Here is a 1,085,954-nt window from a genome sequence, read left to right as displayed (position 1 = left end):
CTTGTCTATTGAGTCAGTGATGCCATCCAACCATCTCATCCTCTGTCATTCCCTTCTCCTCCTGCCTTCAGTGTTTCCCAGCATCAGGGTGTCAGTCCTCCAATGAATATTCAGGACTGATTTCCTTTAGGATTGACTGGTTTGATCTCCTTGCTGTCCAGAGATTCTCAAGAGCCGTCTCCAACACCACAGTTCAAAAGCATCAATTCTTCAGCACTCAGCTTTCTAGTACAACTCTCACATCTATACATGACTCCTGGAAAAACCATAGCTTTGACTAGACGGACCTTTGTTGGCAAAGTAATGTCTCTGTTTATTAATACATTGTCTAGGTTAGTCACAGCTTTTCTTCCAAGGAGCAAGTGTCTTTTAATTTCATGGCTGCATTCAGCATCTGCAGTGATTTTGGAGCCAAAGAAATAAAAGTTTGTCACTGTTTCCATTGTTTCCCCGTCTATTTGCCATGAAGTGACAGGACCAGATACCTTGATTTCGTTTCTTGAATGTTGAGTTTTAAGCTGGTTTTTTCACTCTCCTTTTTCACTTTCATCAAGAGACTCTTTAGTTCCTCTTTGCTTTCTGCCATAAAGGTGGTGTCATTTTCATATCTGGGATTATTGATATTTCTCCCTGCAATCTTGATTCCAGCTTGTGCATCAGCATTTCACCTGATGTACTCTGCATATAAGGTAAATAAGCAAGATGAAACTATACAGTTTCTTCCTCCACAGACAGTCTAAGATAGAACATAAATATTTTTTGTTAGCAGCTATCTTCAAAAGTACCTCCCCTCTTAGACAAAGGAGAGAGGTAACTCAGTAGAGTGCTGAAGAATTGATGCTTTTGAACTGTGGTGTTGGAAAAGACTCCTGAGATTCCCTTGGACAGCAAGGAGATCCAGCCAGTCCATCCTAAAGGAAATCAGTCCTGAATATTCATCGAAAAGACTGATGCTGAAGCTGAAACACCAATACTTTTGCCAACTGATACAAAGAATTGACTCATTTGAAAAGACCCTGATGCTTGGAAAGATTGTAGGTGGGAGGAGAAGGAGATGACAGAGGATGAGATGGTTGGATGGTGTCACCAACGTGATGGACGAGTTTGAGCAAGCTCTGGGAGTTGGTGATGGACAGGGAAGCCTGGCATACTGGAGTCCATGGGGTAGCAAAGAGTTAGACATGACTGATCGACTGAACTGACTGAAGAAATATTAGGTAAAACTATTGTCATCATAAGAGAAATGTTATGGAGTGATCCAGAAAGTGTATCTTTGTGCCTTTTTAAAAACAAAAATTGTTGTTTCAGAGGCATGGCCCATATCACACAGCATGTAGGGTCTTAATTCCCTAACCAGGGATCAAAAATGTGTGCACTAAAAGCACCAATTCTTAATAACGGGACTGCCTGGAAAAGTGTAACTTTAGTCATTGCAAACTGACTTGGATTCTGATTCTCCAGCTTGAGGTGTTAAGATACTGGATTTTCAAAAGTGGATCAACACATGCAGAATAGAAATGTTTCCTGGGACCCTACAAAGAGGTAGGATAAAGAATTTGTGTCAAGGTTAGTTCGCAGCCCAACATTCTCTTTCCTATCTGCAAGAATCAGTAATTTTAGGATCATTCTGAAATATGGTCAGTAGATGCTGTTACAGCTAACTTTTCTTGAGCCTTTACTGTGTCAGACATCACTGCATTGCCCTATCCTAATAAACATATTAGTGAAAGTGCTACACTCAATATGTCAGCACATTTGGAAAACTCAGCAGTGGCCACAGGACTGAAAAAGGTCAGTTTTCATTCCAATCCCAAAGAAAGGCAATGCCAAAGAATGCTCAAACTACCACACAATTGCTTTCATCTCACACGCTAGTAAAGTCATGCTCAAAATTCTCCAAGCCAGGTTTCAGCAATACGTGAATCGTGACCTTCCAGATGTTCAAACTGGTTTTAGAAAAGGCAGAGGAACCAGAGATCAAATTGCCAACATCTGCTGGATCATGGGAAAAGCAAGAGAGTTCCAGAGAAACACCTATTTCTGCTTTATTGATTATGCCAAAGCCTTTGACTGTGTGGATCACAATAAACTGTGGAACATTCTGAAAGAGATGGGAATCCCAGACCACCTGACCTGCCTCTTGAGAAACCTGTATGCAGGTCAGAAAGCAACAGTTAGAACTGGACATGGAACAACAGACTGGTTCCAAATAGGAAAAGGAGTACGTCAAGGCTGTATATTGTCACCCTGCTTATTTAACTTCTATGCAGAGTACATCATGAGGAACGTTGGGTTGGAAGAAGCACAAGCTGGAATCAAGATTGCTGGGAGAAATATCAATAACCTCAGATATGCAGGTGACACCACCCTTATGGCAGAAAGTGAAGAGGAACTAAAGAGCCTCTTGATGAAAGAGGAGAGTGAAAAAGTTGGCTTAAAGCGCAACATTCAAAAAACTAAGATCATGGCATCTGGTCCCATCACTTCATGGCAAATAGATGGGGAAACAATGGAAATGGTGGCTGACTATTTTTCTGGGCTCCAAAATCACTGTATATGGTGACTGCAGCCATGAAAGTAAAAGACGCTTACTCCTTGGAAGAAAAGCTATGACCAACCTAGGCAGCATATTAAAAAGCAGAGACATTACTTTGTCAACAAAAGTCTGTCTAGTCAAGGCTATGGTTTTAGTGGTCATGTATGGATGTGAGAGTTGGACTATAAAGAGGGCTGAGTGTAGAAGAATTGTTGCGTTTGAACTGTGGTGTTGGAGAAGACTCTTGAGAGTCCCTTGGACTACAAGGAGATCAAACCAGTCCATCCTAAGGGAAATCGGTCCTGGGTGTTCATTGGAAGGACTGATGTTAAAGCTGAAACTCCAGTATTTTGGCCACCTGATGCAAACAGCTGACTCTTTTGAAAAGACCCTAATATTGGGAAAGATTGAAGGCAGGAGGAGAAGGGGACAACAGAGGATGAGATGGTTAGATGGCATCACCAACTCAATAGACATGAGTTTGGGTAAACACTGAGAGTTGGTGATGGACAGGGAGGCCTGGCGTGCTGCGGTTCATGGGGTTACAAAGAGTCAGGCACAACTGAGTGACTGAACTGAACTGAGTGAACTTATTTGTCTTGTGATCTTGAATACTAGTGCTTTTAAATCCTTATAGTGCGGTTATGACGGAGAAGGCAATGGCAAGCCACTCCAGTAATCTTGCCTGGAGAATCCCATGGATGGAGGAGCCTGGTGGGCTACAGTCCGTGGGGTCGCTAAGGGTCGGACACGACTGAGCAACTTCACTTTCACTTTTCACTTTCACACACTGGAGAAGGAAATGGCAACCCACTCCAGTGTTCTTGCCTGGAGAATCCCAGGGACGGGGGAGCCTGGTGGGCTTCCTCTATGGGGTCACACAGAGTCGGACACGACTGAAGTGACTTAGCAGCAGCAGCAGCAGCAGCAGTGCGGTTATGGAGATGCATGTTGCTATTTTTCCTCCCCTGAATATCTGTTTTCCTTTTCCTTGATCATATTCATTTAAGTATACTGCATAGCTTGAATATCATGGTGATGGAAAACCTTTCATTATGTATTCTTGGGTAGTTCCCAAAAGAAGCATTAGATCAGTGGAAAACATTTGGGTTTTAGAGTTCTGAGGTCAGTAATGAGATTACACCCAATCCAGAAAGGGAAGGGAAGAGACCAAAGACTGTGATGGGTAAATAATAGGAAAATATAGCTCACTGGCTTAAATTTGGGCTATGTAAGTAAAGCAAGGGCAAGCTAACGTGTAACCAGGTGTCTTTTGCCCTTTTGGGGGGGGTGGGTGAGGAGTGGTATTAAAAATATTCTTTGAGTATCTAAAGGAGTTATAGTGTACTCCTTTACTCTTCAGTTCAGTTCAGTCGCTCAGTTGTGTCTGACTCTTTGTGACCCCATGAATCACAGCTCGCCAGGCCTCCCTGTCCATCACCAACTCCCAGAGTTCACTCAAACTCAATGTCCATTGAGTCGGTGATGCCATCCAGACATCTCATTCTCTGTTGTCCCCGTCTCCTCCCGCCCCCAATCCCTCCCAGCATCAGAGTCTTTTCCAGTGAGTCAACTCTTCACATGAGGTGGCCAAAGTATTGGAGTTTCAGCTTTAGCATCAGTCCTTCCAATGAACACCCAGGATTGATCTCCTCTAGAATGGACTGGTTGGATCTCCTTGCAGTCCAAGGGACTCTCAAGAGTCTTCTCCAACACCACAGTTCAAAAGCATCAATTCTTTGGCGATCAGCTTTCTTCACAGTCCAACTCTCACATCCATACATGACCACTGGAAAAACCATAGCATTGACTAGATGGACCTTTGTTGGCAAAATAATGTCTCTGCTTTTTAAGGTGCTATCTAGGTTGGTCATAACTTTCCTTTCAAGGAGTAAGCGTCTTTTAATTTCATGTCTGCAATCAGCATCCGCAGTGATTTTGGAGCTCCAAAAAATGAAGTCTGACACTGTTTCCACTGTTTCAGTTGGAACAAAAGAAAAATTAACTACAGAAAGAGAAAAGGGTAATGTTTAAATGGTGTTTGGGGTTGTGTGGATTTTAGCCATAGAAAAAATTCCCTTCCCTGTTTACATTACAGTGGAGTGGGACGCAGACCTTAAAATAGGTAACCAATAAGGTATTTATTTCTTTTTGACTGCTCTGGGTCTTCATTGCTTTGCGAGGGCTTTTTCTAGATGTGGCGATGAGGCTACTCTTTTTGGGGGTGTGTGGTTTCTCATGGCGGTGGTCTCTCTTGTGGAGCACAGGCTCTAGGGTGCACAGCCTTCAGTAGTTGCCACATGCATGCTCAGTAGTTGTGGTGCATGAGCTTAGTTGCCCTGAGGCATTTGGGATCTTCTTGGACCAGGGATCAAACCAGGGTTCCCTGCATTGACAGGTAGATTCTTAACCATTGGACCATCCCAAGGAAGTTCCAATAATATGGTATTATAGAAGGTGATACATGATATGGAGAAAATTCAGCAGAGGAGGATAGCAAGTGCTGGGCTGGGAGTGGCAAAATAGAGACTGGATTGTAATAGAAACTTGTTTGAGGACCTAGAAAGGACACTACTCCCCCTACCTGAATGTGTGACTGAGGCTTCAGGAAGGTGCCATCTTGAAAATGTAATTTACCAGTTCCTTACTGTAGGTCCTACTGGTACCTCAAACTTAACAACCTTGAACTAAATTCATCTTATTTTCTCCCAAACTTGTACTCTTTGCTCCTTATTCCCCTGCTCCAGGCATCTGCTTCTGCTGACTGAATCGGGTCTAGGTTCTTCTCAACCCCTACTGTGTTCAGAGTAATACAGTAGCTTCCTATGCCACTCTCACCTCTCCTCTTTCTGTCCTCCACACTGCCACCACAGTGGTCCTTCTAAAATGCTCTGCATTGCTGAGAGGATAAACTTCAGACTCTTAACATGCATCCAAAACTCTCCATGGCTTGGCTTCTTCCCCTTGTCAAGAATTTTCTTTGCCCTTTTCTGGAACGAGTCAGTTTTCAGCTATAACAAGTTATTTACAGTTTCTGTAATGTGCCCCACTGTTTCAATTCTCCTGCTCTTGCACATTTTGAGTTTAGAATCACCTGTTGTCTTTAAAGATGTCACTCGTCCTTCAAATTCCACCTCATATATCAGAGTGTTTAAGACTCTGCTTCCATTTCAAAGGGCACAGGTTTGATCTCTGGTTTCGGAAATAAGATCCCACATGCTGTGTGGGTGAAGCCAAAAGATAAATACATAAAAGCATATCACAGTCTTTATATAGTTAGCTCTGCCCGCTCTTCTTCTATAGCGTTATTTGATCCCTTTCTTTTTGTGTTACTGCCATTCCTCTACTATAGCACTTATACCAGCTAGCAGTAACTGTGTCTTTCCATCTTTGTTTTCCCAGTACCTAGCCCAGTAATTTGGAGAAGGAAATGGCAACCCACTCCAGTATTCTTGCCTGGAGAATCCCAGGGACGGAGGAGCCTGGTGGGCTGCCATCTATGGGGTTGCACAGAGTCCGACACGACTGAAGCGACTTAGCAGCAGCAGCAGCAGCAGCCCAGTAATTGGCACATTGAAAGAAAGTGAAAGTCAAAGTCACTCAGTCGTTTCCGACTCTTTGTGAGCCCATGGACTAAACAGTCCATGGAATTCTCCAGGCCAGAATACTGGAGTAGGTAACCTTTCCCTTCTCTGGGGGATCTTCCCAACCCAGGGATTGAACCCAGATCTCCCACATTGCAGGCAGATTCTTTACCAGCTGAGCCAGGAGGGAAGCCCAAGAATACTGGAGTGGGTAGCCTATCTCTTCTCCAGTGAATCTTCTCTACCCAGGAATCGAACCGGAGTGTCCTGCATTGCAGATGGATTCTTTACCAACTGAGCTATGAGGGAAGCCCTCAATTGGCACAGAGTCAAAGCTTAATAATTGTTACTGAGTCTGATTTATGTATATATGGCATTTAGAATATCTAAGGGGGCATCCAGATGGAGAAGTTCTGTCCGAGGAGAGTGGTAGCAGTGGCTGTAACTGACTTTAAAGTAATGCTTTAAACTCCTAATCCGAATTATGTAAGCACAGAATGGTAAAGTAAGAAAAATGTTGTGTATGACGCCCCATTTAGGGAATAAACAGAGGAAAAGAAGACAAAAAGAAGAGAGATTAGGAAGAAACTGCCAAGAGCAGAGGGTGGAGCCTGGCACATAAAATATCCCGTTTTAGATGTCTTAAAAAAAAAATAACCAAGCATAATCTAGTCTAAAGATGCTGTAACCACGTTACTCATATCTTTCAGCTCTTATCCTGTGTATAGCTGTACTTCTAAAGGATGGCATTCGGTTTGTAACCTGTTTTTCATCTCCGGAAACATCAAGTGAACGTTCTCCTACATTATTTTTAATAGCATCCCACAGTAGGACCTATTGGATTTCCCAGATGGTGCTGCTGCTGCTGCTGCTGCTAGGTCGCTTCAGTCGTGTCCAACTCTATGCGACCCCATAGATGGCAGCCCACCAGGCTCCGCCATCCCTGGGATTCTCCAGGCAAGAACACTGGAATGGGTTGCCATTTCCTTCTCCCCAGATGGCGCTAGCGGTAGAATCCGCCTGCCAGTGTAGGAGACATGAGATGCCAGTTCGATCCCTGGGTGGGGAATCCCCATGGACCCAGGAGCCCGGTGGGCTACAGTCAGTCCATAGGGTCGCAAAGGGTCGGGCATGACTAAAGCAACCTAGCATGCACGGCGCCTAGGACCTCTTAACCTGTCTATACAGTGTTGCCTGAAGTTAAAATGGAGGTGGGGGTGGTGGGGTGAGGATGGGGTTGGTGGTGGGTGGGATGGGGGCGGGGGGGGCATGAGAAAGAACTAGAAAGCCCTTCAGTTCAGTTCAGTCGCTCAGTTGTGTCCGACTCTTTGCGACCCCATGAATCACGGCACGGCCAGCCCTCCCTGTCCATCACCAACTCCAGGAGTTCACTCGAACTCATGTCCATCGAGTCGGTGATGCCATCCAGCCATCTCATTCTCTGTCGTCCCTGTCTCCTCCCGCCCCCAATCCCTCCCAGCATCTGAGTCTTTTCCAGTGAGTCAACTCATCGCATGAGGTGGCCAAAGTATTGGAGTTTCAGTTTTAGCATCAGTCCTTCCAATGAACACCCAGGATTGATCTCCTTTAGGATGGACTGGTTGGATCTCCTTGCAGTCCAAGGGACTCTCAAGAGTCTTCTCCAACACCACAGTTCAAAAGCATCAATTCTTTGGCGATCAGCTTTCTTCACAGTCCAACTCTCACATCCATACATGACCACTGGAAAAACCATAGCCTTGACTAGATGGACCTTTGTTGTCAAAGTAATGTCTCTGCTTTTTAATATGTTCAAGCTGGTTTTAGAAAAGGCAGAGGAACCAGAGATCAAATTGCCAACATCCGCTGGATCATGGAAAAAGCAAGAGAATTCCAGAAAAACATCTATTTCTGCTTCATTGACTATGCCAAAGCCTTTGACTGTGTGGATCACAATAAACTGTGGAACATTCTGAAAGAGGTGGGAATACCAGACCACCTGACCTGCCTCTTGAGAAACCTGTATGCAGGTCAGAAAGCAACAGAACTGGACATGGAACAACAGACTGGTTCCAAATAGGAAAAGGAGTATGTCAAGGCTGTATATTGTCACCCTGCTTATTTAACTTATATGCAGAGTACATCATGAGGAACGTTGAGCTGGAAGAAGCACAAGCTGGAATCAAGATTGCTGGGAGAAATATCAATAACCTCAGATATGCAGATGACACGACCCTTATTGCAGAAAGTGAAGAGGAACTAAAGAGCCTCTTGATGAAAGTGAAAGAGGAGAGTGAAAAAGTTGGTTTAAAGCGCAACATTCAAAAAACTAAGATCACGGCATCTGGTCCCATCACTTCATGGCAAATAGATGGGGAAACAGTGGAAATGGTGGCTGACTTTTTCTGTGCTCCAAAATCACTGCATATGGTGACTGCAGCCATGAAATTAAAAGACGCTTACTCCTTGGAAGGAAAGTTATGACCAACCTAGATAGCATATTAAAAAGAAAGCCCTTAGGTGCCTCAGAGAGGCTTTCCAGGTGGCGCTAGTGGTAAAGAGGGCTTCCCTTGTGGCTCAGCTGGTAAAGAATCCGCCTCCAATGCGGGAGATCTGAGTTCGGCCCCTGGGTTGGGAAGAGCCCCTGGAGCAGGGAAAGGCTACCCACTACAGTATTCTGGCCTGGAGAATTCCATGGTCTGCATAGTCCATGGGTTGCAAAGAGTCGGACACGACTGAGCGATTTCCACTCACTGACTCAGTGGTAAAGAACCCGCCTGCCAATGCAGGAGACTTAGGAGACGCGGGTTCGATCCCTGGGTCGGGAAGATCCCGTGGAGGAGGAAATGGCAACCCACTCCAGCGTTCTCGTCTGGAGAATCCCATGGACGGAGGAGCCTGGCGGGCTACAGTCCGTGGGGTCACAGTGAGTCTGACACAACTGAAGCGGTTTAGCACGCACGCGGGTGCCTCGGTGCGGTGGGGGCGCCGGGGGCGGGAAAGCAGAGACCGAGCTCCGGGCGCAGGCAGGGCCGGGGGCCGGCGGGGTCGCGGGGCGGCGGCCGGCGGCAGGAAGGGGCGGCGCGGGGCGGGGCGGTTACTCAGGGCGGGCAGTTCAAACCGGAGGAGGGAAAAGGCGGCGGCCCCGCGCGGACCCGGCGTGCAGGTTGCCATAGCCGAGCATCCCTGGGGACGAGGCCGCGACTCCTCGGCGGCGCTCGGGCGGCTGCCGCCCCATACCCCCGCCCGGCGCATCGGCGCGTCCGCCGGGGCCCCCAGGTGGGCGGGAGCGGGGGCGCCAGGTGTGTGAAGGCGGCCGGCCTCCGGGCGTCCCCAGCCCCGCGCCCGCTCAGCTTCCCGGGGCCGCGACGAGAGAGGCGCCCCGACGCCGTTCGCCTTCCGCTCGCTCGGGTTCCGGGCGACGCCCGCCCGTCCTTGGCCCGTCGGCGGCTTCCTGGGGCCCTGGGGCCGGCGCGGCCTCCCTCCGCCAGCCCGGCCTGGGGAGGGTCCGCGGACGGACGAGCGGCCTGGTTGACGCCCCGCGGAGACCGTTAACCAGCCGCCCGCCGACGGCACCTCGGGCGGGAGCCGACCGCGCAGCAGCTGCCGAATTGGGGCCGTTTCCCTCCGTCCCGAGACTAGCTGGAGCACACAGAGATGTGACAGATATGACAATTACTGTTGTCTGGAAAGCTGGGGGGGAATTCAAAGTGATTGAGGTCTTTTAAAGCGTTAGAAAATAATCCAGATAGCACGTACTTGAGGTATCCTTCTGATCTTAGCCGGCATCGTGCTGCTACTGCAGGTTTCCATTAATTGTTCAAAATTAGTGGTCTCTTTAAGTGGTATTTCTTTGGCGTGAATTTTAAGGGCAAAGGGAGAAATTTCCTTTATCGGAAGCCTACGTAACGTTGGCGTCTAAGAACCCAGGATTTACTGATGGTAAGATGTTGCAGTTTAACAAATGAAGGAAATTCGGTTTTAATTACTTAAGTACTTCATTGAGTTAACCAGTGTTTGTTTGTTTTTTAAAGAGCACTATAGAGATGTGTGTTCTGAGTCCTTATCAGGAGCTTGGTTTTAAAAAATGAATATTGAAAAGGCTTGCTTGTTTCATCAGTGAACTGTTGAATCAGTGAAACTGAGCAAGTCAACCGGCATTCCACGATTTTGCATAAATACTTTCGAAGTTTGAAAAACCACGTTTTGAGACCAGTGCCTTGGGTTGAAAATGATGAAAAAAAAAAAATGACACCAGAGAAAGCACGGTGGAAGCAATTTCAAATGGGTAGATGACCAGAAGGAAAATCGGAAGTTTTTTGTATGTTTAAAGCAACTGGTCTATGGTATTTAGCGGGGAGAGGATTATATTTGCACCCTGCTATTGTTTCCATCGATTTGCCTCTCAGGTTCCCAAATTCGAGCATGGTGAGACACCTAGTGGTGAAGTAGAAGAATAGTTACATTTGTTTTAATTTTAAAAAGTTTAGGCTCGGACCTAAATTTACCAAATGACATGAGAGAAAACTATTACTTAAAAAAGTGATTTTCGGAGAGTAGGAAACATTCGTGTGTGGAGGTGTAATTTGAAAACAAAAAATTGTTTTGAAGTATGAAATACAGAAAGCAAAATTTGATCATCTTGGCTGGTAAGCAGGTACAGAATAGATCAGTGATTGTCACAATCTGAGGGAATCTAAATCAGAAGAGAACATGTGTGAGATTAACCAAAACAGAATATCGGTTTTAAAAGCTGAAAAACACTTACTTTGCCCAGTAATAATGATCATTGCACTACAAAGAAACAATTTGGTTTTTTCGGTTAGAATAGCGATTTTTTTAAAAAAACGTATTCACTTACATGTTTTAACTGATAGAACTTAGGGATAAATAACTTTCCCATTATACTCAACTAACAATATATCTTCCCAGGATCTTTTTAATAGAGAAGAATCATGTATTCGGTCTGGAGAAAACTTTAAAAGAATGACAGTTTTCTTAGTGTCCTTTGAATAATCTGGAGAAATACCTTTCTTATACTTTAAGATTTAATTCAAGTTTCTAAAAAGAAGGAATGCAGTGATACTGTTGAAAAGGTTAAAGAGTCAAATATTCCCTTTAAAAAAGTGAAATGTTTCCTAGTGTCCTTCCTTACAAATATAATACTGAATCACATTTTTTCTCTAAGTAATGTACTTAAATTCTTTATTTTCAATTTAAGAATATTATAAAGGGTGGGTTCCCAAGTAGAAAATATTTACCAGCTGAGACACGAATGAGTATAACCTGCCAGATTTGAGATAGCCTGTGGGGCTTTGGTTCATTTTGGTTAGCTCAAGAATATGTTACTAATTTATCAGTGAGCCACAGAGCCTTTGCAAGGGTGAAAGCCTTGGAATTCAGACCTTGTGAATGGTCAGAAAGGCCAGGTTTCTGAGACAAGCCCATGTTACAAGTATGAATAACATTATCCTAGAGTTGCTTTGCTGAATTGCTGTTTATACTAGTGGCTGCACTCACTTGACCAGTGGTCAAAATCAGCATATAGTTTTTTTTAAGCATCTTTATTTACATTGCAGAACTCTGAAAGGAAATAGCCACCTGTCTAAATATAGGCCAGCACAAATAAGCTGTAATTAGAACTACAATAATGTATTTTAGTGCTGTAAAAATTATAAGGTAATACAATCATCTAAAAATTATGCCATGAGATTTTTTTCCCTCAAGTGTAGTTAATGAAAATATCTGTGCCCAGTCCCCAGACTATGCTTAGTCAGGTAATCTGTGAATATTTATATCCTGGAAATTTTGGTTTTTATGATGTTGAAACACTGTCTTAAGTAAGATACATGTGAGTATATTGCAGAGGAGATTTGTTTTTTTAAAGTAACTTTTTAAATTGCCGTACAATTTTCCATAATCATCTGTGCTCATAACAAGTATTTTAGTATTAGCTGCAAGGCTATTAATTTCAAAGGAAGAATAAAATTTGTTTTCACTTTGTAGAAACAGAGATTTTGAAGATGTCAGAAAGGCACTCAGGTCAAGCCGGCACTGGAGCAGGAAATGAGGTGGACTCTCCTATTGTCAGGGTCAAGTCCTCCAGCTTTGGAGACCTTTGTTCCACATCTTCTTTTCAAGATAGTGGCTACAGTGAGCTGTTAAAATCGTGCAGCTTTGATAATACAGATAAAGAATTATTTGGAAAGAAAGAAAGAGGCTCAACATTGATCCACGAATATCCTGAAACTTCAAGTTTGGCCTTAACCCATAGTTTAGAGTCTTCCACTCAAAGAAAAAGATTTGTCTTCCTCAGGAAGGAAAATGATAAAACCCCAGAACTTTGTGAAACTCCTAAAGTCAGTGGAAAAAAACATTTGCTGCGCAGAAGATTGGACATATCTTTCTCTCTTCTAGACAGGGACTCTGAATCACAAAGCAGTTCCCTCGAAAGTAGTACAAGCCAAGTTCCCAATTTAGAAAAAAATATTTCAAGCAGTGCTTCAGGCTTTCCAAGGCAAGATAATTTTAGTTCTTCAGTTGCTAGCACTTTGAGAACAGAAGTAACTTCCAGCAGTCAAAAATTGAGACTTAATTTTTCTCAGCAGAAGACTTCCACAGTGGATGATTCCAAAGGTGACTGTGGCCTATTTGAAGTTGAATGTATATCTCCAATTCAGGGCAGTAATTTTAAAGACTCTTTCACACATGACTTTAGTGACAGCAGTCTATGTATTAATAATGAGAATACATATCCTGAACTTCTGGGCTCCTCTGTTGGTGGAACAAGCTATAGAACAGATGAGGACATATTTGTGACTCCAATCAGTGATCTTGTACCAAGTGTTAAATTTAATGCAAGTCGAAGATTTTCTCCTTCAGCTGGAGTAAGACGCAATATTTCAACCCCTGAAGACAGCGGTTTCAATTCACTTTGCTTGGATAAATCAGAAGATTCCCTGTCTGAGCAAGAGGGCTCTTTCCAAGAACTACTTCAGAAACATAAGGGAACTCTCAAAGTCAGGGACACCATAAAGAAGTCAAGGCGTCTTGGAAGATTGAGAAGACTGTCCACCCTTCGGGAGCAAGGCTCACAATCTGAGACGGAAGAAGAAAGCCAGACCTACCTCTCTAGCTCTGAATCAACACCAGCGACCGCTTCAGACATTTCAGAGAGCCAGCCGAGCAGTGACAATAAGAGTGAGGATTTAAGCTTTAAGAATTTATCGAAGACCCCAGCCTTGCAATTAGTGCATGAGCTTTTTATGAAAAGCAAAAGGAAAAGATTCCAGCAAAACGGTGCACATGAATTGTTAGAAGAAAGGGACGGGGAGAAAATAGCTGTACTACAGCGTGTACTTGCAGGACTGATTGGCAAGAAAATGGGTATAGAGAAACTGGATATCTTAACAGAATTAAAATACAGAAATCTAAAGCATGTTCTTGCTATGGTTTTAGATTCCTTGACTGCGGAAAGCCTATGTAGGTAAGATTTTTTTCTTTTTTTCTGAAATAAAACTGCCTTTTATCAGTTTCTTTTTTTTCAAGGTGGAAAACTTTTCTGTTGAGTAGCTTTTTAAAGTTTTATTATCTCTGTCTTGGTTACTTTATATTTTATCAAAGATGGTTAAGTGAAATTCTTCAGTATCAGAAATATCTTGAATGCTGCTTCATAAGTAAACAGAAACTGAGTCACATATATAGAAGGATTGAACTAGTAGGAACTAGTTACAAGACAAAATTGAGACTTTGTTTATACTGGCCGTTTGGCAAAGTGCAGTACTATCAGAAGACAAGCCCTATTGGTATGCCAGGACCAGGAAGGAGGGAAGCCATGTGGAACAGGATTTCTGCAAGGTCATGGTTGAGGCAGGACAAGCAAGAGAGTTAGTCAGTCTCTTTTTCCATAGGTGTATGTCAAGAGTTTGGTTCATCAAATCCTTATTCTTTTCTGGCTCCTACTTCTATTGAAACCCTTCTTTACCTTTCCCCCATAAACTAAGTGTAGGCTATTGTACAGAATTGTAGAATTTCATTGCTAGGAGTCTGAAATGTCTAGTCCTATCACATATTTGCAGATGAGAAAACTGAGCTCTAGAAAAGTTAAGCAACCTGCCAACAGTCACTCGAGATAGGAATGGATGCAGATCTATAACTGAGCTCTCTGATTTCTAAGCCCATATTTCCCCACAAAATCTTGTTAAGGTTTCAGTCCTTTCTGAATAGTCTTGATCAGGAATGTCTTTCAGTTCAGTTCAGTCGCTCAGTCGTGTCCGACTCTTTGGGACCCCATGAATCACAGCATGCCAGGCCTCCCTGTCCATCATCAACTCCCGGAGTTCACTCAAACTCACCTCCATCGAGTCGGTGATGCCATCCAGCCATCTCATTCTCTGTCATCCCCTTCTCCTGCCTGCAATCCCTCCCAGCATCAGAGTCTTTTCCAGTAAGTCACCTTGTCACATGAGGTGGCCAAAGTATTGAGTTTCAGCTTAGCATCAGTCCTTCCAATGTTCACCCAGGACTGATCTCCTTTAGAATGGACTCGTTGGATCCTTGCAGTCTTTGGTGTAACCGAAATAGGATAATAAGAAATATTAATGACCTATATGTCTATGCATTAAAAAATGTTCAAATGAGATAAATTATTTGTTTAAAAAATTAGGGATATGGCTATGATATAGGGATTTTGTTTTTACATGATGGAGTATTTGAAAACAGACCAGTTAAAACTTGGGTGACCCTTTTAGGTGCTCGCTTGTGGGACAAATGATATTCGGTCATATTGTAATGTAAGTGAAAGTGCACATTGCAATAATTGCCTTCCCTGCTCATCCCTCAAGATTTCTAGTATTTGCACTGCAGAGTGCATGTGTAACTTGGCAGTGCTTATTCTTGGAAATGTGGGAGACTGAACTCAGTTGAAATAGGTGAGGCAAACACCGAACTATGTATTGATGGTTCATTTCTCCATTAATGAGTGACTTTCTGCCGATTCCTCTCCATCTGATACAAGGCACCGGTGTCAGCTTAGAGGCAATGGCAACTGAGGTGGCTGGAAGGATAGTAGTGTTGACAACTCAGGTGTAACCTGGGGCTCTCCATAACCTTCTCCTAACCTCATTCACTTTTATTGATAAATAAGCACTCACTGGACATAAATTATGTTTTTTTCTTTAGCTGTTTTGTTTTCATAAACTTTGGTTTACAAATAGAAACTTTGTAGTGCCACTCATAATAATATTTATTATAGCTGACCCTTGGACAACCAGAAAATAGGGGTGCTGACCCTCTGGTGTGCAGCCTAAAATATTTGTATAATTTATAGTCAGCTCTCCACATCTGAGTTTCCTCTGTATCCATGGTTCAGCATCCCTGGATTCAACTGACCAGGGACTGTGTATTATTTACCGTGGAAAAAAAATGCACATGTAAGTGGACCCACAGAGTTCAAACCCATGTTGTTCAGGTGTGTGCTTAGTCACTCAGTCGCATCTGACTCTTTGCAACCCAGTGGGCTGTGCAGCCCACCACACTCCTCTGTCCATGGGATTTTCCATGCAAGAATACTGATGTTGTTCAGGGGTCAACTGTATCTGGCATTTAGTAGTTTCAATACAGGATTGATTGTTTTTGTGTTTGTTTACTCAAAATGACAGATATTTGTTAAATACAATAATAGGAGAAATTTATATAATCTCTTGCACTATATATGATAATCATCTGTGGCATGTCATGTTCCAAGTTTTAAATATTAGTGTTACATGTAAGTTAAATCCTCTTAATCAGTCTCCCAGTGGAATCGTTTGGGTTTATATGAAACTTTGTTTTATTTCCTTAACCATTTATAAGGTAGTAATCTATCAATATGATGCTGATGTATTTTAATAGGTCTTCTTTCACAGCTATGCAAATCAAGTCATATTTTTAAATCAAGTGAAATTTTAGCTTTAACTATCCAAAATCTTTTAAAACAAGTTTCTCTTATTGCCATGTGTAAAAGATGCTAATTCTGTGGCACATATGCAATATAAGGACTGATATTTTTGTTACAGTGTTTGGAAAGTGAGCAGAAATTGGCGCGAAATTATTGTTCAAGATAAAAAAGCAAATCGAAGGAGGAAATTACATATTGCACAACTGAAAACAGATTCTGAGGTAATGTATATAATGCTATTCTAAAACATATTTGTATGAATATCTGATAATCACATATGTCTGGACAACCTAATTTGGTTTTCCTGCTATTCTTTAATCTTTCTCTTTATCAACATTCACTCGTAAGTTCTTTTTTATTCCTTTGGCCGCACCACCCTCTTGCAGAATCTCAGTTCCCCTACCAGGGATTGAATGGCAGTGAAAGCCCAGAATCCTAACTACTAGGTCACCAGGGAACTCCCACATTCATAAACTCATTCCCTCCTGACCCCAAACTGCATCTCTACCAAGTCCATAAATGGAGTGGACTAACTGAAATGAAGAACATCTTGCTGGGTTTTGTTGTTTAAGTATATATGGTGTTATCAGTGTTTGATACCATTTTAATAGGATATGCCAGATCCTATTCATAATTAGATGTTGTTATAGCATTATCTGTTCAGTCTTTTATGTGCTTCCCTAGTGGCTCAACCATAAAGAATCTGCTTGCAATGCAGAAGACCGCCTGCCAAAGCAGGAGACACCTGTTTGACCCCTCGATTGGGAAGATCCCCTGGAGATGGAAATGGCAACCCACTTGAGTATCCTTGCCTGGGAAATCCCAGGGACAGAGGAGCCTGGAGGGCTCCAGTCTATGGGGTTGCAAGAGTCGGACATGACTTAGTGACTAAATCAGCTAGTCTTGATGTAGTATACTTGTAGTATACTCTACTCAAGTATAATCTTGAGTAGATACTATATGCCAGTTGCTCAGATTACAGTGGTGAACATTTTTGTCATGATCCCTGCTCTCTTGGAGCTCATACACCTGATATAAACAGGTGATTACAATACAGGAGTGTTAGAGGAAGCTCAGAGTTAACTCTATTAGGACATTTAAAAGAAGTGTTTGATACTTGGGGATCAAAAGAAGGAAAAAATGCATCTCAGCTGAGACTTGAATAATGAGTTAGACAGGAAAGTTGTTTCAGCAGAGGGAATAGCATACATGAAGGCCTGGAGGTAAGTAAGCATGGCAGCTTAGTACTTGTGAAGCATCATGAACTTGTACTTTATTAAAGATTTGAGGTCCAGCCCTGAAGTTATAAGAAAAATTTTTATAGAAGTCGATTAATTCTTCATGGGGACACTATTTTGTGTAATAGATATCTGATGACTCTAATACCCATATCTGCTATGTATTCAACTTTTAGACCTTCAGTTCAGTTCAGTCGCTCAGTCGTGTCCAACTCTTTGCGACCCCATGAATGACAGCACGCCAGGCCTCCCTGTCCATCACCAACTCCCGGAGTACACTCAAACTCATGTCCACAGAGTCGGTGATGCCATCCAGCCATCTCATTCTCTGTTGTCCCCTTCTCCTCCTGCCCCCAACCTTTCCCAGCATCAGAGTCTTTTCCAGTGAGTCAACTCGTCGCATGAGGTGGCCAAAGTATTGGAGTTTCAGCTTTAGCATCAGTCCTTCCAATGAACACCCAGGATTGATCTCCTTTAGAATGGACTGGTTGGATCTCCTTGCAGTCCAAGGGACTCTCAAGAGTCTTCTCCAACACCACAGTTCAAAAGCATCAATTCTTCGGCGATCCCCTTACTTAGGCATAAATACCAAGAGAAACTCAGAATTAACTTCCTTATTCTAGTAAAAAGTATGTAATAACACAAGTAAACTTATAATTTGGCTAAATAAAATTGAAATGAAGCATGTTGTGTTGTGCTTCGTCGCTCAGTCATGTCGACTCTTTGCGACCCCACAGACTATAGCCCGCCAATCTCTTCTGTCCATGGGGGTTCTCCAGGCAAGAATACTGGAGTGGGTTGCCATGCCTTCCTCCAGGGGATCTTCTGAACCCAGAGATTGAACCCAGGTCTCCCGCAGTGCAGGCGGATTCTTTAATCACCTGAGCCTCCAGGGAAATGAATCATAGTATAAACAAATATGAACACCAGATACAGATTGAGGGTTTTCTCATTCCAAGGAAATATTAGGGACTGCTGTTAACTAAAGTATTGACTTTCTATTTTATTTGAAGACAAATTTTATCTTCTCACCTATGATAATGCTTCACAAGCTACTTACTGCTATAGCTGCTGGCTCTGGGAGCTTATAATATTGAAGATATTAATTGCCTTCTTAACATATCTTTTTAGAGTAGCCCCGTACTGCTAAGGACAGACCAAAAAACACATTTTTAAGCAAGAACCTATTCATATTAAGCTTTTAGCTCCATGCATTCCTTACATCCTATGTAAAAGAAACATTGGCAAGCCTTTGGGTAATTCTAGATAAAGTATTCTACCTTATATCCTACTTTTTAAAAAAACTTCTCTATTTTTTCCCTTACTTGAGTTTTCCCTAAAGTAAATTTTTTAAAATTTACTTTAAATTTTTAAAAAAGTAAAAACAAAGTTTTATAAAAGTAAAAACAAGTACATAGTTTAAATTTTTTTTAATTTACTTTAAATTTTTAAAAAAGTAAAAACAAGTACATAGTTTAAAACATCAAATTGGACTTTGAAGCTTATAACAAAACACGTATTTTCCTGCCCTTCCTACTCTTGATTCTTGCCTAATCAAGGCAATCAGTTTAAACTGTCTAGTTATTTTTCCTTTTGATATTCACCTGCATATTTCTGAATGGCGTGTCTTCACTGCTATTGCTTGTTTAGTTTTTTCTGTAGAGGAACTAGGTTAGTTCTCTAACCTCTCACTACTATCTGTCTACCCAGCTCTTTCTCTGAAGTGTTTTCTCCTAGTTTATGAATGTAATTACACCATCATTAGTGAATCAGAATTAGGTGCTGACATTATTAAGACTGCGTTGAGATTATTATGACTTTTTGATAGCCGTAACGTATAGTACAGTATGATTTCACCTATTAAACCTTTTTTCTGATGTAACTTTTCCCCTCACAGTTAATAAGTTAATAATTGCCCAGTTTCTTTTTCCTCTCTTTCCCTTTCTCCCTCTTTCTCATTCTCTCTCTCTTGCTCTTTCTTTCTTTTTAGTGTTTCTCTATACAGATGCCTGACTCACCATCCGCCAGAACTGGGACTCTCCTCTGTGTAAGTCTGAATAAATCAGGTATTCTACCTGTGCCTTCTTTTCTTCAGAGACATCATTCCAGATGCCCTTTGCCCTCTTGTTCCTGAATGAACTGGCTGCTTTCTACCTGCACTATCCTAATGTATATCATTAATCAAAACAGAAAAATTATAAAGCAAAGTTGTTTGATGGTTTTCCTCACATGTGTATAGTGTCACTGAAAGATCCTTATGTGTGAAAAATAAAAGGCACATGCACCAGTTACGTGTAACAGGATCTCATTTTATGTTTGCCTTGCAGCAGTGAGAATGACCATAAAATTGGAATATTACACTATTTCCATCAAATTTCTTAATTTACTGTAGTCTTTACTGTTTACTTATAATCATGGAAATGAACAACAATAGGAGACTCCCCTCTCACATTTAAATATTTTCTGGTATGGTGATGGCGCCTATATTTTGAAAAATGTTGATACTCATGAATATTTGCCTTTGTTGACTACTAGACCTTACACTGTTGATAGTAGCCCACATTTTAATCTCCAGGAGGATAGGGGTTAGACTGTTTTATTCACTTGGCACCTATTAGATGAAATCTTTGTTAAATGAATGAATGTTCTTCTATGGCTGAAGTTTGCTTTAACAATATATCTCTGTTCATTTTTTGGTGCATGCATCATCATTGTGTTTGCCAACTGCATGGAAATCCAATGGGTGTTTTCTTTTAGAGTACTCTTGTGTCATATGCTTCTAGCCTAGGCGGCAAATCATTTATAGGATGTAACATAAAAGTATTGAATCCTTGAGTAAGTTCAACTGTATTCATTCTAATTTCTAAAAATCAGTAGTCATCCATTACACATACGTCTATGTTGTTAAGCTGTTAATTGCATAATTTTTCATGGCCAGCTAGCTTCATTCCTGTACTTATCCTACTGTCATTTCTCGTGTTTTACCTCTTCCCCCTTTGGGAAACAATTCTGGCAAAGGGAGTCTGTCAAGGGAGAGAGAACACAATTATAGTTGGACACTCAGGAAGTTCACCTATAGTACATTTTATTTTAATAATTAGTTAAGAATGCCAGTTTGTTTAAAAAAAAAAAAAACCTACAATGTTTTTTTCTCATTTCCAACCTTAACAAAATAGAAGGCTATAAGGATTATTCACTGAAAATATTTCTTGGCTAACTATTTGAGTAATGCAGAAATCCAGTTCAAATAAGAGATATTTTTTTCTCCTTATATCAAAGCTGTTTAAACTCAAGTGTAAAAATGAATCAAGTTTTGCAGGTATTTGGTATTTGTAAAAGCCAGCCAAACAAATTGGGTTTCATGGTCTAACCAGGCCCATTAATTTTCTGACATGTGGCTGAAGTAAGAAATCTTCACAGAATTCCATGATGTCCCATAGCAGATTTTGAAAAAATTTACCTCCTCTTGTACCTTGGCTTAAAAGGGTACTTGATAAACCCTGATCTGTGGGCCAGATCCTGTCCATCACCTGTGTTTTTATAATAGGTTTTATTGGAACAGCCCTTCCCCTTCATTTACGTATCTCTGTCGCTGTGTTGGCTAAATGACAGTTGACTAGCTTGCAACTGTCTGGTCCTTTCCAGGAAAAGTTTGCAAACTCATGCCTTAAACAGAAAAATAACCAGTAATGCAAACTTAGAGCTAGCATTTGTTGTTTCAACTTTGTATTTTTCTTTGACTTTTAAATGCTAGATAAGAGAATTTTTTTTTTCCTCTAAAAAGGAATGGTTTAGGGAGAAAATTCTAGTGGTGCAGAAACCACTTCCAAACATGTTACATGTGCATCTGGAAGCTGCACTTTTGATATGACAGTGTTGGCCCCTCTTGTCTTTTACCACAGGGGGCTATATTAAATGTTGAGGATGCTGCCACTCGGCTCCATCTGTTAAATCGATCAGCTTTAAGGTCTGTGCAAGCACAGGCTAGGACACCAGGTTTTCAGAAAGAACAAGCTTCAACATTTTCTCCTTGGGGAGAAGTTTTGACACCTATAGCAAGCTCTTCTGTTACTCACTTAAGTAGTAAACAGGAAGAATATGTCAAGGTGAGTATTTATCATAAGTTATTAGAAGTAAATATTTACAGAGTTTGAAATAAAGCTGTCCTGTATGCGAAAATGGAAGATTTAGTGTGTGTGCTTTTACTGCAGGTTGCCAAAACACTTTTTATTGATGAAGCGTTAAAACCTTGCCCAAGGTGCCAGTCCCCTGCTAAGTACCAGCCTTATAAGAAAAGGGGGCTGTGTAGCCGCACAGCCTGCGGCTTTGACTTTTGTGTGCTGTGTTTGTGTGCTTATCATGGGTCTGAAGAATGTAGTAGAGGAGCAGCAAAGCCAAGAAATAGAAAAGATGTTCTTCCAGGAAGTGCCCAGAGTAAGCGGAATTTAAAACGCCTCTAAAGAGACTTTAAATATAAAAGAAGCAATCCCTCTGAGCAACATTTTTGTGTGACTTAAAATTATGAGTATTTTGAAAGCATGCAAATCTCCCCATCAATGACAGATGATGATTTATTTCCTGTTTTGTATATATTATGATCCATGTCATTGTATGTTTTCTTTGAAGTAGTGAGTTTTGGAAAAATCTAATTTTACTATGTCGTTTTTACTCATTTTAATAAGTTAGTGTTTTTAAATAAAGAATTTTCAGTGTTATATGTATTTAACTGTTTCATGTAAAATTTAAAAACCATGCGTTTCATCACTATGTGTTGAAATGTTCTTCACTAATCACTTTTCAAAAATAGTTTTCCAGATAATATTAAAATTTTTGAACTTGAGACAGATGGCTTTATAGATTTCAAAATCTTTGAATATTTGACTGAAAATGAAATATAAATAAAATGTTTTCAGAAACTGTTGAATTTACTCTATAATCTCAATCTTTCTCTTAATTTAGCAAGTGTCATATTTGGGCAGACATCTGGTTAAATAAAATTTAATATTGATAACTAAGAAGAGGTAAAAAATAAATCATTAGATATATGTGGTTATTCCAATGAGAGTCTTAGTGAGTTAATAAATCCCCATAAGTCACACACAAGTTTCTTTTACCTTGTTACATATGAAATTGTCAGCAGTGCAGTGGAGGAATCTGGAATCCTACGTCTGATCCATCCAGAGGCACTTTGTTATTGTTCTATGTTCCGCAATCACACTGCCCTCTCAGTTTGTCACATTTGTCATTTTGTGGTTACTCAGTCCATTAGAATTTAATATTTTATTTCACTCTGGTGGTGAAAAAGTCGATTTTACCATGTTGAGTTTTAGAAATAAATTATCTCCATGTGTTATTCTCTACTTAAGGAACTGTTAAACAATGGAAGTTTAATTAAAAAAATATATTTCTGGCTTTAAATTGGAATGAGTATTTAAATTGATATGAGTGAAAGAGTGTAAGGACTTAATGCCATGTATTTAAATGAATTTATAATAAAAATAAAACTTTGTGAAGACAAAAGATCAGAGTAGGAATTCAAAAGTTAATGAATGAAGCTAATTCCAAGCTTCTTATTGGGTAGGTTTTACAGTTGCAGTGAGGTCAAGGGGTTGGTAGGTTAACTGAAAGAGGATCACATGGTACTTGTGAATAACTTTGTTAAACAAAGTCTCCAAATATACAGAAAATAATCATTATCCTAATTATTGTAAATTATTGATGTATTATTGTAACTGGCTGGCAACAGCTCCAGCAGCATCCTGTGCTTTTATTTATGTCTTTAATTTTCTCTCACTGTGAGACTGTAAGTTCTGTGAAGGCCTGGACTCTGTCAGATTTGATTTAAATACCATTGTATCCCTAGTACCTAGCCTGGTGCCAGGCAAGTAGCAGAGGCTCAGTAAATACTCATTGAATGAGTGGATTTGTTTTTAGCGCTACCAGTGTTACTTTATATCCAGGTAAACCATTATAATGCCATCCTAATAATTTGTTAATTTTTAATGCTTGATTATACAAAAACATAGAATCTAAATTATTTCTTCAGTTCAGTTCAGTTGCTCAGTTGTGTCCGACTCTGCAACCCCCCTGGACTGCAGCATACCAGGTTTCCCTGTCCACCAACTCCTGGAGCTTACTCAAATTCATGTCCATAGAGTCGGTGATGCATCCAACCATCTCATCCTCTGTCATCCCCTTCTCCTCTTGCCTTCTATCTTTCCCAGCATCAGGGTCAGTGAGTCAGTTCTCTGCATCAGGTGGCCAAAGTATTGGCGTTTCAGCTTCAGCATCAGTCCTTCCAATGAACATTCAGGACTGATCTTCTTTAGGATGGACTAGTTAGATCTCCTTGCAGTCCAAGGGACTCTCAAGAATCTTCAGTGCTCAGCTTTCTTTATAGTCCAACTCTCACATCCATACATGACCACTGGAAAAACCATAGCTTTGACTAGACGGACCTTTGTCGGTAAAGTAACGTCTCTGCTTTTTAATATGCTGTCTAGATTGGTCATAGCTTTTCTTCCATGGAGAAAGTGTCTTTTAATTTCATGGCTGCAGTCACCATCTGCAGTGATTTTGGAGCCCAAGAAGATAAAGTTTGTCACTGTTTCCATTGTTTCTCCATCTAATTGCCATGAAGTGATGGGACCAGATGCCAGGATCTTAATTTTTTGAATGTTGAGTTTTCAGCTGGCTTTTTCAGTCTCCTCTTTGACTTTCATTAAGAGGCTCTTTAGTTCCTCTTTGCTTTCTGCCATAAGGGTGGTGTCATCTGCATATCTGAGGTTATTGATATTTCTCCCGGCAATCTTGATTCCAGCTTGTGCTTCATCCAGCCCATTGTTTCGCATGATGTACTCTGCATATCAGTTAAATAAGCAGGGTGACAATATACAGTCTTGACACACTTCTTTCCCATTTTGGAAACAGTATTTGTTCCATGTCCAGTTCTAACTGTTGCTTCTTGACCTGCATACAGATTTCTCAGGAGGCAGGTAAGACAGTCTGGTATTCCCATCTCATTAAGAATTTTCCACAGTTTGTTGTTATCCACACAGTCAAAAGGCTTTAGCATAGTCAATGAAGCAGAAGTAGATGTTTTTCTGGAATTCCCTTGCTTTTTCTTTGATCCAGCGGATGTTGGCAATTTGATCTCTGGTTCCTCTGCCTTTTCTAAATCCCTCTTGAACATTTGGAAGTTCTCAGTTCACACACTGTTGAAGCCTAGCTTAGAGAATTTTGAGCATTTCTTTGCTAGCGTGTGAGATGAGTGCAATTGTGCAGTAGTTTGAGCATTCTTTGGCATTGCCTTTCTTTGGGATTGGAATGAAAACTGACGTTTCCCAGTCCTGTGGTCACTGTTGAGTTTTTCAAATTTGCTGGCATATTGAGTGCAACACTTTAACAGCATCATGTTTTAGAATTTGAAATAGCTCAGCTGGAATTCCATCACCTCCACTAGCTTTGTTCGTAGTGATGCTTCCTAAGGCCTGCTTGACTTTGCACTCCAACATCTGGCTCTAGGTGAGTGATTACACCATCATGGTTTTCTGGGTCTTTAAAATCTTTTTTTTTTTTTTTGTATAGTTCTTCAGTGTATTCTTGCCACCTCTTCTTAATATCCTTTGCTTCTGTTAGATCCATACCATTTCTGTCCTTTTTTGTGCCCATTTTTGCCTAAAATGTTCCCTTGGTATCTCTAATTTTCTTGAAGAGATCTCTAGTCTTTCCCATTCTATTGTTTTCCTCTATTTCTTTGCATTGTTCACTTAGGAAGACTTTATCATCTCTCCTTGCTATTCTTTGGAATTCTGAATTCAAAGGGGTATATCTTTCTTTTTCTCCTTTGCCTTTTGCTTCTCTTCTTTTCTTAGCTATTTGTAAGGCCTCCTCAGACAACCATTTTGCCTTTTGGCACTTCTTCTTGTGGATGGTTTTGATCACTGCCTCCTGTACAATGTTATGAACCTCCGTCCATAGTTCTTTTAGCACTCTGTCTGTCAGATCTAATCCCTTGAATCTATTTGTAACTTCCACTCTATAATCATAAAGGATTTGATTTAGGTCATACCTGAATGGTCTAGTGGTTTCCCCTACTTTCTTCAATTTAAGTCTGAATTTTGCAATAAGGAGTTCATGATCTGAGCCAAAATCAGAGTTCTTAAATTTCTTAAATTGCTTTGAAATAGTCTCTTAAAAAATAGTAATAATAAGAATAATTTCTTAATAATAAATGATTTCTTAAATTGCCTTAAAATATATAATCAATAAATTTTCTGGCCTACTCATTCTCTTAGCTAATTTTTCTTATAACTAGTTAGGGTGTAATGGAAGGAACAGTTCAGTTCAGTTCAGTCGCTCAGTCATGTCTGACTCTTTGTGACCTCATGGACTGCAGCATGCCAGGCCTCCCTGTCTATCACCAACTCCCAGAGTTTACTTAAATTCATATCCACTGAGTTGGTGATGCCATCCAACCATCTTATCCTCTGTTATCCCCTTCTCCTCCTGCCTTTAATCTTTCCCAGCATCAGGGTCTTTTCACATGAGTCAGTTCATTGCAACAGGTGGCCAGAGTATCAGAGTTTCAGCTTCAGCATCAGTCCTTCCAATGAATATTCAGGACTAACTTCCTTTAGGATGGACTGGTTTCATCTCCTTGCAGTCCAAGGGCTCTCGAGAGTCTTCTCCAACACCACAGTTCAAAAGCATCAGTTCTTCGGCGCTCAGCTTTCTTTATAGTCCAACTCTCACATCCATACATGACTACTGGAGAAAACCAAAGCTTTAACTAGATGGACCTTTGTTGGCAAAGCAATGTGTCTGCTTTTTAATATGCTGTCTAGGTTGGTCATAACTTTTCTTCCTAGGAGTAAGCATATTTTAATTTCATGGCTGCAGTCACCATCTGCAGTGATTTTGGAGCCCAAAAAAATAAAGTCTGTCACTGTTTCCACTGTTTCCCCATCTATTTGCCATGAAGTGATGGGACCAGATGCCATGATCTTAGTTTTCTGGAAGGAACACTAGGCCACAAATCAAAAAGCCAGGGTTGGTATCCTGAACTTACTGTGCCCTTGCACAAGTCACTTACTGATTCCAAATATATTTCTTTAAAAATAAGGGAAATTGAAAGAAATGATGTATTGTTAAATTACTCTTAATTTATGATACCAATCAGTGTAACTACACATTTATATGAATACAATAAAATGAACAACATTTATGGCTATACAACATATGATCTTGATATTATTAGCACTATGCTGAATGAAACTGTGAAGTCAGCCTCTAGCCTGCTTGTGAAAAATATCTGGCTGAAAAATTTTTTCAGCAAAGCATTAATTGAGCATTTGCTATGTACAGGCACTGTCCTAAGTCCTTTACGGGACTCAGAGGGACTCTAAGTGACTCTTGAATGCAGTTATGATCATTCCTGTTTTATATAAGGAAACCAGGAATCAGGTTAAATAATCTAAGATCACATAGATAGCAAGTGTGGGGTCTAGCAGAGGCAGTCAGCCACTTGCACATGACACAACTCTTTGCACAACTCTTGCTGATAAATTCAAGATGCATATGATTATCATGTCTTAAATGGAAGATTGTTTTGCCATTTAAGAAAAACCTATTGGTATACCAGGAAAAAAATTCTAATTTAGAATAATTCTGCCTGAATAGAGTAGCTCCTTAGTGCATTAGTGGCTTAAACAACTATCTCATTTGATAAACTAAATGAATTGCATGAATACAATTATCTTGAGAGTTCAGTTCCAGAGAAAAGCCACTGATTCCAACCCAAGGTCTTTGCATCTTCTTTGCATGAAGACAAAAATAAGTATTACCACATTCTAGTAATGACTACATTCTTACAGGTCCTGACTAGGTGGGAGAAAGTAGTAAGATAAAAGCTCACCAATCATTTATTGAGGGATGATTAAATTTGGCACTTTATTTTGTTTCACTTCTTAATGAAGACATTAGGGAAAAAATTAGTATTAATTCTGGGAACAACCAATAAATGTTTTACCTTCTACTGATTTAGGATAGCAATCTATGTCTTCCCCCTAAAGTGCGTTCCTCCTAGCGAGCCTTGCTCGCTAATGGGCAGTAATATTCTATTTGACCTCAACTTGATTTGAGGAAGGATAGAGATTTCCTGACACTCTAATTTGGAAAAAATGGTGATAAACTTGTCATAAGTCATATAAAGGAAAGTGACACTTAATCGCTATCTGATTATTTTATTCTGGCATTTCTATGAGCAAAATAATATATGTTAAAATTTATTCCAGCTATTTAAAGACTTATCATTGAGAAAATTTTTTTATATGTACATAGCATCATATAAAGCTAAGTTTTTGGACTTGTTATCTTTGCTTAATTTATGACACAAAGCAAAACCATCATAAACTTATGACGCAAAAATTTACTGAACATTTTTTACATTTGATCTCTTATATTCCTGGTTTGCATTAAGTTATTCGCGTGGAATTATTTTAAATTGCATCTCTTAAAAATAATGTAATATATTAAAGATGGGAATAGCCATTATTGTTTCTGTGTATGTTGTGCTGTGGAAGTGAAAGTCGCTCAGTCGTGTCCGACTCTGTGTGACCCCATGGACTATACAGTTCATGGAATTCTCCAGGCCAGAATACTGGAGTAGGTAGCCATTCCCTTCTTCAGGGGATCTTCCCAACCCAGGGGTCGAACTCAGGTTCCCCCCACCCCACCCCGCATTGCAGGAGGATTCTTTACCAGCTGAGCCATAAGGAAAGCTCTCCTGTGGAGGAGAGTAAATATTTCAAGTTCACACTAAACATTCCACACGGAGGCGCCAAAGACTCATTTATAGTGATTTTGGCTTTGCTTCAAAAAAGTAAATGTAGCTTTTACATACTTGACAACGATGTGATGTGACATTGCCAGATAGGGGAAGTATTCCTTAACTTTTAAAATGTATATAGAATAAATGTTGGTAGTAGTTATTACTAAGAGGTGGTAATTAAAATATTTTAGCTGGCTTGCAAGAGTATACTGTTTTCCAGAATGACTTTCAACAGAATGAACCTTGTTGGCAGTTGGGTCTGTAGCTGGGCCATCTTTTTTTCCCTTGCCCAATGGCTTGCCATCCTGGCTCCCTCATCCCAGACTGTGGGGCCAGAAGAATGGAAGGAGCAGTGGAAACATGGAGGTGAGTGCTAATTATGAATGGTGGTGGCGTGCTGCCAATTTTTTCCTTTTGGAATTCTCATTTCTGCAGAAAGGAGGTGCTAGTTCAGGCCCTAATCCCATCCTGCCTAGATCCTGCTCAGTGCCTCCTCACAGGTCTCTCTGCTTCTACTTTCTCCCTGTCTGACTCCCTCCTCAGTGTCCATTGCCAGGTTATTTGTACTAAAATGTGGCTCCAATTATGTTGCTTCCTATTAAAGATGTAGCAGAATTTAGGATCTCCTAATGGTCCTAACTTTCTAGCAATCTCTCCCACCATTCCACTCTGCACACTTTGTTCCAGCCAAACCAGACTGTTTTCTAAACTTCCCCAGTGCTTTCTCCCGCTTCCTCTCTCGCTTGCTACACTAAATCCCATCAAATCCAGCTAACCCTTAGTTTCTATGAATCATTTTCTGATATCTCCAACAAGATGAAATTCTTACCTTCTTTAATCTATTGTTCGTTTATACTTTTCTTGTGGTAATTCTGGCGTGTCTTATTTGTATCAATACAAATTCTTGTCTTCTGCCGTTAGCAAGTTCCTTAAGAGCAGAATTGTTTTATCCACCTCTCTGTTTCTTAGAACAGGACATCTTGTGCATGATAGATGGTGCAGCAAGTATTAATTGCTGAATAAAAAATGATTATCATATGATATGATAATAATATGATGATACAAAATACACTGTTATGAATGAAAATTAAGATATGCATGCATGTATGTGTATATACATACATATATGTTAGGAGTTTAAGGGCAGAGGATTTTGGCCTTTAGAGGTGAAATATGCATCACTTTATGATTAAGTGGCATAGTAAACAACATTCAAATTTTTATGTGCTAGGGTGGCAAAGGTACTTAATTTTTTTGTGTGTTGGTATTCAGAAGAGGGAAATACGTGTTCAAAACTTAGTACTTGTATTAAAAGAAAAGTATTTTATTTTCCCCCTAACTTTATTGAGGTAGAACTGACATGAGACTGTGTAAGTTTACTGTGTACATGTTGTCTTGATGCACATATATTATTGCAAAATGATTTCCATTCTCGTATTAGCTACAATTTCCATCCCATCACCTAATTACTGTTTCTTTTTGTGTGTATGGTGAGAACATTTGATTTATTCTCTTAGCATCTTCACGTACATAATACAGTATGATTACCTATAATCACCATGCTGTACATTCAGTTCAGTTCAGTTCAGTCGCTCAGTCGTGTCCGACTCTTTGTGACCCCATGAATCACAGCACGCCAGGCCTCCCTGTCCATCACCCACTCCCGGAGTTCACTCAAACTCATGTCCATCGAGTCGGTGATGCCATCCAGCTATCTCATTCTCTGTCATCCCCGTCTCCTCCCACCCCCAATCCCTCCTAGCATCAGACTCTTTTCCAGTGAGACCCCCGGAACTGGTTAAACTGATAACTGAATGTTATTTTATCTCTTGGATGTTTTCATGCATTTTGGTAAATACTAAAGACTTGAATAAGTTTGGGTGTCACCTGAAAAAAGCTGAATAACCTTAAATATTTAAAATAGCTAATAATTATAAAGTCATGGGTTAAGAACAAAACAGTTATGATCTGGGTTTGAGTACAAATATGATCTTATTGTGGAGAAGGCAATGGCAACCCACTCCAGTACTCTTGCCTGGAAAATCCCATAGACGGAGGAGCCTGGTAAGCTGCAGTTCATGGGGTCACTAAGAGTCGGACACAACTGAGCGACTTCACTTTCACTTTTCACTTTCATGCATTGGAGAAGGAAATGGCAACCCACCCCAGTGTTCTTGCCTGGAGAATCCCAGGGACGGGGGAGCCTGGTGGGCTGCTGTCCATGGGGTCGCACAGAGTCGGACACCACTGAAGTGACTTAGCAGTAGCAGCAGCATGATCTTATTGAAGTAGAAATCTGAGTCTTTCATTTGTTTAAAATCTTAACTGAATTGCGGAATTAATAATTGAACAATTCATAACATGATATAAATGTTGTCCAACTCAGTTTTCTTTACTTTTTCAGCTGATATCCTAGGGAACTTCAAATATAGTTGTTTGCTTTTGAAAGAGCTAAAATCGAGTCACTGCCCAAATCGAGGATGAATGCTCCCTTTGCTCCAGCCCTCCCATCACTGAGAATTTGCCCGCGTTGCTTTCTCCTTCCGATTGTTGTTCTCTCCGTTCCCCTCCACCTCACTCCTATTTGCTTTTTAAACCTCTGCTCAGTGGACACAGGAGCTGATCACCTTCCCCGCCCCCCAGGCTGGTTATGTCAGTCTCCAGAGACCATTTGTGTTCTCACAGCATTTCTCAGATGGTCTATGCTTTCCTCGTTAGACAGTGAAGTCCTCTGACCTGTGTCTGAGTCCCCAGTACTCAGTCTAGTACCGAAGCACTGAATAGAAGATCACCGTTTGCCAGAAGGCTTCCCTCCACCTCTCCCGTGCCCAGCCTGGGTTAGGTATATACATGGGCTGCCCTGGGGTGCAGAAAGAGGGCGTTCCATGGCATTGGTGAAAATAAGGCGCTGGCAAGGCTGCCCCGTGAGAGGCCTCCTTTTCCCTTATTCTCGGCTGCCAGGAAAATGTCCACTGCTGCCTCTCTCTTTCTGTACTGATACAGAGGATAATCTGCACTCATTTTCAAGTTACTCTGTAAGTGCTTTTGAATTGTTTCATGAGGAGTGTAAATATCCCAAGGGCAGGGGCTGTTCTTTCTTAGGACTCTCTAGTGCTCTAGTGTCTACTAGTATAGTCAGAGATACAGTAAATGTTGACTAAATGGGCTCTGGACTCCTGAGACAGTGACCTCAACTTAAAATATTTATAGATCTTTATTGTTGGTGGCTAATTTTTAATTTGGCCAGGAAGTGAACCATGTATCTTATGGACATTATCTCATTAAGAGCAAAGCTATGAGAGTGGTACCACTATACTTGCTTCCCCCGCACCACCACCCGCCCCCCCCCCCCCCCGCCATCTTTCAGCTAAGGCTTAGAGGAGTTTAAAATTGTGTTCATCCCCGCTAGTGAATTTAGGGCTGAGGCTAAAATGGTGGCTGTTTGACTGCAGGCTCTCTGCCTGCTCATACTAACCTGAGTAGTAGCTCTCTCCCATGGCAGCAAAACTTTGGTTCTCCTGCTCCCTGATTATTAGAGAATCACTTGCTGTTGGTTTGGTTTAAGGTAAGGAGATATGAAATTCAAGCTAACAGACTTTTTATTTTCCCTGATCATTGATTGTTGTTTAGTCACCAAGTTGTGTCAACTCTTTTGCGACTCCATAGACTGCAGCCCACCAGGCGCCTCTGTTCATGGAATTTCCGAGGGAAGAATACTGGAGTGGGTTGCCATTTCCTTCTCCAGGGGTCGTCCTGACCCAGGGATTGAACCCACGTCTCCTGCATTAGAAGGTGATTCTTTACCACTGAGCCATCAGGGAAGCCCAATATCTGATTCTCAGATTAAAAATTAAGATCTTCCAGTAATCCCACTCCTGAGCACATATCCTAAAAAGATGGAAGCTCTAATTTGAAAAATAATGCACCCTGGTGTTCATAGTGGCACTATTTACAATAGCCAAGGCATGGAAGCAAACTAAGCATCATCAACAGAAGAACGTGGAAAGGTGTGGTGTGTGTGCGCGTTCATAGTTGTTGTCGCTCAGTCGTCTCCACCCTTTGCAACCCCATGAACTGCAGCACCCCAGGCTTCCCTGTCCTTCACCATCTCCCAGAGTTTGGTCAAACTCATGTCATTGAGTCAGTGATGCCATCCAACCATCTTGTCCTCTGTTGTCCCCTTCTCCTCCTGTCTTCAATCTTTCTCAGCATCAGGGTCTTTTCTAACGAGTTGGCTCTTCTCATCAAGTGGCTGAAGTATTGGAGCTTCAGCTTCAGCATCAGTCCTTCCAATGAATATTCAGGGTTGATTTCCTTTAGGATGGACTGGCTGGATCTCCTTTCAGTCCAAGGGACTCTCAAGAGTCTTCTCCAATACCACAATTAAAAAGCATCAATTCTTCAGTGCTCAGTTTTATTTATGGTCCAACTCTCACATCTATACATGACTACTGGAAAAACCATCCATTTGACTAGATGGACCTTTGTCGGCAAAGTAATGTCTACTATGTGTACAAAGTAATATATGTACAGACACACACACTATATAATGAAATATTGGTGGTTTAATCACTAAGTCATGTCCAACTCTTGCAACCTTATGGACTGTAGTCCACCAGACTCCTCTGTCCATGGGATTCTCTTGGCAAGAATACTGGAGTGGGTTGCCATTTCCCTCTCCAAATGGAATATTACGCAGCCATAAAAAGAATGAAATAATGCCATTTGCAGCAGCATGGATGGACCTGGGGGCTTCCCAGGTGGCATAGTGGTAAAGAATTTATATGCCAATGCAGAAACCACAGGAGATGCAAGTTCAATCCTGGGGTTGGGAAGATCCCCTGGAGAAGGGAATGGCAACCTACTCCAGTATTCTTGCCTGGAAAATCCCATGGACAGAGGAGCCTGATGGGCTACAGTCCATGGGGTCACAAAGAGTTGGACATGACTGAGTGACTGCACATACACACATGAATGTACCTAGAGGTTGTCATACTAAGTGAAGTTGGAGAAAGATAATATATCACTTATATGTGGAATATAAACGAACTTATTTACAAAACAGAAGTAGACTCACAAAGAAAACTTACTCAGGAGGTTCTTCTCTGGTGGTCCAGTGGCTAAGACTCCATACTCCCAATGCAGGGGGGTCGGGTTCGACCTCTGATCCCGGTACTAGATCCCACATGCTGCAACTAAGAGTTTGCATGCTGCAATGAAGTTTGAAGATCCTGCATGCCACAACTAAGATGCAGTGCAGCCGAAACAATTAACATTTTTAGAAAAAAAAAGAAACCATACTCATGGTTTTCAAAAGGGAAAGGCAGGGGAGGGATAAATTGGGAGTATGGGATTAACAAATGCACAGTACCACACTTAAAATTAGCAATAAGGATTTACTGGATAGCACAATGAACTATTCCAATACTTATGGTATAATATTATAATAATATATAACATTTTAATATAATAAGCTATAAAAGAAAAGAATTAAAAATAGATACATGTACATATAGAGAAGCCCAATGCTCAAGAAGTAAAGAAACCACCTGCAATGAAGAAGACACAGGTTCGATCCCTGAGTTGGGAAGATCCCCTGGAGAAGGAAATGGCAACCAACTCCAGTCTTCTTGCCTGGAAAATCCCATGGACAGAGGAGCCTGGCGGGCTACAATCCAAAGGGTTGCAGAGAGTCGGACACAACTGAGTGTGCGCATACAGATGTATATGCATGACTGAATCACTTTGCTGTGTGCCTGAAACTAACATGATATTGTAAATTAACTGTGTGTGCTTGTGCTTAGTTGCTCAGTTATGTCCAATGCGGGAGATCTGGGTTGAGAAAATCCCCTGGAGGGCATGACAACCCACTCCAGTATTCTTGCCTGGAGAATCCCCATGGATAGAGGAGCCTGGCAGGCAACCCACTCCCGCATTGCAGGAGGATTCTTTACCATCTGAGTCACCCAGGAAGCCGAGTATTGTATTGTCAATTAACATACTTCAATTTTTTTAAAAAATGAAGAGATCTTTTATTTTGACCAAAGTTCTTTAAAACTGTTTTTAACAGACTTTTTTTTTAAGAGTGGTTTTAGGTTTACAGCAAAATTAAGAGGAAGTTACACACAGCAGGAAAATCACAGCAGGATCCTCCAAGACCCACCTCCCAGTATATTGGAAATAAAAGCAAAAATAAACAAATGGGACCTAATTAAAATCAAAAGCTTCTGCACAGCAAAGGAAACTCTAAGCAAGGTGAAAAGACAGCCTTCAGAATGGGAGAAAATAATAGCAAATGAAGCAACTGATAAAGGATTAATCTCCAAATTATACAAGCAGCTCCTGCAGCTTAATTCCAGAAAACTAAGTGACCCAATCAAAAAATGGGCCAAAGAACTAAACAGACATTTCTCCAAAGAAGACATAAAGATGGCTAACAAACACAAGAAAAAATGCTCAACATCCCTCATCATCAGAGAAATGCAAATCAAAACCACAATGAGATACCATTTCACACCAGTCAGAATGGCTGCTATCCAAAAGTCTACATGCAATAAATGCTGGAGAGGGTGTGGAGAGAAGGGAACCCTCTTACACTGTTGGTGGGAATGCAAACTAGTACAGCCACTATGGAGAACAGTGTGGAGATTCCTCAGAAAACTGGAAATAGAACTGCCATATGATCCAGCGATCGCACTCCTGGGCATACACACCGAGGAAACCAGAATTGAAAGAGACACATGTACTCCAATGTTCATTGCAGCACTGTTTATAATAGCCAGGACATGGAAGCAACCTAGATGTCCATCTGCAGATGAATGGATAAGAAAGCTTTGGTACATATACACAATGGAGTATTTCTCAGCCATCAAATAGAATGCATTTGAATCAGTTTTAATGAGGTGGATGAAATTGGAGCCAATTATACAGAGTGAAGTAAGCCAGAAAGAAGAACATCAATACAGTATACTAACGCATATATATGGAATTTAGAAAAATGGTAACCTGAACCCTGTATAAGAGACTGCAAAAGAGACATAGGCATTTAGAACAGTCTTTGGGACTCTGTGGGAGAGGGTGAAGGTGGAATGATTGGGGAGAATGGAATTGTAGCATGTATATTATCATAAGTGACCAGTCCAGGTTCGACGCATAAATTTTCCTCTGTTCAAAAAAAAAAAAAAAAAAGAGTACTGGAGTGGCTTGCCATTGTATAATCTTATTCAAAAACACTGTCCTCCATTACATTTGTGTATGTGTGTGTATGTTTGTAGATGCATAGATAAAAGTCTGTAAAATACGCTCCACATTTGCTAACTGTTGTTATCAGCAAGGAGGGAGGCACGGTGTGTATATTTGGGGAAGGGATTGGGATATTTGAGGGGAGCTTTTGTTATCATACTGTACACATGTTGTATTTATTGGCATTTAAAAAATAAAACATTTTTCTGTAAAAAAAAAAAAAAGAGGAAGTTACAGAGATTTCCCACAGACTCCCTGTCCCTACACCATCATCAGTTCAGTTCAATTCAGTCGCTCAGTCGTATCCGACTCTTTGCGACCCCATGAATCACAGCACGCCAGGCCTCCCTGTCCATCACCAACTCCCGGAGTTCACTCAAACTCTTGTCCATCAAGTCGGTGATGCCATCCAGCCATCTCATTCTCTGTCGTCCCCTTCTCCTCCCGCCCCCAATCCTTCCCAGCATCAGAGAACACCATTATAGCCACCCCATTTATCCACATCCCCACCAGAGTGGTTAATTTTTGTAACTGATGAACCTACATATACACTTTATGATCACCCAAAGTCCACAGTGTATCTTAGGGTTCTCTGTTGGTACTGTACATTCTGTGCATTTGGACAAATGTATAATGACTTGTATCCACCATTATAATATCATACAGAGTATTGTCACTGCCCTAAAGGTCCTCTGTGCTCTGCCTACTCATCTCTCTCGCCACTGATCTCTAGCAGTCACCGATCTTTTTACTGTCTCCATAGGTTTGACTTTTCTAGAATGTCCTATGATTGCAATCATATGGTCTGTGACCTCTTTCAGATTGGCTTTTTACTTAGTAACATGTCTTTGTGACTTGATAGCTCATTTCTTTTTAGTAGTAGTGTTAGTCGCTCAGTTGTGTCCGACTGCAATTTGCATTTCTTTTTAACACTCAGTAATATTCCACTGTCTGGATACACCAGAATTCATCTGTTATCTACTGAAGGGCATCTTAGTTGGTTCCAAGTTTTGCCAGTTATGAATAATGCTGCTATAAACATCCGTGTGAAGGTTTTTGTGTGGATACAAGTTTTCACCTCCTTTGGGTAAATACGAGGGAGCACAGTTTTTGGGTCATATGGTAAGAGTATGTTTAGTTTTATAAGAAACCACCAGTCTCCCAAAGTGGCTGTAACATTTTGCTGCCTCACCAGCAATTTTGTGGTTAGTTCCTGTTGCTCCACATCCTCTCCAGCATTTGGTGTCGTCTGAGTTTGGATTTTGACCTTTTGATGAGATGTGGTGGTATCTCATTGATTTATAACTTCCAATAATATAATCTTTACTTCTTCATTAAATGTAATTTGCTAGTCTAACACATATTTATTGAGCATTTACTGTATCATGGCAGGCTTTGTTCTAGGTTCTGGGCCTACAGGAGAGGCTCACATAGGTCAAAAAATCCCTTGGAGCTCAAACAAATTCATTTTTAAAGAAAAGTAGAGGAGGGGAGGAAAAAAAAGGAGAAAAAGTAAAAGTAATGTATTCTTTGTAAAAATTACAAAATCCTAGAGCAATATTAGAGTTTTCAAACTTTAGGAGAGGGTTAAAAAATTGAATTATCTCATCAGTTTGTGAAAGAAACAAAGCCATGTAATGGAATATATTGACAATTAGAATAAATCTAAACCAGCAGGTCCAGATGGTAGTTATCTTGGATAAGTTAAGAAATTGCCTGATGACTGTATTAAACTAAATATGTTCCTTCTTCAAAAAATTATGAACTGTTAAGTGAGGAAATAGCAAAAAAGAGTGCTGTTTTCTAGTTAAATGTGATATGGAGTGGGTTGTTATCCAATACAGACGAGATATGTAATTTCACAGAAAGGAAAGAATCAGTGATTATCAAAAAGAGAATGGAAAGAGACTATGTAAGAAACCTGTGTTTCTGATCTCTTTGCCACAACCACAGTTATTTCCGGGACTGGAGCTGGTATCACATATCACTGGGTGTTGAGTTGCCATCCAGCCCCTAGGAAAAACAATTCTACTTGCGTTATCCTGTCATTCTGATTCATTTATTTAGGAGTAAAATTGATTCATGTAAAAATCAAGGATATAGCTTCACTATGCGGAAATACATGAAAACAACCCAAATGAGAACAAACAAAGGCTATTCATTCAGAGCTTGTTACAGCAAAGGAGTCAGCCACCATCACTTGCCTGTGGCAGTGGCTCAAAGGCAGGCAAGAGAGTGGGAAAGCAGTGTAGTGAAAGAAGGGGAAGACTTCAGGTACGCTGATTGGAGGTTGTTGGCAGGGGGAGCTGGAAGCGGGCTATCTAGGATCCAGCAGGCACGCTATGTTACTAGTTAGGGAAGCATATTTGGTTTTCCCTGGTTGGTTCTGAGTTGGAAGTGGGGGTAAAAGTAAAAGAAACTGGCCATTACCCATGAAGTCCTAACCACGTGGGACCTACTGCTGCAGAAGTTGTGGCTTGGCTTCCCAGGCTGGTTACTTCAGAGGTTTTAAGAGTTCTGTTGTCATATATGGTCTGACCATGGTCCATTTGTACATTCAGACTCTATTAAATACTCTATTACTATCAAAAGTTAAAATCACAATAATAATATGGATTTCATTCTTTGATGCTATTCCTGTTCACATTTAGAAAGATCTGGAACTAGGCTTAAGTTTGACCCTACCACACCAAACCCAAGGTAGGATCAATACATGTAAACATGCACCAAACAGTTAGGATGCCTGAAAAATCTGTTGATTCTCAAGGAGATGTGTACACACACATACACTCCAGACTTTCCAGCAGTACTTGTGAGAATCAATGGGTAAATCCCTGTCATTTCTCACTTTGAGCAAATGAATCCTTGCAGTTCAGATCAGTCCTCATGACATTTGGTTTGGGCTTCACATTTGGAAAGCTCATCATTTTTATTTTTTTTGGTTGATAGCACTTTAACATGATATCACTTTTGTTCCACAGTTGTATCACAGTTTTAGCTGTTTTGCAGGGAGACTATCTGAGATGCTCTCTGAGGTTTCCCCAAACTGCCTTTAGGTGTACTACAGAGTCTGTTTTAGTAAATTTATCTCAAATACCCCTTTCTAATTCTCTTAGAATATGTCCAGAATCAGAAGAGAATAAACAAAAACAATCCATTTATGTAGATACAGTTCTTATTATAAACTTGTGATTTTGAACTGCCTTAGTTTTCAACAATCCATATAGACTAGTCATAGAAAAAGCCCTTTTTGGAAAATCTAGCTAGTTTGGGGGGGAGCAGAAACATAATAAAATGTGTTAAAAGTAGGTAAAATATAATAATCTGAGAAATACAAATCGAAACCACAATGAGATACCACTTCAAACCCAGTAGGATTGTTATTTAGTTGCCAAACTGTGTCCAACTCTCTCCGGACCCCATGGATTGTAGCCTGCCAGGGAAGAATAATGGAGTGGATTGCCATTTCCTTCTCCAGGAGATCTTCCTGATCCAGGGATTGAGCCTATGTCTCCTGCATTAGCAGGCAAATTCTTTACTACTGAGCCACCAAGGAAGCCTCCCAGTAGGATGGCTAGACTCAAAAAGACAGATGATAACAATGTTAGTGCTGCTGCTGCTGCTGCTGCTAAGTCACTTCAGTCTAAGATGTGGTAAATCAGAAATCTCATCCACTGCTGGTGGTAATGTAAGATGGTACAGTCAGTTTGGAAGACTTGTAGTTCCTTAAAAATTAGAGTTGCCAAACAGAATTACCATGTTACCAGCAATTCCACTCCTAGGTATATATCCAAGAGGAATGAAGACATATGTCCACACAAAAGTTTGTACACAAATGCTCATAGCAGCGTCATTTATAATAGCTAAAAAGCAAGCAATCCAAATGTCTATCAACTGATGGGATGGACAAATTGCGGTACATCCATACAACTGAATATAGCAACACAAAGGAATGAAGAACCGGTTCATGCCACAACACAGATGTACCTTAGAAACATGATTATGCCACGTGAAAGAAACCAGTCACAAAAGACCAGCATGTGGTGTGTTCTGTGATTCCATTTATATGAAATGTCCAGAATATACAATTATTAATACATAGAGACAGAAGGTAGTGGGTACATAGGGTTTGGGTGGGGATGGGATAATATGGGTATGAGGTAAGGATATGAGGTGATGAAAATGTTCTAAAATTGTGGTGATGGCTGCACAACTGAATATCCTAAAAACCACTGAATCATACAGTTTAATAGGTGAATATTATATGTGATTACATCTTAAAATTGTTATCAGAAAAAATCATCAAAACATTAGAATAGCTTATAACCTAAGCATTTGGAATCAAGTTACTGTTTTTATGATTCTTATGCTGTTTTTAAAATCTCTGACAAGATTATTTTTAGAGAGGCTGCAAAACCTGGATCAGCTTTGAATTAGACAGACCTGGATCAGCTGGTGGATTCAACACTTTCAAGCTTTGTTTGTCTTTGAGCAAATTTTATATCTCTCTAAGTCCCAGTTTCTTAAATTGTTGAGGATAATATCAGTCTCTTATGGTTATTGTTAAAGGCTCATAGTGTGTGCACTGTGTTAGTCACACTTAATATTAAAACAAATTATTGGCTTCTCATCAGTATAGCTGTCTAAAACAGGAATTAACAAATCTTGTCTATGAGTAGGGCACAGTGAAGAATAACTGCAATAAACAGAAGCTATTTCAACAAATATGTACCGAGCACAGTGGCACTCAGTAGTGGGTGCTGGGTGGGGAGGTTGTTAAAAGAATACAAATCGCCTTCATCCCCAGGAGTTCACTGTCTGGTGAGTGGCACTGAGAGTAGACAGTATCCCTTTAAGACATGACTTTGTAGTAAATACACGGGAGAGGAGAGGCCAATGAAAGGAACTCACAGGAAGGTAATAAAGAATGAGAAAATTGAGCCTGATAAAGGCAGAGGGACTTCCCTAGTGACATAACAATCAGTGCAAGCAAATGCCTAACAAGCCTGTTTGTCTGTCAACTTTCCAACTTGTATTTTCCAAATTCCAGGCTTCTATATCAACTGGAAACTCAAAATCTTTGCTTGGTTAATAGGCTTCTTAACCTCTCTCCCACCTATGGTCCACGCACAGCAGCTCCATCCTCTCGGCTGCTCATAGCAAAAACCTTCAAGTTACTGTCAGCTACTTTCATTCCCACATCCACTTTGTCAGGGAATCCTCTTAGCCTTACTGTTAAAATAAATGCCGAATCTGAGTCCATCTCAAACCTGTTACTGCTGCGGTCCTGCTCTGAGCCACCTGCTCTTGCCTGCTACTGCTTGGCCCATCTGCATTCTCTGCACGGCACTCAGAATGATCATTTTCAAATAAAACTAAAATTGTGGACTTCTTTATTCAAAACTCCTATAGCTGGAATTTCACTCAGAATGAACGCTAGAGTTCTTACGAGGGCTGAGAAAGCCCTTGGTGATTTGTCCCTCACATGTCCCCTTTCCATTCTCCTTACTACTCCGTTGACTTCATCTGGCCTGCTGATTTTGTTTGGCCAAGTTAGTGATTTATTGCTTTGTTTTTTATGTCCTTTCTCTGTCCTATTGAGAAGGCAATAAATATAACTAAGCAGGTATTATAGTTTCTCCTGGGACTAGCACCCATTGTCACTCTTGTTTGCTTAAGCACTCACACACCTGCAGGCCCTAGGAGGCAAAAATGGAGTCACAGTATTCAAGAAGGTCAAATTTGCATTTGGATAATTTTGCTTTCATCTCAGAGAATGGATTTAAGGGGAACTTCACTGGAAGCAAGGACTGAGAAACAAGTTAGGAAGTTTTCACAACAGTCCGAACGGCAGGCTATAGGACTCTGGTTGTTCCAAGACAGAAAAGATTCCAGATTCCTGAAACACTTGAAGGTAGACTTGGCAGGACCCAGTGCCTGAGTGAATGTGGTGTTTCTGGCTTTGAGTCATTTAGTGGATGAAGGTACCACTTACTGAATATGGAATTTATAGAGGAAGATGGAATTAAAAAACAAGAAATGGGAGATAATGTGAATTTCCTTTTGGACATTTTGATTTGGGCACATCCAGGGGGAGAGGTCTGGGAAGGAACTTTGAGCCTCGACATGCTAAAAACGCACATTTCCCCCTAATTATAAATACTGTTCTTGTTTGCAAATTTCACTCGTAAACACCTCTGTCATAACTTTTCCAGGCACACACACTCTGGGCAGCCTCAGTTTACTGTCCCCTTTTCATGTCTCCTCTGGTAATTGTAAAAATCTAGCTTGAGAACTGGGCTGCTATCTTAAGAACTGGGCTGCCCTAACCGATTGGAGCAAAAGCTTGGGGTAAGATCTGATTCCTAAAAGTACCAGAACATTAACTTTTTACACAGGCATTCATATAACTGTGACTGCGCTCAAGAGCTCCGTTAGTACCAAGAAAGCTCGTCTTCCTCTTTTCAGGACCGGCCCGTGTGGCCTCCACGTCCGGCAGCCGCTCGAAGCGGGTCTTGTCTTACTTGGACCGAGCGGGGAGAACCAGCCTGAGCCGCGGTCGCCAAAGTAACGAGGCCCCGGCAGGTTTGAGCTCGGAGGGCGACGCGTCTCCAGGGCCCCGGGGTGGCGGGGTCGGGGCGCGCGGCGTCCCGTAAGCCGTTGGCGGCGGCGCAGGGCCCTGGCCCGGAGGAGAACGGACCGCGGTGGCCCGCGTCCCCTCCTCAGCCCGGGGAGCACCCCCACGCTCCGAAAGGCGCGTGACGGGCCGCTGCCCGGCGCCCGCATTGTCTCAGCTCCATAGCAACTCGGGCCGCGCTAGGGCCACAGCGGCCAGGCCGCCCGGGGCCGCGCGCCGCTCCGCGTCGGCGTCCGTTCCCGGGGCCCGACGGCCCGCGCCAGTGGCGTCCTGACGGCCCGCGCGGGTGCCGGGGGCGCGGGGCGCGGGCGGCGGCATGCCCGAGAGGCGGCTCACCGTCGGTATGTGGGGCGGCCGGGGCCGGGGCCGGGGCCGGGGCGCGCGGGCGGCCCCACCGCGCACCGCCTCTGGGCTTCCTTTTGCCCCCCGGGCGACCCCTCTCCCTAACCTTGGTCGCACAGACTCCGGAGCCCTCTCACCGCACTTTGTAAGGAATTTAACCTGCCACCCCCCTTTTCCAGTGCCTCGTTGGCACCGTCTTATTTTATCTTGCTTAATTCTCCGTTTTGCAGCGGGAGTCATGGAGGCCTCCATCTATTAAGGTTGACTCTGGGGGTAGCAGTCGATTAGTGACCAAGCTGGATTCCAGAGGCCTTTTCTCCCCACTTCCACCTTGAATTCCAACTTCAAATTCAATCCATGTGCAGAGAGCGAAGAGAGGGCCAAGAGTTTTACTGAGCTTGCCCACGTATAAAGCAGGGCTGAGTACTGTCTCAAATTATTTCATTTACTTTAAAAGGAAATCAGATTTGAGTGAGATAATGTAATATTTTATTTTGTTTCAGAGCCACCAACTATTACAGAAGAAGGATTTGTAAGTAGAATTTAGAGGGCTACTTTTTTTCCCCCCTTGGCTTTTTAAAAATAGCAAATCATAGATCACTTTTTAGAAATGATGTTTCTTTTCCTTTCTTTTTGCCAAATGAGTTATAATATAATCTTTGGTTTCATAACAGTGGTGCTGGATTCAAGAACTTATTTTTTAACAGGTACATTTTAAGATGGGGCCAACTGATTTTTCATGGCAGATGCTGTTCATTGTTAAAAGTGCTTTTATATAAATGGCCTCATTCAACTTTGCTAAGTTTGTTGATGACTCCATGAGAGTAGATTCATCTCCATGGTTTTACTGTGTTGGGGCTGAGCAGTTCCTGGTTACAGTAAACCTTAGTACCTGGCATTGATTAATAGCACAAGGTCTATTTACAGTTATAATTCTTTTGAAAATGTACCAGATAGTCTCAGCTCAGACTTCTGGAGAGTTGAGCGTAATAACTACTTGGCCAAGTACATTATATCTGTTGTCATTTAGGTGAGTGCTGTATCTAGAGCAGTGTGTTCTACTGCTATTCCCTCTGTTTATTTAAGGAGCTTGTCCCAGGTAATGCATTAAGATAGGAGGCAGCAAAGCCTCATTGGTACAGAGGCTTGATTCCAAGAGTTCTAACGACTTCTCTACATTATTTGCTTATGTCCTACAGCTCTTATTTCTCTTGTTGGTCAATTATCTTACTTGCTTTTGGCTTTTTTACTCAAACTTGAGTGCCTCTATATTCAAGTGTGGTGCTAGATGCTAAGGATTAGTCTCAAAAAGTTCATAGTCTAGTAGGGGCTGAGAGTAGAGGCTCTCTGCTACCTTGTGTCTGCTAGCACTTTCCAGATCTTTGGTCCATCACTGAGGGAGACCAAAACAGAGGCACAAATAGTGTGCCAGAAACTTCTGTTGCCTTGGCATCACTCTGTGTAGTAGCAAATTTCTTTAAGCTGCTTCCTGAACTGTTCATGCAGGCAAGAGGTAAGCATTTTTCGAGATAACCTTTTCCCGTACAACTCCAGCACAAAGTCTCTCACAGGCATTACCCTTAACATTTGAATTGCCTGCTGACCTCTCCACAGCAGGCAACTTTCCCCAGCTTATTGGCAACTTAATGAGGCCATCTTGAAAATTCTGTTAGCTATTCCTCTTGATTTTTTTTTTTTTTAATTCCACTGTCTCCCAGTTCTCCCATCTCTTGTGTCCTCCCTTCCTGGCTTCTCTTTTTTTCTTACCCATCAAAGTATAGACCTTCTTCAGGATTCTATGGGCGAACGCCTCTTCTCCTATGGCTTCTACTACCCTTATTTCACAGGACTCCCAAACCTACACACCTCTAGTCTACACTCCTCTTATGATGTCAGAACTCTGTATGTACTGGGTTACTGGGTGACTTCATCATCTAGATGTCCCTACATCACTTCAGTAGTGTGAAGTGAACTAATCACCACCTATTCTGTCTTTTCCCCTCTTTTTCTTATTTCAGTTAATGGTGCCACTGGCCATTCAAACATTCAAGTCAGAACCTTTCTTCCCTTTTCTTCACCTCCCACCTGTAGTCATTTCCCAGGTTCCTTTCATAGCCAAATCTTTTTCTCCATCCTCACAGCTACTGTCTTATTCAGGTCCTCATCCCTGAGCACAGACTTTGGCAGTAGTCCTAGCTGATATCACTGCCTCCGGTGTTCCCTCTGCCACCTGCAGTTTTTCTTTGCCTAAGGCACAAGGAGCAAACTCCTGTGTGCAACCTGAATTGCTTGCTATGACTTTGCTGTACCTTTAGGATTTTTCCTTCTCCCATCTCCTCTACCTTAGCTATCAAATTGCTGTTAACTCTATAAGAAATTGCCATTGTTACTCAATTGCTCAGAGTTTTTTTTACACCTACTGTTTATTGAATGCTGACTGCATGGTGGTATTTAAACCTCAGAACAACCCTGTTGCTGCTGCTGCTAAGTTGCTTCAGTTGTGTCCGACTCTGTGTGAACCCACAGATGGAAGCCCACCAGGCTCCCCCGTCCCTGGGATTCTCCAGGCAAGAACACTGGAGTGGGTTGCCATTTCCTTCTCCAATGCATGAAAGTGAAAAGTGAAAGTGAAGTCGCTCAGTCGTGTCCGACTCTTAGCAACCCCATGGACTGCAGCCTACCAGGCTCCTCCGTCTATGGGATTTTCCAGGCAAGAATACTGGAGTGGGGTGCCATTGCCTTCTCTGGAACAACCCTGTTAGGTAGTGACTAACACTCACCTCTCACAGATGAGGATGTCGGTGTTCACAGCGGCTCACTGACTTGGCTTGGGGCTACACTTCTAGTAACTGGCAGAGCCAGAATGTCAGAAGCCTCCCTTTAGCATGCAGAATCTTTCCTGCAACTTTTCAACCTTCTTTAACCTTATCTCCCAATACTGTCTATGTGATGAAGACAATGTTGATACTGTCTTTGGTTTATAAAGTGCTTCTACACGTCCTCTGCTCCAGCCAAACTGCGCTGCTTGCCTCTTTGGCTTTACTGTTGAGTTTTGTCTCAGTTGCTCTCCCCCATCCATTTCACAATCTTGGACATTCTTCCAGGTTCAGCTCATCTCCATGAAACCTTGCAAGCCTAAAATCATCCAGATTGCCTCTGAGCCCTGTGCAGCTTTCAGTCATGACCAGTTTGTGACCAGATCCTCAGATTCATCAGCTTACCAAGCATTATCTAGAGATGAAAGAATCCGTATGTCTTGCACATAATATTTCTCTCTCTTTCCCCAAAGTGTAAGAGTATTTTTTCTCATTAGATTTTTAGAAAGGAATTGTGTGACTGAGATCTCTAGTTTCCCATTCCACCATTTTCCACGGTACCTACAAGACATATTACTCTCCAAAATAATTAACGTTTTCTGCCTTCCCTTGCCAGAACCAAGTTTTATAAGCAAGTTTTGATTAATGAAGTTTAAGCAGAAGCACTGTGTCCTGCTTCTGGAAAGCTGATATTTACAGAGATGGAATAACCAACCCCTGGGTCACACAGCTGGTAAAACCGGTCAGACCACAGCTAGAACCTGGGTCATTCTGACTCTGACACTCAGATAAATGTAAAGGGAGAGAACATGCCCTTTGTTATCTTTCTTGCTGGCTGGAAGGAGGGTGTGATCCTGGAGCTGAAGCAGTCATCTTGGATTATGAGGTAGAAGTGGCATCTTGAGGATGGCAGAGCCACAAGACCCAAGAGACCTGGGCTCGTGATAGGTTGGGACGCCACTGTGCCAGTTCTGCACTGCTTATATTTACACAAGAGACATAAACCTCTGTGTTATTTAAATTGTATTATTTTGGTTTGCCATTATTGGCAGCAGAGTCCTATGCTAAAATAAAGAGCATCCATATTCACAGGAACTATTCTTATTTCATTTTCTCAGTAGATGATGCTGTTAAGTATGTCTGCAAAATATTTTAACCTTTACATGAGGCCTCTGTCTTCAGTGGAGAGAATAACATTTAGAACAATTTGTTTCTTGTCAGACACATCGCTTTGAATATATTTTAACTTTGTAAATTTTGCAATTTCTTAACAAAGTTGGGAGCTCCTATTGAGCTCATATTGTGATTCAGTACACCTGCATATTCCATATAGTGAATAAAATTAAGAGACACTGTAGTTTCATGTGATATTTTTTATAGTTGTTAAAAGTAGTATTGATTTTCAGCTAATTTTTAGGCTGTTCAGATTCATTTCCTGTTATTTGTATAGAGTGAATGAATTTATTATAAACACAGAGCATTTCCCAAGCCTGAGGATATTCTCATTATTCTCATGTAATATGCAAAAAAGACACATATGCTCCAGTCCTTGTGAACAAGAGTGTCTAATTATATGAACATTAATGACCACGTGGTGTTTACGTTTTCAGATTGTGAATACAGTTGATTGCACATCAGTGGGGTTGGGGGAACTGTGAGAGCACACTTGGGTGGCACGCTGGGTGGCAGTCTGTGGAGGTGGTGGAGGACAGGAGCAGGTGGATGGAGGGTGCCAAACAAGGTACCAGAAGTGTCTCCAACAAGTCATTTGGAAACCCAGACGGTTCTGGAGGTCCTCTGGAGAGTGTTAAGCTGTTTGGAATTCTTCCATCTCTGCAGAGTCCAGTTCTCTGGTTGGAGCCAAATTCTCTAATGCTTTTTGAAACCGCAGAAACTGCTGTAGAAGTTCCATCAATACATTAGTTGACAAGTATATTGTTAAGCAACTAATTGCACTTATCATTGTATTAGGCACTACTGGGGACACACACTGTCCATCACTATTCCCCAAAATTGTATACCTTCTAGTTGAAGAGGTGACCTTTGATATGAAACAATACAAGGATAAACAGTTTATGTTTGTGTGCATTTTGAACAAAAAGTGCATTAAGAGAAACTTTTAATCATAGGTAAGGTGTATACTGTACTTAGCCACTCAGTCGTAAGGTGTAGCTTGGGAGGAAAGATGATAAAGAGTGTAAGATACACTTTTTTATATTAGGATATCGTGTTGTATCCAGGACTTAGTACAGGAGGAAAGCCATAGGGTGTTTGGCCAAATGAATCGACTGAACCCAAGGCAATGGATTGACTGAAAAAGTCCTACTTGCCTTTGTAGACAGTTCAGTTCAGTCACTCAGTCGTTTCGGACTCTTTGCAACCCCATGGACTGCAGCACCCCAGGCTTCCCTGTCCATCACCAACTTTTGGAGCTTGCTCAAACTCATGTCCATCAAGTGGGTGATGCCATCTAACCATCTCATCCTCTGTCGTCCCCTTCTCCTCCCGCCTGCAATCTTTCCCAGCATCAGGGTCTTTTCCAGTGAGTTGCCTCTTTGCATCAGGTGGCCAAAGTATTTTAGTTTCAGCTTCAGCATCAGTCTTTCCAATGAATATTCAGGACTGATTTACTTTAGGATAGACTGGTTTCATCTCATTGCTGTCCAAGGGACTCTCAAGAGACTTCTCCAACACCACAGTTCAAAAGCATCAATTCTTTGGCACTCAGCTTTCTTTATAGTCCAACACTCACATTTGTACATGACTACTGGAAAAACCATAGCTTTGACTAGATGGACGTTTTTTGGCAAAGTAATGCCTCTGCTTTTCAATATGCTATCTAGGTTGGTCATAGCTTTTCTTCCAAGGAGCAAGCATCTTTTAATTTCATGGCTACAGTCACCATCTGCAGTGATTTTGGAGCCCCCCAAAAATAAAGTCTATCACTGTTTCCCTTGTTTCCCCATCTATTTGCCATGAAGCGATGGGACCGAATGCCATGATCTTAGTTTTCTGAATGTTGAGTTTTAAGCCAACTTTTTCATCAAGAGCCTCTTTAGTTCCTCTTTACTTTCTGCCATAAGCATGGGGTCATCTGCGTATCTGAGGTTATTGATTTTTCTCCCACTAATCTTGATTCCAGCTTGTGCTTTGTCCAGCCCAGCATGAAGCACAGTGTGATTGAATAAAAAGGGAATTGACGGCTTCCTGTATCTTTCCCAGGCCTTTCAGAGTTTCCTCCAAGAAAGAGAGTGAGAATAGAAACCAAAAGGAAAAGTACTGCTCAGTAGATGCTGATTGTAATATGTGATGATAACGCTTCATAATAAAAGGAGACTCATACTTTTGCTGTTCATTGCATGAGCCATTCTTTCCTGCTTCATATACTGTATTAATAATACCATATGCAATTTTGCAGTCCAGTGAGGATCTGATAAACGGACTTTCAGCTCTTAAGCTCCTGAAATGCCTTTGATCTGCGTAGTATATGCTTTCAACGAGTCACTTTGTGGCGTTTGTTTCCCCCTGTGTTCTTTTTTCTGTTTTCCTTTTTTGGCAGCATCTCTCCTTTTTATTTTATTGGAGGTGGTGGTTTAGTCACTAAGTCATGTCTGACTCTTGCGATCCCATGGAGTGTAGCCCGTCAGGCTCCTCTGTCCATGGGATTTTCCAGGCAAGAATACTGAAGTGGGTTGCTGTTTCCTTCTCCAGGGGCTCTCCCTAGTGTTGTTTTATTAGAGTCTTAGGTTCTTAGTCTTTTCTCTTTAGGTTTCATTCAACATTTATTTCAATAATGTAAGTATCTATTTTATAAAGCACTGGGAAGTTTTTTAATTGAAGTATAGTTGATTCAAAATATATCAGTTTTAGGAGTAGAGCAGAATGGTTCAGATTATACATAATCTGAATTTTTTAAATGAATAAGAAGCAGTCTTTTTCTTCCAGAAGTTTATAGCCCAGAGTGTGAGACTAAACAGAAAATTAGAGTCTGAAGTATTAAAAGTTATGATAGGGGAAACAAAGATGTAACATTTGGAGAAGAAAAGGGATTGGTAGATAGATAAGAAGAGAGAAGATTTTCACAGTCGAATAATCAGCATGCACGAAGGTGCTGCTGCTGCTAAGTCGTTTCAGTCATATCCAACTCTGTGTGACCCCATAGACGGCAGCCCACCAGGTTCCCCCGTCCCTGGAATTCTCCAGGCAAGAAAACTAGAGTAGGTTGCCATTTCCTTCTCCAATGCATGAAAGTTAAAAGTGAAAGTGAAGTCGCTCAGTCGTATCCGACTCTTCACAACCCCATGGACTGCAGCCCACCAGGCTCTTCCGCCCATGGGATTTTCTGGCGAGAGTACTGGAGTGGGGTGCCATTGCCTTCTCTGATGCACAAAGGTGCAGAACTATAAAAAAAAAATTTCAATGGCTAGAGCGTGGTAATATGAGATGAAGCTAGTCAGCTGGGCAGGAGCCAAATTGCATTCATCCTAACCCCTTTTTTGTGTTAGAAAAAGATGGGAGATTGGGAGACAAGTGGAACTCTTGTACTGATTGTGGTGTTGCTAAGGAAACTGATCCATACAGTAATGGGGTAAGGAGAGGCAGGAAGATGAGGTTTGGCATATTATGGACAGGAGGGTGAAGCAGAGGTCCCAGAGGGGTCTGACTGGTAGTGCGTGGGATCTCAGGATAGTGGTCAAAATATCATCAGGTGACTAGGGATTTATTCTAGATGTGATGATAGTGATTTGGGATCTGTCCTTTAGTATGCAGGAGGCTAGGAAAGCTCCACAGATGCAGAGAAACATGATATCATTTCCTTATACAAAAGTCACCTCATCGAAACATTTTTTAATGCATACATTTAAACCCATAGGAAAGTTAAAAGAACTGTGTGGTGGGACTTCCCTGGAAGTCCAGTGGTTAAGACTTCATGCTTCTGATGGCAGGGTATGTGAGTTCGATCCCTGGTCAGGGAGCTGAGATTCCATATTCTGTGTAGCCAAGAGGGGAAAAAAAAACTGTGGTAAGCACTTATATACCCTTCACCAAGATTTCACAGCCATTAGTATTTTGCTATATTTGCTTTTTCATGTTTCTTGTTCTTCTGTCCATCTCACCATTCATCTATCCATCCGTTTTATTTTATGCATTTCAGAGTATAAGCTGTAGACACTGATGAGATACATATCACCCCTAAAATTAGTATTCAGTATTAATTTATGGTTCTTTTGTGTGTAAAATTTATCCACAGTGAAATGTAAAATTTGAGTCCCATTTGAAAAATTTTAATAAGTGTATACACTTGTGTACTCTAAACCTCAGTCAAATATAGAACATTTCCATAATCTTAAAAAACGCTTTCACATCTCTTTCCAGTTGATTCTGCCTACATTCCCCAAAGACTACTGTCCTGATTTTCACCATGGATTAGTAACATAGATTATAGATTTAAATTCATGTAAATGGAATCATACAGTTGGTTTTCTCTTGTGTAAAACTGCGTTTGCTCAGCATGATGACTTTGAGATTCTCCATGTTGTTGCATGATTCTGGAATATATTTAACTTTGGCTTCCCTGGTGGCTCAGATAGTAATGAATCTGCTGCCGATGCAGGAGATCCGGGTTCAATCCTTGGATTGGGAAGATCCCCTGGAGAAAGGAGTGGCTACCCACTCTGGTATTATTGCTTAGAAAAGTCCATGGATAGAGGAGCCTGGCGGGCTACAGTCCATGGGGTCACAAAGAGTTGGAAACAACTGAACGACTAACACTTTAACTTTCTAACTTTTTTATTGTGGAAAATGCACATAAACTTACCATTTTAACCATTTTTAAGTGTATGATTTCAATGGCATTAAGCACATTCACCTTCTGCATCTGTCACCACTATTCATCTCCAGAACTTTTTCATCTTCTCAAATTGAAAAGGCAGAGGAACCGGAGATCAAATTGCCAATATCTACTGGATCATTGAAAAAGGAAGAGAGTTCCAGAAAAACATCTACTTCTGCTTTATTGACTATGCCAAAGCCTTTGACTGTGTGGATCACAACAAACTGTGGAAAATTCTTAAAGAGATGGGAATACCAGACTACTTGGCCTGCCTCCTGAGAAATCTGTATGCAGGTCAAGAAGCAACAATTAGGACTGGACTTGGAACAACAGACTGGTTCCAAAGTGGGAAAGGAGTGTATCCGGCTGTATATTGTCACCCTTCTTATTTAACATATATGTAGAGTACATCATGCAAAATGCCGGCTGGATGAAGCACAAGCTGGAATCAAGATTGCTGGGAGAAAAATCAATAACATCAGATATGCAGATGACACCATCCTTATGGCAGAAGGCAAAGAGGAGCTAAAGAGCCTCTTGATGAAAGCGAAAGAGGAGAGTGAAAGAATTGGCTTAAAACTCAACATTCAGAAAACTAAGATCATGGCATCTGGTCCTATCACTTCATGGCAAATAGATGGGGAAACAATGGAAACAGTGAGAGACTTTATATTTTTGGGCTCCAAAATCACTGCAGATGGTGACTGCAGCCATGAAATAAAAAGAGGCTTGCTCCTTGGAAGAAAGCTATGACCAACCTAGACAGCGTATTAAAAAGCAGAGACATTACTTTGCCAACAAAGGTCCATCTAGTCAAAGCTTCTGATTTTTCGAGTAGTCATGTATGGATTTGAGAGTTGGACTATAAAGAAAGCTGAGCGCTGAAGAATTGATGCTTGTGAAATGTGGTGTTGGAGAAGACTCTTGGGAGTCCCTTGGACAGCGAGGAGATGAAACCAGTCCATCCTAAAGGAAATCAGTCTTGAATATTCATTGGAAAGACTGATGCTGAAGCTGACACTCCAGTACTTTGGTCACCTGATGTGAAGAAGTGACTTATTTGGAAAGACCCTGATGCTGGGAAAGACTGAAGGCAGGAGGAGAAGGGGATGACAGAGGATGAGATGGTTGGATGGCATCATCAACTCAATGAACATGTTTGAGCAAGCTCCCGGAGCTGGTGATGGACAGGGAGGCCTGGAGTGCTGCAGTCCATGGGGTCGCAGAGTTGGACACGACTCAGAGACTGAACTGAACCCACTAAATAGTGACTTCCTGTTATCCCTGTTCCAGCCTCCAGCTACCGTTGTTCTACTTTCTGTCTTTATGGATTTGACTGCTCTGTGTGTGTAGGCTAAGTTGCTTCAGTCATGTCTGACTGTGACACTATGGGCTGTAGCCCGTCAGGCTCCTCTGTCCATGGGATTCTCCAGGCTACAGTACTGGAGCGGTTGCCAGACCCACTTCTAGGGGATCTTCCCAACCCAGGGATTGAACCCACATCTCATGTCCTCCCACATTAGCAGGCAGATTCTTTACCACTAGTGCCACCTGGGAAGCCCGTGACTATTCTAGGTAACTCATATAAGTGGAATAACACAATATTTGTTCTTTTGTGTTTGGCTTATTTCATTTAGCATGACATTTTCAGGGATCGTTCATGTTGTTTCACGTATCAGAATTTCATTCCTTTTCAAGGCCATTGTATGTACATAGCGTATTTTGTTTATCCTTTCATTCATCAATAGGCATTTGAGTCGTCTCCATCTTTTGGCAGTTGTGAATAATGGTGCTATACACACAGGTGTGCAACAAATATCTGTTTGAGTCCTGCTTTCTGTTCTTTTGGGTATATACCCAGAAATGTATTGCTGGATTATACTGGTAATTATATATGTTTAACTTTTTGAGGAATGGTGGCTGTACCATTTCACATTGCTACCAGCAATGTACAAGGATTCCAATTTCTCTGCATTCTCACTGGCACTTGTTATTTTTCATTTTTTTTTAATTGTAGCCATCCTAGTAGATGTGAAGTGATATCTTGCTGCTGCTGATGTTGAGTATCATTTCATGTGCTTATTGACCATATGTATATCTTCTCTGGAGAAATGTTAAAGTTTTTTGCCTGTTTAAAAAACTTGGGGTTGTTTATATTTTTCTTTCTGAGTTTTTAGAATTCTTTATATGTATTTTGAATGTTAAACGCTTATCAGATATGTGCTTTGCAAATATTTTCTCATGTTCTGTAGGTTATCTTTCACTTTCCTAGTAGGGTCCTTTGATTCACAAGTTTTTAATTTTCATGAAAAATCATTTTTTTTTCTCTTTTTGGCTCATGCTTTAGATGTCATATTTAAGAATCCATTGCCAAATCCAAAGTCATGAAGATTTATCCTTATGTCTTCTCTAAGTATTTTATAGTTTTAGCGCTTATGTTTTAGGTCTTTGATCCATTTTGAGTTAATTTTTGTATATGTTATAAAGAGAAGGTCCAAATTCTTTTTTTTGGCATGTGGATATCCAGTTTTCCTAGCACCATTTGTTGAAAAGAATGTCCTTTCTCTGCTGAATTGTCTTGGCACCCTTGTTGAAAATTATTTGACCATTTAAGAGAGGATTTATTTCTGGACTCTCTTCCAATGGTCTGTATGTCTGTCTTTATGCCAGTACCACTTTGTTTTGATTACTGTAATTTTGTCATAAGTTTTGAAATTAGGGTATATGAATCCTTCAGTTTTTGTTCTTTTTTCAATATTATTTTGGCTATTCCAGGTCGCTTGAAATTCCTTGTGAATTTTAGGATGAGTTTTTAATTTTTGCCAAAAAAAAACAGGCATTGAGATTTTGATGGAGAATGTATTAAAATTTGTCGATTGCTTTGGGTAATATTGTCATCTTGGCAATATGGTCTTTCAATCCTTGAACATGGCATGTATTTACTTTTGTTTATATCTTCTCTAATTTCTTTCAGTAGTTTTTTAGTTCAGTGTACAAGTCTTTGCCTTCTTGATTGTCATTATTTTCTCTACTATTGTAAATGGAATTATTAATTTCCTTTTTGAATGTACATAACTTTTTAATATTAGGTCTTATGTTTGAAGTAACTATATGTAATTTCTAATCAAGACTTTTAATGTCCGATCTTTTACTATTCTTATATAGTCTCATTTGGTGAGAAACTGTATCTCCCGATAGGTATTAAAATTTTTTAGACTTTTAAAACAGCCATTCAAAACTGCAGAAGTTGAAAATGAAGCTTAAACTTAATAGTACCTCCTCTTTTCATGACAAATATAATGTTAAAAATTCTTAGGATAAACAAATTTAGAAGTCAATAAAGTGTTTTAATTATTTCAAAATAATGATGAAACTCTATTGCAGTATATGCATATATTTTTCAGGTGATTGCCTTGTATATTACTACAAGGATACATCAGTTATCAGCAGACAGAAATATCTATTGTACATGAAGGCAAAGACTTGGGGCCATTTTCCTTCCAAAGATCTCCCCTCCCTCTTTCCTCCAAGCTGTCAGCACCTTTGGCTGTGAACTGTCTTCTTGGACATCTCAAACAGAAAATCCTCCAGCAGCTTCATAGTGCAGTGGTGTGTGCTACAGCTGGCTAATAAATCCATGTCCACCAGCTTGAGAAACTCTTTGGCTATACTCAGTGTCTGGGTGTGGGACATGGCTCGTAAATCCCCATCTCCAGGGAAGCGAGTTGGATGAGGAGTCCCAAACAAGATTGCTCATAGCCAGAGATCACCATCCTGGGGGCACCAGCCATCCCTGACTGTTCCTGGTTGTCCTGTGATCTGAAGAGGTCTACTTTCACTTGACCATGAATTCCATTGTCTGCATACCATGGCATGTCATGGCCCTACTGGGTTGGAGGCTCTAGTTTAGTGATTGGCTTGTTTAGAAAGGAGGAAAGGAAAAATCTATATGTATTTTAGGAGAAGGAGCAAAATATGTCCCTCCTGATAAGTATAATTCTGGAAATATGGTTTTTGCCTATCTCCTGATGGCTGATAGCATTCCCAGTCTAAACTGTGTCAGTTTAGGATTCTGCCTTAGAAATTAGATGAATGGCTTTGGCTAGTGTGTGGATGGCTTACAGGGAAGTTGGAAACTTGGGTTATTTTTCTATTTGTGCCATTAGCTAACTGACTGCCTTTACAATGTTTTGCTTTCCACCATTTCTTACCTCCCGCATGTCTGTCTTTTCTCTGCATTATTGCCTCTCTTGTGTATCTTTCTAGATATAGACATTGTAGTTATTTGAAATATAATTCAAATGCCATTTTCCCTTCTTGAGTCTTTTCTGATTCCCCCTACCAAATAACATCTTTCCCTCCTTTTGGAGGAAACATTTTATGTAGTAATTTTCTTATGGCAGGTACTATATTCTTTTTTGGACTTTTTTTATCTGTATCTAGTTTTCCCTTCATTAGAAGATCTTCCTTGTATATTTTGCATCTTTTAGAGTTGTGAAGAAGTTGTAGTTTATGTCATTTGAGGGTCCAGCAAAATGATTTTTTAATCAATAAAAAATTTTACCTATTAGCATACACATATAAACTATTTTGTGTAACCCTCTTTCAGGAAGAAGTTTTGAGCAATTTGGACTAAAAATGGAAAAGCTGACTTCACTTTCACAGATGGCACACCTGTAATACATGAAAAAACAGGTTTCAAGGGTGCATTCAACTCTGAAAAAATGTTCGTGCCTTCCATTGCATCATTCAGCAGAGAATCTGTGTTGCAAATTTTGTAGTCAGGTTCATGGAATGATGTAATGGAGGAATTGATTGTAACTCAGTTTTCTTCTTGATTGTACTACTAACCATCGCCAGTTTATTGGTTATTTGGAAGATGTTAAACCTGGATAATGGAGACTTAGTTCGTTTTACTACAGCCAAGTGGCTGGACTGTGGACATTTGTTGAGAGTAGCTGAGTTGCTTCTCCAAATCAAGGCCTTAAAAAAATTTTTTTTGAAACTAAAGGGTTTGGAGAGTAAAGGGTTCACAGGACTTTGTTACTGATGTGACAAGATACTTGAACACACTGAACTGGAAACTGCAATAGGAAAATACATCCATTTATTGAGAGACACGCAGGTCTTGCCATTCAAGTGTGTCGCGAGGACTGAGAGAATGGCACTTGAAGGCCACACTTATTTCCCTTGTGGAGTTAACTGCCCTGATACCAGCAGAAACATTTACGTTTGATATTGGTAGAAATTAAGATACAGCTTCAGTAAAGAAATACAGATTTTTATGTATTTGAATAATACATTAAGTGTCCATGGTTGTTAAGTGCAAATGGAGGATGTTACTGAATGCCCAGGAGATGCTTTCCTGTGGTCCCTCAAGGGGACCTGAGGGACAGAGAGCATACTGCTCCCCAAGGGTCAGGGCTGTGCTGCTGGAGTTGGGTGTGCAGACTGGTGCTGCCAGAGAACTCCCGTCTGTCTGTTCAGAGATGAGTTCAGAAATTGAGAGCAAGCCTTTGGAAGCCTTATGGCAATCTGACCGAGTATCGATTTTAGTTTTTATTTGCTTTAACCTATTTATTTAGTCATTTATTTGACTGCTGTGGGTCTTCGTTGTGGCTCGCAGGAGCTTTGATGTGTCCTGCAGGATCTTTTGTTACGACTCATGGACTCTCAAGTTGTGGTGCATGGGCTCAGTCGTTGCCGTGAGCAGGCTTAGTTGCTCTGCAGCATGTGAGATCTTAGTTCTCTGACCAGTGATCAAACCTGCATGCCCTGCACTGCAAGGTGGATTCTTAACTCCTGGACCACCAGGGAAGTCCCGAGAGTCTTGACTTTAATAATAAAATGTGTGTATGTACTCAGTCATGTCCGACTCTGTGTGACCCCATGGAATGTAGCCTGCCAGGCTCCTCTGTCCATGGAATTTTCTAGGCAAGGATACTGGAGTGGGTTGCCATTTCCTCCTCCAGGGGATCTTCTCAACCCAGGGAGTGAATCTACATCTTTTGCATCTTCAGCATTGGCAGGCGGATTCTTTACCACTGTGCCACCTGGGAAGCCTGATAATTAATGAAATAGTTGGGCTTGTATTATGTATATTTTTATTTAGCTTTCTAGTAATTCATTCTTACTATATTTTACCAAAAAAATCTGTCTGAAATTGATTAGGGGCAAAAAACAAAACAGGTGCTTCATCACAGGTGGTTTGGAAAGCATTGCGTTAGAGTCTCTTAGAGGTGTGAGGCATCTGGAAATGACTATATGAGTTTGAGGATTCTCTAGAAATTTCTGGTTATGTAACTGACTAGGTGATATTTAGGTCCATGTGTGTTTATGAAATACACTTTTTGTTTTACAACTAAAAGTTAAAAACAAATGGCTAGTTTAGCAAAATCAGAACCATGCGCCATTACAGTTAACTAATTTAAAATAATCACCCTTCCCACCTGTGGATTTTTGATCATGAGCCCAGTAGTGTAAAACTTGGCCACCCTTGTTGTAGCACAATGCCTCTACCTAGGAAATTTACCCAGGAAATCCTAAAAAAATATATTGAATTGTTTATTAGTTTGCTAAATGAAGTCCAGAAAACTGAGGTAACTCTGAAAGGTTAAAGTCAAAAGATAATTACCCTTTTGGCACCCCACTCCAGTACTCCTGCCTGGAAAATCCCATGGACAGAGGAGCCTGGTAGGCTGCAGTCCATGGGTTCGCAAAGAGTCGGACACAACTGAATGACTTCACTTTCACTTTTCACTCTCATGCATTGGAGAAGGAAATGGCAACCCACTTCAGTGTCCTTGCCTGGAGAATCCCAGGGACGGGGGAGCCTGGTGGGCTGCCATCTATGGAGTTGCACAGAGTTGGACACAACTGAAGCGACTTAGCAGCAGCAGCAGTAGCAGTAACTAACAGTTCAGTCGCTCAGTTGTGTCCGACTCTTTGCAACCCCATGGACTGAAGCATGCCAGGCTTCCTTGTCTATCACCAACTCCTGGAGACTACTCAAACTCATGTCTGTCGCGTTGGTAGTGCTATCCAACCATCTCATCCTTTGTTGTCCTCTTCTCCTCCTGCCTTCAATCTTTCCCAGCACCAGAGTCTTTTCCAATGAGTCACTTCTTTACATCAGGTCGCCAAAGTATTGGAGTTTCAGTTTTAGCATCAGTCCTTCCAATGAACACCCAGGACTGATCTCCTTTAGAATGGACTGGTTGGATCTCCTTGCAGTCCAAGGGACTCTCAAGAGTGTTCTCCAACACCACAGTTCAAAAAAGAAGCACCAATTCTTCGGCGATCTTAGCCTCCACCAAATGTTATCTGCCTTGCTCTGCTTTGTTTGACCTTTGCCAGTGAGAATTTTGTTTGGGCATGTATTACTAAAGTACTGCTGTGAGGGTAGTAGATTTGTGAGATCCTGAGTTTGTTGTTTAAATCAACTGAGACTTTTAGTAAACTAAATCCTTAGCTGTTGTCTTAGCCAGTTCAGAATTTTACTAAGTTCTTTGAGATAATCATATAAGTGATTGTTTATAATTCTATTCTGATACTGCAATTACTTAAAGAAATTACCCTGAAAATCTACTTCTGAAGTAGGTGTTAATGTAGTGTAATATCTTGCTTATACTTTCACACTATATTTCAACCATTTTTTAAAAAAAATTGGCCAATATAAGAAGAAAGTAAGCAGCCATATGGAAATAATAGTATTGTGTCATAGTGTCAACTTTCATGTTAGATTTGGGAAACTGAAATGTAATTATGAATAATAAAAACACACATACTATACAACAGGGTACGTGATGATGTGCTTTTGACACAATGGAAACAATTGCTAATAAAGTAAGGTTCTTTATTTGGAAAAGAGACTTTGTTATTGGCAGTGGCTTTCCAATTTTGCCAACTATAAAAGCAACTGTGTTGGTGGATGAGATAGTCATGGAAAAAAGTGTATACAATCTTTATGCTTAGAACACATGCGTTGTCAAAGATGCTTCATGCAAAAGTGAAGCATGACCCAGATTATTAAAGCTCTCATTCTAAGGAGTCAGTGGGTTATTTTTTTCACTTTATTTCAGTAGGCAATTTATGGAGTTTTTCATTCTGAATTTCATCTAAACCCCAAACACTGATTCTATCTTTATTGATTCTGCCTTTATTTTTGTAAAATAAATATTTTTGATAAATCCATGGGAAATTTACTGTGTGTACTATTTTATAGTTGTTGATGTTTGTTTATGTGTCATGCTATATTTCTCCTGTGTTCTGTTTTCCAGCAAAGTATAGCAGCAAGGCCTTTTAAGAGGATGTTTTTGTATTTCTTCCCTCCAGAGATTGTAACACTGTGTTCTATTTATAGGGAGGGTTCACTGTTGACTAACTGAAACAGATTGAAGGCTCTATATTATAATCAATCGATGGCAGAATTAGAGAATAATATTTGCATGTTTTAAAATATCTTGGCATAAGCTTATTAATATTGTGCTTTTATATTTTTGCAGGAAGATTCTTTGGCAACAGATGATTTCCTTGTGGACTACTTCAATGAATTCCTAAGCCTTCCAGTGAGTGTATTATTATGTTCTGTGGAATATATTATCAAAGCAAAATATTGTACACACTGGGTTATCTTGTGAGACAGATTTATCAGGGGTAATATTTTTTAAAAAAATACGAATTAAAGCATTTAGAATGTTGGAAATGCTCTCAAACGGTGTCAGCTTCAGGAATGAAACAGACAATCGAAAATGGCTCAGCACGGTAGTCTTTATTTCTCCAGAAGGGTGCATTACAGACAGAGGTCTGGGAGCAAGTACATCAAGTGGGAAGTTTGCTGGGTTTTAACCTAAAGATACAGGTTCCCTCCCCTGGCTCCTCATAGGTTGAGGACCACAGAGTTATAGTCTTTCCCGGATGTCGCCTAAGTTTTTATTGGACGGTTGGTAACTATTTTCCCCACCCTTTTCGTTTTTTGAACGTGTCCAGGATAAATCTCACCAAAATATCCTTATGAGGAAAGAGAATCAGAAGGTGGAAAGAACAAAGGTTTGGTAATTAGCCGCCATTTTAGGAAATCTTATTCACAAACCAGGAATATACCTTTCTGTTCAACTATTCTAAATTGCTTCTTTATTTCTTATAACTTCTCCTTTGATGCTGCTGCTGCTGCTGCTAAGTCACTTCAGTCGTGTCCGACTCTGTGTGACCCCATAGACGGAAGCCCACCAGGATCCCCTGCCCCTGGGATTCTCCAGGCAAGAACACTGGAGTGGGTTGCCATTTCCTTCTCCAAGGTGTGAAAGTGAAAAGTGAAAGTGAAGTCGCTCAGTCGTGTCCGACCCTTAGCGACCCCAGGGACTGCAGCCCACCAGGCTCCTCCATCCATGGGATTTTCTAGGCAAGAGTACTGGAGTGGCTTGCAATTGCCTTCTCCAGTGAGAAGCTGGACTCTGCCAAAAACCCAGGAAACCAGACTGATTCCTAGGCCTCTATGAGATGTCCTTTCCTTATCTGTGACTTCCCAAGCCATCTGTACCCTGGTCTGCAAACGACCCTCCTGGCCTGCCCCTCAGGCTCCCCTTGGATGGTGCCCCCACCCAACCACACTGCCTGGAGTCCGCCCCCAGGACCACACACTCCTTTGGCAGTTCTGCCTGCTCTGTTTTTCCCTCAAATGTCTGCAGGGCGGAAACCTTTCCTTCTCACTCAGGTCAAGAGAGAGGGCTTTCCTCACTGCCCTCCAGCAGCCCTCTCTTCACTATGTTGCATTCCTACTTGTTCCTCCGTCTGTCCGGATTAAACCGTAAGGTCCGTGACACCAGAAGCCAGGCCTGTCGGGTCTGCAGCTCTCCGGGCTAGAATGATGGCAGAACACAGGTTGCTTGCAGACCTTTAGGACTCAGAAGTTCTCCCGCCATTCCAGTCCCAGGAGGGCGGGGCCTTTGAAGGCCAATTGGGGTGGGGGTGGGGAGGTGAAAAGTGAAAAAAGTGAAGTGTCAGTGACTCAGTCGTGTCCGACTCTTTGCCACCCCATGGACTGTAGCCCACCAAGGCTCCTCTAGCCAAAGGATTCTCCAGGCAAGAATACTGGAGTGGGTTACCATGCCCTCCTCCAGGGGATCTTCCCCATCTAGGGATTGAACCCGGGTCTCCTGCATTGCAGGCGGATTCTTGATCGCCTGAGCCACCAGAGGGGTGAGGGTAGGAGTGGGTATTCCAGGCTTGCAAGTATTTACAAGTTCTGGGGAGGCGGTGGCTGGCCATCACTCAAGATCCCATATCTTTCTTATAAGATAAAGTTGTGTCTTCTTATGGAGTTAATCATTTGGGTTTGAATCATATTTAGGAATTATTATTATTGAAGAAAGCTGGATCAGTTATATTACAATAAAAGTAAATAGAAAAGAAAAAAGGAAAGCTGGCATTTTTCTAACCATCAAAAGCATTCTGTACAAAATCTTGTACAGTTGTATTTGGGTATTATTTTAGTCTTTGAACAGAGGCAATGAGAAAAGAATATAAAAACATTTAAGAAACTAAATTTCTTGCCTCTGGGCAATTATTGGTATCCTCTTGGACAGATATTAAAGTGAAATTTATGTTTAAGGCAACTAGCATTTTATATCAATAGTAAATAAGATGTGGGACGCTGCTGGTGGTATATCATAGGTAGATACTAGATAAGAGATTTTTGGTCTTAGCTGTCACAGAGTAAGTACTAAGGGGTTTAGGAAAAGTGAAATTCAGTTCAGTTCAGTTCAGTCGCTCAGTTGTGTCTGACTCTTTGCGACCCCATGAATCACAGCACTCCAGGCCTCCCTGTCCATCGCCAACTCCCGGAGTTCACTCAAACCCATGTCCATCGAGTCGGTGATGCCATCCAGCCATCTCATTCTCTGTCGTCCCCTTCTCCTCCCACCCCCAATCCTCCCAGCATCAGAGTCTTTTCCAGTGAGTCAACTCGTCGCATGAGGTGGCCAAAGTACTGGAGTTTCAGCTTTAGCATCAGTCCTTCCAATGATGGGGATGCATAAAAGCACTGATACTGTTGTGTAGAAACAGAGTTCATCAGGAATGTCAGATGAAAGAAAGATAAAAGATTCATGTTATTGTTAATGGAAAATGTTTCATTAAAATACTTACTAGGGAAAATCTGAAATATAAAAAGTCTCAGGTAATTTTAAAGGGTTTGGGCCCTAAAATGAGCAATGTCTTAAAGCCTAACTCCAGAAAATGTGTTTTGAAGGAAAAGTACTAGATTTTTTTTTTTTGCCTAGATTAATTTTTGTGCATATGTATGTACTATGCCCACATGTTTATTTGTTTTGTTTCCTTTTTTTCAAAAAGAATTTGTGTTTTCTCCATGGGGCATGCTGGGTCTCTGAAACCATCATGGGAGTCAGGTTGAGACACTAAGCCACGCTCTCCCTTTCTGGCAACAGGCTTGAGCCATGTTACAGGACACTCCGACAGCTTCCTCTGTGGTCTGACTCTTCACCTTTCATCGTCCAATTGTGTGTTATAAAATACCCAGCAGAGCCACACAATTATTGTCAGAATTTTATTCTTCTGGATTATGCGGTCTTTCCTCTTGGCTCTGTATTCTCCATTCTTCCTCCAAAAAAACAAACAAAAAAAAATACATTTTAGTGAAGTTTTAGAAAGAAAAGTTTTTTTGTTGGGTCTGATTTCAGTTTCTCAAAATGTACATTTCATTGTCTCGAGATTTATGATTATATAGACTTTTACTTGGCCTAGAAAATAAACACCCCCACCTAATTTTCTCCTTTATTAAAAAAAGATCTTAAATTATTAACAATAGTATATGAAATTAACTTCAAATGTAAGAAGAGTTCAGCCCAAATCCTGCCATCCAGTTAAAACAGACATAACCTTTTTGTGTACATTTGTTTCAAGGCTTTAGTTGAAGCTGACTTAGTGTGGTTTCTTTTGAACTCTATGCAATGATGTTTTTTGTCCCTCAGGCAGCTTGACCCCTCCATGGGTCCCATGCAGCCCACCTGGGCCACTTCTCCTTCGTTTCCATCTCTCCGAATCCTCTGCTTTTATGTTGTATTCGCTGTCTCTGCCTCTCCCCATCTCTCTCTCTCGTCCCTTTGCATTTACGTTTGGTACCATACAGTCTACCTACTGAGTACTCATGCTTCATGCCACAGATGGGAGAAGGGGAAATATCACAGGTTTTCAAAAAGCATCTGGGGGCAGGGAGGAGAAGGAATAATGGATTCTCAGACCAAGTTACTGGCAGGACTCTAGAACAGATTAGTAATGTTTGGTTTATGAGCACTAAACTAAGAATGAGAAGCCAGCATGGGCTTACTGAGAATTAGTGAGCCAAAGTGATCTCACACTCTGTCTTTTTTATTTTCCCCCTCTCTCTTTCGGTTAGTTATTAATCGGCACTTTAGGGAACTGTAAATTTAATGTATTATGATTTTCAGTGAATGACAATCACGATAATAAGTTGAGCCATCTTCCTGCTCAAAAGTTTGTCTAGTGGCTCCTCGTTACACTAAGAATAAAATACAAAATCCTGTATAATCTGGCTCTTGCCATCTCTTGGGCTTTATTTCCTATGCCTCTTTTGCTTGTTAATCCTTTTCCAGCCTAGCTGGAAAACTTGACCTTTTATGTTTCTCAAACCTGAGTATGCTAACTGTACTCAGGGCCTCTCGGCCTGGAGGGCTGTCCCCGGAGATCCCTATTTGTATCACTTTCTCTCTGATTTAAATCACTCTGTCCAGAAAGCCTTCCCTCCGAACCCTGTCTAAACAATACATGCTCCACTTATGTTGCTGTGTTTGTCTTCAGAGCCCTATCATCATCTGAAATTCATTCTCAGATATTTCGCTAATCATAGCTAGTAGGGGTTGACTCTTAATAGCCCAACTTGGAAGTCCAAACTCCTTAATATGGACCCTTTGCAATTTGGCCTCAATATAACCTTTCTGGCTTTATCTCTAGCTTCATGCTTATGTCATCCTGTGCACTCTTTCCTCCCGTCCCTAGCCACCCTCACCTACCATGGCCACATGCATTGTTCCTGTGCTCATCTCCCAGTGTAATGGATGGAAGAGCAGGGAGAGAGGACTGTGTGACCGCAGCTTCTCCACTCATTACCCATGTGATCTCAGGTATATTCCTTAATTACTGAGTTCCTCAATAGCTTTCTTTATGGAAACAGCAGAACTGTCTTGCAAGAGTGTTACGAAATGAGGTAATATGTGTTAAGTACCTGGCACAGATTTAGTGCTTCTCTCTCCTTTTCCTTCACTAACCAGCCCATCTCATCTTCCGGACATGAGGGACAGTCACGCTTTAGTTGGGTTAATGCATTATTGTCATTCTAGAGAATAATCTGTTCCACACAAATCTGTCATTGTCTTTGACTTTTAAAAATTACTATTTATCAGAGACTTGGGTGAAACATTGCAAGTGAACTGGTGTTTTTCCAGCTTACTCAGCTGGTGAGTGACAGGGTCCACCCAGGTCTGCATGGCTCAAAAACTTGTCCTACTGCACTGCAGTGACTGTAGAAATGGCAGGAGAGGTGTAGACTAACAGTTTGGATAACAGAGTCTAGCCTCATTTTTGTCATGGCAGTCTGGAATATGGGCTAAAATAAGCAAAGCTAATGTGTTTTTAGGGTGCATTAATAGCAATATAGTTAAGATCGAGAACAATATTAGTCTGGAGCCTAGAAGGCACTCATTAATGTTTGTGGGTTTTTTTGCATCGGATTGAATTGTCAGATGCATGTGGAATATTGTGTTGTATTCTTGGTGGCATATGTTGAGTTGCTCTGCCAAACCAGACTTGGGAAGACTTGGTCAATGAATGCTATGGAAACTACGTCAAATGAGTGAGGGGTGAAAGATGAGTGAGTCTCGGACCTGGTTTGGGACTGAGTAGGAATGTTGTTCATGGGGTTCTGTGAAGCAGCTCTTTCTAAATATTTGAGGATGTGACTGAGGAAGAAGGGTTAAGAGTTTCTGTGAAGCTCAAGGGCAGAACCAGGGCCAGCATTTATGAGGAAATTGATTTTCACTCACTAGAAGAAAGATGTTTAAAGATGGTTTTCTAACCGTAGACAGGGCTGGCTAGTGAAGGACTAAACTCTCTGTGATTAAGATATTCAGGTATAGGTAATCATTTGGGGAGATATTTTATAGGGGATATACGTATTGGGTGGGAGATTAGACTTTTTCAGGTAAAGAAAATTTGATTAATTTCTTCTACTCTGTTTTTTGTTTTGTTTTTTCTTAATCCTAGGAATTACACTGTTAATTTTCTGGGGCCAGGATAGATCCCTTTCTTCTATATCTCCCGAAACTTCTTGAGAATGATTTTTTTTTTTTAATTATTACACCTTCCGCATAAGATCCTTGAACTAAATAAAATTTCTTATCTTCTTCTGCCTCCCCACTTCTACCACCTCTACCCTCCAAAAAAAAAAAAAAAAAATAGTAATAAAACCCAAAACAAAAACCCAACAGTCTAAGCCTGACAGGATAGATACATATAACAACATTCTCGATCTAAAAGAGCTCTTAGATCATCTAGATTTCTGAGACCTTCTCTGCATCTGTGGTGAAATGCGCACGGCCCCATCAGTGGACTATGGCACGAATGAGCCTTGGAATCAGGCTCTCTGTCTCCTCCACCATCTCTTTCCATTACATCATTACATCCTTGGGACACATGGTAAGATCCAGAAAGTGACGGCTGGTAGCCTGCCTCCATGCTATTTTTTGATGAGGGGAATCCAGGACAGTTGCTGCTATTATAAATGAGTGTGGCACTTTCCAAATCCTAGCTTTCATAACTTCATTCTGTTTGTTCTGGTGCCAGGTTCCCATTCAGATATTGTTTTCATTTAGTGTCTGGGAAGGTTTTTTTCTGCTGTCAACTCTTTGTGGACAAGTGTTTGCTTATTAAATTTTTTTCTATGCTATAGTGTGAAAACACTCCCCCCCACCTTTTGGTTTTGTTTTGTGTGTTTTATGCTCAGTGACTGTTGTGGGATTGAGTAGATGAGCCCACATACAGATTTAGGTTGGTCCTCTGTGGGTGGTTCAGAATGTTTGTGACATTTATGGTTTGCAGAAGCTGAAGGGGTGGCCTGTTCTATACCCTCCTTGCAAGGATAGGTATGTCATGTGTTTGCCAGACCGTGCTTAGCTATGTGCCTTTGGAATTTTACCATAACTTCTTTTTTTGGAATGATTCTCCACACTTCTTTAAAATCTGTAAGCTATTATAATTTCTTGCCGCTTTATGAAGGAGCTATATGTTAGATGGTTGAGTGAAAGGAGAGAGAGAAAGAGACAATGGATTTGGGAAATGAGTGCAATGAAGGGGAGATGAATAACTTGGGTCCTCCCCTGCTAAAATTTAGATACTCAGAGACTGATTCTTCAAGGTGTTGATGGAGCCTTAGATAGCACTGCTTAGTTCAGCATTTTTTCCAGTGGATGTTTTGATAAGCCTTGTACCTCAAACATAAAGCACTCAAATTACATAATGTAACTCATTTTATTAACTAAGGATATTTTCTATGCATTTTATGTGGCACATGATTCGTTCCCTCCTTCTGGTGAATATGTCCAGTAAATAGTTTATGGTTAAACATCTAAAATGACAATAAAACTTAGATTAAAAGAAGTTTTTATTGGTAACTGACTTGTTACATTCAAGCAGTCAGATGTTTCTCATTCACGGACTAAGATGCATGTTTTAAATATAGCTTTGGAGCTCAATTAGTAGAGACAGAGTTGGAGCAGAGATGAACATGTATTAAATTAACCTAGTCATTAGTTTTTAATTTAAATACTGTTCAGCTAAATAATTTGGCAGCCGGTAAGTTTCAGTGGTGCTCGGCTGGCAGTTTAAGCACATCACTAATTATTCACAGGTTTTTTTTTTTTTTTCTTTCCCTCCGCCTCTTTTCAAAGAAATGTGGAACCAGCAATTTATGGTGGTAAAAATATTTTCATGCACTTGCTTTTTCTGTGAAAATATTTTTCGCACATGGATGACTAGTACTACAAAGTTAGCTTTCACCGCCTTCAGGTCAGTTCGCTTTAGAACATTTGGAAAATGATACTCTTGAAATAAAACTAAGTAAGGAAAAGAGCAGTCCATAACAGCTTGCAGAGGATTGAGTTTGAGGCTCAAACTGAAAATTTTTTCCTGTCATATGATTAAAAGCTGAGTGTTCTCTAAATCAGCCTACTCAGCTTTCTGGGAGAAAGTTTTCCTCCATCATTCATTTCTGTCCCCCCCCCCCCCCCCCACTTTGCATGTCTTTTACTGTCACATGCTAATTTGAGGAATTTTCTAGATAAGCTTAGGAATGGTAACAACAGAGGACATGATATGTGAGAAAGATTGCTTTTGAGCAGACAACAGGACTTCGGGGAATACAGCCCAGGGTTCTTTCTCCTACATACAGATCCTCAATGGCCAGCCCTTCCGTGTATGTGAGCACACATGGAAGTCAGCATGAAGCAGCAAACAGCACGTGGGCTTTGAAGTTTGCTTAACCTGGATTCTGTCTCCCCCTACACCCTGCCCGCACCCGCCCCCCGTGCCCCCAGCTAAAACCTCTCTGGTGGCTCCCCATCATTCTAAAGCTATGGTTCTCACACTTGAGCGTGCATCAGAACCATCTGTGAGCTGGTTAAACACAGAATATTGGGACCCACCCCCAGAGTCTCTGATTATGGGGTGAGAACCCTAGAATCTGCATTTCTAACAGATTCCTAGGTGATGCTGATGCTGCTGGTGCAGGGACACACTCCAGGAATCACCGATCTGAGAGATGATATAGAGAGTTACGGCATAAATAGAAAGTTCTCGGCGAGCTCGTCCTCTGCCTGTGTCTCCAGGTTTCCGTCCTGTTATTCTCCCCTTGGGTCTGCTTCAGCAGCGTCAAAGGTGCCCTGTGGTCCGGCACTCCTCACCTATTTGTGCAACTATCCTGATACACTCACTGTTTCTCTTGCTGAGTTCCCTCCTCTGCCTTGTCTGCCTGATGTGAATGCCTGTTTACTCTTCCAGACTCAGCTTTCTTTGTGTGGTGCTGCTGTGCTTAGTCACTCAGTTGTGTCCAGTTTCTTTGCGACCCCATGGGCCGTAGCCCACCAGGCTCCTCTGTCCATGGGGATTCTCCAGGCAAGAATACTGGAGTGGGGTGCCATGTCCTCCTCCAAGAGATCTTCCCAACCCAGGTCTCCCGCACTGTAGGCAAATTCTTTCTTGTTTGAGCCACCAGGGAAGTACAGAGGGTGCAGGAGGCCACACTGAGCTGTGGGCACTCCAGCCCACTGTCCTTTTGGGGCCAACCTTGGTCCCTGTTCTGAGGCAGTCTCTGATAACCAAAGCATCAGGCTGCCTCTCCTCAAGGACTCTGGGGGTCTCAGGAGGGTCAACTTCCTTAATTTCCTAAAGATTCTTGACAACTCCTCCTGTGCCATCAGTCCACTTTGTAGATACTTCTGTTGTAGTTATTATGTGTTGAAATGGACTTACACAGGCGTTGTCACTCAGAATGAATTTCTGTGCTCTGCAGAGTGAGCGAGGGTGATTTAAAGAGTGAGGGTGACTTTGTCTGTGTAGCCATTTACAAACGCACATAGACCAGTCTGTGACCATCCTAGAGGGGGTCTGAGGTGGAAGGGGAGACTCTACCATTCCCTCAGTGACTCTTACCTCTTAGCATAGCTGTCTTCGCATGCTAAGGGTGATCCTAGTGTCAAACATACATATTTTTGTATAAGTGAAGTCGCTCAGTCGTGTCCGACTCTTTGCGAACCCATGGATTGCAGCCTAAGAGGCTCCTCTGTCCATGGGATTTTCCAGGTGAGAATACTGGAGTGGGTTGCCATTTCCTTCTCCAGGAGATCTTCCCAACCCAGGGATTGAACCCGGGTCTCCCACATTGTAGGCAGACACTTTACTGTCTGAGCCATAACGTGAGCTTTAAACACAAGCCCACTACTTTTTCTGGTCCCTAACTGAAGAATTAATGACACATTTTAATGTCAGAGGAAAAATTCACAATGATGAACTTCTTGAAAGTTCGGTTCAGTTCATTTGCTCAGTCGTGTCCAACTCTTTGCAATCCCATAGACAGAGAGGCATGCCAGGCCTCCCTGTCCATCACCAACTCCTGGAGCTTGCTCAGACTCATGTCCATTGAGTCGGTGATGCCATCTAGCCATCTCATCTGTTGTCCTCTTCTTCTCCTACCTTCAATCTTTCCCAGCATCAGGGTCTTTTCAAATGAGTCAGTTCTTCACATCATGTGGCCAAAGTACTGGAGTTTCAGCTTCAACATCAGTCCTTCCAATGTATATTCAGGACTGATTTCCTTTACGATGGACTGGTTGGATCTCCTTGCAGTTCGAGAGACTTTCAAGAGTCTTTTCCAACACCACAGTTCAAAAGCATCAATTCTTTGGCACTCAGATTTCTTTATAGTCCAACTCTCACATCCATACATGACCACTGGAAAAACCATGGCCTTGACTAGATGGACCTTTGTTGGCAAAGTAATATCTCTGCTTTTTAATATACTGTCTAGGTTGGTCATAACTTTCCTTCCAAGGAGTAACCATCTTTTAATTTCATGGCTGCAATCACCATCTGCAGTGATTTTGGAGCCCCCCCAAATAAAATCTTGTCACTTTTTCCACTGTTTCCCCATCTATTTGCCATGAAGTGATGGGACCAGATGCCATGATCTTTGTTTTCTGAATGTTGAGCTTTAAGCCAACTTTTTCACTCTCCTCTTTTACTTTCATCAAGAGGCTCTTTAGTTCCTCTTCACTTTCTGCCATAAGGGTGGTGTCATCTGCATATCGGAGAAGGCAATGGCAAGCCACTCCAGTACTATTGCCTAGAAAATCCCATGGATGGAGGAGCCTGGTAGGCTGTAGTCCATGGGGTCGCTAAGGGTCAGACACGACTGAGCGACTTCACTTTCACTTTCACACATTGGAGAAGGAAATGGCAACCCACTCCAGTGTTCTTGCCTGGAGAATCCCAGGGACGGGGGAGCCTGGTGGGCTTACGTCTATGGGGTCACACAGAGTCGGACACGACTGAAGTGACTTAGCAGCAGCAGCAGCAGCATCTGCATATCTGAGGTTATTGATATTTCTCCCAGCAATCTTGATTCCAGCTTTTGCTTCTTCCAGCCCAGCGTTTCTCATGATGTACTCTACGTATAAGTTAAATAAGCAGGATGACAATATACAGCCTTGACGTACTCCTTTCCCTATTTGGAACCAGTCTGTTAATCCATGTCCAGTGCTAACTTGAAAGTTAGAACAACACTATACTTTATGACAGTGTTCAAGGATTTCAAGGGCTAGTTTTAATTAAATATGATTTCATGTTATGGACTGACTGTAGGACCCCTCTCTCTTGTCTCCCATTTCAGCTGAGATATGACCTCTTTGATTTTCATAATCGGGCTCATTTCTCAGGTGCAGGTCTTAAAAGTTGGGGTGCCTGATGTGGGGTTTGACCCCTCTGCTCCTCATGGGGCTGCTGTGGATCTTGAGTTACAGGGGTGATTTTGGAGTTACTGCTCCAAGGGTGGGGTTTATGGTGAGTTTGTGTCCCAGCTTCTCTTCCCTGTTTGATGTAGTTTTCATCTTGTTTGCCCAATGTGTAGTCACCACTCAGCCAGCTTTTAGGCTTTTTTTTTTTTTTTGCTTTTGGGCTTCTTTACAAGGACATTTTTCTATATGTAGCTGTGGACTCAGTGTGTCCATCGGAGGAGGCATTTTCAGGATATTCCTAAGATGCCATCTGGCTGTAGGATGAGTCTTCATTAAAAAATATGCCTGTGTGTATATATATATATATATACACACAGGCTTCCCTGGTAGCTTAGCTGGTAAAGAATCCACCTGCAATGTGGTAAGCCTGGGTTCTATCCCTGGGTTGGGAAGATCCCCTGGAGAAGGGCATGGCAACCCACTCCAATATTCTTGTCTGGAGAATCCCCATGGACAGAGGAGCCTGGCGGGCTTCAGTCCGTGGGGTCACAAAGAGTTGGATGCGACTGAGTGACTAAGTATACAGCACAGCACATATACATACATGTAATATTGTTGTTAAGTCACTCAGTGATGTCTCTTTCGCGACCCCATGGGCAGTAGCCTGCCAGGCTCTTCTGTCCATGGGATTGAACCTGTATTACCTGAATGACAGGCAGATTCTTCAGCTCTGAGCCCCCAGGGAAGTTACATATATATATATATATATACACACACACATACAAACACATAATAGATATTTGTACATAAACACGTATATTTGTATGTCCAATTTTATAACATCCTGCTGTTTGTTAAGTTGTAACTAATAGTGTATCTAGCAATCTCCTAGTAAAACTTGAAAGAATTGAGGCTCTCCTCAGTACACTTGCTACATGAGTATGCTGTTCATTGAAGGTGTCCTAAAATAAATTAATGTTCTGAAAAAGGGACCTGAGTCTGGTTTTGGAGGGCAAAATGAGAAAAGACACAGACAATCCACCATATACTTGCTAGGGAGTGATTTACCCAAAGTCACGGAGCTACTTATTGGCAAGCTGGTATTAAAACTCAAGACTCCTGACTGTAACTGACTGACTTTAAATAAAAGTTGGCAGCATTTAGTAATTACAGAGAAAAGCTCAGAAATGTTGTCTTTCACGCTCTCTCTCTTTTTTGTCACAGTGAATGGAATGGTGTTGAAATAGTCTTAAATGAAGAACACATTGTATTTAATTTTCTCCTTTTGGGCGAGGGAGACTTAGCTTTCATGGTTCCTGGGGATGAAAGAGACAACAGGAGTGTTACGTCTTCTCCGATTCATTCTTCCCTAGTAATCCACCCCCTTCTAAGAGAATAACGTTGCTTCACAGAGACCAGGGTGTATATCTTTCTAGTTCCAAAGAAGCACAGAGATAAGTTGTTGCTGTTCAGTTGTTCAGTCGTGTCCTACTCTGTGCGACCCCATGGACTGCAGCATGCCAGGCTTCCCTGTCCTTCACCATCTCCTGGAGTTTGCTGAAACTCATGTCCATTGAGTTGATGATGCCATCCAACCATCTTATCCTCTGTTGCCCCTTCTCCTCTTACTCTCAGTCTTTCCTGGAGATGAAAGGTGTATGCAAAGGAAATTTCTGCCATAGTATATCCTGACACTAAGGGTCGGACAGGACTGAGCGACTTCACTTTCACTTTTCACTTTCCACTTTCACACATTGGAGAAGGAAATGGCAACCCATTCCAGTGTTCTTGCCTGGAGAATCCCAGGGACAGGGGAGCCTGGTGGGCTTCCGTCTATGGGGTCACACAGAGTTGGACACGACTGAAGTGACTTAGCAGCAGCAGCAGCAGCATGGCATAAGTACATTTGGGTTCCCTTACCTATTGTCAAGAGATTTCCAAGCTCCTAAGAGGAAAGATGTAACTATTAAGAATACAGAACTTTGTGTAAGTATGTTTGCATACATGTAAGTATCAAGTCTTCTTGGAGCAGTGAGTTTCTGGTTTTTACGACATTTCCACAAATTTATTTTGCAGACCTTTTCAGAGGCAGTTAGATTTAATGTGGTCTATGGAGTTTTTGAAGTAGTTAACAATGCTCCACAACTTCTGGAAAAGCAGTTGAAAAAAATTCTACTAAACCAGAGACCTCGAAATCCTATCTATGATGTTGTAAGGAAAGGAAAAAGTGATGTTAAACCTGTTCAAGTGAACGCCCCTTATGAAGATGAGACCATTAATGTCAACTACAATATCATGGTAAGAAAGTATATTTGAGTTACATCTTACTGGATAAATAAAGCATTAAATGAGATTATCATCAGATTCCTTGGGTGTCCCTTTCTAAAGTGTAACTGTATTTGTTAAATTTTATTGAACTTATATACAAAGTATTTGTCAGTAACTGTATCATCTTATTCATATGAAATGACCAGTTTAGCAGTTTCTTGATATTTGATTATCAGTATGAGAAGGTTCATGTGATTTACTTTGAATATTTAGAAAGTACAGTTAATTTTGGGAAGTATAAAAAATATATATATATATACTTTATAGTTTAGATGCATTCTAGAAAGTATGAGTATATATAAATATCTTGGATATATTTCAGGTTGGCTCCAGACCACTACAATAAAATGAATATTGTGATAAAGCAAGTCACACAATTATTTTGGTTTCCCAGTGCATATAAAAATTATGTTTACACTAAACTGTAGCCTATTAAGTGTACCATAGCTTTGTGTCTTAGAAAACAATATACATACCTTAATTAAAAAATACTTTATTGCTAAAAAATACTAACCATCATCTGAGCTTTCAACAAATCTTTGTATAGTAACATCAAAAATAACTGATCACAGATCACCATAACAGATGTAATAATAATGAAAAGTTTTGAAAGATTGTAATTACCCGAATGTGACACAGAGACATTTTTCCCACAGCAAATACTGTGGGAAAAATGGTGCAGATAGACTTGCTTGCCACTGGGATACCCCTAACCTTCAGTTGTTAAAGAACAAAGTATCTGTGAGGTACAATAAAGCAAAGCCCGATGAAATAAGTTGTTCCTGTTCAGTGAATTTATTTCATGTGAGTTCTGTCGAGCAGTTGGGAATTGAGATTTCTATTTTTCAGTTATTATATTAGTTTCAGGCGTATGGCATAGTGCTTTGATATTTTTATGCATTGTGAAATGAGAACCACAGTAAGTCTCCTTGCCATCTGTCACTATTACAAAGCTGTCACAGTATTATGGACTATGTTCCCTACGCTGCGCACTGCATCCCTGAGACTTGTCTTATAACTAGGAGGTTGTACCGCTTGATTCCCTTCGCCTGTCTCGCCCATTCCCCTGACTCCTCCCCTCTGGCAACCACTGGTTTATTCTCCATGATTCTGTTTCTGTAGTGTTGTGACTGTTAGTTTGTTGTTTAGATTCCACGTATAAGTGAAATCATACCACATTTGTCTTTCTCTGTTTAAATTTCACTGTTTAATATGCCCTTTAGGTCCATCCACGGTTGTTGCAAATGGCAAGATTTCATTCTTAGCTGTGGCTGAGGAATGCCTCGTCTTCTCTATCCATTCATCTATCAGTGGGCATTTAGGTTGCGTTCCTATCTTGGTTATTGTAAATAATGGTAGAGTGAACTTGGGGTTCCTGTATCTTTTCTAATTTGAGTTTTTCTTTTCTTCAGATAAATACCCAGAGGTGGCATTGCAGGATCATATAGTAGCTCTAGTTGTAATTTTTGAGGAAACTCCATGCTATTTTCCATAGCTGGTTGTACCAGTTTACATTATTACCACCAACAGCGCACGAGAGTTCCCTTTTCTCCATACCCTTGCCAATACTTTGTTGTCTTTTTGAAAATAGCCATTCTGGCAGGTTTGAGATGATATCTCATTGTGGTTTTGATTTGCATTTCCCTTACAATTAATGATCTTAAGCATCTTTTCATGTGCCTATTGGCCGTCGGTATGTCTTATCTGAAAAAATGTGTGTTAAGTTCCTTCACCAATTTTTTAAATTGGATTTTTTTTTTTTTTTGCTGTTAAGTTGTATGAGTTCTTCATATATTTTGGATATTAACCCCTTGTCAGATGTATCATTTACAAATGGCTTCTTTCATTCAGGAAGTTGCCTTTTTGTTTTATTGATGGTTTCTTTCGCTGTACAAGACTTTTTAGTTTGATGTAGTCCCTTTTGCTTACCTGTTGCCCTTGTCTGAGGAAACAGATCCAAAATAAAAATGTTGCTAAGACCAGTTTCAGAGAGCATATTGCCTATGTTTTCTTTTAGGAGTTTTATGGATTCAGGTCTTACATTTAAGTCTTTAATCCATTTGAGTTTATTTTCGTATATGCTGTAAGAAAGTGGTCTAGTTTTATTCTTTTGCACCATTTATTGAAGAGACTGTCTTTCCCCCACTGTATAGTCTTATCTCTTTTGTCATAGATTAATTGACCACAGAACTGTGGATTTATTTCTTGGCTCCCTATTCTGTTCCATTGATCTATATGTCTGTCTGTTTTTTTTTTTTTTTTTGACAATGACAATGATAGGAAGAACTGACATTGAAGGATCAAAAAGCGATCTCGCTATGAATGCTTGGCTGCCACAAATCAGTTATCCCTGTGGTAACTTTTCTGAGACCTCCTGCTTAAAATCCTGAAGGTCAGAAGGATCATGAGGCCCTGCTTTCATGGTCTGTATTTGTATTAAAAATCAAGATCAAGCGAGCTTTACCTTCTGCTCCATGGGAAGTTTCTGTCCTCTCTGAGCTCGCCTTAGGACACCTATGTTACAGTTTGTCAGGTGTGCCACCCCAGTCAAACTCCCCATCAGGGACTATCCCTGGATAGGGTCACACCCAGCTAGCATGCGGCTGGGTGCTAGGCATCAGAAGTGAGAGCCCCTCAGGGCTTGCAGTAGCATCCTGCTTTAATTAATATAGGTTTATAGTATGGTTTGAAATCAGGGAACATAATACCTCTGCTTTGTTGTCCTTTCTTAAGATTGCTTTGGATATTTGGGGTCTTTTGTGGTTTTATATAAACTCTGTGTGTGTGTGTGTGTGTGTGTGTGTGCACGCGCGCGTGCTCAGTCACACAGTAATGTCCGGGTCTTTGTGACCCCATGGTCTGTAGCTAGCCTCCTCTGTCCGTGGAGTTTCCCAGGCAAGCATACTGGAGCTGGTTGCCATTTCCTACTCCAGGGGATCTTCCCTCCCCAGGGATCAAACTTACATCTCCTGCATTGGCATACAAATTATAGGATTATTCTAGTTCTGGGGAAAATGCCATGAATGTTTCGCTAGGGATTATATTGAATCTTTAGAATAATTTGTAGAATGTACATTTTAACAATAATAATTCTTCCCATCTACAAGCATGGTGTATCTTTCTATTTATTTGTTCATCTTTAATTTCTTTCATCAATATCTTATAGTTTTCAGACTACAGGTCTTTAACCTCCTTAGTTAAATTTATTCTTGTGTATTTTATTCTTTTTGATGCAGTCATAAATGTGATTGTTTTCTTAATTTTTCTTTCTGGTGATTCATTATTAGAGTATAGAAATAAAACGTATTTCTGTATATTAATTTTATATCCTGCAACTTTACCTAATTCATTTATTTTAATAATTTTTGGTAGTCTTAGTACTCAGTCATGTCTGACTCTTTGCGACCCCACGGACTGCAGCTTACTAGGCTCTTCTATCCATGGAACTTTCCAGGCAAGAATACTGGAATGGGTTGCCATTTCCTACTCCAGGTTTGGTAGTCTTTAGGGTTTTCTATATATAGTATCATGTCATCTGCAAATAGTGACTGTTTTACTTCTTTTTTTCCAGTTTGAATGTCTTTTATTTTTTTCTTGTCTGATTGCTGTGGCCAGGAGTTTGAAGATCATGTTGAATAAAAGTGGTTAAGAGTGGATATCCTTCTCTTGTTCCTCATCTTGGAGGAAAAATTTTCAGTTTTTCACCACCGACTATGATGTTAGCTGTGGGTTTGTCACCTGGCCTTTATTATGTTAACATATGTTCCCTCTCTGCCCACTTCATTGAGAATTTTTTTAATCATAAATGGATGTTGAATTTTGTCAAATGCTTTTTCTGTATCTATTGAGATGATCATATGATTTTTATTAATTTTTTAATATGGTGTATCACATTGACTTGTTGATATTGAACCATCCTTGCATCTCTGGAATAAATCCCACTTGATCTGATCTATTATTCTTTTAACGTGTTGTTGAATTCAGCCATTATGCTTTTATTTCTTTATTTTTGGCTGCACTGGGTCTTTGTTGCTACATGTGGTCTTTCTCTGTTTGCTGTGAGCAGGGTTACTCTTCACTTGAGATGTGTGGACTTCTCATATGGTGGTTTCTCTTGTTGCAGGGCACAGGCTCTAGGCATGCAGGCTTTGGCAGTTGTAACATGTGAGTTCAGTAGTTGCGGCATGTGGGCCCTAGAGTGCAGGCTCAGTAGTTGTGGGGCACAGGCTTAGTTGCTCTGCAAAATGTGGAATCCTCTCAGACCAGGGATCAAACTTAAGTCCACAGCACTGGAAGGTGGATTTCTATCCATTGTATCACCATGGCAGTCCCAGCCATTATGTTTTATTGGATATGTTTGCATCTTTTGTTATCAGATATATTGGTCTGTAATTATTTATCTTTCTTTCTTTTTGGTTTTGGTATCAGGGTAATGCTGGCCTTGTAGGGTGAGTTTGAAAGTGTTCCTCTTCAATTTTCTGAAACAGTTTGAGAAGGAGAGGTGTTAACTTTTTTTTTTAATGTTTGGTAGAATTCCCCTGTGAAGGCTTCTGATCTTGTACTTTTGTTTTTTGGGAGTTTTTTTTTTTTTTTTAATCACTGTAATTTGTCTGTTAAGATTTTCTATTTCTTCATGATTGAGTCTTAGAAGATTTTTTGTTTTTAGGGATTTATCCATCTCTTCTAGATTGTCCAGTTGTTGACAAATAATTGTTTATACTAGTCTCTTATGATTCTATTTCTGTGATATTGGTTGTAACTTCTCTTTTCTGATTTTATTTGGAACCTCTTAATTATTGATGAGTTTGGATAAAAGTTTATCAGTTTTATCTTTTCAAAGAACTGACTCTTCATTACTCTTTAGTGTCTATTTCATGTTATTTCTGCTTTGATATTTATTATTTTCTTCCTTGTCCTAACTTTGGGCTTCATTTTTCTACTGTGGTGCATAGTAGGTGAGATTGGAGCACTCCCTTTGTGAGAGAAGCCACTGAGTTTTCCTCCTCTGCAGCTGTTCACCTGTGAGTGTACTGTTTTGTATTACTTTTCACCTGTCCTGCTGGCTTACAAATTACACTGTTGTTGGAACTGCTTTTAGCGCCCTGCCCCCCAACTTAACTGTTGGTTTGCCAGCAATTGGTCCTGGTGTTTCTCCTGTGTTTTCACCAGGCCACCTGTGTGAATCCACCAAAGTCAGGCCCCAGGATTGTGGTAGTCGTGTACCTGGACCCTTTGTGGTAGCTATGGAGGCAGCCCAGATTCTGACCTGGCCCGGTCTCTTTGTGTACGTGCCCACAAAGCCCACAGCTGCTGAAACTAGACCCTTCTGAGCTGTGTGAGTGCTCATGCATTTGGACGTTCGGCAGGCACTGAGTTCCCAACACTGACCCTGAGGGTATATGTGAATCTGCAGCTCCTGTAGCCATGAGGAGAGATTTCAGCTCTTCTGTTTTAGCTGCATGGCCCCTGGGGCTCAGCTGTGGTTTCAGCCCCACCTCTGCACATGTTCCTCCCAAGGCTGCCCCAGAGCACATCTGCCCTGCCCAGGTAGGCAGGCGCAGAGGTGATGATGGGTGGGGCATGCGAGCCTGCTCGGAGGTGCCCCTCCTAGTATCCATGGAGACAGGGGTGCGAGGGGAAGGGTACTGAAATGGCAGTCCCCCTCCTGTGGGTCACTCAGCAATGGTGCCCTACTTCTTTGGCAGCCCACGCTTCTTCCATGAACATTCCCAATTGTGGAGCTCCTTACTCCCATCCTTGCGGGCTGTCTCTTCACAGCCAACAACTGTCTCCTCTCTGTGTCCACTCTCCAAACCCCACGTTCCAGCACCCAGCCCCTCTCCACATCAATAGACCACAACTCAGGCTGGAGCATGCAGGGCTGCAGAATGGAACATCCATGTAGGTCTTAACCTGTCCTACCTGTCACAGACCACTTGCTGTGCTTTCCTCCAAGCTCCTGAAGCTCCCCCTCTGTCCCAGCTGATCTGCCCAATGGTGAGGGGGCTTCCCTGAGTGCAGGAACCTCTTCTATCCTACAGCTCCCCACCAGGGATGCAGGTACCATTCTGTTTCTTTTTCTTTTTTTCTTTCTTAAGTCCTACCCAGTTGTGTGAAGATTTTTCCTGTCCTTTTAGGTGTCCAAGGTCCTCTGCTAGTGTACAGCAAGCACTCTGTGAGAACTGCTCCATTTATAGATGTATTCTTGATGTACTTGTGGGGAGAGGTGAACTCCACATCCTTTTATTCTGCCATCTTGACTCCATCCCCATCTCAGTCATGTTCTGTGGAAATCTTGTTGGTTTTCATGCCTATGTGGCCGCCTACAGAATCCTGAATTTCTGGCACTTATTCAGTTGCTAAGTCATGTCTGATTCTTTGCAACCCCATGGTCTACAGCATGCCAGGCTTCCCTGTTCTTCACTATCTCCCAGAGTTTGCTCAGACTCCTGTCCATTGAGCCGATGATGCCATCCAACCATCTCTTCCTCTGTTGGGAGCTCAGGGTCTTAGCCACTAGACCACCAGAAAAGTCCCTTGTGTGTGATTATTTTTAACCCATTTTATAACTGTGAAAATACTGAGACTGATTGATTTTGGGGGGCCATTTTTCCTCTTTCAGTAAGATACTTAAGTTTTTTGGATTCAGTTTGGTAGTCTGTAAAAATGTAGATAATAGCTGATATAGGTTTGTTGAGAGAATTAATGAGGTGTACCAACAGATAAAGTGGCTTCAAACTTGAGACTCAGGGTTCTTACTCTCTCCTGTCCAAATAGAAGGTAGAGGCAGGGCTCCCTATAAGAGCAAGAGGTAACATTGCTCTAGTGATTAGACCATCATTGTCCTAACAGGTGATTTTCTGTGATACTGTCTTTTTCACTTGTCTTCTAACAGTGTCTCAATCGTGAACAAGGTATTCACTGGGTCAAAAAAGAAAGACTTCCAACATTTCTGGAAAGTGATTGTTACTTTGAATACAGGTATTGTAATCTCATCAATATACATATATTTTAAATTATTTTTTTCACCCCAAATAATTTTTCTTTACTTTCTTAATAAAATTGTGTACCTTTAACCCCATTGGAGTTTGTATTTTGGTTACTATATAGTAGAACATAGAGCATTGGTAAAAATTGCTTAACATTTCCAAAGAGATTTCATAGAAACAGTACCTAATAAATGTACTTCAATTCCGCTTCTTTGATCATTATATTTAAATCTTTTTTCTACTTCTGTGAAGGTATTTTGTGTTCAGGGTAATAAAAAATGAATATGAATGTCATAAAAAAGACAGAATGTTCTAGCGCAGGGCCAAGTTTTTCTTTTATGCTCCCTGACTTTTAAAGTTTAAGTTCCTAAACAGTCTGAAATTTTACTAAAATTTGATCCTTTCCTAGAACAACCATTTCCTAAAATACAATAAAACAGAATAAGTATTAATTAGTGATCCTATCAATAAGCCATTAATTTTAGCAGCTCCTAAGGGAATCATCCTGCAAAGCTAGGAGGGGAGATTGATTTGAATACATAAAATAAAATTTTAGTTTTTATTCTGAATTCTACCATATTTGAAATTTATTTCAATTTGTATGATTTCTGAAATACAGGTTAGCCAAATTGATTTCACAAGTAAGATGGAGTGAATCAGGCATGAATATCATATTAGGTACAGAGTTTTCACCCTGGGTCCTGAAAAAACCACCCAGTCCACCACCTCCTCCTGTTGAAGAAGATGATGTTATACTTATGAAAAAGTTCTACATTTCTCTGGGCGAGGTAAAAGTCTGAGTGTTTCTTTGTGACTTGGCACTTTGGTGAAACTTGTCTTTTTAGAGACATGATGTTCATTTGAATAAGAAAATGCTTTCAAATACTTCCAAAGTAGATTTAGCAGAAATTCTTTTGGATTTATGCTGACTTATTTGCCCTACACTCTTTCACCTGAAATGTAATTTGAATTATTATTGTCATGTGTGCAAAGGAAAATGGAAAATTGAAGAGCATGCCCACTGTCACATGGGAAGTAAGGCTTTCATTGTTCATTCCAATTTTTTCATTATTTAGAATCTATAATATTTGTACAAAGCAATGATAAATTGGATCTTCTCCCCCCTATTGTCAAGATTATTCTTTAGTAATTAAATGCATTACTCTTTAACTGTTGCCAGGTATAAATTTGCCCTGCACTGTTGGAGATTGTTGGGTAGTATAAGTACATATGAAGAATCTAACCTGGAATCAAATGTCCTTTTGGAGAACCATAGTATAGTGAAAACTGTTGTTGGGTCTTTGGGTTTATCAGGGAGGGAAACTTTTCCTTCTACCCTTGTAGGTGCTTTGGCTGGTCTAATTTTTAAAAATTGACATAAGACAGTTACAGGCAAAAAAAAAAAAAAAAGGGTTATGTACAGGAGCCCTTTAAGAATATGAGACCTGAAACAAGTTGGGCAGTTGAGCTATCCTGAGCTTGGGAATGGGATAGGGGCCTGGGGCTTCAGAGGGGAATAGGGTAAGTCAGGACTATAAGAAGACCAGATATTTGCTGGTTAGATGTTTGCCTGACATAGAGGTAGGTAGTCATTCACATAAAAGTTATCTCTGGTACTGGCTCTCTCTGAGCCTGGCCCTGTAAATTCTTTTAGGTAGTTAAGGGAGAGGTAAATGTTTTTCTTGAGTCTACTGGGTCAGGGTCTCCTTCGGCTCACAATAATCCAGGTCATGGCATATTTTGGGGTCACTTATCCTGCTTATCTTTACCTTCTAATGATCAGATCTTCTCTCTGGGAACATGTTTCCAATATACAATTCTTTGCAAAACCAGAACTGCAAATATGTTACCCATGTGTCGCTATTATCCTAGTTTCCATTCATGATAGATATTGCTGATCAATCATGGCAATTTTCCTGCTGAGCTAGGACTTGGCTCTGAACTCTTTTCAACACAGCCTTCTAGGCAGGCACTTCCAATTGATCAAAGATGTCATTCAAGAGAAAAACATCTCTGTTGGAATGGATAGCCTTACCCTATCTTTTTGAACATTTTTTTTCATGTGTAAGCTCCTATATGATTTTGTAGTTTGACAGTTCTATCAGCAATATTTGGCAACAGTGTTTAAAAAAATGTATGCCAGTCCCATTATTTCCTCTGAATAATGCTCAGGGATGTACTAAAGTCACATTTTTCTTTTCTCTTATATTTATTTTTCAGTATTTATTTTTTCTCATAACATATGTGTTCTAATAATGTTGGAGATGTCAAAAACGTACTAATGGTAGAGGTCCATAAACATACAAAGGAAAGAATCAATTTATGGGAATAAGTTCTGATTCCTTACATGTAAATTGAATCAAATATAAGAAAATAAAAATCCAAGATACTTCACTTTTACTATTTTCTGTGATGGAAAAAATTTATTTCTGTCAACTTGAGTAATACCTGAATTATATATTTCAATAGCCTTTGAACTTGAGTGTTCAATTTTTGCAGCCTTTACATCATTAAACCATGACTATAGATAGGTATTAATCCTTATGATAATTAGTAATATTTCTTTGTCTTCAGTTATACCATCTAAACACAAACAATTAACTCATCTTTTAAAAATATAAAGTAGAATAGTTAACTGTTTTTATATTTGGCTAACTACTTCTTTCTCCTCTATCTTCCGCTGTCTTATCTTTCTGTGTAGTTGATTTAACGAGTCTTGTATATTGGTCTTATTTCCTTGATAGTTCCTTAATTATTTTGGTCTCCTCTCAGTGCTTAGGATAGCACTTGGAACAGAGTAGTCATTTAATAAGTATTTTGAATGAATATAATTAGTAGTAAATGATTTGGTTTTAGAGAAAGAAAAAGAGGAAACAAAAGTAAGTTAGATTCAAAGCTACTATCTACCTTACTTCTAAAAGGGACAGTACTTCACCAATGGCACCTGGTGTTTCTCTCTCTTGCCTTTGGTCTTGTTGTGTGGTCCGACTTGCCCCGCTAATTCTCCATAATAGTCAGGGAACAACTCTATTCCATTTGAGTCTTGCCTCCTCTGTAAGTGTTCCTTAGGCTAAGATGACTTCGTTGGAAAAAGGAGAAGTGAGTGTAATGCTGGGCACTCCCTCCACTGCTTCTGTTGAACAAGTTGGATTATCCTAGAAAAGTAGGTTAGGACATTTCTAAGAGAAGTGGGAAGAAGAATCTTCCCAGGGCATCTGAGATGGAGTTTCTTAGGACTGGGGCTTTTGAAGCTGCATGTCAGGTTGAGAATTGGATCAGCTGACTCAGGAGTACATAAAAGCAAAGAAAAACTGAAGACTCCATCCAGGGGCAGGTGAGTCAGAAATCATCCTTTGGGAAGCATCCCATCCAAGCAAAGTTGCGAAAACAGAATCTAAGGTAAAGGGGAAGTTGAACGTGGAGAGGTTTCCAGTGCTACTGAGAGTGAGTTTCTGTCATATTAAGGAGGAGTTGTTAAAAACACTGAGCCTGGCCAGAGGGCCCTGGGGGCATGAAATCATTGAGAAAGCTGTAAATGGGAGCAGCTGGCAAAAGATGCATCCAAAGACTGATGAGCTATGGAGACTGCCAAGTTAACTTAGATGGCGGGAATCTGTAGTGAATCCAGGAAGTAGGGTTGCATGCTTCCGGTGGAGGAGTGAAGAATTTGATGGGTTTTGGGCTCCATTTTTTCCCTTTGATCATCTAATATGAAAATAATCTAATTGAAATTTCCTTACCATTATTCTCAGCTAATGAATTTTTCTGTGTACAATATTCTTTTCTTTCACAGCATAATTTTTCCTTTACATATTGTACTATACAAGTTGAATATTATCATAATGATTTATCCGGATTCATGATTGGAAGAATTCTGCTAATCTTGGTTAAATAAATGTGCTCCTTTCTTCTTAGGCCTCCTATACTCAAACAAAAGATTGGTTTGCCTTAGCAAAACAATATCAGCAAACAGTACCAACCTTTTCGTTACCATCTTGTGTATTCCACGACAAAACTGAATCACCAGTTGTTTCATCTGTTTCTGGTAAGCAGAAAAGGACAAGGATAAGGATGACCCCAGAACTCCTTTTTACATCTTTTGGTGTTGTTATTCTAAACTTACAATATATATAACACTTAGTGTATGGGGGGAAAATGGTATCTCCTGCAACTCCACTTTCTATTGTTTTCTAAGAGACAACCTGGCAGAGTGAAAAGAAGAGGGATTTAGAACCCAACTCTGATACTTATTAGTTTGTGACTCCTGCAAATTATTCCACTTCTGGTAGCCTTGCTTTTGTCATCTGTAAGATTAAACTAATGATGCTTACAAACTGAATATATAAAATGTTTAGTGCTTAGTACCTGATAGTCAGTAAATATTTGCTTTATCATTATTTCCTATTATAGTTTACAAATTTTTATTATTAAGAATTTGAAATAAAGTGGGTACAACCTTTCTCTCCTCCCAAAAGTAAATAATGATTTATGGAACTTGAGTTATCCTACTGTTTTTAAGTTCAGACTATTTTTCACCTTGAAAAGCAGATAAATTTCTCCTGTGGGTGGGTGAACTTTGGTGGGTGATAGAAACTTTTCATAAATAAAGGGGACCTTCCAGAAATGGTCCAGAAAGGACTTCCCTGGTGGCTCAGACGGAAAGTGTCTGCCTACAATGTGGGAGACCTGGGTTCGATCCCTGGGTTGGGAAGATCCTCTGGAGAAGGAAATGGCAACCCACTCCAGTACTCTTGCCTGGAAAATCCCATGGACGGAGGAGCCTGGTAAGCTACAGTCCATGGGGTCGCAAAGAGTTGGACATGACCGAGCGACTTCACCTTCCCTTCCCTTCCCTTCAGAAGCAGTAGTAATTAACATATTATATTGCTAGAGGAAAAAAAAAAAAAATCTAGCAATGTGATTCAGGAAGGGAATTCTGCAATACACTAAGTTATTGCACAGTTCCTTTGATAAGTACCAGAAACCTCTGGGGGTGATAAATCTGGAGTCTCTAGAATTGAACCTAAATCTGTGTAAAGAGGGAAATCATCTTTCTAATTGGAAATTACAGAATTTATAGATTTTTTACTGTTGCCTCCAACTAGTGAAGTAGGAAATTGGAGAGTGAAGTTAGTGAACAGAAAGAGAAAGGATACCAAGAAGGCAGTGAGCAGAAGTGCCAGGCTTGGACTCTCCCTCCCTGTTTGTGGGGTTGAGTGTATACCCACTATCCTTTCACAGGACTACAAACGTCTAATCTCAATGTTAGGGAAATTTATTATACATATTTTCAATTAAAATCATGAAACGTTTTCAGTTTGTTGAGATTTGAAATCTGTTACTGAGAAAATTGGGGTTGGGCCACATAGATCAGGGTTTTCCTGATCCATGGCTTTGCGAGCAGTAGATTTGCCATGTGAAATAAAGCACAGACATCAGATATTTCACTGATATCTGAAAGACTAAAAAAAAAAATAAGGGCTAGACTATATCTTTAGAAAAATTGTAAATGTAGTCCATTTGTATTTGTAAGTCTTCACAAGGACTTTATGCAATTTTGTAATTTTAATGATAGGTTGTAAGTGTAGTAGTAATTGAATTTTTCTCATAAAATAGTCAATTTTTAAAAATTGCTAATATGACTCCAATTCTGGTCTGTTCATCTATCATCTCATCATCTTTGGTAGCTAATTTTATTTTACCATGCAACATGAAACATTAAAGTACACACAATCATTTGGTATACACATTCTAATTCTTTAATAGACTTGGCCTTTGTATGTTGACATTATCAGCCTGAAATATTACATTTTAAAAATGTGTCATGTCTTTTTGAAGATCCTCTTTATTGAGGATAGCAAATATTTAGTTCATCTGCCACCAATATCCTCTTCAGGTCCAGGGAAGATATGGCCAATCCCTGCTGGCACTTCTTTTCTCTCAGTTCAGTTCAGTTGCTCAGTCGTGTCCGACTCTCTGCGACCCCATGAACCGCAGCACGCCAGGCCTCCTGTCCATCACCAACCCAGAGTTTACCCAAACTCATGTCCATTGAGTCGATGATGCCATCCAACCATCTCATCCTCTGTCGTCTCCTTCTCCTCCCGCCCTCAATCTTTCCCAGCATCAGTGTCTTTTCAAATAAGTCAACTCTTTGCATCAGGTGGCTAAAGTACTGGAGTTTCAGCTTCAACATCAGTCCTTTCAATGAAAACCCAGGACTGATTTCCTTTAGGATGGACTGGTTGGATCTCCTTGCAGTCCAAGGGACTCTCAAGAGTCTTCTCCAACACCACAGTTATCTCCTTGCAGTCCAAGGGACTCTCAAGAGTCTTCTCCAACACCACAGTTCAAAAGCATCAATTCTTTGGTACTCAGCTTTCTTTATAGTCCAATTCTCACATCCATACATGACTACTGGAAAAACCATAGCCTTGACTAGACGGACCTTGGTTGGCAAAGTAATGTCTCTGCTTTTTAATATGCTGCCTAGGTTGGTCATAACTTTCCTTCCAAGGAGTAAGCGTCTTTTAATTGCATGGCTACAATCACCATCTGCAGTGATTTATAACATCTAGTTAACAATTAAAAGAAAACTTTTACATTCATATCTGATCTAATAGCCTTTTATGATTTAATACAGAGAGTTTTATCTTCAATGATGGAGTTCACCCCAGGACGAAAAAGGGCCTATTAAAAACCACTAGATTAATCTCCGAATTTGAAGAAGATGGGTCTGTATCTCTACAGGACACTCCTTCTCAAGCTCTTCTGAGGATATACCTTGAAAAGCAACAGAATGTTGATGAAAGTCTGACACTGCACTTCTCAACATGTGACGAGTTTTTAAGATCTTATATCTCCTTTATTTTGAGAGCGGCAATTCATCAAATTCTTGGAGCAACACTTAGAGAAAGCCCAGATTATATAAACTTCAGAAACGTAACAGAAGTGGTATTTGATGACATTGGGGGGCCCACCTCTGGCAAGAATGTTTTGTTCAATGAAATGCTAAGGGAAAAGTCGGAAGATGTGTTAGAACAAGCAATTTCAAAACCTGACAGCGTTGGACTAGACAGCAGGGCTGATTGGTGTATTTCTCACAAAACTTATGACATTGGTAACAGAAAGGAGTTTGAAAGATTTAAGAAATTTTTAAAAGGTACCTTAGGGGAGAAATATTGGTGGCTATGGATGGATATTGAGAGGTTAAAAGTTCTTAAGAATCCTGGAAGACATCAAAGGTATTTCTATTTTTTTTTCAATAGTTTTAAAACCAAATTATAGAATATTAGTTTGGGTCATTTAAGCACAGACAGAAGGCCTGGAATAAATGTATAAATGTAATTTATACTTTTAGAAGAATTAATAATAAGATTTATTTTATTATAATAAATAATAATAAAAAAATAAAAATAAAAATTCATTATAGCAAGGTTAGTTAGACACATGATGGATGCAGCTATAATAAAATTGATTTACATAAAAGGTACCTTATGCCAGTGTAAGGGGCTGGCTGTTCCTGGCAGCCTACTCAGTTAACAAATTCTGTGGTCTTTAGCCAGATGCCACTTAGACATATCTGAATGAGATATCTGCTAGATATGATGCTGGATGTTCTCGAGAGAGCCTCTTAGGTCTGATGGGGCACGGGTCTTTGTTTGGCTGCTCTGTATGTGTTAGGTCACTGTAAGTCTTACAAACCTTGGAGGACCCTGCTTTACATTCTTATCTTGTCTGTTTTCTTCTGACCTGCTCTGAACTCTGAAGTAGACTGCGATCCCCATTAAAGGTTTGACTGAGTAAATACTGGAGACTGGGCTATTTCAGTTACTCGGAGGCATTCAGATCACACAAAGCTCATTCTTGCACATAGTTATAAGAGCAGGGTTACCAAATGGTTGATTATGAAGCATGACCTAATTGATCCTGGGATGGAAGGCTGCTACCAGTTTCCAAGACATGTTAGGGGAAGGATATACAGTCAACCTACATGGGTTCTTCAGAGTTAATACTTTATTAGTTCCTATTGTTGCTGTCATTAATTGCCACAGACTCAGTGGCTTGACGGAGGAGGCAATGGCAAGCCACTCCGGTGCTCTTGCCTGGAAAGTCCCATGGATGGAGGAGCCTGGTGGACTGCAGTCCGTTGGGTCGCTAAGGGTTGGACACAACTGAGCGACTTCACTTTCACACATTGGAGAAGGAAATGGCAACCCACTCCAGTGTTCTTGCCTGGAGAATCCCAGGGACTGGGGACCCTGGTGATCTTCTGTCTATGGGGTCACACAGAGTCGGACACGACTGAAGTGACGCAGCAGCAGCAGCAGCAGCAGCAGTGGCTTGAAGCAACATAAATTAATTTTCTTCCGATTAAAAGGTCAGAAGTCTAAATGGATCTGCAGGCCTGAATTCCTTCTGGGCACTCTAGGGGAGAATCCATTTCCTTGCCTTTTCCCGCTTCTGAGGCCATCTGCTTTCCTTGGTTCAGGGCCCCTTCCTCTGTCTTCAGAGCCAGATGTCAATCTTTTCTCCTCTCTGACCTCTGATTCTGTCCTCCCATCTTTTCTCTGTGACTGTTACCCTCCTGCCTCCTCCTTAGAAGGATTGTTAGTGATTACATTAGCACCAGCTAGATAGCCCAGGATAATCTCAAAACCCTAATCACCTCTGCAGAGTCCCTTCTGTCCTGTAAGATCACATTCTTAGGTTCTGGAGATGAGGGTGTGGACATCTTAGCAAGGCCATTGTTCAGCTGACCAAAACTATCCTTCCCATCCCCATACCTGTGTGAGCTATTTTTATCTTCACAGTGGTACTCCTGGAACTCACTTTTGGTTCTTTGTTCAGTTGCTCAGTGGCAGTCCGACTCTTTGTGACCCCACTTTTGGTTCTAAGATAGTTCATTACTTGCCTGAAACATTTTGGAAGTGAAAATATTTGGCTAGTTGAATATTGTGTCACCATGTATGTGTGTGCCTATTTGTGTATGTGTTTTATTTCAGACATATTGAGAAGATGAAAAAGTGCTTTCTAGTGAGCAGTGGAGATTACTACCTTTCTGCAGAAGTCTTATCAAAATTTAAACTACTAGATGGATCTCAGTGGAATGAAGAACACTTAAAAAAAATTCAGACTGAGGTTGTAAAACCCTTACTTCTTTACTGGTAAGAAAAATAATGAGAATCAAAGTTATTTGCTTTCACTTTTCTTAAGCTAGTTACAGGTTATATTTTTTGTCTTAAGGATATATGACTTATGGGAATTTTAAACGACAAGACTATTATATTATCTTCGGCCTTCTTTAAAGTACCTATCCTTTAGATAATGTTGGTGTTTGAGGGACTTGAAGTTCAGTTCAGTCGCTCAGTCGTATCGACTCTTTGCAGCCCCATGGACTGCAGCATGCCAGGATTCCCTGTCCACCAACTCCCGGAACTTACTCAAACTCATGTCCGTCAAGTCGGTGATGCCATCCAACCATCTCATCCTCTCTCGTCCCCTTCTCCTCCCGCCATCAGTCTTTGCCAGCATCAGGGTCTTTTCAAATGAGTTGGTTCTTTGCATCAGGTGGCCAAAGTTTTGGAGTTTCAGCTTCAGCATCAGTCCTTCCAATGAATATTCAGGTCTGATTTCCTTTGGGATGGGCTGGTTGGATCTCTTTGCAGTCCAGGGGACTCTAAAGAGTCTTCTCCAACACTATACTTCAAAAGCATCAATTCTTGTGTGCTCAGCTTTCTTTATAGTCCAACTCTCACATCCATACATGACTGCCGGAAAAACCATAGCTTTGACTAGACAGACCTTTGTTGGTAGTGTCTCTGCTTTTTAATATGCTGTCTAGGTTGATCATTCCAATCCCCAAAGAAAGGCAATGCCAAAGAATGCTCAAACTACCGCACAACTGCACTCATCTCACATCCTAGTAAAGTAATGCTCAAAATTCTCTAAGCCAGGCTTCAGCAATACGTGAACCATGAACTTCCATATGTTCAAGCTGGTTTCAAAAAAGGCAGAGAAACCAGAGATCCAGCCAACATCTGCTGGATCATGGAAAAAGCAAGAGAGTTCCAGAAAAACATCTATTTCTGCTTCATTGACTATGCCAAAGCCTTTGACTGTGTGGATCACAATAAACTGTGGAAAATTTTGAAAGAGATGGGCATACAGGACCACCTGACCTGCCTCTTGAGAAACCTGTATGCAGGTCAGAAAGCAACAGTTAGAACTCGACATGGAGCAACAGACTGGTTCCAAATAGGAAAAGAAGTATGTCAAGGCTATATATTGTCACCATGCTTATTTAACTTATAAGCAGAGTACATCATGAGAAACGCTGGGCTGGAAGAAGCACAAGCTGGAATCAAGATTGCTGGGAGAAATATCAATAACCTCAGATATGCAGATGACACCACCCTTATGGCAGAAAGTGAAGAGGAACTCAAAAGCCTCTTGATGAAGATGAAAGAGGAGAGTGAAAAAGTTGGCTTAAAGCTCAACATTCAGAAAACTAATGGCATCTGGTCACCATCACTTCATGGGAAATAGATGGGGAAACAGTGGAAACAGTGTCACACTTTAGTTTTTTGGGCTCCAAAACCACTGCAGATGCTGATTGCAGCCATGAAATTAAAAAACGTTTACTCCTTGGAAGGAAAGTTATGACCAACCTAGATAGCATAATTAAAAGCAGAGAAATTACTTTGCCAACAAAGGTCCATCTAGTCAAGGCTATGGTTTTTCAGTGGTCATGTATGGATGTGAGAGTTGGACTGTGAAGAAAGCTGATTGCCGAAGAATTGATGCTTTTGAACTGTGGAGTTGGAGAAGACTCTTGAGAGTCCCTTGGACTGCAAGGAGATCCAACCAGTCCATTCTAAAGGAGATCAGTCCTGGGTGTTCATTGGAAGGACTGATGCTAAAACTGAAACTCCAATACTTTGGCCACCTCATGCGAAGAGTTGACTCACTGGAAAAGACTCTGATGCTGGGAGGGATTGGGGGCAGGAGGAGAAGGGGACAACAGAGGATGAGATGGCTGGATGGCATCACCAACTCAATGGACATGAGTTTGAGTAAACTCTGGGAGTTGGTGATGGACAGGGAGGCCTGACCTGCTGCGACTCATTGGGTCACAAAGAGTTGAACACGACTGAGTGACTGAACTGAACTGAGGTTGGTCATAGCTTTTCTTCCAAGGGGCAAGCGTCTTTTAATTTCATGGCTGCAGTTACTATCTGCAGTGATCTTGGAACCCAAAAAATAAAGTCTCTCACTGTTTCCACTGTGTCTCCATCTATTTGCCATGAAGTGATGGTGACCAGATGCCATGATCTTAGTTTTCTGAATGTTGAGTTTTAAGCCAACCTTTTCACTCTCCTCTTTTACTTTCATCAAGAGGCTCTTTAGCTCTTCTTCACTTTCTGCCATAAGGGTGGTGTCATCTGCATATCTGAGGTTATTGATATTTCTCCGTTACCAGATGGATTTTAACTCCATGTTAACTTTGTGAACATATCCTTCTACACTTAACCTCTTATGCTCAGTATCTCTTCAAATTGATGTGTGTGTGTTTGTGTGAATGTGCATACATGTACAATAGTTCAAGATAGATTTATCATCTTAATAAACATTCCATGAACACTCCTATGAGCCAAGTGCTGTGCTAAAGGTACAAGGGTAAAACACAGTCAAGTCTAGTGATCCTAGTCCAGTGGGAGGAACCTACATGTGAAACGACTGTCCTAAAAGCAAATGTGGTGGATGTGCAGGACACAGAGAAGAGGTAGTATTTCACCTGGGACTCGAGGGACTCTATAAGCATGGAGAGGAGAATGGGCCTCGGGAAGGAAATGTGTGCTATCTGAGGATCAGTGAGCTGTCCACTGTGGCCATGATTGATCTGATGATGTCACTTACCTGCTTTAAGGCTTTCACTAGTTACCCCCAAGCTTTCAGCGTAAGGTTCAAATTCCTTAAGTTAACAAATAAGGTCATCATGATTTGTCCCTTGCCTCTGTCTCTCAATTATCTCCCATCTAGGTATTTCAGATTACTTGTATACTTTGTATTTTCCCATATATAGAGAGAATGTTGTTTTTCTCTGTATAAATTTCTGTTCTTGAATATTTAAGAAGGGCAGAAAGGTATAAATTATACTATAATATGCACCTATGTACACACCACCCAGCTTAAAAAACACTACGAATATAGTAGAAGCTTTCCTTTTCTTACTTTAACTTTTTTGTTTTGAGAGAGTTATAGATTCATATGAAGTTGTAAGAAATTACACAAAGATTCTGTATACCTATTATCCAGTTCCCCCCCCACCCCGACCCCGGTGGTAACATCTTGCTTAACTGTAGTACAATATTGCAATGATGGAATTGACATTGATAAAGCTCAACAATCTTATTTCGCATTTTGCCAGTTTCTCATAATTTATCTCTTTGTGTATAGTTTTGTCACATGCACTTGCCATTACAGTCAAGATACGGAGCAGTTACATTACCCCATGCATCCCTTTGTATTGCTGTCTCATAACCATGCCTGCCTCTTACCTTCCCCCTTTCTCATAATTACTGGGAAACTGCTCATCTGTTATATAAATGAAATAATGTAATATGTAATCTTTGGGGATTGTTTTTCATTCAGGATAATTCCTTTGAGATGCATCCAAGTTGTTTTGTTCTTCATTACTGAGTAGTATTCTGTTGTGTGGATGTTACCCATTCAGTCTCCCACTGAGGGACATTAGGATTGTTTTCAGTCTTTTGATATTACTAATAAAGCTGCTGTGAACATTCATGTACAGATTTCTGCATGAACATAAATCTTCCTTTCTCTGGAATTAAAGTCCAGGAGTGAGATTAGTGGGTCACATAATCTGTTTTTAGTTTCAATAGTGTTAGTGGCTCAGTCCTGTCTTAATGACTCTTTATGACCCCATGGACCGTAGCCTGATAGGTTCCTCTGTCCATGAAATTTTCCAGGCAAGAATGCTGGAGTGGGTTGCCATTCCCTTCTCCAGGGAATCTTCCCAACCCAGGGATCAACTGAATCTCCCGCATTTCAGGCAGGTTCTTTACTGTCTGAGTTACTAGGGAAGCCAGGGCATGGCTGCCCAGTCCAGCATTCTTCCCTAGAGAATTGTATGGACAGAGGAGCCTGGTGGACTACAGCCCATGGGGTTACAAAGAGTCGGATGCGACTTTCACTTTCATGGATTATGCCTATGGTGTCAAGCCTGAGAACTCTTTGCCCAGTGCTATATTCGGAAGATTTTCTCCTTTGCTGTTCTTTAAAAATCTTACAATTCTATGTTTTAATTTAAATCCATGGCCTATTTTGAGTTTTTATATTGGGTGTGAGGTTTAGGTCAAGGTTCAGTTTTGTTTTTTTTCTTGCTTATGGATATCCAGTTGCTCATCCTCATTTATTGAAAAGGCTGTTTTTCCTCTTCTTTTCTATGTTTTACATTAACATACAGTAAAAGCAAACTGTATAGATTCACATAACCACCGTGACAGTCAGGGTACAAACATCACCTTAGGAAACTCTCAGAGCACCCTTTTGTCATCAGACTCTTCCTCCTCTCTTCACCCCTGGCAACCACTGATCTGTTTTTTGTAGCTACATTTTTGTCTTTTTTTAGAATGCCATGTCATTATACAGGATTAACTTTTGAGACTGACTTCTGTTGGTCAGCATACTGCTACTGAAGCATAATGCATCCAAATTGTTGCACCTATTGTAGTTTGTCCATTTTGTTATTTTGACTTTCCAGTTGTTCATTGTTGGTAAGTAGAAATGTGACTGACATGTGTGTGCACTCAACTCAGGTTGGAGAGAGCAGAAGCCCTTCCATCTCAGTTGCCAACCTCAAACAGGCCTGCTGCGCCTTCTGGCTCTTTTGGTGCTCTTCCATTCTCAGGGTCATCATCAGGCACTTCCTTCCTCTTGTGGCCTACACGCCGATGTCATGCAGGTCTTGGGGCTGATCTTTTGTACCCACTGCCTGTGTACTGGCGTTTGTGGGATACCTTGTCACGTTAACACGTGTTATTCTAAACGTTGTCCATGCGTTTTTGGCTTTGCTATCTAGTCATGCTGTCTGTTTTTATGAAGGGATTCGGAGATGTAGAAAAACAATATTGCTGACATTGTCATTTTCCCAGAATCCTTTCTTACCTTTTTTCTTGATCTAGCTAAATCCTGTGTATTCTTTAAAATTCAAACCTAAGTACAAACAAACACTCATGTATTTCCCACCATGTTGGTTGGGAAATAAAGCATTGTGAAGACCCCTGAAGGTGCTTGCTGGTTACAGCATCCTCCATCCACTTGGAGGTAGCCACTTTCTGGACTTGTGATTACCACCTTTCTTTTCATTGTAGTTTTACCAACCATGTATGCAAATAAATCCCTAAATATGTATTTTTATCTTCCTGTTCTACAACTTTATAAAAATGGAATCATGTTGCATGCCTTCTTTTGTGTCTTCTGTCAACATTATGGGCTTCCCTGGTGGCTCAGACCGTAAAGAATCTGCCTGCAATGTGGGAGACCTAGATTTGATCCCTGGGTTGGGAAGATCCCCTGGAGAAGGAAATGGCTACCCACTCCAGTATTCTTGCCTAGAAAATTCCTTGGACAGAGGAGCCTGGTGGGCTATAGTCCATGGCATCACAAAGAGTCAGACATGACTGATTTGACTGTAACTGTATTGAGAGTTTTATCAATTTTCATTGTTTATACAGTATTCCATTGCATCAACATACCATAGATTATTTATTGTTTTAAAAAATTTGTGTCATTTTCTCTTTTTACAATTACAAGCAATGCTGTATGCATATCCCCTTTTCCAAAATAGTTGTACCAACTGCACTCCCACCGACAGAATATGAGAGTACTCATTACTACAAATTCATGATAACATTTGATAGTGTGAGATTCTTACATTTTTGCCTATGTATTTGGTATGTCATTGGTGTTTGGTGTTTTTAATTTGCATTTCCCTGATTATTGTGGATGTTGATAACTTTTCAATATTTAGTGGTCATTTGGATTTCAGCTTTCATAAGTTCCCTGTGCATCTTCTTTGCCCACTTTTCTTTTGAGAGATAGATAGATGGATAGATATGGTAGATAACACACACGTACACACACATAACATTGAGGGGAGAGGATAGGGAGCAGGAAAAGAAGAAGAAATTATTAGAAAAGGGATGTGGCAAGACTGATAATTGTGAATACATATTATACATTCTGATTTTTGAGGCTTATTGCCTAGATTAATCTTAAATTTGTTTTTCCTCTACCTAGGGCACCAAGATTCTGTGTTACTCATACATCCTCAACAAAACATGCTAGTGCTGAACTGAAATTCTGGCACCTTCGTCAAGAGAAACCAAGGAAGGATGTTGACCCTTTCCCACAAATGGCAACCCTCTTGCCGTTAAGACCCAAATCTTGCATTCCACAGTTGTCTGAGATGCAGGTAGGTTGTCCAGCGATACTTTGATCTCTTAAGTTTGTACTAAAATGTCGATGCTTGGGTTTTGTACACTAGCCCTGAAGTTTTATCATAAGCTTTTAATTTTTATTTTTGGTTTTTGTTAATGTACATGCTGCAGCAATTAGGAAATAAGAAACTCTATGGTTTGTTCTTCAACCAATCTGCCAATGTGATTTTTGAGAAATGCACGATCATGTCGCTTACTTGCTCAAAACTCCCTGGTGGCCTCCTCTTTCAGTCAGAATACAAGCTAGAGTCTTTACACAGCTGTCCACGGCCCTGCCAGCTTCCTGGCCTTATTTCCTAGCATTCTTCTCTAGCTTGCACCACTCCATGCTGTTCTGGAACACACCAGACAGACACCTGAGAGTGTTGCACTTGCTGTTTCCCTTCAGTTGGAGCACTCTTCCTCCAGATATGTGTGTGGTCGCCCCTCACTCACCTTGGTGTCTGCCCTGGTATCACTTAGTCAGAGAGGCTGTCCTTGATTCTTCCATGTAAGCACGCTGTGTGGGCCAGCACAGATTCCGTCCCTCACTCTCTAAGCCTTCTGCTCTGCCTTATTTTGCCTCATCATACTTAAGACCACGCTGATTTATGTTTATTGTGTTTCACCTCCTACCAGAATATAAGGGATTTTTCTTTGTTAACTGCTTTCTCTCAGTGCCTGGAATAGTGCCTGGCACTTAATAAGTATAAACTGAACAAACGAGTGAAAAATAGCAACGGCAAAATTAGAAATAGTGGAGTTGGTGATGGACAGGGAGGCCTGGCGTGCTGTGGTTCATGGGGTCGCGGAGAGTCAGACACGACTGAGCGACTGAACTGAACTGAACTGAACTGAGCATTATTTTCACAACAGGGAAGAATAAGATAGGACACAAAACAGGAAAAGTCCACAAAGAGAAGAAAAGTTAACCAAATTTACAGAGAAGTAGATAATCCTATGTGCTTTGGCACAGAGATGTAATAAATGTAGCTAAGATATACATTTCAGAAGTAAAGAGCCTTTTAATCTTTCTAGCCTTCAAAGGTGTCACAGAATGTTGTGTTATTGACCATAGTCACACCCGACCCCTTCAAAAATGATTACTTTGTGATTAAGATATCTTATTTTTAAAAGTCAGGAAGATGTATAATGTGACTTTTAAAATTCTGCTTCTACAAGTAGTGCTTTAGAGCTGCAAATGCCTTACAGTTTTTCTGTCGATGGTTTCTTAACCCTGTATGCATTCTAGAATCACAGAGAACTTTTAGACATACTGATGCCTGGGTCCCACCTTCAGAGAGTTAGATTTAATTGATTCAGACTGAGTGCATTCAGTTCAGTTCAGTCACTAAGCCGTGTCCAACTCTTTCCAACCCCATGGGCTGCAGCACATCAGGATTCCCTGTCATCACCAGACCGGGTAAGAGTCACTCTCTAAAATCAGGAGTTTGGCTTAAAATTGAGGTTCTCATCCTGCCTGAACATTATTTTTTTTGGCTGCTTCGTGTGGCCTGTGGTATCTCAGTTCCCTGACAAGGGAGCTAACCCGTGTCCCCTGCATTGGAAGGTGGATTTTTAACCATTGGATCACCAGGGAAGTCCCTAGAGTGACATTTTAAAACCTATATTTTAATAAGATTCCTAGGTGATTTGCTGCAAAGCACCACTACAAGTTAGTGGTTCTCAAGCTTCAGTGAGTCACCTGAAGAGCTTGTTAGAATACAGACTTCAGGGCTCCTCCTGAAGATCAAGATTCAGTAGGTCTGGGATGGGGTCCAAGGATTTGCATATCTAACAAGCTTGCTCCCAGGTGATGCTCTTTCTGCTGGCCTGGGGACCACACCTTGAGTTAGTGTCATTATAGTGAACTAATGGTTTCTTGGGCTTCCCTGGTGGCTCAGAGGTTAAAGCGTCTGCCTGCAATGCGGGAGACCTGGGTTCGATCCCTGGTTTGGGAAGATCCCCTGGAGAAGGAAATGGCAACCCACTCCAGTATTCTTGCCTGGTGAATCCCATGGATGGCAGAGCCTGGTGGGCTACAGTCCACGGGATCACAAAGTGTCAGACACGACTGAGTGACTTTCACTTTCACTTTCTGTGGTTTCTTTGCCATTATGTAGACGCTTTTCTGACCTCCTTTGCACCCAGAGCCTTTTAGTATGCCACTTAACTGATCAACTGAGCTTCCTTGTTAGCCCATGTGACTTTGTGACTCAGTCACCAGGTTAATACAAACCTTAGAGACATAGTGTAGTGAGCACATTTGGCTTTCTGAGGACCATCACCACACACGTTATCATCAGTGTTTTCTGGTTGGGTAACTCGTTTTGATCTCATTCTGTTTCTTGGCAGAAAACAGTGTAAGCAATGGAACTTGATTCTATTTTCTTTATTTTTCCTATTTTAAAAGTTAAAATATCCTTTATTCAAAGTAAAATTCACCTTTTTGTTCTGAAATTTTTGACAAATATATACATTGTGTATCTACCATCTCAATCATGATATGGAACAGCTCCTTTACCCGCTCCCAGTTCTACTGGGCCCTTTTGACAGTATTTTACTTTTCTATCAAAAGAAAAGTTTTTTTTTTCTTTCAGGTTGCTTTCTCCCAAGACAGAAAGTTCAAAAATACTAACTTGGGCCATCCTTTAATTTTAAGTATAATACATTTAAAATTTTTTTTTATTTTTAGAAAGCACATGGATCACAGCCTTGTCTAACTCAAAGAAACTATGAGCCATGCCTTTAGGGCCATGTAGGGCCACCCAAGCAGACGGGTCATGTTGGAGAGTTCTGACAAAACGTGCTCCATTGCAGAAGGGAATGGCAAACCACTTAAGCATTCTTGTCTTGAGAACCCCATGAACAATATAAAAAGGCAAAAAGATATGACACTGAAAGATGAAATCCCCCAGGTTGGTAGGTGCCCAGATATGCTACTGGAGAAGAGTAGAGAAATAGTTCCAGAAGGAGTGAAGAGGCTGAGTCCAAATGGAAACAATGCCCAGCTGTGGATGTGTCTGGTGGTGAAAGTAAAGTTTAATGCTGTAAAGAGCAATATTGCATAGAAACCTGGAATGTTAGGTCCATAAATCAAGGCAAATTGGAAGTGGTCAAACAGGAGACAGCAAGAGTGAATATTGACATTTTAGGAATCAGTGAACTAAAATGGATGGGAATGGGCAAATTTAATTCAGATGACCTTTATATCTACTACTGTGGGCAAGAATCCCTTAGAAGAAATGGAGTAGCTCTCATAGTCAACAAAAGAGTCCAAAATGCAGTACTTCGGTGCAATCTCAAAACGACAGAATGATCTCTGTACGTTTCCAAGGCAAACCATTCAGTAATCTCAGTAATCCAAGTCTGTGCCCCAACCATTAATGCCAAAGAAGCTGAAGTTGAATGGTTCTATGAAGACCTACAAGACTTTCTAGAACTAACACCAAAAAAAAAAAGAACAACAAAAAACCCCACCACAAAAAGATATCCTTTTCATCTTGGGGGACTGGAATACAAAAATAGGAAGTCAAGAGATCCCTGGAGTAATAGGCAAGTTTGACCTTGAAATACAAAAAGAAGCAGGGCGAAGGCTAACAGAGTTTTACCAAGAGAACACACTGGTCATAGCAAACACCCTCTTCCAACCACAAAAGAAACAACTCTACACATGGACATCACCAGATGGTCAATACCAAAATCAGATTGATTATATTCTTTGCAGCCTTAGATGGAGAATCTCTATACAGTCAGCAAAAAAACAAGACTGGGAGCTGACTGTGACTCAGATCATGAACTTCTTATTGCCAAATTCAGACTTAAATGGAAGAATGTAGGGAAAACCAGTGGGCCATAAAGTATGACCTAACTCAAATCCCTTATGATTGTACCATAGAAGTGATAAATAGATTCAAGGTTTTAGATCCCATAGACAGAGTGCCTGAAGAATTGTGGACAGAGATTCTTAACATTGTACAGGAGACTGTGACCAAAACCGTCCCCAAGAAAAATGCAAAAAGGCAAAACGGTTGTCTGAGGAGGCCTTACAAAGAGCTGAGAAAAGAGAAGTGGAAGGCAAAGGAGAAAAGGAAAGATACAGAGCTCCAAAGAATAGCAGGGAGAGATAAGAAAGACTTCCCAAGTGAACGATGCAAAGAAATAGAGGAAAACAATAGAATGGGAAAGACTAGAGATCTCCTCAAGAAAATTGGCGATACCAAGGGAACATTTCATGTGAAGATAGGCACAATAAAGGACAGAAACAGTGTGGACCTAACAGAGCAGAAGATATTACCAAGAGGTGGCAAGAATGCACAGAACTACACAAAAAAGATCTTCATGACCCAGATAACTATGATGGTGTGATCACTCACCTAGAGCCAGACATCCTGAAGTGTGAAGTCAAGTGGGCCTTAGGAATCATTACTATGAACAAAACTAGTGGAAGTGATAGAATTCCAGCTGAGCTATTTCAAATCCTGAAAGATGATGCTGTGAAAATGCTGCACTCAATATGCCAGCAAACTTGGAAAACTCAGCAGTGGCCACAGGACTGGAAAAGGTCAGTTTTCGTTCCAATCCCAAAGGAAGGCAATGCCAAAGAATGTTCATACCACCGCACAATTGCACTCATCTCACACACTAGCAAAGTAGTGCTTAAAATTCTCCAAGCAAGGCTTCAATAGTATGTGAACCAAGAACTTCCAGATGTTCAAGCTGGATTTAGAAAAGGCAGAGAAACCAGAGATCAATTTGCCAACATCCTCTGGATCATCAAAAAGGCAAGAGAGTTCCAGAAAAACATCTACTTCTGTTTTATTGACTATGCCAAAGCCTTTGACTGTGTGGATCACAACAAACTGTGGAAAATTCTTAAAGAGATGGGAACACCAGACCACTTTACCTGCCTCCTGAGAAATCTGTATGCAGGTCAAGAAACAACAATTAGAACCAGACATGGAACAACAGACTGGTTCCAAATTGGGAAAGGAGAACGTCAAGGCTGTATACTGTCACCCTGCTTGTTTAACTTCTATGCAGAATACATCATGTGAAATGCTAGGCTGGATGAAGCACAAGCTGGAATCAAGATTGCCGGGAGAAGTATCAGTAACCTCAGATACGCAGATGATACCACTCTTATGGCAGTGAGCAAAGAGAAACTAAAGAGTCTCCTCTTGATGAAAGTGAAAGAAGAGAGTGAAAAAGCTGGCTTAAAACTCAACATTCAAAAAACGAAGATCATGGCATATGGTCCCATCACTTCATTGGAAATAGATGGGGAAACAATGGAGACAGTGACAGACTTTATTTTTTGGGCTCCAAAATCACTGCAGATGGTGACTCTAGCCATGAAATTAAAAGATGTTTGCTCCTTGGAAGAAAAGCTGTGACAAACTAGACAGTGTATTAATAAACAGAGCATAATGGCAATACTTTGCTAACAAAAATCCATCTAGTCAAAGCAATGGTTTTCCCAGTAGTCGTGTATGGATGTGAGAGGTGGACCATAAAGAAAGCTGAGCACTGAAGAATTTATCCTTTTGAACTGTGGTGTTGGAGAAGACTCTTGAGAGTCCCTTGAACTGCAAGGACATCCAACCAGTCAGTCCTAAAGGAAATCAGTCCTGAATATTCATTGGAAAGACTGATGCTGAAGCTTCAATACTTTGGCCACCTGATGCAAAGAGCTGACTCATTAGAAAAAACCCTGATGCTGGGAAAGATTGAAGGCAGGAGGAGAAGGGGACGACAGAGGATGAGATGGTTGGATGGCATCATTGACTCAAGGGACATGAGTTTGAGCAAGCTTTGAGAGTTGGTGAAGGACAGGGAGGCCTAGCATGCTGCAGTCCATGGGGTCGCAAAGAGTCAGACAGAACTGAAGGACTGAACAACAATAACAAAAAGCACATGACAAAATTTATCATCTTAACCATTTCAAGTGTACATTGCAGTAGTAGCGTAAGTATATTTGCATTGTTGTGTAACAGATCTTCTGAACTATTTTATCTTGCAAATTTGAAACTATATAACCATTCACCAACCCCTCTTGCATCCCCAGGTAACCACCATTCTACTTTGTGTCTGAGTTTGACCACTTTTGTACGATACACTTTTAATAAGCCCAGTCTCCTGTGGTTCCCCTTATTTACAGAGTGTTGCTTAATGTCATGCTGTGTTCCAAATGACTAAAACAGAGATGTGAGCCCTAATACCTAGGACATTATACGCAAAACATCAGCCTCAGTTCAGTTGGTCAGTCGTGTCTGATTCTTTGCGACCCCATGGACTCCAGTATGCCAGGCTTCCCTGTCCATCACCAGCTCCCAGAACTTACTCAAACTCATGTCCGTAGAGTTGGTGATGCCATCCAGCCATCTCATCTGTTGTCCCCTTCTCCTCCCACCTTCGATCTTTCCCAGCATCAGGGTCTTTTCCAATGAGTCCATTCTTCACATCAGGTGGTCAAAGTACTGGGAGTTTCAGCTTCAGCATCAGTCCTTCCAATGAATATTCAGGACTGATTTTCTTTAGGATGGACTGGTTGGATCTCCTTGCAGTCCAAGGGACTCTCAAGAGTCTTCTCCAACACCACAGTTCAAAAGCATCAATTCTTCAGTACTCAGCTTTCTTTATAGTCCAACTCTCAAACTTCCATATATGACGACTGGAAAAATCATAGCTTTGACTAGACAGACCTTTGTTGGCAAAGTAATGTCTCTGCTTTTTAATATGCTGTCTAGGTTGGTCATAGATTTTCTTCCAAGGAGCAAGCGTCTTTTATTTTCATGGCTTCAGTCACCATCTGCAGTGATTTTGGAGCCCCCAAAATAAAGTCTCTCGCTGTTTCCCCATCTGTTTTCCATGAAGTGATGGGACCGGATGCCATGATCTTAGTTTTCTGAATGCTGAGTTTTAAGCCAGCTTTTTCAGTCTCCTCTTTCACTTTCATCAAGAGGCTCTTTAGTTCCTCTTTGCTTTCTGCCATAAGGGTGGTGTCATCTGCATATCTGAGGTTATTGATATTTCTCCTGGCAATCTTGATTCCAGCTTGTGCTTCATCCAGCCCAGCATTTTGCACGATGTATTCTGCATATAAGTAGTTAATTTTGTTTATAGAATTCTTAAAAAATATTAGTGGCTGTTAGGCAGCTAGAATGTATATAAGATTTTATTGTTTGTTCTGGATAGTAAAACATCACAAATATATTTCTTTCTCTCCAGCAGCATATATTACATTCTAATTGAAGCTGACATATAGGAAGTATTTTTTTTTTTTTTGGTTTGTTTTTCAAATTATAAAAATGGTCCAGTGGCTAAGATTCTGCACTCCCAATGCAGGGGACACAGGTTTGGTCCCTGGTCGTGGCACTAGACCCCACATGCTGCAAATAAGAATTTGCTTGTTGCAACTAAGGATCCTGCATGCTACAATGAAGATAAAAAATCCTGCATGCCACAACTAAGACCCAGTGTGGTCAAATAAATAAATAAATAAATAAAAGCATTGCATTAAAAATAATAAAACTAAATTTGGAAACTTAGACAAGTTTTGAAACAAAGAGACAAGTCACTCTGATCTCATCTATTTCTAGACAACTATTAACTTATTTTCTCTTAGGCTCTTTGTGAATTTTTAATTTTAATACATTTATATTTTTGGATTCTGGTAATGTAACATCTTCATTAGTATTTTTCTAGGTGTTATAATTTTGATAATCCTTACTTTAAAATATTATATAATATTACATTTATATATATTTATAAAAATATACATATATGCATGTTTATAATTGTTTCTTTCTCCTCTCTGGACATTTAGGTGTTTCTGCTTTTTGGACTCATGTGTGTAGCATCTCATGTTCTAGATTTAAATAATTAACTTTTACTACAAAAAACATTTAAGAATGGGAATGATACCCAGAAAAATAAAATGTCCAAAAATGGAAGGAAATAGTCTAAGACAGAGCCTCTTATGGACCAATGATTTCCACAAGTCTTTTCCTACCCTGCTACCTGCATTCCCCACTCCACCACACGTACATTTGCTCACACACACACAGAAATACACAGATACACACTCGTACACATACACACAGCACTAAATTCTTCCTCCAGGAAAGGGTCTTCTTTCACAATAGTGGGGGACCTTTGGCCTTTTAAAATGCTCTAAATAGGTCTAGAGATTTCAGCCTGCTAGCTGCTTTAAAGTTGGAGTTTGAGAAGGGGAATAAGAATATTTAATAATTAAGATTAAAAATAAAAATATTTTTATTCTCCTTCTTAAACATAGTATAGTAGGTGATAGAGTGAGGGAAGAAATCCTCTAGTGATCAGAATAAATCTGAGGTATCTGTGGAGAATATGCTTTATTCTCTGTCCATTTTCCCCCACTTGGCCCATTTTTCACTTTGTTCATCATCTTACTACTTTTTAGAAAGAAGAATCCAGTTTACTACAACTTCCTAAATCTCCCAAGAAATCACCTAGAGTAAAGACAGCAGTTTATAAACCTTGGAAGAGTGAGTCTTTGAATCCAGTTTCTTCTAAGGATGATGTGATTGAGAAAGGGTAGGTGCAGCTTTCTGTGTCCCAGTGCTTTTCTGCAATGGTAAGATGTTTGAAGAATTTAAAGATTAAATATAAACTGAAAATGAATACTTCTCTTTTTTTACATGGGTTCTTATATTTCAGGGATAGATATTAGAGTTATACTCCTATGCATACTCTAAATTAAGAGCAGAACTCTTGAGACTACTAATATTTCTCAAATTTGAGAACTCAAAATACTCCTAATAATATTCTGCTTATTTAACATAGTATACTTTAAAAATTCATTTAGAGTTGCCCATCTATTTGCCCTTTTCATTGTTCTTTATTTCAAATGGAATTCTTTTCCCTCAGCCTGAAAAAATACCCTTTGGTATTAACTTTAGTGTGGGGTCTGCTGGTGGATAGTTCTTTGTTTAGTGATTTATTACCTCACATTTACTCTCTTTTATTGAGATAAAATTTGCCTATCGTAAAATTCAGCATTTTAATCATGTTCAGGTATAAAATTCAGTGGTTTTTAGTTATGTTTACACGCTTATAAAACTATCAGTTCAGTTCAGTTCAGTTGCTCAGTCGTGTCTGACTCTTTGCGACCCCATGAATCACAGCACACCAGGCCTCCCTGTCCATCACCAACCCCCGGAGTTCACTCAAACTCATGTCCATCGAGCTGGTGATGCCATTCAGCCATCTCATCCTCTGTTGTCCCCGGCTCCTCCCGCCCCCAATCCTTCCCAGCATCAGAGTCTTTTCTAGTGAGTCAGCTCGTCGCATGAGGTGGCCAAAGTATTGGAGTTTCAGTTTTAGCCTCTGTCCTTCCAATGAACACCCAGGATTGATCTCCTTTAGGATGGACTGGTTGGATCTCCTTGCAGTCCAAGGGACTCTCAAGAGTCTTCTCCAGCACCACAGTTCAAAAGCATCAATTCTTTGGCGCTCAGCTTTCTTCACAGTGCGACTCTCACATCCATACATGACCACTGGAAAAACCATAGCCTTAACGACGGACCTTTGTTGGCAAAGTAATGTCTCTGCTTTTTAATATACTATCTAGGTTGGTCATAACTTTCCTTCCAAGGAGTAAGCGTCTTTTAATTTCATGGCTGCAGTCAGCATCCGCAGTGATTTCATCACTATATAGTTTCAAAACAACTCATCACCCAAAAAAGCAGCTCCTCCTCACTAGCCGTCACTCCTCATTCTGCCCTCCCCCAGTGCCGGGCAACCACTCACATGCTCTCTGTGCCTTTCTTTTCCAAGGCCAGTAGAGGGAGGGGCGTAGATACCGGAGGCGAAATAGCACAGTTCTTCCTGAGTCAGAATGGAAGGAAATAAGTGAAAGTGACATCGCTCAGTCGTGTCCGACTCTGCGACCCCATGGACTGTAGCCTACCAGGCTTCTCCATCCATGGGATTTTCCAGGCAAGAGTATTGGAGTGGGGTGCCATTGCCGTCTCCAGAGAATCTTCCTGACCCAGGGATTGAACCCGGGTCTCCCGCATTGTAGGCAGGCGCTTTTACCTTCTGAGCTGCCAGGGAAGTCAAGGATGTGTATTGGTGGATACATTTGTTGATAGATAAATTTGAAATGCTTTCAGCTGCAAATAACAGAAAAGTTAATCAACAGTGGCTTAGAAAAATTTGACTTATTTTTTTCACAGAACAAAAAGCACTGTCAGTGTAAGCAACTGCCAGTATTGATTCACCAGATCAGGAGTATTAAGGCTTAAATCTTTGTAATGCTCTTGGCCATTCCTTTGCAGTCAGTAGAGTTACAGCTCCTGACATCAGGCTTTCAAATCATAAAGAAGGAAGGGGGCTGCTGCTACTGCTGCTGCTAAGTCACTTCAGTCGTGTCCGACTCTGTGTGACCCCATAGATGGCAGCCCATCAGGCTCCCCTGTCCCTGGGGTTCTCCAGGCAAGAACACTGGAGTGGGTTGCCATTTCCTTCTCCAATGCATGAAAGTGAAAAGGGAAAGTGAAGTCGCTCAGTCGTGTCCAACTCTTAGTGACCCCGTGGACTGCAGCCTACCAGGCTCCTCCGTCCCTGGGATTTTCCAGGCAAGAGTACTGGACTGGGGTGCCATCACCTTCTCCAAAGGAAGGGGGCAGTATCTATTAATTCTCTCCCTGTAGTCGGGAAAGCAGGCTTTCATAGAAGCTCCCCAACAGACTTAATTTTTTATCTCATTAGTCACAACTGGGTTACACAACCACGTGTCCCTCCCTGGCGTCTAAGTGAATACTTAGCTTTTTTAGTATTTCATGGTGCTGGTGATAGAATCATGTTGCCAGACATGGGTGTTGAGTTAGCTGGTCGATTAACAGTGTCTGCTACATGAGGGAGGGGAAAACTGAAGCATGTTGTACCTACATTTTGTCTGAGAAGAAACTGCAAAGTAACCTGCTGGTGGGTTGGAGTTGATGGAGATTGATGAGTTGGAAGAAGCATGTTTTATGGAACTGGAAATGAGGTTTGGAATGATTGCATTGGCCTGTGGGAGAGGGAACTGGATGAGAAAATGTAAAAAGATAAGGTCCAAAGTCATTAGTCTAACTCCAGAGTCTACCGTTATCTCATCTCAAGCTACCACATATAAACCCTTATGAGACCCACCTGTTACAAGGATTAAATATATTCATATGAATTATTTCTGGCACAGCGTTGGGTATGTAGTTTAGCTTTTAGTGTCCTCTTGCCCTAAGAAAATTAGTCAACTTTCTGCATTTTAAACAAGACTTTCTCTGCTTCCCTTCATATATTGCTCACTCTTCTCCCCATCTGAAGAACCCCTTTACACACAGAGAGAATATATCTTCCACGAATTATTCAGGAAAAAAATCTCGTTTCTTTAATTACTAACATGGCTCCAAGGGACTTCTCATTCTTACACGCCCATAGTTTTATTATCCGTCCCAGACATTTGGCATCTGTGATACATTCATATATTCGTTCAACCAGCATTTACGTTATTGAGAGTCATCCTTCTGTATGACTATACTTCATTTTCTCAACTTCCTCTTGAGGGCTGGACTTGATGCTTTTATATATATATATATATATATATTTTTTTTTTTTACTAGTTCTCACAATACTTAGAAGCACTCCTAAGATTTAGTACATGTATACCAAAGGTGCTTAAAATATTTGTTGATTGATTAATTAGTTCTCATCCCTATAATTTAGGTCAAGGCACATGTCAGAAAGTAACAAAGTTATTCGTTTAACATCTTTTACTGACATTTCTGAATGTCTGAAGCCCCAGCTGGATAGAAGATATACCTATACAGAAGAACCTTTGGTAAGTATTTGGAGGACTAATTTGACTCTTCATTTTACCTAATCAGTGTCCCCTGACTTTAGAGAATTTTATTTATTTACCATAATAATTTTTTCTTTATTGAACAAAAATTTATTTTTTACTTCCAAAAGAATTTTTATGCAAAAAGTTTCTTTTTTAAAATTTATTTTTAATTGAAGGATGATTACTTTGCAGTTGTTGTGTTGGTTTCTACCAAACATCACCTTCTTATACAAAAACTTCCTATTTCCTTTTGTAGCACCATGTTCCTAATACTCCATTGATTACTGTTTTCAAAAACAGCTATGTTCTCATTTTGGTATGTCACACCTCAGACACAAAATAAGACCCTCTAGGATATTTCATGTTATGTTTTAGAAGCTTAGAATTTTTATAAAGCTCAGTATTTCCAGACTATAGTTACCTTGATAATGTGGGTTTAACACACCAGTTCTAAATGAAAATTTTACATTCTCTAACAATTACAGTTTAGGTAGAAACCTTGGTAGTACTAATATTATCTGAACACTTAGATATAATTTTATACTATTTATTTTGTTCTAAGCAAACAAGTCTCCTTTTCTTCTATTTAGTATTTTTCTTACCCAAATAATGACTTTTTAGTTTTGGAATGCCAATGGTTAAACATCATAAAAACATTAAATTTTTACCTCAGAATTTGCAATGTAGGGGAATAAAGGGAGATTATAAAGCAAGAGCATTCTTTGGCATTGCCTTTCTTTGGGATTGGAATGAAGACTGACCTTTTCCAGTCCTGTGGCCACTGCTGAGTTTTCCAGATTTGCTGGCATATTGAGTGCAGCACTTTCACAGCATCATCTTTCAGGATTTGAAATAGCTCAATTGGAATTCCATCACCTCCACTAGCTTCATTTGTAGTGATGCTCTCTAAGGCCCACTTGACTTCACATTCCAAGATGTCTGGCTCCAGGTGAGTGATCACGCCATCGTGATTATCTTGGTCGTGAAGATCTTTTTTGCACAGTTCTTCTGTGTATTCTTGCCACCTCTTCTTAATATTTTCTGCTTCTGTTAGGTCCATACCATTTCTGTCCTTTATCGAGCCTATCTTCGCATGAAATGTTCTCTTGATATCTCTAATTTTCTTGAAGAGATCTCTTGTTTTTCTTATTCTGTTGTTGTCCTCTATTTCTTTGCATTGATTGCTGAGGAAGGCTTTCTTATCTCTCCTTACTATTCTTTGGAACTCTGCATTCAGATGCTTATATCTTTCTTTTCTCCTTTGCTTTTCACTTCTCTTCTTTTCACAGCTATTTGTAAGGCCTCCTCAGACAGCCATTTTGCTTTTTTGCATTTGTTTTCCATGGGGATGGTCTTGGTCCCTGTATCCTGTACAGTGTCACGAACCTCCATCCAGAGTTCATCAGGCACTCTATCTTTCAGATCTAGTCCCTTAAATCTATTTCTCACTTCCACTGTATAATCATAAGGGATTTGATTTAGGTCATATCTGAATGGTCTAGTGGTTTTCCCTACTTTCTTCAATTGAAGTCTGAATTTGGCAATAAGGAGTTCATGATCTGAGCCACAGTCAGCTCCTGATCTTGTTTTTGCTAACTGTATAGAGCTTCTCCATCTTTGGCTGCAAAGAATATAATCAATCTGATTTCGGTGTTGACCATCTGGTGATGTCCATGTGTAGAGTCTTCTCTTGTGTTGTTGAAAGAGGGTGTTTGCTATGACCAGTGCGTTCTCTTGGCAAAACTCTATTAGCCTTTGCCCTGCTTCATTTCAAGCTTCAAGGCCAAATTTGCCTGTTACTCCAGGTGTTTCTTGACTTCCTACTTTTGCATTCCAGTCCCCTATAATGAAAAGGACATCTTTTTTGTGTGTTAGTTCTAAAAGATCTTGTAGGTCTTCATAGAACCGTGCAACTTCGGCTTCTTCAGCATTACTGGTTGGGGCATAGACTTGGATTACTGTAATATTGAATGGTTTGCCTTGGAAATGAACAGAGATCATTCTGTAGTTTTTAAGATTGCATCCAAGTACTGCATTTTGGACTCTTTTGTTGACCATGATGGCTACTCCATTTCTTCTAAGGGACTCCTGCCCACAGTAGTAGATATAATGGTCATCTGAGTTAAATTCACCCATTCCAGTCCATTTCAGTTCACTGATTCCTAGAATGTCGACATTCACTCTTGTCATCTCCTGTTAGACCACTTCCAATTTGCCTTGATTCATGAACCTAACATTCCAGGTTCCTATGCAATATTGCTCTTTACAGCATCAGACCTTGCTTCTATCACCAGTCACATCCACAACTGGGTATTTGTTTCACTTTGGCTCCGTCCCTTCATTCTTTCTGGAGTTATTTCTCCACTGATCTCCAGTAGCATACTGGGCACCTACCGACCTGGGGAATTCCTCATTCAGTATCCTATCATTTTGCCTTTTTATACTGTTCATGGGGTTCTCAAGGCAAGTATACTGAAGTGGTTTGCCATTCCCTTCTCCAGTGGACCACATGTCTTCATTCCACTCCCAAAGAAAGGCAATGCCAAAGAATGCTCAAACTACCGCACAATTGCACTCATCTCACACGCTAGAAAAGTCATGCTAAAAATTCTCCAAGCCAGGCTTCAGCAATATGTGAACCGTGAACTCCCAGATGTTCAAGCAGGTTTTAGAAAAGGCAGAGGCACCAGAGATCAAATTGCCAACATCCGCTGGATCATGGAGAAAGCAAGAGAGTTCCAGAAAAACATCTATTTCTGCTTCATTGACTATGCCAAAGCCTTTGACTGTGTGGATCACAATAAACTGTGGAACATTCTGAAAGAGATGGGAATACCAGACCACCTGACCTGCCTCTTGAGAAACCTGTATGCAGGTCAGGAAGCAACAGGTATAACTGGACATGGAACAACAGACTGGTTCCAAATAGGAAAAGGAGTGCGTCAAGGTTGTATATTGTCACCCTGCTTATTTAACTTATATTCAGAGTACATCATGAGGAATGCTGGGCTGGAAGAAGCAGAAGCTGGAATCAAGATTGCTGGGAGAAATATCAGTAACCTCAGATATGCAGATGACACCACCCTTATGGCAGAAAGTGAAGAGGAACTCAAAAGCCTCTTGATGAAAGTGAAAGAGGAGAGTGAAAAGGTTGGCTTGAAGCTCAACATTCAGAAAACAAAGATCATGGCATCTGGTCCCATCACTTCATGGGAAATAGATGGGGAAACAGTGGAAACAGTGTCAGACTTTATTTTTTTGGGCTCCAAAATCACCGCAGATGGTGATTGCAGCCATGAAATTAAAAGACGCTTACTCCTTGGAAGGAAAGTTATGACCAACCTAGATAGCATGTTAAAAAGCAGAGACATTACTTTGCCAACAAAGGTCCGTCTAGTCAAGGCTATGGTTTTTCCCGTGGTCATGTATGGATGTGAGAGTTGGACTGTGAAGAAAGCCGATCGCCGAAGAATTGATGCTTTTGAACTGTGGTGTTGGAGAAGACTCTTGAGAGTCCCTTGGACTGCAAGGAGATCCAACCAGTCCATTCTAGAGGAGATCAGTCCTGGGTGTTCATTGGAAGGACAGATGCTAAAATTGAAACTCCAATACTTTGGCCACCTCATGCGACGAGTTGAGTCACTGGAAAAGACTCTGATGCTGGGAGGGATTGGGGGCGGGAGTAGACGGGGACGACAGAGAATGAGATGGCTGGATGGCATCACCGACTCGATGGACATGAGTTTGAGTGAACACCGGGAGTTGGTGATAGACAGGGAGGCCTGGCGTGCTGTGATTCATGGGGTCGCAAAGAGTCGGACACGACTGAGCGACTGAATTGAACTGAACTGAACTGATAAAGCAAGAGCAAGAACCTGAGTTAAACCCTAAAGTACCCATGCCACAGTTGTCTTATTATAAGGAAGTGCAAGTTTCACACAACAAATAGCAAAGAGCTCATGTGAATACTGGATACCCTTTCTTATTTTAGAATTACTCTTGTGCTTGGAGAAATAGCCAGTTTTCTATGTTTCAAAAACGGTGTTAGGCTTGCCAGCATTGTTGGCAGAGAAGCCCATAAATAGCAAAGTTTTATGAGAATTTATACTGCCTTTCCACTTGAAGGCCATGACCTTATGGGGTGAGACTGTCCAGAGAGGGACCCCATAAGGACAGTTAATGAGTAGCACTGAGAGGCCTTGAAGATGTTTCTTTTTATAACTCTCTTAGCAGCAACTCAAGGCTAAAATAACAGTAAACATGTAGGAAAGAGGCCACCAACGGAGATTTGGAAGACTCCTAAAATGGTATCACTGTGCCTGAAATATGAAAATAGTTGAGGTTGGGAAGTCAGTTTAACATTAAGTTTGAAATCAGTTGGTTTATAATAGAATGAGCTCTGCAGCTAGAGTTGGCTCCATAAACAAATTTTGTGTGACAGTCAGATGCAACATCCTGCATTAATTACATATATGGTACAAAAATAAAATAAAATAGTCCAGTGGGGAAATGACAGCCTGGAAGAATTTGTGAAACCCTGTTGTTGTACAATGTCATAAAAAAATTACAATGTTTCTGGGTGAATAATTCACTTCTGTTTTGTTATCTAGATTAAAACCATGGGCGATGGTGCCTTGGGAGGATTTGACATGGAGAATTTGTTGCAATCTTTGTATGTAGAAAATAGAGCTGGATTCTTCTTTACTAAATTCTGCGAGAACTCAGGGAACAAGGTAGAAGATAGTTATTTTAAATCTGATTTTCTACTTTTATTTAAAATGAGATATTGAAATAATTTCATGCTCAAGTAATTATATTTCTTTTTAAAATTCCCATTTCTTCTTATAAGAAATTTCATGCTAAATTATCTAGTAAAAATGTAAATATCTTAGCTATAATTCTTTTTGGTTCACTGTCCTACTAAAATTACAAAGAAAAGTACAGATAGATAAGGATTGACCTGCATTATTAACAATTGATTACTTTCATGTAACTTTATTTCAATGTAATATATATTAACTTTAGGGCTAATTTCTATCAGTCCTTCAATTTTTATGTTTTATAACCCTAGCAATTACAATTGCAATGAATAGTGACAAACTTATTTCAAGGCTTTTTGTTTTGTTTTGTTTTTTAGTCATCACAGCAGCCTTTATTTTGTTCAGATGATAAGTATTTCATTAGCTCAGTTATTAGAGTAGCTTTTACTTCTGATAGAATGTACATTTGCCATGTATATCAAGATGCTTTCAGATTTTAGTTTCATGTCGTAGATATGTGATTACTCTTTATTTATTAGAACACTTAACTTTTTAAATGACCAATTATGTGAGAAACATATATGCAAAAATATAATTTAGTGACAGTACTCATATTTTGTGTGTTGCCTGTTTGTGATAGAAGATAAAACCATCTTAAACTGAACCTGATTTATAATAACAGCAAAGAGCGAAACAATTACTTGTCTTTGAAATTAGAGCTTCGTAGAGCTTTAATAATGGTGGTAATAATTTATGTACCTTTTCTATCTGCAGTTGTGGAAGAACTGTGTGTACTTTTGGTTTGACCTACAAGCTTATCATCAGCTTTTCTACCAAGAAACCCTTCACCCTTTTAAAGTATGCAAGCAAGCTCAAGTACGTAGTAAATAATGTTGGTTCAATGTGACATTCTCAATACACAGAAATGAAAAGTTTCATCCAGCCTCAAATAAGAGAAATCTAGGAGGGTGAAAAGGCAGCGGTTAAATTGTTTCCATTGAATTACTTTATTTAAATATCAGCAGAATATTGTTTTATAGTCTGATTTGTAGGCTCTCAGTTTTATCTATCAATATTTTATTTGGTTTGCCTTATTTTCTCTTTGCTGCCAATTAATTGTTCTTCCAGTAAAGAACATGTTATCTTTTTTTCTAAAGTATGTCTTTTTCCTTTGGTTGTGAGTGACTTAAAAGAGAACCCTGAGAGGGGACTTGTGATGAATTATGGAAGTGATTGGGAGCAGAGACGTTAACCGAAGCTACTCTGTGAGCTTCCTGCAGCAATCAGCTGTTGGAGACACTTAGGCTGTTGGCCTGTCTAATGAGGGGGAAAGGATGTCGACACACTCCTTGTGTCACCACGGCCCTGTGTCATCACCTGGGCCTCTGTGCTACACACCATGTAAGACAGATACTCAGAGTTGGAGAAAAGAGCATCATTGGACCTCTTCAAAGCAAAATAGAGGACGAAGAACAGGATTCTCTGCAGAGAGAGAGAAACAATAGCCACTTTTTGAGGTGAAAAGGAAAGGGAATAAAATTATGACCTAAGCTAACTTGTCTTTTCAGTTTTTATTCTTAGGCTCTCCTGATCCTTCATGGAGAGAGGTCATCGAGCCTAGAAAACTGCTTCTTCTATGTCTGTTTTCCACTTAAGTGATTCTTCTAATTCTGAAATGACCTCATTATAGAGGAACTTTCTCTGAACAATGCTGAGGAGATTAGCCTCATCATATTGTTTATTATCTTATTATAATCATATTCAGAACATCAGAGAGTACTGCTAGGTTTTGTTGTTACTGCCACCACCCTGACTTTGGCATTAATAACAGAGTTTTATAAATCAGCTGACAGAGCTTTGTACTTTTTTACCTCAAGAATAAGGGCTTCAGTTCCTACACGGCCCAGATCTGGCCCCATGACATAGTGAAATTATATCTCTAATTGCCAGCACCATTTTCTGAGACCACACAGTTGGCTCTTCTGCTTGTTAATCCTTCACCTGTAACTCTCTGCTTATCCTTCTTCCCCCCGACAGTTAAAGTGCCACCTGTTACTTTTATTATGTTTTCACCACTATGAAACTTGCTCTTCCAAAAATCTTAAGCTGCTCAAGTAAGGAGGTTTTTCTGTTGCTGTTGTAATCACAGTATTTCCATATACTTGTAGAAGTGGAAGTTCTATTTGAGTTTGGTAGATGTTAGTTCTTTGTAATGGTATTCAACCAGCTATAAATGATTGTGAAACAAGATACACGCAAATTTTGGTTATTCTGAGATGGATTACTCTGTTTGGGGATTATCAAGGCCCATAAACTTTATATCCTTCTCTAGCTTCTCTTTTGAGGAGTCAAAACAGAGTGGGTGGAGGGGAGCAATGGAGACATTGGTTTTAGTTTAATTGGGAGAAATAAAAGGAGCAAATCATGTGATCTTTTTGACTTGCTTGCTTTTTGCATCTGTGGCTGTTTTATTTTCCTGTTAGTGAAGTAGCTGTCTAAATTGGTTTAGATTTTAATTATCCAAGATTTCCATGTCTCCAGATGTAAGAATTGCTTCTAATACCACAACCCTATATAGATTTGTTTCACAATATGAAACACCATTTGTTTCTTTATATTCAAAAATAGAAATGCTGTATAACTTCCTTCAGGGGTACATTTACAATACAGATCTTTGGATTGATCATGCCGATGGCAGAATAGATGGCACTGTGTTAAAGTTGCTGTGAATTTGGTTTTTATACATCTGACAAACTGTATAGTAAGAGACCAAGAGTTGATTATAAAAGATTTACATGCTTTCTGTTTGCTGATCAGCAAATTACTTACCTTGAAATTTTATTACCTCAAGAAGTACTGGAGAAATATCTGCAGGCAAACTAGATGGGAGGTCAGTGACAGTGATTTAGCATGACTAGCTATGGGTCCAGGTGTTTGAACTACAGTCTTGGGCACATCCTGAAGGTTTCATTGCAGCACAGCTTCAAGATAGCATAGTTCAGTTAGAAACTGAATAAAATAGTCTTGGCAAGAGGGATGGGAATCACCACCAGGATTCAGAGATACAGTCTTTGATCCCAGCAACAACTTGCCAGGGGACCATCTGTCACTGCCAAGGTTTGAAGCCCAGATTGCTGCCACCAGTTGTCCTACAGCTTTAACATTGCATACTTGCTTCAGTAGGGCTTCCCTCAGGGCTCTGCAGTAGAGAATCCACCTGCAACGCAGGAGACTCGGGTTCAATCCCTGGGTCCGGAAGATACCCCGGAGAAGGAAATGGCAACCCATTTACAATATTCTTGTCTGGGAAATCCCGTGGACAGAGCAGCCTGGCAGGCTACAATCCATGAAGTCGCAAATGAGTCAGACATGACTTATAAGTGACTAAACGAAAACAACTTGCTTCAGTGACAGAGCACTACAATAGAATAAAGTGGATCTCAGTTCCACTGTCTTTTGTAACTTCTTCCATCTTTATAGAACTCTTTAAAAGAAACCGTGTCCTAACAAAAACTACACATTTAAAAATTACCACTTTCCGTAGCATGGAGGTTTTTAAAAATTTAGTAAACTTGTGTGGTGCAGAATATTATAAATGTTTACACATACACACACACACACAAACATGTTCAAAATAAAAAGTCAATGGGAAGGATGAAGAGAGAAAAAACAGTAAAAATAAAAGCATAGGAGAAAAGTTATTTGGAGAATGTAGGAACTAATGAGTAAAGAGATTACATAAGAATGAAATAGAAGTGAGGAATAAGAGGATTGCTGGGTAAATCCACAGCACTTTTACCACACGGTACTGTTCAATATATTCTTGCAGGAATGTGAGATTTTTGTCTTGAATTGAACATCAGGGTAACGCATTTTTTTATTGAAGTATAGTTTATTTATGATATTTCAGGTATATAGCAAAGTGATCAGAATATTATATATTAATTTGTCTTATACCCACCAAGTAGTCTTGACTATATTTTTGATTACAGCCAATGCTCTGTAGGTTTATTCACACACAGATATCTTGCTTACTTTTGGTTTTTACATCACATTCCTTTGTTTGGGTTTAATTTCTGAACAATAGCTTTTAGTAGGTTTTTTGTTAGGATTTCCTAGTAGTAATATCTCTCAGGTTTTGTTTGTCTGAAAATGTTTATTCTCTCATTGATCATTTAGTTGAATATAGAATTCTAGGTGGGCAGTTTTCTCTTAGCACTTTGCAGATATTAATCTGTGTTATGGTTTCTATTGCTATTATTGAAGAGTTTGCTGTTGTTCCTCTGAGGGAGGATTTTTTTTATCATTGCTTTTATAATCTTCCCTTTGACTTTGGGGTTCTATATGTTGCCTCAATATATTTACTACTATTATCTTTCTTGGGTCTAAGTTATTTCTAGAATCTGAGGAATCATATCTTTCATCAGTTCTGGAAAATTCTCAGCCATTATTTCTTTCAGTCTTTCTACTTCGTTTTTCTGGATTCTCTGATCAGTGTGTTCTCTGGATTCTTTGGTCAATTTTGGTGTTTTTCAGCCTATCCTATATCTCTCTTAATCTCTCAAGTCTTTCCATCTTATAACATCTGTGTTATATGTTATAAACTGAACTAGATCAATTTTCTTTGATCTGTTGTCTGTTTCATGTATTATTTCTTCAGCAGATTTCAATTTGCTGTTTAACACATCCATTGAGTCAAATCATTTAAGGAACTGCTTTTTTTAAAATTATTGTAGACATTCTACTTGTGTTTTTAAACCTTCCTGTTGTTTTATCTTTTTGTCTTCTTTTTCTTCATGTTTTTATTTCTCCTTTTATATTTCTAAGCATTTTAAACATGTTTCATAGTCTGTAGCTGTGTTATCTGTTCCTGCGTAAGAGTATTTATATAACTTTGTGGCTTAAATAGCACACATTTATTACCTCGTGGTTAATACAGGTAGGGAATCTGGACACAGCTTTGCTGGGTCCTCCACAAGGCTGTAAATCAGGATATTGACCAGCACTGGCTGCTCATCTGGGGCTCAGCTGGGGAAAGGTCTGCTTTGGTACTCACATGGTTGGTAGCAGCATTCAGTTCCTTGCAAGTCACCAGAATAAGAACTCAGTTTTTTGCTGGCTATTAGCTAGCAGCCACTTCAGCTGTGACATGTGGTGCTCTCCACATGGCAGATCATAGTGTGGCAGCTTGTTTCTCAAAAAACAGCAAGGATGAGAGTTTCTTAGTAAAACTGGTATTAAGTAACATACCAGCATGTAATGTAATCATGTACTCGTAAGCACATAAATCTCATCACTGTTGCTTTATTCTGTTGGTTAGAAGCAAGCCATATGTTATGCCCACACTTTGGGGGAGAGAGTTATGAGAGGGAATGACACTAGGCGACACTGTGTTTGTGGGAGCCACCCTAGAGTCTGGCTGCTACGGTATCCAGTAATTCCACGATTTGTAATTCTTGGGAGAACTGATTCTTCTATTTATTATTTCTGCTGACATGGTGGATTCTTTCTTTGTGTGTTTTGTAATTTTAACTTATGAGCTCTTATAGTGAGATTTTTGTCTGTGGTGCTTCTGCGAGGCACATTTTTAATGCCAATTTGTCATCTTGGAGTTTCTTCATTTGACAAGTGTAATCTTGAAAACCAAACCCAAATGATGACAAACTCATGACAGTGACTCCTCAGGAGATGTTTATATATACACACAGTATAAGCCAAGGCAAGCAAGCTTCCTTTTGTTTCTGAGGTGTGGTGGGTGTGTACAGGCACAGTCCCCACTCTCCATTTCACCTTGCACGCGCCCTTCGAGGACCATAGTGTGTGTACGGGTGTCAGTGTCACAGTTTCTCTCTGTGAGGGTCCAAGGCTTTGCCTCCTGTGCCCTGTGGCTCTTACCACACACATCCTTAATCCACCCTGTAGCTGTCTCATCATCAGCTCATGTTTAGCACCCTGGTTTTCAGTACACTCCTTAATTTTGGCCCATGGTAATTTTCCTTACTACCCCAGCTATGCATTTAATAGGATATTAGTTATACTTTTGGAGAAGGAAATGGCAACCCACTCCAGTATTCTTGCCTGGAGAATCCAGGGACGGGGGAGCCTGGTGGGCTTCCGTCTATGGGGTCACACAGAGTAGGACACGACTGAAGTGGCTTAGCAGTAGCAGCAGTTATACTTTACCAATATTTCTAGGCAGTTTATAGAGAAAAAATTTTCAAGTAATCTAACCTGGCCACATGCCAAAAAAAAGGTATGTTTTTTGAGTCTCTGCACGATGTGGTGATGGACAGGGATGCCTGGCATGCTGCAGTTCATGGGGTCGCAAAGAGTCGAACACGACTGAGTAAACTGAACTGAACTGAACTTAAAGTTCTATCAATTACCTGGTTAATGGGGAAGGAAGACAGGGATTTGAAGAAACTGAAGCAAATAGGATGGAAGAACAGCAATTCCTAAACCAATAGCTATTCATTCAACTAAATAATATAACTTATTCTGAGATTCAAATATCACTTAAATCAAAACATGCTTCATAGAACTACAACCTTTTAAAATATATTTTATAATATTGTTACTTAATTAGCAGAGAGCCTGCTATGTGCCAAGTAATGTTCTGTGAATACAGATATGATTAGGACAAAGTTCTCAGCTTAAAGAGCTTACTCTGTAGTGGGGGAAATGGAGGTACTTCAGCCAGATTTAAAATAAAACTAGATAGTGGCATCTTCAGTTCAGTTCAGTTCAGTCGCTCAGTCGTGTCCGACTCTCCACGACCCCATGAATGACAGCACGCCAGGCCTCCCTGTCCATCACCAACTCCCGGAGTTCACTCAAACTCATGTCCACAGATTCGGTGATGCCATGGGGAGGTGAAAGTCACTCAGCTGTGTCTGACTCTTTGTGACCCACCCTGGAATGTAACCTGCCAGGCTCCTCTGTCCATGGAATTCTCCAGGCAAGAATACTGGAGAGGGTAGCTATTTCCTTCTCCAGGGAATGGCATCTTAAGTGAAAATTAAATAAGTTTGTTCTTTACCAGCAGATAAATATTGGTTATCATTTTAAAAAAAAAGAATCAACTTCTTTTCAAATACTTGAAGAAGGGAAGGAGCTATTTCCTTTTTTTTTTTTCATTTTTGAGTCAAAAACTTATCCTTTGGTCATATTCCTACCCTGTAAAGCAATACAAAATGAATCTGTTTTTTGGGTGACAACTCTTCAAACAAAAAACTTATACTGTCCAGTTTTATTTATATCAATAACTTTAGACAAAATCTCATGTCTTTCCATCATCTTTAATCATCGCTAGATGAAATCTTGACATTTGCAAGTTCCGTTCCTGGCGTTACCACCCAGTAATTTGACAGCTTGGAAATATTCTGGCCTAATTCTCCTAGTAAGTGATGCCTGACTCTTGTGCCTCTGTATCCCTACAAAGCAATCAACTGATTGGTTCCAGGGCAAATAAGTCCATCTGAGTAACTACCCCTATGTGCCTAGAGTCTATAAGGGTTGGCTCTTACATTTAGAGAAAGAAAACCAAAAAACTAAGTTAATGTCATCAGACCCATACTGTCTGTTGATATTTTTAGGAAGCCATAAGTTACAATATAATAATAATGCAGAATTCATTAATATATTCATTTAACAATTATTTGCTGCTATCCTTCTCATCCTCTCTGCCCCCAATCTTTTAATTTTTCCATTAGGTGATCTTGGGCACAGTGGGGATCCAAATGAAGTTCATTCCAAGTTGTGCCCTACCTCAGGATTCTATAGGAATGTCCATGTATTTGACCCCTTTGTTCCTGCTCCGTTTTCTATTACTGTAGAAACAAGAAATAAATGTAAACTGCATAGCACTTAGACCAGCAATTATAGGCACATTTGCTCTAGCCTAAAAACACTGTAGATATTTCCACAAGCATTTATCAAACAGCTCTATACACAAGGCTCTGATCCATGCTGGGAGCATTTTGGAAACACAGCTCATACAGGTGCTGGAGCACTTTGGAAACACAGCTCATACAGGTGCTATCACCCAAATGCTGTCAAAGTTCAAGAATGTGCTCTCTTTTGCCTGTTTTTCCAGAGAGTCCTAGAAAGATTGAGAAAGAAGAGGCTGTAGCTTTTTCTCTATAAATTTTTCATTATCCTGACAATGTTTTCCAATGAAGCCTGAGCTAATTTTAGGTAACCAAAACCTTGGGTGTTACCACAGATTCCTTTAAAAAAAATTTTTATGGCATAAGAGAGGCAGTGTTGAAGATTTTTTTTTTTTTTTTGGATAATCAGCTTAGTTTTTCCTTTGCTTGCTGTCATCCATTACCTTAATTGTTTAGCTCCTCTCTTTGCCTGGCATTTGCAGGACTTAAAGACTTCAGGGTGGTCCTGACATTTTCATTAAAGTGCTATGAGCTAAGTGCTCCTTCTCTCGCCTGATGGTGTATTTTCAGGTGCACCAACAGTGATCATTATTTCTTCATACAGCAGCAGTATGAAGAATCAAGCTGTGTTTCTTGAAAGATGAATGGGCATGGGTGAGGGGGAAGGTTGGGGTGATGATTAAGTGTGGAAAATCATGCACTGCTTTATAGCTCTGTGGTAAATTTCAGTGTCTTTATAATTAGTTTGTTTGTGAGTGTCAGGGCTGTTGTTATTCAGGCGTCGTTACAGTATTTGTTTTTGTTACCAGAGAGATGGTGTCTCACGTAGCAGCCGGGCTTGGACTCTTTGAGCACTGTGAATCACTGAGCACGGAATCCACAGGGCTCTCGTCTTGCTTCCCATTTTGCGGCACTTGCTAGTGAACTCAGGAAGAACATGTGTATCAGCCAGCTTTCTGACTTACAGTTACTCATTTGTCTCACCTGTTCCTGATGTTTACACCAGCTACCTGTGTTCATTCCTAAGAGTTTGAATATTATAGGATTATGGGCCAAAAAACATCCTCTTTCAATCCTTTTGTTTCCAGAAACATCAACACCTGAACTTCTCTAAACCATAATTATCAGTGTACCTGACCTTTATTTAATGTTTACTATCTGTCAGGTTCTATGGAAATCACTTTACATGGATAATTTTATTTAACTCTTGGACAGTTCTAAGAGGTAGATATTAGTGTTTGTCCATTTTATAGACTTGTTAGAGAAGTTGAGTAATTTCCTAAGGCAATACTTTCCATTTGGTGGTTAGTGAACTTGGAATTAGAACCAAGGTTTGACTCCAGACTCTATACTAAGAAGTCTCTGTTTATTTATTGAACAAATCTATTGAAAGTGTGAAAGTGAAAGTGTTGGTCGGTAACTCATGTCCGACTCTTTGCGATCCCCTGGACTGTAGCTCACCAGGCTCCTCTGTCCATGGAATTCTCCAGGCAAGAATACTGGAATGGGTTGCCATTCCCTTCTCCAGGGATCAAACCTGAGTCTCCCACATTGCAGGCAGATTCTTTACCACTAGTGGTTACCATGTTTAATTTTTCACTTTGATAGCTTAAAATATTGTCAATATTGAATATCAAATTTCACCGTTAACATTTTCCACCACTGGACTATAAGTTCCAAGAAGACAGTCTGCTTTTTTTACCTTGTATATTCAGAACTGAAGCTGCATCTAAAAGGTGTTGTAGTGTTTTTTGAAGGACTGAATGAAGTCATTGGCAGGCTTATATTCTTAGCAATATATTATTAGTATGAACCTAATTATAGATAATAATTGATTATTTATAAACGACTACCCGCCAGGTGTTTTTAATTTTTTTAAAAAATGTTGAGAAAATAACTTAATGAGCCCCATGTACCATCACCCAGCTTCAACAGTGATCAAAATTCTGACTTTCCAGATATGCTGTGTTTATAGTCTAAGATTGCTGTTAATAAAGAGCTTTTTACAAGCTTTACTGGAACAACAGTGAAATCCCCCTGTCTCCTCCCTCCTCACTGAACTCAGGAACAAGGTTGCTTTCTGAAACTTACACTGTTAAATCAGTGTGTACTATTTCAGAAGGGATATGAGCAGTTGTCTAGAGACAGAACGGCTCCATAGATCTTAAGACTTGTAATGAATGTACCCGTACATCTAAAGGAAAAGAGTCCCAGGTAAGAACAGGCTTTGGTCAGCAGCAGCATCCAGAAAGGGAGGTGTCACAGACTAGTCCTTGACCTTGCACGTGAAGTGCTGTACTCGACCAGCTGCTCCTGTGAGCACAGTGTCAGCCAGATAGCTCCAGAAAGCATAGTTAACTTCACTTATTCTGACTCAAAGCAACCTGCTACACTTGAGCTTGCTTTCCAAGGTGCTGTGCTGGTGAACGTCAATATCCCACCTGTTTGGTGGTTGATTTTCTTGTTGTAAAGTAATTCCTCAATATGCTGGTTTTAGTATCAGTTTCTTATACTTTGTGGGCATGGATTAGCTTGCCTGTGAGGCAGGGTTTTTCGGCCAAAAATGTTAATATATCATGCTTTTCTCATTGAAATATTCTCTGTTCACTCTTCAAGGAATTATTTTTATTAAAGGCTAAATAATTCCACTAGTTTAAATATATATATATATTGCTTTTGTCTGTTAAAATGTTTTTTTAATTGAAATAAAAAAATTATAGAAAATAAAATCCTTGTTTGTTGCTTAGGTTTCCTAAATGCCTTAGTAATAATTCTTTTTGTGATTTTATTCCGTCATATACTTAATCAGTTTTGCTTAAAATACCTTAAGCAATGGCCCAAGTCAGTCTTAAGCCTGCTCTGTTTTGTCCCTTGAGCTTGTGGTTTGTTTTTGGCTTTACTTAACATGTTGTTTTTCCTTTTGATTTTTCTTTCTGTCCAAAATGATTCAAGTTTGTTTCACACTTTTATCCTATTGGCATTTTCTTAGGTTCTCTTCTGCGTTGAATTCTACTTAGGAGAGTCGGAGTACTTGCCAGAAATTTTCTGTTTGACTGTCATCACATTATCATTTTTGTGCAACTCCATCTCATGTTGATCTCTGCAGTAGTTTGCCTCAGTATCAGGATGTTGCAATCTCTAGATCTCATCTTTAAGATTCCTAATTGAAAAACCCCAACGTCCTTCACATAAAAATCCATTTGTGGAAAGCTCCATCTGTAATTTATTCCCTCTCGGCATAGCTCCTCAGTAATGTTTTTGAGTTTCTTATGGGATATGAGAGGTCATTAAAAATCATCATTTTTTCCTCCTTTTACAGAAAAAAAAAATTGGATTGCTTGAACTTGCTCGTTATTTTCTTTTTTCTGCCTCATATGAACTCAGATAATGATGTTCTATGCTGCTAGAGCTGTGAAGTTATGAAAACAGACTTTTCTTTTTGTTGAAGTAAATATTTTGTGATTTCTGAAAGTGTCCCATATCAAGGCATTTACATTCCTTTTATAAACCCCTCCAGGGACTCTTTGCCTTTAGCTTTTTGGAGCACAGTTTCATTTCATTTTTTTTTATATGAATTCCAAGGATGGAATTATTGAGCTCAGTTGAGAAGATCCCACGTTACTTGCTGTTTGCCTTCAAGTACAATAATATGGTTTTTTGTTGTTATTACAATGTAGTGGACATCTGTTCTGTTGTGTTCAAGATTATCTGTGAAGTGATCTTGGTCTCTTCGGGGTCCAGACACTACATCAAGATCCATTAGTACCAGTTTTATTTCTCATTATGTTTTAATGGTTCTTCTTTGTAGCTGCTCCTTGTACTTTCTCATGAGGACACATTAACAAGCTTTTCCCAGCTAAACTCTTACCTATTCTGATTTACTAATTAGACTGAAGTTAGATTTAAAATTTGAAGCTTAACTTTGCCATTTTCTAAATAAAGACTATTCAGAATGTAAACAATTTCAAAGAAAAACTTACTTGTCCTGCTCTTGTAGTTTGACTTTTAACTATGAAGAACTTTACTGTAGCCTTATTTTTACAGATGGATGCCAGTTAAACATTATTGAAGTAAACTGTGTTATAATTTGGCACATTCTGGCCTGAATTAGTATATTCTGGTATGTAGCTTTGCCTCCAGCAAGCATTTGAATTAGTTGGTGTCATTTGCTTTTTTTCCAACTTTATTTCTCTTTCTTTAGTAATCCTGACAGGAAAAGAGAAATATCTTTGCCTTATAATCAGTGGTATGATGATAAATGTTTAATAACCACCTCTCTGAGTGGCAGCGAAGCAGCCCTGATTTGTAGCATTTGCTGATCTCCGGGTGTAAATACTGTCCATATGGATGATTTCAAGCTCCCACATGGCATTACTGAGCCCAGAGTTGGGGGGAGAGGCACGGCAGCACACCAGTATGTAGTATTTTCACCAGAGTAGAGGTAAATAACCTCAAGAGCATGGACAGTCCTAAGACAGTGAAATCATGAGGAAGTAATGGGTTTTGAGTATTTATCTTTGTTTTTAATGTAATTTATTTAATTGTAAGTTTATACAATTTTTGATAGTGATTGAATTTAACAACCCGAATCAGCAAATACCTGAAAATTCATGAATTAGCTCTTGTGAGTTGGCTGCAGCATACAATGGAGGAAGAGATAATGACAGGGGCAAAGGATCACTCTGATCCTCTCAACCTTATGTTTCTCTAATGTTAACACTGGAGACCATCAAATAATTTCCTCTACCCATTAGAAAATGCCTACGAACTCGTCGCCTGTACCTACCAAAGAAAGAGTATTATCTTTGCTCTAGACTCTCCAGAGCCTGCACAATTTCTTTAGTATAAACTGGGGGAAAGGAAAATCTTTGTATATTTCAGTAGCTAAAGTTGTTTTCGTCTTTTGAGTATATCAAATAGTGCCATGGGTTTTATGGGCTATTTCTTCTTCCCAGGGGCTAGCGAGGTCTTTGATACCACCCTGTTAGTCCATCTGGCAGGACCCTAATGGTACCTCCCAGTGAGTCAAAGGAAATAGCAACAGCAGACAGCTTTACAGTTCTCCACTCTCTTGGTGGGCATGTTGGACAATTACTATTAATAGAAGACAGTGAAAGATACATATCTTTGTGTAGCTTTACATGATTAGATTTCCTTCTTTTACCACTTCTGTGGAGTAATGGATCTGAGAAAAAAGGACTTGCTAGTGACACTGAATGCTGAAGCCTGAATGTTTTCTCCTAATTTTTGGAATACTTTAATATGTTATTTTGAAAATCTACTTTTTAGATGTCCCTGGTTTTATTAACCTGATGGTATGCTCTGCTCATTGTCCTGTAGTCAGGTGTTAGGATCTCAGAGCATATAGGTTTTTACACATCTGTACCTAGTGTACTGAGGGACTCATTTTACGTCATACAGTTCTGCAGTTGAAATTTTACATTTCCCTTTTTTCTTACTTCCAGCCCTGGCCTGGTGGTGACAGCAGAACATCATGCAATCAGTGTTACCAGGCAATCAGGGAAAGATACATATACATGATCATTAAAATAAATACATCAAGACGAATTATGTGAAACTGTTCCATTAACATAACTAACAGCTGAAATGTAACATAGCAAATCAACACATGTGCTGCAACATTTGGTGTTAGTCTTGACTTTGCCTTTTAAGGCTACGCAGAAATCGTTCTTATTTTCGTTGGAACACAGATGAGTGTCAAGCTGCAGCTCATCAAATGGCCCCTACTTATGGAAAAGATGCTTTCCCAAAGACTGTGCTCACCTTTGGCACAGCGAGAGTACTTTGCTGGGTGCTTCTACAGCATGATAATTGGAATCTAACCCCAGAGCTGTCATCATTTAGTCTTTGGTACAAAGAGAAATCCAAATAGCACAGATAGTTTTGGAAGTTGTTTCTTTTTTTTTTTTTCTTTTTACACTGTAAAAAACAAGAATAAACTCAATAAACCCCAAATTCTCCTTCCTCAAGTATGTTCATCTAGACTTTGTGATGCATTAAGAAAGCATCAGTATGTTCCAGGGTCTATGAGAATCAATAAAATATTGGAATACCAAGCCTGGAATGCATTGTGATATATTTAAAAGGAGATTGGGGTCCACTTTCATCCAAGAATATGCTCATAACATGCTTGATTTTGAAAACTATTAAGTGGCAATTCTGAAATCTTGCACAGAAAATATCTTAGCATTGGGAAAAATATAAATTGCAAGGGGAAATGTCATATTTTAATTTGAGCCATCTCCTATGTAGTGCAATACAGCTGTCGTGTTCAGGATATTAGCTCTGAGTAATGAAGCATCCGAGATTTCCTTGAAGAGGCAAACAGAAACATTTTTGTATTTTTCCCTATAATTCCAACAAGCTCATGTGTATTCAGAGTAAATCTGTTTGTCATCTCGCTATCCTTTAGAAGACAAACATTTATCAAAATGTTTCCCTCCCTCCCCTTCCTCCCTCCCTCTCTCTTCTTTTCTCCCAGTTTGTTTCAGCATTCTCCTCTCCAATTCCATTCTTCCTCCTGTCTCCAAGGTACCTATCCTCCATCTATTTTTTCATCATAGGCTGGGAGTTTAGCTAAACAAGAAAATTAACTGCTAGAATTTGGAGATCCTAAGACATGTTTCGGGGGGAGGCGTCGACTTTTCTTCCCGTATCCGATACAGATGCCAAGAGAGTGAGTCACAGGCACAGGTGTGGAGCAGGCCGGGCAAGCCGCCCGCGGTGCGCTTCCTGATTCCATAACGTTCGAGAGCCTCCAGGAGAGATGAGGTCTAGAGAGCGCCGCGCCGAGTGCAGGGCCAGGCCGTCTGATCACAGACAGGCAGCGCTTGTATCCCTTCTCAAAAACTTCCCCGCTGGGTTGTTAAAGCGTCATAGGTTGGTGTTTAAATTGGAATCATGTCGGCCACAGCTGTGCCGTGAGTGAATCTCCGCTTTAATGGGAATCAGAGTAGCTGACTCTGATATGAAGGGAGCTTTTTCTCCTTCAACATTAGCTACATTGTTATTTCCTCAGTGGCTAGAAAGGACAAACTGGGTGGCCAATAAAAAAGCAAGTGATCCAGGATACTTTTCTAACCCGTGTGTGTGTTAGTCACTCAGTTTTGCTGGACTCTTTGCGACCCTGTGGACTGTAGCCCACCAGGCTCCTCTGTCCATGGAATTCTCTAGGCAAGAATACTGGAGTGGGTTGTCATTCCCTTCTCCAGGGCATCTTCCTGATGCAGCAATCAAACCCAGGTCTCTTGCATTGCAGGCAGATTCCTTACCATTTGAGTCACCAGGGAAACCTCTTCTAATCCATAATTAGACTATATTATTAGGTATAATAAAGCATAATCTTTATATTCCATATTAAAGCCAGTTTACATCAACTTAAAAATGATTTCCACCATCTTTAGAGATCTTAAAGGTGTTGTTGGCTTCCCTGGTGGCTCAGCAGTAAAGAATCTGCCTGCCAATGCAGGATACATGGGTTCGATCCCTAGTTGGGGAAGATCCCCTGGAAAAGGAAATGGCTACCCACTTCAGTGTTCTTGTCTGGAGAATTCCATGGACAGAGGAGCCTGGGGGGGCTACAATCCATGGGGTCACAAAGAGTCGGACAGGACTTAGCAACTAAACAACAACAAAAGGTGTTAACTTTTTAATTTTGTTTCATATATATGATTGTATCCCTTGTGTTTGTTATATATTATCAGTTGGTCAGTTATCCACCTAAAGATTATCTCTGGATTATTAGAAACAGAAAGACACTCTCAGATTTTAATGGCAAAATTAAGTTGAATGTACTGTAGACTTATTGTTTGGCCCTATTAAGGATTGACAGATCAATTTTCTTCTCTTTACCCCCTTAACCATCTTTGTCCCCACCAACCTTGGGAGGTGAGGAAGAGACCAAGCCTCAAAATAAGCCAATAAACGTGCACAGTGTAGACTTCCAACCCCTTTCTAAGACTTCCAGTTCTGTGATTTTATAATAAAACTGGTGAAGAATCTGGAAGGCGAAGGGAGTGTATTACTCGTCAGGATTATGCTAGTTATCATAGTAGGGGTTGATACTTGATCAAAGAAAAGTTATTTAGGTGATAATGAAAAATGTTCTGATAAACTAGTTGTAAGAAAACAAACCAAAAACAAAGGTGGAAGGGCAAATACCTAGGTTTAGGTATGATCAGAGAGGGGAAATGTTTTAAAAATCCTTTTAAGATTTTCATTTAGAGCATTTATTCTTAATAGGGAAGTCTGTAAAGCTTCAATCCAACTTTCACATAAAATATTCGTTTTGGGATTTTGGCTTTTGATATCAGCTGTTCAATTCATATGATTGCAAATCAGATGCATGTTTCATAGAAAGGAATATCCTCTGCCTTTCTTTCCTTTATTTTTAGCTTTCAATAAGTGCTCAGCACTTCTGGGAATCTTGTTTCAGAGAAACTTTAATTTTATATAACTGGTGGCAGTTAAATATGGAGAGACCATATAATTTATCATCTAAACCAGGATTCATTTGAAAATAAAAAGGAAACTAGTAATAATTATGCCAGGACAGTAGGCTTAAACTAGAACAAAGTCACATGGCACCCTAACTGTAGCTCCTTGAGGCAGTGAGATATGCAGTTAAATCATTTGTGAAAAAAAGACTCATAGAAAGAGATCAGATTTGTGGTCACTGGAAATGGGTGGTATGGGGAGGGAAATTGGATGAGGGTAGACAAAAGGGACAAACTTCCAGTTGTGAGATAAATAAGTTCTAGGGATGTAATATACAACGTGGTGACTATACTTAATGTTGCTATATAATGTATATGAAAATTAAGAGTAGACACTAATAGTTCTCATCACAAGGAAAAAATTCTTTTTATTTTCTGTTTCTATCTGAGATGATGGATGTTAACTTACTGTAGTGATTATTTCATGATGTATGTAACTCAAATCATTATGCTGTACAGCTTAAATTTTTACAGTGCTATGGGTCAATTATATCCCAGTAAAGCCGGAACAAAATAGATGAAAGACAATAGCACGTGTACATGGACGCCTGTGGCTTTATAGAGCACAACACGAGTGTGAAGTCAGGAAGCAGGCAGTGACCTGAAAAGGGTCTGATTGAGCTTGACCAGAAGACAGCATTTTATTGTTTTTGGTGGGATGCCCCTTATTTCCTCCTTATATTTTTATACTTGTCAGTTTCTCATTGTTTTATTGTAGAGAATTAAATTTATAGGACTGGCATTGAGAAGGAGGAGAGGAAAGTGGGAAAAAGTCAAAGACTGTTCTGTGAATGATATGTTATTAATGAATACTTGAAACCCAGAGAGGCTTGGGAGAATAGATAATGAGTTATATTACAGAGTCATTGAGTTTGAGGGTCCATAGGCTATCCATGTAGTTATAGCAAGTAGACAGCTCTTAGCCAGGGTTTTCAGTTGAGGAAGGAAATCAGGTCTAAAGTTGTATATATTTGGGTTTCTTCCACGTAGAGTTGATTGTTAAGTCTATGAGAATGGATGAAGTCTTTCCTTCCTTCCTTCATTCTAAATTTAGCATTATGGTAGCTGCTAGGGATACAGTAATAAAGGAGATCAAATATGTCTTCACAGAGTTTATGGTGCAGTGGGAGAAACATACAGATACAGGTCCTACGAGCACACATAAGAATCATACCTAAGCAAGACTTCAGGAGTCAAGGAAGACTCAGTCCCTTAGGATAAATATTTAATAGAAACTCAGCAAAGGGGAAGAGAAGATGAGGGTGGAGTACAGAGAAGTCATAGAGCGCCTAAGTCCTTTGAGAGAGTGCCTGACATGTGTCAGAAACTGAGAGAATGTGAATTAAGAAGAAAAGTTAATATTAAAAGTGACAAACCCACAGCAAACATTATCCTCAATGGTGAAAAACTGAAAGCATTTCCCCTAAAGTCAGGAACAAGACAAGGGTGCCAACTCTCACCACTGCTATTCAACATAGTTCTGGAAGTTTTGGCTACAGCAATTAGAGCAGAAAAAGACATAAAAGGAATACAAATTGGAAAAGAAGAAGTAAAACTTTCACTGTTCGCTGATCCTCTACACAGAAAACCCTAAAGACTCTGCCAGAAAACTACTAGAGCTAATCAATGAATGCAGTAAAGTTGCAGGATATAAAATCAACACACAGAAATCACTTGCATTCCTATACACTAATAATGAGAAAATAGAGAGAGAAATTAAGGAAACTATTCCATTCACTGTTGCAATGTAAAGAATTAAATACTTAGGAATATATCTACCTAAGGAAACAAAAGACTTGTACATAGAAAACTATAAAACACTGGTGAAAGTAATCAAAGAGGACACTAATAGATGGAGAAATATACCGTGTTTGTGGATTGGAAGAATAAATATTGTAAAAATGAGTATACTACCCAAAGTAATTTATACATTCAATGCAATCCCTATCAAGCTACCAACGATATTTTTCACAGAACTAGAACCAAAAAAAAAAAAAAAGTTGAACATAGGACTTTAAAGAATGACTTCTTTGGGCGGGGGCGGAGATATGGATAAAGAGGAATCAACACAGGAGCCTAAGAAGGGAAATCGGCAGAGAATTTGGAGAAAGTATTGAAGGCAGAGGAGAGTCAACAATGTTAAAGCTGTGTAAGGAATCAAGCAGGGTGAAGATTAAGGGAAACTATTGAACTGGCAGTTACGTAGTTCTTTGAGAACTTGGGCATCAGTTTTGTTGGCATGAGAACCAGATTGCAATAGATTGAAGAAAGAGAGAAAAGGAAGGATGAAGGTTTGTAGGAAAGGGAAAGCGAGAAAGGGGGTGATATTTGTGGACAAAATAGGGAAAATATTTTAGAAGAGGAGCGATGTTTTGCTTGAACACCTTTGAAGTATTTGAAAAGAGATGAAATCAATAGAAAGGTAGGTTAAGGGTGTAACTGGTGTTGCAGTGTTCTGTGAAAGTGGAGTCAAGGACACAAATGAATCATTTAGCCTTGGAAAGAAGTCCATTGAAACATCAGAGGAAAGAGAAAGATTTCGAAGAAAGCTCTTGAGAGGAAATATGAGGACATTCATACTAGTGGTTTTCCCAGTTAAGTGGAAGATAAAGTCCACTGAACACGGAGAAGCATAAGGGTATAGTCGAGAGCTTTAAAGAGCATGGCAAAGTTGAGAAATAAAATTCTGCCAGGCTCTGCAGTCACAGTTGAGGTTTTGTTGTTGCTTTTGTTTTTTAAAGTCTATTTATAATGGCACCAATTATCACAGATTTTATTGGGTTCTTGAGGATAGAATTGGAAAAATAAATTATTAGGCTGACCCAGAATTGACCCTTGACAAAGCAGAAGATTGAGGTGGGAGGAATTGAGGGTATTTTAAGAGTGTAGTTGAAATGATGGCCAGTCTTTAGTTCCAGCTACATAAGAAAGGAGTGGGGGTGCACAATTTATTTAGAGGGCAAGAAGAAGCTGCAGATTGTGCTAAAAGTAAAGCAAAGCTTGGTGAATAATGGTCAGAGAGGAAGCTGTACTATTGATATAGTAAATGGTAAAGTGAAAAACTCAGCAGTGGCCACAGAACTGGAAAAGGTCAGTTTTCATTCCAATCCCAAAGAAGGACAGTGCCAAGTAATGTTCAGACTACCATACAGTTGCACTCATTTCACATGCTAGGAAGCTTATGCTAAAAATCCTTCAATCTAGGCTTCAGCAGTATGTGAACAGAGAACTTCCAGATGTACAAGCTGGGTTTTGAAGAGGCAAAGGAACCAGAGATCAAATTGCCAACATTCACTGGATCATGGAAAAAGCAAGGGAATTCCAGAAAAACATCTACTTCTGTTTCATTGGCTATGCTAAAGCCTTTGACTGTGTGGATCACAACAATCTGTGGAAAATTCTTAAAGAGGTGGAAGTACCAGACCACCTTACCTGTCTCCCGAGAAACCTGTATGTGGATCAAGAAGTGGCAGTTAGAACTGGACATGGAATAACTGACTGGGTCCAAATTGGGAAAGGAGTATGATAAGACTATATATTGTCACTCTGCTTATTTAACTTATATGCAGAGTACATCATGGGAAATGCTGGGCTGGATGAATCACAAGCTTGGAATCAAGATTTGTTGTTGTTTAGTTAAGTTGTGTCTGACTCATGTCTGATTCTTCTGCGACCCGTGGACTGTAGCCTGCCAGGCTCCTCTGTCCATGGGATTTTCCAGGCAGGAATACTGGAATGGGTTGTCATTTCCTTCTCCAGGGGATCTTCCCAACCCAGGGATTGAACCTGCAGCTCCTGCCATGTCTCCGGCATTGCAGACAGATTCTTTACTGTTGAGTCACCAGGGAAGCCCCGGAATCAAGATTGCCAGGAGAAATATCAACAACCTCAGATATGCAGGTGATACCACTCTAATGGAAGAAAGTGAAGAGGAACTGAAGAGTCTCTTGATGAAAGAGGAGAGTGAAAAAACTGGCTTGAAACATAACATTCAAAAAACTAAGGTCACGGCATCTAGTCCCATCACTTCATGGCAAATTGAAGGGGAAAAAGTGAAAGCAGTGACAGATTTATTTCCTTGGGCTCCAAAAATCACTGCAGACAGTGACTGCAGACATGATATTAAAAGATGCTTGCTCCTTGTAAAGAAAGCTATGACAAACCTAGACAGCATATTAAAAAGCAGAGACCTCACTTTGCCAACAAAGTCCATATAGTCAAAGCTATGTTTTTTCCCCTAGTCACGTATGGATGTGAGTGCTGGTCCATAAAGAAAGCTGAGCACCTAAGAATTGATGCTTTTGTTTTGTGGTGCTGGAGAAGACTTTTGAGAGTCCCTTGGACAGAAAGGAGATCAAACCAGTCAATCCTAAAGGAAATCAACTGTGAATATTCATTGGAAGGAGTGAAACTGAAGCTCCAGTATTTTGGCCACCTGATGCAAAGAGCTGATTTATGGGAAAAGACCCTGATGCTGGGAAAGATTGAAGGCAAAAGGAGAAGAGGGCGGCAGAGGAGAAGATGATTAGATAGCATCACTGACTCAATGGAAATGAATTTGAGTAAATTCTGGGAGATAGTGGAAGACAGAGGAGCCCAGCATCCATGGAGAAACGAAGAGTCGAACGGACATGACTTAGCAACTGAACAACAAGGAGAAGTGAAGGTCATTCTGAAGAAAATCAAAAGGCAAAATTCCAGAAGGTATGATAGAGTATATAAACAGCATATAGAGTCTCTTAGAGGATGAGGGTAGCAGTAGATCTTAAAAGACACTAGGAGTGAAGGCAAGACTGAGAATGGAAAGGAAGTGATTTCGATGTCTTCCAGAAGCTGACAGCCACTTCTGTCACTGTTACTGCAGTCACCATTTCAGCTGCTTTCGTACTTCACCCCCTTCACTGTTAATGCTTTTAAATCAAAGGGATCACTCTGATGTCTATACAAAGAGTTTGGTATGTGGCATGTCAGTCTTCTTAAACTACAGTTTTGAATGTAGCTGACCCAGTGACAAAGCAGTTGTTTAATTTTGTCATTAGAAGATATTCCTGTGCCAATAATAAAACCTTTTTTTTTTTTTTTTGCTAAATAGGGAGTGATTTTATTTTATTTTAGTATTTATTTTTTTGGCTGAATCAGATCTCAGTTGTGATGCACAGGCTTATTTCTAGCTGTGGCGCTTGGGCTCCGAGGTGCGTGGGTCAGTAGCTGCAGTGCACAGGCTTATTTGCCTCAGGGCATGTGGGATCTCGGTTCCCAAGTCCCTGACCAGGGATTGAACCTGTGTTTCCTGCATTGGAATGTGGATTCTTAACCACTAGACCACCCAGGGACGTCCCCAAGAACTGATTTTAACTTACATAATTTGGGGAGTCAAGTTACTTTTGGGTAAATCTGAAATTACTGAAACAAATTCTTTTTTTTATTTTTAAATATTTTTAATGTTGTTAAATTGATCAAGTTAGTCTTAGTTTCTTAACTTACCTGAGTATGTGCTCAGTTGCTCAGTCCTGTCTTAACTGTGATCCCATGGACACAGCCTGTCAGGCTCCTCTGTCCATAGAATTTCCCAGGCAAGAATACTGGAGTGGGTTGCCATTTCCTTCTCCATCCTTAGTTATTTTAACTAGTGCACGAATTATTTTAATTAGTACACTTTTTAAAACTTCTAATTTAGAAAAGTTTAAGAGTAGATTTGAATCTGATACAGTCTTAGCTTATTAAACAAGTTAGATTTAGGTCATTCTTCTAAACAATTCCCAAGGTTAGAAAAAAATTGTCGTGTATGTATGAAGAAATTTTCATTTTGAATATTTTAGAATCATTTGGAAGAGTATGGTTCACTTTGAACTATTAAATTGAGCAGGCTAGGAACCTATTTTTAGGGAAGGGATTTTCCAGACTGTAAATTTAATTTACTATTTCTAACTAAATAGAATATGCAGAATGACTCTTAGGTATGCCCCTTCTCCTGTCTTTCACAACACTTAGGAAGAAAAAGATGTTCTCTGCTGTGGTTCTGGTCTCGTCTTTTAATAACTTCCAAGAAGTTTGAACTCTGTTGTCTTCTCATTCCCCCTCTCCTTAACCTCATTAATGTTATCTAAAGATCTTTTAAGTGCTCTTTATCTTCCTAGAAAATTTCAATACATGGCTCATGAAATTTCTCCCTGCTTTTTCTCTTTTATAATTTTGAAGCTTTTTCAACATCCATACAAATAATCCTTATAACGTATATGTTAGAGTGTTTCTTAACTTACCCAATCTTAATGTCTTTTATCTCCATTTCTTCTAAGCTTACAACAGGGATTGCCATATACCAGAATCCACGATAATTTGGAAGTATTCCAGCTTAAAATTTTTGAACTCTGAAATTTCCCTTTCAGATTGTAATTTCAGTTGAGACCACTATCTTTCATTCATTTATTTGGCAAGTATCTATTGAATACCTATTATATACTGAACTTTGTGGTCCTCCCTTTTAACCATTTACATGTGCTCTTCCTTTATTTTTGCTTCTAATTCTTTGATATTCTGCCTGCTTATTATTGTATTACTACCCTGACTCTAACTTCATTTGCTTTTCTGCCTATAACAAGCTTCATGGTTGGTCATTTCAATTGCACTTTAATTCTGAACCTTCAATTCTGACTTCTTTTTCTTAGGCTCTTTTACTATTTCCTCTGACCTTATTCATTATTATTATATTTTACAATTAATATGCATTGATATTTCCCTAAATATTTATGTTTTCTGCTGTTCTCTGTTCCATCCTGCTGTTGTCGAGGGCCTCCCTTTAATTAATTTATTATATTTATTTAGTGCATGTCTGCTGGTGATGAATTCTGGTTTTGTTTATTGACTTATGACATCTTTATTTTCTTTTCATTTTAGAAGGGTACTTTTTCTAGGTATAGAATTACAGGTTAGCAGTTATTTTCACTTGGCACTTTAAAGACTCTAGGCCAAAGTGTGTATCTGGCCCACCCCTGCTCTTAGAATGTTTTGAGAGCCTGCAGTGTTTACATGGGCTTCCTCACTGGCAGGTCCTGAACTATAATCCCTGTCTTCTCAGCACTGAGAAACGTCCCCAAACTCTAATTATAGGTACTTATAAGGACTTCGGCTGCTGTACTTGTGAAAGGGAAGTCACTGGAGAGTTTGAATGGGGGAGTGATACACAAAAGAATTTCTCTGTTTGCTGTGGTTAGAAAAGACCATAAGGAAGCAAAGCAGAACCTGAGAGGACCCGTTAGGAGGCGATTGCAAAAAAGCAAGTAAGAGATGAAGGTGGCCTATAATTTTTTGTCTGGCTATTAACATTTTTAACTTCCAAGCTGCCTTAAATTTTGATCTACTCAAACTATTGCATCCATATGATATCACAGTGATTTGTTTCTACAATTCGTACCTAATAATGTCACACCTCAGAGATTCCTCATTTTATATCTTCAGGTAAAAATTCAAAAGACCAGAAGATGACATCATATCCATGCTCTGGAGCCGATCTCCCTTTACAGCATCCTCTCTTATTCTGCCTCTTTCATTTGTTACGGTTCATTCACTAAGTCATGTCCAGCTCTGCGACCCCATGGACTGTAGCACACCAGGCTTCCCTGGCCTTCACTAACTCTCGCAGTTTGTTCAAACTCACGTCAGTGACGTCATCCAACCATCTCATCCTCTGTTGCCCCCTGCTCCTCCTCTTTCCTTTAGCCAGTTATCTACTTGAAGCCTAGATTCTCTCCACAGCCTCTAAAACTTCCTCAGATCTCCATTCCTTGGGCCATGTTTTTCTCCTTCTAGAATCAACTCCCTTCTCTTGTCTGACTTACTCCAACTCATCTTAAAGATTCACATTAAAGATTAAGGAAGAAGCTTATTTTTCTCTTGGAAGGGTTTCTGAACCTTTTCCTTCTCCATTCCAAGACAAAAATGATTAGTCTTTTCTGTGGAATCAGTACATTTATAGCATCTACTCTCTACCAAGAACAGTTTTAGGAGTTGGAGAATCACAGAAAACTAAGCTACAATATTTGCCCTCAAGGACCTTGTTCTAGAAGAGAAGACACATAAATATATAATTGCATTGTAGTGTGATAGGTGTCCTAGTAGAAAGTATGATCTTGAGAGAAGGATATGAGTGACGTGTTCCTGCTGCTGCTGCTGCTGCTGAGTCACTTCAGTCGTGTCCGACTCTGTGTGACCCATAGACGGAAGCCCACCAGGCTCCCCCGTCCCTGGGATTCACCAGGCAAGAACACTGGAGTGGGTTGCCATTTCCTTCTCCAATGTGTGAAAGAGAAGAGGATAAATCCATATCAGTTTTTAAAGAATAATTCAGAGTTTATCAAGCAGAAAAGGTGCATGGGTTAGGGCAAATATATAAGACTGAAAGAACAATATGTCCAATAGCATTGGACACCAAATGGAGAGTGCATCTCAGTTGGGTGAGGCAGGTAGTCTGTTGGGTCTCTAGAGCTAGAAGACTGATAGCCAGTTCTCAGCCCTGGTGTATTCTTGCCTCTTCAGCATTTCAAACTACTTTGTAAAGTAGCACAAATGTGTTAGAAATGTCATGAACATAGGGGAAAAAGGAGACGCGTAACCGCGAAATCAATCATAATAATACATAGTAGTAACCTGAGAAAAAAATGGAATATTCAAGTCATGTACTCTTATACAAGATCCACTGACTGGTTGACTAATTGCCAACAAAGAAATAGGAAAAGAAAATGAAAAGCAAAGTCTTTGCTTTGTCTTAAGTAGTTTTACACATCCTTTCAAGAAAGAAATTACTTGTGCTAGTTTGCCTTATCTTGCCTTTTGTAAAATGCCCTTGCTGAGGAATCTACCCACCATATGGTTTCTTTCAATATCCTCTCCTTTCTCCCCCTTCTCCCTTAGTATCTTTTTGCCACATACATTGCTCCTTCAGCCACTCTCGACATTGGACTTCAACAGGAAAAGAAAAGAGAAATTTATATGAAAATACAACCACCATTTGAAGACCTTTTTGATGCAGCAGAAGAATATATCCTCCTCCTCCTCCTTGAGCCTTGGACAAAGATGATAAAATCAGACCAAGTTGCTTACAGAAAGGTATGGTGGCACTGATCAACTGTGTGTAAACCATTCAGGTTTACTGCAAAACTGATGATAGGCAACATTGTTAACTTGCAGGAGAGAAAAGCTGAAAAAGGTCTCACATGGGCCAGGAACTCAGCGTTAAGATTTGGGCAGACACAAATTTGGGGCAGGGAAAGTACTGATTAACTTAGTATTTCCCCATTTCCCTGTTGTCTCCTAACAAAAGATGAAAATTGATGTCATTTTTAATTCTGTCTACAAATATGTCAGCAGAGAAAAATCTGAGTTTTGGATTCTTGTGAACCAGTAAAATGTGCCATGTTAATATACTAGTTTTGTCATTTCTTGCCATTTCTCAGCAGTGGCTTTAAATAATTTTGATTAATGGAAGGAGCTTGTATATTTTTATTCTGGATGAGTTACAGTAAATACTACACCCATGGAAAATGTAAATATTCCATATGTATTGTGGAAAACACATTCTGTGACTTAAAGCACTCTCAGATGTTCATCAAGTCAGACCGCTTGATTTGAGAAAAGTGCCAACACACCTTTTTTCATTCCAAAAGAGCTGATTTTAAGTATTGGTGCTTGAATATTTTCACTATTCTTATTGATGGGTGGAAGACATTTCTTTAAATGTTCAGTTTGAATCACAAATGAAAGCCATTTGTGGGTACTTTTAATATTAAGTTACTGCATGTACCCTTACCTTATTGAATTATAACCAATACAACACAATGGCTTATTAAATTCATTTACCAAAATAATGAAGTTTTCATTCCTGATTTCTTCTTGTCCTGAAAAATTAACATTCGCATCCTTTCTACCACAGAAATGCATATTTTACACTAGGAATATTGGGATATCATATGAAATTTTTGAAAAATTCTCTCCAGTCATGATTTAAATACAGTATATGGTATAGAGCAAAATGAATCTGAGATATTGTCCCACGATGACAAAAGTAATTTAGAATTATAGCTAACTTCCCTAATACCAAGAAGTTTTGGCATTAGCCGTGATTCTTATGAAATGCCTGGGACAAATTATATGCTCTTTTTTTAAAGGAAAAGTAAATTTCTCTTAATTCTACAAGTTTCTTAAATTCAGCCCAAAGGACCTCTGTAAAAGTTCGGCTGATTGGATTATGTGGACCCTTTCCCAAAAAGGATGAGCAAGGAGATTTAACCAAAATTAAATACAGGAAGTTCTCCTTCAGACAAACTGATTCTTGCCGGCAGTAGAGAAATGGAAAATGATCTTGTTCTCCTGACTGTATAAAGCAGTGCAGTACACAGACTGAAGGCTGAGTCCTACTGTGAGGTTTAATTTCGTGATTGAGTAGAGTCCCATCATTTTTTTGTTCTACTGTGGATTATTTGGTCCCCTAAAGCTAGCAGTGCCTATCTTCATGACTGTTATCCCATTATAATGAATAGAAGCTGGGAATGTGACCCACCCAATGTGTTTGCATTGTCTGTTATTTCACACGGGGTGTCCAGAAAGGAGGAATGATCTTTGGTGGCATTATATCATTACATAGAAATGTATGCATCTTTTGTTTTATCATGTCCATTTGTAGTCTGACTTTGCTGTAACTAACGTTTTTCACTATGTGGGTCTTCTTGCTTTTGCTTCCAAACTCACTTGCTTTATTGGTAAGTGTATGTGTTTTTTAGCCCACTGTTATTGGCAAATTGTGCATTCTTTCCCCACTTTTTCATAATGCACATTCTTTTGATGTTGCAAACTTTATTATTGTTTTATTATAGGTGGAGCTGGTGGAAGAAACTCGACAGCTAGATTCCACATACTTGAGAAAGCTACAGGCTTTGCATAAAGAGACAGTTTTCAAGAAAGCTGAGGTAAGAAACTCTCTACTTAGAAAAACAAACATTTTAACCGGGAGAGGATTATCACTGCATGTATTGGTGGTGTGTGGGAATAGGGATCATTTATTGAGGAGATCGTGTATGATAAAGTAGGGGGCAGGCAGTTCCATTTTCTGCTGCTACTTTGCCTAACATGCTGAGTATGACAGGTATCACATTTTACTGACATGTTATTTAACAACGAAGCCAGAAAAAGAAAGCAGTTGAAGTCGTGTAGGCAGCCAAGATACTCATTTGCCTTAGAGTCTTCAAGCCACGTTATAGTCCTTTGGATGTTACTGGCTATTTTCTGTATGGCACAACTCTACTTGTTGTCAAGTCACAAAAAGAATTAACTTGAGTTTTCCAAACAGAAAAGGAAGTGTTGTGTGACCAGCAGTAAGCAAATCAAGAAAGAAAAATATGGGAAGACTTTAACGGAGTCAATAGAAAGATCATAGGATTGACTATGATAGTCAGGTGTTATTTTGATATATAAATTTACAAATTTGTGATTATCTAAGGAAGCCATGATAGATCCATAAGGCCGTAAGATTAAATGTGTGTAACTACATAAAAATGACAGTTTAGATTCATATTTATTGACATGGAAAATGCCGAGGACATGTTATTATATAAATATGTGGGGAACAAACACTGGTATGATGTAATCCTATTCATATAAAATTATACATGCATTTCTACTTGTATGCATATATGCAAAGAGAGCTATCTGGAAAAATGATCATCAAAATGTTAAAGATAGCTCTGAGTGACAAGGTTTCAGATGATTTTTTACTTTCTACTTTACACGTATCTGAAATCTTTATTCTTTTAAACTTTTACACAGACAGTAAAGTTACTTTTTAAGTGTATTCATGACTTTGCCTTATAAATACAGAAATTCTTTATTTGAAATTCTACTGATTAATATCTGGAAAGGATACATAAATATTCATAAAGATAGTATATTATAAAGTTATATCTTTAACATTTTTTAAACTTATGATATTATCCATAATACTTCTACCTATCAAAAATTTTTAAATATAGGAGTTTATCTCATGGTCTGATGTTTTTCAAACTCAAGTAGGAAAGTGAATTAATTATTCAGCGAGTTACATAGGAAGGATTTCTAAAGTATAAGCCTCTCTAACTTTTTACCATGAAGGGCTTATAAACTGGTCATGAAGCATCAGAGGTCTTAAAAATACCTTACAATTGACAGTTCTATGAGGGTGATTACATCTAAAGTATCTTGTATTACTCTATAACTTAAAAATTTTTGTAGGTAAAATAATGTTTTATATTCATGATATATTATTAAGGAAAAAACCACACATAGTTGCATAGTCCTATTTCCATATTTAACAAATTATGTGTAAAAAAAGACCAAATGGATACACATAAAAATGTTTGTGGTGGTGACCTCTGAATGGGAGTACTATGTAGGCTTTTTGTTTTCTTTTTATTACAAAAGACATACTACTTCTGTACCAACAAAAATAGTAAGATTAATATTTTATAAGCAAGTGTATACTAAATGTTTACTAATGTTCCTGAAAAGAAGGGAATAGAATGAAAAGGACCAGAACAGAATTTGATGTGTTAGAATCACATTCTAGATTCTTTACCCAGTTCTGCCATTGAATTGATAAATGCCATTGTCCTGATAATTAATTTTTATTTGTTTATCTTTAACTTTGGAAAGTAATTTGTTGTATTTAAGAGATTTTTATGAAAAGTATTATTTCACTAGGACACTACTTGTGAAATTGGAACTGGTATTTCACCACTTCCTCATGTCTCTAAAAAAACAGAATACTGGAATATGGTTCCTGAAGAATATAGGCATTTTAATTTTAATGAACTGCTTAACAACAAACTGGAGTTTGAACATTTCCGTCAGTTTCTTGAGGCTCATTCTTCAAGGTGAGAAACATAACCATTTTAAAATTTATCTCTTAAAACAATTTTCTAAGCTACTTATTTTTTAAACTGCTTGTTTTGATTCAACATATGATAAAAAATGATTTGATGCTTGGTTATACCCATTTCCGTAAAAATTAATGAGTATAGTTATCTGAAACCTGTATGGTTAACTTTTTGTTGGGAATTGCATTTTGATGATAGCAGCCTCTAGAATGTTATTTTGAGTGGTCAAACAATATTTGTTGATACTTTTAGCGTTGGCTAAATTAAAACACCAGTATGTTTCATTTTCCCCTATTCTGATGTTTCTTTCTTTTGTGTTTTTCTAGACAAGTGCTCTGATTACTAGTTCTGAGAAGCTTCTCTTTTGTATTTCACTAAGCTATTAAAATTATTGTACTGTTTTGTGGCTTTTGTTAGTTAATACATAAATGAAGCATTGTAGTTCTGCATAGAATCTTGGTACCTTATGACACATTTGTCTAATATAAAGTGAAGTATTCATCATATTTTTCTCCAATAATTTCCTCCCAAGTTAGGAAAAACTGGCTAGACCTGGGAGCCAAATTTCACATATATAGTTTCCCTTTTTTTGATGATGATTATTCTAAATTTAACATGTTGCCAAATAGACATGAAATAGGTGGGAATTTTTCCATCTTTGAAATTGATAATACTAGTCTATCATTAATGGAAGAACTCTGAGACCCTACCAGTATGGTGGTAGGTTCTTTCCTGATCCCAGTATTCCTTGTATTCATATATATATTTAGCCAGGATGGGACACAGTATTGTACTCATTAATTCCATGGTCTAATTAGTTGTGTTGACAGCACTTTCTAAGTTCTGTCAGGTCAACTACTTGTTTGGTGTTTAACAGAGTTGAAAGAAAGAAATAAGATGGGCTGTACTTTGTTTTCATTTTAGCATGGACCTTATGTGCTGGACAGACATTGAACAGTTCCGAAGAATAACTTACAGAGATCGAAAGCAAAGGGAGGCAAAATCTATATATATTAAAAACAAATACCTCAATAAAAAATATTTCTTTGGGCCCAACAGTCCAGCTTCTGTGTATCAACAGGACCAGGTATCAACATGGAAGCATATTTTCTACATTTTAAGTGTGAAAACTAGTAATTCATTTCTTTTTGCTAACAACCTGAAAATCATCTTTTTTTTTTGCTTTTATGACTTATCAGTTAGATACTTCCAATATCTTTTTTTAGGTATTCATAATAATCTACAAATGTCTGCAATGTGGGAGATACTTTAATACTAAAGTACTGCATATTATTAAAACTTTGTTATTTACTAAGGTGATTTATTGAATAAAAATAACTTTCATTCATCTCTTCACCCATTCATTCAGCAAATATGGGTGCCTGTGATATGCCCGACACTGTTCTAGGTGCCCAGGATAGACGGTCAACATGAACAAAGTCCTTGCATCTTTCAGTAGGCAGAAAAACAGCCATTATTAGCTGTCAAGCCTCATCTCGACCTTGCTCGAAACATAATCAATCTTTGAAAAATCCTGTTTGCCATTGAATTGTCTTCCAAAATTATTTCTATTGACCAGGAATGTAGATTTGCCATTTTGTTGAGCCAAAATCATAGAGCCTTAATCACAACTTATTAATAATTGTACAGTGTCATTATTTACAGTAAAAATGTTAGGTTGGGATTCAGCACTGGGTTTGAGTGTTCATGTTATTGATACATGAGATATGGCTCAATTTTAATGACTTTGAAATATAAAATTAAGTGTTATAATTTATTTAACCTGTAGGTTGCAGTTCATGGGGTCGCGAAGAGTCAGACATGACCGAGTGACTTCACTTTCACTTTTCACTTTCATGCATTGGAGAAGGAAATGGCAACCCACTCCAGTGTTCTTGCCTGGAGAATCCCAGGGACGGGGGAGCCTGGTGGGCTGCCGTCTATGGGGTCGCACGGAGTCGGACACAACTGAAGCGACCTAGCAGCAGCAGCAACCTGAAGTTTACTAGTACTAGAAGTTTGCTAGATCAAATGTATAGCATTTGATTTCTTTATTTTCACAGTTTAAAACAATGCATACCATAATGCATTGTTCCTAATTAATTAAGATCCTGGATTCCCAGGGATCCAACCCAGGTCTCCCATATTGCAGGCAGATTCTTACCAGCTAAGCCACCAGGGAAGTCCAAGAATACTAGAGTGGGTATTCTCCAGCGGATCTTCCCGACCTAGGAATAACCCAGCGTCTCCTGCATTGCAGGTGGATTCTTTACCAACTGAGCTATCAGGGAAGCCCTGTATCATTATGGCATCAGTTCAGTTCAGTCGCTCAGTTGTGTCTGACTCTTTGCGACACCATGGACTGTAGTACGCCAGGCTTCCCTGTCTATCACCAACTCCCGAAGTTTACTCAAACTCATGTCCATTGAGTCATGATGCCATCCAACCATCTCATCCTCTGACATCCCCTTTTCCTCACGCCTTCAATGTTTCCCAGCATCAGGGTCTTTTCCCATGAGTCAGTTCTTCGCATCAGGTGGCCAAAATATTGGAATTTCAGCTTCAGCATCAGTCCTTCCAATGAATATTCAGGACTGATTTCCTTTAGGATTGACTGGTTGGATCTCCTTGCAGTCCAAGGGACTCTCAAGAGTCTTCTCCAACACCACAGTTCAAAAGCATCAATTCTTCGGCACTCAGCTTTCTTTATAGTCCAACTCTCACATCCGTACATGACTACTGGAAAAACCATAGCTTTGACTAGACAAACCTTTGTTGACAAAGTAATATCTTGCTTTTTAATATGCTGTCTAGCTTGGTTATAACTTTTCTTCCAAGGAGCAAACATCTTTTAATTTCATGGCTGCAGTCACCGTCTGCAGTGATTTTGGAGCCCCAAAAAGTAAAGTCAGCCACTGTTCCCACTGTTTCCTCATCTATTTGCCATAAAGTGATGAGACCAGATGCCATGATCTTAGTTTTCTGAAGTTGAGCTTTAAGCCAATTCTTTCACTCTACTCTTTCACTTTCATCAAGAGGCTCTTTAGTTCTTCTTCACTTTCTGCCATAAGGGTGGTGTCATCTGCATATCTGAGGTTATTGATATTTCTCCTGGCAATCTTGATTCCAGCTTGTGCTTCATTGAGCCCAGGGTTTCTCATGATGTACTCTGCATATCAGTTAAATAAGCAGGGTGATGATATACAGCCTTGACGTACTCCTTTCCCACTTTGGAACCAGTCTGTTGTTCCATGTCCAGTTCTAACTGTTGTTTCCTGACCTGCATACAGATTTCTCAAGAGGCAGGTCAGGTGGTCTGGTATTCCCATCTCTTTCAGAATTTTCCACAGTTTGTCATGATCCACACAGTCAAAGGAGTCCAAAATGCAGTACTTGGATGCAATCTCAAAAACCACCGAATGATCTCTATTCGTTTCCTGGGCAAACCATTCAATATCACAATAATCCAAGTCTATGCCCCAACCAGTAATGCTGAAAAAGCTGAAGTTGAATGGTTCTATGACGACCTACAAGATCTTCTAGAACACCCAAAAAAGATGTCCTTTTCATTATAGGGGACTGGAATGCAAAAGTAGAAAGTTAATACCTGGAGTAACAGGCAAGTTTGGCCTTGGAGTACAGAATGAAGCAGGGCAAAGGCTAATATAATTTTGCCAAGAGAATGTACTGGTCATAGCAAACAACCTCTTCCGACAACACAAGAGAAGACTCTACACATGGACATCACCAGATGGTCAATACTGAAATTAGATTGATTATATTCTTTGCAGCCAAAGACAGAGAAGCTATACAGTCAGCAAAAACAAGACTGGGAGCTGACTATGGCTCACATCATGAACTCCTTATTTCCAAATTCAGAGTTTAATTGAATAAAGTAGGGAAAACCACTAGACCATTCAGGTATGACCTAAATCAAATCCCTTAACAGTGGAAGTGAGAAATAGATTCAAGGGATTAGATCTGTTAAACAGAGTGCCTAAAGAACTATGGATGGAGGTTTGTGACACTGTACAGGAGGCAGGGATCAAGATCATCCCCAAGAAAAAAATGCCAAAAGGCAAAATGGTTTTCTGAGAAGGCCTTACAAATAGCTGTGAAAAGAAGAGAAGCTAAAGGCAAAGGAAAAAAGAAAAGATGAGTTTGAGTGTACTCCGGGAGTTGGTGATGGACAGGGAGGCCTGGCGTGCTGTGATTCATGGGGTCACGGAGAGTCGGACACGACTGAGCGACTGAACTGAACTGATACCCATTTGAATGCAGACTTCCAAAGAATAGCAAGGAGAAATAAGAAAGCCTTCCTCAGTGATCAATGCAAAGAAATAGAGGAAAACAATAGAATGGGAAAGATTAGAGATCTCTTCAAGAAAATTAGAGATACCAAGGGAACATTTCATGCAAAGATGGGCTTGATAAAGGACAGAAATGGTACTGACCTAACAGAAGCAGAAGATATTAAGAAGAGGTGGCAAGAATACACAGAAGAACTGTACAAGAAAGATCTTCACGACCCAGATAATCATGATGGTGTGATCACTCACCTAGAGCCAGACATCCCGGAATGTGAAGTCAAGTGGGCCTTAGGAAGCATCACTACAAACAAATCTAGTGGAGGTGATGGCAATCTAGTTGTGTTATTTCAAATCTTAAAAGATTTGTAAGTGCTGTGTAAGTGCTGCACTCAATATGCCAGCAAATTTGGAAAACTCAGTAGTGGCCACAAGACTGGAAAAGGTCAGTCTTCATTCCAATCCCAAAGAAAGGCAATACCAAAGAGTGCTCGAACTACTGCACAGTTCCACTCATCTCGTATACTAGTAAAGTATAGCTCAAAATTCCTGAAGCCAGGCTTCAACAGTACGTGAACCGTGAACCTCCAAATGTTAAAGCTGGATTTAGAAAAGGCAGAGGAACTAGAGATCAAATTGCCAACATCCGTTGGATCACAGAAAAAGCTAGAGAGTTACAGAAAAACATCTACTTCTGCTTTATTGACTATGCCAAAGCCTTTGACTGTGTGGATCACAACCATAATGGCATACATTTATTAAGGAAAAAAAAAAACAAAAAACAAATCTCAGATTAATTCAGTAAATTAAAGAAAAATTCAGAGGTATTCACAAGTGGGGCATACCAAGTTTAAAATCTAGATCTTTAAGGGGAAAATAAACAAAAGTTCTTGGGAGTAAGTGAGAGAAGAAATTCTAGAATTAAGCAACCTTAGGAAAAATGTCTTGCCTTTGGTTCCCTGAGATACAAATCTGGGATCTATTAGCAGAAATGGCTGGGAATATCTCAAGAAGCATAAGTATGAAATAAACACATGGAAGTGTTTGTTTTCTATTTGGCTTGTGCTGCATTGCATGAGGTTTCATGGTATCTGATGCTACTGTGTGAACCTTCCATAGTAAAACTTGCTGAAAATTAAAAATGCAATGGAAAAAGTCACCGATTGCTGTCATAGCAAATGGTTGGGCTTATTACGGAAAAGTTAAGGATACCTTTATCACTTTGTTTTATATAGACCATGCTAGTTCTAATTTTAGTTGTGTGGCCGGTTTGCAGTTTGATTAGCAAAGTAGTCTTTTATTCTCTTTTCTTCTTATTTTTATACAGAAACCAAATTATTGTTTATACTATTTGATAAATATTATTAAAATATGGTGAAGAGAGTTTCTCTTTTGTTTTTACATAAAACAATATTATTAGGATTTAATCTTATTAATAAAAGGAGAGCTAAGAAGAGATAATTTGTCCAATGAGGAGTCCAATTTTTCTTCCTCTGTGCAAACAACTCACCAATTTTGAGTGATATGTACACAGAAACAGGTAAAACCCACAATGATTTCTAGTAGGAAATGGCCATTAGTATTTTTTAATTAATTAATTTTATGGCCATTAGTATTGTTGAAACCAGTCATTTTGTAGAAGATGATTTTGGCTACAGAGAAATTGTGTCTATAAAAGGGCTACTGATGCAAGTTGGCGACTGTTGTCTGTGCAGCCTGGCCTTTTTCTACTTCCTGTCATCTCTATTTTCTTCTTTGAAGTTGTTGAAACAGCCCTACATTGCTACCACCACCATCATTCCACTGTCTCCAAACCAGTATTTATTGGTAATATGCACATTTATAATACCTGAGTCATTTGTCTCTTAATGAAATAATGCCTTATTTTTCTCGAACAAAAGAAAATGCCCTTTCAAAGAAGTCCATTTGAGTAGAATCAGAGATTCATAGAATATTTGACCTACAAGAGAACTTAGAAAACTGAAAGACTAATGGCCTTACTTTACAGTTGAGGAAATTGAAGCCATAGAGGAAAAAAACGGCCTTGCAGTTGTCACACAGGATACAAATCCCTGTGTCCTTTGAAAGAAGACTAAATTAGCAAAATCATACCTCTAAAACAACCATCACATAAACCACAGTTCTCTATGTGATATTAGGGGAGTTATCTGTCTTTACTATACACAATAAAGCCAGGAGCTATTTTACAGAAAATGAAAATTTTGGCACCTATCATGGGCTCAGCATATGGTTTTGGGGTGAATGAATAAATTAATGACCATTAGTATTTCTTTACCTATACAGAAGTTTGTTTCATTTTTTTCTTTCTTAGATAATGAATTTAAGTGGTGGCTGGGGAAAGATTCTCCATGAGCAACTTGATGCAGCCGTTCTAATTGAAATTCAGAAGCATGTCCTAAATAGACTAGAAAATGTGTGGTTGCCATTGTTTCTTGCAAGTGAACAGTTTGCAGCACGTCAAAAGATAAAGGTATAAGTTAATATAATCTTGGGATAGCAATTGACAGCACCTCTCAAGACATTAAATGTGCATACCTGTTGACTCAGATATTGTACTACTATGGCATAGCGGTTAAGAGCTGAGAGTCAGACTTCCCAAGTTTTAATCTCAACACTGCCACATATTAATTGTACAACAGTATGTTTTATAAACCTTAGTTTTCTCATTTGGAAAAAAAATGGAGTTAATAAGAGTAATAGCTTCATAAGATTGTTATGAAGAGGAAACGATATGTGTAGCTTCTTAGAATGGTGCCTGGCACACAGCAAACACTCACATATTGTCTTACTATAGTTACTATTTTTTTTATTATTTTTGAGTCTTCATATAAATAGGCGAGGACATGCAAATGGGAATAATCAAATGAATAATGATAATTCCATACTGTGGAAAACTATGCAGATTTCCATATAAAATGAGATTATAAAAATGAGATTTCTACAAATATTGATGATGAAACATGTTATTTATTGAGTGAAACAAACAGGATCAGAGTAATACATAGAAGACAATTACGTCTTATATATGCTTATATCTCTGTATATGTCTATGGATTTCTCTCTCCTCTCTATCTCTATTTATGTTTATGAGCAAAGATCCAAAAAGGATCTACCTCCTGGGAATGGGGTGGGGAGTGAGAAAGATTTTTACTTTGTAAAGTAGGGTTTTTGTTGTCGCTTTACTTTGTTTAGTTTGTATTTTATGAGAAGCAGGTATTGCTTTGATAATTTTTGATGTCATTATCACATCTAAAAATAGGCAAACCTGATCTTTACAAAATGAACACAAGGAGTAAAGAACATGTAATTCTGGAGTTTAGTGTGCAAAGCATATGCTATTAGTATTGACCAGGAAGAATGTTAAAAAACTGCCTTCCATATTTAATTTATCAAACACTTTGAGTCTTACTTATCTGGAAAGATCCTTAGTCTTCTGAGCACTTTAAGTTATGGAAAACACAGTACAGCTGGAAACACAGAACTTATAGTATGGGGGAAACAGACCTTACAGTCTAGTCAAGGCTATGGTTTTTCCAGTGGTCATGTATGGATGTGAGAGTTGGACTATAAGGAAAGCTGAATGCCGAAGAATTGATGCTTTTGAACTGTGGTGTTGGAGAAGACTCTTGAGAGTCCCTTGGACTGCAAGGAGATCCAACCAGTCCATCCTAAAGGAGATCAGTCCTGGGTATTCATTGGAAGGACTGATGTTGAAGCTGAAGCTCTAATACTTTGGCCACCTCATGCGAAGAGCTGACTCATTTGAAAAGACCCTGATGCTGGGAAAGATTGAGTGCAGGAGAAGGGGACGACAGAGGATGAGATGGTTGGATGGCATCACCGACTCAATGGACATGGGTTTGGGTGGACTCTGGGAGTTGGTGATGGACAGGGAGGCCTGGCGTGCTGCAGTTCATGGGGTCGCAAAGAGTCAGACATGACTGAGCGACTGAACTGAACTGACAGTATGGGGGAGAAGACCTGACTTGTTTTAAGCAGAAAGTTCATGGAAATAGGCTTTGGGACAATTCAGATTTCCTCATTTCCTTTCTTCAGCAAACTCTCATTGTCTGTCCAAAGCCAAGTAAAAAGATATTTGGCTTACTAATTTTGTTTACCACTTTTTCTCACTATGATTACCACAGTAATATTTATTCTAATTTACAGCTCCTTCCTGACTTAGCAATTCTTTGGGTGGCCAACAGCATATACTGATTCTGGCAGCCTTAAGCAAAGACAAAGGGGAAGGGAGATCAAGAACTTGTAATAAAATTATGCTGGAGCATCTCACACACTCAGGGGAAGAGTTGACAGCCAAGCTTTATTTCTAAAGCTGGCCAGGGACCAGGACAGCCCTGGGAACTCAGCAAAAAGACTTCTCAGGTCTCTTCTCCACCATGTAGCTACCAAGACACTCAGCAGCAGCGATTCCAGGCCCCAGCTCAGCTCCTGGATCTACCTGCTGTTGAGGAGAGTAACAGAGCACAGACTTGGCAAGGGTGGTTCCCCCAAATGGAAAATACTGTGGACAGGCAATAACCTCAAGAAATGGCTACTGTATTCCCTCCCTGTATTGAGTAACTTTTGTACTTTTTTCTTTTTGAGTCCAACTTGATTCTTTCTATTACAATTTTTACAGTGTTGTGCTGCTTTTTGCCATACAACAACACAAATCAGCCAGAATTATACATACCTGCCCTCCCTTCCTAGCCTTCCTCCCCTCCTGCCATCCCATCCCTCCAGGTCGTCACAGAGCCCCAGCTTCTCACCAGCTATCCATTAGTTGTGGCTGGGGAATAGCACAAAAATCTGGGAAGTCTTAATTATCTTTCCAGCTTCAGTTTCCATGTAACTCAAAGTTATCTACCTTGGGGCCAGTACACCCAGGTACCATTATCTCCATTTTGCAGATGAGGAAACTTCAGAGAATTTGAGTGACTTGCCCAAGGACCTGGGCAGGGCTTCCATTTCTAAGTCTTAATCCTCTTTCTCCTGTTCTCTTTCTCATCCACACTGACCTTTAAAAAAAAATTTTTTTTTTTTATTTTGATTGCCTCAGGTCTTAGTTGTGACATGCAGAATCTTTTGTTGTAGTATGAGCTCAATAGTTACAGTAGCATGCAGGGTTGCCCCATGGCACGTGGGATCCAAGTTCCCCAACCAAGGATCAAACCCATGTCCAAAGGCGGATTCTTAACCATTGGACCTCCAGAGAAGTCCCCCACACTGACCTTACCACATTTTTTAAAGCTCTTGAATCAGTAAGTGATTTCAACACTGTGAACATTCTGAATAACTGGATAAAATCATTGCTTTTGCTTCTAGGTACAGATGAAAGACATAGCTGAAGAGCTTTTACTACAGAAGCGTGAAAGGAAAATTGGAGTTTGGAAGGCAAGTAGTATTTGTTATATTTTTCCTTTTGTAAGTTCCAACTGTCAAAGTATTTTTCTTCCCCTTCCTATACAAAGATCTTTATTGTAGATAATGCTTTTTAAGCCACCAGGTGCTAACACTATTCTTAACTGGCTGAAGGACTCTCAGGGAAAGTGTAATTCTACTAGAGCCCTCTTCTTAAAGATTTCCTTGACCTGCTCAACTCTGGAAGTGTGTGATTGGATTTTAAATACATATTTTTAGTTATTTTGCTTGTGATGGATTTATTGAGACAAGATGTTTTTCCAGCATGTGGTGGTTTATTTATTACTGGGAGTAGATTACACAAAAAGAATGAGGAGTATGCAGCAGAATCAGTAACTTAAATTATCTTACATTACTCTTTATTTAGAAGTACATTTTAACTTTAAAAGAATTAAGATAACTGTCATTTTGGTGATTATTTAAACCACTATAATATGATACCTTCTTAGAAATTGCCTATTTTTCTTCTTAACAAGAATGATAAACACAATCTTCTTTTTGAGCCTACAAATTTATTTTTATTCATCCTTCTGTGGGTCTTGATAAAATGTCAAACTTGACCCAGGTGATCTACAATCTAGCAAAGAAAAAAATCTATTAGAGGAGTATATGTATCAGGATGCTTTTTTCCTGTGTTTTCTTCTCGAAAGGAAATATTCTTATATTTGTCCCTTTTATGTATTTTTAAAAATACTAAATAGAATGGGCTCATATTTCATATTATTTTGCATTATATATTATGTTATTTTCTGTTTAGTTAAATTACGGGGTTTAGTTAAATTACTAAGTTTTAAGTATCTTAAGAAGCAGGTCTTAAAACATTATTTGTTGAGTGGGTTTTAAATAAACATCCCAGTCTAATACATAGTTGTTCCTATTTATAGGGCTATAATTTTAATATGGACCATCTGGTGAGGGTCTTAACGTTTTGTCCTTGAAACTCCACATGTGCGTCACTAAAATTGTGATAGACATCTATTCACTTTATCTGCGATGAAGGCACCACCATTCATCTAGACTGCCTGGAGTTGCCTTCACTTTTCAGTTTCCACCTCAGAAGTCACCCTCAAAGTCTTTCTCTGTAAAGCCCCTACTCCCCCAGGCAAAATTCGTTTCTCCTTCCTTTGTGTTCCCATAGACTTTTTATATAGCTCTCTTAAACACTTTTATCGTTGGTCACATATGATTTGTTTCAAGAAACTTAGCTTACGCATTGTCAGTAATGGATATTTATTATGTAGAATGGATATTTATCATTGATTTTACTATAATTCCTAAGTTCATCCAAAAAATTGCCTTTAGAATGATGCTTCCTGGCATGGTTTGGGAGCTTCAGTAAATTTATCAAACGTAAAAAAATCTATTCAGTAAATTGAATAAAATCTATTATGTTTTTTAATCTGAGAGGCTAAAGGAGGGGTGAATATGTGGCCTAAAATGGTCAAGGTAAAAAAAAAGTAGACATAGTAGGACTTCCCTGGTGGTCTAGCAGTTAAGTATCCACCTGCCAACACAGAGGACTCAGGTTTGATCCCTGCTCCGGGAAGATTACACGTGTTGTGGGTGACTAACCCCGTGCCACAACTATGAGCCTGCGCACTCTCCAGCCCATGCTCCACAAGAGAGACCACTGCAGTGAAAAGCCTTCGCACCGTAACTGGAGAGCAGCCCCCGCCCACAGCAACTAAGACCCAGCACAGCCAGAAAGAAAGAGAGAAAAGTCTGTAAAGAAAAGTAGACATCATATACTTCAAAGCTGAGAAGATATAAAATAAGTAATGCCTTTATAGTAAAACAGTATGTCTTTTCTGTTGTGTAAAGTGAATCCTGGGTCAGAGAAAGTTTATCATCAAAAATATGCATTAATAGTTTAATGTCTTCTTGTTATTAATTATTCCGTTCCATTCCGTTCAGTCGCTCAGTTGTGTCCGACTCTTTGCGACTCCGTGGACTGTACCCTACCAGGCTTCTCTGTCCATGGGATTCTCCAGGCAAGAATACTGGAGTGGGTTAACATTTCCTTCTCCAGGGAATCTTCCCGACCCAGGGATCGAACCTGGGTCTCCCGCATTGGAGGCAGACGCTTTAACCTCTGAGCCACCACTATTAATTATTAAGAGTACTTTATTATTAAAATAATATAAAGATGCCCCACCTAAAAACATGGTCTTTTGGGAATCCCCTGGTAGTCCAGTGGTGAGGACTTAGCACTTTCATGTCAATGACCCAGGTTCAATCTCTAGTCAGGAAACTAAGATCCTGCAAGCCCACAGCCAAAATCCAAAACCAAAACCAAAGATAAAAAACCTCCATTATCTTTCTAGGATAGAATTATGGTGAAGCTCCACAGTAAATTTCCTATTTAAATTATAATAGGATTAATTGGTAATTTTTCCTATAATTTTTAAAAAAATATCTTAAATGTTCAACTGCTTTTACTTTTTGAAAGTCAGGAAAATTATATATTAACATATAACAAAAAGTATACATAATTATAAAATAATAATATATAATCATAACATCGTGATACTTTGTTGTGTTTAAGCACAGTATTCATACTATATACCAAAATGTAATTTTTCGCCATCTCTCAAACTCTAATGATTATTAACATTCTCAGTCCTCTGTAATATAATCATATGTTCTAAGTTATCCAATCATTTCATTTTCTCCCCATCTCTTAAAAAAATGATGCCATAAAAATATAAAGGAAACAAAAGGGAGAAGAAAAGAGAGGGGAAGTTGCCAAATTCTCTTTATCCATGCTATAAATTTCAACAGCCCAAAACAAAGGAGATAGAAGTTGGTAATTTTTAGCCTAATAAATGACTTTATTATTAATTTTTAGAACACAGCTAATTTTATGTTTTCTCTGATTTGGACAGCCTGTGGAGAGTAAGTGGATATCTTCGTCTTGTGAAATCATTGCTTTCCGTAAAGCTTTATTAAATCCAGTTACTGCAAGACAATTTCAACGCTTTGTGGCTCTAAAAGGAGATTTATTGGAAAATGGGGTGCTCTTTTGGCAAGAAGTACAAAAATATAAGGTATTGTATTAGAAACTGGAGAAAACCACCTCTTTTTAAGGAGGAAATGCATTCACATATCAGATTCCTAACTATATGGACAAGATTTGTATCCCAACTTGATGTCTTCATACCAATATGTAAATACTAAGATATTTATTGTCTGTATTAGATACATTTATTATTATACAGTGAAGAGTGAGCCTTGAAATGATGGTATTAGATTTTTCAGGGTTTACATATATTATGTTCTAATGAGAATCTTCCTGAAAAGTTTTCACTATGTTTTTGCATATTATGTATCTATAAATGTACATTTTTTTCCTGAAGATATTAATATTCAGCACTTTACCAAGCCTTCTTTACAAAAATTCCTCCTAACCATATTTGCAGCAATAGTGTTCAAAGATAATGGATTACAGAGAAATAAACCATCAGAGATGAAAGGCTTCTCTATCAGAATGACCAAATTCTTAACAGAATAAGTGAAGTGATAAGAATTAGCTATCAAAGCAGTTTATTATCAGGTTTAATTATTTGATGGAATCATATAGAATCTCTGCATTGAAGAGAAGGAAAGAACTTTCTAGGTTACATAACCTAGACTTGAATTTAGGAATGTTGTCTCGAAATACCTAAGAGTAGACATCCATGCTCCCAAGGTAAGCAAGCTCATTACCTTGCAATCAGCCTATTTAATCCCATTTTTATAAAAGTAGGGAGTAAAAATAAAACTGGAAATCAAGAGGATAAGGCTTTCAGTTGAACTATGATCTAAGCACGGATTGCAGTGCATGCTAAGTCGCTTTAGTAGTGTCCAATTCTGTGCAACCCTGTGGACTGTAGTCCACCAGGCTCCTCTGGCCATGGGATTCTCCAGGCAAGAATATTGGAGTGGGTTGCCATTCCCTTCTCCAGACAGGGATAATGTGGCACTAATACTCTGCATTATGTTTATTCTATATAGTTAGTAGTTGTTCAATACCATTTTGCATCCAGACTTTCTTCAGCATACCATGAAACTGTTTTCTACTCTTTTCTGTTATCCACAGTTTTTGTACCTTTCTCAACACAAAAATTTCTCCAAGGGGAAAAAAAAGTATTTTGAGATATATAAGTTCTTTCAAAATCTATCACAAGATAAATAATATTAAAATAATTTTTTGAAAATTAAAAAGGGGGTAGAATCTGTTTTCCAGAACAGGAAATTATTATGGTCTTTAAGCTAAAATGGATATGAGTAGGTCCAACCCTGTTAGGACAAAAGGTAAGGAGATAAGCTGTGCAAAATAAGCATTTTAAAAAAGAGACACATACATAGTCAACCCTTTGTGACTGTCAACTCCTCCAAAGCTGCCCTTGGTCTTCATTTAAATATCTTTTCTGTGGTGTAGAATGGGGGACATATAATCCTATATAGCTATTAAAGATCATGCTATCGAGGTGAATGTGTTTATTCAGTAAGTATTTACTAAAGGCTAGATTGCAGGAATAAAATAAATGGATATAATACATTGTCTTCCCTCGAGGAGGGGATTCCTCCATGAAAACAAAATATGATGAAATAACGTTGATTATGATCCATATTCTAATTGGTTATAATGTTGATACCGAGGAGGGGATGATTCAGGGAGGGTAGTAGGTCAGGGAGGTCTCAGCAGAAGTGATGATTCTTACAGAAAACTCTACTCAGTCCTCTGTAATGACTTATGTGGGAAAATAATCTAAAAAGACATGATTATATGTATAACTGATTCACTTTGCTGTACTCCTGAAACTAACATAACATTGTAAATCAACTCTACTCCCAAGAAAAATTTTTCAAAAAAAGAAGTGATGATACTTGAATTAGGTCTTGAGGAAGTTTGCCAGAGAGAAACCTATCAAGTTTTAACTGAGCTCATTTTTATATGGCTTACTCATACTAAGTGTTTATGTCTGTCACATATTATCTTAATGCTTTTCATGTGATAACTACCTTATCCTTTATAAGAATCCTAGGTCAAAGCTGTTAATTCTCACCATTCTACAGATGAAGAAACTAAGGCACAGAAAAGTTAAACTTCTGTGCCTCATACAGCTAACTAAGTAGCAGAGCTGGAATTTGAGCCAAGACATTCTATTGCTAAAGCTTGTGGCCTTAACCACTAAGTTATACTCCCTCCCAGGGATGATTGTTGTAATATGCAAAGGGATGGCTCCTATGATCTTAATCAGACATAGTTCTGAATTGTGAAAAGCTGGAAAGAACTATGATGTTCAACAGCAGGACATTGCTTACTTTAATTACAATACATCTGTGCATTAGAATACTCCGAAGGCATTAAAAATTTGCTGTTGGAAGATTAATCAGTGATGGGAAAAATATATTCATCTTACTGATTTTTTAAAACCTAGCTACTGGAAAGCAGTATGATTTAATATAAAGTGTGTGTGTGTGTGTGTGTATCCCCAAAGAGAAAAGACTAGAAGGATATATACATCCAACGAACACTTTCTGAGCATCTACCAAGGGCCAGGCTAAAACCTGAGGCTACAACTGTGATCAAGTCTTTCCTCTCAGGACTTGCAGTGTTAGAGGAGGGACAGACAAGTGACAGAGCAGATGGTTATGCGAGTGTGGTCAGTGCAGCGGATGGGAGACGCACAGGATGCAATGAAGAACCTAAGCTGGCCATCACCTAGACCGAGGCAGACACAGAACGTTTATTAGAGAACAGTACAGTTGACCCTTGAACAACAAGGGTTTGAACGGCGAGATCCACTTATATCTGAATTTCTTTCAACAAATGCAGAGTACAGTACTTCGCAGTCCACTGTTGTTTGAATCCACAGGTGTGGAAACACAGATATAGATGGCCAACTGTAAAGTTATGTGTGGATTTTCAACTGCAAGGGCAGGGTTGATGCCCCTAACCACCCCCCACCCCCCACCTGTGTTTGAGGGTCGACTGTGTGCTTAAACTGAGACCTTAACAATAAGTAAAAGTGAGCTCAGCTAACGGTAGAGTAGGGCATGAAAACCAGAAAAAATACCAGGTTGGATTCTGTCTAAATTCTGACTCTGCTCTCAAAATTAACATTATAATTTCACAAATTTGTTTTTATTTCACAATCCTTACATTTCCATAATAATAAAAAACCAGGATCATTGTAAAGCAACTATACTCCAATAGAAAGTAATTTAAAAAATAATAATTAACATGAATCACCAAATATATGATAATTTCACTAGTAACAGCAGAAAATTTAATTTTGGGTAACATAGCAAGCATGTGTTAGAAATAGCCATTTTCTGAGGGAGTACTAAATTGCATAAAAATGCTAACTGTTGTCTCAGTGTAACATTTATATCAAGATTTTTCACATATAATTTATGCCAAACTTATAACTTATTTATGTAATGTTTTATATGGCAAACACTAGAAATTTTCTTTCTTTAACTGTCCTTAAGACAGTTATTACAATGCCTGTCATACAGTGAGCACTTAATAAATGTTGGCTAATTTCTGGCCTAGAATTACAAGTTTCCAAACTTTTGTGTTTTCCAGTGATTTAGAGAACAATATCTTTAGCAAAGAAATGTCATAATTCAAGCTGAGCTACCTCTTTGTCTTAAAAAGTGATAGCCTTACATCTGTGACATAAAACTGGGTCTTTTATCATTACATACATCATTACTATATTTAAATTCTTTAGCTATAAAGATGATAATATAATAGGTTATCTGAAAAAATAGAGATACTGAGATGCATAATAATACACCTATTAAATACAGGATTCCCATTTATATGCTAGCATTTTTGAGTCTAAATCACCTTGGCATAGAAGCAGTTATGGTGGAAAAAGCTTTTGCATCCACTCATAACTTGAGTAAGGTACTTGTTCTCCATTGTGCCACTTATTAGCTATCTCAGATTGGAATCATGTATTTTCATGCTCCTCATCCTGTAGATATTGAGCCTTTAAAGGACAGGTACTGTGTCTTGGGGCACACCTCAAGGTCTGGCATATTGCAGGTACTTAATATGAATTTGTTAAATGAGTCAAAGCAGACACTAAAGCTGCTCCTTTGCCAGGAGAAGAAGCAACCAGGATTAAAATGAAACCTGTATTTACTTAAAGTATATGTGTCAAAGTCTTGCTGCTGCTGTTGCTGCTGTTAAGTCGCTTCAGTCGTGTCTGACTCTTAGCGACCCCATGGACTGCAGCCCACCAGGCTCCTCTGTCCATGGGATTTTCCAGGCAAGAGTACTGGAGTGGGGTGCCATTGCCTTCTCCGAACAACTTCGCTACTCAAAGTCTTCAGTTCAGTTGCTCAGTTGTGTCCGACTCTTTGCGACCCCATGAATCACAGCACGCCAGGCCTCCCTGTCCATCACCAGCTCCCGGAGTTCACTCAAACTCATGTCCATCAAGTCGGTGATGCCATCCAGCCATCTCATTCTCTGTTGTCCCCTTCTCCTCCTGCCCCCAATCCCTCCCAGCATCAGAATCTTTTCCAGTGAGTCAACTCGTCGCGTGAGGTGGCCAAAGTATTGGAGTTTCAGTTTTAGCATCAGTCCTTCCAATGAACACCCAGGATTGATCTCCTTTAGAATGGACTGGTTAGGTTCCTTTACAAGGCAAAGATTGACAGAATGGGTGGCAGAACATGACACACACAGACATGAAGACACAGGCTAGGAGCAAAAAAGAAAAAAAAGTCTTAGGTTCTTCAAATCCAAGAAAAATAAAATCTATGATTTTTAAGGTAGTCTTGACATGTCCCAGTACTCTCTTGATCTGAAGTTAAAATTATATTAACTGAAAGACATATTGATGTGTTCTATAAAGTGTTCTATTAATGCATTAATCATGTATAGATCTGTCTTTCCTCCTTGTTTAGGACTTGTGCCATTCTCATTGTGATGAGTCTATCATACACAAGAAGATTACGACTATTATCAACTGCTTTATTAATTCCAGCATTCCCCCAGCTTTACAAATTGACATTCCAGTAGAGCAAGCCCAGAAGATTATTGAACACAGGAAGGAGATGGGACCATATGTATTCAGAGAGGCACAGGTAAGAAATCAGGGCATGTAGTAAGCATACTTTAAAATAGATTAGCAGTCTAGATATTCTTTTAAAGTTTTTGCATTATTCATATTTGGCAAGGTTTGAATCCTCCTAATCCTGGGATTTATTCTATTTAATTAGAAAAACATTGCCTATGCCACAGAACATAGAAACTAGTAACTTGCTATTTTGCTGATGGTAATATACAGCAAATACAATTTTTAAAATTCTATACTTTGACTTTGCATGGTTATCATTTTATTTCTAATTTATAAGTCCCCAAATAATTTCTCCTTCCTTTCCCACCATTCATATTTCCTTTTAAAATATCTGCTACCACAAAAAATGTGTAAATTATGTGTGTCCCAGGATTTGTGTATTTTTAAAAGTTGAAATATTCACATAGCTCATAAAGTAAGTGAGAGGAGATTTAAGTACCCAACCAACATAAAGTACACAAGCTCATGAAAGGAAAATCATGCCTGTTAACCTGCTCAAGTTACTTCTCTTTAAGATAAATAATAGAAAACAGTGATTTGCTGAACATAGTTTATTTGCATTTTGAAAAGCCTTTTAGTGATGTTGTTCCTGAAAAATGATTAAGAAAAATAAATTATAATAGGGGTAATAGGGAAGGCCCTGTCATGATTTAAGTGATATGAAACAGAGATTTAGGGTATGAATGCCCTTGAGCATGGAAAAAGACCATTATTCCTTAACATTTTCATTTGCAAGCCAGCTGTGTTCTAAGTCCTAAAAGGAACCGAAAGCAGACTCACCATCCAAATTATGCATTAAAATAGGCAAAAATATAGACAAATGATTGATGATGTGCTAGGGAGAAATAGAAAACATGGTGTCAGAATTGTAGCATCTGTTAATGAAAAGATCACTTAGCCTAGGCTAGGTCTCCTGATGGCCAGGCCAAGCCTTGCCCATCCAGATCACAGCCTCAAGGCTGATGGTGAATGTCTGGAGCTGCTTATGTTGGTTGGTTCCGCCACACTGTCCAGGGAGTGCAGCCAGGGAACTTTACTGGAGTCTTTTAGTTTATGCCTTCTGTCTCATTTCCCAAAACAAAGTCCCAGATACATCTTAAATATAATCTTTAGGGTATCAGAGAACAAGAGAATATTTAGGGGCCTCACCTCACTAAATCTGTTGTTTCTGTGTTCCCTAAGGAAGCTCAGAGAAGGACATACCTCCTACCCAGGTGTGCAAGCCAGAGATCTGGTTGCCATCTTCATGTCTTCTCTCTCCTTTGTTCCCTGACCTTTGGTGATCTTCAGTCACTAACATGTATCCATTTGTATCCTTATCTGTTATTCTATCTACTTTTCTCCAACTCCATGCCTCAGTTTATGTCTGCAGTGTCTCACATTGATTACCAAAATTCCCTGCCCCTAGGGCAATGGCAAGCCACTCCAGTACTCTTGCCTAGAAAATCCCATGGATGGAGGAGCCTGGTAGGCTGCAGTCTGTGGGGTCGCTAAGGGTCGGACATGACTGAGCGACTTCACTTTCACTTTTCACTTTCACACATTGGAGAAGGAAATGGCAACCTACTCCAGGGTTCTTGCCTGGAGAATCCCAGGGACGGGGGAGCCTGGTGGGCTTCCGTCTATGGGATCACACAGAGTCGGACACAACTGAAGTGACTTAGCAGCAGCAGCAGCAGCAGCAGTAGACTCTTGAAACCATTTAACTTACTGTAGATGGAGCCATCTTTTTCAAAATGTGTATTTGATCATGTCACTTCTCTGTTGTCAATTTTGACTACTCCTATTGCTCTCAGACTGAAGACCATATTCCTTCATCTATATCTCTCTAACCAGATGCCTTTCCACTCACTGCCATCTATCTCTGTCTTACTGAAATATTAGATATTTTACTTTTATTTGTTTGTTTATTTTGGCTGCACAGTATGTGGGATCTTCATTCCCTGACCAGGGATTGAACTTGTACCCTTGTATTGATTTTATTTTATTTATTTGTTTATCTTGCTTTATTTTGGCCACACAGCATTCAGGATCTTAGTTCCCCAGCCAGGGATCAAACTCACGCCCCCTACAGTGGAAGTGTGGCATCCTAATCACGGGACCACCAGGGAAGTCCCACTGAAATATTTGTACTTCCATAGAGAGGCCTTACTTTCTTCCCACCAGAACTTTTCACAGCCTCACCTTCTCTCCCTTATGCTTCTGTGATATCCTGTATTTGTACCTGTCAGAACACTTATCACACAAAATTGAAAATAGCTGTTCTCATGCCTGACTTTCCCACTGGGCTGTAAGGTCTTTGAGAATAGGGACTGTTTCTTACCTGCTGCTGTGGCCTGCATGCCTAGCACAGAATAGACACTATCATTTTTGAAAACACGAATGAATGATGTGAGAAGAGATCAATCATGAGAGAAATAGATCAAATTGGAAATAGAGCAATGTTGCGTAAAAGGACTGAATAGTAAATAAAAAGCCGTTGCCTGTTTCAGGATTGCTTTCACTGTAACATCTGCCTTTCCCACACCTGCATTCCTAATAGCTTGAAAGTGTCCGTCACTCAGCCGTATTTTCACTGATGCTCTCCACTCACGCTGCGGCCATTGCCCATCCACTGGCAGTGTGGGAAGTAGCTCTATATTTATTAAAAATTTTTCTAACAGTCTGGTTGTCCTTTAAGTCATGTTACTAATTTTCACAAATAACATGAATGTTATTAACTGCAACTTTTAGAAATAGAGCATTGTTGTTTTTTTTTCAGCCACCGTGTTCTGCATGCAGGATCTTAGTTTCCCGACCAGGGACCAAACCCATGCCCCCTGCACTGGAAGTGTGGACCCCTAACCACTGAACCTCCAAGGGATTCCCAGAAATAGAGAGATTTTATGTCTGCCTCGAAATATTGTGCCCTAATAGGGTAACTTTTACTGGGAAGCCTTCTAGGTGACAAATACGTTTGAGAGCTGGAAATGACTCAGGTTTTGGAGAGAGAACGAGAAGTAGGGTCAATAGTTGGTAAATGGAGGTGGAAGAGGAGTGTTTAAGAAATTCACGTAAAAACTACCATGATCCTTTAACATTGGAGCAGGGGATTACTTAAAAGTATGGCGTGCATACTATGTTGCTTCAGTCATATCCGATTCTTTGTGACCTTATGGACCGTAGCCTGTCAAGGAATTCTCCAGGCAAGAATACTGGAATGGGTTGCCATTTCCTCATCTAGGGGATCTTCCAGACCCAGGGATCGAACCTGCAGCTCTTATGTCTCCTGCATTAGCAGGCAGGTTCTTTATCACTAATGCTACCTGGAAAGCCCCAAAATCCGTGTTAGATAAACGGAAATGAAAACTTTTTTAAAGCCTGCTGCTACACTTCGTCAAATAAAGTGTCTTTAGTTTTTGTGTTCACAATCCCAAGAGGGTATAGAATTCAGTGACAAGATGGTATGGTAAAGGGAGTAAATGATTATAGAATTACTAATGATATTCATGTACAGAAAGGAGGAATGATGAAATGTATCAGTTCAGGACTCTGTTGATCACTGCAGCATTTACTTTCTAAAAACTCCTCTTTCCTGCTGAAAAGTTGGCTTAGAGCCTAATGGGATGGTTCATTTTTCTCCAGGGCATTAGGTAAAGTCTATTCCCAGCAACAAGATGTTGGACTTGATCTGATGTGGCAAGTCCTACCTTCTTGGAAGTAACGTATGCCTCTGGAACTAATGGAAAAACTTGGCATGAAAATTTGGGCAACAATTCTTATCTCTATAAATATTACAATTAATCACTTAATGGAGAGTATCCTCATAGAAAGCATTTCTCCAGGATACCACTTTGCTTTTTAAATGTTACTTTTCTTGCTCTCACATAAAAGAGAGATTGTATCATTTAAAAGTTACTCAAGATTTATTCTTAGATCTGCAGCTTTGTTTAAGAGCTTTTCCAGAGGCAAAATGGTATTTCCTTTCTCTAAAAGAAGGGAAAGGAGGGGTGGAGAGGAGTCCCCCTTGATGAACTGAATATTTGGAATACTTGCATAAAACAGCAGAGTGTGTGGCAGATCAACTGGTATAAGTTTTAAAAGAAAACATATATTTCTTATTTAAAAAGACCTAATGGATTCTTTTATTAATACAATCAATTGGTTAAGGAAACATAAAGTATAAAGTGACTTTTAAGTATTTAAAACTGTATTTAAGTGTATGTTTTTTTAAAAGAAAGACTTCTCGTTGGTAGTAAAAAACATTGATGATAAGCATGTGCTGAGCTAAACTATACCAAGATGTCTGGAGACAATAAGTTGGAGGAAACATGCTGTATATTAAAGATAGAATAGTTAATCCATTGTTATGGTAAATTAGTGTTTAAATTGGTACATTTCTATAAAATTGTAATCTGAGACAAACTTTGTTTTTTATACAGATGACAATTTTTGGAGTTCTGTTTAAATTTTGGCCTCAGTTCTGTGAGTTTAGGAAGAACTTAACTGATGAAAAAATTATGAGTGTTTTGGAGAGAAGACAAGAATATAGTAAGCAGAAAAAGAAAATGGTAATCATAGAAGATGAAAAATTTGTAAAGGTGAGACAAGAATCATTTGGGGTTTAATCAGACTTTTAAAAAGGTATGTGATGTTGTTACTGAGTCCAAGCTCTCTCTGCTCACCACACGACAGGCCAATGAATCTGAGGGGTTGAGGCAAGGAAGAGGCATTAATCAGGGAGCCAGCTGACCCAGAAGACAGCAGACTAGCGCCTCAAAATAACCATTTTATCGAGGCCTGGATGCCAGATTTTTATAGATCAGAGATTGGGGGGAGAAGAGGAAGCACAGTAAAAAAGGCCATTAATCTTGCAAACATCTCCTACAATGGCAAGCCTCAGGCAGGGGATGTGTTAATTTCTTCTTTCCTGCAATCTACAGGTGGACAGGGTTCTGAACCCAAAGCACTTTAACAGTCAGGCAGAGGGGCAGGATTCTCTGAGGCAGGCCATTCTGTATGATTATAATAACAAAAGCAATGAAAAGCAAGTCAAAGAAATGGCTCCAATGTGGATTCAGAATTGGTTTCTTCTCTGTAAATGCTGTACAATTTGGGATGAGCAAAAATACAGAGAAGTTATAAAGTATGGATTTTAGTGACTTTTAAGCCTTCAGTCAGAGGTTTCAGACTTGTTTTGAAGTTAAAAAAAATTATCTCAAATGTCATCTCATCTATGTGCCTCTCTTGGAGAGCACTTTGTATTTGTCTTATGAGTAAGTTTTTGCATCTGTCTTTCTCACTGAACTGAGATCCTCAAAGATACCATCTGTCTTATTAAAATACTTCCACCACTATCCAGCACATGTTCAATTAGTAATCATTATTTACCAAATAAATCTGGGAATTAATGAGATAGTATTATGCACTTGGACAGCATTTTCAATATTAAAATTAGAGAATGATACACTGTGAAATTTATGAGTCATAAGTTGCCCAGGCTGCCTCTTTGTCTGTCCGTTAAGTTAATCATTTATCTATCTCTTTATCTATGTTTTTACTTGAGAAGGGGTAACAAGTAACATATTTCATCTTATTTATAAGCTTCACCCCTATTCTCTTTTTAAAAGGAAATTTAAAATATATCTAAAGAGGTAAAATTAATATAATTCTAACCCCCATATTTCCCCAGGTCAACATAAACACTGTTAACATTTTTTACATTAGTTTTTCATTTTTCCTTTGGAGGTGAAATAGTGCAGAACACTATACCCTCTTAACCTCAGTCCTGAGTTCTTTTTTATTTTTAATTGATAATTTTATTTATTTATTTGGTTGTGCTGGGTCTTCATTGCTGCATGGACTTCCCTCTAGTCACGGTGCGGTGGCTTCTCTTGTTGTGGCTCCCAGGTTCTAGAGCACAGACAGGCTCAGTAGTTGTGGCACATGGGCTCCGTTGCTCCACGGTATGTCAGATCTTCCTGGATCAGGAATCAAACCCATGTCACCTGCATGGCAGGTGGATTGTTTACCACTGAGCCACCAGGAAAGCCCCCAACCCTGAGTTCTATTACCCTCCCCACTTCCAAGATTAACCATTAAGTTTTGGATATGTTCTCACAACTCCTTTTTAAGATAATGTTTTAGATGGGTATGCTGCTGCTGCTAAGTCACTTCAGTCGTGTCCGACTCTGTGTGACCCCATAGACGGAAGCCCACCAGGCTCCCCTGTCCCTGGGATTCTCCAGGCAAGAACACTGGAGTGGGTTGCCATTTCCTTCTCCAATGAGATGGGTATATGGATTCATAAATGATAGAGAAGACTATTTTGTATGTACTTTAACTTACATAAAAAGTACCATATTTTATTAGTCTCCTCAGGCGACCATACCAAAATATTACAGACTAGATGGCTTAAACAACAGAAATTAATTTTCTCATAGTTCAGGAGGCTAGAAGTCCCCGCTTAAGGTGCCAGCTAATAGGATTCTTGGTGGGACCTCTCCTGGCATGTACAAGGCCACCGTCTTGTTGTGTCCTCACAAGTTGGGGAGAGAAAGAGAGTTCTCATCCTTTCTTTTCTTGTAAAGCCACAATTCCTTTGGATTATGACCCTGCCCTTATGACCTCATTTAACCCTAAATACCTCTTAAAGGACACCTTTATTTGGTGTTAGCTCTAGAAGGTCTTATAGATCTTCATAGAATCTAGTCAATGTCAGCTTCTTCGGCATCAGTGGTTGGGGCACAGACTTGGATTACTGTGAATGGTTTGCCTTGGAAATGAACCGAGATCATTTTTTCATTTTTGAGGTTGTATCCAGGTACTGTATTTTGGACTCTTTTGTTGACTGTGAGGGCTACTCCGTTTCTTCTAAGGGATTCTTGCCCACAGTAGTAGGTATTATGGTCATCTGAATTAAAGTCTCCCATTCTCATCCATTTTAGTTCACTGATTCCTAAGATATCAATGTTCAATCTTGCATCTCTTGCTTGATCACATCCAATTTGCCTTGATTCATGGACCTAACATTCCAGGTTCCTATGCAATATTGTTCTTTACAGCATTGGACTTTACTTTCACCACCAAACACATCCACAACTGAGCATCTTTTCCACTTTGGCCCAACCTCTTTATTCTTTCTGGAGCTATTAGTAATTGCCCTCTGCTCTTCCCGAGTAGCATATTGGACACCTTCTGGCCTTGAGGATGCTCATCTTCTGGTGTCATATCTTTTTGCCTGTTCAAACTGTTTATGAAGTTCTTGCAGCAAGAATACTGGAGTGTATTGCTGTTTCCTCCTCCAGTGGGCCACATTTTGTCAGAACTCTTCATTATGACTGGTCTGTCTTGGGTGACCCTGCACGGCCTTGCTGATAGCTTCACTGAGTTATGCAAGCCCCGTCATCACGACAAGGCTGTGATCTATGAAGGGGGAGGAGAAGGAGCCAAAGATAGAGAAGCTCTATACAGCCAAAAAAAAACAAGACCTGGAGCTGACTGTGACTCAGATCATCAGCTCCTTATGTATTGTAAATTTCAGACTTAAATTGAAGAAAGTAGGGAAAAACTAATAGGCCATTCAAAATGAAAGTGAAAGTTGCTCAGTCGTGTCTGACTCTTTGTGACCCCCCCGGACTGAGGCCTGCCATGCTCCTCTGTCCGTGGAATTCTCCAAGGCAGAATACTGGAGTGGGTAACCATTCTCTTCTCCAGGTGATCTTCCCAACCCAGGGATTAAACCTGGGGTTCTTCCCAACACAGGGATCAAACCCAGATCTCCCACATCTGAGCCACCAGGGAAGCCCCAATAGGCCATTCAGGTATGACCTAAATCAAATCCCTTATGATAATACAGTGGAGGGGACAAATAGATTCAAGAGATTAGATCTGGTAGACAGAGTGCCTGAAGAACTATGGACAGAGTTTGTAACACTGTACAGGAGGCAGTGACCAAAACCATCCCAAAGAAAACGAAATGCAAGAAGACAAAGTGGTTACCGGAGGAGGCTTTACAAATAGCTAAGGAAAGAAGAGAAGCAAAAGGCAAGGGAGAAAGGGAAAAATATACCCAATTGAATGCAGAGTTCCAGAGAATAAATATCAAGGAGAGACAAGAAAGCCTTCTTTAAATGACCAATGCAAAGAAATAGAGAAAACAATAGAATGGGAAAGACTAGATATCTCTTCAAGAAAATCGGAGATATCAAAGGAATATTTCATGGAAATATGGGCACAGTAAAGGACAGCAATGGTGAGGACCTAAGAGGAGCAGAAGAGATTAAGAAGAGGTGGCAAGAATACACAGAAGAACTGTATAAAGAAGGTCTTAATGACCCACATAACCACGATGGTGTGAGCACTCACCTAGAGCCAGACGTCTTAGAGTGTGAAGTAAAGTGGACCTTAGGAAGCATTACGACGAACAAAGCTAGTAGAAGTGATGGGATTCCAGCTGAGCTATTTAAAATCCTAAAAGATTATGCTGTTAAAGTGTTGCACTCAATATGTCAGCAAATTTGGAAAACTCAGCAGTGGCCACAGGACTGGAAAAGGTCAATTTTCATTCCAATCCCAAAGAAAGACAGTGCCAAAGAATGTTCAAACTACCATACATTTGCATTTATTTTGCATGCTAGTAAGGTTATGCTCAAAATCCTTCAAGCTAGGCTTCAATAGTATTTGAACCTAGAACTTCCAGAGGTATAAGCTGGGTTTAGAAAGGCAGGGGAACCAGAGATCAAATTGCCAACATCCAGTGGATCATAGAGAAGCAAGGGAATTCCAGAAAAATATCTACTTTGCCTCACTGACTATGAGGAAGCCTATGTGGACCATAACAAACTGTGGAAAATTCTTAAAAAGAGATGGGAATACCAGATTACCTTACCTGTCTCCTGAGAAACCTGTATTCAGCAACAATTAAAACCAGACAAACAACAGTTAAAACCAGAACAACAGACTGGTTCCAAATTGGGAAAGGAGTATGACAAGGCTGTATATTGTCACCCTGTTTATTTAATTTATATGCATAATGAAAAGTGTTGTTGCTCAGTTGTGTTTGACTCAACTACCCTATGGACTATTGCCTGCCAGGCTCCTTCATCCACAGGATTTTCCAGGCAAGAATACTGGAGTGGGTTGCCATTTCCTTCTCCAAATATGCAGAATACATCCTGCAAAATGCCAGGCTGAATGGATCATAAGCTGGAATCAAGATTGCCAGGAAAAATATCAACAGCCTCAGATACCCAAATGATACCACTTTAATGGCAGAAAGTGAAGAGGAACTAGAGAGCCTCTTGATGAGAATGAAAGAGGAGAGTGAAAAAACTGGCTTGAAACTCAACATTCAAAAAACTAAGATCATGGCATCTGGTCCCATCAATTCATGGCAAATAGAAGGGGAAAAAGTAGAAGCAGTGACAGATTTTTTATTTTCTTGGGTTCCAAAGTAACTAGGGACAGTGACTGCAGTCATGAAATTAAAAGATGCTTGCTCCTTGGAAGAAAAGCTACAACAAACCTAAACAGCATATTAAAAAGCAGACATTACTTGCTAACAAATGTCCATATAGTCAAAACTGTTTTTTCCAGTAGTCATGTACATGTGTGAGTGTTGGTCCATAAAAAAGGCTGAGTGCCAAAGAATTGATTCTTTCAAATTATGATGCTAGAGAAGACTCTTGAGAGTCTCTTGGACTGCAAGAAGATCAAATCGGTTGATCCTAAAGGAAATCAACCTTGAATATTTATTGGAAGGATTGATGCTGAGGCTGAAGCTCCAGTACTTTGGCCACCTGATGCAAAGAGCTGATTCAATGGAAAAGACCCTGCTGATGCTAGGAAAGACCGAAGGTAAAAGGAAAAGGGGGCTGCAGAGGACAAGATGGTTAGGTAGCATTACCGATTCAATAGACATGAATTTGAATGCACTCCAGGAGATAGTGAAGGACAGAGGAGCCTGGCATGCTGCAGTCCGTGGGGTCACAAAGAGTCAGACTTGATTTTGGAAATGAACAACAGCAACCTCTTGAAGACCCTATCTCATGATACAGTCACAGTGAAAGTTAGGACATCAACATACGAATTTGGGAGAGACATGGTTCATTCTATAGCACATATTGTGGGTTCTACATCTTGCATTTTAAATTTAGTGTTGTTTTTAATTCTACCCACACTGCTCTACTTAGATAGATCTCATTTATTCAGCTTAATTGCTGCATTCCCATCATATGCATAAATATACTATTTTATTAAACTATTTCTTTATTGTATTTTTTCAATTTATACCTTTATAAATAGCACTGCAAACAACATTCCTGTAAATGCCTCCATATTCATGTGATTAAAATGTTTTTGGAATGGTTAAGTAATAGAGTATGAGTGTGTGTTAGTCTGTGTTCTATTTCTCCTCATCTGGTATGTTCAGACTTCCAAATTTTCGTCCATCTGTTGATGACAAGTGGTATGTCATCATACTAATGCATTTATTTCTATTCACCTAATTATTAGTAAGGACTTCCCAGGTGGCTCAGTGGTAAAGAATCTGCCTGCCAATACAGGAGCCACAGGAGACTCGGGTTGGATCCCTGGGTCAGGAAGATCCCCTGAAGGAAAAAATGGCAACCCTCTCCAGTATTCTTGGTGGGATAATCCCATGGATAAAGGAACCTGGTGGGCTACAGTCCATGGGGTCATAAAGAGTTGGATATGACCGAGCAGATGAGCATGCATGCAATTATTAATAAGATGGAACAATTTTTCACATGTTAACTACTGAGATATTGTATCAGGATTGTAGTAAGCCTATAGTTCAATTCAAGAATTTATGTCATAACAACATTGTGTTTTCTAATCAATGAACACAGTTAATTTCTGTTCTTTAATTTCTCTCATCAATGATTTTGCATTTTCTGTGACATCTTGAGGGCTTCCCTGGTGGCTCCAGAGGTTAAAAAGCGTCTGCCTCCAATGCGGAAGACCCGGGTTCGATCCCTGGGTCAGGAAGATCCCCTGAAGAATGAAATGGTAACCCACTCCAGTATTCTTGCCTGGAGAATCCCATGGACAGAGAAGCCTGGTAGGCTACAGTCCACGGGTCACAAAGAGTCGGACACAACTGAGTGACTGAATGGAATGGAACGGTGACATCTTGAATATATTTTGTGAAATTTATTCCAAAGTATTTCATATTCAAGATAATGTTATTGCTATTTTTTTTAATTTAAAATTATGATTTTTTAGAAAAAATTTTTTATTTTGAGATAATGAACATTCATAGGAAATAGCAAAAATAGTAGCGGTCTCATGTACCTTTCACCCAGTTTCCCCCAGTGGCTATACCTTGCTGCTGCTGCTACTAAGTCACTTCAGTCGTGTCCGACTCTGTGTGACCCCATAAACGAAGCCCACCAGGCTCCCCCGTCCCTGGGATTCTCCAGGCAAGAACACTGGAGTGGGTTGCCATTTCCTTCTCCAATGTGTGAAAGTGAAAAGTGAAAGTGAAGTCGCTCAGTCGTGTCCGACTCTTCGCGACCCCATGGACTGCAGCCTACCAGGCTCCTCCGTCCATGGGATTTTCTAGGCAAGAGTACTGGAGTGGCTTGTCATTGCCTTCTCCGTATACCTTGCTGTTACAATAGTAAAATCAGGAAGTTGATATTGATACATGGTGTGTGTATAGTTCTGTGCCATTTTGTCACATGTGTAGATTCAAATAACCAACACTCTATTCAAGATGCACCACAAAGATGTTCCTTGTGACTGTAAGTCATCTCCAACCAATTATCCTAATATCTGTTAGCCATGAATCTTTTCCCCATTTATATAATTTTGTCATTTTTGAGAATGTTTTATAAATGAAATCATACACTACGTGACTTTCTGAAACTGGCATTTTTCACTCAACATAAATACCCTGGAGATCAATCCATGTTTTCATGTGTATCTGTAGTTCATCCTCTTCATTGTTGAGTAGTGTTCTATAGTACATTGTACCACAGTTTAGCCATTCACTCATTAAAGGACATTTGAGTTAGTTCCTGTTTTGGGCTATTACAATAAAATGTTATGTAGTCACTCCCACCGCTGTCTCCTCCTCCTTCTTCATATTCTTATTTGAATGCTTTCTCATACCAGAAAATTTACACTGGTATAGTGCACAATTTTATGGTTTTAGTATATTTGCAGAGCTGTGTGACTATCACTACTACTTAACTGTAGAATATTTTCATCACCCCAAAAAGAAACTGTATACCCAATCACTCCCCTTTCTTCCTTCCTCCCTAGCCCCAGGAAACCACTAATCTACTTTCTGTATCTGGACGTTTCATATAAGTGAAATGATACCGTATTTGGTTCTTATGACTAGCTCCTTTCACTTAACATGGTATTCTCAAGGTTCATCTACTTTGTTACTTGTGTCGGTACTTTATTCTTATGGCTAACTGATATTACACTGTATGGTTGTAATGCATTTTGCTTATCCATTCATCAGTTGATGTATTGGGTTGTTTCCACTTTTTGGCTTTTATTAATAATATACAGCCTTATATATAGAGAGACATGTTTTAATTTTTCTTGGGACCTAGAAGTTGAATTATTGGCTGCTTTTGAGGAATTACCAAACTTCTCCAAAGCTATAGTATCATCTTGGTATCTTGATTTTCACGTGGTATCTTTTTCCATCTGTTTACATTACTACCTATATCATTATATTTGAATTAAGTTTCCTATAGACAGCATATAGTTGGGTCATGGTAGTGTTTGGTTTTTGTTTTTAATCTACTCTACCAATCTCTTTGTTTTAATTGGTATATTTAGTCTGTGCATCTCTAATTATTGATATGTTAGTTTTTAAATCGGAGAAGGCAATGGCAAGCCACTCCAGTACTCTTGCCTAGAAAATCCCATGGATGGAGGAGCCTGGTGGGCTGCAGTCCCTGGGGTCGCTAAGGGTCCGACATGACTGAGCGACTTCACTTTCACTTTTCACTTTCACACGTTGGAGAAGGAAATGGCAACCCACTCCAGTGTTCTTGCCTGGAGAATCCCAGGGACGGGGGAGCCTGGTGGGCTTCCGTCTATGGGGTCACACAGAGTCGGACACGACTGAAGTGACTTAGCAGCAGTTTTTAAATATGTCATTGTACTTTCTGTTTTCCTTATTCCCTCTCTTCTTATTTCTATTTCCTTGTCTTATATTCCTGTGTATTGAAGAAGGAAATGGCAGCCCACTCCAGTGTTCCTGCCTGGAGAATCCCAGAGACGGTGGAGCCTGGTGGGCTACCATCTATGGGGTCGCACAGAGTCGGACACGACTGAAGTGACTTAGCAGCAGCAGCATTCCTGTGTATTACTTGAACATCTCCTAGAATTTCATTTTGGTGTATCTCTGTTTAGATGTTTCAGCAGTTACTTTAGATATCACCTTATACAAGCATAACTTCTCAATTTATTGGTGTTGACATTTTACCAGTTTGGGTCTCAAAACTACCTCCCTTTAAGTCTCTTTCCCCTCACCTGTTTACAATTATCTTAAATACTTCTCAACATATATTGAGAATCCCATCAGACAATTTTATAATTTTTGCTTCAACTGTTGAACATAAATCAGGAAACTCAAAGTGAAAAGCCTATTGTATTTACCCCTACTTTTGCTCTATTTTTCTTCTTTTTTGATGTTCCAAGATTTGTTTTCTTTCCTTTTTCTTTATGTAAGGTATTGTTTCTCACTGTTTTCAAGATTCTTTTCTTTGTGTTTAGTTTTCAGAATTTTGAATATGATATGTCTTATGCAGATTTCTTTGGGTTGTTTCTGTTTGAGGATTGCTCAAGTTCTTGAGTCTGTATATTTATATCTTTTCCAAGTTTGGAAGAGGGGGATTTATATTAATGCTACATATATTTGTGTATATATATGGATATATATATACTTTCTTTGTGATCCATATTCATGATACCTTGGATACTTCATTTCTGAGAGATTTTTGGTTTTTTCAATCTTTTTTAAGTTCAGTAAACAGTCATTTTACATTTTCCTTTTAAAATGTTTTGATCTTTATCTGCTCTGAGTTTCTGCATTTATGATTTGGAATTTTATGTCATATATACAAATGTTTGCATAGGAATATTTTATCCATTTTGGGCTCCTATGTTAGAGTTTTATGATTCATGATTGGATTTCTTGGAGAGTACTGTTATCAACTAAAATATTGGACTTCTCATTTTGTTTTATTCTTGCAATGGTTTTATGGGATATCACCTGTTATTTTCTGCTCATTTTGAAATGTCTTATATTTTTCTCAACCACCAATAATAGGGAGTAGTCAGAATTTTAATACACTATGGATGGGAGTGTAGTGAACTTTAGAAAGCAATTTTACTTTATCTGGTAAATTAAAAGATGCACTTAGCCTTCAATTTATCAAATCTATTCGTATATACATATATCCTAGAGTAATTTATGGACACAAATATCAGGTGACATGGACACAAATATCAGGTGACATGCACATGGTTTATAGCACCCATGTTTTCAAAAGCAAAAAATCAGAATCTATCCAAATATCTATTAACAGGAGATTGGTAAAAATAAATTCATGTAGTAGAACACTGCGCTGTGATGGAAAACAAACAAACTATACTACAATAATAGGAATATACTGTTGACTGGAAAAGTTGCAAAAGTATAACCAGTCAACTCTGCTTATATAAAGTTAAAATTCATATAAAATGAATCAATACAAATGTGATAAAATATTTTAAAAAGGAATGATAAACACAAAATTCAGTACAGTGATTACCTTTGTAGGTTGGGTGGAGATAGATGATGTGATTGGGAAGGTGACACAAAAGGGAGCAGAGGTACTGGTAACATTGCATCTCTTAAGCTTTGGTGGTATTGTTATTATTCATATCTTATTGTTATAAATATTTTAATGAGTATTTAATATATGATAACATTTTTATATGAATGATACTGCAAAAAATTACCAGATTTTCAAAAGCTTCTCTTTGGTTGATGTTTTCTATCATCTGGAGGTTGAGGGTATTTCCAGAATAGAGTGGGAATTGGGGAAGGCCTAAGAGCAAGAAAATAGGAAGAGGTGTCTGTAAAATCTTTCTTCCAGTGAATCAGTTCTTCACAATATGACTTCACATATTTTTGTTGATGTATTAAAAGTTCTTTAATCGTAGGGCAAATATTTACTCATATACAGCTTATGAGTGACTTGTATCTTCCCAGGTGGCGCTGGTGGTTAAGAATCCACCTGCCAATGCAGGAGACTCACGAGATATGGGTTCGATCCCTGTGTTGGGAAGATCTCCTGGAAGAGGAAATGGCAACCCACTCCAGTATTCTTGCCTGGAAAATCCCATGGACAGAGGAGCCTGGTGGGCTACAGTCCATGGGGTCACAAAGAGTCAGACATGACTGAATGACTGAGCACACAGCTCATATATAGAAATGAAATGTTATTACACTTAAATATAATTAGTTTTGGATTATTTATTTTAAAAATTTCTGCATGATACAGGATGCTCAGGGCTGGTGCACGGAGATGACCCGGAGGGAGGATAAGGGGAAGAGGGAGGTGGGAGTGGGGTTCAAGAAGTGGAACACATGTACACCCGGGGCGGATTCATGTCAATGTATGGTAAAACCAATATAATATTGTAAAGTAATTAGCCTCCAATAAAAAAAAGGATAAAAAATAAAAATTTCTGCAATTATTTCCCTTCCAGTGGTTTGGGTAATAAGTGATAGATCATATAATACAAAAGCTGATTTCTCCCTCAAACCAACTATGCATCTGGCCCAATCTATATAATCTGACAAGAAACAGAGTTCACTAAATAAAAATCCTCATATTTACCTACTTCAGACCCTTGAGGCAAGTACATGTCTGACTGAGCCACATGAATGTGATACTAATTTGGTAGGCTCAGGAAGAAAATATATTTGAAGGGTTCATTTAGGGAGGAAAAACTAGAATGTTATCTAACTTAAGTACGTTTGGAGCTTTTTTCTGATTACGTCTGTGGCTTGTGAATAACTTCACCAATCAGATGAGTCCTGTGTGAGCCTGCTGCAGTTTTTACTAATGTGGCCTAAATAGTCTCTCAAAAAGAGCTCCCTATCCTAATCCCTTTCTTCCTTCTTTCACCAGACTTTTATTGATCATCTACTACATAGAATTTTACTGATGATCTATTTATCCCTTTTATATATGCTAGAAATATGAATATACAATTTATATATAGTGTAAGGATAGAAAGACACACACATATACTTAACTGAAAAGAATATAAACAAAAAACTGAAACCCCAGAAATTTAGTAAGTAATTATTTGTGGGAGGAAAGTAAAGGATCTCAAAGAAGAGGTTAATTTGAGTTAGTCTTAAATAGTAAGCTCTATTCAGGTCTCCCACATTGCAGGTGGATTCTTTACCAGCTGAGCTACAAGGGAAGCCCAAGAATACTGGAGTGGGTAACCTATCCCTTCTCCAGTACATCTTCCCAACACAGGAATCAAACCAGGGTCTCCTGCATTACAGGTGGATTCTTTACCAACTATTCAACAAATAGGTCTAAATGTATGCATGTATGCTCATTCAGCTGTGTCTGACTTGTTGCGACCCTAAGGACTGTAGCCCACCAGTCTCCTCTGTCCATGGAATTTTCCAGGCAAGAATTCTGGAGTGGGTTGCCATTTCCTCCTCCAGGGAATCTTCCCCTACCCAGGGATTGAACCCACATCTCCTGTGTCTCCTGCATTGGCTGGCAGGCAGATTCTTTACCACCGTACCACTTGGGAAGTTCTCTCAATGTACACTTATTGAATAAAGGTTATAGAAGTAAGGAGGATATAAAGAAGCTCTCTTCCGTTCCGTTCCATTCCGTTCCGTCGCTCAGTCATGTTCGACTCTTTGCGACCCCGTGGACTGTAGCCTACCAGGCTTCTCCGTCCATGGGATTCTCCAGGCAAGAATACTGGAGTGGGTTACCATTACTGCATCTCAAATTCTTAGGAAGAATTTCACAGTTCTCTAAGTGTCATCCAAAGTATTTTCTTTACCAAAGTTTGCTTTGGTAAATATATTGTCTGAAACAAAGGTTGGAACATATAATGTGAATAGAGTAGAGAAAATCTTAAATTACTATCTCTCCAGAAAATCCAGAATGTATGTATGTATCATCCAAATTACATTTTGGTTATGGAAATGCAAGTGTCCGTAAGTGATATTCTGATCCGTCTATATCTGTCAACTAGTAAATGCTAACATGGTTAGGTACAAATATTGACAATCATTTTGTAGGGTAAATAATCCTAAAGAAAACATCCGTTCCGTTCCGTTCAGTCGCTCAGTTGTGTCCGACTCTTTGCGACCCCGTGGACTGTAGCCTACCAGGCGTCTCCGTCCATGGGATTCTCCAGGCAAGAATACTGGAGTGGGTTACCATTTCCTTCTCCAGGGGATCTTCCCGACCCAGGGATCAAACCCGGGTCTCTTGCGTTGGAGGCAGACGCGTTAACCTCTGAGCCACCAGGGAAGCCCAAAGAAAACATAGGAATTTTAATTTAAATATTTGTACTATATACAGTAAATGTATTGCCATCACTTAACTAGTGATTGCAGCCATGAAATTAAAAGATGCTTACTCCTTGGAAGGAAAGTTATGACCAACCTAGACAGCATATTAAAAAGCAGAGACATTACTTTGGCAACAAACGTCCGTTTAGTCAAGGCTATGGTTTTTCCAGTGGTCATGTATGGATGTGAGAGTTGGACTCGAAAGAAAACTGAGCGCCGAAGAATTGATGCTTTTGAACTGTGGTGTGGAGAAGACTCTTGAGAGTCCCTTGGACTGTAAGGAGATCCAACCAGGCCATCCTAAAGGAAATCAGTCCTGGGTGTTCACTGGAAGGACTGATGACCAATACTTTGGCCACCTGATGCGAAGAGCTGACTCATTTGAAAAGACCTTGATGCTGGGAAAGATTGAGGGCAGGAGGAAAAGGGGACGACAGAGGATGAGATGGTTGGATGGCATTACCGACTCAGTGGACATGTGTTTGTGTGGACTCTGCGAGTTGGTGATGGACAGGGAGGCCTGGCCTGCTGTGGTTCATGGGGCTGCAAAGAGTCAGACACGACTGAGTGGCTGAACTGAACTGAACTAGTAACAACAGATTTCTCACATGCATTTATTTTAACACAGAAAGTATAAGGTAAAGAAGACCAATAGAGTATAAGTTTGTTCCAAGATGCTATTATTAGTGAAGACATATGAGAAAATGTTGGAAATAGTGAATATGGGAAACTCATGATTTTTTTGTAACATGAAAATATATCTTCTGAAAAAAATCACTTACTATGAAAAGCATTGGGTTTACCTAGGTAACCATAGGCATGACTCTTAACCCTCTTAACCTCAGTTTTATCTGTCAACTGATAGTGATAATTTTAACCTCATATGATGTGAGATGGATGAATTGAAATGATATGAATAAAAGAACTTGTAGGGTATTCAACTATACAATTGTAAGGTATTATTGATCCAAGACAGTATAGTATAGTAGATAGTAGTGCAGTTTCTAGAGTGAGCTTACCTAGTTTTGAATACTGGCCTTACCAATGATCAGTTCTAATATCTCAGGGAAACCACTTCACTTCCCAAAACCTCATTTTTTTCCTATGAGATGGAAATAGTAAGAGAACTTATATAACAGAGTAGAATTAAATATAGTATGTGAAGCATACTACATGTCATAAAGATATTATTATCTTATTATAGTAGTAAGTGTCCCTTTTTAGAATAATTTAATTTAATATAATTACAGGATGGAATCAAACAATATTCAAGTACTTCAGGATCTGCTATCAAAACAGCTACTTTAACTAGTGACCCAGGTTTAGGCATGCAAGCATACGGCCGACAGGTAAGCAGGAAAGATATCAAAGATATCACTTCTTCTCTAGAGCATTGGATAGTGTAATGCAATAGCTGAGTCATTTTTAAAGTAATAGATATATGTTTGTTTGAAAATGAGGCTAAAATTCCGTGAGGAGAGACTGGAATAGAGTTTCCTTGAGTCTTCAGAGAACATTACAATTTTGGCTGATCCTGAACAACATTATCAGAGAAAATAATTTCTGGATACATATGAAGAAGACTTTAGTCACAGAAGTTGAGATAATTATCTTACTGGAAAAGAGATATATATGAGATATATATATAAGAACACATGTAGGTTGATATATTCTTAGGTCAAGAGAAGAATGAAGAATGTCAAATGCTAGTATCAATTTTTAAAATTATTTGAAGTGGTCATAAAATTGATCAAAAACTAATATATGTACATATATGATCAATAGCTAATATATCTTTTTGATAATACATCAGTTCAGTTCAGTCGCTCAGTCGTGTCTGACTCTTTGTGACCCCATGAATCACAGCACGCCAGGCCTCCCTGTCCATCACCAACTCCTGGAGTTCACTCAAACTCATGTCCATCGAGTCAGTGACGCCATCCTGCCATCTCATTCTCTGTTGTCCCGTCTCCTCCAAACCTCTCCCAGCATCAGAGTCTTTTCCAGTGAGTCAACTCGTCACATGAGGTGGCCAAAGTATTGGAGTTTCAGCTTTAGCATCAGTCCTTCCAGTGAACACCCAGGATTGATCTCCTTTAGAATGGACTGGTTGGATCCCCTTGCAGTCCAAGGGACTCTCAAGAGTCTTCTCCAGCACCGCAGTTCAAAAGCATCAATTCTTCGGCGATCAGCTTTCTTCACAGTCCAACTCTCACATTCATTATAACATACATTAGTATAGTGTCCCAGAAATTTTATAAGTTTAACTTATGTACGTTTTTAAAGACTGATATTAAGTGTTTGTATCATAGGCTAATACTAGCTTAAGAAACAATCTTTCTGGTGGTACACGAAATGTCAAATGTGTTCAGCCTCCCAGCTAAGATTACTGATAGATTATGAAGCTATTATTAAGATAAATGTCCAATTTTGTGAAGCCATATATTGAAAAATATATAGTTAAAAGTGTGTGATAATGCCATTTAGAAGAACATTTATTAGCAAATGACTAGCATTAAGTTTCAGAAACACAATGTAAAAATAAGGGGAGTGGAAGTCTCTTCCACAAATGTTGCTGGGAAAACTGGATAGCTACATGTAAAAAAAAAGATATTAGATCATTCTTTAACTCCACACACAAAAATAAGCTCAAAATGGATTAAAGACCTAAATGTGAGACCAGACACTGTTAAGATTCCTAGAGGAAAACATAATCAGAGAACTCTGACATAAATCATAGCAATATCTTTTTTGGTCTATCTCCCAGAATAAGGGAAATAAAGACAAAAATAAACAAATGGGACCTACTTAAACTCCAAAGCTTTTGCAGAGTTAAGGGAACAATAAACAAAATGAAAAGACAACCCACAGATTGGGAGAAAATATGTGCAAGTGATGTGACTGAAGGGATTAGTCTCCAAATTTTACAAACAGCTCGTGAACCACTCAGTATCACAGTAATCCAAGTCTATGCCCCAACCACTGAATGCTGAAGAAGCTGAAGTTGAACAGTTCTAGGAAGACCTACAAGACCTTCTAGAACTCACACCAAAGATGTCCTTTTCATCATAGGGAATTGGAATGCAAAAATAGGAAGTCAAGAGGTACCTGAAGTAACAGGTAAGTTTGGCCTTGGAGTACAAGATGAAGCAAGGGAAAGGCTAACAGTTTTGTCGAGAGAGCGCCTTGGTCATAGCAAACACTTTTTCAACAACATAAGAGAAGACTCTACACATGGGCATCACCAGATGGTCAACACAGAAATCAGATTAATTATATTCTTTGCAGACGAAGATGGAGAAGCTCTATACCGTCAGCAAAAACAAGATCTGGAGCTGACTGTGGCTTAGATCATGAGCTGCTTATTGCAAAATTCCAGCTTAAGTTGTAGAAAGTAGGAAAACCACTAGACCATTCAGGTGTGACCTATATTAAATCCCTTGTGATAATACAGTGGAGGTGACAAATAGATTCAGGAGATTAGATCTGGTAGACAGAATGCCTGAAGAATTATGGACAGAAGTTTGTCACGTTGTACAGGAGGTGGTGACCAAAACCATCCCGAAGAAAAGAAATGCAAGAAGGCAAAGGGTTGTCTGAGGAGGCCTTACAAATAACCAAGAAAAGAAGAGAAGCAAAAGGCAAAGGAGAAAGATATACCCAACTGAATGCAGAATTCCAGAGAATAGCAAGGAGAGATAAGAAAGCCTTCTTAAGTGAACAATGCAAAGAAATAGAGGAAAAATAACAGAATGGGAAAGACTAGATAACTCTTCAAGAAAATTGGAGATATCAAGGGGACATTTCATATGAGGATGGGCATGATAAAGGACAGCAATGGCAAGAACCAAACAGAAGCACAAGCGATTAAGAAGAGGTGGCAACAATACACAGAAGAACTGTACAAAAAAGCCTGAGTGATGAAGAACTGATGCTTTTAAATTGTGGTGCTGGAGAAGACTCTTGAGAGTCCTTTGGACTGCAAGGAGATCAAACCAGTCAATCCTAAAGGAAATCAACTCTGAATTTTCATTGGAAGGACTGATGCTGAAGCTGAAGCTCCAGTATTCTGGCCTCCTGATGTGAAGAGCTGATTCATGGAAAAGACCCTGATGCTGGGCAAGATTGAGGGTGGGAGGATAAGGGGGCAACGGAGGATGAGATGGTTGGATGGCATCACTGGCTCAATGGACCTAAGTTTGAGCAAACTCCAGGAGATAGTGAAGGACAGGGAAGCCTGATATGCTGCAGTTCATGGGGTTGAAGGAGTCAGACATGACTTAGTGACTGAACAACAGCAATACATGATGCTTAACAGCATCAAAACAAACAGCAACAAAACAGATGGCCATGCAGTTCAGTTCAGTTCAGTTCAGTTGCTCAGTCGTGTCCGACCCTTTGCGACCCCATGAATCACACCACGCCAGGCCTCCCTGTCCATCACCAAATCCCAGAGTTCACTCAAACTCACATCCATCGAGTCAGTGATACCATCCAGCCATCTCATTCTCTGTCGTCCCCTTCTCCTCCTGCCCCCAATCCCTCCCAGCAAAGATGTTCAACATTGCTAATTATAATGAAATGCAAATCAAAAGTACAATAAGATATCACCTCATACCTTCCAGAGCAGCTATTTTCAAAAAGTCCACAAACAATAAATGCTGGAGAGGGTGTGGAGAGAAGCAAACCTTCCTGCACTGTTAGTGGGAATGTAAATTGGTACAGCCACTGTGGAGAAAAGTATGAAGGTTCCTTAAAAAGCTAAAATTAGAGCTACCATATGGTCCTACAGTCCCACTGCTGGACATATATCTGGAGAAAAACATGGCCTGAAATGATTCATGCATCCGAATGTGTGTTGCAGCACTGTTTACAATAACTGAGACATGGAAGCAATCTAAATGTCCACCAGCAGAGGAATGGATAAAGAAGATGTGGTATATATTTACGATGGAGTATTACTCAGCCATTAAAAAGACGGAAATAATGCCATTTGCAGCAACATGGATGGACTGGAGAGTGTCATAATGAGTGAAGTCAGAGAAGGTGAAATATCGTATGACACCCCTTACCTGTGGGATCTAAAAAGATATGATACGAATGAACTCACATGCAAAACAGAAACAGACTTATAGACTTCAAGAATTAGCTTATGGTGGCTGGGGGAAGGTTGGGGAGAAGGGACAGGTAAATGTATATTTTAAATATATATTAAAATATAAATATAGCTTAATATATATTTAAATATCTATATTTCATTTATTATTTTGTTAATTTTCATTGTAATTTATTTATTTATTTTTCATGTAATGCTTTTTATTTTTTAATTTTTTTTAACCAATGAAAAATAAGTTTGTTTATTCCTGTAAGGTAAAAACTTTTTTATTTTTTCAATGACATGAATCCACCCTGGGTGTTCCCCATCTTGAACCCTCTTCCCACCTCCCTCCCCATATCATCCCTCTGGGTCATCCCAGTGCACCAGCCCCGAGCATCCTGTATCATGCATCGAACCTGGACTGGCGATTTGTTTCACATATGATAATATACATGTTTCAGTGCCATTCTCTCAAATCATCCCACCCTCGTCCTCTCCCACAGAGTCCAAAAGACTGTTCTATACATCTGTCTCTTTTGTCATCTTGCATATAGGGTTATCATTACTATCTTTCTAAATTCCATATATATGCGTTAGTATACTGTATTGTATTTTTCTTTCTGGCTGACTTCACTCTGTATAATAGGCTACAGTTTCATCCACCTCATTAGAACTGATTCAAATGCATTCTTTTTAATATCTGAGTAATACTCCACTGTGTATATGTACCACAGCTTTCTTATCCATTCGTCTGCCGATGGATTCGTCTTCCATGTCCTGGCTATTATAAACAGTGCTGCGATGAACATTGGAGTACATGTGTCTCTTTCAATTCTGGTTTCCTTGGTGTGTATGCCCAGCAGTGGGATTGCTGGGTCGTATGGCAATTCTATTTCCAGTTTTTTAAGGAATCTCCAGACTGTTCTCCATAGTGGCTGTACTAATTTGCATTCCCACCAACAGTGTAAGAGGGTTCCCTTTTCTCCACACCCTCTCCAGCATTTATTGCTCGTAGACTTTTGGATAACAGTCATTCTGACTGACATGAAATGGTACCTCATTGTGGCTTTGATTTGCATTTCTCTGGTTATGAGTGATTTTTATGAGTAACTTTTGATTTATGATTATTATGAGTAATTTTTAATATACATTATATATAAATAATATGTTACAAATGAAAACTGTTAAGAGAGTAAATCTGAGACTTCTCATCATAAGGAATAATTTTTTCTATTTCTTTAATGTTCCATCTATATGTGATGAAAGGTGTTTTTTAAACATCTTGTGATCCTTTCATGATGTGTATAAGTCAAATCATTATTATTATACACCTTTAGCTTAAACAGTGCTATATGTTGATTATATCTTAATAAAATTAGAAGAAAAATGAAATTATTAAAATTTAGATCAAGGCTAAAGAGAAATACCTTTACTTCATCATAAATATATCTATATAAATGTAGATCAATGACAGTTGTACCCAGGTGAAATCAGTAAACTCTATGAAAATTCATATAATTGTAAATTTATGAAATGTTCATGTTTTCTATATTCTGTTCTTTGACATTAAGGCCTTTAAATGAAGGGGCTGATATAAGCTGTCTCACTTTCAGTTTATTTCCTGGGGTAAATATCTCTAAAATTAATTTTGCAAATTGTTTTGTAGCCAACCTGGTGCTACTCAAAGTACATAGAAGCCTTAGAACAGGAAAGGATTCTTCTTAAAATTCAAGAGGAGGTAGAAAGAAAGTTGTTTGCAGGTAAGTTTTGCTCTTTGTTTTCAGGGTTGCTTTGTTATCTTCTATCACAGATTAATTTTAGACGGTTTTGCTAATGATTACTTCACTGTTTCTCTTATTTTCGTGCAGCCACACCGTCTTTTACAAATTTCAAGTCTACTGCTTCCACTATGTCTTTGAAAAAGACTGTATCTTCCCACAACATCCAGAGTGAGTGTCAAGTGACAGTCTGATTTCAGTTCTTTCTTCCTTATGGTTAGAACTCTACCTCTCACCTGGCCATCTGGAGAGGGCAGAAAGGGATGAGGACTGACTCCCTCCCAATTGCTCTGACCCCCAAGTTAGGAGAACTTCAGAGTGTAGGTGTCCCATCTCTTTGTCTCTGTCTTCTTCTCTTTTGCTGAGGAGGAAGAACTATGAGATATACCCAACACTGCATACCATTTCCAGACTGACAGCACTCACGGAGTGTATATCCTGCTGCTGGGTACAACAGAAGTTCGTAGACTGAATTGATCAGTCCCATCCACGTCCCTCTGACTCACACACTAATGCACATGGACATCTGCACAATGCGTACACACACACACACACACCTACTTACACTCTCCACTAACAAATTAATAGGCAGGAGTAACTTGCCTCCCTTTTGAAGGGCATAATCTCCTGCATAGGAAGGCCCCTGGGGAATGATCATTTATTACTGGAAAAGACTCTGATGCTGGGAAAGGTTGGGGGCGGGAGGAGAAGGGGACGACGGAGAATGAGATGGCTGGATGGCATCACCGACTCTGTGGACATGAGTTTGAGTGTACTCCGGGAGTTGGTGATGGACAGGGAGACCTGGCGTGCTGTGATTCATGGGGTCGCAGAGAGTCGGACACGACTGAGCGACTGAACTGAACTGAACTGAACTCCTTATCTAGTTTTCTCTTACACAAAGAACATTTATAGAAGAATGGGCTCAATTTTCCAAGGTTTTGCAAGCTGAGTTTTTCTAAGTTCCATTTTCCCCAGATTGGGAATACAAGAAGGAACTGATAATTAATAACTGAAAATCAAGCTGGGGTCCTTCTCTCATACAGATACTGATGTGATTATACAGTTTTGATCAGATACTAATGTTAGAGTTTTTAACAATGCCCTTAGAAAGTAGTATTACTAGTGTAATATAATATGTGTGCAACCCATTGAACTGAAACTCAAAGGACCCAGTAGAAGTCCCATTTCTCTTCTGTTCTGTAGCTTAGATTTTTGTTTCTCAAAATCCTTAGTTTGCTGGTTCTTGGGAGGATATGATGATCAGGCCTTTATGCTCTTAGCCTGCTCATCTCTCTTCTTTTCAGATTTATCCTTAACCACTGTGCTCCTGTCCGTTCCCTTACCCCTCAGATCAACATCGCAGTGCCTCCAACATTAGGGTGTGCTGACTCATTTGTTAACTTTTTTGATCCTTCTTACAACTCTTAAGTTTTTGTTGTTGTTTTGGATTTAAATTTTCTCTCACTGATTCTGTTTCAGTCATTTCTTCTTTTTTTCTTTGCAGGAATTCTTTAAACCAAGTTTTAACTAACATGGAAGCACAAGTGATTTTTTGATGGTCTGCTTTAGAGCAAGCCTGTCTTCTAAATAAAGTTTGGCTTTACTTCCATAGTTTAAAAATTACAGCTCTTCTGTACACATAACATATAAGACTATAAAAAATAACTTTAACTCTTTTAGAATAAAACAAATTCTATCTCAGAAGTATCAAAATGTTTTATCACAGACCTGAATGAACCATGTTTTGCTCCTTAAATAGTCTTTTAACAAAAATGTTCCTTGAGCATTCAGTATACAGTTGACCCTTGCACAACATGGATTTGAACTATACAGCTCCACTTATATGCAGATATTTTTCAATAGTAAACATTACAGTACTCCAGGATCTGTGGTTGGTTGAATCCACAGAATCCATATATACAGGAACCATGGATACAGGGACCTGCTATAAGTTATACAGAGAATTTCAACTTTATGGAGGGAGGGTTCAGTGCCCCTAATCTCTGTGTTGTTCAAGGATCAGCTGTATTTGGTTGGCAGATACATTCAGCAAGTGGTTAGGGATATTCCTAGCAATAAATTGACCCAAAATATAGAGGGAAGAGCCTTCCTCATCTTGTCCGTATCCCTATTCCCAACTCTAAAGAAGCTGTATATTAAATCTGTGTGGCTCTCAAACTTCAGTGTGCATAAGACTCACTGTAACATTTGCTAGTAATGCAGATTCCTGGGCTCACTCTCTGAGAGTTTGATTGAGTAGTTCTTGGACAGAACCCAGGAATCCCCCTCTTTAATGGACATCCTAGTTGTCTGTGTGATAAACTGTTAGGGTAGCAAGAGAAGAATTTTAAAAGGCAAAAGCCCACTTATTAACTAGAGACAGTAACAAATCTGCCTGCAATGCGGGAGACCTGGGTTCTATCCCTGGGTTGGGAAGATCCCCTGGAGAAGGGCATGGCAACCCACTCCAGTGTACTTGCCTGGAGAATTCATGGACAGAGGAGCCTGGTGGGCTACAGACCATGGGGTTGCAAAGAGTCGGACACGACTGAGTGACTGACACACACGTGTAGCAGAGAGAACCCAGACGTCTACGTATCTTCTTTCCTAGAGGGAAAGGAGAATCTGTAAGAAATTATTTGGGAGGATGGACCTTCATCATCTGTTTGCCTTGGGACTCAGAAACTCCAAGGACTGTGACCTAGGTTAGCAGATTGGAAGCATTAGACTTCCACTTTACTACCATCCCAGAAAGTATATTCAAAGTAGAAACTACCATTCCTGATTCTTTAAAGAGTTAAGCATTGTATAGGGGGAGAGCATCAGGAGAGAGACTTCAAAGATCCCACTTGTTTTCTAAAGCAGTAGGTTTGGACACTTTTTTTTTTTTTTTTAAAGCATCAGAACCCTGTAGTTTCCTCTGTTCCCATACTCCTGTATTAGTCAAGAAGTTTGTATCTGTTTCCCATTCATTGCCTTTTTAAAATTCCATTTGTTTTCTGCCTTTTGATTTTAACTAAGCATCTTATGTGATTCCATTTTCTCTCTTAGTGTACCAATTATACTTCTTTTTAAAGTTGTCTAGTCCCTGGAGAAGGGAATGGCAATCCACTCCAGTATTCTTAACTGGAAAATCCCATGGACAGAGGAGCCTGGCAGGCTACAGTCAACAAACGTAAAATTACTGTTAAACACTCAACAGTATTCTCCATTTTTTTTTTTAATCCTTTATCAGTGGATGAGCATTACCTATTTGAACAGAAGTGTGAAAAATAAAATTGTGAATACGTCAAAAAAAAAAAAGAAAACAGAGAGGATCCTTGTTGAAAAAGCTGGGCTCTTTCGGTTAAGATTTTCTGTTTCAAGGTGGAAAAAAATTCTACTGAGGAAAGTACCTACAGTAGTAATTGATGGTATATTTTAGTGTCCTTTGGAATCAGGTCTGTGTTGATAATAGATTTATCTTCAATATTTCACTAGCAAGGAAGTGCATACATAAGTGTCAATATATACATAGTCAGATTAGTATAACTGTATTTCGCTGAATAAAAAATAAAGAAGTGAAGCAACAGTCTTATGAGAGAGAACAGTTGAGCTTACCTTTACAGTAGGCAGAAGAGGTTCCTCATCCCCAGCCTGGGGCTGTTCCACCAGGAGGTCCTCATGGGAAGCTAAAGGGAAACAGAATGGCATCAGGACAGACGTGAGGCTGCTTACAAATATCTCAGTATTTTTTTGTTTGGTGGGGACAGGGGAGAGGTTAGTAAATATGGACTGAGCTGCTCTTCAATCCTCCTCTTTGCTGGAGGAAGTACAACAGAGGAGACCAGCAGATAGGCAATGAGAGAGAGTGCCTGCATTTAACGGTGAGAACCGAACCCATGCGGAAAAGGGAAACGTTAAGCTGCAGGCCAGCTTTCAAAGACAGACACCCAGGACCCTCCTGCCTGTTGACAGCATCTGGTAAACCACACCTATCTTCTGGGTTCTACCTAGATCACTGCATCCTCAGGTCCGCTGTTTCAGGTATTGTACTGGCCAAGTCTCTGAGAGTTTATTCTTTTTTTAAAAAAAATTTATTTATTTTAATTGGAGTCTAATTACTTTACAATATTGTATTGCTTTTGCCAAACATTGACATGAATCCGCCCCAGGTGTACATGTGTTCCCCATCTTGAATCCGCCTCCCACCTCCCTCCCCACGTCATCCTCTGGGTCATCCCAGTGCACCAGGCTTGAGCATCAAACCTTGTTAGAGGATTGAATTCAATTCTGCCTTTCCAAATAGTTATTATCATCATGGGATATTATTTCCCAGGCTTGATTTCCAAACAGTGTTTGCATGTCCACTGAGTCAGTGGCTGTTCAGACTCACAGAAGTCATTTATTCAGTGGGACAGTTCATTATGCAGAGGAAGCCTAGAGTGAACCTGACTGTCTCTGACCCAGTTATGCATTAGATTTACAACAAGAGTCATGGTCACTAGACTATCACATTCCACTGTTAGCTTTCTGTGACAATTTCCCTTGAGTGTATACTACAATGTTTAATCAATGTAAGGTTATGATAATGGAACACAAAACAATAACATATATCTCTGATGATAATAAAAAAAATAAAAGTTATCTAGTTAGTTGCCCTAGAATTTGCAATATACATTCACAGCTAATAAAAGTTCACATTCAAATAATACTCTGCTGCTTCATGGCTGCTTCATGGGTAATGCAAGTATAATACCTTTTAACAGAATTTTCCAATTTCTCGCTCCTGTCTCTTATCATATTGCTGTCGATTAATTTCACTTATCCATAAGCTATAATTGCTGAATGCATTGTTGATGTTATTACTTTTAACAACTGTTTTCTCCTAGGTCAACTCAGAATAAGGAAATAAAAGGTATTATTTTACCTTCATTTATTCCCCTAATGCTCTTTCATTCTTTGTGTAGATCTGAGTTTCTGACCTATACCATTTTCCTTCTCTCTGAAGAACTTCTTTTAATATTTCCTTTATGGAAGGTCTCTTGTTTGCCTTAAAACATCTTTATTTCTCCTTTTCTTTTGAAGGGTAATTTCACTGGATACAAAATTCTAAGTCTTTCTTTTTCTCTTTCAACCTTTCAAATGCTTCACTCTCTTTTTGCATGGTTTCTGAAGAGAAGGCAAATGCAATTCTTTTCTTGACTCTCAGATTCCTTTAAGATTTTCTCTTCATCTTTGACTTTCTGCAATTCAAACATGATAGGTGTAGATTTTTGTGTATATGTCCTGCTTGTGATCTCTGAGCTTTATGGATCTGTAGTATTGTGTCTTTCATTAATTTTTGAAAATTCCATCATTATTACGTCAAGTGTTCTGTTCCTTTTTTCCCTGCTATTTCATTATGTACATGTCACACCTTTTGTAAGAGTCCCATAATTCTTGGATATTCTTTTCTTTTTCATCGTTGTTTTCCTCTTTGCATTTCAGTTTTGGAATTTTCTGTTGACTTCTCTTTAAGCTCACTGACTCTTTCCTCAGCTGTATTTAGTCTGTTCATAAACTCATCCAAGACATTCTTCATTTTTGTTTCAGTGCTTTCAGTTACTAGCATTTTCTTTTGATTCTTTGTTTGAATTTCCATCTCTCTGCTTATGTTACTCAGATGTTCTTGCATGTCGTACACTTCTTTCTATTAAACCTCTTAGCATATGAATCATAGTCATTTTAAGTTTTTGGTCTGATCATTCTGAAGTCTCTGTCATGCTGATTATGATTTGATGCTTGCTTTTTGTCTCTTCAGATATGTTTCTGTGCCTTTTAACATGCTTTGTAATATTTTTTTGAAAGTAAGATATGAGGCATCAGGTAAAAGGAACTGAGGTAAGTGTGTTCAGGTATGTGAGGTTTAGTGTGTGGGATTTTGTATTTATCTGACTAGGAGTTAGGCTGTATTTAACGTTTGCTGTATCTGTGGTGTTAGTGACTGAAATTTCCTCTTTGTCTTTTTATTTTCTTCCTGTGCTCTTGGGTTTTCTTAGAGATCCCTTAATAGGGTCTGAGGCTTGCAGTTCTTTTATCTGTAACCCCTGACATTATACAGGAGTGCTATTGATGTGGTGATAGAATGTGGCAGGAGGAGAAGTGTTGTATAGTCCCGTGATTAGATCTCTTTCCTTTCGTGAGCCTGAGTTGGGTATTTCCCCCCTCCCATGTCAGTTAGGCTTTGGTGAAAACCACAGTCTGTTAGGCTGTGGCAGAATAGTTTCTGTTGAGGGCAGGCATTGTTAGGAAGAATGGATATATTCCAAAATTGTTACTCTGTCCTTCCCCCTACCAGAAGCAGGAGAGGGGAGTTTTCTCTGATGGAAATTTTTATATTATATATATTTATATGTTCATTTTTGGCCTACCCTGAAAGCATCTCACAGCATGAGTTAGTCTCAACTTTTGCCCCTGGAGTCAGTTTCCTTATATTAGTGCTCAGGAAGAATCTTCTCATCAGTTCTGCTGATTTCTTAACATGCCTTCAGGGCGTTTTCTCCTTCTCTCATCCTCCAGTGGATGACTGCCTTATTTCAGATTCTTACCACCTTGGATATGAGTTTTAATTAGTATCTCTAAAATAGAAGTTTTTTATTTAGCATGACATACATATAAGGCCCTCCTGTCTTGTGATGTAAACAGTGATTCAGATTAGACATTTGATCCTCTGGGATGCTATCTTTGATATTCTTATCTCACTGCAGATTTCTAAACAGCTGCATGAGTTATCACTCACTCTTCTAACACTGTAGCTTGTTCATTACTCTATAACAGCACTAGTTACACTGCTTGTAATTTAATTTCCTGGTTGAAGCTGTCATTTGAATTTCAGTATCTTACATAGAACATCTGTAAAATAGATGTTCTTTAAGGATTTGTTGAAATGAAAGAAATATCTGCACTGTAAAATCTCTGGAAAGTAAAAAGTCACTGCTCATTGAAGAAAGTCAGTATAATGCTATTCAAACAATGTTTTCCATTGGTATTTTTGTAATTAGAAATGCACAGCAAAGTGGCTTGTTTTATATAAAATATATTCAATAATCTTGGTTGTAACTACATCATTTTTCCATATTTATGAAAATAGATCTATGCGTCATTGTGTCAGAGAATAAATTAATACTTATTAAGTCACATTCAATCACGTAAATCACGTTAGGCTTGGATTTCTCAGTTTTTGGCCAGCTGGTTCTCTGTTGTGAAGCTCTCTCCTATGCAATGCTGAGTGTTTAAAAATATACCTGGCTTCCACACCATGTGCTGGTAGACCTCCTCGGTTATCACGACCCAGAATATCTGCAGACATTGCCAAATCATCCCTAATTGAGAACTATTACTTTAGACTTTGGAACGTTTTTGATTTTTACTTTTTGAAATCCCTAATTACAATGGAATCTTCAGATTATACTTATCTAGCATATCATTTTTTTTTAAAGTATCACACCTGCTAGCTCTGTAGCACTGCCAACAGTGCCTTCTAAAAATGACAACTTATTTGTTTTAGTGGTATCTGTTTTACATCCACTTGAATTTTTTCTTCTTTTATATCATCTTTGGAAGTATAATGCCTAAAGGAGATGCTCAACCAATGTTACTGAATTAATAGAACATAAAGTAAATTCCTTATTTATATTTAATGTCAGTGACATACATTATATTTTAGGTAATCTTAAAAGTGCCCTTAAATCTGCATTGGATTTGTACAAATAAATAAATAAATTCTAACTGAGCTACATGTTTACATCTGATATGCTTCTTGATTTTATAAGTCCTCATAAAGAAAAAACAACTTACTTTTAGAAGTCTTACATTTTAAAAACACACAAATTACTCTGTAAACTGTGAGCTTACACCCTTCAATACATTGGAAAATTGAACTTATATTTTCTTTATATTATTGTTTGCAGTGAATAACTATTTTGAAATAAATGTAATAATGCAATAATCTATCAGTAATGTGGCCAGTTGAGTCAGATTCAGATTGTGGACATTATTTTTTTCATAAAAAATTTAGTTTTAAAGGCATAACCTAATTCATGTTACATTTCTTAAATGTGTGTGTTTATCATTTATTACATAATTGAAAATTATAGTGTTTAGTGATGGCATCACTGACTTAATGGGTAAACTCCGGGAGTTGGTAATGGACAGGGAGGCCTGGTGTGCTCTGATTCATGGGGTCACAAAGAGTCGGAAACAGCTGAGTGACTGAACTGAACTGAATCTATGAATAATTTGTTTCTTAATTGACATACCCTTTTTAAAAATTACAGTAACCTTTTTACTTCTGAAAGTATCTCGGTTGGTGTATATCCAAAGATTCAGCAGAAATTTGTTCTAATCTTGGATCTGTTACTGTCTTTCTGATATAGAGCCATTTATTTTTGCCTTTTTGTGTCTTAATTTACTTATGTATAAGTAACAAAGTGTACTTTTTTAGCACTAATATGTAATTCTGTGAGTTGATGATATTGGAGATTTTTTAATCTATAACTGTATATAGAGTTTTGGTGTATTCCTCAATGAGCAGTTATTTCCGTATTTTAAATTAGAGACTTAGGTCAAAAGATAAAGTGGGGGAGGGTTCAAGATGATAGTGTAGGAAGATCCTGAACTCACCTCCTCACACAGACACACTCAACAGATCTACAACTGCATATGAAATAATTCCCTGACAAAGGAACCTGAAAACTGGATGAATAAAGCTTACACAGAAAAGGTTAAAAGAACACCGGCGAGACCAGTAGGAAAGGTGGAGATACGGGCTCACCAAGGAAAAACCCACACTCCAGATGCAGTAATTCACAATCGAGAGGTATCTCAAAGGCACAGATCTTTCTTCTAGATGAATGAGGGATTCAAACTCCACATCAGGTACACAATCTTCTATATACTGTAAAAGAGAGATAAGCACCCAAATACCTGGCTTTGAAAACCCAATTGGGAATATGCACAGGAAAACTATAGAACCAAGAAATGGGAAACCTATTCTTAAAGAGCTTGTGCATAGACTCACTTGACCTGAAAACCATCGCAGAAACACCAGTTGGAAGAGTTCATGAACCATAGGAAAAGGGACCCATGTACTAGTCTTGAAGCATCTTTTTAAAGAGGCAAAAATCAGATGGGTTACTCCTTGAGGACTGAGTCACAGGCAGGAACCATTTATGCAATCTGAGGCTACCTTGCTAATGACAGTACTGGTGGGCACCACCTCAAGGAAGTGGATCCAAAAAGATACTGCTGTGATTTATGGTAGTATAGTCCGAAATCGGGGAGCCGGATTCCTCCAGTTCCACTTTTCTTCTTAGGAAGGGACTCTATTCTTAAGTTCAGTTCATTGCTTAGTTGTGTCCCAACTCTTTGCGACCCAATGGACTGCAGCATGCCAGGCTACCCCGTCCATCACCAACTCCTGGAGCTTGCTCAAACTCATGTCCATTGAGTCGGTGATGCCATCCAACCATCTCATCCTCTGTCGTCCCCTTCTCCTCCCGCCTTCAATCTTTCCCAGCATCAGGGTCTTTTCAAATGAGTCAGTTCTTCACATCAGGTGGCCAGAGTTTTGGAGTTTCAGCTTCAACATCAGTCCTTCCAGTGAATATTCAGGACTGATCTCCTTTAGGATGGACTAGTTGGATCTCCTTGCAGTCCATGGGACTCTCAAGAGTCTTCTCCAACACCACAGTTCAAAAGCGTCAGTTCTTTGGCGCTCAACTTTCTTTATGGTCCAACTTTCACATTCATACATGACTACTGGAAAAAACATAGCTTTGACTAGATGGACCTTTGTTGGAAAAGTAATGTCTGCTTTTTAGTATGCTGTCTAGGTTGGTCATAGTTCATCTTCCAAGGAGTAAGCGTCTTTTTATTTCATGGCTGCAGTCACCATCTGCGGTGATTTTGGAGCCCAAGAAAATAAAGTCTGTCACTGTTCACATTGTTTCCCCATCTATTTGCCATGAAGTAAAGAGTCGGACCCGACTGAGCGACTGAACTGAACTGAACTGAATGGGATTGGAGGCTATGATCTTCGTTTCCTGAATGTTTTAAGACAGCTTTTTCACTCTCCTCTTTCACTTTCATCAAGAGGCTCTTTAGTTCTTCTTCACTTTCTGCCATAAGGGTGGTGTCATCTGCATATCTGAGGTTATTGATATTTCTCCCAGCAATCTTGATTTCAGCTTGTACTTCCTCCAGCCCAGCGTTTCTCATGATGTACTCTGCACATAAGTTAAATAAGCAGGGTGACAATATACAGCCTTGACGTACTTCTTTTCCTATGTGGAACCAGTCTGTTGTTCCATGTCCGCTTCTAAGTGTTGCTTCTTGACCTGCATATAGATTTCTCAGGAGGCAGGTAAAGTGGTCTGATATTCCCATCTCTTTCAGAATTTTCCACAATTGATCCACACAGTCAAAGGCTTTGGCATAGTCAATAAAGCAGAAGTAGATGTTTTTCTGGCAGTCTCTTTGCTTTTTCTATGATCCAACAGATGTTGGCAATTTGACCTCTGGTTTCACTGTCTTTTCGAAATCCAGCTTGAACATCTGAAAGTTCTCGGTTCATAGACTGTTGAAGCCTCACTTGGAGAATTTTGAGCATTACTTTGCTAGCATGTGAGATGAGTGCAATTATGCAATAGTTTGAGTGTTCTTTGGCATTGCCTTTCTTTGGGACTGGAATGAAAGCTGACCTTTTCAAGTGCTGTGGCCACTGCTGAATTTTCCAAATTTGCTGGCATATTGAGTGCAGCACTTTCACAGCATCATCTTTTAGGATTTGAAATAGCTCAACTGGAATTCGATCACCTCCACTAGCTTTGTTCGTAGTGATGCTTCCTAAGGCCCACTTGACTTTGCATTCCAGGATGTCTGACTCTAGGTGAGTGATTACACCCTCGTGGTTATCTGGGTTGTTAAGATCTTTTTTGTGTAGTTCTTCTGTGTGTTCTTGCCATCTCTTCTTAATATCCTCTGCTTCTGTTAGGTCCATACTGTTTCTGTCCTTTATTGTGCCCATCTTTGTATGAAGTGTTCCCTTGGTATCTCTAATGTTCTTGAAGCGAACTCTAGTGTTAAAGGCACACACAAAATCTCACATTGTCTGAGTTCCACCACAGAGGCAGTCATTTGAAAGGAGCCAGTGTCCAACCTGTTTATTGATCTTGGAGAACATCCTGGAGGTGCAAGAGTCAGCTTGGACTTCCCTTATGGATGGAGATATGGCAGCAGCCATTTGGGGAAGTCATTTTACTGCAATAAAAATGGTGATGGCAACTGCCACTTTGGAATAATCCCTCTAGCCTACTAGCACTGGGTGCTGATATGCCCACCAGCAGGATGGCTCCAGCATCAGGTCCCCCCAGGTCAAGTAGGCAGCCATACAGGGACCCAGCACTACCCACCAGTAGGCTAGTACCAGCCTCCACTCCCTTCAGGCCATACAGGCAGCTGCATGAAGGCCAGATTCTGACTTCTGTAGGTGACAGCATCTGAAGAAGACACGGACTTAACTGATTCAGGGTCCAAACCTGCCTATCAGGGCACCCTGTATAGTCAGCCCTGCCACAACCTAAGGAAATATACACAGCCCACATAAGGGGCACTTCTAGAGCAAATAACTCTGATGACCGGAGGGGAGCATTCTGCTGAGCCTCATATGGCATCACCTGTATAAGATACTTCTCTAACATCAGTAAATACAACTGACTGACCTCTGTCTAGAAATAAACAGTCCTGGGCAAAATGAGGAGACAGAGGAATATCTTCTAAAAGAAGGAAGAAGACAACTTCAGAGGAAGAACTAAATGAGGTGATGCTAAGCAATCCACCCAATATAGAGTTCAAGGTAAAAATCATAAATACGCCCACCAAACTTGAAAAAAGAATGGAAAATATAGTGAGATTTTTCAGAAATGAGAAGAATCTGACAAAACCAAAAAATACACAGTAAACAGTCTATTAGATGTTACAGAAGAATGAATCATCAAGCTGGAAGACAGAGCAGTGGAGATCACCAAGCTGAACAGAAGAAAGGAAAAAAGAATTTTTTAAAATGAAGATAGTTTAAAAGACCTCAGGGATAACATCAAGAGTACTAACGTTTGCATTATAAGGTTAGAGAAAAAGAATAGAGAGAGAAAGGGGTAGAGAACTTTTATGAAGATATAATAATGGAAAACTTCCTTAACCTGGGGAAGGAAACAGACATCTAGGTTCAGGAAGCACCAAAAGTTTCAAACAAAGCGAGGCCAAAAAGATCCAAACCAAGACAAATTGTAGTCAAAATGGCAAAAATTTAAAAAAAAATTTTTAACAGTAAGGAAAGAAGTTACTAGTTATGAATAAGGAACTCCCACAAGACTCTTAGCTGACTTTTCAGCAAGAAGTTTGCTGGCAATAAGGGAGATGCATGATATTTAAAGTGGTGAAAGGCAAAAAATCTACAGCAAAGTATACTCTAGCAAAGTTTTCACTTAGATTTAAAAGAGAGATAAAGAATTCTACAATCAAAACCTAAAAGAGGGGCTTCCCTGGAGGTCCAGTGGTTAGGACTCCATGCTGCCACTGTGGAACTGGCTGGGGAACTAGCTGCACAATGTGACCAAAAAAACAAAAAAACCAAAACCTATAAAAGAGTTCAGTCATCTTTGGTAAAAACACTCAACAAAGGGAGTATAAAGGGAACATTCCTTGGCATAATAAAGACCATATGTGACAGATCCACAGCCAATATACTCAACTGTGAAAAGCTGAAAGCATTTCCTCAACGATCAGGACCAAGACAAGGATATCCACTATCATCAGTTTTATTCAACATGGTATTGGAACTTCTAGCTGTGACAGCTAGGTAAGAGAAGGAAATGAAGGAATCAGATTGGAAAGAAAGAAGTAAAACTATCACTCTTTGCTGATGGCATGATACTATCTATGTACAGAAAACCTAAACAGTCCACTAAAATAATTTTGTAACTAATGAATTTAGTAACAGGATACAATATCAATACACAGAAATCTGTGACTTTTCTATAAACTAATAAAGAACTTTCAGAAAGAGAAATTAAGAAAACAATTCCTCTTAAAATTGCATCAATAATAATAAAATACCAGGAATAAATTTAATCAAGGAGGTAACATGTTCATTGAAAACTTATAAGACACCAATGAAAGGAATGGAAGAAGACACGAATAAGTGGAAAAGTATTCTGTGTTCATGCATTGGAAGAATTAATATTGTTAAAATGTCCTAACATAGTAGTTAAAGCAATATACAGATTCAGTGAAATCCGTATCAAAATTTCAATGGCATATTTCACAGAAGTAGAACAAATAATTCTAAAACTTGTGTGGAATCACGAAAGACCCAAAGAGCCAAAGCAATCAAGAATGAAGAACAAAACAGGAGGCAACATGCTCCCTGATTTCAAACTATACTACAAAGCTACAATAATAGAAACAGTATGGTACTGGCACAAATACAAACACACAGATCAGTGGAACAGAATAGAAAGTCCAGATATAAACCCACACATCTATGGACAATTAATTTACAACAAGGAAGTAAAAATATACAGTGGAGAAAAGACAGCCTTTCCAATAAATAGTGTTGGAAAAACTAGATCACTATCTTACACCACATACAAGAATTAACTCAAAATGAATTAAAGCCTTGATGTAAGACCTGAAACCATAAAATTCTTGGAAGAAAACAGGCAATGTCTTCATTGACACCAGTCTTAGCAATGTTTTTGTGGATACTTAGTGGGAGAAAGTATGTGTGTCAGTCACGTAGTCATGTGTGACTCTTTGTGATCCCATGGACTGTAGCCTGCAAGACTCCTCTGTCCATAGAATTCTCCAGGCAAGAATAGTGGAGTAGGTTGCCATGCCCTTTTCCAACTTAATGAGACAAGATATTTGCAAATCATATATTTGACAAGAGGTTAATATTAAAAATATACAAAGAAGTCATACAATTCAACAAAGAAAAAACATCCCTGATTTTAAAATAGGCAAAGGACCTGAATAGACATTTTTCCAGTGAAGACATATAGATGACCAATGGATACATGGAAAAGTGTTCAGCATTACTAATTATTCAGTTCAGTTCAGTTCAGTCGCTCAGTCGTGTCCAACTCTTTGCGACCCCATGAATCACAGCACGCCAGGCCTCCCTGTCCATCACCAACTCCTGGAGTTATTAGGGAAATGCAAATCAAACCCATAATAAAATATCATCCATAACAGTAGAATAACCATTATTAAAAAGACAAGAAATAGCAAATGTTGGTGAGGATGTGCAGAAAAGGGAATTCTCATACACTGTTGATGGGACTGTAAATTGGTACAGCTACTATGGAAAACAGTATGGAGATTCCTTAAAAGATTATGAATATAACTACCATATGATCCCACTATTCCACTTCCAGGTATATATCTGAAGAAAATGAAAACACTAATTTGAAAAAATACAATCCCTATGTTTGTTGCAGCATTATTTGCAATAGCCAAGATATGGAAACAACCTATGTGTCCATCAATGGAATGGATGGATAAAGATGTTAACACACACACACACAAGTCTGTATATAAGATGTTGACACATCTTACATATATGAGACATACAATGGGATAATAATACTATTCAGCCATAAATGAATGAAATCCTGCCATTTGAGACAACATAATGGACCTTGAAGATATTAACTGAAATACATCAAAGACAGATACCATATGACTTCACTCATATGTGGAATCTAAAAGAAAGCAATGAACAAACAAACAAACAAAAAAAACACTCATAGAAATAGAGGACAAATTAGCAGTTACCAGATGGGAAGGGGATTGTGAGGTGGGCAACATGGGTGAAGGGTATCAGCTGTATTGTGATGGATGGCAACTAGATTTGTGATGGTGATCACTTTGTAGTATATATCAGTTCTGAATTATAATTCTGTACACCTGACTCATATAGTTTTTAAAATATTAAAATATTCTATACTGTTTTGTTTTCCAGAGTCAAATACTTAGTGTATAGGCCTGTCCTGGAATAGTTGTTACTATAGAGACTTCTTCTTTAATGTAATTATTATAAAACTAGTTTTTTAAAAATTCAACAGTCTATGATACTTTTAAGAGATAATCAGCCTTCTCAAACCTATTGCAATAGAAGTTGTTGTTTCCCATCATCTATCCAACACATTACTTTTAGTAATGAAATCTCCAAGTTTTAGCTGTGCCCATGACTACCTGAGCTTCCCAGGTAGCCCTAGTGGTAAAGAACCTGCCTGCCAATGCAAGAGACATAAGAGACGTGGGTTCGATCCCTGGGTCAGGAAGAGCCCTTGGAGAAGGAAATGGTAGCCCATTCCAGTATTCCTGCCTGGAGAATCCCATGGACAGAGGAGCCTGGAGGGCTACAGTCCATGGGATCGCAAAGAGTCAGACATGACTGAAGCAACTTAGCACACACGTAGCTCACACATGACTACGTAACTGAAATTAACTATAATTTCCCAGTCTTCCTTGTAGTTAGATATGGCCATATGATATGTCTGATGTCAGGCCAAGGGTATGGAAGCATAAGTGAAATATCCATTCAAGTCTTTTTAGAATGAAAATGCCAGTTATTTTCTCTTCCCTCTTCCTACAATCACAGTTGTAGTGCTGGATGACAGGGTCCCACCAGATAGATGGGGCACTTTCCTAAGGAATTACATAGCCTGGTCTCTGGATGACCTCATGAAGAAGAGATGCCTTGCTCTGGACTTTTAGGTGAGAGAAAAATCTTGGTCTTATTTGAGTCACTTTATTTCTGTGCTTTTTTGTTATTGTAGCTTATACTTTACCATAACTGATAAAAAAAAAAATTGCTGCAAAGAGTAGAGTGTTGCCATAACAAAACCTGAAAATGTGTAACGTTGATTCGTCGGTCATTGGCAGCAAGGAAACGGTTAGAAAGGTGGTTACCTTTGTAATGTCATGGAAAAATAGTTGGTGAACCTGTTACTTCTGACAACTTAGAAGGCAGAACAGTCCTTGCTGTGCCCATACTTTTCTTTCTTTCATCAAATGAATTTTTAAAATTTAAATTTTCTTTCTTTATTTTTGGCCGTGCTGGGTCTTCGTTGCTGCACACGGCTTTCTCTAGCTGTGGTGAGTGGGGTCTGCTCTCTAGTTGCAGCATGCGGGCTTCTCACTGTGGTGGTTTCTTGTTGCAGAGCATGGGCTCTAGGCACGTGGGCTTCAGTAGTTGTGACATGTGGGCCCAACAGTTGTGGCTCGAGGGCTCTAGGACGTGGGCTTAGTAGCTGTGGCCCACAGGCTTAGTTTCTCTGAGGCATGTGAGATCTTCCCAGACCAGGGACTGAACCCACGTCCCCAGCACTGGTGTGCAGATTCTTAACCACTGGACTGCTAGGGAAGTCTCTGCTCATAGCTTTTTAAGGAAGTAGGCTCCCCACAAAAGAATATTGGTGTCTTCTTATGTGTTGGTGGCTGTTTATGTGTTACACTTTTATCAAGGTATCATGAGACATATATCGGGCAAGAATTACCCCCATTTTCTTTTTTTTAATTTTAATTTTTTTATTTTTTCAAAAACAATTTTAGGAATCTTTACTTAAAAACAACCTTATCTTAAAATGGAGTAACTTTGGTTTTACGAGCAGCAAGCAAAGTACAGAAGCAAAAATGCATTACAGGAGCATTAAGTTCTACATTAGGTCACAGCGTATAATCTGAAATCACACCCATAATATCATTTTTCAGGATATCTGGGAAATAGTTATTTCCCAGGATGTCTGAACCATAGCTACTCTATTTTGACTTTTATTTGTAAAAAAAAAAAAAAAACATATATTTTTTTAATAGCCAAAGCAGATTTCACCATTAATGATGTCAGTGTTTTTCTAGGTATGAGAAGATGCAAGAATTGGAACTCATAAAACCTTTTTCTGAAAAGATCTAACTATCTGAAGGCCTGTTCTGCCAGTTTTTTTTTTTTTTTTTTTTCAGAGCACAGAGTGCCTCATTGCTTATTTTCACCCTGAACTTCTTTCAGGGGGTGTTGAAGGTCAGCAGCTTGCAATGGTCATGATGTAATCTTTGTAGAGGCAGCTGGCAAGTACCAACATCCAGTCAGCAGGGTCCCTTCATAGCCACATATCTGACCATGTGACACCATTTCATGGCCATTGTGTTCCGTGGTGCTGGGAAGGCTCATTCCCAGGTGTAGGGAAGTGATGGGCCACTCAGTGTGCTAAAATTGGACCAGGCCTTTCAAGTAGCAAAAGTCTCTGGACCACTGTCTTACTAGCCTCCTGGTCCAGGAAAATATTTCCTCTTGTTGCTTTTTCCCATACCCAGAGTCACATTATTACAATTATTGATCTCATATGGAACTGTCAGTTCAGCATTATATCACAGGCTCAGTGAAACAAGTGACATAGGAAATAATATAGCCATAGCTAGCAGCTATTAGTAAAATAAGAATTATAAGTCAAGAACTTTCATTAGATAAAGCCTGGTATACCCCAAGTCACCTGACTTCATTCGTTAAATGATTATAGTCTGGTGTTAATCTCCTGGTTGTACATTATGGAGCATCCGACCTTTATCTGAAGATTGGTTACTGAGATAAGCCTTAGAAACTAACCTAGAGTGTCCTTTTTAATAACTTAATTAAATCTTTTAGCAGTATCACGTAACAAGGAACTGTCTCAGCAGTGAGTCTTAGTAAACACTAGACATTAACAAAACTAGAAACTTAATTTAACAATTTACAAAACTTAATATTCCGTGATTTTTCATTATGGAGGCCCTGTAGCCAGGGATCCCCCATTTTCAATTAAAAAGGAAAGCTAAGGGAGTGACATTCTGTGAGTGTGGCTTGCAATTAAAACTGAGGTAAAATCTAATAGTTTGGGCCTGCAAAGCTGGGAGAGTCAACTGCAACTATGCCTCATAAAACAAAGCCTTTGTTCAGTGCCCTTTTCAAAACTTGCTCATTAAAAGTTTTCGTGTGGACAGTGGTGGCCCTATTACAAAGGTCAAAATCCAGCCTACTGTTTTAGAGGACCATAAAATAGCCACCATTAAAATAACAGAGAGTGAAATGTGCTAAGCACAGAAGTGAATACATAAGAGTTGGCAGGCTTAAGAATCATGACAAGAAGAAATTTTGACATGGAACCAATAAATAGATTGAAAACTTACTAAATTTTGATGCAGTTATATTCACAACAAAACCACAAACCTGGCCTGAAAATGCCTGTAATTTTTCAGTCTATAAAACAACTACCAGCTACCAAACTTACATCATTATCAGAAAGCAGGCTGTGAAATTATTCAACCTCCAAAGAGGAGGTTTCCAATTCCAACTTCAGACGTGGCTTAGAGGATAATAGATAAGGAAGCTTGTCTCAGAAGGCAAAGTCAGGAGCCCCAAAGTGTGAGGGACAATGGAGTTTCTCCCATACAGTAGCATCAGAATCTAACAGTGTCTTAGTTCAAGGTTCTATAAGAGAATACTATTGACTGGATGGCTTATAAACAACAAATTTATTTCTCTCAGTTCTGGAGTCTGAGAGTCTAAGATCATGTTGTCTGTAGTTTCAGTATCTGGTGAGAAGCCTCTTTTGGTTTAGAGATGACGGTCTTCTTTCTGTGTGTGTGCATATGGCAGAAAGGAGAAGGGAACATTTGGGGGTCTATATGATAAATGCACTAATTCCATTCATCAGGACTCTACCCTCATGACCTGATAACCTCCTAAAGACCCTACATCCTGTAACATCACACTGGGAATTAGGATTTCAAAGTATGAATTTTGGGGGGACATAAATACCCAGTTCATTGTAAAAATGTATCTTCACAGTTCTAACCAAGAAGATGAAATATGACTACTATGTTTTGTCCTTTCAAACCATCATAACTGTTTGTTTTCTCCACCCTGGTTTGTATGTCAATATGATCCAGTAGCTTTCTCCTTTACAAATATCGTTAAAACCTCTGATCCTCTGATTAAGTTGAAAAATAACTTAATGTAGCTTTTTACAACTGTGTATTCTATAGTATTTTTTCATTTGGTGAAATTTTAACTGTTAATGTTTTTGGCATTGTGCTTTGTATCATTTATTAAATAAAAATTAAAACCTCGGATCCTCTGATGAATTCCTTTCCAATCTTCAATACTGTTATATATTTATTCTCTTTGAGCTTCTTTACTATCCCATCTGTAGGTTTTTCAGAAAGAAGTGTTAGAAAGCATATGCTTAGTTTTGACATATCAAATGTGGTGCCTTTAGCAACTTTAAAAAAATTACTGAATTGCTAAGTAGGGTGGGACTTGTTGAATGACTAAGAAGTTTAGCAAATCATTTCACCAAAAAGGAACAATAAAACTAGACAGAATTGTCAAAACAACTACTTTAGAATTCCAGAGATTGAAAAAAGACATATAATAAATTGAGAAACAATTATTCAGGAAAAACTACTGAACCTTAGTAGAAATAGTTGGGAGTTTATGGAATCTTGGTCTAGGCCTACTTCCATTCCCCCAATCCTGTTCCATAGTGGAGTAGTTCTACCAAAGTAAGACAGCCCTAAGGACCAGTAACCTTGCTGCCAAAGGGGGCTGATTTGATTTCGATTAGCATGTGGGGAAGAAACTCATTCCCAGGAGTTTTGTCAATACAATGGGACAATCCAAGAACAAGAGCAAACATCCAGGAAGGCCAGTCTCACAGTTTGAGACAGAGATCAATGTGATAGAATTGAGAATCCAGAAATAAATGCATATATTTATCATCAGTTAATTTTCAGTGAAGGTATCAAGGCAATACAGTGAGAAATTATCTCACACCATATGCAAAATCGTCCTCAAAATTTATAATACATCTATATTAAGCAACAAAACAGAAACCCTTGAAAGGAGACAGGAGGAATATCTTTATGACCTTGAGTTAGTCAAAGACTTTTCCACATAGCTCTATAAAAGTAAAAGTAGATAAATGGCACTGTATAAAATTTTAAAACTTTGTGCTTCAGAAGATCCCATTAGGACTTACCTGGTGGTGCACTGCTTAAAGAATTCGCCTGCCAGTGCAGGGGACACGAATTTGCTCCTTGGTCTGGGAAGATCCTACATACCACAGGGCACCTGAGTCCATGAGCCACAACTACTGAGCCATGTTCAGCAACGATTGAAGCCCACGCGCCCTAGAGACAGTGCTCTGCAACAGGACGAGCCACCACAGTGCGGTGCCCGTGCAACACCATGCAAAGTAATTCTCTCGCCAAAACTAGAGAGAGCCCACGTGCAGCAACCAAGCCCCTGGGCAACCAAAAAATAAAATTATCAATAATAATAAATAACAATTTTAAAAGACGCCATTAAAAAATGAAAGATAACAAAGGACTGGAAGAAAATATTTGCAGATTATATATCTGCCAAAGGATTTATATTTAGAGCATATAAAGAACTCCTAAATAGGGCTTCCCTGGTGGCTCAGAGGTTAAAGCGTCTGCCTCCAATGCGGGAGACCCAGGTTCGATCCCTGGGTCGGGAAGATTCCCCTGGAGAAGGAAACGGTAATCCACTCCAGTATTCTTGCCTGGAGAATCCCATGGACGGAGAAGCTTCGTAGGCTACAGTCCATGGGGTTGCAAAGAGTCGGACACGACTGAGCGAGTGAACTGAACTGAACTGAAACTTCAATAATAACCCAATTTTAAAATGAGAAAAATATTAGAATAAACCCTTCAGCAAAGAAAAATATATGAATAGCCAGTAAGCACATGGAAAGCCGTTTAACATCATTAGTCATTAGAGACATAAATGCAAACCACAAGAAGATGCCAGCGCTTTCTCCGTCAGTCAGTCGCTCAGTCGTGTCTGACCCTCTGCGACCCCATGAATCACTATGAACGTCTGTTATCAGAAATACGGACAATGACAAAGAGTTGGACCATATGAAGACTGAGGGCTGAAGGATTGATGCTTTTGAGTTGTGGTGCTAGAGAAGACTCTTAAGAGTCCCTTGGACAAAGGAGATCAAACCAATCAATCCTGAATATTCACTGGAAGGACTGATGCCGAAGCTGAAGCTCCAATACTTTGGCCACCTGACGCGAAAAGCTAACGCACTGGAAAAGACCCTGATGCTGGGAAAGATTGAGAGCAGGAGAAGGGGACGACAGAGGATGAGATGGTTGGATGGCATCACTGATTCAATGGACATGACATTGAGCAAACTCTGGGAAATAGCGAAGAACAGGGAAGCCTGGAGTGTTGCAATCCACGGGGTCACAAAGAGTCGGACACAACTTAGCGAATGAACAAGAACAACAGCAAATGTTTACAAGGGTGTGGAGAAACTGAAAACGTATAGATTGATGGTGGGAACGTAACTGACACTTCGGAGAAATTTGGCAGTTCCTGAAAAACTGCCAAATGGCTACTATACTACTCAGCAATTCCACTCCTAGGAATCTACCCGAGAGAAATGAAGACATTTCCACACAAACATTTGTATGCTAACATTCATAGCAGCATTATTCATAGTAGCCAAAGTGTGAATACGATACAAATACCAATTTACTGGTGAGTGTAATATAAACAAAATGTTGAATTTGCATACAATGAAATAGCACCATTGGAAAAAATACTGTTTTCCTTGATGTAACAGACTTACTTTGTACATTTTTGAATATACATTTTCCAAATACCCAAGTCTGAATAACTATAATTTGTATGCCAGTCTTACCAAGTGAAATGGTGCTCCATGAGAAGAGTGATTGGGTCAGCTGGCAACTCAAGCAATTTCAAGTGCTTTTTCTGCAGATAACCATTATACTTTGGTGTGACAGGCATGCTTTCTGTTTACTTCCCATTTCATCACTTAGTATATTATAATGGTGTGTGTTCAGCAATCAACTTTAATAAAGTTAATACTTTTAGGCATTCTTATGCAAAACTCTCTTTTTTTTCCTATAAATGAATTCAATTGTTTCAGTGTCACTGAGGGCTTCCCTGCTGTCTCAGCAGTAAAGAATCTACCTGCATTGCAGGAGACATGGGTTCAATCCCTGGGTCAGGAAGATCCCCTGGAGGAGGGTGTGGCAACCTATTCCAGTATTCTTGCCAGGAAAATTCCATGAACAGAGGAGCCTGGAGGGCTACAGTCCATGGGCTTGCAAAGAGTTGACATGCTGAAGTGACTGAGTACGCCGCTTTGATACATATAAAGGTGCCAACAGTTTTACCTACGATCACATTAGCATTATCAGCACAAATATCAACACAGTGAAAAAGGCACATAACATCTTAGTATTATTATGAAAATTGCCTTTACCTCACAGACCTGAAAGAGGAGTCTACAGACCTCACCTTGAGAACCACTGAACAAATTACTTACAGCTGACATATAAGTTGTAACTGTTTCATATTTGTCCCCTCTGCCTGGGAATCCCTTTCCTCTTCTACCTGCAGTGCTCAATTCATATTTCAGAGGCTCGATTCAAACATTCTCTCCTCAGAGCTTTCCCTCATCCTTTTCTGACCCATCTGAGTTGTTCTTTACCTCTTTTGTCTTACACACATCTTGCTACACATGCCTGCATGCTCAGTCACTTCAGTGGTGTCCAACTCTTGCCACACTATGGACTATACCCTGCCTGGGGATTCTCCAGGCAAGAATACTGGAATGGATTGTCATTTCCTTCTCCAGGGGATCTTCTTGATTCAGGTATCAAACCTGCATCTCCTGTGTCTCCTGCACTACAGGTGGATTCTCTACCACTGCACTACAGGTGGATTCTTTACCACTGGATTTCTTTAGCTCACTGGTAAAGAATATCATGGGGAAACCCATGATATCTTGCTATCAGTTCAGTTCAGTTGCTCAGTCGTGTCCGACTCTTTGCAACCCCATGAATCACAGCACGCCAGGCCTCCCTGTCCATCACCAACTCCTGGAGTTCACTCAAACTCACCTCCATCCAGTCGGTGATGCCATCCAGCCATCTCATTCTCTGTCGTCCCCTTCTCCTCCAGCCCCCAATCCCTCCCAGCATCAGTCTTTTTCAGTGAGTCAACTCGTTGCATGAGGTGGCCAAAGTATTGGAGTTTCAGCTTTAGTATCAGTCCTTCCAATGAACACCCAGGATTGATCTCCTTTAGTATGGACTGGTTGGATCTCCTTGCAGTCCAAGGGACTCTCAAGAGTCTTCTCCAGCACCACAGTTCAAAAGCATCAATTCTTCGGTGCTCAGCTTTCTTCACAGTCCAACTCTCACATCCATACATGACCACTGGAAAAACCATAGCCTTGACTAGACGGACCTTTGTTGGCAAAGTGATGTCTCTGCTTTTTAATATACTATCTAGGTTGGTCATAAATTTCCTTCCAAGGAGTAAGCATCTTTTAATTTCATGGCTGTAATCAGCATCTGCAGTGATTTTGGAGCCCCAAAAAATAGTCTGACACTGTTTCCACTGTTTTTCCATCTATTTCCCATGAAGTGATGGGACTAGATGCCATGATCTTTGTTTTCTGAATGTTGAGCTTCAAGCCAACCTTTTCACTTTCCTCTTTCACTGTCATCAAGAGGCTTTTGAGTTCCTCTTCACTTTCTGCCATAAGGGTGGTGTCATCTGCATATCTGAGGTTATTGATATTTCTCCCGGCAATCTTGATTCCAGCTTGTGCTTCTTCCAGCCCAGCGTTCCTCACGATGTACTCTGCATATAAGTTAAATAAGCAGGGTGACAATATACAACCTTGACGTACTCCTTTTCCTATTTGGAACCAGTCTATTGTTCCATGTCCAGTTCTAACTGTTGCTTCCTGACCTGCATACATCTTGCTATAGTACCTATCAATTGTGTTGCATTTTTGTTTACAACCTATGTTTCATTCATATCCTTATTAGATGCTGTAAGCATCTTGGCTGCAAGCATTTTCACCACAAACATTTTTACCACATAACTAATTGTCCTTAAGGCAGTTTTGACATAAAAAAAATAACTGGTTGACAGTTTTGTGTGGCAGTTTAGTTTAATTTCTCTATTGATACAGTACTCCCATTTTTATATTACATAAATCTTAGGCCTGGTAATGGTCTATACAATGATGAGTAGATGTGGTGGTCTTAAAATAGTGAATGATAACTGCATATATCAACTTAATAGATAACATGGTGATAAAACCTCCTGGAAGTGTGAAGTAAGACAGTGTAAAGCCAGACTGCACTATCTATACTAGACAATAATATCAGTTTGAAAATCCTTCAGTGATTTGAAGATGTATCATGGAACCCACATTTCTCATAAAACTTTGGAAGGTCTATTAACAGACATGTGACGATACACCAACAACAAATAATAGTGTAGGAGGCTTTCAAAACACAATGAAAAGCTCAGTTATAGATTTGCATTATAGGATTTAGAAACTGATACCTCTCTTGACAAAGAAAGAAACTTTAGTGAAAAAGAAAAAATGTGATGCCCAAAGAGGACACAAATCAACAACAAACAAAATGTATAGTACTATGAAAGACTGGACGATAAGTGCTTAGGTACAATTCACAAAATAAAATCAGTTAATTGAGCAGTATTGCCATGAATCTACGCACATTTTAAAGGTATTCAAATATTTTGTACTTCACAATACTTTTTAATTCTGTTATTCATTTCTCATGTTTCAATATATCCTTTTTAATGATTCTCTTATTTTTCATTATTTTATCTTTCACAACAAAATTGCCCAGTTATGTATGTGGTGAACTTTTGACGCCAAAATGTCTACAAGCAAAAATACTTATTTATGATCAAATGCTATGAAGCCATCATTATCCTGCTCCCAAAACCAGACAAAGATATAACCAAAAAATAAAATTCCAGGTCAATATCTTTGATTAATATAAATGCAAAAATTCTCAACCAAAATATTAGCAAACTGAAGCCAATAGCACATAAAAAGATGATCCACCATGACCAAGTGGGATTCATTCCAAGTTCACAAGGATGATTCAACAAATGCAAATCAATCAATGTGATATACCACATCAACAAAAGACAAAAATCACATGATCATCTCAATAGATGCAGAAAAAGCATTTGACAAAATTCGTTCATTATAAAAATCCATTCAGTAAAAAAATGGGTATAGAGGGAACATATCTCAAAATAATAAAACCTGTTTATGACAAACCCACAGCCAATATAATAATCAATTGTGAAAAGATGAAAGGCTTCCTGCTAAAACCTGAAACATGGCAAAGAGGCCTATTCTTACCACTTCTATTCAACATAGTATTAGAAGTCCTAGCCACAGCAATAATACAAGAAAAAGAAATAAAAAGGTATCTAAATTGGAAGGGAAGAGGTAAAATTCCTATATGCAGGTAACATTATATATATATATATATATATATATATATAGAAAGCAAAGCAGGAGGCATAACCTTCTTAGACTTCAGACAATGCTATAAAGCTACAATAATCAAAATGGTGTGGTATAGACAGCCCAGAAATAAACCCACATGCCTATGGTCAATTAATTTTTGACAAAGGAGGCAAAAATATATAAGGAGAAAAAGACAATGTCTTCAGAAAGTGAAGTTGGCAAAGTAGGACAGTCACATGTAAATCAATGAAGTTAGAACACACCCTTACACCATACACATAAATAAACTCAAAATGGCTTAAAGATTTAACTAAGACATGACATCATAAAACTCCTAGATCAAGGGCAAAACATTCTCTGATATAAATCTCATCAATGTTTTCTTAGGTTTTTCTCCCAAGGCAACAGAAATAAAAACAAAAATAAACAAATGGGGCCTAATCAAACTGAAAAGCTTTTGTACAAAAAAGGAAACCATAAAACAAAAAGACAGCCTTTGGAATGGGAGAAAATATGTGCAAAAGAAGTGACTGACAAGGGATTAATTCCCCAAATATACAAGCAATTCATACAACTCAACAACAACAGAAAAAAAACAACAAACCCATTCTAAAAGTGGGCAGAAGATCAAAGTAAATATTTCTCCAAAGAATACAGATAGCCATGAAAAATACAGGCACATGAAAAGATGCTCAACATCGCGAATTATTAGAGAAATGCAAATCAAAACTACAGTGAGGTACTACCTCACACCAGTCAGAATGGCTGTCAATAAAAAGTCTACAAAGAACAAATGCTAGAGAGGCTGTGGAGGAAAGGGAACCCTCCTATACTGGTTGTGGGAATGTAAGTTGGTGCAGCTGCTATGGAAAAACAGTGTTGGAGGATCCTCAGAAAACTAAAAACAGAATTACCATATGATCCAGCAATCCCACTCCTGGGCATGTTAGTTGCTCAATCGTGCCCGACTCTTTGCGACCCCAAGGACTGCAGCCCACCAGGCTCCTCTGTCCATGAGATTTTCTAGGCAAGGATACTGGAGTGGGTTGCCATTTCTCTCTCCAGGGGATCTTCCCAACCCAGGGATCAAACCCGGGTCTCCTGCACCGCAGGCAGATTCTTTACCAACTGAGCTGCAAGGGAAGTACTCCTGGGCATATACCTAAACAAAACTAGAATTCAAAGAGATACATGCACCCCTGTGTTCATAGCAGCACTATTCATAATAGCCAAAGCATGGGAACAACCTCAATGTCCATCAACAGATGAATGAAAAATGTGGTATGTGCTAAGTCACTTCATACTTGTCCAACTCTTTGCAATCTGTGGACGGTAGCCTGCTTCACCGTCCATGGAATTCTCCAGGCACGGAGTACTGGGGTGGGTTACTGTGCCCTCCTCAAAGAATGTGGTACATGAATACAATGGAACACTGCATGCTTTGCATGCTCAGTCGTGTCCAACTCTGCGACCTGATGGACTGTAGCCCACCAGGTTCCTCTGTCCGTGGGACTACCCCAGCAAGAATAGTGGAATGGGTTGTTATTTCCTCCTGTGGGGATCTTCCCAATTCAGGGAGCAAACCTGCATTCCCTGTGGTTCCTGTATTGGCAGGCGGATTCTTTACCACTGAACCATCTGGGAAGACCACAATGGAATACTACTCAGCCATATAAAAGAAAGAAAGAATGCAGCAACATGGATGAAACTAGAGATTATCATACTAAGTGAAGTAAGTCAGAAAGAGAAAGCCATACTATATGGCTATAGTCAGAAAGAGAAAGCCAAATACCATATGATATTATGTGGAATCTAAAATATGGCACAAATGAACCAATCTACAAAACATAAACAGACTCACAGAGAGAACAGACTTATCGCTGCCAAGGGAGTTTGGAACCAGCAGATGTAGACTATTATATATAGGATGGATGAACAACAAGGTCCTACTGTATATCACAGGGAACTATATTCAATACCCTGTGATAACCCATAGTGAAAAAGAATATTTTAAAGACAATGTCTAGGGACTTCCCTGGTGATCCAGTGGTTAAAACTCTGCCTTTCCCTGCAGGGGGTGCAGGTTTGATCCCTGGAGAACTAAGATCCCACATGCTTTGGGGTGTAGCCCAAATTTTTTTTTAAAAAAAGAATATCTGTGTGTCAAACTGAGTCACTTCGCTATACAGCAGAGATTGGCATAACACTGTAAATCGACTCTACTTCAATTAAAAGTAATAAAATGCATGTGGTCAAAATAACTGAACACAACTTACTTGGGAGCCCTATTCATTAATTATTCACATACAGAATGTGACTCCATGGACTGTAGCCCACCAGGCTCCTCTAGCCATGGAATTCTCCAGGCAAGACTAATGGATTGGGTGGCCATTTCCTTCAGGAGTTCTTCTCCACACAGGGATTGAACCTGGGTCTCCTGCATTGCAGGCAGATTCTTTATGATCTGAGCCACCAGGGAATTCCCATAAATAAATGTAAACCCATCTATTACAGTTTCCACCATAAGAGTACCGAAATTATGCAAAGTATTTTTAATTAAAGTTTTTATCAAAAAGCCCTTTTTTTTAAGTTAAAGTAACATTTATGTACTGTTAGCCTCTCAGTCGTGTCCAGCTTTGTGTGACCCCATGCGCTGTAGCCTGTTGGGCTCCTCTGTCCATGAAATTCTCCAGGCAAGAATACTGGAATGGGTTGCCATTCCCTTCTCCAGTGGATCGTCCCTATTTTTTCCATTTATCACCCAAAGAAGAAAATAACTTACATTTCTTTCAAAGAATAATTAATTTGGCTCATATGAAAGACACTTTATAACACAGTGATAACACTTACTCCATCTGAGGATTTTAAGTGAATTGTTATTAAAAAATCAGTGTGCTTTTTCATTTTGTATACTGTTCATTTTTAAGGCTGTCAGCAGACAAAAAAAAAATGCACTTAATCCAATTGTGATTCTACTTGAAGAATTTTTTTTGTCCACTAAGACTATTATGGGCAAGGATCTTTTATGCCATATGTGTTTGAAGTTTCCATCTTGCCAGAAATATAATTTTTTCAAATCAAGAGAACTATTTCTTCTCAGAAAAATATTCTTGCACACAGAAATGCAATCATCTCGTTAACTAGAATGTGAAATGAGACAAACGACAGGACAAACAAGGAACAAACACATTGTCATACAGGAAGAATGTGCTAGCGTGTAACAGCTTATGCATTACTGTTGTTAAGACAAATAATGTGATGTATCAACAAAATGTAATATATCATATAAAAATGTTTATAAGTGTCAGGGGTTGTGTGTGTTAGGAGGATGGCTATCCTTGTTGATATATATTCATTATTGTATTTCACCCTAAGGAGAATGACGGTTTTAATTCAGATATTCAGCAAAGACCACTGTGTAATCATTATAGCCATCAACACACTGATTCATGTGCAGTTGGTCCAAAAGTTACAAAAGCTGTTTCTGAGTTCTTATTTGTACCCACCATTTTAAGATTACATCAGAATTAAAGCATGCAGGACTTGAACTGACTTCAAAGACTAAACTTAGACTTCTAGCTAGTTTAGCTTTTTTCTTTTATTGCTTCATGTTTTCCATTTGGCTTCCATATCCTGTTTTAGCTTGATGCCCCTTCTAGAATTTCATTTACAAATCTTACAGCCTTGGTTGGTGAAACACACTAATTAATGTTGTGGTGTAGGCTGAAGATTTTAGCAATCTCATCCCTCCTGCTTGGAAAAAATATCTGCCGTTTTTCCACCCCATGTCTATTACCATACTGAACATGGCAAAATGCATCTTAAGTGGAACTCTAAATGCGTTTAATCAAAATGCATTTAAGGAGGACTGTTTGCACTATCTGCTGCCAATACTATTAATCATGAAGCTCAAACCTTTCAATGCAACAGAAATATGAGATCTACTTTTTCCTAATTAGATTTTTTCAAGAAAAAACAATAAAGTAAAAACAAGTTATGATATTTTTGAAGTCCCAAGTAATGCTTAAGCCAGCAGCATTTCAGCTGTATAAAATGGACAATTCCATGGGCTTTGTAAATCTCTTATGAATGCATTAAGCATTGCCAATTTAAGGGACAAATTCCGGCTCCAAAGGTCTTTGGCCAGCCTGAGAATCCTGTACAGGCAACCATGCTCAGATTTGCAGCTTTATGCTTGAAGAGAATTTTCTGGTGACCAACTTCTCAAAAAATTTTTGGTTAATACTATGGCGTATACATCATATTTTAGCTGGAACTGAATAAAGTTAAAAATACTTGTGTTAATATGCCCGCTATGATTTTAACAGATCCAAAGGTGCTGCATATTTTTGATTCAGTCTAATGAGGGTCATCTTACCTGCATGCCATCTTGTGACAGTATCAGTATACATCCCTTCGGTGTTTGGGTTTTTTTCAGTGTTATTTTGAGCAGCAGGTAGGGGCCAGGCTTTTAGTAGGTTTAAAATGTTAGAATAAATAGTTGGATGGTTTTATAAACACCATACTTTGTAGCTTCTGAAGTTAGAGTTACGTTTTCAATTCTTGGTAAAAGACAATGTGACCTTAAAATAAGTAAATAAATAATTTCAATTTCTGGATTTCTCCAACTCTAACTAGCTGGTAGAGGAAAAACAAGCTACTCTTGAAACTCCAGTGTGCCTGGAACATAACACCCTTGTTTAGTGGGTTGACTTGGCCATGTTAGTTGGCATCTATAAACCTAGGGAGAAGAAAAGGATACTTTGTGAATCTGTGCTGTAGATGTAGCAACTTACACTGCCAAGTTCAAGCTCTGCTTGCCTGGTTACCTTATCCAAATCTTCAAGTATTTGAAAGCTTTATGTGTCCTTTGAGACATTTTGATGAATGTGATTCCACCATACTTCCAAGAACCTGGGGATCCAAGATTAAATAATGAAAAGATAATTTATAATGCATTTACCTTGAGCTCTGATGGTAGTGTTTGTGTTAACAGAGCCCCTGTGTTCCGTCTAATGCGTGTGTGTGCAAATGCAAAGGAATGACAAGCTGGCTCCAAAACAACAGATTGAAAATGTATGAGGAATAAGCCTGTATGTGGCTTGCTTAAGGCTGTCTTCCTCACAATTTAAAAATATCTCTTCAAAGATGGCATGCTCTGATTTTTGGACATTTAACTGAAAGTTTCTTTTGATATAGAGAAACCTACTTCAGAAATGTAATCCTTGAATTCTACTTTTAAAACTACCACAATCTCTGTATGCCATTTATAGTAATACTCCTATTTTATTAAGGGCGGTAAAAAGAAAGCCCCCAAATGATAAAAACCTATTGCTTCGTATTCACATCCTTGTGCAAAATGAATGACAAAGTTGTGGTCAGCACTGAATTTCCTTACTATAGTGATGATCGTGATCATGATGATATTTGCTGACATTTATTAAATGGTGATTAATTACTGGCTTGTTCTACATTCCTTACAAGAACAGAACCATCACTAAAAGTGATTATTTTACAGATGAGATAACTGGGGCACAAACAGGATAACTTATGCGTGGTTATGCTAACAGTTTATATCATTAAATCATGCTGACTTCCAGCATTAATTCCCTTTTTAGCCTAGCCAGTTTTGTATCATTCTGACACCTTGCCTCAGTGTCATGGGAGAATTAAAGTCCAAGCTTTATATGAAGCAAATTAGTCTTCTCATTTGATGTTAATAATAACAGTGCTTATTTCCTAGAAATGAAATATATGATTAAGCAGTAAAGGCCGCTCATCACTCTGGGCAGATGGGTAGAATAACCTCTTTAGAAGTGTTTGATTTTTCTAAAATGTGATGCTTGGCTTTGGTTAATTTAGTCTCTAATACATGACCTAAAGGTACTGACATTAATACAATATATTTTGATAGTACAATTCTTAGATTGTACTTTTGCATTTTTGGTCATATAAGAATTGATTAATCACTTGAACTTTCAACAGATGAAGTGAGAAAATACTTTTTTTTTCCCCCAAAAGATGTGGAAGTTACTTGTTGACTGATCTCTGAGATGTACTTTAAGAAGTGACAACTTAAATGTTTATATGTGTGTGTGTATGGGTATAAGTTTTCATCTAAATACTAATGCACATGCTCATAATGCTATTGTTCATGGGTGATAACAATATGGATGCTGTTTGACTTCCTTTTATTTATTAAAAGTAGCTTTACGATATTTTTTTATCGGAACACTGGTCAAGCTAGGCCAGGCCATACTATTATAGCAAACCCTGAAATCTAAGTGACTTAAAATAAAAACACTGAATGGTACTCTGGTAAGGTTTAGGTGGATTCTTGATGTTTTAGCTATGTTTTTATGAATTTGTAAATCATCCTTTCTGGATCCTCAGTGCAAGCTGAGATTACTAAAGTCATAGGAAGCACACAGAGAAGGATTGCCCATGTCTCCTAGCCTGTACAGAACTGGAAATCACACTGGAAATATAGGTTTACTTACCTTTAATTTCTTATTGTATAAATATAAGATTAATCTATGAAAACTTGAGAAATATTTGTGAACTTCTGGCACTGGACATGATGAGGTTATGAGTATCAGACCTCCCCTTTTGTCATAGACAATGATTAATCTTTTGACCTAAACAAATAGACTGCCAGTAGTTTCTCCAGCAAAAAAAAAACAAAGGGGGGTGGGGGTGGGGGAGATAGTTGTGTTCAGGATCAGCAGAGAATTACAGTTTGGGGTCTGCAATCGTGACAAGCCACATGCAACTTCCTGCACAGTAGGGGAAGGAGAATTCCTTTATAGAGGGAAAAGGAGGTTGGAAGGGCTATAGTAAACAGTCTATGACTTCTCACTAGCTGAGTTATTGCCACAGGAGTCTCTTCTTCCCATTGGTCTCTGCGATTGTCACAGTGTGTAAGAGCTCCCCCTTCTGGCCTCTTGGTTCTGTTTAATCGAGGGTTTTGTTTATTTGTTGTTATTGTTCAGTCACTCAGTCCTGTCTGACTCTCTGCGACCCCATGAACTGCAGCACACCAGGCTTCCCTGTCCTTCACTATCTCCTGGAGTTTGCTCAAACTCATCTCCTTTGAGTCGATGATGCCATCCAACCATCTTATCCTCTGTCACTCCCGTGTCCTCCTACCCTCAATCTTTGCCAGATTCAGGGTCTTTTCTAATGAGTCAGTTCTTCGCATCAGGTGGCCAAAGTATTGGAGCTTTAACTTCAACATCAGCCCTTCCAATGAATATTCAAGGTTGTTTCCTTTAGGAGTGACTGGTTTGATCTCGCTGTCCAAGGGACTCTCAAGAGCCTTCTCCAGCATCACAGTTTGAAAGCATCAGTTCTTCAACTCCGCCTTCTTTATGGTCCAACTCTCACATACATTCGCTCAGTCCATACATGACTACTGGAAAGACCATAGCTTTGACTATATGGCCCTTTGTTGGCAAAGTGATGTCTCTGCTTTTTAACACACTGTCTACATTTGTCATAGCTTTTCTTCCAAGGAGCAAGCGTCTTTTAATTTCATGGCTTCAGTCACCATCCACAGTGATTTTGGAGCCCAAGAAAATAAAATCTGTCACTGTTTCCAATTTTTCCCGGAGAAGGGGACGACCGAGAATGAGATGGCTGGATGGCATCACCGACTCTGTGGACATGAGTTTGAGTGTACTCCGGGAGTTGGTGATGGACAGGGAGGCCTGGCGTGCTGTGATTCATGGGGTCGCGGAGAGTCGGACACGACTGAGCGACTGAACTGAACTGAACTGATTTGCCATGAAGTGATGGGACCGGGTGCTATGATCTTAGCTTTTTGAATGTTGAGTTTTAAGCCAGCTTTTTCACTCTCCTCTTTCATCTTCATCAAGAGGCTCTTTAGTTCTTCTTCACTTTCTGCCATTAGGATGGTGTCATCTGCATACCTGCAATTGTTGCTATTTCTCCTGACAATCTTGATTCCAGCTTGAGCTTCATCCAGCCCAGCATTTCACATGATGTACTCTGCATACAAGTTAAATAAGCAGGGTGACAGTATACACCCTTAATGAGCTCCTTTCCCAATTTTGAACCAATCTCTTGTTCCATGTTTAGTTCTAACTGTTGCTTCTTGACCTGCATACAGGTTTCTCAGGAGGCAGGTAAGGTGGTCCGATATTTCCATCTCTTTAAGAATTTTCCATAGTTTGTTGTGATCCACACAGTCAAAGGCTTTGGTGTAGTCAGTGAAGCAGATGTTTTTCTTGAATTTTCTTGCTTTTTCTATGATCCAATGGATGTTGGTGATTTGAGCTCTGGTTCCTCTGCCTTTTTAAAATCCATCTTGTACATCTCGAAGTTCTTGGTTCACATACTGTTGAAGCCTACATTTCCCCCTTTTAATCAAAATCTTTCTCTGAAAACATCACTGATCAGCAATCAGGTTTTCAGTTTCAGTGGCTTCTCGTCCCTCATTGCCAGGAAAGACCTTTCCTGGGTGTAGTGTCTCACATCAGAAGGAAAGTTCACAGACTGGAAACCTATTGAGATCACATTTGAGTAGCAAGAAGAGGTGGGAGGGAGGACTCTCAGGCACTTTTTATCTAAAGTCCTGTTATCAAGATCACAGACACTGGAGATCATCTGAAGTGTTGTGTCATTATCAGAAGCTTCAAGCCTGATCAGCTATCTTGGAAAAGCTGTCTCATCAAGGTGCCATCAGCTTCAATTCTGGGAAATCTTCAACTCACCAGATAATGTGCAGGTCCAGTGCGCTTTGGTGCTTCCTTTATGTGTGTCATGTAAACCCAAGAGTCTATTCACATTTTTGTGCAACCATCAAAATTATCTATTTCCAGAAGCTTTTCATCTTCCCAAAGTAAAAGGATGCACCCACTAGAATAACACTCCCATCATCACCCCTCCCCCTGCCATCCTACAGCCCTAGGAAACCACCATTCAACTTTCTATGATTCTGGGTATCTCCTATGAGTGGAATCATACAGTATTTGTCTTTTCACGCCTGGCTTGTTTCACTTAGCATGATGTTTCAAGGTTCATCAATGCAGAAGCATGTGTCAGAATTTCTTTTCTTTTTAAAGCTGAGTAATATTAATGGCCTGTAGTTAATATAATTATGTATTATAATGTAATTATATATATATATCACAATTTGTTTATCAATAGACACTTGGGTTCCTTCCGTGTTTTAGATACTGGGAATAACACAGTTATGAACATGGATGTATAAATATCTCTTTGATATCTTGCTTTAAATTCTTTTGGGTATTAACCCAGAAGTGGAATTGCTGTATCATATGGTAATTCTATGTTTAATTTTTTCAAAGAAATATCAGATTGCTTTCCATAGTGGCTACAACATTTTATAACAGGGCACAAGAGTTCCGAATTTTCCACATCCTTGCCAATGCTGGTTATTTTCTATTAAAAAAATAATATCCATCCTGATGGGTGTGAGATGGTATCTCATTGTAAGTTTTGATTTGAGTTTCACTAATGATTAGTGACAAGAGTTTGAGTGAACTCTGGGGGTTGGTGATGGACAGGGAGGCCTGGCGTGCTGTGATTCATGGGATTGCAAAGAGTCGGACACGACTGAGCAACTGAACTGAACTGAATGATTAGTGACGTTGAACATGTAATTGACCATTTCAATATCTTCTTGGAGAAATGTCTGTTCAAGTCCAATGCCAATTTTTGAGTTTGTTTTTGTTGTTGTAGGAGTTCTGTATGTATTCTGAATACTAACCACTTATCAGACATAGGATTTGCAGATATTTTCTCTTGTTCTGTAGGTTGCCTTTATATTCTGATTCTTTTGATGCACAAAAGTTTTAAATTTTGATGTAGTTTATTTATTTTTTTTTGTTACTTGTGTTTTTGATGTAATATTTAAGAAAACATTGCAAAATCCAATGTCATGAAGCTTCTCTTGTGTTTTCTTCTGAGTCTTATAGTTTTAGCTCTTACCTTTAGGTCTTTGATTCAATTTGAGTTAGTTTTTATATATAATGTGTAAAAAAAAAAAAAGGGTCCAAATCCATTCATCCACGTTTCCCAACACCATTTGTTAAAAGATTGTCCCTTCAAAACTGAATGGCCTTGACATCTTTGTGGAAAGTCATTTCACTGTATACGTAAGGGGTTTGGGGTGGGTGGGAGGAGTCTGTCGTCCATTGCATTGATCTATGTTTGTTTTTATGCAAGTACCACATTTTTTGTAATTGGGAAGTGTGAATCCTCCAATTTTGTCCTTCTTTTTCATGTTTGTTTGGCTATTTACAGACACACACTACCTTAACCAAGTCATAAAATGTTAACATTACAAGGAATGAGGAAGCTGACATTTTATGCTTCCTGAAAGGACGCGTGTGCTAAGTAGTGTCACTTCTGTGTTGTTCCTGCCAAACTTGAGAAATGAGAATATATCAAACAAATTCAAACTTAGTGAGGTTTTGCAAAACAGTTGGCATATACTTTTCTAAAAAAATGTCAAGGTCATGAAAGACAAAAAAAGGCAATCTTCCAGATTGAAGAAAATTCAAGGGACATGATAACTAAATACATTATGTGATCCTAGACTGGATTGTAGACTTGTAAAGAACATTGTCAGGACAGTCAGTGAAATTTGAGTGAGATCTGTGGATTAGACGGTAGTATTGTTTCACTGTTAACTCCCTGAACCTGGGTCATTCATTATATCTACAGCTTACTTTCAAATGGTTAAAAATTATATTATGTATTAATATCAAAATTTAAGTATGCTGCTGTTAAGTCACTTCAGTTGTGTCCGACTCTGTGCAACCCCATAGACAACAGCCCACCAGGCTCCTGTCCCTGGGATTCTCCAGGCAAGAATACTGGAGTGGTTTGCCATTTCCTTCTCCAGGGCATGAAAGTGAAAAGCGAAAGGGAAGTCGCTCAGTCGTGTCTGACTCCTCGCGACCCCACGGACTGCAGCCCACCAGGCTCCTCTGTCATATACATATACACGTATATACATAGACATATGCAGAGACATAGGGACAGAGAGAGACGGGAAGGCAGAATAACTAAGCAAATGTGGCAAAATGTTAAAAATTAAATGTTACCAGTTAAGAACAGTACTTGGGAGTTCTTTGTATTATTCTTGTAATTTTCCATAAGCTTAAAGTAAAAATTTAAAAATAGGAAAATGATGGCTAAATATAGACATTTTCAGAAAAACAAAAGCTACGGAAATGTATTGGCACTAGATTTGCAGTGCAGGAAATACGAAGTTCCCAGGGCTGAATAGAAATGATCCCTAATGGGAGCCTGCATTTGCAGGAAGGGAGAAAAGCTCTGGGAATAGTAATATTTCTAAACTACACCTTCAGGCTTGTAGTTCTATATAGTGGACTAACTACATGTGCTTAGCTCCTCTTACTCCAAACCCCTAAAAATTACTGTAAAGGATATAGTTATAAACCTGCAAAAATAAAGAGAGGGCTTCAGTTTACCAGAGGTTTCAATAAATTTCTGAAGACTGAAGGTGGGTGATGGAGTGAGTCCTTAGTGAGGCAGGGAGGAAGAAACTGCACTTAAAAGAATGCAGAGTGGATCATTGTAGTTGAGCAGATGGTACAACTATGATAGCTTATGAACGATGTCGGATTCGTGATCTCCAAAGAAGATTTAGCTTCGGGACCAGCAACCAGGCTTTACCACTCAGGGCTCTTTTGTGGCAGAAGTTTTATTACAGTGAAAAGGGACAGAGAAAGGTTCTGACATAGACATCAGAAGGGGGTGGAGAGTCCCCCCGCCTTGCTAGTCTTAGCAAGGGAGCTATATACTTTTTCAATTGGTTATTGCAGTAAATCAAAAGAATGTCTAAAAGTTGTAAAGCTCCTACCAGAGCCACTCCCACAATATATATTTTAAGATAACAGGATCAGTCAGAAGGTTCTCAAGAAGGAGAAACATGTCCTCAAGCAGGACACATTGCTATATTGACTAAGACAAAGCAATGTAGAAAAAAACATTTGTCCTTTTTTTTCCTCCTTGGGAACTCCAGAGCCCTATATCCTCCTCCAGAGCCCCAGACCCCTTTCTCCTCCTCAGGGGACCCAGACTTCTTATCAACCTGCCTAGGAATTGAGTCTCTCAACTACATCCCATAAACCTGGAGAGGCTGAGCACTCAGATGTGCCAGGTCTTCTGAAACAGCAAAATAGGCTTAAAATAGACGAGTTACTAGAAAGTTTGTAGGCAAAATTAATATACACGTATTTCTGTAAGGAATGTCCCATTCTCCCCAAGCAGAGGAAGAGAGGCAGAGAAAGCAAGGGTGAGAGGGAAAGACTGATTGATTTCATTTTAAAAGAAATGGAAAGATACCATTTGTTTCTGTTATACGTGTGCTGAAAACACTTAAGATCCAGTCTCTTAGTAAATTTCAAGAATATAATACAGCATTGTTAACTGTAGTTGCCATGCTGTACATTATATCCTCAGAACTGATTCCTCTTAGTACAAACTAAAAGTTTGTAATTATTAGATAGTATCTCCCATGGACAGTAAACCCTGACAGGCTACAGTCCATGGGGTCATAAAGAGTCAGACATGACTTAGCAAACAACAACAACCCCATTTCCTCCACCCCTCAGTCCCTGGCAACCACCAATCTTCTCTCTGATTCTATGAGTTTGACTTTTTTTGCCACACAGGAATGAGATCATACAATATTTATCTTTCTGTGTCTGGTTTATTTCACCTAGCATAATGCCCTGCAGGTTTATCCATATTGTTGCAAATGGGAGGATTTCCTTCTTTATGGATGAATAATATTCCATTGTATATAATCTCACAGTGTACGTATACATTAAAGCATCACATTGCACACTTTAATGAGAGCAAAAAAAATTGCATTGTATAACCTAAATTTATACAATTTTTGTCAATCATACCTCAGTAAAGTTGAGGAGAAAGAAATTTAAACAAATTCATAAGACCTAAAACCAAATACCAGTAAAACAAAAGAAATGAATTGTCTGGTGAGAGATTGGTCAGTGAACACGTGAGTTGGTGTCTTGATCAGCACATGTGCCTCCTCATTTCATTTTTGTTGTTGTTTAGTCACTAAGTCATGTCCAAATCCTTTGCAACCTCATGGGCTGTAGCCCGCCAGGCTCCTCTCTCCATGGGATTTCCCAGGCAAGCATACTGAAGTGGGTTGCCATTTCCTTCACCAAGAGATCTCCTCAAGCCAGGGATCAAACCCATATCTCCTATACTATAATAGTAAAGGTGAATTCTTTACCACTGAGCCACCAGGGAAGCCCTATAAGGTCTAAAACCTCAATGGTTGCTTCCTGTCTCTTCACCTAAAGTGACACCTGCCAGTTGACAGACCCTTCCATGGACACAGAGCTGGAGATGAGCTTTTATATTGTCTTATTCTTAAGTGTGCATGGGCAACCAAAAATCTTCAGAGACAGAAGTGTGCAACATTAAAATACAAAGCAAAAATGACTCCCTATGGCAGCATTGGAGACGAAGACGTAGAGGACAGACTGTGGACACAGTGGGGAAGGAGAGGGTGGGACAAACTGAGAGAGCAGCATTGAAGCATGTACTTTACCATACGTAAGACAGGAAGTTGCTGTATGACACAGGGAGCTCAACTCAAACCCGGTTATCTGTGACAGCCTAGAGAGGTAGGATGGGGTGGGAGGTGGAAAGGAGGTGCAGGAGGGAGGGGACATATGTATACCCATGGCTGACTCATGTTGATGTATAGCAGAAACAAACACAGTATTATAAAGCAGTTATTCTCCTATCAAAAATAAATGAATAAAAATTACTCCCTAGGAGTTGATTCATGGGGGAAAAAAAACCTGAAAAAGTTTACAATTAGTATCCTCAGATATAGCTATAGCTGAGAGTGAAAATGAGAGAGAGATCCCATAAAACAAAAGAATTGAAATTAAGATCTCAAACTGGTATCTACAACCTATAGCAGCATACACAATAGCCAAAGGTGAAAACACCCTCAATGTCCGTGACACTGACGCACCCAAAGTGTGGTATGTTTGTACAATGGCCTTAAATAGAAAGGAAATTCTACAACATGAATGAAACACCACATGGTTCTACGTACATGTGTCAGTCAGTCAGTTCAGTCTGTCAATCGTGTCTGACTCTTTGCGACCCCATGGACTGCAGCAAGAATACTGGAGTGGGTGGCCGTTTCCTTCTCCAGGGGATCTTCCTGACCCAGGAATCGAACCAGTGTCCCTTGCCTCTCCTACATTGGCAGGTGGATTCTTTACCACTGTGCTACCTGACTACCCTTAGGTCAGTGCATGTACAATGTTTTTCCTCCCAGGTGAATGGTGGCGGTATGGACAATGGGAAAGCCCAGGTTAACATCTCCAAATGCTAACAGTTACACTGACTTTTAAAAAACAAGTCAATTTAAGGAAGAATGTTAATGAGTAATAGTATAAGGGTATGCAGGTAAGCAAAACTTGGAAACTTTGGGTTAAGCTGCAGGCACACTAAGATCCTATCTCCTGGGGCTGCATTCACCTTTCCTTGTCCCGAGTCACTCTCTCTGTCTCTAGAAGGCAAAGAAAAAAGCACAGAAAATTGATACATGAGCTTAATTCTATCAGTAATGAGAATAGCTGGTAATATGAAAGAGACGGGAAGCTTAGAAGGCAGTGTCTTGGAGTTTAGAATGAGGAAGTAGGACCCTGGGAGCTCCTCAAAGTTTGAGACTGAGTCATGGTCACCTTTGCTTCCACGAAAACTGCTGTGAAGCAGGGCCCAGAGTAACCTCAGTAAATGTTTGTAAAATAAGTCCCTTAGACTGAGAGGGAGTAGAATTTTTATATTTCTTAATTTATTTAGGGAAATGTTAGTTGTGGTCTGATTCCACTGAAAATAGGAAGGCTTGGGCTTCCCTGCTGGCTCAGTGGTAAAGAATCCGCCGGCCAATGCAGGAGACACGGGTTTGATCCCTGGTTCAGGAAGATCCCACATGCTGCAGAGTAGCTAAGCCCAGGCAGCACAACTACTAAGCTTGTGTTCTAGAGCCCTGGAACCGCAACTACTGAGCCCACATGTTGCAACTGCTGAAGCCCGTGTGCCTAGAGCCGGTGCTCTGCAACAAGAGAAGCCACAGCAATGAGAAGCCTGCCCACCGGAATGAAGAGTAGCCTCCACTCTCTGCAACTAGAGAAACGACCACAGGGCAGCAAAGACCCAGCACAGCCAAAAAAAAAAAAATTTACTTAAGAGGAATGAGAGGACCAGAAGTTGAAAATTAAATTTAAAAATTAAAATGTATTTATGGATAATCTCAACATGGCAGAAAATAAAGGCCAAATGGCTTTCAGATGAGGTTGGTATTTAAAAGCCTGTATACGAAAAGGAAAATGAAAGGTATGAATCACCTCCAAGAATAATACCAAGAAGGCTGAAGAGTGGTCTGAAACTTGTAAATAATGCTAAAGATATTCATTTGTTGCAAATATTTTATTGAGGAAAAACATCAAACATGTGCAAAAGTAGACAGAATAGTATGATGAAATACTGTGTAACCATGATCCAGCCACAATAATGCCTATTTGACCAGGGGGTCAGCAAGTTCTGGCCTAAGGGTCAAGCCCAGCCCACTAGTTGTTTTTATATATAAAGTTTTATTGGAACACAGTCAAATTCATTCCTTTATATTGATATTTTGCCTGTGGCTCCATTCACATTGCAATAGGATAGTTGGATACTGTCAACAAAGACGTTGGCCCACAGCCACTACCTGGCACTTCATAGAAACCATTTGCTAACTTCTGATTATTTCTCCCCTAATCAACACCCCCACCACATTTCTCTACTGCCTGCCAGCCCCACTTGTATTATATTGAAGGAAATAATCATCATCAAGCCATTTGACTGAGAAATATTTCAGTATGTACTTCTAAACCATAAGGTCACTTTCATTCCAAAGAAGAGATTTTACAATAATTTCTTAATTTCATAAATAGCCAGTATATGTTCCCATAATTGGAGAAATTAGGATCCCACATGCCTCAGGCAACTGGGCCTACACACCGCAACTGCTGGGTCCACATGCCTGAACTAGAGAAAAGCCTGTGCACTGCAGCAAGGAGCCCCTGCACCACAACAAAAGATCATGCATGCTGCAACTAAGGGCTGATGCAGGCAAAAATAATCAATACATAATTTAAAAATAATAATAATTGAAAAGAAAAGCTATAGCTGATTCTTTTTTTTCTCCGGGGACCCTTTAACCTATCTGCTAATATTATCAGTCGTTAGTCTAGTTATTATCTTAAAATATTGTGTCACATCAGTGAAAAAGTTTTCTTTGTCAATTACTTTGTCAGGTATTTAACTGTGCATTTTAAAGTCCTTTGTCATGTATAGACAGTTATTATTGTATTCTGATGCTTTTGCAAAAGTGCTTCATCTTCCAGAAGATTCATAGTAAGGACTTTGGGACAAGTACATGTTTCTGATAACTTTCAGATCATACTGCTGAATCTGGTAAGAAATGAAAGAATCCTAATGGAAAATCTGATAGTGTCATAAAACTATTAACAAAAGAATTGCTTGTTGAGTGAACTGGTAAATATGGTTATATTAATTTTCATGCTTTTTTGTCTGGAATATTATTGGTTTTGATCTGTGTTTTCCAGATATAAGGAAACCCTTCCCCTCATGCTAATTATGATTTAAAAACAATTTGGTAAATTACATCTCTATGAGTAGAATTGAAACACTTTTCTCTCTACCTGATTCATCCAGAAATCAGAAGCTCTTAGGTTCTGAACAGCCTTATCAGGCAAACAAGAAAGGCTTCTTCCTGGCAGGTGCAGGAATCTAGATATTTGGGGGACCTCTAGAAGAAAGAAATTCATCCAGCCCTTGACCTGGCTTTCCTGGCCTTGTGAGGCCTATTAAAAGTTCAGTCTGAGACTCCTTATGAAAAGTTCTGATACAGCCAGTGTAAAAACCCTATGTAATCAGTTAACCAGACTTAATTTGTAAGCAAATTCGTCTCAATTTAGTTGTATGCGGTAAAAATGAGGGTAATTTTAGAGAGAAAAAGGTTATATTCCAATGGCTATTAAATTCTAGTTCTGTTAATTAAGGTCTGTATTTACTCTCTAAGACTCACCTCCCATATTACTCAACTCCTAGATATATAACAATATGTTTTTGAGTTCTGCAGGAACTAAGGCTCTCACCCACTCAGGTGGAGGATGGTAACGTGAGGCTGAGCACGAGTCCCGGAACACCACTTGGTTTCTTCATCACCAGCCAATTACAAGAAAGTCACACAATCTCCAGCCCTCACCATAAAGTTTGTGCTTAAAAACTCTTCCCCCCAAACCATCAGGGAATTCAGGTCTTTTGAGCATGGGTGGCCTATTCTCTCTGCTTGTGTGTGTGTGTGTGTGTGCGCTTAGTCGCTCAGTCGTGTCTGCCTCTTTGCTACCCCATGGACTGTAGCCTGCCAGGCTCCTCTGTCCATGGAATTTTCCAGGCAAGAATACTGGAATTGGTTGCCATTTCCTACTCCAGAGGGATCAAAGCTGTGTCTCCTGGGTCTCCTGCACTGGCAGATGGATTCTATACTACTGCACTACCTGGGAAGCCCATAAACCTTTCTCTGCTCTAAACTCTGACATTTCAGTTTGTTTAGTCTGTGTCTTGGGAGGTACAAATCTACTTTGACCTTCAGTTACCACCATTTATGACTGAAAGGTTTCACTCCCCAGAACCATCCGTTAACAAATCTCTGAGGACAAGGACTCCATGACCTGCTTGATGATCTGCCTGACTGATAGCAGAGCCTGGTATCTAGTAATTGCTCAATCCATATATGCTGAATCAATATCATGTAGCCTATAAATCCTTCACAGTACTTGCTGAGTTCACTTCAATAATGCAGTACCAATTCAGGTTATTTCAATAAAAACCAAATCTGACACCCCTAAGGCACAAGAGTCTTACCTTTACAGACTACTTTCCATAAACTTCCAGATGTCTTCCTTTAAAAACACCCGTCTCTTACTAAAAGTCCACACAAGTACTTCCATCAAAATTTGTTCAACTCTGCTAAGCAGGTAATTGCTTCTGCAACAGCTAGGTCAGCTGTCTACTACAGCATCCATTGGTTCGGATTCACGACATTACTCTGTTTATGTCTGTCTCATTTGCTGGACTGTGAGCTTCTAGAACTAGGCTGTCTGGTTCACTCTTTACCCAAACAAGTGGCTATATGCATAAGGATAGTCATAATGAAAATGTTGGTTTGTGCACATAGTCGGAGCAATCCATGTCCAGGAAGATTTGTGCTGTATTTGTAAGGTATATATATATTTAAATTCACATATTTAAAATCTTTGAATTCGATAATCAGTTCATATCAACTCTGTGTAGGAGTAAGATCAGTACCTCCGATTTACTAAGGAAACTGACGCAGAAGGTCAAATCCTTAATAAATCCAAGGTTACCCACGGAAGAGACTGAACACCTTGGTTAACGTCAGCTATGACCGGCGGGGGGCGCGCCGGAGGCCTTTTGGACTCTTTCGGCCACCGTAGCCGGGTCCTCTCTCCGCTCCCTCTATTTATGCGCCTGCGCGCTGCGGAAACACCGTCCATTTCTCCATCCTGAAAGGACGTTGCGGTTGAGGTGAGTCGTGTGCCTACCGCCTCCCTTGTTTGGATTCTCCCGCCTGCCGCCTCCCGCTGCCGGTCTGCCTCTCGAGCCGTTACTCTGCATCTCTCGGGTCGGGAAACTCGGCCCTCTGGCCCGTGTCGACCCCAGCTTCCCGGCGTTGCGGCCTCTTCGGGGAGGGTCTCCCGGGGACCCCGGGTTTGCTGAGGGGCGTGAGCGGCGCCTCGAGGAACCGCCGGGCTTCTGAGGCAGCCGGCCCGGCCCCGGACACCAGTGCGTATCTTACCGCGTCGAGCGTGACCTTGGCGGCGTCCTTTGAGCTGCCCGGTCCCAGTGTTTTCACCTGCAGAAAGGGAGTGGTTTCCTCCTCACCCGGGCCCCAGGCGTGAGGGGCGCCGTCGGCGCTCGGTTGCTGTCGGCTTTGTGGTAGCGTTTGGGGTTGGGAGGCCTGAGGGCGCCCCCCGCAGCCCCCTCCGCGCGCGCACGGCCTTCCCACCCCGCGCGGGCGGCGCGCGCCGAGGGCCCGGAGGACCTGCTGGGGTCCCGCCCGGGTGTTAGTCCTGACTGCGTGACCTTGAAATGGTTCCCTAACCTTCGTGCGTCCGGCTTTTCTCAGTAAAATGGGAAAACACCTGTCTCACAGGAGTAAATGAGTTGGTGGTCGAGTTGTTTGCACTTTTATCAGTCTAGAGCCACTGCTGATCTTTCCTGTAATTCGGAGAGGTCTGTGTCGTTCTCGTTCCCCGGTACCTGTTGGGCCGCAGTCAGCTTGCTTATTTAGGGTGATCGTTCAGCGTGTGAAAGGGAAAAAGACGAAGTCACTAAACCCCTGAAGATCTTAGGTTTTGGTAGAGGAGTTGGTTCACTGTCCTGCTTGTGTCTCTCTAGGTACGAAAATGTATCATGCAGAAGAGTTCTAAGAGCTGTCTCTTTTCATTCTAGCCGTCGAGAAGAAAAACTACCATGTCCACTGCTTTGGCCAAACCTCAGATGCGTGGCCTCCTGGCCAAACGTCTGCGATTTCATATTGTTGGAGCATTCATGGTCTCCCTGGGGTTTGCAACTTTCTATAAGGTATGTATGTTTTATTTTTACTTTGTGCTCACGGTCCAAAAATGTTTTCAATTTGAAAATGTATTTCATTTTCATAGGCAGTTCAGAGTCCTTTAAAGAAATTCCCTCTGTAGGGTGCTCCCTTGCTCTTACCTTTCTCCACCCACCTTAGTGTGATGGGGACAGTATCTCTTATTCTCCAGATGGCTTGCCTTCCATCTTTAAATGAAGCTTAATTTGGTAGGGCTGCCATAACAAAATACCACAAAGTGGGTGGCTTCCACAATAGAAAAAAATTTTTGAGGCTAAAAATCCAAGATCAAGATGGCTGTGGGGGACTTCCCTGACCATCCAGTGGTTAAGACTGTAAGCTTCCAGTGCAGGGGGCACAGGTTCTATCCCTGGTTGGGGAACTAAGATCCCACCTGCCCCAAGTGTGGCCAAAAAACCCCAAAACTTTGAGGTTGATTTCTTCTGCTGCCTTTCTGCTTGACTTTGTAGAAGATGGCTGTCTTCTCCCTCTCATCACATGGTCCTATATTTGTTAATATGTTTCTGTCTGAATTTTTTCCTTCTATAAGGGTGCTAGACAGATTAGGATCCATCCTTAAAAGTTCATTTTAACTTAGTTATTTATTTGTTGTTTAGTTGCTAAGTCATGTCCAACTTATGTGACCCCACGGACTGTAGCCCTCCAGGCTCCTCTGTCCATGGGATTTTCCAGGCAGGAATACTGGAGTGCATTGTTCTTTGCTTCTCCAGGGGCTCTTCCGGGCCCAGGGATTGAACCCTTCCCACTAGGGAAGCCCTAATTACTTATTTTAGGGCTTTAATAATATAATACGATTCAAGGTGAACGCAGACTTGGTGATTTATATTGTCTCTAGATATTGTTTCTAATAATCTAAAAAATAAACCCTGAATGTGATTGTTACCTTTTAGTTTGCTGTAGCTGAACAAAGAAAGAAGGCATATGCAGATTTCTACAGAAATTATGATTCCATGAAAGATTTTGAGGAGATGAGGAAGGCTGGTATCTTTCAGAGTGCAAAGTGATTTGGAATACAAAGGTAATATGGTTATTTGAAGTTACTGTTTAAAATCTTTCAATTGTGTGTATACATAAAATATACAGTCTTAATTCAGTAGTGTCAGTACCTTTACACTGTTGCACAACTAGTCTTCAGAATTCTTCATCTTGCAAATGGGTGTCCATTCTGTACCTATTAAATATTTCCCCCTTCCCCAGGCAGTCACCGTTCTTCTGTCTAGGTACCTCATGTTAAGTGGAGTAATGACTTATTTCATTTAATGTAATGTCCTCAAGGTTTATTCATTACAGCTGTGTGAGAATTTTCTTCCTTGTTAAGGCTAAGTAATCCATTTTATCTGTATACCACATTTTGTTTAATCATTCATCTGTTAATGGACTTGGATTCCTTATGCACCTTTTGGCTCTTGTGAATAATGCTGTTGTTCTGTGTGCATATCTCTTTGATACCCTGCTTTTAATACTATTTTGAGTGTATACTCAGAAGTGGAGTTGCTAAATCATCTGATGTTCTGGTTTTAAATCTTTTACATAGTGGCTGTTTACACTTCACCAGCTTTTGTGTGCAAGGGTCTCTCCACGTCCTTGCCAACTCTTATTTTCTGATTTTTTGATAGTAGCCATCCTAATGAATGTTAGGTATTGTTTTCTTTTGGTCTTCATTTGTATTTCCCTAATGGTTAATGATGTTGAGCCTCTTTTCCCATGCTTGTTAGCTGTTTGTATATCTTCTTTGGAGAAATGTCTATGCAAATCTTTTGCCCATTTTTAATCGGATCATTTTTTGTTGAGTTGTAGGAGTTATTTAAAAGCCCCTATCATATATGATTTAGATATTTTCTCCCATTCTGTAATTGCCTTTTCAGTCTGTTAATTGTGTCTTTTGATGAACAGGCATTTGAAATTCTGATGGATTCTGATTTATTTTTTTGCCTGTACTTTTGGTGTCATGTTTAAGAAATCATTGACAAATTCACTGTCATAAAGTATTACTTTTTTCCTGAAGTTTTATAGTTTTATTAGCTCTTACCTTTAGGTCTTTGATCTATTTTGAGTTAATTTTTGGATATGATGTTACGGAAATGGTTTGCTTCATTCTTTTGCATGTTAATATCCAGTTTTCCAAACATCATCTGTTGAAAAAATTTTCCTTTTGCCTTTAGTTTTAGTACCTTTGGTGGTTTTCTCTATATGGATGGGTTTATTTTGGTACTCTAGTCTGTTGCATTAGTTTATATTTCCATCTTTATGCTGATACTACATTCTTGATTACAATACCTTTATTTTTTGAAATCAGGAAGTGTTAGTCCTCCCATGTTGTTGTCTTTTTTAAGATTGTTTTGGCTTTTCATGGTCTTATTGATAATCCACGTGAATTTTAGGATGGATTTTCCTATTTCTCAAATGCTGTTGGGATTTTGATAGGAATTGCATTATATTTACAGATCACTTTGGGTAGTGTGAACATCTTGACAGTTACAAGTATTCTAGGTCATGAACACAAGATGTGTTTCCATTTATTTGTTTCCTTAATTTCAGCAATGTTTTATACTACTCAGTATATAAGTCTTTTGCCTCTTTGTTGAAGTTTATTCCTAAGAATTGTAGTTTAATGCTAATATAATTGAAATTGTTTTAATTTGCTTTTCTGATTATTGTTAGTGTATAGAAACATTACTGATTTTGTGTGATTACATATCCTGCAGCTTTGCTGAGTTTATTCTAACAGTTTTGTGTGTGTGTGTGAGAGATCGATCATTCTTTGAGGGTTTTCTGCATATAGGATCAGATCATCTGCAGATAGCTGTACTTCTTCCTTCCAGTTTGGATGTCATTTCTTTTCTTCCTAATTGTCCTGGCTAGGATTTCCAGTACTGTTTTGAAGAGAAGTGGCAAAAATGTGCATCCTTGGTTTTTTTTCCCCTCTGACCTTAGAGGAGAAACTTTTTAAGTCTTTTACCATTGAGTATATTAGCGGTGGGTTTCTCATATATCACCTTTGTTATGTTGAGGTAGTTTTTCTTCCTATTCTTCATTTGAATTTTTTTTTAAATCATGGAAAGGTATTAAATTTTTCAAATGCTTTCTTGAATCAGTTGAGACGATCATGTGACTTTTTGTCCTTCTACGGTGTATTATATTCATATGTTGAATCATCCTTGTTCATGGTGTATAATCCTTTTAATGAACTGTTGAATTGTTGGCTAGTATTTTATGAGGGATTTTTGCATCTATATTTGGGATATTGCTTTGCAGCTTTCTAGTATTTGTCTTTAATATATTTGATGGTCTTATAGAATGTTGTTGTTTTTTTTTAATTTTATTTTTGGCTGTGGTAGGTCTTTGTTGCTCAGTGGGCTTTTCTCTAGTTGCTGTGAGCGGGGCTTTTCTTTGCAAGGGCTCCTCTTGTTGGCAGAGCACAGGCTCTTGGGCACACAGGCTTCAGTAGCTGTGGCTCTTGAGCTCAGTCATTGCAGCTCCCAGGCTCTAGAGCACAGGCTCAGTGGTTGTGGTGCATGGGCTTAGTTGCTCTGCAGCATGTGGAATCTTCCCGGATTAGGGATTAAACCTGTGTCTCTTCATTGGCAGGTGGATTCTTTACCACTGAGCCACCAGGGAAACTCCAAATGTGTATTTTTAAATAAGATGGTGAGTCAGATGTGGCCATGAGACATATGAGAGACAGAGGAAAACATGGAAGGGCAGTCTCTTCCCCATACACATGTTTAAGATGTCTTTTATATATAGAAAGTTAAAAAATACATGGAGTAAATTTGAAAGTGTTCCCCTCTAGTTTTTTGGAAGAGCTTGAGGAGGATTGGGGTTAACTGTTATTTAAATGTTTGATAGAATTTACCTGTGAAGCCATCTTATCCCAGCCTTTTGTTTGTTGAGTGTTTTTTGATTGTGGATTTGATCTTCTTACTTAGTTAAACTCTTAATATTATCTATTTATTTCTTGGTGTGTTTATAATAATCTTTATTTCCTGTGGCTTTGGTTTAGCTTGCTTTTCTTTTTCTATCTTTTAGGGGGTAAACATAGGTTGTTGATTTGAACTTTTAAACTTCTCTTCTTAAACCTACTTTGACCCACTGGTGGTTGGAGAGTATGTTGTTTAATCTCCACTTATTTGTGGATTTTTCTATTTTCCTTCAGTTCAGTTCAGTCTCTCAGTCGTGTCCAACTCTTTGTGACCCCATGCATTGCAGCACGCCAGGCCTCCCTGTCCATCACCAACTCCTGGAGCTTACTCAAACTCATGTCCATAGAGTCAGTGAAGCCATCCAACCATCTCATCCTCTGTCGTCCCCTTCTCCTGCCTTCAATCTTTTCCAGCATCAGGGTCTTTTCCAGTGAGTCAGTTCTTCGCATCAGGTGGCCAAAGTATTGGACTTTCAGATTCAGCATCAGTCCTTCCAATGAGTATTCGGACTGATTTCCTTAGGATGGACTGGTTGGATCTCCTTGCAGTCCAAGGGACTCTCAAGAGTCTTCTCCCAACACCACGGTTCAAAAGCATCAATTCTTCAGCACTCAGCTTTCTTTATGGTCCAACTCTCACATCCATACATGACCACTGGAAAAAACATAGCCTTGACTAGATGGACCTTTGTTGGCAAAGTAATGTCTCTGCTTTTTAATATGCTGTCTAGGTTGGTCATAGCTTTTCTTCCAAGGAGTAAGCGTCTTTTAATTTCATGGCTGCAGTCACCATCTGCGGTGATTTTGGAGCCCCCCAGAAATGAAGTCTGTCACTGTTTCCACTGGTTTCCCATTTATTTGCCATGAAGTGATGGGATGCCATGATCTTAGTTTTCTGAATGTTGAGCTTTCAGCCAACTTTTTCACTCTCCTCTTTCACTTTCATCAAGAGGCTCTTTAATTCTTCTTCACTTTCTGCCATAAGGGTGGTACCTTCTGCATATCTGAGGTTATTGATATTTCTTCTGGCAATCTTGATTCCAGCTTGTGCTTCTTCCAGCCCAGCGTTTCTCATGATGTATTCTGCATATAAGTTAAATAAGCAGGGTGACAATATACAGCCTTGACGTACTCCTTTTCCTATTTGGACCTAGTCTGTTGTTCCATGTCCAGTTCTAACTGTTGCTTCCTGACCTGCATATAGGTTTCTCAAGAGGCAGGTCAGGTGGTCTGGTATTCCCATCTCTTTCAGAATTTTCCACAGTTTGTTGTGATCCACACAAAGCCTTTGGCATAGTCAGTGAAGAAGAAATTTTTTCTGGAACTCTCTTGCTTTTTCGATGATCCAGCGGATGTTGGCAATTTGATCTCTGGTTCCTCTGCCTTTTCTAAAACCAGCTTGAGCATCTGGAAGTTCACGATTCATGTACTCTTGAAGCCTAGCTTGGAGAATTTTGAGCATGACTTTACTAGCGTGTGAGATGAGTGCAATTGTGTGGTAGTTCAAGCATTCTTTGGCATTGCCTTTCTTTGGGATTGGAATGAAAACTGACCTTTTCCAGTCTTGTGTCCACTGCTGAGTTTTCCAAATCTGCTGGCATATTGAGTGCAGCACTTTCACAGCATCATCTTTTAGGATTTGAAATAGCTCAACTGGAATTCCATCACCTCCACTAGCTTTGTTTGTAGTGATGCTTCCTAAGGCCCACTTGACTTCACATTCCAGGATGTCTGGCTCAAGGTGAGTGATCACAGCATCGTGGTTATCTGGGTTAAGATCTTTTTTGTATAGATCGTCTGTGTATTCTTGCCATCTCTTCTTAACATCCTCTGCTTCTGGTTTAGGTGCATACCATTTCTGTCCTTTATTGAGCCCATCGTTGCATGAAATGTTCCATTGGTATCTCTATTCCTTCTGTTAGGATATCTAGTTTCATCCATTGTGACCAGCAGAGATAGTTTATGTGATTTCATTCTTAAAATCTGTTGTTCTATGACCTTACATGGAAATTAATCCCTATGCACTTAAGAAAAAGTATATATATTCTGATGTTGGGTAGAATGATCTGTATCTGTCTCTTAGATTTGATTGGTCTGTAGTGTTCAAGTTCTCTTATTTTCTTAATGATCTTCTGTCTGGTCATTTCAATTATAGCCAGTATTGAAGGTATTGGGTTTGCCACAGAGTTTGTTTAGGTTTTCTTTAAGATTTTAGGGAAAAACCTAAATGTTTTGGCCAATTTATATTCTGTCACCTACTGTTACGTAGAGCTGTCTGTTTCTCCCTTCAGTGCTGTTAGTGTTCGCTTCACATATTTCCAGGCTCTCATGTTTGGTGTATATATAATCTGCCTTCTTGGTGAGCTGACCCTGCCATTATAAAATGTCCTTCGTGTTTGTAGCATTTTTTTACTTAGTCTGTTTTGTCTGCTAACAGTATAGCCACTCTTGCTCTTTGCTGTCTGTATGGAGTCTCTTTTCATCCTTAACTTCAAAACTATGTGTATCTTTGGCTCTAAAGTGACTCTTTAGTAGATAGCTTGTAGTTGGACCTTGTGTTGTATCCATTCCTCAGATCTATGACTTTTGGTTGGGACGTTTAAACCATCCTATTGTTATAATCTATTTTGAATTGCTGATAACACACATACAAACATTTAATCACATACAAAAATTCTCTTTTACAACCCTGTTCCCCTACTTTGTTATTAAGGTCACAAATGGCATTTTTAGATATTGTGCCCATTAACACAGATGTCTTTTTTTTTAGTGCTTTTGCCTTTTAAATACTACAGAATTAAAAGTGGGGATATGAAACATGATTAACACTGGCATTTAGATTTATTCATATATTTACCTTTGCCAGGGAACTTTATATTTCAGTATGGCTTTGAGTTACTGTCTAGTGTAATTTTGTTTCAAATTGAACAGTTCTCCTTGCAGATCTAGTAGTAATGAACTCCTTATTCTTTAGCTTTTGTTTATCTGGGAGTGTCTTAATTTCTTCCTGATTTTCGAAGGACATTTTCCTGGTTTTTCCTGAGAAGTCCACTGATAACCTTACAGAAGCCCCATTATATACAGTGAATCAATTTTTTCTTATTGCTTTCAGGATTCATTGTCTTTGGTTTTTGACAGTTGGATTATAATGTGTCTTGATGTTGGGAGCCTTTGGGTTCATCTTACTTTCAAGTAACATCTTATATTTGTATATAAGTTTCTTTCCTCAGATTTGGGAAGTTTTTTGCAATTATTTCTTCAAATAAATTCTCTGTCCCTTCATGCACCTCCACAATACAAGTGTTGGTCTTTTTGATGGTGTTTCACAAGTCCCTTAAACGCAGTCACCGTTGTCACCAGTGTTCTGAGATAAAGATAGAAATAGTCCCTTGGGAAGCCCTCAGACAACCCAGAACGTTGTGTGCAAGGTCTGCTCTTTTCCTTCTTCCCTGAAGTATTTGAAACCTTTTATGGTTTGTTATTTGGATGTCCATAGGTGACTTGGTGGCTTTCTAGAGATTCTGATTTGGGTAGTCAAGGTCCACTGCCTCATGGACAGCGTGAATTAAGATTCTGTGTTTAAAATTCAAGGATAATTTTGAATATAAATAACTTTGCCTAGTATTAGATTCGGTTCTGTTACATTCCATTTCTGTAGTTGCTTATATTAAGGAAATATCTGAATCACATGTCGATACATGTATTAAGTAGCCACAGTTTAATATATGTAATACATAATAGTAGAAAAACAAGTTTATTTCCAGTGGTTGGAAAACTGATAGGAATTGTAATTTCCATCATGGACTGTTAGGTCTGTTAGAATTGATAATCACAAAGTAACAGGAGTTACTAAAATAGAAAACTAAGAATGTTTTATGTAAAGGGTGATCTGTGTCAAAAGTGCATAAGAAAAAAGGCTGAAGGTAAAAAGATCGAGAAAATACTAGTTTTTTTGTGTGTGGAATCTTAACACTGCTATTTTCTTGTACCTTTGAAATTTTCAAAACTTTTGCAGTGGGTATGCTTTTCATAATCAGATGTTAACAGGCTGATTTTTAAAATATATGTTTTTTTACCTTTTACTTATAAGAAGTTGATTGCTGAAAAAACAATAAAAAGAGCAGATTTGGAGACAAGAATAGAAAAGTTTAGAACAGATGGGCTGCTGCTTTTTAATAATAGTATGGGTATGAGAAGGGAACGGATGGGGTGGACTTGAAGGAAAAAAGGTAGAACTTGGAACATGAAAGCAAGAAACCCCAGAAAAAGATTTGAATGCCCCAAATGGAAAAGAGGTTGGACAGGGAGGTTAGGGAGCATGGGGGAGAATGGACCTGGAGCCCAGGCAGCCTGAACGGGGCTGCTCCTGGACTAAGGGTGAGTGAGCAAAACATGGCCCGTGTTGGTGGCAGTAGCGCTCAGGGGACCCAGTGTGGCGAGGTATTAAGAGAATGATTGTCATTAACTTGGTCACTCTGTTTTTCTCCACAGAATTTCTTTGGGTTGAGTTCCATGGAAGTTTGTTACTTTCCTGTGTTCCTGAACTATGAAACTATGACTATCTGGGGTGAGAAATAGTCTCTCAATAAATAAACAATTAACAAATACTGTGGACATTTAAGTCTTTGTTCAGTTATTCTTACCGACATGTAGAGTTTGGGGTACTTGGATTAGAATTGGTCAGGGATTTTTAACTTTATGAATCTTATGAAGGTAACTTTAAATACCGATTAAAATTTTTACTGTTTTAGGACATTTTTGACTCTTCTTACATTTTGTCCATTTCACTGAGATACTCTACCTGGGCCATGGGTTTAAAGGGTCTGCATGAACCTACATGACTACTCTATTGTGGGCTGTTACAAGGAACAGAGACTGTCTTTCCAGTAAAAGTCTTTGGACTTCATTGTTACGGGATTGCCCTACTGGATCTAGCCATTGGACAGGTGTAATAGGTAAATTTAAGGTTCTTTATTCAGTATCACTTTATTGAAGGCCTAACTGTATGTATATACAATATGGAATACACAGAAAAAGTTGTTATTTAATTGGAATTGAAGTTGAGTAATGTTTGCTAGAGTGTGGTAACATTTTCCAGAGGAGGTCTCAGGACCTTTCTCTCCTTTAGTAAGTGTTTTTGTTGTGATCAAAAGAGCTTTAAGAATTGTGTTATTTTAGTGAAAACTAATTGAATCCCCAGTTCTTTTTTATTAGGTTAACAAATTTTCTTGTGCAGAATTCTTGAGTCCAATAATGTAAGCTGTAATAAACCCAGGTATCAGTGAAAACTTGCATTTTAAGAACCCATGTTTATGTATGATCAGTAATTCAAGAATTTGTTTTATTTTTAACAATTTCATATAACAATTAGAAGTAGTAGGCAAAATTATCAGAAAAGATACAAGACTTAATACATATTTACAAGCTTAAAAATAGTTACTCTTGTGGTTGACAAAACTGTCACTTTCCTAAATGAGTATGATACAGCAAAGTAATGGTGGAGCCATTTTTTTCATATTCAACCTAAATTGTCCATTAACAGTAAACAACTATGCAGTGATCTCTTACGCCCAATAACATGTGAGGCTTAAGTTAAAGTGGAGATTTGAAATTGAAATTCCTTAGAATCTCACAATTGTAGGTATCAGGTTGTAAGCCCAAGTTTGGATGTAATGAGTAAAAATGTGTTTTAAGTTTGGAGTATCAAATTTTTACTGAATGCTCAAGGTGTATGTCGTGACCCAGGATCTTGAGCCAAATCCAGCTTTTAAAAACAAAAGAAAATCATGGGAATATCTTTATGCTGGATCAAGCTAAGTCATCAAAATGAACTATTGTTAAGGTTAATGTTGGGGTCCTTGACTTGGCTAAGGCATCAGGGTGAGTCCGTCCATAAAAGTATCCAGTAGTGGGAGTTACCCAGTAGTGTTTTGCTTATGGAACTAAAGAAACTCACCTGAGCACCCTGGGTCTGTTTTTAGCAGTAGACAAAAAAGATTTGCTTGCCTAGCAAAACAAATTAGAAAGACATTTTTCCAAAATGTACCTGGATAAGTCATCAGTAAAATTTCAGTAAAAGTTTATACAGTAGGAATGTACGTGGCAGCTTTCAGTTAAAATAGTATCACGTTTAAATAACATTAACAAATTAACAGTAAGATCCTAAGCATTGAATTTCATTGTAAAGCTAAACTTCTGCAGAGGAGGGTGTTAGGCAAAGATGATGTCTCATCCTAAAAAGAGATGCAGCAGGGGATGAAGTTTACATTTGTTTCCAACGCCTGACTACACAGTTGATGATCTTAATTAAAGTTGAAATTTTAGCAAAAAGAGCAAAAAGGAATGTATTTTCAATACATGATAAGATTAAAAATAGGATTCTACTGTCCCCAAACAGGAAAGGACTAAGTTTTTTAATCACTCAATTTTGAAATATCTTAGTTGTAGGAAAAAGGAAGAATTTGAATTAGTTTTAGAAGAAAGTTACTGTAACTATAGAACAGTGGTTTTGTGTCCACAATAGATGTTAAGAGCTCATTAGGTTTCTTTTTCAAAAATAAATTGCACAAGCAGCAATCAACACCTTGGAGGGGACTCAAGGGAACCCTTTCCTCAGGGCTTTATTTTTCACCATGGTAAATTTACTAATGAAAACTTGGGCAAAATGTGGATCAACCATATAATGGTACATTTTCACAGTGGAGGGGAGAGGTTCCACAGCCACCACAGGGCATGATGTCTGCACAGAGGAGCAGCCGGGGCCCAGGTGACAAGAGGTCTTTGTGATGTAGTCCACAAGTCTGTTATACTGTTGCTCTGACAGTCTCTCCCGAACTCCATCCACCTGTGACCCAAAAAAAAGGTTTGAGTTGCCAAACCCTCTTAGGACACTTCCATAACAAGATTATTCCTTCTCTTGCCTTGATAGATTGGATGGTGTGCCTTTTAGGTTATCTAATAAAGCGACTGAATATGCGTTTGGTGTTGTGTAAAAGTCCCATGTTTGAAGTTGACGATTTGGGAATATTTTACTCTTAACTCTTAGAAACATCTTGTCATTGCTCTCTGCTAGCCTAGTCCAAGAACGAAGGAGAAAAGTATCTTTCCTCTGCTTCAATCTAATCAACATTTAAACCCTGAGATAAAAGCTCTGCTTGTCTCTGGAAACCTCTCCAGACAGAACCTCTTTACCTCTTTCAAACCAGTGGCTTTGGACAGAGCATTAAAAAAACAAATACCTTTTGAACTGTAACATTTTCTGCTTTTATAAATATTAGGATTTAAAGCCAGAGAAAATTTTAGAAAAACTGGGCAGAGGAAGGGGAAATTTTTATGGAAAAGAGGGAGTATGCAAAGTACATTTATGGTTCATAAAAGTCTGGCTTGTCTTCAGTGGAGCTCAAATAGAAGAACTGATACACTACCTAAATTCTTAGGAGAGATTTTCTCAAAGTACACATCAAAGGCAAGTGGAGCTATAAATCCCCCCCCCCCCAATCCTGAAATTCTGTAGCTATCTACTGCGTAAATCAAGTGGAGTGGGACGTTTCCATTGTAAGCCACTGGTCTCTGGGAATCAGGTAGCCGCTGACCTCTCCATGGTCTTTACCTACCAAACGTTGGCAAGACTACTCTGGAAGACTTATAAACATTTTAATGAGGACTTCTTGGTTCTTGAAATGGTAGTAAAGAATTTATATATTTCTGTGTAGGGCACAGAGACAGTGCAGCCAAGGATGTCTTACACGCGGCAGAAAGCCAGTGGGATGGTAGAGAGAGGTCCGCCTGCCAGAAAAATAAGTAGGGCGTCCATCAGAGTTCAGTCTCATATTTTTAAATTTGGGAAAGAAAATAAAGGCCCCCAAAGATTCACTGACAGATGAAAGCTGTGCACTACCAGGCAAAAGCCAGAACTCTGATGATATCATTTGATGGGGTCAGGATTCAGCTGGAAAGCTTCGAATACACAAGAGTCTTAATTGCTCCTCCTGAACAGCAGCACAGGAAAACCCGTGTTGTGAAAGGAACATGGCCAAGGAATAAATTGACCTTCTGACTCATTTTGAGCCTCTCATAAGGGATTTCAATAATGTGCCAGGCATATTAAGCAATTATTACCCTAAAAATGGCTGCATTTAACTAAGAAAAGCAAATGCTGATTTAAAAAAAAAATCCTGCCGTATTTGAATATACTGAATGATGTCATCTACAAATTAATTCCTTCCAAAATTCAAAGGAGCTGTTTCCTAGCATCTAGAGCAAAATCCCAGAAAAGCCATTTCATGTAAAGATTTTAAAATACTATTCTTCAGTTTTCACTGGAAGACAGTGGGTAGGCTTCCCCGCCCAGCTTTAAGCCCGAGGCTTAGGTTGGGCGTGGCCACTGAGGAAAACTGTCAGGCAGCATTGCTGAGTGACTCCCACTCCCATTTTGAAAAGACTGGATTAGAGCATTATTAGGGAAGCGTCTACTGTCTCCAAAGAAAAAAAATTTTTTTTTCTGCCTTTTTGTTCTGCAGCCTGGGTCTCCATTGGAGTGAGTGGGGGAAGGTAGGGTTTAGACACAGGATTAACTGGGCAGTTACTTTTTGTTAAGAAGTCAGGGTTAGAGGTAAAGGGTGAGAAAGTGGAATTTAGAGGCTGAAGGGTTGCAAATCTGCTGGTCTGCCCAGTGCTTCCTGCTGTGTGTAAGCTGCCCTGCAGTATTCCTGCTCCCAGTCATCTCTTCCTGCGTCTGTTGCAACCATCCCTTCACCTTGACCCCTTCATCCTGAGCACCCCTGGGAAACGAGTGGTGAGCATGGTGTCCAGAATGTCAGTGATCCTATGGTCTCAGGCTGGGCAGCTTCTCGGGGTGGTGACTCCACCTACCATCTCAGTAACCCCCAAGGAAGCTAAGGTGTGTTTCCCTCCAGCTACAAGTCCCCCCAGTACCCTCCTCAAGCAAAAAAGCCAAAGAGAAGGATCAGAGTTGAAGACAGTGTAACAGGAAATGCTGATTCTCTAGTCTCAATAGTTTAAGATCTGAAATATTTCCCAAGCAACTGAGGAATAATGATGGTCACAGATACTCCTCAGGGCTTTGGAAGCTTCTCGTTAAGGACCAGGGACTTGAAGATAATGATACTATCCCCTGCCAAGGCCTGTAGCCAAATCATTGCTGCTTTATTGTCAACTGGATCAGAAGATTTTGGCAGATCTAATAAAGTCAGGCTGGACATCTGACCTCTGTTTATTCCCAGAAAGTCATCAACTTGAACCAGCAATGTGGTCTTAGTGCCAAGCCCCAGCTTAAAGCCTGACTGATTATGATCCAAGAAACTAGAGAAATCTCAGAGTTGTTGTGGTTGGCTGCCTTCCATCTTCTCAGATAATTTTACCCAAACAGTGGTGTGAGGGAGACGCAGGCTCCCATACCAGGAAGAACATAATGAAAGAAGGAATCAGGCAGGACCTGCCAGAGGGAAGGTTTGCTGTCCTTTCCGGGAGCTACTCAGACCCTAAGTTAGGACAGGCAGGTTCCACTTAACCTCTGATCCAACCCCAACCTAGCTGTGTGGGAAAAAATGTCCGCTTGCGAGGTCAACTCTCGGGGCCCCAAGGATCAGGCCGTCAGCAGGGAGGCAGGGCAGGGTTCCACTGGGTGCATGTGCTCACCGTGGTCTGGACGGCAGGAAGCCCATGATCACCTCTGACCCCTGACACCCAGAATGCCCCCCCAGCTGTTGTGTGGCCAGGGAGCCTACCCCAGGAGCCTGCACAGCGTCCCCAGGGGGTACCATGTAGTGCTCAGGGGTGGGAAATGTCCCACGGGGAAGGGGCACAGAGCCACACGGAAGACACAGCAGTGGGTGGGAGAGAGCTGGAGACAAAAGTTTGACCCCGAGCTCTCAGGAGCTGGGGATGAGGGAGGCGGTGCCTGTGCTTGTTCCACTGGTGACGCCCCTCACTCCTGGGTGGTCCTTTCTCTTGTCCCTGATGGAGGCACCGGCTGCAGCACTCCCAGGCCACGCGCAGACTCGGGCTCTGCCCTGTGGACTTCAGACCTGGAGTCCTGCTCTGTGGGATTGCCGCCCCGGTCCCGGCCTGTCTCATTCAGACCTGCTCATTTTGAAGCTCCCGCACCCCAGCCCCACAGCGACCAATCTTGGATTCTCGGGTGGCTGAGCCCCAGCGGCGAGTCCACCAGCCTCCTTGCCGCCCCTGCCCCTGGCAGCCCTCCCGGTCTCCAGCACCCACCGCAGAGGATGCCGGCTCAGACGCCCGGTACCTGCGGTCACCCCGGGCCTCAACGCTGCCGGCAGCTCACCCCGGGCACCCTGTTGTGGAAAGGTACCTCTGCGTCACAGGCCACTCTGGGCTGCTTGAGCTGCACGACGAGCAGGCCGCTCTGCTGGCGGTCCTGTGCGCAGTCGATCTCCGTGACCGGGAAGGCCTGCTGCTGGGTGTCCTCGCTGACGCTCACCACGAAGAGCACTTCTGAAGTCAGCAGCAGGCAGCCCTCGTGCTCCTGGCCTGAGCCCCGCACCAGAACCACCTCCAGAGCCATGTGCACTTCCGGTCTTCCCAGAGACTGGAGCATCTTCCTGTGTCAGAGGAGAAAGGTGAGGCCAAAGCCAGCTTGGGAGAGATGCTCACCTCTCAGGGCTCACGGTTTGAACCAAAGCAAGGGCCCTCACCAATCTGATGATTCATTTCATCTTGAAATGTGTAATTGTCACTTTAATTCTGATTCTGGTCAACCGAACCCAGCTCCTCCTGAAGACATAGATACCCCTTGGTTTGGTGAGTCCTCTTCCCCCCATTAAGAATGTCACCCCTAATTAGGACACAGATGAGCTTAGGCCCTCTCATGGGCCCCGGCACTTCTGCCAGTGGGCATCCTGCCCTGAGTGGGACATGGGGACGGGTGTTTTGCTGCCAGCCCAGAGCTGTGGACTGGCACCCTGCCCTGAAAACAGCTGCTCTTCGTGGGCTCTCCTGGAAGGGTGGCCCGTTAGCTTGAGAGGAAGCCAGGCCCTGTTGACAAACGGTGCACATGAACAGCTGAACCAGCGTCCAGATAATCTTACCAGACGTATTTGACGTGGCTGTTCGGAGCCTGGTCAGCATGCAGATCACTTGGCTGATAGCGCTGTTTGGGAAGCTGAGAAAGCCCAGCTCCATGTAAAATACCTGTAGTAAGAGAAGTAAAGGGGTTTTACTAGTTGTTTTCTGGAAAACAGCTTCATGCTACAGTGATGTCATCTGCTCAGAGCCATCTATAAAACGCTACAGATCCAAAATGACGTCACATCTCTGGAAGTAAGTGTATAGATAATCATTAAACACTGCAATGCTCTTAACCCGGGTGATCTTATATTAGCTGCAAGCTGAAATATGAATGAGCTACAGTCCAAGTACAGGCGGACAATTAGAGGAAGCATAATGCTCCTGGGAGTAGGCAGGCCTGAGCAATAGCTTACACATCATTTACAGTTGATGTGACACAAAAGTCAAGACTGTTAGTTGACTTCCTTGCTTAATATTACAATACGTCTGTATCTGCGGTGTGGCTGGTCAAATAAAAAACACAACACACAGAGATGCACAAAAAGGCGTGTGGTTTGACTAGATACAGTATTTAAATGACACAGTCCAGCTGTTAGACATGAATCCATATATATTTATGAGCGCTCCTGGGGCCTCTGTTTTATTACACACTCTCCCTGGTGCCAGCACCAAACGAGGGCACCCAGCGGCAGCCATGCAGTCCTCCAGAGACGCTCCGGAACCAGAGATGGTACAGCCTGTGTGCTTTCTGAGGGCCTGTAAATGTTTATAAACGAGGCACAGTCATTAGACTAAGAGTTAGTGGTTTGTAAAACCTTCAGAGTGGTAATAAAACTTTTACAAGAATGATGGAAACCAACGAGGCCATGTGAAGCTCTGCTCCGAGATGCTCTTACATAAGGGAGAAACCCCACAGCCTTGGGAAACGCGCAGTGAGGGACAAGGGCGCTTTCAAGACCAGAGGAATTTATGAAGTCTAAGTTGACTTTATCTTGCTGCTGTCCATGGCAAAAGGAATACTGTTTCTATGAATGTGTAAGTATTTGATAAGGGAGTGTTTAACTTTGTCCAGTTATGAGTTGCGGCAGTACTTTTTGTCAGTTTCCCTGTGAGTGAAAATGTCATTCGCGGAAGGAGAGAGGCAGACGTGAGGGGGAGGAGGCGAGGGGAAGGGGAGAGAACACACGTTCCTGTCTGTGTGGTCTCCTAAAGGAGCCTCTCCGGATGGCTGCGTGAGCACGGGCATTCTTCCCGCTCTCTTCCTCTCAGACACGAGTTTTATGCCCTAATCTGGCTGCCTCTTGTCAGATCTAGCGAGGCACAGAGCTGCAGTCAAATGTACCCTGCGGACTTTATGGCCAGATGCAGCTACACACGCAGAGCGCCTGCCCATTGTTCGTGGTGCCAGCCAGCCACCACTTCATGACCAAAATGATACCGATTTTAGGTATAAAGGTAACAATTCCAGAGTCCCTGGTGGTCGGGTTGTTAGGACTCTGTGCTTTCACTGCAAGGGCAAGTGTTCAATCCCTGGTTGGGAAACTAATAGGATTCTATAAGCCTTGCTGCTGCTGCTGCTGCTAAGTCGCTTCAGTTGTGTCTGACTGTGTGACCCCATAGACCGCAACCCACCAGGTTCCCCCATCCCTGGGATTCTCCAGGAAGAACACTGGAGTGGCTTCCTTCTCCAATGCATGAAAGTAAAAAGTGAAAGTGAAGTCGCTCAGTCGTGTCCAACTCTTTGCGACCCCATGGACTGCAGCCTACCAGGCTCCTCCATCCATGGGATTTTCCAGGTAAGAGTACTGGAGTGGGGTGCCATTGCATTCTCCGCTATAAGCCTTGTGGTGAAGCCAGAAAAAAAAAAACCCAGTAATTCCAGTTACTTATTTGAGGAGAAGGGGATGACAGAGATGAGATGGCTGGATGGCATCACTGACTCAATGGACATGAGTTTGAGTAAACTCCAGCAGCTGTTGATGGACAGGGAGGCCTGGTGTGCTGCAGTCCATGGGGTCGCGGAGTCGGACACGACTGAGTGACTGAACTGACTGACTGACCGTCACCACTCTGCAGTAACTCACACTGCAGACTTGCTGACACTCATTTCCACAAGCAAATATCAAACTGTCTTCAAGGTAAAGTATCATATTTATTGTAGTATCTACGCATTTATTTCACTTTAAAAAGACTTCTTTTTTTATATTGGATGGTTAGATAGCATCACTGACTCAAAGGACATGAATTTGAGCAAACTCTAGAGATAGTGGACAATAGAGGAGCCTGGCATGCTGCAGTCCATGGGGTCAAAGAGTCAGACATGACTTAGTGACGGAACAACTATTAATGTAAAGTCACTTAATGTGCTCTGCCCAGAATGCAGAACAGGAAGAGGCGCTTCCTTTCCCACACCCCCACTGTGTGCGCATGGCTTTGTGGAGAGCCCTGGCACCATCCTAAGGTGGTAGTTCCACAAGCCCGGGCTCTCCGCACCAGTCTGCTCTGGGAATGGTTTTCAGTGGCAGATGTTGCACCTTTGCTGACCTTGGCCGGGAGACTGGGCCTGGCTGCAATAGCAACGGAGTCTGATGGCAAGAAAGCCATGCCTGACACCAAGCTGCACGGGCAGTGTGCATGCATCCACTGACACACGCGTGCTCTTTCATCCTCCAAATTCATAGGATAACCTTCCTGCTTTAGAACCTATTTTTTTCTTTCAAATTTCTCACCAGAAAAAGTAAGTACTCTCTGCTTCAATATATTCGACTTTCTGTCCTCAACCTCTAACTTGTTACTTTTCATTAAAGCCTGCTTTGTTAAATGACTGTAAAAAGATTCTATGACACATAAACACCGAAATTACTGATTTCCTAGCTCTATAATTTTATTATCGTAATTTATTAGTAGTAGTCCAATTCTCTGTATAAATAAGCCTAAGGAGGTGACAAAAAGAACTATTATTTATAGTTTTATCTATTTTATTTTTCACTCCTTGGTCATGTGAGGGGCTAGATTCTCTTAGGGAAACCTTGGTATAGTAACGCAAATTAACCAGTGACGTCTGAGTTGGCCAGTTCTCCAGGACTCACCATAGCCAGTCTGTGACACCAGCTCAGCAGCCCCTCCAATGGGCTTCGTGAACACTCCCATGATTCCTTTCCCCACGCCGGAGATAACACCCTTGGCCTTGTGTCCTGCTGAAGCTTGAGCCTCCGATGTTTTCTGGAAGTTCTGCATTGGCTGATCAACTATACCAGCAATTGCACCTGAAAAACAGCGAAAGCCTGAGTAAGGACTGAGGCATGGAATCCTGAGAAAGTGAAAGCTTTCAATCTGGAACAGTTTTGTTTGGATTGAAAATGAAGCCCCACCCTCATTATAAAGCGCTATACTATGCATTCATTTACCATTTATCTAAGTACACTGAGGCTATTTTAGACATTTATTATTGCAGTATCTTCATCAAAACACGATGTTCTGACTAGGTTTGACCCAACACAGCCAGGATCTATGAAGTTCAGTTTAGAATTTAATAAACATGCCAGACTATTTCCAAGTGGCACCCACACACCTTTCTCCAGAAATCAAGCAACACAGTTTAGAGAAAAGCACGAACGATTCCTTAGGAGAGTGAGCTGAATATATTTTCACTGAATCTGGGGATGAAAAAACTGAAAAGGGCGAGCCTCTTTCTTGTTCTCTCTTTTAGTAAGACTAAGAGCAACTGTTTAATATAATATTAACATATTAAGAATTATATAATAGTAATTATTGATATAGTAATAATTATTTCTATTACAGTAAATCTGTCTCAAGGGCTTACTATATGCTAAGGGCTTACTTGTAGGAGATCATTAATTCTCACAATCCTCAGGAGTCATGGTTTTTATCCTCAGCTTCTAGACAAGGCCACCGAGGCACAGGGAGGTTAAGGAGTTTTCCCAAGGTCACACAGCTGTCCCGTGCTTGCGCCAGGATTTGAGTCTAGGGAGTCAGAGTCACAACCTCATTCTTAACCACCAAGCTAGTCACTGATCCTGTTTATACAACAAGCTTCTCTCCTTGACCAGTCTTGGAAAAATCTCCTTTCTCTCACTTCAACTGAGGATTGGCCACTTAACTCTTCGCTTGAGAACAGCTAGAAGCCCAGAGCTCAGGGCTGTCTGCTCTAACAGCTTTCCCAGGGGGCAGCTGGGCCAGGCGTGGAGCTGGCATGTGAATTCCTTGGCCTCTGTGGGTCCCCTCCTTGCTCCTCTTACTCTGAGGGACCAGGGGTGAGTTTGAGCAAAGGCCTAACGGAGTGAAGGGTTCCCTAACGCAGCAAGAGGTAAAAATTTCATTACAATTCTTGACAGAATTCTGTTTTCAACTCAAACCTGCTAGGATTAATGAAAATGCACCGTCCCCGGGTAGAAATTTTAGCTCATGTCAAATCCTATTATTCCAAATGCCACTAATTCAAAGTCTCCTGGGTAAAGGGAGATTTCCAGGTCTCAGTTAATGACCTGCTAATTTCAAGTCATATTCCACTGAACAAAATCCAGTAAAACAAAAAGGCCAGTTCCTTTGCGTCAGTTGTAAAGGGAACATTCTTCATGGATTCCACTCTTCTAAATTTTGACAGCGCCATTTAAGTTTATGTATTGACAGATTAACAGTGACCTGAGGCGAAGGGTCTGTTTCCCAGCCTAGACCACGGCTTCGCAAACCTCTTATATAAATGATGTTGGAAGCAGAGGAGGCTGCTCATGGTTGGCCTGGCGGTCAGCGACCATGCATGGGCCCCGGCATCTCAGGCACCCTCCTGACACCCAGCCTCGGGGCCTGGGCTGGGAGCTCACCTCGCGTCTTCAGTCTGAGGAATCTGAGGCTCTGTTCTCCACCTATGAGGTCAGGAGTCAGGGCAGCGGGAAGTATTAATGGACCCGGCTGCCCTGGGAGGGGCAAGAGCCCCAGGGTCTTCTCTTCAAATCACCTCACAGCAGGCAGTTCAAAGCGAAAGCTTCGCATCACGGAATACGGCCTTTGCGCTGTCACTTCCTGATTTCTTTGACAGATGCCCATGCTGAGAGCAGAAACGGCGGGGTAAACAATAACAAATTCACTGTTAAATTAATCGCCTTTCTGCATTTTTCTGGGAGAAGTGTCTTTTCTCAGGTGCAGCTTCCCACTGAGACTATTAAAACTGAGTTAGGAGGGGGGCAGATGAAAATCTCCCATTTTCCTTTAACATGCCAGGCCTGAGTGGCAAGGAGCCTGGGGCAGCACCCACCCTGGGCTCTGACCTCCATCTGCCTAAGTGCAGACAGGAACCGTAGTGAGGTTCCCCTTTGATCCTCCACTTTCTCCAGGCACCGGCCGAAGTGAAGGCTCGGTTACCGGGGCTTTGATAAACTCTTCCGGCCACCCTCAAAGTGGGAAGTCGGAACACTGTGATAAGGTGTTAGATCCTAAGAGGCAGAGGAGGAGCTGTGGGGGCCCTGGGTCCCGGGTGGGACACTGGCCTGATGCACACACGGGTCCGGGTGCGTGAGACCCCCAGCCCCGCCCGCGAAGCAGCTCTCAAAGAGGCAGAGGGCTCTTTCGGTAAGCCTAATCCAGTCAAATCCCACCACCGGTAAATTATTTACTGCTGTATACTCCAACTCTGCTCTGAGGCTTTAGGTAGTGGAAATGGATCCCAAAACTTGTCCGTTGGCATCAGGCCACGGAGAGCAGCCACGTGGAGCTGGCTGTGATGTGACAAGGTGAAACAGGGAGGGGAGGGGGCTTCCAGGGACCCTTCCTGTGCCAGCCGGCCTGGCTTTGCTTTCTCCTTTTCTTTTATTGCCATGCCACGTGGCCTGTGGGATCTTAGTTCCCCAACCAAGGATCAAACTCACGCCCTCACGTGGGAGGGACGTGCAGAGGCCTAACCACCGGACCACCAGGTAAGTCCCAGACGTGCTTCCTTTCCTGCCCTTCCTTCACTGGAAGAGGGGGCCTCTCTCTGTGAAGCAAGGGAACGAAAAGGCTCTCCTCACCTCTTCTGGGACTTGCTCAGCTTTAGGCTGGGTCACTATCTATCGATGTTCTGCCCATGTGGCTGCTCCAGTGCTGCCGTGTTGCATGTTGTAATTTTATTTTGGGCTTTTTTGTTTTTAATCACGATGGTGGAGGCACAAGCTGTGACACCGCTCCAAAGTTCATTGTTCCAGGGACAAACAAGCCCCACAGAGTGTATTGGGCATCCCAGCTTGAGGCTCACTTGTTTTTGACCAGAACAGATCAGCAAACCGAGAAGGAAGCACACTCGTTATTCCAAAACTCCCTTCTAATTGGAATGCAAGGTGCTGATGGCTGAGGGCGGCACCAGGGGGACTGTGGGCCAGCACCTTCTGGGCGCCCACGTCCTGACTCACCTGGTGGAGGCGCTGTGGCTGGGATTCTGAACATCATCCCGAGAGTGGCCGTGGAGATGGGGCCCGGCTGCTGGGAAATCCAGCAACTAACTCTTAAGTCAGAGAAGGGAGTTCTGACAGCCTGCCATTGGTATTCATGAGAGAGAAGTCCCGTCTGGGAGGGAACGTGCCCGGTAAGTGCCACACGGAGCTCACATCTCCTCTCAGCAGGTTCCAGGCCGTAGCAGAAAGTGGGGCTGTCTGGGGAACAGAGCTGGTAAATGAGGGCAAGCCTGATGCCAACTCTGCAGGCTGGACAGAGTTCTTCCAAAAGCCATTGCTTTCTGAAAACAGTTATAGACCTCCTCCAGGAGCCTTGGTGGCATCCCTCTCTGGGCCGTCATTTCCTCGCTAACCTGCGGCGATGGGCCTGGCCAGGCAGCTATAGATTTCCTTGGATTTTTCAAGAGCCTCATAACACTCCACAGTGTCCTCATGAGGGCTGAGCTAAATCAAGAAGGCCCATCAGACTCATGAACATTTGGGGGAAATGTGTTTTTCCTACTCTGCAACTTTCAATTGTTCAGTCTCCCCACATCCTGATTGTTTCCAGGCGTGGAGCCCTTCAGGGTGGGTGACATGTGGAAAGACCCAGGCTCTTGTCCCACCTGGACTTCGGCAAGTCACCTAACCTCATCCACATCTAGGGTTTGAAGACCAGACAAGATGACTCAGGTGGAAGTGCTCTGACAACCCTGAAGTATTTAAATATATTTTTACTAACTAGGTCATTTATGTTTATGTCTTATAAAGGAAGAAACTGAGGAACTAGCTTTTTGATTTCACTAAGCGTGGCTATTATATATAAACAGCTCTAACTTCAGTCGGGCACTTACTGGCATGTGGCAGTTTTATACACCATTTCTGGGAATGTATTACAGGGCGACAAATCCATACTTTCCCAAGGGAGGAAAGTATAGATTGGTTCTAACCCCCCTTTTTTCTTCCTGCCATACATCAAAGACCAGACATTTTGAGATAACCCAGTGATCATGTGGGATAGTTACTGAACTCTTCCAAGAAAGGAAGCTGGTTGGGTCAACCTTAGTCTGCTGCTGCTAAGTCACTTCAGTCGTGTCCGACACTGTGTGACCCCATAGAGGAGCACAGAAATGGACACACTGCTCATGGTGTGTTGCTGGGAGTGGAGCTCCTGGGGGCCCAGAGTCAGGCCACTGCTAGCAGGTGCAATCAGATTCACATCATTCCCAGAACTCCTAGGTTTTCGGAAATTAACTTTAGATTCTGAAAGACTCCATGAGCCTACTGCAATTTCCATAGACAGCCTAAATGATTCCCTTGCATGGAGGAGTGTGTACAAAACATGATGGCTATAGCAAAGTTCAAAGGGATTTGAACTTTGGGATTTGGGATTCTCTATCCTGGATAATAATAGGAGCCATCATGCTTCAAAGGGTGACGTCACAAAGGCAGAATCACAGCTCCCCACGTAAGTGATTTCTACCACCCGGCACAGTCTCAGACAGTGGAAAATGGGGAGTGGGTGTGGGCGTCTCTGAGGGTGAAGAGCCCAGATCAGCCAAGATGGAAACAGCCACATGCCAGCCAGCTCAGGTCTCCTCTGCTGAGTGCCTCCATCCAAGAAGATCCTGGACAGCAGGGAGGAAGCACTCCTGCCCACAGCAGAGGGCATGCAAGGTCACAATTCTTAGCAGAAAGAGGTCCCACGGTTGCCAGATAATGACCCGAGGCCTCCACGGTAACCTCACAGTCACTTCCTATGGTTACAGCAACCGGGCTAAAGCTAAAGCCAAGACGCCCCTGCCACTGGCCAGATGGCTCTCTTTGCTGGGACACTCGCTGAAACCAGACGGCCCTTCTCGTTCCCTTGCCACCATAATATAATGAAGGTGCTGCTGACCAAACATGGATGCTGTGTCTGGTGTGCAACGGACCACCACTACTTCTAGTAATGGCAGAGTCATTTCCAGCCCGAATTTACAAAAGAGAAGCCCTGAAGTCACAAAGATAGGGACCTGGAACCCAAGCCTGGGGTTTGCTGACTCCTGAGGACCATGCCCCCTGCCCCCCCGCCCCCCCACCTACACCGGAGCAGCCACGCCACCAGAAGGGGTTTGCCCCTTAAGCAGCTGCTCCACCCCAGGTCCCCTTTCCCACACATCATCACCTGGCCACGCCCCACATCCCTGCAGGTTCGACAGGACTTAAACAAGTTCTGGAAACTGCACCTGAACTTGAAACATCTCACTGCTTCCTGTCAGATCCTCACTCAGCTGGCCGCTGTGAGAGAAGGGCTTGTGAACAGAACTGCAGCCTGGAGAGAGGACAGGTCCTTTCAAGCTCATCGTTTCTGACCTTTGCTCTCCCTGCTTTGGGCCCCTTTGATCTCCCAGAGATGCAAACTCCTTCAGATGCTCAGCAGGCAGGCGGCCAAGCAACACAGTTTTAAATTCCTTTGCAAACAAATAAACAGAAGATACCCTTGAAAATCCTGCTCTGCAAAACTTCAGCTCTGAAGCTTACTTTTTTTATAGATTTTTTTTTCCCCAGAGCAACTTGTTTTTCAAACGTTTGTAATATCTGGAAATACCCAGGGCAGTCTTCCCCTCTCCGTGTACCATCTGGCTGCTGAACAAACGGCAATTACTCGGAAAAAGAAAAGGAAAGAGTGGGCTCCTCACTCAAGTTTACATGACATTTGCACATGGCTCAAGTGTTTCTCAAACAAAAGCAAGAGTTTCGATTGCTGATTGCCCTATATGAGGCGGAGAGGGGGTAAGGCTTCAGGAGGCTGGCCTGTTACTCCCTTGGACAAGCAGGCGGCTGTGTGCTGACATTCTCCAGTTGACGAGCAGGACCCTCCCGGGTGAATGAGCCTTAGGGATGCCAGGAGGCGGCAGAGAGCGGGTGGCGGGAGAGGCGACTCCCACTAGCGCTGGGAAGGGCGGGCCCGGGCCTCAGGATGGCCCTGCGCAGCCGCACCAGGATTGGCGTGGGGACCGGCTGCAGGCCTCGTCTCAGCCTCAGCTTCATAGACGGAAGGGCCACACCACCCCCGGTTCTGGCCCGGGGGCACCTGGCCCCGGCAGGGCTGTAAGCAGACACCTAAGCGCCCCCACCCCGGCCCCGCCCCTTACCGAGCAGGCTGAGGCCCAGCCGGGACAGGCCCTGCCGGAGCCCCTCGCCCAGACTCTCCGGGAGCTGCCGCCGCCACTCCTCCTGCCGATTGTAGTGCTCTTCGTCCAGCGACAGCCGGTCCATGTTCCGGGCCAGGCTCGTGGCCAGGTTGGTGATGGACGTGAGGGTACCTGAGGACACAGAAGCACGTGGGTTTGGGGCCCTGGTCACATGGATGCCGGCCGCAGGGAAGGGGTCCCTGGAGCGCTGTGGGCGAGCGGAGTCCACAGCGGCCTTCTGGACTCGCCCGTGGACAGTGAGGGTGGCTTCCCCCTGGGCAAGGTGACGCCACGCCCTTCGGAAAATGAGGTGAAGGTGAACACTTGCTGAGGAAAGGGGATCCCCTAAGTGTAGGCCCTCCCTCACCAGAAGAATGCCTGCAGTCTCACACAGAGCTATCATGCACTCATCTGACCATCAGGGCTTGGCTACAATAGTTAGTTTTGAAGTCCTCAGGGAGGCCCGGTTTTTTGAAGGTTGCAATTTGCCGGCTCTCATTTGAAAGGGTAAGGTTATGTTGCTGAATTTTAAACAGATTGTAAAGGAATGTTTCCACTTTAGGAGTAAGATCTATTCTTCCCCATTACTCTAGTCATAGTATAGGAAGACACTCAACTTTATCATTTGACAATCAGGAAATAATTATTATGCCACAAAGAATATGTGTGATTTTGATATTCAGGGTGTGAGCCGGAAAAAAAAAGTGAAGACAACAAAGAGAGTAAGGCATGTGAAAGCCAGGATTCTGTCTGGTTTTCTCAAGACAGGCTATTTCTGCATCCTGTTCAAGACAGTCATAATCCCCTCCAGCAAGTCTGCATAGGTCTCAGTGAGTAAAACTGAAAGACATCAACGGACATATCCTGAAGCTAATGAATTAGTTCATCTGTTACTGGATGTCTAGGTTCAAGAAGAAATGGAAGATGTTGTTTTTGCAGCTTCATCTTTACCAGTCATCTGAAAAGAAAAAAAAAATCACGTACGTACACACACACACAGACAAACCAAACAGATTTTGCTAAGAGGACAGAACAAGTGTAAAAAACATTCAGTGAGTCACTACGCTAAAATTACTGCTGGAGTTCGATTTAGCAGGTGTTGGTTGTCTTATTTTAAAATAAAAACAACAGAACCACAAAGGTTCAAGTGTCAGGAGTGAGAAATCCGCAGTGACTCACCCGTGGGTTCCTGCGGCTCAGCTCACAGGCCTCCCAGATGACTGGGGGCCGCGGGGGACGTGGCCCTGTCACTGCCCATGGAATTTGGTTTATTGCTCTTGCTGTTCTCTTGCCAGTCCCCCCTCTATGGATCATGGGTTCTCGTATTTCAAGCTCAAGTGTTGTTTGAGGCCTTCTAGAGACTTCTATAACCTACCCACTCATAAGAGAGTTGCAGTACTGTTGGCTGTAAAAGGCCTTTTACCGGGCGGGGGGAGAAGGCCTTTGCCCTGTTTCCCCTGCCTCCCGCTGAGAAGAAACGGGGACTCAGATGGCCCTTGTTAGTTCTCAAGTCACTGCCAACTTGACCAAAATATGGGCAAACAAACACGGATGAAAAGGAAGCACGCTCCTTCCCGAGGTCGGGGGTGGGGGTGGCAGACTGCAGTTTGGCTCCTGCGCCCGATGACGCATCCGGGCCACAAGGTGGCGCTGTGTACGTGGAGAGCCAGGGGAAAGCTGGCCCGCTCACCTCCCCACCGGCTTCCAAGTCAAAATGTATCCTGCTCCTTAAGAAAGTTATGACAACTGTATCTACATTAAAAAATATATATATATGATGAGGCAACACAGTGTAGGATTTCTGATGTTTAGCAGAAGGCCTGAACACCTTGAATATTTCTGCATTTATCACATGGAATAACAGTTGAGCCAATCCTTGTTTTCCCAATGGGAGGTTTCAAATTCTGAAGTTTCTGAAACATTTTCACACAACTACAGGCAAGCAGTGATCTGTTTAAAACATAAGACGTTATATATGAGCTTTGTTACAAATCCAACATCTCACTGCCAGCTAACAAGCCAAACAAAGCTAGAGGCAATATTAATTCACTGAGAACGTTTAACACATTCTCTAAAAAGTAAGACAGGGAAGGAATGAAAATCAGGCCTCGTTACCAGGAACCCGAAGAGTTACCTTTGGAAATGTGCTTCACAAACGATGTAGTCCCTCTGGAAACCCCGCTCACAAAGGCTCCCGGCCCCCGGGTCAGTCCCTCATACGGAAGCCTGAAGAAGTCGGCGATGCCGTTCCCGATGCTTCGCACCAGACTCGCCGGGCTGCCAAGGATTTCCAGGGATCCAACCACCCAGCCTGCGAGGGAGACCAGAGGGAAGGGGTGACTGAAACCTTAAATGCAGCACTTTCAACATTTGGGAAAAGTGACCCATTTTCCCTGCAATTCATTTTTCACACTAGAATTGAGAATGGAATAAGCTCCTTTGGAGCAAAATATGGGAAATAACTCATTCACTGTGAATTCATAAATGGCAAACTTTCATACTTTATAAATCAAAGTGATCCTTTTGGCAACCTCACAAATAGCTTTAATATGACTTCCCTGCCTCCCGTATTCCTGCTAAAAGGGACCCGTGTGCAGGGGGATGACGCTCCCGCCCGCTCCAAGCCAAGGCGGCCCCTGGGGCGGCAGGTGTCCGCAGGCTGGGGGGGTCTCCTTAAAGCTCCTTGGGGCAGCGAGGGGCCGGGACGCGGAGGAGCAGATGCCTGGTCGCGGGAGGAGGCCAGATGCTAAGCGGGGTGCTGCAAAGGGGACGCGCAGCTCTGACAGGGACGGAGGAGTTATTTTTAATCTTTTCCAATCCTACCAAGCTGAGCGCTTCCCTTTGGAGCGGAGCTGGAGCCAGAGAAATGTCTCCCCTTCCACCCCGGCTTCAGTTGTGTAAACTCTGGTGACAGGGACATACTGATTAGCTTAGCGAGAGGGGCGTGTTCCCTGCGAGGGTCCCAGGCAGGGAGCTTGGGATCTGGTTTCCTATTTGAGCTGGTGCTTACCAGGAGCTGGCCTGCTTAGTGGCCTGACTGTGGAGCGCTCGGCCCCGTGGGAACGTGGCTGAGTGTGGATCCCGGAGGGGCTCCCTGCCTTTGCTCTCGGGCGAGGGCTCAGGGCTCTCACTCAGAGGACACAAGAGGCTGGGGGCTCAGGAGAGTATGAGTCCAAACACACAGTGTCTTTGGGGAACATGCTAACCTCCCCAGCCTGTGGCTGAGAGGGCTTTAAGGGGAGGCTGCATGGGTCAGGACCCAAGTGGGAGCCAATCCCGTGTCCCCCGCGGCAGGTCCTGGGAGGCCAGGCCTAGGACAGAGACCACCCCCCCCCACCCCCGCCCCGAGTCAAGTCATCAACCCCAGAGGGCTGTGAACATGTGGGGGCAAGAGCCAAGCCACAGCCCTGAAGGGTCCCCAGGCCCAGCCCTTTGGAGAGGAACATCCTTGCATCTTGAGCCCCCTTCTCTCCTCTGGAACATCAGAAGACAACATAAGGGTTTAGGTGAAAAGAGGGAATTATTTCCAGAAGATGAGGATTATAAATGGAGGGGCCTCTGGGTGGCCAGGCATTCACCTCACTTATTTTGCCCAGCCACTCTGCAAGTCTTAGTACCTGCCTTCACGTAAATTCAGGTTTAGTGAAGGACTGAGCCTCTCCCTGGGCGAAGGGACCATGCCAGGCTCAGGGGACAGAGCCTCATGTGATGTCGCGTCGTCCTGTCGCCAGCATCTCGAGGGCGGGCAGGACAAGGAGGGGACTGCGGCTCGATTCTCCCCATCTCCCCACTGCTTAGACACGTGGGAGGGCTTCAAGGCCAGGCTTACCCAATTCCAAAGCCCACCCTCCCTCTTCCTGCAAGCCCAGGCCTTACTGAGTAGGCAGGCTACCATGGAAGGTTGTGGAATATTCTTCCTCAAAGGGCCTTCTCCGGATGTAAAGAAACAACAGATTTCCTTTAGCATGGAAGAGTTGGAAGGTTCACTTGGAGGCAAGAGATCAGACTCGAAACAACTGCCCTTCTCTCCAAAGCTTCCATATAGACATGAAGAAAGGAGAGTTAGCTACCTCCAAGCAGAGAGCACACACTGTCCGATGGGCCTGGTCAGGCTGGCGCAGCGGGGCACAGGGTGCATGGCAGGCAGCCAGTCCCACCTTCCAGCCCACAGCCCGGCCGCAGGAAGGTGAGGCAGACAGTCCTGGATCAGGCCATTGCGGATGGGGAGTCTAGGTACAGACCAAAGTTACTTCTCAAGGCCCCCGAGACTACCAGAAAAGGACCAAAGCACCCAAGGGCATTCTGCCTTTAATTATTTCTCTCCAAAAGCAAACATATCGTTTGGCTTACTGGGTTTGGAGATTTTGCTGAAAAAAGGTACCTGCCTGGCTGCCCATAGAGCCAAGCCTTGGAAATAGAGAGGGAGCCCAGGAAATTAGAGTCCACACAGTCTCTCCTTCAAATAGGGTCAGTGGTCACTCATTTCTAATCACTTTATTGTTAAAACTTCTACAAGTACTTCCCTAGAAATGAAGTCAGGATATTTCAGCCATTTAATCAAGTCCAGTGGGTGAATCCTGAGCCAAGTGAGACAAGTGAGGCAACTTGCCCACTCCCAGGCCAGCCCTTCCTTTCCCAAGAAGGCCAGTACATTCTCTCTGAGACGCTTCTACCCAGGGGTAACCTCCTACCCTCTTCCCATTTCCAACTCTTTCAAAATCACTGCTTTTCTCCAGATAATCTTCAGACTGTAAGGCCTTTAGTGACAGAACTCCCAACAGGCCTAAAAACTTGGCTCTCCAGAGTAGAATTTCTTGTTTCAGCATATAATGAGACTGGGATAACAGCTTGGAGAACTTTTAGGTAGATTACCAAAAATCCAAACAGATTGTTCCTGTGAAAGCTCATGAAGAATAAAAGAGAGGTCACTTTCAGCACAGAGGCTGCAGGACATGGTTCCCTGGCGGTGGCCACAGTTGGAGTTTCCCTGCCAGCTCACCACTCTGACGGGGACTCCCACACCTTCGCCCAAGGTGATGACTGGGTGGACGGGAAGCTTACTCCCTCCTCGGCTCCAGACCAGAGCTCAGTAACCTATCTGCCTGCTTCTCATAGAAAAGCAAAAACTGCCTGAAAGAGTAAAACTTTTCATATACCTGTCTATTAAATTTGAAATGGTAGCTGCCTGGAGAAAATGTTACCAGTGTGGCAACAACAGGGGTCGGTCAGTCACTGCTACGATGTTGTCTTTTCTGGGAATGCACTCACCAAGGACAATGTTACCACTTTCTGTCCTGTGTTAGTTTTAGAAAGTAGGACCTCCCTGCGCTTTACCAGAAGGGGCTGTGAGACCAACTCCGGTTGGTTGGTGTTGGTCGCCTGGAGTGCATAGCAACGTGAGGGGCCCAATTATCAGGCTGAAACCGTTTGAGAGTGAATTTAGGTCCGGAAGGCGAGCTCTGACGCCCATTACCATAGGGAATCCAGAGACAACCTGGTCTCCAAAACAACCTTCAGCTCACAGTACTCCCCACACCACACTCCGTACACAGAGCCAAACACCCCCTGTGGACTCTTCCAGCTCAGGTCTGTGGAGAGGCTGAGGCACCTACAGCCTTCTCTTTGCCGTCTGTCTAGACAGGCAAGGCTGCACTGGGTAGGTAGAAGGCTCTTTATGTATCTGACAAGCACACAAATCCTCTGAATTTCTCACCTAGAGCTATTCATGGGCCCTAATGAAGGAAGTTAACAGCCCAGAACTACATTTCTTTTAGGTCCAGGGGCTGAGAGGGCCTGGGCTGGTTTTCCTGGCTGCACTAGATCCCTGATATAGAGCCTTGTGCCTGCAAGGAGTCGAAAAGGCACTTGCTAAATGGGGATCGAAATTTTGTTACATAACAGCAAATTTACCGGCTGCTACTGCTTAAGGGTTCATTAAGCGCCACTCTAAATTCAGGGTACTTCACATACTTTCATTTCTTGTCAGAAATCTTAAAATCCATTTTATGGGTGAGGAAACTGAGATGTGGGAGGTTCAATAACTTGCCCCCAGCCTCACAGCCAGCAGTGGCAGGGTCTGGATTCCAATATACTGCTGTCTAACTGCTCCTCACCCTCCTGTGCTGTTTCCCTGTGTCTTGGAGTCAGGACCGCCCTGAAGCCTTTCTTTCTCGCTCAGGCTCCCTCTGCTGTGTCCTCACCTGCTCTGAAGAGGGCCCCTGCGGCGTAGTGCATGGCCAGGGCGTGGACAAGCTGCCTGGCTGTGGTGAAGATGGGGCCTCTTTCAAACACTGAGAAGGAGAGCGGAGTGTGGTCAGAGGCGATATACAGCTTGAGGGACGCGTGGATGCTGACGAGGAGGTTCACGGGCTGTATCACCAGCTTCCGCAGCTTCACGGGATGCACCAAGGCCCTGGCGTGCTGCCTCACCTGCATGGGCAGCACCTGTCTGCCACCTGCGAGGGCCGTGGGCTGAGTGCCCGGGCTGCTGCTGGGCAGGTAGGTCTCAAACAGAGTTCTGATGTAGTAGACAAATGTGTCTTCCACATATAACCGGGCAGGTTTCAATTCAAAACTGAACTCATTCACATCGAACAGGACGTCCGTGCCCTCGGTTAAGGTGAGGCAGAGTTTGATAAAGCAGTTTTTCTTGTATTCTTCCAAATCTTCGCTGGATACGAGGAGACTCTGCATCTTGGAGCACTGAGGAGATTCTGTTCTCTCCCCCTGGCAGACCAAGACAGCGAAGTGGAAATTGGACTTGTTGTACAGCTGGTTGTCCAGCTGCAGGTCCCCGCAGCAGAGCTCCACACAGTAGACATGGAAGGGGGCATCTTCCCCAGGGAGGTGGCCAGCCACGGGGGCCATCTGGAGGAGAACGTGGTCCAGTGTGAGTCTCAGAAGCTCGGATGATGCTCTGTGGTGGGTGAGGTCATCAAACACCGCCAGGCTCAACTGAGTGACGAACATTTTAAATGTCACGATCTTCTCCAGAGTTCTGGAGGAGAAAGGGAAGGGAACATGAGCATCTCTACTCCACTTTTCTTTTCTTTTCCTCCCTCCCTTCCTTCCTTAATGTCTTAGTAGATTTTCAATGACGGAGCCTTCTTAGACCCCTCCTGATGTTCCATCAGATTCTCATAAGAAACAAATTAAGAACTCAACTTTCAGTACATCCTGTCTGGACAGAGCCGGGCATGCTCCAACGGCACTGGGAGATGTTCCCAAAGGGACCCTTACAGGTTCTTGTCCTGCTGCTCTATCGTGCTTCCCTTATCAACACCAGATTTTTCCTTGAGTTCTTTGTGCACTAATTCTGTGCTGTGATCATCATGAGGCAAAAGGGTGTAATGAAATAACCAAGATGTCTTATATGGGGAAAAGTAAGAGCAAGCAAGAGAAAACTTCCCAAGAACCCCCAGCACAGCCCAGCGACCAGCACCTCAGGGCGCGTGCTCTGCTCTCCCTGTCACGTTTCATGCTGAGCAGCCCGTGCTCTGTCTCCACGAACCCCTCTGTCCCGAGCTAAGCCACCGTGCTGTCACCCTCTTCAAAGTCATCGCTCCAGCAATTCACTCCCTCCTACACCGTTTCTTCTTCCTTACCAGCAGCTTATAAACATGCTATTATTTCTCTTATCTTAAAAAACCCCTCTCATTGACTAATTCCTCCTCGAGCTACCCTTTTCCTGATCCCCTTCACATAAACACCCCAAAGCACACACACCTTGTCTTCTGTTCCCCACTTTCCATTTTCTCTCAGCCTTGCTCCAGGAAGGCTCTGTCCCACTGCCTCTACCAGAGCAACGCCCTTCAGGGATCCCAAGAGACTTCCTTGTTGCTAAACTGAACACTGGGCTTGAAGTCTGTGACACACGCACCCTACTGTGGCATTTGGGTGGGTGACTCCCTCCTTCTGGAAGTACTTTCTTTGCCCGTCTGCTCTCAGCTCTCGTATGTCTCGTCACTCATCACCTATGGGACTCCCTCCCCTTAAAGGTAAGGCTGTGGTCCTTTTCTCTCCCCATCTCCACTCACTCCCCTTGGAGGTCTTCATCTGGGCCCGCGGTTCGGCATCTATATGCTGATGACTTCTACAGTCACACATGCAGCCCAGAACTCCCGGTGAGCTCGGATCTTGCATTTCTAACTGCCCATCCACACAGGAGTCACTTACAGGGGTCATGTGTGTGGTCATACTCATGATCTCACCCCCAAACCCACATAAGAGTTGTTCTCATCAGTTGCTCAGACCAAAACTTTTAAGAGTTCTTGATGCCTCTGTTTTCAACCCATATCCAATACATCAGGGAAAATTCCACTGGTTTCTTATGAAACTGCGTCGCAAATCTGACCATTTCTTACCACTTCCCCTGACAGTGTAGCCTACGCCGTCAGCACCTCCAGTGTGAGCAACTCTAACAGTCACCTAACCAGTCTCCTTGCTTCCTCCTTCACTTCTCCATAGTTTACTTCAAAAGCACAGGGAACTGTATTCAATATTCTGTGACAAACCATGATGGAAAACAATGTGAAAAAGAATATATGTGAAATATATATATATATAAACTATACTTCAATAAAATTAAAAGAAAAGGAGCCATGGTCTTCTAAAAATTTATGTCAAATCAGGTAACTTCTCCATTCAAACAGATCCAATGACTTCCCCGTTTCACTTAGAAGAAAACGAAGCCCTGCACAACGTATCCCCTCCTTCCAGACACTCCCTGCCTGACCCCGGGCCCGGGTTCTTTCCAGTTCACCCACTGCACTTGGCCCGCACTGGCCTATTCCCTGCTCCTCCAATGTGCCGCGTGCACTGCTTCCGACTCTCAAGAGTCTTCTCCAATACCACAGTTCAAAAGCATCAATTCTTCGGCGATCAGCTTTCTTCACAGTCCAACTCTCACATCCATACATGACCACGGGAAAAACCATAGCCTTGACTGTTCTGTTCTGTTCAGTCACTCAGTTGTGTCCGACTCTTTGTGACCCCGTGGACTGTAGCCTACCAGGCTTCTCCGTCCATGGGATTCTCCAGGCAAGAATACTGGAGTGGGTTACCATCTCCTTCTCCAGGGGATCTTCCCGACTCAGGGATTGAACCCAGGTCTCCCGCATTGGAGGCAGACGCTTTAACCTCTGAGCCACCAGGGAAGCCCCATAGCCTTGACTAGACGGACCTTTGTTGGCAAAGTAATGTCTCTGCTTTTCAATATATTATCAAGGTTGGTCATAACTTTCCTTCCAAGGAGTAAGCATCTTTTAATTTCATGGCTGCAATCAGCATCTGCAGTGATTTTGGAGCCCCAAAAAATAAAGTCTGACACTGTTTCCACTGTTTTTCCATCTATTTCCCGTGAAGTGATGGGACCAGATGCCATGATCTTTGTTTTCTGAATGTTGAGCTTCAAGCCAACCTTTTCACTCTCCTCTTTCACTTTCATCAAGAGGCTTTTGAGTTCCTCTTTACTTTCTGCCTTAAGGATAATGTCATCTGCATATCTGAGGTTATTGATATTTCTCCCAGCAATCTTGATTCCAGCTTGTGCTTCTTCCAGCCCAGCGTTCCTCATGATGTACTCTGCATATAAGTTAAATAAGCAAGGTGACAATATACAGCCTTGACGCACTTCTTTTCCTATTTGGAACCAGTCTGCTGTTCCATGTACAGTTCTGACTGTTGCTTCCTGACCTGCATACAGGTTTCTCAAGAGGCAGGTCAGGTGGTCTGGGATTCCCATCTCTTTCAGAATGTTCCACAGTTTATTGTGATCCACACAGTCAAAGGCTTTGGCATAGTCAATGAAGCAGAAATAGATGTTTTTCTGGAACTCTCTTGCTTTCTCCATGATCCAGAGGATGTTGGCAATTTGATCTCTGGTGCCTCTGCCTTTTCTAAAACCTGCTTGAACATCTGGGAGTTCACGGTTCACATATTGCTGAAGCCTGGCTTGGAGAATTTTGAGCATGACTTTACTAGCGTGTGAGATGAGCGCAATTGTGCGGTAGTTTGAGCATTCTTTGGCATTGCCTTTCTTTGGGATTGGAATGAAGACTGACCTTTTCCAGTCCTGTGGCCACTGCTGAGTTTTCCAAATTTGCTGGCATATTGAGTGCAGCACTTTCACAGCATCATCTTTCAAGATTTGAAAGAGAGTCCCCTGTACCGCCAGGAGATCCAACCCGTCCATTCTAAGGGAGATCAATCCTGGGTGTTCATTGGAAGGACTGATGCTAAAGCTGAAGCTGCAATACTTTGGCCACCTCATGCGACGAGCTGACTCACTGGAAAAGACTCTGATGCTGGGAAAGGTTGGGGGCGGGAGGAGAAGGGGACGACCGAGAATGAGATGGCTGGATGGTATCACCGACTCTGTGGACATGAGTTTGAGTGTACTCCCGGAGTTGGTGATGGACAGGGAGGCCTGGCGTGCTGTGATTCATGGGGTCGCGGAGAGTCGGACACGACTGAGCGACTGAACTGAACTGCTTCCAACTTCTGAACTGGCTGTGCCCTTTGTCTGAGAGTTCTCCCCAGATAATCATATTACTAACCCCCTGGCTGCTTTCAAGTTTTTGCTTAAATGTCAGCTTCCTGGTGAGGTTTACCTATACCAGTTTTTCAAAACTATCCTTTCTGTTCCTATACCTGGGTAATTCCTGGTCCTGACCAGGCATTGTTTTTATTGCTGCTGAACTCCAACCTTCCACTAAACCATAAAATTCCCTTTTTCATTATGTTCATTCTGTCTTCCCATTGCACACCTATGAGAATGTCATCTCCTCGGGAGCAGGGACTTGGGACTCTTAGGTCACAGGTAAGAATAACACTGGCATCCAGTAAGCACTTGAGAAATACTTGCTGAACAAATGAATTAAGGAAATACAAGTAAATACTTAGATCTTTCTTATTTCTACCACTGAATGCATGGATTGTTGCTACTGTCACAAACAATGCTCTACTAATGCCCTATATAAAACATTCCTAAAGTTGTGTGGGCTTGAAATCCTGGCTTATGCAATTCAAAATTTAGTCTTTGGTTCTATTACACTATTTTTACAAACTCTTCTGGTCAAAGGAAACCATCTACTCAACCTATTTGCAATATTATAAATTCAAATTAATCATAATATGGCAAGGTCCAAATTTATGAATTCTTAACCATATATGAAAAGCAAGGAATTTAGAAAAAAAAGGGCTTAAACAAATGCATAAAAGTTGATGACATTATTTTATATTTTAAATTAAAATTTAAATAAACTTTCTGATTATAAAATATGTTCTTATAGAAAATTAATAAATAGAAAATTATTAAATAATCGCTTATAACTGCACATCTATTAACAACTTTGATTCTTTTCTTTCCAGTGTTATTTCTAGGAATGTTTTCTGTATGTATGAGAATGTGTGTGAATATATGTACTTATGCGTGCATATGTGTGTGTGTGCATAACTAGGGTATATTTGTATATTCAACTTTACACTCTGTTTGCTTTATTTTAGACTCATCACATGCATTTTTCTATCCCACTAAAATCCTATAATGGTATATTCTGGGGATATACATTTTTGGTATAACTATGTATCATTATCATCTCAGAGAAGGCAATGGCAAGCCACTCCAGTACTCTTGCCTAGAAAATCCCATGGATGGAGGAGCCTGGTAGGCTGCAGTCCGTGGGGTCGCTAAGGGTCGGACACGACTGAGCGACTTCACTTTCACTTTTCACTTTCACACATTGGAGAAGGAAATGGCAACCCACTCCAGTGTTCTTGCCTGGAGAATCCCAGGGACGGGGAACCCTGGTGGGCTTCCGTCTATGGGGTCACACAGAGTCGGACACGACTGAAGTGACGCAGCAGCAGCAGCAGCAGCATGTATCATCTATTTCCCTGCTGACAGGATCTGTACTCTGAATATTTTGCCATTATAATTAGCAATGTGACAAAATCTCTCTGTATATCTTTGCCTACTTCTCTAATTATTGCTTTAACTCTTAAGCTCTTCAAACTCTTAAAAGTAGAATTTCCAAGCCAAAGGGATTTTAAAGCTCTTAATACATATTATTAAAGTGCTTTCTAGAAAATAGTAACAATTTACACTTTTAGTAGGACTGTATATGATGGATATGTATGTTTTCGTCACACAGTTATGTCTGACTCTTTGCAACCCCATGGACTGTAGCCCGCCAGGCTCCTCTGTCCATGGAGTTCTCCAGGCAAGAATACTGGAGTGGGTTGCCATTCCCTTCTCCAGGTATATGATGGAACATCACTGTTAATTCATTATGTAATATCTTATTTAAAGTTTGCATTTCTTTGGTTACTTGTGTTTCCACTTCCCAAACTTTTAGTTTGTGTTTTTTACCCTTAATTTTTGGAAGGAGGGACTATCTTCATATTATTCCTACTGAATTATATGAATTCTTTTTTTTTTAATTTTTAAAAATTTATTTAATTGGAGGCTAATTACTTTACATTACTGTATTGGTTTTGCCATACATTGACATGAATCTGCCCCGGGTGTACATGTGTTCCCCATCTTAAACCCCCCTCCCACCTCCCTCCCCATCCTATCCCTCTGGTTCATCCCAGTACACCAGCCCCGAACATTCTTTTAAGTTAAGGATATTAACTCTGGTTCATATTTATAAAACCTGATGGCAACATTCAGGTTGAAGCGGGGGAAACGTGGCTTTAAGAGGCGACTTTACTTTTGCTGTAGCTCTAATTGCTAAGTCTAATTACTGATTACCAGGTGGTCATGTGGATAGAGAGGCATTAATCTGCATTTCACGCTAACGATAATGTATAATTCTAAGATGTGTGTCTCAGTCTGTAAATCAGTTTGTTAAACTTACCAGAGAAGAATTGGAAGGTGTACCCATGGAAGATGATATATTGCTTCTTCTTATGGGTGTAATTAAATGCTAATAACCACATCCTTATGGATTACAGAAAAATTAACCAAAAGCTTTATACACACACACACACACACACACACACACACACACGGATAACAAAAAATGGTGAACAGTAGGTTTACAACTTTATAATGTGACAATTATCCTGCTGCCACTTGGATACTAGTTAAGCCTACCTGTTGGTATTAGTCACAACAGGCCCAGCTTTTCCTTCTGGGGCCACGGTGACGAAGACTGTGCCACAGTGATGGATGGTGTCCACGTACACACAGCCAAAGCCAGTCAGGAACACAACCTGTGAAAAGAACATTCAAAATCAGGTTGGGAAGCAATACAAAACACTACTGAAAGGGCTTCAAATGTCTTCAGTTCTGACTCAATACCACAAACACTTGCTGGTTATATTTCTTTATATCCATGTGTATAGGCTATTCAGCTGACTTGAAAAAAAATCAAATCCAGATTTTCAATATCCAGCTGTAAGGTTCATAGGAAAAAAATGATGGACGACACAGCATGAGTGTCTTCATTCTCTGCTTCTCTGGAATTGGCAAATAACTCTGCTTGGGCTGGAGAAGCCATGGACCAGCTTTATGTGTGCATATGAATCTCTGGGGTGGGGGAAAATTCCTGAATTGAAATGCGATGTGCAAAAAAAAACCTTTCAGGCTTTTGAGTTTTGACTTAGCTACCGTAATGATGCCCTTCTGTGCTGGGGACACAAAAACATACCTGAAAACCCACCAACAAGACACGCTATAATCTCCTCAAGGTCCCTTACATAAGTTGGAACAAGAATGTCAGGTAACTTCATTTGCTTGGAGTAAAAATTGATTTTTCTTCCATAAGGAGGTGGACTTAAACCTAAAAAAAAGTTCTATCTCAGAAGTCAGGTGCCAGGCTAGCAGAACAGATGTCCTTTCAGCATTAAATACTGATGTTGCTTAAATGGATAAATATTTGAAAACAGAACTATTTGAAAAACAACTCCAAGAACATCATGTTCACAGCCAGCATTACCTGAGGGTAAGGGCAAGAACCTTCTCATGTTTGGGAACATTGATGCTGATGATGTGTATTATCAATTCAGTCCATGCCTGGGCCCTTTTTATTATTAGAACAGCAAATAAAAGAAGATTGAAAATTCCTGGATGAAGGAACAAAGCTAGGTGTCTGCTTGGCATGGGATGAATGTGTTCTAATTTTGACCAAATGAAGAAGTACCCGAAAGAATGTACACAGAACCACAAGAGTCTGTGATTCTCACCCTTGAATGTGACTTCACGGTCACTGGGCTTCTTTCTTATACTCTGGCTCCTCCTTCAGAAGCCCTGATCATCTTCAGTATCAAGGGCATCTGGAGGTCATCTCTGCCTCCTCCCTGTTTTCATCTCCTGCTCCGCCGACTCCTGCAATAGCCTTCTTTCTTATTTTACGGCTACTGCTCTAGCTCAGGCTCTTGTCTGCTCCTCAGCACCATCTGTGCAGAGAAAGCACTGTCCCTCTATGCAAATCCTTTCCAAATCCTGTGTATCTCTGCACATACAGGGTGTTGTTACTCAGTCACTAAGTTGAATCCGACACTCTTTGTGACCCCGTGGACTGTAGCAAGCCAGGCTCCTCTGTTCTCCACTGTCTCCTGGAGTTTACTCAGATTCATGGGCATTGAGTCGGTGATTCTATCTCACCATCTCCTCCTCTGCAGTCCCCTTCTCCTGCCTTCAATCTTTCCTAGCATTAGGGTCTTTTCCAGTGAGTCAACTTTTCTCATCAGATGACCAAAGTATTGGAGCTTTAGCTTCAGCATCAGTCCTTCCAATGAATGTTCAGGGTTGATTTCCTTTAGGATTGACTTGTTCAATCTCCTTGCAGTCCAAGGGACTCTTAAGAGTCTTCTCCAGCACCATAGTTTGAGAGCATCAATTCTGTGGCTCTCAGCCTTCTTTATGGGCCAACTCTCACATCCATACATGACAACTAGAAAAACTATAGCTTTGAAAAGCTATACTGGAAAAACTATCGTCAGCAAAGTGGTGTCTCTACATTTTAATACACTGTCTATGTTTGTCATAGCTCCTTCCAAGGAGCAAGTGTCTTTTAATTTCATGGCTGCAGTTGTTCACTGTCCGCAGTGATTTTGGAGACCAAGGAAATAAAATCTGTCACTGCTTCCACATTTCCTCTTTCTCTTTGGCATGAAGCAATGGGACCACCTGCAATGTGGGAGACCCAGGTTTGATCCCTGGGTTGGGAAGATCCCCTGGAGAAAAGAATGGCTACCCACTCCAGTATTCTTGCCTGGAGAATTCCATGGACAGAGGAGCCTGGCGAGCTATAGTCCAAAGAGTCAGATATGACTGAGCAACTAACACTTTCACTTTTCACAGTAGGACTGGATGCCATGATCTTAGTTTTTAATGTTGAGTTTCAAGCCAGCTTTTTCACCCTCCTCTTTCACCCTCTTCAGGGACACCCTACTCAAGGAAGATACTATTTTTTCTGTTCTTTTCCTCAGAGTGATACCTATAGCTACATTCCAAAAGCACATTAACTAATCTTATTGTTTGTATTACTGTCACCGGTTTTTATCACAGACTCAATCACTAGATTGTCAACTTTTTGAGGGCAGGAGTGGAGTCAGTTTGTATTCTCTATGGACATGTTTCCCAAATGGATCATTTTGCAAAAACATCTGTTTCAAAAGACTGTATCCTGAATTTGCCCTTTCTGTTCCAAGATAAGAACTGAACTTGACTATGATAAAACGTGGAAGGCAGCCAACCTAAAAAATGGCTCAGCTCACAAATCTAAAACAAAACAGATATTCTCTGAGAGCCAGTCACATTTATAAAAGCTATTATTTTATATGATATGTAGAGTAAGTCAACTGCTTTGTTACTAGGTTTACAGACATGGGATTATTCATTTGACACAAGCCTTTTAAAGGTCTTAACACTCCCATCTCCATTCCCTCCTCTCAAGGACTGTCCTAACTTCAGAGGATACCTTAGGGTTTTAGCAGAGTGTTAAAAGCCAAAACTACCACCGCTCAAAGTAGGGAAGGAAGGGATCAGAAGAGGAAAATACTTATTGTTCAGCTCATTCTCAAAGCAGTCTGCAGGCCTTATGAAGTGAGGATTCGTTTACTCCCTAAGATAGTAAAGATAAAGAAGCTGAGGGTTTCCATTAACTTCCCAGAGACTTTGAAAGCAGGCAAATTAACCTAAACCTTTAAGGTATTTCTTCTGGCCAAAACCTTGAACTTGGGAGAGAAATTCTGCTGGGTGTCCCTTTTAGTCAGCACTAGAATGGAAGGAATGCAGACTTTTAATTCTTGGAGCCTACTTTTGCCTCCTTTCACATGGAGAGAAACCACTAGCAACATCAAGCATTTGGTACAAAGTGAGTTCTAGGGACTAGAGAGTTAGGAACTTCAGTGCCAGAAGAATTAGGCACCTACACCCTAGAAATTAAAACAAATCCTTGTCTTGGTCTGGTGGTTTGATCATTTAATCATTAATTAAATCAATGATCGGATATTTAAGGTGAACCCACAAAGAGCTCCTCACGGCAGTAGGCACTGAGAAGATAAAATCACACCCTCGGGATGCTCCCAGCTTGGTTGGTGAAAAAGCCAAGTACACAGATAATGAGATAAGAGCTAAAAGTTCCAGGACAGCAGTGTATATTTTTCTGTCTTAGAGCATTATCCACCATGGTCTCTGTAAGTTCATGAGGGCAACACTTCTGTGTCCATTTTCTTCAGTATTTACAACCAGTACTCAGTAAAGATCTGAATGGGCATCAGCTCAAGGTGGCTTTCATGGTAGAGACTTCTAGTGTTCACCCACACCCAGCCGCCCTCTCCTTCCAGGTGCAGAGCAGGCTTATACCTATTAGCCCCTTGCAGTGAGACCAGGCAATGAGACCAGCTTTGGCCAACGAGCTAAAGGCAGTATGGACGGGTGTTAGTTTCGAGCCAATTGGTAAAAGGGCCAGCCTTTTCCCTGCGCTGTAGAGACTGAACAAAAGCTTTATGTCCCACATCAGTGGTGGGCCGTATCCAATTGGATGCCTCCTTTTTGGTAAACTTTATTTTGTATTGGGGCACAGCCGGTTAACAAGGTTGTGACAGTTTCAGGTGGACAGCAAAGGCGCTTGGCCATACATATACATGTATCCAATCTCCCTCAAACTCCCCTCCCAACCAGGCTGCCACCTGACATTGAGCAGAATTATCTGTGTATACAGTAGGTCCTTGTTGGGTATCCATTTTAAATATAACAGTATGTACATGCCTGTTCTTTTAAATACAGTTTTACTGGAACTTATTTACATATTGACTCCATCTAACAACAGAGTTGAAAACTTGTTGACAGGGACTATATGCTTTGAAAGCCTAAAACATGTACTATTTATTTAGACCTAAAACATGTACTATTTATTTAGACCTAAAAGAAAAAGTCTGATGATTCTTGCTGCAGGTGGTGCTTATGGTAGATTATTCTCCATCAGGGACTTGCACATCCCAGGGTCTATGCCTTTGTTTAATCCCTTCCTATACTGATATGAAGCTTGGCTTTGTGACTGTCTTCAGATAACGGGATGTGCGCAAGCATGAGGCAAGAAGCGTAAAAACAAGCTTGCTTTGGGGGATTTTCCCCCTTGCCAACCATGTGAGGAAGCCTGGCTTAGCTTTCCTATGGAGGAAAGACCACATGGTAAGAGACCTACCCAGGCTTCCTGGATGAACTCCTCCCCTGCCAACCCTCCACCCAAATGCAGCTGCATGGGCTCACCCTGCAAAAACACCACCCAACCAAACCCTCCAGATCACTGCTGGTTCAAGCCTCTAGGCTGTGGGCTGGTTGTTACAACGGGGCAGACAGAAGATGAGGAAGCCTCTGTCCCTGACTGACCATGAGGACAAAGCCCCTGATGACAGACACTGGGATACAGCATGAGCAAAAAGTCAACGCCAGGACTGTGACGGACAGCATAATGCAAACTAAACTAATGGGGGGAGATATCAGTAATTCAAGGAGCGTTACAGCAAAAACCTAAAACAGGAGTCAGCTTAATGCTGTGTACGTGTTCAGTCACTTTAGTTGTGTCTGACTCTTTGCGACTCTAGGGACTGTAGCCTGCCAGGCTCCTCCGTCCATGGAATTCTCTGGGCAAGAATACTGGAGTGGGTTGCCATGCCCTCTTTCAGGGGATCTTCTTGATCCAGGGGTCAAACCCGAGCCGCCTAAGTCTCCTGCATTGCAGGTGAATTCTTTACCGCTGAGCCACCACGGAATTCTGGCTTAACAGTAGCAGTAGAAATTGATATTGAAAGCTACAAAAATGGGAATTTATGTTGTGAGTGGCAAGACACTGAGTGAAACTGTTGTCTAAGATTACTTGGGAGGCAGATTATAAACCTAATAGATTTGTAGCTCTAGAAGATGAGGTTTGAAAACAAAACATTAGCAGTGTGTGTTGGCTGCTGCTGACTGCACCTGGCCATGTACTATGAAGAAGAGATGAACTCAGGAAAGAACTGGCCGGTTTGCAAAGAGAAATTAAAGAGAATAAAGAGATTCCAGAAATTCAGAGCTTCGCAAAGGCAGTAATGCTTTTAAACCCAAATAGTAAGAGATAAAATTTAATCTTTGAACATGAAGGCAGATTAATACTTAGACTTAGGGCTATGCATAGGCATCAGAACTCACTGTTGAAACTTTTTAATTGTTAAAGTTACTCAGAAAAAATTTTAGAATGACTGTTTGCCATTGCCACAGAAGCTCCCTTAAATCCAGAGAGAGGTAAGGAAGCAAAATAGTACAGAAATATGTCATTAAAAGGACCAAGGATGTGGTTATTAGCACATGGGATTCTCTGGAATCAAACAGATGAGAAGTCCACTGAGTTACTGAGAAATTACTGCTGCCTAATAAACTCATGAACCTAGACTAAAAGAGCCTGGGATTGATTATTCGAGGCTCGATACAACTTCAGATGTAGCCAAGGAGGGTTTCTGAGCGTGGACCCAGGGATGAGAAGGATGACGGTAAAAGTGCTCTTCCATTAGCAAAGACACAACTTAGAGATTATTCTTTGCTTCCGAGATTAAAACCCCCAAAATATGTGCTTAAAACAATTTCGGAGCTGTTACGGGTGACAGCATATGCACGTGTCTCATTCTTCCTCTTTCCAATCTGGAGGAGTTCTTACTATTTTCTGTCCTACAATTTGGCAGGGTGAGGGGAGCCAGTGAGCTTATAGGTCTCCAGATGAAAAGGAGCCATATACACACTAAGAGAGCATCACTGAGAAATACTGGATTTCCACTGGGGTGTGGAGACTGGTTAGCAACCTGGGGAGGAGAGTTATCCTGGGCAGAGGTTGGAGGTGGGGTTCAGTTCAGTTGCTCAATCATGTTCGATTCTGCGACCCCATGGTATACAGCATGCCAGGCCTCCCTGTCCGTCACCAACTCCCAGAGTTTACTCAAATTCATGTCCATTGAGTCAGTGATGCCATCCAATCATCTCATCCTCTGTCGTCCCCTTCTCCTCCTGCCTTCAATCTTTCCCAGCATCAGGGTCTTTTCCAATGAGTCAGGTCTTTGCATCAGGTGGCCAAAGTATCATGGTGTGGGTGTAAGAAAACCACTGAGGCCTAGGTCTGCCGCCCACTTAGTACATTATCTTTTCCTACAATTACAAATAAGGAACAGTGTAATATAACCTGTGCTTTTTATATATTCAGTTACTTTTATAAATATTAAATTTATTTACTTTATTTATTGCTACTAGAGATCAGTGGAGAAATAACTCCAGAAAGGATGAAGAGACGGAGCCAAAGCAAAAATAACACCCTGTTGTGGACATGACTGGTGATGGAAGCAAGGTTTGATGCTATAAAGAGCAATATTGCATAGGAACCTGAATCCATGAATCAAGGCAAATTGGAAGTGGTCAAACAGGAGATGGCAAGAGTGAACGTCAACATTTTAGGAATCAGCGAACTAAAATTTAGGACTGGAATGGGTGAATTTAACTCAGATGACCACTGTATCTCTATCTGACTATATTTATAGCCAACAAACGTTTTAATTTTTACTTTACTGAAATTAGGTTACAAGGTGACACCTGGGAAATAACTGAACGTATTCTTGGAAGTCTGTCTCTTGTCCTTTCTCTCCCATTCTCTTTTTTTTTCTCCTGACAGACTATGTGCAATAAACCAGGGACAGTCAAGGGGGAGTCACATGGCATCCCAGCACTTCAGTTCAGTTAAATAACAGGCATTCCTGTTATTAAAAGTCCTTAAGCCACCCCCTCCTCTGATTTGTCCTAACTCCCTCTGTCACTGGGCTCCAGTCCCCATAACAGTACACTCGCTGGACTTCCTCCCTCTTCAATCCTCTTTCTTTTACCTGATTCATTTTGCCCCCACCTCACATGCTCACTTATTTTTGGACGGTCAACTTTGTGTCAGCTTGATTGACCACTGGGTACCCAGATGAAAACATTACTTCTGGATGTGTCAGTGAGGGTGTTTCCAGATGAGATTAGCATTTGACTCAGTGCACTCTGCAGACTGCCTTCCCGAGTGTGGGTGGGCATTGTCCAGTCCACTGAGGGTCTGAATAGAACAAACGTTGGAGGAAGAAGGAACTTGCCCCCCTTTCCTGCCTAAGTGCTAGAGCTGGGACATTTCATTGCATCTTCTCCTGCCCTCGGACTGGAATTTACACCATGGTTCTCCTGGGTCTCTGGCTCGTCTTTGGCAGATTAGGGGATGTCTTAGCACGAACTGATCTGAAGATGTGATAAATCAGGCATTGTATTTGTTCTGCTGATCTCTGGCAAAAATTTGTTAAGACATTTCACCCTCTATTTTGGGAAGAAATAAATATAAATTTTACTAATTTTATAAAATTAAACTAAAATTAATAAAAGGCTTGTAGCTCAGCTGGTAAAGAATCTGCCTGCAATGCAAGAGATCCAGGTTTGATTCCTGGGTTGGGAAGATCCCTTGAAGAAGGAAATGGCAACCCACTCCAGTATTCCTGCCTGGAGAATTCCATGGACAGAGGAGCCTGGAGGGCTACAGTCCATGGGGTTGCAAGAGTCGGAGACGACTTAGCAACCACCACCACCACTCAGATGAAATAGTTTGTAAAAGAGTATCATAAGAAGGAAAACCCTGGAATAGGAGAATTCAAGACTTGAAAGGGAAGAAGAAATTTCCGTACATGCTATGGGATTGAATGCTAACCTGCAGAGGGAATAAGGAAGTGAGATGTGGTCTACCTGGTTGCAGGTAGTGATCTGTCTTTAGCAGCCAAGTGGCCTGGAGAGACTTTTCTGGCTGGACTCTGTTTTACTCACCACTGTGGTGGCAGTTGTGGAGACAGGTTTGAGAGTAGGAAGCTTGACAATGGAGAGACTCTTTAAGGGGCCGAGGGATGATGAATAAAAGACCCTGGTCACAAAAAGAAGGGGAAGATACAGAGATCCTTCTTAGGAATTTCTGCCAGAACTTGTGGGGGAAGTGAGGGATAGGAAAGTACTGGGATGCTGCAGGAAAAGACGGGCTTGGAAGTCAGACAGTCCTGGGACGGAATCCCAGGCCCACATGCTCTGTGCAAGTTAACCTCTCTGAGTTTCACATACCATCTACCTGTGCAGACTAATGACAGTATTTGTGTAGAATGCTTGACATAAAGCAGGCATCTGATATGAGTTCATATCAATGTTACTGAAGGTTTTTAACACTGAAAAAATCGGGGTGATATTAAATAAAGCAGAGACTCCAGGAGAAGCTGGTTTGAGGGAACAGAAAATGAGCGCTCAGGTTTCAGATGATGATGGTGGTCTGAAGTGTCTATAGGTCTTTCGGGCAGAGATGTTTGGTGGGTAGCTAGAAACACAGAGTTGGAGCCTGGGAGGGATGAGGTGGCCAGAGATAAGATATATGGGAGTGACTGGATGATGGGAGCTAGAGCTTGGAGACGAATTAGCTCTCCGGGAGAGGAAAAGAAGGGGGAAGAATCTGCAAGATAATCAAGGTAGGAAAGACTGGAGGAGGAGAAGAAGGAAATAACAGATATTCTGGGTGTAAGTCTAGTCCAAGAAGGTCTGTCTAGTCAAAGCTATGGTTTTTCCAGTAGTCATGTATAGAGTTGGAATATAAAGAAAGCTGAGTGCTGAAGAATTGATGCTTTTGAACTGTGGTGTTGGAGAAGACTCTTGAGAGTTCCCTGGACTGCAAGGAGATCCAACTAGTCAATCCTACAGGAAATCAGTCCTGAATATCCATTGGAAGAACTGATGCTGAAGCTGAAGCTCCAATACTTTGGCTACTTGATGTGAAGAGTCAACTCACTGGAAAAGACCCTGACGCTGGGAAAGATATAAGGAGGGAGGAGAAAGGGACGACAGAGGATAAGATGGTTGGATGGCATCACCAACTCAATGGATATGAATATGAGTAAGCTCCAGGAGTTGGTGATGGACAGGGAGGCCTGGCGTAGTGCAGTTCATGAGGTCACAGTCAGACACAACTGAGCAACTGAACTGACTGACTGAAGTCTTCCTTCTGTATATTGTTGTTATTGTTCAGTTGCTAAGTTGTATACAACTCTTTGTGACCCCATGGGCTGCCAGCATACCAGGCCCCCCCGTCCCTCACTATCTCCTGGAGTTTGCCCAAGTTCATGTCCACTGAGTCAGTAATGCTTTCCAACCATCTCATCCTCTGTTGTCCTCCTCTCTTTTTGCTTTCAATCTTTTTCAGCATCAGGGTCTTTTCCAATGGGTCGGCACTTTGCATCAGGTGGTCAAAGTATTGGAGCTTCAGCTTCAGCATCAGTCCTTCCAATGAGTATTCAGGGTTGATTTCCTTTAAGATTGACTGGTTTGATTTCTTTCTCTATTACTAAAAAATACTTTAGAGATATCCCTTCTACCAAGTATCTTTGGAAGAAATGGTGACTCAACTAGAACAAACTGTAAATGCATAGAAGACTCCTGACCAGGATACTTGGCAGATGTCAAAAGTGGATGCCAATCTGCTGATATCTCTTCTGGCCCTGATAATGTAGGGGGGATGGGGAAGGTGATGGAAGTAAGCAAGAAGCCAAAACATCTGCCCCACACATTTTATAAGTCAGATAGTTCCTTGCATTGACAACTACTTCTCTATGAAAAAGTTGGGGCTGGAGGCTAATGAAGTCTCTGAAGATGATCACATGCTCTTCGAGCATTAGTGCTCAGCGTTACCCACTGTCTGATCGGCACCAAATGGGCTGATCACACATTTGAGTCCTGGCTCATCAGGGCATTTACCAAAGTGTCTCATGATATTCTTGTAAGCAAGATAAGAAATATCTTATACAGTATAGTTTAAAAGTACTTTTATAGATGCATTTTCTTATTGAAGAAATATGGGCTAGATGACAGTACAGTCTGGAGTGTTACTGCCTGACTGAACCCACGCATTAGGGAAGTGTCTCATGATTCACCACAGCACGTAGACCTTGGACTTGTCCCGTTCAACTTATTTATCAATGACTTGGATGAACACAGAGAATGCAGGTTCACCACATCTACAGATGACCTAAAGCTACTAGGGATACTTAATAGGGTGGATGACAGCATCACAATTTTTTAAAAGTGATTTCAACAAGTGGACTAGGCCAATAGCAACAAGATTCAATTTATTGGGGATAAATGTAAAGTCCTGTCACTGGGTTCAAAAAGTCAACTGTACAGCAAGTCATATGATAAAGACCTGGAGGATGTGGTTGACCACGAGTTCAATAATAACAAACAGTCTGAACTCATTAATAAAAAGCTAACTCAATCTTCTACTTTATTAATGGAAGCATAGGGAGGTAATAGCTGGTTAGACCACATTTGGAATAGTATGTGTAATTCTGGCTGCCAGATTTTAAAAAAGGAACATAATACACTAGTGTGTTCAGACCAGGGTAACTGTGGTGATGGGTCTGGAAATCACATTTACTGAAGGAATGATTCAAGGAACCAGAAATGTTTGGCCTGGATAAGGGAACAGTTAGAGAAGATGCTGAAGCTGCCTTCAAATAATTGCAGTGTTGCTATATTAAAGGGGAAGTAAATACTCCGTGATGCCTCAGGGGGTTAAACAAGGGTGGGTGAATGGATGCTACAGAGGGACACAGTGTAGCTTGATACAGGCCCAGACTTTCTCATAATCACTGTTGGAATAAGCCATGACTATGAGATCAACTCTGCATATTCACTGGAGCAACTGATGCTGAAGCTGAAGCTCCAATACTTTGGTTACCTGCTGCAAAGAGCTGACTCTCTGGGAAAAGACCCTGATGCTGGGCAAGACTGAAGGCAGGAGAAGAGGACACCAGAGGATGAGATGGTTGGATGGCATCATCAACTCAGTGGACATAAACTTGAGCAAACTCCAAGAGATGGTAAAGGACAGAGAAGCCGGGTGTGCTGCAGTCCACGGGGTCAGAAAGAGTCGGACATGACTGAGCAACTGACCAACAATGACACTGTAGTTTTCTAGGGTGGGATGCCACAGAAGGGACTCCTGCTCTAGGTAAAAGCGGGAATTAAAACCTCTTCTTGCCTGTGCTTTCACTGACTTTCAGGTGGCAATGTTTGTAGCCAGGGCAGGACTCCAAAGGACAGACAGTGACACTAGCTTGGTAGAGCAAAAATGACTAGGCCACATGTGAGCAGACCCAGGGTCCAGCCTGATGCTGCTTAATTATAAACCACCTAGTGGATTACTCTTTAAGCCTGAATCCTCTCATCAGTAACATAAACATCAAAATTACTGCCCCGACTACCTTAGAGCTTTTGCAGTGATCAAAGGCTCTATCTTAGGACTTGCTACACTTGACTGCATTAATTTAGTTACCCAGGTGCCTTGAACGTGGGAATTAAACACATTCAGAGCACAGGGTTTGGCCCTGGATAGGTCCTCAGTAAGAGTTTGCTGGATAAATGGATGGAAGACTAAAGACTGGAGGGGAAAGTACTTTGTAAAGGTCCAGAGTTTATAGAAGAAGAAAACGGCAATGATGCTGGCTGGCCCCTCTAAACCCTTCTGTTAAGACTCAAAGATCATGAGAATTTACTGGATCTTTGTAGAATTTACCTGCAAAGGGATAATTTTAACCAGCCTTTTGGGGTTTAAACTGCTGTTCTTTGGCTCAGAAATTGCTTTTCATAGACAATTCAATCACTTCCTGTGGTTCTTAAAAATCCAAATCCTTGTTGGAGCTACAGGATCCTGCCAGGCTGGGCCTTGAACCGCCTCACTAGCCTCCTCCCTGGCCCCCCTTCCCTCCTCTGGCCACACTGGCATTTAAATCGCTGGACGCGATCCCTCTGAGCTTCCTCCCTGAGCATCAAAAACTTTGAACCTACTCGGTCTGCTAAGAAAGTCTCCCATTCTCTTGTCTACTTATTGCCTGTTGCTCTTTAAGGCTAAGGTGTCAGGGCTCATTTGCAGGGACACAGCCCCTCAAACTATTAATCGTCCGCTGTATCACAGCACACCTGTACTCGCCTCTCCTTCAAAACTGTGATCAGAGTTCACAACAGCACAACCACCTGGGATTGCCTATCATCTGCCTCCTCCACAGGAAATCTCCTTGAGGGAAAGGGCCATGTTCCATTTTTGTTCACTGTATTTTATGTAATCCCAGCTCCGGGTTACAATATAATGAGTGGCACATATTAGAAACTCAGTAAATATTTGTTGACTGAACAATGGAAGCATACGTCACTGTGTTTATATTAGTTAAACAGTAAATACTGTGTTTTCTGTATACCTTCTCTGTCTTGAATTTTTCAAAAGAATGTTGCCTAGCTTTGACAAAAATAAGGTTTTGGACTGTCAGCAATTGAAAGCCCGTACACTATGACAGGATTCTAAAGTATTTCCCTCAAAGGATCAAAATTATGACTTAAAATGATCAACATAGTGGCTGAGACAGTAAAGAATCTGACTGCAATGCAGGAGACCCAGGTTCGATCCCTGGGTCAAGAAGATCCCCTGGAGAAGGGAATGGCTACTCATTCTAGTATTCTTGCCTAAAGAAGTCTAAGGACAGAGAAGCCTGGCAGGCTACAGTCTATGGGGTCACAAAAGAGTTGGTGAGTGACTAACACTTTACTTATTTTCCTCCCCTGTTGTCAGGGTCCCGCCCTGTCATTATGGATAAGAGCCCCAGCTGTCACTGTGGAGCCTCTGTCCCCAAACAGGTGTGAGCCAGGGACACAGCCCCAGAAAACCCACACCCATCAGAATTCTTAGGTCTTCTCAGTAACTCTTGGTCCAAAGAACACTTCTTTGTGTAACTATAGTTATTCTCTGCACATTTCCTCTCATATTCCACCTCAAAATTATACATAACGTGGTCTTATTTACAAAACCGGGGAGGCACCGAGGGGGCATCTCTGTGATGGACAAAAGCTAGAGAAGTTTTCTTCCTTGGGGCAAAATGGAGACTTTTTGGGGCTTTAAGTCTGCTTTTGTTAGGTCAGCTTTGAAATCCACATCATGAAACCGACACCCAGGGCTGAGGCAAGGCTCCTGGAAGACAAGCTTCCTCCTACAGAAGGGCTGCTTCCTTTCATCAGAGGACACGGCTCCCCACGGACCCCCCCATCCCCAGTGATTTATACGCCCTGGTGTGTTCCCAGGGAGACATCAGCAAGGGTCTGAAACGAATCTTCCTCCAGAATAGGAAGTGAGCCGTGGTCTGCGGGACATATGGCTCACAGCTCTTCCAAGATTAATGGGAACACGAGATTCTGCCGGGTCCTTGGACCGGGGGTGATATGGGTATTGGAAAGAGTACCTCCTCTCAGCTTTGAAGTATCCCGGACTACAAAGGTTTGAGGAAATTTAGAGTGAATGGGAACTCCCAAAATAAGGTTTGGCAGGCAGATTGCCAATTGTAAAGCATTCCCTAGACACACATAAGCAAGGCTTCAGACACCTTCGCATGGATGCAGGGCAGTTCAGGGGCCTTTGAGAAGCTGGTGATGCTTATTCTGTAAAGGACGGAGACGGGGAATGTCTCCAGAGGTCGTGCCACCCCTGCGCATTTTCCCTGTTCATCACATGAGCGCTGCGGGGTGGACATCACACCCTTCTGCAGTTTGGGGCACTACATGTGCAGGTCTCCCAGGTGAGCCGGGCCCCTCCTGCACCTGCCCACGGCCACATCCTTCACTGTCTCCACTGCTACCCTCTCCCCAGGCCCCCACGCCTTTCCCTCTCTCTCTCAGCAGATGTTGCGCTCTACGTTCCCTGATAAACTTAGGGCCACTGGGTATCACTTCACTCCATTTCCCACCCCAGCCCTCCAGAGATCTCTACCTACCCCTGTGCCCATCCCCACCTCTTTCCTACCATCAGAGAAGAGGGCGTGGCCCTCCTGTTTAAGGACAATTATACTCCCCGTGCTCTGAACTTGTCTCTGGCGATTCCTTGCGCATGCTTTCACATCTCCTCCACTGACTCCTCTCCTGCAGCACATAAAAGGTTTCCTCTCCAGGGATCTCATTTGCTTCTTGAAAAACAAACAAACAAACACTTCTCCCGTGTCCTTGAACTCCCTCTGGACTTGGAACTTCCAATGTGATCTCGCCTGCCCTCTGCCCACCGTCTTCCATCCTGCAAACTCTCTCAGGGGCTTTCCTGTTTCCGCCCCGCCCAGCCTCTCCTCCTGCCACTCTCCAGCTCCTTCTCAGTCTGCTGCTGCATCACACTCACACGGCAGAGTTTCCCAAAGTCAGGCCTGGCACCCTCTTCTCCTCCTTTACAAGACCTCTCTTGGTAGCCTCATCTTCTCTTTCATTCATGTGATTGATTCATTCACTCGTTTGACAGGCCTTCAGATCTCACTGTGTTGGCAGGCATTCTGCCATAGGCTGTGCATGAATAAGGCAGGGGTCTGACTGCCAGGAATCTTGATTTGGTAGGAAATCATTTACAGAAGGAAATGCAATTAAATGTTAAAAATGTTATATGAGTATGTAGAGGGTCCTGGGATGGGTAGGGACTTCACAGAGGTGTAGGGAGAGAACCTCTTGAGAGATGAGAAAAATATGCCAGCAGGACTGGGGAAGTAGGGGAGTTAAGGAACTTCAGGTAAGGAAGTAGCATTCAGAGCACAGCAGTTCACAGCACATGCCGTGGAGTCAGGTAGTCTGGATAAAATCCTCATCCCTTCCCTTGTAGCAGGTGGGAATTAGACCATGTTTCTTTGGAGAACTCAAGTTTTCACTTCTGTAACATGGAAATGACAGTCCCTATCTTGTCTGCCTGTTGCATGGGTTAGAGAAGAATGAATATAAAGTGCTTAGCACAGTGCCTGGCACACAGTAAGTGCTTATCAAATGATAACCATTATTATTACTGTAAACACATTTTTAATTTTAATATGTGTTTTATTACCATTACAATAGGACCTACTTCATAAGCTAGTTGTGAAGATCAAATGAACTAACAGATGTGAAGGGACTTTTAAAATGTACAGCACAGTATTATTCAGCCATAAAAAGGAAAGATGTTCTGACACATGCTACAACATGGGTGAACCCTGAAGATATCATGCTAAGGGAAACAGGCCAGACGCAACAGGATGAGTGTTGTGCGTTTCTCCTTCTATGAGATGCCTGCGGTAGGTAGATTGAGAAAGCACAGAAGAGGCTACCATGGGCTGGGGAGAGGCGAGATTGAGGAGTTATGGGTTTACAGTATCTGTTCAGGATGCTGAAACGTTTCTGGAAACGGATGGGGGTTATGGTTTTACAACATTGTGAATCTATTTATTGCCACTGAATTGTACTAAAAAATGGTAAATTTTAAGTAGAGCAGAAAGGGAATGCTAGGTCCCTGTGCCATTTTCAACAAAAATATTATCACTAACATCTTGAGTAAGACAGGGACAAATCAGGACATCTGATCTGTTCAGGGTTTTAAAACTGTACTTATATTTGCAAAGTTTCATGTACTGCTAGGAATAATATGTATATTTCAAAATTAGTAAATTTTCAAAAGAGGTAATGAATCCAGGGTTGACATTATGATTGCCTTAAAATATGGACAGCTAGATTACTTTTTATATGAAGAAGATTAACACTTCTATTTCATTTTTGACCTGGGTTTAGACCCAAGATGGGTTTTACCAAGTGTTCCCCTCTCATAAATAGTTGTACAGTATACTTTGGGGATGCACTTCCCAGGCGGTGCTAGCGGTAAAGAACCCACCTGCCAATGCAGGAGATGTAAGAGATGCAGGTTAGATTCTTGGGTTGGGAAGATCCCCTGGAGGAGGGCACGGCAACCCATTCCAGTATTCTTGCCTGGAGAATCCTGTGGACAGAGGAGCCTGATGGGCTACCGTCCATGCGGCCGCAAAGAGGTCGGACACGAATGAAGAGACTGAGCAGCAGCAGCACACTTTGGGGATACAGACGTGTGTTTGAGAATTTATAGCCCAACGAGGGTGTGTAAGTAGGTACACATGTGCCCTCACTGACAGACAAGACAGTCAGTGTTTAGAAGCAGACAATCACCAAAACCTTAGGAAAGGGACCTTTTCTTCAGGCTTTGGCAGGAACGTGTGGGTCGCTGACCTGTGTCCCCTGATTGTTGATGTCGATGGCGTCACTCCACTCGGTTGTCATCTCCTCCAGCAATTCCACTCTCAAAAGGAGGCTAGGAAGGAGGTCTCTGGTCTTGCAGTCTGGATAACTGGAAATCTGATGATATAGCTCATGATGAATTGAGCACTCAGGAGGAATTTTTCTGCAATAAACCTCAAACTTCGGAATATCTAAAATTAAAAAAAAAAAAGCACACATTCAGACTTAGGCCTTGAAGATAAAGACTTGGGATATTAAATGTAATGTGGCAAGAGAAACTTCTCAAATAAGTTCACTTTTACTTAAGGATCACAGGCAAATACTAAGTCAAAAACCTCCAGAAAGAATACAGGTTTTCTATTATTTAAATTCAATACTATAACATATACCTTTAGTATTTTCCTTTATAAGTATTGTCACTGGACATCTGTTGTGGAAAATTATTCGAGGACTAGGGTCTTCTGAGAGGGTTAAATAAGTCACTCCAAGGTGTTCTTGATATGTTAGTGCTATTGCTCTAGAACAGAATCAGATCAAATGACAGAAACAGTTTAGAAAAAAATGCATGCTTTTTCTCCTGGTACATATTTATTTAGATTGCAATATTCAGAACCTCTCTAACACCCTCCCTCTTACACATCAGAGAAAATGTTTTCCAGATAATGGAGGTCATCCGCTCCTCTATTACCTGCAAGACACTAATGATAGGTTTACTAATTTTTTTTTCTGACAGCAGTAACATTTTTTATCATAAAAAATTTAAAAAATTGTGTAAACTGTTGTATAGCACAGGGAACTCTGCTCAATGTTCCATAAACAACCTAAAAACTTTGCTATATACCTGAAACTAACACAACACTGTTAATCAACTATGCTCCAATATAAAAAGAATTAAAAACATAAAATTAAATAAAAAAAACCCCATAACTTGTAGTACTCAGAATCACAGATACCCTTGTGCTAGCTTTTCCTTCTACTCTTTTTTCTTCTATGTACATGTGCCTTAATCTCTAGAGATGGGGTGCCTTCCTCCTCAAAAGTGCTTGGTAAGTTTTGGTAAAGGAGGAGCCAATGTGTTTCTAGAAGGATGACTGGAGAATCTGTATACTTGCTATTTTTAATTCTAAAGGGAGGCAGGTTCAGTATGTTTGCTGTCAATTTTCACAAATCACCGTACTTTATAGGATCTCCATTTTGGCTACCAAGAGCAAAGCCGTATTTTCTATTTGGCTTCAGAGAAACTGCTGTGTGGGCATAGGCTGCTCACTACAATGGACACAGAGAAGGTTCCAATTTAGACTGAGAGACTATCAAAAACTATTTCCTATCAAATCAGGAAAAAAAATCTCTCTGAAGTTTAAATTACATGGACTGGTTGTTCAAATTAATCAAAGAAATCAGATTATTTGCCAAATGTGGCCCTCAGTTTACACTGATTATAACCGGTCAGTAACACACTAAAGCGTTTCCCATTCACCATCTATTCTGTTTGCCAGTGTGAGTTCTTCCCAAAGATTGTATTTGTCTGAAATGCCAAGGTGAACTGTTGATTAGTATTTGGGAAAATCACATTAATAACACCATCATATGTGCACTGTAGGATTGAGGCGAGGTGTGAGGAAAGGAGATGAAACACTTTCAGAGTACAGTCTTCGGATCTTCTCCCAGCCTAATTCTGGAAGAGCCAGGCAAGCTGACCACAGACAATTTCTTATTGATAACCAAGAGAGCTGAGGTCAGGACTAAAATATAGTACTTCTAATATCATAACTGGGCTTCCATAGTAGCTCAGACGGTAAAGAATCTGCCTGCAATGCAGGAGTTCAGTTCAGTTGCTCAGTCGTGTCCGACTCTCCGCGACCCCATGAATCACAGCACGCCAGGCCTCTCTGTCCATCACCAACTCCCGGAGTACACTCAAACTCATGTCCACAGAGTCGGTGATCCATCCAGCCATCTCATTCTCGGTCGTCCCCTTCTCCTCCCGCCCCCAACCTTTCCCAGCATCAGAGTCTTTTCCAGTGAGTCAACTCGTCGCATGAGGTGGCCAAAGTATTGCAGCTTCAGCTTTAGCATCAGTCCCTCCAATGAACATCCAGGATTGATCTCCTTTAGAATGGACTGGTTGGATCTCCTTGCAGTATAAGGGACTCTCAAGAGTCTTCTCCAACACCACAGTTCAAAAGCATCGATTCTTCGGCGATCAGCCTTCTTCACAGTCCAACTCTCACATCCATACATGACCACGGGAAAAACCATTGCCTTGACTAGACGGACCTTGGTTGGCAAAGTAATGTCTCTGCTTTTTAAAATACTATCAAGGTTGGTCATAACTTTCCTTCCAAGGAGCAAGCGTCTTTTAATTTCATGGCTGCAATCAGCATCTGCAGTGATTTTGGAGCCCCAAAAAATAAAGTCTGACACTGTTTCCACTGTTTTTCCATCTATTTCCCATGAAGTGATGGGACCAGATGCCATGATCTTTGTTTTCTGAATGTTGAGCTTCAAGCCAACCTTTTCACTCTCCTCTTTCACTTTCATCAAGAGGCTTTTGAGTTCCTCTTCACTTTCTGCTATAAGGGTAGTGTCATCTGCATATCTGAGGTTATTGATATTTCTCCCAGCAATCTTGATTCCAGCTTGTTCAATCCCTGGGTCGGGAAGATCCCCCGGAGAAGGAAATGACAACCCATTCCAGTATTCTTGCCTGGAAAATGCCATGGACAGAGGAGCCTGGCGGGCAACAGTCCATGGGGTCGCAAAGGGTCAGACATGACTGAGTGACTAATGCTTCCACTTGTCACTTTCAATCTAATAACTAGCTCAATAGTTACTTACATTTACATTATAATAGATAAACATTTACATCAAATTAACAAAATCTTAGAATTTTAAACATAAATTCTAAGTGTTTATTATAAATTTTGTGTTTTAGTTTTAAAAATGTTTGTTTTCTATACATAGGTTCACACTGCTTTCAAAAATACTTCCTGAAACTTACCATGGAAGTGCTCTATACACTATTGTATTAATACCAACATCCTAGATGTGATACTAGGTTTGTAAGATGTTTTGCAAGATGTTTCAACTGGGGGAACTGAGTAGGGGATACAGGGGACCTCTCTGAATTACTTCCTATAACTGCATGTGAATCTAAGATTATCTAAAAATAACACTTAGAAAACATTTTTTACATTGATTTACAATACTGTGTAAGTATATAGCCCAGTGATTCAGTTATGTACATTCTGTTAATATATATATATTCTTTATATACATATATATTCTTTTTCAGATTCTTTTCCCTAATAGGTTATTACAGGGTACTGAGTATAATATCCTATGCTATACAGTAGGTTCTTGTTGACTATCTATTTTATACACAGAAGTGTATATGTTAACCCTGGCCTCCTAATTTATCCGTCCCCACCCCTCTTTCCCCTTTGATAACAATACATTTGTTTTAGTAACAACAACAACTTACCATACTTCTCCAATCAGGATACAAGGACAATCACTCCTCTTGAGTTGGGGATGGAAAGTGATTATAAAATCATGGTTGTTTGTGAATGATGTGAAAGAAGGGATGTGTGTAGGGAACAGAGCCTTAACTATTAAGGACAACTTGAGTTAGGAAGTTATCTTTTAAAATATTACTACTAGAAATCTCTATATACATCAAAGTTAAGATGGCTAAAATCTTAGTCTATAAATTCATAATCACAATAAAGGTACCTCTCATAAGGTTACAATATGCTTTCTTTTGTACTTTTTTTATATATACCATAAGTAAGCTATTAGTGACAGCTACGGAAAGGATGTACTGCATGCAAAACGACCACAAAATAAAAGTCCAGTATGAACGAACCATTACGTGTCTCTGGCTTGATTCTGTGGTTGTTATTTGCATAATTGGTAATTGGAGTAACTTATGTGCAGGAACAACCACAGAACAGAGTCTTCTCTGACTTGTGTTTATCTAAGTTCTCTCTCTTAATGACTTGAGAAAAATTCCATTTTGAAATAGAAGGAAAACACGGGAAAATAAAAAGGTTTTCCAGCTTGACTCTCTCATATTTTAACCCTTATTTCTTGTCACCTGACAGAGGTTAGGAAGCCATAGGAGAAGGGCATCTTTTCATTATGATAGACTGTGGTTACTCTATGGTATAAACACCATTTTCCCCTAATAAAAGCCACATAAGGGAAAAATCTCATCAGTAGTTCACTGGGACAACCCATGTGTGATCCTCACATTTGTCCAGTTGTATGCAAAATACAGAAGCAGTGAAAAATAAAAGCAAAAGTTAAGTTTACATGTGGTGAGCATTGCCAACTATTCTCTTGTCTCTCCCAGCACATGGATGAAGCAAAGAAGGGCATTCACAGAAATGTAAAATACCTGGTACAGAATCCATTTTCCCTGTAGTTCCCCAAGGGCACCGCCACGCTCTGTCTGGGAAACTCCTGTCTAACTAGAGCTGGCAGGCTCCAGCACTGGGAGCTGTCAGCAACCGCAGTGGGAGAAAAGGCCAGCAAGACCTGCTTCTGCAGCAGGGACGCATCCAGCGCGGACCGGCCGAGGTCAGATATTAGGTCCCAGCAAGGAAGGGAGCTGGATCTCACGGCAGGCTGCTCGCCACCCAGGCAAATGCTGAAAGTAGCGCTGTCTGGAACGTGAAAATACTGAAGAAAGACAAGACAAGGCGGAGAGAGCACAGTTAGACAGTCCGACACAGAAGCAAAACTTCTTTAAAGCACAGCTTCTAAGAAACCATGACACATATTCTCAGGAGTGGGGAACATGGGAATATTAGATATCCTGTTCCCATGAGGAAGCCCGAATGAGACAATTACAAGCAGCAAGAGCAGGGTCTGCTTCTTTAGGCATAAGGAAAATGATAAAGCTGATGTGATCTGAAGGGGTGGGGGTGGGGGTGCCAAGTTCTCCATCTCCCCCAGGTACTGCAAAAAATGCCATGGGGCAGAAATGCTGTGTGTTGGGAAGGGAGTCATTGTGGAGAGGGTGTGGCTGGACTGAAAGGGTGGCACCCTGGGGGGACCATGGGCAGAGGCGATTGGAATGAGATGAACAAGGGGAAACTGGGAGCTTGGAAGACAAACGTTTCTGAAGGCTCATCCTGGAAGAGTAGGAGACCCTGACCTCCCACCCTCAGCTGGAGTTCCACATGCTTTCTGGCACATGAGAGAGTCTCAGGACTTAGGACTTAAAAACAACCTGGAGGGATAATTTATCTGAAGCTCCTTGTTCACAGCTGAGGAAGCTGCTTCCCAGAGAGCGGATGATGGCGTCTGGCATCACAGAGCCAGTGTGTGAAGTGTGTGGCAGAGCCTGGCCGGAAGCCAGGCCTCCTCCTTTCCTCTCTGCTGTGTCTCCCACTATTCCAGACCATCTCCCTGAGAGGGGAGGGATGTCCTTGTCTCAAGCAATTCCCACACCTGCCCAAAGCTGGGTCAGGGCTGATAACTGGGGCCCCCTCAGCTGCAGAAAGAATGAGGGCCCTCCCCTTCTTATGAGGAGCCCATGGGGATGCTGGTGTGGAGATGGCTGCCAGCAACTCTCTTTTACTGAGTGCCTGGCCTTTTCTTTTCTCAGATTATCTCACTGAACCTTCACCCAGACCCCACAAGGAATGCAAAATTATGCTGGTTTTCAGATGAGGCAGTGCCAGTGTGGAGGGTGCTGACCCAGTGCTTTGGGAAGCCCCTACGGTGGGGAGAACTGGGAAAATTTTCAGGGCACACGATGTTTTTTTTCTTCAAATCCTTACCTACCATGCAATTACTGTTGACCTCTATTTCCCAACACGGGGCTTCTGGTCACCTATGTATTTTTAATCAATATTTCACTGAACCAAGATGAAATTCTATTAATCTGCCATTTTTATAAATCCTATAATGCACTGCAGGCTTAGAAGAGTAAGGCTTTCATCCCAGTGTATTGTTCTAATGTAATGTTTAGGAGCAGCAAGGACAGGCTAACAATAAATGCGGATGAAAGTAAAGAAAAATAATACTTTTCTGCGTGACGCTTTCAACAGCATAAAACAATAGCATACCACTCAGAATATTCTGTTTGTAAATCCTTTTAAAATATCTCCTTATTCTCAAAATAAAACTGTTCATCTGAACTGTATAAAGCATAGAGTAAAAAGAAAAAAAAATCCTTCTTGGATTCATTTTCCACGTATTCTGCCACAGAGATGTTAACATAAATGAGCTGGTACATTTTCACATTTCCTCTCCTCCTGGACACAGAGCTCAGTGCTCCCAGATCTGGGGCTCTGTTGGGGCTGAGCCTTCTACACATATGGCTTCTCTGCGAGGCAGATGTTCTTTTCTGTAGCCTCGCAGCCAGCCCTCAGGCCAGCTTCCCGCCAGGGCGTTAGGAGTGCTGGCAGATGCGCTGGCAGCCTGAAGTTGCCAGGGCGTCCGGATCTGCTGCTTGGGAGCCTGTCTCCTTGCTAATGACCTTGGAAGCTCTCATCATGACACCACGGTTTTAATGAAAGTACAAAGAAATGAATCCTTCACTTATATTCGGTGTCAGCTTTTGATCTGTTCTGGGTTAAAAAAAAAAGTTGATCCTTACCATTACTGATTTAAGAAAACTTATAGATTAAAACAATTCATATTTGCATGGTTTACCTCCGTTCCAGAGTGGGGTTTGGTGACAGTTAACTGTGGCTTATAAAATATCTGATACGGTGTGTTGTTGATTATTGTAGTCTTGTCTTCAATCTGAATAATCTGTATGCCTTGCTGTACCATGGAGGAAACACAGAACTGGCACAACTGCAGAGCAATTGAGGAAAGAGTAATTCTTTAAATATCATATGGAATACAAAAACTTCTTTCTTAAAATATATATTTATGTGGCCACGTCATCATTTTGGCTGTCCCAAGTCAGAAAAAGAAGGGGTATTTCATCAGAGTCGTGCAATTCAGAGTCAATTACAGGGGTCTGGTACCCATGTTTATGAAGATAAATGCAAAAGACATACTTAAATCAGCTATTTACCTAAATATAAGTGGTATGTGCTTTTCAACATGAATCTTTTCTAAGGAGTATACGGATGCCAGTTAAAATAACAGTAAGGAATCACATTAAACTATGTATGAAGTACTGTCTAGAAATCTCGATGGTACACACTATCATGATAATAATACTTATAAAAGGTCATCTTATCTACTGGTTTGCCCAGGACAGTATCAATTTTATCTTTTGTTTCAGAGTATTTCGGAGAGTTCCCTTTCAGTCTCAAAATTGTCTTGGTCACTAAAAGGGGTCACTATTTACTCTTCAGCAAGGTGCTTCAGCACTCCAGTTACCTCTACCTTAGAGTGACAGAGACTTGTTTTCGAGTTATTTAACCTATTTCCTCACAAAATATTTACTTATAAAAAGGACTTACACACAAACAGACGCCACTGATCTTTTTCAACATAAAGCACCCAGTCCAGTATTCCCTGCCTCATGCTCACGCCAGCAGCTACCTCATTGAGTGTGTACAGGGCCAAGGGGAGTTCTGAGCACTTTAACAATGACAACGATGAGGGAAACAGTAACGATCCCCCTCATGTATCGCATTCTTGTGCTCCACTATGTTTACAGTATTTTATGCATATTAACTCACAGACTCCTTACTACACCTCTATGGGGTAGCTACTATTATTCTCATTTTACAGAAGAGAAAGAGTGAGACACAGCGGTAAGCAACTTGCCCTAGGTCACAAAGATAAAGAGGGTCTAGGGGTTGGAATCAGAAGCCATGTAGACTGGTTCCCTGGGGCTGCCCTGAGCCACTGTGTGTCTCATCTCACTGTCCCACCACGTTGTATGAGGAACTGATGCTCTGAGAAGACATTACTTGCCTAAAGATATCCATCTAGTAAGTGGTAATGTTCTCAAAGAGTTGGACAGCACTGAGCGACTGAACTGAACTGAACTGAATGTTCTCAAAATATGGTCTGGGAACCCTTCGGGGTGTGGTCTTTGACTTTTCAGGAGGCCCCAAGGCCAAACTAATTTAAAAATAATACTAAGATGTTATTTGTCTTTTTCACTGCTTCACATAAGCATACAGTGGAGTTTTCCAGAGGTTCTATGACATCATCATAGGTATGTCATCATAGGATGATATCATCATTCTTATGTGTTTGTGAATTCTCATGCTTAAAATTTTTTATATTTTAATTTTTAATTTGACAAAAATCAAATAGATATAATCCACACAAACAAAAGGGTTTTGGAGGTCTGCAGTATTTTTTGAGTATAAAAGGGTCCAAAGACTAAAAAGCTTGAGAATCACTACTGAAGAAAAATGAGATATAAACATAATGGTATTATATTTTCCAATAGCTCATTCATTCATTCGTTCACTAACATTTATTTGTATTTATGTGGCCACTTTGTGAGGTGCTGGAGGTACTGGGTGTTTGCCTGTGAATCATCACTTTCCAGGTTTTGATGGTAGTTCTCAGCTTACAGCTATTCAACTTTGGGTGCTTCACGCTTACAGCCCTTTGCCATTCACACCCATGTTACAGTATTTTGGCCAGCAAAGGATAAACATGTGTTGCCCAGACAACTTTGAGGAAATGGATACCAGCCTTGAATACTGAAGATCAACTTCTTTGTATCAGAGAAATTTATTTTTAAGAAGTCATCAAATGACCCTAACCTTTTTTAAGAGGCTCTTCAAAGATGCCTGTCAAAATCTGACTTCTCCTCAGAGAAAGAGCACTCTGAATTACACAACTCTGATGAAGTGCCCTTTCTTTTTCTAACTTGGGATAGCCACAATGACAAAGATACCATGAATCACAGCATGAGATTTCTAGATGGTATACTACGGTGCCGCACTTCGTACATAGTTTAATGCGATTCGTTAGTCTATTATTCAGCTTAACTGGCCTTCATATACTACTTAGAAAACATTCATGCCGAAAGCACATACCACTTATATTTAAATAACTGATATATGTATCTTTTTTTTGCGTTTATCTTCATAAACATGGGTACCAGACCCTGTTCAAGAACACTACTCCCAGAGCTTTTCTGGTGGCTCAGTGGTAAAGAATCTGTCTGCCAATGCAAGAGACACTGATTTGATCCCTGGTCTGGGAAGATCCCACATGCCTCAGAGCAACTAGGCTTGTGCCTAACGACTGCTGAGCCTGTGCACCACAGCCAGGAGTCACAACTACTGAGCCCATGTGCTGCAACTACTGAAGCCTGACACCCTAGAACCCGTGCTCCTCAACAAGAGAAGCCACTACAATGAGAAGCCACGACTAGAGAGTAGCCCCGGCTTGCTGCAACTAGATAAAAGCTTGCTCAGCAACGAACACCTAGGACATCCAAAAATAAATTGTTGTTGTACAGTCACCAACTCATTTTTTACTCTTTGTGACTCCATGGACTGCAGCACATCAGGCTCCTCTGTCCTCTACTATCTCCCGGAGTCTGCTTAAGTTCAGGTCCATTGAGTCAGTGATGCTATCTAACCGTCTCATCCTCTACTGCCCCCTTCTCCTTTTGCCTTCAGTCTTTTTCAGCATCGGCGTCTTTATATATATATATGTAAAGAATCAACTCCCTCTTAAAACGCTGGGGGAGAATCAGATTAGACCTACATCCTTTCACTCAGGATACCCTTTCTAGGAACATAACCTTTCTTGAAGGAGCCTCTGTCCTTTCATTCAAAACCCAGAATGTTAGCAACTCTACTTCCTGCTCTAAAATGAGGAGGCCAAGTACAATTCGTGGATATTTTGGAATAAGTTCTTTTTTTCCTTCACATACAATAAATCAAGTGACTGCTGAGTGTTCTGAAATAGAGTGGTTATTGGATAAATTATGTGACACAGCTTTTATCACTGGTAAAGGAAAGGAAAAAACCACTGTAAAACAGAGAGGTCTAAGAAATCATGTGTTGCACTATTATAAACTGTTTGGAACATATAATACTAAAAAGGGATTAGAAAAGAAAAGGGAAGGCTCATTTTAAACAAGTTGAGGGGATGGCATGCTATCCCCAGCTCCACCCCGACCCCCCACTACTCCCCGTCCCAGCCAAGAGCCAAGCAGACTTTGAGAGACTTTGACCCTACCTTCTGATGTCCTGGGAAAGCACCAAGTCTTATTTCAGCATGAACAAACCCTTCTTCGTCCAAAGACACAACTTCACCATTACCTCCGTCTTTCCACTTTGGAGATGTCAGGTTATGGACCAGTTTAATAGCTACTGACTTGTGCACAGTGTTTGTATTTGCCCAGTATATTCCAATTTGAAAAGCTTCCTGGAAAAATAATGCCTCAATTATAAAATAGTTTTCTTAATTTTGATATTTTTACCTCAATTTATAGGAATTTTTTCTATTATAGGTCTACCTAGGCAACCACATCCTTTTACTTTTTTTTTGGTAATGGCAACATACCTTTTATTTCACTTCCCAATGCCTTCTTTGAATCACAGTGGAATTTGTATTTATGGAAGGAGGGAAAAAACATCAACCCAAACTGGGACTACCCTATAAATACCAAAGGCTTAGAAACTGAAGGTTTCATTTTATTTGATAAAAGAATAATAGGCAATATTAGGTACATGCAGGTCAACATTCCAATTCCATAAGGTAACATCATATGATTATTTTTTTTAAAAAAAGAAAAAATACAATTGAATAAAGATGTTTATAAACTGTAGCTAAAAGAAAAGGACTCTCAAACTATTCCATATCAGGAAAATATTTTATTTAGGAATTCCATGTACCCTATTCTCTCACAGATTTATATGCTTTCTTGGAACTGGGCTAGCCTTATCAAGAAAGTTCTATTGTGATGAAATATAAAATCTTCCTATGAAGTTCTGTTTTACAACCAGATTTTTTTTCCCCATGTTAGTAATGATTCTATGTTGTTATCAATAACAGGTGGGCATCCATGATTATGGACAGGCAAGTCCACTTATAAAGGAAAAGGGGCCTGACAAAAATAGCTGTTCAGAAATCTTCTTATTCATCTTGCAAATCTGTGAGAGTTTCTATAAAAATTACAAAAACATCTAGAGGGTAGGTTAGCATAGCACACAGCTCTATATTCTTAACATATCCTGAGTAGACCAGTCCTAATACTTGTCAAACATCCTGTTGAGGAATGGAAATGAGAATGCAACTAGTACAAGTTATCGAATTTAATGATAACTCAAGCGTGAATACTGCTGATGGGTGGGAAAAGAAAAGACATCTGAGATGTCTTTGAATATCAAAGAACATTCCATACCCCTTACATATGCATCTAGGAGGACAGTTTTCCACAACTGATTGAGTCTGTTAAGAACATAAATGCAACCTCAGAATAAAAGATGGTTGTTGAAAGAAAAGAATTCCTATTAGTTTAAAAAAAGAGTTATAGTACCTGAAAATTAGGAGGGATAATAATTTTGCCAGCAGGAACCTGCAGAACAATCTTCTCTCCTTCAAACAGCCAGAGGTCCCACTTGGACTGATTGATAAGCAGGGCCCAGGGTAGCAATTCTATCAATAAGGTCCTCACATATGGTTTCCAGGCTGACAGCTTCACTCGCATTGGGCTGTCCCACTGGCTCAGCTGCTCATTCCTGTGCCAAACACCACATCCAACAGACTCAGCGAAACATGATGACTTCGGGACTCATGAAATGTGTTTAAGAATTCCAGACACAACACTCCTGTATGGTACCTCTTCACATCAGAGTCATGCAATGCCAAATTTGCATCCAGGAGGAAGAAACTTTTCATGCAATTATGTTCTAGATTCAGAACGAAGCCATTTACAGAATACATCTACTAGGAGAATCCCAGGGACGGAGGAGTCTGGTAGGCTGCAGTCCATGGGGTCACACAGAGTCAGACACGACTGAAGTGACTTAGCAGCAGCAGCAGCAGGAGATAAAAGGTCAGAATGTGACAGATACATGCAAACATCTTTCTTAGAATGTTTTTTACGGTATCTAACATTTTTGTGACTGTTCGTTCATGTAATGTTGAGAAATGTTCATAGAAAAACACTGCTGGAGAACATTACCTGTCAGAAAGTGAAAAGTTTAAGTGAAAGTTGTTCAGTCAGGTCCGACTCTTTGTGACCCCATGTTCATGGCATTCTCCAGGCCAGAATACTGGAGTGGGTAGCCTTCCCCTTCTCCAGGGGATCTTCCTGACCCAGGAATCGAACCGGGGTCTCCTGTATTTCAGGTAGATTCTTTACCAACTGAGATATCAGGGAAGCCCCTTACCTGTCAGAGTCCTTTTTATTATAGGGCCATGTGGGTTGAAGGAACTTCTCTGACCCATAGAACTCATCAAGGATCTGAGTAACTGTGCCTCCAGGGTGTATCTTAGTGGCTATCTGCTTAATGAGGGATGTTGAGATGGGAACAGCACAGTGTGAAGGGTCATCCTCTTCTCTAGGAAATGGAAAGGAAAAACAAGAATGATTATCAGATGTATTATAAACCAATGTGTTTTTTTTTTTTTGGTGAGAGTGAGTCAATTTTCGGTGCTTTAGGGATGATAACCCAGTTTGGGGAGTGATCTGGGACTTTCCTCCCCAACGCTTGGGTGGAGCTCTCTCGTTCCTCTACAGAAATTATGTTGTCAATTAGATTTTCTGATCATCCCTCTTTTTCATTTCTAACGTGGCTGAGTTTTATCTTCAACTACAGCAGAGAACAGGAGAACACTAGGCAAGGCAATTTAACATTCTCATAAGAAATCACACAAAAAACTCTATCCTTTCTTGCCCCCCTTGACAGGACAAGGTAGTTTTTCTTCTGAATCTGAGGAAAAAGTTAAAGACTTTCCCAGTACCTTGCTTGAAATGTTAGGTGATGTACAAGGTCAGGTTCTATGTTTTGCAGTGGTTTTTCCTGTCCTTTTCCTGGAATAATTTGTGTTTCACTCAATCCCAGACTCCTTTTCTCCAAATGTATGATAATGGGGTCTGGAAGATGACTCCTCATGATAAAAAGAGGGCTGAACACAATCTATAAAAATAAAAGGACAGAACAACTTTCATATTTGCTTTGTTGCAGTATTCCAGCTGTTTCATGCTGAGACAAACTTGTAATAAATCTCTTCCCTGGGTCACTCTGACCTTAATTTATTTCAGAACAGGAAAGGTCAAAGTCGTATGCCGTATTTTAGGATCTGAAAGCACTCACCATTCGCTGCTGCACTTGAGAGCTGGGTTCTAAAGTTAAAACCGTGCACCAGACATAAATAATGGAACTGTTTGAAGATGGCACCTGCACAAAGAGAGAAAAGAGTTCTACTGAACACTAAACAGTTTACTAATTAATCAAAATAAGGCATAGATAGAATATCAGTTTGAACAATAAAAAAATTTAAAGTTATTGAAAAAAGCCATTAAAAAAAAAAAGAACACCTAAGCAAAAACAGACTTCACTATGGCATAAAGGGAACATGCGGTGAGTCAATGGGGCCAATTATTTCCATAAAGATGAAGGAATTTGTACGTGGAGTGACTGATATAAGAGTGAGTGGGAGAACGAAAGAGAGATTTGTGCTTCGTGGGAATGAAAGTGATGATGGTGGAGACTGAGAAAGAGATAAAAAGAGTAGCAGGTCATCATAAAGCTTCTCAAGCGGGGAGGACATGCTTTTTTCCCTCCCATCCCTTCAAAGCCCTAGAGCATCAGAATCTTTGTCAAGATATTACTCGTCTCCATCTGGAAGGGTCGAGTCTTGGCTACAGGAACTACTGGGGCTGATACAAACGTGTTGTCGCGGGGTGGGGAGGAAGGAGTTTGAGAAGTCATAGTCGAAGTCTTTGCATGTTATTTCAGGCCTCCCCTCTATCATTTATTAATAAATTAAGTGCTACACTGAATAAAGAATATAATGAGGACTTTAAAATTTTTAAAGTTGCTCTGCTCTGGACTGTGCTACTTCTCACACCTGAATGACGACGCTATACTCAGGGGCCTTGGATTCCAGGCACACGTCTCTCGACCAGTCTTCATCTCCTTTGGCCCTCACACACAACTCAGTCAGCTCGCTGTTTTCCAGTATGTACGAAGGCAATTTCTGTTTGGCTGTGAGGCAGTCAAAATGTTCTCGAACCACAGCTTGTCCATCTTGACCAATGTAATGCTGAACCACTTTTAATTCTATGCTTTGAGACAAGTAACTACAGATGATCTGTCTTCCACAGATGATAATCTAAAAACAAACAAACAAACAAACAAAAATCAACCAATCCCTCAATCAATAAGACTTCCATCAATTCAGACTCCATGAACTGGAAATAGAGCAAACTTGGGAGATACTGCAGGTTTGGTTTCAGACCACCCACAATAAAGCAAATATCTTAATGAAGAGTGCAATAAACTGCACTCTTATGCAATACAAGATTTCTGTATAAACTGATAATACAAACAACTTTTAACTTACATGCTGAATTATATTTTATCTTATTCACATTTTTCTATAGTGTAGAAGCATTTATCTTTATAAAACACACAGAATTATCCATTAATCCCAAGAATTATTTAACTTTTCATCCAGTTAAGCGTGTAATTCAGGGCAGGCATTAAGAAATAGTAATATCTCTTTTGGTGGAAACTGATGCAGTAAATACTTTTAGAAAGCAAATCCCTGTGTAATATGAGTTTTCACCATGGTTGAGGAAGAAGGAAGATAGGACTTTCAGATACAGTTTTCCTTATTTGTAATATTTTTCCAGGTTACAAAATATATAATAAGTAATACATATATGCCATATTCAAAGGTCTAAGGATATGATCTAGCTCTAAGGTCTAATTTTATGTGTCAACTTGAATGGGCCATGGGATACACAGATATTTTGGTCACACATTGCGGTGGGTGTGTGTGTGTGAAGGTGTTTCTAGATGAGATTAATATTCGAATGGGTAGACTGACTAACGCAGATTGCTCTCCCTAACTGGTGGGCCTTATCCTAGTAGCTGAAGACCTGAAAGAATGGAGAGCCTGGGTTAGGAGGCAACTCCTCCTGCCTGAGCTGGACACTGGTCTGTTCCAGCCTCTGGAAACAACTGAAACATCAGCTCTTCTTGGTATGCTAGCCTGCTGGCTTTCAGACTAGAACTACACATCAGCTCTTCTGGTTTTCCAACTTGCAGATGGCGAATCTTAGGACTTTTCAGCCTCCATAATCACGTGAGCCAATTAATAGTAAATCTCTCTTTCCCCTTCTCTATGTGTGTATGTATATACATACATACAAATATAAGTGTGTATACACACACAAACACACAAAAAGACATACCCTATTTGTTCTGTTTTTCCTTTTTAGAGAACCTAATAAGTATTTTCACAAATTATCTCTTATTTTCACAATAACCACATAAAACAGGTGCTATAATGAGTCCTCACATTAACAAGGAAAAAAACAGAGGCAGAGAGATGTTGAATAATTGGCCTGATGTTACCCCGACTGTCTGGTCCACAGTCTGTATTGATCACTACCCCGATAGTCTGTATCTTTTATAATATCAATACCTACCTATTAAGAAAACAGAAACAGTATAAAGAGAATAAAGGTTGCTTATCATAAGGTAATGTATTATAGCAGAAACCAGTGGTTCCATTCCAAAAACTTCTTTTTCTTTGTTAGTCTTTCCTTTTCCTTTGCTGTCAAAATCACTGATTTGGTTTAGGCCTCAAGAAGCAGCCCAGTCCTCAGGGACACCTCTCAAGACCCCTAAAGGCTGTATCACAGTTGGTACATGCTAATCCTGGTAACTCCATTCCCCCATTGCCAGTGATTAGTGGTGAACATGGGGCTCTGTTTTGGCTAATAATACAAAAAGGCAGGCTGTTAAAAGTCTCTGGGAAAGATTTTACTCTTTGATAATAAGGGAGACAATTTGAGAAGAGAAAACCCTCCTTTTTTCCTGCCATGGAAGATATTAGGAGAGGATATATATTTTGCAGCTATCTTGAGGCCAGGAAGGCAAACTCAAGAGGATGGCAGAGAAGCAGATACAGTATTGAGCACCTAATTAACTACCCAACACTGAACCTGCCTTAAAATAAGAACAATAGTATCTGTTTCATTAACTTGCTATGAAGATTAAAAAGCCTATTTTTGTAACGTCATCGTGAAAGCATCCTAATTGACACATTTTCCTATGTAATTAGGAGCACTTTGTAACCACCACTGTAAAAAAACTCTTAACTTAAACAAATAAATATATTAACAATTATTTATGAACTATCCCAGACAAATCTGCTAGATTGATAGGCCAAAAATTAAAGTCACTGTTGCTTCAACTTGCATTAATTATTTGAATAGTGAGGTTTATCAATTTCTTGAACATTTATTTCCCAACAGTCTATTCCTTAGAATCTTCTTTAGAAGGAACACGTCTGCAAAAACCAGGCTATGCTTAACTGTTCTGTTCCCCCTAGATACTCTGGCCATTTTAATCTTTTAAAACAATATTTTCAAAATAACAAAACACACACAAGTCAACTGAACTATGAGTCCTAAATTAGCACACAAGATTTTCTTTAGCACATGTAGGGGTTACTAGACATTTATGATAAGCCTTATGATGCCATAGCATTGCCTAATTTTGAATAAACATTTGGAAGCTCTGAGGCTGTATTTAACTCTGTTCCTCTTCTGGATGTGTCCGGGCCTGGCAATGTGTGTTCAGTCCTCTTGCTTCAGAACCTTTGGGCCCCATGAGATTTAGGAGAGAATTTGGCTGTCTCTCACAGAAACCACAGAATCTCTGCAAGCATCTGGGACTCACTTTGTTTAAAGACAAAGATCCTCTTGGTGGGTTTTTATAGTTTCATTTTCAACCAAAAAGCCAGTTAAATAGGCTTCAAGTCTGATAAAAAGAAAACCCTTAAAAGTGGCCAGGGAGGAAAGGCTACTAAGATGAAAGGAAATCCAAAATGGCTGCCCCCTGGAACTGTGCTCTCCATGGCTGCCCCCTCGCAGGTTCGGTGACAACCATGCCTGCTTTCCTTCAAAGTGGCAACATTTACAGTGCTGATATTTTGAAAATTATGGTTAGAATTTCAAGATTAATTTATCAGTTGAAGACAGCTACTTAATTTTTTTAATGTAGGGTTTCTCTTTAGCACACATTTCCAGGTTTAACACCACTTCCCCTTTTTCTCCAAAGCCACAAAGATGTGTATTGAAGATTTCTACATATGATTTTACTTAGCAGGTTTCTGAACTCTTATTAGATCAGTGCCAAGAGGAATAGCAATATTAAAAGAATAATTCCAGAGCACCAGATGCACTGGAAAATGATATCTTAACCATGATTAAAAGTGTATGTATCAAGATACAAATATATATATATACATTCATATATGTACATTAAAATTTTTAGAGTGATAAAGATTTCCTCAATGAAGAGATGGAAAACACAGAAGCAAATATGTGTACATGAGTAGTTGTATAATGTACAAAGTTCCTGGGAAATTTTATGTGTGGTCAATTTTTATTGAATTGGAGAAATCAGAAGGGTCTAGGAAAGGCAGGGTACAGGCAACTAAACGTCATTGTTCCAACAAGCTTGAGCCAATTCTCCACTGTCCAGAGGCATGGTAACATGGTTAAGGTACATCAGGGAGCTGCACACACTCACCTCCCCAAATGGGGTGTGGTAATTAGGCAGCTGCAGTTTCTTGTAACTTTCCAGGCCCACGTGGGATAGAAAGAAAGAAAGAAGCCAAGATGTGAGGGAGGCAGGAGTCTGCCACGCTCTTCTGGAAGCTTGGTTCCTATCTTCCTTCCTAAACTGGCCACCTGAGGAATCCTGTGTCTCTGGTGTACTTTAACTAGAGCTAATCTGAATGTTAGTTAATCTACCCTGACCATAGGGAAAAAAAATCCAATTTAAAAGGAAGTAATACTTTGTGTGTGTTGTGGGGGCGGGGGGGCAGGTGTGGAGGGGAGAGGGGGAGAGAGAGAAAGAGAGACAGACAGACAGAGAAGTGGGGGGCGGCGAGAGCGAGAAAGAGAAGAAAGGCTGAAAAACACTGGGAAGGTTTTTTACAATTGTGATACATGCAGTGGTAGGTCTGAGGTTGCCATGGTGGTCTGCTGAACCTCCTATTACCCAGGTTCAGTATAAACCACTTTCCATTTGCTTCAATTTTAGGTTAACGAATTGTTGTTTTTGTGTTTCACTTTTCCCTGCTCTGCTGAGTTTTTTAAAATGGCTCTAATATAAAGCACAGTCTCATATGATGATGATAAGAAATGTTAAAACTCAAAATAAGTTACATGTGTAAGGCCTCCCACGATAGTGGGAATGTAAAATGGATTTTCCCAGTTCCTGTGGGCGAAGACACCTTTTCTCAAAAAGGTAAATGTCATGTGAGGGCTGCTTATGCTTCCACATATCCCTTTCCTGTTTGGCTAGACTTGACCTTTTTTGTTTTTTTAAACAGTATTTATTATAAACGGGTAGAAGCAGAGAAAAGTGTGAAAGGCATTCTCCCCCCACCCCCAGAAAAGGATTATTAACATTTAACAGTACAAATAACATTTGGAAAAGTCCTGAAATGTGATTTGGCACCAGATGCCTTAAAATCTATATTTGGCATTAACAGAGAGAGTGATTAAAAGAATTCCTAAACTCTCAATGCACGGAAAAATTTTTTAGTTCTGATTTGAACCCTTCATAAATATTTAAGGTTTTAAAAATGCTAATAGTTTGAAAAACTCATGAAGTCGGCAGAAGTTTTAGGAAAAATATATATTTAGTTATTTAAAAGATTAGCATAGTAGCAATAAGACTCTGGTAAGTCAAAACAGTGAATTTTGTCTAAGAAATAAAGTATATCTTTTTAATTTGGAAATATGCATCAAGTATTACAAAAATATTCCTATCCTATGGGCAGGTAATTTAAATTTTATACTAATTATTTTAAGGACAGATACAGAAATGTGGACATAAATCTATACAAAAAGATATTTATTGCAGGATCTATTACAGTGACCAACTGGACATTAACTGAATGTTCAACGACAAGGAATTGTCTAGGTGTATTTCAATATACCATATGGCAAATCGCTAGGCAACCGTTACAGGGATAACTTCAGGAATTTTAAATAAGAGGAGAAAATAAACATTACATAAAGTTAAAAGAATAAACAAGTTGAAAAACTGTGATTACAGTTCAATTTCACTCAGATGGTAAGGAATCTGCCTGCAATGCGGGAGGACCTGGGTTTGATCCCTAGGCTGGGAAGATCCCCTGGAGGACATGGCAGCCCACTCCAGTGTTCTTGCCTGGAGAATCCCCATGGACAGAGGAATCTCGTGGACTACAGTCTACAGGGTTACAGAGTCAGACACAACTGAGCGACTAAGTACACACAGTCAGATTTCAAGTTGTTTCAAAGAAAAAAAGTAGAAAAAAATATACCAAAGTAATAATAGAATAAATTTTTTTGGTTGGTAGATTTATGAGTAAGTTTAATTTTCTTCATGAGGCTTTTTTGTGTTTCCAGATATATTTTATAATAGTTAACATAAAAATAACAGTGTGAACTAGTATTTATTGGGTGTTTTCCATTATAAAAGGAATATGAAGCATAAAACAGTTAAGAAATTTGCTTAAGGTCATATAGGTAATAAGTACAAGGGCTGAGAGATCTTTTACAATCAGAAAAAAGGTAGGTAAAATTTTGCGAGAATTAAAAAAATGTATTTTCATGACAATTTTTTTTTGACTTATGGTATATACTGTTGCAATAGTATCTACTCAGGTACAGTGTATATACTAATTTATCCTGAAATTTAAATCAGTTCTTGAAAGTAATAATGTGTATGCAAGAAGGAAGTGTCTATATGTAGCAACACAAAAACACACGAGTGTTGCTCATGCCTGGAAATATTTCATTATTGTAATAATAACTGAAGTTCATTGGGTTATGACAGTGGGCCAGGCACTAGTGTAAACACGGTACCTATACAAACTTATTTAATTCTCACACCTACTTCACGAGGAAGGCACTGTTATTATTCCCATTTTACAGATGAGAAAAGTGATTCACAATGGTAAATAGCAGCTATAGCAAGGGTGCCTGTGATTTTAACCACCAGGACATATATTTAAAACATTTCTCCACAGAAGAACCCTGCCACTCCACTGATTGGTAAATGTCCTCCGAACTGTGAACTCAGAGCTGAATGAACTGGAAAACTTCAGACCACAGCTATGGTAGTCAAAGCATCTGAGAACTTGTTAGAAATACAAATTCTCATGCTATACCCAAGAACTACTGAACCTGGAACTCTAGGGGTGGGAATACAGCAACCTGTGCTTATTCAACAAACCCTCCAAGTGATTCAGACACACACTCAAGCTGAAAACCACTAGCCTAGAGGGAGACACTAAGGGGAAGCATGCTAACTCCTCATGTTTCTGGAAGGCTTAATAGAGAGGAGAGGCAACAAGTTGCGTGCTTTCTGGGTATGCCTCTCAAGTCCTGAGGAATGGTAAAAACTGGCTAAATGGTAACAGATCTTGGCTCAAAATTAGGAAAGAATTTCTTATTTCATTAATAGCTGCAAGTAACCGACAACGGAAAGAGCTGCCATGTGAGAGAATGAGACTCTTGTCATTCAGAGTACTCAAACAAATGCCTTATGACCATTTCTCAGGCACGCCGATGAATGGGCAGTAGACAAGGCATTCTTGAGAGACTGTGAGTGACGGAATCAGAAAACCAGTGGGTGCTGGGGCAGATGTTTGTTGAGAGCATGTTCATGTAAGCAAGTTCTGAGGGCAGATGGGAGAAACAATTCTTGTTTTTAAGACTTTCCAGCTCAAAGCCCACACTAGCCATGCTGGTTTCCTCCTGAGTCCTTGGGTGAGATCCATTTGTCCCGTATTCGTATCTTTGTTTATCCTATACTGCTGAGTGGGAATGCCCTCTCTTAATCTCAATTCGACATGCTTTGTAAAGCTCAGTTCAGGTCAAATCTTCTTAGTGAAACCTCTAAATTCCCTTCACACTTACTGTCAGCCATACACATTGTTGGGCTTACATAAATTCATGTAAATTTACACTTTGAGAGCAAAGGTTGTGTCATATACTTAGCGTCTTACGTTTTACCCTGTTTTACAGGAGGCAATCAACAAATACTTGGGGGAATGGTCAGTTGACGGGGAACATTCCTCCACGCTTCTTTCCTGAGACTCTGCTGCTACCGTACTCTTCTCACTTGTTGCTCTCAATAATGAGAGCACGAAGTCCAGCTCCCTGATTAGACGCAGACCAAGAATGCACATGGCACGGGTCCTACTGCTCACCTTACCAGCTGCCTCCGGCTTGCCCCAGGCACACAGCAGTGAAGGAGCCCCAGGTGCTCAATATGCAAAGCTCCCTTTTTCCTTTTCCAGGGACTGGTGCTGTGTCTATCACGTCCTCAGTTCACGTAAGCTTTGGATAGACTGTTACAATCCAGATGCAGATGTCTATGTTAAAACTCTTATGACAGACCCAGATATTCTGTGAGCAGTGAAGCCAGTTTTCAGATTTTAAAACTTCCTTTTTTTTTTCTTTCTACTCTTGTCCTGTGCTCCATGCTTGAAAAACATCTTTTAAAAACCACATTTTCACATCTTAAGAACACAAAAAAGTATCAGATACTTTTCCCCCCTTTGCAGTCTTAGAACTTCAAAAACAGCCAAAAGGAAGTTTTATAAAATACATAAAAATATGTGCTGAGAGCTTAGGTTTTATAAGCCAAGAGTTAGACTGCAGTGAATTTTTACTGCAGTTAATATTAACTCCTAGGAAAAGAACGCTTGTTGGAGACCCAGGCCCACTCTGCCATGGGAGAGAACCTCGACACTTTCTTGCAGGTTACTCTTGCGTGCCTGAGAATCAACTCTTGGTTATCCACTGCTGGATTATCCAGTCCCCACCATCCTTGGCTTCTTTTCCTTCTCAATAAAGACCCTTTGGCCATTTCACAGCTCATTAGCACCTCCACCAGAAGGTAGGTGGTGACAGGGAGAAGAGGTGAAATGAAAATCAGTAAATTTTACTGCTCGTTAGCAGCTCTTGTAAAAGACCTGGGACAAGAGTATGAAGCCATCAGCATCATCACGATCAACAAGCACTTGGGAAGTGTGCATGTGCATGGCTGGAGTAGGCACAGCTAGGAAAAGCTCTGCGATTTTTTTATGATTATTATTTTCATCTCTTTAAGTTTCCCTTCCATTATAACATCCATTGATTCAGTCATCTGGGCGTTGGACACACAAGAACTTACCTGTTTTTGCACGCCGCTGACTTGCTGAGCCTTGATGATGAGTGAAGCAGTTCGACCCTTGTACTGAATGGTTCTAATAAATGTCCCTGCATGGTCCACACTGAAGGGCTCTGACCAACGCCAATTGCCCCAACCTTCAATACAGATGTGTAACAGCTGGAGAGAAAAACAATAATCGTCATAATGCCAAAAGTGCCAACAAAAATCTAGTCCTAAAATGAAAGTCTCATTGCTGGAAAACCTTCCTATTTGTAATACTTAGCATCTGTTTTCTTTCTAACCTGCATTATTCATCCACTTCCAGCTTATTCAACCAGGCTAAGAATAGCAAATATGCCACATAGAGTCAATGTGGTTTTCCAGATCACATTTTAAACCTTCTTAAAAATAATTGTCCTATCAAATGGTAAAAGGGCCTGTTGAACATTTGAGGAAAGACTGTTTCATTCATCTGGAGGACAAGAAGGCTGAAATGTGAGATCAAAGAATCATGGTCTTGGCTGATAGTTTATTCCTTCCTCTGACTAGACAGTAATTAAAGCTAAATTTGGTTTGTAGCATTATTTTTGACCCTAAATTGCCATTCTTTATTTTTCCTTTTGATAAAGAACAAAATAGGAATTTGAGAATGCAATTTATTTAATATATTCATTCTCCTTATGAGATCACATATATCATATTAGAAATACCTTTAAAACTTTGAATGTCTGTTCTATTATTTTTCTTAGTATGTATTTATTGTAATTTTTACCAGTTGAGTCCCTGATCCACATTCACGTTTATTCACATAGTACTGCCACTTTTAGTAATACTTAGATTTCTTTCATGGACATCAAATACTTTCTATTTCTATTGCTACCGATTAACTGCAATTAAGTATTCCAAACCGAAGTCCACTAACTGAAAAAGTATTCCACAACAACAATGACTGCTTCTTTAGGATACATGTTTAAATGAAAATAAACAATGTTCTTGTTGTTCAGTCACTAAGTCATGTCCAATGCTCTGTGACCCCATGGACTGCAGCATGGCAGGCTCCATTATCTTCATTATCTTCCAGAGTTTGCTCAGACTTATGTCCATTGAGTCAATGATGCCATACAGAAATAAAACTGACATTTTAGGAAAAAGGTTTAGATAATATACAAACAATATTTCTCTTCATATCATATATAATTTTTAAAAGGGCTAACCAAAGGTTAATCACATGAAACATTTATTAACAGAATAAATAAAACTTTGAAAATATTATATAAGAGCTATCATATTGGGCTCTTGAACACATTAAGGAGTTCATGGGAATTGTCATAATAATAAAGTCTCTTGATAACAACATTATTTTTTAGTTTTAGCATTAAGAGGAACCCTTAAAAAGAGCTTAAACTTGAAAATTTCCCAAGGTCACTGTTCATCATAATGTAACGTTTGGTGGAAAATTCAGAGAGGGATTTTTTGTTTTGTTTTTAAATATCTTAAAATATTTTAAAAAATCTCGTAACTCATCTCCCTGCTTTTAATACAGCCCCACTCAGTTCTTCCTCCATACAACTGCCAGTGATCTTGTGAAATCAAAAGGCTACCAGTCAGATGATTTCTAAAATAAGAAGTCTAACAGCAAAAAAAAAAATCCTGGACAGCAAATAAAATACCTTTAGGGAAAATTTGGTTTTATATACACTCTTCAACATAAAAGTACCAGAGTATCTTTGATGTTTAAATATTAGTTATGGGAAAAAAAAAGAAAAACAATAGTGGTGTTTGGAACCATTTCAGTTTTTTGTAGCAGCAACTGGGAATAAAGCTCAGGGTACACACAAAACTAAAAGAAACAAAGAAAGTTGTTTTCTTTGGAGAGACTAGTAGCTGGAAATGACAAAAAATAATGAGGCAAGGTACTTAAGGTCAAGCTCAGCTGTATTTTTCTTGAAAATTCCATAGCCTCTAAAGGAAGTTTTAATGTCCACAGTGCAATTTTAATTGAGGAGTGTTCACATTTGCATATGAGCTCAATCTTAGGTAGCTGTTCACTCTGTGTGCACCGCTTTTAATGACGGAATGTCACCAAGGAATATGCTGTCAGGTTTTGCTTGGCAGCTATTTGTTCTCAAAATGTTGGCACATATATCACATATACTGTCTTTGAGTTATGGAAATTCAGATATGTTTGGAGTTAGTGCACACAGAAAAGTTAGGTAGGAGAAAAACATGACGTTTCTCCCCACATGTATGACCAACAGAATGTTTGTAATGTCTGGCCTGCAGTTAAAAAGCATTTAAATATCACTGGCAACTACGTGTATATATAATTTAATAGTGAAGGAATGACATTCCTCGGAGAGAAAAATCTACAAAAAGGAATTCAGGAGGCCTAGCAGTACTTCAGCCCTCCTTCCCATGGGTGCTAGGCAGGGTGCTCAGGTACCCCTGGACATCAAATGAGGGTGGAAAATCCTGTACTTGTTGGACTGACTCACTAAATTTCACCATTATAGGTACTGAGAAGTCCCCATTTAATAACAAATACCCATATGTCTATTTTTATTTCTATACCAAAGAAACTATAAAATCAGGCATAAAAATGTGAAATTTGTATTAGACTGCCTAATCCTAATGGGACTTGTTTCTACTATTCATCCAATACATTTTTATTAGTCAGATACTATAAGGAAGGCAATATGTGAAAGACTATGGAGGACATAAAAAAGAGCTTTGGTCTTTATCCCACAAGGAGCTTAAGATTTTACAGGAAAGTAAGGCCTGTATAACTAACCCACAAGAGGCATTAAGAGAGGTACACACTGATACAGGAGTCTGGAGGAGAGAGGGCTTGTTCAGGTTGCTGTGATTACGAGAGCTTCCTAAAGCATTTGGGCCTGAGAGTTTGGGTAGGACTTCAATTGGTAAAGAAGACAGTCACTGGCCAAGGGGGACAATATGAGAGGTGAAGTCAAAAGGTTTGCTTGGGGCAAAGTTCATAGTCTCAATTATTTGGAAAAGAAGAAACATGTCAAAAAAAAGAGTGAGGATAAGGTCTGAGAAACAGATCTAGATGGTGGGCAGCCCTGATGATTTGCTGAGCTAAGGAATTTGTGCTTTATTCAGGAATTAGCCTTGTGTACAGATGAGCGATGTGTTGAAAGGATGGTGAGAGCAGAGTGTGGAGGGGTCTGGACAACTGCAATAGAATGAGACCAGTGTGGGCCGGAGAGAGGAAGGAACGGGCTTCGCAAAATATCACCATCCATTCTGCCTAGAGCCCAAGGTGTCTTTAATGTTCTCTTAACAATCTGGAAATTTTCTTTCCCCTTGTTTCCATTAAGTTCCCCTTTCAGATTCACTTCCTTCACCATCTTTCTTTTCCATTCAGGTTTTTCACTCTCTGTGGCCTACTTAGCTAGTGTCTAATTTTTTCCATTGGGAGGAAAAACAGTCCAATAGGAACCACTCTTGTTTGAACTTTTCAGTGGGAAATGAAATGAAGTATAAGGCAGGTTGTACAGTAGCCACACTCAATGGAAGGCCTCAAGGGGCTACACTGGCATTTTTTTCTAGCAGACTGCCCTGTTCCAGGGCCACACTGGCAGCAAGATCAAATTCCACTGAAGACCTCAAATGGGAGCATAGAACTTTCCACTCATTTTTTTTTTCAATAAAAAATAAAACTTAAAACTGAATTACTGATCAGGGGCTTGGGGATCAGCTCTCAGGACCACCCACAGTCACATCCAAAGGGAGAATTCCTGACTCGACAGATTACAGAGGAAAGAAAAACAAAATGAAATTGAGGATAACAGGGTACACCAAGGAAAAGACAGAGGCGGGGTGTTAAGAAAAAACTTTAAATGATATCTGAAATATAAGTGAACGTACCAGATACTTTTCTGTGAACTTTATTTCACTAGTCATTTAAAAATTGTTATCAAGATGCTTTCGACCTAGTCAGAAATTGAAAATTTGTCTTCAGAGTCATTTGCATATTTTTGTAGTTTATAGTAATTTATTGTACAGTAATATGCAATGTTCCAAAAAGAAACTGAAAATCTAAATATGTAAACATATTTCTCCAATATATTTTATTCTTGACAGAAATTTTAGTTCTGAAAAAGTTATGTGAAATGCAAGTGAAAGTAAATATACAGTATATATTAATATATATGAAAGCTTAAGCATCATATTTGTTTTCTAAACTTCTAAACTCCTATCTATATCCCAAGAGCCTAGTGCACAGTAGGCACTGAATAAAATATCTGTTGAATAAAAAATCGGGATTTTTGAAAAATAACCAAAATAACCCAAAGTAGATACCAAAAAATTTTAGTGCTGATATTTGGGCATAAAATATCATAAAATGAGAATGAAATAAAAATATTTAGAAATAATTTCTATTTTGAGTGACCTTTCAATATAGGAGATTTGCTTTACATGGATAACAATACTAGATTAAGCTACACATCAATGAAATCCCTAAAATCTATAATTCAGACACTGCAATATGATACTAAAGCATAAAGTAGATCCTAAATGATATATACTAGGTGAGCATGACAAATGAAAATTAAGTTAAAATACGAACAAATTCTTGTCTATCCAAAATAATATCTAAAAAGCTACAGATCAAATTAAATAGATCAAGGCTGCTGCTGCTGCTAAGTCACTTCAGTCGTGTCCGACTCTGTGTGACCCCATAGACGGAAGCCCACCAGGCTTCCCCGTCCCTGGGATTCTCCAGGCAAGAACACTGGAGTGGGTTGCCATTTCCTTCTCCAATGTGTGAAAGTGAAAGTGAAGTCGCTCAGTCATGTCAGACCCTTAGCGACCCCATGGACTGCAGCCTACCAGGCTCCTCCATCCATGGGATTTTCTAGGCAATAGTACTGGAGTGGCTTGCCATTGCCTTCCCCCAGATCAAGGCTAGATTGCTTGTTTAGAATGCATGAGTGGAACTGACAGTACATTTCACATCAATAAACTAACATGAAAACAAAATGAAATATGTTGCTCATTATTGCTTTTTTAAGGCAGTTGAATTTCAGGATGTTCAGAATATCTGAAATAATGATAGAAAACATCTAGATAATTGCTAACCCTTGGTGTCACTCACTCTGATTCAATATTAGAACTCATAGGACTCTATATCTCCTTTTTATATTTATAGAGCACAACCTAAAAGAACGATGAAGTAGAAATAAATCAATTTGAATTATTTTCTAGTGGACAACTCGGATTCTTTGATGCAGTGTATTTTGGAAGAAAGAGGAGAAAGAAAAAGATTTCCAAATCAACCTTTCAGAGGGTGATATAATGGTCACGGTCATCACACAAGTATCAATGACACAAAAGATGAGGGCTTACATGTAGGTTTTCTCTCGAGATTGTCTGAATTATGTGAAAGCTACAAATTCTGTGCAATTGCATAAAGCAACCTCTTAAAGGAGAAGGGAAACCTGGCACACTCAAAAAATAGAATGAAAATTGTACCTGGAGAGTAAACTTTCTATCAAAAATCTAAGCTTCAGATACTCACTGGATTCATCAATTCTAAATAGGAATTTATCTTGATATAATAATTATAGACATGTACAAAGATCTACCTAGATGTACGTTTATTCCAGCACTGTTTTAATAATGAAAATATGGCATTACTAGGACATTTCAGTTCAGTTCAGTTGCTCAGTTGTGTCCGACTCTTTGCGACCCCATGAATCGCAGCACGCCAGGCCTCCCTGCCGTCACCAACTCCTGTAGTTCACCCAAACTCATATTCATCGAGTTGGTGATGCCATCCAGCCATCTCATCCTCTGTAGTCCCCTTCTCCTCCTGCCCCTGATCCCTCCCAGCATCAGAGTCTTTTCCAATGAGTCAACTCTTTGCATGAAGTGGCCAAAGTATTGGAGTTTCAGCTTTAGCATCAGTCCTTCCAATGAACACCCAGGACTGATCTCCTTTAGGATGGACTGGTTGGATCTCCTTGCAGTCCAAGGGACTCTCAAGAGTCTTCTCCAACACCACAGTCCAAATAAAAATGTAGCAAAAACAATAATAGCTATCAGTTATTAGACACATATTTGGGCTTTCCTGGTGGCACAAACGGTAAAGAATATGTCTACAATGCAGGAGACTTGGGTTTGAACCCTGGTCAGAAGATCCTTTAGAGAAGGGAATGGCGACTCACTCCAGTATTCTTGCCTGGAGAATTCCATGGACAGAGAAACCTGGCGGGCTACAATCCATGGGGTTGCAAAGAGTCAGAGTGATGACTGAGCAACCAACACTCACTTTTTCTTTCACTTTCACGTGTCAAACAGTGGGCTAAATGCTTTTTATATATGCCCTTATTTATTCCTTAAAATAATCTTAGGTGGGAGATATGTTTATTTTATGAATGAAAAAGCAAGCTGAGCTATAGAGAGGCCACAGTGCTCAAGAGGGCAAAGTGTAAGATTTGAACTGAAGTGTCCTTACTAAGAATCTCTCTTCTTAATCATACTTATAATATAGAATTCTCTGAAACTATTGAAAAAAAAATTCACAGCATGAAAAAAACATGAACAATTTTATTTAGCCAAAGATTAACCAGAAAAAATCACATTACAAAAAGATACGTGCAATATATACTCCATTTTAATAAAATGAACAAAAAGTATACACATCTATTCCTAAAGGGAGAAAAATGGCTAGAAAATATACCAGAATGCTAATAGTGGTTATCTTGGGGATGTGAGCTTTAACTTTCCTTTTTATGTGTGTGTTTTGTGTGCTTTTATGTAATTTCCAAATTTCACACTATAAATATGTTTTACTTTGCAATCAGATAAAAACTAATGTTATTAAAATGAAAAAAGTTCAACAGAAAGCATACAGAGCCTTCAAGTAAAAAGAAATTAGACATTTCTATTTTAAAAACTCACATTCAGCTTCCTGCATGAAGTCTCCCCACGTGTCCTAGTCAGTGTCACAGATTTACCATTTGCTCTGCTGGCATTTTGCTGAAAGGATGACCTGAGCCTCAGTTCATTTCTGAGGCCTCCATCACTGCTCTTCACACAAGGTCTGGCTTGCTGTATTACTTACTCATATGATTCCTGGGGCAATTTAATACAATTATTTGAGGTTTTTTTTTTTTTTTTCCCCCCTAAGGCAAAAGGCTTTTTTCCCCAATTTAGCAAATATTTTCAGGGTTCACATCTAATGAATGTTCACCATAAGCCAACAAACTGTACTACGCATGGTGGTGGTGGTGGCTTAGTTGTCAAGTTGTGTCTGCCTCTTTTGCGACCCCATGGACTATAGCCCGCTAGGCTCCTCTGTCCATGGGATTTCCTAGGCAAGAGTACTAGAGGGACTTGCCATATCCTTCTCCAGGGAATCTTCCTGACCCAGGGACTGAACCCATGTCTCCCGCATTGGCAGGTGGATTCTTTACCATTGAGCCACCAGGGAAGCCCACATGGTGGAGACGGAGACAAATGAGATGCACACTGAAAATTCTCACAGTATAGTGGGAGAGACTTAACAAGAAAAAGTACAGTGTAAAAGTTTATGAGAGAAAGAAAAAAATTGTTGTAGGACTCTAGAGGTATTATGCTTGCATGTGTGCTAAAAGTTGCTTCAGTCATGTCTGACTCTTTGCGACCCCATGGACTGTAGCCCGCCAGGCTCCTCTGTCCATGGGATTCTCCAGGCAAGAACACAGGAGTGGGTTGCCATACCCTCCTCCAGGGGACCTTCCTGACCCAGGGATCAAACTTTTGACTCATGTCTCTTGCATTGGCAGGTGAGTTCTTTACTACTAGCGCCACCTGGGAAGCCTTATTATGCTTGGAGAAGTTAAATGAGTGACCAGAGATTGATACATTTTACTTATCCAAGGAAATAACATGAAAAAAGATACTGAAATAGAATAAAAGATATTTCTGTTATTTCTCATAAACAGAAGCAGGTGACAGCCTAACTTGGATTGGTTTTTCCTGCACAAAATTCATGCCTAAAATAACCACACTGATTGCATTACGAACAAGTTATAAAAGTAGCAAACTATAGCTTTAAATCTTTGTGCAAACAACTTACTGTCAATATAATGTGGAAAATTAACTTTATATTATGAACTCATTGGCTTACATTCTTCTAATAGCTTCTAGTAGACCATAACCCAGATAGATCCCATAACCCATGGGATTTTGATCCTGGAAAGGAAAGAGTCAAACTGGAACACAAATCATTGTTTCAGGTCAGATCTTGCTCTCAAAGCAGCCATGTGTGCAGATTCTTGGGGATGAGGAGAGGTGAGAGTTAGGGAGAGGACCTGCCTGAGAGAGGATGGTACAGAAAGGGAGGCTGAAGAGGCAGTGAACTCTTAGGTCAGGAATTGCCATTTATTTTCAGAGCACCAGTCATCAATGAACACCAGACAGTGAAGCATTAAAGGCACTAAAACATAGTAATTGATAGTCGTTTGGCTGTTTGAAATAATGTTATTCACTATCTGCCTGATCTTATATATATATATTCAGAAATAGTAGCTCCCAGGAAACAACAGATTCTAGCAGCACCCCACTGTTTATTTTTATGAAGGGTTATCACAAGGCAAACACTGATGAAGGAAGAGTCAGGAAAATATAAACAAAAAAACAGTTGCGTGAATGAAGGAAACTGTAGCTTTGCATGACTTTTGACAATTCACAATAACAAAGACTCATGGAAGGATGTAGAAACTTTCACCTGTGTATAGCTGAGAATATTAGGAAATGCTAGCTGGAAAATGGGAAGTAGAATAGGAGCTGACTTTATTATCTGGCCTTGAAGCTGGAGAATAAAAATCACCATTCCTCAAATAATATAGTATAACAAAGGGCAATCCATAATAAGATATAATCATTAATAAATAGCAAAAAGGACATAAAAATAAGCCATGAGACCTTTGAAAAGATACTGCAAAGCAAAGGAAAAAGCATATGACTGACATTTACATACTGGAGAGAAAAATAAATTTTAAAAAAAGTCAGATGAAGAGTAGTGGCACTTTTATACATTATCTACAAAAACGATGCTTAATGAGTATTCCCTGCTAAAAAGCTACCTAAATAGAAATTATCTAAATTAGAGAAAAATAATTCACTTCACAATTTAAAAAAAAAAAAAAGATTTAAGGAGCAAATTTTCTCATTAGTTAAAATACAATGCTATGTATAACTTTTGGGGAACATATTAATCATGAAATCAGATATAAATGTATACAGTGAATAAAAAAGCGTGAAATGATATATGCTGCTGCTGCTAAGTCGCTTCAGTCGTGTCCGACTGTGTGACCCCAAAGACAGCAGCCAACCAGGCTCCTCTGTCCCTGGGATTCTCCAGGCAAGAATACTGGAGTGGGTTGCCATTATAGGCTTGTTTTAAAAAGGTCATTTCAACATTACACATATCTATTGTTTTCATGTTTCTAAAGGGTATGGGCTTCCCTATATTTAAATGACATACGACTGAAAAAACAGGTGCTGTGACACTAACAGCTGCCTTAAGTCCAGAACTGTGTCAGTCTTTGAGGCTGTTCATCCTTAATGCTACCATAAGGGGCTGAAAAGTAAAAATTCACAGAAATTTTACATGTATGCTTATGTGTCTATACAGAAAAGGGTGGTCTGTCTATAAAATATGAAACAATTCACACTTTTAAAAAATAAATAAGATAAATACAAACAATAATTGCTTAATTAAGTAACACTAATAGTCACAAGATTTTGGTGCTGGGTAGACACACTCTTGACAGAATGATAGTGAATGGCTGTCATGCTCATGGTTGAACCCAGCTCCTCAGTGGAAGAGATAAAGGTAAGCTGGATCGATATAATAAAGAATACTTTAGGTAAGCTGAGAAATGGAACAGTGGAGACACTGTTTGATAGTCATTCAGACTTGGATAAATGGTCTGAGCTTGTGAGCCAGATTGTCAGTTCTTGTTTGTTTGAAAATCAATTTTGACGAAATACAAATATAAACCATGGAGGAAATCTAACAAAAGTTTGAATAAAATTGTTCTTTAAAATTTTCTTTTAAAATGTTCATTCATCATTTAGCAAAATTTAGTTGAATGTAAAATAGAAGACATGTCAACATGTGTCCTAAGAATGGATCAGGTAGTTTTATGCAATCTGTAACTTATTTTCGGTCATCATGGCCATTTAGACAATTAAAATTGTTATGCTTAATTTTTAATTAGAAAAAAAAAGAAGCCAACAGATGGGATATAAAAGACATCCAAAATTTTTACAGTTATTTATTTTCATTTAACTAAACTGCCTTGCCATACTAAGAAAACATTTTTGTAAAGGTTAAATAAAGTATTTCATGGCAACCGCTGCTTCTTAGTGCCTGTATAACAAGAAACATGAGCCAGCCAAAGTTGTGCAAGTTGGTTTTCTTTCCCAGTAAGGGAATGTGGTATCTAAGACCTTGTCCTAACTCATTTTATCCCCAAGTGTAAGTCAAGCAAGTCAAATATGAACTAATGCCTGAAGGGAAGTCCCTGACTCCAAAAGTATGGATTATTTCACATTTATCTTAAAATCTGCTCTCAGAGTTCTTAAAATTCACTAACTTGGCAAGTCAGGAATTATCATGAGAAATGAAATAATTTCATAACTATGAAGTCATCCAACATTCCATGCATCTGACACTCATTGGGCTTGGCCATGTCTTGGGCATTATTCTGACCTTTAGATAATAAGCTCTTCAATATCCTGCTCAGCATGGAAATAATTAAAAAGTGCCACAGTATAATAGGTATGCCATTGTCTTTAACAGAGTTAATGCTTTTGTTACACAGGCTTGTGGTAACAGGTTATGATTAAACGCAATCACATTCTGAATGCTGAAATCTTTATAACATTCTTAATCAGTATTTCCCATTACTTACAAATGGCAAAATACCATGCTTTAATGGTCCAGCTGCATTCCCTTTCTCCAATCACTCTGTATTAAAATTCACATTTAAAATTAGTTCAGTCAAGGACCTTTATGTTTAGACATCAAGAATTCACATTTGCAGAGCACTAGCTTGTGAAAAGCCTTTGAGTGTCTTGTAAAAAGCTTAAGGAATCCTCAGTACATTTTTCTCCAAAGCTATATTTCAATATTGAAAATTTACTGCCAGAGAAGGGATGGCAGAGACCATTAAGCAGCTTCACAGTTGAAATAATCCCCAGTTGTGCCCTTTTGCGCAGGCTTGTAGAAAACTATAGAAATCAGTCCTGGGACTGGATAAAGTGTCTTGTCACAAGCTATCTTTGCTACTTTCTTGTGGAAGACTTTACAAGTCTTAACAAGGCCACACTGCAAACCATTTTTACATAGCGACTTTGAAATATACAGGAAAAAAAGAAAAACTTGACCCCAAACTTCTTCCTCTCATTTAAACAGAGTAAATGTATTTACCAACAGAAAATGAAGAAATTCCAAACATCTCTATCCACTAGATACTTAATGACCAAAACTGCCAGGGCCCCATTTACTGGTGACTTCAACAAGGCACTATAACCTTCCTCAGAGAACATAAGTTTCTTGGAACCTCTCAGGAAACCCAAAATATTTGATGAGAGAAAGGTGAAGAGACAGAGTCTACAAGTCTTACTATTTTGCTGTTTCAATGACTGCTTAAAACTAAAATAAAAAAGCAGTTGATGGGGACTGGATAGTAGGTCCCGGGGACTCAAATGGAGTTACTGTTTACAGAATATTTTGGATTGAAATCCTTGCCAGATGGTCCCAAGAACTGTTTACCTCACTGTTGATTTTAGCTATCTTAATGTCAGCAACAATAAAAAGAAGCTTGTTACTGCCACTGGGGAGCAAAGGCACACAGTCCTTCCTCCCCAAACGGAACTGCTAGTTGCGGACAGCTGTGCGCTACGCAACAGTAAAGGCGATAATGTTGTTTCTGGGAATCTATTTCCATGATTAGAGGAAACAGAAAATATAAGGCAAATTTAACCTGAAATAATGTCTACTTTAAATCAGTACTATTTTGTAATTGTACAACATACTTTCAGTTTATGATAAATAATACAGTTTTTTCAGTTTTTTACAGTTTTTTAACAAAAGCAGGCAGAGTCGGACATGCATGTGGACCTGAAAGTTGGTCTCCTCTGAAGTATACTGCTAGTCCTCTCCTGTAGCATTTCCCTATTTCATAACAGTTTCCATCAGAGGCCACTGGGAGGCCAAGAGGGTAGAGGTGGCAGAGATGAGGAGCTACTCTTGATTACGAGTCCAGTTGCACAGACAGCATACAAAAGCATGAATTTTGAGTTCAGAGGACCTCTTTTTGTGTGCTTGTACAACATACATAAAAGTATCCAATATGACGCAGACTATTTACAGTGTTCACATTTTTAAAATAAGCTTTTAAATCTATGTTCTTGAGAAATATCAGATGTCATGAGAAATCTCAACATTTATTTACTCAGTGTACACTTATCAAATGCCAATTATGAGCAGGATACAGGATTAGATATTGTGGAAAATCATGTTTTAAAAAGCCTCCTACTTTCCTTCCCTCTTTTCACTTTAAGCAAATACCCACTACAACTACCTCAACATTTATAGTCAGCCTCAGTTCTCTCTCCTGTCTCAAAGCAGGAGAAGGCTTTTGTGATAAGTTAAAAACAGTCCCTGATTCTCTCAGCAACTCACATCAAGAAGTTACCTTGTGACTGGCCTCACCTTGTGACTTGCTCCACCTAGGAGAATGTGGCAGCAGATTCTATGAGGGTTCTGAGGATTCAATAGGTTTTGCAGTCTTTGCTCTCGTTCTCCTGTCTAGGCGAGACTGCTGGAAGGATCACATGGAAGAGAACCCTGGCCAGTGGTCTGCCAAGTACCAAATGTGTGGGCAGGGCCATTATGGACCACTCAGCCCCAGCTGGCCAACCAGGTGACTGCAGCCTCATGACTGAACCCAGCTGAGACCAGGAGAAGAACCTCTTAACTAAGTGCACCTAGATTTCTGACCATCACACTTATGAGCTAATAAACTTTCAAATAGAAGTTTCCCGGTGGTTTGTAAATAGCAGTGGATACTGGGATAATTCGATCCTGGGTCCAACCTTCTACCTGTAATCTGGATGCCTTCTTCTTCTCTTCTTCTGGGACCTTATGCCATTAATCACTCTTCCTGTCTTCTGCATCATCAACCTATCTGCTATTTAGTCCTTTTCATATATGAACATGCCTAGTTTAGTTCAGTCGCTCAGTCATGTCCAACTCTTTGCAACCCCATGAACTGTAGCACGTCAGGCCTCCCTGTCCATCACCAATTCCTGGAGTCCATCCAAACACATGTCCATTGAGTCGATGATGCCATCCACCATCTCATCCTCTGTCGTCCCCTTCTCCTCCTGCCCTTAATCTTTCCCAGCATCAGGGTCTTTTCAAGTGAGTCAGCTCTTCGCATCAGGTGGCCAAAGTGTTGGAGTTTCAGATTCAGCATTAGTCCTTCCAATGAACACTCAGGACTGATCTCCTTTAGAATGGACTGGTTGGCTCTCCTTGCAGTCCAAGGGACTCTCAAGAGTCTTCTCCAACACCACAGTTCAAAAGCATCAATTCTTCGGTGCTCAGCTTTCTTCACAGTCCAACTCTCACATCCATACATGACCACTGAAAAACCATAGCTTTGACTAGACGGATCTTTGTTGGCAAAGGAATGTTTCTGCTTTTTAATATGCTATCTAGGTTGGTCATAACTTTCCTTCCAAGGAGTAAGCTTCTTTTTATTTCATGGCTGCAGTCACCGTCTGCAGTGATTTTGGATCCCAGAAAAATAAAGTCAGCCACTATTTCCACATCTATTTGCCATGAAGTGATGGGACCGGATGCCATGATCTTAGTTTTCTGAATGTTGAGCTTTCAGCCAATTTTTTTCACTCTCCTCTTTCACTTTCATCAAGAGGCTCTTTAGTTCCTCTTCACTTTCTGCCATAAGGGTGGTGTCATCTGCATATCTGAGGTTATTGCTATTTCTCCTGGCAATCTTGATTCCAGCTTGTGCTTCCTCCAGCCCAGCGTTCCTCATGATGTACTCTGCATATAAGTTAAATGAGCAGGGTGGCAATATACAGCCTTGACGTACTCCTTTTCCTATTTGGAACCAGTCTATTGTTCCATGTCCAGTTCCCACTGTTGCCTTCTCAAGAGGCAGGTCAAGTGGTCTCGTATTCCCATCTCTTTCAGAATTTTCCACAGTTTATTGTGATCCACACAGTCATACACCCAATCAGGATTTAAAAAAAAAAATCATGCTCATTTTCCCCACTTCCTCACCTCCCATTCATTTTTCAACCTGCTCAATCTGATTTCTGTTCCTATCTAGCCATGGAGAACGATTTCCTTGGGCTATCAACGAACTCCCCATTGCCCATACAGTGCAGTTATTGCTTCACTCAATGTCCTTAGGGCAATCTGAAGAAGGGGTGGGGTGGGGAAGATTCAAACAAAATGAACAGAACTGCAGGGACGTGTGATGACTGTGGTTCCAGCTAATGTCTTGACTACAAGAATCTTGACTTGTCAGAGAATCTGAGCTAGAATCACCCAGGTAAACTACTCCTGAAATTTTTGGCTAATGAAACTGAGATAATGTTTTATTTACTGAGGTTGTGGGCTAACTGTTAAGCAGCAATCTGTAACAGTATGGAGTGTGATGTGTGTACACGGGTGCCACTGTAACAGAAGCCTCTGATGTGTGTGTGTGGCTGCTTTGGTGCAAGTCAGTGGGCAGAAACCAGAGTACTGGTGTCTGGGTGTGGATTTCTTTCACATGCCTGTTTGGAGTTCTCTGAGCTTCCTGGGTCTGTACATTTCCGTCTTTCACAAAGTCTGGGACATTTTCTGAGATTATTTCCTAATGAGGGGGGAGCCCTATTCTCTCTCTCTCCTGTCATTCTTTGATTACAGCTATTCATATATTAGACCTTTTGCTTGGATGGATTTCTACTGATCCATCTTCAACTGGGGTGTCAGCTGGGTTGAATTCTTTTTTTTTGTTTTTAATTAGAGGATAATTGCTTTACAATGTTGTGTTGATTTCTGCCACATAACAAGGGCTGCATTCTTATCTAGAGGCTTGACTTGGGAAGAATCCTCTTCTAAGCTCACTTGGGTAGCTGGCAGAATTTATTCCCTGGTGCCTATATGAAGGGGCTTCCTAGGTGGCACTAGTGGTAAAGAACCTGCCTGCTAATGCAGGAGATGTAAGAGACCTAAGTTTGATCCCTGGGTCAGAAGATTCCCCTGGAGGAGGGCATGGCAACCCACTCCAGTATTCTTGCCTGGAGAATCCCATAGACTGAGGATCCTGGCAGATACGGTCCATAGGGTCGGTCGCATAGAGTCCAACATGACTGAAGCGACTTCGCACGCATGCACGCCTGTCTATGTGAGGAGGGTTCTGACTTAATGACTAGCACTGGCAGCCACCTGAACATCTTCATGGCTTCCCACACCTCCCTGCCCCATGGCCTTCTTCATAGGCAGCTATAACATGGTAATTTGCTTCTTTCAGGTCAGCAGGAATGTATGTTATCTATCTCTCTCTCCTGACAAAAGGGTCCAGTCCCTCTTTTAGGGCTTTTACCTGATTAAATCAGGCCATCTAGAATCGCCCTGTTTTGATTAACTAAAAGACTACTAACAGATATAGAGAACTAGTGATCACCAGTGGGGAAAGGGAAGGGGGAAAGGACTCGATAGGAGTAGGGGGTTAGGAAGTACAAACTACTGTGTATAAAATAAATAAGCAACAAGGATATATTGTACAGCATAGGAAATATAGTCAATTCAATATTTTGTAATAACTTAAAATGAAGTATAATCTATAGAAATTTTGAATCACTATGTTGTATGCCTGAAACTAATATATTGTAAATCAACTATTTACTTCTTTTAAAAAAAGAATGTTAAAAAATCAAACTAATTTAGGAATTAATTATACCTGTAAAATCCCTTTTCTGTTGCCACAGTGGCTTTAAAGTATATGCATGATAATTTCAACCTCTGAGTCATTTTGGTGTTGGCATCTGTTAATCATCTCTCCCTTGAAATTGAGTAATTCTTTTTTTTTTTTTTTAGATTTTTGAGACCTGTCAAGTAATTTTGGGTCATAGTGTGGACACTATAAACACTCTATGGTGAAGACTCTGGATTCTCTCATAATTCTTCCAGACTGTTAATATTTCTAATATGTAATTAACTAGTTTAGACTCAAACCAGTGGTAAAAGAACCCATAGGTTAGACGTAACACACACAGGTTTGATCCCTGGGTCGCGAAGATCCCCTGGAGGAGGGCATGACAATCCACTCCAGTATTCTTGCCTGGAGAATCCCATTGACAGAGGAGCCTGGCAGACTGCAGTCCACAGGGTTGCACAGAATTGGACATGACTGATGTGACTTGCTGCTGCTGCTGCTAAGTCACTTCAGTCGTGTCCGACTCCGTGTGACCCCATAGACGGCAGCCCACCAGGCTCCCCCGTCCCTGGGATTCTCCAGGCAAGAACACTGGAGTGGGTTGCCATTTCCTTCTCCAATGTGTGAAAGTGAAGTCGCTTCTAAAACCTAGGTGAGTGGCAGTGCAGATTAATTCACTTCTTTAAGGCTTGGGTACAATCTGCTTTCAGTCTGCCCCATGCATGTGTGCTTCAGCAGGAAGCAGATAGGTGGTACACATTTAAACATATCTCCCTATTCTCTGGATTTCCCTTTCCCAAGATTTTCTCTTCACCCTCTAGTGACCTTGGTTGCCTGAGTTCTTTTGCCTGGTACCTTGGGCCAGAAAGACAGTAGGCCCCCCTTGCATGGCTACAACTGCAGTTTCCCTCAAACCAAAGCCACAACAATTGGGTGAAACACTGTGCAGTTTACTGGCTCAAAGCTCCTATTCCCCTCCAAAATCTGTCTGCCTCTGTTCATCTCTAGAGGGAGATATTTTGTGTTCTGCTCAGAATTTACAGCTGTCATTCACAGGAAGATCAGTCTGTTAGGTATTTATACCAGTCTCTGACTTCTACTCTGCCTTGGCTCAGTTACTATAATCTCTCACTCCTGGGTTATGCAGTGGTGTCCATACAACCACATGCATTCTCAACCTCCTCTTGACTGTTTACACAACTGCATGACAGGAACCTTTCCAAAATGCAACTGTGACCCTATGATCATTTTACTTAAAACCCTTCGGTAGACAAAAGCTGCCTGTCACATACAGGTGTATCTCCTCAAAATGCTCTTCAGAACATAACTCCTCCAAAGAGCAGTGTTCTGGAGGTGGCTCATACTTGTTTGTGAGAAAGTATTGCTAAATATTCAGGAATCTAATGAGATGGTTGTTAAATCATTGGTAGCCTAAAATCAGCTATGGTGGGAGTCCTTACACCATGCAAGTTGGCCAACCCTACAAATTAGTTTTCCCATCACCATCAAAGAGCCAGTTTCCTAGCACACGTCTCCTCAGTAAGGCCTGCAGTTTTAATGCCTGAGTTTATTCTGAACTAAACCTGAATCCCCTTGAACCTGACCGGCTGCCTACCTACCTGTGCCCTGGTTCTGCCTCATGTGCACAGCAGACAAGGGCCCTCGTGGCCTTCGACTGTATGGTCTTGCAATTTCACACATGTGCTCTACACTATAGTCAAATCATTCAAGTGCTACCATGCCATGTTCTTTCTTGCCTCTGTGGCTTTCACACACGTTGGTTCCCTTCCCTGGGAACACCCCTTTCCCACCCCACTTCACTGACCTAGCACTTACTTTAAACATGAAAAGTCAATATGACTTCTACCAGGAAGCCTTGGCAGATTTCCCTCCTCATGTTAGGAAACACTTCCTTTGAGTCCCCATTAAAACTTTGTCCATATTCAGAGGCAGGTGATTTTACCTTATGGTCCTCTTGCTTTTCTTCCTATGGCTGGTGTTTTAACTCAGTTACCCATCACGTCTCCCTGTCTGCAACTACTGCCACAATATCCTCATAGATAATGATCATGTCTCTAATTTGTTTACTTTATGACTCCCTCATCAGACAACATGTTTCTTAGAAGAATGTACACATTTACAAACACACAACAGGTCATAAGAAATTATTATTTGTTGATTAAAAATCACTGGGATATAATAAGCATCTAGACGGAAATAATGAGTCAGGTCTTAGATGCTAGATAATTTGGGTATATTTAATAGATAATGGTTGTAAAGATTTTTGGACAAGAAAGTATCAAAGCATCATCTAGGAAACTTATTTGAATTGTAGTTTGCAAAGTAGACTGAAGTGGGCCAAAGATGTAAATAAGGGAATAATTGAAAAAAACTATTTCAATAGTTCACAGAGAACCATTCTTGATAAAGTATTCTTGCCACTGTTCTAATTAGCTTTTGAAATTCCTCTTTGTCTATATATAAATATTTTCAGAGTTTTTACTTCTTTCTGACTTAATAATCTGTATTATTTTAAAAAGTTGAGAAGTATATAAAAATGTAATACATTGGAAAAAATATCACCTTAAAAATATACCATTCAGAGGCAACATTTTGACATAACTCGCTTCAGTATTTTTCTATGCATTTATACTTCAATGGTTAAGATCATATTGTATGTATAGAATTTTATATTTTGCTTTTCTGACTGATATAATATGATAAGCTCCAATACTTTGGCCACCTGATGCGAAGAGTCGACCCACTGGAAAAGACCCTGATGCTGGGAAAGATTGAGGGCAGGAGGAGAAGGGGATGACAGAGGACTAGATGGATGGATGGCATCACCGACTCAATGGACATGAGTTTGAGCAAACTCCAGGAGATAGTGAAGGACAGGGAGGCCTGGTGTGCTGCAGTCCATGGGGTCGCAAAGAGTCATCGACATGGCTGAACAATGATATGGTAGCACTTTGCCTTCCTATGTAAGAATGTAAAGGCCCCATAATAGTTCATCTCACAGGTATGCCAGATTTTTCTTACCTATTTCTTTAAAACTGAACTTTTTGATTTTTAAAGTTTGATAGTATGAATAAAATTATGATAAACATTTTTGTGTATACACCTTTGTATTAATTTGAACTGCTCCCTGAGAGTTGAAAACTAGTAAGAGAATTACTAGGTCAAAGGCTATGATCATTTTAATTGCTATGATGCTTCTTATCAAATTGCTTTCTAGAAAGGAAATATCAATTCCATTTGCACCTTCTGGGTGTAAAAATGTCTTTTCATTTGCCTTTTCTAATAAACTCTCATATGCATACCATGTGCCATATAATAGCAGAGGCCAATACTTGAAAATTTATCAGTGAGAACAGTTTGCCAACATAGAATATTCACCTGCCTCCCTCGTGCAATTCAGTTCAGTCGCTCAGTCATGTCCATGCAACCCCATGGACTGCAGCACACCAGGCCTTCCTGTCCATCACCAACTGCCAGAGCTTGCTCAAACTCATGTCCATCAAGTTGGCGATGCCATCCAGCCATCTCATCCTCTGTGACCCCCTTATTCTCCTGCCCTCTATCTTTCCCAGCCTCCCTAAGTCTGATTTTAAATTTTAAAAATTGTGAAAGTTGCAACAAGAACGTGCTCATTCTTTAGATATATACACATACATTATATAAAGGGATATGGAGAGAGTGGTAACTGAATAAGAAATTACAATCTAATAAAACTGACAACTGACTGGAATTACCGTATAGCTAGACACTCAAAAACCCATTACTTTTTCTTTAGACAAGAGGAAAAATGATCAGATCTCACAATATTTTCACATTTGAAAAAAGAACAGCAGAACTTTCTGTCTATATGGGCGAGAACAAGAACAATACAAATATTTTACTATCATGTGGCATGCTGCAGTCCATGGGGTCTCAGAGTTGGACATGACTTAGGGACTCAACAACAACAACAACACTGTTATGTGATAAGCACAGGTTGATTTTATGTGTTAGATTTAATCTATTACCTGTCATTTCATAATTTCTGAAACATGTTACCAAGTTTTCAAGTGATGGGAATATCATTTTGAACGGAGCAAAGACAATTATCTGTCAAATCTTTAGTCTACTGAATTTTGTCAACTGAGAGACCTGAAAGCAGGGGTTGACATATTAGGCATGACTTCTGGGTCATTTGGTGCACTGCCTTTCTATAAAGCCAGTGAGTTAGGAGTTTCTTTAACATTTTCAGATAGTTGGAAAAAAAAGCAGAAAAATACTACTTTGTGATGTGTGCAAATTATTGGAATTCAAATTTTCTTTTCTGTAAATAAAGTTTTATTGACACACAGTCACACTCATTTGTTATGGCTGCTTTTGTGCAAAGCTGAATGGCTATGAGAGAGGCTCTAAGGCCCTGAAAGCCTAAAATAGTCACTGTCTGGCCCTACTCAAAAAAGTCTGCCAAACTCGGCTTGAAACTAATGTCTGATTTGTGTTTTCTTTCCTAAATCTGATTACTTTGATGAGTATTTCCCAGATGCTCTGCCGCTCTTCCAAACTGACTCTTGTTGCCTTTCTCATTTTTAACTATCTGCCATTTTCACAAGCTGATAAAACTTCCTACTACATCCATTTGGAGCAATCCTTTATTTTCTATAGCTCTATCTGGAGCCTATTTTCACCTTGACTGATGTTTTGGTTACCAAATTAAGTCATTGGTAGTTGGAATTCTGCAAACCTAAAAAAAAAAAGCACAATCTATAAATTGTGCGTGTTTTAAGGGTAAAGCAAATTTATTTCCTTACATACAAGCAAGAGGCATTCCTGTTTCAAGCAGTTTAATTAGCCAACAGTGTTGGCTGGAAAATCCCATGGACGGAGGAGCCTGGTAGGCTGCAGTCCATGGGATCGCAAAGAGTCGGACACGACTGAGCAACTTCACTTTCACTTTTCACTTTCACATATTGGAGAAGGAAATGGCAACCCACTCCAATGTTCTTGCCTGGAGAATCCCAGGGACGGCAGAGCCTGGTGGGTTGCCATCTATGGGGTCTCACAGAGTCGGACACGACTGACACGACTTAGCAGCAGCAGCAGCAACTCTCTCTTAAACAGAACAGGAAGTTAACTTGAACAGCCTACACAAAAATCCTACTACGATGGACGTGTCACTATATCCAGTTTGGTTAAATTAAACAGAGCTCCCCTTGACTCTGAGCTGCACAGACTGTCCATATTCTGGGGAAAGATTTCATAAACTCATACATGCAGTCCTTAGATTCAATTCCATATACTGTGAAGCACTTCTCTGAAGACCATTCCTTCGCTGGTTACTGTTCTTGTCCAACTGGAGTAAAGTCTCCTGGAGTGGGATATTTAAGGGCCCTTTGAGGTGGCATATACGGCTGTGCAGCTGAATATGTTGAATTATCCCCTAGGGAATTGTTTTGTTCTTCCTTTGTTTGTTTAGGCAAGCAAATGTTGTAGGATAGCCAGCATTTTCAAGTGATTCTTCCTCAGAGTATGTGTTAGAAACTATAGGGAGAGTTTATAACTTTTCAACTCTAAAAAGGTTTTTCAGCTTTGGATTTCTGGAATTGGTTGTGTCCATGTTTTTCCCTATCCTGTTGGGACTTACTGTTGTTAGCAACCTCCTGTGTGGTTCTAAGACATGCTGACCTCTTTGAAACCTTTCCAGGTGTCACTGCTACTTTCTTGATCTCTGCAATATAAGCTACATTGTTCAGTGGAGTTAAGTTCTCTGAACTTTAGAAATCCTCCCTGAGACTATGAATTGACTAACACCCAAGGTAGCATAAACATGCAGACACAAATGTTCCTAAAACCAAGCCTGCTGGGCAGTGCAGGATATGACTTGGAGTCTGGAAAAAGGGAACAGTTTGCTTACTTGTGCGTTTGTGACTACCTCCAGGTGCAGTCTGAAGCTAAGTGGCTAGTTTTTCTGATCCTCAGATGTAACCTCTCATTAGAATACAACAGAATCTGTAACTATGGACCTAAGGAATTCCATGAAGACCCCTGGGCCCATTAAGACCTTGCTGGCTTCAAAGGGTCCTAAAACATGCTTCCTTTAGCATATGAAGCTGTACTAAAGGGACACCTTTTATGAATAGGATCTGAGTTTTAGTCTAAAGATCATGATGACTATAGCTCATCTTAACATTTGTATCCAGGAGATGCAGTTACAAATTAAAAAGAGGAAAAACAAAGTTTAATAGATACCTGTCTTATGTTTCCAGTTTGTCACTAAAAGGTTCTTATTGTTTTTTGTTCTTAAAGCTCTGCAAGGGTTCATACTTGTACTAAGAATGCCATGTTGCTGCTGCTGCTGCTGCTAAGTCACTTCAGTCGTGTCCGACTCTGTGTGACCCCATAGACGGAGCCATGTTACTCTAGCTTTAAATGTGCAGTATTATAGCTGTGATTTCTCAGCCTTTCTCTTAAAACCTCACAGTTTGGCTCTTCTAGCAGACAAATCTTGCTGCCAAAACCTAGGAGAGTTTAACAATGTTATGGAAATAATAGTATATCGAGAATGAAAAGACATGGGATTCAGTCCCAACTCTACCACTATCTTAGCTTAACATTTCTGTCTCCTTATCTATAAAATGTGCATAACAAAAATACAAATCACACAGGGGTACTATGAAAATAAGACTAGTAATAAATACAAAAAGACCTTGAAAAAGTACAGCAGAGTTTAAATATGAAAGGTATAGTATGGCAGTGGTCGGCCATTCTTTTTTCCTGGTCATGTCCTTTCCATTCAGAAACTGTACATCTACAACATGAAGACACCTGTTCCTCCACACCCCTGAGCCCACTGTTCTTAGCATCATCCTTCCCATCCTGGCTCCAGTGTGCAGAGAATCTTGAGTCAGGGAGGGCCATGATAGTCTATGCAGCTTAAAATGACTTTGAAGGAAAATGAGCTTTCTCAGGTTTGCTTTCTATTGGCTGAGGCCTGCAGCTTGCATGTATGAATGGGTGAAGAGGCTTCAGGTATGACCGCACATTAAGGCACCTTCTCAGAGGTTTCTTTCCTGTCACGACCAGTTCATTTCTGGGAATGTAATGGTCATAGAAGCCTTTCGAAGGTCTACACGGCTAAACAAGTCTTAATATGGACTGTCTCTGGGTGGTTGGAATTATAGGTTGTCTTTTTTCTCTCTCTTTTGGTTTATATATCTGGTCTATAATCTTACTTTTGCAATTAATAGGAAAAAATAACTACTTAATTTTTAAATGAAACAAATGACCAAGTGTCCTTTAATGATGCTACAAGGAGCAAACAACCAAACAACTTAAAAACTCTCTGCTGCTGCTGCTAAGTCGCTTCAGTCGTGTCCGACTCTGTGCGACCCCATAGACGGGGGCCCACCAGGCTGCCCCGTCCCTGGGATTCTCCAGGCAAGAACACTGGAGTGGGTTGCCATTTTCTAACATGGACAGTTCTTAAAAGGAGAATTAGAAAAATAAGGGCATGTCATTCATTCTAAAAATACAAGTGCAATATCATACCATACACATTTCTGAAAGAACTCTTATTAAAAAAGGATATATGGTGTTTTACCATCCTGTTAGATTAACCAGAATTAAATACATAGACTTAAGAAGAATTTCACTGTATCTACTTTGCCAAATTTGATATTAATAGTGTGGCAATATGATTAAAAAAAAAAAGCAAGTAAGAAATCAGAATCTAGCTACTGGAAAAAAAACAGCAAGAGAGAGCCTGAGGATATAACATATCCTAAAACTGGTCTATAGACCAGATGGGAAAACTTGTTCTCTAATCTAATGACTTTCTTTTAATCATAAGCAGACAGTAGTTTCCTTATTACCCAGGGTTGTAGAAATACATTATTCTTGAAAGTACTTCCTAGGATTTCTTTTACTCATTTAAGACCATGTCTTTGTATTTAATTCGTCCTCAGCCATCCCTGCAGGGCACATCCCTCTAATTATTCCCATTGAAAGTGACAGGAAAATGGACTCACACCCCTTGGAAAACAGATGTCCTTTGGTCTATCTTTCCTCAGTGCTCCCCTGGGTGCAGTCTGTCACTACAGTCACTCTGTTGCGGACCGTGAGCTGTCCTTGCAGGGTGAGGGCTAAGACTGTTTTACGTTTGAATCTCCAGTGTCTATACATGACTGGCATGGACTATATACACAGTAAGAATCCGAATACACAAATGGAAAATAACTCCCGATATACAATGTTTACAGTACATCAAGCACTCTTTTAGCACCTTATGTATTAACTGATTCAGACCTCACAATCCTATGAATCAGGTACTATTATTATCCCCAATTTACATATAAGAAAAATGAAGCACTAAAGCAAAGAGAGGTACTCCAGAGCCAGGAGCCAAGTCTTCGTACCCTGGCTCTGGAGTTCAACATCATTGTCACCACACTACCCTCTATGGTGCCCATGTGTACACGAGAATGACCACTCCAACAGGACCATGGGTATGCTGTGCTCCCATTTCTAAGCATTTCTGGGTTTCTGTCTGGTGGAGATATATATACTATGTGGCCCCTTGGGAGACTTAAAAAGGGAAATAACTGGACACAGGCACACAAATGCAGAAGAAAGGCATCCCCAAGCTTAACAATTGCTGTGTTTGTAAGGCTGTTTCTCAAGTACCTGTGGGGATTTGTGAGAGCGCCAGCTGTACTGGTGACTGCAGAGACTGGCCAGCAGGATATTTTCATCAGTATCCACCTGGCCAAACCGCAGTGTCTCCTGTGTGTCATTACAGATCACAAAATGGCTGAAGACCAACTCCTCCACCTCAGGGCATTTGTTCTGAAAGAAAAAGAACACAAAAGCCAACGTGCATCAGATTAATTGCAAGATGTTTGGCAGCTGTCTGCCCAGTGGCGATTGTTACAACACAGAAATACTAAAAGATCTGTTGTCATTAGCTCTGGTATACAAAGTATTCTATACTTCCAGGATAAGCACCAAAAAATACCTTAAAGAGATCTTAAATGCTCCAGGAATATGTTTTGATTTATATTCCTGCAAAATAAATCATACACACAGAAGAGGAAAAAGAACAATGAGATCCCTCAAACGTTTAATGTTTTAAAATGAATTAACATGCTACAAAGAATGCTGTACCGGGTAGTGCACGTTTTTGAGCATAGTACCAGAGGCTAGAATTACCATGTTCCCGGCCTTCTAAACTTGACAATCAAGACCAATTACCAAAGCCACAGTTTGTACCCTACAGAAAGTAAGGATCATTTAGGTAATACATCCCCAGTTCCCTTAAGGGGGAGGGTGGTGTATGTGTGTATGTGTGTGTGCGTGTGTGTGTGTGCGTGCATGTGTGTGTGTGCGTGTGTGTGTAAATCTGCTCAGGGAAAGATGTAAATAAAACCATAAATTTCCCTCTATTGTTAACAGGCTGAACACACAAAACAGATCAACTTCAGAATCTGTGTAAGACAAGCTGCAGTTTTCAAGAGAGAAAATGTTAGTTGAAAAACAGTTGCTGGTGTCTATTTCAGCTAATAATCAATCAGCAAATGTCTTTCATTAATCTACTGAGGCTCAGCAAATTAGTAATATGCTCCTAATGTGTGGATACCTCCTTTTCCACTGGTTGCTGTTACATCAAAGCACTGGCTGAGTAATAGAGCATTTTTGTGTTTATTCTTTTTATTACCCTGACTAGGTTATGGCTTAAAAATAATCAACATACCTTTGGTAAACAGAATAGCTAAATAAATGGCTAACTTGAGAATGCAAGAAAAAAATCTTAATTAGCCAATGACTTTTCAGATAATGGGAGGTAATATGTCACTGATAGGGCTTCCCTGTGGCTCAGATGGTAAAGAATCTTCCTGCAATGCAGGAGACCTGGGTGTGATCCCTGGGCCAGTTTCTCCAATTGGCCTCTATTTCCTGGTTGTGGCTCTAAGTAATGTAACAAAGCCACACTCCATCATTTGCCATTTTACTAAGGGGAGGGAGAGTAAAAAGGGCTGTATTATCATGAGCATGGAGATTTAAGTGACTGTGTGGCCTGAAGCCTAGGAGTCAATGGGTGAATGTACTGGAATCCAGCCTGGACCGAGACCTGATCTAGAACCTTATGAGAACAGTTATCCTGGGAGGTACAAGCCCCTCCGAATCAACCAGAAGGCCCCCCACATGCGCAGGCAGAGCTCCACAGCTGCAGTGAGTGAAGAGGCCTTGAAATATCTCATGCTTCTAGAGATATCCTTGAGGGATATCTAAGCGCTCATTCTAACATCTGTCTATTCTCACCAACCCTCTCTGTTCTCATGGAGTGGAACCTTGCCTGACAACCACACTAATCATAAAGCGTCTCTGGTAAGTGAGACTGAGGCAGTTATAACCAATAATTACCTGCTGTCTACCATACTCCTTTTTGTTGTGGCTTTTAATCAGGAGCTGTGATTTCAAAACTGGACTGCCCACAGGTTTCAGGCATTCTGCCTAGTCCGGCCCCCGCCGCATCTTGAACCACTCTCCTCTAGACCCCAGTTCCACCAGCCCCTTTCAGCTCCTCCAACACCACAGGCCTCCTCTCAGTTCATCCAACATGTCAAATTCCTTCCTGCTTCAGTGCCATTCTTTTGCTTGGACCTCTTTTCCTCCTAGCTCAACTAACTTGTTCCGACTCAGTTTTCAGGTTCCTGTCTTCAGGTCATGCTCTCAGAGTAAGCAGCCTCCTGAGATCCTCCCAGATCACCTTAGGTCCACCTATTTTATGCTTACACAATACTGTATATTTTGCCTTAACCGTAATGATCCCTGTGCTGTGCTTAGTTGTTCAGTTGTGTCTGACTCTTTATGACCCTATGGACTGTAGCCTGCCAGTCTCCTTAGTCCTTGGGATTCTCCAGGCAAGAATACTGGAGTGGGCTGCCATGTCCTCCTCCAGGGGATCTTCCTGATCCAGGTATTGATCCCAGGTCTCCAGCATTGCAGGCAGATTCTTTACCGTCTGAGCCACCAGGACTGAGTAATTACTTGAATGATTTTAGGTCACTGTTGTCTCCATCATTAGACTCTATGATGCATAAGGGCAGGGTCCAGTGCGGTGTTATTTACAACTTCATCTCCTGTTCTCAGTATCATGCGTGACATGTAAGTACTCAACAGACACTTATGAAACAAATAAGTGAGCAAACTTAAAATCATAAATGTAATACAGGTTCCAGTAGAAAGAAAATACAGGAAGCACTGATTTTCTTTTTCTAAAAAGTCTCTAATTTTAGACTCAGAGATAACTGCTGTTAACATTCTGGAGAATTTTTTTCCAGCAGTTTTTCACTTCTGGTGTCCTGCTTGTTCCCATTCTGATCTATCCTCTCCAATCCTATCTTATGTACTTTTTTTAAGTAGGGAAAATATACAGCTTTACTGATAAAACTCAAGAATCAAAAGACCAACTGGATTCCCATTCCTCAGAAAAAGGTTGCTAAGAGGATGCTAAGGAAATGGTTATATGTAAAACAGACCAATCCTATCTTATATATCTTATATATTTAAAGGTTTGTAAACCTTTAATTAAACTGGAGTTACAGTGTATAATTAGTTTTGATGAGATTTTTCCATTTAGCATTGTATAATCAACATAAACTGCTCTCCTTGTAAACATTTTTCTCTCCTTTAGGTCCAAGAGTACAAACATGAAGAAAGGGATATGATTCCAATGTCCCACTTAAGATAGTCAACCTGAGACTGAAATTCAATTTTCTTAACGAATTGGGATCAATTTGCTGGTTAGACAAAGGTTAAGTTACCAGATGGGGACTGAGTAGGAAAAAAATAGTCATATTACTTTCCTCATCTCTAAAAACTGACCTTTAATAAATGATGAAGGTTTTAGGAAAAAATGTAAATCAAAGAACACAGGGGGTTGTTTACATTTTTCTAAAGAATATTCAAAGTCCTGAGGGAACTGTTTCTCTACTGCTTCTTCATCTGTGGGGTTCATTATAACTGTAATAAGTTTAAGCATTTCTTGGAATGTTTAAATTCTAGTGTATTATAAAAAATTGGTACATACTGTATATGACATCATATAAAAGCAAAATCTCAGAACGCTCTTGTAATTAAAAGATGGCTTATTTACATTTAAGATTTGTGCTGGAGTGTTAGGCATTTAAAAAGGGATATCCTTATGGTCTAAGATAAGACACATGACCATAATCTTAACTTTAAAAAAAAATCTCCTTTATAATGTTATTTGGTCCAAATGTGGGAATGTGACATAGAAATATAAAGCAAACTGCAAGTGGCATTTTGGGTCCTTAATCTGGTTTCACAAAATATTAATCATTCACAAAAGAGAAAAAAAAAATCTACAGCCAGAGAAATCAGACACTGATGAAGGCTTCTGTTAATCTTGAACTTGTGACCTAAAGGTGAAAGGTCAAATTGTGTCATGCTTCAACTGTCTGGTCCATCTACACTGGATACAAACGACTTGTCTCCGATACAAATCTGATAAAGTATGTGGAGAACTCAAATAACATATCCTGCTTATTAAATTCACATTTCTCATTGGCAATAATTACACTGTATATGAGCATTATATACACAACAAAATCCAAGCTTGGGAAGCTAAGCTTCCCTTCTGAAGGGGATAAACCACATTCAGAACATCTTAGAAACAATGAACTTAATAACCCTTCTATAAGACCATGTCAATGTCAAATGTCCTATAATTTCAAAGTAGTGCATTTTTGTATTTACTTTAGAATACACAGGGCTAGATGCCTACCACATTAAAACTTGGTGGCAAGTACCCTTGACATGGGAGGAAACAAGAAAATTACAGCAACAATTACAGAAGTATATCCTCTTGTGGCTCATGTTAACATTGCCAAATCCCTGTATAAATCAGAACCAACTATTCATAGAATGTACCTGTCAGCAATATGCTACGTGACATATGGCTCTACTTAATCAAATATACAATTCCATTTTTTAAAAAAACTCAGAATATTCCTTCAAGGCACTGTGTTAGCCAGTCAGTCATTCACACTCTGATGTGGTTTAAAACATTTAAATATTTATGCACCGTGCTTTATTTATATGTATAGCTGTGTCTAAGAATATTTTTACCCTGGGAGGAAACTGATATTTCTGAGGGCCATTTTGCAGTAGTTGCTACACATGAGTCCTTTTATTATGGTCCTGATACCAAGACAAAAATATCCTGGGTTTAAACGCTCTATCAATGACTCTCTTGTATTCTCTAGGTTTGTTTTTTATTAAATGCATTGTTCAAAATATGACAAAAAACAGAAATTGGAGCCACGGAAGTTTTTTTCACATCGCTATTCGAACCAGCTGCAAAGATTTAGATCACACTAGCTCTTATTTTACGCATGTCCTCTGCAACAAGAAAACCATGGAATGCCCTTAAAAAAGTTTTAAAATCTGAAACAGATGTGTTATCTTCTTCCCTTTGCTATTGTAGTGCCATGCTAGGTAATTAATTCCTTAGTCTTGCATAGGTCTTCATGCATATAAAGAAGAGAGTTCATTCCCATAAAAATTCTTAAGTTGGAGAACTCGGCCTCCCCCCAGCCCCACCGTCCCATCCCCACACGAGGTCAGGGTGGAGTGAAGGACCACTTTTCTTGGGGAGTTAGTCTGCACAAATGCATGTAACACACAAAATGGGGGGAAATATCTCAGCTTAAATAACAACTTGGGCTTTTTGAAAATGCAATATTATACTGAAAATCAGGAAGGGAAGCAGAAATGATTTGTTATTAAATCACCGAGCATACTATGATCCAAATATTTTGTGAAATTATATTTATGATAGTGAACACGGGCTGCTGCTACTGCTGCTGCTAAGTCACTTCAGTCGTGTCCGACTCTGTGTGATCCCATAGACGGAAGCCCACCAGGCTCCCCTGTCCCTGGGATTCTCCAGGCAAGAACACTGGAGTGGGTTGCCATTTCCTTCTCCAATGTGTGAAAGTGAAAAGTGAAAGTGAAGTCGCTCAGTCGTGTCCGACCCTTAGCGACCCCACGGACTGCAGCCTACCAGGCTCCTCCATCCATGGGATTTTCTAGGCAAGAGTACTGGAGTGGCTTGCCATTGCCTCTCCGAGTGAACACGGGCAGGTTCCCCATTTTAAATATGTCATTTAAAACAGGCTTATATTCTATCTCTTTTCTAATACAGCTAATTTCTGACAAAAGATAAAAGGAAAAAATTACTCATCAAGAGTCTTTAGCTGGTTAAAAAAATCTAATACTGACTGCTTTTTTAGTGAATCAAAATGACAGAATAATAATGGGAGGAAAGCTAAGATTATATCGTGCTCACCTATTTCCTCTCACTGCCTTTTTGCTTTGAAAGATGAAATGCTTTTATCAGAAAGGCTCACACAGGTTCTTCATTTCTGCAATGGCTGCTTAGACAATTTGATACATACCAAGTCGAAGCTTTGGCAAACTAAAGCCATAATACTTGGAAAAAATTTCTGGGAATATGTTACTTTCCACACAGATGTGGTACATTAGTCACAAAAATGTGGGCATGATCTCTGATGCATGTGTAGAGAACCCATATTCTCCAAAGGTTTTAAAAATAACATGCATCGCTTTGCCAAAACAGAAGAGGCCCCAAATATAATGATGCCCATCAGATTCTTCATTCTCTCACATTTTTGTTTGTGCTTAATTTATTATTAGAAGTGATAACACAGAGTGTCTAGTAAAAGATCACACACGGACAAACTGTAAACTGTTCTAGAATGTACATACCTGCTGCCAAGCTTGTATTGCAGTGTTTAGAGAATGAACTACATGTTGCCCAAAGTTTACAAATATTGAGTCAATGATGATGGAGCAATCAATCAGCTTTTCTACTGCATTGCTGGAAATTGCAGTCTGTCCAAAGATGCTGAAGGGTTTCACCAAGCTTTGCATTGTCACATTTCTGCACTCTAGAAGTTTACAATCAGCTTGAGCTGAAAACTGGATCTCCTGACAGACAGAACTATTGTTCCATTGTCGAAGATACATGTGTGGTTCTTTGAAAGAAATAACCATGTATTCTAATTCAGATGGCACATTTTTATCAGAAATAAATGGCTGTAGGTATTTTGGTGGAGCTGTTGAGAAAAACAAGAAACATAGCAGTTGAGATGAGCCAACACTTTATGGAAATACAGAGATGATATTTAAATTACTCACTTCTTGGTTATTGAATGCAATAGTTCCTGGTTAATAAATTCAAACATTCTCTTGAAGATAATATAACATTTAAATTACCATTTGGTATTTATAAACAACACTTTTGTTCAAAAAGACAAAACAAAACAAAAAATTTTTTTAAAAAAAGGAAAAACAAACCAACAAAAATAAAGTAACAAACAAACAAAACTGACAAAAAACTGTTTTGTTCAAACAGCAAGTTTCTTTCCAAAGGTTACAGTTGCAGAAAAATAAAATGAAGAGGAGGTAAACATTTAAGGCGTGTTAACAGAAGTGCTCTGTATCTACCCACCAAATCTGAAAACCAAAAACATGACCCAGAATTAGAAAATACAGGTTAAGCTCTCTTTTTGCTGAAAAGGCAAGATGCTTAACAGCAGCTGTGTTTAGTTTTAATCTGATTTTTTTTCCTTTTTCCATTACATGTAGGTTGAAAACCTAACACCAGAATCAAAATGTATTAAGGAGAAAAGATTTGGTACAGACTTTTAAGAATAATTATTCATGAACATGAGCAAATTTGTAAAAGGTCACTTTTGATATGTGGAAAAAGTTACTCTTCTACCTTATAAACTTGTGAAAATGCTAGTCCTTTAAAATATTGGAGAATTTGTCCATTTTTGGTGGAAGGTATTTATACTTTTTGAGATAAAGTAGTATCAAGTACTTTTGGAAACTATTTGCCATTAATGTAATGGCTCTGAATATAAAACAAAAACAGATGTACTTCTTTCAAAAAATTCATAATTGGAGTAACAGTAAAAACCTGCAATTTTTGTAACTTCCTTGAAAATTCTCATTAGGAAGTGCACTAAATCATGGCAATTCAATATAACTGGTAACCTATATAATAGGTAAATGAGATGGTTCAAATGTAAGGGGGATAATTATTATATGAAATAAAAAAACTTCAGAATAACTTTGCTGGTGCTGATTGTTGAAGGAAATAAACGCTGCTTCTAAAAATGTCCTCTTTCCCCATGTGAGTGGTGGTCATGTGGGAAGGAGTTTTGTGTAGGGACAAAACATTAAGTATTAAGTGGATGTTATTTTGATGCTAAAATAAAGAGTACCTGTGCCAAGCTGATCAAGATGATGACAAAGATGGAACTCCAGGTAAGCAAACTGGAAGGAAATGCAAAGAGATGGGACAAACCATGGGGTAAAACAGGAGTCAACTCTGGTACAGGCAGCCAGGGCTGTTGGAGTTACAAGCTGGTCACAAGTGCTTTGAGAACCAGATTCACTTGCAGAACTGTGGGAAATAATTAATAAAAGTTCAGTAATCTACATTTTCCAACATCATATAAATGAAACATCTTTCTATAAGGGTTTTGAAAGCTAGCTCCCATCACCCTATAGTCAGTATATTATCAAATCTTCCATATTTGTTCACATAAATGAGTTTCTTTTAAAAATTAAGTTCTTTTTGATTATTCTCTATGAGCTATTAGCAGAAGTTTCATAGAATTACTGAAACCCCAGACCATATTGACCGCCAACCCAATTTTCTTCCATCCACATTTCACATGACTTATGGACAACTTGTTCTCATATTAAAGACCAACACAATTTAGAGTATGACTCTGCTGTTCAAAAGACCAAATGTTTTCAGCATCATAAATCTTTTGTTTTACTTCTCCAGATTGTCCATATCCATATTCCCATATAAGTTAGTCAATACTATTTATTGAATACCCACTGAATACTGTACTAAGTGCCATAAAAGTTATGACCATGTTCAGAAGAACCAAGGTCTCATGGACAAATATACTGCACGTATATTGAGTACACATATACTGAATATAGGTATTGGGTCCTCTCTTTATTTGTCCATCCCCCTAACACATTTTATACCAGAAAAATTCGATTAAATAAATAGTGAAGGCATCTGTAGGAGGGAATAAATTTTTTCAAAGTGGCTTCTGGTGTGCATGGGAAACATACAGCCTCGTTACCTCACCTCAGTTTGCTCATAGAAACATGGAGCTGGGGACTGGGAGATGCCAGGGTGCATTCTGTTAATTGTGGCTCACTGAATAGATGCAGCCCTAGTCCCCCTCACCGTCTTCCACCCTCTTCTTGCCAAATCTGAAATTTGCTTATAGCTGTGGTGGAGCCTGGCTCCCACATCCATGAGGAGCTTAGAGAAGAAGCACTGGCTTATAGTGTCCTCGGGAGAGCTATGACAGGAAAAACTAAAGAAATATATCCTAGGTTTTCAATGAAGTCACAGTCTAACTGGTGGTATAAAATATGTAGACATTTACAAACAGTATAAAATGGAACAAACACTGAGGAGTAGGAAAGTTGGAGGTGCGGCCAGAGCAGACCCAAGAGGAATTCAGAATGGCGTGGGGTGAATAACGTGGGGTTCTCAAGAGTGTGAATCTTCAGCTGGGTTTTGAAAGAAGTGGTGAAAAGGCTGGTGAAAAGAAAGCTAGGTTTAGTGAGTGTTTAACTTCAAGGAGTTTACAGTGTGGTGGTATTTACTGCAATGTTATGACTCTGTACGCAAAAATCCATTGTATACAAAGAAAACACAACTCTGGGCCAATCTGTTTCTGATGAAATGTTATGCATGAAAATGCAGCTAGGTATACTCTTAACAGTTCTATAAATGGGCATACTAATCCAAACAGCTTTACAGGAATTTTATTTGTGGAATTACAAATAAAGATCTCATTTAAAATAAACAACAAGGCCCCACTGTATATAGCACAGGGAACTATATTCAATATCTTGTAATAACCTATAACAGAAAAGAATATGAAAACATATATAATACACATTATACATATGTAACTGACTCACTTTCCTATACACCAGAAACTAACATAACACTGTAAATCAACCACTTCACTTAAAAAAAAAAATCACAGGTAAAAAAGATCTCACTGGCAAGGTAAAATTAAAATTTATATTTATTCAAAAAGGCCAAACTGTATTAGTTGTATTAATACATGTGTTTTACCCATATGAACTCTCTCCCTTAAGAAGTTGTTAAAAATAGGGTATAGTGTTAGTCAAAATATCATTGAAAATCCAGATGAGAGTACTTTGAGATCAGTTCTAAAACTGTAAGCACACAATTTGAGGTGTTTATCTGAATAATTTTTTTTGCCAATTGCCATTTTTGACTCTCCTAATATTTTCCAAAATTTACTTTTCTCTCTCTTGAGAGTAGCAAATACTGTAATAAGTTGAAAAGGTTGCTAAGGCATCACAATCTTTATTTATAACAAATTGATTGACTTTTTACTTTTTCTAAATTAAATGTACAAATCAATGGTTAAAAAAATATTTTTAGGTCTTCTAGCAACTCCTAACATATATATTCAAGCAGTCAGTACTCTTTCAATCTTGAATTCCTATCTAAAATGTGACTAATCTATATTTAAAAACTTGAGTAATAACAAAATTAAAATGTTTTAAACATAAAATTAATATGGCACAAGCAATATGAATATGCTTTATATTTTGAATCAATAAATTTGAAGTTTTTTGATATTCACCTTAATTTGATCATCACTATACAAGTGAACTCTGGGAGTTGGTGATGGACAGGGAGGCCTGGTGTGCTGTGATTCATGGGGTCAAGAAGAGTCGGACACGACTGAGCGACTGAACTGAACTGATACACTTATATGCAGAGTACATCATGAGAAAAGCTGAGCTGGAAGAAGCACAGGCTGGAATCAAGATTGCCGGGAGACATACCAATAACCTCAGATATGCAGATGACACCACCCTTATGGCAGAAAGTGAAGAGGAACTAAAAAACCTCTTGATGAAAGTGAAAGAGGAGAGTGAAAAGGTTGGCTTGAAGCTCAACATTCAGAAAACTAAGATATGGTATCCGGTCCCATCACTTCATGGGAAATAGATGGAAAAACAGTGGAAACAGTGTCAGACTTTATTTTTTTGGGCTCCAAAGTCACTGTGGATGCTGACTGAAGCCAGAAAATTAAAAGACGCTTACTCCTTGGAAGGAAAGTTATGACCAACCTAGACAGCATATTAAAAAGCAGAGACATTAGGTCCGTCTAGTCAAGGCTATGGTTTTTCCCGTGGTCATGTATGGATGTGAGAGTTGGACTGTGAAGAAAGCTGAGTGCCGAAGTGTTGATGCTTTTGAACTGTGGTGCTGGAGAAGACTCTTGAAAGTCCCTTGGACTGCAAGGAGATCCAACCAGTTCATTTTAAAGGAGATCAGTCCTGGGTGTTCACTGGAAGGACTGATGCTAAAGCTGAAACTGCAATACTTAAAGGGCCACCTCATGCAAAGAGTTGACTCACTGGAAAAGACTCTGATGCTGGGAAAGGTTGGGGGCGGGAGGAGAAGGGGACGACAGAGAATGAGATGGCTGGATGGCATCACCGACTCTGTGGACATGAGTTTGAGTGAACTCCGGGAGTTGGTGATGGACAGGGAGGCCTGGCGAGCTGTGATTCATGGGGTCGCAGAGAGTCGGACACGACTGAGCGACTGAACTGAACTGAACTGATACTTCCAGAGTTAGCCATGTGGGGTGAAAAGTAGGAGGGTGAAACCAAGCAGAAAGGTGTTTTGGTCCATCTGAAGACATCTGGTTGATACTAAACTCAGGGAACCTAGTAGAATAGCCCAAAGACTAAGACCTGGGCCCACCAGTTCATTTCTCATCTTTCCTCCCAGGTCCACCACTGGGTAAGAAACCATAAATTCCAAATACAGCATTTGCTCGCCTGCCATCATGTTTGCTCTCGAGATCCACTTTCTGCCCTTCCCTGTCCTATTCTCCGCCCCTGCCTGTACCAACAAGCCACTTTTTTCTCAGCGTGTCTTTTGGTTCAGCCAGTGGAAGGTGCCCACAGGAGATCAGAAGATGGAAAGAGACTAAGGGGACGGCCTCCATTCCTCTGGCTCCTTCTTAGTCACATTTCCTCACGTTGCTGGTCCCTCCACCAAAAACAGCTACAATGACGTGTTCTGGGTTAGTTGCAGTAATGGCTGTATCACCTGGCTTTTCCAGGACTAAGAATGGGATAGTTCCTCATAGTTTCTAGCCTCAGGGTACTGTCCTATCCCTTAACCTTGCCAACACTTTGGAAACAGTCTTTACATTAAACTCTCCTCAGGTAATCTGCTTGAGTTCTGGTCAGGACCTAACTGGTAAAAGGGGTTTATTTAAACTTCAGCAGTGTGTAATGGGGATGGGCAAATATATACATGATGAGACTCAAAATAAATAGCTAAAATGGCTATCCTGAAAGTGAAAGTGTTAGTCGTTCAGTTGGGTCCGACTCTTTGTGACAGCACGGACTGTAGTCCGTCAGGCTCCTCTGTCCATAGGATTTTACAGGCAAGAATACTGGAGTGGGTTTCCATGCCCTCCTCCAGGGGATCTTCCTGACCCAGGGATCGAACCCTGCATAGCAGGAAGATTCTTTACCATCTGAGCCACCAGGTACTCTCCAGGTCAGGCCTTAAAGACTGTATTTCCTGTTTCAGTCCAGTGCACCACAAATAGAAGTCTCATAAAGGTCAGTACTATTGTGGAAACTAAGACTAACCATTACCCAATATTCATTTTCATATGACCAAGAAAACCATTAATTAAAGACAGCAGAAAATAAGTATTACAAATACATGGGGACTGAACTAAAGAATACATGCCTGTATGGGATACACAGACCAAGGTTTAAGAGACTGAATCTTTTGTCTCCAGTCCTATGTACTGAAGGCTACCTGCCACCCTTCAGACTGGTTAGCTCCTACCCCTTCCTAAGCTTTCAGCTCAGAAATCAGGTTCCTGGGGCCAAATACCTAGTTGGGGATGGAGCCAGGACTTAAACCCAGGCCTCCTGACTTGAAACTCTCTAATAATTAAACAGTGCTTCTACTCACATACACACAGTGATGCTACTAAGTGTCTTACACTGTTGTACTTTTTGACAATTGTGGGCAGGATGCCTTTTTTTTTTTTTAGATTAAGCTTCATGGGACTTATTTTTATGAATTTTCTTCTAGTAATGTACAATGGTCTGATGCATATCCATCTCAAACCATAAATATTATTTACGATAAGACAAATTCTAACCATGAAAGTGTCAGGTTTTTGCTCAGTTTTAGATTTCTCATGACAGAATATATTGGATCTAATTATAGCAGTTTTATCTCTACATAAAATGTTGAATATTATCAAAGCACTGATGTTTTCCTTCAAGAAATTGGATGAAATTTATTTACTGTCCTTTTGGAAAAATGTCTTAATGTTGGTGTTTTATTATGTTGACTTTTAAACCACGTCTTTAAATTTAATTTCACTAATACCAATTTCTACCTGAAAAATTTATGTCAAACAATTTAAAGCAAGATCAGTTACGAAATATTAGGCAAGATGAAAAATCCCAGGTGAGGACAAAAGACCTGTGATTACAATGTCAAAAGCCTGGTGAAAAATTGCCTAAATTTGACTGCATAAATTTCCATTCCCTAAAGATTCCACATTTCTGCACTGCTAGATTTTTATGAATGTTTCAGATTCAAAGGACTTAACCTGTTCAATTGATGAAAATGTATTCTTTCATTATTAGAATCAAGAAATGATGTCTAACTTGATACTAATAAAACTGCTGTTTGTTTTTAAATCAATTTCATTACTGATAGCTCTGTTTTCTGAGATTTCCTGGTTTCTGACTAGGTAATTTATGCTTAGAAGAGGCAATCTTTCTATCTACCTGCTAACTCCTCACAGGACGGGTGTTCTTTTCACAGCTGCATTTCATACATGTAAAATCAACACCCCACTCCTCTAACATATTTTCACCAGTCATACTTTAGTAGGTAATATACTAGGAAGGTAATCATTTTTAAAGAGCCCAAATGACCTAGAAATAGAGTATGTAAAGTATAAGACATATTATTATTAAGCAAACAAAGTAATCAATGAAAAAAAGACTGTGAGGCTACAGACTAAAATGCAAACAGAGGTTTGTATTATGTGATATGATGATGGGTAGTGGTATTATTTTATTTCCCAAATATTCTTCAAGGAACACATATTATTACTAATTACAAAAGATAACATATTCACAACTATCTATAATATAAAATAGGAATCAGAATACAAAATGGTATGCTATGATTATGACCCTGTAATGGCATACGATGATGGCAAAAATAAAGGTAAAAAAAGAGAAAACAGTTCAGCTGCAAGCGGTGCTGGAATAGTGGATTTTTTGTTTTTTCTCTCTGTTAGTGTCAAATTGGTGCTTGGGAAAGAAAGGGAGGGAGGGATTATATATAAGGAATAAGATGATGCTAAAGTGAATCTGTCAGGAGAATTCAAAGGTAGGACATTGAAAGTGAAGGGCAGCAAGATTAATATGGGTCCACAGCACACATATCACACGACCCAAGAAACTGTTCCACTTATGGTGATTCAGTGTCTTTTTCTAGTCATTATGAGAGCATGAACAGAAAGATATAACAGATATGTAATCTAGAAGGAGCGCTGAAGAACACAATGCTGAAGCCATTTTTTCTCTAATTTAGTGGATGTATTAAGCAAGCAAATACTGAAAGAGGGAAAAATTTGTCTCTGTTTTGTCACTAACCAGTATCCTGCAGGAGGTGTGGAATAGGAAGTTCTAGGGACATGATTCAGAATACCTGAAGTCTATAGCTCTCAAGATACATTACAGACAGATAGATTCAAGAGCTGGATAAAGCTTTGGCTATTTGAAATCCTCTGAGTATAAATTATTTTGGTTAGCCAAGTTTTCCTAATGTCTGGAGGTCTGTCTTTTAAAGGGTTTTTTTTTTTAAAACCACGTAAGAAGGAAATATTTCCAAACCTTATCTTTTCAGAAGAAGACAATTATTTACTTAAACTCTCTTTTAATGCCCCACGGTTAACCATTTACATACACGATAATTGTCATTAAGAGTCTACTGAAGTGTATATGGCTCTTTTCCTCTATAAGTTTTTAGTTCAGGATAACTAGATTTTGTAGTTTGCCTTTTGCTCTCTTTCCTTTTATATTTAAGGAACAAGCACTCTGAAAGAGCTCACAGTAAAACACAGGAATTTTAACACAAAGACTTTGAAACATCAGCTTCTATCTTGCTTCCTGGTTCTCATGCTTAGTTCCGATAGATGCAGCTGCTAGGGAGCTGAGATATAGCTAAATGAGGGGTCACTAGACAAGATGATTTGACTATGATTTCCTAGTACAACACCACTATTTCATTTTTCACTTTTTTCAGAGTTACCTTTGGTCATCAGCTCCATTTTGGCTGCTGTTCAAGACAATTCTCCAAAGATCCGAGGATACCAATTTCTTCTGGTCATTCACAAGATTGATATCTGGCAACTGCAGTTCACAAACTTTGCTTTCAGACAGACTAAATTCTCGAAATGCAACAAAAACCTTCTGGAGTTCATCCCAGTATTCCAAACTACAAGGAATCTATATTAAAAGAAAGATTTTAGAAGTTACAAAGAGAAACTATGCTTTTGTATTTGTTGGCATACAAATCAAATCTTCATAAAAGTTACAACCTAAAAGGGAAAATAAGTATAAAGGACAGTGATTTAGGATTTCTTTTCATAGTTATATTCATCCTGTTTACCTACTTTATTTTAAAAGGCCCATTCAAGAATAATATGTGAAAACAGTCAAGAAAGTTTTTAAACAAAGGAGAAGGAATGGGAAATTAATTCTACCAGATGTTAAATGTGCTACAAAGCTATACTCATTAAAGCTAAAGATAAGGTTGGAGTAGTAACATACAAATAGAAGAATAGAAACAAGAATAATAAAATATAAGTACAGATAAATTTTAGTATATAATGAAAGTACTTTTTCAAACAAGTAGGGGAGAGATAGGAAATGAGGTTGTAAGGACTATTTAGCCTGGTAAAACAAAGTCGGTCCCTACAGGATTCCTATATCAAAGTAAATTCCAAAAGGATCAAAATGTTAAGACTTTAAAGGCTAAAAACTGAGAGCATAAGGGAAAAAAAATCAGTTAATATTTATATCATAATAGGGTAAACTTTTCTGTGTGTGGCATGAAATCCAAAGATGGTAAGACAAGCCTCACAACTGGTAACATCAGAATGATTATTATTATTTTTGGTAACATCAAAATTAATAAAAAGCAAGCTAGGATAAAAACAGGTAATATTTAATGACAGATCTAGGGTCCCTGTTGTGATAGCAGAAAACTCTTATAAATCAATGAGAAAGTGATAAATAAGCATATAGAAAAGTAAGCAAAGACAGTTAGACAGTTGTTGGATGGAAGAGGCCCTGAATGTCCCTGCCTATTCTTGCCCGGTATGCAAAGGATGCAAGGCCCTGAAAGCTCTTCACTGGGGTCATTTCTCAGGCTGTGTTTGTAGAAAGCATCCTTGAGCGATGAGGTAAAGTTTCTTTCCAGGACAAAGAGCAGACTTGCTCTAAAATGGGTGGATTTGAAAAGCTCCACGTTCCATGCTGTGCCATTTATCTACTGCACGCTGAGAAAACCCTGGGGAGCCTTTCTGCATGGCCCCTGTGGGACTTGGGGGCAAGAGGAACCAATACAAAGATGACGTTCATGCTGTCTGCTGTGTCACAAAAAATGATATTCTTTGTTTCTGACCAAAGTCTAATACCTTCTGTAAGCATTTATAAAACATTAACAGGTTATTAGTCTGGATAAGGTGAAATTCCAGATTTGGACAGCAATTAATTCACAGAAGAAAAGATATAACCAGTCAGTAAACATGAAAAGATACTCAACTTCATTAATACTTCAGTTCAGTTGCTCAGGCATGTCCGACTCTCCGTGACCCCATGAATCACAGCACGCCAGGCCTCCCTGTCCATCACCAACTCCCAGAGTTCACTCAAACTCATGTCCACAGAGTCGGTGATGCCATCCAGCCATCTCATTCTCTGTCCTCCCCTTCTCCTCCCGCCCCCAACCTTTCCTAGCATCAGAGTCTTTTCCAGTGAGTCAACTCTTCGCATGAGGTGGCCCTTTAAGTATTGCAGTTTCAGCTTCAGCATCAGTCCTTCCAATGAACACCCAGGACTGATCTCCTTTAGAATGGACTGGTTGGATCTCTTTGCAGTCCAAGGGACTCTCAAGAGTCTTCTCCAACACCACAGTTCAAAAGCATCAATTCTTCGGCGATCAGCTTTCTTCACAGTCCAACTCTCACATCCATACATGACCACAGGAAAAACCAGAGCCTTGACTACACGGACCTTGGTTGGCAAAGTAATGTCTCTGCTTTTTAATATACTATCAAGGTTGGTCATAACTTTCCTTCCAAGGAGTAAGCGTCTTTTAATTTCATGGCTGCAATCAGCATCTGCAGTGATTTTGGAGCCCAGAAAAATAAAGTCTGACACTGTTTCCACTGTTTTTCCATCTATTTCCCATGAAGTGATGGGACCATGCCATGATCTTTGTTTTCTGAATGTTGAGCTTCAAGCCAACCTTTTCACTCTCCTCTTTCACTTTCATCAAGAGGCTTTTGAGTTCCTCTTCACTTTTTGCCATAAGGGTAGTGTCATCTGCATATCTGAGGTTATTGATATTTCTCCCAGCAATCTTGATTCCAGCTTGTGCTTCTTCCAGCCCAGCGTTCCTCATGATGTACTCTGCATATAAGTTAAATAAGCAAGGTGACAATATACAGCCTTGACGCACTCCTTTTCCTATTTGGACCCAGTCTGTTGTTCCATGTCCAGTTCTAACTGTTGCTTCCTGACCTGCATACAGGTTTCTCAAGAGGCAGGTCAGGTGGTCTGGGATTCCCATCTCTTTCAGAATGTTCCACAGTTTAGTGTGATCCACACAGTCAAAGGCTTTGGCATAGTCAATGAAGCAGAAATAGATGTTTTTCTGGAACTCTCTTGCTTTCTCCATGATCCAGCGGATGTTGGCAATTTGATCTCTGGTGCCTCTGCCTTTTCTAAAACCTGCTTGAACATCTGGAAGTTCACGGTTCATATATTGCTGAAGCCTGGCTTGGAGAATTTTGAGCATGACTTTACTAGCATGTGAGATGAGTGCAATTGTGCGGTAGTTTGAGCATTCTTTGGCATTGCCTTTCTTTGGGATTGGAATGAAGACTGACCTTTTCCAGTCCTGTGGCCACTGCTGAGGTTTCCAAATTTGCTGGCATATTGAGTGCAGCACTTTCACAGCATCACCTTTCAAGATTTGAAATAATTCAACTGGAATTCCATCGCCTCCACTAGCTTTGTTCATAGTGATGCTTTCTAAGGCCCACTTGACTTCACATTCCAAGATGTCTGGCTCTAGGTCAGTGATCACAATATCGTGAATATCTTTTTTGTACAGTTCTTCTGTGTATTCTTGCCACCTCTTCTTAATATCTTCTGCTTCTGTTAGGTCCATACCATTTCTGTCCTTGATCGAGCCCATCTTTGCATGAAATGTTCCCTTGATATCTCTAATTTTCTTGAAAAGATCTCTTGTCTTTCCTATTCTGTTGTTTTCCTCTATTTCTTTGCATTGATTGCTGAGGAAGGCTTTCTTATCTCTCCTTGCTATTCTTTGGAACTCTGCATTCAGATGCTTATATCTTTCCTTTTCTCCTTTGCTTTTCGCTTCTCTTCTTTTCACAGCTATTTGTAAGGCCTCCTCAGACAGCCATTTTGCTCTTTTGCATTTCTTTTCCATGGGGATGGTCTTGGTCCCTGTCTCCTGTACAATGTCATGAACCTCCGTCCAGAGTTCATCAGGCACTCTATCTATCAGATCTAGTCCCTTAAATCTATTTCTCACTTCCACTGTATAATCATAAGGGATTTGATTTAGGTCATATCTGAATGGTCTAGTGGTTTTCCCTACTTTCTTCAATTTCAGTCTGAATTTGGCAATGAGGAGTTCATGATCTGAGCCACAGTCAGCTCCTGGTCTTGTTTTTGCTAACTGTATAGAGCTTCTCCATCTTTGACTGAAAAGAATACAATCAATCTGATTTCGGTGTTGACCATCTGGTGATGTCCATGTGTAGAGTCTTCTCTTGTGTTGTTGGAAGAGGGTGTTTGCTATGACTAGTGCGTTCTCTTGACAAAACTCTATTAGCCTTTGCCCTGCTTCATTTCGTGCTCCAAGGCCAAATTTGCCTGTTACTCCAGGTGTTTCTTGACTTCCTACTTTTGCATTCCAGTCCCCTATAAGGAAAAGGACATCTTTTTTGGGTGTTAGTTCTAAAAGGTCTTGTAGGTCTTCATAGAACAGTTTAACTTCGACTTCTTCAGCATTACTGGTTGGGGCATAGGCCTGGATTACTGTAATACTGAATGGTTTGCCTTGGAAACGAACAGAAATCATTCTGTCGTTTTTAAGATTGCATCCAAGTACTGCAGTTCGGACTCTTTTGTTGACCATGATGGCTACTCCATTTCTTCTACGGGATTCCTGACCACAGTAGTAGATATAATGGTCATCTGAGTTAAATTCACCCATTCCAGTCCATTTTAACTCACTGATTCCTATAATGTCTATGTTCACTCTTGCCATCTCCTGTTTGACCACTTCCAATTTGCCTTGATCATGGACCTAACATTCCAGGTTCCTATGCAATATTGCTCTTTACAGCACTGGACCTTGCTTCTATCACCGGTCACACCCACAGCTGGGTATTGGTTTTGCTTTTGCTCCATCCCTTCATTCCTTCTAGAGTTATTTCTCCACTGATCTCCAGTAGCATACTGGGCACCTACCGACCTGGGGAATTCCTCATTCAGTATCCTATCATTTTGCCCTTTGTTACTGTTCATGGGGTTCTGAAGGCAAGTATACTGAAGTGGTTTGCCATTCCCTTCTCCAGTGGACCACATTCGGCTGTGGTCCATGTGATCAGATCGACTAGTTTCCTGTGATTATGATTTCAGTGTATCATTAACACTTACAGAAATTAAAATTAAAGCAATAATGTATATTTCTATTTATTAATGTGGCAGTTTGAAAAGACTGACAATTCTAATTTCTGTACAGGTGTAGGAAAAAAAAAAGCATTTCTACCCAGTATCTTTGGAGAATAATTTGGCAATATATATTAAGCACTTGGAAGGACACATCTAAGGATTTGTTTTTTCAGATATTCCAATGTAAGGATGTGTGTATGTGTGTGGATTTACTTCAGTACTATATGAATAAGAAAGTGAAAACATTAAAATATCTGTCAATATGAGATTAAATATAACATGTAGATCTATAGACTGGAATCTGTACAACCATTAAAATGAATTTCCTAATTATGACCATGCTTAGAGCTGATCACTACCTTTGTTGTGTCACTTCCATATCTACTACACTCCTCTACCACACAGGTCATTATACTTTGCAATTCCTTATTCGTGTTTGTCTCCTTTAGCTGACCCTGTGATCCTTGAAGCAAAAATTGAATATTCTTTTCAAACATATTAGCATCTCACAGTTTGGGGGACATAACATTATATTTAGTATATGCTTTCTGAATGAATAGACTTCTCCTTAATCTTTCTTAAATAAAGCAATTCTTAATCTTTGAGTGGGAATAAATTTTACCTCCATCTATAATAGTTTTTTTTCCTTAAACAGTGACTTCAGCATCCATGCATAGAGAGGAGCTAAATGGAAGAAAGGGGCACAAAATGGATATGTCTAAGAGGCTAACAGAGTGATGAAATGCAGCATGTTTTGGTTGGTGATAAAGACAAGTGACATATCAATAAGTTATACTTTCAGTCACCATTTCTTGAAATTCTCCTTCTTCTTGCTTTATAAGATACATACATTTTTCTAACTTTCTTCTTGCTGGGTCTTTGTTCCAATATTGTCTCTCAGTCTGAAATACCTATAGCATCTTTGGTTTCTCATTGTCTAATGTTTAAATCTTTCCCATTTATCAGGGTCCAAATGAAATACCACCTCTCTTTGAGCCTTTTCACCTCCCAGATGGAGAAATGCTTTCCGATTTCTGAACTCCAATAGTTTTTTAAAATGGGAATCTGTTTCATAGCTCTTATCACTATACACCTTGTTTCAGTTATTTCTATACATGACATTTTCCCTGATAGACACATTCTTTGAGGGAATGATTTCCATTTGGCTAAGCTTTGGATTTTCACAGCACCTGGCAAACTGTATACAGTGAATGTTCAAAAAAAAGTTGCTGAATAAATGAATGAATAATTCATGAATGAATGAGTGAATAAGCACATTCTGAGTGATTCAGTCCACCTCTGGCACACCAAAAATTCCCCACAGAGAAGTACAGAAGATTAAAGCACAAACTTTGGAATTACATCTAATGGGATTCAATTCCTAGCTCCATTAGCTATGGGTTATTGGGCAAATTAATTTTCCTAACATCAGTACCCATATCCCTAAAAAGAGGATGATAACAGAACTGGCTCATGAATTGTTGTGAGGATTAAAAGAGACAAACATTCTATTTAATAGCACACAATAAAAGCTTAAGAAATGTTAGTTACTAAATATTTATCCTTCTCATGAGCAAAGAACACTTCTTTTATTATGGATCTATTCCAACTCTCTCCTATACATCAAAACTTAGAAGCTTGGGCATTGTTAAAAGAATCAGGTAGGTTGTGAATAAGAGTCCTGCTTGTTAGATTTCTCAACAATGGGTTGGACTTGTGGAAAGAATAAACCTTGAATCTGGATGTTCAGGAAGCTTGTAATTATAGTTCAATATGGTTTTCTGCTGCATATCTATTAAGATGTGTTCCTGAATGATGGCTATTATTTGAGAGATAAAGGAATATCTCCTTGCTGAACTCCTTTCTAGACTGCCAGTAGGTCAGTCCTTTATCAGTTATGGATAAGATGTGGGAAGTGAGGTGAGACACATAAGAATCTCCTGGGAGAGGGCAAATGAGTTTAGAAAAAACATATTTAACATACTTAATGTTTTTTTATTAGTAGTAAATTAACAGAACGTAAAGTTCAAAAATAATCTTCTTGATAGTAAGGTTACATACCAAATGGGATGAAAAAAAGACTTGTTTCTGGTATTTTCTCCAGAAGTTCCCCATTAAAATTAATGTATAATAGCGTATGAAAACTGGCTGTCACACTGGAAAGCAGAGTGAGACATCAAGAGAAAACTACTACTAAGTTTTGATGTATAGGAGAGAGTTGGAATAGATCCATAATAAAAGGCAAACCAAGCTGGGAACCATTGTGGGAAGCCATTAGGTAGTTTAAGGGGAATGAAAGTGAACTGTACCAACATTGGGGCTTAGGGAAGGAGAAACTGTGAAAGTTCAAAAAGAGAGATTTGGAAGAAAGCCAAAGAAAAAATTTATTTTGTTCACAATTTTGTGTGAGGCTGGCTCTGTGGTTATATACTTCAATCGCAACATTCCAGGCTACTCTCAAAATTAGAAAACAGATAACTACTATAGACATACATCCTAAAATATGTGTTGTGTGTTTGTCAGGATTTTCCTTTATACCCCCTAATTTCCTTGGTTAATAAAGGGATATTAATAAATGAAACTTCCAAATGAAACTCTGTTGAAAAAATTTTAAATTGTGTGCCTATAAGTGCATTTACAAAAGTCATATATGAATCCTTTCTACCATTTTAAGAACATTTTTGTCTTGAAAACCTCAAAAGAAAAGCTGACAACAATACTCAGTACAATTAAACATTTTAAAGGTAATTTTAGTCAACTGTCTACTAAAATATATACTGAGCCACAAATTTATAAACCATATAAATATAATCTTTATTTTTAAAATTTCTTCATCATAAAAAGAAAAAAATCTTGTTGGTATTTCATTGGATAAAATTCTGGCCATGACCCTTAATCACCACTCTGAGACCTTGAGCACTTTATTTAATGACTCCGAGTCTTAGTTCCCTCATTGGTGAAAAGTAAGTAATAAAAACAAAATTATTTTAGCTCATGATAAGGATTCTAGACTTTATCTTAATGCCTACGAGATATCTTTGAAGGGTTTTAAGCAAAGGAGCAATGCTTAAAGTCAAATTTATATTTTTAAAAGCTTATGGATACTGTGTAGACAATGTGTTAGAAGAGAATGAGATGAGCAAGGATATGAACAGATAATTAAGAGGTTAGCACAGTGGTCTATGCTACAAACTAGATGGCTTATGGTATGGTTGGTGGTATGTGGGAGGTTCTTGAGACATAAAAATTTGTTGACTGATTAGATACTGGAGAGGGAAGAGTTAAGGATGACTCCCAGGTTTCTGGACCAAGCAACTGTGTGGGTGCTGATGTCATTTACTGGTATGAGTAAGACTGATGTATTCTGTTGGGGAGTAGGTTTGTGGTACTTATTGGGTGGAGGAGGGGAGAACCTAAGTTCATTTTTGGACAAGCTGAGCTAGAGGCACCAATGAGCCATCTAAGTGGAAATCCTGAGTATGGAGTTGGTTCTTCTAGAATGTGGGAGAGGGAGTTAACTGTGTTGATACATAGCTGTAGATTCAACCAGCTTTAACCTTTCATCAAGAGAGTACAATGGAAAGACAGCAAAGCAGCTTATAGTACTTATTCTCAAGAAGGTGTTCTAAATGATGAATTAAGAATATAAACTGTTTAGAAAGGGATGTGAGAACAGAGTAAACTGATGGATAGCAAGAAAGCAGAGAACTGTTAAGTTTCTATACATAAAAGTTTAATGAATGATGGTAGTGGGGCTTGCTGAGTGAGCAGACTGGAGATACGGAAAGATTGCTATTAGGATTAGGATGCTGGAATGAATGATTTAGGAGGAGGGGCAGTTTCAGATGCTGACAAGTCCCAGGGCTGGTGTGTGGGAGTGAGTACTTAGATGGGGCAGAGGAGGAAAGCACTAGAGTGAGGAGCTCAAGCTGGGGTCTGGCTGGCTCTTTTACACGGATGCTGACGGCTGTGAAGAAAAAGGCCAGACGCCACGGGCTGAAGACTTCTGAGGATGAGGGAGAATGACCAAATAGTTAGCAGGTGGCAACAACAGAGAGGGGTGAGGAGGATACAGTAAGTGGGACCAGTCTCCAAGAAGCAGGAAGTATTTACAGGAGGGGAGAAGAGTGCAGGCAAGTGGCAGGGGTGAACAGCAGATCACTTTATCTCCTGAGCCCGAGGCAAAAGTGATGTGGGAGAATAAACTGCTCACACCTCAGGGGGTTACAGGGGTGTACAGAGTCCCAGAGGACAGCAGAATTTCATTTAAGAAGGAGGAGAGGAAATTCTTAAAGAGGAAGAGGAAGACGAGGTTTATGAAAGTTCACCAGTCATTTAACAAGTGTTCCAAAGGGCTCAATGGAAAAGCCTGGGAAGCAGGTTTGGGAAGATCAGGAAAAAAGGGATACAAATCAGTCTCCATACAGTCAGTTCAGTTCAGTTGCTCAGCTGTGTCCGACACGTTGCGACCCTATGGACTGCAGCACACCAGGTGTCCCTGTCCATCACCAACTCCCGGAGTTCACTCAAACTCATGTCCATCGAGTCGGTGATGCCATCCAACCATCTCATCCTCGGTGGTCCCCTTCTCGTCTCACCTTCAATCTTTCCCAGCATCAGGGTCTTTTCAAATGAGTCAGCTCTCCACATCGGGTGGCCAAAGTATAGGAGTTTCAGCTTCAGCATAGTCCTTCCAATGAACACTCAGGACTATCTCCTTTAGGATGGACTGGTTGGATCTCCTTGCAGTCCAAGGGACTCTCAAGAGTCTTCTCAAACACCACAGTTCAAAAGCATCAATTCTTCGGTGCTCAGCTTTCTTCACAGTCCAACTCTCACATCCATACATGACCACGGGAAAAACCATAGCCTTGACCAGATGGACCTTTGTTGGCAAAGTAATATCTCTGTTTTTTAATATGCTGTCTAGGTTGGTCATAACTTTCCTGCCAAGGAGTAAGCGTCTTTTCATTTCATGGCTGCAATCACCATCTGCAGTGATTTTGGAGCCCCAAAAAATAAAGTCTGACACTGTTTCCACTGTTTCCCCATCTGTTTCCCATGAAGTGATGGGACCAGATGCCATGATCTTCCTTTTCTGAATGTTGAGCTTCAAGCCAACCTTTTCACTCTCCTCTTTCACTTTCATCAAGAGGCTTTTGAGTTCCTCTTCACTTTCTGCCATAAGGGTGGTGTCATCTGCATATCTGAGGTTATTGATATTTCTCCAGGCAATCTTGATTCCAGCTTGTGCTTCTTCCAGCCCAGCGTTCCTCATGATGTACTCTGCATATAAATTAAATAAGCAGGGTGACAATATACAGCCTTGACATACTCCTTTTCCTATTTGGAACCAGTCCGTTGTTCCATGTCCAATTCTAACTGTTGCTTCCTGACTTGCATATAGGTTTCTTAAGAGGCAGGTCAGGTGGTCTGGTTTGCCCATCTCTTTCAGAATTTTCCACAGTTGTGATCCACACAATCAAAGGCTTTGGCATAGTCAATAAAGCAGAAGTAGATGTTTTTCTGGAACTCTCTTGCTTCTTCGATGATCCAGCGGATGTTGGCAATTTGATCTCTGGTTCCTCTGCCTTTTCTAAAACCAGCTTGAACATCTGGAAGTTCATGGTTCATGTATTGTTGAAGCCTGGTTTGGAGAATTTTTGAGCATTACTAGCATGTGAGATTGCACTGGAGAAGGAAATGGCAACCCACTCCAGTGTTCTTGTCTGGAGAATCCCAGGGACAGGGGAGCCTGGTGGGCTGCCGTCTTGGGGTTGCAGAGTCGGACACAGCTGAAGCGACTTAGCAGCAGTAGCAGCAGCATGTGAGATAAGTGCAACTGTGCGGTAGTTTGAGCATTTTTTGCCATTGCCTTTCTTTGGGATTGGATTGAAAACTGACCTTTTCCAGTCCTTTGGCCACTGCTGAGGTTTCCAAATTTGCTGGCATATTGAGTGCAGCACTTTCACAGCATCATCTTTCAGGATTTGAAATAGCTCAACTGGAATTCTGTCACCTCCACTAGCTTTGTTCGTAGTGATCCTTCCCAAGGCCCACTTGACTTCACATTCCAGGAGGTCTGGCTCTAGGTGAGTGATCACACCATCGTGATTATCTGGGTCATGAAGATCTTTCTTGTACAGTTCTTCTGTGTATTCTTGCCACCTCTTAATATTTTCTGCTTCTGTTAGGTCCATACCATTTCTGTCCTTTATTGAGCCCATCTTTGCATGAAATGTTCCCTTGGAATCTCTAATTTTCTTGAAGAGATCTCTAGTCTTTCCCATTCTATTGTTTTCCTCTATTTCTTTGCACTGATCACTGAGGAAGGTTTTCTTATCTCCCCTTGCTATTCTTTGGGAACTCTGAATTCAAATGGGTTTATCTTTCTGTTTCTCCTTTGCTTTTTGCTTCTCTTCTTTTCACAGCTATTTGTAAAGCCTCCTCAGACAGCCATTTTGCTTTTTTGCATTTCTTTTTCTTGGGGATGGTCTTGCTCCCTGTCTCCTGTACAATGTCATGAACCTCCGTCCATAGTTCATCACGCACTCTATCAGATCTAGTCCCTTAAATCTATTTCTCACTCCCACTGTATAAATGTTAGGGATTTGATTTAGGTCATACCTGAATGGTCTAGTGGTTTTCCCTACTTTCTTCAATTTAAGTCTGAATTTGGCAATAAGGTGTTCATGATCTGAACCACAGTCAGCTCCCAGTCTTGTTTTGGCTGACTGTATAGAACTTCTCCATCTTTGGCTGCAAAGAATATAATCAATCTGATTTCGGTGTTGGCCATCTGGTGATGTCCATATATGTCTTCTCTTATGTTTTTGGAAGAGGGGTTTGCTATGACCATTGTGTTCTCTTGGCAGAACTCTATTAGCCTTTGCCCTGCTTCATTCTGCACTCCAAGGCCAAATCTGCCCGTTACTCCAGGTGTTTCTTGACTTCCTACTTTTGCATTCCAGTCCCCTATAACAAAAAGGACATCTTTTTTGAGTGTTAATTCTAGAAGATCTTGTAGGTCTTCATAGAACTGTTCAACTTCAGCTTCTTCAGCATTACTGCTTGGGGCTTAGACTTGGATTACTGTGATACTGATACTGTGGTTTGTCTTGGAAAAGAACAGAGATCATTCTATTGTTTTTGAGACTGCATCCAAGTACTGCATTTCGGATTCTTTTGTTGACTATGATGGCTACTCCATTTCTTCTAAGGGATTCTTGACATGACAAGAATCCAGACAAGCAGGGGAGAAATCTCAGTTCAGGGAATGAGTAGGAAAGAGAGAAGTGAGACATGTGTTGGAACTGAGATCTCATTTAGGAGGTAGGGACAATGGTTATGACTTCAGGAGTAGCCTATTGCTCCTTCCTGAGGCCTGGCTGCATTCTGTGTGTTCTTAATGAACTCTAGCTTTTTCTCCAATAAACTCACGGCACAGAGTCTGCACATGGTATACGTTCAATAAATAATTTAAAAATTTACAAGTGAAGATAGGTGCTGAAAAACCAACAATCTTTTTTTTGTTTATAGTTCTCTATTCTAAAAAGGTCTTGTTTTATATACTGAGCTCTCCTTTCAAATTATTTTGTGATCACATCCAATTTTACCAAACTTTTCATTTGCTTACTAATCTTCCTTTACCATTCAGTTGGAAGTAGACATTGCTAATCCCCAGGTTAGAAGTAACATAATTAAACTAAATATCTAATGTGGTCACACTGTGGTTCATATGGCAGCAATTATTCCCTAGTGGCTCAGGGGTAAAGAATCTGCCTGCCAATGCAGGATATGTGGGTTCGATCCCTGGGTTGAGAAGATCTCCTGGAGAAGGGAATGGCAACCCACTCTTATATTCTTGCCTGGAAACTCCCATGGACAGAAGAGCCTGGAAGGATATACAGTCCATAGAGTTGCAAAAGAGTTGGACACAACTTAGTGACTAAACAACAATTATTCTCAGGAATAAATCTGTGGTCTATTTTGTGTGATCTATTTAAAATAGCTTTATTTTGTGCTTTTAGCTTTGAAAGAGATGATGTGAATGATCTTTAGTTACATATCAAAACTGAGGATTTATTATTAATGCTTGCACTGAATAACTTGAAGGAAAGATGACTATTCCAAGAACGTCTGGTTGCCAAAAAATAGTTTAGAGAACCTAAATATCTAGTACTGAGTCATGGGAAGTGGGAACAAGTAAATTGGTTTCACTGGAAAACATTCCACATGTAACACATGGTACATTTCAAATGACTGTCAAGATTATATATATTTTTATTACATTTTGTTTTCCTATCCATTATTTGACAGGACCTAAAAAATTAGCCAGCCATACATAATAAACTGTACTCTAAGCATATGTGGTCTTTGCATAGAAATGTATTTTAGGTTGTATATCTGCCAGTTGGTAAAAGCACATGTATTCTTACATTTAAAATATGATTCCACGATTTGTTTCCATTTGATGGGTAACTTGGGAAGATGTGCATGTGTGTTGGCCATTTAAAAATATTTCTGGTACAAAGAATATTTTGGCACTTAATTTGTTTTTATTACTTAATAGTCCTGCCAAGACTATTAGCAGGGTAGCAACTGCCCATCTGTCCTCATAGAAAAACAGTTCTGAATTCTTTGTCCAGGGGTTGCTAAAGCTGTACCATTCATTGCCCCTTTGCCCACTTAGTGCCACCAATCAACCTAAGAAAAGGATACAGAGGAAGTGCATTCCCTGTAATTATGTACATATTAAAGAGATGGAAATAGATGGGGAAACAGTGTCAGGCTTTATTTTTTGGGGCTCCAAAATCACTGCAGATGCTGATTGCAGCCAGGAAATTAAAAGATGCTTACTCCTTGGAAGGAAAGTTATGACCAACCTAGATAGCATATTAAAAAGCAGAGACATTACTTTGCCAACAAAGGTCCATCTAGTCAAGGCTATGGTTTTTCCCGTGGTCATGTATGGATATGAGAGTTGGACTGTGAAGAAAGCTATCGCCGAAGAATTGATGCTTTTGAACTGTGGTGCTGGAGAAGACTCTTGAGAGTCCCTTGGACTGCAAGGAGATCCAAACAGTCCATTCTAAAGGAGATCAATCCTGGGTGTTCATTGGAAGGACTGATGCTAAAGCTGAAACTCCAATACTTTGGCCACCTCATGCGACGAATTGACTCACTGGAAAAGACTCTGATGCTGGGAAGGATTGGGTGTGGGAGGAGAAGGGGAGGACAGAGAATGAGATGGCTGGATGGCATCACTGACTCGATGGACATGAGTCTGAGTGAACCCTGAGAGTTGGTGATGGACAGGGAGGCCTGGCGTGCTGTGATTCATGGGGTCGCAAAGAGTCAGACACGACTGAGTGACTGAACTGAACTGAACTGAACTGAGTATTAGCAAGTGAAATAACCTCTCAATCTGATTCAACTGTCCTTTCCATTATCTTATGACAAGACAGAGAGCTTAGCTGACTGTGTAGGGCTGGTTAGTGAGCACAAAACTGGAGCTGCCATTCAGGAGTAAGTTATTAAGGCTTGGTTACAACAGAGGATACCATCTTTATCATTCCTTCCACCACATATCCAGATTTCCTAGGATACCAATTAACAGGAAAGCATAATAGGGCTAAAACAGTTTGCTTTCCCATCGTTACTCATGATTTTAGTAGTATGTTAGTCGCTCAGTCATGTCTAGCTCTGTGACCCCATGGACTGTAGCCCTCCAGGCTCCTCCATTCATTGAATTTTCCAGGTAAGAATACTGGAATGGGTTGCCATTTCCTTCTCCAGGGGATCTTCCCAACCCAGGGATCAAACTTAGGTCTCCCACACTGCGGGCAGATTCTTTACTGTCTGAGCTACCAGGGAAGTCCCAGTAATAAAAATACTGATGGAAGCTGTGGTAGAAAAATAACCTTTTAGAATTTACAAAGTTTTTTCTTTTTGTATATTATCTTAGCGAGGAATACATTATTCCCGTTTTACAGATAAGTGAACTGTGGCTTAGAGAAGGTAGGTAATATGTTCAAGGTTACACACTTAGTAAGTGGTAGACCTTTTGCCTATAAATCAATCCTTTGCTCTTGAAACTAATTACCTTTAGGTTAAAAAAGAAAAACAGACCCTATAGTAAATCATCTACAATTTCCAGTTGTAGTTTATTTACAGTGGATTCTTAGAAAGAAATCTGAATGCAGAAAACATTTTGACCCTTACAATTTATCCCAGTTGTTGATAGTTACTTAATTTGGCAATCATTTTGTCTTTAGCAGTCTTACTGTCAGCACTTTGAATATGTTATCTCTCTTCCTCAGGTCTCCATGGTTGCTGATGAGAAATCAGCTGTTAATCTTAGTGAGATCCCTTACATGTGATAAGTCACTTCTCTCCAGTTGCAGTCAAGGTTTTTTATAGTTTGATTGCTTGGTACAGAAATCTTTGAGTTTTGTCTGAGTTCACTAAAGTTCCTGGATGTGTAATGTTTTAAATTAAATATGGGAAGTCTTTGGCCATTAGATTTTCAAACAGTCTCTATTCTCCTTTCTCTCCTTTCCTTCCAGGCCTCTCATCATGTACACATTGGTAAACTTGATGGTATTCCACAGTCTCTAAGGCTCCGGTCATTTGTTTTCATCCTTTTTTCCTTCTGTTCTCTATGCTCAATCATCTCAGTGGACTTATCTTTAAACTTACTGTTTCTTTCTTCTGCCTGTTCAAATTTGTTATTGAGCCCCTCCAGCAAATTTTTCATTTCACTTACACTTTTCAACTCTAGGATTTCATTTTTTTCTTTATAATGTCTATCTTTTCTTTTAAAATTGATACTCTCTATTTGGGGAGATATCATTCTCATATTTCTCTTTGGTCCTTTATACAAGGCTTTCTTTAGGCTTTTTTGAACATGCTCAAAATAGTTCAAGTCTTTGTCTAGTAAGGACAACATCTGGGCGTCTGAGGGACAGTCACTACTGACTGCTTTCTTCCTCTGTATATGGGCCATACTTTCTTGTTTCTTTGCAGAGTGCATACTTCTTTGTTGGAAACTGGACATTTTAAATGATAGAAAATTTTATTATATCAATGAATATTATTAACTATGTTACTGTTATTATATTTTTAATAAACAATGACGACTGTGGAGTCAGATTCTCTTCCTCCAGAGCTTGTCATTATTTGTACTCATTTTGTTGCTGGTGTTACTAACATTTACGAATTAATTCTAAAAAGCCTGTTTGTCATGTGGCCACTGAAATCTCTACTTGGTGAGCTTAGTGATCAGTTAATGATTAGACAGAGACTTCCTTAAAGGCCTGGAAACAACAAGCACATCTAGTCTCTTCCAAGTGGTTCTGTGTGCCTGTTAAGGCATGCCTTCAACTCTGCCTTGACCTTCCCTTCCTGCTTATACAGAGCCTTAAGGTCATCCAGAGGTGAGAGCACAGGCCTTCTTATGTCATTCTGGGCATGTGCAGAGCCTGGGTTCAGTGCATAGACCTGGGCTTGGACATATCCTCCTAGTTTCCCAGGAATCCACTGGAACTTTCTGAAGTCTGTGTGGACATCGCATCCCCAGGTTCTTCCTGTTGAGCCTTTTGTTTAGCTTACAAGTTTTCTGTTATCTACTGCCTCAAGTATCAGTGTCTTCTAATTCTTTCTGACCTACACCCCTGGGTGGGGAAAGGGCTCTTCAAACTGGAACATTCCTAGTTGATAACTTCTGAAACAGTTAATTGTTGTGAAACACTTATTTTGTTAACAGAAAGTTATCTTATCTCATTAAGCAAGTAAAAGGATACACTACACTTATCACAAGGTAAATATATGTGGTGATAAAACCAAATGTATTCCCCAGTGTGGAATGCACTAGAAAAATTAGAGGCAGATAGACTGAAGAGTTTTAAATTGATGACTAGAGAGTAGGTAAGTGGATAGTTAAAATACAGAATGTGAGTCAGAGCATAAAACAGTGGATTGAACCACAACCAAAAAAAAGAGAAAAAGAAAAAAAAATAGTGGATTGATGGGTGATTTAAAGAGACAATATATAATACATTGTATTATTACATAAATTAGAATAATTTTTATATATTATAGAAATTAGGATAAATGGATATCTACATACTATTATAGAAATTAGGATAAATAAATAGCAATATAAACATTAAAACCACAGCAAGCCAAAAAACCAGCTTTGCCTCTATAAATACAGAAGTGGTTTCCATTTATGATTATTACTGGATTTAACTGTCCTTTTAAACATGAAGAACATTTCTACAATCAATTATTCATAAGAAGAGAAATGTATTCATTACACAAAACAAAAGCACCTGAGATACTTTTCAATAGTTAATTAAAATAAAATTGCATTAAAAATAAAATGTAATAAAATGTTAACTAAAAATAAAATGTATCCTGATAAGGGTATGTCAGTTTTTTGTGCTTCTACTTCAATGTATAAACCTACCATTTAATAATGACATGAAATACAAATATGTATGTAATATAAAAAATTTTTTAGCTTATAATACCAGTTTTTATATGTATCTGCTATTTAGTTGATTTTGAAGAAGGAAAAGAAAAGCTTCTATACATATTCAACTAATAGAAGTCATACCAAAAAAAAAAAAAAAAAGAAAACCTTAAAATATTGGAACCAGTTGAGAAACCACAAGTATTCAAATGCAGGAAATCATGATTTTATAACATTTTAATGTGATCTACTCTTGGGAAACAAAGTTAACCAAACCCCATTTCTGTACAGGAAATATTCCAGCGTACAGTTGTAATACACTGTGGTGAAGGGGTACAGCTGCAGATTTTTCACCTGTAATGCCCCACTGGTATTCTGGCTTACTGCATTGCATCAAGACTGCCTTCCTGTACGGAAAACCCTCTAAGTACAAACAAGACTCTAAGTCCAGATTTTATTTTCCCTTGGTATCAGAATATGGTAATTTAAGAGTCCTGAGAAATACTTTTTTAGCCTTTGAAAGGAAATGTGTAACATTCCTTTATTAGGATCTATGTTTGGGTTGGTTTTTCAAAAAACTTAACACATGACCCAGTTATCTTATCAATTTATCAAGCTACCAAGTTTCAAGCAAATGCAGGTGTGTAATATGACATCTTTCAACATAGTATTTTCCACAAAGACAAATAATAAAAATATATTAAGAACTTCTCAATCAAAACTAACTTGGATCAAGGGCAACTTTACTATTTTACGGTTTTCTTTTAATGAGACTACAAACCCTACATTCACTATTGTGTTCTAGTCTCAGCTCTAGTTGTTCAGGTATTTCACTCATTGTATGGAATAGTCAAATGTACATGGTCTATTGTAAAGAACATTAATTGGGACCCTGACCTTCTGAAAGTGAAGTTTCTCAGTCGTATCCGACTCTTTGAGACGCCATGGACTGTAGCCTACCAGGCTCCTTTGTCCATGAGATTTTCCAGGCAAGGGTACTGGAGTGGGTTGCCATTTCCTTCTCCAGGGGATCTTCCCAACCCAGGGATAGACTGGGGACAGCAGGCCAGTCATGAATGTCCAATAGAAAGAGTTGTTTCCAAGGTCCCTTAGGGCAACCTATACAGGGAACAGGTTGCATACACTACCAAGGAGGCTCCTGTTTGCAGCCAATGCACACTGGGCCCCCATGGGGCAAAGAGCACAGTCGGCTAAATTGGCTGCAAAGAACAGAGAACCAAGAAACAGACTAGCTAGACTCAGAGGGACTTAATTCTAACCTAAATTCGGTTGGAAACTAGCTTTGTCACCTTAAGTTGAAGTCACATAACTAATCTGAGCCTCAATACTCTTACTGGTAACAAACTTGGAAGACTTGGAATAAGGAGGATGAGGAATAAGACTACTTTGGCTCTTTAAAATTCTAAAGTGTTATATAAATGTAGGACTTAATTTTTTACTTTATATTTTAGGAAGAGAGTTCATATTTTAAAGTGCATACTGTGTGCCAAGATTTTCATTATTTTATTCAATCTGAATGGTAATTAAGTTAGAAGACTATACCCATTTTACAGATGAGGAAAATGAAGGGTTGAACAACTTGTAAGGTTCTCAATCAAAAGCTACAGAGCTCGGAGTGTAGGATTCTAGAACCCAGGGAGCTCATTCACTTCTTTACACTGACTCCCACATGTTAGTTACCTAGTTGTGGCAGAGGTTCGAAAGTATGCAACCTGAAATAAGCAATGCTTACAAACCAAATACTTGTACAGTGATACTCTGCTATAAGACTGTTTTTAAAACCAGAAGAGTTAAGATTATAGTAATTATTGATAATTGTTCTTAACAGCCCTTTGTAATAAGAAAAACAAAGCTAGTGGAGGTGATAGAATTCCAATTGAGCTACTTCAAATCCTGAAAGATGATGCTGTGAAAGTGCTGCACTCAATATGCCAGCAAATTTGGAAAACTCAGCAATGGCCACAGGACTGGAAAAGGTCAGTCTTCATTCCAACCCCAAAGAAAGGCAATGCCAAAGAATGCTCAAACTACCGCACAATTGCACTCATCTCACACGCTAGTAAAGTCATGCTCAAAATTCTCCAAGCCAGGCTTCAGCAATATGTGAACCGTGAACTCCCAGATGTTCAAGCAGGTTTTAGAAAAGGCAGAGGCACCAGAGATCAAATGGCCAACATCCGCTGGATCATGGAGAAAGCAAGAGAGTTCCAAAAAATATCTAATTCTGCTTCATTGACTATGCCAAAGCCTTTGACTGTGTGGATCACACTAAACTGTGGAACATTCTGAAAGAGATGGGAATCCCAGACCACCTGACCTGCCTCTTGAGAAACCTGTATGCAGGTCAGGAAGCAACAGTTAGAACTTGACATGGAACAACAGACTGGTTCCATTTAGGAAAAGGAGTGCGTCAAGGCTGTATATTGTCACCTTGCTTATTTAACTTATATGCAGAGTACATCATGAGGAACGCTGGGCTGGAAGAAGCACAAGCTGGAATCAAGATTGCCAGGAGAAATATCAATAACCTCAGATATGCAGATGACACCACCCTTATGGCAGAAAGTGAAGAGGAACTCAAAGGCCTCTTGATGAAGGTGAAAGAGGAGAGTGAAAAGTTTGGCTTGAAACTCAACATTCAGAAAAAGAAGACCATGGCATCTGGTCCCATCACTTCATGGGAAATAGATGGAAAAACAGTGGAAACAGTGTCAGACTTTTTTTGGGGGGGCTCCAAAATCACTGCAGATGCTGACTGCAGCCAGGAAATTAAAAGACGCTTACTCCTTGGAAGGAAAGTTATGACCAACCTAGACAGCATATTAAAAAGCAGAGACATTACTTTGCCAACAAAGGTCCGTCTAGTCAAGGCTATGGTTTTTCCCATGGTCATGTATGGATGTGAGAGTTGGACTGTGAAGAAAGCTGATCGCCGAAGAATTGATACTTCTGAACTATGATGCTGGAGAAGACTCTTGAGAGTCCCTTGGACTGCAAGGAGATCCAACCAGTCCATTCTTAAGGAGATCAATCCTGGGTGTTCACTGGAAGGACTGATGCTAAAGGTGAAAACTCCTATACTTTGGCCACCTCATATGAAGAGTTGACTCACTGGAAAAGAGTCTGATGCTAGGAGGGATTGGGGGTGGGAGGAGAAGGGGACGACAGAGAATGAGATGGCTGGGTGGCATCACTGACTCAATGGACATGAGTTTGAGTGAACTCCGGGAGTTGGTGATGGACAGGGAGGCCTGGCGTGCTGTGATTCATGGGGTCGCAAAGAGTCGGACACGACTGAGCGACTGAACTGAACTGAACTGATAGTACAGAGTGTGCTCACTCAGTTATGTCTGACTCTTTGCAACCTCATGAACTATTGGCCACCAGGATCCTTTGTCCATGGGATTTTCTCAGCAAGAATACTGGAGTGGGGTTGTCATTTCCTTTTCCAACAGAGACAGTAATCTTTAATAATTGGGAAGAAGTCAATTGGGATTACAGAATAACTGAAAAAAATACAAACATTTTAGAACCAAATGCAAGCCTGAAATGTCTTATGAAGGCCTGTCATAAAGTTAAATGATCAAGAGGTCAACAAAATTCTTCTATAAAAGGCTAAAGAGATGATGGCAAACACTGGAGGCTTTCTGTATTATCTGCTCTGTGTTGGAACTACTTGACTGCCTACTGCAGCAGGTGGATCACAACAAACTGTGGAAAATTCATAAAGAAATGGGAATAACAGATCACCTTACCTGCCTCTTGAGAAACCTGTATGTAGGTCAAGAAGCAAGAGTTAGAACCAGATATAGAACAACATACTGATTTAAAACTGGGAAAGTAGTAGGTCAAGGCTACATATAGTTACCCTGCTTATTTAACTTATATGCAGAGAACATCATGTGAAATGCCGGGCTGGATGAATCACAAGATGGAATCAAGATTTCCAGAAGTATCAATAGCCTCAGATATGCAGATGATACCACTCTAATGGCAGAAAGCAAAGAGGAACTAAAGAGCCTCTTGATGAAGGTGAAAGAGGACAGTGAAAAAGTTGGCTTAAAACCCAACATTCAGAAAACTAGTAGGATGCCATCACTTCATTAAAATAGGTGGGGCAAAAAGGAAACACTGACAGACTTTCTTTTCTCGGGTTCCAAAATGCAGACAGTGACTGCAGCCATGAAATTAAAAGACGCTTGCTCCTTGTAAGAAAAGCTATGACCAACCTAGACAGCACATTAAAAAGCAGAGACATCACTTTGCTGACAGAGATCTGTACATTCGAAATTATGGTTTTTCCAATAGTCATGTATGGATATCATAAAGAAAGATAAGCACCAAAGAATTGATGCTTTCAAATTGTGGTGCTGGAGAAGACTCTGGACAGCAAGGAGATCAAATCAGTCAATCCTAAAGGAAACCAACCCTGAATATGCATTGGAAGGACTGATGCTGAAGCGGAAACTCCAATACTTTGGCCACCTGATGTGAAGAGTCAACTCACTGGAAAAGACCCTTATGGTGGGAAAGATTGAAAGCAGAAGGAGAAGGGTCGGAAGAGGATGAGATGGTTGGATGGCATCACTGACTGACTCGATGGACATGAGTTTGAGCAAGCTCTACGAGTTGGTGATGGACAGGGAGGCCTGGCGTGCTGTGATTCATGGGGTCGTAAAGAGTCAGACACGACTGAGCGACTGAACTGAACTGACGTTAGGCACTGGAGAGCAAAGATAAACATCGTATAAATGCCCTCAAGAAGGAAGGAGTCAGTAATAAAAACAGGCCCATGGTGTCCTAAAGAAGGGCAACTTTCCCATCCTGGGTGGAGATAGAGTATACCCCCTGGAGGTCAAGAAATGAACAATGTATAAAAGGTCACTATAAATATAAAAATAATAAAAATTCACATGCATTCAAGATGTATTTCACCTTTTCAGGATTTCATTTAAAGTCTTCTCTACCTGGGAAATATTATATTACGCCTGAATACAAAACACATATCATTAAACAAAATGTGAACTGTCGTATTTCAAACATACATAAAATCTAGTTGACAAGAGATGACAGGTCATTGGCAGAAATCATTTTTAAAAAATGGGTAAGATTTGACTATAAACTTGAAAATCAGCAAGGATTAATTCTTTTTTATCATTAGGTATACAGATAAATTTTGTTCAGAACACATAAGACTATTTGGAATTTCAAATATATGTTCAAATCTGATGCAGCAAACATAAGCAAACTGTACAGCTTCCTGGGGCAATCATGCTCGCAAATGGCCACCTCAAAACTACAGTCCCAAAGTGACATACATGCAAAAGGAAAGCAATCAGGCACACAGGTGATTTATACACTTACAAAGAAACACAAATGGCTTTGACACTGACTGTGATTCCTTCCTTATTTCATGTCATGTCAAATTTGCCTGAAATGACGACTTACAGTAGTTCAGTGCCAATCACTCTGAATCTTATGCTTTTCCGATTTACCATTAAGAACAGCCACAGGGTGTTAGAAAATATGTCTATTTACATACCAACTGAACATATCAAACCACAGCTCTGTTCAGCTGGTTTGTTTTCATGTTTCAGGTGGCTAAGGGAACAAAGAAGGCTCTCATAGTTATCCATAATTTTCTAAGTCTTGCAAAATCATCTCAGAAAATCTACAGAGAGGCAAATTTCCTGGGCTGGAATGACTGGCTCTTTCTTCATAAATCTGCAGATAGAATTTCTGGCTGTACTGACCACCATTATTTGGTGGTGACCTATGTCCTGTTAAGCGAATCATCATGTAGAAAGAATGTAATGTGGAAAAGATGAGTTTGGGGAATGCTTTTTAGACAATTTAGTTACATTCATAACACATCATAGACTAGAATAAAAGCCACAGACACCTAATTTGTTGCTTAGGGGTACATCACAGACTTTATGAGACAAATTTTTCTCTTGAGATTCATGGAAAGAAAAAAATAAAATAGAAAATGAACAAATAGTATGGGTGGGATTAAAAAGAAAAACAACAACAACCCAGCAACAAGCTGTGCCCATACAACAGTTTTTTCATACACACAGAATGACCAAGCACCTTCTTGGGTGTTCCCTACAGGATCCTCTTTCTCTGACCCTGCTGCCCAAGGGAAAAAAGTATTTTTGGAACATGTCACTCTCAAAAAAGTAAAAAACCACAAAGAACAAATTCTTTTATATTCCCCAATACAACCACTTCTTAAAAATTCAGTAAGCAATTAAAATAAATGGTAGTAATTTTACAAACGTTTCCATATAAGACAAAGAACAGCTTACTTGCAGGGTTAAACAGTGTAAACATTTCTGTCATATGTTATATAGGTAAACAATATTTTAAAGATTTTGATTTTGATTTGTAATTCTTGATGTGCTAATACTAATTCCAAAGACCACTGGAATGATTTTACTCCTGAAGGAAAAACACAGGATTACAGATTCTCTAAAAAGTACAACCTGGCACAGGCCTGAGGAACTGAGAGTTGGTCTGCATTTCCTTGAATGGAATGAACTATAATTTTTTCCCAACTACATATCCTCAACCACAGGACTGTATTGTACCTCAACTGAATATTATGGCTTAACAGTTTAAGTACCAAAAAAAATTCTTTTGGCTAAAGGCCAAATTCAAAACTTTTTTGGGGGGGGGTGTACAACAACATATCTATTTCTGACTCTTGGCCTGCTTCTTTCTCCCTTTGGACCTCATCTCTGACAGACATCTGTATTTTGTAACTTTTCCTACATGCTGGCTCTGAAGATACTCTGAGTTTTGGCCTAATAATCCTCTATTTGAATTCATTAGTGTGAGAATCACAGGACTAGAAAGGACTTTGGGAGGTCATATAGACATCAACTTGCTCTGGACAAGACTAACTCCAAACTAGGAAGACAAATGATGTTTAAAGACTTGTAGATGAAATTTCAAGATTTCTCTCATCAACACTGCAGTGTTTTGCATGCATTACTATTAGAAAATGTTTTACGATATAGGTTTCATTTTATAAAAATGTTACTTGGCAGACAGCAGGACTTTCTATAAAATGAAGTACCGTATAGCTTACATTTTTAGTCCATTAAAGGGATATTTATGACTGAAATAAATTATCTGTTGGACTCCAATGGACCGTAACTGGGACAAAGGAGGTACCTAGCTTATGTGACACTGACATCATTTACTGACAGTAATACAAGTGCTATAGTTGCTTTCATTCTCATTCAGTTTGGTCTTTATATTTAATCCATTTTGCTGCTGCTTAGTCGCGTCAGTCGTGTCCGACTCTGTGCAACATCATGGACTATAGCCCAGCAGGTTCCTCTGTCCATGTGGATTCTCCAGGCAAGAATACTGGAGTGGGTTGTCATGCCCTCCTCCAGGGGATCTTCCTGACCCAAGGATTGAATCCAGGTCTTCCACATTGCAGGTGGATTCTTTACCACCTGAGCCACCAGGGAAGCCCTAATCTATCTTATCTACTTCTTAATGTAAATAAGAATTAGTATTTTCTTAATATATGTAAGAATTAATTTTTTCTGTAAAAATTCTTCCTAAAACCAGTTCAACTAGGTCATTTATTAGCTATATGACGTCTCTATTTGCAGTAGCTTAGATGGTAAATAATCTGCCTTAGCAGGAGACTCAGGTTCAGTCCCTGGATCGAGAAAATCCCCTGGAGAAGGAATGACAACTCATCCCAGTATTTCTTGCCTGGAGAATTCCATGGACAGAGGAGACTGATGGGATATAGTCCATGGGGTCACAAAGAGTTGGACACAATGGAGCAACTAACACAACACTTATCCATTAAACTAGAATGATGATAACAGAATGCACAAAATTTGGGGAAGGACAAATGAAAGAATGTAGGTAAACTACCCAGCAAAAATTCTGGCACATAGACATTGCTCAGTAAATGAGAGCTGCCTCTTCCCTCTTAGTGAAAAATAAATCACTGAATTTAATTTCTGTGCACTAAGGACCTTCCTGACAAACTGTACAGATCAATGAATGCTAAAACCAATGTGTAAAAGGGGAACTTGATGACGACCTGATCCATGTAAATGCTGCTCAAAGTGAAATAAGCAGGTGTCATGTGTCTCCCATTGTGATATAACAGGAGGAATACTGTATCACTTTGGAAGCACTCTTTACAAGAAAGAAAAAAGCAACTAAAATCTAATCAAGCTTCCATAACAACTACTTACTAGATTACAGAAAATATGGAGGATAGAGGGTAATGTAAACAACACTATAAGGATAAAGGGAGCCAGAATATAGGAAATTCTATAGGTCAAATGATCTAATTTCTTCATCAGATAAATGACATAGGGGAGAAAAAGGAGAGAGGGGACTATTACAGGCTAAAACAGAGTTAAGAACCGTATTAATCAAATGTATGTGTGGACCTCATTGGTTTCCTGATTCAAACATACCAGCTCTAAAAAAGTAGTTGTGAGACAATAGGAAGAATTAAATATAGACTATTATATGATATTAAGGAATTTTTGTTCATTTTGTTGGCTGTGATAAAGACATTAAACTTACGTTTAAAAATATTTACTTGTTGGCAATACTTGTACATGTGTGTGTATTCAGTCACTCAGTCAAGTCCAACTCTTTGCAACCCTATGGACTGTAGCCCGCCATGCTCCTCTGTCCATGGTATTTTCCCGGCAAGAATAATGGAGTGGGTTGCCACTTCTTCCTCCAGGGGATCTTCCAGATCCAGGGATTGAACCCACATCTCTAGGTCTCCTCCATTGCAGGTGGATCTTTACCCCCGAGCCACTGGAGAAGCCACAGAAATGTTTACTGAACTATTAATGGGTGAAATAAAAGGATGTCTGGGATTTCCTTTGAAATACTCTAGAAAATCAATGAGGATCAATAAAAAGTGGCGAGAGGAACAGATGTAATAAGGACAACAGAACATCAATAATTACTAAAGATGTGTGAAAGACACACAGTTTGTTATATTAGTCTCTTTACTTGTGTATATGTAAATTTTTCATGATGAAAACTTAGAACTTTTTTCAAGAGAAATCATCAGATTTTATTTCCCCTCACCTAAAAACTTACATAATAATAGATGTCTTTGTTAGGAATAATAGAATATCAATCAAGAAAAATTTACATATTGCTTGAAACTTCCTTCAAAATCAGTTTAAGAATCATTTTAGAAGGCAGAGCTCATAAAACAAGTAATTCTGATGAAACCATGTACACATCTCGAAAAGGCCATATTTGTACTCAATCCAAAAAAAGAAAGAAAAGGGGAGAATAAGTTAAAAAAGTGCCATCGTCAGAGAAGATATTTAAAAATTATGTATCTGACAAGAGGGTAATACCTAAAATACAATATATGAAAAACTCATACCACTTAATAGAAAAAAAAAAATGTTTAAAAAGTGGGCAGAAGATCTAAGTAGGCATTTTTTTCCAAAGAAGGCAAACAGAGGGCCAATAGCAAATGACGAGGTAGTCAACATTACTAATCGTCAGGGAAAAGCAAATCAAGACCACAGTGAGATACTGCCTCATGCCTTTGTTAGAATGGTTATTATAAAAAAGATAAGAAACAGTAAGTGTTGTTAAGAAAAGAGAACCCCTGGGCACTGCTGGTGGGAAGGCAAAACGGTCTAGCCACTATGGAAAATAGTGTGGAGGTTCCTTAAAAAATTAAAAACAGAAACTACCATATGATTCAGCAATTCCACTTCTAAGTATTTTATCTGAAGAAAATGAAAAGACTAACAAAAAGATATATGCACCCCCACATTCACTGCAACAATATGTATAATAGCCAAGAAATGGAAACAACGTAAGTGTCCATCGATAGATGAAAAGATAAAGAAAATGTGGCATATATATACACAGTTGACTATTATTCAGCCTTATATAAGAAGGAAATCTTGCCATTTGTGACAATATGGGTGTCTCTGGTGCTAAATGAAATAAGTTGGATAGAGAAATATAAACACTGTATGACCTCACTTATATGTGGAATCCAAAAATCCAAAATACGAAACCAAATTCACAGATACAGAGAATAGACTGGTGGCTATCAGAGGCAGGGGCAGAGCCGTGGGGAAATGAGTGAAGGGGGTCAAAAGTTACAAACTTCCAGTTACAAAATAAGTCATATGGATGTAATGTATAGCGGGGTGACTACAACTGATACTGCATTGTATAGTTGAAAGTTGCTAAGAGAGGAGATCTTAGTTCTCATCACAAGAAAAAAAATTTTATAACTATGTATGGTGATAGATGTTGACCAGACATTTTGGGGAACATTTTGCAAAATATATATAAGTATCTAATCATTATGTTGTATGTGTGCCTGCATGCTCAGTTATGTCTGATTCTTTGAGACCCCGTGGACTGCAGCCCGCCAAACTCCTCTGTCCATGGGATTTTCCAGGCAAGGATACCGGACTAGGTTTCCATTTCCTCCTCCAAGGGATCTTCCTGACCCAGGGATCAAACCCGTGTCTCTTGTATCTCCTGCATTGACAGGTAGATTCTTTACCACTGAGCCATCTGGGAAACCGCATTATGTTGTATACCTGAAACTAATGTTATCTATAAATCAAACCTCAATTTAAAAAAGGCCATCACCAATAGATATTATCAAATGATAAATTTTAGTGTATGCAATACATCCTTGAGAAATTGCCTGACCAACTGAGGTTCTTTATCCTACCTAAATGAGAGAACTGACTTTAGTGATTTGGCTATTTTATTGGTCTACGTTGGCTATATCAATGATATGGTATTTTATGAAGGTCTACTTTATACTTGATGGTAAAGTATCTAGAGATTTTCAACATAGTATATAAATTTTAAAGAGATCAAGGTAATGCTTGTGGAAAAAAAGTAGCGCTGTATATCTAGATGGAACCTAATACACAGTAGAAAATTATAAGAAACCTAATCTTCAAGATCACTTAAAAATTCTTAATATACTAAAATACATTACAATAATCACTGAGATTTCCTTACATCAAAGTTAAGCTTTGGATTTTCTTAATGTGCTCAATAGAGCATTTTTCAAATGATAAAAAATTCAATAATCAGAGGACACATTTTTTTAAGACAAATTTTTAATGACATATGAAGCTTGCTGAAATCTGAAAGCTTGCTACTTCACACATATGTCGCTAAAGAGAAAATGATACTGGTTAATGTTTGGAAATGACTTTTCCTCATGGAGTAAAAAAGAGATGTCACAATAGGGGAGTAAAAACATGGGTAAGATTAATGAAATCATTGTTAATTTTCAAAGAATAGTTCAAAGTTGGCTTATACAGCAAATACACTTTTAAGGCTAAATATTTTCCAATCAACAAATGTTAAGATAAAACTGTGAATCAACTTTATATATATTTCAAGATCATAGAACTGAAATGAAGTTTTGAGAGTTAAGTTTTGAGTGTTAAGAAAACTGGTTGTAGTGAAAACGAGTCCTTTGAGAATCCTGGTTCAGTTTATAAATAGCAAGACCCACAAAAGTAAAGAACAACTATATTGTTGTCTCTTCACTGAAAAAGGCCTTTGATAAGTATTATTCAGAGGCTGTCCCCTTGCACACTGGAAAAGCAACCACTCCAGTCCAATACATGATATAAGAACTATTATCAAGAAAAAAACACTTATTAAAATTCCTTGTAATAGAAGCCTAAAACTGACATATTACTTAGCTGTTTTGGAAGCAATCTGAGCATCCCACTCAATGATTCATTACTGTATGGCTGCTAAAGCAGTGAAAAAAGAACTGCCATCTGGAGTGACTTATTTAAGTCTAGGCTTTTAAAACACTGCGACACCAAGATAGAGAAAACTGCCTGACATATACTTTGGTTTCAGTTTTATAAAATATAAGAGGATCTCTCTCAGTAACTAATGTACAGGTAATGAAACAAGACAGAATATCCTTTTGCAAGCAACAGTTAGTACTGGACATGGAACAACAGACTGGTTCCAAATAGAAAAAGGAGTACGTCAAGGTTGTATATTGTCACCCTGCTTATTTAACTTATATGCAGAGTACATCATGAGGAACGCTGGGCTGGAAGAAGCACAAGCTGGAATCAAGATTGCCAGGAGAAAAATCAATAACCTCAGATACACAGATGACACCACCCTTATGGCAGAAAGTGAAGAGGAACTAAAGAGCCTCTTGATGAAAGTGAAAGAGGACAGTGAAAAAGCTGGCTTGAAGCTCAACATTCAGAAAACAAAGATCATGGTATCTGGTCCCATCACTTCATGGGAAACAGATGGGGAAACAGTGGAGAAACAGTTTCAGACTTTATTTTTTGTGCTCCAAAATCACTGCGGATGCTGATTGCAGCCATGAAGTTAAAAGACACTTACTCCTTGGAAGGAAAGTTACGACCAACCTAGATAGCATATTAAAAAGCAGAGACATTACTTTGCCAACAAAGGTCCATCTAGTCAAGGCTATGGTTTTTCCAGTGGTCATATATGGATGTGAGAGTTGGACTATAAAGAAAGCTAAGCACCAAAGAATTGATGCTTTGGAACTGTGGTGTTGGAGAAGACTCTTGAGAGTCCTTTGGACTGCAAGGAGATCCAACCAGTCCATTCTAAAGGAGATCAGTCCTGAGTGTTCATTGCAGGGACTGATGCTAAAGCTGAAACTCCAATACTCTGGCCACCTCATGCGAAGAGTTGACTCACTGGAAAAGACCCTGATGCTGGGAGAGACTGGGGGCAGGAGGAGAAGGGGACGACAGAGGATGAGATGGCTGGATGGCATCACCGACTCGATATGAATCTGAGTAAACTCCGGGAGTCTGTGATGGACAGAGAGGCCTGGTGTGCTGCGATTCATCGGGTCGCAAAGAGTCGGACACGACTGAGTGACTGACTGAGCCACTGAACCGAACTGAACTGCACTGAAGGACTTCCCTGGTGGCTCAGACGGTAAGCGTTGCCTACAGTGAGGGTGACCCGGGTTTGATCCCTGGGTTGGGAAGATACTCTGGAGAAGGAAATGGCAACCTACTCCAGTACTCTTGCCTGGAAAATCCCATGGGCAGAGGAGCATGGTAAGCTATATAGTCCATGGGGTCGAAAAGAGTTGGATATGACTGAGAGACTTCACTCAAGGGCTGGAAGAGAGGGATGACTGGAGAATGATAGCTGAAGGGTACTAGGTTTCTTTCCAAGATGATGAAAATATTCTGAAATAGACTATGGAGATAATTGTACAACTCCATGAAAACTGCTAACATCCGCTGGATCATTGAAAAAGCAAGAGAGTTCCATAAAATCATCAACTTTTGCTTTACTGACTATGCCAAAGCCTCTGACTGTGTGGATCACAACAAACTGTGAAAAGTTCTTCAAGGGCTGGGAATACCAGACCACCTGACCTGCCTCCTGAGAAATACGTATGCAGGTCAAGAAGAAACAGTTAGAACTGGACATGGAACAACAGACTGGTTCCAAATAGGAAATGGAGTACATCAAGGCTGTATACTGTCACCCTGATTATTTAATTTATATGCAGAGTACATCATGCGAAATGCTGGGCTGGATTAAGCACAAGCTGGAATCAAGATTGCCTGGAGAAATATCAATAACCTCAGATACACACATGACACCACCCTTATGGCAGAAGTGAAGTCACTCAGTCATGTCTGACTTGTTGCGACTCCGTGGACTGTAGCCTATCAGGCTTCTCCGTCCATGGGATTCTCCAGGCAAGAATACTGGAGTGGGCTGCCATTTCGTTCTCCAGGAGATCTTCCCAACCCAGGGATTGAACCCGGGTTTCCAGCATTGGAGGCAGACGCTTTACCATCTAAGCCACCAGGGAAGTCTTAGGGAAGAACTAAAGAGCCTCTTGATAAAAGTGAAAGAGGACAGTGAAAAAGTTGGCTTAAAGCTCAACACTCAGAAACAAAGATCATGATCTGGTCCCATCACTTCATGGCAAAGAGATGGGGAAACAATGGAAACAGTAAAAGACTTTTTCTGGGCTCCAAAATCACTGCAGATGGTGACTGCAGCCATGAAATTAAAAGACCTTTGCTCCTTGGAAGGAAAGTTATGACCAGCCTAGATAGCATATTAAAAAGCAGAGACATTACTTTGCCAACAAAGGTCCATCTAGTCAAAGCTATGGTTTTTCCAGTGGTCATGTATGGATGTGAGAGTTGGACTGTGAAGAAAGCTGAGCTCTGAAGAATTGATGCTTTTGAACTGTGGTGTGGGAGAAGACTCTTGAGAGTCCCTTGGACTGCAAGGAGATCCAACCAGTCCGTCCTAAAGGAATCAACCCTGAATATTCATTGGAAGGACTGATGCTGAAGCTGAAACTCCAATACTTTCGCCACCTGATATGAAGAACCGACTCACTGGAAAAGACCCTGATGCTGGGAAAGAATGAAGGCAGGAGGAGAAGGGGACAACACAGGATGAGATGGTTGGATGGCATCACTGACACTATGGACATGAGTTTGAGTAAACTCCGGGCGTTGGTGATAGACAGGGAAGCCTGGCGTGCTGCAGTCCATGGTTCGCAAAGACTCAGACAGGACTAAGCAACTAAACTGATGAAAATACTAAGAACCATTGAACTGTACCCTTTAAATCCATGAATTGCATGGTTTAATAATTGTATCTCAAACAAGTTGCTAAAAAAAGTGCTAACAGTTTAAGAAAATCAAAATTCTTGACTTTGATGTTGTGTTTAAAATGTTGCTACAGGGGCTTCCCTGGTGGCTCAGTAGTAAATAATCTGCCTGCCAAAGCAGGAGACACGAGTTCGATCCCTCATCTGGGAGGAGTCCACATGATGCAGAGCAACTAAGCCCCTCCAGGGGATCTTATAGAAGTTACTCTATCCTTCCTTTTACTCTTGTTTTATTATTTGTGTGCAGGTGTATGCAAACAAATGCATGTAAGTGCGTGTGTGTATGCTCAGTCACTAAGGTGTGTCTGACTCTTTGCAACCCCATGAACTATGGTCCACCAGGCTCCTCTGTCCATGGGATTGCACCGGCAAGGCTACTGGAGGGGATTGCCATTTTCTTCTCCAAGGTATCTTCCCAACCCAGGGATCAAACCCGCATCTCCTGCAATGGCAGATGGGTTCTCTACCACTGAGCCACCTGGGAAGCCCCCTAACGACCCGACCATTAGAGAATTCCCAGACTCTTTGTTCTTAACAACTAGGCTATATTACTTCTTTGGACCTTACTTTTCTCTTTCTGTTTGTTACTATTTCAACAATGTAGCCTTCAGGAAACAACTCAAACTTTTTAAACAATGGTTTTTACTACGACTCTCATAGGGAGAAATACTTCTGTTTGGGGAGAATAATTCATAAAAAGATGATCACAGACCATCAGCTCATATTTACTGTCCTTTCATTTTTTTATACCTCAAACACTTTTTAATACTGACCAATAAACATCAAACATGCTGATTGCTAGGCATAGTTCTTTGCTTCCAGGAAAAAATAAAAAACTTCCCCTCCCTCCTTTTTAAATGCAGGAGTATTTAATAGGAAAAGAGAAATAGGCTAATAAAATTTCTACCACCAAATAAAGTGACAGGACAAAAATGACTTCAGTATTCTTGCAGTTTGCAAATGTTTTCCATTTGCTTTAAAAGCACGTCTTACTGACAGATTCCTTCTCCACCTCTTATTCTTTTGAAGCACAAGGAATGCTAGCATTTCAACTACTTATTTATATATTTTATTTCAAAAATCTCATTTGCTTTTTAAGTTTTCTCCACAAATTCTGCCTCGGCAAACTACTCACTCATGGATTAGAAAGTGAGTTCTCTTTCTGCACCACAGACTGAGTGATGAATGAGTTTCACAAGCAGGCCAGAGGCAGAAGCAGGTCGCAGGCTGGCTAGCACAGCAGACAGCAGGACCGAGATCCCCAGGGGGTTACAGCTGTGACGCCAGCAGGCACTTCCGCTGTCTCCCAAGACCTCTCTCCTTCTCTTCCTCCTCAGCAAATGAGTCCCAGTTAGCCCTTTACCTAGGAGTAGCCACGTGATACAGTTCTGACTCTGGGATGCTGGCAGCACAGCGGGCAGGGTGTGGGTTCCCAGGAACAGCCTTTTCTCTGCTCTTTGGTTCCCTCCTCTTCCTCTGGCTGGACTGGGGACAAGAGGCTTGACGCTCGTGCAGCCATCTTGGACCATGAAGGAAGAGCAAGTGCTGGGGACAGCACAGCAGCAGGAAGCAAGAAGACATCTGGGCCCTCATGACTTTGTAGAGACACGTATAGCCCTAGACCATCTGCCTTCAGGTTATTCTCATTTATGACAGGAAAAGAAGCTGGTTTTGCCTAAGCTGTTATTGTTCTGTACTTTCTATCACTCACATCTGAACCTAATCCTAATGGGCACAGAGGTCCAGTAGCTCTGGCAGGATTTCTTGTTGGGATTCTTCGTCAAAGATTCATACATTTTACAGGCATCCATAAACTTTTTGAAACTTTATGTGAAGTTGTGTGTGCATTCATGCACTTTTCAGGGAGAAGAGGCCCACAGCAACTCACTCAACTTTTCAGATCCTCAACTTTCTTATCTGTAAGAAGGGGAGAACACCGCTCACTTCTGCAGTTGACTACAGGAGCAGATATAAACTGCATACAGTGAGTAGCATGGTGAATAGTGCCTAGCATGAGAGGTACTCCTCTTATTTCCCAAATTTTGTAAACAGTCTTATTGTATTTCCTATGAAGCTGAAGTCTAACTGACATCCATGCTGTGACTTCTCTCACTCTCATTAAATTGTGATACTGGTTGTCAAAAACATAGATTATTTCTCTACAACGTCTCTTGCGTTCATTTCTTTTTCTCCAAACCAGTTATTATCCCCATCTCCTCACACCCTATCCCTCCAGTTATAGCTTTTGCCATCTCTTCTCTGAGACCCCTAACAGGTCTTCTACTTTTTCTAAAAATTAATTTTGTGTGTGTGTGTGTGGCTGTGCCACATAGTTTATGGGATCTTAGTTCCCCACCAGGAATTGGACTCTGCGGTAAAAAGGCCCTGGCAGTGAAAGCATCAAGTCCTAACCACTGGATTACCAGAGAACTCCCAGGTCTTCTCATTTTGGGTCTCTTCTCACTCCATTCCACTCTCTACCAGGCTATCAGACTAATTTACCTAAAGTCCTGGACTGCCAATGGTTTTCCAATGCCCATCAAACAAAATACAAACTCCATACTCTAAAAGTAGTCAAGCTGTACAACACAGAAGAACTTCTGATTCATAAAAACCTAGATTTGCGTCTCTGTTTTACCTCCTTACTTGCTTTATGATCTTGGAAAGACTAGGTAACTTCTCAGAACCTAAGTAACCCTAACTCTAGAGATAACAGGACCAACTACACAGGGTTACAGAGAGGATACAAGAGATATGACATGTAAAAGGACAAGTTTGGTGCCTGGTACATACTAGATGCTCGGCAAATGTGTTACTTTCTTTCTCTGCATGGAATGGTCGTAGACTAAAAACCCAAGTTTAAGTCTTATCCCTTATCCACTAATCTGTTACTTTCATAATTTGTGCTGGGCAAACCAGATTATTTGCAAACCCCCAAGCATAAATTCTGTCTTCTTTTACTCAGTTTTGAAATTTTGCTCAGGCTCATCTTTTCTTCCTATACCCTTCCCCCTCGTTTTGTATGTTGAAATCCTATTTGGCCTTCCTCCTCTGCATATTTAATGGCCCGAGCTCAGATCTTTTTATCTGTATTTACTGAATTAAACCGTAAAATTCTCAGGCAGAGCTCTTTTTAATGTATTCCGAGATCCTTTTTTTTTTTTTTTAAAATACTTTTAAAACACCATGAAGACAGGATGATTAAAAGCGTATCCAGGGAATGCTCTATTTTAGGTTCCCCTTCATTGTCCAAAAAAGGAGGCAATGGCTTCTGGATGCAGAGCACTTAGTAGTCGATCCAGCACTGTTACCCATCATTCAAAACCATTTATTTTTGTGTCCACTGAGTATGCAGGACTTTTTCCTTTCCTTTATTTTCTAAGAGTCTGGCTCTGCCTCTTACTTCCTCAAAGCCCGCAAGGCTTCTTTTTCTTTTCTGTATTTCAGCAACAATGAATCTCATATCTGGCTTTGAGCACCCCTTCTAAAGATGATGGATAGGAGCAAGGCCTTCTGGGACACATTAGCACAGCTGCCAGTGGGCAGGAGGTGCTTATAAAATAAAAAGGCTCAGGATTCTCGGAACATATGTGCAGCTATAAGTGAACCGCCCAACACAGTTGAAAAGAAACACCCAAGAACACTTCCTTTTATTCTTTTTAAGTTGTGCGTGGAAGAGGCAAATCATATTAAATTGCAAGTAACTCTCAGAAGGATTCTTTTCCCCTCGTGTCACCATGTGCTAATATCATAACCTTTGCCTATCAGGTCCATGTGCTTTAGAATCATAGGAAGCTTGTAAAGTCAAGTTTAAAGCAGCAAAAGTCTAGTTTTTAATTTATTGGGTAATACTGAGTATTACTCTGACTTGGAACATTTTTGCATGTAATTACAAAAAAAGAATAAAATCCACACAACTATAAGGTTTAAGGAAGCTTCAGTTCAAGCTGTAAATAAGTAAGATGTCATTAGAAAAACCAAACAAATCACCAAACTACAGACATTAAGCATCACATTGTAAACTCAATTTCAAACAGAAAATTATTTTATAGGTAAAGCTCTCATACATCACTAGAACTGAGAGAGTATAGAATCTGTGACGGTGCTAATGTGTTACACAGTCATTGACTTTAAAAAGGAAGCACTGACCAAGATGGATACTTGGGGAAAGAAAATATCGCCTATGTATCTGTAAGACATAGAAACTTGCTTAATCTATCTTTTGGGAAGACACCTGGGGAGGAAAACGAGAAGATTTAAAAAGTGATGAGGTTTATCTCCAGACGGATAGCTTCTGATGTACAGAGAGAAACAGTTTTGCCAGAGGAAAAGCTGGAGAAACCATAGCAAAAAGAAGTAAATGTATTTTAGTGAGGCAGTCTTGAGATCCTACTGGCAGTGGCGACTCTTCTCCAACAATACAGGCCACATATGAAAGGGTTCCCTCTTGCAAGAGCAGAATACACTGTGAAGATCTTCAGAGGTGGTCAGACAGGAAAAAAGCAGCAGACAGCATGAGGCCAGTACTGACCATGAGCTGGGCCAGGCTACCCAGGGTGGCGAACGAGAGCAGTTAGAGCTATGACATAGGATGACTCCCTCTGTGGGTATCTGCAAAGCTCACAAATGACCCCTAATTCACAGCCACGTTGGGGAATCTGATCCCACCCCATGGCCTTAGATGAACGGGCCAAGAGCTCCTGACGACAAATTAGGCCCATCAAGAATGTGGAACTGGACCAGAGGCTGGACTTGCAGGTGTGACTCTGAGAGCCCTGGGAGTTGTGGGGAGACTACCAGGTGGCCTGAGAAACAGGGCAAAAAAGAAGCTAGTCTGCTGAAAAAGAGGAAAGCAAATATGAGGAAAGAGGCACAGAGAAGGAATAGTGGGTAAACACTCCTCTGGATTCCTGTCTTCCACTCTTGGCCCTGTCCTTTTACTAAAGGCCCAGACGCATCTTGCCCTTGGCCTCTAGGACTCCCCCACTGTCTCCTGACACAAGCTGTCGCCTCTGTTTTCTGCTAGGCCAGCTTCAGGGGGTTTCTGCTATCTGCTGACCTGCTGCCTTGCAGGCACTGATGGTGTAGCTGGGGGAACAGCCATTCTCAGTCAGGGAAAGCATTTCCTTAGTCACATGCAAAGCCATCATTCTCAGTGAGTACTATGACAGACTACAACCAGAAAAGTGTCTTTCTCAGGAAACAGGGCTTTCTGGGTCTGTCCCGGTAGAGCTGAGGGTCTCTGATCAGTTGAGCGGACAGTGATGAGGATGCCGATGTGATAATGACGTCAGTTATCAAGGGCCGTAACAACTTACTGAGCCTTTAGCTGTGTATGACATCACGGTGAGTGAGGGAAGTCGCTCAGCCACGTCTGACTCTTTGCGAACCCGTGGACTATACAGTCCATGGAATTCTCCAGGCCAGAATACTGGAGTGGGTATCCTATCCCTTCTCCAGTGGATCTTCCCGACCCAGGGATTGAACCAGGGTCTCCCACATTTCAGGCGGATTCTTTACCAACTGAGCTATCAGGGAAGCCATGCCTGGTGCTTAACATACATCGTCTTTCCTCCTCCCAACTCTTCAAGGTAGTTAAGAGTGGGATTTTGTTCAGAAAGGTTTGTGACACACTGCACAATAGAGACGTCATCCGGGAGAGGCCAGCGTGCTGGGAAGGCAGGTGCCACGGGAGGGTACTTAGCATGACAGATTCATCATGATTTACGACCTGGCCATGGGTCTTGCAGTCTCAAAAAATGCCCATGGCGTCCCAGGACTGGCTAGATGTAGGAATGCTGAATCATGTAACCAAGTTCACTAGAGACTGATATATAAACCAGATGCCAAGTTATTAATTTACCATGAGATGTATCACTGCCAAGCAGCCTGGATACTGATGCTGGCCTGAGAAGTGTACAAAACTCTCTGTAGACAGACTGCATCAGGAGTCAAACTATTAGAAGGATATTTGGGTGGTTAGATGATTTGGATGTTAGACCCAGAGATCGGACAGCTGCTACATTCATCTCCATAAAGGGGATTTAAGCTACCAGGTGAACCAGACACTTAGGCACCATTTCTTTGGGCGCTGCCAGGCTTCTTGAACAAATGCTTCCATGACCAACCTAGGCTTCTAGAACTGACCAGTTCTCCTTCTGAAGGAAAGGTTCTTTATTTAGATATCGTAATACTCAAACAGTCTTCTGTGTCTGGGAGTCCTTTTATTTATTTAAGGTTATTTTGCATTTTGGTCTGATTCATTATTTCATGATTGAACAGTCTGAAGCAAAAGAATAATTTTCTTTCCATATTTCTCAACAGAGTCCCTAACTATCACTCATATGTGTCATTTATAATATGAATACTGTATTGTTTTACAAATATGGTAAAGAACATAAGTTTTGGAGTCAGAAAGACCTGGGATGAAATTCTGGCTCTTCCATTTTTAAGTTTAATGATTCAAGACCAGTTAATTTCTCATGGCCTCAGCTTCCCCACTTATAAAATGGGGACACTGCCCACCACCCACAGCAAAAATGAGATTTAATGAGGTTATGTACTCGAAACACCTGACAAAGAGCTGGGTGTATAAAACAAAGACGATCATAACCCTTCGGATCAAAAATAACATAGATCTCAACCATTTAGATTCTCCTTGGCTTATAACGATCCATTGTATTGTTTGTTATTCTCCCAATGTGGTTTCACTTTGATTTTTATAATCATATTAGTGTTACTTTAAAAACTAATTTCCCTGACTTTTGAGTTGGATAAATAAAAATGAACTGGGAATGAGTACATTGATTTCTTTGGCTTACCATTCTCTTTCTCCACCAGAAATAAACAAATGACACAGTCTGCTTTTTGTCTTTTCTTCCTGTTATCCTAGAGAAGATATTTTTTATGAACACTGGTCATTTTTTTTTCATGTAAGAGATTTGCACCTAATTCTGAAACTTGAAAATGCTGTCTTAACTGTGAAAGTGCTATGAAATTATAGAGCTTTAGTAACAAACTTATTCTTTTTTTTGCCAATTAATTCAATTTAGTCTTCTAAATGTCATAATTCCCCAAATTACATGATTTCTCCTATATAAATGTGTCTATCCTAATACATCTTCAGCAATTCTATCTCCTGTATTTGCATATGTAATTATGGCCTCTCTTTTCAATTAGATTATAATCCTACAAGAGTAGGATTATAGAGTAGGGGCAGATCTTCTGTCTCTTCATATCTTCATTGTCATATGCTATATTGTCATACGCTATATTGAAAAGGTATTCAACAATTATTTATTGATGATAAATGATATAATGTGGAAATAAAAGTAACAGATATATATGTTTATCTTCTCATTTGTTAATCATATTCACATTTTCTGAAGGTATCAGTTCAGTTCAGTTGCTCAGTCGTGTCTGACTCTCCGCGACCCCATGAATCACAGCATGCCAGGCCTCCCTGTCCATCACCAACTCCCAGAGTTCACTCAAACTCATGTCCATCGAGTCAGTGATGCCATCCAGCCATTTTATTCTCTGTCATGCCCTTCTCCTCCTGCCCCCAATCCTTCCCAGCATCAGTCTTTTCCAGTGAGTCAACTCTTCGCATGAGGTGGCCAAAGTATTGGAGTTTCAGCTTTAGCATCAGTCCTTCCAATGAACACCCAGGACTGATCTCCTTTAGAATGGACTGGTTGGATCTCCTTGCAGTCCAACGGACTCTCAAGAGTATTCTCCAAAACCACAGTTCAAAAGCATCAATTCTTCAGCGATCAGCTTTCTTCACAGTCCAACTCTCACATCCATACATGACCACTGGAAAAACCATAGCCTTGACTAGACGGACCTTTGTTGGCAAAGTAATGTCTCTGCTTTTTAATAAAATATTTAGGTTGGTCATAATTTTCCTTCCAAGGAGTAAGTGTCTTTTAATTTCATGGCTGCAATCAGCATCCGAAGTGATTTTGGAACCCAAAAAAATAAAGTCTGACACTGTTTCCACTGTTTTCCCATCTATTTCCCATGAAGTGATGGGATGAGATGCCATGATCTTAGTTTTCTGAATTTTGAGCTTCAAGCCCAACCTTTTCACTCTCCTCTTTCTGATTTTAAATGTCTATTTCATTTTTCTAATGTAAGGTTTTGTGAACCTATGTTAATTTTTTCTCTAAATTACTTAAACATTTTCTTTCCCTTTTATCTGACTTTAACACCAGTAATCTTATGTACACCCTAGATATTTCCTACTTTAAGAGAAACTTCTGACTTTAGCTCTTATGTCTTTACTTTTAATCCATACAGCATGTTATCCTTTATTTTACTTCTTTAACTTTACTTCACATCTGCTTAAATTGCTCCAGTGATCCCAGCCCAATACTGAATGTTTATCTTGAATTGTAATGTTCAAGCTTTATACTCTTGAGATCCTTGGGGAAAGACGATTATTTAGTTTGGGCTACTGTCACATACCTAATGAAGATATCTAAACATTTAGTACAATATATAAATGAAAACAAATATAAAAACCAGAGTAATACAGTACTGAGAGAACAAGAACAACACCATGACTGATCTATGTGACGATTAAAATCCCCATTACCAATTCCACTACAAAGTGTGAATTACAATCCTGCAATCTGAGAACATGGGTATTTCCAAAATGGAAACCTCAGTGGGCAGTATACACAACAGGATGAGGAGAGAGGGAAACCTACAGTATATGCCAGACACACTGCCAGAAATTGAAGCTCACTTCAATAGCACATCTATTCTAGGTTGATGGTATTACGCTACCTTAAGGTGGCGCTAGTGGTAAAGCACCTGTCCACCATCACAGGAGATTCAAGAGAGGCAGGCTTGATCCTGGGTTGGGAAGATCCCCTGGAGTAGGAAATGGCAACTCACTCCAGTATTTCTGCCTGGGAAACCCCATGGACAGAGCAGCCTGGAGGTTACAGTCCATGGGGCCGCAAAGAGTCAGACACAACTGAGCAACCAAGCACAAATACACTACTAACACAATTTAACGTGAATGCAAAATAGGCTCTTTTTGCTTTTTGTGAACATTAATTTCAGGGTCTTTATTCTGAACCTATGGCTAGTTTAACATTATAGAACTGTTTTCTATATTTTTCAGTACAATCACAAAATAAATTCCATAAAGTCATATGAGGAGCCTGGTTTATAAATCCCAATATTAATCATGGAAAGATATATAAACAAGGAGTCTATGTAAGGTCAGTATTTTTATGAACCAAACAGTACTGAAGGAAAAAAAAAAATCCAAACTCGATTTGTTTTTAGGACTAAAACCAAGGAGATTAACTTATTTTTGTACTTAAGAACTAGCCCCTGCCTAGGGGGCAGTGGGCTTGGCAGAATATTCAATGATCTCACCAAGAGCCCATGTAACATAATGACATTACGCTATGTGTTTATAGTAAGTAATACCACTGAAGCATAAAACACAATGCATCCTGATATAATTCAGTTTGTAAAACCAAATGCATTCAATAGCCCCGAAAATAATGGAATATGTCTGAATTACACAGACTAGGAACATAGATATCATCCACCCATTCAATATACTGAGCATCTCCGCAGCAGTGGGTACTATAAGGAACATAATGACAAATCAGATGTGACCATTTCCTTTGGAAACCTACAATCTAGGTGGGAGACAAGATATTGATGATTTAAATGTGAAGACTAGGTGAGAAACAGCATAAAAGTGATGCCATGAAGTGTCACGGGATGTCAGAGAAAGGCAGTATCATGGGTGGAGAGGGTGTCCAGGAAAGGCTTCATGGAACAGATGGCACTGGAGCTGTCTGGAAGTGTGGACTGAATCTCAGCAAAAAAGGGAGAGATGCCCAGGCAGAGGGAGTGGTCCAGACGTGGGAGGCCACCAGCCCCTTTGACCAGAGCAGAGATTGTGTGTAAGGGAAAGAAAGGCAAAGCTGGGCCTGGAGGTTTAGCAGGGCCCTCAAGGCAGGTCTAGCAGAGTGACAGGACCACTGAAGGTTTTCCTCCTGGAGAAGGAAATGGCAACCCACTCCAGTACTCTTGCCTGGAAAATTCCATGGACGGAGGAGCCTGGGAGGCGACAGTCCATGGGGTTGCAGAGTAAGACACGAATGAGCTACTTCACTCACTACTTCAAGGTCAGTCTAGCAGACTGACAGGACCACTGAAGGTTTTCCTCGGGGAATGACACAATCCACCTGTTCCTTTAAGAACTCAGTAGGGCAGGTTGGAAGGAGAAGAGATTGAAGGATGAAATTCCATTTAGGAGGCTTTATTGTGGTCCAGGCATTTGAATATGAAGAAGTGGAGGGAAGGAAATTAACATTTATTAAGAGCTCACTTTGTGTAAGGCATTTGTTTTAGCTTTAATATTTCACTTAAATCTCATGGAAAAAACTCTGAAAGGTAAATAGTATTAACTCAGGTGTTTGGTTGAGGAAATTAAGGCCCCAAGAGATGAGCAGTTTGCCTAAGGTCACTGAATTAGTAAAACACAAAGCGGGAGGGGACAGGAGTCAGCAGCTGAGACTTTAATGTCCAGGTTACCTACACCAGACCAGGTTGATGAGCAGACTTCTTTTCATAGGTTCCCTGCTATTCAGGATTGGGAGTTCAATATTTTAGCCGTGTCTCTGGTACAGATCTAGAGATACTTACATAGACTGGGCGAAGGATTCTGACAACACAGAGGTTTAACGCTGAATGCTTGAATGCTGAAATTACGGAAATTCTTCTGCCCCAAACAACCACAGAAACCTGCTTGCCGCACAGATAGCTTCTAATGACTGGACAGTGTCTCATCCATCTCTGACCCTCTCATGAGTATGCCCAGGGTCTGGCACTGCCAGGGCTCAAGAAAAAAGTTGTCATATTTCCACAGATGAGGTCACCCCAACCCCTGGGAGGAATTTTGCTCCTCATCAGGGGAATACAAGGTTAGGCCAGGAGTTCAGTAGCAGGGCAACTTTCTGCCAGTCTTCTCTGTTCTTCCGTCTCAGCTGTTAGCTCTGGGTGTTCTTGCACTGGGATCTAGCTTTCCCCTTCAGCTTACAGCAGGTACAACCCTGTCTTGCTTCTTAGACCAGCAATCTTGTCTTTGAACTCTGCCACACATCACTTCCTCTCTCTCCAAGAAGATATGAATGAAATATAGCAGGACCTCTCTGATACCAATTCTCATCTTGCTGAAACCTTCCAGGCTTCCCTCATGCGGTGCTTATGCTCCAAGTCTACTGGAAAGGCCCCCGGAATGTCCAAGATCGCCTAGACTACTTCCGTTGGTCTGGAGAGTCATTAGACCCCAGCTCTTTCTGGTCTAGCCTGTGCTTCCGCATGATGAAAAGACTTTTGGCGATAATCACTGTAATACTCATACTTACATAGCATTTACTATATGTCAGGCATTGTTCTATGTGTCTTATAAATATTCATTCCTATAGGCTTTACATTATTAATAGCCTCATTTTATTGAGGAAAGAAAAGCAAAACAGAAAACCTGAGGTCAAGAGATTAGTTTACTTGTCTACGGTGACACAACTTGCAAATGGCATAGCCAGAATCTGAACCCAGGCATTCTGGCTATAGTTCATTCCCATAACCACTCTGCTCTCCTGCCTCTCCAGTGGCAGTGAGAAGATGAAGAACATGTCATTAGTGAATGTACTTTCTAACTTAAATGCTCTGTTCAATACAACTAGAGTAATACTGCTACCAATGGTTATCAGGCTTAGGGTAATTTTTAACTACAAATCTGAACCCTAAAATCAGTTACAAAAAGAGCCCTTTACATGATGCTGAAATGTTGATATATGAGTATTTTCATTTTGACTGAAAATACTACAGATGTTCTGCATTTAGGCTAGTCTAATAAGACAGTAGGATTCAAAGACAATGCCACTTTGTTCAGCAAAAATAATCCAAGAAAACTGATTAGAGAAGATAATCATGAACATGACTTTGACAGACGGGGAAGCAAATGTGAACATTTAAAAATCAAAGTAGAGTTGCTATGAGGATAGATCTTAGAAGTCTTCATCACAAGGAAAAAAAATGAAAGTAGAGACAGTTGACCTTGTGGCAAATTGGATAGTTCTGCACACTCTAGTTTATTTGACAAAATGATACATTTCACTGTTATCAATTCAGCAGGTGAACATCTGACTATATTATAATCAAGAATCTAAATAAGAATTAAATAAGCCTATAATAATACCTATGTTAATAGGTACTGTGGACTCCTCTGATTTGTATTATTATTCTGACTTAAATATATATCAGTCATTAAAAAAAAAACTGGTTTATATTTATTTATGAGGGGCTGGAGATATGGTTTTTCCAGTGGTCATGTATGGATGTGAGAACTGGACTGTGAAGAAAGCTGATCGCTGAAGAATTGATGCTTTTGAACTGTGGTGCTGGAGAAGACTCTTGAGAGTCCCTTGGACTGCAAGGAGATCCAACCAGTCCATTCTAAAGGAGATCGATCCTGGGTGTTCATTGGAAGGATTGATGCTAAAGCTGAAACTCCAATACTTTGGCCACCTCATGCGAAGAGTTGACTCACTGGAAAAGACTCTGATGCTGGGAGGGATTGGGGGCGGGAGGAGAAGGGGACGACAGAGAATGAAATGGCTGGATGGCATCACCGACTTGATGGATGTGAGTTTGAGTGAACTCTGGGAGTTGGTGATGGACAGGGAGGCCTGGTGTGCTGTGATTCATGGGGTTGCAAAGAGTTGGCCACGACTGAGTGACTGAACTGAACTGGAGATATGTGATCAAGACATACCAGAGAGATGGGCAGTGCAGAGACCATAGGTCTTTGTGGGCCAGAGTAAGATAGTGAATTCTGTTATCAGTATCAGAGGAAGGTTTCAAGTTAGGGGAGTGAGGTGATCTCATCTACATTTTTTAAAAGATCACTCTGGTTGCTATTTGCGAAGTGCATTGCAGGGAGTCAAGGATGGATTCACAGAGACCAACTAGGAAGCTACTGTAGTAGGGAACAGAAGATGGTGGCTTGGACTCAAATTGTACCATTAGAAACACAGAGAAGTAGATGGAACAGGGACATATTTGGAGTAGAGCTAACAGGACATGTTGATAAATTAGATTTGGGAAGTCAGAGAAAAAGAGCAATCAGGAATGCCTTCAAGTGAATGATTGTGTGATTGAGCAACAGGTGAAAGACTAGGAGAAAAACAAATTTTAGGAGAAATTCAGATCTGCAGAATTAATAAGTAGAATAATAATACAGTGATATCCGTACTCGAGGAAATGATGGACAACAAACTTTGCACAAAATCATAGGAAATATAATCACTCATTAGATGGTTTTCCTGTCACTCTACCACCGGTCCAAGACCATTTTCAACTCTGGAAATGAAAAATGAGTCACCCTTTCCGGCCTCATGGGGACATATCTTATTTCACAGAACAGTTCTAAGAATGCTGAAGGGTGTGAGCACATGGTAGGCTATTCAGAAGATGTGTGGTGGGGGCTCCCCTGGTGGATCAGTGCTAAAGAATCTGATTGCCAATGCCGGGGACACAGGTTTGATCCATGGTCTGGGAAAACCTCACATGCCATGGGGCAGCTAAACCTGAGTGCCCCAATACCGAGTAAGTGCTCTAGAGCCTGGGAACCACAACTACTTAGCCCCAGGCTCTATATGCGCTCTGCAACAAGAAAAGCCACTGCAATGAGAAGCCCGCACACTGCAATGAAGAGTAGCCCCCACGTGCCACAACTAGACAAAAGCCTGTGCCTCAATGAAGGTCCACCACAGCCATAAATGGATAAATCTTAGAAAAAGAAACTCTGTGGTGAACTCAGTGACACTGTTTGTCCCATTATAGCTGGAGACCATGTAAGCTACAGGTCAAAGAAGAGAATCAAGAACTCTCAAAATTGCTGTGTACCAGGAATCTGAATGACTTCACTCCCTTATTTTAAAATTTCTAGTGTGCATGTGTCTTGCGGGTGTGTGTGTGTGTGTACATATGTATGTATGTGCACATACATGTATATTTCTCTCTGAGACAACTGGCGGAAAAGATAGGTATGCTCCCAATATTCTTCCTATTATCTAATCAGTGCCTTCCCACAGTGTTTTTATTTTGAAACGAAGAGTCATTCCATACCTGCAGCATGTCACCAAGGTCTGCTGTGCTAATGTCTGGATCCTCAGTGGTGTTGAAGGGCACGGGAGTTATGCGTACAAGGGTGAGCACTCTAGGTTCTGGGTATCTCCATAGCATCATCCCTGGGCTATCTTCGGTTTCATTGTAAAACAAGACTTCATAGACACCAGGCATTTTCAAAGGTTCTGTTAAATGAAAATATAATTAATTATATGCTTCTGAAGTGGGACATGTTGCTTTATTACAGCAAGAAAAAAGTATGAATATAAAAGAAAAGAATATAAAGAAGCTGTCTGATCATGTTTACATGGTTTAAGAAAGGAACAAATCAAGACTCTTCCCTTAAGAGAGACTGAAAGGCAAAGTACTGTTTTGGTACGGCAGGTATTCTATGCACTTAGTTTTCAAGTGATGTTGAACTGTTATCATTTACCTAATATGGATGTAAAAACACAATCATAGTCAGGTTACCACTACTTACCAGCATCCCGTATATATTGAAATAGACCTGTCCGTAGGTCATCTGAACTTTGTTCACTTTTAAATATCTGATTTTTTTCCAAAGGAGATGGCATTTGTGGAACTGCTTCAGAAACTTGCGCTTCAAAATTTCCCTCCTTGTTAAGGTATCCACTGAGTAATTCATGTAGAAGAACTAAGCAATTCAAATGTTCTTGACCCCAGAAAACCTTTAAAATCATATGAAAAATTTTACTGGCTTTAAACACAAATATTTCATGAGGATAATCAGGTACAATCATATTTGAATTAGTTCAAGACTATAATTACATCTATTTTAATTACTGATAACAAACAACCTGTAATTTTTAATAAGCAATTGACCTTTGGGATGAAATTCTATTCTTGGGCAAATACATAGAAACAAGAAAATCAAGCAAGTCCTATAATGTGTGGGTAGCAATCAGTTTTAAATGCTGAATTGATAATAAAATTATATAGATGAGAGGTAATGTTTATGAATTAACTTAGTTAAGTGGGAAAAGAACATTGAATACAGTATGAGAGAAGCAATGAAGATCCTTTCAGGTCAAAATGTTAATAATAATAGATTTGTAGAATAGCTTCTATTTTGCCATGAGATTACATGAAAACATCCTGCTATTAGGGTTCCTTTTTTTGTACTTTCACTCTTCATAGAAAAAGAGAAGGAAGATGCTCAATGAGCCTGAACTTAAAAGGCTCCCAACACACAGAGTCGGACACGACTGAAGTGACGCAGCAGCAGCAGCAGCAACTTCAGTGTTTAGTGAGAAAGTACCAACCAACACAGCCCTTGAGAACCAACTGCACAGGAGCTACAGTAGAGTTTCAGAACAAACTCTTGCTACTTCATCTAACAGAGAGGATCACCTTCCCTTTTTCTGCAGGTGAAGACTAATAGTCTATAACAGAAGGATGACCAGTGGGGAATAATGATTAATACCAGAGGACTTAAACATTTAATAAAGTTGAATTTCTCCAAATATTTTGGGTGAAAGCATTACAACCATAATTTCCAAGAGAACCAGGTAATACAAAAAAGAAGAAAAGAATATACAAAGGTAGAAAAGAATAAGCCTATGCTTTGTGGGGAAGTTTTAAACCCTAAGCTTAAGTCCTACCTCTGGAATTAAAGCATCTCAGAAATGAAGGTAAGAGATATGATACTAAGTTTATTTTTTCCTCATCAATCTTATTTGTATTGAATCTGAAAAAAATAGTGATAGGTGAAAAGTCAGGCTGGCGAGTCAAACACCATGCTCTAGCTTTTAAAATGTCAAGAGGCTTTATAATGTAGAGATTATGTACTTTGTTTTTTTTTTTACTTTGTTTTGCTTTTATTCTTGTTTTTAATGTGGAGTTACTTTGCTTCCTTGGAAAAATGGTAATGCAATTAATATTCTTGACAAAACAACACATAATCACAAGCTTAGTAAATACATGAAGATTTATAAGATACTAAAAATCTCCAGACCAATATAAAGCAGTAAGTTATTAGGCTCTGCACACATCGAGCTCTGTGTCAGTAAGAAAACTGGTCAAACAGTGGAGGCAAGACAGCTTTCAGATGAAAACAAGAAATTCATATTTAATTTCAACTATTAACAAATTAGTCATTTCCACTTTCTATCACTATGAATTTCTCAAGCTTTTTAGATGTGTGTCACACTTGGGGGACATCAAATCATACAAAAAAAAAAAACCCTTCAAATTCTATCCAAATAGAAAATTATCAAGAAATAAATTGGATAACCTCACACATTCCACACTTGGCTGCAAATCAAATGCATAAAACATTGCAGTGTGAAGTTGTATGTCATGTTAGTCATCAGACAGCATAACAGCTAAACAACATGTCAATAGGAAATGGCTCATATATTACTGATGACATTGCCTGAGACAGGCTGACTACTTTATAGTAGAAAAGTCTACACATTAGGAAAAAGTTTATTGATTCAGCAATTCCAAACATGTCCTCACAATACCTATGTGCAAGTATTCATAGCATCATTATTCATAATAGCCAAAAGTGGATAGAATCTAAACGCCCATCAACTGCTGAATGGATAAATAAAATGAGGTACATCAATACAGTGGAGTATTATTTGGTTGTAAAAAGGAATAAAGTACTGGCACCTGCAGAAACATGAATGAACCTTGAAAACATTACGCTAAGTGAAAGAAGCTATTCACAAAAGACAGCATTTCATATGACTCCATTTATATGAAATGTTCAAAAGAGTCAGAGACAGAAAATAGTGGTCTCCTAGTTCTGGAAAGGGGATCAGATAATGATAGGCAATGTGAATGGTTGAAGGGTTTTGCAGGTAGGTGTGTGAGGATATTTTAAAATGGATTGTTGTGATAACCACATGACTCTGTGAATACATTAAAAAAATCACTGAATGGTATACTCTAATTAGGTGAATTGAATGGTTTGTGAATTATGTTTCTTTAAATAAAGCTGTTAAAAAAGTTTAGTAAGACACCAATCCGACAATACCCTTTCTCACCACACTAAGTTTAAAATTTAATGAAACAGTTCAAAAAAATGAACAAAGGCTAGTTTAAAACTTGTGGGAAAAAATGGGGCCAATCCCCACAGACCTGTAGCAGACCTCCTCTTAAATCAATGGATATTTTTGGGATGGACTGTTCTGGGCCTGGATCGCCACTGTGTTTACACCATTTAGCTTCCAGATTGGCAGTAGCACAACACGGTCCTATTAGAATCCGACTTCTTTCTTTGAGACAGGTTTTAAGGAGAAAATCATTTACGCTGAGTAGAAAAGATGACCCAAGAATCACACCTAGAGGGTAAAAAAAAAGAAGAGATGAAAAGAGGTAGATAATATAAATCTTCCATGTCAAGAAAAAAAGTATGATTGGGCAAGAATTATCTGTATTTTTTAAGAGTGTCAATTCATCCTCTGTCAAGAGTTTTCATTTCAGTTGGCTTTTCCCCACAGTTTCATGCCATTTATATAGAATTCTAGCTATGCAATGGCAAGCCACTCCAGTACTCTTGCCTGGAGAATCCCATGGATGGAGGAGCCTGGTGGGCTGCAGTCCGTGGGGTCGCTAGGAGTCGGACACGACTGAGGGACTTCACTTTCACTTTTCACTTTCACACATTGGAGAAGGAAATGGCAACCCACTCCAGTGTTCTTGCCTGGAGAATCCCAGGGACAGGGCAGCCTGGTGGGCTTCCGTCTATGGGGTCACACAGAGTCGGACACGACTGAAGTGACTTAGCAGCAGCAGCTATGAAGCAGGTATACCTCATTCACATTCCTAACAAAGCAATATTTGCCAAAACATTATGACTTTTTCCATGTGTGAGCATTTTAAGTTTTATGAGTAGAGACATTTTCATTAAACTGTGCAAGTTTTTCAAACAACTACATTAAGAATGAGAACAGCTGCTCATTTGTCTATTGTTAACATGATGGGAGAGGGCAATTTTCTGTGATTTCTGAGAGTAACAGAGTACAGTATATTACTTTGCTAGACACTCAAGTTTTTGACTGGCCCATGTTAAAATTCAAAACAATCAAAATATATAACATGTGTTTTCTAAAAAATTTAGTTTAATCCAAACTTCACACATCATAACCACTTGAAGTTTACAAAGTTTTAAAAACAGATAGTGGCAGGTTAGATTTATGGGAAAAACTATATGCTATAGTTCAAAGTAAATATATCCAGAAAAGGAATACACTTTAAAATGGAGCTTTTCTTTTGAACTTAAACTAGAAGTGTAGATCAAAACCTTTTCATAAAACCAATGGCACACTTTAAGATATTTGGATGAAAAGTCAGAGTGGTAGGTTAACTTTCCCCTAAGGAGTTCATATTCTGAATTGTCATTGTGAATATTGAATTTCACCAGACCACATTTGTAATGTCCATGGCTTATTTTTCTAATGATATTTGATCCTTAAAAGAGATGAAAGATTAAAAAACACCTTGAACCCACAGTATACATGTTTCAAAGTACAATACCCACAATGGCTTTTTTAATTCTGTAGAGACTTGAAAACTGCATATATGTTGTATGTTCCTACTTTAGAAATAAGACATACCATGCAACTTCTAATCTTCCATGGAAGACAATCACATTCACAAGAATGTTAGGGTTAAAGACTTTTGTTAAAAGTCATGATGGTGGAAATCAGTTTCTTAAATTTGTTCATCAAATGTATTGTGGCAATAAGACTTCCATTTCACTTACATAATTTTTTACACTTTGCTTAAAAAAAAAATACAACAGTAAATTTAAGAATTCAGAACAGGCCCTCAAAGACCCAAGAATCAATAATCATCTTTATTAACGGAGAGACAGAATGACTTCTGACTTACCTGCATTATATTTCCTAAAATGTTTAATTCTCAATAGTAAGTACTTGCTAAATGAAACATATTAATTCCTTATTCAGAAATTTGTCATGATGGGATTATAAAGGTAGGGCTTAATTGAGTACAATCATCAAGCAAATGAGCATTAAAGGAATGTCAGAATTACAACACCCATTATTCTCAAATATGAATACATGCATCTTCATACTACCCTACAGTGAATACCCCATTATCTGGTGGAGAATTCCATGGACAGAGGAGCCTGGCAGACCACAGTCGAGGGGGTCGTCACAAAGAGTCGGACACAGCTGAGCAACTAACAACAGCAATCTTAATGTGAATGCCCGATTGGTCCCTCACATAGGAAGTGTTAAAGGTCTTCTAGGTTTTTAAATCTTATTTAGTATTTATCATTCTCATCAATCTGGGGCCCACTTTGAGGGCTCACTCTTAGATATGTTTCTAACACTTATCAATTTCTATGTCATTCTATCTAACTCTATTCTTTTAAAACACCAAAGAAGAGAGACCTTAGTAATCTAAGATTGAAAGGAAAGACCACATCTATTTTACCAGTAGACTCTGTGCATCCCAGAGGCAAGGACCATCTCATGCAGTACAGGACTAGGCACAATGATAGTTATGCAGGACGGATCCCACTGTACTAAACTGACAGTTTAGAATCTGATCTTATTTTCAGCTGCCACAATGTATTTAATTGACAAGAAAGAAAAGTGCTTATCTCTCTGCCATTCTTCCTTTTGTATTAATTATATCATAGAATAGTAAGGCTGGGTGGAAGAGACCTTAGAAACCATTTTTCCAAGTCCCTTCCTCTTAAAAAAAAAAAATCACACAAAACACTTTTTGTTTTGAAATAATGTGAGACCTATTAAAAAGTAAGCTCAGACGGTAAAGCATCTGCCTGCAATACGGGAGACCCGGGTTCAATCCCTGGGTCGGGAAGATCCTCTGGAGAAGGAAATGGCACTCCACTCCAGTACCTTTGCCTGGAAAATTTCCGTGCACTGAGGAGCCTGGTAGGCTACAGTCCAAGGGGTCGCAAAGAGTTGGACACAACTTAGCGACTTCACTTTCACTTTCTTTCATTTTACTGAAAAGTTTCAAAAATATACAGAGTCCTCATATATCTTCTACCCAGCTATTAACTATAATACAAATACTGACATCAGGAAATTCACAATGGTATAACACTATTAAGTAACCTACAGATCTTATTTAAATTTTGCCATTTTCCTCAGTAAAGTCCTTCTTCTGATCCAGGATCCAATCTAGAATCCTTCAGTTCAGTTCAGTTCAGTCGCTCAGTCGCGTCCGACTCTTTGTGACCCCATGAATCACAGCACGCCAGGCCTCCCTCTCCATCACCAACTCCCAGAGTTCACTCAAACTCACATCCATCAAGTCGGTGATGCCATCCAGCCATCTCATTCTCTGTCATCCCCATCTCCTCCCACCCCCAATCCCTTCCACCATCAGAGTCTTTTTAAGTGAGTCAACTCATCGCATGAGGAGGCCAAAGTATTGGAGTTTCAGCTTTAGCATCAGTCCTTCCAATGAACACCCAGGATTGATCTCCTTTAGAATGGAGGTTTGTTTTTTGTCTTTCATGATCTTGATTCTCTTAAACAGTCCAGGCCAGTGACTTTACTATCACTTTCATTCTACTGTAAAAAGAGCTGTCCCTTCTACCCTCTTTATTAGTTCAATTATTTATTTATACCAGTAAGGACTCATGGATATCAATTTTATGAGCACTAATCTAATGCTTTCATTATTTTACTTTGTTGTTTAAATTTTTGGCCATTGGGAATCCCTTCAAGTTGATTCCCATGTCATTCTGATATACCCCTATCATTTTTTGGTAACGTCTTTATTTTCTGGCCACAAGATGTTTCAGGCTCAATAGTATTTTTTTCCCCATCCCATCTCTAGCATTAGTCATTTCTGCAGAGCTAAAGAACGGTAGCCGGAAACCAAAATCTGGGTGGTAGGTCTGCTCATTGCTGCTAGGGTGTCATCGCTTGTAAAGCCTCTCAGCAAAGTGGGCTAAGAAGTATACGTATGTTTACTGCACATGTGTACACACACATCAATATTTCTGCATCAGTAAATACATTAAATGAATTCATACTGATACCTCTAGTTCTAATCCAAAACCACAGAATCTGGTTTCTAGCTTATTCTCTTCTTTTAAAATCTCTTTTGTATTAGTGTGTAGTCAATTACAAACAATGTTGTGATGGTTTCAGGTGAACAGCAAAGGAACTCAGTCATACATATACATGTATCCATTTTCCCTCAAACATCCAGGTTGCCACATAAAATTGAGCAGAGGTCCTGTGCTATTCAGTACATCCTTGTCGGTTATCCACTTTAAATGCATAGTCCCTTTTCTCATTTGTAATCTCTTCCTATGATAGTAAGAAACCTACAGAGTACTCCTTCAGATGTACTGATTTCTAATCATCCCCAAAACATCACTTCCAGAGAGTAGTCAAAATTAAAGCAAAAGAACTAAGACAGACATAAAGGACAACTTTATTAAAGCAAAGGTAATCATCTACCCCCCCCCCCCCGCCAGAAAATAAAACACTATCAAAAGGAAGGGCTGACATTTATCCCTGAAAGTCTCACAAAAACGGGCTTGACAACATTTTGTCTGGAGCATACAGATGAATATTACCTTTCTCACACTCTCTAAAGCACTTTTCATTTATACAAAGATATTTGTAAGTACATAAAATTTTCTTTGTAGAAGTAACTTCATACATACATACAGAATTTTAACCTTACTAGATATTTCTAATATGCAGCAATGACCTCAAAATACTGATACTATACTGTCTAAATTAGTTTCTGAGGTTTTGCCTTAAAAAAAAAGTAGAACTGGAATGACAAAGTTTAATATGTATTCCTCAGAAGGTGCCTACCTCTTCTCAAAGAACACAGTGTTGGTGGACGGTTCTTCTTAACTCCCTAACATTACACAACTAGAAGTATTTATTGGTAGAGTGAGGAGGGGATGTAAGAAAAAATTCTAGACTTGCATTTTTACATAAAAAAATCGAAATGTTGTCAGCCTTTGGGTTACTGTGTATGCTGCTAAATACATGAACATTTTCCTACTGTCATACAAATTCTATTCTTTTTTGCTCAGGTAGAGAGAACAAGACACCTAGAATTCCTGGGCGAGCAAGGATAAAGGTAGGGACTGAGACCTTGGGAAAATGGCCCAGATATAGTGAACGAATGGTCAGCCAAACATCTAGAAACAGGAAGAAAGGGGGATCAGACTCAGGAGAGCACTGAGGAAGGCGGGAAGAGACACACTAAGACGGAAAACAAGAGACCCTGCAGTTGAGTCAGGTGCTGACCCAGCTACAGCTATATTTTAGCAATGGCAGAATTTGGTAACTGGTTTTCTGCAAAGTAGACTTGTAGGGCTGGGAACCTGCTAACTTTCTAGATTTTCAACTTTGATTCTCACTGGAGTTTGATCTCGTTCAAGAATGAACATGAGAGTTAATGAAAACCAGTGAGGCTCAGCTGGTAGAGAATCTGCCTGCAACACAGCAGACAAGGGAGGTGTGGGTTCAGTCCTTGCGTTGGGAAGATCCCCTGGAGGAGGAAATGCAACCCACTCCAGCTGAGGGACTAGATGTGCGTGCGCGCGCACACGCTTGCACACAAACATACATACACACACACAGTGAGGCACAGTAATACTTTGGGGCAAGAAACCGTTCCTCTTGCTTTCCAGTTTTGAAGTCAAGAAAATGAAGGCTGCTGGCAGCCACCTTGTGCAGGATATTTCAGTGAACTTCTTTACTATCATGGCTTTAAGGATAATTTCTTAGGACATTATCCATAACTATGCCTCATTTCTTAAATAAGTGCTACTCCCATGCTTCTAATTTGTCTACAGAGAATTTGGATATCCTGGAGAACTTCTAACTTTATATTTATGCAGGCATGTATTCGCCACTGAACCAAAATTTACTGGTTATCTACTATACAGTGGGGTATACACAAAGATAAAGTGAATGATTTGCCATTCTCTTTTACATCACAACATTTTGCCATTTGTTAAGTCTCAAGCCTCAGTTTATCAGCTTCAAGTTCTGAGATCTCATTAAGTATGAGAGGGGAAAAAAAAAGACAACCAACAATATGTATAATATTGACTCTGTTAAGCAAGGAAACTGTTGAAAAACACAAATACTTCCCTATTATCATACAAATACTTTGGTTTTGCTTTTTGTTCATTTTACCTGCTGTCTGTTCTTTCACTCTAAATCAAATATGTAACTGAACACCTTTTCTGTAAGGCCCTGTTATTTTCTTTCCCTCTTCATTTCCCCAATAGCCTATCCCTCCCTCTATTCTTATTTTTTCTAATCCTTTACAGTCTGTACATACATACGTACTAAGTCATTTCAGTCGTGTCAGACTCTTTGCTACCCTATGGACTGCAGCCTGCTAGGCTCCTCTGTGCATGGGAATCTCCAGGCAAGAATACTGGAGTGGGTTGCCATGTCCTCCTCCAGGGGATCCTCCTGACTGAAGGACTGAACCTGCATCTCTTAATTCTCCTGCATTGGCAGCCTATTTCTCAAGTCTATCGCGCTGATCATGAATTTGAACTCACAGAGGATACTGAGAATTAAGAAGCTAATGTTGACAGTGGGGATGTAGGAACAGGCATTGCCTAAAGGCATTATGCAAACAGATGATCTGTAGACATAAATGTGCCCTGCCTGGTCCCTTCTGTCTCCTTTCTTCTCTTTCATGTCTTACACCTACAAGGAAATTAGGTGTGGTTTACTCTTGAGACCTAAGCATTTAACTTATCCCCACGTGCCTACCTGTCCACTACTCCTGCTACACACACTAAAGCTGTGGCTTTGCTCCTTGATGAGGAGATCCAGTTACTTGTGGGATCACAGAAAGGTTAACCCACAAGTACCGGTTTTTAAGTTTAAATTAGAGCCTCCATTTCCTTCTGAACATTTCCTGCTACATTTTAAAAAAGCTACAATAAAATAAGAGAAAAATATATTAGTTCAAGTGGTTTTAATCTTAGTGTAAATGACCAGTAAGAAGAGATTATGGTGATCACTTCATAAGAAAGAGTGGTGATAAATTTCACAGAGTCATTTATAAATGGTAAACCAAAGTTCACACTTTTACCACAAAATATGAAAATAATCCTTGGGACTCAAGACAGGGTTATTAATTCTCCTTTCCCCTTTCTTTTACTCTGTGAGAAGCTGGCCTATGGGACATCATCCCTTCCTTTTTGTTTTCTTTGTTTTACTAAATATCTTCCTTGGGATGAAATGAATCTTATCTTATATATCACCACACATATAAACCCAAAGCCACAGAGAATACTCAGAGTTCACTTAAGATGGATACTTATCTATTCAAAATCTGGAAGAAATGGCAACAAAAAGTGAGTTAAAGGCATGTGTTAATCTTCTTCCTAATGGACTAATGCAAGGTGGGACAAAATGACTACAAGTAAAAATGATAAAAAAACAAACAAAAAACCCACCAAACTTCTTAGCATTGAAACACTGGAAAAAGTTGAATAAATTCTGAAATTTAACCACTTCCCTGCACCTGTGTGTTCACATATAGCAAATATGACAAGATGCCTACATTTGTTCTAGCTCAAGAGTATCTAGGCATTTGATGTGTTATCTTTACATTTTCCATACTTTTAATTTTCCCCTAAATTTCCAAAAATAATGAGAAAAGAAAATAAAGAAATATGCTGCAAAATTATAAGATTTAGAATGATCACCAAATTTTAAAGCATGAATATGTTAAAAAACATGGACATTATTAAAGCAATTTATGCAATCACTGATCAGGTCATTTGTAAAATTTAATTTTGAAAAGCTTTCAGGCTTTCAGCAAAACTGATGTCTTTCATTTAGTTTCCCTTACTGTTAACAACTCATATAAACCATAGTACTATTCTCAAAAGGCAGAAAATTAAGGCTGATACAACACTACTAATAAACCTTATATAAATTTCACCAGTTCCTCCCTTCATGTCCTTTTCTTGCCCCAGGATCCAACCCAGGATCCTGTCTTGCTTTCTGCAACTGTGGGATCAGGTCATTTTTGACCAGAAATATCCCCTCTTCTCTCTACCTCCTTACATTCAATAGAATACTTCTCTGCCTGACTCTTCCACTGGCCTCGTCCAAAGATCTGTATTTATATATTTAATTTCAGTTGTAGCAAACTAATGGCAGATACTTAATTAAAGTAAATGAGGTGTATCAACACAGAGAAGTTAATTTCAGAAACAACTGGTGTGATAAACAGAAATAATCTTGGTTTGTTTGCATACTGACACACTTTTCATTGAGTGTAAAAATTCAGTTCAAGGAACAAATAGTTTCCTGACCTTTAAAATATTCCTTCAGAAGACTAATAAATGCAAACCACTTGTTTTGGAGAATGTTTACAAAATGCTGCCAGCCCTACCTCGTCAGCCTCTGCTAGATCTTTAGCAAAGTGCCTACTATCTACATGCTGACTGTGCAAAGTGTGGTCTACATCAGGCTTCTGTACATCAACAGGAAGAGTACTCAGTGATGACATGTGCTAGCAAAGCATATCCAGGTATTTTTATCCAGCTGGAAATAATCTACGGTTACTAGAAAATCAGCAAGCACGTGTTAGATACATCCAGAAGTCAATTTGCATAATAGTGAAGCACGAGGATTACTTAGAAAGTGAGAAAGAAAATTTTTTTTAAGTATGCTGTGTAAAGAGATTACTGTAAGTGATGAGATGACTAGAAACAAATTCTCTAAGTCTGGTCCACGAAAGAGATGATTAGAAATCTTTTCATTTCTAGTTCCTTCAACTAATTATGTTGAAGCATAACAAAAATGGCACTTGAGTATTTTTTTTTGGCTGCACCATGTGACATCTTAGTTACCTGACCAAGGATCAAACCTGTGCACCCTGCAATGATAGCACAGAGTCTTAACCACTGGACTGCCAGGGAAATCCTTGCACTTGGATATTCTAACCATGAAAAAAGCTGTTTTTTTCCCCTCTTGATCAGAATATGTAAGTGGTTCAGATCTTATTTAATTACATCTTGTTTTGTAATATGCCTATATCTGTATCTGTCATTACAGTAAGTTGTAATATAGGATAAGATTAAGGTACGAAACAAAATATAACAAAACTGTTAGAGAACTACATGGACACCACTGTTTAAGCTGGAAGGGATGCTCAAAATGATAGTCCAGTTGGGTAGTTGACCTGCTAACACATATGCATTCTCTGAAGCACCTGATGATTTCCCATTGGTGAGATTTCTAGGAACTCTCATCTAGGCCTCATTGATAAGTAAAAGCTGGGACTTCTAGTCTAATCCAAACCTATTCTCTGGACATGAGAAAATGATAAGCAGCAGGAAAAGATTTTATTTTTTTTCACATAAAGAAAGGCAGAAAGGCTATTTATACTTGACCTGGAGAAGGGAAAGGCTACGCACTCTAGTATTCTAGCCTGGAGAATTCCATGGGTTTTATTTATAGTCCATGGGGTCACAAAAAATCAGACATGACTTTGACCTTCACTTGTCTGGAAAAGGTATTTTTTTTGAAAAATGTTTTAGAACTTAAACTGAACGTACCAAAGGGAGACGGTAGATATGCTTTGACTCTTTCTTCCCCTCCAATCTGCCACCATTCTTACTGTTTTTACAGTTGTGTCAGTTTATTAGGAAAATAAAACTTAACTGGATCATGTAGCTATATTTAAAAAAAGCAAACTAAGAAATCTGTGCATACTGGAAAGTGTGTAACAACCTGCTTATAGAGGAAAGAATAACTGTAAATACATACTTTGAAAGTTTCTTAGATGAACACAGTAGCTAGTTAACTTAATGAGGAAACTGCTGGTGGATTAATTTAAGTCAGTCACAAGAATAGGAGAACTCGTATCAAAACAATGTTGAAAACAAAATGGCTTCCTAAGCGATTCACTGCAATGGCTTAGAAACTGGTATTCATCTACGTGATCCAGGTTTTTAAAGACTGGTTTAATAGAAAGACCAGAAGCTAGGAGACATGTGCTATCGCTCCCCCTGCACCCTGGAGTACCCCTGGACAGATTACTTAATCTCAGCATCCTTAAGTAAGGGAGTTCAGACTAGCTCAATGGGCCTCAACCTAGGGTTCTCTGATATGCAGGGAATCCCATATAGTAATGCTGGTCCATGAGGTATGTTCAGTATTTCAAAAATCCTTAAAGAAACTTGAATGAATTTGTTGGAGACAGGGCTGAGATGTACTAAGTTTTTTTGGTTACAGTCATATCAAGTTGGTACAGTCAAGTTAGCTATTTTATCATAAATACAGCATGTGTGGATGATGGAGTTGGATAAAAATGATCCTGATAAAGGAGAGGATGATTGATCTCTGAGACAGTTTTCAGCTCTAAAATTAAATGCTCTATGACCTCAGCATTCATGGGGTATGACTGAGATGGGAGAGTGAAGGGGAGGAAGATACAAAAACACTAATATTTATTGAGGAATTTAATAAATTTGTGCCAAGGAATGTATGGAGTACTGTGTGTACATTATCTCACTTAATCCGCCCAACAGCCCTGTGGATTAAGTTTTTTCTTTTATTTTGGAAATGAGCTGTGTTGTAACTTTTACCACGATCAACTGCCAGCAAGTAGCAGGGCTGGGATTAAGACTGTCTGCCTCTTTCCAGCACCATGTTGCTTTATAAAACTACTGCTGTTAGTTAGCTCTTAGTAATTTCATTTTTCCAATTGGTAACAGGGTTGGAAATAAATGCTTTTTCCTGTCCCCTCTGTCTTGCTTGGTCTCGGTACCTTAGGCCAACATAGCCTACAGGTCCAGGGGCCCAGCCAGCGAGCAAAAGAACATCTAAGATGTGTCTTCAGTCACTCACTGCTGGCAGGGTTGCTTTGCCAAAAACTTTCCTAGCAAACAGCTTTCTGGCTTATGTGGATGAGAAGGCAATTTGCTGAGACCGCAGGCAAAACTAAATACTGTCACAAATTCAGTGGAGTGGGAGAAGAGTAACGTCTAACCCTCTTCTTTTCCCACAATTTTCGTGCCATAGGTGACAGTAATTCTGGTCCATTTCACCTAATACTAACTTATAAGGTGCCACTGTTAGGATGCAAAGGAGACATTATTAAGAAAGAGATGTCCAGTTCTTAATTGCTAGGACTGGAAACTTTCTTCTACAATAGCATTTGCACAGTGAGATATCTTCCTGTTAATTAACAACATTTTTGTTGTCTCAAACACCCTTTTCCCTCCTGTCCAAGAAACACTGTTTTAATATGTATATATGAGAAATTTTTATTAGTTGTCCCCTTTATTCCCTCAAATATATCTAAATCTAGAAGAATGGCTCTTTATCATATCTTTGTTAAAGCTAGGAAAAGAAATAAAAGGCAGTGTTTTTTTAAAGAGCATTTTTTTTTCCCTAGAATACATAAGATGCATGAAGTTTAGTGCGATGGGACACACTTCTAAAATACATAACACGAGGCCAACAGTTTTCCAGCAATCTAGATTAAGTTTGGGATTTGGTAACTAAAAACAACAGGGAGGAAGACTACTACCTGAAGACCAGACTTGAAGGTGAACCTACTTGGAAGAGAATAGTAACTACGCCAGATTTCTCATTAGAAGGGAGCAGAGCCTTACGAAGACTTCCCATTCCCCAAGAAAACCATATTTACACAATTAACAATTCTTTTGTTGAAAAAAAAAAAGGCTTTCCTTATTGCATGCGGACACATGTGGGCTGTGTAAAAATATAAGAGATGTGTAACCCATGGTAAACACAAAGTAATGATCTTAAACAGGCCAAATCCTTGAACTCGTCATTAATAAATGTCTCTCCTGCATTCAGCTACTCGGGCTGCTGGGAGCCTGTTTTCTTCAAGTACTTCAAACACGGAAATCCAGGAACATTTATTATTTTAATCCATTACAGGCAGTGCTTGATTTAACTTTATTGGTTGTGGTGGTGGTAGTGGTTATAAGTGGGGGTATAGCAATGTTCTTTTACACATCATTTCAAAAGGGCTTAATTATATTTTACAGTTTGGGCCAGGAATTCTGCTTGTTTTTTTTGTCTAACAAGGTTCAAATGGAGTTCAGGTCGATGATTAATCAGAAGAAAAAGTCGGAGATGGTTATCTCTCTGAGATGAGCTCATCTCCGTCTATGAAAGGCTGGGCAGGTACATGGTGTTCGCTGCGCCACAGCCCATGAGCGTGCTCTGACATCTGAAGATGGCTGCTTATGGGACGAATTTTACTTTTCAGGCAGCCTGGAAATGAACACATCAAAATCTCACCCAGTGGTTTTCTTCTAAATTTCTGAAGTTACTATCCTAAGGTATTTAAAGGCTTCCCATTAAAATCCAAAGCAGTAAACTTAGTAACCTCATAGAACTAAAAAAAAGTACATGAATAACAAAAATCACGTGACAATAAAAAAAAATACCCACATAAACCCTTTAGCACAAAAATTTTAAATATTCCAAATGAAAGATGTCAAGACTTAATATAATTTGGTTAAACAAAATAAAAAAATATGACCATAGAAATATGCCTGAACATCATGTATCTACCAGTGAGTTTTTTTTTTTTTAAATCTCAAACGTTAATTTTTTGCCTCTGTTTCTGAGGGAGTGAAAAAAGATAACTTCTAAGATAGCAGTACTAACATTATTTATTATTGTCCAAAATTCTATCTAATCATATATTATTGATAACAATTACAGCCAAGAGAATAAAATCTGTACGTTGGGATTTCTTTTCCATTCCATATAATTTCTAAGAGAGAGGACAAGAAAAATACTCATCAAGAGACTTAGGCATTTACCTTCTTTATTTCCCACTGTATTAGAGGAAAAAATAATGGGACATTATTTGGAAAAAAAAAAAAAAGTTATGAGAACGTTACTTTTTCCACCTATTTCCCATTCAATTTTTAGAACATCCTATGGTTTGTGAATGTCTCAGTAGTTCACCATTATGCACAGAAAAATATCATCATTCAAAAAAAATCAGTAATTCACAGATAATTTAAGAGCAAAAAAAGGGGGACAGGCCAGTCCATCAGTAGCAACTTTGAACCTTGTTATAAAGTAATAGGAGGGAATCTGACCAGGATTAATAGTGGTCCTCAGTGCTGGGATGAGGGGGTGTCAGGTTTCACAGACTCTAGGCCATCTGTTCTGCCTGCCTACATTTTACTTCTGCAAAACTATAAACGTACCTCTACCTCAGGGACTATAGAGAGGCATTAGAATTCTTCTGCTTTTCATTATCACAAGATTCAGTAACTCATTTCATTGTCAAGATAATCCCCTTTTACTCTTTCTTTTGCGCTTGGTGGGTATGCCAAAATGACAAATAAAACCCCAGATGTTACAGACCCAATGAGGTCTCCACCTTTCCTTGAGTGTTGGGTTTAAGCTACTTGAGACACGGTGTCAAATATGACAGGACCCTGATGCCCACACCCAATATTCATTAAGGTTTGTTAGTGATTTGTATAGCTGTCTACAAGCTGTACTTCCACTTCAGTCCTCAGTGGCTGTTTAAAAGTTAAGTGTGTCCTCTGGCTTGAACTGTTGAAGAATTCATTTCCTATTGTTCAGGCATTGGAAAAAGATGCTATTTCTTTCGAAAAGTAACAAAAATCTTTGGGGTGTTGTAAATGGCTTGTTATTGCAATATCTTATTTTAGGTAGTCATATTTAATTTAATGTTTTATTTCCCCTCAGGCTTGCTTGCATTTCTACAGCATCCACTGGCTATGACAACGCCTTAGGAGATTGTCCTCAGGAGAGTCAGTTGACTCTGGAATGAAAAGCTGGAGCTCCGCTCTGTATCAATTAATGACCTAGTTTCACTTTTCAGGACATGAAAAGGAGCTTTAGTTCTTTACATTTTTATTGGTCCTGAATGCAGCGAACATGAGAAGAGGTATTTGTATCCGTGAGGAATAATGTGGTTATGCTTGCTTGCTTTCTACTTTTTGTTTATACACAAAGATAAGTACATATGGATGACAGAGGCTGGGGTAGTGAAAGTTATTTAAACCACAGCTCTCTGACTAGGAATTCAACTTATTGCTTTCTGCATGGATGAAAGTCCCCTAAGTCCCTATGGAAAAGGGATTCTTTCAATGTTTCCTTGATTCGGACTAACATGCCAGTCAAGATGGCCTCACTCAGGCTCTTCCCCAGCCCTCTGTGCCACCTAACTTGTTCATGCTCTATTCTCCCTTTTCCTCACCTACAGGGAGCTTGCTAATAGACGTGCCCCTAAGAAAGAGCAAGGCAGCTTAAGCCCAGCTATTTCACAGCCTGAATTGTGTACCCTTGTTTGCCGAAACCTAAGAAGTGCCGCCCTAATAGAGCCATAATTTACTCTGACAAGGAGAGCTAAAGTTTGCAGCTCACTCTCCACCCTGCCTGTGCAAAGTGCTACACTGCTGGTTCAGAATTTCTAAATACATACTTAAGGTTTCTCCAAAACGCCATACTTCAAGCGGCAAAAAAAGACAGGATGTGTGTGTGTGTATGGGGGGCGGGGGTGTTATGTTTTTTAAGAAGAACATAGTACAGAATGGGCCAGATTTAATGGACAGTAAAACGTCTGCCTTAAAATGTTTCAGAAAATAAGATAAAAATTTAAAACAAGATTAATTTCATTATCAATAATATAGTCATAGAAAATTTTGTAGCATTATACACAATCATAGAAATTTTGGGGATTATACACTGATTTAAAAAAATACAAGCACTACATCTTGTATGTAAAGCTCTAAAATCAGAACTTTAGGGCCATTTTACCAAAGACACATGGGAGAACATAAGTATTCTAGCAGAAATACGAGTTGGGTTATTATAAGTCACTGCTACACTAGCATCTGTAGAATGGAATTTAAAAAAAAACCCACGTCCCTTGAAACTCGGATAGTTTAGGGCCACGGAATAGTACAGAAGTCTAAGAAGAACTCACAGACTTTCTTTTAAAGTGGAAAATAATTAACCATTTCATTCTGTTTCAAATGATGAAAACATTTCAGTGAATAATCTGTACATATTTTGTTGTAAAAAACAGTAAATGAACATAAAAGCATCTCAGATTTAAATGTACTGAGAATGTCATGGGCAAGAACATTAACTTTTCTCTCTCATTCTTTTATTACTTCCTTTCTGCACACACTTTCCATAAGCTTATGACGGTTTAGATGATAAAAAAAATATAATCATTAGGCAAACTCAAATATTTTTTGTACTTTTCACAAGTGAAGAAACATGCCTACGACACATTCCCAATTGTGTTTCTCTAAATTTTACTTAGAATGTAAGATTCCTCTAGCATTACAAATCTATTTCAGCTCCTAAATTAAAACTCATCTGGAAAGGACTGTTTTACCCTGTTTATATAACATTGTCACATAAAGAGTGTTAAAAAAAATATTTCACTAAAAATAGCTTGCGTAAGTTAGGGATTAGAGTAGTTTCTGCTGCTATAATTGTTCCTTTGTAGTTTTTTCCATGATGTTTTTGCACAGTGTTTTTGACTGTGTTTATTAAAGTCAGCACATCAAAAAGGATCAAAGAGAAAGTGAGTGAGAACCAAAGAAACCCCAAGTGTGTTGTCTCATTGGGGAGTTATGCAGATTCGCATAAACAAGTGCAAATTGTTGAGGTTTTAATGAAAATTTTCTACAATTATTTTATCTTAAGTCATTCTATACAATAACATCTGTACAGCAGATGGCTATGCTGTACCAAGGCAATGCTCCTTTTTCTTTCTCTGTTTAATAGTACATCTGAGATGACTACTTTTGTCACTGTGCTCAATTTGGTTCAGCAAATAATTTGAAAAGTGCAGCTGCTGCAGATGGTCACAATAGTTATATAAACTGTAAAATCAAAGACACAGTTAAGTATTTCTGTATTAGATTCAAACTATAAAAATCTGACATTAACTCCATTGGGCTCAAAGATACACTATAAAAACTTTTGGTTGCATATAGAACGATGTCACTGGAAAATACAAAAAGAAATACGACTACTGGTAGGACTTTTTTTTTTTGGCTGGGAAATACTTTTTACAACTTACCAAAAATAAACCTTGAATATATATTTGTATATATTTCATCCAAGTTGCAAAGCATGAATTTTTAAGATATGTAAATGTACAATGAAATGAATGTTCAGAGCTTAAATTATATCTTACTTCTAAAAAATTTTCCTTGGTAGAAAATCAATGTCTGAAAAATACATAGTAATCTCTTAATTATAATTTCCTAGAAATCAACCTACAGCAATAACTACAGCTTTCAATCTCACTTCACTTAATCATAATTTATTTGCCAACTTTGTTTTCTTTTTTTCGAGCATGCCATCACATCAAGCAGAAATGTACATAAAACAGATTTGGTGTTTGTTACACTCATGATAAAACGATTTCTATCCATATTAATTAAATGGCTAACTTCAATCTGATTTGATTTGCTGATGCAAATAACTATTTAAGAACATTTGCTGGACACTACACATTATAGTTGTATAAAGTATTTCTTAGTCAAGGCTATAGTTTCTACTGCATTTAACTAGATTTAAGAGTTATAACTATAAAAAGAATGGGGTACTAAAGGGAAAAAATTACACAACCAGAATGTGTCTACTACTTCGAAAAGGTCAGTGAGAAGATTTTAACTATATTTTAGAGAAACTACTGAGAACAGACACTGTTAAAAGTGGATAAAATATGAATAGCAAATGAATGAAACAAGAAATGAGGATGACTGAACACAGTGCATATTAAATGCTTTCATTCTACTTCAGCCCTAACCTTTCCTTGCTATGATTCAGGTACAACTGGAATGGCGTGGGAATGGTCCTAGTGTGGTCTGGGTTGTAATTTATTTGTGGATAAATCAGACATTGCAGTCTGCAGTGCTTCCTAGTCTTTCATGTACCATGGACCTTACATTTTTCATTTCTAACTTTTAAGACAATAAAAAAAAATACAGTGCTTTTAAGCTGGCTTGGTCACAAATACTTCTGGTGAGAAAGAAATAAATCATTTATTTTCTGGCCTAAAATTCATACTTCTTAACTACAAAACTCCTTCTTTATCTCATCAACTACTGTGCCCAAATTGACTATACAATTAGTACCCAGCTGCCACATTTTAGTAAGCAACTAAGTTGCATACAGTTTCAGGATTTACTTTATCCCTATACTACCCCTCCAGCCCCACTTCTTCCCTCCAAATTAAAGTGGAAAAAATGTTTTCCTTTTGCTACTTTTACTCTCAGAGCAGAGCTTCTTGCTTCAGCGCACTGCACTTTAACAGCAGCAGTTTCTGTAATTGAAAACGGTTGTTCCCCACTTGCACCTTGTTTCTTCTCTTCCCCTCCTCACATTCCTTCTACCTGCTCTTTTTGATTCAGTGTGAAAAAGCACAGAACAATCTAGGCACGGTAACAAAAGAGGAAAATGCAGACGCCACTGCCCGTTAATTTCGCACCTCTCCACTCATCAAGGACATTCACTTGCCAGGTCCAGGCTCCTCTGCTCAGCTAGGCACTGAAGCAGGGCCTTTCCTTGCAGGTGCTGCTGTCTGAGAATCTTCAGTGGCACTGTCTCGGCAAAGTTGAACCTTGGCTTCTATTACTTTTGGTGTAGCATTTCTGCCACCAGAGCAATTAAAAAAAAAAAAATTGTTACCAGTGACTTAATGGAGCACATCGGAATCACCTGTAGGGTTTGTTGGAAGATGTTTTTCTGGGCACCATGCCCAGAGTTTCTGATTCAGTAGGTCAGGAGTAGAGTCAGAATTTGCGTTTCTAACAAGCTCCCAGATGCTGCTGGTTCCGAGACTACACTTTGAAAGCTACTACTTGGATGGCTTGCAAAACCTGATACTTACTCTGTTCTTCCACTATAGCTGTGTTAGGTAAAAAGAAATTTAGGAATGAACAGTTATAAAGACGTCTGTAGGAACACGCCTGAACAGGTAGACAGGAACATGTTAGGGCATAAAATATTTAGGTTTAAATAATTTATTGTAACACTTTCTTTTAAATAAGGCAACAAACAAGAAATGTGCCCATTTCTAATGGTTCTTGAAACTTTTTGCCTCTACATAATACAAACCTTCAACATTATGCACTTTTAGATGTTAACAAGTCATTGGCCTCTCTCTTGCCCCTTTACTGTGACTTACCAGGTACTTTCTGCGCTGCTTTGACATTAAGGCTTCCTCTGAGGGTGGATAAAGATGCCAACAGGCATGGTTTATTAGGATGGGGGACAGTTTCCACGGAGACCACAATCTGAGTAGTATGAACAGAAATTTTTTGAAAGCAGGAAATCGTTCTCCATATGTTCTCTTGAAATGGAATCTTTTGTGCTCCATCACCATGAACTTTAAGCTTAGATAACTTTCCACGGTAACATTTGGAGGCTGGAAGTGCATCCTTATTCAGCATGGTGTCTGACGGGGCTGAGGACACTTTGCTGTGTACATTTTTTATCTTCTTCAAAAAATGGTTTATTTGATCCAACTTGGTAAAACTCAGGTTTGCTTTCAAAGGCTTTGATATATCCAAGTTGATGTCTGCTGTAGAAGTGAAAAGGGTAAGAAAATTATTGAAGCTCGCTTATTGCAAATAAGCCTTTACTTCCCTGTCAAACTCCTATTTCAGTTTCCCAACACCTGTACTGTGGACTCATTAGGATGCCAGATGTTATAATTCTTTTACTTACCACCTATTCTTTCCATGTAGTTACTTGAAGGAACACTTTTCCTGCACTACTCCCTTGCCTACATTCCTGTTCCAATCCATGTGACTGTCTGTCTGTTCCTGACAGACCGAAGGCCACATCTACCTTCTACCTGGAGTCAAAGTTGAGCAGTCTTTCCAGTTTGTTACTGGACTGACATTCTTCCTTCTGAGGTTAAAAGGACCTCTCTTAGTACCCAGCACAACGTTTGACACAAATACTGGTATTTGTGTCAAATAAATAATCTGTCCAACTGATTAACTGAAGTAGCCTCCCCACCACTGTCTGATAAAGTATATACACAAAGCATTTGTTTCTCCTCTGCAACCCGCTAAAACCCAGAAAAGTCCCTACATCTTTCCCTGTACTCTGTGTTGAACAAGTTTCAAATATCTCATCCAATGTAGCCTGGGTAGACTGAGATCTCTTAAACTCCATTTTACATGTATCACACACCAGATGTTGTCCCTATTTGTCACTTAATCACCTGACATTAAGACTTTTCTGTTTTTGCATTCTCACTTCCGTTTTTGTCGACAATAAAATGGAAGACTATAAGGGTCATGAAAGCAGAGTATGGCACTCATCTTTATACCTAGTGACTGGAACAGTGTGTTTCTCATATGTATGTGTTCGGTAAATGGTTGAGTTTAACTGAACCTAATTAAGTATTCTTTTCACTGGAGCCTGATATGATACAAGACATAATCATAGATGAAGTTGCTGCTGCTGCTGCTGCTGCTGAGTCACTTCAGTCGTGTCTGACTCTGTGACCCCTTACACGGAAGCCCACCAGGCTCCCCTGTCCCCAGGATTCTCCAGGCAAGAACACTGGAGTGGGTTGCCATTTCCTTCTCCAATGTGTGAAAGTGAGAAGTGAAAGTGAAGTCGCTCAGTCGTGTCTGACCCCTAGCGATCCCACGGACTGCAGCCTACCAGGCTCCTCCATTCATGGGATTTTCCAGGCAAGAGTACTGAGCAAATTATCAAGCAAACAAAGTTCATATTCTGTTTTCAACAGAAGGACCTCTGCTCATCTTCTTCAGATCTCAGCACCTTAGGGTTTCCTCCTGGCTACCCAGGCTTCCTCTTGTGTGCCTTTCCTTGGGTTTCTTTAATCAGACTAAGCAAAATTCTGAGAGTACTGCTTCTAGCTAATTGTCCACTGGAAAGGGTCGGACAGTTCAATCAACCTTCAGAAATTAAAATATTCTCTGTTCCCTATATTTATTTAAGCAGGAAAAAACACCCTAATTTAAAGAAATTATTAACATCTTTATTGACATATTAACTCACATATCCATACAATTTACCATTTAAAGTGTACAATTCAATAGTTCTTATTATGCTCACAAGATTGTGTACTAATCACCACTACCTATTCCAGAACATTATCACCACCACTGCCATTTAGCAGTCCCTAACTGCGATACTTTGGCTACCTCATGCGACGAGTTGACTCACTGGAAAAGACTCTGATGCTGGGAGGGATTGGGGGCGGGATAAGAAGGGGACGACAGAGAATGAGATGGCTGGATGGCATCACCGACTCTGTGGACATGAGTTTGAGTGAACTCCGGGAGTTGGTGATGGACAGGGAGGCCTGGCGTGCTGTGATTCATGGGGTCGCGGAGAGGCGGACACAACTGAGCGACTGAACTGAATTGAACTCATTCCCCACTTCCAACCCTCAGGCAACCAATAAGCTAATTTCTCTCTCTCTAGAGTGCTTATTCTGGACATTTCCTAGAAACTGAATCACATAAAATCTTGCTTTTTGTGTCTGGTTTCTTTCAGTTAACATAATAAAAATTTTTAAGGTTCGTTTGTGTTGAGTCATATGTCATCAGTACATCATTCCTTTTATATGACTGACTAATACTCCATCGTGTGGATAAACTGTAGTATACTGCTTATTCATGATCAGTTTGTGGACACTTGGGTTGTTTCTACTTTTTGGTTATTAATGAATAATATTGCTGGGGCTTCCCAAGTGATGCTAGTGGTAAAGAACCCGCCTGCCAATGCAGGCAGACAGACATGAGACACAGGTTTGATCCCTGGGTGGAGAAGATCCCCTGGAGTAGGGCATGGGAACCCACTCCAATGGAGAATCCAATGGACAGAGGAGCCTGGTGGGCTCCAGTCCATAGCATCACATAGAGTCAGACACAAGTGACTTAGCACGCATGGATAATACTGCTGTGAACATTAATATGCAAATTTTTATATGAATATGTTTTCAATTCTTTAAGGTATCTACCTAGAAGTGAAATTGCTGGGTTATATTTGATTACGGCAATCCTAGTGGGTGTGAAGTGGTATCCCATTGTGATTTTGATTTGTGTTTTCTAAATGATTAATGATGTTGAGCATTTTTTCATATGCTTATTGGTGATGTGTATATATTCTTAGAAAAATGTCTATCACCTTTGTTCATTTTTAAATTGGGTTTTTTGTCTTCTTATTAAAGAGTGTGAGTCTTTTACATTGATATATTCCAGACACAAGTCCCTATCAGACATAGGATTTGCAAATAGTTTCTCCCATTCTGTGAACTGGTTTCTGTGATTGTGTCCTTTGCAGCACAACAGATTTTAATCAATTTTGTGAAGTCCAACAGATTATTCTGTTTGAGCTTCTGGTGACATCAAAAAATCACTGCTTTATCCAAGGTGATAAAGATTCACAGTTATGCTTTCTTTTACAAGTTGTATAGTTTTACCTCTTACATTTAGGTCTATAATTCCTCTCAAATTAACTTTTCTGTTTTGTGTGAGGTAGGGGTTCAACTTAAACTTTTTTTTTTTTGCATAGGGAAATCCAGTTACACCAGCATCATTTTTAAAGGCATTATTTTTGACTTGCAGAACAGGTTGGTGGGAAAAATATTTTAGGGTACTGCATGATTCAAATGACTCATACATCGTCCTGCTCTGCCTGCAAATTCTTTTATCTGGGCTTCTAAATTTTGTGACCTCACGGAAAATAATACCACCTTTTACCACAATGAAAAAAACGAGCAGTCTTAACAGATGATAGTGGCAACAGAAAAACTAAACAAAGCTAAAGTTGAAAGAAGACTCAGATAGGGCCAGAAGCTATCTGCTTTTGCCTGGATTCATGAGATTTAAACTAAGGGTCAGAAGTAGCCATAAAAACAATTTATTGACTTACTCAGGAATTTGCCCAAATACCTACCTATACCAACTGCTGAGCCTAAGGGATCCACTTTCCCTGACTGTAGATTGGGAAAACATCCATAGAATGGTATGCATGAGAGCTGCTGAGTGCTATCTCAATATGGATTCTTCTATCTCAGACACGGTGATCCCAGGGCACAAGAAAAACAAGAAAACCCAAACTATTTATCTTTGGTTATTTGCCTAATTTGTCCTTTGAGACTTTGAGTCATTTCTTCCCGAAAAACCTTTCTTGATCACTGTGGCTGACTGAGGTGCCTCTCATTCATTGCTTCCAGAATATCCTGACTGTGTCATCATCAGGTATCTATTTATATTATTTTTATAGCTACTGCTTAGAGTCCAGATAACTATGAGCTCCTGAAAAATAAGGACTGTTCTACATCTTAATATTCTGAGTGCCTAGGTGGTGCTAGTGGTAAAGAACCCACCTGCCAGTGCAGGAGATATAAAAGATGAGGGTTCAATCCCTGGGTAGGGAAGATCCTCTGGAGGAGGGCACACAGCAACCCACTCCAGTATTCTTGCCTGGAAAATCCCATGGACAGAGGGGCCTGGCAGGCTACAATCCATGGGGTCACACAGAATTGGACATGACTGAAGTGACTTAGTATGCATGTAAAAGTACAAAATGGATATTTAAATGATGTAATGCAGGGGAAAAAAAAAAAAGGAATGGATTTTTTCTTCCTACTGAACTCCCACAGGCTCATCAAGTCAATTCATCCAGAACAATCCATTACCTCCTCTCATTGTTGGTTCTTATTGTTGTTTAGTCCCTAAGTTGTGTCCAACTCTTTTGTGACCCAGTGGATGACAGCCCACCAGGCTTCTCTGTCCACGGGATTTCCTCTCACACATGCTATGGTCTCTGTCTCAGTTAATAACTCTAATCTACCAACTGGCTCAAACAAAAAAATCTGAATTTTTGACTCATTTCATTCCCTCTTTTCCTGGTCCAAATCTACTCAATGATTAAGTTCTGTCAATTTTATTTCCAAAATAATTGCCTGAATCCAATCTCTTTCTCTCCAGCATTCGAACCACTCCCCATTTTTTTCCCTTCATGCCTTTGATATTCTTCAGCTAATATAAAGCCTCCTAAAAAGGTTTCTCTGTCTAGACCGATTCCTGTTAATCCAGGCTCCAGAGTAATTTCCAAATGATTTGTTTCAAATGTGATCCTGACTGGTTCACTATTGCTTAAAACTGTGTAATGGCTTTTATCTATGGGGTAGAAGATGAAGCTCCTTACAATGGAAAAAAAAAAGATCCTGCCTTTTCTTATCCACAGCCATTGCCTGCCTCCAGAAATATCAAAGAGTTTACAGAGCCCACATCCCCCAGCCTGTGCGATGTCATACCATCAGGCCTTTGATCATGTTGCTCCTTGGTCTAATGTACACTTTCTTTGCCTAATGCCTAATCTCCAGGAAAATGCTCAACATTTTCTCCAAGAAGTAGTTCCACAAAGCTGGTCCTGCCTAAGTATCTTTTGTGAGATTATGTCTCCCACCAGTAGAGAAGATCCTTGAGTATATATTTTTCATCTTTAATACCTAATGTTGGGCCTCAAACTCAGCATGAAGCACTTATTTGGTGACTTCGTGTTGGAGCACCTCAGAACTCTCTAATCTGGTTCTGTGGGAGGCAGAATTCTGAAGATGACCCCCTTCTCCCAAGATTCCTGTCCCCTGATTATTGACTCAAACACTAAGCCAGGTACTGCTGTGCTGGAAGGGATTTTATAGGTGTGATAAAAATTCCAGGTAAATTGAATTTAAGCCCAAGATTACCTGGTGGGCTGATCTATTACTCGAGCCTTTTACAAAGTACAAGGAAGAGGCAGAAGGGGACATCAAGAGAGATCTGAAATGGGTCTATGATCTGTCATTGCTACTTTGAGAATGGTAGGGATCATGTGAGAAGGAAAAGGTGCCCTATAGGTGAGGGATGGAGGCACTGGGCATTCACTAACAAGGAATTAAGGACCTGAGTCCTACAACCACAGGAAGTAGATTATCCAACAGATGGAATGAGTTTGGAAGTGGAATCTTCTGCAGAGGTTCTAGTTTGAGCCCAGCCCAAATGACATTTTGATTTTGGTTTTGTGAGATTCTGAGCAGAGAATACAGCTATTTCCAACTGGACTTCTGACCTAGAGGACTGAGACAATAAATCTGTGTTGCTATAAGCTCATTGGAAAAGACCCTGATGCTGGGAGGGATTGGGGGCAGAAGGAGAAGGGGACAACAGAGGATGAGATGGCTGGATGGCATCACCGACTCGATGGACATGAGTTTGAGTAGACTCCGGGAGTTGCTAATGGACAGGGAGGCCTGGTGTGCTGTGATTCATGGGGTCGCAAAGAGTCGGACACAACTGAGCGACTGAACTGAACTGAAGCCACTATATTTGTGGTAATTTGTAATTCATCAATAGAAAACCAACACAAATTCCATATGCTAATATGGAGTATTTCCAGTTTCTAATGTGATTATAAATAAAGTTTCAAGGCCTAGGAATGTTTGCCCTAGCTTCTTTTACCTTTACCTTCCAAAGCAATAAATTCTAATATACTTTGCTTTTTCTCTTTGTTAGTTGCCAACTCCCTTTCTTTAAATATCATTTCAGGGTTCCAGGAAAGATGGAACTATAATATCTGGAGATACTACATCTTAAAAAACAAACAAACAAAAACCTACAGAGAGCAGCTATTTGAAGACTCGGAAAAGTAAATGGTAACAGCTAGATTGAGGAAGATGACTAAATTTCAAAATACCACCAAAATGGTAGTGAATTTTTCATTTATTCTGGCAATATTCTATAGTCTAGGGCAGCCAAAAACCTGAAGGTGTGTATCAGGTGTGGATAGAGGGAGTAGTCAGAAAAAGCCTCTATTTCTGGCTTCAGTAGTGGGAAGGGAATTCCTAATGCCCATAGAGACTACGAAGATCCCTCATTTTTTCTTTCCTATTCAGAAAATAGGAGACAATATACTTAAATCCATTTTATGAAACCATCATTACCGATACCAAAACCAGACAAAGATAATAAAAGACAACTACAGACTAGTACAGTATCCATTAATTTCCCAAAGCAATATCAAGAACAGTCCACATACATCATCATTAGGAATTAGAAAAGTACAAATAAAAATGACAATGAGATATCTATTAAAACGGCTAAAATAAAAAAAAACACTGACAATATAAGCTGCTGGAAACGATATGGAACTGGTGGGACCCTCATACATTGCTGGTGTAATGTCAAATGATACAGGCAATTTGGAAACATTTTAGTAGTTTCTTTTGTGTGTGTGTGTGTGTGTTAGTTACTCAGTCACGTCCACCTTTTTGTGACCCCCATGGATAGCAGCCTGCCAAGCTCCTCTATCCATGGAATTCTCCAGGCAAGAATACTGGAGTGGGTAGCTATTCCCCTCTCCAGGTAATCTTCCCGACCCTGGGATCAAACCCAGGTCTTCTGTATTTCAGGAAGATTCTTTACTGTCTGAGCCACCAGAGAAGCCCCTTCTTATGATTTATATGACCCACCAATTCCACGCCTAGGTATTTATCATAGAGGAATGAAACTTATAATCACATAACTACTTGTACACAAATGTTTAAAGTAGCTCTATTCATAATCACCAAAATTGGAAACAACTTATATGCCCTTCAACGGATGAATTCTTATATGGCACATCCATAAAATGGAACACTACCCAGCAATGAAAAGCAATGTACTACTGACAGATGCAGCAAATCTCAAGGATAGCACGTGAGTTAAAGAAGCTGGACTGCACTGAATCTCAAGGGTAGCATGTGAGTTACAGAAGCTAGTCTGAAAAGGTTACGTGCTGTATGATTAGATTTGTATGACATTCTCAAAAAGACAAGACAGATAAAAATCCTAAAGTGATGGAAAGCAGTAATTATCAGAGGTCAGGGCTTACAGGCAAGTGTGATTACAAGGACTGCCATGAGAATTTAAGGTGGCAGAGCTGTTCTGTATCTTGACTGTGGTAGTGGTTACATGAATCTGTTCATGTACTAGAATTCACAGAACTATGTACCAATGAAGGCCATTTTATTTTTTTTCTCTTTTATTTAAAAAATAAAAAAAGAAAATTCTTTCAATGACTGTCATATGCATGACAGGACAGTTTTTCCACCCCCTTTACCTTTTACCCTCACATGTAAAGGGCTGGACTATGTGTGCCCTGATGTCTAGGGGAAGCCCTTAGTGTTAACCAACTTTGTACTGGGCCAGTTTTTCAGGTTTACTTTCCATTCTCCACAGCCCTTCCAACAGTGTAGCAGAACACTTACACTAATACCTTTAATGGTGAGATCAGGGTGCCCTTTCTGCAGAAGATGAAAAAGATAAAATGCTACTCCTAAATGTTACAGAAGCCATAGGATAATTTCTGATCTTACTGACACCAAATACTGTGGCACACGAAAATTAGAGGCTTTAATTAAACAGCTAGACTAGAATCAGTTAAACCAGTAAAACTGAAAACCACAGGTCAGTTTGGCACCATCTCAAGTAGTTTAATTAGGAAAGAGAATATAGTCCTTCCTAGGTCTTGGCTCATATTACAAAATAAGTTTTAAAAGAAGAAGTCAAAATCAGTAGAAGTCAAATGCTGATAATTCAGAAAAAGAAATGTGTATTACAATCTAATCATATTTGTGAATTTCAACTATGAATCTATTTGAGTTACATTATCAACCTTATTCTACCAAATATGAACTTTAAAAAGTTTAAAAATCAGAAAGATCAATTTCCCAAAGCAACATCAATAACAGCTCACAGTATTTATTCAGTATGAGTTTAACAGCTCAAAATGGGTTAAACTTTTTGTGTCGTCTCCTGCACCTTCTGCACTGCAGGCGGATTCTTCATCACTGAGCCACCAGAGAAGCTACATACAAAGCACAAGCTATACGCAAAGCACAAGACAAGTGTTACGTTAACTTTTTGTAAGAGACGACTATATATTTAAAACATTTAAATAATTTCCATTTTAGACGGTTTCTGTATGTCTGTCTGCATACAGTGCAACCTTTGTGCGCGGTTGCCCTCCGCTGGTCCACAAAGACCCCCACCTCTCAGCTCCCTAGAGCTGGAGTGTTGAGCCACATTCTTTGCAAAACACAGCCTGTTCTATGTATAAACAGAGGGACCAGGGCAGTGCCATTGGACAAGTCAGACAATACTGCGGGTCAAGAGCCCAAAAAGCAGAGCTTACAATGAGGCTATTCCTTTCAAAGTACCAGGTCCACGAGGAGATCTGTAGCATGTACCAGAATGAGAAACACCACAAATGCAACAACACTCTTTATTGCTTGTAAAGTCCATCAACATGTGTGACTCCTTCAACTAAAATCACAAGGTCACTGTCACATCTGATAATTAAACAAATGTGTATTGTTACTTCTATTTCCTCGTATAAAATTAGACTTTGACATCCTTTAACTAGTAAGGTACTTTTTGGGGTAGAAAATTACTGTCATTATTATAAATATTTGTAGTTTCATAATGGTAGGAAAACTTATTTTTACAAATGGGAAAACTATGCAAAAAAAATCTTGTATTTTAAGCAAAAAATTGAGCAATGATTTTCTCATCTTCTTTTATACTTTAAAAAAATGATGAAAAACATTAACTTCACTATTAAGATGAAAACATTAAAGAAATGGACTATAAAAGTTTTATTCAACAGACACAGTTGGAACTATATAAAATGATGATTTACAAGAACTGGAAATATAACTGGATAAAGAACCAGGCACAGATTGTTAATGTGAATTTAATTCCACATTTATCCAATTATCATCAGATTCTTGTTTTAAAGGGTTTATAATTTTTTTTTTTTGGTAATCCTCAATGAACTTTAATAAATGGATTATTTTCAATGTTTAGATTTTAAGAATGTGTAGTAACAGTGAATTTCCCAGATGAGTCATCCATTTCTCTGCCAGATCTAATTTCTCACCATCTCCAGAACACATTCTATATCTTTAAGTTACCAAGTAAACCCATGCCTGTCAATTGTTAGACTCTAATTACCCTTCAAAACTTTCCTAAAGCTACCAGGAAACAGAATGATGGAATGATTATTGAGTTAAAAGGAGATTAGACAAATACAAATAAATTACACTTATTTTATGCTTCCATCACCCTAGGAGATGACTTAATAGGGAAAGGAAAAGAATCATATTGTAATAATGAAATCAGAGAGGGAATTCAAGCCCCAGAGGTGATTCCCCTAAGTTTATGTTAACGCACACCTTGTGGGGGACCAAACATCAATTGGAAAAGTTTCCCGAAAACTGTTCCAGCTATTTTCTCATTTAAAATGTTCCAACTTTACTTGACCCATTAGTCATCATATTACTTACATTTATGATGTATTTTGAAATCTATTACCCAAAACCCAATGGATTCAATATGGCTTGTTATACCAAATCATAACATTTATGAAAGAAAAAATTCTTTGTTAAGTGCTTCTTCCTTTGGAATTTTATTTGTAAAAGACAATTTTTTTTTTTTTTTAAAGACAAGTTGGGCTTGTTAGGAAAACAAGTCAGTGGCCATGGTGGCTATGTACAGACACAGGAATGACTGCCCCCCTCCACCACGGTAAATACAAATCAAAGAACAAATATTTAATCAAACGACTTTATGTGTTACTATAACTCTAAATAAAATATTTTTTATTATTAGGTCATGGTTCACAGTACACTTCCTTTTCTTATTCAGCAATTCAAATTCAGATTTTTGTTACAGTGTTCAAGTAAAGGTATTCATGATGATAATGGACAGTGGAGACTGAGTATTCACAGGTGTGAGAGTTAGAAAACTTGGAAAACTGCCCTTGACAATGAGATCAACGTGTTTTCATTGAAGGAGTGACATGTAAAGATCTCAGTGGTGGCAGACACTACGTGTGTCAGGTAACAGTGGTACACCAAATGGAACTGGTTGTAGGCTGACCCATGCACCGCTGAGGAGGCTCAGAGACACGACTGACACATGCCCTTGGGTCAGCCAGCAGCAGTTCATTGTGCTTATCACTGCGAACTGGGCATCATTATTACTAGCATAATTGCTCATGTACATATTCTTATCATCAAGCATTGACTTTTTTTTGACTATACTGTCCTACCCCCAAAAATCACAACACAAAAGTTCTGATTAAAGGGTAAATGAACGGGTTTTCTAAAATGAATTTATCAAACTGAGCTCATCTAAATGAGCTTCTCTCCCTCTAAGTAGCTATCATAGAAGACTAAGTACATTCCATGACTCTAATAATTGTGGCAGTGTTTTTGGTGCTCATTTCCTTTTTTTTTTCTTCCTATTTTCAATGATGGCATATACTCATCCTTAGAGACAGCATATCTGATTTTTAGGAACAGCCAAATGTTTTGAGAAGGAAGCAAGGATTCCAGACTGAGGAAAGATTAAAAACACAGCAAAGCCAATTTATAGAGACTACAACTGCCAATGATGAGACAATGTAAGCATTATTAAGAATAATGAATTCAGAGTAACAGCAAATAACAACTATTGATAAATGGCCAACAAGGGAATATTTAGAAAATTAACTCATTTCTCCTCAGTTTTATTGATATATGATTGACAAATAAAATTGTAAGATATTTAAACTGTACACTATGATGATTGATGTACACTATACACTGCAAAAAAGTTCCTCCCCATCTGGAAAACCAAATTTATTTTTTTAATGGGTAAATAAAGGGAAAGAAGTAAGCATTTTTCTTTCTTAGGTAAACAATTCTACTAAGCAATTGAATTAAAATGTTACTGTTTGCAACCTCTAATGACTTTACATATTTAGCGTCAATAACTATTAACATCACAAGAAGAAACCTTTAGACATTATGTGGCTCCTGATGGAATAATATAAAACCTTTTATAAAAGTCTTGCTAAAAATAAATAAATAAAATAAACAACCTGAATCAGACTGAGCCATCTACGAGTTTATATGCAGGAAATATACAGAATAGGGACAGACAAAATTCAAACTGTGTAAAAATTACATGAAAACTGACCTGGTTTCTTTAATATATTTGAATCATGCTCCCTGACTTCAGACTATAGTACCAAGCTACAGTAATCAAAATGGTATAGCACTGACACAAAAAGAGACACAGATCAACGGAAAAGGATAGAAAGCTCAGAAGTAAACCTATGTATTTATGGTCAATCTAAGATAAAGGAGGTAGGAACATACACTATGGAGAAAAGACAGTCTGGGGAAAATGCACAGCTATGTAAAAGAATGAAATTAGAACACTCTCTAACATCATATATAAAAATAAACTCAAAATGGATTAAAGACCTAAATATGAGACTGGGCACTATAAAACTCTTAGAGGGAAACATAGCCAGAACACTCTTTTACATAAATCATAGATATTTTTTTGGATCTGTTTCCAAGAAAAACAGAAACAAAGGCAAAAATAAACAAATGGGATCTAGTTAAACTTAAAAGCTTTTGCACATCAAAGGAAAGGATAAACAAAATAACCTACAAATGGGAGAAAATATTTGCAAATGATGTAATCAATAAGGGTTTAACTTCAAAAACATACAAACAGCTCATACAACTCATGTTGAAAAAACAAGCAACCCAATCAAAAAATAGGAATACCTAAATAGACATTTCTCCAAAGAAGACAGATGGCTGATAAGTACGTGAAAAGATGCTCAATATTGCTAATTACTAGAGAAATGTAAATCAAAACTACAACAGACACCATCTCACACTACTCAGTATGGTCATCACCAAAAAGTCTAGAGAGGGTGTGGAGAAAGGGGGCCCTCTGACATTGTTGGTAGGAAGGTAAACTGGTGACACTATGGAGAAGAGAATGGAAACTCCTTAAAACACTAAAAATAGATTTACCATATGATCCAGCAATCCCATATCTGGAAAAGATGAACACTCTAATTCAAAAAGATACATGCACCCAAATGTTCATAGCAGCACTATTTACAATAACCATGACATGAAAGCAAACTAAACGTACATTAACAGATGGATAAAGAAGATGTGATATAGGTATATAGTGGAATATTATTCAGCCATAAGAAGAATGAAATAATGCTATTAGCAGGAACATGGATAGACCCAGAGATGATCATACTCAGTGAAGTCAGACAAATACCATATGATATCACTTACATGTGGAATCTAAAAAAATGATGCAAATGAATTTATTTATAAAACAGAAATAGACTCACAGACATAGAAAACAAACTTAATTACCAAAGGGGAAATTAGTGGGGGGATGAATGGGTAATTTGGTTTAAATGATACACACTACACACACTATATAAAATAGATAAATAAGGACATATTGTATAGCACAGGGTACTATATTCAGTATCTTGTAATAACCTATAATGGAAAAGAATCTGAAAAAGAATATATTAAAAATATATATAGAGTTGAACCACTTTGCTGTATACCTGAATCACTGTAAATCAACTATACTTCAATAGAAAATAAATTGCAAGAGATGAAAAAAGAGAGGGGGAGACCTACTGATTGTGAAAGAAATTTCTTTTTTACAAAAGAAATTCGAAAGGCATAACCACTAGTGATGAGTAGACCTTATCTGGCTCTAGGTTAAGAAAACTAAACAAACAACAACCATATATGCCTACAAACACTGACACACACTATGAAATAATTAGAAATCTGAACACTGACTAGATATTAGATGATAGATGACGCTGAAGAATTATTCTCTCTAGGCTTGATAATTATAATGTGGTTATGTTTTTAAAAGTTCTTATCTTTATAGATACAAATTGAAATATTACAGGTGATATAATATGATGCATGGGATTTGCTTCAAAATAATACAGAAGGTGAGGAAATGGATAGGGTTATATATGAAACAATATATTGGCCATAAGTTGACAACTGTTTAGGCAAGAGTTTCTATATTCTATTCAGTCTACTTTTAAAATTTTTTTATTTTTTAAGCTTTATATTTTGTATTGGAGTACAGCTGACTAACAATGTTGTGACAGTTTTAGGTGAATAGCAAATGGACTCAGTCATATATACACATGTATCCATTTTCCCCAAAACTCCCCTCCCATCCAGGCTGTATTTGTATATGATATTTTCCATAAAAAATAGTTTTTAAAAGGCACAGAGATGAGAATGAGTGCAGCATAAAAAGTCACACTGGAGGATGATTTCAAACCATTTGCCTCCACACTCCTCTCTTCAGGGCCAATCAGTGACTCTGCTTCCAATTTCAAGGAGAAACTCATTAAATTTCTTTGGTTTCCTACTACCAAACTGAAAAAATACTTCCATATGCCATTCTTCCTTTGCTTCCTTAATTTGTTAAGGTAACACTGGTTCTTTCACATGTATGTTGGATTCTTCTCCTTCATTCTTTCTAAGGAACCCACCTTTATCTTTTCTCTTTTTAGTTTATCCACTTCTTCTCTCAACTGGATTCTTCTGGTTGATATTTAAACATGAGAAAATTCAGGTCTCGTTCATCATAAAAATAAAGCCCCAAACCACAATACAAAATGCCCTTTCATTTACAATAACCATAAATAGAGTATAACCTTTAAAAACTGTGAATCACTATATCGCCACTATATTGTACATCTGTAATTTATATAATATTGTGTATCAACTATACTTCAATTAAAAAAAAAAAGGAAGTAAAAACCAAAACAAAACGTTCCTTCATATTCTTCTTCTTCACAAACAAACTTCTTGGAAGAGTTATACTCTCTGCTTCCATTTATTTTCCTCCTGCTTACTCCTCAATTCATTGTAGACTACAGTCAATCCAGGTTAATCCAATGGGGTGAGGGGGTAATATTTTTAGCTATGATGTCTATAAATCCATTAGCTATTTTCAATTTCTCATTTTTCTGTAGCTTGTCTCACTACCTGACATTGTCCAGTACTTGTACACTGTTTTCTCTTGGCTTCTTTGACGTAGCACTCTCCAGATTTTCCTCTTAGCTCTGCTTTCTTTTAAGGCTCCTCCTTTTCCTCCTGGCCAGTAATTACTGATTGGACTTCTTCAGTACGAAGTCTTAGGCTCTTTTTTCCTACTTCCTCTCTTTTCCTTCTTCCTTTTTTCCATTCTGAGTAATAATCTCACCCGGGTCTGTGCCTTGAATCAGCACCCATATTCCCCCAAACTTTCAAAACATTTAATCCTTTACCACTAGTCAGACTTCTGTGTGAGTGACAGATATGTATGCACAATTACCAACACAGAACTCATGATCTCTCCCTACTCTCATACACAAACATAACAAACAAAATATACCTTTCCCCAAGCATTTTCTATAACATATCAGTCAATAGGATACCAGTTTGGGATGCCATACTAAAATACCACAAACTGTAAGATTAGACAACAGAAACTTATTTTCTCACAGTTCTAGAGCTGGAATTCTGAGATCAGGGAGTGAGCGGAGGTTGATTTCTGGTGAAGGCTGTCTTCTGGGCTTGCATGGCTGTGTTATTACTGTGTCCTCACATGGCAGGGAGAGACAGAATGACAGCAAGTTTTCCAGTGTACTAATCCCACCATGAGGGCCTGATCCTCACTACCTCATCTAAATAGAACTACCTCCTAAAGACACAGCACAGTGGGGACTAGAGCTTCAACATATGAATTTTGTGGGGACACAATTCAGTCCACAACACCATATTCCTTCAGTTAGATCAGTCAGGAACCCTTGTGAGTGAGTGAAGTCGCTCAGTCGTGTCCAACTCTTTGCGATCCCATGGACTGTAGTCTACCAGGCTTATCTGTCCATGGGACTTTCCAGACAAGTGTACTGGAGTGGGTTGCCATTTCCTTCCCCAGGAACCCTTAAGTCATCCTTAAACCTCTCTTACACAACATCCCCTCTACTCTAGTACCAGTCTATGGATTCTGCCTCCATATTTATCTACCAAATCTTTCACTTTTCCCCATTTCTATTACCATTCCATGACCCAACTTATTATCTCTCACCAGTACTACTGCAATATTCTGCTAATTGGTTGCTTGCCTCTACTCTAGCTCTTCTTATCTATTCTTTATCCTGCAACTAGAATAATTTTTTTTCAAAATGAGAACATAACCATATCAATAAACACTCATACCTCCTCTCTCCCCATCACATATATCTCCTACTTAAAATTCTTCAGCGGTTTCCCAGTGCTCTAAAGATAAAAATTCCCCAATCCTTTATTGTGGCCTAGAAGGCCTGGCCTCTACCTCTCTCTATAGCCTCACCTCCTCCGACTGTTCCTTCTCTCTTACTTGTTTTCATTTCCTTCAGTATGCCACGATCGCCTTCCTCACAGGGTCTTCTGCATACATTCTGTCAGAAGATTGCCATTCCCTCCATGTCTTTGGTTAACTCCCTTTTGTTCAAGTGTCTGAATTCAGCTCAGAGAAGCCTCCCTAAATCTCTACTCTTTTATAAATCCAAAGAAGTTTATGACACTTGTATTAGCTTATAATTATATAATACTCTGGATGACTACTTGCTAATCAAATCCTGTCCTTTCTACTAGATTTCTTGAGATTTCTCAAGAAATTGAGATTCTTGAGATTTCTTGAGAGAAATTACTGTGTATCTTTTGCTTACCACTGTAATTCCAAGGCTTAGAAGATTATTTGGAATATTAAAATTGCTCATAAACACTTGCTGTGAAAAATAAATGAAGAGTTCCATTGGAGATTACAGACACCATTTTAGAATTTGCAGGAATCTTAGGACAAGTCTCTTATGATACAGAAGAAAATACTAGGGTTCAAAGAAGAAAAATGATCTCACTTAGAATTACTTTCTTAGTGATAGTAAGCCTGGATTGTCCAGATGACACCAGGTTAGATTCCCGAAGTCAGAGGACAGTTACGATTTGATTAATTGAGGGAGGTGTGTGGTCAAGATTCCTATGAGTTTGCAGAGGAGAGAAAAGGATTGAGTAAAAGAAAAATATGAAATGAGGGTCACCAGTAGATAGACAGAAGAAGTAATGAGGGCATAGGTAGGTGGCAGGTATAATGGAGAACCATTTCAAAGGAAAAACTAAAAAGGCTTGAATGAAAAAGGGATGAACTGAAGGTGACAGTAAAATTGTAGAAGACATGAACGGAACAATGTTGCCATCACTAGCAAATGTAAAGAAATTTGAATACTGTACTGAGAAGGAGCTAATAAAAAAAACAATTTGTGACTTAACGTGAAAAAGTTAAATTTTAAATAACTAAACACATCTCACAGGGAGATGAAGAAATAGTCCTGAAGGTGGATAATGAATCAAAATTAGAAATAAGCATTGGAGGTTGTAGGCATAGAAGAGATAGCTGAGGTTATTGTCTGTACAAAGAACAGAAGACTGAAGACAAAATTCAACAACTTTATGATAAAAACACTCAAAGTGCGTATAAAGGGAACACATCTCAATAAAGTACATTTATGACAAATCAATGGGACTTTCCCAGTGGCTCAGTGGTAAAGAATCCACCTGCAATGCAGGAGACACAGGAGATGTGGGTTTGATCCCTGGGTCGGGAAGATCCCTTGGAGGAGGGCATGGCAACCCACTCAAATATTTTTGCCTGGAGAATTCCATGGACAGAGCAGCCTGGCAGACTACAGTCCACAGGGCCGCAAAGAGTCGGACATGACTGAAGTGACTTAGCACTCATGCGTGCATGACAAACCCACAGTCAACATAATACTCAATGGTGGAAAGTTGAAAGTCTTCCTGCTAAATTCTAGAAGAAGACAAGGGAGTCCACTCTCATTGCTTCTATTTAACATAGTATTGGAAGTCCTAGCCAAAGCAATAAGAAAAGAAAAAGAGGTATTCAAATTGGAAGGGAGGAGGTAAAACTGTCACTATGCAGATGACATGATGCTCTGTATAGAGAACCATAAAGTCTCCACTCAAAAACTGTTAGAACCAGTAAATGAATTCAGTAAGATTATAGGATACAAGATTGACATACGAAAACCTATACAGTCATAATGAAATATCAGAAAGATAAAGTAAAAAAAAAGAATCTTATTTAAAACTGTATCCCCTTTCCCTCTCCAAACAAACAAAGAAAAAAACAGCCCGATTACCCAGGAATAAACTTAACCAAGGAGGTGAAAGACCCATATACTGAAAACTATAAAACACTGATGAAGAAAATTAAAGATGATTCAAAGAAATGGGAAGACATCTCATGCTCTTGGATTGGAAAAACTAATATTGTTAAAATGGCCACACTACCCAAAGCAATCTACAGACATAATGCCATCCTTATAAATATCACCCATGATCTTTTTCACAGAACTAGAATAAATAATCCTAAAATTTATTTGGAGCCACAAAAGACTCAGAAAATTTCCAAAATAATCCTGAGAAAAAGGAAAAGAGCTGGAAGTATAACCCTTCTAGACTTCAGATTATACTACAAATCTACAGTAATCAAAAAACATGGTATTGGAACAAAAATAAACATAGAGATCAATGTAATGGAATAGGAGGCCCATAAATAAACCCACACATCTACAGTCGACTAATTTATAACAAAGGAGGCAAGAATAAACAATGCAGAAAGTCTCTTAAACAAGAATTTCTGGGAAAGGTGGTCAGCTTCATGTAAAACAATGAAATTAGAACATTCCCTCACACTATATACAAAAATAAACTCAAAATGTTTTAAAAACCTGAATATAAGACATAACACCATAAAACTCCTAGAAGAGAATACAAACAAAACATTTTTTGACATAAATCATATTAGGTTGGTGCAAAAGTAATTGCAGCTTTGCATTGTTGAACTTTGACATTTGATATTAGAATATACTCTTAAACAAATATGGTTATGTTATACATCATTTTAATGTGCACTTCTCACTTTTATATTTTGTTGGCTAATGACATTACTTGCTGCTTATTTTATATTTATTTTAGACTATAGAAATGATGTTAGACAAAAAGCAAATTTGAGAGATTTTAAATTTGAGTTAAAAATGGGTTGTAAAGCAGCAGAGACAACTTGTAACATCAATGACGCATTTGGCCCAGGAAATGCTAACGAATGTAGAGTGCACTGGTAATTCAAGAAGTTTTGCAAAGGAGACTAGAGTCTTGAAGATGAAGAACGTGGTGGCTGACCATCAGAAGTTGACAACAACCAATTAAAAGCCATCATCAAAGCTGATCCTCTTATGACTACACGAGAAGCTGCCAAAGAACTCAACATTGAGCATTCTATGGTCAATTGGCACTTGAAGCAAACTGGAAAGGTGAAAAAGCTTGACAAGTGGGTGCTTTCTGAGCTGACTGAAAATAAAAAAAATTGTTTTGAAGCATCGTCTTCTCTTATTTTATGAAACAATGAACCATTTTTCAATCAGATTGTGAAGTGCAACAAAAAGTGGATTTTACACCTGACTAGCTCAATGGTTGGGCTTTCCTGATAGCTCAGTTGGTAAAAAATCTGCCTGCAATGCAGGAGATCTTGGTTTGATTCCTGGGTTGAGAAGATTTGCTGGAGAAGGGATAGGTTATCCACTCCAGTATTCTTGGGTTTCCCTTATGGCTCAGCTGGTAATGAATCTGCCTGCAATGTGGGAGACCTGGGTTCGACCCCTGGTTTGGGAAGAGCCCCTGGAGAAGGGAAAGGCTACCCACTCCAGTATTCTGGCCTGGAGAATTCCAAGGACAGTATAGTCCATGGGGTTGCAAAGAGTTGGGACATGACTGAGCAACTTTCACTTTTCACTTTCAGCTCAATGGTTGGACTGAGAAGAAGCTCCAAAGCACTTCCCAAAACCAAACTTGCACTTAAAAAAGGTCACAGTCACTGTTTGGTGGTCTGCTGCCCTTCTGATCCACTACAGCTTTCTGAATCCTCATGAAACCATTACATCTGAGAAGTATGCTCAGCAAATTGATGAGATGCACCAAAACCTGCAATGCCTGCAGCCAGCACTGACCAACATAAAGGGCCCAATTCTCTACCACAACCCCTGATTGTTCATTGCACAACCAAAGCTTCAAAAGTTGAACGAGTTGGGCTAGGAAGTTTTGCCTCAGTTGCCATATTCACCTGACCTCTCATCAACCGACGATCACTGCTTCCAGCATCTTGACGACTTTTTGCAGGGAAAATGCTTCTACAACCAGAGGGAGGCAGAAAATGCTTTCCAAGAGTTTGTTGAATCCTGAAGCATGGATTTTTATGCTATAGGAATAAACAAACTACTTCTCATTGGCAAAAATATACTGATTGTAATGGCTCCTATTTTGATGAATAAGCATGTATTTGAGCCTAGTAATAATGATTTAATATTCACAGTCCAAAACTGCAATTATTTTTTGTACTATTAGGTTGTATACTATTTCTTAGATCAGTTTCCCAAGACAAAATAAATAAGAGCAAAAAAAATGAACAAATGGAACCTAATCAAACTTAAAAAGCTTTTTCACAGCAAAGAAACAAAATGAAAAGACAACCTATGGAATGGGAGAAAATATTTGCAAACAATGTAACTAATTAAGGGTTATATCTAAAATATACAAACAGGGACTTTCCTGGTGGTTCAGAATTCGCCTTGCAATGCAGGGGACACAGGTTCAGTCCCTGGTCAGAGAACTAAGATCACACATGCTGACGAGCAACTAAGCCAGTGCACCACAACCAGAGAGCCCTTTCTGACACAACTGAAGACTTCTTGCTCTGGAGCCCACGTGCCACAACTACAGAGTCCATGCAAATTAGAAGTATGGGGTTAACAGATACAAACTACTACACACAGAATGGATAAGCAACAAGGATATAGTGCATAGCACAGGAAATACAATAATTGACAATGGTCTGCTAAAAAAATGCTGAGTCACTATGCTGTATTCCTGAAATTAACACTATACTGTAAATCAACTCCACTTCAGTTTAAAAAATTAAGCAATAAAATTCTTGGTCTACTCTCTATTTGACATCCTGACTTCAAGTTTATTGTTTTATTTTGATAAATCAAAAATAAACTATGATAATACAATGCTGACAATGCAAACTGAAACCCATAACCCCTAGGAAATGTAAAAGTCAAGGTTCTCACAGTTTTATTAACTAGTTTACATTTCTTAAATGTAGAAGATAGCTTGCTAGTACGGTTGTAAAACTAAAATAGAGATAGGACTCCAGTGATCAAGCTGTGGACCTTGGCCCTATTTCTGGAAAGAGAAAAGAACAAGGGGTTAACTATCAGGGTTACAATAATAAGACTAAATTAATTAAAATTAGCTTTCTAAGATGCTTCCTTTTACTCTGCATCTTCTTATATACAAAAATCATATTACCTATTCTTCATTTTCTACTCCAGAAAATGTCAGGAGGCTATTTGTGTTTTTTCAGGTTATCTTAATTTCCCTGAGTCAGTCATCTTCTACCTATGTCTGGATTAATTCCCAATAGTAGTGAATTCTGTAATAACAGAACATAAAAGCAGATATCATCATGAAAAGTAAAAACATTTTAAAAATACACAAAATTGGCAGTAAACAACTTAGCATTTCTACCGTATATTCATTATAAACAAATCTATTTGAATGGTGCGTTACTATATCTGAGAAGCTTTTAAAGTACTATTTCACATTATTCCAGTATGTAGTCTCCTTCAAATCAAAGAGGGTTGTGGAAACAGGAAGTTCTAGGATGGTTAGGAATTTTTTTTAAGTGAAAATTAAAATCCTTGCAACCTATACAACAGTAAATTTATAAACAATGGACTACAAAAAACTAAAAGTCAAACAATATTTTAAAATAAAAATTAAATAAAACCAATCCAAAGCTGGAATGAAATCAGGAAAACTGAAAATGACATAGATAAATGAATTAACAGGTTAGTTAAGGAGAGAGTAAATAAATGATTTTATTATGAGAAAAACTATCAGTGGCTATGTGTTTCAACAAGTGACACCACATATATTAAAATGAAAAAAATAGGAAATTATAGTCATAGCTTTGATATAACCATGTTGCCTAAAATTATATGAAAATTGTGATATGCTAATTATTTATAATACAACATAAATGTGGGAATGTTCTCCCAATTTGGCATAAGCTTTTCTTCGCTGTCCTTTAAGTGTCATTTAGTGGCTACAGTGACAGTATTCAAATACATGTCTGCAAAGAAACAATGAAAAAAATACCAGGGAGTTCAAATATTTCTGTAAATGACCTTAAGTTAATTAGAAAAATCTGCACCCTTCCCAGTTCTTCTTCTCACGTGTCAGATCTCATTAAATTAAAAAAAAAAATTTCATTTCAAAGTTAAGAAATCCTATAGTTAACAAACTTTTAAACTGGGATCAAGGGGGCACATTCATAAGTTTCTGTATGATGTCATATGAAGCAGTTCACAGCTGAATTTGAATTTGCAAAAAGTATGAATGAGTTTTCAATATAAGAAGTATCTAACAGTAATTTCTTCTCTATAGGCTAACTGTGCTGGGAACAGGTGGCCCTGCTTTCAATTACGGAGGGCTAGCATGCCAGTGTGAGGCCTGGATTAGTTCACCTTCTCACGGGGAATTTTCCTCGGTTGGGAATGGATTTATTATGGCTTCACACATGGAATAGAGCTCATGTCAGCTGAGGGCAGTGACACATCATATGATTCAAATTAACCTGCTGTGGACTGTTCCGCGGGGCTTAGATTGTGTATTAAAATGACGACATTTTAAAAACAGCTTGAAAGAAACCAGGTTTGCTGAACTGCAATGGTTCCAATTTGTTCCAACTAATCTATCACCTGCTGGAGATATTATTCTAGTGGGTTTCTGGTAGCTGCTGTTTTCCAGGTTTCTCCAAGCCACTGACCTTGCTAATGGGTACAATTGTTGCCTCTGAAGGAAAGAGGTGGGGGTTGAGAGACTTTGAAGGGGTTTTTGATGTACAAGTTGGGACCCACCATTCGCTCTAAGGTACTATTAAGTGAACAGAGGAAATCAGGGAATACTCAAGAACACTGAATTATTTTTCCAAAAACAAATGCTAAGGGGCAGCATATGCATCACCTTGTTTAGATAAAATAATCCCTAAAAAAAAAATCTAAAAGGCTGAATTCAAAAGCTGTTAAGTTTGCACCTTAGGAAGAAAATTTAAGGTTAGGTAGTTATAGTCAGTATTCCCTCTACTCTTCAGGGTCATAATTTTTATTGCTACTGAAAATTTAATTCAAGAGCAAGAAAGGAATGAAGGAAAATACACTATTTTAGAGTTGTAGCATAAAGCATTCTTTGGGAATGATACTTAAAAAATGTGCATACAGATTAAACTAATAGTATCAAAAGATTCTTCATGATAATACTACATAACGTAAGAAGCATTATTTGCAACACTAAAAAAAAGGGCTTTTTATTTTTCAAGGAAAGAGAATGGTACTGGGGAATATTATAAAGCGGAATTTTGCTCCTCCAGTCTTAGCATAAATAATATTGCTCTTAAAATACTACTTCCTAAAATCTGGAAAAATATTTTTTTTCTTGAGTTGCCAAAAATCTATAAAATAACACATAACCTAGAGCCAGACATCCTGAAATGTGAACTCAAGTGGGCCTTAGGAAGTATGACTATGAACAAAGCTAGTAGAGGTGATGGAATTCCAGTTGAGCTATTTCAAATCCTAAAAGATGATGCTGTGAAAGTGCTGCACTCAATATGCCAGCAAATTTGGAAACCTCAGCAGTGGCCACAGGACTGGAAAAGGTCAGTCTTCATTCCAATCCCAAAGAAAGGCAATGCCAAAGAATGCTCAAACTACCGCACAATTGCACTCATCTCACACGCTAGTAAAGTCATGCTCAAAATTCTCCAAGCCAGGCTTCAGCAATACATGAACCGTGAACTTCCAGATGTTCAAGCTGGTTTTAGAAAAGGCAGAGGCACCAGAGATCAAATTGCCAACATCCGCCGGATCATCGAAAAAGCAAGAGAATTCCAGAAAAACATTTCTGCTTTATTGACTGTGCTAAAACCTTTGACTGTGTGGATCACAATAAACTGTGGAAAATTCTGAAAGAGATGGGAATACCAGACCATCTGACCTGCTTCCTGAGAAACCTATATGCAGGTCAGGAAGCAACAGTGAGAACTGGACATGGAACAACAGACTGGTTCCAAATTGGAAAAGGAGTAGGTCAAGGCTGTATATTGTCACCCTGCTTATTTAACTTCTATGCAGAGTACATCATGAGGAATGCTGGGCTGGAAGAAGCACAGGCTGGAATCAAGATTGCCGGGAGAAATATTAATAACCTCAGATATGCAGATGACACTACCCTTATGGAAGAAAGTGAAGAGGAACTCAAAAGCCTCTTGATGAAAGTGAAAGAGGAGAGTGAAAAGGTTGGCTGAAAGCTCAACATTCAGAAAACTAAGATCATGGCATCTGGTCCCATCAGTTTATAGCAAATAGGGAAAGAGTGGAAACAGTAGCTGACTTTATTTTTGGGGGCTCCAAAATCACTGCAGATAGTGACTGCAGCCATGAAATTAAAAGATGCTTACTCCTAGGAAGGAAAGTTATGACCAACCTAGATAGCATATTAAAAAGCAGAGACATTACTTTGCTAACAAAGGTCCATCTAGTCAAGGCTATGGTTTTTCTAGTAGTCATGTATGGATGTGAGATGGACTATAAAGAAAGCTGAGCACCAAAGAATTGATGTTTTTGAACTGTGGTGTTGGAGAAGACTCTTGAGAGTCCCTTGGACTGCAAGGAGATCCAACCAGTCCATCCTAAAGGAAATCAGTCCTGGGTGTTCATTGGAAGGACTGATGTTGAAGCTGAAACTCCAATACTTTGGCCACCTGATGCGAAGAGCTGACTCAGTTGAAAAGACCCTAATGTTGGGAAAGACTGAAGGCAGAAGGAGAAGGGTACGACAGAGGATGAGATGGTTAGATGGCATCACCGACTCAATAGACACGCGTTAGGATAAACTCTGGGAGTTGATGATGGACAGGGAGGCCTGGCCTGCTGTGGTTCATGGGGTGGCAAAGAGTCAGACACGACTGAGTGATTGAACTGAACTGAACCGAAGTAGAGTAGCTGTTTACAGAGATAGAACAATTTTTATTTAATAACACCTATGTACATACTGGTGCCTGGTAGGCTGCTAAGGATCAGACGCGACTGACTGACCTCACTTTCACTTTTCACTTTCACACATTGGAGAAGGAAATGACAACCCACTCCAGTGTTCTTGCCTGGAGAATCCCAAGGACGGGGGAGCCTGGTGGGCTTCCGTCTATGGGGTCACACAGAGTCGGACACGACTGAAGTGACTTAGCAGTAGCAGCATGTACATACTTGGGCTTCCCTGGTGGCTCAGAGGTTAAAGCGTCTGCCTCCAATGCGGGAGACCCGGGTTCGATCCCTGGGTCGGGAAGATCCCCTGGAGAAGGAAACGGTAACCTACTCTAGTATTCTTGCCTGGAGAATCCCATGGACGGAGAAGCCTGGTAGGCTACAGTCCACGTGGTCGCATAGAGTCGGACACAACTGAGCGACGGAACGGAACGGATGTACATACTTTACATGACAAACTATTTATAGTAAGGAAATTTTCTCTAAGGTGGCAAATTCTGGAGTAGTTCAAGGCTGTTATCTTAATGTTCTAGTAGAATCCCAAAGAACTGACATATCGTTGAAACTAATCTCCCCTCAAATAATTTATGTTAGAAAAGTACTCTTGGTTAAAAAATGTTTTAGACTTTGAAGACTTAAACCATTTTATATTGGATATTGTATTTAATTTCTCATAATAAAATATCATTAAGAAAAACACTCAGGGCCTCCCTGGTGGGCCTACACCCTGCAACTAAAGAAGCCAGCACACAGCAGTGAAGACCCAGAGTAGCCTAAATAAATAAATAAAATGAAAAAACAGTCATTCTTTGTATCATTTCCCACTCTCCTATGCCCCCAAATATCTGCAGTTTGAGTCTCAGTAATTGTATGATGGTATTAAGAAAATTATATATAAATATATATTATTAGTGTATGAGTTATATAAAATCTTGGTACAAAAAGTGTAGTCTCCAGATCCACAGTATTCATTTTACCTGTAAGCTTTTTAGAAACATAGAATTTCATCCCTATTAAATCATATTTGCATTTAACCAGAACTCCAGAGATGTTCAAAAGCACACTGCGGTTTGAGAAGCACTGCTATACAACAACTATTTCAATTCATTAATTTAAAAGTTTGAACCTCCAGATAGACAATCTTTATTACTGAATGGGTATAAAATTAGAAATGGCAAATATTTAGTTTCCAATTAAAAAAATATAATAAACACAAAGTACAACTGTTGTAAAAGTCACACATAGTCAAATTGAATGACAGAATGATAAACATATAAGTTTTCATTTGCTCATTGATATTTCTCAGAATTCAAATTATATGGGAGCCACAAAAATATGGTACACAATTTACCGTTGACTTGAAGATCCCATCCCTTTTAGAAACAAATCAATCAAATGTAAACTAGAAGGGAACTTTCTAGCCAAAAGGTGAAAGACTGTGCCTAAAAGCAAAAGAAATCTGAAACTAAAAAAGAGAAAAAGGAAGTAAATGCAAGTTTCCCTATCACTTCTCCATTCTCTGTTTCATTCATTCTGGCATGTTCAGTCTTTTGTCCTGCAACTGATGAAGTAAGAAAGCTACCAACTCTCTGCCACCCTATGGATTGTACTCTTCCAGGCTCCTCTGTCCATGGGATTTCTCAGGCAAGAATACTGGAGTGGGTTGTCATTTCCTTCTCCAAGTTGCAGGTGGATTCTTTACCACCTGAGCCATCAGGGAAAGATCATATACATATATATATTATATATATATATATCAGTTCAGTTCAGTTCAGTTCAGTCGCTCAGTCGTGTCCGACTCTCCGCGACCCCATGAATCACAGCACGCCAGGCCTCCCTGTCCATCACCAACTCCCGGAGTACACTCAAACTCATGTCCACAGAGTCGGTGATGCCATCCAGCCATCTCATTCTCCGTCGTCCCCTTCTCCTCCCGCCCCCAACCTAGTTTAAATAGCAGGTATTTTTTTCTTTTTTTCTTCAGTTCAGTTCAGTCGCTCAGTCGTGTCCGACTCTCCGCGACCCCATGAATCACAGTACGCCAGGCCTCCCTGTCCATCACCAACTCCCGGAGTACACTCAAACTCATGTCCACAGAGTCGGTGATGCCATCCAGCCATCTCATTCTCCGTCGTCCCCTTCTCCTCCCGCCCCTAACCTTTCCCAGCATCAGAGTCTTTTCCAGTGAGTCAACTCGTCGCATGAGGTGGCCAAAGTATTGCAGTTGTTTTTTTCCTACATTGACAGTTGCTTGAATTCAACGAAATATGGTACTTCACACTTACTAACCGAGGACGCACACTCTTTTTCAACAGTCCAGCATTTCAAAGGATGCTTCCATCTTTAATGAATCCTTTAGACTTCATCATCAGCTTCTTCCCTTCCTTCAAGTCTTTAAAACCACACCTACATACTAAATCCAGACACTAAAAATTAGAACTAATTCTTCATATATCTATCTGTTTTAAATCCCAGCATCAGATAAACATGTATAAGACGAACTGAGCCCCAGTGAAAGGGCCAGCTGAGGTGATTTCAGGCTCTTTCTACTCTAGCCCTGATGGTGGGCCACCTTCTCTATTTGTAGTCATGAATCATAATTTACTGGCATGTTGTGGCACACAAACTTAATCAGGTCCACATAGGGATAGCTCTCAATCACCAAAATTCATGCCTTGCAGTATATTGCTAGATATCTTAAGACAGTATAATGCCACAGTTTTAAACTCCTAATGAAGAACTGGTATTCTTTTAATGACTAACATGATCTGCAGCACTTTCAGTATAAAAGAAGGAAAACTTAATGGTAGTAATTTCTGTTAAATAAACAGTCAGATCTCAAAGAGGTGATGTAAGAATAACAAAGAAAAGAAGAGGAATTATCCTCCAATTAAAAATAAAAAAATTAATTAAAAAAACATGAGATGAAGGAGGAAAAAACAGAGCAGCAAAAGGACAGAGTGTGAGGAGGAAATATACAAGAGGAAAAAACCTTTAGTTATACTAAAATTAGTGCAGTATAGAAGTGACCTCGGTCTTTGGAGTCATAAAGACCTGAGTTTGAATGGCTCCTTTGCTACTGTGATCTCAGGCAATTGACTTCATTTTTCTAAGTCTTAGCTTCTTTATTTGTAAAATGGGAATAATTATAGAGGCTACACCTTGGCTTTATAAAAGTATATAAAGTACCCAGTACCTGGGACATAATAAGCACTTAAAACCTTTTGATATCTATATCTATTTATTTAAAATGTAGTGTTAATATGTCTCAAGCACTTTGCTAAGCATTTGAAATGTGTAAGTATTTACCTAATCCAATCTACCTATGTATATTATCTTGTGTATGTATGTCATGTATCCTATCCACCTATCCATTCATGCTCCCACCCATCTATCCATCCATTACCTATTTTATCTCTTCATTTACAGGTAAAGAAACTGAGGCACAGGAGATTAGACAATGGCATAAGGTCCCACAGTTAATAAGTAGAAAAGGCAGAAATAAAATGACAACTACTTTTTAAATTGATAACTACTTTTTGTCAAACTAATGGTAAATTTTAATGCATATTAATATTTGCCTTTTGATCTCTAGAATAGGTAGCCTGAGAAGAGTACACATCTGGAAAACAAATTACTCATGGTTGGCAAAGAACGTCGATTACTAGCAGACTCCATGTACACACACATTAAGAGACAGGAAAAAAAAAGTTTGAATTATGACTTTCTTACCTGGTCCATTAAGAAAATCTTTAATTTGTAGCGTTACAAGTGAAGGTGGAATACCACTTTTGCTGTCTATTTCTCCAGGTACCGTCTGCAGCCAAACTGTGCAATAATCAAGGGCTTCAGGCAAAGTCTTCCCAGGATCTGAAGAGATAAAATTAAAGCTGAAAATGTCAATTACAACACAATCATCAATTCTGGGGTAAGAGTTTGAGCTGATAAGCAAGAGAAAAAACAGTTAAAATAGTGTATATCACTTTTATTAATGCATTTGTTTGTATACATACAGTACATAAATAGTTAAAGAGAAGCCCTCTCTGTACAAGGTAGACAGAGGAAACTGTGTTTTCCAGAACCAGGCCAAAGAGGAAAATATATTTCAAATCTTAGCTCATATCACGATTGAGTAAAGGTAGCTTCTGTACTGAGCTGCTGACTGTTAACAGTTGAATAGATAGATTTCTTTTTTAAAGGGATGTTGGAAACAAGTTAAGGAAAAAAAAAAAAGGGCAACCTTTCCAGATTAAAAAGAGGCATATACATGTTCAAAAATGCAGTGGATTAGTACTACTTAGGGGTTATTCGATCTGTTTCAGTTTTACTGACATTACAATCACTTTTACTGCTAGGCTTTTGAAGTTAACTTCAGTAGCTTTCCCATAACCTTTTTAAATGATAAAATAGGTCAATCTTTCAACAGTTCCAATTATGACTAAAAGTGGACTTTTTCAGTTTTGATTTTTCTATTAAATATTGTGCATTTTAAGCTTTTTTAAGGTAAATATTGTATATTTTTTAAAGTTTCTTTCAGTTATTGGTGATTGCAAATGGAATTTACTTTTTAATGCTTGGCAATCCAGGTTTTATTGAAATAGCTCTTTAAATAAAAACGACTGCTATATCTTGGCATGCAATGTAGTAGGCTTTTTAAAAACTTCTAAATATTCACAGTTTTTCTTTAGTTTCAAGATTGTTTTACTCTGTGTTTTAATGGCCTTTCAATGTCAATTTTATAGGGATGTTCTTGCCATAGAGTCCATCTATTCCATTTTCAGTTGATTTGAAATGTGTTATTAAAGTGTTATTTATTTTAGGTTTTACTGATTGGACTGCATTCAAGAAGAGCATTTACATACTGTGTATTATATTCAACATATGGTTATACAGTATTACTGTCATATGTGAACTGGGCATATAAATCCTGCCTTGGAATTTGTATTTCTTGACCTTATCATGTGATCCTTATGAAACCTTGCACATATGAACCTTTATGTGATTTCAAAGAAAATACTGAAAGCAACTGATCGTGACGTTAGATCTATGTGGTAAAGATCAAACACTAAACTAGTGCATTCTTCTCTTTTTATATGATCAGTGAATTTAAAGCAGTGAGAATATGCATAGTAGATCCATTTAACACTATACTATTCGGTCGTTCAAATATAATGGTCAAGTCTGGTGAAAGGATGGCAAAAGTCTATTGCTGGTAGGATCTATAATCAGTCTGTAGGCTCTATGTAGCCTGTCAAGACCTGAGCATCTATTTCTAGGTCTCACCTACGTAGTCATCATTAAGAAGAAATCATTATTATCAAGTAAATGATATTGTGCCAGACCTATATAAGGAAACATAATTCTTGATTTTGCAGATGACACAATCTAGAGAAAACAATGAAAAAAACATATAAATGATGTAGCTGAATAAATAATGAACAGACATGAATTAAACTGATGTAGAAATATTGATATGATGTGTAAAAACCTGGCAAATAAAAATTAGGCTGATAAGTATAACAAGGTATAAAAATCATATATTTAAACTTGAATGGCAGAAAAGGGATATCATGACTATATGAAGAGTTCGTATAATCAATACAGACACTATAGAAAAATGGGTAAAGGGTAGACAAAGCACTTATTTATGAAGAAAATAAACAAGTAATAAATGAAGAAAAACAAATGGGATAAAGCAGTTAAAATATAAACATTAAGAAATACTACATCTTAGAAATAATTAAAGGAAAAAAAAACCTTTTTAAAATAAGTAGAGTTTTCTACCTACCAAGACTGATAATGTCTATGCAAGAGGAGGGTGAAAAAGCTGACTTAAAGACCAGCATTCAAGAAACTAAGATCCATGGTATCCGGTCCCATTACTTCATGGCAAACAGATGGGGTAAAAATGGAAACAGTGACAGATTTTATTTTCTTGGGCTCCAAAATCGCTGTGGACGGTGACTGCAGTCATGAAATCAAAAGACGCTTGCTCCTTGAAAGAAAAGCTATGACAAACCTAGACAGTGTATTAAAGAGCAGAAAACATTACTTTGCCAACAAAGGTCCACATAGTCAAAATTATGGTTTTTCCAGTAGTCATGTACAGATGTGAGAGCTGGACCATATAGAAGGCTGAGCACGAAAGAATTGATGCTTTAGAACTGTGGTGCTGGAGAAGACTCTAGAGACTACCCTGAACAATAAGGAGATCAAACCAGTCAATCCTAAAGGATATCAACCCTCAATACTCATTGGAAGGACTGATGCTGGGAAAGATTGAGGGCAGGAGGAGAAGGGAGTGACAGAGGATGAGATGGCTGAATGGCATCATCGACTCAATGGACATGAGTTTGAGCAAACTCGGGAAGATAAGTGAAGGATAGGGAAGCCTGGAGTGCAGCAGTCCCTGGAGTCCCAAAGAGTTGGACATGACTTAGCGACTGAACAAACGTAACACATACACATACAAATTCATTGTAGAATTGTTTATCATAGCAAAAAGTAGAAAAGAACTTAGTCATCCATCAACAGATTAATATTTAAATAAAAACCAATAACCCATACAATGTTTAAAACAATCAAGATTTGTATGTATTGACACAGTAAGACAAACATTTTATGCTAGCAGTAAATAACAGTGGTTGAATATTTTTTCATTTATTGGCCATTTAGGATTCTTCTTCTAAAAATAAATACTCATTTTTCTATTGGGTTCTTTTTCTTACTGATTTGTAGAAACTCCTTATATATTATGGGTGTTAATGATCTGTTTGCCATGTGTAGCAAATGTTATTTCTTGGTATGTAAGTTGCCTTATAGTTATATCCTGATGCTTTTTACATGCATACTTTTGAATAGATGAGGTAAAAAATTATTAACATATCTTATGGATTTATCCCTAGGTTGAGTATATATTTTCCCATAGTCTATTGGAGCATTTCTAAGATCTGTTTTTACCTGCAGCTATTTAATCCTTCTGGAGAACACTGTTTTATGAAAAAGGAAAAAAACTCCTCAGTCTCACTATTAATTCAGTTCAGTTCTGTCGCTCAGTTGTGTCCATCTCTTTGCGACTCCATGAACTGCAGCACACCAGACCTCCCTGTCCATCACCAACTCCCGGAGCCTACCCAAACTCATGTCCACTATTAATTAAGCTTATTTAAAACAAGAAACAATTTTTTTTTTCACTCGACAGATAAGCAAAAACTTAAAATGTGTAATATCTTGTGTGGGGGAGGAAGAAAAATTAATTCAACCATATATGATCGGTAAGAGTGTGTGAAAAGTGGAAGCGTTAGTTGCTCAGTCATGTCCGACTCTTGCGACCCCACGGACTACAGCCCGTTAGGCTCCTCTGTCCGTGGGATTTCCCAGGCAAGAACACTGGAATGGGTTGCCATTCCTTCTCTGTGGATTTTCCTGACCCAGGGATTGAATTCCCCTCTCTTACATCTCCTGCATTGGCCGGTGAATTCTTTTCTCCTAGCGCCAGCTGGGAAGCCACATATTACATCCTGTTTAAAATGTATAGCTGCATTCAGACGGCTGATATAAGAACAGAATAACTGAAATTAAGAACATTCAGGAAAACATAGGTTCATGGTTGATGAACACTGAATGTATGACAGGGCTGGTGGCTACCCCCCGAGTTTTGGCTAAAGTCTCTACTCTGGATATGCCTATAGTCACTGTGGTGAGAGGAAGCAGCAGCAGTAGCAGAAAGGTGTATGAGGATCCCAGAGGATAGTTCGCTCAGGTGTGTAAATCACTATTTAGTCCCTCTGGCTCTCAGGGCTAGATGATGTGTGGCATGACTTCTAGACTTCCTGAACTGTCTTCAATTTAGCTTCCCCTTAATTACATCATCAGGTCTAGAAAATAGGATTCATATTACACATTCCTTGGGGTTAATATAGCTGGAAAAGTACCAGAAAAACCAAGATTAAAGGAGCCTGTGAATATGATACAAACGGAGTGACAAATAGGGATGACTTTATCACACTGGAAGCTCCATTAGACTCTGCCAGCTTTCTTCTTCATACTCGGCGAATGCCTATTTAAGTACAGTAAGCTATCAAGAATAGCCCCTGCTGATGTTAATGAGCCTGTTTACATTTACACTGTTGTCCCTAGGCCAAAGAATCAGGAGAAAGCCATATCTTATTATGAGTAATAGACTGTGGGAAATGGGTCAGGAACACATGATAAACTGCTCACAGCCATAAATCTTGTTCAAAGTCAGTTAGCATTCGCTTCCATGAGACACTGGTATTGACAAAGTTATAATATTTGGGTTGACCTGGACTTCAAAACAAAATACTTCATCATATCATATCACAAAGAACACCAAAGGGAAGATTCAGAGCTTAAAGTCCACTCCCAGATGGACCAAGATACTGTTGGCTTTTATAGAGGCTTGATTCAGATTATATTCTTTGTGCTTGTAGATTACTTTGTCTTCTTCACAAAACCTTCATTTCACTTAACTGCTTAGGAGGTTTTTCTCTGATTCTGATAAAGTCATCTTTCTAGTGCTGCTCATTATTGTTATTTTTTGACCCTTAGCCGATGTTCACAGAGTTAAATATGTCTTTGCTTAACATTTGAATTACATAAAATATAACATGACTCATGTGTTCAGCTCACAATGAAACTTTAGAAATGAATTTATTTTCTTTGCAATCTTCTACTTACAAAAAACTTGTTTTCCAAGCTCATATAGAACAGCTGAGTGCTGCAGACTTTCTAAGTTTCATAGTTACTCGGTTTTGTTTTATTAATACTATGTGGCAGGATATTTCTTTTTCATAACTAAGCTGAATTTTCAGTAAGGTCCCAATGAGGAGATATTTTCCCACAGATTTCAGTGAGGATTTCCTCATTTTAAGATTGATATAATACTGAATGTATAATGAAGTCCATTTACTTTTATACCAGATACTTCATAGAGACAAAACTCCTTTTTTTTTTGTTGTTGCCATGAGTAAAAACTTTGAATTTTAAAAGCTTTGTGTCATAAGAATCTCTTTATTTCAAAGCTACATGATGATTATAAAGAGAACCAGAGGGAGACTCCATGCCAGCATCACCTTCTTCCTCTTTCCCCCTCTCCTGGTACAGTTACTACCAACCACAGGTTTACAATGGAGTTGATAATTCATGTCTGTTTCTGCTTTACCTTCGCTACTTTTATGCTCAAGAACACCTCTCACAAAGGAATGGATTAAAGAAGGGCAGAAAGAGAAATCAGTCCATTGGTTAGTTTCCCTGAAAGTTCCAGGCAAAGATTTCATGGAGGAAGATGCAAGGAACTACAGTTACCATAATGTTTTTGACTCTGTGATTCAATTTTCTCATGATACCCTTGTCTTTTACATTCTATGGAAAATGAATGCTAAGTTAAATAGGGAGCAAGGTCAAGGGAATCAAATGTTCCCATGATAGTTCCTCTAAATTTATGTTACCAGAAAATATATTATTAATTGAAATTTGGGGGATAAATTTTGGAAAATAAATAGGATTACTTGGGTTTTGGTGTGCCTCACTTTAAGCATGTTTTCTTCAGTAAGCAAATAATCTGTCGTCTTATTTCTGTATTAGCTTCTTGCTGTACTAATGAAATCCTGTTGCTGTTTGCAATCCTAACAAAATCTTGCTAGGTACTATCAAATACTTTTGAAATTATATCATGCTTTTTAATTTTCAATCCTACTGATGCTTACTGATGATATACAATTAAAATTAACGTGTTCCCTAAACTATTACTGTAGATTAAAATTTTAGCAACTTTTGGCTTTGATTTCATATTGCACTGAGTTTTCCTTCCTTTCTCCCGCCCACCCTGAATTTTCTGATAGTAGCACATCATGAAAACATCACAAATTTCTCAGTGGCACAATACAAATATTTGTATGATGTACCACTGCAAACAGACTCAAGATTTTACTTGTCTCCATTTTACTAATTCTAGAAAGTCTTGAAAGATCTACTGTTTGGTTTTTAAAAAATAAAAACAGATTATATATTTTATTCACTTTAAAGCCACCTGTTATTATATCACAAGCATGCTGAAGTCTGCTATAGGTACTGAACCCAGGCATATCCCAGGATGCCACAGAGGCAAAGTGGCATCTATGACTGTTTAGGGAGACTGGTTCTCTTTGGCCTGAGGTATCCAGAGCCATCATGTTTATGAAGTGAAGTGAAATGAAAGTTGCTCAGTTGTTTCCGACTCTCCGTGACCCTGTGGCCTATACAGTCCACGAAATTCTCTAGGCCAGAATATTGGAGTGGGTAGAATACTTTCCCTTCTCACCCCAGGGATCGAACCCAGGTCTCCTGTATTGTCAGCAGATTCTTTACCAGCTGAGCCACCAGGGAAGCCCAAAGAGGTCACTGAGCCTAGGACACCATCAGGGACGCAATTTGTAACAGGAAAAAAAATGTGTAGGGTAATGAAAGAACATGAACTCTGGAGGTAAATAGTGAAGTGAAAGTGTTGTCAGTTGTGTCTGACTCTTTGCAACTCCTTGGATTGTAGTCTGCCAGGCTCCTCTGTCCATGGAATTCTCCAGGCAAGAATACTGGAGTGGGTTGCCATGCTCTCCTCCAGGGGATCTTCCCAACCCAGGGATCAAACCCGGATCTCCCACATTGCAAACAGATTCTTTACCACCTGAGCCACCTGGGAAGCCCTGGAGGTACATAGATCTGGATATAAATCCTGACTCCTTAAACTGGGTAAATTTAATTTTAACTTCCCTGAGTCTCGGATTGTTTTCAAAATGGGGATAATAAACTAAATTATGGGAATGTTGAGAATATTAGATAATATATGTACTGTGGTTTGTATGGATATGTTATGGAAGACGTTCAATAAACAGTCACTATTTTGTTTCTTAAACACAAACTCTAAACAAAATAGGAGTATGTGTGTGGTATATCTTTCAAGTATCCATTCTTCTTAGTTTTTCATTTTTTTAATTTTGAAAAATCTTTACTGCTTATATAAAATAAGAGGAATATAATGTAAAAGGTAAAAAATAGTGGAAATTATACTCAATTTTGGGCTTCCCCTGTGGCTTAGATGGTAAAGAATCTGTCTGCAATGCGGGAGACTCAGGTTCGATCCCTGGGTCAGGAAGATTCCCTGGAGAAGGGAACAGCAACCCACTCCTATATTCTTGCCTGGAGGATACCATAGACAGAGAAGCCTAGTGGGCTACAGTCCATGGGACAGCAAAGAGTCAGACACGACTGAGCAACTGTCACTTCACTTCATATGCCCAATTTTGACCTTAAAACCTACTAAACTTCTTAATATTTAACTTTTCAAATAATAATTATTGAAGTCTGAAATATGAGTCAACATATTTTACTTCCATATAAAATAATCTTTGCTAAGGAGAAATTATAGACCTGACAATTTCTTTGCATTTTGGTTCTGATAGTTATCAAAACTGTATTCTCAGCTTCTTTCTCATCCTTTAGAAATGCTTGGCCTATAAGTGAGTCAAGGATATGCAATTTGCAAGCCAAAATTGATTCCTTTTCGTTTTTTAAACTAGAAGATAGAGACTCCTTCTACAAAGGTGGTTGGGTATATCAACCTTTATACAAAGGAGACTGAAATGACACTTTAAAATAATTTATAAGTAAATATAGTGAGTCCATCAGGATTTCAATTTCACAGGGCTTGATTTTTAAGGAAGATCAAGAAGAACTCATAACTAGCCAGAGGAGGGAGGGTGCGAGGAAATACCTAAAGAGGACTCAGGGTAACAGGCAAGGGCTTAGAGAGTCCCTACTCTCCTTTCCTCTCTCTGGCTTTATCCACTAGATATTCCTAGATGGTTCTTTAGTGGAATCCTTTTGTTAACAGTCAAAAATACACAAAAGTTTCCTTTAACATAAACTGAATAAAATGTCAAGGAAAGCATTTTGGGAGGATCTATTGTATGTGATCAATTTGCCTCTATGTATGAAATTCATATGGTTACAGCTCCCAAGCGCCTCCTTCAGAAGTCATGGTTATACTTAGCTTTGGTATGCTCAAAAATGATTGCAAGTGTAACTCCTTTCAACCAGTGATTACTATCAGAATAGTCACCTTCCAACCACTGGATATGCAAAAGGGAAAGCTATAGGTTTACTGAGTTGCTTATATTTTTCTATATTTATTTTTTGCTCCTTAGTTTAAAGGCTATCTGATTATTTTATTTTTTTAAATGTAGCCACAGAAGCAAATCTAGTCCACGAGGCTTCTACAATACCTGAAAACTAAATCATGAAGGAACCTAGATCCATAAAAAACAGTAACAATTCAATGAAAAAACAGCAAAATCAACCAAAAATTCAATTCTAAATTGCTATATAAATGGTCAGTGGCACAGTTTCCTCGTCAATATTTAGGCATTTGACTAACTAACCATTTAGACTAAGCATTTTTTTCACCAGATGGTCAACACTGAAATCAGACTGATTATATTCTTTGCAGCCAAAGATGGAGAAGCTCTATACAGTTAGCAAAAACAAGACCAGGAGCTGACTGTGGCTCAGATCATGACCTCCTTATTGCCAAATTCAGACTTAAATTGAAGAAAGTAGGGAAAACCACTAGACCATTCAGAGATGACCTAAATCAAATTCCTTATGATTATACAGTGGAAGTAAGAAATAGATTTAAGGGTCTAGATTTGATAGATAGAGTGCCTGATGAACTCTGGATGGAGGTTCATGACATTGTACAGGAGACAGGGACCAAGACCATCCCCATGGAAAAGAAATGCAAAAAAGCAAAATGGCTGTCTGAGGAGGCCTTACAAATAGCTGTGAAAAGAAGAGAAGCAAAAAGCAAAGGAGAAAAGGAAAGATACAAGCATCTGAATGCAGAGTTCCAAAGAATAGCAAGGAGAGATAAGAAAGCCTTCCTCAGCAATCAATGCAAAGAAATAGAGGAAAACAACAGAATAGGAAAGACAAGAGATCTTTTCAAGAAAATTAGAGATATCAAGGGAACATTTCATGCAAAGATGGGCTCGATCAAGGACAGAAATGGTATGGACCTAACAGAAGCAGAAGATATTAAGAAGAGGTGGCAAGAATACACAGAAGAACTATACAAAAAAGATCTCCACAACCAAGATAATCATAATGGTGTGATCACTCACCTAGAGCCAGACATCTTGGAATGTGAAGTCAAGTGGGTCTTAGAGAGCATCACTGCGAACAAAGCTAGTGGAGGTGATGGAATTCCAAAGGAGCTATTTCAAATCCTGAAAGATGATGCTGTGAAAGTGCTGCACTCAATATGCCAGCAAATTTGGAAAACTCAGCAGTGGCCACAGGACTGGAAAAGGTCAGTCTTCATTCCAATCCCAAAGAAAGGGAATGCCAAACAATGCTCAAACTACTGCACAATTGCACTCATCTCACACGCTAGTAAAGTCATGCTCAAAATTCTCCAAGCCAGGCTTCAGTCGTATATGAACCGTGAACTTCCAGATGTTCAAGCAGGTTTTAGAAAAGGAAGAGGAACCAGAGATCAAATTGCCAACATCCGCTGGATCATGGAGAAAGCAAGAAAGTTCCAAAAAACATCTATTTCTGCTTCATTGACTATGCCAAAGCCTTTGACTGTGTCGATCACAATAAACTGTGGAACATTCTGAAAGAGATGGGAATCCCAGACCACCTGACCTGCCTCTTGAGAAACCTGTATGCAGGTCAGGAAGCAACAGTCAGAACTGGACATGGAACAACAGACTGGTTCCAAATAGGAAAAGGAGTAGGTCAAGGCTGTATATTGTCACCCTGCTTATTTAACTTATGTGCAGAGTACATCATGAGGAACGCTGGGCTGGAAGAAGCATAAGCTGGAATCAAGATTGCTGGGAGAAATATCAATAACCTCAGATATGCAGATGACACTACCCTTATGGCAGAGAGTGAAGAGGAACTAAAAGCCTCTTGATGAAAGTGAAAGAGGAGAGTGAAAAGTTTGGCTTGAAGCTCAACATTCAGAAAACAAAGATCATGGGATTTGGTCCCATCACTTCATGGGAAATAGATGGGGAAACAGTGGAAACAGTGTCAGACTTTGTTTTTTTGGTCTCCAAAATCACTGCGGATGCTGACTGCAGCCATGAAATGAAAAGACGCTTACTCCTTGGAAGGAAAGTTATGACCAACCTATATAGCATATTAAAAGGCAGAGACATTACTTTGCCAACAAAGGTCCGTCTAGTCAAGGCTATGTTTTTCCCGTGGTCATGTATGGATGTGAGAGTTGGACTGTGAAGAAAGCTGACTGCTGAAGAATTGATGCTTTTGAACTGTGGTGTTGGAGAAGACTCTTGAGAGTCCCTTGGACTGCAAGGAGATCCCACCAGTCCATTCTAAAGGAGATCAATCCTGGGTGTTCATTGGAAGGACTGATGCTAAAGCTGAAACTCCAATACTTTGGCCACCTCATGCGTCGAGTTGACTCACTGGAAAAGAGTCTGACGCTAGGAAGGATTGGGGGCGGGAGGAGAAGGGGACGACAGAGAATGAGATGGCTGGATGGCATCACCGACTCGATGGACATGAGTTTGAGTGAACTCCGGATGTTGGTGATGGACAGGGAGGCCTGGGGCGCTGTGATTCATGGGGTTGTGAAGAGTCGGACACGACTGAGCAACTGAACTGAACTTAACTGAAGCATTTTTTTCACGTCATAAGATGTGACAGGATGGGGAAAAGGAGATTTCCAGGTTTGAAATTCCAAACCTGGAGCCCATATAAAGGAAAAGAGGAAAAAATTAAAATGGCTATTGGTGTGTGTGATCACCTGGGTCTACTGGTTCTAATTTTTTGAACCAAACTTTCCATACCTTGCTAGAAGAAAGTACATTCCTTCCACTTAATGATGCTAATCAGCAGATAATATGTGAAGCATCATCTCAATTTATTCCTTTGGTTTTCTACACTGTTTCATGTCGTGCTTGATCCCTTTACTATTTTTTTTGTTAATGTTGAATTCTAATGTTGATGAGTTCCTGGTGGCCCAGTGGTTAGGAATTTGCCTGCCAATGCAGGGGACACCACTGGATCCCTGGTATAGGAAGATTCCACATGCCTTGGGGCAACTAAGCCGCAACTACTGAGCCTGTACTCTAGAGTCCATGAGCTGCAACTGTTGAGCCCACATGCTGCAACTACTGAAGCCCATGCACCCTAGGGCTCACGGTCTGCAACAAGGGAAGCTACAATGAGAAGTCCGTGAACCACAATGAAAGAATAGCCTCTGCTTGCCACAGCTTGCAGGCAGCAATGAAGACCCAGAGCAGCGAAAAATAAATAAATAAATTCTAATGTTGGTTTCAGATACTTTATATGACATCTGATTAAGATTCAGAGCAAGGACACAGAGGAAGCTGTTCAGTCAAAAAATGCAGTCATATAAATTCATGGAAGATCAAATTCATCTAAAGTGTAAGCTTCAGCTCCGCTCTAAATTTGGGTTCTGTAACACTGAAGGCAAATCCAGTGACTGTAAATGATTCTTCTCATTTTTCTTCACTACGAGTATATGCTGATGATTACAATTGGTGTTAAAAAGGGCCAGGACACTAATCTTTTTATCATGTCCAAAAAGGAAAGTCTTATTACCAGTAAGCTCTCCTTTCTAATACTAATAACTACAGAAGTCCCAATTTATAGTTGAATATTTCATAGTTTCAAGGTATTTCACAAATATTATCTCATTTGGAGGTCAGACTAAACCATCAAACTACAAAGAACACATATTATTATAAAGGTATACCTTGTTTTATTGCGATCTGTAGATACTGACTCTTTTAGAAATTGAAGGTTTGTGCAACTCTGTCAAGCAAGTTGACTGGTGCCATTTTTCCAAAAGCATTATCTCATTTTGTGTCTTTGGGTCATCACATGTTGCTAAGTTTCCGATATTTCAATTTTTTTCATTATATTTGTTATGGAGATATGTGATCAATGATCTTTGATGTTACTATTCCAATAGTAGAGCATGTGGGCTCAGCAGTTGTTTTAGGGTGCCACAAAACATGCCCATATAAGATAATGAAGTGTTGTATGTATTCTGACTGTGCCACTGACTTGTCATTTCCCCATCTCTCTCTCTCGCTCCTCTGGCCCCCCTATTCTCTGTGCTCAGTCACTACTATCATATCCACCTCTTTGTGACCCCATGGAGGTAGACTGCCAGGCTACTTTGTCCATGAAATATCTCAGGCAAGAATACTGGTGGTGGTGGTTTAGTCACTAAGTTGTGTCTGACTCTTGCGACCTCATGGACTGTAGGCCACCAGGCTCCCCCGTCCCTTAGATTCTCCAGGCAAGAACACTGGAGTGGGCTGCCATTCCCTTCTAGAGGGGATCTTCCCAACTCAGGGATCGAAACCGCATCTCATGTGTCTCATGCATTGCAGGTGGGTTCTTTTACCTGCTAAGCCATCGGAGAAGCCCCATTCTCTGAGATACAACAATACAGAAATTAGACCAATTAATAACCCTACAGTGGACTCTGAATGTTCAAGTGAAAGGAAGTGGTGTACATCTCTCACTTTAAATAAAAAGCTAGAAATGATAAAGCTTAGTGAGGAAGGCACACTGAAAGTCCAGACAGGCCAAAAGCTAGGCTTCTTGGACCAGTTAGCCCAGTTGTGAATGCAAAGGAAAAGTTCTTGAGGAAAATTATAAGTGCTACTTCAGTGAACACATAATAAGAAAATAAAACAGCTTTATTGCTGATAGCAGAAAGTTTTAGTGGTCTGGATAGATGATCAAACTAGTCACAACACTTTCTTAACCCAAAGCTTAATCGAGAGAAAGGTCTTAATTCTCTTCAATTCTATAAAGGCTGAAGGTGATAAAGAAGCTGAAGAAGAAAAGTGTGAAGCTAGCAGAGGTTAGTTCATGAGATTTAAGGAAAGAGGCCAACTCTGTAACATAAAAGTACAAGGTAAAGCAGCAAATGCTAATTTAGAAGCTGTAGCAAGTTATCTAGAAGATCTGATACCAAGACCCAGAAGCTAAGATAATTAATGAAGGTGGCTACACAAAACAACAGATTTTCAATGTAGTCAAAACAGCCTTATATTGGAATAAGATGCCATCTAGGACTCTCATAGCTAAAGAGGAGAAGTCAATTTCTGGCTTCAAAGCTTCAAAGGCTGATTCTCTTATTAGTGGTCAGTGCAGCTGGTAACTTGAAGCCAATGCTCATTTACCAATCTGAAAATCCTAGAGCCTTTAGGAATTAAGCTAAACCTACTCTGTCAGTGCTTTATAAATGGAACAAAACCTGGATGACAGCACATCTGTTTACAACACGGTTTCCTGGATATTTTAAGCCCACTGTTGAGATCTATTGCTTAGGGAAGAAAAGATTCCTTTCAAAACATTTCCGCACATTGACAATGCACCTGGTTACCCAGGAGTTCTGATGGAGATGTACAATGAGATCAATGTTGTTTTCATGTCTCTAACAAAACAGCCATTCTGCAGCCCATAGATCAAGGAGTAATTTCAACTTTCAAGCTTTACTATTAAAAAAAATACATTTTGTGAAGCTATAACTGCCACAGATAGTGATTTCTCTGATGAATCTGGTAAAGTACATTAAAACCTCCTGGAAAGGGTACACCATTCTAGATGCCATAATGAACATTTGTGATTCGTGGGAAGAGGTCAAAATATCAGCAATGGGAAGAAGTTGATCCCAATTCTCATGAATGACTCTGAGGGGTTCAAGACTTCAGTGGAGAAAGTAACTGCAGATGTGGTGGAAACAGCAAGAGAACAAGAATTAGAAGCGAAGTCTTAATATGTGACTAAACTGATGCAATCTCATGATAAAACTTTAATGGATGAGGGATTTTTTCTTACGGATGAGCAAAAAAGTGATTTCTTGAGATGGAGATGCCATGAAGATTGTTGAAATGACAACAAAGGGCTTAGAATATTACATAAACTTAGTTATAACGTAGAGGCAGGTTTTGAGAGGATTAACTCCAGTTTTGGAAGAAGTTCTACATGGGTAAAATGCTGTCAAGCAGCACTGCATGCTACGGAGAAATCACTCATGAAATGAAGAGCTAGTCAACATGGCAAACTTCACTGTTATATTATTTTAAGATGCTGCCACAGCCACCCAAACCTTCAGTAATCACCATCCTGAACAACAAAGAGGCAAAACACTATACCTGTAAGAAGATTAGGACCCACTGAAGGTTCTGATGATGGTTAGCATTTTTAGCAGTGAAGTATTTTTAAAGTAAGGCATGTTCACTGTGTTTTAGATATATCACTATTGCACACTTTAGGGACCATACTACAGTGTGACATAATTTTTATATGCACTGGGAAACCAAAAAAGTTCTTGTGACTTGTGTTACTGCAATCATTTGTTTTATTGCAGTGGTTCTAGAACCAAAGTCACAATATCTCTGAGGTATGCCAATACCTATCTTAGAGAAAAGGAAATTAAAGCACCAAGAAGCTCAGTTATCTGCATGAAAGACCTCTGGCATTAGAGCCATGACTAAAGTCTAAGCTTCTGATTTCCATTCCCAAGCTCTTCACCATACATAAATCCTCCCACTGGCTGAGTCACTTCTTACTTAACTTTCTCACCACAACTCTCCCTGAATGACATACAAGAGTGCCTCACATTTAAAAGACCAACTTACTTGTTGAGTCCTGTCAAAGCAATAATTTCATTTCACATTACTGGCCAGCGAGAAATTTTCCTAGTAGATAAATTTTCAGATAAATGTTCAAGTTGTGATCATTATGACATTAAAGTCACAGGTTAATTCTAAGCCTTTCCAGGGATATTAGCAACACTGTTAATTCTAAAGAGACATGTAATTCAAGCCTTCTCTTAAACTCACAAGAACTAAATGAAATCAAGATATGATTTATGAGGTGTTACAAGCCAGTTTATGGTTTTCTAACTGTTGGTTTACTCAAATGTCTTTGGCACATTTTCTGCAGACCTACCCATGAAAGAGTAAAAAAGCCAATTATTATAACTGAAAATCTTCAAACTATACAATAGCTATAATTGAACTGAAATGATGTGAAGTTTTTTTTTTAGCCGATTATAACCACTGTTTTAAAATCAGCTTAAAGATACTAGCAGTGATGAAAAAAGCAACAACCTTAACTTTAACATTCACTGAGTTCTGTGCTACACACTTAGCTAAAAGCTTCATATAGATTGTTTAATCCTTACAGTAACCCCAGGAGGTTGCTACTAGTATATCCCCACATTAAAGATAAGGAACTGAAGTTTAGAGAGGTTAAATGACTTGCCCAAGGTTACACAGTTGTATGCAGCAGAGCTGGGATCAGAACTCAGAACTAACTAACTCCAAATCTTGACTGCTTAATAAATTATTCCATGTCTGCCTCTTAACTGAACCTAAAGTCATACCTATAATGTTATAAAACCTTACAATGAAGAAAGGGCCCATTATGAGAGGTATTATGACATGGATTTTACAGAAGAGGTGTGTTATTACCTGCTGAGTTTTACACAAGAGTTGTGTTATAAGCTGCTTTTTCAGTAGGATAAATTCTTTGTTGTTGTTTAGTCTCTCAGTCGTTTCCAACTCCTCATGACATCCTTCAACTGTAGCCCACTAGGCTCCTCTGACCATGGGATTTTCTAGGCAAGAACACTTGGAGTGGGTTGCCATTTCCACCCCCAGGGGATCTTTTTGACCAAGTGATCAAACCCGTATCTCCTGCCTGGCAGGCAGATTCTAAGCTACCTGGGAAGCCCTAAGATAAGTTCTAATCAACTGTAATTTCTGTATTTTAGTTTGGCTAATGCCTGAAAAATTACGTACGATAAAAAGGTTGCAAGAGGGTGAAAGTAATGTTTTCAAGCTACTTTGTTAGTTTCTAGCACCCATAAATGAGTAATAAGATCCTCGAATGACTGCATACTGAAGAAGTATAGTGGGGGTGGGGAGGAATAGTGAAGTTCCCTCAGAATGGTTCAAGTCCTTCACAATTGACCAGATGGCAGAGTCATTTCTTCAAAAACAAACAAAAAGCCCCAAACAAACAAGAAGAAAAATGACTTTTTGAGGCTGCCTTGGGCTGCATAGTCAAGATATGAGGCAATTTCCAATCTGGACTCCATTACCTTAAACAAAACAAATACCAACTTTTAAATATTTATAAACACAACTAATATGATTATGTTAAAACAACTACATACATCTTTATTTAAATGAGAATTGCCAATAATACAGCTGCTACATGTAAAGGTGCTGGCAGAAGATCTCATTTCTGTTAGAGGTTGCTCTAACTTAGAAGGGCATGGAGAAAGGCCATATTTTAATATTTTAAAAAGAAACCTGTGAACTCACAGATGTACTATCTACTTGGACTAGATGGGCAATCATTTGTAGATTATTAGTACCAATATTTATAAAAGAAATTTAATTTGATAATTTATACTTCAAATAAGAATTTTTTAAAAACTATGGAGAATAACACAAAACACTATATGTATACTTTCAGGTATAACTGGCATAATTTAAAACCTGGCAGACTACAGTCCATAGGGTTGAAAGAGATGGACATGACTGAAGCGACAGCATGCATGCCACTCAAGATCACTAAATTATGCAGAATGGGGATTATATTTTATTAATAACACTTTCAAAATCATAAGCAATTCTCATCACTCTTATTTCACTTCAGTTTTATCAAACAAACGCAGATACAGGTATACATGTAGATTCTATTTTATTCTGGCTGGCATCTCATATATAATTAGGTTTTTAAATATATATGTGCATAAAGTATATATGATACAGCCACATCCGCTGAGAAGGCAGACTGACAGAAGGAACAATGAGTTTTACAGCATTTCCTCTTTTAACTTGATTTTATAATATATGTAAGAATATCCCTAAGAAACACATTGAGAGAACACTATTACCACCCTTTGAGTATTGGGGTATGTTCTTTGCTTAATGGTGACATGGGCAGGATCAAGTTAATGCTGACAACTCCCTGGGAGAAGTTATTATTCACTACGATATATTTAACTGATCTGTGCTCATAGATGTAAAGATATTAAAGTATCACTTTTAGAGGAAATCCTGTATTAAGTTTCTCAGAAAACCATGCCTCTGCTAATGGACCAGAAAATATTTCCATTATCTTAAAATTGCAGGATTTCTGGTGCCAGCCAAAATTGGAATAAGCTTACTACAGTCCAATCCCCATGCTGCTTAAATTAACTCAAGAGAAAGGACAAAACACAAATACCTGACAACTATGAAAAGTAAACAAGAACAATACAGACTGGGGAGATGCGCAGACTGCAGCTATGATCCAACAGTGGTGAACTTTCCATTTGTGTTTCGTCTTCTTCCTTGTAACTCTGATTTGAGACTGAGTTCTAAGCTGTGGTGCACAGTGATGGCAGGAAGAGCCAAAAGTCCAACAGAAACCTCGTCTGGCAGATAAGGCCCATGTGGTTTTCAAGACTGTTGGGGAAACCAGCTGCTTTTTTTCTTTTTTTCTCTTCTGGTTTTCCCCCTAGAGTACGGTGCGTGTGTGTGAGTGTGTGAAGGAGTGCAGTGGCTGTGCTATGGTGGCAGTGACACAAGCATTTAAGATTTTATGGAGGTACTATGCTTCATGAGATACAGGTAAACATGCTTGAAATGAATGGAAATACAGAGGTTCTCAGAAGTGAAGAAGAAACTATAAAAAAATAATCAAATGGAAATATTACAACAGAAAAATCCAATAGAAATGATTTAATATGAAGAACAGAGAGGGGGAAAAAATGAACCATGAATGGAGTCTCAGGAATCTGAAGAATAATATAAAAAAGTTTAACTGTGGAGTCCTAAAAGGAGAGGAGAAAGATTGGTACAGAAAGAAATAATAGCTAAAAAGTTCCTAAATTTAATTTTAAAATATTAAAGAGTCAAGAAACTCAGAGAACCTCAAACAGGATAAATTTTTAAAAATCTAGACCAGAAACATCATATAATAAAACTCAGGAAATCAAAGGTTAAAAAAAAAAACAACTTAAAGACAGCTAGAGAAAACCAACACACTACATTTATGGAAGCAAGGGTTGGGATGATCATGCATTTCTCATAAGAAAGTAGAGAGGATAGAAGACAGTGGAACAATATCTCTGAAGAATAGAAAGAAATATCAACCTATAATTCTATATCTAGCAAAAATATCCTTCAGGAAAGAGAGGAAACAGGTACTCCCAGATAACAGAAAACTCTGAGAATTTGGTGCTAGCAGGTCTGCTCTCAAAGAAATGCTAAAGAAGTTCTTAATGTTGAAGGAAAATGCACCAGAGAAAAACTCAGAAATTTAGGAATGAAGGAAGATCTATGGACATGGTAAATACCTGGGAAATATTTATAAAATATACTAGTTTTTTCCTCTTTAGTTTTTTAAAGTATGTAAGATTACTGACACAAAGGTCAAAATCGTATCTGGTAGGATTTTCAGTAAGTGCAAAAGTAATATACATGATAACTATAACATAAATGGGGAAGGGGGAAGGGACCTTTATGATTATAAGATTTCTACATTTTCTTGAAGTGATAAAATATTACTACTAAATGTGCAAGATTAAGTATGAAAAGATGCTAACTCCCTGGGTGAAAAACTATGACAAAACTAGACAGTGTATTAAAAAGCAGAGACATCACTTTGCTAGCAAAGGTCTGTATAGTCAAATCTATGGTTTTTCCAGTAGTCACGTACAGATATGAGAGTTGGACCATAAAGAAAGCTGAGCACCGAAGAACTGATACTTTTGCACTGTGGTGCTGGAAAAGACTCTTGAGAATCCCTTGAACAGTAAGGAGATCAAACCAGTCAATCCTGAAAGAATCAACCCTGAATATTCATTGGAAGGACTGCTGCTGAAGCTGAAGCTCCAATACTTTGGCCACCTGATGCAAAGTCTGATACTCTAATGCTGGGAAGGATTGAAGGCAGGAGGAGGGGGATACAGAGGATGAGAAGGTTGGATGGCATCATCAACTTAATGGACATGAGTTTGAGCAAACTCCAGGACATAGTAAAGGACAGAGAAGCCTGGCAAGCTGCAGTCAATGGGGTCACAAAGAGTCAGAGACGACTTAGAGATTGAAAACTGAGCAAAAGACTGACTGTGAAAGATTAAATATGTATACTGGAAACCTCAGAGCAACCACAAATATTACAAAGAAACACAGACAAGAAGCAGGTAGGTAAATTAAACAGAATACTAAAAATTATTCTGAATTGTAGCTAGAGAGAAACCTTAGTGTTGTTTTTGTTTAGTCACTCAGTTGTGCTGTCCAACTCTTTGGTGAGCCCATAGACTGTAGCCTGCCAGGCTCCTCTGTCCATGGAATAGGAATATCTCAGGCAAGAATACTGGAGTGGGTTACTATTTCCTTCTCCAGGGGATCTTCCTGATCCAGCGATCCAACTTGCATCTCCTGCATTGCTAGGTGGATTGTTTACCACTGACCCACCAGGGAAACTCAGAGAAAAATTTATTACTATGGGGAAAAAAAAAAAAGAGTACTATTATTTCATTCCTCAAAATTCAAGTAATTTTCCTTAAATCATCCCATTCAAATGATACTAAGCTTTCCTTGGGGCTTCCCAAGATCATGCGGGCTTTTCTTGGGGCTTCCCAAGTCAATGATCAAGTGACTCATCATTTTTATGACCCTACTGAATAAGAGAATCAAAATCTGAGAGGATCAGGGCCTAGGATCAGGGCCTTACAGGTCTCCTGTATATGAATTTTTTGGTAACATTCTTATTGGTTCCCTCATTAATTAATGAACTAAGTAAAATCTCTGATATCTTCATTTTATATTTATATAAGAATTATGACTTTTTGAAAAATTATCCTCTGAACATGTTTTTAAAGAGTGAAACAAAATTCTTTGTGTACTTTAAATTCCATATGATTTCCATACAAAGGAACATTAGCACATGTATCACTGGTTTATGACTTTCACATAAAACAGTAAACAATTACAAGTTGTTGCATTATAAATTTTTAAAAATCAAATGTTTCTGTCTCTTAAAGAAGAAAACACATTATATCCATAACAACTTCAGGCATTTCTGAAATGCTAAAATTGGGCAATCACTGAAATTCACATATATGCTAAAACTGCTAAGGGCTGGCTGCCACTTGAGGTACCTTACTAAAAAAGGATTAATTTTAGTATTAAGAGAGAAAGCATGAACACTACAGAAAGACATAATATATTACTTCTTTAATTTTTAACTTACGATGCCTTTAACCTTTCCTTGACCTAATTTCTTAGAAAGTTGCCTGGTGACACCCTTTTTTGTCCTTCCAATTAAGATACTGTAAATAGTCCTTCACTTCAGAATCCAGGAATGCAACTGGTCACCTTTACCTTACTGCTTCTCTTCCCCATGAATGTTAATGTTATGGTTATTCATATTTTCCCTGTTTTCTTATCAACATGGTTACTATTTCAAGGCATCAAAAGAATCCTGGACATGGAACATTGCTTTCTTCGGGATAAAAAGTGCTACATGAAGTGTTTCTGGATAGCTAAATTAGTAACGGGACCTGGATAGTTCATTCAAGTGGACTAATTTAAAACAGAAATTCCTCACATCAGTTTTTGATAAATAACTTCATTAACATTTTTAAAATTTATGTATTTAAGTATTGAATAAACTAATGAATGGTCCCCTAAAATATCAAATATGCATATAAATATGCATCTTTAAAACAAATTGAAATATACTGTAATCTGATACAGTAGTGGTTTACAGATGTCAACTTTCTGAAGCCAAAGCTAGTTTACATATTTTTAGAAAGGTAAGTGTGGGGAGACAAATTCCAAATTACAGAATGAGAAAACTCTACACCTGGAATGAACCTTGTTGGTATCTATTATAATCATTATGTTTTATACAAAAGGAAGCAGAAACCCAAAGAAGTGAAATGCTTCGCTAAGACCCCTCTGCTAATAAATAGCAGGGCCAATTAAATTCCAGGCTTTCTACTTCGTAATTTCCTTCTCCAGGGGATCTTCCCGACCCTGGGATCGAAACCAGGTCTCCGGATTCTTTACCACTGAGCCACCTGGGAATCCCAGTAACCTTTCTACTATATATTAATAACTAAAACAGTAGCAGCAAATATTTGTGAGGGGGCAGTACTTGCATAGCCTGCAAAGTACTTTCATTAATGATCTCTTTTCAATTTCATAATCGCCCTATGAGATGGATGGGTACACGTTTCCTAAGTGAGAGTTAGAATTTTAGCTCAGGTTGTCAGAGTACCAAGAGAGGCTGTATTCTGTAGTCACATGGACACATATATACAAATTCACCAGTTAAAACAAAGAAAGAGAACCATTTGCATGGTCTGGAGAAGGACAGTGGAGGTTGACTGAAAACTGAGATTCATATTTTTCTCTCCACTCTAAGGATCCATACAGGATGAGAGATTGGACTCAGAAAGTCCAGAAAAATCTTGGTTTTGTATTTTGGCTCTGTTTATTTGTCATCTTAGAGAAGTTATTTCTCCAAACTTCAGTTTCTTTACATATGAGATGGGAACATATTTCTCACAGAGCTGTTAGGAGGATTAAATGAGATAATGCATTTAAAGCAGTTATTACAATGCCTGGCACAGACTGAGTACATAATCATTGCTATTCATTTTTTTTTAGCTGTTATATTTAACTACTTGTTTCTGACAAATTTCACTAAATTCATTTTAAGGAAATACGATGACTTATATTGATGACTCTATTTGGACAGTATAAATGTCCAAGGAGATGCTTTTTGTGTAAAGCAAGGTATCCACAAGAATATTGTATGAAGAAGGCTCCTTAAAAGGTAGGTAAGACTTTTCCTCCCACATGTAAATCTCCTATACTCAATCTGGTATATAACCTTCTAACTTCGTCTGCTGAACTGGGTTCCAGATTGGTCTATGCACAAGAAAGTTTTTTTTTTTTTTTAAGATACTTTATCATTTCAACCTAGGTACCTATTATAATTCCAATGTACACCTTTTCTATGAGCCCTGATAACTCTGCTGAACTCAGTTATCAATATCTTTTAGCAGAAGCTGCTGAAGCCACCCACCCATAAAGCAACTGCAGCTGAAAGCAGTTAGGAAGGGATGTGTAATGAACTTTTGTTCTCCCAGTTCTACCCCTAGTTTTTGCCAATGCTAAGCAGACACCCAAACAGGTATCAGGTCTGTAGGCGTGAGTCCTTGAATAATATAACATAAACCACCTCAGCACCTCTGTCATCTCCACTGAAGAGAAGTACCCATTATATTACAGGTGCTCAGTAAATGAAAGCATGTTTGAAGAAGGGAGGCAGTGGTTACTGATAAATGTTTAACACTGGCTCTCAGAGCAGGAGAGCTGATTGACAGCATTTGCCAATATCTGTTTTGTAAATACTCTCACTACGGTGATTTAAACTAGCAGTGGTTTAACAACTGCCTTTCAAAAGTTGTTAAAAATTTAACAATTAGCTCTTCTGAGCCAGTATGATCCAGCACAAGCACTAATGGAGAGATGGCTAGCAGGCAGTCTAGAAGGTAACCCTAGGCTATTGCTCCTTAGCAACTCGTCAGTTACCACTTTCTAAAGTCAAGGACTTGAACTAGTCCTCAGCAAGAGCCCAGGGCTCCTCTGACTTACTTCCTGGGGCCCCTATCTACTCTTCAGGAGCCTGCTGTATAAAACGACTCTCCTTAGCGCCAAGAACGAACCAGTCTGACTTCCAGAATGGACAAATTCTCCAAATGCCTTACTGCGGACGTTCATCTGCTAGATGGGACCACCCGAGAGCAATAAAATGCCTGAGTTATACCTGAGCTTGTGAGGGCCCTCTTCCAATACCAGATCTTAGATGATCCCGCTACCCTTTCTGGGAAGTCTTTCCTGCTGCTGCTGCTGCTGCTAAGTCGCTTCAGTCGTGTCTGACTCTGTGCGACCCCATAGATGTTAGCCCAACAGGCTCCCCCGTCCCTGGGATTTTCCAGGCAAGAACACAGGAGTGGGTTGCCATTTCCTTCTCCAATGCATGAAAGTGAAAGTGAAGTCGCTCAGTCGTGTCTGACTCTTAGCGATCCCATGGACTGCAGGCCACTAGGATCCTCCGTCCATGGGATTTTCCAGGCAAGAGTACTGGAGTGGGAGTCTTTCCTGACAAATCTCTAATTCTGCATTAACTCTGGGAAAAGGTCTCTGTACCTGGTCTGGCCCTGTTTTCATTAGCTATTACTTAACAGCACATATGTCTTAAATCTGTATCCCTGATCACTTTCCTAGTCTCAACATGCAACAAGCTTCAGACGTTCAATATAATTATTCTAATATACGGCACTCTCTGGTTATAGGCAGGCCTGGATGGGGCAACAAGAGGCAGTTGGCCGACACCCACTAATACATGTGCTTGCTGTAGATGTGTAAAATTGTTGTCATCTTACTTTGGTAATAAACCTTCTCAAATACATTTAATATCAAGCTGTTACAGTAAGATGATTATGGCAAAAGAATACCAAAACAATAAACTTCATTTTCTAAAGTTTTTCTTTTTTTAACCTTAGCAGCAGCATTGACATGGGAAGCAAACCTAAGGGCCATTAATACGAAAAAAACACTTTGCTTCCTAATCACTGGAAATTGTTAAGCATTTCAATAGCCCAGGGAGCCCAGGGAGCCCCTGTTACATTCAGCTCCTGGAAAAAAATTCAGAGGCACAGTAAGAACACCAAGGCTAAATCTTGTTACTTTTCAAACATTTACTTAAATGTGATTCAGCTGTGGGACGTGAACTTTACCTATTTACATATTCAGTAGAGAAAAGAAGTTTTGTCTGGTTTGCTAGCTGTTTCATGTTTGATCAATCTTAAAAATTTGGGAATAAAACTTAATATGTACTAGTGGTTATTAGCACCCTAGTAAATTTGAAGGCTCTTACCTGTACATTTGTAATCAGAGGCAACCCCTTTCAGCACAGCATCAAAAATGGATATTTCCACTCGTTGCTTCCTGTGGTGACAACTCAGAAGCAAAGAAGGTTGGGATACAATAAAGTACAAGAAAGGTTCTAGTTGCAAGTCACCGGTTCCTCTTCTTCCAGGCTGCCGAACAATAGTTATACCGAGCGCTTGTCTAGCGGATGACCTTGTGGATGCATGCAGACTTTCGAGAGAGATGACCCCTATTTTTTTCCCTGAAGGAAAAGATATGTTGCTGCTTAAGAGATCTTCTGCTGTTACCATGGAAATACATGCCTGGCTGGGCTTTGCGACATCTGAATCGACTTCTGCAAGGTTTAATGAACTCTTTCCTGTTTTTTCATTATCCTTTTGTTCTTGTGATTTCGATTTGGGTAAGGCCGTACAGGAATAGGTCATTAGTGAGATTCTACTTGCAGTAATAAATATGTCAAAAGGAATAAAATTTAGATTTTTTACAATTGACGACTGGCGTGAGGGACGGGCGATGCGGTGCTGACTGGTACCACTGTGCTGCTCTATCTGTACTATTCTGATTTTAACGCTGTCACTGCCAATTCCACTATCCTGGGCACCACTGTATCGAGATGAGCTATCAGCCATGCTTCCATCATATGTATCCATTTTTTTCTGTTCTTGCTTAGTGATCTGCAAGGAAAAATGATAAAATATTTTAAACTAATTATATTCCAAGTGTTACTATGTAAATATTATAAAAACATTAAAACTGGGCCTAGTATAAGAGTAGGTGGAGAAGGAAATGGCAACCCACTCCAGTGTTCTTGCTTGGAGAATCCCAGGGACGGGGGAGCCTGGTGGGCTGCCTTCTATGGGGTCGCACAGAGTCGGACACGACTGAAGTGACTTAGCAGTAGCAGTAGCAGTATAAGAGTAATCATAAAAATAAAGTAGGTGCCCTTTCAAGAAATTATGCATATTACAATGCCAAGGCAATCCTTGAGAAAAACATCACATGTGTATTTCTATCATTAAGAGATACAGGAATTCTCTGGCAGGCCAGTGGTCAGAACTTGGTGCTTTCACTGCTGAAGGTGAGGGGATGAGGGTTCAATCCTGGTTGGGGAACTAAGATCCCAAGAGCCATGTGGCTCAGCCGAAAGAAAAAATAAAATAAAATATACTTTTCAATGTCAGACTTTACTTTCTTTGGACTAACACAAAGTTGTGTGTGTGTGTGTGTGTGTGTGTGTGTTTGTGTGATAATATGCCTCAGTTAGTATCCTTTATGGCGATTTTCCATAGTATAATAAACTGTTTCTGAATCATGATTACTATCGGTTGAAATTAATTCTAGGCAGGAGTAGCTTATACTGTTTATCATTGTAAAACTGATTTACAGGATTTTGGATAGTAGGAGAGGGAAAAGTCAGTAGTCCTACATTATGAAAGACAAAAGTAAACCAAAATAAATGTGTGCCATTCAAAATGATATTTATTTTCCTTTACTACAATAGGACTTGAAACAAGGATAAATGTAAGTGATCAAGCAAAATGTAAGTAATTAGAACCCTTGAATGTGGATTTTCCCTTTGTGTACTAAATGTATCCGTACTTTCTCAAATACTTCCACCAACAACTGCCTATGTAGAGAACAAAGAACAATGTGGTGGTAGCAGCAGTTATGACTATTTTGTCAGCACAACTGCAAGACCTTCAGTTTGATTCTTTGGTTCCCTTTTCTTAGTCTCCCAACCATTAATTAATTTCTAATACACTATTGAGTCCTGGAGAAGGCAATGGCAAGCCACTCCAGTACTCTTGCCTAGAAAATCCCATGGATGGAGGAGCCTGGTAGGCTGCAGTCCGTGGGGTCGCTAAGGGTCGGACACGACTGAGCGACTTCACTTTCACTTTTCAGTTTCACACATTGGAGAAGGAAATGGCAGCCCACTCCAGTGTTCTTGCCTGGAGAATCCCAGGGACGGGGGAGCCTGGTGGGCTTCCGTCTATGGGGTCGCACAGAGTCGGACACGACTGAAGTGACTTAGCAGTAGCATTGAGTCCTAGATACTCACTTGCTTTTTCACTGAAGTAATTCAGATTCATTAAAGAACTCATTAAAGAACTTGGGCTTCCCTGGTGGTTCAGCTGGAAAAGAATCCACTTGCAATGCGGGAGACCTGGGTTTGATCCCTGGGTTGGGAAGATCCCCTGGAAAGGAAATGGGCAACCCACTCCAGTATTCTGGCCTAGAGAATTCCATGGACTGTATAGTCCATGGGGTTGCAAAGAGTTGGACGTGACTGAGTGATTTTCACTAAAGACTGAAGAACTTGTGGAAAATCTGAGAGAAAACCAAAATCCTCCCAACTCTGTTCTTACTACCAGATGCTTTACTGTCTGAGCCACCAGGGAAGTCTTTTTTACTGGAGTGGGTAGCCTTTCCCTTCCCCAGGGCATCTTCCCAACCGAGGGAACTAACCCAGATCTCCTGCATTGAAGGTGGATTGTTTACCAGCTGAACCACAAGGGAAGCCCCTTCTTACTACCAAACACAACCATTGGCAATCTTTTAGTGTATTTCCTTTTGTCTTTTTTCCCTACTTGTGCATAGGTTCTCCTCACCCCGACCCTTTCAGTTCAGTTCACTCACGCAGTCGTGTCTGACTCTTTGCGACCCCATGAATCACAGCACGCCAGGCCTCTCTGGCCATCATCAACTCCCGGAGTTCACTCAAACTCATGTCCATCGAGTCGGTGATGCCATCCAGCCATCTCGTTCTCTGTCGTCCCCATCTCCTCCTGCCCCCAATCCCTCCCAGCATCAGAGTCTTTTCCAATGAGTCAACTTGTCGCATGAGGTGGCCAAAGTATTGGAGTTTCAGCTTTAGCATCAGTCCTTCCAATGAACACCCAGGACTGATCTCCTTTAGAATGGACTGGTGGGATCTCCTTGCAGTCCAAGGGACTCTCAAGAGTCTTCTCCAGCACCACAGTTCAAAAGCATCAATTCTTCGGCGATCAGCCTTCTTCACAGCCCAACTCTCACATCCATACACGACCACGGGAAAAACATAGCCTTGACTAGACGGACCTTGGTTGGCAAAGTAATGTCTCTGCTTTTTACTGTGCTATCTAGGTTGGTCATAACTTTCCTTCCAAGGAGTAAATCCCAAAGAAAGGCAATGCCAAAGAATGCTCGAACTACCACACAATTGTACTCATCTCACATGCTAGTAAAGTCATGCTCAAAATTTTCCAAGCCAGGCTTCAGCTATATGTGAACTGTGAACTTCCAGATGTTCAAGCAGGTTTTAGAAAAGGAAGAGGAACCAGAGATCAAATTGCCAACATCCACTGGATCATGGAGAAAGCAAGAGAGTTCCAGAGAAACATCTATTTCTGCTTCATTGACTATGTCAAAGCCTCTGACTGTGTGGATCACAATAAACTGTGGAACATTCTGAAAGAGATGGGAATCCCAGACCACCTGACCTGCCTCTTGAGAAACCTGTATGCAGGTCAGGAAGCAACAGTCAGAACTGGACATGGAACAACAGGCTGGTTCCAAATAGGAAAAGGAGTACATCAAGGTTGTATATTGTCACCCTGCTTATTTAACTTCTATGCAGAGTACGTCATGAGGAACGCTGGGCTGGAAGAAACACAAGCAGGAACCAAGATTGCCGGGAGAAATATCAATAACCTCAGATATGCAGATGACACCACCCTTATGGCAGAAAGTGAAGAGGAACTCAAAAGCCTCTTGATGAAAGTGAAAGAGGAGAGTGAAAAGGTTGGCTTGAAGTTCAACATTCAGAAAACAAAGATCATGGCATCTGGTCCCATCACTTCATGGGAAATAGATGGGGAAACAGTGGAAACAGTGTCAGACTTTATTTTTTGGGGCTCCAAAAAACCCCTACCCTTTAGGGTTATAATAATACTGGAGAGACAAACTGGTAATGCAATTTTTAACATATTAATATACTCTACATAAATGTCATTTTTAAAAAGCTGCATAATATTTCATTCAGTGCTAGGAGCAATTTGTTCAACTATTCCCATATAGCTGGATAATTAGGTATTCAATTTTTGTGAACAAACATCTAAATAAGATTTTCTTAAGATAGGATCCTAGAAGTAGAATTACTAGGTAAATGGTATGAAAAATTTTAAGGTTATCAAATTTTGCCAGCACCTTTCCAAAAAGGGTGCACTAATCTGTATTCCCTTTTCACTTTCATGCATTGGAGAAGGAAATGGCAACCCACTCCAGTGTTCTTGCTTGTAGAATCCCAGGGACGGGGGAGCCTGGTAGGCTGCCGTCTATGGGGTCACACAGAGTCGAACACGACTTAAGTGACTTAGCAGCAATCTGTATTCCCATCAGCAGTGAAAAAATATTCCCCACATTACTGGGTAATGAGCTTCATTTTGTAGGCTCTTCCTTAATTTGGTCAATATAGTATCACTTTTCTACATTATAAGTTGCTTGTGAAATGTTAAACGACAGTTAATTCAAGACAATGATTTCATTAAAAATTTTCAAATACTTTTTTGTTAACATTTTAATTTTGTGGAGGAGGGCACAATGTTATTAAAAAAATATAGTATTTGAAACAAAAATAGCTAATCCCTTTTCTCTGAAGACACCCCGTTCTTTTAAACCCTTCTCTATGTACCATGCTGCTTCCCTGCCTAGAGCCTCTTCTGAAACTGCTGTAGCATGCTAACACTTAGCTCTCCATGAAGACTCAGAACAATGACACCTGGCTGGGAGTTGCGCTTTTAACTCTTTTTCTTCTCGGTGTTCCTAGTACTTAACTCATACTTCTATTTGTGTTGCTGTTCTGACTTAGTCGCTTAGTTGTGTCTGACTCTTTGCAACTCCATGGACTCCAGCATACCAGGCTTCCCATTCCTTCACTTTAGGATTTATTATTTTCTACTAGATCTATTATTTTCTACTAGCATATTCTAGAGTAGTCTAGAATATTCGGTGTTGGCAGATTCAGATAGTGTTAAAACAACCTAAAGGTCTTGGAGTCAGACAGAAGCAGGGTTAAGTGCAACACTTTCTGATTGTGTGCTATTGGATAAATTACAATCCTAAGAATACATAATCTCATCTGTAAAATGGGAATAATAAACCGGACCTCAAGGGGTTAGTATAAGGATTCAGTGAATTAATGTACCTAAAGAGGCCAGTGCAGTGCCTGGCATATAGTAGATACCCACTAATGGGCAGCTGTCATGTTTCGGTCTTTTTTTGCCAGTTGAAGGACTGCTGGAAGGCCTGTGCCATATTGTTTTGTTTCTATCACCAAGGACTATCTCATCAGTGACTAGTTCTGATACAATATTAAATGAAAAAAAATTGCTCTGAAGACAATAAATATTTAACTGTTAATATGTAATATATGTGTACACTGTACTCTTTAAGGTCTGTCCGGATATATTCATGAACTTTCCTTATCGGCATCCTCCATGCTGTGTGCTGGTCACACTTCAAGCAGTCCTCTGTCTCTGCCAGAAGCTCGTACTCACACTGGGGACACTAACACCCAACCGACAAAGTTGTTGCAGGATTATAGGAGCTAATGTACTGACCACATGTAGTAGGCATTCAATAAAAGGTAAGTTAGAAAAAAGAAGTCACCTTCCTTATGAAGACTTTCTCATCCTTTCTAGATGGTGCTTGTATTTTCAGCTTCTATGCTTTCATAACAAACTAACGTTTTCATAGCACTTTTCAAACACTGGTTTGTCTCAAAGATTGGGAGCAATGAAGATAAGAAATCAGATACCACTGAGTATGTTTACTAGGGCTTTCCAGGTGGCTCAGTGGGTAAAGAATTTGCCTTCAATGCAAGAGATGCAGGCAGACACAGGTTCGATCCCCGGGTTGGGAAGATCCCCTGGAGGAGGACATGGCAACCTGCTCCAGTATTTCTTGCCTGGAAAATTCCATGGGCAGAGGAGCCTAGTAGGCTACAGTCCATGGGGTCTTAAAGCGTAAGACATGACTAAGCACGCACACACCATATCACACCAAACATTGGCAGCATATTACATACATTTTCTTTACTAACTGTTACAACCCTTTAAGGGGGTACTGTTATCCCATTTTACAGCTGAGGAAACTGAGGCTGAAAGAGATTAATCAATAGGTCCAAGGTCAGACAGTTAGTAGGCAATGAGGAGAGAACACCATTAGTATTTGCAGCATTCAATACATTGCTTTAAACAATGTTAAAGTTCAAGAAATGTGTGCTGACCAAACAAATTAATGAACATATTTAATTTTAAAATTCAGTAAAATAAAAATACAACAATTATCAAGGGGATAATTAAATTGGAAAGATTTTAGTTACCTATTATAAAAATGTCAAATATACCTCCAAATCTAGTATGAGCTAGGAATTCTCAAATAATATGTGAAAAGATAATAAAATCATTTACATAAGTAATCTAAGATTTACTGTGCAAACTAAATATATCGGTGTACAGCATAATTGTAAAAAGTCCTCTAAGTTGCATACGAAACTCAAATCAAGAACTCAACTGTTTTTATTCTCAGGAAAGGCAATCATAATCAACTACATGAGTCTATATCTTCTATGCACAGAGTGTTATATTTTCTTCTCCTGATGTACAGATTTGCATTTAAAAATCTAGCTTCTCTTTCTTTAAAGTGTTCCCTATCAATGTTAACATGATAAAACAAGCCATTTACAGGTAAAGGTAAATAAATGTAGTGTCCACCCCTATTACCTGTTGAGATTGCCATGTTAGACTCTAGCGAATATAACTGGCATGATCTTGCAATATAAATTACCAGCAGGGGCAGGATGGCAGCTATCAGCTCAGGTCACACAGGTTACTGAACAGAAGTCAGATGGTAACTAATTCTAGTCACTACTGAGCAGAATGGAATTTGAACCAATGATCCAGAGATGAAAGACTCTGATTCTCACTGGAAGGAAAAAAAAGTACAACTTTCCCAGTATTAGAAGACTAAATTCTTAAAAATGGGTTAAAGCCAAGATTTCCTTCATTTGTCTAAGTTTCCACACTATTATGCAGAACTGAAATAAATAAGCTGATGATTTTGAGACATATTTAAAAATACATAGGTTTGTCACCAGTCCACTGCAGATTTATCTATTATATTGAAGACCATCTGGCCTATCAAGGAAGTTTTATAATTAATTATGTGTGCTCAGCTCGAAACTTGGGCATCAATTTACTATTCCTTTGTGGAGAAAGAAAAGTTCACAATGTAATAACTCTGAAAATAACTTTTCCTTTATTATTGTCCAAGGGGAGTAATAATTTAAGTTGTCAAAAATAGCAATATCTGCATGCTGTTAGTGAGTGCAGCAGAAAACATGTATCTCTGGGCAGTGCTATTACATCAGCTCTCCCACTCTTTACCTAACTCATTTAAAATGAACAATAAAAGTTTTCTTTAATTAGCTACTGGTGTGCATTAACATGATCATGATTAAACCATAAAAACCAACTGTACATTACTCTGGTCCCCTCTTCCATATGTTTTGAATTATTCTGTTTGAAAATGTACTTTGCGTCCCTTTTAAAAGTTCGACCTTCTGCTTTCAGAGAATTAAATGCATATTACTGCAGAGAAGAAGATAATGTTTCAGACCTCCAGGCATATATTAAACACACTGGCAGCACTTGAGACAAAATGCTTTACTTATTAGATACTTCCTATTCTAAACAGTGTCATCAAAGGCTAAAAACAAAATCCATATAAAAGCTGCACAATGCTTCCACACAGAACCTGTGCCAAAATCCCTGTACTTTCCAACTAATGAGGAAAGGATGTGTACTCTTAACATATGAATGTAAGATTTTCCAAGCATTCACTTTAGGAAACTGGGCTATTGATTCCATATGGGTTATGTTAAATGAAACTCTATTGGTAAAATAACCTTTAAGATATCTGGCATGATAACTATAATTAAACAATATTCAAAAGACTAAAACAAAAGGGAATTTGGTTCCACAATGGCTAATTAAAATAAAATGAAAAAACACAGCATGCCATCTATCAAGATAAATTGTTATTGTTTAAGAACTATTTAAATACTGTTAAAATATACTTTCAGATAAAATCTGAAAGAGCTGGAAAAATATTTGTGGCTTAAAAATGGATAGTTTGGTGAAGAAAAAAATATAGGACTCTGAAATTTTATGCAGAGATAACAGCTTTAAAGCTTTGAGCACAACCAGATGGTACTTAAATCAGAGGAATTCTCGTTTCACTATCAATGGGTTTCAATATGGGAAGGTTTTCAATAGCTAGGGAAACATGTCAAGTTGATAGTTTACTTCTTAGATCATTTCAGCGCATCTCCCCATCCTTTCACAGCTATACGTGGTACAGTTATTAGCCATCATGGAAAAGGTGCTGAAAGCTGACTAGTAGCGAGGGGAACTGAAGCTAATTCCTCCGTTTAATGGATTGAGATAGGTAAGTTTACTCACTCACCCTGGAGTCTAGTAAGAGCCACAGTATCTCAGGAGTAGTGGCTAAAATCACACTTGAGTAGGCAATAATACCAAAGATTGCATTAAAATAATTTCAAATGATATTAATTAGATGTTCTGCAGTAGAACTCTGGAGTGAAGAAAGATAAGCTTGATGGATTGAAACTTCTTGTTTGGCCATATGAACATTTTTACAGGCATATTCGGAAGTTAGCCATATTAATAAGAATGGTGCAAAGAAGTGGATATTTATAATTTTCAAGAAAAATATGTGGAAATCAACTTTGAGAATTAATAAAGACTAAAACAAATATAATTTCTGTTTTGATGGCTGCTAAGAAAGGATAATCCAGCACCTATTCCTATATTTTAACACACTATTTCTTTTAACTTGTCTTTTTAAGGAATCTTTATACACCAAAAACAAACATATCCACATATTATGCACCTTCTCATCAAAATTATGGTTATGTATCAGCAGCAGTTACACTTTGACCTTGATCAAAGCTCACTTTTTACATCTTATAAATTATGATAGAGTCAAGTGTGAAACCACAAAATCAAAGTGACCGTCACTTCTTCATATCACTGTGACATTTATCATATTTTTGTTGCCCTTGCAAAAAAATGTAGTCACGTTTTCAAAGAAGTAAACGTGCTGCCTATGATACAAAAACAAAACAAAACAAAACAAAACTTGGTTACAGTATTTTAATGGTTTCACATGCTGGAATTAAAAAGAGAATTTTAAGAAACTTAACACAATTACGTGCCTCATTGTCTAAATATTTGCAAATATACCCTTCTAGCTGTATCAAGAAAGAGTTTGGTTTTGAGGATAGGGTAGAATGGTTCTGCTGGGAAAGGCTGTTGTATGACTTTAACACAGAGCTTTAGACAAACAGCAAATTGTTGTACCAATCAGAGATACTTCATTTCAACTTGATTAATTCAGTCAAGTGAACAATAAAAGTATATTTTTAAGTCTCAAATTTTCAGTGATACCAACATTGCACTTCACGAACTTTTATCATTTTACAGACAAAATACCATCGCAACTCAGTGATGTACCAGATAAAATTTATCTAAGCACATTAAATTAAAAAACATTTTAAAGAATAAATTGACTTTGATATGAAATGCCTCCTTCAATGTTACCAATCCATGTTATTTTTTACTTATAAAACTTGAACAAACCCTGTACACACTTGGGTACTACAGAGTGCTAAAAAACAAGGTTGTTTTTTTTTAATTCTCTAAGCCAAATGTTATACAAGAGCCCACTGGATATAATTGTTCCCAGTTGGATCGCAAAAACTTTTCACAATACTGCATTAATTATGCAAAAGAGCAGAACTAATGATACCCATCACTGCTTAACAGATACAATGGTAAAGAGTACTGTAGTTTCAAGTTTTCCCTTTCATGGAGTTACTTTTCCGGCTCTTTGAAGTAACAGTATGAGGCCACTACTGCCTGCTAAGTATCATTTCAAATATTCACATTTCAAACCACTGCTAACTGCAAGAAAAGAAGCATGGAGACAGTTCAGGCAAGGTTGTGTTTTACTGTAGCTGTATTTGGTCTATTGTCTTAATTTAAGTTGTAAATTATGAAAAGGGACCAATTATTGTGCTAAGCTGACTATAATACCTAGATCATTATCAGTGTCCATTTCAATACGATAAACCAAACAACCAAAAAAAAAAAAAAATTTACACACCAACCTATCCACCCAAGTTCAAATCCTACATACTGAGATTTTATCAACACAGCTGACCCTGAAGCCTTTTGTGCCTGTCTGCCCATTCAAACATATATGATTTCACAACACATGCTTATTTTCAGGGGCTTTTAAATTCATGATAAGAAAAAATCCATTCCAGGCAAGCCTTCACATATGACTTCTTAACTCAGAAATAGTTCTGATTCTCTCTCTCCCTCTTTCTCTACATCTCCCACATATATAATTGGAATGGGTGGGTCATTTTTGTTCAAGAAAACTAGATCTAACTGATTTATTCTAACTCCTGAGTTTGACTTGTTTGCTTTTTATAATGAATTTAGTTTTGTTTTGTAACAATAAAACCTGACACATTCTGGGAACCTGGATCTTAATCTAAGTAGATGCCTCTACATCAGAAACAACAACCTGCTTTGAAATGGCCATGATGTTAACTCTTAAAAAGTGGCTACTACGTGTACAAGGTAACAACTTTGCATACCAATGAAATCCAAGGTTCATTCCACAGATGTCAATGTGGAAACCATTTTGTCCCACGGCTGCTTAAAGATTTTCAATAGGATTAAATCAGCTGCAAGTCCTCATTATATCAGGGTTTACAACTGTGTCTGAGTTGGAGTCTGTTTCTCATAGAATTTTACTTAGAGACTGACTTAGATTGGCTCCTTAGAGCTGGTGCAATTTTACTAGAAACAACTGTATCACATCAGCCACTCTCATAAACTTGCTGTAAGATTGAATCAGCCCTGACCCTGATGCAGATGAAAGTTTACCCAGCCTAGGCTTTCTCTGTAAGAGTCACAGAGAAGCTTGCATTTCGTTTCTGCAGCAATGCAGAAGGAGAATATGCTTATTAACTATCCGAGTAAGCTTTTGCCTTGCAATTGTGAACCTGATTTTTCTGATAAGAAAACTAGAATTGACCTTGGAGAAATTTCCATCGATAAAAAGCTTTATGAATCCTTGACTATTTTATCCCTCAAATCACATATGCCCTTTTAAAGAAACTATGCAGAGATTATGGAAACAAAGCAAAAGCATGCGTTAAAAATTTCTCTAACATTCAGTACCAGTTGAAAAATAATGGAAATGGTTTAAGTACATCCATAATTGACTTTAATAACCAGTAGCTGATTTTCAGTGCCAAACAGAATACAGTTATTTAACAAAAATATTAAGCTGATTTTTATTATATTTTATTTACTAGATCTGAACAAACCTGGTTTAGTTAACTGCAGATTTTCTTCAAAGTAAACCTGAATATCAGTATTCTCTACACTGTATCTGATTTTATTGAAGCACATCAAGACATTATAGAATACAGGGTCACTTACAAATTTTTATTGGCTACCTTTAAACTTCATGATGGCAGATTAAATCTAAATTGAACTAAAGCTACATATTGCTTCTCTGTGTCATATGTTATCAATACCTTAATGATGCAACAGATGTGAGATGCAAAACAGTCAAGATGTTAGAGAGAAACATTTATGCCCTGCAGCCATTTCTTCTTTTCCATTAGAACAACTTTGTTCTTATTCTCTGCTACTCCATAAAAATCATCACTAGGCCAAAATAACCTTCCACACAAACTGCTTTGATCATATTAACTTCTCATTTCAAACCTTAGAAATGTGAAGTATTCTCTAAATCAGATAAATATTCCTAACTTTAGTTCTGGTCAGCTAGGCCTACAACATTGGTTAATTTTCAAATGTTGATACTTTCCTAGTAATTCTTGCAGTTCTAAAAAAAAACTTACTGTACATTAATGAAGGTAATTCAACCTATTACCTTAAGGATATTCCCAGTCATGTGGGACTGCTTAAATAAAAGTTAGAAAATGTACATTGCTCCCTCCCAAATATCAAGCATAATCTCTACAAACATTCAAGTAGTAACCAAGTCTGGAGAAAACAGACATCTCTCTAAACTAGCTAAGGAATAAAATTTCTATTAAAAATATTATATTTAACTCTTCAATGAGTTTAAACTGTGTGGATCTTCTTATATGCAAATATTTTTCAACAGTAAATACTACAGTACTACATGGTCTGCAGTTTGTTGAACCCATGGATACAGAGGAAGCTTGGATACAGAGGGTCCACCATAAGTCATACACAGATTAACCCTTGCACTGTTCAAGGGTCAACTGTATCTTTAAGGTAACATCATTCAGTCAAGTATGGTTAATGTTTGGACTTTAGCTATAATAATTTTATTGGAATAAAATATTTAAGTTTCTTCAACACAGAACCAAAGTTAAAATTACCGAGCAAAATGTGTAATAATAATTTTATTTCACATTATCGATTCACTTAAATTCTTACCGAACATCTACCATGTTCTAGGTACTGGCTGGGCACATAGCAGAAATGAAGTCCTTACCTTCAGGGAGTTTACATTCTAGTGGGGAAGTCAGGTAGTAAAAATTTATATGATACCACACACAGTCACAACCCCTGTTTGCAGGATGCTGTGTATTATGAGAGAAAGGCAGGAGTCTAAAATGATTCGTTTTTAGGCCAGTCAACCACAAGCATTCAGAAAGATGATTTTCCAGGCTATGCAGGCAGCTTCCCAATCAGTTACTTAAAAACCTGCCTGTCCAAACTTAGCCTGTTTTCCCAAAAACCACAAATGACTGCCGTCACTGTCACATAGGGAGATGATACACCACCATACCCAATTTTTTAAATTTATTTTTTATTGAAGGATTTATGCTGAGGTTTGACAGAAAACAGTAAAATTCTGTAAAGCGGTTACCCAGTTTAAAAAGACTCTCTGGTTCAATTACTATGTCTTTCAAGTTCCTCCAGCAAGCTAAGTCCCCCATCAGTTAAGAACCACTTCAAGAAAGGGCATGATCAGAGATGGACTTTCGGAGTTGGGCTGAGGCATCTTTCTAGATAGACACTTGGAGAACAGGGAAATGGGGCCAACACATGGAGCCATGTCACATCTTCAGAAAATTAAATGAATGAGACACAGACTATCTCTTGGGTGGATTTTGGAACAGTTGGGACTGAAAAAAACATTGATGAGTTAAGCTGAAGAAGGGAAAAAGGAGAAAGGATTGTGCTCTTCCAAGATCCCGTATTTGTAGTTGCTACTAAACATTTCTATTCAGATGTCCCATTATTAATATCACACATCCAAAAGATCACCATAATATTTAAAACATTTTTTTTAATACTAATACTACCTCTACATCTTAACTTCTTACTTATTTGTTCTTTCTCAAAAGGCTCAAATATTAAATATTCCTTCCTGGCCCGCACCAAGTCATTCCTTCATCTCGTTAATTTACCTTGCTATCTCCTTTGTATCTTCTATTCTCACTGACCCTTCCCACTCTACACTGGTCAATTACTAGGATTCCTTAATTAGTTTCTTTCACTGGTCTCTTTCCTAAAGTATTCCAAATAGCACTGACAGACAACTCTTCTCAAAATACCTTCAATATTTACTTAAAAATGTTTGATCCACTAGAAGGAAAGGTCATGAAAACAGAGACTTTTAGGGTGTTTATTTTTCTACTTTATCACTACCACTTAATACACAGTACGCATTCAATAAATATTTCATGAATAAATTAAGGAAGGAATAAATGAACTGAATTGTTTGAAAAGTGCTCATTTAGGCCCTGCATGGGGGAGTAGATATAAAATCAGTTAAACTTGAACTCTGCCTTCTAGGTTAAAGATACTTAAAGATGTTTTTAGGACACATCTAAACCAAGATCGAAAGCCACAATTTTGACTTGTTGAAATGGCAGTAAGGATACTGAGGCTGAGGAAACCACATAAACAAAAAAAGAGAAGACAAAAATAGGTTATGGGTAAGTGTAGAGAAAAGGAAATGCCTCCTTTTGCTGAAACTAAAGATGTATTCATGAGAATAGAGAAAAATGAGGCTAGATAAAACAAGATTCTAGGTGGTAGGTTAACAAACTTGGACTCTTAGTTTTATGTCAGTCTTCCTCAAAGCAGAGCCACTTGATCACCTGAATCGGAATCCCCTAGGGTTTGAACAGATTCTCAGGACCCATTCCAGAAGTATCCTACCTGAAGGTGAGAGGCAAATTGCACTTGTGATAAAATCCCAGTAATTTTATGCACACTAACAATTGAGCAACTGCTGTAGATAAATGATAAGAACATTCTAAGCAAATAAGTGACAAAAGGAAGCTTGAGAAAAATTAATGTCACTGAAATGTGCAGTGGGAGTGGCATACTGGGGGGCAGAGACCGTGTAGGTAGCACCACTGATTAGAAAGCAATCGACTAGATGCTGATGATATGGATGTGAAAGAAAGTAACACATGAAGCAGTGGGTCTCAGGAGACAAACGAGAGAAGTTTTATTTGATCACTCTAGCTCAGAATCTGGTCACGGCAACCACTGCCTACTGAATAATTTAACCAATATTCTGAGGCCTCTTCTCTTAAGCCACCCCTCATTACTCCTCTATTCAAATTCTCCATTCTGGAACTTCACATTCACCTTCTTGCCTCCACATCTTCACTCATGCCAGCCTGGTATGCCCTCTTTCTTAAGGGTCTATTTCCTCTATGAAGTCCTTTCCTTTCAGTTCAGTTCAGTCGCTCAGTCGTGTCCGACTCTTTGCGACCCCAGGAATCACAGCACGCCAGGCCTCCCTGTCCATCACCAACTCCCAGAGTTCACTCAAACTCATGTCCATCGAGTCGGTGATGCCATCCAGCCATCTCATTCTCTGTCGTCCCCTCTCTTCCCGCCCCCAATCCTTCCCAGCATCAGAGTCTTTTCCAATGAGTCAACTCTTCACATGAGGTGGCCAAAGTATTGGAGTTTCAGCTTTAGCATCAGTCCTTCCAATGAACACTCAGGACTGAGCTCCTTTAGGATGGACTGGTTGGATCTCCTTGCAGTCCAAGGGACTCTCAAGAGTCTTCTCCAGCACCACAGTTCAAAAGCATCAATTCTTCGGCGATCAGCTTTCTTCACAGTCCAACTCTCACATCCATACATGACCATGGGAAAAACCACAGCCTTGACTAGACGGACCTTTGTTGGCAAAGTAATGTCTCTGCTTTTTAACATACTATCTACGTTGGTCATAACTTTCCTTCTAAGGAGTAAGTGTCTTTTAATTTCATGGCTGCAATCACCATCTGCAGTGATTTTGGAGCCCCCAAAATAGTCTGACACTGTTTCCACTGTTTTCCCATCTATTTCCCATGAAGTGATGGGACCAGATGCCATGATCTTTGTTTTCTGAATGTTGAGCTTCAAGCCAACCTTTTCACTCTCCTCTTTCACTTTCATCAAGAGGCTTTTGAGTTCCTCTTCACTTTCTGCCATAAGGGTGGTGTCATCTGCATATCTGAGGTTACTGACATTTCTCCCAGCAATCTTGATTCCAGTTTGTGCTTCTTCCAGCCCAGCATTCCTCATGATGTACTCTGCATATAAGTTAAATAAGCAGGGTGACAATATACAACCTTGATGTACTCCTTTTCCTATTTGGAACCATTCTGTTGTTCCACGTACAGTTCTGACTGTTGCTTCCTGACCTGCATACAGGTTTCTCAAGAGGCAGGTCAGGTGGTCTGGTATTCCCATCTCTTTCAGAATTTTCCACGGTTTATTGTGACCCACACAGTCAAAGGCTTTGGCATAGTCAATGAATCAGAAATAGATAGTTTTCTGGAACTCTCTTGCTTTTTCCATGATCCAGCGGATGTTGGCAATTTGATCTCTGGTGCTGGTGCCTCTGCCTTTGGAGAAGGCAATGGCAAGTCACTCCAGTACTCTTGCCTAGAGAATCCCATGGATGGGGCAGCCTGGTAGGCTGCAGTCCGTGGGGTCGCTGGGGGTCGGGCATGACTGAGCGACTTCACTTTCACTTTTCAATTTCACACATTGGAGAAGGAAATGGCAACCCACTCCAGTGTTCTTGCTTGGAGAATCCCAGGGACGGGGGAGCCTGGTGGGCTTCCATCTATGGGGTCACACAGAGTCGGACACGACTGAAGTGACTTAGCAGCAGCAGCAGCCTCTGCCTTTTCTAAAACCTGCTTGAACATCTGGGAGTTCACGGTTCACATGTTGCTGAAGCCTGGCTTGGAGAATTTTGAGCATGACTTTACTAGCGTGTGAGATGAGTACAATTGTGCGGTAGTTTGAGCATTCTTTGGCATTGCCTTTCTTTGGGATTGGAATGAAGATTGACCTTTTCCAGTCCTGTGGCCACTGCTGAGTTTTCCAAATTTGCTGGCATTTTGAGTGCAGCACTTTCACAGCAACATCTTTCAGGATTTGAAATAGCTCAACTGGAATTCCATCACCTCCACTAGCTTTGTTCGTAGTGATGCTTTCTAAGGCCCACTTGACTTCACATTCCAAGATGTCTGGCTCTAGGTCAGTGATCATGTTATCGTGATTATCTTGGTCGTGAAGATCTTTTTTGTACAATTCTTCTGTGTATTCTTGCCACCTCTTCTTAATATCTTCTGCTTCTGTTAGGTCCATACCATTTCTGTCCTTTCGTTTACAAACCCATAATGACTGTTCTCTCTCCTTCAGTCCTACAGGAGATACTTGATCTTTTATCTGGTACTTAGCATTTGCTATTTTCTGTTACTATTTTAATTCTTATGCTCTCTTAACCAGATTGTAGTATTCTTGATTTCAGAAGCACACCACATTCCATTTTTGTAAATCCTGTGCACAGAGCATGTATATATGATGAGATAAGCATATGTAGATGACAGCGATGAAGGTAGTAATAATAGCAGCGGTGATAACCTAACTAGTGATGACCTAATGTTGTGAAAGGCAACACTACCGACAGATAACACTTACCAGATGCTTAGAATGTGTCAGGCACTTTCCTATGTGCACTTAGTATATATTAGGCACCATTCTATATCAACTCACACTTAGTCCTCAGAACTCTAGGTACTATTATTATCTCTTTTTTAAGATAAAGACACTGAGGCCCAGGCAACTTAATTTGCTCAAAATCACACAGTTAGTAAATGGTGAAGCTGGGATTTGAACAATGGCAATATGATTCCAGAGCTCCTTTTAAAATCATAACTTACATAGTCTCGACTCCAGAACTTCCTTCCTTTCTTTCATAGACCTTATGATAATGAAATTTTAAAACCTTTTATGTTGCCAATATATTTCTCTCTAGTAGATGGCAAGATCTATAATGGTAGGAGTGAGTTCATTTTGTTCAGTGCCGAGTACCTAGTGCTGGGTCCAGAGCAGATGTTTCACAAATATACGCTTTATAAATAAATAAATGAATGAAAAAATAAGGAAGGAGGAGGAGAAAGGACTAGAGCAGTGAAGCAACAGATACCATTGTGAATATATAAAGTCTAGGGAAGTTTTTTATTGCTGCAGATTTTCAGACAGATGGCTTCCCAGAGAAAGCCTTCATCAACATATAAATATATTTTGAGAGGTTGAAAGAAAAAAAAAATCCATCTTGCAAGGTGCTGGGACCAGGTGCCTCTGTTTTAGCAAATCACTGTATTCAAGAACAGGAAGCAGAGCTCAGAGATAGAGCTCTACACTAGGGAACTGAAGACCTGGCTGAGTGCCACAGTTTCCACTCAGTCACACCTGTGTGCAGCGATGTGGGGGAAGCTGTCTTTGTTCACAACTTTCCATTTGTTGACATGGAGCTAAAATGGGATAATCTAGGCCAAATTCAAATTTTTGGTGCATCGGAATAATGGCTTCTTAGAGCTGGAAAAGGTTCTGGAGCTCATTGTTTCCAGAGCTCTTCAGGCTACTTTTAGGCAGAGTCCAAAGAAAATCTTACAGGGCAATGGGGCAGGAAAAGGCAGGTAGTGGAGGACGGATGCACATTATATAAAACAGATAACAGCAAAGCTGCCCAGGATGGTGGTGTCATGAATGTACATGTGATCTGAGGACCACAAAGCTGCAATGTGCTCCAAGTCAACTACCCCTTGATGTAATTTTTAAATATATGCTTTACTCTGATAACACTTTACATACTACATAATGAATCTATGTAAAGTATACTATGTTTTTTTATATATGTGTAGGTGTGAAACACTACAATTAGTTTTTTGACATTTTTGTCACTCTCAAAAGAAACCCCATACCCATTAGCAGTCACTTTTCTTCATAACCTCATTTCTCCCCCACCAGCGCCTGGGAACTGCTAATCTGTTTTCTGTCTCTACAGATATTCCTGTTCTAGACACTACATATAAATGGAATCATGCAATATGTGCATGGTCTTTTGTGACTGGCTTCTTTCACTTTGCACCATGTTTACAAGGTTTCAGCCCTGATGTGGTATGTGTCAGTACTGCATTCCTTTACATGGCTAAGTAACAGTTCACTGCACAGAATCAGTACGTTTTACTTCTTCATTCATTAGTTGAATGACATGGGTTGCTTCTACTTTCTAGGTAGTACGAATTAAGCTATATTAACTTAATATAATATTCAAGTTTTTGTGTTGACATATGTTTTCACTTATCTTGGTTATATAACTAGGAGTGGAATTGCTGGGTTATATATACAGTAACTGTATGTTTAATCTTTTGAGGAATTGCCAATCTTCCAAAACAGCTTCAATATTTTATTAATATAGTCCCACCAAATATACGAAGGTTCCAGTTTCTCCACATCTTCAACAATACTTGTTATTATCTTTATCAATGTAGCCATCCTACTGAGTGTGAAGGGGTGCCTCATGGTGGGGTTGAGGTGCATTTTACTTATGGCTAATGATATTTGATAATTTTTTCATGACTCACTCGTCATTTGTACATTTTCTTCGGAGAAATGACTACTCAAATACTTTGTCCATTTTTAAAATGGCTGTCTTTTTATTATTAACATGGAAGGCATTTAAAAAAAAAAAATTCTAGATAAAAGTCTCTTACCAAAAAGGAACCTTCTTACACTGTTGGTGGGAATGCAAACTAGTACAGCCACTACGGAGAACAGTGTGGAGATTCCTTAAAAAACTGGAAATAGAACTGCTACATGACCCAGCAATCCCACTGCTGGGCATATACACCAAGGAAACGAGAAGTGAAAGAGACATGTGTACACCAATGTTCATCGCAGCACTGTTTACAATAGCCAGGACATGGAAGCAACCTAGATGTCCATCTGCAGACGAATGGATAAAAAAGCTGTGGTACATATACACAATGGAGTATTACTCAGATATTAAAAAGAATGCATTTGCATCAGTTCTAATGAGGTGGATGAAACAGAGTGAAGTAAGTCAGAAAGAAAAACAGCAATACAGTATGTGAACGCATATATATGGAATATAGAAAGATGGTAACGATGACCCTATATGTGAGACAGCAAAACAGACACAGATGTAAAGAACAGACTTTTGGACTCTGTGGGAGAAGGCGAGGGTGGGATGATTTGAGAGGGTAGCATTGAAACATGTATATTATCATATGTGAAATAGATCACCAGTCCTGGTTTGATCCATGAGGCAGGGTGCTCAGGGCTGGTGCACTGGGATGACCCTGAGGGATGGGACGGGGCGGGAGGTGGGAGGGAGGGTCAGGATGGGGAACACATGTATATCCATGGCTGATTCATGTCATGTATGGCAAAAACCCCCACAATATTGTAAAGTAAATAGCCTCCAATTAAAAAAAAAAAGTCCCTTACCAGATATACAATTTGAAAATATTTTCACCTGTTCTGTGGGTTATCTTTCCACTGTCTTAATTTTGATGAAATCCTATTAATTAATTTGGTTGCTTGTGCTTTTTGCGTCATATCTAAGAAATCATTGTCTAATATGAGATTATACAAACTTGTTCCTAAGTCTTCTTCTAAGAGTTTCTTTGTTTCAGCCCTTTTGTCTAGGTCTTGATCCATTTTATGTTAATTTTTATATATGGTGATGACAGTATTTTCTTTTTATTTCTATAAGGTCAGTATTAATCTTCCTTTCATTTCATATTTTAGTAACCTGAGTTGCCTTTTTCTTGGTCAAACTAGCTAAGGGTTTGTCAATTTTATTTTCAAAGAAGTTTTGGTTCTGTTGATTTTGTCTATTTTTTTCCAAACTCCCCTTGTTATTTTACAGAAACCTTATAGAGAAGGAAGAGTTTGCGCTGAAGGAACAGTAGGTTCCTACCCAACCCTTTATTCAAATGACCACACACCAGGGATGGCCCAAGCCAGTACTATTTCATACCTATTATCTTCTTTATTAATAGTGACCACTGCAATTCTCAAAATTTTCCTGATCAGATGGCAAGTTATACAGTCACTCTACCATGAACCCTGTTCTGAATCTGGACCTCCTCCAGGTTCTACCTTCCTTCTAGCCCCTATCTGTTTGAGTGTTCCTTGTAGTAATGGACTCAGGCATAAAATAAAGTAAGAAATTAAAATATAAGAACAATATAAACATCTGATCAAAGAAACACACTTGCAGTCAGATCAGCAGGAATAAAAAAACAAAAAACAAAAAGGCTTCTGAGAATGCTTGCCAACTAAGGAAAAAAAAAAAAATAAAAAAAAGTAAAAGAGTTAAAAGAGTTATTCTTCACTTGTCTCTCTCTCTTACTCTGTTCTTTTTATTCTTTTATAAACAAGTATAAACTGTGGTTAAGGTCACAGGGAAATATTCCCAAGGACCGCTGTGGATAAAGCAGCCTGACTTTCCCATGGAGCCAGGCCCTGTACTCTATTCTCCAGCTATGCCTGTGTACACGCTCTTCCTTAATGGGAGATGGCATGACCCAGTACAGGAACACCTTCTGAAAGGAAGCAATATCCCTTCCTTGAAAGACAGGTTCCAGCTTGAAGGTGCCTAAGAAATCACAGGGATCACACTACTGTTTCACTTGCCTCCCACACCGTAATCAGTATACTCAAATCTATCAGATGTCAAGAATTCATTTCCATTCTATCTGTCCATTCCCACCCTGCCTTGGACCCATACTCTCAAAGGAGCAGAAGATGGTTCTGTGATTCTATCTACCTCAGTATCGCAGATTTCCTACTAACACAATAGAAGGCATTTTATCAATTACTGGGTATAGTTCATTTACAACAGAAGTCAGGCAATTGTACTTTCACCATTTATAGAAGCACTGTGCACGAACACATTTTAATATACGTTGTTTGAATCCTAAAATTATTTCTTTGTAGTTTATTAATCCAGAAATCCGATCATGTCTGTTGGCCTGACTACTCCATGTTACTTACAAAATTTCATTTTATTTTAACCCAATGTGCTTTCTTCCCCCAGCTAAACTGGTTTTTAAGAGAGGATATTTTAGGAACTGAAGTTTTATAATATTTTACAAGAACTTGTTTGTTAATAAGAATTTGCTTGATATCAAAGTTAAATCACAATGAAAAATCTGGTATGTTCAGGGTTTTCAGTGGAACAGAAATGCTCATTAAAAGTCAGAGAAAAATATTACTGCTGTTTTTGGCAATAAAACACAATGATGAAACAAAGCTTTCTGAACAATGTAAAGACAGTGGGACAGTGACTCAAAGCACTGTCAGACATCTTATTTTGAGACCTAACATAGTTCACAGAATACCAGTTGACTTTATTCTTAGGAACACATTTAAAAACTGCAGTGAAGTTTCAGGCCTGGTTACACCTACCAGGAAAATGACGCAACCATTATTCACCTCTTCCAGCTACGGTTTTTACTGGCATCTCCTATGAGTTACACTTTGGCACTCTTCTAAACATCATTGGGCCACAAGCTCAGTCTAAATCAAATATTTTCACAAACTAAACAATCTAGTGCTAAAAAACTACCCAAGTTACAAAGACCCAGTGCTGTTTCCGTTCCAAGGAATGGCCTCTTTTACAGGGAAAAAAGTGCTTACTACATGAAAAGAGAAATAGTACTTTAACCGAAGAGAACCAGACTGGCCAGAACATCAGAAAAACACTGCTGGGATCAAACATCCACTGGCTACCAAATGACAGACGTACCCATTAGTGACCTTTTCCATTCTCTGTATCTCATGAGACCTCATAAATGGACTGTCTAGGAAGGCTTTAATTCATTTAGTATTGGGTTCAGTTCAGTTCAGTCGCTCAGTCGTGTCCGACTCTCCGCGACCCCATGAATCACAGCACGCCAGGCCTCCCTGTCCATCACCAACTCCCGGAGTTCACTCAAACTCATGTCCACAGAGTCGGTGATGCCATCCAGCCATCTCATTCTCCGTCGTCCCCTTCTCCTCCCGCCCCCAACCTTTCCCAGCATCAGAGTCTTTTCCAGTGAGTCAACTCGTCGCATGAGGTGGCCAAAGTATTGCAGTTTCAGCTTTAGCATCAGTCCCTCCAATGCACATCCAGGATTGATCTCCTCCAGAATGGACTGGTTGGATCTCCTTGCAGTATAAGGGACTCTCAAGAGTCTTCTCCAACACCACAGTTCAAAAGCATCGATTCTTCGGCGGTCAGCCTTCTTCACAGTCCAACTCTCACATCCATACATGACCACGGGAAAAACCATTGCCTTGACTAGACAGACCTTGGTTGGCAAATTAATGTCTCTGCTTTTTAATATACTATCAAGGTTGGTCATAACTTTCCTTCCAAGGAGCAAGCGTCTTTTAATTTCATGGCTGCAATCAGCATCTGCAGTGATTTTGGAGCCCAAAAAAATAAACTCTGACACTGTTTCCACTGTTTTTCCATCTATTTCCCATGAAGTGATGGGACCAGATGCCATGATCTTTGTTATTGGGTTAGTTAACTTATATTTATATGGGGAAAAATATTGTGTTTCACAGACATAGCCTATACTTTTAGTTCTGGCTAATACTTTTACAAATGTGAGCCACTATTCACATTATCATTATAAAAAACAATTTCAAAAACAAGAACATGGCCTACTGATGACAGGTAACTATCATTGTCTCTGTATGTGCAGAGCATCTAATTTTAAAAAAGTTGAAGGGAAGCATACAAGTAACGCTGGCAAGCCAATCGCACAAACCAGTGAAATTTTCATTTTTCTACATTAAATACAGATACGCTAAAACATACGCCTTGCAGTTGCTGCAAGTTTCAATTTGAAACTAGTTACCTAGTGCCTGGCACAAAATAGTTAGTTATATTGAAAAATGTTTGAATAAATGAAGAAAGAATGTCTGATATCTTGCAGATCTGGGAAAACCATACCAACCATACCACATCAAGTGTTAAAAGTAATATTTAGGAAGCCACAGGTAACTTCATTATACATTCTCTTTCCCCTTTAAAAGCAAAAGACTGCTACTCTTGATTTGAGTAGCTTTGTAAATAGACTAACTGCTCAGGCCTATAGATCTCTCTCACTTCTGTTACCTCTATCAGTAGTATTAACACGTGGGGCTTTATATTGGTTAACTGCTTTTGGAACCAGCATAGTATTACCTCCTCAGCAACCGTATATTCTTTGCTCAGAGGCATTCATTAAATACAACCATCATTTATGCATTTAACAAACTTATATTGAACTCCTACTATGTGCCCAGTAATTTTAGGCACTGGGGCTACATCAGTGAACAAAAAAAATAGGCCAAAACCAATTCCCAATTCTGTCCTTGTGGGGCCTATAGCCTGAGGAGGAAGAGAAGAAAAAAAAAAGTAACAAGAAAGTAAATTACATAGTATGTTAGTTAATTAAGTGTGGTATGAGAAAAATAAGAACAGGGTAAAGGAGAACAGAAGTTCTGAGAAAGGACTGCAATTGTGAATGGCGTGGTCATGGCAGGTGTCATTAAGGAGGAGACATCTGAGTAAGGACTTGAGGAGCCCCTTGGAAAGAACCCCTGTACATCTTGCCGGGCATTTCAAGGAACAGCAAGGAGGCCACTGTGACTGCAGTGGAGTAAGAAAGCAGATCAGATGGTAAGGCAGGGGCCACAGCACAGAAAGCCTGGGAAGCCATCACTGTAAACACTTGGACTTCTCTCTGAGAGAAACATGAGCCAGTGAAAAATGCTTTGAGGGGTCAACAGAATAATTTAGCTTAGGTTTTTAAAAGGGTCATTCTTGCTGGGGTGTTGAGAATATGAAATAAGGAGAATAGGACGGAAAAAGGAGATGAGTCAGGAGCCTACCTAGTGATTCAGCTGAGAGATGACGGTGGCCTGGACTGGGCAGAACAGGGAAGGTGGTAAAAAGAAGCTGAATTCTGGATATATTTTAAAGGCAGAGCCAACAGGGCTTCCTGACAGATAAGATGTGATGTGTAATAGAAAAAGAGGAGTTGAGTATGACTTCATAAATTCTGGCTTCTGCAACTGGAAAAATGGAGTTGTCAATGACTGACACGAAAAAAGATGATGGGTGGAGTATGTGCAGAGGAAGGAAAGATCTGTTCCATTTTGAAGATGTTAACCTTATAGAGTGAAATGGCATAATCCTCACTTTACAACCCCAGTTCATTCTCCTTAGCATACACTTATTCGTAGATTAACAATAAATCTTTGGCCTTTTATTCTTTAGGTACTTGAGCTACGTACTAGATAGCTTCAGGTACTAGAACTATGTTGAAGACCTTACAAAAAACAACTTTTATCCATTAAAGTCAACATTTCACTCACTGTAGGTCAAATATTGGCTCTTCCACTTATCTATGATGGGACCCAAACATCTTTAGATTTATTGATGACAACATAAAATGGATAAAACACCTACTTTATAAGGATGGTGTGAGATTAAGTGATGTAAGTGAAGAAGTTTCATGTTATACTGTTAGAAGTTATTACTAAAGTAATAGCACTACTTTAGCAATATAGACGTATATACTATATAATACAGAAGTATATATACTAAATATATATATACTATATATATAGTATACTATATATATCCGTTCCGTTCAGTCGCTCAGTCGTGTCCGACTCTTTGCGACCCCGTGGACTGTAACCTACCAAGCTTCTCCAGGCAAGAATACTGGAGTGGGTTACCGTTTCCTTCTCCATACTATATATATAATATATACTAATATATAATATAGAAGTATATACTAAAGAGTTAAACTGTTAGAAGCTGTTAATATTATTGTCCATAGCGTGCCATTGCTTTTCTACTGCCTTTAGTTGTTCATTTATTCATTCATGCATCCCATCATCTTATAAAAAAGAATGAACAGGGATAAAGTTCTTCAAATTTTCTTTTAAACTGGTGGAAGACTTCTGAGAAACTTTTAGTGGGTTTCTTCACCATTTTCATCTCGCACTCGTCAAAGAGTTGCCTAGACAATGGTTACAAGAATGACTTATCTTACATAGGTGTGATTCCATTACAATGAATTCTGCAACAAAACATTACTAAACTGAAAGGACCAAAAAACCCTGGTAAAGTAATAGGAAGCAGCATGGTAAAGCAGAAACAGCAATGAAAAGCGGGCCGTGTTATTATACATGAATGGGAAAGTCTACTGGACTGTTCAGAAGTGCTGGAGTAGGAACACAGCAGACTCTAGACATAATCTGTAGAAGATGAGAATGATGACATAAGGCAGGAGAGGAAAAAGAAATGGCAGTAGAGATTAACTATCAAGGCCATGGCCCTAACTACTGTCAGTTTAGTTTGTAAGAACTTTGGCCTGCCCTTGATGGCCCTCCATTCTTATTATTTGAAGAAGTGAAGGCATGCAGGTAATCTTTCTCAACTATATCACTATATGCAGAGAGACTGGGAATTCTATTGACAAAGGAAGGTAAGTGCCTGGTTTTTAGAGGAGGAGTCCAGGTTTCTTACGAATCTTAGCGAATTAGCATTAGAACAGACAGGGTCCTGTGTTCTTAAACAAACCAATGAATAAACAACAAAACCCTGTGGGAAATAACGTCAAGTTTTAACAGCTTTCCTCTAACTGACTGGAGGAGTTTGGAAGACCCAGGAGGATTCTTTAGTAATTCTTTCTCCACCATGCTCTCACACTCAATTTTATGAAGGCACTTCTATTATTGGGTTTGGGTAACATAATTATTTACTGATGGGGATGTCTACTGACACAAGGTGTGAGCTCCCTCAAGGGTGGGAAGATATTTTATCCATCCTTGTAAAAGAGCCCCTGGCACAAACATAACAGGAAGTCAGTAACAGCCACTTTCCTGACCCCCCTTCTGCATGCTGCGTTCCCTCCTCAATCTTCCATTTCTGAACTGCTAACTACGGAGCTCTATCAGTGAACTCTCATATATACTTCATTATCCTTTTGTGTCAAAAGCTGCTCACATAAAACGGTTGAAGAGGAGCAATTTCAAGGCAGGAAACCCAGCATTTCAGACCATGCATTTTCTCACAGTGGAATGCTTGCAACATAAGGGGACAATATCATTTCGGTAATCCATCTAAATCATCATCCAGGCTACACTAGTGATATCCTGAGAAGAATAATTTCGGCCTCTAGATCTTCTGAGTCACCTTTAGTGGTTTTTATTTCAACACAATCATTGTAGGAAACTCATTTTTTTTTAAACAAGCCATCATGAAAATATTCAAATGCACAAAAAGGTGAAAGTATTTTATAGTAAGCATCTGTATATTTACCACCTAGATTCGCTAGTGAACATTTTCTTATTTACTTGTTTCAATAACTATCTAGGGATGAAATGGGTCTCATAATAAAAGGCACTTTAATTTTACTTATTGTCTATGATTTAAGAAATCAACAAAACTGTTAATAACAACCATAGTTATTTATTGCCATAGTTATTTGTCTGCCTTGCCTATAGTACTTTTAATCCTTAGAAAATTCCTACAGGGAAACTCTAGTTTAGAGGATTAAGAAACTTGGCCAAGTCCCAGAGCAGATCTCTGGAAGCTAGACTTAACATTAAACCTCACATTCTTTAACATTCTATTCTGATCTAAAAGACAAAGGAGGGAAAAAACACCAAACAATTGAAGGAGGCATTATTGGCTACCTGCTCATCACTCACTTTAATTTCCCCTCATCCTAAGGGAAATTAATTTTTCACAAAATCCTCCTCCCTACCCTCTATGTCTCAGAGATAGTTAAGCTAGTTAAGCACACCTGCCCCCCCCCACCCCCCACCCCCCCGCCAACCCAGTTCCCAGGGATGTGGGTCTCTTTCCTTTGACTGGTTCAGAAATTCATTCCTAATCCAATGAGATAGGGAACTGCCTAAATCACAGGGCTTGCTTCAAGAATGAGTATGTAATCTAAGTTGGTTTACCAATTCAAAGGAAAAAGTTTTCTCAGGGCTTCTGGGGAAAAGCTTCCTCGCCCCTAGAAGGTAGCTTTGGGAAACAACTGGATGCCACGAAGTGCAGACATGGAGCCAGGAACTATGACAGTCATGGTGCCACTATGAGGAAAGCAATCTCAGGATGGAGCCAACATATCAACGGGAACAAGGCAGTGGGAATCAAGAGAAAAAAAACGATTAGACTGAAATAACTCTTAAGTCTCTCCTACTTGTGGAGTTCAGGCTGTAGGGGGCAATACATTTCCTACTGTAAAATATGCTTTGGGTTTTTGGTTACAGTATTTCTAGCTATAGACCTCACAGCTGACAGGGAAAACCACTCCCAAAAATACTTTAAAGAAAAATGTAATAGCTAAAAAAGAACACAGTGGAAGCGATTTATTCATGAGGGAAGAGGCTGCAGCGAATGGCAGGCGTTCTATGGAATTTCATTCCCCGGGTGGGTTCAGCAATAGTAGCTGTAGCTTCCTGAGACTGTTCACACACAGAACCTTGAGGCCTTCCTTGAAGAACGGTATTTATGTTTCCATAAAAAATCACAAAGGAATGGATTCTAGCCAAGCTTTAAAAAGTCTAGATGAGTTCTCGTCCCCACAGGCAACCATGTTGTCGCCCAGTCCCCAAACTCTTCCTTCCACTTTTGACACCGCAATAACTAGGCGTCTGGAGAGCTAGGTTCTAATTCAGACTCCCGTCAACTACACTTATCGTCATTTTCTAGGATTCCAAAGTCCTAGGAATACTCTCAGGAGCTACTGATAGACTATTTGTGAAATACAAACATGGGAAATTATTATTAAGGACATATATAGTATGTTAGCTATTGCTCATTAGCACAGGGCTTTTTATCAGTCACAATCAAATTAGAAATCATGCTAAGAAAATCACCAAAATGTTATGTAGAGAAAGAGGTAAATTATTTGCCCTTTTCCTCATCTCTTTCCCAGATGGTTGGTGCTGATGGAACAAGGTAGTTCTCCAAGGAGTTATGTCATTAACAGCATTGTTAATATTTACTGCATTGGAAGCAAAGAGCAGCTTACCAAGATGGGGACATTTTGGGAAGAACAAAGTATCAGAAAAGAAGGTTGTGTGCTGAAGAATTGATGCTTTCAAACTGTGGTGTTGGAGAAGACTCTTGAGAGTCCCTTGGACTGCAAGGAGATCCAACCAGTTCATCTTAAAGGAAGTCATCCCTGAATGTTCATTGGAAGGACTAACGCTGAAGCTGAAGCTCCAATACTTTGGCCATCTGAGGCAAAGAACTGACTCATTTGAAAAGACCTGGATGATGGGAAAGATTGATGGGAGGAGAAGGGGGTGACAGAGGATGTGATAGCTGGATGGCATCACCTTCTCAATGGACAAATGGAAGGAGGGTTTTGTGAAAAATTAGATTTCCCCTAGGAGGAGGTAACCCAATGGACATGAGTTTGAGCAAACTCTGGGAGACAGTGTAGGACAGGGAAGCCTGGCATGCTACAGTCCATGGGGTCTCAAAGATTAGGACATGACTTAGCAACTGAACAATAATAACAGCTGAGAGACTATCAGCTGCCAGGGCGGAGTATAAAGTTGGTAACAAACAAAACGGCAGAGGAGAGGGAAAGGAAAACATATTTCTTCTGCATGACAGTTTTCCCTGAGTTGGGACTAACACTATTTATTTACTTTGCCTTCTTAAAACAACAAAGCCTAGAAGAAATGTGAGTAGGAAGTTGTTTATAAATCTTTCAGTGTGATGGATGTCTAAGTCCAGGCTCATACTGTCCTCATTTCTTATAAGAGTTACACCCAACTCTATCCAAAGCAGGTTATGTGTTAAACAAAAAAATTCAGGTCCTACTATTCAAAACACTGTTATCTGTAAATATCTCATACCATCAACTTTTGTTTTCAGTTTTAAAACTAGATCTAACAAACATGTAAAGAATTACTTTTGAGATATAAGAGAGATGTAATTCTTAACTCCAAATTGATTAACTTATCTGAGTTACCAAATGTTATGACTCTTCAAGGGCTGTTTGTGCATATCTGTGTTAAAATAACTTTTTAAAATTTTACATCATAATTTGCCTTCAAACGCTAAAATATTTTACCACTTAGGATATAGTCGAAGAATCTTTTAACAGTTTACTCCAATTCCTCTTCTCTTAGCTTTTGTATTAGTACTGTCATATATTACACTTTCACATGTTATAAAGGCCCAGTTACAGTTATTATTTTAGTTTGTATAGTCAATAGTCTTTGGGAGAGATTTAAAAAGTGGGGGGTGGGGGAGTGGGGGAGGAGTCCTTTACAGTTACCCACATAATTATCATCCTCAGTGATTTTGTTCTTTTGGATAGAGACAGATTTTTATCAAGTATCATTTTCCATCTTTCTAAAGAACTTCACTTAATATTCTCTGCAATGTAGGTCTGCTGGTGATGGATTATTTCAGTTTTGTCTGAAAACAAATCATTACTTTGCCTCAGTTGTTGTTTGGATATAGAATTAGAGGTTGAGATGTTCCCTTGTTCTGTACCTCAAAGATGCTGCTTCACTCTCTTTTGCTTGCATGTCCAACAAGAGGTCAGCTGCAGTTAATTTATCTTTGTGTCTTTTTTTCCTCTCATTACTGTTAAGATTGCATCTTTATCAAAAGTGGCTGTAAACAACTCGACATTGGTAGTTTTCTTCCTGTGTCTGGTGCTCAGGGTTCTTCCTGATCTCTGAGGTTTATAGCTTTCATCAACTTTGAAAACTGTTCAGCCATTATTTTTTCAAAAAAGTTTTCCTCACGCTGCCTTTCCTCTCCTTTCGGTGGCACGACTTCACAACCCACAAGGCTGACTGAAGTCTCTCTCAACAGCTTACTGATGCTCTCTGCTCCTTTTATCCCCCCATATTTTCTTCTGTATGTTCTATTATGACCAGTTTCTATTGCTATGTCTTAAAGATCACTGATAACTGTCAAATCTGCTGTGAATTCCACTCAACTGTTTTTTAATCTCAGATATTATACTTTTATAGAAGTTCAGTTTTAAAATATCTTTTAAGTTTTTCCTCAATATGTTCATGCTTTACTTGTACAGAGAACATGATTTATAATAACTGTTTTAATGACCCTGTCTAATAATTCTATCATCTTTGCCATTTCTGGGTCTGTTTCTATTGACTAATTTTTCTCCCTATTGTGTGTCACATTTTCTTGCTTCTTTTCTTTCCAGTTTTTACTGGATGCCAGACATCATGAATTTCACTTTGTCTGAATCCAGGTACTTTTATACTCCCTTAAATAGCTTTATTTTTTTTTAAATATCCCTTTAAATGTCTGCTGTAAGACGCATTACTTGAAAAGAGTTGGATCCTTTAGTTTCTGATTTGAAGCATTGCTGGATGAAACGAAAAGACACCTAGGCATATGCTCTTTGAGATTGCTCTCCATAGCATTTTTGGGGTCTGTCTCCTAAGGCAAGGGAAGCAAAAAGCAAAAACAAGTGTGAGTACATCAAACTAAAAAGCTTCTGCCTAGGAAAGGAACCTAACTGCCCATTAGGAGATGAATAGATAAAGAAGATATCGTGTGTGTGTATATTTATACACACACACACACACACACACACACAATGGAATATTACTCAGTCATAAGAAGAATGAAATCTTCCCAATCCCAACAACATGATCGACCTAGAGAATAGTATGCTAATGAAATAAGTCAGAAAAAGGAATACTGTGTGATTACATTTATTTTTACTTCTCTTGCTTTTAAATATCTTTTGTCTGTTTACTTATTAGGATCATGGTAGATGTTTACAGTTATATGAATAATGCATAAAGATTATTATTAACCGTTGATCATATTATTTGTCTATTTTTCTAATGTTAGGTTCTTTTCACTTAGAGAAAAGTGCTGGTTGGACTCAGAACCTCTAGAATCCGGTTCTGCATCTTTCAATCAGTAGCTGTAATAATTTGTAATCTCTCTGAGTGTCAATGTCTTCACCTGTAAAGACAGCGTTGTTAAAAAATATTTAAGAGCTCTTTCAGTTCTCAGATTTTAAGAATAACAGTAATTTCAGAGTTCTAATATTTAAATTAGTCTAATGAATTTTTCACTGAAACAGTGATAGGTGTATAGCTGTGATTTTACACAACACTAAAAACATGAGCTATTATGCTTTGTTTATGAAATATTTTTGAATGACTGGAATGAGTAGCCAGTCACTCAAATTAAAAAATTTGGTAATCTTTTTGGATTCAACTATGTCTCAGTTCAGTTCAGTCTCTTAGTCGTGTCTCTTTGCTACTGCATGAATTGCAATGCCAGGCCTCCCTGTCCATCACCAGCTCCCAAAGTTTCTCCCAAACTCATGTCCATCGAGTCGGCAATGCCATCTAACCATCTCATCCTCTGTCGTCCCTTTCTCCTCCTACCCCCAATTCCTCCCAGCATCAGGGTCTTTTCCAATGAGTCAACTCTTCACACGAGGTGGTCAAAGTATTGGAGTTTCAGCTTCAACATCAGTCCTTCCAATGAACACCCAGGACTGATCTGCTTTAGGATGGACTGGGTGGATCTGCTTGCAGTCCAACGGACTCTCAAGAGTCTTCTCCAACACCACAGTTCAAAAGCATCAATTCTTCGGTGCTCAGTTTTCTTCACAGTCCAACTCTTACATCCATACATGACCACTGGGAAAACCACAGCCTTGACTAGACGGACCTTGGTTGGCAAAGTAACGTCTCTGGTTTTTAATATGCTGTCAAGGTTGGTCATAACTTTCCTTCCAAAGAGTAAGCGTCTTTTAATTTCATGGCTGCAATCACCACCTGCAGTGATTTTTGGAGCCCAGGAAAATAAAGTCAGCCACTGTTTCCTCATCTATTTGCCATGAAGTGATTGGACCGGATGCCATGATCTTCAATGTTGAGCTTTAAGCCAACTTTTCCACTCTCCTCTTTCACTTTTATCAAGAGGCTCTTTAGTTCATCTTCACTTTCTGCCATAAGGGTGGTGTCATCTGAATATCTGAGGTTATTGATATTTCTCCCGGAAATCTTGATTCCAGCTTGTGCTTCTTCCAGCCCAGCATTCCTCATGATGTACTGCAGAGTCAATAAAGCAGAAACAGAAGTTTGTCTGGAACTCTTTCGCTTTTTTGATGATCCAGAAGATGTTGGCAATTTGATCTCTGGTTCCTCTGCCTTTTCTAAAACCAGCTTGAACATCTGGAATTTTCTGGTTCACGTATTGCTGAAGCCTGGCTTGGAGAATCACTTTACTAGCATGTGAGATGAGTGCAATTGTGCAGTAGTTTGAGCATTCTTTGGCATTGTCTTTCTTTGGGATTGGAATGAAGACTGACCTTTTCCAGTCCTGTGGCCACTGCTGAGCTTTCCAAATTTGCTGGCATATTAGTGTAGCACTTTCACAGCATCATCTTTTAGGATTTGAAATAGCTCCACTGGAATTGCATCACCTCCACTAGCTTTGTTCATTGTGATGCTTTCTAAGGCCCACTTGACTTCACAGTCCAAGATGTCTGGTTCTAGGTGAGTGATCACACCATCGTGATTATCTGGGTTGTGAAGCTTTTTTTTTTGTACACTTCTCCTGTGTATTCTTGCCACCTCTTCTTAATATCTTCTGCTTCTTTTAGGTCCATACCATTTCTGTCCTTTATCGAGCCCATTTTGCATGAAATGTTTCCTTGGTGTCTCTAATTTTCTTGAAGAGATGTCTAGTCTTTCCCATTCTGGTGTTTTCCTCTATTTCTTTGCATTGATCGCTGAGGAAGGCTTTCTTATCTCTCCTTGCTATCCTCTGGAACTCTGCCTTCAGATGCTTATATCTTTCCTTTTCTCCTTTGCTTTTTGCTTCTCTTCTTTTCACAACTATTTGTAAGGCCTCCTCAGACAGCCATTTTGCTTTTCTGCATTTCTTTTCCATGGGGATGGTCTTGATCCCTGTCTCCTGTACAATGTCACGAACCTCTGTCCATAGTTCTTCAGGTACTCTATCAGATCTAGTCCCTTAAATCGATTTCTCACTTCCACTGTATAATCACAATATATGATTATATATGTATAATCACTGATTGTTAGACTAACGCAAATGCAGGACATACAGTCTGGATTGCAGTCTTGGATTTGTCACTTATCAATTATATGATCCTGGGAAAATAACTTAAAAAAACCCCATGCTTCAGGTTTGTCTCTTTGAAAAATAGGAGAAATAATACTATTTGTATTTTATGGGCTTTAGAAAGAACTGAGATAATGCTCATATGGTACTTACCACCTCTAGCTAACAATAAGTATACAATAAATGCCTGTTGCTGTGGTCATCATCATTATCATTTTGAGTCCTCAGGTATGAACTCCTAGAATTCTTATACATTACCTGGTATCCTTCCTCGATCTGTGTTTTTTATGAAAAAATTCAATCAAACCTATTCTATAAGAACACTATTTCTGGAAATATTTTTTAACTTACAGAATGACTAGGAGACCTTTGAATCTATTTCACTAGTGTTAAAAAATGGAAACTAAAGTCAGATTATGCTAAGAAACTGACTCAGAAACAAAAGAAAACATCCACCACAAAACAATTCTTGCTCAGAAATCGAAGACTGCTTGGAAGACTGCTCACAGAGTTGTTTTAGGTTAGTGAAATTATTCCTATGACAAATAAATACATGTCACTGATTACCGAACCCAAAGCCTTGTTTTTGTTCTTTTGTGTCTTAATTCTTAGTGATATCAGTAACTTTCTAACTTAGCTATTTAAGAATTAAATGAGATAATGAATGTAATAACACAGGATAGTACCTGCCACATGGTAAGCAATTAATGCCTATTATCTATCTACTGCCATCATCAGCAACACTACTGCGAACATCGGATTCTTGAGAATTTTAAGATAAATATTCATTTTAAATGTCTTCTCAATTATATGATTTCTGCTAAAACTGTATCACAAATAAAGTACTAACAAAAATCAATCAGCTAATAAAATATCTATATTTAATTTGATGTTTATTATATTATATATAGAAAGTTAATTTGTAGATTTCTATATACCTAATTCATTCAGTTTATTGCAAAAGTCTTATGTATATCTCTACCAATAAGAAGTTTTATAACTAAAGACACATTTCATGTAAAAAATATTTCTTTAATTTGTTTAAATGTTTTCATTTCCCAGAGAACAGTATACAGGGGAATTCACTGTGACAGTGTCAGAATGTCAGCATAATTGATAATGTTTCTAATCCAAGAGTATTTTTTACAACTTTAAGAAGACAAAATTGACATATAACATTATGTAAGTTCAAGTTGTACAATGTGATGATTTTATATATATATATATATACACACTGTGAAACAACTACCATCAGTAAGAGTAGTTACCATATTCTTCCTCTCGCATACTTAACAACTTCTGTGTGTGTAGTTGAGGACATTTAAAATTTACTCTCTTGGTGACTTTCAAGTATACAATGTTAACTACAGCACATCAGATCTCCAGAACTTGTTCACCTTATGACTAGAAGTTTGAACCCTTTGACCACCACCACCCATCCCCCTCTACTCCTTTCTAAAAGAACATCATGGATTTGAAGCTTGAAAAGTGATTATTTGAAGATTATTAAACATAACAGCCAAATTAAGCATACACTTCGGACTTTTGCTTTTTTACTTTTAAGACATCATGATATTTTACATAGATTTTTCTAGTGAAACAGCCTATAAGAAACTACAGTACTGTAGTTAAGAATCAGAAGGCTTGGGTTGCAACTTTAATGTACAGCAAGTTAGTCAGTTAACTTGAGAAAAATAGAGGTTGATTTCCACTATTTTTCATTTTCAAATGGTGGACACTGTTTACTTTCAAAATACCTTTAGATTATGGAACTACCAAAAGCAGTGCAGATAGACGAAATAAGATTTTAAAAAGTATTCTCGAAAATAACAAAACATATTTGTTTCTATAAAAATGCCATATGACTTTTCATTAAGCTTCTGGGAAATATAATTTTTTTAAGAAGGAGAAACAAAGCTTAGTGTCTGAACAGTATTTCTCAAAGCATGGGCTATGGACTCCTTGAGTTCCTAGAGACCCTATCAGTGAGACAGGTACCTATCAGTGTGACCTTAAAGTCAACACTAACATTGCAATAAAGCTAAGACATAATTTGTCTTTTTCACTATGTTGACAATTGACTGATGGTGTAAAAGTAATGAGGGTACTTTAGCAGAAATACAACTACAGGCAGTAGTGCTCTACCATACATTTACAGAGTAAAACATGACTCAAGTAACAGTTCTACTTAAGAATGTTCTTGATGAAACAGCAAAAATTATTCATTTTATTAAATCTTGACCAGTAAATAGATATCTGTTTAATATGCAGTATGATGAAATGGGAATTGTCCACAAAGCACCTGTGCTATATACAAAAGAATGCTAGCTGTCTTGAGGGAAAGCAGATACACAGCTGAATTGCATGTTTTACCAGCTGATTTCTCCATAAAATTTTTTTTCTCCATAAAATTTTTTTATTTGAAAGAGTGATTGACAGAGTTATCGTTATTAAGAACTAGGTATTTCACAAATATTTTCTCTAAAATAAATTGTTCCTTAAAGGAGACAACTGAAAGAATTAATTGCCAATAGGGAAATTTAAACTTTTAAGAAAAATTAGCAGTTTGAAAAACCTGTATTTGCTATCATGAACTGGTAGTTTCCCAACATTTAGACTTTTCTAATGACATCAGTAGTTACATTTAAAAATATGCATTTTAGGGCTCAAGTTATTCTATATGGCATCACCAACTCAGGGGACATGAGTTTGAGCAAACTCCAACAGAGAGTGAAGGACAGGGAAGCCTGGCGTGCTCCAAGTCTGTGGGGTGGCAAAGAGTTGGACACAATTGAGCGACTGAACAGCATGCATACAGTGCACGCACACAGGCTCCTACGGTGTTTCCTGAAGATGCCCCAGGGAGTACCCAGTGAGCTCTGGCTTGAGGGATAAATCGAGAATCACTATGTGATCTACTGGATGGACTTATGATGGGTTAGAAGACCATGCCAGAGATATGCCAGGCATCAGGTCTTTTATCTGGCTCAGAGTCAGAGAGGATCTCCTTCCTGAAGTCAGCCCACATTTAAAATTTTACATCCAGGTGCTAGAGAGTAGGTAAGGCAGGTGAGAAATAAACTGCTATTCATTTGCTATATTTTATCCCAGACAGGACCACTTTTGAACACAGAAACATTAGGACCTTTTCCTAAGAATTTATGTAATTTTTACATTCCCAGTTCACTCTAGGGCTTTGGCACAAAGAACTACATCAAGTCTTTTAGTTAACTTAGAAGCTTGTGTGGAGCCTGTTCAACCTATGTGGGTACCTGAGGCAACATGAACGGGACAGGTAAGAGATCAACGCTGTTGGACACACTAGCACTTCATCCATCCTCCCATCTACCAATATTACTTACTGAGAACCTACTAAGTACCAGGCATGCTATTGTCAGGAGTGGGGAAATCAGTGGTGAACAAAATAGTGGTAACTTTAATAGTGATGATGATGATGATGATGCTTATTTAACTTCTGGAACTGACAGTCCCTTTTGGGAGATTGTTAGTAAATAATTCAGTTCAGTTCAGTCGCTCGGTCATGTCCGACTATCCGCGACCCCATGAATCACAGCATGCCAGGCCTCCCTGTCCATCACCAACTCCCGGAGTTCACTCAAACTCATGTCCATCGAGTCAGTGATGCCATCCAGCCATCTCACTCTCTGTCGTCCCCTTCTCCTCCCGCCCCCAATCCCTCCCAGCAACCATAACAAAAATATTTATTTAATGTTATATAATAAAATGAAAAACATCTATTTCTGCTTTATTGACTATGCCAAAGCCTTCAACTGAATGGATCACAATAAACTGTGGAAAATTCTGAAAGAGATGGGAATAACAGACCACCTGACCTGCCTCTTGAGAAACCTATATGCAGGTCAGGAAGCAACAGTTAGAACTGGACATGGAACAACAGACTGGTTCCAAATAGGAAAAGGAGTACGTCAAGGCTGCATATTGTCACCCTGCTTATTTAACTTATATGCAGAACACATCATGAGAAACGCTACGCTGGAAGAAGCACAAACTGGAATCAAGATTGCCAGGAGAAATATCAATAACCTCAGATATGCAGATGACACCACCCTTATGGCAGAAAGTGAAGAAGAACTAAAGAGCCTCTTGATGAAAGTGAAAGAGGAGAGTGAAAAAGTTGGCTTGAAGCTCGACATTCAGAAAACTAAGATCATGGCATCCGGTTCAATCACTTCATGGCAAATAGATGGGGAAACAGTGGCTGACTTTATTTTTCTGGGCTCCAAAATCACTGCAGATAGTGATTGCAGCCATGAAATTAAAAGACGCTTACTCCTTGGAAGGAAAGTTATGACCAACCTTGACAGCATATTAAAAAGCGCAGACACTACTTGGTCAACCAAGGTCTGTCTAGTCAAGGCTATTGTTTTTCCCGTGGTCATGTATGGATGTGAGAGTTGGAGTATAAAGAAAGCTGAGCACTGAAGAATTGATGCTTTTGAACTGTGGTGTTGGAGAAGACTCTTGAGAGAAGACTCTTGCAAGGAGATCCAAACAGTCCATCCTAAAGGAAATCAGTCCTGGGTGTTCACTGGAAGGACTGATGTTGAAATTAAAACTCCAATACTTTGGCCACCTGATGTGAAGAGATGACTCTGGAAAAAACCCTGATGTTGGGAAAGATTGAAGGCAGGAGGAGAAGGGGACGACAGAGGATGAGATGGTTAGATGGCATCACCGACTCAATGGACGTGAGTTTGGGTAAACTCCGGGAATTGGTGATTGACAGGGAGGCCTGGTATGTTGTGGTTCATGGGGTTGCAACAAGTCGGACAAGACTGAGTGACTGAACTGAACTGAACAAAATGTGTCCACTTTTGGAAGATATGCATAACTAAGTAAATATTTTCCAATGGGCAATACATGATGTTACAAAATCATGCATGGATAAAAGATTCACTAAAAGTTAAGACAAACCAATGAACTGTAACATAATGAAATAAGAAAAGTCCATTGCTATGGTTTCAAATTCCATATTGTAACTAACCTGTTAAAAAATGACAGTGGTTAAACACTGAGTTATCATATGATCCAGCAATGTCCCTCCTAGGTATGTTCTCAAGACAAATGAAAACATATATCCACACAGAAACATGCACATGGATGCTCATAGCAGCACTATTCACAATAGCCCCAAAGTGGAGAAAGTCAAAGGTCCACCAATTGAATAACGCATTAAATACGTGATACATAAACCTATACAATGGAACATCACTTAGCAATAGAAAGAAACGAACCACCTATATAGGCAAAAACGGATGAATGATAAAAGCATTATGCAAAATAAGCCACCCATCAAGGGTCACAATAGTAATATGATTCTATTTATATGATAGGTCCAGAATTGACTGATTTGTAGAGAACAAAGTAGATTAGTGGTTACCTGGGGCTGAAGGGGTCAGGAGAACTGGGAGGTAATGATTAAGGGGTATCAGACTTATTTATTGAGTTATGAAAATGCTCTAAAATTTATTTTTGATCACAATTTATAATTCTGATGGTTGCACAATTCTGAATATATTAAGAGTCAAAGAATTGCATATTTTAATGACTTAGTTGTACGGTATGTGGATTATATCTTTTAAAAAACTGTTAAAAACATAGTCAATAAAACAGAAATTGCCATATCTCGCATTTTATTGTGTACCAAAGAAGAATACCCACAATTACCTTAAAGGTTATTAAAGTACTCTTTAATACATTTCTGACTACATATCTTTGTGAGGGTGGATTTTTCTTCCTACACATCAATGAAAACAAATATTCCAACAGACTGAATACAGAAGCAGATATGAGAATCTACCTGTCTTCCCTTAAGCCATGCATTGAAGAGATTTACAACAAAAAATATGACAGTGCCAATAATAATTTTTGTTTTGGAAAATATAATTATTTCATTAAGATCACTATTTTAAGTCAGAGGCAAATTGCTACAACACTGTTAACACTAACCTCCAAATACAAAGTGGATACACTATAAGCAATCTCTAACACTTGCTCTGGGCTTCCCTGGTGGCTCAGAGGTTAAAGTGTCTGCCTCCAATGCAGAAGACCAGGGTTCGATCCCTGGGTCGGGAAGATCCCCTGGAGAAGGAAACGGTAACCCACTCCAGTATTCTTGCCTGGAGAATCCCATGGACGGAGAAGCCTGGTAGGCTACAGTCCACGGGGTCGCAAAGAGTCGGACACGACTGAGCGACGGAATGGAATGGAATGGAACACTTGCTCTATACCAGGCCTTCCTTCAAAAGTTACACTTAGGATTTTTGATATGTTGCTTGATTCTGGATGAGATGCCTAGGTTTGTCTGAATTTGGTAGTTGCCTGCTGCTTTTTCGAATCGGTAAGAATATGTCACTGGTCATTATCATCAAGTGGACAGAGACCTCTCTTCAATGTGGCTATGTTAGGCAGAATAATGGCCCACACTTAACATGTCCATGTCCTAATCCCAGAACCTGTGAACTTGACCTGGCAAAGGGGATTTGGAAAAGTAATTCAGGTTACAGATCTTGAAATGGGGAGATTATTCAGGGTTATTTGGGTGGCCCCAATCTAACCACATGAGTTCCTAAGAGCTGAGGATTTTCCTTGCTTTGGTACAGAGATGCAATGACAGAATAAAGGTTATAGAGATATGATTTAAGAAGGACCTGACTTGCCATGGTAGGCACTGAAGATGGAGGGAAGAGACCATGCTGTAAAAGGCAGCTTCTAGAAGCTAGAAAAGGCAAGGAAGTGGATTCTTCCCTAGAACCTGCAGAAACAACTAGAGTCCTGCTGACACCTTATTTTAGTCTAGTGAGATACTTGAGTCAGACTTCTGACAAACAGAAGAAAAACATAACAAAATTCTATTGTTCTAAGCTTATTTAGTGTATGGTAACGTGTTACAGGAGCAACAGAAAACTAATACAGTGGTAATGTCACTTCTCATCCACAATTGGTTGAGAGAGATTTAGCATAAAGTTAATAGAAAGCTTCAGCTTCAAGTACTTTCGCCTGCATAAGACATTAAACCTAATTTTATATTTGTAATTTGTTCTTTCTTAAAAGGGCCAAAATCAGATCCCCAGAAACCTATACCCTCCCCTTCCCTTGAAGAATGTTAAAGACAATATTAGAGAACTTCCCCATTAGAAATACATTCAAATTCCACAGGTTCACAATATATTCTAAGATTATTTGGCGAAAAGGGAAACTAGAGTTCATGTGAATATGTGTTCCATGAGAAGAGAGAAGCTATGTGGAAAAAAAAAAAATGAAAAAGATGGCAAGTTAACTTCAGAAAACAGCTTAGGAAAACTAAATGAATGACTGCAAAAAACACTAAATTATTGCAAGAAAAATCATTACAGCAGAAGTGATGTTCTGAAGTGATTATATACAGAATCAGAGTTACCTATATGTTGACAAAAGAGTTCAGACTCATTTCTTTCCAAATGGCTGAAATTTCAAAAGAACAGAAAAAGACACTTCTGGGTCACTTTTAGACAGAAATTAGTCATATCATAGAGGAATTGAGACTTGCAATCAACTACTACTAAGTGAAGAAAAAACTGGAAACTTTTGCTGTCTCGTATACAGGGTTATCATTTGCATCTTTCTAAATTCCATATATATGTGTTAGTATACTGTATTGGTGTTTCTCTTTCTGGCTTACTTCACTCTGTATAATAGGCTCCAGTTTCATCCACCTCATTAGAACTGATTCAAATGTATTCTTTTTAATGGCTGAATAATACTCCATTGTGTATATGTACCAAAGCTTTCTTATCCATTCGTCTGCAGATGGACATCTAGGTTGCTTCCATGTCCTGGCTATTATAAACAGTGCTGCAATGAACATTGGAGTACACGTGTCTCTTTCAATTCTGGTTTCCTCGGTGTGTATGCCCAGGAGTGCGATTGCTGGATCATATGGCAGTTCTATTTCCAATTTTTTGAGGAATCTCCACACTGTTCTCCATAGTGGCTGTATGGGAGAGGGTGAGGGTGGGATGATTTGGGAGAATGGCATTGAAACACGTATGTTGTCATATGTGAAACGAATCAGTAGTTCAGGGTCAATGCATGTTATAGGATGCTCGGGGCTGGCATGCGGGGATGACCCAGAGGGAGGATAAAGGGAGGAGGGAGGTGGGAGGGGGGTTCAGGAGGGGCAACTTATGTAAACCCGGGGCAAATTCATATCAATGTATGGCAAAACCAACCAATATAATATTGTAAAATAATTTGCCTCCAATAAAAAATAAATTAACTACATAAAAAAAAAACCAAAAATAAAATAAAAAAATTAAAAAAAAAAAACAAAACAACTGGAAACTGTCTTGCTTGTGAGTGTTGCTTTAGCTATCTGTTCCAACTCATCTCAATTAACAGGCATTTATTTCTCGCAGAGCAGTATGGGTTACCACTGGAGGTCAGCCTTGGGCTTTTCTGCAGGTCAACCAAGACATCAATGAAAGACAAGAAAGGTAGGTGAAGGTCAAATGCACAGTCTAAACCTCTCATTCTGCAGATGGAGATACTAAAGCTCTAAGAGAATAAACAAATGCTGGCCTATAAGGGATTAACTACAGTTGCAATCTATACTATTTAATTTATTTTTCCACATTTTCAGTGGGTGAATAGACAATCTCTAGTACAAAGAATTCCCAAATGATTTATGTGGATATACCCTCAACAACATTAGACAAATCCAAATTAAAGGACATTATACTCCTGACTACTGCTCCTCAAGACAGGTCATCAAAAACAAGGAAAATATGAGAAACTGTCACAGTCTAAGGAGTCTTTGGACACATAACTAAATGTACTGTGGTATCCTTGATGGACGCCAGGAACAGAAACAAGACACTGGAAAATCTTCTTAGTGAAAAATAAGGAAATCTGAGTAATGAATAGACTTTAGTTAATAATTACGTTTAAATACTGGTTCATAAGCTGTGACAAATGTCCATACTAGGGACATTTTTTGTTGAAAATAGAGAAATTGAGTGCAAGGTATACGGTAACTCTATATTTGCAACTTTTCTGTACATCTAAAACTATTTTAAAATATAAAAATCATTTTTAAAGATCTATATATTCCAAAAATCAGTAAAACTTTTAAGCAATTTATTTCAGTTCAGTTCAGTTCAGTCACTCAGTCATGTCCGACTCTCCGCGACCCCATGAATCACAGCACGCCAGGCCTCCCTATCACCAACTCCCGGAGTTCACTCAAACTCATGTCCACAGAGTCGGTGATGCCATCCAGCCATCTCATTCTCGGTCGTCCCCTTCTCCTCCCGCCCCCAACCTTTCCCAGCATCAGAGTCTTTTCCAGTGAGTCAACTCGTCGCATGAGGTGGCCTAAGTATTGCAGTTTCAGCTTTAGCATTAGTCTTTTTTTTTGTTTGTTTGTTTTGGCTGCCAGGAAATTTAGAGCCCAATTCGAGGTTCAGTCCTTGTGGCTCAAATTTATGTTGTCTTTTTGTTTCTCTGGTCTTACTTTAGGAAATCTTTATATTTCACTATTATATGTATGCATTTTTAAAGATCCCGATTTATATTTACTAGGTAAAAAATTAAAGTTTCAAAAGAATACGTAGCTTCCGGGCCCCCATCTCAAATTTCTGAACCCTGCACCATTCCTTAGATGTCCTTTTGTTGTTGCTGTTCAGTCTCAGTTGAATCTGACACTTTGCAACCCCACAGACTGTAGCCCACCAGGCTCCTCTGAGGACTTCCCAGGCAAGAATAGTGGAGTGGGTTGCCATTTCCTTCTCCAGGGGATCTTCCCAATCCAGGGATCGAATCGATGTCTCCTGCTTGGCAGGCAAATTCTTTACCACTGAGCCACCAGGGAAGCCCCAATAGATGTCCTTACATTCTATTTCATGGAGTAAAATATCAAATGAGCACCTCCTCAACTCCCAAATCCGTATTATTAAACTTTTAAATCTTATGTGACCATCCATTCTATCTTTCCTTCTGCTACATTAGAAAAGGTGTCAACTTCTCTACCTTTTTCTCATGAGATATTATTTTCTTGTTATTTTAGGAATGTTACACTATTGATTTTCCCTTCCCATCACAACATATTTCAACCTTTCTTCCAACTTTATCTTTCTCAAGACATTTAAACATACTTGTTTTTTCCATACTTAAAAACAGAACCAAAAAGCACAAATAATAACCCTCTTGTGAACTTCTAAAATGACAACATTTTTATTTGGGGGCATGATGAAATAGTGAGCTGAATATTTAAGAGTTCAAGTAGGTGCAAAGTGCAGGTAGATTCCAAACTGTGGTCTTTGAACTCAAGTAGAGCTGACACCTATAAGCAAACATGTAGCAGGAGAGTCACTGCCTTTTGTCATACAATTTAGAAGAGCTGGGGAAAGAATGATCTAGAGCCCTATCTTTCCTCTAAAACATGTGCTGAGATAAACCAGCCCATTTATCATAGTTTTATTCTCAAAGAATAATACTGAATTAGCGAGAACCTATTTTCCTAGGACTTTCCTCCTCCTATACATCCTTTCAAGCAAATGCAGAGTGAGCCCTTCCTCCTCTTCCCTAAATCAGTGCTTCAGTTTTGGATTCTCATCTTCTGGAGCTGCCACTGGTCTCCCAGCCAATCCACCTCCCAGTATACTCTGCTGATGTCATGCTCTTGTTTTAGACCCTTCAGGGTCTTACTATTATAATACAATAAAAGGTAAATTTTATATAAGAACAAATAAGGCCTGTATAAACAAGTTTTTGCTTAATTCTCCCTGTTAAAACACTCATATTCATACCAGTTAGGTCACTGAACTAATAGCACTTTTAACCACTATGTTCTCAAGCAGGGGATAGGGGGAATAGTTTGGTTCTGATACTTATTAGTTATACAATCTGGTGCAAATTATAGGGCTTTCTTGACACACAGTTTCCATACCAGTACAGTTTAAGAAAGAGCCCCAAACTCACAGGGTTACTGTAAGGACTAAAGGAGTTAAACTACCTATACTACTTAGACCACTTGGCACATGGTGAGCACCCATTGTTAGCTGGTGTTACAGACACTGGGCAGCCACTTCAGAACTTCAGTAATAGACACTCTCACACTAATGGGGATCACTGTTGCTAATGGATTTTTGTGTCTTCCAAAGCTGTGTTACTAAGTGGTCAAACGTTTTTAAGTCAGGTTTACTGGCATGGAATTTGTTGGTAATAAAATTCACTTTTTAAAACATACAGTTAATGGTCTTTGATGAGTGTCTACAGTTGTGTAACGACTGCCATAATCAAGATACAGAATACTTCAGTCTTCCCAGTCTTTTTTATCTTCCAATGGTACATTACTGAATGGGCCAATTTTTATAAAGAAAGGTATAAAGGCACCTATGGCACATTTGTTGAAGTCCAGGAACCTTAAAAAAGGGTAGAAGGAAGATTATTTGATTTAAGTCATGGTGTTTATTTTATATATCTCTATACTCTGTGAGAGGGTTTTTAGTCATTTTCTACAGAAAACCTTTGATGAAAAGCCAAAGGTCTAGAAATAAGCAATTTTAAAATGTATGAAATCTTAGATGAGAATTATATACATTCCCATGGCTCTGATGTTAATATTTTTTAAAGTCGATTCTTCCATGTAAAAGTAATTGAAAGTCCAAAAGTCTGCTTGTTAGAAAAGTATAGCCTGTCAGATATGAAACCAAGCAAATCACTGACTCTCAGTTATTTTGTACAGCTAGCTCTTTTTATCATATTTTGACTCAAAAGAGATAATAATTAGCTATAACCTATTTTCCTAGAGCTTTCTTTGACCTTACAGATGAATACCATGAGGAATAAGGTATTAAAAGACAGGGTTGAAAATTTAAGAGAAATATGTAAGAAAAGAGAGATTTCAAGATCAGAGAGAAGGCATATAACTTAGCACAGGCAGGAAGAAATATAAACATAGAACAGACAAGGAGGCTTAGGGAGAAGCACAGATGAGAGGGAATAGAAGTCTTTAGATGGAGCTGTAGCTAAGGGACCTTCATCTTATCTGACCAGTTTGATTATAACTCTTTTTTTTTTTTTAACTATAATTTTATCATGCTTCATGGAGAGCTGGATACACTGCTTTATGGGGTTCTTAATTCCTTAAATAGGTGTGGAGGAGTCAAATACAACAAATAAGAGCAAATTTCTTGGTGAATAGTAACCTTATTTTGGTGGAAATACCCATTATTTTAGAAATCTGAAGAAATATGGACTAAGTACTGTTCATTTTATGATCATCAAAGTTAACTTTTTGGGTAAATAATATTTTTCTTGAAAAAAAAAAAATTTAGAGCTGTCAGAGTATAAGTAAAGGTACCGAAACAGGCATGGAACAGGTTACTAAGTGAGTCATTGCCGGAGACTGAAAAGAAAGGAGAGCTAAGGAAGTGCCTAAAACCAAGTGGTTAAGTGGAGGAGGAAAAGGAGGAAGGCAAGAAGGCAAAGGAAGAAATGCTCAATTAGTCTTAGAAGCTGTCTACACTCCTTGCCAGGATCTGCAGTGTGTGGATCAAAGAAACTCCACCTTCAGATTCCCAATGATGTGGTTCCATTCTTTACCCCTAAAAACATGGTTTTTATTTTGCTACAAAAGTTTTATTTACTCTGAAACAGTGATTTGAAAATGAGCATGTGTTACTCCTTACATACACTCCCTCTGTAAGTAGGCTTAATAAGATGATTACTTGCTATTCAGGAATAATGGAGTAATTACTGCAGCCCTATGAACACAACCCAGGGCAATCTTAGCCCTCTCACCCTTCTATTTAGTCCATTTTAAAAGTGTGTCCTTTAAAATTTTTTTTTTAATTGTATATATATATATACACACATATATAAGAATTATAGCTTTTGGAAACAATAGGTGATATACGCTACAGCAATTTCAAATCCTAACTGAAATAAACTGATACTGTAATAGAATATAGCATATTCTGTTAGAATAAAAGAAAATGTAACTATAATATTTGTGTTTGAAGATCACATACCTCCTATCAGTGTGTGAGTACAGTTGATAGGTTCAGTCTAAAACGAATCTGGGCTTCAAAGCACACCTGTTAAGAGTTACTCTCTAGCTTAGCTATTTTCAATTACTCTCTACTGCCTAAATTACTTAAAACATTACAGTCTAGTATTCAAAGCTTTCAGTATATACCCAACCTGTCTCCATCAAACATACAATTAATCATCAATTTCTTCTAGTTTTTTTGATATATATGTGTCATGTTCTGTGCTAAGTCCCTTCAATCATGTCCAACTATGTGACCCCATGGACTGTAGCCCGCCAGGCTCCTCTGATCATGGGATTCTCCAGGCAAGAACACTGGAGTGAATTGCCATGCCCTCCTCCAGCGGTTCTTCCTAACCCAGGGATCGAACCTGCACCTTTTTCATCTCCTGCATTGCCAGGCGGGTTCTTTACTACCAGCACCACCTGGGAAGTCCTGTATGAGGTATACATCTTATCTTTGCTATTTCTATGAACAGAAATAGGACTTCCTGTGAATTAAGGAATTCATTTACTAATTCGTACTACAGCATTTACTCAGCATCAAATTCTATTCTGTGCTCAGTACCTTCCCTGGGTTTTATTATCTCCACTTCAGAACACTGCAATATTGTCTGCATCAGTGAGTACTGGGTTTGGCCTTATGTAACAGAAAGCCAAATATTAGTGGCTTAATACTTTACTTTAACATAAAACAAAGTCTAGGGCTGGTTGCAGTGGCACCATGATGTCACATTTTAGTATTACACTACCCACTGTGCTAACCTCTGTGTGTGGCTTTTGTCCCCATGTTTGTCACCACATGGTAACAAGTAGCATGTCACTTCCACTGCTGTTATTTCAAGGAGTAAAAAGAATATGGAGACTTTCCTAGAAATAAGTAGAATACTTCTCTCTATAACTCATTGACTGGAACTGTGTCAAGGGACTCAGATGATGTCAAAGATTTTCTCTTTCTCTCAGTTTTGCTCATTTCTATAAGTTCAACACCTCTTTTCTGACACAGGTTTTCTTCATTTGACAGTAGAGAAGAAGAGTGGGGCAGTGGTCAAAGAAAGCTCCAATATGACAACATCTGAACTTAACGATCCCTAGCAGAGAGGACTTATTCTTCCCAGTGTCTTCATATGCAACACTGAACTCGCTGGAATAAACTGCCCTTATTTGGAACAATAACTGGGTCAGGGAGACTGATACGATAACTAACCAGGCCTTTGTCTCATGTCTACAATGAAATGGGAATCCTTATCAAAACCACATAAAGTATTAATACGAGAATGTTGTTCAGCCAAAGGAAGGGGAGTTCTATTAGTAGATGAGAGTTAGAAATGCTGAGTAACGATCTGCAAAATTATATGGTGTAGAACTTTTTAGGATATGTTCAAAGTATTAGGGAGAGCAAAGGTTGCTTTCTAAGTACTATCCTAGCTGAATACCAGGTGATCCTGAAGTCTTTGTGGCTTAGGCTGTCAGTTGTACCCCAATATTCATTATCTTCTTTCATTATAAAAATGCTTTTTAGCAAGGCATATGGTCTTGTATTAGAAAGACTACATTTCCAGCCTCTCTTACAGCCAGGTGTGACCACAGGACTAATTTTGGGCAAATGGTAAGTAATGAATGCAACCAGTTATGTGCATGGATGAGTTTGTACATATGTATACATGTATGTATATACATATGTTTATATATACAATCATATATTACTAGTTATATAGGTATCAATATATATTGATCTAGTTCCAATTATTTATTATTATTTATCTTCACCCTTGAATATATGAGCACCAGAACATGAAATCAGAAACTTTACCTCTTTTGTTTAATACTGTTACCCTAGTACCTATGACAGCATTTGACACATACAAAGGGTTCAATATTTACTGAGTACACAAGGCAGGTCACTCTTCTCTATTTAAACCCAACTTCTCTATGAAGCCAGATCTCTGACCACCTAGTTTTCTTATTCTGCATAGTAACTACAGCACTAGTTTTAAACAGAGCTTATTTGACACTTTTTGTTTACTGCTTTGAGTTTTTATTTATAAATTTATGCTTTGTTTTACATGCACATTATAAAATCCTAGAGGGCGGGGGCCACAGTATGTTTCTTTTTCATACCTCTATCTGTTGGTAGCCAGTGTGTCTGGTATAGAGTAAGCCCTCAGTGAATACTGCTGAAAAAGACTAGGACAATAGTTCAATACTGCCTCAGGAAAACTTGGTACATTCACTGGACTTCTGGTCAGGAAATCTATATGGGATAAATATCAGAATGACTGGAAAATTAAATTTTTCTTGCTTTCTTAATGTTTACGATCTACCTTGAAGTAACAATGGTGTGTTTCTTTCTAAGAATAAGCTTGTTTATCAGGAGAAAATTATACTATTTTTAACACTGACAAGGTCTAACTTACTGAAACAGGTGTGATAGCTCAGTGTACCTAAGAAGTCCTTCCCTTGGAGAGAATAGGTAGTAATATACTTAATATCACTTCCAGGTCTACAGTTGAAGAAATTCAAGGTATTTCCTCCCAGGCCCTCATGTCCATTTAAGGTTCTGCTTGAATCCATATTTTATTGGGGCTTGGGTTTATTGCCTGGTTACAAGTGGTCCATCCAGATACCTCTGAAGGGAAACACACACTCAGCATAGTAATGCTAATGGAAAGACACCACAAGCATGCTATTCAAAACCCCTATGTCCTTTTCTAATGAGAAAGGTTACAGATGTACGTGAACTCTGAAATGGCCTCTTGCATTCATGTCCACCTCAAGACAGGAAGCACTGAGGCAGACTCAGAACATCAACATCCTCTCCAAAACCAGCCTTAGTTCCTGCTTTCAAACCCTATCTCCACTCACATGTGTTCTCAAGGTATATTTGCCTTTGTTTTGCTCATCTTGCCTAAAGTTCCACTCCAGAAAACACCTGCTACTACACCACCACTCAAAGCCTGTTCTCCTCTTCTTTACTTCTAAGTTCCCAGTTCCAACAACCTCCAGCAATCCTTAGGTTAGACAAGTATGTCTTGTAAGAATTTTACACCGTTGACTAAAAAATTCAGAATTTCCATTCCTAAAATGAATAAACTCCAAAGCAGATGATTTCCAAACTAAAACAATAATAATAATACCGAAAAACAACCTCTGTCACCATTCCTAGGGTATATACTCAATAGTGATTGCGTATATCAAAAAAGTCCAACCTATTACATTCTATTTTATAGCAAACTGTAAAAACACCCAAGCAAACTATATTAGGCATGTGTAATGAGTCATATTACAATATTTTTCTATACCATCATTATTTCTATCAGTTCAGTTCAGTTCAGTCGCTCAGTCGTGTCCTTCTATAGAGGACTCAAAATATCTAATATTTTAGAATGGTGGGATAAAGATACTGGCGATTTTATTAATTTATATTCACAGAAAAAACATTACTTATTGATTACCTATAATTTCCCAAAATTCTATCATTACCCTAAAAAATCACAACCTTCTCTCACGTTAATCAGTTGTGTCAAGTCTGCAGCAAGTTGAGAGGACTACTGGTCCAGGAAGAAGGCAGAAGTAAAATTTTAGGAAAAACAGATTTAAAGGAAAAGCAGAGATGACATTATAAGTCACAAAGTGTAAAAAAATAACTTATATACCAGGTATTATGTATTGGTGAGAGTTGGGATCGGGGTAGAGAGAGAGAAGACATAGAGACTTAGCAACAATAAAAAACCTGAGCAAATAAAAAGAATGTGGCAATGATTAACTTTAGGGAAAACAGAAGAATATAGGAGAGGAAATATAATCATATTATAGTCTTTATAATGAAAACAATTCATACTGACTTTAGAAACATAAGAATACTGGGAAAATGTAGGAGTGAAAGAGAAGTGTAAAACAGATGGAATCTTCACCTACAGTAAGAGAAAATGAATAGGTAATACTAAAACAAGTAAAGTAAGAGATGTGGTGGTGGTGGTTTAGTCACTCAATCGTGTCTGACTCTTTGCAACCCCATGGACTATACAGTCCATGGAATTCTCCAGGCCAGAATACTGGAGTGGGTAGCCTTTCCCTCCTCCAGGGGATCTTCCCAACCCAGGGATCAAACCCAGGTCTCCTGCATTGCAGGCAGATTCTTTACCAGCTGAGCCACTACGGAAGCCCAAGAATACTGGGGTGGGTAGCCTATCTCTTCTCCAGAGGATCTGCATGACCCAGGAATCAAAACGAGGTCTCCCGCGTTGCAGGCGGATTCTTTAACCGCTGATTCATCAGGGAACCCTTAAAAAAAGTAGATTTTTTTGTTTTATTTTTTATCAACTCATAATAATGTCCTGAATACCAACAGCTTTAGGAATACTTAAGATGATGTTTAGTTTCCTTTTATTATCATATAAAAATGGTCTGCATTACTAGCCCATAAACAGACCTGAACAAATTAAAGTTAACTCTTCGTTTAGTCATTATCTCCTTCAAAAGTTTCCTGACACTTACTGGTACAAGCAGTTAAAGTAGCTCCCTTGTTAATTCTTCTTTCATGAATGTTATATTACTAATAACCACTTTTATATAATTGGACCTTTATGGGACCTAGACCACCTTAAAAAAGGTAAAGAATCTTCTAAAGAGTAAACCAATTTTGCCCTGTTAAACATCAGAAAAGAAACCATGGATGAGTAGTAGAGCTCTATTTTTGGAGAAAAATTAGAACTGTACATTTAGATTTGATTATGAAGTCATCTCGGAGGTGAACTTCCAACCTCATGTGTATGACAGTGAACTAAGATATAAGAAACCAAATAGCACTCCTGTTGTACTAGTGCTATAGAGCCAGATGCTATCATAGAGACACGAACTATAGAATATAAAAGGACATGTACTTTGTAATATGGAATTAATTGTGGCTTTTTGAATAATGGCTTCCCTGATAGCTCAATTAGTAAAGAAACTGCCTGCAACACAGGAGACTCCGGTTTGATTCCTGGGTTGGGAACATCTGCTGGAGAAAGCATAGGTTACCCACTCCAGTATTCTTGGGCTTCCCTTGTGGCTCAGCTGGTAAAGAATCCACTTGCGGAAAACCTGGGTTCAATCCCTGGGTTGGGAAGATCCCCTGGAAAAGGGAAAGGCTGTTTAGTCCATGGGGTCACAAAGAGTTGGACACAACTGAGTGACTTTCACTTTTGATTACTGCTGCTACTGCTACTGCTGCTGCTGCTAAGTCACTTCAGTTATGTCCGACTCTGTGTGACCCCATAGACGGAAGCCCACCAGGCTCCCCCATCCCTGGGATTCTCCAGGCAAGAACACTGGAGTGGGTTGCCATTTCCTTCTCCAATGTGTGAAAGTGAAAAGTGAAAGTGAAGTTGCTCAGTTGTGTCCGACCCTTAGCGACCCCACGGACTGCAGCCTACCAGGCTCCTCCATCCATGGGATTTTCTAGGCAATAGTACTGGAGAAGGAAATGGCAACCCACTCCAGTGTTCTTGCCTGGAGAATCCCAGAGACGGGGGAGCCTGTTGGGCTTCCGTCTATGGGGTCACACAGAGTCGGACACGACTGAAGTGACTTAGCAGCAGCAGCAGCAGTACTGGAGTGGCTTGCCATTGCCTTCTCTTTGATTACTACATGTTTATTTTCTTGCGTATTTTCTCACCCTGTCATATACACATAGAAAAATAAGAAAACGTTAATTTACAACGAAGAAACTGCATATTCTGGGAACCAGAAATCATGGAAGCTGTAACACTTGAAGGAAACACGGAAAATGAAAGTGTACAAATACACTGTTTGATCACTAGGCAGTGAGTACATTTTTAGAGCAAAAATATTGGATTGTAATCAGCTGGTCATTTTATTACCTGAAATGCTTCTCTTTTAGCTATATACTTGAAACTTTTATATGCTATTTGTCTATATAAGTTAGTTCAGTTGTTCAGTCGCTCAGTCGTGTCTGACTCTGCGACACCATGAATCACAGCACGCCAGGCCTCCCTGTCCATCACCAACTCCCGGAGTTCACTCAAACTCATGCCCATCGAGTCAGTGATGCCATCCAGCCATCTCATTCTGTCGTCCCCTTCTCCTCCTGCCCCCAATCCCTCCCAGCATCAGAGTCTTCTCCAGTGAGTCAACTCTTCGCATGAGGTGGCCAAAGTACTGGAGCTTCAGCTTTAGCATCAGTCCTTCCAATGAACACCCAGGACTGATCTCCTTCAGGATGGACTGGTTGGATCTCCTTGCAATCCAAGGGACTCTCAAGAATCTTCTCCAACACCACAGTTCAAAAGCATCAATTTTTCGGCGATCAGCTTTCTTCACAGTCCAACTCTCACATCCATATATGACCACTGGAAAAACCATAGCCTTAACTAGACGGACCTTGGCATATTATTAAATCTTGGTTCTAGCAATAATCCTTAGATTGGTTCACTGTTTTCCTTTTGATTTTCAAAGACCTATCCATCTTCCTTCCTCTTTGTTTATACTGTAGATATGTTTCCTCTAGTAACAAAATCAACTTTTCATGCTCCTGAATAGTTTTCAAAACTAATGTTTCAAATGAAACCTTGTAAAACATTTTTTGAAAATATTAACACCATTAAAAGTAAGCAGGGAAAATGAAATAATAATTAGAGGAGAAATCAATGAAATTGAAAACAGGAAATCACAACGAGAAAATAAATAAAACCAAGAGTTGATTCTTTAAAAAGATCAGTAACGCTGACAACCCTCTAAGCCAGGCTAACCAAAAAACCCAAAAACTAAAAAACAAACAAAAACCCAAAGAGAGGGATCAAATTACTAACACCAGAAATGCAAGAGGGGACATAACTACAGCTCCTACATACACTGAAAGAATAATAAAGAAATACTATGTCCAAGCCCATACCATTTAAAGAAAACAAACCATTCCTTGAAAGACAGACTCTAACAAAACTCACATAAGATGCAAAAGAGGATCTGAACAGGCCTACAAGTATTAAAAAAGTTGAATCAATAATTAATCAACTTCAAAAACAGAAAGCTTCAGGTCTAGATGGGTCACTGGTGAATTCTATCAGACATTTAAGGAAGAAATTATACAAATTCTTTACCAATATCTTTATGTATCAGATATGAGTTTTGTTACTCATTTATGAACAGAAAAATATTCTAGTTCATGGAAGATCTTTTTTTTAATACTGAAATTTCACAGACATACCTTACTGAGGCAGTGGAAAGGAACAAACTGTCTTCCCTCGTTGGAGTTTGTACTTCTTTTTTTTTCCAATAGTTGTGGTAGAACACACATAAAATAAATTTTACCATACTAATAATTTTGCAGTGTACTGCTTATACTGTATTTCAGTATACTGTCTGTACTTTTAATATCATCTCCAGGAAGGAATAAAGGGCCACAGACATATTTTTAAAACAGCAAAACTAATCCTAGCTTGTTTACAGAACTGTGAGAAAAGACGTGACATTCAGGAAAGAGTTGTTAGTAATCTAACTCTGAGTGGGGCTTATTTACTGAAATCAGATCCTACCAATAGATATTAGAAATAGGTAGGTAAATAGTTAGCAACCAATTGCTAAATTCTATAAATTCCTAAAACACATCAGAAATCCATGAGTTAGATTTCACATGACAGATTCTGTCACATGAAAGGTTCATAAAATTGGCACAAATAATATGTTTGTTTCCAACCTAAGTTGCTTCAAGGATTTCATTGAAAATGCCATGGGGAAAACTTTTTGCTCTGCTTACTTTCATATTATATATTTATATTCTTATGGATTGTCTAAAATACATTGGGGGAAAAAGTCAATATTGTGAAGAGTATATACCTTTATAGTCCTTTTAAAAGATACTGAGCAAACAAATCATGGGTGGTGAAAGATGATGCAGTTAAGAGAATCTTTATGAAAGTTAACAGCTTTTATCATTTTTAAATAATTTTTTAAAAAGGTGATTGAGACTAAGGTAACAGTTATAGTACAGCAACTGTGGTAGAATGAAAAAAGCACTGATTTGAAAGATTTAAATACTCTGATTCACCATTTTTTAGTGATGTGTGTATGCTGTCAGGCAGGTCTCTTACTGTCTCTGAGCCCCAATGTCTTAATCTGTAAGATGGTGATAATGCTCACATCTGGCTCACAGAGTGGTTGTTAATAACATGCTTGAAGATACACGAGTTATCTTACATGAAAATACCTGGCACACTTGCTTAGTATCAAGAGGCTCTCAGGGAACACCTCCTCCTTCCCTTTCTCCTTAATAAACAACACTTAAGAGACTTCTGTGTCTAACTCATTACAAAAATATAAGCAATGCCATTTTCATAGATAAACAGGTTCTTCATTACAGCTTTTATAAAATAATTACTGTAAGTACAGATGTGATTATAACAGTAGAGAAACAAAAAGCAAAGAAACAATATCTTGAGAAGCATCTAACAAGCAGCTTTCTTTGTTTCATGTTGACATGCTTTGTGGTTACAATGCAGGCTTCCAATGAACACTGGATCAAAATTAAAATTCTAGGCAGGCATTCAAGTTTTTTGATTATGTCCATTCTTCACTGAGCATGGGAAACAAATGCTTTAGAAGCTATTTTTTGAAGCTATTCCCATTGTACTCTTACAAAGTTCATTTCCAAAAGAGGCCCTGTCCCTGTAATGGATCTGAGTAAGTGAAAGCTATACCAGGTTTTGTGCACTGTACTTTAAAAACTGCAGCAGGGTAATAAAATCATGCTTTTAACAGTGACTTTTCTGGGCCCGGGCCACAGCAATTTTGCAAAGGTGCATGATAAATTATGGGAAAAGAGACCAAGCAAATTGCAAAAATAAAGCATACCAATCCAAAATGATTTATATACATATTTTGAATAAACTTAAATATAGAATAATTAGCAGAAAGCATTTAATTATTGTTTTTCTATCATCAATGTAAAGTTGGCACCAATGCAGTAAGCTAATCAAAATCAGGTAAGAGTTACCTCTGTGGCTTTGTTTGATGGTTCCAGTCCAGTCATATTTGCTACTATTAACTGATGTAAGAGTTGAACTTGAGCCACACTTAGGAAGAAGTCCAGGTTTGTGGTTATATTAACTTCCAAGGAATGGCCACACACTAAAATCTCCTGAAGGAAAAAAAGGTTGAATACAGATAAAGAAGCATGATAGCATTATATGATAATTTATCATTTCTACTTATTTGAGCTTTATGAATGTTGATGAATTCTCCTGGGACTCAAGTTCATATATTAATGAGAATAGCAGATATGGTGAGAACAGTTACTTGACATAGTTTAGTGGATTAAATTAATAAACATTTATGAGGGCCTGTTGTGCACCAGGCCATGTGCTAGTTACAGGAAAACCCACTGTAAACAAGAATTTTTCACCATTTCATATGCATTTGGCTTTTCACACCTCAAACTACTATCATTATTTCTTTCATTAGCACCATGCAGCATACTAGAGTACTAGGAACATCACAGAGAGTGAGACTAGTCTTGAAGGGCAATCTGCCTTTGAGAAGATTACAATCTACGTGGGCAGACAGGCAATTATAGGCAGCAATTACAGTCACAGGTGGTACGGTCTGAGTATTCTCCAAAAGATCCACTCCAAATGATTCATAACAAAATGGAGCGCTGAAGCCAAAGACAGCTAGACTAATTAATTTCACTTCTTTAAACTGCTAAAATCTTGGCAATATTAGGTAGATGTCCACAACTTAACTGATGCTGTTCTGCATAACAGAGTCACTTGAACTCCACTGTTGGAAAACCAGTGAAGGAAAACAGATATGAAAAACAATTCAGAAGTTTCCCTTAATAAGCAGAAGCCCTGCCTCTTGTCATGAAGTGCATGTGGACAATTTTCAAATGCTTGGAAATGTCCAACAAACCTTCTCTTTATTAGTGTCATCCAAGAGAATGAATTTAAGGACACTTAGGATGGGTCCAAATACAAACTACACAGCTTAGAGCAGCTTTTAATAGAGCTATAAAGAACAGCATGTCGGAAATGATCCCTTTTTTTTTTTTAAGTTAAATAAACTTTCTCCCCAAAAGTTTCCAGATTTTATTCATTATAGTTAGAATTCTTATTTTATTCCTTAAGTAATGATGAAAGCAATACACTTGTGTATTTTAAACAAACTGTGTTGCTAAGTAACTGAAGGATATTAGTAGACTTACTTAATTTTTATACAATTTTTGTGGATATAGAGATATCCTGTCTAACCTAACTTCCCCTAGTAGGCTCAGTCGTGTCCGACTCTTTGCAACCCTATGGACTTTGGAGCCTGCTAGGCTCCTACTCCATGGGATTTTCCCATCAAGAATACTGGAGTGGGTGATATTCCTTTCTCCAGGGGGTCTTCCAGACCCAGGGATCGAACCACCATCTCTTACATCTCCTACATTGCAGGAGGATTCTCTAACTCTGAGCCACCGGCTTCCCTTATTAGGGTTATTCAGTTCAGTTCAATTCAGTTCAGTTCTTTATTACAAAGACCAAATAAGATAACAAAATACTGTTCTTTAAAAACTCAGAAGGATATAAACTTTTGTCACCTTAAAATAATAGTACGTTTAACACTTCCAAAGTTTTCAAAACAACCGCTTATAACTCTATGAATGATTAAAAATTAATAAAGTTTTCAGCATAACTTATTTTATAAATTAACATAACATAAAAAACATAACATAAAAGATGCCATTATTATTACATTTTTATTCTAGGCATAGAGGCAAAATATAGCATAGTGGTTAGACTTCAAGCCTGGATCCATAAGTAACTGGTTAGTAACGTTGGTAAAATTACTTAATTTGAACTCAGTTTCCTCATCTATAAAATATGTATACTAATAATATCTATCTCACGGATGCTGAGAAGAGTAAATAAGGTAATTCGTGTAGAGTTCTCCTTGTAAGATAATCCATGTGAGAATGCTAAATAATCGGTCAGTATTATTGCTACTTTTATTAGAAAGAGGTTGTGCAGATCAAGAGTATATGGCGGGAACCAGACCAGTTGGGGGCCTACCATGTTCTGCTTCTAACTACTTGTGAAAATTTAGACAGGTTAACTCTCCGTGCTTTAGTTTCCTCATCTACAAAATGAGGACAGTAAGAGATGCTAATAGGATTACTATGACAGCTAAATGAGTTATTATATGAAAAAAGAAAATAAAAGTTAAAGTTGCTCAGTCATGTCCAGACTCTTGGCGACACTTGGACTACAGGCCTCCAGGCTCCTCTATCCATGGAATTCTCCAGGCAAGAATACTAGAGTGGGTAGCCACTTCCTTCTCCAGGGGATCTTCCGGTCTCAGGGATAGGACTCTGGTCTCCTGCATTGTAGGCAGACTCTTTACCATCTGAGCCAACAGGGAAGCCCAAATATTACATGAAAAGCAATACATAAACTGTACTATAAAATGAAAGTCGCTCAATCGTGTCTGACTCTTTTTGATACCATGGACTATACAGTACAAGGAATTCTCTAGGCCAGGATACTGGAGTGGGTAGCCTTTCCCTTCTCCAGGGGATCTTCCCAACCCATGGAAAGAACCCAGGTCTCCTGCATCGCAAGAGGATTGTTTACCAGCTGAGCCATAACAGAAGTCCAAGAATACTGGAGTGGGTAGCCTATCCCTTCTCCAGGGGATCTTCCCAACCCAGGAATCTAACTGAGGTCTCCTGCACTGCAGGTGGATTCTTTGCCAACTGAGTTATCAGGGAAGCTCTAAACAGTACAAAAAGTGCTCAATAATGATTAGACACAATGTAACATTAACAATAAGTTAATTTGATATCCTGTGCACGGAAACTATGAAAACTCCAAACACACAAAGAAAAGCTGCTCCATTATTCAGACTAAAATAAAACCTAAATTAAGTTCTAACCTCAGTGTGCATATTTTCCGGAGAAATTATTTTGGTGAAAATGATAGCAGGTGCTCCAGTTATTCGTACAGAAAAATCTGTTAAAATGGGAGTCAAAATTGCTCTTCTTTCTTGATGCCGCCGTATGCTAAAAGATAAAGTAAAAAATAATTAGCCATTTCATTTATAAGGATAATTTTCATTAAATTTATACAAGTTTCTGTACTACAAACATGTATGCCAAAATTTCATTATTTTGAGTGTCTATTTGTGTATTTTATAGTCATAGTTTTGTAAAGTCAATTCCTAACTTCAGAGTCATAAAAGGAAAAAAACTAATCAAGAAATTCAGATGTAATTAATCAATTTCACATTAGTACTATCCTGCGCGTGTGCATGCTAAGTTGCTTCAGTTGTGTCCAGCTCTTTGCAACCCTATGGACTATAGTCTGCCAGGCTTCTCTGTCCATGGGATTATCCAGGCAAGAATACTGGAGTAGGTTGCCATGCCCTCCTCCAGGAGATCTTCCTGACACAGGGACTGCACCTATGTCTCTTATGTCTCCTGCATTGGTAGGCAAGAAACTCAGTAGGTATTCTAGGACCTTTCAATAAATTGCTTTTTCTATTTTTAATTCCTTTGGTTTCTACAAATAGTTTAGTATCTCTTTTGTTAAAAAAATTATCTTACTCTTTTGTGATCATTTTTAAATTCCTAGTTTTAATATTTCTAACATTCTACTTGACAGCTGCCTTCTCTTCAATTTCTTTAGTTTCACAAGCATGTTCATCTAATCTTTGACCTCTCTTTTCTTTTTTAAATTCTAAGAACCATCTGAGTTCATAGATTATAACTTTGTGTGTGTGTATGTGTGTGTGTGTGTGCGTGCTCAGATGTGTTCAACTCTTTGCAAGCCCACAGATTGCAGCTCACCAGGCTCCTCTGTCCATGGAATTTTCCAGGCAAGAACACTGGAGTGGGTTGCCATTTCCTACCCTAGGGGATCTTCCTGACTAGGGATCGAACACATCTTCTGTGTCTCCTGCACTGGCAGGCAGATTCTTTCTCACTGCACCACCTGGGAAGCCCTATGAATGCCTTTACAGTTTGTGAAATGCCTTTTGTGACTTTGATACTGAATTCTTCCTCACAGCAACCCTGTATGTGAAGTAAGGACCACTATTAGCTCCACATCACCTACTGGAACAAGGGTTCCACAATTATAGGTCTGCAGGGCAAGTTGATACCAGTGTAGCATTTGACCTCTATCTTAATTTTTCTTTATACATTCTTATCTTTTGAATGGTTATCTAGCACACTATTTCTATACTACATTCAAAATTGCTAATTATTTTAAATATCACTGAGAAATCAAAACTTGTGCTAGTACAGATCTTTAAGTTTACTGAAGTTTTTTTAAGTTACTTATTCATATTCTGAGTTATCATTTTGTGAGATGAAACAGTTCCATGTTTTACTAGCAAGTCATACCTCAACAGTTACTGGAACCATTAATTTTACATTCCTTATAAATATGTCCCTATTAGTCTCTATTATTATAAACCAAGGTGAGATCAGAGAATTGGCATAAGTTATCTCATGAAAAAGCACAGATAAAACTCAAGTCTGTCTACATCTTTCTCTACCAGAATAGTCCAGAGAGTACTAGCATCTTTTGTTGAACTGGGCAATAGGCAGAGCTTTATATGCTCTTCGCCAAAAAAGCAAATTGGGTCATCTGGTTCTGTGACACATAAGTATTGGATTTCAAGAAAGTCAATTTTAAAGAATTAAGCGATATGGTGAATAGAGGGTAGCAGGAAGAAGTATTAAAATCTGAATACAGAGGAAGAGTTGAGATCCTGAGAGACATCACAATTATAGCTTAATAGCTCAAATTCCATAAAATGACCAATGTGAGCAAAATGTAACATCGGATGTGCTCTCATAGGGGAATGCTAAAATATATATTAAAAATACCTTAGAATAGAAAAGGTGGCAGGGAACCAAATGAGAGCAAACTTTAACTGAAGGACTGATGGGGGGAGAAAAAAGTACTTCTTCACATTCTAATTATTTCCCATTGTGTGAATTAAATCACACAACATACGAAAGATCTATGCGTTAGAAAATTTTTAAAAAGTTTAATAAGTCAATGGTCATAAAACTAGAACTTTACTGGTATATGGAGTGCTAACTTTTCTTTTGTATTATCTCTGGTAAATATTTCAGTTAAGGATACATTTTTTTTTAAATCATAAAACTTTTTATAGATTCAAATATTTTCAAGGATGAATTCAAAAGAAGGAAAAAATAAACACTGCAGAAATAACTGCAACAAGAATTATATTCTGCCAATACTTTACTAGACAATAGTCTAGGGTTTAAAATAAGAGGGAAGTAAAACTCAAAGTATTAACTGACATCGTTAATGACTTTAGGGTCTTAGTTACTCTCAGTAAGCCAGGGGAATAGATTCCTCCCTGCCCCACCCCGCCCACCTCAGGAATAGATTTTTAATGGCCATATGGAGACACCACGCTAATCCTTACATCCCTGACAGGCAAGGATTTTGAGATGAGATGTCAACTTAGATCTGGGGCCTAAAAGGTCAGAAAAATAACTTCCAATCAGAAATAGAAAAGAACAAGGAAGTCTGCCTGTTTTGGCAAGAGAGCTTATTGAAAAAAACAGATCTTTCTCTTTTTTCAACTTAAAAATGATTAGAAAATGAAAAATAATGGGAAATAACCCATGTGTGTTTGGAAGCTGTAATTTATATTCTGTGTGTTGGTCCAGGAATACCAATATTAAGTTATTTATATAAAAGTGGCATCAGACCTTTGATAACCCCAGGGTATCAGTCAGAAATAGATACAAGTCTCCTTGGAAAACATGCTTTCAAACTGACAAAAAGGATTCTAAGGAACAAAGACCACTGAAGATAAACTCCTAAATACAGATTTCATATATACTCCAAAATCATTTTTTTATTAGCAAGAAGAGAATTCAACCCCATTATCAAATTCATGATCAAGAACTTCTGATAATGGGATTTCCACATGTCGACAATATAATAAATTTCTTTAAAATCATTAAAGACATATAGGATGGGATGAAACACACGAGGAAAAAAAACCAAAGTATTAATACCATAAAAGAAGGCAAAACAGATCTGAAAAACAATAGAACATTCAGAAACAAAAATATAGTTACTAAAATTAAATATATAATAGATGGATAAAAAGAATTTTAGATATAACTTTACAAATTAGTAAACTAGAAATACTACAAAGACAGACCATAAAATACTTAAGACTTGTGGCAATCAACAGAGATAATCCATTTCAGTAGCTATTGCTGAATATGAAAAACAGTAATATTCACACACATTTATGATAAACAATAAATATATATAACATACTTTTGGAGAAATTATTCATTATAATTTGATTAACTGTACCTATTTATACAGATTCCTCTCATTTTTAGAGAGTCACAAGGATAAGTCATTTGATAAATACTAGTTAAGAGTTAAAGTCCATTTTAGTGTATGTGGTGTATTTTTTTTCCTTCCAACAGTAACATTTTGTGTTGAATTTCTAATGCAATTAAAATAAAATTATATGATATATTACTATGATTATTATACTCAACTTAAATATTTTCTGACTTTTTGAGTATCTACTGCAACTATGCTTGTGTGTATGCTCAGTTGCTCAGTTGTGTCCAGCTCTTTGCGACCCCATAGACTGCAACCTGCTAGGCTCCTCGGTCCATGGAATCTTCCAGGCAAAAATACTGGACTGGGTTTCCATTTCCTATTCTAGGGGATCTTTCTGACCCAGGAATCAAACCCACATCTCTTCCATCTCCTGTACTGGCAGAAGGATTCTTTACCACTGTGCCACGTGGGAAACCCTATGACGGCCTTTAGAGTTTGTGAAATGTCTTTTGTGACTTAGATACTGAATTCTTCACAGCAACCCTGTACGTGAAGTAAGGACCATTATTAGCCCCAAATCACCTATGAGGAGATGAGTTTCAGGGACTGGGCTAAGGCCACTCAGTTGGAACAGAGGTTCCACAACTGAACCTGTAGGGCAAGTTGATACCAGTAACTACAGAAGAGTCAGGCTGAACAAGATCTATGCCCTTTAATCTCTGTGCCACCTTTTCAAGTTGCCAAGGATATCTTCAGGTAGGAAATATTTGTTGGCTGTTGGGAAGTATAAACAGGCTGCTTCTTTCTGCTGCACCAGGATCCCTTTTCCCTTCACACTCAGTTCCCAGGTACTTTAAGCAGCAGGAGAAAACATTCTCTCACATAAAGTTATGAAAAAGTTTAATGGGATTATTATAAAATCACACAATTCAAGAAGGTTTAGGTGATCCCAGGCATTAATCTATAAAGTATGGGAATTAGACTAAATTCTAGCCTATAAATGTACTTAGGCATTAGCTTGACATCTTCACAAATAAAGACATACGTGATGGTTTTCAAGGTGAAGAGTAAAATCAAAGAAAATGCTTTCCTTCCACATTCCTGTTTATAATTTCAAGGGAACAATTTTGGAAAACATCCGTTTGATCAATCATAAATCAAAATATGCAAAGGCTCCTATGAACATGCGAGTAATCACTTTTAAAAAATAAAAATGTAGGAGAGCACATGATCTCTCAGAATTAAGGCCAATTATTTATGCTTCAGGTACTTTAACATCAACACAAAGCTATACTTCCACACAGTCAATGCTACTAATCTTGTGAATCACAGAACTGAGTTTAAGAATGTGAGAAATTCAAATTCATCCTGCTAAGAATTTTTTTTAAATGTTTAAAAAAATCCAACATGTGGGGAAAATAGTCCAAAGGGCAATACATGTAATTTGATACATGTTTATCAAAATACTCAAACAAATAAATATGTTCTATTTCCTCACAATAAAGTCAGAAAGATAAATTACTCAAGGAAATAAAACATAGACAGTGAGAGGGCCAAATAAAAGTATTTAGTATAAATTATTTATTTTTTTAATTGCAGCTTTCAAGTCTGTTCAAATTATATCTTTAAGTATTATAAACAAGAAAATCAGACTCACTTGGAGGAATTAGGCTTACTGACATTTTCAGGAAATTACAAGATAAACTTTCTATACCATCCCCCTACCCTCACTCCACCCCCACTCCAGACACTCTCAACGTTCTAATCATCATGTAGAACAGCACTAGTGATTTTACTGTGTAACCTGCACATGGCAAACATCAGTATGGGCTATTTTAGTTCTCAGCACTTCATTTTCTCAGATTATAAAATAAGCCCAGATGTAGTAAAAATGGTTGCTAAAGAAAAAGAAAAAAAGCAATTTACTAACAATGAACTTTAGCATAAGTGTAAGGGGTCAGAGAATTGAGTACAAGAAAAGTAGTTTGCTAAGAGGAAGCAAACCAGGGTTTCACACTTAGCTGTATTTTCAGTGACATTGGACAAGTAAAGAATCTCCTCAAACTTAGTTTTCTGTAGTGCTTTTGTTTTATAATGTGCTAAGAATAGACTGCAAGGAGATCCAACCAGTCCATTCTAAAGGAGATCAGTCCTGGGTGTTCACTGGAAGGACTGATGCTAAAGCTGAAACTCCAATACTTTGGCCACCTCATGAGAAGAGCTGACTCACTGGAAAAGACTCTGATGCTGGGAAGGATTGGGGGCAGGAGGAGAAGGGGACGACAGAGAATGAGATGGCTGGATGGCATCACCAACTTGATGGACATGAGTTTGAGTGAACTCCGGGAGTTGGTGATGGATAGGGAAGCCTGGCGTGCTGTGATTCATGGGGTCGCAAAGAGTCGGTCATGACTGAGTGACTGAACTGAACTGAAGAATAGTTCAGAGTTTAGAAAGAAATTTGCATGAGAGTTGGAATGTGGAAGAGAAATAGATAATGGACAATATTCTCTGTAAGTTACACTGTTTTAAATAGTAGAGAAAACATGATGAAGAAGTGCCAACAGATTCCAGCCTGTCCTCACTCTTTCCACCTTCATGACGTTTTCCTGACTTCTGGCTATGCTGGACAATAGCAACTACAGGCTGAACTTCCAGAAGCATGAGTAACAGCCTCCCACAGATCTGTCTACCAGCCTTTGGTGGTCCCTCTAGCCACCAGACAAAGCTGGCTTCCCAGGTTTCCTGGAGTGCAACAAATTTTTTATACAGGCTACCCAGCTACTTCTACAAATGGATAAGCTATTCCTAAAATAAATCCCCTCTGTTACAACACTTATAATTGTTGTTCTGACCTGATTGAACCCTGATACATTCTGTCAACTAAAAAATTAAGGTTTTAAGAGCAAAATATCTACAAATTTTAAAATCTGATGATTCTTTATGCTTCTTTATGATTCTTCCCTGCTTCTTTCTCCCCATCACACACACAGAAACACATTATGATTAAAGACAAAATGTGAGTAACATGTCAGGAGGAATCCCGAGTCAGGAGGAATAAAGCATTATAAAGACTGTCATTTAATAATGGGTGGGCGGAGTAAATTATTCTTTACTGTGTATCTTTTGAATTCTACTGGTAATATTTATTGAAAAACAAAAAATGTAATGATATTAAAGCTCTGTATTATATTTCTGTCAAGATTAATCAGCAGAACTAAACGACATCAGATATAATATTTCCTTTAGTTGAATGAGTATCTCTCAGAAACACTCACATTCAGTCACTTGATTTGCTGCTGCTGCTGCTAAGTCGCGTCAGTCGTGTCCGACTCTGTGCGACTCCATAGATGGCAGCCCAACAGGATTCTCTGTCCCTGGGATTCTCCAGGCAAGAATACTGGAGTGGGTTGCCACTGCCTTCTCCACTTGATTTGCTAGCTCTACTTAATTATTTTGTCATTCAATTTCTCAGTTCACTCAAATCTTCACTAACTTCCTATTATGTGCCAAGCATGATACTCTGTGATTGCTATTTAGAAATGAAAAAAAACAGGGCACGTTTTTAAATTGTAGTAACTTTCTTAGTTCAAACTGCTCCCTTCCCTCTCCTGCCATTCATACTTTGTGGAAAAAAATTCAAGTCATATACATTGTGAAACCTTCCCTGAAAACCCATACATAGAGTTTCTTTCTTTTAATTTTCTATTTGTGCCTACATCAATTTTAGAGTAAGTTATCGTTCTATTTATGTGTTATGTCACATCTATCTGCCTAAGATGTCTCATGTGCATGAAATGTGTTTATCTCAATTTTTATGTGCCTTACTCTAATCCTAAGATCCTTTATTTATGTCTATCAGAATGGTTTCCACACTGTACTTGAATATTTAATTAACCAGTCTGTCTTTTTGATTGGGTGATGAGCTCTGTAAGGGATGGGCACATATCATAAGTTATTTTACTTTGTATCTTTAGTGTAAAAGATATTCCATGGTGGACACTTGATATTAAAATAGTCTTTAATTTCTGACAAAGGTGCAAAGACCATCCACTGGGGAAAAAACAAATGGTGCCAGAACAACTGGATATCCAATATGCAAATGAATAACTCTACTCTATCACATACTCTATTTAAAAAGAAAAAAACATGAAAATAACTTAATAACCCAATTATAAGCATTAAACCCATAAAACTCCTAGTATAATATAGGCATAATATAGGCATCTGGGACAATAGATGATACTGAGCCGCCCAGGCACTGCCCTCCTCCATGAAGATGACCTGGCCCAGAACAAGATGGCAGAATAGAAGGAAGCAGAGTTCACCTCTTATCACAAGTACATCAACAATACTTCTACATGTGAAACAACTCTCACCGAATACCAACTAAATGCTGGCAAAAGATCTCATAAAAGCAAAGCTGCAGGAAAGATCACTACGTAACCAGGAAGCACAAAGGAAAAATAAAGGAATCAGGATAGGACCTGCACTCCTGGAAGGGAGCTGTGAAAGAGGAAATTTCTGATCACCATGGGACCCTCCTGCATCGCCTAGGAATCAGCTAGGATAGAAAGGTAGCCTAAGAGGCTCAGAGGAGAGAGTGTAGTAGCCAGAATGCCACAGGTACAACAGAAAGAAACCAGCACAGATGGTCATGGCTACCTTGATCTGCTCCTAAGCCTCAGACATGTGCCTGCTGGTGTGTGTGGGGACTAGGGTGCTGAAACTCTAGCTTTAGAAGACAGACTGCAGAAAAGATTGGGGTTGGCTGGACAGTGACAGCCTGAGGGGCTGGAGTGTGGTCAAAGGTGCAACATCCTAAGTCTGTCATTGCTAAAGCACTCTCCAAAGAGAGGTCAGGGCCCCATCATAGCATCCTCATTCTTAGAATGCTCACAGCAGGCATAGCTATGCCTCTGTAAGCCCTGGGAGTAGGCAACTGCCAGGGGTGGCCCACACATGGAGGTGGGACTTAAATCTGAATGATTCCCAGGGGCTGCATTATTTCAGGGGATTTACTCCACTGGTGGCTTTGAGACTGCAATGCCTGCACTACACCCAAGGGGATTAATAGCACTCTAGTGGCTGGGGATAAAACCCAATCTACAAGCAATGAATAGCAAACTAAATGACACAGAAAAATGATTAAGTTATCTGGAAGAGACAGAATAATGCGAATCACTCAATCAGAACTGCAGACAGAAACAAGGCAAGAAAAAATGAAAGCAACATATGAACTCTATGAGGTAATACAAAGTGTGCCAATTCATGCATAATAGGGGTTCCAAAAAGAGAAGGGAGAGAGAAGGGGATCAAGCATGTATTTGAAAAAATTATGGGTGAAAAATTCCCAAACCTGGGGAAGTAAACAGATATTCAGTTTAAGGAAGCACAGAGGGTCCCAAAAAAGGGAACCTGAACAGATTCACATCGTGACATATCATAATTAAAATGGCAAAAGTTATAGAGAGAATTCGAAATGCAACAAGATAAAAAAGAAGAGTTAGTTCCAAGGGAACCTCCGTAAGACTATCAGCTAATTTCCTACAGAAATGTTGCAGGCCTGGAGGGAGTCATAAGATGTATTCAAACTTCTGAAAGGAAGAAACTTACAACCAAGAATACTTCACCCAGCAAAATTATCATTTATTTTTTTTTTTCCTTTGCAATTTTATTTTTATTTATTTTTTTTTCAAAACAACTGTATGTAACAAAATTTTGTGAAAATCTAAAGAAAATTATATAGAAAAAATTATATAGAAAAAATTATCATTTAGAATAGAAGGAGAGAGAAAGAATTTCTCAGAAAAGCAAAAGCTAAAAGAACAGAGCAATATTAAACCTATCCTGAAAGAAATATTGAAAGGTTTTCTCTAAATACAAAAGAAACAATAATCTATAAGACAGAGAAAATCACAATTGGAAAGTAAATTGCTGAAAAAGCCAATACACAGATTTGAAAAACAAAACAAAATGAAACAAACTTGAGCAAGTGACAACTACAATGAACAGCAAAAGGATAAACGTGAAGATGTAAAAGACGATACCAAATCATAAAATGTGGGAGAAGAGAGTAGGAAAACGTATTTTTTTTTTCCAGAATGTGTTTGAGACTATGAGTATCAATCTAAAGAAAACTATATACTATAAAATTATAGTAATAGTTTAACATACCTGAAAAACTAGGAAATCACAAATCAAAAACATACAATTGATTCACAAAAACCAAAAGGAACAGAATGTAAGCATAGTTCAAAAGAAAATCACCAAACTACAAAAGGAAAAACAAAAAGAAAGGAACAAAAAAGAAATATAAAATCAGCCAGAAAACAAGGTTAAACATGCCATAAATATTTATCTATCGACCTCAAATGTCAATGGACTAAATGCTTCAGTTAAAAGACACAGAGTGCCAGACTGGATAATGACACAAGAGCCTACATCACGCCACCTGAAAGAGACCCAATTTAAGGTGAAGGACACGCACAGAGTGACAGTGATGGGATAAAAAAGAACTTTCACAAAGTGGAAATCAGAAGAAAGCAATGGCAGCTATACTCACATCAGACCAAACAGACTTTAAAACAAAGGCCACAGAGAAAGGTAAAACAGGACAGCACATGATGATAAAAGAATCGATACAACAAGTGGATACATACTTGTAACATACACACACCCAATAAAGGAGCACCTAAATACATAAAACAAGTATTAATAGACATAAAAAAGAAATTAATAAGAATATAGTAATAGGAGAATTTAACATCCCACTGACATTAATGGACAGATCTTCCAGACACAAAAATCAATAAGTGACACAACAGAACAGATAGACTAACTGATATTTTCAGAAAATTACATCCAGAAAACCTAAGAATATGTATTATTTTCAAGTGCACATGAAACATTCTGTAGGATGGACCACATGGTAGGACACAAGCTAAAGGGCACAGAAAACTATTTCAAGTATATTTTCTGTCCACATGGGTGTGAAACTAGAAATCAATCAGGGAAAGAGAAACAAGAAGGAAATGACTACAAGGACCACTAGACAACACACCACTAAAAACCTAATGGTCAGTGATGAAAAGAAAAAGGAAAATTTTTAAAAACCTTGAGAGAAATGATAATGAAAACACAACCATTCAAAATCTATGCTTGCTTTCTTGCTAAGTTGTTTCAGTTGTGTTCAACTCTGTACAACCCTATGAACCATAGCAAGCCAGGCTCCTCTGTCCATGGGATTCTCCAGGCAAGAATACTGGTTGCCATGCCCTCCTACAAGGGATCTTTCCAACCCAAGGATCAAACCCACATCTCTTATGTCTCCTGCACTGGCAGGCAGGTTCTTTACCACTAATGACACCTGGGAAGCCCATCAAAATCTGTGAGATGCAGCAAAAACAGTTCTAAAAGGAAAGCTCACATGTGCCTTCTTCAAAAACAAGAACATCTCAAATAAATAACCTAACCTATCACCTAAAACAATTTAAAAAAGGACAAACAAAACCTAAAGTCAGCAAAAGAGAGGAAATAAATATAATGGAGATCTTAAAAAATAGAAACAAAATTACGAATGAAACCAAAAGCTGGTTCTTTGAAAGCATAAAAAAAATTAACAGAGCCCTGACCAGACTCATCAAGAAGAGATGACCCAAATAAACAAAATAAGAAATGAAAGAGGAGAGATAATAACCCATACCACAGAAAAAGAAAAAACCCTGAAAGAATACTATGAACAATTACAAGTCAGCAAGCTGGACAACCTAGGAGAAATGGGGCAGGTTTGTAGATACACACAGCCCATCAAACCTGAATCACATAAGAAACAGATAACTGGAACAGACTCATCAATAGAAGTGAAATAGAATCTGTAATAATACTAATAATAAAAAACATCCCTGCAAACCAAAGTCCAGGACCAGATCTTTTCACTGAGAAATTCTACCAAACATACAAAGAAGAACTGATGCCAATCCTCAAATTTTTAAAAAAGACTGAAAAGGAGGAAATACTTCTAAAGTCATTCTATCAAGCCAACATCACCCTGATACCAAGTCCAGAAAAAGATACTACCATAAAAGAAAATCACAAGCAAATATCTTTGATGAATACAGATGCAAAAATCCTCAACAAAACATTAGCAAACTGAATGCAACAACATATAAAAAAGATCCTACACCATGATTAGGTTGGATTTATCCCAGGGTCACAAGGATAGTTCCTCATATGCAAGTCAATCAATATAAGGAAATAAAGAAAAGATGAAAATCACATGATCATCTTAATAGATTCAGGAACAGTATTTGACAAAATTCAACACCTACTCATGATAAAAACGCTTACCAAAGTGGTACAGAGGGAACACATTTCAACATAATAAAAGCTATCTGTGACAAACCCACATAATAGGGTTAAAACAATATAATGCTCAATGGTGAAAAGCTGAAAATCTTCCCAGTAAAATCTGGAACAAGAGAAGGATGCCCACTGCTACCCCCTGTATTTAACATAGTATTGGAAGTCCTAGCCACAGCAATCAGAGAAGAAAAAGAAATAAAAGTTAGCCAGATTGGAAGGGAAGAGGTAAAACTGTCATTATATGCAGATGACATAGTACTATATAGAGAGAAAAGTGTAAAGACTACACAAAAACAGAATAGTACCAATAAATTCAGCAAGGTTGAAATACACAAAATAACATAGAAATTGGATGCATTTCCGTATGCTAACAATGATATATCAGAGAGGGAAAGCAGAAAATGTTCTCTTTTAAGACTGCATTAAAAAACTTAGAAATAAACCTCACCAAGGAGGTGAAAGATTTACATACTAAGTCCCAGCACTGTTAAACCAATATTGAGGGAAAAGAACACAGCAGCGGCATAATCCTCCCAAACGTCAGACAATACTACAAAGATACAGTAATCAAAAGAGCGTGGCACTGGCACAAAATCCAGATATATGGGTCAGCAGAACAGAATAGAAAGCACAGAAATAAACCCACATATCTATGGCCAATTAATCTTTGACAAAGGAGGCAAGACTATACAACGGAGAAAAGAAAGTCTCTTTAGCAAGAGGTGTTGTAAAAGTTGGACAGACATACGTAAGTCAATGAGCAGAATACCCCCTCACACCCTACACAAAAATAAACTCAAAATGGCTTAGAGACTTAAATATAAAACATTACACAATAAAACTCCTAGAAGCAAACACAGGCAAAACAATTCTCTGACACAGATTGTACTAACGTTTCAATATTTTCTTAGGTCAATCTCCCAACGTAATAGAAATAAAGGCAAAAATAAAGGCAAATGGGACTCAATGAAAGTAAAGGAAAGCATAAACAAAATGAAAAGACAACCTAAAGACTGAGAGAAAATATTTACAAATGATGTAACCAACAAGGGCTTAATTTTAAAAATAACACAAACAGCTCATACAACAAATTAACAGAACAAACAACCTAATCAAATATTAGGCAAAAGACCTAAATAGACATTTCTCCAAATAAGGCATACAGATGGACAACAGGCACATGAAAGGATGCTCAACATTGCTAACTATCAGAAAATTGCAAATCAAAACTACAAGGAGGTATCACTTCACACTTGTCACAATGGCGATCATTAAAAAGTCTATTCAAAAAAGAAGTAAAGAATATATCTCTTTTTTCTCACATTTGTTTAGGGAGAAATGATGTTTTGCGTCCTAAATTTAGTACAGAGAATCTGATTTGATAAAATCTTGAGACTCTTCACAACAATCTTTTTATTTTCTTGTGTCACAGGAAAACTTGTATGAAAATTTATATCTATTGCTAACTTATCTATTATTAATAAAGTAAATCTATACTTGAAAGTATGACTTGAACAAAGTCCCTCACAAGACTCTAAGACTTACAAATTATTGCCATGTTCTGTGATTATGACTTTCAAAAGAAAAGTGAAATTGATTGGTTGTCTTATTAGTTATATGTTGTACTAGGAGTAATGGTGCATTTGGAATCTATTTCTATATGGTATAAATTCTTATAAGTTTGTTCTATATGAAAATAATAAAATAACTGGCACTTCTCCTCTACCCTCAAAAAAGTCTACACATAATAAATGCTGAAGTAGGTGTTGACAAAAGGGAACCCTGCTATATAGTTGGTGGGAATGTAAATTGGTGCAGCCACTGTGTAAAACAATATGGAGGTTCCTTAAAAAGTAACAAAACAGTTGGCATATGATTCAGCAATCCCACTCCTAGGCATACATCTGGACAAAACTAATTCAGAAAGACACATGCACCTGCCCCCCCTCCCCCATGTTCACAGCAGCACTAGCTGCAATACAATTATGAAGCAACCTAAATATCCATCAACCAGATCAATGGATAAAGAAGATGTGGTACATACATACAATGGAAAACCACCCAGCCATTAAAGAAGTAAATAATGCCATCTGTAGCAACATGGATGGACCTAGAGATTGCCATACCAAGTGAGGTAACTTGGACTAAGAGAAATACCATATGATATCCCTTATATGTGGAATCTAAAAATATGTACAAATTAACTTATTTACTAAACAGAAATCAACTCACATACATAGAAAACAAGCTTACAGTTACCAAAGGGGAAATGGGGAAGGGGAAGGTAAAGTAGGATTAGCAGATACAAGCTACTACATTTAAAACAAAAAAGGTTCTACTGTATAGCACAGAGAACTAAACTCAATATCTTGCAATAAATCCTAACGGAAAAGAATATGAAAAAGAATATGTATGCACATGTGTAATTGAATCACTATGTTGTACACCAGAAATTAACAGAAAACTGTGATTCAATTATACTTCAATAAAAATTATTAAAATTAAAAAAAATAAATAAAAAAAGAACTCCTATAAATCATCAACAAAAAGACCTCTCAATTTAAAAATGGGCAAAAGACTTGAATAAACAATTTTTTAAAGATCTACAAAGCGAATAAGCACAAGAATCTGATAAGGAAAGAGTTAATAGTTTTTTGACTTGGAATATAGTGGATTTTAAGGGAAATGTGAATGAATCCTTAGTCTGAAACGGAATTTTTCATCAAATAACAAGCTTTTAAAAAAAATTCTGACACTGACCATAAAATTGTAATAATTGCAATGTAACAGCAGTAGGACTCACAGGAGTCCAAGCAACAGCATCAGCTACAATTACAAGACATATTTTATGAAATGCAGAAACAATACCGAAACACTTAGGTTTGGCATGCTCAAGAGTCTATTAACTGTTCTTCTAGCAATGAAATATTAGAATGTGGAAAAAGTTTCTCAACCATTTCCTACCTGCTGGCCATATTCCACTCAAGGGCTGGATTCTGAGAATTTCTTTCAGTCTCTGTTAGCACCCCTCCTGTGCCATTTTCCTTTTCTGGTTTCAGTTGATCCCACTGAGCAGTACCAATATTGATCGACTGCAGATCTATTTGGTATTGTCGGTCTTCAATCTCTGACCCAGGGTCCCGAAGAATTCCTAAATTCAAGGCTCTTCTGTAAAGGCAGTGAAGAAAAGTAATCAGATAAAGTAAGTATTCTATGCTTATTTTGCTCACTAACATCTTGCTATTACCATTTCCCCCCCCTTTGGATTACTAAGTTAATGAAATCTATGAAGCAGGTATTATAAACTTACCAAACACTAATGATTTAAAAATTATATCAAAAAGTTAGTACTTAGTGTATCTACTCTATAATAAGTTCTTACGTTATTCTCAGCACTGTTATTTTTCTAAACAAATACTTCTACATATATGATTTAAATCCTTGAGCTATTGTGAGGTTGTATTATCACCTCCTTTTTTACTAAAGAGAAAATAATACAGAGTGGTTGAAAGACTTAGCCAAAGTTAACTGAGTTAGTATGTGGCCAAAACTGCAAGTTAAATCTGGGTTTTGCTTCAAAACCCTGTCTTCTTTCCAATGTTAAACATCTACTTTTTTTCCTCAGCACTTTGATGTCTTGTTAGGAAAAGTGTTGAAGCTTTGTGAATTTACTTAATTCCCCTACCCTTTCCCTTTAGTTCTTTATATAACCCACTACTACATAGACTAAATTATTGATAAAACTTCATTGCTTATTGATGTAGAAATACAGTAAGGATTACTGGCCCATATAGAGTTGGAACTTTCATCTTATTGGACCCAAGGCTAAGCAAATGAATAAAATTATCAGCAGCTTAAAGCTAGATTAGAGAAAGTAAATGGTTAAATTTTTCATGAAGGTTTTAGAATGAAATAGCAAGGCAGTGTGATAGGATAAGAACAGGGTTTGGGATTTTCAAGCCAGGTAAGTTTAAGTTTGTAAGAGTTGGGAATTTTTTGGTTATGTTGGTTCATAAATTCTTTAAAATGAGTAACCAAAAGGAAAGCAACGTTTTTCCTCCATGAAAGTTTCAATCAATAAAAAATTGAAATTACATAGAGAATAAAAACAGATGTTACAAATATAGAGACAATTGTAGAGATTAGAAAAAAATACAATTAGTTACATCAACTGAACACTAATGAAACAAATTAGTGGAGGAAGAGGGAATAAATCACTTGAGTCCTAGTGTGAAAATTACAGAGAGACAGTATGAATGTGATCAAGACTATGTCTTGAGTAAGTAAACAGTGAGGGTCAGACCATGTCCAGAAGTTGGTCAAATACTGATGCAAGGTGGATGACTACTGAGACTCAAGATGGCAGGTGTCCCCAGACACATAGGAATGGAGATGGCATGCATCAGGCCACGCAACGTGACGGCTAAGACTAATGAATTCAAATGAAGAGAAGAGGAGGGAGAGAACTGCAAATGAACAATCAGTTAGCTCAGGTAGGGAAATATTAATATCACACGGTGTTACAATAAGGAAACAGGAAAGAAACAGGCGTTGGTCAAGAAGTCATAGTGTGAGGCAGAGAAACACAGATGGATGGAGTCTCAGTATTCCTAGGTTGGGTGTTGAATCTAATTTGCATCTTCTTTTTTCCAACTTAGAAAAGTTGTATCTAGGAAAGAGCATGCAAAAAAAGGAGGCCTAAAGTTTTACATGAACCCATAAAATGGGTCATGAACATTTTCATTTTGCCTTAATGAAACTAAAGATAAAGAGAGTAAATGCAGGTACGGGTGGAGGGGGTAACCTTGTGAGTACCCCTATTTTGGTAGAATGTTCTTTCATTTGAATACTGGTGTAATTCTGTTAATTCTAAAGCCCCATCTCAAACTTCACTATTTTAAAAATTCTATTTATCTATTCTGGGGTCTTTGCTGCTGCACGCTGGCTTTCTCTAGCTGCAGAGATCTGAGGCATCTCCTTAGTTGTGGTACATGTGCTTCTCAATCATTGTGTGGCTTCTTCTGTTGCAGAGCAAGGACTCTAGAGCACACGGGCTTAAGCAGCTGTGGCTCATGTTTTTAGCTGCCCCAGAGCATGTGGGATATTCTTGGACCAAGATTGAACTCATGTCCCTTGCAGTGGTAGGCGGATTCTTAACCATGGGACCACCAAGTTAGTCCCTCAAACTTCACTTTCTAATAAGCCTTTCCTGACCACCCTTTCTTCAAAATCCCTTTCCCCTAAATCTGTGCTCTTATGGTCTTTCTAAACTTAGAATTACAAGAACATCACAATCACCTGTCAGTCTTTCTCAAAATAGCATAAATTTCCTGAAGTTAGAAACTACATCTCCTACTCAGTTCAGTTCAGTCGCTCAGTCGTGTCTGACTCTCCGCGACCCCATGAATCACAGCACGCCAGGCCTCCCTGTCCATCACCAACTGCCGGAGTTCACTCAAACTCATGCCCATCGAGTCGGTGATGCCATCCAGCCATCTCATTCTCTGTCATCCCCTTCTCCTCCTGCCCCCAATCCCTCCCAGCATCAGGGTCTTTTCCAGTGAGTCAACTCTTCGCATGAGGTGGCCAAAGTACTGGAGCTTCAGCTTTAGCATCAGCCCTTCCAATGAACACCCAGGACTGCTCTCTTTTAGAATGGACTGGTTTTATCTCCTTGCAGTCCAAGGGACTCTCAAGAATCTTCTCCAGCACCACAGTTCAAAAGCATCAATTCTTCGGCGCTCAGCTTTCTTCACAGTCTAACTCTCACATCCATACATGACTACTGGAAAAACCATAGCCTTGACTATTAATTAATTAGTAAATGTTGTTTCAAGTCATTGATTTGAACTGAAACAAACCTTTGCAAATCTCAATTGGAAACAGCATCTGTCTACAGCAACAAGAACATCCAGTCTTTACCCAGTAAACTTCTGCTGTAGGGCCAAACAGACTCTGACATAGAGTCTATTAGCACTTGGCAGCCTAGCTTATTTTTCTGCATTATTATTCCCATATAAAAATTACATTTACTCAAAACTAGCCAGTGCTTTCTGTTGTTGCTTAGTTGCTCAGTCCTGTCTGACTCTTTTCTGACCCCACAGACTGTAGCTCGCCAGGCTCCTCTGTCCATGGAATTTTCTAGGCAAGGATACTGGAGTGGGTGGCCATTTCCTTTTCCAGGGGATCTTTCATACCCAGGGATCAAACTCGTGTCTCCTGCATTGGCAGGCAGATTCTTTACCACTGAGCCATCAGGGAAGACCCCATAGTTTCTACATTTTACAATAAATTCCCTAAGCTTACTTTTAAAGAAAACCAAAATACTTTTAAGAATCCTTTTTTAGAAAGAAAAGGTATGCTTGGAAATAAAATTAGTGCTATATTAAAAGATAACCAAAGCAACCTAGCCCAGCATTAACATCAGCCTTTTCATTTCTCTTGGCACATGGAGAAACTGCAAAAATCATGATATAAAAATCAGAAAAGCACTGAATATCATTAAAGTTTTCACCTATGCTTAAAATGTCCCATATTTAGCCTTGACCTTAAATCAAGCTATTTTCTTCTTATCACCTATCTGTGGAAAACATGACTTTCCACAGGTGGTTCTTCTCAGCACAAAAATGGATTGTACGTTGAGCAATAGCTTAATGCTTTTAACATGCCAATTTCAAAATTTTAAGAATCAGGATTTGAGATTTTACATTTTTCTCTTTTTCTTTAAAATTAAAATATATGTCATTTTAACCTGATTTGAAAGTTCAGAGAAATGTACAGTATTTTGGGTATATAAATCCATCTTAGAAGTTAATTGCAAAACCACTTAAATGTGAGTTGTAGAAAACAGGATAAGCAAATGACTCATATGAATGCTGGTCTCAAATTTTCCAACGATCATGAGCTTGGAGAAATTATTTAACTTCTCTGTTTTAATTATGTCAATGTTAAAACTATTATAGAAATAAATAAAATGTATGACTGAAAATTAAACCATTCACGTGCTTAGTCACACAGCCGTGTCTGACTCTTTGTGATCGCATGGACTGTAGCCTGACAGGTTCCTTTGTCCATGGGGATTCTCTAGGCAGGGATACTGGAGTGGGTTGCCACACACTCCTCCAGGGGATCTTCTCAACCCAAGGATTGAACCAAGGTCTCCTACATTGCAGGCGGATTCTTTACCATCTCAGCCACGAGGCAAGCCCAAACCATTCATAAAGAGGTCCATTATAAATTTAATGACCATTCCTTGAGTACATTGTCTTATATGGTTCTGAATGAATAATATACCTAACTACCAACTAATCACAGATGCACAGGCACGAAAAGATAACAAAGTCAACTTTTTTAACTACGAAAGAACTATTAATGAAAACTATAAAGATAGATGCTTTTTAATATTTACATGGTTACCTGTATCCACAATATGGCATGTTAGAAAATCTGAGGGAATCTTCTGATTGAAATAACTAAAATGCTTGAATACAATTTAAAGCATCTTTTAAAATACATTTCAGAGCTGGCCAGAGAATAGAAGGTGTAAAGTCATCACAAAAAATTTGAGAACAGGAACACTAAAAAATGAGCACCTGCCAAAGTCAGGTTTTCCTCTTAGGATTCTGCTGAATCCTACAGTGATTTTCTGCTAAGTGCATAGGAAGAGAAAAAGCTCAAGGCCCACTTAAGGAGATGGATGATTCTACTTAATAGGAGACTGCATAGAAAGCTGGGGTTATGAAGGTCTTGAAAGGGTGATTTAAAAGTAGCTCTCCTAGGAAGACCTGTGACAGAACAGTTCTGTGTCTTGTGATGGTGGTTACATGAATGTACATATGTGATAAAACAGCATAAAATTATACTCATATAGACATATAGATACAAATGATTAAGAATACAACTGATGAGGGAATTCACTGGTGGTCCAGTGATTAAGACTCTGAGCTCCCAATACAGGGAGCACGGGTTTGACTCCTGGTTGGGGTAACAACCCATATGCCGTCTGTTAAGGCCAAAAATCAAAAGAAGAAACAAAAAAAAAAACAGAAAAAAAAAAAAGCTGGTGAAATCTGAATACAACTGTGGATCATACTGATTCAATATCCTGGTTTTGATATTGTACTACATACAATGCTTTCTAGGTGGCATGCAGTGGTAAAGAATCCATCGGTCAATGCAGGAGATACGGGTTCGATCCCTGGGTCAGGAAGATCCCCTAGAGTAGGAAATGGCAACACACACCAGTATTCTTGCCTGGAGAATTCCACGGACAATTCATGGGGTTGCAAAGGGTTGGACACAACTGAGCATGCATGCACTATTACTATAGTTATGCAAGAAGTCATGCAAAATCTAAAACCATAAAACTCCTAGAAGTAAACAAAGGGGTGTATGCTCTATGTCATTGGTCGTGGCAATGATTTTTTGGATTTGACACGAAAAACAAAGGTAACAAAAGCAAAAATAAACAAGTGTGGTTACAAGGAACTAAAAATCTACTCAGCAAAGAAAACTGTCAACAAAATGAAAAGGCAACCTCCAGAATGAAAATATTTCCAAATTAAATGTCTGATAATGGTTTTTCCCGTGGTCATGTATGGATGTGAGAGTTGGACTGTGAAGAAAGCTGATCGCCGAAGAATCGATGCTTTTGAACTGTGGTGTTGGAGAAGACTCTTGAGAGTCCCTTATACTGCAAGGAGATCCAACCAGTCCATTCTAAAGGAGATCAATCCTGGATGTTCATTGGAGGGACTGATGCTAAAGCTGAAACTCCAATACTTTGGCCACCTCATGAGACGAGTTGACTCACTGGAAAAGACTCTGATGCTGGGAAAGGTTGGGGGCGGGAGGAGAAGGGGACGACGGAGAATGAGATGGCTGGATGGCATCACCGACTCTGTGGACATGAGTTTGAGTGTACTCCGGGAGTTGGTGATGGACAGGGAGGCCTGGCGTGCTGTGATTCATGGGGTCGCGGAGAGTCGGACACGACTGAGCGACTGAACTGAACTGAACTGAACTGAAGGGGTTATATCCAAAATATAAGAGGAATTCATATAATTCCATAGAGAGGAAAAAAGAAAACAAAAACGCCCAATTAAAAAATTGGCAAAAGATCTGAACAGATATTTTTCCAAAGAGATGTAATTGGCTAAAAGGTACATGAAAAGGTGCTCACTAGTTATCAGGAAAATGCAAATCCAAACCATAATGAGATTTTCACTTCATACCTATTAGGATATCCATTAGCAATAAGACAAGGTGTAATAAATGTGGGAAGGGTATGGAAAAAAGGAAACCCTTGTACACTGTTGTTTGGAATGTAAACTCAAACAACCCCTATGTAAAACAGAACAGAGGTTCCTCAAGAAATTAAAAGCAGAATCAGCATATGGCCCAGCAATCTCATTTCTGGGTATATATCCAAAAGAAATCATTAATCTCAAGGAGATATCTGTACTTCCACATTCATGGCAGCATTGCTCAAAAGCCTCTTCCATATCTTGAATGGAAACAACCTAACTGTCCCTCAGTGAATGAATAAACAGATCAAGAAAATACAGCATATGCAGTTGACCCTTGAACAATTTGGGGGTTAGTGGCACTAACTCTCTATTCTATAGCCACAGTTCCTCCTTATCAGTGGCTCTACATTCACAGTATTTACTATTGAAAAAAAGAGTGTATGCATGAATCCATGACACAGTGTTGATGGGTCAACAGTATATACAATGAATTTTTATTCAGCCTTAAAAACCTGTCATTTGTACTAACGCATATATATGGAATTTAGAAAGATGCAAATGATAACCCTGTATACGAGACAGCAAAAGAGACACACATGTATAGAACAGTCTTTGGGACTCTATGGGAGAGGGTGAGGGTGGGATGATTTGGGAGAATGGCATTGAAACACGTATGTTGTCATATGTGAAACGAATCACTAGTTCAGGGTCAATGCATGTTATAGGATGCTCGGGGCTGGCATGCGGGGATGACCCAGAGGGAGGATAAAGGGAGGAGGGAGGTGGGAGGGGGGTTCAGGAGGGGGAACTTATGTAAACCCGGGGCGAATTCATATCAATGTATGGCAAAACCAACCAATATAATATTGTAAAATAATTTGCCTCTAATAAAAAAAAATAAATTAATTATAAAAAAAATAAAATAAAATAAAGAGAAAAAAAAACCCTGTCATTTGTGAATATCTATGTTTTTATCTACATCTTATTTATATTATGCTGAATGAAATAAGCCAGAGAAAAACAAATATTGAATAATATCACTTACATGTGGAAATTTTTAAAAAGTCAAATTCATAGAAACAGAGAACAGAAAAGTGGTTGCCATGGGCTAAGGGGTTGGGATATTAGGAAGAGGTTGGTAAAGGGGCACAAGTTTTCAGTTATAAAATGAATAAGGTCTGAGGATCTAATTTATCACATCACGGTGACTACAGTGGACAACACTATTGCAAAACTGGAATTTGCTAAGAGAGTAGTACTTAAATGTTCTTCTGACACAAAAGGGTAAGTATGCCAGGTGATGGATATGCTAACTCAATGAGGGAGTCCTTTCAGTGTATACATATCAAATCATAATGTGTACACTTTGAATATCTTACAATTTTATTTGTCAATCATACCACAATGAAACTGGGGAAAAGTTTACACTGAAGGGAACTAGTTAAAGGGGACACAGAAGATGTATTTACAACTTGGTGGAAATCTGTAAGTATTTACATCTTAAAAAATTTTTTTTAATGGAAAAAAGCCCTGCTAAGGTCCATGTTAAAAAAGACAAGGTAACTTATCAACTTACCCATCTTGACCTTAGTGTTACCACAAGGTGAAGAGGTAAAAAAAAAATCCCTCTAAGACTTTGCCATCACAAGACAGCACCTTGTGGTTTGAGTTGCTAATGTGGTGTGAAACAATTTTAATTTGGAGAAGCTAGTCCCGGGTAGACAGTGCTACCAGATGACAGGTAAAAGCAAATTCTCATAAGATGAACTCAATCTCAACTCAAAGAATTTTCACAGATTTATTCCAAGCGAAATGAGATACTAACTGGGCAGAAGAAACAAACACTCAAAGACTTCACGAACTGGATTAGACGACATGAAATATAACTGTTTATAAGGAAGAAAAATGGTTTTCAAAATATGAGCAGGCTCATGAAGATATACAGATGGCAAATAAGCATAATGAAAAGATGCTCCACGTCATATATCATCAGGAAGAAGCAAATTAAAACAAAAAGATACCATTACACACCTATTAGAATGGCCAAAATCCAGAAGACTGACAACACCAGATGCTGGTGAGGAAGTGAAGCAACTAGAAATCTCATACACTATTGGCAAGCATGCAAAATGGTATAGCCACTTTGGAAGATAGTTTGGCAGTTTCTTACAGAACTAAATATACTCTCACCATTTGACCCAATAATTGTACTCCTTAGTCTCTACACAAAGGAGCTGAAAACATGTCTATACATACAGGTGCACATCAGTATTTATAGCAGTTTTATTCATAATTTTTGGAAGAAACCAAGATGTCCTTTTGGAGAAGGACATGGCAATCCATTCCAGTATTCTCGCCTAGAGAATCCCATGGACAGAGGAGCCTGGTGGGCTTCAGCCTAGAGGGTCTCAAAGAGTCAGATGCGGCTGAGCAACTAACACACTGATGGCTCAGACAGTGAAGAATCTGTTTGCAGTGCGGGAGACCCAGTTTTGATCCCTGGGTCGGGAAGATCCTCTGGGGTAAGAAATGGCAATCCACTCCAGTATTGTTGCCTGGAAAATTCCATGGACAGAGAAATCTGGTCGGCCACAGTTCATGGGGTCGCAAAGAGTTGGACACAACTGAGGTATATCCAAAAGATGTTCTTTAGTACATGGATGTGGAAATAAATTGTGGTAAATCCTATTCAACACAAAAAGGAAATGAGCTAGCAAGCCAAGACAAAAACATAAAGATCATTAAAGACATATTACTAAGTAAAAGAAGCTAATCTGAAAAGGCTATACACTGAATAATTTCAAGTATATGTCATTTTGGAAAAAGTAAAACTATGGTGACAATAAAAAGACCAATTGCTGAAAGGGGTTGGTCAGTGGGAGGACTTTGAGAGAGGTGAAAATAGTCTATGTGATACTATAATGATGGAAACATGTCTTACCATAAATGTGTCCACATCCACATGGTAGTGCAAGTGGTAAAGAACCTGCCTGACAGAGCAGGAGACACAAGATAATGAGGGTTTGATTACAAGGTCAGGAAGATCAACTGGAATAGGAAATGGCAACCCACTCCAGTATTATTGCCTGGAAAATTCCATGGACAGAGGAGCCTGGCAGGCTATAGTCCATGGGGTCGCAAAGAGTTGGATACGACTGAGCATACAGGGAGATAACACAGTGAATTCCCACTCATGGAGGTACTACTTGCAGAGATAACATTCTTCTACAATTGTTGAAAAATGCCAAACCTTAAAAAAAGCAGTCCAGGGAAGCCCAAGAAATAATAAGGAAGAAACTGGTAAATATATGGATAAAACTAAACAAACAGTGTCTTTAAAATATTAAATAATGCCCAAATTATAAGGCAAAATCAAGCTAAAAATAAGACTCTGAACGATAGTGTATAAACTAGGGGATCAGGTAATTTGAGGTACGTGTGCCTGTGTGTGCTCAGTTGTGTCCCACTCTTTGGGACCCCATGGACTGTAGTCTGCCAGGCTCCTCTGTCCACAGAATTTTCTAGGCAAGGACACTAGAGCAGGCTGACATTTTCTACTTCAGGAGGATACTCCCAACCCAGGGACAGAACCTCCATCTCTTGCATCTCCTGCACTGGCAGGCAGACTCTTTAATTTGAGGTAAAGTATTATAAATTCCTTGCATTTGAGAGGGAGGGGGATGAAGACAAAGATATTTAACTTCAGACTTTGTTCAGTTGCTAAAATAGCCAGAGTAATAACGAAAATAATAGACATGGAACGCATAACTTTAAAATAAGTGGGGTATAGATTAGAATGTAAGAAAAGAAAAACAGCAGAAAAAGTTGGACAGATAGCCCATAATAATGAATCCAAAATAACTACTGTCAGAGTAAATATAAATGATTTAAGCTGTCCAATTAAAAGATAAAACTTCAGATTGGTTTTAACAAACCACAGTTTTATTCTGTTTTTAATGAAGTATACCTCAAACTTAAGTGCACAGGAAAATTAAGAGTCAATAAATGGAAAAAATATATGGAGGCCAAAAGAAAGATGGAGTAGTTATATTGACATCTGACAACATAAAATTTAAGGAAAAAAATTATGATAGGCTTATTACCTGAATTTAAAAGATCCAATGCCTGGCAGTTAAGACAATTTTAAATCTACTTGGAATGATATAAACTTGACACATATAAAAGAAAAACGGACACACCCACAAAGAGAAATGGATAAATGTATCCACCCATGGTGGAAAATTTTAAACTACCTCTCTCAGTAATGAATTGACTAAGCACATTATGAAAACCGTAAAATACAGAAAATTTTAAAAATACAATTAAATAAATCTGATGAAATGGACATTTACATAGCACTGTATCCAATAAATGTAGAATAATAATTTTTGTCAAGCCCATAGGAACATTTTTTGAAACCAAGTACCTGGGAGGCAATAAAACTATCCTCAACACATTTCAGTAGGTTAGTTATCATACAGACTAAATCCTCTGGGCATAAAACAATTAAGTTAGACATTTTATTTTAAAGAAAGGATCTGGAAAATAGACTGTATTTTTAGATTTAAAGACACACTTCTATGTTAAGTCAATCCCTGGGCCAAAAAAAAAAAAAATTAGAAATACTTAAAAACAAAATGTGTATTAAAGGTTGTGGGATGCAGTTAAAGCGGCACTTTGAGGGAAATTTATTGTCTAAGATATTGTTTTAACAAAAAAAGAAAGGCTCAAAATTAATGAGTTAAATATAAAAAGCCAAAATAAACTAAAAAAGGTGGGGGGGGGGAGGGAAGGAGGAAAAAAAAACGAGCAGAAATAAATGAAACAAAAAAGGCAGAGAAAATCAACAGAGCCAAAAATAGACAAACTTAGCATTCAAGGGGGGAAAAAAGAGATAAAGAATGAAGTCCAATAAATTATATTTGCAATAAAAAAGGAAACATAACTATGATGTTCTGGAGATTAAACAGATAATAGAGATTAGGAAGATTTGAAGCAATAAAGATTTTACAATTTGTTTTGGAAAAAATCTATCCTACTTATCACTGTCCCTGGAAGGCAATTTCTTATCCCTTTCCCCAAAGGGATGAACATAAACATTGTCCTCTCATTTCTTCCACCAAATATAATGTTATTTCTATTATAGCTCTTTTTCTAGACAAAAATGATCACTTAAAACCTGTATCCTGAGAGTATAAAACGACTGGCAATAGAGTAACTGGTGAAAAACAAGCAAGGTCTTTCCCCCCACTTTTTTTTTGGTCTCAGTCAAGACTATCAAAAGTACATCCTCCTACCTATTAAATAGCCCTGTCTCCAATGAGCTAGGGTGCACTCATTCATATAAAGACTATTTAGTGGGCTGTCTGCTAGGTCTTCTGATAGGGCCTGAGGATACTGGGTCTCTACTCTCAAATAGACAGAGGCAATTATGAAATTGTCAGTGTTAAACAAGGTTAGGTAGAGAATGCAATTGGAAACACACAGGAGGGACACCTGACCCAGATCTGAAGAGCCCAGGAAAGAGGAAGCAGTGTTAAAAGGAGCTCAAAAAAAAGCCCAATCTCATTTACCACAAGGAATAAAGTACTCAGGAGTAGAAACGACAGGATCAAAATTGTAAGAGAGCAGTCCATTCAGAAACCCTGAAGAGGCTCTGAACGGCTGTAAAGCCATAAACTGGAGAGGCTTTAAGCCAAAGACAGGCCATTCTACACAAAGTGTGAGGGGCCTGTACCAGGCCCTGCTTTGGGGATAAAGAGGTATGGCCCACAGGTTTGGCTTGCCTAACAAAATGGCATTTTCTCCTCTGTTAAAAAGCTTATAGAAATTATGCAGTAGCAGAGTAGTCAAGAGCAGAGAAAGAAGTGGGTTTCTGTCTTGATTATAAAAATTAAATGAGACAATACACAGAGAGCCTAGCACAAAACTAGACACACCATAGAAACCTCAGTAAGTGTTAGAGAAAAAATCATCCACTCTTATTCTCTGCTAAGCCTTTTTACAAAACATGTCAAATAGAAATGAATTGCCCGGAAAGTGACAGCAAGAGAGACTTGTCCCAGACAAACCACATATTAGGATTCTGAAAAACAAATTCCTGAGAAAACAGAGCACCATGGAGCCAGAATTTAGTTAATCCAACTGAATAAATTCTACCTATATTTAATCTACTTCATCAATTTAAGAATATTTTAACATTAATAGCATGCTCATCAGTATGTAATAAACCCCTTAAGACAAAAAACATTTTATTAGGGAAAAATCTAGGCCAATTAAAAATACCGTTGTATCTTTAAAAAAAAAAATCACTTCCCCAACAAATGTTTAGCCTCCTGAGAGATCAAATGCAGTAAATAATGTATCTCCTCTGCAGACAGTTTTCAGAGTATAAAAATTTAAATTATTATCATAAATAATAAAGGTAGGCCATCTGACTTAGTTTAATATAAAGAGTAAATACATTTCAAAGCAATAGCTAATATTTACAAACTGTACATGTTTAGTTTGATTTTGCTCTGATAAAAATAAAAGATAACCATTTCAAATTTAGATAATAAAATCTAATTTTTCTTTCTTATTATATGACCCATATTATTTTTAATTCTTTATAGTGAGGAGATATACAGAAGTGCATTGATTTACTTCATTATCCAAAAAGCACTTGACTTTTTCCTTAACTAGGAATAATCACTAATTTTTATTCTTTATAAGATATGCCCACTTTTTTTATATGCATAATTAAATCCAATTCCAGTAATTAAAATATAGAATATTCAAAGTACTATGTTTTTCAGTACTAAATTAAGAAAACATACTCAAAATGTTTTCATTTAAATATCATGCACTTTTATCAAGTAATATTAGAACAAGATGTCTTAGGAAAGATACATTTCACATCTCATGGTACACTAGATATTTAAATATAAATATATGAACAGTTACATAATATCTGAAATAATTTAATTTTTTTTCAAAGGCTGGAAATCATTGTACAACTTTTAAAATGCTATTTTCCCTAAGTAAGGACTTTATAAAAATAACCTAAAAGTGAAAAACAATTTGACTGCAAAGCCAAAAATTAAAGTATATTTTATTCAACAGAGCTTTGATTTATTGTACCATATTTTCACAACACAAGAAACAGTTCCAAAATTATTTAAGAATTCTAATAGAATGCTACTTTACTAGGGAAGCAATCATAGGAAAAGAAATTTATGGCTTTGGTGAGGACCAGAATGGTTAACAATATTTGCCTCAAAAAATACAGTCACAATTCTTGATAAGAAAAGCTGCATATTATTTCCTAACCAACTTCTTCCTAGAAATATTTGACATCATAAAAAGAACCATATTTTCTTGTCTCAACTTCACATCCCTCTAAAAGCTCTGCGAACTTTGCTCTTCCTCCTTATTGCAGTCTTTAAAACTTCTTAGCAATTCAAATCAGGAAAGGGAGTGAGTCAAGATGCCCATAACTTCCTTACCCTTAACACAAAAAGCTGCTTTATTAGCTAAAATGTAGGAGTTATAATTGTAATTGCTTTGCCCTTCCGAAACTCATCTCCCATACCATTTTGAACCATTCAGCAGGTGGTGTAGGAGGATAAACTCAAGTCTGAAATAGTTGGTCAATGGTATAATCATAAGGAACCAAAGAAGACTTTAACTATATAACAGGAAACATAGCTTTAATGTTTTCCTTTTTAAATTGATTTAGTCTGGGTCAGGCCTTTTGTATGTTTACATAAGAAACAGCTCATGTTGAACCATTTACTGCTTACTGCTGAATAGGCATATCTTGGGAACTCACTGTAAAGAAGCAAAATTCATTACTTACAGCTCAGTTGAGATCTACAAAATGTTAAACAAGCCAGAAAATAGGAATGTAAAAAGAAGTAAAATTTATATGTCTTGATTAAAATAAATGCTTACATTTTTATCATCCAGTCTCCATAAGTGACAGTAATCTTAAGAGTGTATAAGGCAGGGGGTATAAATGGCTGACCATCAAGCTGGGACGGAGTCCTAATCACTTAGGGAAGGGGTTCTCATCTTCAGAGTGCAAAAGAATAACCCGGAGCTTGTTACAAAAGTTAAGTTTCCAAATCAACAGAAATTTTGATTCGGCAGGTCTGGACTAGGGCTGAGGAATATGCCACTGCTCTTATTCTTTTTTTTTTAAACAACCTAAACCAGCATCCTTATTGATTCCAAAAACCATTTTCTGATACTTAGAGCATTATATCTCTTGGAACAGCCTACTTCTGCTCCCTGAACTGAAAGGAGCAAGGACAAGGACCAGTAAATCTGAGGCTACTTTACTTACAGAACAGAGAAATTTGTATTTGCGCTGCCTCTTTCACCAAACTGTTCAGGAGAAGCATCTCTTCTCTTCAAGGCCAAGATCTCTGTTAGTTCACTTCACTCTTGAAGTGTCTGTTTTCACAGCAGCTTGTACTCAGCCATACGACTTGGTACACGGTAGGCTTTTTATATATTAAAGTTGAATAAATAACAAATACTCTTCTTTATTCCCTTCACTTCTCTTGGAGACTTTACTCAATTTCTTTTTTCTTTTTCTCACCTGAAACTGTACCATTCAAGCTAAAATATACTCAAGTTTTTCTCCTTGTAAGAGAGAAGCTCTCTCCTGTATATCCCTCTGGCTACCACCTTGTCACATTCCCTTTTAAATATAAATTTATTTTTCTCTCAGGATTTCTATTTCCTTTCTATTTATTTTCTCCTCTAACTAAAAGCAATCAGGCGCCATCCTTATTCTTCCTTTGAAATTTTCCTGGAGAAGATTCTCAACTTTTAGATTTTCTAATTACCAGAGCCAGTGAACGATTTTCGGTCATTAGTTTACCTAACCTTTCATAACATTTGACCATTTAAAATGGCAGCATAGCATGCTGGTGAAAAGCAGATGGCACAGTTAGCATGCCTGGATTCATAATTCCAGCTCTGCCACCTACCACTGGATGCCTTTGGGTAAATTAAAGTTTCAGTGTTTCATTTTATTCATCTGAAAAGTGAAGTCATTGAGGAGTCAAATGAGTTGGGCATGTGTGCTCAGTTGTGTCTGACTCTTTGCAACTGTATAGACTGTAGCCAGCTAGGCTTCTCTGTCCAAGGAATTTTCCAGGCAAGAATCTTGCCATTTCCTTCTCCAGGGAATTTTCCTGACTCAGGGATCGAACCCACGTCTCTTCCACCTCCTTCACTGGTAGGCAGATTTTTTTTATCAGCTGAGCTACCAAATAACTAATATACACAAAGCTATTCATACAGTCTTGCTTATTCTTGAAATTTCCCTCATGAGCTTCTATGGTTTCATACTCCCTCAACTGTCCTTCCTTAATCTCCTTTACTAGATTCTTTTCTTCTGCTTGCCCCTTCAATTATTAGTGATCACCAGGATGCTATCTTCAGTTTTATTTTATGCTTTATATGCATTCAGTAGCACAACTGACTCACAAATGCCAGCACATGTACTTCTCAATTGTATCTCCAAAGAAGAAGATAGGTTTCTCAGGATTCCCTTTATATCTTCTGGTCCAGCCCATTCTATGATGACTGGTATACATCTGTAAGGCAGTTGGCTACCATTAAGGTTCATGGTCAAAGAAAATGCAGTATAATGATACTGTTTTAAAAGCATGCATTAATTTCACAATTATATTCAAATTCTGATTCTACCACTTACAGGCTATACATTTATCCTTGGAGAAGTACACTAAGTCAGTGACTATCAAATTCCTCTATAAGGAGATAATCATTCCTAAGTACACAGGCTTCCTTTGGGAGTAAATGCATAACCGTAACATGCTTAGTATATTATAGATGATACCTGGTTATTATTATTACTAGAATGGAGAAGAAAGAAGCTGGCTGTCTTGATTTTGGACTGAATCCATTGGTCTCACTTACTCTGTATTATAAAATCCAAAAGTACACTCAAGATGCAGAGACTTCAACTTAAGCAAATTGACCCTAAAATAATTCCTTGAGCTGAAACAGAATATTAGGCAAGAAAATAGTGTCTCCAATTTAAATGATAAACTAATCATGTATTCCATATTCTTAAAAGAAGGGAGTTATAAACGTAAAGAAGCAAAAACAGAGTAATTGAGTTATTGAACCATTTTCCAAGAATTTCATACCTTTCAGAAACTAAAATTAATTTTTAAGTAAACTTTTTAATAAACAAGCAATTTCACATTTTCTAATGGAGTAATACACATTTTAAATGATTTGTTTATAAATCCACATAATACAAGTATAATGTAAAAATGACATGACAGCAGTCTTTACCAATTATTTTCCTTTTGATGGCCATATTAATATGCAACTTCATTAGAATATGAAATATTTATCTCCTTCTCTTGATGAGTCTCAAAATATTCTCATCGATAAGCAAATAAGAAACTTGATTTTCATAATCTGTCTTCAGGGAAACATGAGTTTTGAAGTTGTTTTTCAGTTACAGATTTGTACTGATCAGTCCTCATTTGTTCACTCATGTTATAGATGGGGTATAAGATGATTTTAAAAGTTGTAAGATATACAGTGTATGACAGATGTGAAAAGTATATCAAACTATACCAAATAATTCTCATCTCATTAGAAACATGTTCTACAGAAAAGGACTAAATGAATATGCACTGCATTGAAAAATTTGTTGATGTGATCAAAGAAACAATGTGTGACCTCAGAGAAAAGACTAATAAGGAGACTTACTAGAATACAGAAAAATGGAAATGCTACTTCAGCTTTATAAAATAATTTAATTATGATGTTGATCTTCAACAAAATTGACTATTCATTCATCAGAAGGGTTTTGAGCATGTGGAATAGAAAGTGGTATATATCAGAAGTTATATGAATTAAGTAAGAATAAATCAAGCCAAACCAAACCTATTTCCATAACACCATGGTAAGTTAGAAATAAGCATCAATATTATGGAACTTGATGTTATGAAGATGTGTAACTAAGATAATTTTTGAATGTAAGAAAGAAATATGGACTTGATGACAATGTAATAAAATGGATTTAGAGCTGGTTTAATAACTGATCCAAATAATATCTATTTGGAGTCATGTCTCTAGTAACATGCCAGAGGATTTGGCTCAATAACTTTTATCCTTCATTAATTTTAATGAATTCATATAAATCTGTCTTATCAAATTTTCAGATGACAAAGTTGGTAAGTATAGCTAACACAGTGAATGAGAGAATCAAGGTTCTAAAACATCTCAAAATACTGGAACACAGTCAAACTAATAAGATGAAATTTAACCAGAACAAATGCAAAACTCTACATAGCGGCTCAAATAGCCAGTTCTATATGTACAACACATGAAGGGCTTGACAACACTTTAGAAAATAAAGAACAATAACAAAAGAAAGCCTAGAAAAGTTAGGCTGGTTTATGAGAAAGAAAAAAATATCAACAAAAGCATCGTCAAATGTCATTCTAGCGTTTTAATTTTTACAGCCTAACATACACCACACACATACTATAAAGCTTCACAGGGACTACGCAATCTCTTCCTTCTTATACTAATAAAATAATGCAATTCTTAAAATGCTAGTTTTCGTTAATATTCAAACATTAAATCTTTAAAATGAATTTTTATTTGCATCGCTTCATTTCAATAATAATACATAATCATTCATTGACAATATGAAATCAGAAAGCTTTTTCCAGAATGTTATAATAATAAATTACAGGTGTGTTTACATAAAATCTTCATGGATGTCTAAAACATGCAAGTTCTTGGCATAAAAGTTAACTTCTTTTATATATTAAGCGTCCAGAAGGGTCTTACTGAGCAATGAAGTTTAATGCAATTTCCACATAGGTGACTTTGAAAGGCTAACTGTAAATTTAGTAAAACCTCTGCATTCTGTAAGTTTCCTCAGATTTCAATGCTTTAGGTTTCTAAAGATGGTAATAGAACAAATTTATACTGTGTCCTCATTAAAAGATAGTAAGACCTCCTACTTGCTTCTAATGTTTCTGAGACACATCTCTGGCAACATTCCTTATTTAGGATTCTTCTATTAAATCTTCTGTAAGTCAACTCCTATTATATAAATCATGAACCACCCAGACTTTATCCAACTGTGTTAGCACCCTTTCTCATTTCGATATTTTCTTCCCATCTTATTCCATTTTTTTTCATTTCATTTACTTAAAACAATTGGTTTTCATAGTTAACCAGATTCCAATTTATTTCCAAATCCAATTTGAAATGAAAATTTCTATGCAAGTCTCATGTATAATATTCTCTTTTTCTCTACTAATCAATCATTACCCAATATCTCCTACTCCTAAATTATTTTTACAAAGAATACTTCCTTTCGAAAAATCACCATTTAAATCAAGATTCAGAACTGGTTCCTCTTTATTCAAAATCTCAGTTAAAGACTGTCAGCAATAATAATGATATTTAAAGACACTGGTGAGTAATTAGAAATGAGGTTTTGAAAGACTATTTAATTACATAGAGAGAGAAATGTTCATATGTACTATTAAATAGGAAACAAGTTCTTTTACTTTTCTAAATCTTCCATAATAAGAAAACAATCCTATAACCCTAATAAGCATTTATATAAAGCACACTGTAGGTGAATTATTTGGATTACAAGATTTCCTAATTCTAAATTGTGTGGGAAATCTCTAAGAAAAAATGTTAACAAAGATATCTTTCTTTATCTCTTACCAAATTCATTTTTATTAGTATGCTTCTTATTCTATCATTTAAACCTTTTCTTTAATTTCATTCTTATTACTCTACATTATTCCCATCTTCTTACCAAACTATAAAGTGCTCATCATGCAAAATACAAAAATACACACATTATATGGTAACATTAATAATACTTTAAAGTTTATATACAGCTAAATGGTTTGCAAAGGGCTTTTCAATACCATCTCAAGTAAATTACCAACCATAAAGTGTGACAGGTAGACTCCATTTTATAGATGCTGACAACTTAGGTAAGGAGACTGGACAGCAGAGTCTATACTGGAAACCACACCTTCTGACTACAAATTCAGTCCTCTCTCTTAACTCCTTTCTATACTTAATATGGGAACTGGTTTTCAAAATAAAACATAAGATTATACTTCATTAAAAAAGTGTGATATGTATGTATATGTGTATATATGTGGGATATAGTTGGGTAAACAATTGAGATGTCAAAACAAACAATATTTCCAAGACAATTGATTACAGTAGACAGAGTTTTGGGGGTGGAGCTGGATAAGGAATGTTTAGATTTGGTATATAACAAAGCAACTTCTTTAAAAACATGTTGCCACATTATTTTACATAGTTTATGATGCACTGAGTTGCTTCAGACCCACAAATGTCACAGAACTGGTCAAAGAAAAATAGGGACAAGAACTAGAGATTCTCAGATTTATAAACAATAATCATTAAGCAACTCTGATATTTGTAAAGCAAAATTAGTAGTTTTTAAAAATGCAGGAATAGTTCAGAAAATATCTTAATATGTTACATCAAACCATGAATATCTCAACATACAAAATAATCAGAATAAAACTGTTTTAGGAAGAGGTACCAATCAAGAGTCTTCCAGTCAGCAGTAAGTACAATCTCATATTTGACTTAAAAATCTGGTGTAAATCCCTGTTGCATGGTAGGGTAGTACCCATCTATCACCATACATTAGAGGGGACACATCTGCATCTAACCTTATTAGGAAATCACAGCATTGCTTCCACTTGTAGAGAGCAAATATTCTTCTCTAAGAGTCTTCCACTTACGTCCAGTCCCAAGACAGTCCTGTTTGTAGTGTCTAATGTAACAGTATTAATGGCAAATGTCTGAAAGAATGTAGAGCAATGGTAGTTTTTACCTCAGCCCCTGGGAATGTAAATCTGATAAAATCACTTTGAAAAACAATATGGCAGCACTGAAGCTGTGACTTGATTCCATTCCTATCTATATAACTTAGAGACATGTTGTCCAGTATAACAGCCACTAGCTGCATGTGTTTACTGAAAATTAAGTTAGCTAAAATTCAATACAACTTTTAAAATTTAGTTCCTTAGTCACAGTAGTCACATTTAGGTATGCAACAGCCCGTCTGTCCAGTGGCTACTGGATTGGACAGGGCAGATACAGAACACTTCCACCACTGAGGGAAGGCATTCCTCTAGAAAAAACACATCTTCCAGGAGAAGAGTGAAGAATATTCATTTATAACACTATATGTGATATAGAAATATAACACTATATGTGATAGAGAAAAATTTTAAATGTTAATGTCCATTAGTAGAAGGAAAGATTAACAATCTGGAATATCCATGCAATGGACTACTAACTAACAATCAAAATCTATGAATGAGATTATGAATATCTAAGTAATGATTCTAGTATGTATAAGGTACAGTTAGAAAAGTAAGTTATAGAACAGAGGTAGGTGGTAGGTATAGAATCCATTTTCCTATCCTCTATATTATTCTGATGTAGTTGTTTTCAAAATCAAGGCCAAGAAGAATTATCAAGTAGTGGAGTTAAGAGTTCAAGCTGGCTGTGTGAACATGGGCAACCCTGAGCTTGGTTTTTCTCCACTGCAAAATTCAATTCACAGTGCTAAAAAGTGCTAAGGGCTGCAGTGAAAAGTAAAGGAGGTAAAATATATGAAAGTGTTCTGTAAACTATAAAATGCTATGAAAAAAATAGCTAGTATTAAGTAGGGCATAAAACTACAAACTGAAAATTATCTGGGAATTTTAAACTGACACAAATCCCTTGAGTAGGTAGGATTAGGTGGGATGTGTTTTTACGTGGCACATAAAAAAATTACAATTTCTTAGTATTTCAGTGATATTTATTTCATCTTGCATAAGCAAGGGCTAGAGGTAGAATCATTTCACAATTTAATCAGTACAGTATGGCCACATTAAGTAATTATTTCAAAAATATTCCATGAGTCATAAAACTTATGACAACTAATACAAATAAGTATTCAGTAAATATTTTTAAATACTTACTATACGGCAGTCAAATTCTACATGCTTCGCATACATTAATTTATATAATCCTCACAACAACCCTTCCCTGGTGGCTCAGAAAGTGTCTGCCTGCAATGCAGGAGACCCAGGTTCGATCCCTGGGTTGGGAAGATCCCCTGGAGAAGGAAATGGCAACCCACTCCATACCCTTGCCTGGAAAATCCCATAGACAGAGGAGCCTGGTAGGCTACAGTCCATGGGGTTGCAGAGTCAAACAAGATTGAGCGACTTCATTTTCACTTTCACAACAACCTTAAAAGGTAAGTAGTATTTGCCCTCTATTGTAGAAAGGAAACTGAGGCAGCTAAGTACCTTACACTGGCCAAGGGCAGCTGGCAAGTGAGTGGAAAAGCTCAGACTTGAATCCAGGCAGTCTGGTATCATAATCTGTAAGTACCTATTATGTCCTTAGCACAGTGTTTGATTCTCCAAATATAGTACAAACCTGACTGAAATACTCAGGACCTCCCCAGTCCACCCAGGCAGTGAAGCACAATCTTTAACTTGAAATTCAAAGCTTCTACAGTCTGACCTCAATTGTTCCTCCCCGCCTCTCTCTCGTTATACCCGTAAAACCAATCCTTGGATACCGAGAGAGAGGCTGCTTAGGTCTCTAATTGTACCTCTGTCTCTCTTCTTTGACCCTTTTTTCCTTCTACCTGATATATCTGCTGCAATTCAACACATCCCTCAAGGGTGTCTTTCCTAGTTCTAACAGTTCCATGGAGATTCCCTCTGGTTATCATAGAACCACAAGGTTTCTCTATGAGAAAAATTTCCGTAACTTACCATCTATTATGAAAATGTGATTACTTACACCAATCTGATTAGGATACTACATGACAGTAAAACAGCAATGCTACAGCAAGGAAAATTTGAAGACATTCCTATTAGCAATAAATGGATAAACTGTCAAGGCATGTGGCAGCAGCTTTCCAAGGTTTGGGATTAGAATTTTCTTCTTCTGACAAAATTTCCCTATAGAAACTTAATCTCACGAAATGAGATCTTAGAAGGATTTCCATTAACTCTAGTTTGAGTTAATTTTTCTAATGATTGAACACAAGCCACTCCAGTACTCTTGTCTAGAAAATCCCATGGATGGAGGAGTCTGGTAGGCTGCAGTCCGTGGGGTTGCTAAGGGTCGACACGACTGAGCGACTTCACTTTCACTTTTCACTTTCACACATTGGAGAAGGAAATGGCAACCCACTCCAGTGTTCTTGCCTGGAGAATCCCAGGGACGGGGGAGCCTGGTGGGCTTCTGTCTATGGGGTCACACAGAGTCGGACACGACTGAAGTGACTTGGCAGCAGCAGCAGATTTAAACAGAAATAATTTAAGAATGTAAAACATTATACACTACTAGAATACCACATAAAGTATTTTATCCCTGCAGTCAGTATAATGAATCTGAAAATAAGTCAATACCTAGTTCACTCAGGAAGGGAAACATGCCATTACTAATATGAAGACATTTTTCCTTCAGGAAAATAACATAAAAATATTCTGCCCTATCTCATCCTCCAAAGTACAGAGATATTTTTATTTACTTTGAGCATAAATTTCTTAACATGGGAAGAAATTTAAAAACTGATTGATTTTTTTGATTATCATGTCATAACATGCAGTGTTGACTATAGTCAACAAAATATGAGCTATCTGATGAAAATACTTAAGTTATACTGATTAAGAATGTATTTTATATAAGCTTTGATACCAGAGAACAATTTTCTTTTATAATTTTAAAATATAAATAATATTACTCTACAGAACAGTTTCTAAATATATTGCCCTTAGACATATTCCAAGCTATAATTAAAACAGAAAAGGAAAAGGGAGAATTAAGGCAACATATGAACAACCTAATAATGTACATTTGGCAATTTTTTATAAACAGAATAATGACTACAAAAAATTTAACCTTTTTTTTTAAGTTTTGATTCTATACCATGACATTTTAAGAAAATAGCCTTGTATTAGAAAATGTTGAGCAATACCAAAGAAAAACATTTAAAACATGAAAGTACAATTACTCAAAACAGGGGCTCAAGACCACAGTAAAAATTCAGAGAACAATTATGAAACTTTTAGATTTTGGTTAAAAAATAAATGTAAAACAAAATAATTTTGTATCTTTCAAAGGGAATACAAAAGAAACTGATTTAGGTAAGATAAAATTTCTTTTTACCTGTGAATTCAAATTCAAAATTTCACTTCTGAAAAAGACATGGTCAGAAGTAGGGGAAGAGCTAGGAAATTACCAATAAAATTGAGACATGAAAGAGGTGGGGAAAAAAAGGATGTTTTTCACCCCTTAGCATGTGTTTTGAGGCACAAGCATTCAAACTAAAATTTATGGACTGAGAAACAATGAGGTCAAACAGCTGTTAAAGAGATGCTATAAAAATGACTCCCAACATAGCTGGTGATGAATTTTAAATCTCTTTTCTTACATATACTGTGAAGTATTCCTTTAATATGCAACTATTTATATATAACTGCTTATACAGAAAATATATTTTTAGATTTAGTGTATCAAAAAGAAGAAAGAGATTATACCTAATCTCAGAGTAGGTGTTTCCAAAAAGAGGAGACGTTATTATATTTACTTCTAAGCATCTTTTCTATCAACAATTTACCTAACAATTACCTATGACACATTCATATCAGCTTTATTATGTATAAATACTTCATTCCCAAATATTCACAAAATCTGCTACTCATATTGTGTGTACAAAAACTCACACTGATATTAAAATACAGAATTCTCATTCAACATTAACATGTTTTTGAATTATACAGGTTTCATACCACTGTCTTAACTTACTGCAGAAAAATACAAGAGAATGTGCAGCAAATTACTGCATTTTTCTTTAAAAGGTCAACTAATTGTTCACAAATTATTGGTGAAAGTTCTTATTTACTTTTTTAAATTTTGTACACTATTATGCTTAAAATTTAACCATGTTTATCTTGATTTTGAATATTAACATCATAAGCCATGGCCTGAAAGTGACTTGTTACAATTAAGACTTTAAATTTCAAAACTAGTGAAGCATTTCTTACAAGATAAAATAATGAAGATGCTGCTGCTGCTGCTAAGCCACTTCAGTCGTGTCTGACTCTGTGTGACCCCATAGACGGAAAGCCCACCAGGCTCCCCCGTCCCTGGGATTCCCCAGGCAAGAACACTACAGCAATATATATTAAGAATATTAAAAAATTAACTGAGTTCTTCCTTTATATTGTAAATGTACATTTATCAAAAAAGATGATTAAAAAACTCAGTCAGCTGATACACTTTAACCATATTTATAAAGATGGTTAAACTATGTTCCATGAAGGAAAGACTGTGGATATTATTCCTTTTTAGAAGTAGTATAGCCCAACATCTAGGAAGTGTCTAGTAAATGGTAAGCATTCATAAACATTTTTGAGAAAATAAATGACATAGTAAAACTGATTTATTATGTAACAAAAAGCAACAACTTCATCATTTCTGTATTTCAGAAACCGCCTCCTTGGCGCCAGGAGACTGAGTGCTAGCGGGGCATCCAGCGCCAGCACTGGGAGGGAAGGGTAAGGGCAGAAAACACTTGGATGCTCATACGTGGGGAAAAGAGTAAACCAGCTCCTCAAATAAATAAGCAAACAACCTTCAGGACACACTCATTCACTCACCCACCCACCCAGAATGAAGCATTTATCTCTTCAGAATCACTGTGGTCAAGTGGTCAATGACGAATGGGTAAGCTAATAGTGAAAGTCGCTCAGTCCTGTCGGACTCTTCACAAGCCCATAGACCATATGTTATCATACTAAAGAGAAAGTTTAAAACACCCAAAAAGCAAATATAAAGGTTATAGAGAGGATGAGTATGAAAGAATAAAACACCTATTTTCATACAGTTTACATTGAGTGAATAGAAAAAAAAACCCTAAAGCATAAAACAGTACTTTAAGATTTAAAGACACAATGAGTATCAAACTGCCATTTTCCCTACTTTTTAAGATGGTAATTAATCAGTTTAAATTAGTCTAAAAATCAGGAAAATATTAAGAAAAACAATTTTTCATATACTAGTAATCACAGGTAACCTTTGACAATTTGGTGTGTAACCATTCAGGCTATCTTCTATTCACATGTGAACATATATACAGATAAGACCATATTATACATGCAGTTTTTAAAAGTTTGTTTCACTTAACAAATACCTAAACTACATTTCATGTTAATAAATAGGCACCCACACCAGCCTTTGTGATGGTTATTTCTAATTTCACTACATGAGTATATTATTATTCTATTAACCAATCCTCTACAGTGAGCATTTAGACTGTTATCAAATCTTTGCCATTACACTATATTAATTAGCCCCTGTTGCTCATTGATGTTTATGTTGAAAACACAGTCTAAATCTACAGCCAATTACCACTCAACTGCTTTTGAACATGTAATCTTAGAAAAGTAAAGAACATGGGTAATTGTCAACTTTGTTTTATTAAAAGTATGTAATATCGCTGATAGCAATTTTGATAATACTCATTGCTTGTAAGACTCACACTCCCAGGAAAACTACACTATAAAACTAGATGTAATGTACAACATGATTAATAAAATTAATACGAAAGCTTTTTTAATAAATTCTGAATTCTCATCATAAGGAAAAAATAATTTTTTCTCTTCCTTTTGTGTCTATATGAAATGATGGATGTTCCCTAAAATTTTTGTGTAATCACTTCATGATGTGTGTAAGTCAAATCATTATGCTGCACACCTTAAACTTATACAAAAGTGTATGTAAATTATATCTCAATAAAACTGGAAGAAAAAATTAATTTTTAAAATTAAAAGAAAAAAAAGCTAGTGCCCATGGTGAACTTTACATGTTCAAAGGAAACTATGGGAAGAAAATGCTGATTTAAACAGCAGGTATACAAGATAAAGTAAGGAACCCTAACGAGCATTCAGCTACATTTTGTTAGTACTGGCAGTCTCAAACACTGAATCATCTCTTTCATGAAAATCAGTCTCTAGGAGGATTATCCAATTATGAAAAATAAATATTTTAATGAAATTGAGAGGTGGTTATTTAAAAGAAAATGGCATCCTTAATTATAATAATGCTGCTAGGTATAGTTAATGACCCCATACACTGAGGAAGGTCAAATTTTAATGACCTGGACCACACCAAGGTCACAATTGGTAGCAGAACATTGATCAACATATAAAAGCCACCAAACACATGAAAGGAATTACAGTACATCACACATCAAACATTTTGGCCTGGCGCTTCCTTCCTCTAATCCTGCTGGCAGGAAATGCTCTACATATCCTTTGAGGTGACCATACACATTTAAAAGTGGTCCCTTTTTAAAAAAGCTCTTGGATACTGCAATTTTCTCCAAAGGGAAGAGCAACTTCTGCTCAGCACTGATGCACTAGGTTTCTACCTACAGCACAGAGACGGAGCTCCACCGATGAGGTACTGTAACCGCATAATCCAATTTCTTCTTCGAAGGGTTAGAAGCATAGAAAATAAACTTGGAAAAATATTTTTCATGTTTTATATGATATAGTATCAGGCAAGTTGACCCATAAATGTTATAGCTCGAACTATTTTTATATGTAAATAAAGTTAAATAATATACAAGAAAAAATGTTTTGCACTACATCACCTTAGAAGTTAGAGATTTTTACCAGAATATATTTACGGTACTAAGAATAAATTTTAAAAGAATATATTGAGATGCCTATACTTAACTGAAAAATGTACAAATGATTCAGTTACACTATTCAAAATGATGGCTGCTAAGTTTCTGAGAATGAATAGTTTCAACTAAAATAATTATATGAAGTTGGAAAAAATTAGTGTCCAATTCAGATTGAAGGATAACTTTCCCACAAGGATATCTATTGTGATAAGGACTAGGATAGGAAAAAAAGCATTTTATTATTTTTCTACAGCATAAATGTTTACAGTGTAACAAAATGCTGTTTACTAGAATGACAGGATATTAAGTAATTACTGTATATTTCATCAATATCCATTCTGTCAGCTAACTAAACCAATGACACTGTAATTCGTAGCTACGCATATTATTCTTTTCCCTAGTTTTTGGATAATTCTTAAAGTTTAGTGGGACTATACCTCAGTTTTATCAGGTGTTATTTAAAATCACCTGGAAATACTGAGGTTGTGTTTCACTGAACACGAGCTCCGTGACTTCTATCCAGAACTTAAAAGACTGGAAATCTTTTCATTGCCAAAGATGTGCTGTCCACAGTGTGTTTGATAAGCTGACATGGGACAGGGACTCTTTTCACTGTTGTGTCAGTTTATCAAACCCATACGTGGATGACATTCAATTCAGTTAGAGGACAATAAAGTCCTGGAATACAAATAATTATTTCTTTTTGAGAAGCAATAACTCTTTTAATGTACAAATGCCACAGACATGTAAAATGTATATGACAATCTGTACTAAATAACTATTGCAATAAAATTCATAGAAACTGGTTCAAAACCTCAATTATAACCAGAGTTATTAAGTTATAGCCTTGGAATTTGTCTGATGAATAGAGGTGTGTATTAATAAAAATTTTAATATTCACACCCGACACTTTTATTTTTTCCTTATATTCATTAGTGACTTACATGGAAAATATCATAGTGGATGAATATATTAAGATACAACAAACAGAAGTTAAAAATTGCTTTTTAATTCTGATCGAAATCACGTATTTTGAACTGTGATTTGACACTGACTTGACAATGTCGAGTAGATTTACATATGATAAATTATACTGAGAAAGTATTTTTTACAACTTAATTCATTTTAACATTTAGTTACATCAAAACTGTTCTATGGCTATAGAGTTAAGAACAGTGGTTATCTACGGAGTGCAGGATACTGGATGGGCCAGGAAGAGGAAAATTTCAAGGGAGTTGGATGGCTGTAACATGGCTACACACATGCAAAAGTCCATCATGCTGTATACAAATAATTAATGTACTTTCCTGACTATAAGTTGTAACTCAATAAAAAATAAAAAGATATGGAAAAAAGCTAAAACCAGCCTTGAAAGCTAAAAAATTAGCTTTGCACTGATTTTTTTGTTTTCACAATCAGATTTGTATTTTTCATTACCCTTGTCAATGTGGAATGATTTTCAAGTAAGTTTTTGTTCACAGCTCAGTGTGAGAAATGACGTACAAGAAAAGTATTTCACGCTGAAGAAATACCTTTCTTCCCAACAGAGGATGCAGAGTTTCCAAACAGACAAGTATTTCTAGCATACAAAACAGTTAAAATTATAGTTTACTTCACGGCAGTGACCTAGTGGACACAGAATAAAATAAGATATAAAGATATATGCATGTATTAATAGCTATTGTTTAAATTGGCACTTTAGAAAATAATAGCTTCTTTGTTCTCATGTAAAAATGACAAGGGTTTTGGGGCAGTAGCATCTCAACAGTGGTTAGCAAGTTCTCTTACACAACATGTAATTTATTATTAGTTCTACATATTAAATGAATGCATAGATGCTTGCTTCCTACCTTGCTTTCTATTTCTAATTAGCTTCTGTATTTGTGGAGGAGATTGGAAGGTATTGGCTGAAAACAGACACAAGTAATGGAAGGGTAAAATGGGTCTTCCTCAAATTGCAGTTACAAAGCCACCATTGCAGTACCATTTCAGTTCAGTTCAGTTTAGTTCAGTCGCTCAGTCGTGTCCGACTCTTTGCGACCCCATGAATCACAGCACGCCAGGCCTCCCTGTCCATCACCAACTCCCGGAGTTCACTCAAACTCATGTTCATAGAGTTGGTGATGCCATCCAGCCATCTCATTCTCTGTCGTCCCTTTCTCCCCCTGCCCCCCAACCCGTCCCAGCATCAGAGTCTTTTCCAGTGAGTCAACCATTTACAATATTCTTAAACTCAAAGCTGAGCAAAGACTTTTATCAATCAATCAGTCATCTTGGCTCTCCTGTTTAATCCATTTAGGATGTTGAGCAGGGTATATTTGAATAACTATAATAAGCATGTGATGGTTTCTGGGGGGAAAGGATGGGAGGATAGGATAATTAGAAGTTTGGGATGAACCTGTACTTATGGCTATATTTAAAATGTATAGCCGACAAGGACCTAGTGTATGGCATATGGAATTCTGCTCAACCTTATGTGGTAGCCTGGATGGGAGGGGAGTTTGGGGGAGAATGGATACATGTATATGTATCCATTATGTATATATGTATATGGCTAAATTCCTTTGCTGTTAACCTCAAACTATCACAATATTGCTAAGCAGCCAATACAAAAATAAATAAATACTTACTTTTTAGTTACAATAACACTTAGCACAATGTTTTACTGTTTTTTAAAGAGCTGTCTTATATATCGGTGGTTCTGGTGAACATTCATCATATCCCAGAAACTCACCTGTCTTTAAGCCGAGAATTATTTAGGTTATAATTTCACGTGATGATGTTAGTGCCTCAATTAAAACACATAATCAGGAATGTACATAATATATTACATATCCAGTGTATCTTATATAACCACTATGTATTTAAAATAAGTATAAGATAGATCTAAGTTCACAATAAAAAGTTATGATGTAAACCGCCAAAAATTCTATTATTCTGTAGAATTTTTTTAAACATGAATTTCTAGAGGAAAGCATCAAAAATATCAATAAAAAGGGTTAAATATATTTAATATAACATTCTGAAATACATGACAGTAGAACTTACAGTCATTTTCAACACTGTTATTGAGGTAGCTTTTGGCAGCAAATAGAAACACATTCATAGAAACCTACATCCTGCTACAGGAAGCCACAAAAGACGCAGTTACTTTGGTGAAGGCCAAATCCAAATCCAAAGCCTTCACAGTAGATCAGCTAAAGAACACGACAGGGACTAAAAGTCTGCCAACAGTATTTTCAAACAAAGCTTTCAGGCAAGCTACTCTAAATACCTACTATCCCAATCGCTCTGATTTGCTAAAAGGGAGTTATTTAAAACCAACACTAGGCATTATAGGATTAGGAATCTAACATCATAAGATACGAAACATACCTTGCCAAAAGCCAACACAATGGTTATTCTGAGAACATTAATAGAAAATTAGGAAGAAATTAATTGCTGGGGGAAGGTGTGGTTTTGTAAAATTTAATCTCTGCAATGTATTTTGGAACTATAGCTCAGTGTTAAAGTAGATGATAAGATAGGTTTTAAGAGAAACTGTAAAAACATAGTAGAGCAATATCTCATCCTAAACTACACATTCATCAGGAATAAAAAACGGCTATTATTAATATTTCCAGAAAAGCACATTCTTTCTGTTTTGAAATAAAGATAATTTTTCAAAGCATAATGTACAACTGTTAATGATGTTAAGCTCATCTGAAGGATGTTAATCTCACGTATGAATTTCTGTAGGTCATATGCTCCAATTGTCAATTGTCCAGGCCTATATAAATTGTTGAAGTACACTTGGAAAACAAAATTTAAACATTAAGTCAATCTCAAGCATGAATTTCATTGGTTCTATCAATTTAATATTAGTTCAATAAAAAATAAGAAGACAATTTGTAGTAGTTAAAAAACAATCTGCTTAGTTTTTACAAGCTTCCAGTAAAGCTTCTATTTAGGAAATATGCATTTTTTTGTGTGTGTTGAATGTTTATACTTCTGAAATATTAGTCATAAAGTTAGTTTTTATAAAGAAAGTAAACTTTTATCATCAACTAGGTAGGAAAAAAGCATGTTTTTTCTTTCTGTATTGGCAGCATCAAATCAGATTCACAGTGAGAAATGGAGATCAACCACTGTTGTGAAAGTTGCCCATAAAAAAAACAATAAAGACACAGAAAACAAGTTGTGTACATAATGCTTGAAGAACTCTACTAATGCAAGTCTTCTAAGAGTAAAAATGAAACATATCCCCTAACCTTTATGTTTCTTTGAAGGTAAAATTCCATGAATTAAACAGCGACACCCAGGGTACACCTGTCAAAAGATTCATTTATAAAAGGTGTCTTTAAAACATTTGCCAAAATCACCATGGATCTTTCATATGATGATGCTTGTGGGCAGTTTTTAAGAGAATGAAATTCTCTGTGGAGAAAAGCTGAAACCCAATACTAGATTCAAATCTATTAAGTACTGAAAGCACTAAAAAGGATTAGCAAATGTCTACAAAAAAGAAATGGTTGAAAAAGCCAACAACTGACAAAGTTTTTAAAGAACTATGGTATAAATTAGTCACAGATAAAATCTCATAAGGGACATCAGAAGACCCACAAATATTTATGGCATGAACCAAAAGCTGTATGCAGAAGTTCACAAACATCCAATTAAAAGAAGGATATAGTCCCTCAAGTAAAACATGAAAGTTTAGAAACTTTGTAATTAAAAATACTACAAAAGCAAAGAGTTCTGGTTTTCTGCATTTTAAAATTCTTTTAATGTACAGAATATTTTGGAAAAAAAGCATAAACTAAATTATTTGTTAAAATCACTAGTTTATTTTTTAAGTCTTTTAGCATAGGTATTAAAAGACTGAACTTTAGACAGTGTGACAAAGCATTAACAAGGGAGACAACATATAATCTTAAATGGCTTCCAAATTTATATATTTAATTCTATAAACGCTATTTTCAGCTTAAATACTATATTTCTCAACTGTATAGGATTAGAGAGAAAAAGCCCAATTTTGAGAAACCCCATGACATACTTACTCAACATTGATATAATTTTGGTGAATGAAAAATACCTGTGAACACACAGTATGTAGTTGCTTTAAAATAATAAAATCAGTATTTTCTTCAACATAATTAAGAGAAAAACAATAATGTGCAAGAATACTCTGGGTAGAAGAGAAAATTAAAACGAAGAAAAATAATTTTAACTTATCTCTTTTCCTTTCATAACTTTCATAGAACCAGAGTAATCACTAAATTATACTGAGGCACAAAGAGAAAGATAGCTCTTAGGAAATAAAAATCACAAAAATATATTGAGTTTATTATTCAGCAAATATATGTTAATATTTGTATCTGGTCATAGTTTACTTCATTATTATAACTGATGTGAGAAAAAGCTAATGATCAAAATCATTAGCTAGGTATGCCACTGGGCGCTATTTTCTGAACAGCAAATGAGTATTAAGTACAACCTAATGAGAATTCTTTTAATTTCCAAGTATCCTCAAGACTGAAGACCTCAAAACACTAGGGTTATAAGAGTTTTCACCATAAATAAATTATGGCTCTAATATCTGTAATATTAAATCCACCCCAATTTGGAATATTTTACAGAACCTAAGGAAAATGCACTAAAAATTCAACTTGGTACCTAATAGTTTTTTTTCAGTTTATTCACCATTAACAAGAATGATGTCAGGAAAAAAAAAAACTCTACCATGTAAACAGCAATAAAATTTAATGGAATATGAATGTGAAACTTCAAAAAAAAATCAACCCTCAAACTTACACTGGTTAACTAGAGTTAGTTAAATCAAAGCCAGTCTGTCTTAAATTCAGTTACAGGCAGAAAGATGTATATTGGCAATATACAATGGAATAGGAACTGGTTTTGGTCTTCACTTTATGTGTGGCTCAAGATAAATCATTTAATATCTACAGACTCAGTTTTTTGTCTTTAAAATACAGACAACCCTAATACTTGACTCTAAAGGTGATTGTGATGCATAAGCACTGCACACTGAACGCATCAAGCAGAATCTTCCACACAAAAAACGTACATTATGGTTCACTATTACTGCTGCTGCCACTACTACTTCTGCCACTGTTGCTACTATTATGTTACAATTACAGAAGGTAGGTCAGATACTGGTAAAGAAGGCCAGTTTACTGCTAAGTAGAGCGATCGTGAAATGTTTTAAAAAGAGAGTGGGATTTAAATGACACATGAAAAGACAGATGTGATTCTTAAAAAAAGAAAACAATGCTGAACAGAGAAAAAAGATTGTTGAAGTATCTATAACCTCACCAATGTAAAGTTTCATAACAAAAACTCTTTGAAAGGCTAAGCTGCAAGAAAGCTTTATTTCAACAAAGTTGAAAATTCATACATAAACAAGGGTCATAGAAAAGCATTACTAAGCATTACTGGGACAAATAAAATATTTAACATGAACAAATGTCTTATGTAAGAAAGCAATTAGTGGTAAGATTTGAAGTCTAGGCTGAGGTCAGATCACCAAAGAAGATGCATATTGGGTTAATAGGGATTCTGTCATGTTAAAAATTGAGCACTGTTGACACATGTTAACAGAGCTGCTATAGTCAAACAATGTTTCAAAGTGGTAAGCTAAAGCCAAAAGAGCCTAGAACATTTTAATTTACACAGTAGTGCTGAATTGTGAATCACTTGGACTTTGTTATTCAAATGGTAACAGAGAATACTTAGGCTATACTAATTTCAGTTTCCTTCTGGTACTGATTTATTCTTTAAGGACCACCCTAGCAGCTATTTCACTGAAGAAAAAAACAGTTTTCCTTTCACATTTTCTCAGGTATAATAAGGCTTTGAAGTCTGGGAAGTCTTGGTCACAATATGTTCTACAAAAGTTAAGTTTTCATGGAGCTTTTTAATTATGGAGAATATTTTGTTGGTTAGAGACAAAAAGTAGTGTCTTTTGATCTGTGTCATCTAAAACAGTTAGTTCAAAAACAGACACCTGTTTCTGAATACGATGACTCTATAGGATACCCACAAGCAAGTTGCATAACAAACTGAAGAGTACAAACCCGTTATTTAAGACAGAGACAGTCACATACACACACACAACACAGACACACAAATGGCCCAAAGTGTGTCTATCTAACCATTAACAATGGCAACAGAGTAAAGGAGCAGTCAGAATAAGCCTTGGAATTCCATTTTCTATGCACACACTTTGGTATTATTTACTTTGAAAACATAAACACTGTTACATTTTTATTTTAAAAACTTACTAGTACTAGTTTATCAATAGATTAAAATAAAGGTATATTTGATATTAAAAAGTGACTCTACCAATTGACATATAAATTATTTTTGATCATATATTAACCTCTCATATTTTAATTTGATAACAAAATGACCAAATAATAATGAACTAAATTGTAAACATTTTTTTTAAACTAGGAATATAAAGTTTTTAAAGATACTTAGAATGTAGTGAAGAGTGACATATTTTACTTACAGGGCCCCATGAATAATTAACGTTACAGTTTCTATTCTCCTGGCTACTTTTAAAAAGACAAAAATATTTCAACAGAATTGAAGAACACTACTCTCTATTCTTTCCTATGATAACTGCAAAACTAGATGGAACTTCTGAAGTCATTCTTTCCGCACACAGTAATTTTCAGAAGACACATGACAGAACACGTAAGGACACTTAACACTTATTTTAATTTCCTTAAGTCAGTCTATGATGGAACACTGCCAGCATAGGTAAATTTTAAAAAGTCTGCCTTTATAATCTCATCCTTAATTGTTTCTCTGTTTCTCTTTTAGCCTGAGACAAGAACTTGAATTACGTCTCGGGAAAAGAGGCTGGGCAAGATAAAGGAAAAATCTTAATGTCAGGCCAGATTGTCTGTGATTCAGAACTTCTGTGTTAAGTCAGGGAAATGGCTGAACATTACACAGAATAAGAAACTCTCATCGGTACTGATAAACCTATTAGAAGGGCAGCAATGGAGATGCAGACATAGACAACAGACCTGTGGACATGGGGGTGGGGTAATATGGAAACATATACACTGCCATATGTGAAACAGACAGCCAATGGGAATTTGCTGTATGACTCAGGGAACTCAAACCGGGGCTCTGGAACAACCTAGAGGGGTGGGATGGGGTGGCAGGTGGGAAAGAGGTTCAAGAGGGAGGGGACAGATGTATACCTATGGCTGATTCACGTTGATGTATGGCAGAAACCAATACAATACTGTAAAGCAATTATCCTTCAATGAAAAATAAATTAATTAAAAAATAAAGAAAATCTCAGATTGAGTTGAAAGGACTGGGAGATTCGCTTGTCCAGGAAGCAGCAGTTGCAAGCTAGGTAGATAGGTAGGCCAGGAGGAAGCAGGTAAAGAGCAGAGACAATTAAGAAAGGAGCTCAAGACTATACACAGCTTGGCTTGAACACTGAATAAATAACATGTATGTTCTGCTGTTTTCTAGTGGATCAGATGCTTTTAAGAATAATAATAAAGTATGAATTCACAATGGGTGTTAGTAACTTAATAGAAGTTTTATTTTACACTATCAACTGAAAGTTTATATCAATTATGAAATTTAAAACAGACTCCACTGAGTGATTCTGTTAGGGAATGGGTAGGAAGGCATGGGAGTGGAGGATACTCAGCTTTTGCGGTATCACCTTTCATAATGCTTGAATTTTTAGCATTAAAATGATTAACATTTCTTAAATACGTATTTTTTTTAAAATCTTTTTAAAAAACTTTTGGAAATTGTTGGACCACAAGGTGTGGTCCTTGACACAGCACATTAGCATGAAGCAGGATCAGTGTCTTTCCCAATCACTCTTGATGAAATGTTGAATTTCAGGCCTCATTCAATACCTCTAAAGTCAAAACCTGCATTTTAACAAGATCTCCAGGTAATCTATATGCACAATAAATTTAAGCACTGGTCTAACTCAACATAAATCATAACCCCCTCTCAACCTTTCATGTAGTTGATCAGTCTTCTGCCTGTCAGCAATGGGTAGCTTAGAACACCCTGACACAGTCAACATTTTCAAAAATAAATTCTTGATCTCCACCTGCTCAGCCTCCCAAAGTAAATCATCCCTCAGTTTTCCTTCCCTTGGTTAATTTTATCCTTCTAGTTGCTTACTCCATACAACTGAATTATCCTTATCTCCTGTCTCAAACCCCATGTGTAATTCATTTGCAAATTCTTTTGGCTCTACCTCTAAAATATTTCCAAAATCTGACCACTTTGCACCACCTCCACAGCCACAACCATGGGCCAAACCACCATAATGTCCTGCCAAGATTACTGCAACAGTCAAAGAACCTTGCCTTCCCCTGGCTACAGTCTAATCTTCACATGTTGACCTGAATTATGTGCCTAAACTGAATCACACCACTTCTTTGCTCAAACCCTCTGAGCGTTCACATTTGATGAAAAAATCAACTCCTTAATAATCAAAAGAACTCCATTTCACACATATATTTGACTCAAATAACAGAAGTAATCCTTAACATAACTTCTTTAGAGATAAGTATCAAACTCCCATTTGCTTTTTTGAACTTGACTCTGTTTTTGAATACAGATTTCACCTCTTTTGTATATCTTTATTCCCTGCTGGTGAGCTCTTCATTTCTTTTAATAGGCTGATACTTGGAAAACAATAAATGTAAGTATTTAAAAACTGTGCATGTGTGAACTATTTCCCCCCACAACTACATCTCACACAACATAACAGCCAAAGCCCCCACAATGGCCTAGGAAGCTCCTCCATAATGTCTCTCACCTCACAGCCTAGCATGTCCCCCGGCACATACTGCTACAGCTGCCACTGGCTTCTCCAGTACACTCCTATTTCAGGGTCCCGTGCTTTCTCAGTGAGATGTGCTCAGATTAGGCCCATGCTGTCCACCTTCAGTTACCTACTTCCTATTTTCTTCCTTGTTAGATTGCCTCAATAAGCACTTCTTATAGTTAATATACCCGAATGTTTATTTTTAATTGTCTCTCTGGGCTTCCCTGGTGGCGCAATAATCACACATGACTTAGCAAGCCAACAACTGTCTCTCTCATTAAATTTAGTAGCAGGGATTTTTGTCTTCCACACTGATTTATACTCAATACCTAGAATAGTGCCTGATGCACAGTAGGCTCCTAATAAAACATTTATTAGATAATGAAAAGTGAAAATGAAAGTTTAGTCCCTCAGTTGTGTCCAACTCTTTGTGACCCCATGGACTGTAGCCTACCAGGCTCCCCTGTTCATGGGATTTTCCAGGCAAGAGTACTGGAGTGGGTTGCTAATGGCTTGTGAACAAATAGTCCCCGGGTCTCCTGCACCGTAGGCAGATTCTATACTGTCTACGTCACCAGAGAAGTCCCATTCATTATTAGACATATAATTTGAAAGATCTTAATAACATTGAGCTTCAGTTAGTGTCATTATTATATCAACTAATTTAATCATTCTAGGCCTATTCTTAGCTTCAGAAGGAATGACATAAATAGGCCAAGTATTTGAAGACTGACACCATGGCCACTAGGAGTTTTCTCATCTTCAAATTTAAGATCTTTGTTTATTTCGGTATTACTGTTTCCTTCAAAGGTAACATGTCTTTTTATCTATGTATATATATTTTACTGGCTGAATTTAAGATTTTCTTAAACTTCACAAAAGACAAAGGCATCTCATCTCTCCTGCGATCTGTGTTAGGCCTTGAAATCTGCTGGCAGAGAAAGACATTATTGCATTCTCTCTCTTCTTGTTCAGCATCCTATCTCAGTCCATCAGGAAGGGGTCTCTTTATCTTGTCTCTTTGATTTTCAGTCATTTGAACATGCTTCTAAGTGTAGTTTTCTTTACATTTATTTTTGCTTGGATTGAGGATAGGCTTCTTGGGTCTGCTGGTTAATGATTCTTGACTAATTTGGAGGAGTCATGAGGTCTATCTCTTTAATTATTTCTTTTATTCCATTCAATCTTTCTTCTACTTTCTTTTACTTGTACTCTCTTTACAGATATGTTTGACCATTTGACTACTCCACGTGGTTTTCCTTTTGTTCTCTTTTACGTTCTTCTTTTCTATTTCGTCCCTCCTCTCTCTCTCTGCTTCAATTTGGATAATTTGTCTGGAACTACCTCATTACTAATCCTTTCTTTTACTTTGTCCATCTGGTGTTATGGCTATGTGATCTCCCTGGTGGTGCAGATGGAAAAGCATTTGCCTGCAATGCGGAAGACCCAGGTTTGATCCCTGGGTCTGGAAGATCCCCTGGAGAAGGAAATGGCAACCCACTCGTACTCCTGCCTAGAAAATCCCATGGATGGAGGAGCATGGTAGGCTACAGTCCATGGGTCGCAAAGAGTCGGACACGACTGAGCGGCTTCACTTTCACTTAAGGAGTCCTTAATTTCAGATACTATATTATTCAGTTTTGGAATTTACTTTAAATAGAGCTCATTTCTATGAAATCTTCCATCTTTTCAACATATTTCTTTACAGTATCGATAACAATTATTTCAAATTTCTGTCTACTTACTACAAATCTCAGTCATTTGTGGGTCTTTTTCTACTAGTTAAATTTTCTCCTAATAATGGGTCAAATCTTTTTGCTTTTTTGGTATATCTTTTTTATTTTTTTTAATACATATCAGATACCATGTATAAAGACTATGGAAACAGAAGTCAACATTATTTTTGCCGAGAGAAGGCACATCTTTTCCCATAAGGCACATCTTTTCCCATAAGGCATCATGGATAAGGAGTGGACCATTTCTGTCCTGTCTTTGGGGTTGGTTTGCAGCTCCAACTAAACTCAATTCACCTTCCATTTCAAATGTCTCAAGGGTGACATGTCCTATGTTTCTTATGGGCCTCTCTACAGTGTTGCACTGTTCAATAGGAATATAATGCAAACCACAATCAGAGTCGCCAATCTAAATTAAAAAATTTTGGCAGTCACACTGAAAAAAAGGATTTAAAAAAACAGTGGAAAATAGTTGTAATAATATATTTAACTCAATATACCTAAAATATGGTCACTGCAATATATACTTGATATAAAGATTATTACTGAGATAGTTTATATTAATTCATCAAAATCTTCTGTATTTTGTATACTTATAGAATATTTCAATTTGGATTACCATATTTCAAATCAGAATAGCCACATGTAGTTAGTGGCTACTGTATTGAACAGTGCATCTCTAGCATGGCTCTGACTTTTAAGGAATGTGAAACTTTGAGAAAGTCAATTTCTTCCTGCCAACTCCTGTTCTGCATTCGACACACATAAAAAAAAGCGTAGAGGATATTCTGTATGTTTGAGGCTCCTCCAGGTTCCAATACGTCACTTTAGCTTAAATGACTGATAAATGTCCCTTCACTTCTCCTTCCCACAACAAAATCTCTCTGCTTGTAGCCAGAAAACTCAAATAATTTCAGACCTGAAAAGAGCACCCACTGTCCACTCACCTAGAAAAGGTGTTTCTCTCTCTGAAATGTAAGTCCTCTGGACCTTTCTGTGACATCAATTTTTTTTCTTAGTTTTATTAAGATAATTGGCAACCCATTAAATTTACCTTTTGAGGTATATAATTCAGTGTTTTAGTTTTCATACTGTTTTACTCATTATATATTATTCACTGTACATCACTACTACCTGATATTAGAACTTTGCTATCATCCCTACCCCCAAAAAAAAGGTCCTATACCCATTAGCAGTTTTTCTTTTTCCCCTCCTAGCTAACACTATTCTAACTTTTGATCTCTATGTATTTGTCTACTCTAGAAATTTCATATAGATGGGATCATAAAATATGTAATTCTTAGATGTTTGGCTTCTTCATTTTGCATGTTTCCAAGGTTGATCCATGTTATACCATGTACTTCACCCCCTTCCATGGCAAAATAATATTCTATTTTATGGGCATAACACATTATGTTTAGCCATTCATCAGTTGATGAACCTTTCGGTAGTCCTGATTTAGTTATTATGAATAGTGCTGTTATGAAATTGGTGTGCATGCTTTTGTGATGGACATATATTTCAATTCTTTTCATAACCTACACAGGAGTTAAATTCCTGCATCATATGGTAACTCTATGTTTAACTCTATGTTTAACCAAATTGAAATATTCTATAATATTACCATCATACGGTAACTCTATGTTTAAGGAACTGCCAAACAGTTTTTCACAGGAGATGCACCATTTTACATTTCCACTAGAAACATACCAGGGCTCCAATTTCTCCACCTGTGTTGCCTTTTTGATTATAACCATGCTAGTGGGTGTCATTTTGATTTGCATTTCCCTTGTGACTAAATAGGTTGAACATCTTTATATGTGCTTATTAGCCATGTTTACATCTTCTTTGGATATATATTCAAGTACACTACTCATTTTTTAATTGTACTATCCTTCAGTTATTGAGCTCGAAGAGTTCTTCATATATTCTGAATACAAGTCTCGTGATTTGTAAATATTTTCTACCATTCTGTGGATTACCACATTCTTGACAGAGTAGAGTTCATTTTATCTTTTTTTCTTTTTTCCCTTATGCTTTTGATGTCATTTTAAAGAAACCATTATCTAATCAAAGGTCACGAAGATTTACTCTTACCCTTCCTCCTTTAATTTCAGAATTTTAGCTCTTAATTATACATTTCTGGTCCTTTCAGCTTAATTTTTGTACACAGGGTCAGATAAGGATCCAACTTCATGTGGATATTCAGATATCTAAGTACCATTTGTTGAAAAAAGTATTCTTTACCACTGAGTTGTCTTGGCTCCTTTATCAAAAACCAACTGACTTTAAATGTGGTGGATGATTTATTTCTGGACTCTCAATTCTGTTTGGTCTAGATATCCTACTTTCATACCAGTACTACACCAGCTTGATTACTGTTGTTTTGTCATAAGTTTTGAAATCTAGCAGCGGGAGTCCTTTGTTGCTGCTGCTAAGTCACTTCAGTCGTGTCCGACTCTGTGTGACTCCATAGACGGAAGCCCACCAGGCTCCCCCGTCCCTGGGATTCTCCAGGCAAGAATACTGGAGTAGGCTGCCATTTCCTTCTCCAATGTGTGAAAGTGAAAAGTGAAAGTGAGTCGTGTCCGACCCTTAGCGACCCCACGGACTGCAGCCCACCAGGCTCCTCTGTCCATGTGATTTTCTAGGCAATAGTACTGGAGTGGCCTGCCATTGTCTTCTCTGCGAGAGTCCTTTAGCTTTGTTCTTTTTGAAGACTGTTTTGGCTATTTGGAGTCCCTTGAAATTCCATATGCATAATTTCCTTATAGATTTTAGAAACTTTGCCAATTTCTATAAAGAAGCTAGCTGGAATTTTGATGTGGATCATACTGAATCTGCAGATCAGTTTAAGAAGTATTGACATCCAACAACATTAAGTGTTTTGATCAATGTACTTGGGCTATAATTCTGTGTATTTAGATATTCTTTATTTTCTTTCAACAATGTTCTGTCATTTTCAGAATATAAGTTTTCTGATTCTTCTGGTAAATTTATTTGTAAAGATTTAATTCTTTTTGATGATATTATGAATGGAATAGTTTTCTTACTTTCACTTTTGGATGGTTCTTTGCTTATTGCTATTGTGAACTGATATTTACACAGTCATTTCTTGGTACCTGTGTGGGACTGATTTTAAGACCTGTTGGGAGGGACTGATTTTAAGACCTGTTGGGAATACCAAAATCCAGAGACATCCAAGTCCATTAGTCAGCCCTTCACATCCATGGTTCTGTATCTCAGATTCAACCAACCATAAGCTGTGTGGTAATGTGTTTACTATTGGAAAAAACCCACATATTTTGAACCTATTCCTCAAGGGTTAACTATATACTGATTTTTTTTTTTTTAAATCTTGCAACTTTCTTGAACTAGTTTATTTGCCCAAAAGTTTCCCAGAGGCTGCCTCAGGATTTTCCATATATAAGAAAGGATTTCATGTCATCAGCAAAAAGATATCGTTTTTTTCTTTCTTACCATCTGGATGCTTTTTATTTCATTTTCCTGCCTAACTGCCCTGGCTTCAACCTCTAATACAATGCTACATAGAAGTGATGTCTTGCTCCTGATATTAAGGGGAGAGCACCCAGTTTTTGATTATGAACTATATTAGCCGTGTTGTTTTTTACAGAAGCCATTTATCACATTAAGGACGTTAGAAAAAACAAGACAGAAAGAAGAAACACAAAAGGCAGATTAAAAGAAAGAGGAAGTAAAAACATATGGGAAGGGAGCAGGAGGACGAAATTGCTAAATCACATAATCAGGGGAGGGACTAAAAGATAGAAGAATGAACTTAAAAATAACTGAAGAGGATTGTAAGGTGGATTCGGAAACGCTCTGCCACTGAAGCACATGCTTTTGGAAAAATACATAAAAATTCTGTGTGCCTTGGCTTTTTGTCAATTAGAAAAAGAAAGTAAGGGCATTTATTCTAGAAACATAAAATAGCCATGATGTACTTTCTGTGTACATATTTTTATATATTTTCTGTTAGGCAGGATGTGAGGCACTGAAGATCTAGAGATAATGTATATTTTCAGACTTAACTTACTTTTTGGCATTGTAATTCTATATCCAATAAAATAAGTCAGAGTAGTGAAACAGGGAAGGAAGTGAGATATAGTGAAAGAAGGCAGGAAGTAAGCAAAGAAAGAAAAAAAAGTGAAAAGGGAAGAAAGGTAAATAAAGAATGAAGAAAAATACAGAAAGGGAATGAAAAGTTAGGTCTCGAAAAAAAAAATCAAGGAGTAAGGAGAGAGACTGAAGGAAAAAGACGTTCAAGAAGGACAAAGGGGAGGAACCGATGAATCAGGAAGAGGAGAGTCACATCTTCATAAATGACGGCTGAAGAGCCAGAAAGGAGAAAGGGTAGAGGAGGGGAGGAAGTATAATACCTTTAGTGGCTCACTTTATTGATGGTGACAGGGTCTTTTAATAAGAAACATATTTTTTTCACCAAAAATAAAGTAGAAAACTCTTTGAGGACCACTTACTTCTGAAGTGGAAAAGAAAAGATAAATATACCTGATAGAATTTCCAAATGCTAGAAAGTTAAATTGCTTTCACCCACAAAGGACTGTACTGTAATCCTTTCTCTAGATACTGAGGAAGTCAAAGCATGAGTAGTGATATTGACTCTGTCATTACTTGACTAGGGACAATGATTTTTTGGCTCCTCAGTTTCGTAATCTATAAATAAGGAAACTAGATTAGATGATTCCTAAAGCCTACTTAAAGCCTACTATAAGCTACCAGAAAAAAAGTGACACAAGAAAGTAAGCAAGATATAGAATTCAGAGGCAAAAACAACAACAACAACAAATCAACTGTAATAACAGAAAAAACTGAGAAAACAAAATCTGTAGGTCCACTTAAAGTAAAAATAGCTGTCTCCCTATAGGTGGAAAATGCATTATAAAAATCAGAATCTTTCCTAGCAGTAACATTTATTGGAGAACAGTAGAAATGTATTTCTTATAAAAGAATATAACATCTGAAAAACAGACTAGCAGGAAAAATAAGACACTTGTTCATCTGTATTTCTGTGACTTTTCTCACTTGGTATTATTTGCAACTGTACTTTTGTGTCTGGCAGCTGTGCCAACTTCAGTACGAATGATATATTATTTTTACCATGTTGATTACATGTGTTCACCAGTTTAGTTGTCCATATATGCTTGGTGTCATTTGCAAATACTCAGTGACAAAATCCAGAGCATGGCATTTTCACAGAAAGTGTTTACTGTGAAATTTCTCCTTAGAAGTTTGCTTTTCTTTACAGCTTTGATCCATATGACATGCACAGTCCTAAATTTCAAATAATGGCTTATAGTTAAACTAAGAAAATGCTTCAGTGTGATATAATATGACTACACTAAGATGTGGTAGTTCTAGAGAGGACCTCATTTTCTCATGTGATTAGAGATTTGGTCAAATTTAAAGTCTGTTAAAATTTTCCAAACTGCGCTTCTTCAGTTTTATGGTGACTTGGTACTTACATTCTGCTATTCATCAACACTTCACAGAAATACTTGATTTGTCTGAATGAATTTAAAAACCCACAACTGAAGAAAATCAGAAAAACCTGGTTTTAAATATCAAAAGATCCTGAATGAAAATTATTTCTGCAGGCCACACTAAGCAAGTTTTATTGATCAGTGTATTTCTTTGCAGTATGAAACTGTTGTAAAATTGGACATAAGAAAATAAACTTACTGGTAAATATCTTTCCTGAGGACGGATCTGCCAAGGGGATTGTCAGCCTGGGGAGCCATAGCAACAGAGCCAATCTTCAGAACCATGGTATCTTCCTTTGCCGTCTGATTAACTATAACGAAAAAACAGATTCATGAGGAAACAGTAGATCTGTGTGCAACTTCATGTATAAAGAGAAATGTTTGAACAGTGGGATAGATACACATTAAGATAAGACCATAAATGAGGACAAGAAAAAATTTGCTTAAAATAGAAATATTTAATGCTCTGTCCACTATTTCGTTTACGTCCCAATAAGTAGTTCTCTGCAGACAATTAAAAATGGCAATAAAAAATTCACCCAACAGGAAAACATGTGATATTAATTATATCTAAGTAATACTAACGGTAACCCACTCCAGTATTCTTGCCTGGAGAATCCCATGGACAGAGAAGCCTGGTAGGCTACAGTCCACGGGGTCGCAAAGAGTCGGACACGACTGAGCGACAGAACGGAACGGAACGGAACGGAATACTGAAGTGGTATATTTATCTAATTTCATGTGATACTACTACATTTTTCTCCCAAGTGATTTTCAACCCTGGGTTTTCAACACTGTACTGTTGTTTACAAATATATTAAAAGAGATCAAAAAGTCAGTAACAAATTCTCAAAGTTGTTAAATTTACATAATTGTGCTAATACAACACACACATACATACGAACACACAAGAGCACTTTAAGGTGTAACATGTCAGCTGAATGGCTGCAACAGTAAAGAAAGAAAAAACCAAGTAACTGATTAACATATAAGGACATTTCAACTTGCTATTCTAGGCACTTTTTTATGTTAATAATTTCTACTGTGGAACTGTTTGACAAATAGTAATTTCACACCTGTATAAAAATGCTATTTCCTAATGGAACCTAAAACTAAGGTAAGTATTCTCAGAAAACAAGAAAAGATAAAACAGCCTATTAATTCTGATTCTTTAAACTGAATTTAAAAAATTTTTTATCACATGTTCTCACGTTACAAAGCTAAACAATTCTATAAGTCATTGGCTAATTCAATGTCTTTAAAAAATTTTTTTTGGAATAAAGAGCTTTTTTGGATGCCCTCATTAATTTGCATTAAATTTTATTCCCTCTTTCCCCACAGATGAGTCTACTGCAGTAGCTGTTCAAAACTGTTTAAAAATTGTTAAAAATATACTATTTTCTGGGTTTTGAAGAAAACATACAGTAAAATTCATTATTTCTTTCAAAGAACTATCATCTGCCACAAATGGAACAAAAAAGGACTGGCTGCATGACCTCAGGAATATCCTGAACAGAACATGCCTACAAAGGCATACAATCCATATTTCCCAAACTGTGCTGCCCAAAGAATGCAAAAGCTAAGAGATTATTTCCAGCTGCTTCGACAAAACACTTGGTATGGTCTGACTTAGATTAGTCTAAAAAAGAAAGTCAGAATTAGGAAAATCAGAAAAAATAAGAAGAAAGTATTCAGCGAGGAAAAGAAGGAACCAGAATAAGATGTATATAAGGGAGAGACAAAATGGCAGGGGAAGGGAAAGACAGCAAAGGGGGAAGAAAGAGATGAGCTATCATAATAAATATCAGCATGTGGATGCTACAACACAGATGATATTTTTGAATGTCCACAGCAAAAAAGACCAAATTAAACACTACTTCTCATGAAGCTGCACCATTTTCAAATGACTAGAGGTCTGGCTTGATTACAGGTCCTTATACTATGAAAACTGTTTACATTTCACAGATCCTGCATTTTATGTCAGGCTTATCAAATAGTTTCATGTGGGTAAAACTTCTGATTAAGCAGAAGGCATCAATTAAATCAATAAATAGTAAGCCTGGAGAATAGACCATACCACCAAAGTGCGATTAGTGTACTTGCTAACTGTTCTTCCATGCTACAGATACTACCCACCATATGAAAGTCTAAAATGTAATAGAAACACTGCAGTAAATGAGGTACATATGGAAGAAAAATGACGTCCTTAGTGTTACATACAAAGCCAGATCCAAGAACAGAATTCTGTTTCTGTTAGAGCCAAAAGTATTCTCACTAGATTAAACTGACTACAAAGTTATATAATAATAATAAAAAGCATTTAAAGCATATCATTCATGAACTAAATTAAAATAATCAATTTTATTATAGAAAGTATTCAGCTTATCAAAATGTGTCTGGAGACATAAAAAAAACTAGTAAAAATAGGTATTTATACAAGAAAGCGCCTTGAGTCATGTCTTCAGTTATTTGATAGCTGGGGGGGGGGGGCGGGGAACAAGCTTCCTTTTTTTGGTTTATTTCACCTGCATTTAATAGTTGGACCAAATGAGGAAATGTTCCCTCTAGAAGCATTTTCAACATGAAAATGAATGCCTTCCTTCTTTGCTTTAACTGTATTTTTAAAAATTGAGCCTCATGAGGAACTACTCACTCTAGAAGACTCATACCAGATCCAAAAAACAGCCCTCTGTTATGAAATAAATAGCTTAAGCTGGAAGTCAAACACCTGTAGATTCAGAATCTTGATAATAATCGTGCATAATGCAAGCAATATTCAAGTTGAAAACCAGACTTTAATATAACTTCTTTAAATATTAGAATGTTAAAAATATTTTTCTTATTATTAATTGAATTTTACAGATGAACTATTAGAAACTTGTACATTTCATGTAAAATGAAACATACGTCTAAAAGATTTTATCTTTTCTTGAGGCAAGAGAGTATGTATTGAAAATAAAAGGCTAAGAACAAATCTGAAATTATGAGCTTGATTAAGTAACCAAAAGCTTAAAAGAGCAGAATCTTCATGAAATTGTCAGACAATATCAGACTGTTGTTCATAACTTTTTAAAAAAATTCAATATGAAATAAAAACATTTTAGAGACTTTAATTTTCCTTTAAGATTCTCAGTATAAACTCTATATAATAAAACATCTAAAATCTCAAAGGTATTTGAACTTGCGACTGCAGGGTTAAACTTTTATAAAGCCACAACTACAATGATAACCTCACATAAAGCTATCAACAAAAGGTGCTAATTGTTATTGCCATATTTTCAGCTGAAGACACAAGGAAGGTTCAATAATATGTAACCCAGTGGTTATGTACATTAATGGGAAATACAGTCAAATCCAGTTTGCCAGTTATCTCTGACAGACAGACACAGACTGCTTGGAGATAGTTTTATAGTTTCTGCTAAGAAGTATGAAATAGCAAGATTTCAGTATGCTATCATACTCAATAAGACATAATTTACATTCAGTTTAATTAATCTGATTAAAAATATTAAGATCATTTGAATTATAGTAGTAATGAAGATAAAGTGCCCCCAAAATTTAACATAATATATCAAGACAATGGAATTTTTGACATGTGTATATATATATATATATATATATATATATATATATATATATATTTTGTGGATAGGACATGTTTTGGCAATTCATAGTATCTCAGATACAGATATGAGAACAGGTATAAGTGAGATCCAACCAGTCCATTCTAAAGGAGATCAGTCCTGGGTGTTCATTGGAAGGAATGATGCTGAAACTCTAATACTTTGGCCACCTCATGCGACGAGTTGACTCACTGGAAAAGACTCTGATGCTGGGAGGGATTGGTGGCGGGAGGAGAAGGGGACGACAGAGGATGAGATGGCTGGATGGCATCACCAGCTAGATGGACGTGAGTTTGAGTGAACTCCGGAGTTGGTGATGGACAGGGAGGCCTGGCGTGCTGTGATTCAGGGGTCGCAAAGAGTCGGACACGACTGAGCGACTGAACTGAACTGATAAGCAAAGATATACATGCTGATATAAATATAGGCATATATAGAGACACACACACATAGTGGCAAACGGCAAAAAAAAAAAAGAAAAGATGTGTGCAATACAATGCAGGTCAAACAACAGGCTTCACTCACAGAGTTCTAAATAAATGATGAAGAACAGATGAGCAACTCTTTAGGAAAAAAGTATACTTTTCATTAATGAGACTGACAAAAGACCAAAAAGCGTGACAGATCTCTTATTACAAGGACAGCATGGAAACAGTATAAACTGGTCAGGCAATTTATAGGAGGGCATTTTGACATCCCTTAATATTTTTAAGGTAGATACTTAAGGTAGATTGCTTTGATCTAGCAATCCTTTTGCTAGAAATTTATTCTATATATACTCACCCAAGTCATGAAAAATACCAGCAAAAGGTGTTTATTACACAAAGTGTTCATATAAGCAAAGGATCAAAATTAACCAAAAGTCCACAGAGAAATGTGACAGACAGTATTTTCCAAAGACATCTGTAACAACAAGGTCCCTTCCCTAACTTCCAACTCTATGCTCTTATTCAAGGTTACATGCTTAGCAGGTACTTCAGGGTCAGAATTTTGAAATTATACCATAAAAATCCCACCACAGCAGCACCAAAAAAGAACAAAGGAGCTTTAAAAATAAACTAGGAAGAGTCTAGAAATATTCTCTAATTACAACCAATTGAAGATTTTCCTAGTTATAGCAAGGAAATGGGAAATTTAAAGCAGTATCAACAAAACTGTGTGATACACAGTATTCATTATGAAATTTAACTAAATGTTCATAAAACAGTAAGCCAACAAACAAAACAAATATACACAAAAAGGAGATAAAGCTTTTCATTTCCCTCCCTTTTCTCAAACAGCCAGATGAGTATCCCTTTGGACATCTATACAAATCAATGAAGCACAGAACCTGTTTCAATAAACCACCACTGAGTATGACAGAAAAAGGAGGCTAGGGTCAACCAATGAAACTCCTGACCTCTGTCTATTTGAAGGTGCTCAGCACACAGGTACTACCACCTTTACTAAGAGGGAACTCCCTTCACGCTTCCTGTTGACTCAACTATGCCTGCACAATACTATTCCGTCCGTTCGGTTCCGTCGCTCAGTCGTGTCCGACTCTATGCGACCCCGTGGACTGTAGCCTACCAGGCTTCTCCGTCCATGGAATTCTCCAGGCAAAAATATTAGAGTGGGTTACCGTTTCCTTCTCCAGGGGATCTTCCCGACCCAGGGATCGAACCCAGGTCTCCCGCATTGGAGGCAGACGCTTTAATCTCTGAGCCACCAGGGAAGCCCTTCAGAAAATCCTACAAATCCTGCCCTCGTCAACAGAGCTTCAAAGCAGATTGGTAGTTAATCAAGATCGTAGAATTCTCAACAAAAAACTGCCATATAAGCCAGCAACTTAACCCCGAGGTACATACCCAAAAGAATCAAAAATGAGCTTGAACAGACAATTGTATATAGCAGCATTACTCAAAATATCAGTGGAAACAATCCAAGTGTCCGATAGACGAATGGATTAAAAAATGGGGTATATCCAAACAATAGGTACTATTCTGCCATAAAAATAAATGAAATTATGATACATGGTACACAACATGATTGAGCCCTGAAAACATTATGCTAAGCGAAATAAGCGAGACATAAAAGGACAAATATTCTCTGATTCAACTCATATGAAATACCTACAGCAGGCAAATTCAGAGAGACAGAAAGTAAGCAAGGGGGAGTTACTCTTCAATCTGTAAGGTACAGAGTTACTGTTTGGGATGATGAAAACATTTTGGAGATAGAAAGTGGGAATGGCTGCACAAGACTGCCAACATAATTTATGCCATTAATGCAGTATGTGTGAAGTGTTGGCTAATTTTTTAAAGCAATTTTTAGTTATCTTAGGTATATAGAACACAATATTGGAGTTCAACAAAACAAATGACAGAAAGTATAAGCTTTATTAGCAAAAGACCTTAAGAAAAACATCTCCTATTTCTTACTCTAGTAATCAGCAGAGTCAGAAACACACAGTATTTTTAAATTATTTAAAATAAGCCTGGAAAAAAAATTCTGAAGAGAATACCTTCAATACTTGGCTGCATTTCTTCTGTTTTCGGAATAAAAATTCTTATTACACTTGTGTTGATATAAATCAAAGGTAAATTGCGTGAAGTCAATGTATTGGTCCTCATGGGCTGACCAGGAGATTTTCTTTTCTCTTTTTGGGTCCTTGGTAGTTTTGCTTGAAATATACTTGCAATGGCATTAAGCAAAGGAAAACAAAGGACAATATCAAAGGCTTGTGCTGAAAGAAGTATTTCATGAAGAAAATGAGGGGAACCATCTGTTAAACCTTCAGATAACTTATGAAAACTTCTTCGCTCATTTCTTGATGTTAACTTGTGGCGAACATTTTTTGTTACAGCTTTTGTGTATGTCAAAGACAGAAATCCATGCTGCTGATGAGAGCCATCTAGAAGCTTTGCAGTTGTCTGTTCCAGAAAGAGGAAATCACAATACATATTTTATTCAAAAAAAAAAAAAGAATTTAAAAGCAGAAAACAATCTAGGTTGGTACTATAATCTTTTGTTATATCCATATTTTTTCCCTATGATTGATCAGATGTTTAATAAAAAAATAAAAACACACTTCTTAACGAGCATATTACTGATCAATTCTATAGACAGGGCAAAAGCCTCTAAGACTCAGAATGACTGAACTCAGGTTAGGAATCCTGGGTTGTAGTTCTAGGTCTTGAGAGAGGTAATTAACCTCTTTGTGCCTGTTTCTATAATTTCTATATTTTCTACAACATTCTGAATTTGGAACAGATCATATAGATTTATCTTTTCATTCTTGATAACTTTTCATTAAGTGTAGCAATATGCTGTCATAATTTGGGTCAGAAAGGGTTTGTTTATGAAAGAAAAATTGAAATAAGCATGCTATGTATTTTCATTTGTGATCAACAACCTGAAAAGTTTATTGACTTCACTTGACTTAACATTTATAAAAATAAAATTTTTCCTCTGTAATCTCACTAATATATATGAAGAGCCCATAAGACGAGCATCACTGATAACACACTTTGATAACTGAATTAACCATTTAATGCATATAAAGAGAAAATGGTATCACGAGACAAAAATATCTTTCTTTTAGAACTTGCTTATTTTCCGGGACTATCATATTGTTTATAAAACCTTCCTAACAACTCTCTTTCAACTCATATTCCCTGGGTTTAACACCATATTAAGACACATAAACATCTGATTGAGACTGAAAACTATAACAGCTTCAGTACTTGTGACAAAACTTGTCCAATAAACTTATATTCAAATTGAATACTATAAAATTATAGTAAAAGAGCATACTTTTAAGGGTAAAGTAAAACATGTAATTTGAATTTCTCAACATATAAAAAGGATAGTTTTGAGAAAAGTTTTCCTGAACCAATTAATGTACATAAAATTCTATTTTGCAAATTAATCAAAATATAATTACTCAAAATACAATCCCTCTTCCCAAGGCTTGATGAAGATTTTTAGTTATTGTAGTTCAAAGAGTGATGTTAAGAGAGGAAGTGAACTGAGGAAGAATGAAAAAGAAGGAAATACATTCACATATACTATAAAAAAGTGAGAAGGAGCAAAACAACAATATGTCAGAGCCTACGTTATTCCATCATCAGCAAACCTCTTCTTCTACTTTTATTTTCTGCCTCTCATTTTGTTGCCTATCACTCAATGAGAAGAAAATAGTACGAAACTCAGTGCTCTGTTAATTTTGTTTTAAGTTTGGATTTTACAGTGAAGAAAGACAAGACAAAATTTACCTTTGCAAAAGTATCTCAAAATCAATTTTTTGACCATTAAAAAAAGCTTTGAAAGTAAGCATTAAATAGATACACAATATAATCACTTTTCATATAACTCCTGCCCTCAGAACATTTTTTTACTTTGTCCAACTTGCTCACTGCATTTTATCTTATTTCCCTCTATTTTGGCTTTCTGCACTCAGAACAAAAGGAAATACAAAAAAACAAGAAAAAGTGATTGCAATCTTATCACTATGATGCTGAACTGCACACAACTGTAGATGGACAAGGGTGCTGTGGTTGGCCCCAATGGAAGAGGCCACAGCAACACGGTCTCTAGGTGTCTCAACTGGGAATGAGGGTGTGTAAGGGTAGAACCAACCACTAAACCAGAGAAATCACCTCAAATCTTAATTAATGGCAACATTTGAATCCTGGAAAGAGTATAAAAGGTGTTTGAATGTATAAATATTTTGATTTGGTCAAGATATTTTTTTAAACATGTTGACTGTAGGTATACTTAAAAGGTAAATACCCATGAGAGAAAGTGTTTTGAAGTGCTACATTCCTAACTGTGCTAGTAAGATGAGGGAAAAAACTTAAAGAATGAATGAATACTAGCTGGAATTGAGATAATAAAAGTATTACTTTCCATACAGTAATAATATTTTATGCTACTTAAAATGAAAGTCAGACCAATGATAATTATTGAAATGTTAAGAAAATTCAAAATTTAGAAAAACTGATAAAATTCTAAAATGCATTAACAATAATTTTGGTTTTCTTTCATGAATATATGTTAAAATTCTTAAAGTTTCTCATGGATGCTAATGAAGATTTAAAGAGAAGAAAATAAATCTAAATAGAATGTTCATTAATACAAGGGCCACATTTAGGGACAACTTTTATCCAGACTAGACTAGAAAAAATTCAAAAATCAAATCAGAAACTAGTATTTGCTATGCAATTACACTGTTAAATACTAAATCTAAGAACACAATTATTTAAAATATTTGGCTAATTTTGAAACATGTATATTATCATATGTGAAACGAATCACCAGTCCAGGTTCGACACATGATACAGGATGCTCGGGGCTGGTACACTGGGATGACCAAGAGGGATGATATGGGGAAGGAGTTGGGAGGGGGATTCAAGATGCGGAACACATGTACACCCGGGGTGGATTCATGTCAATGTATGGCAAAAACAATACAATATTGTAAAGTAATTAGCCTCCAATTAAAATAAATAAATTAAAAAAATAAAACATTTGGCTAATTTTTACATTTTATTTTTAAAGATATATGTCTTAATTCCTTTTAAGTTACAAAAAAAGGGGAAATAAATACTAGTTTTCAGATGCTGAGAAAATATCTAATAACGTTTGCACTTATTTAATAGTTTCTTAAGAGGATTTCTATTACCATTGTGAAAATCTACTCTTAATATTTAAAATTTACATGTAAATTTATTGACTTAAAAATATCATTTAAAAGAACTAGCTTAATAATATATTCAGATACTTTGTACCACCAGGGGGAAAAAAGTTCTCAACTTCTAAAACCTACTGGTATACAGTGTAGTGTTCCTCTTTCATCTAGTAATTGACAGATGTACAACCTTGTCCAGATTTAAGAGGCACCAAATAAATAAGGCACTTGGAGTTAGTTCTGAGAAGGAAACAGCATAATAATAGGGGGAAAAAGCAGTGCAAGGAAGAATCATAAAAGGAATGACGAAAGCAGTTATGGTCAACTCTTGATCAGTCAGCGTATGTACAATTTAACAAACATACATAACATCCCACTTTGATTTTCCAATGATGATGATAAAATTACTTTATATTCAGTAAACCAGAATGACAAACAGCCTATTCAAGTAACCCAGAAACAAACTGGATTATAGTGAAAACAGTCTATGATTTAAGAATACATAATAGTTCATTTACAAAGCGAATGATACAGAGGAAGATAAAAATCAAGAGTTGACTCTATGGATAGTTCCATTCCTTTTCTGGGTTCCTGTTAATGGGAGTTCTGTAGCATAATTTAAAAATGATTTCTTACAGAAGGAAAGAAGCCAGAGCAATTACTGAAAGGATCCTGCTTGCTGACGGGTCGAACCAACAAGGTGCGTCTGTTCAGCTTGTCAGTACAGGAAAGGAAGACACCTCCACATTGCCCCAGAGACCAACACTCTTCCCCAAGGCTTGAGGTGATGGACAGGAGCAAAGAAGGTGAAAAGACAAAAAGCAATAAAAGCCATAAGCGAAAAAAAAAAAAAAAAATCTGGACAGTTTTAATTTTGCTCAAGTTTGCAAAGGTTTAGGTCTGAGCAACTGCTAGGTATGGCCTCTGTCTGCACCATCTTCTGCAAAAGCACTGTTAATGGAAGTAAACAAAAAACTGTTGCTTTTAGTGCAAATGACTACTTTTAATTTATAATAAACGACAACCCAACATGAACTCACTTATGGAGAAACTTATGAAAAACTTCTAGAAGATCAACATACTAATACATTAATGACAAAGTATATTAATAAAAGCAATCCTACCTTGATCTTCTTAAAAATTTACTTAATTGCTATAACAGGAAAATGGTTACAAAACACAACCAACTTAAAGGAATAGTTTTACTTTGTAATGTAATTTTGTAAGAATAGGTCAAAAAGAATTTGCTGAGCTCTAATTCTTGTAACCATTAGTCCCACTGCATGAAAGAACAAAGACAAACAGTTTATAACATACTTTTTAAAAAGTCATAATTACTAAATGAGTCTCACCACAGGTTTTTCTTTGCACTGTAGAAATACTCCTTCAAAATGTCCTGACTGCCAACCTTCCCCTGGCCTGGAAAACATAAGTTCACCTTATCTGTTCTCTTCAATTTTTCTGAGTTAAGAAATTGAGCATATATAACTATTTCAAGTAGTTATGATGTAAACAGTACTACACTGAACTAAAACGGGAAACTAACAAAGCAAACAGTAGAACAATTCACATTAGCACCACACCCTGGTAGTTCTGCAGAGAGCACCTGTCTTAATGGTAAATTATATATTTACCAAGGTTAATTTTCTATCTCATTCATGTGACTCTGGGCTCCCCTTGTGGCTTAGAATCCAGTATTCTGGCCTGGAGAATCCCATGGACAGAGGAGCCTGGCAGTCTACAGATCATGGTGTTGCGAAGAGTCAGACATGACTCAGCAAATAAGCACGAACACATGTGACTCTAAACCATACGGGTATGGTTTATGTCTATTTTTGTTGAACACTATATCCCTAGTGCTTAGTATAGTGTTTGGAATATAATATAGACTTAATAAACATTTTGATTAAAAGAATGAATAAACTATCTAAATATTTAAAACTTACATAAAATTAACAGCAAAATCATTGATGATCTATAACAAATTATAATATTCACATAATCAAGAAATTATTTCAGCAACAAAATAAAATTCACATATATTTGCTAGGATCATTTTGATAAAGATATACCATTCAAAAGGAATTGAACCACCCCATTATAAAATATCTATCACTGATTCACTGTTACTCTAACAAAAACAATTATCATTACTTGGGAAAATAATACTATTATAACAGGTCTTAATATATACCCAGCAAAATATTTGGACCATCACAATTTTGACACAATTTTTGGCTTTGACAGAGTTGAGAGTTATTTATATAAATGATATATATAATAAAGAATGAAAGCTCAAACATTTTTAATGTAGAATTAGAAATCAAAAAAGACTTTGGTTTTTAGAGTACGCAGCAGCAGCAGCAGCAGCAGCAATGCATCGATAAAGGTACAGAAATGTGTGTACTTCTGCAGAGACTTAATTGTTGATGAATAAATATGAATCCAGGAAAAAAAAGGACTTTAAGTCTATTTCTTTGCCAAAATACTATGAAAATGAAAATATGATGCTGTTTAGAAAACAGTTTTTAAAAATTATGTGTTTTACAGTATATGAATCATATTTCAATTATTAAAAAAAAATTCCAGGGTAGTGTTATGAAGCAAAAAAACCCCAAAGGCATCTGTATTTTTACTTAGGAAAAATTGATGATAAAGTGTTATATATATATATATCTTTATGAAAATATCGAAAACTTTCTTTTTTTTACTACCATCATGCATTATTTCAAACATATCATACTTATTTATAATCTCCTTTTGGTAGTTATTTATTAGGAAGGAAAAATATGGTTATATGAACATCTATTAATACCACAGGTACATTAATCTGTGAGTTAACAAGTCCTCAAAGTTGTAAGGAACATGAGAAGCTGCTCCACTTCTATAATGGTATATAGGGAGTGGATGAGGAGTACACAGCAAAAACCAAACTCATCAGCTGTGTCCCAGGCATCTTAGCAAATATACAACATGCACAACAAACTGTGAAGTGATTACTAAAGCAGCTTATTTCATTTAATATGACAAGGTAGATTTTTATGAACAGATCTGCCCTCTTATAAAACTTTATTATATTCCATATAGAACTGATACTAAGTAAAATTAACTAATATATCTGTTAAGAACCATCTTTGGGAGTATCTACAATATTTTTTAAAATAACTAATCAAATTAAAATATAAAAATTCTTTCATAGACTTTGGTCAAAGAAAATAGTTTTTCCCATATTCATTATTCATTACTTACTTGCTTCTATAGTGATCAATATTGAAACTTTCTACTTTACATTTAACTTTAGTGTACACATCCTGGACATCTATTGAAGCACTGAGATCTTCTAGTTCACTGACCATACAAAGTTCTGCAATAGGAAGCAAATACTAAATTAGTATAGGGCTCACAATCAACATAAAAACTTTCAATTTTACATTTAACGTTGCATATATATCCTTGACATGTACAGAGGGACTGAGAGTTTCTGTTCATTAACCACATAAAATTTTACAATAACTAGCAAAATTAATATTGATATCTGCATCAAATTTAAGATAGGATACTTATTTCAAAATAAGGGAAATACCAGTTAATGTATGAAGTGTTACATCTAGTATCAGTCAACAATCTCTGCAATATTTTCAGTGATATGACCACTGAAGAAAGTACAAATATGGTTAAAATAATATGTTTTATATTGGTGACTTTTACCACAATAAAAAAAAAATTACCTCATGGCTTTTGGAGTGAATTTTAATACAAAGAAGACAAAATTGAGGTAATATAGACACCACGTTAGTACTGCTAATAAAAATCACTTGAATTAGATCTAATGATGTTTGATTTAAATGGCAATGATTAAATAAAACAAGGTCTCCAATTTCTTCTAAAAACAGTGTTTAATATTTTATCTGTAGAGCAGAAAAGTAACCCTATACCTATGCCTTTATTGTCAGGATCTGGAGCAAAGAGCTTTACAGTAATTTTGGGGAGCACCCACTGCATCCACAGACTAACACGACCACTGGATCCACCAATGTTACTTGTAGTCTGTTCCAAGGTAACAGAATCTGAGAATGGTGAATCGTCAACAGCTTGTACAGAATCTCCCTGGGATAAGAAATAACAACAACAATAGTTTTTAACTTGAATAAATATAAGTAAAAATTTAACCACTTAAGTAAATAAAATAAATATATATATAAACAATAATGTTTATATTTATATAAATATGAATTATATTTGTATATTATTTATTTATAAATATATTTATAAAATATTTATTTTATAAATATATATAAATGAATAAAAATAAATATAAGTAAAAATTTACCAGCTGCAATTATTTCTTATAATTTATGACCCAGAGGGAGGATAAAGGGAGGAGGGAGGTGGGAGGGGGGTTCAGGAGGGGGAACTTATGTAAACCCGGGGCAAATTCATATCAATGTATGGCAAAACCAACCAATATAATATTGTAAAATAATTTGCCTCCAATAAAAAATAAATTACAAAAAAAAAAAAATTTATATATGATAAGGCAAATCACCTAAGTGCTTATATATAATGCCAATAATATAAACACAGACTAATCATATCATTTTCATAGTTTCAGTGTACATGCATGCCATTCCAGTTTCCTCTAAACAAGTTAGGATCATACTAATGAATATTTTCTTATAGAATAGCAATAGCCAAGGGGCAAATCTGGCTCTATTTTTGGAAATAAAGTTTAACTACCTCACAGTCACATCACTCATTTATCTATTGCCTATGACTACTGTTCAGCAGAGATATGTAGTTGCTTTAGAGATCCACAAAGTCTACAATATTTACTATCTTGCCATTAAAATGTCTGTCTACCCCTACTAAGGCACATGTATGAATCTAGAATAACCATATAAAAATACAGCATAATTAGCATGATTTAAAAAACAGCAAAGCATGCATCATGCCTCACATAGTTTAATAGTAAGAGGACTTTTAAAAGTTAGCAGATTCAATGCCAGATTTTTAGAATGACTTATGTGGTTAGAAGTCTCTTAATTAGAGGTAGAGAACATAAGCTTATTCAATTCAACAAATACATAATGAATTCCAGTTATCTATAAGGTCCTAAATTTGGTACTAACAAACTTTCTGAAAAAGGTCTGTTGGGTGTTGTTTTTTTTTTTTTTAATCTTTTCAACAGCTGAAAATAAATCCTGGTTTGAAGATAAACAGCTTCAGTCTCAAAGGTAGGAAGAGACAGGTGCCTGAGATAGTGATCACTCATGGATTACCTAATTAAGGATTTAGGTTTTTTAAATCCCAACCTTGCTGTCCATTGAAAACATTCAAAACAACTTGACAACCTAAGTCCATTCTCTGTGAACTGATCAAATACACCATAGCATGCGTGCTTAAAGATGTATATATACTTAAATACTAGTTATATGCACTTAAGCTTAGTTTGACCGGCAACATGATGCACTATGGACTTCGGACACTAGTCATGTAATTTGACCTCTCAGAATTTGTTACCCACCACTTCAAAATGGCTATTAGAATGATATTTATCTCTCAGATTTATGATTAAATAAGAACATGAAAGAAAAGTGATTACATATAATGCGTAATTCACAAATAGCATGTACAATTATCACCATCAAGTGGACTACTTTAGAAACTGATACAATCCTATAGAATTTGGTATGCTATATACCTTCTTGCCCTTCTCATTCTATCATATTTATAATTTCAGCACATTTCCTTTGCCATAAACATTTAATCTATAATACTGAGTTGATGCTTCAAGTGTCTAAAAAAAATATTCACTTCCAATGCTAATGATTCATGACCAGTAGTGAACTACCAGCACAAAACATTGCTTAATGTTTAATAGAAGACAATACAAAATACTCTTTTTTATGGGTAGCTTTTTGGAGCAGAAGCCTCTAATCTCTTAGCCAAGGCATTAGACAGCCCCTAAGAGAAGAGACAAGTAAAATTTCTTAAAAAACCAATGACCCTATGTTCGTTACCACAGACATGACATCTATGCAGGTACAGTGACCTCCTATATAAAGTTTTTCCCTTGACCTCAGTTCTACAACAACTTTCAATCAGAAGAAAATTCAATTTCCTCGAATCTCCGAAAGGAGATCAAATAGAGAAGATTTTCACAAAACAACAGGCAAATGTTTACCAGGCACCAAGCACAGCAAAGCAATAGTGTCCTGTGATTCAGTGTGACAGAAAATTACAGGCTTAACATCTGAAGACAGTATAATCATTATTTGTTCAATTACACCAAGAAAAGCAAACTGCTCATTGCTGGTGACGTTTTCATCTAAACGTTTTCCCCAAAATAAGTGGTCCTAAATCTACTAAAATTGAAATTCCTAGAATTTGAGAAGCTATATACAAACGCAGATTTTTCATTAGCTGTCTAAAGTAACACAACATCTAATGAAAAGCACAAACTAATCCCAGAGAAAGATACATTTTATAAAGTCAAATTCAGTAAAAGACTACATAATGTAGTCAGTACACCTTTCTCTATGAATTGGTTCTTTGAGCAGAAGAACTCACAGATTAAATTCTTCCTCCAACACTTAGAAGAACATTATAACCTCAAGAATGGAAACTATAGGGGGGAAAAAAAAATCTCAAATCAACAAGACCTTGATTTTTAACACTACTAAGTATATTGAGGAGGAACGCTAAGAAAACTGTGGCTTCAAATTCAGTAAGCAAGCACTCCTAAGAGAGAGTTTTGCTCTCCTTCTTCACGTAGTTTTAGTTTTCATTTTGGATTTATAACATTTTGTGTGGTATTGTAAAATATGTCTGTGCATTCATTTTCTGCTCAATTTCTAAATTTACAGCAAAAATTGAGCCAGAATTGGAGATGCTGAACTATTTTCCCACAGGTCTTTATGCCAAGGTTTAAAATATACAGTTCAATTATTTCACCATTTTATTGCAAATTGACCAAAATACTGAGTTTATTTTGCTAGCTGAATTTATCTTTGTTCATCTGGAAGAGAAAATGCTTCAGCTCTTCATCCTTGGCCTGTTTCAGAGCTCAGGGATGATGAGGCTTTTGGCTACACTGCAGCTCTCTTATCAAAATAACTCCAGCATTCTTGTTCAGTCACAAAACTTCCCAAAGGGCTAAACACTTCCACTGCTGTTTGTACTTAATTCAACAGTACCAAGTGGCCTGATGTGGTCTCCACTACCTATGCTTTCATCATTCCAATGTGAAGGGTGGGGAAAATTAACCGTTTTAAGCTCAGTACTTAAGCCTGTACTCATATTTGTTCCTCTACCACCACTCAGATCAGTGTTCAGGAGGCTAGGACTATATCCACTAAAAGTATATTGCTCCTTATGAACATTTCAACATAAAAAGAACGGCTCAGTGTTTAAAATATAAGTCATCACAGGATCATACAATCAAATACTTCTCTTCTACTTAATACAAACAATTGTTGGGAGTGAGTTTATTTAAGCCAGATTCATTTATAGTGAATTCTTTACAGTCAAAATAATTTAAAAATAATAGTAGTTTTAACCATACTTAGAAAGAAATATCTTAGAGTTTTTAAATTTTACACATTTTCTGAATACAAATAATTAAAAATGTAAATATACAGCTATATATTATAAATAAGCACAACAAATAAAAGGTGACCTCAGATTAATAGGTTATATTTCTATAATAAAACTATTTGAATTTAAAAAAAATAAGCCAACAATTGAAAGCTTAGAGACATCTTTTAGGACTTCCCCAGTGACTCAGTGGTAAAGAATCCACCTGTAATGCAGAAGATAAGGGTTCGATCCCTGGGTCAGGAAGATCCCCTGGAGGAGGAAATGGCAACCATTCCAGTATTCTTGCCTGGAAAATCCCATGGATAGAGGAGCCTTGCAGGCTGCAGTCTATGGGGTCACAAAGAGTCAGACAGGACAGCAAGAGCTAGAGATATCTTCTGGCATGATTATTTTGAAACAACAAAAGCGTTAACAACAAAATATTGTGCTGATTTATATGTGAAGGTTAAACAATAACCTGATATATGTATTACCTTGGTTTTTTCAATAGCTATTCAATTAATTAGCTGGTATTTTAAAGGCTAGATTTTCTACATTTTAAATAACATTTTCATCCTAAATGTTGAAGATAAAATCATTTAAAGAAAAACATTTACTGAAATAAGTTTATTTTGAGGAAGAAATTTAAAACTACTATGAGACATTCTTAAAATAGTAATTGAGTAGAAAAGTTCAAACTAAATTTTCTTTCTAAAAGTTTGTCAAAAATAGTAGTTGGAGGTAGATCACTGCTTAGGTTACCTGCACTTAAATAAAAAACTAACAATAGGTTTGCTATATTAGTTGATACCAAACAACTTCTCTCTCTTTTTGTTTTTTGGAGATACACTGACATATAATAATATAAGTTTCAGGTATAAAACATAACAATACTATATTTATACATATTGTGAAATGTCTACAGTAAATCCTGTTATCATCCATTTTCACACAGTCATACATTATTTTTCTTTCTTTTTTTTTTTTTACTTTAACTATATGCAGTTTATTGTACATCAGCTATACTTACAAAAATGATTATGTATATATTCATATTTTAAAAGTAAAAGTTTTAGAAAGAATATCACAAAAAAAGTTCACTGTTATTCCTGGGCAGCGGGATTACAAGTTATTTTTTTTCTATGTACATTTATGCAGTTTTCTAAATTTTCTAGAATGTATGCATATAGCATCCTGTGGCAACTGTAAGAAATTACCCCAGATTGAGTGGATTGTAACAGCAGAAATTTATTACCTCACAGTTCTAAAGGCCAGAATTCTGAAATTAGTATCACTGGGTCAAATTTAAGATACTGACAGGACTGGGCTCCCTGGGACCTTTTCTTCTTGTGGTTGCCAGCATTCCTTGGCTTGTGACCTTATCACTCAAATCTTCAGAATCAGCATCCTCAAATTTCTCTCAGCTCCATCTTCACCTACCCCTTTGGTGAAGTTTTTTTTTTTTTTTTATTTCTAAAAAAGAATTTTATTAAAAAAGCACAAATGCAAAGAAATGAACAAAGAAATTTATGCGTCGAACTTGGACTGGTCACTTATGATAATATACATGTTACAATTCCATTCTCCCCAATCATTCCACCTTCACCCTCTCCCACAGAGTCCCAAAGACTGTTCTAAATGCCTATGTCTCTTTTGCAGTCTCTTATACAGGGTTCAGGTTACCATTTTTCTAAATTCCATATATATGCGTTAATATACGGTATTGATGTTCTTCTTTCTGGCTTACTTCACTCTGTATAATTGGCTCCAATTTCATCCACCTCATTAAAACTGATTCAAATGCATTCTTTTTGATGGCTGAGAAATACTCCATTGTGTATATGTACCAAAGCTTTCTTATCCATTCATCTGCAGATGGACATCTAGGTTGCTTCCATGTCCTGGCTATTATAAACAGTGCTGCAATGAACATTGGAGTACATGTGTCTCTTTCAATTCTGGTTTCCTTGGTGTGTATGCCCAGGAGTGCGATCGCTGGATCATATGGCAGTTCTATTTCCAGTTTTCTGAGGAATCTCCACACTGTTCTCCATAGTGGCTGTACTAGTTTGCATTCCCACCAACAGTGTAAGAGGGTTCCCTTCTCTCCACACCCTCTCCAGCACTTATTGCATGTAGACTTTTGGATAGCAGCCATTCTGACTGGTGTGAAATGGTATCTCATTGTGGTTTTGATTTGCATTTCTCTGATGATGAGGGATGTTGAGCATTTTTTCATGTGTTTATTAGCCATCTTTATGTCTTCTTTGGAGAAATGTCTGTTTAGTTCTTTGGCCCATTTTTTGATTGGGTCACTTAGTTTTCTGGAATTAAGCTGCAGGAGCTGCTTGTATAATTTGGAGATTAATCCTTTATCAGTTGCTTCATTTGCTATTATTTTCTCCCATTCTGAAGGCTGTCTTCTCACCTTGCTTAGAGTTTCCTTTGCTGTGCAGCAGCTTTTGATTTTAATTAGGTCCCATTTGTTTATTTTTGCTTTTATTTCCAATATTCTGGGAGGTGGGTCTTGGAGGATCCTGCTGTGATTTATGTCGGAGAGTGTTTTGCCTACGTTCTCCTCTAGGAGTTTTATAGTTTCTGGTCTTACATTTAGATCTTTAATCCATTTTGAGTTTATTTTGGTGTATGGTGTTAGGAAGTGTTCTAGTTTCATTCTTTTACAAGTGGCTGACCAGTTTTCCCAGCACCACTTGTTAAAGAGACTGTCTTTTCTCCATTTTATATTCTTGCCTCCTTTGTCGAAGATAAGGTGTCCATAGATGCAGAGAAAGCCTTCGACAAAATTCAACATCCATTTTTGATAAAAACTCTCCAGAAAGTGGGAATTGAAGGGACATACCTCAACATAATAAAAGCTATATATGACAAACCCACAGCAAACATTATCCTCAATGGTGAAAAACTGAAAGCATTTCCCCTAAAGTCAGGAACAAGACAAGGGTGCCCACTCTCACCACTACTATTCAACATAGTTCTGGAAGTTTTGGCCACAGCAATCAGAGCAGAAAAAGACATAAAAGGAATACAAGTTGGAAAAGAAGAAGTAAAGCTTTCACTGTTCGCTGATGACATGATCCTCTACACAGAAAACCCTAAAGACTCTACCAGAAAACTACTAGAGCTAATCAATGATTACAGCAAAGTTGCAGGATATAAAATCAACACACAGAAATCCCTTGCATTCCTATACACTAATAATGAGAAAATAGAAAGAGAAATTAAGGAAACTATTCCATTCACTGTTGCAATGAAAACAATTAAATACTTAGGAATATATCTACCTAAGGAAACAAAAGACTTGTACATAGAAAACTATAAAACACTAGTGAAAGTAATCAAAGAGGACACGAATAGATGGAGAAATATACCGTGTTCGTGGATTGGAAGAATAAATATTGTAAAAATGAGTATACTACCCAAAGTAATTTATACATTCAATGCAATCCCTATCAAGCTACCAACAATATTTTTCACAGAACTAGAACAAATAATCTCACAATTTGTATGGAAATACAAAAAACCTCGAATAGCCAAAGCAATCTTGAGGAAGAAGAATGGAACTGGGGGAATTAACCTGCCGGACTTCAGGCTCTATTACAAAGCCACAGTCATCAAGACAGTATGGTACTGGCATAAAGACAGAAATATAGATCAATGGAACAAAATAGAAAGCCCAGAGATAAACCCACGCTCCCATTATTTTTCTTGTGATGAGAACTTGTAAGATCTATAACATTCAAATATTCAATACAGTATTATTAAATACTGTTACCAGAGTATACATTACATCACTATAGCTTATTTATTTTATAACTGGAAATTTGTATCTTTAGACCACCATCAATCATTTTGTGCCCCCAACCCAAATTTTCACTTTGGAATTAACTGACAATAAATGCATTTGAAATAATTACTAGAGCCTATGAATCACTTCATGATGGATTTTTTTCTGGAAATATATATATTTATAATTGGAGTAGAGTTGATTTATAATACTATATTAATTTCAGGTACACAATATAGTGATTCAATATTTTATAGATTATACTCCATTTAAAGTTATTATAAAATATTGTCTATATACCATGGTATACAATTTAGATCATGCTGGATTTTTTTTAAGAATTAGGCTGCTGAAGTAATTTTAATTCCAGAATCATTTAAAAAATGTAATTCAAATTTTTATATGACCCTAAGATTTCAACATTAGTGGTTAATCTGTCAATTTTTACCGTTGTTGAACTCTAAAATCAATATTCTACCATTTATTCAGCACTACATATTTTTCTAAAGCTTCAAAACTCTTTCTTTAAAATGCTGTGGATAAAGAGGACATTTCAAAGACATTATACATAAATATGAGAAAGTTAAAATGAAAAAATGCTTAATGGTTTGCCTAAAATCACAATTTAATTGGAGAGGTTTAATTTCATCAACACAATGTTTGCTGTTGTTCAGTTGCTAAGTTATGTTCCACTCTTTTGCGACCTGATGGACTAGCCTGTCAGGTGCCTCTGTCCATGGGATTTCCGGGCAAGAATACTGGAGTGGGTTGCCTTTTCCTTTTCTAGAAGATCTTCCCAACTATACCTGTTCATAATAGCTGTCCTTCTTACTACACTTTCATGGAAAAAATTGAAAATCCAGATTCAAAATTAACATTTTATATAATTAGGACAGCTTCCGATATAGTTTATGTGTTTACTCTATAAGGGAAATACGCGAATATGTATGTATTTGTGTACTGCATGTATATTTGCTTTGCGCATGCGCGTGTGTGTGTGAGTGTGTGTGCACTCAGTAGTGCCCGACTCTTTGTGGCTCAATGGACTGTAGGCCACCAGGCTTTTCTGTCCATGGGATTTTCCAGGCAGGAATACTGGAGTGGGTTGCCATTTCCTTCCACAGAAGATCTTTCTGACCCAGGGATCAAACCTGTATGCCCTGTGTCTCCTGGAGATGTTAGCAGGTGGATTCTTTACCACAGTGGCACCTGGTTGTCATTAAAAACAAATTATCAAAATACTAGCACTTTTAAAGGCACTTTTTACTGTTGGGGTGTTGGAGAAGTCTCTTGAGAGTCCCTTGGACTGCAAGGAAATCCAACCAGTTATTCCTAAAGGAAATCAGTCATGAATATGCATTGGAAGGACTGATGCTGAAGCTGAAATTCCAATACTTGGCTACCTGATGTGAAGAACTGACTCATTGGAAAAGACCCTGATGCTGGGAAAGACTGAAGGCAGGAGGAGGAGAAGGGGACAAGAGAGGATGAGATGGTTGGATGACATCACTGACTTGATGGACATAAGTTTGAGCAAGCTCTGGCAGTTGGTGATGTACAGGGAAGCCTGGCGTGTTGCAGTCCATGGGGCGACAAAGAGTCCGAAATGACTGAGTGACTGAACTGAACTAATCTTGCAAGCTAAATGGCGTAAATATTTCAAAGAAGATGATTATATAGTTTTTCACTTTCCTGAACATCTTCCTGAACACAAATTTTTGACAACCTAAACCAGCTGAAATACACTGAAGTATGTTCTTCCAGTGCTCCAGTAAAGTCTTACTTTGGGTCCATGGTAACAATTAATGTTCCAGGGACATCTTGTTATATAGCAAATATTTGCTCCCTCTTCTGTGTTAATAAGGAATTTTCTCTGGGAAGCAGCAATGAAGTTATGGGCTAAGTTTCCCAGTCCACCTGTGTATTGTAAGTATGTACATATTCATCCTCCAATTTAAATATTCAATATTATAAAGTTCTTTAAGGATAAACGACTTGAGTCTTAAATGCTTAATTTTTAAAAAATGCTGAACATTAAGTATCCGCATCTATATTAGCATGATTATTTTATGGAATAACGAAAAAAAGGTTTTGAAGTATGATAGCCCTTTTATGACCTTGGGCAACTTTCTTTTCTAAAACCAGTTTGGACAGTGGGCATTGATTTGTATATATAAAACTGCATATACATGCCCATTACAGCATGTATATTTATATTATGTGAACTCTCTTTGGCAACTCTCTTTCTCCATTCTGATCTGCGGTTGTATTTCTGGAGCCAGCCTGCTGCTTTCCTCCTTTTCTCCCCATTCTGTCTCTTTTCCTTCCCTCTCTCCCTCCCTCTACCCTTCCTTCCATCCTCCTTTCCATTTTGCCATCTGTGTGTTTCTCTGACAAAAGGCAACTCAAGGAAGAAAGTCTTTAGCAGCTGATTTAGTATTTTTAGAACTTGAATTGTGAGAAACCATGTTTTTCTAAGAGTCCATTACATTAAGATGAGTAAGTACAAAGAAATGAGTGAAAGTGCAAATCTGGGAAACGAACTTTGGCAATTATGAATATGAGTTTCAAAAACCAGACTGTTTCATTATTACTTGTACCAGTGCGCCACATAAGAACCCTGCTGATAAAATACTAATTTCATCTGTGAGAAAAGGTCAATGCATGCTTTGGGGCTTCCCTGGTAGCTCAGTGGTAGAGTCCATCTGACAATACAGGAGACATGAGTTTGATCCCTGGGTTGGGAAGATATTATGGAAAAGGAAATGCAACACACTCCAGTATATTCTTCCCTGGAAAATTCCATGGATAAAGGAGGATGGCAAACTATAGTCCATGAGTCATAAAAAGAGACGGACATGACTGAGTAACTAAATAACAGCAAATTAAGCTAAGAACCCAATTTAAGAAATGAGAAAAAACAACAGAATAAACCCTCCCAAACAGCAGTATCTGTCTTAGCCTAAGTAGTAGAAAAAAGTTACCCTTGAGACTTTTTAAACACAACTCTGGGTTACACATAGGTTTGAGGGCTTGACTTTATACTACAAAAAAGTTTCAAAAAACATCCAGCTAAGAAGTTATTAAAGGGTCTCAGGTTAGTGATGGCCTTTGGAGTCCCTCAGAGAAGGAAATACATGAAATCCCTATTGGGGAACAGGCCCTCAAATACTATGAAAGAGTCTCATAAAGTCCCACTAGTGGAAGAAGGCCGAATAGAAGAGCACGTAACACATAGAGAAACAGTTTACTAAGAGCAAGAGTTATGAATATAACAGTATGATTAAACTCTCAAGATTCAGATAACTAATTTTATATATAATATAAAAGAATTTTACTGGACATGGAACAACAGACTGGTTCCAAATCAGGAAACAAGTACATCAAGATTGTATACTGTTACCCTGTTTATTTAACTTATATGCAGAATCAGTTCAGTTCAGTTCAGTCGCTCAGTCGTGTCCGACTCTTTGCGACCCTATGAATCACAGCATGCCAGGCCTCCCTGTCCATCACCAACTCCCGGAGTTCACTCAAACTCATGTCCATCGAGTCGGTGATGCCATCCAGCCATCTCATTCTCTGTTGTCCCCTTCTCCTCCCACCCCCAAGCCCTCCCAGCATCAGACTCTTTTCCAGTGAGTCAACTCGTCGCATGAGGTGGCCAAAGTATTGCAGTTTCAGCTTTAACATCAGTCCTCCCAATGAACACCCAGGATTGATCTCCTCCAGAATGGACTGGTTGGATCTCCTTGCAGTCCAAGGGACTCTCAAGAGTCTTCTCCAGCACCACAGTTCAAAAGCATCAATTCTTTGGCGATCAGCTTTCTTCACAGTCCGACTCTCACATCCATACATGACCATGGGAAAAAACATAGCCTTGACTACACGGACCTTGGTTGGCAAAGTAATACATCATGAGAAATGCTGGACTGGATGAAGCACGAGCTGGAATCAAGATTGCTGGGAGAAATATCAAAAACCTCAGATATTCAGATGACACCACTCTTATGGCAGAAAGCAAAGAACTAAAGAGCCTCTTGGCGAAAGTGAAAGAGGAGAGTGAAAAACCTGGCTTAAAACTCAACATTTAGAAAACTAAGATCATGACATCTGGTCACATTATTTCATGGCAAATAGAAAGGGAAACAGTGGAAACAGTGAGAGACTATTTTTCTGGGCTCCCAAATCACTGCAGATGGTGACTGCAGCCATGAAATTAAAAGACGCTTGCTCCTTGGAAGAAAAGCTATGACCAACCTAGATAGCATATTAAAAAGCAGACTAGTCAAAGCTATGGTTTTTCCAGCAGTCTTGTATAGATGTGAGAGTTGGACTAGAAAGAAAGCTGAGCGCCGAAGAATGGATGCTTTTGACCTGCAGTGTTGGAGAAGACTCTTGAGAGACCCTTGGACAGCACAGAGATCCAACCGGTCAATCCTAAATGAAATCAGTCCTGAATATTCACTGGAAGGACTGATGCTGAAGCTGAAACTGTAATACTTTGGTCCCCTGATGAGAAGAATTGACTCATCTGAAAAAGCCCTGCTGCTGGGAAAAGATTGAAGGTGGGAGGAGAAGGGGACGACAAAGGATGAGATGACTGGATCGCATTACCGACTCGATGGACATGAGTATGAGTAATATCCAGGAGTTGGTGATGGAAAGGAAGCCTGGCGTGCTGTAGTCCATGGCATCGCAAAGAGTCGGACACAACTGAGCTACTGAACTGAACTGAAAAAAGAATTATGTTTAAAACGAAAGACAGAAAAAAATGGAAAAAATGAATTCATTATATTGTTTTATGAATTTATATAAAAATATATTTATAGTGACAATGAATTGACACATCTCTATGCCCTGTATCATAATAAATCAGATTTCATTTAGTCAAAATGAGTTGATTTTCTAAATCATTTAACATCCACATATTAAAGAACCTTTTAAGTAGCTTTTAAGGAATTTCAAAGCTACTCTATACCATAAGTACAAAGCTGGTACTAGTTGTTTAAATTAGGGTTATGCTATGATAACAAAGATAATATAGGTAATGGGGTGATAGTGGAAAGTTTATACTCCACATCAAGTATGGATGGTATTGAAATAATATAATCATCATGTAACATTGTTTCTTCTCAGTTAATGTAAGCCTCTCAGTTATGAGTTACCTCTAACTCATAATGTTTGACTTAACATTTACTTCAGATGAAAAAAATAGCATAAAAAGCACAACACAGAAATAGAAAAAACAACAGTGTCAAATTTTCATTACATCTCTTGCTATTTGAACAAAATTTGTTAGAGCTGAAGCCTTCTAGAAGTTTTCCTTCGCACAAAATTATTATCAACAGAGAAAATTATGTTCAACTTAAAAAATATTACCTAATATTGAAACAGGCAAAATATTTATTCAACATATTACTGAAAATCCTAGCCAGAGTAATTAGGCATGAAAAAGAAGTAAAAGGCAACAAAACTGGATAGGAAATAGCAGAATTATCTCTGTTGATTAACAACATGACCTTATATGTATAAAATTATAAAAATTCCACAAAAAACTGTTAAAACTAATAAACTCATCAAGATACAAACATAAAAGCCAGCTCTGTTTTTATACAATAACAATGAGTATCAGAAAAGGAATAAAACAATTCTATTTATAATAGCATCAAAAAGAGTAAAATACTTAGGAATAAACCAGGAAGTGAAACATTACAAAATATTGCTAAAAGAAATAAAAAAGAGAAGAAAACATACACATATAAATGTTCCATATTTATGACTCAGAAGAATTAATGTTAAAATGAAAGGTTGTTATTTGATAGGTACCACATTTCAGTTGGGAAAAATTTTTTTAAAGTTTTGGTGGTGATGGTTGCACAACAACATGACTGTACTCAATGTCACACAATAATAATACACTTAAAAATGGTTTAAAAGGTAATTTTACATTGTATTTTTTACCAGAGAAAATGTTTGATATAAAAATCTTAACTGAGATGTAAAATCATAATCTCATAGTATCAAATAAATACCAGTGTGTTTGTTTAGCATTTGTAGAACATATGTTCATTAGTTTTATTTTATACAGACTGGGTTACTAGAGTGGCATAAAAATATTTGATCATTAAGTAATACTTTACCAATGAGCAAAATAAAATTAATTTTCTATGAATACAGCAGTATTATTGTTGGCGTTGGAAACCTGGAACAAGATGTGCACCTATACTCCCTTTAAGACTTCCCTGATAGCTCGGCTGGTAAAGAATCTGCCTGCAATGTAGGAGACCCTGGTTTGATTCCAAGGTCAGGAAGATCCGCTGTAGAAGAGAGAGGCTACTCACGCCAGAATTCTTGGGTTTCCCTTATGGCTCAGCTGGTAAAGAATCCACCTGCAATGTGGGAGACCTGGGTTTGATCCCTGGGTTGGGAAGATCCCCTGGAGAAGACAAAGGCTATCCACTTCAGTATTCTGGCCTGGAGAATTCCAAGGACTGTATAGTCCATGGGGTCACAAAGAGTCAGATAGGACTGAGCAACTTTCACTTTCACTCCCTTTAAGGATGATAACATTAGTGTTTTTTGTCTATCCAGTCCTTACCTCTTTCCTAATAGTCTTCTAAGCTAAAACTTCTTCTATACACAAAATAATGCCTAACTATGGCAACCCACTCCAGTACTCGTCTGGAAAACCCCATGGACAGAGGAGTCTGGTAGGCTACAGTCCATGGGGTCGCAAAGAGTCAGACACAACTGAGCGACTTCACTTCTCTTCGCTAAGACCCAGTTTAGATAAGGGATGCGTTGTACCCAAGTGCCTTTTCAAGTAGGATTACCTTGTTGACTACCTTGTTGATTATCATACAGTTACTGTGGAATTTTCACACAAAACAAATTTTCTGTAGATAAGTAAAACAAGAGGGAACACTTCCCACATCATTTTATGAAGAAAGAACAGTCATGACACCAAAATACAACAAAGGTATTACGTAAAAGAAAAGTTAAAGGTCAGTATCACTGATGACTATACAAACCAAAACCCTAAATAAAATATTAACAAACACAATCCATCAAGATATAAAAAAGAAACTATACCACATCCAACTTGGGTTTGTTCCAGATGCAATATCTGGAAATATTTGAAATATTTTAATATTTGAAAGTCAGGGGCATCCCTGGTGGTTCAGTGGTAAAGAATCTGTCTGTGAATACAGGATTCATGGGTTTGACCCTGATCCAGGAAGATCCCACATGCTGCAGAGCAACTAAGCCTGTGCAACAACTATTGAGCCTGTGCTCTAGAGCCTGGGAGCCACAACTACTAAGCCCATGTGCTGTGACTACGGAAGCCTGTGTGCCCTAGGGACCGTGCTCCACAAAAAGAGAAGCCACTGCAATGAGAAGCCTGAGAACCACATTTGAGAGTAGCCTCCATTCACCACAACTAGAGAAGAGCCCGCAGAGCAATGAAGATCCAGCACAGCCAAAAAAAATTAAATATTTTAAAAAGAAAGATAATCAACCAAAGTTACTAGCCACCTTAAAGGAAGAGGAAGAAACTAGTGTATAACCATATCAATTGAACAAAAGTTCCAAATACCAAAAAATACTTCTATAATAAAATGGGAAAGATTTCTAAAAAGAAAACCAAAATCTTACTGAAATTCAGGAAAATACAAATAGAGGAATGTTTTGTATTAGATATTCAGTTAATATTTGTACTAACATATTGAGATGAATATTATCTCCACTTTTAGAGATAACGAAACTAAAGAGCAGAGGTTAAATAATGTGATCACAGGGCTTCCCAGGTGGCTCAGAGGTAAAGAATCTGCCTGCAATTCAGGAGATGCAGGTTTGATCCCTGGGTCAGGAAGATCCCCTTGAGGAAGGCATGGCAACCCACTCCAATATTCTTGCCTGGAGAATCCCATGGACAGAGCAGCCTGGCGGGCTACAGTCCATGGGGTGCAAAGAGTTGGACAAAATTTAAGTGACTAAACACAATGTGATCATAAACTTTAGAGATAAAAACCCAAGTTGTCTGATTCCAAAGTGTTTTCTATAGATTCCATTAACTTAGAATCACACTCGGATGAGTTGGCCCCGTCCCTAGTTTGTGTGACACTAGCCTAAATTCACTGCATTTCAATTTTCTAGTAAATGAGATTTCCAACAATCCCTTTCAATAGAGTAGCTATAAACTGATGGAACTGAGAGAAATATCTTTGCTCACTTGTCAAGCTCTGCAAAATTATTATCCCAAATTAGAGGAAGGCAATCCTTAAAGCTGACAAAGTAGAGTCTATGACAAAAAGTGGGGAAGTAGCAGACACAATTTAGCTGGTTTTCCTCAGGAGAAAAGAAAACCACACCTTAGAGAAAACAAATTACCAACATTCTATTTTTATGTTTGCAAAGTTACTATGGAAACTAAGTAAATGACTTCTAATTTTCACTTTTTTTCTCTTTGGTACTACATTTTTAAAAAAAATTTGAAATATGCTTGAATTCATTCAGGGATAATATTAAATGCTGCCTTAATTCTATACTATTCATATTGGTAGTAAGCAAATCATTAAAATGACAGAAATGTGCTCTTCTGAGTAAGAAAACCAGTACTAAATAAAGTATACTGAATGATTCTACATTTACTTTCCTCTACTCCTTAACTTATGTAATAAATAACTCAGTTATCAACATATTTCAATAGGTAAAGAAAAATTAAAATAGCATTTCTAGTATTAGTTTTGAAATGGTTTGTCAGAAGCAGGTCATATAAAATGCATACAATATCTTCAGGACAAAATAACTTCATTAAGAATTAATCAACCTTCATATACCAGTGTTCAGAGCATTATTCATAATAGCCAAAAAGTGGAAATAACCCAGATGTCCATCAACATATCAATGGATAAATAAAATATGCTATATAAGCAAATGGAATATCAGCCATAGAAGGGAATGAAATTCTTATACATGTTACTATGTGAATAAATCTCTAAAACATTCCACTACGTAAAATAAGCTAAACAAATACTTATAATTCCTCTTACATGAGGTTCCCAGAATAGGTGAATTCACAGAGACAGAAAGTATTAATAATGGTTATCAAGGATGGCGATGGGAAAATGGGGAGTCACTGTTTCACGGGACAAGACTTTTTGTTTGAAATGATGAAACAGTTTTGAAGATGGATAGTTGTTATGGCTGTATGCCACTGAATTGTAAATATAAAAATGGTGAAAATGGTAAATAATGTTACTTATATTTTACCACAATAAAAATATTCAGCAAAAAAAAGTTAACCACTGATTTTGAGAATCTAATATAATACATACAAGACAGAATGAGGAAAACAAAGATTCCAAAGCCCAGTTCTCAGGACTCAAAGATGTTAAAGAAATTTAAATTCAAGTAACGTGGCAGATCAAGTTGAAATGAATGTTTTCCATTTCTACCACGAAAGCACTGAAATTCTAGATAAAACACAAGAATTTTGTCTTTTCTTTCATCTATTCTTTTTCCATCATTAATACACTGTTTATCTGGGAGGCTAACCTACGTGAACAATATGTACAAATATTCTTGTCCTCTGATTTCTAGTTGTTCTGTGGAACAGCAGCAGGAAACAGGAAGGAAGAAAAAAATATGAAGTCAGAGTATTAGTCCCTGTTTTCCAGGCCTTTAAGTCCATTATAGCAATAACATCCGAGTGTTACTAGCTCCAGGTACTATACTATCTCCAGTGGTTTCCCTTCCCAGTCAACACCTTTGTCCTTATGAGAATGTCACTTTCCTCTGACTAATAAAATAGGGAAACTTGAAACAAATAAAAGGAAACCTCAAGATGTCAGAAATGAAGAGGAAACACAAGTCTGGGTAACGAATGGAAACTGAGTCTGTGGTGGCAAATGGAGGTATCAAACGCATGTAAGGGTCTAGAGGTCTGAGCAATGCCATTTTAATTCTCGCTCAGGGCAAACTGGAGTCTACGCTGGAGCCATTTGCATAAAGCCTAGAACCAAAACCAGCTGCTTTTTCAGTAAAATAGATGATTTACATGAGGCTTCACTCAACTATAGAAGTGCCATGAATGTTTTAGATACGGGGCACCAAAGTGGAGAGGGAACAAGAAAGAAAAACACCAAGCTCTCTCTTACCTTCCAAATCGCTACTTGTATCACTGATTGAAACTAGGTGGATTAGATATAGTTAAAGGGATACCTGGTAAAGTGGAATTTAAAAAGGAATTGAGAAAATGCCTTGGAATGAAAACAAAGCACTAATGATAGTAGAGGAAAAAAGAAAACAAATAAAAATCAACTAACAAATAGTGGTTCACAGACAAACATGAGAAGGTCTAGAAAATAAGACTAATGGGAATGTAGAATTTTCCTGCTATTGTCTGAGAATTTTTTAGAACTGAATAAAAATATTCCACAAAACCTCAAGTGCTGAGCAGGATAAAGCAGAATACACCTATGCATGGTAGCAACAATTTACTTTTAAAAGAAAAAATTATCAATGAATCAAGTTCTAGAATTCATATGATAAAACACATTAGGGACTCTGGAGTTAGAAGGCAGAAGTTTTCATTTCAGCTTTGCCACTTACCAATTTGATCTCAACCAAGACACTTAACCTCTGCAGTTACAAATTCTTCACTGTAAAAGGGAAATAATACTACCCAACTCATAATATAGGTTTCAGAATTAACAGAAACAATGCTTGCAAAGTGCTCAGAGTTGAATGATTGCAACAGAGATAGCATGCCATGCAAAGACAGCGTTTCCTGTCTGGCTCTCTACTGCAAAAGATTGTGACCTCTACTTGAAGATCGTACTTGCTTCTAGGCTACCCCATGGTAACAGAGCTGTGGGCAGTTGCCTTCTCTCTTATGTGCCCTACCTGGCAAGAACACCTCCATCAGAACCGTATTAGGGCAAAGGGAAGAGACACCACCAGGAAGGCAAGACAGGCTTTGATCAGGCATGAGGTGGGGCCAGCCATGCCAGCTCATGCCAGCTCTACCCACGGAAATCTTCTAAATATTTAACATGACTCCTCTGAGTGAGTGAGTGAAGTTGCTCAGTCGTGTCCGACTCTGCGACCCCATGGACTGTAGCCTACCAGGCTCCTCCGTCCATGGGATTTTCCAGGCAAGAATACTGGAGTGGGTTGCCATTTCCTTCTCGGAAACGGAGGATCTTTCTGACCCATGGATCAAACCTGGGTTTCCCGCATTGTAGGCGGATGCTTTACCAACTGAGGCACCAGGGAAATCATGCCACCTCTAGGAACACACAAAACTTTAAATTTTCTTCTTAGCACTGACTACATGAAGAAGACTTTGTTAAACTAATTAAATGATATACCACAGTAGCACTATGCTGTTATAAAACGATTTTGTTACAATGGGGAAGGGATAGAATATAACTATAGAATAATTTCAATGTGACAATTATATTTAAATTCATCAATATCAACACTCTTTTTCTGAGCCAATAATAAAAATATTAAAAATATATTTATCAAAGTAATACTATTACTCAGAGTTTACTAACTAAGAGACACCACAGGATGTGTCAAAACTTTGCTGGGACATGGATCTCTTGGCCCTCAGGGTTTTGGAGTACAGCCTAGAGTGAATGGAGCTTTCAATGACTGAGAGATTCTTTTGATTACTTTAGATGCAAGCATCATCTTCTATATATGTAATGACATGAAAATGGTAGGGAAGCACTACTGTAATTAACCACAAAATATATACTATATATATATATTTCTAATTACAATGTTGTGCTAGTTTCCGGTGTACAGCATGGTAATTCAGTTTTATATATATATATATATATTCACACACAAATACATTTTTCAGATTCTTTTTCATTATACATTACTATAAGATACTGAATATAGTTACCGGTGCTATACAGCAGGTTCATGTTGTTTACTATTTTATATATAGTAGTGGGATATGTTAATCCCTAACTCCTAATTTGTCTCCACCCCCACACGCTATCCCTTCGGGTAACCAGTTTGTTATCTATGTCTGTGAGTCTATTTCTGTTTTGTAAATAAGTTCATTTCTATCATTTTTCCAGTTCAATTCAGTTCAGTCGCACAGTCGTGTCTGACTCTTTGCGACTCCATGAATCACAGCACGCCAGGCCTCCCTGTCTATCACCAACTCCCAGAGTTCACGCAAACTCATGTCCATCGAGTTGGTGATGCCATCCAGCCATCTCATTCTTTGTCGTCCCCTTCTCCTCCCACACCCAATCCCTCCCAGCATCAGAGTCTTTTCCAGTGAGTCAACTCTTCGCATGAGGTGGCCAAAGTATTGGAGTTTCAGCTTCAGCGTCAGTCCTGCCAATGAACACCCAGGACTGATCTCCTTTAGAATGGACTGGTTGGATCTCCCTGCAGTCCAAGGGACTCTCAAGAGTCTTCTCCAATACAATTTTTTAGATTCCAAATATAAAAGATACCAAAAGCTCTTGCAGTAAAGTTCTTACAATGCATAGTGTTCTTACAATGCAAAAGCTCTTGAGACCAAGAGATTACTGTATTAAGTAAGTCAAAGACAGAATGAAGAACTTCAACTTTCTTTAATGTAGTATTTTCCAAACTTATTTAACCAAAGACTTCTTTTTTCACAGCCAATATGTTGACATTGCACAAAATACACTTTGTGAAAAACTTTGGTAATCAAAAGCTTGCGGTGATACATTGATAGACAAGGATAAAACAAATGAAACTGATAAAAGTTAAATACTCTGGGCACCTCACTGGTAGAAAGAAGAGTGTCCCACTAAACAGCTGTTTACTAAGTACTGTATTAAACAATGTCAAGATGAGCATGAAGACGCACGTATTTTGGGAGCAGTCTTTTAGAAAGAAATACTTAAAAAAACATCACAAGTTCAGAAAAGACAGGGCTCATCTGGAATGGACACCTGCTGGTCATCTAGGACTTGCCATTCATACAAAGTACAATTTAAATGGTACTTTCTAGAACTGTGCTGTGTCCAAGCTAAACTGAAGGACATAGTAACCCTGATTATGAGATCTAAAACAGATGAACATGCCCTGCAATTTCCAGAAGGAATTCAATGTTTTTACCCCAAAAGGGTATGTCCCATTGACTCCACATCCCAAACAGTTTTAGATTTTCATTTGGGGAGAAAAAAAGTACTGCTATCACTTAGATCATTGTGATTCTTAAGATTTGGAATGAGTAGGAATAGAGGATAGACAAGTTGCTTATGCAGGGGTCAAATATCAATAGTTCTACTCCCACATGCAGTACTTGACTGCAACCTCAAAAATGACAGAATGGTCTCAGTTCACTTCCAAGTGAAATTGTTCAACATCACAGGACTCCAAGTCTGCCCCAACCACTGATGCCTAAGAAGCTGAAGTTGACTGGTTCTATGAAGACCTACAAGACCTAAAACTAACACCAAAAACATGTCCTTTTCATCATAGGGGATCAGAATGCAAAAGTAGGAGGTTAAGAGATACCTGGAATAACAGACAAGTTTGGCTTTGGACTACAAAATGAAGCAGGGCAAAGGCTAATAGAATTTTGTCAAGAGAGCACATTGGTCATGCAACACCCTTTTCCAACAACTCAAGAGACAAATCTACACAAGGACATCACCAGATGGTCAATACCAAAATCAGCCAAAATGGAGACGATTATCTGACAGTAATTGAAGTAGGTGAAAATCCTGTTCATAAGTAAATATTTGAGCATTAAATTCTGTTTTAAATCTAAAAACAGTATTTTTTGTATTTATGCATGATTTTAGTATATATTGGAGAAGGAAATGGCAACCCACTCCAGTATTCTTAAGAATCCCATGGACTAGAGGAGTCTGGTAGGCTTTGGTCCATGGGGTCGCAAAGAGTCGGACAAGACTAAGTGACTGACACTTGGTATATATTAACAGCTCCAGAAATGCAACTACTGAAAAGAACAAAAAATTTCTTTTCTTTGAAACTTTATCAAGTTTGTATTATTTCAGGAAATCACACCAACAATGGTCTCACTTGCAGCATTTAATACAGACCTGTAAAAGTATGTTTCTTTGGTTTTTATTGCATCAGATACATTCACAGTAATTATACGTACCTGGCAACTGCATTATAACTTCTAATGTAACCATGCCTGAGCATTTACATATTTCAATAATAATTTACTATACTTTAAATTACTTTCCTTTAATTCTTTATATTTTATTCAGGATACTATTTTTGAAAACATATGTATATGCACGTTATGTTTATTTTCATTTTAGGATAGTAAAGGAGGGGCTTTGAAAATATTTGTTATAAAAAGGGTACAGACATTGGGTGAGGTCACAATGTGAAAAATGAAAAGGAAGGTTTCTATGATCAGAAGGAGAGAACTTTGCATTGGTTAAGATTGAAAATCACAATCTAAAGATAATAAAGACACTCTGGTTCTGAGCCTCTATTGCAGTCAGCTTCTAAGTTTCCATACTTCTGAGAAACCATACATTTACTGTGCCTTAGTTCTTGCCATTTCACAGAACCTCTACTTTCCTGAACTATCCCACTAACTACTGAAAGCAATGAAAATACTTGAACCTAAGAGAAACAGTAACATACAGTCAAAGGTACCAAGCACCTCATGAGCCTTCTAAACTCATCAGCTTCCACAGAGGTGAGGTCATCTTCATTCTCAATCCTGACATAGAATTCTGTGGTATATATATCACCCTTCATTTACTAACACAATTTTTCAGAAACACTTACCTCAGTAGTAGTTCCAATGTCAGCAGATGGGCTACATGTGCTATTATCTGGAGGAGCTGTGCCTATACTGCTTCTAACTGGAGAGCTAGGGAAAGGCCCCACCATGGACTCCGGGTAAGCTGAAGAAGCACTGAGATTGCCTCTCTTCTGAATCTTATTCCAGACTTTATTCATGATACCTGTTAACTCATATAAGAGCTGCACCTGAGCAGAAGAAAAAAAATAAAAAGCAAAAACAAATCTTTCAACTTCTGGTCAAAACTGACTAAAATACTCAATGCAAGAAACTTAAAACTAAGTCCACAGAAACAAGAATACATGAAATAAAAATCTATCAATAAATCACTGATCATAGTACTATATCATGATCTATAATATATGATATATAATTATTATATATTATATATACATGTAATTATTATACACATGGCCATGAATATTTTATCATGATACCATCATTCTGATGATATAGAGACAAACAATTCAGATAGACAATATTAAACATTTAACCATGAACTGAATTTGAGACAGATAGAATAAATTTAATCATACTTAAAATTGGTCCCATATTTATAATTTATATTTTATAACAAGTTAGCATTTTGTGGGAAAATCATACTAATAAAATAAAATGCTAATACAACAGCTTATGATGAGACAGATTTAATATATGACTAATAGAACCACAAATAAATGCTTTTTAAACAGAACCCTCAGGGTCAAAAATTAGAAATCAAATATATCCTAGTATATATGACTATTTAGTAATATATAATTGCTATTCTTATTTTTTAATTATTTACAATTTAAATTTTCTCTATTTTCTGAAGAATAAATCTGAAAGTGGATTTCTAACCCAGCAAAATACAGTAAAAAGATACAACAGAGAACAGTAAAAGGAAAATGTTACATGAGACTTTTCTATAGATAAAGAACATAAACTATCCAACCTAGTATTCCCCTCAAGATTTGTCATTCCAACATCCAGAAAAAAAAAATGTTTAACTTGCACGTTGTTTGACTAAGTTCTAAGATATTTACATAAGATTTCATAAATAAGCATTAATCATGGAATTTGTATGACAACATATTGCCATATACTGTATAAAAGAAGCCTAGGGGGAAAAAATGCAAACACAATATATAAGCAAATCCACAGCTGGATACCATATTCTGCTAGCCATTAAAAAAAGAAAGAAAGAAAGAAATTCTCATATTTATAAGAAGTTTCAGCCCCAGGACACATCCAGATGATAAAGCTGGCTTCTTATGTGGGCAGAACAGATGCCTAAAAACAGTGTTGTCAATCCTTATTTGATATAAAACAGTACATGGGTTACAGTTTTTTCTTGCTTTTTGTGTGGTGAAGTCTCAAATCCCAGGTTACAGCTCTTTTTGTTTAAAAAAAAAAAAATCTAATGGCTAGCGGTCCTAGAAAAAAGCTGTTAGAAAATTGTTAGTTTAATTCCTTTTGGCTTTCATAATCATTGCTGCTGCTGCTGCTAAGTCGTTTCAGTCATGTCCAACTCTGTGCGACCCCATAGACGGCAGCCCATTAGTACTCTGTAAAAAGAAATCACTTTGTTCCAAACCAAATTTTTTAAAAGATTATTTAACTTTTTCTTAAATAATTAGAACTGACACATAAAGAAAGTATAAACAGTTTCTAAATACTTTTCAGGGCATACAGTTTATTTACTTAAGATGCTCACTTTATTGTCACAACTTCTGATTTCCTTTAACTCTAACCATTAAATAATTGTATACGAATGTCACCAAGTATACTGTGTATTCAGCATGCCGAATAAGCAATGACATAAACTTGAAAAATATCATTATTTTCAAAGAGGAAAGTTACTATCACAGAATCCAGGCTTTCTCAATTCAGAGGTTTAAAAAAATAAGGTAAAAATTCTGAAGATAAATGTTCAACTCATATCCTTCAAGCCGTACTGAAAATTATACCCACAAAAGCCACAATGAGCTACTACTAACGACCTATTAAGACATCTGAAATTAAAAAGTATAACCAGACCAAGTATTGGTGAAGATGTAGAGCAGCTAAAATTCTCATTTACTCTGACAAAAAACAAAATTTAGAATACAGTTTGTCAGTTTCTGAAAAATACATATCTACCATATAAATGAACGATTTCCTGTTTCCCAAAGAAAAATTAAAATCTATGTCCACACAAAGACCTATAAAAAACTATTCATAGCAGTTTTATTTCTGAGTCTAAACCTAGAAAAAAATCTCAAATGTTAACTAACTAGTAAGTTAACCAACAGTAAACAGAATACTTAGCAATAAAGAAATACTAAGAAATAAATTATAGATTCATGCAAAAACATGGATTAATCTCAAAACCACAATGCTGAATCAAGGAAGCTAGGCAAGAGAGAGCACGAGAACACAACTGTATGATTCCATTTATATAGAATCCTAGCAAATGAAAATTAACCAGCAACAGTATCAGTGATTATCTGGAACTAGGGGAGGAGAAAAAGGGAGAAAAACAAAGGGGCACAAAGAACCTTTTGAGGATGATGCATTATCTCGACTGTGAAGGTGATTTCATGGGTACACTAGCCAAATGTTATCAAATTAGATAACCTAAGCAGGTGCAATTTATTGTATTTATGCTGTTGTAATTTAGTTGCTTCAGTCATGTCCAACTCTTTGGCAACCCCATGGACTGTAGTTTGCCAGGTTATCTTTGGCATGGGATATCTCTGAGTGCGATTTCCTGGGCAAAAATACTGGAATGGGCTGTCACTTCCATCTTCAGCAGATATTCCCCACACAGGGATCAAACCCACATCTCCTGCATTGGCAGGTGGATTCTTTACCAGTGAGTCACAAGGGAAACCTTGTATTTATGTATATCCCCCTCCCCCAAATTTTTTTAATTCTCTAAAAAATGAACACTACATGAGGCAACCTGATATTGGGTATGTATGAAGGTGATTAAATATCTAATATTTTGCATACATGCAAGATATTAACCATAAAATGTAACATTACAAGTGCAAGTAAAATGTAACATTACAAGAGCAACAGCCAAGTGCAAAAAATTAAAAAAACATGATGTAGAGGCCATGAAAAGTTCTGAAGTAAATTAGGAGGGTCAAATAGAAGAGTAAACAGAAAGGTAAACAGGAAGAAGAAAATTCATGGATAAACAATGTCAATGGAAACCAAGCGGGAATGGAACTCCAGCAAGCAATGTCTGATCCATGTTGAACAAGAAAGAGCTCTAAGTGAATATTTAGAAAGGCTATTTTGTTTACCATACGGACTGTTACTGAACATTAAAATTCAGTTTCAAAAGAAAATTTTTGCCAAAAAGCTCAAAAAAACAAACAAACAAGAAACACCCTGTTCATACAGAGCATTACACTAGTCACACTATTTGTTTACAAAATAAAACTGAAAATCAGAAGCATAGAGAAATTTAAAAATGAGTGATTGGTACAATAATACAAATCCAGTTTTGTCTGAACTCACTGACTGCGTTTTTAGAGAGTAATGCCAAATTCCAATATTGTGGTGAAAACTGAACTTATAGCCAAAAAAACCCTGAATAAATGGATAGGAAAGGAGCATAAAATATATTCTTTCTTCAGGTTCCCATACTTAATTATTGGTAGAGAGAAAACTGTAATTTTATTATGTTAAAGAAGATTCTACATTAAAGAGAATTCATTTAATTTTTGAATAAACACAGGTTTGAGAGACTAGTTCCTAGAGACATTAAAGGAAATGGGGTAACTGGTAAAATTTTAAGATGAAAGTCAAGGTTGATGGAAATCACTCCTGTGAACAAATACCTTGATTCAACCAGGTTCAATATTTAGTGTCCAAGGCTTTGACTGGCAATGAGTAAGTTCTAGGAACTGACACAGCAGTTTAGGTCTCTGTAGCTGATACAAGGATCTACAACAAATTCAGGCATGACAATAAATCTGTTTTAGTTCTGCCCTACATATAGAGATTGCACTATATTTTAAAGTACATACACCACTTTAGCCTTTCTAAATATTCACTTAGAGCTCTTTCTTGTTCAACATGGATCAGACATTGCTTGCTGGAGTTCCATTCCTGCTTGGTTTCCACTGACATGTTTATCCATGAATTTTCTTCTTCCTGTTTACCTTTCTGTTTACTCTGCTTAGAGCTCTAAGCAATAATGAACCAAATTAATTAATGTGTATTTGCAAAAACTTCTGATGTCATTCTAACAAATTAAAAAATGGTATGGAAGTTGGAATTGAACAGAATCAAGAAGCGTATACACTGGGCTATATAATCCAAAGTCCACAAAGTTTCTGACAGTGTATGTAAAATTTAGTAGACATATACACTGTTCTGGGGGAAAGGCTTTTATAACATTCTCAAAGAAGTCCATAGCACAAAAAAGGATAAGTAGTACTTAAAAAAAAAACAAACAGGAAACAAATAAACAAACAAAAATACACCCCAGATTAGCTAGTGAGAAACCTCTCATAAGAAAGATGTTTATTTAGGGTCATTAATCTTAAAATAAAAACAGTAAAAGAAATTTTAGGGATCTTACACGTATTATGGGTGTTTCTATTTTAGGGCCCGCAACAATTTATAAGCCAGGACACCCCCCCCCACCGCAAAAAAAGTTTTATAGTATACTTCACTAAGAAAGATTAAAGATTTTTGGCCAAAAATGCCATAAACATTAAAGCAAATAACTGTATTACAGGGTCTGCATTTATAGAATATAAGGAGGCTCTTTAAACTGCTAAGAAATTTAACAGAAAAATTAAGTAAATGATATGAAATAACTCATAAAAGAGCAAATTAAATGGCCAATAAACAATGAAAATCTGTCCATCTGCAATAATAATTAGGAAAATACAAATTAATGTAAACAAAATGAACTGTCAATTTATAAAAGAGCAAACTCAATGGCCAATAAACATTTGAAAAGTTGCTCAAACATCTGGTTTCATTTCCCTTCAGCATGAAGGATTTCCTTTAGGATTTCTTACAGTGTAGTTCTACTGATGATAGATTCTTTCATACAAAAACTGCCTTTATTTTGTCTTCATTCATAAATGTTACATATTTTTTATTTAGAATTTTGAGTTGAGAGGCTTTATAAAATTTTTTCATAATTTAATGATGTTGATCTTTTGAGCCCTACAGTTTCCTATGAGAAGTAAGCGAACAATAAAAATTCAGTCCTCTTGCATGTAATGTGTCATTTTTTTCTCTTTTTCTCATACCTTCAAGATATGTTCTTTATCTGTGGCTTTCAACAGTTGGATTATGATGTGCATAGGCATGGCCTTCTTCGTGTGTTTATCTTACTAATCTTTCCCCCCTCATTTCTGGCCTATATGTAGCACTCAATAAATAACTGCTAAATGCAAAATGCACTGCTAAAGGGAAAAAAAATCAAGTCATCATCTGTAATTTTGACAGAATCCAGAGGAAGCCTGGAATACAGGTTAAAGCAATCACTCACAAAAAGAGGTTTATTTGGAGTCTCATGCTTTACCATTAAAATTTAGGTTAATCTGGCACACAAGGATATCAAATAGTATTTGCAAAAGATTTTGAGTATTTATAAAATAATAAATAGTTGTTAATAAAATTACATTTCCTTAGTATATTTATTTCTGAAAACTGAAACTGCTGTGGCTCAGTAGTGTCCGACTCTTTGTGACCCTATCGACTACAGCCCGCCAGGATCCTCTGTCCATGGAATTCTCCAGGCAAGAATACTGGCAGTGGTGGCCATTCCCTTCTCCAGGGGATCTTCCCAACCCAGGGATCAAACCCAGGTCTCCTGCATTGCAGCCAGATTCTTTACTATCTGAGCCTTCAGGGAAGCCCATTTCTGAAAAGAGTTTTCAAGTAAATCCTTCAGCGATTAGACATAATGTGTTTGCCTTCACAGATTCCTAATGAAGCAATTTCCAGAGGTGTGGAGATGTAATAGGCTATATGAATACTTAAAAATTATATGTAAAGTCTCAAATTCAAACTTGTACCATTGGTTCAGTGTATTAACCAGTACTGTATTGCTTTATCCTCTCAATACATGTCTGATAGTGTGGCTTAAAATTTTAAGTCAAAGACTTGTTAAAATTAACAAAAACCTCCCTTATCTAACTTATCTATTTATTATGCAGATGTCTGTTTAATCGGGCTTCCCTAGTGGCTCAGTGGTAGAGTCTGCCTGCCAAGCAGGAAACACAAGTTCGATTCCTGGGTCAGGAAGATCCCCTGGAGAAAGAAATGGCAATCCACTCCACAATTCTTGCCTGGGAAACTCCACGGACAGAAGAGCTATGGGGTCACAAAAGAGTCAGACAGGACTTAGCAACCAAACTACAGAAATCAAGAACAATCTTTGAGTACTTGATTCTTCAAAGTGCTGTACACTTTTGTAGCTTCCAGTCCATTCAGGAATACTGCCACAATCCATCACGGATATTCAAGGTAATTTAATTTACATAGAGGATCTCAAATTTTACAGCAGAGTCAATCTAAACTATCAAAATGACATTTATACAGCATTTCAGAACTTGCAAAGCTATTTTCATAAATATCTCACTTAAAGTTTCCAACAACCTTTTGATCAATTTTGGATATAGCAGTTGTGAGCAGTTTAACAGAAGTTGGTTTATTAAGACTCATCAAGAAAGAAAAGTGGAATTAAATGCATAGATAAAATTCATTACATTTTGGGTACAAAGGGATTCTCAAGGCATGAGGTTCTTTCAGTCTTCATTTATTTCTCAAAAAGAAAAAACAGTCTTTGGTGTTTGGGGAGCAGCAGCAAGGAGCCCCTAGAAATCAAGTGATTGAGGAAATGTAAAAAGAGCAGACATAATAAGGGAATAACAGGCCAAAAATAAGTTATTTATTTGATGACTTGACTTAGAACTGCTTTATATTTAAACAACAACAATAAAACATGAGCTTAATTTTAAACAAGGTGAATATCTAAAGGAGATATTCCAGAGCTCTAGTTTTGAGCCACAGTCTTACCTTCAATAAGACTCACAGAAATCACCATACTATTCTGTGTGAAAATGAAGTGAAAGTGAAAGTCGCTCAGTCGTGTCCGACTCATTGTGACCCCATGGACTATCCAGTCCATGGAATTCTCCAGGCCAGAATACTGGAGTGGGTAGCCTTTCCCTTCTCCAAGGGGTCTTCTCTACCCAGGGATCAAACCCAGGTCTCCCACATTGAGGGCGGATTCTTTACCAGCTGAGCCACAAGGAAGCCCAAGAATACTGGAGTTGGTCGTCTATCTATTCTCCAGTGGATCTTCCGACCCAGGAATTAAACCAGGGTCTCTTGCATTGCAGGCAAATACTTTACCAACTGAGCTATCAGGGAAGCCCCACTAAGTTTTTTTTTCTTTTACTTTGATATACAAGTATATGTATCAAATTAAAAGAAAAAAAAATTAAGAATAATAATAGTAGTTGTTGTTGTTGAGTCACTAAGTCATATCTGACTCTTTAGGACTCCATGGACTGTAGCATGCCAGGCTCCTCCATCCTCCATTATCTCCCAGAGTTTGCTCAAATTCATTTCCATTGAGCTGGTGATGCTACCTAACCATCTCATCCTCCACTGGCACCTACTCCTTTTGCCTTCCATCTTTCCCAGCATCAGGGTCTTTTACAGTCCCAAGCTAAAACACTAACAGGAGCAGAATTCATCCTTAGATGGGATAGCTATGGATAACGAGATTATGTGGAGTAGGACAATCCTTCCAAGGCTACAATGAATACTAAAATAAGTCCTCAAAATATAAGGTCTCTGGTAGATAACTCCAAGTAGCAGTAAGCTTTTTTTAAAATTTTTAATGGGAGGGCAATCAATGCTGTATTGGTTTCTGCCATACAACAACATGAATCGGTGTGTGCGTGTGTGTGTGTGTCTGTGTGTGTGTGTGTCTGTGTGTGTGTCTGTGTGTCCCCTTCCTCTTGAGCCTCCCTTTGACCTCCCATCCCACCTCTCCTGGTCATCACCAAGCATCAGGCGAGTAGCTTCCCACTAGCTATCTATTTCACATATGATAGAGTACGTATGTCAATGCTACTTTCTCAGTTCATCCCACCCTGTTTCCCCTGCTATGTCTGCGAGTGTGTACTCTATGTCGGTGTCATATTCCGTCCCTGCAAATAGGTTCATCACTACTATTTTTCTAGATTCCATATATATGTGTGTGTGTGTGTGTGTCTCTCTCTATATATATATACATATACATGTCTGTTATGTAGGGACTGAGTTACTACTGGGCTTCCCTTGTGGCTCAGTTGGTAAACAATCTGCCTGCAATGTGGGATACCTCGGTTTGATCCCTGGGTTGGGAAGATTCCCTGGAGAAGGGAAAAGCTACCCACTCCAGTATTCTGGCCTGGAAAATACCATGGACTATGCGACGAGTTGACTCACTGGAAAAGACTCTGATGCTGGGAGGGATTGGGGGCGGGAGGAGAAGGGGACAACAGAGAATGAGATGGCTGGATGGCATCACTGACTCTGTGGACTTGAGTCTGAGTGAGCTCCGGGAGTTGGTGATGGACAGGGAGGCCTGGCGTGCTGTGATTCATGGGGTCGCGGAGAGTCGGACACAACTGAGCGACTGAACTGAACTGAACAGTCCATTGGGTCGCAGACTTGGATATGACTGAGTGACTTTCACTGAGTTGATACTAAATATAAACTATGAATAAAAAACTTTATTACTGCCAAAAGTTTCTTCAAATCCCTCTATAATCTATCCTTCCTATCACTCCCTTCTCCTTCCCTATTCCTGCCCTACCTCCAGGCAACAAGGAACCTACTTTCTGTCACAATGTAGTGGTTTACTATCATAACATTAGATATAAGTGGAATTATACAGTAAGGACTCTTTTTTTCACCTGGAATCCTTCGCTCAGTGTAATGCCTGTAATATCCTTCCACGATTTTACATTTTATCAATAACTTGTCTTTTTTGTGGCTGAATAGCATTACATTGTATGGATAGGATAGAATTTGTTTAATTCACTTACTAATGAATATTTGGGTGATGGTTAGTTTTGGGTTATACAAATAAAGGTGTTAAATACACCAATGTAAAAGTCTCTGCATGCATATACATTTTTGTTTCTCTGAAGAAATACTTAGGGAGAAATGACTGGGTTGGTTGTACTGTAAGCTTTTTTTTTTTTCCCGGAACTTTCAAGTTGTTTCCAAAGCTGTCATGTAATTCCCATCCTGAGTACACAAAGAGTTCTAGTTGGTTCACAATACTTCATCTTTCAAATTTTAGCCAATCTAATAGGTGTATAGTGTTATGTCTTCTTGTTTTATTTTCCCCTGATGAATAATGATGAGCATCTTTTCATGTGTTTATTGACCAGTCATGCATCTTGTGTGATACTAATCTTTTCCCCATTATATGTACTGATATCATTTTATTTATTGCTCTGTCTTCATGTTATCAATTAGAAAGGATTTCTTAAATTTCTGGTAACAGTTTGATAAAGGTGTTGCTATACTTCTTCCAAGTGTGTGGATTTCCTCTATCCTAATGATACTTTCAAGGAGAAAATGTTTTTAAACCTGATTATACCCAACATCTAGATCAATTTCGGGATAACTGCCATCTTAACAATGTTGTCTTCTAATCTATGAACAGGTTATCTCTCTCCAGTTACATGTTCAAGTTCTCTCAGGAGTGTTTTGTGGTTTTCAAGGCAGAGAGCTTGGACATGTTTTGTTAAATTCATTTGTGTATATTTATTGGCATCAATGTAAATGGAACTGATTCATTATTCCATTTTTCAATTTTTGGCTGCTAGGACAGAAAAATACAATTGGTGTTTAGACATTAATCGCGTCTTCTACAACCATAATAAGTTTATTAGTTCTAGTAATAGCTTCTCAGGGAATTTCTATAACATATTTGATCATATGAAAATAGGGAGAGTTTTACTTCTTTCATCTTTAGTCTTATTATATCTTTTGCTCGGTTATTTCTTTCTTTTTAATGGCAATGGCTAAGATGGTCAGTATGACATAGAGGTGATGAAAGAAGGCATCCTGCGTTTTTCTTGATCTTAGTGGAAAACAATTCAATATTTTGCAATTAAGTGTGGCATGTGGTTTCTCAATATTTCCTTTATGAGTTATTGTTTAATGTTTAGATATTTACAGTTTTCCTAGTTAATTATTTATGTCTATTATAATTCAACTATGGTTAACATACTGATTTTTATTTTCTTCATACAATGAGACCATGTATATCTGAAAATAATATGCATTCTATGGTTGTTGAATACAGTGTTCTATAAATGCCAATTAGATGAACGTGGGTTCACAAGTATTTTTCATATCTTCTATATCTCCAAGTATTTGTTTTTCATCTAATTCTTTAACAATCACTGAGAGGGGATAATAATTTCCTAGAATGACTGACTAGAATTGCCTATTTTTTTCCTTTAATTCTGTCCATTTTTCATTTCCTTTATCTCTGAGAACACTACTTTATGTCTATTTTATTTGATATTAAAATAAAGAAATCCATCTTTCTTATACTGTTTGTATATTTTCCTATGCATGTATTTATATTGTTTCTTAATATTTCAAGTGTTTCTCTGTTATGCAATGTATAGTAGAGTGCTGCTTTATTACTACTCTATTAGGAGCAGCTGGACCAGGGATCAGCAAATTTTCTGTAAATGGTCAAATAGTAAACATTCTATACTTCTTAGGCCACAGTGTTCTCCCTTGCTGGTACTTAATTTTGTGGCTGTAGTGGTCCCCCCTGCCAATGCAGGGGATGTTAGAGACTTGGGTTCAATTCCTGGATCCAGAAGATCCCCTGGAGGAGGGCATGGCAACCCACTTTAGTACTGCTGGTGTGGAGAGTCCCATGCACAGAGGAGCCTGGTGGGCTATGAGCCAAAGGATCGCAAAGAGTCAGTTAGTATGCATGCACAATATGATGGCAATCTTGGACAATACATAAAAATGTGGGTGTAGTCTAATTTGTCTACAGGCCTTAATCTGCTGAATCCTGGTCTAACACATAACTTTTAACATAATACTTGTTAAACTGGGCTCAGCCCTGTAATTTTGTTTTCTATTTCCACCCTGTGTTATGTAACTCTGTTATCATGTCTTCATTTCTTTAGATTATTTGAATTTTTTTTAGTATTTCATTTTAATTTATCTATTGGTGTTTGGCTGTATCTCTTTGTATTTTTACTTTTTTTTAGGCTCAGCTGGTAAAGAATCCACCTGCAATGTGGGAGACCTGGGTTTGATCCCTGAGTTGGGAAGATCCCCTGCAGAAGGGAAAGGCTACCCACTTCAGTATTCTGGCCTGGAGAATTCCGTGGACTGTATAGTTCACGGGGTTGCAAAGAGTCGGACACGACTGAGCAACTTTCACTTCACTAAGAAACTAAAATATATACATAAAAACTTTCACAACCTAAAGTTACACTGTAACACTTCATGAGATATTTAGAAATCTAAAAACCACTATAGGTTCCCTTAATGATGAAATTTTCTTGTGTATTATATCTATTTACATTGAAAGCTCTAGCAGTCAGTGTTACATGTTTGCTTTCAACAGCCATACATATTTTTTTTAAAGCAGCTTTTAAAAAAGATTTATCAAGCTATTTCTTATTTCTAGTGGTTTTCTTTACTTCTGAAGATTCATGTTTTCATCTAGTATCATTCCCTTTTAATATATAGAATTTCCTTCAGTATTTCTTGTAAAGCAGAGCTGCTGGTAACAAATTTTCTTAGTTTTCCTTCATCTACAGTGTCTTTATTTCACTTTTGTTTCTGTGGACACACACTGGCTTGAGAGTGCTTTTCTGTAAGCATTTTAAATATATTGTTCCAATGTCTTCTGTTGTCTGTCATTTTTAATGAGAAATCTGCAGTTGTTCAAATCATTGTTAAAGCATATCTATGTATCTTCTTGTAGCTGCTTTCAAGATTTTTTTAAAAGTTTATCTTTCTTGGTTCAGTATTTTAATCACAATGTCTCCAAACAGGTTTTCCTTTCAGTTTATCCTCAAAGATAAACTTGAGACTAGGTGAACTTCCTGAATATGTAAAAGCCTACCTCTTTCGGAAATTTTGGACAATTATTTGTTAATATTTTTCTGGCTCCAGTTTTTTCTCCTTACCTTCTGGAATTCCAATTACATATATATTTGAACGTTTTGTCCCACACTCACTAAGCTTTGATCTTTTTTAAAGTATCTTTTTCTGTTTTTCAAATTCAATACTTTCTATACTCTATGTTCAAGTTCAGTGACTCTTCTGTCACATGCAGACCACCTGTAACCTTAGACGGTATTTTTTTTCATATTCTGTATTTTCAATTCTCAAATCTGATTTGTTTTTATACTTTACTTCTTCATTATGAATTCTTACCTTTTTCATTCAATGTTCCTTTATACCTCATGAAGAAAATTTCAATAACTGTTTTCAAGTCCCTTTTGCAATTCAGTTATTTAAAAAATAAATTGGAAACATCAATTTATATTGTTAGTTTTTGCTTTTTTTCCCCTGGAGTATACAGAAATAATTAACGGGATAGATAGGCCAAGGTGAGCTTCTGTTAATATGGTAGAACTAAACTAAATCTATTTTTCCCCATTTAACACCTTCTGTGATAAAGGATCTAACAAAAGTGAAACTGTCTCTCTACAATCTGCTTGCCAGAGCTGACATATGAAAGTATCATAAAATGGGTGGCTTAAAACAACAAAAATTTATAGTTTCATGGTTCTGGAGATATAGAAGAGTCCCTATACAAGGTATCAGCAGGGCCATGATCTGGGACTCAGAAGACTCCATGACTCTTTTCTCCTTCTGATTGTAGCCAGCAATTCTGCTGTTCTTTGGCTTGCAGCTGGATCAGTCCAATCTCTGCCTCCATTCACAAGGCACTCTCCCTCTGTATCTTCACATCAACTTCCTCTGTTTATCTAATTCTAATTTTCCCTCTTTTATAAGGATATCAATTACAGTGGATGAGGGCTCACCCTAAGGACTTCATTTTAACTTGGTTATCTCTATCCAATTAACAGATCAAGTATGAGATACTAGATGTTAGGAATTCAACATGTATTTTATGGGAGACAAAACTCAACCCAAGAACAGTTTTCTTTCTGCTAGGAAATGAGTTTCAAGGACCATCAGAAGCAGCATTCAAAGAATAATTTGAGAGGGTAAGTCATTTCATAATTATTCTCTTTTATTCCATTATGGGTCATAATAAAATGGCAAATGGCTATTAAACTGGTATATTTACTAATGTTCAAAGAAATTTATTACTGATTATAAAAGAAATTACTTTTGTAATAGTCGATAAGCTATTAGTTTAATATAACTGTTTTATCATAATTCTAATTATATGCATTTTTATAAGGCCATCACCAAGATATTACCAGGTCTGATCTTGTCAAAATGCACAAATATACATAAAAATTAAGCAAAACTGTTTAATATACAGTACGTGGAGTGAGGCAAAGAGAAGAGGAGAAAGAAGGAGAATGGTATCAGTAATGAGGCTCTATAAAATACAGAATAATATTTTAACCCACTTTTAAAAGACACTTATTTTTTTGATGACCCAGAGGGATGGGATGGGGAGGGAGATGGGAGGGGGGTTCAGGATGGGGAACACATGTACATCCATGGTGGATTCATGCCAATGTATGGCAAAACCAATACAATATCATAAAGTAAAAAAATAATTACTATTATTAATTAATTGAAAAAAAAGATACTTTTAAAACTGGCTTGTAAGTACTAATGCTGGGATAAACAAAGATTTATCAACATTGATCTGTCAAAGCCAATAAAATTTTTAAAAGTATTGTTTTAAAAATATAATTTCAAATATTATTCAACATTGACAATCAGAGTAGAAATTATACTAGAATTTGCTTAGGGTCAAAGAAACAAGTATTAAAGTATATGCAATTAATAATTAGTACAAACCCAGGAGACCTGAGCTCATACTAAATTGTCGGATATATGTGTTTGGCCTATTCCAACTGGAATGTTAAATGATTAACAAAATGCCTTTTTTAAACAGTCAACAGTGATTTAAAATAAAAATACTACATGTTGAGCAAACGAAGTTCTGAGTGAGAATCTGATTAGAAATTACACTTGATCACTTCAACAGACTCTTCCAGTCTGACAGTAAAGTAGTTCTTCACTGTTTAAAAACCTTACATCTGCAACTGATTTTATTCCATCAGCCAAAAAATGCATTTATGCTGCCACCATTACATTTTCAGAAGAGTTTAAATTACAAAACTTGAGAGAACTTCAAAGCAATACTTAATCTAACCATTCTGATCTGATGGACTTGTTAAAAATAATTTAGGACACTTAACAGAAAGAAACCCTTCAACAAAATGGGTAACAATTGTTTTTAAATCATGTTATTTTAAATTTCCTTTCATAAATAAAATGTACCTACCTGGGGGTTTGAGCATTTTATCTCAAGTGACTCTAGGTCAACATGCAGACAGACAACAAATGAATGCCTCGTATCAGGTCCTGTAGCGAGCAATTTTGGGGATGTAACAGCTAGTGTAGAGGTACAACCCATGGGTTCCACTAGGCAAAGTGTCACTTGTTTTCCAAAAAGGGTATATATGCTGAAATGATGCAAGCTGATTGTCCAAGGAAAAGCATCACCTGATAATAGGGACAAAAGGGGTGAGGTTGGAAGACATACAAAAATATAGTTAACTGTCATTTGATATTAAGGTGTCTACTATCAATATTGTCTACTATCAATATTGTCTACTATCAAATATTGTCTACTATCAATATTTGAAATAGAAAACACTTAATATGGCATCATAAAAAATATACATTGTATCATAGACCAACATGTTAAATAGTTCACATGCTACAGAAGAGTTATTTAATATTTGTATTTATTATACACACTACTATATCACTTAAATTACATTATAAGAGAAAAAAACAGAAATCAAGGAATGAGATAAAAATATAAACACAAGTTCTAACTTTGTATTCCCTCACTGGTTTACTAGTAGGTTGCACAGTGCAACTCCTGGGATGTATGTACCTTGGAGACCATAAAAAATGAGCTAAATTAAGAAAATGGACTAAATGTGGCCCATGATCTGGCTGCAGAATAATGAAAAATAAATAAATAAATAAATAATTTACTACGGTCTGTTGGAATGTCTGCATCAGAATCATGCAGATGCTGATATAAAATATAGATTCCTGGTTTCTACTTCAGACCTACTTAATCAGAAATCGCTGCAGGTTAAAACTCAGGATGCATATCCACATCTTCAGTTAGATACCCTTACATATGTATAAAAGGATATATATATATATACATACACACACACACATATATTTGATTTAAAAAAATAAGTACATATACATTTCAAGGTTAAGAGAAAAATTTTGTTGTTTTAAACTTTTTTCTTTTATAAATTTACCAGAGAAAAGAACTGTCAGTATAAATTAATGAGATAAAACCATCTTTTTTTAAATTGTGGCTACCAGTAAAATGCTTCATGAAATAGAATTTAAAAGTGTACTTGTATTAGAATATTTATATACATTCAATACTAGAATGCCAATTTGATGGAAAATATGTTCATATGACTTGTCTTTTTGACTCTGAAAAACTACTAGCACTTGTTAGTATGTTCTTGCTGTTGCTGAGTTGCCAAGTTATGTCAGACTCTTTGTGACCCCATGAACTGTAGCCTCCCAGGCTCCTCTGTCCTTCACTATCTCCTGGAGCTTGCTGAAATCATGCCCATTGAGTCAGTGAGGCTATTTAACCATCTCATCTTCTGTTGCCTGCTTCTGCTCCTGCTCTCAATCTTTCCCAGAATCAGGGTATTTTCCAATGAGTCAGGTGGCATCAGGTGGCCAAAGTATTAGAGTTTCAGTTTCATCATCAGACTGATTTCTTTCAGGATTGACTGGTTTGATCTCCCTGTTGTCGGAGGAACTCTAAAGAGTCTTCTCCAGTACCACAGTTCAAAAGCATCAATTCTTTGGCATTCAGCCTTCTTTATGCTCCAACTTTCACATCTGTACATGACTACTGAAAAAAACCACAGCTTTGACTATATGAATGTTTGTCGGCAAAGTGATGTTTCTGCTTTTAGTCATAGCTTTCCTTCCAAGGAGTAAGCGTCTTTTAATTTCATTGCTGCAGTCACCATTCGCAATGACACTGGGGCCCAAGAAAATAAAATCTGTCACTGTTTCTATATTTTCCCTTTCTATTTGTCGTGAAGTGATGTGACAAGATGTCATGATCTTAGTTTTTTGAAAGCTGAGTTTTAACCCAGCTTTTTCACTCTCCTCTTTCACCTTCATCAAGAGGATCTTTAGTTCCTCTTCACTTTCTGCCATTAGAGTGGTATCATGTGCCTATCTGAGGCTGTTGATATTTCTCCTGGCAATCTAGATTCCAGCTCGTGCTTCATCCAACCTGTCATTTCCCATGATGTACTCTGTATATAAGTTAAATAAGCAGGGTGACAGTAAACAGACTTGATGTACTTCCTTCCCAATTTTGAACTCGTTCGTTGTTCCATGTTCAGTTCTAACTGTTGCTTCTTGACCTGCATATAGGTTTCTCAGGAGACAGGTAAGGTGGGCTGGTATTCCCATCTCTTTAAGAATTCTCCAGTTTGTTGTGATCCACAGAGTCAAAGGCTTTGGCATAGTCAAACAAGACTTGTCAACAGAGATAGGATAATATAGACTTTTAAGTATCTGGATTATTTTAAAACAGATTAAAAATATTTATCTTCTAAATAGAGAGGTATTAGTACCTCACTGAAAATAGAAAATATATAAAGAAAAAAAATAAAAACCAGTCATAATTCAACTTCCATCTTGCTACTTCCAGGAATATACACTATTACCGTTGTTCTATTCCCTTTTTTTTCTCCCTTATAGTGTTGGCCATGTGTACACAGAGTTGAAACTATGATCACATTGTACTTTTAGGTTCATATTATTTTTTTGGTAAGGAAAAAGAAAAGATTAACTGAATAACTCAACAGATCATGCTCTAGATATATATATTAAAATATAAATATGCATTTAAATTGTGAATGGTGATATTGAAGGGGTACTACAAGATAGATTCTCATAAGTTTGAACATTCAAAATGTCTTAATCAAGAAGCTAATAATATTAAACTTAGAAACTTTCAAGTTGAGACTTGAATAATAATATAATTGTAGCTACACAGCAGTCCACAGTAATTTGACTGGAAACAATGAAAACTGCATAATAATATGTGGTCAGCACTGTGGTACTCTGCCTGTCTTAAGACTTAAAATATTTTGCCCCCAAGAAGAATGACCAACTTTAAATCATCTGTAACTAATTCTGAAATTATTTTAAAATCTACACAAGTTTCCATGCTATTTACAAAATAAAGGCTTTGCCAAATCTGTCTTAAAATATTTTGGAATTATTTCAAGCTACATATTTTTAAATTGGTAGAGAGCTATATATAGTCTTTCAAATTTCATGTTATCCAAAAAATGCTAAATGATGATTATGTTGGATTAAAAAACACATTTAAATTCATGAAATTGAAAAAAAGAATTCCAAATGACACTGGTACTATCTATATGTCTGCTTCTTCTTTGGAATCAGACCATAAGTTGAAATTTGGTATACCATTTTCTAAGTCTTAAACAGAACCTTTTAAGGTAATACTTTACATTCATTTATTTAGCAAGCAGATCATCTGTTTTAAAAAGCACACTTTACCTAGAAGATAAGATCTTAATGTGTAATGACAAACATTCCCATAATTAATCACTATGAAAAAATTACCAAAACATAGCACATTATTATTGCACAACTATTCCTTTTAAACACACACACAGAAAATAAAAAAAATAAATAAATAAAAGCACCTCATCTATTTACAACACTGGCAATATACTGCTCTGAGGAGTTGTTAAAATATGACAGACCATGACAGACCAGGACCATGTACTATTCTGAGACCTTCAAGGTTATTTCAGAAAAATTATTTACTGCTGGCAGAATTCAGAAAATGTCAAACAAATTGTCTAAAGAACAAGAAAAAGAAAGAAGGCTGAAAATTTCATTTCTGTGTGCATTTGTAAAACGTCTATATTATCAACAGAGAAAAGACTTGTGATAAATTAATTCTCAGAAAAATGATAATCAAATACTGAAGTACTTTGTACAAAATAATGTAAAAGAAAGTGAATATGACAAAGCTTTGGGACAAAATTAATAAATAAAATTCAATGTGAGACTATGTGATACATGTAACAATTGGGAAGGGGGACTTGATTAGATAATAGTAACTTAAAACTAAGTGAAATTATAAAAATTACGTGGTATGGATTTCCTCACACAGTATCACATGTTGCTGATTTTGCACAACACAAAGCAGAAAATAGACCGATTTGGATAACAAAAGAAAGCACTATCTGGAGCAAAACAAAAATAAAAACAAAAACCTATGTATGTACATTTGGACAATACTATTATCAATGTTGGCATCACCGAACAGTGAGTAGTTATACAGACCTGATCAAATACATCTAATTTACAATCTTCAATATTGATGGGCAGGGATCGATATTCTGGAAAGAGAATCAGTCTTTCCATGTCTAAAGATGCTGTACTTTCCTACAGGAAAAAGTGTATATACTTTGTGCCTAGGTAAATAATCTTATAAACATCAATGTGGAAAATGAACAAAGTTGGTTAATACTAGAGACACTCTCTCTCAGTTTTCATTCCTCTCATAACCTTCATCAAGTATCTTTAGAAACAAAAACAAAAGTGCCTTCCTCTACTCCTTAAGTCTTTTTCCCCATGTCCAACAGTACAGTATGACTCAGGTAGATTTTTATTTCAAATATGATTAGTGGAATCAGGAATATCTTATTGCTAATTGCAAAGGTTAACAATTTGGAAAAAGATACACTGTTTTCTACAAACATAAATAAGCCAAAACTGCTGACACTGTTTCCCCAAACCACTCAGCATTAAATTGATTTAAAGACAGTTGAGATAAAAGACTTTCTTTAATTCTACATGATGTTAATTTAAACATTGGGAATGTTTGAGTAATGAAAGCATTTAAAAAACAGAAAACCTAATCAATTCTCCTGGCAGAAGGGAACTGCTGAAATGCCTGGAAGAAAAGGAAATGAAAATGGGCAATGTACTATTTTATTTGTTCTGTAACCAAATTTGTACATTTAGAAGAAAATATTCCTTTGTATTAGAAAATGTAAAATGTATTGCATGTATAAACTAATGCAAGTTTAAAAATAAAATTTATATTTAAAACCTCATGATTATTAAATAATGACAAAATAGATAATTCATTTCAAATCTGAGAGATATTTTCTTTACATCTGGAAACTCAAGCATTCAATGCTAAGTACTACTCATTTCTGAAAATTATTACTGATTTAATAAATTAACCATCAACATTTCATTACTACATAAAAATATATAATACTTGTTGTTTTTTAAGTCTTTAAAACCTATGATTGCAATTATGAACAATTATTGCTTTAAAAAAACTAAAACAATCTCAAAGCTTCACACTGTCCTTCTAGCAATTATTATATTAGTAACTACTTAACTGTTTTAAAAGAAATGTCAAAATTATAGCAATGCTCTGTTTATTTAAGGTCACATGGTCAACTAACAAGATATACCCCCAGTTTCTATAGGTTGGCAAGAGAAATTACAATTCTATGTATTTTCTAAAGTGATTTACTACCAACTAAGGCCTAGCCTCACCTCACTTATTATTATACAAAGACAACTACATAATTAAGGAAACATTATCATAAAATATTTCTTGAGTCTCAACATTCAGTGATACATGGATTATAACTTAAAAATAAATATAGGGTATTGTTTTCTATGGTTAGCTGTTGTTTTCTGTTAGCTTTTTCTTAAATAACTGAATAGTCAATTATCCTTTATTAAACTATTTAATTGAATATGTATTTTATTAACACTGTATTCTCAAACTTAAGACATGCTTAAGACATGATTCACTTTCAAAACATTTTCAGATACATACATTGCAGCCTGAGGCAGTTGTAAATAACTTAATGCAGCTTCTTACTAAAAAAAAACTATATATATAGTTTAATAAAAATAAATAATAATAAAAATACTTAAAGATTTATAACAGACATTCTGAATAGTGAATACATTTATCATTTTCCTTAACACAACACATAGTACATATAGTCATTTTAGTCAATTTGAGCTAAATCTAGTACCTTCCGAAGACTTCTACAAAAGAATTGTTTACTGCTATTATATGAAAACCAAGACTGACTAATACATAAAAGATTTGCTATGTTAATTCTAATAGGTATTTATTAGGAACAAAAGATACACAAGTGTGTGTTCATTTTACATTACTGACTTAAGAGTAGGCATATCAGTTTACTTAAGTTGATAAACTGGTTTCGTGAGTGCCACAGAACACGACAATACTACCTGCACAGAAGAATAAGCCGGATTTCGCAACAGAGACTTCAGTAAGAATGAGCACGCTAACTACCCCTTCTTGTTAGAGGAGAAATACTAATTCCTAAATCCTTTCCTGTTTCCACATGAAGTGCTAAGTTAATCCATGCCTTTTCTGTTCACAGGAATTGAGACGACTACTTCACTATAGTAAAAGAATGAACTTAGTGACAGAAGGAAAGACAAAAGAATAATGAGTAAAGTAATTGGAAAAAAGTATTTTGTAAAAAATATAAAAAGGAAAGCCTTGATAAATTTCACTTCATTATTTAGTATTACTATTGAAATAATTTTTTTGAAAGATAGGAAGTTCATGGATGACATGCTCTTTCAGTTCAAGAAACTATTCCAAATTCTAAATGAAGAGTTTGAATCAATGACTTTGTGAAAATCTCAAAATGAAAGGAACAGTATGGAGGAAAACCCGAGTACTGGGGATCATGTTTATCCATAACTTGGAACCTCAAATATAGCTCCATTCTCTGGAGTCAGGTGAACCCTTTTAAAAACATGCTAAAGCTGACAGGTGTGATCAGGGACTTAGCTGTGAAATTATTGAATAAAGCAATTTTTGGTAGTGAAAATAGCTCTTACTAACACAGTATTCTATAATGTTTTCACTGCCAGCTGATGGACAATCTAGGTCAAATAGATACCTAAGGATATAAAAAAGTAACAAAGAAGTCAGATATGTGAAAATCTTATAGATTTATAAACCATCAGTGAAAAGGTGATAGGTTAAGTATAGATCTAGATGAGAATATCTAGTAAAGCTATACATGTGAAGAACAAAGTATATAGAGAAAAGAGCCCACAAAAGATATTCAAAAAAAGCAGCCATTATTCACAGAAAATGATCAAGGCAAGTGGTTATTCCAGAAGGTAAGAAAGAATTTCAAAAACGAATCAATGGATGTCAAGGGTTAAAAGTCTTCCATTGGATTTCCATGTAACAGGTTTATTCTGTTAACTGAGCAAGCTGAAAAGACATGTTAGCATTTTTATATGACAAGCATTTAAATAAGAAAGTTATAATTTATGAAGCAAGTTACTTAAAAACAGCGCACAGAATATAGTGTGCACTCAATAAATATTTACTTTATGAAGAAAGGAGGGAAAGAAGCTAGGAAAGAAAGGAGAAAGGGAGGGATGGATGGACAGAGATGGATAAATGAATAAAAATGGGTTGGTCCTAAGCAATGACAGCAGACTAAAGACTTATTTCATGTAAGGTACATTCACTTGTTAAACAAGTTATTTACTGAAATAAATATATACTAGATGTTATTCAGGAGACCCCAGTTCGATCCCTGGGGTGGGAAGATCCCCTGGAGAAGGGAAAGGCTATCCACTCCAGTATTCTGGCCTGGAGAATTCCATGGAGTGTATAGTCCACGGGATCGCAAAGAGTCGGACACGGCTAAGCAACTTTAAATGTAAAAACAGATGTTATTCAAGGAGCGACGAAGAGAGCAGTGAACAATACAGCCTCATTATTCTCATGGAGCTTGCATTCTAGCTGTGGAAAGAAGGATAATAAACTAATAACTTAATGAAATACAGTATTTTGATAGTTGTAGATGTTCTGCAAACAATTAAGCAGGATAATAGAACAGAGTGCTGCCACTTTAAGATAGGATAGTCCAGAAAAGCCATTCGGATAAAATGACATTCCATAGAGACAAAAGGCATGAAGTTACTTAGGAAAAAAAATATTCTAGAAGGTGAATACTAAGTATAAAGGTCCTGCATCAGGAACCTGTTCAGATGGGAAGTGGTCAACGTTTTCATTAAAGTAATAGGCTATATGCTGGGTAGGAAAATAATCAGACAACCTTGAGAAAAGTATGAAAGTGAAAGTGTTAGGCACTCAATCTTGTCAGACTCTCTGTGACCGTAGCCTGCCAGGCTCCTCTGTCCATGAAATACTCCAGGCAAGAATACTGGAGTGGGTTGCCTTCCCCTTCTCCAGGGGATCTTCCCAATCCAGGGATTGAGCCCAGGTCTCTGGCATTGCAGGCAGATTCTTTAACATCTGAGCCAGGAGGGAAAGTGATCTCTAACAGCTTTTATAGGGAGTGGAAAGGCATTAAAGGAATCATTAAAAGTTTACAAAGTTATCAATGAGGGCTAGAAGTCATTTAATAAAAAAAAAAAAAAAAAACCAAACACACTGTCAAGAACTTCAGTAAAGAAGCTTAAATGTCAAACAGTTGGAACAATCCAAGGCTACATTCCTTCCAAGAAACTGAGACTCCACAGCATCCAAAATACATGAACAACTCAAGTAACTCTATCACAAAAACAATCTAATTTAAAAAATGGGCAGAGGACCTGAATAGCCATTTTTCCAAAGGAGACATACAGATGGCCAACAGACACAGAAAAAGATGCTCAACAAAATTAACCATTAGGGAAACGCAAATCAAAATTACAATGAGATGACATCTCACACCTGTCAGAACGGCTGTTATTAACAAGACGATAAATAACAAGTGTTAGGGAGGATGCAGACAAAAGGGAACCCTTTGTGCACTGTTGATGAGAATGTAAATTGGTACAAACACTATGGAAAACAGTATGAAAGCTCCTCAAAAAATTAAAAATGGAACTACCACACAATTGAGCTATTCCACTTCAGAGTATTGATCCAATGAAAACAACAAGACCACTAGAAAAAGATATGTGTACCCTAATGTTCAGAGGAGCATTATTCACAATATCCAACATATAGAAAAAAGCTCAGTGTCTACCAATAGATGAATAAAGAAAACATGGTATTCGAGGAGCTTATCAAACAGGATGGAAGAGTAAAGGACACTGAACTCACCTTCCCCAACAAACATCAAAAATACATCTACACGTGGAGCAGCTCTCACTGAAAACAAACTGGAGACTGGCAAAGAAAAGCAGTTAATTACACAGAACAATGAATATAAAACTATACTACTGGGTTACGACACACAGAGACATAATGTATTTATGAAGAGAAAAGAACAGAGAACAGAACTATGTTCAAATAATTATCTTATAATTTAGCAGAATTAGGTTAAAATATATCTGAGGTTGAGTGTGATATATTGAAATGCACAAAATGATTCTTAGATCCATCATTATTTAATAAATAGTAAAAAAAAAATCAATGGAGGAAATGAAACGGTATACTATAATACCCATTTAAAACAAAGAAGGTATAAAAAACAGAGGAACAAAACTACAAGAGAAACAATTAACAAATAGCAAATGACCAACTTAACTAAAATACATCATTACATGAAATACTGATGGTCAAATCATCCTATTTAAAAATAAGAGATTCTCAGACTGTACAAAGAAAATTTAATTCTATTTAAAAGGAAAACACACTGCATTCAAAAATTAAGTTTTTCTACTAAAAAAATCGTTCACCAATTCTACATGGCTTCACTGGTGAATTCCAACAAATATTTAAACAAATGCTGCCAATCCTCCACAAAGGAAATATATTTCAGAAACACAGGCAGAGAAACAATTTCCCAACTAATTCTATGAGACCAGTATTAGTGAAGTGAAGTTGCTCAGTCATGTCCAACTCTTTGCGACCCCATGGACTGTGCCCACTAGGCTCCTCCATCCATGGGATTTTCCAGGCAAGAGTACTGGAATGGGTTGCCATTCCCTTCTCCAGGGGATCTTCCCAACCCAGGGATAGAACCCAGGTCTCCTGCACTGTAGGCAGACATTTCACTGTCTCTCAGTTGGTAAAGAATCTGCCTGCAACGTGGGAGACCTGGGTTCAATCCCTGGGTTGGGAAAATCCCCTGGAGAAGGGAAACGCTACCCAGTCCAGTATTCTGGCCTGGAGAATTCCATGGACTGTATAGTCCATGGGGTCGCAAAGAGTCAGACACAACTGAGTGACTTTCACTTCACTGTGTGTCAATGAGACCAGTATTACCCTGATATAAAAACCAAAGACACTGACAGAAAACTGTAGACTAAACTCCTTTGTAAATATAGATTAAAAAAAAAAATTAAAAGGCAAAACTATGTTTGGCATCATATGAAGAGATGACACACCATAGCCATGTGGTCTACATCCTCAAATACAAGATTAGTTTAATCAATTAGTTATGCAAAACTGATTAATGAAATATATCACATTATAGCATAAAGTGTGGGGAGGGACACATCTCATTAGATTCATAAAAATATTTGATAAAACTCCAAACTACCTCATGATACCTCATGAAGAAAATGATTCTTCTCAACCTGATGAAGGGCACCTATGAAATCCACAGCTAGAGACTTCGCTGGCAGCCCAGTGGTTGCTGAGACCCTGAGTTCCCAATGCAGGGGGTCCAGGTTCGATCCCTGGTCAAGGAACTAGATACCATATGCCACAACTGTAGATCCCATGTGCCTCAAGAAAGATTGAAAATACTGTGTGCCACAACTAATATCTGGAGCAACCAAATAAATAAATAAATAGTCTTAAAAGATTCACAGCTACCATCATACTTAATGGTGAAAGTCTGAAGTCTAAACTCTCTTACTTTTAATAGATTAAAAATGTTAAATTCTTTTAAAATGCTCATGATAAAATAGTAAAAGAAAAAACATGACTGAATATTTTTCTCAGGCATTATTATCTTAATTGTATAATAAATATAATAATTATTTGTTTGTTCAATCACCAAGTCATGTCTGACTCTTTGTAACCCCATGGACTGTAGCACTCCAGCCTTCCCTGTTCTTCACCATCTCCCATAGTTTGCCCAAGTTCATGTCCATTGAATCAGTGATGTCATCCAACCATCTCATCTTCTGTCACCCTCTTCTTCTTTCAATTTTTCTAAGCATCAGAGTCTCTTCCAATGAGTTGTCTGTTCTCATCAGGTAGCCAAAGCACTGGAGCTTTGGCTGCTTAAGCATCAGTCCTTCCAACTAGTATTTAGGGTTGATTTCTTTTAAGATTGACTGGTTTGATCTTACTTGTCCAAGGGCATCTCAAGACTCTTCTCAAGCACCAGAGTTCTAAAGCATCAATTCTTTGGCACTCTGCCTTCTTCATGGTCCAGCTCTCACATCCATACATAACTGTTGGAAAAATCATAGCCTTGACTATATGGACTTTTGTTGGCAAAGTGACGTCTTCTCTTTTTAACATACTATCTAGGTTTGTCACAGCTTTCCTGTGAAGAAGCAATCATCTAATTCATAGCTACAGTCACCATCTGCAGTGATTGTAGAGCCCAAGAAGAGGAAATCTGTCACTGTTTCCACCTTTTCCCCTTCTACCTGCAATGAAGTGATGGGACTGGATGCTATGATCTTTGTTTGTTTTTAGTATTTTAATATTGAGTTTTAAGCTGGCTTTTTCACGCTCCTTCTCCACCCTAATCAAGAGGTTTTTTAGTTCCTCTTTGCTTTCTACCATTAGAGTGGTATCATCCCCACATCTGAGGTTGTTGACCATTTCTCCTAGCAATACTGACTCCAGTTTATAACTCATCCAGCATGGCATTTTGCATGATGTACTCTGCATATAAATTAAATAAACAGGGTGACAATAAACAGCCTTGCGGTACTTCTTTCTCAATCCTGAACCAGTCAGTTGTTCCACACGAGGCTATAACTGTTGCTTCTTGACGCACATACAGGTTTCTCAGGAGGCAGGTAAGATGGTCTGGTATTCCCATCTCTTTAAGAGTTTTCCACAGTTTGTCATGATCCACACAAAGGCTTTAAGGTAGTCAATGAAACTTTTCTGAATTCTCTTGCTTTCTCTATAATCCAGCAAATATTGGCAACTTGATCTCTGGTTCCTCTGCCTTTTCTAAAGCCAGATTGAACATCTGGAAGTTTTCAGTTCATGTAATGCTGAAGCCTAGCATGCAGGATTTTGAGCAGTCTTACTAGTATGGGGGATGAGTGCAATTGTCTGGTGGTTTGAACATCCTTTAACACTGCCCTTCACTATACATCATGAATATTATATGTGTATATATCACAAAAGTTGAAAGAAGAAACCACCAATGGGAAGAAATTAACAAAACTAAACTGTTAAAAGTAATTATCGAGTGATTTTTATTCATTTTTTAATTTTCACCTGTATATGTTACTAACTTTCCAAATTTCCTTTAATTGAGGGCATTATGCTGTTAGATAAGCCAGACAAAGTAAGACAAATACTGTGTATCACTTGCATGTGGAATCTACAAAGCTCAACTCATAGAAATAGAAGAATGGTGGTTACCTAGGGTTGGAGGGTGAAGAAATTGGAGAGATACTGAAGAATTAAAGGGAGCAAACTTGCAAATAAAAGATTTGAAGATTTAAGGCCTAGCACTGTGATTATAGTCAACATTACTATATTACACATTTCAAAGTTGCTAAGAGACTAGATCTTAAATGTTCTCACCAAAAAAAGAACTGATAATTATGTGCCCTGATAGAAATGTTAACACCAGAGTGATAATCATATTGCAATATATATCAAATCAGCATGCTGAATACCTTAAACCTATAATTTAAAAATTCCCTTTAAATAGAATGTTACCTTGGTATCACTCAAAAACCATATTTTTAAGATATTAAAGCTGTAAATTATACAGTTAATTTTTAAAAGGTGAGCAGGATATTAGAACTGCCATACTGGCTTTTGTTTTTAAAATAAATATTTGTGTGGGTAGAAATGCAAAATTGATTAACAGGAGATAAACTAAGGCTCCTTGTCTGGCCTTTAAAAGTCACAGAGTCCACAGGTAAACAAATGATTGAGCAGGATGAATGTGAGTTACTGATGAATGTGAGGTACTGAGAAAAGAACAGTGTCTGTAGCAATTATATTAAATATGTTTAGGCAGCTCAACAGCTTAACTTTGTTTGTTATACCTATAGGATGCCTTCCAAGAAATCTATTTAAAAACAACATCCTCAAGAACAAATCTATAACTCTTTTCTGGGCTTTCTCTTTTCCCCAGGCCGTCTCATTTACATAAGGTTTAAGAATTAAAGTCAAAGTTACTGAGTAAAGCTGGGGGAAAAACTATTGCAACAGTACATCACCATCTTTCAGAAAAAGTGGAAATTATAATAATCAAACTATGATATTTTTTAAAAAATCTATATTGTAACAATACATATGAACCACTGAGGTGACCAGAATTACACAGAAAAATAGCTCTCATGTTATTTCATAGTTGTTCAACAATTATATCAGTTTTTATTAAAACTCACTAAATCCAACAACAGCAGAGTTTTAACTTATAAACGATCTCAATATTCCAAGTATGTCAAAATATTTTACTAAAGTCACAGGCAACTCTTTCAAAGAAGGAAACACAAACTTCTGCTAGGCACAGGGTAGAAACCCATCTGCTCAGAGGTGTGAGCTGGATGTAGCAAATTACATCTGCAAGCCTCACTGCAAATGCTCACTAATGAAACCCAAGATGTTGATTTTGACCCAAACACCCTACACAGATTGAATCTGGCTATATTAGCAATCATCTATTCCTTCTATGGCAATTGAAATCAGATGACACATTTCAACAAACAGTTGCATGTTCTGAACTTTAGAAGTCTAAGTTCAGTATAGAAGAAGGCTCGGATCTATATAATGAGAACCCTTTTGTTCATTCTATTGATCATCTTTTACTGTAATGCTAAAGGATTTTTTTTCATTATGTTCATATCATCATTATGTTTGCATGATCAACTTTATCATTAATGACTAGATCACTATATTTTGAATGTAAACACTAGTTTCAAAAATAAAATTTTTAACGGAAATTTAGCACTCCAGAATGATAACCAAGGAACACCAAAGACAAAGAGCAAGAGAAAAATAACTTTGCAGGAGCTACAAGTTAAAAAAAGAAAAGATTAAGAAATAAGTTTTTCTTAATGAAGAACTTATGAAGACCACGGTCTTCATAACCATTAATCAGATGGTGATGAAATATCAAAATTTAAACTAAATATCCAAAGTTGCTTTCTACAGTGGGATATAGGCAATGAATCAATGTTTCATTTTCGCTTAAATTACCCTGATTTGGTTTCTGTTGTTTACAACCAAAGAATATCAAGGTATACATAAAACTTCTCTTTCTCAAATATTTTTTAAAAGACACTATAAATTTGTTCTAACAGTTTTTCACTTTCTATTTAGTCCTTAGGGCACTATCACCTGACTTGCATTAACACTATTCCTCTGAAAGTATGATGATAAGAGAAAAAAATCGCCCAAAACTTTCAAATTCCTTTCACATCTTTTAATCCTCATCTTGGGATTCCCTGGCGGCTCAGGAGGTAAAGAATCCACCTGCAAGACCTGGTTTGATCCCTGGGTTGGGAAGATTCCCTGGAGGAAAACATGGCAACCCACTCCAGTATTCTTGCCTGGAGTATTCCAGTCTTCTTTTTCCTTTTCATTCAACATTAGTGTTCTCCCTCTATTTCTATGGATTATACATTTGTCTCTATATAAGTGACTTCAGGTGATGACATGTTTCTTCATCATTTTCCCTGCTATCACATTATACATCTCTAACAATGATTCCTCTTTTGAGCTCTAGACCTAAATATGCAATTACTTATTAAATTTATTTGAATGTCCCACAAACACTTCACTGCGCCAAGCTAAATTCATCATTCCCATCTTCCACACCCAAAACTAAATCTTTTTATTTATAATCATAATATTAACCATATAAACTTCTACATAGATATCCAGATTATGAACCATGGAGTTATTCTACATATTTACTTCTCTTTCACTATCTGTAACTAATACAGTCACACAGTTTAGCCGATTTTTTGTTAATCACAAATATGTCTCTATTCTTTCCCATTTTATCCATTCCTACCAGCACCATTTTGGTTTAGACAGTCATGTTTTTATACAACTATCATAGCTAGCTGCAATATCTAATCTCCTTGCTCCCAGTTTTCTTATCTTCCCCTGCGCCATGTTCCCCAGATCCTCACCAAATCCATTGCCTACATTTATCAAAAAACATTTACTAAACAAAAATGCTGTGCTCACTGGCTCAGTAGTGTCTGACTCTTTGCAACCCCTCCATGGGCTGCAGCCTGCCAGGCTCCTCTGTCCATGGGGATTCTCCAGGCAAGAATACCAGAGTGGGCTGCCATGCCCTTCTCCAGGGGTTCTTCCTGATCCTGGGATCAAACCCAGGTCTCCCTTATTGCAGGTGGACACTTTACTGTCTGTGCCACCAGGGAAGCCCGAACAAAAATAAACATGAAGCCACAGTAACAGAGGAAGAGACTAGAAAGGAATGTATTTGGAGGGTGGTATACAGACTGAGACATATTTCGTATGTGGTTGAACATGTTTGACTGAAAATATTTATCTACATTCTGAAACCAGGAAAGTGACAGTGAAAGAGAAAAAAGGCATTATAAATCAAAATGAGGATGAGAACAGAAGACAAACAGCAGATGTGCAACCTTGATATTTTTTTTAAACTTATAGCAAGGGACTGAGGCACAGAGAAATAAACTATAAAGGTTCAATCTGATTCATGACATCCATCATTCGACAGGTTCTAATACTCAAATATGTTGGAAAAAAGACAATGCAGAGTGACACTGAAACCAGGACTAGTTGAAAACTGAAAATAAACAGACCTCCAGATTCTTTCTCCATCTAGGCACAGATACAAAGATACAAAGTAAAGTACTCTACACATATGCACCAAAGGGTTCTTTGTAAATATTTTTACAAACAACTTTTAAAATGAAAAAAAAAAAAAAATTGTGGTATTTCATAAGAAGTTCAGTTCAGTTCAGTCGCTCATGGCAAATTTAGTGCCCTGAATGACTTTTGCACTAAAAACAAATAAAAATCAATGTATTTATAAAATGTTTCTATGCAACACATACCATGATTAAAACTTGTATCTGTTAACACACAAACACACACAAGCACACACACTCCATAAAATCATTAATAAGCTTCTCCCAATAGTAAAGATTATTAAGGCCAGGGAATAGAAGAAGGCAAAAATTAAGAGATAAGCAAAACAAATAACCTGAGGCATTTCTAAACAGGTAAAATTTGAACACTCTCCTGCTCACACTAAGACTGATTAAAGACAAAGCCTTAGACCAACTTGCAGTGTAGAACTTAACAGGACACAAGGCTTGCATGCAAATCACTACAATAATAATGTTAGGGTAAACCATAAATGAAACTGTCCCATTTTTCCCATTAATTTATGGTTTCAGGTATCAAGATATAGGTTAAATCTGAAGAAAAGGTGGCTCTCAGGGGACTATAGAAGACCATCTGGTAATATTTTTTATCTTGATTCAGATGTAGGCAACATGAGTAGCTTTAGTATAAAAGGTACCAAGCTGTGTACTAAGAATTGTACAGTTTTCTATATGATACATTTGAATTCTAGAAAAGCTTAAAATTCAATGAACAACTTTAACAGCATATCAGACACAACTTTAAAAAATTAATGAAATGAAGGATAAGATTAAAGAAATTACTGAGAATGCAGGTCATCAAGTCAAAGAGAAAAAACAGAAGTACAAAGAGACAAGAATGATGCAGTAAAAAAAAGGGAAAAATTCTAAAATATATATGAGAAAAATGAGACACAGGTAATATCTGAATAGATCATGCCAGAAAACTTGGAGAAATCTTTGTCTTTTATAGACATCAATATAAAAACTTTAAAACACAAAGATTTTAAAAATTCTTAAAGTTGCCAGAGAGGAAGGACAAAATATCTTCAAGGAAACATAAACTGCAAGTGGACCTTTCAATAGGACAATGAAAAGCAAAAGAGTCAGCACAACAGTATCTTTAATTGGTGGTGGTTTAGTTGCTAAGTCGTGTTTGACTCTTGCAATCCCATGAACTGCAGCCTACCAGGCTCCTCTGTCCATGGGATTCTCCAGGCAAGAATACTGGAGTGGATTGCCATGTACTTTTCCAGGAACTCTTCCTGACCCAGGAATCGAACCCAGGTCTCCTGCATTGCAAGCAGATTCTTTACCAACTGAGCTACAAGTAAAGCCTCTGTATCTTTGAGAGGCCAGCCTAAAATAACAAGAAATTATATACCTAGGAATATATCTGGATATATAAATTATGTATCTAATGAAATTAAAAAATATTCAAACAAATAAAATTCAGTTTGCTAAACACATATCATCACAAAAAGGCAAAAGGAAAATGATCTGCGATAGGACAGAAGACTGAATTGTACGAAGGCACGTCTAGAAAGGCACTAGTTTAAGAGTCAGCAAACATGGCCCATGACCAAATCTGACTATCAGATTTTGTAAACAAAGCTTCACAGAAACACAGTCATGTCAATTCATTGACTTATTGTCTACGGCTGTTTCTGCATGCCAAAGGAGGGTTCAGAAGTGGCAACAAGACCAAGAAACAGATAAAATTGAAAACATTTACCATCTGGCTCTTTAATAAATGATTCCCTGGTGGCTCAGACAGTAAAGAACTTGCCTGCAATGAAGAAAGCCCAAGTTCAATCCCTGGGTCAGGAAAATGCCCCAGAGAATGGAATGGCTATCCACCCCAGTATTCTTGCCTGGAGAATTCCATAAACAGAGGAGACTGGTTGGTTACAGTCCATGGGGTTGCACAGAGTTGGACACAACTGAGCGACTAACAGTTTTTTTCACTAAATAAATGTTCCAAACCCTGTCCGGATTATATACTCACAATAAATACAAGCAATTATTCTTTAAGTGATAGCCTATTAATACAGATAGGATGAATTAATTAAAGCATTTTCAGACCTGTGTGTGTTCAGAAGCACAGTAAATAGCTTGATTTAATGCATAATTTAATAAACTAAATATGCAACTAGAGATTTCTAGACCAAGAGTTGACTTTAATCAAAGAGTGCTAATTTCTAACATAAAAAAAAAGAAAAAGAACAGTTAAGGGATAATTTCCAAAACAGCAGGGGATTAATGAATTATAATTGACATATATAACACTATAAAGGAAACAAATTTTTACTTACATAATTAAATTCAAACAATTAATTAAGATAAAGAAAAGACTGGAGGATGGGAGAAAATATTTGCCAGTCACATATTTATTAAGGGTCTGATAGCAGAATATATAAAGAACTCTTATAACTCAACAATAAAGAGAAAAATAACTAAAAAGTGGGCAAAGAATTTGAATATAAGAAGAAAACACAAAACAAGATCTACAAATGGCCAATAAGCACATGAGAAGATGCTCAACATCATCAGACATTAGGGAAATGAAAATCAAAACCACAAGATAACACTTCACAGCAACTTGGATGGCTGGAAACAAGACAGGAACAATACAACAATAATAAGTGGTGACACAGATATGGATAAATTAATGTTACGCATCAACTGTACTTCAGTATAAAAAATTAGAACCTCCATTCTCTGATGTGGGATTGCAAAATGGAACAGACATTTTGATAAATAGTCTGTCAGTTTCAAAGATAAGGACAGAGTTACCAAATGACCCAACAATTCTACTATATGCATCTAAAAGAAATGATGCTGAGGCTGAAATTCTAATACTTTGGCCACCTGATATGAAGAACTGACTCACTGGAAAAGACCACTATGCTGGGAAAGAATGAAGGCAGGAGGAGAAGGATGACAGGATAACACGGTCAGATGCCATCATGGACTCGATGGACCTGCGTTAGAGAAAGAACCGGAAGTTGGTGATGGATAAGGAAGGGTGGCGAGGTGCAGTCCATGTGGTTACAAAGTGTTAGACACAAGTTAGTGACTGAATTGAATGGAACTGAATAGAAACTAAAACGTATATCCATGCAAAAAGTGCACAAGAATGATCATAGCAGCATTATTTATAATCACTAAAAAGTAGAAACAACACAAATGCCCATCAAGTAATCAATGAATAAATGTGGTATATTCATAAAATGAACTTTTATTCAGCTATAAAAAGGAATGAAGACATACATACTACAACATGAATCAACCTTGAAATTTATGGTAAGTGAAAGACAGTCAGAAAAGACCAGAAGTTTTTTTATTCCAATCATGAAATGTCTAAAACAAGCAAATTCATAGAAAGACAGTTCCTAGGGGACTCGGGGGATGGGAGCAGAGGACTAAGTGCTAATGATGTACCAATTATTTTTACAGTGATAAAACTGTTCTAAAATTAGATGGTGATGGTTGCATAAAAACTGTAAATACACTAAAAATCATCTAATTATATACTTTAAAAGGAGGAATTTTACAATATGTGAATTTTAGCAATTAGTTTTAACAAAAATCAAGGTACAAATCAATTTAAAAAGTAAGGTGAAAAGACAGCCTTCAGAATGGGAGAAAATAATAGCAAATGAAGCAACTGATAAAGGATTAATCTCCAAATTATACAAGCAGCTCCTGCAGCTCAATTCCAGAAAAATAAATGACCCAATAAAAAAATGGGCCAAAGAACTAAACAGACATTTCTCCAAAGACGACATAAACATGGCTAACAAACACATGAAAAAATGCTCAACGTCCCTCATAATCAGAGAGATGCAAATCAAAACCACAATGAGATACCATTTCACACCAGTCAGAATGGCTGCTATCCAAAAGTCCACATGCAATAAATGCTGGAGAGAAAGGAACCCTCTTACACTGTTGGTGGGAATGCAAACTAGTACAGCCACTATGGAGAACAGTGTGGAGATTCCTCAAAAAACTGGAAATAGAACTGCCATATGATCCAGCAATCGCACTCCTAGGCATACACACCGAGGAAACCAGAATTGAAAGAGACACATGTACTCCAATGTTCATTGCAGCACTGTTTATAATAGCCAGGACATGGAAGCAACCTAGATGTCCATCTGCAGATGAATGGATAAGAAAGCTTTGGTACATGTACACAATGGAGTATTATTCAGCCATTAAAAAGAATACATTTGAATCAGTTCTAATGAGGTGGATGAAACTGGAGCCTATTATACAGAGTGAAGTAAGCCAGAAAGAAAAACACCAATACAGTATACTAACGCATATATATGGAATTTAAAAAGATGCAAATGATAACCCTGTATATGAGACAGCAAAAGAGACAGAGATGTATAGAACAGTCTTTGGGACTCTGTGGGAGAGGGTGAGGGTGGGATGATTTGGGAGAATGGCATTGAAACACGTATGTTGTCATATGTGAAACGAATCACTAGTTCAGGGTCGATGCATGTTATAGGATACTCGGGGCTGGCGTGGGGGTGACCCAGAGGGAGGATAAAGGGAAGAGGGAGGTGGGAGGGGGGTCCAGGAGGGGGAACTTATATAAACCCGGGGCGAATTCATGTCAATGTATGGCAAAACCAACCAATATAATATTGTAAAATAATTTGCCTCCAATAAAAAATAAATTAATTACTTAAAAAAAAAATAAAAAAAATCATTCCAGAGTTTTTCTTTTTTTAAAGAGGAAGCACTCCCCAGCTCACTTTATAAGGCTAGCATATCCTTAATAGCAAGGATATAAGCATATCCTTAATAGCATATCCTTAATAACAAGTTGGAATCAAGACTGCTGGGAGAAACATCAATAACCTCAGATATGCAGATGACACCACCCTTATGACAGAAAGTAAAGAGGAACTAAAAAGACTCTTGATGGAAGTGAAAGAGGAGAGTGAAAAGGCTGGCTTGAAGCCCAACATTCAAAAAACAAAGATCATGGCATTTGGTCCCATCACTTCATGGCAAATAGATGGGAAAACAGTGGAAACAGTGTCAGACTTTTTTTGGGGGGGGCTCCAAAATCACTGCTGATGCTAATTGCAGCCATGAAATAAAAAGACGCTTACTCCTTGGAAGGAAAGTTATGACCAACCTAGAGAGCATAGTAAAAAGCAGAGACATTACTTTGCCAACAAAGGTCCGTCTAGTCAAGGCTATGGGATTTCCCGTGGTCATGTATAAATGTGAGAGTTGGACTGTGAAGAAAGCTGACCGCCTAAGAATTGATGCTTTTGAACTGTGGTGCTGGAGAAGACTCTTGAGAGTCCCTTGGACTGCAAGGAGATCCAACCAGTCCATTCTAAAGGAGATCAGTCCTGGGTGTTCATGGAAGGACTGATGCTAAAGCTGAGACTCTAATACTTTGGCCACCTCATGAGACGAGTTGACCCACTGAAAAACACTCTGATGCTGGGAAGGATTGGGGGTGGGAGGAGAAGGGGATGACAGAGAATGAGATGGCTGGATGGCATCACCGACTTGATGGACATGAGTTTGAGTGAACTCCGGGAGTTGGTGATGGACAGGGAGGCCTGGCGTGCTGTGCTTTATGGGGTTGCAAGGAGTCGGACACGACTGAGCGACTGAACCGAACTGAACTGAACTATCCTTAATAGGACACATAACACCTATCGTGATAATAAGGAATTTCCTGTAACCAAAAACGAATAGCAAATAACAGCTATGCCTAATATGCTAGAGAAAGAATCAAGACAAAGAGCACTTTAGGAGAACTCTTAACTTCCTTCTAACTACTAGAATTCTATGATTTTATGATAATAGTATTCATGTCATTAAGTACCAACCTTAATTTCTGGATAAAATCATGCTTACATAAACCTAACAAAATTATATTTCAATGGAAATCACAACAGAGAAAGGGAGACAGAAATCAACATTAAGTAAAAGTAAAAAACCTGAAGACTTTACTAACTTTTCAATAACAGTTATGTGTGGTAATCTGAACGATATCCGGATTCAGACCCTTACATCCTAATAATGTGAACAAGGTGTTGACCTATTTAGCACTGTCAAAAATTTGAGGCTTGTTATTAAAATACAGATTCACACTATTGACTTTGTGACTCAAAACTTTTCCAGGTTCACATAGTTTGAAATGAATGAATCCAAGTTCAAAAGGGTATGAACCTGCAACTGAAAACGCTGCAACATCAGAAATCAAATATTTATTCAAGAAAGAACCATGGCTCCAATCACACAATTATCTACTTTATTTAAATAAATGAATAATCTAGAAATATACCAAACTTGATAAAAATAGTATAAATAATATATAAACAATTTCTGTATTATGACACATCTATTTGTAAGTCAAGTGGCTTAAATTAAAATCAACCTACTTATGGTTCTTAGTTCAGCTTAATGCAAACATCTGAAACCAACTCTCAAGTTAATTTTATTTGTGATTAGCATTTCAGTGATTGTACTTTGGCAGGTAGTCTCTGTCTATATATATATGTATGTTGTCTTCATCTATATATAATAAAAGGTGTGGCTATCAATAAACAGCATCACTTTGTTCATTTACTATGTACATCTGTCTTTTTAGAACTACTTTGTAGATCACTTAGTTCATTTCCATTAAGTTCTTTCAATGAGAAGACTGATTTAGAGATGCACTGGCATAATTAAAAAAAAAAACAGTAAAACTAAAAATATCTGTATAAAATATAATAACCACAGGAAGACTTTAAAATAAAAATGTACCTTCTTCAAGGATGGGTCGTGGGATGACAAATGGAATCTCCTGGAGAGGGTCCATATACTTGTGGCCAGCACTAACAATCTTTATTTGAGGCAAACAGAGGACAAGCATTCCTGGCATGCTGGTTTGTCCATGGTACCAACTTCTTACTGTTCCAGGAATGTCACCAGATACAATTGTACTAGGAGAAGGCAAACTATCATTTGGGATAAACACACAACAAGACTGTACTTCAAGCTAGAAAAGAAAAACAGAATCAAAATATTTGAATCAGATTAAGTTTGAGAAGAAACAAATCTCAATCACCTAATATCTTTATCAGAATACACAGGCAAGCCCAAGAAAGAAAATGTCCCATACTTATGTCTTTATGAGTTGATTTTACTAAAGAATACGACAAACACTGGAAACGGTATTGTTTCTTGCTATAAAGTTGATCAAAAAGCACAGTGACATGAAATGAAAACATAGCTGCCTTTCCACAGTTCTTTCCAAGAAACATGATTGAGTCAGAAAATGTGCTGGCAAAAAAAGGTGAGAAAATCCTCCTTTTTTTGCAGTTCATTACATTAACACCAGCTAAGGCCTTAGAGCTGACTAGCATTTTACTGCTCTTACTTTAAAAAGTAAAAAAAACCAAAACCATCTATTTCTACGTGAATTTCTCCCTTTGCCTTTCATTTTACAGACAGAAATTTAAGAAAAAATACTTTAAATGCTCAGATTATATCTCTAGATAAAAATTAAAGGAGAACATGTTAGTAACATAGTAATGAAGAAAATTCAGGAGACTTAAAAATCAGGGCCCTATTTCTTACTTTTATCATATGTTAATTTATTACCTAAATTGTGATTTCATGTGAAATTTTTATACTTCCTTATCCCCAGTGTACTTACTTAGGTTGCCAGACCCTAACAGATTTAAAGTAAGACTCAGTTCAGTCGCTTAGTCATGTCCGACTCTTTGCGACCCCATGAACCACAGCACGCCAGGCCTCCCTGTCCATCACCAACTCCCGGAGTTCACTCAAACTCATGTCCATCGAGTCGGTGATGCCATCCAGCCATCTCATTCTCTGCCGTCCCCTTCTCCTCCTACCCCCAATCCCTCCCAGCATCAGACTCTTTTCCAGTGAGTCAACTCGTTGCATGAGGTGGCCAAAGTATTAGAGCTTCAGCTTCAGCGTAAGTCCTTCCAAAGAACACCCAGGATTGATCTCCTTTAGAATGGACTGGTTGGATCTCCTTGCAGTCCAGGGAACTCTCAAGAGTCTTCTCCAGCACCACAGTTCAAAAGCATCAATTCTTGGGCGGTCAGCTTTCTTCACAGTCCAACTCTCACATCCATACATGACCACGGGAAAAACCATAGCCTTGACTAGACGGACCTTGGTTGGCAAAGTAATGTCTCTGTTTTTTAATATGCTATCTAGGCTGGTCATAACTTTCCTTCCAAGGAGTAAGCGTCTTTTAATTTAATGGCTGCAATCAGCATCCGAAGTGATTTTGGAGCCCCCCAAAAAAAGTCTGACACTGTTTCCACTGTTTCCCCATCTATTTGCCATGAATTGATGGATGAGATGCCATGATCTTTCGTTTTCAAGCCAACCTTTTCACTCTCCTCTTTCACTTTCATCAAGAGGCTTTTTAGTTCCTCTTCACTTTCTGCCGTAAAGGTGGTGTCATCTGCATACCTGAGGTTATTGATATTTCTCCCGGAAATCTTGATTCCAGCTTGTGCTTCTTCCAGCCCAGCGTTCCTCATGATGTACTCTGCATAGAAGTTAAATAAGCAGGGTGACAATATACAACCTTGACGTACTCCTTTTCCTATTTGGAACCAGTCTGTTGTTCCATGTACAGTTCTAACTGTTGCTTCCTGACCTGCATACAGGTTTCTCAAGAGGCAGCTCAGGTGGTCTGGTATTCCCATCTCTTTCAAGAATGTTCCACAGTTTATTGTGATCCACACAGTCAAAGGCTTTGACATAGTCAATGAAGCAGAAATAGATGGTTTTCTGGAACTCTCTTGCTTTCTCCATGATCCAGCGGATGTTGGCAATTTGATCTCTGGTGCCTCTGCCTCTTCTAAAACCTGCTTGAACATCTGGAAGTTCATGATTCACATATTGCTGAAGCCTAGCTTGGAGAATTTTGAGCATGACTTTACTAGCGTGTGAGATGAGTGCAATTGTGCGGTAGTGTGAGCATTCTTTGGAATTGCCTTTCTTTGGGATTGGAATGAAGACTGACCTTTTCCAGTCCTGTGGCCACTGCTGAGTTTTCCAAATTTGCTGGCATATTGAGTGCAGCACTTTCAAAGCATCATCTTTCAGGATTTGAAATAGCTCAATTGGAATTCCATCACCTCCACTAGCTTTGTTCGTCGTGATGCTCTCTAAGGCCCACTTGACTTCACATTCCAAGATGTCTGGTTCCAGGTGAGTGATCACACCATCGTGATTATCTTCATTGTGAAGCTCTTTTTTGTACAGTTCTTCTGTGTATTCTTGCCACCTCTTCTTAATATCTTCTGCTTCTGTTAGGTCCATACCATTTCTGTCCTTTATCGAGCCCATCTTTGCATGAAATGTTCCCTTGATATCTTTAATTTTCTTGAAGAGATCTCTTGTTTTTCCTATTCTGTTATTTTCCTCTATTTCTTTGCATTGATCGCTGAGGAAGGCTTTCTTATCTCTCCTTGCTATTCTTTGGAACTCTGCATTCAGATGCTTATATCTTTCCTTTCCTCCTTTGAGACTAAGCAAGACCAAATAAAAAACTGAATACATCAGTTCAGTTCAGTTCAGTCGCTCACTCGTGTCCGACTCTCCGCGACCCCATGAATCACAGCACGCCAGGCCTACCTGTCCATCACCAACTCCCGGAGTTCACTCAAACTCATGTCCACGGAGTCGGTGATGCCATCCAGCCATCTCATTCTCAGTCGTCCCCTTCTCTTCCCGCCCCCAACCTTTCCCAGCATCAGAGTCTTTTCCAGTGAGTCAACTCGTTGCATGAGGTGGCCAAAGTATTGCAGTTTCAGCTTTAGCATCAGTCCTTCCAATGAACACCCAGGATGGACTGGTTGGATCTCCTTGCAGTCCAAGGGACTCTCTAGAGTCTTCTCCAGCACCACAGTTCAAAAGCATCAATTCTTCGGCGATCAGCTTTCTTCACAGTCCAACTCTCACATCCATACATGACCATGGGAAAAACCATAGCCTTGACTAGACGGACCTTTGTTGGCAAAGTAATGTCTCTGCTTTTTAATATATTATCATGAGTACTTAATTCAAAAGGTATGTTTAAGTTAAAGCCTATTAGTCTGAGCTGACTCTATTACAAGGTGATATTCTGTACCTGGCTAGTAAACTGCCCCAACTGCCTAGCATACTTGAATTATTCTTAATAAAATATAAAATATAACCTGCTAATTTTCTATAAACTAATTGGCATACAAAGTTATTACCTGAACTTATTATGTAATAAAAACCAAAATCTGTTTGCTTAATAAATGTTTGGATAGTCTAGCAACTTAAAATAACAAAGAGACCAATATTTTACAAAAGATAACTAAGACTACAGTCATATACGTACTCTTGGGGTTAATATATACCTTAGTGAGAGCATGGTATGTAACAGGTGTGGAATTCCTTGATATGATAAATAATTTTCCAGTCTTATAAGTGCACTTACTCATTTTTCCTTCAGTATTTCTGTGCATGGATAAACCAATGAATTCAGTGAAGAAAAATAAAAGTAAAAATTTACAAAAATAAGTACATTGGTTCATACAGTATGAAAATGTTTAGTTCTAGAATTTAATCTTGTAGATTATTTAAAAATGTATATGTTGAGTAGTTCATCACTGACTTAAGGTCACAACATTTCTAACTTATGAAATAGAAGTGTATATTGTCTCAAATATGTTACATTTTGTTTCAAATATATAACATAATTCATTAGTGATGCTAAAGTGCACAAGTTAAGAGTGGCACACTGACAGCATATTCTCCTATATTAATTATGGTTATAAGCCCAAATAATGATGGGTCAGTATTTAACATTTTATTTTAGATACTGATGCTATGTGGACAAATGTTTTCAACTTGAGGTAATTAGTTTAATATGTCACTGTATACAAATTTATACATAGATGTCTTGAAATACAAATTTAAATTGTGCCAGAATTTCCATAATCACAATATATTCTAAGTTTCTATTAATTCAGAAATAATCAAATCAAAACAATCCGAGCAATGCATATAAAATCAATAGTATATTAACCTGATATACATAACAACATTAAAAAATAAACTTTCTAAAAAATGATATATGTTGCGGGGATTCTTTTAATGATAAGAACTAAAACATAATCCAAATTGCTCAAACTTGTTATAATGTTACATCTATTATATATACTAAAGCTAACACATAAATCTTTTTACACTTTTAGTATAACTGTTAAACTGTATGTCTAAAATTTTGGTTTTAATGTAAAATGTTGAGTGATTTATGTAAGTGAATATAAATCTGCAGCAGTAAATTTTGTATTAATGTAAGGATCTGACAATCCAAGGGAAAGAAAATGAAGTAATCTGCCAGTAAGAAGTCCTCAAACCGGGGGTCAGATCATGTTCATGGAAACCATCTGGTTGGGACCCTCTGAGCCACACCAAACACAAATGATCTTTTAAAAAAATATCCTATTCATTAATGCATCACAGCTGCACTGAGTGTTACTTCATTTTTCCATGGCAACATCCTTTCTGTTTCAAGGATCTTATTTCAGTTTTGGTAGCAACATGTTCTTTCGCCAATATTGAACACATTCATGTGTTAAAGTGAAGGGATTATTACAAATTCTTGAAGTAGAACCACATCTATTTTGATTCTTATTAGGTCAAGGGCTACATAGCTAAGTATCACATCCTGAGGATAAACCACTAAAGCAGAAATTATTTGGTATTATTTCAATAAGTGAAATGATTATCATGCAATTTTTCTGAAGTTCCAAGTTCTGTTTTTTCTTGAAATTTCAAGTGCTGCTTAAAAAGATACATGCCATTGTGTACCCCCATCCTCTGTAAGTACAGTTTGGAAATCTTTGATTTTTCTAATTTGTGCGCTCTACAACTGTGATCACAACTCAGTTATAAAGAAGAAACTAAGAAGGCTTCATTTATACATTAACCTAATAAGCATTTTAACGAGCAAACTGTCCATCATATAGACTGACTTTATATAAATGCTTTACAATGTTATACCATATTTTCTGCACTTTAAAATAATGCTCCAATTTCCCAAATGTTTTCCTTTCTTCAAAACCTGAAAATCTAGTGATGATTGTATTTAGAAAATTTATACAGAATAAAATGTTCTCTGAATGAATGTATTTACTCTTCAGGTAACAGTTTCAAATAAAAAATAAGAATGAAGAAACAATGCAATTTGTATTTTCATTCACTTTTTCTTTCTTTCATTCATGCAGTCTTTAAGAGTCACCATTTACTGAGCTTGCAGTCAGAACTATAGAGAAAGGACACAGTTCCAGCATTTAAGAAACTTGAAACAGGAGGATTTTAAAATAATTCTCACTAGAGCATACAATCTGTAATGTCAAACACTGTGCCTATTCTGTTCACACTACAGTCTCAGTACACAGTACTGCACCTAGTATGAAAGAGGTACTAAATAACTGTTAAAGAAGGGAACACAATTATTTTTATTAGCACCAGATAATGATGTTAACCAAAACACTTGTTTAATGCATATTGTTCATCATTTCATTTCACAGACACCTAATAGAGTCATTAATAAAACTGACTTGTCAGCCAGATGAGTTCGACTCTAGCTGTGGAACCTTTGACAAGCTATTTAATCTTTTCATGACTTCAGCTTCCTCATCTGTAAATGGGGGCAAATCAGCTTTGAAATAAAGGTTAACGTATTAACTGTCACCAAAATGTTTGCTTAATAAAGTCAATGAACACATACTAAGTATCTACTATATGCCAGATCTATATATTAATTCTCAAGGATTTGTAAAAGACATTCACAATCCTTCTATTTTAAAATGCTATTGGCTTATGGTTTAGCTATTTATGCATATAGAGGCCACCAAAATATGTAGTATTATATTTACACTATGAAACATAAACTATTGCCCAAACCGTTTCCTACTCTACAAATTCACAATATATTATGAAAATATTTGGAATGTCTTATTTATTTAGTACAAATTTAAATATACACAGTTCAGGACATTAGCTAAAAACCTCAAAAGTTACCTTTGTTATCTTCTTTTCCACAGTGAAATGTTATAAATCTCCATACTTTTCTCATAAATACTTGTCAAGGGAAGAAAAGAAAAACTTTCCTAGATTGTAATAAGCACTTCCTCCTTCTAACAAAGTATCATGCTACTGATGTCACTTTCTCGGTGTCTATAAATAAAACTATAGCCTTCTGTGCAAAATTTTAAGCATTGAATGTAATTGATTATTTTTAACATTAATGTGACTGACAACTGATATGTCTAATATCTACTTTTACTTAATCCTGCAGATAAGCCAGGAAGTTCACTGGACTTGAGAACATTAGGTGTATCATGTAACATGATTACTACATCTCTTCTTATACATATATAACCTTCTGGAAGAAAAAAATTCAATTGTTCTAGCTTGTCTGACTTTCATACTCATACCAAAATCTCACAGAATGTGGGAAGTTGTCTCCTAAAAGGAATAAAATATGATTAGCAAAAGAAGGAGATCAGGATCTTTCAAATGGAAAATAAAGTGTCCATGACACTATGCTGTCTGTCCACTGTCAGAAACTAGCCAAAACACCCAGGAAACGCCGCAGGACAGCAACACAATCTTCAATGTAAAAGTCAAGAAGACTGATTTTGGCAAACACCAGGGTAATGTTCTCCTTTATTAGTGAATCCTAGGCCAGAGTACTTTCTATTTTGTCATCCACATGCCATTGCCAATTATGTCGTCCTGGAACAAAAACGTAATAGACAGAAACTTTGCTGGTGAGTGAACAGAGGAAAACTACAAAAACACAATGAGTTTAAGCTAATCTATGGTGAAAAGGCTCTCCAATCCAAGTTCATTTTAAAAACTGTTCAAGACTACATAAAGTACTATAAAACAATCGAATTAAAATGAAGTATGAAATTCTTTTTCCCATTGAAAAATGAATAGATTATCATAAATACTGTTGATGTCTTAATGCAACATACATCTTTCTAACATAATAAAGTACATGAACTTAGCAAATACCAACTTTGGCTCCAAAATCAACTTTCCAGAAACTCTGATTCCAAGCACATTTACTTGTTCAAACTTCCATTCAAAGAATAATCCTTTGATGACTTTAAGTTATGGTGTTTTGTTTAATCTGATGACAACTTCAGGATTTTCTTTTATATTTGGCTCATAAAACGTCTTTGAGAGTGGACACAACTCTTTTAAAAACTCAGTTTTAGGGCCTAGATTTTGATCATTGAATCAGAATCTAGCTTTATTCTGAAGTTTTTCAGAATATACAAACAGTTGAAAATGTCTAAGTATATGGTATGTATAAGACAGAACTGGGACTAGGAGTGAGGTAAGAAAGGTGCCTTGATCATTTTTAAAATAATCTATACAAACATAAATCATTTAGTACTCCTTTAATTAAATGTTAATTTATACACAAAAAGCTTAGTCAACAAGGAAGATTAAACTAAACTGTACACTTAACCATGGTTAAGAAGGTAAATGTTATACGTGTATTTAGCCAAAATCAAAAACAACAAAAGAAAGAAAAAAAGAGAAACATCAGTATCTTTACTTGTAACTCATCCAGAATGACGTACCAGATTAAGTTCATTGTTTGTAAAGCTATTGATGGCACTGCATCATTACAAAACAAGTCAAAGAACTAAAAGAATCATATAAGAACATGAGAATAGTGCATACTTTAAACATTACTTAATTTAACCAATTCATATTGCAAATATGCAAAGTAAAGCCCACAGCTAACATTAAGAATCTGATACTGCTGACAATGGCTCCTTGACCTCTCTGACCTTTCCTCCAACATTTCTGATCTTTTGTTTGGGGTTTTCTTCAAGGAGACTTTCTCTTCCACTGACTACTTTAGAAATGGATTTCACTTGGCCCACTGCTCTTTCAACTTAACATACTTTCTTGAATTCTCCTAGTTTTAACCATCTGTAGATGATTTTTAAAATTATATTTATATGGTGCACCTCTTCCTTAAACTCAATTATGAATATTCAGTGTAAGAGATAACTGGGTATCTTATATGCATTTCAAATACACATGCAAAGTCAAACTCAATTTGCCACTAACCTTGAAAGGATACTGCTCCTATCATATAATCACATTGCTATCTACCCAAACAAGAACCTGGAACACCAATTAGACTCCCTTCTTTTACTCTCCAAATGCATTAAGTCACTGGTTCCCGGTGATTTTTACCTTAAGTCTCTCAGGGTTTGCTGTCTAACTTTTCTTATTGCCTAGTGTTTTGAAACCATAGTTCAATATTATTTGCCATTTCTTTCTTGGTTGTTTCAAGCAGCAAAATAAATCCAGTTACCGTAACTTCACCCCGGGAAGAGGAGTATGTTTTCCAAAATATCTTACATTGTGCAGCATGCATGTACCTACTTTTTGTCATTCAGTCACCCAGTCTTGGATGACAATTTTCAAACCCATGGACTGCAGCACACCAGGCCTCTCTGTCCCTCACCATCTCCCGAAACTCATCCAAGTTCATGTCCACGTATCTACTTCAGTTCAGTTCAGTTCACTTCAGTCACTCAGTCATGTCCAACTCTTTGCGACCCCATGAATCGCAGACGCCAGGCCTCCCTGTCCATCATCAACTCCCGGAGTTCACCCAAACTCATGTACATCGAGTCGGTGATACCATCCAGCCATCTCATCCTCTGTCGTCCCGTTCTCCTCCTGCCCCCAATCTCTCCCAGCATCAGGGTCTTTTCCAATGAGTCAGCTCTTTGCATCAGGTGGCCAAAGTATTGGAGTTTCAGCCTCAGCATCAGTCCTTCCAATGAACACCCAGGACTGATCTCCTTTAGGATGGACTGGATGGATCTCCTTGCAGTCCAAGGAACTCTCAAGAGTCTTTTCCAGCACCACAGTTCAAAAGCATCAATTCTTCAGCACTCAGCTTTCTTCACAGTCCAACTCTCACATGCATATAAGACCACTGAAAAACCACAGCCTTCACTAGACGGACCGCTGTTGGCAAAGTGATATCTCTGCTTTTAAATATGCTATCTAGGTTGGTAATAATTTTCCTTCCAAGGAGTAAGTGTCTTTTAATTTCATAGCTGCAATCACTATCTGCAGTGATTTTGGAGCCTAGAAAAATAAAGTCTGACACTGTTTCCACTGTTTCCCCATCTGTTTGCCATAAAGTGATGGGACCAGATGCCATGATCTTAGTTCTCTGAATGTTGAGCTTCAAGCCAACTTTTTCACTCTCCTCTTTCACTTTCATCAAGAGGCTTTTCAGTTCCTCTTCACTTTCTGCCATAAGGGTGGTGTCATCTGCATACCTGAGTTTATTGATATTTCTCCCGGCAATCTTCATTCCAGTATGTGCTTCTTCCAGCCCAGCGTTTCTCATGATGTACTCTGCATATAAGTTAAATAAGCAGGGTGACAATATACAGGCTTGACATAATCCTTTTCCTATTTGGAACCATTCTGCTGTTCCATGTCCAGTTCTCACTGTTGCTTCCTGACCTGCATATAGGATTCTCAAGAGGCAGGTCAGGTGGTCTGGTATTATCATCTCTTTCAGAATTTTCCACAGTTTATCGTGATCCAAGCAGTCAATAAAACAGAAATAGATGTTTTTCTGGAACTTTCCTGCTTTTTCCATGATCCAGCAGATGCTGGCAATTTGATCTCTGGTGCCTCTGCCTTTTCTAAAAACAGCTTGAACATCTGGAAGTTCACAGTTCACATATTGCTGAAGCCTGGCTTGGAGAATTTTGAGCATGACTTTACTAGCGTGTGAGATGAGTACAATTGTACGGTAGTCTGAGCATTCTTTGGCATTGCCTTTCATTGGGATTGGAATGAAAACTGACTTTTTTCAGGCCTGTGGCCAGTGTTAAGTTTTCCAAATTTGCTGGCATATTAGTGCAGCACTTTCACAGCATCATCTTTCAGGATTTGAAATAGCTCCACTGGAGTTCCATCACCTCCACTAACTTTGCTCGTAGTGATGCTTTCTAAGGCCCACTTGACTTCACATTCCAGGATATCTGGCTCTAGGTGAGTGATCATGCCACCGTGATTATCTGGGTCATGAAGATCTTTTTTGTACAGTTCTTCTTGATATTCTTGCCACCTCTTCTTAATATCTTCTGCTTCTGTTAGGTCCATACTATTTCTGTCCTTTATCGAGCCCATCTTTGCATGAAATCTTCCCTTGGTATCTTTAATTTTCTTGAAGACATCTCTAGTCTTTCCCATTCTGTTCTTTCCCCCTACTTCTTTGCATTGATCTCTGAGGAAGGCTTTCTCATCTCTCCTTGCTATTCTTCGGAACTCTGCATTCAAATGGGAATATCTTTCCTTTTCTCCTTTGCTTTTCACTTCCCTTCCTTTCACAGCTATTTGTAAGGCCTCCTCAGACAGCCATTTTGCTTTTTTGCATTTCTTTTCCATGGGGATGGTCTTGATCTCTGTCTCCTGTACAATGCCACGAACCTCCTTCCATAGTTCATCAGGCACTATCTATCAGATATAGTCCCTTAAATCTATTCTCACTTCCACTGTATAATCATAAAGGATTTGATTTAGGTCATATCTGAATGGTCTAGTGGTTTTCCCTACTTTTTTCAATTTAAGTCTGAATTTGCCAATAAGGAGTTCATGATCTGAGCCACAGTCAGCTGCTAGTCTTTTTTTTGCTGACTGTATAGAGCTTCTCCACCTTTGGCTGCAAAGAATATAATCAATCAGATTTCAGTGTTGACCGTCCGGTGATGCCCATGTGTAGAGTCTTCTCTTGTGTTGTTGGAAGAGGGTGTTTGCTATGACCAGTGTGTTCTCTTGGAAAAACTCTATTAGCCTTTGCCTTGCTTCATTCCATATTCCAAGGCCAAATTTGCCTGTTATTCCAGGTGTTTCTTGACTTCCTACTATTGCATTCCAGTGCCCTATAATGAAAAGGACATCTTTTTTGGGTGTTAGTTCTAAAAGGTCTTGTAGGTCTTCATAGAACCATTCAACTTCAGCTTCTTCAGCGTTACTGGCTGGGGCATAGGCTTGTATCACCATGATACTGAATGGTTTGCCTTGGAAACAAACAGTTGTTTTTGAGATTGCATCCAAGTACTGCATTTCGGTCTCTTTTGTTGACCATGATGGCTACTCCATTTCTTCTAAGGGATTCCGGCCCACAGTAGTAGATATATTGGTCATCTGAGTTAAATTCACCCATTCCCGTCCATTTTAGTTGGCTGATTCCTAGAATATCAACGTTCACTCTTGCCATCTCCTGTTTGACCACTTCCAATTTGCCTGATTCATGGACCTAACATTCCATGTATCTACTTAATGGCTTACAAATATTATAAAGACTTCTTAAACTTCGAATCTTTACTGGAAGATTTTCTTAGAGCCATCAAATAATCAGGTAACCCTAATACTATCTTTCTTAGTCCCCATTACAATAACATCTCAAAATGGGATCAAAAAAGGATACAGTAAACTAGTCCACCATTCTATAGTATATGACCTACTCTGTGAACCCGTGGACCATAGCTGGCCAGGCTCCCCTGTCCATGGAATTTTCCAGGCAAGAATACTGGAGTGGGTTGCCCTTCCCTTCTCCAGGGGATCTTCCCAACCTAGGGGTGAACCCAGGTCTCCTGCACTGCAGGCAGATTCTTTACTATCGGAGCCACCAGAGAAGCCACCAGTTTTCTAATGGAATGGATAAAACAGAATGAGGTTATTTTTAATACAATTACTTACATCATCAAGAAATAATATTTAGGACCAAATTAAACATCAAACAGTTATACATTTTTTTCACTATTATAATCTGGAGAATGCTATTATGTCATCTAATTCTAAAAATCAATAAATATTAATCTGAGATAGTATCCAAATTCATCACAAACCTGGCAGAGCATGCCCTAGATATCCTTTCAATAGATTACATTTACCGTGAAAACTCCATTTCTCTTTGGGATGGCAAGAGTTTTATAAGGGATCTGTCTAAGAGACACTCCCCACAAGATGCTTCAAAACAATGGATATTTGTCTTTCTCCTGCTAGACCAAGAGAACTACGATATTTCTTTTGTCTACTCAGGATCTACCATTATATATAATAAAATTGAGTGCTGAATGTGATAATGAATGAAGGAATAATAATGGAAGGAAAGAGAACATTCCATAATGTATTACTAGGCAATTAGCTGTTTTAAAAAAAAGTAATCAAATTTATACTGGGGTACTAAAATGTTAACATGCCTCTGAATGTTAAATAAATACCTATATTCAACAGGAAATTTTTAGAAATACAATGTTTATCAGAAACTATGTCTGTACTTTTTTTAACTATGTACTTTTTATCTCAAAAAGGAGCACATGTTAAAGAGCAATAGGGCCTTGGAGCCAATCCTCAAATTATATTACACCTTTTCATCAACTCTACTGCCATTTCTGAAAAAAGTACAAAGTAACTAATTTTAAAAAGAAACCTGCTACAGTCCCTACATTAAGCTTTTATTTATATACAAACATATTGCACATGTATATTTCATACATATGAAATGATTACGATATAAGCTTATTTTGGTATCAAAGCGTTTTCACTAGAATAGAGAAGGAAAACTGAACAAAAAAAGAAAGGAGTTGTGTTGCCAGGAAGAGAAAGTTGTAGGTAAGAGTCAAAACGAACAAATTTTCTCTATTAGGACAGACATCAAAAGTTAAGAGACACTAGTATCAAAATGAGAAATTAATATTCAGTTCAGTTCAGTTCAGTCGCTCAGTCGTGTCCGATTCTCCGCGACCCCATGAATCACAGCACGCCAGGCCTCCCTGTCCATCACCAACTCCCGGAGTTCACTCAAACCAATGTACACAGAGTCGGTGATGCCATCAAGCCATCTCATTCTCGGTCATCCCCTTCTCCTCCCGCCCCCAACCTTTCCCAGCATCAGAGTCTTTTCCAGTGATATTAATGATACTTTAAACAAAATCCCATGTTTGTGGAAATTAAGTGTCCATTTTTAAATGATGGGTGTACCTAAGAAGGCGTAACAAGGAGAATTAGAAAATATGTCATGAAAGAAATGAAAAGAGAATTTACCAGAATTTGAAGCATGCAGCTGAAGTTGCTTGATGCAATTAAATACAATATGGAGTGTTGAATAAGGTATGAAAACAAATAAAAGAGATATCAGCACAAAATTTTATCAAATTTTAATAAAATCTGTACTTTACTTAATAATACTGTATTTTTCTTCTCTGCAATCACCCTATGTGTTTTTTTCAGTCTAACTTTGTTGAGGGTTTCAATGGCTAAGTCAAAGATCTCTCGGTAAATATCAAATTGCACTAGAAAATATATGGGTCATTTTAAAAGATATTTGTATTGATTTCTAACATAATCTGATAGTAATAAGAGAACAGACTCTGTGTAATTTAAAAACCTTTAGACTACGAAATTTTTGCACCTTGTTTTATGTCTCTGGATATGTTTCAGGGTCTCCTAATTTACAGTCTATGGGAACTGGAATAGAATTTATGTCTTACTATGGTGTTTAAATTATATAAATCTTAATTATTTTGAATTGCATCACAGTGCTTTTTAGGTCTACTATATCCTTATACTTCTCTGAATACTCATCCTATTAATTTTTGACAGTTTGATATTGAAATTCCATATAAAGTCTTAATTTATCTACTAAAAAAATTGTAATATATAGTGGAACTGTATGTAATTTTGTTCTGTATTTTCCAAGTCTCCTATAAACGTGTTCTTATACTTTCATTATTAAAAAAAATTCAAAAAAAAGAAGAAAAATATTAAGAGATGGCCATGAAAACCTATTATACACTGAGTCTCACAAAAGAAACTACGAAAACATACCTTTCCAACTACAGTTTTCAGTCCAAGTTTAATGAAATCAAAATACAACTCCTGAATACAAATGACTGAAGATACAGTGCAAGAAAAACATGATATGTAAGATAAAATGCTAGAAAGAGATCTAATAATATTAGGATTATTCCTTTTTTACATTAAGTATTATTTGTGTCTTCCTATACTTAAGAACCTCAGATGGAACTATAATTAGATAAGTTCACTGTTATTTATAAAATAATTATAGTAGAAATATGTGTGCTCACATTAATTACTCAACTTAACTTACTAATCACTTCAGTACTTACATCTATTGACTACCACACTATTAACTGTGGGAAATTCTTAAAAAGATGGGAGTAACAGACCACCTTATCTGTCTTCTGAGAAACCTGTATGCAGGCCAAGAAGCAGTAGTTAGAACCGGACGTGGAACATCAGACTCATTCAAAAATTAGGTACGGAGTATGTCAAGCCTATGTACTGTCATCCTGATTATTTAACTTATATGCAGAGTACACCATGCGAATGCCAGGCTGGAATCAGTTTGCTGGCAGAAGTATCAATAACCTCAGATATGCAAATGATATCACCTAATAGCAGATAGTGAAGAGGATCTTAAGAGCCTTTTGATGAAGGTGAAAGAGGAGAGTAAAAAAGCTGGCTTAAAACTCAACATTCAAAAACCTAAGATTATGGCATCTGGTCCCATTACTTCAGGGCAAACAGGTAGAGAAAAAGTGGAAACAGTGACAGATTTTATTTTCTTGGCCTCCAACACCAGTCGACAGTGACTGCAGACATGAAATTAAATGACACTTATTCCTTGGAAGAAAAGCTATGATAAACCTAGACAGCATATTAAAAAGCAGAGACATCACTTTGCTAACAAAGGTCCATAGTAGTCAAAGCTATGGTTTTTCCCAGTAGTCATGTACAGATGTGACAGCTGGACCATAAAGAAGGCTGAATGCCAAAAAACTGATGCTTTCAAATTCTAGTGCTGAAGACTCTTGACAGTCCTTTAGACAGCAAGAAGATCAAACCAGTCAATCCTAAAGAAACTCAACCCTGAATGTTCATTAGAAGGATTGATGCTGAAGCTGAAGTCCTAATACTTTGGCCACCTGATGCAAAGAGCCAACTCACTGGGAAAGACCCAACTCATTGGAAAAGACCCTAATGGGAAAGATTAAAGGCAAGAGGAGGAGGGTAAGAAAGAGGATGCGATGGTGGATGGAATCACTGACTCAATGAACATGAGTTTGAACAAACTCCAAGAGACAGTGAAAGACAGGAAAGCCTGGCATGCTGTAGTCCCTGGAGTCACAAAGAGTTGTATACAACTTAGCAACTAAAACCAACAAAATATACCATAGATTACTCTTTTCAGAAGATTACAAAAGAACACATAACAAGATGATGGGTATTACTCTTCAGAGAAAAAAGCATGTATTTTATAGGTCTTTTAAATAGTAGAAATAATGTGTTAAATCAATCAGTAAAATCAGAGGTGCACAGAATGGTTAGTAAGGCATTATACAGAAACAGAAGAAATAAAGAAAACTTCTTAAGTTTATTTTATGACCACAGACCAGAGTAAGCTAAGAATACAGATTGAGGTTGACCAACTTCAGAAAAAAATGAATAAAACTGAGATACAATTGCCCAGGTATCACGCTCATTCCCATCAGCAACGTGTCTCCCCTGAGATTGAAAATTTTATCATAAGAAAAGCTACATATAGTTAAGTGAATAAATATAGTCATCAGAAGCAAAACCACACCTAGTCTAGTTTGCTCTATCATGCGCCATGGTTAAATGTTAATAAAAGGACTGGGTGATATACAATGAAAGAGAACATAAGGATACAGTCTTTTACTATAGACTAAAGAAAGTAACACTGACTATAAATATTCAGCAACATCTTAGGAGTACTGTCTATTTTCTGCTTCTAAAATCAATCTCAATCAATGTAAGTGAAGTGAAGTCGCTCAGTTGTGTCCGACTCTTTGCGACCTCATGGACTGTAGTCTACCAGGCTCCTCTGTCCATGGGATTTTCCAGGCAAGAATACTGGGTTGCCATTTCCTTCTCCAGGAAATCTTCCCAACCCAGGGATTGAAACCCGGTCTCCCGCATTGTAGGCAGACGCTTTACCATCTGAGCTACCAGGGAAGTCAATGTAAAGGCACTGAATATTTCTTGCATTCATGGAGTCTCACCTTCCTGTCTCATCTGATGCGATCAATGCATCAAAGGAACCACTAGAGAGGAATACAAGTAAATCAACAAAATGAGTTACTAGGATATTAATAGCATAAGGCCTCATGCTGGCAAAGACTGTAGGACACAGCTGATACCTGTGGATAAAGTCATGTTTCCTTTAAGCTGAGACTTAAAACAACAAACGAATAACAAAACATACTTTCTCTCTCCCCCTCTTCTCTTAATTTTATATTAGTACCATGCTCAAAAAAGAGAGGCTGTAATAGATTGCCAAAACCCAGGTTACCGGCTCTTGTATTAAATAGTACTTTAAATACAGTAGACCCTAGAACAGCACTAATCCCTTGCAGCAGAAAATCCATATATAACTTTACAGTCAACTCCTTATATTCACTATTCTGAATCCACGGGTTTAACCAACCACAGATCATGAAGTTGTGAAATATCAAAAAAAAAATTTATGTATAAATGGACCTGTCCTATTCAAACCTATGTTTTTCGAGGGTTACCATGTGAATTAATCATATTCACATACTGATACCAGGGAATCGGATATGTTTTTAGATGTTATTTCTAAACAGTGATTTTAAAAGTTTTCATTATACTTATCAGACTGTATTATAGCTAGGAATAGATGTTTGGATCACTTTTCTACACAGCATAACAAATTACCGCAAACCTAGCAGCTAAGAACAGCACATATGTATTATCTTGCAGTTTATGTCGGTGAAGCAACCCGGTATAATTTTGCAGATCATCTACCTTGCTCTTTCTTGCTCATAAGGTGGTAGCAATATTATTCTGTAATTATCAACATCTTGAATAGAAGTGGAAGGTCCCAATACTTAGATATTACTGTCTGGTACACATAAAATTCTATAAAGATGCCTCTGTTATCAGTCTGTCATATCTTATTTCAAGAAAAAAAAGTCTATATGAAAATTTAAAAATGGTTGTGGTACCCTTACGCAGTTTCTATTAAATGGAGATAAGCATTTAATTGTGTATTTCCATCAGTTAAAACATGATCTGGAAGATGTGTAATTCAGTCAGATTAAATTCTGTATATTTAAAAGTGAAAAGTGATAAGAAAATTTACTAACAATAGTAACAATTAATATTTTCATATTTAATATGTAATTAGGTAGGAAAATAATTAGGTAATCCTTTTTATTCAATTTAAGCTTTTATTTCAGTACTGAAATAAGCATGTTATTGGTATATTGACCATGTAAAATATTTTAAATACTGCTTAAAAGAAACAAAAAAATGAATTTTTTAAAATTCAAATAACATTTCAAAATTTGTGTAATTTTGTAACTTTATCAGGAAGAGCATATGTGTTTCATATCATTTTGTTATTAATCTGCAAAGAGCACCAATAATTTTCATTTAAATTGTGAAAGTGAGGTTGTATACATGAGTGTCACCAATGAGAAAATTTTTATTGATCTTAAATGCACTGAAAATTAAAAGGCAACAGAGAAATTAAACCATGGTATTTCTAACTTTCATTTTACCTGCAGAGTTAGACTCTTAACTGCATTCCATACTACTCCAATAAACTCCTTCATTCTTTCTTCAGGACTTCTACAGCCTTCAGTTATACTCAACACAGCTTTCACAGGAACTGACAATGGTCTGGATTCTAAGAATAAGAACAGGTAGGATGATTTAATAGAAATGTACCATGTAGTTTCACAAAAATATACAGAAAATATTTCCACTTCTTCCCTTGTTTAAAATTTAAAAATATGAGATTATAAAATATATTCAGTTCAGTCGCTCAGTCGTGTCTGACTCTTTGCAACCCCATGAATCACAGCACACCAGGCCTCCCTGTCCATCACCAACTCCCGGAGTTCACTCAAGCTCATGTCCACAGAGTCAGTGATGCCATCAAGCCATCTCATTCTCGGTCGTCCCCTTCTCCTCCCGCCCCCAACCTTTCCCAGCATCAGAGTCTTTTCCAGTGAGTCAACTTGTCGCATGAGGTGGCCAAAGTATTGCAGTTTCAGCTTTAGCATCAGTCCTTCCAATGAAGACCCAGGACTGATTTCCTTTAGAATGGACTGGTTGGATCTCCCTGCAGTCCAAGGGACTCTCAAGAGTCTTCTCCAGCACCACAGTTCAAAAGCATCAATTCTTCGGCGATCAGCTTTCTTCACAGTCCAACTCTCACATCCACACATGACCACGGGAAAAACCATAGCCTTGACTAGACGGACCTTGGTTGGCAAAGTAATGTCTCTGCTTTTTAATATACTATCTAGGTTGGTCATAACTTATTAGATCATATTAATTGAAAGAAGTACTGATTTTTATAATTATTCAAAATCAAAAAAAAATCTGTTAATAATTAAGAGAATGAAGATGACTCCTTTTCAGAGACTGATGACTGGGATGTCGGTTCATGGAGTAACAGTAATGCTCTAGTTTTTGAATACATGGATGTGTTTACACTGTGAAAATTTACTTAATTATAACCTAACAATTTGTTCATTTCTCAGTATCAAGTTAAAACATAAATAAAAATCTTATCGAAAAAGAAAACTGAACTTCCTTCATCCAGAATTAATAGAAAATGTGTCTTCCCAAATGTGAATTTTCCTGAGAATAAAAGCTTACTCATAGTATCTCTCTACTTAAAACACTGGTTTTGATAGTAAGCAAAAGAAGCACTGGGCTTCCTCAGTGGCGCAGACAGTAAAGAATCTGCCTGAAATGCAGGAGACCCAGGTTTGATCCCTGGGTTGGAAAGATTCCCTGGAGAAGGAAATGGCTACCCCACTACAGTATTCGTGTCTGAAGAATTCCATGGAGAGAGGAGCCTGATCGACTATAGTCCGTGGGGTCACAAAGATTTGGACACGACTGAGCAACTGACACTTTCATTTTCACTTTCAAAAGAACTGATGACATAAAAGCCAGGTAGATGTTACAAGAATTTTCTTCATCTAAAACAAAGAACTTAGAGAACTTCAATAATTTTATAATGACAATTTCAGAAATCAAATAATAATTTATAACAATATATGCAGACATGTCTATATATATGTTACATTTTTATGTTACTGCATACATATAATTGATAGGGTGCTATTTTAAATACCATAAAATAAATGAATCAGATCTTGGTTTTCAAGACTTTTACTAAGTTAAATTGGATAATCACTGGACAGTCTCCAAAGTGCTACCACATCATCACTATGAGAATGACAAGTGCTATTATCTACTCATATTTTCCCGTTCCACTCTATTTGGCTCACACATTTGCATTTATAGTATATTCAAAGTATCTTAAGGGCATGAAACATAAACCTTTCATTCTCATACTAATAATACCATAACCTACCAAATTATACACATCAGAAACATTCATAAAATGTTCGTTAAAAACAAAAACAAAAAAACAGTTGGAGAGAGATCCATGGAGTTGGAGCATTCTAGGCAGATGGGCGGAGAAGGCAATGGCAAGGCACTCCAGTACTCTTGCCTAGAAAATCCCATGGATGGAGGAGCCTGGTAGGCTGCAGTCCGTGGGGTCGCTAAGGGTCGGACACGACGGAGCGACTTCACTTTCACTTTTCACTTTCATATACTGGAGAAGGAAATGGCAGCCCACTCCAGTGTTCTTGCCTGGAGAATCCCAGGGACAGGGGAGCCTGGTGGGCTTTCGTCTATGGGGTCACACAGAGTCGGACACAACTGAAGTGACTTAGGAGCAGCAGCAGGCAGATGGGAACAACACTACAAAACACCGAGATGGGAGTGTACTTAGGATTTTCAAGAAACCATACAAAAGCAAGGATGGTTAGAACACAGTAAGAATAACAGAAGCAAGAGAAGAAAAACACCAATACAGTATACTAACACATATATATGGAATTTAGAAAGATGCAAATGATAACCCTGTATACAAGACAGCAAAAGAGACACAGATGTATAGAACAGTCTTTGGGACTCTATGGGAGAGGGTGAGGGTGGGATGATTTGGGAGAATGGCATTGAAACACGTATGTTGTCATATGTGAAACGAATCACTAGTTCAGGGTCAATGCATGTTATAGGATGCTCGGGGCTGGCATGCGGGGATGATCCAGAGGGAGGATAAAGGGAGGAGGGAGGTGGGAGGGGGGTTCAGGAGGGGGAACTTATGTAAACCCGGGGCAAATTCATATCAATGTATGGCAAAACCAACCAATATAATATTGTAAAATAATTTGCCTCCAATAAAAAATAATTACCTAAAAAAAAAAAAAAAAGAGACGAGGTCAGAGGTACCAGTAGGGACCAAATCATCAGGGCTTACATAGGCCATGGTAAGGAGGTTGGGTTTTATTTTGAGGGACAGGATATGACTCTAAACAGTCCTGAAATTAATGGACATATTTTGAGAGAATTTCTCTGGCTACTATGTAGAAAACGGTCTCAGTTCAGTTCAGTTCAGTAAATATTAAAACCAGAAGACAATTTGTGAGAGGTGGTAGTAGCAATAGAGCAATAGAGCTAACAAGAATGGGGAATTTCTGTATTGTTTTCAAAGATACAGCCAACGAATTTACTGATGGATTAAAATTACAATAAGAGGAAAATAAAGCAAGGATAACTCCAAGGTTTAATATTTGACGAACTGGAAGAATGGCACTAGAGGGGAGAGGAAAAGGAAATACAGTTTTATACCTACCAGGCTAAGATTTCCATTACAAATTCAAATGAAGATATCAAAGTGTCATATGGATAAACAACAAAAAATGGAAAAATATGAACAAATAATTCATACAAAATATAATCTGGCCAAAAATCTTACTAAGATATGATCAACTTTCATAATAATAAAATACAAATTAAGGCAACAATCAGATATTCAACTGTTATGTTGGCAAACATTTTAAACAGTTAATTTGTATTTTTAAAAACACCTGACATTGTTGAAGCCCTTTGTTAGAATATTTCATATACTGGGACCATAAGGTTAGCTTGCAGAGTGAAATTACAAGACAGGATATTTAAACATGCAAGTTTTTCTACAAAGTAATTCCATTTCTAAAAACCTATGCTACAGAAATACTAAAACATATGACATGTGAGATTCATTTCAATAATTTGAAAAATGTTTAGTATCAGCAGTATTATTTGAAATTGTGAAAGAAAGGGAGAAAAGGAAGGAGGAGAAAGGAGAGGAAGAAAATGCTAAGCAATTAATCTATCCATCAAAAAAGATATGGTTAAATTAACTTTGGAATTCTTGTGATAAGGATTATAATTCAATCATTTAAAAATGAGGAACAGTTCAACATATGACAGAAATCATATTTTTGATACACTGTGATGTGAAAATATATGTATTTCTGTAGTATAATCCACATATGTTTTTAAAACAGTATGTGAGGTTGAGCATGTTTATTATCTCATTAACACAGAGTTATAGAGAGGTAAAATACAAACCCTTCACAGAAGTTACCTTTGAAGACAGTAAAATGGAATTGTATGAGGGGTAACAGGGGAGGAGGTTTTTAACTTTTTACTGCATATTTCAGAATTAATGTTTTATAACAGTAAGTCATGTCCGACTCTTTGCGACCCCATGGACTGCAGCCTGCCGGGCTCCTCTGTTAATGAGATTCTCCAGGCAAGAATACTGGAGTGGGTTGCCATGCCCTCCTCCAGGGGATCTTTCCAACCCAGGGTCAGAACCGAGGTCTCTAGCAATGCAGGTGGATTCTTTACCATCTGAGCCACAAGGGAAGCCCAAGAATGCTAGAGTGGGTAAGATCCAGGGGATCTTCCCAACCCAGAAATTAAACCGGAGTCTTCCCACATGGCAAGTGGATTCTTTAGCACCCGAGTTACCAGGGAAGCCCTATTTTAAAATAAACCACACCTTAATTTACCTTCCACCCACCTGGACCTTACAGTTATTCTTTCATATCTCAGTAGGTATAAGAAGAATAAGGCAACATAAACTTATTATAGAACTCTGCCAATTTAACTAACTAAATTAAATGTAGACCAAAATGGCAACCGACTCCAGTGTTCTTGCCTGGAGAATCCCAGGGATGGGGGAGCCTGGTGGGCTTCTGTCTATAGGGTCACACAGAGTCGGACATGACTGAAGTGACTTAGCAGCAGCAGCAGCAGCAACCATATCCAAGCATGCACACAGATGTTTACAGAAGCTTTATTCATAACTATCAAAACCTGGAAGCAACTGAAATGTCCTTTAGAAGGTGAGTTGCTAGATAAACTGTGGCACACTTAGAAAATGGATTATTATTCATTAATAGAAATGAGCCATAAAAAAACATGGGAGTAAATTTAAATACATAATTTTAAGTGAAAGAAGCCCATCTGTAAAGGCTATGTACTGAATGCTTCCAACTATGTGACAATCTGGAAAAAGCATAACTATGGAGATAATAAAAAGATTAGCACAGAAGTTAAGGAGGGAATAGCAACAGGCAGAGCAAAGAAAATTTGGGGGGCATTGAAACTACTCTGTATATCACTATATTGGAAGGTGTATGTTGTTATACATCTGTTCAAACAGAAGAATATATTACACCATGAGTGATCCCTATTGAGAAATATGGACTTTGGATGATAATGATGGATCAGTATAAATTCATCAAGTGTAAGACTCTGATGCTGGGAAGGATTGGGGGCGGGAGGAGAAGGGGACGACAGAGAATGAGATGGCTGGATGGCATCACCGAATCGATGGACATGAGCTTGAGTGAACTCTGGGAGTTGGTGATGGACAGGGAGGCCTGGCGTGCTGTGATTCATGGGGTCGCAAAGAGTCGGACACGACTAAGCGACTGAACTGAACAACATACCATTTTGATGGGGTTTTTGATAATGAGGGAGATTACGCACGTGTGGGGCAGTGGATACGTGAGAAATCTCTGAACCTTCCCCTCAATTTAAATGCAAGACTAAAACTGCTCTAAGAAAATAAATTCTAAAAATATAAATAATTTTTTTAAATGCAGGCCAAATTTTAAAACTCCTTGAAACCATGGATACCAAAGGTTTCCACAAAAGCTGCTTACGGTCAAATTTTTAAAAATCTACTGATAGAGAATATTAGTGTTGTATAAATAATGTTATTACAAGTTGAAAATAAAACCACCTAATAAATATTAATATTATCAAACAGATTGGACACCATGACCTGACTGTTAAGTGATATTTCAAGTCACTACACACCAAAAGCTGTATTTGCTGATATTATGATTTAAGAAGTTATATAAGGTGTTGAAATCTCTATGTGGCTTAAAAGTGTTTCCCAAAAATCTATGAAAAACATAATCAGTTTAAAAATCTCATTAAGTAGAATGATCTGGCTATTAGAAGTGCAAAAGCACCTATTTTAGACACACTAATTTTCAATCCATCATATTCATATTATCTAAAAGACAACAGAATAGGAAAACAAGCTAGTATTTTCAAAAGATAATTTTTTTGTAATTATATACATTTTACAGGTAGCACAGGTATACTCTATAATTATAAACTGTCAAATTTGAACCATACGTTATTTAACCAAAATGTCTGTAACATCTACTACATGCTGGAGACTAATCTAATGTCAGAAGTTAATGATACGTACATCTAAAGTCAAGAATTCCATTCATGCTAAATGATGTAATGTGTAATAAAAAGTTCATTAAATTACTTTAAATATAGAGAATAATAATTAAAAATTAACTGATATACGACAAGATACAGAAGATATAGAAAAAAAAACTTGAAGATTATCAGATCTGAAACAAAGTGACTTTCCTTTTTTAATCACAATAAACCTATTGTTTTAGTTCTACCTTAAACATCATTTCCTGAGAAACAGTCACTGAATTCCCCAAATTAGATTTGGTCCTTCCTCTATAATCTCATATAATTCTGACATAATTCTGTATAATATATTTAATTCTTCATGGTACAATGCAAATGTTTGAATATTTGTTTCTCCAAAGGAAGCTGAAGAGCACAGTAATACTGTACAGCAATAAATGCAGTGGTTAATAGCTGGACTTCAAAGATACATTCTGCCCCCCCAAACTAATCTTACTCTTTCTATGAGAAATGATCTTTACGTATATATTTATTAATCTAACACCAGCTAGATAAAATTGGCTGAAAAAGCATAAAGCTTGAAACTCCAAGCCACAGAAGTAAATGTCTATATTTTTTACCTCTATATGTCAGTCAATGATTTACATCAGAACATTCTTTTACCTTCTCGTGGCTGAACTGGAACCTGGTTCAGCTCAGTTCAGTTCAGTCACTCAGTCGTGTCCGACTCTCCGCGACCCCATGAATCACAGCACGCCAGGCCTCCCTGTCCATCACCAACTCCCGGAGTTCACTCAAACTCATGGCCACAGAGTCAGTGATGCCATCCAGCCATCTCATTCTCGATCGTCCCCTTCTCCTCCCGCCCCCAACCTTTCCCAGCATCAGAGTCTTTTCCAGTGAGTCAACTCGTCGCATGAGGTGGCCAAAAGCAACAGTCAGAACTGTACATGGAACAACAGACTGGATCCAAATAGGAAAAGGAGTGTGTCAAGGCTGGAACCTGGTAACAGTTACTTAAAGTTAGTATGTCAAAAACCTCTGTTCTTATTTTGAGGATTTAAGTAATGGTGTCAATGGTTAAATGGTAACTCTGAGTATCCGACAGTATGTCTAGAACAGTGGCACCTAATAACGACATTTGATACCAAATGGTTTATGTTCCTGAAGTTCAAGATTCTCATCATAACAGTTACTTAATGATACCAAGGAATCAAAAAACATTTGTTCAGTGACGGTAGAATTCAGTTCTCAGAGTAAGTGTTTCTCAGAATTAAGCCGTTTCTGTTCCAAGCTTCTATCATCTGTTGCATAAGAGTCTTAGAAAGGTGCTGTAACAAAAGCTGGCCAAGTTTGGTATTTGGTCGATAAGGAAGGATGACTTCGAAAGGAAGAGAAGAAAAAAAAATTCCTATAGCAATTTTTCCTTTAAACATAAGACTTCTAACCACCAATTTATAAAATTATGTACTTTATTCAGTAAAATGCAATTCAGTTTTTGTATTGCTAAAACTAAGACAGTATTCACTTCACTGAAAGGACAATTCATGTTTCCTGTATTTATTTCATGTAGCACCATGAAATAATAAGAATGCCTTGCTCAGTAAGCATTAGTTGAAATCAATCATTAATATTTTAAAAAGAGGAAAAAGTCATATGTCTATCTTCTTTAAATAAATCTTTCCCTAATAGTGTATTGACATTATTTTTAAAACGTACCTTTGTTGGTGAGCTACCGTCACGGGGTAGCAAAGAGTCGAACACGACTGAGCGACTTCACTTGTGTAAGGTACATATTTATGATTTATAGTTTCATTTTTATTTAAAGTTTTAAATAATCACCAAGAAAAAAACTGTGTCAATCTTTAGTTGCTCCTTTATGTTATCGGGAAATCAAGCTGTTCAGTCATGTATTTACTCTTAATTTTACTGGCCAAAATCCTTAAAATGGCTCATAAATTCCTACAGGATCAGGATCCCCCTGTCCCTTTGACATCCCCTCCCATTTCAGTCAGATTGTCCTCCTTGCTATTTCTTTAAGGCAAGACTACTGGAATAAAATGCTGTGTTGAAGAACACAGCAGAAGAGGAATCACACCACCCGTCTCTCAATCCCCCAATTCCTTAATCTGAAGGAGATCTCATATTGATTTAGGGAATCACAATACAACAGAAATAAAAGCAGATTTGTGTATCTTCTTATATTGATATTCTTCCATTCCATTGGTGTGGCTTAAAAAACCCTTGAAAATGTGATAGGGGAAAATGCTATCCTTTTCAAAGACTTACAAGCTATGGAAAGTTGCTTAGTTCAATTCAATAAGCATTACTGAGTGCCTAATTTTGCTAGGACCTTCAGAAACAAAGAACCATAAATTGGAGATTATGTCTTTGAGGAGCTTACACTGGAAAGACAGAAATGAATGAATAACAAACTTACTAATGGACAGGTAGCACAGACCTCTTTTAGAAAATTTTACCATTGGAGAAGGAAATGGCAACCCACTCCTGTATTCTTACTTGCAGAATTCCATGGCTACAGTCCATGGGGTCATAGAGTCAGACATGACTTAGTGACTGAGCTTGCACCACAAATGCATAGTTACATAAAAAGTTGTTAACTCACTCATAATCCTAATAATGACTTTGATATCACTGAAAAGGAACATACTTCTTGCAAAAGGTAAGAAAAATACAAGCTGTAACTTCTCCCAAATATTTGATAAATATCCCTGGGGAATGTGGGAACAAATGTGAAAAGTTGCAGGATGTCAATTCAAATCAATAAAGGATGGAAGATAAATAAGGCTAAGGAATGTGATTATTAAGTCCCTAAATAAAAATAACTAAAGAAATAGGATTTACTCATTCATAAAGCAATTATTTACTCAATTTGCTCAATCCTAGAAATAGCTGTTAGATTCTGGGAATACAAACGTGAGTAAGTTAGATACACTATGATAAGCATTATGAGGACAGAAAAGAAGTACTAAGGTAGGGAAGCTTGGAAGAATGGCACAGATCTATTTTAGAAAGACTGAAAGGGAAAAGTTTCTTTATTGAGAGGATAACATTTAAATAAAAACTTAATAGTTATGAAAACAGCAATGGAAGCAACAGAAAAAGAACATGCAAAAGATCCCAGGCAAGAAAAAGCATGCAGTGTTTGAAGAAGTGAAAGATGATCAATGTAACATAAAATGACAAAAGATGAAATGAAAGAAGCCTACAGAGAAAGGATCAGGTCAATCTCTGTCAGCCTCAGTAAGGAGTTTGGATTCTACCTTAAGTGCAACAGGAAGTCACAAAAGCATTTCAAGTAGGGAATAAAATGATCCAATTTAGATTTTTAATAAGATGACTCTTGCTGTCATCTAGACAACAGATAATAAAATAATCTGGAAATGACACTAGGGAGACTAATCAGGATACCCTTACATTATCCTATATAAGAATTATACAGTTCTGACTAGGGAAGCAGCATACAAACAGACTGAAACAAAAAGACTAAAGAATAACTTGGAGGCAGAACAGACAGGGCAAGGAGATACTAAAGATGAGTCCTGGGTTTCAGCCTTGAGCAACATGTTCAATGGTGGTAAGGGGAGGTACAGAGTTGTACAGATTTGATGCAAGTTTGGCTTTAAGGACTTGTAAGATACCCAAACAGAGCTGTCCAGAGAACTGAACCTGAGACACCTTAAAAAAAAAAGAAGAAAATAGAAGAAATAAAGCAATTAAACAAGTTAGTTAAAACAACTGTAAAATAGAAAGATCATCAGTATGAAATAAATGTTATTATATAGACATAAATGGAAATATTGGGTTTTATATCAGCTTTAGAATGATTAAGATCAAATAAACAAGAAAAAATAAAACTACACTACAGTGTCAAAACCTAATAAATAAAATAAGCTTCACTTTGCTTGAAGTCTACACCTTTCCTCTTAAAATGCAAACATAAAAGATGTGATCGTATGTTTTATCTGAATTGCATTTTACCATATATATATATACAGAACTTTCACATATCTTAAGACAAAACTGTGAGATAGTTGGGTACACTTATTACCATATTATAAATGAATAAATTGTGGCTATCTTAGGTTAGCTTAACATGGGAGGGGAACTGGGTTAAAACTGTTTATTTTTGTCAAATCTACTGGTTTTCCTACTATACCTTCATAATTCTTGATCTATATTTCACACTGATCATAGTTTTTGGCAACTCTGTTTGGCAATGGGGTTCCCTGGTGGCTCAGCTGGTAAAGAATCTGCCTGCAACGAAGAAGGTCCCAGTTCAATTCCTGGGTTGGGAAGATATGCTAGAGAAAGGATAGGCTACCCATTCCAGTATTCATGGGCTTCCCTGGTGGCTCAGCTGGCAAAGAATCCGCCTGCAATGTGAAAGACCTGGGTTCGATCCCTGGGTTAAGACTCCCTGGAGAAGGGAAAGGCTACCGACTCCAGTATTCTGGCCTGGAGAATTCCAAGGACTGTACAGTCCATGGTGTCACAAAGAGTTGGACATGACCGAATGACATTTACTCACTCATTGTTTGGCATTATAAAATTAAATAACCTAAAGAAAAAGTGACCTTACATAGTAATGTTATTTTAAAATTTCTGGAGTTTGGATAATATATAAACCTTTAAGCAACTTGCAATGATGCCTGAGACTTTTCATTAAAATACAAACTACATTTGATACTATCGCTCCTGAAAGCCCCTTGGGAAACAATGGCTTTTGGATTCTGCAAGTCAGCGTGACATGGCATGCAAAATTGCATCTCATGCCGAGCCAACCAGGAAAATATATGTCATCACTATGTGACATTCAGAATTTCATCTGGAAACTATAATCTTGTTCTGACTACAAAAGAAGGGGAAAAAGACTGCATACAAAACAGTTTGGTTGAATTTTTGCTGAATTCTTGCCAGTTTGTATAAAATATTAGAATAACTCATTTCCAAAGAAGACCATACATTTGAAAACCTTTCCATGTACTTAATATCACCATATATTCTCAAAGAACTTCAAAATTAACTGACAAATTTTAAATTATGTTATAATTCAAATTAATGAATCTGCTTAAAAACTGTTTATAATGAAACAGTTTCAAAATTAATAAATTCTGCAAGGTAGAACTTTATTTTCCAAACTATATATAACAGAACACCTACTAATTCCTTTTCCCCCACGTGAATAAACTATAGGTTGAGAAACAAAACAAATGAACACCTGCTATAAAGTTTGCAATCTTATGGATCCCACGTCTTTCTCTTCTAAATTATTTTTCACCCTGCCCTCCATTCATGCATGCAATACCTTCAAAATTCACTTAACGGCATTCCTACCAAAACAGAAATACATGACTGTGATTTAGTCTAAATGTTATGCAATCAACATTTTGCATTTTAAAACCTGCTGTCATTAAGCATAAAATGAAAAATTAGTAGACGTGAATTGAGATAGAGGATTGCCTTTCAAAAATTATCCCCAGAAGCCATGTTTCTGCTATCCCTACATTTTCTGGTGTCCAAACTCACACCCTTGAACACAGAGGTTGCTGACCCAAGCTGGGCTGCCACTGGCCGAGTCATACTGACTAACCTCCCTGACCACGGCGACTGTCCAAGATGTCTGCACATGAGCCAAGAAGGCCCAAACACAACCGCTGCCAATGTTTTCTCAACAGACACTGGACCATATCACTGTCTCTGTGATCAGAGTTAAGTATTTGAGTCCAGAGGTACCACAGCCATGCTAGGAGACAGACACACACACAGACACACACAGACACACACACACAGACACACACACACACCAACATGAAAAGACAAGAATCCTCACACAGACACACACACACACGAAAAGACAAGAATCCTCACACAGACACACAGACACACACACAGACACACAGACACACACACAGACACACACAGACACACAGACACACACAGACACACACACACACACACACCCCAACATGAAAAGACAAGAATCCTCACAGTGTCTAATCAGATTCTAAGTCATTCCAAAGACAAGATCTGTATTGTATTTGTCTTTCTTACCATTTTGGTTATCAGATCAATCAATGACCCCCCTCACCTTTTCTTTTAACTTAAAACTATCTGAAAAAAGTTTTTCTCTCTTGCTATCACAGAAAGTCCTTCCTAATTTAGAAATGTAAAGTCTTTCTCTAGTAAGGGAATCTCCTCTATCAGTTAGGAGAAAATGAGGCAATGTTAGAAGTTGTACCTGCACAGACCTTGTAATAACATTACATAGCCTACATAGGCTGCAAAGTGCTACAACATGCTTTAAACACACCATTGGCCTTACTTCCTCAAGCACTACTCACCTTCATGCCCAGCCTAGCTTATCTGGCTCTCACTCCTTCCATGTCCACATTTACTGGTCATTATACCAATGACTTTCTGCCTAAGCTGCATGTTTATGGAGATGTTACTGATTTTTTTATTCCTTTAATCATTTCTCCATTCCAGAAATCTTGAACTACATTACCCAATACTTTGTTCAGTTTAACTTGGCTCCTTGGGACCCTCCCACCTGGACCACATATGACGGACTCTGTGTTTTGGATCCCAATACAGCAGTGTCCCCAAATGTGATGCATAAAACTACAAGACCATCTACTGAGCTACAGGGGATGTATATGAGACTATTGACTCATACTTACTTTTATTAAAAAGTAGGAAGGACATACAGTCAATATTCAGTAAAGTGGAAAACCACTGTGTATCTTTCCCATGACAGAAGAAAACATGTAACACTACATTCAATATACTGAAGGGAGAGAAGATATTCAGTAATGGGAAGGAACTGGCACTCCTCTGTTTCAGTGAACTGATGCAGATTACAATTTATATACACACATTTAATCAAATTGAAATTTTATTATCTGCATTTGGTGAAATTAAGTTATCTAATTTGTCTATTATAAATTATTCCTCACAATTTGGGTACTTTTAAAAGATTCCTGTAAAACACAGAGGGCCAAACATATGAGTTAAAGATACCACTAACAAAAAAATAACAAATAAAGATGCCACTAACTTATTTAAAAGAATAAGGCAATATCTTTCCACTAATTTAGAAGAATATCTTACTTATACAAGCAAGACAGAAATGTACTAGACCTTTTCAAAATGGATAAGAATGAAGAATAAGTGTCCTGATTGCATCATTAAAGACATTCCCAGTCTCAGGTCAACAAATCTCAGTAAGGGAGCTTTTCAGTTATGTCAGCCATTAAAATTAACTACTGAAATAAACTGAATTAAGAATTAAATATTTAAGTTGTTATTATAATGAAGTATTAAACTATTTTTTCAATGAAGCACAATATTACTCTCACTACAATATTATTGATGTATTACTAAAATTCTATCAAAATAATAAGATTTAAATGTTAAAATTAAAATTATCTTACATGCTCTATATTAATATAGTATTAAACATATTTAGAAATAGATGTTTTTCTGGAACTCTCTTGCTTTCTCCATGATCCGGTGGATGTTGGCAATTTGACATCTGGTTCCTCTGCCTTTTCTAAAACCTGCTTGAACATCTGGAAGTTCACGGTTCACATATTGCTGAAGCCTGGCTTGGAGAATTTTGAGCATGACTTTACTAGCATGTGAGATGAGTGCAATTGTGCGGTAGTTTGAGCATTCTTTGACATTGCCTTTCTTTGGGATTGGAATGAAGACTGACCTTTTCCAGTCCTGTGGCCACTGCTGAGTTTTCCAAATGTGCTGGCATATTGAGTGCAGCACTTTCACAGCATCATCTTTCAGGATTTGAAACAGCTCAACTGGAATTCCATCACCTCCACTAGCTTTGTTCGTAGTGATGCTGTCTAAGGCCCACTTGACTTCACATTCCAAGATGCCTGGCTCCAGGTGAGTGATCATGCCATCATGATTATCTTGGTCGTGAAGATGTTTTTTGTATAGTTCTTCTGTGTATTCTTGCCACCTCTTCTTAATATCTTCTGCTTCTGTTAGGTCCATACCATTTCTGTCCTTTTGAACTGATGCTTTTGAACTGTGGTGCTGGAGAAGACTCTTGACAGTCCCTTGGACTGCAAGGAGATCCAACCAGTCCATTCTAAAGGAGCTCAATTCTGGGTGTTCATTGGAAGGACTGATGCTAAAGCTGAAACTCCAATACTTTGGCCACCTCATGCAATGAGTTGACTCACTGGAAAAGACTCTGATGCTGGGAGTGATTGGGGGCGGGAGGAGAAGGGGACGGCAGAGAATGAGATGGCTGGATGGCATCACCAACTCGATGGACATGAGTTTGAGTGAACTCTGGGAGTTGGTGATGGACAGGGAGGCCTGGCGTGCTGTGATTCATGGGGTCGCCAAGAATTGGACATGACTGAGCGACTGAACAGAACGGAACGGAAACATATTTAATACATGAGTCAATCAATGATATACTATGAATGCTTACCTGAGATTTTTTACTGATAGGAGAGTACTAAGAAAAATGTTTGAAGGCTCATACTCTAAAGATAAACTATTTTCAATTAGTTTGCATTCTCTGTACTTGTTTTAACTCATTCTCTTACTACTATAATCAAAATGTGAGCCTGTATCAGTTGCATTCAAGGAAACTAAAAATAGTAGTTTTGTTAGTGTTTTCTACTTTATTCTGTTTTGTTCCACCTTGTTAGGAAAAAATAAATAAAAGGCAAAGGAGTAAGGTAATGAGGACAATAATTAGTGAGTTAGTGAGTAAACGAACTCCAATATGATGGAGAATGTAAAAGTAACTTCTCAATATTTAAATGATTTATCGTCTACCTTCTCTGGAAAGTAGCACTGAAATATATACAATGCCATGTATAAAATAGATATCCAGTGGGAAGTTACTGTATAACACAGGCAGCTCAACCAAGTCCTCTGTGACAACCTAGAAGGGGGAGATAGGCAAGGAGGGCGGAAGGGAAGGTCAAGGGTGGGGGGGATATATGTATATTTATGGCTGATTCACATTGTTGTATAGCAGAAACTAATACAACATTGTAAAGGAATTATCCTCCAATTAAAAAGAAATTTTTAAAAATCTATCTCCTCTGACAAAATTCAGTGAAGTCTATATTCTGCTTTCAAAGTAAAAATGAGAGTTAAACTTGGACATATTAAAAGAAACCATACATAAATTTCCTCTTACTGTCTCAGAAAACTTAAAAAAAAAGCCAAGGAGGTAAGGAAACAAGTATTTTTTTAATTAAATATGAAATAATGACTGGTCTAATTCTTGAGAACTGAGGTTTCAAGAAGAAAACTATGAGCATGCTATACAAACTGTAGTTCAGTTCAGTTCAGTCGCTCAGTCGTGTCCGACTCTCCACGACCCCATGAATCACAGCACGCCAGGCCTCCCTGTCCATCACCAACTCCCGGAGTTCACTCAAACTCATGTCCACAGAGTCGGTGATGCCATCCAGCCATCTCATTCTCCGTCGTCCCCTTCTCCTCCCGCCCCCAACCTTTCCCAGCATCAGAGTCTTTTCCAGTGAGTCAACTCGTCGCATGAGGTACATTTACATATAAAAAGTAACAAACCTCGTTTGTTTAACAAACAACACATTCTTGAAATGAATCGGCAAACATCAGAAACATTCTTCTGTACACATAAGATACACTAAAAAATGTATAAATTACATTTTTTAATGGAGCTTATGATTTACTCGAGGACTCCTCATATGAACACTAGCAATGCCAGAAATTCAGGTATGCAGTCGTGCCAAGTGAGTAGTGCAATTATCAGACATGTCCATAAAAGATCATCATCAAGTGATCAAGGGATGTTCGTGAAACATAAAAATCAAATGTTAAAAAACTAGTCTGTAGTTAGAGCCATCTGGACGATGGCTAAAATATCATATGATCATCTGGCAACTATTGGAATCCCTTAGCAAAGTAAGCTTACAAATTGTCTCACTATAAATTACTGCCCAAGAATAGCACAGAATAGTTTGTTACCCAACGTAGCACAGAAACAACGTATAAGTTAATGTGAATATTAAGTAGAATTTTTAAATCTACAGACTGCTAATAGTTTCTCCCACAAATTTTAGGTTTATAAATAAATTCTCTTATAAAGTAAAAAGGGAAAAGAACAATTTAATAAATTTATATTTAATTAAGTTCTCTGATTACTTTCTGAAGAATATTTTTACTTTAAACATACTTCATTAGATAAACTTCATTTTATTTTAAACCTTTCTCTATTCCATAAGGGGAAAATTTTTGAGATCCACATTTTACCCCGAGACAATAAAATCAATTACACATTATGCATTAGTGTGTATTCTCACACTTTAATATTTTCCTATGAAACTGAATATCTAATTAATCACAAATGAATGGAATTTTATGCTAAATTACATGATCGAAGTGAGCAACTTCTATATACATAAATCCACAAAAATATATTTCTTGTGCATGAATACTAATTCCATACTATAATTAGGAACATATCTGCTCAACATTCAAGCTTAATCATATTAAGGATAACTTAAGCAGGTTTAGACGAATAACTATATTGGTGTGTCCCATTTTACCTACAATCAAAAATTATTACAAAATTAGAATCTAAAATATATCAGCACCTTCAGGAGCAACTAGTGTTAGCAAAAATTAGAAATGCCCCTCCTTAAAACCATCCTGCAAATTATACTGCCTTGGATAGAATGATTTTTTAGATGAAGGAATTCAAGCTTGGAGTAAAATGTTAAACTGATAAACTAATAAAAGATATTTGGCATCTATTTTCTGATAAGGAGCATATTCCTTGTATGTGAAAACCAAGGAGCTTGCCTTGAAAAAATTATACATTTACTGATCTCTTACATTCTCTGAAGCAATACAAGGAAACAAGTACTTATCCTGCATCAATACTTATTTGCAGAGAGACAATTAACTAAACTGACATATAATGATATATACTTTATCTTCTTACCTCTTTCTCAGAGTAAGTAGCAATTCTCTGTTAAATCTTATACCTGCTTATAAGATCTTATATTCTACTTTATCTGTAATCTCACTGTATAAATTAGTATAAACTTTACAGTAGCTCTAGTTTTTTCTTCTGTCCCATTTGCCTCACTATAACTATTGACACACCCAAGTTTCAGTACAGTCAAATCTCATGAATGAGTGGTATACAGAGGCTGTCTCTACATATTCAACTTCCATTCATTCGATAAAAACTAAAGCTCCTCTGGCCAACAGACATTGGCCAATTAGCTTTTCACCTTCATTGTTCTTGGGAGTCTTTAAGGAGTCAAATTAAAAGTCCTTCTATTATTTCAACTGTGTATTTACAGTATTTTAGACTTTAGAGGCATATAAACATATAAGATGAAAATGGCTAGTATTTTTTAAAGAGCTATCATTTATGAAGGATACTGTTTTTTAAAGTTTTCATTTCCATTATAGACATCAGACAATTTCATCAAGAGTTCCAAATTAACGTTCATAACGTTTCCCAAACACAGGATAGACAGATGTCATAACTTTGAATGGTTTCTTTGTTTTGAAGGATATACAGATTCTCTAGAAGATTATTTAGAATTCTGTGATAAAATCTTCATGTGAAACATGCTTTTATTCTGACTTGGCCTGCCCTACGTGCCTATATCACTGCAACAGAGCTGTTCTGCTGTCAACACATTTCCAGCCATCAAGTACATGTTTCCCCTGCAGCCAGCTACTTAAGTCAGTTTCCTTGAGATTGGAAGAGGATGTGTGCTTCTTGATAAATAATTAAAAAGCAAAATCAAACTCAGTGCAGTTATCACCAAACCTTGGTGTTCACGTGCCAGAACTGCTACATAATGTGTGTGCTGTGTGTGTGCTAAGTCGCTTCAGTCGTGTCTGACTCTTTTTGACCAAATGGACTGCAGCCTGCCAGGCTCCTCTGTCCACGGGATTTCCCATACAAGGATACAGGAGGGGGTTGTCATTTCCTTCTCCAGGGTATCTTCCTGACCCAAGAATCAAACCCACATTTCTAATGTCTCCTGTGTTGGCAGGTGGGTTCTTTACCACTAGTGCTACCTAGGAAGCCCTCATAACTTGGGGATGAACTTAAGACTAACTTTGGACCTTAGGTTGTGAATACAAAAACAAAAAGATTATTTTAATAAGAATTCAGGCATAAATTCACAGACAGTGCTACTTGTAAAATTCAGTTAAATAATTAAAATGCACATTTCACAACACTGTGAATACACATTCTCCTCAACATATGATGGGGTTATGTCCTGATAAACCCATCATAAAGTGAAAATATCTTAAGTTGAAAATGCATTTAATATACCTAACCTACTGAACTTCAGAGCTTAGCTTAGCCTATCTTAACATCTATACATGCCCATAGTCCATAAACAAGGCAAGCACAGGCATTAGTTTGATAACTGCTAATTGTAAAGGGTTCCCAGGTGGCATAGTGGTAAAGAATCTGCCTGCCAATGCAAGAGATGTTGGGTTCGATCCCTGGGTCAGGAAGATTACCTGCAGTAAGAATTGGCAACCCACTCTGTTATTCCTGCCTAGAAAAAAATTTCATGGACAGAGAAAGCTAGTGGGCTACAGTCCGTGAAGTCGGAGAGTCAGATATGACTAAACACACATATGCACACACACAATTTTTATGCTAGCTTGAGTAGCTGGAAATACAAACATTATTAACTATAATAAGAATATCTACAGGATATGGAAATTAAGGGTTCCAGAGATGAGGGAACACTAAAGACAGGAAATGCAAATATCCACATCCACAACTCAAATGCAAAGAACCACAACTCAAATGCAAAAGTTCACATTTATAATTTGAAATAAAGAATATTGTATTCACTTGATCACATGGTAGTTTTATTTTTAGCTTTTTAAGGACACTCCATACTGTTCTCCATAGTGGCTGCAACAATTTACATTCCTACAAACAGTGTAGGAGGGATGCCTTTTCTCCACACCCTCCTCAGCAGGTACTGAAAACAGTAGACTTTGTAGACTTTTTCAAGGTGGCCCATCTGACCCGTGTGAGGTAATATCATATGATCCAGTAATCCCAATCTTTGGCATATATACAGGGCATAATTCAAAAAGATAATGCACTCCAATGTTCACTGCAGCATATTTACAATAGCCAAGACAGAGAGCAATCTAAACGTCTACTGACAGAAAAATGGATAAAGAAGATGTAGTACATTCTTATAATGGAATATTAGCCATAAGAAAGAAGAAAATAATGCCATTCGCACCAATGCAGATGGACCTGGAGATTATCATCATTAGTGTTAAGACACAGAAACACAAATATTGTATGATACCACTCATATGTGGAATGGAATTTTTTAAAAATGAGATAAATGGATTTATTTATAAGACAGAATAGACTCACAGATTTTGAAAACAAGTATTTATGCCCCCGCAAAGGGGTAACGTGTGGGAAGAGGATAAACTAGGAGTTTGGGATTAACACACATACACTGCTGCTGCTGCTAAGTCGCTTCAGTCATGTCCGACTCTGTGCGACCCCATAGACGGCAGCCCACCAGGCTCTGCCATCCCTGGGATTCTCCAGGCAAGAACACTGGAGTGGGTTGCCATTTCCTTCTCCAACACATACACTACCACATGTAAAACAGACACCCACAAGGACCTACTATATATAGCACAAGGAACTGTAATCAACATTCCGTAAATAACCTGTATGGTAAAAGAGTCAGAAAAAGAATGATTATATGTATACGTATAATTGAATCACTATTTGTTACATCTGAAACTAACACTGTAAATCAGTTATGCGCCAATAAAAATTTTAATATAAATACATTAAACACTTTTTAAAGAATAATGTGCTGCTTATGTTTTCAGATTCTAAAAAGTAATAATTACTGACGACAGATTATGTTCAAGGTTTTTCTTAAAATGTTAATTTCTTGTAATTAAATGAGAAAATGTAAGAAAGCAAAAATGGGGCTTCCCAGGTGGCACCAGTGGTAAAAGAATATGCCTGCCAATGCAGAGGACTTAAGAGACACAGGTTCAATCCCTGGGTTGGGAAAGATCCCCTGGAGAAGGGCATGGCAACCCACTCCAGTAAACTTGCCTGGAGAATCCCAAGGACAGAGGAGCCTGGTGGGCTACAGTCCATAGGGTGGCAAAAGTCAGACACGACTGAATCAACTTAGCACCCACAAGAGAGCAAAATAAACCTCAGATATTAATATCATTCATGAATTGATAAACAACTGATGAAATGTGAATTTATCTATAAAACTTCTCCATGCATAGTTAATTCATTCTAAAATATAGGATCATATTTTCTATATAGTTCTATTTCATGTAATTTCATTTAAATAAGTATTTTCTATCATCTTTACTCATCCTTAACAATTGCTTTAATTATTATGTGGTTTAAAGAACTGGACTAAATATAGTAATGCAGGAGGCAAATGTGCATATAAAATTAAACTTATCAACTGATACTTAATGGACATTTACTAAGAGCTGATATTTATAAACCATTATGTAAATTACCAGATCAAGCGATTTAAAGTATAAAACTTAGCATGCTACCTAAAGGAAACGTCTAATTTTATATTAAAAAATCAATTCAAGTTACAGACCATCTTCCTATGATACAAAAAATAAGCATAGTCATTTTTTATCAATTGATAAAGAAAATCTCAACAGAGCAAAAGGCCTGTGAATACTTACAAGTGGAAGTCGAATGATTCCATAAAATAAACATAGCATATTACTTTAAGAAACAGAACACAAAATAATAGATATGAATAAAACTCCACAAAAATGTATGTTAGCATTTTTACCACTGTTGTTTTTAAATATGATAAGGAAACTAACTTTTCCTGTAAACAAATACTAGCATGAACCTTCTTGTGTATATTATCATATTTTAAATTCCTCAAGGGCAGCAATCATGTCATTAATATTTCTACCCTCAAAATTACTTAAAACAGAGTCTGGTCCATTATAAATACTTAATAAGTATTTTTTGATTATTAAAAATATAAAATCATTTTTATATGGTTGTGGATATATGAGTTATATAGAATAAAGCTGAATATCTAAGGGATAATATTAGAAATTTAAAACACTACTTGAAATCACCAAGTGGGTTTTTTAAATTACATAGAAGGAAATAAAAGATAATGTTTTATGGAAGAATATTTATGCCTTATATTTGCAGAGCTCATGTAGCTAACAATGTAAGCAAAGGGGGAGGAAAGAAGATTGAGATGTAGGGTGGACTGCAAAGATTCACTTTAAGAAGAAACATACTACTGAGAGATAATTCTCCAAGGGTCTCTTGTTTTTGCCTGTCTTACAAGTAGAGGCAGAGAGTTCCTTTGTTCCCATTGGTATTCTCAAGGATATCTGTAGTGTACAGCTTCAGAAAACAAATATATTGTCTTTCACCTGAGCAAATAGCAGATTTGCTTACAGTCTTGCAAGACGCATATGCCTTCCTCCCCCAGAGAAAATGCAGGCATAGCTTTTACCCATTTAAAGCTTGAGGCTTCTCTCCTATAACATAATCCACTATATACAGGTATCGCTTAGCCCTCTTTGTGCCACCCTGTGGGAATAAGGCTTAGGGCAGGGACACACACACACACACACACAAATGCTAATACTTTGGTAAAACTGCTAATGCTATAGATAATAAAGTCTTTTGTCTCTATTCCAGGAGTCTTGTGTCTTCGGTCAGCATTCGTGAAAATATGGCCTGGATAACTCCTTAGCTAGGAGGGAAGGTAAAATCACTGGTCCTTAAGAGTTGTGACACATACCTGTTACGGTTTTTGTTTTTATAGGGCTGCTGGCATATTCAGATGCCTGATATGACTGCTGCTTTGCCAAGGGTGCACTTCCAACAGACACCTCATCCTCCTTCCTTCTGCTAATTGGCATAACAAGAGGAACAGCAATTACAGGCTGCTGGAGAGAGTCAAACGAAAAAGTGAATTATTTTCTATTTCTTAAGTGTAAACACAGCATCACTGAAGAAAGTCCTTCACGTGCTGGGGTCGATGCTTTACTATTTATCATTAATTTTTTAATTAATAACCACCCATAATCTCCACCTTCAGAGATAACCATCATTAGCATTTTCCCTGCCATGTCCACATATTTTGTTTTCAACTGAAGTATAACTGAGGTACATCTTTATGTTACTTTATGTGCACAAGACAGTGAGTTGATATTTCTGTACATTACAAAATGATCATCGTGATATGTCTAGTTATCCGTCACCATACAAAGATACTGTCACGTAACTGACTACATACTCCATGCTATACACATGGGGCTTTATTATCTTAAATCAATCAATCAATCACTCTTGCCCTCCCTTTTCATCACTGTCTCTCTCACGCATACCCACAGGGACACTTAACAATTTCAATTCTTAATCAGAATTCTGCACAAAAACCAAGAGCACTTAGAAATAATTAAAATTTAACATAAATTTTAATAAGTAGTATAAAGACAACACTGGCAGAGGCAAATTGAAACTAAAATTAACTTTGAAAATTATGATCACTAGAAAATGAAAAATTATCCTTATAAAATCATATTCAGGGAAATACTTCTATAAACTGATTATGTACATTATTAATAAAGACAGCCCAACTTTGGGGAGAACTGCTAAAAATCTCTATATTTTGTCTGACAAAGTGATATCCACAGCATATTTAGAAATCACAGAAAAACATCTATAGTTAGAGAAAGCTGGAAAACATTATGATCTTATATTGAATGCCTGAGTGCTGATCTCAACAATAAAGCAGCTGTTTCATCTTTATTCGCTGAAATAAAGTCTGATGTTACTCCTGATGACGCCCAATATAATCTTGTCAGATTTTTGGCAAAAAAAAAAAAAGGTATTTTTAAGTTTCTGTAGGATCAAAGATCAATGTTGAACTGAGTGCAAAACAATCATCAGATGTTGGGTTTCAGCCACAAATTGAGAAGGAAATTGCAGTTTGGGAAACAACAGATGATAACTGTGACACAGCTGCATCAGATGATGAATCTGCACGGGGCTGTTAGGCAGCAGTGTGATCTAATGTTACGCTCAACACTACAACATCCACACTTTTAAAGACCCAACTTCAAGCTTCACCGACTTCATGCTTATTTAATATCGCTTAATCAATTAATATTTCAATGAGAACATATGCACATCATAAAACCATATGATATAATGGGAAAAAGCCAAACCATGTTACAAACTATTATTTTGATTAAAAGGACAAGACACCTGATAAACAGAAAAAGAAAAAATTACAGGCATTGTGGGAAACATTACAACACAGACTATCTACTTTCCTGTTAAGTATTTAGTCAAACTGATAATATTTATACAAGTCTAAATAGGAGACAGCATTTAACATCTAGATGAGAAACAGTGAGTCTAATTTAAATTTATTCATCTATAAAATAAGGGGGTGGAGATGTCTACTAGAAAATCTCTTTATGCTCTAACATTTAGTGATTTCATAATCCTTTGACTTTCCTGGCCATCATTTATAAGCATGGAATATGATGAAGCACTCTAAGAAGTTACAATCAAGTTTAGAATCATAATTAATATATGAGAAAAATTATGTGCTATATAGTGTGATATTTAACTCATGCATAATAGGTGAAGATGAGACTAATGGAAGCTACGGTATTGTAAATACCCAACAACAACAACAAAATCTTTATGTTCATGGTTGAGACTTTCAGTGCAAGCTTCCCTGATGGCTCAGTGGTAAAGAATTTGTCTGACAATGTGGGAGACAGGGGTTTGAGAGATTACGTAGAGTATATAAAATATGTAATATATGATATATGCAGGATAGACTGGGACAAATATAAGTACTTTCATTTTGCATATATCCTTGGGAAATTGATTTTTACATTAAATATAATTTTGAGACTTCCATACTAAAAGCTATTTAATAAATTTTAACAATAAAATAATAAATTATGTGAACATGCCATGCTTTATTTACCTACTTCGTTAGAAACAGTCATTTAGGTTGTCTCCAGTTTTACACCATTGCAAACAATCAAGCAGTAAGAGGCTTATCTGTTCCGTTCTGTCACTCAGTCGTGTCCGACTCTTTGCGACCCCGTGGACTGTAGCCTACCAGGCTTCTCCGTCCATGGGATTCTCCAGGCAAAAATACTGGAGTGGGTTACCGTTTCCTTCTCCAGGGGATCTTCCCGACCCAGGGATCAAACCTGGGTCTCCCGCATTGGAGGCAGATGCTTTAACCTTTGAGCCACCAGGGAAGCCCAACATGACTTCATAGGCTCATATAAATGTCACTGTAAGAACACAGATCTAACAAAAAGTGGAATTTGAGGGTTATAGAGTATAGTCATGGGTAATTTTATTAGACACTGCTAGATTTATTAATTTTCACTCACAAGAATAGCAAATGAGTTCATCCATTTTCTACGTTTTCACTAGTTCTGAATATCAGCATTTTTTCACACAATGGATTTTAAAAGTAAAAATAATTAGTCATGGGTTGATAGTTATTGAAAGTGAACAATAAGGTCACAGGGTTCAACTATACTATTCTCTCAATTCTCCATGTGAAAGAAAATGTAGGACTAAAATACTAGATTAAAAGCATGTTAAAAAATACATTTTTGAGATATGCTGACCTACAGCAAAATAGTAATACTACAAAGTGCTGATGAAAACAGATTGTACACCAATTCTGGAATCAAACGGGCAGTATAACAAAAGCATTAAAATATGCTACACTACAAGCCTGAAACTACTACACTTCTAAAAATATATTCTATGTGAATAATTAAAGAAAAATGCAAATAAATGTTTATCCCAATATTATTTGTATCTGTGAATGAGGATTTGTTATTTGTAGTTTTAAATGAAATGAAATAGTACTGAAATTAGAAAATATATATGTATTTATAATTGAGTGAAAGTCCCTCAGTTGTGTCCAACTCTCTGTGACCCCATGGATTGTGGTCTGCCAGGCTCCTTCGTCCATCGAATTCTCCAGGCCAGAGTACTGAAGTAGGTAGCCGTTCCCTTCTCCAGGGGATCTTCCCAACTCAGGGATCAAACCCAGGTCTCAAATAACTGCAGGCGAATTCTTTACCGATTGAGCAACCAGGAAATATTTAACTAAAATCATCTTATAAAACACAGCAATTAAAATAAAAATCTTTGAAGGTGCTTGGTATCAATCAAACAAACATTAGTTGACTTAAGCTGCTAGAACAATACCTGGCAATCATGCATATCTATGGTGAACTGCAGATAATCACAACAGTTAGAAGATAACCAGTGAAAAATTTATAATACAATGAAATATTATTCAGACATAAAAAAGAAGTGTCTTGATAATTGTGACAACAGGAATGGACCGGGAGGCCATTTTGCTAAGTCAGATAAAGAAAGGTGAATAACCACATTTATATGTGGAATCTAAACAAAATAAAACAAAACAATACAAAAAACCCCCCAAAACATCAAATTCATACATACAGAGAAGGTGGTTGCCAGAGACAGGGGAGTTGGGGAGAAGGGGGTATAATGACGAAAGGCAGTCCAAAGTACTAACTTTCAGTTATAAAACATAATGAACAATGTGAGGACTATAGTTAATGCTTGGAGAGGGGGGTGTGAGTGACTCATTCATGTCACCTTTTTGCAACCCCACAAACTGCACCTCGCTAGGCTCCAATGTCCATGGAATTCTCCAGGCAAGAATACTGGAGTGGGTTGCCATTTCCTTCTCCAAAGAGTTAATGATATGCATTGTATATATGCAAGTTACAAGCTGGAATCAAGATTTCCGGGAGAAATATCAATAACCTCATATATGCAGATGAAACCACCTTTATGGCAGAAAGTAAAGAGGACCTAAAAAGCCTCTTGATGAAAGTGAAAGAGGAGAGTAAAAAAGTTGGCTTGAAGCACAACATTCAGAAAACTAAGATCATGGCATCTGGTCCCATCACTTCATAGGAAATAGATGGGGAAATAGTGGAAACAGTGGCAGACTTTATTTTTCTGGGCTCCAAAATCACTGCAGATGCTGATTGCAGCCATGAAATTAAAAGACGCTTACTCCTTGGAAGGAAAGTTATGACCAACCTAGAGAGCATATTAAAAAGCAGAGACATTACTTTGCCAACAAAGGTCCGTCTAGTCAAGGCTATAGTTTTTCCTGTGTTCATGTATGGATGTGAGAGTTGGACTGTGAAGAAAGCTGAGCACCGAAGAATTGATGCTTTTGAACTGTGGTGCTGGAGAAGACTCTTGAGAGTCCCTTGACTGCAAGGAGATCCAAACAGTCCATTCTAAAGGACCTCAATTCCGGGTGTTCATTGGAAGGACTGATGCTAAAGCTGAAACTCCAATACTTTGGCCAATCCATGCAAGAGTTGACTCACTGGAAAAGACTCTGATGCTGGGAGGGATTGGGGGCGGGAGGAGAAGGGGACAACAGATAATGAGATGGCTGGATGGCATCACTGACTCGATGGACATGAGTTTGACTGAACTCCGGGAGTTGGTGATGGACAGCGAGGCCTGGCGTGCTGTGATTCATGGGGTCGCAAAGAGTCGGACACGACTGAGCGACTGAACTGAACTGAACTGAACTGAAGAGAGTAAATCTTCTCATACAAGGGAAAAAGATGTTAACCATGTGTGGTGACGGATGTTAACTAGACTCACAGTGGTGATCATTTTGTAATATATGCAAATAATGAATTATGTTGCTATCTGAAATTAATATTATGTCAATTACACTTCAGTAAGAAAAATGTTTACAAATTTTTCTCAAATCATCCCTGTCATTATTCTTAATTTCTCCATTACCCATACTTTTTATTTTTTTAAACTTTCTAAAATCCAAGTCTATATTAGTTTCCTATACTTCCTCTGTACCCTTCAGGATAAAGTTTTATCATTACAAATACAACATTTAAATGTCTGGTTTACAAATAAACCAAACATTTACCATTAAAATAAAATATTTTTTGAATTGGCTTTCAATTTCTGCTACTCTCTGTCAGAACGCCTGTTTCATGCCTGGAAACACTGAAGGCTCCTTTCTTGCCAAGTTACTCCGTGTTCTTTGCCTCTGCTGATAAACTTTAGTCCAGAATGACCTTCTTTTTCTGGCTTACTCTTATGATACTCATCTCAATTTTCAATTCCTTCTTTTAACACCCACCCTTCACCTGATAGGAGAATGCTTCCTTTTATATTTTCATATTCTCCAGTAAATACATCTAACACAGCAATTATACTCAGCACTTTGTGTGGATCTGGAACCTGAGAATACAAAGGGCTAACTATTACACCAAGGGACATATGTATCCTGGATTTTTATATCTGTGGGGAGGGAGGGCCAGAACCAATCCTCTATGGATACAAGGAAGGTACTAAGAATGGGCTTACTGCAATATTTCTTCATATTCTTAAATACACAAAATACATCTAGAGGAAGGAATATTCTCAGCCATGAATTTCATTTCTGTAGCCCCAGCATACTGGACTGAATTCTGTAACTTATCTGATAAAAGGAGGGGCTTCCCTGGTGCCTCAGATGGTAAAGAATCTGCCTGCAATGCAGGAAACCTGGGTTTGATCCCTGGGTTGCAAAGATGCTATGGAGAAGTGAATGGCTACCCACTCCATTATTCTTACCAGGAGAATCCCATGGACAGAGGAGCCTGGTGGGCTATAATCCATGGAGTCACTAAGAAGTGGACATGACTGAGTACTAACACCTTCACTTTTCACTTTGATAAAAGGAAGTATGAAATGGGAATGGGAAGGTAGCAGTTTCAAATGAAATTAGGACAAAATAAACTTAAGATGCTCCTTGAGACATAGATTGCACTTGTTTAGTTCAGCTTTTATATTCTTATATAAATATGAAATTATACATTTTCCCCTATCAACTAGCCTTAAGTTTCTTCAGAAAAAAATACAAAGCTACTCCAAGTAGAGTATTACAAAACTTCAAATAAGTCAATGGGAAAATACAATTCAATACCACATAAATTTGCCCTCAAAAATTCTTAGTTCTGTGATATACTAGATGTGTGAAAATAGACAAATTAATCTCAATAATAAGCAACAGTTTATTCATCTTTAAAATGGGAATGATAAAATCCACCTGTCAGAATTATACTTAATATAACATAGAGAGTTACACTTATGTATTCTGGGGACCATAATTCAGTTCAGTTCAGTCGCTCTGTCGTGTCCGACTCTTTGCGACCCCATGAACCACAGCACACCAGGCCTCCCTGTCCATCACCAACTCCCAGAGTTCACTCAAACTCATGTCCATCGAGTCGGTGATGCCATCCAGCCATCTCATTCTCTGTCCTCCCTGTCTCCTCCTACCCCCAATCCCTCCTAGCATCAGACTCTTTTCCAGTGAGTCAACTCATCGCATGAGGTGGCCAAAGTACTGGAGTTTCAGCCTCAGCATCAGTCCTTCTAATGAATACCCAGGATTGATCTCCTTTAGAATGGACTGGTTGGATCTCCTTGCAGTCCAAGGGACTCTCAAGAGTCTTCTCCAGCACCACAGTTCAAAAGCATCAATTCTTCGGCGATCAGCTTTCTTCACAGTCCAACTCTCACATCCATATAATTAGCCCCTCCCAATCCAGGGATCAAACTTGGGTCTCCTGCACTGCAGACAGATTCTTTACCATCTGAGCCACCAAGGAAGCCCAACTTTGTAATTTGGACACCTTCAAATAAACTCATACTGCAAGTCTTTCACACCAACCATCCCAACACACTCAATGCATGTGTGTTGAAAAAAATCTACAGATGAAGAAAGAAATGCGGAGACAATGAAAATGAAAGCTAAAACTTAGGCCTGAACAATTCTTATGTACCAGAGAACAAATATATATTCTGAGAAAAACTATGCAGGCATTATAATGGAAAGTAAATCAGTAAAACCGGCCTACCTAACCTGCTCTCTATAAAGTACATCCTTTACAAGCAATTGTAGAGCAAGTTCCTTTAACAATCAAGCGAGTGTATTTTGAGTTGTAGTTTCTTCTATAGAAATTAAAGAGCCAAATGTCTTGAAACAGGTAGAGTAGCAGACAGAAGAATTCTGGTACCTCCATAAATAAAATCAAGCTAAGATATATATAACTTTATTAAATAAGAAACAGGTATTTACAGAATTATAAAAACTTCTCACCTGCTGCATATGTTTACTGCTTCGCTTCTGAGGTTGATAAATGAGCCAGGTGTATAAGATAGGGTCAATATTAACTGCTAGTCCTTGGACATTACAAAGGAGTACGGCACCTAAAAAGCAAGATTTTTAAATTATTACAATCCTCCTAAAAATAATAAGCTTTATATCATTTTACACCTATTGCAGACAGCCATAATAAAAAGACAAACAACAATAAGTGTTGCAAAGGATGTGGAGGAATTTTACCTTCATACATAGTTGGTGGGAACAAAAAATAGTACAGACAATTTGGAAAACAGATTGGTATTTCCTCAAAAAGCAAAATAAACAGTTACAGTGTGTGTGTGTGTGTGTGTGCGTGTGATAGTCACTAAATCCTGTCAAACTCTTTGTGACCCCATGGGCTGTAGCTCACCAGGCTCCTCTGTCCATGGAATTCTCCAGGCAAGAATACTGAAGTGGGTCGCCATTCCCTTCTCCAGGGGATCTTCCCAACCCAGGGATAGAACCTGGGTCTCTTGCATTGCAGGCATATTCTTTAAAACCTAATGCACCCAGAGAAGCCCATCATATTCCTAAGTATACCAACAGAACTAATCAAATATCCATGAAAAACCTGTCCACAAATTTTCATAGCCGCATTATTCACAACAGCCATAAAATGGGAAAACATGAATGTCCAAGAATTGCTGAATGGATAAACAAAATGTAGCAGAACCACAGAATGGAAAACTATTTAACCACAAAATGGAATGAAGTACTGATACATGTTATAACATGAACAAGCCCTGAAAACATGCTAAGTGAAATAAGCCAGCTACAAAAAGTTACATATTACACAACTGCGCTTGTATGAAATGACCAGATCAGGGAAAACCATAAAGGAAAAAGGAGATCAGTGCATGCCAGGGCTGGGGGAGAAAACAAAGGGAAACAAATGCTAATAGATAGGTGGTTCCCTGGGGAGTGATGAAAACATTCTAATTAGAAAATGGTGATTGCTTCACAACTTGCAAATACACTAAAAACCACTAAATTATGTACTTTAAAATAATGTACTTTATAGAATGTGAATTATAGCTTATTAACTGTGCATTTGTCATTAAAAATAAACTATTCTATTACAGTTTTTTATTATAAAATCATAAACTATTTTCTAGGCAAACAGCAGTGTCTACATTGGCCATGAGAATGGAATATTATCTTCCTTTTTTGTTTATATTATAGAACTAAAGGAAGCATCATTATAGCCACTTAATAAATCACTGTAAATTACAGCTTTAAATGTTCAGAAGCAAAGAGAGAGAGTTGTCTAGATGAAATGCAGGCAAACATTCTGACATAAAACACAAAGCTGCAATGTTAACAAGTTTCTATCCCATCCTACTACCTAAAACATTTTTGTCCTTCTCTGATAAAAGTAGCTCACATAAACTTAACTAAACCAGAATGTCCCGTTCTTAATATATGTGGGGCAGGTCATGTATATCTGTAAATAACACAGTAAACTTTTTAATGTATTTTTTTATAAAAATATTATTAGCTCCATTAGGATGAACAGAATATGAAGGAAAGAATATGTCAGTTTTGCCCTCAACTGTACCTCCAGCATTTAAAAAAAGTACCTGCCTCATGGTAGGAGCTGAAAAAGAAAATCACAATAAACGGTAGATAGATAGGTTAGTTGAAAAAAGTCTATGTTGAAAATGTTTAAAATACTAAAGTATGGAATCATGATGAAGAACTATGAGAAAGTATTAGCAAAGAACATATTTTAAAGAAAAATGGAAAGTAGAGAAATGACAAATTTAATTGTTGAAGTAAAAACCTTATTGTTGGTTTTGGTGTTTAGTCACTAAGTCCTGTCCAACTCTTTGCAACCCCATGGATTGCAGTCCCCAGGCTCCTCTGTCCATGGAAGTTTCCAGGCAAGAACACTGGAATGGGTTGCCATTTTTTTCTCCAGGGGACTTTTTCCACATGAGGAATTGAATCTTCATCTCCTGCATTGGCAGGTGGATATTTTACCACTGAGCCACCAGGGAAGCCCCCCAAAACTCCATGGAATTCTCCAGGCCAGAATACTGGAGTGGGTAGCTGTTCCCTTCTCCAGGGGATCTTCCCAACCCAGGGATCGAACTCAGGTCCCCTGCACTGCAGGCAGATTCTTTATCAGCTGAGCTACCAGGTAAGCCCAAGAATATTGGGGTGGATAGCCTATCACTTCTCTAGGGGATCTCCCCAACCCAGGAATTGAACCAAGGTCTCCCAGCTGATCTACTAGAAAAGCCCCTTAAAACTCATTTAACCGGTTAAATAGCAGATTAGATTGTGAAGAGAAAACTGATAAAAGAAATACAACAATTCATAATGTATCAGAAATAGAAAAATATAGGAAACAAAATGGTATTAAGAGATAAGAAAATTGAGGAAGAAGAACAAACATATATCTAATTAAATTCCAGAGAGAGTAACCAAGGAATGAGAAGAGCCAATACTGATAAATATTAATTACTGAGAATCTCGCATAACTACCAAGACATATTATCAGTTCAGTTCAGTTGCTCAGTCGTGTCCGACTCTCTGCGACCCCATGAATTGTGCACAGCACACCAGGCCTCCCTGTCCATCACCAACTCCCAGAGTTCACTCAAACTCATGTCCATTGAGTTGGTGATGCCATCCAGCCATCTCATTCTCTGTCGTCCCCTTCTCCTCCTGCCCCCAATCCCTCGCAGCATCAGAGTCTTTTCCAGTGAGTCAACTCTTCATATGAGGTGGCCAAAGTATTGCAGTTTCAGCTTCAGCACCATATACCTCACACCTAAGAAGTCCAATGAACCCAGACTGGATAATCAAAAATAAACCTACATTAAACAAAGAAAGAAGAAACAAAACACTAAAGAAAAAAGAAGATCAGAAAGAATCATAAATAGAAAGATTTCCTGAGGTGTAAAAAAGCAAATAAACTGACTCAACTTCTCAGCAAATATTCAATGATATTTATTATATTTTACTTCAAAACAACTTCATGCAAACCAAGTGTTACAAATAAAAGATGATAAAGAAGAAAAAGAATAAATTGGTTTTTAGATGTAAATAAGTCCATTTTTTAAATTTTGCTTTTATTTGCATTTATATTTTGTAGCATTTATGTTTGGGTCATAAGTTTTTGCTTCTTCAGTTTCTTCTGGGATATCTTTTTCTTCTATGAAACCTTCTCTTCTGGTTTAGAAACAATCTGATCTTTCTCAGTAAGGATCACCTCAATGTGGAAGGGAGAGCTCATGTATGGGTTGATCTGACCATGAGCTGTGTAAGTCCTGCACCTGCATCTTTGGGGCTCTGTTCACCTGGATGTGCTCAATAACCAGAGAATCTACATCTAAGTATTACTCTCTGAATATTTAGGCACAGGTGGTAAAAATTTAGTACTCTTTGTGGGTCACCAACCCTGTGTCCAGACCCACTGTTTGGCCTGTGCACACCCACCAACTCTAAGAAAAACTCATTGGACAGGTCAAGTAGCAGATTAGCTATAGGTAAAGACAAAATTAATAAAATGGAAGAAACACAGTAAGAAAGTTTAGAATGTATCTGAAATAGAAAAATAAAACAATAAAAATGGTGTTAAGAGAACAGAGTAAGAACACTCATATACCTAATTAAATCCCAGCGAGAGGAACCAAGGAACGAGAAGAGGCAACAGAAGGAATGGCACACATGGCTTCCTTAAAGTGACATCCTTCAGATACTTGGTAGCTTCTCAGATATGCATACCCGTAATGGCCTGGGTAGTTTCAAGAGTGTTCTTAAAGTGAACATGAAGATTTGAACCTCTTGATTTCCATGATTTAGGGTGGCTTTCTGGGTTAAGTGAATAGCATACTATGTGCAGAGGTCACCTCAAGCCACTAACCAGAAAAGTACTCAGGAAAGTTTTGTTCTAATATCATACTTTCACTACCTGATGTGAAGAGCAGACTGTTTGAAAAAGACCCTGATGCTGGGAAAGACTGAGCAGGAAGAGAAGGGGACAACAGAGGATTAGATGGTTGGATGGCATCATCAACTCAATGGATGTGAGTTAGAGTAAACTCCAGGAGATAGTGAAGGACAGGGAAGCCTAATGTGCTGCACTCCATGGGGGTCACAAAGAATCCGACATGACTGAGCAACCAAACAATAACAAAACTATACATCTCAAGTACAAGCCACGTACAAACTTTTTCAGAATTATGATGAAAATATAGGGAAAAATCTATATAAACAAAGCAGTTATAAATTTAAAAGTATACAAACTTAAGAAGACAAAAGTAAATTAAGGAATTATAGAATTCGCCTTATTAGGCAAGTTATTTTAATAGTCTTTTCATATGCTCCAAAAACTGAACAGGTTGAGTAAATTTTTAAAAACTTTCCCAGTAAGTTATTAGCACATCTTTAAAATGGGAATGGTAGAGAAAGGAAAAGGAAAACAAATGAAAATAGATAAATATTTTCACATGGACAATTAATTTTGAAAGTCTTACTATAATGAAAAAAATTAAATACTTCACCCACAAATATTCATGTTACACAACTGCATTATACCAAAAATGACTAAATGACAAATAGCCAGGTTTCAACTTCATGAGTGCTAAACACGTAATAAAAGAGAACAACCTATTAATTTAACAACAATTTAGCTGAAACCATAAATTAGATATAACATTCTTTTACATTTAAAGGGATATTTTTATAATATATTCAATTTACGAGGCAAGACCTCTAAAAATAACACACAAGTTTTGCATATAAGTGTGCAGACAATTAGTCTGATACTGAGTTGACTCAGAACAGATGCCCCATACATCACTGAAACTTGGCAATATATTAATCTGTTTAATTTTAGCCTGGGAGACAACTAATGAGAAAAGTGTGCTTTACTCCTCTGTACACTGCCCAAATGGCTCACTTATACACATTCCATTCAGGCTTCACCAATTAGTTAAACCAAGGCACCACTGTCATTTTCAGTTACATCCTAAGCTAAAAATGAGAACTGAAATAAGGGTTAGAGACCAAAGTTGCAGAGCATGAAATTAAACATACATGCTTATCAGTAAAAGAAACCTTGCCAACCAATGAGACTGTCTTGCAAAATGTCAAGTTATTAACAGGAAAAAGTACTTTACATTTATCATGAACCAATGAATGAGACAAAAACACAGACATATTAATCTTCATCTAAATTTAAGTAGCTAAAACTTACTATTTTTTTCTCATGAAACTCATCACTGACTCAATGGACATGAATTTGAGCAAACTCTGGGCGAGAGTGAAGGACCGGGGAGCCTGGCGAGCTGCAGTTCATGGGGTCGCAAAGTCAGACATGACTTAGAAACTGAACAACAACAATAATAAAGAACATTTCAGATTAATATGGCTCTTAAGAAATTGTTATCCTGATTTCTAACAGTAATTTCAAAACTTCTGACTCCATAATTAAGTAAACAATAAGGGAAGAATAAATACTTCAAAAACAAGGGTGGGGAATAAAGGCAAGAGAGACTCAGACACAAAAAAAACAACAAAGCAGGGATGAGCTGCCAACTACTGGCAACCTTATCCAGGAAAACAGTCAAATTTAATGTAAATGAATTGTAAGATTTTTAGGTGTGTGTATGGTAGCTCATGTTACTTAATAATTATTTCCCTTTCTCATAGGATACAAAAATCACAAGACAATTCTATCTCATTTTAACAGTAAGAGGAAGCCACGTAACCTATCAAAGCTTTTCAACATTCACTAGACAGATTTTTATGAACAGAAATCATAAAAGTGAAAGGCCCCCCTTGTAGGGCAAAAGGAATGAATAATGGCTTTTATACTTGAGAAAGGAAGAGGAGAAGAAGAAGGAAACAACTGAACTTTTAACAAATATATAAAGAGCTAGTTGGAGACAGACTGACACGTTAGGATCCATGAGAACAGTGGAAACAAAAGTAATATACCCAAATGCCACCCTTTTTCAATAAGTCTCCATCAAATGCTAATAAGAAAAACGGGATGGAACTTGAGAGATAAGAAAAATCCCACAGAGATTTATGTGCATGGAGCATGAGGAAGTCAGGGCAAAGAAGGAAAACTCAGAGAAACCTTCCAGCCACTCTAAATATTTCAGGGAAAACCAAGCAGGGCTGCTGCTGCTGCTGCTGCTGAGTCACTTCAGTCGTGTCCGACTCTGTGTGACCCCATAGACGGAAGCCCACCAGGCTCCCCCATCCCTGGGATTCTCCAGGCAAGAACACTGGTAGAAGAAATGAAGATACTTCCCAACAGGGATTTCTCAGGATTGCATCTGGCAACAAAAATGCTGCCTTTATAGAGAATATTTGGAAGAGGAGAGGACCCTCTGGCCAATCTTTGAGAGCAGGTACCAGTCCCTACCCACCACGAAGTCAACACAAGCCCCAGGACAAACCTCACCCACCAGGGAGCAGACAGCAGAAGTGCAAGGAACTATGACCTTGCAGTCCGTGGAAAAGGGACAGCAAACACACTAAACTAGACAAAATGAGGCAACAGAGAAATATGTCTCTGTAGAAGGAGCAAGGTAAAAACACAGAAGACAAAAGAAATAGAGGAAGCAGGCAATCTATGCAGGCTTCCTAGGTGGTACTAGTAGGAAAGAACCCACCTGCCAATGCAGGAGACATAAAAGACATGGGTTTGATCCCTGGGTTGGGAAGATTCCCTGCAGAAGGGCAGGGCAACCCACTCCAGTTTTCTTGCTTGGAAAAGTCCACGGACAGGGAAGCCAGGCAGCCTATAGTCCATGGGGAAAGACTCAGACATGACTGAAGCGACTTAGCACACATGTACACAGGCAATCTACCTGAAAAAAAATTCAGAGTAATGACAGTAAAGATGATCCAAGATCTTGGAAATAGAATGTATACATGTTCAAGAAGATATAAGAAATATTTAATAATGACACAAAAGAACTAAAAAACGAACAGTGATGACTAACAAAATCACAAAAGGACAAAAGGGAATCAATAGCAGAATAACTGAGGCAGAAGAACAGATAAATGACATGGAAGACAGAATGGTGCAAATAACGTCTATGGAGTAGAATAAAGCAAAAAGGAATGAAAAGAATGAGATGTCTGGGATAAATTAAATCCACCAATATTCAAATTACGGGGAAACCAGAAGAAGGTGAACAAGAGAAAAGGTCTCAGAAAATATTTGAAGAGATTATAGTCACAACCTTGCCTAAAATGGGAAAATAGTTATCTAAGTCCAAGAAAAACAGAGAGTCCCATATAAGATAAACCCATGGAGAAAGACACCACAACACGTGTTAATCAAACAAAAATTAAACACAAAGAAAAAATATTAAAAGCAGCACGGGAAAAGCAACAAATAACATACAAGGAAATCTCTGTAAGGTTCAGTTCAGTTCAGTCGCTCAGTCATGTCTGACTGTTTGCAACCCCATGAATCACAGCACGCCAGGCCTCCCTGTCTATCACCAACTCCCGGAGTTCACTCAAACTCATGTCCACAGAATCGGTGATGCCATCCAGCTATCTCATTCTCTGTCGTCCCCTTCTCCTCCCGCCCCCAATCCCTCCCAGCATCAGAGTCTTTTCCAGTGAGTCAACTCTTCGCATGAGGTGGCCAAAGTATTGGAGCTTCAGCTTTAGCATCAATCCTTCCAATGAACACCCAGGACTGATCTCCTCTAGAATGGACTGGTTGGATCTCCCTGCAGTCCAAGGGACTCTCAAGAGTCTTCTCCAGCACCACAGTTCAAAAGCATCAATTCTTCGGCGATCAGCTTTCTTCACAGTCCAACTCTCACATCCATACATGACCACGGGAAAAACCATAGCCTTGACTAGACGGACCTTGGTTGGCAAAGTAATGTCTCTGCTTTTTAATATACTATCTAGGTTGGTCATAACTTTCCTTCCAAAGAGTAAGCATCTCTTAACTTCATGGCTGCAATCACCATCCGCAGTTATTTTGGAGCGCCCAAAAATAAAGTCTGACACTGTTTCCACTGTCTCCCCATCTATTTCCCGTGAAGTGATGGGACCAGATGCCATGATCTTAGTTTTCTGAATGTTGAGCTTTCAGCCAACTTTTTCACTCTCCTCTTTTCATCAAGAGGCTCTTTAGTTCTTCTTCACTTTCTGCCATAAGGGTGGTGTCATCTGCATATCTGAGGTTATTGATATTTCTCCCGGCAAACTTGATTCCAGCCTGTGCTTCTTCCAGCCCAGCGTTCCTCATGATGTACTCTGCATAGAAGTTAAATAAGCAGGGTGACAATATACAGCCTTGACGTACTCCTTTTCCAATTTGGAACCAGTCTGTTGTTCCATGTCCAGTTCTCACTGTTGCTTCCTGACCTGCATACAGGTTTCTCAAGAGGCAGGTCAGGTGGTCTGGTATTCCCATCTCTTTCAGAATTTTCCACAGTTTGTTGTGATCCACACAGTCAAAGGTTTTGGCATAGTCAATAAAGCAGAAATAGATGTTTTTCTGGAACTCTCTTGCTTTTTGATGATCCAGCAGATGTTGGCAATTTGATTTCTGGTTCCTCTGCCTTTTCTAAAACCAGCTTGAATACCTGGAAGTTCATGGTTCATGTATTTTTGAAGCCTTCTTGGAGAATTTTGAGCATGACTTCACTAGCATGTGAGATGAGTGCAACTGTGCAGTAGTTTGAGCATTCTTTGGTATCGCCTTTTCATGGACTGGAATGAAAACTGACCATTCCAGTCCTGTGGCCACTGCTGAGGTTTCCAAATTTGCTGGCATATTGAGTGCAGCACTTTCACAGCATCATCTTTTAGTACTTGAAAGAGTTCAACTGGAATTCCATCACCTCCACTAGCTTTGTACGTAGTGATGCTTCCTAAGACCACTTGACTTCGCATTCCAGGATGTATGGCTCTAGGTGAGTGATCACACCATTGTGATTATCTGGGTCGTGAAGATCTTTTTTGTACAGTTCTTCTGTGTATTCTTGCCAGCTCTTCTTAATATGTTTTGTTTCTGTTAGGTTCATACTATTTCTGTCCTTTATTGAGCCCATCTTTGCATGAAATGCTCCTTTGGTAGCTCTAATTTTCTTGAAGAGATCTCTAGTCTAATTAACACTGTAAATCAACTATATTCAATAAAATTAAATCAATTAATTAAATAAACAAAACTGGATTTTCTTTTACAGGAAAATATATAATGAAAATATAGACTATAAATTAACACATAATCATTATACAATGTATTATCATTAACTCATACACATCAGTAAAATCTTCTCTATTGCTAGTATTTCTGTATCTCTTTTCCATACATATAGGCCCAAAACTCCAAAATAGGTCTTAATCATATTTGCATATATTAAATAACCTAAGGCTATAAGCACTACAAACATACTGCAAACAATTATCTTTTGAAGTAATGAGACATAAAATATGAATTAAGTTACAAAGCAGTATTCAGTTTGGTTTACATTTTTTAAAGCCAATAATGATAATCTCAGATCATGTTTAATTCAAAATAATTAATCATGAACTGACCTAGCATTTTAATCTTACTGACTCTATGAAGCTACATCTGGCTTAAATTTTAAGCACACAGAATTAAGGATCATAGGCATGTATCTCTTTAAATAGATACTAGCAGAAAACAGTATTTTTTTTATTACAACTTAAAATCAACTGGAAGAAGGATCTTCAAAGTCATCCACATTGGACCATGTCTATAGTTTTAAAATTCCATGGGCCAGCTCTGGTTGGAAAGGTCTCTTTCAAAATTATGATAATATTCAGCCAACTAACTAGGAGACAGAATATACATTTTGATTTAATTATGAAAGCTTAAAATACTATTTATTAATAATAATAATAAATCTTAACTTGGAAACTAAAAGCAATGTTGTTCTGACTGAAACCAGATAAGCATGTATTTTCTGATACTTAATACCATTACTTCTCATTTCATCTAAAATTGCATGGCATAAATCACAGGATAAACTTCTAGCATTCCTAAGTCCAGGACACTGCCCTCCATTCCATCAGTCATCCTTCCCCAGCCAAGTTATTTCTCTCAGTTTTTTCAGAAATTAAGGATGCTTTTTTTTTAAGAACCTTAGGGTTACCACTTTGTAAATATCAGTAAAAAAATTTTTTTAGAAAATCGCTTATTTACATGTATCAACACAAACAAAATTCCAATATTTATCTTTTTCACTAAGCAACCTGCAATTAAAATGATTTTTCCCCCAAAATGGCTTGCTCCAGGGGAAAAAAACTTATAGATGGAAAAAAAAAGTGCATTTTTAATCTATCCTACTTTCTATTTTCCAAAAATATTTAATAGAGTACTTGATGGTTATCTGGAATTTTACTCTATACCATATAGACCACCATAAAAGGAACAGCAAATCTCTGTAATATGCCAATGTTTTATTCTACCTGACAAAGGTTCCAGGTTTGACATCTTTCCTCTATAACTCAGACATAAAAACACTACAAGATACACATAAGTTTGAAGAGAAGGCAACTTTAGCTTTATTTAGCATTCTCAAGAAGTAACTAACCAAGGTTACAAACCTTACCTAGGTATGAGGATTAGTTGACAAAATTAGAAGTTTTAAAATTCGTACTTCTGACTTCTGCACAGCATTACAGTATTAAATCAAATTCATGGTTGCCAACCATTAAAACAATTAAGTCATTAATATTCCTGGAGTTTAAACTGGATTACAGTCTTTTGTAATATCAAAGATTAATACGGAGCAAGTGTATACAATCCAAGGAATCTCAAAGAGTCGGACATAACTGAAGCAACTGAGCACACACATATAAAACACAGGACACAAGGAATAGCTTGCAGTGATTAAAACCAATCACAATTCACAATTAAAAAGTATATTAACTTCATATTACCTTATTATTTTAAAATAATAACTTTGAGTGACATGGGATTGAAAACTATTTTAAATAAGTTTGTCAAATGTAATTCCAAAACTCCGAGACACACAATTTTCAAAGTTTAAAAAAATACTAGGAAGGAATGGTATAACTGATAGTGTAGCACAGACTGTAGTCCAGACTTTGAGATATTTTACTAAAATTATTTTAATATGGAACACAGCCACACCCATTTGTTTATGAATAGTCTATGGTCAATTCTGTACTAAAACAGCAAAACTGAGTAGCTGCTAGAGAGATTATACAGCCCACAAGCCTAAAATTTGTAGTATATGACCCCATAAGAAAAAATTTGCTAATCCCTGTTAACACATGGCTGGTAGGAGTTTACTATAACAGTTTTGCATATGAATTTGGTAACAAAAAGTTAATACCTTTTAACTAATTAATTTCCAGAAATCTTTGCTAATGAAATGCAGGAATTAATATTAGTAATTTCATTTATAGTTATATATAATAGAAAATATTTGAAATAATCTAAATTTCCAAAAATGAAGGCTGATTAAGCAAACTGATGTACTCAAGTGACAAACTAGTACATGATCATTAAAATGATGGTTTCGAAGAGTATGCAATAAACAGAAAATTCTTAGGACATAAAGGAAAATTTTAAATACAATCTAAAACAAGGTAGGGCTTCCCTGGTGCCTCAGCTGGTAAAGAAACCACCTGTAATGCGGGAGACTTGGGTTAAATCCCTAATTTGGGAAGATCCCCTGGAGAAGGGAAAGACTACCCACTCCAGTATTCAGACCTGGAGAATTCTGTGGACTCTCCATGGGGTTGCAAAGAGTTGGACATGATTGAGTGACTTTCATTCTGTAAGCTATTCAAATTCAAATTCAATACAAGGTAAATAAATAGCAAGGGAAATTCTAGTAGGCCATATGTAAAAGAAATTTCAAAGGCTTGTGACTGATGAGTTAATTTTTTTCTGCTTCCTGGATTTTCTAACCTTTCAAATTTTAATTACTAAAGATACAATTATTTTTATCATAAAAACTTAAAACAATGTATATAAACATCTAAAGACTTCATATGTTTAGATGATAAATCAGACTCTGATATTCCTCTGCTTAAACACTGTCTTCCCAATTCCCTTTGCATAAGTAAACGTATCATCATAGCCTATGAAGCCATGCCAGATGCCTTACATCTCTCTGAAATCTCACCTCTGACACCCTTCCCTGGTGACTACACTCCAACTACCCTTGAACACACCAAATTCTTTGCTACTTGTTCAGTCACCTCTCATATCCTTCACAGAGGCCTGTCTTTAACCACTCTAGCAAATTAAGTTTTCATCAAATATCTTTGTTTAATATTTGTGATTATATAATTTTCTCCTTACTCATTGTCTACCTCCTCAGATACAATATAAGCTCATGAGATCAGTGACTATCTCCACTGTTCATATACAACCAATGTCAAGCAAAGGTTTCACACTTAAAAAATACTGAATTTAATGGATGAATATGTAAATTAAATTTTACATTTATCTTTAATCTTTCAAATACTTTATTATTAAGGATAGCTTCATTTCTGAAGGAAGAAATGATGACCCACCCCAATATTCTTGCCTGAAAGATCCCAAGGACAGAGGGCCTAGAGGGCTACAGTCCACTGGATCACAAAGAGTTAGACGTAACTGAGTGACTGGTCATGCATGCACGGCTTCATTTCATCCAGAGTAATTATTTTAAAACGTGCTTCAAACCAAACAATACTCCAAATATTACTTAATATATAAGACACACTTTGATTACTGGTAACAGTTCTCCAGCATGTTTTCCAATATTCCAATGTGATACACTTTCACGTATGTTGTATTAAGCCTTTAACCTAATTATATAAATAATATATATTGACTATGTAGAGATTTGTTACGGTCCAATAAACTAGGAAGAATATATTTTTAATCAATATTAACATTTGTTTGTAGATGAGACTCCTAATGTCTGAGGATTTAACTCCAGCTTTTCAACATCTATGTCTACACTGCAGCCACATGAAGCTGGTATCTGCAAACAAATATATTTCTTAAAGATATAATAGGCATCACATTCTATAATACATTTTTTCCTTATGTTGAATGATGCTTAAAAATAATACATGCGCTATGATGAAGATTTTCCTTTTTATTATCGTTTTTTACTCTCTAGCTTTCCATTGCCTTGTCTCAGATACCTCTAATTCTCCACTTGACCCTAAATCATTCTAGCAGTTGCAGTGATAAACAGCTCTATGCGGCTTCCTAACCAGCTCCACACAGGAAAAACTGACAGGGCCTGTGTCCATCCAATATGTCTCTTGCCTCTGAATTCAGAGCTCGCAGTGTACTCCTGTAATATGGAGCAGAAAAGCTCTTCACTTGGTGCCCATAAATATACACAGAAGCTAGATGAGCAGCAAAGGCAGTGTCCTGAGGAGTAGGGCATTGAACAATAGAGTATGTCAACAAGTGGGGAAAAAAAATGCTCTGAGGAAAAAAGATGGTTCTGGGAACTTGTGACTAAATAGATTATACACCCAAATAGGTCTCCCTCTGATAACTCATAATGTTAATTCTTCAACTATAATCCATAATAATAGTAGTACTTAAGCCTTTCTCTTAGGCTTTCCTTTCTGAGAAACCCCTACAAATCTTCTGTCTCTTCTGGTAAAGCACTCAAGTTCCCTGTGGGGAATTATCACAGTCCCTCCCCTGAAATCACATATAGTTTAGTGGGATTATTGTATCTTCTCAAGTCACTGAGAAGATACAATTACTGATGAAATGGACTAAAATAAGAAACAGGTTTGAAGAAAAATGAAGACAGTAATTTGAAAAGTGAGGAATTCTGGGTGTCTGTGAGATACCAGTTCAGTTCAGTACAATCAGTTGTGTTCGACTCTTTGCGCCCCCATGGACTGCAGCACGCCAGGCCTACCTGTCCATCACCAACTCCGGGAGTTTACTCAAACTCATGTCCATTGAATTGGTGATACTATCCACTATCTCATCCTCTGTCATCCCCTTCTTCTCTCGCCTTCAATCTTTCCCAGCATCAGGGTCTTTTCAAATGAGTCAGCTCTTCACATCAGATTCCCAGAGTACTGGAATTTCAGCTTCAGCATCAGTCCTTCCAATGAACACTCAGGACTGATCTCCTTTAGGATGGACTGGTTGGATCTCCTTGCAGCCCAAGGGACTTTCAAGAGTCTTTTCCAACACCACACTTCAAAAGCATCAATTCTTTGGCGATCACCTTTCTTTATGGTCAAACTCTCACATCCATACATGACCACTGGAAAAACCATAACCTTGACTAGATGGACCTTTGTTGGCAAAGTAATGTCTCTGCTTTTTAAGATGTCGTATAGGTTGGTCATAATTGTCCTTCCAAGGAGTAAGCGTCTTTTAATTTCATGGCTGCAATCAGCATCTGCAGTGATTTTGGAGCCCCAAAAAATAAGTCTGTCACTGTTTCCCCATCTATTTCCCATGAAGTGATAGGACTGGATGCCATCGTCCTAGTTTTCTGAATGTTGAGCTTTAAGCCAACTTTTTCACTCTCCTCTTTCACTTTCATCATGAGGCTCTTTAGTTCTTTGCTTTCTGCCATAAGGGTGGTGTCATCTGCATATCTGAGGTTACTGATATTTCTCCTAGCAATCTTCATTCCAACTTGTACTTCCTCCAGCCCAGCGTTTCTCAGGATGTACTCTGCATATAAGTTAAATAAGCAGGGTGACAATATACAGCCTTGATGTACTCCTTTTCCTATTTGGAACCAGTCTGTTGTTCCATGTCCAGTGCTAACTGTTGCTTCCTGACCTGCATACAGATTTCTCAAGAGGCAGGTAGGGTGGTCTGGTATTCCCATCTCTTTCAGAATTTTCCACAGTTTGTTGTGATCCACACAGTCAAAGGCTTTGGCCTAGTCAATGAAGCAGAATAGATGTTTTTCTGGAACTCTCTTGCTCTCTGATGATCCAGCGGATGTTGGCAATTTGATCTCTGGTTCCTCTGCCTTTTCAAAAACCAGCTTGAACATCTGGAAGTTCAGAGTCACGTATTATTGAACCCTGGCTTGGAGAGTTTTGAGCATTACTCTGTGAAATGAGTGCAACTGTATGGTAGTTTGAACATTCTTTGGGATTGGATGGGATACCAAGGTAAAGATACTTATCAGCAGTCGTAATACATAGGCCAATATTATTTATGGAAACATTATTCCTGGGACTAAAAGTGTAACCATGGAAACAAGGAGTTATATTCAATTAACAAAAACCATAGCCTTGACTAGACGGACCCTTGTTGGCAAAGTAATGTCTCTGCTTTTTAATATACTATCAAGGTTGGTCATAACTTTCCTTCCAAGGAGCAAGCGTCTTTTAATTTCATGGCTGCAATCAGCATCTGCAGTCATTTTGGAGCCCAAAAAAATAAAGTCTGAAACTGTTTCCACTGTTTTTCCATCTATTTCCCATGATGCCATGATCTTCGTTTTCTGAATGTTGACCTTCAAGCCAACCTTTTCACTCTCCTCTTTCACTTTCATCAAGAGGCTTTGGAGTTACTCTTCACTTTCTGCCATAAGGGTAGTGTCATCTGCCTATCTGAGGTTATTGATATTTCTCCCAGCAATCTTGATTCCAGCTTGTGCTTCTTCCAGCCCAGCGTTCCTCATTATGTACTCTGCATATAAGTTAAATAAGCAGGGTGACATGTTGGATGTGAGAGTTGGACTGTGAAGAAAGCTGATCGCCGAAGAATTGATGCTTTTGAACTGTGGTGTTGGAGAAGACTCTTGAGAGTCCCTTGGACTGCAAGGAGATCTAACCAGTCTATTCTAAAGGAGATCAATCCTGGGTGTTCAGTTCATTGGAAGGACTGATGCTAAAGCTGAAACTCCAGTACTTTGGCCACGTCATGCGACGAGTTGACTCACTGGAAAAGACTCTGATGCTCAGAAAGATTGGGGGCGGGAGAAGAAGGGGACGACCGAGAATGAGATGGCTGGATGGCATCACCAACTCTGTGGATATGAGTTTGAGTGAACTCCGGGAGTTGGTGATGGACAGGGAGGCCTGGCGTGCTGTGATTCATGGGGTCGTGGAGAGTCGGACACGACTGAGCGACTGAACTGAACACCATAAGGTAAAATAAAAATAGACACAAATTTAAATATGATACAACATAATAAACAATGTAAGTAATGCACACATATAAATAGTATAGTCATTATATATTAAAATGTATTATATATAAATATTATATATACATGTAAATAAACAGAGCTAAAACCATAGTAATCAAAAGAAAAAAAATCTCAAGTTTAGGTTCATAAAGGAAATGAGATGATTATGGAGAAATGAAAAAAGAAAATTAAAGAATGATTAGAAAGACGAAATCAGAATACAAAAAAAAAATCAAGATATTATACATCTTCTCTCTTTTTCTTCAGTATTTCCAAGGGAATGGTCCAAAGCACCAAATGCTAATTAAATCAATCTTAATTTCTATGTGTGTGTATATATATATATATATATGAAACAACAATTTTCTTACTGAACCTTGCTGGTTCTCATTCCTCTAAATTGATTTCACTGTTTTCAGGTAAACTGTTATAAATAATGGGAAGTGACTACAATTAGGTTCAAGATTATAACCTATTCACTTGGAAACATGATGATAGTTTCTCTTTCACAATAATTTCAACAGAAATCTTAGAAATGAATCTCCCTGTGGTGGCTTGGCTCATATGATCATCCCTGAACCAATCACTTCAAAAAAGGAACAGAACTGGATTTTGAGGCACAGGTTACATGTTCAGTCCTGGAACTACCCTATGATATCAATCCCCCTTGAGCTACATAGCTTGCAAATATCAGACAAGGAGGAAATGAATCCCGAAAAGGCAAAAACGAAGGAAATGTCACACTTCACACCTAGAAGTGATCATAATATTGTAGATTTTTTTTTAATGTGATAGCTTTAATATAATTCCAAGCTTCAGTGCTATAAGAATAGTACAAGGAACTTCAAAATATCTTTGAAGCAAATCCTCCAATTTTCTAAATTTGGACTCACATATACCAACACATCTCCATGTATGTGTCTGAGTATATGCATAAAACCCTTTATGATCAGTTTTAGAGTATACTGGATACATGGTGCCCATATACCTCTAAATATGGCAGTGTGTATTTATTAAGGACAAGGACACATTCTTACATAAATGTTGCATTTTTGAATAAATATTGTGAAAATTTTTTCAATCTTTCCTAATACTAAAAGCTCCTTAATTTAACAACAGCAAAAAAAAGAGGTCTGTGTCACAGTCTCTTAATATTCCTGGAAAGAAAATCCATTACAAATGAAGAGAAAATGCAACATCACTAAAACAAAGTAAGTATTCCTCGGTCTATTTCTTTTAAAACATGTGATTTTCATTACTGAGAATTTTTCAGTTCTTGCCAGTAGTCATAGAAAAGATTCAAATTTCATTTAGAAAGTTCTCCACTCCCAGGTGAATAATAATCAATGTCTACAACCCCTGACAAAGTAAACCAATTGATTATACACTGCACCCCTGCAAAAGTCTGCCAAGTCCAGCCAGTAGACTGCCATAGCACAAATCTTTGACATCCGAGATAGTGAGGGTACATGGAAAGATGACATGAATTCTTCACAGGAATCTCAGAAGAGTTAATATGAATTTGGCATACTCTTGAGTCTTATTTTGTCCATTTTAAAGATGAAAGGATTCCACATCAGGCTAAGTTGCTGCTGGTAAGTCACTTCAGTCGTGTCTGACTCTGTGTGACCCCACAGACGGAAGCCCACCAGGCTCCCCCGTTACATAACCAGATTTACCCTCTTATGTGAAACAATCAAAATATTGGGGGGGAAATATATGAAGTGAAGGTATGCAAGACACAGAAAATCAGGCAACAGAGGACTGTGGACCCTATGACACAAAAAACAAGGGGAACACTGCAAATTATCCCAGCTTACTGCCTTGAGAGAACTTCCAGGATCTAGTGCAGAGAGAGCAACCAAGCAAAGCTTGGCACTCTCTCTAAGAAGAGACAGAGCTGAGAATACACAGAGATTAGAGTGCCTAAAGTTCTCAGGAAAATGTACCAAAGAAGACAGACAGAGCTGCACAGACAGACAACTCCACAGAACTTCAAAGGATCTTCTCAAGAATTCAACAGAAAGAAGAAAGATGTATGGATATGTAAATGCTCAATAATCACATTTAAAGCTGTTCAGAATCATAGACCCACTAAGAAGACAATGCTAAAAAAAAAAAAATCAAAACTAACAAATATTGACAAGGATGTGGAAAAATAGGAATCATTTAGTACATTGCTAGCGGAAATTAAAAATGGTTCAGCTAATGTGATAACAGTCTGGAGGTTCCTCAATAATATAAACATAGACTTATCATATGACCCAGCAATTCAACTCCTAGATATATTCACAAAATAAGCAAAACCAAGTATTCAAACCAATATATGTAGTCATATATTCTAATATATATATATATGTTCATAGCAGCACTTATTCATAATTTCCATAATGTGGAAACAATTCAGATGTCTATAAAGGATGAATGGATAAACAAATAATAATGTATACACACAATGGAATATTATTTGACCACAAAAAAGGAAGAAAGTACTGACATATGCTATAACATGGAGAAAGAAATGGCAACCTACTCCAGTGTTCTTGTCTGGAAAATTCCATGGTGATAGGAGTCTGGTGGGCTGCAGTTCATGGAGTTGCAAAGAGCTGGACAAAACTGAGCACACACATACACACACGCTGTTATGTGGATGAACCCTGAAAATACGTTAGGTGTAAGAAACCAGGTGAAATAGGTCACATAATTCAAGTGGGAAATGAAGAGGAATCAGACAATGAGAACAAGAAACAGAGAAAAAAGAGAAGCCAAGAGAAGCAGCACATGGAAGAAAGTATTTCAAGGAATAGTGATCAACTTTTAAATTACTGCTGCCAAGTTAAAAAAACTAAGGACTGTGAACTGCCAGCTGAATGTAACAATATTTAGATTACCAGTAATTTGGACAAGCTCAGTTTCAATGGAGTAGAGGAGCAAAAGACTGAATGAAATGAATTCAGAAACAGGAAGAGAAGAAATGGAGGAAGACGATTCTTTTGAGAAATTTTATTGCAGAGGGCAAATAAATATAGTGATAGCTGTTGAGGAGAAAGTGGGATCCAAGGAAAGGTTTGTTTGTTTTCCTAAGACAACAGACAGCATGTTTACAGCCTGGGAAAAATGATCCTGCTAGCAGAGAGCGAAAAAGTGAATGATACAAGTGAATGAGTATAGATTTACTGGAGTGATATTTTTGAATAGGGAGAAGAAATGGTATCCAGTGACTCACCGTTAGGTAGTAGCATGGTTATTTCATCTATAGTAACTTGAAAGCAGAGTACTGTAAAGATACTGCAAGGTAAGTTGTTTGTTCACTTGAGTGTGTGTATGACAGCTTATTCTCATAGCTTCATTTTTTTTTTTTTTTCCAGAGAAGCAGCAAGCAAAGTTATCATCCATGAAAGGGATTTCAAAGAGCTGAGTGTCACGGATGGAGAAGGGTTTGAGGAGAGGATAAAATGAGAAACAGTGGGAACTGTATTAACATGCAGGTTATGATTCTATGGACCTAGTGTGTAGCCTGAGATGGTGCAGTTCTAACAAGCCCCCATATGATGCTAATATAAGCAAGAATAGGAGAGCACAGGATAAACAGACTAGCAGGCAAAAAGGGATGATTACAAAGAAGCAGTAAGATGCTGCTTTTAGGATGCTGCTGCTGTTTAGTCACTGAGTCGTGGGCAACTCTTTGCGACCCCATGGACTGAAGCCCTGCAGGCTCCTCTATCCATGGGATTTCCCAGGCTAGAATACTGGAATGGGTAGCTGTTTCCTTCTCCAGGAGATCTTCCCCAGCCAGGGACTGAACCTGGGTCTCTTGTGGGGCAGGCAGACCACTGAGTCACCTGGGAAGCTCGCTTTTAGGATAGTGGTCACAAAATTACAGTCAACATGACTATGTATTTTTCTGATTTCAAAGAGTTGTTACCTGGAACAACAACAACAACAAAATCTCACTTTAAATGGCTATTGTTTTCATTATATATAAATGTAAAAAAGGGTAAGTTGCGGTTCTTAACTTTCAGGTGGCAAAATAAAAATGATAGCACTTTTCGTGTACTAGGCACTACTCTAAAAACTTTTAAGGCTTTACCTCATTAATCTTAACAACCCAAGGAAATAAGTGATACACTAAACTCATTTTATAGATGTTAAAATTGAGTCCTAGAAAAATAACATGTTGAAGATCATAGAAGCAATGAAGCTGAGAAGATAGGATTTAAAACCAGGTCTATTTGACTATACAGCCCCACAATTATAGACCTCGGGTCTATAATACTTCTCAAAGAAGTTATCTCTTCCAAGTATCCACTAATGGGTTTTTTATAAAATATATAATTCAACTAAATAGCCTATTCTCCCCATAAACTAAAGTTTTAAGTCTCATTATTTCTTCCACGTACACTTAAAATTTTACTGGAACCTCCTCTAGCTTCTCTTTTTAACTGTATGTTTGTTCACATTATTTTCCATTTTCTAGGGCTATGAAATAGGCTGTGACTAGATCTTTTACTAATCACAGTAAATATTTTTAAACGATAGTGAAAAGACATCCTATTTTGGAGTCAAAATAAAGAATAAGTCTGTATCTATTTTGAGCTAAAAGCCTTATTTATGAACAGTCTGTTAAACTATAATTTACCTTTCTTTAAAGCTACTCAACTAACCTATGATTGGTAAATAGGGTAATGAGATCAGCATACATAACCAAAAGGTTATATTGATTCATACACGACTTTTCTCAGAACATTTCGAGGCTATCAGCTTTCTCACCGTGAATGAGAAAGCTTTAACAACGTATGATGTGAAAAGGCTGATAATCCCATGGAAGAACTTTTCTCCCACACAGACAGTGAGTGAGTGATTCAGTCTTCCTGATCACTAGATCTTCCATATGTTAAGCTATCTGAAGATGGGAGTGCAGATAAAGATGCTAAGACATTTATCCTTAAGCATAAAAAAATATAAAATTCTATATACTGATTCAGAGTTTTTCATTTTGAGGAGAATGGTCACCCTTAAAAGCAAATTTTCTCAAAGGTTTACCTCTCAAACAAATCGTGAGACCCAAAATTTAAGGCTACTTTGACAATGACGCTGATTACAATTGCCAGAGGAGACTTAACTATGGTATTCTCACCCAAACTTTTAGTTTATCTTAGTATTCTGGTTATACAGTTCTATATACATGTACACACACATATGTACATATATGTAACTGCTTCTACTCCAATTTTCCCTAAATGTATATGCCAAGTGGAAGATTTCTTTAGGAATGAGTATATGGCATTATGGCAGAAATGGTTCTGCTGTAGAATGCCTTTACAATCATACACATACACACACACATGCAAATATATATGTGTGAAATTATTTGCAGGATCCTCTCATAAATTTTCAGTTTATTTCCCATTTCAAAAATCACGATCTATTAACTCTGAATTACTTGTAATCTTAAAGATACATATATATATGCATACATACATACGTATATGTGTATGACACGTATATATGTAAATGCAGAGAGAAAAAAAAGAGTAATAAAGGGGAAGGCAACAGGGAGAGAAAGACAGCAGACATTTACTATGTATCTGTCACTATTCTAGGCCTGACCATGAGTTTGTATGATATAATAAGGATATGATATAAAAAAAATCACCTAAAATGATAACTTTACATATCTAATGATTAGATAAGAGAGATAGTCCCAACAGACAATAACCATACATAATGGCACTAGAACCATCAAATGGTTCTTAGGAAAGACTCACCCTACATTAAATGACCCTCTTTATTCATCCTACATGATTAACAGGCACTTCCTAATTTATATGTGACCATTCTTCCCTTATTTTACCATTAGACTGAAAAAATGTCCTCAATCACCAATTGAATCAACATTCATCAGGTGCTACAATAGGAGCTGAAGTTACAAAGACATATTTAAAACAGAATCACTGCCCTAACCAATGTTTAGTAGAGAAACTGGAGTAAACAAAAAAAAGAGCAATGCCCAAGACACATGTACGAAATTTAATGAGACCAAAGAGGTGTAGAAAACTGAAGTCAAAGGTGTAGGACTGAATCAGGCATTGACACCAACTGTGTAAGTTTCTGATCATATCATTTCACTGCATATATTTTCTTAATGTAAAATGAGATTAACACCACATAATGTATAGAGCTGTTCTGAAGACTGAATGAGACACTGTTTATAAAATGACTGGTACACAGAAACCAAAAAGTGATAGTTACTACAATCATTATCATCACTGTCATCAATACCACAGTTAGGGATGAAATGAGATGAAGAACTAAAAATAGTTCTGTCTTTAGATTTGCAGAACTAGACATGTCATTTGCCAGCAACGAAAGCTTCTTGAATTACTAGGTTAGGGTAACAAATCCTACAAAAGGTCTTCCAAGAAACAGATGTACAGGAATAAAAACTCAGCATCTTGGGGTTTGGGGTGGGGTGGGGATACAGTGCTCTCTGATAGGTACATTCAAGAAATGAAAATCCTGTAGAATCAAAATTACAAATAGTGAAGAGTTCCTCAATCAAACCAGTCTTTATAGGAGGGCCTGGAGGACACCAATATCTATATATGCCCAAAGGCAGCTTCCCTGGTGGCTCAGACAGTAAAGAATCTGCATGCAATTCAGGAGAACCTGGGTTTGATTTCCGCGACAGGAAGACATCCTGGTGTAGGAAATAGCAGCCCATTCCAGTATTCTTGCCTGGAGAATTCCATGGGCTACAGTCCATGGCTTTGCAAAGAGCTGGACACGACTGAGCAACTAACACTTTCACTTTCAAAGGCAGCCATACCAAATAGCACACCTTTTCATCCACTTGTATTCAGTGTATGTCTTCATAATAGTTGACAAAGAATTACTCTGTCCCTGACAGATAAACTCTGAGTAGGACAATTCTGCACGTTAGAAAACCAGGGTATACAAACGAGGATGCAAAAGACTGACAATCCTGGATATTATTCTCCAAAAGTTGTCTTGATTAGGATCAGCATGGGTTAACACTTGCACCAGAAGTACAAGTCTGATATCCCTCCTTCATGGGAGATGCTGTTCTGATATTCTGCTATAGAGACTGCTTGCAATTCTGCCCCTCCCTACCCTGTGTTTCTAAGAAGGGGTCAGTAAATAGTCTGCAAGCCAAATTCAGTGTATCTGCTTTTGTACAGATAAACTAAGAAAGACTTTAACATTTTTTTAAGAGCTGAAAAAGTTCAGAAGAATAATATTGTATGAAAATTATACTAAATTCAAATTTTGGTGTCTATAATAGAGTTTGACTGGAACGCAGCCACATTCATTCATTTACATACTGTCTCCAGCTGCTTTCCTGTTACAACAGTAAAATCGAGTAACCGAAACAGAGAACTATAGTCTGCAAAATCTAAAATCTTTATTACGTGGCCTTTTGTAAAGAGTCTGCCAACCCCTGATGTGAGACAATGCATGAGAGGTATGGCTCCAAACCGCAACACTGAGAGGCACTGAATGCCTATCCATTCCTGATAATGCAGTGAGTGTCCAATGGATTTCATAGTAAGACTCTGCTGGTAAGATCACTCTGAAGTCCATTTCTGAAAATAATACCAGGTAATAACCATCTTTTGCCAAGCATTTACTACTATATGCCCGGTATTATCATTTTCATTATATGAATGAGCGAACTGTATGAGTGGTGGTAACTTATTCAAGTTAACTATTGATAGTAAATCAATCCTAGTATTATCGCCTGTAGGCATAAACAACTGCCTGAAATAAGAATACAGACAGTAAGAAAAAAAAAAAAATTACTTCCAAAAAACTGGAAGTAATGATCTGCCTCATAACAATTTTCCATAATGATGTGGAAAATGATGAAATAATTAATACTCTATGGAAAACAAAACCAACGTCCCTGAGAGGAAGGGACAATAACCAGTGAAACCTTTTGAAAGACCAAACAAAACTGGCTCTCATTGTTTCCTTGTTTCTGTCAGAGGTACCACAATTCTGTCAATTTTCGACATAATATAATAGACCTTTTGCTCTTACCAGTAGATCATACCCAAGTAGTCAAAAATATAGAAGAAAAAGATTATCAGAAAAGAATATGTATCTTTATTCTCAAATTATACCCTTTCTATTCTTAAAATATTAGCGTTTTCACATTTTGATTTCTGAATGAAGATCTTAAATAGTAACTTTAAATTTTTTTTTCTTATTTGAAAAAGTTAAGAAACTTGGTATCAAAAAAATAAAGCAATATAAAGTTATAGTAAGCAGTCTTCATTGTCTTAGTTATAATATCTTCAAGTTTACAAAATAATGTTTTGAAAAAATAAAACTGGGTTTTCCTTGTAGGCAAGTAATACTAATGTGTGACTTTGATTGCACACTGATTCATAACCAAGTAGACCAGCTTTTCGATTAGAATGAGCACACTGCTAAGTGGTTAACCCACATATTAAACTAGATACAGTCTATTTAACTCTACACTTATTATTATTTATTTCTATTACAAATACCCACTGTTGAGCAACAGTCAACTTTGGTAATTTACATTTAAAAAATAAGTGTACATTTTAAAATTATCCATAGGACTCAATATATCTAGTATATCTTCATTATGATACCCATGTTCTTGCACTTCTTATCCTTTATATTTATCCATCATCATTAGCACAGCTTTTTTTTTTTAAGGAATTACACTGAATATAACTGATATATTTCACTTTACAGCCAAATTAGAAAAACCTAGATATATTTTAATAGAGAAAAACATAAAGGATCCAGTTGTTCAAAATAAAAAATGTATAAAATAAATCACTGAGAGAAAATATTCTTTTAAGAATATGTTGCTTTAAAAAGTCAGTTATTTTATGATTATAAAATTTTATTCAAGAAACAGCAAAAATATTTTAATTTGCAAAGAACTATATTTTTTAAGTGAGTTTATATTCCACGTTACAACAGTAATCAAGACAAAATTCAACAAATATACATACTTAAATACTTATTTCTAAAGATATGACTTATTTCATAATAATATTAAATAATTCAGAGAAAAACTAATATCTACCAGAGTAATCTCAAATATTATTACTACATATTATAAAAACTATTTTACTACATATGGCCAAGAATTTGAAGTACTTCCATCTATTATTAGCACAACTGGAAAGATCTCAAATTAAAAATTTTACTGGGATGCTAAAGGTTAGATAGTAAGTATCCAAGGAAGAGAACGTGTATCTGCTTTGGAAAGATAACTGCCAAACTGATGTCTTCCTTGCTTATCCTCTCCTGATTATCAAGATGTGTGTAATGACAGGACACTGATAGTAAATGGCACAGTATAGCAAGCACCACAAGGTGGTGCTAATATCCTCTCATAACTGGCTGGATAGAACACTTCCGCTAGTCTTCAGATGTGGGCTAAGGTGATGCTCTGCAAACCACAAGGTGGATACCCAACCACAACATTCTCCAGTCTAAGAGAAAAGCAAACCATTAACAATTCAGATGGTTTTTATTTGTTGTAGAAAAAAAATTTTGAATTTATAACCCTCTAGATTTAACATCTGGATATTTTTCCCATTTAGTTACAATATATTACATGAAGAGAAAGTAACTCTATGAGCAACTACCTTTACAATTGCTGTTTAGTCACTATGTTGTATCTGACTCTTTTTGACCCCACAAATTGTAGGCTGCCAGGCCTCTTTGTCCATGGGATTTTCCAGGCAAGGAGACTGAAGTGGGTAGCCATTTCCTTCTCCAGGGGATCTTCCTGACCCAGGGATTGAGCCTGGATCTCTTGCATTGGCAGGCAGATTCTGACCGCTGAGCCACAAGGGAAGCCCCAAAGCATGCACTGCTTTTACACTACTATCAGATAAAATTAGTACTTTATCAATTAGTAACTTTATCAATAAGTTTCTTAGTGGGACACCAACACAAGCGACAATAAAACAGTTCAGTATATTAAAACCCATATTCATAATTGCCAAAATCTGGTTCCCAAATTAGCACTTTCCCTCATTTCTGTATACATACTCATCTTAATGTAATGGACTCTTAGAAAAATATTTTCCCACAATGTAGGTTCTAAAAGCACTAAACCAATTGCTAAAGTCGTCCTTCCTTCAATTGCCTTTAGTCAGACACACAGATGGATGGCAAGATGGAAGGGAGGATTAAAGGATGAAAGGAAGGGTAGAAGGAGCGAGGGAGGGGTGGAAAAGAGACAGAAGGGTGAGAAAAAGGGAGGTAAGCAACAGGTTGGCTCCAGAAATACAACTGCAATTTGGAATAGAGAAAGAGAGTCGCTAAGAGAGAGTTCACATAACATAAATATATATGCTGTACTGGGTATGTATATGAAGCTTTATATATACAAAATAAATAAACAGTGAGAGACTTTATTTTGGGGCTCCAAAATCACTGCAAATGGTGACTACAGCCATGAAATTAAAAGATGCTTACTCCTTGGAAGAAAAGCTATGACCAACCTGGACATTATATTAGAAAGCAGAGATATTACTTTGCCAATAAAGGTCCATCTAGTCAAAGCTATGGTTTTTCCAGTAGTCATGTATGGACGTGAGAGTTGGACTAGAAAGAAAGCTGAGCGCCAAAGAATGAATGCTTTTGAACTGTGGTGTTGCAGAAGACTCTTGAAGAGTCCCTTGGACTGCAAGGAGATCCAACAAGTCCACGCTAAAGGAAATAAGTCCTGAATATTCATTGGAAGGACTGATGTTGAAGCTGAAACTCCAATACTTTGGCCACCTGAGCAAAGAACTGACTCACTGGAAAAGACCCTGATGCTGGGAAAGATTGAAGGCGGGAGGAGAAGGGGATGACAGAGGATGAGATGGTTGGATGGCATCGCCGACTCAATGGACATGAGTTTGAATAAGCTCCGGGAGTTGGTGATGGACAGGGAGGCCCGGTGTGCTGCAGTCCATTGGGTCACAAAGAGCCGGACACTACGGAGTGACTGAACTGAACTGAACTAATGCCCACCGTCCAAATGGGTTTTAGAGAAGAAAGCTGCCCAAGACCATAAAAGGACTATCAGACTTCAAAGACTCTTCTTCATTATTCCATAAAATAATCATGCTAATTTCGATGAGGACAGACAGTGTACACAAAGTAGCAAGTATGTGTCAAGCAATGTATTAAGCATTTTACGTTTCTCAGTTAAACCGCATAACAATCCTAAAAGGAATTATTATTTTCTATATTAAAAATTAGAAACCTACAGCACAGAGAGGTTGAGTGACTTTTCCAAGGTCCTACTACTATTAAATGGTAAATCTAGGATTGGAATCTAAGCAATATGGCTATAATAAGTCTGCCACTTACCCACTTCACAACATTGCCACTCATAAAATACCAAACTATTTCCTCTGGGAATAAAATAAATGGCTATTTAATGAGGAGTAAAAGAAAAAAAAAAAACTTTTATTAAGCAGATAAAATGAATTAAAAAAGCAATGCTACAACAGACCCTATGGACAGGGTCATCGAAGAGCATGAAATTGCAATAGGAACATACAATTCATTAGCTTGAAAAACATAATAACACTTAAAAACCACAAAATAAGATAGTAAAAAGATAAACTGGTTAATTACCAATGACTAAAGAAAACTATCCAACCAGTCCATTCTAAGGGAGATCGATCCTGGGTGTTCATTGGAGGGACTGATGCTGAAGCTGAAACTGCAATACTTTGGCCACCTCATGCGACGAGTTGACTCACTGGAAAAGACTCTGATGCTGGGAAAGGTTGGGGGCAGGAGGAGAAGGGGACGACAGAGAATGAGATGGCTGGATGGCATCACCGACTCTGTGGACATGAGTTTGAGTGAACTCCAGGAGTTGGTGATGGACAGGGAGGCCTGGCGTGCTGTGATTTATGGGGTCGCGGAGAGTCGGACACGACTGAGCGACTGAACTGAACTGAACTGAAAGAAAACTAAAATGACTAAAAAAACAATATAAGATATCAGAAAGTGTAAAGTATGATTAATTACAAACAATAGCTGACATGAAGTTTTTTAAAAATAGCAATCACTTCAGATACAGCAGACTGGGACAGTCAATAGAGAAAAGGTAGATTTTACCTGATTCTTTACGGACAGAGAGGTTTAGACAGGTGAGAAGGAGAAATAAAGGAGATAGTATTTTAATATAAAAGCAAAAGTATGGACTCAGGAGAGTGAAAACTGTATTCAGGAGTAGTGTTTTGCATAGAAAATGTTAACAGAGAAAAGCTGAATGGGCTTTACTTTTCCTCAAATAGTCCTCAAAGCCTGGAGATGAATAACATATCCATGTTTCTAGCTAGTTAAAAACATAGTCTCAAATAAATACATCAGAAAGCATAAAAAGAACTATTAAAAATTATATGAAAAACCAATCAAAATAAAAATTGGCTCACTGGAACAGAAAGGAAAGAAGGAGAATCAAAAATGAAAGAACTATTGGGGAAAACCTGGAAGAAACTATTAAGTCAACCAATTTGCCATTCATAAAATACTCAAAAGCTGCATTAGAGATTCTCTAATGTATTTAAGTTATGGCTCCATACAGAACATGTAATAAAATTATAAAACTAAAGTTCATATTTTAAAATTACTTTATCATTAAAAGTAGGTAAAGTTATTTGATATCTTTGTAGGGAAGAGAGAATAAGGGAGAATTTATTAAAATAATCAACGTGGTACTTTGTAAGAAACTCCTAAACATATTTAACTCCAACATATTTAAACATATTTAAATGAAACTATTTCATTTAAACCTCAGACCCCATGAGAAGTTACTTTACAGAAGAAGGAACACAGTCAGTGAAGTGTAGTGACTAATTCTAATTTATATTAAACCTAAAAAATGCTAAGATTCAAAGCTAGTTTTCCAGACTTCAATCTGAAAATACAATTTCACTGTTGCCATTTGGTTTCTAATTTCATTACAATAAAACTTACTAGTGCAAGCAAGTGGAGTTTCTAAAAATTATGAACAGTACCAAAATACACTTGGACAAAATACACTAGTATTACATGGATAGCATATCTATCCCCAAAGCAGTGGCTGATACAATCTTCCATGCAACAGGTAAGTGTTCGGTGACATCTATATGCCAACGACCACTGTAGACACTAGAGATACAGTAGTTAGTAGAGAAATAAACAGAAACAGGAAAATATCATATAGTGATAAGTATAATTCAGAGAATTATAATAAAGTTATAGGGGGAAAGTGGGTGACTCCCTAATACTGACTGGTCATGGAATACCTTTCTATGAAACCGACCTATAAGCTGACAAAGAGGCAGCCAACTGCAAAGCAGGAGGACCACCTGCAAACAGAAGGCACAGCTGGAACAGCCCTAAACAGAAATATAAAGGCAGTGTAGCCAAAACATACTGAAAAAGCAGTCACACATTTGGTGAGAGGTAGGTAGGGGATTTTTAAGTTAGAAAAAGCATTTGGAATTTTCTATTCTCAATATGATAAAAGAGAGTGGAGAATAACATGAATTTATTTATATTAAAGAGGAAAAAAATATCAATTGTGTATAAAGAATACAGCGGAACAAATTTGGAAGCAGACACACCAAGTAGAGTTATAGTATTCTAGGAGCTCTTAACCTTTTCCCCATCCCAAATACCTGAAGGAATTCATACACTCCAACAAACAGCAGCAGTGGAGAAGAAATGCTGATAAAACTGCTTGCTCTCTTTCAGAGGATCTACTCTAGAAGGACTAGAGTAGGTAGTGAAGGTAGATAGCATTCTCCACTGTTACTCTCAACTTCCCTTCTCTCATGACTGGACATTTTCTCCTTTCTTTGTTCTGTTCTTTTCCTCTGGCTAGCCTAAAAGTCCATTTTGGATACTACTCCATCAGAACTAGATTTTTGTCTCAAAAGACCACTGAAATTACCTGAATTCAACATCCTTGGTACTTTAATAAAATTCTGATTCTGGACAGAGGAACTAAAAAGACATCTCCACAAACAGATTTCTAATTTGTCTTATATAAGAAAACTCTAAAGATAATGTAGACTATAATAAGCAATTTTCATGTAAAAAATTCAATTTTGACATGCTTTCTGGATGCAGGTAAATTTTTATCCAGTTTCAAAATAAATATTTAAAGATGAAATTCAAATTTCCAGCATATGAACACACTAAAAACATCTATGAAAATTAAAACCACTCTCTGGAATCTGATGAAATATCCAATTTTAGTTTGTTTCATTTCTTTGAATCCTAAGATATTTCTTTGCTATTTTTTAGAAAGCACAGACTTTGAAATATAAAATGAGAAGTAGCAAGCTCACAAAAATGATTTTACCCCAAAATTGTAAGTTCTCAATTACTAACAGTAAAAACTAAAACTAATTTTTCAGGTTAACCAAACGTTTCCTAATTCTTAGAAAGCAATCCGTGTTGCTATATCTATTTCTCTAAACAAAAATTCTTTATTGTTATGGCATGTTCATTAGGAAACTAAACTGTGGGCTGAAATGACTTAAGTCAAATCTCATTTTCTCATACAAACAACGTTAAAATAACAGGTATTTTCTTAATCATGAAACTGATAATTTTGGAAATCAATATAATCATTTAATCAATTATAAGTGACATACCTATATACTATAAAACTTTTTAGAATTAAAAAAAATCACATAAAATCAAACATAATATTATACAATAACGTAGTGTACACTTCAAAGATCTTTTCTTGTTCTTCATAGTTGTTTTAACTGCCACAAATCATTAAGGAGCCTTCCACAAGAATATGGAATCCAGGACTTTTTTGGAAATATTTTCAATCACTTTCAAAAGAAAGACTTTGGGGGAGACTCAGGTCAAGTAAATGAATGACAAGAAACAGACTGAGGAGTGTCTTTAGTGCTATCTTTTCTTAATAAGTGATAACATTAGCAAAGGAGTACTGTGCATTCTGATGTTTTGAAAGATGTTTGCTATATTAAGACTGTGTCTCCTCAAAACAAGTTCTTCAACTTATATCTTAGGTAGGCAGTCTGCCTTTAAAATCAATGAACTAATCTTTATTTATCATAAAATTAATCATTTTCCTTTAACCTCTTCATTACATGCTGCTATATAATGTCAAAGAACTAGAATACTAAAGGCTATTTCTTCTAGCTTCATATGATTAAATCTTTTATTATAAGGGTCTGTCATTCAATTTTCCTTAGAATACTCATTAAGACTGCTTTTCCTTTTTAATCAGTTTTTTTGCAGTACTGATATATGTGTGACTATCAAGAACAGAAGTATTTTTGTTTTTTGCTTTTAACTAAATATATCAGATTATGCTCTTACTGCATAAAAGTGGTGTTTTTTTTTAATGTGGACCATTTTTAAAGTCTTTACTAAATGCGTTACATTACTGCTTCTGTTATTTACATTCTGGGTTTTGGGCCATGAGGCATGTGGATCTTAGCTCTCTGACCAGGGATGGAACCCATACCCTCTTCATAAGAAGGTGAAATCTTAACCACCAGACTGTCAGGGAAACCTTTGCAGAAAATTTTTAGAATCTGCCTTTTGGAATTTCTTAAAAGAAAAATCTGTTCTTCAAATTACATAAAAAGTTATTTTCTTTTTACTTTACTTTCTTTAGCCAAAGCAAGGTCAAGTTTTCTCAGTCACATATAATTTTTCTTTTATCTTTTTAAAATTTAGCTTCTTTCTTATAACTCTCCATTTTTTCTAATTACTCTAAAAAGCTATTTGTAAACCGAGAGGTCCCTACTTCTGTAGGAAGGCTGCAGAAAAAAACTAAAGCTGAAAGTAAGTTGATGAAACTCTTCAGAAAAGACACAAGACACTGGATGAGGTAATTTTATTTGTGTGAGGCATGCCTTCTAATAGTAACAGAGGAATGATAGGACGGTATAAGCTGTCAGCACCTAAACATCTGAAATTATTGGAAATAAAATCACTTAAGGGAAAGGCTGCCTATAATCTACTGGGATAGCTTCGAAATTGGATGTTTTAAACTAGAGAGGTAGATTTATTTTAGTTACTTCTACCATGTTTCACTTATAAATGCTTGAGAATGCTAAGATAGCATCCCCAATGAAGATGGAAGGAAAGAAAAATTCATCTGGCCTGTTATACAGAGTGAAATAAGTCAGAAAGAGGAAAACAAATATCATATATTAACACATCAATGTAGCATCTAGGAAAATGGCGCGATGAACCTATTTGCAGGGCAGGAACAGAAACTCAGACCTAGAGAATGGACTTGTGGACACAGTGGGGGAAGAAGAGGGTAGGACAAATTGAGAGAATAGCACTGACATATATACACTACCATGTGTAAAACAGACAGCTGATAAGAAGCTGCTATGTAACACAGGGAGCTCTACCTGGTGCTGTAATGACCTGGGGTGGGGGGTGGGGAGAGGTTCAAGAGGAAGGGGATACATGTACACTTATGGCTGATTAGCACTGTTATACAGCAGAAACCAACACAACATTGTAAAGCAATTAATTTCTAATTTAAAAAATCCATCTGACATAAGAATGATGGAGTATAACCTTATACTAAAATGTCTGAAGAGCAGCTGAGCTCCTCTATACAAAAGAACTGATCCCCCAGTCAGAACTGACCATTCTTCCAAGAAGACTTGCATCCCATATAATACTACTACAATGATTTGTAGTAAGACATGTATTTTTCTCTCTGGATATTAAGATAGTCAAAGACTTTTCAATCACCACTACTGTAACAGGACTCATAACAAAAGTTTATTGACCATCACATGTCAGTTCTCTTGAACACGCACATTTAATGTGGATAAATATTTAAACAATTAAAGTACATGTGATATTATGTAGTAAATATATAAATAAGATGCAAAGCAATTTAGAGAAATATGATAGAGGAAACCACTAAGTTTCTCAGAGAGTGGATGCATTTTAAAGGAGATAATGTTTGATCTGGATCTAAAAAGTTCAGTAAGGTGAATCCCCTGGTGGTTCAATGGTCAGGACTCCACATTCTCACTACTTAGGGCCCAGGTTGACTCCCTGGTCAGGGAACTAAGATTCCAGAAGCCACACACTATGACCAAATAATAATAATAAAATAAGATACCGAGGTATTAAAACACACACACACACATACACACATGTATGGTTCAGGACCAAGAAAAGCAACGAATGTAAGCCAATCAAGAGAGTGAAAGTAAATAGGTGGTACCACCCAAGTTAATTAAATTTAGACTAAAATCCTGTGGGCAATAGGAGCCATAGAAAGTTTTAAGGCAAAAGAGTTACTGATCAGAACTTCTGTGGGAAGACAGATAAATAAGTAAAAGGGATTCATCAACCAATGACAGAGAAATCTAACAAAAGGCTACAAATACTGCGGAATAAACATTACAAATAGTAACAGCATGAATACATTTAAGAACTCATGGTTGGCAAGTCACCTTATTTCAGAATGGTATTTTCAAATCAAGAATCTATTTTTCCAATAGAATAAATTATGCAAAGTACTGAAAGAGTGTGAGGCCCTTTTGTTCAACTGAGCGGAGGGCAGCTGGCCTGGGCCAGGTATGTCTTCAGGGAGGGGGTTAGAAGAAGGTCACTGGACTTGTTGCTTTTCTGGCTGCCACTCCCCTGGCTGGTCAGACAAGACTCGCCAGCAGTGTGGCAGCCATTCCTCTCCTGCTTGTGGGCACTGCTCTGAGCAGTGTCACCCTTTACACCAGAAAGTTGGTGGGCATTATGGGGAAAAAGAAAACCAGATGTAAATGGAGGGAGGTGCTAGAAGAAGAGGAAGAAAATGTGTGGTGGAAAAAGTACCAGACTGCCCAGTGGTACACGGCCAAGTGGAGCACCTCCTAAAGTGGAAGGGGTTCTCAGAAGACAATGCATGGAGCAGAAGAGAACCTGGAATGCCCTGGCCTCATTGCCGAGTTTCTGCATTTACAGAAGAAAGCACAAAGGACAAATAAATCAAAGGGAAGCAAGATTCTGATTCAGATTCGGAAAATAAGGTGGAAGAGAGGAAACCAAACAAGAAGAAAGAAGAGTCAGAAAACACATGAGGCTTTGCCCAGGGTTTGGAACTCGAACAGTGGAGAACTCATGCTTCAGATAAAATGGAAAAACTCTGATGCCACTGACTTGGTCCCTGCCAAGGAAGTCAAGGTCAAGCGCCCACAGACAGTCATATACTTCTTTGAGGAAAGGCTGACAGGGCATTCCTACCCCTCACAGGATGATGACAAGAACTCTCCTGAGTACCAGCCCCTGTCACATCTGATTGGGGTTCAAGTGGGGGAAAGGAGGACTTCTACTTGTCTTGACACCATAAAGAAGGCTTGTAAAGATCTCCCTTGATGAGCCAGTATAGTTTCTGTGCTCTACAGAAGCCCAAGTGCTTTAAAGCTGTTCCATGCCACATAGTTTGCACACCCATCCCAGTGGAGGGAAAGGAGGGTCAGTGTTTAAAGACAACCGATTCTGAACTTTGTTAAGAAGAGCAAAGGGCCTTCTATGAAGAACAAAACTTGCAGGATAGGATGTGGGAGAGCAGGAAACACTGTACAGACACTTAAAAGAGCATATCTACAACCCACAACCTTCTTCCCAATAGTGTGAACTCCGCAATTTTTACAGCAAAGCATGTACAGTTTCTGGCTAGTGTATTATTACTAGTGTATTATTTGGGGTGGGTCGGATGGGGTGTGAAAGAAGAGAGACAGATTAGGATCATTTTTGTTAACATTTGGGGAAACAGTAAAACAAAGGAAAGAACCACTACGATGACTGGATTCTCTGTCCAGTACTGCAGCCTTTCAAAAAATGTCATTGGCAACCCAAATGAGGACAGAGAGAGACTGTTTAAAAAGCTACAAATGCCTGAAACAGAGAAGCCACGGTGTTCCCTGCCTAAGCTTAATGCCGTTCCCAACAATGGACTAAGCCAGTTAAGAAGTTACCAAAGCTGCCACTTGAGGGATGGAAACTGGTTGTGGAGGAAAAGTCTTGTGAACACTGGCAGATCATTTTGTCTTAGAGGTGCTAATTCTTGAAACTGACAAGAAGACCCTTTCTTTTCCAATTACAAAGTTAAAAATATCAACTTCTCCATCCCAGCCACTGGAAGAAATATTTGGGGAAGGGCAGAGGATGGTACGGGCTTGCCTGGTGCCTCAGATAGTAAAGAATCTGCCTGCAATGCCGGAGTCCTTGGTTCAATCCCTGGGTTGGGAAGATTCCCTGAAGGAGGGCATGGGAACCCACTCCAGGATTCTTTCCTGGAGAATCCCATGGACAGACGAGCCTGGTGGGCTACAGTCCATGGGGTTGCAAAGAGTCGGGCATGACTGAGAGGCTAAGGAGAAGCTCAAGAGGGTGGTATAGGAGGTAGGTGAGTAGAGAAAGACAAGGGCCAGTGCTCGTAGGGTGGAAACTCATGGAGCCTCTGTTTTTGAACTTTGAAACTGTTGAAGGCACGGTTCAGTCACTGACAAGTTCAAGAGTCGAACGATTTCAAAAGCCCTGGTCTCAGTGGAAGATTTAATTTTCTTACTGGGGCAGTGGTTCTCTTTAAAATAAAATAAAATTTTTAATCATAAGAATTAACTAAAACCCAAATGCTGTCTTGAATCATGAGATGCATAATTTCCTGACATCGTCTAGACCTGAATCTAGAACCCCACTATAACTTTTAGGCATGAGTTAGGTTTCTGTGAAAACTTCTGTTTAAATGTAAACTTCATATCAACACTGTCAGTTTTTGCCTTAAAAAAAACTATAGATTTTTTTTAAAGTACTGAATATCTCCCTAAGAAAAGCTGAGAAAGGAACTGCTACTTTTTATAATTATCATTATCATAATTGTTTTGTCACAAATACTGAAATATTAAATTACTTCAAAATAATTTCAACTGCATGTATATGAACATGAACTAGTACTAAATGACCAAACTTAATTTCAAGGTAAGCAGTATTGTAATATATTTTCATATTACATATGAAATAATATTAATATTATATATGAAGGTGAAGATCCACGCACCTCCTACTATCATATATAATTTCAAAAATTCCCCACATAATTTCATTTTAATTGCTAACCTTCCGCTCTAGAGAACACTTTTAAATTTTCATTAGCTTTGCTATTACTTTTAATTGCATTTACTGTGCAAGTCAGAAACCCAGATATTATGCTGAAAACCACTTCTCTCTTGATGACATACACATATCATCATTAAATACCGAAAAACTAACCTTCTAAATAATCCTCAAATCTTCTTCTACTCCTCTCCATCTCCAGCCTCCCTACCAAGATCAACTCCTACTTATCTCTCATAAGAATTCCTACCATATCATCTCTTTACTGGTCTACCGACATCCTCTCTCACAGCAGCACCCACCGATCACAGCAGTTCTCCACATTGCAGCAAAAATGATCTTTTTAAAACACAAATAGATCCTGTCAGCACCACCAGTATCATACCCTTCAATGGCTTTACACTGCTTTAAGGAGGAGAGCAGGGAACACAGGTCTCAGCAGAACTTGGCCCCTTTCTTTCTCTCCAGCTTCATCTTGCGCTATTCTCCCTCTTGCTCTCTCCCCTTCGGTTTCTTCCACTCACCAAGTTACTTCTCACATATCATTCTGTCAGAAAGGCTTATCTCTTCACCTAGTTAATGCCCACACTAACTCTTTCACATTGAAATTGAAGCTTTACTTCAAGAAAGCTTTCACTAATTTTTCAAACCAAGTCAACTTTCCTGTTGTACAATCTCATAACATTATAATCTTTCTTCTGTGAGATTACTATAATTTATATTTTCTATTTACTTGTGTGATTACTTCTTCCTCCAACTTATAAGCTCTATGACAGTACCGATTAAACATTTTTTATAATCCAAAGTATCTTTACCATTTCTATCAAAATTTGTTAAGTATGAAAAAATATAAGCATGCAGCAATGTTTTAAAGCGATACAGAGTATACAGAAAGGATGCAAACTCTTCCCTTCTCCTCTCTAATCACCAGAAATAACAACCATTACTATTCTAGTCTGTATTTTTCAAGATTTTTCTCAAGAATTATAAGTAAAGTATATATCTACAAGTTATTCTTTTTAAAAAAACTGAATCACATTTAGAGTTGCCATATTTAGCAAAGAGAAATATAGGTTGCTAAGCTAAATTCAAATTTCAAAGGAACAATGAATTTTTTATCATACAAGTATGTACCAAATATTATTTGTTGTTTATCTGAAGTTCAAATTTAAATTGACATCCTATATTTATCTAACAACTTTAATCATACTGATTATACCTCCAATAAGGAACTATGAAACTAAATAGGAAGAAAAACGCTCATTATTTTCAAATATGTAAAGCATTCTACATTCCTTAAAAATAAACTCCTTTTCCTTTCCATGAGACAGAAATGGTCTATTTCAAGTATCAAAAACTGGAAGCCTTCTGAGAGTTGCAAATTTTCTCAAACACTCAAACATGGGCATTAGGCAGAAACTTTTCGTGGTATGAATAGACTCCTGTAATTCAACTTTGTATGTATTTCAAATATATAAACTATATATCACATTTTATCATTAAATTTACAGGATAAATATAAATAATTTATACTTAAAAATAAAACATTCAAATCATTCTATGAATAAGTGAAAAATAAAGACTTTAAAAAAAGCTTCCTCACAAGTAATGAATCATGATGACTGAACTTTATTATTCTATGAAGATAAAATGATATGAATATTCTTACATCATTTAAACCAAATTTCAAAATGTTAATACCAAGCCTAGTTCTCTGATCAAAATCACCTTGACATTTAGAATAGAGTTGTTTTAAATGGTTCCACAGGAGAAATAGCATCATCTAATTATGTCCATGGTGCTTAGAATTGCAGAGGTAAAACAAATAACTTTTGCATGTCATCTGAAAATGTTTATCTCCATAATCACTTTATTTAGCAATCATGATTTCATCTATGATCAGAAATTTGATGTGATAAACATGGGCTAGAAACAGAGTTTATTTTGTTAGCTACTTTAAAACAGAAGACCATTTATTTGTTAATTATACCTCAAAAAAGCTGAAGGGGAAAAAAAAAACACTATAAGACCATAAAATTAATCTTAGCACCACATGGAGAAATCTTATGACATGTACTTCAGAGGTATTATTGGTTCAAGTTTGACCACAATCAGTCAGCAGATTATAAAAATAAAATGGTAATTGTCAGGTATAGGCAATAATACCAGTTCAGTCAATCCAACCCTATTGAAATGAAAAGGGGCAAGTTATATAATGATCTGAACAATATTTCCTAACATAAATTGAGGGTTTTTTTTTTTAAATAGGATAAATATTTAGACCTAAAGACTCACTGGAAAAGACTCTGATGCTGGGAGGGATTGGGGGCAGGAGGAGAAGGGGACAACAGAAATTGAGATGGCTGGATGGCATCACTGACTCGATGGACTTGAGTTTGAGTGAACTCCGGGAGCTGGTGATGGATAGGGAAGCCTGGCGTGCTGTGATTCACGGGGTCGCAGAGAGTCGGACACGACTGAGCGACTGAACTGAACTGAAAGTTAGAACTAAAACTTAAAAGATCACTGAAAGTTTTCCACATGTAAATAAGGAAACATTCACAAGAATATTCATGACAGCATGATTTGTAATTTAAATGGCAACAAAAAATACTAAAAAATGAAAAAAATGTGGTACACATTCATATAATGGATTAATATAATCAGAGAAAAAATAAATGAACTACAGTTATAAATAAGTTGAGTAAGAAAATGAAGCTGGAGAAATAATATAAATGGAATGATATGTGTGGCAGCTAACTTTTGCTCAGTAACAAGTCACCACAAAACAATTAACATTTATTTGACCTCTTATTCTGCAGGTCACCCACTAAGGGTGGCCCCAACTGGAAAGTCCACCTGGAAGCCTTGATGGATCTCAGTTGAGGCTGATTCTGATATCTGTGATCAGTTGCCCGGAGAAGGCAGTGGCACCCCACTCCAGTACTCTTGCCTGGAAAATCCCATGGATAGAGGAGCCTGGTAGGCTGCAGTCCACGGGGTTGCGAAGAGTCAGACACGACTGAGCGACTTCACTTTCACTTTTCACTTTCATGCATTGGAGAAGGAAATGGCAACCCACTCAGTGTTCTTGCCTGGAGAATCCCAGGGACGGGGAGCCTGGTGGGCTGCTGTCTATGGGGTCGCAGAGAGTCGGACACGACTGAAGCGACTTAGCAGTAGCAGCAGTAGCAGCAGTGACCAGTTGCCAGGTTGGAGAGAGGCTGACTGCCTGCAGAGTAGAGCACCTTACCTTTCCTCAACATGGTCTTTCATATTCTTGTTCAAACTGGTTCACATGGTGGTCTCAGGGTTCCAAATGTAGCAGAAAAGCAAGCTTCAAAATGCAAGTGTTTTTCAAATCTCTTTGTCATGTTTGCTAATGTCCTTTCTGCCACAGCAAGTCATATGCACCAGTCAAATTAAAGAGATGATCCTTCCATTTTATGGAAGGCTACAATGTACAATGTGACAACTTGCAAACGTAACAGGGATGAGAGAAATTTGTATCAAGCTTAATAATTTACCATGATATCACTTATACAGTATTAAACAAAAGAATATTCTGTGTAATGCTGAATGACACATGCATACACACAAGCATACCAAACGTATGAATATATGTACAGTAACACTGGGCTGGAAGAAGCACAGGCTGGAATCAAGATTGCCGGGAGAAATCTCAATAACTTCAGATATGCAGATGACTCCACCCTTATGGCAGAAAGTGAAGAGGAACTAAAAAGCCCCTTGATGAAAGTGAAAGAGGAGAGTGAAAAAGTTGGCTGAAAGCTCAACATTCAGAAAACTAAGATCATGGCATCTGGTCCCATCACTTCAAGGCAAATACATGGGGAAACAGTGTCAGACTTTATTTTGGGGGGCTCCATAATCACTGCGGATGCTGACTGCAGCCATGAAATTAAAAGACGCTTACTCCTTGGAAGGAAAGTTATGACCAACCTAGAGAGCATATTAAAAAGCAGAGACATTACTTTGCCAACCAAGGTCCGTCTAGTCAAGGCTATGGTTTTTCCAGTGGTCACGTATGGATGTGAGAGTTGGACTGTGAAGAAAGCTGAGCGCCGAAGAATTGATGCTTTTGAACTGTGGTGTTGGAGAAGACTCTTGAGAGTCCCTTGTACTGCAAGGAGATCCAACCAGTCCATTCTAAAGGAGATCAGTCCTGGGTGTTCATTGGAAGGACTTATGCTAAAGCTGAAGCTCCAATACTTTGGCCACCTCATGAGAAGAGTTGACTCACTGGAAAAGACTCTGATGCTGGGAGGGATTGGGGGCAGGAGGAGAAGGGGATGACAGAGGATGAGAGGGCTGGATGGCATCACTGACTCTGTGGACATGAGTTTGAGTGAACTCCGGGAGTTGGTGATGGACAGGGAGGCCTGGCGTGCTGTGATTCATGGGGTCACAAAGAGTCGGACACCACTTAGCGAGTGAACTGAACTGAACACTAAATGTCAGGTTCAAGATAGTGATTACTCTTGACTGGATAAGGGAAATGAGAAAGGGAAAAATAAAGAGGGAGCTTTAACTAAATTTATAGTTTTTTCCTGCATTAGCTAAAAGGAGGGTTTATGAATAATCTTATAAAATAAATTATTACACCTTTTAGCATGCTTAAATAAAAGGAAATTCCTATAAATTAAGGGACTTATAAAGATCCATCAACACATATTACTAAATACAGAGTGCAAAATAAAATCTGGCATAATTTTTTAAAAGCTCAGTGAATTAGAGGATCAATTTTCCATCATCTGCATAATCAAAAAAACTACAAAGATATTAAAACAGATTGATAAAATCTGTTAAGAAATAAAAGCTGTTAAAAGATATTGATGCTCAATACAGGTTACAAAATACCCCCTTAGACAATTCAGTATCAAATATGGGTCAATAATTCAAAATTACAGAAATGATAAAATTAACTATCATGATCCATAATCAAAAGGAAACAACAACAAAAACAGACCTGAGGAAACTTTAAATAACAGCATTATTAAGTGCAGATGACAGTATAATAATGTCTGAAGTAAAGAACAAAATGATGGAGTGGAAAATTTAAGAATCAATTTTAATCAAAAAGACTAGAGAGCTAAAAGAAGTTCAAAATGAATTTTTAAAATACTGCCTTCACTGAAATTAAAACACAGAGGATAAGTTAAACAGCAGATCATACAAATTAAAAAGAATTCATACCCTGAAAAGTTATCAAGAGAAATCACTCAGAACATGACACAAATTACAAAACATTAAAAATATAAAAGAGGGATACAGAGAAAAGAATGACAGAATAACAGTATCCAGCATATGTTTTATCAAAATTGCAGAAAGAGAAAAGTGGGAAAAAGCAATACTAAAGGAAATAACAACAGAGAATTTACCAGCATTTCTGAAAGACAAAATTTCAGATTCAGGAAGCAAAATCATTCCCAAGTAAGATAAAATGAAAGCCACAGCTAAATGAACTGGGGTTAGATTACATAAAATAAAGGTAACCAAAAGATAGGAAATGAAGTAGAAAAAATAGACACATTACCTAAAAAGAAATAACAATCAGATTAACAACAAGCTTCTCAAATGAAAAAAGAAAGTAATTATCAAGGCAAAATTCTGTAACCACATAAACTACCATTCAAGTCTGAAATAATGGTAAGTTAAACAGGGCAAAATTTTCTAGATGACTTCTCAGAAAAAATAAACTTACCAAAACTAATTCAACAGAATTATGAAATATGAATACTGAACCTTCTATAGGCTTCCCTGGTGGCTCAGATGGTAAATAAAGAATCTGCCTGTAATGCAAGAAACCTGGGTTCAATCCCTGGGTCAGGAAGATCCCCTGGAGAAGGAAATGGCAACCCACCCCAGTATTCTTGCCTGGAGAATTCCATGGACAGAGCAGTCAGGCAGACTACAGTCCATGGGGCCGCAAAGAGTCAGACACAACTGAGTGACTAACACAAACCTTCCACAGGAATTGAAACAGTAGTTTAAAATTATTTTTAAAAGAACAGTGAAGAGGAGGAGAAAAAAGAGGAAGGAAAGGAGTAAGGGTAGGGAAAAGGGGTTATAACAGTAGAAAGACAAAAACACAAAGGAAAATAAAAAAACAAGGAAAAAGGAAGGGGAGGTAAGATGGATGAGAAGAAAAGTGGGAGGCAGGACTGAAGAGTTTAAGGAAAATTCCACAAAACTTTTAAAGGCCATTCCAATCTTTTACAAAATCTTCCTAAAAACCAAATTTTAAAGTTTTAGTTATTCACATGTATACAATAAATTTCTAGGTACTGCATTAGCTATCTCTCACAAAATTTGACATACATTATCATTTAGTAAAAATAAAAATAAATCATGACGAAGATGGGTTTGTTGTAGGACTGCAAATATAGTTTAGTAATGGAAATTTCACTACCTGATTAAGATATCGGCAAGATATATATATTTACATCACATCATATTTAATACAGTTTTATCACACTCGGGGATTCCCCCGTGGTGCTAGTGGTAAAGAATCTGCCTGCTAATGCAGGAGACACAAGAGATGTGGGTTTGATCCCTGGGTCAGGAAGATCCCCTGGAGTAGGAAGTGGCAATTCACTCCAGTATTCTTGCCTGGAAAATTCCATGGACAGAGGAGCCTCGAGGGCTATAGTCCATGGGGCTCCAAAGAATTGGACATGACTGAGCACCTATCACACTAATTGGGAAAGTAATAGGGTTCTTTTAAAAATCATGAAAAGAAGATGCTGACTACCACTCCCAATGCGGGAAGCCTAGACAGTGAATTAAAATACAAATATAAAATAAAAGATACTAAAATTATATGCATAGGGTAAGATAAAAGAGACAACCAACCATAAACTCACTCACATAAACATAAGATGAAATGCAGACAAGTTCGATAAAATTTCAGTTCAAGTCCAAATACAGATTTTTCTGGAACATGAAAACCTAAATTTTTAAAAATGTATATGTATGATGCGATCTCATCTTTTTCAGTCCACAAAATAATGCCTATTATTGACCCAGATGCAGAAAGCCCTAAGGTGTGCAGCATTATCAAGTGGCATCAGCCAATTGGCCAAGGGGAACATATGCCAGTCTGAGACCAATGAGTATATCCATTCTGACCTGCTAGAAAAAAACACTGTTTACAACTGACTGAACCAATCCTTGATCCTCTCAAGAAGATTGTATATGAAAACCTGAATGACCCTAGTCAACCATGAGACTCAAGCTGGGTAAGATATATCTATGGCTACAGCCCAACCGCACAGTCAGGCAGAAATGTCATGGCCCATATGATTCATCAGCAGTGGGGTGCCCCAAATTATCATACCGTCTGCCATTCACTGTGACCACCTCATCAAGGCCAGCGAAGGGGAAACAAAGATCCATTATCAGGCTAAGGACATAAATCAGGAAGAATACATATTCCTGGCAACCACGGCTTCCAAGTAAATACAGTATGGGCCTCTGGAGGCCTGGATCCAGAATCACCCACTGTATCATTTGGGAAAATCGCATACCCTGGGATTCTTCTGACTGGCATGCCCAACAGTGGTGACTTGTGGGACGTCTGCACTGGAAATGGGGGTGCTGGAGCTGTGGATGGCACATTTGGAAGTCCACTGAAGTTCCCCAGGTGACTGGTGTGAAACTGATGGGCACGCTCTCCAGTTACTCCAATGTAACTACTACTGTCATTTATGCTTATGAGAACATCACAGTCTATGAAAACAAAGACATTCTTCACAAAGGAGTCTTAGCTGCCCTAAAGTGATAAACTGTAATATTCAAATAATGTTGCTGCAACACTGATTACAAATAGGCTCAGCTAAAATCCTATTGTGGCAATCATTTCACAACATATGCTCAATCATGCTGTACTCAGACTTAAACAGTGACATAAATTATTTCTCCAAAAAAAGGGGGAAATATGAACAATGTTGATCCCCTAAGCAAGGTTTTTTAAATACTTTATAGGACCAATCCATGATAAAACAAACAGTAGCTAAGTAAACTGTCAGTACTTTGCACTTAAGTTAGTTTTTCTTCTGTAAGCCTTATCATCTCCTGTCCCAAACCAGATAAATGAGTTTAATCATACTATCTATCCTTACTCTGAAAAGGATACAAAAAATTAGAGGAAGTTCAACAGATGTACAATAACATTATCTATGATTAAAAACACTGAATGAAAGCAATTTTAATGCTTGAAAAAGAAAAGTGAAGGAACAATTCTCACCAGGAATAATATAAATTTTCTTTAAGACACTGAACTTCATCTAATAATATAATTGAAAAGAGGACTAAAACAATCTTAAATAGCTTCTTAAGGCAAGGGAAGAAAAAAGAAATTTCTGACTATTGGCTTTCAGTTAGTTACCACGGGAACTTGGAGATTCCTTTTTTTTTTCCTTTAAGTTTTCTCTTAAAAGCCACTGAAAGACAAAATATTGATGGTTTCTGTTCTGTTTAGAGACAATGACTAGGATAATTAATATTACGGTAAGCAGCTTGTATCACTATGATTTCCTTCTAATTCCTTCACTTTTCAACACAGCACTCTATTTTCCCACAACTTACATGTTGCTGCTGCTGCTGCTGCCAAGTAACCTCAGTCGTGTCCGACTCTGTGTGACCCCATAGACGGAAGCCCATCAGGCTCCCCCGTCCCTGGGATTCTCCAGGCAAGAACACTGGAGTGGGTTGCTATTTCCTTCTCCAATGTGTAAAAGTGAAAAGGGAAAGTGAAGTCGCTCAGTCATGTCCGACTCATAGCGACCCCATGGACTGCAGCCTACCAGGCTCCTCTGTCCATGGGATTTTCCAGGCAAGAGTACTGGAGTGGCTTGCCATTGCCTTCTCCGAACTTACATGTTAGGAGATAATCAAAAATCAAAATGCAGGTGATAATACTTGAATATTAAAAACGAAGGAATAAAGCAGGGAACATTCAGGAAATACAATTAACTCAGACTGAGGATAGGAGTAAGGGAAGAAAGAGGAGATGACAACAGGAGAAATAATGCAGGAGCTTGTGCCAAGGGGAAGAAATAAGGGTCTTGCGTGCCACTAAGAAAGATCAATCCTGGGACTTCCCCAATGGTCCAGTGGCTAAAACTCCATGCTCCCATTGCAGCAGGGACGTGTTTGATCCCTGGTCAGGGAACTAGATCCCACATGCTGCAACTAAGAGTTTGCATGCTCCAACTAGAGATCCCATATGCTGCAATGAGAAGATCCCAGTGCACCTATTAAATAAATAAAAAATCAATACTGTTCTGATTCCATCTACTCAGTACTTGAGACTTTGGGAAAGCCACTTGATCCTTCTGAGTGTCAGTAAAATGAATAAAATACCCACTTCCCTGAGTTGTTTTGGGCTTCCCAGCTGGCACAGTGGTAAAGAACCCGATGCCAGTGCAGGACACGCAAGAGACGTGGGTTCGATCCCTGGGTCAGGAAAATCCCCTGGAGTAGGAAATGGCAACCCGCTCCAGTATTCTTGCCTGGAAATTTCCATGGCAGAGGAAACTGGTGGGCTATAGTCCATGGGGCCACAAAGAATTGAACACGATTGAGCACAGTGTTGTTTTGAGGCTTAAGTGAGATAATGGAAAGAACGTATAGCACAGTTTACTCAACAAATAATCACTGAGTACCTTTATGGGATACAACAGTGAAACAAATAAATAATTTTGGTGTTCGCGGAGTTCACATAAAGGAAGACCAAATAAATACTGATTTTCAATCAGAGAAGGCAAATAAATGCCACATATACACTTGTATATATAATAAATTCCCAAGATTTAATTCTCCTTTCTCTTACAAAGTCCCACCCTTCAAATAAGATAACTAATTAAACACACACAAATTCCATCACTGGGCCCTGACTAGTACTTTATATTCTCTATGTATAAAACCATACAAATATAACAATGCAGACAGTACTATCACTTTTTGGCATTATATGTGTGATCAAAAGGTTTTGATATGGGATACTTTTTCTTTTAAAAAAACAATTCCAGCACAGTTACATTCTGAAACAGTAGCCCCAATATAACTATTCCAAATAATATGTCCATATTTTAAACCCCTTTCTAAAATCCGAGGAAATACTTTTAAACAGGCATCTCTAAAAGTTAACATAAATTACAAAATAAAACACAGATGCTGAAGCAGTGGTTCTTAAATATTTTGGGTTGTCACAATTTGGAAGGTATGACTGGTACCTAGTTGGCAGAGACAAGGGATGCTGCAAAACATACTAAATTGCATGAGACAGTCCCCAGCAATAAAGAATCACCTGGTCCAAAATGTCCACAGTTCAGTTCAGTTGCTCAGTCGTGTCCAACTCTTTGCGACCCCATGAATCACAGCACACCAGGCCTCCCTGTCCATCACCAACTCCCGGAGTTCACTCAAACTCACCTCCCATCGAGTCGGTGATGCCATCCAGCCATCTCATTCACTGTCGTCCCCAGCTCCTCCCACCCCCAATCCCTCCCAGCATCAGAATCTTTTCCAGTGAGTCAACTCAACCACTGCCAAAAATTGTTTTGCTCTAAAAGAACACTGAAGGTTAGTAAACTATTTACTGATAGAATCTCTGTACTGCAGTATGGCATTACATCAGTCAAAATGATAAGAGAGACATTATTTAGTGAAATCCCAAAGGAAATATTGTCAGCACAGAACAGGAAGCTAAAGATCACTGAGAAAACTTAGTGGTCAAATTTAATATAATCCACTACAGCTGATGGCTCAAAAAGAAATATATGGCTTCAAAACTTAAATTGGCAGTAACACTGCAAAAAGATCAATTTTATTTATAATCTGGAACTAACAGGGGTTTTCCCCTTAATGCAGATGGATTTCCTTGAACCACTAACAACATGCATTGGATATCAAAGCAAAAAATGTAGACATAAAATTTAGATCAGCATTCCCTAAGGTGATTTTGTCAAGCAAGCAAGAAATATAGATCACACTGTTCCTTAAAAATATATCCTTTCAAAATTAGTCATTCATTTTACTAACAGTACAGAATCTAATTACAGTAGCTGCTTAAGTAGTATTTGTTAAAATGAATGCTATTTAAAACAATATGCCCCAAACTAAATTATAGGGTTTAGAATGCTCAAAAAATGTCAAAAGATTGAAATTTTCACTGAATATGTTTCACATAAAACCAGTAAGATAATACTGCCCAAGTAGAAAAGTCCTCAAATCCAAGAACAGCCAAACTGAATGAAAACTTAGAAGTCATCCCAAGCTAAATTTCTCAAAGGAGGGTTTTTCCTCCTAATTATATACCTAATTAAAGGTGAGCCATTCTTAAAATTCTCTTCTCTAGATAGCTCAAAGATAATGTTGGCTACATTGATATTTTTAGCAAGATTTGAAAATTGGAAGTTAAGTGGCAGACATGAATTTTTCACACTCAGAAGGGGATACTGTTATTCACGCATGTTGTTGTTTATCTGCTGGCTCATCTATTTGGCACAGGCAGCTGCTGCTGCTGCTGCTAAGTCGCTTCAGTCATGTCCGACTGTGCAACCCCACAGACAGCAGCCCACCAGGCTCCACCGTCCCTGGGATTCTCCAGGCAAGAGTACTGGAGTGGGCTGCCATCGCCTTCTCCGGGCACAAGCAGCAGCCGCCCCTTTACTCCAGCTTTTACCAAATCTTCTCTTTCAACTTCTCTGACTCCTGGGCCAGGAGCATTTTTCATTGTGAGCTACAAGATGAAGGATGTAATATTCTCTCACAAGATAACTATATTCATCAAACTAGGAAAGAGTGAGAGGGCAGCTCCCAGTAATCCTCACAGGTTCCCTTTTGTCCTTGCTCCCCTTTACTTCATGTCAACATTCCCTTATTGACTTTCTGCCTTGATGACTTTGGGTAACAGCACCAAACATAGAAGGACCAACTCCCACAAAGTGTTTAAACAGCTCCCAAAACTGAGTATGGAGAAGTCTTTATCATAAATCCTTCAAATGTGTATCTCCTAGTTGTCTGCTTCTCTGATTAAACCTTGACTAACAGAGGATTTCTGCAAGGTGCCCTTTATATTGTTCAAGAATATTCAGTTACAGTATAAGTCCAGGAAAATAAGATGTACAAAACTCCTAAGAAACATTAACCATTTGGATAGTAAATTTTAAAATCTCTTATGAGATACAAGTAGAACTCATAAAATATGTGAGGAAGCAAGAAGCTACTGAAACAGAATTTGCAAAATATGTTAAATATAGGTAGCAAATTAGCAAGCTGTTAGGGTTGGGGAGAGAGAAGAAAACACATAAACGTTGCAAGCCACAGGATACAGGATGCAAGCAGTGTGGTCTGTCCCACTTACATTTTTAACCTATGCATGCTGACCGACTTATCTCTATCTAGCCTTTTGCTTCTCATTTGTGTTCTAATTAATCTTGACAGTGTTCTGATGCAATATTTTACCTTTATTTGACTTGTAACCTGCTTTACAGAGTCAATGATTTATTGAATATTTAGAACAAAGTAAATTGGTGTGCAAGGATTTTGTTAACCTGATAGTTTCAAGAAAAGACAATTACATACTCTAAAACCCTACTTAAAAAAGTCTAACCACCAAGTTTGTTTTTTTTTAAGATGCTCAATATGGTTCTTTCATACTGAGAAAATCTGAAAAAAACTTGGTATTTTGGTTGTTTTTTATTTCTTTCAAGGATCTATTACTATTAAAGAAGATATAATTTATGAGCTGATATTTAAAACATATTTATATCATCTCCCTCTTATGTGAAGCTTAACATATATTAGGATGGACAAAATCAAAGTAGAGAAGTTCAGTACTGATATTATGCTGTAGCAGGAAACACACACAAAAAGTCAATACCAATTAAGAGCTTTTAATACAATCTGGAAATGAGTAATTTCATCCAAGATATTTGAGGGAGTAAATCAAAGGATTTATATAGATATTATGCCCTGAAAAGGATACTGTTGGCTCCTCTCCAGCAGCCACCCTTCTCTTTCTTCTGAACAGAATCCCAACCTTTATGCAAGAACCTGGAATTGCTTGTCTAAGCAATTGCTAGATCTAAGTTTGTCATGGCCATTCCATCCCCCTTTACAGGTTTTGAAGAACCTGAACTAAAGCAGATCAACACATGGTATTCCATGGCAATTACTGGTTTGAATGTGGGTATGCGGCTGAAGTTGACCCAATCACACCGAATGAAAGAAGAGGTTTTTATTCCACAGGGGGTAAAAAAGTATCTGACTGTCTATCTAGCACAAGTGTAATGTTAATTTAAATTAGCAAAATTTTCTTATTTTCAAGGTAATGGTTCTTGGAATTTAAAAAGAATTAAAATTTTGTAAAAAATAAAAAAATGTATTGAAGCTACTAAAGAGAAACCTGTCTGCAAAGTTATGAGGCATTTCAAATTTGAGAAAATAATACTTTTTAAAACTATGGCTATAGTTAATATATTAAGGCTAAATAATCCACTAGTGCAATTTCCATATTGAAAGAAAAATCCAAACTATTTTCATTTAGTCATTGATTCAAACTGAACTGGGCTGACTCAATTTCATACTGCTAACTGTTTTTACCCAATTATGTTGGTTATAATGCTTTATTTCTTATCAAACACCACCAATTAGGACATACTACTGTGTCATCCATCCATAGACTGAAGCACCCCAGAAGTACATCATTATATAAGAAATAAGATAAACCCTCTTCGTTTATAGAAAAAGCAACAAAACTCATGAAATAGACTTTACTCTGAGTGAGGGGTAGGGGACACAATCTCTGGAAAAAATTTAAACCACAAAACAATACTCACACTATGAAGGCAGTCTGAGTTCATACTAACAATAATAACATCACCTAAGAAATAACTAATATAAAGTGGTCTCAGGTTGATGATGTCTGAGATGACTGGAAGATGCAAAAACAAACTCCCTCTATAGGAACTAGCCCTCAACTGAGAACAAGGGTAATAATAAAAGACCACTTATTTTAAGAAATGCTAAAATCTGGGGTGGGTGGGGGGAAGTAACTCAAAATTGATGAATTATGGTATAAATTATGTGTGATAAATGATACATCTGTAACAGACAAATACATGAAATTTAATTACAAATATGGGGGCCTATGGAAATACTTTCAGTTACTGCAACATGTAGTTTTAAATCTGGCTGCTGCTGAAGTCATTCTCAACATCTATTTTCAGCAAAACAACCATTTCAAAATAGATGAATTTCTAACATGCATTCACTTGAGTTTTCTTTTTAACCATCTTGGACTAACATATGGCTAAAAGCAGCTGAGTTTTATCCTACGTGTTCTTCTCTTTGTAAATATAAGATTCTGGCCAAGGAAGAATGAAACCTTTAGGCACCTATTTGTATATAATTGAACTGTATTATATTTTCTATATATTCTCTAATCAGAATTTATTTCATATTAGAAAATTTTAATTTCAAGTTCGTTTTCAACTCTTACAAGTAATACCTTGGTTTGTCAAACTGAAAATTTCCATTTTAAGCAAAATCACTTTCCCAGATAAACCTGCTTTCAACGAACTGGGTAGGAAGAAATTCTGCCTTATTCCTAATTATTTAAGCTTTTCATCAACTATTTACTTACTCAACAACTGGAAACATTCACATATCAGAAAAGACACAGTCTTTGCTCTCATGAAGTTTAGAAGTAAACTGAAAACAGGTTATACATCTCCAAGCTTATATGTGAATAACACAAGTTTATTAACTCAGTATATATATACTGAGTACCTGTTGTATATATGTCAGGGAACATGTAGGTGTTTTTAACCAGGGTTTCTCATCTGAACCATAAAAGACAGAGACACTATTTGAGACACTATCTTCTCAATACTTCCAGGTATGATACACAGATGCACAGAAGGGAATCCAGTAGAGAATAGATGAAAAGGAAAGATGATGATTAAGATATATTTTTTCTTTCAATAAAATTAGTGGAATAGATAAGTAACCCAATAATTAAAGTACACTATAGGAACATGGGAGAACAGTCCCCAAAGCCATTTCCTATAGGCAACATATAATTTAATGAGGGGGAAAAATCCAAAGGAAAAAAAGATAATTTTCTTTGAAATAGAAAAGACCTTGAAACAAATGTGTAATTTAACTATTTGGAAGGCAGACACAAAGGGATAATATAGAAAGTATCATAAGAACGACAGGCATTTGTATAAAGATCACCCCAGAAAAACAGGCTGATAGCTTGAAAGTTGAGACACCCTGTCCTACCAAAAGTGGTCTTTTTTCCTACAAGGAACTAACATCTTGACCAAGGTCCTTGTCAATCATGTAAAATACTGCTCTTAAGAGAACATGATCATAACTTTCCCCTGAGATATCAGATTTATGTTGATTGAAATTTAACCTAAACCTTATACATAAACAGGTTAGAATTACTCTGCTATAACTATTCTTAGCAATAAATTTTACAAAACTGCCTTTGAGAAGTAGACTGAAGTGTCAATACCTTTTAGCCTAGAGAGTTATAGTTTGAAGAAAAACTGAGGCATAAAATTAAACTGGCTTGTTTCACTATGTTAGATAATACATGAGCAGTTGAAAAGGTTGAAACAAGGGATTTCACCGGATAGCCAATAAGGAATCAAAGTGGGGTTTTCAAGTGATAAAATCAGTTGACAATTTATGTAAAATGAATGAAAGAAGCAAAATTAGAAAGAAAACAAACTATCCAAACTATTATGTGATTAATGCTGCCAATCTAGTTTAAATTATGGGAAATAATAATAAAAAGCAAGGTAAAGTTGAAAGAATCTTAAAGAAAAAAACCTTTAAGACCTGTTGACTAACTCAATAAACAGTAAAGAAGAGCACAGATTAAAATGTCATTAGGCTTTTGAGAGTAACAATACCAGTTTACATATTCAGAACCTAAATGAAAATATGGATGGTTACTAAAACCTTAGATTTTACCTAAAAGATATCATAATAGGTTATCCAGTGGGAGGAAAAAGCACTTCAATTAAAAGTATTAAAGCATAAAAAACAATTATTTTAAAAATCCTTCTAATCTCTGCAACTAAAGATAATCCTATGAAGCTGATTAAAGTAACAAATCTGAAAAGTTCTCCTCAACCTATAAACAATCATTTCTCTCCTTCAGAATACATGATTCAAGGTAATCTGCATATATAACAAGTGCTCTATTACTTGAAGTGCAAACACAAAAGTTTTGAAAATACATTTTAAGATTAATATCCTGTTTGCTGAACCCAGGGTAGGCAAGGAGAGCCGGGGAAGCTGGAAGAAACTCAAGGGGCTGCAGGAACTGCAAACACCTTTATTCTCTCCTGACTGGCACAGCAGCGGTAGCAGAAGACACACTATATTCTTTCCTCTGGTGGTTGACCCAGAGATCACAGACGTTAATGCAGCCTCACCACCGTAACGCAGCCATAAGGTAGGCTTAATGCAGCCATACACAACACAACACAGCATTCCTTCAGGACTTTTCCAGGTGGAGCTTATATATGCTTACATAACAAAAGTAGCCTGCGGCTAAGCGAGTACCTTGGGACGCACACGTGAAAGTCACTCAGTCCTGTCCAACTCTTTGTGACCCCCCACGGACTGTCACTCCATGGAATTCTCCAGGCAAGAATACTGGAGTGGGTAGCCTTTTCCTTTTCCAGGGGAACTTCCGAAACCAGGGAATTATTATAAGTACATAATCATTCACAAAACGTGGGGAAGAGAGCCTGACCACACCATCTGGCTAATTTGCCCTTTCCCTACAGCAGCTAAACATGAGTCTTTAAAACTTTGTTAGCAGCAGAATTCTTTACTCAAACAAAAATCTTAAACAGTAGTCCAACAAACTAATCAGAAAAAAATCAGTTACTTTTATAGAACCTAGAAATACAGGTTGACAGCCTTACCAAATGGCAACTCTAAGAAATCTTGGACTCTGCAGAGTACAAGTTTTAAAATAAAATTAAATGGAAAAGAACACACTATATATTACTTTGTCCAGTGGAATAAAATCTACACAAAACTAAAATTAAATTAGTTATCTTATTGACAGATTGAGATATACAAGTGAAATAAGCAGTCCTTGAAAGCTGAATGGACTAAAAAGGCTAATATTTGGTTAGAGGAAATAAGTACTCAGTAATTATTTACTTCAATACTTTGAGAAAGTGAAAATTATCATGAGAGATTGCACTTGCTTAACTTTAATTACTTTCCCATGTTCATTCCACTGCTTGGCTTCTAAGTCTAAATTTCAGAAAGAGTTTGATCAACTGCTGAGTTAAAAAGCTCTCCTACTGCTTTTATCTTTGAGTAAAGCTACCGTCTCCAAAGACCTCCCCCAAGAATCATGGGTTATGAACTATAGGAGGGCTCACGCCTAGCTGCTGGTGTCCCAGCCTGCATTCATTACTTCACCCCATTAACATTCCACGCTGGGAGTCCTTCGCTAGTTTTATGAGGCGAAACCACAAAATGTCAGGTTAACAAAATCCTCACACAGAAATTTCACCTTAAAATACTGCCTGTCAAGCACTTGCTTCCAAGATATTCAATAAATCACTAACTCTATAAAGCAGGTTGCAAGTCAAATAAATGTAAAATTTGCATCAGAGTACAATAAAGACTAATCAGAACACAAGCTGATTATTTAGAACTAAAATCTTTGGGGAAAAGAGAGTCGAGCAGTGTGATTCAAGTGTACTTGAATCATCTTGGTAACCTCAGTTTTTTATTGTGTTTATAGTTACACAGATATACTTGACTCTCTATTATAACCAATTTCCAGTCATTCAGATACCTGATTTCACAGAGTTTAATAGGCAGTAGAGAGTTTTGGAGACATGAACGTGTTGGGTCCATTCCTGGTTCGCTGCTTGTTAACTATGTGCCTTATCTCCTTAAACCTTGTTTTTTCCATGTAAACATGAAGAAAATAATTTTCTTCATTGAGTTATTCTGATTTAAAAAGATGTCTGGTAAAAGCACTAAGCATAGCACATAACAGCCATAATAACATGTTTAATAATGGTAATAACAGTAACCAATATTTGTTAGTTTCCTGCCTTCTATCCGCTGGAGAGATGGAAATTGACAATTTAAGTGAGAGGCGCTCTACAAGCCCTGAGGATGCCACAACCAAGAGATCTTTTCTCTGCCTGTGCAGTCACGGCTGCAAGAAAGGCACAGGAAGAAGGAAAGGGAAAAGGGAAGAGAAAGGAACACTCTCAGGCATGCATGTGCGTGAAAATACTCCCACAAACACAGATGTCTTTTCTCCCTCCTTCAACAGGAATGAGGGAATGTAAACTGGCTGACCCTGTGCACCCACCCTCTAAGTTGATGATCCCTGTCACTGCTAGGATTTGGCTCTCATGACAATTATAATATTAAACCATGTCGGATAGGAACCTTCAAAGCAAGTATCTTTAAGCAGAACAGCCCAGGCTTAAATAAATCTTTACACTCTCTGGTTGACCAAGCTACAGACTCGTTACAGTGGACTTTAGTTTCAGACTGCCAAAATGGACAGAAATTAATCGCAGTGAAATTTGAAACCTACATTCTATTCTGGGTTGAAATTAATTGCCTGAGAGCTCCCTCATTAAATATTTATTAGACAACTATTAACTACCAGGCGTTACAGCTTTCTCAGAACTATCATCAGGATCTAGAAAGGATGACCACTTTTTCAGGTCTGAAACTGTTTCTACCAATAAAATGAACAGAAAAGGAAAAGTATGATTATACTCAAATCATATAATGAGTACCTATAGTCTAGGGAACTGACATGAAAGCAGGTAAAATTCACACTGTCCAACACTAATTTCCCAAAGGAAAGTAATTCACACTCTGATTCTGTTCTATACTTAACAGATAAAAATTATTCACATGATAATGCTAATGACCTTTGTAAGTATAAAGTGCAGAGGATAACATACATCAGTGAACTATCAATGAATTATGGCAAAAATATTTAAGAACCATCACTGCATGATTTTCACATGTTCTCATTACTATCCTAGTAACAAATATTACTTCTTTTCTTTGAATCCATTTCAATTTCTTCAAGTCCCTTTGTAAATGCAGATAACAGAATAGGAACAAACACAGGACTCTTGAATGGCTAAATCCTTGCCTATTTATGCTTTCTATTTCCAATAAAAAAACACAAATCCTTGCCACTGACATGTGGATTGCATTCTTATTAAATTCTTAATTCAAAAGTTAAATGAGCATTCATGTTCTCAATCTCATAAGCAAAATAAATCTAAAAGAAAATTGGTTAATATTAATAATCCAGATTAAACACTATAATCACTGTTCACATTAGACACATATGATCAAAAATCAAAACCAATCCTCAAATGAAAATTTTACTTCTGTTTTCCTCTAATGCTCTTTTAAGAATCAGTTCAGTTCAGTTCACTCAGTCGTGTCCAACTCTTTGCGACCCCATGAATCGCAGCACACCAGGCCTCCCTGTCCATCACCAACTCCTGGAGTCCACCCGAACCCATATCCAGTGAGTCGGTGATGCCATCCAACCACCTCATCCTCTGTCACCCCCTTCTCCTCCTGCCCTCAATACTTTCTCCCAAACTATTGGAGTTTCAGCTTTATCATCAGTCCTTGCAATGAACACCCAGGACTGATCTCCTTTAGAATGGACTGGCTGGATCTCCTTGCAATCCAAAGAACTCTCAAGAGTCTTCTCCAACGCCACAGTTCAAAAGCGTCAATTCTTCGGTGCTCAGATTTCTTTACAGTCCAACTCTCACATCCATACATGACCACTGGAAAAACCATAGACTAGACGGACCTTTCTTGGCAAAGTAATGCCTCTGCTTTTTAACATGCTGTCTAGGTTGGTCATAGCTTTTCTTCCAAGGAGCAGGCATGTTTTAATTTCATGGCTGCAGTCACCATCTGCAGTGATTTTGGAGCCCCCAGAAATAAAGTCTGTCACTGTTTCCCATCTATTTGCCATGAAGTGATGGGATGCCATGATCTTAGTTTTCTAAATGTTGAGCTTTAAGCCAACTTTTTCACTCTCCTCTTTCACTTTCATCAAGAGCCTCTTTAGTTCTTCTTCACTTTCTGCTATAAGGGTGGTGCCATCTGCATATCTGAGGTTATTGATATTTCTCCCGGCAATCTTGATTCCAGCTTGTGCTTCATCCAGCCCAGCATTTCTCATGATGTATTATGCATATAAGTTAAATAAGCAGGGTGGACAATATACAGCCTTGATGAACTCCTTTTGCTATTTGGAAACAGTCTGTTGTTCCATGTCCAGTTCAGATTTTTTAATATGCAAATTTACATTTGTACATCTAATACAACATAAAGAGAGGCAGCATAATCTTGGGTCTCCTAAATCTCAGAAAACATTATTGTTTTTGTTCAGTTACAGCTGCTAAGTTGTGTCTGACTCTTTGTGACCTCATGAACTGCAGCACACCAGGCTTCCCTGTCCTTCACTATCTCTCAGAGTTTTCTCAAACGCATGTCCACAGAGTCAGTGAGCTACCCAAAAAATATTCGCGATATAGTAAAACCCTATATCTATTAATTTAATCTTACTAATAACTGAATACATTTTAATAAAGCCTTATATATTTTAGTGATGTAGAGATCTCAAGTATCTGACCAAAAAAGACGGCTCTTCTGTTCCACACTCTTAATAAAAACCAGTCAATAACAAAGAAATCTAAGAAAAGAACGAAGTCACAAAGACAAAAGCAAGAAAACAAAAGAATCGAGGATCTCACCAAAATGATACAACTAAAGGAGAACATAGTCTTTGGACACGGGCAAATAGAAAACACAATAAAACCAGGGCCTTAAAAAAAGCCTGTTTGGCTTCCAACAACAATTGCATCACAGAAGACAAAAAAAAGCCTTCCTAGAAATTTACAATTTGATCAGTAACTCTAAGAACATGAAAGTCCCACCTTATTTCTTGTATATGTAAAAGATATCTACGAAGTCTACAAACCCCGTTTCAAAGAAATAGAAATGAGATCAAATAAATTAATTATTATGACTAAGTCTTAATCCATTGGATATGTCATATCACATTCTAGTATGGCAGGACTTAAATAAATGGTCCATTAAGCTTACTAAGAAAAAAAAATATTATTTGGAAGTAAAGTGAAACTATAAATGTTATTCAAAAGCACATTTAAAATTATCCAACACAGCACCAAAAAGGAACAAAAAGCTCATCTGATATAAATGTGATAACAGAACAAATTAAACAGTTTTTAAACTTTTTATAGGAAAAAGAAATGGTCATTACCCAATATTGTTATATACCTTAATTATTTAAGGAGAGTTATAAAATTGTGCATAAAAGAATCTTCAGATTTTAAAATAGCCTATAACCATCTGAAGCAATCTGAATTTAATCAGATAAGTTTTCAGTAATTTACAGCATGCTCCTTGCTTAGAATTTGATAATAGAATCTGGAATCGCAATAGTTACTCTTTGTATGGAAGTAACTGAATGTTTAAAGACAAATGGTTAAAACCAACAAATACTAAACATTTGTTTAGTTTTATAGACTTAAGTACTCACTGGCTCAGAACCAAACTTAAATTCTGAGTAACTAAAGGTCAAGGGTAAGCTTATTTGCAAAATCAGCAGTGCTGACCCAAAGGTGACCTGGAGGAATAAAATGAAAACAGAAAAGTTTACTTTTTTTTCATGCTGTAAACATCAAAGCACGGTGACTGTTTAAAAAACTCATATTCATAATGATCATCATATATTTGGGGGAGTTAAAATTTTAACAAACATTTAAGGAGAACTTCAATACTCATAAGGTTCACCATTTTATAAAGTGTAGAACAGCATTTACAAATTAAATGCTTTCTCTCTTAAATAAATTGTATGGCAATTTTAAAAGGAAGACAAGGGTCCCTTCTAATATTTTCTTTTTTTTTTTAACAAATGTTTTGTTTTATTTCATGGTAAACAGATATGTGTACACGGTGCAGGGAAAAGGGATGACTGCCCTGGGCTGCAGGCAGGGACTGCTGCTGCTAAGTCACGTCAGTCGTGTCCGACTCTGCGACCCCATAGACGGGCAGCCCACCAGGCTCCCCCGTCCCTGGGACTCTCTAGGCAAGAAAGAACACTGGAGTGGGTTGCCATTTCCTTCTCCAATGCAGGAAAGTCAAAGTGAAGTCACTCAGTCGTGTCCGACTCTCCGCGACCCCATGGACTGCAGCCCACCAGACTCCTCCGTCCATGGGATTTTCCAGGCAAGAGTACTGGAGTGGGGTGCCACTGCCTTCTCCAGCAGGCAGGGACTAGTAGCCTCCATAGTCCTTTATGAGCTCGTAAAAGGCTTGGATAACCATCAGGGAGCCACTGGACAAAATGATGATGTGGACGATAATCAGGAGGAGGCCCAGGATCAGGGTGTAGATGCTCAGGCAGTGAAGGCGTAGCTCTAGTCCCCAGTGATGTTGCCCACCATATTCCGGTTGCTAGACTTCACGGAGCGGGTGAAAGCCATGAAGCCCAAGCAGCATCTGTTCATGAAGATTGTGCTGAAAAGGGATCAGATGATGTGGTCATGCACGAAGGCCTCAATGCAAATGTTGATCACTGTGGTCATCACAGGCGCTGGGCTCTGGGAAGCCTCCAGCACGGCCACCTTGTACTCCTCCCTACACGCTGGGGGGGACTATGCTGTGAGCACCAGTGAAAAGGGGCTGGGATGTGCGGTTCATGGTGGGGATTGAGTAACTGTGGTCTAGATACCCACTTACGGCATTTTCAATGTAATTAGTCTCATTAAAATAGCCAGAAGTAGCTTCCATTGCAGTCTGTTAGTAAATGGTTTGAACTGACCAAGATGAAAGATAAACAAGTCAAATAACTGGACAAAGATACAAAATATTTACTGAGAAAATACAATGTGTAAACTTCAATTGGTCATAATGACAGGAAGAAAAAAGATGAAAATGGGAATGATATTATTGATGCTATATTTTAAGAATCTGTGTAACAAAGATCAGGATTACAAGGAGCTAAAAGTCCTTACCCTCTTACCACATCTCCCACTAACACTTGACATTAGCAAAACAACATAAATAAGAAAAACATTAGTATTCTGGAAAATTAATGTGCTTACTGAGATAGACTTAACATACAGGTCTCTTTCAAACAGAAAGCAAACCACTGCATTTCTAATTTAATACTCTTTTGGTATATAGAACAGTCTTTGGGACTCTGTGGGAGAGGGTGAAGGTGGGATGATTTGGGAGAATGGCATTGTAGCATATATGTTATCATATGTGAAATGAATCGCCAGTCCAGGTTTGACGCATGATACAGGATGCTTGGGGCTGTTGCACGGGGATGACCTGGAGGGAGGATATGGGGAAGAGGGAGGAGGGAGGGAGGTTCAAGAAAGGGAACACATGTACACCTGGGGCGGATTCGTATCAGTGTATGGCAAAACCAACCAATATATTAATGTAAGGTAATTTGCCTCCAATAAAATAAAAAAATTAATTAAAAAAAAAAATACTCTCTTGGAAACCAGAGGCTATAATCCAAAGAGCTAGCATTCTCAACTAAAATTCACAAAGTTCCAAAACACAAGAGTAGAGACACACATGATAGCCCCAGGGCCTATTATAAGCCGCCACTCCCTCACATGTTTTTAATACTGGAACACAGTGTGACCCATAAGAGTAAAATAATAAGAGTAAGCAAATATTTATTAAATGCCTACCAGTATTGGCATTACTCCAATACTTTGGCCACCTGATGAGAAGAACTGACTCACTGAAAAAGACCCTGAGGCTGGGAAGGATTGAAAGCAGGAGGAGAAGAGGACAAAAGAGGATGATATGGTTGGATGCCATGACCAACAGGATGGACATGAGTTTGAGTAGGCTCTGGGAGTTGGTGATGGATAGGGAGGCCTGGTGCACTGCAGTTCATGGGGTCACAAGGAGTCGGACACGACAGAGCGACTGAACTGACTGACTAGTATTTGAAAGTAACATGGAAAGTCAGACAGAAATAGTCCCATCCCACATGAAGCACAGGTCAGGTACCTAAAATAAACTGTTTTATCCACTGGAGCATCCAGTCCCACCACTTCAAGGGAAACAAAAGGGGAAAAGATGTAAGTTGTGACACATTTCTTCCTTTGGGGCTCTAAAATCACTGCAGAAGGTGACTGCAGTCATGAAATTAAAAGATGCTTGCTTCTTGGCAGGGAAGCTATGACAAACCCAGACAGTGTATTAAAAAGCAAAGACATCACTTTACCAACAAAGGTCTGTCCAGTCAAAGCTATGGTTTTTCCAGTGGTCATGTATGGATGTGAGAGTTGGACCATAAAGAAGGCAGAGTGCCAAAAGAATTGATGCTTCTGAACTGTGGTGCCGGACTAGAGTCCCTTGGACAGCAAGGAAATCAAACCAGTCAGTCTTAAAAGAAATCAACCCTGAAGATTTATTGGAAGGACTGATAGCTGAAGCTCTTATACTTTGGCCACCTGATGCTAACATCCAAATCAATGGAAAAGACCCTCATGCTTGGAAAGATTGAAGGCAGAAGGAGAAGACAGTGACAGAGGATGAGATGGTTGGATGGCATCATGGATTCAATGGACATGAACTTGGGGAAATGCCCAGAGATGGTGAAGGACTGGGTGGCCTGGCATGCTACAGCACACAGGGTCACAAAGAGTTGGACACACCTAGTGACTGAACAACAATAAACATCCTCTAGTGGCATGTTTGGAAATTAATATTTCTGGTTGTCACAATGATTAGGAGACACTACCTGACATTTGGCATCAACCAAGACATCAAAGTTGTTGAACACTCAAAACAGTCTCTTTTACAACAAAGAATGATCTCACATTTCGTAACAATTTTGAAGTATCCTGACATTCATGAGAGTGAAAAAATCTAGTCATAATTATTTGAACCTAGAATCTCTTTTACATTTAAATATACAGTAGCTTTCACATCTACTTTAACGAATCTGAAAGGTCCAATAATTTAACTATCAGGAATACAGAAGAAAAATTATGAATCATTGAAAATTTGACCAAGAATTGTTTACCACTTCAGAAAAATAACTTCACCCACGGCTATCCCACTTGACTCTTTGCACTAGAAATTTATCAATATACAGCAAGCAAAGTGTATAACTGTGCTAATGTAACACATGTGGCAGGCTAAGTGTCCTAACCTGAGTAATTTGTGCCTTCTAGTCTAGTTACACTCTAAATACGGAATAAATTACTTTTCTCTTATTTTCCCATTCCTATATTATAATATAAGGCATTATATTGCTTTCTCCATAAGTTATCAGCTTAAAAATATACCTTTTCTATGAATTTTATATCAACGTAATAAAGAGGCATCAGAAAACACATGCTATCTTAAGAAGCATGAAATTTCGGTGCTGAGAACTACTACTATCATTGTGCCCGTAACGATACTAACTATGAGTTCCAGAAAAACATCTATTTCTGCTTTATTGACTATACCAAAGCCTTTGACTGTGTGGATCACAATAAACTGTGGAAAATTCTGAAAGAGATGGGAATACCAGACCACCTGACCTGCCTCTTGAGAAACACCTATATGCAGGTCAGGAAGCAACAGTTAGAACTGGACATGGAACAACAGACTGGTTCCAAATAGGAAAAGGAGTACGTCAAGGCTGTATATTGTCACCCTGCTTATTTAACTTATGTGCAGAGTACATCATGAGGAACGCTAGGCTGGAAGAAGCACAAGCTGGAATCAAGATTGCCGAGAGAAATATCAATAACCTCAGATATGCAGATGACACCACCCTTATGGCAGAAAGTGAAGAGGAACTCAAAAGCCTCTTGATGAAAGTGAAAAAGGAGAGTGAAACAGTTGGCTTAAAGCTCAACATTCAGAAAACTAAGATCATGGCATCTGGTCCCATCACTTCATGGGAAATAGATGGGGAAACAGTGGAAACAGTGGCTGACTATTTTGGGGGGCTCCAAAATCACTGCAGATGCTGACTGCAGCCATCAAATTAAAAGACGCTTACTCCTTGGAAGGAAAGTTATGACCAACCTAGATAGCGTATTAAAAAGCAGAGACATTACTTTGCCAACTAAGGTCTGTCTAGTCAAGGCTATGGTTTTTCCCGTGGTCATGTATGGATGTGAGAGTTGGACTGTGAAGAAAGCTGAGCGCCGAAGAATTGATGCTTTTTAACAGTGGTGTTAGAGAATACTCTTGAGAGTCTTGTACTGCAAGGAGAGCCAACCAGTCCATTCTAAAGGAGATCAGTCCTGGGTGTTCATTGGAAGGACTGATGCTAAAGCTGAAGCTCCAATACTTTGGCCACTTCATGCAAAGAGCTGACTCACCGGAAAAGAGTCTGATGCTGGGAGGGATTGGGGGCAGGAGGAGAAGGGGACGACAGAGAATGAGATGGCTGGATGGCATCACCGACTCGATGGGAGGTGAGTTTGAGTGAACTCCGGGAGTTGGTGATGGACAGGGAGCCCTGGTGTGCTGTGATTCATGGGGTCGCAAAGAGTCGGACACGACTGAGCGAATGAACTGTACTGAACTGAAGGATCCCCTACTTTTCTAACACAAAGTACAAATAGTTGTTTGGAAATATATATTAATCTATAGGAAACAGACATCCTCTACTAGTTATAGACTTTAGAGAGATGACTTTGGCGCATTCAATTAATGAGAAAATTTTAAATTTTAAAAGTTGAGTAATTCTTGCCCTACTGCAAATCTTTATTAAGAGTATTCAAATCCTCCAATATCTCTTACCTCAAAATAAGAATGGGATGCTACTGGTTAAATAATAATTGAATGGCCCAGCTTCTCTAGACCTTTTACTAAATTTCAGATCAAGGGCTGCTCACTAAATAATCTTGCAAGGTATAGCACTGGTAAACTGTCAGATCTGGGACAATTTTCAAAGAGATCTCAGACAAATACAAACCTTAGGGAATTTGAACCATGAACTGATATTCACATAGATTTGCAGTATAGATTCACAATATCAAGAAAGCCCAGAAAATTCACAAGCAGATAATTTAACTTGTAGTTCTCTCAAGTTGCAGTGCCCCTACATGGGCAGCAGAAGCAAGCAGATAATTTCTCTGACAGCCTTTGACCTCAACTCAGGCCATGAGCAATTGTCAGATATCATTAACTATACAAGGACTCCTAATTTCATAGATGTTTAAAATATGAAAAATCACAAAACTAATAATCAATGAGATAGCACACAGATGCTTTCAGAATTAATAAAAACAAAAATATACTTAGGGAACAGAACAAAAGGAACTAACTATCTCAAAATTCAGAGATTTTATTCTAAAAAGAAAAAAAGTTCTAGCTAGGGCATTACAGTTTCCTGTTCACAAACTGAAAGCAGCTTTTTTTTAATGATAAGGAAAACATTTCTATTCTAAAACAATCATACTGAAAGCACCTCTTTCTTAAGGAGTATTTACAATAAGAAGGGAGGTCTCAAACATCTCTTTGCTTTTATACCTGTCAGTAAAATTATATTAACTACATAAGCTACAAAGCCCAAGGACAGTAATCTGTAACATTTTTTCAAAGAACACAACTAACTGAAAAGTTAATATTTTAAAACACAATTAAAAAGAAGTTTAGAACTTAATCCCATTATCTCTGAAGTTAAATAAGCATATGTGAAAGTCACTCAGTCGTGTTCAACTCTTCGCAACCCCATAGACTGTAGCCAGCCAGGTTCCTCTTTCCACGGGACTTTTTGGGCAAGATACTGGAGTAGGTAGCCACTCCCTTCTCCAGGGGATATTCCCGACGCAGGGATCAAAACTGGGTCTCCTGAATTACAGTAAGATTCTTTACTGTCTACAAACATCTACACACACACACACATATATAGGTAAGGATACATATATATGTCTGTATATACATATAGAAAGATACTGAAAACATACATGAAATCCTAAATTATTGCCATTTTTTATCACAGAAGATTAGTGACAGGTGAATTTTTGTGTGCCTTTCAATGCTAATCAGATTTAGATTCACAATTTTATCAGTACTGAACCCATTATTACCAACTTGACAGATCCATAAGAGAGTGTACTTGTTTAATTGAGTTAATTAATCACAGCCTAACCAAAATATCTCAGACAGACCTCACACAGCATTCAAAGTGTAGCTTGAAATCTAACCCACCCTCCCCTTTCTTTAAACTGGCACAGGGGATGAAGTCAATAAATTGTCAATTAATAACATACTTGCTTTGATGATTCCTCAGTAATTTACTGTCATCCCACTTCATAAATTTTTTTAGTAAAAGTTGTGGGATTTCAAGAAAGATACCTCCTCCATGGGAAAACTCAGTTTAACAGTTTTCTGCTGCCAAAAAGCCAATAAGACAAACTAGCTGATAATCCTCCCACACTACATCATGTGGGTATAAGCACTCAACCAGGGAAAGTTTAATTTGTTCCAGCAAGGGCACAGAAAACCACTCAGATTTGTTCACTAAACAGGTATCAACATTAGTCTCCAGCTTTTTGTTAAGTGCAGGTTGAACTAGGTTATTCATATTCATACTCAAAAATATATACTTTTGCACCCAGTAGCGTCAGTACAATGAACATAAATGGTCTCCCACTTTCGGAGTCCAGATGCTCCGTTATTTATACGCTTTACAACTTCTAATGGGAATTCACTGCTACTCACAACCAGTCTCCTTCAAACAGCATTCTCCTTGCACTTAAAAGCCAGATACCCCTAAATAATAATTAAGACACATAAACCCCTACCATGTTGGCCTTTCTGGCACTCGAGATATCACTTTTAGCTCCTATCCCCATAGTGCTGACCTCCATGTGTGCAGATTCTTAGGCTCTTATCCACTCTCAGGAAAAACTCCCTAACTGACATAAATTTACCCTGGCCACACAGTTCTCTGACTTCTTATCCTGTGAATAACAGATCCATGTTTCATGCCCTCCAAGGGTGAGTCCTCCTAACCAATTTGTCAGACTCCCTTAAATTGCTCAATGAACCCACTTCACATTTATGATAATAAATATGTAAACTATGGGGGAAAAGTATACTCCTGGTCATCTTAATTAAAACAAAGAATTAATTCTCATTATCTTCCATTAAAGACAAGTTTACCATGTAAATGTTACCAAGGACTTTGTTCTCATTGAAATTCATTTATTAATTCAACAATCTTATATAAAGCACTAACCATTTGCCTAAAACTAAGCAGTAAGCATTCACAGATATTAAGAAACAGTCCTTGTATTTGAGCTATTATAATTCAATGAAAAATGCTGACAAAAATTAATCATCATAATTTTCGATAAATGGCTTAACAAAATCTCATAAGGGGTTACAGAATGTGGGGGTGGGGGAAAGCAAACATGAAAGGGTACCTAACTTGTCTTGGAAGGTAAACCTGGGAATGAATTTTTAATGGTAGTAATGCTATAACTGTAGAGTGGAGAGGAGCAAACCAGGGAGCTTCCTATGCCCTGAAAACTGTACACAAATGAAGATGGTAAGGAAGAATGGCATGTTCATGGAATTCACAATAGTTCCACACAGTATCGATGCTTTTGAACTGTGGTGTTGGAGAAGACTCTTGAGAGTCCCTTATACTGCAAGGAGATCCAACCAGTCCATGCTAAAGGAGATCAATCCTGGATGTTCATTGGAGGGACTGATGCTAAAGCTGAAACTGCAATACTTTGGCCACCTCATGCGACGAGTTGACTCACTGGAAAAGACTCTGATGCTGGGAGGGATTGGTGGCAGGAGCAGAAGGGGACGACTGAGAATGAGATGGCTGGATGGCATCACCGACTCGATGGACATGAGTTTGAGTGAACTCCGGAAGTTGGTGATGGACAGGGAGGCCTGGCGTGCTGCGATTCATGGGGTCGCAAAGAGTCGGACACGACTGAGCAACTGAACTGAACTGAAATTACTCTAATAAATTAGGATCATGTTAACATCAAAATTTATTCAGAAGTTGTAGAGAATTACAGATAGACCACAAATAAGTAGATTTGAGTGTAAATGGAAAAGCAGCTCTCCTTAGTGAGACATCTGTAGTATAAATTTCTTTTCAGGCACTGAGACACACTCAGCACTAAAGTGGTTGCAAACAAGAAATAAGCACTCTAAAGCTCCACAGCATGTGGAGCTATGCACAGAATTCTGCAGCTGCTTCGAAATCCTTCTACTACTGGAATTTCACTTTTGGATTCACTAATCCTGGAATGCACTAGTCTTTAAAATACTTGAAACAGACTTCATTCTTAACGCCACCTCAATTCCTTCAATGGTGGCATCACTATAGGAAAAAAACATGTAGTTATAAAGCCAAAATTATGAATTATGGGGTAATGTGCACACTGTCAGAAATATGGGCCCACTGTCTCTAGCATCGATTTTGCAAAATAATGATGCTTCATGTCTTCTCTTTCTCAACTGTTTCAAACAACAAAGTAAGACCTTTTCATAATGTTAATTAGTATATTTTACTGGTATTCAACATTAAAATATCAATACTGATATGCTAATCTGAAGTCCTACGGATTACTACAGATTACTAGAGACTGCCCTAGTAACCTGGCTGTAGAGAATAAAGTAATGGCCAAATGAGTCTAGTGACAGACAGAAAATTATCTTGAAACCCCCGGATGATGACTGGATAGCAGTCTCAGTGTAGCAAAAAATCCAGAAGGCCCTGTATAAGTGATAAACACCCAATAAAGACACAGTTGAGACTGGAACCCAGCTCTAGAATAACACAGGCAATCTCTCTTGAATAAGTTAAGTAAAGTAAAAGAAATATAAGTAAGACAACACAGAAAAGACCCCATCATATTTCCCGGTAAAAGCCCTTTCATAATTAACACCAAGACTGGTGGAAACAAACCAATAATGATCTGGAGACCTATACTGTACTCTTAACCAAACAAATATTACAGTTGGTCACAGACCAATCAGGGGGTAGAGCAACAAATTCAAGCTACAACTCATTGGGTTAAGAAAGATCTAAACAGATTTCAAAGAGTGTTTTTGTTTTGTTTTTTAGAATACAGAAGACAACCCACACAGCAACCTTACCATGCTCCAGTTGCATACTATTTCAGCATTTACTCTACAACCAACACTTTGCTTAGAAGTTTTTTTTCCTAAACTGACAAGTTATTTTTCAAATGTTGACATCAAATTATTTAGAATAGGCAACCTACTATTTATCAAAGAACAAATTAATGCTGCATGTGTTATTCACTTAGGTATAACCAAAGATAAAACCCGGGAACTACTTCAGAACTGGAAATAAGAGAAAGGCATAGGAAACAAACAACAGTACATGAACTGATACCATGCTGGGGGCAGCGCTGCAAAACTGCTCCCTCTTGGGACTTTCCTGGTGGTCCAATGATTAAGACTCTGCCCTTCCAATGCAGGGAGTACAGGTTTGATCCCTAGTCAGGGAACTAAGATCCCACATGCTATTCAGTGTGGCCAAAAGCACACACACACATAAAAAAGCAAATAACTGCTCACCTTCGGTAAACACACATATGCACACAAACACAGGTTTGTTAAAAGGGGTCTAAAGAAAAAACAGCCATAGAGAAAGATATCAAGATATGTTTAAAAAGAAGATTCAAAGATTCAGAAAAACATACAACTCTGATTTTGTAGATAAAACTTTTCTTTGAGGCATGTGCTGCTGCCAGACAAGTAGGATACAGTTACAGAAGCATGTCTTGAAACTGAGCAAAGCAGGATATCCCTGGTGCTCCAGTGGTTAAGAATCCGCCTGCCAATGCAGGGGATATGGGTTCAGATCCCTGGCCTGGGAAGATCCCACATGCCATGGAGCAACTAAGTCCGTGGGCTGCCACTACCAAAGCCCAAGCAGCTCTAGAGCCTGTGCGCCGCAACAAGAGAAGCCACAGCAATGAGAAGCCTGCTAACCACAACGGAGAGGAGGCCCTCCTCCCCACAACTAGAGAAAGTCACTTTGCAGCAACGATGACCACAGCCAAAAATTAATGAATAAAAACAAAAAAACAAAGCAAACTACTTAGCTCATGGTAACTACAGATTGATTTTTTTAAATATCGATATAATGATAGTTACTATGAATATGTGTAAAATTTTCTCATTATGTCACTGGGATAATACCTGTAAATATATGATCATCAATTGTTAGTCAATGAGGATGATATATAAACACTTTTTAAGGGTGAGAAATATTTTTAACAGACCAACTTAAAAAACGAAACTGGTCAAACATGGCAACATCAGTATTATACTATAGCTTATTCACCAGTCACATGGTCCCTTCCTTAATTTTACTTCCATCTGTTTGATAGTGTCATAACATGCTAACTTTGTAAGAACAATAATTTTACTGTCCTGTCTGAAAACCCTGAAATAATAAAAATAATATTAATTAGCAAATACACTTGGTTTATGAATGATGACCTCTTTAAAGGGATGTCTCTGTACAGTGGACAATCCACAGAAAACTATTCAGTGCCTGGTGTTGCAATCATGTAATGGATTAAGGCACAATCAAAGTGATATCATGTGATTTATACAAAGATAAGGTTCTACAGTTAAAATCCAAGTAACAGCTTCAAAGTTACAGATCCATTTCTTCCTTCATGTAACAATCCCGTCTTAGCCTATCCTTTATCATTCCATGTTTTCTAAAATTCTTCTCCTGACTAGACATCAGATGGTAGTAAAAAGAAGTACAAATAGTCAGTTGCTTTGCTTATAAGTAGTTCTGATTTAAAATAGAACCACAGCCTGCATTTTAGGAAATAGATAAAAATTTTGCACATGAATGGATCTAATATATAAAACTTACCCAGAACAGCAATACACTGAGCATTATTTTGTGAATCATGGAGACAAAAACATTGCAGGCTTCATTTAAAGTAGACCAGTAATATCTATCATGTCACCTAAAATATTTAACATATTTAGCAATCAGAGTATATGTGATAAGCCTGAGCAAAGTAAAATCATCTGTTAGATTTCTATAAATTTTAAATACACTGTATTTAAACACGATCTTTTAAGTTACAAACTTCAGAGGTTGACATCAGAGGCTACCATCATTAAAAGTAATGAATAAAGCTGGTCAGTTATTACACTGATCACATCTCCATGAAAACCAAAAACCTAGAAGATGACAACGGAGCTCAACATTTTCCAGCTGCTGAGAGTAAAGCCTTTCAATGTTTGGATATATGCAGGCATCTTATTTTCCCAGGATTTCAAAGTCCACATGCAGGTTGCTATTCAGCTATTATAAATGAGTAATTCAAGTAGGGCATGACTGCTTCTTGTATTAACTTGATAAAGATGTTTCACTCCAAATGCATCAACAGTTGTGTTAAGTCATCCCTTTCACAGGCTGACTGAGGCTTACTTATGCTATGGCTTGTTAACAATGCATACAATTTAAAAATGTATTAACTTCTGCTATTTTTCTAAAGCTAAAAATCAAGTTCTACTTAATATTAATAATTAACTTAAAGCAAGGCCATATAAACTAAATACAATCTAATGATCCAAATATTTAATTTTAAAAAAGTGTCTTAAAAAACAAAAGCAGTAATAACCGGTATTACAAATATTTCATATTGTATAATCACACTGTAAAATTTGAAAATTTTAAATACAGTTTTGATTATAGTTATCTGAACATACTGAAACACCTTAGAAGAAAAACTCCATTACCATAAATATATACCATACACTTTTAAATAATTAAACTAACAAAAATATACTTTTATACTTTATAAAAATATGGATTTGCACTCATAAAAATTGTCATTTCATCACTAAGTCGTGTCCATCTCTTTTTGTGACCCCATGGACTGTAGCCTGCCAGGCTCTTCTGTCCACGGGGATTTCCAGGCAAGAATAATGGAGTGGGTTGTCATTTCCTTTTCCAGGGAATCTTCCTGACCCAAGGATCTAACCTACGTAACCTGCATTGGCAGGCAGATTCTTTATCCCTGAACCACTGGGGAAGCCAACTCATAATAATTACCAAACATTTAAAGTAAAACAATGTCAGAAACTGAGAGAATTTGTAATGTTTAAACAGTAAGAATTTTCAACTCATATGTAATCTTCTATCATTCCAGGTTTCAATATCTATCCTTATTTGAGAAAACTTTCCTAGTATCATCCAATCCTACCTTCCTATTCAAATTATCTCTGCCATCTATTTTCAGATAGATATAGTTTTCTCACAATCAATTATAGTATCTGTTAAGCTTGTTTTCTAGAATTAGTTATAGGGGTATATTACTCAATGGGGACTGGCATCGAATACATTTTTATACCACCCTGCATGCAGTTTCATGCATGCAGCTAACAGCCAATAAATGAAATTAAGCAGAATGAAATGAGCTGACGAATCAATTTTGGGGGATCTGCATTCTTCCCTACTCTTTGCTCTTGGTGTAATGGGTAAGTGTATGAGTTTTAGAGACGGACTGCTTCGGTTCTACTTAAAATGCTTACCAAAATACCCGATGCATGAGAAGAACCAGAAAAATATTACTATAATACCAACTGTCTCTGTGTGTGTATGTGTGTGTGTGTTATTCACTCAGTAGTGTCCGACTCTTTGAGACTCCAAGGACTGTAGTCTACCAGGTTCCTCTGTCCATGGAATTCTCCAGACAAGAATACTGGAGTAGGTTGTCATTTCCTACCCCAGGGATCAATCTTCCCGACCCAAAGATTGAACCCGGGTCTCTTGTATCTCCCGCCCTGCAGATCAAATGTCTCTATCATCCAAAAACAGACCCGATTCTCATTCCCTTGGACCTCATCATAGCGACAGGCACTGTACCATGTATCCAGCTCTCCAGCTTTTTTAAACCAGACACGGGATACTGCCCTACTACACCCTTTCCCTTGGCTATCATATTCAATGACTGATCAACTCCTGCTGATTCCAACACATTCAGTTCAGTTCAGTCGCTCAGTCGTGTCCGACTCTCCGCGACCTCATGAATCGCAGCATGCCAGGCCTCCCTGTCCTTCACCAACTCCCGGAGTTCACCCAAACTCATGTCCACAGAGTCGGTGATGGCATCCAGCCATCTCATTCTCGGTTGTCCCCTTCTCCTCCCATTACAATCCCATAAATTTGTGAGATTTTATTGACAGTATCAGTTTTCTCACCGCAACATTCTCTTACGGTCCTTGCTTCCTATCTTTTATCTTCAGCCATACTACTGTCTATGTTGATTTCTAAAGCATAAAGATGAGGATAAAAACTTTCAAATGCTCGGAATGGACCTCAACCCAAAATCTTTACAATGACTTCCGAGGTTTTTCATAACCTGAGGGAGCTTGCTGATCTCAACAGACATTAATTCTTCTCATGCTCCCGTTTCCATTGCAAGCCGACACAGAACTTAACTGCAGTTTCCCCAAACCCGACCCATCTTTTCTCTCCTCCAGCTCATAATTAATGTCTCACCTTGCACATGACTGATTCCATGAAAGATTTCCTAAGCTCCAGGCATGGGTAAACGGTTTCCCTTGCTACGCCTTCTTTTATGGCAATGTTTAAACCACCTTTTAATTAACTGCTTACCTGTAACTGTCCCTCATGAACTATAAGCTCAATAAGAAGTAAAAGGGTTTTTTCAACTTTGGATCCCAAGTTTTGTGCACAAAGTAAATACGTACCCGGTTATCTAAACTATATAATAAAAGGACCACCAGACAAGAAGAGTCACCTTTACCTCTTCCACTCTCTAGCTGATTGACTCTGATGGCATCTGACCATCTACATAACAGGCTTGCTTTATTCTTTTCTTCTGGACTAGGAATTACCTGGAAAATCTCTCCTCCTTAGAACATATGTATTCTTCTACAAATGCTCACGTATTGCTTTTTTTTCTCCAGAGCTCCAGATATGTTTCTGATGAGCAGTCAAGTTTAAAAACAAACAAACAAACAAACAAACAAAAACAGCTATATGATGATCTTTTATCTAGTTTGTTTCACTTTTTCTGTTTCATATTCAGTGTTCCCATTTCATTTAGTTTAAGTTCTCCAATTTCCCCATCTATTTTTGTTGTTGTTCTTTCTCAAGCCTTTATCAAGTGTAGTACAAAAACTTATATATGTAAAAAAAAACTTATATATAAATATGTACAATATATATATTTCAGAAAACTTACAAATGTTTGTCTAACTAAAAACATTATGACATTTTGATTCCACTTGTTTGATTTAGTATAAACAGAATGCTAGATTTCAAACTAAAAAACAGATATGCAACAAGCAACAAAGGTTTACTCTATAGCATAGGCAACTACAGGCAGTATCTTGTAATAAACTATGATGGAAAATCATTTCAAAAATAATATATTTGCATTTGAATAACTGAATCACCTTGCTGAGCACCTGAAACACTGTAAGTCAACTATACTTCAATAAAATATATATATATATTTTAAAAATAAATAAAATATATTAAAAAAAGCATGTATTCTTTTACCCTGCATTACTGATTATAACAAAATCTTATTTTAAGGATAACTGACAATGATTTTATAAAATCAGTTTTTTAAACTCTAACCTACTAACTGCTTGTTTACTGTTATCTACTCTTCCTTCCCTCTTCCCTCTCCATTCAGTGACTGCTCGTAACCATATCAGAAAGTTTCAGGCCCATCAATTTCCCTTTTAACCAGAGACAGTTCACCAAACTCTGCCTGCTGGTGCTGCTGCTGCTGCTAAGTCACTTCAGTCGTGTCCGACTCTGTTTGACCCCATAGACGGAAGCCCACCAGGCTCCCCCTTCCCTGGGATTCTCCAGGCAAGAACACTGGAGTGGGTTGCCATTTCCTGCCTTTCATCAATTACAACTCATAACTTGAGAAAATTACCAGTCATGTCTGACTCTTTGCGACCCCATGGACTGTACCTCACCAGGGTCCTCTGTCTATGGGATTTCCAGGGAAAGAATAGTGGAGTGGTTTGCCATTTCCTATTCCAGAGAATCTTCTCGACCTAGGGATTAAATCCACCTCTTCTGCATTCCATGAAGTGGCAGGTGAATTCTTTCACCACTGAGCCACCTGGGAGTCCCTGGAAGTAAACTTAAGCATGTCTAATAATCATAAATAATGCTTGAATGAAAAATAAAATAAACTATTTGGAAATGACGGTAAAACAATAAAAAGCAACACTGTTATCAACCTCTAATGTCCCTGAAATGCCAGTGATTATCTTTAAATGTCTCTCTAAAAGTATCTTTTTAGTATTCTACTTGCATAAATCTGCTTTTACCTGAAACAGAATAATTATAGATGTGAAGATTTTTTATTTATTCTTCCATTAAAGTACTACTTTTAGAGCACTCATTTCTACTCAGTTCAGTTCAGTTTAGTCGCTCAGTCGTGTCCGACTCTTTGTGACCCCATGAATCGCAGCACGCCAGGCCTCCCTGTCCATCACCAACTCCCGGAGTTCACTCAAACTCACCTCCCATCGAGCTGGTGATGCCATCCAGCCATCTCAATTTCTGTTGTCCCCTTCTCCTCCTGCCCCCAATCCCTCCCAGCATCAGAGTCTTTTCCAATGAGTCAGCTCTTTGCATCAGGTGGCCAAAGTATTGGAGTTTCAGCTTCAGCATCAGTCCTTCCAATGAACACCCAGGACTGAGCTCCTTTAGGACAGACTGGTCGGATCTCCTTGCAGACCAAGGGACTCTCAAGAGTCTTCTCCAGCACCACAGTTCAAAAGCATCAATTCTTCAGCGCTCAGCTTTCTTCACAGTCCAACTCTCACATACATACATGACCATGGGAAAAACCATAACCTTGACTAGATGGACCTTTGTTGGCAAAGTAATATCTCTGCTTTTTAATATGCTATCTAAGTTGGTCATAACTTTCCTTCCAAGGAGTAAGTGTCTTTTAATTTCATGGCTGCAGTCACCATCTGCAGTAATTTTGGAGCCCAGAAAAATAAAGTCTGACACTGTTTCCCCTGGTTCCCCATCTATTTTCCATGAAGTGATGGGACCGGATGCCATGATCTTAGTTTTCTGAATGTTGAGCTTTAAGCCAACTTTTTCACTCTCCTCTTTCACTTTCATCAAGAGGCTTTTGAGTTCCTCTTCACTTTCTGCCATAAGGGTGGTGTCATCTGCATATCTGAGGTGATTGATATTTCTCCCGGCAATCTTGATTCCAGCTTGTGCTTCTTCCAGCCCAGCGTTTCTCTACTAGTTTTCACTAAAAAAGAGTATTTCAACTTCACTGTGAGTTTAAGAAGAAATTTACTGAGTTGGCCTTGAATTTTAACTATGACAATTCTTTGATCTTATGAGTTCAAATATTCACATGTGATTCAATTATCCTAACCATTCAAATATCCAAAGAGCTAATTCATAAGTGCGACTTAAATCAAATTTCACTGAAGTGTTTTTGTGTAGAATGATCCCAGATAGCTGAATAGGAAGACACTTTATAAATACAAAACAAGTTGAAGGAAAAATAAAATTATTTTAAACATTTTAATCACAAGACTGAAACCATTTAAGGAGAAATGGAAATTATGCCTTCTTAAAATCCGTTACTTTATTCAGTTATACATTAACACCCCCAAAGTATCTATAAAAACTAAGCTGTAAACTCTGGATTTTAGGACACACGTGTTGTTTTCAAAGTGAAATTCTATTTAAATATCAAAGATTATATATGAATTAATGTGCAAGAATGCATATTTGTGAGAAAGATAACCATAATAATCCATAAAACAGTTGAAAATAAGCTTTTTACAAAAGAAATATTCAAGCATACCATTTGCAGAAAATACCAAATACTCTTCCTATGAATGTAAATATTAATGGGAAATGATTCACAATCCCATAAACACTGATAATCATTATTAAAATTAATTTTTCTAATATATGTAAATATATATGTATATACATATGTTAAGAGAAATTTTTAAAAACCCAAATTTTATTATATGTAGGTTTAACATTTTTCCACATAAGCTTTTATTACCATTTTTCTATGATATACATTTTCTATTGCTTGATTTCAAAGATGATCTTCTTTAAATTTATCTGTATAATTTCCCTACTACTGGACAACAAGGAAAATTTGTGATTATTATAAGTAAGTTGATATGATGACGCTTACATTTTAAATACAAATCTTTAAGTGCATCTGGGATTACTCCTTTAATGATATAGTCTTTAAAGTAGAATTATGACTGATGACCACTTATAACGCTCTTAATAAGTTTTGCTAAATTGATTTCTGGAGAGTTTGCACAAATTAATAATCGCACCACATTTTCATTTAAGTACTCGCCATCTTCCTGAGATGCATTTTTTATTTTCTGTATTGCTATTTATCTATAACTGAGTTCTGCACAACTCTGTCTACTACATTCTTACAAATACTTTCACAGTATTTCAGAATTCCACCTCTTCAGTGGAAAGTATCAGATAAGATCTAATTTTCACATTTGAAGAAAGGCTTCTTATAATTTAGATAACACTGTATAAAACATTTAATTCTCAAAGAAAATATACAATTATCCACTGAAATAAAAATGACATAATCAAGCAAAGGTTATTTCTGTGAGGTTCAACAACTCCTCTTGTGTGTGTGTGTGAAATAATCTTTCTCAATGTGTGTGTGTGTGTGTGTGTGTGTGTGAAATAATCTTTCTCAATACTTAAAGCAGTATGAGATAGAAGGTATTCAAATGTTTGTTGTATGAACACTTTCACCAGGAAAGCCTTTTAATAAGTGAAAAAACATTATTTACTTTAAAACCAGGTCAGAATATCTTATATATTAACAAAATAAATAAACATAAGGCCTTTTTGCAGTTGCAGATACTGACAAAGCACCTGGCTGAAGGGAACTTAATATGACAAGATTTCAAAAGTTAAATTCAACTTAAGGTCTACAGAACTAGCCCAGAATTCTTCAACAATCAATGTATCCTTTGATGAGAGGAAACTGTTAACTTCATCACTGCCCTCTGCCGGTGGTATGATTTTCCTTTTTCTTCCATGTACTGAAGATCTGCTTCACAAAATTACTTCTGACCTGCCTCTATATTTAAACCGTCTCAGCTAAAACTAGCCTAGTCATCTGGAATTCCATAAGGCTTATAGGTAAAAAAAAATCTGTTTCAGTGAAGAGCTCTGCATTGTTCAGAGCACCTTCAGAGGTTTTCTGAGTCTGATTCTAGAGGGACTCTGTACCTATCATTACCTTTGAGTTCTCCTACAAATCTCTAAATGGTAGAGAACCGATAGCAATACAAAAGAATTATTCACTACAGATGCAAATAAATTCTGTCAGGTAGAAATACAAATGACCTCCGTTCCTCACTGCAGAAGGAGCCTGTTTTGTGTCCATTTCCAAATTTATTACAGTATTACTGATCTAGAAACGTCTTTTTTTAAACTCTCCTTTGATCTAGTTGTAACACCTGCCTGGTTCTCTCATTGACAATTATGTTAATAAATAATCTTTAAAATTCATTCATTTTATACCTATATGAGATAATAATCTTTAACATTTGTCCATTTTATATCTATCTACATATATGAGAGAGACAAGATTTCACTTTTAAAAACATTCTTTAACAGGCTAAAGCCGGACTACATTTTCCCCCCAGAGATCAATTTAGAAATAAAATGATGTGGGCCTGTAGACAAAAAGGCTATATCAAAAGGCAAAAATCATTTCTTTAGGACAAGCCTGTATTTACCAAATACTTATCATGTACTTGTTCTGACCAGTTTCATGCAGAAAGAATCCTATAAAGAGTTATGACTGCCCTGTGATATGGTCAAAGTGCCCTGGTGCTGCTTGCTGCTGCTGCTGCTGCTGCTGCTAAGTCACTTCAGTCGTGTCCGACTCTGTGTGACCCCATAGACGGCAGCCCACCAGGCTCCCCCGTCCCTGGGATTCTCCAGGCAAGAACACTGGAGTGGGTTGCCATTTCCTTCTCCAAGGGGGTTATTAACTGGGAAGGGAGAAGAGAGAGAGAGAAGAAAGAGGAGGAGAAGTAAGGACAGAAGTTAGAAGAAGGTGAAATTAAAACAAAACAATCTCAGCAAAGTGCTTAAATTCTTAAACATTAATGGACAACTAACTTTCATTTATTTACAAAATGAATTAACTGCGTAAGGATGATTGCTGTGAATACTGTGTTGACAGAACAGATGCAAAATTATCTCTGGAATCAACTTTCTTCTAGAAAGGATACAACAATTGGGGGAAGAAGCAAGTAGCAAAAACTGATAGGAAATTTACTCCTGTTTTGTAAATCAACTCCTAGTGGTTCACTAAGGCTTCCATGTCTCATTTGACCAGTATGACAGCTACTACACAGCTAATTTCAAAATCTAAACAGAAAATGTAAAAATAAAAACTCGTTTTGAAGAAGACATCATTATCTAAAATATAAAAACAAACTGAATGATGTTAGCTTTTTGATCCATTAAAAATACAAAACATTATATATTTTATGCTGAAGTTCATTTAAAGCTCATTACAATGTAAAATACTTCTTATATAATAATTTGTTATTTACAAATGAAGCTATCACTTACTCAGAATACCAGTTTCTTTTTACTACACAAGCAGTAAAAAGATACAAACTTTTGAATTTGTGCTATAAATAAGGAAAACAACTGGTTACCCAAAAGGCTCAAGAGATTCCTTGCATTGGCTTTCTTCCAGAATATGGGAGCTTTCAAAGAAGCAAGCAAAGTAATTTCCTGTTCCAATGAACTGTTTCTGACTCCTACCATTATGCCATCCAGCAGACATTTCAATCTGGAAGAAGGTAGAATCCTGGGACTAGGTAAAGCATTTGCTCGAAGCTTCAGAAACACAGGTTTACACAGTTAACTTGGAGGAAAATTTAAAGTGGACAGGGATCAGCTGACATACAGAGAACATGATAGGAAAGAAAAGGATTCAAGAGAAAAACCATGAGCCTTCAATAAAAATAGTGATTAACAAAGATTACTACTTTGGACAGAATACTCTAAGTTAATACTTAGAGTTTGCATTATGTTTTACAACTACAATGGACTTGAAAACAGAGTGTGTAATTTAATGTATATAACAATCCTAACAATCAGATAAAAATACATTCATTTTACAGATGAGAAACCAATACTCAGGAGTTTAACTTGCTCAAAGTAATGTAGTTTACAATGGGTAAAGCTGCACTCAAAATATAAGCTGTTTTAGTAAGTCATTCATTCATTTGTTCATTGATTTAGTCTTGGTGTTTATATGCCTATTTCCTCAATATATCATAAATTTCCTTACAGTAGAGATTTTCATGCACCATTTTATTTCTATACTCAGAAAACTTTCAAAAAATTTGTTGAAATAGTGAATAATTTTACTTTAAAAAATAAAACATAAAATATGAGAATAGCAAAGAAATATGGGAGAGCTTTCCTTAGCTAAAGATGAATCAACCATAAGACAAACTTCATGATTTGAAAAAGAAAAAAAAGTTTTAAATGTATATCTGCCTTAATACAATAAACGTATGCTTTATATATGTGCAAAATTCCCTTCATTACTATGCTAGATAGAATTTTCTTTTTCTTATACTTAAAACCTTTGGGCTGTGTTAATATAAAATGTTTTCTAAACTTTTGCCCCAAAAGTTATAATGAAAACACATTTGGCAAAAATTTTACCAAACCTTTCATTGTATATGTGTGCATATCTGTGTATCTGTCTAAATGGAAAAGAAAAAAAAAAGCATAATCCTTAGCAGGATAAAAAATTATCTGTGCTACAAATGCAACATTCTCAAAAGGCTATGTCCTGGTAACTATCATAATCCTTTAGAAATTGTTTATATTCTGATTGAAAATCACTGTGCTCCTATATTCCCACAAATAGTTCATATGGTAAAGAAATCAGTAAACTTACTTTTATGCGTAACATCTTTAACATTTGCTCCCTTTTCTGTGCTTGTGATTAAATGTAACATTTTGAAATCCCAAAGTTCTGAGAAAAACATAAATCCTTGTCTCACAGCTGCTGTTTGACTCTGGAAACACATGCATTTTCTTTTCAAGCATCTACCATCAAAACTCCCAAAGGGCTTGGACTGGAGAACACCTGCATCTCTTCATTTAGTTCCAATAACAGAGCCTAAACTCCAAAATTACAAAAATAGACGCTCTGTTCAGCTGTAGTTACATTTTGCCCCTAATTCCCGTGAACAAAAATGCTAGGAGCATGAAATCATTCAGGCAAGCTCTGTCATCAAGGGGATAAGATTTTTTGCACCAGAAGCCCAGTGGGAACATGATAGAAAACTGGCAGCAATCACAGATAAAGTACATAGTAAAGTCCTCGGGGAGCAGAGAGGAAATGTAACAAGATAGATGGGTATAATTTTTACACATTTATGCCCAAACCACAAATGTGAATTGTCTTTAATTGCTACAATATATAAGCATTCTGACTCATGTATCCTGTCAAAAATGCTAAAAACATAAGTTCAAAGCAATTTACTTAATTCTACATTATGAGAAGAATTTTTTTGAACAACAACAACAAAAATTTACAATCCAAAATATACTGTCTTCATTTTGAAGATTACTTAACAATGAGTATCCTAACCAACCAACTAAAAACGGTGAAAGGAGAGTGTGTGTGTTTGCTGGTATATTTTAATCAGGGAAGAAAACTATCTCTCCAATTTAAATATGAGTTTCCAGAGAACAGAACTGTGACCGTCCTTCCAAAGAACTACAATCAAAAGTACATATTTTATGAGTAAAATAGAAAATAACTTTTAATACAGACCAATCTAGTAAAGTTAAAACAATTTCTGAAACTGATCAAAACCAGGGAATAGAAAGTTCAGCTTAAACTCTTATAAATTAAATGACATTTTAAGAGGTACAGTTGTTTTAAATGATTTTTATATATCCTCAAAGTCATTTATTTTTCTAGTATTAGAAATAGTTGTTTTGAGTTTTATATGTCAAAAGCAAATATAGCATGTTCATCTTACTTGCACAAGTAACTACAGCCTGATTTTAAAAGATTATAATCTTCCTTAATGGTGAAAAAAATCAATCAGATGAAATTTTCTAGGAATAAATGTAACATTCTGCATGTAAATTCATAAATTTATTAAGACTACAAAATGCAGAACAGTGTCTTAACAGTAGCTTGTGTGAAAAACTTTAATTTCCAGTGGCACAAAAGTTCAAGACAAATAGTAACTGATTAGAAGTTCATTATATATACCTGGAAAATACACGATAATTTGTACTATGTGAAGGATTGTATTAAATTTTAAAAGAGACTTTTTCAAACATGTCATGGAAGTATGAAGGCAAATCACATGGGAAGTGACTAAAATAAATTTATTGTTTATCCTGGACTACTCAGTTTAAAAAAAAAAAAAACTTTTGTGGAACATCTACCACATGCAGGTGAGAAAGAAGGTGCAATTAACCTAGTGCTAAAATTTTCACCATTAAGAGGTAAGTAGTTCCATTAACTGGAGAAGGAAATGGAAACCCACTCCAGTACTCTTGCCTGGAAAATCCCATGAACGAAGAAGCCTGGTAGGCTACAGTCCATGGGGTTGCTAAAAGTCGGACACGACTGAGTGACTTCACTTTCACTTTCATGCACTGGAGAAGAAAATGGCAACCCACTCCAGGGTTCTTGCCTGGAGAATCCCAGGGACGGGGGAGCCTGGTGGGCTGCCATCTATGGGGTTGCACAGAGTCGGACACGACTGAAGTGACTTAGTAGCAGCAGCGGTGACATTAACTGAAATTCAAAGATGGAGTATCAGGTGGGATGAGGGAAACTACACTGAGTTTTGCTTTAAACATGTTCAATTCAGTTCAGTCGCTCAGTCGTATCCGACTCTCCACGACCCCATGTTAGGCAACAGTAAAATATCCATCGGGCAATGGTCAAGAGGTGGTTAAAATTTGGAGGCTGGCTCTCAAGAGAAAATAAATGGACACAGATACATACATACAGTTGATAAACACACACACACACACATACATACACACTGTTGGTTAAATCTAATAAACAGAAGAGGACTGGTCACACTATCAGAAACAACATATACTTAAGATACAAAGGAAAGAAACACATTTGAGGAAGGAAATGAAGACGGTTCAATAAGAAGAACCAACAGACTATACTGTGCTAGTGTCAAGAATTGTGAGCTATAATGAATGATGTAGAAGACAGGAGACTCCTGAGTCAGACAAAGGACTATATCACTCATGGCACAGCAAGCAGCATGAGTATCGAGATATGTATTTACATCAGTTCCTTTTGCCCTCAAGTTTCACAGAGAAACAACAAAGATGTATCCGGGTGTATGACTGCACATGCAGTGGAATGCATTGTAAGAAATTAATCCTGTACCTGAAACTAATTCAACACTGTAAATCAACAGTATTTCAAATAAAAAAAGGAGAAATGAACACTGTGTTGAGGAACCAGATCTTTTATAATGGGCAGTAAGCAGGCACTCCACTGGCTCCAGAGGGACACTGGATCTATCTCCCAATACTGTTCACTGTACAAGTATCCTCTAAAAGCTAGTCCAGAATAAAGAGCAGTCACTGTCACCATTCACAGTATGTACAAAAAAGCAGAAGATATCAGGTGTTATAACTCCTGAGGGCCAAGAGAGAGGAAGGTTTCAATGGAAAAGGTATGATCACACATAAATGCCAATGAAACATAAGATAATAAGTTTTGTCAGGTATATATAGGGTTGATTCCCAGGTGACTCAATGGTAAAGAATCCACCTGCCAATGCAAGAGATGCAAGAGACACAGGTTTGACACCTGGGTTGGGAAGATCCCCTGAAGGAAATGGCAACCCACTCCAGTATTCTTGCCTGGAAAATTCCATGGACACAGGAGCCTGTCAGGCAGGCTATAGTCAATGGGGTTGAAAAGAGTCAGACACCACTGAGCACATATATGCATGCACATATACACACACGTGTGCGTGCACATACATACACAAACACACACACACACACATTATTTCATGTCACTTATAAGACTAAGAAATGGAAGCTTCAGTCCAACAAAATGAGGACCTAATATTAATTCTATCTGTTTAACAAAGAAAGATACTGGTAGGTATTCTCTCCGATGGGGGGTGGGGGGTGGGTGTGGGTGTGGGTGTGTGGGGGTGTGTGTGTGTGTCTGGAGAAGGAGGAAGAAGAAAACACAGGGCGAGAAGGGAGTAGATGGTAAACATGCAATACATTAAGAATTTACTATTTATCTGTCAAATACATTCATACCCTTGACCATCTGTAATAAATATCCATTTATTCATTCACTCAATAAATGATTTTCTAAGAATTCCCTATATTTCAGGAAATTTTAGGTCCTGGAGATAAAATGATAAGCAGCCAGTGACTAACTATGTCCTCTCAGAACTCACTGTCCAATGGTGAAGACAGACAGCATTCAAGTCACATAGTTACGTAAATACTACTGTCATTAAGTGCTATGAAAGAAATATACAGTTAATTATGAAAATGAATGTAACAGAAATAATCAAACTGGGAAGGTGAGGAAGGAAAAAGAAGCCTTCGAGCCTACCTGAAGATATAGTACGTGAGCTAAGACCTCAACACTAAGCTGAAATTTGAAGAGGGATAAGTTAAAGAGGTAAGGACAGTTGTAAGAATCCCGGACAGAAAAAAAAAAAAACAAAAAACAGAATATGCAAAATCATAATCACCACTGAGAAATTTAAAGAAGGCCTAGAGATCTGAAGCACAGAGAAAAAGAGGGACATATAAAAAAGACTCCTAACACTGACTCAGAATGATTGTCCTGTAAGTTCCCTTTGATTCTAAGCTGATAGTATTTTGTAATCATTCTATATTCCTAAATAGCAGGCACTCGAAAATGTATTTATACATTAGTATCAGATTAACAAAGACTAAGAAAGAACTTTTTAACAAGCAGAACCTGCTATAAACCGTAGGCAAAATATAGCATATAAATAAAAGCTAAAGTTTATATATAAAAAAAGAAAAGAAAAAATGTTGAGAATCTATTTTAAAATATTTTACATACATGACTTACAGTCACCATGTGCTTCTACTTCTGAAGGAAGTGAAGAAGAATCTAGTCTCCCTATTTATCTATACAAACGTAACTAACAGAACTGCCACTGATTCCTGTGAATAGTAGCAATGAATTCAGATGGTGGGCTGCACTGTACTCCCATAGGAGCTTTTAGCTCCTTCGCTGGAATCCGCGCCAGTCAAGTAGAGAAAGTGATCAAGGGGGAAGAAGGAAGAGAGAAAATGGAGTTGCTAAGACTTCAACGACGAAGCACTCCTGTGACATCATGGAAGTGTGGCTCTTTTGAATGTATTTAAGATGAAGTCAGGGCTTCCCGAGTGACTAAGCCATAGAGAATCCACCTGTCAATGCAGGAGACAGGGGATCAATCCCTGGGCCAGGAATATCCCCTAGACAAATAAACGGCAACCCACTCCAGTATTCTTACCTGGGAAATCCCATGAACAGAGAAGCCTGGCAGGCTACAGCTCACGGGGCCACAAGGAGTTGGACACAACTTCTTGTGACTAAACAACAATAAATATGAAGTAAACGAGAGTCTCAAATGTAAGAATGTATAAGGCTGGGTAGTACAATGTTTACAATATGGATGCTAAGAATAAAAGGCACAATAATAAATAAACTGAGACAGTGGAAAAATATTATACAGTTGCTGCTGCTGCTGCTAAGGCACTTCAGTCGTGTCTGACTCTGTGCGACCTCATAGACGGCATCCCACCAGACTCCTCCATCCATGGGATTCTCCAGGCAAGTGTATTGGAGTGGGTTGCCATTGCCTTCTCTGATTATACAGTGAGAAAACCCATATTCAGATTCAAAGTCTGACTTGTTAAACATTTGGACAACTTCTGAGCCTCAATTTCCTCCTCTGTTAGACAAACTAAATTTGTTGTGCTGAGAACAGTCTTGTTTTGTAAAAAAAACTGAAAAACTTACATGCAAGTGATTTATAAATTAAAAAATACTGTGTTCATAATAAGTTTTATTAATACTGTTAATACTTCTTTCAGTCAATTATATTTAATCCCATTTATTTAATTTTTTTGTTTTATTTTTTTTTAATTTTACTTTACAATATTTTATTGGTTCTGCCATACGTTGACTTGAATCCACCATGGGTGTACATGTGTTCCCCATCCTGAAACCACCTCCCACCTTCCTTCCCATCCCATCCCTCTGGGTAATCCCAGTGCACCACACTGTGAGCACCCTGTATCATGCATCAAACCTAGACTGGCGATTCATTTCACATATGATATTTTATATGTTTCAATGCCATTCTCCCAAATCATCCCAGCCTCGCCCTCTCCCACAGAGTCCAAAAGACTGTTCTATATATCTATGTCTCTTTTGCTGACTTGTATATAGGGTTATTGTTATCATCTTTCTAAATTCCATATATATGCATTAGTATACTGTATTGGTGTTTTTCTTTCAGGGTTACTTCACTCTGTATAATAGGCTCCAGTTTCATCCACCTCATTAGAACTGATTCAAATGTATTCTTTTTAATGGCTGAGTAATATTCCATTGTGTATATGTACCATAGCTTTCCTTTCCATTCGTCTGCCGATGGACATCTAGGTTGCTTCCATGTCCTGGCTATTATAAACAGTGCTGCGATGAACTTCAGGGTACACGTGTCTCTTTAAATTCTCGTTTCCTCAGTGTGTATGCCCAGCAGTGGGATTCCTCGGTCATATGGCAGTTCTATTTCAAATTTTTTAAGGAATCTCCCCACTGTTCTCCATAGTGGTTGGACTAGTTTGCATTCCCACCAACAGTGTAAGAGGGTTCCTTTTCTCCACACCCTATCCAGCATTTATTGCTTGTAGATGTTTGGATAGCAGCCATTCTTACTGGCGTGAAATGGTACCTCATTGTGGTTTTGATTTGCATTCCTTTGATAATGAGTGATGTTGAGCATCTTTTCATGTGTTTGTTAGCCATCTGTATGTCTTCTTTGGAGAAAAGTCTGTTTAGTTCTTTGGCTCACTTTTTGATTGGGTCATTTATATTTTTGGAATTGAGCTGCAGGAGTTGCTTATATATTTTTGAAATTAAGTCTTTGTCTGTTCCTTCATTTGCTATTATTTTCTCCCATTCTGAAGGCTGTCTTTTCACCTTGCTTATAGTTTCCTTTGTTGTGCAGAAGCTTTTAATTTTAATTAGGTCCCATTTATTTTTTATTTCCATTACTCTGGGAGGTGGGTCATAGAGGATCCTGCTTTGATTTATATCAGAGTGTGTTTTGCCTATGTTTTCTTCTAAGAGTTTAATAGTTTCTGGTCTTACATTTAGATCTTTAATCCTTTTTGAGTTTATTTTTGTGTATGGTGTTAGAAAGTGTTCTAGTTTCATATTTTTACAAGTGGTTGACCAGTTTTCCAAGCACCACTTGTTAAAAGAGATTGTCTGTTCTCCATTGTATATTCTTGCCTCCTTTGTCAAAGATAAGGTGACCATAGGTGTGTGGATTTATCTCTGGGCGTTCTTGTGTTCCACTGATCTATATTTCTGTCTCTGTGCCAGTACCATACTGTCTTGATGACTGTAGCTTTGTAGTAGAGACTGAAGTCAGGCAGGTTGACTCCTCCAGTTCCATTCTTCTTTCTCAAGATTGCTTTGGCTATTCGAGGTTTTTTGTATTTCCATACAAATTGTGTACTTATTTGTTCTAGTTCTCTGAAAAATACTGTTGGTAGCTTGATAGGGATTGTATTGAATCTATAGATAGCTTTGGGTAGTATAATCATTTTCACTATATTGATTCTTCCAATCTATGAACATGGTATATTTCTCCATCTATTTCTGTCCTCTTTGATTTCTTTCACCAGTGTCTTATAGTTTTCTATATATAGGTCTTTTGTTTCTTTAGGTAGATATATTCTTAAGTATTTTATTCTTTTCGTTGCAATGGTGAATGGAATTGTTTCCTTAATTTCTCTTTCTGTTTTCTCATTGTTAGTGTATAGGAATGCAAGGGATTTCTCTGTGTTAATTTTATATCCTGCAACTTTACTATATTCATCGATTAGCTCTAGTAATTTTCTGGTGGAGTCTTTAGGGTATTCTATGTGGAGGATCATGTCATCTGCAAACAGTGAGAGTTTTATTTCTTTGCCAATCTGAATTCCTTTTATTTCTTTTTCTGCTCTGATTGCTGTGACTAAAACTTCCAAAACTATGTTGAATAGTAGTGGTGAGAGTCAGCACCCTTGTCTTGTTCCTGACTTTAGGGGAAATGCTTTCAATATTTCACCATTGAGGATAATGTGTGCTGAGGGTTTGTCGTATACAGCTTTTATTATGTTGAGGTATGTTCCTTCTATTTCTGCTTTCTGGAGGGTTTTTATCATAAATGGAGGTTAAATTTTGTCAAAGGTTTTCTCTGCATCTATTGAGATAATCATATGGTCTTTATTTTCCATTTGTTAATGTGGTATATTACATTGACTGATTTGCGGATATTGAAGAATCCTTGCATCCCTGGGATAAAGCCCACTTGGTCATGATGTATGATCTTTTTAATATGTTGTTAGAGTCTGTTTGCTAGAATTTTGTTAAGGATTTTTGCGTCTATGTTCATCAGTGATATTGGCCCGCAGTTTTTTTTGTGTGTGGCATCTTTGTCAGGTTTTGGTATTAGGGTGATGGTGGCCTCACAGAATGAGTTTGGAAGTTTATATTGCTGTGTTTGGGGTGACCTTTCAGTATTCTGGCAGTTGGTGGTTCTTCTTTATTGTGGACGTTCCTCGCTGTGGGTAGGGTTAGACAGGTGGCTTGTCAAGGTTTGCTGGTTAGGGAAGCTTGTGCTGGTGTTCTGGTGGATGGAGCTGGATTTCTTCTCTCTGGAGTGCAATGAAGTGTCCAGTAATGAGTTTTGAGATGTTAACGGGTTTGGTGTGACTTTCGTCAGCCTGTGTACTGAGAATCAGGGTTATGTTCCTGTGTTGCTGGAGAATTTGCGTGGTATGTCTTGGTCTGGAGCTTGTTGGCCCTTGGGTGGTGCTTGGTTTGCGTGTACATATGGAGGCGTTTGATGAGCTCCTATCTATTAATGATCCCTGGATTCAGGAGTTCTCTGGTGTTCTCAGGATTTGGACTGAAGCCTCCTGCCTCTGGTTTTCAGTCTTATTTTTATAATAGCCTCAAGACTTCTCCATTTCTCAAGAGGCTGTCATGTTCTGTGATGGCCTCTTTTTTTCTTCCTGAAGTTTGCTTTTTCAGGCTCAGTTGGGCCTCACCACATGTCTCACCGGCAGGTGAGCTGCAGCTTTCCTTTGTTCTGTTAAGTCCCTACGTTGGGTCTTCCAAACTGGCACTTTTCCTTCTGCCAGCAGAGTGGGATCTTGTAGTGAGCAGAGCTACTTGGACTCTGTAACAGTAGAGGATCCCCCTGCTCTTTATTAATCTTTTCCACCACTGCTATTGTAGCCAGGCGTTCTGGGAAACAAACTCACTCAGAAGGACAATGCAGATAGTGGAGGGCAGTTTATTACACCGGCGGGCCCAAGGCAGAGTCTCCTCTTAGCCAAGGACCTTTTTAATCCCATTTAAAAAGTTGTCCATTTTTGCACATTCTGAAGTCACCGTCGAAAAACTGTGCCTCTTTATCCTGAGTGAGTTCTCAAAACTCACTTCCTAATATATTCAATAATATTCACAACATTAACTGGTCCCCAATTTCAATAACCTCCTTCAATTTAGGAGCATATGCATAAAAGTTGCTGTCTTACACAAAGGATGTCGTGATAATCAGAAGCCAATTAGAATGATCACCAAAATCCTCTAAAATACACCATTTGCCACATTCCAAACCTCTCATTCAAATTATAAAAATCAATGGGAAAAGCACATTAACAACCTCTTTTTGATGGTCTGTCTCTAAAAAATACAGTAGAGATTACTTGTGCTTCCCTTATTGTTCATCTAGAAGAGTTCAGAATTCTATCCGGAATCTTTTTTTTCCCCCCTGAAGCAAACATCAGTAATGACTCATGGGTGCTCCAGCCTCAAAAACCAAAGAAAAGCAAATACAGTCATCACTTCCTTGCCCATTCATTCAGTAAATGTTTGTTGACAGCCTCCTATTTGTGGGATATTGTACTAGACACTAGGAATACATCTGAGATCAAGAAAGACAAAAAATTCCAGCCATAATAAAACATTAAATTCTAATAGCAGGGAAAGAAAAAACTCAAGACAAATCAGTAATATATATGACAGTGTGATAAGAGAAACTTTAGAATAGTAAGTAAACAAAATGTGTTACTTTGAATGTGTGTTTAGTCACTAAGTCCTGTGAGACTCTTTTGCAACCCAACAGACTACAGTCTGCCATGTTCCTCTGTCCATGGGATTTTTCAGACAAGAATACCAGAGTAGGTTGCTATCTCGTCCTCAAGGGGATCTTTCCAACCCAGGGATCGAACCCACGTCCCCTGAAATGCCAGGCGGATTCGTTACCACGGAGTATGTACACATATTGATATTTCTCCTGGCAATCTTGATTCCAGCTGTGCTTCTTCCAGCCCAGCGTTCCTCATGATGTACTCTGCATAGAAGTTAAATAAGCAGGGTGACAATATACAGCCTTGATGTACTCCTTTTCCTATTTGAAACTAGTCAGTTGTTCAATGTCCAAATCTAACTGTTGCTTCCTGACCTGCATACAGGTTACTCAAGAGGCAAGTCAGGTGGTCTGGTATTTCCATCTCGTTCAGAATTTTCCACAGTTGATTGTGATCCACACAGTCAAAGGCTTTGGCATAGTCAATAAAGCAGAAATAGATGTTTTCTGGAACTCTTTCTTTTTTGATGATCCAGCAGATGTTGGCAATTTGATCTCTGGTTCCTCTGCCTTTCCTAAAACCAGCTTGAACATCGGCAAGTTCATGGTTCACATATTGCTGCAGCCTGGCTTGGAGAATTTTGAGCATGACTTTACTAACGTGTGAGATGAGTGCAATTGTGAGGTAGTTTGAGCATTCTTTGGCATTGCCTTTCTTTGGGATTGGGATGAAGACCGATCTTTTCCAGTCCTGTGGCCACTGCTGAGGTTTCCAAATTTGCTGGCATATTGAGCGCAGCACTTTCACAACATCGTCTTTCAGGATTTAAAATAGCTCCACTGGAATTCCATCACCTCCACTAGCTTTGTTCGTAGTGATGCTTTCTAAGGCCCACTTGACTTCACATTCCAGGATGTCTGGCTCTAGGTGAGTGATCACACCATCGTGATTATCTGGGTCATGAAGCTCTTTTTTGTACAGTTCTCCTGTGTATTCTTTCCACCTCTTCTTAATATCTTCTGCTTCTGTTAGGTCCATACCATTTCTGTTCTTTATCGAGCCCATCTTTGCATGAAATCTTCCCTTGGTATCTCTAATTTTCTTGAATAAATCTCTAGTCTTTCCCATTCTATTTTCCTCTATTTCTTTGCATTGATCACTGAGGAAGGCTTTCTTATCTCTCCTTGCTATTCTTTGGAACTCTGCATTTAAATGGGAATATCTTTCCTTTTCTTCTTTGCTTTTCGCTTCTCTCCTTTCCACAGCTATCTGTAAGGCCTCCTCAGACAGCCATTTTGCTTTCTTGCATTTCTGTTCCATGGGGATGGTCTTGATCCCTGTCTCCTGTACAATGTCACGAACCTCTGTCCATGGTTCATCAGGCACTCTATCAGATCTAGTCCCTTAAGTTTATTTCTCACTTCAACTCTATAATCATAAGGGATTTGATTTAGGTCATACCTGAATAGTCTAGTGCAATAACCTCAGATATGCAGATAATACCCCCTGATGGCAGAAAGTGAAGAGGAACTAAAAAGCCTCTTAATGAAAGTGAAAGAGGAGAGTGAAAAAGTTGGCTTAAAGCTCAACATTCAGAAAACTAAGATCATAGCATCTGGTCCCATCACTTCATGGCAAATAGATGGGGAAACAGTGGAAACAGTGGCTGTCTTTATTTTTCTGGGCTCCAAAATCACTGCAGATGAAATTAATGAAATTAAAAGATGCTTACTCCTTGGAAGGAAAGTTATGACCAACCTAGACAGCATATTAAAAAGCAGAGACGTTACTTTGCCAACAAAGGTCCATCTAGTCAAGGCTATGGTTTTTCCAGTGGTCATGTATGGATGTGAGAGTTGGACTATGAAGAAAGGTGAGCGCCAAAGAATTGATGCTTTTGAACTGTGGTGTTGGAGAAGACTCTTGAGAGTCCCTTGGATTGCAGATCCAACTTGGAGATCCAACCAGTCCATCCTAAAAGAGATCAGTCCTGGGTTTTCATTGGAAGGACTGATGCTGAAGCTGAAACTCCAATACTTTGGCCACCTCATGTGATGAGTTGACTCGTTGGAAAAGACCCTGATGTTGGGAAGGGTTGGGGGCAGGAGGAGAAGGGGATGACAGAGGATGAGATAGCTGGATGGCATCACTGACTCGATGGACATGAGTTTGGGTAAACTCCAGAAGTTGGTGATGGATAGGGAGGCCTGGCGTGCTGCGATTCATAAGGTCGCAGAGAGTCGGACACGACTGACTGACTGAACTGAACTGATGCACATATATACAAACAAGAGAGAAAAAAGTTTTTATATACAGTGGCTAGGAATGAACCTATGAAAGGGTTATATTTCAATAAACTTGTAAAGGATTGTTAAGAAATTATTTGTTCTTTTAAAATTTATTTACAACTTGTTTATACCATCAGTCATATACACACACACAGATAAACACACACTCTCTAAACTTGATTACAAGAATGTGAGATTAATATTATTTTAGAATTAGCTTTAAAAAATAACACTTATGAGCTCTCTGATAACCATATCATAAATACCTAAGCCATGAATGTGGGTGGCAGTTCCCAAGATGGATGGAAAATTTAAATTTAAAAATACCCTAAATAAAGTTTGTGAATGTAGTTTAAGTAAAAACACATTACATTTTAGGATTAAAACATAGCCAAGGAATATTTTCAGAGAACCAAGTGCATGATCATATTAAAATTTTACATGCAAATCCATAAACATATCACTAAACGTAACACTAATATTGAAGATTAGAAGAATCTCCTTAACAGTAGAAAAAATGTAAAACTTTTTCTTAGAAATATCATATGTATACTTTTTACAGTACTTTACTTTTGTATAAAGGTTCAAAATGCAAATATATATATTGAGATCCTGAATATGCATTTAGATGACAAATAATAGTACAAATACTGTTATGAGAAAGATCAGAGTATTATCTAAATATGCTTGACTCAGATCATTCTACGGGTACACATGGCAAAACAAAAAAATGAAGAGCTCCTATCCTATGTAGGAATATGCAGTGGGGATTTCCATGGTGGTCTGGTGGTTAAGAATCCACTTTGCAATGCAGGAGACACAGCTTCAAATCTGGTTGGGGAACTAAGATCTCACATACTATGGAGCCACTAAGCCCATGAGCCACAATGAAAGATCCCAGATGACCTAACGAAGCCCCTGCAGGCCTCAACTAAGATCTACTATTACAAAAAAAAGCATATTCAATAGATTCTAATAAGCTTAGTCCCTTCTTAGGTATCAAAATTCTAACCAGATGGTCTGGTCATTCTAATAACATTTTATGATTTAATGATATGAAAACAAAAGCTACCAAAAACCACTATTTGGACAATTATAAAAAGGAGATTCTCCAACAGCATATTCAAAGAATATGATTAAATAGGCATTTAAAAAAAGCATGATTTATCCACCAATGATTTCTCCCAATGCAGGGGTAGGTGATCCCACATAGGCTAAATCTTGCCCACCTCCTGTTTTGTGAATGAAGTTTTACTGGAACACAGTAACACCCATTCATTTACCTATGGCTATTTTTGGTCTTCCTTGGTGGCCTGGTAAAAAGAATCTGCCAGCAATGCAGGAGACCCAAGTTTAGCCTCCATGTTGAAAAGATCCCCTGGAGAAGGGAATGGCTAGCCACTCTAGTATTCTAGTATTCTTGTCTAGAAAAGTCCATGGGCAAAGGAGCCTAGCGCTGCAGTCCTTGGGGTTGTAGAGTCAGACAGGACTTAGCAACTAACACTTTCACTTTTTCACGGCTTTTTTTGTGTGCTAAAACAGCAGAATGGAAACAGAGCCCATATGGCCCACAAAGCCCAAAATGTTAGTAAAATGTTTACCAAGCCCTACCTTAAACTACTAGTAAAGTCTTCTACCCATAAGGGATGAGTAGTGGCCTCATCCTTACATTTTTTCCTTAGGGTTCCTCACTCATCCTCATCAAGATGAAAATGTCTTTGTGAGGAGTTCTCTTAAATAGAATGTTGACTCAGGGGTTCTCAGACTCACCTTTCAAATACTAATTTTCAGTTTCCAGTGTGGATGCCGTTCAGCTACTAATGCTACTATATCAAATTCTGCTTTCAAATAGTTTTGCATCCCTGCATATGTGCACTGCTTCAAATATTCACTCCATATAATCTCTGTCTAGCTAATTACAAATCTGTTCATGGTTTCTACTTTGAACTTAGTCAAAGTGAATTTACCTTGAACTCATGTTTAATGCCGGAGGAGGCAATGGCAAGCCACTCCAGTACTCTTGCCTAGAAAAATCCCATGGATGGAGGAGCCTGGTAGGCTGCAGTCCGTGGGGTCGCTACGGGTTGGACACGACTGAACGACTTCACTTTCACTTTTCACTTTCACACATTGGAGAAGGAAATGGCAACCCACTACAGTGTTCTTGCCTGGAGAATCCCAGGGAAGGGGGAGCCTGGTGGGCTTCCGTCTATGAGGTCACACAGAGTCGGACACGACTGAAGTGACTTAGCAGCAGCAGTAGCAGCATGTTTAATGCATTTTCTATAAGCTACAGTATTCGTTACATATTGTTAATTAAGCTCTACTCTTATGCAGATATTTGAATTCACCTCATTGGCCAATTAATTCTAAAGAAAAAATTCAGACCCCTGACCCTTTAAGAATATCCATCTAGCTATCTTAATTCCAGCATCATTGTCTTGGCTTTACTAATGACATACTAACTAACTGAACTCACTGCTGACATCAGGCTCTCCTTACCACACCTCTTTATCCCCAGTCTTCACTGATCCTTCTAATATCTCCTCATAATGTGAGAGATGTGGATCTGCTATTCAGTTCAGTTCAGTTCAGTCGCTCAGTCGTGGCTGACACTGAACCCCATGAATAGCAGCACGCCAGGCCTCCCTGTCCATCACCAGCTCCCAGAGTTCACTCAAACTCATGTCCATCGAGTTGGTGATGCCATCCAGCCATCTCATTCTCAGTTGTCCCCTTCTCCTCCTGCCCACAATCCCTCCCAGCATCAGAGTCTTTTCCAGTGAGTCACGGTAGTGAATAAAATGAAATAGAGTCTAGGCAAAGAGCTTCTTAAAAAAATTAATTCTAAGAAATAAGAACCTGACTTTTGTGTTTTTTCCTTTGTTACACCATCAATATCTTTTCCCTCTTGTAAATACACAGAACACTCAAACCCCTATTTTAACATGGCAAACTATGGGTCACAAAGTGTTACTATCCCAAGAAAAATATTTTCTCTTGGCAATGTTTTAAATTTCTTTTACTCCTTTCTATGTATTACATGATATATTTTAAAACTCAGTTGGATTTAGTACTAGTAGTAGCTGAACCTGAAGGTTAACTGTTATACACACAAAGGAATTATCTCTTAATAAAATAGAATAAAATCATTATTGTTTGTAAACACATCATTTATCAAAAATGACACAAAATACTTCATTTGAATTTTCAAAGAGGATAACTGCAGGGTGTATCCCAATGGACACAAATGAAAAAAAGAGGAAGACTGGATGAAAATGAGGGGTTGGGGAGGGAAGGTAAGGAAAGGAGAGAAGGAAAGAAAGAAAATGCCTTTTTAAAAGTCTTGCTGGAAAATAAAATTCAAAACAAGTGAATAATGGTGTCCTTACCGGAACTATGGCAGTAGTCCATACACTGTGGAACCTGGACTGTGAAGGCTATCAAATCTGGAGCTAAGAGAGATTCTGGCTTTCTGCTCTCATTGAGCCACTTGCTGCTGTGAAGGTCTTTAGTGTCAGAAGGACCCTGAAGCAATGGAATCAACTTCTCTTTTCCACTGTCACCTGAACAGACAGATTTATGAAAAAGAAGGTTATCAAAAATATATATATATAGGAGTAGCCTGGGGATGCTTGATTTCAAAGTATACTAACAATATACAATTTCCATTTACACTTTGGTAATTTTAGTTGTACATTTAGTTATATTCTAAAAAGTATGACTGATAAAAATTAAATGCCCTTTTAACTCTTAAAATGTTTTAGAATTTAGTTGATGAATGTAGAACACGTTCAGAAAAGCTTATAAAATAAAACAACATGAACACACTCTATTGTAAATACTCAAGGGAATCTGTACCTCTTTAAACTTATCTAGCCATTTAATCCACAATGGAAAAAATTAAATAACAAATAGTTTAAGGAAAATACTATGAAATAAAGTATTGGAAGGAAGGCAAAGTCAATTACAACCTTAAGGTGAAAAACAGCTAGGGTTTCTGTTTAATTTCATTATACTAGCAACATTTTAATTTTTAAGTGTCATGTACATCTATACCTCCTATTCCACCCCAAAAAGTGTAAGAATAAACTTTCCTTTAATTTTTCTTCCCTCATAACCACTCTTAAAACTATCCAATTTTTTTTTCTTAAGTAAAAATTAATTTATTAATGTCAAGAAGTATCATCCTGGCACAATTAACAATTTTTTTCAAGTAAAATAAAAAAATTTAAAACCTCTGATTCATAGGAACAATGAGTAAATTCTTGTTTCAGTAACGCTCCTTGTAAAACGCAAGGCCAATTCTCCTATACAGGCAATAAAGTTTTACATGGTCCAGCTGCACATACCTGGGGCTTTGGCACAAATTTTTATTGATCCCACGGTCCCAGAGGCACATTTGACCAATGATGTGCTGCAGTACTTCAATTCAACATTCTGGATTGAGCCCTCAAGAGTTGGCAGGGGATTCTTAGATTTCACACCTAATAAAAGAAAACTGCAAATGTACTAGCCGATTGAATTTAAATAATTTTTATACTCCTTCACTGAGGCATTTAAACTTAATTATACTTTAATTATCTACCTCAGATGTTCTTACAGTATTTGTGTTAGGCTTCACAGTTCAGTGTTTAGGAGGTAAAATGATGCAATTTTAAAATAACCAGGTTGAACTCTTAAAACTATACTTATGCAAATTTTAAACAAACAGTTGTTTAAAAATATGGATACTAAAAAGTCATATTTGGTTTTAGAATATAGAGTAAGATTTTCAATCTGAAACAAATTTAACTTATAAACTGACTTTCACTTATGCAGACGCATTAATTTAAGCATGAAACTACCTGTATAAACAGACTCCTCAAAATATCTTGGTCAGGTAGGATGCAAAGAGAGAAACAAGATAGCTCAAAACATCTCCTAAGTTAAAAATACAATAGCTTATAAGCAAAATCGATACGCCAACTGTAGCTAAAAGAAACCAAAGGGATTCTATATCAATCAACAAAAAAAAGTGAGCATTATCTTTTCTACTGTATGCTACTTGCTGAAGGACATAAAGCACAGAAGCAAACAGTTACCATGACATAACTGGTAGGGAAAACATAATTCAAAGAGGAGAAACTCATTTTGGCCCTGAAGCCTAGTAAGAATTCAAAAGGCAAAGAAACCTTAAGAACATTACACTAACATTATTGTAAACCACAAAAAATGATGATAATGTGAAGAACTCTAATCCATTAACATATACCAAAGGACTTACTGTGTGTTATCCACACATTTTATTCTATCCTCAAAACAGGGTGGTAATAAAAATGTTATTGTTCTCTCATTTTTACCAATTGGGATACAATGGATTAGAGGAGTTCAGTAATTTTCTCTCTGCTCAGTCCTACAGCAGAGGAAGAGCTGAGGTGTTTAACACAATTTGATCTTATCACAGAAAACTTCATCACTCATTTCACCAATATTCATGAAAAGAGGCTTTCTTTTCTCCATTCCACATTCCAATCAAATAGGTATCATCCTTCACATGTGAAACTTCATGAAGGAGAACTAAGTATGAAGAATTAAGAAAACTATGAACTTTTATGACAGATACAGTAAACATTATACCAAAATCTTTGATTTCAAACTCCGTTGTGTTCAAGAAGCCCTATAGAGTCTTTGTGAGATGTGGCCCAAGAAGCCTGTAATTTAACTAAAACACTACATGGCTATCTACTAGTTAAAGGACATCATCCTGAGAAACATCTCACATACTAATCTTTGCTTCAGAAGAACCTCTAAATTTGCTAATTTCTATTTGACTGTTAACAAGAACATGTAACAATTGGTTGCTATTTCCCCATATCCACCACTTGAACCTATTATCCTCATAGCAGGAGTCTAAATGCTGTGTACTTAACGTCTTTTCTATGATGATATCAGCTTTTATCAAATTCTCAAAATCTATGACCCAACAAACTTAAGAAGTTGTATTTCAGAAAGTTAAATGATGCCTACAATATGATACAAACATAGCAGGAACAATAGTAGCAGTAGTACTAATTATAGCACCTAACACTCACTGAGCACTTACAATAAGTGCCATACACTACATCTAATTTGCTATTTTTATTCATATCAAAAGAAAAAAAAAGAGGTAGCTATTACTATTCTATCTCATATTCAGGAAAACCAAAGTTTAGAGAAGTAAGGATTTTGCCCAGGCTCAAGTCAGAAAGTGAGGAGGCTTGGATGACTTTTCTCCTCATAAGAAAGGAAGACGAGCTACCTCAGCATATTTAACATCTACTGTGGATGCACAATAATTTACCCTGCTCCAATCATTATGTTAAGTGATGAGAGGGATACAAAATGGAATACCTTATTCTAACTCAAGCACCCAGAGTCAGACTCTCACTCTACACCAGTTTTTTGGGGGAAAAAAAAATTGAAGAAGTTGAAGAATCTAGACAATAATCAGGGCAAGAGCTAATGAAAAATTCTCTCAATGGTTAGAATTGAAATAGTTCAGTTGGCTGCAAAACTAAAAATACATGGATAGACAAACATGGCTTTTTAAAAAATTACTTTATAAACTGCTTCTTCTACAAAGTTTACACCAAGTTTAGGGCACTACCTTGAATCTCAAATGAAAGGGCTAAATTTTTGTTAATATCTATTGTGTGCTGTATATATTGATAAGACTCTGAAGAGTCTTATTAGAAGAGCTGTCATGTACAGCACAGGGAATTATACTCGCTATTATAACAATCTATAATGGAAAAGAATAATATATATATATATATCTGCATCACTGTGTTATATATCTGAGATAACACTGTAAATCAACTATATTGCAATAAAAAATACTTAAGTTGCCTGAAATCTCTTCTGATAAGGATCACGTACATGTATAAAGCATCTTATTTTAGATTACAACTATCAAGAATTTATTCACTTTTCCATTATCATTAAATTTCTCAATATTTTAAAATGTTTTATAAACTAAAACATCCTGCATAGTTTCTCCTTAAGAAAACTTTTTCCTAAAGTAATTTTGTTTTAATTGCTCACATTTTTTAAAAGATAATTATAGTCATCTCTTGATAGACTTCAACAATGGAGAAAAGCTGCTATTAAAAAATAACTTTAGTAATATAAATTAAGAACCTTGAGTGATATGACGTGTCAATATGGTTCATCAGTTGTAACAAATATACCACCCTGGTGAGGGATGTCAATATTGGGGGAGGCTATGTAAACTGATATGGAGGCAGAAGCTATATTGAAAACTTCAGACCTTCCCTTCAGGTTTGCTGTGAACCTAAAATTGCTCTAAACAAGAAATAATATTCATAAAAATAATTTAAAAATAAACTTGGCTTCTTCCACTCTACCACCAAACCAAAACATACACTAGGAAGAGATAAAGGAACAGAGTCTTGGCATTGAACAACTCACGGCACCCCTCACATTGTTTTCAAGCTACATGAAGACTGCTTCCTAAAATTTTGAAAGGAAATTTTCCTGATAGGAGCACGAAATGGTGAAACAAAAAGACCAAAACTCTGAAACTGAAAAATGAAGGCTTCAGATATAGGTAGTATTATGTATTTAGGAGTTAGGAGTTATGTGGCTTAAGGCAATCCACTATTAATTACTGTTTCACGTGGAGGCCAAAATACTGCAGTTATTGTTCAAGGTATATAACTCTGATAAATCTGAATTTTATACGGAACTTAATTTAGGGAAGAGGTGCAAAATTTTGGAAAGTTGTATAGTCATCTGATATAAGTCAACAGAAGAATCACAGACAGTGACAGTATCTTATATTTGAAATAATGACTTCACAAAGCACTGTCATACACATTTACTCAAATATTGCTGTCAAAATCTACTAGAAGAAGGGAAGAAGGAATCCCTAAGGTACTGAAATTGAAATATAATTCAATTTTCATAATACAATTTAGTATAAAATAGTACACTATTATTTCTTGTCCTTTTAATATTTTTCTGAATGATTAACTCAACACATAATCTCAGTCGTGTGGTACACCGTTAATTCAGATTCTCTTCCCACCATCTTTCTCTTTTTTTTAATTAATTATTTTAATTGGAGGCTAATTACTTTACAATATTGTAGTGCTTTTTGCCATACGTTGACATGAATCAGCCATGGGTGTACATGTGTCTCCCCTCCTGAAACCCTCTCCCACCTCCCTCCCCAACCCATCCTTCAAGGTCATCCCAGTGCACCGGCCCTGGCCCTGAGTGCTCTATCTCATGCATCGAACCTGAACTGGCAATCTATTTCACATGTGCTAATATACATGTTTCAAAGCTATTCTCTCAAATCATCCCACCCTCGCCTTCTCCTACAGAGTCCAAAAGTCTGTTCTTTATCTCTGTGTTATCTTTTGCTGTCTCGCATATAGGGTTATCGTTACCATCTTTCTAAATTCGATATATATGCATTAATATACTGTATTGGTGTTTATCTTTCTGACTTACTTCACTCTGTGCAATAGGCTCCAGTTTCATCCACCTCATTAGAACTGATTCAAATGAGTTGTTTTTAATAGCTGAGTAATACTGCATTGTGTATATGTACCACAGCTTTCTCATCCATTCATCTGCCAATGGACATCTAGGTTGTTTCCATGTACCAGCCATTGTAAACAGTGGAGCAATGAACACAGGTACACATGTCTCTTTCAATTCTGGTTTCCTCAGTGTGTATGCCCAGCAGTGGGATTGCTAGGTCATATGGCAGTTCTTTTTCCAGTTTTTTAAAGAATCTCCACACTGTTCTCCATAAAACTATACTAGTTTGTATTCCCACCAACAGTGTAAGAGGGTTCCTTTTCTCCACACCCTATCCAGCATTTATTGTAGACTTTTTGATAGCAGACATTCTGACTGGCCTGAGATGGTACCTGATTATAGTTTTGATTTGCATTTCTCTGATAATGGGTGATGTTGAGCATCTTTTCATGTCTTTGTTAGTCAACTGTATGTCTTCTGTGGAGAAATGTTTGTTTAGTTCTTTGGCCCATTTTTTTATTGGGTCGTTTATTTTTCTGGTATTGAGTTGCATGAGCTGCTTGTATATTTTTGAGATTAATTCTTTGTACGTTGTTTTATTTGCTATTATTTTCTCCCATTCTGAAGGCTGTCTTTTCACCTTGCTTATAGTTTCCTTCATTGTGCAAAAGCTTTTAAGTTGAAATAGATCCCATTTGTTTATTTTTCCTTTTTCCATTACTCTAAGAGGTGGGTCATAGAGGATCCTGCTTTGATATATGTCAGAGAGTGTTTTACGTATGTTTTCCCTCAGGAGTTTTACAGTTTCTTTTCTTACATTTAGATCTTTAATCCATTTTGAGTTTATTTTTATGTATGGTGTTAGAAAGTGTTCTAGTTTCAATCATTTACAAGTGGTTGATCAGTTTTCCCAGCACCACTTGTTAAAGAGATTGTCTTTTCTCCATTGTATACTCTTGCCTCCTTTCTCAAAGATAAGGTATCCATAGGTGTGTGGATTTACCTTAGCTTTCTGTTTTGTTCCATTGATCTATATCTCTGTCTCTGTGCCAGGACCATACTGTCTTGATGACTGTAGCTTTGTAGTATAGTCTGAGGTCAGGCAGGTTGACTCCTCCAGTTCCATTCTTCTTTCTCAAGATTGCTTTGGCTATTCGAGGTTTTTTATATTTCCATACAAATTGTGAACTTATTTGTTCTAGTTCTCTGAAAAATACTGCTGGCAGCTTGACAGGGATAGCATTGAATCTATAGATGGCTTTGGGTACTACACTCATTTTTGCTATATTGATTCTTCTGACCCATGAACATGGTATATTTCTCCATCTATTTGCATCATCTTTGATTTCCTTCATCAGTGTTTTATAGTTTTCTATATACAGGTCTTTTGTTTCTTTAGGTATATTTATTCTTAAGTATTTTATTCTTTTCGTTGCAATGGTGAATGGAATTGTTTCCTTAATTTCTCTGTTTTCTCATTGGTAGTGTATAGGAATGTAAGGGATTTCTGTGTGTTAATTTTATATCCTTCAACTTGACTATATTCATTGATTAGCTCCAGTAATTTTTTGGTGGTGTCTTTAGGGGTTTTCTACGTAGAGGATCATGTTATCTGCAAATAGTGAGCGTTTTGCATCTTCTTTTCCAATCTGGATTCCTTATATTTCTTTTTCCTTCTCTGACTGCTGTGGCTAAAACTTCCAAAACTATGTTGAATAGTAGTGCCCACCATCTTTCTTATCCAACATAATTCTCCTAACCTCACAGATATGTTAGCCCCTCAGTGTTCAGCATGATTATTCATATAAATTAAAAGATAAACTAACGAGAATAACCTGTTATATCTGGGTCGAAGTAAAAGATTAAGGATCAAGCAATACATAAGTGTATTTCTGTTTCTGACTTAATTTTTAGGGCCCAATACCAACAAAGAAATGAAATGGAAAGAGCTAAAAGTGCAACTCTCAAAGAGGAAAGCAGTGTCATCAAAATTTCAGAAGATAGATATTGATGAACAAGTAGCAACTGGATGACTTAGAGAAAAGTACCTGTGAGTTACCATATTAAGAAGCAAGTTGATCAGCAATAAGCCCTGGAAAGGTAAGAATTAAAGAAGCCAGGTAGTTCAGAAGGCAGGAATGCAGACAAGGCAAAAACGATGAGCAGTGACTGAAAGTCTATCTAGTGACCACAGATCCTTTGCCTTAATCCATGCAGCAATGCAAATATCCCACTCTCATCCCAACAACAATGGAGAAATTGAACCAGAAGGACAATGAACTAAGGGACACTACCAACGAAAGGGGTGCATACTAAAAATGGGAGACTGTCTAAAAATGAATACAAAATAGATGTACCAAATAATGAAATCTTTTCTTTCACTCTCTAAGAACCCTGAATGCCAGAGGTAAAACATGTAGCAAGGAAATGGAAGGATTTCTGTGAAAACTGGCCAGTCCAAGAAAAGCAAACCAGAGATACTGATAACTCATTATCTCCTTAGCTCCAAAAACATGAATAAGTGTCCAATTTTCCAACAATGATATCTGCCATTTAGTAAGTTCCAATCTCACAAACAGGTTTCCAATTTAGATACTTTCCAGTTTTTAGCTATTTAAAATTTATTCTACAATATTAGGGGTCATCAGAAACTGGGCATAAATCACTAAAATGAAAAGTAGAGATAACAAAATCAACAGAAAAGGAACTTCGTGTAAACAGATGCTGGGATCAGAAAACTTAGGTAATAATAATTATATTATTATTTTATATTTATTATGACAAATATATTAAGTTATTAACCCCAAGGGTAAAAGTTACATAACAAAAAACATTTAATGACAGTATATTTCATATATACATGACCATAACATAATAACACTGAATATATATTTAAGCAAAATCTGTGCTAAAATTAGATGACTTAGGAGAAAAGAACAGAGCCTATAGTAAGAACTGCCCATAAAATCTAAATCCTCTAATAGGCTACATAATACCATCACACCTTCACTCAAGAAGCCCAAATCCTAATCCCAGGATCTGGGAATATGCTATCTTACATGGCAAAGGAATATTAAGGTTAAAAAAAAGAATTAAAATTATTAATAAGCTAATTTGAAATGTGGAGAGTACCCCACATTATCCAGGTGGAACACATGTAACCATCAGGGTTTTTAAAAATATTATTAAAAGAAGGCAGCATAAGATAGGAGTCAGAGAAAGACATGTCATGAGAGAAGCAATATCAGAGAACTGCAATTTAGCTGGCTTTGAAACTGGGGCATGAGGACTAGACCAAGGAATGCTGGTGCCCTATACAAGGTGGAAAAAGCAAGGAAATGGATTCTCTCCTAGATGCTAAATAGAACAGAACTCTAATGACACCTTGATTTTAGTATAAGACTCATTTTAGACTTTAAACTACAGAACTACAATAAAACAGTAAACTTACGCTATTTTAAAGCATTAGGGTTATTGTAGTATATAGTATATATATATAGTATATATAAATAGTATTATGCTAGTAAAGTCATGCTCAAAATTCTCCAAGCCAGGCTTCAGCAATATGTGAACCGTGAACTCCCAGATGTTCAAGCAGGTTTTAGAAAAGGCAGAGGCACCAGAGAACAAATTGCCAACATCCGCTGGATCATGGAGAAAGCAAGAGAGTTCCAGAAAAACATCTATTTCTGCTTCATTGACTATGCCAAAGCCTTTGACTGTGTGGATCACAATCAACTGTGGAAAATTCTGAAAGAGATGGGAATCCCAGACCACCTGACCTGCCTCTTGAGAAACCTGTATGCAGGTCAGGAAGCAACAGTCAGAACCGTACATGGAACAACAGACTGGTTCCAAATAGGAAAAGGAGTACATCAACGCTGTATATTGTCACCCTGCTTATTTAACTTCTATGCAGAGTACATCATGAGGAATGCTGGGCTGGAAGAAGCACAAGCTGGAATCAAGATTTCCGGGAGAAATATCAATAACCTCAGATATGCAGATGACACCACCCTTATGGCAGAAAGTGAAGAGGAACTCTTGATGAAAGTGAAAGAGGAGAGTGAAAAGGTTGGCTTGAAGCTCAACATTCAGAAAACAAAGATCATGGCATCTGATCCCATCACTTCATGGGAAATAGATGGAAAAACAGTGGAAACAGTGTCAGACTTTATTTTTTTGGGCTCCAAATCACTGCAGATTGCAGCCATGAAATTAGAAGTCGCTTACTCCTTGGAAGGAAAGTTATGACCAACCTTGATAGTATATTAAAAAGCAGAGACATTACTTTGCCAACAAAGGTCCGTCTAGTCAAGGCTATGGGTTTTCCCGTGGTCATGTATGGATGTGAGAGTTGGACTGTGAAGAAAGCTGATCGCCGAAGAATTGATGCTTTTGAACTGTGGTGCTGGAGAAGACTCTTGAGAGTCCCTTGGACTGCAGGGAGATCCAACCAGTCCATTCTAAAGGAGATCGATCCTGGGTGTTCATTGGAAGGACTGATGCTAAAGGTGAAACTCCAATACTTTGGCTACCACATGCGAAGAGTTGACTCACTGGAAAAGACTCTGATGCTGGGAAAGGTTGGGGGCGGGAGGAGAAGGGGACGACCGAGAATTAGATGGCTGGATGGCATCACTGACTCTGTGGACATGAGTTTGAGTGAACTCCGGGAGTTGGTGATGGACAGGGAGGCCTGGCGTGCTGTGATTCATGGGGTCGCGGAGAGTCGGACACGACTGAGTGACTGAACTGAACTGAACTGATAAATAGTATTATAATATCTAACTATACATGAAAGATAAGAAAACTTCAATATAAGTATTTTATTTAGAAATTTAGAGGTAAATAACTAAGAATAAGCCACAAATGACTGCCCCTAAAAAAACATCAGAGATTTTAAGGACTCACAGAACTGCCCTTTTTGTTACAAGCCTTAAAAAATTATAATTTAATAAAATAAAACAAAAGGTCACTCAAGCAGGCAGGACCCATTCCAGACACACAAAAATAAAAAGAATCATAAGATAGTGAACCAACAGTAAAAGCTTCTGTAGAGGGAAAAGGCAAATTCTTTTAAAACACTCATTGAAAGAATAGTTATCTTAGCAAAGTTATTAGAGAATATTTTATAATAGCAAAGAGCTTCTAAATTGTTGACAGTGTAATAAAAACTAAGCATTATCATTTCAGGGGAAGAATAAAAGAAGAAAGCAAGATGAGAGGGAGATTTATAACATGAGAGGAAAGTGGAAGTCTCAACAAGAGTGACTGGGCAGGCAAGGACAGATAGGTGTACCAAGAAAGCTAGCTAGTTCTTGGTAATTTGGGATTCTGGGTTTACATTTCTAAAGGCTTTCTGTTTTAAAAAAATTGACAGAGTAAGGGTATATGCCAAAGCAAATATTAATATTTGTGTTTACTATTAAATACCCAGAGATGTAACCAGTCTACCCAGGATCACATTTTAAGTAAACTTGTTGGTTTGATGGCTCCTAGACCATGAAGAAATTAAGACCTGAGTGCTGACAGGACTGTGGTTACAAATTCACAGGGAAAACACCCACCGTCTTCCACATCAAGGCCAAAACAAAGAAGTTTCTTTGTTAAAATGAGAGTGGGACAGATTTTTAAAAACAGTCCATCTTTCTACTAGTCCTTAGAAGTTATGAGCTCAGGGAAATGGAAATCACTTCCCAATTCTTCCTTTCTGGTCCCCACCCATTTCTGGTGATTAAAGGCCAAGCCCACTGGTAACTGAGTTGCCACAGCCCATTAGGACAGTCAAAGCATGAATACCTGTTTCCCACTCTAGTTTTCCATTTCCTTCTTGTTTGGGGCTTTTTTTTTCTTTCTTTCTCACGGGTTCAGCAGTTCACTTACTAATAGAGTTATATGTGTTATACATTTTTCAGCACGGGTGTTTGTAAAGGAAAGGATTTCAGGTAATTATCATACCATGCTACCAGGCATAGAAGTCCCATCATGCTATGCCATGTGTTTCTTAAATAAATATACATCATAATCGAACGTTCTCCTCCCTAGGACTGCACTCATGCTAGATGAGGAAGCAACAAGTAGTTTTTGAGGTTAAACACTAGAGGTTATGCAGAGATATAAAACACATTATAAATCCCAAAATGTACTAGTTGAACTATTTTGTTTCCATAATTATTAAGTGTGTATAATTCACTAGCTACCTTACAGAACAGTCCTTGCAGAAATGACAGCAGAGTATCTGGCATGTTAGGATTCAATGAATGTTAGCCTGTATATTCTCACTGTTACTATCACTAACAACAATACAAGCTTACTGGGGAATCTCAGTTTATACAAAAGGAGTAAAAAGGGAGTTTAATAAATGATGCATTAACCGCTAGACTTTTATCGTAGTATAAATTCTGCCATCAAATGGCTATATAATTTTGGATTTAAAGTCTCTATGATTCAGTTTCTTCACCTGAAAAAGAAGAATGGTTGTATTTTAACTAAGGTTTCTTTAAGCTTTAAAAGCCAATGATTAGCTGCAGTGTAGGAGATTAAAGACTGTATAACAGGACCTGGAAAGGAAAAGTGGCCTTCGAAGGGAACAATATTGTCATATACCATCAGCATTTTTTAAAGGCAAAGAAAAATTACACTAAATGAAACTGTTGTGTTTGTCTATATATGATAGAAAAACTAAGAACTAGGTAACATCAGCAACTTTAATGAAAGACGAGAAAAATAAAATTTTCAAAAATACAATTTACAGATTGATATTGCTAGAATAACTTTTGAAACATTTTCTATTTCCCCTTAGCCTCTAGAGCTATACTGGTAGATAAAGAACAATAATTATTACTTTATGAGACAAATAATAAAGTGGCACATTATTATATTTGGTTATTCTATACATAAAAAATTCTTAGTGTGAATAATAAAATAATAATTACTGTTATGATCATTCAGTATTATACCCACACAAGAACTTAAAAAAAATAACACTTAGGATAATGGAGTAAAATGCCTAGAAAAAAAAAAAATATCTGCTTCTTGGATTAGGTATTTCATAACACATATGAGACGGAAATACATGAAAATAAATTCTCATTAATAACCACTGGTAGAAATATCTAAAGAAGGACTACTATGGAAAAGTAATAAAGATTTTTTAATAAAAAATTTTTAATTGTGGAAAAGGATGCTAAATTACTAGCTGGCAAAATAAAAGATATCACAGTGAAGGGAAAAGTGTTAGTCACTCAGTCATGTCCAATTTTTTGCAACCCTATAGACTGTAGCCCGCCAGGCTCCTCTGTCCATGGAATTCTCCAGGAAAGAATATTGGAGTGGGAAGCCATTCCTTTCTCCAGGGGATCTTCCTGACCCAGGGATCAAACCCAGGTCCTCCTGCATTTCAAGCAGATTTTTTCACTGTTTTAAATTAAGGAAACATGTGTGTTTGTGCATGCATGTGTGTATGTAGAGGTAGGTGATAAAGGGCACACCAATATGAAAATAAATACAACATTCACTCCCTCTGCATAGGACAAGATCATTCTTCTTTACTTAGTCTAATTCTGCCATAAGGTATTGTCAACTCTACCACAAGTAAAAGTGCCCGGCCAAATATTCAGCCACTATGAAACCTTGACTCTAACAGGCATTCTTTTACTGTACAAACTCTGACTGCATACAACCAAGATTCATTCTTGCTATTTCAATCACTGACCTCCAAGGACAAAATCAAATGCCTACCACGTATACTTCTGGACGTTTCTCACTGTAAAAAGCAATCACTCAGACTTGAGGATGCAAGCTTTTGTCTGCATCACCTCAGTTCAGTTCAGTTCAGTTCAGTCGCTCAGTTGTGTCTGACTCTTTGTGACCCCATGAATCACAGAACGCCAGGCCTCCCTGTCCATCACCAACTCCCAGAGTTCACTCAAACTCATGTCCATCAAGTCGGTGATGCCATCCAGCCATCTCATTCTCTGTCATCCCCTGCATCACCTAAGGATGATCATATACTAATGGTTCTTCATGCATACACTAGCACTGACTCTCATGTCTCATTCACTCGCTGATTCACTATGTTTTACTAAACACGACTATACACCATGCACAGTCAAGGATTATAGGGGTAAACAAGACCAATTCAGGTTCATCTCTCATGAAATCTACAATCTAGTTGAATGAATAAATAGATCCATGAATCAGTGAATGATATAGAATACAAAAGAAAATTCACCTAACAGGAAATATAAACAATAAAAAGAAATATGACAAAAGATCCATTTTGCTATAACTAAAGAAAAGTGGGAGAAGGCAATGGCAACCCCCTCCAGTACTCTTGCCTGGAGAATCCCATGGATGGAGGAGCCTGGCAGGCTGCAGTCCATGGGGTCGCTAAGAGTCGGGCACGACTGAGCAACTTCACTTTCACTTTTCACTTCCATGCACTGGAGAAGGAAATGGCAACCCACTCCAGTGTTCTTGCGTGGAGAATCCCAGGGACGGAGCAGCCTCGTGGGCTGCCGTCTATGCAGTCGCACAGATACGGACACAACTGAAGCGACTTAGCAGCAGCAGCAGCAGCAAAGAAAAGTGAGCTAAAGGAAAACTGAAAATTTAAGCAACAGCATTTAAAGTTATTGAGGTTTTACTAAAACAACCATTATCCTTCATTACCAGTGGCATTATATATTCATGGAATAATTTGAGAGAGCAATACATTACTTTTTAAAGTTTACAATCCATAACTAAGTAATTCACTCCTGGGAGTTTATCTCAAAGAAATAATTAAGAAGAAGGAAAAATACTTTGTAGCAATATTAATTACAGCAGCAAAAGTCAGAAAACACTTTAAATGTCAGAAGAGGAGAATGGTTAAGTGTATTATGAAACAACAATATCTATTAATTAAAAAAACCTATGTTACTTGATGTTTATGTGAAAGCATGCAAAATGTACTTATAAGAAATGTTAAACAATAATAGAATATAACACAGTGCATGCAACATGGTTATAACAATGAAAACGACACATGGAAAAATATTAGAAATTATATAGAAATTTGCATTAAAATAGAAATTGGAAATCTTCTAAAACTCCATATACAATCTAAAAATTGACCTACTAATCAGTTTCGAAGCTTTAATACCTTCATATAATAAATAAGGGTTCATATTAAAGACCGCAAACAAATCATACTCTACAGCAACTGTAGGTAGACTCCGAGTACAATGACAAAAAAATCCCCCTACTAATTCTGGCATTTATATCCAAAATTACAAGTTAAAGGAAAGAGGTTAAAATTTACAATATGTAAATTTACAAATGTATAAACAGGTCAATAAATGTATAAACAGAGGTCAATATGTAAATTTACAAATAACACTAAGCTATCCAATAAATAACCCAAATACAATAAAAATTAAGTAACTGAAGATCTCAAAAGTCTAAGAAAAACATTTTCAAATACACAAGTAGAGTATGGTGTATAATCTATAATAATACTGAATCATTATTTTGTATTCTTGAAACTAATATAAGTCAACTGTAATAAAAAAGAAAGAAAAGGAGTGAGATGTGTTACTTTACACTGTGTTGTTAATGAAAAACAAACAAACAAACAAAAAATACTCAAGTGGAGGAGAAAGAGAAATGACAGTCCAATCTATACATAAACTGGGCTCTAAATTATTCATGAATCAGTGCAGGCCATATCCCTAAAGAACAAACATTACTATTGCCAAATTCAGAGTAAAATATTGTGTCAGACAGTTAGGTATGGTTAGGCTAAGAAAAAATAGCATCAACTCATAGTCACTTTCACCCTTATTCTAACCAAAAAGAAACATAATCAAGATTTTTTAAGATATTTTCTCAGTTCATTATAGAAACAATCTAGTTCCACTTCCAGGAAGACAGAATAGATTTTCTCCTATTTCTCATGCTAAGGACAACTAAAATCCCATTATTAAATATAAAGCAAAAATAAGACTCTGAAAGATGGAAAGAAGGCAGCTCATCAGTTAGGGACCTCGGGATCCAAAGACAGTCACAGTGGTGAGGTGCATAAGCTTTGTTTTTGCCTCACATATTCCAGACTTGAAGCTGAAGAAGCCAGCAACCCATGAAGGCCAACAGGTACAGACATAAAATATGTTAACAAAATTTCACTCTCCCTAGCCAAAGGAATTGAAAAAAAAGCATCAGCAGCAAGACAAAAATCTCACAGACAATAAATGCTCTACTCCAGGTAAACACCACAGAAAAATCTGTTGTCCCAACTCCCACCATACTAGCAAAGGTCTACTAGGCTTCTACTTTCAACATGCTAACAAGGAAACCCAGTGCCCCAACTTGAGTAGTACAGAAGGAGACTTAATATGGAACATGGACTTCCAACCCAACCCAGCAATAAGGAGGCACCCCTCAACCTTCCAGGGTGGGACAAAGAAGGCCTTGCAGAGAGTTAGGACTTTCACCAACCTCCAGCAATAATGAGCTACTCTACTACTACCACCACAGTAACAGTAGAGACCTCATGCAGAAGCGCAATGAGGTCTTGTGATCCAACCACTGCAATTCCAGAGAACTATATATAATTCTGTATAAAAGCGAGAATTCCCACCCTGGGCCAGGACTGACTGGCCTCTCCGCCACCCTTAGATACCAATGGAAGTCAATGGAAAACCTGGACTTCAGCCTCCACCGGTGAGGAACAAGAGTGCACGTTCCCTTCCACAGTTGGGAGCATTATCAGATGAAGCTGTATAAACTAGAAAGGGTCTCAGAAACAATTTCCAAATTTTTAGGTTTCAGTCAAAAATCAACTGTTACACCAAAAACCGAGTTCACAAAGTGAATGAAAAAGACAATTAATATATGCCACTGAGATGACAACAGATGTTAGATCTGACAAACGCTTTTTAAAAGGCATCATAAAAGTATCTCAATGAGCTATTATAAGCATGCATGAACAAATGAAAATGATAATTTACCAAAGGAAGGCAGGCAGGGATGGTAACGGAAAAGGATTCAAAAAGAAATTTTAGAACTGGAAAATTCAGGAATAGAAATAAGGAACTCAATGAATGGGTTCAACATCAGAATAGAGAAGATAAAGGAAAGAATTCATTAAATGGGAGAAAACACAACAGCAATTATCCATTCTGAATCATACAGAAAATAGGAGAAAAAAAATAATCCAACACAACAGAATCTCAAGTACCTACAGGATCATAGAAAAAGATCTAACATTCATGTCACCAGGGTACCAGAAGTAAAGAAGAAAGGAGAGGCTGAAAAAGTACATGAAGAAACAGCAAAAAAACTTCTCAAATTCAGCAAAAGACATAAGCATGAAAATTAAGAAGTTGCACTAACCCCGGAGTAATCAAAGAAATCAAAACACAAAGATAAACTACTAAAGACAAAGGGAAAAAACATCTTAACAGGAGTAAAGGAGAAGCGACACCTTACTCACAAGGGAAAAACAACTCAAATGACAGTATTTTTTTTTTTTTTAAACTGGAAACCACGGTGGGAAGTGGTACAACATTTTTCAACTGCTGAAAAAGATTTCAGGATTGAAGGGGAAAACCAGACATTCTCAGATGAAGGGAAAGTAGGAAAATTTGTAACGTGTAGACCTTTCCTAAAGAATAAAGCAAGTTCTCCAAGCAAAAAGGATTTAAAATAAGGATCTGTGATATATTAGGAAAAAAGAATAAAATAAAAACAGGATACATATTAACAGACTTTTATTCATTTCTTCAGATTTCTAAAATGTTTCTTGTTGAAGCAAGAGTCATATCTGATGTGGTTTTCAATATACATAGAGGAAATATTGAAGACAACTGTATTATAAACAGGAGAGGGTAAAGAAAATAAAGGTAAGTATGCTCTCTACACATCAGTTGAACTAGAAAAATGACAATACCAGTAAACTACAATAAGTTAGATATCTGAAATGTAAACCCAAAACAACCATCAAAAACACTTCACAAGATACACTCAAAATGACTACATAAGTGACTACTATAAATCATGGCATTTTAAATAACATTTAAGTAACAAAAGGCAGGAAAACAGACATTAGAAACAGAGAAATCAAACAAAGTGAAACCTGAAAATTAAAATGGCAGACTTAAGGCCTAATCAACCAACAGCTACCTTAAATGTAAATGTTCTAAATCTAGCTAATAAAAGACAAGATTGGTCGACTGCATTAAACACGATCCAACCATATGCTATCTATGAAATCGCATTTCAAAGATGAGGTCAGAGTGTTGAAAGTAAAAGAATAGAAAAGGGTAGATCACAAAATATTAATCTAAAGAAAACAGAACATAGTGAGACATAATTTCACACAATTAGATGGCTAAAAAGAGAGACAATAAAAAGTACTGGTGAGGAAGTGGAGAAATTTTGACACACTTACACTGCTGCTGGTGGGAATGTAAAATGATGCAGCTGCTATGGAAAACAATTTGGCAATTCCTCAGAAAGTTAAAGAGGTAACATACAGTCCAGCAGTGCCACTCCAAGGTGGCACACAAGAGAACTGAAAACACACATCCAATCAAAAGCTTACCGAAGGATGTTCCTGTAACGGCACTATTCTTAATAGTCAAAAATAAATGCCAAGATATGAATGACCCTTGAAAACATCACATTAAGTGAAATAAGTCAGATAGAAAACGCAACATATTACATGATTCCACTCACAGAAAATATTGAGAATAGGTAAATCCATAAGGACACATAAATTAGTGGTTGCTGGGGGCTGGAGTTAAGTGGAATGGGGAGTTATCAATAAAAGGATATGGGTTTCTTTTCAGGTGATAAAATATGTTCTAAAAGTAGACAGTGGTGATGGTTGCACAACTTTATGAATATAATAAATACCTCTAAGTAGTGCATTTTAAAATGGGTTTATGGTAAATACTGTGTATGAATTAATATATGTGAACTTAATCTCAATTTTTTTAAAAAATAAAAAAGCAGGAATGCTTAATATCAGATACAATAGACTTAAGAGAGGAAAAAAAAAATAACATAAGAGATACTCCAAAAATACACAGCAATCCTAAATGCATATGAAACTAACATAGCTGAAAAACCGTTACACACAGCTGATAAAAAGAGAAATAAATTCACATTTCTAATTCAACACTTCAACAGTTCCTTAACAAGGGAAAGAAAAAACTAGAATATCAACAAAGATATAGAAGATGGGAAAAATATTACCAATCAAATAGCTCTCTGTGATATTACAGAAGAAGAAACATTCTTTTCAAGTGTCTACAGAATATACACTTCAATAGATCGTAGTACTCTGAGCCATAAAAGAGGCTCAATAAATTTAAAAGAGCTGAAGTCAGAGTTTCTTCTTTGACCACAAGTTCAAATTAGAAATCATAAGAAAAGAATAATAGGGAAATCTCCAACTATTTGGAAATTAAGCAGATCTAAATATTCCATAATTTAAAGAGGAACACTCAGGAAAAATTAAATATATACACAGAACTGAGTAAAAACACAACATATCAAAATATATGTAACACAACTAAAGCAGTGCAGAAAGGAAATTTTATAGCAGCAAATGTACACACTAGAAGTAAATAAGTCTGAAGTTAATAATCTAGGCTCTCACTAAAAACATAGAAAAAGGAGAGAATGATAAGCTGAAAGCAGAGGAAGGCTATAATTCAAAAAAAAAGAAGCAGCAGAAATCAATGAAGTTTATTTTTAAATAACTTTTTTAAAAAAAATAATTGAAATTGAAAAAAATTGGCAAAAGGGAAAAAAAAGAGAAAGGGATCATAAATTGCCAATATCAGAAATGAAACTAGTATCACAACAGACTGCAAACATCAAAAGGTTAATGAAAAAACACTACAAACAAGTCTGCATACAGCATGTGACAGCTTTCATGATACAGATCAGTAACTCAAGAAAAATACAAAAAACACCTAATGGTAAATACAGGGACACATGGAAAGTTTATCAAATCTTTTTGACAAAGAACTGATGTCCGTTCAAAACAATCTCTTCCAAAATAAAGAACAGGAGGAAACACTTAAGCTAGAATTACCCTGCTTCCTAAACAAAGACATTGCAAAAAAAAGAAAAGGAATACTATATACAACTATTCCTCATTAATATACATGTGCAAATACACAACAAAACATTACAAATTGAATTCAGCAATAAGTTTGTGGGTATATAACTATAAATAAAAAATATAAATAAATAATCATGACCAAGTGGAATTTATTCCAGAAATTGGCTTTTAGTTCAATATTGAAATATCAATGTTATCCCCCATAGTAACTGGCTAAACAATAAAAATCATAATAATATCCACTGATGTAAAAAATTACATTTGACAAGATTCAACACCCACTCATGATAAACACTTTCAAGGAAACAGGAATAGAGCACTTTCTTAACACTAGAAAAAGCATCCACAAAAACAACTAAAATTACTTAACAATGCAAAACCCAACGTTTTCACAAAAAGACTGGTACAAAGCCAAGGATGTCAGCTCTCACCGCTGCCTTTCAACATAATGGTAGAAGTTCTATCTCGAGCATTACAAGAAAGAAAAATAAGAGATACAGATGAGAAAGGAAAGAACTGAAAATGACTCATATGTCCTTCAACAGATAAATGGTAAAACGGTGATAAACTCACACCATGGGATATGATGCAGCAATAAGACTTATCTAATTATACACACAACAACGTAGATGAACATCACGTATTATGATTCCTTTTTTCATGGTATGTCCACAATAGGCAAATTCACTGAAACAGAAAGCAGATTAGAGATTATCAGGGAACGAGGCAAAGGAGAGACTGTGAAGTGATTACTCAAAGGGGAAAAGATGTTTTGAGAGAGTGATGAAAAGGGTCACCACATTGTAGATACACTAAATGCCACTGAACTATATACTTTAAAATTGTTAATTGTGTATTATGTGAATTTCACTTCAGTAATACATAGAAAGAGAGTAGAGAAAAGTCAATCGAAAGAAAAAGAAAACCCACTGGCTCACATATTCAAAATTGAAAGGGAGTCTGAAAAATACCTATTTATTATCTTTTCCATCTCCCTTTCATTTCATGTTTATGAAAATTAATTTGTGGAAGAATGTTCAGTGTTTAAACTATTAACAGGTGCTTATTCTAAGAATACAAGTTAAGAGAAATATAGGCATTTGTATGTGTACTTGGAATCACTAGAAATCTTTACAGACTAATCAACATACTTTTTAATCACATATGATGTTCATCAGTTTCTTGTAGAGCTATCCTAAAAAGTTATTTTACATTCCAAAGGTTTATCAAATTTTAATGCATATAAAACTCTACAGTTCTTAAAGAAGTAACACTAAAAATACAGTGAAATATTACTTAAGAAATTCTTTGAAAATACTTTTAAATACACCTATCTTTAAAAATGTTTGTTAAGTGGTGTTTCTTTATCATTAACTAGATAAAAAGAAAAACTAGAGAACTATTCCAATGTGTCCCTGAAAGTAATTTTTCATAAGCAAGTCAGAGAAATATTTCACATACTATGTAATACTTCTGACAGGTTATTACACCAAGAGAATATTAACCTTCACTCCCTGACTCATTCAAGAAATGTTTGCAAGAATACTTTGAGCCTCTTTATCTGGTCAAAGCAGTAGAAGCTAAGTGGTGTCTGTACAAACCAATCATTTCACCAGCAGTTTTATATTTCTTTAAAGCCTCATATAAAAAGCACCTGCCTAAAGTGAGTAATGGAGTTTTACATTCATTGCACTTAGGAACAGCGTATGTAACCTATTCCGTTTTCCTCCCTTGTGGAATATATTTCAGCTTATATTGCACAACACATTACCAATGCATATAAAGACTCTCTGATCAGCCATTTGGATTGCAGTCAGCAACCTGCCTGAGTGCTTTTTTTTCCTGCCCTAAATAACATACTCACTTAATTCAACAACTCAAATGAAAAAAATCTTTCTAAGATGGTGATCTTACTTTCTTAATAAATACATAACACATGTATGTGAATTAACTGTATTTGGAATACAAATGGTGAGACACAAAACTTGGAACAGTTTGTGAAGTAACAGCTGAAAACTAGTTGAATACATCAATCCAGGGGAATAAAACAGAAGCCTGTATGGGATGTCTTCCTGGTTTTTTGTTTTTTTTTTCTTTTTTTCCTGAGCAACCTACAATTTTAAAATTACTGTAACCACACTAAAATCTAAAGTTAATTTTGACCCATTAAAGGCCTGGAAGTAGGGCTAAACTGTTATTAAAACTGAATCACTTGCATATCTGCCAGACCCCAACGCATTTTCAAGACATACATATCCCAATTATTGTTGAAATTTGCTGAATACGAATGAAGGCAAATTTTACAAAGAGCAACAAGGATAAAAATGTCATATGCTGTTTAGTAGCTGTTGTTGTTTACTCACTAAGTTGTGCCTGACTCTTTTGCAACTCCATTAACTGCAGCCCATCAGCCCATCCTCTGTCCATGGGCTTTCCCAGGCAAGAATACTGGGGTGGGTTGCCAATTCCTTCTCCAAGGGATCTTCCCGACCCAGAGATAGGATTCTTTACCCCTGGTCACGGGTGGAACCATTTTCTATCTGAGATAGATTTAAAACTCAAGTACAATGGATAAAAATAACAATGAAGACTGAAAGAAATTACAGAAATGGAAAAATAGTGAAAATGTGCAGTAACAGTAAGATTATGGCTTGGTAATATTGTAAACTACTATCAAATCTGTTTTAACATGTTGCAATATTACAAATAAATAAGTAAAAAAGAATTGAAAGTGTCCAAGGCAAAAGGTCCTCCCTGCCCCTTGCTGGTACACACATGCAATAAGCTAAGGCCAACAGCATCAATTAAAGAACATTTAATTAGACTCAAATATGCAAAATTTTAACACAGTAAGTGTTGAGGTATTCAAAGCCTATAAAATATGGTATCTAGCCTCCAATAGCTCACAATTCTAGGCAAGAAATGAAAAGATAATAAAAAAAAATTTGGCCAATTCACCAATTACCTCAAGTATTAACATGAAGTCTAGAAAACTGGCAAAGCTGTGATAATCAGGCTCAAACCTGAAGCGAGATTTGGCAAACTTTTTCTATAAAGGGCCAAACAGTAAATATTTAGCCTTTCAAGTTGACTCACTGGAAAAGACTCTGATGCTGGGAAAGGTTGGGGCGGGAGGAGAAGGGGACGACCGAGAATGAGATGGCTGGATGGCATCACCGACTCTGTGGACATGAGTTTGAGTGAACTCCGGGAGTTGGTGATGGACAGGGAGGCCTGGAGTGCTGTGATTCATGGGGTCGCGGAGAGTCGGACATGACTGAGCGACTGAACTGAACAGAACTGAACTGAGCAATAAGGTCTCTGCTGCATTTATTCAACACTTGTTATTGTAGCAGAATAGAGCCACAGACAAAAACTAAGCAAAGAACTAAACAAGCCCCATGTATACCAGTGAAAAACAGGCAGTGGGCTAGATTTGGCCTGTGGGCTATTCTGAGCAGTTGTTCTCGACCCTTCCATCTGTATTCAGTTCAGTTCAGTTCAGTTGCTCAGTCGTGTCCGACTCTCCGCGACCCCATGAATCACAGCACACCAGGCCTCCCTGTCCATCACCAACTCCCGGAGTTCACTCAAACTCATGTCCACAGAGTCGGTGATGCCATCCAGCCATCTCATTCTCCGTCGTCCCCTTCTCCTCCCGCCCCCAACCTTTCCCAGCATCAGAGTCTTTTCCAGTGAGTCAACTCGTCACTTGAGGTGGCCAAAGTATTGCAGTTTCAGTTTTAGCATCAGTCCTTCCAATGAACACCCAGGATCGATCTCCCTTAGAATGGACTGGTTGGATCTCCCTGTGGTACGAGGGACTCTCAAGAGTCTTCTCCAACACCACAGTTCAAAAGCATCGATTCTTCGGCAATCAGCTTTCTTCACAGTCCAACTCTCACATCCATACATGACCACGGGAAAGACCATAGCCTTGACTAGACGGACCTTTGTTGGCAAAGTAATGTCTCTGCTTTTTAATATATTATCGAGGTTGGTCATAACTTTCCTTCCAAGGAGTAAGCGTCTTTTAATTTCATGGCTTCATCTGTATTAGACTGACATAAAAAGGCTTTTGTGTTTGTTTTTTAATTATCAAGATCAAACTCCAACCTCAGAGAACTCCATAGTAAAAGGTCTAGTGCAGTCTACAAAACAGTATATTTTAGAAGTTTCAGCTACTGCTAGGGTACAAAGTTTTGATAAGAGAAACATGCAAGACTGTAAGATTTGTGTTCTTGCACCCATCAACTTTTGACCTAAGAACAGAGAGGAACAATGGTGGGTAACAGCCTACAGAGATCACGAGGCTTATACTCACAAATAACATGGCATTAAAAATCAGTATATTTTAATCAAAGAGATCTCTGCATTCCCATGTCCACTGAAGCATTATTCACAATAATCAAGACATTAAAACAATAGGTGTCCATCAACTGATGAATGGATAAAGAGGTATGGTGCGTGTGTGTATGCATGTGTGTGTGTACATTTGTGTGTGCATGGGTATAATGAAATTATCATTCGGCGATCAGAAAGGAAATCCTGATGTTTGCAATAACATGAGTGGACCTTGAAGGAATTATGTTTAGAGAAATAAGCCAGACAGGCCAAGAGAAATACTGTATAATAATTACCACTTATATGTGGAGACTAAAAAAAAAAAAGCCAAACTAACAGACTAAAAATTGGCTGCCAGAGGCAGAAAAGTGAGAGAAATACATAGAAGTTTATAAAGGGATACAAACTTTCAGCTACAAGATGAATAAAATCTCAGGATCTAAATACAGTAACTACAATTGATAACACTGAATTGAAGAACTGAAATTTGCTAAAAGAGTAGAATGTAAGTGTCCTCATTAAATACATACATGTGTGCATGTATGTAAACATGTGAAACATGATGTATATGTTCATCCTTTTACAACATATATGTATATCAAATCATCACAACTCTCAAATACGTAATACACCAAGTCTTTCAATTTTGTCAATTATACCACAATAAAGCTGAAAAAACTGAATGATATTCAAAAAATAACCATGAAGTGGGCTTTATCCCAGGAATGCAAGGATTCTTCAATATACGCACATCAATCAACGTAATACACCACATTAACAAACTGAAAAATAAAAATCATATGATTATCTCAATAGATGCAGAGAAAGCCTTCGACAAAATTCAACATCCATTTTTGATAAAAACTCTCCAGAAAGTGGGAATTGAAGGGACATACCTCAACATAATAAAAGCTATATATGACAAACCCACAGCAAACATTATCCTCAATGGTGAAAAACTGAAAGCATTTCCCCTAAAGTCAGGAACAAGACAAGGGTGCCCACTCTCACCACTACTATTCAACATAGTTCTGGAAGTTTTGGCCACAGCAATCAGAGCAGAAAAAGACATAAAAGGAATACAAATTGGAAAAGAAGAAGTAAAGCTTTCACTGTTCGCTGATGACATGATCCTCTACACAGAAAACCCTAAAGACTCTACCAGAAAACTATTAGAGCTAATCAATGATTACAGCAAAGTTGCAGGATATAAAATCAACACACAGAAATCCCTTGCATTCCTATACACTAATAATGAGAAAATAGAAAGAGAAATTAAGGAAACTATTCCATTCACTGTTGCAATGAAAACAATTAAATACTTAGGAATATATCTACCTAAGGAAACAAAAGACTTGTACATAGAAAACTATAAAACACTAGTGAAAGTAATCAAAGAGGACACGAATAGATGGAGAAATATACCGTGTTCGTGGATTGGAAGAATAAATATTGTAAAAATGAGTATACTACCCAAAGTAATTTATACATTCAATGCAATCCCTATCAAGCTACCAACAATATTTTTCACAGAACTAGAACAAATAATCTCACAATTTGTATGGAAATACAAAAAACCTCGAATAGCCAAAGCAATCTTGAGGAAGAAGAATGGAACTGGGGGAATTAACCTGCCGGACTTCAGGTTCTATTACAAAGCCACAATCATCAAGACCGTATGGTACTGGCATAAAGACAGAAATATAGATCAATGGAACAAAATAGAAAGCCCAGAGATAAACCCACGCTCCTATGGACACCTTATCTTCGACAAAGGAGGCAAGAATATAAAATGGAGAAAAGACAGTCTCTTTAACAAGTGGTGCTGGGAAAACTGGTCAGCCACTTGTAAAAGAATGAAACTAGAACACTTCCTAACACCATACACCAAAATAAACTCAAAATGGATTAAAGATCTAAATGTAAGACCAGAAACTATAAAACTCCTAGAGGAGAACGTAGGCAAAACACTCTCCGACATAAATCACAGCAGGATCCTCCAAGACCCACCTCCCAGAATATTGGAAATAAAAGCAAAAATAAACAAATGGGACCTAATTAAAATCAAAAGCTGCTGCACAGCAAAGGAAACTCTAAGCAAGGTGAGAAGACAGCCTTCAGAATGGGAGAAAATAATAGCAAATGAAGCAACTGATAAAGGATTAATCTCCAAATTATACAAGCAGCTCCTGCAGCTTAATTCCAGAAAACTAAGTGACCCAATCAAAAAATGGGCCAAAGAACTAAACAGACATTTCTCCAAAGAAGACATAAAGATGGCTAATAAACACATGAAAAAATGCTCAACATCCCTCATCATCAGAGAAATGCAAATCAAAACCACAATGAGATACCATTTCACACCAGTCAGAATGGCTGCTATCCAAAAGTCTACATGCAATAAGTGCTGGAGAGGGTGTGGAGAGAAGGGAACCCTCTTACACTGTTGGTGGGAATGCAAACTAGTACAGCCACTATGGAGAACAGTGTGGAGATTCCTCAGAAAACTGGAAATAGAACTGCCATATGATCCAGCGATCGCACTCCTGGGCATACACACCGAGGAAACCAGAATTGAAAGAGACACATGTACTCCAATGTTCATTGCAGCACTGTTTATAATAGCCAGGACATGGAAGCAACCTAGATGTCCATCTGCAGATGAATGGATAAGAAAGCTTTGGTACATATACACAATGGAGTATTTCTCAGCCATCAAAAAGAATGCATTTGAATCAGTTTTAATGAGGTGGATGAAATTGGAGCCAATTATACAGAGTGAAGTAAGCCAGAAAGAAGAACATCAATACCGTATATTAACGCATATATATGGAATTTAGAAAAATGGTAATCTGAACCCTGTATAAGAGACTGCAAAAGAGACATAGGCATTTAGAACAGTCTTTGGGACTCTGTGGGAGAGGGTGAAGGTGGAATGATTGGAGAGAATGGAATTGTAGCATGTATATTATCATAAGTGACCAGTCCAGGTTCGACGCATAAATTTTCCTCTGTTCAAAAAAAAAAAAAAAAAAATAACCATGATTAATTTATATATAAAATAAGCTACAAGGCTATATTGACAACATGAGGGATACAGAACCAAGGTAACTATATATGAAGTATAATCTTTTAAAATTGTGAATTATACAGTGTACACCTGTAACATATAATATTGTGCATCAATTATACTTTAATAAAAATAAATAAAAAGTTACCAGTGTTAGGTAAACAGAAATAAGAAAGACTAAAATACATATATCCCTTCATTTTGTCCATACTCAAAAAATAAATCAAAATTGTTCTAATTCCTAAGACAAGGTACTTGGCAAGGAAGGACTGTTACCACTAAAGAAAATCAGCAAAGTAGATTGAAACTTACAGAACAAATAATATATTCATTCTGATTAGCTGTTAAGTTCTCAGTGTTCAACGAAAGGTGGCAAATGCCTAGCAAGCAGCTAAGACCAAGACAGACACTCTCAAAACAAACAAACAAACACTCTTCCTCTCCACAAGATGTTGAAACTGTAGGAGAAAATAGCTAGTTCTACTGAACCTTTAAATATTTGCAAGACAACATGCACAATGCTTTATATTATTTTTTCTAAAATAATACAAAAAGAACATGAGTTAGACTAATAAGTACTGTCATTGCTGAAAAATTGAGTATTTAAGAGGCTAAGTAACTAGTCCAAGGTCATATAATATAACCAAACTGGGACTTGAATCCAGTTTGACACTGAAGATCACGTTCTTAAATACTATGTTACAAATGTTCACTATCCATTAAAAACACTTACAACACTAAAGGGACTGTGAAATGAGAGAAAACACAATGAAATGAGAGAACGTGGAGAACAATAATGCATCAGTCACATTCATTTATAGTTATTCTGTATATCACAAACATGAGTTCTGGTGCATAGTAACAAAGGACCAATCATTTACTTCTTCTGTGCTACAAACACCATGGCACACATGTATGTTTTAAATATATAAAGATGCCTGTGTGATAGTGTCTTAATCAGTTTTCCATGATGAAGCTAATGCACATTAAGCTAATGTAATATAGTCCTTTCTCCTGTTGAGTAAGCACTCATAGGATCTAATACTGAGGAGGGCTTCCCTGGTGACTCAGACAGTAAAGAATCCACCTGCAATGCAGTAGATGTGGGTTCAATCCCTGGGTCAGGAAGATCCCTAGAAGAAGGGACTGGCTATCCACTCCAGTATTCTTCCTTGCAGAATCCCATGGACAGAGGAGTCTGGCAGGCTAACAGTCCATGTGGTTGCAAAGAGTAGGACATGACTATGCACACACACACAAAACACAGTATATCAATTTTGAAACACATGTCCAAAATGATGAATACTCTAATATTGCTGTGGAACAATCTTCTAAAACAGAGCTATCTTACAGATTCAGATCTTTCACAGTCATGTTCTAATAATTCCCAGGAAAATGTAAGAACTATTGTTACTGTTCTTCAGCCACTAAGTATTGTCTGACTCTTTACGACCCCAAGAACTGCAGCATGGCAGGCTTCTCTGTCCATCACTATTTTCCTGAGTTTGCTCAGACTCATGTCCATCGAGTCAGTGAAGGCAGCCAACCACCTCATCCTCTGTCACCTCTGTCCTCTTGCCCTCAATTTTTCCCAGCATCAGAGTCTTTTCCAATGAATTAGCATTTCGCATCAGATGGCCAAGGTATTGGAGCTTCAGCTTCAATGTGAGGATAACATTTTAAAATGTTTAAGTCCCTGAATTTTTTTTTCTCTATAAGAATTTTTCTTGTGTAACCAAAATAGATCCTGATGTGCTAAAAATGTGATATATTTGGAATACGCTACTTAAAAAATCTACTTTAAAAAAGCTTCAAGGAAAACACTAATATTTTTAAAAAGTAAATTCTAACATTCATGAATTAACAACTCTAGAAGTCAAAATGTTCATTATAAAACTATACTGGTTCATATTTCACTGTTTGGTATCAGTAATTCTTAATGCAATTTGAAACATTTATAATCTTATAAGTTTCAAAGAATTATTTTATTACATGGCTTAATTTGTGAGAAAATAGCTTATATGAATGCCAGTTGCATTTCTTTGGAAAGACAAATGTAAACCTATTTAGTGATCTGATTTTCCCTTTCATCTTGTCTCCAGTTTCTGTGTAGATTTATAATGTTCATTGTTTCCAATTTTAACAAATCACCTAATGGCAGAAAGGAAAATATGTTAACCTTGGAATTATTTGCAGTTGGAGAATTCCCTTTTGTCTGGCCCATACAGGGTCTGCAATCTGTTTTAAACACAGATTGTCTGTCTTTCGTCTGACAGCCACCAAGCTGCACAAATTACTTTCTGCCTGTTCACCTGTTTGCAGCTGCGTCTGTGGCTAAAGATTCTGCAGTTTGACTTGAGCAACCACTTCAGGATTGATGACATGTGCTGCTGATAAAGTGAGCAATTTGAAGAAATTACTGGCTATAGTTATTGAAAGACATCTGGGCATGAGCTGAGAACTAGAAGCCTTCAATCATGTGCTTGCAACCTGCAGTGGCGGCAACCGTGTTTGAAGTGATATCCTACTAAAAAGACGTTGGCCCTGGCACTAAATAACCAAGCGATGTATGGAACATAATCTCTCAAATAAGTAATAAAAGGTTTGGTCTTTTAGCTATACAAATTGGAGGTTTGGTCCTTTCTTTAAAATATTAAGAAAAAATATAAGGCAAAAATTAATCCTTCCCATTTCTATCCTTTTCTGAGTTAATTTTATAAACACCTCTTATTTCCTACTTATTTCAAATTGCTACTAGTATTGCTACTAAAAAAAGGGCAAGCACTTACTGAATATCTACTACAGGCTCCACACCCTAAGCCTAGGAAGAGATTTACATTTATTACCTTATTAACACTCACATCAACCTTATTAAACCAGAATTACTATTCCCTTTCTCTGGTAGAAAAAGTATAGTTCCAGGAAACTAGCCTCGTGTCACACAACTGTGAGTAACAAAGCTAGGGATTGTCTATCTCCTGATCAGCAGCTCATTAAACTGGACTATACTGCCTTCCTGTTTTGCCTTTTTATTTTTCTGGGTGGGAGAGTGGGGAGGGCGGACTTCCTGTCTCCTGATAAGATACTTATGATGTGTGATTAATTGTACATTGTGTCAGGACCATTCTATCCCTCAGGTTAGCCATTAGTAGACGTGATTTCTATTCTCACCTTTCTGTCTCATTATATAAAACTTTTTTCCAAATCATGCTGTCTTCATGAACTCAGAAGCCTGATTCAATCAAAATTCATGCTTTTAACAGTAATGAAAAAAGCTCAGACCCTTGTCATATTTCCTGAAAACCAAAGTTCAAGTAAAATCATGATACAAATAGCAAATGCATGTCCTTTTGTGACAAACTTATGCCTACTACTGAAGAAAAAGAAATAATGCCTACTAAGGTGTTACTTAAATAAAAAGGCATTATTTAAAATATTAATAAGTTTGATGATATCAATAACAATGAATAATTAAAAAGACATACAAAACATGAGCACAAATATAACCAAATATGGCACTGTCTGATAGGCAGTTCTACAGAGTCAGAACAAACATAAACTATACCAATTAATGAAGAATCAATTAGTATCACTATACTTCAATGTACAAATGTAAAACACACATTTAGTATGTTTCAAATGCAAAGTTGGATATAAGATTATGGGCTAACATTTTTATAGCATCATCACATTTGTCTAAAATTAATATGATTTTGGATAAGCATTTAAACTCCTTTTCTCTATTTGCAAATAGTTATAAGCCAGTACAGGTCACATTCAAGATAAAACTATTCAGAGATCATAGGCAAAGCAAAAACAAACATAACCATTCAGAAGACCAGTTTTTGTGCAATGTCTAAAATTCTTAATTTAAAGACATAATTAAATCAATTTTCAAATTATTGACTTTTACTATATTTAATTATGTCTATAAGAAAAATAAAAGAGTCTGTTAATAGTAGAAACCAAACTTTGAAAAATTTATTAGCTGGTAAGCTATGAAAGTTCTTAGAGAAAATGACTCCAGCAAACACTAATCTAAAATAATTTCAAATCTAAAATAATTCTGCAGTTAAATAAAAATATAAGAACGTTAATTTGCAAATATTAATTTAAAGATCAATTTTCCAACTATCAAATCATTCTTGTTTAGGGCGGACATATTAAACAAAATGGATTTTTTCATTTTGTTAGAGGGGATATGTTCTTTTAAAGAGCCTCTCAAAGATTCTTTTGAAAAATTGGTTTTTCAACTACTTTTACATTGGTGTTTAAATTTCCATAGGGTTGGAAAATATCCCTGCAAATACTGGTGTGTTTTTGTTTTTTTTTTTTTTCAGAAAAAAATTTAAATACATTGGTAAGAATGCCACCCAAAATACACAATCATTTCAACTTGTTAAAATTTAAGGATACGGAAGAAATAGAAAGACCAAAGACTTCAAGTAACTGTATAAATTTGGCCTTCACATTTCAGTATTCATAAATTGGATTAAACACAGATCTGACTGACTCTAGCCACAAAAGAAGATATATACCAATGATTATAATAAATCAAGCCTTATTTATGTATACAATGATACAGCAACAGTAACATTTCTCTACACAAAGATACACAATCTATGTTACTATCCTCTTTCCTAATCATGTCATGAGTTCATATTTTTAATAGCACCTTTTATTTTAAAAGACTTAAGTCGTGAGAACATTCTTATGTACCACTTCATAACTTTGACACAAAATACGTATAAAAAGATTAAACTTTATTTGGTATAAAATCAGTTGGCAGTTTTACATCTGTGCATGCAACATAAATACCCCAGCTGGCATCTCAAGCACACACACATATGGACTTCAAAACAGAAACTTCCTTATTTGCAGCACTGCCAGGGTAATTTTGTATCCTCTGCATACTACAGCTATTTGTCAGGGCCCTGCAGGTGTGCACTGCACATAAACACACAGCTGTAGTCCAGCAAGCCAAGTGTTCCATCAAACACATAAAGGGAAACCTCAGCAGTCGGATTAGTCATCCCTACAACAGGTCCAGGGAGAACAATATGGGTTAGTATTTTTGGAAAAAGCATGGATAGGAAATTTATGATTATGCTAGTCTTACCAAATAACTGGTGGATTGTGTCATTTTTAAAGATACGCCTACTTATTAAGTTTTTCTTAGGCTGCAGAAAAGTGGAATTTTTTTTTAGTTTTAAACATAACCAATAATCTATAAATGAGCTTATTAAGTGCAAAATATGAAAAAAAATTTCAAATTCGTTTCAGTTTTTGGAAGTTAATGCAGTTGAATGCCTTGGAAATAATATTTAAAAATCATAATCACTATATCTTAAAACACTTATCAGTTCTATATTTTTATACTTATAATTTTATTTTTCCATTCATATGCATTTTAGATGAATTTTCCAATGCAAGTTATTTGTGTCCAAAATTACATTTGACATTTAACTATCAAAAGTTACATGCTGTTTTAATATTAGACTGTGAACAAATATTTATTTCTCAAATATGATATGAAAGTATATCAACCTACAAATGGCAAGGGAAATAAATGAAAATATAAAACATGACCATTTTGCAATCAGGAGAAAGTTCCCAACAAAATTAAATGTGACCTTATTCATATTCTTTAAAATACCAAGTAAGCACTTCAAGCAGTTGATAATTATGACTACTTTAACCACATTTCCCCAAAACTGCTCCATGTCCACCTGGCAGTTGACAAAACATGAAAGATAACTTAGAAAACGAGCTTGAATGCATTATGCCTAATATACTAATCTTCAGTGAACTTGAGGTCAGAGTTAGTAATCAAGGAACACTAGCAGTCTCTGACATGAAGGAACTCCCGTTTTCTTATATTTGGAAGGTGTAACAGGACGTTAAAAACTACGTTAGTCTGATACAAATTAAACCTTCAACATGAAACCTAACTATTAAGTACTATCCTAGTTTAACTGAGCCACAAAAATAGGATCTAATGTAGGAACAGAGTTAAAGAGTTCTCATCACAATGAAAGAATATATTTTCCTTTATCTTGCATCTGTTTGAGACAATGGATGTTCAGTAAACTTACTGTCGCAATCATATCATGATGTATGTAAGTCATTATGCTCTAAACCTTAAACATACTATGCTGTATGTCAATTATACCTGAATAAAACTGGAAGGAAAAAAACAGCAAAGCCTTGAAAACTGTCCCAGTTTTATAAGTCAGGCTAGCTTGAGGCTGACAGGTATTTCTATATACATATAAAACACTGTGCCTGATAAGATCTGTTCTCCTAGCAAGTTCCATGTTTACAATACAATATTGTTGTCTAAAACCACTACACTGTACACTGGCTCTCAAGGACTTATTAATCTACTAGTTTCAAGTTTGTACCCTTAAACAGCATCCCTCCCACTTCCCAACTAACCACCATTTTACTGTTTCTATGAGCTCTGGGGACACAGGTACTAGATAACATCACAACAGCAGTCATACTGCAATACATAAACACATTAATTCAACATGCTGTACACCTTAAACATAAACGTGTCAAATATATTTTATTAACAAGTAATGTTATTCAAAAAATGAATAAAGTAGGAAAAGAAAAAGCAAATGTGGAAAAGATGTAAAGGTTTCTAATTATTTAATTAGATTGCTTTATAGTAAATTATCTCACATCTTATTCTTTTCTGAAACTATAAATAGGAAATACTTGGAATTCAACCTGGATCCCAATATTACTGATGGGTCCCTGAGGTGTGATTCATAGCTCTTTAAAGCTTCCTAGTAGCCTAAATGCTCCAGGCTAGCTCCAGCTGAATTTTGGTTCTGAACCACACAAGAATTCTTTTTCAGCAATTCTATCTCAAACATTTACATCACTACCTCTTAGCCCAAAATACTGTCATCAAGAAAAGTGTCATATGATGAGAGTGAGTAAAATAACTTGGCCTCTAATGTCCACAATAAAATACATTTAAAACAAATTTTAGTTAACAGTATCTGTTCTGGTTATTTATGGCTGTGGAACAATTCCAAAACTCGGTGGCTTAAACCAACCATCTATTTTTATCTCATACAGTTCTGTGGATTTTCTGGACTCATCTGGGTGGATCTCGCCTGTCTCGCTCTCATGCAGCTGAAGTCAGATGGTGGCTGGGACTAGAATCATCTGAAGACTCAGTTACTGAGCTAGTGATGCAGATGGTTTCATCACTCAAGACACCTCAGTCAAAACAACTAAAACAACTGGGGACCAGGCAGGCGTCCCTTTTCTTACATTAGTGACTCCAGTTGGCTACACTGGACTTCACAACACAACAGTCTCATGGACACCAGACTTCTGACGTAAAAGCTGGCTTCGCACAAAGCAAACACTCTGATGCAGGCATAAAATGCAGAGCTTATTAGTTAGCCTCAGCTGTCTACAGTATCCACTTTTGCCACAATTTACTAGTTGAAGGCATCAAGGGGCTAGGCTGAACTCAAAGGGAACGAACGTACAGAATGAAACTGAGAAGGATAGCTCATAGCCATCTTTGGAGACGGGCAACCACAGCAAAGCAATAAAACTGTTTTAAAAGAATGTGAAAAACAATGGTTATATTTATAACTGAATCACTTTGTTGTATACCTGAAATTAACACAACATTGTTAATCAACCACACCTCAATAGAAAATAAAAATTAAATTAAAAAAATTTAATTCCTCTTTTCCTAGCAATCTGCTAAAGGGTTAATATTTTATAATTACTCTATTATTTATAATGATATTACATGATATTAATATGCATGGATTTGATTATGAAATAGAGTGACTTCCCTGGTGGCTCAGATGGTAAAGCATCTTCCTACAATGTGGGAGACCCGGGTTCAATCCCTGGGTAGGGAAGATCTCCTGGAAAAGGAAATGGCAACCCACTCCAGTATTTATGCCTGGAAAATCCCATGGATGGAGGAGCCTATAGGCTACAGTCCATGGGGTCTCAAAGACTGAGCAATTTCACTTTCACTACTTTCAGTTTCAATATGCATGGATTTGATTATGAAATAGTGATTTGATTATGAAATAGTGATTTGATTATGAAATAAGAGACAGCAAGGTATGATATACATTTAATTCAAGCTGGTTTCCCTGACTCCACAGAGATTTAATCTATATCCAAAATTAATTCTACTTCTGTTTATATTTTTCAACAATCAAAACATAAATACTGGAAATTTTCCTCAGTTATAAAAAATAATCTATCTTTATTGAAAAGTTTGTCATTAAGCTAAACAAATCATATCTCACTTGTTTAAAAGTGCCATACTTAGTAAATAATTGCTAGAACTTTCAAGAGAGCCCTTAAATGGGTCTGGGGAAAGAGTTAATTGTAACAGACAAATAGGCAGCAATCTACACGTGAACACACACACACGTACAGACAACACAAAAGGAAAACCACAAAGGACATAATAGTCTTGTTTATGGGAGCAATTTTTTTAACTGCTAAGAGCGAAATTAAAGGAAATGTTACCCACAAAATTAGGATTTTCAGGAAACAGCAGAATGACATAAGGAGGAGAGTAAGGAAATGAGAATAGTTCAAATTTTTATGTAATCGGTAGGGTGATATTTTACCCTCTCCCCATTTAAAAAATACTTAAAAGAAAATGAAAAGGCAAAACTCTCCCATAATTGCATGTTTTTTTTAAGTTTATAAAGAAGTAGGCCTAAAATACTGCATCCTCCATCTCACCCATGTTCTACACTTGCCCAAGAAGTAACAACTGGCACTTGTTTGATATGAATAAAACTTTTCGCACAGAAAACTATCAGCCACCTACATATATACTTATCAGTAATACACACATGTACATGCATGTAAGTACACACACAAATTTCTTAAAAACAAAGATGGCATGGTGCTATACATATTGGTCTGAAAATTACTTTTTACTTATAACCAACCAATCTATCCAAATATTTTAACACAAGACTATTTTTCTGGGTTCCAAAATCACTGCAGATGGTGACTGCAGCCATGAAATTAAAAGGCACTTACTCCTTGGAAGGAAAGTTATGACGAACCTAGACAACATATTAAAAAGCAAAGACATTACTTTGCCAGCAAAGGACCGTCTAGTCAAGCCTATGGCTTTTCCAGTAGTCATGTATGGATGTGAGATTTGGACTACAAAGAAAGCTGAGCACCAAAGAATTGATGCTTTTGAACTGTGATGTTGGAGAAGACTCTTGAGAGTCCAAGGGACTGCAAGGAAATCCAAACAGTCCATCCTAAAGGAGATCAGTCCTGGGTGTTCATTGGAAAGACTGATGCTAAAGCTGAAACTCCAATACTTTGGCCACCTCATGCAAAGAGCTGACTCATTTGAAAAGACCCTGATGCTGGGAAAGATTGAGGGCAGGAGGAGAAGGGGACGACAGAGGATGAGATAGTTGGATGGCATCACCAACTCGATGGACATGGGTTTAGGTGAACTCCGGAGTTGGTGATGGACAGGGAGGCCTGGCGTGCTGCGGTTCATTGGATCGCAAAGAGTCAGACACGACTGAGCGACTGAACTAAATGTTAAAAAGCACTACATATTACATAGCTTACCTTTATAGCACTCTGCTATAACATGGATGAATTACAAACATGCCATTGAGAGAAAGAAATCAGATACAAAAGACTATATGCTATATGACTCCATTCACATGAACTTCAAAACAGGCAAAACTAACTGATGGTGACAGAAATCTGAATAAGAACTGCCTCTAGAGGTGATCAAGAACGATTTGCAAAGGAACATAAAGGAACTCCTTATACTGAGCCTGAAAAATTCTTAAATTATTTCTGGTTCTAAAACATAGAGCAAGACCATTTACCAACAAATCATTTGATATCTTTGCTTCTTTTTCTTCACTTCCAAGTAAATAACTCTCAAAATACTAAGTCATCATTTTCAACACTTGGAAACACTGAAAGAAACTAAGGTTCTCAGAGGTCAAGTAACTTCACCAGAATTCCATGACTAATTAAGGAGAAGCCACATTCAGAATTTAAGCTTGCTCAGTTTTAATTCACAGCTATTTTTCCTTGCATTTTACAAGTGTAATTTCCAGATTGTATTATGAATTTTATTGGAAGTTTTCAGCTGTTCTCTCCAAGATAAAATAGTAGGAAAAACAAAGGCAAGCCTACATTTAAAACTGAAGAGCTAAAAAAAAATACTATAAATTATGAACTTAAAATAACTACAAAATCTCCCTCAAGAGGTAAAAATAAATTTTATCTGCTTATAACACAACTGATGCAATGAATTGGAAAAAAGTAGATAATGAGATAAAATAATTGGAAAATTATGCTGTAATTCAATCACATTGATGACATTTTGGTCACAGATTTATGGGTAACTTTTCATTTTATGTTTTATAGTAATTTCCATATTTCACATTTTATAGTAATTCCTATATTCTATAACCTATTTTTGTTTAAGAAAAAAAGAATGTAAGCTGTTACATATCTTCAAAAGAAAATTCATTAGGCTGAAATTCACATTCTCTTTGACCTACAATCTCACATTTTAAATTCATCTCATAGAAAGAAAATTAAAACTGTAGAGATTTTATATGCAAAAATCAGTTCCGACACACAGTCGTCGGACTGTTTTGAGACCTCATGGACTGCAGCACGCCAGGCTTCCCTGTCGCCATCCGGAGCTTGCTAAAACTCATGTCCATCGAGTCGGTGATACTATCCAACCATCTCATCCTCTGACATCCCCTTCTCCTCCTGCTTTCAATCTTTCCCAGCATCACGGTCCTTTCTAAGTTGTCATTTCTTCACCTCAGGTGGCCAAAGTACTGCAGTTTCAGCTTTAGCATCAGTCCTTCCAATGAACACCCAGGACTGATCTCCTTTAGGATGGACTGGTTGGATCTCCTTGCAGACCAAGGGTCTCTCAAGAGTCTTCTCCAACACCACAGTTCAAAAGCATCAATTCTTCAGGGCTCAGCTTTCTTTACAATCCAACTCTCACATCCATACATGACTACTGGAAAAACCATAGCTTTGACTAGATAGACCTTTGTTGGCAAAGTAATGCCTCTGCTTTTTAATATGCTGTCTGGCTTGGTCATAACTTTCTTCTAAGAAACAAGCGTCTTTTAATTTCATGGGTGCAATCAGCATCTGCAGTGATTTTGGGGCCCAAACAAATAAAGTCTCTCACTGTTCCCACTGTTTCCCCATCTATTTGCCATGAAGTGTGGGACCAGATGCCATGATCTTAGTTTTCTGAATGTTGAGTTTTAAGCCAACTTTTTCACTCTCCTCTTTCTCTTTCATTAAGAGGCTCTTTAGTTCCTCTTTGCTTTCTGCCATGAGGGTGTTGTCATCTGCATATCTGAGGTTATTGATATTTCTCCCAGCAATCTGGATTCATTCCAGCTTGTGCTTCATCCAGCCCAGCATTTCTCATGATGTACTCTGAATAGAAGTTAAACAAGCAATATAAAGCTTTGACGTACGCCTTTCCCACTTTGGAACCAGTCTGTTGTTCCAAGTCCAGTTCCAACTGTTGCTTCTTAACCTGCATATAGATTTGTCAGGAGGCAGGTAAGGTGCTCTAGTATTCCCATCTCTTTAAGAATTTTCCACAGTTTGTTGCAATCCACACAATATATGCAAAGTTATGCCGCACCAATACAACTAGTGGCAAAAAAGGGGAAACAGTCTGTATGTTCATCAAGAGGGAAACAACTTAATAAATAATAGTAGTTCTATATTATAAAGCGGCACAAATATATATAATAAAACAAAGGTTCTATTACTATAATACTGAAAAAATAACCATAATATGGTATTAAGTATAAAGTGCAGGTTACAGAATATGCATACACTTTTGCTGAAATACACACACATACTCATACTCAGTGCAAACCTACAAATGTGTTTTCTTTCTATTCATGTTCCTAATTTATCCCTCCCATTCTCTCCACCTTGGTAATTATAAGTTTGCTTTCTGTGACTCTACTTTTATTTTGTATATTTATTCATTTGCGTTACTTTTCAGATTCTTCATATTAATGTTATCACATGGTACTTGTCTTTCTACATCTCACTGAGTTCACTAAGTATCAGTTCAGTTCAGTTCAGTAGCTCAGTCGTGTCAGACTCTTTGCGACCCCATGAATCACAGCATGCCAGGCCTCCCTGTCCATCACCAACTCCCGGAGTTCACTCAAACTCACCTCCCATCGAGTCGGTGATGCCATCCAGCCATCTCATTCTCTGTTGTCCCCATCTCCTCCCACCCCCAATCCCTCCCAGCATCAGTCTTCCAGTGAGTCAACTCATCGCATGAGGTGGCCAAAGTATTGCAGTTTCAGCTTTAGCATCAGTCCTTCCAATGAACACCCAGGATTGATCTCCTTTAGAATAGACTGGTTGGATCTCCTTGCAGTCCAAGGGACTCTCAAGAGTCTTCTCCAGCACCACAGTTCAAAAGCATCAATTCTTCAGCGATCAGCTTCCTTCACAGTCCAACTCTCACATCCATACATGACCACGGGAAAAACCATAGCCTCGACTAGATGGACCATTGTTGGCAATGTAATGTCTCTGCTTTTTAATATGCTATCTAGGTTGGTCATAACTTTCCTTCCAAGGAGTAAGCGTCTTTTAATTTCATGGCTGCAGTCAGCATCTGCAGTGATTTTGGAGCCCAGAAAAATAAAGCCTGACACTGTTTCCACTGTTTCCTCATCTATTTCCAATGAAGTGATGGGACCAGATGCCATGATCTTTGTTTTCTGAATGCTGAGCTTCAAGCCAACCTTTTCACTCCCCTCTTTCACTTTCATCAAGAGGTTTTTGAGTTCCTCTTCACTTTCTGCCATAAGGGTGATGTCATCTGCATATCTGAGGTTATTGATATTTCTCCCAGCAATCTTGATTCCAGCTTGTGCTTCTTCCAGCCCAGCGTTCCTCATGATGTATTCTGCATATAAGTTAAATAAGCAGGGTGACAATATACAACCTTGACGTACACCTTTTCCTATTTGGAACCAGTCTGTTGTTCCATGTCCAGTTCTTTTGCTTCCTGACCTGCATACAGGTTACTCAAGAGGCAGGTCAGGTGGTCTGATATTCCCATCTCTTTCAGAATGTTCCACAGTTTATTGTGATCCACACAGTCAAAGGCTTTGGCATAGTCAATGAAGCAGAAATAGATGTTTTTCTGGAACTCTCTTTCTTTTTCCATAATCCAGGGGATGTTGGCAATTTGATCTCTGGTGCCTCTGCCTTTTCTAAAACCTACTTGAACATCTGGGAGTTCACGGTTCACATATTGCTGAAGCCTGGCTTGGAGAATTTCGAGCATGACTTTACTAGCGTGTGAGATGAATGCAATTGTGAGGTAGTTTGAGAATTCTTTGGCATTCCCTTTCTTTGGGACTGGAATGAAGACTGACCTATTCCAGTCCTGTGGCCATTGCTGAGTTTTCCAAATTTGCTGGCATATTGAGTGCAGCACTTTAACAGCATCATCTTTCAGGATTTGAAATAGCTCAATTGGAATTCCATCACCTCCACTAGCTTTGTTCGTAGTGATGCTCTCTAAGGCCCACTTGACTTCACATTCCAAGATGTCTGGCTCCAGTTTAGTGATCACGCCATCGTGATAATCCAGCCAGGTTGCTGCAAATGGCAATATAGCATTATCTTTTACAGCTGAGTAATACTTCACTCTGTGTGTACATATTAATATATATGTATGTATATCACATCTTCTTAAGCGAATTTTCTGTTCATAAGCATTTGGGGTTGTTCTCACTCTTGGATATAATAAATAGTGCTGCAATGAAAAAGGGAGTTCATGTATCTTTTCAAATTGGGTTTTTCATTTTTACTGGAAATATACCCAGAACTGGGATTGCTGGATAATATGGCCGCTCTATTTTTCATTTTTAAGGACTGTTTTCCACAGCTTCACCAACTTACATTCCCACCAACAGTGTCAGACAGTTTTGTTTTTCCACACCTTTTCCAGTGTTTAATATCTGTAGACTTCTTGATGATGGATGGCTATTCTGACCTGTATGAGGTGATACCTCATTGTGGATTTGATTTACATTTCTCAAATAGTGTTTCTAAGCATCTTTTCATACGCCTGTTGGCCATTTGTATGTCTTCTTTGCAGAAACATCTATTTAGGTCTTCTGCCAATTATTGAGTTGTTTGTGGTTTCTCTTGATATTGAGCTGTATCAGTTGTTGATATATTTTGGATAATAAACCCTTGTCAGAATCACCATTTGCAAATATTTTCTCTCATTCCATATGTTGTCATTTTGTTTTATTTTATGGTTTCTTTTGCTGTGTAAAAGCATGTGAGCTTAATTAGGTTCCATTTGTTTACTTTTGCTTTTATTTCGTTTGTCTTGGGAGACCAATTTAAGAAAATATTGCTATGATTTATGTGAAAAAATAATTTCTCCATTTTTCTCAAGAAGTTTTATGGTTATGCATTATGTCATATATATAGGTCTTTAAACCATTAAGAGTTTCTATTTGCATATGGAGTGAGGGAGTGTTCTAATTTCATTGATTTACATGTAGCTGTCCAGTTTTCCCAACACCACTTGTTCAAGAAACTGCCTTTTCTCTGTTTTATATTCCTGCCTCCTTTGTCATGGATAAACTGACCACAGGTACATGCATTTACTGTGGGTTATCTGTTCTTTTCCACTGATCTGTCTATTTTTGTGGCTGGACCATGCTGTTTCAATTACTATATTTTTTATATAGTGTGAAGTATAGTGTGAAGCCTGGAAGGGCTATGCCTTCAGCATTTTTCTTTTACCTCAGGATTGCTTTGGCAATTCTATATCTCCTGTGATTCCATATTAATTTTAGAATTATTTTTTCTAGCACTGTGAGAAATATGGTTATTTGTGGGATTGCATTCTATCTGTAGATGCTTTGGATACCCTGGTCATTTTAACAATATTAATTCTTCCAATCCAAGAGCAGAGAACATCTTTCCATTGCTTTGGATCGTCTTCTGTTTCCTTTACCTGTGTTTTATGGTTTTCAGCATATAAGTCTTTCATCTCCTTGGTTAAGTTTACTCATAGGAATTTAATTTTTTGGATGTGATTTTAAACAGGATTTTTTAAATTTTCTCTTTCTGATATTTTGCTATTAAAGAAATGCAACCAATTTCTGAATATTAATCCTGCATCCTGCTACCTTGCTGAATTCATCTGCTAGCTCTAACAGGTTTGGGGCAGCAGCTTCAGGGCTCTCTCTGCACAGTCATGGTATCCACAACCAGTGACAGCTGTACCTCTTCCTCTCCAATCTGGATACTTTCTTTATTCTTGTTTGACGGCTGTGGCTAAGACTTCTAATGCTATGCTGAACAGAAGTAGTGAGACTAAGAATCCTTGTATTGTTCTTGAATTTAGCAGGAAGACTTTCTGACTTCACATTTGAGTATTATATTAGTTGTGGGTTTGCCATAAATGGGCTTCTTTGTGGCTCAGCTGGTAAAAAATCAGACTGCAATGCGGGAGACCTGGCTGAGAAAATCCCCTGGAAAAGGGAAAGGCTACGCACTCCAGTATTCTGGCCTGGAGAATTCCACGGACTGTACGGTCCATGGGGTTACAAAGAGTTGGACACGACTGAGCGACTGTCACTTTTACTTTGCCAAAAATTATGTTGAGGTATGTTCCCTCTATACCCGTTTTATGAGACTTTTTATCATAAATGGATGCTTAATTTTGTCAAATGCTTCTTCTGTATCACATGAGGTGATCATGTGGTTTTTGGCTTTCCCTTTGTTAATGTGGTGTCTCACAAAGATTGACTTGCATATTTTGAACCATCCTTGCATCGCTGGAATGAATTCAGCATAATCATGGTGTATGACCCTTTCTATACATTGCTAAATTCGGTTTCCTCATATTTTGCTAAGGATTTTTGTATCTACATTCATCAAAGAATTAGTCCAGTATTAATTTTAACTTAATAAAAAATTTAAGGATTAAAAAAAAATAAATGCCTAAGCTTTCTCTTATGAGTAAAACAGAATCAAAAAATAACCAAGATTAAAAACAAATTTATTCTTTTACAAAGTCAATTAGAAAAACATAGTGCTATATAGCAACATTTTTTAATTGACTATTTTTCAAAAACCAAATTGACAGTTTACCAGAGATTATTAAGATTTACTTCCTAACAGGATATGTCACTGGTGGAAATCCAGAAATAGCAAAGTAAACTGTAAAATGTAAATAAACATAAATTATTATTACTTAGACTATTAAATATTTCAGACTTTTCAAGTAATATTGCTCATTCTTATTTTTCCAAAGAGTATAATAATAATAAAAAGACTTATAACACAATTTATTCTGGAAGGTATGTACCCACTGGATGTTTCTGGAAATCCAAAAAGATATATCTAAAACATACTCTTACCATTCACTAGACTAAATAAATCATAGAAGAGCAAAATACCACCATTAGGCATATTATGCGTTTTTAACATAATGCTATTCATTCTTTAATATGCAGTTAATCTCAGTGCTTAAAACTATTTTTTAAATTATTTTCACTTTAAAATGAACTAAGAAACTGGCCAAAACCTGTCAATCTTAACATGAAGAATTTGCACATTTTGAACTGTTCTTTTAGATTTCTCATGTGAAATTAATTTCTTATAAAAGTTTTATTTTTTCTGATTTGAACATGAATCTTATTGTAAACAAGTATCCCTTGACTTCCTTTTTATTCAACTAAAACAGTTTCAGAATACATTTTTTAAAAAATCATAAAATTTAATTTTACTAGCTACCAGATCCAAATTTACCCATCTTACAAAGCTCAACACAGGCATCATTTTCCACCTAATTGCCTCATGGCCACTGCTGCTGCTGCTGCTGCTAAGTCACTTCAGTCGTGTCCGACTCTGTGTGACCCCACAGACGGAAGCCCACCAGGCTCCCCCGTCCCTGGGATTCTCCAGGCAAGAACACTGGAGTGGGTTGCCATTTCCTTCTCCAATGTGTGAAAGTAAAAAGTGAAAGTGAAGTCGCTCAGTCGTGTCCGACCCTTGGCGACCCCACGGACTGCAGCCTACCAGGCTCCTCCATCCATGGGATTTTCTAGGCAAGAGTACTGGAGTGGCTTGCCATTGCCTTCTCCGTCATGGCCACTACTTCTCCCCTATTCTCACCAGGCAGGACAAAGAGGTAAGGTAATATTTAAGTTTTGAATAAATGTTTCCTGAATTTAAAAACTGATAAATACTAGAACTAGAATCAATTCCGGAGAAGGCAATGGCAAGCCACTCCAGTACTCTTGCCTAGAAAATCCCGTGGATGGAGGAGCCTGGTAGGCTGCAGTCCGTGGGGTCGCTAAGGGTCGGACACGACTGAGCGACTTTACTTTCACTTTTCACTTTCACACATTGGAGAAGGAAATGGCAACCCACTCCAGTGTTCTTGCCTGGAGAATCCCAGGGACGGGGGAGCCTGGTGGGCTTCCGTCTATGGGGTCACACAGAGTCGGACACGACTGAAGTGACTTAGCAGCAGCAGCAGCAGAATCAATTCATTTAAAACACTTATTTTATGGATGCTAACCACAGACATTGTCTTTTCCCACAAAACCTGTCTAAAACTCAGAAGTGACCAGGAATTATGGTAAAGTATGATATACAGTATGATGGGAGAAACATAGGGTATATTTAATTTTTATTGATATATATTGGAGTATAATATCTAAATTACAGGTATATAATATACTGACTCAAATTTTTTAAATGTTACACTACATTTATAGCTATTTTAAAATATTGGCTATATTCTTGTATTGTACAACAAGTCATGTCTGACTCTCCTTGACCCCAAGAATCACAGCACGCCAGGCCTCCCTGTCCATCACCAACTCCCGGAGTTCACTCAAACTCATGTCCACAGAGTCGGTGATGCCATCCAGCCATCTCATTCTCTGTCATCCCCTTCTCCTCCCGCTCCCAACCTTTTCCAGCATCAGAGTCTTTTCCAGTGAGTCAACTTATCGCATGAGGTGGCCAAAGTACTGGAGTTTCAGCTTTAGCATCAGTCCTTCCAATGAACACCCAGGATCGATCTCCTTTAGAATGGACTGGTTGGATCTCCTTGCAGTCCAAGGGACTCTCAAAGAGTCTTCTCCAACACCACAGTTCAAAACCATCAATTCTTCGGCGATCAGCTTTCTTCACAGTCCAACTCTCACATCCATACATGACCACGGGAAAAACCATTGCCTTGACTAGACGGACCTTGGTTGGCAAAGTAATGTCCCTGCTTTTTAATATACTATCATGGTTGGTCATAACTTTCCTTCCAAGGAGTAAGCACTTTTAATTTCATGGCTGCAATCACCATCTGCAGTGATTTTAGAGCCCCCCAAAATAAAGTCTGACACTGTTTCCACTGTTTTTCCATCTATTTCCCGTGAAGTGATGGGACCAGAATCCATGATCTTTGTTTTCTGAATGTTGAGCTTCAAGCCAACCTTTTCACTCTCCTCTTTCACTTTCATCAAGAGGCTTTTGAGTTCCTCTTCACTTTCTGCCATAAGGGTAGTGTCATCTGCATATCTGAGGTTATTGATATTTCTCCCAGCAATCTTGATTCCAGCAGATCATGAACTCCTTATTGCCAAATTCAGACTTAAATTGAAGTAGGGAAAACCACTAGACCATTCAGATATGACCTAAATCATTCAGTTAGAGAGGAACTTATTAGAGGGTGGAGTTGAGAGTGATATGAGATGAAAGCTGATGAAAGAAAGACCATTAAGAGTTTTGTAAGAAATTTGACTATGCCTAAAGTTAAAAGAAAAAAAAAAATCACTCTAAAGTGCATTATTGTAGTAAACAAGTAACAAATTCATTACATACCCCTATGTACTTGTGTGCTAAGTCACTTCAGTCATGTCCAACTCTTTGCAATCCTATGAACTGTAGCCCACTAGACTCTTCTTTCCATGGGATTTTCCATGCAAGAATACTAGAGTGGGTTGCAATTTCCTCCTCCAGTGGATTTTTCCAACCCAGGGATCAAACCTATGACTCTTTTATCTTTAGCACTGGCAGGCAGGTTCTTTACCACTAGTGCCACCTGGGAAGTCCCATAGTATAGAAGGGTATAAAGTAAAAGTCTCTTATTTTGCCCTCCTCCACTAATAATCTTAATTCCATTCCCCAGAGGCAGTCATTATTAATATTTTTGGTATATCTTTCTAGGCATTTTGCTATGCATATGCAAATGTAAGAATATACTTTAAAATACACACACACAAATATGATCACATTATAGTATTCGTTTGCAAACTGTTTCCCCCACTTAACAATAACAACAATCTATACTGAGTTTGTTTTTACATATCACTACAAATAGGTATTCTTCTAAGGTAATGGGAAAAAAAAAACCTCTAAGGATTTTTAAATCCAAGGATTAATTCTTTCATTAGAATTTAATACGGAGAAATAGGAAAAAAGCATTCTGTTGCTAAATTTTTTATACAATGCCATCCTTAACTGACAACCTTTACTGCCACATCCCTACAAGATGTCCCTATTGTCCAAAGACATTCATTACACTTTCTGTTTTAATCGTGACTTTTTATTAATGTGTATTCATTTCTTACTGACAATATATTTCTATGACTTGGTTTCCAGTTAACTAAAATAAGCCTATTATTCTGGTCACTTGCTCCTACCATTTTATATAAGACTTTAATTGCTACCCTTGCATTGGCAACACGTTGAAAAATAATCATGATAGAATTTTAGAGTTATACTTCTAACTTCACAGCAAATTTTAAAGTTCTTATCAACTAATCAAAAAAGTATCTGTAATTGCAAACACTAAATATTTGCAGTCTATAACATATATATATAAGTCTCATTTACTATGTAAGTTAAAATAACCATAGGACTGGAATTTTTTATAAGTGCTTTATGTATAAGGCAGTTGACAGAGAATCATGAAATGGTAAGGGTTTCCAAAATATTCTACACCTAAAATTTCAATTATTTTTTCTTCATTCTCTACTTGCCTTCTTTTAGCAATATGCATTATTTTATAGGGTGAATGTAATAGGTCATGATGATAATTGCTTACTGAGTTAGAAACAAATTCTTGTAATTCATCTGTTCTCTGCTTCAGGAAACATGGTAAAATCATCAGTTTCATACTTAAAAGTCATTAAGAACTGATTTTAGAAACTCCACTAAATTGATATCAACAAATGAATTATAGTAAATATGTTATTAATATAATTAATATATTAGACTTATCATTAAAGCAAAATCCATGAGATCTGTTTTCCAGGCCTTAGATAATGCCTCTATGGTACACTTGGCAAATAAAGGTAGATGAAACAGTAGTGCTTTTGAAGCATCAGCATATAAATGCCACTGTGGCTTACCACAAGTGGGAGGCACACGATATTAGACCTCAGTTAATTATATTAAACCAGTTCCTATATTGTTTAAATATGCCCTGTATTACTTATTTGGATAACACACAATTGCTTTTAAACTATAAAAGCTCCATCCCCACCTTCTCTGTTGCATATATTGGTAATGGAATCAATAAACAGTTACCAGAATGTTCCACTGCAGCCAAAGCAAAAAAGCAAAATTTATTTATGTATCACCCTCCTCTATTTCAGTTAGTGCTTTAATAACTATCTTACCAAAGAACTGAGAGCAGGTATTATAAGTACTGATGTAAGGGGAAAATGAAATAATACACAGAAAATGTTTTCATGATAGTATTCTTTGCATGGAAGTTATGTTAGAAGGTACTTCAATTACTTTTTTTTAAATGTGGATGTAAGGTAATAAGAAGAAAAACATCTGGCAATGGTTATGATTGAACATTGTAATATACAATCTATTAAAGTATTGATTAAATAGAAACTGGCCTCTGAAAATTTGTAGACTGGAAATGCAAGATTTTGATGTTAGAAACTCTTTCTTCTAAAATTACCCAATATTCTATATACCCTTGGTAAACTGATTAATATTTTAGGCACATAGAAAAAGAAAAAGTTTACTACTTTCCTATATTGTTAAACAAAAAAAAAGCATACTACTCGGGTCTAGTCAAAGCTATATATCATCATAACAGAATGAATTTCTGAAATATGGATAATTATTTCAGTAAAAATTATCATTATAAAATTTTATTAAGCATTTTAAGAGCTGACTTTTAATTGATAATATAGTGTACAATTTGTCATTTGCTATCAGCTGCTAGGTTATTTCTGTAGTCCCTAGTCTGCACATACTTGGTACTAAATGTATGTTCAATTGTAGATGGGAGAACAAGATTCCTTTGGCTAACACTGTTGATGCTGATCTTTTCACCAGGTTATTAAGTTTTATTACATCCATAAAATAATTAAACTTCCACAGAAATGGCTAGAAAGTATGCCTTTAAAAGTCTGTAATTTTGATTGGGAAAACAGAATGTGTTCTGGATATCTTACTGTTCTCTAATACCTTCTTCTTTTCACACTCATTATATTTTTTCACTATTATAATCAAAGATAATTTTCTTAGATATGAGTTAGCACCATTTTGAGTTATCCCTCCTCAAACATTCTGATTTCTGTGTTTAATCCACCCTTGTAAGATATGAATTCCCAAACAGGTTCATATCTTAAGAGACTTGTTGCTAAACTAGACGATTAAGAAAATTTAAAAGTTTTATTAATGCTAACACATTAAAAAATCTATAGATTCTACCAAGAGTGAGAGTATAATCCAACTTCTATTTTTATTAAATCTTTAAGAACATTTTAACTTAGAAAAATGAAAAGACCTTCATAAAGCTACCTAAATAAGGTATGATATTAATATTTATGTTACCTATCAATCTCCACACATAATCATTGAACTTTTAAAATAATAATTGCTGTTACACATAAAATTAACAGTGTTTAAAACCATTGTTACTTATAGCTTTTTTCTCTTATAATAAATATTTATACTTCAACTCACTGACAGAGTTTCAATACATAAAACCAACGAGGAAATGCTCATTCTCAGTTATACAGAGAATGTTTTACGTGTAATTGAAAGCGAAAATTGACACCTTAATAATAAATCCAAGTGACATGCCTCATTTATTAAACTGATGCTGTTATGCTGTAAGAATTTTTACACACAAATTAAAGAATGCCAAAAATGACACTGAAATGGCTATTCTGCTATTCAATCTTTCAAAGACCGAAGCCAGAACTAAAGCCGAAGAGCAGATTTTAGATTTTAGTTAGTACCAAACTGAATCTGTACTTCTATACACCCCTAAAAAACTAAAAACTAGAGCTTAAGGAGTGAAAAGAGTGACAATTTACACTTATAAAACGATGGTGGTATGCCAAACATTTTGCATTACTTCCCTTACTTTTCACCATAGGCCTATAAAAACAGGTACTACTGGTCTTTCCCATTCTACAGAGAAGGAAACTGAGTCTTAAAGAGGTGAAGAGACGTATCTAGGTCATGTGGTTAACAATGGTGGGGTCAAGGTTCAAACTTTAGCACTGAGAAAACACGTCTCAGAAAGAACTAAAACAATTTTCAGTAAAAAAAAAAAAAAAATGCAAGCCTTAAATAAGAATCGTAAATAACTAAAATCATTCTATATTGGACAAGTCAGTAATTCGGGTGGACAGAAGAGTCCTAAAAATTCCTGTGGGAGGAGGGCAAAATTCTGATAGCAAGAAAAATAAGAGCAGCTCTGGAAGCCAGCAATGTGCAGTTTTCTGATATATGCAAGAAACCTGGGATCTTTAAATTCTGTCCTGCACTACACCAGAGAGTTGTATGGATTCAGTAAGGGACTAGTTAAACTTTAAAGACTCACAGCACATTCTCACAAAGAGTTTCAAATGCCTAAATAAAATTCCAACAAAGAAGTTTATTTGCTTTTTTCCAGAGCTAAGAATAGGCAAAAAGAAAAAAAAAAAAAGCTTCTATATATAGCTAAAAACTGTAATTAGTATGATGTGTAACTGAGTATCAAATAGTCACAGAAGAACTGATTAATGAGTTACTATAGATATAAAAGATCTGTAAAAACAGACTCTGATAATGGAAATAATGTGTTTTTAAAGGATGTGGGTGCGTATGTATGTATCTTTTCAGCAGGTATTATATTATACCGTTGCCAATGTAAATGTAAAAGAATCCTCCAACTGACTACATGGTGTATCGAAAGTCAAAAGTCAAGACATATTTGCACCATTACTATTAAATGTGGAAGCTGGTAAGCAGAAGTAAACTTTCAAATCGTAAGTCAAATTGTGTCATTCCTCTGCTTAAAACCCTCCAATGACCTCCCATTGCAATTAGAACAAAATCCAAAGTCCTTACTGTGGCTTGCAAGGCCTTCCAACTCTCTGACCTCATTTCCCTTCCATTCCTGTCCCTCCCTGTCTCCCTCTCTTTTTCAGAACTTTGCAGCCAAAGTGGCCTTCTTTCTTTCTGTCTTTTGTGCCAAACTATTACCCTTAAGAGGGGTTTTATAACCAACGTTCCTTTTCTTTGGAATATTGCTCTTCCAGATCTTTACCCTACATGACAACAGTGACATAACTGCTTTGCTGACCAGACCCATGTCTAGCACTACTCCTACCACACGTGTCCAGTGATAAATGGGGCTTCCCTCATAGCTCAGTTGGTAAAGAACCTGCCTGCAATGCAGGCGATCCATGTTTGATTCCTGGGTCGGGAAGATCCCCTGGAGATGGAACTGGCAACCCACTCCACTATTCTTGCATAGAGAATCCCCATGGACAGAGGAGGCTCGCAGGCTACAGTCCATGGGGTTGCAAGAGTCGGACACAACTTAGCGACTAAACCACCACCGCCACAGTGATAGTTACTGAATGAATGAATGATTAATATCAATCCAAGACCCACGCCATCTTTGTGGCAGACACGTATTTCACCTTAGGTTCAGTTCAGTTCAGTCGCTCAGTTGTGTCCGACTCTTTACGACCCCATGAATCGCAGCACGCCAGGCCTCACTATCCATCACCAACTCCCAGAGTTTACCCAAACTCATGTCCATCGAGTCGGTGATGCCATCCAGCCATCTCATCCTCTGTTGTCCCCTTCTCCTCCTTCCCCCAACCCCTCCCAGCATCAAGGTCTTTTCTAATGAGTCAACTCTTCGCATGAGGTGGCCAAAGTATTGGAGTTTCAGCTTGAGCATCAGTCCTTCCAATGAACACCCAGGACTGATCTCCTTTAGGATGGACTGGTTGGATCTCCATGCAGTCCAAGGGAATCTCAAGAGTCTACTCCAACACCACAGTTCAAAAGCATCAATTCTTTGGCACTCATCTTTCTTCACAGTCCAGCTCTCACATCCATACATGACCACTGGAAAAACCATAGCCTTGACTAGACAGACCTTTGTTGGCAAAGTAATGTCTCTGCTTTTTAATATGCTGTCTAGGCTGGTCATAACTTTCCTTCCAAGGAGTAAGCGTTTTTTCATTTCCTGGCTGCAATCAGCATCCGCATTGATTTTGGAGCCCCCAAAAATAAAGTCTGACACTGTTTCCACTGTCTCCCCATCTATTTCCCATGAAGTGATGGGACCAGATGCCATGATCTTAGTTTTCTGAATGCTGAGCTTTCAGCCAACTTTTTCACTCTCTTCTTTCACTTTCATCAAGAGGCTCTTTAGTCCCTCTTCACTTTCTGCCATAAGGGTGGTGTCATCTGCATATCTGAGGTTATTGATATTTCTCCCGGCAATCTTTATTCCAGCTTGTGCTTCCTCCAGCCCAGCGTTTCTCATGATGTACTCTGCATAGAAGTTAAATAAGCAGGGTGACAATATACAGCCTTGACGTACTCCTTTTCCTACTTGGAACCAGTCTGTTGTTCCATGTCCAGTTCTAACTGTTGCTTCCTAACCTGCATATAGGTTTCTCAAGAGGCAGGTGAGGTGGTCTTGTATTCCCATCTCTTTCAGAATTTTCCACAGTTTATTGTGATCCACACAGTCAAAGCCTTTGGCATAATCAATAAGGCAGAAGTAGATATTTTTCTGGAATTCCCTTGCTTTTTCCTTGATCCAGCAGATGTTGGCAATTTGATCTCTGGTTCTTCTGCCTTTTCTAAAACCAGCTTGAACATATGGAAGTTCACAGTACACGTATTGCTGAAGCCTGGCTTCACCTTAGGTTGCTGCTGCTGCTGCTGCTGCTGCATCACTTCAGTCGTGTCCTACTCTGTGTGACCCCATAGACAGAAGCCCACCAGGCTCCCCCATCCCTGGGATTCTCCAGGCAAGAACACTGGAGTGGGTTGCCATTTCTTTCTCCAATGTGTGAAAGTGAAAAGTGAAAGTGAAGTCGCTCAGTCACGTCCGACCCTTAGCGACCCCACGGACTGCAGCCTACCAGGCTCCTCCATCCATGGGATTTTCTAGGCAAGAGTACTGGAGTGGCTTGCCATTGCCTTCTCCGACACTTAGGTTACCCTCCAACAAAAGACACACTGCCCTGCTATACAGTGTGGTTAGCCGACAGCCTCCAGCTGGGCTTCTTTAGAGTCTGCTTCAGCTCTCCAATGAAGGACGCACAATCTTCCCTGGGTATCAATGGAACACTGGTTCCAAAACCCGCACTCTTTCAGCCCCAATAGACATCAAAATCCGCAGACGTTCAAATCCCTTACAATTCACCCTCCCTGTCAGCGGGTTCCACATTTGCAGACTCAATCATCACAGATCAAGTAGTACTTTGCACCCAATGCAGCAGGACTCCTCCAACTTTGTTCCAAAGGTTCCTGACTGGATTCGTAGAGACTTAGTCAAGTCAGATTCACAATGTGAAGACAGGTTTGACCACTCCTGCTCCCATTCTTTTCTTTTCACAGGTGTTACTGTCTAGTAAACAATTTGCAGTCCTAACTCCATCTCAATGTCTGCTTCCTGGAGAATCCAATAAGCACAGTTTCCATTTTAAAAAATATTTCTTTTGGCCTACAAATTAAAATGTTCATTTTTAACGGTGCACAAAACATTCATTTAACATCAAGCATCTGATGAAACAACTACCCACCACCCTCATTCCACACTAATGTTCACCCCTTAGCCACATGCCATGTAGCAGATTCTTACCTTACATATGTCTTCTTTTTTTAATTTATTTTTTATTGGAGGCTAATTATTTTACAATATTATATTGGTTGGTTTTGCCATACATTGACATGAATCCGCCCCGGGTGTACATGAGTTCCCCCTCCTCCCACCTCCCTCCTCCCTTTATCCTCCCTCTGGGTCATCCCCGAACACCATATGTCTTGGTTAAATGCTACCTTCTCTATGAAGACTTCAAACCCAATTAACTGATCTTTTTTTGTGCCTCTCTTTTCAACATACAGCAATACCTACTATACTGTATTATAACTATCTGCTTATTTATGTATGTTTCTCTATTAAGGATGAAGCTCTTTTAAACTGTGCCTGCTTCATCTTAATAACCCCAGTGCCATATAATGCACCTGGTTCAAGTACAGTGTTCTATAAATTTCTTGATGAAGACAGGAAATGAACTAAAATAAGAGTAATTTTAAAAGATAAACCTTTAAAAGCATATGACTTTTACTTAAGTTTAATCTATAAGCTTAAGTTATTTTGGTCAGCATATTGAAGCCCCAAACATCCATACAATCTAAAAATAACTTTACTCTTCTTAGTGACTAAACTTCATTGTGTTTTCAACAGGCAGTTGTTAAAAACTGAAAGGTATTATGCAATTTAGAAGTCTATTCATTCTGTACTTTTTAGGACACTTCCTTACAAATAACATATTCGTTACCAAGGAAAAAATAAAACACTAACTTTTTTATAACTCATTTAATTTCTTTTCAATTTTATATAACCTATCAGTTCTCAATTACACCCTCCCAAGACAAAATCAGGTCAAATATCCGTAGCATATAAACATAAAAAAAAAAAATACTAAACCATGAAACACACAAATATACACGAACAAAGTGTCTAATAGAAAAGCACTTTATAAATGAGAAAATTTTCATTTTGAAAGTTGTTTAACACCAACGGCTAAGTCACACTGATTTTCTTTTTAAATTCAGTGAGCTAAAATGAGCAAGCAGCATTACTAATCTACCCAGTAATCACAGAATAGGTGAACAATTTAAAAATGCTAGTATTTTAAAGGAAGGCTAAGCATCCCATAGGAAATAAAAGTGGAAATGAGTCCAAGGGAGAAAATGGCTTGGTTCCACACCCTTAAAATTGCCTACAGCAATGCCTCAAAAAAATAAAATAAGCCCCCAGAGTCTGGGTCAGCAGCATAGTGTTACAACTTAAGCATTGGGTCATCAGTGGCAATGGTAGGCTGATTACGGGCTGAGGTAATATATTTACTTACTACAGTACAGAACTGTGTAACAGTACCACTAACAGTACAAAGAGTTCTTGTGAGAATAACATGTACAAAGAAATACTATAACCATCTGCTTATATTTTAATATTGAAATATGTAACATACCAGAACAATAGTTTAAATAAATAAATAAACACAGATAAACTACATTATAAATACTATTAGTTCAACTTGTTATAGAAATAATTCATTCAGCAATCTACTAATTATATTTTCTGACAAAAAAATTATTTTTATTACTCATTAAAATCTGACCCTAACTGAAACAACCTTCCTCTAACATAATGGATAAAAATTAAAATACCATGTTAATATAAAAAAAGGCAGTTTTACATGTAATGAAGCCATCCTCAAACACAAATAACAAAAATTATGGCATTAATAGTTTAACATTGATTTGTATTCCTATTTAACAGGCAGTTCCAATTAGTGGAATAAATGTACATGAATTATATCATATGAATTACTGTTCAAAGCTCTTAGGAAACTTATTTTGCAACTAACCAAGAAAAGAATTGGGGTTCCCAGGTGGCACTAGTGGTAAAGAAACCACCTGCCTTAGGAGACGCAAGAGACTCAGGTTCAATCCCTGGGTCAGGAAGACACCCTGGAGGAGGAAATGGCAACCCGCTCCAGTATTCCTGCCTGGGAAATCCATAGACAGAGGTGTTAGGTGGGCTACAGTCCATGCACATGCAAAAGAGTCAGACATGACTGAGCACACACTATTGATCTATTGATTAAGAAAAGAATGAGGGTGAAGATCAATCTTACTATATTTGTGTTCCCAGTGACTGGCACAAAGAGTGACACACAATGGCGCCCACAAATGTTTACTAAATGCAAAAATTAATAAATATACTAAAGTTATTTTTTTGCTAAGGATAAAAATGAAAAAGTCTTTAAACCAAGAAAATATTCCCAGTACCAATATTCTTGATTTTAAAAATCACTATACCCATTCTATAATACATATTTTTAACAAGATTGATATTAAAAATCATTACCCAAAGGATGATGCCCAAGAGTCATAAAGTGTCCTAACCTTTAATTCAATATTTCTTGGAATATTTTGCAGGAAAATAACTTTTAAAAATATTAGTATGTGTAAAGATGCAAAATGCTTTATCAAGTAATCAAGTGTTAGTTTAGTTTTTTTTTTTTTTTGGTTTTTAGTCACTAAGTCGTGCCCAACTCTTGCAACCCCATGGACTGTATAGCCCACCAGGCTCCTCTGTCCATGGGATTCTCCAGCAAGAATATTGGAGTGTTCAAGTGTTAATGAATTCCAAAAACATTAACTAAAGGGAATAAAACTCAATAATTCAATTAAAAAAACATTTTTGAGGCATATACTATATATCTGGCATCATGTTAGACAGCTTACTTGGGAAATATAAAATAAGTATACATAACTCAAACTGAAGGCTATGAAGTTTCAGTTAAGTCTGAAATAAAAAGTAGTGGTTAAGCAGATAAGAGGAAGAAATAGGTAGGAGGGTAAAAAAGCTGTTACACCAAAGAGGTATGGGAAACGTGTATTTGGGCACCTCGTAGTTCAAAATGGCTAAAGGAAGAGACTTGAAGAAAGATTTCAAAGATGAGTCTGAAAGATCATGAAATGATCACTGACATGCAAACAAGTTCCAATTTTATCATGCAGACATATGGAAAACCCACTGAAGGACATAGTCAGAATTCTAACTTACAAAGATCACTGAGACTGCAAAAGAGAGAAAGAATTGGAAAAGAATAAGAGAAGGTAGAGTTCTCAGCTAAAGAATTAAATAAAGCACTTGTCAGTATATCGGTAGTAACTGAAGTTATATAGGAAAAGATTACTCCAAGCACTTCCTCAAGGTCAAGGTGAAACACAACAGAGAAAAGCCTACAAATCAAAAAGTGTTCTGTGTGTCAAACATGTAAAAACAAGAAATAAACTGCAAAACAAACACTGGATTCAATATCAAAGCTGAGTGGAATGGCAACATGTATATCATTCTCAGCTACTTCTCTGTGAAAGGAAGAGGAAGATAAAATGAGAAGCTGAGAGGGATTCACAATCTAAGGAAATTTTCTTTCTATGCTTTCACAGTGGGAAAAACAAAAGTAAGTGAACACCAAAAAAAAAAAAATTTAATATAATGTTATAAAAGAAAAGCATAACATAAAATGGTATATACATAATAAACAGAACCACGTAAAACTTTATATACAGGGACATGGGTTTGAAGGGAAAATGGAAAATTAAAAACAGTCATGTTTTACTTGTGGTTTTTTTCTTTTTATGATTTCCTTTAATGTTATCCTATGCTGTTACAATTTTTAAATGAGCAAAAAAGAGAATAACACTCTGTACATCTCCTCACCAAATCCCATGATAATCTTAAAATAATTAATGAGGGACGGATATTTTATGATTAATCACATAATGAAAAATATATCCATGATTCAATCCTAGTTTTCTAATAATCATCTAATCTAATTCTAAAATGTGCGTTCCTAAAAGTGATCTGGTTGTTTCAAAACATCCCAGTTCTATAAGACTTCTATGTCTCACTATACTTGGAAAATATGAGGCAAATGACATATTAACTTAAACAATCATAAAAATGCTTAGAAAGTAAAAGCCTCATTTAATGAAAAAAACTTCAAAATGTTTCCATATGTTTTTATGAAGTATTCTTTCTCTCACTAAATGAACACATTCAAGATTTTGTTTCTGGCTTTGTTTCAGAAAAAACCCATCTGCATAGTAGAGCACTTACAAGTACATCTCAGTCATGCAATAGTTATGTCACAGCTCATATATCAAATAAAAATCACATTCAAGCCCACACAACCTCACAGACCCAAAGTCTTCCTTTCTATTACAAGTATTCCTGAGAGAGCTTTCACTGCACCTCACTGCTGATGTCACATGACTTTTGTTAAGAAGTTAAATCCTAAAACTAAAATATCAAACAGTTTGGAATACAGTTGTGAATGACCTAAAAAAACATTTTCCCCACTTATAAAGTATGAATATTTCCTTTTCACAGCAACAGGTGCAGAAGTGGTGAAAAGAACCATACCTCACCACACTGTGACCCTTTTAATACAGCGTTATTTCATTCTATTAAAGGAACGATAATGTGATAATGCTTCATTTAATACTTAGAATAACCTTGATAAATACTTTGAAAGCATCTCTATTTGATCCCATATATGTATATATGGAAACATATTCATTATAAATTAGAAATATTTTACTATCTGGAGTTTTCATATTTTACTATCATGGAGTTTCATGTATCTGTATACTAACAATATCACTGCTACCCTATCCACGTGCCATTTATACTACTAGTTACTTAATAAAGTAAAGAAGCAGTATTGTACAGTGGCTAAAAGCTTGAAAACTGTCAGAACACATGGACTGATACTCAAGCTTTGCCACTCAAGTGATCTATAACCACGGGCAAGACAATCTCTCTGAGCTTCAGTGTCTCATCTGCACAATGGGAATAATAACAGTACCTTCCTCTTAAAGTTGAGAATTAAATGATTCGATAGATAACAAGCTCTTAGAAGAGAGCCTGGCGCACAATAAACACAAAATAAGTAACTAATACTAATGTTAATATCTTCTTTTAAATTTACCCACAGTTTTTTATGTGTACTTCATGGTAAATTTATTTCATGAGTAAACTCTTTTTCCACTTTTATCTTAAGCAGTAATATCTGAAATCATGAGTTTACATAGGGGATATATTTTTTCCTAATATGAAGCAAAATAAATAATTTTTACCATTCCAACATATACATTACCACATGTAAAATGAGATAGTCAGTGGAAATTTGCTATATGAAGCAGGGAGCTCAAACCCAGTGCTCTGTGACAACACACTAGAGGGGTGGGAGGTAGGGGGGAGGTCCAAGAGGGAGTGGACATAACCTATGGCTGATTCATGTTGCCATATGGCAGAAACCAGCACAATATTGTAAAGCAATTATCCTCCAATTAAAAATAAATAAATTTAAATTTAAAAGACTTAAAAAAGCTTCCAACATACTACTGAAAACCATCTCTGATACCAAGTGATATTGAACTAATAATGGCCATCTTTTGCAGTACATATTAAAAACTGTGCCTTTAGGGGAAAAATCCATTCAAAGGAAACGGAGATATTTAAATAACCGACATACTGTGATCACACTGATAACTATTATAAGAAAAATACACAATGATTTCTGTAGGAAAGGATTAGAAAACAATTAAACAATGCGATGTCATTTCATGAAGTCTTATCATCCTGTTCCCTTCCAGCTTTAGAGATTTAAAATCCCACTGGTTCTTCCTTCCATGAAAGTAAATCCCTCCAAGTTTTTTGCTTATTTCTTTCATTTATAGAATTAGGAAACCCTGAAACTTTCAGTAAACAACCCAAGACATATTTTATTATTCAGTTCAGTTCAGTTCAGTTCAGTCGCTCAGTCGTGTCCGACTCTCCGCGACCCCATGAATCACAGCACGCCAGGCCTCCCTGTCCATCACCAACTCCCGGAGTTCACTCAAATTCATGTCCACAGAGTCGGTGATGCCATCCAGCCATCTCATTCTCGGTCGTCCCCTTCTCCTCCCGCCCCCAACCTTTCCCAGCATCAGAGTCTTTTCCAGTGAGTCAACTCGTCGCATGAGGTGGCCAAAGTATTGCAGTTTCAGCTTTAGCATCAGTCCCTCCAATGAACATCCAGGATTGATCTCCTCTAGAATGGACTGGTTGGATCTCCTTGCAGTATAAGGGACTCTCAAGAGTCTTCTCCAACACCACAGTTCAAAAGCATCGATTCTTCGGCGGTCAGCCTTCTTCACAGTCCAACTCTCACATCCATACATGACCACGGGAAAAACCATTGCCTTGACTAGACGGACCTTGGTTGGCAAAGTAATGTCTCTGCTTTTTAATATACTATCAAGGTTGGTCATTACTTTCCTTCCAAGGAGCAAGCGTCTTTTAATTTCATGGCTGCAATCAGCATCTGCAGTGATTTTGGAGCCCAAAAAAACAAAGTCTGACACTGTTTCCACTGTTTTTCCATCTATTTCCCATGAAGTGATGGGACCAGATGCCATGATCTTTGTTTTCTGAATGTTGAGCTTCAAACCAACCTTTTCACTCTCCTCTTTCACTTTCATCAAGAGGCTTTTGAGTTCCTCTTCACTTTCTGCCATAAGGGTGGTGTCATCTGCATATCTGAGGTTATTGATATTTCTCCCGGCAATCTTGATTCCAGCTTGTGCTTCTTCCAGCCCAGCGTTCCTCATGATGTACTCTGCATAGAAGTTAAATAAGCAAGGTGACAATATACAGCCTTGACGTACTCCTTTTCCTATTTGGAACCAGTCTGTTGTTCCATGTCCAGTTCTAACTGTTGCTTCCTGACCTGCATACAGGTTTCTCAAGAGGCAGGTGAGGTGGTCTTGTATTCCCATCTCTTTCAGAATGTTCCACAGTTGATTGTGATCCACACAGTCAAAGGCTTTGGCATAGTCAATGAAGCAGAAATAGATGTTTTTCTGGAACTCTCTTGCTTTCTCCATGATCCAGCGGATGTTGGCAATTTGATCTCTGGTGCCTCTGCCTTTTCTAAAACCTGCTTGAACATCTGGGAGTTCACGGTTTACATACTGCTGAAGCCTGGCTTGGAGAATTTTGAGCATGACTTTACTAGCATGTGAGATGAGGGCAATTGTGCGGTAGTTTGAGCATTCTTTGGCATTGCCTTTCTTTGGGACTGGAATGAAGACTGACCTCTTCCAGTCCTGTGGCCACTGCTGAGTTTTCCAAATCTGCTGGCATATTGAGTGCAGCACTTTCACCGCATCATCTTTCAAGATTTGAAATAGCTCAACTGGAATTCCATCACCTCCACTAGCTTTGTTAGTAGTGATGCTTTCTAAGGCCCACTTGACTTCACATTCCAAGATGTCTGGCTCTAGGTCAGTGATCATTTTATTATTACTATCAAATAATTAATAGTAGCTACCAATTATTACACCAGTCACGTTGATGAATGAAATTCGTCACAACAAAACCATGAAAATGTACTATTATCCATAGTTTACAATGAAAAAATTAAAACTTTAAGTATCAAAGCAACATGTCTAAGATTCCACGAATAAGCGGAACTAGGTAAGAAGGAGCTGAGTGAGAGCAGAATTTAAACTGCAGGTCCTGACCATGCTATACTGAACTAGCAGAGATCCAAGAATCTAACTACACCAATGTTTCATTGATCAAAACATTTCTGGTATTCCTTATCTACAACTACATTTATGGCCTTCAAGTCATCCTTCTGACTTGTCCCAATGATGACAAATCTTTTTCATTTGAGGCATGAATCTGAATACTGAAAGAAATACAGGTCAGCGTGAAGAACAGTAAGGTTGACACTGGATCTGAACAAATCTTTATTTTCTAACACAAGGCATGGAACTAGATATGTATTTAAGATGACATTTTGTTTCTCTGACACTGTCTTTAAAAGAAAAGGAAGTGTGTATTTAAAACTAAGGTATTAATTCCCTCAAACGTCTGCTAAACTGGCTACTAAAACAATTTCAAAGAGGTTTTCAAGATCTGTGAACCTAACAGTGTCTACGGATTGCAAAGTACAGACCAAAAGAATCACTTAGAAAAGCAAGTCACTTGGATATGTAAGTTTTGTTTTCACTATAACAGAATAACTTTTAAAGATTTATTCTTTACAGAATATTAATAGTCTGTGATTTTTAAAAAAACCTGTAACATTATTCTTTTGTTAGACTTTTTTCATTTTTCTTCCTCTTCAAAATAGTTTATTTAAAGTTGTTCAGTATTTTTAAAAAATATTTTCTAATGTATAGTGAGCAATACTCAAAATTCTGATCACTAAAGAATAAAATTAAGAAGTTTCTCAGTTCTTCCTCATGAATTCTTTTTATTTGGAATCAATCCAAAATCATGTTAGTTCTTTCACCATTGTACTAATTTATGTTCAAGCTACAGCTTCATACTCCCTTAGGCAACCATTATAGCCTATAACTTTTCTTGCCTGTTTCAGTCAAATCTTTGCTATCTAATTTTATAACACTTTCTGTTTTTTTAATTTTTTATTTTAACAAGCTTTACATTTTAGAACACTTTTAGATTTACAGAAAAACTGCAAAGACAGTACAGAGTTCTCACGTACCCTATACCTAGTTTCTCCTATTATTAACATCTTACATTACTATGAAACATTTGTCAAAATTAGTATTAATTTTATTACTTTTAATCCAAAGCACATTTTAACCTTTTATATTTCTTCCCAGTCTTAGAAATTGACTTTATATGAATAATTCTGATCAATTTATAAATAATACCTATTTAATGTGCATATATTTTTCATTCCTTCTTCCACAACATCAATATAAGTAAGCAGAAATAGGTCTAGACGAAATTCCAATTAATATATCTTTGATAAAGATGCCAAGCCATCTTTCATATGCCAAGCCATGCATTTATAGTCTGCATTGGACAACAATAGGTATTTGTTAGGATTCATATTGGTCAGAAACAGAAATCCAACTTAAACTAGCTTAACCCAAAAGCTGAGATTAATCGGTTTACAGGACATAGAGAAGGGCTGAAACACAGTGGTGATAGGAAAAGACAAGGCCCTAGAAACAACTGGTTCCACAGCTACAAATGCCTCCAGAAGTCTGTCTCCTGGATCTCTTCAGAGCACTTTACCATTCTGCAGTCATGTTTCAGCACCAAGGCAGTTAACAAAAACAGTAACTCCCAATTCCTACATTTTATGTCTTCTACCAGCAGAAAGAACTAATCTCATTTTCTCTGGTTTCAAGTTCAAACTCCCAGAAAAAAAGATTCTGACTGGTGTGACTTGGAAACTCATGGACTTTGAACAAGTAGGAACCCTAAATGACTCAGTAAAGTGGCCGATCCCTACATCAAAAGAGCAAATCAAAAGCATTTTTAAATGATATAAGTGAGCTTATTTACAAAACAGAAACAGACTCACAGATTTCAAAAACAAACTTAACAGTTACCAAAGAGAAAACACACGGGAGGGAATAAATTAAGAGATTAATAAACACACACTACTATATGAAAAAATAGATAACCAACAAGGACCTACTGTATAGCACAGGAAACTCTACACAATATTCTGTAACAAGCTATATAGGAAACAAATTAAAGAAAAATTAACGTATGTAATGCATAACTGAATCACTTTGCTGTGCACCTGAAACTAAAGTAACATTGTAAATCAAATATACTCCAGTAAAATTTAAAAAAGCATACCTGGCTTGGCCCTGACAGCAATTTCGATTTACATGAAAAAGTGGCAATTACCCCTTGTTAGGAATCTTAACCGCCACTCCTGCAAATGAAGGAAAGCTGTAGGCTATAGTGGGGGTGGCTCAGAGGGTAAAGAATCTGACCGCAATGTGGGAGACCCACGTTTGATCCCTCAGTAGGGAAGATCCCCTGAAGGAGGGCATGACAACCCACTCCAGTACTCTTGCCTGGAGAATTCCATGGACAGACGAGCCTGGCGAGCTATAGTCCATGGGGTCACAAAGAGCTGGACATGACTGAGAGACTAACACTAACACATTTGATACACAGGGGTTCCTTAAAATACCTCAATCTGATTCACTGATGGTTCAAAATGAAACTGAAACGTAATGGTGTGTGCACTATGCTTCTGTTGCTGTTCAATCTCAGCTCCAGCAACATGTAAACTAGCTCAGTAGCAGGATTTAACTACTGACCCCTGGGTTCTTGCCAATGGCCTACCTATCGGTCTGCCTCTCAGAAAACTAGAGACTGGTGAATTAAAGACTAAAGGCTAGAGACCACTACAGAAAAAAAGAAACTATGGGAGGAAAACCCATAGAAAAAAAATCACAGATGATCAAATCACATGGGTCATTCAAACTGATGCCTGCAGCAGAGACTCTTTCACTAATGAGCTCAACTAGAATAAATGTGCACCATCCAGAGTGCCACCACTGCTGCCTGAATCCATCATTACATCAGACATGGCAAAACATTCATAATCATGGGTTTTTGGCATAAAGTAAAAGATTCTGTTCCTAATGTAGATGTCACCATAATATGATCAACTCATGACCGCAAAGTCTACCAGATTATAATGTCGTGATGGAGGTCACACTGCCCAAGGTGCTGCCATCCCATCCCTGTCCAGCCTGCTGCTGCTGCTGCCGCTGCTAAGTCACTTCAGTCGTGTCCGACTCTGTGCAACCCCATAGACGGCAGCCCACCAGGCTCCCCCATCCCTGGGATTCTCCAGGCAAGAACACTGGAGTGGGTTGCCATTTCCTTCTCCAATGTGTGAAAGTGAAAAGGGAAAGTGAAGTCGCTCAGTCATGTCTGACTTGTAGCGACCCCATGGACTGCAGCCTACCAGGCTCCTCCGTCCATGGGATTTTCTAGGCAAGAGTACTGGAGTGGCTTGCCATTGCCTACTCCTGGCAAATTCACTACATCAGATTTTTTAACCGTAATTCTCAGTGTGATCAGCTAACACTAGCCATACCATCGTGGCCATCAAAACTAAGCCGTTCTATGTTCAAGACCATTTACCAGCTAATAATGGTGTGACTTCTATTATAAAGGGCACACAAGACGTCAAAAGTTGGAATATTTTATGAACATTCCATGTCCCTACCTAATCCCCAGGCATCTAGTATTGTTGAGTGCTGGAATGGCCTCCTGATAACTCAACTAAGAAAGATTTCTGATTCCACCTCCCTCACCGTCTTTAGGTCCACAAAATTCAGTAAAGTAATATGGTCAACAAATGCAGCTGTCCAAACACAAAGTTCATCTCCTCTTGACCATCTCCAGGGTAATAATCAGGAAAAGTAGTGAGGACTATAAAGACAACAGAGGTCAGCGAATCCTCCATGTAAACGGCTAGAAGTAATTATTTATTTGTGAACCACATATGATCTCTGTCACATCAGTCTTTATTTTTACCCCCAATCCTTTAAAAAATTGTAAGACAACCACTGTCAGTTTATAGGCCTTCTTTTATCGAAGGCCACAAGCCAGATCTGATTCAGGGACTTTAGTTTACCAACCTCTGGTATATACATTTGAAACTTCAAGATTCTACTCTGAACATTCCTAAGCAGGATGTACCTTACTTTCCTCTGACAGCAGTCGCAAGCAAGCCTAACTTGTGTACCATTCAAGCAGCAGCCCAGCCAAAGGAAATCTAGGGTTCAAATTTAACTATGGTCCAGCAACCTGGATTCTCTTATTTTACTGATATGGTCCTATTTTAGGCAAAAAACATTTTATGAAAAGGACCAGACAGTGTTTTAACCTCTATGAATCATTGGATCTCTATTACTATTACTCAGATCCAGCACTTGAGTAGTAACGAAGCTATAGACAATAAGTAAACAAATGGGTACAACCAGATTTGCCCCAAAGCAAGTCAAGCTGCTAGTGGTTTTCTTTTTCTATATGACAGAAGGAAGGGGAAGCATAGTAACTCTTCCAGCTCTATTTCTATCCTGGAAGAACTTGCATAGAAAAAGGAGTCAACTCATATGCCTTTTACAATAGTAAGGTTATAAGCTTCATATTTATGCTGTTTTCTATTCTGAGATTCAACACTATAGGACACAAAAACACCCATATATACCATATCTGAACAGTCTGAACTAAAAACTATGCCCTAATTTGATTCAAATAAAAAATATTAAATGCTTGGTATGTAGTAAATCACATACCCTGAGATTGTAAATTATATTACCTCATTTAATCATCCAAATCACCTTCTGAGGTACTATCATTACTAGACATGGAAATTAAAATTCAAACATACTGTATACCTAAACATGTTATATAAAGTCTTTATGTTCCAATTTCCTCATCTGGAAAAAACAGAGTAACTGTTTATCTAAGAAAAGTGCTTCTAAGTAAGACATGGGTTAATGCATATAAAGCACTTAGAAAGGTACACACAATAACCCCTTATACATGAACAATTACCATTACTATTATAATTTATTATTCCAAGGGGTATACAAAGACTACATTTTAATAAATCTGCCAACTGATCTCTTATAGTTGTTCTGACCATTTACTCAACATTTTTTGAAGTAAATAGCAAACTATGTGTCACTTTTGCCCACAGACTAGTTACAACACAATATAAAAGAAGCACTTATAAGCTATTTTTCAGCTGGTTACTTTTCCTCAATCAATATATAATTTAAAATTTGTGTTTACTACATTAAAAATGTAAAAGTAGGTGAAATTAATTTTAATAACATTTTAAAATATCTAAGTTATTATCATTTAATATATCTAATATATATTATATATCTAGGATATGTCTAAGACTATCTAAAATATATAAGATATTATCATTTAATAATCAATGCAAAAAATTGTTATTTTTACATACTTTTGTTTTACTAAAAGTTGAAGCCAGTAAATATTTTACACTTACAGCCATCTCAGTTCAGAACAGTCCCATGTGGGTAATAGCTATCATATTGGATATCACAATTCTGAGTTATTAAATATGTAATTCTCAAAAATGTTAAACAAATTTAAATCTTTCTCCCTCCTCCTCTTCCTCCAGCACTCCTCTTTCCTTCTCCACCCAAATTTTAAACTCGTCCATTCATTCATGTGATACACTAAGATGAGAATATATTCCTCTGGAAATGGAGAAAGACAAATAAACAATCTTAATACAATTGGAAAGTGATCTGAGAGCTCCCTTTAAGAGATCTGAGGGAGAAGGTAGAGAGATACAGATAGATGAAGTCTAATTTGAAACACCAAAGGTAAGTCAGGCTAAGTAAAAATGGGAAGGACATGACAGGCAAAGAAAACAACAAGGAAAAAGTACTGAAACAAAAGAAGAGTTTAGAGCAGCAGTCCCAACCTTTTTGGCACCAGGGTCCAATTTCATAGAAGACAATTTTTCCATGGAAGTGGGGGTCGGGTGGGGGAGATGATGGTTTCAGGATGATTCCCATAAGGAGCTCTCAACCTAGATCCTTCATATGTGCAGTTCACGCTTCTATGTAAATCTAATGCCGCCACTGATCTGACAGGCAGAGCTCAGGTGGTACAAGCGATGGGAAGCTGTAAATACAGATGAAGCTTCTCTGGTTCACCCACCACTTACCTCCTACTATGCTGCCCGGCTGCTAACAGGCCACCAACCTATACCGGTCAGTGGCCCAGGGGTGGGGGACAGTCCCCTGGTTTAGAGTACAGACCTGAAGAACAGAATGAAAATCAATGCAACTTCAACAGAATGAACAAGGATAACTGTTGCAAATGATTTGCCCCATCAGGCATTCAAAGTTTCCCTACAGGAAACATGAAAAAAAAAAAAACTGAGAATAAAGTCAAAAATAGTTGTCTACTTAAAAACTCATTCCCCAGCTTTGTTCAGGGTAGGAACATATCTAGCTAAAAATACTCAATACTCACCTCCCTAACTAGAATAAAAAACAGATGTTGCCAGGTAATATAAATACTGTTTTAAAAACTATTCATAAAACACTTAACAGTAGCAAGTTTAAGGCTGCTAACTTTAGCAAGGCCTACTTGGGAAGTTGCTTCTTGACTGACAGCATCTGGGAACCTTTATTACCTTTATTCTCTGTTATCAGTATGGTTTGCTCTACTTAAAACTTCTATACAAAAACAAAATTTATATAAAACACCTACTTTTCTTCTGGGAGTCTGGAATTTTGTAATGTGCTAGATAAGAGGTTGCTTGAATGAAAAGACCCAGTAAAAATCTGGGTCACTGAATCACTAACAGGCTTCCCTGAGAGAAACAGTGTATATGTTGGTGTATATTTTGTTGGTAGAGAAAAGCAGTTCAAGTGTACCTTCACAGTAGGTAGAGAGCTTGGAAGGAGGGTTATGTATGAATTTCAATTCTATTTTAATCATTTTTCATAGTTAATTTAAATTACAGTATTCTCTTGCTAACAGTTATCTTCCATAACTTACCAATGACTATATTCTTTAAATATCCTCCCTGGCAGCTCAGTCAGTAGAGTCTGCCTGCAATGTGGGAGACCCGGGTTCAATCCCTATGTTGGGAAGATCAACTGGAGAAATAAATGGCAACCCACTGCAGTATTCTTGCCTGGAGAATTCCATGGACAGAGAACTCCTGGTGGGCTATAGTCCATGGGGTCACAAAGAGTCGACATGACTGAGTAACTAACACTTTCATATTCTTTAAGCGGTTGACTTTTCTTATTCACTAGCAAAAAGAGATCTTGAGCTCCTACCTACACTACATATTATTCTATCCACACTACAACATTATATAGAGAATTTTGGGGGCAGGGAGGAGGGAGGAGGGAAGAGAAATTACCTTAAAAATGGGTAGAATTTATAGACTATTTATACTCTGAATGCTCACTCAAAAATGCAAAAGAACATTTACATCTTTAGACATTCTCAATAGAAATCAGTAGCCTCTGGAGATAGAGCAGAACAAACTGAAACACGGCATCTGGCCTTGTGGAACCTATTTTCTACTTCAAGAATCTTCTGAACAAGTGACAACTGAGCCGGACTCTGAAGGTTAAGTTGATATAAATAAGTGAAACAGAGGGAGAAGGACACTGCAGAAGGATGAAAAAGCTTGAGCAAAGCCCTAAGACAAAAAGAAGCATAGCTATTTTGAGAAACTGAAAGGTTAATATAGAGCCAGATTTGAGTTTTCATACTATTAATAGGAACTCATTGAAGGTTGAGAGCTACAATCAAATCTGAACTTTCCAAAGCTTACTCAGGCACATGATAAGACATGGATTGGAAGAGTAAAAAGAAATGATGAAGTTGCCCTAACGTAATAGAAGTAAAAATGGAGGAAAATAGATGTATTATAAATGTATCTAGAAAATAAATTTGACAATCTTTGGTGACTGATTTACTATGTGTATATGATTAAACAAGGTAAAAAGTATCAATTATTGTAATGGCATAATTCTATTTAGCATGAAACACTTTAACAAAATGGTGCTTAAAAATGAAAACATTAGCAACAAAGATTATCTAAAGCATAGGATATCTTCTGCCTAATATGTGATTAAATGAATTTAAGAATTATATGGAAGTCTCATGAATAAATATACTAATTTTCTCACAAAATTTCTACAAAATAAAAAATACAAGATTATACAGAGTGAAGTAAGCCAGAAACAAAAACACCAATACAGTATCCTAACACATATATATGGAATATAGAAAAATGCAAATGATAACCCTGTATACGAGACAGCAAAAGAGACACAGATGTATAGAACAGTCTTTGGGACTCTGTGGGAGAGGGTGAGGGTGGGATGGTTTGGGAGAATGGCATTGAAACATGTATATTATCATATGTGAAACGAATCACCAGTTCAGGGTCGATGCATGTTACAGGATGCTCGGGGCTGGAATGTGGGGATGACCCAGAGGGAGGATAAGGGGAGGAGGGAGGTGGGAGGGGGATTCAGGAAGGGGAACTCATGTACACCCGGGGCGGATTCATGTCAATGTATGGCAAAACCAACCAATATAATATTGTAAAATAATTAGCCTCCTAAAAAAAATAATAATAAAAAAGAAAAAAAAAATACAAGGTTTTAAAAAGGCACCAAATAAAGAGTACAAGGTTATAAACCTATACCAGGACTTCCCTGATGGTGCAGTGAATAGGAATCTGCCTGCTAATGCAGGAGACCTGGGTTTGATTCATAGTGAGGGAAGATTCCACATGCCATGGAGAAGCTAAGCCCCTGCACCACAGCTACTGAGCCTGAGTCCTGCAAGTACTGAAGCCCACACACCTCGAGCCTGTGCTCCACAGCAAGAGAAGCCACCACAATGAGAAGTTCCTGCACCACAACAAACAATAGCCCCCGCTCACCATAGCTAGAGAAGACCTATGTGCAGCAACAAAGACCCAGCTCAGCCAAATAAATAATAAAATTTAAAAGCAAACAAACCTATACCAATGGTCAGCAAACTGCTTCTGGTAAGGGACCAGAGAGTAAAAATTTTCTAATTGTGAGCCATGTGATCGCCGCTGCAATTACTCAACATTGACATTGTAGGACATAAGACACCAAAGACAATATTTAAAGGAACAAGGTAGTTATTTTCCAATAAGTTTTTATTTACAAAAACAAGCAGTGAGCTACAGCTGCCAACTCCTGATCTAGATAAAGAACACACAGAATATGCAAAAGTCGAGCCAAGTGGTCAGATCAGATACCTGGCCAATGAGAAGCAAGGCAGTAAGCATTCCAGCAGGCATATGCAATATGATCAATAATTATCTTTTTTTTAAAAAAGGTAAAATTGGCAGTCTGCAGGTATATCCTTCAAAACAGTCTGGTAACATTTAGTGGAGAGTACCACATCCACAAGACTGAAGTTAAGGAAAAAGCCTCCAGAATCTACGGCAGTCTGGAAAGGGAAATTTATGACCTTAGTCTTTGATGAAGCAAGGAATGGCCCAGCAGAACAGACATCTAGGAACTGAAATGGCAGTTTAACATGGAAGCTTGGACAACTCAAGGAGAAGTTCAATCAACAGAGCTAAGGCACACAGTCAGAGCAGGATTAACTGCACAGCTGAGTAGATGCTCCTGAGTCAACCTGGATGGGTATTTCTTAAATCATTCCCAGATTAACAACAGAATCAAACCCAGATGTGAGGCACATATGAAAAACCAAGCAGAGATCAAGTGGATGTGGCTATACAGAAAAGTAAGGTGGCGGCAGAGGATCAAGCAGGCTCTTAGAAAAATGAGGAATTACAAAATAGTAACTACTACTTACGGGGAAAGATCAACAAAACCAGGTCAAGTCAGATAATGAAAAAAATTATTAGTTATTTTACTGGTAAGTTCTGCTTTCCAATTTACAAATAAAATTAATCTAACATCAAATGAGATTTTCTAATGCTTTCTAGTCATAATCAATTAAATTTCAATAAAACAGAATAAAGCTGTATCTAGGAGAAGGAAATGGCAACCCACTCCAGTGTTCTTGCCTGGAGAATCCCAGGGACAGGGCAGCCTGGTGGGCTGCCGTCTATGGGGTCACACAGAGTCGGGCACGACTGAAGCGACTTAGCAGCAGCAGCAGCAGCAGCAGTTACTTACTAATAAAATTTTTTGTAAGAGGACTATCTATTATTTACTTCTGACAATAAAATCTGGGGTAAATGTTATTATATTTGATATTTAAAACCAATGACTTATTAAATTTACATTACTTGAATATTTTCAATAAATTTATAATCCAGTTCTTAAAAGTAAGTAATAACTGAAAGATAATTCATATGATCATCTAAATAATATGATCCATTGCAGCATATTAGATTTTATCAGAAAATCTCAGGACAAAAATAACAATAAAGAAAAATGTGTGCAATCAAAGATCAAATATATTTCCCAGGTACACTGATACATCTTTGAAGCAGGGTCCAAGTCTAGCAGTTACTAGGGTAATAATAAACAACTGTTTAACTGAGCTGATATATTAACCACAATGATACCACAAAAGAAAAAATAATTCTGCCAAGCATTGGCAGAGGAAACAGTAACGCTAATACTGAACATTAATATTAATGTTATATTTAAAATAGAAAAGAGGGAATAAATCAGCCCTTCTTTTGGGGTGTGGTGGGGCATGAAGGCAAGGAATTTGAAGAGAAGGGAAGGAGGATTTGATTCAACCAGAGATGATGTATGAGGCTAGACAGAATGCTGATCCTAAACGGTTTTAAGTTTATCCTGAGAGCAATGGCAAGTCACTGATAATTCTTAAGACATGGACTGTTGAGGTTACTCTTCCTTTCTTGATGCATTGTTCAGGAAGGGTGAGGCCAGCAGTACTTTGGTAGCCAGATAAGGCTACTAAACATCCGTGGAATGAAAGGATGGTTCAAAATATGCAAATCAATGTGACACAATCACACTAATAAGAAGAAACAAACCATACAATCATCTTGATAGACACAGGAAAACCATTTGGAAGAGTTCAACTTCCATTCATGATAAACAAATATAAAAAACGAGGTGCACAAGGAACATACTCAACAAAATAAAGGCCATAAAAGAAAAGCAAACAGTTATCATCCTCAGTGGTGAAAGGTTGGAAACTTGCCTAAGATCGTAAACAACAAAAGGGCACCCACTCTCACCAATCCAATTCAACATAATACTGGAAGGCCCAACCAAAGCAAACAGGCAAGACACAAAAATCATATTTAGAAAGGAAGAACTAAAAGCACCTCTATTTGCAGATCACATTATTTTATAGAGAGAAAATCCTAAAGACATCAATAAAAACTATTAATCTCATGAACAAATTCACCAAAGTTGCAGGAAACAAAACTGACATACAAAAATCAGTGGCATTTTCTACATAAGAATGACAAATTATGTGGAAAAAAATAAAAATGGTTCCATTTACAACAGCATCAAAAACAATGAAACATTTACAAATAAATTTAATCAAGGAAGTGAAAGACCTTTACAGTGAAAATTATTGATAATGAAAAAGACTGAAGAAGACCCAAATAAATGAAAAGATAGCCCATCTTCATGGACTTAAAGAATTAATAGAGTTAAAATGTTTATGCTACCCAAAGCCAACTACAGATTCAACATAATTTCTATTAAGATTCCAGTATCAATTTTTTTTCCCAAAAATAGGAAAAAAAACCCTAAAATCTACATGAAACCACAGAAACCTCAACAGACAAAGCAAACTTGAGAAATAACAGCAAAGCTGGAAGAATCCACTTTCCGATTTCAAACTATATTAAAAAGCAACAGGAATTAAAAAACTATGGAACAGACATAAAAACAGTTGTATGGAACAATGGAACAGAATCAAGAAGGCAGAAATGAACCCAAGCATACTAACATTTGACAAGGGAGTAAAGAACACTCAAAATCTTCAATAAATGATGGCTGAGAAAACTGGGCTTCCCTGGTGGCTCAGAGGTTAAAGCGTCTGCCTCCAATGCGGGAGACCTGGGTTCTATCCCTGGGTCGGGAAGATCCCCTGGAGAAGGAAACGGTAACCCACTCCAGTATTCTTGCCTGGAGAATCCCGTGGACGGAGAAGCCTGGTAGGCTACAGTCCACGGGGTCGCAAAGAGTCGGACACGACTGAGCGACTGAACGGAACGAGAAAACTGGATATTCACACATTAAAAGAATAAAATTAGATCTCTATCTCACACTTTTCTGGATATAATACGAACTCAAGCAACAGAAACAAAAATAAATGAGTACATCAAAACTAACAACAACAAAAAAAGACTTCTACACAGCAAAAGAAATCCACAAAAGAAAAGTAAATCTATGGAATGAGAGAAAATAATTCAAAATCATCTATCTGCTAAGAGGCTAATATTCAATATATATAGAGGGAGTTCATATAAATCAATGGCAGAAAAAAAAATACAACAAATCGCCAGTTCAGGGTCGATGCATGTTACAGGATGCTTGGGGCTGGTGTGCGGGGATGACCCAGAGGGAGGATAAGGGGAGGAGGGAGGTGGGAGGGGGGTTCAGGAGGAAGGGGAACTCATGTACACCTGGGGCAGATTCACATCAATGTACGGCAAAACCAACCAATATTGTAAAATAATTAGCCTCCAATAAAAATTTTTAAAAAATTTAAAAAAAAAATAGAAAAAATTTAAAAAAAAAGAAAAATGGGTAAAGGACCTGAGAAGACATTTTTCCGAAAAAAATATACAAATAGCAAACAGGTACACAAAATGTCCTCAGCATCACTCATCATCAGGGAAATGCAAATCAAAACCACAAAGAGGTATCACCTCACACTTGTTAGACTGCTGCTAAGTCACTTCAGTCGTGTCCGACTCTGTGTGACCCCACAGACGGAAGCCCACCAGGCTCCCCCATCCCTGGGATTCTCCAGACAAGAACACTGGAGTGGGTTGCCATTTCCTTCTCCAATGTGTGAAAGTGAAAAGTGAAAGTGAAGTCGCTCAGTCATGTCCGACCCTTAGCGACCCCACGGACTGCAGCCTACCAGGCTCCTCTATCCATGGGATTTTCTAGGCAAGAGTACTGGAGTGGCTTGCCATGAAAAAATAACAAATGCTGGCCAGGATGTGGAGGAAAGAGAACCTTTGGGCAGTGATGGTTGGATTGTAAACTGGCGTGACTACAATGGAGAACAGAATGCAAGTTACTCAAAAAATTAAAAATAGAACTATCATATGACCCAGCAAATTTTCTTCTGGGTCTATGTCCAAAGGAAATAAAAGCATATGTGAAAGAGATATCTGCACTCTCATGATCACTGCAGCATTATTTACATAGCCAACATATGAGAACAACCAAAGTCTCCATCAACAGATGAATAGATAAAGAAAATACGAAAATATACTGCATACATACATGGAATACTCCACTTCAGTTGCACAGTCGTGACCAACTCTTTGCGACCCCATGGACTGCAGCACACCAGACCTCCCTGTCCATCACCAACACCCAGAGTTTACTCAAACTCATGTCCATTGAGTTAGTGATGACATCCAACCATCTCATCCTCTGTCATCCCCTTCTTCTCCTGCCTTAAATCTTTACCAGCATCAAGGTCTTTTCAAATGAGTCAGCTCTTCGCATCAGGTGGCCAAAGTATTTGAGTTTCAGCTTCAACATCAGTCCTTCCAATGAATATTCAGGACTGACTTCCTTTAGGATGGACTGCTTTTATCTCCTTGCAGTCCAAGGGACTTTCAAGTCTTCTCCAATACCATAGTTTAAAAGCATCAATTCTTTGGCGCTCAGCTTTCTTTATAGTCCAAGTCTCACATCCATACATGACCACGGGAAAAACCATAGCCTTGACTAGACAGACCTTGGTTGGCAAAGTAGTGTCTCTGCTTTTTAACATGCTGTCTAGGTGGGTCATAACTTTTCTTTCAAGGAGTAAGCGTCTTTTAATTTCATGGCTGCAATCAGCATCTGCAGTGATTTTGGAGCCCAAAAAAATAAAGTCTGACAGTTTCCACTGTTTCCCCATCTATTTGCCATGAATTGATGGGACCAGATGCCATGATCTTAGTTTTCGGAATGTTAAGTTTTAAGCCAACTTTTTCACTGTCCTCTTTCACTTTCATCAAGAGGCTCTTTAGTTTTTCTTTACTTTCTGACATGAGGGTGGTGTCATCTGCGTATCTGAGGTTACTGATATTTCTCCCAGCAATCTTGATTCCAGCTTGTGCTTCATCCAACCCAGCATTTCTCATGATGTACTCTGCATAGAGGTTAAATAAGCAGGGTGACAATATACGGCCTTGATGTACTCATTTCCCTATTTGGAACCAGTCTGTTGTTCTATGTTCAATTCTCATTGTTGCTTCTTGACCTGCATACAGATTTCTCAAGAGGTAGGTCAGTTGATCTGGTATTCCCATCTCTTTCCAAATTTTCCATAGATTGTTTTGATCCACACAGTCAAAGGCTTCGGTGTAGTCAATAAAACAGAAGTAGATGTTTTTCTGGAACTCTCTTGCTTTTTTGATGATTCAACAGATGTTGGCAATTTGATCTCTGGTTCCTCTGCTTTTTCTAAATCCAGCTTGAATATTTGGAATTTCACGGTTCATGTACTGTTGAAACCTGACTTGAAGACTTCTGAGCATTATTTTCGTAGCATGTGAGATGAGTGCAACTGTGCAGTAGTTTGAGCATTCTTTGGCATTGCCTTTCTTTGGAATTGGAATGAAAGCAGACTTTTTCCAGTCCTGTGGCCACTGCTCAGTTTTCCAAAAGTATTTCACGGAATACTATTCAGTCAAAAAAACAAAGGAAATTCTGGCATTTCACACACACACATACACACACAGAATACTATTCAGTCAAAAAAACAAAGGAAATTCTGGCATTTCTCACACACACACACACACACGGAATACTATTTAGTCAAAAAAACAAAGGAAATTCTGGCATTTCTCTCTCTCACACACATACACATACACACACACACACACACGAAAAGATGACCCTTAAGGGCCACCCTAAGTGATATAAGTCAAGAAAGACAAATACTGTTTGACCTCACATATATGTTGAAAGTTGGAGGAGAGGAGACCTCAGAGAAAAAGAGACCAGATTTGTGATTATAACAGACAGGGTATAGAGGGTAGACAAATTAGATAAAGGCAGTCAAAAGGTGGGTAAGGAAACTGGATAAAAGTAGTCAAAACGTGGGCTCCCCAGGTACCTCAGCTGGTAAAGAATCCGCCTGCAATGCAGAAGGCCGTGGTTCAATTCCTGGATCAGGAAGTTACCCCGGAGAAGGGATAGGCCACCCACTCCAGTATTCTTGGACTTCCCTTGTGGTTCAGCTGGTAACGAATCTGACTACAATGTGGGAGACCTGGGTTCAAGGCCTGGGTTGGGAAGATTCCCTACAGGAGGGCATGGCAACCCATTCCAGCATTCCTGGGCTTCCCTGGTGGCTCAGACAGAAAAGAACCCACCTGCAATGCAGGAGACCTGGGCTTGGACCTGGGTTGGGAAGATTCTCTGGAGGAGGGCATGGCAACCCACTCCAGTGTTCTTGCCTGGAGAATCCCCATGGACAGAGCAGCCTGATAGGCTACAGTCCATGGGGTAACAGAGTTGGAAACCACTCAATTACTCAAACAGTCAAAAGGTATATGCTTCCACTTATAAAATAAATAAGGGACTTCCCTATAGCTCAAATGGTAAAGAATCTGCATGCAATGTAGGAGACCTGGGTTCAATCCCTGAGTCAATAAGATCCCCTGGAGAAGGAAATGGCAATCCACTCCAGTATTCCTGCCTGGAGAATCCCATGGACAGGAGCCTAGTGGACTACATTCCATGGGGTCACAAAGAGTCGGACACGACTAAGTGACTAACACACACACAAACACACATATAAAATAAATAAGTACTGGAAATGTAACGTACAACATGATGACTATAGTTAACTGCTGTGTATTATATTTGAAAGTTGCTAAAAGAATAAATCCTGTAAGTTCTCATCACAAAGGGAAAAATATTTTCTTTTTTTATTCTAAATATACCAGGCAATGGATATTAACTAAACTTACTGTGGTAATCATTTCCCAATAAGTGAAAGGCAAGTCATTATGCTGCATGACTATTTTAACAATATTGATTCCTCCAATCCATGAGCATGATGAGTATCTTTTCCATTTGTGTCTTCGCTATTTATTTTATTAAATTATTATTCTGATTTAAACATCAAAAAGTCTTACTGGTAATTTTAATGCAAATTTAACTCAAGTAATTTTATTTACAGCCAAGGATAAATTAAAAATCAATACTTCTATCAACAAAGAAAATTTTATCATAGTTCAAAATACGTATTTCAGAACACACTGAACATACATGTCGAGGGAAGTAGTGAGGGATAGAAAAGGTGTATCACTGTACCTCAAGATTTCTCCTAAATGGTTAAAGAACTGTTCAACAACTCCAAAACCCTTTTTATATGCACACCTGGGAAGAATACCAAATCCGAAACTTTCCTCAGAGTTACACTGATGTGGTTTCAGACCAGATGTTTAAATGTTACAGTATGTACATTTTCTTCCCCTCTTCTAAAGCAGAAGTAAAGTAAGAGGAATATTTGACTTCACTCCACAAGAGACCTATTTAATAGTTTGGCGGTTATGTAAGTAAAGGTAGCTTGGCTAAGTCAATGTTGACGACATACAGAACGACATGATCCTAATGAGTTGGAAAATATTGGCTCTCATGAGAATAGACCAGATGCTACTGAGCTGAGAAAGCTACTGTATTATTGAATTTCATTTTTATGAGGTAAAATTTATTATTCAACCATTAAGGTATCCCACATGAAATCTTGCATAAAATACTTTTACAGTTACATTCTGGAAAGTAGATTTTTATTTTAACATTAAGACATCACTTAAATAACAGATTCAAATGTCCATTTGATCACCTTGCACATAGATTTTAAAGTCTGTAAGTAATTTCCCAACAAAGACCAGAACTAGACTGTCAACAAAACAATGAACTATCTGAATAAAGAAAAAAAGAAGTAACGGGTCTTCGTTTCCCTGAGCAAACAAAAGCCATGTGTGACTTTGTATTTTAACCCTGAGCAAAAGGACAAAGCTTAAAACCTCTATGATATGAGTACCACCAGAAACAAACAATAAAAATGTGTAAATCAAGATCTCAATTACTAATACATACTTAATTCCAACTTTAATATCTCTGCTTTATTATTTATAATTTTTTATTATTTTAACTAAATTCCCAATATTTTATATTCTTTCATTACATGATTTCTATGGAATAACAAACTTTGATTATCTTACTTTTTTTCTGGTCTTATTTACCAGAGAGCTTGTTTGATGTAACAAAAATAAATAGTAACAGGAAAGTCCAAAGCCCTGGCTTGAAAAACTAGCTCACTTCGTGAATATCTCTGGGATGATTCATGAGAAATACACTGAATTGTTTAAGCAAAAATTTTCACACCGTGTAACGGAGGACACATAACCTGCCGACATCAATATTACAAGGAAGATAAAGAGAAATTAATGTATGTGAAACATCAGTCTAAAAAAGGTGAGTCAATTCAGATTGTTCAAGGAAGTCTTATGATATCCGATCCCTGCAAAATGCAGCTCAGTAAAGGAAAAATGCATGGTAGACAACTGTATAGTATGTGAAAAGCAGATTAAAGGACACGGTTTCATATACTTCTAGCATCCCACTGCACTTCAATATTCTGTTGCTGCACTCCCCTTTGGAATCTCTAGAAGAAGAGAGAATATATGGGTCTTCATAGGTGACCAAGAGCCTGGTATAGCCTCTTGTAAACAACTATATTAAAGAGGCACAATGCACAGTCTCTTCAATAAGCTCAAACAAGACCTTACCTACATCTTGAACTCTGTTCTTCTTTTATATAGTTCACTATTTGGTTATCCTACTTACTTTCTTCCTTACTCTTTGAATTTACCTTTCCCCTATTATCTTCTCAGCTAAAACACTGGATCAGTGAGACTGCAATTCTGACAGTTGTTATCTCAGTCTCCAAGAACCTCACACCTTACAACCACTTTCACAGGCAATATTCCCGGGTGTATGATGCCAGCAGGAACCCATAGCCAGGACAAGACAACAAATGCACTCCACAAACAATACTGCATTTCACAAATACTCTGAGTAGATCAACAACTACTGTCACCATTTTCTAACTAAAAAAGTTAATTGAAATAAAATGAAACAAACTGCCCTTTGTTTACACATAAACAGATGACCATGGTATAATTCAGTAAATTTTAATAGTCGAAAAGTAAAAATACTCTTATTATGAGAGAGATAGTAAGGCAGTCACTATACCAGAATCTATATGTAACAGAAAGATTAGTATAACTCAATGCACAAAATTATACCTCTAGAAAGCATTATCACAGAAAGTTTTTACTATTTAATAATTGTTAATTTCATTCTCTTTTTAAAAGGCTGAGAAGAAAAATCCAGTGTAGCTTTAAGAACATGTAGCATAAATCAATATTCACACATATATTCGCTTAAAGAGAACAGAGTCTATTAAAATAATAAATAAATGATACAGAGGCTATAAAGAAAATGACTTTTTTTCTTCCTTAAAGGGATTTGCAGTTTTGATATTTGAAACAAAATTTGATGTTTCATTTCTCCAGCACCATTATTACGTAACATTTAAAGACAAGTACACAAGGTGGTTGCATATTCTTTGACCCAATGAAACCCATCAACCTAAAGTTACTTGATTTTACATACACAGACATGTTTAATACCTTTGGTTATTAAAAGTAAAAATATTAATTAAGACTAAATAGGTATTTTTAAGAAACTAATGAGGTGAATAAAATAGTAAAATAACTCTGTACCTTTAAACCAAGAATAAAGGATTATTATTCTCTGCTTAGTTTTCTTTATATAAAAATGCTGCATAGAAAGCATAATTATTGCTCTACGGCTAAAAGGTAATGCTCAAAATCCTTCAAGGTAGGATTCAGCAGTACCTGAACCAAGAACCTACAGATGTAGAAGCTGGATTCAGAAAAAGAACCAGAGATCAAATTGCCAACATCCATTGAATAAAAGAAACAGTAAGAGAATTCCAGAAAAAGAGCTACCTCTGCCTCATTGACTACACTGAAACCTTTGACTGTGTGGATTACAAGAAACTGTGGAAAATTCTTAAAGAGATGAGAATACAAAACTACCTTACCTGTCTCCTGAGAAACCTGTATGCAAGTCAAGAAGCAACAGTTAGAACCTGGCACGGAACAAAGGACTGCTTCACAAATGGGAAAGGAGTACATCAAAGCTGTATACATACTGTCACCCTAATTATTTAAATTCTCTGCAGAGGACATCATGTGAAATGTCGGGCTGGATAAAGCTTAAGCTGGAATCAAGATTGCCGAGAGAAATATCAACAACCTGAAATATGCAGATGGTACCACTCTGATAGCAGAAAGCAAAGATGAACCAAAGACCCTCTTGATGAAGGTGAAAGAGGAGAGTGAAAAAGCTAGCTTAAAACTCAACATTCAAAAAACTAAGACCATGGCATCCAATCCCATCGTTTCATTGCAAACAGATAGGGGGAAAAGTGGAAACAGTGACAGACTTTATTTTCTTGGGCTCCAAAATCACTGCAGATGGTGACAATGGCCATGAAACTAACAGACATTTGCTCCTTGGAAGAAAAAATATGACAATCATAGACAGCATATTAAAAAGCAGAGACATTACTTTATCAACAAAGGTCAAAACAGTCAAAGCTACGGCTTTTCCAGGAGTTGTGTCTGAATGTGAGAGCTGGACCATAAAGGAGGCTGAGCACCAAAGAGCTGCTGCTGTCAAATTATGGTGCTGGAGAAGACTCCTGAGACTTCCTTGGACAGCAAGGAGATCAAACCAGTTAATCCTAAAGGAAATCAACCCTGAATATTCATGCGAAGGACTGATGCTGAAGCTGAAACGCCAATACTTTGGCCACATGATGCAAAGAACTGACTCATTTGAAAAGACCCTGATGCTGGGGAAGACTGAAGGCAGGAGGAGAAGGGGGCAACAGAGGATGAGATGATTGGATGGCATCATCGACTCAATGGACATGAGTTTGAGCAAACTCCAGGAGACGGTGAAGGACAGGGAGGTCTGGTGTCCTGCAGTCCATGGGGCCGCAAAGAGGCAGACACAACTGAGCAACCAAACAGCAAAAGCACTGTACTAAAAACAAAATGAACAGAGTAAGATTTAGGGTGGGGGAATGGGAGCAAAAAAAAAGAAAACTAGACACTTGGAAATCAGGCTTTTAAAAAATATTTTAGCTGATTAATTCAACAATACACTTTATATCTGCTTCATTTGATAAAAATAAGAAATCTTAGAAAATAGATAAAAACTTCCTAACACATTTCATTTTCCTCAACTCTGTTAATCTCCAAAAAATTAGTCCCAGATTATCAGGTTCAGTTCAGTTCAGTCGCTCAGTCGTGTCCAACTCTCCGTGACCCCATGAATCACAGCACACCAGGCCTCCCTGTCCATCACCAACTCCCGGAGTTCACTCAAATTCATGTCCACAGAGTCGGTGATGCCATCCAGCCATCTCATTCTCGGTCGTCCCCTTCTCCTCCCGCCCCCAACCTTTCCCAGCATCAGAGTCTTTTCCAGTGAGTCAACTCGTCACATGAGGTGGCCAAAGTATTGCAGTTTCAGCTTTAGCATCAGTCCTTCCAATGAACACCCAGGATTGATCTCCTTTAGAATGGACTGGTTGGATCTCCTTGCAGTCCAAGGGACTCTCAAGAGTCTTCTCCAGCACCACAGTTTAAAAGCATCGATTCTTCGGCGATCAGCTTTCTTCACAGCCCAACTCTCACATCCATACATGACCACGGGAAAACCCATAGCCTTGACTAGACAGACCTTTGTTGGCAAAGTAATGTCTCTGCTGGTTACAAATCACTTAACCTGTGATCACTTATCTATTCCATTTTTTTAAGACCTATGGCAGAATCCTATCAGGATGGAATGTTTTCAGAGTAAGAAATTTTAAATAAGATGTTTTTACATAGCACAGTCTATTCAATAAATTCAGAAAAGGAAATATGGAATTAACTTGTCAGACTGAATATTATAGAGTAAGTATGATCAAACATTAGTATGAATTTTTAGGCTATCTAAGCAACAAAAACAAAAATTTTAAATAAAGGTAGATTAATACGATGAGATGACTAAAGAGCCTTGTGATGAGGGTGAAAAAAGAGAGTGAAAAAGCTGGCTTAAAACTCAACATTGAAAAATAAGATCATGGCATCCAGTCCCATCACTTCATGGCAAATAGATGGGGAAAAAGTGGAAACAGTGCCAGACTTTATTTTCTTCGATTCCAAAATCACTGCAGAAGGGGACTCCAGTCATGAAATTAAAAGATGCTTGCTCCTTGTTAAAAAGCTGCGACAAACCTAGAGAGCATATTAAAAAGCAGAGACGCCACTTTGCCAACAAAGGTCCAAACATGTTTTTTTCATGTGGTCATGTACGGATGTGAGAGTTGTAGCATAAAGAAGGCTGAGCACCAAAGAATTGATACTTTCGAACTGTGGTGCTGGAGAAGACTCTTGATAGTTTCTTGGACTGCAAGGAGATCAAACCAGTCAATCCTAAAGGAAATCAACTCTGAATATTCACTAGAAGGACTGATGCTGAAAAGTCCCTGAACCTGGAAAAAACTGAAAGCAAAAGGAAAAGAGTATGGCCAAGGATGAGACGTTTAGACAGCATCACTAACTCTATGAATATGAATTTGAGCAAACTCCGGGAGATAGTGAAGGACAGGGAAATCTGGTGTGCAGCAGTCCATGGGTCCCAAGAGTCAGACATGACTTAGCAACTGAACATCAAACAACAAATACAATGAGATACCCAACCAAAACACAAAACAAAAAACTCTGGAAGGAATGTCACAGAAAATATAAATTTAATAAACAACAACAAAAAAAAATGAATTAGTTAATTTCAAACAGTGATAAATGCTTCTGCCAAAGAAAGGCTTCACTGTAGACAATTCAGGTGAAAATCTGAAAGAAAAGCTTTTGTACATTCCGTTCCGTTCCGTTCCGTCGCTCAGTCGTGTCCGACTCTATGCGACCCTGTGGACTGTAGCCTACCAGGCTTCTCCGTCCATGGGATTCTCCAGACAAGAATACTGGAGTGGGTTACCATTTCCTTCTCCAGGGGATCATCCCGACCCAGGGATCGAACCCGGGTCTCCAGCATTGGAGGCAGACGCTTTAACCTCTGAGCCACCAGGGAAGCCCATTAACTACATAAAATAATGGTCATATGAATGGTAATGACAAAATGTTATAGTCCCTTAGGGCTGCTATCAGAAATTTATTTCTCTCAGTTCTGGATACAGAAAGTCCAAAATCAGTCTGCCAGCATGGTCAGGGTCTGGTGAGAACCACCTCCTGCTCCAGACTACCTACTTCTTCGTCTGTCCTCAGATGATAGCAAGGTTAAGGGAGCTACTCTCTGGTCTCTTTTAATATGTACACTGATCTCATGACTACACTCTCATGATCTAATCAACCCCCAAAGGCTCCACACTTCCTAATGCCATGACAATGGGCATTAGAATTGCAACATATGAATTTTGGCAGGACACAAACATTCAGACCACAACACATAATTCAATCCAACTAAACAGTCATCAATTTAAAACATTTTTTTAACAAGAAAAAATTCATATAACATAAAATTCATCCTTTTGAAGTGTACAATTAAGAGGAATTTACCATATTCACAAGAGTGAAAACTTCACCAGTATCTAATTCAAGAACATTTTTATCAATCTAAAAGACACTCATGAAGTCATTCCCCATCCCTCCTTTCCCCAGGCTCTGGCAACCATTAATCTACTACTTCTCTCTGTGGATCCGCCTATTCTAAGCATTTCATAAAACTAGAATCAAAATACGAGACATTTTGCATCTGGCTTCTTCTAATTAGCGCTAATATTTTGAAGGTTCATCCATGTAAGATAATGAAGTATCAGTACCTCATTCCTTTTTATGTCTGAATATTTCATTGCAAAGATATAACATATTTTCCTTATTATCCATTCATCAGTAAGAGACATTTGTACTGTTTCCACCTTTTGGCAGTTAGGAATAATGCTATGTGATCTCCGTTACATGTGGAATTTTAAAAGGTCAAATTCATAGAAGCAGAGGGCAGAATACTGCCGACCAGGAGTAGGGAAGTGGGGGAAATAAGAGATATTGATCCAAGAATACAAAGATGCAGTTTTACACAATGAGTAAATTCTAGAAATCTGAAGTACAGCACGAAGATTTTAGTTAACAATACCATATCATGGACTGGAAATTTGTTAACAGTAAATTTCAGGTGCTCTCATCAAGGAAAAAAAAATGGTACCCATGTGAGAAGGTATGTTAATTAGCTTGACTGGTGATCATTTCACTAAATATATAAAAACATCACCTTGCATACCTTAAATATATAAAATTGTTATTACAAAATAAATACTTTTGGGATTTCCTGAGTGTTCCAGTGGTTAAGACTCTATGCTTCCACTTCAAGGGACATGGATTCGATCCCTGGTTGGGGAACTAAGATTCTACATACTGTGCAGCATGAAGAAAAATAATTTTTTAAATTTTTAATAAAAATAAAACAAATCAATAAACAGTTCTGCATGCAAAAAAGGAAAAGCGAATAATGCTGTGAATTCATATATAAGACGTTACATAGGTATGTGTTTTCAATTCTCGGTTTTATATATATATATAGGAGTAAAACTGCTGGGTTGTATCCCAGATGGCGCTAGAGGTAAAGAACCCGTCTGCCAACGCAGGAGACCAAAGAAACCGGGTTTGATCCCTGAGTCAGGAGAGCCCCTGGAGGAAGGCACGACAACCCACTTCAGTATTTGTGCCTGGAGAATCTCCGTGGTCAGAGGACCCTGGTGGATTACAGTCCATAGGGATGCACAGAGTTAGACACGACTGAAGCAACTTAGCATGCACACATATTAACTCTACATTTAACTTTTTGAAAAACAAACTGTTTTCCAAAGCAGTATCAGTTATTTTGTAAGTTAATAATTCAGTAAGAGGATACAAATTTCAAACAATTATACAGAGGAAAATTAAATGAGAAAAATAGCATTTTTTTTTAAAAAAGTAGGGTAACTAAAACAGTATAAAAGGAAATGAAACTGTAAGATGATAGAAACAAAGACAAAAAAATACAATCACAAAAAGGCAGATTATAAAATTTGATCTAAAATATATAGTTATATGCTATTTCCAAGACATATATCTAAAGCATAAAAATATAGATAGGTTTTAAGTAAAATAATGAAAAGAGAAATATAGCAAAAACCAACCAAAGAAAAAACAATTGTAACTATGTTAATATGATAAAAATTGATATAATTCAAAAGACTAAGAAAAAGAGTCACTACATTTAATAAAAGGATCAAATAAAAAAGAGAACATAAATATGGATATGTGTATAGGTGTATATACACATAAGATCTGCACACTATCTCAGGGGATTCAGAGAATTGAAAGCCCTTTCATAAGCTAAGAACTTCTAAACAAATGAAACATCAGTCCTATAATCTCTTTATAGAATCCTAAAAACCTGACAAAAAACAACCATAAAACTTTCCATTAGGCAATGGTTATATCAAATTTAAAAAGGCTCTAATTAAACTGTATCTTTTAAGAATTTATAAAACACTTCCCATAGTAAGGTCTGACTTTAAAACCTTAAAAAGCATTGTATAACAACAACAAAACCAAATTTATTTTAATAAATAATGTATAAAATAAAAATAACATTTAAGCATAATTACACTTAATAAAAATACATCCTTCTTTTATGTTACCAACAAAAGTAACATCATTTGAGCTGATACAATGTAAAAGAAGCAAGCCTTCTATAAGTTTTCCTATTTACATATAAAATGAGTGATAAGATGAAGATAATATACTGGCATCAAAATAAATTTTTAATTTTCAGTAGGTCATTCATTCACGGTGTAAGACTCAAGTTTTTCACATAAATAAAATAAATAACTTATTTACCAAATGATAAAATACTGCAATTAAGAATTTTTTTTCAGCACCTCGGTTTGAGTTCCCTGAATCATACAGCAAATGGTCACTGGCTATCTACTTTACATATAGTAATGTAACAACCTAGAGGGGTAGGGTGGGGAGGAAGGTGGGAGAGAGGTTCAAGAGGGAGGGGACATACGTATACCTATGACTGATTCATGTTGATGTCTGGCAGAAGCCAATGTAATTCTGTAAAGCAATTATCTTTCAGTTTAAAAAATAAATAAATTTAAAATAAAATAAAGGAATTTTATTCCACTCTACCAGCATAATCAAATATATTATATTTATAATTTACTTTAATCATTTCAAATATACACACTGATCCCTCAAAAGTTGTCCAAGAATTTGTACAAGGACTTGGTAAAAAATAATCTCTTGCAACTACAAAATACATCTACAAGTTGATGGCAGAGAACAAAACTGAATGACTTAACTCATATCTTGGATTTTCCACAGGAACTATAAATACCTACTTTCACAGAAATACACTTCAATTTAAGTTGATCGTGCTATACAAATGAATTTGAATGATAAAATATTAGTCACTTCTATTAAGAGTTTTCCATAGACTTGTCAAGAAAACGGTGTTCTTACCTACAGTCTGGAAAACTTCATTCATCAAAGCTTCATTAACTGCTAAACAGCTGACATTTCCACTATGAGACCAACTTTGATATATAGCTTGAAGCAGAAGTGTCTGAGCTCTTGTAGCTTGAATTGTGAGATTTGGAAGCTCAAAAATGCCTTCAGTTATAGCAATCTGAGATCTTTTGGTCCTGCATAAGAAAACAGAAAGCATAACAAACCAATATATTAAGTTATATTTATAAAAAACAACATATAAAGATGCAAGACAAAAAAGGTATCCAGGAACATTATTTTAATTAGAGTTCCCTCAATGAGAAATGCAATTCTACTAACTTTACTTCAGAACCTGTAATAATAAAAAACACAAACTAGAATAATGTCCACACACATATTCATAAATATATATACTGCCCGAGCATTATACTTTAATCAAGTCAATCATCAAAAATAAAAATAATACTAATTAATACTTAAAATAGGATTTACTAGTAGATCTGCCTTATTCTCTTTTCTTAAATTTACTTTCTACACAATTTGGAAAGGTTACTTTCCATTTACAGTTATTACAAAATATTGGCTACATTCCTCATGCTGCAGAAAACATCCTGGAACCTATTTTACATCCCATTGTTTGCGTCTCCCCTTCTCCCCTTGGTACCCACTACTTTGTTCTCTGTATCTGTGTGTCTGCTTCTTTTTTCTTTATTACATTCACTAGTTTGTTGTATTTTTTTAAGATTCCACATACAAATGTTATCATACAGTATATGTCTTTGACTTATTTCTGTTGGCATAATATCTTTCAAGTCTATCCACATTGTTGCAAATGACAAATTTTCACTCTTTGCTATAGCTAAGTAGTATTTCACTGTGTGTATATACACACACCACATTTTCTTTATCCATTCCTCTGTAGATGGACACTTGTTTCTATATCGTGGCAACTGCAAATAATGCTGCTTACGAACACTACAGTACATTATCTTTTCAAATCACTGTTTCTATTTTTTTTAATCATTTACCCAGGAGTTGAACTGCTGGACATTTGATAGTTCTGTTTTTAGCTTTTTGAGAAATCTCCACACTGTTTTCCACAGCGGCTGCACCATTTTACATTTACTAAACCAAATTCAATAAAATTAAAAGGAATCAAATCATACAGAACATATGTGCAGACTACACTGGAATTAAACTATAAACTAATAAAAGTATCTATAAAATCCTCAGATATTTAGATATTAAAAACATAAAAGACACTGAAGAACAGGGCAGATGAAATTGAGAAAGTCACAAACAACTTTGCAAAAGTATAAAATGATTTTATAAAAGGACATTGATATGACTATCTGAAAAGGATAACCTAAAATATACATAATTGATACTCCTGTAGAAAAGAACAAATAGAGAAAAAAGTGCTATGGGCATTCATTTTAATAAAGTAACTTGGAGGGACCAGGACTTCCCCAGAACTCCCCTTCTACAAAATTCCCTAACCTGTCCACTACAGACTAGTAAAAACAATCAGTGTATGGGGGCTATTTAACCATAAGATTATAAAGGGGTTTCAAGCAATACTGCATACTGATGAGATACTGACAGTCTCATGTTAACTGGTTACTTTTACATTTTCCACGGAGACTTTTTTTTTTTGAAGTCTCTGCAGACACTATTTGTTTTTCGGCTGCGCTGTGCAGCATATGGAATCTTGGTTTCCCGACCAGGTATCAAACTCATGTCCCTTGCACTGAAAGCACAGATTCTTTTTTCATTTTTTTAAATTTATTTTATTGGAGGCAAATTACCTTACATTAATATATTGGTTGGTTTTGCCATACATTGACACGAATCCGGCTCAGGTGTACATGTGTTCCCTTTCTTGAACCCCCCTCCCACCTCCCTCCTCCCCATATCCTCCCTCCAGGTCATCCCCGTACACCAGCCCCAAGCATCCTGTATCATGCGTCGAACCTGGACTGGCGATTCATTTCACATATGATAATATACATGCTACAATGCCATTCTCCCCAATCATCCCACCTTCACCCTCTCCCAGAGAGTCCCAAAGACTTTCTACAAACCTATGTCTATTTTGCAGTCTCGTATACAGGGTTAAGGTTACCATCTTTCTAAATTCCATATATATGCGTTAGTATACTGTATTGATGTTTTTCTTTCTGGCTTACTTCACTCTGTATAATAGGCTCCAATTTCATCCACCTCATTAAAACTGATTCAAATGTATTCTTTTTGATGGCTGAAAAATACTCCATTGTGTATATGTACCAAAGCTTTCTTATCCATTCATCTGCAGATGGACATCTAGGTTGCTTCCATGTCCTGGCTATTATAAACAGTGCTGCGATGAACATTGGAGTACATGTGTCTCTTTCAATTCTGGTTTCCTCGGTGTGAATGCCCAGGAGTGCGATTGCTGGATCATATAACAGTTCTATTTCCAGTTTTTTGAGGAATTTCCACACTGTTCTCCATAGTGGCTGTACTAGTTTGCATTCCCACCAACAGTGTAAGAGGGTTCCCTTCTCTCCACACCCTCTCCAGCACTTATTGCATGTAGACTTTTGGATAGCAGCCATTCTGACTGGTGTGAAATGGTATCTCATTGTGGTTTTGATTTGCATTTCTCTGATTATAAAGGATGTTGAGCATTTTTTCATGTGTTTGTTAGCCATCTTTATGTCTTCTTTGGAGAAATGTCTGTTTAGTTCTTTGGCCCATTTTTTGATTGGGTCACTTATTTTTCTTGAATTGAGCTGCAGGAGCTGCTTGTATATTTTGGAAATTAATGCTTTATCAGTTGCTTCATTTGCTACTATTTTCTCCCATTCTGAAGGCTGTCTTTTCACCTTGCTTATAGTTTCCTTTGCTGTGCAGAAGCTTTTGATTTTAATTAGGTCCCATTTGTTTATTTTTGCTTTTATTTCCAATATTCTGGGAGGTGGCTCTTGGAGGATCCTGCTGTGATTTATGTCAGAGAGTGTTTTGCCTACGTTCTCCTCTAGGAGTTTTATAGAATCTGGTCTTACATTTAGCTCTCTAATCCATTTTGAGTTTATTTTGGTGTATGGTGTTAGGAAGTGTTCTAGTTTCATTCTTTTACAAGTGGCTGACCAGTTTTCCCAGCACCACTTGTTAAAGAGACTGTCTTTTCTCCATTTTATATTCTTGCCTCCTTTGTCGAAGATAAGGTGTCCATACGTGCGTGGATTTATCTCTGGGCTTTCTATTTTGTTCCATTGATCTATATTTCTGTCTTTATGCCAGTACCATACTGTCTTGATGACTGTGGCTTTGTAGTAGAGCCTGAAGTCTGGCAGGTTAATCCCTCCAGTTCCATTCTTCTTCTTCAAGATTGCTTTGGCTATTCGAGGTATTTTGTATTTCCATACAAATTGTGAGATTATTTGTTCTAGTTCTGTGAAAAATATCATTGGTAGCTTGATAGGGATTGCATTGAATGTATAAATTACTTTGGGCAGTATACTCATTTTCACAATATTTATTCTTCCAATCCACGAACACGGTATATTTCTCCATCTATTAGTGTCCTCTTTGATTGCTTTCACTAGTGTTTTATAGTTTTCTATGTACAAGTCTTTTGTTACCTTAGGTAGATATATTCCTAAGTATTTAATTCTTTTCGTTGCAACAGTGAATGGAATAGTTTCCTTAATTTCTCTATTTTCTCATTATTAGTGTATAGGAATGTAAGGGATTTCTGTGTATTGATTTTACATCCTGCAACTTTACTGTATTCATTGATTAGCTCTAGTAGTTTTCTGGTAGACTCTTTAGGGTTTTCTGGGTAGAGGATCAGGTCATCAGCGAATAGTGAAAGTTTTACTTCTTCTTTTCCAATTTGTATTCCTTTTATGTCTTTTTCTGCTCTGATTGCTGTAGCCAAAACTTCCAGAACTATGTTGAATAGTAGTGGTGAGAGTGGGCATCCTTGTCTTGTTCCTGACTTAAGGGAAAATGCTTTCAGTTTTTCACCATTGAGGACAATGTTTGCTGTGGGTTTGTCATATATAGCTTTTATTATGTTGAGATATGTGCCATCTATTCCCACTTTCTGCAGGGTTTTTTTTATCATAAATGGATGTTGTATTTTGTCAAAGGCTGAAAGCACAGATTCTTAACCACAAGACCACCAAAGAAGAAACCATCCAGAAATGCTTCTAATTTCAGTCATCTTAAAAGTCAATGGGCTCCTTTTCTAGCCATTGCAGGTATTGCAGTTAAGAACCATCTTGCTATTAATAATAAACCTAATATCCTTCAAAGTCAAGACTGGATTTTTACTTGGCAGTTCTAAGGTTGTAAAAAAACAAAAAGACCTACAATGCTACTATGACTTTGACTGTTTAGGTCTCACGTTAAGCCTAGCTGGCATTCAAGCCTCATGGTAAAGCTGTTCTCTAGAAAAATCTATAAAATCAACATTATTTATTAAATGCCTATGTATAGCAGTCAGGCACTACCTACTTAGGAAGTAACCCAGATGGCGCTGGTAAAGAACCCACCTACAATGCAGGAACCATAAGAGATGCAGGTTCGATCCCTCAGGTGGGAAGATCCCCTGAAGAAGAGCAATGCTACCCACTCCAGTATTCTTGCCTGGAGAATCACACTGACAGAGGAGCCTGTCGAGCTACAGTCCATGGGGTCGCAAAGAGTAGGACATGACTGAGGAGAGTTAGTACTAGCCATTTTAAAAGTCAATGAACAAAAGAAAGAACAATAAAATCCCAGGGTCCTCATTTTAGTGGGTATAGGAAACATATTTAAAAAATCAATCAATAAACATAAACAAATGATATAAGGTAGTTAGAAGACAAATGCCCTCAAAAACAGGAAAAGAAAGTATGAAACAGGAACTACTGAAGAGGGAGCAATTTCATATACAATGGGTAGTTGTGGCTCAGCTGGTAAAGAATCTGCCTGCAATGCGGGAGACCTGGTTTCAATCCCTGGGTTGGGAAGATCCCCTGGAGAAGGGAAAGGCTACCCACTTCAGTATTCCGGCCTGGAGAATTCTATGGACTGTATAGTCCATGCAGTCGCAGAGTTGGACAGGGCTGAACGACTTTCACACACACAGTGTAAATCTTATTAAAAGGAAAAGTTTAATTCCAAGCAAAACTTCAGCAGAATAGAAAGAGTTAAGTGACAGTTGTGTGGGTATATCTGGAGACTGATTCAGGCAGATGATTCAGGTAGAATCCTAAGGACAGAGGAGCCTGCCAGGCTACAGTCCATGGGGTCACAAAGAGTTGGACATGACTTAGTGACTACACAATGAAAACAACATAATCAAGCCTACAACAGGAACTATATTTAAAATCAATTATGTGCTTTGTCCCTCAGTCATGAGAAACTTGGTAAGCTTAATAGATACAATGTTCTCTGCTAGTAATTGAAGACACAGGCACTATCTTTACACAAAGAATTCAGAATCCAGTTGTGAGACAATATACCAGTAATCAGAATTTAATAAAACAAATGCTATAACAATGCTGCCATAAGGGTGGTGTCATCTGCATATCTGAGGTTATTGATATTTCTCCCGGCAATCTTGATTCCAGCTTGTGCTTCTTCCAGCCCAGCGTTCCTCATGATGTACTCTGCATGTAAGTTAAATAAGCAGGGTGACAATATACAACCTTGACGTACTCCTTTTCCTATTTGGAACCAGTCTGTTGTTCCATGTCCAGTTCTGACTGTTGCTTCCTGACCTGCATACAGGTTTCTCAAGAGGCAGGTCAGGTGGTCTGGGATTCCCATCTCTTTCAGAATGTTCCACAGTTGATTGTGATCCACACAGTCAAAGGCTTTGGCATAGTCAATGAAGCAGAAATAGATGTTTTTCTGGAACTCTCTTGCTTTCTCCATGATCCAGCAGATGTTGGCCATTTGATCTCTGGTGCCTCTGCCTTTTCTAAAACCTGCTTGAACATCTGGGAGTTCACGATTCACATAATGCTGAAGCCTAGCCTGGAGAATTTTGAGCATGACTTTATTAGCGTGTGAGATGAGGGCAATTGTGCGGTAGTTTGAGCACTCTTTGGCATTGCCTTTCTTTGGGATTGGAATGAAGACTGACCTTTTCCAGTCCTGTGGCCACTGCTGAGTTTTCCAAATTTGCTGGCACATTGAGTGCAGCACTTTTACAGCATCATCTTTCAAGATTTGAAATAGCTCAACTGGAATTCCATCACCTCCACTAGCTTTGTTCGTAGTGATGCTTTCTAAGGCCCACTTGACTTCACATTCCAAGATGTCTGGCTCTAGGTCAGTGATCACGTTATCGTGATTATCTTGGTTGTGAAAATCTTTTTTGTACAGTTTTTTTGTGTATGCTTGCCACCTCTTTTTAGTATCTTCTGCTTCTCTTAGGTCCATACCGTTTCTGTCCTTTATCGAGCCCATCTTTGGGCACCCTTATGGCAGAAAGTGAAGAGAAACTAAAAAGCCTCTTGATGAAAGTGAAAGAGGAGAGTGAAAAGGTTGGCTTGAAGCTCAACATTCAGAAAACAAAGATCATGGCATCTGGTCCCATCACTTCATGGCAAATAGATGGGGAAACAGTGGAAACAGTGTCAGACTTTATTTTTTTGGGCTCCAAAATCACTGCAGATGCTGACTGCAGCCAGGAAATTATAAGACGCTTACTTCTTAGAAGGAAAGTTATGACCAACCTAGATAGTATATTAAAAAGCAGAGACATTACTTTGCCAACAAAGGTCCGTCTAGTCAAGGCTATGGTTTTTCCAGTGGTCACGTATGGATGTGACAGTTGGGACTGTGAAGAAAGCTGATAGCTGAAGAACTGATGCTTTTGAACTGTGGTGCTGGAGAAGACTCTTGAGAGTCCCTTGGACTGCAAGGAGATCCAACCAGTCCATTCTAAAGGAGATCGATCCTGGGTGTTCATTGGAAGGACTGATGCTAAAGCTGAAACTCCAATACTTTGGCTACCTCATGTGACAAGCTGACTCACTGGAAAAGACTCTGATGCTGGGAAGGACTGGGGGTGGGAGGGGAAGGGGACGACAGAGAATGGGATGGCTGGATGGCATCACCGACTCGATGGACATGAGTTTGAGTGAACTCCAGGAGTTGGTGATGGACAGGGAGGCCTGGCGTGCTGTGATTCATGGGGTCGCAAAGAGTCGGACACAACTGAGCAACTGAACTGAACTGAACTGATAACAATGCTGAAAACAATTTCCTGTGAGATACACTAAAATGGTTGAGAAAAGTGCAGTTATTATATTTAAGTTGAATCCTGAAGAATAAATATGAATCATTTCAAGAAAAAAAATTATAAATTCATTTAAGAAAAAAGATACCTCAATTCAAAAATGGTACAAAGATATAAACAAGAACCTTCATCGAATGTGAAAACAGAAATGATCCATAAACATGAAAAGATTCTTGAGCCTAACCAGTAAAAAGGGAAATTCAAATTAAGACAACGTATGACTTTCAGGCTTCCCTGGTGGCTAAGCAGTAAAGAATCTGCCAGCAATGCAGGAGACATGGGTTTGACCCCTGGAGGGGAAGATCCTCTGGAGAAAGAAATGGCAATCCATTTCAGTATTCATGCCTGGAAAATGCCATGAACAGAAGAGCCTGGTGGGCTACAGTCCATGGGTCACAAAAGACTCAGATACAACTCAGCCTATAACCAACAACAAATGATTCTTTTAACCTATCGGACTAACAAGGCCTCCCAGCCTCTAATTCATCTTTCAGAAATCTATCTGAAAAGAATTTTCACATGAGTCTGCAGTAATATTTACACAATGACATTGTCAGCAACTTATTTACAGTAGCCTCAACTTGAGAAAATCTCATCATTGAACAAATTTTGATTCAATGACTTGATGCAAAACTACTCAGGGTTTCACTGGTGGCTCAGTGGTATAAAGAATCCATCTGCCAAAGAGGAGACATGGGTTCAATCCCTGGTTGGGGTAGATCCCACATGCCTCGGAGCAACTAAGCCCACACACCAAAATTACTGAGCCTGTGCTCCAGAGCCCAGGAACTGCAACTACTGAGCCCTAGTGCTGTAACTACTGAAGACCACGCACCTAGAGCCTATGTTCCTCAACAAGAGAAGCCACTGCAATGAGAAGTCTGCACGCCACAACTAGAGTAGCCCCTACTCACCACAACTAGAGAAAAGCCCACACAGCAACTGATAACCCAGCACAGCCAAAACTAATTGTTACAAAAATACTCAGATAGTTTAAAAAAAAAAAAAAGATAGAGTTAGATGAAACTGCTGAAATGAAAGGAGACGCTGAAATATGGCAAAAGCATACATAGTTGCATTATAATATGATTCCATGTAACAGCAGAAAATGGGTTCAGTTCAATTCCCCATACATAAAAATATGTCTGCATTTGTTTATATGTTGAAAGAAAAAATTCTCCATAGAACTACTGATAATGTTCATTCCTGGGAGATGATAACAGAGGATGACTTTACATGATCTTTTCCCTATGTAAATATCTGTATTTTTTTGCTTGGTTCTTTGAGAAACATATATCATTATTTTTTCAAAAACTTCTAACTGCAATACTTCAAGAATGGACTATGGAAATCACAAACTATATCAAAATGAATTAATTTTGTTAAACATTTTTAAAATGAGACGGTAAAACATGAGCATCACCAATGTATCAATCTATCTCCACTCAACGTTGAATTATCAGATAATTTCTTACTTTCTCACAGATACAAACTTCACTTTTAAGTCAGATAAAGAAAGACAAATATATGATATCACTTAACACATGGAATCTAAAGAAGTGATACAAATAAACTTACTTACAAGATAGAAACAGACTCACAGACATACAAAAAAACTTATGGTTGCCAAAGGGGAAGGGGGGATAAATTGGGAATTTGGGGTTACATACTTCTATATGTAAAACAGATAAACAACAAGGAACTACTGTATAGCACAGGGAACTATATTCAACACTTTATAATAGTCTATAATGGAAAAAAAATCTGAAAAAGAATATATAGAGAGAGGTATATACACAACTGAATCATTGTTCTGTACACTGGAACCATTGTAAATTAACTGTATCTCAATTAAAAATAGAGAGAAAAGTTCATTTTAAAACTTCCAAAAGTGAAATGGTATCATCAAAAATGGTAAGTAAGCTACACCAAAAGTTTGGTAGTGGTGGTTTAGTCGCTAAGTTGTGCCTGACTCCTGTGATCCCGTGGACTCTAGCCTGTCAGGCTCCTCTGTCCATGGGATTCTACAGGCAAGATACTGGAGTGAGTAGCCATTTCCTTCTCCCGGGGATCTTACCGACCCAGGAATTGAACCTGGGTCTCCTGCATTGCAGGTAGATTATTTACCAACTAAAGCAACAAAAAAGCTGGCAAGACTGTCAAAATTCAACTTTTTCAGGACTCGAGAAACTAACAAATCCTGTAACAAACAGGGGATCATATAATCAAAAAAAATTTTTTTTTAATTTTAAACAACTCAATTTCAGTAGGAACAGTAAGTTCTGCGGAATTTTTATTTACCTAGGTTATCTTCTCTGGTCCCCAGCTCAGCTCTTATCCCCAATAAAAGGTAACAGAGAAAGCAAAGGGATCTTACACTAGAAACTGTGGTTGGTTGTTCAGACCTGTCTGGTAGCTTACCTAGAGGATCAATGCAGAGAGCCTGCATTCTCTCTCTCAACTCAGAACTCCCAAAACTAAAACAACTATCCAAGGGCATTTGTAGAAAACATTTACAGGCAATTGTACTGCACTATTCCTTGCTGCCTGGGATAACTGATAACAAAAGAGGCCAAAAAAAAAAAAGACTAGCCAAAATCTTAGAAAGCAAGCCAGGGAAATGATGCTTTTGGGAATAAAAACACTCAAAAGCTCAGGCATCTTTCTGGGAATAAGGCAGGCCATACACATGCTCCGGCTTCCCTGATAGTTCAATTGGTAAAGTATCCGCCTACAGTGCAGGAGACCCAGTTCAATTCCTGGGTCGGGAAGATCTGCTGGAGAAGGGAATGGCTACCCATTCCAGTATTCTTGGGCTTCCCTGGTGGCTCAGTTGGTAAAGAACCTGCCTGCAATGTGGGAGACCTGGGTTCAATCCCTGGGTTGGGAAGATCCCCTGGAGAAGAGAATGGCTACCCACTCCAGTATTCTGGCTTGGAGAATTTCAGGGACTGTACAGTCCAAGGGGTCACAAAGAGTCAGACACGACTGAGAGACTTTCACTACACATGCTCAGGCTGTGCCCCTGCAGAGGAAAGACAAGAGAAAGGCCCTAAACTCTCACTTCTAGTTGACTTTCAGTGTCTGCACAACAAGAAAAAGTGGCAGAGTTGAAAACTGCCTGGTTGAGCTTTGAAGGCATTCCTCACAAGAAACCATGGAGGTCAGAGGGCAGTGGAACAAAATATTCAAAGTGCTGAAAGAAAAAACTTCCAGTTAATAATTATCTTTCTGACTTAACTATCCTTCAAAATGAAGTAGAAATCTCTGAGGGAAAATCCAGGACCAAAGGCTTCACTGCTGAACTCTACAAACATGTAAAGAAAAAAGTATCTATCCTTTTCAAATTTGGGGAAAAAAATAGGAGAGAATCCTTCCCAATTTTTTCTATAATATCAGTAATACCCTGATACCACAGCCAGACAAAGGCAAGACAACTACACTAATATCCCTTGTGACCATAAATGCAAAAACTTCAGTAAAATACCAGTAAATGAAATTCGGAAAAATATTAAAAGCATTATACGCCATAACAACTGAAACTTATCCCAGAAATAAAAGAATGGCTCAAGAACTCAGTGCAATACATACTTATAAAAAGAAGAGGGGAGAAAACACGTCTATCACAACTGACACAGGAAAAAAGTATCTGACAAAATCCAACACTCTTTCATAATATAAAACATTCAACACACTAAAGAGAAATTCCTCTACATGATATGGGACATTTATGAAAAACACACAACTAACAGCATAACTTTTCATATCTTTTCAAGAAAATTAGAGATATCAAGGGAACATTTCATGCAAAGATGGGCTCGATTAAGGACAGGAATGGTATGGACCTAACAGAAGCAGAGGATATTAAGAGGTGGCAAGAATACACAGAAGAACTGTACAAAAAAGGTCTTCACGACAAAGATAATCACGATGGCGTGATCACTCACCTGGAACCAGACATCTTGGAATGTGAAGTCAAGTGGGCCTTAGAGAGCATCACTATGAACAAAGCTAGTGGAGGTGATGGAATTCCAATTGAGCTATTTCAAATCCTGAAAGATGATGCTGTGAAAGTGCTGCACTTAATATGCCAGCAAATTTGGAAAACTCAGCAATGGCCACAGGACTGGAAAAGGTCAGTCTTCATTCCAATCCCAAAGAAAGGGAATGCCAAAGAATGCTCAAACTACCGCACAATTGCACTCATTTCACACGCTAGTAAAGTCATGCTCAAAATTCTCCAAGCCAGGCTTCAGCAATATGTGAATCGTGAACTTCCAGATGTTCAAGCAGGTTTTAGAAAAGGCAGAGGCACCAGAGATCAAATGGCCAACATCCGCTGGATCATGGAGAAAGCAAGAGAGTTTCAGAAAAACATCTATTTCTGCTTCATTGACTATGACAAAGCCTTTGACTGTGTGGATCACAATCAACTGTGGAACATTCTGAAAGAGATGGGAATCCCAGACCACCTGACCTGCCTCTTGAGAAACCTGTATGCAGGTCAGAAAGAAACAGTTAGAACTGGACATGGAACAACAGACTGGTTCCAAATAGGAAAAGGTGTACGTCAAGGCTGTATATTGTCACCCTGCTTATTTAACTTACATGCAGAGTACATCATGAGGAACGCTGGGCTGGAAGAAGCACAAGCTGGAATCAAGATTGCCGGGAGAAATATCAATAACCTCAGATATGCAGATGACACCACCCTTATGGCAGAAAGTGAAGAGGAACTCAAAAAGCCTCTTGATGAAAGTGAAAGAGAAGAGTGAAAAGGTTGGCTTGAAGCTCAACATTCAGAAAATGAAGATCATGGCATCTGGTCCCATCACTTCATGGGAAATAGATGGGGAAACAGTGGAAACAGTGTCAGACTTTGTTTTTTTGAGCTCCAAAATCACTGCGGATGCTGATTGCAGCCAGGAAATTAAAAGACGCTTACTCCTTGGAAGGAAAGTTATGACCAACCTAGATAGTATATTAAAAAGCAGAGACATTACTTTGCCAACAAAGGTCTGTCTAGTCAAGGCTATGGTTTTTCCCGTGGTCATGTATGGATGTGAGAGTTGGACTGTGAAGAAAGCTGATCGCCGAAGAATTGATGCTTTTGAACTGTGGTGCTGGAGAAGACTCTTGAGAGTCCCTTATACTGTAAGGAGATCCAACCAGTCCATTCTAAAGGAGATCAATCCTGGGTGTTCATTGGAAGGACTGATGGTAAAGCTGAAACTCCAATACTTTGGCCACCTCATGCGACGAGTTAACTCACTGGAAAAGAGTCTGATGCTGGGAGGGATTGGGGGTAGGAGGAGACAGGGAAGACAGAGAATGAGATGCTGGATGGCATCACCGACTCGATGGACATGAGTTTTAGTGAACTCCGGGAGTTGGTGATGGTCAGGGAGGCCTGGCGTGCTGTGGTTCATGGGGTCGCAAAGAGTCGGACATGACTGAGCGACTGAACTGAACAGCATAACAGTGGTGAAAGTCTGAAAGCTTGTACTCCAAGATGAGAAAGAAGTCAAGTATTTTTCACCTGTCATTCTATCTATTCAACAATGCAGTAAGGGTTCCAGCCACGAAACTAGGCAAGAAAAAAATTTAAAGGCATTCAGATTGTAAAAATGAAACTATCACAGATGACATGATCTTATAACTGAAAACCATCCCCATACACACCAACTATTAGAGCTAAAACCAAGTTCAACTAAATTGCAAGGTACAAGGTAACTATACAGAAATGAAGTTTTCTACCCACATACACTTAAAATTCTTGGAGGACAAAATGGTAACACACTCCAGTATTCTTGCCTGGGAAATTCCATGGATAGAGGAGCCTGATGGGCTATAGTCCATGGAGTCATGAAGAGTCGGAACACAACTAAGCAACTAAACACCACCACCACCCTTAAAATGAACCATCTGAAAAGGAAATTAAAATAATTCCATATATAACAGTAACAAAAAGAATAAATACTTAAGAATAAGTATTTTACCAAATAAGTGTAAGACTTTTACAATGAAAACTACACAGCACTGTTGAATAAATTAAAAAAGAAATCTAAATAAATGAAAAGACATTTCACATTTATGGACTGGAAAATTTAAAACTGTTAACTGACAGTACTCTCTAAATTACTCAATAGATTACATATGATCCCTATCAAAATCCTATCTATTTTGAATAAATGATTAAACTAACCCTAAAATTCATATGGATTTACAAGGAACCATGTATAACCAAAACAATCTTGAAACAGAAAAACAAAGCTGGAAGACTCACATTTCAATTACTACAAGGTACACTAATCGAACACGCATATACATATAAATCAGTGCACTAGCATTGAAAGTCGACAAATAAACCCATACATCTATTATCAATGGACTTCTGATAAAAGGTCAAGACCAATCAGTGGGGAATGAATAGTCTTTTTAACAAACAGTTTTAGAACAACCAAATATCAAAATATCAGAGAATGAATTTGGACCCCTACTTCCCACCATATATCAAAACTAACTCAAAGTTGATCAAAAAGCTAAAACCATAAAACTTCTAGAAGTGTAATTCATCACAATCATGGATTAGAGAAGAAATTCTTAAATACGATATCAGAAGCGAAAGCAATAAAAGGAAAAACAGATAAAGAGGACTTCATCAAATTTCAAAACTTTTATGTATCAAAGGAAAATATCAAAAACCTGAAAACACAACACACAAATTGGGGGAAAACATCAGTAAATCATGTATCTAAGGTCTAGTATCTGGAATGTGCAAAAAACTTCCATAACTCAACAACAAAAAAAGATAAAGAGCCCAATTAAAAATGGACAGTCATTTCTCTAAAGAAATTATACAAATGGCCAATAAGCACTTAAAAATGTTCAATATTACTAGGGAAATGAAAATCAATACCACACAGTGGGACTTCCCAGAGGTCTAGTGGTTAAGTAGTTTTATTGCAGGGAGTACAGGTTTGATACTCAGTCAGGGAACTGAGATCCTACATGCCACACCTCGAGACAAAAAAAAAACCACAAAGAGATACCACTTCACACCCACTGGGTTGGACATAAAAGGAGAAGGAAAAAAAAAACACGAAATAACAAGTGTAGGCAAGGATGGGGAGGAACTGGAACTCTCAGACATTGTAAGTGGATGTATACAATAGTACAACCACTGTGTATAACAACTTGACAGTTTATCAAAAATGTAAAACCAGCAATTGTATTGTCAGGTATATAGCCAACAGAATTGAAAATCTGTTCACCTTAGAGTTCATACATGCATGTTCATAGCAGCATTATTAGTAGCCAAGAAGTGGGCTTCTCTGGTGCCTCAGACAGTAAAGAAATCTGCCTGCAACGCAGGAGACCTGAGTTTGATCCCTGGATTGGGAACATCCCCTGCGAAGGTCATGGCAATTCATTACGGTATTCTTGCCATAGACAGAGGAGCCTGGCTGGCTTACAGTCCATGGGGTCACAAAGAGTTGGACATGACTGAACGATTAATCACAGCACAAGAAGTGGAAAGATGCAAACTTACAACTGATGAATAAACAAATATCCCTATACAGTAGCAGTATTTGGCCAAAAAAAGTAATGAAGCACTGATACATGCCAAAACATGGAGAAACCTTGAAAACATGGTAAGTAAAAGAAAAGCTCAGTCATTCAGTCATGTCCAACTCTTTACAACCCTATGGACTGTAGCTCGCCAGGCTCCTGTCAACGGAATTTTTCAGGCAAGAATACTGGAGTCAGTTGCCATTTCCTTCTTCAGGGGAGCTTACTTACCCAGGAATGGAACCTGCATCTCTGGCATCTCCTATACTGGCAGACAGACTCTTTACCACTAATGCCACTGACAGAAAATGCCACATGTTGTACGTGGCATTCTCTATCCAGAATCAGAGAGTTGGGATTTCTTCGTTGGAGTTGGGAAAATGCCCTGGAGTTAGATGGTGATGATGAAGGCACAACAATGTGAATATACTAAAAATCAGTGAATCAAACAGTTTAAAATAATTAAAATAGTAAATTTATGTTATGTGAATTTTATCTCTATTTAAATTAAAAAACTCCCTAAAGTATTTGTCTCCATTAGCATGTCACATAATTTAAATAAACAACTGAACATTAAGACATCTACAGCCCTGTCCATACAACTCTCAAATATGTAATAGTAATATGTGGCTCTACTTGGATTTGCCGATCACTCAACAAACCTGGTCACATTTTGCCAAAAAATCAAAGGATTGTAATAAATAGACAAGGAGACAGATATGCTCTGAAGGGTCTGGCAGTCCAGTGGTTAAGGCTCCACACTTCCATTGCAAGGGGAAAAGGTTCAACCCTGGTCAGGGGACTAAGATTCCACATGCCATGTGGTGGGGCCAAAAAGTTTTCAAAAAATTTGATAAATTTTAAAATGTACCAAATAAAACATTCCTTAAACCATGCAGGCAACATAATAGAGATCAAATGAGGGAAGAGAAAAAAATAGTATCTAATTCATAAATTTATATTTATTCTTACTGGTTTCTTTAGGTTTTCTAACATTGTGCCCATTGTTTAGATCACTTTCTTTTCTGTTATTACGGGTATAACACTTGAGTGGTGGTTCTCTCTCTATTATGTTCTCAAATTTCTGTTCAAAATTCTTATACAAAAAAACAAAAACACAACAGGTTACCAGTAATGATACTAAGTAAACAGAACACACATTTGGAAACCTACAATATAAAAATGTATAATTAACTTAATAATATTTATCTTTAGCCAGATATTCTGTGGTATTTAGGAAGTCCTATGCTGGATCATGGAGAAAGCAAGAGAGTTCCAGAAAAACATCTATTTCTCCTTCATCGACTATGCCAAAACCTTTGACTGTGTGGATCACAATCAACTGTGGAAAATTCTGAGAGATGGGAATACCAGACCACCTGAGAAACCTGTATGCAGGTCAGGAAGCTACAGTTAGAACTGGACATGGAACAACAGACTGGTTCCAAATAGGAAAAGGAGTACGTCAAGGCTGTATATTGTCACCCTGCTTATTTAACTTATATGCAGAGTACATCATGAGAAACACTGGGCTGGAAGAAGCACAAGCTGGAATCAAGATTGCCGGGAGAAATATCAATAACCTCAGATATGCAGATGACACCACCCTTATGGCAGAAAGTGAAGAGGAACTAAAAGGCCTCTTGAGGAAAGTGAAGGAGGAGAGTGAAAAGGTTGGCTTGAAGCTCAACACTCAAAAAACAAAGATCATGGCATCTGGTCCCGTCACTTCATGGGGAAATAGATGGGGAAACAGTGGAGACAGTGTCAGACTTTGTTTCTTTGGGCTCCAAAACCACTGCATATGCTGATTGCAGCCAGGAAATTAAAAGAGCTTACTCCTTGGAAGGAAAGTTATGACCAACCATGATAGTATATTAAAAAGCAGAGACATTACTTTGCCAACAAAGGTCCGTCTAGTCAAGGCTATGGTTTTTCCAGTGGTCATGTATGGATGTGAGAGTTGGACTGTGAAGAAAGCTGATCGCCGAAGAATTGATGCTTTTGAACTGTGGTGCTGGAGAAGACTCTTGAGAGTCCCTTGGACTGCAAGGAGATCCAACCAGTCCATTCTAAAGGAGATCGATTCTGGGTGTTCACTGGAAGGACTGATGCTAAAGCTGAAACTCCAATACTTTGGCCACCTCATGCGAAGAGTTGACTCACTGGAAAAGACTCTGATGCTGGGAGGGATTGGGGGCGGGAGGAGATGGGGACAACAGAGGATGAGATGGCTGGATGGCATCACCGACTCGATTGACATGAGTTTGAGCGAACTCCGGGAGTTGGTGATGGACAGGGAGGCCTGGCGTGCTGTGACACATGGGGTCGCAAAGAGTCAGTCATGACTGAGCGACGGAACTGAACTGAACTGATGGTGTAGCAAGAGCCATGTTCTTATAACTCTAGCAATAATTATTTATAAGGCAAAAGTACAGTCAGGATTCTTTTCACAAGTGGGCCTTTACTATTTCATAAAAAATTCAGCTACTGTATATGGTATTCTAACTTGCAAGCCAGCATATGTCATATAAAATGATTCCCAAAAGGATAACACAGATTTGAATAAAAACTTAAACATAGGCAAATTCAAAAGATTAATTTACGCTACATTTTAATACTGCCCAAGGGTAGAAGGTAATTCTCTCCTTCAGGTTCAACTTAATTTAACATCAAAGGAAATAATTCACTTTGTACAAAAGCCAAAATTCAATAACAAACAAGTAAATTATAGCATACACATAGGGAATGTTTTGTGATTTATTTTATTTTCCAGCTGTTAACTGACTGCAAGTAAAAGGACATGTTTTTACACTTCTGCTAAATACTCCAGTATCATCTGAACTAAAACAAACCATTTATAAATGATTTGGCAGATGGTAGAATACAGGACGGAGAAGGCAATGGCAAGCCACTCCAGTACTCTTGCCTAGAAAATCCCATGGACGGAGGAGCCTGGTAGGCTGTAAGTCCATGGAGTCGCTAAGGGTTGGACACCACTGAGCGACTTCACTTTCAATTTTCACTTTCACACACTGGAGAAGGAAATGGCAACCTACTCCAGTGTTCTTGCCTGGAGAATCCCAGGGACGGGGGAGCCTGGTGGGCTTCCGTCTATGGGGTCACACAGAGTCGGAAACGACTGAAGTGACTTAGCAGCAGCAGAATACAGGATGTACCTGTTAGTGTAACAGTATCAGTGAAGAGGATTTTTTCTCTTTTGTTTTTTTCAACTTTGAGATATTTCTAACAGGTTAATATAGAATATAGGAAATATCCATGGATCTATTTCATCAAACACAATTCATCAAACCATACCATCATACTGTATTTGCTTCAGTTATTTTTTTAAAGAGATCAATATATTTTATATAACTTTAAGCTATTTTGGGAGCTCATTAAAATGTCAATGAAAATGAACAATAAAAGTATAATCTTCCTTGTGATTTGTACAGCTACAAATTTTTTTAAACTTTGTTTAAAATAAAACAGCTCAATAAAAGTTATCCTAAAATTACCTAACAACTTCTGGATTTACTTCATGTTTTTGAAACATCACTAAACCTACATTTTAACAGTTAGTTAGTAAAAATAAAATAATTTATTTAACAAATGCCTATTTCACATAACCAGAAGTCCAAGTCAGAACATCTGTTCATTTTACAGAATAGGTTTAAAAACTATCAATTCAAACATTACTCTCTAGGGAAAAATAAATCCTAATGTAACTAGTGGGATAAACAACTCATTAAAACTCAACTTGGACAAACTCCAGGATAAATTTAAGGAAATAGAAACAAGTAAGTCTTGATTGTGCAGTAGCAAAGACTGAAAATGAATATGCCCTAATTAACAAACACTTTATTTAAAAGATTCTGTCTGTATCATTTGCTGACAAATTACAATACAGAGCTGATAAAATTTTTGGACCAATCTGACATTTCTGTAAAGAAAATTCTTCCGCCAAAATTTTAAATAAAAAACATGGAAGTGGCTTTAACTACTCGATGCAAAGGAATTAAACAATCCATTCACATTCATAGAAATACTATAAAATTTTTGCCATTCGCACACTTCAGGAACAATCATCCAGTCTTTTAAAATCAACACACCTCACAGCAACTGAAAGAATGTCCTCAGCAACAGCCGGATCTAAAGATTTATACAGAGTCCCCAAATGCAAGGTCTGAACCTACAAAGTGGTTCCAAAAATGTATTTTTGTTATTACTCATATCCTGTACAGTAAAATAAGATTAGATCACTTTTTAAAATAAGTACAAAACTCACTAATTCAACTGAGAAATGAAAGCAGTTTAAAAAGCTAAGAAATTTGTATTTCATTCTGCACACAATGACTCTTTAACTTACATAATATATCAACACTCATGGATGAGAAAAAACTTTTTTACCTAAACGGTAGGTAAAATGAAAGGTTAAAGTTCCTCTTTCCTCCTCCTTCCCACTCCACTCCCCACAATAACCACTTTTTATGAATTCAGCAAACAGACCTACAGGCCTCTGTTTCTTGAGTTTATGATTCATAGGCATATTTATAATTTTAATGAAGATATACATACATATATATATATACGTCTACAGCCTGCTTTTTATGACTAAGCAACATATCTCAGTGATAAAGATCTTTCTACATAACTACATACTCTTCCACATTGGTCTTTTTAATGCATACTTGACATTCTGTTGTTTGAATCAAGATTTACGTTCATTAGCCAGTGTATCACTTTCTCAATATCCCTACAATATTAACTGCTATATTTATTTAATTATAACTATTAGAGCACTTTCACATAGCTGCAAAATACAAATTACATTCCATTGAGATATGAGAACACTTTATCATTTCCCAAATTTTTGAAATGCTATTTGGAACTTAAATATTAGATGACAAATGGACAGAGAAAATGAGAAGTAAAAGTTGTCTATCACTAAAATTAAAAATTAATGAATGCCTTATTATAACACATAAAGTTCAAAATCTTACAATGAACTACAGGTGGTAGCAAACCAACAAACTACAAGAGAGTAAAATGTTTCTTCAATAATATCATCTCTCACACAAGTTAATTCAATATAGACAGTTTACCTGCTGCTGCTAAGTCACTTCAGTCGTGTCCGACTCTGTGTGACCCCATAGACGGCAGCCCATCAGGCTCCCCCGTCCCTGGGATTCTCCAGGCAAGAACACTGGAGTGGGTTGCCATTTCCTTCTCCAATGTGTGAAAGCGAAAAGGGAAAGTGAAGTCGCTCAGTCATGTCTGACTCGTAGTGACCTCATGGACTGCACCCTACCAGGCTCCTCCGTCCATGGGATTTTCTAGGCAAGAGTACTGGAGTGGCTTGCCATTGCCTTCTCCGAAACAGTTTACCTACTTAAGCAAAAATGTTTACTTAAGAAAAAAAAGAGTGTGTTCATGCAATATATCTTATATATGTAATTAAAAACATTCAAATATTATTTTGAGAATTCTGATAAGAAAAAAAAAATCACTAAAATTTTAGTTCAATTTCAGTAATTAAAGTCATTGGTTTTTGCTCTGGACAAGAGCACATTTTACATATATTATGTAAGCAAAAGGAAAAAAATTTGGTCATCAGAAAAAAAGCATACAAACTAAAATCTTGATCAAAAAAATCAAAAACCACTAAAATGGTTGAAGAAATTAGCAACTGCATGTCAATAAGTATTTACTTATAATTTCCAGTTTCAAGGTTTTGAAGATTAATGACCTCCACAGAAAAAGAGACATTACTGAACTTAATGTAAAAAAGGAAAAAGCTATTAAATAATCACCAAAAAAAAAAAAGTGCAAAAATCACTCCTATGAAAATTACAATGCAAAGCAGGAAAAATAATCTGTTAAAAAATATAATACACGGATGTGATCCACAGAAAATACCAGTTGAGTCAGTATCTGAGGAGTGAGTAAAAATCATTTAGGCCACTGACTACTGAGACAATATGGTGAAAGACTGGGTTTTAAAAAAAAGACACTGAAAAAGGCAAGAGGTGGTAAGGGATGGAGAGGAAGATACTCAGATGAATCAAGACAGGTAAGAAGGGGCCAGACCATAGAGGATATCACTGAAAGTTTTAAATGTTCTAATCTTTACAATAAAAGCTATGAGAAGCAAAGTGTTTTAGGCAGGAGAAGGACATAAATAGAACTTTCTTCCAAAAACAAATTACACAAATTTGACTTCAGATGTATGTATTAGCTCGTAACTAAGAGTGAGTGAAGGTCACTCAGTCGTGTCCGACTCTTTGTGACACCATGGACTACAGTCTGCTGGGCTCCTCTGTCCATGGAATTCTCCAGGCAAGAATACTGGAGTGGGTAGCCGTTTCCTTCTCTAAGGGATCTGCCCAACCCAAGGATCGAACCCAGGTCTCCTGCAATACAGGTGGATTCTTTACCATCTGAGCCACCAAGATCTAAGAACTCCTCTCTAAATACTTAGAGAATCAAGAAAGAAAATGCAAAGACCTGTATCTTACTCATATTGGGACTCAAAGGCCTACAACACAACAGTTCACACTTGACAGGTACCAAAAAATTACTTTTAAAGCAACTGAATGGGACTTCCCTGGTGGTCCAGTGGCAAAGACTCTGCGTACTCAATGCAGCGGGCCCAGGTTTGATCCCTGGTTGAGGAACTAGACAGCACATGCTGCAACTAAGACTCATTACAGTCAAATAAGTTAAAAGAAAAAAAGTTGAAACTTAAAAAGTGCTGAGTATTAACAGATTCATCTAGGAAACTGGAAATGTTTTTAAAGTTATAAATTATAATGAAGAATACAATCAAAGCCATTATCAAAAACTCATTATTACCAACTACTATTAATGGCTCCATCACCAACACTAAACTAGACCTCTAGAACCTCTAGAACAAGTGGATTTCTAGATATGGCAGATTTCATCTCCCTCAATCCACCAAATCATCTTTCCTAATCATCCATTTCCATATCTATAAAAGAGGTAATAATAACTGACTTGTTTATTTCAAATGTCGGTTGTAAGGTTCAAAAAAAAAATCACTGTATGCAGTGGAATTAAGTCAAAATGTTATACAAGAGTATTATGATCCTGTTCTTAGAGATTTTCTTCTATGACAAACTATGCACTGTATGATCTTTTGAACACAGGGACCTCCAATGATTATTTGTTCCTATATTTGAAGTTAGTGTATTAAAAGAGATTAAATCATCAAACACAAGAAAGTAATTTAGAGGCAATTACTAAAGAAAACAACAACAACAAAAAAAAACCTTTAGACTAAATGTAGTGCTTTCTAACCAAGATATTTCTCTTTTAATAAGGACACTGTATACTAACAACTTAGAATTCTTTTCAATATACTCGAGTTTCAGTTCCAAAGAAATAATAAAACACAGATGTATTTAAAAGATACTGTCACTAGAATAAGATGCTGTCATAGAATACCCTGACATTGAGACAGAACAAAATGTCTCCCACTCCTGTACCTAGATAAAATCGAACACTGAGAAAAGGCTTATATTATTCTTCTCATAGAGATATAAGTCTTAAAGCAATATTCTCCAATGCTGAAAGATCAAATTTAAAGGCAATAATCGAAGAAGGAATTATAAATGTTCACCTGGCTACACTAAACAATTTTACTAAGTTTAAAACGTTTAACAAGAGATGGATCATCATTACCTATACAACTGCATACCCAACTAATCATAAAATTGCCTGTTGAACACCAGATTTTCCAAAAGTAGAATCAAAAGAAATTTTCTGTTCTCAATGGACCAATACTTTCTGGTTGTTGCACATTCTTCAAGCCCCTGCTTAAAGGATCAAAGGTCAAAACCTAACTAGTACAAAGATAAATGATATTTACCTACAGTTGTGTTTTTCATGTCTTTTTAATTCCATACTCATACACACTCATTTAAAAACTATAAAAGTAAGTCTTTTTCAACTGGTCATTTATTTAAATACATTATAAAATCAGACAAATGTGACAAAAAATTGGTAGGGCTATTAACACATAAAAATTGGTCTTTCCAGGAAATGATTTTTAAAAAATAATGCACTAATATTCTAAATAAATATATTCTACCAACTAAATATAAAAGTATTACTAACACAATGATTGACAATATTTATAATTTCATAATTGAATCTTTTATGCCTACAATGTGGCAAAGTGTTGAAAGTAACCAAACTAAATCCCAAATCAAGATAAAGATTTTACAAGTTAATAAATGTACTAGAAAGTGAAGTGTTAGTCACTCAGTCATGTCCAATTCTTTGCAAACCCATGGACTGTGGCCTGCATCAGGCTCCTCTGTCCAAGGGATTGTCCAGGCAAGAATACTGGAGTAGGTTGCCATTTCCTTCTCCAGGGGATCTTCCAGACCCAGGGATTGAACCCAGGTCTCCAACACTGCAGATTCTTTACCATCTGAGCCACCAGGGAAGCCCCTAGCAACAGTACTAAGAAAGATACAAATGAAACATCAGATGAAAACATGTTCAGAATCAATTATATTAACTGTTAAAGATTCTGGACTATTATCCATATAAAAGCTAATTGAGACATTATTTAAAATTTTGAAATTTAAATGTTATTTAAAAATCATTCAATCAAAACAAATTTACAGATGAATTAATGACATATTTGGGAGGAAAACATCTTTTGCAGAGTTAAACTACTATGCTTGTTATCACAAAATACATTAGAGTCCCATGATATCTCACATTAAAATCACATTTTTTTCCTATTTTTATTACTCTTTGTAAACTATCTTTTTAAAACATAAACCTAAGCAAAAAATGCTCAATGAAATCAAATGGAGATACATGAAAGTGTGTATATAAAATCGAGCTACAAAATTCTTTATTCTGTAACTGAAAATACTATTTGCCTCAGTCTCTGGTAGCCTTTTGAGCTCGAGAAACCCCAGAAGCCCTACTGAGGAGAACCAGTCACCAAGGTTTGAGTGAAGGATGGAACAGTAAAGCAACACACAGTGGACTGCAAGCTAACAAGCTGCCAGCCAGTCATCCCCACTGAAGGGAACCCTTACTATGAGCTAACTGCCCCCATCAAAAGCTGACAAACTCCAGGGGGGAAAAAAAGGGACTGAACAGAAGAGATTTTTGGGGGTTGATAGAAAGGTTCCATAACTTGATTTTGATGGTGGCTACATGACTATAGATATCTGTAGAAAATCACTAAATTGTTGTCACATAAAACTGTTGAACTTTGTTGCATTTATAGTCTAATTTTAAAATGAAAATGTTACTGAAAATACTGGTATAATTCGTATTATAAACCATTAAAGAAAAGTTTATAAATCACATTCTACATAGCTCTAAAGTACTATGAAAGCTTGCTATGGTTTACACAGTATTTTTTGGTGTAACCGGACACCTAAGTATTTTTTTAATTTTTTAAGTTACAGGAAGTTTATGAGAATAAAACAAGAATACTCTGAGAAATAAATTAAGTATTAAAAATTAAGCATTCAACATCAAACATTATTCTTCTCAAAATCAGTTAAAAGAAAGAACATCATGAAACTTAAAAAAAGATTAATATCTAAAGAGAGAAACGACAAAAGTACTCATATCTGAATGCTTGCATTTACCAGAGTGAATAAAAATTGAAGACATTAAAGAATGAGACATTTAACTTATATTTCCCTTTAGATGCTTGACTCCAAAAGAATACTGCTTTAGAATATCACAGCTTCACTTATTAAAAAAATTAAAGATGAACAAAAAAGGAAACTGAGTTTAGGTAGTTTGCCTGCCTTCTCTTCCTGAAACATTAATAAAACTGAACACACCTGTTTTTTTTCCATCCTCTTCAAAAGACAACTGATTTTAAAATATTTATAAAATTAATTAAGTTCTAGTTTGGCTCATTTTAATTAGCATTTATTGAAAGTCAACTATATGCTCTTGGGGTATAAATGCAGATGTGAAAAGCAAAATCAGTCAAGATGCAAAAATGATATATAATGACAAGACCAGGCATTTTCAAAGTGAGTTAACTTACCTATATCTAATTAAAAAAAAAAAAAAGGGAAGCCCTAGAGTACTAGAGTAGTGGGATGCCTATCGCTTCTCCAGCGGATCTTCCTGACCCAGGAATCAAACCAGAGTCTCTTTACCAGCTGAGCTATCAGAGAAGTCCCAATTTAAAAAAGAAAAAAAAAAGAAAGAAAGAAAATGACCCACTACCAGCTATTCATCTCCCTGAGTCAGACAAGTCTGATACAGACAGACAAGTCTGATACAAAATTCTGTATTTGTGAGTTTTAATACTAATAATCACGGAGCAAGGAGTCCAAACACCATCCCCACTTTTATAATTTTCCAAAAATCATGGCAAAGGTTTATGTCGGTCTTTAAGGCCGAAGAAGAGCCTAATGACACAAAGGACACTCTTAGAACATCACAGTTAACAGCAGCAATTGTAACAAGGTTGTGAAGCTCCTCATCCAACTCTGGAATTTAAATATTTCTGGATAATAGTAAGGATAGTTATTTGTAAGTCTGACTACATTTTACTCAGGTAAAGAAAGTCACACAGAGATGTAGAATAAGAGATGTTAGTTGCTAACACATGCTGTGTGTCAAGGATAATCTTCAAAAACATTATGGTAAGTAAAAGAAGCAAGAAATAGGATACCACATTTTGTATGATTCTATTTACAAGCCAGTAAAGATAAATATATGGAGAAAGAAAGTAGATTAGTGATTACCTACGGTTGGAGATGGGGGTTAATGTAAATGGATATCAGGGATCTTACTGAAGGGATGAAAATGTTCTAAAATTGACTTATGTTAACAGTTGTACCACTCAGTAAAATTACTAGAAATCACTGAACTGTACACTGAAAAAGGGTGAATTTTATGCTATATGAAGTATACCTCAATAAAGTTTTATTTTATTTAATTTATAAATTAAATACAAGTTTGCAAAGTTATTTCCGTAAAAGGAGGTTTAAGGATGCAATATTAACACCAACTTGCAAGACACTCATCACTGGTGGAAGGAACTGCCAATTTGGGGCCTGGATTCAAATAGACCTAAAATTGAATTCTAGCTTCACTATTTATATATATAAGCATTAAGAAGCTAAGGCAAAGATATGTATAAAATGTGTACAGTGGTATCTATCTCAGAAGGTTACATGAAGATTAAATAGATAGTGCATATAAGACTCAGCACTGCTCCTAGCACACATATGCTATTATTAAGTCTGTGTTATTAAAGTTCTCTCACAAATTTCTCACAAAGACACATAAGTTGAAAAATAACTCCATACATGAGTTTTTCAAATACAACTTACATGCAAATTAGAAATACAAGTACTTCCCAATGAATATAGAAAGTAACTGCTAGCATGAGCTGTGATGATGAAGTAATGATATTCTGAAAGTCCTGCCCAAAAATTTAACCTCAGTAACTTGTAATCAAACAATGTATCTTCACATGAACATATTTATTTTAATACTTTTTAATAAAAAATCTTTTAATAAGAAAGACTTTACAGATTCCTGAGGTATATTTGCACTAAACATTATAATGTAGAAAAGTGGAATTAAGAGTATAAAGCAAGAATGTAATTAAGTACTTAAAGACCTTAACATAAATTAACCTCCATAAATATTGGACATTGCATACATGTTAAAATAACTGCTGAGAAATCAAATTTTTAGAAAAGCTAACACTGAGTTCATAATTATCAAATATACTCTACAAGTCGTTCAATAATAACTGAAGAATGTTTTCAAAAGCTGGAAAATGTAAAAACAATAGGTTCAATTTATTAATTCAATTAGTCTTCATTTATCTGTAGGAACCTATATTTCAGTTCCAATCACCATTTGCTTTACTACTAATTAGATGGTTTTCATTTCAAACATAAATCATACATAAACTTAAACAGAAAAATACTGAATAATTTTAAAATATTATGCATCACCTTCAAAGGCCCAAAACAGCAAAAAGGACAATTTTATAACTAGATTTTAGTTACATAAAAAATATATATATATATAAAAGACAATATAAACTGCCTCGTAAAGCAATTTTTCTCTCCTTAAGATTCCTTTAACATACTGTGTGTTCTCTGCTGCTGTATTAGGTAAGTATCTTGCCTATTTTATTTATTAGTGCATCTCTAGCCAGGGCCCTCCTGGAGAAAGCAATGGCACCCCACTCCAGTACTCTTGCCTGGAAAATCCCGTGGACGGAGGAGTCTGGTAGGCTGCAGTCCGTGGGGTCGCTAAGAGCCGGACACGACTGAGCGACTTCACGTTCCCTTTTCCCTTTCATGCATTGGAGAAGGAAATGGCAACCCACTCCAGTGTTCTTGCCTGAAGAATCCCAGGGATGGGGGAGTCTGGTGGGCTGCCATCTGTGGGGTCACACAGAGTCAGACACGACTGAAGTGACTTAGCAGCAGCAGCAGCCGCCAGGGCCCTGCAGTGCATATGGCACACAATGGGCATTCATCACTTATCTGTAGGATAGATCTGAACAAATAAAAGAAAAAAATCTTTGCACAAAGGCAGATAAACATAGTGAAAAACCTCATTGGTGTTTTTAAAAACTTGTAACAGATTGGGGAATACTGTTCAAAAACTGAGGAAAACATGCATCCTGTCTAATCTGGTCAGCCTTCCCTGCTTTAATCAACTCAATAAAGACAAAAAAGAAAAATTAAGCATTTTTTAAAAGTTAGTAGAAGACAAAAACAGTATGAGCAAGACAAAAAAGATTCTAAGAAATATGCAAAGAAATGCTTGATTTATAATAAAAAGATGACTGCATTAACAAAACAGGGCAAGTCACACAACACAGACTCCCATAAGATGGAAGATTAAGTTACATCATGCACAGAGCATCCAGCATGAGTCCACTGTTGTATGCCTGACCTGAGATTACAGTTCATATAAAAATACAGCATCTCAGTACACAGTACTAGTAAGATCTAACCATTTGCTACAAGGTATCCAAATCAAAAGAAAAATACTATAAAGAAAACAGTACTATGAACTTTCCAAATCAAATTTACCATATGATGTAATGGAGAAATTGATCAGATGGACTATTTTCATGGTGATCTTGCTTAACCATCTCTAATGTGTTGGCTAATGAGATAAAAAAAAAATGCATATTTTGTTTCTTTCAAACCTATAAAATGTGGACTTACTCCTTTCTTAGGGTCTCACAAAATACGACATTCTTGTGTGTCTAAAATTTTAGGTAGACAAAAAAAAAAGAGTATTTTCTAAGGAAATTCAAAGTTCACACTCAAAATCAACCTATGAATTGAGCCAAGAGAAATGAAGACTGCTGTATGTCTTACTCTCATACTTCCCTAAGCATCTTCAAAAGATCCATAATTTTTTAAGAACTGTATAGCTATTTGGAATAAAGTACCACTTTCAGATGCCATTCACAGACTTCAATAAATCTGAATCTTACTTTGATGAAGAAAGTACACTTTGAATTAAAAACTTGTTATCAGCAATGTATGTCCATTTCAAGAGGATGCGACAGAGCTACAAAGCAAACACTGCTAGATCTTTTCAGAGTCTAACATATGAATCCCAGTCTATCCTGAGATATTTAACTATGTGACCACACACATTTCCGCGTTCATATCTGCTTGGATTTGTTAAAACAAATTCTCTAGCATCAGATTGTTAAACTCAGTGTTAATCTCTATCACTAAAGTAATAATCTTGTAATGAGAATAAGTGCCTTGGCTAAACTAACTTACCATTTAATAAAACCTCAAAGAGCTATATTTCAATACCTTCTTCAATTTCAAATTGAATAGCAATGAACAATAGGCCTGTGATAGTATTTTTTAATGAATAATATTCCTCAAAATAATTTGGATTCCTGCACCATTACCTATTTTTATAAAGTTTCCATAATTAGTAAGTCCTATTCCTAATAACAAAAAGGTGACAAAACAAATATGTATATGGATTTCAAAATACGACATATATATATATGTCAACTCAGAATGGGAACCATGAGGTGTTTATAAATTCATGTTAAAAACAGGTACTAAGATCCCAACCTTCTTACAATTTTTAAAAACTTCTATGCCCTCCTAAAGACTATTCTGAATGAAAGAAAGTAATCAGCCGAATGGTCATTTAATTGACTGTTCATCTGTTTTAATTTTGTTTCTATTTTGCAGTACTGAACTTGTCTATAATCTAAAGATTTGTAAATTCTATGGTAAGCACTATATCTACCTTTTGAAGAACTTAACAAATATGTATCTTTAAAACATGTTTAAAATGAGAAAATTAAATAGAAAACTATCTCCCTATACCACAGAAAGTTATAAAATCATTCTGCAGAAAAACAATTATAAGTAATAATCTTACAAACAGTAAAAGCAAAAAATACTGTAAAGATAAACTTATAAACAATCCAAAGAAACTTGTAAACAACCTTAACAAATTCAGCTCTTTCTTCTCTTCCCCAAATTAAGTAGACTCATTCTAAAGAAACACAATTAACACTTCTACTTGCTTCAGTTCAGTCGCTACTTGCTTCAGTTCAGTTCAGTTCAGTCGCTCCTTGCTTCAGTTCAGTTCAGTTCAGTCGCTCAGTCATGTCCGACTCTCCGCGACCCCATGAATCACAGCACGCCAGGCCTCCCTGTCCATCACCAACTCCTGGACTTAAGCTATACCAATTCTTAAGAAAACATTTGTCAAATCTGAAAGTTAAAATTTCAAACAAAAAGCAAATGATATAAGCGAGATAAACTCAGTTTCTGGCTTTGGAGTTAGATTAAGGTTTAGACGACTTAACATTAAAATGCAAGAGTCCCACAGAATTGGAGAAAAACTTTACAAAAGGACATCTATATAACAGGGGATTAATATATAGAATATACAAGAAACACCTACAACTCAACAATAAAAACCGTCCAATTTAAACATGGGAAAAGGACTTAAATATATATTTCTCCAAAGATGATCATAAATGGCCAGTAAGCACTTGAAAGGATGAAGGGCTGTAAGGGGGTTGCATGAAACAGATAAAAGGGATTCAAAGGTACAAGCTTCCAGTTATAAAATAAATAAGTCATGGAGATGTATATACAGTATAGGGTATATAATCAATAATTATGTAAAAACTTTATATGGTAACAGATGGTTACTAGACTTATCAAGATCATTTCATAACTTAAATGTTGAATCACTATTTTTTACACCTGAAAGTAATATAATATTGTATGCAAAATTACTTCAAAAAAATCTCTAATCATTAGAGAAATGCTAATCAAAACCGTAGTGAGATATAATTTCACATTCAATATGATGGCTATTATAAAAAAATGGAAAATAACAAGAGTTGGTAACGATAAAGAAACTAGAACCTTTGTGCATTGCTGATGAGAATGATATGATGGTGCAGTCACTGTGAAAAATAGAATACCAATTTCTCAAAATATTAAACATAGAATTATCGAATAGATTCTCTCTCTCTCTCTCTCTTTTTCATCGCTAAGTCGTATCCAACTCTTGCGACCCCATGGATTGCAGCCTGCCACGCTCCTCTGTCCATGGGATTCTCCAGGCAAGAATACTGGAGTTGGTAACCATTTCCTTCTCCAGGGGATCTTCCCCACCCAGGAACTGAACCACAGTCTCCTGCATTGCAGGCAGATTCTTTACCAACTGAGCTATGAGGGAAAAAACGGAATGAAAAAGAAGGAAAGGAAGGAAGGGAAGGAGGGAGGAATAGGGCAGAGGAAGAAATATAGGCTATAGCATGGATGAACCTTGAAAACTTTATGCTAAATGAAGTATGTCAAATACAAAAGGACAAATATTCAATGATTCCATTTACATATGGTATCTAAAACAGTCAAATTCATAGGGACAGAAAGTAAAATAGTAGTTACCAGGAGGTGAAGGGAGTAATGGGAGTCACTGTTTTAATGGATACAGAATATAACATTTCTGGAGAGTGGTAATTCGAATGGTGGTTAACAGTAGCACAATGATATGAATATACTTAATGCCACAGAACTGCACACTTAAAAATGGATGAAATGATAAACTCTATGATAGGTGCATTTCACCATGATAGAAATTAAATTAATAGTAAGTTTTAAGGTGTTGTGATACACTTGAAAGAACCCTGAATCAAGAAAATGAAAATAAAGTTGAGGTACAGATATTAACTGTATGCTCTTAACTAAGTAATTTGACCTCCCTGGGATTCAGTTTTTTCATCTTTGAAATAAGAAGATTGTAATAGATGATGCTGGTGTTTCTTTTCAGTGAGAAACATCTCATGAAAGAATATTCCAGACACCAGAAGAACCAAAGCTGAAAATCAAGCTGTTGCCACTCAAATGGAAATAAGGGAGTTAACATCTCATCTACACATCTTACATTCTGTCACAGACAATGTTAATCACAAAAGCAGATAAATTATAATAAAAACAGCTTTGGAAACAGAGGAACGAAAAAGATCTATCTAGAGTAACATTAAAAACACCCAACTCTTACGTTTCTGTGGCTTCAAACTGGGCAGTTGAGCAAACACTGTTTTGAGTCCTGTGGGGTGGGTTACTTACTCTGTTTACTAATAAACGTACTGAACAGACATTTTTGTTACACTTCAAGGGCCCAGCTACCATTAAAGCTAAAAGGACTTATTCATACAGAAGAAAAATGGCTGTTTCATTTTCCATTTCAGGGAAGCAAATGATCAGTTATCTGCCCCACCTCTCCTCATCAATACTATGAACCCACTAGCACCAAATCCTGTATTTCCTATTTAACACTGAACTCAAACACAGATTCCACAGAAGTATCTTCCACAAATAAACTGCTCAACAACTTCACTAGCCAAAATCATGATACCTTTGGCACTGGACTAAGTGAAGAATGGATACTTAAATCCCTACTCTTGCAAAGAAATATGGGTTTCCCCCCATTATTATGAGTATGAAAATGGCTCATGATATAAATCAGCAACCAATAATTATAAAGAAAGAAGAAACAAGAAAACAGATTTCGATTCAATATAAGAAAGAGCTTTAGAGCTGCCCAACAGTGACTATGGCTGCCTCAGAAAGTAGCTAACCCACTGTGCAAAAAAATGTTCAATCATCAGTTCAGTTCAGTTCAGTTCAGTCGCTCAGTCGTGTCCGACTCTCCGCGACCCCATGAATGCAGCCATGTTCAATCATAGATGACCATAAATCAAAGCTATGTCATAAATATGACTCAGAAATTGACGTAATACCTAATATTTCAGCTAACCCTAAAAACTCCAATTCTTTGAGATTAACAGCACAATAATATCTATTTACCATTAACTGCTACTAGGAAAATTCATATTAGCTACACTATCATAACTAGCCTCTCTACACATGGAAATCTGTATTAACTGTAAGGCAAGAAAGCTTATTCAGCTTTTAAAGATAATTAACAAAAGATAATGTAAACCTTCACTCCTTTCAGGTAAGGTAAGGATCAAGGACTTCAGAATTAAATAACCCTCCGTAAGAATCCTTGTCTAGGTACTGTGTGACTTTGGACAAGTTATGTAACCTCTCTGAGCTTTAGTTTTATAAAAGGGAACATCAACCTCACACGGTTGTTAGGAAAGTGTTGTTAAACTAATTACCTAACACTCTACAAAAAAGTACAGTATTCTCTTTCAGCTCCTACCCATTCTTTAATAACCTGCTTAAAAGTTACCTTCTCCATGACTTTCTAAGCCATTCCAATTTTTCACTGAACTTACAAAAATTTATTTAAGAGTAAGATCACATTTTTGAACCCACAGTTATAGGAGAAAGTGAACTCAAAACTGTATTATGGTTGTAGTTTAATAAGCTGGATCAAAAAGAAATGGGACTAATGAATATTTGAATAACTCCATAACTATTTTTAAGTGTTCATATGGAAAACCTAGACATCTTCATTTGTGTACAAGCCTAAAGTAACTTTCCAAATTCTTCCCCCACTGTATTCATTCACAAATTTAATGGACTAATAACCCTTACTGTTCAGACAACGTTGTCACCTAGAAGCCTCTACACCCTAACTAGTCTCTCAAGAACTGGATATCTAACTGGTTCAGCCATTAAAGCCCAATTCTAATGTCACTTCTCTGAAGTTATTCCTGAGGTCTTAGAGAAATTCTCTAATTTCTTTAAACAAGACATTCTCCTTAAGCCTCAATTTTTCAATTTAATGACAACTGTTTTCACATATGTCTAGTGTCCTTCCCAACTAGACTGTAAGTTTTTATGGTGAGGAGATATCTTTCAACTTCACCATATTATACTTTTTACTATTTCCTCAATCCCAACACTTAGCACACTGCCTATCAAAACATAGAACAATATTTAATGACATCAAATGTCCCTTAATACAACTGAAACGTCTTAAAGGAAAGGAAAAAATGGCAAAGGAATAAAAAAGAAATTGACACAAAGTTCAAGTACTTATTTTTAAATTAAAATTGCAGATCAAGAATGTGTAGACTGTCAGTGTTCATGTAATGTAACACTGCATACTGACAAAAGCAAACAGTCTAAAAGTTACATTACTCAGGATAGATGAATCTCATAAATTTAAAGTGACAGAGCCACCAAAAAAGGAACATATGTTGTATGATTCCATTTACATTAAATCCAAGAATATATGCTATTAGAAATCAGGATAATATTGGAGGAAGATGGAAGAGAGAGGCTTTCGGAATGCTGATATTTTGTTTCTTGATCCGGTTACCAAGCACTCGCTTCAGTTATGAAACACCGTAATATATGTACTTTTCTATAAGATATTAATATTTCAGTCAAAACATTTAAAAGAGTTAAAATGTATATCATTTCTCTGTTTTGAGAAAAACGGCAATGCTAAGAATACATCTAAAAGCCTAAAATCATCATCACTGTAGAAATTTTTAAAATAATTATGAACAGCTGACCAATGCTTAATTATGCTAGCAATAATAATGCTTATACTTTATTGCCCTTTAATCAATCACTTACTGCCCTTTTATAAACATCTCATAACTGAAAAAAGAGTCAAGTGAAAATTTAAATTAACTGCTCAAAATTCATCCCATTAAATAGTATTGGTCACTGTTTTTGTCACTACATCCTACACATTTCAGTCCTGCTTCAAGAAAAAAAAAGAACTAAAGTTTACCTGATACAAAATAATAAAAAAGCTTTTCTGAAAAGCTTATTTTTATATGTTTGAAAACTACATAATATAGAATGAAAGATACAATATAACCAAAATATTTTGAAAAAGAAAATCTAACAAACTAAAGTTTTGTAATAGCGTGCTCATTGAGATTAAAATATTTTACCATGAATATTTAAATGGAAGATAACCTTTTTACAATGTTACTTAATTCACATATTTTTAAAATTACCAAACCTGATTAAATGTTATTAGTTTCAAGATTCATATAAAATTAACATCTCAATTTAGAAATATTTTAAAAAGTATAAACTATTTTGCTGACTTAAATAAAATCTAGATTTACACTACTAACATGCCAAGTAAAACTTTTAAGCGTACTATAAAATGCCTTTGTTTCAAAAGCTATGGCCTATAGTGAATATGCTCTTCTCATTACTGCATGAAATACAAACAGACCATCATAAACATGCCTTAAGAAATTCAGGAATGTCAATTTTAAAAAACCAAACAGCTTGTATCATCTGAGGAAGGGAGAGACTGAATGGGGGCAGACTTGACATAATCCTCACTCCCTGCAACCATTAAACAAAATTCTCAGTTCTCCTATGATTTCTATTTCATAGAAGTATTAGATGATATATTTTATCTGGTACTTTATATGCTTCATTTATCTAAGATATATATCAACTTACTGACTTTTGTATTGATTACTTTCCATTTAGAGCTGCTAAAAATTATAGTTTATTTTGTATTTGCTAAAGAAAACAACTTAAAGAAACTATTTCAAACCAACATACTTTTGTAAAGCATAGCAAAAAATACCACTGAAATAATGGAGAAGTGGTCTTAACTGCACAAAAGCAAATCACATCCAAATAAATATTAGCATTCTGTGATCTCATGCTTTTAGTATTTAATTGGAATATTTTCATTCAGATGTCAGCAGATATATTTTCAACCAAATTTGGCAATATTCAGAGTAAAATCCTTAAAATCACTGCTGCTGCTGCTGCTAAGTCACTTCAGTCGTGTCCGACTCTGTGTGACCCCATAGATGGAAGCCCACCAGGCTCCCCAGTCCCTGGGATTCTCCAGGCAAGAACACTGGAGTGGGTTGCCATTTCCTTCTCCAGTGTGTGAAAGCCACACATCCATAAAATAAGCCTTACCTATTTAAATATTCATCTTTTTTCATATAAAGTCTATAACTCACTTTGGAAATTTTGGCTGCTTTATTTTAAAAAACAAGTATTTTCTACAGTAAACACTGCACTGCATCTAATAAAATTTTATTGTCATGAATAATAACTCAGCAGATACAAGAATATTAAAGTTAATATCAACTTATCAACTGGGACATATCTGATGGTATTTTGTAATAGATGAGAATATATAATTCTTGGCTCAAATGCAACATATAAACACCAATACAAAGTTGAAAAGTGCAATCTCTCACAATATAATAAGTGCCATGAAACATATGGATGAGGCATAATATGCCATAAGAGGCCTAAGGACAAAATTAAACTTATCAAGAAAAATTAAGAATAAAATCATTTAACTGATTTCAATTTATAGAAAAACTGGCTCCAAGACTCAGTTAACTTTTAATTCTATATCTTTTCAATTTTCTGAATCAATAGGCAAATTCCTTTGAAAATGTTATAATTTACACATTTCATTTTAAAAGTTATGTATTATTCAAGGAAATATATCTTTAACAAATCAAGTACTTTAAGAAGTCAAATCTATTTTTTGAAAGGTATGTTGCTTTTCATAAATAACTAATGAAAATAAAATCCTACAATAATAAGCTTGCTAATTAGGATAAAAAAGCAAAGATGTATTTCAAATATTGAAGTAATCCAAATTTTAAAATATAGAAATATTTCACTAGAATATAATTTCATATATTTTCATCTTATTTCATACAGTTAAACAATCATTTCTTTAACATTAAAAGCACTGTTTTCGATTAAAGGAAAAAAGGTATGATTAGTAACTACTGACTCTCTTTCTATAAATCTCTTTTAATTCAGGAAGAATGACCTCCAAATAAAGGAATCCAGTACTAAATGAAAGTAAGGGCTAAAATCAGTTTCTGCCCAAATGCACTGACTGTACACAGACACATCAAAAATACTAGATTTATGTCATAAGAATAAATGACATAACCACTTTTCTCAGTGGTTAGGAATATACATGAAATTGGTATTTAGTTGAAATACCTTGGTCGTGTTATTAATTTGCAACTTTAAAAAAAAATTTTGTATTCTCTCATTTAAAAAACAAAAAAAACTTGGCCTTGCAGTTCCTATACAATGTGAAACAGCAACATTTTACTATAGCTGTAACATGATTGACAGTTATTACCCCAACAGTTATCTCTACCACAAGTACTATAAACTAACAGATTTCAGACATTTAAGAGATTTCTAATATCACAGTTAAAAAAAAAATGAAGTATTAACTTCACATATTTTTCTAAAGTTTTGTATAAAACTAATACATTGGCATAATCCACATATGATTGTTTTTTTCCCCTTCTAAGGTAAGTGAAAATTATCATAAACCACACTTTAACATAATACTTACCAGCATGTGGGTAGTTTCAGAAGTTTACCATAAAGAGCGGTGCTGAAAGAGGGAACAATTGGTACAGGTAAGCAGTAAGATCCTCTGCAATCCAAAGACGTCAGTCCTGCCTGGAAACCAAATATCTGCAACAAAAAGAAAAGACCCTAATGTTCACAGAGACAAAGTTTTAATAAGCACAGGATGAAATACGTCAGTTTCAATTTGCTCTACAACAGCTGCACACTAAATATGTTCCAATGTCTTTTTGCACTTCCCAAACATCAACATTTTCTTTTATTCACTTTGACATTAACTAAATCAGAATTAAGAAATTTAAATATATAGTATTTCTTTCATATCCCTGAGAGATTACTGTTCTTTTGATCAATTTTAAGTTTCATATTTTATCTCTATACATAATTCTCACTTAGCATTTTACTGTCTGCTAAAAAGTACATATTCTGTTAAGATAACTGATTACATTGTGCACATCACAGATATTAACATTAATAAATTACTGTTATATCATTTTATGCTTCAAAGAACATTAAGTACACTGAAAACAAGTGAAAAGTATTTTGCCTTCAACTTACAGTATGCATACACAAAGGGATATCCAAATATATCCTAAAGAATGTTACATCTTTTCCCTTTCTTTTGTGAAAATGGTAGGGATAAGGTTTTACACCTCAGGAAATTTGGTAAATGGCATGAATTACTTTTTATATGTTTATACTTAAAACAAGTAGATCACACTCAAAAAAATATAAGCATTCCCTGAAATTTCTGAACACTACATTGCCTTAATAGGAAGAATCCATGTAATATCACATTTTTCATGAAACACTGCAGAGAACTGAATATGATATTTCTTCTTCCACTATTTTCAATAAACTAAATGTTTCAAACTGGAAACACAGAGATACAAAACGAAATTACTGTTTTGAACAACATGCAAAAGCAGCTTAACTCCAAATTTTATCTCTCATTATTATCTTTTATTCCTTCAGTTTATAAAGCAATAACGTTCTTACCTCTAGGATTAATATTAGCTCCTAAAATCTACAGTGAAATATATTTTAAATACCTCAATAACCAATTTTCAATAAAAATACTTTCATTTAATGAATCTAAACTAATAATCAATTTCTTAGAAAGCAGTATTAAACTACTTTCAAACAGTTTCAAAAAGCTATCGTGCTATCATTCATCAAGTTGACAATGTCAAATCTTTTCCTGTAAAGTCAGTTAGCAATAAACAAAGTAATTTTTTGGAAAACAGGCATTAGAATTTCGCATTTTCAAACTGAATTTCAAAAGACCTACTTAATTGCTATGAAGAAAAATGAAAGTGATATACCACTTGATTCCTATAAATCCCACTATTAACCAAGATATAAGAAAATATTGAGAAGAAAAAAGCATGTTTCTAATATTTAACTGATCAACTTTAAAAATTAAGTCATTCCACACTTACATTCTTTGAAGACTTGGTTTAAGAAACACTATATGCAAAGAACTTCTGGGAACTGTATAGTTTCAGAATTTCACATTTCCTCTAAAAGACCCAGTATTTAAAGTTTTCTGAAATTTATAATTATCAATACCACTTGATACAAAGTATGATTATTAAAACAATGCCCAACTTCCAAATATTTCTAAAGTACAAATCAGGGTAAAACTTTCTCAAACAAGATTATCTGTGTTCAACTAAGAACTCTCTCAAGCTACTTTCTAATATTCTATAAATGCCCCAACAGTATACTCACAGATGCTATCATTAATGTATTCAGATGGAAACTGGGTGTTGAGGAGATCCCCTGCTGGTTGTTTTCAGAACTGCAAAGGACTTTGGAGAAAGTCCTGCATATTATTCAGTAATTTTTTTAAGCTTTTACTAAATTTACATACCACACAGAGAGGACTCCAGGTAACATTCAAGTATAAACTACAGTGAAAAAGGGCCTATCTACCACATCAAAAATATTTATTTCAAAATAACCAATTTTCAACTCTTTTAAATCACAGCAATAAAGACACAAAGATTTGCAATACCTATATAATCAAATAACCTGTCAACAACACGTGGACAAGATTACAAATACTTTATCCAGAAAAAGGGAAATCAGCACTGTATGAATTGAGGTTGTTTTCACCAGGAGTTTTCATAAACTTAAAAATACAATAAAAGTACTTAACACTGCAAACCAATAGTCTTAGGAAAAAAGAATGTATGAAACAATTAAGTGCAACTACTAATAGAAGTCTCAGCTGAAGGAAATACCAACTTGAGAAAGATGACTTATATATCACGTAAAATGAAAAGTTAAACATGTACTGCCATCTCTTAAAAAATTTCTATTAGAGAACAACTGAACTAAATCACCTCTTCTTAAATAAGGGAAAAATGAAGTCTAAAAAGCACAAAGGGCTTCTTCAGAATTACCTATTGCTGGAACAGCAATATGATGGTTCATTTGATTTAGCTCATCTATTAACTGACAATTTCACTCTGCTTTACTTCCTCACCCTACCCCTTCCTTTTTCTATCCAAAATATAGGGTCGATTCTCCACTTACTCTTAAAGGGAAAAAACAATCTTATTACTACCTCTCCCCATGAACCATTAGTGAAATTCCATTTCTCATTTGGCATCAGCAAAACTCTTTAGAGAGTAGGCTGTAAAACGCTACATTTTTTTCATTGCCTACTCATTCCTTCAGTTCAGTTGCTCAATGGTGTCTGACTCTTTGCGACCCCATGAATCACAGCACGCCAGGCCTCCCTGTCTATCACCAACTCCCGGAGTTCACTCAAACTCATGCCCATTGAGTCGGTGATACCATCCAGCCATCTCATTCTCTGTCGTCCCCTTCTCCTCCTGCCCCCAATCCCTCCCAGCATCAGAGTCTTTTCCAGTGAGTCAACTCTTCACATGAGGTGGCCAAAGTATTGGAGTTTCAGCTTTAGCATCAGTCCTGCCAATGAACACCCAGGACTGATCTCCTTTAGAATGGACTGGTTGGATCTCCTTGCAGTCCAAGGGACTCTCGAGTCTTCTCCAACACTACAGTTCAAAAGCATAAGCCCTCTTAAATCTAGTTTCTAGTCATGTATTCACTGAAACGAAAACAAACTTTAGACTGAAACTGATACCTTATGCAAAAAAACTAAGTATTTTCTCCTAATTTTTTTCCAACAAAATTTAAGTGAGGAAACAATAAATAATAAGAAATTTTTTCATCACTCAGATTTTTTAAATGAGTATCGTCATGCTGTCACCAATAGCATTAATGAAATAAAAGCCTTCAGAATACATAAGGATGCTTATAACTCAACAATAAAAAGACAAAAGAACTTCATTTTTAAAAGGGCAAAAGATTTTAATACTTTCCAAAGAATATATACAAATGTCCAAGAACCACATGAAAAAAAAACTATTCAACATCATTAGTCACTAGGGAAATGTATCAAAACCACAAGAAAACACCAGTTCACAATCATTAAGATGATTAAAATCAAAAAGACAGTATCAAGTGTCAGTGAGGATGTGGAGAAGTAAAAACCCTGAGCCACTACTACTAGGACAGTAAAACAATGCAAGAATCCCTTTGAAAAAAAAGTTTGGCGGTTCCTACAAATGTTAAAGAACAGACAGCTCCACACCAAGGTATATAAGCAAGAGTAATGAAACTTGTGTTTACACAAAAACTATACAGAAATGTTCATAGCTATCTTATTCGGAAAATTAAATATTGGAAATAACACAATGTCCACCAATCAGACAAATGCATAAAAAATATAGCACATATACACACAATATATTATTCTCTCATAAAAATGGAATAAAATATTGATATATGTACCAACATGGATGAACTCTGGAAAACATTATGCTAAGCGAAAAGAAGCCAGTCACAGAAGTCTGTACGTTGCATGATTCCATTTATATTAAATATCCAGACTAGGCAAATACATACAGAGAGTAGATCAGTGTTTACAGGAAGTATGAGGAGTAAATGGAGAGTAAATAATAATGCTTTCTTTTTGGGGGGGTGATGAAAATGTTCTGGAACTAGATAGTGGTGATAGTTGCTTTAACTCTGTGAAAAGACTAAAATCACTAATTTCTATTCTTTAAAAAAGGTGACTTTATGGTATTCAAATTACCTCAATAAAGGTATCTCAAAATTAAAAACCTTATTACACAATTAAAGGTTACCTGAACCATGACCTTCACACTAGTCATAATGCACCCCACCCCCCATCACGCCTCAACCTTTCAGGAGTTCAGAATGCATCTCACTCTTTTGTTACACATTTATAAACCCTTTTATATATGAACAATCTTTAGCACTATTATATCTTCTTAATTTACATAAATGGCATCACATTATACATTCTATTATGCTTCCTGATATTCCCACTAAAAATTATGCTACAGAGAACTATTCATGTGGGCATTTATAGACCTCAAGTTGTACATATCTGTATATGCAAAAATTTCTCTAAGACAAGGGTCAACTAACTACAGCACACAAGTCAAATTCCAACCACTGTTTTTGTACTACCTACAAGCTAAGAATAGTTTTATACATGTACATTTACAACTGATTTGATGATTGGGAACACTAAGTTAGTTGAAACTCCAATTAGGTGAAATGCTATGGGTTTGGGTGAACTCCGGGAGTTGGTGATGAACAGGGAGGCCTGGCGTGCTGTGATTCATGGGGTCGCAAAGAATCGGACACGACTGAGCGACTGAACTGAACTATCCCAGGAAAAAGAATTTCATTCTCATTAGTAAAACTATATTACAAAAACAGAGTCCTATCCTGCATTTTTAATTCTTTCAACTCAAAATGCATGGAAATTTGTTCTTTTATTATTTAAGTACCTATTCAGTATCCTAAATTTTGCCTCATGGCCCACAAAGCCTAAAAAAGTATCTGAACCTTCAAAGAAAAGTCTGCTGGCCCCTACTATAGTATTTATATTGAAAAATGGAATGGATGTGTGTTTTCAAATTTATGAAATCCTTCAAAATCCAAATGATACCAATTATACATCCACCAGCGATATATGAAAGCACAATTCCTTGAAATCTCCAGGGAAAGCTCTTTACCTGATGTCAAATATTACCAAATCCAACAAAGTCAAAGGGTATTAATCCCACCAGAACCTTCTTGATCTCTCTGAAGCATTTGCCACAGCTGATCCTTATGAGTAACAGGGCCTTGTGTCTACACGTGTTAGTCACTCAGTCATGTCCGACTCTTTGCCACCTTATGCAACAAGGCCTTAAATTTATCTATTTTTCTATAATTTACAGAATGCTTTCACTAATTTATTTTTTATATGCTTCAAACCTCAGATGCCTTGCAGTGTCTTAGCTACTTGATTCCACACATATTCAAAGATGGGTTTAGCATTTAAATAAAGAGGACTTGATAAGACATATGAAAGTTTCATCTGTATGTTGCCTTCCATGCCAACTCTCTCAATTAATAAATGCAATTACATGAAGGGGGAAGAATATACTATCTTGTCACATAGTCAATACATTCACATTTACATATACAGATTAAAACTTAACCATGAGTATTTAATTGAAAATTAGAGTTTAAAATGCCAAAACAGACATGAAATAGACATTTAAATCCTTCACTGTAGCATTTTAAGACTGTAACAGTGAAAAAAAAAATTTGAAAACTTCCTCAAAGGTTATAGCAATCATCCCAAAGTAACATGAACTGCTAAAAACTTTGTAACAAACTGGTATTTTAGCCAGTTTCAAACAGTCACAAAACTAAAAGTCTCTACCAAATCCTTAGTTTTAAAATGTACTAGTTCACTGAAGAAGCATCAGAAATGCAATTAAATTTTTTTAAATGCAATCCAATTGTCAAGATTCACAGCTTTATTTTTTAGAGTATTCAAAAATCTTTACACCAATGAAAAAGTTTTTCTATATATACTATGCCCAACACTAACTTCCTGGGACATTTAACTTATCCATTACAGCTGGAGTCAAACTAACTAAAACATAAACGACAACTAGATAAAAAGGGAGTGAAGACTTTTTCCCAAGACATAATTTTATCTGAACTACACTTTAACTTTTACAGTTCCCTGGAAATTCAAGTAAGCATTTAATATATTACCAATGACTTTTATGTCAGCATGAATGACAATCATACTTTGGTGATGATTTTCCTTGAGGATGGGGCATGCCTACCTCATTTTTAATGCTAAGTGTCTGCAATACAGAAAGAACTCAGCATTTACCAAATAAAGGAATCCCGTGTAAGTATAATACCTTGGAAAGAACTGCCCAAAATTAGACATGCTTTGATAAAACAGGGCAGATATTCTGAAAAATATAATCTGATATTCAAGTTGTGCCAATACACCTCAGTGAATGAAATCTGGGAATAAACAAAAAAGTACAAGTGTAATATATTCTCTATGTATATAACTTTTAAAACTATCTTCTACTACTCTCCATATGACATAAAACACTTGTAATAAATCACTGCAACAAAGGCCCCTAAAAATCATACTATCCTGTGTCTACATCTCTTTGAAACATAATACTGTCAACTCCTCCATCAAGGGAGTAGAATTTCCTTCTCCATCATCTTAAAAATCAGCTTTGCATAGATATCTAAAAAATGTGTTTTCCCATTACACATGGTTTGAAAACAGTCAAATTTTAATGTCTCAAATTTAAATATGCCTATAGGTGATATAAAATTAATATATTTAAATTGGTTTCTCTTTATACAGACACAAATATTTAAGAACTTAAAAACATCAAACATGACCCAATCAAGCATGATCCAATAGTCAAAAGTCTATTTTTGCAGTCCTCTAATTTTCATACATTACAAAAAATTTAGTGCATTTTTAGTACTGATTCTTGAATTCAACTTGGCATAGTTTCCTTCAGTCCATAAAAAAAAAAACTAGCTAAATGCTTTCTCTACTTAGATTACACATCTGTTTGCTTAGTAAAAACACTTCTTACTCAAAATTTGAGTTTACCTATTTGTAAGTACCTATGCTGTGAAAGCGCTGCACTCAATATGCCAGCAAATTTGGAAAACTCAGCAGTGGCCACAAGACTGGGAAAGGTCAGTCTTCATCCCAATCCCAAAGAAAGGCAATGTCAAAGAATGCTCAAACTACTGCACAATTGCACTTATCTCACACGCTAGTAAAGCCATGCTCAAAATTCTCCAAGCCAGGCTTCAGCAATACGTGAACCGTGAACTTCCAGATGTTCAAGCTGGTTTTAGAAAAGGCAGAGGAACCAGAGATCAAATTGCCAACATCCGCTGGATCATGGAAAAAGCAAGAGAGTTCCAGAAAAACATCTATTTCTGCTTTAATGACTATGCCAAAGCCTTTGACTGTGTGGATTACAATAAATTGTGGAAAATTCTGAAAGAGATGGGAATACCAGACCACCAGACCTGCCTCTTAGAAACCTATATGCAGGTCAGGAAGCAACAGTTACAACAGCAGACTGATTCCAAATAGGAAAAGGAGTACATCAAGGCTGTATATTGCCACCCTGCTTATTTAACTTATATGCAGAGTACATCATGAGGAACACTGGGCTGGAGGAAGCACAAGCTGGAAACAAAATTGCCAGGAGAAACATCAATAACCTCAGATATGCAGATGATACCACCTTTATGGCAGAAAGTGAAGAAGAACTAAAGAGCCTCTTGATGAAAGTGAAAGAGGAGAGTGAAAAAGTTGGCTTACAGCTCAACATTCAGAAAACTAAGATCATGGCATCCGGTCCCATCACTTCATGGCAAATAGTTGGGGAAACAGTGGAAACAGCGGCTGACTTTATTTTTCTGGGCTCCAAAATCACTGCAGACGGTGACTGCAGCCATGAAATTAAAAGACTTACATGAAATTAAAAGGCTTACTCCTTGGAAGCAAAGCTATGACCAAGATAGACAGCATATTAAAAAGCAGAGACATTACTTTGTCAACAAAGGTCCATATAGTCAAGGCTATGGTTTTTCCAGTATGTATGGATGTGAGAGTTGGACTATAAAGAAAGCTGAGCACCAAAGAATTGATGCTTTTGAACTGTGGTGTTGGAGAAGACTCTTAAGAGTCCCTTGGACTGCAAGGAGATCCAACCAGTCCATCCTAAAGGTCAGTCCTGGGTGTTCAGGGGGTAAAGACCCTAATGTTGGAAAAGATTGAAGGCAGGAGAAGGAGGATGAAACAGTTAGACGGCATCACTGACTCAACGGACATGAGTTTGGGTAAACTCCGGGAGTTGGTGATGGATAGGGAGGCCTGGTGTGCATGCGGTTCCTGGACATGACTAAGCAACTGAACTGACTGACTGATACTGGAATGTATTACTTATTTATTTAAAAATAAAAGAGAAAGAGCGATGGAAGAGCTAAACAAAGTCTCCAACAATTAGCTTTACATAACTTGATCTAAGAGGCTTCCCTGGTAGCTCAGCCAGTAAAGAATCCGCCTGCAATGCAAGAAACCCCAGTTCCATTCCTGGGTCGGGAAGATCTGCTGGAGAAGGGACAGGCTATCTACTCCAGTATTCTTGGGCTTCCCTGGTGGCTTAGCTAGTAAACAATCAGCCTGCAAAGTGGGAGACCTGGGTTTAATCCCTGGGTTGGGAAGATTCCCTGGAGAAGGGAATGCCTACCCACTCCCGTATTCTGGCCTGGAGAATTAGTCCATGGGGTCACAAAGAGTCAGACATGACTGAGCAACTTTCAAAACTTGATTTAAAGTAATAAACTTTTCCCTTGCATTAAGAAATTAAGATGGATTCAATAAGAGGAAAATGACTAAAAACAAACATGTTATACCCACTGTGCAAAACACTGTCTCACACAAATATTCCCTTGAAAGAAATTATGAATTTTTTAAAACACCCTTAGTTTTAAAATTTCTCATTGCTTATAATCAATGATACATAAAATCTTCAAAAGTTTTAATTACCATTATCTTATAAATACCAAGCTATTAACACCAAATAATTGAAGAAATCTTTAATACAGGAACATCTTTATTTTTATGTTAATATACGTATATCTTATTTAAATCTCATCTAATGGGATACTAATTCTACAAAATTACAACTCCAAAAAAAAAAAAAAAAAGATTTATTTGATTCTCCCAAAGCCAACCACATACTAATCCACAAGAAAATTCACTTTCCATACCTTAAGGTAGCAATGTGCATAGCAATAATGAAGCAGATTATCAGAAGGCTGAGTAAGGCTGCTGACCACATGCACCAACTGTTCAGCATACATGGGCACAGAATGTTCCAGATTAATTTTATCCACCAGTATCTGAACGGAAGGCAAAGGCCGAAGAGACTGGAAGTTTGTAGTGTTCATGAAGTTACTTGAGTTCTGGAAAATAATAATGATCACTTTATATTAACTGGTATGCCATGTCCTCTAGAGACACTTCAGAGTGACACATAATGCAGTGACATCAAATCATCCTAGAAACGATGCCTTCCTATAGGACTCTCTTACCATAACCAAAGAGAAACACCTTCTATTTTTAAGTACTCAAGTTGTGCAAATATTTAAGAAAAAGAAAAAAGATTTCAAAGAAGGCCTATTTACTGAAAAACATCAATGCCCTTTTAGCTAGAGCTTTTTTTCAGTCAACTAAAATATTCAAACTACATGCCTCAGTACATTGAAAGTATTTTCTTACCTTGATAATTTCCCCCCAAATCCCAGATATTGCAGAGCCTTTATCTTCTTTTTATTCACATTTAGATGACTAAAGGACTAAGTGGACTACTCTAGACAATCTGGAAAACACTGACAATAAGCAAAGTTTGTAGAACAGAAAAATTTCTGCTCCGTATTGTATCTACTAATAGTAAACATGCTAAAGGCTCATGAAGTCCTAACAATCTCAAGGTAGGCTTCGTATTTTTAGTGTTACAGAATTTTTCTAAGCTTCAGAGTAAACACAGATAAATTTCCACACATCCAGGGTATGAAATTCATTAGCAAGCCATCAACTATGGTCCTTGAACTAATTTCCATACCTGTAACTCTCAATGAGGAACAGTATGACCCTCTGGCCAAAGGTATGTGAAAATATATCAGAAGAGCAAAATTGTTTTGTCCGTCTTTCTCATCACAGGAACAGGGGACCCATACTGGCATTTAGCAGGCATTGGCTAAAGAGGGTAAGTGCTACATGACACTTCTCTAGCCCAAAAGGTCAATAGTGCCATTATTGAGGAACACTGTGCCTAAAACTAAGCTGGACATACAATTCTTCTTTTCTGACTCACTGATAATTTGTAAACCACCATTTACTGAGCAATTACTGTATTAAAGGACTTTTTATGGATTACTAAAATATATAGGAGCCCCTGGTGGCTCAGACAGTAAGAAGTGTGCCTGAAGTGTGGGTGACCAGGGTTTGATCCCTGAGTCGGGACGATCCCCTCCAGAGGGAAATGGCAGTCCACTCTGCTATTCTTGCCTGGAGAATCCCACGGACGGAGGGGCCTGGCAGGCTACTTACAATCCATGGGGTCACAAAGAGTCAGACACGACTGAGCCACTTCACTTCATTTAGATATAATATACAGTAAAGCATACAAATCTTAAACATACAGCTCAACAAATTTCCATGTATATAATCACCACACATTTCAAGCACACTAGTAGGGCCCCACCAGGGGTGGCCATTGTTCTCACCTTGATCATCACAGATTAGTTCTGTCTGTTCGTCAACTTCACTTGAACAGAATCACACATAAGTATACACTTATGTCTGCTTCTTTCATTCAACATATATCTGATAATTATCTATTGTTCACTCTTTGAGTCTACACTTATCATATGAAATGACTATTTTTATTTCTACTCATAACTCTTAAGCTCTACATTTTCTGATTCTAAAATAGCCATTCTATCCTTCCTCTGATTGGCAATTAAATGGTGTATTTTTTTTTATCCTCTTTTTCCTAGCTTGTGTTACTGTTTTCAGTTCCAGAATTTCATTTTGTTCTTTTTTTAATGCAGTGAAATCTTGAATTCTTCTACTTTTTTGTTTCTTTCTTAAACTTATTAATCATAGTTACTTTAAAATTCAAGTCTATACTATCATATTTTAATTTTTCTCCACTAAAATTTTCCCAGATGATCTCTTTACCCAGCAACACAATGAATAAATTACCAGTGGCTGACAGAGATCAAATACACAGAATGAAATTATTGCATCTTAATTCTTTGCCATACCTCCACAAGCTCTTATTTAAAATTAGGACAATTTTTATTTCTATAATCATTATGTCACCATGAAAAGAAATATAAACCCCCAAAATAATAAATTAAAAATAACAGATAATACCTTATATGTATATAGCAGACTCAGAAAGCCATACACTGGTTATGGACCTAAAATATTAAGCATCTAATAAGTGTTAACAAACACAGTAATAATCCCTGGGTTACTAATATGTGCAAAATGGTTTAGACACATTATCTCACTGAATATTCTAAATCATTCTAGGAGCTAGGTACTTTGGGGGAACTGTTAAGCGCCAACACCCTGGCAATCTTAAAATCCATGTAGATCACAAAGTAAGGCTTAAACAACAAGAGACCTAATGGCAGAGTATCCTGTGATATTATCAAAACAGGGAAAAACAGAACTGCTAAAAGATCAATTCCCACTCAATTTCTCATCTTGAGAAATGCTGTTATGGGCAATTTTCTCATCAGCATCCCTCATTCAGGGGCTTTCCATCTACTCTTTGAGAGTACACTGTAAGGCTATTTAACTGCTTGGCTGCAGTTTAGAACCGAATCCCTGTCAATAAGGTACCCTAATATGTGTGCCGCAGGTCAGGTGGCACCCTAGATTCAGGGTTGTCCTGAAAGGGACAAGATGAGCTGACACAATTACTGACTTGCTTTTGCTGTCTATGTAAGTAATTAACTATCTGAATCTATCTGGGACTTTCTGCTTCTTTACTGGATGACTCTATCAGCCTAAATGAAAACTTAAAAATTTTCTTTAGTTTCTCAGAAAAGGAAAACTAGGCTTAGAGATTAGATATAAAGCAAAGTGCTTGAAGGTGTCATAGCTTATACATGGTCTGATATCTACGCCCATGTGCTTCAACATTTCTTCAAAGAGCTTTGGCTTGAGGTTAACCTATCTAACTATTTATATGTTGTTGTTCAGTCGCTAAGTCATGTCCAACTCTTTGTGACCCCATGGAATGCAGCATGCCAGGCTTCCCTGTCCTTGCCTGTCCTCCTATCTCCTGGAGTTTGCTCAAATTCATGTCCATTGAGTCACCAATGCTATCTAAGCATCTCATCTTACTTTCTAAGAATTAACAATCATAGTTACATTGCTTAACATCATCATGGATAACTATATAAAAGATACTCTCTTACACAACTTACTCTTACAATATCATAGGACCAACAACATGCATATATGAGAAAACAAGTAGTGAATGACAAAGTATACCTTTTCCCCCATAATAACAGGTAGCAAATGATCCAGCAAATTGAATTCAGCCATGAAAATTGTGAAGGTACATTTGAGGAGAGTAACACTCGTATGTCGAGTAGGAATATACTCCTCCAAAGATGCCACTTCCTCAGGATTCAGCATTGTTTCACTTTCATCCTTAATATCTAAAATGAAATAATAAAAATTCAATGAAAAATTATTTCTAAATAATTTCCTTAGTGGCTCAGAGTTAAAGCGTCTGCCTCCAATGCGGGAGACCCGGGTTCGATCCCTGGGTTGGGAAGATCCCCTGGAGAAGGAAACGGTAACCCACTCCAGTATTCTTGCCTGGAGAATCCCATGGACGGAGAAGCCTGGTAGGCTATAGTCCACGGGGTCACAAAGAGTCGGACACAACTGAAGTAACTTAGCAGCAGCAGCAGCACCATTTTACATTCTTAGCAGCAACGAATCAGTAATCTGCCTTCTTCACATCCTCCACATTTGGTGTTGACACTGCTTTCTGTACATGCTACCCTCAGTTCAGTTGCTCAGTAGTGTCCAACTCTTTGAAACCCCATGGACTGCAGCACGTTAGGCTTCCCTGTCCACAATCAGCTCCCGAAGCTTGCTCAAAATCATGTCCATCGAGGCAGTGATGCCATCCAACCATCTCAACCTCTGTCATCCCCTTCTCCACCTGCCTTCAATCTTTCCCAGCATCAGGGTCTTTTCTAGTAAGTCAGCTCTTCACATCAGGTGGCCAAAGTATTGGAGCTTCAGCATCAGTCCTTCCAGTGAATATTCAGGGCTGATTTCCTTTAAGATGGGCTGGTTTGATCTCTCTGCAGTCCAAGGGAACTCTCAAGAGTCTTCCCCGGCACCACAGTTCAAAAGCATCAATACTTTAGCTTTCGACCTTCTTTATGGTCCAGTTCTCACATTCATACATCACTAGTGGAAAAACCATAGCTCTGACTACAGGGAACACTGTCAGCAAAGTAGCGTCTCTGCTTTTTAATATGCTGTCTAGGTTGGTCATAGCTTTCTTTGAAAGAGAAAGTATCTTTTAATTTCATGGCTGCAGTCACCATCTGCATCTGATTTTGGAGCCCAAGAAAATAAAAGCTGTCGTTCTTTCCATGGTTTCCCAACCAACTTGCCATGAAGTGATGAGACCGGATGCCATGATCTTTGTTTTTTGAATGTTGACTTTTAAGCCAGCTTTTTCACTCTCCTCTTTCACTTTCACCACTTTCACCTCTTTAGCTCCTCTTCACGTTTTGCCTTAAGGATGCTGTCATCTGCATATCTAAGGTTATTGATATTTCTCCCAGCAATCTTGATTCCATTCTGTGCTTCATCCAGCCTGGAATTTCACATGATGTACTCTGCAAAGAACTTAAATAAACAGGGTGAAAATATACAGCCAAGACATTCTCATTTCCAATCTGGAATCAGACCGTTGTTCCATGTCCCAGTCTAACTGTCGCTTCTTGACCTGCATACAGATTTCTTAGGGGGTAAGTAAGGTGGCCTGGTATACCCATCTCTTGAAGAATTTTCCACAGTTTGTTGTGATCCAAACAGTCAAAGGCTTCAGTGTAGTCAATGAAGCAGATGCTTTCCTGGAATTCTCTTTTCTATGATCCAATGGATGTTGGCAACTTGATCTTTGGTTCCTCTGCCTTTACTAATTCCAGCTTGAATATCTGGAAGTTATGTGCGTGCACTTTTGAAGCCCAGTCTGGAGAATTTTGAGCATTACTTTGAGTGTGAAATGAGTGCAACTGTGCAGTAGCTTGAACATTCTTTGGCACTGCCTTTCTCTGAGATTGGAATGAAAATTGACCTTTTACAGTCCTGTGGCCACTGCTGAGTTTTCCAAATCTGCTGGCATATGGAGTGCAGCACTTTAACAGCATATTTTAGAATTTTAAATAGCTCAGCTGGAATTCTATCACCTCCACTAGCTTTGTACGTAGTGATGCTTCCTAAGGCCCGCTTGACTTCACACTGAAAGGTGTCTGGCTCAAGGTGAGTGATCACACCATGATGGTTACCTGGGTCATTAAGATCTTTTTTCGTATAGTTCTTCTGTGTATTCCTGACACCTTTTCTTAATATCTCCTTCTTCTGTTAGGCCCATCCCGTTTCTGATCTTTATTGTGCCCATCTCTGCATGAAATGTTCTCTTGTATGTCGGAATTTCTTGAAGAGATCTCTAGTCTTTCCCATTCTACTCTTTTCCTCTATTTCTTCACACTGATCATTTAGAAAGGTTTTCTTATCACTCCTTGCCATTCTTTGGAACTCTGCATTCAGATGGATATGTCTTTCCTTTTCTCCTTTGCCTTTCACTTTTCTACTTTTCTCCGCTATTTGTAAGGCCTCCTCAGACAACCATTTTGCCTTTTTGCATTTAGTTTTCTTGGGGATGGTTCTGATCACCTCCTCCTGTACAATGTTACGAACCTCCATTCACAGTTCTTCAGGCACTCTATCAGATCCTATCCCTTTAATCTCCTTGTCACTTCGTACTGTACACTCTACTGTACAAATTACAGTACAATCGCGATTTAGGTCATACTTGAATGGTCGAGTGGTTCTCCCTACTTTCTTCAATTTAAGTCTGAATTTGGCAATAAGGAGCTCGTCTTCCATTTGCTGACTGTATAGAGCTTCTCCATCTTCCACTGCAAAGAATATAATCAATCTGATTTTGGTACTGACCATCATCCATGGTTGTGTTGTTGAAAGAGGGTGTTTCCTATGATTAGTTCATTCTCTTGGCAAAACCCTGTTAGTCTTTGCCCTGCTTCATTTTGTACTTCAAGACCAAACGTGCCTTTACTCCAGTATCTGTTGACGTCCTACTTTTGCATTCCAGTTTCCTATGATGAAAAGGACATCTTTTTTTGGTGTTAGTTCTAAAAGGTCTTGTAGGTCTTTAAAAAACCGTTCAACTTCAGCTTCTTCAGGATTAGTGGTTGGGGCACAGGCTTCAATTACTGTGATACTGAATGGTATACGATCCTAGCACTCACTCATCAGTATGACTGGCACAGAGCACACACTCAAACGAGCTGCAAGAAAAGAATTCATGAACATACCAAGCATTTATGGCACTGTGTTACGTGATTTTACAGGCACTAATCTTTGGATGTAGGTTCTATCAGCTCTTGTTTTAAATATATCATTTGTATTTGTGTGTGTTTGTGTGTGTATGTGTGTTAGTTGCTCAGTCGTGTCCGACTCTTTGCGACCCCACGGACTGTAGCCCGCCAGGTTCCTCTGTCCATGTGATTTCCCAGGCAGGAATACTGGAGTGGGTTGCCATTTCCTTCTCCAGGGAATCTTCTGGACCCAGGGATCAAACCCAGGTCTCCTACATTGCAGGTGAGATGCTTTAACCACCTGAGCTACTAGGGAAACATCATTCAAATCAACTTGCAGAAGATTCAAAATCAAGCCAAAACAAACCTGGTTTTAGTCTACAATATGGTTCATATTCATGTTCCAAGGCACAAACAACCATTTTTAAAATTCTGTGTACTGCACTGCTATCCAAGCGAAAATCAAGAGGACCTATAACGAGGCTTTTGGTAGACTTTTCCTGAACTGTTCCCAAATCTTCACTCTTCCCTGAAGAAAAGTCTTGTTGATTTGCAGAACCTACAAGAAGCCAAAATTCATATTAACAGTGTAAGCATCAATCAGATATATCAAGTATGTATTTTAACATTACTCTTTTCAGCTTAGAGCTTAATGCCTTAAGAACAATTCTACATCAGGTGGATACATAGAACCCTGCTGATCTATTTTTCTTTATGCAGATGAGATGTTATCAACAAAGAAACCAGTTACTTTAAAAAAACAATTATTCCTATTATCTATTTACTGTTAAAAGATCTGCCATAAAACTAAAATTCCTGAAAAATTATTCTCTAACATTTAATTGGCCTATATCCAGTAATTCTGCACACAATACTATTAGGTTGACTGGGAAGTCAGATTCTGGAAGAAGTAACATTTTACTACTATTTTATCTTAGAAGTTTCACTGAAAAATTGATTGCTTAAAACTACACGTTAAAGGTGACTTGAGAGTTTTATGGTGATCATGGAAGTAAACAACAGGTATTACCCACTTTGAGCTTCTTCCAGAATAAAATCACTATGGTCATGATCCAAGGGTGGAAGCCAACTTCCTCAATCCCTTATCTGCCCTTATATCAAAGAGGAACCAAGGTTATTTTCTAAAGAAAATCCTGGCTCAACCTATAGGTATTTATTTTTATCCAGTATGTCCACACTTACATTAAATATTTGGTTTTAATATATAAACTCACTATTTTAAGTAATAACATACAGTAAATTTCAAGTCTTGAGTCTTATGTTTATTCAAACAAAATAGGAAAGCCAAACTTTCTAGCATTTTACTACTTTTAGTTAAACACAAAAATTCTCTATCCACGTACACTTTTTAATAGCTTTTTCAAAAATACATTTCCTTCATTTTAAAAAAGGAGTCCAGCTCAATCTCTAGTTTCAGTACCACATACAAAAAAGAAATTATATTATTCATATATTCTTAACAAGATGACTATATGCAAACATAAATGTCACAAATAAACATACAAAAATCTTAAAATATATTTTATGATACACATAAATAATATTGAATCATATTACATATTAGGTGAAAATAACATTATCATTAACATAAAAAAAATCACTTTCCATAGCTAAACCAGGTATTTCTAGAGTTAACTGTTAGGATGAGGCAACTTGAAGATAATCAGGACTCTGGCTGCAAATCAAAATATTCAAAAACAAGGAAAATATCCTGCTTCTGAGTCCTGCAGGGGCTACTAGGCTTCTTTTAAAAACTGTCACTTCTTAAGAAGACCGTTCTTGTAGACATCAGATTGTCACTAAAACAACGAAGTCTAGAGGATTCTATTTTTTTAATCAGATAATGCAACTTGATTATAATTCAGTTTAAATTTAGATGCCAGTGGCTTATCTAAAAGGTAAAACTGTGACTGACTTTTAGCTGCATCTTTTCACAAGGTATTTTACTCATGCCCACCCTCGATATGTTTGGTAATTCCAGCCCCCTGAATGTTTGGCTATTAAGATAATATCCAAATAGCCTAAGGACAATGAAGGACTTGCCAGTCTGTCCATGGAGAATTTTGAGCATTACTTTGCTAACATGAGAGATGCATGCAATTGTGAGGTAGTCTGAACATTCTTTGGCATTGCCTTTCTTTGGGATTGGAATGAAAACTGACCTTCTCCAGTGCTGTAGCCACTGCTGAGTCTTCCAAATTGGCTGGCATATTGAGTGCAGCACTTTAACAGCATCATCTTTTACAGTTGAAAGAGCTCAACTGAATTTCATCACCTCCACTAGCTTTGTATGTAGTGATGATTCCTAAGGAACACTTGACTTTGCATCCCAGGATGTCTGGTTCTAGGTGAGTTATCACACCATCGTGGTTATCTGGGTCATGAAGATCTTTTTTGCATAGTTCTTCTGTGTATTCTTGCCACCTCTTCTTAATATCTTCTGCTTCTGTTTTAGGTCCATACCATTTCTGTCCTTTATTGTGCCCATCTTTGCAGGAAATGTTCCCTTGGTATCTCTAATTTTCTTGAAAAGATCTCTAGTCTTTCCCATTCTGTTGTTTTCCTCTACTTCTTGGCATTGATCACTTAGGAAGGCTTTCTTTTCTCTCCTTGCAATTCTATGGAACTCTGCATTCAAATAGGTATATCTTACCTTTTCTCCTTTGCGTTTTGCTTCTCTTCTTTTCTCAGCTTTTTGTAAGGCCTCCTCAGACAACAATTTTCCCTTTTTGCATATCTTTTTCTTGGGGATGGCATTATCACTGCCTCCTGTACAATGTCACAAACCTCTGTCCATAGTTCTTCAGGTACTCTATCAGATCTAATCCCTTGAATCTATTTCTCACTTCCACTGTATAATCACAAGGGATTTAAGTCATACCTGAATGGTCTAGTGGTTTTCTCTACTTTCTTCAATTTATGTCTGAATTTGGCAATAAGGAGTTCATGATCTGAGCCACTGTCAGCTCCCAGTCTTGTTTTTGCCAAATGTATAGAGCTTCTGCATCTTTGGCTGCAAAAAATATAATCAGATTTCGGTATTGACCATCTGGTGACGTCCGTGTGTAGAGTCTTCTCTTGTGTTGTTGGAAGAGGGTGTTTGCTCTGACCAGTGCACTCTCAGCAAAACTCTGTTAGACTTTGCCCTGCTGCATTCTGTACTTCAAGGCCAAATTTGCCTGTTACCCCAGCTATCTCTTGACTTCCTACTTTTGCATTCCAGTCTCCTATAATGAAAAAGACATCTTTTTTGGGTGTTAGTTCTAGAAGGTCTTGTAGGTCTTCATAGAAACATTCACCTTCAGCTTCTTCAGTATTACTGGTTGGGGCACAGACCTGGATTACTGTAATACTGAAAGGTTTGCCTTGGAAGTGAACAGAGATCATTCTGTCATTTTTGAGATTGCACCCAAGTACTGTATTTCAGACTCTTTTGTTGACTCTGAAGGCTACTCCATTTCTTCTAAGGTGAGAAGAAATTCTTGCTACAGTAGTAGATATAACAGTCATCTGTGTTAAATTCACCCATTCCAGCCCATTTTAGTTCACTCATTCCTAAAATGTTGATGGTTCACTCTTGCCATCTCCTGTTTGACCACTCCCAATTTGCCTTGATTCATGGATCTAGCATTCCAGGTTCCTATGCAATATTGTTCTTTACAGCATCGAACTTTACTTCCATCACCAATCACATCCACAACCAGGTGTTGTTTTTGCTTTGAGTCCATCTCTTCTCTGGAATTATTTCTCCACTGATCTCCTGTAGCATACTGGGCACCTACCGACCTGGGGAGTTCACTTTCAGTGTCCTATCTTTTTGTCTTTTCATACTGTTCATGGGGTTCTCAAGGCAAGAATACTAAAATGTTTGCCATTCCCTTCTCCAGTGGACCACATTTTATCAGAACTCTCTACCAGGACCTGTCCGTCTTGGGTGGCCCTACACAGCATGGCTCGTGGCTTCATTCAATTAGCCAAGGCTGTGGTCCATGTGATTGATTTGATTAGTTTTCTGTGATTGTGGTTTTCATTCTGTTAAGGATAAGAGGCTTACGGAAGCTTCCTGATGGCAGACCTGACTGAGGGGGAACCTGGGTCTTGTTCTGACAGGCAGGGATGTGCTGGGTAACTCTTTAATCCAGTTTCTGCTGCTGGGCAGGGGCCATGTTGGCCAAACTATGGTGGAGGTAATGAAGATAACGCACCTCCTTCAGAAGGTCCCATGCGTGCACTGCTGCAGTCAGTGCCCCCGACCCTGCACCAGGCCACGGCCAACATACGCCTCCGCCAGACTCCTGGACACTCACGGACAAGTCTGGGTCAATCTCTTGTGGGGTCGCTGCTCCTTTCTCCTGTGTCCTGGAGTGCACAAGGTTTTGTCTGTGTCCTCTAAGAGTCTGTTTCCCAGTCCTGTGTAAGTTCTGGCAGCTCTATGGTGGGGTTAATGGTGACCTCCTCCAAGAGGGCTTATGCCATACCCAGGTCTGCTGCACCCAGGCTCCTGCCCCTGAAGCAGGCCACTGCTGACCCACACCTCCACAGGTGTCAAACACTCAAAGGCAGGTCTGGCTCAGTCTCTGTGGAGTCTCCTACTGCACACAAGGTTTTGTTTGAGCCCTCTGAGCATCTCTGGTGGATATGGGGTTTGATTCTAAACGCGATTTCACCTCTCCTACCATCTTGCTGAGGCTTCTCCTTTGCCCTTGGACATGGGGTATATTTTTTTGCTGGGATCCAACATTCTCCTGTTGATGGTTGTTCAACAGCAAGTTGCAATTTTGGAGTTCTTGCAGGAGAAGATGAGTACACGTCCTTCTATTCCATCATTTTATCTCAGATGTGAAAGTGAAAGTCACTTAGTCGTGTCCAACTCTGAGACCCCGTGGACAGTCCATGGAATTCTGCAGGCCAGAATGCTGGAGTGGGTAGCCTTTCCCTTCTCCAAGGGATCTTCCCAACCCAGGAATTGAAACCAGGTCTCCTGCATTGCAGACATATTCTTTACCATATGAGCCACAAGGGAAGCCAAATTTGAACTACAGAAACAAATAAATGTCAAGTCACAACAAACCAAGAATTTTAGATAAAATATTTCTTTGAAGAATTCAAAATTAACCTCTTGAGAATTCAAAATATTTTCCTTAGGTTTACAAATACTAAAAATTCCACAAATTTCCTATTTCAAGTAATCCAAGAAGAAAATCTGAACAGAGCAGGGAAAAATGCAAGCTGTAAACTAGCTGGGTTTAAATCCCATATATATGCTGTGTGATCTTGGCCAAGTTATGAAATCTGTTATAGGACTGGCTTTTTCCTCATATGGAAATGGGGATATTGTAATCTACCTTACAGGGTTATTACAAAGATTAAATAAGTTAATATACGTAAAACATCTAGAAGGGTGCCTTCCATTTAAAACCATTCAACAAACAGCTATTATTATCAGCATCACTATATTATAAAGGAATATAGATTCACAATGAGAAAAAAACATGAAAGAAGCTACCAAAAAGCAGGCAACGAATAAATGAACAGATTGTTGGGTGAATGAAAGAACATATTTTTAATGTATATGTGACATTCACAAGTTAAATTAACAGTGGATTTTTATTATTTTTCTCAAAAAAATTATCTGCTCACACACCTGAGAAAGTATCTGTGTAAGCAGTAAACCAAAATGATGACCACAAATCTCAGAACAGCAGCTTCCTACAGTGAGGGAAGGAGAAGACTTGATGGAAAAGGAACACACGGGGCACTAGCATCATCCTGTTACTCAACTGATGTGGGAAATACACAGGTGCTTATCTTTCTTTGCTATTCTGTACACAAACGTACAGAACCTTTCTCTTTGTATGTTATGATCTAACATTTTGTTTAAAACGTTAAAGATATACAACAATGCATATTATTCACAGGAATGAAGTTAAATGAAAAATTCAAAAGTTAACAAACTACCTGCATGTCAGTAAAAAATAAATATGCATCCTAATATAAAATCATGTGTCAATCTTATAAAAACTTTAGAAACAAATATATACAAATAACAAAATTTTCAATGTGAGGTTTCCTTTAATTGAAAGGCAGACTACTTCAAACTTCACCTCCTCAGAAAATACCAAAGCCACAGCACCTGCAGAAGACACCACACTAAACAAGAAGAAACCTACCAGCTTACTTTTGGCAACTACAATACAATAAAAATTTGCCAAGCTCTTAGAACAGAGACTTTTGAATTGTACTTTCATATACAATTATCCCTTGCTTTTCAAAAGTTAGCTTTAGGCCATTTTTCTTTTACAGAAGTTCTACATTAATATCTGTTCCCCTAATCAAAAGAAATCTGAAGAGAATTTTTACTTTTACATAAAAAGGTAAAAACAGCATTCACCATTTGTCTCACAGTGAAGCGTTTCACAGGCAGCCCCAGCATGGAGAGGGGGCTCCAGCAAGTTCCTTCTCCAGGAACTACATTCAGAATCTCAGTATCAAGCCTCCATAGCGGTGAACTGTGTCTGTGAGCATCTGAGCTTTATCTCCATTTATTTCGTGTATACATTAACAAGGTCTGTAGACAGGGGAGCCTGGTGGGCTGCCGTCTATGGGGTCACACAGAGTCAGACACAACTGAAGCGACTTAGCAGCAGCAGCAGCAGCACTAAGGTAACTGCTTCTTCATTTTCCACCATTTCAGATTACCAGCGGTTTCATACCAATGCTGTAGTGGGAGAAACCTGAAACATCCCTACTAATGACATGGGTACCTCAAAACACATCTTTTCCTCCAAAAATCTTCCTTTTTTGTCTCTATCTTCTGTAATGATTATCACTATACCAAGTAACTCAAGACCAAAACTGGGTCTACTATTTGAATTTTATTTTTAAATAAAGCAATGTGAAGGCAGTGAGGATTCTAAGCACAGAATTAAACCAATCTGACCGCAAAATGGATCACAGGAGGGCAAAAGCGGAAAGAGAAGGCCAGTGAAAAAGCTACTAGAATCTAGAGACGATAAAAGATTGGATGAGAGCATTAATGGTGGAGCTTAAGAAAAGACATATTCAAGAGAGATTCTATAGATAAGATGTGATGGAATGTTCTGAAGGGTTGGATGTTAGGAAAGAAAGTGTGATGGATGATTCTCAGATTTCTGGCTTGCACAACTTGAAGAGAGCAGGTAAATATCCCAATAAGAAAACTATGAGGGATGCAAATCAAAACCACAATGAGATACCCATTTCACACCAGTCAGAATGGCTGCTATCCAAAAGTCTACATGCAATAAATGCTGGAGAGGACGTGGAGAGAAGGGAACCCTCTTACACTGTTGGTGGGAATGCAAACTAGTACAGCCACTATGGAGAACAGTGTGGAGATTCCTCAAAAAACTGGAAATAGAACTGCCATATGATCCAGCAATCGCACTGCTGGGCATACACACAGAGGAAACCAGAATTGAAAAAGACACATGTACTCCAATGTTCATTGCAGCACTGTTTATAATAGCCAGGACATGGAAGCAACCTAGATGTCCATCTGCAGACGAATGGATAAGAAAAACTTGGTACATATACACAATGGAGTATTATTCAGCCATTAAAAAGAATACATGTGAATCAGTTCTAATGAGGTGGATTGAAACTGGAGCCTATTATACAGAGTGAAGTAAGCCAGAAAGAAAAACACCAATACAGTATAATAACACATATATATGGAATTTAGAAAGATGCAAATGATAACCCTGTATACGAGACAGCAAAAGAGACACAGATGTATAGAACAGTCTTTGGGACTCTGTGGGAGAGGGTGAGGGTGGGATGATTTGGGAGAATGGCACTGAAACATGTATGCTGTCATATGTGAAATGAATCACCAGTTCAGGGTCGATGCATGTTACAGGATGCTCGGGGCTGGTGTGCAGGGACGACCTAGGGGGAGGATGGGGGGAGGAGGGAGGTGGGAGGGGGGTTCAGGAGGGGGAACTCGTGTACACCCGGGGTGAATTCATGTCAATGTATGGCAAAACCAACCAATATAATATTGTAAAATAATTTGCCTCCAATAAAAAATAAATTAATTTAAAAAAATTAAAAAATAAAAAAAAGAAAGAAAACTATGAAAATGGGTTTCCCAGGTGGTGCACTGGTAAAGAATCTGCCTGCCAATCCAGGGGACACAAGAGATGTGGGTTCAATCCCTGGGTCGGAATGGTCTCCTGGAGTAGGAAGTGGCGACCCACTCCAGTGTTCTTGACTGGAAAGTTCCATGGACAAAGCCTGGAGGGCTACAATCCATAGGGTCACAAAGAGTCAGACACGACTGAGCGTGCAAGAGCAACAGAACCATGAAAATAGGGGAAAAGTAGTAGGTGGATATGTGTGTGTATGTTAGTCACTCAAACATGTCCAACTCATGATCCCATTGACTGTGGACATGAGGGTATCAATGATTCAATTTTGACATTCAATTCTGAGATATTTATGAGACACAGAAGTGAAAGTGTCAATTGTGCATGGCATATATTTAATTCTGCACTTTAAAGAGTAAGTATGGACCAAAAATACAAATATGGGCTTCAAGAACATATAGAAGTACCCAAATCCATGAAAAAGAATAAGATTACTTCAGGAAGAGTTTAGGGAAAGAAGTGAATCCAAGATTTGACCAAAGAGAACACCGACATTTAGAAATCTGTTTTGAAAAGAGGAAGCAGAAGATTACTGCTCTTGCCTTCTGTTTTCATCTAACAAAACTTAACAATCCTTCAAGATCAACTCCTCTGTGAAGTCTTCAACACCACAGACAAGGTAATCCCTTTCTCACCTGGACCTCTTTTAGCTATCTGTTTATATTACTATCTCTAACATGCTATATTCAAATCATTTATTTAAGTGCATAAATACTACTTATCACTTTCTTGAGAAGTGCCTTGCTCTTCTTTGCATTCACAATATCTAATTCATCATCTAACACAAAGAGTTCATGTATTAAAATATGAAAAATTAACAAAACATGGTGACCCTATTTTGACTAAGTTTTCAATATGAAAAGGAGAATAATAAGCATAACATAGTATAGTTAAATTTCTGAAATCATTTGACTGTTAATATAATTAATGAAACATAATAAGACTGTGTTAATAATTTCTAGAAAAATATATTTCTACTTTTGTTTGAAACAAGCTGTTTTTTTAATAAATGGATCTATATAACCTCCAAAATGTATTTAAATACAGAAAAGGAAATGTTCATGCTCTTTGACAACATGAAATTTGATGTATCAAAATTTTTAATATGTGGTATATATTACAAACTAATTCTAGTTAATAATACAAAATATAGTATTTTCAATCAGCTACACAAAGAAAGGACTAAAAATGTTAAGAATATAAGAAAATTCTAACATGACATTAAATTATTCCCCAAAGTAACAAAAGATAACTCTGATGTTACAGAGTGCAATCAGTCCAGGACCAACCGATGCTAAAGAAGTCGTGTTTCTGTTGTTCAAGCAAAAGCAAACATAAAGGAAAGAAACCAGTACCTTTGCCAGTGGTATTCTCCATTGTATACAGGTAATCCATGTAAAATGCCCCGAACCTTTGCATTCCAGCTATCTCAGTATATGTCTCCTGCCAACAAAGCAAAGCACACAGATTGTATAGAACAGAACACACACTGTATAGAACAGACTATTGGGTTAAAAACCTGACAGGTCAAGAATCAGACATACATCGTTATAGAGAACATGTACCAACTCAAAAGAATACCAAAACACAAAGGAGAACAGAGGTTACCCAAAGAATTTATTTCTAAAAAAGGCAGTATTAACTCTACTGTAGACCACACCAAAGGACATCTATAATTCTACTAGACAATTTCACTACTTCTTCAAAAATGTCTGGTTAATGAATACCTACAGTGGAGTAGGGCACTATGGTCTTAACCTTTATCACCATCACAAAACTGTCTAATATATACTCTCAAATAGAGTCAATCGTTAATATTTCAGTACACTTATATGAAACAGTTCAAACACTAAAAAATACTAAAATATCTTTAAATGTATGTTAATTATGCAGGTCAAAATTAAATTCTTTACTTCTAATTATAAAATTAAGTCTATAGAAGCAGTGTAAATCACTAAGTCTATTACACTAATTTTCAGTACATTTTTTGAATTTTATATTCCATAAAAAGTACATTAATATAATCTTATATGAAAAATTCAAATAAGACTAAGACAAACAGTAAAATATGAAATTATTCACTTCTTTTCATTAATCCCATACTTCAAAAGTAACTGAAATGAAAAGAAATAATTCTACATCTTTCTGCCATGACTATTTTAACAGTAGGGAATGGATAAACAAACTAATAGATACAGAAGCTGTATAAAAATATTCTAGATGCTTGAATAAACAACGAGCATTCAGAATAGATTACTGGGAAAGAAACATGGCAAGCACAAGTATTCCACCCCAGCACAAACTAGAATTCAGCTCAAAAATACATGCTCTGACCTTATGAGTAGCTGCATCCAAGATAAATTCTGCACGAGTACCATTATTTTCTGGGCTTCGGTAATCAAACAATGAATTTGTGAGGTATGTCAAACCTTTTATACTCAAATTTTCACCACAAACGAAGAAACAGGCTTCCTGAAAATAAATGCAAAATTTTTAAACGGGAGGAAAATTGTTAAAGAAAATAAAACATTGGTTTTGTAACACCAATTCAGTAGTCAACAGAAATTATTACAACTTGAAGTCCTGTACAAAGACAAGGTATGCTGTCTCTGTTTTCACTGCCTATTTTGGCAGAGAACATTTTAACAAACCAAAGAGGAACTCCAAGTAGCTGCCATAAACAAGAAAGAAGAAACAATTATGAATTGGAAAGAATTTGGAACTACTGTCCAGGTGTTAAGTACTACCAACTTTCTCAATTCCCCTGAGCTCTATAATTTCTTACAGAGGAAAACAGTAAAGTTCCCCTCTGAAGCCAAAGATATATGCAGTCTCACAGATTTTTTTGGTATAGTTAAACACTTCAATAAGCACCTCATTATCCCTGCATTCTATCAAAAAAAAAAAAAAAAGGAGAATTGGGAGATTTTCACTTACGGTTTCACTTCTATTCATATTCTCTTCAAAATCTTTAACACCCATAATTCCTTTAAGGCACGTGACTCTGCAACCTACAAAACCAATCTGGCAATCAAAGAAAGGCTCTCCCATCATAAGGGCCTATAGAAGGAAAAGAAAGATTATGAACTTGAATTTCAACAAAAATGTTACAGGCTTTCCTTGCAGAATTTCTAAATCAGCTGAGACATCTTTAGGATTATGACCTTTCCAAATTTATTCTCCTCAGATTACAAACCCTATTTAAAAAAGAAGCATCTAATTTGTCTCTGTATCCTGAAACCTTTGTATCCTCAATGACTGGCACCTGAAGAACATTAATCCACACATACATATGAGCACACACAAGTCAAATGAAAGAATGAAAGAATAAACTAATGTTGCATATTCCAGTAAAATCTTCATTAAAAAATATTTTTTCAGTCAATACTACTGATCACCAAAATAGAAATACAAAGCTATAAATACAATTTTAAATATACTATTTATGATTTTTAAAAAACTGTATTTATTAAATATTAACCTTAAAAACCATTCCAAAGATTTCTGAAAGTACATTCAATGTTGATGGATTACCTCAACTGTAGTTCCTTCTTGTTCCCAACACAATACTTCTTTAGATTTTACTTTCTGAGGGCTATAATAACTACTCTCAGGTTGCATTTCAGTAAGCTATGAAACAATATAAGAATATTAAGTCAGTCAAATTAGTATTAAATGGCAATAAACTGTCATTATTATGATAAATTGATGGAAACAAGGCCAATTTTAAGATTCGGGAAATTTAATTATTAAGCAGGAAAACAGGTGCAACAAAAACAGCTGTAACAGATTATCCATGGTATAAAGGTTGAATATGCTAGTCTAGTAAGATCATACAGAGAATATAAATACTTTACTTCTATTTAACTCCTTTTTGTTAATAATATTGCTTAAAAAGACAAAAGCTATGTAGCTATAAAAGTTCCATACTCATACTCATAATGGTTCATATATTGTGAAAAATTTATGCATATTTTAACCTCATTCTATCTTTACTAATTTATTCAGCTTTGTTCAATCATTTCTAAGATTTCTACCAATCTGCACTTTTAAAGAAAGCTGTAAAGAAACACAGATTCAACAAAATTTTTTAGTTCTAGGAGGGAAACAGATAAAAGGGCTTCACTTTCAAAATATATAATCTCATGGTATGTGCCACAGACTCATTCAAGCATGCAAATACTTACTGAGTGCCTGCTCCATAACAAGGATTAACCTAGATGCTAACAAAACTATATATATATATATATATATGCACTCACTTCCCTGAAACTCACAGCATATTATTTCTACATACTCAAAAATTACATAATTGAAATTATTATTAAAAGATACTTTTCTAAACGCCATGTGGTACCCTGCTTTGGATCATGTTACCAAAAAAAGTCATGAAATTAAAGTCTGTAACTTATTGGTAATGCACCAATATTGGCTTCCTAGTTTTGACAAATGTACTGTGATAGTGTAAGATATTAATAATACGGAAAACTGGGTAAGAAACGTATGTGAACTCTCCATTCTAAGCATCTTTGAATTTTCCTGTAAATCAAAACCTATTACAAAATAAAGATGTTACTTTAAAAAGGTATTCTGCTCATGCTTACTAATGACTAATAAAGTCTCCTTTATTCTTATGGATATATTCTTCAAACTTAAATGCAAAATCAAAGATAACATTTAAAAAAGTACCTTTATGTCATATTGAACTTATTGAAAAGCAACAATTCTAAGCATGATAACCTCTTGATAACCTTAGGAATCAATAAATTATTCTCAAATTTTACAACAGTAAGTTTTTATATAAGGCTTTATTTCTTGGATGCTCCTAGAACTGGTATACACAATGCTGCTGTTTCAAAGTACAGTTCTATAATCTAAAATGCTTAAGTAAAATTGAATATTTTAGTTGATTGCCCTTCAGCTGTCTACAGTTATTGTAGCAAAAAAGCAATTAATTGATTAAAAGGACTCAAACATTACAAGAACAATTTTCAACATTATTTTTTAAATGCTACGTTTAATTTGGAATGATTTTTGTTGGATTGATATCAACTGTTCAGAATGCTAATGCAGAAACATGACCTTATTTTCTGACCAAACTATGAACCACAAATTAATTCCATACATTCTTCAAACCCAAGCTGAACAATGAATTCTAATGTTTTCCTCCTAAATATCAACATATTTCCCTTAGAGAAACAAAAATGCTTTAAATTTAAGATAAAATGACCAATGACAAATAATACCCAAAAAGTCTATAAAAGTTTTGTATATAAAATGCCTATTCTGACTGACTCTAATACAATTGTTTCATCAGTGAAGTTAATAGAAACATTACCAGAATAATTTCAAATTTAAAAGTAAACATGTAAAAGTCACCAGAAAAGATAGTACTTCAGCAATCCTTGGCTTCACTCATAAACTTAAAAATAACTGCACCTGGATCATCTAACACTGGCAAGACATCTAGCAACAATTTGCAACAATTGGATTTTTGTTATATTTTTAAAGAGTTTGTTCTATCACTTTTATTTTTTTCAGATTGGTCCATTTTAAACAAAGCTAATTCAGTCAATTTCAAATGAAAAATGTGTTTCATAAAATTCAGAAATAATAAACAATAATGTTAAAATAGTAGAGGTAATGTTTACATTATTTATCATTTCTTTCCCAAACTATCCCCCTTCCAAAAAAATCTTTTAAATTAATCAAGCCATGACTACACTTCTGTTGAAATTTATTCTCTGCATTTGTGAGCTTTGTCAAATGAGAAAATATGGAATAGTTTTAATTAGAAAAATCTTCAAAGACTAATTTTAAAATATTTTTAATCTACCACCTGCTAGAGTTATAAATTATACAGCTTTACTACTAATTGAAAAAGCTTATTTCAAGAAGTTAAACAATCTAAGGTAAATTAAAAATACCAGAACAGAAACTTGATTTTTCATTGCTACATTTCCAGTATCTAACAGTTGCCTGGAACAGTACGTATAATACTACTTGTACAGGCTGGACACATTAGTTTATCTTTTTCAGAAAAGTGCGTCCATAGAAAAAATAAATCCACAAAGAAATAAAATCAAAGAAAAATAATCTAAAAGAGGGTCCAAAAATTTAGAAAAATGCTAAGTTAGATAAGGAGATGGGTAGATGGATAGATGATGCTGCTACTGCTGCTAAGATGACTATGTACCACATGCTGACTAAGAACTAGACAATATTCAAATTCAAGAGCTGGAGATACAACTAGTCTTTCTTTAAGTTACGTTCCATTCCGTTCTGTCGCTCAGTCGTGTCCGACTCTTTGCGACCCCATGGACTGTAGCCTACCAGGCTTCTCCGTCCATGGGATTCTCCAGGTAAGAATACTGGAGTGGGTAGTTACTACTTACTAAGTTTGGTGTACTATCAAAAAAGAATAGCCACTATTTTCTGAAAAGACTAGTATTCCTTCATCTAATGGACATTTGCGTTGTTTCATCTTTCTTGCCATTATAAACAGTGCCTTTATGAAGATTCAGGTACATCTACTTGTTTGATTTCAAACAAAGATTTTTCTTATTAAAACTATTCCATATTTTCTAATTTGACAAAAGTTAAAAAGAACTCAGTTCTTTTGACTATATAGCTAGGAGTATAATTGTTTGGTCATTGATAATTCTTCATTTAACCTTTTGAGGAACTGCCAGTTTTCCACAGTGACTGCACCATGTTACATTCCCACCAGTCTTCCCATTTGTTTTAAAATAACTCCAACTATGATTCCACCAGTGTCAAATCACTGTTCTGGTCAAAATCACCAATAATTTCCACATTGACAAATCTAATGAATTCACTCTCACAGATGACTTACTCACTCCATTATAAAACATTTATGACACTTAAATATGTTCATTTGTACCATTTTTTAAGATTTCACATGTAAGCAATATCACGATATTGTTCTTTTTGTCCGACTTATCTCATTCAGTATGAAACCTTATCACCTTCATTTAAACTACACAATTTCCTCCCATTTAATGGAAGCATTCACTATTACTCTTTCCTTCTACTTTTTTCTACATAACCCTTACCATCAAGGGGTATATTATATATATTTTATTTGTTTTTACTAACAATTTACATTTTAAGGCAGAGGGATTTACATCTGACCTGTTCACTGTGAATCTCCAGAGACAAAACAATGCCTGGTACATAGATGACATTAATTAATATAAGTTTTCTGAATGAATTAGATACTCTTCAGGAACACTATATGTGTGATACTACTACTAAAAAGGTCCGTCTAGTCAAGGCTATGATTTTTCCCGTGGTCATGTATGAATGTGAGAGTTGGACTATAAAGAAAGCTGAGCGCTGAAGAATTGATGCTTTTGAACTGTGGTGTTGAAGAAGACTCTTGAGAGTCCCTTGAACAGCAAGGAGATCCAACCAGTCCTTCCTAAAGGAAATCAGTCCTGGGTGTTCACTGCAAGGACTCATGTTGAAGCTGAAACTCCAATACTTTGGCCAACTGATGCAAAGAGCTGACTCATTTGAAAAGACCCTGATGCTGGGAAAGATTGAGGGCAGAAGGAGCAGAGGACGACAGAGGATGAGATGGTTGGATGGCATCACCAACTCAATGGACATGAGTTTGGGTGAACTCCGGGAGTTGGTGATGGACAGGGAGGCCTGGGATGCTGCGGATCATGAGGTCCAAAGAGTCGGACATGACTGAGCAACTGAACTGAACTGAACCACTAAAAAGGTCAAGAAATTACCCAAAATCAAGAGTGGGTTATAGCTAAGAGTCAGAGAAGACAATATATGATCAAAGAACACATTAGTAGTATCAAAGTACCAGTAGTATTATATTTCCTAAAATAAAAGGATGTTCACCTTATTGTTTAACTTGAAAATACCTATTACATGATCTCTTTTGAGATCTTACATGCATTTGTTAATGGAGGAAGTACTCAAAAGTATTTTAAATACTGCTTAAAAAAATTAAGAGCAAGATCTAGATAATTTAAAAAAAGGACTCTTTTAAAGGAAAAAAACAGCTGAGCAAAGAGAGAGACTATATAAACAACTCTTTATATATATTTCTAGAAAAATGGTACAAATGCATCTATCTGCAGGGCAGAGATAGAGATGCACACATGGAGAACAGATGTGGACATGGGGGGCAGGGAAGGTAAGGGCAGTTAAAACCGAGAATAGCACTGACATATATACAGACACAGGAACTGCCCTACAGCTCAGATGGTAAAGGATCTGCTGCAGTGCAGGAGACCTGGGCTCGATCCCTGGGTTGGAAAGATCCCCTAGAGAATGAAATGGCAACCCACTTCAGTATTCTTGCCTGGAGAATCCCATGGACAGAGGAGGCTGGTGGGCTACAGTCTATGGGATAGCAAAGAGTCGGACACAACTAAGCGACTAACACACATACGTGCATAAAACAGGTAGCTAGTGGGAAGCGGCAATTCAGCGCAGTGAGTTCAGCTCAATGCTCTGTGCTAACCTAGAGGGGTGGGACTAAAGGAGGGGAGGGAGGCTTATGAGGGAGGGCATATATATACACCTACAGCTGATTTCACCTTTCTGTCTAGCAGAAACACAACACTGTAAAGCAATTATACTCCAACAATTCAAACAATGCAAAAAAAGAAAAAAAAATTGTAATGAAAGACAACACAGAGATGAAATAGTAGCTGGAGGGATACATAAAGTATTCAGAGATTTTCTCATGTGCATTTCTTTTTTAATGGAAACACTACGACATCTTTGTATACCAAATGAAAGATTCAGTAGGGAAAGAAAAACTTCCTATAAAGCTATTAAAAAAGGAAAGTGGAGAAGGCCTTAAGAAGACAAAAAGAGACCAAAGTTCAAAGATTTCAGATGAGGAGACATGTAATTTTACGAAGTAAGGATAGTTAGACTCCATCCCACATCTACTAAATGTAAAATAAGCTAGATTCTTACTAGAAGTCAAAAATTTAAGCATTAAAGTTGAGAGATTAAAAAAAAAAAGGAAACCTACTTTGAAAGTCACAGTTGCCTTTGTACAATAAAATCCTATAGAAACAATAGGATCCTTCAAAGTCTGTGCTTTTTGTTGATGTGTAGTTGATGTAGGATCATTCCCAAGGTAGTCTTCCTCGGCATCATCGTAACTCACAATGGCAGGGACAAATGACCAGGCCCATGATACCCATCCCTGTGGCTGGTCGTCCTCTTGCTGTGAATACAGCTCTTGGCCTTTGTACTGAGCAGGATACTGCATATCTATTCGTGTTTCATCTTCAGCACCTATCAAAGTAAAGTCATATTAAATAAATCAAGAGAATTAAAACAAAAGAATAATTAGGAATTTAAATTATATAAAAATGTTTCTCACACATGATTCTTTCTACATATAAATCATGAACAAATCATATACTGGTTATTATTATTTGAAACCAATAATTTAGCATTACCACTTTCAAGTTTCTATACATTATACTGGATCAATCTCCTTTAATACTATACAGTATTATGTGGTGAGTAGTTTATTATATACTTTTGATAAATTTTGATAAATACAAAGAATAAATTCACTCCTTAGGGCTTCATTCACTAATTTAAACAACAACAACATAAAACTTACCTTCCAAAAATAAAGCTAAGGTGCTGAAAAAATTACTCTTTTCAGAAACATCACAGAAATACAAGAAGAGTTCTTGATTTCCTGATAAACCCAAAAGAGAAAGAGAATGGCAAGTGTTCCTAGGCAAAATGTACTCCTCTCCCAAAAAAAGGATTAGCCCAAGGATGAAAGTAAATGTCATGATGAAATTATTCTTAACATGGTATTAAGAAAAATAATAGTTAATGATTTTCTTATTAGTGAATAACAGACACCTAGAGCCAGTCATCCCGGAATGTGAACTCAAGTGGGCCTTAGGAAGCATCACTACAACAAAGCTAGTGGAGGTGACGGAATTCCAGTTGAGCTATCTCAAATCCTGAAAGATGATGCTGTGAAAGTGCTGCACTCAATATGCCAGCAAATTTGGAAAACTCAGCAGTGGCCACAGGACTGTGAAACATCAGTTTTCATTCCAATCCCAAAGAAAGACAAGGCCAAAGAATGTTCAAACTAGCGCACAATTGCACTCATCTCACATGCCAGCAAAGTAATGCTCAAAATTCTCCAAGCCAGGCTTCAACAGACGTGAACTGTGAACTTCCAGATGTTCAAGCTGGATTCAGAAAAGGCAGTGGAACCAGAGATAAAGCTGCTAACATCCACTGGATCATCGAAAAAGAGAGTTCCACAAAAACATCCACTTCTGCTTTATTGACTATGCCAAAGCCTTTGAGTGGATCACAACCAACTGTGGAAAATTCTTCAAGAGACGGGAACACCAGACCACATGACCTGCCTCCTGAGAAACCTGCAAACAGCAGGTCAAGAAGCAGGTCAAGAAATCAGTCCTGAATATTCACTGGAAGGACTGATGCTGAAGCTCCAATACTTTGGCCACCTGATGCAAAGAACCCACTCATTGGAAAAGACTCTGATGCTGGGAAAGATTGAGGGCAGGAGAAGGGGGCAACAGAGGATGAGATGGTTGGATGGCATCACTGACTCGATGGATATGAGACTGATCGAGCTCCGAGAGTTGGTGATGGACAGGGAAACCTGGTGCTCTGCTGCAGTACATGGGGTCACAAAGAGATGGACACAACTGAGCAACTGAACTGAGTTAGTGAATAACATCTTTCTTATTCTACAGATGAAAAAATCATAGCAAAGAACTTTTACCTGGTTATAAATTGGCAAACTAAGGATTTAAATTCCAACTACTGAAACTTATTCCACCTTTTTAAAGATAAAATCCATCAGCGTCCTTTAACATTATTCTAACAATACAAACAAAAGAGGCAGATCATCAGGGAATTCAGGGGAGAAATTATTTTTAAACAAATTCATGGTATAAGCAGCCGCCAGCAGATTCACTCATATCTACTCTTCATTGATAAATCTGTAAATACACATACTCAATTAAACATCATCCTCATTCAGAGTCACTTCTAGGTTTTCTGGTGAAAAAAATTAACTTTTATAATCTTCATGACAGGAGATTTTTGGAACATCATAGACTTTTAAGTCATAACACATGGCTATTGACCTCTCTCATCTGGGACAAAACTTGATAAATAATAACTGAAGTACCTAACATACAGTACTAAGAGACCTTAGTCATTTAACTTCAACATAAATTAGAAAACTTACAAATCCAGAAAATGTTTTACATCATCTTCATATCTTGCTGTTTAACCATAAATACCATATAAATTTCTACCGAGGAATAAATAAAGCTTATTATTAACTGTCCTTAATAAAATCTCAAGTAGGGCATCATCACTAAATATCAACTTGGTAATAAAAAGTCAGGTCAGCTCAGACTGGGTCCACAGAGCTGAACTCTGGATCTCTCTTATCAAAACCATTCAACAGAAGGAGTATCCCACTGCTTCTTCTTTTGAAGCAAAAGAAACATCACTCAGAGAAGTCTAAAAAATCAGTCACTATAATTTACACTTATTATTAATTAATAATGAAGAAAAGTTTTTTATGAAAGATGCTTTTGAAGTTCCAAATCCCTGCTTACTCCTTTGTCAAAAGAATGAATTAGCACCTGGAGAAGAAAAAAAGCATCTCTTTGATCCCTGGTCAGAATTTCTTAAAATATTCTTTGCCTTTGAAATGGTGGATCTTAACATGTGACCCTTTGGCAGAATTCAGGAATTTCATAACTTTCAATGAAAAAATATATATTCAGTACTTAACTAAAATGAAGCATTCTTCTAATTACGAATGCAGGTAACAAATCACAGTTACACCACTAGTACCTTCAACTCTAAAACCTAAAGAAATCATAAATATATCAAATAACAGTGGTTAAGCTATCTCAAAATATCTTACACACGTCAGTACTTTGAAACTATAATAGGTATTAGACTTTCCGCTATACTTCACAGTTCAATATGTTAATACTGAAGCATATATTAAAAAACAACAACAAGACAAAATACAGGAAATAACAGTTTTCAGACACTGAACTTCAGGCAATGAAGGACAGTAGGTTCTGAGAGAAGAGAAACAAGAGAAATGAGTTTGATCGGTCCAGTTTACTGTCTGGAATGAGTTTCTAAGCTACAACAAGAAAGAGGGAATCCAAGTAGAGCTCAGAGATCTCACAGATGAGAAAACAGGATACTGAGTGTAGGTAGACTAAGGTGCCTAGAGTTTGCAGAACAGAGTACCAAACAAGGACCTGCTCAGAGAGAGCAAACTCCTGAGCCTGCAGAGGGCCCCACTCCAGTCTTCACCTGAGTATTCATCAGTTGCATGTAAGGAAACTAAGGCCTTTAAAAGAACAACCAGAAAGGGGCAAAGAAAATACTCCCCAAGACTTACAACTGGGAATAGTCTGTATTCCTACCACCAAGAAAGAAAACAACTCTAATTCACAGAAGACCAGGTACAGTACTCAAAAGGGTAATTATCTCAGTAGTGGAATAAAACTGGGCTTAAGCTAATAGCTGCTAAAGGTTTTAGACCCCATCTAAAAACATGAGTTTGAGTGAACTCCGGGAGTTGGTGATAGACACGGAGGCCTGGAGTGCTGTGATTCATGGGGTCGCAGAGAGTCGGACACGACTGAGCGACTGAACTGAACTGAACTGAAAAACCTTTAAGGCAAGACAATTGAATTAAATTGCTTCCAAATAACTTAAATGTTTTCTAGAATACAATAATATCCAGCACCCAACAAAATAAAATTCACAATGTCTAGCATCCAATTATCAGATGTGCAAAGAAGCAGGAGGATATCACAATGAGGAAAAATAAGTTAGTCCACAGAAAAAGATCTAGTAATAAAATATTTCATAGCATTAGTAAACAAGAAACATTAAAACAGCTATCTAAATAAAATGTTATTCGAAAAAAGCACAACTGAACCTCTAGAGATGAAAAACACAGTATCTCAGATGAAATATAAAGTAGATGGGATTAACAACAGATTAGCTACAGAAGACTAGTCATCTTGAACAGAAATATAAACTATCAACAGTGAAACCAGAAAATGAAAGGAAAAAGAAAAACATTATGAACAGAACATCCAAGAGCTCTGTGGAACTTCAAGCAGCCCAATATATATGTTATTGGAGTCCCCAAAGGAGAAGAAAGGGGAATTGAAAAGATATTTGAAATAATGCCCCCAATTTTTCTATCTGAAAACTATAAACTCACAGATACAAAAACCTTAATGTACTCCAAGCACAAATAACATGAAGAAAGGACACCAAGATATTAAAATCAAGGTGCTTAAAACTTTCCAAGAAAAGGTTCACTGGTTTTACCAGTGTGTCAAAAGAATCCATAACATGCACGATAGAAGGTTAAGAATTTCTGCTTTAGACAGCTGAAAAAAAAAAAAATTCAGATGTGTTTGGAAGCAAGCAACCTTTTTTGTTTTACCAAAAAAAAAAAAAAAAGGAGCAAACCTAATCATCTTCTTAGAACACATAAAGGAATAGTCATAAAACTTTGAAAATTGCATTCAATCAAAATTTAAAACTGCTCAAGAAACACCTATTAAAAAATGAATTAGGCAAATCAGAGACCAGCAAAAAAATATTCCCTAGGGGTATTTGACATGTATTGTCATTCTTGATTTCAAAATATATGAAGAACCACCTTTATACACAGCTGACTCACTTCGCTGGACAGCAGAAACTAACATAACACTATAAATCAACTATACTTCAATAAAAAAGATTAAGGGAAAAAGTCACCAATCAGTAAGGAAACCCAAAAAAGTTTTTAAAATAGGCAAATATTTAACAAATGGCACAAAGTCAGATATACTAATTGTCAAAAATCATACCAAAAAAATTCAAAATAATTGATCAGGGAAGTTCACATTAAAACCACAATGAGCAACCGCAACATATATGTCAGAATGGCAAAAAGTGAAAAAGGACTGACAACAACAAATGCTGCCAAGGATGTAAAGCAACTGGCATACACCGTTGATGGGAATGTAAAATGGCACAATTACTTTGGGGAAAAAAGCCTGGTAATTTCTTTTTTTAAAAAGTATGTAATAATAATTCTGTTAGGTATTAAACCAAGAAAAAGAATAGCTACATGTCTTGCAGAAGAATGTCCAGGTCATCTTCACTTATGATAACCAAAACTGGAAATAACTCAAGCATTCATCAACAGGGTAATGTCTAAATAAACTATGTTACATTCACATGGCATAGTCATTCAATGTACTTAGCAATAAAAAGGAAACAAACACTGATATATATAACAACACAGATGAACCCCCAAAACACAATGCTTTCAGAGCAGTGAAAATACTATGAATGATACCATAATGATGGATACATTTGTTCAAGCCCACAGAATATACATCAGGAAGAGTGAACCTGAACTAAACTACTGACTTTGGGTGATAATGATGCAGGTTCATCAGTTGTGATAAGTAGAGGGATGCTGATAATGGGGGAGGTTATGCGTGTATGTGGAGAAGGAAATGGCAACCCACTCCAGTGTTCTTGCCTGGAGAATCCCAGGGACGGGGGAGCCTGGTGGGCTTCCGTCTATGGGGTCACACAGAGTCGGACACGACTGAAGTGACTTAGCAGCAGCAACAGCATGTGTGTATGAGAGTGGGGGTATATGGGAAACCTCTGTACCTACCCTTCAATTTTGTTGCAAATATTAAAATTGCTCAAAAAATTAAGTCTTAAAAAGTTTTTAAAAATGAAAAGTAAAAAAACAAGATTATGCTTATGGAAAGAATCCTTTCACAGGAGAATTTATACTGTATGTTTCTATTTACATGAAATTCCAGAATCAGCAAAAACTAATGCATGGCTTCTTTCTTTGTTAGATTCAGAACAGGGTTTTCTTGAGTGCAAGGGGGGTGGGCAGGCAGCTGGGGGAAGGGAATTGACTGAATAGTGCCATGAGATATCTTTTTGAGATATTAATGACACATATTTTGATGAGTGTCCTATATCACACAGGCATACACATTTCTCAAAACTTCTTAAATACATACTTAACATTTATGCATTTCACCTTATGAATTTAACCTTTAAAAAAAAGAAAAAGAACTGTCAATAAACATAAACTCTAGATAGGGATATGCTGCTGAAATCTAGCGGTGAAATATATTGATGTCCGTAACTTAACCGTGAAATGCAGCAAAAACTGGTTGAATTGATGGAGAGAAAGTGGTGTTAGATGAACAGATACATGATAAGCAAATGTGATAAATATTCACTATAGAATCTAGATGATGAGTAGATGCTACACATCTACTCAACCACATAGTGGCTGTTGATTGTATAATACTTTCAATTTTCCATATATTAGTATTTGAAATTTACCATAATAGCAGGGTGGAAAAAAATGAACTGACCAGCTTCTATATGCTAGGTTTTGTTCAACTAGTTTTTGTTCTACCAGTTCTGTCATATAACCCTAGAAACAGAACTTCTGGATAATATGGTAACTCTATGTACAACTTTTTGACAAACCAGACTGTGTACCATTCCCACCATCTATGCGTCAAGGTTCCAATTTTCCCACATCCTTGCCAACACTTATTATGAGTTGTTTTTAACTACACTGATTAGTTGCTATAAAGCACTATCTCATTGTGGTTTTGACTTGTATTACCCTTCATGACTAATGATACTGAGCATATTTTCACATGCTTTTTGGCCACCTCAATATTCTTTCTGGAAACAGGTCTATAAAGGCCTTTTGCCCACTTTTTAATGGGGCTATTTGTTCCCAAGTTTTAAATGCCCTTTAGCTAAAGGCTCTAACTGTGGAAGTGAATCATCAACTTCTCCAAATTTTTCCTGAGATTCAGACCAACACAAGTCAAAGCCTATCACTCCTTTCACCATTTTTTTACTTCCAATCTTTAATACCTCGAATATTAATATGTCGAACATCTGCCATAGTATTTAATGTTTAAGTGCTTAACTGTTCACATGTCTGTTCACTCCAATGTATATTAAGATTTTAAGGGAAGAGAATTTGTCTCTGTGCTTTCCCACATTTCTTTATCTCTGCATTCTCCTACATTTCCAGCAATAATGTCTTACACATAAATAGGCTTTAGTAAAAGTATAATGAACTGAATAAGTGAAATTAACCCACTAAGTATCTTTCAATGAAGTATATACTTCAATGAGTAATGCTCCAATTAATGAATTAGGTATCCTCCAAAACACAGTTAATTAGGTATAATTATAGTTTATTATAGACTATCCAGGTAGCTCAGTCGGTAAAGAATCCACCTGCATTGCAGGAGACCTAGGTTCGATCCCTGGGTTAGGAAGATCCCTGGGAGGGCAGGGCAACCCACTCCAGTACTGTTGCCTGGAGAATCCCCATGGACTGAGGAGCATAGCAGGCTGCAGTCCATGGGGTCACAAAGAGTTGGACACGACTGAGCGACTAAGCACAGCACACATAATTAATTATAATTACATATGATAATTAAGTATAAATAACTTAGTTAAAATAACTCAGTGAGACTTCACAGAAAAGTTATCAATATTGCTGCTCCTTGAACAACAAGGTGGTCAGGAGGACAAGATGAAAATCCAGGTGTAACTTTATAGTCAACTCACTATCATATTTACAGTTCTGTATCTGAAGATTCAACCAACCATGGATAATGCAGTTTTACTGAAAAAAATTTGTGTGTAAGTGTATCTTGCACAGTTCAAACCCATGTGTTCAAGGGTCAACTGTACTGTAACTTACCAGGAAATCTTGAGGTTGGATTATCCTCTTATATAATGTATATTCTGAACACTTATACCTACTAGAAATAGTCAAGTTATTTTTAGCATGTAGAAAAAAGAAAGTGAGAATAGTATGCAAAATGTAGAAAAGAAAAAAAATCAGTGTTAAGCAAATCATCCCATCATATCAGAATACTGTAAAACACAATCTAATGTTGTAGCTTTTCAAGTTTCACAATGGTGAAAATATTTGTAAGAACAATAGTTACAAATATTTATTGTATTTACCTGTAACATTTCCCAACATATCTTTATTGTGACAAGTAGAATCTTCTGTTTCTCCATCTTTAAAATTTCCTATTTCTCCATAGTAAAGAGCAATCCCAAGTTGCATTATACGGATAAACATAGGCAACTGTTGATCAGTGATAGAAAGTTTCAAACTCTCTACTAAGGTATGAATCTATATTTTGGAGAAAACAAAAGTATCAACAAAAGTATATTCAAAGAGAATACTATTTAAACGTAATTACAGAAATGTTAAGTCTTAAAATGGAGTACCATAGGAAAAACAGTAATGTCTCAATGTTTCTAATATTTAAGCCAAAATGACAGTTCTAAAATTTTAGAAATTTAAACAAATTTTCCTATGATGATCACTAACTTCAGGCAGAAGCAATGTTAATCCCAACTATCTAAGTGGAAATAGAAATGATCATGAGAAGATATAGTCACAATGGATTTCAAGATAACTTTTCCAAAAATTTTTTGTTAACAAAATACCCATCCTATAATATTAAGAGCATAACAGTATTCCAACAAAAACCATAAAGACCTCTGTCACAAATAAGAATAAAAGCTTCATAATGTCATTTTATAAATCGTTAATCCACCCTTTCCAGCTTTATTAACCAAAAAGAAAGCATACATATCCTAAAAACATGTTAAGTGAGTACACTGCTAACACTATAACTATGGAAGTATGCACATGGTAAAATAATTGTCAGACATAGAAAACAAAGTGAAAATATGACCAGGAAAATTTCTCAAACAAACTTTAAATAAAAGAATTAAACATACTATAAAATTTACAACATGAATCAATTATAAGAAATAAGACTAATTACTATCAATAGGGCACAAAGTCAACAATCAAAGTTCTCCTTATAGAACAATACATCAATAAAATATAAAAACAAGCTCAATATCTCAATATAATAATTTCCTGTTGTTACATAAACATGGAATAAAACCAATTAACTCATAAATAAGTCTTTTGGAAGGTTTAACTAACTGGTATTTGAGTGTCTATGAAACTTGAAAAAGTAATGGCAATCAGCATATCTTTAGGGATAAAGGCACACAAAAAAAAACTGTACTTGAAGGGAAGCAAGTTATACAGGGAGATATAAAATATCATATTCAAATATGAATATAGGTTTTAAAAACTGACAAAAATCATACACCAAATAGACTATGAAGAGGTAAGAAAATTGAGGAAGGGTTGTGCAGGTGTGCAATGCAGGCCTGCGAAGCTCTTCTTAAATCTGACATTTATCTGCCACATCCTTTTAAATACCATATGGCACCAATAGCACCAGTGATAGCTGTCTTAGCAAAACCAACGTCAATCCTGTATGCACATATGTATGCACTTAAAATCTTATACGCATAAACATATATACCTTTAAAATATATAAGATATTTTATACATATAAATATAAATATTTATACATATAAATAATACATATAAATATCTTTAAAATCAATAAAGCTAACCAACAATAGGAAAACTGACAAAGAACCTAAATGAACTTTTCAAAAAAATAATGGCCACTGAACATATTTTCAAATATCTAAGTTTACTAAAATCAAATTAATATTAAATTGCATTATTTTTGCTAAACAAGTTGGCTTTTTTAAGTATGATCATATTTAAGGATAGCAGAGTATAATACAGGCACTCCCCTTAATGTTCACGAGCATATACACTGGTTAAATGCTTCTGGAAGCAATTTTGTAGTTCAGAGGACAGGCCTTAAAAGTTTAAACCCATTAATAAGATATTTGCAACTACAGAAATCATTCCTAAGGAATCAATCAGCAATGTGGTCAAAGATTCACGTGTAAAATTTCATTCCTCTGTAAAACTGTTAAGAAAAAGTAAATTTTCACTAAGAGGGGAAATGTTAAATAACACATCTGTATGCTCTGTATCTCACAGATGATACAATCTCTATGACATTTATTACACACAAAAGTAGAAAATTACAAAAAGTCTACCCAAATATAAATAAATTCAAAAGTCACCTAATGAAACATACATGAGAACCTTAGACAAATAATTAGAGTGTCTCAAACATTTTTGGAGATTCCCTGTCTTTGAGATGATCAATGAGCTTAACCATGTCCATTTAATACTTATTTCCTAGGACTAAGCTGAAAAAATGATGGCTCTAACTCAAAAACACCAAATCTTATATCACAGTACTAGTAATAAAAAACTGAAAATTTAATTTCAGTTAAGCATAAATGGTACCACTCTCCTCTAATTTACACATCTTAAATGTACAATTAAATCTGTATTAAAGATCAATAAATTTTTTTTTTATATGGTAAGGCTTCCCCATATCCATTACTTGCTTTCAAAATATATCTTGAATTTACTCTTAACATTCCCCAACTTCACTGGTAGAGTCAAGGTCAAAGAAGGAATGTTTAAGTCCACTGCCCTGGGATACGGACACAATTACTATTATTCCATGCTTATATTTGCCTAAGAAGCTAATTCAAAACCAGAAGGAAAGAGTAACAGAATTTAAAGAAAACAATGTGTCCTGTAAAAAGTGTAAGGAAAAAAAGATACTCAAGACTGAGCACTACCAAAGAAAAGTGGGTGGAATTCATGTATAAATACAAAGCTACATGAAATTCCATGTCTTATGTTTTAAAAGCACAATGTAAAAATAACAAATAATTTATACAGCCACACCAAAACAAGCACAGTGGTCAATACCAGTGTTCAGACTTAGGACTGGCTTTTTCATTACAGTACAAAAGCTTGTAACGCAGTAACAAAAATTTATTCCATGTGAAAACTTAGTTAACAAGATCAGTAGTCACTGTGTGAATACTTTTTCAAAGACAGATAAATAGACAAGAGATATAGAAAATTTTATCCAATAAAACAACACAAAATTTACACTTAGAGAATAACTATACACACTAAAAATATTTGCCAATACCTGGAGAACAAATTTTCATGTGTATCAAAAGACATTACTGAAACATTCACATATTCTTAAGATTTTAATCACATTTTGAAACCATAGACAACTAAAATTTCCTAAACCAATAAACTAACAGATAAGCAAATTAAGTCTTATAAAGTTATCTAAGAAAAACAAGGGTCAGAAACTATTATTATCAAATGCAAAATTTATAAGGATTGAAATAAAGACTAATATTCAGTCCACCATGGGTAAAAATATACTTTTTGATATGAACTCCTCTATCTAATTGAAGAGAAAAACACTAAAAATCAGCTGGAAAAACTAACATGGAATCTATAGTCACAGGAAAAAAAAAGTTGTCCCCAAAATATCTCTATTAGAATGCAAAATGAAAAAAAGTTATAATACATAACAAATAACATAAAAGTTATAATATAAACAAAACTTTTTTACATTATATATTTGAGGTTAATTTCCTCATTGCTTTTTAACGATGACTAGTAAGTATAACAATCAATAAAGTAGAAACATGCAACTTGACTACTAGAAAAAGAAACACCTACTTTTATAACAGATGGCATCTTGGAATTTAGGTTATCATATGTAAAATGCAGTCGAGTTCTGAAGGAACATTTGTACAATAAAGGATCCTGGTAGAATTCTATTTTACCACTGGCATTTCGTTTATCAAGACAAACTGTACAGTCAGAAAAATTGATAACCTTTCTCAACACCAGATCAGTTGCTAAAAGAAAAGAGAAAAACATTTTAAGTAAAAAATAGTTAGAAGGGAAAAAAAGGCAATTATTTATTAATATAACAGTAATAAAAATAATAGCAGAAATAAGATTAATAAAGCATTTTATATAGGACTGTCAGCACCTATGAACAGAACTTCACATTTCATGTATCACTGAAAGCTTCCAACAATATTATGAAATAGGCACAATAATCTCCATTTAATGTATGAAGAAACGGTAACCCACTCCAGTATTCTTGCCTGGAGAATCCCATGGACGGAGAAGCCTGGTAGGCTACAGTCCACAGGGTCGCATAGAGTCGGACATGACTGAGCGACGGAATGGAACGGAATGTATGAAGAATCAAATAGAAGCCAAAGAAATGAAGCAGCTTGTCCCCAATTTGCTTGACTCCCAACTAAAATTTAAGACAAAGTTTATAAAAATTTTTCTACATTTCACTATCTGCAATGGAATACTAAATAATAATAAAATTCTTGAAAAACCACATTATAAAAAATTTGAGTAATACTCACTTATTTAACATTTATTTCTCCACTGAAAAACTTACTGCTGTTCTCAAAGCTTGCACTCTTCAATATCGTAGCTACCATCAATACAGTGTTATTTAAATTTACCTATGAATTAATTAAAATTATACGAAAATAAAATTTCAGGTCCTTGGCTGCACTAGCCACATTGCATGTACTCAAAAGCCACAGACAGTTAGTGGTTAAGGTACTGGACAGTAAAAAGTAAAACATTTCCATCATCACAGAAAATTCTAGTGGCCAACATGTTTTTAAATAATGACTAATGAAGAAATTACCAAATTACCAGTAACATTATAAAGTTTGTTTTCAAGGGAGTAAAAATGGAAACAACTGCTGGTAAAGTATCAAACTAGACAACAAAACATTTAGAAAATTTATTCCTAACTAACAATAATTCCTCGGTAAATATCAGGCCCAAATCTACCTAGTCAGTGATTTTAAGTTAGCAACTATCCATACACTATGGCCATGGCAATCTTCAAAACAATAAACTATATTTTAGTCCATTCTATTTCTGAGTACATCCTGGCAACCTCTAATTAATTCAGCATTTAATTTTGTTTTCTTCTTTTGGATTTAAGTTTTTAAAATGTGTAAAGAATACATACATGTATGAAAATAGCAAGGTTTTATTAAGGAAATAAATTGTAAACTTTTTAGCTGAAAAAAATAACAAACTTACCACACTATTTCATGTTAAACAGTATATAAATGATTTAGTTACTATTATATACATGTACACAAATTAAAGAAATTATCAAAATAAGAAAGAAATTATCATAAGAAATGAAAGAAACCCTCTAGATGCTTTCTTCCCTCTCTTTATAATAATTATAATTCACTGAGTATTTGCTATTAGACACTACACTGAATCTTTTGTAGTCATTCTCTCTTATAACATTTATATGGCTCTGTTTAAAAGCTGTGGAATGAAGGCACAATTAGGGTAAATAATTTGTCTTGTCAGACGGTTTACAAAGGCCAGAGTTATAATTCAAACTCTGAAAACCTTACTCCAGAGCAAATGTTCTTCTCCATTACGCTGTAAGAATCACTTTATGCAAACGTGATCATATTTCAAGGATATTCTAGAAAACGTTTCTGTCAAAGTGAAAAGGATTAAGTTTTGAAAAATACTTTCCTAACCACTAATAGGAACTATCTTAAAAACATACAAAATGAATTCTACTTCTGGTATTTTTAGATAATATGCTACAATCCCATCTATAAAATGAGGGTAATAATTATGCTCACCTATCGAGCACTGCAGAAAAACACTCTGCATTACTTTGAAAATGTGAATATTTGCATATCTTCCTAACAAACCCACTCCTAACTATTATGTATGTCCTAAAGAAATGCTTACATGCATGTATAATGTTTTCAAGATTCATCCATGTTTACCATATATGAAGACTTCCTTCTTTCTTAACCATTTTGTTTTAATCCTTTAACTTCTGAAGTAGATACTGCTTCCCCTTTTAGAGGCATTGACAATATCTCAGAAACAAGCTTGGGTTTTTGTATATGCTCTTATTTATGCCTTACAACAGAGCTGCAATATCAGGATTATTTTTCATTTTTAAAATGTGAAGGCCAAACCTTAAAGAACACACAAAACAACTGCATTTCAGTTATTCTAGTTCCTATTTGTATGCCTTAACAAGGCAAGTTAGGAAACCTTGAGACTCAATTTCACTTTGCTTTCTTGTAACTAGGACTTAAATAAATGAATATACAACTAAAGAAATGAGAAAGGATATCACTGTATGGAATTGTAATGAGAATCTGAGAAAATGAATTTAAATAATAATAATAGCAGCTCACTTTCTGAGCACTTACTATGTACCAAATACTTCCATGCTATGGTATGTATCTGAGGAAAATAAGAAACCACAAAGTAACTCACACAAGATCATACATCTCTATGAAGTTGGAAGAGTCAAGATTCAAATTCAGGTAGTCTAACTTTAGTGCCAGCACCTTTAGCAATTATGTACAATGGCAAATCACAGATAAAAGGCGTTCACAATAGTCTCCTTACTATATTTTCCAAAAATATCCACTCCCTACCCTATCAGAACATGTATCAAAAAATGACTTATTTAACTATTATGTCTTCTAGCAAAAACAGCAGCACTTTTTTCACAGCTGTATTTTCAAGGCTTCACAACATGCCTACCTTCCATGTGGAACATAATATATAAAATAAGTATTTGGTAGTTATTAAAAATACATTATTATTTAATAGTTCTTTTAATATAAGCAGAAGGAAAATGCAACACATAATAAAGGAGGCTTTGTGATTATCCAAAAACCCCAAATATACTCTGCAGCATACAAATCTAAAACATAAATCAGTCAGATACACAGTTTTGCCATTACTGAACTATGTAAAAGCAACACGTTCCCTTTCCTCTTTCAAAAACATTCAAAATTTTAACTATTATTTAATTTTTATTCCTTCAACCCACAGTACTGTAAAGTATGACATTAACATTTGAAACAAGCATGAGATAAGAATAAAAATTAAGCATATTAGAAAACAAGTCAGATTTCTTAATCTGAAGGTCTAATAATCTCCTATAATTGTATGCCTGGTGGCTCAGAGGTTAAAGCGTCTGCCTCCAATGCGGGAGACCCGGGTTCGATCCCTGGGTCGGGAAGATCCCCTGGAGAAGGAAACAGTAACCCACTCCAGTATTCTTGCCTGGAGAATCCCGTGGATGGAGAAGCCTGGTAGGCTACAGTCCACGGGGTCGCATAGAGTCGGACACGACTGAGCGACGGAACGGAACGGAAAATTAATATATGTGCATTTTTTTCAGGATGAAGATATAAAGCTTTCAGTAGACTTAGCAAAGAGCCTGGTTGCCCAAATGAGGTTTAGAATCCAAGATAAATGTTTCAATAGAAGAAAAAGCTATACTAATCTTGACGTTTACTCACCAGAAATATCCATGAACGCACGATCCCACAATTCACCTACTGTATAGCATTCTGCAGATGTGATGTTGACTGAAAGGACAATATCATCTTCAACATATTTTAGTATCAGATTATTTATAACAATATTTACATTATTTACAACTCGTCTGATCAGACTCTGTACATAGCCTATAAAATAGGGGAAAAAAGATTCCAATTAGGTGTTAAATCAATAATTATTCTTAAAATGTTACTGAACTTGATGTACATGAACGATGAGTATCATTTAGCATCTTTTGCAAAGATGAAACCAACATTCAGATAGGGAAATAGGCTTGCCAAAGAGTTAATAATTAATAAGTACCAGATCCTTCTCAACAAACACCACTGCAAAGAAGTTCTGTATCACCAAGTTTCATGTATTAGAGAAATCATAGAAGCCACACCTTTTTAACAACATAATACCAGATCTCATTCGAAGACCATCCTAATCTACAAGTACGTTGATTTCTGCCCATTTTATAAACATTTTCTCAAATGAAACAATGTTACTATATACTGATTATACAATATATAAGAAGAAAAGCTTAAGGTTATTTTTTCAGCTACCATCTTCTCTTCCTACTTTTAAATAGCCATTAAAATACTCAAAAATTAGGCCTCGAGAAAGGAAGATAAAAGAAACATGACCATCACAATGAATTTGACTACTTCTACTTAATAATGTGTAATAGTGAAATGGGAAAGGGAGAATGTGACTGAGGAAGAAAATACAGAAAGTACTAAAAGAAAGAGAGGAAAAAGAACACAAAGATGAAGATAAAAGAGAAAAGTAGGGAAAGAAAGAGAACAGAAATAAGCATAACAGGAATTCATAATATCAGAAGTTTTACGCACAATAAGTGTATACGGATATATTACTGAGGAACTTAATCAAAAATATAAATTGCATTAAAAAAGACAGGAGAAAAAGATTAAAAATTATTCAAGTGTATTTTCTACTATAAAATCTATATAAAAACTAATTTAAAATTTAGCTGTTTAATTAAATAACTATCTGCTTATATTCTTTAAACCACAAGTTTACTGGACAAAACAGAATCAACTTCTGTCAGCAGCTCACATTGTTAATACCTACACTGAAGCCTGCTCCAAGAAAACTTATTTAAAGTTATTCAACCATAACATGCTTGCACAAACCAATTCCTTCATTCATTCCCAATGGATACAAATAGAAAAGAAATGTACAATGACTAAATTCAAGTTTTTCTCATATTAGCAGCTTTTAAAGTGCCAATTATCATATGCTGCAAAATTAACACAAAAAATATCAGTAAGATTAAGGTTTCAGATATTATTGTACCAGGGAAGAGAGAGCTAAAATGATACATAAATGAAGCTTCAAAAATAAATTTTAAGTATCAAAATGCTCAATCTTAAAATGTATATTTCCCTTATGCTACACAGATGTTAAAAATAAACAGCCTCTGAGAAGTCAAGAAGCATGACTAATACTGATTTTCCTACTTCTGAAAACCTGTCATGAATAAAGAATTCATAAAAACCACTTAAGAGTTCATGAGTTTTTATTGTGGGGGAAGGAAGAAAAAGGCAGTGGGGAGGGGCGGCGACTCTCAGGAAACATATAATGCAAAATAATGACAGAAACATAATACTATAAATGTATTGTAACTGACAGAAAAACTGATGGATTTTTCACCTACATTTCAATACCTTCTCTCATTATACAAGCTGAGATGAATAAGCCAATTCACCACAGTAAAATAACCAAGTATTTAAAAAAGAGGGCTTCCCTGATGGCTTAGACAGTAAAAAAACCCGCCTGCAATGGTGGAGACTCAGGTTCGATCTCTGGGTCAGGAAGATCCTCTGAAGAAGGGAATGGCTGCTACTGACTCCAGTATTCTTGCCTGGAAAATTCCACCAACAGAGGAGCCTGATGGGCTATAGTCCATGGGGTCACAATAGAGTCGGACACAACTTAGTGACTAAAAATGAAAGCTTGTTTTACAAACCCACTTTACAAACAGATGTATTTGTCCTACCATGGTCACTAGGAAACCAACTTGCTCAAAAACAGAAATTCCATGGCTGATGACTTGGTTATAGTACCTAAAAACTTCCTGATCAAGTTTTTGGTATAAAATTTAGCTGGGGTTACTGAAACATCATATAAGCAACTTATGTTCAAACAATTAAAGGAAAAGTAAGTTCTCTGTAATGGTCTTCCCTTTTTTGGAAGGCTGAAATTATTCCAAAGTAAAACTTTTTTAGAAGGTTAAGAATAAGAATTCCTATTGGTAATACAATAGAGAAGTTCAATAATAATTTTTAAAAATCTATCAGCTTTGGTAACTAAAAGATAACTTAGGGCAGCTACTGTAGGAGCTAAAGAAAATAGCAATGAGTTGAAGATACTTATCAGTATTATTATTTAAGATAGTCACAGAAGTTATAAACAACTAAATTAGGGTACAAAAGAGAAATGAGTGTAAGTACTGACAAGAAGAACACAAAATTATCATTACATGAAGAGGACTGTTTTTTACATAGAAAATCCAAAAGATATAACTGAAAAATACTGAATATTGATCAGCTAATAAAATACAAAAGTTAGCTTTTCTACATCACAAAACGACAGGAGAATAACATGGTAAAAAAACGGATAATTCCACTTAGTAATAAAAAATAAAATAGCATTTTCCATCTATAAAAGATTCAAAGAAATACAATAGTAAAAAACAGCATTGGACCAAAAATGTGCTTGGAAGAAAATTTTTTCACAGGGAATAATTTGGTCATACATGTCAAAACTTTAAAATTACTCACAAATTTTGATGCTATAGACCAAAGAGAGGTATGAGCAAAGATTTACATGCCAGTATGTTTGTCAGAGAATTTTACAAAACTGAAAATGAAAAATAACCCAAAAAACTATCAAAAAGGGATTGATTAAACACACTGTGGAACACAATATAAAACATGCTAATGATTAAAATAACAATGTGAAAAAGGGAACTCCCCTGGTGGTCCAGTGGCTAGCACTCTGTGCTCCCAATGCAGGAGACCAGGGTTCAGTCCCTGGTCTGGGAACTAGATCCTACATGCCACAACTAAAAGAGATCTTGTGTGCCATAACTAAGACCCGGTGCAGCTAAATTTTTTTTGTTTAATATGAAAAAATTAATGTCCTTGAAACATGTACCTAACATTAAAAAATGCAAATTACAAAAGAAAATGTATAACTGTATGTGCATATGCATGCACACACACACAGAAAAAATGTCTCCAAAAGGTTGTACATCAAAATGTTAACAGGTTCCAGTTCTAAGTAACATACAAGTAAGCATATTCCATTCTTTCTCATTGAAAATAGCCACAAAACCTAGAAAGAAAGTATGGAGCAGTTATTTCAGGACACTGAAAAGTAAACAACTAGCATGACAGGGGAAATAGAAAAATGAAAATCAGAGCTTACAAAGAAAAAACATAATAAAACTGTAGCAATCAATTCAAACATATCAGTAGTTATTCTAATTTAATTGTATTGTGGCCAGAGAGGATGGTCTTTATGATAATGAATCTCTGAAATTTTTCAAGACCTTTTAAACCAAGTCTTTTTCAGTGTCTATAGATACCAAATGTGTACATTAGAAAAAATGTACACTACTCTTATCTGCTGGGAACAGAGTTTTATGTTTCTATAAAATAATTCTGTCAATTTTGATATTTAAAGATCCGGTTTGGGAATTTTTTTGGGGGGGAGGGGTCTGCTTGATTCACCACTTTTCAAAGGTAGGTTGTTAAGTACATAAAAAGTCATCATATATTGTTTGGAGAACTGTTCCTTTTAATGAAACTCAGCTTCTGGCCATCAATGTTTTTGCATTAAGTTTTATTTTGGCTGATTTTATTTTTGGATACTACTTGCCTACTATGCCATTTCCCATCCTTTCACTTTCAATCTTTCTTACCTCTCCATTTTACCTCTGTATGTCAGAGGACACACATACCTGAACATAATTGCTCCTTCCTTTTAATATCCCAAAAGCATTAATTGCACTTCCTTAGAGCTCTTCTTTGCTCTGGTTTTGCACTGTAGATAGTAGTTTACAATATCTCCTAAACAAAGCCATTAATTCTGAGGGCAAAAAATTGCTTCAGCATACAGATTTAGGGAACTGAACGGCCTGCCTCCACTAAGCATTATTTTGAAATTCAATCTAGTCAGAATGAAGTAAAAACTCTCCAGTTATCACTTTTTTCTGTTATGAACAAAACATAAAAGTTAGATATCTTAAAGGTTACTGATCATAATGTACTTTATCAGTATATTAAAGAGAAAGAACATCTGTATGGCAGAAATGGCTAGCTACCCATCAATATTTGTGCTTCCCCTTTCAGAATACAGAACTGTTACTGAGATGTGACTCTAAGACATACATAACATCAATAAAAATAATTTTCCTCAATGAAATTTGAGAAGAATATACATCACTTTCAACCTGGAGGTAGCAAGAAATGGACAGGTCTCCTCCAGAGCATCCTCTTGAAAAAACTGAAAACAGTACAATTCAAAACCTGGGTAGGGCACAGCAGAGCCTCTGGATAAAGGGAGTCTGGGTTTCTGATACAACACTGACTTTAACTGGTACATAAAGAAAACATAACATTTTTGTCGTGCTAATCCCCTAAAATTTATATTAATGTGTCCTCCAGTTAACATTAACTTAACTTACACAATTGGTCACTTAAGTTTTCCCTGAAAATGTTAATAAAAAATGTTACAATAATAAAAGCATAAAAACAGAAAATGTAAAAATAAGCTATGCATTTCTTTTTTCATTTACAGCAAGGTACTCTATTCTTAAATGTTCCAGAAAGGCACAGTGATGAGAGTTTAAATTGCTGAGCTTCTGCAAGTAGATAAGAAATGATTATGCTATCTTCTAGAATAATACATCGCCATTTTTGGTTCAGTCTCTTGAACAGTTGATACATTATCAGTTCAGTTCAGTCACTCAGTCGTGTCCGACTCTTTGCGACCCCATGAATCACAGCACGCCAGGCCTCCCTGTCCATCACCAACTCCCGGAGTTCACTCACACTCACCCCCATCGAGTCGGTGATGCCATCCAGCCATCTCATTCTCTGTCGTCCCCTTCTCCTCCCGCCCCCAATCTTTCCCAGCATCAGAGTCTTTTCCAATGAGTCAACTCATCGCATGAGGTGGCCAAAGTATTGATACATTATAAATATTCTTAAATTATTTGATATATTCTCCAGCTATTATTAAACTCCCTACAAGAGATTTTTTTCAGAAAACCAAGCCCTAATCAGTCTAACATGACAAGCATTAAGCAAGCAAACACACAGACACACAACCCAGCTTCCATTTCATATTCGGTATTTTCTGCAGAAGACAAAACCTTGATTAAATGACTACTATATTAACAAGGTACACCTCACGTATACCACAGGTGTGTGCATGCTCAGTCACTAAATCATGTCTGACTCTGTGATCCCATGGACTGCAACCCACCAGGCTCCTCTGTCCATGGGATCTTCCAGGCAAGAATACTAGAGTGAGTTGCCATTTCCTCCTCTAAGAGATTTTCCTGATCTAGGGATCAAACCCACTTCTCCTGTATTAGCAGGAAGATTCTTTACCACTGAGCCACCTGGGAAGCCATATACCACAGTTATTATAAAGTATAATAAGGTATTTGCCATCTACATCAAAATATCTAAGTTGCCATTTTCTCATCCATAAAACAAAAGCTAGATCAGAGGCTTAGCTGGGGCCTATAGATAGACTTCAGTGAGTATCTGAATATCCTAAAGTGACATGCAAATTTTAAATGTGCATACATGGGTCTATAACTATTTCAAAAGATTTTCAAGGGTCTACATCCCAAAAAAGATCGCTACCTAAACCAGAAACACCTGAAGTAGCTTCCCCTTCTACATTTCAAGGACACTATGACCGTGATTATCAGAGTCTGAAAACACTGTGTGATTTTGTGCAGTTGAGTTTTTATGCAATGCAATAAATACATAAATGGCTATTAAGAACCAGACATTATATTAGATCAGGGGCGGGCTGACCAAAAGAGGCCGTGACATCTATTTCCACAAAGTTTTATTGGAACACAGTCACAAACATTAGTTTATTTACAGTTTATGACTGATTTCAAAAGTACATCAGAAAAGTGAAATAGCTGTAACAGAAAATATATGGCTTGCAAAGCTTAAAATATTTAATAACTGGTCTTCACAGAAAATATTTGCTAACCTCCATGACAGATGATGAATATCAAAGACATCTAGGTCACTTCAGACCCAGTGGGCATGATTTTTAATTTCTCTATACCTTAACTAATTCTATCAAACCCTGCACATGTATACATACATATACATATATATTCTGAGTAAAAAGGTAAGGAGAAAAGAACAGAAGAGACAATTATATGGCAAAAGAAAAAGGAACTATGCACTGGAACACAAAATTTATCTGAGCTTCTTAACGAAATAAGTAGAAAAAATATTTAATCAGAAAAAACACATCAGTTAAATAAGCAGCCCTAAATAAATTAAAGGACAATCCCCTTAAAGCCATTTTAGAGAAAATGTAGAGGCAGTACATAAAAGGCTAGCATTTTACAATGACCTTCAACAAAGCCAAAGGCTGTACACTTTAGAAAGCCTAAAACTACAGAATCAATTAGAAGTGATCCCATTTCTAAGCGAGATAAAGTGCAAAGACTACTGAGGAAAGCATGAATGAAGAAAGAAAGAAATGAAACATCCTTAAACTTTCCCTCTAAATAGGAACTGTCAATATATCTTACTGAATATCTTAGGCCCACAACTCAACCTGTTATTATTAGCAGTTATTAAAGTTTCTGGCTTATATATTAACTGAAAATAAATGTGAATGGTTCAAATCAGTCAGATTCAAACTCTTGTGACCTCTCTCCCAGCAAGAAATATTACATCATAACCCAGAATAAGCACACATATGTGTAAGTCTCTTGAATTTGATTAACGTTTACTACATGCCACAATACTGAGGTTTTCTAATCTATGCTATATATTTTTTAAATGCTTTCTATGACCCACTAAACTGCTTTCACAATACACTCACTGGTTAGGATGCATAATCTGAAAAAGATTGTTCCAGATAACAAGATCAGAAATTGCAAAGAAAATGAGATATCGACTTGCTGTTCCTTTCCTACTGGAGAGGTGCCCGTCCTTCACGATACAAAACAATTATTGGCAACACCAAAACTTTTCTCAAAAAAGCAACTCTGAATCTACATAAATGTTTGAATTCCAAAATTATAACCACAGATGCTGGAAGAATGAATAACTTTGCCCAAGAAATTTTGAGAACAGGAATTCATTTCTACCATGAAAGAACTTTAATATAATTTCCAGGCAGGATAATATTACAGAAATGAGTCCACAAATAACCATATGAGTTAATCTTTAAATAAAATGATTTACCATTATCCAACCGGATTCTCAAATTATCCCTTTTCTTTCCTTTGGCAATATTAAGTTTAGCTGCCCTGCCTCCCAGTAACTGCCCAACAAGTTCAGTTACTTCCTAAAGCAACTTCTTTAACTGTGATTTATGTCAGCATGAAAAAGGACTGAGTCCTCCTATTAGGTAAGGCAGAAAAACACATTAACCCAAAAGCTACCCCAAGTAGTTCAGTAGAAAACAGCTCTGTTTTCTGACACTAAAAATAGGACATTTTATGCTATGTTTGTTTTTATGTTTTATACTTCTAAAAATAGGTCAGTTCTCATCCTGAGTATCAGTTTAAATTCCAACACAGACTCTAAAGAATCATTAAAAGTATGGGACCTGTTTCAAGTACATGTAAGTTAGCCCATAAAAGATTTTTATCGGTGAAATCAACAACTGACAAAAGCTTTAAATTTTTCTTAAACAAGTTCTTTCCTAAAAGAAAGAAAATGTCATGAGACTCAACAGTTAAACCTGAAACTGATTCTTTGCCAGGACACTGATGGAGAGAGTTCTATACAATGAGTTGGCTTCAGAAGTTTTACAGGGATATGTAGTCAGAAATTTGGAGAGGCATAGGGGTTTGCCCATTTAACAAATAAGAATAAGCTATAGCTTAATTTAATTTACAGTTTAATTAAATTCACCAGGGATTTCTCCCAAGGAGTTAATAATTAGGTAAAAAATTTATCAAGTGCTGTAAACATCACACTACTCTAAGAAGAATTAGAAACATTCAGAAGTAAAATAACTTCTTTTAGCACTTTCTCCAGCCATAGCAATTAATCTATTTATTCTAAAGCCAGAGGGAATAGTGAGACCTGTTAGGTAAAGTTCCTAAGAACACAAAGCATCAGTAATAACATCACAATAACACTAGTTAAATATGCTCAATTCAAATGTAATTTAGAACCTACATTTGATACAGGAGGGCTAGGAAATGATGCAACTAATGCCAACCTCTTATAAGTAAAGTAAATGGTGCCAGAAGACAGTCAAAAAATAACTAGTTTGAATCCAGCAGAAAGCTTACAAAGCTTTGGGGCAGGAAACAAGTGTATACCAATGTCAGCTATACTCAAAAAAAAAAAAAAGTAACTGATATATGAAATTCAAAGAGAAGTGACTGATAACTGCTAACTGTAAAAAGGCAGCAATGCACCTTGGCCACAGAGCCATCATGTGACAATCATTGTTTTTTGGGTGTTTTTCCTTCATTAAATATTTATCAAGAAACTGTTATTTGAAAGCCACTACTCTTCCAGATAAAAAAAAATTTCAGGAACTGAAAAGAGAGATGATCATCCAGTTACAAAACTCTGTGATTCTGTTAGTGAATTTTACAGTTTACAGAAACTGAGAACAACTTAGTGTTATTCCTTTGTTTATCAAGAAGCAAGAGGAATGAAGAGACTATAAATATTACTCAGAGGCAAAACATTGCTTGGAGAGGATGTAAGAAAGAAACTTAAGGAATAATTTCAAGCAAACGAGCACCAAACCTTGAATGATTCCAAAGCTCTCACCAATGTCTTTCAATCTGTTCTGACATTATGCAGCAAATGTACATATACTTTAAATACTTTATGACACTAAAAAATAATGGAAAATATATATTTTACAAAGGGTTACAACAATGATCAATAACAATCAAAATTTTGGTTTTATCAGTCCCCTTAGAAGTTACCTGGTGGCAAATCAGGGTCTGTGGGAGCAGCCTGTTGAATTCTTCGGGGTTTTGCTGATGTTTTTGTGTTCTCAGTAGTACTACGGTTGGTAGAATTAGAACCACAGCTTTCATGGTCATCCTATTTTTATTTGGAAGAAAGAAAAGCAAAGTATCAATCACCATTCAAAAATTTTAAAAAGTTTTGTTGAATGTATGTAGGTTACTAAAATTGATATTAGACTCTTCCAGCTTTATTTTTTTAGCTATAAAACCTAGTAACCAAAATGTTTGTACTTTGCACTCTTAAATAGCATTTTTAAAACAAGTAGTAGTTTAAAATTAGAAACTGTTTCTTTAGTTGATATCAAAACAAACCACTTGATATTGTTAAATATGGCTTTAGCAAAAGAAGACAATTCAATTGAAGCTCTTAAACATTTTCCATTTGAAAATCTGAAATAAATGGAAAGGGTTTTAATTTTCATGTATTTGTTTATATATTAAAACCCTCACTACTTTGTGAGTTGAGAATCCAAGCTGTCTTCTTAATCACATTTTTTTAATTAGCAATTTTGTTTGTTTTAGTTTATAAGTCACATCCAACTCTTAGGACCCAATCGACGAGCACGCCGGGCTCCACTGTGGATTTCCCAGGCAAGAATACCTGAGCTGGTTGCTCTTCTCCAGGAGATATTCTGGACCAAGGGACAGAATCCAGTCTCTTCCATTGCAGGCAGATTCTTTTCCACTGAGCCACAGGGAAAACCCATCTTTTTTTCTTGGTAATAATTTATTTTTTATTTGTTGTTTTGAAGTCTATTTTTTTAAGCTTTCTTTTTTTAATTGAAGGATAATTTCTTTACAGTATTGCATTGGTTTTTACCAACATCAATATGAATCAGCCAGCCCACCTTGAAGGATTAATCTTTCATCTTTCGAATTCTCGGCACCCATTCAACAATGTTCACTGAATTATTATTATTCGGATTAGATACTATGTTGAACTAGTTTCTAATATGGATAACATAAAAACTTCAAAATATACATATTTTTGAAATTTACACAATGCGAATGAGTACTCTTTTCCTGACTTAATTCAACATTTATAAAATGTTTTTATGTGTTAATTGCTAGATTTACAAAAGCAACTGCCATCAAAGATTTCAGAATGTATTTAAAACACATATAACCAGTCTACAAGAGTACTTTTTTGTTTATTTTCAAGTAATAGGAACACAAAGAGTCATTCTATTTGGAAGAACCAGAGAGATCAGGTCATTAAAATTGAGTGAATGTTTTAGGTTAACATCAGAGGTTAAATGGGGGAAAACTATAAATAGCACATACAAAGAATAATGATCAGTCAAAAGAAAAAAAAAAAGTCACAATAAACAACATTTAAGATGGGAGAACAATACCAAAAGCTAAAGGCAGGGTCTACTTCAATAAAAATGCAGTCATGTAAAGAACTATAGAGATGTTCTCAACCTTCATTCTATTTGACACTCAGATTTGGTAATTAGGAGGAGGGTGCCAATAACCAAAAAAAAAAAAAAAAAAGGAGGTTTGGTAATCCAGTAGAGGGACAGGAGTGGGAGAAGTAAAAGAGTAGATCAAAGGGTGAATAACAAGTTAAGATGGAAAAAATAAGAATAGACTGCGCTTTCAAAAAAACTGGTATTACAAGGAGGAAATAGATGGGGTAGTAATATGAAATAAAAGCATCTGACATCACCTTATTCCTTTTGGGAGGTAAAACTAGCACATTCTGCTTGAGAGATGCATATGAGGAAACAAACACCACTACAACACAAAGGGAAACTGATGGTGTACTGTGCATCATTAACTCATAAATCAACAATAAAACTATTTCATAATGCTTAAAAGAATGGTCATAAATTTAGTTTTTCTCTTATATATTTGAAGAGAAAATTTCAAGAACTAAAAGAAGGTTAACTACTAAATTTACCATTCTAATAGGATACTAGAGGCAAATAAGAACAATGATAGGCCCTCCTTTAGGATACAAAAATGTTCTTCACTCCAACCACTAACAGGACTATATAATAATAAAAATGAATCTTTTACAATATGGCATGACTTCAGATGTTAGTCATACATTAGTAAAAGAAAAAATTTGTCTGAAACTTTGTTACAAGCAAAAAGTTGAAAGATTTGCTATAATAAACAATGAAGGAAATTTCTGCATGAACTTATATTCATTTTAAGTTAATGCAAAACAAACTTCACAGAATTTCATTCCAGGAAACAACTTCACTATTCAGTCTTTATAATGACATCTTCTGTTATTTTGGGGAATGTTATAGTCTCTAAATACTAAAAGACTACTACTGTGAATAAAACCTCTCTGTAATTACTTTTAGTTCAACTTAGATCCTTAAAAATGTCTGTAGTCATACACTTCTGCACAATGTTAACATTAAAAGCACACTATTAATTTTTGAAACATATGGTTGTCTCAAAAGCCCAGAAGTAAAACATATTCATTAAAGAGATGTGAAAAAGTTCCAAGTGAACGGCCAAAACTAGCATAATTATGAAAATATTTAACACTGAAACCATCTGAAATCACATACTGTATATAGATTACAGTGATGTCATAATAAACATTCCAGCCAAAATGCACTAAAACTACTGCAGTCCAATAAATCTGGCATACACTAGATGACAAATATCTTAAAGCAAAAGAAAGAACAAGTTATTTTATTTTTAAAAAGTTATTAGCAGCAAAAAGGGTAAACTGCATAGATTAAATATAAGTTTTCAAAGTCTTCTAAAAAGTGAATAAAGTTTCCCAACAAACTACACGTTTTTATCATTTAAACGAAAAACAAACTTTATTTACTTAAACAAAAATTTTAATAACTTAAAATTTCAGTGTGCCTTAAAAAAGGGCATTAATCATGGTACCCATAGGAATATACACTATGAAACAAACATTACCAAATATGTAAACACTTCTTTCTTAATTATGCTTAGGAAATTATGGGTGCATATATATTATAATTAGAAAATAATCCTTTTGATAATTTCAACCTGTTTTCATTTCAATTACATTTTAATTGCATCAATTATAAGTGAGCTTCCATTCAAATCCTGCCCCAACTAACTTAAAAATAAAAATAAAGCAAAACAATTATAATATTTACTATAACACTGGAATTATTTCCATCATTAGTTTGAATTCATCATCTGCTTTTAACCAATATGTATCACTTTGGACTATTACACATTTTAAATCATTGAAAGTCTCTAACTTCTAATAAAAGAAACTCTGTTCTCAAAAATACTAGCTAAAATGTTTTGAGATAATTTTTAACCCCAAACACATTAGAGTTATATCTTTCTTATTTAGGTTTCAATTTTTCCAAAATGTCAAGTTAAGTATATTTCATGGCAAAAGAATGTTGTCTCTTGGGGACCACATAGCTATTTCTGAAAATACTGCCCTTTGCTCCTCATGAAACAAGCAAGAATGTCATTTCCTTAGAAAAGTTGCTAACAGAAAATGTGGCAAAACCCTGTATTTAAATAGATCCGTTACTTTCATACTGACAGATCATGGGATCACGTTGCATACTTTTCACCTTAGCCCTCGAAGGGCTAGTCAATTAAAACTGGAAAGCCATCAACTCCTGGATTCACAACAGTAAAGTAAGATCGACGACAAAACTTAAAACAGGTGACTGAATCATTCTAAGTCCTTGTTTTAGAAAAAGGTTAAAAGAGTTGAAGGAGAAACCAAAAGACAGAACTAAGAAGTGATGTGTCTTGCATTCTTCAGCCTTGCAGCACCAAACTTGGCAAGCAGAGGACTTGGCAGCTCTGGTAGCTCCTGAAGAGAGTGTGAGGGCCTTGGAAATGAACTGCTACAAAGCCTGTACGTAAGTTCACCTCTAACCCCTCCAAAAGCAAGGACAAAGACAACAGACGCAAAAAAGAATCTCTAAAGGTAAGCCCACTTTTGAGGGTCAGAGAGCCAAGGAAAGTCAGCAATGCAGAGGGACACTTGTAGAACATGAAAGCTAGCCAGGAAAAAAATATATATATTACCTTCTGGGGCAAAATTGGGAATCTCTGGATCCCTTCTACCCTGACAGGAGTATTAAGAAACTTAACTTTAGCCATTAAAAAAAAAAAGCCAAGCCACCTCAGTAAAGGAGGTATGTAAACCCCCAACCTCTTCACACATCAGCTTAAGCCACACTAGAGGCTGCTTCCATGTTCTCTGCAATCAAGGGTGTGACAGGCTGGGAAAGAAGAAAAGAGAGCTGATGCTCCCCTGCATTCTTTTACTGCTGCTAAGTCGCTTCAGTCATGTCTGACTCTGTGCGACCCCATAGACAGCAGCCCATCAGGCTCCCCCGTCCCTGGGATTCTCCACACAAGAACACTACAGTGGGTTGCCATTTCCTTCTCCAATTCTTTCACTGGAATCTCCCAAAAGGAGGGATAGCTAACCTAACAGGCCAAAACTGAACATACACTAAGATATAATAGGCTGCATTTTAACGAAGAAAGAGATCACTGCCCTAACTGTGAACACCTGTGTGATGGAGCCACTCTTCTATCTGAGAGCCATGTTCCCCACGTGATGCGATAACTAGCCATCGCTCCTCTGGCCTAACATTCTCAGCCATGTAACCCAGGATACTGTCCCTGCCAGAGAACAATCAAACTACACTGGTTAACAGCATAACGTTAGAAAAAATCTATTCTTTATCATTGCCTATGACATCCTTTTTCCTTCGAATCAGTCGGTATATATCATATTGGCAACCTCTCCTCCCTTCTTTTTAAAAATCACTGAATTGAAGTGCTTAGACTCATCCTTAGCTTTGGAAGGTGAAATAGGCAGAAATTAAGGGAGGAGAGAACAAAAGTACATACAGAGGCATCCCAGCCTAAGCCACACTCCACCGTCTAATATTTACCAAAATTCAGTAGGGATTGGGTGAGTGAGTCGATTAATAAAACTGCACTTTGTCTTCTTACATGTATAACTTCCTCAACAAGAACCACTTGACTTTTTTTTTTTTTTAACTATCTGTTAGGCATTTTGAGAGAAAACAGGTAGTACAAGTAGATGGTACTTATCCTGGCAGCTTTCCTTATATGCATAAAAACATTAGGAGCAATTTAAGTTAATCAGCTATTTATTACATAGGTCTCACACACACAAATGCATAAATAACGGTAAAATTTACTGAGAATTTATATGTGCCAGACCTCCAGTATTTTAAGGATGAGGAAATTGGGGCTTAAGTGGTTCTAAGGTCAAAAAGACACGAAGGAAAACAGCTAGGATGAACGTCCAGATACGTCTGATAGGAAGCCCCTTCCATTACTATTGATAAAAGACAGGAAAGCAAAGAGAAAGGAAAGAAAAAGAATGGCAGAGAGAGAGGAAAAAAGACACACAGGAAAAAAATTTCTATTTATGGCATTTTCAATGGGTTATTGCAGAAGGAAATGGCAGGGAACTCTGCTTCATTTTTCATAGAAAAAGTCTGCAGACAGAATCTAAACTATACTATCTGCTATCAACATCACCACCATCACTAACCTGTAGCAGCGCAAGTGAGGGAATCAATAATAGTACAGTAAATTCCATAACCTGAGTCAGCAATTCTGTGTTCTTCCTTAACTTCTGAAAAGGTAGCTATTTCAGTCCATTTGGGCTGCTGCAACAGAACACCACTGACTGGGTAGCTAAAAATCAACAGAAATTTATTTCTCATACTTCTCATAGGCTAGGAAGTCTAAAGTCAAAGTGCCAACATGGTCTGGTGAGGGCCCTTTATCTGGTTTATCTGGTTGTCACTGTGTCCTCATATGGCAGAAGGGGTAGCAATATCTCTAAGAACTCTTTTAAAAAGCACTAACTGAATTCAAGAGGTCTCCACTGTCATGATTTTTGAAGGCCCTACCTCTAAATATACCACTATCTTTAGGAAATAGGTTGTCACCACATGAATTTTGAGAGGACATTCAAACCATGGCAGCAGTCAACCAGATTAAACTAGCTTCAGATAAGAGAATTAGAGTGTTAAAAAAAAAAGATGTAAATATTGTTAATAGCCTTATCAAAACTTCCTCTAGCCTAACAGTGCACAGGCTTCAAGGACAGGATATGATACTCCTCTATTCTCTTAGCAACTATCTAAGCCAATAACCAATTTCCACTGCATCACAACATTCAAGGAAAGAGAACAGGCAAGATTGTTCCGTAACTCCAAGCACTAACCAGGATTTAAAAGCACATACATTAACCAAAATCCTAGTTCTTTATCTCACTTTAAACGGTATCTTAAAGTTTTGATTTAGGTTCAGAAGTTGGTTTTTTTTTTTTAATTTTTCTTTTAGGAATAGCAAGTATCACCTATGTAAACAACTTTGCAAATGGTTACATTTAACAGGTCAAAAGATTTTGAAATTTTACTTTCTAGGTGGCACAAAAGAGCAGAATAAAGTAGTACTTTAAAAATAGACTACTCTCCTTATACCGAAGGAGGGTTTTTTTATTATAAACACAATGAACAAAGAAAGCATACACAATAAAATAAAAGAATTATGTAGCAAGTCTTGTCCTATTTTACAGATGAGGTCCATAGAAGATAAACAAGAATATGCAGAAGAGGAGCATAAACATTCAATGTACATTACTGGTAAGGTTTACAACCTTGAGCTGCAGGCTGGTTCCAAAAGTATTTTTTAGACTAGACTAGAGTGGACAAAGATAGCTAAATAAATAAACAAATCAGACCTGGATCACTAGTGATGATGTGTCATGAATCAAATTCTGTGTCTTGAGTCCAAAAAAGAAAAATAAACACAGTTCAAGTCTGCAGGATCTAAAGGTGAGTATAACTAACACAGACCTGTCTCTCAGAGTGAATAATAAGTAATGCTTTCTCACTAAAACAGCAATATATTAAAATAATTCAGAGTGAACATCAAGATGACTTTACCTAACACACAACTTAGTCACCTTCGCATCAAAAAAAAACTCTATAATTAAAAATGATCACAAAGACATGTTAAGGCAGTATAACTACTATCATTGGAGTCACAATTATAAATCTTTTTTCCTAAGTAGTTTGCAGAGATTACATATCTTGCAATGCTTTTCAGTGCCTTGACAGGTTAAAATAAAATCAACAAATGTTAGAACTTAATTGAACTTTACAAACTGCACATGCCTTTTTAATCAAGAAATTTAGCAATATTTTTATAATGATTTCTAAATAAACCTCAGCTTTCTTTCAAATTTTATTACTTTCTCATACATTAATAGTATTTTCAGCAGATTCATATCTGTAACTCTAAAAGGCCCCTTCATTTTACCTACTATCACATGTTAATTTTATTTAGAAAGTCTTTTCTTCATTATGCATTTGTAATAATTAGAAATAATATAAATCAAATATGGGCTTACTCAATTTTACTAGTACATATATGATTTTTTAACTTAATTTCCTATTATACTAATCAAAGCTTAAAATAGGAAAAATAAATTATTTTAAAATGTTTCCTCTATAATAATGTCACTAAAAAATTAACACCAGGGACTTCCCTGGTGGTCCAGTGGTTAAGACTCTTGTGTTTCCACTGCAGATGGCCAGGGTTCGATCCCTGGTTGGGGAACTAAGATCCTGCATACTTCATGGGACAGTTAAAAAAAAAAAAATTAATTCTATTCACCAGTATAAACTGAAGCATAACCCTGCAGGGGTGCACACTGCTGAATAATTTGTCCAAATGTCAACTGCAATTTTCAAAAATCCTTTCAAGCCCAAAATTTTAAACATCTGTAAAAAATACTTGTTTTGAGAGTGGTTTACACTCATGACACTTGACCTTTTGCTGTACACACCACAAAATTCAAGTCTCAAATACCACACAAGCAGGAAATATGATCATTCCTGCAGTAGCCATATGCATGGTCCAATATCAAATATTAGTTCTAGGTTACGCTAAGTCATGTGTTAAAAATCTTTTACTGAAACCTCTATAATTAGTTGTAATTTGCCTCTCTTAAAATGTGTTTCTTATGGGACATCTGGCCTTGAAAGTTCCACCTTCCCATTGAAAAAATACTTAAGTGTCTGGATTTTTTTCTTCCACTTAATATGGAACACTGCATGGGTGGTATAACCAAGTCCAGACTTCTTAAAAACATTAAATTTCAAGAACATCATGATTAAGAACCATTTAAGTATTACTAAATATAAATGTAAAATAAAACTTTGTTGCCCATAATTATATACAGATTCCCAAATCAATCTCAAATATTTAAAGTTCACAAAATAAATTTTAATGAGAGTACAGCACTGATACACTCACTTCCAGGAATTACACTAGTTAAGCTGAAATGGAAAATAAGGGTTCAGAATTAGATTTCACAAAAAGAAACAGTTTGAGCCCAGTGAGTTCATATGACACTCAAAGTTATCTACTTCAAGAAGGAAATGATCTTACCAATTTATAAATAGTCTTAATTCATTTCAGATAAGAGAATTAGAGTGTTAAAAAAAGAGATTAAAATTTAACAATACTCATCAATTCATTTGGTTCTAGAAAGCCTTTCTTAGAACTGAAAATTAAATATGGGCTAAGGAATAAGTAAGAAAAATTAAAGACTAAGACGCTACTTTTGCTGCTGCTGCTGCTGCTGCTAAGTCACTTCAGTCGTGTCCGACTCTGTGTGACCCCATAGACGGAAGCCCACCAGGCTCCCCCGTCCCTGGGATTCTCCAGGCAAGAACACTGGAGTGGGTTGCCATTTACAGGATAAAAGTGGAAAAATCCATCACAACATGCCGCTGTCCAGACCTGTTTGCTTCCTAAATTAGAAAATTTTTCATACAAACTCCTTAAAATCAGTATAATACCTTAACAAAAAAAAAAACACTAAAATGAAATGCAACACGGGTCAGAGAAGAAGTAAGTCCAAAACATCAGTTTCTAATGACAAAATTTCAAAGATACAGTGAAATTTGGTATGAAGGTAAATTCAATATATTTTCATCTTCTAACTTCAGAACTTTTCATCTCATTTAGAAATGTCATGTAAGGCAATAAAAATCATACAGATCCTCTGAAAATTCAAAAACCTTCACCTAAAAATTGAACACAATAGGCCCCATTTCTTATAGGTTATAAGCAATAAGCATAATCCCAACTGAGGCTATGACTAGATTAATATAACCGCTAGGGATGTTTTATCCAAATTTAAGAAAACTGTCTTGCAATTAATGATGTTACTTTCATAGTTACGTTAAAAAAAAAAAATTAAATGTGGAACTTCCCTGGTGATTGAGTCTGCCTTCCAGTACAGGGGACGTATGTTCAATCCCTGATAGGGGAACTAAGATCTACATGCCACAGGACAACTAAGCCCAGGTGGCACAACTACTGAGCCTGCAACAAAGACCCAGTGAAGCCAAAAACAAAAAAGTTAAGTGTATAAGCTAAGATTTGTTTATGTAAAAGCTGGCATTTTCCAAAAGTTAAAGAAATAACAATTACTAGTAACTATTAAATTGGTCGGGGCTTCTCTGGTGGCTCAGTGGTAAAGAATCTGCCGGCCAATGCAGGAAACACAGTTTTGACCTCTGATCCAGTAAGATCCCACAGGCAGCTGAGCAACTGAGCCTGCGCTCTAGAGCCCAGGAGCTGCAACTACTGGAGGCCACACACCCTAGAGCCTGGGCTCCGCAACAAAAGAAGCCCATCATGATGAGAAGCCTGCTCACCACAACTAGAGAGTAGCCCCAGCTCACAACTAGAGAAAGCTGACTCACAGCAACGAAGACCCAGAACAGCCCCCCAAAATAAAGCATTTTAATTGGTTAATATAAACAACTAGGTTCAATAATTTCTTACCTGTATTCCATCTTTAAGTTTCAAAATGCATTCCATTGTATTGATGGTAATCACCACTGGTTCTGAACCCAGTTTTGTCCATGGTACATGGATCCTCAGTTCGTGAATATGTCCACTTAAAAAAGTGAATGGTAATTTCAATTCCTTAAAACACAAAACATTACATAAAATTTAGTAAGAGCTTAATATTTTTTTTTCATTCTAATATCCAAAATACTTTCTGAAAAGAGAAACGAAACTTCCAACACAAAAATATTCTAGGGAGGGTGGGATGAATTGAGAAAGTAGCACTGACATACATATACCACCATCTGTAAAATAGCTGGATAGTGGGGGGCAACTGTTCAGCACCAGGAACTCAGCTCTGTGCTCTGTGATGACCTAGAGGGGTGGGATGGGGGAGGATGCGGTGGGGTGGGAGGGAAACTCCAGACAGAGAGGATATAGATATATACTTAAGAGTTGGGTTACACTGTCGTACAGCAGAAACCAACACAACATTATAAAGCAACTATCCTCCAATTTTAAAAAATATAAAAAGCAATAAATTTCATAACAAAAAAAATGGGGGGAATTACTGTTCATAAAAAAGCAGCATCAAATAACTTGCTAAACTATAGTTACTGATGAGCTACAAAAACATATTGTGCAAGTTACATTTAATAAGGCACTTAACCTGTCAAGGCCTCTTATTTTGCTAAATGGAAATGATAACAGAACAGGATTTTAAGAAAAGTGAAAGAGGGGAACTGAATTAAAGACAGGAGAATGACCTGACAAAATAAACACTCATCAACTTTGGAAAAAAAAAAAAGTCTATAACTTTACGTAAAGATTATACCTAGAAACTATATGATCACAAATTTTAAATGTTTTATAACTGTTTCATTATTAAAAAGGTTAGAAATGAAAACACAAAGGTTACCACAACCACTTTATACTAAATTGTTCCACCTTCAGATAAAATGTTATAAACCAACCAAAAAAAAAGTAGTAATAAATTGCATTTAGACTGTATTTCAGTCACATTATTGTAACTCTATATGTGAAAGTTAAAATAAATATTAAGCTGTTCCTTCATCCAATAAGTGTCCACCTTGGTTTAGCCAACACAGCAGCAATGTAGCTAAACATACATATATAGACAGTACAGCAAAATAGTTAAGACCAATAAATCTGGAACCAGCACAAGTGGATTTAATCCTATACCTGCTACTTACTAGCACAGTGACAAGAGGCAACTTGTACTACATCTCTGCATCTCAGTTTCTTTATCTGTAAAACTGGATAATAGTAGTGTGTTTGGGGATTAAATCAATTAATTTACATAAAGTGCTTAGGACACTGTCTTCCTCAAAGGTCATCAATATAAAGACACTATTTATTACTGCAAATGTATAAGCCTCTTTTATGTCTTCAACAAGTTTATTAAAGAGCAGAATACTAAAAATCTATTGATATTTCTACTATCTAACAGAATGTCACAATTTTTTTAACAGTTCTCAATCATTAATTTTAAAGATGCAGTCATTTCTCCAAGCACTGATCAATGGGAGAGATTATATTTTGATCAGTGTCTATAATGAATACCATGTTAATGAGCACTTACTGTGTACCAGACACTGTTTTAAGTACTATACTCACATGCAATATTTAATCTTTGTAGGAACCCAAAAAAGTAAATACTATTATACCCACTTTATAGAATAAAACAAAATCTGAGGCACAGAAAGGTCATATAACTTTCAAAAATAAGTCATCTCAGAGAGACATGATTCAAAACTGGAAATAATTATGCCAGAGCCCTTGCTCTTAACAAAACTACACTGCATCTAACTTCCTTTACGAGCAACAAGTACACTTCCATTGGTTATATATTCACTTGGATAATGTTTCAATGACATTTCCAAAATCTGAGGCACACAAAGGTCAAATAACTTTCAAAAATAACTCAGAGAGACACAATTCAAAACTGGAAAGAATTATGCCAGAGCCCTTGCTCTTAACAAAACTACATTGCATCTAACTTCCTTTACGAGCAACAAGTACACTTTCATTGGTTATACATTCATTTGGATAATGTTTCAATGACATTTCCAAAATCTGAGGCACACAAAGGTCAAATAACTTTCAAAAATAACTCATCTCAGAGCCATGACTAAAAATTGGAAATTATTATGCCAGAGCCCTTGCTCTTAACAAAACTACACCACATCTAACTTCCTTTACGAGCAGTGAGTACATTTCTATTGGTTATACTTTCATTTGGATAATGTTTCAATGACATTTCCATCTCTACCCCTGAGGTGTGTAACAATGATATGTTTGTGAAATGACTACCAAAACTTGCAATCTATGGCAAAATTGGATTTTCTTAGGAGAAGTTAAAAGACACCTAAACCAAACTCAAGACCTTGTTATCACCAGAATACTACTAATCTTATCTGAATGACTAATTGAACATTAACACAAGGGACAATATTTTATATTAAAACATGGAATTTTGAATAACATGGCCCATGTTGGTAATCCAACTGAAGTTCACTTATTAATCAACTCACTATAAGCAAGATCATTTCCATTTCCTCATCTCAGAGTTGCTATGATAAACAAATGGGAACATTTATGCCTTATAAAAGGCAAAAGAAAATGTTGACTGTTAAAATAAGTGGGTCATCCTAAGGTAGCTAAAATAAATGATTTTCTTTTCATTCTTCTTCATTCTTAAAATATACTGTACAACCTAAAAATATTTTATTTACTTGGAACTACTCAGAAAACAATGCATCCCTAAAACAGAGTATCTATGGCTGCACAAAGGAACTGAATAGCTCTCATAAATCACATTGTAGAAAGGCTATTACAAAATATGCTCACAGGGAAAAAAGGGATACTTTAAAACTGAATGTAACAGGGCACAAAAGCAAAAATAGATGAATAGGACTGTATCAAATCTAAAAACCCCCAGAAAGCAAAGAAAACACTCAGCAAAACAGAAAGCAATCACATGGGAGAAAGAGAAACTATGTATCTGATAAGGGTTTAAAATCTAGACTATATAAAGAACTACAACAACTCAACAACAAAAAAATAATCAAATTTTAAAAATTGGGAAGAGACTTGAATAGCAATTGTCAAAAGAACACAGACAAAAGGCCAACAAAGAGGAAAAAATGCTCACCATCATTAATCAGAGAAATACAAATCAAAACCAGAATGACAGGGCTTCCCTGGTGATTCAGTGGTAAAGAATCCGCCTGCCAATACAGGAGACACAGGTTTGATTCCTGGTCCAAAAAGAAGTCACAGACCAAGGAGCAACTAAACCCACGTGCCACAACTACCGAAGCCCAGGTGCCCTAAACCCTGTGCTCTGCAACAAGAAAAGCCACTGCAGTGAGGCCACACACCACTACTAAAGAGTAGCCGCCACTCGCCCCAACCAGACAAAAGCCTGCGTAGCAATAAAGACCCAGCAAAGGCAAAAATAAAACAAACAAAATTATTAAAAAAAAAAAAAAAACCCACAATGGCAGATCTCCCTGGTGATCCAATGGTTAAAAATCTGCCTGCCAATGCAGGAGACAGGAGTTTCATCCCTGGTCTCAGAATACTCCACATGCTGCAGTGAAACTAAGCCCATGCACCACAACTACTGAGCACGTGTGCTGCAAAAGAAAAGCCACCCCAATGAGGAGCCCACACACTGCAACTAGAGCAGCCTCCACGACTCTTGCCTCAACTAGAGAAAGCAGCATTCAGCAAGAAGACCCACCGCAGCCGTAAATAAATTAAATTAAAAACCATAATGACATATCATCTCACATCTGTTAGCAGGGCCCCTATCAAAAAAAAAAAGAACAAAAACAAACAAAAAAAAACCCACCACCACAAAAAGTAATGTGTGTAAGTATATAATGAATGTATAAGCCTTGTGCACTGCTGCTGAAGAGGTAAAATGGTACAACCACTAGAGAAAACAGTATGGAGATGATTCAAACAATGAAAAACAGAATTACCATATACTCCAGCAATCTCAGTTCTTAGTGCAGACTAAAAAGAAACCGAAAGCAAGATCTTTAAAACATACTTGTACAACCATGTTTTTGCAGCATTATTCACAATAGTCAAGAGGTTACTACAACCTGATGTCCACTGAAAGATAAGGATAAAGAAATGTGGTATATACATATGAGGAAATATTAGTCTTTAAAAAGGAAATTCTGTTATATCCTACAACATATAATGAACCTCAAGGACATCGTGCTAAGTTAAATAAGTCAGTCACGAAAAGACAAATATTGTCTAACTTCACTTACGAAAGGTACTAAAATAGTCAATTTCCTAGACACAGAAGTAGAACAGTGGTGGCCGGGGGAAAGAGAAAAGGGAAGCAGTAGTTTCGTGGGTACAGAGCTGAAGTTTTAGAAAATGGAAAGTTCTAAAAATCTGTTGAACAATAATGTATATATAGTTAATATGACAGCCCACCTCAAAATAGTTAAGATGGTAAATTTTATGCTATGTCCATTTTTACCACAAAATAAAAATAAATTTAAAACAGGACATCAAGAATTCTAATTTAGAAGGGTGGCAAATTCTCCCCCCAAAAAGCAGTGAAAAAACTGGGCAAAGTTATTTAAAAAAAAAAAAACAGAAATCTCAGGGGCAATGAGCGAAGGCTACCCTGAAGTCATGATACCAGTTGGTGCAAGAAACAGAACAGCAGACCAGCCAGAAAATTAACACAGTAATCGAGAGAACAAGAAAGTCAAGGATGGCCTTGCCAATACCCCATTATTTCTGGTAACATGGAAAGCTGTATGTATGTGCCAGGTTGTGCTTACGTGGGCAATACTGGAGAGACCCTTAATAATCTACTCATTCATGGCTGACCAAGAAGCCTTGCAAACAGAGTTAAGTAAAAATATGGATCAGATCTGTAAACACCTTTGAAAGCATATCTAGTACATGTGTATGTCCCATGCCAAAGAGTAGAAGCCTTATTGGTTCAAAATGTTAACAACCTCGAGCCAATCACTGGCGGATGACTCAGTTATAGTGACCCAGGGGTAATCTCTAGAAAGCCAAGCCTAAAAACAGAAAGAATGGAGAGAGAAAAAAGAAAACTGAGCACAGTCATCAGAGATCACATACTGCAGGGGAAAACAGACACCACAAACATAGCCCAGGCAAGTCACTAAACAAACTAGCCAACAGAAACAACAAATATCCGCAGAGGCAAGAAATTAGAATGCAGAGTTGCTACAGTATATTATGCAAAATGTCCAGTTTTCAACTAAACATTGTGAAACATGAAAATTTAACAAAGGTAGTTAATTGAGGATGAAAAAATGCAGGACTTAACATAAATATGTTCATTATAAATAATTAAAGAATTACATGACAATGATTCATTGAATAGAAAATATCAAGAATGCGATAGAAATTACAAAAAAAGAAGCAAATGGAAATTCTGGAGTTGAAAAGAACAATAAATGAAATTCGGACTTCCTTGGTGGTTCAGTGGTTAAGAATCCACCCTTCAATGCAAGGGACTCAGGTATGATCCCTGGTCGCACAACTAAGCCCATGCACCACAATGATAGAAGCTCTGAGTCACAACAAAAGATTCCACCTGCCTCACCTAAGACCCAACACAACCAAATAAATAAATTTCTTAGAAGGACAATAAATGAACTTAAAAATTCACTGAGAGAGTTCAATATCAGATTTGAGCTGTCAGAAAAAGAATCAGCAAATACACACCCAGACATTCAAAACAAAAATTTTCAAAGTCTGGAACAAAAAGAAAACCTTGAAGGCAGAAAGAGAAAATCAACATGTTACATACAAGAAAATTCCTGGTAGGTTCAGCTCAGTTCAGTCGCTCAATTTGAACCGCAGCACACCAGGCCTCCCTGTCCATCACCAACTCCTGGAGTTCACTCAAACTCAAGTCCACTGAGTCTGTGATGCCATCCAACCATCTCATCCTCTACTGTCACCTTCTCCTCCTGCCCTCAATCTTTCCCAGCATCAGGGTCTTTTCCAATGAGTCAGTTATTTGTATCAGGTGGCCAAAGTATTGAAGTTTCAGCTTCAATATCAGTCCTTCCAATGAACACCCAGGACTGATCTCCTTTAGGATGGACTGGTTGGATCTCCTTGCAGTCCAAGGGACTCTCAAGAGTCTTCTCCAACACCACAGTTCAAAAGCATCAATTCTTCAGCGCTCAGCTTTCTTTATAGTCCAAATCTCACATCCATACATGACTACTGGAAAAACCATAGCCTTGACTAGATGGACCTTTGTTGGCTAAGTAATGTCTCTGTTTTTTAATATGCTATCTAGGTTGCTCATAACTTTCCTTCCAAGGAGTAAGCATCTTTTCATTTCATGGCAGCAATCAAAATCTGCAGTGATTTTGGAGCCCAAAAAATAAAGTCTGTCACTGTTTCTACTGTTTCCCCATCTATTTTCCACGCAGTGATGGGACCAGATGCCATGAGCTTTGTTTTCTGAATGTTGAGGTTCAAGCCAAATTTTTCACTCTCTTTCACTTTCATCAGGAGGCTCTTTAATTCTTCTTCACTTTCTGCCATAAAGGTGGTGTCATCTGCATATCTGAAGTCATTGATATTTCTCCCAGCAATCTTGATTCCAGCTTGTGCTTCTTCCAGCCCAGCGTTTCTCATGATGTATTCTGCATAGAAGTTAAATAAGCAGGGTGACAATATACAGCCTTGACGTACTCCTTTTCCTATTTGGAACCAGTCCATTGTTCCATGTCCAGCTCTAACTGTTGTTTCCTGACCTGCATACAGGTTTCTCAAGAGGCAGGTCAGGTGGTCCGGTATTCCCATCTCTTTCAGGATTTTCCACAGTTTATTGTGACCCACACTGTCAAAGGCTTTGGCATAGTCAATAAAACAGAAGTAGATGTTTTTCTGGAACTCTCTCGCTTTTTCGATGATCCAGCGGATGTTGGCAATTTGATCTCTGGTTCCTCTGCCTTTTCTAAAACAGCTTGAACATCTGGAAGTTCATGGTTCACGTATTGCTGAAGCCTGGCTTGGAGAAGTTTGAGCATGACTTTACTAGAGTGTGAGATAAGTGCAACTGTGCAGTAGTTTGAGCATTCTTTGGCACTGCCTTTGAGATTGGAATGAAAACTGACCTTTTCCAGTCCTGTGGCCTCTGCTGAGTTTTCCAAATTTGCTGGCATATTGAGTGCAGCACTTTAACAGCATTATCTTCTAGGATTTGAAACAGCTCAACTTGAATTCCAGTAGCTTTGTTCCTAGTGATGCTTCCTAAGGCCCACTTGACTTCACATTCCAGGATGTCTGGCTCTAGGTGAGTGATCACACCATCGTGATTATCTTGGTTGTGAAGGTCTTTTTTGTACACTTCTGTGTATTCTTGCCACCTCTTCTTAATATCTTCTGCTTCTGTTAGGTCTGTACCATTTCTGTCTTTTATTGAGCCCATCTCTGCATGATATGTTCCCTTGGTATCTCTAATTTTCTTGAAGAGATCTCTAGTCTTTCCCATTCTGTTGTTTTCCTCTATTTCTTTGCATTGATCACTGAGGAAGGCTTTCTTATCTCTCATTATTCTCTGGAACTCTGCATTCAAATGGGTATATCTTTCCTTTTCTCCTTTGCCTTTCACTTCCCTTCTTTTCACGGCTATTTGTAAGTCCTCCTCAGGCAGCCATTTTGCTTTTTTGCATTTCTTTTCCATGGGGATGGATGGCCTTGATCTCTGTCTCCTATACAATGTCACGAACCTCCATCCATAGTTCATCAGGTACTCTATCAGATCTAGTCCCTTAAATCTATTTCTCACTTCCATTGTATAATCATAAGGGATCTAGGTTAAAAGCTAACTTCTCATTACAAACAATAAAGGCAAGAAGGCAGATACATGACATATTTAAATAACAAATGAAAACTAACTCTCAATCCAAAATTCTTTACCTAGCAAAACTAACCTTCAAAAATGAAGGCATACCCAAATCAAGTTTCAGATAATTCTCTGTAACAGAATACTAGAAGTTCTTCAGGCCAAAAAGAAGTAATATCAGAATGTAACTCCAAGTCATGCAAAGAGTACTAATAAAAGTATTTATACAGATGATTATTAAAAGCATAAATGTATTATTACGTCTTTTTTCTTCTGATTCAAAAGGCAGTAACAGAGACTTCCCCAGCAGACCAGTGGTTAAGACTCCATCCACCAACGCAGAGGATGTGGATTCCATCCGTGGTTAGGGAACTGAGATCCCACATGCTGGGGGTCAGGGAGCAGGGCGCAACTAAGACCTAGTGCCACAATGGAGAAGCACACACACCGCAACTAGAGAAGTCCACGCACAGCAACGGAGAGCCCGAGTGCCACAGGGAAGGCTCAATGCAGCAAGTCATTTCCTTCAAAAAAAAAAGGCAATTACTAGGCTTCCCTGGTAGTACAGTAGTTAAGAATCTGCCTGCCAATGAAGGCGACATGGGTTTGATCCCTGGACCGGGAAGATCCCACATGACCCAGGGCAACTAAGCCCGTGTGCTACAACTACTGAAGCCTGCACTAGACCTCTAGAGCCTGTGCTCTTACAAGAGGAGCCAGTGCAATGAGAAGACCGCTCACCACAACGAACAGCCTCTGCTCCTAATAACTTGAGAGAGCCGAGTGCAGCAACAAAGACCCAGAGTAGCTAAAAAAATATTTTTTAAAGACAGCAATTACAAAATACAATTTAACACTGATATTAGGTTTATAACATAGAGATCCAATATATGTAGAAATACCACCACAAAGGAGGGAGAAGAAATGAAGCTATAGTGGAAATATTTCTTTATTTTGATGGAATAAAGTTAGCATTAATCTCAAACTAGCATTAAGTTAGCATTAATCTTAAAGAAGGTAGCAAAGGATCATGAAAGAAACAAAAAAGACCTGAGATGCACAGAAAATAGCAAAATGGAAGAAAGAAATCCAATCATGAACAAAGAGGATTAAATATTTCAGTCAAAGGGCAAAGGCTGTCAGACTGGGTTTTTAAAAACTAGTAAGATTCAACTGTATGCTCTCAAGAAGAAACATACTTTAGATTTGAAAACACAAATAGACTGCAAATGACAAAAAAGTGTTTTTCATTTTAATGTATCATTTTTCTATATACATAAAGGAGATCAGTCCTGGGAGTTCATTGGAAGGACTGATGCTGAGGCTGAAACTCCAATACTTTGGCCACCTCATGTGAAAACTTGACTCACTGGAAAAGACTCTGATGCTGAGAGAGACTGGGGGCGGGAGGAGAAGGGGACGACAGAGGATGAGATGACTGGATGGCATCACTGACTCGATGGACATGAGTTTCAGTGAACTCCGGGAGTTGGTGATGGACAGGGAAGCCTGGCGTGCTGCGGTTCATGGGGTCGCAAAGAGTCGGATACGACTGAGCAACTGAACTGAATGACCACAGACTGGTGGACCACAGAGGCAAAAGGTGGTAAGTGAACAAAATGGGTAAAGGTGGTCAAAAGACACACGTTTCCAGTTACAAAATTTTACAAGCCCCAGGATATAATGTATAGCATAGTCAGTACAGTTAATAATACCGTACAGCATATTTGAAAGGTGCAAGGAGTATATTTTTAAAGTTCTCATCACAAGAAAAGAAATGTTTAAACTATGGATGGTGACAGATGTTACCTGGGCTTACTCTGGTGACCATTTTGCAACACATACAAATCATTACATTGTACACCTGGCACTACATGTCTATTACACCATAATAAAAAAATAATAAACAAGATCCCAGGAAGCCATGTGATCCAATTTCTTGCTTGAATACATCAAATCACCATATTTTCTTGCTATCTAGGGAAATAATATTCTATTTTAGGCATATTAGAATTTTAATTTCTTTAATTTCCAGTAGCATTTCCCCTGTTTTTCATATGACCGCTCTCCAATGCAAGTAAGTATTAGGAACAATTAAAAACAGTTCATCCCTCAAGACTTCCCTGGGATTAAGACTTTGCACTTCCACTGCAGGGAGTGTGTCCTGATCGTTGATCAGGGAATGAAGATTCTCCATGCTTCAGGATTGGGCCAAAGAAACAAATAAGTTTATCCCAGTCATAGGGTGAAAATATTATTAAGCAGATGAAGTTTTAAAGAGTTGTTGAAACCAAATAACATTCCTGTAAAACATTCAAAAGTATGTTACCAGGCTCCAAGAAATACAACACAAGGCAAAAGTGGTAAGATAGCTTAAAATGCAACACATTTTAAAATTCAGTTTAAAATGCAGTACAGAGGGGGAAAAACAAAAGATGCTTCATGCAACCAGTAATGATAAGAGAGGTAGATCAGTTACACTACTGTTTTGTTTTTTAGCTCTAAGACATGTCTGACTCTTCTGCAACCTGATGGACTGTAGTCTGCCAGGCTCCTCTATCTATGGGATTTCCCAGGCAAGAATACTGGAGTGGGTTGCCATTTCCTTCACCAGGGGATCTTCCTGACCCAGGAATCAAACCAGCATCTCCTGCACTGGCAGGTGGATTCTTTACCACTGAGCCACCAGGGAAGCCCAAATACACTATTATCAGAAAAAAATCAATATTAAGAAAAAAAACTGTTACTAAAGACAACATGGGACATTTAATAATGATAGAAGGGTCAATTCAAGAAGAAAATATATACAAAGAACTTATTTACAGAACAGAAACAGACTCACAGATTTTGAGAAAAAAATCTATGGTTACTAAAGAGGAAACATAGTGGGTAGGGACAAATTAGGAGTTTGGGATTAAAATAAACATAGTATTATGTATAAATCAGATAACCATCAAGGACCTACTATATAGCACAGGGAACTCTACCCAATATTCTGTAATAACTTACATGGGTAAAAAGTCTAAAAAAGAAAGAATATATGTATAACTGAATCACTTTGCTATATACCTGACACTAACACAACATTGCAAATAAACTATACACCAATAAATATTTATAACAGAAAACATTTATGAGCAAAGAAATAAAGCCCAAAATATATAAAAAGTGAAAAAAGAAATAATCCAACACTAATCCCCTTCACGGATCACAGCCTTGTTGTGGTAAAGTGGCTTGCATAACTCAATGAAGCTATGAGCCATGCCACACAGGGCCATCCAAAAGGGACGGGTCATAGTGGATAGTTCTGACAAAACATGGTCTACTGGCAGAGGGAATGGTAAACCACTCCAGTATTCTGATCATGAGAACCTCATGAGTGAAAGTCATTCAGTCATGTCTGACTATTTGCAACCCAATGGACTGCAGCCCACCAGGCTCCTCTGTCCATGGGAAATTCCAGGCAAATATACGAGAGTGGATTGCCATGCCCTTTTCCAGGGGATCTTCCCAACCTAAAGATTGAACCTGGGTATCCTGCAGAAAGGCAGATTCTTTACCATATGACCTACCAGGAAAGCCCGAAACCCCATAAACAGGATGAAAAAGCAAAAAAATATGACACCAGAAGATGAGCCCTGCAGGTCGGAAGCTGTCCATTATATTACTGGGTAAGGCAGAGAGCAATTACCAGTAGCTCCAGAAAGAATGAAGCAGTTCAGCCAAAGCAAAAACAACACTTGGTTGTGGAAGTGCCTGGTGGTGAAACTAAAGTCCAAAGTTGTAAAGAATAATACTGCATAGGAACCTGGAATGTTAGTTGCATGGATCAAGGTAAACTGGAAATGGTCAAACAGGAGATGGCAAGAGTGAACATCAACATCTTAGGAATCAATGAACTAAAATGGATGGGAATGGGTGAATTTAATTCAGATGACCATTATATCTACTACTATGGGAAAGAACGGAGAAGGCAATGGCAAGCCACTCCAGTACTCTTGCCTGGAAAATCCCATGGATGGAGGAGCCTGGTAGGCTGCAGTCCATGGGGTCGCTAAGGGTCGGACACGACTGAGCAACTTCACTTTCACTTTTCACTTTCACACATTTGAGAAGGAAATGGCATCCCACTCCAGTGTTCTTGCCTGGAGAATCCCAGGGACGGGGGAGCCTGGTGGTCTTCCATCTATGGGGTCACACAGAGTCGGACATGACTGAAGTGAATTAGCAGCAGCATGGGAAAGAATCCCTTAGAAGAAATCTAGTCGTCTTCATAGTCGTGAACAAAAGAGTCTGAAATGCAATACTTGGGTGCAATCTCGAAAACAACAGAGGAATGGCAGAGGAACCAGAGATCAAATTGCCAATATTCACTAGATCATAGAGAAAGCAAGGGAATTCCAGAAAAACATCTATTTCTGCTTCACTGACTGTGAAAGGCTTTGACTGTGTGGATGACAACAAACTGTGGAAAATTCCTGAAGATATGGGAATACCAGACCACATTACTTGTCTCCTGAGAAACCTGTACACAGGTCAAGGAGCAACGTTAGGACCTTACACGAAACAACTGACGAACTCAAAATCGGGATGTGAGTACGTCAAGCTCACTATATTGTCACCCTGCTTATTTAACTTACATGCAGAGTACATCATGCGAAATGTCAGACTGTATGAATCACAAGCTGGAATCAATACTGCTGGGAGAAATAACCACCTCACATACGCAGGTGATACCACCATAATGGCAGAAAGCGAAGAGGAACTGAAGAGTCTCTTGATGAAGTGAAAGAGGAGAGTGAAAAAACTGACTTAAAACTCAACATTCAAGAAACTAAGGTCATGGCATCCGGCATCACTCCATGGCAATTAGAAGGGGAAAAAGTAGAAGCAGTGACAGATTTTATTTTCTTGGGATCCAAAAATCACTGCAGATGGTGACTGCAGCCATGAAATTAAAAGATGCTCACGCTTTTGAAGAAAAGCTATGACAAACCTAAACACAGAATTAAAAAGCTCAGGCATCACTTTGCCGACAAAGGTCTATCTAGTCAAAGCTATGGTTTTTCCAGTAGTCATGTACAGACATGAGAGTTGGACCATAAAGAAGGCTGAACATCAAAGAATTAACGCTTTCGAATTGTTGTACTGGAGAAGACTCCTGAGAGTCCCTTGGACTGCAAGGAGATCAAACCAGTCAATCCTAAAGGAAATCAACTCTGAATATTCGTTGGAAGGATTGATGCTGAAGCTCCAACACTTTGGTCACCTGATGTGAAGAGGTGACTCACTGGAAAAGACCCTGATGCTGGGAAAGACTGAAGGCAAAAGGAGAAGAGGGTGGCAGAGGATGAGATGGTTAGATAGCATAACCGGCTCAATGGACATGAATCTGAGCAAACTCCAAGAGATAATGAAGGACAGGGAAGCTGGCGTGCTGTAGTCCATGGGGTCAGTAAGAGTCAGACACAACTTAGCAAATGAACAATGACAAAACTAATCATGGGAACTTGAATACATCACTTACAACAATGAATGGAACAACAGACAGAAAATCAACAAATATATAGGAAGACCTGAAAAATACTGTCAACCAATTTTGACCTGACAGCTATAAACCATTCCATCCAACAACTGCAAAAATACACTATTTCAAGAAAAATCAGAAAACATTTGAACTGAATAAAAATGAAAACACAACATACCAAAATGTATAGGATACAGCCAGCTAAAGAAATTTATAGCTGTAGCAGAAATTTATGCCTACAGCAGAAAAGGAGAAATATCTCAAATCAATAACCGAGGCTTCTACCTGAAGACAGAAGAAAAACAAACTAAATAAGCTAACTCAAACTGAACAAACAAAGACCACAAAACCAAATAAAGGTAGGAGAGAAAGGGGGTACATGCATTTAAACTACTGTAAGATTACTGAGAAAATGGCAAGCATGTTATAATAATTGAAGGTAGATGCTAGTAAGTCAAATATCCATTTTGTGATCTTTGGAGAAGCAACAGAAATAATTTTTTATAATCAAAAAGACTTTAAGGCAAGAATTACTAGAGTGAAAGAGGGACACATTTCACAATGATTTTTTAAGTGTATGCAAAAATAAGAGCCTCTTGATGAAAGTGAAAAAGGAGAGTGAAAAAGCTGGCTTAAAACTCAACATTAAGAAAACTAAAATCATGGCATCCAGGCCCATCAATTCATGGCAAATAGATGGGGAAACAGTAGAAACAGTGACAGACTTTATTTTGGGGGCTCCAAAATCACTGCAGATGGTGACTGCAGCCATGAAATTAAGATGCTTACTCCTTGGAAGAAAAGTTATGATCAACCTAGACAGCATCTTAAAAAGCAGAGACATTAACTTTGCCAACAAAGGTCCATCTAGTCAAAGCCATGGTTTTATCAGTAGTCATGTACGGATGTGAGAGCTGGACAGCTGTAAAGAAAGCTGAGCGCAGAATTGATGCTTTTGAACTGTGGTGTGGGAGCAGACTCTTGAGAGTCCCTTGGACTGCAAGGAGATCCAGCCAGTCCATCCTCAAGGAGATCAGTTCTGGGTGTTCATTGGAAGGACTGATGTTGAAGCTGAAACTCCAATACTTTTAGCCACCTGATGCAAAGAACTGACTCACTGGAAAAGATCCTGATGCTGGGAAAGATTGAAGGTGGGAGGAGAAGGGGATGACAGAGGATGAGATGGCTGGATGGCAACACCAACTCGACAGACATGAGTTTGAGTAAGCTCTGGGGTGATGATGATGACAGTGAGCTTGGTGATGGACAGGGAGGCCTGGCATGCTGCAGTCCATGGGGTCGCAAAGAGTCAGACACGACTGAGCAACTGAACTGAACAATAAGATATCAAAATACTATACCTGTGTGTACTTAACAGTGTAACTTCAAGACACATAAAGTAAATGTTGACAAAACTATAAAAGGGAAGTAGACAAATTCACAATCGTAGTTGGAGATGTTAACCATTAAGATATCTCTCCTTGTAATTAACAGAACAAGCAGACAATGAAAATCTATATGGATTTATAAGATTTGAAGAACTCGAGTAACCAATGTGAAGTAACTGACATTCATGGAATAAAAAGGCAACAACTGTAGGATACATATCTCTCATCAATTACACATGAAATATTTCCAAACAGAAAAATTCATGACCACATACTGAGTCAAATTATAATGGATCAAAATCACAGAGAATATGCTGAACACTTGGAATTAAATTAGAAATCAATAACAGAAAGATAATCAGCTATTCCCTAAATGTCTGAAAATTAAGCAACACACTTCTAAGTAATCTTTGAATAACCACATGCAAAAACATACAAACTTGGATACTTGTATCATATGCAAAAATTAACTCAAAGCAATCAAAGACCTAATGTTAGAGCTAAAACTATAAAACTCTTATAAGAAAACATAGGGGGAAAGCTTTGTGACACTGGATTTGGCAATGATTTCTTGGATATAACACCAAAAGCCCAAGCATCAAAAGAAAAAATTCTAAGTTGGAGTTTGTCAAAATTCAAAACTTTAGTTCTTCAAAGGACACTATCAATAGAGTCAAAAGTCGACCCACAGTGGGCGATAATACTTGCAAATCGTATCCAATATGGGACTGATACCCAAAATATATAAATAATTCCTACAACTCAGTAACAAGTACAAAAATATTTTAAATGGGCAAAGGAGTTGAACAGACATTTCACCAAAAAAAGATATACAAACAGTCCATAGTACATGGAAAGGCTAAAAATAACAAAGTCATTGTATAACAGCAAAAATGAGAAGTAACTGTAACTCCCACATATTACTGGTGAGAATGTAAAGTTGGGAAGATCCCCTGGAGAAGCAAATGACAACCCATCCCAGTATTCTTGTCTGGAGAATCTCATGGAGAAAGGAGCCTGTCAGGCTATACAGCCCATGGTGTGGCGAGAGTGGGATACAACTTAGAATAAACCACTGTCGCCACCACCACACCAGAAAACTATTTGGCAGTATCCATTAAAGTTAAACATACACCTGCCTTCTAAAGGAAATAAACACCTATGTCCAATACGAGTATGTTCATAAGAGCTTTCTTCATAATAGCCAAAAGTAGAAAAAAATCCAAATGTATATCAAAAGGAAAATAAATACATAAGATAGGTAAAATGAACCTTTATACAATGTAATACAACATGGCAATACAAAGAATAAACTATCCCTCATGCAACAACCTGAGTCAATCTTAGCCTCTATGTCAACAAGTGATTCCCACTTATTTAAGTTTCAAGAAGAGGTTCAAGAAACGTTGTGTGTTGACAGAAGTCAGAACAGCAATCACCTGTCTTAGTGGTGGGGCTACTAATTACAAAGAAGCAAGGAGAGCTTTTTTGAGTGCCAGAAATATTTTATTTCTTGATCTGGATAGTGGTTACAAAGGTGTCACCAGTATGCAAAAATTAAGCTGTATGCTTAGGATTTCATCTCATTAAAAAACAATGAAAATATTAAGATAATCAATCTTGGAGAGAGGACGGAGTAGAAATGAAGAATATTATTTCTCAGTGTTAACTCTATAGATGTATTCAACAATAGAGAAAGCAGTGGGATATAACCAAAAATTATTAATAACATCACCATGAGTGTGAATTCCCTTATTTCCTAAAAAGCAGTTCGTCTCTGACTCCTGAGTTTCCAGAGATAACTTGTGTATTCTCAAGGCTAACAGAATTACCTGACATATGTTAATAATAAATGTACTAAGTGACCTAATAGATATATAAACTTTGAAGTTACAGTTAATTCGCATCAGACCATTCTCACGTTAAAAAGAAAATTTTAAAAGTGATAAAGAAGTTTTCAATTATGCTGGCATTTTCAATCTTTATCTGTCTACTCAATATTCTGAGAATTCCATGGGTAATGTCATCTTTCCTACGAAGAGAACTTTCCTCAAGATCTGACCTTGTTGTCTTCAGGACCCCTTCATTCCGCAAAAGGGAAAAAGGGAATATAACATTTTTCAGCATCATTTAGAATCCTAGCAATGTAAATTAGCATATCCGGTAACGTTAAAGAACTGAGTAAAATGGGGGAAGAATTCTGACAAGAACAATTAAATTGTTTTTCTGTTGCGGCAACTTGGGGGTTACGATTCTAACAATCCATCACTAACAACAAACCGTTAAAGAAAAAAATTCTGAAAAGGAGGGTCTCTAGTTTCAAGATAACCCTAAATACATTAGCAGAAAAACGAAGGTTTTAAAGCATAAAATCGAAGTGCAGGAAAGACCAGATTACTTCTAAACAGGCTGAAAATGTTTCCAACCCGTGACAGCTGCACCGCTTACCTGCTCCAGCACATCCAATTTTAACTCCAGCTTGCTGAGAACCACGTCTCCACCCCAAAGCGAAAGCTGTAGATCCGACGGCTTTAAGTTCTTGATGTAGCGATTCACATAGCTCATTAAAATGGGAGTCACATACGACTCCAGCATCCTTTAAGGTACACAGGAGTCACAAAGTCAGAAGCTGAAAGGAGGTAAACACAGAGACAGGAAAGGGAATTAAGTCTGTGGTGCATTTCCTGAGGAAAAAAAGCATTTCTCAGGAAGGGTTGTAGAGGCCGAAAAGCAAGAGCACCACCCCCCACCACCAAAGCGGCCGCTCGCCTTCTCCCAGAAGCAGAGAAAACTCAAAGGGGCTCTACAGCAGCACCTTCCTCACTAGAACAACTCCCCTCAACCCGCCCGTCGAGCAGCGGGAGGAGGCGGCGGTGGTGCCCTGAAGAAAGCCGGTCCCGGCAGTGGGAACTGAAGGGAGGCGGGCTAGCCTTCGGCCGCGGCAGCCCTTCAGCCAGCCCAGCCGCCCCCGGAGGCCCTCGGCCCCCGAAACCCGGCCGCATGTACCGCCGCAGAACCAGGCCGGCTCCCCGCCGCTACCAGTCTCGGGCCCTGGGCTGACACTCACGCCGGACAGGACCGTGGCGTCTCCCCCACCTCCCGGCACCTGGCACCCGCCCCCGGAGGCGGCGCAGCGCCCGTACCGCGCCACTTCCGGGTGCGCGGCGCGCGGTGCTCGGAACGAACTGTTCCTCCCGCTGCTCGCACTCGACTCCGAAGCAGGACCGGGGTTCTCAGACCCCAGGCGCCGTGCAGTGCGTCTTCTAGGAGGGGACCCCTCGCGCTCGCTCGGCCAGCCCGCGCCTCCGCTCCGACCCCACTGGTGGTCGGACCAAGCTCTAGGAAGTGCGCGGGGTAGGCGGGCGGACCCGTAAAGCGGAGACACCGGAGATCCGGAAGTGGCGCTGCGGGAAGACAGCCGCTTAGGTGGAGATGGAGTCCGAATGGGGAAGCGCAGAGGGCAGAGGTCCGATGAGGAGGAAGAAAGCGGGTCATGGTCTTGAGAGCCCTCAGAACCAAGTGGTTTTCGTTCCTCTCTGGAAACGGAAGGGCTGGCGAGAACTTGGGTTCGGTGGGCAGAGCGATAGCAATAAGACTGCTGGTGGGGAAGGGGGTGAATTTAGATCGAAAGCTTCTTTTCCCGGAGGAAAGGAGAAATGGAAGGAATTAAGGTGTGGTGTAGGGGAGAGCGTTTTGACCAAAGGTGTAAACCAGCTTTCGCGTACTTTTTAATACTTTAGCGAAGAAGTGGTTATGCTTACCTTTGTGCGGGGGGTAGGGGGATAAAGAGAAAATCGTGGCGGTCTATTGGACTGCAGCTGATACATGCGACTGCAGAAAGGGGTATGAATAGCAGAAGGAAGAAATGAGACTACGGAAGAAAATAAGACTCAGAGAAAGCGAAAAGAAATAGCTGAGAGAGAATGAGTTCAGAGAGTCGGTGCTGGTTATATTAGGCTGAAATGAATGTATAAAATACTACCTTTCCTTCTAGTGCCTTGAAAGCTGACACAGTCAACAAACTCAAACACATACCTGGTAAACACCCAAATACTGGGCTTAAAGGGATAGCATAGGACATGCTGCCTAATTTTTGACCAATGTTTACTATTTTTGGTAACTTCTGAAGACACCTACCACTGCACATTGAAAACAGACTTAAACCTTATAAAGTAATTAAAATATCCACCCATGTTCTCGTTGCATTGAAAAAACTTTGTAAATACGTTCCTAAAAAACTCTTTACTGAAAGTCAAGATTTCTTGAAAGTTTCAGAAACTGCAGTAGGAAAGAGGCACAAGTGAGGATACCAAGGTGTTTAGATCTGTTTTGTTAATGAAAATAAGGAACTAAGTTTCAAAAAGAAAGAACAGGGGCGGGGCGGGGGGGGAGGGAGTTGAAGAAGGGGAAAAAGGAAGCAGCTAATGGCTAATTCAGAGCAACTGTCCTCTCACAAAAAGCCTTCACGAAAAACCCAAGTAACTTGGATCTTATTAAAGCCTACTAAATCAGTCAAGTAAATTATCCAAGTAATATCTTAGTTATCTGCTTCACTTGAAAAGTGAAGGGGTTGAAGCCACGACTCCAGAAGTTTTAATATAAATGGTTCAGCTAATAATTGTATGAAACCCTAGGAGGTCTAGAGCAGCAGCTCCAGGCCTCCTTATTTTTCTAAGTAAAGAAAAAGGGCCTAGTCTTATTTGTGTGGCAATTTAACAAATAAGACCAATGTATTAAGATAAATTAGCCATATATTTTTAATAGATTTTTACTGTGCTGTGTAAACAAAATAATATCTGATCACGGAATACTAAACATTTTGTTTTATTATGCCATTTTTCTCTTGGAGCCAACAAAAGAAAATTGCCAAATTCCTTCCTTGGAAAAATTATTTAGGCACTGATTTTTTTCCTTTCGTTTTAAGAATCAAAAAATAGTGGTTTTCAACCTGTTCTGCTGTGCCCTGTTTTATAAGCAGTCGAGATACATTTCATTCCTTTTCACTAATATGTTTCCGTAATTGCTGTTTTTTTGTCAAATAAACAGCCCTTCCCAGATCTCCTACTGTTATTTTTTTTATTGAGAGATATTCCTTCCCTAAAAAATATTAAGTCTTAATAAGCCTTTGAGGCAGGATGGCTATATAGGCAGTAGTTCTCCAGGGTGAGGTGAAATTTTTTGGTTTTTTTTTAATTAACTTTATTTTTTTAGAGCAGTTACAGGTTCATGAAAAAATTGAGCTGAAAGTACAGAGTTCCCATATAATCTCTGCCCCAACACAAGTCAAACCTTCTCCATTATTGACACTCCCCACCTGAGTGACATTGATGAATCTACATTAACATACCATTATAACTCAACATCTATAGTTTACATTAGGGTTCACTCTTGCACTTCCTATGGATGTTTTATACTAGTAAAAACTCCATAGCGAAGAGGAGATGAGCAATATCCCAGAGTTGAAAACGCATTTACTCTAGCACTTCCACTCATAAGTAATACAGTGAAAGACTTGCATATGTGAACAAGGAGACAAGCTTAACAGTATTTTGCAGCAACGTTTGTAGTAGTAGAACCGTGCAAAAAAAATGTGGAATATTCATATAATGAAATATTATTAATGATGAAAATAGAGCTATGACTTTCAAATGTTTTTTCAGTTAGAAATATAGTTTACACCATGATTCAGCTTCTATATAAAAAGAAAGAGAACTTTCACAAACCCATACTTAAAAACTGAGTACATGTGGTGCACTCTATTTTCTGTTATTCTGTTTCTTTTTTCTAAAATAGTTCATGACTTACCAAATTAATGTGACCTACTAATGGTTTGCGAGTTGGTGATTGACAGGGAGGCCTGGCATGCTGTGATTCATGGGGTCGCGGAGAGTCCGACACGACTGAGCGACTGAACTGAACTGAACTAATGGTTTGCAACTCGGTCTACCAAAAAAAAACTGAACAGAGTTATATATTTACCAATATCTGAAAAATAAAACAAAATAACAAATATAGCATATCACATATGTAATATATATACATATACATACATGTGGCATTCCAAGAAATATATGGCTATATATTATGATAGCTACATATATATTGAGTTAGCCAAAAAGTTCCTTTGGTTTTTAAGTAAAAATGAAAGAAAGCAATTATCCTTCAATAAAAAAATGAAAAAGAAAAGATATATTTTTCATTTTCACCATGAACTTTATTAAACAAGGTACTCTGCTTTGCTTCACTATCTTCTTCCATTTTTCAAGCAACTTCATAATTCCATCTTCCCAAAACTTTCTACCTTTTTAAACAAAAAAACTGTTGGCAATACCTTTGGCAGTCTTCCAGGGAAATGAAATTTTATCCATTAAAGGAATTTTGTAAAAACAAAAAAATGGAAATCCAAAGCTGCAATGTCTGTGAATACAGTGGATGAATCAGAACTTCCCAGGCAACTTTTTGCCTGGTCATCAAAGAAACATGCATTGTCAGGGTATTCTGATGGAAGATTATGTGTTTTCTGCTGGATAATTCCAGACACTTTTTGTCAAGTGTTGCCTTCAGTTAGTCTAATTGTGAGTAGTACTTGTTGGAATTAATCGTTTCGATTTCCAGACACTATTAATAGAGGACAACCTTCCAATCCCACCATATACACATCACCTTCTTTGAATGAAGGTCAGGTTTTGGTGTGGTTGGTGCTAATTCATTTCACTTGCCCCACAATCTCTTCCATTCCACATGATTGTACAGTATCCACTTATCATCATCCGTCACAATTTGTTTTAAAAATGGGATATTTTTGTTACACTTAAGTACAGAACTGCATGCAGAAATATAATCAAGAAGTTTCTTTTCATTTAACTTACGTGCAACCCAAAACGGAGAAGGCAATGGCAAGCCACTCCAGTACTCTTGCCTAGAAAATCCCATGGATGGAGGAGCCTGGTAGGCTGCAGTCTGTGGGGTCACTAAGGATCGGACACGACTGAGCGACTTCACTTTCACTTTTCACTTTCACACATTGGAGAAGGAAATGGCAGCCCACTCCAGTGTTCTTGCCTGGAGAATCCTAGGGACGGGGGAGCCTGGTGGGCTTCCGTCTATGGGGTCACACAGAGTCGGACACGACTGAAGTGACGCAGCAGCAGCAGCAGCAGCAGCAACCCAAAAAGTGATGAACATAACCAAGCAGGTGCACTAGATCTGGATATTTGAGTATGTCTCTGCGTGGTGTAACATTGATTGTTCGCAATTAATGTCTGGACTCGATCGCTATCAACTTCAACCATGCTACATGGTCTACCTGACCGTGGAGCATCGTCCAGCTAGATATCTCCAGCACAAAACTTCACAAACTTTTTTTTTTTTTTTTTTTTGCTGCTAAAAGCTTTATTGTTTCCATTTGGTCCAAGACTTGGAAGAGGGCTCCAGAGTGTTAAAAAGTTGCCTAGTGTCAGCAAAGAGAGGCTTCAGGCAAAAGCCCTAACATTAAGGGGTCTCCTCAAAGGCCACTGGGCTCCAGAGGTTCCAAGCAGTACTTGAGGGCGAGCCTTTCAAAGAGATACTGTCCAACCCAGCGTGGGAACCAGCCAGACTGCAGAGGTTGGTCACCCATCTTCTTGATGAATTTCACCTCCTCATTTAGGAAGTGGCTCTCCAAAAATTCACACATGTGGGGGTCTGCTTGGGCAGACCCTGGCCATGCAGTTCCAAAAGGGCCTGGTTAAGGTTCTTCTCCTTGAGAAGGGCAGCTTCCGTAGAGTCCTGGCTTTTACCCCACTCTTTTTGAGATGCTTCTGCACATCTAGGAAGAGGGCATGGCCACCGTGCTGGTTTTGCATTTTCAAGAGACGCTCTGCACCCTCCTGCATCTCCTTGGCCAATTCATGGAAAAAGTGGCCCACACCTTCCAGAGCCACATTGTCCTGGTTGAAATAAAAGCCCAGAGACAAGTATGTATAGCTGGCCCACAGATGCATTTTGACCAGGCAGATGATGGCTGCCTCCACCTCAGTGAAATAATTCTGATGAATCTTGGAGTTCATAGTTGATTATTAGGAGTTAAGCTCAAAAAATGGTGTTTCTGGTCCTGATGTTAGCAGACAGCTCAGTGGCTGATTCCAAAGATTGCAAGCAGAGAAAAGGTTGGAAGGCGGTCAGAGGCTAGGGCAACGGGCGTCCCTGGGTCCAAGCACTGTTGAAATAAGACAGAGCCAAGGGACCACTGACTGCATTGCCCACAAACCTCTTTTGAAACGTTCAATCAGTCACAGCACCTTCTCAATACACTGCACAAATCTTTTTTAGTGTGCTTCTGCTGCATTTATTATTTGTTTGAAATAATAAAGCATAAAGTCCCGAAAATGTTTATTTTACTCCATCATCATTATTAAAATGGCTACACAAAAATTCACCAATTTTGGTAAGTTTTTTTTAAACATATGCTAATATGATAGCTGTTCACAACACAATCTAACAAAATTGTTCTGAATGAAGTTAAAGACAATTAAACACTACTAGAGCCACCTTATGGAAAAAACAATGAATCTTTTCACCATCCCAATATTTATAAATAGTATTAAATATTTTCAAGACACAGAGAAACACCAAATTAAGGATAGTAATTATCTCTGAAGAAGAAGAGATGGAAGAATAAAGCAGAGGAAGGGAATACAAAGTATTTCAACTGTATCAGTAATTTAATAATGCAAAATTTAATATTTGAGGGTTAGGATGTAAGTACATAGGCGTTTTTGTATTTTTCTGTTATTGCTATTCAGTCACTGTGTCCAACTCTTTGCAACCCCGTGGACTGCAGCACGACAGGCTTCCCTGTCTTTCAGTGTCTCCCTGAGTTTGCTTAAACTCATGTCCATTGAGTCAGTGATGCCATCCAACCATCTCATCCTCTGTCACCCCCTTCTCCTGCCTTCAATCAACATCAGGGTCTTTTTCAATGCGTCAGCTCATCACATCAGGAGACCACATCAGCAGACCACTGGAGCTTCAGTTTTAGCATCAGTCCTTCCAATGAATATTCAGGGTTGATTTCCTTTAGAGTTGACTAGTTTGATCTCCTTGCAGTCCAAAAGACTCTCAAGAGTCTTCTCCAACACCACAGTTTGAAAGCACCAATTCTTTGATGCTCAGCCTTCTTTATGGTCCAACTCTTACATCTGTACATGACAACTGAAAAAAAAACATAGTTTTGACAATATGGACCTTTGTCGGCAAAGTGATGTCTCTGCTTTTTAGTACGTTGTCTAGGAGTGTCGCAGCTTTTCTTCCAAGGAGCAGGCATCTTTTGATTTCATGGCTGCGGTCACCATCCACAGTGATTTTGGAGCCCAAGAAAATAAAATGTGGCACAGTTTCCATTTTTCTGCATCTATTTCCCATGAAGTGATGGAGCCAGATTAATGCCATGATCTTAGTTTTTCAAATGTTGAGTTTTAAGCCAGCTTCTTCAATCTCCTCTTTCACCTTCATCAAGAGGCTCTTTAGTTTCTCTTCACTTTCTGCCATTAGGGTGGTGTTGTCTGCATATCTGAGGTTGTTATTTCTCCCAGCAATCTTGATTTCACATGGCATTTCACATGGTGTACTGTACATATAAGTTAAATAAGCAGGATAACAATAAACAACCTTGACATACTCCTTTCCCTATTTTGAACCAGTCCATTGTTCCATGTCCAGTTTTAACTGTTGCTTCTTGACCTGCATAAAGGTTTCTCAGGAGGTAGGTGAGGTGGTCTGGTATTCCTATCTCTTTAAGAATTTTCTAGTTTGTTGTGATCCACACAGTCAAAGGCTTTAGTGTAGCCAGTGAAGCAGAAATAGATGTTTTTCTGGAATTCTCTTGCTTTTCCTATGATCCAGCGGATGTTGGCAATTTAATCTCTGGTTTTTCCGCCTTTTCTAAACCCAGCTTTTACATCTGGAAGTTCTCAGTTCACATAATGTTGAAGACTAGCTTGAAGGATTTCAAGCATTACCTTGCTAGCATATGAAATGAGTGCAATGGTATGGTAGTTTGAACATTCTTTGGCATTGCCCTTCTTTGAGGCAGGAATGAATACTAATCTTATCCAGCCCTGTGGCCACTGCTGAGTTTTCCAAATGTGCTTGCATATAGAGTACAGTACTTGTATTTTTATATATGCACAAAATATTTTATAATAAAATATTAATCAATTAGACCAATATTTCTCAACTTTGTATCATATCTTCAAAAATCATAAAGCTTACTTTTTCTAAGAAATTATATATCTTCAGACATTGATTATCTTAATCATTTAAATTTTAAAGAAATAAAAGTTTTAGTCATATATGAGGGGCTATCTTAAGGATATCCTATTTTGCTAGGCTAATTAATAGTGATAATAGGGATAGTGAGCTGCTGGTGGCCCCACAAAAGATATGACCACATCCTAATTCTCAGAACCTGTGAATATTACCTTGATATTAATAGTATAGTATAAAAAAATTGAGTATTACCTTATATAACAAAATATGTGATTAAGAATTTGGAGAAGAGCTTTCTCCTAGATTTTACAGTGGGTTTTAAATCCAATGACAATTGTCTTTATAAGAGTGAGATAAAGGAAGATAACACAGACCGAAAAGGAGAAGGTAATGTGATTAGAGTCTGGAGTGATGCAACTCTGAGTCAAGAATGCCAAGAACCACCAGAGATGAAAGAAGTAGAAATAGATTCTTCCCCTACAGCCTCCAGAGAGACTGCAACCATGCTGACACCTTGATATTTGACTTCTGCCTCTGGAACTACAAGAGAATAAACTGTGTTGTTTTATACCACTCAGTTTGCAGTAATTTGTTACAGCAACCACAGTAAACTAATATCCTAGGTCAGAATGACAAGGGAGACAGTCTTCATATAACAGAAAGATTAACCCTGAGCCAGCAGAACATGAGTTAACAGTCTTATCTTGAAAGGCCAAAAGACTTAAGACAGAAAGGCAACGGGGGCTCTTTTACAGAGAAAGACTGATTATCTCTCCATGATGTCAGGATTTTATGATAATTAAATAATTGAAACATTCCTTCCAATATGTTAGGAAGCAAACTTGAGGGGAAATATATATGGTGTGGTGATTTTAAAGGAAAGCTATATCCAGAAACCTGATTATAGGCTTAACACTTCCTTTCCTAAATCAACAAAATCAAAGCTTCTTAAAATCTTTTTATGCACTAACTTCCTTGTTGGTTGCACTGGTTTTTAAAAATGTCCACAAATTCTTTAATAGTACCCCCTTCTAAAGGTGGAGTCTAATTCCCCTTAGAGTATGGGTTGTATTTAGTGACTCACTTTTAAGTCATCTGAGGAGGCAGAAGGGACAATATGTGATTTCTGAAATTAGAACAAAAAGGCATTGTGACTTCTTCCTTGCTCTTTGCATTATTTGCTCTGGGAGAAGCCAGCTACCATGACATGAGAATGCTCAAGCTTCCCGAAGGAAACGTTCACATGGTGCGAAACTGAGGCCTCCTGCCAAAGGCAAGGGTGAAACTGGGGTTTTCTGTCAACAGTCAGCCTTAAGATCACAGCCCTTGCTGACATCTTAACTGCAACCTCATGAGAGATCTTGAGTAAGAAGGACCAGGCGAGGCTCTCCTAAATTCCTAAACCATAGCAGAAATTGTGAGACAATAAATGTTTATTGTTTTAATCTGCTAGATTTGGGGTAAATTTCTTACACAACAACAGGCAACTAAAACACTGACACACCTTCCAAATAAAATACATCAAGGCTGTATACTGTCACCCTGCTTATTTAACTTACATGCTGAGTACATCCTGCAAAATACCAGGTTGGATGAAGCACAAGCTGGAATCAAGACTGCCAGGAGAAATATCAGTAACCTCAGATATGCAGATGACATCACCCTTACAGCAGAAAGTGAAGAGGAACTAAAGAGCCTCTTGATAAAGGTGAAAGAGGAGAGTGAAAAAGCTGATTTAAAACTTAACATCCCAAAGACTAAGATCATGGCATCCGGTCCCATCACTTCATAGCAAACAGATGGGGAAACAATGGAAACAGAGACAGACTTTATTTTCTTAGGCTCCAAAATCATTGCAGATAGTGACTGCAGCCATGAAATTAAAAGATGCTTGCTCCTTGGAAGAAAAGCTATGACAAATCTAGACAGTATATCAAAAAGCAGAGATATTACTTGGCTGATAAAGGTCCAAATATTCAAAGCTATGGTTTTTCCAGTAGTCATGTACAGATGTGAGAGTTGAACCATAAAGAAAGCTGAGCACCAAAGAACTGATGCTTTTGAACTGTGGTGTTGGAGAAGAAACTCTTGAGAGTCCCTTGGAAAGCAAGGAGATCAAACCAGCCAATCCTAAAGGAAACCAACCCTGAATATTCATTGGAAGGACTGATGCTGAAGCTCCAATACCTTGGCCACCTGATGTAAAGAACTGATCCATTGGAAAAGACCCTAGTGCTGGGAAAGACTGAAGGTAGGAGGAGAAGCAGACAACAGAGGATGAGATGGTTGGATGGCATCACCGACTCAATGGACGTGAGTTTCAGCAAACTCTGGGCGATGATGAAGGACAGGGAAGCCTGGTATGCTGCGTCCATGGGGTTGCAAAGAGTCGGACATGACTGAGCAACTGAACAACAATGATACAACCCAGCCATTCTACTTCTAAATAGTTACCAAAGAGAAATAACAGAATTAGTCTACAAAAAGATTTGTACAAAAGTACTTAAACAGAATCACCTGAAATATCTCAGATCGTTTGTAGGATTATTTGTAATTGTAGTGGATAAGCAAATTGTGATACAAACCTACTGTGAATACTATTCAACACTAAATTAAATAACTATTAATACATGCAACAACATGGAAAAAAATCAAAGTAATTATGCTGAGTGAAATAACCCAGACCAAAAGCACAACACTGTATTATTCCACTAATATAAAATTCTAGAAAATGTAAACTAATGCTTAGTGCCAGAAATTAGATCAGTGGGTGCAGTCAGACAGGGTTGTGGAGTTGCATAGGACAACAGAAGGGCATGTGGAAGCTTCTGAAATGAAAATGTTTATTTTCTTAATTATGGTGATGAATTTATAGATTTACACATATTTTAGAATTCATCTTATAAATTTTAAATATATGCAGTGCATTGTACACCAATGATATCTAACAAGTCTGTTTTTTTAATATAAATAACTTAGACATACCGAGCTAGCCTAGAAAAAGTCCACGTCATAGCAGCATTATTCATAATGCGTAAATGGTGGAAACAATCCAGATGTCTATCAATCAATGGATAAATAAATAAAATAAGATATATCCATATAGCGGAGTATTATTTAGCAATAAAAGTTATACTACTAGGTAATAAAAGAGGTACTAATATAAACACCATGCATGCCTAGAGCTCAATGCTTGCTCAGAAAAGACCTGAGTGAACCCTAAGCTTGTACCTCTGGCTGATATTTTGGGTCTACACAAGCAGAAAGTAAAACTCTAAGGCAGAATTAGGTGAACTGTGTAAGCACTGAAGGACTGCTTACACTCAGTCTTCTCAGAGTCTATAAAAATAAGGAGAGTGTGTGTGTGTGTGTTTTCCCTTTTTGGCTCCAGCTACTTAGGGAAATCTCTTTCAGGTCACTGACTGACCACTAAGATAAAGCAATAGAGACTCAGTAACCACATACAAATAAGAAATACAATCTTTCCAAAAAGAGTATGGGAAAGTCACTAGACTAATGGATGACTGTAGCCCTCAACAAGCCACAAGAATGAACTCTGGGGAGGAGGTTAAATTTGTTTTCCAGAGTTACAATATCAAAATGTTCAGTTTTAGAAAAAAAAAAACCCCACAAGGTATACAGAATAGTAAAGTATGGCCCATTCAAAGGAAAAAAAGTAATGGAAACATTCACTGAGGAAGCCAAGGCATACTAGGCAGAGACTCAAAGTCAGCTAGCTTAAATATACTCAAAAGTTAAAAGAAACCATGGGCAAAGAACTAAACAAAAGCAATAGAACAATATACAAATATAGAATATCAATGAAAGTCAAAAATTATAAAAAGAAACTAAATAGAAATTCTGGAGCTAAGAAGTATAGTAGCTAAAATGAAATTCACTAGAGGTAAGGTTAAGAGCAGACTTGAATAGGAAGAATAAAGATCAGCAAACTTGAAGATAAGACAACTGAAATTATCCCATCTGTGGAGCAGAAAGCAAAAAGAATTAAAAAAAAAATTAAAAGAACCAAAGGAACTTGGGACATCATTAACTATCTCACTATGTGGAAGTCCGAGGAGAGAAAGAGACAGAAAGAGTATTTGAAGAAATAACATCCAAGGACTGCCCAAAACACGAATCCATACATTGCAGAAGCTCAACAAACTACAAAGGATAGAGTCAAAGAGACTCACACCAGGACATATTATAATAAAACTGTCCAAAAATCGCTGGGAGACCCAGCAAGCAGCAAAAGTGACATGGACAAAGGCTCCTCAAAAACATTAACAACCTATTTTCATCAGAAACCACGGTAGCCAGAAGGCAGTGGGATAACATATTTTAAATGTTCAAAGGAAAAAAAAAACTGTGACTCTTAAAATTTTATATCTGGCAAATCTATTCTTCAAAAAATAAGGGAGAATTAAGACATTCTAAAGCTGAAATTGCAATACTTTGGCCACCTCATGCGACGAGTTGACTCACTGGAGAAGACGCTGATGCTGGAAAAGGTTGGGGGCGGAAGGAGAAGGGGACGACAGAGAATGAGATGGCTGGATGGCATCACCGACTCTGTGGATATGAGTTTGAGTGAACTCCGGGAGTTGGTGATGGACAGGGAGGCCTGGCGTGCTGTGATTCATGGGGTCGTGGAGAGTCGGACATGGCTGAGCGACTGAACTGAACTGAACTGAACTGAAGACATTCTAGATAAACAAAAGCTGAGGGAATTCACTGCCAATAAATGAGCCCTTTAAGAAATGCTATTTGGGTTATTGTGTTTATTTATATGCTATTAATAAATAAAGCATGTTAATTCATATACTTTATTCATATGGCTTTTCGTGTTATTGCCTAATGTCAGAGAAATGAAATGTCATTAGACAATAACATAGAAATGCATATGAATAAAGCAAGGATGCCAGCAGAGATAACTACACAAGTAAATGGAAAAGCCAGAACTATATTTTTGGTTTGTAAATCTTCTTTTGTTTCTTACGATTTAAAAGACAAATGCATAAAATCACTTGTTTATATACTATTTCTAAGTATATGTTAATAGGCAATAGTATAAGGATACAATCTGTGACAACAGCAAAATAAACTGGGGAGGCAAAGCTATATGGTAGCGGAGTTTTTATCCTACTGAACCGAAGCTGGTATGAAAATAACCAAGAAATATATGGAAAAAAGGGATTAAAAGATATGATAGAAAAACTCAATATCAATTAAGCAAAAATTAAGGCAGTATTTGTGTTTTGAGGAATAAAAAATATATATAAAACATAAAGGAAATGAACAGCAAAATGACAGAAATAAATCCATTCTTATCATTATTACCTGAAATGTAAACAGATTAAATTCACAAATTAAAAGACAGAGATAGGCTGAATGAGTTTTAAAAAGAAAAGTATGATCCAACTATATGCTGTCTACAAGAAACTCAGTTTAGATCCACAGACACAAATAGACTGAAAATGAAAAAGTGGAAAAAGATATTACATGCAAATGGTAACTAAAAGAGATTTCAGATGTCTATACTAACATCAGTCACAACAGACTTTAAGTTAAAGATTGTGATAAAAGACAAAGATGAACAGTATATATTGCTACAAGCGTCAACTGATTAAGAAGATAGAATAATTTCATCCTGTAAAAAAGCAAAACCAGGGGTTCACAAATGGGAAGACCTAATATTATTAATACTGTTAGGAGAACAATACCACCCAAACAATATACAGATTCAATGTAATACCTATCAAAATTACAATGGCATTTTTGCATAAATGAAAAGCCCATTCTAAAGGTAGTAAGAAAGTGCTGCTGCTGCTCCTTAGTCACTTCAGTCGTGTCTGACTCTGTGTGACCCCATAGACGGAAGCCCACAAGGTACCCCAAATGGCCAAAACAAGCTTTAAAAATAAAGTTGTAGGTCTCTCACTTCCTGATTTCAAAATATATTACAAAGCTACAAGTAATCAAAACAATGTGGTACTGGCATCAGGACAGACATATAGACAAGAGAGCACAGAAATTAACTCTATGGCTAACTGATTTTTGACAAACATGCCAAGACTGCTCAGTGAGGAAAGAATAATCCCTTCAACAAATGATGCTGAGAAAACTGAATATCAATGTGAAAATAATTTGATTTAGACCCTTATCTCACACCACATACAAACATTAGCTCAAAATGGATCAAAGATTTAAAGTTAAGAGCTAAACTATAAAACTCGTAGAAGTACAGAGGGAAATCTACACAGCCTTGGATTTGACTGGCTTCTTAAATGACACTTTCTGTAAGCACAGATAAAAAAAGAGAAAAAAAAACATAAATGGAACTTCATTAAAAATGTTTGTGTGTAAAAGAACACTATTAAGAGAATCAAAAGAAAACCTACAGAATAAGAATAATATATCTGATAGGATTTAAAATCCAGAATACACAAAGAACTCTCAGAACCCAACAGAAAGACCAACAACCCAATTTTTAAATGCACAAAGTGCTTGAAAAGTCACTTCTCCAAAGAAAATATACAAAAGGCCAATAAGCACATGAAAAGACCCTCAGCATCATTAGTCACTAGGGAAATATAAATCAAAAACATAGCAAGATACAACATCACATCAACTAGTGTAGCTAGAATTTTAAAAAGAGAAAATAACAAGTATTGATGAAGATATGGAAAAATTAAAACCCTTGTACATTGCTACTGGAACTGTAAATGGGTGCAGCTGCTGTGGGAAACAATATGGTAAATCTTTCAAAAAATTGAACATGGAATTACCATAAGACTTATCAATTTCACCCCTGGGTAGATACTTCCAAAGTATTTAAAACAGATTCAAACAGAAACATATATGTGTATTCTCAGGTGGCACAAGTGATAAAGAACCACTCCCTGGGTCAGGAAGATCCCCGGGAGGAGAGCACCGCAACCCACTCCACTATTCTTGCCTGGAGAATCCCATGGACAGTAGAGACTGGCAGGCTACATTCCACTGGGTCAAAAGAATTAGATACGCTTAGAGACTAAAACAAAACTACTAATTTTTTTAAAATGTGATTAAGAAGACAGCCTGGATTCTTAATTCACAAAATAGTGAGGGTCTTAAATAAACAAATATGGGAAAATCAAGACCCTTTCCATTTATTTCAGATTTTCAAATGAAAAATGTTTAAAAGCTTCAACTGAATTATCTTCTTTTGGTAAAGCAGTATTTAAGAATTTTTTTTTTACATTATCAAGTGGTTTATTTTGATATCAACTAAAGAAACAGTTTCTGATTTTAAACTACTACTTGTTTTAAAAATGCTGTTTAAGAGTACAAATTACAAAAAAAAATTCTTACATAGATTTTTAGAGCTAAAAAATTAAAACTAAAAGTCTATCATCACATTTTAGTAACCTACATACATTCAAGGAGCCTGGCATGCTACAGTCCATAGGGTCGCAAAGAGTCAGATATGACTGAAGCAACTTAGTACTCACACATTCACAGCAGTATTACTCACAATAGCTAAAAGATGGAAGCAACCCAAATGCCCATCAACATATGAACAAATAAGATGTGGTATACACATATAATGAAATATTATTCAGTCATTAAAAAGAATGATGTTCTGGTACAAGCTACAACATGAATGGACCTCAGAAACATGCTAAGTGAAAGAACACAAAAGATAACATGTTATATGGTCTGGTTTATAATAAATATTAAGAATGGGAACCATAGAGACAGCTTGCCAGGAGCTAAGACAGAGAAGAATGAGAAGGGACTGCTTCATGAGTATGAGCTTTTCTTTCAGGATAATGAAGAACTTGCTGAATACAGTTGGTGGTTGCATGGCTGTTAACGTACTGTCACTAAATTGTACACTTTAAAATTATTAATTTTATGCTAGGTATTAATAACTTTAACCTCAAAAAAAATGCTGTATATTTACAATATAAATGGAAACAGTGACAGACTTTATTTTCTTGGGCTCCAAAAAACTACAGATGGTGACTGCAGCCATGAAATTAAAAGATGCCTGCTCCTTGGAAGAAAAGCTATGACCAACCTAGCATATTAAAGAGCAGAGACATTACTTTGCCAACAAAGGTCCGTCTAATCTAAGCTATGGTTTTTCCAGTAGTCATGTATGGATGTAAGAGTTGGACCATAAAGAAGGCTGAACACCGAAGAATTGATGCTTTTGAACTGTGGTGTTGAAGACTCTTGAAAGTCCCTTGGACTGCAAGGAAATCAAACCAGTTAACCCTAAAGGAAATCAGTCCTGAATGTTCACTGGAAGGACTGATGCTGAAGCTGAAGCTCCAATACTTTGGCCACCCGAAGTGAAGAGCTGACTTACTAGAAAAGACCCTGATGACGGGAAAGATTGAAGACAGGAGGAGAAGGGGATGACAGAGGATGTGATGGTTGGATGACATCACCGACTCAATGGACATGAGTTTGAGCAAGCTCCAGGAGTTGGTGATGGACAGGGAGGTCTGGTGTGCTGCAGTCCAAGGGATCACAAAGAGTGGGACACGACTGAGTGACTGAATTGAACTGACAATACAAAATTCATGTTGAGGTTTGACAGAAAACAGCAAAATTCTGTAAAGCAATCATCCTTCAATAAAAAAAAATAATAATTTTAAAAAACAACAAAAAAGAACTTTTAAAAATACATAGTATGAACCCATGTTTGGCCTAACATAGATGCAGTTGGTTATGTAAATATTTATATATATGTGTATGTACAGGCACAGTTATTTCCATGCTTTGTCAATTGAGAGGGTATAGCTGCACACACCAGTAGCAACATTCATACCCAGGGCCTACCTCCTATTCTCTAAAACTATTCTCCAATAAAAGGACCCAGGGCTCCTTGGAGATGTGGCTAATTTTAGGACTCTGGCAGGAAATATTTAAGATGAGCGTGGAGCATCCTGTGGTGCCAGAGAGTAAGGAAGTGATCCACACACAACACACAGACATACAGAGTGAAGTGTGCATCTCAGTTGCATCTGACTGTTTGCAACCCCAGGGACTGTAGCCCTCCAGGTGCATTCATGGAATTTTCCACACACAAATACTGGAGTGGGTTGTCCTTTCCTTCTGCAGGGTATCTTCCTGACCCAGGGATTGAACCTGCATCTCTGGCAACTCCTGCATTGACAGGCAGATTCTTTACTAGAGTCATCTGGGAAGCCCATACAGAGCGTTGGGGTATGTCAAAAGAACATAGGAGCCAACTGCAAGAGCTCCTAATGGCCAAATCTGGAACAATTTGAGCAAAAATCTAAATACAATAGTAGAATTGTAATCTAAAGCATAAAATAAATACCCCATTCAACATAGGGTATTTTAATAAATAATTGAATGAATTTGTAAATTAATGAGGGAGACAAATCTCATTTGCAGAAGAATTTCAAACAATTTATGCATATACCCAAGAAGATGGAGTATAACTTCTCATTCTTTAAGTAGGGACTAAACACAGTATATACTTTCAAAGAGTACAGTATGAAAAAGTGAAAAAGGGTGGGGCAGATTAACTCTGGTGGAAAAATCTGACAAGACTACCAGCTCTGGTTAAGGTCAATACCAACAATGATAGGTTATGTTGACAGTATGTACCCTTGATAAGATTGATGAAAATGGTACTTTCTCCCTGTGGTCTTTCTTCCAAAACGCCATAACCAATTTAATCATGAGAAAATATCAGACAAATCTCAACTGAGGAGGGCTTCCCTGGTAGTTTAGCTGGTAAAGACTCTGCAATTGAGGAGCATTCTACTAAATACCTGACAATACTCCTTAAAACTGTCAAGGTCATTGAAACAGTGAGCATCTCAGAAACTCACAGCCAAGAAAAGCATTAGGAGACATGACAACCAATCGTAATGTGGAATCCTGGATGGGATCCTGAAACAGAGACAGAACATCAGGTAAAAAGTAAGGCAATCTGAAAATATGGACTTTAATTAATGATAATTGACTGATAAGGGTTCATTGATTGTAACAAATGTAACCATACTAATGTATGATATTAATAACAGGGAGACTCCGGATATGAGGTATGAGAACACTCTGAACTATATTCAGAATTTTCTTATAAATTTAAAATTGTTCTTAAAAAGTAGGAAGCAGCTGTATACCACAGGGAGCTCAGCTTGGTGCTCTGTGATGACCTAGAGGTGTAAGATGGTGGGGGATGGGCAGTGGGACTGAGGTTCAAAGGGAGGGGATATTCCTATGTGGCTCAGATGGCAAAGAATCTGCCGCCAGTGAGGGAGATCTGGATTCGATACCTGGGTCAGGAAGATCCTCTGGAGACGGAAATGGCAACCCACTCCAGTATTCTTGTCTGAAGAATTCCATAGACAGAGGAGCCTGGAGGGCTACAGTTCATAGAGTCACAAAGAGTCAGACACAACTGAGTGACTAACACACATATGTATAAGTATAATTGATTCACACTGTTGTACAGCAGAAAATAACACAATATTGTAAAGCAATTATACGCCAATAAAAAATGTTCACATACACAGATATATAGTTACAGTCTTATACCTATTTAGGACAATAATTAATGCAGATGGAAGCATATCAAACTTACAAGTCTGAGTCTCAAGCCTCTACCCATGATTTGCTTCATGATTTCAGCTAAGTCACTTAAAATCTCTAGACATTAGTTTGCTCACCTTATATTTTACAGACTGAGGGACTTGAAGTCTCTTTAAAGTCTAAAGTTCTAAGAACCCTGATTCTATTACTGTACTAATTCAGTTATACCTGAAAAGAACACCTGGGAAAATGAAGAAGCATTCAAATGATTTTGTAATGCTTAAGAAAACAAGTTCACTAAAATAATTTTTAAAATCTATTTCATTATAATAACTCAAATGTTAAAACACAGAACTTACGAGGTGGTGTGAAGTAAAGGCAGGACTCATTACCTAGAGACAGTGAAAGCTTCTTATAAAGTACCTCACTATGCCACAGAATAGATTTTGTTTAAATTTATATCATCCTCCATTGATGTATCCTTTTGTACAAAGAAGGTGCATGTTTTTTCTGTAGTATTTTGAGAATACATAATGTATGATTAATCTCCTGATATTAGAATTATTTGAGGACCTTTCATTAATATTAAATGATTCTGATTAAAAACAAAAACAACCCATGTTTTATGGACTTCCCTGGCAGTACAGAGGTTCAGACTCTGCACTTCCACTGCAAGGGGCATGAGTTCAATCCCTGGTCATTGGGGAACTAAGATCTTGCATGCTGCATGGCATTGCCAAAAAGTAAATAAATGAAAATGTAATGTTAAAAAATAACAAAAATAAATAAATAAAGTTTTAAAAATATTTAAAAACCATTTAAAAAATATAGCATTTCACCAAAAGTATTTAACACGTTAACTATGTCAATGTAAAGTTTATGTAAGAAAAACAATCAAATTTTGTGTAAGGGTATCTTTCACAGTCATTACATACTTGTAAATATACCACAAACATCACAAAATTTTAAGGGAAAAACATTTTATCTATGCCAAACTAAACTTTTTTTAAAATTTTCAATGACAACTAAATAATTTATAAAAGTTCATTCTCAGGCTAGTTATCTGTGATAAGTCTGACCTTATGAGATGCCCAGAGGGTGTACATTAGATTAAAATGTTTGATTTCTTATTCACTCTGACAGTAATATAATCTAAAACAAGACTCTGAAGCTTCTTTAGCCTGAAAGGTCAAGGATATGATAACCCTCTAATCTGAAGAGTACAATACTTACCAGCTTTTCTTTTTAATTTTTTATGTGAAAGATAGGCATAAAATGTCTTTCTCATATATGAAATTTCCATATCAATAAAGAAAAAGTTAAGTAACAAAGGGATAACTATAGCCTTAGACATAATTATAACTTCTTCTATTACTAAAAATGTTCAGCATAGAAAAAAATCATCATGTGACATCAAATACCCTTGGGGAAAGAGGAAACATTATTATATTCTATTATTTAGCATGCGACCAAAAAATTACCTTTCTTCAGCTTCCAATAAAATGAAGTCCAAACCTCCAATACATTTCAATTATCTGAATAAAAGTTTTGAAAGCTATCATATTTTCTTAAAGCTTTTAGGAGGTAAGAACTGCACTGTATTTTTTTTAATTTCTATTTTTAAAATTCTATTTTTGCTAGATTTTTATCTACAAACTAATTTCATCTAGCATCTTCGAAAGTGTGAACACTTTTAAGTTTTATTAATATTCTCGTGGCAACATCAAAATTTAAGGTAATCATCAAAAGGAGTTCTATTACTTGCTTTGTTAGGTTTGCAAACTTTTCTTCATATTATTTGCTCTTACATTTCCTGCCTGCCATCACCTTTAGTTTTAGTGTATTTTAAATTTCTTCAAATGGTGGAATAAAAGACAGAAATGTGTGTACATATTACATTTTTAAGTATTCATTACCTTAATCTACTAAAGTAAACTTTTGTCAAGGCCTTTTATCTTAATGGTATTTTTACATAAAAAAGTGGTAGGGAAACAATCATATCTGACACCCCTTCGAATTCATCTTGAACTGTGTTAGTTTAGTGTCAGTTATTGACTACTTGAGCTGGAGAACCCCTGCCAGTATCAGTAACAACCAGTCAAAACTACACAGTACCTTTAACATCAAAAACACTTCACAGGAATCATTATCATCATTTATTGATAGGAAGAAAGATTGCACAGAGAGATGATGTCTTCAACACAGGGTGTGTTCAGTGAAGAGAAAATTGAAGGTCTAAATGTAAGTCAATAGTAAATCCAAAAACCATTTCTTTCAAGGAAAGTTTAACATTGTGTTTTCTGCTTTCAGAATCTTTCCTCATTAAAGAGCTATTCTTTTCTGGTTCAAATCTTGCTTACCTCCTTTTTAAAGTAATTTCTGAAAATGTTAGCCAGATGAGTTAATTTCAGATTGCTTATTTACCTGCTTATAGATTTATTTGCCACCTGCTTTTGCTTTTTTTACAGATGCAAAGTCAACCTCTGGGGCAAAATCCCACCTTTCTCTTTCTGCCACACAAGTGGTAAATAACATTACCCAATAAATTTCAGCATTTCCCCAAATGTGTAGGATACAAAAAATGTATTCATTCGTGTGAGATATAAAAATGTACACTCACACTTCTGAAATCAACAGCCAGCCATTTCACACTTGGGCCAAAGGCAAACAAACATAATTCTCACTGGCAGCTGGACAACATTCCAAGCTGCCACCACATTAATTAACTCACCTCAGTCAGATTCCACTTCAACTTGCACAGCTTGCTGCCAAGACGCCTAGCAATAAATTGTTAGGTTAAATACTGAACAAGGTAGGGAAATACCATATGGTATGTTGTTACGGAGGGTGGGATATTCTTGTTTAACACTAGTAGCAGGTTTTTCCCTTTACTTTTTATTGTTGTCTCTGGTGATTTCAGGAAACTGAGCATACGTTCTTGCTGAAAATTATCTTGCTTGATTATAGTGATGGAGAATGGAACGGTAACAAGACATTAATAACAAAATACTTTTGTCCACAAGCTTCTATAATTGATGTTCCGAAAATTTCAAGGCAACAGCTTACTTAGCAGGTACTGGGAACTCACTAATGGTAAATTATTGGTATTAAACTTGGGGGTGTCAAGGAACAAAAACCTCAAATAAATTCTGTTTTCACTGAGGACTATTGAGAATTTACAAGTAAATACAAACTGCTTGTATCAATAGCTGAAAAGCTTCTAACATGGGAATCGAAAGATTTGAGCTTGAATCCAGTTTCTGCCTTTGACGGGCTGTGTCACTTTCATTAAATCACTTCACTTCTCTGATATTATTTCCTCATCTGTCATATGATGCAGTTTGACTAGATGAGTGCTTCCCAAACCTTAACACACATATCAACTTAAGATGCTTGTTAAAAATGCAGATTTTTGGATGTCACCCTTAAGGACTGAAATTGATTAGGTCTGATGTGGAGGCCAAATCTGCAATGGGAGTGAGCAAGAAATTCTTCCACAGATAAAAGACCCATACTCTGAGAAATACTGGACTGCATGATACCAAGATTCCCCTTAACTCTGACAGTTAGTTCACTTACCAGCCCATATCATTGCTTTTATAAACTGTGGTGTAATATTAGAAAGAGGTATAATTGGGAGAGTTGATTCAGGACTTAATCTGCACTCATTCAAAGGCCTAGTCAGAAAAAAAAAGCTGAAAACACCAGAATATAACTACCCAAAATCCTGTATGCATTTTCCTAGGGCTGTGGGGTGGGTCATAGAGGTGACAGCTGATTGACTGCAGCTGTTCTCCCTAAAAATCCTGTCTATATATAAAGGAAGACTCCCAAAGAGAACAAACCAGTCAGTCCTAAAGGAAATCAATCCTGAATATTCATTGGAAGGACTGATGATGAAGCGCCAGTTCTTAGGCCACCTCATGTGAAGAGCTGACATTAGAAAAGATCCTGATGCTGGAAAAGATTGAAGGCAGGAGAAGGGGACGACAGAGGATGAGATGATTGGATGACATCACCGACTTAATGGACATTAGTTTGAGCAAGCTCTGGGAGCTGGTTATGGACAGGGAAGCCTGGCATGCTACAGTCCATGGTGTCGCAAAGAGTCGGAGACGACTGAACGATTGGACTGACTGAACTCATCACTCACCCAGCTGAAGTCTCTTTCCTCTAAATGTGTAATGAACACTCGTTTCATCTAGATTGCCTCTTGTGAATGTGATGTATTCTGCTTCTATTTTAAATGCCAGAAATCAGGAAAATATTCTGTACTTGTTTGTAAGATTCTCAAAGGCTAGGGACTTTGGGAAACCTCATTCTTCCTAGCTTCTAGGACATGATTTGATAAGGAAACTAAAAGGCTCTTACTGGTATACACTCTGAGTTTATTTCAGATTGATACTTATGAATTTCTATTACGCCATGTATCTACTTCCATCCGATTCCTCTTAAGACCAGCAGAGAACCATCCCATAAGACAGTTGCCTGGGGACAGCCTTAAATTAAGAAATGAACAACCTTAACTGGCCTGCATAAAACAGTATGCAACACAGGCCTTTCTCATCATGTTTACAAGCCCAACGAGGATTCAAAAAACAGACTTCATTACTTCACTACTGGAAACTTGAAATCACCTTTTTTTCTTGCTCTCCATCAGTGGAGAGTGTAAAAAAGGCAGTGCAGTAGTTGCTTTACTACTGAATTTGCACAAAAGAAACTTGATTCTCTTAAAATTAGTTAATTCTTTCCAAGATAACCACCACAAAAATCTGCAAGTTCTAATAAAGTTCCTTAGAGTGTGGGTGGAAGATCTCTTACTAAGCTTTTTGTGTTGTCCTCAGCTACTAAAATCAGGCTCTTAATAGATGCTCAATAAAGGAACGTTGGCTTGAAGATACTCTGGCAGAGAAGTACTAAATCCTGTTGCAGCCTTCTTCATCCCCTGCAGGTGGTGCTGGGAGACAGTTTACTTATTTACTTATTTAATCATAATTGTATGGGCAAGCAAAGGTGTCCTGGTGCTGGTTTAAAGCTGCTGTAATTATCTTAATTTCTTCCTCCTCTTCACTCTAATTACTGGGTCACAGAGGAGAACAGACTGGAAAAGGTGATGCAGATGAAGAGAAGCAGGGTTTTGAGATAATTGATGGTGTCTCCCAGGCCTGGCAGTGGAAATATTCTGTAGAGATTTAGGAGAAAGGGATTTTGTACATTTGTACAAAAGATTTTGTACTTTCCAAAAGAGAAGATACATTCAGGAAAGTCTCCTATACCACCATCTGACCATCTCCCACAGATGTGCTCTATTAATTCCAGCTCTGTATTTGTCAACCCCATACTTCCAGTATTTTTCATGAAGGTTCGATATGACTGGCTGTCGGTATTTGGGGCTTCAGTCTTTAAGACTTCCTTTCCATCTCACAACATGTTCATTACACTTCCAAGTCAGTCAGTTTAAAGGATGAATCACTTACCTTTTAACATCCTGACTCTCCCGCTTGATCGAGAGCTGTTAAAAGGGTAGGGACTGTGTCATTATCACTTTTGTATCACTACTTCTTGTCTTGATGCTTGAAATGTAGCAGATCCTAAACAAATTAAATGAAAAAAAGCAATCAGTGAGTCAATAGGAATACTGCCAGCCACATACCTTATACTTTTCTCTTCTATCACCCTTTTCCTGAAGTTTTCTGAAGCCAAAAGTAGAGGCTAGCAATTACAGTATTAAATAAGGAAACTGGTATTTTTTAACTGACATAATGTTCCCAACTACATTTCTAACCGTATCTCTTGCACGTCCCCCGATATGAATCCTTCAGAACAACCAAATTGGTGTGTCCACTCTCTCTGATAATGCTTTATGTTTTCCTACCTCTGAGATTACGCCATTCCTCTATTTTGTCCTCAGTCTATCTTAATTAGTAATTCTCAAAATGATTCTCAGGGGAAGCCATGATATCAACACTATGTTCATAGTACTAAGATGCCATTTACTTTTCCACCTCATTCTCTCACAAGTATACAGTGGAGTTTTCCAGAAGCCATAAGACATTTGATATCACAACAGAGCAGATGACAGAATCCAGCTGTCTTCTGTTGCCAAATATTAAAATGCAAAGAGTAAATAAATTTTTAAAAATGCAAAATGTAAAACAACATCATTTTTCTGACTAAATGGTTTTGTTCTGGAAAACACAGATATTTTTTATAAAATTATTTACCTTAACATGTAATTTATTTAAATTACATTGACAAGTATTTTAAATTTTCTTGATTTAATTTCTAATATGATAAATATATAATCCTGGTGGCTCAGTCTGTAAAGAATCCACCTGCAATGCAGAAAATCGCCTGCAATGCATATGACCAGGGTTCAATCCCTTGGTTGGGAAGATCCCCTGGAGAAGGAAATGGCAACCTACTCCAGTATTCTTGCCTGGAAAATCCCATGGACAAAGGAGCCTGGCAGGCTACAGTCCATGGGGGTCACAAGATTTGGAAAGAGGTTAGCGACTAAACCCCCACCATGATAAATATGAATAGATATATAACTCACATAAACAAAATATCACTGATGTCCTCAACAATTTTTATTGATAGTGTACAGGAATGCAAGAGATTTCTGTGCATTAATTTTGTATCCTGCAACCTTACCAAATTCACTGATTAGTTCTAGTAGTTTTCTGGTGGCATCTTTAGGATTTTCTATGTATCATATCATGTCATTTGCAAATGACAGTTTTACTTCTTTTTTTCTACTTTGTATTCCTTTTATTTCTTTTTCTTCTCTGATTCCTGTGGTTAGGACTTTTAATACTATGTTGAATAATAGTACCAAGAGTGGACATATTTGTCTTGCTCCTCATCTTAGAGGAAATGCTTTCAATTTTTCACCACTGAGAATGATGTTTGCTGTGGGTTTGTTGTATATGGCCTTCATTATGTTGAGGGAGGTTTCCTTTATGCCCACTGTCTGGAGAGTTTTTATCATAAATGGGTGTCAAATTTTGTCAAAAGCTTTTTCTGAGTCTATTGAGGTGATCATATAGGTTTTATTCCTTACTTTAATATGGTATATCATACTGACTAATTTGCATATGTTGAAGAATTCTTGCTTTCCTGGGATAAATAAATCCTACTTGATCATGGTGTATGATCTTTATAATGTGTTGTTGAATTCTATTTGCTAGTATTTTGTTGAGGATTTTTGTGTCTATGTTCATCAGTGATACTGGTCTGTAATTTTCTTTTTTTGTGATATCTTTGGTTTTGGTATCAGGGTGATGTCTCAATAATTTTGAAAAGTATTAGTAAGGAGTCCAAGACTATAAAGTTTGGCAATGCTGATGTAAATCTTCTGTGCCCTTTAAAGTCCAAAAAAAGTCTTCCTTCTTGATAAGATCTTTGACCACAGCAAGTGGGGAGGAACTCCTTCTCTGTCTATAGCAAATACCTGGGGCACTTACACACTTGTGTTTCTTTTACTCAAGTGACCTAGTAGAACTTGCACCTCAAAGAAATTAGCATTGTTACACTGCTGCTGCTGCTGCTGCTGCTAAGTCACTTCAGTCGTGTCCGACTCTGTGTGACCCCATAGACGGAAGCCTACCAGGCTGCCCCGTCCCTGGGATTCTCCAGGCAAGAACACTGGAGTGGGTTGCCATTTCCTTCTCCAATGTGTGAAAGTAAAAAGTGAAAGTGAAGTCGCTCAGTCGTGTCCGACCCTTAGCGACCCCATGGACTACAGCCCACCAGGCTCCTCCATCCATGGGATTTTCTAGGCAAGAGTACTGGAATGGCTTGCCATTGCCTTCTCCGATTGTTACACTAAGAAGATTTAAAAACTTTTGCGTTTAATGATTAATTATAAACAATCATTTTACTTTCCAGTCTCTTATTATTGTCTTCCCAGCCTCAAAAGAAAATATTTTCTTGACTTTTCAATCTACCCTTATCACCAAAAAAGATAATGATAGTAAAGTTTTATATATATATATATAACATTTTTTGTGAAATTTTATTACAGTTATAAGTCTGATAAGTGTTCATTGTAAAAAAATGAAATAAAAAATTAGAAATTAAAAAAGTTAAATTCACCTACAATGACATCAACCTGAGGTAACAATTGCTAACATTTTATATATATACATATATATATATCTACTATACATATATTTTTCACTAAAGTTATACTGAACATACTATTATTTTTATATACTAAGATGCTGTTTTGCTTCTTACACTTATACAGTGTCTTATGGGGGATTTAAAAAAATTAGTAATGTTCATTTTAATAAGTGTGTTGTTGATACAGGTATTCATTTTTTCTTTAAATTAAATATGTACATTTTAATTCTCTTTTGTATGAAGGATAACTTAATAATAAATGAGTTTTCATAATCAGTGAATTTTTAAAATAATACATCATGAACATTTTTCTATGTCATTATTATTACATTATATGTTTTCTAGGGTTTACTTAACCCATATTTAACTCCACTGTTAGCATTAAAATTATTTTAATTTTTTAAAACTACAAATGATGCTTGGGTTTTCTTCCCTGTATACACATTTTGCATACATCTCTGTGATTTCCTGAGACTAAATGTAGAATTACAAGGTCGGGAAATATACACAATTTTAAGATATTTAATTCAAAAAATACAATCAGGGGCTTCCCTGGTGGCTCAGTGGTAAGGAATCCACCTGCCGAGGCAGGGGACACGGGTTCGATATCTGGTCTGGAAAGGTCCCACATGCCATGGGACAGCTAAGCCCATGCGCCACAACTACAGAGCCAGTGCTCCAGAGCCCATGCTCCACTACAGGAGAGACCCGAGCACGGCAACTGGAGAGTGGCTCCAACTTACCACAACCTGAGAAGGCCCCGGGCACAGCAGCAAAGACCCAGCACAGCCGTGACTAAATAAATAAATAAACCTTTTCAAAAAATATACCGTCATTTTTTGGTGCCACTTCTGCTTTCTCGCTAGAAGAAAAACAACTCTGCGAACGAGGAGAAAAATGAAGCAAAGAGTTTGAGAGACCTCGAGAGAAAGCTGGAAAAGCACATGTTGGGAGGGAAACTCACAGAGAAAAACGCTGCCAGAGAAGAAACAAGAGACGGGAAGAAGGGTGGGAAGAACGAACAGAGCTGAAGAATGACTTCAAAGGGATAAACAGGGCATACTGGAGACAGAAGGTTTCAGAGTTAGGCAGATGGTGGATTTAAAACAACTCATCCATTGTTTAGCATTGTGACCTTAGGCAAGGTACACAACTTCTTCTCTGTAAATGTGAAATGCAAAGAGCTTGGCAAACAGTTGGCACACAATAAATGGGTATTTCCTTCTGAAGAAATGGAATAAAAAGTGGGGAGAGGCAAAGGTGGGAGAAAGGAAATAGAAATGAAAAAAATAAGTGAATGGACAGAAAAACAAGAATTGCTTCTGAAGCCGAATTCTAATACTTTGGCTGCTTAATATGATGAGACAACTCACTGGAAAACTCTGATGCTGGGAAAGATTGAGGGCAGGAGGAGAAGGGGGCGACAGAGGATGAGACGGTTGGATGGCATCACCGACTCGATGCACATGGGTCTGAGCAATCTCTGGGAGACTGTGAGTGAAGGACAAGGAAGCCTGGCTGCTGCAGTCCAAGGGTCACAAAGAGGAGGACCCAACTCAGCCACTGAAGGACAACAGAAAAACAAAACTGAAGGAAAAATCCAATTTCACTTCACAAATTGTTACTTTTGTAAAAAGTCCTGATATAACATGTAACAATGAAATAGAGAAAAGAAAGAAACCAAAGCCATACATGAGCGTATGCCTTGAAAGGAATGAAAATGAAAGGAATGCTTATGAGAAAAGTAGATTAATACGTGAAAACAAAACCAAAGAAAAAAAAAGAATGTCAAACCTAAAAAAATCAAATGTGGACTCAAAATATTTGCAGATTTTTTTTTGACTTGGTATTTCCACTTAATAAAATGTTACTGTAGTTTTCTAAAAAAAGATAAATGAGAAAGATGCTGATGAGAAAAAAGGAGGTTATGATTCCAAGCACATTACATTCATTAAACCATTTTTACAGTTGGAAACAAATTGAAAGCTGGAAGCAAATCAACTCCAATACTCATTATTTTCACTGACCTTGAGCCGCTGAAGGCCTGCACTTTATACCTTTGCTCACACACGTGCACACCCTTTATCTTTCCCTTCTATCGAGCAGACACAGATGGCAACACCGGTTTACTACTCTGCTTTCTGTTACTTAACTTCTGGTCTTCGGTTTCTCTTCCACAAGCTAAAGACAGTTCTAGGAGTTAATCTCCTCTTCGTTGCATTTCCCAAGCTGGACTAGAAATCTTGAGAAAACAAGTTGTCTTTTTCTCATGAAAGTTTTTGGCACTTCATGCTTCTAAATGTGCCAAGAATGTCTTGAGACATTTTATTCGGATTTTCTGCTTGAAAATCTAAATTTTCAAGAACCTGCCTGCTCAGAGGTATAAGCACATCACCAAGATTTAATATGATTCCAAGAGAAAGTTAATAAAATCTTAGATTAATTTTAATTTAAAGACTTGAATTGGTTTTTATTTACTCCACAATAATGAATTCTTACTGGCTAAGACTTAACTAAGTTAAATGGCTAACTTAGTTTCAGATTGGTGGAACTATCACCTCAATGTGCTTAGTCACTCAGTCATGTCTGATTCTGCGACCCCATGGACTATAGCTCGCCAGGTTCTTCTGTCCATGGGGATTCTCCAGGCAAGGATACTGGAGTGGGTTGCCATGCCCTCCTCCAGGGGATCTTCCCAACCCAGGAATCAAACCCAGGTTTCCAGCATTTCAGGCAGATTCTTTACCGCCCAAGCCACCAGGGAAACCAATCACCTCAACAGGTGGTGGAAAATGCACTGTAATTGATTTCCATATTTGACTCCTTGTGGAGGAAAATGATAAGGAATAATAATGGCTTTTCACATAGCAAAATTTCTTTAGGCACTAACCAAGAAACATTAAAATATTATATAGCAAATATACCTTATACTTTAATTAAAGATACTCATCATTAGAAAATAGGATAAAAAACAACCAGTTGAAATAAAGATGATCTTATTCCAGTGTAACAGAAGCATAACTGGAGTTAGACTGCACGCCTGATGTATTCTAGACTGCTCTGGCTAACCATTAATCTCATCTCCTCCCACTCAGCAGGAATATCTTCCAGGCAATTTTCCCTTGTCTTCTCACTTTCATAATACCCATCTTCCCAGAACTCTGAAGTAATTGGGGATCTCAACAGAGATGAGTTAAAAACCCGTGTACATGTTCTAGATCAGTTTAGAGTTCCTAGGGCAAATTAGCTTCTCTGCCTCATTCCTTCCTTTGTCCTTGTTTTTCAACTTCCCCCTTTGGTAATTCCCTCTACCAGGAACTCCAAGGCACAGACTTCAATTAACAAAAGTGTTTGATTACATCCTCATAAAAATGGTGACATTCTTGGATAGTGATTAGTATGTAAACTTTCCGGTTTTTAGTTTTCTAAAAATGTTAAGTGTCTTAAAGTGTTAGTTACCTAGTCATGTCCAACTCTTTGCAACCCCATGGATTGTATGTAGCCTGCCAGGCTCCTCAGTCCATGGGATTCTCCAGGCAAGAATACTGGAGTGGGTTGCCATGCCCTTCTCCGGGAGGATCTTCCCAACCCAGGGATTGAATCCAGGTCTCAGGCATCGCAGGCATATTCTTTACTGTTTGAGCCACGAGGGAAGGTCTTAAAGGTTCTCAGAAAATACAATGAAAGAACCTTATAAAAAGTGCCTATTAGTCTACGCTAAAATTCTTTTTCTTTTTTTTGGCCATGCATCACGGCATACAGAATCTTTAGTTCCTTGACTAGGGATAGAACACTTACCTCCTGCAGTTGCCACCAGGGAAATTCCTATACTAAAATTCTTAACACAGAGTCAGCACCACTGTCTTTTCTGTACCAAAACTATAGCTCCTTTGAGAAACAAGAGAGTATCCTTTTAAGATGTCTGTGTGTGTGTGTTAAGTCACTCACTTGTGTCCGATTCTTTACAACCCCACAGACTGTAGCCCACCAGGCTTCTCTGTCCATGAAATTCTCCAGGCAAGAATACTGGAGTGGATTACCATCCCCTTCTCCAGAGGAACTTCCCAACCGAGGGTTCGAACCCTGGTATCCTGCATCGCAGGCAGTTTCTTTACCAGTTGAGCTACAGGGAAGGCCTAACATAAGATGCCTAGTTCTCTTAAACATACCAAATACAATGAGCTTTTCAGGCCATGAAGATATTTTTGATACAAGAATGTGCATCACTCTAGTAAAAAGACATATAATCAGCATTCCCTGGTAACTTATATGGTAAAGAATCTGCCTGCAATGCAGGAGACCTGGGTTCGATCTCTGGATTAGGAAGATATCTGGAGAAGGAAATAGCAACCCACTCCAGTATTCTTGCCTGGAGAATCCCATGGACAGTCCATGGGGTCACAAAGAGTTGGATACGACTGAGTTACTAACACTTTCATAGATTATGGATCAGTGAATAATGGAATTTTACTGATAATAATGTATATAGCCTAGATCTGCCCTGTCCAACATAGCAGCCGCTAACCACATGAATTAAAATTAATTAAAATTAAATTACAAATTCAGTTCCTCAGTCACACTACCTACATTTCAAATGCTCAGTAGCCACATGTGGCTATTAGTTACCCTCCTGGACAGCACAGACAGAACATCTACATCATTGCAGGGAGCTTTATTGAACAACACTGGTCTAGAAAAATTAAAGATAGCCTCAGACACTAATCAGTATAATTATCATCCAGTTATAAACAAATTTGAATTATATCTAAAAGGTGATTATATTTTCTTTTTAGCAGTCATAAGATGACATCATATAATCTTAATTAAGTAGCTGAGAAAAGTGTTAATTGAACAATTTAACCAAAATGCAAGAGAAATGTTTTAATTCACATAAACTATAAAACAGTTCTTACTTTCATCCTTCCTGTTATAAACTGACAAGTGCACATGTACATTTCAAATCTATATGATCAGTTTATTTCCCATGAGTTATATGGCAATTCTTCTCCAAGAAATAAATGAAGAATGAATTAAGTTCTATGAGAACGGGTGGAAACAGATTTTCCCAGTGGCTCAATCAGTAAAGAATCAGCCTGCAATGGAGACCCAGGTTCGATTCCTGGGTCAGAAAGATTCACTAGAGGTTGGCATGGCCACCCACTCCAGTATTCTTGCCTGGGAAATCCCATGCACAGAGGAGCCCGGTGGGCTACAGTCCATGGGGTCCAATAAGTCAGATATGCCTGAAGCAACTGAGCATACCCATGCTTTCTTAAATGTTTTAAAATTTTATTTCCTTTACATTTATATATAATTTTTATTATTTTTTTCAGCTATACCGTGGAGCACGCAGAATCTTCACTCCCCAGCCGGGGATGGAACCTGTGCTCCCTGCAGTGGAAGCGCAGAGTCTTAACCACTGGACCACCAGGAATGTCCCAAAGTCTATTTTCTTTAAAAAGTTCTTTGAGAGGTTAAGTTTCATAAACTGCAGACATGGAGAAAACTGTTTTGATGACAGCAATTTTTTCCCTATTTCCATCTTTGCAAGAATGTGGACAGAACATTCTAATGTATCTCCTGCCAAAGGCTTTCAGAGAATGGCTACAGATGAGACTGTTTTGGACCTGGAATTGGTTAGCTGTATTTTTCTTTCTGTTGTCAGCCTACACTGGGAAAGACACCTTGCTACACAGAGCTCATCATTTCTAAAATTATCTAAGAGCTTATTACTCTTGCCAAAAACTGTCCAAGTCAGAGAGTTTCACAAAGCAAACAAAGAAAATTCCCTTGATCCAGAGTTTTCAGGATGTAATGCTGTGTCTCACTGCCTCACCATGCATACATTCAGAACAGGAAAAAGCCAGAATTCTAGGATACTGAATCAGTTGTGCTGTTCTTAGTCGCTCAGTTGTGTCAGACTCTTTGTGACCCCATGGACAGAGGAGTCTGACGGCAGCTGTCCATGAGGATTCTCCAGGCAAGCATACTACTGTGGGTTGCCATGCCCTCCAGCAGATCTTCCCAATCCAGGGATCGAACCCAGGTCTCCTGCATTGCAGGCAGATTCTTTACCAGCTGAATTACCAGGGAAGCCCCATTGAATCAGTTACCTTCTATCAATAAAGCCACCAGAAACCTATAACCAGCTTTGTGTTTGGCATCAGTTCAGTTCAGTTCAATCACCCATTCATGTCCGACTCTTTGCAACCCCATGAATCGCAGCATGCCAGGCCTCCCTGTCCATCACCAACTCCTGGAGTCCACCCAAACCCATGGGCATCAAGTCAGTGATGCCATCCAACCATCTCATCCTCTGTCGTCCCCTTCTCCTCCTGCCCTCAATCTTTCCCAGCATCAGGGTCTTTTCCAATGAGTCCGCTCTTCACATCAGGTGGCCAAAGTATTGGAGTTTCAGCTTTAGCATCAGTCCTTCCAATGAACACCCAGGACTGACCTTCTTTAGGATGGACTGGTTGGATCTCCTTCCAGTCCAAGGGACACTCAAGAGTCTTCTCCAACACCACAGTTCAAAAGCATCAATTCTTCAGCACTCAGCTTTACTTTATAGTCCAACTCTCACATCCATACATGACCACTGGAAAAACCATAGCCTTTACTAGACGGACCTTTGTTGACAAAGTAATATCTCTGCTTTTTAATATGCTGTCTAGGTTGGTCATAACTTTCCTTCCAAGGAGTAAGCGTCTTTTAATTCCATGGCTGCAATCACCATCTGCAGTGATTTTGGAGCCCAGAAAAATAAAGTCAGCCACTGTTTCCACTGTTTCCCCATCTATCTGCCATGAAGTGATGGGACCGGATGCCATGATCTTAGTTTTCTGAATGTTGAGCTTTAAGCCAACTTTTTCACTCTCCTCTTTCACTTTCATCAAGAGGTTCTTTAGTTCCTCTTCACTTTCTGCCATAAGGGTGGTGTCATCTTCATACCAGAGGTTATTGATATTTATTCCAGCAATCTTGATGCCAGCTTGTGCTTCCTCCAGCCCAGCGTTTCTCATGATGTACTCTGCATATAAGTTAAATAAGCAGGGTGACAATATACAGCCTTGACATACTTCTTTTCCTATTTGGAACCAGTCTGTTGTTCCATGGCCAGTTCTAACTGTTGCTTCCTGACCTGCATATAGGTTTCTCAAGAGGCAGGTCAGGTGGTCTGGTATTTCCTTCTCTTTCAGAATTTTCCAGTTTATTGTGATCCACACAGTCAAAGGCTTTGGCATAGTCAATAAAGCAGAAATAGATGTTTTTTTGGAACTCTCTTGCTTTTTCGATGATTCAGCAGATGTTGGCAATTTGATCTCTGGTTCCTCTGACTTTTCTAAAACCAGCTTGAACATCTGGTGTTTGACATAGTTTTCTCTTTTACCAGCACCTTTCACAGCACATTCAACTTCTTTTACACAGAGTGGAGAAAAGTTCAACAGATATTTTATCAATGCTTTCAGTCACAAAAACCAACTACAGTATGGCCCCTGCCTTCAACAAGCTCATTTTCTAATGAATGATAGCAACAGATGAACAGATAAGTGCTATCAGAGAGATGTGCAAGGACTCCAATGGAAAATCAAAGAAGAAAGTGTCACATGACCTGCCAATAAGAGTTCCTGGAAGTCACGTTGTCCAAGCAGAGTCTTGAAAGATGAAAATCTTCCTTCTCAGCCAGCTAATCAAGGAGTGAGAAAAAGTTTTACACAAAAGAAAAACATGAGCTAAGCACAGAGGCAAGAAAGCATCATAATAAATTCCAGGAATTATGTGTAGTCTTTTATTTCCAAAATAAATATCACAGTCATGGGATAAATTATTGTATTGAATGCTAAGATTAATTTTCTTCTGTAGGTGATGGGGAGTTATTAAATGTTTTCCTAAGGAGAAGTAATCTGTTCATGTTTGTGGTTTAGAGAGATCAATTTCTTGACTCTGCGAACTGTATTGATGCTAATATAGAAGGTGCAGATTTGAAAAATGTTAGGAATAAAGAGAGCATGGCCTTGTGGAATTAAAAGTGGTTCCAAGTAATTTTCAAAGTAGTAATAATTGGGGGATGAATAAAAGGGAAACTCAAAAGGGAGAGGGTCAAGGTTTTCAGAAATCAAAACGGTTGTGGGTATTTTGTTTTGTTGGTCAGTTTTATTAGAACTCCTCTGAAAGATAAAGTAATTAGAGAACAGAAAGGCGAAAGTACAATACAAAAATTTTAAGAAATAAACTACCACATGAAAAACAAAGAAATAAAGCACTGATAGTTACAGTCAGAAAAATCCTGATAATGAATCTGAGCAAATCAAAAGTCAAGTACTAACCTGTACTGAGAAAACCCAACACACAGGTAAAGATCTTCATTAATGATACAGAGCTGAAGAGTAGACAGGAATTCTCCTGGTTAAGGAGATAATGTAATTATACCGAAGAAATAGAAAAACAGATGAAAAATTAACACATTTTAAAGAAGTCAGCAAGTAAGTAGATGAAAACATAAGTTAACTCCAAAGTAAGCCCCAGATCTCTATATGCCCAAGAGATGTGCTATTCAAACCTCAGTCTACTAGAAGAATTTTTATTTCTGTAAACGGATACCATAAAAATTCTCTTGCCAGTCAGGTACTTTAAAGAGGAGGGAAAACTTTTTATTTGACTTTAAAATAAATACAATTCCTTAAAATAGGATTGTATGGTTTCCTGCCTTCAAAACATTAATGACACCACCTGTATCTTGAGGGTTTGAATAAGTACTTTCATTGCTTTTGTAGATGGTCAAACAAAATATCATACACACATACAGATACACAAGTACTTTACAAAACTGTTTGATTACTTATTCCTCTTAAATGAACAGATTAATGACCAAAAGATGAAAGTAAAGTGGTGCTGAATAGGAAATCCAACCAACCCCCCTCCAAAAAAAATGTGCAGGAATTGGAAGCAAAATCTTTTCTCGCTCTTGTAAAAACAGAGCCAACTTAAGCTGATGTTGGATTATTGTGTGCAAACAGTTCCTGACTCGTTCACCAAGTGAAACAAAAGCTGTAAATGTTTTTCTATGCCTCTTCTAACATTTTGGGAAAGGTTTCTGAAAGAAAAAAAAATAGACTCAATTTAATTAAATCTCTCACTCACACACAGGAACACACTTTTTTCCCTTTTTAGGAAGAGTTAAACATCTGAATAACTCACAATTATAAAACTTTGAATTGCAAAAAACATGAATTACCTTTAATACTTAAAGAAGGCTCCAGTCATATTAGGGATCACTTTTTTGGTAAGGAAAACAATAAAAAAATGATAATTTTTTTTTAAAATGAAGGAATCTATGACAACATTTTAAATAAAAATAAGCAAAATATAATGATCTGAAAGGGATCTAAACTGTTAAGTTTAAATTGCTTTTGTACTTTCCTATCTTCAACTAGCTAAAACTTCCTCTTTTGGGTAAAATATCTATGGCTTACAAAAAATAATGCAATATAAATTTTATTTATCTGCTACAGGGAAAAATTAACCAAAATTGTATAAATCAAAGCAACTGCCATTACTCAAATGTCCCATTATTATATGATCACATATTAATAATTCAAATTGTCTAAAACAAAATACAGAATTCAAAATATTCAATCTTATAAATTAGCTGTCAATTTAAAAAATGACTTTGAATTTTTATTTTCAAGTATCCAGTTATAAATTTTAATTATTTTATATGTAAAATTTATAAAATGGCAAATAGGTATGAAAAATAATAGACTGGATTTGGGGAAGGGGGAAGAACTTTTAACTCCAGTTAAAAGAACCACAGAAAATGAAAAGCATGAAAATTAGATTTACAAAAAATTAGTTATTATTAGGCTTTATTAAATTTTAAACTGTGAAATATAAAATAACTGAAATTTTAAAGTACATACGCAAGTTAAATCATATCAACTGCAGCTTTTAAGTGTTTACTCTGTGTTAAGCACTGTGCTGGTCATTTTATATCATTTCATTTAATCAAAACCTTACACGAAGGGCCTCATGAACCATCTACACATATAGAATACTTCGAAATTTTCAAAAAACATTCTATAATTTTCTCATATGATCTTCACATTATGCTATGAACTAAACAAAAGGCAAAAGCAATTATTGGCTCTAAATAGGTTACAGATAAGAAAATAAAAGGACATGAAGATTAAAATCACTGAATCAGTAAAAAACAGAATTAAGTATTTAGTTGTCTACCTTCTAATCCTGACTCATTATCCACTATATAACATTAATATCATAGAGTCTTAGATTTAGGACATCCTAAATGATTTAGGAAACAGCTTAACGTTAATCAGCAAACATTCACTGAGTTTCTACACTGTATAAAACACAGAAGTATTTGTGTGATATAAAAAGAAAAAGAGAGGGAAAAATCGAAAAAAGAGAGGAAGAGAAGATTCCACTGAAGAACTTAATATACGACTGAGAAGGACACATTAATCCTTAGAATAATTATAAAATAATATATCATTCAGTGCAAGATAACTGTGAAAATACCTGATTTATTGATGTAATTTAACCCTGCTCAAATCTGATAACAAATTATGTATTTTTTATTTATTTGGATTAATCAAATCTCAGAAAATTTTACCGTACTAATTCTCTTTTGCTAAACAGAAACACTATATAGAAATTATTGCTACAAAGAAAAAAAATTAACAACTATGATATACCCAGCAATCTTTTTAGAAATTTTAGTTCTAACAATATATGTTATAATAGAATGTTATTTAAGTTGAACATATAAGAAACCAAAATATTTGTCAAAATCCCCCCTCAAAAGTTATTGAGTATGAATGGAAAAGTTTACATTATTAATGACCATACTCAAGATAAATTTAAGCAAACATTACCATGGGGAAGAAAAACTTTGTACTATTAGAAGACAAGAAAGAGTACTATTTGAAGAAGGGTAATAAAGAATAAATTAAACAAATTTACAAGATATCGATTTTATTTTTTAGAAAAATAAGACAACTAATCAAAGGTAAACTTCATACACACAGACAGACACATAAAAGCAGTTAGGAGAAAGTCACTATCTGCTTGTGAGAATAATTTCAAGATAAAATTATTTGTGGAATGAATACTGAGTTTAAAACAGTGGCATATGAAAAAAAGACAAGTCAGGACTTGATTCTATAACCTCTAAGAGAACTGACACACTGTTACTGAGGTATTTTTTTTTTTAAGTGAATGATGACTTCTGCCTCTTCTCATGTACGCTTTACCTTCATCTTCTAATTACTAATTATTTTTTTCAACAGTTCCATGCAACTGTTACAGACAAACCTCACTGATACAGTAACATGTCTGAAACTAGATTATGAACAAAGCATTCAATAAACTGTTTGTGTACCATCTATATGCTGAGCACATATCTAGGCACTGGGGAATAACAAAGTCAAATGGAAAGAACATAGCAACTGCTCTCAAAACAGAGATTAGCTCAAGCCTTTCAAACTGCAGGTTATGACCTTTCAGGAGTTCTGAATCAATTTAGTGGGTTTCAGACTAACTATTTCAAAAGGATACAATGATCAGAACAGAATCTTAAAACTCACTATACAGCACATAGTAAGGTAAGTATTGTTTCATGAAAGTTTTGTTTCAGTTACCAACATATGTTATGTGTGCACTGAGCCACAATGTAAAATGTTTTCATACTGTCAAAAGTTTGAGGGAAAAAAAATCAACTTTTGTTTAGGAAAATATCTGCAAGAAAGTTTCACAAAATAGTTCATCCCATAAAGATGTTCACGAGCTGGTAACTTCAAATGTTCTAGTCTACAGTAACTGACATGACTGAATAAATGTCTTACCAAAGAGGTAGTCAAGCACAAGCAACTTCCTTCTTTTGAAAAATGTTATCTTTATTTACATCTCCTTTATTAAAATGTTCTCCAGTCAATCACAATGCTATGCAGTTCCAACCAAATATTTTTACCATTAGTTAATACAACATAAAATGAAATGAATATGATACTTCTCTAACATGCTTGGGACTAAGATGAGGTTGGGGAATACAGTTATATTATCCCTGATGATACTCAGAAACATTATACTGAGTTGATTAAGAATTATAAATTTTCCTCAAAGATGGTAAACCACTTTCATATTAATCAAGGAGTGCACGGTATCAAAATATTTACATTATTAAATGCTAAGTAATTTAAACAGTTCCAACAAAAGGTTGACCGGCCAGTCATACCACACTTTTTAGAGGCTGATTCATTCCAACTAAACATATCTGAGCTCCACTGAGCTTGTTACGTTTACTTACTTTTTAAATTTATTTAAAGTAAACTCTGACTAAATCCTAAACAGCCTGAAGTCAGAGAACACGTCTTATTCAATGCTTTGCATACACATAGTGAATGCTAAATGACTACTGGTGAATGCATTGTTGATATTTATTTTATACTTTGACTTTACTAAAACATCTGATGTCCCAGATATATTGACAGATCTCTCTCCATTGAAAGTCCCCAGAAAATCTAAACCTATATGATCTATGCCTTTGCAATACCTAAACAATTAAACCAGGTATGTGTTATAGCAATTATTTTGTTCTAGCAAATACAGACACAGACTTAAATTACAGAATAAGAGTGTAAAGGTCACTTGATCTTACCCTTTCTCAAAGGGAAAATGAGATCTCAGAGCGGTTATGCAGATAACCTGTGCAGGGCTAGACTAGGACTCAGGTCTTACAGGACCCAGCAGTATTCTTTCCTCCGTAACACACACTTATTTTCAGTCTGCCTCCACTTCACATTTTTTTTTATTCTATACTATGTGCAAAATACTTCCTAAGTCATCTAAGGATTTAAAAAAATTAAGACAGTCCTTGGTATCGAGGTACTTTAAAAAATAAAAGTATACACAAAAATACATTCATAAATTTACGGGGAATTAAGTTTTAGTAAACTACTATAATAACTCAATTTAAATCTCATATCCTCCAAAGAATCATTCATGACCACTTCAGATTGAAATACTCTCTCTTTGGTAGTAAGAAGAGTACTAGATAGGCAATATGAAGCCTGGTTTTGTGTTGTGGCTCAACCACTAACGAGATGTTTGAAAAATAATTGTGCAGCTTCAGGTTACTGGTTTGTCAAATAGAGACAGGGTACAGGAATGAACGAGCTTTGAAGGCCCCTTTCAGATCCAAGCAACAATTGTCTGTACCAGACCATCCCAACTCTAACTTTCTATCAAAGTCATTCACTTACACAGTGTAAAGTTGCAGCTTTACCACCTGGGTTGTTGCAACTGTCCAGAGCTCTCACCTTACCCTTTATTCCTCCTGCTAGTCCAGTGGCATTCTGGCTCCTTTTTTCAGGCTGTCTCTTACCCGCTTGATGACTGAACTGCTTCCCTGGTTCTTATTCTCACTGCTTTCTAAAGAACTTGGTTTGCACAGATCCTCTGGTTCTTCTTATGCCTGAACATGTCAGGAAAACACTCCCACATCATCTGCCTCCGGCCCATGGGATCCAAGACTGAGTACCTGCCATTTGCAGGAACACCCAAGAGAGACACCAAGTTTGAGGCATCTTTCCAAGTAACAGTTTGAGATTTCTCCTATTATTTTATCAGTTGTTACTTAAATATTTTATCATTTAATTTTTTGTATTTTTTAAAATTTTTTTGATGTGAACCCTTTTCAAAGTCTTTATTGAGTTTGTTACAATAGGTCTTTTATTTTATGCTTTGTTTTTTTTTTTACCTCAAGGCATGTGGGATCTTAGCATACTCAATCAGGGATGGAACCCACACCCCTGGCGCTGGAAGGCGAAGAGTTAACTACCGGACTGTCAGGGAAGTTCCACTTTTTGTACGTTACACAGATCTGCAATTGCCAGAAATCTGGAGGTCAGATACATTTTGGAAGTCAGAATTTTCCAGATTTCAAAAATATAGCATATACATTATGTAAAATATACCCACTGTAATTAAAATATCTGAAGTTAAACATAAGAATATTCCTCTTAAGTGAAATAAATGAAGAATAAAAAAGCTTCACATCAGTTCAAGTCAGGTTTTCTGACTTGAATTAGCCATTAACCAAATGAGTTAATCTTGAGTTAGATTTTATTGCCAAATACGATACAGAAAATAACAAAATTTTAGTTTTCTGGGATTTCAGAATTACACATAACAGACTGTAATCTAATAAACTATGTGAACCTTAGTATCAATGTAGGGATCACAAAGGTAGAAATCATGTCTTTTAATTCTTTGTATTTCTATAAAAGTACACAATGCTCAATGAAACAGTTCATGTTTATTTGAAGAAATCATCATCAAGTGCATACAACATACCAAAACTATACTCAAGTGTTGTGAAGCATTAAAAAAGAAATCTTATAACACCTAGAACCTGTCTTCATAAGCATTACAATCTTAACGAGAACAAAGCATAAAACAAATGTTAAAATGCAAGCTTGGAATTGATGCCAAAATTACTGATTCAGGCAATAAGGATGTCAAAATTGAGAGTAGTAAGTTTAAATGTGATGACTGTAATTTATTTTAACAAGAGCTGTCAATATCTCGCAACTTTCAAAGTCGGCATAATGATTTATAGTCTGGAGAGGAAGTACCGTGTAATTTAGTATGAGAACTCTATTAGTCACAAAAGATTAGACAGAAAATCACTGTAACTTTTGCTTCAGATATATGGATTTTCAGGCAAAGTTTCATTCACACTGATTCCAGAAATAGACAATCATGGGGATGACTTTACAGACTTAAAAATGAAGGTGAGTAAAACTGAGACTCAGCACCATATCACTACACAGAACTCCCCTAGATGGGACAGCCTAATCCTGTGCAAAGAGGAAATTATTTTTGACAAAATGAAGTTTGAATTCAACTTCTTGGTCAGTTGGGTCTACTCTGAAAGGAGTGGTAATTCTGGTAAAAGTTAGCAGTTTCTTGAGCCAAGAATAAATCAGACAGGAATGAGACACATTCACTCAGATCACACATTTGTCAAAGAGATCAGTGATCTAATATTGGTTGTAATACATTAAACTTATTTTTAAGATAGAATTTATCTGGAATCTTTCAAACCAAAATGTTAAAGAACCCTCAAAGGTGACAAATATGATTGTATCTATTTTATAGATGAAACCCTTGAGCCTAGTGATACTGAAGGGCTAAAGTTCAATTAGATAATCAGTACATTACTCAGTTCAGTGGCTCAGTCATGTCCGACTCCCCGTGAACTTGTGGACTGCTGCACACCAGGCCTCCCTGTCCATCACAAACTCCAAAAGCCTACTCAAACTCATGTCCATTGCATCGGTGATGCCATCCAACCATCTCATCCTGTGTCGTCCCCTTCTCCTCCCGCCATCAATCTTTCCCAGCATCAGGGTCTTTTCCAATGAGTCAATTCTTCGCATTATGTGGCCAAAGTATTGGAGTTTCAGCTTCACCATTAGTCCTTCCAATGAATATTCAGGGTTGACTTCCTTTAAGATTGACTGGTTTGATCTCCTTGCTTTCCAAGGGACTCTCAAGTCTTCTCCAACACCACAGTTCAAAAGCATCAATTCTTTGGCACTCAGCTTTCTTTATAGTTCAACTCTCACACCCATACATGACTACTGGAAAAACCATAGCTTTGACTAGATGGACCTTTGTTGGTAATGTCTCTGCTTTTTAATATGTTGTCTGCTGCTGCTGCTGCTGCTGCTGAGTCACTTCAGTCATGTCCGACTCTGTGTGACCCCATAGACAGAAGCCCACCAGGCTCCCCCATCCCTGGGATTCTCCAGGCAAGAATACTGGAGTGGGTTGCCATTTCCTTCTCCAATATGCTGTCTAGGTTGGTCATAACTTTCCTTCCAAGGAGCAAGCGTCTTTTAATTTCATGGCTGCAATCACCAACTGCAGTGATTTTGGAGACCAAAAAAATAAAGTCTCTCACTATTTCCATTGTTTCCCCATCTATTTGTCATGAAGTAATGGGACCGGATGCCATGATTTTAGTTTTCCGAATGCTGAGTTTTATACCAACTGTTTCACTTTCCTCTTTCACTTTCATCAAGAGGCTCTTCAGTTCTTTGCTTTCTGCCATAACAATGGTGGCAGCTGTGTATCTGAGGTTATTGATACTTCTCCCGGCAAAGTTTTAAATATAAGAATCTTAGTCCAACTTCACTGAGCTAATTACTATTATTAACCAACAACCAAATCTAGACAGAACCATTTGAAAATTTATTGACCTAATTTCTTCTCCAATATACAACCATCTTCAGTGGCCAAGGCAAACTAATAAAAATGATTTGTTCATAAAAAAAACTTCCCAAGCCTTACTTGTCAATTCTTTCAATTTCTGGCACATAATGAAGAACTAGGAAAAAGCAAGTTACCAGATAAGAGGTAAAGTCCATTCCATTCTTTCTGGTCACATCCCCTACAGTCTTAAAGCAGTTACACTGCAGTTTGAAATTTACAAACCAAATAATGATCACTTGTTTCAAATAAGACAATTGATTTGACAAAGAAAAATTATCTTTGTATCATGATCCTCTTAAAGAAGCTGAATTCATTATCTGGTATCAGGTGAACTGTGAAGTATTTTTAGATTTTTTTCTATCAATTGAATAAAGAAAAGGAAATATTCAAGCTGTCTAAATTTGGGGAGAACAACCTGGCAGACTGTTACTGGCAAAAATGAAAGGAAGCCTGTAACTGATATCAGATGACATCTTCCATGGGGTCATTTTAGTAGTGATACCATCTGACATCTTCTATAGGGTTATTTGGGGTAAGTGTGACATTTTCTTAATGAGAAGATTAGGAAGTTGCCCTAAAAGAGCCTTATATAATGTATAAGGCCAAGGAACATATGGATAAAGAGTTGCTGGAGAAGTGTAAATATGACTCTTGAAGTAGTAAATGAAGGTTAAACATTAACAGCTGGTCCAGGGGAAATGAAGAGGGGGGGAAAAAGTAAGCTGTCTGCTTCAGACTGGTGTTTCACTAACCACTAAGTCATCTTTATCTGTTTCCTATTTCAGATCACCTGGCCAAAATATATTACATTCCAAAGTTTAAGGAAAAAACTTCTAAAAGTTGCTTTCATTTAGTTAAATTAACCAAAATAAAAGACATTTTAGGATTACAACTTTAAATTGTGAGCTGCATAGGGTTTGTTTTTTTTTTTCCTTTTAAAGAAAGAAGTACCAACAAACAAGGATCTACTATATAGTGCAGGGAACTATACTCAATATTTTGTGATAATCTATAAGGGAGAAGAATCTGAAATAGATATATATGTATAACTGAATCACTTCGCTGTACACCTGAAACTAACACAACATTCAAATCAACCATACTTCAATTTTTTAAAAAGCAGTACAATTTTAGCTGCAAACATGTGTGCTAAGTCACTTCTGTCATGTACAGCTCTTTGCAACCCTGTGGACTCTAGCCCACCAGGCTCCTCTATCCATGGCAGGCAAGAATACTGGAGTGGGTTCTCATGCCATCCTCCAGGGGCATCTTTCTGACCCAGGGATAGAACCCGTGTCTTTTGTGTCTCTTGCACTGGTCGGTAGGTTCTTTACAATTAGTGACACCTGGGAAGCTAAATATATCATATTACAGTTTTTTAAGGACTCTCAATTTGTACTTTTTTATATTAAACCTTAGACTAGAAAAACCATCAACCCCCTTCCCTGCCCCCACCAACCTTCCACTTCAAAACTATATATATCACAACTTTGTTTCTGCATTCTCTGCTCAAAATCCATTCATTTGGTTCAGGAACACCAAGTCTTCCAGACAGTTTGAAAATCAAGATATTACTGGTTGCTGATTACTCAAGTTGCATGGGGGAGTTAACTGAATTAGATGTAAGAATTAAATGTCCCAACAAATTTACTATAGAATACTATGGAAGAGCCAGCTCATTCTGCAAGGGTATGGCATAAATTTCAGTCAGTAAGTATATCTATCCCTAGCACACTTCTGGTAGTACTGCATATGTGAAATTACTGGGGTGAAGAGCAAGAATTTTCCACTGAGATCCAATCCTGTTCTGTCATTGAGGCAAAATCATTTATAATTTTGGAAGCTGAATAAATGAACTTAAGAAGCTCCCTTTGCCTCAAATCATGTTCTAGGAGTAAAAAAATAAAAAATAGTTGCTTATGATTCAGGTGTTTTTTTTTTTTTAACTTGCCATTCAAGTACTAATTTTTCCTAATGTTAAAAAAATATCTAGAAAATTGTAGTAACACAGAATGTTAATCAGTCTTTCATCTCTGGAAAATATATGCAATGGTATTGGGTATTGTTATATCATACATCTTACAGTCTGGAAAAGTAGTAGTACATAATTTGGTAAATGAATTCTGTTAGCCTTAAAAAGCTATACTGAAAATTCCTATAACTTTTGTTCTAAGTATACGGTTAATGTTGAAAGTTTCAGTAAATATAATGCTATTAATATATCACGAGGTAAAAAAAAAAACTGTTCAGTTCAGTCACTCAGTAGTGTCCGACTCTTTGCAACCCCATGAACCGCAGCACCCCAGGCCTCCTTGTCTATCACCAACTCCTGGAGCCTACCCAAACTCATGTCCATTGAGTCAGTGATGCCATCCAACCATCTCATCCTCTGTCGTCCCCTTCTTCTCCTGCCCTCAATCTTTCCCGGCATAAGAGTCTTTTCAAATCAGTCAGCTTTTCACATCAGGTGACCAAAGTTCTGGAGTTTCAGCTTCAACATCAGTCCTTCCAATGAATACTCAGGACTGATCTCCTTTAGGATGGAACTACCCCTAATAAAAATGATCATGACCAATACTGAGCATGCAACTCATTTTGTTAGGGCAAATATATATTTGCTTATAAATTTTACCATAAAACGTATAATCAAGTTGTATAAGCTCATATTAAATAGCACATGTACACAGTTTTGGTTTTATTCATTTAGTTAACAAAAGCTGATCGCCAAAGAATTGATGCTTTTGAACTGTGGTGCTAGAGAAGACTCTTGAGAGTCCCTTGGACTGCAAGGAGATCCAACCAGTCCATTCTAAAGAAGATCAATCCTGGGTGTTCATTGGAAGGACTGATGCTAAAGCTGAAACTCCAATACTTTGGCCACCTCATGTGACGAGTTGACTCACTGGAAAAGAGTCTGATGCTAGGAAGGATTGGGGGTGGGAGGAGACGGGGACGACAGAGAATGAGATGGCTGGATGGCATCACCAACTCGATGGACATGAGTTTGAGTGAACTCTGGGAGTTGGTGATGGACAGGGAGGCCTGGCGTGCTGTGATTCATGGGGTCGCAAAGAGTCGGACACGACTGAGCGACTGAACTGAACTGAACTGAATGGAATACATGGTACAAGATATTATACTAGGTAAGTTGTCTCTACCCACAGGAAGCTTAAAGTCTAAGAGGTAAATTTTTTAAAATGTACACAAACAGGAAGTAATTGGAATAAATAAAAGCTGTAAATAATGAGAGAAATACAAAGCACCAGGAGAATTTACAGATGGGAGTGATCAGAGAACTTCACAGAGGATGAGGCAACTGTCAGATTAAATTTCCTCTCTGAAATTGAAGGATGGGTTGAATTTCCAAAGAGATGAGGTAGGAGATTACATAAATACACTATTTATGGTGTATTTATTATATCCACTATATTCCTAGCACATGTAAAGTACTAAGGATACATCTATTAACAAGATAGATAGATACATTTTCTGCAAGAATGAAATTTGTAGTCCAGTGGGATATATATCCTAAATAATAAACAAAAATAATATTCTGACATATAAAACCAATGAAACACAAAAATAGCAGGAGGCATATTGCATAATTGCGCCAATTTGACATAGAACATATTTAAGTGCTAGTTAACCCAAGTGTTGGAAGCAAAATTTTTGATACATTTCAATCATTCGCACCTCCATGTTGTCTTTACTGGAGTAAAATAGATCATCCAATAATCTAGATTCAGTAATTTGAAAGAAACTTTGCTTAAAAAGTCTAACAACATTTGTTTAAAATGTACCACATTAAAAGCAAATATATATAAAAAAGAAATGTCTACCCATATCTGGAGTTTGACTCTTTCCTCTGCTACAAACTGGCTGTGTGAACTTGAGGTCACCACTGTCTGCCTGATTCCCCAGTGACAGAACCAACACAACGGTATCTACTTCAGAAGGCTTATTGTGAAAATCAAATGAGATAAACATACCTTAAAGCACTTTATAAGATACAAAATACTACACAAAGGTAATGAAATGTAGTTATCATATATATTTAACTTCCCATGCAGTTTTACTACCTATCTAACGTAATCTTTATCAAATAAAAAATAAACTATTCAACTACTTTATATACATATTCAAAGAAAACATAGAATCACACTATCAAAAACTTACATATCAGGTTGAAACTAAACTGTAAGCAAAACCTTGAAGGATTTGTTGTTGTTCACTCGCTAAGTTGTGTCTGACTCTTCTTTGACCCCAGGGACTGTAGCCCACCAGGCTCCTCTGACCATGGGATTTTCCCAGACAAGAATACTGAAGTGGGTTGCCATTTCCTTCTTCAGGGGATCTTCCCAACCCAGGGATCAAACCGGTGTCTCCTAGAGTGGCAGGCGGATTCTCTACCACTGAGCCACCAGGGAAGCCAGAAGGCTTCCTTCTAGTCAAATTCAATTATCATCTGTTTAAACCACAAACTCTTTCTTTTCCCAAAAATTCATGCAGGTTTTAAGTCTAACATCACAAGGTCCTGAAATAGTTACTAGAACAGGTTTACTTTCAGATCACACTCTGTAAAATAAGTGATAATTTTTTAAAATAGAGGCTTTGTTTGGAAATTAGTTCTTCCGTATATTGGAGAAGGCAATGGCAGCCCACTCCAGTACTCTTGCCTGGAAAATCCCATGGACAGAGAAGCCTGGTAGGCTGCAGTCCATGGGGTCGCTAAGAGTCGGACACGATTGAGCGACTTCACCTTTTCACTTTATATTATAGTAGTCATTAACAGAATAAAATGTCTCTTTATAGTCTGCACATTTTAGTCATTTTGTATTTACAATCACTGCTGAATAATTTCCAAAACAGCATAAAATCACTTTAAAAACCAAAGTTCAGGAGTGCCAGTATCTACCAACAGGCAGATCTCTCTGAGACTGAAAATATACACAGATTAAGGTAGTGCCATTCAATCTCTTCATAGCCCTACCATTCATATAGAACTCAAGAATTTACATTGGCCATAAACACAACGAGTTCAGGAATTTCCTTTTATTTCTGATGGGAGTTTTCCAAAGATTATTCATTGATATGATTTGGTCCTACACTTAAGTATGATGATAAATTCAATAACACATTTCATTTTCACACAACTGCTCCAGTTCCAGTGGATTCACTAATGATACACAGACCATGACACATTTGCAAATAATAGGATTCTTACAGTTTGATAAAGACCATCCCAAACACAATATTTTTATAATCATATTGGAATTTCAATTATATACTGGCGTTACTTCTTGTTCCTGTTACTGATACGTGAGCTTACAGACAGCAATAAGCAGAAACAGTTTTGAACAAACCCCTATTTCTAGAAAAGACTTTGAACCAAACCCTACGAATGAGTATGTCTTATAAAAGTGTTAGATTCATTTGTCAATATCTTTAACAAATGACAGTGATAGGCGAGCCCTTTGCAAATAGTCAAGAATCAGAATTTCTGCCTTACATTTCCCTTTAAAACCGTCAGCGAATCTGAAATATTAAGATTTTCTACTTACGATCTCTTTCGCTGACATTTCATCCTTCTAAGTCCCTCCCAACACACACACACACACACACACACACTTTAAAGAGGCGAGGAAGAGGATGAAGGCCGAACTGGTCTGGACCGGTCCCTCAACTACAGGAGTCCTGTCCTAGATGCGAAAACGCCATCCGGAAAATCTTTGAATTGTACGTCGTCCGCACAGCGCCTCCTGCCGGCCGCGAAGGGCCGCGGCGGGTGGAGGCCCTGGGCCGCGCTGCCTCCCTGGCTCCGCCGCCCTCCTCCCGCCGGCCAGCCCCCAGCCCTCCAACCCCACTGCGCACAGAGGGCGGGAAAGCGCGGGCGCCGACCGGGACACGGAACAGGGTCTGCGCCCCAGTGATCCCGTCAGGCCTCGGCTCCGTCTAGGGCGAGGCTCCCGGATGGGGCGGCCTCGACTGCGCGCCCACGTCAGGCCGCCGCCCAGGGTTTGCCCCCACGCGGGCCACAGCGGACGCCCCGGACGCGGGACCCGGGTCAGTCTGTCCGCCGCCGGCGCCGCGCTCCCATCCTGACTGGGCCGCGCCAGCCTCCCATCTGGGCCCGCGGCTCCGGGCCGCCCCTTGCGCCCCGCGTAAGGCGCGAGCGCGAGCGAGCCCTGGCTGCCGCGAGCGGTCAGCATCCTCGCCCGAGTCTCCGTTCTCCTTTCCCGCCACCTCCCGGAGGGCCCGGCGGGGCGCGTTCCCTTCTCACGGCCCCCCCAGTGCGCGCCTCCGCGAGTAAAACGCGCAGGAGTAGCACAAACGAGCGATGACCGAGGAGAGTCCCTCGAGGGCCCCGTCTCCCGCGGCGCGCGTCTTCAGCTTCGCGCCTTTTCTTCGGGAGCTGGGGCCGCGCCCGGGTCTCGCCGCGGGAGACCCTCCCGGCCCGACGGTCCGGGCGCGCGGGGCCGCCCTCACCTGGCTTCCGGCCTGCGCGCGGGAGGACGGCCGTCGAGGCAGGCGACCCTTGGTTCAGGCAGAAGCCGTCGGGCGCCGTGTTACGTGTAGCTGGAGAGCGCGAGGCAGGCGCGCTGCTGGCCGCAGAGTGAGCGCGAGCACGCAGCCGGACGGCGCCCGGCACGACGGGGAGGCATCCCGGGAGCGCCTCTGGGCAGTTGAGAGGCTTTTCCTAGAGGAAGAGGGCACTGAGGAGAGGCCCACAGATTAGGCCTCTGTCTCTCCGCCTACCTCCCCGCGAGCCCGCTCCTCGGCGCTCCGCGCTTTTACCCGTCTCCCCCTTTTGCCTCTCCTCCTTCCTTCGCCATCTCCCCTCCCTCGCTCTCACCCACTCCCCGCCAACACTCGCTTTTCTCTTCCCCTCTCCTCCTAACCCCCTGAAGCCCTCTCCCCAGCGCTTTTCCCCACATCCCCTCTCGCCCGCGTCCGCTCCTTACTTGGCACTCAACATCCAAAAAGCTAATGTTTCTAAAAGTTTACTAAAAGCAAACTGTCCCCGGATATGAGGCTAATTTCTTCTTTTTTAAAATTACAGTACATAACAGTTTCTGGCATACAAGAGGCGCTGCCTAAATATCTATAAATAACTCTCAAAAGGAAATGGATCTCCACGCGCAGGAATTTTTCCTGCTTCCGTAAAGTCGAACGTCTTTGTTCTCCATCAGTGAAACCTGGGGGTTTGACGTTTGTTGTAAGTCAGGACCATCCGTCTCTGGCCCGGGCACTGCCCAGGCCCGGGAGGCTCGAGGACAGAACCGCGGCTGTCTCTTAGCGGCGTCGCGCGGGGCAGCACTGGAGGCAGGGGTCCAGGCTCCCTCGAGGCAGACGCGCAGACAGGGGCCTGCCTCCGGGCGGTGGGAGCGCCCTGACCCGCTGCCGCAGCCCCAGCCCCGCAGCTCAGAGCGGGCGCCGAGGCCAGGCCAGGCCGACTCTCCGAAGACTCTTGCCAACGCCCGGTTCCTGGAAGGTGTCTCCCGCCAGGCGCCAGAGACGGGCGTGCCTCCGGGTTTCGTAGAAGGCCCTGCTGCCCGCGCAGGCAAGGCCCTGGTTTTCGCTTTGTGCATCATTTCACTCATCGAAGAAAAGCCCCAGAGGAACAGGGGCTCTGTCCAGCTCCGGGCTGCTGGTATCCGCGAGCCTGGAGTCCCTTGGCGACCTTTCTTACTTTCCCGGGGGCAACATATTGGGAGCCATGTCTGAGCTCCGAGCGTGGTCGACCACGTCGCTTCTTTCTGCCCAGTGTGTTAACGGTAGTTCCGTTCCGTCGGTCAGTCGTGTCCGACTCTTTGCGACCCCGTGGACTGTAGCCTACCAGGTTTCTCCGTCCATGGGATTCTCCAGGCAAGAACACTGGAGTGGGTTACCGTTTCCTTCTCCAGTAACTGTAGTTAACTATGTATATATAACATATATACGTATATAGGACATGTATACATCTATATTCTTCCTTTATAAGTTCAAATGTATTACTTGCTCCGTGTGGGAAATATCTAAATCACAGAATTGAGGAAAATCAACTTTGAGGTAAACTATAAACAGCCAACCAAAGTCAAATGATTTTTGATAAATCATTTTATCAAAATAATTTTAAATTAGACAACTTAAAATTTTTAAATTAATATACAATTTGAAAAATTAAAAATTCAAAGCAATTTTAAATTAGACACCAATACATAATGTTTCTGTCCCAGAGAAGCCCTGGATATCTAATAACTTTTAGTTACTTTGTCTTTTATTAGCAATGTTTGGGCATACTATCTTTTTTAATGCTTTTTAATTTTTTAAACCAACAATGGAGGTAAGAAAATACCCTTTATTCTTGAAACTATTTTTAGCATGGTCTTGTTTAGTGGTTAAGTGGTGTCTGACTCTTTTGTGACCCCATGGACAGAGGAGCTCCTCTGTCAATGGGATTTCCCAGGCAAGAATACTGAGGTAGGTTGTCATTTCCTTCTCCATAAACAGAAATGTGTTAGCTGTGGGCACAAGTAGAGAATCTTCGAGGAAAAAGAGATGGCCAAGACTGCCATTTGGGGGACTTAGGACCCAATACAACTCTTGTGCTCAATTGATTAAGTGTCTTTGGGCAAGTCACTAACTCCCGTTTTCTTTCATTTCACTGTTTACTAGATAAAGTTGTTGAGTAAGCCATATGGTTCCTATGCTGTTTTTCCAACTCAGAGGCTCTCCCCCTTTAAGAGGTTTTTTAAAGAATTTGATGACCATTTGAATTATTTGGTTTTGATTTTCTTTTTATCTCTATTACATTCAGAGAAAGAGAAGTTAGAAATAGCTTAAAATTTTTAAAAGGAAAACATTAAGAAAAGTAAAAAAAAATGCAGAAAGAAAAAGTGAAGAGATCAATTAATGTAATAACAATAATTTTTAAAGTATCCTAATTAAGGGGGTGAAAATAAAACCAAACAGAGCCGCTGAAGACTAACCCTCTGGTTCAGGTTTACAAAGGAGCACTGAAGTTCAAGTCTGTAGAGGGCAGGGGGTGTGTTGGTTTGGTGGGTCCCAATCACACTATCTCATCTCTCTAGGCCAGCAGATGAAATACTTTGCATCTTGATTGCTTGTTCCATGTGCATGCTAAGTCCCTCCAGTCGTGTCTAACTCTTTGGAACTCTGTGGACTGTAGCCGGCCAGGCTCCTCTGTCCATGGGATTGTCTAGGCAAGAATACTGGAGTGGGTATTCTTCTCCAGGGGATCTTCCCAACCTAGGGATCAAACACGTGTCTCTTGCGTCTCCACCAGTGGCAGGCATATTCTTCTCCACTAGTGCCAACGGTGTGTTTAAAAGCTGTTTGTTGGCTTAATGTTCCTAGGGTGAGTGGTGGAACCTGGCCATAAGTAACATGGAAAAACAACTGGGTGGGAAGAAAAAAATGAGATTTAAGGAATCTCCAGCAATGTAATTTCTTAAAAAAAAAAACACAACTTTCTCTAGCTTCAGGTTTACAGAGCCAAGGGTTGAAATCGCTCATCCTAAACTCATTCCTTCATAAACCAAGAGTCCATCTGCATCTGTTGTGGACTGAATGCTACAGGTTATGTGCTAGGGCCCCTACGTTGGACAAATTTGGGGATCCAGTTTACAAACTAGTGAAAAAGATGGGTGGTATGAAACGCACTCTGACAGCAATACATTGGTGTATTAAGAAATACCAGAGTCAAGTTCAAGAAAAAGCTCTCCAAAAGAGTTCCCCTTAAGCTGAATGTTAAGGAAAGAGTTGGAAGAGGAGACAGTTGGGCAAGGGGGCAGCAGGGGGCGGGGAAGGAGGGAAGGATGAGCATGCAAAGGACATGCCTGAAGGCCCAAGGGTAGACACAGCTTCCTGTAGAGAGGTTCATTGGAAGGACTGATGCTGAAACTGAAACTCCGATACTTTGGCCACCAGATGTGAAGAACCAACTCATTGGTAAAGACCTTGATGCTGGGAAAGACTGAGGGCAGGAGGAGAAGGGGGGGACAGAGGATGAGGTGGTTGGATGGCACTATGGACTCAATGGACATGAATTTGAGCAAATTCCGGGAGATAATGAAGAATAGGGAAGCCTGGTGTGCTGCAGTCCATGGGGTCTCAAAGAAACGAACATGACTTAGGGACTGAACAGCAACAAAACAAGAGAGATTCAAGCAATTCTTTAAAGCAAATACAAAGAGTAAAATGAAAAATAAAGGAATAGTGGGAACTACAGCTTAAGAAGTAGGAAGAAGTTATATCTTGAAGGGCTTTATGTTGAATTTGAAGTTTGTCCTGAAAGTTACAGGAAGCTCTTGAAAGATTTCAAGTGGGAAACAGATGACACAATTTTCTTTTTAGAAAGATCACTTTGTCAGTAATGTTGCAGACACATCGGAGGGGTTAAGTAGTTTGTAGGGAAACCAGTTAGAAGGTGATTGCAGTATAGCCTGATAGAGGTGGTGAGAGTCTGAATTTAGGCAGTGATGGTGGCTGTAGAAATGACATTGAGGGAGGACAGGGAGAGACAGAGGGACTGATACAAGAGATCATAAAAAGAGACTGGGAGAACTTAATAACTAATAGCGTGTGAGGGATGAGTGAGAATGAGGAGTAGAGAGAGATTCCCAGGCTAAGCTGCTGCTGCTGCTGCTAAGTCGCCTCAGTCGTGTCCAACTCTGTGCAACCCCATAGACATCAGCCCACTAGGCTCCTCTGTCCCTGGGATTCTCCAGGCAAGAATACTGGAGTGGGTTGCTATTTCCTTCTCCAATGCATGAAAGTGAAAGTGAAGTCGCTCAGTCGTGTCCAACCCTTAGTGACCCCATGGACTGAGGCCTACCAGGTTAGATAACTGGAAAATTGATGATGCCACTTACTGAGAGAGAAGTCAGAATGAGAACAGAAAGATGACATGTTCACTTTGGAACATAATTAATTTTGTGTTTCTATGAGACATACAAGTGGAGATGTCAGATGAGTGGATATCTGAGTCTGGAGTTCAGCAGTGATCAGGGCTAAAGGTAAAGACTTAGAGGTCACCAGCATAAAAATGGTAACTGAAGGCCCTGTGTTAAGGAGAATGCTTAGATAGAAAACAAATTTAGGGAACATGAATTTAGCAGGCCATCAGAAGAGGAAGCCTTGAAAGATATTAAGAAGGTTTGTCCAGAAAGACAGAAGGAAAGCATAATGATAAGCACCATTTTGGGGGACACATTGGCTTCTAATCAATTGCCTGAGACCTTTATATACATTATTTCCCTGAATTCTTATGGCAAGCCTAGAAGTTGCTGCTGCTGCTGCTAAGTCACTTCAGTCGTGTTTGACTCTGTGTGACCCCATAGATGGAAGCCCACCAGGCTCCCCCGTCCCTGGGATTCTCCAGGCAAGAACACTGGAGTGGGTTGCCATTTCCTTCTCCAATGTGTGAAAGTGAAAAGTGAAAGTGAAGTCACTCAGTTGTGTCCGACCCTTAGCGACCCCACGGACTGCAGCCTACCAGGCTCCTCCATCCATGGGATTTTCTAGGCAAGAGTACTGGGGTAGCTTGCCATTGCCTTAAGTTAGATGTTATCAAACAGAAAAACTTAAGTTCTGAGAAGTTAAGTGATTTGCCAGTATGTTCAACTTCTGGAGTCGGATGAAACCTCGATTGAAATCCCACTCCCTGGTAGCTATGGGATGTGTGCAAGTTTGTAGTCTCTCTGAGTCTCGATTTCCTCATCCACATAGGACACAAATAGAACCTACTTCTGAGAACTGTTTTGAAGATTAGATGAGATGGCCTATGTCAAGTACTTGGCACAGAGTGGGTACTAGATACCTGATAGTTATTATTTTTATTAATAACCATAATAACCAGGCTTCCCTCATGGCTCAGATGGCAAAGGCTCTGCCTGTAATGCAGAGTTCAGTCCCTGGGTCTGGACGACCCCCTGGAGAAGGAAATGGCAACCCACTCTAGGATTCTCGCCTGGAGAATCCCATGGACAGAGGAGCCTGGTGGGCCACAGTCCACGGGGTAGCATAGAGTTCGACACAACTGAGCGACTAACACACAACACATAGAACTATGTTATCAGGTTACTGTCTCTTCTTTTTAGCTCCTTGAGCTAAAAATGTACTCCAGATTCTCACCTAAGGTCCTCAGTGTACAACTGAGACCTGAGCCAGGCTAAACTCATAAGGCTTTGCTAAAGACTTGCACATAACTAGATGGGAATGAACACAGAGAACAACATAGAGCTTGATAATCTGAAAGTGTATCACTGCATCTTAATGTCCCCTGCAAGGTGCTGCCTTCCTGCCCAGCCCAGTCCTCAGAAGGAGGTTCAATTTGTGTCCTACATGGATGAGGAGATCGAGACTCAGAGAGACTACAAATTTCCCCACATCCCATAGCTACCAGGGAGTGGGATTTCAGTTGAGATTTCATCTGACTCCAGAAGTTGAACATACTCTAGGCAAATCACTTAACTTCTCAGAACTTAAGTTTTTCTGTTTGATAACATCTAACTTCTAAGGTTGCCATAAGAATTCAGGGAAATAATATATATAAAGGTCTCAGGCCATTGACTAGAAGCCTAGCTGCCTTCCTGCCTAGCTGCCCTCTCCTTGGAAAAAGGGGAGAACCCATTTTTCCATATCTCCAGGGAGCATCATCAAATAGTCATTATATCTAAAAGTCCAGCAAGAGTGTGATCCCATAGGGAGTCAGGGGTTCACGCCAAAGTTCAAGACCCACCTTCTAAGATCTTGATATTGATCTGAGGACATGCCCTTTCCAGATGATTGATACAGGGCTGCTCACTTTCCTCAAAGAGGATCATATTTATCTCTAGGAGTATGGCTTTATACTATGGCCTCAACAGTAGAGCCTTATTAGAACACAATCAAATAAGCGCAACATTCACATGAGTGTTATACCCTTTTCATAATTCCTAGAAAAGATGAGACTTCTGAAAACTCTTCTTATTCTTTCAAAACCCATTTTCTACTCAAAAGTCACTATGAAAATTGAACGTGAATACAGAAATTGACTATAGTCAAAGAACAACTACAAGCATATAGCAAATGGGACCTACCAGATTGAGAGTAAGAAAAAAGGCTTTGTCAGTACAATTGAGAAAGAACCATAAATTTATGTTTTCAAAATTAAAAGATGTAAGTAGATATAGAAATGAATAAATTATTGGTTAGTGTTCACTCATGTGCTTTTAATCCTATAATATGATTAGGTATTTCAAAGTATAGAGACTTTTGATCATGGCTTTAGTACAATTCATAATGGCAGTTCTTTTATTTGTTTCTTCACACTTGTTTCAAGGAATGTGGAGACATAGTCTGCCCTAGGGCTCCAATCGGTTTTCCTCTACTCTAAGGTAGGGATTCTATGCAGACTTTTTGAATAGTTGGCACAGAAATTCAGTCAGCAAGAGACTCCAAGCAGTGGCCCAATTTGCCCATTCTAAAAGCCATCGCCATTAACCATTTTATGGTAATAGTTACCTGTAAAACATAGAAAAGTTGAAATGTATTTCACTGACCCAGAACATCCATTTTTCATGGGAAATTATCCTCTTTAGGTTAAAGTTTTTAATGGAATCTGTCATGATGGCAGTAGGTCTCCCCTCAACGAAAAAAGAGGAGCGTTATTGTCAGGGAAATGTAGGAAATGCTGGGTTATGCTTTGTTAGTCAGATCTCTTTACTGCTGGGCTTCTTTGAGACCTTAATTGTTTTTTTAAATTAATTTTTATTTGAATATAGTTGCCTTACAATGTTGTGTTCGTTTCTACTGTACAGCACAATGAATCAGCTATACATATTGGGTTGGCCAAAAAGTTTGTTCAACCTGAACAGCCTTTTGGCCAACCCAGTATATCCCTTCGCTTTTGGACTTGTTTCCCATTCAGGTCACCACAGTGCATTAAGTAGAACAGACTGTGCTGTACAGTCTGTTCTCATTTGTTATTTTATACATAATATCAACAGTGTATATGTGTCAATCCCAAGAACTATTAATGTGCATTGTGAAGTTTCAGATGTATTTGACTACAAAATTCTTTTGTCTCAGAGAGTCTAAAGAGACTTTTGTGTCATGGATTATGCTTTAAAGGAAACTTATTTGCCATAACTATTTGATCTTTACTGGGATAGCTTCTTCCATTGGAGAAAGTCACTTGAATGCTCTCTCTTTATTGAAATCACATTTACCTTCTCCAGGGAGTATCCATTATCCCCCCTCCCTTTCTCTGTCACTGACTAGGGAAACTTCTACATATCTGCCATAGACACCAACATATACTTGGATCATGACATTTATTTATTTATTCATGTTTTTCTTGTATTTGTCTCTCATACTAGATTAATATGGTGCCTGACACATGGAGATACTCAAATATTTGTTGAATGGCTAGCAAATGAATGGGAATTATTGGAAGAAAATATAAATTCAATCAGAGGAATTTCTTGGTTACAGATATATCTCGGGGATTTCATAGGATCTCAGGTTTTTATCAAAATAAAAAGGACACCCCCAATGATACACCCACTAGGCAAACACCTCTTCCGTATTCTTTTGTCCAGGCACACTTAATCATTACCAAGAGCTCCTGTGAGTGGAACCATAGCTGTATAATTCCATTGGATTGTTTCCATAAGGCTTTTAACTCAAGAAAGAAAACATGACCAGTGAAAAGGAATCCTTAATTACATCTTAAAAATATGATCAAAAGCAACATTTTAGAAAAGTGTTTCCAGGGAAGAGCTGAGGATGACACCCAGTTTATAATAATTCATTTTCCCAAACCTCCAAGCATGTGATCAAAGCTGATACACATTATCTCAAGTTGGTACCAGAGTGACTCATTTTTTTCTTACTTTTTTGGAAGTTATTATTTGGATAAATTAATTGATGAGGAAGAGCCAAACCTGGTCCAGCCAGGTGTAGACTCTAAGAGTCCTGCTGCCTGATCTCTAATAGTATCTTTTTTTTTTCTTTCCTTATTTTAAATGAAGAAACCGTGGCCTTTGGAAGCTTGAGCTACTATCATGCAATTCAGACCCTTTTAAATAAAGATAGAAATATAGCAAGTTAGAACTTGCAGGAGGAAGACAATGGAATCTCCTCATTAAATGTAGGTGGTTGCAAACAGCTTTGTTATTGGGCAAATGAGTGTGATACAAGTACTCTTGATGGCCTGTGTGCTCAATGCTAGAATCATTCAGTTAATCTGGGCCAAGGATTTAAAGGATTCTTACCAGTAAGGTTTCAGCTCTAACCAGTTAATCCTCCTTCCTACCATACCACCAGAGAAGGAAATAAAACAATGAAGCTTCTAATTCCTTCTCCTTCCTCCCATAAGGTGTGCTAACATTGATTCATTGGTAATTGTTGACAGATCTCCCAGGAAGATTGAAAATTTTCTAAATTCACAGACACATTCGGATGAAAGAGATGAAAACTTCTTAGTCCAGAATCTAAGCAAAGAAAAGAACAAGCAATGTACTTTTCTGAGGACCTAGTGGTGTGCTGACCCAATTCCCTAACAATTCTAAACATTTTACAAAGCACAACTCAAACATCTCATCTGTTTATATAAGAGAAAATTTCCTCCCTCTCACCCTCCCCTTCTGCTCTAACTGCTTAGGGAAAGTAGAGGACGACTGAGGCCAGTCGTTGGAAGGTGCAAGGAGGTGAATTCTGAATGGAGCCTAAGACTTTTTTCTCTCATTCCGTGTTATTTAACAATGGAATCTGCAACTTCTTTAAATAATGAGTGCTCTTTACATTAGTAATACTATGAGAGGGATGGACAAAGACATTTCTAAAGTACCTTCCAATTCAAAGACATTTCAATTCTTGAAGACCACCACTTGAACATAGGCTAGCTGTCCTGAGGAGCGAATTAGTGCCCATCAGCTCTGGTCCTTAACTTGTTTGATAAATAATGGTTCCTTCTTCACTGGTGCTGAGAGCTGGAAAGGCAGGTGGGGTTGAAAAAAACAAAACACCTGCTGAGCAAATAAAACAACGTTGCATATTTTAATAGAAAATTTAAAAGTTGCTCTCTCTTTCCAAAAGGAGGAACCCTGTTGGAATAAATACTCTTAGTTCACCAGAACTGTGAGATCCCCATAATGAGAAGAAAGTTGATTGGGAATCATCATGTTCCCCATCATCATATTGGAAATCATCTATAAAATCAATTTTCAACTAATATTTACCAACAGTCTTCTAAGAAAGGCCTGAAAAATGGATTCTTAATCTGACGTTTTCCAACCATACAGCATATATTATTTCTAATATCAAAGAATAATATTTTAAACATAACTTTAAATTGGCTCCAAACTATTTTAGGCATAGGTTAAATTCTTCTAGTCTTTATACTAATATATATGATTTTACTCTATCAATTGTACTTTAATTTTTGTTTGTTTTTCGAGACATATTGGACACATCATATGCAAACCATTGTGCTAGACGCTTTCACATAGCTTGCATTTGGATAAATAGTTGTAGGGCAATGAGTTAGCAAAGGAGTTTAGATTATTAGTTCATAGGAAAGCTTCAGAGAATTCAGTGCCTGTAATAGTAATTGCAATAATGATAAATATCTAGGGTCCACATTGCAGTTTTTATCTTTTAAAATGCTTTACTGTACACTCCTTTACTTTGTTGGGATTTTTTTTCTCTGCTTTACTGTTTTTTGGGTTTTTTGTTAGTAACTTTATTGAGGTAGCATTCACATACTATAACCTTTACTAATTCTTAACCTTACTTAAACAGTAAGATAAAACAGAAAAAGCCTTAACTGTTAAAAAAAAAAATGAACAACTCTTTAAGACTCCATGTTTCACTAATATTTAAATTTAAGTATGTTTTAAAGGCAGTTTAAAAGGAAGAAAATATTTTGAGGCAAAGTTAGACGAGTTTGAGGAGAGAATAAAGGCATCTGAAAAATAGCATAAGAAAGGAAAAGTTGATGATATAAAGTATATAACAAGAGAGTGAGTCTGGAAACTAAGTTTGATTTGGTGAATATCTAGAGAGCTGATCAGGGGTTTTGAGAGAGGATGGGAAAGATTAAGAGACTAGCCAAGTTAATTTGGAAATAAGCCAGCTTCACGTATAATAAGCTAAGAACCATCCGAGAGGATTGGTAATTCAAGAAGGTGGCCAAAGAAAGCTTGCCGCACAAGGAGCAAAGATAACTCAAAATAGACTGATGTCTGAAGTTTAACTCAAGGGATAAAAATAACTTGTATATATATTTTTACAATATAAAATGAGGACAAGTGGCAGATAGCCTGTGAATTAAAGATTCATTCTGTGTTTCTGCATTCTGTGTTTTGAGTCTAGTCTAAAGTAGATGATTCACCAGGAAAATCACTCTTAAAAAAAAAGTCATTAGTTTACCATATACTAAATAATCTATTTTAAAAGCCAAATGTAATTATAGGATCCAGTTAATGCGTTTTAAGAATCACATGGAGAGAAGAAATGATATATTGTATTTGAGCTTAAAGTGACCTCTTAAATTTTACCAACTGTTCCAAATACATATGTAGTGATAATTAATGTAGTGATGATCAGATTATTTTGTATTCTGTTTAAATGTTACAAACTTATACTCAGTGGATTTTTCACATCAGAATTTATTGTACTTACTGTTCCTTATGAAATGAAATTGCTATTTTTACTCGAAGTGGATTTCAGTCACATTATAAATTAATTCATCCACTTTAATTACAGCATAATTAATTAATCTAACAAATATTATTATTACTAAATAAAATGAAAAAATTTCAAGCTTCTTTAAGATTTTAATCATTTTGTGCTAACAATACAACATATTTTTGCTTTTCAACCAAATTATTATTCTTATGTTATATATTCCAAATAATCAGTGAAGTTACTTTTGTTAAACCTGTGTGAATCAGAGTGCATATGTAGGTGAAATTAGTCATAATTGAGATTTCAAAATTACAAAAATTCTAGTCATTTGTTAATTTAAAAATTAGTTGACCTTTTGAAGCATTTTAAAAGTTATGTACATTTATGTACTCTTAGTAAAAAAGAAATTGAAAACTTTGCTCATGCAGACACAGAATTTTCAGACACCTAATATGTAAAAAAATAAACCAACATTTTAAAACTTCTTCTGAATCACAGATGTCTCTGAAAATTTGATGAAAACTGCAGCTTCCTCTTCCTAGAAAAAAACACATGTGTGTATATGCACATGAAGTTTTGCTTAAATTTTACAGTTCATGGACTCTCTGAGGTCTGCCTATGGACCCACCAGAAGTCCATGAACTCTGGGTTAAGAACCTCTGCAATAAACCCACACTTTGCTTTGGCAAAGTAGAAAACTTACCATTAGAAAGTATGATTGTTTAAGCTTTCCTTCTTTAGGGGCATGTATCTGAAAGGAATGATTTTTTTTTTTAATCTCCCTAAAAAACTTTGGCTCAGTGATCCCTCCTGTTTAGCCTTAAAATGAGGACCAATTTCCTTTGGGTCAAACCCCAAACTCTTAGTGTCTTGACTTTCTAAATGCTTGACAACTATAGACACTTTAATGAAATCCAAATGGGTGAAATTCAACACTTCATTCTGATTTTCTTTACAGATGTTCTTAATAAGGACACTGAAGAAATCCTTAGAAGCCTAGCTTCACACATCAGCCAAGGGAAGAAAGAATTCATTGGAAAATTAAGATAATAAGTAATTCTGGAGTGTTCCTGTACCAGTCAATATTGAGCACTTGGAGCATAAACCTATAATCAGCTTTGTAGGGAAGTGTGTAAGTGACAGGGCTAAAGTCTGCTGGTAGATTCCTGGGAAGCAATAGAGTTAGATCATACTACCTTCTGATGTTGGATATTGATTCTGCTCAATAATTTTCCCCAGAAAGACTTAATTTGTCTAAGTGACAGGTTTTTTAAAAATGAATACAAGAAGAAGAAGCTGAAACAGTTCCCTTTGGCTGTCATAATATTGAAACAATTATTTCAATAATGAGAGATAATTAATAGAAACTATATTGCTGGAATATAATATAAATTATATTGCTGGAATTTTATAAGTAGAATGGATGTTTTAATACCACACATAGGTAGAATAGGTCACTATAATCATTCTGTTCTTCTACTCCCTTTACTTGCTAAAGGTGGGTAAAAATCAGTCTTCAAAGCTCTGAATAGAATAGTTACAATCTGGGGAATCATTTTCCTGAACATTTTTTGAGCCATCTGGAGAGAAGGATTTACACACTTAGATGGACACAGAAATTTACATGGAACATTTTCATCAATAAATTTGAAACTTTGGAGGTGAAAAAAAAAGCTGAATTTGTCTGACAAAATATTAGTGTTCTGGTCCCTCTTAAAATTCCCAAGAGTAGTGTTGACTTTATAGGAATTTGTGGAAGTGAGGCACATTAACCTGAAAGGAAAGATCAGAGGGAAAGGTACTCATGATTTTTAACTAGTCAGAGTTCTGAATTCTGATCCAGAACCTGCCACTCCTATTAATATTTCCCGCAGAGCTTTAGGCAATTTACTTCACCCCACTGCCACTCCCAAGCTTATCTCTTTCTTATTCCATTAAATGAAGATAATGCTGATCTAATAGGAAACTTGTATAAATTTAATGTCGTGTTAGAAATATTTCAATAGTTTTAGAGCTTCTTTAGCTAAGTTTTAGCATCTGGTAAATTTGTCCCTTTTGCCTTACATCTTCAGTTGAATGTGGCTTCAAAACAAATGAGCCATTGTCAATGAGTCTGTGACTGACACCATCAATAATTAGAATAAGTTAGTAGGTGACTGAGGGGAAAATAGAAGTGTGTGGGAAGCCAAGGTTCTAGAGCTGGCTTGCACCGTAGGAAAATCACTTAACTTTTCTTTTCCTCAATTTCCTCATCCTCAAATGAAGTATCAATAAAGTCTTCTGTGTGGTCCTTAATAATACCTGTTTTTGTATAGTTATATGTGTATTTTTTTTAATTTGGCCTCTTTCCAGTAGACTATAAGCTTTAAGATGTGAGAGCTGGACTGTGAAGAAAGCTGATCGCCGAAGAATTGATGCTTTTGAACTGTGGTGTTGGAGAAGACTCTTGAGAGCCCCTTGTACTGCAAGGAGATCCAACCAGTCCATTCTAAGGGAGATCGATCCTGGGTGTTCATTGGAAGGACTGATGCTAAAGCTGAAACTGCAATACTTTGGCCACCTCATGCGACGAGTTAACTCACTGGAAAAGACTCTGATGCTGGGAAAGGTTGGGGGCGGGAGGAGAAGGGGACGACCGAGAATGAGATGGCTGGATGGCATCATCGACTCTGTGGACATGAGTTTGAGTGAACTCTGGGAGTTGGTGATGGACAGGGAGGCCTGGTGTGCTGTGATTCATGGGGTCGCAAAAGTCAGACACGACTGAGCGACTGAACTGAACTGAACTGAACTGATAAGCTTTAAGGGTGTAGAGAATTTGTCTTTCTGGTATATCAGTGTATCTCTAGTTTCACAGAGTAGCTGCTTATTAAATATCCCATAGTAGATGATTCCTACAGTCTCCTTCAGTTCTAAAATCTTATTCTTTTATTTTTAAAAAAAGTTTATTATGAATATTTCCAAGCATATAGAAAAGTATAGAGACTAATACAACAAACCCCTTACACGCATCACTGTTTTGTCAAGTCTTAACAACATCTACATTTGTTTCAGGGTTTGTTTTTTTTTAATTTTATTTAATAAATGGTACAAAGCACAATGCCAAAAACATTAACAGTTAAAATTTCACCAAAAGAAAAAATACTTTAGAATACACAGTTGTAAAAAGCTACATTAAGTTATTTCACAACTGGCTCAGGCTGCAAAAAGAAAAAAATCCCAATGCCATACCTAAGTTATCCGTCTCTCAAAATAATGCCATTTATGTTATAAACCATGAGCACCCCATCAAAAGACGGGAACTGCTTTTGTTAATTCATATATATATATATGACTGTATCACTTTGCTATACAAACCTGAAACTGAAACTTTAAGGTTTTTTTTTTAAAAGAAACAAATATCATAAATACAATTAGAATCCCCCTCCACATACACCGTTTTCCAATTTCTTTCTTCTTTGTCCCCAGAGGTAACTATTTTCCAGAATTTTATGTTTATTATTTCCAAGAACATTTTACACTTTTACTATATTTATATAAACTACATATCATGTCTTCAAACTTTACATGAATGACATATGCTTGTCAATCCACAACTTGCTTATTTTTTCACACATTATGTGCTTGAGATTAATCCATGCTGATACTAATCCATTTTAACTTCTATTCCATTAATTATTTATTCATTTTCCTGTTAGCAGACATTTATGTTCTTTTGAGTTTTTTCTCTTATAAACAATATTTCAAACAATATTCTCACTTATGTCTGTTTCTACAGATGTGCTTAAGTTTCTGTGGTGGAGTCACTCGACTGAACAGATAAAATCTTCAAATTCACTAATCTAGGCTACAATATCTGATTCACTTGCCTATATTTTTATGGAGATAGTTGATCAAGTTATTTCCTTTTTATTTATTTTTTCTTTTGACCTGGGCAGGAAAGGAACTATTAACCAAGTTGACAAGAGCATCATCTTTTTACTTCTAGTCTTTCTACCTCTAATCAGACAGAAATAAGGCAGAAACCTCAGAGAAGTCAAGAAGATTAACATAAAATAGGGAAATGCAGATGTATGTAGATCAGAATCACATATGTCCTGTCATCGCATAATGGTATTTACAACACAGCACTGTCAATATGTGATGTTGTAAAAACAGTGACACATGGTAAATATTGCAGAGGCCTATGAATAAAGTCCCTCTGAAAGCATATGACTGTGACCCAGTTCATAAGGAAATAATTTTTAGGATAGAGAAGCAGCAACTTTTCAGACCAAATAGCAAGATAATGGGAAGTGTTCAACTCTGAGCCATAATACCAATTGAACCACTGTTTTAACCCTGTCCTTAAACAGGCAAAATATCTTAGTTTAACTTGCCATTCCAAATGTTGAATCTTGTGCAATTCATGTTGCCTTGAATTTCAGATGATCTATGTGGAAAGATAGGATACAGGAAAAGTTTTCAGTCTGTCTATACAGTTAGTGAAGTGAAGTCACTCAGTCGTGTCCGACTCCTTGCAACTCCATGGACTGTAGCCTACCAGGCTCCTCCGTCCACGGGATTTTCCAGGCAAGAGTACTGGAGTGGGTTGCCATTGCCTTCTCCCTATACAGTTAAACAGGTACTATGTTTCAGTAGATATTTCCTCATTCAATAAATATTAAAATAAAGAATTTGAGAGCATTTGTATTATCTACTTAATGTAGTTTCTTTTTCAAAGATTAATGTTCTTATTTAGATAAAAGATGTAGGGCATGAACAGAACAGTTTCACTGGGAAGTTTACCTTGGTAAAAAGACAGGAGCTATTACATTCTATCTTGTCAATGATCCATGGATAATGGGTCACCAGGGGATTTAAGAACTGTATCTTTCAGTTCTTGCCAGGGAGGTATATCAGTGTGCATTGATGTGAACCATAATGTGACACACCTTGAAGAATCTTCAAAACCCTCAGGCACTCTCTCAGCTGCTGTCATCAAGATATGTGACTAAAGGTTGTCAGTTAAAGATGGTGTCTTACAAATAACTTCAGTAACAAAATGTTTTTTCCTATTTCTCCATATTAAATTATAATGAAAGAATTAATCCTCAGGTTTAAAAATCCTTAGAGTATTTTCCCCCCACTATCTTAGAAGAATACCTTTTCGTGCTGCTATGGAAAAATAGACGGAATATAGATTGTTTTTACTGTTAAATGTGTCAGGGTTGGGGGGAACAGGTTATAAAACAACATAACATGATCGTATTTGTGTTGTATATTTTTAAGTATGTTCTTACTCTTGCATATGTCTAGAAAGACATACCAAAAATATTAATAATGGGGAATGGAATTAACAGCATCATTACTGAAGGAAGGAGAGATAAGAGACTTTGTTTTCCTGGTGGCTCAGATGGTAAAGAATCTGCCTGCAATGCGGGAGACCTGGGTTAAATCCCTAAATTGGGAAGATCCCCTGGAGGAGGGCATGGCAGTCCACTCCAGTATTCTTGCCTGGAGAATCCCCATGGACAGAGGAGTCTGGTGGGCTACAGTCCCGGGGTGGCAAAGTATCAGATGTGACTGAGCGACTAAGCACACACACACATATTATTTGAATTTTTTTTATATAATAAGTATGACTTTTGCCTCTAAAAAATAATTTTAAGATACATTTATTTTTCAATTTAAAAACATTCCTTTCAATGGACAGTCTTCTAAAGAGTCTCTAAAAGTTCAAGAGCTTTAGGAAAACAAATGATACAACATTTTCAAGTAGAATTTAATTTGGAAACCCACATTTATTTTTACTGAATTAATGAAATATTTTATGGGAGTGAAGTGAAGGAATTTCTTAATATTTTCTAGCTATTGTGAAGTCAACAATAGTTACTTAACAATGTGTTTATGCTAACCCCAATGAGAACCATTCATCCCACAAGCTAGAGAAGACCTTATTATACAGAGTAAATTCATTTTATAGGTGAGAAACTGAGTCTCAGAGAGATTAAATGTCTTGTCTGTAAACAGTTCCAGAGCTTAAAAAAAATTAAATCTTCGGACTACATGTCCATGACTCTTTCCATCACAAAATTGCCTCCTACACCGAAATATTAGTGTAATGATAATACAAATAACAACAACAAAAAAGAAAACCAATGTAATTTAGCTCTGATCTTAAATCAGCATACATCCACACCTCAATACCTAAAGCATCAGTCATAGCAAATTAATGTTCTTTGTACAGAAGCTGAAGTAACAGGTCATCTGGTTACAATATTTAATATGCCAGTTGAAAAAAGAATTATTTTTACTTCTCGGTGATGAGTTTCTCATCTTAATTATCACACTCTCTTTTTTCTCCTTCCTCTTTAAATTAGTGGCTGGATTAAGCAAATAAAGAAGGGCAAAGAAATAAACCATGGAAGCCAAACATACCTATTAATGTGAAAAAGGAAAAATCAAGTCTGGGGACAGCAGCAATAGAAAAGTAAATGAAGAGACCATGGTAGAGTAGTAAGAATCAAGGCAGAGAAAAATATGACAACTTCAAGGACAGTGAGTTGTTACTGTTGTTGTTTTTTAATGAGTTGAGATTTGTTTTATATTATTATGGTAGGCAGATAGTAAATGGCTGATGGATAAGATAAAGAGGATGATGATGTCAAGACTAATGCAGTTCTCAGTTTCTAATACACATAAGACCTACCTGAAGTGTTTCTTTAAAATGTGGAGTCCTGAGTCGTTACCACCAGGAACCAACTCAGGCATTGAATAAGGGAGGGCCTGGTGGCTCAGATTGTAAAGAATCTGTCTGCAATGCAGGAGATCTGGTTTCGATCTCCGGGTCTGGAAGATCCCCCTGAAGGAGGGAATGACTGCCCACTCCAGTATTCTTACCTGGAGAATTCCATGGACGGAGGAGTTTGGCAGGCTACAGTCCATGGGGTCACAAAGAGTCAGACACAACTGAGTGACTAGTACCAGAAATAAGTACCCTGGATAATTCTAATGACCACACCTGGAGGAACACTGAACTGGAGTTATTGGAACTATTAAAAGGTATAAAGCAAAGAATCAGGATACAGCAACCTAGAGAAGAGAAAAGATAGGAAAGAGAGATTTGAATAGAAATCAAGAAAGAAAGAAAAGGAAAGTAAAAGATGTAACTAAATTAAAAGAATGATTTAGAAGAAGAATGAAGGTGGGTGTCACTAATCGGAAGCAATAAAGCAAGATGAAAACTAAAAATATTGAGGAAATGAAGGCTTTATCCTGGATTTTAAAAATAGCATTTATTATTTTTCTCCTTTATAGCAATAATACATATTTATTGTGGAAGAGTTGAAATATAAGCAAAGAAGAAAAATGGGCTCTTAGTTTGTTAGTAGCAAATAGCTCCTGTTAACATTTCTATGTATCTTCTGCTAGTCTTTTGTTGCTGCTGAGTTTCTGGAAGGTTTTGTTTGGTTATATAGTTTACCCCACTATCCAGAAGTAGAGCCTCCCAAGAAACCTTTCATAAGAAATGGTGTAAACCAAAGAAGCGATTACCTTAACACACATCTTGCTACTGGATACACAGAATAAATTGAGATAAAGCACAGATACTCAGAGACACAGTTTAAAGCTATGGAGGCTTGATCGTGAGATGCCGAGTCTAGTTCTCAGAGAAGAACCTTGTCAGTGCCATACTCCCTGTTCAGCGTGTGGCACTGTCTCTGTATTAGCTCCTGCAAAACAAATGCTGAATGCTATTTTCACCTTTTTATGTAAAAGCAAAAATCTTCTTGGTATTTCTTTCTAGTTAGTGAAAACAGGTACTGATGTCTTTTGGAAAAATAAAATGGAGTAAAGTAAAAGCACGGTATATCTGTATATGTCATTAAATATCCTGCTTTTATTACATAAGCATCTACTAACATAAGGTTATTAATGGAAAGTTCATTTTTAGCATCTGCTTAATATTCACAATAGTCAGTTCTCCTTTCTTCCTTACTGACAGAACTTGGTTTTTTTCAGGCAGTCAAGATCTTTAGAGAAGGCTGTTTCCATTTGGTAGGCAGAATGTGAATTTTATTTGGTCTAAGTCAATCAGGGTGTAATTCTGTTCTCCTCGGTAGTGGCTGCCTGAGGAAGGAACAAGTGACCTAATTCCAGGGAATAAAATATGAGGGCAGGTATAGAGGTTGGATTTATGGGAGAGATTCTTAGTTCTTAAAAAGTGATAACAAGGAAAAGGTAACCCCCTTTTCTGCCTATGGAATGTGTATGAGAAGGAAACACTGGAGCTGGTAGTTGGAGCTATTGCAGCCATCTTGTGGCCATGAAGGGAGCCAGCTACATACTGAAGATGCAAGAAGAGGGACGTAGAAAGAACTGGGCTCTGGAAAATCTTGTCACTCCAATTAATCACACATCCTTGGGCCCTACCTTGAGACTTCTTGTTAGGTCAGAAAATAAATCCCCTATAGTTTAAACCCCTTGAAGTTGAGTTTTCTTTCAATAGAAAGCATCCTAACAGATACAGCATTATAATTTCCTGACAGTTTTCCTCTTTAGGCTACTTGTGTTACTTACAATTTTTCACTATCAGTTTTTTCAAAGAAAAAAAAAAGTTACATAGCTTATATAGTAATGTAATTTGTGTTGGGAGAAAAAAAACAAACAATAAAGAAAAGAAACAGGAATGAACTTGAAATATCTCAGGTCATCAAGGCTGAATCATTCTGAATCTCCACTCCCTTTATTGCTCATTGCTGTCAGCAGAGGTGGTTATCAGTGGCAAGTTACATTTCAGAAGAAAAATTGGGAAATACAATCTCAACATAACACGCTATTAAGGTGAACAGAAATACTCCTCTGAAATAGAAAAGCTATTCCTGTTTGTAGTGTTACATGGCTGTATGAACTTTTTCTCTTTATTATAATAAAATTACTTGGTCATAAGAAAGGCAACGTGTTATGCTGTGGTAAATCCCTTCTCATATTAAAATTTGCTATAGATTCTACACTGTTTAATCTAAATGCATCTAGTCTCTCCCATTGACAATATTTAAAACCGAATGTTTCCCAAGGGCCTTCCAGGGGTTGGCTGTACCTCCAGAATCAAAACTGGGGCAAGAGTCCCCAACTGAAATGATTTAAGTGAAGAAGTTCAGATGTCAATGCTAATATCTGACAAATGAACAGTAGGAGAAACCTTCAGTAACTGCCTCTGGTTTCATCACCAGGAGAGGTTGGGCCCATTTATAACTTGAGAATTTATGTTTACTTCTTAAATATTTAGTTGTCTTAGAGTCTAATTTTGGAAAGGTTCCTCATGTAAGAGAGGATATGCCTATGCAAAATAACAATTTTATTCACTGCATTTATCAAGCACTGGCAACCCACTCCAGTATTCTTGCCTGGAGAATCCCAGGGACAGGAGAGCCTAGTGGGCTGCCGTCTATGGGGTCGCACAGAGTCGGACACAACTGAGGCGTCTTAGCAGCAACAGTAGCAGCAGCAGCAATTAATAAATACAATGACTTACATTTCAATATTAGCAACAATAACACATTCAGAATGTAACAACTGATTACAATGAAATTCATTTATAGAACCAATGTTTAAAATCCCACACACAGATTACAAAATGAGACTAAAGTCACAACTAAATACTTCACTGTTGTTCGTAAAGTTCTTCAGCACTGTGGTTATGACTCGTGACATTTCCCACTCCTGGCCAGAGGCCAGGAGTATTGATTCATGAGCTGACTATGGTAGAGGGTGTAAGGAAAACACAGGCTAATCTAAAACTCAAATAATGACTCTTTTCCAAACCAAAAAAATACCCAGCAAATCAATTTCATAAGCTACACGGTATCACTTCCCCTATGAGGTCTCATAAGTTTGTCTCATATAAGAATCATTTCCTGCATACTGGGATGTGCAAAGAAGAAGAAAACAAAACTCTGAATGCAGGGAGCAACCCACTGTTCAAAAGTTCACCTGTCATCATCCAGAATATGAAGAGTCTACACTGAGGCTCTTCCCTTCTGAATCTAGATGGATGCTGGATGTAAGAGTCCAGATTGAGGAGAGCCATTAATTTAAGCCCTATTATAGATTTTTAAAAATTATCTAAGTAGATTCCAAAAATGAGGACTTCTCTGGTGGTCCAGTGGTTGAGAATCCACCTGCCAATGCAGGGGACACGGGTTCAATCCCTGATGTGGGAAGATCCCACATGCCATGGAACAACTAAGCCCGTATACCACGACTATTGAGTCTGTGCTCTAGGGCCCACACACCACAACCACTGAAGCCCCTCCGCCCGAGAGCATGTGCTCGGCAGCAAGAGAAGCCACTGCAATGAGAGGCCTGAGCACCGCAATGGAAGGGTATCCCCTACTCTCCAAAACTACAGAAAAGCCTTCACAGCAGTAAAGACCCAGCACAGACATAAATACATAAATAAATCTTAAAAAAAAAAAGGATTCCAAAAATGAGCCACTAGATATAGAAGGGCAGAAACTGATCATAAAAGTCATTGGAAACTATTAATAGCACAGGGCTTGGCACATGAAAAGCACATAATAAACTTTGTTAAGGAAATGACTGTATAAATAAATTTTAAATGAATTTACCTGAATTTTGATAGTGTGTATATGGAAAGGGAAATTGCTTTCTCCACCTTCTCTATTTTTCCTCATTCATTATTGATTCCCACCTCCCCCCTTTTATTTTTCAATAAAAATAAATGGAGAGGAAGAGTATTCTGGTTGCACCTGTCTGTATTTCCCTGTGACAGGGACTTCAGGGTATGCCTGAGCTTGGTATCGAGCAAGGGTCAACCTCTGATAATTCGACTGAACCCTGTGCTATGGAACGGTGCTGCTGGGAGTCAGTTGGGGTGGGTGGGGCTGCAAGACTGACTACATGGAAAAAGCCTGCTGGATTAGGGGAGCTCCAGGGACAGTCAATGTGTAACCCTGCCCTAAAGTATTCAAATCTTCTGTGCCAAGGTGGGCAGGATCTTGAGGGAGTAGGGGTAGGGAGGTCACCGAGTTAATTCTGTACAAACAAAAGAAGACAAACAGTTTCATTCCCTTGAATACCACACACACATGCACCCCCTCACTCCATCCCCGCCCCTCTCCTCAGCAACGCCCTCTGGGCCCATCCCTTGTTGGGAAACGTATTTGTGCGAGCATTAGACACACAGGCTTAGCAAGTGGACATTTTGTGGGAGAGAACTCATCTCCCATAAGAAGAAGAGGGGACTTCTGACCGGCACCCGTGCAAAGTGAACCGTGAGTCAGGAACACTTTTTGAGACCTTCTTGTAAATTGTTTTGAACAAGGCATAGGTGAGAAATTTTGAGTCTGGTCCTCAAATCCCTACCTAATCTTCTGGAGGATTCTAAGGTAGAAACTTAGGGCATTTTGCCTGGTATCTCCCTGAAGATGAAACATGCCATGCCCACACAAATACACAAATGAAAAAAAAAATCTGAAGATACTTAATTCACCCTGTTGCTCAGTATTCAAGTCTGTGAGGATAGGGTCACTGGGCCCAGGTTCCTCTGATATTCCCTCTTTAGATGCAATTATTCCCCTTTCGGTCTCTACCATTTGTCTGTATCCAAAGCCTTCCACTCAGGTCCTACAAGAGGTTGTCATATTCCTAGTGTCACATACTAGTGTCATATTCCCCAGGAACCATTTGGGAAAGAACTGAAGTGCCTCAGAAGGCGATTACGTATTTGCCATGAGCTCTATACACAGAATAACCTGTACTTCTGGCATCTTCCCAGGGACAAAAGGCCAACCAGTGATGGAAACTTTGCTAGTGACCTCACTCACTTTGCTTTGCAGATAAATCTGAGACTTCTAGAAGAAAAGATCTCCACTCTTCAGGAAAAAATATTTTGTGCAAATATACCTAAGTAGTTCCTCTTCTCTCATCTTGACGCCATCTTCTAAAGCTTGTCCCTGCCTGCATTCTTCTGTAGGAGGATCTGAGACTTCTCCCCCAAAGGCAGGGTAAAGTCTGTCTAAGAGCCAAATCATAGTGTTCAAAGTCTAATGGTAAGAGAAGTCGCCCATCATAAACTGTGACAATAGGTCAAGGACTTCTAAAAGTGAAGTGTTGAGAAACTCCCTTCGTACTCCATACGTGTCTTCCCACCGTGTGCTTTCAAGTGGGTTCAGTCATTGGAGTCGCTGGTTATTAACAGTGATAACTATACTTTTACCTAAAGGAATAATACACAAGGAATCAGAATAAACAAAAAGGGAGAAAAACCTCAGAGGTATCAATTTTAATATCTTCCAAAGCCAGAATGACAGCGCAGTTGACCAGTTCCAAAATGCCACAGCACTAAAAGGGAAGAGACGAAGCTTTCGTAAGAGGATTGTGAGAAGTCTTATTTAAAAAAAAAAAAAACACCTCGGGATAGAGAATGCTCTTCAATATGGAATATTTCAGAGACACGCCACGCCTCCAGAATCCAGAGGAAAAACAGAAGTCAAATAGCAAGACGCTTTTGCAGGAGTGTTGAAACAAACAAGAAAACATTTTTATTTTGAAAATACAGTCTTTAGAGATAAATTTGGCTTCCATTTCCCATACCTAGGTGCATCCAACAAGGTACAAAAACAGACGAAACAAAACAACAAAACAGAGACCCTCGACATTATGTACAGAGCTCAAAAATGAGCTGTGAATATCTACAAGAAACTAGCATGTGAGCTTTGTGAAAGGATGTACTTGTGTGGCTTTCTACAGTTCTCAGTCCTGGGGAAGGAGAGTTAACCCCCTGAAGCTGCAGGTGCAGCTGCAGCCGGGGAAGAGCTGGGGTCAGTGAAGGGTTGGGGGCGGGAGGCTGGAGAGGTGTCTGGGGAGGGGGGCGGCGGCGGCGGCCCGGACAGATCCGGGGCTTCTCTAGAAGTCCTGCCGCGGGGTGTGAGTCAGGCTGTGCCGCCGCAGATCACAGTTTCGCCTGAACACTTTGCCGCACTGCTCGCAGCTGTAGGGCTTGATGTCTGTATGGGTGAGAAGGTGAGTTTTCAGATTACTTCTCTGATTAAAGGTTCTTCCACATGTGGGACATTTGTGTGGAGATTCCTGTTCAGATGTGAAGCAAGCAAAGGATTAATCCTTCACACTACCACGGCACCCTTCTCAACAGTCTCTGTCTTATCGGCATCACAAGCGTTAACAGAACACGCACACGACAACAAAGAGGAGACTTGCAGCAACAAAGCTGTGCTCCTAATCCTCCAATCACGAAAACACAGGCAGGGGCACACACAGGGGCCTGATCACACTGATAACCGCCGGTGGCCACTGCTGTGGGCTTTGTGATTTCCAGTTCTTCACATTTCATCACCATGTCATAGGCAGGAAAGGGGGGAAGGAAAAACTCTAATCCTCTCTTAAGGAACGACATTCTCCCGGGTAATAAGGCCCCTCTTTGGTGCAAAATTAAACTATTCCTCAATGTTCTGAAAACTACAAATTATGAGGCTCCTGGGAGAGACAGCGTATGGGATTTCACCATGCCTCCATTATCGAAATTACCTTTATTTCCTCCCAAACACGAAAGATTTAAATGCGGGGCACATCAGGTGAAAAAATAATTAAAATTCTAAAATTAGGATTTAGAACAATGAGAGTGGCTTCTTCTTTAAGAAAAACACATACATGTTTTATGTTAAGTAAAATTAATTTTATGTATAAAAAAATCGAGTGTTGCTTTCTCCACCTAGAAAACTGATCTATATAGAGCCTTTTATGAGAAAGAGCCTGCCAGTGAACACCTTTTGTAGAGCAAAAATGATAGAACCAGTCACTGCTTTAAAACAAGAAAACAAACTTACCTGCATATGTAAAGTTTTGTGAACAGCTAGAGTTCTAGACTGACAAAATCCTTTCCCGCACTCCTGACATTTGAAGGGCTTCTCTTTGGAATGGATATACCTGAAAATCAATATAAGGTCTCATTGAAATGGCTTTACCACTGAGGTGAGGAGTTTCTTTTGGCAATTGTTTTAAAGAAAGTCGTGCGGGGAGGGGTGGGGGAGAAAAAGGATTCCCATTATTTTTGTTTTTACATTTTTCCCCCCTGTGTAATTCTGTTTATGGTTAACCTCAACTAACAGACTCTTCAGAACATTCACCGGACGCCGGCTTTATCTATACTTGATCGCCCTCTCTGGTGTATTTTGGAGCTTGAAGCCCTGCCGAGTGAGCTCTTTCTGGCCTCTGCGGCTCTCTCTGAGATTTAAACTGGTCAAATCAGGATGTAAGACAAGGCTGAGTTTAGGGGGACCGATTTTAGCGAACCCCTTGGAAGCCGCGGAGGATCACTACAGAAGTCCTCCTTTGGGGTAACAACAGCAAGTAGAGTCCAGGGGACAGATAACCTCATCCCCACTCCTGGGAAGCCCCTCTCCCCCCTGGGGGGGGAACACTGACATTATGGTATTTTTTCAATTGCCTCTGATTAATGCAGAGTTGAGAGTGTGGAGGGGATTTGGGGAGCTGTTCCTAAATTCTGTAATCTCAAGAACCCCGCAATTAAGTTTAAAAGAAAGGTTGCTATGGCAGACTCTGGGGTGCACCTAGGGGCCAGTCAGGAAGGGAGGGAACCAAGTGGAGGTGGCCACGGTAGGTTAACAGAAACGGTCCTAGGGCAGGCGGTACCTGGACTACCAGAGGAATGTCCTCCAGGCTCCTAGGCTCTACTGCCCCACCTTCTAAGGTCCACCTGGTGGAAACTGGAAAACCACTCCCGGAACCAAGAGCAACCCAGCAGATTTTAATTACCAAAGGATGGGACGACCCTCCCTCATCCCAAACAAGACACTGCAGCAGGGGTCCCTGCTGAGGAAAAAGGTAAAGGTTAGGGGTTGGTTACAGCTGGATGGGAAGGGCTTTGGTGGGGAATATAGTCTAGTTTCGAAAGGATTTTAGTGACACTGGAATGTCTATCAAAACTCGATATTCTGGATAAATTGTCCTCCCCTCCCCAGGCCACCCTCCTTCCCCACCTCACCTGTGATCCCGCAAGTGATCTTGCCTCCGGAAAGCCTTGTGGCAGATGTCACAAGTGTACGGCCTCTCGTCTGTGTGGGTCCTCTCGTGGATGAGCAGGTTGTAGGATTTGGTAAAGTGTCTGCCGCAAAACTTGCAGATGAACTCTTTTTTCGTTTTGGAGGGCAACCTCCCTCGGGAGGGCTTTCTGTCCGGAGTCAATTTACTGAGGCCGGAGATGGGGCTCCCCAAGCCCGGGCTCAGCTTGCTCAGGTCTGCTATCTTAGGGGGATCCTCTTGCGTGGCGGCCACGGCCAAGTTGGCAAAGTCAAAACGGGGCCGGTCCTTGTGCAGGGCCGGGAGGACGTGGGCAATGGCTCCCTGCTTGGGGTGGAAGAGGTGGGTAGTAAAGGGCAGAGCCGGGAAGGGGAAGCGGGCATCCACGAGGCCCTGCGCCGCCGCCATCTCCGTGATGGTGGAGCGGGTGATCTCGTGCACGTTGGGGTACCCCAGAGTCCAGTGGTTCATGTGCATGGTCTGCACGGCGCTGAGACCGTACAGGCCCTGCAGGTGGTCCACCGCAGCGGGGAAGGTGTTCACGGCCTGCAGGAAGGAGTAATTGGTGAGCTGCAGCGACGGGTGGAGCGGAATGGGCGCCGGCAGGGCCTTGCTCCCCATTTTCCGGGATGTTGCAGGGCGGGGGTAGCCACCCCTTTTTTCCAGGACTCAGAGGCGGATGGGCGTGGGGCTCCGGCGAAAACCCAGACAACGGCACGCGGAGAGAATCCTAAAGATGGCTGGGGGAGAGAGGGGAAAGTCGTGACTATTATCTAAGCCCGCTTGGTCTGTCCCTTGGCGCCGCGTGGGCTTCCACACCTTCCTTCGAAGACCCCCCCTCCCCACCCACTCCAAGCGCCCCCCCCCGCAGAAGGAGCGGTGAGGGGACCTTGGCGCGCCTGCCGGGCGAGTTGACACCAGGCTCAAGCTCAATCCCGAGGGCCAGGGGGTCAGGCGTGGTCGCCGGCGAGAGCGGGTGGCCCGTGGGAAGATCGGATTCCGGGCACGAGCGGATTCCAGGAGCCGGAGACCCGGGCCGGGGAGGAAGAAAGTCGGGCGGGGGGCTCCAGGCGGCACCCAGTCCAGCCCACCCACCCCCTACCCGGTGGGGCGAAGCCTGGTCATCCCTGACACCCCGCTGTTCCAGCGCCCGCCGGGCCCGGCCGAGCCTCGGTCGCACCGAGCCCCCGAGGTCCCAGGAGACGGTGCGTGGTGGGTCGGACCCGGGCTTGAGGCCCCCGCTCAGCCGGAACGGCTCCTACCGCCGCGCCCGAGCCCGCGGCCCTGCAGCCGTCCCTGCGCTTGCCCCGGACCGCGCCGGAGGTGTGGGTGCGCAGCCCGGGGACGCTTTGTGCTCCTGGGCTGCCTGGCCCTCGGAGGGGCCGCCTTGCCCGGTGTTGACCTCAGAGGTTTTCTTTTTCCTTCCTCTGCCTTGGTCCCATTTATCAGCGGTGACGGGCCACAGGAAAGAAAAGTGACACCTCGGAGCCAGTGAGGCCTGGAATCGCCCCCTCCTCCTTCCCAGGGGCCGTCCCCTCCCACCCCCCACCAAGATCCCTTCCAGATGGTTCGTGCTCAGACGAGGGGCTGGAGGGGGGGGTGGCTGAGGCCGGAGCCCGTTCCCCTAGACCCAGCGCCCAGCTCTCGGGAGTGCCCGAGCGCCTCTCGATCTGGCCCCCGGAGCGGCTCCTACACCCGGGAGGCCCCAGGAAAAGAGGAGACGGAGTTCCCTGGGGAGGAAAAGGCAAGAAGCAGCAGGGGAGTCGCTCTGCCAGTCCGACGGAAGCTTGTTTATCGGCCTGCAGTAGAGGGAGACGCTGCTTCTGCCCCTGGGAAGCCCGCCCGGGTCGTCGGCCTTGGGCCTAAACAGGGAGCACGCGCTTGCCTCTCCCTGCGCCCCCAATGGCAACGCGGAGGTCTGGTTTCAGATCCCGTTTCCCGCGGCACTTCACCTGCTTTCAGGGCAGGCCCACCTTCTCCCACCGCCAGCCCCCTTTTTAGCAGCCAGGGGTGCCAGCTCGGCGGCCCGGCCCCAGCCTCTGAAGGCGGCTCCACAGGTGCGGGCGTCACAAGCTAAGCGCTTTCCCTGGCGAGGTGCAGGCAGGCCTGTCTGAGGCATCAAGCTTTACGCCGGCTTTTGAACCCAGCAGGAAAATGGGAGAGTCTATCCAGACTTCATTGAGCACTAGCCCTTTCTGCGCCTATATGTCCTTCTCTAGTGTTGGAGAAGAGTTGCCTGTGGCTCTTTCTGAGGGCAGGCTTAGGGGGCTGCGCTAATGACACAGCGCTCCAGCCAGGCAGAATCTGGCGGCCTGCGCGAGGGCCCACACCTTCCCTCCCTCCTCCTGTTTGAAACGACTGGGAGACAGCGATTTATTAACGAACCGCTTCTGCCTGGTGCTATGCGGTCTGGGAGTTGAGGTCGGGAGTTAATGAGAGGTGTGTAACAGTCAGGGGGTCTCAGTCAGACCGTTCAACCGAAACTGTAAACCTCCATTAGTAATAAACTTTCCCACCACAAATCACAATTCATTTTTCTTCAGTGGCAACCCTCAAGCCCTCTCCTAGAGACGTGGGGAGGGGGGGAAGGATTCTACTAATATCTCTGGTAATCTATCTGATTGTTTTCCTCTTCCATTAAAAATAGTAAGTTACACCTTTATTTCCTTCCTTATGCATAAGGAGGATTTTCTAGAGATTCAAAATATTATTTTTCCCTTGTATTAAAAAGTGGCCTCCCCACATAGAGAGGAAACCCAAATTATTATTTGGGTGTATTCCCAGACTGGATTTCTTAGAAATAAATACAGGAGGCAAAGTGCAATTCCCACCACGTTCTCCTTGTAAGTATGTGCATGTGTGTGGGGTGTGTTGTCGACTGAAGGAATAGCATGACTTGTGAGTTTGATTCCAAATGCATAAAGTGAACTCTGCCATAAAGGTTACATGTTAATTCTGCCAGCAGAAACTTGAGAGCCATCTTCCTTCCCTTTTCACTGAATGGTTTATAACCCAAATTATTGCCTCTGTTATAATTCAGCTTCATGGTGGCACAAAAGTGCTGTTTCATAGTATGTCTTCGTTTTAATTTGCAGGACAAATAGTTTCTTCATAGACGACAAAAAGCAAGTCCTTCACAAACAGAATCACCCTAAATATTCATTAAACATTTTCCCCATAAGTAATAAGGGAGTTTAGGTTTTCACTCTCCTGCTGAGTAGTTGGAAATATATGTCAAAAGATCCTTTAAGTCAATGCAGAGATCTAAAGTACTTTCGTTTTTGTCTAGAGCTGAGCATGTAGTTCTCACACTCAGTTTCAGGCAATAACAGCCATCATCTGCTGTCACTTCTTTACCACCGCGTTCCAGAACATTGGTTACTTTTAATTTTGCAAGGAAAGAAACTTAAACCAACGAAAAGAAATAAATATTACGGTGGAATTGAGGCTTGTTTTCTTTCATCAGTCTTCTTCACAAGAATTTCCAGACATGTACAGAAGTTTTGTAAAATTTAGCTCACTGGCTGTCAACAAGTGAGAGGTGTACATACTAACTTCAGTGCAGCGAAGCCTTCAAAACACTGAAGGGGTAAAAAATGGTAATTCGATAAGGAGTCTCGCTCTTTGGTAATGTGTTATTACACTGAATTATCTAAAAATAATATACAGTCAGGGGTCATCTGCTAAAACCTGTGGGTTTGTGTCAGACAGAAATGACTGATGGCTCCATAGGCTCGCTGAATTTCAGCCCAAGCCACAATAGAATTTTACGTTAATCAGAGAGCTATACTCCAAGGAGATTTAAGAGATCACTTTTTAAAAAATAGAAAAGAAAAATGGCCAGACTGGGTCAGGTGAACAGAGAGAAACCACCGCGAAGTTCCTGCCCCTTCGCTGCGCCTCTGCCTTCCCAAGGAGTTAATTAAATTAAGATGCCTTCCGCATAATCTGGGTTCTGTTTCTCTCTGCTCCCTCGCTCCCCCTGCATGAGTAATTTTCTTGTTCTGCTCGGGACTGCAGTTTGTTTAGCAGAGAAAGTTGCTGTCTGCACCGTTTGGCTCCGGGAAACTCCAGCCCTCTTTTGTTCCCCTGCTAACAGGTAGGCAGACAGAGCCAGCGCACCCTCCACAAACACCTTTTTCTCCCTCCTCATTCTACAGACACTACACCTTTCTCCGTTGCTGTTTCTCGAGAATCCCAGCGTTTAAACCCCAGGGGGATTTGCCTTCTGCCCGCCTCCGCCAGGACTGGAGGGTGGAAAAAAAATCAAAACGCCGGCACAAGGTTGAATTATCTAGGACTGAACTATTACTTTCCTCCTGAAACGCGCTGGCTCGGCAGGCACCGTGTGTCCCGGCCCGTCCGCGCTGCCGCGGCTGCCCCGGGACAGCTACCCGCTGTTCTGGAATACTATGGCAGGGTAAGGGGGCAAAAAGAGGGGACGGGGTGTTGTGGGGTTTTATCTCAACGTATGTAGATCAGCTTTTAGAGGAAGCTTTGCTGAGTGCTTCGATTCAGTGTTGCAAAACAAAACTAAAAACAGTACGCGAAAGCGCGTGTTGTTCCGTGTTATCTGGGAGTGGTGAGCCTGGGATCCCATAAAGTGAAAAATACAATGCCCTGAGAATGCATCCATGTGATTTCTTTTACCCGAGTTCAGAATTTGTAGCACGCCGGACCGAGACTCGGAGCGCCCCGGCTGCAGCCTGCTTTCCTTAGGGCGGCTGCAGCCCCCTTCCCAGAGTGGACACTCACCTCCAGCAGAAAGGTCCGCCTGGGCAGCGCCACTCAGACCTGGTCCAGGCAGTGAGGCGCACAGCTTGGAAAGGTCATTGGTTCCACGCCGGCCAAACTGCTTTTTCTGCGCGGAGTCCCGGGAGCCGCGGACATGATCTGGAGGACGACGGGCAGCCAAACCGAGAGCGGATCCTCGCCTTCGTCAGTGGACGTAGAATGTGCAAGGACCCGAGGATGGTAGAAGCCCGCGCTCAGCGCTCGCCCGGAACCTCGCGCCCCCGCGAACCTCTCGCCGCCGACTCCGTGTAAGGTCGGAGCCTGCAGCCTCGCAGGGCCATCACCCTCCAGCAGCAGCGAGCGCGCCGAGCTCTGTCCCCGCCCGCGTCCCTCCCCAGGCTGCCCGCGGCCGGCAGACTCCGGCTTTAGTAGCGGCCCCGCCTCCCCTTCGGGCGGGCGTCCCGCCGCCGCGCGGGGCCCCCTGCGCCCAGGCTCCGCCTCCGCGCCCGGCGCCCGCTAATGGTCCACTCTGTTTACTTGTGTTTGGATAGCAACTGAGTCTTAAAGGCACAGGTTTGCTCGAGGTTTCCCTGTTACAGAGGCAGAGCCAAGGCGACGCGGTTCAAAACTCACACACAAACACAACGCCCGGCCCCTTCCTTCTCGGTGCCACTTTTCCTTATAATGTTAGAAGCTGCACAGTTGGCTTTCTGCCTTCCGAAGACCCCCGCCGAGAAACCCAAAGCGCATTTTTGTAGCTTTACTTGGCGCGCTTGGCGCGTTAATTTCTACATCTTAACACGTTTAACATAACTACCTTCTTCATAGGTAAAATCAGTCACTTTTAGATTGTATTCTCCAGCATATATCACCCTTCCTCCAATTTTAAATACAGTTTTGCACATACTTATGGTCAGTTATGACTGTATGGGTAGTCTGCTTTCGCCTGCTGTTTTCAAAACGAAGTTTGTTTATAGAGGTGACAATTGACTAATTTCGTAATTACTTTAAAGACATATGTGGAATATCCCAGGAGAAATTTCTTCCGAAATTTAAGCTTTAATCAGCCAGTGTACATTTCATAAGCAGTTAAACAACTTGGTTAAAGGGGTGGGCATCTGCAACCCATTGGCAAACAATAAAGAATCCATCTGGAATGGGTGAAGAGCAATAATTTAAAATATTTAGGAAAATACTATTCCAGCGTCTCAAACGTGTACATCTTCATTCCCAGCAAAAAAAAAAAAAAAAGTTCATGGTTCAGTCGTCAGGAAACTTAATCGAATTTGAAGTGTAGTGATACATTTTTTCAGGTTCTTCTGAAGATTTGGTCTTGTGTGACTGTAATTGCAGAATGCACTTCAGCTACTCTGGAAGTAGGGTG

General features: G+C 38.0%; 5 protein-coding genes, 1 non-coding gene and 3 pseudogenes across 22 annotated transcripts; 4 read left to right on the top strand and 5 right to left on the bottom strand.

Moving 5' to 3' along the window:
• Positions 1-12,028: 12,028 nt before the first annotated feature.
• On the top strand, positions 12,029-21,827 carry FBXO43 (F-box protein 43). Of its 2 annotated transcripts, XM_088844690.1 has the most exons (5): positions 12,029-13,585; positions 16,155-16,257; positions 19,265-19,321; positions 21,177-21,380; positions 21,486-21,827. In XM_088844690.1, the coding sequence occupies exons 1-5, from the start codon at positions 12,123-12,125 to the stop codon at positions 21,732-21,734; spliced, it is 2,076 nt and encodes a 691-aa protein (XP_088700816.1). In that variant the 5' UTR covers positions 12,029-12,122; the 3' UTR covers positions 21,735-21,827. The 2 variants fall into 2 exon arrangements, with proteins under 2 accessions (XP_088700816.1, XP_088700817.1); XM_088844691.1 differs by lacking the exon at positions 19,265-19,321.
• Positions 21,828-42,170: 20,343 nt separating this feature from the next.
• On the top strand, positions 42,171-188,179 carry RGS22 (regulator of G protein signaling 22). 5 transcript variants are annotated; one of them, XM_055432556.2, is made up of 27 exons: positions 42,171-42,325; positions 42,830-42,858; positions 59,480-59,542; positions 72,587-72,808; positions 79,734-79,819; positions 80,447-80,615; positions 83,743-83,872; positions 86,471-87,071; positions 88,833-88,994; positions 95,152-95,326; positions 103,774-103,907; positions 107,079-107,193; positions 111,807-111,929; positions 112,731-112,832; positions 137,269-137,463; positions 139,227-139,319; positions 141,085-141,257; positions 142,185-142,347; positions 147,900-148,058; positions 150,914-150,982; positions 153,895-154,056; positions 158,924-159,103; positions 163,518-163,676; positions 177,928-178,026; positions 183,442-183,535; positions 183,644-183,724; positions 185,061-188,179. In XM_055432556.2, exons 1-27 carry the CDS (start codon positions 42,301-42,303, stop codon positions 185,069-185,071), a joined length of 3,774 nt encoding a protein of 1,257 aa, XP_055288531.2. In that variant the 5' UTR covers positions 42,171-42,300; the 3' UTR covers positions 185,072-188,179. The 5 variants fall into 5 exon arrangements, with proteins under 5 accessions (XP_055288531.2, XP_088700815.1, XP_055288534.2 ...); XM_088844689.1 differs by lacking the exon at positions 72,587-72,808; XM_055432559.2 differs by lacking the exon at positions 147,900-148,058.
• Positions 188,180-227,573: 39,394 nt separating this feature from the next.
• Positions 227,574-237,899, top strand: COX6C (cytochrome c oxidase subunit 6C). Of its 4 annotated transcripts, none has more exons than XM_088844688.1 (4): positions 227,574-227,685; positions 228,613-228,744; positions 229,666-229,793; positions 237,189-237,899. In XM_088844688.1, the coding sequence occupies exons 2-3, from the start codon at positions 228,634-228,636 to the stop codon at positions 229,777-229,779; spliced, it is 225 nt and encodes a 74-aa protein (XP_088700814.1). In that variant the 5' UTR covers positions 227,574-227,685; positions 228,613-228,633; the 3' UTR covers positions 229,780-229,793; positions 237,189-237,899. The 4 variants fall into 4 exon arrangements, with proteins under 4 accessions (XP_088700814.1, XP_088700812.1, XP_088700813.1 ...); XM_088844686.1 differs by having other exon boundaries at positions 227,602-227,685; positions 228,559-228,744; XM_088844687.1 differs by lacking the exon at positions 227,574-227,685 and adding an exon at positions 227,692-227,943.
• A 121-nt stretch (positions 237,900-238,020) lies between these two features.
• Positions 238,021-1,005,175, bottom strand: VPS13B (vacuolar protein sorting 13 homolog B). 7 transcript variants are annotated; one of them, XM_055431816.2, is made up of 62 exons: positions 1,004,925-1,005,175; positions 1,004,306-1,004,486; positions 987,031-987,174; positions 977,140-977,260; positions 967,913-968,080; positions 964,233-964,414; positions 960,725-960,899; positions 952,641-952,909; positions 947,141-947,236; positions 946,544-946,666; positions 945,941-946,078; positions 944,962-945,049; positions 935,764-935,955; positions 932,296-932,465; positions 928,989-929,183; positions 919,777-919,901; positions 883,098-883,279; positions 797,968-798,102; positions 797,008-797,181; positions 702,381-702,490; positions 694,947-695,094; positions 673,020-673,147; positions 655,105-655,339; positions 632,504-632,724; positions 617,985-618,188; positions 595,747-595,918; positions 595,061-595,175; positions 592,448-592,589; positions 588,644-589,052; positions 582,717-582,828; positions 538,374-538,577; positions 523,621-523,747; positions 520,700-520,843; positions 464,998-465,685; positions 440,689-440,826; positions 412,001-412,393; positions 393,923-394,125; positions 391,296-391,503; positions 390,815-390,999; positions 344,758-344,954; positions 337,571-337,752; positions 336,045-336,394; positions 329,916-330,077; positions 305,275-305,430; positions 296,924-297,187; positions 296,167-296,250; positions 295,814-295,989; positions 295,240-295,410; positions 294,384-294,585; positions 293,081-293,269; positions 289,613-289,759; positions 287,346-287,629; positions 283,333-283,460; positions 282,935-283,134; positions 266,450-266,568; positions 259,548-260,344; positions 255,482-255,658; positions 253,309-253,479; positions 246,839-247,015; positions 243,770-243,872; positions 243,034-243,283; positions 238,021-239,541 (listed from the first exon to the last, which is right to left on the bottom strand). In XM_055431816.2, the coding sequence occupies exons 2-62, from the start codon at positions 1,004,450-1,004,452 to the stop codon at positions 239,293-239,295; spliced, it is 12,045 nt and encodes a 4,014-aa protein (XP_055287791.2). In that variant the 5' UTR covers positions 1,004,453-1,004,486; positions 1,004,925-1,005,175; the 3' UTR covers positions 238,021-239,292. The 7 variants fall into 7 exon arrangements, with proteins under 7 accessions (XP_055287791.2, XP_055287792.2, XP_055287793.2 ...); XM_055431817.2 differs by having other exon boundaries at positions 412,001-412,396; positions 694,947-695,091; XM_055431818.2 differs by lacking the exon at positions 592,448-592,589 and adding an exon at positions 593,164-593,230 and having other exon boundaries at positions 412,001-412,396; positions 1,004,925-1,005,174.
• Positions 363,015-363,149, bottom strand: LOC129560577 (small nucleolar RNA SNORA70). The gene has a single exon (XR_008686808.1). It is a non-coding gene; the product is annotated as a small nucleolar RNA SNORA70 (small nucleolar RNA).
• On the top strand, positions 736,328-736,978 carry LOC148775216 (chromobox protein homolog 1 pseudogene; annotated as a pseudogene).
• LOC148775215 (interferon-induced transmembrane protein 3 pseudogene) lies at positions 740,433-774,721 on the bottom strand (annotated as a pseudogene).
• A 3,896-nt stretch (positions 1,005,176-1,009,071) lies between the features above and the next one.
• Positions 1,009,072-1,010,092, bottom strand: LOC129560338 (ferritin light chain pseudogene; annotated as a pseudogene).
• An 18,021-nt stretch (positions 1,010,093-1,028,113) lies between these two features.
• On the bottom strand, positions 1,028,114-1,084,731 carry OSR2 (odd-skipped related transciption factor 2). 3 transcript variants are annotated; one of them, XM_055432438.2, is made up of 4 exons: positions 1,084,592-1,084,731; positions 1,079,802-1,080,576; positions 1,078,624-1,078,723; positions 1,028,114-1,028,259 (listed from the first exon to the last, which is right to left on the bottom strand). In XM_055432438.2, the coding sequence occupies exons 2-4, from the start codon at positions 1,080,455-1,080,457 to the stop codon at positions 1,028,224-1,028,226; spliced, it is 792 nt and encodes a 263-aa protein (XP_055288413.1). In that variant the 5' UTR covers positions 1,080,458-1,080,576; positions 1,084,592-1,084,731; the 3' UTR covers positions 1,028,114-1,028,223. The 3 variants fall into 3 exon arrangements, with proteins under 3 accessions (XP_055288413.1, XP_055288410.1, XP_055288411.1); XM_055432435.2 differs by lacking the exon at positions 1,028,114-1,028,259 and adding an exon at positions 1,077,057-1,077,868; XM_055432436.2 differs by lacking the exon at positions 1,028,114-1,028,259 and adding an exon at positions 1,077,057-1,077,786.
• Between the last annotated feature and the right edge of the window lie 1,223 nt (positions 1,084,732-1,085,954).

The sequence above is a fragment of the Moschus berezovskii genome, chromosome 16, assembly GCF_049115385.1.
Source record: "Moschus berezovskii isolate FMDL1 chromosome 16, NW_MosBer_1.0, whole genome shotgun sequence".
In the NCBI taxonomy this organism is placed as follows: Eukaryota; Metazoa; Chordata; class Mammalia; order Artiodactyla; family Moschidae; genus Moschus; species Moschus berezovskii.
This window is presented reverse-complemented; position numbering and strand designations above follow the sequence as displayed.

Excerpts from the sequence above, each read along its gene's own strand:
- VPS13B (XM_055431811.2), bottom strand. The coding sequence starts at position 1,004,452 with ATGCTGGAGTCGTATGTGACTCCCATTTTAATGAGCTATGTGAATCGC. Across the intron at positions 283,135-283,332 it reads TATAAAGGAAAATACTAAAG|ATATTCCGAAGTTTGAGGTT; the intron begins GTATATGTTATA and ends TTTTAATTTTAG. Across the intron at positions 243,284-243,769 it reads AGCCACGTCAAATACGTCTG|GAAGATGCTCCAGTCTCTGG; the intron begins GTAAGATTATCT and ends CCTCTGACACAG.
- FBXO43 (XM_088844690.1), top strand. The coding sequence starts at position 12,123 with ATGTCAGAAAGGCACTCAGGTCAAGCCGGCACTGGAGCAGGAAATGAG. Across the intron at positions 19,322-21,176 it reads GAACTGGGACTCTCCTCTGT|GGGGCTATATTAAATGTTGA; the intron begins GTAAGTCTGAAT and ends CTTTTACCACAG. Across the intron at positions 21,381-21,485 it reads AACAGGAAGAATATGTCAAG|GTTGCCAAAACACTTTTTAT; the intron begins GTGAGTATTTAT and ends CTTTTACTGCAG.
- RGS22 (XM_055432556.2), top strand. The coding sequence starts at position 42,301 with ATGCCCGAGAGGCGGCTCACCGTCG. Across the intron at positions 80,616-83,742 it reads TCTACATTTCTCTGGGCGAG|GCCTCCTATACTCAAACAAA; the intron begins GTAAAAGTCTGA and ends CTTTCTTCTTAG. Across the intron at positions 142,348-147,899 it reads CTGTGTATCAACAGGACCAG|ATAATGAATTTAAGTGGTGG; the intron begins GTATCAACATGG and ends TTTCTTTCTTAG.
- COX6C (XM_088844688.1), top strand. The coding sequence starts at position 228,634 with ATGTCCACTGCTTTGGCCAAACCTCAGATGCGTGGCCTCCTGGCCAAA. Across the intron at positions 228,745-229,665 it reads GGTTTGCAACTTTCTATAAG|TTTGCTGTAGCTGAACAAAG; the intron begins GTATGTATGTTT and ends GTTACCTTTTAG.
- OSR2 (XM_055432435.2), bottom strand. The coding sequence starts at position 1,080,457 with ATGGGGAGCAAGGCCCTGCCGGCGCCCATTCCGCTCCACCCGTCGCTG. Across the intron at positions 1,078,724-1,079,801 it reads GATCACTTGCGGGATCACAG|GTATATCCATTCCAAAGAGA; the intron begins GTGAGGTGGGGA and ends ATTGATTTTCAG. Across the intron at positions 1,077,869-1,078,623 it reads ACAAAACTTTACATATGCAG|GAATCTCCACACAAATGTCC; the intron begins GTAAGTTTGTTT and ends ACATCTGAACAG.